This window comes from Lissotriton helveticus, chromosome 1_1, assembly GCF_964261635.1.
Source record: "Lissotriton helveticus chromosome 1_1, aLisHel1.1, whole genome shotgun sequence".
NCBI lineage: Eukaryota > Metazoa > Chordata > Amphibia > Caudata > Salamandridae > Lissotriton > Lissotriton helveticus.
The window spans coordinates 2,058,810,904-2,059,788,598 of NC_136057.1; the positions used below are offsets into that span (position 1 = coordinate 2,058,810,904).

Here is a 977,695-nt window from a genome sequence, read left to right on the forward strand (position 1 = left end):
TGAGCAAGGCACCTCATCAGGCCAGGTTTCGAGTTGATGACGACAGATGGTTCAGCGTGAGGCGTCGGTGAAATCTTGGAAGTCTTGAGCTCCGTAGCTTTCAGTGGGATGCACCTAAAATCCAGGTCTACACCACCAACACCAGCAACTTGATTCCCAATGGCAGGTAAGTCTATTTATGGAGCTTTTTTCCAAAAATTCTCCAAAGGCCTCCAAACTTCTGGAACTTCTCCCAGAAGGTCTTACTGGGGTTCCAAAGTGTCCACAACACCAATCAAAGTTTTCAGAAGCTCTGAGTTTCTCCTTCGGATTTTGTGACCACGTCTCCCATAATACACCTGGCCAAATCCTTTAAAGTCCAGTTGAAAGTGGTCAGCTGGTTTCTTCTTGCTGAAGATTATGCAGTCTGAGCTCGTTTTAACATGTTGCTATCAGAACGTCCACTTCTCCACTTTTCAAAGCAAGGCAAAGTCGTTATGGGCTGAAGGCTAAAGTTCCCAGCAGGTGCAACCATTAAGAGTGCAGTCCACTTGGTGCAGGTCAGGGGTTCAGCAGAGCAGTCATTCTTCTTCTTGCAGTTTCAGGAAGATATCTGAGTGGCAGGGGCAGCTCCGACATATTTATCCAGGCTTCTGGAGAGACAAACGAGGGGCAGCCATGACCAATGTGGTGCAGGGTGCCACCCTCCAGTATAACAACTTCATCCAAGGTGTGGCGTATTCTTGTTCCGGAAAGCACTGCTCTTTGAAACTCAAAATGAAGAAAATCTCTTCTGGAGCTTAAAGTTATGGCTAACTCAACCTTCTGGTGTGGCTAACCTCCTATAACACTCCCCTTCCAATCCCTCTGTTAATTCAATCACTCAGGCTTACATCTGGCTGGGGTTGCAGGAAGTGGGGGTGGGCCTGTTCCTGCCCTAAACTGACATTCCATCTTCGGAGACCAGTTTGTCTACCCAGCCCCTTCCTGTCCTATGCTTGACAGCAGCAGTTCTACTCCCACCGGATGTCTCCTTTGTCTCAATTCAGGCCACTTCACACCTCATCAGAGCTGTTTGGCTCAGCCTATCAAGGCTGGCCAATCAGGAGAGGCTGCTGGTAGACTGGAATTTGGCACATCCGAAAACCAAGTTCTGTAAAAACAAATTTGTAATAGGTATAATCAATCTAACAGTGGCAAGTTGTTGGATTTATCATAACTGTTTTTTAAAGACTTTGAATTATTATTTTAGCTCACTCCTGTCAATAGTTATACTTTATATTATAATATTCCCATTTTGGCCTAGGGACCTAATGTACTATAATGGGGAAAAACTAAAGTGCCAGTTTTTCTCTCCCTAGGGCATATAATACATCTTAATAATGTCCCTGCTTATTTTACCCTTGCACCCTTTCCTTAGGGCACCTAAGGCAGACGTTAGGGGTGAAACATATGTAAAAAGAAGGCAGTTTAAGACCTTTGTGGTACCTCTAATTCCAAAGTCGAATTTGCATATCATTTTATTTTAAAAGCAGCTTGCAAAGCAATGCTACCTCTATACTGCCAGCAGGCATCACAGGAATGCACACTTGAGTACATTATATCTACTGGGCCTGTAAATCTACGTGCCCAACTACATGCCAGGGACCTAAATGTAGGTTGCCAGTATCAATTCTAGTTATACCTAATTGTAAATATAACTAATTGCCATGTACCTTTAACACAGAGCACAGGCACTGGGTCTGGTTAGCAGAGCCGAAGGCCCAATCAGAGTCAGAAAACCGGATTGGAGTAGTCAAAAGGGGGACAGAAAAGTGGGGGAAAGCGGCAAAAAGCACTGGTTTCTCGCATGGTGTAAGAGCATAGAACCTGAGAACAGTAAAAAAAAAAGTGAAAATGAAATGCTTATTTATATTTTAACATACCTTTACAACATAAGAAATATCTACGGATGTCTTTGAACTATGTCGTTTTGCATTGTTGAAATAGGTTTATTTTGTGATTTTTAAAAATTGTAAAACTAATTCATATTTCTCTTCTTTTTCTTTTTCTACTTATCAATGGCATCATCTAATGGAATCATGGAGTTTATGAATTAGTTCTTTCAGTGTTGTTCAATAACATTACATTATCAGAGTGTTTCAAACTACAATAGACCAGTTTGTCTACCTAGTCCCCTTCCTGTCCCATGCTTGACAGCAGCAGTTCTACTCCTACCGGATGACTCCTTTGTCTCAATGCAAGCCACTTCACACGTCATCAGAGCAGTTTGGCTAGCCAATCAGGAGGGGCTGCTAGAAGACTGGATTTTAGCACATCAGAAAAATAATTTCTATAATCTAATCTGTAATAGTTATAATCAATCTAACAGTGGCAAGTTGTTGGATTTATCACAGCAGTTTTTTAAAGTCTTTGAATTATTATTTTAGCTCAGTCCTGTCAATAGTTATACTTTATTAATAAACTCCCATGTTAGCCTATGCAGCTAATGTACTATAATGGGGAAAAAACTAAATTGGCAGTTTTTCTCTCCCCTGGGCATATAAACCATATTTTATAATGTCCATGCTTATTTTAACATTGCACCCTACCCGTGGGGCACCTAGGGCAGACATTAGGGGTGACACATGTGTAAAAATAAGGCAGTCTAAGACTTTTGTGGTACCTTTCATTCCAAAGTCGAATTTGCATATCATTTTATTTTAAAAGCAGCTTGCAAAGCAATGCTACCTCTAAACTGACAGGAGGCATCACAGCAGTGCACACTTAAGTACATGAAATCTACTGGGCCTGTAAACCTACATACCCTACCACATGCTAGGGACCTTAATGTAGGTTGAGAGTATCAATTCTAGTTATACCTAAATGTAATTATAACTAATTGCATTGTTGAAATTGTAAGTTTATTTAGTTTTTTTTTAAATTATAATACTAATCCATATTTCTCTTTTTTCATACAGATCAATGGCATCATTTATTGGAATAATGCACTTTACTAATTAGTTCTTTCAGTGTTGTTCAACAACATTACATATTTGGAGTGTTCCAAACTAAAATAAGAAATTAGACACTTGCTTATAAATGCAGATGATCACTTAAACTCCCATACAACTACTAGTCACTCACCCATGCATTCACTCACACAGCCACTCCCTCAGCCACTCACTCACTCATACAGATACTCACACAGCCACTGACTCATCTTTACAGCCACTAACAGACACTCACCCATGTACCTACTCACAAACCCACTCACTCATCCATACAGCAACTCATAAAGTCACTCACTCACCCAGGCAGTCACTCACATATCCATGTACTCACTGATGCAGCCTCTCACACATCTACTCCCCCATACAGTCACTCACACACCCACTCCCTCACACATACAGTCACTCTCACAGCCACCTGCTCTTCCATACAGCCACTCACTCGCCCATACAGCTACTCACTCACCCATAAAGCCACTCACACACCCAGTCACTTACCCATATAGCCACTCACATACCCATTCACTCACATATAAGCTACTCACACATACTCACTCATCCATACAGCCACTCACATACTCCCTTCACTCGCCTGTACAGCCACTCACATAGCCACTCACTCATCTATTGAGCTACTCACACAGCCAGTCACTCATACAGTCACTCATACTACCACTCAATCACCCATAGTCACTCACACATCATTTCCCTCAACCATAGAGCCACTCATACAGCTACTCACTCACCCATGCAGTCACTTGCTCACCCATACAGCCACTCACACACCCACTCACTCACCCATAGATCCACTCACTCATACACCCACTCACTCACCTATACAGCCACTCAGATACCCACTCATCCATACAGCCACTCAAAAAGTCATTCATTCAGCTATACTACCATTCACACAGCTACTCACTTACCCATACAGCCACTCACTCACCCGTACATCCACTCACACAGCCACTCACTCGCCCATACAGTCATCTACACACCTAGTCACTCACCCATATATCCACTCACACACCCACTCATTCACCAATAGAGCCACTCACATACCTACGCACTCATTCATGCAGCTACTCACACCCCTACTCACTCACCTATACAGCCAATCATACACCTACTCACTCACTGATGGAGCCACGTATACCTTGCTCACTCATACATACAGCCACTCACACACCCACTCACTCACCCATATAGCCACTCACACAGTCACTCACTCACCCATACAGCCACTCGCACACCCACTCACTCACCCATATAGCCACTCACAGTCACACTCATTCACCTATACAGCTACTCACACAGATATTCACTCACAAATACAGCCACTGATTTACCCACTGATGCAGCCGCTCACTCACCCATACATATACTTACGCAAACCCACTTACTCACCCATGCAGCTACTGATACAACCATCCTCCCTCCCATACAGTCACTCACACAGCCACTCATACACCTATACAGCCATTCACACACCCACTGACAGACCCATACAGCCACTCACACACCAACTCACATATCCATAGAGCCACTCACACACCCTTTAACAGAGCCATACAGACATTCAGACACCCACTTCCCCACCCACTTCCAAACATTTACAAACAAATATATAACATCGTTTTTCTTTATTTAAACCAGAAAAGATGGTTCTAACAAGACCCATTGTTTTTTTTATAGTTTTCAAAAAGTGTTTTAGATTTTTTTTAAAGCATAGGGATTTTTGGTGGATGTTTTCAGCTTTTGAAGATGGCAACTATAAAAACTAAACTTTGAGATTAAAACACACATACGTTGTGCAACGTGTTAAAAACATGAGAGGCTTCTCAAAACATCTAGTAAAGCAGGCATGGAGTGCCCTCCCCTAGTCAGGACTTTCTTTCACATGGTACAAAATGTACCTATCTTTGATAGTTCTGTGTGTCTTGTCAGATGTCCAGCAACCTCAGGTGGTGAAGTGTCTCCAGGTGCTAGCTGCATCACACCCGAAGACAAACTTGGCGGTGCATTACGCTCTTTTTGCGCTCTTGCCAAATTACGTTGGTAAATTGTCTTTAGGTCTTTCAGCATGGAACTAGTTCCATGGGAGTACTTTTTGTGTGTACCCCAAGATAAAATGTTAGCGTTGAGTGCACTGAAAATTCTTTGCAATTACTTTTTTCTTTCCAGATGGAATTTTGAGGAAAGTCCATGCAATTGATTATTTTTTCCATGGATGATGATCTTCTTCTGATGAACTGGTGCTGGTATGACTGGTTACTGCTTGAAGATGCCATTTTATGCACATCCGAAAAACATCAAATCAAAAAAGCTTGACGCTGAATTTATGTGGTGTCAGGAATAAGACCACACCCAAAGCACACAAAACTTGAAAGGAAATTGCTAAACAAAAGGTTGACAGAGGTTTTAACCAATGAAATCCCTATTGTTCTAGGTCACATAGGATTCATGGTGATGTCACAATGACGTTGTGGCGATGTCGCAATGTCACTGTAAATTCAGAAATATGTCTGAAAACAGCCTTATAAGCTTAAATTACTAACTGGAAAATAACTTGATATATATTTTCAGTGAATCAATGACCTCAAACATCCATTTTTTGCTGTCTACTTATGTTTTTAAAAGTTGAAAGAAATCACGCCACTACCCAAATCTCCAGTGGTAAAGGAACTTTGTATCGGGACGGTTCGTAATTGATCTGCAATTTTTAAAAACCCATTCAAAATTATAATTATAATATTTAGTTTGTAAACAATTTACATATATATACATAGGAGGTGCCCCAGTTGAAGCTGTACTTCTCTAAAGGACAAATGATCTTAACCTCTTGGTGAAGGCAAAGCAAGTGTGTTTTCCTGTAATTCTAACTTGAAAAACAATGTCAGCCCTGCCAAGTACCACACACCAGGCTCTGAAGGGATGACAGGAGCATTGTGAGCCCTGGTGAAACCGGCAATGAAATGCTAGCTTGTGATGCAACTCTCACACATCACATAAAAAGGGGAACAGTTATCCTGCATCCTCTAGTGCCAGAAGGGGCAGGTACTGTGGCAGCACGGGTGCCTGAGAAGTCAACTTGTGGGCCCCAGTACCCGACGTTCTATGGACTAGGATTTTAGCCTGTTAAGACCATGTATAGAACAGTGCAGTGGCCTCTTCCTTGGCACATCAATGCTGCCCTTATAACCCTGACAAATGCAGCGCTATATTAGGAGACACAACCCTGTTCCCTGACATTCTGGCACATTGGGTATACATAATACTGGGCACTGCCTAAATTGTTAACGGAGTATAAATGCTAACCTTTTAGTGCAGTCTTGTGTTTGGGGTGACGTGCTCCACTGAATCACAAGAACAAGCTCGGACCAGAAGCATACCCCAGAGTCCATTGAGACTGCACCTATCCTCGAACTAGACACTTTAATGCTAGGCACTACACTTGCCGATCAAGCTATTTAGAACACCAGCAGGAGACCTACTGATGCAAAAAAGTGCATCAAGATCTCATCACAGGGTTCTGAAACATCATGCCTCTCAGAATATCAACAGCACGGAGATGTTATATTGTGCTGCTGGGAGTTGGGCCCCTCACTTAACACCTGGCCTTGCCTCGCACATACCTCTCTTCAATATCGGTAATGATCACCATGGAACTCCACCTCAAATAACTTTATTGACCTAGGCAATGTCGAAACCAATGCAGCTGCTCCTATTTATGGATGAGGCAGCTGGGAAACCACCCACAGCACCCCTAGAAATGGTGAGAATTCATTCCTACACCTGTCTGTAGTCAGGGAGCATGACTGACTCACAGATTTAGAGACATGTCATTCACCCATCGATTGAAGGCTTTAGTTTCCCATCTGCATTACTGTGAATCAAAGACTGACTTGGTAAGAGTAAAAAATGAAACGCTGCTGATTATGAATGTTCCTGCTAAGGTCGGAGTTTGTCAACTGGCAGTTTTGACTCACCATGATTTACTAGCACAAAGGGTTATAACCCTGCTGCAAAGAACATGTACCATGGTCCATATTCACAAAATTGGTCCATATTCACAAAACTGTATTTTATGACGTCGGATACCTGTGAGTTATTTTTCTCACAGAGATCTTTTTTTGTTATTTGTGGATCTTCTGCCCCATTGCACCTGGCATTGAAAGCTTTGGGATGGAGGGTACTTTGTATGCATAACATGGATTTCAAACCACCTGACAGTGGAGCTGAATTCTTCGTGTGTCCAGGAGTTTTCAGGCAACAATAAAAAATGTCAAGATAACTTGGGAAAATAATGTTCCTTGCGGAGTGAGATCAGCATTTAGTTTAGTGATAGTTTTCACTCATCATTAACTAGTGGAGAGGGTTAATATGCCTGCTGCAAAGAACACAAACCATGCATATTCTCAGAACAGGATTTTATGAGGATAGCTGTAAGTTACTGCACAGAAATCATGCTGTTACTTGTAGAACTGTGCACATAGTACCTGGCACTGAGCTGAGGGGTTGGAGGATGCTTTCTATAGATAACATGAGTTTTAAACCACCTAGCGGGGTGCAGAATGCTTTGCATGCCCAGGAGTTTCTACCAAGAGTAAACATGTCAAGATAACTCTGGCGAATAATGTTCCTGCTGGAGTGAGGTAAGCGTCTTGCCTAGTGACAGTTTTCTCTCATAAGGAAATAGTGTAGAGGGTGAATATGCATGTTGCAAAGCAGGCTGGTGTCCTTTCGTTTCTGGTGCTTTGCAGCAGTGTCAAGATCTTCTTAGTGTTTGTCATTGCTCAAAGGAGTGCACTTTCTGATATTTATCTGTTTCCCTGGACTTCATTGCTTGATTTTGCTCATGAGAAAGTGTCATTTTAAGGGTCATACATTTGGCCATTGGATGCCACTCATAAGTACACTGAAACTATGAAAATGTCACACATAAGCAATCTGAAAACTTGGCAGCTATGCAATGTGAAATCCTCAATGCAGATCAATACATTATTAACCCATCAGAGCACAATCACTTATGCAGTGACTGTGATAAATTAGTTCTTTCTTGTCATCTCCTGATGAGAGGAGAGTCCCTTTAAATTACTATGATTATGCAAGTAGAAATGAAATCACTTGCACGCTCTGCACACAACCTGCCATACACCCAAGAATACACCCCTAAAATCACTGAAACACCAGCTCACAATCACATACAGTTACTCACATACCCACTCAAATACCCATACATCCACTCACACAGCTATTCACTCATCCACATAGCCTCTCACTTACCTACATAGCCACACAGACACCCACCTATACAACCACACACACTCACTCATTCATACAGATGATTACAAAGTCACTAACAAACCCATATACCCATTCACACGCTCACTTACCCATACTGCCACTCACATAGCCACTCACAAACCCATACAGCCACTCACACACTCACTCACATACTCATGCAGTCCCTCACCCACCCACTCACTCTCCCTTACACAGCCACTCACACAGCCGCTCACCGACCTATAAAGCCACTAACACTCCCACTCTCAAAGGTTACAGGTTACAGTTAGGAAATACATTTTAACAAAAACAGAAAGTCACAAAAAAACAAAGGTTATACGGACTTCATAGTTAGGAAATAAAAAATGTAAAAACTGAAATTCACAGAAAAACCTAAGGGTACAAGGACATTATAGTTAAAAAATAGAGTTATAAAGATCCTTAGAAAGTCAACAAAAAAACGAAGGTTCCAGGGACATTGTAGTTAGTTAATGTTTTACCCATACAAGACCACAGAAATTTAGCCGTTATTGTTACCAAAGCTAACTATAACTCACACCCTGCCATGCCTTGCTTATGACCTTACATATTACATCACTCATGACATCAGTGACATCACTGATGACATCTCAATTGACATCAGAGATCCACACTGTTGATTTATATTTTATGTTGTAAAATATTGTTAATTACAAGACATACACTCCCAACTAAGCAATTTTTGTTCACCTGTCTGCTTTCTAGTTTCACACTGCTATGTCTTTCGTTCCCTTCCCTGGCACTCAATTTGCTCAGTTTCCGTAGTAACCATGTTTACATTTGTCTGCCTACCTGTAGGTCAAAAGTTCACAAGACTTTCTCTCAATGACATACTAGCTTCGCATTAACTGTAGCAGGTGTGGTTGACTGTTTGCAACTCCATGCATATCCCGAAAAACATAACTTTTTGATTTTTCCAAGGTCAGTCACAGATTTAGTTACTTTTCACTTAAAGTCACTACCCAATTTCTGTGTTGCACATCTCCACCATCAAATCAAATATGTTTTTTTATATTTTACTTGCTGTCCTCTATTGTAACCGCCTTTCATCTTCAAAACTGCCTCATTCTGCTGCAGCCTTCTCCTGTGTGCTACTCCTGCTTGTCTCCAACATGGTCCGAGTATGGATTGTGGGTGATAGTTTTGTGTTTTGGGCCACAGAGAGTGCTAGAAAGAGTGGCATTGACAGGGACCTAGGTTTATGTAATCAGATTACCAACATCCAGACATCATGCTTATATACTGTGGTGGCAATGACCTAGGCACAATTACTGGGGTAGGACTGGAAATCCTAATGAAGGATACCTTTGGTAAATTAATGTTACCTACCCACATACTGCTTTGGTGTTCTCCAACATTTGCCAAAGAAAGAAGTGGTAGTGGTCAACCCAACTTGGTGAGTAGATAGTAAAAACCAGGAAACATGCCAATTAAGGTGTCTCAGAATTTCTCTGAGACCATAACATGCGCTCCATGTACATAACAATTTACGCTTCAACATGAATGGAATATATCAAAAAGACGGAGTCCATTTCAAAGACAGAGGATAATCTTCAACAACTTAAAAGATTCCTTCATGTTTTATGTGTATTTATCATCTATATGCCATAAACGCAAAGGCTATGTCCACTGACCTTCTAGTGGAGAGCTCCTTTTACTGCACAGCTTCAACTGGTAGCTGTTGCTGCCCCCATCGCTGCTGCTGACCCTCTGGTCAGGAGTTTGAGTCCCTCCTCCACCCATAGGCTCCTGCCAGCACCTCATCCCTGGTGGTCTAGTAGTAGAGCCTCACTGCTCTGCTGCTTGACTGCCCTTCCGTCTCTCTTTTCAGCTTTTTTCTACCTCATTTCTGTTTTCTACTGCTTCTGCTTTTTTTTATTTCTCTCCCATTCCTGTGTTTTTTGCTTCTTCATTGTCCATGCCGCTATGATTCCCCGCGGCCCGCACTCCTCCAGTGACCCTTTCCGATCCCTGCGTTTACCGCCTCCCAGCTGCCCAGCCCCCGCAGCACTACTTAATGGCAGCCGCTGCACCAAAGCCAAGCTCATCTGTGCCCATCTGTGCCCATCCACGCTAGGACCGCACCCAGCACAAGAGAACCTAGATCATGGACCCTCCACCACTACAACACCAGGACACTCGTCGACCTCAACCCAGGACGCCATGCCGCCTGCTACCTTGCATCGCCGAAGGAGACACAAGGACCCTTCTCCTGCTCGAAATGGAGCTACACCTTCACCCATGCTAATATGTCCGCTCCTCTCCCCATCCAGTTGACCAACAGTGCCGCGTGGTTCAACTGCATCCTCCTCAACACGCGCTCCCTCCACAAACACACCACATGAATCTGGGGCCTCCTCGATGCAGCATCTCCCAACATCACCTTCTTCATGGAAACTTGGACCAACCCCTCTTCTGGACCAGACTTCGCCACCGCCCTTCCGACGTCTACAAAATCACCCACAAGGACTGTGCAGACTGACCAAGAGGAGGCATCAATATCATACACAAGAATGCCCTCCAATTGACCACTCACTCAAACAACCCTATGGCAACCATGGAACACCTCCACTTCCAGATCCAGACCAACCCCAACGCCACCCTCCATGGCACCCTTGTCTACAGGCCCCCGGTCCCCGCCCCCACTTCACCCACACCATTGTAGCCCTCATCGCACCCCACGTCCTTGCATCCACCGATTACATCCTACTCGGAGACCTCAACTTCCACCTGGACATCCCCAGTGACCAGAACACTGCTTACTTACTGGAGAACCTCACCAACATCGGACTCAGGCAGTTAGTCACTGCACCAACCCACACAGCTGGACACACACTGAACGCCGTCTTCTCTGCCAGCGAGAACATCACCTACAACCACACTACCAAACTCCTCTGTACCGACCACCACTGCGTGCACTTCGCTTTGCCACACCCACTGTTCACCACTGCCCTCCCACATATCCTAGCTGGAACAAGGCCACTGAAGAATCTCCTCAGCATGACCACACCACCAACACCAACAGACACCAACACTGCAGCACACAACCTGCACCAATGGATCTCCAACTAAGCTGACACTTTGGCACCCTTCAAGAAGACACCAGGCAAGTAACACTCCAGGAAAGCCAGCTGGTTCACCCCAGCCCTCCACAAGTCCAGACACACCTGCAGATGACTCGAGAAGAGAGAACCAACAAAACCAGTGAAACCCTTGCAACCACCAAAAACGCCATCAACGCACAAAGAAAATGTCCCTCCAAGACAGAACCAATGCCAACGGACACAACAGCAAATAACTTTTGCCATTGTCAAGGAGTTCACCAGGCCCAACAGAGAGAACACATATATATCATCCTCCGAAGACCTCTGCAACAAACCTGGCTCCTTCTTCCACCACAAGATCAGGCAAATCTATGACAACTTTGATACCCAAGACCCTACCACAACGCCCGCCACCACCACACGCAACAATGCCACATCTCAGCAGATCATGCTCACTACAGATGGCACATTCAAGACCATGAAAAGCATCCACACCAGAGCCCCATCATATCCTTGCTGGTATCACATTTATTCTTCCCAAGAGCAGCCGCCTCCATCATCCTGAGCTTCATCGCACCATCAACTACTCCATCAGAACCACCAACTACCACGATGACTGGAAACATGCCGAGATCAACCCCCTGCTGAAGAAGTCGTCCGCTGACTGAACAGAATTTAAGAACTTCAGACCTATCTCCCTCCTCCCCTTCCCAGCTAAGGTCATCAACAAGGCCATCAACGCACAACTCTCCAAGTTCATCAAAGGAATTCACATCCTGGACAACTCCCAATCCAGCTTCTGAAGCAACCACAGCACCGAGACCGTACTCCTTGCCACCACCAATGACATCTGTCCCCTCCTTGACCAGGGCAAAACAGCAGCCCTCATCTTACTGGACCTCTCAGCTGCCTTCAACTCCGTCTCCCATGCACCCTAATTATGAGCCTCCACAATGCAGGCATCCGCAACAAGGCACTGGACTGGATCCACTGCTTCTTCACCAGCTGAACACAGAGAGTCAGATACCCCTGTTCCTCTCAGAACCCACAGAGATCAACTGCAGAGTGCCCCAGGGCTCCTTCCTGAGCCCCACCCTCTTCAACATCTACTTGGCCCCCTCATGGCCATCGTCAGAAACCAAAGACTCAACATTGTCACCACGCCGACGACACCCTGCTGATCCCCTCCCTCACCAATGAACTCACAGCCGCCAGGATCAACTTCCACAGTGGAACGACGGCTATTCGTACCTGAATGAAAGACAGCTGCCTTAAGATCAACTCAGACAAGACCGGAGTACTCATCCTGCGACCCACCTCCTCAGCCTACGGTGACTCCTGGTGGCCTGCCACACTAGGAACCCCTCCCACCCCTACAGACCATGTATATCTGAACCATCACCTTGCATTCCACGTACCTACCAGAAAACTCTGCTCCGCCCACCTTGCATTGACCACCATCCCACGGAGTCACAAGACCAAAACTCGAGGAAGATCTTTCTCCCACCTCACCTCGAAGAACTGCAACACCTTGCCCCTCCACCTCAGGCAATCACCATCACTGACCTAATTCAGAAATGACCTCAACACTTGGCTCTTTGACTGAACCGCCATGCCCAGAAAGATCAGCAGCCCCTCCCTTCAGTGCCTTGAGACCCTTGATTGATTGAAAGGCTCTTTCAGAACCAGCCCTTCTCCCAAACACTGGTTCTTTCTATTTTCAAATCCTTTCTTCTAATTTTTCACTAGGGTCCACAAATTTGCCATGGATCCTCAGCCAAATGAGGGGTCTGCTGGCTATTTTGCAGGCCGGTCCACAACGGATCTGCAGATCCATTCCCAATCAAAAGCACAGATTCAATACAAAATAACTACACATTTAATACAAACATATCCTATTACAATTTATGTAACTGTATCACTGCCTGTGTGTTGGTGTGTGAGAAGCAGTGTGTGTAACTGTGTGGGTGTGTGAGTGGCTATTTAGATCCGTGAATGGTTGTGTAAGTAGCTGTATGGGTATGTGAGTAGGTGTGTGAGTGGCTGTGTTAGTGTGTAAGTGTTTCTGTGACTTGGTGTGTGAGTGGGTGTGTGACTGGCTTTGTGAATGTGGGAGTGGCTGTATGGGGGTATGAGTGAGTGGTGTGTAAAAGGGTGTGTGGTGGATGGGTAAATGAGTGAGTGTGCAAATAGCTGTATAGCGTCCCTGCGTGGTGTGTGTCTGTATGGGTGTGTGAATGGGTGTGTCAGTGGTTTTACTATATGGGTGTGTGGGTGGGTGTATAAGTGCCTTTGTAGGTCTGTAAGTGGGTATGTAGTGGCATTATGGGAGTGTATGTGGGTGTATGAGTACCATGTGGGTCTGTGAGTGGGTATGTAAGTGGTTCTCTGAGTGGATGTGTGAGTGACTGTAATGGTGTGTGAGTGGGTTTGTAAGTGAGTGTATGGCTATGTGAGTGGTATGGGGGTGTGAGAGAGTGTATGAGAGGGTCTGTGAGTGGGTATATGTGTTCTGTTAATTGGGGTCTAGACCTACAGATCTGCCGTGGATTTAGATGGGGCTGTGTTCAGTGCTGCAGTGGATCTGCAGATACATATGCATGCAAAAAAAGCCATTTTCCCACAATTTCTTCCATATGAGGGGTCCCTCACAGACCCCTCCATCAGTCCCGGTGGGTTCAGGATATCTCTATCCTAACCCCTTATATATTGTTTCTACTTTATTCCCCCAGGAACTGTGCTAAGATTCACAAAATGGTGGCTGAAAAATTTCTCTCAGGTTGCGGACAGCTGTTCAAGGCATATATATATATATATATATAGAGAGAGAGATTCTTTTCTTTAATAACTTTAAAACTACCAAATAGATTTACACCAAATTACAAAAAACACTTTCTGGATCAAGATCTAGCTTTCTGCTATAATGTGGTTTAATTCAATGTGTTGGTTCATAGAAATTTAGCAGTTATAGTTACCTGAGCTAACTATAACTTACTCCCCACAAAGCACTGCCTATGACCACTGTTCTCAATAAGCCGAGCGCGTGAGCGTGCGCGCACTAAAGTTATCCGGAGCGCGCAGTGTGCAGTATTTAGCGCGCACACACACACACAGCACATCCATCAAGACCGTTCGCGCTGCCACTTGTAAAATAGGAGCGGCGCGAAAAACTGTCATTTCCTGTTTGCAGGAGGAGGAAGAAACAACAACACAAGGGAGCTGCAGGTAAGTCTCTCCCTTATGCTCTGGGATTAGGGAGGGCTTGCGTACCTGATATTCCTTTTCTTAATAGTGCGAGACTGCGGGGCTGATTGTGGGTATTTGAACTTGTATTCATGTTAATTGCAGTACACAAGGGTGCTGCAATTAACATGAATACTAACACAAAGGCCCAAATTCAGCCCCGCAGCCTTGCGTTATTAAGAAAAGGAATGCAGCAATCTAAAGCACTACGTGTGCTTTCAGAGGATTCTTGGAGCACATGTGGTGTTGGAGACTCTGCTTTCCTTTTCTTAATAGTGCACAGCTACAGGGCTGATTGTGACCCTCTGAGTTAATATTCTTGTTAATTACAGAGCACACAGCACTGCATTTAACATGAATACTCACTCAAAGGGTCACAATCAGCCCCATAGCCGCACTCTTTTAGGAAAAGTGAAGCAGAGTCTCAAACAAAACCTGTGCTTTAAGAAGCCTCTGAAAGCACATTCCCTCTTTGAGACTCCGGTTTTCTTAATAGTTCGAGGACACAGGGCTGATTGTGACCCTCTGAGCTAGTATTCATGTTAATTGCAGCGCACAAGGGTGCTGCAATTTACATGAATTCTAACTCATAGGGTCACAATCAACCCCGTAGCTGTGCACTAATAAAAATAGAAAAGCAGTCTCAAACAAAACGTGTGCTTTAAGAAGCCTCTGAAAGCACATGCCATCTTTGAGAGTCAGTGGCGGCTGGTAAACTTTGAAAGGGGTGAGGCATAAATATCTTGCACCTAAATGCATTGCGCAAGCGATTGAGCCTGACTTTTTGTAGGAACATTTAAAGAAGTTCTACACCACATCTTCTTGAAAAACATGGCCAAATAGCACATTTCTGCACCCAAGCCCTTATAAATATCCTAAGCCCATACTTCTGGAGGGCACTGATTACATATTACAATAATTTCATGCTCTGACAACCAGGCCTCACCCACGACAACATTGTTTTTGGGCTCGCCTACCACAACAACATTTTTAAATATTTGTTGCAAAACACTGCCTTTTTCACCACAATTGCCCCAAAATTTGAGACATTGCCTAAGTCAAAATGCGACATAAGACCAAAGAAATGCTTTGATTCCACTATACTTTTCAAACGAGATAAGGGGACCCAAAGGCAATATGGGAGGGACCTTGGGTTTATTGATTATTACTAAAGACAGTGGTCCCTGGACAAAAGGATTTAAGGAGCAACTAGTCAACATATGCTAGATAGACTCTATATTCTTTGTCTAGCCGGACAGTATTTATTCATCAATAGATATTTTGACGAAGCAATCAATAACACATGCAAGTGGGACGCAACCTGCATCCAGCTCAAAAACATACATGGGCAACATTAATTGTGGGGGAGGGAGGGGGGTTTCAGGCAAAAACACAAAGTCTGTGTTCAATATTGCTTTCCAGATTTAATTTACAGAAGAGTACCATTGCAAATTGTAATACAAAGTATTTAGAAACATATGGTACATATGGTGTCGACGATGTTTCGATCCCTTAGGGGAAAATCATGGGATCATTCTCAGGACAGTAATAATAAACATGCCTGTGTGCAAACATTGTGATTTATGTTTGTCTAATACTGTATAACATATAGTACAAATTTATAATGGAAGGAAGAGGTAAAAGAAGGGTAAAAAAGGGAAAATAAAATTGCATTAAAACATACAAGGGCAGACCATACAAGTATTATCAGCTGTAACATATGGGCAGAATTGGCAATTTCAGGGCTGTGATGGAATTGGGGACATAAGAATCATATAGATCTTATTAACGTTTGTGCACTAATAAAACAATTTGTGGGTTGCTGTATATGAGATCCGATCAGAAACTAGGCTGGCAGCTGGTATTGAGGGAGAAGAATTGGATTGTGATGAAAACATGCGGAATAAGAGAAAACATATAGGTTAAGATAGAGGCGGTCGCCGTCTGCAAGAGCCACTGCAAAACTGGGGTTTCCTAAAGTGAGGGATGAGTTGTGATGAACACATGCGGTAGAGTAATGCATTACTAGATTACCGTGAGTTCGGAGCAGTACATATGCTCCGCGATCGTTGGGTGAATCTAATGGCGCAGGTGGATGACCTGAAAATTAAATTGATATTCAGACAGGGTTCCTACTTGGGTTTTGAGAAGAGCCCAAGACAGTGAGCGGCAATCCTTACCCGTGAGTCGGTTAATTGAGTAATGCCGGGAGTCTGCTATGGGTTTAGTCAGCTGCGTCAGGAGGCAAAATCATCCATTAGTGAGAAGAGCGGGATGTTCCGGTTATGGCAACTCTTGTCTGTGAAGATAATCATCACGACGGTGGACATGGGGTGGACTGTGGATCCGGGCTCACTCCCCCTGCACTCTGCCCAAATGCCAAAATCACGTCACCAATCACGTGCACCCCATCACCGTTATACTACCGCTGCTGCCTGTCTCCCAATTCGCACACTGACCGCCCTCCCGGAGCCGCAGCAACTGGACCTTATACGAGTAATCACTCGGTAGGTGCTTAGACACCGATGCCGTGGGCACACCCACCCAGTACTTTTCCCGACATCATACTCATTTTAGTCTTGGCTCAGCCCCTTTGCGGCTGGGCCAGCCCGAGGCCTGGGCATATTTGACTTTGAGGGTTGCTGGTGTGCTCGGGTAGGCTGAAGCTCAGCTGAGGAACCACTTCTGCAGGTAGGTTAACTCAACTGTTGGTGTGGGGCCTACTCGGGGGTTCGGTCGCGGGATTCCTTATTCGATTTAGCGGTGCGAGATGCCTCATTCATTGCCAGAAGCCCAAACATCCTCATGAACTGACGCTGGCGCGCAACCCACTGTGCTTTTAAAGCTTCACTCAGCTGTGTCCATATTAATGTGTCAGCACGCTAGTCCAAGTGAAAGTGTTACAGCCAAAGATGCAAGCGGCTGAGCTTGCCCCCAAGTCTAAAGCACTCCACAGCATGCACTGTGACTGCGTTCTGAAAATTCCGAAAAAAAGTGAGAATGCATGACAGATTTAGGCATATTTCTATTACCCTAAATGTGTTTGTAAATACAGCCCAAATACCCAAAAAAGCAAATACATAAAAAAAATATTTCACACAATTCATCTTTTCTAAGAGGTTGGTAATCATTGCACACCACTAAACTAATGTATGGTAGTGTTCCATGGAATTGGTAAATTAAGAGGCAATTAACAAGAACAAAACCTTTCAAAAAGGAAAAACAATGAAAACTGGTTGAAAAAGAATGAGCCAATTGTGGCAGGAGTTGGAAAAATTTAAAAACAAATGATGAATTGAGTGTGCACAATGATGATTGGTGTATTCAGAGCAATATGGAGAGATAACAGGTTTGAAGTGCAAACAAGATTTGAGGCTTACAGTGGGTAAATCTGTAACACTTGCATTCATTTATAACTACAAAGAAGTTGTACTTGCCTGTGTAACAAATTCATGTCATGGCATGTGTGTTTAGATTGAAAACCTGCCTTAAGACCCTTCATGTGGCGCTGCATGTGTGGAAATGCACTGTCTTTTCACTTTTTTAAGCAAAAGTTTGAGGTGATATTTGGCGCTGCACCCCCTCAAGCAGTCAGGTACCCGGCACACATAGCCTTGATTGCAGCGCACCGAGACCGTACACTGCTGCACACAGAGGAAAAAAATTAGAGGGAACATTGCTTATGACCTAACTTATTTCATCAGTCATGACATGGTCAGTGACATCACTGATGGCATCTCAAATTACATAACTGATGCGATCACTGACTACATCATCAGTGATTGGGAGTGTTTTCTAAAAGTTTCTCAGTGTTAAAAATATATAGTAAGATGATATAAATGTTAAATTAGCAAACGTTGTGTACTACTGACTATTTTTAACACATAATATGTAAGTGGCTATGTGAATGTGTGTATCCATGTGTGAGTGGGTGACTGAGTGGCCGTATGGGTGTGTGAGTGGTTGTATGAGTGAGTGAGGCTGCACAGGTGTGTTAAGGATTGTGCGAATGATTGCATGGGTGAGTGAGTAAATGTGAGAGTGGCTGTTTGGACAAGTGTGTGCTTGTGTCAGTGACTGCATAGCTGAGTAAGTACATGTATTAGTATATATATGAGTAAGTGAGTGGGTATGTAAGTAACTGTATGGGTGAGTGAGTGACTGTATGGGAGAGTGAGTTGGTGTGTGAGTAGCTGTATGGGTGGCTGACAGTGTGTGAGTGGGTGTGTAGGTGTCTGTATGTCTTGTTTGACTGGATGTGTGAGTAGTTCTATTGGTGAGTGAGTGGGTGCATGAGTGGCTGTATGGGTGAGTTAGTGGCTGTGTGAGTGAGTGGATGTATGAGTGGATATGTGAGTGTTTACATGGGTTTGTAGTTGCATATATGAGTAGTTGTGTGGGAGTGGGCATGAGAGTGGGTGTGAGAATGGGTGTGGGAGTCATTCTGTAGAGGATGTAATTAGTGGTATCATTTGAGATATCCTCAGTGATGTAATGAGTGATGTAATATGTGAAGTCATAAGCAGTGATTTGTATGAGTGTAAGTTATAGGTAGCTCACATAACCATAACTGCTGGATTTTTTTTCTAAAATATGTTTTTAATTTTAATCCATAGCAAGAATAAATAAGTACATACATCATATACTCATGACATCTAATACCACACATACATATCAGGGGTAATAAAAAGTGGGGGTTCACAGTTAAGCTAAAGGCAGATTGACAACATACAATGAAATACATGCCTGGACAAAAAAAGCGTTAGTAATAAAATGTCAATCTTTCATATTCTCTAAATTAAACATACTATAAAATCTGGCCCTCCACATCTCAAAAAAAGGGGCTTCCTGCTGCAACCACTTGAATGAGATGCAGAGCTGAGCCACTGCTGTGGCCACAAAGACCAAATAACGAAATGTATGGGCAGGTAGCCCCAGCATCAGGTTTTCCCCAGTCCCTAAGACCATTATAGATGTTGAGATCTTTATCCCGGCCCCTGTTATATCTGAGAGAAATCTCTCAATATGTCCCACCAACTGTATCAATTTCTCACATGTATAAAAAATATGTACTATATCTGCCATATCTATTCCACAGCGGAAACATTTCCCATCAATTACTCCACCCCATTTCAACATCTTTGCGGAGGTATGATACAAATTAAATGAGTGTTAAAGTGCTGTGCTTTTAACTTATCCGAAATCAAGATCCTCCCAGCTATATCAATCGACTGTTCCACAGAGAGATCCTGCCCCCACCCCCGGGCGACTCTCCCATTTGAGATTTTGCATGTCAAGGTTGCCCCTCCTTGTCTCCAATCGGCAATTATATAATAACTGCTGAATTTTGTATGGTTTTCTAGGAGTAAATTTGAGCCTAACAATAAGATCCCTCTAACCTATGGTTTTTTCAGGAAGTTTCAATGTTTTTTCAATTGTATTTCCTAACTAGAGCGTCCCTGTAACATTCAATTTTTTCATTGAATTTCTATGTTTAAAAATCCTATCTGTAACCTGTAAAGTTTGAGAATGGATGTGTTATTGGCTGTGTGGTTCTGTGAGTGGGTAAATGAGTGCCTGTGTGAGTCTGTGACTGGGAGTGGTGCTATGGGTCTGTGAGTGTGTGTGTTGTATATCTGTGTGTGTCTGTTTGTGGGTAAGTGAGAGACGCTATAGATTTTGGAAATGTACGCACTCAGGGTATTTAAAAGATAGAACTGTGTACTCTGCTCTCATCAGGAGAGGGAAAAAAAAGAAACTACTCGTCACAGACACTTAAGATAAGATGGATCTATGACATAATATCAACAGACAGAATATCTACATACAAAAATATCGACACAAAAATATCGACATCAAAAATATCGGGGTTATATCTTTATAAAGGTAAGTACAAAAATATCGAAAAAATAATATCGTAGTACAAAAATATCAAAATTAAAAATATCGTTTTTTTAAATGTATTAATAATAATGTAAAAATTATTTAAAAATACATATCATTTTACAAATATTAAATAAAAACATTAAAACATATTAAAAAATTATAACTAATACATATACATTTAAAATAAATTAAAAACTCTACATATAAATTAATATATATACTTACTCCACATATTGCAACAGTAGGAAAAGCGTTGGATAGCGTAGGGGTAAAAATTACTATTCCCACTCCAGAGGGTGCAACAGTAGGGAAAGCGTTGGATAGCGTAGGGCTTTAAATTACTATTCCCACTCCAGAGGGTACAACAGTAGGGAAAGCGTTGGATAGCGTAGGGGTAAAAATTACTATTCCCACTCCAGAGGGTGCAACAGTAGGGAAAGCGTTGGATAGCTTAGGGGTAAAAATTACTATTCCCACTCCAGAGGGTGCAACAGTAGGGAAAGCGTTGGATAGCTTAGGGGTAAAAATTACTATTCCCACTCCAGAGGGTGCAACAGTAGGGAAAGCGTTGGATAGCGTAGGGGTAACAATTACTACTCTCACTCCAGAGGGTGCAACAGTAGGGAAAATGTTGGATAGTGTAGGGGTAAAAATTACTATTCCCACTCCAGAGGGTGCAACAATAGGGAAAGCGTTGGATAGCGTAGGGGTAAAAATTACTATTCCCACTCCAGAGGGTGCAACAGTAGGGAAAGCGTTGGATAGCATAGGGGTAAAAATTACTATTCCCACTCCAGAGAGTGCAACAGTAGGGAAAGCGTTGGATAGCGTAGGGGTATAAATTACTTTTCCCACTCGAGAGGGTGCAACAGTAGGGAAAGCATTGGATAGCGTCGGGGGTTAAATTACTATTCCCACTCCAGAGGGTGCAACAGTAGGGAAAGCGTTGGATAGCGTAGGGGTAGAAATTACTATTCCCACTCCAGAGGGTGCAACAGTAGGGAAAGCGTTGGATAGGGTAGGGGTAAAAATTACTATTCCCACTCCAGAGGGTGCAACAGTAGGGAAAATGTTGGATAGCGTAGGGGTAAAAATTACTATTCCCACTCCAGAGGGTGCAACAGCAGGGAAAGCGTTGGATAGCGGAGGGGTAAAAATTACTATTCCCACTCCAGAGGGTGCAAGAGTAGGAAAAGCGTTGGATAGGGTAGGGGTAAAAATTACTTCCCACACTACTCCCCCTTTAACACACAGCACACTACACATACAAAAAAACACAATTAAAATGAATATCAATGAATCAATTAATAACAATTAATATTATTAAATTGATGTAATAATAAATGAACTAATTAACACATATTAATTACCAATTAATTAACTATAAATACCAATACATAAATACAATCTCTTTAATTAATTACATTTAATTATAGCACACCCTATTCCCCTATAAACACACAACCCACTACACATAAATAAATACCATCATTTAATCACTTAATAATTATTAATCACCAATTAATTATTAATTAACAGTAACTAAAAATTAAATATATTAGCACATTAACTCTAATTAATTTAATTAAATAATTAATATGATTTAATTACCAATTATTTAATAATTAACAAAACAAAAAATTTAATATATAAGCACATTATCTCTAAATAATTTAATTAACTAATTAATAATATTTAAATACCAATTACTTATTAATTAGCAATAATAAAAAAATAAATATATTAGCACATTAACTCTAATTAATTTAATAACTAATTAATATTATTTAATTACCAATTAATTATTAATTAATAATAACAAAAAAATAAATATATTAGCACATTAACTCTAAGTAATTTAATAAACTAATTAATATTAATTAATTACCAATTAATTAATATTTAACAATAACAAACAATTAAATATATTAGCACATTAACTCTAATTAATTTAATTAACTAATTAATATTAATTCTTAAAATTTGAGGAGACTAGAAAAAAATCGATCCGAGAAAATGACCTATGTCTTCCCGACCAGCAAGTATATTCTCTTTTATGGGGATTAATAAGTCGCCATGGATCCACAAGATCTAAAGTTCTTACATTATTCGTAATTGTCTTAAATGTTTTAGGTTTTGGTTGTTTTTTACCACCCGTGCTAGAATCTAGTTTGAGGTCCATAAGTGTATTAAAGTCCCCCCCAATCACAATATCACCTCCGACCAGCAAAAGAGACTGAAACATTTCCTCATAAATTTCTGAATTGTTGTTGACTGGGGCATAAAAGCTTACAAATGTGATAGGGGAGGGCCTATTCTTAAATTTACATGTTGCCCAGCACCACCGACCCCGGTTCTCAGCCTTTGATTGCAAAATCTCTATCTCCATATTCTTATTAATAAAAAGTGCTACTCCCCTCTGTGACTCTGAAAAAAAGGAGAACCCCCGATACGAGGCCCACCCTTTAAACATGGAAAAATTGTCAGCTTTTAAGAGAGGGATGTGTGTTTCTTGAATAAGAATAGCAGCAGGATTTTCAGTTAAGACCCATTTCTCTATTGCCCGCATTTTTTTTTTATTGTTTAGGCCGTTCACATTAAACGAAATTATTTTTATACTTTTTCTAACCATTCTGATAGTATTTACAAAAGCTTTGTAAAAAGACTACTCCCCTTTTTGCCTGACATACCCCTTTTTTTAACAAAATGCAGCAGTTCAAAGCCCATAAACAGAATACTTGTATCTTCAGCTAACAGACCAAAAAGTGAAAAAAATAAAAATTGAATTTGCCAAGACCTGTATTTTTTTATATATTTTCCCCCCTGACCTCCCCCCTCCCCTCTTCTTCCATCTGTGGCACCCCCTTGCTCTTCCTCCCTCCTTCCACGCGCACCACAGGATTCTCTCCCTTCCATTTGAGGTGTCGTGTTGATACACCTCTTCAACCTTCCTGTCCTGCCCTGCCCCCACCCCAACATAGTGCACCAAATAAATCACTTAGTGGAAACCAATGCCAAAAAAAGAGAAGAAAAAAAAAGAAATACAGTCCACATCTCATGCAAGTAATCTATCTTAAGTCCGAAATTAGCCATTTTGAATCCCATGCAATAGCTCTTGTGCTGCCTCTACATCCGATAGAATGTAGAATTTACCCTTGAAGAGTACTCTAAGTTTTGACTGCTGAGCTATCATTGCTTGTGCCCCATGTGCTTTAAAAAGATGCAGAATTTTAACAAATTCTTTCCTTCGTCTTGCATCCACCGCAGACATATCTGAGAAAATCCGGCATTTCACTGTGGCATTTACCGGGAACTGTCTTTGTCGAATTGCTCTAGTTAGAATTTGCTCCTTTACCCTAACATCAGCAAAGTTGATGAGAATAGTCCGAGGTAGCGTAGAATTCGTAGGGAGGTGTGCAGGAACACGATGAGCTCCGGTGATCGTTAAATCTCCTTTATGTTCCGGTATCACCCCCTGTTGTAGAAATGTAGAGACCCATTGAAGCATATCTGACCCCTCAATTCCTTCGGGGACCCCCACTATACGTAGGTTGGATCTTCTATTGTAATTCTCAAGATCATCCAGCTTATTCTCAAGAGCCCTAGATGTTTTGGATACGTCTACAGTCTCTTTTTTTACTGCCACCATTTGATCCTCGAGAGAGGAAATCCTTTCCTCTGCCTCAGTTAGACGAACTGGAAAGGTGGACACTAGCTCTTCAATTTTGTCCATTTTATCCAGCCTCTGATGGATAGCTGACAGCTCCACGTTTTGTGATCTCTTAATCTCTCTTAGTTCGTCTAATATTAAGTTTAGCATGTCTTTTACGGACATCTTCATCTCTCCTTCTGTTTCTGTATCCATCTCTAGTACAGGGGCTGTGGAGTCTGCCACCTCCTCCGCCAGATTACTATTAGATATAGAAGAGAATTGAGATATTGAACTCCCTGCATCCTTATCTTCCAGAGCCACATAATCCAGTGAATCCATTGTTGTTTGCTTTAGGTCAGACGTGGAGATAGATGCTGCCAAAGCATGTTGTACAGATGAAGCTGAATTCAAAGAGGGGCTGACAGTTAGACTTGGATCGCTTGTGCAAACTAGATGGGCCTGGGTTACTGCCCCCTTTACAGACGTTTCAGAGATCAAATTATTGGTCACAAGATTAAGAGTTTTCTTTACGAACAGAGGAAATTGTTTGGACGGAGGGGGTGGTTGTGCAAGAGGTTGAGATGAGGCAAGGATATCAGACCTATCACCATTATGGAACTCTACAGCTTTGTCCCCCACATTCAAATGCGCTAAATCCTCAGTTAATCCATCCTCTGTCTCTGAACAGTCCGATGAATGCACGGAATCCACCTCCTTTATATTGCCTCCATCTGTTAATTTAGCCATAGCCTCAGCCTCTTTTGCCTGCTGTCGGCGTTGCTTAGCTTTACGTGCATTTAGAATCTTCCCCATAACAACAGTGACTCAGTAACTCAATCACGCAGCAGCTCCGCTCTTCACGGGTTAAAGAACACTTTCCAAGAGATAATTGCATATATATTATAGGGATATTGCAGAGGCTTCCACAGTTTTCACTCCTCTTTTATTGTATTCATTTATTTATTTTTAAATACAAGCAGATTAGCCCTAATCACTTTCGACTTTTATTTTCCTTCAAAGTGAGCTCCTCTGCTCTTTCTAAATTTCATAAAAGAGGGGAAAAAGTTTTTTTTCTCCAATGTTCCTTTACAACGATAGCTCTCTTACAACTAACGACTGCGAATTATTAACACCAGACAGAGCGTTACTACATTATTTCTCTGTTTCCTTTAGTCTTCACAGTTTTTACAGTTTATAGATTATGAGCAGTTTTTAGCGTTTCTTCGCATGTTTAAATTAAATGCAGTCCCTTTAGGAGAATAGGAATAGCTGGTGGGAACCGCCGTTCACTATCCTGACTATCCTCACTTATGTGGCGTGAAGATTTGATCCTAATTCATCCCAGCTCCGCAACTCGAGCCAAGACGGTTTTCTAGAAAAGCAAGCCAGTGAGGATTCCCATCAAATATCCAAGACACTTGCTCCAAAAAAAAGAATTCAAATCGTTCACATAGACACCAGCTTTTGCTTTGCTGAAAACAGCGTGTCTCCTCTGCACCTACCACGACTTTCACAGTTGCAGATGCGGATGCCGGAGCAGGCTCCCCTCAGAATGCAGACGCTGTTTTTTTTTTTTGTTTCCAAACAGACTCTCACGGTAAAACCGCCACTCTATGCCCCCACGGAAGAAACTCAGCCTGATTTCCACAGCCTTGCTGCATTTCTCGATACCAGCCGCCGATCATTTCATTTCTCACGTAGAAGCCAGCTGGGCTCAGGGCACCTGAAAGACAGCCTCCTGAGAAACGCCAAAACCACCGTAGCTTTCACTCCCGCTACGGAGCCCAAACGCCGACGCCTTCCACCATCGTGTAACTCGTGTGGGGGAGGGGCAGCAGCATGGCAATCAGGTGCTACGTGGAGGCGTGGAACTCCACCGTAGCCCTTTTCCGACCATGCTCTGTTAACATTAGAACTGACGTTTGAGGAAAGCACTAGTGCGGTAAAACGCTGGGTGTTCAATAAAGCATACTTGGCCGATGCAACTTGGGTGACCCTATTGAAAAATGAAATAAAAAATTGTATTGATCGAAATTTGGGAACTGCTCCTATTCATATGGTATGGGACTCACTTAAGGCATTTATCCGGGGGATTGCTATTGGCAGGGATGCGCGGGAATCAGCTGTGTCCAGGGATACAAAGAATCTATTACAGAAGAATATTCAGGATTTGGTAGAACAAATGTATCAGAATCCATCTGCTAGGTTGATTAATCAATTAAACGCTGCAAAACGTAAACTGAGCCTACACTATTTTGAGAGAAGTGAGGAAATTTTCTGCAGGCAAGCCCAAAAAACATACGAACACAGTAATTATACAGGCAAATTCTTGGCATGGCAGGTTAAAGAACAAGCGGCAGCTAATCTAATTCACTCTCTTAAATCTCCAATCAATGACTCTGATACCTCAGACGCAGCAGAGATAGGTCAGATTATGCTGTCTCACTATGAGAAAATCTACACTTCACATCATATCACGGATCAAAACAGATTAAATAATTTCTTAAAGAAGTATAATCTTCCTACTCTATCTAGGACGGAGCAAGCAGCAATGGCATCTTCGTTTTCGGAAGATGAACTAGAAGCTGTAGTTAAATCTCTACCACAGGGTAAGGCTTGTGGACCAGACGGTTTCCCTGGAGAATTCTTTGTAATATTTTTTTCCTCCCTATCTAAACTTTTACTTTTATTATCCAATTCTATGCTGGAAGGTGGTTCAATTCCATCGTCATTTTATGACGGGACTGTGGTTAGCTTTTTGAAAAAAGGAAAGGAAGCAAATGATCCTAACTCATATAGACCCATAACTCTGCTTAATTCGGACTATAAAATCATTACTAAATTACTTTCAATACGCTTCAACAATATTTCTCCGCATCTGATTCATTCTGATCAAAATGGTTTTATTGCGGGTCGTCAACTCATCACTAACACTCACTATTTGGTTGAGGCCTTAGATTATTTTGAAACACGTAAGGTGCCGGCTTTAGTTTTTCTTTTAGATGCAGAAAAGGCTTTTGATTTGGTGGTTTGGGATACACTTTTTTTATTCTACAATTTTTTGGAATTCCCTCACAAATTATTACCTTAGTTAAAAATTTGTATCAAGGTGCAAAAGCCCATGTGCTCATTAATACATCTATGGTGGGCTCAATTTCAGTGCAAAGAGGGACAAGACAGGGATGCCCACTGTCCCCGGTTCTCTTTGCCTTCTTTATAGAACCATTGGCACTGGCAATCCGAAATTCTACAGATATTCTACCACCTATATTATCTATGGATAAAATCAAGTTATATGCAGATGATATTATGCTTCTCCTTAAACCGGAGATGCATTCGCAAACACGGGCTCTTTCTGTTTTTGCAGAATTTGAAGCATTAGGAGGGTATCAAATCAATAGGAGGAAAACCGAGATCTTGATTTGTAGTGGTATTACTCCCGAATTACACCCGGATTTTCAAAATTGCATTAACAATAGACCCAAAAGATATTTGGGGGTCTATTTTACGCCATCCGTGAGTGATTTGTATTTTCTGAATTTTGAACCCTTAATAAAAAAAGTTCGGGATATGTTCTCACGCTGGAATGCCTTCCCCCTGTCTATTTTAGGCCGGGTGGCATTAATTAAGATGTCGGTTCTCCCCCTATTTAACTTTTTGTTTTCCACTATCCCATGCTCATTACCGGGATCCTTCTTTTTAAGAATGGAATCTATGTTTTCAGCTTTAGTCTGGGCCAAAAAGACACCTCGAATTGCCATAAATACTCTTTATGCAGAAAAAGAACATGGAGGTCTCGGTCTCCCAAACCTTAGAGACTATTACTTTGCGTACTTTGTACAGTATCTCTCAAGATTCAAACATTTAATGTTAAGTCAAGGACTGTTTATACATTTCTTTTATGAAATAATATGTAAAGAAGTCAAAATCTCTTCTCCATTATCCATACCCAAATCCCCCAAATTAGCCAGATACAAGGTATTAAATTGTTTTTTTTTAAAACGAGACGCCATGTTGAAGAGATACTCACTTTCTCTCTTCAGTTTAAAAACTCCATTTAGTGATGCTATCACGGGTTTTGGTATAAAAATGGGACCAGAAAGTATACAAAATTGGGTCAGACTGGGGTTTACATCACTACTAAATTTTGTGAAAAATGATGCTTGGTTAACTCCTAACGAGATGCTCTCTCTAATAGGGGGACATTTTCTTCTTAGGGGTTCATATAATCTATTATATAAAGTTTTTGTTCAAAATGACCTAGATCGGATTAGTCGAGCCTCAGATCTATCTAATGATATCTTTTGGTCTTTACTATTTATGAAACCAGGAAAATGGAGAAGAAGACTAACACAGAGTAGAGAGGAGGATCTGAGCACAAAAGCAACTAAAAAATGGCAGAAATTTGAAAGTCTCAATTTAACAGCCAATATGTGGAAAATTTTAAATAAGTTTAATTTTTTGGTATTGCGAGGCGCTAACTGGAGGCGCATGTTGTTTTTTAGTAAATGGCTGCTATATTATACCCCCGCTGCACTTGCTAGAATGTTTAGCAATACATCTTCTACTTGTTTTAGGTATTCTAGTACAGATTTGGCTAATTGGTCTCACATAGTAGCATTATGCCCCAGAATTGGGGCTTTCTGGGAGGGTATCTTTTCTTTGCTTTCACTTCATTTGCACTGCACGTTTGTTAATTATGATAGACTGATCATATTTGGTATTGATCCAGAGCTTAACCTGGTTGAGCCGCTGGCAAAACTGATATATATTACAATAGCGGTTGCTAGATCACTGATTCTCAAGCATTGGAAATCAGATGTTTTACCATCTTTGGATGAATGGTATGAGAAAATGAAGAGAGTAAGGAAATGTGAATTTATATTTGCACAAAGGATTGGGGGATTGCGTAAATTTGCAAGAATATGGGGGACGTTTTTTGATTAAATATCTTTGTTTATTTTTTGGAGGGGTGGAAAAAAGAAAGAAGAAGGGGAGAGGAGAGAGATGATGTAATATTTCATTATTTGTTCTTCAGCATAACATTGTGTATTTGCTCTGATATATATATATTTTTTTTTGTATAAATGAATTGTCAAGATCTGAATAAAAACATAATTAAAAATAAAATAAACTAATTAATATTAGTTAATTACCAATTAATTATTAATTAAAAAATACTTAAAAATATATTAATTAATTAATTATTATTAAATTACTCCCCACCCTATTCCCCTATAAATCCACAACCCGCTCTGATACTAAAACGCAAAATGTAAACAAAATTACTGATTTTCAAACATACATTAAAAAACATATTTAACAAACATATAAACAACATAATAAAATACATAACACTAAACAAAATGTCGATATTAGTAAATTTCGATATTAGTAACATACATACCTTAAAAACGATATTCTGTCTGTCGATATTTTGCACATCGATATTCTATACCATCGAAATTAAAACATCGATATTATTGTATATCGATATTTTAATTTCGATATTTTGTTTCTCTACCAGATAAGATTGCGCTCCATTAGATCAACAATGCATTCACCTCCATTAAGGATTTCAAATAACTTTTCAGCGTGGAATAGGAGAGGAAACACATGAATTGCCTTTGCCAAGCCTAAGAACTTATGAATGTTTGTGCTTTACTGAAGTGGAGCTTCAACTGAGGCACCTGCTATGTTTATATATATAAGTGCTTCCCGTTGAGGTTTAATTTGTGTAAAATGCGCACATGGCCAGACCAGAGCCCCATTTTTTACCAGAAGAGTCCCCAATTTTGCTGAAAGTGTCTACCCAACTGGAATACATTCATTTAGTTAGTTAGTAAGTGCTACCTCGATGGGTAAATGTCACATGCATATTCTGCACTACAGCTGCGTAAAGGACCACTGGGTAATGTTTCCAGTGTCCTTGTGTGCATGTAATTTCAGTGATGTGATTGTTCCTTGAGCGTCTTCATCCATAATTCTCTGATAATGTAAACCCTTATCAAGTGATGACGACTTGACTACAAAAAAGGCAATTCACAATCAAACAGGGGTACTTCCCCAACTAAATGAAGGAAGTGCTTCTTTGTTTGATGGTCAAGTCCTCGTATTGCTTTAAACCAATACTGTGTCACCAAAATCAGCTTCAAATGCGCTTGTGGACCTTTTGTTAAGCTGTCCATCAACATGGGAAAAGGCAGAGGGGCCTTTACATACTATTAATAAAAATGGGGAGGGGCCATGTGATCCCCCTCCCCAGGCTGATTTTGGCTCTGGGGACCCCATCCTCCACCATTCAATGCCAGAGGGTGATTGTGTGACCCCCCCCTGGGCTGATTGTAGCCCTATAGACCCCATTCTCTTGGGTCTAGCCATGCTATGCTGGGTGCCCTGGATCCTGCCCAGGGCACCCAGGCCACATTGTTGGGTACAGCGGGGGGAGCTTGAATGCTCTCACGGTCCCTGCCCGTTCACTGCCTCCAACAGGAGCCAGCATTCCTGCTGCACACAGGGATCTGCTAAACATGCAGCTCCCTCTGTGTGGAAGCAATTGTTTTGTCTGTTTCCCAGATAGCATGAGAGCGGGCAGGGAAACAGATGAAAACTCGCAGGGAGCAGTTTCACAGGTACTGCTTGCTGGGAGAGGAGTGATTGTTTGCTCTGACTTGGTGGGAGCTGTCGAAGCTCACTGCCAGGCCAGAGCAAACAGCTATGCCCCGGGGTTGGGCACCCTAGGACAAAGGGCTTAGAGGATGGTGCTCAAGACAAGAGGGCCATTGATGGCTCCAGGAGGGCGGCTATGTGGGCCCACTCCTCCTGTGTTCATGAGCTGGCCCCTAGGAGGTGGTGGTCTCTGGGGATTTATGTGGCCCAGGAGCAGTCCCCTCCCACTTCGATATCTTATTGTGGCTCTGGGTAGGTGGTGGCAATAAGGTCTTGAAACAGCCCCAGAAAGGGGTCCATGGGGCCCCCTCCATTAATCAAATAAAGCCCAGGAGGTTGTGGTCCCCAGGGCTCATTTGAGCCCATGGACGAGGGGTCCACGTGGCCTCCCGCCTAAACTATCAATAAGCCCTGGGGAGGTGATTGACCCAGAGGATCTTAAAAGCCAAAAAAATGCCGATGGGACCTTACCTCACCGTTTTCCTGCCCCCCGCTGGCCGGGTCACCCTAAAACTTCTAACGCGCAACTAGAATCACTGCTGTACTGTTTCTGGAAACCTTTGTGAAAATTCGTCAAACGGTGCCAAAGCTATACGAAATCAAAAACGCTTTTCCTAAGGAAACAAATTCCTAACTATAACTACCTACTGGCGCTTGCCAGTAGATAATATATATCAATTCAATTAGCCTTACAAACAATCTGTGTTTTGTCCCTGTTCAGTAAATAATCTAAAACCCTCCCGAGTTCATTGCTCAACCTCAGTAATTGCCTTCCCGGGGTCAGAAGTTATCAAAGCATTGTTGTGCGCATACGTAAGTACCTTTGTACCATATCCATTTATTCGAACTGGATTTATGGACACATTTTGGACAATTTGAACTATAAACAGATTTATATAAATGGTAAATAAAATTGTAGAGCTGGGGAATCCCTGTCTTGTGCCACTCGTTATCTCAATCTACCCGGACTTTTGTCCCAGAATTTGCAATCTGGCGTAAGGGGTAGTATGGATTGCCATAATGGCCTTCATAAAGTGCAAGCCAAACCCCTTTCATTCCATAATATGCCATATATAACGGCACAATACTCTATCAAATGCTTTTTCTGCATCGAGGAGGATCATAGTCATTTGAGCATGAATAGTTTATGCAATACCAAGCAGTGTCGGCTCCTCCGCTATGGTGGAGGAGTGTTGCCCCACTGCTTTTGAGCAGTGCAAATAAAGGAAACATAAAATGATAATAACTTTAAGTCATTATCATTTTATGTTTCCATGCTGCTTTGCGGAAGGGTCAGCAGGGCTGCTCTGCTCTTGGAGCACAGCAGGGAAGGAGTGGTTTGCCTACTACTAAGTGCGCATGACAATTTGGCCGGCCCTCTGGGACCAATCAAACAGTCATGCGCACTTTTCTTGTTCTCCATGAAGGTTGCAATATAGCCTTCATGGAGAACATGCCCAGGCACCCATTCCCTGGCTGAGCATCGATCCACGAGGCTCATACCAATCACAGTGCAACATTGAAGCATTGTAATTGGTCTGGGGAACCTGACTGTGTTTCCTGTTCCTGGAGTCTGACGGAGTAGAGATGGAGCAGAGATGCGGGACCCCGTGGCAAGTTGAGTGTTTTTTTTTTATTTACATTGCAGCCCGTGCACCTCCTCCCCACGGCCGCCTCAGCACCCGCAAGCCTTGCCACCCCAACTTGTGCCAAGTAAGGTTATAGCTTGTTTGATATGGTCTGTTATTCTAAATCCATGTTGTGATGGCGTGACCAGTCAGGAAATGATCCTCCACAGGCAGACTGCCAACATTTTGGAGTAAATCTTGGCATCAGCATTTATTAAAGAGATGGACCAATACAAGGCTGGGTTATCAAAGGGATTATCTTTTTGAGGAAAAAAAGCAAAATTCGTACACAGCAATGATGGAGGTCAAACCCAATCCTGTTGTACTCCAATGAACAAATCTAGCAGAAACTGAACTAATTCTAAATGCAAAACCTTACACAGTTCAAGGGAGGTCTGTAAGGGCTGGCTGCCTTTCCATCTTCCAGAGAGTTCAGAGCATTCACAACTTCCTCCAGAGTAATATCTGCCTCCAGCGCCCTATTTAATTATGGCTCTATCAGTATGCCATCCTCATTTGTCCCTTCTTCCCTTCACCCAGAGTCGTGTGAGGGGCATCTTCATGATACAATGTTCTATAAAAACACTCACAGATTTTGATGATCTCTTTGAGATCAGTGACGTATGATTGATTTCCTCAATGCTAGTCCTAACTTCTTTTTGTCTGGCACGTAATGCTAGCCTTCTCCCTACTGATTCACCATATTCATAGCTCTCATTTCTGTATTGCTGACATTTCTTGATGTGATAGCTGTTGATCTCTGCTTTAACAGCCATGATTTCAATTTGAATGTGCCCTTCCTCCTGCCCACTCACAATCCTCTCCATGTGGGTTTGTTCCAACCTTGCTAACTTTTATATAACCCGCCTTCTTCCTGCTTCCTGCTAAAAGTGACAAAGCTGACAATCTCCCCTCTCAATCCTGATTTAAAACAGTCCAAAACTACCCCTGTTGAAGCACTATACCTGTTCTGATGAAAAAAAACTCCACAATCCATTTCCTCATATTCTTTATAAAACAATCATTTAAGAGCAATGTCCTAACAAAAGTCCATTTAGACTGAGAGTTGAGACTAACCAGCCCTGAAATTTCCAGAACTAATGCATTATGACCTGAAAGGAGTCTTGGAAATTTCTTGATTCCAACTTTGCTCATCAATCTGGATGAGGCCAGAAAATTATCTAATCGAACATATTTTCAGTGTGGAGAAGAAAAACCTGTTAATCCCGGGTCATGGGCTTTCTTAACCTCCCAAATATCCACCAATCCATGACTACCCATAAGTGACACTAAAGTCTGATTAACCCAGGGATTCTCCCATGATATTTAGTCATCTGCTTGCTTCCCATCCCTGATGAATATTGAAATCCCCACTACCTCTAAATCTTTAAATAAATTAGAATCATCCTGACTAGAACTGTAAATGGAGAAAACAGTCACCCCCACTGCCAATTCTCAAATTTTCAACCTGCCCCACTTATCCACCAATTTCCGTTTGACAGGCCCCATAATACTTTTAACCAAGATAGCAACACCCCTGATCATTGTACTCTGGGTTGTATATGCAGCTAGGGTGTACCCCCTAATTGTCAACAGCTACCACATACCCCATGAAATGTGACAAATACCCTCTGAGCCCAGGGACCTCAGTATCTCTGCCGCCCTCTGACATTTGACTTTATCATTTAGACCCCCCCACGTTGACTGAAAATATGGAGGTTTTACCCATTTGATATCCAGAGTCTTGTTCCTATGTCCATTCCTTGCATCTTAGATGCCCATATATCCTTAACCCTCTTTAACCCTCTCTCCTTGGCCTATTTTTTCCTTGCTTACACTTTGGATATTTTCCCCCCACTCACACCTCCTTCCCAGCACCCCTCTTATCTCCCCCTCTACCCCTCAGAAGCATCCAGACCACACAATGGTCTGTAGCGATGAGAGCATGCCCTCTTACCAACCTCCGATATTACCACAACCTGACCAAAGAAGAAAGGCCCCCTCCATAATAAGTGCAACATGAATACCACTTAAGGATATGAAAGAACCATGAAAAAAGAAAAGGAAAATAAGGAGATCACTTTGCAGGCGGGAAGACCCATGTCAAAAGGTACCCCCATCGATCAGAATATGCTTTAGAAGCCCCCTTTCATTTACAAAAAAAGTATTTCATCATTTCCTGCAGATATTCTTTCATTCAGACATGAAGACCCGTATTTGGTCCCCCAGATCAATTTCAGAAGTGTCGGACACAGTAAGAAAGCTTGGTCTCTTTTAACTTGAAAAGATTTGATTAGCTGCTGCAGATGCCATCATCTTTCAACAGTGATATGGCAAAAGTCAGTTTTAGAAGGAAATTCCCTATATAGACAAGAGTGGCCTGAGGCTTCCCATCATCCCTAGCTGGTTGTTGTTTCCACACCCAGGCAATCAATGGGCTCTTTGAACTTCTGGGGCCAGTTACACCCCTCCAAGTCAGGGCATGTCTAGAGAAACAAGTCCACCATGAATGAGAGAACTTCCAATTGCTATTTACCTTCAGGAACGCCTAGCACCCACAAATTATTATGCCTTTGCCAGTTCTCTTGATCCTCCAGCTTCCACTGGATAGTCAATTAGTTGGGACTCATAGGCTTTCATCTGGTCACAAGCCCCGTCACCATAAACTTCAAGGGCGGCAGCTCTGGTTTCAAGGTCAGTCATGTGCTCCACAATAGCATTACAAGATTTGGCTATCTTGCAAACCATCCCTTGCAGCTTACGTATCGCAGCCTGAGATCTGCGGCCATCAAATCAGGTTGCCTCCCAGTGAGACATGATACATTGGAAAATTGAGTCCAGCGTGGGGGGACTTGAGGTAAGAGTCCCTTGAGAGCCATCTGGTGTGTCCCCCACAAATTACTCAGTTGGTGAATAGTCTTAAGACCCTTGCCACCTGTGGTTTGCCGTCCAGTCGCTTTAGCCATCTTCCATGCTGTAGAGAAAGAAGCACCTCCAGTTTGTTCCTCAGGTAAACTGTCGCTATCACTGGACTCAGTAAAAGTTTCTGACCCCCTAAACTTACCATTCTGCTCAATCCGTCAAAGAAAAAAAGTGTTCAATTTGTGCACCTTTACAAGGCCTGGGGGATCTCCTTAAGTAAGGTGTCTTTAGAATAGTAATCCCCAGATCTGCAACCATGAGTTATAGGCTGCAGTCACAAACCTCCCTCATTGGCCCCTCTCCCGAATTCATTATCTCTTTTATGCCCATACCAGCTTTAGATATAGAGCCACGAAGTTCTTGTATGGGTGTTTTCAGGGGCGGCAGGGGCTACTGACATCTCAGATCCCCAGACCCTTGTGCGATGGCAAAGTGGTAGTGCTCTTTACCTTGCCTGCTGCAGTCTGTACCTCTAGAAAAAGCTTCCCAACTATGGCATCTTCCTGGATCCTAACTACTGCTGACTCCTTGTAAAGGATTACCTCCATTGCCTGGAGCATCTCACAGTTCACATGGCTTCCATTGGGCCCCGCAGACTGCGAACCTCCTGACGTGAACGCCGAGAAATTATGGAGTCTGAAAACTCATTCGGGAGCTGAATTTGCAGGGCCCCGCCTTTACCCTTCTTCTCACCAGTTCCTGGAAGACGTCGCCAGCTCTGGCATTGGATAATTCTAGCTGTTCACTCATCACCAGATCATACAGGTACCTGGGGCGCCTGGGGAGCTTTTGCCAGAAAAGAAGCAGCTTTCCCTTTCTGGGTGCCCGATCCCTCTCCGGCCGCATTAGGACCGATTCTGTTACTTGTCTCACACCCGCAGCAGATACTGCAGCCATTGCGGCTCGCCACAGGCATTAGCAGCCAATGACAGGTAAATAAAAACGTTTTCCTCAGTAATGTATCACTGTGTCTCCTGCCAGCAAGCTTTAGCAACAAAGTAGAAGCCTGCCAGAACACTGCTGTGACTACCACAAGCATACTCCGCTGGATCATTGGTCTGTGCTTGGTTAGGGAGACGATAAACAACCACATCAAGCGGCCACCATCTTGCTTCTCTCGCAGGTGTGGTGAGAGGTTTTAAGGGTTCAATGACGAATGGAGGTTATGTGTCCTGCAAATTAGTTAGGGTTCACGGATGGGCAGAGCTTAGGTCTGGTGAGAGTTTTAAGGTTCAGTGATGGTTGGAGGTTGGGGTAGTGAAGGATTTTTAAGTTCCATGGTAGGGTGATGGTGAGGGATTTCAGGGGTGAGAGACAGGTTGAGTTTATGGGCGAAAAGAGATTCATGGTTCAGGATTAGATGAAGTGTAGGGTGGTGAGGTATTTTAAGTGTACAGGGATGGGTGGAGTTTAGATGTAGAAAGGGGTTTTAGGGTACAGGTATGTGTGGAGGTTGAGGATAGTGAGGGGTGTTTAGGGATGGGTGGTCTTTAGGGGTGGTGAGGGCTGTTCGTTATTTAGGATTGAGGGATGGGTGGAGTTTAGGGGTGGTGAAGGGTTTTAAAGGTGCAGGAATGTGTGGGGTTTAGGCACAGAATGGGTTTTTGGGGGTAAGGGCTGGGTGTAGTTCAGGTATAGTAAAGAGTTTTTTGGGTTCAAGGGTGGGTAAGATTTAGGGGTAGAAAGGGCTTTTAATGTTCAGGGATGGGTGGATTTTAAGCATCAGGGATGGTTGTAGTTTAGGCATAGGGGAAGGTTTTAGGGGGGGGATGAATGTTGTTTGGGGGGTTAAGGGGGTCAGAGTTGGATGGTGAGGAGTAAGTGAATCAAAAGCACTCTGAAGTAATTTTTTTTGTCAATGTAAAAGATATAAATCTGAAATAATGTCCCCTGAAGTAAAGCACTGAAAAATAATATCTCCGCCAAAATGTTTCTGAAAGTGAGACCTGCATTTACACCTATAAAAAATAAGCCTTTAAAAGCCAATTTAAAAGAACAAATGAGATTCTATATATTGGTTTCCATGAAATGGTAGATGTCATTCATGTTGCAAATGTCTATTAAACAGTTTAGGTGAAATGATTTCTCAGAACTGATATGTCATAAAATCAATTTTCTATGAAATCACATACAACCTAGTGGCACTTAAACTACTGGCTAAGCACTCCATAGTTAAAGGTGTAGTGTCTCTGAATGTTTTCATCTATGGACTTTCCACGTGTATAGACAACGTTAATAGTTCATCTAACGTTGCCATTAAGCCATCCTATGCCCGGTTTTGTAGAGCGTATTTAATATGCCGACCAAAAATGTATTTAAACATGCACTGCTTAAGTTGTAAAAAAAAAAGTGCTGGGGACCAACGTTTTGCTCAGAAACCTACAGCCGAAGCTATTGAATAGCAGAATGCTGAATACTAAGACTGCACCGACTTGATTCCACCTTATGCCTATTTAATCCTCTTCCAGGCACTCTCTGCCACTTCACCTCACCATTGCATGTTCTTGCTTTCGTTCCATGTCTCGGTTTCTGCGTCTATTTATTTCTTCTTCTTTCCCCGTTTGTATGTTTTTTACTCCCTTGCTCTGGATAAAAGTGTGAGGAGATAAAAATAAGTGTTTGTGCACAAAATGTGTGCCAGTGGGCCCCACCAGCAAATACTAACTCAATTTAAGCACTGTAAACTTGGCGAAGACCAGGAACAATTGTTTTATGAAGTTTAGACTCCGTGGAGTTGTCCTTACTTTCCAACACTACAGGATTTATAGATTTAGTAACCGGGAAAGCAAAACCATGCAACATGTTTTATGACACTCCCTGGTGTTTTAACGTGTAGACAGAGAAGGACTGTACCTTATTTGGAATATTCCAAGTGAAACTTGGACCGTGAAGATATTCGACGTTAATGAAGACAAATTGATTTGCAGCGACTCAAGTAGTGGTAAAGAATTAAACATAAAGTCTTAATAGAATGGAATCTTGTAAAACCTGCTTGTCCACTTTTCATCATGACACGTTTTATCTTTTGTATCACTATGTTTATATGAATTGTTTAAACTGTAAACTAAATAGAAATTAAAAAAATAGAAATTTAAATAAAGTAAGTGATCTATGTTTAAAGGATGCTTAACGCTGATGAAGAATAAGGTCAGAAAAAGGCAGAAAGCGAGTGCGAAGTGTGTATCTCAAAATAATCGTGTATCCGTTGGTTGACAGACAACAATATATAGAATAGCAGAACAAACCTCTTCACCAGTATAAAAACGTTGATTGTAAAATTAATTGAAGATTGGTTGTACTTAGTTAATATAAAGAGTGCAGGAAATATGGCCAAAGCAACAAAACCTACAGATAGTGTACGTGGTGCCCGAGTATTGTAGTTCAGTGAGGTTATAGAAAACAAAGGCCCTAATTATGAGAGAGTTGGAGGGAAGGTACATTTTATTGCATCCAATAAAATTCGACTCCACAGTGTTCACATTTCATTTACTGATTTAATTTTGTTTTACTGATTCACAGTTCATCAGGTGTGATAAATAGTTTAAAGCCTATGCTAGTCTTCTGTACCTCTATCGGCTAAAAGGGTCAATGCGTCCTTTGCTAGGGAAATCCATCTTAATATAAAGAGCATGAATAACCTTGTGAAAGTGTACCGCATTGTCGCTTAGAGTCAACCACCTTTATTATTATGACTATTATTTACACATGGGCAATTAAGTTGTGGGTGATTTAAGTATTGCAGACCCCACTAGAAACACAGGATTCAATTGAGGGAGGAACCGATTTCCTTTACATATGAGGAACCACTATTAATCAAAAGTTAAAGACTTTAATTATTCATATAAAGAGTAGGAAAAAATGACTCTAGTTCAATTGATTTGTAAGCAAGAGCAAAGAGGACATATTGAAAACATTCCAGACTTTTTATATTTGCATTCTTTAACAATCTGCCACTGAATTAAACTACGTTGGAACGTGTACTGCAGCACCCTCCCAACGATGTCAATGCTTGGAGTATTGTTTACATGCTTAGTCAGAGATTGGACGGTTAAGCATCCTGTGGCCTCAGCGTCCGCTCCGCCACTGATCTGTTCTGTATTCAGGTGTGTCCGTTTAATTAGGGTATAGATCAGCAAGCCAAGAAATAGCAGTATAACATATTAAAGAAGCATCAACGAGTTGAGCGATGAGTGCCAATGTCAAAGTACTGAGTCTGAAAACAACGCAATCAATGCACTGAGCACATAAACACAATCAAGGCATTAACCATGTAAAAACTCAGTCAGAAATCCAAGAAGCTATTTGAGAGGCACAAACTAATAACTTTCATGACACCACCATGATTTGACAAAATTATTGTCTATGACTTGTGTATATTATTGTATGTAGGATTTAATTGTAAATAGTGTGTGTTGGTTGTGTCTGTGAGTGTGAAGTGGTGGAGTGTTTGATATGGTGAGCGACTGTGAGTTTTGAATGATTATGAATATGTACAGTCTAATGTTTTATTAAAAGTGAAAATTGTTTTGTTTGTGTATTGTAGATGTCTAAAATGTAAATTTGGTGAAATTTAACCAACGAATGTATTTAAAGAAAAAATAAATATATTGATGAATTCAGACAGAACTGGAAGTCTTGCACCCACATTGTGTTTTAATCTAATGTGCCGTAGTTAAAAGAGAAGGATTGATTTGAACAGCACTGGCAATTGTTTAGTTTTCTAATTAGTCCTCAGAGGCAGCGGCAATGCATCAGCGTTGAGAGCAGCTGTGTCGACACAACAACAAGGATGCCTGAATTTTGCAGAAACCAGCCAGAAATCCCACTTTTAAGGGACCAGGGATGGATTGGCACAATTTGGCTGGGCAGGAGTCACAGTTGGCAGAGTCAAACGGCTGTAGCAGGTTTGTTGAAAGCCTTTCATGTCCCTTACACTTCAGAACAGGAGGCAAGCCAGCAAGCTCTTGGAGTCACTTTTGTTCTGCGGATGTAGAGATGCAGGTCCAGTCCTTCTCAGGCAAGGAAGATAGGAGACAGCAGAGCAGGCATAGCAAAACAGGAGTCCAGAAAAGTTCAGCTGAAGTGTACTGATATGGTGGTGTCGGGGGTCCAGTACATATTCCAATTGTGCCTTTGAAGTGGGGGAGACTTTAAAGAGAGGCAATTGAAGTACACAAGGTCCCTACCCTTCCTGCCCTGGCTCTAGACTCAGTACATGGGGGTGTTCAGATCTTTGTGTGGTGACAGGCACATCCCTATTGTGTCAGGTCTTCCCTCCCATCCTGCCCAGGATGTGAATGACCACTCAGGCACACCTACGCTCTCTTTGTGTGTGGCTGTCTAGAGGGAATGCACAAAGCCCAACTCTAAACAACCCTAGATGTTTATTTAGAGACAGGCAGACATACAGAAGGGTTAAAGTAAGAAAATGCCAACTTTCTAAAAGTAGCATTTTTAGACTTGCAACTTAAAGTCCAACTTTACCATAAGATGTGATTATAAATTGTGAGTCCAGAGTCACCAAATTCAATGTATCAATCTTTTCCCAATTGTATATTACACTTATATGATATAATAAGGTAATCCCAATGTTAACCTAAGGGAGAGATAGGCCTTGCTGTAGTGAAACGTATTTAAGAGTTTTTCACTACCAGGACATGTAAAACTTGAAAGCCTTGGGGCTGTCAAGGGCCTACCTTAGGGGTGACATATGTATTAAAATGAAGGCTTGAACCTGGCAAGTGGGTTATCTTGCCAAATCGGCATGGCAGTTTAAACTGTGCACACCGGCTCTACAGTGGCAGGCCTTAGACATGTTTAAAGTGCTACTTTAGTGGATGGCACAAGCAGTGCTGCAGGCCCACTAGTAGCATTTAATTTACAGGCCCGGGGCACATGTAGTGCCCAGGTTAGGACCTTATATGTAAATTAAGTAAGTCAATTGTGGATGAGCCAATGTTACCACATTTTAAGGAGAGAGCACCAGCACTTTAGCACTGGTTAGCAGTGAAAAAGTGGAAAGAGTCCTAAAGCCAACAAATAAATGCCATAAAAAAGAGGAAGGCACACGTTTGGGGTGACTCTGCAAATAGGGCCAGGTCCAACACAACCCCCAGCCTAAAGCCAGCGTAGACTCATCAAAGTCATAAAAAGTCATAAAAGGACTCTATCAATACTTTATTGAACTGCTGAGGGTGATAGAACATAGACAATTGCCCACCTCTACAGGGGAATATGCCAGGTCTATTCTTCTCTGAATCCAGATGTATTCCTCTGTCATTAGTCTCTAGGCCCATAGGGAACTCTTCTTCTCACCTTTGGACCCAATCTGTGCAGCACCTAACCTAACTTGCTCACATTTGCACCTCTGTCCCAACCCAGGGAAAACTCTGTCCACAAGGAAAATAACCAACAGAGGCCATTGACACCTGTCAGGGTCCGCAACGAGGCCCCAGGCCATCCACCTCTTTGGTTTTCTAAAGTGAGGGGCAGTAGCCCCAGGTGCCTTGCACCCTTTTTCCACTCCTCCTCCCACCAGTTATGGGGTGGCATCCTGAGACTGGTCAACCCGCCCAGGGTCTGTATCCTTATGCTGCACTTGTGCTTGGTGAGCTAGGACTTCCAGGGGAGTATAACCATCCCCCAAGGTAAAAAAACATTCTGCATGTGTTGTGCAAGAGTCTACCTGGCACATGTCCCCAGCCCTCTCCTTCTGGCAGTGCATGGAGCCTCCCAGGTCAGAAGTGACCTCAGCAGGGTCTGTGTTGGGCTGCTTTGATCTCAGAGCTAGCAACCCCTGACCCACTGGTCCCGGTGGACTGTTTCCATCTTCATGCGGGCCTCTGTGCCCTCTGCTGTGGAGTGGTACCCTCAGAAAACAGCATTGGTAGGGCGCTTGTGGCAGTCGTCCCTCTGGGCTCCCTTGACAATGTGGAGCTCCCACCAGTAGATGATCTCTCAGTGCAGGCTGGGTCCCCTTGCTTGTGCCCCTTCTGGGAACTATCCAAGCTCTGAGGCTGGAAATAGTGCATCATGGGCCTCTTCCCAACCCCACCTCTCCTCCTATTCTTCAAACAATCAATCAAGTAGTATTTGTAAAGTGCGGCCTCTCACCCAAGAGAGTATCCAGGTATCAGCTGAGCCAGGTCCGAGTCCCTTCATGAAGTGGATCAGCAAGGGTGTGGTGTGAAGGTAGAGGAAGGGTGTTCCAGGCTTTGACGGTGAGGTAGAAGAAGGATCGTCCTCCAGAGTGGCAGCAGTGGAAGCATGCTATCTATGCGAGGGCAAGGTCTTTGGAGGCTACTAGGAGGTCGCTGGAAGTGCAGGCGGTGGTTCGTGTAGGCGGGTCCTTGGTAGTGAACGACTTTGTAGGCGTGGGCCAGAAGTTTGAAATGGCATCTCTTCTGGATGGGAAGCCAGTGGAGATCCTTCAGGTGCTGGGTGATGTGAGTCCTCATGTGCATGTTGAGGAGCAGTCTGGCAGCTGCGTTCTGGATCGCTTGGAGTCTTTGCATAAGTTTCTGGGGATACTGCATAGTCTGCATTGCCGTAGTCCAGTCGGCTGTTGATGAGGGCCAGCATCACTGTTTTCCTGGTGCTGATGGGGAACCACTTAAAAACTTTGCAGGGCATATGGAAGCAGGCTGAGGAGATGGCATTGACCAGATGTTTCATGGAGAGTTCACTGTCCACAATGATGATGAGTTTACAGGCGTGGTCTTTAGGCATGGGGGTGGGTCCGAGCTCTGCTTGCCACCAGGAGTCATTCCAGAGTAATGTATGTAAAGCGACTTATATAGCGCACGTATCACCCGAAGGTATCAAGGCGCTTGCTTAGGGAACCCGTCCTGGTATTCCCCTGTGAGATACCCCGGCAGGGTATCCACAAGGTGAAAGCCAGGCATCCCGCCGCGAGGGGCCGTAGTGGAGATTAAGCAAGCTATTGCCCAGATCGCAGAGTGTGACCCCGTGAGTCGAGTAGGCACCGGAGCGAGAATTGTCGAGTTCGTGGAATTTTTGAGCACGAGACCCGCCAAGGCGGGGAATCGAACCCTGGTCCACGGCCGATCTCAGCTTCCGGGTCTGCCGCCTCTAACCACTGAGCCACAGAGTAAGGTGTATCTGCTGAAGATTAGAACTTCAGTTTTGTCCATGTTGAGCTTCTTTCACAGTTTTCCTTCATCCAGACTGAGACTTTAATCATACAATTGCAGAATTTCGTTTTTGTCTAGGTGGGTCCGCTGAGAGCCAGAGGACGAGCTTGGTATTGTTGGCGTAGGAGTTGATGTTGAAGTTGTGAGTGGAGTCATTTAGATGTTGAAGGGGGTTGGACTGACAGGATGAGCCCTGGGGTATGCCGCAGATGGTGTGCCTGGGTTGTGAGGTGAAGGGAGGGAGGTGGACTCTCTGGGTGAAACTTGCGAGAAAGGATGACACACATATGAGCTTATCATCTGTGAATCCAATCTGAAGTTGCGATTGATAAGTGTGTGGTGGGAGATGGTGTCAAAGGCCGCAGGGTGGTCAAACAGGATCAGGGTGGCTGATTCTCCTCTGTCGAGTAGGCTTGCGGATGTTGTCTGTTGTGATGATCTGGGCTATCTTTGTGCTGTGTTAGGCTCTGAAGCCTGATTGGCAAAGGTCCAGTAGGTTCTTTCTCTTCAGGTATTTGGTGAGTTGGAGGTTGATAGCCTTCTTCAGGACTTTGGCAGGGAACAGGAGCAGAAAGATGGGACAGTAGTTCTGGAGCTCTCTGGGGTCTGCTGAGTTTCTATAGATGGTTGCTATCTTGTTGTGTAAGTTGTTGACAAGGGTGACGCAGAGTTCCTGTCAGGGGGGAATCTGGTTTTCGGTGGCTGTTGGGTAGGCAAATTCTCTAATGATGGTGAAGAGTTCCATGGTTAGGTTGGTGCTGATCTCCAGCTGATGTATCAGGGCCTGCTTTTTTGCATCTTTGCACTGGCGGTGGTAGTCTTTAAGGGCTGATTTGAAGGTGACTTGCTCGGTGTAGTTCCTACTGGTGTGCTATCTCCTTTCCAGTTGCTTGCACTTCCGCTTGCTGAGTTCAGGAGTGTACCATGTGGCTTATTTGGTAGGTTTGTTTATTTTGGCTGTTTTGATAGAGGGGGTCAGTTGGCGGCGCTAATAATCCAGGCATTGAAGTTCTCTACTACCTGATCCAAGCTGGTGGTGATGTTGGGCTATGTGCTGCTGAGGGTGTTGGTCCATTGTTGCTGGGGGACCTTTGTCCATCTGCGGTAGGTGTACTGTGGTGGTTGGGGGTGGAGCAGTGAGGTCCAGCAAGTTGAAGTGAACAATAGAGGCTTAGGACCAGGTGAGGTCCGAGGTGTTGCTGTATCTGATTTTGTTGCTAGATGTGAAAATGGGGTTCAGTGTGTGCTTTACTTTATGTGTGGGGTCAGTGGCCAGCTGCTTGAGGTGGTAAACAACTTTTATGATGAAACTTTTTTCCCGCAGGAAATCACAACACGGTCATTACGACGACCGCATTGTGATTACGCATACTATTACTCAGCATGTCGGAACAATGACTTGCGGAGGGGTGGGGAGGTGTTGGATTTAAAATCCAACACTGTCCGTAGTGTCCGCACAGGCTGGAGTTGGAATAGTAAATTATACTATTCCAACATCCAGCACTCCCCCTTCACAAGTCGTTGTTCCGACTTGCGGAGTAAAGGTATGTGGAATCACAACGGGGTCGTTGTTATGACCACATTGTGAATCCCTGCAGGGAAAAAGACTGCGGGACAAAGACCCATATTCGCTTGAGGTTGATGTTGTCCAATCGTTGGTGTCAGTGGAGTCATCTAGGTGGGAGTTGAGATCTCTTAGAAGAGATATGGGACTCATTTCTTCCTCTACTACACTGGGACCTGTCTAGGTCACTGCATACCTCCCCCTCACTATTTTGGGAAAATCCTGAGACACCTTCCTTAGGATCACTCCCCAACATCTTCTCAGACACTCTGGTAGTCACCCAGAGGTCTGCCTCCCTTGCAAGTTCCCATGGGTCAAGGAACTTGCAATCAAACAGGTGCTGGCTTAGCTCTGGAAAACTATGACTGAATATGTGCTCTCTAGCAACCAGATTGTACAGCCCCTCATAGGTATTTACCTCACTAACCTTTACCCAGCCATCGAGTGCCTTGCAAAAGTAACCCACGAAATCCCCCCCAGGACTGGTGAGACAGTTTCTGACTGCTGTGAATTTCAACCTGCAATCTTCTGGGGTGAATCCATACCTACTGACAAGGGTCTCCTTCATGTTGGAAAAATTAAGCCTGTACCCCTTCTCTCAGGACTGTAGGGCATCACTACCATCACCAGGTAAATGCCTTAATAGGACAGCTCCCTAATCCTCTTTGTGCACGTATAGTGTGACCTCAAATGTCTCAAACCATCCTCCTTTAAGTTGGACACCAAGTGCCCGATTCACAAAGGTAAACTTAGAAGTTTGCTCTAAACTTAGACCAAGCGTCTACGTTTACGACTGGGAATTCACAAAGGGCATTTACGAGGGTTCGCTGACAAAATATCGACCCTCAAAATATCCTCATACCAGAATATCATGACCAATTAGGAGTTTTAATATATATAATTTATTAAATATATGTAATTTAAAATAATATATATTAAATTGTAACTTTAGTTTTAAAAACATTGACTTAATGTATTTTAACAAATATAACAAATAAACTTAATTTAAAAAATGTAAACACATATATAATAATTAATATATATATTTACAGATATTTACTTAAAAAGCAATTATTAAACTGGTAATTCTAATTTATATTATAATTTAAATTTTTTGTAACTAATATAAAAATATAACAAATATAAAGAATAACATAACAAATATACATATATGTATATATCTATATATATATTCACTGAAAAAACCATAGGTTATAGACCATATATAGTTAGGAATTAGCATTTACAAAACCTTGAAAATTCACTGAAAAAACCATAGGTTATAGACCATATATAGTTAGGAATTAGCATTTACAAAACCTTATTTTACTCACACAAAACCATTGAAATTCCATATATAGTTAGTTGCACTAACTATATATCGCGCACCCGCAATCCACTGCTGATGATGTCACATATTACATCATTCATGACATGGTCAGTGACATCACTGATGACATCACTGATGACATCTCAAATGACATCACTGATGACATGACTGATAACAACATCCAGTGATTTTTTGTTTCTGTAAAGTTTAAATATGTCTTACATATTGAAGATTGAGTGGATGTGTAAGTGTCTGGACGAAGGATTTAGTAGGTGCATGACTGACTGTATGAGTGAGTGATTAAATGTGTCTCACTGAGTGCATGGGTTAGTGACTAAACTGTCTTAATTTGTGCATCATTATGTCTGTTGTTCTGTAAACTGCTGCATGTGTTGATCAGTAGCTGTATGAGTAACTATATGGGTTATTGATTGATTGCCCAAGTATTTGTATGGGAGACTGAGTGTGTGTGTGGCTGGCTGGGAGGTGTGTGACTCTGTGCAGATCAATGTGTACTTGTATCAATGATTGTATAAGAAGGTAAGTATGTGTTAGTATATGTTTGAAAATGTAAGGTGCTCTATGTTTAACTGTATAGACAAGAAAATGGAAGTGTCATTGATTCTTTACATGACTGACTAGGTGAGTGAGTAACTCCATGGATGAGTGGCAGACTGTGACTGTCTGTATAGGTGTATGAGTGCATATGATAGTGTTGTAAAGATGAGTGATTGTATGTATGAATGATTGTATGGGTGAATGAGTGAAGGTGTGTGTAGACGTAGGAATCAGTGAGTGCGTATGTAGTAACTAGTATTGGTGTGTCAATGGTTTCAAAAATTATACTCTGTATTTAACACTGGGTGAAACAGAGGTTATATTAAAATGTGAGGAGATGCATTGTATTGTCACATGAATGATATCATCAGTGATGTGGTCATTGATGTCAAATGAGATGTCATCAGTGATGTCATCAGTGATGTCATTTGAGATGGCATCAGTGATGTCATCAGTGATGTCACTGACCATGTCATGAATGATGTAATATGTGACATCATCAGCAGTGGATTGCGGGTGCGCGATATATAGTTAGTGCAACTAACTATATATGGAATTTCAATGGTTTTGTGTGAGTAAAATAAGGTTTTGTAAATGCTAATTCCTAACTATATATGGTCTATAACCTATGGTTTTTTCAGTGAATTTTCAAGGTTTTGTAAATGCTAATTCCTAACTATATATGGTCTATAACCTATGGTTTTTTCAGTGAATTTCATTGGTTTTTTAACAGCTAATATCTGTAGCTGTAAAATGTATTCTTCTTTAAATCCAAAAATATATTTTATATGTTTATGAATAATTTTTTTTTTAAATATTTTTTTTTCTTCGTTCCCGCTTCGCGAATCGTGAAGCTTCCTGTTAGCTGACCTTGATGCCGCGAAATAGACCGCGAGCCGGTCAACGTTTCTTTACCGCAACTGCCGCGTTAGAAAACAACATCGTGACGCCTCCCGTCCGCATGACGTTTCGCGTTGTCGCGTGATACGTCATATGACGTGCTACGTTAGCGAACTGGTACGCGAAGCGAGTCGCAAAGCGCAGGTTTCTGGAAGCAAACCGGGAGGCCCTGCAAAGCGCTTAACGTAAACACAGCAGGTCATGTGACTTGGTAATAACACTTTTCATTGGTTCATTTCACTTTTGGTTTCCTAATGATGTAAGACTAGGTCATATAATCTAAAATTAACACTTTTCATTGGCTGAGAACTCTTGTTTTTCCCAAATGATGAAAATCCCTCCTTCTTTCCTCACTCTGACTTTCATCATTGTGAGAGAAAGACCCTTTGTGATCACTGAGCAATGGCTTCTTTAGTAGCTTCAGCTGGTGCTTCCCCACCACCTCCACCACATCCAAGGAAGAGTGGACCACCTGCTCAAGTTATAATTCAACAAGAAGAGGAAGAAGAGGAACAGGACGACGAGCACGAAGAGAGGCAGTTTTTGCCTGAGCAGCCCAGGACGTCTCACCGGAAAGAAAACTTCATTTGGCAATTTTTTTAAATTCCCAAAGGTCAGAAAAAAGTAAATGCAAGATACGTAACTTGCCTTATATGTCAAGATAGACTGTCCAGAGGAACCGAGAAAAAATACAGTTTCGGAAACTACACAATGCATCGCCATATGACTAGGTGGCATCCTAACAACTACAGTGCTGCACAGTTTCGGAACGACCTAGATAATCTCCCTATTATGGCCAGAAGATCTGTTGTACCGGAAGTAACGGGACCAGAGGGCAGGGAGATGGTGCCAAATATACAAATTAAATTTGGTGAAGTAAAACACATCTGCGTATTTTGCGATGGATTCATTTCCTACGGAGAAAGAAGCATCACTCTGATCAACAGAGCTATTGACTATCATATACAAGTTTGTACGAAACGCCCAAAATAATAAATACTTCTTATTTTTGTTTTGTTGCTCCTGTTGAGCCCTTTACAATGAATCGTTTTCATTGCCCCCTCCAAGAAAAACCCCAAAAAATATAAAACTGTTCAGAAAAATTCAAAAAAAGTAAAAAAATGTTCCGAAAAATAATAAAAAAAATATAAAACAACAAAAACAATAAAAAAAAAAGTTCTTTTCAGAACTACCTCCCCGTTATTAAAAAATTGGTACAATATTTGGAACTGTGCCAACCTCTATTTCTCTTAGTTCGCTTCCCAGTTCGCTCGCCGGTACGCGAACCGGAAGCGAACCAAAAACAGTAAGTATAAGGGAAGGAAACAGACACTTATGTTAAAAGAAAGACAGCTATAGGGGAGTAAACTAGAGATACTATTACCCGTAATCCACTGCTGATGATGTCACATATTACATCATTCATGACATGCTCAGTGACATCATCAGCAGAGGATTGCGGTTTTTTTGGCAACGTGCCTTATCCACGGTTTAATAACGCTGCCTTTTGCTTTATATAAGTTTTCAAATTGTATGAAATATATACCAATAGGTCGTTATGAACCTTTAGGTAGTGCTTTTCTTCATGAGGTCTGGTCGCTTCCATACACATACAGATGTTTCAAAGATGATCAAGAAGTTTATCTGAATGGAGAGGAATGCACTGAGACGCCAGATCATTCACTAATGTGTAGGCACATACAGTTACACGGTTCATGCAACAAACACCGACCAAATATGGCTTGCGTGTTGCAAGGCACGCCAGTTCCTGCTATCATCCCCACGTTCAAGTTGTTGGAAAATGGTAGTTATTTGATGCTCAATAATGAAGATTGTTCTGGGTTAATTAAAAGTATTCCTTTTATCGTAACAGTAAGTGAACGGGTTATTTGCTGCAGAAATGTTCTATTTCCTCCCACACATGAACATAGGGAGTTTTCAATCTCGCCACAAATACCAACCTTGGGAGCAGATTTCAACGGCATGGCAAGAATAAGAGCTCTTTTGTCTCAGAGAGAGGTGGCCTTGAGTTCGGCCCGTGAAACTTTCGTGCTTCACATAGCGAACACCCGTACAGAGGTGCAGACCCTTTTCAATTCAGATTTGCCTTTCCATTTCAGCAAGATGGTTCGGACTATCTCTAACGCATCCTCCACAAAGACCCTGGCGCACTTTTTTAAAGTTGTTACCAGTGGTCTCGTGACTTCATTTGAGAAAATCTTTGGAGTCATCCCTGCTTTCTTTCATTCGATTTTTTCCACTCTGCTTCGTGGATTGCCATTTTTACTTGCATTACCAGCGGACGCTCTTGTGCTTTTTTACATTTTTAAATATGGATGTCCCTCCTATGCAACCTCCCGCCCTGCAGCTGCTGACACTGTTCCGCAATCGCATGCTAGAATATTATGGCACAATGCCGTTGGCGATATTAAGCACGGCATATGGATTATCTTTTCGATTCTCCTACTTCACCTGTGTCCAGCCTGTATTTCACTGCCTGACCTGTGATTTCGATTGGGCCATTGATTTGTGTCTCTGCGGACCGGTTTCTCCTGACGTCGACTTTAATCAGCTGATGACTCCTATCATTACTCACGAGTTGGTTTGTCCTGGCGAAAGGATTATGGCTGTGGCATTGATGCATGGACTAATTGGTCCCTGGAATTTACTGGCGGCAACACAGTCTTTCTTGGAACAGAGCTTTCTTGAAAACCCACCGAGCTGTCCTCTGATGGTGATAGAGGATCCGGTGCTGGGAGAGCACGTATGTTCTTTTCCGCTTTTAAATTGGATGGCTGAACTGTTTTCGGATGAAGACGGTGACTTCCTATTGGAGGCTGTTGCAGCTTATTTTGCATACACAGTTATGTCATAGACCTTTTTCATGTTTGATATGCTGAGTACTAGCATTTCATTGACAATTCATTGACTTATTTGTCAAGTTTTTATTATTTACCTTGCCTATTGGCTTAAGACTCGATAAAGTACTTGGCTGTTTTATTTTTCTTTAGCATTAAATTTTCCTAGTTTTTAATGCTTTACCTTGCGGACCGTCCACATATAAACTTGCAATCTGCTCTCATGAGATGGCACTTCTATTATCTTATTCAGTTCGTTTCCGGATCATGGGGAGGTGTCATCTACGTCCTGGATATCTTTACACCGTGTTAAGTTAGCATGGGCTCATTACCGGTTTAAACGCCATTTTTCCTTTTTTGCAACTTCTGCACACGACACTTAGTTGTTGCTTTAGCTTTCAACCTAGTAGTTCATCGTGGTTTACATGAGAATAATATGTTATTGCTCTACTATCTGCTTTGCTTGTTAAACTATATCTGTACAGCGAGTGCTAAAGTTTCAAGAACAACACGATACAGAATTGTTATGAGGTCTGATCTCCACGACTTCATACTCATAACATAAGTGCAGCTTCTGCCAATTCTGGGCATGAGGCGGGTTTTATATTGCTTTGCCGAACACACATACACAACACTTGATGCGGTTCACATGAAGAGAGAGCTGGTGTATGCTGATGTGATTCCTTCAAATCTAAGACACTAAAGTATGGGCACGCCCTAAACCAACACAAAGAGACCTTCTTAGCAAATAATATAATATGTGTATTAGGGAGGGTGAGATATAAGCAGCCGCGGGCCGTGGAGGGAGTTACGGTGAGGCAGGGAGGCGGGGAGGGGGAGAAGCAGGGTGGAGCCCTCTCCACCCTGCCCCTCCCCCTCCCCGCCTCCCTGCCCCACCGTAACTCCCTCCACGGCCCGCGGCTGCTTATAAGTGTTGCTAACTCTTATTCATTTACAGCAAGTTAACATACTGTCACCATTCGCTTTTTATGTACTAGTAACTATGCTGGTAATTTTGCTACTGATAATATGTGTACTTGTATTATCTAAGATACTACGCCTGAGAAGACGGCATTAGTAAATAAACATTTCAAATACACATGTGTTCTTCTTAACTCCATGTTCTGGTTTCTAAGAAATATATAACGACCGACTGTTCATGAGTTCCACGTATCCTGAGGTACTATAAGTTCATATTCTGGATTGTCTAAACATTGAGAGTTTGTTATATCCAATGTGACACTGTACCTAGCTTGCTAAGGGGTTTTTGATTACTAAGGTGAGTTTTGGGACACCCTAATTCGCCGAGGTTCCAATCCTCTGTCCACAGTTCTGTGTGAGAACAGAAACCCTGCGACAGGGGCACCCCCGACCCTTGCTGGAGCTTCATCACACTTGCGATACAACTCCAGCAATGCGCCACCTTTACGGCACAGATACATCACGCATCTGTGCTGTTTTTGCCCCATGATGCGCCGCATTGTAAATGCAGCACACCATAGGTGACGGAACAGCGGCACAGAATGACTAACACATCCCTGGTGATGCGCCAGTCATCATAAATCTATCCCTATGCTTCTTATCTTGTTAGAGATGAACCGCCATATGTATCATCAAAGTTTTTTGCATTTCCTAAATAGCGAACTTTAAGGAATAAATAGCGATTCTTTACCATTCCTAGTTTGCGATGAGCTATTTGCTAATTACAAATTACCCATTCATTTCCTTCATTTCCATAGGGCGGTTGGACTCACTTTTAGCTTGAACGGCTGAATGGATTTGCACGAAACTTGGCAAAATTGTAGGGACTGGTAGCCCGATGTGCCTTTGCTATGTCTCAAGATATATGCTCCAGTGGTTTTTACGAAAATTAACTTTGAAAAATATATATTGGGCTACATTGGCCTATATATATGTTGGAACCCAAATGTAGCCCAATGTAGCCCAATGAAGCCCAATGAAGCCCAATGTAGCCCAATGTAGCCCAATGTAGCCCAAAGATGGCCGCCAGAGACGAAAAAAAACAAATGTAGCCCAAATATCAGCCAGATGTAGCCCAACTATAGCCCAGTGACAGAATGACCAATCAGCGTCGCAAACCTCCGTTACGCGAAGCGGAGCGCTGTTACAGATATATATCTTTTTTTGAACGTTAATTTCTCAAAATCCACTGGAGCACATATATTGAGACCTAGCAAAGGCACATCGGGCTACCAGTCCCTAATATTTTACCAAGTTTCGTGCAAATCCATTCAGCCGTTCGATTATTATTATTTTTATTTTTTTTGCCCCGCGGGGCCCTTTTAAAACCTCCACATCAAACCTAGGGGGTCAGCGAGGATCTACTATTCCCCCATATGGTCATTTGCCCCTTCGCTTTCGTCTCCTCTTGTCTCTCGATCCTACCGAGAGACAAGATGGCGGCCGCTACGGACTGTTTGGAATGTTGACAGACACCGGAGAACCAATCAGCTTCGCTTCACAAAGCTCCGTTGCGCGAAAAGTACGCGTCCTGGAGCGCTGCCCGGTCCGCTGTTACAGATATATATCTTTTTTTAAACGTTAATTTCTCAAAATCCACTGTAGCACATATATTGAGACCTACAAAAGGCACATCGGGCTACCAGTCCCTACAATTTTGCCAAGTTTCATGCAAATCCATTCAGCCGTTCGGGCTAAAAGTGAGGCCAACCGCCCTATGGAAAACTCAATGTTAAAAACACGTTTTGGGACCCCCCTTTTTTCTCGGCCCCCCCTTGACGAACCCCCCCAAATTTTTAAGGGCTGCTCAGAACCAAAATGTGCCATTTTCCTGAAGATTTCAGCCAATTCCGTCCACAAACGCCAAAGTTATTAGACATAGAATTTTCAAAAATCCCATAGAGAAAAAATCCTAACTATATATACCTACTGGCGACCGCCAGTAGGTAATATATAGATATATACATATATATCTATATATATATATATTCACTGAAAAAAACATAGGTTATACACCATATATAGTTAGGAATTAGCATTTAAAAAACCTTATTTTACTCACACAAAACCATTGAAATTCCATATATAGTTAGTTGTACTAACTATATATCGCGCACCCGCAATCCACTGCTGATCATGTCACATATTACATCATTCATGACATGGTCAGTGACATCACTGATGACATCACTGATGACATCTCAAATGACATCACTGATGACATCACTGATGACAACATCCAGTGACTGTATGTTTCTGTAAAGTTAAAATATGTCTTACATATTAAAGAATGAGTGGATGTAGAAGTGTCTGAACAAAGGATTTAGTAGGTGCATGACTGACTGTATGAGTGAGTGATTAAATGTGTCTCACTGAGTGCATGGGTTAGTGACTAAACTGTCTTAATTTGTGCATCATTATGTCTGTTGTTCTGTAAACTGCTGCATGTGTTGATCAGTAGCTATATGATTAACTATATGGGTTATTGATTGGTTGCCCAAGTATTTGTATGGGAGACTGAGAGTGTGTATGGGTGGCTGGGAGGTGTATGACTCTCTGCATAGATGTATGGGTTCAAAAGTGCATGTGGAAACAGCTGTATGGGTGGTTGACTGTGTGCATGACTGTATTGGTGAGTGAATAGATATCTCAGTGCTACATGTCAAAGTAAGTACATATGTAAAATACAGTACATGTGAGAGTTGACATATATAAATAACTGTGCATAAGAGCCAGTGAATGTGTGAGTGGCTGTATGGATCATTGTGAACTTGTATCCAGGATTGTATAAGTGAGTAAATATGTTTTAGTATATGTTTGAATAAGTAAGGTGTGTTTAACTGTATAGTTAAGGAAATGGAGGTGTGATTGATTGTTTGCATGACTGACTAGGTGTGTGTGTAACTTCATGGATGAGTGACAATCTGCGAGTCTGTGTTTACACTGAGTGTATCTAAGGTTATATTAGAGTCTGAAGAGGTTCATCGTATTATCACATGAATGATGTCATCAGTGATGTGATCAGTAATGTCAAATGAGATGTCATCAGTGATGTCATTTGAGATGTTATTTGAGATGTTATCAGTGATGTCATCAGTGATGTCATTAGTGATGTCATCAATGATGTCATTTGAGATGTCATCAGTGATGTCATCAGTGATGTCATTTGAGATGTCATCAGTGATGTTATTTGAGATGTCATCAGTGATGTCATCAGTGATGTCATCAGTGATGTCATTTGAGATGTCATCAGTGATGTCATCAGTGATGTCATTTGAGATGTCATCAGTGATGTCATCAGTGATGTCACTGACCATGTCATGAATGATGTAATATGTGACATGATCAGCAGTGGATTGCGGGTGCGCGATATATAGTTAGTACAACTAACTATATATGGAATTTCAATGGTTTTGTGTGAGTAAAATAAGGTTTTTTAAATGCTAATTCCTAACTATATATGGTGTATAACCTATGGTTTTTTCAGTGAATTTTCAAGGTTTTGTAAATGCTAATTCCTAACTATATATGGTCTATAACCTATGGTTTTTTCAGTGAATTTCATTGGTTTTTTAAAAGCTAATATCTATAGCTGTAAAATGTATTCTTCTTTAAATCCAAAAATATATTTTATATGTTTATTAATAATTTTTTTTAAATATTTTTTTTGTTTCGCTCCCGGTCCGCGAACCGGGAAGCTTCCCGTTAGCTCAATTTAATGCCGCGACCCGGTCCGCGAACCGGTAAGAAATCAACATAGTGACGGTATCGCGTTGCCGCGTAATGCGTCTTATGACGTACTGCGTTAGCGCACCCGGAAGTGCCCCGGGGCGCGGACCGAGGCGCGAAACGCAGCTCCCCGGAAGCGATCCGCGGCGCGTCGCGAAAACGCGACGTATCGCGTTGCCGCGTAATGCGTCTTGTGACGTACCGCGTTAGCGCACCCGGAAGTGCCCCGGGGCACGGACCGAGGCGCGAAGCGCAGCGACCCGGAAGCTATCCGGGGCGCGGACCGGAGCGCGTAACGTAAGCATAACAGGTCATGTGACTTGTTAATAACACTTTTCATTGGTTCATTTCACTTTTGGTTTCATAATGATGTAAGGCTAGGTCAGGTGACCTAAAAATAACACTTTTCATTGGTTGAGAAGTATTGTTTTTCCCAAATGATGAAAACCCCTCCTTCTTTCCTCACTCTGACTTTCATCATTGTGAGAGGAAGACCTTTACTACTATATGAGAAATGGCTTCATTGGTAGCTTCAGCTGGTGGACCCCCACCACCACCTCCACCTCCTCATGGGAAGAGAGGACCACCTCCCCAGGTCATTACCAACACTGAGGAGGAAGATGAAGAAATGGATGAGGAGGGAGAAGAACCACAGTTCTTAGAAGAGGTGCCCCGGGTTTCCAGAAAGAAAGCCAGTTTCATCTGGCAGTTTTATTCGATCCCTCGTGGCCAAAAAAAAGTCAATGCGAGGTATGTCACCTGCCGCATATGCAAAGAACAATTATCAAGAGGGACGGACAAGAAATATAGTTACGGAAATCACACAATGCACAGGCACATGACAAGGAAGCATCCACTAAATTACAGCCGGGCGGAAATAAGGGATATGCAGGACAATCCAAGACCAACTCCTGTGGCCAGACCAAGATTACCAATTTCATTAACACCAGAAGAGGCACGGGAAACTGTGCCAAATATACAAGAAAATTTTGGCCACATGATACACTCTTGTATGCACTGTCGTGCGTTGTTAGCGTGTGGCAACATGAGCATCAATGCTATAAACCTGGCGTATGAACACCATGATTGCCCTAACCGCCCCCAGTAATTTTTTTTTTGCTCCTGTTGAGCCCTTTTCAATGCCTGTTTTTTGTTGTTTCCAACCCCCCAAAAAAAAACAAAAAAAATATAAAATCGTTTAAAAAATACAAAAAAAACAAAAAATGTTAAAAAAATACAAAAAAATATAAAACAACAAAAATATTAAAAAAAAGTTCTTTTCAGAACTACCTTCCCTTTCAAAAAAAATTGCTAGAATGTTTAGCACTCTGGCAAGCTCTATTTCTTTTGGTTCGCTCCCGGGTTAGCTTCCCGGTACGCGGACCGGGAGCTAACCCAAAAATTAAAAAAAAAAAAAAAGAGTAAGTATAAGGAAAGTAAACAGAGAGTGATGTTAAAAGAAAGACAGCTATAGGGAGTAAAGAAGAGATACTGTTTAATAGATCTATTTACCGAAGAAAAGACGGAAGAGGGTATAATTGTGAAAAACAAAATAGATAACGAAGTGAAAGAAAAAAAAAGAGAGTATAACATTAACAAAGAAGAGTTTCTTGGAGAATGTGAGTGAATGTTCAAAATAAGATTAAAACATGAGGAATAACAGAGAGAAAAAATAGAAAACAGAAAACAAAAGATAACAGAAAAAGATTAATTGAAACAGCAAAGAAATGTAAGTAACATAGAGCCATATCATCAACATAGGCAATAAAAGTTTTGCAGCTTTTATTGGCAGAAATGTGTCGCTAAAGCTGCTTTTGCGGCAGAAAACTGCCGCTAAAACCACTTTTGCACCAGTTTTCTGCCAATAAAAAGAGCAATAATTTTATTGGCGGTATTCATAATATGCCCCTTAGTGTGCTTCAACTACACAGAGAAAGCATTATGAACAAGTAGTGATAGAGTGATCAGTCAAAGACACTAAGAGTAATAGAGACGGAGTGAGTGAACAAGAGTGAGGAACTATGAGAAGAGAGGGACTGAGAAAAAGAGTGGAAGGAGTTGAGTAAGTAGGTAATAGAGAAAGGAATGAGGGAAGTAGCAAAGGCAGGAAACTGAGGGTTAAAGAAATGAAGCAGTGGAACTAATAGTAGGTGAATGTGATAGAAATGTAACGAAAAGAGTACAAAGCATTTACCTTATAATTGTCGTTAAATTACTCACTTTTTGTTTTTATACTTTCAATCTGTGAAAGAGAGAACAAACATTTCAAAAATATTAAAACATGTATTTAAAAATTACAAAAGACAAGGGAAAAGATTGAAGGACAAACAGTTTTTCAACAACTTTGACACTTACAGAAGCTTCTGCTTCTCCAGGCCCCCTACACAGTCCTAAAGATATACATTTTAAACTAACAGTATCTTGATGCAGATGAAGTGAGGCCTATCTTAAAACATGGTGCATCTTTTGCATTGCTGTTGTCTCAGAAAAGTGTCGCAAGACACTAAAATTTTAAATAATTGCTTCAGGATGCCAATAAGATGTGTCCTATCCAGAGGTTTGTTTGAGGTGAGGCCTACTCAGGGTTGCAGATGAAATTTGAGTTGTTGAAGAGAATAGAGGACATAATACATGTGAAGGTCTACCAATGAAGTGAGTCATGTCCACTGCACTCTTGAACAAAGTCCAAACCTCCTATGTTTCCCTGGACAGACCTAAACTTGATCTGCACAATGTGATTCGTAATGATAGGAAACACAGGTGATGTAATTGAAATACGTGCAATTTATTTTGCTCATTTCACAATCACATCACTTGTGTTTCCTTTGCTTAGGTATCTCATTGTGCAGATGTAGTCTAGCATATGAAAGAATACGCAGAAGTGCAGCACTGCATGCAACAACTTTGACACTTACAGAAGCCTCACCTTCCCCATGCCTCCTACACAGTTCTACATATACATCATAAATGCAAACAGTACAGAATTAATTATACATGTTAAATGGTTTATTTTTGCTGTTCTCAGAATGTATCAAAATTCACTAAAAACAGTGACTTGAAGGTATTCATCATATAACAGCGGGGAAAAAAAACCACAATCAAAATGATTGTGTTTAAAAAACCCATACAACATAAGAAATCAGAATTCAGAACTCCTTAAAGTTAACTTACTTTCCATGACGTCAAAGGATGTCCTATGAACAGCTTACACTCTTTTGTGCTGTTATTACTTTCAGCCCGCCACTTTCTGAAAGAAAATCTCCATCGTTTTTAAAAACATGTTACATGCAATAAATGACTTCTTGCTCTCTACCACAAGTTTCCACAAGGCCAAATCTTGTCAGACCCATTTATAACTCTTGGATTTCTTGTAAGCCAATCCCGTCATTTGGCATTTCCGCAACTTTCAGAATTAAAATGTTGAAGATCATTTTCACAATCCTGGAATAGTAATATCTTCCCCTTCTTGCTCAGTCATGTTCTACATTTCCTATGACACTGATACTGCTTACTATGAAGCAGACTTACACTAACTCTATGACTACTACAATTATTTAATTCTCTACATCACTTTCAATCACAAAGCAATGTAAAACAGTAGACAGCGTTGCAGACTTACATTCCCTCTACTCTATGTTTTGATTGGCTGCTTCAATTAGCTTATAAAAAGAAATAGTTTTTCTGAACTCATTCAAAGTGCATGTATTTCTCCATGACGTCCAGTGTTATGGTAAAAAGTTATGTCTCTGTACTACACTTATCCTCAAGGCCAAATAGTGTAGGAGCCATGAGAACTTCTTGAAATTCCTCAGAGCACATCCCGAGATTCTTTTCCTAAAATTTTGGTTTTAAAAACACCAGGTAAGAGTTTTTAAGGTCATATGGCAATTTTTTTTTGAAAATTAAAACAGAATCATTGCAGAATGACCAGCCATTTCTACACTTTAAATAAGCTGTATAATGTCCTGATGTTATTGAAGGGCCGTCATGATATATAATTGCTGCAGTTACAAAAGTCCTTCCTGATATTGACAACTGCGAAGCTACAAATTTTTTAATTAAAGTTGTCAATTTTGTTCCATCAGGCCTACATCGTTGGAACATTAAAATGACATACTGGCCATATGTTCGTATAAATAATGTGGACATCATTTCAGATTTACATTGGCTACACTCCATGTTGTGATCAGCTGCTTTTACTAGCTTATTAAAGGAGACTGATTTACTGTCTGGCAAAGTTAAATATATAAATCTTTCTGAGTCTACACTAGTAGTACTTGATACCATACAGTTCTCGCAGTCATGCTGCCATTGATAAGAAAGCCCAAACAGCTGATCTACATCTACACCTTCAGCATGCAATACATCAAGCATATACATTAAAAACTCCTGACAATCTTGCTGAATATTTTGAGAGAATTGTGTTTGGCCTGAACATCTGTCTAACAGATTTCGAATTTCAGACACACTTTCTATGTTTCTTCTATCAGTGCTACATTTCTCTAACACAGAATTTAACAAACTGAAAAATCTTTGATCAGAATTGACCACAATCTCTTCTTTTACATTTTCTAGAGAAAACAAAACATTAACCACTACATTAGCATAGCAGTTGACACCAGAACTGTTTTCAAATTGAAAACCAACAACATCTTCAACAGAATCCTTTTTGTTTCTGCTTGTAATTTTAGGTTCATCGACTTTTCGTCTTTTTGCTACAACCTCCCCAGTATTGGTCACATTTCTTCGTTTCCGGCCTACCACACGTTTCTCAAACAAAGGATACTGAGGCAAATGTGACGCATACTCTCTTCTTAACCTATTGTATTCCTTAACACAATCTAGATCCGCACAAATGTTTGTGACATCACACTCAATCAAGTACAATCCCGATAAAGTTCTAACTCGTGACAATGCCACGTATGCCATACCCTCCTTGAACACAGAACTGCCAATATTCACCAATGCACAGTCTACACTTAAACCTTGCGATTTATGGATTGTCACCGCATATGCCAAGCAAACAGGAAACTGCTTACGGCGAACATATAAGTCTTTTACAAGCAAAAATCTAGCAGAGCAACGACCAATTAGCTGTACTTCCTCAATGCCATCAAATTTAATTTTTAAAAATTCAATTCCATCTCTATTTCTGTATTTTACTAAATCAACAACATTACCCATTGATCCATTTACCAGACCTCTTTCAACATGTAAATTCCTTCTTAAAATTATACGGCAGTTCAAGCACACATTCAGAGTCTTTTCAAAACCTGCAGTTTTAGATATACTCTTCTCTAATGAATCCAATTTTGTTTTCAGATTCTCAGACAAAATAATTGTTGATCCCATATGCTCTACTCTGTCAATAGCTTCCAGTTTCACAATCTCTTGCTTTTCTAAATGCAACATTTTGTTGTTGAATTTGGCACATTCTGCAAGAGTTGGCATCAAACATATTCCAGATTTCTTATCAGTAATTTTCTGAAAAATATTCTCAGGCACAACATCTTGTTCTGGATATAAATTTGACAGTAATCGTGCATGTAAAGCTTCTTTCCCATGCTCGGTCACTTTTCCAATTCTAACATCTTGTAGAATAGTCTTGTAAACTTCATCCTTCGTCTGACGCATATTTTCATGCAGTTCAGCATAATTGAAGTTTAACCATATATTGACGTTGCCAATGCTGCCTAGGCACTTCCTGGTATCTTCATGCGTGAGCATTTTGAACACAGGTTGCCCTTTCACTGGTGTCAGCTGCAGAAGATCTCCAAAAACAATGATGTGTTTGCCACCAAATAACACATCATACTCTGTTTTGAGAACTTCTTGCATTCTCAAATGCACAAAGGCAAGCATGACATTGGAAACCATGCTTACTTCGTCAATGATAAGAAGTTTCATTTTCCTCAAGATTCTTGAAACTTCAAAACAAGCATCTCCAGATAGCTTGTGATATTGTAATTTGTTGTCATGCTCCACTGGCAGCATCAGTAAACAATGTAAAGTAATCCCTTTAATGTTATGTGCTGCCAGTCCAGTTGGAGCGGTGACAACACAAGACAGCGATGACTCTGTCCTTTCCTGCAAATAGCATGAAATTGCTTTAATGAGGAAACTTTTTCCAGTTCCCGCTTCTCCACTCACGTACAGTCGGACAGGCTTCAACGACGTACATGAGCACTCTTTCTTGTCATGACTTAATCCATGATCAATTTGCATGGTAACTTCGTCATATATTTTCCTCTGCTCAACGTTGAGTTGTCTTTCCAACTCTTCTAAGTTAACCGCATCCTCCTGAGCATGTGCCATGGCTCTTTCCACTTCATTCATGGCAGTGGCAGCTTCATTTTCGATAACAGGTCCTCCTAGTGGATCCTGACTCAATGAAGCAGAACTCTGACTGTCCTGAGAACTGTCTCTGGCAATCTCGGCTGCAATCGTTGCTTCCTGCTCAATTTCCGCATTCAACATTTCTACATATTTGGGGAAAGCAGGACATTCTATGGTCTCCTTGGCGGCATTGAAAGAGTCTTCGTAACAGAGGAAATCTCCAAGCAGTTCCTCTTCTGCACGCCAAGGCTTGAAAAGTTGCAAAAGTGCTAAATAGAAAAACTCCTTTTTTTCAGGAGATTCGCCACTCAATTTTCGATGGTTTACCAAGTGGCATTTTCTTTGCTTGACCAGACATCCCTCACTTCCTATTACAGCATACACTCCTTTCTCAGTATCTTCTTTGATGTTCCTCTTGAATATGTAATTTTGAAGAACCTCATACAGACAAACATTGTCGAGGTGACTGCTTCTATTTGGATAATATGTATCCAACATGTTGGTCTTCAAAATGTCGGTACTGTTTGGCTCCTTTTCCGCCAAATACTCAATTTCCCGCACAGGTTTCAGAACTCGATTACGCGTTGCAGCAAGACCAAGACTCGCCCAAACGATACTCCTGGACTTGGCATAGAGACTTGCTGAAGACAACCGGTCAGAGCATTCGTAAGCTCCAATTTCTCGATGCGACAACATCTTCAGACTGAAACTGTACAACTTCTTGCTGAGGCTCTTTTCATGGGAAATGTCCTCCCACATATCCTTCAATTCTTTCTTCTCTTTTTTGGTGATGTAAGACGTCACATACCGAGCCACAGCCATACAGTTATCAGCCACAAACTGTATATCCATGTTAGCATTCCACATGGACAAAATCACCCGGGTTTAGTCGTTGATGTACTTGGACTCTTCGTTCCTCTTCAAATTGTATGTGTTTTTAGGTGATTTCTTCATGACATTATGTTGCAGCGAAGACATCAAACTGTTTACTCTTCCTTTAGAAATCACCGGTCGTGGAAAGCCGAAACGACATTTGGTGTAGAACTTGTCCTTGTTTCGGAATTTACGACGGCAGTACTTTCCACATCGATGGCTTTGGAAACGCAGAACTTTTTCTCTTAGGCTTTTCTTCTCCTTTGCGTTTGGAACAGCACACGTAGAATACTGTTGGATGAAACTCATCACTGAGTCTTCTGGATCCGTTCCAAATTTAGGTGCATCCTTGATCCACAGCAACATATGTATATGAGGAGCACCTCTTGCTTGGTACTCCTTTCTCCAGAAGAAATCCAACACCTCTCCAAGAGGTGGATTCTTCTTATTCATGATGAAAGACATCATAGCTTCAAATCTATGATTGAAGTACCTACATACATTGACTGGATCCAAAGAGCACAGTTCTCCGGGTGTCTTGAATTCGATGTTATCTACGTTAGCATTTGCCTCTCGTAGAAATTCAAGTAAGTCTTCCCAGCCATACTCGGCACAGCTCAGAGTGAGGAACCATGTGGGAGTACCTAAGTTCCTCAGCATACATTTTAAATCACCATGACGACGGTACCAGTACTCATTAGTACCACGCTGACACGCCATGAGATTAATCAGGTGAGAATCCAAAATACTGTCTTGGACATTGACTTTATCCATAAAGTCACTTGCCGAGATGTTTTGCATGTGTATACCACTTTTCAAGATGTGGTTCACTGCATATGACAGTCCAGACAGATCGCTTTCAAACAGGAGATGAAACAAATAGGGAATGCATTGTCGAAACCTAGCATCTCCTGCATACAATCGCAAAGTCCGGTATTCAGAAGCAGGAATTTGATGAGGTCGCTCATCATATCTTCCTCCCTGACCTGTTGGAAAAAGCTGTGGGAAACACCGAGCTTCCAAACTTTCCTCCCAAACACTAATGGGACTCCCTTTGGCTTGTTTCATTTGAAACAACTCAATAGCATTCCCCATGACTTCCTTGGAATGCAAAGGATGAACACTATAATGTTCATATATTTCTTCACTAGTAGAGGGTTCTACTTTCTCAATTTGACCAGCACACAAATTGCTATCCTCTTCCTCACTTACTTCCTCTTCTGCAACATATACATTCTTATAGTATTTATTATTTTTTTTCAAATACAATGTTGCCTTTTTAACTTTCCTAACATCTACTAAATCTTGCCATATTTTCTTATTCTTTGTCGGAACCCCATTAACTAAGATAACCAGAGGTTCCTCTTCCACTTTTTCTACTCCAATTGTGTTAATGTTTTTCTTCAAATCTAGAGGCAAATAAACAACTCTTCCCTTTAATCCTCTCTGTAAATCTGATGGAGGCAATTTCCCTGTCTTTGGCTCCATTCTTACAATAGCCTGAAAGGGATGGATACTTTGAATCAAAATAGATTCATAAGTATTTAAATCCTTCAATTCAGAAGGAATCTCAACCAATTCCAGATTATTATGAACTGCTCTAGCAGGCATCTGGTTTTGATTTAATTTGCAACAACAATAAGTACACACACGTTGATCAAATCCCAAATCAAAACAATTTTCTACCATCAAGTATGTTGCAAAATCCTTCCATTCACTATTATTTTCCCTTTCACTTTTTGCATATAAATCCACTAACTTAGTCTGATTCCTATAATAAGTGCGTCGACAACACACACAAGTGAAATTAGGCCTCTCACTTGATTTCACCTGAAACGTCGCAATTTCCCTCTGGAAATTATCTGTACTGGAAACCTGTACACTATCTTCCACATTACCCTCTTCTTCTGGGTCAATTTCAACATTCTCCTCTTTACTTCCAAAGTAACAAAACTCAATTTCTTCACATATGTTCTTCACATCTATTTCAGAACCATGCAAAAGAGCAGCGCATAATTGTTTAAGCATAATTGCTGGACTCTTAGCATAATACAACATTCTAACTAATTTCCTCACTTTATTATGATGCACTGCTAGCATCCTGAAATGATGAAAAACACTCTGGCATACTCTCCTGGAAAGACAAGCCAGTGAATGACCATGCAAACCTGTCACTTCTCTCACTCTGCAAGGATCTAATTCTTGCAACAACCTTATTTTCTGCTTCAAACTTTTCTTATTAAATGACCGTACAAAATCACAAAGCAAATCGATGGAATCCTGTCGCACACTGCAAATACTACTACACTTCCAGGTGTACACAGGACCCTTAGCACGTCTTCCTAAAACCTCATTACCTAACACCTCTTCTGTCTCTGTTGTCACAAGTTTTTCTTTTTCAACTGGACAACCATCTTTCACTTCATAAGCACGACCACTGGTGTCAACTGCATGCACCAAATCATTATCCTGGAAATAACTCTCCTCATTAAAAAATGCCTCACAGCTTGAACTATGCATCCATTCTCCAGAAAAAACTTCACAAAAATTACTACGATTAACTATTCTCTTCCATCTACTATTTCTTTTGAAATCATAAATTGCCTTGTTTAGCTTCCTAATTCTATTGATTATCAAAATAAATAACTTACGTTTAATTTCAAATGCCTGATCAATAACTTTCTCAACTTTTTTTTTTCTCTTATAAAAAAACAGTTTCTGTTGACCTTTCTTAATATTTTTTAACAAATTGCCAATTATCCTGTTGCGGAACATTCGTTTACGAATGTCCCTAAACTGTTGTTTCCTTCTACTATCATGCACAGACTTATCTCTTGCTCTAGCAGTAACATTTTTGATTGGCCTTTCCTTTCCATTTGATTTGCTTCTCTTTTTATGGACTGAAACATTTTCTGTAGTAATATTTTTTTTACTACACATATTTCTTATGAAATATTTTGTGCTCTTACCCGGTGCTTTCTTCGTGACTTGACAAATATTTTTGTTAGAGGACTGCTGCTTATTTTGTTTCACCTGCTGTCTTTGACGTTTTGCAGCCTTTCTCTGTCTTTCTATTGTTGGCATGGTGAAATCTTGAAATGATCTGCAGTTGAATCTGTGGTAAAATATAATAAATAATGTTATTAACCATTATTACCAAACAGTAAATCAATAACAATGATCAAAAACTTAACACACTACTTGACATTTTAAATAGAAGATTTTTTAGTCCTTGGCAAATTTACAATACAGAAATAGCAGAAAAGAAATGACATTTATATTTATGTTACCTGTGCTATTTTATATGTGAATCTGATCTAATTTTATGAGCATATTTTAATATTTTATTGAAGACACTACACATAACCTGTTTTTGAAGGTGTCTTTATTTTTAAATTAAACGGTTTACATTTTTACTTTTCATTAATTATACATTTTAAAATAAATGTTTATATTTCCATAGGCTCAAGCAGGTCAGCTTCCCACCCTATGTCATATAATTCGGACAAATCTGCATCCTCATCACGCTCTTCTTCATCCTCAGGATTTAAATCATCCAATGGATCAACATCCACTGATGTTTCAATTACAAGTTCAATGATGAGGTCAAAATCAACTGATTGCAGATTGTCACTCATGTTGATGTTGTCTTTATCTTTAAAGAAAGATAACAACAATGAGATGTTGCAGAGTAAGAGACAAATCTCAGAGATTATAATAGTAAAATTGTTTAACAAGAGTAATATTTTGCAGCTAATATTTAGCCATGTCCAGCAATGCTGATCAGGTGAAGACTATGTCTAATTTTTCAGTGAACAGGACTCATCTCTTCTTAACCTTGGATAAGCCTCACCGACTCTGTGTGTCCTGCACATACTTAAATGTAAAGGGGCAGATTTATGTTAAATGGCACATCCCCAGGCATGCACCAGTTAACGTGCACCGCTGCTCTGCCACCCATGGTGTGCCGTATTTACAATCAGATAGGAGAAAGCTGCGTCAAAACCCTGCGCCTGCTTTAAGCAGGCATAGGTCTTGACGCAACATTGTGGAGATGGGGCACCCCTGAGCCTTGCTTGAGCTGCATCGCACTTGCGATACAACTCCAGCAATCACTACCTTTACAGCACAGATACATCACGCATCTGTGCCATTTTTGCCCCATGATGCCCCGCATTGTAAATGCAGCACACCATGGGTGGCGGAACAGCGGCGCAGGATGACTGACACATCCCTGGTGATGCACCAGTCATCATAAATCTATCCCTAATCTTTTTATCTTGTTACAGATGAACCGCCATATGTACCATCAAACTATTTTGCATTTCCTAAATAGCGAATTTTAAGGAATAAATAGCAATTCTTTACCATTCCTAATTTGCAATGAGCAAATTGCTAATTGCAAGTTACCCATTCATTTCCATGGGCTAGGGGCCTCATAGGAATGAAGGTTTAATTTGCGATTAGCATTTTGCTCATCACAAATTAGGAATTTTTCCAAGGGTGCAGGGGTGTCTCAAGAACACCCTGCTGCACCCCTGAAAAAGAAATTTGGGGGCATATGGCACACATACATGCCCTAAGGGCATGTGTTGGCGTCATATGGGACCTTTTGTTTTTTTGAAAAAAAGCTTTTTGAAAAGAATTCACAAATTACCACCAATTTACCACAATAGTTTCCAAATCCTTAATGTCATTTTTTACATATTTTTTGTTTGATACATTGCATTTAAGTAATCGCAAAATTTGCAAATGCTTCAGTGCAATCGCAAAATAAGGAATAGCAAATTTTGCTACTCCTTATTTTGCATCAAACTTGTTTGATACATACCATTTGTCTAATTAACATTCGCAAAGGCCGAAATTCGCAGAATTTTGATCTTTGCGAATGCTAATTAGCTTGATACATATGGCCCCAAGTGAGGCCTGTCTTGCAACATGGTGCATGTTTTGCATCACTGCTGCATCGGTTTCATGTGGTACGTTTTTTTTACACCATGACATATCTGCCTAAATGCATCAATTTGTAATTTTGTCGCCTCATAGCAAATCTTTTGCACCGCCGCTGCATCATAAAAGTGACGCACAGTGGCGCAAAAGAGGCATACACCTATCATAAATCTGTCCCTAGCATTTTAAATGATTAATCCAGGATGACGATAAGGTGTGGCCTACCCAAAGGTTTGTTTAAGGTGAGGCCTACTCAGGATTGCAGATTAAAGTTACGCTTGATGAAGAATACAGAGGAGATAATACATGTAAAGGCCTACCAATGAAGTAAGTGATTTGCACTTTATTTTGCCAGTCATCATAAATGTATCCCTAAGCTTCTTATCTTGTTACAGATGAACCACCATATGTACCATCAAACTATTTTGCATTTCCTAAATAGCGAATTTTAAGGAATAAATAGCGATTCTTTACCATTCCTAATTTGAAATGAGCAAATTGCTAATTGCAAATTACCCATTCATTTCCATGGGCTAGGAGGCTCATAGGAATGAAGGTGCAATTTGCGATTAGCAATTAGCTCATCACAAAATAGGAATTTTTCCAAGGGTGCAGGGGTGTCTCAAGAACACCCTGCTGCACCCCCTGAAAAAGAAATTTGGGGGCATATGGCGCACATACATGCCCTAAGGGCATGTATGGGCGTCATATGGCACCTTTTGTTTTTTGGAAAAAAAGCTTTTTGAAAAGAATTCACAAATTACCACCAACTAGAAGTTGGTGGTAGTTTCCAAATCCTTAATGTCATTTTTTTACATATTTTTTGTTTGATACATTGCATTTAAGTAATCGCAAAATTAGCAAATCCTTCAGTGCAATCGCAAAATAAGGAATAGCAAATTTTGCTATTCCTTATTTTGCATCAAACTTGTTTGATACATACCATTTGTCTAATTAGCATTCGCAAAGGCCGAAATTCGCAGAATTTTGATCTTTGCGAATGCCAAATAGCTTGATACATATGGCCCCAAGTGAGGCCTGTCTTGCAACATGGTGCATCTTTTGCATCACTGCTGCATCGGTTTCATGTGGTACGTTTTTTTTACACCATGACATATCTGCCTAAAAGCATCAATTTGTAATTTTGTCGCCTCATAGCAAATCTTTTGCACCGCCGCTGCATCATAAAAGTGACGCACAGTGGCGCAAAAGAGGCATACACCTATCATAAATCTGTCCCTAGCATTTTAAATGATTAATCCAGGATGACGATAAGGTGTGGCCTATCCAGAGGTTTGTTTAAGGTGAGGCCTACTCAGGATTGCAGATTAAAGTTACGCTTGATGAAGAATACAGAAGAGATAATACATGTAAAGGCCTACCAATGAAGTAAGTGATTTGCACTTTATTTTGCCAGTCATCATAAATGTATCCCTAAGCTTCTTATCTTGTTACAGATGAACCACCATATGTACCATCAAACTATTTTGCATTTCCTAAATAGCGAATTTTAAGGAATAAATAGCAATTCTTTACCATTCCTAATTTGCAATGAGCAAATTGCTAATTGCAAATTACCCATTCATTTCCATGGGCTAGGAGGCTCATAGGAATGAAGGTTGCAATTTGCGATTAGCAATTACCTCATCACAAAATAGGAATTTTTTCAAGGGTGCAGGGGTATCTCAAGAACACCCTGCTGCACCCCTGAAAAAGAAATTTGGGGGCATATGGCGCACATACATGCCCTAAGGGCATGTATGGGCGTCATATGGCACCTTTTGTTTTTTGGAAAAAAATGCTTTTTGAAAAGAATTCGCAAATTACCACAAACTAGAAGTTGGTGGTAGTTTCCAAATCCTTAATGTCATTTTTTACATATTTTTTGTTTGATACATTGCATTTAAGGAATCGCAAAATTTGCAAATCCTTCAGTGCAATCGCAAAATAAGGAATAGCAAATTTTGAATTAAGGACATTTTAAGTCATTTCCACATGTGCAGTGTTTTCAAATTATGATTTGAAAATCGTTTTTGGGGAAAAGTAATGGTTTGCAAATTTATGACAAGGACATAATGGTGTATGCTTCTCTATAAGGCATTTCAATGTCTCTGATGTCATTTTTCCCATATTACATTATAAGACCTTTCCCCATGGAGCACATTCCTTGTAAATATGCTCCCACCTGTGCATGGTGAATTTAGATTTTGACTGTTTGAGTCACATAGCCATGTTAAAAGTGACCCAAAAAAATTGCAAACGCTTTAAAAAAACACATTCATGTGTCTTAAGGACATTTTAAGTCATTTCCCCATGGACAGTGTTTTGTAAGTGGCGCAAAAGAGGCATACACCTATCATAAATCTGTCCCTAGCATTTTAAATGATTAATTCAGGATGACGATAAGATGTGGCCTATCCAGAGGTTTGTTTAAGGTGAGGCCTACTCAGGATTGCAGATTAAAGTTACGCTTGATGAAGAATACAGAGGACATAATACATGTAAAGCTCTACCAATGAAGTAAGTGATGTCCACTTCATTGCGCCAGTCATCATAAATGTTTCCCTAAGCTTCTTATCTTGTTAGACATCAACCGCCATATGTATCATATAACTATTTTGCATTTCCAAAATAGCGAATTTTAAGGAATAAATAGCGATTCTTTACCATTCCAAATTTGCGATGAGCAAATTGCTAATTGCAAATTACCCATTCATTTCCATGCGCCAGGATGCCCATATGAAAGAAGGTGCAATTTGCAATTAGCAATTAGCTCATCGCAAATTAGGAATTTTTCCAAAGGTGTAGGGGTGTCTCAATAACACCCTGCTGCACCCCTGAAAAAGAAATTTGGGGGCATATGGCGCACATAAATTTTAACAACATTCCTTTACCTCAAAAACGATTTTCAATTCATAAATTGAAAACACTGCCCACAGGGAAATTACTTAAAATGTCCTTAAGACACATGAAAGTGTTTTTTTATTGCCTTTCCAGCATGGTTGGGTCACTTTTAACATGGCTATGTAACACAAACATTTAAAATCTAAATTTGCCATGCACAGGTGGGAGCATATTTACAAGCAATTTGCGCCACAGAGAAAGGTTTTAGATTAAAATGGGAAAAATAACATCAGGGACAGTCAATTGCCTTATAAAGAAGCATACACCATTATGTCCTTGTCATAAATTTAAAAACAATTCCTTTTCCCCAAAAACGATTTTCAAATCATAATTTCAAAACACTGCACATAGGAAAATTACTTAAAATGTCCTTAAGACACATAAAAGCGTTTTTTAATTGCCTTTGCAGCATGTTTGTATCACTTTTAACATGGCTATGTAACACAAACATTAAAAATCTAAATTTTCCTTGCACAGGTGGGAGCATATTTACAAGCAATTTGCGCCACATAATTCATAATTTTCTCCTTAAAGCACACTATTCTCTATCTAAATTAAAGAAATATTTTCTCACCTTAGCAAATACTTTGAGTTTGAAAACAGTCTCAGAAACACACCAATTTGTCTTCAGCAGAGCAAAAGGTATGCACTCCAGAGTCTGCAGCTATCAAAAGCACAGAAATGCTGTAATTCTTCACACATATCTCTCATGTCACCCAATCAAAACTCTTCCCTCACTTTTTTTCAAATGAAAACCCTTCCCCCCTCTGCCCTTTCTGCCTTTTCTGCATGGCAACCACCTCTTGGAAGACTTCTGGTGTTTGCAAGTTCACACAACAATGTTGCAATTGAACTCTGAACTCTCAGTGCACCTGCATATCCAGTGCATTCTTTCATTTAATGATTTTTTATTGACCATTCAAAATACATCTTTCAAATAACTCATCCGTGCACCCTAACTTTCTGTTTTCAGCAATCAAAATCCACCAATCACTGTTACTGCTTCATGAACACAGAAACTCCACAGTTTTTTTCATTTTAAACTCTCATTTTTTCAACTGCCATTTCATTGCCACACTTCATCTGACTGCAGGAGAACCTTCTCTCACCATGTTTTCTGTCTGGATTGTTGGACATAGTTATATTCACTGGGCTCAAAGGTACACTGAAAACAGGAATTTACCTAACCTCAATTTACAAGATGTGGAAATTAAGTGGTTTGGCCACAGAGGATTAAAATGTCACCAATTGATACCATTGGTGAAAACCTTTATGCATTTGCCCAAACCTGACCTGTTAATTGTGCACTGTGGAGGTAATGACTTGGGCACTTTGACTGGTGTAGGTCTGGAAATGCTTTTAAAGGACACCTTTGAGCAATTAATGGCACTTTTTCCTCAGACTGCCTTGGTATATTCAAATATATGCCAAAGACAGAAATGGAGGTGGTCAAACCAATTTTGTCCACAAATTGAGAAGTCGAGGAAGCATGTAAACAAATCTGTTTCAGCTTACATGAGAGACCATGGAATGGGCTCCCTGTACAACAATAACTTGCGTTACTACATGCAAGATATCTACAGAGGAGATGGAGTTCCCTTCTCAGATGAGGGCAACAGAATTTTCACTCTGAATTTAAGAATGTGCATTGGTACCTACTTATAAGTACCTAAATGTACCATAAACCCAAAAGCTCTTCTCAGAGCTACCCTACATCTGATCACTCACAATTATTATTTTACTCTAACATTTTTCACTAATTTTCAACAAAGTACGCTCCCTGGGGTGCTACCCGGTATGCGAACCGGGAGCTAACCTCGCGAAATTTTAAAAAAAAATGTTTTTTTTTCGCACATATGGGCCTCCTCAGCCACCCTCACAAAACCTAGGGGGTCAAGATAAGTCTACCGTGCCCCCTTCTACCCATTCTGAACATTATTTGCCCTCCATCTTGTATCTTAATTCGACCGAAACACAAAATGGTGGACTCCCGTTACGCTTAAGGTTCGCGAACCGGGGCGCTCAACGGTTCGCGTACCGGGTCGCTCCCTGGGAAGCGCACCATCAAAAAAGGTGGGAAAGTAGTTCACAGAAAAGCCACTGGAGACAATTTCACCAAATATAGACTAGCTCATACTACATACCAATCCCTACCATTTTCACAAATTTGATTGGAATTCCATTTAGCCATTTAGCCTGTAGACCTCTCTAAATACCGTGAGGTAAATTACTTCACAAAACACATCTGAAGTGTTGGAATTGACAACCAATTAAAATGTTACTTTCATTTTCTACTTTTTTTACCTGACATTTGATTGGTTATATACCTGAATATATATAAAGGAAGAGAAGAAAACACAGCCATTTTGACTACTACTTCTTGGTGTACATTTCAATAGGATTTTCACTAATTCCTTCAACTTCTTTCTAAAGGTAAGTTTTTATTTTTAAAACTGAAGTATATTGTGCACTATAAGTTAATATGGTAAACTTTTTCTGGAGTTAGGCTTCTCTTGTATAATTATGAATTTACTTACGTTAAATCACATACACTTTTTTATATTCCTACTTCCACTCTGATACTATACACTGCCCAAAATTAATCCCAACAGTGCCCTATCTCTACTAATATATATTTTTTTAATCTAAATTTCAGGCAAAATGGAAGGCGAACAGAAAGTTGAATTTCAAATTGTCCTGCAAGAGAGCAGCCAAGAAATCAATGATGAAAATGATATTGAATTTTTCGATGAAACTTTAGACAAAGAACTACTGCAATGTGTACAAGCAGTAGATAACCTCCTTGAAAATGAGGACATTTTACACCCTCAGAGACTACAATGTATATTCAATGATAATTATGAAATTTCTGACAATGAAATGTTAGAAAGTTTAATAAATTATGAAACACAATCACAATAAAAAAAAATGCTTAAAAAATAAAGAAAATAAAAAATAATCAACAAAACCAACAATCAATTAACATACAGCATTTGAAAAGTCTATCATTCATTTTTCATTGCAGTACGCTGCCCAGAACGCTTCCCGGTTCGCGGACCGGGCGCTCCCCACGCAAAAAAAAACAAAAAAAATGTTTTGGTTTTTTTGCCCCGCGGGGCCCTTTTAAAACCTCCACATTAAACCTAGGGGGTCAGGGAGGATCTAGTATGCCCCCTTATGGTTATTTCCCCCTTTGTTTTGGCCTCCTCTTGTCTCTCAATCCTACCGAGAGACAAGATGGCGGCCGCTCCGGACTGTTTAGAATGTTGACAGACACCGGAGAGCCAATCAGCTTAGCTACGCGAAGTTCCGGTACGCTTAAGGTCCGCGGACCGGAGCGCTGTCCAGAGCGCGCTTACAGATATATATCTTTTTTTAAACGTTAATTTCTCAAAATCCACTGGAGCACATATATTGAGACCTACAAAAGGCACATCGGGCTACCAGTCCCTACAATTTTGCCAAGTTTCATGCAAATCCATTCAGCCGTTCGGGCTAAAAGTGAGGCCAACCGCCCTATGGAAAACTCAATGTTAAAAACACGTTTTGGGACCCCCCTTTTTTCTCGACCCCCCCTGGACGAACCCCCCCCCAAATTTCCAGGGGCTGCTCAGAAACAAAATGTTCCATTTTCCAGAAAATTTCAGCCGATTCCGTCCACAAACGCCAAAGTTATTAGACATAGAATTTTCAAAAATCCCATAGGGAAAAAATCCTAACTATATATACCTACTGGCGACCGCCAGTAGGTAATATATCAATAACATAACATCTTTCAAAAACAAACCATTCTAATTACATTTACAAAAGTAAATAAAGTAATACTTTGTTACAATATTATACACATTATTAATAATTATATATATAATAATTTTAAATAAACAAAACGTAACAATATAAATTATAACAATATAAACCAAATTATAAAATATAAAATGTAATACAGATACTATTCCCACTACAATTTATACAAAACTACTCAAAATATGAGAGGGGGAAAACATGGCGGCCGGCTAGGAAGCGGGTCGCGGATGTCCGGAGCAGTGGTGTTGTCGATGTGAGAGGAGCGGTCGGTTGTCGGTGATTTGGAAGGCAGCACGTACCTGGATGAGAGCGGTGACTGTGTGGTGACTGTGTGGACACCACGGCGAGTTATCGGCTGATTTTGGAGGCCGTTTGTCGGCTGGATTCGAGAGACTTGCAGCGGATGGCGGAGAACTCGGCTTCGCAAACCACCGAGAGTGAGGGGGTGGAGTTGCGTCATTCGCCGGCTGGGAGCTGGGAGCGAGCAGCGCAAGGAGTCAGCAGAGGACGCCGAGTGCTGGCGAAAATCGGGACACCAACAAGTGGAGGTAGGGGGCGAGGAGTGGAAGCTCTCACGAATATTCTCCCCAGTGCATTGCAGAGGTGCAGCAGTATCCGCACCGAGGAAGCTAAACAGCAAGTTAAGGACACTGGCACAGAGCAAGTAAGCAAGGGGCTGAAAGAGGGCGGTAAAGCAAGATACCAACTGAGAAGCAGCAGACCAGAGGAACAGGGCATTTTGGGGGGGGTGGATAATTTTGATAAAACACATGGGGGCTTGATCTCTTATTCCGTAGAGTTTAAGAAAGGTGCTAAAAACGTTGTGACAAAGGGACAAGCACTCTCTAAGCCCACTTCTTGCAAACCTAAGGTCTCTCCTTCAAAGAAAGAAAGGAAAAAAAAGGCAAAAAAAAGAAAAAGCTGGGTTTAAGGCCCCAATAACCCCTTCACTCAACTCATATTTTAAGTCAGTTCCTAAAGTTTTGGTGTTGAAACCTCACTCTATCCCTCAATCTCAACTTAGGGCGGAGGAGGCAGTAGAGCTGGATGAGAAAGCTGATCATTCATTGTGTATCATTGAAGAGGAACGCGAGCAGGATTGGTCAACCCTCTTAACACCAAACCCCTTTCAAGTTCTGGATATAGAGATGGAGGCAGATAAGGTCATTAGTCTGGACGCAGAGGCGTGCATTGAGCAAAAATTCCAAACTACCACATTGGACTCATTAGTGGAAAGTACAACTGTTGTCACTGTGGAGCTGATAGAGAATGCGGGAGAAGACATATTTACAAGGCAGGATGAATCTCTGAGTAATGGAAAAATGTTGATTCCCTCAGAAGAAGTTGGCCCAAGTAAGCAAGAGAGATCTGCCTCAATAGATGTGTCTGTTATGGAACTGTTAAGGAAATTGGAACAGGATATTCATCTAGGTTTTGAAGCCTCTAAAAAGAATCAGGAGCGCATAAGTGCTACATGTACATTGTTAGAAGACAAGATCGATAAATTAACTACACGTGCAGGAGAGATGGAATTCGAGATGAAAGTTGTACAGGGGAGAGTTCTGGAGAACCGCAAAGAGATAGAGACATTGTATTCTAAAGATAGAGAATTGGATGAAAGAGTAGAAAGATTGGAAAATATGCAAAGGCGCAATAACCTAAAAATTCTTAAACTTCCAGAAGGAAAAGAGGGGACGGACATAAAGACTTTTGTTGTACAGTTGCTGAAAAAAGAACTATCACTAGTTGAAACTGAGGAAATGTTGGCCCGAGATATTCAACGAGTACATCGTGATCCTTTTAGGCTGAATCCAGACCATGCAAAGCCAAGAAAAATCCTGATTAATTTTGCGACATATTCGCTAAAAGAAAAATTTTTGGCGCTTGCTCTAAAGAAAAAGTCCATTACGATAGACGGAGTATCAGTAGACATTAGGTCGGATTTGTCACCAGCCACAGCAAATAGGCAATGGGAGATGGGAAAACGATTGATACCCTTAAGAGAGATAGGAGCCACGGCCCAGCTAAAATTTCCCGCCTTTCTAAAAGTTATGTGGCATAATAAGATGTATACATTTCGTACAGTTGACGAGGTAGATGCCTTTTTGGATGTGACTCAAGTTGTATAGACATAGAATACTGACCAAAGTATATATAAAATAATAATAAGAGACATCACCACTGAGACATCCACTGGCCTAGGCCATGGGAGTAATGGTTGAGCTTTCCGGGGAGGGAACCAAGTGTGAGGGGAGGGGAGGGAGAGGGTCAAGGGAGAAAATAAAAAAAAATATTCCTCATGAGCTGTCTTGCTGTGCCTTAATTAGAAGGGAAATTTGGTCAGTACATGATAAGCATGACGAGTAGGTTAAAAATAAGGAGCTAAGGTTCCTTACATGGAATGTTAATGGGCTTCGGGTTAAATCAAGGAGATTACTAATTTTGAAATATTTAAAAGATTCACCAGCGCAGGTTATTATTTTGCAAGAAACACATCTAACACAAAAGGAAAGTAAAGAGATATTTAGTACTCAAAAGTGGATTACAAATGCTGTTTTCTCATCCCAAGACTTGGTTACAAAGGGAGTGGCTATTCTGATTAGAAGAGGATCTGACATAGTAGTTGAAAATAGTTCAGTAGGCAGCAGAGGAAGATGGGTGATTTGTAAGTTACGACTGTCGGGTGAAGTGCTGGTAGTAGTCGGTTATTATGGCCCAAATATAGACGATCCCACAACTTTAGAAAAAATTGAATTGGAGTTATTGGAATTTTCAGGTAAAATTATTATGGCAGGAGATTTCAATACAGTATTAGACGGTAAGCTGGATAGAACTGGTAATATTAGGGCCATAACAAACAGTAAAATGACTGCTAAAGTAAAGTCAGTGATGGTTCAGCTAGGACTCTGTGATATTTGGAGACTTAAAGCAGCACAGCAGCTAGGATTTACTTTTTATAACAAAAAATATAAACATAATTCACGGATAGATTTTTTCCTGATAGACACTAGGTTGAAAGAGCGAGTTATAAGTGTAGATCACATAGGGGCACATCTATCAGATCATTCTGCAGTAAGTTTAAACTTAAGTTTGGAGTTAGAAGAGATGAGCTCTGTTTGACGACTAGATCGTACAATTTTAGCTGATGTAGAAGTTTTAGAACCTCTCAAAGAAGAGATACAATTTTTTTTAGAGGTAAATGTGGGTTCAGCTAAGGAGGAGACAGTGTGGGAAACGTGCAAAGCATTTATGAGAGGTAGAATGGGAGCTCAAGGTGCAAAAAAACGAAGACTGTATTACAGCAGAGTTTCAAATTTAGAAAAAGAGATTCGAGAGTGGGAAATTAGTCGAATCCTCCAGGGAGCTATTACTCCAGATGGTCCATGGGAGAAAAAACTTTTAGATTTAAAGGTTCAACTCACTGCAACACTTACTCAAAGAGTTAAAGAGAGATGGGAAGCTAGTCAGTTGGCACACTTTTCATATGGAGAGGGATGTGGCAAGTTATTGGCATGGAAAGCCAAGAAAGATGTTATACGGAATCAGATTAAAGAGATTAAGAAACCGGGCACAGGACAAGTTATAACAGATAACAAACAGATTGTAGAAGCGTTTCAGGAATACTTTGCGAATGTCTATACAGAAGACCTTTGTCCAGAAAAGGCTGAGATTGAGACTTGGTTACCTTTAATAAAACCACTTGCAGCTGAGGATATGCTGGAGTTAAATAAGGAAATCACCCAAGAAGAAGTGATGAAAGTGATTAAGGAAAGTAAAAGAGGGAAAGCCCCTGGGCCAGACGGTCTACCCGCAGAAGTGTATAAAGCCCTAGGAAACACGGTGGTCCCCACTTTGTGTCATCTGTATAATAAAATTTTTAAAGGAGAAGTGACAATTCTGAGCTCATGGAATGAGGCAACTATTGTCCTAATACTTAAACCAGGGAAATCTCCAAAAAACATGGATGCGTATAGGCCGATCTCACTTTTAAATTGTGACTACAAATTCTTCTCTAAAATTCTAGCGGATAGGCTCGGTAAAATCATCCATAAATTGATTCATGAAGATCAAAGAGGTTTTATTAAGATGAGGTATCTAAAAGAACTCACTTACTCTTTGATAGGGATGATAGATTTAGCCTCTAAGTATGAATATTCCTTGGCAGTGATTGCGTTAGACGCTGCCAAGGCCTTTGATCGAGTTAATTTTGTATACTTAAAAGCTCTCCTGCACTATCTCAATCTAGGAGATAAATTTACGCAATCTATTTTTTCTCTGTACTGGTAAACGGAATCCTTACACTTCCTATTAGAGTAATGCGGGGCACCCGACAAGGATGCCCCTTATCACCTTTACTCTTTAATATATATATAGAGCCTCTTGCATGTAAAATTAGAGCCTCAGAAGAGATACCTCCCTTTGTTGTGATGGACTGGTCAAAGAAACTTGGGTTATATGCGGATGATATTATTGTTTATTCTTCAAATTTAGTTGGATCCTTGGAAAATTTAGTAAAGACAACAAAGGATTTTGGTAAGATTTCTGGATATCAGTTAAACCAAGAAAAAACTGAAATAATGACTTAGAATCTTAATACAGGAGGGATAAAAACTACAACAGAAATGAGGTACCTTGGAGTTAGGATCACTCAAAAAATTGAAGATTTGGCAAAAATTAATTTTGAGAGAGTGAAAAAGGAGGTTGGCGATACGCTAAAAGGCTGGATGAATTTACCCTTGTCAATATATGGAAGATCTAATCTTGTAAAAATGGTGATTGTACCTAAAATTACTTTTTTGTTTGAGACTATTCCGTTGGGTTTTAAAAAAGAATGGCTAGTGAAGCTACAGAGCATGATTACATCATTTATTTGGGCGTCAAAGGCCTCTCGAATTTCATGGAAGAAAATAAGGAGGAGAGTAAATAAAGGAGGGTTGGCGGCTCCAGATATACAAATTTATGCATGGGCTTTTTGTTTAAAAAACTGCAGGATGTTGTTAGGTACCCTTTTTAGTTCTCAGATTGGCGGACTATTTGGGATAATGCTGAAGAGATCAGGATATCATGAGTTTGGTTTTTTATATAAGTTTGCAGGCCCTAAATTTTTCAAAAAGGTGAGACTCAAAACTTTGAGAGACTTGGCCGAGATATGGCACAAAATTAGAAAAATATCTAAGCTCCCTTATTTCAGCTATATGGCTCCAATATGGGAATCCCCTGGAGCTCCTTCCTGGACAAGAGATGCGCTAGCATTAAATTTGAAAAAGGAACCTGCCTTGCAGAGGTGGAAAGACTTGTTTCAAGACGGCAATTTAATTTCTTGGAGTTTTTGTCAGCAAATGTGGGGCCCAGTTTTTTCAAAATACAAATACTTACAGATTCAAAGCTGGGCAAATCATTTGGAACCGGGGATCGGAATGGAAAATGATTTTGAGTCAAAGTTGGAGTCAGAGGCTTTCAAGAAGGAAGTAGCTTTCTGGTATTGGCGAATACTAGAAATGGAGGATGGATTATTCGACCTACCAGAGACCCTGTGGAAGGATAGCTTGCCAAGGATCGCGACAGAAGACCAATGGCAAGTAACTATGTGCATGCTATATAGAATTGTTAAACCTGCAAACTTAAGGCGAAACCTTTTATTTACAATTCACAGGGCATACTGGTCTCCGTATAGACTCTCTAAATTTAAGGATGGAGGGATTGTCGGATGTCCAAAATGTAAAGCTCCAAATGTTGATGACTTACACATGTTTGTATCCTGTCCAAATATCAAGCAATTTTGGATTGACGTGAGTAATTCCCTCTCCAAATCTTTGAACCAATGCATTGAGGTAAGCCCCGAACTAATTATTACTGGGAGATATGATTTACAAAATAGATTTTTGAATAACAATGTTAGACTTATTTTTTATGCTATGTTGCTAGCACGTCGAGAGATATGTAAACTATGGGTCTCACCACTTAGTCCCATCTTAATGGATTGGATTTTAGCCATGAGGTACATGGCTAAGCTTGATATGTTAGACCGCTCTAAAAGAAACAGAGGTTTTTGGGTACCCTTCCTGCTAAATTTTGGCTAAATTATATTTATGTTAAAGTCCAATGATTAAGCCCGTGCCTGTCTCGCTGGTATATGGACTATCCTAGGACGATAAATAGAGATGGTGGAGGACTCACATGTTGGGTCAGGTGGTCAAGAAGGATAGTCTAGAGCAAGGCCAGACTCAAAATATGTGTTGTCTACGCCCCATTACTCTAACCCAGCCTTAAGAGACAATAACAGCCCAGAGGTGGATTAGAAAGAAGTTATGGGCGGCAAGACGGCAAATGAGGATTAAAAAATAGAAAAAAAAAACAAAAAAAACTACTCAAAATATTATAGTAAATATATACAAAATGTACTGCTCTCACTTCACGTGATGCATGACTAATAAAACTTGGTAAAATGTACAAATCTCCCTCCAGCAAATGCAACAGAAATGAAAGTGTTGGATTGCAGATTGGTAACATTTACTATTCCCACTCCAACCAGTACAACAGTAGGGAAACTGTTGGGAGTGCAGAGAGGTAACATTTACGAATACCACTCCAATCAGTACAACAGTAGGGAAATTGTTGGATAACAGAAGGATAACATTTACTCTTCCCACTGCAACAAATCCAAGAATATTAAAAGTGTTGGATTGTGGAAGGGTAAAATTTACTATTCCCACTCCAGTCCGACCAACATTAAAAGCAAACAAAATGTATTTAACAAAATACAATTATTTAAAAAACAAAGTAAATTAAGAAAAATATAAATATGACAAAATTACAAAAATTACAAATATATTAAATATTAGAAAGTACAAACATAACTACATTATTATCATAATTAAAATACAAAAATAATTGTCATAAAAATAAATCTTTTTATTAAGAAATTTTTTCTTAGCAAAAATAAACGTATTGCATACATTTAATTATGTTACTTCCCACCCTATAACCATACAAAACTCACAACCTGCAACTAAAACCTAACTTTAAAAAGCAACATATTTACACTATCAATGTACATATGCATCAACAAACTATCATTAATTAAATATTAATTATCAATTAATTATAATTAATTTACTTCCCAAATATTCCCCACTTAAACACACAACACACTCACAAGATGTAACAGAAAACTATTTACACAGGTAACTTAATTGCCTGTCAATATATTTAACTAATAATAATTTACAAATTAATTAATAATTACTTTGAATGTATTTATTCCTTCCCCCAAACCCTACAAAATCCACAGCCCACATCTAAATGCTTAAAAATACATAATTGCCAATTAACATAATTAATTACCAATTAGACAAATATTATTAATTAAAACAAAATATTGATTCATTAAAACTAATTAACTTCTCACCCTTTGCTCTTATAAAACCCATAACCCACACCTAAAATCAAACTTTAAAAAAATTAATTACATAATTGAAATAATGAATTGTCAATACATTAAATATTAGTATTTAGTAACTAATTATTAAATAATGTAAAGAAATGTACTTCCCATTCTTTTCCCCTATTAACCCCATATCCCACACCTAATTTTTTTAATCATATTAATAATCAATTTCATAATAAATTCATTAATTGATATTAATTAACAATTAATTAGAAATAAATTACTTCCGCCCTTATAAACCACACAGCCCACACATAAAATTTACATTAAAAAAAAGATATTAGCACATTTAACATTATTAAATATCAATTAAATAATTTATATCAAATACAAAATAATCATTAATTTATTATAATTAAGGTACTTCCCACCCTACACTCCTATAAACCGATAACCCGCATTGGCTCTGAAAATCACACAAATGAGTTAAATTTAATGTAATAACTTGTAAAAATGTAACAAATATATTTAATACATAAATAATTCTACAAAAACTTTACATCATATACTTTTCAAATATATTCTAAAATACATAACAATAACATAAACAATATTTTCAACAACTATATTTTTGCAAACAATATTAATGATATTTTAAAAACCGACATTACTTACCTTAAAATCGATATTCGTGACAACGAAATTCTGCTGATGATATTTCCATTTGACAACATTTTGAGCACGATATTTTCATTTTGCCAAATTTTTTTTCTGGTATTTTGCCTGAATACCATTTGCGAGTATTAGCTTTTTCTCCACACTCATAGCGGATCTCCACCCCGAATGTAGACATAAAGATGCTCTAAGTTTAACTTTGTCAATCGGCCCCCTAGTCTCTGGGTGTATGGACCCTTCCTTCAGCACTGTACATAGTATTACCACCTCCACTATTCCTGACAGACTGTACTAGCTTTTTAGCTTTCAAGCCCTGCTTTCTCAGACTCTTTTCATAAGCCAGCACAACCTTTTTCTCAGTTAAGGCCCTCTCAGCCTCAGCTGCCTCCATGGCAAGTTCGTCCTTGACCACACTCTCAGCCCACCTCCAGGCATGTCAATACCAATTTTTACTTTTGCTCCTCTGTTCTGTCATCCAGCTCCTCTGGGGACAAGCCCCTGGATGAAATACTGCTTCCTGCCAAGGATCCAGCAGGGAACTCCCTCTCTGTGGGATCCCCTCTCTCCTATAGGGCGTCTGAAATTACATTTTTCTTCTCCCCCTCATCAGACGCGCACTGGTAGGCTAAGCCTCTGCTAACACTGCTGCCAGAAATAATTGTTTTAATTTGGGAATTGTTTTTATCAATATTGTTTTTTTTGCACTAACCCACACTCTGCTTTTGACCCACTCCCTGGTCCACTGCGAGACTAGCTCGTTTGAGTGGAGGGAGGCAGGGATAATTTCCGATCATTTCCGGTTACAGAGGGAGGTTAGTGCTCTAGTGCTACCCCCTCTATAAAGGCGGAAGTCGGCCACAACGCGAGCAGATGCGCGCTGGTAGGCTAAGCCTCTGCTAACACTGCTGCCAGAAATAATTGTTTTAAATTGGGAATTGTTTTTATCAATATTTTTTTTTGCACTTATCCACACTCTGCTTTTGACCCCACTCCCCGGTCCACCGCGAGACTAGCTCGTTTGAGTGGAGGAGGGCAGGGATCATTTCCGATCATTTCCGGTTACAGAGGGAGGTTAGCGCTCTAGTTCTACACCCTCTATAAAATCAGATGCCAGCCACGACGCACAACAGACACGCAACAGATGCGTGCAGCGGGCGCACCGGCGGCGCGCCAAAGGCAAGCCCGTCTGCGCCCCTCCGCGCCCTGGAGTCGCCAGGAGTCAGGAACTCTGGTTCTTTCCCGGTAAAACCTGCCCCTTTGGTGAGATGTAGATACTCTGCAAAAGATCTGGCAGAGATGAGACCTTCCTCTTGCCCTTGTAAAGGGACAGGCTCATGGCCCCTGTGCGAAGGTCTCTTTTCGTGTCGGGCATGTGGTTTACAGGCCACTATTGATGCCAAGACCCCCATTACTTTGGCCCTGACTGACACATCTCTCTACTCCCCATCAACCAATCTAGCTAATTCCTGCGCTAATCAACGGCAGAGATGGCAAAGCTTATTGTGTAATGTGAGATCCCTCCCTAAGCATTTCGCTGAGGTTTGGGACCTCCTTCACTCGTCTCAGCCCGACCTTGGGTTTTTAACCGAAGCGTTGTTGGAACCCCACTCGGTCCCCTCGATCACACTTGCTCTGCCTGAGGGATATAACGTACCCGTATGGATAGACAGAATAAATCAGGGGGGGGTTTCCATTGTGCATAGGGAGTATATTAAGATCATTGTGTTGGAACAACTCAGTGGCCCGACTATGGAAGTAGTGGTCTTCCGTATTGACCTATCGACTCGTATGAGTTGGAAGGGTGCCCAGGTATATCGACCACTTGGCCAACTAAACAGCTTCCCCCTCCGTCTCATCAAACGAATTGCTCCGCATGTACTTGCGTGTAGCAAATTGTTACTGTTAGGTGACTTTAACATTCATAGCGAATCCAGTTTTGATGTGGAAGCAGGGACATTGATAGCAGAGTTGAGCACTCTTGGGCTAATAAAGCTCAATGATGGCCCTACACATACAGCAGGGCACACATTAGATATTGTTTTTTCCAACTGCCCAAATGTCTCCTGTAACTCTCCACAGTTCCTACCTTGGACAGATCATGGGACGATTGAATTCTGCATCCAGGCCCCATTGAGGGCACCTCTTTAGACAATGGAATAAAGTTACCTCAGATGGCTTTATGGCTACCTTTGTAGAGCCACAGATATCGGAATTAGATAATATTGAGGAGGCGCTGGCCAAGTACAATCTGGCAGTTCTTAGAGCTGTGGACCAGCTAGCCCTGCTGCAGTCCTTCTCTAGTACGCCCAAGCAGCACCAGAATGCCTGGTGTTCCGTTTCACTTCGCATGTAGAAGCGAATTTGTAGGAAGCTTGAAAAATGGTGGTGTCTAACTCATGAAGAGGCGGATAAAATTCGATTTCATGTGGCCCTGGCTGATTATCATGGGAAAATTTAAAGCTGCCCGTAAAGATCATATAGCCCTACAATAAGCTCAGGCTAATAATGACCCCAAGGTTCTATACCGCATCTTAAAGTCCTTTTCGAACACTAAGGCATGTGAGAACCTGACGGTCTCCACGCAAAAACTATGCGATGATATTGCTATGTTTTTTGTAGAAAAAATTGTCCAGTCAGGGGAGCACTTCGATACTTTGACGATTCCCGTAAAAACTGGGCAGGCAGACATCCACTTGCTGGGAAGCTTTCCTCCGGTAACACAAACTGAGACTGAGTTATTGATCCGTTCGGTTAAATCTGGATCACCTCAGGATCCTATATCGGCAAAAATTACCGCCTTTCTTGCCAACCATCTGTCCTCCTCCATTGCCCATCTCCTCAACCTCTCCCTGCGGGAGGGCGTGGTCCCTTTGGAATGGAAAACAGCACAGGTTATGCCTATCTGCAAAAACATCAAGGCCCCGCTGACTGAGATTTCCAATCTCCAACCTATCTCTCTTCTCCCTATCCTGGGCAAGCTTCTGGAGAGGCATATAAACATCCTTCTCTCTAACCATGTCGAACGGACGGGCAACCTTGATTCATCTCAATCAGGTTTCCGCCCCAAGTACAGCACGGAATCAGCCCTACTAGAGGTAACCAACAACATCAGGATGACCCTAGATAGAGGCCACTCTACGATTCTAGTGCTGCTGGATCTGTCTGCCGCGTTCGACACGGTCTCGCATAGGATCTTGCTAGGGAGATTGGGGGAGGCTGGAGTCGGAGATTTGGTGCTCAAGTGGTTGACGAGTTTTCTTTCCTCTCGCACCCAGGCGGTCAACCTGGGCTCATATCGTTCAGCTGCAACTTAATTGTCCAGGGGAGTTCCACAGGGCTCTTGTTTGAGCCCGACTTTATTTAATATCTATGTGGTTCCCTTGGCCAATCTGTTGAGGAACAGTGGGTTTACCCCTGTCTCCTATGCGGACGATACCCAACTGCTTTTTCCATTCACAAAATTCACCCCTTTGGTGCAGGCCACTTTCTCCCGGGGAATGAGAAATATCTCTCAGTGGATGAGGAACAATTTTTTACAGTGCAATGTGGGGAAGACAGAAATATTTCTTTTTTGGGGAAGCCCAACTACTGTGGTCCCCCGATTGGTGGCCTTCAAACCTAGACGCTCCCCCATCCCCAAAACATGTGTGAAAAACTTAGGGGTCCGAATGGAACAGACCCTTACCATGAAAGAGCATGCTGTTCAGACAGCCGGATCATGCTTTCATGTCTTGGGCCTACTACGTCGCATTCTTCCCTTGCTCCCTAACTCATCCTGGAAGATGCTAACGCAGGCGCTTATATTAAGTCGCCTCGATTATTGCAATAGCCTCCTGTTGTCAGCTAATGAGTCTGCCCTGGATCATCTTCAGGTCATCCAGAACACGGCAGCCCGTCTGTTACTGAATGCTCCACCGAGGACAGCCTCTCGACCATTGCTCTGTCAACTTCACTGGCTTCCAATACGGAAACATGTGCAGTTCAAGGTTCACTGTACCATCCACAAGGCCATCTTTAACTCTAGCCCTAGTTATCTGGCAGACAAATTTATTTCTTACATCCCGCACCGGTCTCTCCAGTCAGAATCTAAACTCTTCCTCACTGTGCCTAGAATCAAACAAGCCAGACAAGGTGGGAAGGCCCTATCTTACCTTGGACCCTGTTACTGGAATAAGCTTCCGGTATAACTAAGGCAACATATGGATCACCTACACTAGCTTAAGACCTTTCTGTTCACCTCTGTTCCTTAGCGGTTAGGATTCTCCCTCTGGTGCCCTGTCTAGAGCGCAGATATACCCCTTTGGGGGTCGATTCTGGCGCTTTATAAATAAAAAAATGAAAAAATAAATAAATAAAATAAACCTTCTCCTCTGGGTCATAAGTACTGCATCCTGAGCTTCTAAACAGGCCCTCAGTGCCTTTTGTACCTTCCTAGTGAAACTTTCTATAGAAAACTCAACATTCTTGCAGAAATCCTTGAGCTGGGCCACAGGGTAACTCTCAAATTCGGCCAGCTAACAATCCATCTCTGCAGGTGCAGATGTCGAGCCTCCAGTTAGCCATGATTTTAAAAAAATATATATGTCAATCAGGGAGAACAGAAAACGATAAAATGCCAATCAGAGAGAGAAGGGAAAAAATTCCAGTGAGCATCAGAGATAATTGATTTAAATTGGTCTTAGATGTAGATGGTAGTGTACACTAAATTACTGTAAGGCACTACACAAACACAGTCCTATCCTCACCGCTGATCATCAATGTTAGAAGTTGGGTCTCTAGTTGGCAAAGATATGCACCCTGTCCAAGTAGGGACAACAGTCCTAGTCAGGGAAAGTCAGATCCACACCCTGAATTAACCTGTGTTCACTCGCTGATAGCTTGGCACACAGCAGTCAGGCTTAACCTAAAAGGCAATATTTAAAGTATTTAAAACTGTGAAAACAGCAGTCAAAAGTAACCCACTCCAGATTAGGAAAACAGAGCCTAATTCAATGAACAAAACAAGACCAAAATGACAACAATCCAATAAGTAGGTCCAAGGTATGATTTTTAAAAATATCTTGAAATATAGTGCTAAAAAGCATTAAGTGCAAACCGGGGACATCTGGACGCTCTTGATTGGCTAAAATCCAAACGTTCAGGATGACCACCATGGAGCACAGTTGTATAAGGGGACAGATCATGTCACACTGAAAAAGTGCCTTCAGATGGAGGATGCGTTGTCATTGAAGACATGATGCAAGGAGCATTGTGGTGTCTGCATTATCTGCAGCGTTTGTATCATGGAAGCTGTATAGGTCAGGGGGAGGCAGTGAAGATGCCCGATGTACCCTTAAGTGTCAGGCTACTCCACTCAATCAAAACCTGATTGAAGCCATCAAGGCCCACTTGTGAGGACTATTGGGGTTTCTATCTAGAATGTTTCCAGTGTTGGTGAGACTTCTGTGTTGCCAGAGGAGAACTTATCTTGCTTTGTCTCTGTAGGAAGCAGTCAGATGTAGAACCTGACAAGTATATTGATGTATAATCAGAACAGCATATGTTATGTTATGTTATGTTAATTTATTTCTTCTATAGCGCACGGCTACTCCAAGGAGCATCCCGGCGCTTTGGTGAAGAAAGAGCAGCTAGTAAACAACAACACAACAACTTAAAAGCAGACACAGGAAAAAGATCACGTTTATTTAGTAAAAAGCCACGTTTTTAGCTCTCTTCTAAAAGTAAGAAGATTGGGAGACTGTCTGAGAGAGAGTGGTAGTTCATTCCACTCCTTCGGGGCTAAATAGCGAAAGGATCGACCACCAATCCTTGCGCGCCTGATCACCGGAACTGTCATTTTAGATAGACAGGATGATCTCAAAGATCTGCTAGGTACATATCGGGAAAGGCGTTTCCTTATGTACTTAGGGCCAGATCCTTGTAGAGCTTTAAAAGCAAAAGTCAGACACTTGAAAAGAATTCTTTTGGCGATCGGTAGCCAGCGTAAAGAATTCAGTAAAGCCGTAGCTCCTGCTCTTCTCGGAAGTCCGTAGATAGCACGGGCCGCTGAGTTCTGGACTACTTGCAAGCGGTTCAGAAGATATTTTGGTAAACCCCAAAAAAGAGCATTTGCGTAGTCCAGTCGCGATCCGATCAAGGCCTGGACAATAATCTTCCTATGCTGGAGAGACACTAGAGGAAGAAACTTCCTCAGCATTCGCAAAATGCCAAAGCATTTGCCTGAGAGGCACGAGATATGTGGCCCAAAGGACAGTTCACTGTCCACAATCACTCCCAAATTTTTTGCCTTGAGAGACACATTGTCAGGAGGGAACAAGTCTTGTGGCCACCAAGCCTTCCAATCTGGTTCACAGGTGCATCCAAAAAAGAGCAGCTCCGACTTATCGGAGTTGCACTTTAATCCATTGCACCTGAACCACTCAAAGACCGCGCTAAGGCAGTCCCTGATCTTTACGCCGTCGAATGCCCCACCCCTATCACAAGTGAATAGGAGCTGGGTGTCATCGGCGTAAGATACGATCTGGGCGCCAAAGGATTCCGCGACTGCCGCCAGGGGTGCCATAAAGATGTTAAATAGCATGGGGCTAAGAATGGAGCCTTGCGGAACCCCTACCTCTAGCAGAGCCATATCTGCGGAGAATGGTGGCGCCCAGATCGTTTGCCGGCGGTCGGCCAGAAAGGATTTAAGCCATTTCCACACCGCTCCCCGAATGCCGCACTCCCAGAGTCTTATGAGGAGGCGATCATGAGGAACGGTGTCGAAAGCCGCCGACAAATCCAACATAACCAACATGGTCCTTCCCCCAGAATCGAGTCCTTCCCTGATGGCATCAGTGACCTCTCTCCAAATTGATTTTCATGTTTGGTTGAGAAAAACAGTAAACATTAACTGGTGTTGACAGCACTCACATCAAAATACTAACTTGACGCCAAGAGCTGAATGATACTTGTGAGGAGACAGAGTGTACACTGGTATTGTGGCTTGAAGAGAGCATTTACCAAGCCTGGTGAGCCACAGCAAGTCTACAGTTCTATACTAAAGAATACAAATGTCATATTTCAGAAAGAAGTAGTGCCAAAAGTCCAGCAACAATTAGGAATGAGAAAAGACCAGTACTTACAGAGCCAAAAATGTAGTAAACAACACCACAAATGTTCTTAAAGGTGTCTCTCAAAAAGTGGATGGGGAAACAGCAGTTTCAACGCAGGTGTTACCACAAAGGTAGGTAACAAACCACGTTTCTATGACTTGCGCTAGGTGTTGTGCAACACTAAGGAATGTGTTGGATTTTAAATCCAACACATTCCCTGTTGTTGCACTAACTGGAGTAGGAATAGTAATTTATACTATTCCTAAGTCCAGCACGCCATCTAGCGTCATAGAAATGTAAAGCCATGCGTGGTAACAATGCGGTTGTTGTAACTGCCACATTGCTACCTACACCGTGGTAACACCATGCGATGTAAAGAGACATATTCCAGTGGATGTCATGTTCAGTTTCATATAGCACCACAATCGCTACGCATAAAAGAGGGAGCTTTGAAGGGATTACAACATTGTTTAGCACTTATTCACTAGGGGCTGTCATCCAATATTCAATGATGATGATATTGGTTTTGCAAATACATTTTCAGGTATGAGCCATGTACATGACCTGAGCAACTCACAACTGAAAAACGAAGCATGCTGTAGATTTTGTAGTTACCACAGGAAATTGTTTTAGGATATCCAGCAACCAAATCATTTGAGGCTGCATGCCAGGAATGGAGGCATCAATTTAGACTTGCTGAGCACACAATATAAGAGATAAAGTACACCTGCCATACATTATAGGGCTATTGCAAGTCACTAAGGCGCTCGCCAACCATCTAGAGGAACGAGGCCAAGTTCCTTTAAAAAGTTATGGGAAGCTGATGTGGCTTGAAATATCTTTATCATGTATGCCAGGGGTTATTTTATCCTTTATATATAATCAGCGACTTGTGACGCGCCTAGTCACCAATTATAATGAAAAGACGTCATACCTCAACTACTATAAGTTATTACGGACAAGTTCTGAAGTCACAATGCCTTCTGCCAGGGCCAGCAGCCAAGGTGAAAGGCTGGCCAAGTCACTGAGCATAATTGAAGCAGTTGTTTAACAAATGAACGTGGCTTTTCTTTCTTCTGCTCTATTTTTCTACCTTAGAAGGACAAGCAGAGAGAACATATTTATTTTTGGCACTCCTTAGGGAAAAGTTAGAACGTTTCTGCATGTTTCTACACATTCGGATCTACTACAGCATATATCAGAAACATCAGGGTCCTGCTCTGCTGCACCGTCGGACGAAGAGAACTGACCAGGAATGCTAGGACTGGAAAGGGTACCCTTCACCTCATTGGAGGAATACCGTTTTGTGCAACTGAGCCTCAGCGCCAAGAAAAGACCTCCATGGGGAAGAGGAAAAGGAGGAGGCAAAGATCCAGAAAAGGAAGGAGCAGGAGAGGTGGGGAAGGCCAGCGACAACGAAACGCCACGTGGGAGAGGCGTCAGGCGATCCAAGAGGAACAAATGAAAGGTGAGCAATCAAACTTCTCTATCATAAACCTTTCCTCTTATAACATCACTCCTGACGAGACATCGGTTTTGGAACTGGGCCTCTCTTTCTGCCCCACAGCCAATTTCGATTTCGCTAAGACACAAATTGACCTTTTTCTTTTCTTGCACAAGTTAAAACTTTTGAAACTACATACTTTACGCAGTATCAGAGGTTCTAGTATCACTACTGAGGCAGCAAGCACTGCCAACATTGTAGAGGAGGCGCTCTCTGTCAGAGATATTGTAACTCCTGCCACTCTCAGGGAGTTTGAGACAAGAACCAAAAATTGGACTGCAGACCGAGACCTACTGATCAGCATGGAAATGGAGATCAGCAGGAGGTCTAGGAATGACTTTAAACCTAAGTCCAAATTAACCCAATAACGTTACATGACGGAATTCACACATACCATGAAACTATTCTAATGGATCTCCTGGAATTATGGAAAAAACAACAAGATCACTTTGCCAAAAACCTCACACCTGCACAAAGGATGGGACTACAGTCCCTGAAACAAGCAACAACCTTTGCGATAAAACCATTGGACAAGGGGGGCAATGTGGTCCTTTGGGATACTAATAAATATCGAACCGAGGCCAAACGTCAATTGGAATTTTCAGGAAGCTACTTGAGATCCAGTGTGGTGAGGTACAATAAAACAATACAGGACTATCACAACCTGCTTAAAGATTAGCAGGGACGGGATATGCTAAGTCAAAATGAATTTCTTTTCCTACTGATGCAGAAACCAGTGACTCACGTTTTTTACCTTTTGCCAAAAGTGCATAAGCACCCCACTGATCTCCCAGGCAGGCCTATAATCTCTGCCAATCAGAGCCTTCTAGAGAATACTTCCATCTATTTGGATTACTTCCTTTGCCCATATGTTTTTAACTTGCCCTCATACGCAGGGATACAATGGACTTCCTGTCAAAAATACAAGAAATTCCGTGGAGAGATTCATACATCCTGGAGACAATTAAGGTTGTTGTCCTGTATACTTGTATTGAGCATGATTTGGGCATAGAGGCTTGTAAAAACTATCTGAGGGACAGGCCACTGAATATGTTTGATCACACTATGGTATTGTTGCAAATGTTACATTTTTGTATCAATAACAATTGTTTCGTTTTCGAAGACCAATCGTACGAACAGTACACTGGTATAGCCATGGGAAGTTGCTTTGCTCCCAGCTACTCCTGTTTGTTTATGGGGTGGTGGGAGTACCTATGACATGATGGCAATATAACGTACCAGAACAACGTCATCCTGTGGACCCGCTACATAGACAAAATTTTTCTGATATGGGATGCTCTTGATGACTTTATCCAAGGTTTGTCTACCAACACTCTGAATCTCGAATTTACAAGCAGAACAGACCCTACCACCATAGAATTTCTAGATGTGCAGGTTGATGACAAAGACGAGACATTACATACCAGTCTGTATAGCAAACCCACTTCTGGCAACAGTAATTTGCACTCACATAGTCACCACCCTGTAAGACTGAAGAGGAGTATCCCCCATGGGGAACTCTTAAGAGCTAAGCGGAACTGCAGCTCGCCTTACTCTTACGAGAAGGAGGCTAAAAACATGCGGGTCGTTTTAGAAAAAGGGGTTACACAGGTGAAAACATCAGAGCAGCTGTTGAGAAGGCGAGCGCTAGAGACAGGAACAGCTTCCTTGCTCCAAAGATCAAGGAGACGGGAAACAGGAAGTGAGACTGATCACCACATTTAATCATGCATCACGAGATGTCTTTAATATAGTGCGCAAACACTGGCACATTATTAAAAGTGATGTGATAATAGGCAAACTTGTCAGTCCAACACCTCACATAACACATCGGAAGTGTCAGTCTCTTAAAGATATTTTGGTTTGCAGTCACCTCACTGTCAAGAACATAACACCTAACAAGTTGTTGAGGGAACTCCCAGGTTTTTACAAATGCGGGAGGTGCAAAGCCTGTCGTTGCAGTACAAACGTGAAACCTTTAGTCTTCCCAATGGAAAAATGGGGAAGATACGCAATTTCATTAACTGCAATACGGAATTTGTTGTTTATGTTTTAACCTGTATTTGTGGTGGTCTGCGCTATGTGGGGAGCACAATCTTCCCGGTTAAGAAGCGTATCCTTAAGCACCTGCGCGCAATCAGGAATGGTGACATGTCCTATGCAATAGCAAAACACTGTGACCTAATGCATGCAAACATTAAAGATATGAGTATTAAAATCACCTATTTTGGAATTAACAGAGGCCCAGTGCCAGCAAGCGGAGGAGATCAGGAACGTCATCTACGACGCCAGGAATCTGAATATATTGTCAACGTTCGAAGAAAGACCCGGGAGGCCTCAACCATGAGGAAGACCTATATGTACATCAAGGCTAGGTTGGCCGTTGCGGAACATTGGCTGTGTTGGTAAATGGATTCAACATGACGTCGCATAATGCCTACTCCCCCGACCCGCACCTATGTCCTGAGCGCACACTAATGAGTCAAAATGTTCTTCTGATGGCCATTGCGGTAGGAGCGGCCACTCCATCATTCAGCACAGGCACACCTTTCCTGTCCTCCTTCCCTGCACCATTGTAAATATGCACCTTTTGTGTTTTTCCCTTCTCTTGAAGTGAGCCACAATGGGCCTGATATAGTGGACCCCTTTTTCCTGTTCTAGACACTTGCCCGATTTCAACTTAAGAACACTGGCACTGGCCATTAATTGTGATGTATGGCAAATTATTGTGCATCATGAGTTGCGGTTGGAACTATAGCCCACAGCGCAAAATATGAGTCACATGAGAGCAGTGCTAGTAAGCTGTAGCACTACCACAATTAATGCCACTTGGCATATTATATTGCGCACCATTTATATGTTTATTTATGAGTATAATTTTTATACTCTGTTGCCGTAATTTAAAACCTGGATTGTGCATTTGAATTAATTTACTGCATTTGCAGAGTTATTCTTATCAATTGTCTGATCACCATGTCACAATGAAGCGAGAAATTTTTGAAGCCTGTTTTTTTAAATGTTAAGACATATTCTTAACATGCACCCTGTTTCTATGTCTATTAATACACAGGAAGTGTTTATAAGCTAACTCCCACTTCCGGGTCATTGTATGACTTTTTGACAAAGACTGCGGCGCGAGGTGATTGCAATATATATATATATATATATATATATATATATATATATATATATATATATATATATATATATATATCCGATCACAAGGTTGCCCAATTTGAATGAAGCCACACAGCCAAAATTCCATTTAAGCGATTTATTCGGGAGGAAAGCAGCAGCTTATACACCAGAGCGAAGTCCTCATGCTTCTTGCGCCCAACGCGTTTCGTGCTTTCTAAGCACTTGTTCACGGGCTGATTCTTAAAGGCAGTCCCAAGAGTCAATGAACCGCACCTGTGTGTTTTCACACTCGCCTCAGTGGGCGTGGCAGCTCATGCTGCATGCTGGTATTTGTGGTGCAGAACAGTATTACTCTAGTGAGTGGCTCGTGGGGTCCCTAATAAACAACAGTGTAACCCCCCAGTGGGTTGAAGATCAAAGTCCTGGGTGTAAAAGTTGCTGAATAGCGCTTACATCCCCGCTATCATGGCCCTTGTAGTGCTGTCGTTGTAAGCGTCAGCCAAGTCCGCATCCGCGGCGGGGCTTCTTTCGCGACCTGGACACAGCCGCAGTAACATCCGATCACAAGGTTGCCCAATTTGAATGAAGCCACACAGCCAAAATTCCATTTAAGCGATTTATTCGGGAGGAAATGTTGTTTATTAGGGACCCCACGAGCCACTCACTGGAGTAATACTGTTCTGCACCACAAATACCAGCATGCAGCATGAGCTGCCACGCCCACTGAGGCGAGTGTGATCACACACAGGTGCGGTTCATTGACTCTTGGGACTGCCTTTAAGAATCAGCCCGTGAACAAGTGCTTAGAAAGCACGAAACGCGTTGGGCGCAAGAAGCATGAGGACTTCGCTCTGGTGTATAAGCTGCTGCTTTCCTCCCGAATAAATCGCTTAAATGGAATTTTGGCTGTGTGGCTTCATTCAAATTGGGCAACCTTGTGATCGGATGTTACTGCGGCTGTGTCCAGGTCGCGAAAGAAGCCCCGCCGCGGATGCGGACTTGGCTGACGCTTACAACGACAGCACTACAAGGGCCATGATAGCGGGGATGTAAGCGCTATTCAGCAACTTTTACACCCAGGACTTTGATCTTCAACCCACTGGGGGGTTACACTGTTGTTTATTAGGGACCCCACGAGCCACTCACTGGAGTAATACTGTTCTGCACCACAAATACCAGCATGCAGCATGAGCTGCCACGCCCACTGAGGCGAGTGTGAAAACACACAGGTGCGGTTCATTGACTCTTGGGACTGCCTTTAAGAATCAGCCCGTGAACAAGTGCTTAGAAAGCACGAAACGCGTTGGGCGCAAGAAGCATGAGGACTTCGCTCTGGTGTATAAGCTGCTGCTTTCCTCCCGAATAAATCGCTTAAATGGAATTTTGGCTGTGTGGCTTCATTCAAATTGGGCAACCTTGTGATCGGATGTTACTGCGGCTGTGTCCAGGTCGCGAAAGAAGCCCCGCCGCGGATGCGGACTTGGCTGATGCTTACAACGACAGCACTACAAGGGCCATGATAGCGGGGATGTAAGCGCTATTCAGCAACTTTTACACCCAGGACTTTGATCTTCAACCCACTGGGGGGTTACACTGTTGTTTATTAGGGAGCCCACGAGCCACTCACTGGAGTAATACTGTTCTGCACCACAAATACCAGCATGCAGCATGAGCTGTCACGCCCACTGAGGCGAGTGTGAAAACATACAGGTGCGGTTCATTGACTCTTGGGCTCTGCCTTTAAGAATCAGCCCGTGAACAAGTGCTTAGAAAGCACGAAACGCGTTGGGCGCAAGAAGCATGAGGACTTCGCTCTGGTGTATAAGCTGCTGCTTTCCTCCCGAATAAATCGCTTAAATGGAATTTTGGCTGTGTGGCTTCATTCAAATTGGGCAACCTTGTGATCGGATGTTACTGCGGCTGTGTCCAGGTCGCGAAAGAAGCCCCGCCGCGGATGCGGACTTGGCTGACGCTTACAACGACAGCACTACAAGGGCCATGATAGCGGGGATGTAAGCGCTATTCAGCAACTTTTACACCCAGGACTTTGATCTTCAACCCACTGGGGGGTTACACTGTTGTTTATTAGGGACCCCACGAGCCACTCACTGGAGTAATACTGCTCTGCACCACAAATACCAGCATGCAGCATGAGCTGCCACGCCCACTGAGGCGAGTGTGAAAACACACAGGTGCGGTTCATTGACTCTTGGGACTGCCTTTAAGAATCAGCCCGTGAACAAGTGCTTAGAAAGCACGAAACGCGTTGGGCGCAAGAAGCATGAGGACTTCGCTCTGGTGTATAAGCTGCTGCTTTCCTCCCGAATAAATCGCTTAAATGGAATTTTGGCTGTGTGGCTTCATTCAAATTGGGCAACCTTGTGATCGGATGTTACTGCGGCTGTGTCCAGGTCGCGAAAGAAGCCCCGCCGCGGATGCGGACTTGGCAGACGCTTACAACGACAGCACTACAAGGGCCATGATAGCGGGGATGTAAGCGCTATTCAGCAAATTTTACACCCAGGACTTTGAGCTTCAACCCACTGGGGGGTTACACTGTTGTTTATTAGGGACCCCACGAGCCACTCACTGGAGTAATACTGTTCTGCACCACAAATACCAGCATGCAGCATGCAGCATGAGCTGCCACGCCCACTGAGGCGAGTGTGAAAACACACAGGTGCGGTTCATTGACTCTTGGGACTGCCTTTAAGAATCAGCCCGTGAACAAGTGCTTAGAAAGCACGAAACGCGTTGGGCGCAAGAAGCATGAGGACTTCGCTCTGGTGTATAAGCTGCTGCTTTCCTCCCGAATCAATCGCTTAAATGGAATTTTGGCTGTGTGGCTTCATTCAAATTGGGCAACCTTGTGATCGGATGTTACTGCGGCTGTGTCCAGGTCGCGAAAGAAGCCCCGCCGCGGATGCGGACTTGGCTGACGCTTACAACGACAGCACTACAAGGGCCATGATAGCGGGGATGTAAGCGCTATTCAGCAACTTTTACACCCAGGACTTTGATCTTCAACCCACTGGGGGGTTACACTGTTGTTTATTAGGGACCCCACGAGCCACTCACTGGAGTAATACTGTTCTGCACCACAAATACCAGCATGCAGCATGAGCTGCCACGCCCACTGAGGCGAGTGTGAAAACACACAGGTGCGGTTCATTGACTCTTGGGACTGCCTTTAAGAATCAGCCCGTGAACAAGTGCTTAGAAAGCACGAAACGCGTTGGGCGCAAGAAGCATGAGGACTTCGCTCTGGTGTATAAGCTGCTGCTTTCCTCCCGAATAAATCGCTTAAATGGAATTTTGGCTGTGTGGCTTCATTCAAATTGGGCAACCTTGTGATCGGATATATATATATATATATATATATATATATATATATATATATATATATATATATATATATATATATATATATATATATATATATATATATATATTACCTACTGGCGGTCGCCAGTAGGTATATATAGTTAGGATTTTTTCTCTATGGGATTTTTGAAAATTCTATGTCTAATAACTTTGGCGTTTGTGGACGGAATTGGCTGAAATTTTCAGGAAAATGGCACATTTTGTTTCTGAGCAGCCCTTGAAAATTTGGGGGGGGTTCGTCAAGGGGGGGCCGAGAAAAAAGGGGGGTCCCAAAACGTGTTTTTAACATTGAGTTTTCCATAGGGCGGTTGGCCTCACTTTTAGCCCGAACGGCTGAATGGATTTGCACGAAACTTGGCAAAATTGTAGGGACTGGTAGCCCGATGTGCCTTTTGTAGGTCTCAATATATGTGCTCCAGTGGATTTTGAGAAATTAACGTTTAAAAAAAGATATATATCTGTAACAGCGGACCTGGCAGCGTCCCAGGACGCGTACTTTACGCGCAACGGAGCTTTGTGAAGCGAAGCTGATTGGTTCTCCGGCGTCTGTCAACATTCCAAACAGTCCGTAGCGGCCGCCATCTTGTCTCTCGGTAGGATCGAGAGACAAGAGGAGGTCAAAACAAAGGGGGAAATAACTATAAGGGGGCATAGTAGATCCTCGCTGACCCCCTAGGTTTGATGTGGAGGTTTTAAAAGGGCCCCGCGGGGCAAAAAAAAACCAAAAAAATAATAATCGAACGGTTGAATGGATTTGCACGAAACTTGGCAAAATATTAGGGACTGGTAGCCCGATGTGCCTTTGCTAGGTCTCAATATATGTGCTCCAGTGGATTTTGAGAAATTAACGTTCAAAAAAAGATATATATCTGTAACAGCGCTCCGCTTCGCGTACTTTTCGCGTTACGGAGCTTTGCGAAGCTGATTGGTTCTCCGGCGTCTGTCAACATTCCAAACAGTCCGTAGCGGCCGCCATCTTGTCTCTCGGTAGGATTGAGAGACAAGAGGAGGCCAAAGTGAAGGGGGAAATGACCATAAGGGGGCATAGTAGATCCTTCCTGACCTCTTAGGTTTGATGTACCATTTTGCCAAGTTTGGTGTAATTCCGTTCAGCCATTCAGGCTGTAGACGTATGTAAATGTCCTATGGAAAATTGCATGGGGAAAACACATTTGAAAGTGTTGAAATTTAGAACCAATTAAAATGTTACTTTGGTTTTGTATTTGTGTGTGATGAAAGTTAATTGGTTATGTATATATGTCAAATGAGAGGAAACCACAGCCATTTTGTGATACTACTGTCTGAGGTACATTTGTGAGGAATTTTTGGTGGTGAATTTCTGGTGTTTGATTTACACAGTACTAACACTTCTGCTACTTTTAAAAAGGTGAGTTGTTAATTTGTAAGGGGAACTATGTTGTACACTTGAAGATAATTTGAAAAATGTTTTCTGTTATTTATTTGCAGTCCTTCTGTTACACTAAATACTTGATAAAGTTAGTTTTATATTATGTATTACTAAAAACGATAAATGAAAGTGATTATTTTTTTCTGCAATTTACAGCAAGCAATTTCAAAATAAAATGGCTCACAATGAAGAGACCGTGGCAATTTCTTTTGAATTGTCCAACACATTGATTGAAATTGAGAGCACCAATAATGAAATATTGTCACAAGGAGGACATGACTTGTATGATTCCATTAGATTGATTGAAATGGACAGCACCAAGAATGAAATATTGTCACAAGGAGATGACTTGAATGATTCCACTACATTGATTGAAATTGAGAGCACCAATAATGAAATATTGTCACAAGGAGGAGATGACTTGTATGATTCCATTAGATTGATTGAAATGGACAGCACCAATAATGAAATATTGTCACAAGGAGGAGATGACTTGAATGATTCCACTACATTGATTGAAATTGAGAGCACCAATAATGAAATATTGTCACGAGGAGATGACTTGAATGATTCCACTACATTGATTGAAATTGACAGCACCAATAATGAAATATTGTCACAAGGAGGAGATGACTTGAATGATTTTTTCGATCAATCTCTTGATGGCGAATTTATCGAGTGTTTGGAGACCATAGAGTTACAAGAATCATCATTGGAGACTTTTAATGAGGACATTGCTGATGAGGACATGTTACTAGTTCTTTCAAATTTAGAAAATTCTGAAGAATAAATTTATATTTAGAAATCAAAAATTGTTTGAGACATTATTCATTTTTATTTTTAATTTATGAGGTTGTAGCGAAGTGATTGTAGTATAAAATGAGACTTATAGTATAGAGTGCAACATTTTTATGTTACATGGTAAGTTTACTCATATTTACTTCCCTTCTGCCACTATATTATCTCCAATGTGTATTTGACATCTCTTCTTCATCTCCGGCCTCCTTTCTCTCACTGTGTGTCTCCGATGCATCTTATCGCTGCTATTTTGTGTAATTACAGAAGAGAGTAAAATAAAATAGTTCGGAACGTGAAAAGGGGGCAAAGTAGAGTACTCCTCACCCCCTAGGCCTTTTTAGGCGGTCCCAAAAGGATCAGTTTCTGCTTTCCTGAGAGATTATGGTATGAGTTCCATATACCACAATAACTTGCATTACAACATGCAAGATATCTATCTCCTATTACCAACTTTTGGAGATATTCGCGCTAAGCGCGAATATCTCCAAAAAGTAACACCTGCCCTGAGCAGTTCTTAGCCATGTTATCCAATGGGAGGTGGATAACATGGCTAAGAGCATTAGCTCGGTAATGCATGAATATCGCTGAGTTTTTAGCGATATTCATGCATTGCGGCCGTTTATTATCGCATTTGCGATAAACCTTGATAATAGCAAGGTTTATCTTCGATAATTTCTGACGATGCTTAGTGGTAAAAAATTGGTTGGTAAGCATCGTTAGCGATAAATATTGCTTAACTTTGGTAATATGCCCCAACGTCTGTTAACGTTCGATTCGAAGGAAATGAGGAAGTGTTGAAAAACATTGTCTGCGCCATCTTGCCTTTTTTGAAATGCCACACTTTTGTCGTGCACGGCAGCCATTTTAGATGTGTTGACCAGACCCACTCTCTGCACGCTGTCGATTCGTAGCATGGCTCCTCACCCACGCAAGCATCTTCCCTAGGCACTGGTCACCACCGCTCTCTGTCTTATGCATGGGCAATAAACCTCCCCCCATCTGCGCTGCTCTTCCCTGAGAATCACACTCTGTGCCCGCCCGACACCTCCCTTTCGCCCTATTCACTACCGCACCCTCTGACACTCCTCTTTCTCTGTGTCCGATTGTCCAGGCTATCAGCTAGCCCTGCAGATGTAGTTTATGGCCCCAGCTGTAAAGAATCACCCCTCTTCAAAGGAGTTATAGTAGATCAAGGCCCACACCCGATGAGATCCGTCACACCACACGTGTTCCTACTATCTGAAAACCATCCTGTATTGTGATTGGGGAGGGGACCGAGCCTGAAGCGGAAGATTCCAGGAATGACTCTTTGTACATCAAAGTTTTTACAATTATGTGTCACATTAAAAATATATAGCACTCCAACAAAGTAGTAGGAATATAAAACTTTAATAACATATAAATATATACAAGAAAACAAAAACAGTAAAAACATTTAAACAACGAAGAGACCGTGGCAATTTCTTTTGAATTATCCAATAGATTTATTGAAATTGACAGCACCAATAATGAAATATTCTTGTCAGTAGCGGTCTGTTGTGCGAATAGTTCCAAGGCAGCAGAACGCGCTGAAATCTAGATGGCACGAAAGTGATGTCTAGTAAGTTGCCGCCCAGCAAAAAACGGCGTGGGGCGCCGCGGGGGTGAGTGAGTCCAGTAGGCACCACAGCTATTCTTACCGGCATTGCAGAATTACTGCTGGGGACAATGCCTGTGCTGTAGCAGGGTCACAGCAGAAACAAAAAGGATTCTGTTGAAGATGTTGTTGGTTTTCAATTTGAAAACAGTTCTGGTGTCAACTGCTATGCTAATGTAGTGGTTAATGTTTTGTTTTCTCTAGAAAATGTAAAAGAGGGGGAGGCAGTCCAAAGTTCCGTTAAAAGGGCAAAGGAAAGGATCGGTGGTTTGAACTATCAGTCAAAAAGGGGAGGGGGTGCAACAATTTTTCCTACCGGGTCACACTGTGCTTTCACCGGAACTGAGGTCTGCAGGATTCTAGTAGTTCAAAGTGAGGCTGGCGCCAGCATGGGAGCGCCGACGTCCCGCGGATACAGTTTCGTCACTCCACGGGCGATCATGGCAGTCATTCCCCATCGGGGGTCGGAGACTCCCGCGGCTCCTCTAGAATCTTCAAGGTCGTGGAGGACTACGGTGGTGGAGTCAACCAGTGACCGGGCCATTTCTTTATGCTGGGCCCGCTCTTGCCAGGTCGACCGCCATTTTGAGAGTTCGGCAGCTACCGGCGATCGCGGGGTCACATGAGCGGACGGGCTCCACCCTGCCGGGCGAGACGTTGCAGCATGGCCACAGTGGAAGAACCCTTTTCCGGGCGCCTGGAGCGCTGAGGGTGCAGCTGGGAAGCCTCCACCTGGGGAGGCGGGAGAGGCCTGTTCGCACCGTCTCTCCCTCCCAGTGCACCCCACGGCGTCTCGCTTGAGATTTGTTATGGCCGGACCAGGCGATGAGGACGAGGGGGGGGGGGTCGGAGGCATGTGCAAGACATCCCCCCCCCAGTGTTGTCGCAGCCATTATAAAAGAAAGAAGTGTCCCGTCCGTCTTCGGGCCGGGCTTCCGGTGGATGTCGGCCGGACGCCCCTGGCTCTGGCCCCATGAACGGGTTTCTTGGTTTATCGGCTGCAGCCGGATCCCGTCGGCCTCGGCCCCCCGACCGTTGGTGGTCGGACCGGAAGAGCATGTGGCGGGACTACCTGCAACTCTCAAGGGCCACCGCGGCCGGACTGGGAGAGAGAGGGGAGGGTCGAGGAGACATTCCCCCCCCTGCAACTGTTCAGCGTTGTAAAGGCAATCCCCTGGCCGGGTCCCGCTGGCCTCGGCCTCTCCTCCGGCTACACCCTACGTTAGGATCTCCTGGCCGAGGCGTGGCAGCAGGACCTGCCTTATATGGGCTGCTCCCGGCTGGGCGTAGCCGGAACCCTGCCCCACCTTGGAAGTTTCCAGAGTGGGGGTGGATGTTCTACTGACTTGCATTTTCCCTAGTCTATCGATTTTTTTGGCGTGGCAGGCGGTGGGACAGCGAGGGGTGATTTGGTTTCTCTTACTGTTTTTCTGGTCTCTCACCACTGGCATATTTTAACGTTTTCTTGTTTCTAGGACATTAATAGGTTTTATCATTACGTTATGTTATCGTTTCTTTGTTCGTTGTTTAATAAAAGTTCATGTTCATCAGTGGCCTACTGATTTTCGTTTTCCTATTTTTTTCTTTCCAGGTTGTTTCATGGTAAAGTTTCTGTTAACAGGATACAGTGATCACTTCGTTATTATTGCATATGTCCTTTTCACTAGGGGTGCTCTCTGGTCGGGCCAGATGACGTATCTCTAGTAAATGGTCCGGGTGAAAAAGGTGCATCAATCAGTGGGGAGTAGATAGGCATGACAGATTACAACGGGGAGAACGGTCCGCATTACATACCCTTTCACTACTTGCAAAGATTTTCCTACGTTTATTTGCAAACAGGGAATACCTCCAAAAAGAACTAATTCCCAAACAGTCAATGTTCGGACAATCAATCAATCAATGAGGAATGAAATAGGTACGACGTGTTAAAGGCTTGCGTTACCTACCCTTCACTATCTGCAAAGGGAGAGAGAATATTCCTATTCTTCCTCGTTTGCAGGTAGAGAAGATCCTTAAGAGAATTAACTTCGAACAATTCAATGCTCGATTGAAACAATCAACAAGGGGTACTGTGAACACAAATGAACGCCGCTTATATACATACGCATTGCTATTTTCAACAGGTTGTTCCTAATGTTTCTATTTTAGCGAGGTCAAAAAGAGATCCCATTAGTGGCCTACTGATTTTGCTCGATTCCTTTTGTTTTTTTACACGATTTTTCGCTATCTGCAAAGACTAAACAGAGTATTGCGACTCTGTGCTTGTTTGTAAATAGAGAATGAACCAAAGAGAACAATCAATCAAATGGAGAGAGAAGCAGGCACGACGGATTACAAAGGGGGCAAAGGGCTGCGTTAACTACCCTTCACTATCTGCAAAGAGAGAGTACTCCTAATAGAAATGAGGGGTGGGGGGCAGCATTCAAAGCAGATCAGTGTGCATAAACACGAAAATGTTTTTACTTACCACGTACTTGACATTCGACAGCTTATGATATTTGCTATTAAAAAACCATTGAAATTCACTGAAAAAACCATAGGTTATAGACCATATATAGTTAGGAATTAGCATTTACAAAACCTTGAAAATTCACTGAAAAAACCATAGGTTATAGACCATATATATAGTTAGGAATTAGCATTTACAAAACCTTGAAAATTCACTGAAAAAACCATAGGTTACAGACCATATATAGTTAGGAATTAGCATTTAAAAAACCTTATTTTACTCACACAAAACCATTGAAATTCCATATATAGTTAGTTGCACTAACTATATATCGCGCACCCGCAATCCACTGCTGATGATGTCACATATTACATCATTCATGACATGGTCAGTGACATCACTGATGACATCACTGATGACATCTCAAATGACATCACTGATGACATCACTGATGACATCTCATTTGACATCAATGACCACATCACTGATGATATCATTCATGTGACAATACAATGCATCTCCTCACACTTTAATATAACCTCTGTTACACCCAGTGTTAAATACAGAGTATAATTTTTGAAACCATTGACACACCAATACTAGTTACTACATACGCACTCAGTGATTCCTATGTTTACACACACATTCACTCATTTACCCATACAATCATTCATACATACAATCACTCATCTTTACAACACTATCATATGCACTCATACACCTATACAGACTCTCACACTCTGTCACTCATCCATGGAGTTACTCACACACCTAGTCAGTCCTGTAAATAATCAATCACACTTCCATTTTCTAATCTATACAGTTAAACATAGAGCACCTTACATTTTGAAACATATACTAACACATACTTACTCTTTTATACAATCATTGATACAAGTACACATTGATCTGCACAGAGTCACACACCTCCCAGCCAGCCACACACACACTCAGTCTCCCATACAAATACTTGGGCAATCAATCAATAACCCATATAGTTACTCATATAGCTACTGACCAACACATGCAGCAGTTTACAGAACAACAGACATAATGATGCACAAATTAAGACAGTTTAGTCACTAACCCATGCACTCAGTGAGACACATTTAATCACTCACTCATACAGTCAGTCACGCACCTACTAAATCCTTCATCCAGACACTTCTACATCTACTCATTCTTCAATATGTAAAACATATTTAAACTTTTCAGAAACACACAGTCACTGGATGATGTCATCAGTGATGTCATTTGAGATGTCATCAGTGATGTCATCAGTGATGTCACTGACCATGTCATGAATGATGTAATATGTGACATCATCAGCAGTGGATTGCGGGTGCGCGATATATAGTTAGTGCAACTAACTATATATGGAATTTCAATGGTTTTGTGTGAGTAAAATAAGGTTTTTTAAATGCTAATTCCTAACTATATATGGTCTATAACCTATGGTTTTTTCAGTGAATTTTCAAGGTTTTGTAAATGCTCATTCCTAACTATATATGGTCTATAACCTATGGTTTTTTCAGTGAATTTTCAAGGTTTTGTAAATGCTAATTCCTAACTATATATGGTCTATAACCTATGGTTTTTTCAGTGAATATATATATATATATAAAGAAGAAATGCCAACCCGTCAATGGACGACAGGCTACGGCAGGGTGCAAACCTCAGAACGCCACATCAAACGGCCAGAAAAGCTCACAAACGATCGAACTCAAGTGAGTATGCAGGAAAAACGTTTATTACACAATGACGCGTTTCGCTCCGCAGGGGAGCTTGTTCACATACAAGCACTCAGAAAAAAATGAAGGTATTTATACACAACACAGGGAGGGGCTTAATTGGGGGAACACGCCCAAACAAGAAAATAGAGAGAGTAGTGAAAAAAATACTATTTTTAATATTGCAACGGCATGACAGTGAAATACGAACATGAAAGATGAAAGTGGCAAAATAAACAATTGATAACAATATGTAAATAGGTATAAATACAGAAATCTGACACGTAGTAGTAAAAAAACACATCGAAATGAATGACATTGGCAAAAATAGCTCAAAACAGACTTGTAAATAATCAAATGCTGGAATAAAAGCACCACAACAAGCAACGAGCAAGTATAATGGCATAGTGCCAGAATCTGTGTTGAGTGCCAAAAAAAGACCAGAAGGAGCAAATATAAGCCAACGACATTGAATGAACCACACGTGTCAGAAACATCAAGACATAGTGCCTGAATGAAATTAACCACATTACTGTTAAGAAATAGAGGACTGCCACATCAGCTAGAAGAAACAACAATAATATGAGTCATGTGATGCAAAAGAAGTGCTAAACATAAGATACATGTATAAAAAATAATCCTAAAGTGGATACGGAAAAATAGAAATGAAAACAAAGGGCCCAACCGAAAAATATGTTAAGTGATAAAAAGAAGTCCAGAGAAAAACAAGGGAAATTTACTACGAGGCAAAAGAATAGGTACTGAAAGGAGCAAGGGTTAAACTAACACCGATGCTAAGTAAGAAAATTCCATAGATCCGATGCGAAAAGCATCAGAGCAGATAAACACAAATAGACCAAGACCACTAGATGCCGCAGTTTCTCGAACAGGAATAAATGAAAAAAACAATGTAATCACAGTCTAGGAAAGGGGCAGATAAGAACCAAGACCAGAACCAAATACAGAACAAAATTAGAGGAAACTTTTCAAATCTTCCATCAGATTTAAACCGTTTGGGACCTTAGTGTCGAGTGACATGATAAGCTGGGATTCACGTTGTCTCAGTAGTTTTTCGCGGTCACCGCCGCGGCTCGGTTGGGGTACCGAACATAGAACAGTATATTGTAGGTCTTTCAATTTTTTCTCATGAATTGCCTCAAAATGTCTGGCCACAGGGTAATTACTGTCACTGTTTACAATGGCTCTAATATGTTGGAGTATTCTTTGATGAACAGGCAGCTTAGTGCCACCTATGTACTCCAAGTTGCATGTACATTTGAGCTTGTAAACAACAAACTCAGATCTGCAAGTTAGATATTCGTTAATCAGGATGGGTACATCGCTAAACGCAGTGACATAATGAGTGGTGTTAGTGGCAAAATTGCAGGCACGACAAGATGTGCATTTGAAAAAGCCCATTTTGTTCATTTTACTGATTTTAGGTGGATTTTCAGGTGCTGCTCTATCCAGAGCATCACGCATGGAAGGCGCACGTCTGAATGTAATTGTAGGTGTTTCAGGTAACAATGGGCCAAGAATAGAGTCAGTCAGAATAATAGGCCATTCAGTGCCAATGATGCGCCTAATCTTACGCTCTTGTGAGCAAAAAGTAGTGATCAATCTGACTGTACAGTGGGTGGTATCCTGTGTGTTGTTAGTGCTAGCAGTGATGGAGTCGCTAGATGTGAGAAGTGAAACACGATCCACTGATAAAGCTTTAACTAAAGCTTGATCAAGAATGGTTCTGGAATAGCCTCTTTTTATGAAGCGCTGTCTGGATTCCTCAAGGCATGTGGTTAAAGAGTCATGATCACTGCAGATTCTGTGAATTCTGATGAATTCGCCATAAGGAATGCTGCGAATGGTATGTGTCGGGTGAGAACTGCGCGCATGTAAGATAGCATTGCCCGCAGTGCTCTTACGATGTAGTTTGGTCTCGAGTTCGTTGTCTTTAACAAATAGATGCACATCAAGGAATTCTGCTTCATTAACACTTACATTGGCAGTGAATTTCAGATTGAGGGAGTTGGTGTTACAGTCAGATACAAATGAAAGGGCTTCCTCCTGTGTACCTTTCCAAATGATGCAGATCTCATCAATGTAGCGCCAATAATGCGCGATGTGAGATGACCAGTGTGCGTGTGTGGTTCTGAGCTCGCGTTCCTCCCACCAACCCACATGAAGACATGAGTAGCTGGGGGAAAAACACGAGCCCATCGCCACACCACGCAATTGATGATAGGTGTTATTCTGGAAACGGAAACAATTGGAGGTTAGGCACAATCTGATCATTGCAATAAGCATAGAGTTGTGTTCTCTGAAGCATATAGCACGTGTATTCAGATAGTATTGACATGCATTGATACCATGGTGATGATTGATAGAGGTGTAAAGTGATTCAATGTCCAAGATTAAAAACAAAAAATCGCTGCACCAGTGAACAGTTAGGATCTTGGTTAAAAAATCTGTTGTGTCTTTCAAGTAAGAGGGGAGACTTGCAACATGGGGCTGTACAAACGTGAAACCTTTAGTCTTCCCAATGGAAAAATGGGGAAGATACGCAATTTCATTAACTGCAATACGGAATTTGTTGTTTATGTTTTAACCTGTATTTGTGGTGGTCTGCGCTATGTGGGGAGCACAATCTTCCCGGTTAAGAAGCGTATCCTTAAGCACCTGCGCGCAATCAGGAATGGTGACATGTCCTATGCAATAGCAAAACACTGTGACCTAATGCATGCAAACATTAAAGATATGAGTATTAAAATCACCTATTTTGGAATTAACAGAGGCCCAGTGCCAGCAAGCGGAGGAGATCAGGAACGTCATCTACGACGCCAGGAATCTGAATATATTGTCAACGTTCGAAGAAAGACCCCCGGAGGCCTCAACCATGAGGAAGACCTATATGTACATCAAGGCTAGGTTGGCCGTTGCGGAACATTGGCTGTGTTGGTAAATGGATTCAACATGACGTCGCATAATGCCTACTCCCCCGACCCGCACCTATGTCCTGAACGCACACTAATGAGTCAAAATGTTCTTCTGATGGCCATTGCGGTAGGAGCGGCCACTCCATCATTCAGCACAGGCACACCTTTCCTGTCCTCCTTCCCTGCACCATTGTAAATATGCACCTTTTGTGTTTTTCCCTTCTCTTGAAGTGAGCCACAATGGGCCTGATATAGTGGACCCCTTTTTCCTGTTCTAGACACTTGCCCGATTTCAACTTAAGAACACTGGCACTGGCCATTAATTATGATGTATGGCAAATTATTGTGCATCATGAGTTGCGGTTGGAACTATAGCCCACAGCGCAAAATATGAGTCACATGAGAGCAGTGCTAGTAAGCTGTAGCACTACCACAATTAATGCCACTTGGCATATTATATTGCGCACCATTTATATGTTTATTTATGAGTATAATTTTTATGCTCTGTTGCCGTAATTTAAAACCTGGATTGTGCATTTGAATTAATTTACTGATTGCAATATATATATATATATATATATATATATATATATATATATATATATATATATATATATATATATATATATATATATATATATATATATGCGGTAATCTTCTAGCCGAAAGGAAGAAGCAGAGCCCCTGGGGAGACAATTGAAGGCTTTTATTCAGTAGTAGTGGCGGATGCATTTCTGGCTGTTGATATGCCGTCGTCAGCGCCTCCAGCCTTCACAAGTGAAGCAGCACACCGTAGGCTTGGACCCGCCCTTTTGTAGGCCTTGTTGTTACAGGTCAGCTACACCCCCTGGTGTTCCACGCAGCACACCTGTGCAGCAGTCAGCCAGGCCTTAGGACATGGACTGCTTTAAACTCCTATGCACTATGCATATAGTGGTCTAACCACCTTTTCACTTGTGTTTCAGGCCTACAATTACGAGTCAGTATCCATGCAGTTCAGCAAACATCCTGTGACTGCTCTTGCAATCCCATAGTGACTCTTTCAGTACCATGTACTAATCCAGTCCTAAATTAAAACTCAATCAATTATAAATTCAGCTAGTGTATCTCCTTGTAGTACTCTAATCATTCAGTCAGTATCTATGTCCTCATGCAGCAAGCCAGGCCTTAGCACATGGACTGCTTTAAACTCCTATGCACTATGCATCTAGTGATCAAACCACCTTTTCACTTGTGTTTCAGGCCTACAATTCCCCAGTCAGAATCCATACACTCCAGCAAACACACTGTGACTGCTCCTGCAATCCCATAGTGACTCTTTCAGTACCATGTACTAATCCAGTCATTAAAGTAAAACTCAACCAATTATAAATCCACCCAGTGTATCTTATGTAGTACTCTAATCGTTCAGTCAGTATCTATGTACTCATGTAGCGAGCCAGGCCTTAGCACATGGACTGCTTTAAACTCCTATGCACTATGCATGCAGTGCTCTAACCACCTTTTCACTTGTGTTTCAGGTCTACAATTCCCCAGTCAGTATCCATACTCTGCAGCAAACACACTGTGACTGCTCTTGCTATCCCATAATGACTCTTTTAGTACCATGTACTAATCCATTCATTAAAGTAAAACTCAACCAATTATGATTTCACCCAGTGTATCTCCTTGTAGTACTCTAATGATTCAGTCAGTATCTATGTACTCATGCAGCGAGCCAGATTTTAGGACATGGACTGCTTTAATCTCATATGCACTATGCATGTAGTGATCTAACCACCTTTTCGTTTGTGTTTCAGGCCTACAACTCCCCCAGTAGGTATCCATACACTCCAGCAAACACCCTGTGACTGCGCTTGCAATCCCATAGTGACTCTTTCAGTACCATGTACTAATCCATTCATTAAAGTAAAACTCAGCCAATTATAAATTCACCCAGCGTATCTTTTTGTTTTTTTTCCTCATCTCCACCATGGTTATGATCTGCTGAACTACTGAACAAGGAAGAAAGGCATCTCTTTACCCTCACTCAGTCAAAGACTGGTGAGGGCAAAGAGATGAGTGGGACTACCATAACCCAACATCTGCGACATACACCATACCAATCTTGACACCTTGTTGCTCGGTTGGCAGATACTAACCATAAGCCAGTTACCGCCATTGCTTATATCCACCAGTGTGCCAAAAAAGAGGCGAAGTGGCTTAGTAGGGAGAGTGTACCTTGGCTACGTAATCATCGGACCTGGGAAAAAAAAAAAAACAGTACGACTAGTGGGACCAGTCAAGTAAATGCCAGAAAGCTCTTTTATCTGGCTTCCCAGCCCTGGCGAGATCAAGTTTCGATATTTGGAGGATTGATGTACACCAGTCATGTAAAGAAGGAGGGGAAGCCTCCTTCCATCGCTTACAAATTCCTCTGCGCGCCACCGGGATGGAATAGAACAAAAGGTTCTTGGCTGGACTTCGATTCTGATCCACTTCACCGAAGATTACGAGGCGAAGGTCCATAACCACTGTAAAGCCCAGGGAAGATGTAAGTTTATTGCTGATTGAATCCCAAAAAGTCGTCAAGTGAGGGCAATCAAAGAACATGTGTGCGTCAGAGGCCGTGACTAGTCCACACCGGGCACAGGCCACCGGGGCACCTGTGGAGAATTTGGACAACCTCTGAGGAGAGTAGTAGGCCCTATGTAGGGTGAAAAGGTGGTTCCTGCGGAGCCAGGCGGGTTTAACTAGATCCCACAGAACATTACAAGACGTTATCCACAGATCGTTCAAGTTCAGGCTAGGCATCAAGGAACCCCACAGTAGCTCAGGGAGATGAAATTCCCCATCAATCTCTTCCAGGATTAAGTTGTACCATAAAGAAACTTCTTTCGATACAGATGGTTTATCCAGCAGGAGAGATTTCAATTGACTGCCTCCCCCTGGAGGCATGTTAGGACGGGGGATTTTAGCGGAAAGGGCTTGAGCCCAACTTGATATTTGCAGATATTTAAGTCTTGAGAGGTTAGGGCCCACTTTGCTCTCTAAATATTCCCATGGAAGTAGAGTCCCTTCCACAAACAAATCACCCCATGTTGATATTCCGGCATCTGTGGAATTGCTAGTATATCACTCACCCAACCTGGAGCAGCGGGGAGATCCCATATAGGAGATCTATTAGAATAGTACCCCAGTTTTATAGAAGACCTGAGAATGGACCAAGTTCTTGCTAGGCGCTGCAGCACCTTCAATTTAACCTTTTTTAAAAATTTGGGGTCGCCAAACTTAAAAAGAAAACCCGACTGCCCAACTTCTTCACCCTTTAATAAGGCCGAGAACATCGTCCCTATACCCTTTTCTGTTGGCATTTTTAGCAACATTCGTGCGTGTGTCAATTGAAATGCCTAAGCATATATCTGAAGGTCTGGACCTGCCAGACCACCTTTCTCCCTACGACGCCTTATTTTCTTCCAAGCAATCCTACGTTTCTATTGTTCCAAATAAATGAAGAGATGTCCCCCTGTAGCTTCGCCATCATAGATGTGTCAAAATAAAGTGGAATGGTATTAAATATAAAGGACAACTTAGGTAGAATGGACATTTTCACCAGATTTGCACGACCCAGAACAGTCAGAGGAAGATGTCCCCAAGACCCCATTAACTTCCGGCACTCTTTAGCAACTATAGCAAAATTGGTGGAAGCGATCAGATTAATATCTTTAACAATTCTTAATCCAAGATATCCCAGATTTGTGCTTAGTTGCAAACTGAACTGGATGCTTGTAGTAGTGTTTCCAACCCTACTTTATTGGCTACGCAGGAGAAACTGCTGGAACTTAAAGGGCAACTGGCTTCTGTTTTAAACCAGCGCATCCTCCAGAAATGGGAAGCGAGTAAATTAGCCCATTTCGAATTTGGAGAAGGGGCAGGCAAACTGTTGGCCTGGAAGTCTAGAACCGATCAGGCACGCAATAACATTGATTTTATTACAACTAGTGCAGGGACCGCATCTTCTGATGTAGAAATCAGATTGGCCTTTAAAGAATTCTTTCAGAATATTTACCAGGAGGACAAGAACATCTCCCCTGATAGCATAGGTGAGTGGCTGAATGGTATTTCATTACCATCGCTATCCCTAGAACAAAGCGCCTCTCTAGATAAGGCGATTACAGAAGAAGAGGTGGTGATGGCGATACAAGGTGGCATGGGGAATAAGGCTGCGGGTCCTGACGGCTTGCCAGCTGAGATCTACAAGCATCTTGTGGGTGAAATTGCTCCCTTCCTTGCTGTACTATTCAATCAAATATTGCAGGAAGGAGCACTTCCCCCAACTTCCTGGAACAACGCATCTAATACACTTATTCTGAAACCAGGTAAGGTTGCTACCGATTGCGGTTCATACCGCCCCATATCAATCCTTAACGCTGATTACAAAATCTTTGCGTCGCTCCTGGCTAAGAGGTTGGGCCAGGTTGCTCCTGCAATTTTACATCCCAATCAAAAGGGCTTTGTGAAGGGTTGCCAGCTCTTCGAATTAACGTACGATCTTTTAGGAGCAATAGATATGGCGACCATGTCCTCAATGCCACTGGCTATCCTTACGCTGGATGCTACCAAGGCCTTCGACAGGGTCAATTGGTTGTACCTGTCGGGGGTCTTGGCTGAATTCGAGGTGGGTGAGGCTTTTCGCAGAGCGGTGGAACTCCTATACCATAGGCCATCCGCATCTGTCCTGGTTAATGGAGGTTTGTCCGAACCATTTGATATTACAAGGGGAACACGGCAGGGCTGCCCTCTATCCCCGCTGCTTTTTGATCTCTATATAGAGCTGTTTGCTCAAAACATTCGAGAGGACAACACCATCAAGCCTTTTATATATAGAGAGTGGGAAAAGAGGGAGTCCCTGTATGCGGACGACGTCATGATTATGACGTCAGAGATTAGTACCACATTCCCTGCAGCTATTAACTTAGCTCTGGAATTTGGGAAAATCTCAGGGTATGAGGTAAACGCCTCAAAAACTGAAATAATGGTGTGGAATAGCGATGAAACAGGATTTAATGGCAAACCAGTGTATCTTCTTGTACTACTCTAATCATTCAGTCAGTATCTATGTACTCATGCAGCAAGCCAGGCTTTAGGACATGGACTGTTTTGAACTCCTATGTACTATGCATGTAGTGGTCTAACTACCTTTTCACTTGTGTTTCAGGCCTACAATTTCCCATTCAGTGTCCATACACTCCAGCAAACACCCTGTGACTGCTCTTGCAATCCCATAGTGACTATTTCAGTACCATGTACTAATCCATTCATTAACCCCTTGCATGCTGCCGCGATTCTGCGCCTTTGCTACACATTCCGATCGTGGGTGCGGTCATGACAGCCCCCAGCCGTCATCAGCACACGAGCACTGTAGTGCATGACGGCTGGGGGCAGTCCTCAGCATGCAAGGGGTTAAAGTAAAACTCAACCAATTATAAATTCACCCAGTGAATCTCTTGTAGTACGCATAGTAGATTGGAGTTTAAAGCAGTCCATGTCCCAAGGCCTGGCTTGCTCCATGAGTACATAGATACTAACTTAATGATTAGAGTACTACATGGAGATACACTGGGTGAATTAATAATTGGTTGAGTTTTACTTTAGTGAATGGATTAGTACATAGTATTGAAAGAGTCACTATGGGATTGCAAGAGCAGTCACAGGGTGTTTGCTGGAGTGTATGGATACTAACTGGGGAATTGTAGGCCTGAAACACAAGTGAAAAGGTGGTTAGAGCACTGCATGCATAGTGCATAGGCGTTTAAAGCAGTCCATGGCCTAAGGCCTGGCTCGCTGCATGAGTACATGGATACTAACTGAATGATTATAGTGCTACAAAGACACATAAAGTTACCAAATGCTTCTCTCACAATGGTTCACAAATGCACACACACATTCACAGTGTGATTCTAGACAACCAACACTATTCACTGGGGTAGAAAAAATAAGTCCGCTGCACACATTCCACATATTTCAATACTGCTCTTTAGTGTAGAAACCTGACACATTATCATATACATAAACAATGACTGCTTTCAAATTCTACCATAACTTGTCAACAGGATACATTTTTAAAATGTTATGTATCTGCAAACACATTAAGTACCCAAATGCTTCTCTGAAAACGGTTCTCAAATGTACACAGACTCACAGTGTGATTCTAGACAACCAACACTATCCCTTGGAATTCATCAAAACACATTTACTGATCTGGAAAAAGTAAGGTGACAGCACACATTCCACATATTTCAGTACTGCATTTTGGAGTCAAAGCCTAATTCATTTAGCAAATTCATAAGCAACCAAAACTTGACAAAAAATAGATTTTTAAGCAGTTATGTCTCTGCAAACACATAAAACACCCAAATGCTTCTCCCACAATGTTTCACAAATGCACACAGACTCACAGTGTGATTCTCAGCAAATAACAATATCCCTTGGACTTTCCCAAAAAACATTTACTAGTGTGGAACAGGTGAGAAAACTACACACATTACACATATTTTAGAACTGCACTTTACTGTGAAAGTGTAACTCATTTTGCAAATAAATAAGCAATAACTTGTTTCTAATTCTACAAAAACTTGAGAACAGGATAGGTTTTTAAGCAGTTTTATGTCTTCAAAATCATGAAGTACCCAAATGCTTCTGTCACAATTGTTCCAAATGCACTCAGACTCACAGTGTGATTCTAGACAATCAGCAACAGTATCAATTGGACTTTACCAAAAAATCATTTACTAATCTGGAAGAGATAAGATGACTTCACACATTCCACATATTTTTAGAACTGTAGTTTAGTGTGGAAGCCTGACTCATTTTGCAAATACATAAGCAATGACTGGTTTCTAATTCTACCAAAACTTGAGAACAGCATAGGTTTTTAAGGAGTTATGTATCTACAAGCACATGAAGTATCCAAATGCTTCTGTCACAATGGTTCCCAAATGCACTCAGACTCACAGTGTCATTCTAGACAAGCAACACTATCAATTGGACTTTACCTAAAACCATTTACTAATCTGGAAGAGATAAGATGACTGGAAACATTCCACATATTTTAGAATTGTAGTTTAGTGTGGAAGCCTGACTCATTTTGTAAATACATTAAACACATTCTGGTTTCTAATTCTACCAATACTTGAGAACAGCATAGGTTTTTAAACACTCATGTATCTGCAAGCACATGAAGTATCCAAATGCTTCTGTCACAATAGTTCCCAAATGCACACAGACTCACAGTGTGATTCTAGACAAACAAGAGTACTCCCTGGACTTTACCAGGAAAAACACATTCATCTTAATAAAAACAAAGACACCACATACAATCCCTCACAAATTAATAACTCACCTTTCAAATTGATGTGTAGATTAAGAAGTATGTCAGTCACGCCCCAGATGATTCTTATTCATTAACTCTGGACTGCACTGCTCTTATCAAAACCAAAAAATGGCAACGTTTCCCTCTCATTCTGCACACATATACATGTAAATATCAAATCACATTGCTTCCCTCGTTAATTCAAAAGCGAACACACATTTCTATTTCAACCCTTTCCAATTGACATAAGTTTGAACTCTACCCCCAATCTGCTTACTGCCTGTTACCATAGTAACAGTTCATGGAACACTCAGCTGAGCACACAGGTCACAAATTCAGCACAAAATGTTGCTAATCCAAACAGCAAGTGTGCTTGACTTTTCAAAATATCAGCTTATCCTATATAATGTTTCTTTCAAACACGTTTTCTTAACCAATAAGAAACATGTTTTTAAAAATAGAAACATGGATCCTACTTTTCAGTCTAGAATGTTGTCAAACAGCAAATAATGTAGTTTCTTTTTTCAAAACTGCATCTTATCCACCATTTTAGAAAACTCCTACTTCTCAAACTGCCATTTCACATACAAAAATCTTCTGAGTGCATCCAGACCTCCTTTCAAGATGCTTAGAGTGTGGATTGTGGGACACAGCTATATTTTCTGGAGCCAAAGGTATGTAGAAAACAAAGCCATTGACAAAAACCTAGCTTTGAAAAATGTAGTCATTAAATAGATTGGACAGAGAGAGGGTTAAAGTGGCACCAATTGATGCCATTGGTTAAATCCTTTTTGCATTTCCAACACCCGGACCTCATAATTGTGCACTGTGGTGGCAATGACCTAGGCACTTTGACTGGGGTAGGTCTGGAAATGCTTATGAAGGACACCTTTGGAGAATTGATGTCACTTTTTCCCCAAACTGCCTTTGTCTACTCCAACATATGACAAAGGCAGAAATGGAGCTGATCCAATCAATTTTGTCCACAGATTGAGAAAGCTAGGAAACATGTCAATAAAACTGTTTCAGCTTTTCTCCGAGATTATAAGATGGTGTCCATTTCCCACAACAATCTGTGTTTCAATATGGATGGCATCTATAGGAGAGATGGTGTACATTTTACAGATGAGGGTAACTTTAGACTCTGCATAGGTACTTACTTGTAGGTACCAAAATCTCTCAATAAACACAACGGCTCTCTTTAGAGCCACCCGAGATCTATACAGACAAGCTTGATGTATATCTGAAAAATATTTTTTGCTGGAGTCGTGCACCCGGTGCATTAGAATCGTGCACCCAATGCGACAAGATTGTGCACCCAATGCACTGAAGTCGCGCACCCTACATGTTAGGATTTGTGCACCCAACGCATGCATAACAGGGGGCTGCGCTGAGACTCCTAATTTTACCGTAAAAAAATAGCACCTATCACTAATTTCAATTCACACAGGGGACCCTATCCCTCGCGGCTTATATATAACATTGGGGACCATGGGGGGAGACCCAATGCCCCCACGGTCCTAGCCGGTTCCCTGCGTCCTTTTCGAGCCAGCATTGCTTTTTCACACAAGGACCTGCTAACATGCAGCTCCCCATGTGGAAAAGCAATATGGTTTGCATTTTGAAAGAGAGAGCTGGAGTGTCCCAGGGTGTGCACCCCAGGACACTGCAGGAGCAGGCCCTAGGGGAGTGTCGATCCCCAGGGCCCTCAAGGGCTCCAGGAGGGGGGCCCCGTGGCCCCCTCCCACAATATACAAAGCCCCAGGGGTGGTGGTCCCCCGGGCTGGGGGGGCCGTTGAGCCCCCAACCATGTATTTTGCTGGGGGGGCCTTTGAGGCCCCATCCATTTTTATGAAAGCCCCAGGGACTGGTGGTCCCTGGGGCTGGGAGGGGCTGTTGAGCCCCCCAACCATGTATTTTGCTGGGGGGGCCTTTGAGCCCCCCAACCATTTATTTTGTAGCCCCAGTGGGTGGCGGTCCCTGGGGCTGGGGGGCACCTCTGGGCCCCCCATCAATTTAATATTTTTCCCCTGGGATTTGCCCCCCCCCAGGGGCTAATTACTAACCCACGCTTCATTTTATTTAATTTTTTTCGGCAGGATCCATGCACCCTGCATGCATTTTGCTGTTTTAAAAAAAATATATATGCTTTTGGGGCCCTGGGGGTCCTTGTGGGACCCCCTTAGCAGGTCTAGAGGGTCAGGGTATTTCTACCCTGCCCCCTTTATATGTTTTGCGCACTTGTTCCACTGACTTCTTCAGCCTCAATTCTACTGAGGCACAAAATGGCTGCCAACACTTTCTGGTTTCGAATGTTGACAACCACATGATAGCCAATTAGCATTCAGCGCGTGATCTGGACGGTGCGCTTAGGGTGCGCTCAAGATGCGCGGATCCACCGCGGCCATAGATACGTGATTTTGATTTTCTCAAGAACTACTGAACGGATTTACACCATTTAAGGAAAAGGCACGAGCCTGAACAAAGATCTGCCTTTCTGTCAAATTTGGTGTAATTCCGTTCAGCAGTTAGGGCTGTAGCCGCGATGAACGGTTCCTGTTGGAAAATTGCATGTGGAAAACAAGTTTTGGGACCCCCCCTTTTTTCTTGGTCCCCTGTGGAATTTTCCCGATTTATACCCTTATATTGGTAGCATTCACCTTGCCCGTATATAGGCATAGAAATCATAACCATATTTAGACATAACCCATCCAGTCCAAATACAGGCATGGCTACTTCCACTAGTTCCAAAAAGCCACAACGACTTCTTGGAAAGCTCAGCTTCAGCAGTCAGGGACATCCCCTTTCTTGAATATTGATTTGTCCAGGAAATCATGGTGTTTTCAAAGAACTACCATTCCCTTGGGGTTCTTTGGTGACGTTATTATGTCCGACTTTACGTCAAACCAGGCACCTTCAAGGTATAAATATGCCTACACTTGCCCTAGCAAACACACGGTGTTTTGGAGTAGCTCGACTATCTACTTGCCCAACGCAGCTCGCTACAGCAAGTGCCAAAGGAAGCCGACCCTCCAGCTGACGCACTGACAGAGAGGCTGCCTTTCTCTTGCTGAGAATCCAGCTCCAGTGTTTCCAAGCTCCCCTCGTGAAGTGTTGGGAAATCGAGTCCAGAGAGACCGAGAGATACCAGACCTCCTTCATTCTAAAACCAAGGTATGGAGCTGATTAGACCCTAAGAGAAATCTTGGATAGATTCTTGGCGAAAAGAAACTAAACCTATGCTACACCATACTTACTTCTTCCCTTCTACTAGACTTAGGTTAGGTACATTGGGGTAGCCGTATTTTAGAAGCATCAGTTGAGTACTTTTAGCTTTTATTATTTATATATGTATTTTATGGCTTAGAAACCATACCATGCTTTTACAGTATTATTTTATAATACTCTTCTTGCTGTACGCATTATACTTTGCAACCAGTATTACAATTGTAGCAGTTCATTTCTTTTGCATGATAAAGAAGACTGTTCAATAAATCCTTTTATTGAAAACGCCCGTCTCTCTATTTCTCTGCACCTCTGTTAAAAACAAAGCATGCACGATTGACTGAGTAAAATATCTATCTATTGTTTCCACGACTCTGAAGATATGTTTTATTTTGGGGAAACAAAGTTGTCTTGTTTATGCGGTTGTCAGAAACTAATCCCTTCTTGTTTATTTTAGAAAGTTTCTAGTGACCTCTGAGCTAGCTGGCACTAACAATTAAGTCTAATATATTCGATAGAGACCTAGTCGACCTAAGTCAAATCTATAGGATATGTTATTCCTATGCGCAGAGCCTATTGGGAATATAGGAACTACACTACACCCCACTTAACAAATCACCCCGAGACTTTCAGGATAGGAGCGGACCGGAGCGCCCCACCAGTTTTGAAAATTTTGCAAAGATTCGTCAACCGGCGCCAAAGTTATTCCAAATAGAATGTTGCAGATTTCTAATGGAAAATAGGTCCTAACTATAAGTACCTACTGGCGACCGCCAGTAGGTAATCTATATATATAAAAACAAATGTATGTCTGTCTGTCTGTTTGTCCTTTATGCATTACTACACCATTCATCCGATCGCCATGAAACTTTGGGAAGTTGTTGAGTACACTTCCGCAAAGGTTTATGAAATAAATTTGTTTTAAATATCAGCCCCCCAGGCCCTCATAATATTTTGAATACTGATGTACGCATCAGACGGAAAAACAACAAATCGTGTATCCACAAGCACTCGAATAAATAAATAGAATTAAAACACCATTCATCCGATCGCCATGAACCTTTGGGAAGTTGTTGAGTACACTCCCGCGAAGGTTTCTGCCATAAAAATTCTTTAAATATCGGCCCCCCCAGGGCCCTCATAACCTTTCGAATACTGATGTACGCACAAGACGGAAAAACAAAAAATTGTGTATCCACAAGCACTCGAATAAATAAATAGAATTAAAACAGAATTCATCCGATCGCCAGGAAACTTTGGGAAGTTGTTGAGTACACTCCCGCGAAGGTTTCTGGCATACAAATGTTTTAAATATCGGCCCCCCAGGGCCCTCATGATCTTTCGAATACTGATGTACGCACCAGACGGAAAAACAAAAAATTGTGTATCCACAAGCACATGAATAAATAATTAGAATTAAAACAACACTTTGAAATGCTTTCTATATTAAAATGAATACGTTTCAATAACAATGACACAATGTAAATTGAATGTTATCATAACGAGTTTTCTTGAATTTCCTTTCTTCAGAGATCGCAGCAACACGTGATGGGTAAAATAGAATATATAATATATATATATATATTATATTATATATATATAGAACACTATCAAATATACTTATACACCTATATTAACATTACACAAAAGCACACATCCTATTCAGTAATGCAGTCCTCCAACTCACTTTTGCAAAGAATGTATCATATTTACCTTTACTCAGCTATACACATATACAAATCGCACTTTATTTATTCATATAGATAGTAACTCATTCTTAGTGTGTTATGAAATTACTATTACAAGTATACAGTTGTCTATACAGTCACTCATGCAAACAATGAGTTTTATGTATACTTATTTACACACAACGACTATCACATACACTGTATTTTATCTTTTCTACTTCGTTAGACATGTATCATTGAAAAATATTTTTGGTCATCACCACACCCATAAAGATATTCACTCACCCAAACAACTATTGTAACACGTAGTGTTAACCTCATATACGTACTGAATTAACTATTCATATATCTTTGGGCAGTCACAGATCCCCCACCGAACCACACACACATTCATTCTCCCATACAAATAATCAGTTAACTAATCAATACCTAATATAGACTTTTACGTAGCTAGTAACCAACTGGTGCAGCAGTTTACACAACAACTGACAGAGTAATACAGATATTCACACAGTTTAGTCACTATCCAATATATTTAGTAAGACACTATAAATTAGTCAAGTAAACAGTCAATCACACTGCTACTAAATCCTCCATCAAGATATTTATATATCCACTGATTCTTCAATGCAGATTGGTGTATATATAATACATATTTAAATAACAAACCATACCACATTCACTGGATGAGGTCATCAGTAATGTCATCAGTAATGTCACTGCCCATGTCATGAATGATGTAATATGTGACATCATCACCAGTGGACTGCGGGCGCGAGAGTTACAGTTAGTACAACTAACTATAACGGAGAAATTTCAATTTTTTTGTATGAGTGAAATGTCCAGCTAACTATAACACCCCTGAAACCTATGTTTTTTCCAATGAATATATATATTACCTACTGACGGTCGCCAGTAGGTATATATAGTTAGGATTTTTTCTCTATGGGTTTTTTGAAAATTCTATGTCTAATAACTTTGGCGTTTGTGGACGGAATTGGCTGAAATTTTCAGGAAAATGGCACATTTCGTTTCTGAGCAGCCCTTGAAAATTTGGGGGGGTTCGTCCAGTGGGGGCCGAGAAAAAAGGGGGGTCCCAAAACGTGTTTTTAACATTGAGTTTTCCATAGGGCGGTTGGTCTCACTTTTAGCCCGAACGGCTGAATGGATTTGCACGAAACTTGGCAAAATTGTAGGGACTGGTAGCCCGATGTGCCTTTTGTAGGTCTCAATATATGTGCTCCAGTGGATTTTGAGAAATTAACGTTTAAAAAAAGATATATATCTGTAACAGCGGACCGGGCAGCGCACTGGTTCGCGGACTTTTCGCGCAACGGAGCTTTGTGAAGCGAAGCTGATTGGTTCTCCGGCGTCTGTCAACATTCCAAACAGTCCGTAGCGGCCGCCATCTTGTCTCTCGGTAGGATCGAGAGACAAGAGGAGGTCAAAACAAAGGGGGAAATAACTATAAGGGGGCATAGTAGATCCTCGCTGACCCCCTAGGTTTGATGTGGAGGTTTTAAAAGGGCCCCGCAGGGCAAAAAAAAATAATAATAATAATAATTGAACGGCTGAATGGATTTGCACGAAACTTGGCAAAATATTAGGGACTGGTAGCCCGATGTGCCTTTGCTAGGTCTCAATATATGTGCTCCAGTGGATTTTGAGAAATTAACGTTCAAAAAAAGATATATATCTGTAACAGCGCTCCGCTTCGCGTAACGGAGGTTTGCGAAGCTGATTGGTCATTCTGTCACTGGGCTATAGTTGGGCTACATCTGGCTGATATTTGGGCTACATTTGTTTTTTTGTGTGTCTGGCGGCCATCTTTGGGCTACATTGGGCTACATTGGGCTTCATTGGGCTACATTCGGCTAATTAGCAAATAGCTCATCGCAAACTAGGAATGGTAAAGAATCGCTATTTATTCCTTAAAGTTCGCTATTTAGGAAATGCAAATAACTTTGATGATACATATGGCGGTTCATCTCTAACAAGATAAGAAGCATAGGGATACATTTATGATGACTGGCGCATCACCAGGGATGTGTTAGTCATTCTGTGCCGCTGTTCCGTCACCTATGGTGTGCTGCATTTACAATGCGGCGCATCATGGGGCAAAAACAGCACAGATGCGTGATGTATCTGTGCCGTAAAGGTGGCGCATTGCTGGAGTTGTATCGCAAGTGTGATGAAGCTCCAGCAAGGGTCGGGGGTGCCCCTGTCGCAGGGTTTCTGTTCTCACACAGAACTGTGGACAGAGGATTGGAACCTCGGCGAATGCATTGCTGGAGTTGTATCGCAAGTGTGATGAAGCTCCAGCAAGGGTCGGGGGTGCCCCTGTCGCAGGGTTTCTGTTCTCACACAGAACTGTGGACAGAGGATTGGAACCTCGGCGAATTAGGGTGTCCCAAAACTCACGTTAGTAATCAAAAACTCCTTAGCAAGCTAGGTACAGTGTCACATTGGATATAACAAACTCTCAATGTTTAGACAATCCAGAATATGAACTTATAGTACCTCAGGATACGTGGAACTCATGAACAGTCGGTCGTTATAGATTTCTTAGAAACCAGAACATGGAGTTAAGAAGAACAGATGTGTATTTGAAATGTTTATTTACTAATGCCGTCTTCTCAGGCGTAGTACCTTAGATAATAAAAGTACACATATTATCAGTAGCAAAATTACCAGCATAGTTACTAGTACATAAAAAGTGAATGGTGATAGTATGTTAACATGCTGTAAATGAATAAGAGTTAGCAACACTTATAAGCAGCCGCGGGCCGTGGAGGGAGTTACGGTGAGGCAGGGAGGCGGGGAGGGGGAGAAGCAGGGTGGAGAATACAAGTACACATATTATCAGTAGCAAAATTACCAGCATAGTTACTAGTACATAAAAAGCGAATGGTGACAGTATGTTAACATGCTGTAAATGAATAAGAGTTAGCAACACTTATAAGCAGCCGCGGGCCGTGGAGGGAGTTACGGTGGGGCAGGGAGGCGGGGAGGGGGAGGGGCAAGGTAGAGAGGGCTCCACCCTGCTTCTCCCCCTCCCCGCCTCCCTGCCCCATCGTAACTCCCTCCACGGCCCGCGGCTGCTTATATCTCACCCTCCCTAATACACATATTATATTATTTGCTAAGAAGGTCTCTTTGTGTTGGTTTAGGGCGTGCCCATACTTTAGTGTCTTAGATTTGAAGGAATCACATCAGCATACACCAGCTCTCTCTTCATGTGAACCGCATCAACTGTTGTGTATGTGTGTTCGGCAAAGCAATATAAAACCCGCCTCATGCCCAGAATTGGCAGAAGTTGCACTTATGTTATGAGTATGAAGTCGTGGAGATCAGACCTCATAACAATTCTGTATCGTGTTGTTCTTGAAACTTTAGCACTCGCTGTACAGATATAGTTTAACAAGTAAAGCAGATAGTAGACCAATAACATATTATTCTCATGTAAACCACGATGAACTACTAGGTGGAAAGCTAAAGCAACAACTAAGTGTCGTGTGCAGAAGTTGCAAAAAAGGAAAAATGGCGTTTAAACCGGTAATGAGCCCATGCTAACTTAACACGGTGTAAAGCTATCCAGGACCTAGATGACACCTCCTCATGATCCGGAAACGAACTGAATAAGATAATAGAAGTGCCATCTCATGAGAGCAGATTGCAAGTTTATATGTGGACGGTCCGCAAGGTAAAGCATTAAAAACTAGGAAAATTTAATGCTAAAGAAAAATAAAACAGCCAAGTACTTTATCGAGTCTTAAGCCAATAGGCAAGGTAAATAATAAAAACTTGACAAATAAGTCAATGAATTGTCAATGAAATGCTAGTACTCAGCATATCAAACATGAAAAAGGTCTATGACATAACTGTGTATGCAAAATAAGCTGCAACAGCCTCCAATAGGAAGTCACCGTCTTCATCCGAAAACAGTTCAGCCATCCAATTTAAAAGCGGAAAAGAACATACGTGCTCTCCCAGCACCGGATCCTCTATCACCATCAGAGGACAGCTCGGTGGGTTTTCAAGAAAGCTCTGTTCCAAGAAAGACTGTGCTGCCGCCAGTAAATTCCAGGGACCAAGTAGTCCATGCATCAATGCCACAGCCATAATCCTTTCGCCAGGACAAACCAACTCGTGAGTAATGATAGGAGTCATCAGCTGATTAAAGTCGACGTCAGGAGAAACCGGTCCGCAGAGACACAAATCAATGGCCCAATCGAAATCACAGGTCAGGCAGTGAAATACAGGCTGGACACAGGTGAAGTAGGAGAACCGAAAAGATAATCCATATGCCGTGCTTAATATCGCCAACGGCATTGTGCCATAATATTCTAGCATGCGATTGCGGAACAGTGTCAGCAGCTGCAGGGTCGGAGGTTGCATAGGAGGGACATCCATATTTAAAAATGTAAAAAAGCACAAGAGCGTCCGCTGGTAATGCAAGTAAAAATGCCAATCTACGAACCAGAGTGCAGAAAATACAATGAAAGGAAGCAGGGATGACTCCAAAGATTTTCTCAAATGAAGTCACAAGACCACTGGTAACAACTTTAAAAAAGTGTGCCAGGGACTTTGTCGAGGATGCGTTAAAGATAGTCGGAAACATGTTGCTGAAATTGAAAGGCAAATCTTAATTGAAAAGGGTGTGCACCTCTGTATGGGTGTTCGCTATGTGAAGTACGAAAGTTTCACGGGCCGAACTCAAGGCCACCTCTCTCTGAGACAAAAGAGCTCTTATTCTTGCCATGCCGTTGAAACGTGTCCCAAGGTTGGTATTTGTGGCCAGATTGAAAACTCCCTATGTTCATGTGTGGGAGGAAATAGAACATTTCTGCAGCAAATAACCCGTTCACTTACTGTTACGATAAAAGGAATACTTTTAATTAACTCAGAACAATCTTCATTATTGAGCATCAAATAACTACCATTTTCCAACAACTTGAACGTGGGGATGATAGCAGGAACTGGCGTGCCTTGCAACACGCAAGCCATATTTGGTCGGTGTTTGTTGCATGAACCGTGTAACTGTATGTGCCTACACATTAGTGAATGATCTGGCGTCTCAGTGCATTCCTCTCCATTCAGATAAACTTCTTGATCATCTTTGAAACATCTGTATGTGTATGGAAGCGACCAGACCTCATGAAGAAAAGCACTACCTAAAGGTTCATAACGACCTATTGGTATATATTTCATACAATTTGAAAACTTATATAAAGCAAAAGGCAGCGTTATTAAACCGTGGATAAGGCATGTTGCCAAAAAACCCGCAATCCTCTGCTGATGATGTCACTGAGCATGTCATGAATGATGTAATATGTGACATCATCAGCAGTGGATTACGGGTAATGGTATCTCTAGTTTACTCCCTTATAGCTGTGTTTCTTTTAACATAAGTGTCTGTTTCCTTCCCTTATACTTACTGTTTTTGGTTCGCTTCCGGTTCGCGTACCGGCGAGCGAACTAGGAAGCGAACTAAGAGAAATAGAGGTTGGCACAGTTCCAAATATTGTACCAATTTTTTAATAACAGGGAGGTAGTTCTGAAAAGAACTTTTTTTTTTATTTTTCTGAACATTTTTTTACTGTTTTTGAATTTTTCGGAACAGTTTTATATTTTTTTGGGTTTTTCTTGGAGGGGGCAATGAAAACGATTCATTGTAAAGGGCTCAACAGGAGCAACAAAACAAAAAAAAGAAGTATTTATTATTTTGGGCGTTTCGGACAAACTTGCATATGATAGTCAATAGCTCTGTTGATCAGTGTGATGCTTTTTTCTCCGTAGGAAATGAATCCATCGCAAAATGCGCAGATGTGTTTTACATCACCAAATCTCATTTGTATATTTGGCACCATCTCCCTGCCCTCTGGTCCCGTTACTTCCGGTACAACAGATCTTCTGGCCATAATAGGGAGATTATCTAGGTCGTTCCGAAACTGTGCAGCACTGTAGTTGTTAGGATGCCACCTAGTCATATGGCGATGCATTGTGTAGTTTCCGAAACTGTATTTTTTGTCGGTCCCTCTGGACAGTCTATCTTGACATATAAGGCAAGTTACGTATCTTGCATTTACTTTTTTCTGACCTTTGGGAATTTTAAAAAATTGCCAAATGAAGTTTTCTTTCCGGTGAGACGTCCTGGGCTGCTCAGGCAAAAACTGCCTCTCTTCGTGCTCGTCCTCCTGTTCCTCTTCTTCTTCTTCTTGTTGAATTACAACTTGAGCAGGTGGTCCACTCTTCCTTGGATGTGGTGGAGGTGGTGGGGAAGCACCAGCTGAAGCTACTAAAGAAGCCATTGCTCAGTGATCACAAAGGGTCTTTCTCTCACAATGATGAAAGTCAGAGTGAGGAAAGAAGGAGGGATTTTCATCATTTGGGAAAAACAAGAGTTCTCAACCAATCAAAAGTGTTCATTTTAGATTATATGACCTAGTCTTACATCATTAGGAAACCAAAAGTGAAATGAACCAATGAAAAGTGTTATTACCAAGTCACATGACTTGCTGTGTTTACGTTAAGCGCTTTGCAGGGCCTCCCGGTTTGCTTCCAGAAACCTGCGCTTTGCGACTCGCTTCGCGTACCAGTTCGCTAACTTAGCACGTCATATGACGTATCACGCGACAACGTGAAACGTCATGCGGACGGGAGGCGTCACGATGTTGTTTTCTAACGCGGCACTTGCGGTAAAGAAACGTTTACCGGCTCGCGGTCTATTTCGCGGCATCAAGGTCAGCTAACGGGAAGCTTCCCGATTCGCGAAGCGGGAACGAAGAAAAAAAAATATTTTAAAAAAAAATTATTCATAAACATATAAAATATATTTTTGGATTTAAAGAAGAATACATTTTACAGCTACAGATATTAGCTGTTAAAAAACCAATGAAATTCACAGAAAAAACCATAGGTTATAGACCATATATAGTTAGGAATTAGCATTTACAAAACCTTGAAAATTCACTGAAAAAACCATAGGTTATAGACCATATATAGTTAGGAATTAGCATTTAGAAAACCTTATTTTACTCACACAAAACCATTGAAATTCCATATATAGTTAGTTGCACTAACTATATATCGCGCACCCGCAATCCACTGCTGATGATGTCACATATTACATCATTCATGACATGGTCAGTGACATCACTGATGACATCACTGATGACATCTCAAATGACATCACTGATGACGTCTCATTTGGCATCATTCTTGTGCTAATACGATAAACCTCTTCAGACTCTAATATAACCTTAGATACACTCAGTGTATACAGACACTCACACACTGCCACTCATCCATGGAGTTACTCACACACCCAGTCAGTCATGCAAAGAAACAATCTCACCTCCATTTCTTCAACTATACAGTTATACACACCTTACTTATTGAAACATATACTAACACATATTTACTCTCTTATACAATCCCTGATACAAGTTCACAATGATCGATACAACCACTCACTCAGTGGCTCTCATGCACAGTTATTTATATATGCCAACTCTCACATGTACTGTGTTTTACATATGTACTTACTATGACATGTAGCATTGAGATATCCATTCACTCATCAATACACTCATGCACACAGTCAACTGCCCATGTAGCTGTTTCCACATGCACTCTTGAACTCATACACCTAGTGAATAAACTGCTCACACATCTATGCACAGAGTCACACACCTTCCAGCCACCCCCACACAAACTCAATCTCCCATAGAAATACTTGGGCAACCAATTAATAACACATATAGCCTCTCGTATAGCTAATGATCAACACATGCAGCAGTTTACATCACAACAGACATAATGATGCACAAATTAAGACAGTTTAGTCACTAACCCATGCATTCAGTGAGACACATTTAATCACTCACTCATACAGTCAGTCACGCACCTACTAAATCCTTCATCCAGACACTTATACATCCACTCATTCTTCAATATCTAAGACATATTTTAACTTTACAGAAACATACAGTCACTGGATGTTGTCATCAGTGATGTCATTTGAGATGTCATCAGTGATGTCATCAGTGATGTCACTGACCATGTCATGAATGATGTAATATGTGACATCATCAGCAGTGGATTGCGGGTGCGCGATATATAGTTAGTGCAACTAACTATATATGGAATTTCAATGGTTTTGTGTGAGTAAAATAAGGTTTTCTAAATGCTAATTCCTAACTATATATGGTCTATAACCTATGGTTTTTTCAGTGAATTTTCAAGGTTTTGTAAATGCTAATTCCTAACTATATATGGTCTATAACCTATGGTTTTTTCTGTGAATATATATATATATATATATATATATATATATATATGAATAGCAAGTTGCCCTGAAGCATTGGGAATGCACACGCAGCGCTCTGCCATTCGGCTGTGAAGTTTCCATGCTTGCCGTCATGCTGCACTTTTAATTGGATGTATACGCGTTTCAAGGTCCAAAGACCTCTTCTTCTGGGCTGCACAGATGATTTTGATAAACGTAGTACTGTTGTTAGCTGGCTCTTTTTATTTATTTCAAGCCCCACCTCTAGTGGGCGTTCTCAATTGTGACGACACACTGTTGATCACTGGGGCTTGAAGTCCGTAGTAAGTTTCCATGTTTCAGACTTTAAGTAAGTTCAAATATCATCTGCTCATTCATGCTGCTTCTTGTCCCTTGAGTAGGTTGTGTTGCTCTGACGCAGGCTTGATTAGGAAAGAGCGCAGTGCTACACGAGTCCCGAAAAAGTTTCTGACTCCAGCCCCGCTCTGCTGGAAGGCACGTACCTCTCTGCAGGCGGTGGTGCTATTCCCCACAGCCAGGCTGCCGTGTCGAGTAATGTGAATAGCAAGTTGCCCAGAAGCATTGGGAATGCACACGCAGCGCTCTGCCATCCGGCTGTGAAGTTTCCATGCTTGCCGTCATTCTGCACTTTTAATTGGATGCTGATGCGTTTCAAGGTCCAAAGACCTCTTCTTCTGGGCTGCACAGATGATTTTGATAAACGTACTACCGTTGTTAGCTGGCACTTTTTATTTATTTGAAGCCCCACCGATAGTGGGCGTTCTCAATTGTGACGACACACTGTTGATCACTGGGGCTTGAAGTCCGTAGTAAGTTTCAATGTTTCAGACTTTAAGTAAGTTCAAATATAATCTGCTCATTCATGCTGCTTCTTGTACCTTGAGTAGGTTGTGTTGCTCTGACCCAGGCTTGATTAGGAAAGAGCGCTGTGCTACACGAGCCCCGAAAAAGTTTTTGACTCCAGCCCCGCTCTGCTGGAAGGCACGTCCCTCTCTGCAGGCGGTGGTGCTATTCCCCACGGCCAGGCTGCCGTGTCGAGTAATGTGAATAGCAAGTTGCCCTGAAGCATTGGGAATGCACACGCAGCGCTCTGCCATCCGGCTGTGAAGTTTCCATGCTTGCCGTCATGCTGCACTTTTAATTGGATGTATACGCATTTCAAGGTCCAAAGACCTCTTATTCTGGGCTGCACAGATGATTTTGATAAACGTACTACCATTGTTAGCTGGCACTTTTTATTTATTTGAAGCCCCACCGATAGTGGGCGTTCTCAATTGTGACGACACACTGTTGATCACTGGGGCTTGAAGTCCGTAGTAAGTTTCCATGTTTCAGACTTTAAGTAAGTTCAAATATCATCTGCTCATTCATGCTGCTTCTTGTCCCTTGAGTAGGTTGTGTTGCTCTGACGCAGGCTTGATTAGGAAAGAGCGCAGTGCTACACGAGTCCCGAAAAAGTTTCTGACTCCAGCCCCGCTCTGCTGGAAGGCACGTACCTCTCTGCAGGCGGTGGTGCTATTCCCCACAGCCAGGCTGCCGTGTCGAGTAATGTGAATAGCAAGTTGCCCAGAAGCATTGGGAATGCACACGCAGCGCTCTGCCATCCGGCTGTGAAGTTTCCATGCTTGCCGTCATTCTGCACTTTTAATTGGATGCTGATGCGTTTCAAGGTCCAAAGACCTCTTCTTCTGGGCTGCACAGATGATTTTGATAAACGTACTACCGTTGTTAGCTGGCACTTTTTATTTATTTGAAGCCCCACCGATAGTGGGCGTTCTCAATTGTGACGACACACTGTTGATCACTGGGGCTTTAAGTCCGTAGTAAGTTTCAATGTTTCAGACTTTAAGTAAGTTCAAATATAATCTGCTCATTCATGCTGCTTCTTGTACCTTGAGTAGGTTGTGTTGCTCTGACCCAGGCTTGATTAGGAAAGAGCGCTGTGCTACACGAGCCCCGAAAAAGTTTTTGACTCCAGCCCCGCTCTGCTGGAAGGCACGTCCCTCTCTGCAGGCGGTGGTGCTATTCCCCACGGCCAGGCTGCCGTGTCGAGTAATGTGAATAGCAAGTTGCCCTGAAGCATTGGGAATGCACACGCAGCGCTCTGCCATCCGGCTGTGAAGTTTCCATGCTTGCCGTCATGCTGCACTTTTAATTGGATGTATACGCATTTCAAGGTCCAAAGACCTCTTATTCTGGGCTGCACAGATGATTTTGATAAACGTACTACCATTGTTAGCTGGCACTTTTTATTTATTTGAAGCCCCGCCGATAGTGGGCGTTCTCAATTGTGACGACACACTGTTGATCACTGGGGCTTGAAGTCCGTAGTAAGTTTCAATGTTTCAGACTTTCAGTAAGTTCAAATATCATCTGCTCATTCATGCTGCTTCTTGTACCTTGAGTAGGTTGTGTTGTTCTGTCGCAGGCTTGATTATGAAAGAGCACTATGCCACACGAGTCCCGAAAAAGTTTCTGACTCCAGCCCCGCTCTGCTGGAAGGCACGTCCCTCTCTGCAGGCGGTGGTGCTATTCTCCACGGCAAGGCTGCCATGTCGAGTAATGTGAATAGCAAGTTGCCCTGAAGCATTGGGAATGCACACGCAGCGCTCTGCCATCCGGCGGTAAAGTTTCCATGTTTGCCGTCATGCTGCACTTTTAATTGGATGCCGACACGTTTCAAGGTCCAAAGACCTCTTCTTCTGGGCTGCACAGATGATTTTGATAAACGTACTACCGTTGTTAGCTGGCACTTTTTATTTATTTCAAGCCCCACCTCTAGTGGGCATTCTCAATTGTGACGACACACTGTTGATCACTGGGGCTTGAAGTCCGTAGTAAGTTTCAATGTTTCAGACTTTAAGTAAGTTCAAATATCATCTGCTCATTCATGCTGCTGCTTTTATCTTGAGTAGGTTGTGTTGCTCTGACGCAGGCTTGATTAGGAAAGAGCGCTGTGCTACACGAGTCCCGAAAAAGTTTCTGACTCCAGCCCCACTCTGCTGGAAGGCACGTCCTTCTCTGCAGGTGGTGGTGCTATTCCCCACGGCCAGGCTGCCGTGTCGATTAATGTGAATAGCAAGTTGCCCTGAAGCATTGGGAATGCACACGCAGCGCTCTGCCGTCCGGCTGTGAAGTTTCCATGCTTGTGTGTCGTCACAATTGAGAACGCCCACTAGAGGTGGGGCTTGAAATAAATAAAAAGTGCCAGCTAACAACGGTAGTTAGCTGGCCCTTTTTATTTATTTCAAGCCCCACCTCTAGTGGGCGTTCTCAATTGTGACGACACACAAGCATGGAAACTTCACAGCCGGATGGCAGAGCGCTGCGTGTGCATTCCCAATGCTTCAGGGCAACTTGCTATTCACATTACTCGACACAGCAGCCTGTCCATGGGGAATAGCACCACCACCTGCAGAGAGGGACGTGCCTTCCAGCAGAGTGGGGCTGGAGTCAGAAACTTTTTCGGGACTCGTGTAGCACAGCGCTCTTTCCTAATCAAGCCTGCGTCAGAGCAACACAACCTACTCAAGGTACAAGAAGCAGCATGAATGATCAGATGATATTTGAACTTACTTAAAGTCTGAAACATTGAAACTTACTACGGACTTCAAGCCCCAGTGATCAACAGTGTGTCGTCAAAATTGAGAACGACCACTAGAGGTGGGGCTTGAAATTAATAAAAAGTGCTAGCTTACAATGGTAGTACGTTTATCAAAATCATCTGTGCAGCCCAGAAGAAGAGGTCTTTGGACCTTGAAACGCGTCAGCATCCAATTAAAAGTGCAGAATGACGGCAAGCATGGAAACTTCACAGCCGGATGGCAGAGCGCTGCGTGTGCATTCCCAATGCTTCAGGGCAACTTGCTATTCACATTACTCGACATGGCAGCCTGGCCGTGGGGAATAGCACCACCGCCTGCAGAGAGGGACGTGACTTTCAGCGATGCGGGGCTGGAGTCAGAAACTTTTTCGGGACTCGTGTAGCACAGCGCTCTTTCCTAATCAAGCCTGCGTCAGAGCAACACAACCTACTCCAGGTACAAGAAGCAGCATGAATGAGCAGATGATATTTGAACTTACTTAAAGTCTGAAACCTTGAAACTTACTTCGGACTTCAAGCCCCAGTGATCAACAGTGTGTCGTCACAGTTGAGAACGCCCACTAGAGGTGGGGCTTGAAATAAATAAAAAGTGCCAGCTAACAACGGTAGTACGTTTATCAAAATCATCCGTGCAGCCCAGAAGAAGAGGTCTTTGGACCTTGAAACGCTTCGGCATCCAATTAAAAGTGCAGCAAGACGGCAAGCATGGAAACTACACAGCCGGATGACAGAGCGCTGCGTGTGCATTCCTAATGCTTCAGGGCAACTTGCTGTTCACATTACTCGACACGGCAGCCTGGCCGTGGGGAATAGCACCACCGCCTGCAGAGAGGGACGTGCCTTCCAGCAGAGCGGGGCTGGAGTCAGAAACTTTTTCGGGACTCGTGTAGCACAGCGCTCTTTTATAATCAAGCCTGTGTCAGAGCAACACAATCTACTCAAGGTACAAGAAGCAGCATGAATGAGCAGATGATATTTGAACTTACTTAAAGTCTGAAACATTGAAACTTACTACGGACTTCAAGCCCCAGTGATCAACAGTGTGTTGTCACAATTGAGAACGCCCACTAGAGGTGGGGCTTGAAATAAATAAAAAGTGCCAGCTAACAATGGTAGTACGTTTATCAAAATCATCTGTGCAGCCCAGAAGAAGAGGTCTTTGGACCTTGAAACGCGTCGGCATCCAATTAAAAGTGCAGCATGACGGCAAGCATGAAAACTTCACAGCCGGATGGCAGAGCGCTGCGTGTGCATTGCCAATGCTTCAGGGCAACTTGCTATTCACATATATATATATTCAACATAAGAAAACGCTCCTTCTGGCAACCCTTCGCCTTCACTAGGGGTGGCTCGTTTCCGGCAGAGCCACCGGCACAATATCCCTCCAAAACGGCGTTCCTTTACGAGCACTCGGGCATCATTCCAAAAAACACAGTCCACGCAAACGTCCAAGAAAGTTAGGTTTATTCCTTCATAAACCGAACGTGACACGTTTCGCACTCCATGGAGCGCTTGGTCACACATTTTGTCATCCATAGTGCAAACAATTTAAGCATCCTGGCATTAGACATAGAAAGCGGACCAGACATTCTAACGTTCCGCCATATTGGATTAGTCATGAATTCATACACATAAACATAATGGTATTGAGTCAAACCATAATCATGCTTACTTCTTGTGTTGTCTTTGACAATATATATAAGTATTTATAATTCATGGTTCTGTTTGATATACATAAAATTATTTCTGTATTTTCGTTTTTATTCAATACATTCGCTGGTCCTACCTACGCCTGATTAATTTGAAATAAAAATTAAAATTAAAACTCAGGTTCATTACATAAGTCAACTTTAGGATTTGTAGTTCCCGTCAAATTATTGATAAGGTTTTTCAGACCGCTACTCTCACGCGTAAACGTCATAACGTAATCCACGCGGATTGCGTATCTATGGATTGCGTTGCCAGGTAACCACAATAACCGCTTGTCACCCGCTCATATTGTATTTTTTTGGCAGTGCCGCTTTGAAGAATGTAGTTATTAACCCCAATGAAAGACAATTAAAAATTCACGGGGGGAGGGTGGGATGCACCCCTGGTATCTATCCTGGACCTCTAAGTAAAGGTATTCAACAGGGTAACTTTATTGGCCATCTCAATGAGCAATCGCTCGGTACAGCCCGTCACAATCCTAGTTAGTGGATTATTTTCCCTTTGAATACAACTTATCAAGCAGCTTATTTTTACTGGATGTTTGTCTGGTACCAGATATAGTAACAGATAAATTCAATCTAAATTGGGAACATTTAATGTCAAATTACATGTTAGTCTCTAGTTAGTGAGATATTGAACCTGCTTCTAATTGATCGTAATTGTTCAGGCATTGTATGTGAAACTCCCAGGAGAAAAATTATAAACAACGTGACAACCACAAAAACAGTGCATAACTAATTCATTAATTAAAATCTGATACTTTCGTTTTCGATGGTAGAAGATGACCACAGTGTAAGGATTAGGGTACTTGTGTCGTAGGCCAGAGACACCATCCCTCCCTTTACATCTGCGGAATAGAAAAGAAAAGAAGAATGCAATTAGAACAGACTTAGAGATAGAAGAAAACCTATTGATCTCATATGACACTTGAATCATACAATTCTGTTAGATACATTTATACACAACGTTATTATTCTTGTAGGTGCACATTATATTCTTCATCAATATTGTGACCTTTAGGATAACGAGTACATAGCCCTATGATGTATCTGAATTCTTTTTGTCTGAGTTTCAGTAGACGATTTCCCCCACTTTGGCCTAGGTTAACCTGTTCAATGATATAGTATGACAGTTTTTTAGGGTCAGAGAAATGGTGACTTTCAAAGTGGCGTGCTATGGGGTATTGTTGGTCCAGGTTACTGATAGCACGTGTGTGCTCGAGTACACGTTTCTTGGCCATATGTGTTGTGCTGCCGATGTATATTAAGTCACACGGGCAGACCAACGCATATACCACAAAGGTAGTAGTGCATGTCAAGAATTGGTTAATCTGTTGCATGGTCTTAGTACTTGGATTCCAGTATTCTTTCACCATGTGACTATTTGCACAAGCTTTACAATGGCCACATGGGTAGAAGCCAAGTAAGTTGATACTCCTGGGGACTGTGCTCTTGCCTATGTCATTGTGTACAAGAAGATCTCGGAGAGTGTGTCCTCTTTTGTATGTGATACTAGGTCGTGAGGGAAGAGTATCACCTGTGATGGGATCATTCCTCAGTAAGTTTCAATTTTTAACCAAACTTTTCTTGACTTGATTAGAGTTCCCATTGTATGTGAGAATTACTCTGGTTGTGCCCAATTCATCTCTGTCATTGTCATCTCTCTCTCTGATAGACAGTAGGTCTTCCCATTTAACTTCTGCCACTTTCTTACTGGCTCTTTTAATGACCCACATGGGATAACCTCTTGTGAGGAATCTCTGTGTCATAGTTTTTTCTTCTAACGAGTAGTCATCATTGTTACTGCAGTTCCTTTTGGTCCTGAGGAATTCACCAAAGGGGATGCTCCACTTAACGTTTTCTGGATGGCTACTTTGAGCATGAAGAAGAGTATTCCCTGCTGTGATTTTTCTAAAGAGCACTGTGTGGATGGTGTTCTGCTTAATTAGGACTTTTGTGTCCAAATATTCAACTTCTTTATCACTGATATTACTGGTGAGAATAATATTTCTGTAGTTCATGTTTAATCTCTCTATAAAGTTGAGTGCCTGTGCTTTCCCACCTTTCCAAATGACGAAAATGTCGTCAATGTACCTTAGCCAGACCTGGACTTTTAAAGTCCTCCTTGTACTTTACATCATTGCTGATGTCAGCCTCCCATGCCCCCATAAATAGGTTAGTTAGACTTGGTGCAAATGAAGTTCCCATCGCGGTACCATGGGATTGCACAAAAATGTCATTATTGAACGAAAAGAAATTGTTCTCTAGGCAATGTTTGATCATATCTAGGATCATTGTGGTATGTCCGAGAAATTTTATATCTCTGCCCTTTAGGAATCTTGCACACGCTTCCATGCCCTGTTTGTGTTCAATTACTGTATATAAGGCAGTTACGTCCATGGATATTAGCAGACATTCTTCATCAATTGTGACTTTGTTAATTTTGTCCAGGAAATCCTTTGTATCTCTCACATACGTATGAAGTCCAACGACAAAATCTCGCAAAAAATGATCTATATAGCGTGAGACATTTTCCAATACACATCCTCTAGATGAAATAATTGGTCTTCCTGGGGGATTCGATTTACATTTATGTATTTTTGGGAGAAGGTATAAAATGGGGAGAATCAGATGGTCTTTTTTAAGGTAACAATATTCCTCCCACTGTAACCAACCTTTGTCCCTCCATTCTCTCAGTTTGTCCCATAGTTCTTTAATACTTTGGTTGTATTCAGTGCGGTTAGATGTCTTGTAAGTTTTGCCATCGTACAGCTGTCTTTCTGCCTCTTGTATATACATTTCCCTTGGCATGATAACAATATTCCCGCCTTTATCTGCGTGTCTTATTAGGATACTTTCATCCTCAGCTAGTTCTTTCATCGCTCTTTTCTGTGTAGCGGTCATATTATATTTAAACTTTTTCATAGCTTTCGTCCAATTTAGACTACGTAGTTCTAAAAGTTCTTTACCTATCTGATCTTGAAAAGTGTCAATGTTGTCATGGTTCATTTTGTGAGTCAAGAAGACGCCGCACACCACTTCGAAAGTTTATCTTGTTATTTTATTTCCTGTAGGTTCCCCACCTACAGGAAATAAAATAACAAGATAAACTTTCGAAGTGGTGTGCGGCGTCTTCTTGAAGGAAGGAAGTTCTTTGCTGAAACAATAACTGCGAGTGGGTCCCGAACCTCGCCGCCAGCACCAGCCATTTAGTAGCTCCTCTCGTCTTGGGACATTTGCTCAGACATATATATGTATATATATATATTGGATATAGGATTACCCAACAAGCAACAGGAAATCATCCGGCACTCCACGGTAGAATTAAAACGTACTCAGTTTATTTTAAGAATGACAAATTTCATATCAACGTGTTTCGGGAGTCAAGCTCCCTTGTTCACGATGTTTTACCACCATTTTTTCCAAGTTAAAATACACAGTGCAGTGATAGTAGAAAGTGATGATGGGCACAGAGTTTCGTGTGGGGCTCAGCTTTGTGTAAAACAGCGGCTATATTTCAATGTGTTACTTATACCAGCATTCACATGTCTATATTCACCACAAACCAGCTCAATTACCAAACCTTTTATTAATCCTTTGTTGAAATCCATTAAAACTTTTTTTAAACAAATATATAGATTAGGAATATTGTTTCCTTAATGTTGTACAATTAATATAAACGTAGATTAAGACGTTTATAAAATAAGATTGTACATTTTTAGAATTTCAGAAAGTGCAAGTGCAGTTTAAAATTGGCAATTTTCTGTTAGTTGAAAAATACGGTGACAAGTGCCTATTTCCATTTGTTCTTAGTACTTGCAATTTCCCAAGTGCCAGTGCACTTATATATATATACCTATTCGGAAATACACATTTCCTAAGGTAACTTTATCATATTATGTCAAATGGAGATGAAATATAATAGTAGTATGATGGTAAATGCATTATTGGACTTCCATAGAGATTCACGAATCTGTTGTAAAGTTATATGGGGTGGCCACACTGAGTGTTGCAACGGATTCACAAATCCCGCCCAGAAACTACCCGATTGGGTTTCTTAGCAGAAAGGGTTAGAAAAAACGGACCCTTCAGAAGTGAAATAACAAAAGAAAAAATGAAAGAAAGGTTACGATTTGCTAAGTACACTTGTATCACTCAAAAAAAGTGGGAAAGATTGCCATTACTGGTTCTTTTCTACTGAGGTACCTGCAAACACAACAATGATGGACAGAATGTGGATCAATGTCACACATTCACCCCAGTCCAAAGATCTGGGCCCAAATCCATCGTTTTTCCACTCCACACCACCCTGGGTTAGACAATGGCGATATGCAAATCAGCGCTGACCCTGTGCCCCATGGGAACAGTCCAGTCCGAACTACAAAAGCCATGTCCTTCCCAGAACGGAAACAAGCATCCGAGGACCGGCCCGGTTTCGAGGTAACACCTCTCATCAGCCCGGCTAGCTTGATTCCAGTGGTGTGGAGTGCCTGGGACTCACGTCTGAGCATCCCCAGTACACTTAGAGCGGTACCTGCAAACACAACAATGATGGACAGAATGTGGATCAATGTCACACATTCACCCCAGTCCAAAGATCTGGGCTCAAATCCATCGTTTTTCCACTCCACACCACCCTGGGTTAGACAATGGCGATATGCAAATCAGCGCTGACCCTGTGCCCCATGGGAACAGTCCAGTCCGAACTACAAAAGCCATGTCCTTCCCAGAACGGAAACAAGCATCCGAGGACCGGCCCGGTTTCGAGGTAACACCTCTCATCAGCCCGGCTAGCTTGATTCCAGTGGTGTGGAGTGCCTGGGACTCACGTCTGAGCATCCCCAGTACACTTAGAGCGGTACCTGCAAACACAACAATGATGGACAGAATGTGGATCAATGTCACACATTCACCCCAGTCCAAAGATCTCGGCCCAAATCCATCGTTTTTCCACTCCACACCACCCTGGGTTAGACAATGGCGATATGCAAATCAGCGCTGACCCTGTGCCCCATGGGAACAGTCCAGTCCGAACTACAAAAGCCATGTCCTTCCCAGAACGGAAACAAGCATCCGAGGACCGGCCCGGTTTCGAGGTAACACCTCTCATCAGCCCGGCTAGCTTGATTCCAGTGGTGTGGAGTGCCTGGGACTCACGTCTGAGCATCCCCAGTACACTTAGAGCGGTACCTGCAAACACAACAATGATGGACAGAATGTGGATCAATGTCACACATTCACCCCAGTCCAAAGATCTGGGCCCAAATCCATCGTTTTTCCACTCCACACCACCCTGGGTTAGACAATGGCGATATGCAAATCAGCGCTGACCCTGTGCCCCATGGGAACAGTCCAGTCCGAACTACAAAAGCCATGTCCTTCCCAGAACGGAAACAAGCATCCGAGGACCGGCCCGGTTTCGAGGTAACACCTCTCATCAGCCCGGCTAGCTTGATTCCAGTGGTGTGGAGTGCCTGGGACTCACGTCTGAGCATCCCCAGTACACTTAGAGCGGTACCTGCAAACACAACAATGATGGACAGAATGTGGATCAATGTCACACATTCACCCCAGTCCAAAGATCTGGGCCCAAATCCATCGTTTTTCCACTCCACACCACCCTGGGTTAGACAATGGCGATATGCAAATCAGCGCTGACCCTGTGCCCCATGGGAACAGTCCAGTCCGAACTACAAAAGCCATGTCCTTCCCAGAACGGAAACAAGCATCCGAGGACCGGCCCGGTTTCGAGGTAACACCTCTCATCAGCCCGGCTAGCTTGATTCCAGTGGTGTGGAGTGCCTGGGACTCACGTCTGAGCATCCCCAGTACACTTAGAGCGGTACCTGCAAACACAACAATGATGGACAGAATGTGGATCAATGTCACACATTCACCCCAGTCCAAAGATCTGGGCCCAAATCCATCGTTTTTCCACTCCACACCACCCTGGGTAAGACAATGGCGATATGCAAATCAGCGCTGACCCTGTGCCCCATGGGAACAGTCCAGTCCGAACTACAAAAGCCATGTCCTTCCCAGAACGGAAACAAGCATCCGAGGACCGGCCCGGTTTCGAGGTAACACCTCTCATCAGCCCGGCTAGCTTGATTCCAGTGGTGTGGAGTGCCTGGGACTCACGTCTGAGCATCCCCAGTACACTTAGAGCGGTACCTGCAAACACAACAATGATGGACAGAATGTGGATCAATGTCACACATTCACCCCAGTCCAAAGATCTGGGCCCAAATCCATCGTTTTTCCACTCCACACCACCCTGGGTTAGACAATGGCGATATGCAAATCAGCGCTGACCCTGTGCCCCATGGGAACAGTCCAGTCCGAACTACAAAAGCCATGTCCTTCCCAGAACGGAAACAAGCATCCGAGGACCGGCCCGGTTTCGAGGTAACACCTATCATCAGCCCGGCTAGCTTGATTCCAGTGGTGTGGAGTGCCTGGGACTCACGTCTGAGCATCCCCAGTACACTTAGAGCGGTACCTGCAAACACAACAATGATGGACAGAATGTGGATCAATGTCACACATTCACCCCAGTCCAAAGATCTGGGCCCAAATCCATCGTTTTTCCACTCCACACCACCCTGGGTTAGACAATGGCGATATGCAAATCAGCGCTGACCCTGTGCCCCATGGGAACAGTCCAGTCCGAACTACAAAAGCCATGTCCTTCCTAGAACGGAAACAAGCATCCGAGGACCGGCCCGGTTTCGAGGTAACACCTCTCATCAGCCCGGCTAGCTTGATTCCAGTGGTGTGGAGTGCCTGGGACTCACGTCTGAGCATCCCCAGTACACTTAGAGCGGTACCTGCAAACACAACAATGATGGACAGAATGTGGATCAATGTCACACATTCACCCCAGTCCAAAGATCTGGGCCCAAATCCATCGTTTTTCCACTCCACACCACCCTGGGTTAGACAATGGCGATATGCAAATCAGCGCTGACCCTGTGCCCCATGGGAACAGTCCAGTCCGAACTACAAAAGCCATGTCCTTCCCAGAACGGAAACAAGCATCCGAGGACCGGCCCGGTTTCGAGGTAACACCTCTCATCAGCCCGGCTAGCTTGATTCCAGTGGTGTGGAGTGCCTGGGACTCACGTCTGAGCATCCCCAGTACACTTAGAGCGGTACCTGCAAACACAACAATGATGGACAGAATGTGGATCAATGTCACACATTCACCCCAGTCCAAAGATCTGGGCCCAAATCCATCGTTTTTCCACTCCACACCACCCTGGGTTAGACAATGGCGATATGCAAATCAGCGCTGACCCTGTGCCCCATGGGAACAGTCCAGTCCGAACTACAAAAGCCATGTCCTTCCCAGAACGGAAACAAGCATCCGAGGACCGGCCCGGTTTCGAGGTAACACCTCTCATCAGCCCGGCTAGCTTGATTCCAGTGGTGTGGAGTGCCTGGGACTCACGTCTGAGCATCCCCAGTACACTTAGAGCGGTACCTGCAAACACAACAATGATGGACAGAATGTGGATCAATGTCACACATTCACCCCAGTCCAAAGATCTGGGCCCAAATCCATCGTTTTTCCACTCCACACCACCCTGGGTTAGACAATGGCGATATGCAAATCAGCGCTGACCCTGTGCCCCATGGGAACAGTCCAGTCCGAACTACAAAAGCCATGTCCTTCCCAGAACGGAAACAAGCATCCGAGGACCGGCCCGGTTTCGAGGTAACACCTCTCATCAGCCCGGCTAGCTTGATTCCAGTGGTGTGGAGTGCCTGGGACTCACGTCTGAGCATCCCCAGTACACTTAGAGCGGTACCTGCAAACACAACAATGATGGACAGAATGTGGATCAATGTCACACATTCACCCCAGTCCAAAGATCTGGGCCCAAATCCATCGTTTTTCCACTCCACACCACCCTGGGTTAGACAATGGCGATATGCAAATCAGCGCTGACCCTGTGCCCCATGGGAACAGTCCAGTCCGAACTACAAAAGCCATGTCCTTTTCTACTGAGGGCAATACTTATGATTCTTCTTGATTAGAAATTTCAAGTAAAAGTGCATTCAAAATTGGAGAAAAACATACCAATTTATGGTAATAACGCTGGATATTGAAAATCTATATATAAATATATACTAAGCTATGACTAGTAGATGCATTCTACATCAGATTGCACAACTTAGAGAAGTAGATCCTCAAATGTATGCGAGGTGGGATAGTCCAGTGCCTGTGTCTTCAGTTTAGACTGCTACATTGAAATGACATATATAATGTATTGGAAAGTCATAAGGTTTTCTTTTATTATATTTAAATTATCCCTAAGGTAAAGTGTATGTTGCTATTTGGGGAGGAAGGTGTGTATTTAAAAGGCAAAACATGTATTTTTGTGTTTCAGTGAATTAGAAATGCAGTTACAGAGCAGTATACCCCATTAAACATCCACTCATCTTTCTTTGTAATCATTGACATATCTATTTAGAAAACCATACAGAAACTCACAAATAAAGTCAGACAGTGACAAAGGGGCACTGACACACCAGTTATGTATGCAGTAGTAACAGATTCAGTTGCACACACATTTACATTTCCAACACTCAGTAACACAGCCAGTAATGTATCCATACAGCCATTTGCATACAGTTTTGCAAACCTATACAGTTACTAAGAAAGCTAGTGGAATGACGATGTAGTTACTTAGAGATCCAGCCACACTCCCACAAACAGACTGATACAGTCTTTCACATATGTACCCAAGTACGCACACTATCAAGTCACCCATTGAGAGGAGACGCCCTTTAAACATATCCCAGGCATCCTAATGCAGAGCCTGTGTGTGCAGTTTTACTGCTAAGTCGAATTAGCATTTCCAATACCTTTGCCAAGCTTTAAACTGCCCTCCTAGTACATATAAATCAGCTGTAAAGTAGGCCAAAGGAAGGCCGTACAGCAGGATGGTATCTGCTTGAAAGTTAATACATGCACTTCGAAGTTTTAGTAAAATTAATGTGCACTTACAGACAGCTATGCATGCAGTTTCCCACACATACTGCAACTGTTAAACCTATTTACAAAATGTGAGGTTCTGGTTACACGGTTGAGGATTAGGAAGGAACACTATAGAGTATAGTGGTATCTTAAGTGTTTTTATTTGGTACTTTTGCTCAGTTCCCAATACAATGCTCAAAAGAAGGGGGGGGTTTGCTTCGCACTTTAGTCCCAGTCTTATGTTTTGCTGAGGCGTCTGGTGATGAACCACTTTCAGCAGGATACCGGATACTTCTCCAAGGGGTGTCTTAAAGGAAAGAAAAGAAACAACAAGACCCTGCGTTATTGGTTTGTCCTGGGACTCGATCTGGAAGGAGGAGGGAAAGGGGCGTGAGAGGATCACCAGGGTTCCACCACCTGTCACAATAATTCAAACGAACAGACGTGAGGTGCTCGGAGGTAAAAGACCGACAAAAGAACAGCCCCGTGTCCTCCCCCAACCACCCCTACCCCGTCCCACCCCGTGAAGAGAATAGTCCCCTCAGGCGGCCCCGTACCTTGTCCAGCCACACTTCTCCAGAAGTGCGGCAGGGCGGCTCGTGATACCGGTGGCCTCCTGGCTTGTCGGGTGAACCAGGCAGTTCGTCTTCTTCCTCGGATGTAGGTCCTTCTTCGGTCACGATCACGCTCTCCTCCTCAAGTCTTCCTCCGTCACCGGGTTTCGCGTCCTCGGTCGGGCAGGGAGCTTCCTTATCCGCCCCCGCCTTTGTGGATTGGCTGTCCTGAAATGACGTTGGCACCGCTAATAGGTCCTCATGGAATGACGAGGGCACCGAGGGCAGATCCAAGGCAGACATCCATGAAACGTTAAAGGGCCCGACAGGATCCTGCGGACGGGGCGGAAACGAACAGGAGTTAAGGTCCGCAGCCCGTCCGTCAGTGTCAGCGACCCCCTGACAAATCCCACCCCCGGGATTGACCCGATCGGGGGAAATCGGAAAACGTGACAGGAAGTCTACATTCCCCTGGTCAGAGCCCTTACGATGTTTGACCTCGATCTGAAAGGGTTGTAAGGCCAAAAACCAACGCAGAATGCGATCGTTATGACCCTGGTTGCGTTGTAACCATGTCAGTGGAGCATGATCGGTATAGAGTATGAAGGGCCTACCTTCCAAGTAGTACCTCAGTTTTTCCACCCCCCATCTGACAGCAAGACATTCTTTTTCAATAGTGGAATACGCTTGTTCCCTCGGAAAGAGTTTCCGACTGATGTACAGAATGGGCCTCTCGCGCCCTAGGTCATCCTGTTGAGAAAGGACCGCACCTATGCCCACCCCTGAGGCGTCCGTTTGCAAAATGAAGGGCCTGTGGAAATCAGGTGAGAGGAGAACAGGGGATGTCGTGAGAGCAGTTATTAAAGCCAGAAAAGCAGAGGTCTCTCTATCAGAAGGGGTAGGTAAAATGGAAGATTTTTGGGTCTTACGGAGTAAATCTGTGAGGGGCCCTGCCAGATCAGCAAATTGGGCTATAAACCGGCGGTAATAACCCACCAGACCCAGGAAGGCTCGAAGGTCTTTCTTTGTGGAGGGATAGGGCACAGCTTTTATAGCCTCAACTTTTTCCGATTGCGGTTCAATGCGGCCCTTGCCCAGGAGATAACCCAGATATTTAACCTTCTGAAAAGCCACTCTGGACTTCTTCGCATTAATGTGAAGACTGGCTTTTTGTAAACTGGATAATATGTTCTGCATGTGGACAAGGTGGTCTTCCCAGGATTTACTAAAAACAACTATATCGTCCAGATAGGCTGACGCATACATGAGATGAAGAGAGAGCAATGTGTCCATAACCCGTTGAAAAGTTGCCGGAGCCCCATGCAACCCAAAGGGGAGGACAGTGAAATGAAAGTGACCAGAGGGAGTAGAAAAGGCTGTCTTTTCTCTATCGGCTTGAGCGAGGGGTATTTGCCAATAACCCTTGGTGAGGTCGATAGTGATTATGTATCTGGCCTCACCAAGACGTTATAGGAGTTCATCAACCCTCGGCAAGGGGTATGCATCCTGTTTGGAAACACGATTGACAGCTCGAAAGTCAATACAAAAACGGATGCTACCATCCGGTTTTGGCACCAGGACCACTGGCGAACACCAGTTGCTGTGGGACGGTACTATTATCCCGGATTTTAACATACTTTGTACTTCATTTTGGAATGCCACGCGTCTTGCCTCAGGAATCCGGTATGGTTTCTGTTTTACCACTACCCCTGGATGCGTGGGTATGTAGTGTTCAGCCAAATGGGTACGTCCTGGTTGATCTGAGAACACCTTAGGAAAACACAGAAGGAGAGAAAGGATGTTGGTCGTCTGTGCTGGGGAGAGGTCTGGGTTTATCGGAGTGTCTCTAACTGTGTGAGATGGGTTTGACTCAGTGGAGACCGTGTTGACGGTATGTGGAGGTTTCCCCAACCATTTTTTGAGAAGATTGATATGGTGCATTTGGGTTTTTCTCCCCCCCCAACTGTAGCACATAGGTGGTCCTGCCTATCTTTCTGATGATTTTAAAGGGCCCTTGCCACTCTTTCCTTAATTTATGGGTAGAGGAAGGTAGTAATACCAGTACCCAATCCCCTATATCGAATTCTCTCCACTTCTTGCCGCGATCATAAAAAGATTTCTGTTTTGTTTGTGCGATGGTCAGATGATCGTGTGCACGGGTTCTAAGTTTGTGGAGCCGTGACTGCAACTGTTGTGTATAATCTAGTAGTGCCTCAGCTTCCTGAACTCCTTCTGTTTCCCAACTGTCTTTTGTGATATCTAAGAGGGTTCTCGGTTTTCGTCCGAACAGTAACTCGAACGGAGAGGTGCCCAAGATGGACTGGGTCTGGCTACGAAGGACAAAAAGGGCAAGGGGAAGGAGCTGATCGCAGTTTCTACCGTCCCCAGACAGTAGTTTCTTAAGAGTCAGCTTTAGGGAGCCGTTGTATTGCTCTACCAAGCGTCTCTATGGGGATGATACACAGATGTTTTTATGTGCTTGATCTGTAACTGTCCACATACCTGCTGCATTAATCAAGACACAAAGGGGGTATCCTGATCGGTAACGATCTCTCTTGGAAACCCCATACGTGTAAATACCTCTACCAATCTCTGAGCAATGGTCGACGATGTTGCAGCTCTAAGAGGAAAAGCTTCAGGATAGCGAGTCGCATAGCCTACCAGTACCAAGGCATACTGGTGTCCTCTACCTGACTTGGGCAAAGGTCCTATCAGGTCCATGCCAATTCTATCAAAGGGAACTCCTATGATCGGTAAGGGATTCAACAGAACTGCCGGGGGAGTGTAAGGATTGCGCTTCTGGCATATTCTACACTCCTGACAATACTTCTGAACCTGGGCATATATTCCCGGCCAGAAGAAATGTCGTAAGATAGATTGACCAGTCTTCTCCGCCCCAGAATGACCCGCCAACAGATGGGCATGGCCGAAAAAAGGTATTTGATCACGGAAGCCATTAGGAACCAATAGCTGGGGGTCCGCATCTGCTTTCGCTACCCTATACAGCAGACTGTTTTTCTCTATGAATGTGGGGTATCTTCTTGTTAGGGGATCCTGACCATCTCGAGCAATGTGCCATGCATTAGTAAGACTGGCGTCATTTAATTGGGCTGTTCTAAAATGGGTGTCTCTGGCCCAGGGTTCTGACGATAGGAAAGAATCATGAGATTGGGTTATGTTTTGCAGGGTGTCTAACATCAAGGTTTTAAAGGATGGGTTATCTATCCCTATTATGACTGGCTCAGGGAGGTCAGACATAACCCCTACTGTAACTTTAGTTCCCTTTCCTGCTGGACTATAGAGGGTAATCATGGCTACCGGATATTCCCTGACGTCTCCACGGACACAACGAATATGTACAGTCTTTCCAGGGACAAGACAGGAAGGATCAACTAGTTCTTTTCGTACTACTGAGTGTTTGCAACCAGAGTCCAACAAAGCCCTCACGGAAACACCATTGATAGTTACACTTACGTAGTACACTGTCCCGGTTTCCTGGGCGTATAGAATGGACCTAGGAGCATATCTTACATCCATGGGCTCGTCCTCCTTCTCTTTCTTTTTCCTACAATAATGGGCTATATGGCCCCACTCCCCACAATCGTAGCATTGAGGACCAGAGAAGGTAGGGACCTCGGGTCGCTGGAGACGCCCACGAGGGGGTTCTGGAACCCCTTTCTGGAGTTTTTTTTCTGGTTTCAGGGATACAGGGTTCTTTGTAGTTTTCTCCGGCTCCTTTATGTAAGGTCTACCTTGGGCTCTGGCATAACTAGTGGCCATCTCTATGGCATTCTCTAGGGTCAGACCGGCGTGCTGTTTAAGCCAACGTTGGGAACTGTAAGGCAATGCCTCGATAAATTGCTCTAAATATACTTTGTTCATAATAGCGTCTATGTTACCCTCTTGGGGTTTTAACCACAGGTCAGCTGCATCCTTGAGCTTTTAAAACAAAGTTTTAGGTAAGTCGCCTGGAGTCCCTCTTTCCTGGCGGAACCTTAACCTGTGCATCTCTTCATCCACCCCTAGCCGGTCCAATATGTACTGTTTTACTGCTGCATAAGCAGTTGTTCCATCCCGGTTTACCATCTGGTATGCTGATTGAGCTTCTCCAATTAGCAGAGGTGCAAGGTAGAAGGGCCATCTTTCCCCAGGCCAGGAACTGGCCCGAGCTGCCCTCTCGAATTTTAGAAATAAAGCCAAGGGATCCTCTCCTGGAGTAAATTTCTGTAGGGGAACTACGGTTCCAGGCGGTGGATTGGTTCTACCTTGCCCTAGGACCGTCAGGAGTTGGGTTTGTCCCTCTGCCAATTTCAAGAGGTTGTCTGCTTGGTTCTGAATAGCTTGGGTAAAGGTCGTCCTGTCAGCCTCGGCCTGGGTGGTGCTCCGTTCCATGGCCCGTTCCAACTTGGCCTGACCCTCCTTCATTTGTGTGATCAGGTTTTCCATTTTGTATCAAATGGGGTTCTTTCCACAGACTCCTATTTGGCTCGCCACTTGTGAGGTTCTGGTTACACGGTCGAGGATTAGGAAGGAACACTATAGAGTATAGTGGTATCTTAAGTGTTTTTATTTGGTACTTTTGCTCAGTTCTCAATACAATGTTCAAAAGAAGGGGGGGTTTGCTTCGCATTTTAGTCCCAGTCTTATGTCTTGCTGAGGCGTCTGGTGATGAACCACTTTCAGCAGGATACCGGATAGTTCTCCAAGGGGTGTCTCAAAGGAAAAAAAAGAAACAACAAGACCCTGCGTTATTGGTTTGTCCTGGGACTCGATCTGGAAGGAGGAGGGAAAGGGGCGTGAGAGGATTACGGGGGTTCCACCACCTGTCACAATAATTCAAACGAACAGACGTGAGGTGCTCGGAGGGAAAAGACCGACAAAAGAACAGCCCCGTGACCTCCCCCAACCTCCTCTACCCCGTCCCACCTTGTGAAGAGAATAGTCCCCTCAGGCGGCCCCGTACCTTGTCCAGCCACACTTCTCCAGAAGTGCGGCAGGGCGGCTCGTGATACCGGTGGCCTCCTGGCTTGTCGGGTGAACCAGGCAGTTTGTCTTCTTCCTCGGATGTAGGTCCTTCTTCGGTCACGATCACGCTCTCCTCCTCGACTCTTCCTCCGTCACCGGGTTTCGCGTCCTCGGTCGGGCAGGGAGCTTCCTTATCCGCCCCCGCCTTTGTGGATTGGCTGTCCTGAAATGACGTCGGCACCGCTGATAGGTCCTCATGGAATGACGAGGGCACCGAGGGCAGATCCAAGGGAGACATCCATGAATTGTTAAAGGGCCCAACAGGATCCTGCGGACGGGGCAGAATTGAACAGGAGTTAAGGTCCGCAGCCCATCCGTCAGTGTCAGCGACCCCCTGACACAAAAGCATATAGGAATTCACACACTCAGGTAATTAGCAACATAGGCACTTAGATATTCACTCAAACACTGACATACCACTTATGTATCCAGCAGTAACAGAGTTAGTTGTACACATAGCCGTATACCCAAACACTCACTAACACAGCCAGTAAGCTATCCATCCAGCTACTTGCATACTGTTTTACAGATGCATACAATTAGTAAGAGAGCCACTCATATACTGGTATAGTTAATTGGACATTCAGTAACACACCCACAGTGATACTGATAAACTCACTCACATAGGTACTCAAGTACTGTTGCGATCAAGTTGCCCATTCAGAGAAGTGGCTCTTTAAACATGGCTTGTTCTTGTTACTTCAGAGCCTGTGTGTGCATTTGTCCTGTCAAATCGACATGGCATTGAAAACAACTTTGCCAAGCCTTAAACTGCCCTTCCGCTACAAATAAGTCACCTGTAAAGTTGGCCTTAGGTAGATGATAGGGAGGGTGCTGTGTGCTTAAAAGCTAAGACATGTACATTGAAGTTTTATTGAGTTTGATATGGGTTACTGACCCATATGTCACTCATACATCCGGTCTCCGATCTAATGTTGTTTGAAGTTTTAGTAAGATTCATGCAAACTTACAGAGACATATGCTCAGTTATTCATGCAGCCTCCCACCCATATTGCATCATAAACGTATTCACGAAAGCATAGAGGCACTCAAACACCCCGCTAGATAGCAACATAGACACTTAGAGATTCACTTAAACACTGGCATACCATTTATCTATCCAGTAGTAACAGAGTTGGCTGTACACACAGGTACATACCCAAACACTAACTAATACAGCCAGCAAGTTAATGATACATCTACTTGCATACAGTTTTATAGATGCATACAATTAGTGAGAGAGACACTCATATTCAGATATAGTTAATTAGATATCCAGTAACATACAAAGAGACTGATACACTCATTCACATTTGTACTGTAGTACTGCTAGAATCAAGTTACCCATTCAGAAACGTGACTCTTTTAATATTTGTTGGGCCTACTGCTGCAGAGCCTGTGCGTGCAGTTTTTCTGCCAAATCAACTTGCCATTTTAAACCCCTTTGTAAAGCCTTAAACTCCCCTTCCACTGCATATAAGTCACTTGTAAAGCGGGCCATAGGTATGTGATTGGGAGGGTGATATGTGCTTAGAAGGTTAGACATGCAGATTGAAGTTTTATTGAGTTTTATACACATTCATAGACCCATATGCCAGTTATACATCTAGTCTCCCATCCAATACTGGAACTCATAAACCTATTTACAAAATCACACAGGCACTCACACACCCAGTCAGACAGAGAAAAGGGGAATCAGACAACCACTCACACACTGACAGACCACTTATGTATCAAGCAGTTACAGAGCAAATTACATAAACACTTGTATACCCTAAAACTCACTAAAATAGTCAATAAGCTATCCATACAGCCTCTTGCATACAGTTGTGTAAGCCAATACAATTAATAAGAAAGCAAGTACAATAGCGATATAGTTACTTAGACATTTAGTCATATACCCACAGACAGACTATCACACTCAGTCACATCTGTACTCAAGTACTGACACAATCAAGTCACCCATCCAGAGAAGTAGCCCTTTAAACATGTCTCAGGCTTACTAATGCAGAGCCTGTGTGTGCAGTGTTACTGCTACAATGACTTACTATTTAAAACCCCTTTGCCAAGTCTTATACCCCCTTCTACTACATAAAACTCACCTGTAATGTAGGCTGCAGGTATGCCATAGTACAGGAGGGTACCTCCTTAAAAGGTACAATATGCACTTTAAAGTTCTAATGAGTTTCATGCACATTTACAGACACATATGCTCAGGTATACATGCAGTCTCCCACCCATACTGCAACTCATAAAAGTATTTACACAAAAGCATAGAGGTGCTCATGCACCCAATTAGATAGCAACAGAGGCACCTATACATTCACTCACACCCCCACACAATCGTTATGTATCCAGCAGTATCAGAGACAGTTACAGATACGATACATATACCTATACTCACTAACACAGCCAGTAAGCACTTTATAGAACCACTTACATACACATTTAGACACCAATAGAGTTATTAAAACAGTAAGTGATATACTGGCATACTGGTAGCAGACCCACAGAGGGAGTGATACACTAATTTAGATATGTAGTCAATGAGTAACAGACCTAGACACCTATTCAGACAAGTAGTGCTTTAAACATGGCCTGGTCCTACAACTGGAGAGCTTGTTTGTGCATTTTAATACAAGCTCGACTTGGCATTAAAAACTACTTGGACAAAATTTAAACTCTCCTTTTACTAAATATAACACACCCCTCAGCTAGGCTGTAGGTGGGCCATAGGATAGAGTTCTTTCTCTTTACAAGGTAAGACATGTTCGCTCACAGTTACACCCAGTTATACATGCAGGCTTCCACCCATACTGCAACTTACATACCTATTTACAAAAACAAAGAGCCACTCACGCTCCCAGTCAAACAGTGAGAGAGACACATATTCATTCACTCACACACCCACACAGTAGTTATGTACGAGGCAGTATAACTGGCAGTTATACACATAGTTACATACATACACACTCATTAATACATCTAGTAAGCAATTCATAAAGCCACTTACATACACATTTAGAAATCAATAAAGGTACTAAAAGAGCAATTGATATACTGGCATAATTACTTCAACATCTGGTGGCACAATCAAAGAAGGAATTATACAATCATTTAGATATGTAGTCAAGGAGTGAGAGACTTAGATACCCATCCAGAAATGTAGCCCTTTAAACATGGTGTGAGCCTAGTACTGCAGAGCATGTGTATGTAGTTTTATAGACAGGTTGACTTGACAATTAAAACTACTTTGCCAAGCTTTAAACTCCCTTTCTTCTCTATATAACTCACCCCTGAGGTAAGCTGGAGGTAAGTCATGGGGTATGGTACTATGTACTTAACAGGTAATACATGTCATTTGAAGTTTGAGTGAGTTACGCATGCACTTAGAGATCCATATGCACAGTTATAAATCCAGGGCCTTATTTATAAGGCCTTGCGTCACTTTAACGCAGCCGGAGCGTCACTTTTTGTGACGCCTCAGTGGTGTAAAAAATACCCCATATTGCGCCATATTTACAAAGTGACACATCCAGGTAGATGTGTCACTTTCTAAACCCCTGCGCCACATTATACCTTTGCCAGGTACAATGTATGCAGGGGGGGGCGTTCCAATGCAAGAAAGGGTCGTAGAAGTGACGCAGTGAAGTCTATAAGAATTTACTGCACCACTTCTAGGACGCAATATCTTACGCCTGCCTCATGGCAGGCGTAACACTGACGCAGGCACATTTACCATGGGACTTGCCCATGTGTAATGACCCATTGCTGGAGTTGTGTTTTTTTGTGTGACACACTCTAATAATTTGTCATGTTTGCACCTATAGATACCTCAGAAAAACTGACGTATTTGTAACTCCTTACGACATGATGCGTCATAATGTAAATATGACACATCATTGGTGTCCCAAGGAGGGCGCATTAAAAAGTGACGCTTCACTGTTTTCGCGCAGCAATGCGCCACTTTTTATAAAGGAGGACCCCAGTCTCCTACCCACACTTTAACTCACATATCTATGTACAAAAGGATAGCTTCACTCACACACCCTTCAGACAGCAACAGAGGCACTCGGACATGGACTGAGACACTACACAGTTACATACCCCAACAGTCACTAACACAGCCAGTTAGGCAAGCATACAGTAACATGCTTTTAGAGACCCATATAGTTACAAAGATAGGCAGTGAAATATTGATATATTTACTTAGACTTCCAGTCACACACCGACAGACAGACTGATACACTATCTCAGATATGTACACAAGTACTGACACACCATGTACACACTCAGGGACACACTTATACATACACTAGCACACCCAGATACTGACTTAAGGATAGATTGTTACACCCTGATACACAATTATGTAAACACTAAGGCACTCAGGTGACATAGTGATATGATCACACATACACTTATCCTTTCACTGAAACATCCAGCCAGAAATGAATATGTATCTTAACACACCTTCAGGTACAATCTGATGGTTAGAGTAGCATACCCAAGCATACACTAATGTATACATTTGCACAACCCAGGAGAATGTGAAGAAAATAGTGATATATGCAGGTACATTCTCATGCATACACTAACACACCAAAAGACACACTTATGTATACACTGACAGACAGAGCCATACCCTTTCAGTAGCGGCTCATAGTTGGAGTGCTGTGGGCGGTGGGGCAGAGTGAGGGAGGGGCAGGGTGAGGGGTAGTAAACTCCAGCATAGGGCCGATCGGAGTTAGGTAAAGAAATAAATAATTAAAATGAATTAAATTCTGCGCGCTGCAATGCCAAATGAGTTGCAGCGTGCACAATTTAATTTGTTTTATTTATTTATTTCCTTACCTAACCCCAATCAGCCGTATGCCGGAGTTTACTACCACCCACCCTGCCCCTCTCCTGCCCCACCCCACTGCCCTGCAGCACTCCCTCCAGTAGCCACTACTGTTCACTTTGCCATACTGTATCACACCCAGACAGCCATTTATACATACAGTGAGCCTCTCTAACACACACTGACACATACACTTAGAAACCCAGGATAACAGTGATCCATATGGTAGTATAGTCACGAACAAACAGATGAATATGCAAATACAGGTAGAGACAAACAGATGTTCACATGAAAAAAATATAGTTACAGTAGCTATACTATTGTAATATTCCTGCTTACATTGTCAGTTAACTGTTTTAAAAACTTGTATTTAATATTATGGTAAAGAAAACATGTATGTGCTCATTCCAAACATTTACTTCTATTAAAAACAATATAATTAGAAAGCCATCAATAACTGAAAGAAGCAAGAATCAGAGTAAAGGGCACTATTTCCTCACAACTGAGAAACAAAAGGGGCAAAATGGAGAGAATTTACTGAAAGAGAAAAGAGCAGCTGGTAATAAAACAAAAATGTTTCTTAAAATATTTTGTGGAAAACTATAAAGTGAGCAAAAGCAACTAAATGAAAAGCAAACCTTAAAATCAGCTAAGAATGGACAAAAACTGCAAGATATTAGGAGTAAAAAGAAGACAGAGGCAGTTAAACAAAATTTGAATCAGAATGTTTTGTAGTAGGGTAATTCACAATCTCATAAGAATTACGAAGCAGTATAAAAGGAGAAGGCAAGCAGTCAAAAAATAGGAATGTGTTGAGGCTGTAGATGATAAGGCCTTTGCCCTCAAGAGGAAGCTCTTTATTTACATTCTGAGCAGAATGAGAATACTGGATAAAATAGTGCTGTCTGTAAGGAAAAGAAGCCAAAAGAAAAGACTTGTGAATAGAAGTAACTTTTGCAAAATCTTCAGTGGCAAATGGAAGCATAGTTCCAGTACTGAGCCTTTCCTTATTGCAGAAAGCTACTTTCAAGAGAACACATTAGTGTATGCAGTTGAAACAATTTGACAATGTTATGAGATGAAGGATGGTACTCCCATTGAAAAAGAGGAGATGGTAGTTAGGAATGTTGAAGAAGTGATGGGTGAAGAGATACAGGGGAGGCGCAGGGAGGCCCCTGTGTACAAAATTGAACTGTGGCAGTATTTGCAGTGTTTGGCAGGACTCAGTAGTCATATTTAAAACTTTCCTTCATATGTTTCCCTGCAAAAATCTGAAAGAGAAAATAAGTTTGTTGCAAAGATTAGAGGCATGCAAAGTAAGGAAGTACACAAATGTACCTGTTTCTCAAAGAAAGTATGCCAAAGCACCTTTCATGATTTCAGAATGTTAACTGTTCACCACTCCATAATGTGTACGTTAGTTAAGGGAATTAATCATGTGCAAACTCCAGCCTTATGTATAGGAGAAACTAATAGAGCTCTTTTGCATGGTACAGTAGCAGACGTAGAAAAAGTTTGGGAAGATGATCAGTTGTGATGAGGGGGACCCGGAAGACCCGGTACAACGAGAAACCCTGTTGCTTTCGCCCTTTGTCACGCAGCACCCGGAAAACTGGAAGGAAGACGATCACAGCCCCCACCGACCCGAGACTGACCTCAGGGAAGAACACTGTTTCTTTAACTGGGCGGAACTGGAACCAAGGCACGCCCACGAGACAGAGGTAAAACTCAGCCTTGACCACACACAGGTGTGTTCATCACCCGGAGGAGTAGGCGGTATTGGAGACGTGGAGAAGAGCGACGAAGAGGAGAGCAGTACTGGAACTGAGGAGCTGAGGATAACCAGATGAGAAACCGGAGCGGAGAGAGAGCAGGGACGGCGGAGGAACCCGGACCATCGGGGAGGAGGAGGCGGCTGGAGGTGAGCCGGGAAAGAGAGACGACGACTACAGCAGCAAGCCAGGAGGCCAACGGGAAGGCTCTTCGCCCAGCCACACTTCAAGGGAAGTGTGGCTTGCACAGGTACGATCTCGCTTTTTGGGTTGGGTTGGACGTAGGTGGAACAAACCACCCTGAAAACGCACACGGCATCCTTTGCACTAACCCCCACCCCTATCTGCACTGTACCGACACCTAGGACTTTGTGGTGGGTTTCTGCACGTGTGACCCTCACTCCCTTCCCTACTCACTGTAAATTTATACACGAGGACTAAAACTGCCCCATATCTCTGTTTTTTGAGCTGGAATGCGCCAGAGCAGAGGACCGGACTACTAGTCCCAGAAGCCCTCGGGAAAGAAGAGGACCCGAACCGGAAAGACGCAGGCAGCGGCGTTCCGCCACAGAGGCTGCAGCTGAAATACCCCTTCCCTACTATCGCAAACTGATACATCGCAGACGTATTCTGAAAATAAAGCCTGCGTTACCCACAGTACCTGTCTCTGTGAGTCTATTCCCATCGCAGAGCCCACATCAGTTTAGTTTCTTTGGTCCTGAAGAGGTGTGTAGAGAAAATGAGGTGTTGGTATGTACAAGTGTAGAGGTATTAGTGCTTATAACTTTACAGAAGAGATTAGGAAGTTTTACATAGTTTCTTCAGAGCAAGCCAACTGTGTTTGCATATGTTGTCGACACTCACTACAAAAGTCAAATTCGTATTGTTGTGTATTCAAAAACTGAAAAGAATAGAGATAAGTAGCAATAATTTGCTGCTTACCTATTTGTAGAAGAACGATTTGATGTGTCCACACAGCTATGCTACGTTAGAGGGTAATAAAATGCTGGCTAGAGCAGTTATATAGCAATTTAGAATTAGTTTGCAAATCAATTCTCACGCGATGTATACTTCCTTTCCAAGCTAAAGTTCATATGGAACCCAAAACTAGGAAATAACTTCCAACAGTGCTACAGAAAGGTCTTAAAGGTATAGTTGGGTACTTGTCGTTTGATTTTAAAAAAATATGGAAACTATAGTGGTACAGAGAAATTTTTGTGATCCACTTATTCTAGTAAATGATTTTCCTACTAAGAACAAAAAAATATGGGAAGAGTTAGTGACTGTTAAAAAAGTTTATAAAACGCAATACCAATACCTGGTACTAAATCATATTTAATATGGAAATGCTGATGTTTTTCAAGATATAAGACATAAGGGAGATGAAACATTACCGTCAAGTGGTCAGATTGAAAAAGTGGATCAATTGATATCGAAAGAAATTTATGAACACTATAACATTTCCCCTCTGCATTCTAAAGAAGTTATTGGTGATTCTATTGATCTGTTTCAAATGAAGCAAGCAAAAGGAGCTCCCATGAATGTGTGGGAAAAATGTTTAGAGGCTAGCTGTTTTCCACAACTGTTTCCCACTGGAGAAGGTGAATGCTATGATGACTGCTGCGAACAGACACCAGCAACTGAATACCGCTCAACCAGATATAATTTCGCAAGTGTATTCCATATATATTCCATCTTCTGTTTTAGAGTGATTTGTCTGGACCTTCATATGCTGGAAACAATATACTAAAGACTGAAGTAAATCTCCAAAAACATTCTGCAAAGCAGTTCATTGAGAAAGTTTATGAAAAGGATGAAAATCTGGGATATATCTTGATTAACTTGATGTCGTGAACGTCACGCTGAGTATTGGTATCATCGTTTTGGTGAGATGAAATGCATGTTGAGAAACCTAGGAGCAGTTACTTGGTTTCTGGCACTTGGTTGTGCTGAGTTTGCATGGGATGACCTGCTTGAATTTTTGAGTTTAGTCCTTGGATCCCACTACTGTTTGCAGATATTTTAACCACAGGTCTCAAGCTATGATGTATTTCACCTGCAACAAAACAAATCCTCCTCTTTGCGAAGTAACTGATTTCTTTTTGCGTAAAGAATACCAAGTAGTGCTTCTCATATTCACATTATGGATAAAAGATGCACCAAAATTTTGAATAGTGATGAGTCTGTCCTGTCTTCAATAGATTAGTATGTGACATACATCATCCCAAAAGGTGGTGGTGAAAAAGGTTTGAGACAACAAGTTCTGCACTTTCAAACTTAGAGATGTGGGAAATATTGTTGTCAAAAATACAGATTCAAAGGTAAATTTTACACAAGATGTCATTTTGGATTCCCATTACCTCTCATTTCACAATGAAGAGTAAACAGCTGTTCTCTGCAGTCAGACATAACTGACACAAAAATCACTGAATAAACACATACAACATGAGAACAACAGATGCCGTGAAGTATATTAATGACTGCAATACAGTCATCCTGAAAATGTGGAATGTCAACATAGATATACAGTTTGTTGCAGACATCTCAATTGCTATTGCTTGGTACATCTCTTCATATATGTTAAAATCAGAGAAGACAGACATGAGGGAGATTTGGGAGGAGAGATGAGGGAGATGTGGGAGGAGATTTCTGCAGGAAAGAGTTTTACCAAGAATTTGTATAGCCTCCGCTTGAAAATGCTTTCCCACAGAGAGATTGGGTCCTATGAGTACTCGGATCGGTCGAGCTAGGCTAGTTTGAAGTCAAGAGGAACTGTTTGGGTAAGTCTAGGCCTTGCAAGCCCACAAAATAGAGTGTTGAAGTATTTTATGGAAATTCATTATCTAGCAGAGTTTGACCCGGAAAGCACAGATATTGTGAAATCAAATATGTTGGACAGATACTATAAAAAAAGTAGTTTACACCTAAAAGACATGTGTCTTTATAAAGTGCTTCAACACTACAGATATAGATGCAAAGTAACAAGTACAAGGGAAATATGCAGTAGTTGGATGTCACAGTTGTTTGGTGAGACACAACAAGGGAAATCTAATTTACCACAGAAAACTGAGCTGCCAAACTCCAGACAGAAGAAGTTTTTCTACATGGCACTTCTACAGCTGTTAAAAGACTCAGCATGCTGAATCAGAACAGCTTGGACTCTATGACTCCTATGAAGATTCTTTCAACACGGTGAAAGACAGCATTCACAAAGTACTTGCAAATGATAAAAGATAAGATTGAACAGAAAGAAACCATTGCAGCTGAGGTAGCTAAGGGGAGTTTACAAAGGAGCCAAAGTTCTAGATCAGTCAGTCAAGATCCTCTTGGACAATCGGTTATTCAAAATGAAGCAGCCCTAGCCATGAATAAGATGGAGACTGCAATGTAACAAGCAAGAGAGGAAAGTGTTGATTATGAACAATTAGTAGCACAACTGAACAAAAAACATAAAGAAATGTATATCGAAGTAAAAGATAAAAGAGAGCATGGATTTCGACATGAGAAGAAGAATGTGAATGCTCTTTGTTTAAGCCGATACTACTATACATCAGTCAAGCAGGCATCGGGAAAAGCTTTCCCACTGTTTATCTACAGAGGACTACCAAATCAAATGTATTGTGTGCAGTAACAGCACCTACTGGATTAGCTGCGCATAACATTAAAGGAATTACTTTACATCGACTACTTATGCTACCTGTTGAACATGAATATAAACTGGAATACCAGATGTTATATTGTGAAGCTTGTTATGAGGTATCAAGAGTATTGAAGAAACTGAAGCTATTAATCATCAATGAGAACAGCACGGTTTCTCAGTTAATACTTGCCTTTACACATTTAAGAATGCAGCATATTTTATAAACAGAGTATGACTTGCTATTGGAGCAAAGCATTTAATTGTCTTCGGAGACCTATTGCAACTTATCCCCATGAACAGCCTGTTTTCAAGACACGTCTCCATGATGAAACAAGAAGTTCTTTGGAAAGTATTGACCATGTAAATATTTGGTTAAACTTTGAATACAAGGAACTAATGAAAAATATGCATGAAGTATCCTACACGACATTAGAGTAGGGGTTCGAACAAAAAGGAGGAAACATGCTTTGGTAGGTGGAGTGATCAAGAAACTATTTTCACCTAACAACACAGCAGCACAACTAATGCACAATTTCATTGAAGAAGCCAAATCCATACTCTGTTTAAAGCCTACCCTTCAAGAATGCTCCAACTTTGAGGAACAATTACTGAAGCTGGAGAAAGAATATATTTTGGAAATGACTGCTAATTTACAGAGAGTAACAATCCTACTAAGTGGAAAACTACAAGCAAAATTGGATTATTTGAATACATCTGTTACACATGTGCAGAAACTGAGTCAGAATCATTCAAATGCTGAGGCAGGGTTGGTAAATAATGTTATAGGTAAAGTTATTGATTTCATTAATTTTCCCAACAGGGATAAGGTTCAATATTTGGCTAAAACATTTGATCAGATTGATGACGTGAAGCAGATTGGCTGAAGTGCTGTACGTTTTCTGCTTAAGTAAATCATTTATATGTCCAGCAGAAACAGTTCCCATTGTCTCTACCATATGCCGTAGCTATCCATACATCTCAAGGTTTAAGTGTAGACTCAGTTTTTATTAATATTGGAATTATAACCAGTTTGTTTTTAGTTGAATTTAATGATAGGAAAGTTAGTGCTGATGCAAGCTAAGTAATCGGTTAAGAAGTCAATACGCTCCTCATTTAGTTCAGTATCCTATTTATGAGAAATGAATAATCTGTACAAAGCGGAAGCTTATAAAAGAGTTAACTGATGTTCAAAAAACTAAATGAACCAAGGACAAGCTAGAAGGTGTTAATACAAAAAAAGTTGAAAATTAGGGAGCTATTGTAGGTTATTAGTTAGAAAACAGTTCAGGTGTCAACTACTATGCAAATGTTGTTCTCAATGTACTCTTTTATTTACCACTTCTTCCAAATTACGTTCAACAAAAAACAGATACCACATTATGTTATGGATTGTATCATTTGCTCTAACGTTTACTCAAGTGATGGAACTGTAATACCTTCTGCTTCAGGCATTCAAGACCATTAAATATAAGTAATATGTATTCTCAGCAGTAAACAAGACGCACCAGAATTTATAATGATCAACCTTGGAGTTTCAGAAGAAGAAGTAAATATTGATGAGTTACTTTCCACTGAATTACAAATTGAACCATGACTGTGAAAATTGTTCTTTTACATCCGCAACTCAATATATGCTGAGCGATTTCTATACTGAACACTACCAGATTGCAAAACTGTGCCTTTTGACAGCTTTATTAAAAACTCAAACCAAAATATGTCCTTCCCAAATTGTAAATCAGATGTTATGTCTATGTTGCATCTACAAAGAACTGTAAAATACCTTATATATTATTGATACAACAATGCAGAGCAGATGGATCTAAATTGGAAACCAAAATTACAAACTGGCCAATATCAATTTCTGGATGAATTTATACTATCTAGGCTATAATATTTCACGAAGGACGTAATTAAACATCTGGACACTACACTTCCTATTTAAAGAGTGAAACTGAATGGACGGAATGCAATGACAGAAACCGTATATTCGAACCAAAACTGCAGTTCAAACTACAAACTTCCTGTCTTTTGTTTCTTCAACCAACCTTCTAAGGAGTATTTCTGGGAAAAAAAGAAATGTACTCTTTTTCTAAATAGATTGTCAGTGTTTTAGACATAATTTGGCCAATCAGGGGTGATAGCTTTAAAAAGCTCCCCAAAAATCAAGAGTCCATTTATCTTGCACAAAGGAGTTAATACAGCATCTGCATACTACAGTGTCTAATTAAAGAAATAAACTGTATGGGCACAATGCAATCACAGCAACATTAAATTAAACAAAAACAGAGTTTTCATCTACAAAATGTTTACCTTTTGTTTTTTCAAACAATGTTCTATGCAGTATTTCTGGGTGAAAGTAATGTATAGGATTTTATCAATGTGGACCATCAGCGTTTTAAACCTCATTAGGCCTACTAGGGGTGATGTATTCAAAAATGTCTCCAAAATACAATTCTCTTTCATATGTGTTAGTACTATTGTACCAGGTCATCATAATAAGAGAATTATTTTTAGGGCATGTTTAGAAATTGAAGGTAAAACAATTGATTAAGTGTTTTTAGTGAGTACAATGCATAGTGTTAATTAATAGTAGTAATATTCTGTGCATATTTTTCCTGCAATCTATGTGATAACTTTATCTCCACTGTATGAGGATGAAGTTTTATGCACCACATCGTTTATGGAGTACAAGTATGAAAGCTGATAACAGTAAAAAATAGAAAATATTATGTTTTACTACAACATAATATACTGTTACAGCATAAGCAATGTGTATTGTTTTGTTTCTGACATTTAGTAAATGTAATACTTACTTATTTTTATGGTATTTTTTCATTTCATCAGATGAATTACACTATCTATTGGAGCAAAGCAATTTCTTGAATTACCGCTTTCTGTGTAGTTGAAGAATCTTACATTGTCAAGGTGTACACCAATGGAGACTCTCAAACTACAGATACTTACACACCCATTCATATACCAATACACCAACTCACACATCCAGTCATGCACTGATACAGATACGTATGAACACACTCACCCATACAGCCACTTAGGTATCCACGCACTCACCCATGCAGCCATTACCATCACCACTCACTTTCCCATATTGTCACTGACACACACACACACACTCACTCAGCCATACAGCCACTCATGGACCCACTCACTCAGTTATACAGTTATTCACACAGACACTCACTCTCCAATACAGCTCCTCACACACCAATTCACTTAGCCAAACACCCACTCAAACGTCACTTATACACCCATACATCCACTCACATACCCATTCACTCACCTACACAGCTACTCATGCACCCTCTCACTCATCTATTCAGCTACTCACACACTCATCCACATACCAAAACATCCACTTCCAGACCCATTCACGCACTCATATATAAACTCACACACCCAGTCACTCACACATACAGCCACTCATGCATCATTTCTCTCAGTTATACATCCACACAAACATTCACAGACTAATACACATATGTACACACCCATTCATAAACTAATACACCCACTCACATACCCAGTCACTCGCCCATGCAGGCACTCATACACACAGCTACTAAGACACCAACTCACACATCAAAACACTGCTCACACACTGATTCAGTTACCCCAACAGGTACTCATGTACCCAGTCACTCACCATACCACTCATACTCATATTCACTCACTCATATACCACGCATAGACCCACTCACTCACTCACTCATATACCTACTTATTCACTTATTGGCTCACCCATACAGGTACCTACTCACCCACCCAAACACTACTCCTATTCCCACTTACTCACTCATACAGCCACTAACACACCTACTAAGTCATACAAACAGTTGCTCAAAGACACAGTCACTCACGAATATAGACCGTTCCGCCTGCACTCACTTACTCTTATAGCCACTCTTACACACACACACTCACTGTGACTGATGTATGGGTCTGTCAATATGTGTGTGTGTGCCTATATGCACACACACTGACAGGCCCATAAAGTGAGTGAGTGAGTGAGTGAAGTAGATTTATAGAGCACGTGGTTACCCGGAGGCATCCCAGCACTGAAGTCACTCACTCATCCATATAGCTACTCACACACCCACTTAGTCATTCATACAGCTACTCACAAACAGTCACTCACTGGTACAGGCACTCACATACACTAACTAACCTATGTAGCCAAAGGCACACCAACCTATTCACCCATGCAGACACTAACAGGCCTACTGACTCATCTTAAACTCACTGCCACACTCTAGGACAAAAAAGACATATTCACAGTGTTACAAGCATACATGTAACATATAGTTTTTCTTTCTTAAACCAGAATACGTGGTTCTAACAAAAACAGTTTTTTGTTACTTTTTTTACATTTTCTTTACATTGTTGGTGTTTTTTCAGTTTAAACAAAACTGTAAAACTTACTGCTTTCCAACAACACAAACAAAAGTTATGCAAAAAAAATGTAATGCAAAAAAACCACTTGTGTGATACAAATGTCTATCAGAGCAAGGATTGACTGCTCCCCCATGCTGAGTTTCTTCTTACAATTGATGCAAAATTGCCTAAGGTTTGCTAACTCTGGGACAGTCCCATGAACATCTGATCACATTTGAGGACCTGATGAAGTCTTTGGCTCTTCTCCATCATCTCCAGCAGATGCTCCTTGTTGGGTCTTCTCCCGCTCTTTCTGGGTTCTCAGAAAACAATTGCGGTGGATTGTTTTGAGATGCTTCAGCATGCTGGAAGTACTGATGGAGCAAGGTTTCATACGTACAGAAACTTGCTTTGACTCAGTCCTCTCTCAATAACATGTAACTAATTAATCAACATGTTTTGTTTTACTAAAATTACATTACACAACAATTCTAGTAAGTTGGGGAGGCTTGTCTTTGTGGTTTTACTAATAGTAACCCGAGTGCCCTAAAATGGCTGACGAAAACGCGGGAACTCTTTTGCGCATGCGTTCGCCACATCTATGTGGTGTGACGTCTTTCGCTTCTGGTGGGAATTTCTTGTATCTGCGCACTAGTGCCAAGCTTCATGCTTCCTCATACTAATCCACATGCTGCTGCTTGTACTAAAACCCATGTGTTTAGCCTAACCACTTATGCTATAGTTAAAATAAAGAAATGGAGTTAGAGTAGAGATAAGTGGTATATAGCCGTGGTGGTTGCCAGGGCATGGAATGCCCTTCCCCTTCACCTGCGCTCCATTCAGTGCGTGGATCAGTTTAAGAAGAGTCTCAAAACTCATCTGTTTATCGGTGTGGCATAAGCTGGTCCCCTCGCTGTCCTTTCCTGTCTTTCTCCATCGCGCCAGGATACTCCCAAGTAATAGAGCGCGCTATAAAATGGTTTATACATACATACAGTGCATTCATTTATATGTGTATTCTACTGTGTCTCTCTTTGACTTTATTAATAGCTCGTATTTGGGCCTGAGGGTGAAATGAACAGCCATATTGAATCCACTCTGCGCAAGCGCGAGGAACTTTGAGAGACCTCGAGCAATGACATTGAACTGATACCAGTGACTGCTTTTCCGGAAAAGTGCCTGGGAACCACAACTCATAACCTGGGAAAGGAAAACGAATCACAACTTTATTAAACTTTGTATATTAAAATGAAATATTATTGCTGGGTGGAATAAAATTCATGGGAAAGTAAATTATGGGTGGGAACTTGATCAATATAAGTTAATGAAAATTACCTCATCTTAGTATGGTGTGATGACCTCTCCTCGTCCTTCTGACCAATCAAATGAAGGGAAAACATAGAATTTGCAACATTTAGGGGTGGTACATTGCCCAGAAAATGGTATAACTAAGATAGGCTTAGTTAGTTAATTTGTCCGACTTGTCACAGGCCTGTCACTGACTTAACGTATGCTGACGGAGAATGGAGCGATACCAAAGGGGATGATGTATGTAGCGTTTGAGCAAATCAAACACTCACCCCCAGTCAACTGATCTGGGTTTAATCCATCATCATTCTTTAGCTCACTCCACCACCCCAGTTCAGACATGGCCATATGCAAATCAGTCTGACCCTGTGCCTCATGGGAACAGTCCAGCCCAAACTGTCAAGCCATGTCTTCCCTGGACTGGAAACAAGCATCCTGGGACCGGTTTCGGGTTCATAACCCTCATCAGCCAGGCTATCTTGAATCCAGTCGCAAAGTGAGCAAGGGACCCACGTCTGGGCATACCCTGCCAACTTAGGGTGAGAAAAGCGATACCAAAGGCCATGTTGGACGGAGCATTTGAGCAAATCAAACACTCACCCCCAGTCAACTGATCTGGGTTTAATCCATCATCATTCTTTAGCTCACTCCACCACCCCACTTCAGACTTGGCCATATGCAAATCAGTCTGACCCTGTGCCTCATGGGAACAGTCCAGCCCGAATTGCCAAGCCATGTCTTCCCTGGACCGGAAACAAGCATCCTGGGACTGGTTTCGGGTTCATAACCCTCATCAGCCAGGCTATCTTGAATCCAGTGGCAAAGTGAGCAAGGGACCCACGTCTGGGCATACCCTGCCAACTTAGGGAGAAAAAAGCGATACCAAAGGCGATGTTGGACGGAGCGTTTGAGCAAATCAAACACTCACCCCAGTCAACTGATCTGGGTTTAATCCATCATCATTCTTTAGCTCACTCCACCACCCCTGTTCAGACATGGCCATATGCAAATCAGTCTGACCCTGTACCTCATGGGAACAGTCCAGCCCGAACTGTCAAGCCATGTCTTCCCTGGACTGGAAACAAGCATCCTGGGACCGGTTTCGGGTTCATAACCCTCATCAGCCAGGCTATCTTGAATCCAGTGGCAAAGTGAGCAAGGGACCCACGTCTGGGCATACCCTGCCAACTTAGGGCGAGAAAAGCGATACCAAAGGCGATGTTGGACGGAGCATTTGAGCAAATCAAACACTCACCCCCAGTCAACTGATCTGGGTTTAATCCATCATCATTCTTTAGCTCACTCCACACCCCACTTCAGACATGGCCATATGCAAATCAGTCTGACCCTGTGCCTCATGGGAACAGTCCAGCCCGAATTGCCAAGCCATGTCTTCCCTGGACCGGAAACAAGCATCCTGGGACTGGTTTCGGGTTCATAACCCTCATCAGCCAGGCTATCTTGAATCCAGTGGCAAAGTGAGCAAGGGACCCACGTCTGGGCATACCCTGCCAACTTAGGGCGACCAAAGCGATACCAAAGGGGAACAGTCCAGCCCGAACTGCCAAGCCATTTCTTCCCTGGACCGGAAACAAGCATCCTGGGACCAGTTTCGGGTTCATAACCCTCATCAGCCAGGCTATCTTGAATCCAGTGGCAAAGTGAGCAAGGGACCCAAGTCTGGGCATACCCTGCCAACTTAGGGCGAGCAAAGCGATACCAAAGGCGATGATGGAAGGAGAGTTTGAGCAAATCAAACACTCACCTCCAGTCAATTGATCTGGGTTTAATCCAACATCATTCTTTAGCTCACTCCACCACTCCAGCTCAGACATGGCCATATGCAAATCAGTCTGACCCTCTTCCTCATGGGAACAGTCCAGCCCTAACTGCCAAGCCATGTCTTTCCTGGACCAGAAACAAGCATCCTGGGACCGGTTTCAGGTTCATAACCCTCATCAGCCAGGCTATCTTGAATCCAGTGGCAAAGTGAGCAAGGGACCCACGTCTGGGCATTCCCTGCCAACTTAGGATGAGCAAAGCGATACCAAAGGGTAATCGAGTGCAGAGGTGCTGGCGGTGCCCTCTGTCACAAGAATCGTGGTTTGCAGAGGGAGAAGTATCGATTACCCAGTCGGGGTATCAAAATTGCCGTAGAGAGGGTTGTGACGCTGGTGTTGCACTTAGCGGAGGTCACCTGTCCTGATCTGCACCTGTCCTGTCCCGTTGGCACCTGATTAGTCGGGAGCCTTTCTTTGTGCCAGCCCGTGACCAGGGTTGGTCCTCACATCATTCTAGGTAAGCATAATCTATGTGATATGTCCTTGTGCTACTTCCCTTTCTCACCCTTCCCAGGTACCAATGTCTAAAGGTGTTATCGTAATTTCTTGCCGACTTTATGTCTTATTAATTATATTCTTATTTGTAAAATTTCTGGTCAATCTGTTGTGGTCCCTGACTCATCAAATTATGCATAGATAAAGTGTTTAAAACTTCTCCCGAGTCTGTGTTTATTACAAGAAAGGTAATCCCGCGCGCCATCAGTATCACGCGAATACTTCTTGTCTGTGCCCCTCAACAGTATCTTGTGGCAGATGTTCCATTCTACCTTTTTTGCCACAAATTTCTTTTCGCCTGATGGGATTGAAAAAACTGCCAGACAAGGCTCTCTCTTTTTGGCCTAAATCCTCTTCCAATCCAGACTTAAGTTGATCTAGTCCATTAATCTCAGGAACAGATGCCATTTCTTAAAAGAAAAACGTTCCAAAAACACCAAATAGAAAATAAAGAAGGAAGATAGAGAAGTGAGAAAAATTATCCCCGCTCCTAAAGAATGCAGAAAATGGGAAGAACCTTCCTCTATAAATCATTGAAAGGTGGTTAAACCAATCAAATCAATTTTTCCTGTGTCACATAGGATTCGCGTTGGCGTCAAGATGATGCCACAATGTCATCGCGAATCTGGAATATTAATTTAAACAAACTTCAAATCGTTTTTTGTCTATAATTATAACCCTTTTATCCTTTCATTAGTAAACCTCTTACCATAAACAATACGTTTAAAGTCTCTATCTATGGGCCTCATCTATGAAAAGTGACGCATCGCTGCGTGAAAGCAGCGATGCATCACTTTTCACTGTGCTCTCCCTGCGACACTAATGATGCGTCATATTTACAGTACGACGCATCATGTCACAAGGAGTTACAGATACGTCAGTATTTCTGACCTATCTGTAGGAGCAAAAGTGACGCATTGCTGGAGTTTGTCACAAAAGTGACGCAACTCCAGCAATGTGTACTTTCACATGGGGCAAGCCCCATGTGAAAGGGCCTGCGTCAGTCTTACGCCTGCCATGAGGCAGGCGTTAGATTTTGACACATTAGCGTCCAAGAAATGGCGCAGTGAAATCTTATAGATTTCATTGCGTCACTTCTATGACTCTTTCTTGCGACAAACCCCCCCTGCATACATTATCCCTGGTGCAGGTATAATGTGGCGCAGGGGTTTACAAAGTCACGCAACTACCTGGATGCGTCACTTTGTAATGTGGTGCAACAAGGCAAATTTTTTACTCCACTGGTGCGCCACTAAAAGTGACGCAAAGGCTCATAAATGAGCCCCCCCATGTTTTTAACTATTACCAAAAAACACGCAGAAGTCGTGACTCTTCCACAGTCCCAGAAATACGTGGCTGCACTATTTGCGGTGGATTGGCGACTCCCAACAGACCATTACTTCTGATTTACTTGCTCTTCCGCATCGCAGCACTGAGAATCTCACTGCAGTGTTCTTGCACCCCAGAGTAAACTGGCTCTCGCTCAAGATCACCTGAGTAAATATGTTTTGTATTTGTACTTGTTGTGTGTGGGTTAAAAACGTTGTGATTTGGTTTCTTAAAAACTTTTAAAAGAGATTGCAAAATATGAAGTTCTCACGCTCATGTGTTTCAGGGAGCAGTCACAAGTTCCCTTCACCGCGCTGTCTCGGGACACATCCCAACAGCAATGTATAAGTGAGAAACCAACTGGGGTTCTTAGAATGTATACCTAAAGTGAAGGAAAAGGTCAGGGTTCACACAGGTACAAACACGAGGACCCGTGCCCACGTGCGAATGCTTGCACAAGTCATAGCACCTGTACTTTAGCTGATGGCTGAAAGTAAGCATATATACCCTGTCATAAAGTACAGTGCTCAGACTGCTAGTCTTCAAGCCATCTTCCGTCCATCTCACTTTTTCGTACTATGGTATAGAGGCTCGTATTAATCCAGGCCACCCCCATGCCTACAATTCCTTTCCTCTACAAACTTGGAGCTTCCCTGGCTCAGATGGCTCTCCACACTGTCAGGGTTTCTAACTCTCCTAGCCCCTCTTAGGCTCTGTGTTTTTCTCTAGTGTATAATGGCTGTGCTTAAGGATGTGCCCCGGGTTGTGCAGAAGTGTTGCTGCATCTCTTCACTAGAGAAATGTGTAGAATGGCTTTCTCCCAATCAGCATGCTTCTGCAACTCCCACCCCACATCCCAGCCTGTGCATCTGGAATCATCAGCACCCCCACCTGTCCGAATGATAACTTCCAGATGAGCAATGCCTCATCACAGGTGATGTGTCAGCAAATCAGAAGCACCGTGGATCCGGCTTAGCAATAGTTGATCTCAAAATAGCAAGAGGGCTATTTCAATTGTCATAGCTGATAGATGGTATTGTCATTTTTGACAGTTTATCATTTATTCTTTTCCTGCCTCGCTTTGTTGTTAGGACATTTCATCTCAAACTGAAAAAGTAAAACTTGAATCATAGAATACATATTACAGATTTAAAAGTGAGGGTCCACTTGTAACAGACCCCTTGCCGTTTGCTGATAAGAACTGTTAGTAATTAAACCTTATATAACAAAGAGATGTTCACACTGCAAGTGGCAAGGATACTAAATATGAATATGATGCACCCGTAGTAGGGCAATAGCAGGAAAGAGGCAGATGCAAAAGGAGGAATGTGGTGCAAGTAAAAGAAATAGGAGTAAGAATAAAGTAAGAGGAGAAAGAGAGAGGGTGAGAAAAGATGGAAAGCAGAGACAGAGAGAGGCAAAGGGTGGTGGAAGAGTGTTGAAAGGAGATGAGAGAGACAAAGAGAGAAAGAAAAGTTAGTAGTGGTGGGACAGAAAGGGAAGAGCTAAATTAAAGGAGGAAGGACAAACAGAGCTAAAGCAAAACATAGAAAGATGAATGTGGAAAGACTGAAAAGGGGAAAGGCCAGAGGAGAATGAAGAGAGCAGAGGGAAATTATGTCAAAGAGGAAAGATGGTAAGTGGAGAGGAAGTGGGAAAAAGTAACTGGGCAGCTGAAACATGGAAAGAGGAAGAAAAACTGTGTATAACAAGGAAAGCACTGATTCTGCCTTACGCAAACTACCTCATCTTCTCTCTGGTCCAGCTTGACTTAGTAGGAGGCAGTAAGAGAGAATTTCCAAATTTTTGGAGAAAAATACTGAATCTAACGGAGAATCTACAAGTGGGTTTCCTTCACCGTATGGATAACATCAATTGTGCTCTCAGTGTCAAGCTGGCAATTTATTCACTGACTCTCCATTGTACCAGAAACCAAGCCGTCAAGCCTAGCTACTCTATGCTGTCTCGGTGTAGGTTGTCTTTGTCTAATTTATGTCTGAGTGTGATGCAGCAAGAAAGGCTCCCAGTTTCAGGTTATTCATACTTTACGGCTCACAGGATCATGCCTGAAAGGCCAATGTATTCATAGCCTGTGTCTAAGTGTTTCAGCCGTTGCATCTCTTTTAAGGCCCATTTTAGACCATCACATTTAAAAGTGTTTAGTTTCTGAATATAGTATGTTTACATGACCACAGACAGGCTTGTTCCACTCACAAAGTCTGAACACACAGACCACATATTACAAGTCTGTTAAAAAGAGTGTTTCAGATATGAATTGTGCTACAGTTTGTGAATAGGTCCTTCGATGCACGATATCCACTTTAAGATGGCCACTGGCACAGTACACACATTCCTATCACCCCAATCTGACTAGCACCACAGTACATCGCACATTGACACCACTGATGTCATGTGCTGTAACCCGAGTGTCCGAGTCAGTAGCACTACGCACCTAAGATTCGTGTTACACCACAGCGTCAAACACAATCCGCTCACCCATCCTGGATCCATTCCACAACTCTGGTCCGAAACTTTCTCTCGAAAAACCAGAGCCCTCCTAATCACAAGAAGCGATCACAACATGGTGTAGTGGAAAACCAACAGATGTTCTCTACTTAAAACAAGCACCTTCCCCTCACTTGATACCTACAGGCTGGTAGAGGAGGGTAGGTCAAGGGCACTGCTCACAGAAGGATCACGTGAGTGTTTTAACTGAATACCCCTCAGCGACGCAGTGCAATACCGGGACCTCGAGCAGCAGACTGGGACCTCAGCCAGAGCAAACCACAAGCCCCAGAGAGCAGTGGGCCAAGCGGGGCAGGAAGCCAACGCCCCCAGCACCTGACCGGCTGTATTTCAAGACCTTGCATCTCCCACTTCGCGGGACGCGCGCGGGGCAAGGGACGGGTACGATCGAGGACAGGACGGAGCCCCCCACTTTAATTTTCCTGCAGAACTACACAGCAAGGTTAGTGCACACTAAATTGAAATTCTGTACAGCCTCGTAGTCCCCAAGTTCCATCTTTGTTTAATACTAACTGGCGACATTGGGGCACATTAGGATTGCGGTTAATCCGCATCCTCCGGGCCGGCAGAGGCCACCGCCGGCCAAGAGGATGCGGATTAACCGCTGCGGACTGAAAAAAGACCCCCCACCAGATTAGGATGGCTGGGGGATCTTTTTTCCATCTGCCGCTTTTCCGCCGCGATCGCCTTCCGTCCGCGGCGGAAAAGCACTAACATGGCTGGCGGTGTCTATCAGACACCGCCAGCCATATTAGGATGTCAGCGGTGCTATGCCTTTACACGGTGGCATTTCCGCCGTGTAAAGGCATACGGACTTGTCTTTGGGGGCCCGTTGCGGGCCCCCAGGGGTGAAGGGGGGGTGGGGGCTGCACATGGGGGGTACCTATGGTACCCCCCTGCCTTTGCGTGCACGAAGCGGCAGGCACCACGCGGTGATTGCAGCTTCCTGCACGCAAAGGAAAACATGTTTTTTTAACATTGCGGCTTGTGCTGCTTCAAGCAGCACCCGCCGCAATGTTAAATATACACGGGCAGCGGCAGTCCCTCCGTGCCAATTAGGATGTGACCGCCACCCTGGCAGTCACATCCTAAATGGCACGGAGGGACTGCCGCTGCCCCTGTGGACGGTCCGTCCTCCTCTGGGGTGGCGGACGGACGAAAGTCCGTCCGCCATCCTAATGAGCCCCATTGTGTGGCAACCACTTAAGGAAATGGCTGCAACCGGCATGGGGAAGGGGAGAAAGTCACTCACTGGAGGAAGTGTTGTAGGGACTCTAGATCAATTTCTAATACGGGCAACATCTGTGTTACAACGAGAAATTGAATTAACTGAAAAAAGGTTATCCTTGGAGCCGATTTTCGACAAGCGGTCATCGTTGGGTAGACTGGCCAAGGCAAAATCACCAGTGCCCCAAACTATGGCCCAAGTACAACCACCTGTAGCCCAAACAACGATTGACATTACTCCCGTTGGACCCTCATGGGAGGGTAACTCTTCACCAGATATAGCTGGTAGCTCGCATAGTTCGACAGCAACCGTGGCCACATTAGCAAAAGATCCACTTACACCCGCGCAAAGCGCAGGAACCACCAGATCTGGATTGTCAATTCGGTCGGCATCTGGTATTAAGTCAGGGGCTATCAAACAGGCGCCTGACGCAGTAGTCAAAAGAAAGCATGGAGGAACTGTACTAATGAATAGGAAAACAAAAGTGCTGAAACGCTGCAATCCAGAGAGCAATCTAATTGTAGTTGATCCGGAAGGAACACAGTCAGTAGTAAATGCGCCTCTGACCACTCAAGTTATCGATGACATGATTCCTTTTAAGAGCAGGGGAGACTTCCGGGCCAAATTGGAACAAGTATTTACAGAGACCTGCCTCCCCATTTATGAAAGACTGAACTCTAGTGAGCAAAGACTTTCTCACCTGGAATCGTTGAGTACAACAGTACAGGGAGGGGAGGGCATGCGGGTCGTGGACTGTACAAGTAAGGGCCAGGGCCCTCCTGGTCCAAAACAGGTAGGCCACCAGTTCACAAACTCAGTGGCAACAAATGTTGCGATGGATTTGCCAGCCCAATCTGCTCCAATGGGTGACCACCCCACTTTGTTATCTGTTCCTGCTGAACTTAATGCACCAGTTATAGATAAGATCAGGGAGGAAGGGGGAGGTTTGGGGGCACGAAGTGCTGAACCACCAACAGACAAGTTAACTATGACAAAGACCTCGGACGTACGTAGAACTTTGTTATCTCATTTGGACCTCCCTCCAGAGTCTATACCCTACGTGGTGGTCCCAGCTGGGGTCCCCGCCCTGTGCCAGGGAAAAATGGAGGCCTACAGTGAACTTAAAAGTAAATGTATTCACTGGTTAAATTATAATAAGCCCCTTCCCAACCAGGAATCAAGTGAAATTCTGTTCGTTATACGTGTTGACTGGGTGGGGTCTCGGGCGAAAAACATACAGGGTGATTGCGTTGTGATTAATTTTAGGAACAGCTGGACTGTCAAGCATATATGCAAAATGGAGACAGGTAGCCCAGAAACGCAAATAAAATCCCTACCCTTAACTTACTTTTACCCGGGAGTCTCCAGTAACTTATGTTCTGTACCTAACAGGGGAGGGCCGGCTTGGGCGGACAAGGAAACTCAGGGTGGTAATCCTTTCCCGGGAAACGTTAACTGGATTGGGCCCTAAAATTGTTTCTCATCACTTGATATGTTCCACCACAATAATAGATTCAGTGTCCTGGATTCAGTAGACTGACTGCCGAAGCCCAGGAAGCCCCCATCGTCTGTATTGGATGATAAGAGCCTACTGGAGGCTAAGGCTGGCTTTGCAGAGATGAAGAGCAATATTCTCCAGTAAGGGTCCTTGGGGGGTGAGGGCTCACCTGTGATTTTAACACTACCAAAGGGGATGAGAGGGACGGGAGGGCCTGGAGAAAGAGTACTCAGGAATAGTTGGGCTAGTTGCAAGAATGGGGGGGGGGACATATACAAATGGTCGACCCATTACTAGGGTCCACTAATTGTGGTACTAATGAGAGGATTACGGTAGGGGAGGCAAACGGAAATATCAACATACTCTCTTAGAATGTGGCAGGGATAAAAAACAAATTAATATGCCCAGACTGGGGTTTGTTCATGGATAAACACGACATATGCCTTATGCAGGAGACGTGGGCCCTGGACAATAACCAGCGAAGTGGCTTTGCTACTTTTAATATTCTTGCCACTACGAGGGGCAGGGGAAGACCATCGGGTGGGTTAAGCATCTGCGTGGCTACGCACCTGGGAGCCAAAGCGAAACAGTTGACAACTAACTCACCCGATATACAATGTGTTTTATTAACCCTGCTAGGGAAAAAATATATAGCCCTAATTAATATCTATTCCAGGCCAACCCAGAGTGGGCAAGAGTCAAAGGTTATTGAACAAGTGAATGAATACATATTGACTCTTGACCCAGAGTACGTTGTAATAATAGGGGGCAATTTCAATTGCCAGTTCGAACCCCTTAGCAATATGGGTTCAGATGATCGAGATGCCGAGAACCAGCACTGGAACATTCCAGAACCCTTGATTCTACAGGTGAAAGCATGGACCCCGCTGGTTCTACAAATAACCTCTCTTTCTCTCTCCCTATCCTTGAGGTCCTGCAATGAGAGATTGAAATCGGACAGACCTGGCCTTGCGAGATTTAACAGAGAAGGGCAAACATCAATCATAGATTATATTGTGATCGAATCTAGAAACTGGAATAGGGTCTTGAATTTTTGGATCCAACAACGGAAAGACAGTGATCATAACGCCCTGGTAATGACACTAAAGCCCCAGGGAACTGGGGTTTTACTAAACTATCAAATAGAGCCCAATCCTGCTCAACAACCTCTCCTCCTACATAATAATAGACGGAGAGTAAAATGACCACACATACTGGGTTCCCCAAATAAGCTTGCATACATATACCAACAGGTTGTGCCCCACCTTTGCGAAATGGCTGGGGCGGGGTCACTGGGTTCCCTAGTTGGGCGGGATGCAAGGCCCGTCGAAATCCATAACCAGCTAGCACTTAAAATGCTAGAGGTGTTTTATCCGAAAGGGAGTATCATGGAAAAAACGGTCCAGACCCACCCATGGTATAATGGTAATTGCCGCAAAAAGAAAAGTGACCTATTTGAAGCCATCAAGGCCAAGGATAAACCAAGGATTAAGGTACTTTGGGTAGAGTATAAGCAGGTGATTGAAAGGGAAAGACAGTCTTGGGAGGCTGACAAGTGGGAAGATCTGAGAACAGCCCTACAGTATAAGGACCTGAAATCCTTTTGGGCGATTGTTAGTAATGGTGGGAGGGAAGATAAAATTGCAGTAACCCCCAACATAGCTTTGGCAGCATGGGAAGACCACTTTGGAAGTCTTTATGCATGCCTGAGCAATGACGATTCAGCTCCCACGTCCCTGTGCCTCCTCCACGAGTATCAACTGGGGGGGTACAGGAGATTTCGACCACCGAAGTGGAATCTGTAATCACCAAGCTATTACCTAACGAACCGCCCGGGCTTGATAAACTCCCCGGGGACTTATTTAGGTCAGAACCGAAAATATGGGCTCCCTATCTCTGTGTCCTGTTTAATTCAATCCTAATGGGGATGGACCCGCCAGAGTCCTGGCGTGGTGCAGAGATTGTCCCCATTTACAAAAAAGGCTGTCCCCTGCAGCCCTCAAATTGCAGGCCTATCAGCCTGATAGAAATAGCTCGGAAGTTGCTGGGACAAAATAATTCTGGAAAGAATCCAGACCTGGGAAGAGGAAAATTAGATCTTGAGCACCCTTCAGGCTGGTTTTAGAACGAGTACGTCAACCATTGACCAGATATTCCGACTTCAGGTCCTCTATTGGAAATCAGTGAGTGTGGAGGGTGGCAGCCTCTACCTCATTTTTGTGGAGCTGAGGTCGGCATTTGATCTGATCCCTAGGGACAAATTGTGGAGAGTTCTACTGGACCGTGATATCCCACCTTATCTCCTGGATGTGTTAAGAAGGATCCACACAGAAAATTTCACCCAGGTGAGATGTGGGAAACAGGGCGAATTGTCAGCTCGATTCCCGGTACAAAGGGGGGTGCGCCAGGGATGTGTGCTGGCTCCCACCTTTTTTTGTCTATATATTAATGGGCTTATAAACCATCTATTAGGTATAAAGGACATCGATGCCCTGAGATCAGCCTCAGGTAGGGTACCCGCATTGATGTTCGCGGATTACACCCTATTGTTGTCCCGAACATCAACAGGTATTCAACGTATCTTGGATGGCTTAGCAGACTTCTGTGCGCTAAGTGGCCTGGAGATAAATTTAGCCAAAACAAAATTTATGATTTTTAATCCTTCAAGGCAGACGCGCACGAATCCAGTTTTGAATGGCATACCCCTAGAGAGAGTAAAGACCTTTGAATATCTAGGTATTATTCTCGAGGAACATCCGGGGTGGGATGCCCAAGTAGCTAAGTCTGCTCTAAAATTGACGCAAACTGCAGGCGGATTATCAAAAGTGCACAGAGCATTGGTCTACAAGCCTGCTGCTCCAGTTATAGAAATCTACAAGGTACAAGCGAGAGCAACTTCTATATATGGGGCAGAATTATGGGGGCACTATAGGCCCACAAGTCTAACCAGGGTTAAACACTTATTCATGAGGAATCTGCTGGGTTTGCCAGCTGGTACCCCGTTGGTGCCTCTTAGGTTAGACTTAGGGTTATGCCCTGTGGAGGAGAAGGTGGCATTAAGGCCACTTATTTATTGGAAAAGACTGTGGTCTGTCCCAGAGTTGGCCTCCTATCGTAATGAGTTTAAGGAGGTGTGGGCTGTATTAAAATCCAAGAAAATCCCATGGTTAACACACATTAAGGATCTTTGTGATATGATTTGTTTATCAGAACTTTGGGGATCACCCGATGTATCTTGTCCGGCCCTTTCTAGGGCAGACTTGGTACATCGGTTTAGGTACCATTACCTAATGATCCTCCATGCCAGTTCATCAGTGGGTAGACTGACATCCCAGTTCCTCCAAATAAAAATGGAGTACAAGAAGGAGGAATTTCTTGACCTGATCTATCCAGCATTGGCAAGGAAGTTGTATATGCAACTTAGAATAGGAAGTCTGCCGCTCAGGTCATGTACTAGCAAATGGGATTTGAACAAAAATACTGAATGCCCTGCATGTAGACACCCCGTGGAAAATGAAATTCATGTCTTTTTCTTCTGTCCCGTATACCGGTTGGTGCGCAATCGCTGGGTGAAACCAATTTGCAGGAATCTGGGTTATAGAGATTGTGCAAATGCCCTTAGAGTATTAAAATATGACACCCACCCCCCCCATCGTTTTTGCCGTCTCCCGATTCTTAGATGGAATGTGGCTAAAACGCAGAACGTTCCTAATGAAATAAATTGTGATTCATGGATTTGATGTATTTAAAATGTACTCTTCAGATAACTATAATAGAACGATTTAATAAGATTTTTAGCAGTGTTGGTTTTATATGTGTAAATAGGAGTGTATATATACGAATATGTTTGCGAGTGCTATTTTTGGTGTTATTTAATAATGATATGCAATGTATTGTTGTATGTATTTTAACTTGTACTTTTAAGGCCCTTTGTGGTCGAAATAAAGTTATTGAAGAATAATACCCCTCTATCTATTCAGTTGGGTTTTCATATACCTTACCCTGGACCTATTTTTTTATTTAGATCTAGTTGGGTGCACCAGTCTCTCCTTAGGTGAGCTACGGCCCTCTGCCTTCCCTAAAGGGGACTTCCTCAGAGAATCCTGGGTGAGTACATTAAAAAATATTAAATGCATGCTGCCAAATGCAAGCTATAAAATCTATGCAAAATGAGAAGCCTGATAAGTATGTGAAGAACATTTTTCTTATTTTCTTTAAAAAGTGCCTTGAAACTTACTCTTCACGTAAAAAAGTACTACTTACAATAAATGACTATGGCATAGATTCATCAAGGTAAAATCCGCTCGGAAAGGGGCAGATTTTCAGAATCTGCCCCTTTGCGACCGGTATTTTTGCATTTGGGCTGCATCATCCCAAATGTAAAAATCGCAAATTAAGAAATCGCAAAATTGCGATTACTTGCATTTAAGGAATCTCAAATTGAGATTCCTTAAATGCAATGTATTAAAGTTTGAAAAATAACGATTTCGCTAATAGGGCTCGCAAATTACCATGAAGTTCAACTTCATGGTAATTTGCAAAAACTTTGAAAAATGCACTAGTGTGCATTTTTCAAAGTTTTATGTTGTGCACACACATCCCCTAAGGGCATATGTGCACAGATCAATTTCAGGGGTGCAACAGGGTGTCCTTTGGACACCCCTGCACCCTTGAAATCGCATTCTCAATTTGCGATTCGCTAATTGCGATTCGCAAATTGAGAATGTCTTCCCATTCATTCCTATGGGCCTTTAGGCCCATAGGAATGAATGGGAGGTATTCCTTAATTGCGACTCGCAATTTGCGAGTCGCGATTAAGGAATTTTAAGAAATCGCAATTTTTTTTGTGAATTTTTCAGGCATTGCATTTTGCTATTCCTTAATACCGAATCATTATTTTTCGCTATTAAGGAATAGCAAAATGGGTTCATGATGCATCTGGGGGTATGTTCTAGAACTGTTCTGCAACTGTTTCAGTGTGTTTTATTGGTCTTACTTTTAACAAACACCTATATCACATCAGTATAATGTCATTGAAGGGAGCACAACAGAATGACTGATCACTATGTTATATGAGTGAATGCCTAAGTCTACAGGCAATCACCTTATGGCCATTCTTCTTCTTTCTCTCCCTCTCATATCTATAGGTGGAATTGTCCCAACTGTATCAAAACAGATGCAGCGTCCTTAACTTCTAGAGGGGACAGGATACATTTTACTGACCTCTGGAAATCAATACATAGGGTAGGTAATGTCTCGGACCTGATGAAATGTCGATTGACCCTTCTGGCAAATAAGGCATGAAACATGTTGACCTCATTACATTTACTGTTTTCACATGATAGCTATTAGGGTACATAATAACCCTTAGATATCATTGCTGGTTTTTACCATTTCAAGGGATCCCAACAGGATTAAAACTTTTCTAGATTCCATCAGACTCTTTTATGTCATTCCCATCACCACCCTATTCTTAGCACCTCACGTGCACTCACCTTATGGCATTAACAGATAAAAAGATCTTCAAATAAGAGCCCACGTGCCCATCAGGCATTGCAGCGCTGGCTTGACAAGGAGCACCCAATGAGGATGCATGACACCATACCAGTAGTGTGAGGGCATCACGATCTGATCACTCGGATCCCCTGATCCACTTGGTCGGACAAGGCTGATTCTGCCACAAATAGGGTCTAACCAGCCCCTCCAGAGGAACTACCTTTTCTTGTTTTGAGGGCTCTATTATAAAACGACGCACTATTCTTCAATGACATTACCAAAATTAAATACACGCAAAGTCAGTGGAGACTTTTCTTTATGGTATATTACAAATCTGTACAGTAGATTTTGCACTCAATATTTATTCATCAAGGTAGCACTTACTAATAGCCCAAGAGAAAGTATTCCAGTTGAGTAGACAATTTGGTCAAAACTGAGGACTCTTGTTCAATGACTGGGCAGGTTACGTTGCATTCTTGCCCTCATGCTCATTTAAGAAAATTAAAATTTCAACAGGAAGCACTTACAAATATAAACATATTGAGCGCACAAGATGAAGTTCAATGCCTATAAAGCACAAATGATCTAAAGTTCTTGGCAAACACAAAGTAAGTGTTCATCCATCAGACCATAATCTCTCTGTAGGTGTGTGTCACAAGTGTGTTTTTTCTTCTCATGTACTCGTGAAAGCAGACTCCATCGTTGTTCCTTTATATTACTACGAGAATGCAAGTATGCAAAACTACTTAAAAGCACTGCTCATTTGCTTCCCCACCATCCACAATAACAGTAGGCAAAGGTCGTGCCACCTTTCCCATTTTGATGAAATGTTTGCCAAAAGGGTTCTTGAGCAAGTTTCTCAACAATTTTGTTAACACATTTCTGATGCCCAGGAATATGAGGACAGCTCCACCAAAGAAGAAATAATTAGTTCATACAGTTAAGGAAAAGTATCCTTGTTTGGTGTAGATTCACGCTTCCATAGTCTTGTCGTCTTCTTTACATGAGTATTCATTTCACAGTCTTCTGGGAGAAAAGAGTAGATGAAAAATCACTTTGCCAAAGTTAAACACACACAAGGGCACTACAGATATTACCTCATGGTCCTTTACTCAGTTGTAGTGTATAATGTCCATTAGACATTAACCCAACGAGGTAGCACTTACTAATAAGCAGTATATATTCACTGTAAAAACAAAATGTTACAAGGACGTAACAATTAGGAAATACAAACATCTTTGAAATTCACTGAAAAAACAAAGGTTACAGGGATGTTATATTTAGGAAATAGAAATTAAAAAAAAACTTAGTAATTCACTGAAAAAAACAAAAGTTACAGGGATGTTAAAGTTAGGCTCAAATTTCACTGGTACAAAAACAGTGAAATTCAGCAGTTATAGTTACCTGAGCTAGCTATAACCTATGCCACTGAAATGCTTATGACCACACAAATTACATCACTTATGACATGGTCAGTGACATCATTGATGACATCACTGATGCCATCTCAAAGGACAATGCTATGATTGCGCCTGAGGAAATTATGTTGTACTAGGCCATTTGAGGCTGTACTTGTATATGTGAAGGCAGCACTGCCTGCCAAGGAGTGCCTTCCACGTGTTCTATTATAGTAGTTGCACCTTTACAAAATCATAGCAGCTCTCTATGGGTTGGTCACTAATTATACTTTATACAGAAATATATTTTCTCTTTATTTCATTGATATTGCTTTTATTGTGTGTGTTTTCGAAGCTCAATGGTGTCAATGCTGTCAATTGCTTTAATGCTAACAGATTCAAAGGTATGTGACATAACGTGTGATGTCATTTTGGTCAAAGGGCATGTGAGGTCACTTCCTGTGTCATCATGAGGGGAAGAGTTAAATAGTGTGATATCACTTTCACTACCCCTGACCTTTGGCTGAATTAATGTCATCAACCAGGATGCCTTAGATTTCTGGTTGATTTGTTTATGGTTCTGGTCATTTTTTGGAGGCGCAGGGGATAGGAGACAGCATGATATTCTTTTTTTTAAATGAGGGAAACTCTTCTCATTTTTCTTCAGATGTCTTTGAAAACCAATGATGGGGGTAGCATTGTTTGCTATATAACTTAAAATACTTTTTTAAGGTGAATTTTTGCTTGACTAATTACTACCTTTTTGAAAATGCATTTGGCTTTGTAGGCCTGTTTTGTGTATATAGTCCTATCTATAAATGTGAGCCAGAATCTGGATAGAGGACACTGTAGTATTTTGGTTGCTTTAAGGATTTCCCTTCTCTGACTGAGTTCATTTTGGGTCAAATTTTGTCTATTATCCCATTCATTGACGGCCACTGTGAACTGATTTGTGAGTTTATGGATAGCCTATATGGGATGTAGCACTTGATCAATGTCGGCTAGTATGGTATATGTGTCTAGGTTTTTTGTGTTTTCTTTTGGTTGGCAATAAGTTGGAGTTTTGTCAGAGTTACTATTCAGTGATGGACAGATCAATTTACTGTCCATGGAGAACCTTTCTTGAGAAATCCCTCTTTGCCAATGAGGATGCCTAAGAAGGATCCTTTTCTTTGTGTGGGAATTTAATGAGAATGTTGCTGTCTAGATATAAGGCTATGAGCTACACGAACAAGTGATTCTGTTTGGCTGCACGCAAATTCAAGTCTCTGATGATATTGTGGTATGCATTGACTGCACTGTTGGTGAGCATTTCATTGTTTTGGGAATGTTATTTTGTCAATAGGAAGATGATATATCTATGTAGGATTATAGAAATTTTATTTTTTTTGGTTTTATCTTTATGGAGAAGTATCAGAAGATAGTGAATTAATCTTTCAGTATGTTTCTGCATGTTATGGAGCTTTTGCTGCCACATTGTTGCCATTCTTTTGCCGCTGTCTAGTCCAATAATAGGTTACTCTTCGGGGATTGGCACATCCAATGTCTGTCTTACACAGTTTGAGATGTGTTATTTACGAGGTTTGATTCAGGAACATCATGCCTAGGTTGTTTATGGTTGTTACTTCTGTAACCTCAAGGCTATATTTAATGGCAGATCTACAGCTATGTAGATTGCATTCCCGAAAGGTCAGCACAATGCAAGACTAGGGAGTTGTGCCTGTTTTTATTTCAGTTGCAGTGGAGGTTGATGCTTTTGCGTTACCAATGACATATTGTTTGAATGAGTTTTGCAATGTGGTAAGGTTAGGAAATACATGTGTGCGAAAACATTACAAAGCAGCATTATCCTAAAGAGGAACTCCATTGATGTCCTGGGGCTTTACTGGTTTGGGTACTTTTAGATGGTGGATGTCGCAAATGGGGAAGGTGGGATTCAGTGACTGTCCGTTTGGATGTGATGGTGTTGAGTGAGGATATGTTTTTGTCCTTAGGGGGTTATGTTTGTGGATATTAGGTAGTAATCGTGTTTTGAAAGATTCCAACGAGGGTGTCATAAATGCAAGTATTAAAAGTCCATCTCATCTACATGTTCATACCAGTACTGTTCCAATGCTTAAAAAACAAGACATGTTGTTTTACTGTAATGCCATTTTTGTTACTGTTTTGTGTGCTTTAACACTCATGCCAGTAAGGGGCTTCTCTATATGTGACTTTTTTTGTGCTGACTCTAATAACTCATTGTTTTTTTCGCTATGGCAGAATACGTCAGCTCTAGAAGATACTAAAGTGACCTGCTGACCCTGTTGACTCATTTGTTTGTGCTGACTCTGCTTACTTCATTGTTGTTTCCCTCAAATTCAGGTGTAGGTCTGAAACATGCTCAAATGACCTGCTGACCCTGCTGACTCAGCTGTTTGTGCTGACTCTTTGTACCTCAGTGTTGTTTATTTTTGGCAGCAGGTTTAAGTTCTGGAACATTCATGAGGGGCCCGCCTTCTGAGGTGGCACATCTAAAGAGCTTGCACCCTTTCAGAGAGCTGTTCCTGTCTTCCTACAGATCAAGACTGTATGTGTTTTCTGACACTGCACTCTCTAACTGCGTGTTTTCACTCCCTGCTCACCATCTTCAGATGTTTGAAAGAGGTACCACCTTCTGGTGCTCAAGCAGAAACTTTTCTGGTGATTTGGGAAAAAACAGCATTCCAGAAAGGTAGAGAGTTGGGGGCACATTTAGGTCTGCTATAGTGGTTGGTGACTGGAGATCACCCAACTATAGCAAAAGAGACACATTGGGAACTAACTCCTAGTCTGCTTCAGTAGAGATTTGTATTTGGATATATAGGCTTGTTTTGGGACCTCACAATGAAGGAACTGTTACAGGTTTTGATTCAGGCGTATCAAGAACTTTGTCTTATTTTACATAAGGAAGTGCAATTCTGGACTTTGGGGATACATTGGTGTTTTCTTGTAGGCAATATAAAAGCTATTGTTCATGAAAGTAGAACTAAGAATTGTTGATTAACCATTTTCCTTCCTGGTCTTCTTCATGGTCTCCTTCCTAGTCTCCTTACTTGCAGTACTCTCCCTAACTTCCCTTCCCAATATTTGACCACAGTGATATTCTGGTGTAATATCAAACTCAGAGTCAATGTTTGAAAAAGGAGGGCACATTGAGAGCATTGCTTCCAAGGAACTGAGCCTGGCAGTGGAAGTAGTAAATAGTTGGTAAGAAGATGAGCTGAAGATAGTTAAACTTATTGGGTTCTGATGCTGAGGTTAAGCAAAGAGCTGGAAAATAGGAGTACTAAGCAGGTATTAATGGAAGGTGCAAGTGAGTCTGCTAGGGGTATAGTGATGTGGTATGGGTCTTGATAGATGGAGAACCAAGGTAATTAGTGTTCTTTCATTGCTTCTCATCCCTGAGTTTGTTTGGTGGGTCTTTTGTGTTACTAGGCATATATGTATTGTGAGGTGGGGTGAGTTTGTCATTTATTCTGCCTGAGGGGCTATGCATTATTAGAATTAGAAACACGATGGATCACTTACACCTATGGTTCTTCTTTAATGTTAGTTTTTTCTTTATTTTCAGGGGCATTCCAAAGATTTACGTCAAGGAGTTTTAGGTTGGAGTCTGATGATTAGATCATGATCACATTTGGGCTCAATGTCCACGGACTCGATAATTCTCGCCTAGGTGCCTACTCTAATCATGGGTCCCACTCTGCAACTCTGGGCAATAGCTTGCTTAATCTCCACAACGGCCCCGAAAGCGCTAGGATGCCTGGCCTCACCTTGGAGGTGCCCAGTAAGGGGGCATCTCACAGGGAAAGCCAGGAAGGGTTCCACAGCGGTATACAGCGCCAAGATACAAGCCAGGTGATAGTGGGCTTTACAAGTATACACACATTTACATTTACACATTCTTGTGTTACAAATAAATGGGTTGATTTTGAACTTTCATCCAGCTTTGAGGACGTGGTGGTGAGAGGGTACTTATTACTTTTGCAAAGACACCCATTTTCCTGTAGTATAATCTCTCCTCTTAGTTGTCAGGGGCATATAGCAAAATCAATAGGTCTTATTACTGTTTCAGTGTATCAAGCCTCTTCTTGAAAAAGCAGTTATTTTACTTTGCTGTATCAGTCTGACAATCATGATGACCATTTATAACATTTGCATAGGTTGGGCAAAGAAGATGGCCCAACATGAACTACTTCGCTCTTCTTCTTAGTAAAAAAAAAAAGAAAGAAAATGAGACTTGGGGCGAGCCAGAACAGCATTACTGCACATAAGAATGATTAGAGCAGTGTGTAAATGTATTTGAGCTTTTTTCCAGAGTTCTTGGCATCCCTACCTTGAGTTTGTTGTCAGTTCCTTGTAGGCCTTGCATGCTATCCATTGCCTCAATGCAGGGGACATTGGCCAATATCTAAGCTTTTCGATGTGCACTCTTCTTTTGGCTCCTTTGGCTGATGATTCAACCTCCTTATATCCCATTCTCTAATGGTATGTGGTGCAATAATATTACACCTGGTCTTGTAGGATCCTGCATGTGGTAGGGTTTGAATGACCCTCCACTCTACTTTTTACCAGATCGGCTATTGAGTGCAAGGAATGCACCATAGATTCTAAGGTGCCACTGCTGCTCCTGCTTGGCTTTGCTATGGGACTAACAAGCATGGGAAAGGAGTGTCAGTGTGCTGCTCCCTGGAGGGGAGGTGGATCACCAAGATCCTGTGCAGTGCATCCTCTTAGCCACATTTGTACTTCTTCTCACCTGCCCTAAGGATCACTCTAGGAGGCCTGAAGCAGATAATACACTCGCGCTATTAGCAGTAAGGAATCTGTTGTTTGCGTTCCCTTCAGCTTGGTATTGATCAGTAGTGCTGTCTTCCCCAGAGGCATTCAGGTCATCAGGGTTGGACCTTTCCAACAGTCAGTAGTCTTGTGATCAGTCCATTCTGATAAAAATCCAGTTCAATAGGAAGATTGTTTTCCTATAAGTAAGCATAATTTTCAGCAATGCTGATCACAGATCCCTGAGCTCCCTACAGAGTGTTCATTGCTGTAGCCATTTGTTTCCTGAGCTAAGCTTTTCAGAACGTCTTTGAGAACTGAAAATGATTTGCTACTGCGAGTGACTCTATATGTTTCTGTAAATACAATATGCCCATAATTCTGGCACCATCCCAATGGATAGACCTAAAATGATCGTAAGATATTTGTCTGTTTGGTGTTGTGTGTGAGTACGCTTCATCGAAAAGGTGAATTTCCCATGTGAGAAAAAGAGTTCTTCACTATTCAAAGAATATATACTCATTACAGCAAGTACAATTTGAGAATTAATAGTGATTACTTGTGGTGGCTGAGTTACTACTTTGAGGATTTACAGTAAAACCTGATTATCTAACCCATGTTTGTCCAAGCAAGATAAGTGGACACATATGGATAGGTACCATTGGACAGGGCGGGGATTTATAGAAAAAAATGTAATTACCTTTCTCTATTTTGAGCATATACTATAGGTTCCACGGCCAGTGTGTTTTCTTCAATCTCACCTATAGATTTGCTGCATCCAAGAATAAACTAGGTATGTGTCTCTTTCTAGACATCCTCCATATTTGAAAAGTAACATTTCCCCCAGTATTTGCCAATCCATTTGCTCTATGGCAGAAAGTCAAAACACATTGGAAAATGGCTTGTGTGGAAATATAATTCATCATTGAATATAGTTCCTTCAATAACATGAGATTTCTTTTTCAGAAGGACGTTTAACTATTCTATCAGCAGGAGATAGTGAACAACTAAATATTGTCTGAAGGAGGGTATTTATATTACACTTGGGTGAAACACTCCATTCGCAGAGCATTTGGTCTTTTTTTAGTATGGCCCGTTATTGGGCACAAAATGTTGCACTTTACAATACTACTTGTTAAACTGAACTACACCCGTCCACATGCTCATGGATATATTTTACCTGGGCACAATGAGACAAAAAGTGTAACACAGGCCCTGATTAACAAAGGTAAACTCATAGGTTTTGAAAGTTTGCTATTCACAAATGTATTTTACAATTAGTATTTTTAGGACTGCAGAGTCTCCACTCATAGAATTATAGGAGTGACCTATCTTTTTATGCGTGTAGACTCTGCAGTCGTAAAGATACTGATAGTAAAATACATAAATAACAAACCATTGTAAGCTTAAATAGAAATGTGGGTTTACTTTTGTGAATCAGGCCCGTAGAGTTTAAATCAGTGAGTACTATTAGCTTTCATGCATGAGGAGCCAATATTGGTAATGAACTAGAGGTTTTTTTAATTTAAATTTGTATAGTTCATGTAATGCTTATAAAAAATTACAAGATATCATAGCCACGTTTATTCTTGATTTGGGCAAACACCGAAGGAGAGAAGCAATCATAATTAAGAATATTTAAATATTCAAATTAATGCTAGCAATTAGTTAATTCACGTATCAGATCCTGTAAAGAATAACATTAGATCAAATATACACTAAGTTTGATAACTTATTCATTTGTACTTTGTAGGGATAAATGTCCATCGTCTCTAGTATTCATACCTGTATATCTGGGCTGGCTGTGACTTTACAATGCAGCTCTATTATTAGCCGAATAACCAATACGGAAAAAAACAAAATTTGACTGAGATGTATCGCAGCATGATAGGATGAGTACCATAGAGATCATTAAGGTCGTTGACGAATAAAATCGGACAACCTGCAAACATATATATTTATAGTGTATAGCTGTTCTTGATATCGAGAAAAAATGGCAGATATTTCAGGTTGCCATTTACTCATTTCAGATTGTGTATTACAGACATCAAATAAGGCTCAATAATATTGTAATGTAAGAATATATTGGGCCCTGGATGAAATCAGTAGTGATAAGCTTGAAATCTCCGGTGTGATTTTGTACCTAACCATATATATAGTTTCTTATCCTAATGTTCCAATCTATCATCTGCACATATCATGAACTCCTTATAATATAAGTGAATGGAAGACAAGATAGATTTAATCAATTGGCATGATAGATAATACCTCTGGTGCCGACTTTAAATTTTTTTAAAGTCCGATCACTAGGGCTTGCTCTAATGTTGAATACTGAAGTAATGCCAATGACACTTCTAAATGTGCCTCATGAGTATATTTGTGGATGGAACTAAACTCCTGAGGTAGCCATGAAATGTCATCCTATATCTATATTTGCTCAATCAATAATAATCAAAAAATATCAAAAATATGCAATTATTCTTCGTGAGGGGGGCCATGCTTTAATGTTATATTGGGTATTTTGTGATAGCTGGTTATTTTCAACCCGTCAAGATATTCATCTTTCCCTTCTTCAAGAACCTCATCCTTTAGTAGTTGGGCGATCCATTTTATGAACTACGATTCACCAGTTACATTTTTTGTACCCTCTTGGATACTGATTATCTTGACATTATTGCACCTGGACTTCACATTTGCGGCTATAAATATGGTAATTTGTTGGAGTTTTTGTGACTGTATTTGTGTTACGATTGCAGCAACCTTTCATGACAGGCCTTCTCATTTATTGATACATTTATGTATATTAGCAAACAGAATGCATACAGTTTCCCCAATTTCAGCATTTCGTACATTCCTATACTTTAATACTCTCTACTAAAATACCTAATGCACATAATATTATCCATGTATGTGTAAAGAATATGTATGTATACTTAGGAAAAAACAGCATTTCTATGTATATCACTCAACAAATCTGGTAATGAATTCAATTATTCAGGTACCCGAATAGAACCTGTAACCTACAGAACCACTAGCTATGTTGAACCTTGGAAAATTGGATGGGGTGAGTGATAACCTTCAGGCTAAATATCATCTACAATCACTTCAATTATTTATTTGACCCTTGGTCTTTAAATAACAAAAAAACCACAAGCCTTTATCATTTAGAATAAATACATACAGATGAGTATCATAACACCTATTACAATAAAACCAATCATAAAATACATTAAAAAACTATTCTCATAAAAATACAACAGAATAAAAGCATTTCATAGGGTTATATAATAAACACTGGCATAACCATAACATTCTAAAACCCTTTAAAAGTAGCTGCCCAATATCCAAATCCAGCAAAACAGTTTTTTTGGGCAACCAGAATCTCCTAAAGCAAACACAAGGGGAGAGGGGTTGGCCTAACGACTAAGGCGCTCGACCTCGGACCTGGGGATCTGGGTTCGAGTCTCAGTGAGGACGCAAAAAAAAACCCTGTGATTCTGGGCAAATCACTTAATCTCCCCGTGCCTAAAATGAAAGTGTGTCCTCATGTAACGTAACTGGCGCTCTGATAACTGATTCGGTTCGGTTCTAGTTCTAGTTCGCGCTTTATAAAACTCAGCAAAAAAATAAAAAAAGGAGATGATGGACGGAGCGCTGAAACTTTTCAAGCACTCACCCCCAGTCACAGATCTCGATTGAATCCATCGTCATTCTTTAGCTCACTTCGCCACTTCAGTTCATGCAAATCAGTATTGACCCTGTACCTCATGGGAATAGCTTATATCCAGTGGCAAAGTGAGCAAGGGACCCCTGTCTGGCCATACCCTGCTAACTTAGGGCGAACAAAGCAAACACAAGGAGATGAGTTGCAGTTGTCAGGGTATGCCCAGTCGTGGGTCCCTTGCTCACTATGCCACTGGATTCAAGCTAACCTGGCTGACGGTCGCATGATGCTTGTTTCTGGTTCAGGGAAGACCTGGCTTGGCAGTTCAGGCTGGACTGTTCCCATGAAGCATAGGGTCAAGACTGATTTGCATATAGCTGGGTCTGAACTGAGTTGGCGAAGTGAGCTAAAGAATGATGAAGGATTCAACCCAGATCTGTGACTGAGGGTGAGTGTGAGTGTCAGAAAAGTTTCAGCGCTCCGTCCATCATCTCCTTGTGTTTGCTCAACCATAAATCTCCCGACAGCACAGGTCATCCAAATGGTGCATGTCCAGTAAGAGCACCACTGCTTGCATTTGGTTAATGGTGCCATATTTTAGAAAAAGAGGTCGCTACACTCACCACCCCTAATCTTTCCAAAAGTGAGAATACTTACAAATGAAATAGATTAGCATGCCAAAGACTGACAGTAAAGCATAATTGAATATATTTAACGAGTGTCAGAAAGCAGAGCATCATATTCAAATAAATAAGGGACACATGTACATAAGTTTGTGTTTGCGATTACCTAACAGTGAGGTTTTGTATTTCGCTTTTAGGTACTGGCAAACAGCGATGTACTATAGTGTGTTTTACACTGGTTATGATTCCCAGTGGGTTGCAAATAGACCTACCTGCCTGCTCCTAAACACGTTTTTACAACCATTCACAATGGGAAAGGGGTTCCCTTGGTGAACCCTTTCAGTATTTGAATGGATTGCCACCTACTTGAAGTAGGTGATAAAATGCAATGGTTTTGTGACCACATTTCAGTCACAAAACATTCACACATACCACTGCAAGGCGCTATTAGAAAGGAGCGCCTTTAACACGCCTCTTCCTAATTCCGAATTGCAAACCAATTTTGCGATTTGGTAATATGTTACTGAATCACCAAGTCACAGGAATGGTGGCCTGCTGGCGTTAGCAGACCCCCTTGTCTGCAATTGCTTTTAAATAAAGAACAATTTAAAAAAATCATTTTTTAAAAGTAGGCAGTGGTCCTTGGTACCACATTTTTACAACAATTCACAAAGGGGAATGGATCCCTAGGGCTCCATTTTGGTTTACAAATGGGTCACCACTTACTTGAAGTAGGTGGCAAAATGCAAAGGTTTTGCAACTGCATTTCAGTCTCAAAGCATTCACACATACCACTGCGAGTCACTATTAGATAGGAATGCCCTCAACATGCTCCTTCCTAATACTGAATGCCAAACCCATTTTGTGATTCAGTATTAGGTTACAGAATGGCAAAATAGGGCTCTGTGCTTCCAAAAAGGATTTTAGAATTCACAAACGGTCCAATTCTGCAAATCGGACCTTCTGCAAACTCAAAAAAGATACATACATCTGGCCCTTAATATGTTAAAACACATTAAAACTGCAGTTTAAGGGGATTTTTGAGAGGCACAAATAACATTCACAACAACCACAATGATCAAACATCAACACTGAACCTGACTGTCAACCTAGACTGTCAAGCTGCTGCCCCACCTCAAATATTGTTATCTTTTTAAAACACATAGATGGAGTGGAGCATTTGAAGTCTCAAGAGCATTTACCATCCCAGGGCATGAGTTTTTTGTAAGGCCCGACTTCTGCCCGGTAACAGTGCAGCAACGTTGGAAGCTTAAACAGCTAATGGCTCCAATCCAGTCTAAAGGGGGGCAGGTATTTTTGCTAAACCCTGCAAAGCTTAAGGTGGTACATAAGGGGAAAACTACTGTTTTCATGTCTGAGGTTAAAGCACAGCAATTTTTAGATAAAATGTAGTAGAAGACAGGACAAAGGCTACATACCCTAGTCATGCTTTCTTTTTCTCTCTGAGTTCTGTGGTTTTTCTTCCTCTCAAGAATGTTGGGGATAAGATTTAATAAGGGCCCGGGTGGATCAGGCAGAACCACTTAGCTCATCTTCACTTTCTATCAATGAGGGCTTTTGCCCTTAAGCTTCTGGTGGTGGGGTTTTGGGAGGAGGGTGGGTTGTGTGGGGTGGTTTGTGGGGGGGGGTTGGAGGGAAAAGGGTGCTGTGTTGGGTGCAGGGAAGTACAGCTGAAGGATGCTTAGTTGTGGTGTATTTGAAATATGTATGGCTGAGGTCAAATGTAGGAATGTTTTGTTTTTGTAAATGTAAGACCAACTGCAGTATTATATTAGTACAAGATAATGGCAAAATTCTCGATTTGCTCTATTAACGTGTGTGGGTTAAATGATAAAAGAAAAAGGGGGATAACCGCTCAGGTGTTTAAAGCTAAGCTGGCTGACGTAATTTGTATACAGGAGACTCATGTCTCTTGGTCAAATAGGGTATAGCTTAAGGACCTAGGAATGGAGGTTGTGGGATGTTCTCGTCAAAGTTCCTTGATAAGGGGGGTGGCCATTTTGAAGAGGTTTGGGCTGGGGGAAGTTAAGAGAGTTAAAGAAGACCCGTTGGGACGATGGGTCATTGTTGAACTTAAACTTGGGGGATCGCTCATTACTATCTGCTCAGTCTATGCTTCTACGGTTGATGATCCCACAGCTCTTCATCAATTAAGTGTAGAGCTGGCTTTATGGCCACCTAGGCTAATATTATGTGGGGATTTTAATCTCCATTTGGACGAAACATTTGATATCTGTGGAAATATTGCAAATGTGGGGAGAAAAAAGTATGTATTTAAAGCAGTTAAGGGGATCGCTCAAGAGTACCGTTTGATAGATGTGGGTTTTGAGAAAAGGGGGGGAACTTATGGATGTACTTTCTTTTCCGCCCCACACCAAAAACACTTTAGGCTGGATTACTTCTTTGTTGCAAGATACTTTTTTAATGAGCTGACACAAATGGAATACAGAGTTCTACCTAAAATTGTATCGGATCACAACCCCATTATGTTTAGTTTTGAGTCAATCATGCCATCTAGCCCCCGGCCTTGGTCTTTTGACCGTAAGCTCTTGTTCGATATATCCTATGTTGAGCATATGAATACTTGGATCCCTGAGTTTTTTACTAATAATAGGGGTTCTGCCTCGTTAGAGGTAGTTTGGGACGCATTTAGGTGCGGGGTTCGAGGAGAAACTTTGAGCTACTCAATAAAAAAACAGAGGGTTATTTAAAATTACAAGGAACACGAGATGAATAAATTGAGACTATTAGAGATTCGTCTAATGCAGGCTTGTAATAAGGGCTCAGCTACAGATAATATTACTAAGGAGCTATTGGCTCATAAGGTCAAGATTCATTAGGGATTCGCTTCAAAGTTTGCTCAGCAACTTGCAGCTTTTCGAACAGAGGTTGACGAGGTGGGAGAAAACTTAGGAAAACATCTGGCTAAGAGGGCAAGGCAGAAAGCTGTCTTTGCTAGTATTGATAAAATTAATGACATGGCAGGTACGACTGTTAATAATCCTGCAGATATACTCAAAGTGTTTTGTGACTTGTATTCAAAACTCTACACTGACGATATGGCAGGAGATTGCATAGATCGAATAACTCCTTTTACTGATCAGGCCTTGAATGGCATCTTATCTATACAGGAGAGGGAGAAGTTGGACTTGCCCTTTACTTGGGAAGAGATAGAGCTGTCGTTAATGTCATTGGCCTCTGGAAAAGCTGCAGGTCCCGATTTCATTCCCCTGGAGTTTTTTAAATATTTTCGAAATATACTAAGAGCAGAACTGGTGGATTTATTTCAAAGAGCCCAACAAGGTTTTGCCCCTTAGTCTTGGCATGATTCTATTATAACTGTGTTCCTTAAAAAGGGTAAACCTCCCCTGCTACCGTCATCTTTTCGCCCTATTTACCTCATAAATGCTGATAGCAAAATCTTCTCTGAGATCCTTGCCTCACGTTTATCTAACATCATATCTCCATTAGTTTCTAAATACCAACATGGCTTTATCCCTTCCCGAGACACCGTGGATCATATCAGACGGGTGATCACATTTTTGGATTGGTCCCAGGCAACCTGGTCCAGTGTTGGACTCATATTTTGAGATGCTGAAAAAGCTTTCGACCGGGTTGCTTGGAACTATCTATGGGATGTGTTAGCTAGGAAGGGATTAAGTCAAGGGTTTTTAACGGCCCTAAAAACTATGTACATCGCTCCAAAAGCGTGTATTCGATTAAATGGCCAACTCTCTCCTTTTTTTTCGATCACTAGGGGCACCCGTCAAGGATGCCCCTGTTCACCTCTACTTTTCACGCTTTACATTGACCCCCTAATTAACCGGTTTATTATGGAACAAAGGATCAGCCCTATCTGTTTAGCCAATATTAACTATTGTGCATTGGCTTACGCTGATGATATTGTTATAACAACTACTGACGTGCAGACTGCTCTTCCTGCAATTAACGAACTTGCTAAACAATTTGGGGCATTTTCTGGGTATAAACTCAACATGGAGAAGACGCAGATTTTATGCTCAGGAGATAACCCACCTTTAAACATCTCTAGTATCTCAGAGGTTATATACTTAGGAATTAGAATAGCCTTGCCCATAGAAAAAATACCCGAACTTATTATAAATCCCGTGATATTTCAAATTAATAGTTTGCTACAACGTTTAGACCATTTACACTTATCACTGCATGGTAGACTCAACATCTTAAAAATGTTGATTTTGCCAAAAGTGTTACATATATACCACACTATACCGCTGGAATTTCCTTCCTCTTGTTTTAAAAGTTTAGAAAGGACCACTTCTAGGTTTTTATGGTGCTATAAACTCCATCGGAAAGCTTTAAAAAAGATGATATTGAGTAAGGAGTGTGGGGGATGGAATGTTCCTTATTTTTTTTTTATTATTTAGCAGCAACGCTTCAATTTACCTGGCCTCTTATAATTGGTGACAGGGCAGATATTCCTGCTTGTCAAACTCCATCTATCTTTGAATTAATCATGGGTGAGAGAGTGAAAGGTAGCTTTCTTAATGTTGTTGAGCTGAGCTACCACAAAAAGACAAAGTATAAAACGTTGAAGTCAGCTTTTGGAGCTTTGGCAAAAAGTACGGAAGCATCTGTCCACATCTAAACTAAATGCTTATACCCCTTTAGCGTCGCCTGGGCTTTTGCCAAATATATTTTGTGATTTGACGGTCTATAGATGGGAGCAGAAAGGATTATTATATTTAGGTGACTTATTTAGCAACAGTCTAATCATATCTTTTCAAGATTTAGAGAATACATTTTTGCTGGCAAGAAACGATTTTTTTAAGTTTCTTCAGATCCTCAGTTTTCTAAAGAGTCATACATTTATTACTTCAGCTAGAATGACAAAAATGTCTTTATTGGAACTTCTTCAGAAAAAAACCCCTATAGGTCCTCTCTACTTAAGTTTGATTCAAGAATGCGGGGATGATATAGAACAATGCCAGCTGAAATGGGTTAGTAAATTAGGTCTCCCTGGTATAGATGTCTTGTCTTCAGTTAAATGTGCTTCAGAGTGTTTAATTACAGGGATGATGAAATCTCAGCATTTTATGTGCATACATGATCTTTATTATACTCCTAGCAAGGTTGTTAAGTGGAGCACCACTACTGGAACGAGCTGTAGCCGCTGCGGGTTTTATGCAGCCAACAACTTGCATATGTTTTTCCATTGTCCTAAACTTAGGTTTTTTTTTCAACAAATTGAAAGTTTTCTTGCAGCCGTTCTTAATTGTGATATCACAGTAAACATCGAGATGGTGTTACTAGGAATGGACTTTTCTATCTCTAGATCAAAATCTGTAACTTACTTTTTGTTTATTTGTATGGCAGTGGCTAGAGCCTGTATCACTAGGGAGTGGATAAATCCAGATCCTCCTTCCTTTTTTACTTGGTGTGAAAAATTATTGTTTATGTATAATATTGAGTCTGCTATTTATAAGCTAAAAGGCATCAAAAGAAGAATTTTGGGGGAGAAAATCTGGGCTCCAATCGCTGATTGGATTTAATTAATTTGTGGGACTCTATACGTTTTCTTATGCTTTGTATGCATCCAAGATTAATCTTTTTTGTTGTTTGTTTATCTGTACTGCTGTATTTCCCTGCAATGAAACAATAAAATAAAAATAATAGAATAAATACATACAGATGAGTATCATAACACCTATTACAATAAAGCCAATCATAAAATACATTAAAAAAAGCTATTCTCATAAAAATACAACAGAATAAAAGCATTTCATAGGGTTATATAATAAACACTTGCATTACCATAACATTCTAAAACCCTTTAAAAGTAGCTGCCCAATATCCAAATCCAGCAAAACAGTTTTTATGGCAACCATGAATCTCCTAAAGCAAACACAAGGAGATGATGGACGGAGCGCTGAACCTTTTCAAGCACTCACCCCCAGTCACAGATCTCGCTTGAATCCATCATCATTCTTTCGCTCACTTCGCCACCTCAGTTCATGCAAATCAGTATTGACCCTGTACCTCATGGGAATAGCTTATATCCAGTGGCAAAGTGAGCTAGGGGACCCCTGTCTGGTCATACCCTGCTAGCTTAGGGCGAACAAAGCAAACACAAGGAGATGAGTTGCAGTTGGCAGGGTATGCCCAGACGTGGGTCCCTTGCTCACTATGTCACTGGATTCAAGCTAGCCTGGCTGATGAAGGGTGTTAACCAGAAATCGGTCGCATGATGCTTGTTTCTGGTTCAGGGAAGACCTGGCTTGGCAGTTCAGACTGGACTGTTCCCATGAAGCATAGAGTCAAGACTGATTTGCATATAGCTGGGTCCGAACTGAGTTGGCGAAGTGAGCAAAAGAATGATGAAGGATTCAACCCAGATCTGTGAATGAGGGTGAGTGTGAGTGTCAGAAAAGTTTCAGCGCTCAGTCCATCCTCTCCTTGTGTTTGCTCAACCATAAATCTCCCGACAGCACAGGTCATCCAAATGGTGCATGTACATTAAGAGCACCACTGCTTGCATTCGGTTACTGGTGCCATATCTTAGAAAAAGAAGTCGCTACACTCACCACCCCTAATCTTTCCAAAAGTGAGAATACTTACAAATGAAATAGATTAGCATGCCAAAGACTGACAGTAAAGCATAATTGAATATATTTAACGAGCGTCAGAAAGCAGAGCATCATATTCAAATAAATAAGGGACACATGTACATAAGTTTGTGTTTGCGATTACCTAACAGTGAGGTTTTATATTTCGCTTTTAGGGACTGGCAAACAGCGATGTACTATAGTGTGTTTTACACTGGTTATGATTCCCAGTGGGTTGCAAATAGACCTACCTGCCTGCTCCTAAACACGTTTTTACAACCATTCACAATGGGAAAGGGGTCCCTTGGTGAACCCTTTCAGTATTTGAATGGATTGCCACTTACTTGAAGTAGGTGATAAAATGCAATGGTTTTGTGACCACATTTCAGTCACAAAACATTCACACATACCACTGCAAGCCGCTATTAGAAAGGAGCGCCTTTAACACGCCTCTTCCTAATTCCGAATTGCAAACCAATTTTGCGATTTGGTAATATGTTACTGAATCACAAAGTCACAGGAATGGTGGCCTGCTGGCGTTAGCAGACCCCCTTGTCTGCAATTGCTTTTAAATAAAGAACAATTTTAAAAAAATAATTTTTTTAAAGTAGGCAGTGGTCCTTGGTACCACTGCCTGCTCCTAAAAAACATTTTTACAACAATTCACAAAGGGGAATGGATCCCTAGGGCTCCCTTTTGGTTTGCAAATGGGTCACCACTTAATTGAAGTAGGTGGCAAAATGCAAAGGTTTTGCAACTGCATTTCAGTCTCAAAGCATTCACACATACCACTGCGAGTCACTATTAGATAGGAATGCTCTCAACATGCTCCTTCCTAATACTGAATGACAAACTCATTTTGTGATTCAGTATTAGGTTACAGAATGGCAAAATAGGGCTCTGTGCTTCCAAAAAGGATTTTAGAATTCACAAACGGCCCAATTCTGCAAATCGGACCTTCTGCAAACTCAAAAAAGATACATACATCTGGCCCTTAATATGTTAAAACATATTAAAACTGCAGTTTGAGGGGATTTTTGAGAGGCACAAATAACATTCACAACAACCACAATGATCAAACATCAACACAGGAACCTGACTGTCAACCTAGACTGTCAAGCTGCTGCCCCACCTCAAATATTGTTATCTTTTTAAAACACATAGATGGAGTGGAGCATTTGAAGTCTCAAGAGCATTTACCATCCCAGGGATTTGGTGTAAAAGGTTCCTTTAGTATTTTATCTTTTGTCCTCATTTAATTTAATGTGCAACCATAGCACCAACTGCTCAATCATCATTTTCATATTGACACCACAAAACGTACATCATACTTATCCTTACATTTAACTATTCAGCCAAATTTAACTTATAAGTAGTCATCGCATCTGGCAAGGCTATACTTCATTTATGTTTTAATCCAAATATGTAGTTGTTGTAAAGTGCCCTTTTTGAATGGTCATCCCCTGCTTCTTGCTGCTAGATGCTGTAGTAATTGATCTGAAAGTGTGCTGGGTCCTGCTATCCACACCCAGTGCCAGTGCTCTTGCCCTTAAACTGTAAATGTGAATTGGTACATACAATTGACAAGTACTTTTACACCCCTGTAACGCCCTAGTATAATGTACCAGTGGTACCCAGGGCAGGGATGTAAAAAGGGTACCTTGACCACAGCACTTAATGTACCACCCTGATTGACCCGAGTCAAACAGAAGTCTGCGCGTCTGCCATGTTAGCCCTGCATGAGAAGCTTTCCTGCTCGAGTTCGACCCTCCACCCACCATGTGTGACAGACCTCACTGCATTTAACAAATGTCAGTCAAAACTAAGGTAGGCCTCCTATAGCTCAGGAGGCAGGATGCATTATATTATATGTGTGGAAATATATGTGCAAGCATATATTGCCCTGTAGGAGCATTCTAAACGTAATTCAACCACAAGTGACCGGCGGTTCATCGGATGGCATGGGCTGGTATATGGTCATTACCTATATATCCAGCTCCATGATGGCCATGCCGATTTCTTTCTTGTTTTGTGTCAAACACCATGCTATTAACCCCTGACATGATGATGGTGTTGAGGTTTAACCAGCATGTACCTAGGTGGCACTTTACAGGGTGACCACAAAGTTAATCCAGTGTTCTGGTGTCTTGACAGGCTTTTTCTGAAGGTTTATAGGGTGTTCTAGCTGAGCATGGTTTGGTCATGGGATGTTGCCACTACTGGGGTTGATTAGCCACAAGACTAGATGCCCTTTGGCTACTAGTCATCACACCCACTAACATCTCCTAACTACAGGATTTAAGGGTCCCCCTAGACACCAGAAGCTTAGATTCGTTGTGATATCAAGAAGAGACCTATGTCCACAACAAGACAAGCCATAACGAAGATAGGTGCTAAGCCCTGCACTTGTGGTATCCACCCTGCACCCGCTGGATTGCGACTCACCAAGGCAGTAGACTGGTTACACAAGGAAGGCGAACCCCTCTGCAAACTCCATCCTTCCTAAGAACTCCTTTGAACTAATCCCCTGTAGACAGCAGGCAAAACTGCTAACTCCATGGCTTCAAAGTCCTGCTCCATGAGCCATCTGGCATTGCCACTCAAAGTCCTTGGGCAGGTGGCTTCTGGGAACTGTAGTCCCAACCCTCAGTGAGGCTCTGTCTTCTACAATGGTCCTCTGGCTAAAGATGTCCTTAACTGGAGAGTTTGCAGGTACCAAGACTTGTTGGCGGTCAGTTCAACTACAACCTGGTTTATTCAATGTTTCAAGAGAAGAGATTCACCTGCACAAATTACCAGTCACCCCTGTGGCTAACTCAGAAAGATCTTGCATTTGTTTATACCCTCTATTGGCATGCCTGCAAGCTCCTCTGGCCGCGGATTTGGTTCAGCATCATGAATACCCAAGATCACCTCTGCACCTTGTCCCCCAAGCCAGGTGATCAGAGACCTGGTCCAGGGCCAGCTCCTTGCTTAAATTCCAAAGAGTTTTGCTCAATCCAACCAGCAAGTACATTTTTGCTAAGGTAGCCATTTCAACACCATCAGGCTGATTGACAGCTCTGTTTGACAGCTAAAGTGCACCGCTGCACCCCGTTCCCCTGAGCCAGGCAAAATTGTGCTAGCTATTGTGAACTGGCCTAGGGACTCACAAGAACTTGACTCCAAGTGGGTTACTTTGAACTCACTCTTTAAGTAACCATTTGCATGTATGTCTTTTTCCCTTTGACTGCAACATTAATGTTTTCACATTACAAAGTACTGATTTATTTAATGCTTTCAAATTGAAATCTCCGGTTATATTGTACCTATTTTATAAATTGGTATTGGATTTATCTTGAGTCGTGTCAATTACTTATCGACGATATGTTAGTGATGTACTTATCGACGATATGTTAGTGATGTAAAATGCTTAACATATGCTCCTCTAAATAGCCTGCCTGCGCTTTTCCACTCAACCAGAACTGAGAAATGGTGTACTGCTTACATCTCCGTTAGGCTAGAAGTATTTCAACAACAGCTAGAGTGACTGTAAGATGAGTTCACTATTTAATATATGATTGAGTTTTTCATCAAGTGTGGCTCAATGGTTAGAGCGGCAGACCCTGATGCAGAGGTCTGGCCCGGACCAGAGTTCAATTCCCGCCTCGGCGGGTCTTGGGCTTAATTTCCCCGGACCTGATCATTCTCGCCTCTGTGCCTATTCTAAGCATGGGTCCCACTCTGCAACTCTGGGCAATAGCTTGCTTAATCTCCACAACGGCCCCAACAGCACTAGGATGCCTGGCTTCACCTTGGGGGTGCCCAGGAGTGGGCACTTCACAGGGAAAGGCCAGGAAGGGTTTCAACGCGGTATGTGTACAGCACCTTGAGACCCCTTCGGGGGCGATACGTGCGCTATATAAGCACTCCATTTACATTTACATCAAGTTACTTTGAAAAATTAGACTGTTCTTTGCCCATGAATATCTGTCATTGATATCATGAGGCATTATCCAAGCTAAGGTAGGCCGATGCAATTCTTATGAATCAGGAACCTCTGGTGGAGGGCAAGGATTGTCTACATTGCGTATAGAGAACAGGTGCCATGTGCAGGTTTGGCTACTAATGAAAATACACTGAGGCGAACAAGCTATTGATTTTGGGTGACAGAACCTAAGTCATAGACAACTCCATATGAGAAAAAGCTTGCTTTCAGTTGATGTTCTAAAGATCCCTGCCTTAGGAAATCCATTCAGCTTTAATAGCATGGCAAACAGATGTTGGTTAAAACTGGATTGGAAATTGCAGTACAAGATTGGACTCTAGCCAAATGGTTTTGGCAATGGGATATTTTCTAATGGAACTCTTAAAATCATATAAAATACTCTAATTATACAATTAATCCAAAATGTGCCATGATAACGCCAATTGACGTGTTGTTTGAAAAAGGAAAGAACAATCTCTCCTATTCAATAAAAGCAGAGACTTCTGCACACTCAGTGGACTGCAGCACTTTTAGCTCTGCTCCTATCAGATCTGCTAATAATATGTTTGTTTTGATTTCCAAGAGCACCAAGAGCAGGCGGGTGAGAGCGGATGGACAGCGTTTCACTGAAATTCTATGGAACAGTTTACTACATATTGGGCCACATCTAGGACCATTTCATTTTATGACACAAAATGTGCAAATTTTAGCGACTCACAATTTGTTAGCTGCAAAAAGAAATATACTACTGTGTCTCAGACACATTTTGCGATACCCAATGGGATTATAAATGACCTTCCTCATCAATAGTCATGAGGCAGGTCAAAATGTGCACCCATTGGGAATGGGAAATAACACAGGGATGGTGGCCCGCTCGGGACAGCAGAGCCCCATGTCTGTCTTTGCTTTTTGAATAAAGCAACTCTTTTTAAATGCAGCCCGTTATTCAGTTTCACTTTTTAAGAGTAGGCAGTGGTACGTTGCACCACTGCCTGCTCTTAAAAAACGATTTTGCTACCAAGGGGAAGAGGTTTCCTGGGGACCCCTTCCCATTTGCAAGTGGCTTATCACCTACTGGAAGTAGGTGGTAAACAGCGATTGTTTCGCAAGTGCATTCCAGTCGCAAAAGAATTGTACATCCCCTCCAACTTGCTATTAGGAAGAGACACCCTTGGCACTCCCCAATAGCGACTCGCAAATCCTATTTTGCGGGTTGGTAATCGGTTACCGACTCATAAAATAGGGTTTGTATAAAGAAAAATGCATTTTTACTGGTTGCAAATGTCCCGATGGGCCGTTTGCAACGGGTGAAAAGTGTTGTACATCTGGGGCCATATGAACGACCATTCCATTTTTTGAGTCGCAAATTTTAACATTTTGCAACTCTCAATTTGTGACTTGCAAAATGGAATGTACAACAGTGTCTGAGACACTGTTTGAAATTCTTAAATGGGATGCAAGGGACCTGCCTCATTAATATTCATAAGGCATGTCACAATTTGCGACCCATTGGGAATGACCTGTAAACACAGGGATGATGGCCTGCTGGGGACAGCAGACCGCCATGCCTGTGTTTGATTTTTCAATAAAGGAATTTTTTTTCAAATGCAGCCTGTTTTCCTTGAAGGAAAATGAGATGCATTGAAAAAAAAAGAATGAAAATTTTTCTATGAATTTTTTAAGGGCAGGCAGTGGTCCTTAGGACCACTGTGTGCTCTTAAAAATATTTTAGCACCCATTCACAAAGGGGAAGGGGTCCCCTGGGGACCCCTTCTCATTTGCGTTTGGCTTACCAACTACTTGAAGTAGGCAGTAAACTGTGAGTGTTTTGTGACCGCAAATGCGGTTGCAGACCAATGGTACATACCATTCTGACTCGCTATTAGGAAGGTACACCCTTGGTATACCCCTTCCTAATAGCGCATCGTAAACACTATTTCCTGAGTCACCAACTCGCAAAATAGAGTTTGTACTTACTGTGATGACCTGCCTCCCTAGGTGTTCTGGTTCCATGTTGGAACCTAGAGTTTGGAACCATTTGACACCAATGTTCCTCTAACTTGTAAATTCCATAATTGTCAGTTGTTAGCTGACTGTTGGTTGGGGCTGAATAAATATTACCTACTGAACATAAACCTGTGGAAATCCTACTTTGTTACACTGGCGACGTTGAAGGATGGGATCTACTCGTGCAAGTTAGCCTCAACAACAAGTGAATAGCTAAACATAAAGAGAAAATCTCACGTGACTGCTGTTTCGATGAAAGAAGATTTCTTCACATCTTCAAGGAACAGCTGTGGCTCAGCAAAGGAAACGCAGTGAAGAACGTTGAGGAAGACGAAAACACGACAAAAATCAGCTAAGGTAGTCGTTTTCTATGATTTATGAAAGAAAATAGAAAAAAACGGAGTTTGTATGTGACGTCGATTTTTTTAGGGTAATCTCCCTAAGAAAATAGGCTGTTTGTTGGAAGAAATGGTAGCGGACATCTTGGAATGGGAGAGTTTCAAGAATAAAAAAAAACAAGCGAGATTGGCAATAGAAAGTGATACTATTGTTTCTTGGCGGCCATTTTAGATCGGGGAAAAAAGAAAAACAAGCTCGAATAGTCACAGAAAGAAGCTCTTTTGTTTTGTGGCGGCCATTTTGACTTGGTTTAAAAAAAAAAGAAAAAGAAAGCCCAATCCACTTTGGAAACAAAACTGAATGTTTATGATGGATTAGTGGCGGCCATCTTGAATTTTTTTTAATCGTTTTTTTTTTCGTTTTTCTGTTATTTCAAGAAGACAACAACGGGTAAAGCAGCAATTTGGAGCGTGACATTGTGGGAATACAAATTCAAATGGTAAAGGAGGAAAAAAGGACCTGTTGTACGAGAAACGAGTGAAAACAGGAAAAAGTGTAAAGTCAGAGGGACTTGTTGGACAGAGTAAGTGACACAAACGTGAAGAAGTGACGAGACGTGCTGAAAAGGAAAAACAAACTCAACTTTCTAGTTATACATTAAGAAATATGAGCCTGTCAACGGTGATGGGCACACCTTTTGAGGGAAGGGAGGAGGAACTTTGTTGTTAAAAGTTTAAAGGTGAATAAGGTTAAAGTGTGTTAAGTGGATTAGGGGCAGTAAAATGCAAAACGTAACTGCACCTCCTTTCTTTCTGATGGAACCAGGGGAACCACTGATAAGGTGGTTAAAATGGAAGAACATTTTTGAAAATTACGCAAGGGTGTGTGGTGCAAATTTGAGTGGTGAAAGGAAGCATGCTTTATTGATGCATTGTTTGGGCGGTGAAGGCCAGGAGATTTTGGAGACTCTTCCAGTTATTCCACAAGCAGAACAAAGAGGATTGAATGAGTATGAAATATGTGCTAGGCAGTTAGATTTACATTATCTTCCTAAAGTGAGTACCATCATGGAAAGGTGCTATTTTGGGTTACGAGAGCTGGGTAAGGAAGAGAGTGTTGAGGAGTATATTACTGCACTAAGGAAGTTGGCTTCTAGTTGCAAGTTTGGGGGTTTGGTGGAAGAACAGATTAGGGATCAGTTTGTTTTGAGATGTGTGAGTGATAAAATAAGGGAAGAGTTATGGCTAAAAGATGAACCTGCACTGGAAGAAGTGGTAGGTATTGCAAAAAGGGTTGAACACATGTTAAAATGCGTTGGAGAACTGAGCAAGGAGAAAAAGGATTAAAAGCCAAGTAGTTCTTCAACACAAGAAGTGGTGTGTCGGGCTGTGAAGAGAGATGATGAGAAGAAAAAAAAAGAAGTGTGCGAGGGAGAAAAGTTAAATCGGGAGGTTGACGGTAGTATTCCTAAAATACAGACAAGTAAGAAATTCACAACACCTTTTCAAGGAACGTGTTATAGATGTGGGAAATATGGGCATATGGCAAATGCGAGAGAGTGTCCTGCCCTTAGGTTCAATTGCAATGTGTGTGGTAGAAAGGGACACATTGGTAGAAATTGCAGAACAAGAGTTGGGAGAGATACGAAGACTGAGACTAAGCTAGTTAGTTTTCAGATTAATGATGAGGTTGTAGAACATCCTTCTGATTATGTGTTGATTGGGGAAGCAAGTGTGTTGATGAAATTTGATTCATGCTCACATGTTACTTTCATTTCAAACGATGTGTTCGAAAATGTGTTTGGAAAGGAAAAGACTTTGTGTAAACCGGATATAAGACCAACTGGTTATCAGGAACATCCCATAAAAATAATGGGTTACTTTTTTGACTGCATTAAATATAAAGGGAGGTATACGGAAGCAAAGATTTATGTGGTAAACAGGGGAGATAACTTGTTGAGTTGGTCTCATCAAGCAAGGTTGGGTGTGAGTCTCAATCCAAATGCACATCCAGTTATTCAAGAACAGGCTGTAGACAATGATGAGAACAAGTTTATAAAGAATTTTAAAGAGTTGTTCAGTGAAAAACTGGGATGTATAAAGGGTTACAATCACAACATCAAACTGAAGTTGGGTGCGGTGCCCGTTGCTGCTAAAGTGAGGCGCATTCCAATTTGTGTAAAGGATGCTGTGGGTAAAGAGATTGAGAAGTTGTTGTCAACTGGGGTAATACAACCAGTAGAAGCAACTAAATGGCTCGCACCAATTGTGGTCGCGAGGAAGCCTAATAATGAGATTCGGCTGTGTGTTGACCTTCGTGCTTTAAATAAAGAGGTAATAGTTGACAAGTACCCTTTGCCAAACATTGAGGAGTTGGTTTCTACATTAGATGGGGCATGCTATTTCACCACCTTGGATATGGCTTCGGCCTATCACCAAGTTCCGCTAAAAGAAGAGTGTCAAGAGCTTACTAGTTTTATCACACCAATGGGCGCATTCAAGTTTTTAAGAATGCCATTTGGGCTGGTTTCGGCAGCCTCGGTATTCCAGAGAATTATGGAAGATCTGTTCAAAGGAATACCGGGGGTAAGATGTTATCAGGACGATGTTCTCATTTCTGGTAAGAATGAACAGGAACATGATGAGAGAGTTTGCCTCGTGTTGAAGAAAATGATGGATGTTGGATTAGCTTTACGACAGAGCAAGTGTAAGTTTGGTGTCAATGAGCTAGATTATTTGGGCCACCACATTTCAAGGAAGGGCATATGTCCAAAAAAGGATCTTGTAGAAACAATTGAAAAGTTGAAGGAGCCATGTTCAAAAGAAGAGGTGTCATCATTTTTGGGCATGGCGGAATTTTACAATAAGTTTGTCAGAAATTTCGCATATAAGACTGTTAATCTTAGGAAAATCATGTGTAAAAATTCTGTGTTTAATTGGACTGAGGAGTGTAAAAGAGAGTTTGATCAGGTGAAGATGGATCTGAGGAATGCACCAAATTTGCAGGCGTTTGTTCCAGGGGATCCGACGTTTATTGTAACAGATGCTAGCAGTAAGGGTCTGGGTGCTTTGTTGTTACAGGTGAGGAAATACAAGGAGGTCCTAATAGCTTGTGCTTCGAGATGTTTGAAGGGGGCGGAGTTGAATTACTCTGTCATAGAGAAAGAGGCGTTAGGTATATATTGGGCTGTGAATAAATTCAGGAAGTTTGTTTGGGGTTCCTCCTTTACCGTCAGATCTGATCACAAGCCGCTACAGGAGGTGTTTGAAAAGAAAGGGTTAGACTCAATCTCAGCAAGAATAAGGAGATGGGTAATTTCTTTGCAGGAGTTTGTGTTCAGCTTTGAATATATTCCTGGAAAAACTAATGTCTCGGCTGATTGTCTGTCTAGGCTGGTGGATGTTGTAGAGAATGTGGAGGAAGCTTTGGCTGATGATTTTGAGGGTGAATTAAAGGTGTGTGACGTTACTTTGGGGGCGGTGAAGGAAGATGCTTGGAGAGAAGAGCTGAGTAAGGATGAAGATTTAAAGGAAGTCATTAAATTGTTGGAAAGTGGTAAGTCTCGTACTTTAAAGAAACCGTGGTCTTTGATTGCTGATGAGTTGGCAGTGGTGGATGGTTTACTCATGAGAGGTACTAGTTTAGTTCCACCTGTTAATCTCAGAAGTGTTCTGGTGGACATGTCTCATGAGGGACACTTGGGTATTTCAAAGACGAAAGAACGCATACGAATGGACTTCTGGTGGCCAGGTATTGATTTGTTGGTGGAACGCACCGTTAGGGATTGCTCTTCTTGTCAGGCAAGTGATAAAGTTTTGAGGACGAGGTCTTCTCCAATGGTTTGCAGGAGGTTGCCTAGGTCCCCCTGGGATGAAATTGCAGTTGACATTGTGGGGCCTTTACATGGTGAGCATCAAACTCCTTTTATGTTGGGTTTATTGGATTTGTATTCTAGATGGGTTGAGGTTAGTTTGGTAAGGGAGATTACAAGTGAGTATGTTATTTCCTTTTTGGAGTCTATCTTTAAACGTGAGAGTTTTCCGAACTCCATTCTTACTGACAATGGGCCACAATTTTGTTCAGGGAAAGTTGAGGAGTATCTCAGTAAGTGTGGCATAATTCACAAGAAGATTTCTTTGTATCATCCTGAGGCAAATGGTGCTTTGGAGAGACTCAACAAAACTTTGAAGGAAAGCATTCAGTTGGCAAGGGTTAACAATTTGGACTGGAGAAAGGAGTTACAGAACAGTATTTCAGCATATCGATTCTCTCCTCACTCAACTACAGGGAAAACTCCGTTTGAACTTTTCAAGGGTAGAGCACCTAACACTTGTTTATGTCCCGCCTGGATGGCTGCGGACAAGGGTGTAAAAAATAATGAGGTGGGTGCATGGAGAGAAAGGGAGTTGAAACTACAGAGGAAAAGGAAAATATATGTAGATAGGAGAAATTCTGCAAAAGATTCCAAATTCATGGTGGGGGAAATAGTTAAGATCAGGGCTCCTCTGGGCTGTCAAAACTGGTTGAAGTTTTCTGTTCCTAGAACCATTGTGAAAATTTTCAAAAATGCTGTAAAGACGGAGGATGGTCGTATCTGGAATAATAGCCGTGTTTCTCATTTTGGGGGAAAAGGGAAATGTGATGACATTGTTGTTGTTCCTGATTTGTGTTCTAATTATTCTCGCAAGAGTGTGAGAGTACGCAGGCCTCCTGTTCACTTGCGTGATTATGTCTAGGTATTTTCCTCTTTGTTTTTCCTTATCTTTCAGTTGCCATTACTGGACATATAAACCTGTTTAGTGTTTAAGAGGGAGAAGTGTGATGACCTGCCTCCCTAGGTGTTCTGGTTCCATGTTGGAACCTAGAGTTTGGAACCATTTGACACCAATGTTCCTCTAACTTGTAAATTCCATAATTGTCAGTTGTTAGCTGACTGTTGGTTGGGGCTGAATAAATATTACCTACTGAACATAAACCTGTGGAAATCCTACTTTGTTACACTTACCGCCACCCTTTTTTGCGGCTGCAAACTGGCTGATTTCCCATTTGTGACTGCAAAAAGCATCCTTTGACCGAGAGCTTTTATTCTGAAGACAATCAGGTTTTAGTCGTCCTTCTGCCTGATCTGCTAGATGTCCATATGAGCCTCCAGCCCTCTAGAAATGTTTGCATTTTGATTTACGTCAGCCTGCTTTGAGATGCTAAAAGGGATTTTTTTCAATGCATAACAAACAAGAATCAAATTGATAATCTAATTTTTAAGTTAAATTGAGAAATTTAAAATAAAAGCTTAAACCATTTAGCAATATTAGCAGTGAAAATGCTTATAATAATAGCATTTTTAGTAGTAGCATTAGAAGTGCTATTATTAATTATAATGTCATAAAAATGACTAGTTTTAGCATCATCATCACTCATCATTACTATTATTACTATTCTTGAGTTGGAAAAGAGGAATTATGCATTTTTCTCTGTCATAAGGGCACCCCTGTGCATGTCCTGTTACAGGCAGATTATACCATGAGAAAGAACATGCATTTTAAAACATACATCAGCTTTTTAGGTTTGCTTTTTATATCGTCTGCATGAGTTCCAGTTTCAGCACTTGGTATGTTGTGCTGAATCATTAACCATTTTATGAAACAGTGTGCTGAGCGTGTCAAATTGGTTTTGTCTCCCGGCCACTATAACCCATTTAACATTTTCTCTGGGTAGTCGTTGTGTGCAGGTTCCATAAAAAAAATCTCTTTGTCATTTGAATTGAGCATTCTGGATACAATTATATTTTTTTCTTGGGCTAGCAGGGGTTTTAAAACAGACTTTCGATCTATGCAATTTCGTCATCTGAGACCTAGCGTAAATGAATGATTGCAGGACCTAAAGGTAAGCAGCAATCTTATAAAACCATATTCTACGGCTGTGTTAACTTTCCATGCTGTGCGATGTAACAAGCACACTGAATCACAGAACACAGCTTTTGTATTCAATGGTACCGATGAGGTACATGTTCCAAATGAGTCAGAAAATGACCTGCATCTTCAGATATAAAGGCAAGAATAGGTTCTTTGTGATGATCAATAAAGTTGGTGAACTTTTCCCCAGTTTTAGCTGGCACCATCAGTTAATACGAATGTTGAAGAAGCCTATAGGGTGGAAGCAAAATATGTTTCATAGTATTCTTTATAGGTAAAGAGGGTAATAAGGGTATGTTAGAGTGGGACCATAAATTCACCAACCCTGCCTTATTAAGAGGTGGGGGAATTACTGAGTTTATGAAGGCAACCACTTGCTCTTGGAAACCTTCAGCCTGGTGACCCAGCTCCCATAGGCACAGGAGCGTCAGGTAACAGTTACAGATACGCTGTGTATGTAGCGTAGGGTGACCACCACTGAATTTCCTGTCCAGGAGTGCCAACATGAGGCATGGCAGCCAGGGCTGGACTGGGAACTCAAGGCAGCTATGGCAAATTTTGTCAGACCAGCCTGCATGCGATGCATAGTAAGAGAGCACAGTAAGCGAGCCTGACCACTACAATGGGGTTTTGGGGTGGAGAAAATTAGGGAAAAATAGTTCATTCTACAACACATTTTTCATTATATATTCAATTGTCTTCGTTTTTAAAGCATGGCAAATGATGACCTTACAGTGTACCAGGATATGGAACTCTGTCTTGTGGATCTTCAATGATTCTCTCAAACAGTGCCTCTTATCTTCCATAGCCCCTCTCTCACAATTATTTGACTTGTTTAATAGTGCCTCGCATATTAGTGACGTGTGTTGAAGCTTTTTACATCATTCACATGTACAGAGATGATGAATCATACAGGTGTAAATGAGTGCATAGAAAATGTTACATCACACAAAGGAAACTACAGGTTGCAGGATTCACATGTCATCCATACTGGTAGGCATTTTGCAAGAGTTCTTGGTCTGGGAAAGCACAAGCTCACGATTCAGAACGTACCAAAGGATACATTATAAAAGAATAGCAAAAGCTTCCTTTGTGAATGTGCATGTAATAGTGAGCAACAAATACATTCACACCAGCAGCAATTTACCATTGTACATGTCTGTTCTTCCATTGATGAATCAAACCCTGTTATATAATATTAATTCAGTTTGATTATAAATCAGGTAAATCGATGAGCAATCAGACAAATTATTTACTACAAAGGTGAAGCTGAGCCAGTATTTATCAAACCAAAGCATGTAAACATTAGGTGGGAAAACTTTGCAAAAACAGTAGTTGTTTAAGGGTAGCCTAATGATAGGGGATGATATTGCTAGAGTAGAAGATGTGTGTTTAAAAATTAGGTATTCATACCTATCTGCTAGATAGTTAAATAAAGGTACGCTGGAAAAATAAATTACAATACTCTATAGGGAAGGCATATATATTAAAATCAATGCGTTCAGCCAATATGAATAAAGAAAATGACAGCAAAATGTGCAAACAAAACTGTATTTGAAAAAAAAACAGAAAGACGGAAGGATGTCATTTGGACAGAAACAGCACAAACAGAGAATATTTCATTTCAAAGTTAATATAACAGTGAGACATACCTTTTTTATGGGAATTGGTCAAAATATCGAGATTTATTTTTAGGAGACAGAAATATCAGAAAAAAATATTGTGATACATAAATATCATGATGCTGGAATATTGTTGTCAAGAATATTATACCTTCAGGTAAGTAATATCGTTTTCAGGATTATCATTGTGGTTAATACCGTTTTTAATAATGTTGTGTAAAGAATATCGGTTTCTTATAATGTGTTTTAGGTCATATTTTAATTTCATGTGTTATTGTTTGCATAATTGTTTTTAAATTGTTTTAATATAGTTCGCAATTTTAAGTGATTTACAATTTCCAATGTAATTGTTGATAATAATTGATAGTGTTGTAGTGGGTTGTTGGGCTATGAGGACAGGGTAGAAAGTTAATTAAGAAATAATTCATTATGAATAAATTTTTAAGTAAGTGTGTGATCGATGTTAGTTATGTATATTATGTAATACTAATTTAATTGACCTAATATTCTTTTTGTGGGTTGCTATGTTTCTTGGGGTTTAGGGTGGGAAGTTAATTAGGTAATACCTATTTAACAATTAATTTTTAATGTTTCACTATTTAATTGATGACATCGTGGACAAGGTAAATGCCGTCAGTGAGCACAAGAGGAAAATGGACGAGGTCAAGAGGCGATGGAATGACATCAAGTGGCGGACCAAGGAGAAACTCTCTGCCAACCAGAAAGCAGCAACGCAGAATGGAGGTGAGGGCCAGTACCACAGCTCGAACTGGATGACATGGAGGAGCTGGTGTCGACAGTCATCAGTGTGGAGACTGTGGCCAGAGTCGGAGATCAGACATTGCTCGACAGAGCTCAACACAACCGCAGTGGGGTGAGTGACCACAAGGTACTGGGGGGACGGGTGGAGATGGGCACAATGGCACACATGCACAATCAAGCAGAGCACAGTGGACACCCACAATGACTCTGGGACCTCGCCCAGATCCACATACTGTCATAATCTACAATGCCATACTGTCTGAATGTGAACATGTACCATGCGGCTACATACATGTGGACACATTGTAATACACCATCTCCCCTTCACATTAGCATTCATTTCCGCCACCTGGCCTGTTTCTGCTTGGTCCCACACATGGCCTCATGACCTTCCACTGACACCCGATTCACTCAGATGCACTAACCTTGGACAGTGACATCCTGTTTGATGACCAATGACACTGCGACCGGACTGCAGACGGTACCCTTCCTCTTCCACATGACATGTCATCCCCGGATGGACTCTGGCTGGCCCTCCACTGGCCCATATTGTGTAGTGTGTTCGGCATTGCCCTGTACCGCTCCAGCTGCAGAACAGCACTGGATGTGTAATAAACATCCAGTGACGCACTGCTGTGTCATGTCTTTCATCATTCATGTATGTATGTGTGGATGAATGTAGGGACAGTGATTTCCCTTGCGTCAATGGTGCTCATCCTGTGGGATGCCAGTCAGAGGATGCTACATAGCAATTTGTGTAATGGGTCCCGCGAACACCACAACAGGGACACACGCATCAGCCACTTCCTTGTCCGGACATGGACATGGACTGAACCATTCCCACGCGTCCTTTTTGCACCCCAGCACTGTTCCGGCGTATGGCTGTCCAGATCACTCCACTAACGCTCTGAGGGGGGCCTCATTGCTACCCATCACAGGCGTATTCGCTGGTGGTGTGCAGGTCACTGGTCTAGTTGTCAGCATGTCACAGCTACTCACTGAGGGCAGGTTTGCACACACTCCACACCCATCTGGCACAGGCATCACAGGCCATGTGACCCCACAAATATAAGGGGCAGACAACATCACATACTCCTCTGCCGGTGGGGACTGGATGGCGGACCCGAGGCCTTGAGGCTGACACAGGCCTACCGTCATGTGGCGCTAACTGGGATTGAACAGGGGTTGTTGCACATGCTGCATTGCGGCCGGCACAGGCAACCTGCCACGGGACGCTGACTCGGGTTGAACAGGATTTGTGGCGCACACTGCATTGCAGCCAGCACAGGCACCACGCCTGGGATGGTGACTTTGGGTGCACTGAGTCATTGACACCTTCAGCTGCTGAGCGGGTGTGCATCCTGTGATGATGCCCCATCCCGTCGGTTTGGACTGCTCAGGATTTGTGTGTCTTGCGGGACCGCAGTGTAGGCCGAGTCAATGGGCTGTGCGGGCCTACCGCCACATGGCCTCGCTTACGGGTTCACAGAGTTAGTGGCACCCATTGGATTGAGCGGGTTTGCAACCTGCAATGGTGCCGGGTGCCCTAGTATGTCCTATGCCATGGAGTAATCAAGACCCAGCACCAGATGTGAGACCTGGTGGCCTGCGCAGCGTGGCTGCATGGTGTTGAGGACACCATGTCCTTGGGCACTGGGCTTGTGACTTGCAGCTGTACATGGTGGGACAACCTGTCTACACGCCGGTGGTGGAAGGTGAGCAGTGATGCCCGGGTGTGCATGGACGGGCATGCTCCGATGGGCAGCGGGAGGGGCTGGGGTGCCTCTGCGTGGGTATGCATGGGCGGGAGGGCAATGTTGTGTTGTGCAAGTGTGTGCACTGTGCCAGTCATGTATCTGGACTCTGTTTCAGATGATGGCCCTGACTCTGTTGTGTGACCTGGTGTACTGCTATACATACCGGCAAGGGGTTGGAGACACACCGGTGGCAGTAGGTGAGCAGTGTGGCCTGGGTGCGCAGGGGCAGCATTCTCTCTCTCTCCCCTCTCTTCTTCTCTCTCTCCCCCTCTCTTCTTCTCTCTCTCTCTCTTTACCCCTCTCTTCTTCTCTCTATCTCTCTCTCTCTCTCCCACTCTCTTCTCTCTCTCTCTCTCTCTCTCTCTCACTACCCCTCTCTGTCTCTACCCCTCTCTTCTTCTCTCTCTCCCCCTCTCTCCCTCGCTCTCTCTCTCTCTCTCCCCCTCTTTTCTTTCTCTCTCTCCCCCTCTTGTCTTCTCTCTCTTTCTACCCCTCTCTTCTTCTCTCTCTCTCCTTCACTCTCTCTCTCTGTCCTTTGATGTGCGCAGGACACACCTTCTCATCATGTTTTTTGTCTTACAGGCTGTGACCTACGGATTGTCCCGAGGGGAGCCATCAGGTGTCTTCATTTCATTTCTGTGTTAATTTCAATAAAGTTTCATTGTTTGCTTCGAAAGTGAATGTGTGATTTCTGTGACAACACAGGCATGTCAACAGTTGTGCGACATCAGGCGGATTATTTTGTAAATGCTGTGTAGCTGATGTGGCATGTCTTTGGTCGGGGGTGCCAGGGAAGGGTGGTCCTGGGGGTGGTGTTGGTGGGTGTTGTGGCCCTCTTGGGTGTCCGTGCTGCATGTTCAGTTGCTCCATGGCACCTGTATGTCTTCAGGTGTGGCTTTGGTTTGGGCTCCCTTTTGTGGTGCAGGCTGTGGTCTGACTATACACCATGTCAGAGCAGGTGTTGATTTCCTGCTGCTAACGCGCCTTATCGGGTGTTTTGTGTTCTTATCCCCGACCTGGCTGAATGTTGAGGTGTCGTGTTGTCGTGGATTTTTGCACGGGAATACATACTCTGCATCTCATTAGCGATAGTGGCGGGGGTCCTCTGTGGCAATGTTTTTTTCGGCTGCTAGCACAGGAAAACTGGTGCTGTGGGCTGTTAGCACCAGCTTGTGAATGGGGTGGGAAATTTATCACGACTTTGGCTGCGATAAAGTGCCATTATTTCAGCGATAGCTCAGTTTGAATAATCAATAGTAATAATTATATATTTGTTATAATTTAGGTGTGGGTTGCTGGGTTTGTAGATTGTTAGGTGGGAAGGTACTTAAGTAATTATTAGTAAAAAAAAAAATATTTAATTAAATCATTCTAGCTATATTTTAGGTGAGGGTTGTTAGGTTTTTAGGGGTATAGGTGACAAGTTAATTAAGTGATAATGAAATAACCATTGAATTTTGTAATTTGTTTAATGTGCTTAATCTCCAAAACTCCAACCTCTGATTTCACCAAGCAGGCAAGCAGGCAGGCACAGGAGCACGGACCACAGGTAGATGTGAAGATTTTAGTTTATTGTGTTCAGATAAGCACCAGCAGCATAAGATATATATATATATATATATATATATATATATATATATATATTACCTACTGGCGGTCGCCAGTAGGTATATATAGTTAGGACCTGGTTTCCATAGGAAATCCGCAACATTCTATTGGGAATAACTTTGGCGCCGGTTGTTGAATCTTCGCGAATTTCTTAAAGAAGATGGCCCGTTCCGCTCTGCTTCTTCCCTGAAAGTCTCGGGTAGATTCGACAAGCGGGGGCCGAGAAAAAAGGGGGGTCCCAAAACGTGTTTTCCCCATGTTAATTTCCATAGGACGATTAGACACGGCTACAGTCCGAACGGCTGAACGGAATTACACCAAATTTGGCAAAATGGTAGAGTCTGATTCACAGATCACGCTTTTGCTGAAATGGTGTAACTCCCTCCAGTTGTTGTTGAGAAAATCGAATTTGAAAAAATGTATATATCTCTAAGCGCGCACCGTGCGAGCACCCCGTGATTTTTCCCCAAAAAAATGTTTTTGGGGGTCCTTGTGGGACCCCCGGAGCAGGCCTAGAGGGTCAGGGTGCTTCTACCCTGCCCCCTTTTTGAGTTCTACACTTTTATTTTTCTGCTTTCCTGTGCCTAAGTCTACCGAGGCAGAAAATGGCTGCCAACAATTTCTGTTTTGGAGTGTTGACAGACAGTGGCAGCCAATCAGCATGCCTTCCCGAGAAAGCTGCATGCTCATTGGCTGTCAACACTTCAAACCAGGAAGTGTTGCCATCCATCTTGAGCTTGGTAGACCGAGGCACAAGAAAGCAGAAAAACAAACGTATAGAACACAAAAAGGGGGCAGGGTAGACACACACTGACCCCCTAGGCCTGCCCAGGTGGTCCCACAAGGACCCCCAATGCCCCAATTTTTTTTTTTTTTAAACCCGGCCCGTTTTTTTTTCAAATTACCCCCCGGGGGACTAAATCACGGGGGCATAGTGATAAAGAAGTGTGGGGGTCCCCAATCCCCCCCACACTGCCTCAGGGACCGCCGCCCCCCGGGGCAAAGCAACGCAGCCCCCTAGCGCATACTGGAGGCTCCTGGTGGGCTAGTTGGTCCCCAGGGACCCCCAGTATGCAAGGGGAATTAGTTCCCATTCTGCAAACACACAAGGGGGCTGCGTTGCAGAGAGGTGTAAAAAGGGGCATAGCCTCATCACACCTCTCTGCAATGCAGCCCCCTGGCGCATACTGGAGGTTCCAGGTGGGCTAGTTGGCCCCCAGGGACCCCCAGTATGCAAGGGGGATTCGTTTCCCCTCTGCAAAAGCGGCAGGGGGCTGCGTTGCAGAGAGGTGTGAACATTTTTTTTTTCAATTTATATTAAAAACATGTAATGTAATTTAAAAAATAAAATATCTAAAAATAAATTATTTAAAATAGTGTAGTAAATCAGTATAACAAATATAACAATTAATATATCAAAAAATTATCATTTACAAAACCATTGAAATTCACTGAAAAACCTATAGGTTTCAGCCACGTTATAGTTAGGAATTACCATTTAAAAAACCTTTGAAATTCACTGAAAAAACCATAGGTTTCAGCCATGTTTTAGTTAGGAATTAGCATTTAAAAAACCTTGGAAATTCACTGAAAAAACCATAGGTTTCACACACGATATAATTAGGAATTAGCATTTAAAAAACCTTGCAAATTCACTGGAAAAACCATAGGTTTCACACACGTTATAGTTAGGAATTAGCATTTTAAAAACCTTTGAAATTCACCGAAAAACCCATAGGTTTCACACCAGTTATAGTTAGCTGGTCATTTTACTCATACAAAACCTTTGAAATTCCCCTGTTATAGTTAGTTCAGCTAACTATAACTCGCGCGCCCGCAATGCACTGCTGATGACGTCACATATTACATCACTCATGACATGGTCAGTGACATCACTCATGACATCACTGATGACATCTCAAATCACATCACTGATGACATCATCCTTGTGAAAGAATGGCAGACCTCCTCTCACTCTAATACTCTAACAGGGAACCCCAGTTTGCAAGGGGAATTAGTTCCCCCTCTGCAAACACACCCGGGGCTGCCTTGCAGAGGGGTGTAAAAAAGGGTGTGGCCTCATTACACCTCTCTGCAATGCAGCCCCCTGACGCATACTGGAGGTTTCAGGTGGACTAGTTGGCCCCCAGGGACCCCTAGTATGCAAGGGAACTTAATCCCCCAATTTAGAAAACTCTACAGGGTGTGTTTGCACAGTTTAAGTTAGGGAATGAATTCCTGTTCAATCCAGAGGTCCCCTAGAGGGAACTATTCCAACAGGTATCTCCAGTAAGCGCCATGGAGCTGCGCTACAGAGTGTTGTAAAAAGGGGGCGTGCCCTCTGAACACCTGCCTGCAAAAATGTAGTTAATTAGTATAAAAAAATAACAATTAATACATTTAAAAATTGTGGGAACCAAGTAGCCCACCAGGAGCCTCCAGTATGCGCCAAGGGGCTGCGTTGCTTTGCCCCGGATATCAGGAATCATGTTTGAAAGAAAACTATTATCTCATGCTTTTCCCACAGTGGTTTGGAAGGGGATCTATAAGCTAAACTGAAAGCATATTTTCTGTAAATTCACATTATCTTTCTCAGTCATGTGAGAATGAAGTCTGACATTCTCAGTGAAACATGTACATCCAACAAGGACAGAGACTGTCAGTTGATTCCTTTGTGTTCTACTGCAGCTTCCCAGAGTGTTCTAAAGAACAACTAGAGCGCTAACAGTCCTACTTATTACAAAGGTATGGCACACCTGAAGCCATCTTGATTGGGCTAAAGTGGTAACTCTTAAAACATTTAATTTAAAAAGGAACAAAATGAGGGGGTTCCTTTTGCCATAGAAAGTATGATTAGTGCTTCAGAAAGAAAAATTAGGGCACATTTTGAGTGACCTCTCAAATCCTCTTCTATTTCATTAAAAAAATCCTGACATACAGACTGAAACATGCACTTTGAATACCAGCAGCAGACTTCCCTGGTCAGCAGTAGCTTTACTACAGTGATATAATGTGCAACTAGAGTGCTAACATTCAGAATTTATGGCAAATGTGTGACACATCCGAATGCCTTCTTGATGGAACCAAAGTAAAGAAGCATTGAAAATGCAATAGATCTCGCCCTCGTTTAAGTTAAAGCCATTCTGTTTGTAATGAGGTGGCTTTTTAGCTTTGCTTTTAATAGTGTTTTTCAAACTTTCATGTAAATAACATGCATATGTATGCATATATGTATATTTATGCATGCATTTATATTTGTATTTATATAGATATGCAGATTATATATGTTTATATATGTATGTCTTTTGGTGGGCCAAACACCGGAGCGGTAATCGGATATATATATATATATATATATATATATATATATATATATATATATACATATATATATATATATATATATATATATACAAATACATATATATAAATGCATATATATATGCATATATATGTATATATGTGTGCGTGTAGATAGAACGAGGCACAAGAAAGCAGACAAACCAATGTGAAGAACACAAACAGGGGGCAGGGTAGATACACCCTGACCCCCTAGGCCTGCCCAGGTGGTCCCATAAGGACAGAAAAAGCCCACATTTTTTTTAAAAAAACCTGGTCTGTTTTTTTAAAAATTACCCTCCGGGTGGACCAAATCGCGGCGGCATAGTGATAAAGAAGTGTGGGGGGTCCACAATCCCCCCCACACTGCCCCGGGGACCGCCGCCCCCGGGGCAAAGCAATGCAGCCCCTTGGCGCATACTGGAGGCTCCTGGTGGGCTACTTGGCCCCCAGGGACCCCCAGTATGCAAGGGGAATTAGTTCCTATTCTGCAAACACGCCAGGGGTTGCGCTGCAGAAAGGTGTAAAAAAGGGTGTGGCCTCATTACACCTCTCTGCAATGCAGCCTCCTGGCGCATACTGCAGGTTCCAGGTGGGCTAGTTGGCCCCCAGGGACCCGCAGTAAGCAAGGGGAATTAGTTCCCCCTCTGCAAACACGCACGGGGGCTGCGTTGCAGAGAGGAGTAAAAACGGGTGTGGCCTCATTACACCTCTCTGTAATGCAGCTCCCTGGCTTATACTGGAGGCTCCTGGTGGGCTAGTTGCCCCCCAGGCACCCCCAGTATGCAAGGGGAATTAGTTCCTCCTCTGCAAATGCGCATGGGGTTGCGCAGCAGAACGTTGTAAAAAGGGGGCGTGCCCTCTGAACACCTGCCTGCAAAAATGTAGTAAATCAGTATAAAAAAAATAACAATTAATACATTTAAAAATTGTCATTTAAAAAACCTTCGAAATTCAATGAAAAAACAGTAGGTTTCAGTCATTATATAGTTAGTAATTAGCGTTTAAAAAACCTTGCAAATTCACTTAAAAAACCATAGGTTTCAGGCCTTATATAGTTAGGAATTAGCATTTAAAAAACCTTGCAAATTCACTGAAAAAACCATAGGTTTCAGGCCTTATATAGTTAGGAATTAGCATTTAAAAAAACGTGCAAATTCACTGAAAAAACCATAGGTTTCAGGCCTTATATAGTTAGGAATTAGTATTTAAAAAACCTTGCAAATTCACTGAAAAAACCAAAGGTTTCAGGCCTTATATAGTTAGGAATTAGCATTTAAAAAACTTTTGAAATTCACTGAAAAAACCGTAGGTTTCATGCCTTATATAGTTAGGAATTAGCTTTTAAAAAACCTTTGAAATTCACTCAAAAAACTACAAGTTTTAGGGGTGTTATAGTTAGCTGGACATTTCACTCATACAAAACCATTGAAATTGCTCCTATATAGTTAGTTTTACTAACTATATTTTGCGCACATACAATCCACTGCTGATGATGTCACATATTAGATCATTGAGGACATGGTCAGTGACATCACTGATGACATCTCAAATGACATCACTGATGACATCATCCACGTGATAATCACATACACCTTTTCATACACTATTACAATTTTTCATCACTCTTTGTAAAATACAGAGTATCATATTTGAATCCATTGTCACAGCAATACAAATATCTAAAAATCCACTCAGTGATTCATAGATGTATACACACATCTAATCACTTACCTGTAGATTCACTCATACATGCTGTCAATGAACAATAGAACACTATCAAAAACACTTATACACCTGTATCGACATTAAACAACAGCACACATCCTATTCGCATATGAAGTCATCCTACTCACTTATGCAAACAATGGATCATACTTACATATTTACTTAGCGAAACACTTATACAAACACCACTTCATCTATTCATTTAGATAGTAAGTCATACTAAGTGAATTATAAAATCATTATTACAAGTATACAGTTATCCATACAGTCACTCACACAATCATTGAGTCTTATGTATACTTATTTATATACAACAACTGACACATACACTGCCTGTTATTTTTCTAGTTTGTTGGACATGTACCATTGAGAAATATATTTGCTCATCACCACACCCATAAAGAGATTCACTCACCCAAACTGTTAGAACATGTAGTTTTAACTTCATATATCTACTGAATCAACTTATCACACATCTTTGGACAGTCACACACCCCCCACCTAACCACACACACTTTCACACTCCCATACAAACACTCAGTTAACTAATCAATAACTAATATAGACTTTCACATAGCTAGTAACCAACTGTAGAATCAGTTTACACAACAACTGACAAAGTGATACAGATTTTCACACAGTTTAGTCACTATCCACTATATTTAGTGAGACATTATAAATTGGTCAAGTAAACAGTCAATTACACTGCTACTAAATCCTCCATCCAAATATTTATTTATATATATCCATTCAGTCTTCAATGCAAATGGCTATATATATATAAAGCATATTTAAATAACGAAGCAAACCACATTCACTGGAAGATGTCATCAGTGATGTCATCAGTGATGTCATTTGAGATGTCATCAGCGATGTCACTGACCATGTCATGAATGATCTAATATGTGAGATCATCAGCAGTGGATTGCGGGTGCGCGAAATATAATTAGTACAGCTAACTATATAGTAGCAATTTCAATGGTTTTGTATGAGTTAAATGTCCAGCTAACTATAACACCCCTAAAACTTATAGTTTTTTGAGTGAATTTCAAAGGTTTTTTAAAAGCTAATTCCTAACTATATAAGGCCTGAAACCTATGGTTTTTTCAGTATATATATATATATATATATATATATATATATATATTGTTGCAGGGTTTCTGTACTCACACAGAACTGTGCACAGAGGAGTGGAACCTCGGCAAATTAGGGTGTCCCAAAACTTACCTTAGCAACCAACTCACCCCTTACCGAGCTAGCTACAGTGTCTCATTGGACATATCAAACACCCAATGTTTAGACAAACCAGAACATGAACTTACAGTACCTCAGGGTACGTGGGACTCATGAACACTCTTTCGTTATATTATCATTACAAACCAGAACATGGAGTAAAGAAGACACATGTGCATTTGAAATGTTTATTTACTAATGCCGTCTTCTCAGGCGCAGTATCTTTGATAATACAAGTATACTTATTATCAGTAGCAAAATTATCAGCATAGTTACTAAGACATAAAAAGCGAATGGTGACAGCATGTTAACATGCTGTAATGAATAAGAGTTAACAACACTTATATCTCACCCTCCCTAACACATATATTATATTATTATCTAAGAAGGTCTCTTTGGGTTGTTTTAGGGCGGGCCCATACCTTAGTGTCCTAGCATGAAGGAATCACATCAGCATACACCAGCTCTCTCTGCATGTGCACCGCATCAAGTGTGTTAACAATTCTCGTGCAAAGCAATATCAATCCCGCCTCAAGCCCAAGTTGGCAAAGGCTGCACTTGTGTTATGACTATGAAGGCGTGGAGATCAGACCTCATAACAATTCCATATCGTGTTGCTCCTGAAACTTCAGCACTCTCCGTGCAGACATGTTTTATTAAACAAAGCAGATATCAGAGCAATAGCATATTATTCTCACATTCACCACGGCAAACTACTAGGTTGAAAGCTAAGTCAACAATTAAGGGTCGTGTGCAGAAGTTGCAAGAAAGGAAAAATGGCGTTTAAATCTCAAATGTACCTATGCTAACTTAACACGATATAAGGATATATAGGAGCTATACAACACCCCCCCATGATCCGAGAACGGACTAAATAAGATAACAGAAGTGCCATCACATGAGAGCAGAATCCATTTATAAACGAGCATGAATAAAAATTCAATTATAAAAACTAATGCTAAAAAATAGCCCACAAATATAATGTGGCTCAAGCCAATAGGCAAGCAAAAAATAAAATGTCTTGACCAAAAGTCAATAAAATCAAGGGAATGCTATCAATCAGCATGGCAATTTGAGGCAGTGTCTATGATAAGACTGTATATGAAAAGTAAGCTGCAACAGCCTCCAGGAGGAAGTCACTGTCCTCATCCGAAAACAGTTCAGCCATCCAATTTAAAAGATGAAAGGAACATACGTGATCTTCCAGCACCGGATCCTCTATAACCATCAGAGGACAGCTCGGTGGGTTTTCAAGAAAACTTCGTTCCAAGAAACTTTGCGCTGCCGACAACACATCCCAGGGACCCATTAGTCCATGTGCCACCGCCAAGGCCATAATCCTTTCGTCAGAACAAACCAACTCGTGAGCAATGATAGGACTCATCAGTTGATCAAAATCGACGTCAGCAGATATTGGTCCGCAGAGACACAAATCAATGGCCCAAAGGAAATCACAGGTCAGGCAGCGAAATACAGGCTGGACACAGGTGAAATAGGAGAACCGAAAAGATAATCCAAACGCCGTGCTTAGAGTCGCTAACGGCAGTGTGCCATAGTAATCAAGCATGCGGTTGCGAAACCGCGTCAGTAGTAGCTGTGCGTGGTCTTGCACAGGAAGGGCATCCATATTTAAAAAGACAGAAAACCACCAGAGCGCCAGCCGCTAATGCAAGCAAAAACGGAAACCCTCCAAACAAGGATGAAAAAATAGAATGGAAGAAAGCAGGGATGACTCCAAAAATCTTCTCAAAGGAAGTCACGAGACCACCGCTAACAACTTTAAAAAAATGTGCTAGGCCCGTCGTGGAGGACGCGTTAAAGATAGAACGGACCATGGCTCCGAAATGCAAGGGCAAATCAGTGTTTAAAAGAGCCTGAACCTCCGTGCGGGTGTTAGCAATGTGAAGCACGAAAGTTTCACGGGCCGAGCTCAAGGCCACCTCTTTCTGGGACAATAGAGCTCTTATTCTAGCCATGCCGCTGAATTCTGCTCCTCTGGCGATGCGACCTTTGGAGGACTTCCATTGCATCATTTACACTGATGGGTCGGCGCAGGTTGCGCATGGCTCTAAACATGCCTACGTTTCCGCATGCGCCATTGTGGTCGGTGCTATGTTGAATGACGAGTTCATTTCCAGGGAGGTACACACGTTGCCCCTGGGCGATTGCACTGCACAATTGGCAGAGCTTCGTGCTCTATTACTAGCTTTGGAGTACGCAGATCCAAGTGTTACTACTCTAATTGTAAGTGATTCTTACTACTGTGTCCAGTCTTACAATGAAAACTTGTTCTTTTGGATTCAAAATGACTTTCGTGATTCCAAGGGTAGCACAATAAAACATAAAATGATCTGGGTTCGAGTGGCAGAGCTTAAGGCTATGTTGCCACTCGTTTATGTGATTCATACTCTCGGTCATCAGCGCGTGGGAGTACACGCTCTTGGCAACTCGCTTGCTGATGAAGCGGCGAAATCAGCAGTATCTACATACTTAGTTGCAGCAGTTACTAGGTCTAAAACCAAGATTGATAGCGACATCTTGGCAGCGGTTGCTGCCTCTGAGAAGGGAAGTAAACATCCTTCGGGATTCCCTTCGAAGTATAAATACCACTTAAGTCCCGAAAAGGTTCCTTTTGTGACAATTCCTGATGTTGGGGAACGGCTGATTCCCAACACGGATCGCAGAACAGACTTGATTACAGCGGCTCATGAAGGTGTGGCGTCTGCGCATGCGGGCGTCTCAGCCACTGTGAGATTTAAACGCCATTTTTCCTTTCTTGCAACTTCTGCACACGACCCTTAATTGTTGACTTAGCTTTCAACCTAGTAGTTTGCCGTGGTGAATGTGAGAATAATATGCTATTGCTCTGATATCTGCTTTGTTTAATAAAACATGTCTGCACGGAGAGTGCTGAAGTTTCAGGAGCAACACGATATGGAATTGTTATGAGGTCTGATCTCCACGCCTTCATAGTCATAACACAAGTGCAGCCTTTGCCAACTTGGGCTTGAGGCGGGATTGATATTGCTTTGCACGAGAATTGTTAACACACTTGATGCGGTGCACATGCAGAGAGAGCTGGTGTATGCTGATGTGATTCCTTCATGCTAGGACACTAAGGTATGGGCCCGCCCTAAAACAACCCAAAGAGACCTTCTTAGATAATAATATAATATATGTGTTAGGGAGGGTGAGATATAAGTGTTGTTAACTCTTATTCATTACAGCATGTTAACATGCTGTCACCATTCGCTTTTTATGTCTTAGTAACTATGCTGATAATTTTGCTACTGATAATAAGTATACTTGTATTATCAAAGATACTGCGCCTGAGAAGACGGCATTAGTAAATAAACATTTCAAATGCACATGTGTCTTCTTTACTCCATGTTCTGGTTTGTAATGATAATATAACGAAAGAGTGTTCATGAGTCCCACGTACCCTGAGGTACTGTAAGTTCATGTTCTGGTTTGTCTAAACATTGGGTGTTTGATATGTCCAATGAGACACTGTAGCTAGCTCGGTAAGGGGTGAGTTGGTTGCTAAGGTAAGTTTTGGGACACCCTAATTTGCCGAGGTTCCACTCCTCTGTGCACAGTTCTGTGTGAGTACAGAAACCCTGCAACATGGCGCCCAACGGTTTCGGTGGTCTTATATCATGACACTCGAGTAGTTTATCATTCATGCCTTAACCCCTTCACATCCGTTTCCGGAAAACGGGGTGTTGGTGAAACCTACCTATTTTTTGAAATAGGTCTTTATTCAAGCTTGATTCTTACTTAAACGGTTTCTTTGAATTACTACCCAGTTGTGCTACAAAGTATTCTTTGTGTTTTCTTGTTTCCAATTCTGTGATGGCGGCAGCGGTGGCTATTGCGCAGCATAGTCGCGTAGCGATACGCAACCATCTTCAGACATACCAGGTCCCAGTAGATGGGATGGCTGTGATTTTCGTGGTAAGTGCAGATCCGGCGTTTCCTTACGAGTTGTTTTACTCTTGGGTTACGTTTCCGGCTGTGGACGCTAATTCTGGTTTGTACCACTCCTACACCGCCTCGGATGTCCCGGCTGAATATACGCCGTACAGGGCATTGGAAATACCTATTGATCATTGGCAGCATCGAGTTTGGTTTGATGGCGCCCTCCCCCACTCTTTGTCCCGTGCGAGGTTAGGTCCACTCTCAATTCCAGGCACTAATTGGCCTGCGTTGGGTGGCTTTACCCCGCACCCGAATCACGGGGCTTGTACCCTGGCAGAAATTCGCAGGCTGCATGTAGTTTCCATTTCCGTGATTCGTGCTTTAGTGCAATACATCGGTCGACATCTTCCTGGTGGTCCCCAGGGGGGTGCGGCCGCTCCCATGGAACGAGGCGGAATGCGTCTCAATCCTGTTATGGTAAATTCGGTTTTTGGTGCGCGTCCTGTTGACAACGATGACTTCCCATTCTGGCTAGCAGAGAAGTTTGATCAACTGGAAGCGGTTTTTCCGAATTCCACTCCTGCTGATAAACATAGAATGTTGACGATTACTCTCCCGAAGGATATTACTCCTGAACTTGCTGACTGTGACAGCTGGGGAAAAACATTTGCGGCAGTTTATACAAGGTGCTTCGGCACCCCGTCTATGACTGCCCTGCCTGAAATCGTTCGACGTGTTCAGAATGATCACGGTCCAGAGGCAGCGGTTGAATTGGGTATGCGCCTGTGTGGTTCTTTTGAGATTGTAAGTGATCTCATTCTCTCCAATGTTAAAGGAGATGCAGTTAACTTTCAGGTGTCGAATGCTTTGGCTGCTCTGCCCGATGCCGACAAACCCCGCCAGTTAGCAAAGATTGTGGTGGCCGCTTATAAAACGATTGGCCGCACAAGTAGAGGTCTGAAATATTTTCCAGTGAAGGAGAAAAAACAACCACTGGTACAATCTGCAGTGACAGATGCCCAGCCCAAGTCCAAGAAACAAAATTGGCCTAAAAAACAGACACAGGGGAAGCTGACAATGCAGACTCAGGGTACTTTTCCTGCAATTCAAGCTCCTGCGCCACCCGACAAAGTTTATGATTTGCGCGACCGCGCGATGATTAAATCACCTGATCGTTTTCAGGGTTCTGATCAACGCTCTCCTCGTTCCTTTCAGGACACATCGGCCCAGAAAACCGGTGGAGGAGGAGGGGGTGGACGTGGACGTGGTGGCCAACAAGGACGTGGTCAGTCCCGCCAGACGGACGGCGCAGTGAAGCAGGAGGATTCTACGCCTAGGCGTCCGCAGTTTGCGAAAAAGAAAGTCGCAGCCTTAACAGCGCATCGATATGCCACAGATAGTGAGAACGCGGCTTCGGAATCTGACGTGGGCTCTGACCTTGCTGGACAGCGCGGCGGAGATAACCATAGTCAGAGAGGCGCTGCGTCCACTACTGAGGGTGACAGCGACTGATGTCTACGTTGTGATAGAAACAGCAGATACGAGACTTGCTCCCCCTGAAAGACTATATGAAATTGTCCTGTTAATTGAAGGTGACATACAACGTACCGTTAAAGGTGTATTTTGGGAGAATCTGTCTTCTACATATGATATTTTACTTTCGGAGGCTGACTGGCCCCCACCTTTTGTGCTCGCGGCGCCGCGAGGGGAGGAGGTAATCCTACCCAGTTTCGCGAACACTGTCTCGAAAGAGCATGCGCAGCATTTTGCAGAAGAGTGGGCTCGGGCTCTCGCGCCGGCTCTGTACCGTAACCAATGTGGTTGGGATAAATTGTCGCCTTGCCACGAAATACCGTTGCGGTCTCAGCCGCAGCCTCAACCTCAATATCCCATTCGGCGTGAAGCAAAATCTTCCGTCGCGGACATCCTTGAACAATTGGAATATCAGGGAGTTATTGAAACGTGTGTGTCACCGATGAATAATCCCCTTTTTACTGTGAATAAACCTGACGGATCATATCGTTTGGTTTTGGATTACCGGCATTTGAACTCGCATTGCCGTAACTGTGCAGTACAGAATACCCACGGCTCTGCCCTAGTGGATAGTCTCGTGCGTAAGCGTTTCAAAACAACGCTTGACATATCCAATGGTTTTTATGCCCACAGACTGGACAGCTTTAGCTCCCAATGGACCAGTTTTACAAGCGCTGGAGTCCAAAAGCAATTCCGGCGTCTTCCAATGGGCTACAAGAATAGTCCTGGTGTATTTACCGCTCGAATTGTCTCTATTCTGGAGGCTCTCGACCCGGATGCTTTTTCGTATGTGGATGACATATATCTCACAGACGACGATATTTGGGAGCATCTGTGTCGTGTAAATTCTCTTGTTTGCAACTTCGCAGACATGGGTTACAAATTCAACTTTGCAAAATCGCACATTGCTGAACATACAGTGTTGTTTTTGGGCTATGAGCTCAACAATGAAGGTAGAGGTTTGGCTCCTCACTTCTTGGAGAAGTGCGCACAATTGCGCGCACCAACAACACTGAAGAAATTACAATCCTTACTGGGCTTTTTGAATTTCGGCAGAACTTACATTCCGGAATATGCCCAGCGTGTCAAGCCTCTGTATGCTTTGATACAACAATATTACCTACTGGCGGTCGCCAGTAGGTATATATAGTTAGGATTTTTTCTCTATGGGTTTTTTGAAAATTCTATGTCTAATAACTTTGGCGTTTGTGGACGGAATTGGCTGAAATTTTCAGAAAAATGGCACATTTTGTTTCTGAGCAGCCCTTGAAAATTTGGGGGGGGGGTTCGTCAAGGGGGGGCCGAGAAAAAAGGGGGGTGCCAAAACGCGTTTTTCCCATGTTAATTTCCATAGGGCGGTTGGCCTCACTTTTAGCCCGAACGGCTGAATGGATTTGCACGAAACTTGGCAAAATTGTAGGGACTGGTAGCCCGATGTGCCTTTTGTAGGTCTCAATATATGTGTTCCAGTGGATTTTGAGAAATTAACGTTTAAAAAAGATATATATCTGTAACAGCGGACCGGGCAGCGCTCTGGTTCGCGGACTTTTCGCGCAACGGAGCTTTGTGAAGCGAAGCTGATTGGTTCTCCGGCGTCTGTCAACATTCCAAACAGTCCGTAGCGGCCGCCATCTTGTCTCTCGGTAGGATCGAGAGACAAGAGGAGGCCAAAGCGAAGGGGCAAATGACCATAAGGGGGCATAGTACATTGTCGCTCACCCCCTAGGTTTGATGTGGAGGTTTTAAAAGGGCCCCGCGGGGCAGAAAAAAATAAAAATAATAATAATCGAACAGCTGAATGGATTTGCACGAAACTTGGCAAAATTGTAGGGACTGGTAGCCCGATGTGCCTTTGCTAGATCTCAATATATGTGCTCCAGTGGATTTTGAGAAATTAACGTTCAAAAAAAGGTATATATCTGTAACAGCGCACCGCTTCGCGTACTTTTCGCGTTACGGAGCTTTGCGAAGCGAAGCTGATTGGCTCTCCGGTGTCTGTAAACATTCCAAACAGTCCGTAGCGGCCGCCATCTTGTCTCTCGGTAGGATCGAACAGCTGAATGGATTTGCACGAAACTTGGCAAAATTGTAGGGACTGGTAGCCCGATGTGCCTTTGCTAGGTCTCAATATATGTGCTTCAGTGCATTTTGAGAAATTAACGTTCAGAAACAAGATATATATCTGTAACAGCGCTCCGCTTCGCGGAGATAAAATTATATGTGTATTACCTAGCTGTTGCTAACACCAGTTAGCGACGGCTAGTAGAAGATAGCGACCATCTTGGGCCCCACTTTGCATGTGAGTGATATTTATCACTAATGACATGCAAAGTGGGCATGCCAAGATGTTAGCGACTGGAAACAGTCGCTAACATCGCTATCTCCTATTATCAACTTTTGGAAATATTCGAGATAAGGGCGAATATCTCTAAAAGCTACCACCTGCCCTGAGCAGTTCTTAGCCATGTTATCCAATGGGAGGTGGATAACATGGCTAAGAGCATTAGCTCGGTAATGCATGAATATCGCTGAGTTTTCAGCGATATTAATGCATTGCGGTCGTTTTTTATCGTATTTCCGATAAACCTTGATAATAGCAAGGTTTATCTGCGATAATTTCTGACGGTAAAAAAATCGTTGCTAAGCATCGTTAGGGATAAATATCGCTTAACTTTGGTAATATGCCCCAACGTCTGTTAACGTTCGATTCGAAGGAAATCAGGAAGTGTTGAAAAACATTGTCTGCGCCATCTTGTCTTTTTTCAAATGCCACACTTTTGTCGTGCACGGCAGCCATTTTAGATGCCTTGACCAGACCCACTCTGTGCACGCTGTCGATCCTTAGCATGGCTCCCCACCCTCGCAAGCATCTCCCCCAGGCAGTGGTCACCCCCGCTCTCTGTCTTATGCATGGGTAATAAACCTCCCCCATCTGCGCTGCTGTTCCCTGAGAATCACACCCTGTGCCCGCCCGACACCTCCCTTTCACCCTATTCACTACCGCACCCTCTGACACTCCTTTTCCTCTGTGTCCGATGGTCCAGGCTGGTCCTAGGGTATCAGCTAGCCCTGCAGATGTAGTTTATGGCCACAGCTGTAAAGAATCACCCCTCTTCAAAGGAGTTATAGTAGATCAAGGCCCACACTCGATGAGATCCGTCGCAGCAGAAGCGTTGCTATTATCTGAAAACCATCCTGTATTGTGATTGGGGAGGGGACCGAGCCTGAAGCGGAAGATTCCAGGGATGACTCTTTGTACATCAAAGTTTTTACAATTATGTGTCACATTAAAAATATATAGCACTCCGACAAAGTAGTAAGATTATAAAACTTTAATAATTTATAAATATATACAAGAAAACAAAAATAGTAATAACATATAAACATTTTTAGGGAAAAACAACGAAGTAGCGGTCGGCTGTGCGAATAGTCCCAACGCAGCACAACGTCCAGATTTCCGGCTGGGGCGTCGCGGGGGGTGGGTCATCAGTAGCAAACTGTTGTGCGAATAGTTCCAAGGCAGCAGAACGCGCCGAAATCTAGATGACACGAAAGTGATGTCTAGTAAGTTGCCACCCAGCAAATAACGGCATGGGGCGTCGCGGGGGGTGGGTCATCAGTAGCAAACTGTTGCGCGAATAGTTCCAAGGCAGCAGAACGATGGCACCAAGGTGATGTCCAGTAAGTTGCCGCACTGGTTTTGGTATCCTACAATGCTGCTCCGAATAACGGCGTGGAGCGCCCCGGGGGAGGCGGCGTGAACGGGCCTCTCCAGGTGGAGTCTCGTCTGTTGTAGTGGGGCGCCCCTTTACCGTTTCAGTTGCCATTCCGTCCGTTTTTGGTCCACTGTGTCAAAAGCCGCAATTCAGCTGAGTTGCGCCCACTCTTGCGGTGCAGCGATAGGCGGCTGTCACAGGACTCTCAAAATGGCGGCAGGCTGTTTCCTTTTTGGGCCTGGTCCACTGAAATGGCCCTGGGACACCTTGGAAATCGGACGCTTGTCTGCTAGGTCTTGGACCTCATTCTCGAAAGCGTCCCCTCCGCCTTGAGAATTCATCAAAAGTTTTGGGGGCTCCGACTCCTGCAGGCTTCTGGTGGGGAGCGGCTGCCATGATTGCTCGCGGAATGACCACGACTGAGCTACGAGATGGTGGTGCTTTCATGCTGACGCCAGCTTCAGTCTGAAACATCCAGAAACAAGGTGGGGCTTTCATCGTTTGGGGAAAAAAAAAAGTTTTCATCCTATGAAAAGTGTTGTTTTTAGGTCACATGATCAAGCCTTCCATCATTAGGAAACCAAAAGTAAAATGAACCAATGAAAAGTTTTATAAACAAGTCACATGACCTGTTATGCGGCATAGGGTGTAAAATTAGGAGAAAATACGTTGGCACGTGAGGCGGCGTCAGTAGCGGACCGATGTGCGAATAGGCCGAAGGCAACACAACGCGCCAAGATCCGGATGGCACCGAGGTGGTGTCCAGCAAGTTGCAGCACTGGTGTGGCCATCCTACAATGCTGAAAGTCGGCGTGGGGCGCCCCGTTGGCTTGTGAGTTTGCGTCAGTAGCGGACCGATGTGCGAATAGGCCGAAGGCAGCACAACGCGCCAAGATCCGGATGGCACCGAGGTGGTGTCATAGTTGAGAGTTCTGAGCAGCGGTTGTAACACTGTCTGAAGCTTATTTGCAGCTGCTGCAGCTTGACTACGCGTCAAGATCCGGATGGCACCGAGGTGGTGTCTAGTAAGGTGCACTGGTGTGGCCATCCTACAATGCTGAAAGTCGGCGTGGGGCGCCCCGTTGGCCTGTGAGTTTGCGTCAGTAGCGGACCGATGTGCGAATAGGCCGAAGGCAGCACAACGCGCCAAGACCTGGATGGCACCGAGGTGGTGTCTAGTAAGTTGCCGCACTGGTGTGGCTATCCAACAATGCTGAAAGTCGGCGTGGGGCGCCCCGTTGGCCTGTGAGTTTGCGTCAGTAGCGGACCGATGTGCGAATAGGCCGAAGGCAGCACAACGCGCCAAGATCCGGATGGCACCGAGGTGGTGTCTAGTAAGTTGCCGCACTGGTGTGGCCATCCAACAATGCTGAAAGTCGGCGTGGGGCGCCCCGTTGGCCTGTGAGTTTGCGTCAGTAGCGGACCGATGTGCGAATAGGCCGAAGGCAGCACAACGCGCCAAGATCTGGATGGCACCGAGGTGGTGTCTAGTAAGTTGCCGCACTGGTGTGGCCATCCTACAATGCTGAAAGTCGGCGTGGGGCGCCCCGTTGGCCTGTGAGTTTGCGTCAGTAGCGGACCGATGTGCGAATAGGCCGAAGGCAGCACAACGCGCCAAGATCCGGATGGCACCGAGGTGGTGTCTAGTAAGTTGCCGCACTGGTGTGGCCATCCTACAATGCTGAAAGTCGGCGTGGGGCGCCCCGTTGGCCTGTGAGATGGCGTCAGTAGCGGACCGATGTGCGAATGGGGCCAAAGGCAGCGCAACAATATTTTCTGATTTGAAGACACCACAAGGCGCTGAGATGCCAAGATCCGGATGGCACCGAGGTGGTGTCTAGCAAGTTGTGGCACTGGTGTGGCCATCGTACAATGGTAAAAGTCGGCGTGGGGCGCCCTGTTGGCCTGTGAGATGGTGTCAGTAGCGGACTGATGTGTGAATGGGGCCAAAGGCAGCGCAACAATATTTTCTACTATATTTTCGGAGTAGAAGACACCACAAGGCGCTGAGATGCCAAGATCCGGATGGCACCGAGGTGATGTGTAAGTTGCGGACCGATGTGCGAATGGGGCCAAAGGCAGCTCAACAATATTTTCTGAAGAGAATACACCACAAGGCGCTGAGATGCCAAGATCCGGATGGCACCGAGGTGATGTCTAAGTTGCGGACCGATGTGCGAATGGGGCCAAAGGTAGCGTAACAAGATTTTCTGTATGGAAGATACCACTAGGCGTTGAGATGCCAAGATTCGGATGGCACCGAGGTGATGTCTAGCAAGTTGTGCCACTGGTGTGGCCATCGTACAATGGTAAAAGTCGGCGTGGGGCGCCCTATTGGCCTGTGAGATGGTGTCAGTAGCGGACTGATGTGCGAATGGGGCCAAAGGCAGCGCAACAATATTTTCTGACTGACACCACAAGGCGCTGAGATGCCAAGATCCGGATGGCATCGAGGTGATGTCTAAGTTGCGGACTGATGTGCGAATGGGGCCAAAGGCAGCGTAACAATATTTTCTGTATGGAAGATACCACTAGGCGTTGAGATGCCAAGATTCGGATGGCACCGAGGTGATGTCTAGCAAGTTGGTGTGGTCATCCTACAATGCTGAAACTCGGCGTGGGTCACCCCATTAGCCTGTGAGATGGCGTCAGTAGCGGACCGATGTGCGAATAGGCCGAAGGCAGCACAACGCGCCAAGATCCGGATGTCACCGTGGTGGTTTCATAGTTGAGAGGCACTTCATCTGCAGTGGGGCGCCGAGATCCGGATGGCACCGAGGTGATGTCTAGCAAGTTGCTGTACTGGTGTGGTCATCCTACAATGCTGAAATGTAGTGGGGCGCCCCTTTACCGTTTCAGTTGCCATTCAGCTGAGTTTCGGCCGCTCTTGATGCTACAGCGACAGGCGGCTGCAAGAGGACTCTCAAAATGGCGGCCTGTTCTTTGGATTTGGGCCTGGTCCACTAAAATGGCCCTGGGACACCTTAGAACTCGGACGCTCGATTTTTTTTTCCTTTCCTGTACATGCAAAAAAAGGTAAATGCCCGGTATGTTACACGCTTCATCTGCCACGATGAACTCTCCAGAGGAACCGAAAAAAAATATAGTTGTGGTAACTATACCATGCATCGTCATATGGAGAGGTGGCACCAATTAATTATAGTGCTGCATAAAAGAGAGATTTGGAGGAGAACCCCTGACCTGCTAGTACATTCATCAAAGAAGTGGCACTGAGAGCTTCAGAGGCAAGGGAAACGGTCCAAAATATTTAGAAGAACTTTGGAAAGATTAAAATGACATGTTTAGATTGTGGTAAATTAATTTCATGTGGGCAGATGAGTGTTACTCTAATAAATACAGCATATGAACATCATCATAGTCGATGGTTGGTAGAGACATTTTGACTATATCCTGGACCTGCCCGTCCTCGCCCAAAATGGCGCCGGAATAAATAGGACTCGTAACTCCTTGTTGTGTACTGGTTGCAGAACCTTGAAATCACGAGATACGTATGCAGTTTTGAAGCACATGGCGGGCGGGGACGAGAATTGATTGAATATTTCGACATCCCTATTGATATTAAGTTCTGATGTGTTATTGATTACTGTACTGTTGAAAATTCGAATTAACGTCACCCATGGTACTTGCCCGCAAATGTATATCTAGATAATTTTATTGTAACTGGCCCTGTCGTATTTTAATTATAAAATGTACGTCCACCGATTCCGTAACTGTTAGACACCTTAGTTTTTGCAACCTAATGGCCCGCCCGTTACGTTCCTCTACAGTGTAAATGTCTATTCATCATATACGATTACAGTTTGCTCCGTGGCAGGCCCACGTGGTTATAGGCTCGTATTTGTATAATGAAATTTTCACAATAAAGGTTTTTAAAAGAAAACATGGTAGTAGTGTATACATTGGTAAAGTTTTTAATAATAGTCACTGTTTTAGAATCATTAAAATGCAAGTGAAATAAAGCAGACCAATTACATGAAGGGTAAAAGGTATAATACGAAGGAACGCAGTAAAGATAAATGGTCAAGGGCTGTTGTGTTTTCTATTCCTGCAACATAAAGTGATCGATAAGAATCTCATATTCAGGCGTATCGGCGACTAAGACAGCAGGTCGACCCTCTTTTGCTCAACGGCTCCGTCATGGGATGAAGAAACGCTCTTTTTCTCGAAAAAAGAATATATTTTACTTGCAGGACAGTTGTAAAATTTCCGGGAAAGTACATTAGCCTGGAACATTATAACATATATTTAAGAGAAAATAATGTTCGGAAGTAATTAAAAGCGTAATTTTTAGGTGATATGACCAAGGCTTTCATCATTAGAATAAGAAAAGTAAAATGAACCAATGAAAAGTTTTATTAACAAGTCACATGACTTGTTATGCTTACGTTACGCGCTGCGCGCCCCGGATGACTTCCGGATGCGCTAACGCGGCGCGTCATATGACGCATTACGCGACAACGCAGGTCCAGAATATAGTCAAAATGTCTCCACCAACCAGCGGTCGAAACACAACCCCTTTCAGCAGGCTAAATAGTTCTGTTAAATGACAACAGAAGGGACAGGCAACAAGAACCATCAGTCAAAGAGGGGAGGGCTAGTTCTTCTCTACCGGGTTACATTGGGGCGCTACCGGAACTGATCGAATTGGTAGTCTACAGTGTTTCTGGATGTTTCAGACCGAAGCTGGGGTTAGCATGAGAGCAGCACAATTTCGTAGCTCCGTTGTGGCCATTCCGCAACCAATCATGGCAGCCGCTCTTTATCGTTATTTTGGGCGGGGTGGGTGGCGGAGCCGAGCTGTTTTGCAGCCATCATTGTGTGGAGTTCAGTTCATCTCACTAGTTTTGTATTTGTCATGAGGGGTTGTTCCTAATGTTTCTATTTTAGCGAGGTCAAAAAGAGATCCCATTAGTGGCCTACTGATTTTGCTCGATTCCTTTTCTTTTTTTTTACACGATTTTTCGTTATCTGCAAAGACTAAACAGAGTATTGCGACTCTGTGTTTGTTTGTAAATAGAGAATGAACCAAAGAGAACTAATTCTAAAACAGTAAATACTTGGATAACAATCAATCAAATGGAGAGAGAAGCAGGCACGACGGATTACAACGGGGGCAAAGGCCTGCGTTAACTACCTTTCACTATCTGCAAAGAGAGAGTACTCCTAATAGAAATGAGGGGGGGGGGGCACCATTCAAAGCAGATCAGTGTGCATAAACACGAAAATGTTTTCACTTACCACGTACTTGACATTCGACAGCTTATGATATTTGCTATTAAAAAACCATTGAAATTCACTGAAAAAACCATAGGTTATAGACCATATATAGTTAGGAATTAGCATTTACAAAACCTTGAAAATTCACTGAAAAAACCATAGGTTATAGACCATATATAGTTAGGAATTAGCATTTAAAAAACCTTATTTTACTCACACAAAACCATTGAAATTCCATATATAGTTAGTTGCACTAACTATATATCGCGCACCCGCAATCCACTGCTGATCATGTCACATATTACATCATTCATGACATGGTCAGTGACATCACTGATGACATCACTGATGACATCTCAAATGACATCACTGATGACATCACTGATGACATCTCATTTGTCATCAATGACCACATCACTGATGATATCATTCATGTGACAATACAATGCATCTCCTCACATTTTAATATAACCTCTGTTTCACCCAGTGTTAAATACAGAGTATAATTTTTGAAACCATTGACACACCAATACTAGTTACTACATACGTACTCACTGATTCCTACGTCTACACACACATTCACTCATTCACCCATACAATCATTCATACATACAATCACTCATCTTTACAACACTATCATATGCACTCATACACCTATACAGACACTCACACTCTGCCACTCATCCATGGAGTTACTCACACACCTAGTCAGTCCTGTAAAGAATCAATCACACTTCCATTTTCTTGTCTATACAGTTAAACATAGAGCACCTTACATTTTCAAACATATAGTAACACATACTTACTTTCTTATACAATCATTGATACAAGTACACATTGATCTGCACAGAGTCACACACCTCCCAGCCAGCCACACACACACTCAGTCTCCCATACAAATACTTGGACAATCAATCAATAACCCATATAGTTAATCATATAGCTACTGATCAACACATGCAGTAGTTTACAGAACAACAGACATAATGATGCACAAATTAAGACAGTTTAGTCACTAACCCATGCACTCAGTGAGACACATTTAATCACTCACTCATACATTCAGTCATGCACCTACTAAATCCTTCGTCCAGACAGTTATACATCTACTCATTCTTCAATATCTAAAACATATTTAAACTTTACAGAAACACACAGTCACTGGATGATGTCATCAGTGATGTCATCAGTGATGTCATTTGAGATGTCATCAGTGATGTCATCAGTGATGTCACTGACCATGTCATGAATGATGTAATATGTGACATGATCAGCAGTGGATTGCGGGTGCGCGATATATAGTTAGTGCAACTAACTATATATGGAATTTCAATGGTTTTGTGTGAGTAAAATAAGGTTTTTTAAATGCTAATTCCTAACTATATATGGTCTATAACCTATGGTTTTTTCAGTGAATTTTCAAGGTTTTGTAAATGCTAATTCCTAACTATATATGGTCTATAACCTATGGTTTTTTCAGTGAATATATATATATATATATATATATATATTACCTACTGGCGGTCGCCAGTAGGTATATATAGTTAGGATTTTTTCTCTATGGGATTTTTGAAAATTCTATGTCTAATAACTTTGGCGTTTGTGGACGGAATTGGCTGAAATTTTCTGGAAAATGGAACATTTTGTTTCTGAGCAGCCACTGGAAATTTGGGGGGAGTTGGTCCAGGGGGGGCCGAGAAAAAAGGGGGGTCCCAAAACGTGTTTTTAACATTGAGTTTTCCATAGGGCGGTTAGCCTCACTTTTAGCCCGAACGGCTGAATGGATTTGCACGAAACTTGGCAAAATTGTAGGGACTGGTAGCCCGATGTGCCTTTTGTAGGTCTTAATATATGTGCTGCAGTGGATTTTGAGAAAATAACGTTCAAAAAAAGATATATATCTGTAAGCGCGGACCAGGCAGCGCCCCGGTACGCGTACTTGACGCGTAACGGAACTTCGCGTAGCGAAGTTGATTGGCTCTGTGGTGTCTGTCAACATTCTAAACAGTCCGGAGCGGCCGCCATCTTGTCTCTCGGTAGGATCGAGAGACAAGAGGAGGTCAAAAGCGAAGGGGCAAATGACCTTAAGGGGGCATAGTAGATACTCCCTGACCCCCTAGGTTTGATGTGGAGGCTTTAAAGGGGCCCCGCTAAGCAAAAAAAAAAAAAATTTTTTTTTGTTTTTTTTCGTGGTTAGCGCCCGGTACGCGAACCGGGAAGCGTACTGGGGAGCGTATCACAATAAAAAATGAATGATAGACTTTTCAAATGCTGTATGTTAATTGATTGTTGGTTTTGTTGATTATTTTTTTTTTTTTTAAATTTTTTTATTGTGTTTCATAATTTATTAAACTTTCTAACATTTCATTGTCAGAAATTTCATAATCATGGAATATAGATTGTAGTCTCTGAGGTTGTAAAATGTCCTCATTTGCAAGGAGGTTATCTACTGCTTGCACACATTGCAGTAGTTCTTGGTCCCATGTTTCATCCATAAATTGAATCTCATTTGGATCAATGATTTCTGTGTTGGACTCTGGAAGGACAATTTCAAATGAAATGTTTTGTTCACTTTCCATTTTTCCTGAAATTTGCATAAAAAAAATATATATTAGTAGAGGTAGGGCACTGTTGGGATTAATTTTAGATAGGCAGTTTTTATCAGAGAATTTATCTTTGGGCAGTGTATAGTATCAGAGTGGAAGTAGGAATATAAAAAAGTGTATCTAAATTTATAAGTACTACAGAGGGATAGTATATAACTAACAGAAAAAGTTTGCCATATTAACTTAAAGTGCACAATATACTTCAGTTTTAAAAATAACAACTTACCTTTAAAAAGAAGTTGAAGTTATTAATGAAAATCCAAATGAAATGTACACCAGGAAGTAGTAGTCAAAATGGCTGTGTTTCCTTCTCTTCCTTTATATATATTCGGGTACATAACCAATCAAATATCATGTAAAAAAAGTAGAAAATGAAAGTAACATTTTAATTGGTTGTCAATTCCAACACTTCAGATGTGTTTTGTGAAGTAATTTACCTCACGGTATTTAGAGAGGACTACAGGCTAAATGGCTAAATGGAATTCCAATCAAATTTGTGAAAATGGTAGGGATTGGTATGTAGTATGAGTTATTCTATATTTGGTGAAATTGTCTCCAGTGGCTTTTCTGTGAACTACTTTCCCACCTTTTTTGATGGTGCGCTTCCCAGGAAGCGACCCGGTACGCGAACCGGTGAGCGCCCTGGTACGCGAACCTTAAGCGTAACGGGAGTTCACCATTTTGTGTTTCGGTCGAATTATGATACAAGATGGAGGGCAAATAATGTTCAGAATGGGTAGAGGTTATAGACCATATATAGTTAGGAATTAGCATTTACAAAACCTTGAAAATTCACTGAAAAAACCATAGGTTATAGACCATATATAGTTAGGAATTAGCATTTAAAAAACCTTATTTTACTCACACAAAACCATTGAAATTCCATATATAGTTAGTTGCACTAACTATATATTGCGCACCCGCAATCCACTGCTGATGATGTCACATATTACATCATTCATGACATGGTCAGTGACATCACTGATGACATCACTGATGACATCTCAAATGACATCACTGATGACATCTCACTTGACATCAATGATCACATCACTGATGATATCATTCATGTGACAATACAATGCATCTCCTCACATTTTAATATAACCTCTGTTTCACCCAGTGTTAAAAACAGAGTATAATTTTTGAAACCATTGACACACCAATACTAGTTACTACATACGTACTCACTGATTCCTACGTCTACACACACATTCACTCATTCACCCATACAATCATTCATACATACAATCACTCATGTTTACAACACAATCATATGCACTCATACACCTATACAGACACTCACACTCTGCCACTCATCCATGGAGTTACTCACACACCTAGTCAGTCCTGTAAAGAATCAATCACACTTCCATTTTCTACTCTATACAGTTAAACATAGAGCACCTTACGTTTTCAACCATATACTAACACATACTTACTCTCTTATACAATCATTGATACAAGTACACATTGATCTCAGTCTCCCATGCAAATACTTGGGCAATCAATCAATAACCCATATAGTTACTCATATAGCTACTGATCAACACATGCAGCAGTTTACAGAACAACAGACATAATGATGCACAAATTAAGACAGTTTAGTCACTAACCCATGCACTCAGTGAGACACATTTAATCACTCACTCATACATTCAGTCATGCACCTACTAAATCCTTCGTCCAGACACTTATACATCCACTCATTCTTCAATATGTAAGACATATTTTAACTTTACAGAAACATAGTCACTGGATGTTGTCATCAGTGATGTCATCAGTGATGTCATTTGAGATGTCATCAGTGATGTCATCAGTGATGTCACTGACCATGTCATGAATGATGTAATATGTGACATCATCAGCAGTGGATTGCGGGTGCGCAATATATAGTTAGTGCAACTAACTATATATGGAATTTCAATGGTTTTGTGTGAGTAAAATAAGGTTTTTTAAATGCTAATTCCTAACTATATATGGTCTATAACCTATGGTTTTTTCAGTGAATATATATATATATTCACTGAAAAAACCATAGGTTATAGACCATATATAGTTAGGAATTAGCATTTACAAAACCATGAAAATTCACTGAAAAAACCATAGGTTATACACCATATATAGTTAGGAATTAGCATTTAAATTTTTTTATTTTACTCACACAAAACCAATGAAATTCCATATATAGTTAGTTGTACTAACTATATATCGCGCACCCGCAATCCACTGCTGATCATGTCACATATTACATCATTCATGACATGGTCAGTGACATCACTGATGACATCACTGATGACATCTCAAATGACATCACTGATGACATCACTGATGACATCTCGTTGCGCTAACTATATATCGCGCACCCGCAATCCACTGCTGATGATGTCACATATTACATCATTCATGACATGGTCAGTGACATCACTGATGACATCACTGATGACATCTCAAATGACATCACTGATGACATCTCATTTGACATCATTCTTGTGCTAATACGATGAACCTCTTCAGACTCTAATATAACCTTAGATACACTCAGTGTATACAGACACTCACACACTGTCACTCATCCATGGAGTTACTCACACACCTAGTCAGTCATGCAAAGAAACAATCTCACCTCCATTTCCTCAACTATACAGTTATACACACCTTACTTATTCAAACATATACTAACACATATTTACTCTCTTATACAATCCCTGATACAAGTTCACAATGATCCATACAGCCACTCACACATTCAGTGGCTCTCATGCACAGTTATTTATATATGCCAACTCTCACATGTACTGTGTTTTACATATGTACTTACTATGACATGTAGCATTGAGATATCCATTCACTCATCAATACACTCATGCACACAGTCAACCGCCCATGTAGCTGTTTCCACATGCACTCTTGAACTCATACACCTAGTGAATCAACTGCTCACACATCTATGCACAGAGTCACACACCTCCCAGCCACCCCCACACAAACTCAATCTCCCATACAAATACTTGGGCAACCAATCAATAACACATATAGCCTCTCGTATAGCTAATGATCAACACATGCAGCAGTTTACATCACAACAGACATACTGATGCACACATTCAGACAGTTTAGTCACTAACCCATGCATTTAGTACGACACATTTATTCACTCACTCATACAGTCAGTCACGCACCTACTAAATCCTTCATCCAGACACTTATACATCCACTCATTCTTCAATATATCAAACATATTTAAACTTTACAGAAACACACAGTCACTGGATGATGTCATCAGTGATGTCATCAGTGATGTCATCAGTGATGTCATTTGAGATGTCATCAGTGATGTCATCAGTGATGTCACTGACCATGTCATGAATGATGTAATATGTGACATGATCAGCAGTGGATTGCGGGTGCGCGATATATAGTTAGTACAACTAACTATATATGGAATTTCATTGGTTTTGTGTGAGTAAAATAAAAAAATTTAAATGCTAATTCCTAACTATATATGGTGTATAACCTATGGTTTTTTCAGTGAATTTTCATGGTTTTGTAAATGCTAATTCCTAACTATATATGGTCTATAACCTATGGTTTTTTCAGTGAATTTCATTGGTTTTTTAAAAGCTAATATCTATAGCTGTAAAATGTATTCTTCTTTAAATCCAAAAATATATTTTATATGTTTATTAATAAATTTTTTAAAATATTTTTTTTGTTTCGCTCCCGGTCCGCGAACCGGAAAGCTTTCCGTTAGCTCAAATTAATGCCGCGACCCGGTCCGCGAACCGGTAAGAAATCAACATCGTGACGGTATCGCGTTGCCGCGTAATGCGTCTTGTGACGTACCGCGTTAGCGCACCCGGAAGTGCATAAAAATGTTGCACTCTATACTATAAGTCTCATTTTATACTACAATCACTTCGCTACAACCTCATAAATTAAAAATAAAAATAAATAATGTCTCAAACAATTTTTGATTTCTAAATATAAATTTATTCTTCACAATTTTCTAAATTTGAAACAACTAGTAACATGTCCTCATCAGTAATTTCCTCTTCAATCATCTCATCTGGAATCTCCTCATTAAAAGTCTGCAATGATGATTCTTGTAACTCTATGGTCTCCAAACACTCGATAAATTCGCCATCAAGAGATTGATCAAAAAAATCATTCAAGTCATCTCCTCCTTCTGACAATATTTCATTATTGGTGCTGTCAATTTCAATCAATGTAGTGGAATCATTCAAGTCATCTCCTCGTGACAATATTTCATTATTGGTGCTCTCAATTTCAATCAATGTAGTGGAATCATTCAAGTCATCTCCTCCTTGTGACAATATTTCATTATTGGTGCTGTCCATTTCAATCAATCTAATGGAATCATACAAGCCATCTCCTCCTTGTGACAATATTTCATTATTGGTGCTCTCAATTTCAATCAATGTAGTGGAATCATTCAAGTCATCTCCTTGTGACAATATTTCATTCTTGGTGCTGTCCATTTCAATCAATCTAATGGAATCATACAAGTCATGTCCTCCTTGTGACAATATTTCATTATTGGTGCTCTCAATTTCAATCAATGTAGTGGACAATTCAAAAGAAATTGCCACGGTCTCTTCATTGTGAGCCATTTTATTTTGAAATTGCTTGCTGTAAATTGCAGAAAAAAATAATCACTTTCATTTATCGTTTTTAGTAATACATAATATAAAACTAACTTCATCAAGTATTTAGTATAACAGAAGGACAGCAAATAAATAACAGAAAACATTTTTCAAATTATCTTCAAGTGTACAACATAGTTCCCCTTACAAATTAACAACTCACCTTTTTAAAAGTAGCAGAAGTGTTAGTACTGTGTAAATCAAACACCAGAAATTCACCACCAAAAATTCCTCACAAATGTACCTCAGACAGTAGTATCACAAAATGGCTGTGGTTTCCTCTCATTTGACATATATACATAACCAATTAACTTTCATCACACACAAATACAAAACCAAAGTAACATTTTAATTGGTTCTAAATTTCAACACTTTCAAATGTGTTTTCCCCATGCAATTTTCCATAGGACATTTACATACGTCTACAGCCTGAATGGCTGAACGGAATTACACCAAACTTGGCAAAATGGTACATCAAACCTAAGAGGTCAGGAAGGATCTACTATGCCCCCTTATGGTCATTTCCCCCTTCGCTTTGGCCTCCTCTTGTCTCTCAATCCTACCGAGGGACAAGATGGCGGCCGCTACGGACTGTTTGGAATGTTGACAGACGCCGGAGAACCAATCAGCTTCGCAAAGCTCCGTAACGCGAAAAGTACGCGAAGCGGAGCGCTGTTACAGATATATATCTTTTTTTCAACGTTAATTTCTCAAAATCCACTGGAGCACATATATTGAGACCTAGCAAAGGCACATCGGGCTACCAGTCCCTAATATTTTGCCAAGTTTCGTGCAAATCCATTCAGCCGTTCGATTATTATTATTTTGGGTTTTTTTTGCCCCGCGGGGCCCTTTTAAAACCTCCACATCAAACCTAGGGGGTCAGCGAGGATCTACTATGCCCCCTTATAGTTATTTCCCCCTTTGTTTTGACCTCCTCTTGTCTCTCGATCCTACCGAGAGACAAGATGGCGGCCGCTACGGACTGTTTGGAATGTTGACAGACGCCGGAGAACCAATCAGCTTCGCTTCACAAAGCTCCGTTGCGCGAAAAGTCCGCGAACCAGAGCGCTAACCGGTCCGCTGTTACAGATATATATCTTTTTTTAAACGTTAATTTCTCAAAATCCACTGGAGCACATATATTGAGACCTACAAAAGGCACATCGGGCTACCAGTCCCTACAATTTTGCCAAGTTTCGTGCAAATCCATTCAGCCGTTCGGGCTAAAAGTGAGGCCAACCGCCCTATGGAAAACTCAATGTTAAAAACACGTTTTGGGACCCCCCTTTTTTCTCGGCCCCCACTGGACGAACCCCCCCCAAATTTTCAAGGGCTGCTCAGAAACAAAATGTGCCATTTTCCTGAAAATTTCAGCCGATTCCGTCCACAAACGCCAAAGTTATTAGACATAGAATTTTCAAAAAACCCATAGAGAAAAAATCCTAACTATATATACCTACTGGCGACCGCCAGTAGGTAATATATTACCTACTGGCGGTCGCCAGTAGGTATATATAGTTAGGATTTTTTCCCTATGGGATTTTTGAAAATTCTATGTCTAATAACTTTTGCGTTTGTGGACGGAATTGGCTGAAATTTTCTGGAAAATGGAACATTTTGTTTCTGAGCAGCCCTTGGAAATTTGGGGGGGTTTCGTCAAGGGGGGGACCGAGAAAAAAGGGGGTTTTTAACATTGAGTTTTCCATAGGGCGGTTGGCCTCACTTTTAGCCCGAACGGCTGAATGGATTTGCATGAAACTTGGCAAAATTGTAGGGACTGGTAGCCCGATGTGCCTTTTCTAGGTCTCAATATATGTGCTCCAGTGGATTTTGAGAAATTAACGTTTAAAAAAAGATATATATCTGTAACAGCGGACCGGGCAGCGCTCCAGTTCGCGTACTTTTCGCGTTACGGAGCTTTGTGAAGCGAAGCTGATTGGTTCTCCGGCGTCTGTAAACATTCCAAACAGTCCGTAGCGGCCGCCATCTTGTCTCTCGGTAGGATTGAGAGACAAGAGGAGGCCAAAACAAAGGCGAAAATGACCATAAGGGGGCATACTAGATCCTCCCTGACCCCCTAGGTTTAATGTGGAGGTTTTAAAAGGGCCCCGCGGGGCAAAAAAAACAAAAAAATGTTTTGTTTTTTTTTTGCGTGGGGAGCGCCCGGTCCGCGAACCGGGAAGCGTTCTGGGCAGCGTACTGCAATGAAAAATGAATGATAGACTTTTCAAATGCTGTATGTTAATTGATTGTTGTTTTTGTTGATTATTTTTTATTTTCTTTATTTTTTAAGCATTTTTTTTATTGTGATTGTGTTTCATAATTTATTAAACTTTCTAACATTTCATTGTCAGAAATTTCATAATTATCATGGAATATACATTGTAGTCTCTGAGGGTGTAAAATGTCCTCATTTGCAAGGAGGTTATCTACTGCTTGTACACATTGCAGTAGTTCATTGTCCCAAGTTTCATCGAAAAATTCAATGTCAATTTGATCAATTGTATCAATCAATTCTTGGCTGCTCTCTTGCAGGTCCATTTCAAAAGAAACTTGGTTTTCGCCTTCCATTTTGCCTGAAATTTGGATTAAAAAAATATATATTAGTAGAGATAGGGCAATGTTGGGAATAATTTTAGATAGGCATTTTTTATCAGTGAATTTATCTTTGGGCAGTGTATAGTATCAGAGTGGAAGTAGGAATATAAAAAAGTGTATGTGATTTAACGTAAGTAAATTCATAATTATACAAGAGAAGCCTAACTCCATCCATAACTATAACAGAGAAGTCTCTCTAAATCTATAACTACTACAGAGGGATAGTATATAACTATCAGAAAAAGTTTACCATATTAACTTATAGTGCACAATATACTTCAGTTTTAAAAATAAAAACTTACCTTTAGAAAGAAGTTGAAGGAATTAGTGAAAATCCTATTGAAATGTACACCAAGAAGTAGTAGTCAAAATGGCTGTGTTTTCTTCTCTTCCTTTATATATATTCAGGTATATAACCAATGAAATGTCAGGTAAAAAAAGTAGAAAATGAAAGTAACATATTAATTGGTTGTCAATTCCAACACTTCAGATGTGTTTTGTGAAGTAATTTACCTCACGGTATTTAGAGAGGTCTACAGGCTAAATGGCTAAATGGAATTCCAATCAAATTTGTGAAAATGGTAGGGATTGGTATGTAGTATGAGCTAATCTATATTTGGTGAAATTGTCTCCAGTGGCTTTTCTGTGAACTACTTTCCCACCTTTTTTGATGGTGCGCTTCCCAGGGAGCGACCCGGTACGCGAACCGTTGAGCGCCCCGGTTCGCGAACCTTAAGCGTTACGGGAGTCCACCATTTTGTGTTTCGGTCAAATTAAGATACAAGATGGAGGGCAAATAATGTTCAGAATGGGTAGAAGGGGGCACGGTAGAGTTATCTTGACCCCCTAGGTTTTCTGAGGGTGGCTGAGGAGGCTTATATGTGCGAAAAAAAACATTTTTAAAAAAAAATTCGCGAGGTTAGCTCCCGGTTCGCGTACCGGGTAGCGCCCCAGGGAGCGTACTTTGTTGGAAATTAGTGAAAAATGTTAGAGTAAAATAATAATTGTGAGTGATCAGATGTAGGGTAGCTCTGAGAAGAGCTTTTGGGTTTATGGTACATTTAGGTACTGATAAGTAGGTACCAATGCACATTCTTAAATTCAGAGTGAAAACTCTGTTGCCCTCATCTGAGAAGTGAACTCCATCTCCTCTGTAGATCTCTTGCATGTAGTAACGCAAGTTATTGTTGTACAGGGTACCCATTCCATAGTCTCTCATGTAAGCTGAAACAGATTTGTTTACATGCTTCCTTGACTTCTCAATTTGTGGACAAAATTGGTTTGACCACCTCCATTTCTGTCTTTGGCATATATTTGAATATACCAAGGCAGTCTGAGGAAAAAGTGCCATTAATTGCTCAAAGGTGTCCTTTAAAAGCATTTCCAGACCTACACCAGTCAAAGTGCCCAAGTCATTACCTCCACAGTGCACAATTAACAGGTCAGGTTTGGGCAAATGCATAAAGGTTTTCACCAATGGTATCAATTGGTGACATTTTAATCCTCTGTGGCCAAACCACTTAATTTCCACATCTTGTAAATTGAGGTTAGGTAAATTCCTGTTTTCAGTGTACCTTTGAGCCCAGTGAATATAACTATGTCCAACAATCCAGACAGAAAACATGGTGAGAGAAGGTTCTCCTGCAGTCAGATGAAGTGTGGCAATGAAATGGCAGTTGAAAAAATGAGAGTTTAAAATGAAAAAAACTGTGGAGTTTCTGTGTTCATGAAGCAGTAACAGTGATTGGTGGATTTTGATTGCTGAAAACAGAAAGTTAGGGTGCACGGATGAGTTATTTGAAAGATGTATTTTGAATGGTCAATAAAAAATCATTAAATGAAAGAATGCACTGGATATGCAGGTGCACTGAGAGTTCAGAGTTCAATTGCAACATTGTTGTGTGAACTTGCAAACACCAGAAGTCTTCCAAGAGGTGGTTGCCATGCAGAAAAGGCAGAAAGGGCAGAGGGGGGAAGGGTTTTCATTTGAAAAAAAGTGAGGGAAGAGTTTTGATTGGGTGACATGAGAGATATGTGTGAAGAATCACAGCATTTCTGTGCTTTTGATAGCTGCAGACTCTGGAGTGCATACCTTTTGCTCTGCTGAAGACAAATTGGTGTGTTTCTGAGACTGTTTTCAAACTCAAAGTATTTGCTAAGGTGAGAAAATATTTCTTTAATTTAGATAGAGAATAGTGTGCTTTTAGGAGAAAATTATGAATTATGTGGCGCAAATTGCTTGTAAATATGCTCCCACATGTGCATGGAAAATTTAGATTTTGAATGTTTGTGTTACATAGCCATGTTAAAAGTGATACAAACATGCTGCAAAGGCAATCAAAAAACGCTTTTATGTGTCTTAAGGACATTTTAAGTAATTTTCCCATGTGCAGTGTTTTGAAATTATGATTTGAAAATCGTTTTTGGGGAAAAGGAATTGTTTTTAAATTTATGACAAGGACATAATGGTGTATGCTTCTTTATACGGCAATTGACTGTCCCTGATGTTATTTTTCCCATTTTAATGTAAGACCTTTCTCTGTGGCGCAAGTTGCTTGTAAATATGCTCCGACCTGTGCATGGGAAATTTAGATTTTAAATGTTTGTGTTACATAGCCATGTTAAAAGTGACCCAACCATGCTGGAAAGGCAATAAAAAACACTTTCATGTGTCTTAAGGACATTTTAAGTAATTTCCCTGTGGGCAGTGTTTTCAAACTATGAATTGAAAATCGTTTTTGAGGTAAAGGAATGTTGTTAAAATTTATGTGCGCCATATGTCCACAAATTTCGTTTTCAGGGGTGCAGCAGGGTGTTCTTGAGACACCCCTGCACCTTTGGAAAAATTCCTAATTTGCGATGAGCTAATTGCTAATCGCAAATTGCACCTTCATTCCTATGGGCCTCCTGCTCCATGGAAATGAATGGGTAATTTGCAATTAGCAATTTGCTCATCGCAAATTAGGAATGGTAAAGAATCGCTATTTATTCCTTAAAATTCGCTATTTTGGAAATGCAAAATAGTTATATGATACATATGGCGGTTGATGTCTAACAAGATAAGAAGCTTAGGGATACATTTATGATGACTGGCGCAATGAAGTGGACATCACTTACTTCATTGGTAGAGCTTTACATGTATTATGTCCTCTGTATTCTTCATCAAGCGTAACTTTAATCTGCAATCCTGAGTAGGCCTCACCTTAAACAAACCTCTGGATAGGCCACACCTTATCGGCATCCTGAATTAATCATTTAAAATGCTAGGGACAGATTTATGATAGGTGTATGCCTCTTTTGCGCCACTTACAAAACACTGTCCACGGGGAAATGACTTAAAATGTCCTTAAGACACATGAATGTGTTTTTTTAAAGCGTTTGCAATTTTTTGGGGTGACTTTTAACATGGGTATGTGACTCAAACAGTCAAAATCTAAATTCACCATGCACAGGTGGGAGCATATTTACAAGGAATGTGCTCCATGGGGAAATGTCTTATAATGTAATATGGGAAAAATGACATCAGAGACACTGAAATGCCTTATAGAGAAGCATACACCATTATGTCCTTGTCATAAATTTGCAAACCATTACTTTTCCCCAAAAACGATTTTCAAATCATAATTTGAAAACACTGCACATGTGGAAATTACTTAAAATGTCCTTAATTCAAAATTTGCTATTCCTTATTTTGCGATTGCACTGAAGGATTTGCAAATTTTGCGATTCCTTAAATGCAATGTATCAAACAAAAAATATGTAAAAAATGATATTAAGGATTTGGAAACTACCACCAACTTCTAGTTTGTGGTAATTTGCGAATTCTTTTCAAAAAGCATTTTTTTCCAAAAAACAAAAGGTGCCATATGACGCCTATACATGTCCTTAGGGCATGTATGTGTGCCATATGCCCCCAAATTTCTTTTTCAGGGGTGTAGCAGGGTGTTCTTGAGATACCCCTGCACGCTTGAAAAAATTCCTATTTTGTGATGAGCTAATTGCTAATCGCAAATTGCAACCTTCATTCCTATGAGCCTCCTAGCCCATGGAAGTGAATGGGTAACTTGCAATTAGCAATTTGCTCATTGCAAATTAGGAATGGTAAAGAATTGCTATTTATTCCTTAAAATTTGCTATTTAGGAAATGCAAAATAGTTTGATGGTACATATGGTGGTTCATCTGTAACAAGATAAGAAGCTTAGGGATACATTTATGATGACTGGCGCAATAAAGTGGACATTACTTACTTCATTGGTAGGCCTTTACATGTATTATCTCCTCTGTATTCTTCATCAAGCGTAACTTTAATCTGCAATCCTGAGTAGGCCTCACCTTAAACAAACCTTTGGATAGGCCACACCTTATTGTCATCCTGGATTAATCATTTAAAATGCTAGGGACAGATTTATGATAGGTGTATGCCTCTTTTGTGCCACTGTGCGTCACTTTTATGATGCAGCGGCGGTGCTAATTTGCAATTAGCAATTTGCTCATTGCAAATTAGGAATGGTAAAGAATTGCTATTTATTCCTTAAAATTTGCTATTTAGGAAATGCAAAATAGTTTGATGGTACATATGGTGGTTCATCTGTAACAAGATAAGAAGCTTAGGGATACATTTATGATGACTGGCGCAATAAAGTGCACATTACTTACTTCATTGGTAGGCCTTTACATGTATTATCTCCTCTGTATTCTTCATCAAGCGTAACTTTAATCTGCAATCCTGAGTAGGCCTCACCTTAAACAAACCTCTGGATAGGCCACACCTTATCGTCATCCTGGATTAATCTTTTAAAATGCTAGGGACAGATTTATGATAGGTGTATGCCTCTTTTGTGCCACTGTGCGTCACTTTTATGATGCAGCGGCGGTGCAAAAGATTTGCTATGAGGCGACAACATTACAAATTGATGCATTTAGGCAGATATGTCATGGTGTAAAAAAAACGTACCACATGAAACCGATGCAGCAGTGATGCAAAAGATGCACCATGTCGCAAGACAGGCCTCACTTGGGGCCATATGTATCAAGCTAATTAGCATTCGCAAAGATCAAAATTCTACGAATTTCGGCCTTTGCGAATGTTAATTAGACAAATGGTATGTATCAAACAAGTTTGATGCAAAATAAGGAGTAGCAAAATTTGCTATTCCTTATTTTGCAATTGCACTGAAGGATTTGCAAATTTTGTGACTACTTAAATGCAATGTATCAAACAAAAAATATGTAAAAAATGACATTAAGGATTTGGAAACTATTGTGGTAAATTGGTGGTAATTTGTGAATTCTTTTCAAAAAGCTTTTTTTCAAAAAAACAAAAGGTGCCATATGACGCCAACACATGCCCTTAGGGCATGTATGTGTGCCATATGCCCCCAAATTTCTTTTTCAGGGGTGCAGCAGGGTGTTCTTGAGACACCCCTGCACCCTTGGAAAAATTCCTAATTTGTGATGAGCAAATTGCTAATCGCAAATTAAACCTTCATTCCTATGAGCCTCCTAGCCCATGGAAATGAATGGGTAACTTGCAATTAGCAATTTGCTCATTGCAAATTAGGAATGGTAAAGAATTGCTATTTATTCCTTAAAATTCGCTATTTAGGAAATGCAAAATAGTTTCATGCTACATATGGCGGTTCATCTGTAACAAGATAAGAAGCTTAGGGATAGATTTATGATGACTGGTGCATCACCAGGGATGTGTCAGTCATCCTGCGCCGCTGTTCCGCCACCCATGGTGTGCTGCATTTAGAATACGGGGCATCATGGGGCAAAAATGGCACAGATGCGTGACGTATCTGTGCTGTAAAGGTAGTGATTGCTGGAGTTGTATCGCAAGTGCGATGCAGCTCAAGCAAGGCTCAGGGGTGCCCCATCTCCACAATGTTGCGTCAAGACCTATGCCTGCTTAAAGCAGGCGCAGGGTTTTGACGAAGCTTTCTCCTATCTGATTGTAAATACGGCACACCATGGGTGGCAGAGTAGTGGTGCACGTTAACTGGTGCATGCCTGGGGATGTGCCATTTAACATAAATCTGCCCCTTTACATTTAATTATGTGCAGGACACACAGAGTCGGTGAGGCTTATCCAAGGTTAAGAAGAGATGAGTCCTGTTCACTGAAAATTTAGACATAGTCTTCACCTGCTCAGCATTGCTGGACATGGCTAAATAATAGCTGCAAAATATTACTCTTGTTAAACAATTTTACTATTATAATCTCTGAGATTTGTCTCTTACTCTGCAACATCTCATTGTTGTTATCTTTCTTTAAAGATAAAGACAACCTCAACATGAGCGACAATCTGCAATCAGTTGATTTTGACCTCATCATTGAACTTGTAATTGAAACATCAGAGTGGATGTTGATCCCTTGGATGATTTAAATCCTGAGGATGAAGAAGAGCGTGATGAGGATGCAGATTTGTCCGAATTATATGACATAGGATGGGAAGCTGACCTGCTTGAGCCTATGGAAATATAAACATTTATTTTTAAAATTTATAATTAATAAAAAGTAAAAAGGTAAACCGTTTAATTTAAAAATAAAGACACCTTCAAAAGCAGGTTATGTGTAGTGTCTTCAATAAAATATTAAAATATGCTCATAAAATTAGATCAGATTCACATATAAAATAGCACAGGTAACATAAATATAAATGTCATTTCTTTTCTGCTATTTCTGTATTGTAAATTTGCAAGGACTAAAAAATCTTCTATTTAAAATGTCAAGTAGTGTGTTAAGTTTTTGATCACTGTTATTGTTTTACTGTTTGGTAATAATGGTTAATAACATTTTTTATTATGTTTTACCACAGATTCAACTGCAGATCATTTCAAGATTTCACCATGCCAACAATAGAAAGACAGAGAAAGGCTGCAAAACGTCAAAGACAGCAGGTGAAAGAAAATAAGCAGCAGTCCTCTAACAAAAAGATTTGTCAAGTCACGAAGAAAGCACCGGGTAAGAGCACAAAATATTTCATAAGAAATATGTGTAGTAAAAAAAATATTACTACAGAAAATGTTTCAGTCCATAAAACGAGAAGGAATTCAAATGGAAAGGAAAGGCCAATCAAAAATGTTACTGCTAGAGCAAGAGATAACTCTGTGCATGATAGTAGAAGGAAACAACAGTTTAGGGAGATTCGTAAACGAATGTTCCGCAACAGGATAATTGGCAATTTGTTAAAAAATATTAAGAAAGGTCAACAGAAACTGGTTTTTTATAAGAGAAAAAAAAAGTTGAGAAAGTTATTGATCAGGCATTTGAAATTAAACGTAAGTTATTTATTTTGATAATCAATAGAATTAGGAAGCTAAACAAGGCAATTTATGATTTCAAAAGAAATAGTAGATGGAAGAGAATAGTTAATCGTAGTAATTTTTGTGAAGTTTTTTCTGGAGAATGGATGCATAGTTCAAGCTGTGAGGCATTTTTTAATGAGGAGAGTTATTTCCAGGATAATGATTTGGTGCATGCAGTTGACACCAGTGGTCGTGCTTATGAAGTGAAAGATGGTTGTCCAGTTGAAAAAGAAAAACTTGTGACAACAGAGGCAGAAGAGGTGTTAGGTAATGAGGTTTTAGGAAGACGTGCTAAGGGTCCTGTGTACACCTGGAAGTGTAGTAGTATTTGCAGTGTGCGACAGGATTCCATCAATTTGCTTTGTGATTTTGTACGGTCATTTAATAAGAAAAGTTTGAAGCAGAAAATAAGGTTGTTGCAAGAATTAGATCCTTGCAGAGTAAGAGAAGTGACAGGTTTGCATGGTCATTCACTGGCTTGTCTTTCCAGGAGAGTATGCCAGAGTGTTTTTCATCATTTCAGGATGCTAGCAGTGCATCATAATAAAGTGAGGAAATTAGTTAGAATGTTGTATTATGCTAAGAGTCCAGCAATTATGCTTAAACAATTATGCGCTGCTCTTTTGCATGGTTCTGAAATAGATGTGAAGAATATATGTGAAGAAATTGAGTTTTGTTACTTTGGAAGTAAAGAGGAGAATGTTGAAATTGAGCAAGAAGAAGAGGGTCATGTGGAAGATAGTGTACAGGTTTCCAGTACAGATAATTTCCAGAGGGAAATTGCGACGTTTGAGGTGAAATCAAGTGAGAGGCCTAATTTCACTTGTGTGTGTTGTCGACGCACTTATTATAAGAATCAGACTAAGTTAGTGGATTTATATGCAAAAAGTGAAAGGGAAGATAATAGTGAATGGAAGGATTTCGCAACATACTTGATGGTAGAAAATTGTTTTGATTTGGGATTGGATCAACGTGTGTGTAGTTATTGTTGTTGCAAATTAAATCAAAACCAGATGCCTGCTAGAGCAGTTCATAATAATCTGGAATTGGTTGAGATTCCTTCTGAATTGAAGGATTTAAATACTTATGAATCTATTTTGATTCAAAGTATCCATCCCTTTCAGGCTATTGTAAGAATGGAGCCAAAGACAGGGAAATTGCCTCCATCAGATTTACAGAGAGGATTAAAGGGAAGAGTTGTTTATTTGCCTCTAGATTTGAAGAAAAACATTAACACAATTGGAGTAGAAAAAGTGGAAGAGGAACCTCTGGTTATCTTAGTTAATGGGGTTCCGACAAAGAATAAGAAAATATGGCAAGATTTAGTAGATGTTAGGAAAGTTAAAAAGGCAACATTGTATTTGAAAAAAAATAATAAATACTATAAGAATGTATATGTTGCAGAAGAGGAAGTAAGTGAGGAAGAGGATAGCGATTTGTGTACTGGTCAAATTGAGAAAGTAGAACCCTCTACTAGTGAAGAAATATATGAACATTATAGTGTTCATCCTTTGCATTCCAAGGAAGTCATGGGGAATGCTATTGAGTTGTTTCAAATGAAACAAGCCAAAGGGAGTCCCATTAGTGTTTGGGAGGAAAGTTTGGAAGCTCGGTGTTTCCCACAGCTTTTTCCAACAGGTCAGGGAGGAAGATATGATGAGCGACCTCATCAAATTCCTGCTTCTGAATACCGGACTTTGCGATTGTATGCAGACGATGCTAGGTTTCGACAATGCATTCCCTATTTGTTTCATCTCCTGTTTGAAAGCGATCTATCTGGACTGTCATATGCAGTGAACCACATCTTGAAAAGTGGTATACACATGCAAAACATCTCGGCAAGTGACTTTATGGATAAAGTCAATGTCCAAGACAGTATTTTGGATTCTCACCTGATTAATCTCATGGCGTGTCAGCGTGGTACTAATGAGTACTGGTACCGTCGTCATGGTGATTTAAAATGTATGCTGAGGAACTTAGGTACTCCCACATGGTTCCTCACTCTGAGCTGTGCCGAGTATGGCTGGGAAGACTTACTTGAATTTCTACGAGAGGCAAATGCTAACGTAGATAACATCGAATTCAAGACACCCGGAGAACTGTGCTCTTTGGATCCAGTCAATGTATGTAGGTACTTCAATCATAGATTTGAAGCTATGATGTCTTTCATCATGAATAAGAAGAATCCACCTCTTGGAGAGGTGTTGGATTTCTTCTGGAGAAAGGAGTACCAAGCAAGAGGTGCTCCTCATATACATATGTTGCTGTGGATCAAGGATGCACCTAAATTTGGAACGGATCCAGAAGACTCAGTGATGAGTTTCATCCAACAGTATTCTACGTGTGCTGTTCCAAACGCAAAGGAGAAGAAAAGCCTAAGAGAAAAAGTTCTGCGTTTCCAAAGCCATCGATGTGGAAAGTACTGCCGTCGTAAATTCCGAAACAAGGACAAGTTCTACACCAAATGTCGTTTCGGTTTTCCACGACCGGTGATTTCTAAAGGAAGAGTAAACAGTTTGATGTCTTCGCTGCGACATAATGTGATGAAGAAATCACCTAAAAACACATACAATTTGAAGAGGAACCAAGAGTCCAAGTACATCAACGACTACAACCCGGTGATTTTGTCCATGTGGAATGCTAACATGAATATACAGTTTGTGGCTGATAACTGTATGGCTGTGGCTCGGTATGTGACGTCTTACATAACCAAAAAAGAGAAGACAGAATTGAAGGATATGTGGGAGGACATTTCCCATGAAAAGAGCCTCAGCAAGAAGTTGTACAGTTTCAGTCTGAAGATGTTGTCGCATCGAGAAATTGGAGCTTACGAATGCTCTGACCGGTTGTCTTCAGCAAGTCTCTATGCCAAGTCCAGGAGTATCGTTTGGGCGAGTCTTGGTCTTGCTGCAACGCGTAATCGAGTTCTGAAACCTGTGCGGGAAATTGAGTATTTGGCGGAAAAGGAGCCAAACAGTACCGACATTTTGAAGACCAACATGTTGGATACATATTATCCAAATAGAAGCAGTCACCTCGACAATGTTTGTCTGTATGAGGTTCTTCAAAATTACATATTCAAGAGGAACATCAAAGAAGATACTGAGAAAGGAGTGTATGCTGTAATAGGAAGTGAGGGATGTCTGGTCAAGCAAAGAAAATGCCACTTGGTAAACCATCGAAAATTGAGTGGCGAATCTCCTGAAAAAAAGGAGTTTTTCTATTTAGCACTTTTGCAACTTTTCAAGCCTTGGCGTGCAGAAGAGGAACTGCTTGGAGATTTCCTCTGTTACGAAGACTCTTTCAATGCCGCCAAGGAGACCATAGAATGTCCTGCTTTTCCCAAATATGTAGAAATGTTGAATGCGGAAATTGAGCAGGAAGCAACGATTGCAGCCGAGATTGCCAGAGACAGTTCTCAGGACAGTCAGAGTTCTGCTTCATTGAGTCAGGATCCACTAGGAGGACCTGTTATCGAAAATGAAGCTGCCACTGCCATGAATGAAGTGGAAAGACATGCTCAGGAGGATGCGGTTAACTTAGAAGAGTTGGAAAGACAACTCAACGTTGAGCAGAGGAAAATATATGACGAAGTTACCATGCAAATTGATCATGGATTAAGTCATGACAAGAAAGAGTGCTCATGTACGTCGTTGAAGCCTGTCCGACTGTACGTGAGTGGAGAAGCGGGAACTGGAAAAAGTTTCCTCATTAAAGCAATTTCATGCTAGTTGCAGGAAAGGACAGAGTCATCGCTGTCTTGTGTTGTCACCGCTCCAACTGGACTGGCAGCACATAACATTAAAGGGATTACTTTACATCGTTTACTGATGCTGCCAGTGGAGCATGACAACAAATTACAATATCACAAGCTATCTGGAGATGCTTGTTTTGAAGTTTCAAGAATCTTGAGGAAAATGAAACTTCTTATCATTGACGAAGTAAGCATGGTTTCCAATGTCATGCTTGCCTTTGTGCATTTGAGAATGCAAGAAGTTCTCAAAACAGAGTATGATGTGTTATTTGGTGGCAAACACATCATTGTTTTCGGAGATCTTCTGCAGCTGACACCAGTGAAAGGGCAACCTGTGTTCAAAATGCTCACGCATGAAGATACCAGGAAGTGCCTAGGCAGCATTGGCAACGTCAATATATGGTTAAACTTCAATTATGCTGAACTGCATGAAAATATGCGTCAGGCGAAGGATGAAGTTTACAAGACTATTCTACAAGATGTTAGAATTGGAAAAGTGACCGAGCATGGGAAAGAAGCTTTACATGCACGATTACTGTCAAATTTATATCCAGAACAAGATGTTGTGCCTGAGAATATTTTTCAGAAAATTACTGATAAGAAATCTGGAATATGTTTGATGCCAACTCTTGCAGAATGTGCCAAATTCAACAACAAAATGTTGCATTTAGAAAAACAAGAGATTGTGAAACTGGAAGCTATTGACAGAGTAGAGCATATGGGATCAACAATTATTTTGTCTGAGAATCTGAAAACAAAATTGGATTCATTAGAGAAGGGTATATCTAAAACTGCAGGTTTTGAAAAGACTCTGAATGTGTGCTTGAACTGCCGTATAATTTTAAGAAGGAATTTACATGTTGAAAGAGGTCTGGTAAATGGATCAATGGGTAATGTTGTTGATTTTGTAAAATACAGAAATAGAGATGGAATTGAATTTTTAAAAATTAAATTTGATGGCATTGAGGAAGTACAGCTAATTGGTCGTTGCTCTGCTAGATTTTTGCTTGTAAAAGACTTATATGTTCGCCGTAAGCAGTTTCCTGTTTGCTTGGCATATGCGGTGACAATCCATAAATCGCAAGGTTTAAGTGTAGACAGTGCATTGGTGAATATTGGCAGTTCTGTGTTCAAGGAGGGTATGGCATATGTGGCATTGTCACGAGTTAGAACTTTATCGGGATTGTACTTGATTGAGTGTGATGTCACAAACATTTGTGCTGATCTAGATTGTGTTAAGGAATATAATAGGTTAAGAAGAGAGTATGCGCCACATTTGCCTCAGTATCCTTTGTTTGAGAAACGTGTGGTAGGCCGGAAACGAAGAAATGTGACCAATACTGGGGAGGTTGTAGCAAAAAGACGAAAAGTCGATGAACCTAAAATTACAAGCAGAAACAAAAAGGATTCTGTTGAAGATGTTGTTGGTTTTCAATTTGAAAACAGTTCTGGTGTCAACTGCTATGCTAATGTAGTGGTTAATGTTTTGTTTTCTCTAGAAAATGTAAAAAAAGAGATTGTGGTCAATTCTGATCAAAGATTTTGCAGTTTGTTAAATTCTGTGTTAGAGAAATGTAGCACTGATAGAAGAAACATAGAAAGTGTGTCTGAAATTCGAAATCTGTTAGACAGATGTTCAGGCCAAACACAATTCTCTCAAAATATTCAGCAAGATTGTCAGGAGTTTTTAATGTATATGCTTGATGTATTACATGCTGAAGGTGTAGATGTAGATCAGCTGTTTGGGCTTTCTTATCAATGGCAGCATGACTGCGAGAACTGTATGGTATCAAGTACTACTAGTGTAGACTCAGAAAGATTTATATATTTAACTTTGCCAGACAGTAAATCAGTCTCCTTTAATAAGCTAGTAAAAGCAGCTGATCACAACATGGAGTGTAGCCAATGTAAATCTGAAATGATGTCCACATTATTTATACGAACATATGGCCAGTATGTCATTTTAATGTTCCAACGATGTAGGCCTGATGGAACAAAATTGACAACTTTAATTAAAAATTTTGTAGATTCGCAGTTGTCAATATCAGGAAGGACTTTTGTAACTGCAGCAATTATATATCATGACGGCCCTTCAATAACATCAGGACATTACACAGCTTATTTAAAGTCTAGAAATGGCTGGTCATTCTGCAATGATTCTGTTTTAATTTTCAAAAAAAAATTGCCGTATGACCTTAAAAACTCTTACCTGGTGTTTTTAAAACCAAAATTTTAGGGAAATAATCTCGGGATGTGCTCTGTGGAATTTCAAGAAGTTCTAATGGCTCCTACACAATTTGGCCTTGAGGATAAGTGTAGTTCAGAGACATAACTTCTAACCATAGGACTGGACGTCATGGAGAAATACGTGCACTTTGAATGAGTTCAGAAAAACTGTTTCTTTTTATAAGCTAATTGAAGCAGCCAATCAAAACATGGAGTAGAGGGAATGTAAGTCTGCAATGCTGTCTACTGTTTTACATTGCTTTGTGATTAAAAGTGATGTAGAGAATTAAATAATTGTAGTAGTCATAGAGGTAGTGTAAGTCTGCTTCATAGTAAGCAGTATCAGTGTCATAGGAAATGTAGAACATGACTGAGCAAGAAGGGGAAGATATTACTATTCCAGGATTGTGAAAATGATCTTCAACATTTTAATTCTGAAAGTTGCGGAAATGCCAAATGACGGGATTGGCTTACAAGAAATCCAAGAGTTATAAATGGCTCTGACCAGATTTGGCCTTGTGGAAACTTGTGGTAGAGAGCAAGAAGTCATTTATTGCATGTAACGTGTTTTTAAAAACGATGGAGATTTTCTTTCAGAAAGTGGCGGGCTGAAAGTAATAACAGCACAAAAGAGTGTAAGCTGTTCATAGGACATCCTTGGACGTCATGGAAAGTAAGTTAACTTTAAGGAGTTCTGAATTTTGATTTCTTATGTTGTATGGGTTTTTTAAACACAATCATTTTGATTGTGTTTTTTTTCCCCCGCTGTTATATGATGAATACCTTCAAGTCACTGTTTTTAGTGAATTTTGATACATTCTGAGAACAGCAAAAATAAACCATTTAACATGTATAATTAATTCTGTACTGTTTGCATTTATGATGTATATGTAGAACTGTGTAGGAGGCATGGAGAAGGTGAGGCTTCTGTAAGTGTCAAAGTTGTTGCATGCAGTGCTGCACTTCTGCGTATTCTTTCATATGCTAGACTACATCTGCACAATGAGATACTTAAGCAAAGGAAACACAATTGATGTGATTGTGAAATGAGCAAAATAAATTGCACGTATTTCAATTACATCACCTGTGTTTCCTATCATTACGAATCACATTGTGCAGATCAAGTTTAGGTCTGTTCAGGGAAACATAGGAGGTTTGGACTTTGTTGAAGAGTGCAGTGGACATGACTCACTTCATTGGTAGACCTTCACATGTATTATCTCCTCTGTACTCTTCAACAAGTGTAAATCTCATCTGCAACCCTGAGTAGGCCTCACCTCAAACAAACCTCTGGATAGTAGACATCTTATTGGCATCCTGAAGCAATTATTTAAAATTTTAGTGTCTTGCGACACTTTTCTGAAACAACAGCAATGCAAAAGATGCACCATGTTTTAAGATAGGCCTCACTTCATCTGCATCAAGATGCTGTTAGTTTAAAATGTATATCTTTAGGACTGTGTAGGGGGCCTGGAGAAGCAGAAGCTTCTGTAAGTGTCAAAGTTGTTGAAAAACTGTTTGTCCTTCAATCTTTTCCCTTGTCTTTTCTAATTTTTAAACACATGTTTTAATATTTTTCAAATGTTTGTTCTATCTTTCACAGATTGAAAGTATAAAAACAAAAAGTGAGTAATTTAACGACAATTATAAGGTAAATATTTTGTACTCTTTTCGTTACATTTCTATCACATTTAACTACTATTAGTTCCACTGCTTCATTTCTTTAACCCTCAGTTTCCTGCCTTTGCTACTTCCCTCATTCCTTTCTCTATTACCTACTTACTCAACTCCTTCCACTCTTTTTCTCAGTCCCTCTCTTCTCATAGTTCCTCACTCTTGTTCACTCACTCCGTCTCTATTACTCTTAGTGTCTTTGACTGATCACTCTATCACTACTTGTTCATAATGCTTTCTCTGTGTAGTTGAAGCACACTAAGGGGAATATTATGAACACAGCCAATAAAATTATTGCTCTTTTTATTGGCAGAAAACTGGTGCAAAAGTGGTTTTAGCTGCAGTTTTCTGCCACAAAAGCAGCTTTAGCGACACATTTCTGCCAATAAAAGCTGCAAAACTTTTATTGCCTATGTTGATGATATGGCTCTATGTTACTTACATTTCTTTGCTGTTTCAATTAATCTTTTTCTGTTATTTTTTGTTTTCTGTTTTCTATTTTTTCTCTCTGTTATTCCTCATGTTTTAATCTTATTTAAAAATTCACTCACATTCTCCAAGAAACTCTTCTTTGTTAATGTTATACTCTCTTTTTTTTTCTTTCACTTCGTTATCTATTTTGTTTTTCACAATTATACCCTCTTCTGTCTTTTCTTCGGTAAATAGATCTATTAAACAGTATCTCTTCTTTACTCCCTATAGCTGTCTTTCTTTTAACATCACTCTCTGTTTACTTTCCTTATACTTACACTTTTTTTTTTTGTACATTTTTTTGGTTAGCTCCCGGTCCGCGTACCGGGAAGCTAACCCGGGAGCGAACCAAAAGAAATAGAGCTTGCCAGAGTGCTAAACATTCTAGCAATTTTTTTTGAAAGGGAAGGTAGTTCTGAAAAGAACTTTTTTTTAAATATTTTTGTTGTTTTATATATTTTTTTTATTTTTTGAACATTTTTTGTTTTTTTTTGTATTTTTTGAACGATTTTATATTTTTTTTGGTTTTTTTTGGGGGGGGGGTAAACAACAAAAAACAGGCGTTGAAAAGGGCTCAACAGGAGCAAAAAAAAATTACTGGGGGCGGTTAGGGCAATCATGGTGTTCATACGCCAGGTTGAGTGCATTGATGCTCATGTTGCCACAAGCTAATAATGCACGACAGTGCATACATAAGTGAATCATGTGCCCAAAATGTTCTTGAATATTTGGCACAGTTTCCCGTGCCTCTTCTGGTGTTAGAGAAATCGGTATTGTTGGTCTGGCCACAGGAGTTGGTCTTGGATTGTCCTGCATATCCCTTATTTCCGCCCGGCTGTAATTTAGTGGATGCTTCCTTGTCATGTGCCTGTGCATTGTGTGATTTCCATAGCTATATTTTTTGTCCGTCCCTCTGGACAATTGTTCTTTGCATATGCGGCAGGTGACATACCTCGCATTGACTTTTTTTTGGCCAGGAGGGATCGAATAAAACTGCCAGATGAAACTGGCTTTCTTTCTGGAAACCCGGGGCAACTCTTCTAAGAACTGTGGTTCTTCTCCCTCCTCATCCATTTCTTCATCTTCCTCCTCAGTGTTGGTAATGACCTGGGGAGGTGGTCCTCTCTTCCCATGAGGAGGTGGAGGTGGTGGTGGGGGTCCACCAGCTGAAGCTACCAATGAAGCCATTTTCCAACAAGCAAAATAGGTCTTCCTCTCACAATGATGAAAGTCAGAGTGAGGAAAGAAGGAGGGGTTTTCATCATTTGGGAAAAAAAATACTTCTCAACCAATGAAAAGTGTTATTTTTAGGTCACCTGACCTAGCCTTACATCATTATGAAACCAAAAGTGAAATGAACCAATGACAAGTTTTATTAACAAGTCACATGACCTCTCACGCTCATGTTACGCGCTGCGGAACGCGCCCCGGTTAGCTTCCGGGTCGCTGAGCTTCGCGCCTCGGTCCGCGCCCCGGGACACTTCCGGGTTCGCTAACGCGGTACGTCACAAGACGCATTACGCGGCAACGCGATACGTCGCGCTTTCGCGACGCGCCCCGGTTAGCTTCCGGGTCGCTGAGCTTCGTGCCTCGGTCCGCGCCCCGGGGCACTTCCGGGTGCGCTAACGCAGTACGTCATAAGACGCATTACGCGGCAACGCGATACCGTCACTAAGTTGATTTTTTACCGGTTCGCGGACCGGGTCGCGGCATCAAATTGAGCTAACGGGAAGCTTCCCGGTTCGCGGACCGGGAGCGAAACAAAAAAAATATTTAAAAAAAATTATTAATAAACATATAAAATATATTTTTGGATTTAAATAAGAATACATTTTACAGCTATAGATATTTGCTATTAAAAAACCATTGAAATTCACTGAAAAAACCATAGGTTATAAACCATATATAGTTAGGAATTAGCATTTACAAAACCTTGAAAATTCACTGAAAAAACCATAGGTTATAGACCATATATAGTTAGGAATTAGCATTTAAAAAACCTTATTTTACTCACACAAAACCAATGAAATTCCATATATAGTTAGTTGTACTAACTATATATCACGCACCCGCAATCCACTGCTGATCATGTCACATATTACATCATTCATGACATGGTCAGTGACATCACTGATGACATCACTGATGACATCTCAAATGACATCACTGATGACATCACTGATGACATCTCAAATGACATCACTGATGACATCTCAAATGACATCACTGATGACATCACTGATGACATCTCAAATGACATCACTGATGACATCACTGATGACATCTCATTTGACATTACTGATCACATCACTGATGACATCATTCATGTGATAATACGATGAACCTCTTCAGACTCTAATATAACCTTAGATACACTCCGTGTAAACAGACACTCACAGACTGTCACTCATCCATGGAGTTACTTACACACCTAGTCAGTCATGCAAAGAATCAATCAAACCTCCATTTTCACAACTATACAGTTATACACATCTTACTTATTCAAACATATACTAAAACATATTTACTCACTTATACAATCCTGGATACAAGAGCACAATGATCCATACAGCCACTCACACATTCACTGGCTCTTATGCACAGTTATTTATATATGTCAACTCTCACATGTACTGTATTTTACATATGTACTTACTTTGACATGTAGCACTGAGATATCCATTCACTCACCAATACAGTCATGCACACAGTCAACCGCCCATACAGCTGTTTCCACATGCACTTTTGAACCCATACATCTATGCACAGAGTCATACACCTCCCAGCCACCCACACACACACTCAGTCTCCCATACAAATGCTTGGGCAACCAATCAATAACCCATATAGTTACTCATATAGCTACTGATCAACACATGCAGCAGTTTACAGAACAACAGACATAATGATGCACAAATTAAGACAGTTTAGTCACTAACCCATGCACTCAGTGAGACACATTTAACCACTCACTCATACAGTCAGTCATGCACCTACTAAATCCTTCATCCAGATACTTATACATCCACTCATTCTTAAATATGTAAGACATATTTTAACTTTACAGAAAAATACAGTCACTGTATGATGTCATCAGTGATGTCATCAGTGATGTCATTTGAGATGTCATCAGTGATGTCATCAGTGATGTCATTTGAGATGTCATCAGTGATGTCATCAGTGATGTCACTGACCATGTCATGAATGATGTAATATGTGACATGATCAGCAGTGGATTGCGGGTGCGTGATATATAGTTAGTACAACTAACTATATATGGAATTTCATTGGTTTTGTGTGAGTAAAATAAGGTTTTTTAAATGCTAATTCCTAACTATATATGGTCTATAACCTATGGTTTTTTCAGTGAATTTTCAAGGTTTTGTAAATGCTAATTCCTAACTATATATGGTTTATAACCTATGGTTTTTTCAGTGAATATATATATACATATATATATATATATATTCCTCCAATCCCACCCTGGTTAAGAACGGGTCCGACACATGCTGGGGTTGCTTAACATTAATTTAATGCCACCAGGATACAGCATAGAAATAGCGTGATGTGCACACAGGTGTCAGCCCCTGGCAGACGCGTTTTGGCGGTTGCCTTCCTCAGTGCCAGGTGTCTGGTGTGTGCTTCAAAATGTTAGTCTTTCGCGGGCCTTTTTTTAAAAAATTTTTATAAGTCCTGCCGAGGACTCCCATTGGCTAGATGTTGTAGCACTAGAAAGCGGACACGGAAAGTTCCATCCATCGAGTGTTTTGCCGCTTTCTTACTCTGAAGTCCCCAGATGCTGAACACAGATCCCGCTACCTGGAACATGCCCTTGGAGTCCAAAGCAAGGTACAGTGACCCACCCTGGCATACAATAATGTTCTCCAATATGGCGCTCCTATAAATTAGCAGGATCTCCTTGGCGGATGGCATCGTTGCCAGGCAACCCTGTCAGCAGACCATCTGCTCCCGCTCCCCGATACCAACAGTCCAGGTCGGGGGGGCGCCACGTTGTGCAGTCCGTGCACCAAATCCAAGACGTTTTGCCGGCATTCGTGGAGCTCCTGAACGAGGGGCGTGTCGGAAATGCCTAGCCGGCCTCTGCTTCCATACTCCTCCAATCCCGCCCTGGTTAAGAACGGGTCCGACACATGCTGGGGTTGCTTAACATTAATTTAATGCCACCAGGATACAGCATAGAAATAGCGCGATGTGCACACAGGTGTCAGCCCCTGGCAGACGCGTTTCGGCGGTTGCCTTTCTCAGTGCCGGGTGTCTGGTGTGTGCTTCAAAATGTTAGTCTTTCGCGGGGCTTTTTTTTTTATAAGTCCTGCCGAGGACTCCCATTGGCTAGATGTTGTAGCACTAGAAAGCGGACAGGGAAAGTTCCATCCTTCGAGTGTTTTGCCGCTTTCTTACTCTGAAGTCCCCAGATGCTGAACACAGATCCCGCTACCTGGAACATGCCCTTGGAGTCCAAAGCAAGGTACAGTGACCCACCCTGGCATACAATAATGTTCTCCAATATGGCGCTCCTATAAATTAGCAGGATCTCCTTGGCGGATGGCATCGTTGCCAGGCAACCCTGTCAGCAGACCATCTGCTCCCGCTCCCCGATACCAACAGTCCAGGTCGGGGGGGCGCCACGTTGTGCAGTCCGTGCACCAAATCCAAGACGTTTTGCCGGCATTCGTGGAGCTCCTGAACGAGGGGCGTGTCGGAAATGCCTAGCCGGCCTCTGCTTCCATACTCCTCCAATCCCGCCCTGGTTAAGAACGGGTCCGACACATGCTGGGGTTGCTTAACATTAATTTAATGCCACCAGGATACAGCATAGAAATAGCGCGATGTGCACACAGGTGTCAGCCCCTGGCAGACGCGTTTCGGCGGTTGCCTTTCTCAGTGCCGGGTGTCTGGTGTGTGCTTCAAAATGTTAGTCTTTCGCGGGGCTTTTTTTTTTATAAGTCCTGCCGAGGACTCCCATTGGCTAGATGTTGTAGCACTAGAAAGCGGACAGGGAAAGTTCCATCCTTCGAGTGTTTTGCCGCTTTCTTACTCGGAAGTCCCCAGATGCTGAACACAGATCCCGCTACCTGGAACATGCCCTTGGTGTCCAAAGCAAGGTACAGTGACCCACCCTGGCATACAATAATGTTCTCCAATATGGCGCTCCTATAAATTAGCAGGATCTCCTTGGCGGATTGCATCCTTTTATATATATATATATATATACGTTTTTGAACACGGACCCTGGAGTGCGAGTCGTTTGTGTTCTCCTGTGGCTTCACTGTGCAGGGAACCCTTTCTGGCATATATATATATATATATATATATATATATATATATATATATATATATATATATATATATTACCTACTGGCGGTCGCCAGTAGGTATATATAGTTAGGATTTTTTCTCTATGGGATTTTTGAAAATTCTATGTCTAATAACTTTAGCGTTTGTGGACGGAATTGGCTGAAATTTTCAGGAAAATGGCACATTTTTTTTCTGAGCAGCCCTTGAAAATTTGGGGGGGTTCGTCAAGGGGGGGCCGAGAAAAAAGGGGGGTCCCAAAACGTGTTTTTAACATTGAGTTTTCCATAGGGCGGTTGGCCTCACTTTTAGCCCGAACGGCTGAATGGATTTGCACGAAACTTGGCAAAATTGTAGGGACTGGTAGCCCGATGTGCCTTTTGTAGGTCTCAATATATGTGCTCCAGTGGATTTTGAGAAATTAACGTTTAAAAAAAGATATATATCTGTAACAGCGGACCGGGCAGCGCTCCAGTACGCGTACTTTTCGCGCAACGGAGCTTTGTGAAGCGAAGCTGATTGGTTCTCCGGCGTCTGTAAACATTCCAAACAGTCCGTAGCGGCCGCCATCTTGTCTCTCGGTAGGATCGAGAGACAAGAGGAGGCCAAAGCGAAGGGGCAAATGACCATAAGGGGGAATAGTAGATCCTCGCTGACCCCCTACGTTTAATGTGGAGGTTTTAAAAGGGCCCCGCGGGGCAAAAAAAAATAATAATAATAATAATCGAACGGCTGAATGGATTTGCATGAAACTTGGCAAAATATTAGGGACTGGTAGCCCGATGTGCCTTTGCTAGGTCTCAATATATGTGCTCCAGTGGATTTTGAGAAATTAACGTTCAAAAAAAGATATATATCTGTAACAGCGCTCCGCTTCGCGTACTTTTCGCGTTACGGAGCTTTGCGAAGCTGATTGGTTCTCCGGCGTCTGTCAACATTCCAAACAGTCCGTAGCGGCCGCCATCTTGTCTCTCGGTAGGATTGAGAGACAAGAGGAGGCCAAAGCGAAGGGGGAAATGACCATAAGGGGGCATAGTAGATCCTTCCTGACCTCTTAGGTTTGATGTACCATTTTGCCAAGTTTGGTGTAATTCCGTTCAGCCATTCAGGCTGTAGACGTATGTAAATGTCCTATGGAAAATTGCATGGGGAAAACACATTTGAAAGTGTTGAAATTTAGAACCAATTAAAATGTTAGTTTGGTTTTGTATTTGTGTGTGATGAAAGTTAATTGGTTATGTATATATGTCAAATGAGAGGAAACCACAGCCATTTTGTGATACTACTGTCTGAGGTACATTTGTGAGGAATTTTTGGTGGTGAATTTCTGGTGTTTGATTTACACAGTACTAACACTTCTCCTACTTTTAAAAAGGTGAGTTGTTAATTTGTAAGGGGAACTATGTTGTACACTTGAAGATAATTTGAAAAATGTTTTCTGTTATTTATTTGCAGTCCTTCTGTTATACTAAATACTTGATAAAGTTAGTTTTATATTATGTATTACTAAAAACGATAAATGAAAGTGATTATTTTTTTCTGCAATTTACAGTAAGCAATTTCAAAATAAAATGGCTCACGATGAAGAGACCGTGGCAATTTCTTTTGAATTGTCCACTACATTGATTGAAATTGAGAGCACCAATAATGAAATATTGTCACAAGGAGGAGATGACTTGTATGATTCCATTAGATTGATTGAAATGGACAGCACCAATAATGAAATATTGTCACAAGGAGATGACTTGAATGATTCCACTACATTGATTGAAATTGACAGCACCAATAATGAAATATTGTCACAAGGAGGAGATGACTTGAATGATTTTTTTGATCAATCTGTTGATGGCGAATTTATCGAATGATTGGAGAACATAGAGTTAGAAGAATCATCATTGCAGACTTTTCATGAGGAAATTGCTGATGAGGACATGTTACTAGTTCTTTCAAATTTAGAAAATTCTGAAGAATAAATTTATATTTAGAAATCAAAAATTGTTTGAGACATTATTCATTTTTATTTTTAATTTATGAGGTTGTAGCGAAGTGATTGTAGTATAAAATGAGACTTATAGTATAGAGTGCAACATTTTTATGTTACATGGTAAGTTTACTCATATTTACTTCCCTTCTGCCACTATATTATCTCCAATGTGTATTTGACATCTCTTCTTCATCTCCGGCCTCCTTTCTCTCACTGTGTGTCTCCGATGAATCTTATCGCTGCTATTTTGTGTAATTACAGAAGAGAGTAAAATAAAATAGTTCGGAACGTGAAAAGGGGGCAAAGTAGAGTACTCCTCACCCCCTAGGCCTTTTTAGGCGGTCCCAAAAGGATCAGTTTCTGCTTTCCTGAGAGATTATGGTATGAGTTCCATATACCACAATAACTTGCATTACAACATGCAAGATATCTATCTCCTATTACCAACTTTTGGAGATATTCGCGCTAAGCGCGAATATCTCCAAAAAGTAACACCTGCCCTGAGCAGTTCTTAGCCATGTTATCCAATGGGAGGTGGATAACATGGCTAAGAGCATTAGCTCGGTAATGCATGAATATCGCTGAGTTTTTAGCGATATTCATGCATTGCGGCCGTTTATTATCGCATTTGCGATAAACCTTGATAATAGCAAGGTTTATCTTCGATAATTTCTGACGATGCTTAGCGGTAAAAAATTCGTTGGTAAGCATCGTTAGCGATAAATATCGCTTAACTTTGGTAATATGCCCCAACGTCTGTTAACGTTCGATTCGAAGGAAATGAGGAAGTGTTGAAAAACATTGTCTGCGCCATCTTGCCTTTTTTGAAATGCCACACTTTTGTCATGCACGGCAGCCATTTTAGATGCCTTGACCAGACCCACTCTCTGCACGCTGTCGATTCGTAGCATGGCTCCTCACCCTCGCAAGCATCTTCCCCAGGCACTGGTCACCCCCGCTCTCTGTCTTATGCATGGGCAATAAACCTCCCCCCATCTGCGCTGCTCTTCCCTGAGAATCACACTCTGTGCCCGCCCGACACCTCCCTTTCGCCCTATTCACTACCGCACCCTCTGACACTCCTCTTCCTCTGTGTCCGATTGTCCAGGCTATCAGCTAGCCCTGCAGATGTAGTTTATGGCCCCAGCTGTAAAGAATCACCCCTCTTCAAAGGAGTTATAGTAGATCAAGGCCCACACCCGATGAGATCCGTCACACCACACGTGTTCCTACTATCTGAAAACCATCCTGTATTGTGATTGGGGAGGGGACCGAGCCTGAAGCGGAAGATTCCAGGAATGACTCTTTGTACATCAAAGTTTTTACAATTATGTGTCACATTAAAAATATATAGCACTCCAACAAAGTAGTAGGAATATAAAACTTTAATAACATATAAATATATACAACAAAACAAAAACAGTAAAAACATTTAAACAACGAAGAGACCGTGGCAATTTCTTTTGAATTATCCAATAGATTTATTGAAATTGACAGCACCAATAATGAAATATTCTTGTCAGTAGCGGTCTGTTGTGCGAATAGTTCCAAGGCAGCAGAACGCGCTGAAATCTAGATGGCACGAAAGTGATGTCTAGTAAGTTGCCGCCCAGCAAATAACGGCGTGGGGCGCCGCGGGGGTGAGTGAGTCCAGTAGGCACCACAGCTATTCTTACCGGCATTGCAGAATTACTGCTGGGGACAATGCCTGTGTTGTAGCAGGGTCACAGCAGAAACAAAAAGGATTCTGTTGAAGATGTTGTTGGTTTTAAATTTGAAAACAGTTCTGGTGTCAACTGCTATGCTAATGTAGTGGTTAATGTTTTGTTTTCTCTAGAAAATGTAAAAGAGGGGGAGGCAGTCCAAAGTTCCGTTAAAAGGGCAAAGGAAAGGATCGGTGGTTTGAACTATCAGTCAAAAAGGGGAGGGGGTGCAACAATTTTTCCTACCGGGTCACACTGTGCTTTCACCGGAACTGAGGTCTGCAGGATTCTAGTAATTCAAAGTGAGGCTGGCGCCAGCATGGGAGCGCCGACGTCCCGCGGATACAGTTTTGTCACTCCACGGGCGATCATGGCAGTCATTCCCCATCGGGGGTCGGAGACTCCCGCGGCTCCTCTAGAATCTTCAAGGTCGTGGAGGAGTACGGTGGTGGAGTCAACCAGTGACCGGGCCATTTCTTTATGCTGGGCCCGCTCTTGCCAGGTCGACCGCCATTTTGAGAGTTCGGTAGCTACTGGCAATCGCGGGGTCAAATGAGCGGACGGGCTCCACCCTGCCGGGCGAGACGTTGCCACCGAGCACAGACGACATTTCTTCCAATTCGTGATTAACTGTGGGCAGGAATCACACAAGGTACAAACTGTTTGTGTTACCTAACTGCCTGGAGATTAATGGTTAGAAGTCGCGCCAGTTAGTAAAAATATGCTTTTGTTTTTCATTTTAAACAGTGCCCATGGACTAGATAGAATCCGCCCTGATGAGAATCCTGCAAGCTGTTAATCAGGATTCGAAACGCGTCGGCAGTCGTTTATTTCCTAAATTGCCATTTATTGCGGAAATCTCTTTTGGCTCCTGAAATTCATTTGAATAGTTCCCATTCAGGCTCTGTGAGCATAACAATTGGTTCAAATAAATGTTTCTCACTTTCTCTCTGGGTTCCTAGACATTTACAAAGAACCCTGGTTTTTCAAATGTAATAAGTTTTTATGGTCCATGTATTCAATGTGATGTTGGCATTTGTGAATATGCTAATGTTTTTGTAAATTGTTCACTATTTTGTTGGGTATTGCACTTGTGATTTTGATTTGTTTGTGAATGTATATATGACTCAACCATGAGGTTGATAGTGATCTGAGTTCTGTTTATTGTGATTTTCTCTCTTTTTGTAAACTGAGCATTCAATTAACAAACATAAAATGTTTTGTGTAAACTAACAAATTGTGGTTTACTCGTACTGGAAGTCAGTTTGTACTTTAATTCACTTGGGGGCATAGGCAATTTTTTCTATGTTCATATTGTGAGGCCCTGCCTACCCTCCTTCCCATTGGGCCCAGCCACATTTGTGTGTTCCTGGGCGAGACGTTGCAGCATGGCCACAGTGGAAGAACCCTTTTCCGGGCGCCTGGAGCGCTGAGGGTGCAGCTGGGAAGCCTCCACCTGGGGAGGCGGGAGAGGCCTGTTCGCACCGTCTCTCCCTCCCAGTGCACCCCACGGCGTCTCGCTTGAGATTTGTTATGGCCGGACCAGGCGATGAGGACGAGGGGGGGGGGGTCAGAGGCATGTGCAAGACACCCCCCCCAGTGTTGTCGCAGCCATTATTCATGAAAGAAGAAGTGTCCCGTCCGTCTTCGGGCCGGGCTTCCGATAGATGTCGGCCGGACGCCCCTGGCTCTGGCCCCATGAACGGGTTTCTTGGTTTATCGGCTGCAGCCGGATCCCGTCGGCCTCGGCCCCCCGACCGTTGGTGGCCGGACCGGAAGAGCATGTGGCGGGAGTACCTGCAACTCTCAAGGGCCACCGCGGCCGGACTGGGAGAGAGAGGGGAGGGTCGAGGAGACATTCCCCCCCCTGCAACTGTTCAGCGTTGTAAAGGCAATCCCCTGGCCGGGTCCCGCTGGCCTCGGCCTCTCCTCCGGCTACACCCTACGTTAGGATCTCCTGGCCAAGGCGTGGCAGCAGGACCTGCCTTATATGGGCTGCTCCCGGCTGGGCGTAGCCGCAACCCTGCCCCACCTTGGAAGTTTCCAGAGTGGGGGCGGATGTTCTACTGACTTGCATTTTCCCTAGTCTATCGATTTTTTTGGCGTGGCAGGCGGTGGGACAGCGAGGGGTGATTTGGTTTCTCTTACTGTTTTTCTGGTCTCTCACCACTGGCATATTTTAACGTTTTCTTGTTTCTAGGACATTAATAGGTTTTATCATTACGTTATGTTATCGTTTCTTTGTTCGTTGTTTAATAAAAGTTCATGTTCATCAGTGGCCTACTGATTTTCGTCTTCCTATTCTTTTCTTTCCAGGTTGTTTCATGCTAAAGTTTCTGTTAACAGGATACAGTGATCACTTCGTTATTATTGCATATGTCCTTTTCACTAGGGGTGCTCTCTGGTCGGGCCAGATGACGTATCTCTAGTAAATGGTCCGGGTGAAACAGGTGCATCAATCAGTGGGGAGTAGATAGGCATGACAGATTACAACGGGGGAGAAAGGTCCGCATTACGTACCCTTTCACTACTTGCAAAGATTTTCCTACGTTTATTTGCAAACAGGGAATACCTCCAAAAAGAACTAATTCCCAAACAGTCAATGTTCGGACAATCAATCAATCAATGAGGAATGAAATAGGTACGACGTGTTAAAGGCTTGCGTTACCTACCCTTCACTATCTGCAAAGGGAGAGAGAATATTCCTATTCTTCCTCGTTTGCAGGCAGAGAAGATCCTTAAGAGAACCAACTTCGAACAATTCAATGCTCGATTCAAACAATCAACAAGGGGTACTGTGAACACAAATGAACGCCGCTTATGTACATACGCATTGCTATTTTCAACAGGTTGTTCCTAATGTTTCTATTTTAGCGAGGTCAAAAAGAGATCCCATTAGTGGCCTACTGATTTTGCTCGATTCCTTTTGTTTTTTTACACGATTTTTCGCTATCTGCAAAGACTAAACAGAGTATTGCGACTCTGTGCTTGTTTGTAAATAGAGAATGAACCAAAGAGAACAATCAATCAAATGGAGAGAGAAGCAGGCACGACGGATTACAAAGGGGGCAAAGGGCTGCGTTAACTACCCTTCACTATCTGCAAAGAGAGAGTACTCCTAATAGAAATGAGGGGTGGGGGCAGCATTCAAAGCAGATCAGTGTGCATAAACACAAAAATGTTTTTACTTACCACGTACTTGACATTCGACAGCTTATGATATTTGCTATTAAAAAACCATTGAAATTCACTGAAAAAACCATAGGTTATAGACCATATATAGTTAGGAATTAGCATTTACAAAACCTTGAAAATTCACTGAAAAAACCATAGGTTATAGACCATATATAGTTAGGAATTAGCATTTACAAAACCTTGAAAATTCACTGCAAAAACCATAGGTTAGAGACCATATATAGTTAGCTGGACATTTTATTGACATAAAACCAATGAAATTCCATATATAGTTAGTTGCACTAACTATATATCGCGCACCCGCAATCCACTGCTGATGATGTCACATATTACATCATTCATGACATGGTCAGTGACATCACTGATGACATCACTGATGACATCTCAAATGACATCACTGATGACATCACTGATGACATCTCATTTGACATCAATGACCACATCACTGATGATATCATTCATGTGACAATACAATGCATCTCCTCACATTTTAATATAACCTCTGTTTCACCCAGTGTTAAAAAGAGAGTATAATTTTTGAAACCATTGACACACCAATACTAGTTACTACATACGCACTCACTGATTGCTACGTCTACACACACCTTCACTCATTCACCCATACAATCATTCATACATACAATCACTCATCTTTACAACACTATCATATGCACTCATACACCTATACAGACACTCACAGTCTGCCACTCATCCATGGAGTTACTCACACACCTAGTCAGTCCTGTAAAGAATCAATGACACTTCCATTTTCTTGTCTATACAGTTAAACATAGAGCACCTTCCATTTTCAAACATATACTAACACATACTTACCTTCTTATACAATCATTGATACAAGTACAGATTGATCTGCACAGAGTCACACACCTCCCAGCTAGCCACACACACACTCAGTCTCCCATACAAATACTTGGGCAATCAATCAATAACCCATATAGTTACTCATATAGCTACTGATCAACACATGCAGCAGTTTACAGAACAACAGACATAATGATGCACAAATTAAGACAGTTTAGTCACTAACCCATGCACTCAGTGAGACACATTTAATCACTCACTCATACAGTCAGTCACGCACCTACTAAATCCTTCATCCAGACACTTCTACATCTACTCATTCTTCAATATGTAAAACATATTTAAACTTTTCAGAAACACACAGTCACTGGATGATGTCATCAGTGATGTCATTTGAGATGTCATCAGTGATGTCATCAGTGATGTCACTGACCATGTCATGAATGATGTAATATGTGACATCATCAGCAGTGGATTGCGGGTGCGCGATATATAGTTAGTGCAACTAACTATATATGGAATTTCATTGGTTTTATGTCAATAAAATGTCCAGCTAACTATATATGGTCTCTAACCTATGGTTTTTGCAGTGAATTTTCAAGGTTTTGTAAATGCTAATTCCTAACTATATATGGTCTATAACCTATGGTTTTTTCAGTGAATTTTCAAGGTTTTGTAAATGCTAATTCCTAACTATATATGGTCTATAACCTATGGTTTTTTCAGTGAATATATATATATATATATATATTCACTGAAAAAACCATAGGTTATAGACCATATATAGTTAGGGATTAGCATTTAAAAAACCTTATTTTACTCACACAAAACCATTGAAATTCCATATATAGTTAGTTGCACTAACTATATATCGCGCACCCGCAATCCACTGCTGATGATGTCACATATTACATCATTCATGACATGGTCAGTGACATCACTGATGACATCACTGATGACATCTCAAATGACATCACTGATGACATCATCCAGTGACTGTGTGTTTCTGAAAAGTTTAAATATGTTTTACATATTGAAGAATGAGTAGATGTAGAAGTGTCTGGATGAAGGATTTAGTAGGTGCCTGACTGACTGTATGAGTGAGTGATTAAATGTGTCTCACTGAGTGCATGGGTTAGTGACTAAACTGTCTTAATTTGTGCATCATTATGTCTGTTGTTCTGTAAACTGCTGCATGTGTTGGTCAGTAGCTATATGAGTAACTATATGGGTTATTGATTGATTGCCCAAGTATTTGTATGGGAGACTGAGTGTGTGTGTGGCTGGCTGGGAGGTGTGTGACTCTGTGCAGATCAATGTGTACTTGTATCAATGATTGTATAAGAGAGTAAGTATGTGTTAGTATATGTTTCAAAATGTAAGGTGCTCTATGTTTAACTGTATAGATTAGAAAATGGAAGTGTGATTGATTATTTACAGGACTGACTAGGTGTGTGAGTAACTCCATGGATGAGTGACAGAGTGTGAGAGTCTGTATAGGTGTATGAGTGCATATGATAGTGTTGTAAAGATGAGTGATTGTATGTATGAATGATTGTATGGGTAAATGGGTGAATGTGTGTGTAAACATAGGAATCACTGAGTGCGTATGTAGTAACTAGTATTGGTGTGTCAATGGTTTCAAAAATTGTACTCTGTATTTAACACTGGGTGTAACAGAGGTTATATTAAAGTGTGAGGAGATGCATTGTATTGTCACATGAATGATATCATCAGTGATGTGGTCATTGATGTCAAATGAGATGTCATCAGTGATGTCATCAGTGATGTCATTTGAGATGTCATCAGTGATGTCATTTGAGATGTTATCAGTGATGTCATTGGAGATGTCATCAGTGATGTCATCAGTGATGTCACTGACCATGTCATGAATGATGTAATATGTGACATCATCAGCAGTGGATTGCGGGTGCGCGATATATAGTTAGTGCAACTAACTATATATGGAATTTCAATGGTTTTGTGTGAGTAAAATAAGGTTTTTTTAAATGCTAATCCCTAACTATATATGGTCTATAACCTATGGTTTTTTCAGTGAATTTTCAAGGTTTTGTAAATGCTAATTCCTAACTATATATGGTCTATAACCTATGGTTTTTTCAGTGAATTTCAATGGTTTTTTAATAGCAAATATCATAAGCTGTCGAATGTCAAGTACGTGGTAAGTGAAAACATTTTCGTGTTTATGCACACTGATCTGCTTTGAACGGTGCCCCCCCCCCCTCATTTCTATTAGGAGTACTCTCTCTTTGCACATAGTGAAGGGTAGTTAACGCAGGTCTTTGCCCCCGTTGTAATACGTCGTGCCTGCTTCTCTCTCCATTTGATTGATTGTTATCCAAGTATTTACTGTTTTAGAATTGGTTCTCTTTGGTTCATTCTCTATTTACAAACAAACACAGAGTCGCAATACTCTGTTTAGTCTTTGCAGATAACGAAAAATCGTGTAAAAAAAAAAGAAAAGGAATCGAGCAAAATCAGTAGGCCACTAATGGGATCTATTTTTGACCTCGCTAAAATAGAAACATTAGGAACAACCCCTCATGACAAATACAAAACTAGTGAGATGAACTGAACTCCACACAATGATGGCTGCAAAACAGCTCGGTTCCGCCACCCACACCGCCCAAAATAACGATAAAGAGCGGCTGCCATGATTGGTTGCGGAATGGCCACGACGGAGCTACGAAATGGTGCTGCTCTCATGCTAACCCCAGCTTCAGTCTGAAACATCCAGAAACACTGTAGACTACCAATTCGATCAGTTCCGGTAGCGCCCCAATGTAACCCGGTAGAGAAGAACTAGCCCTCCCCTCTTTGACTGATGGTTCTTGTTGCCTGTCCCTTCTGTTGTCATTTAACAGAACTATTTAGCCTGCTGAAAGGGGTTGTGTTCCGACCGCTGGTTGGTGGAGACATTTTGACTATATTCTGGACCTGCGTTGTCGCGTAATGCGTCATATGACGCGCCGCGTTAGCGCATCCGGAAGTCATCCGGGGCGCGCAGCGCGTAACGTAAGCATAACAAGTCATGTGACTTGTTAATAAAACTTTTCATTGGTTCATTTTACTTTTCTTATTCTAATGATGAAAGGCTTGGTCATATGACCTAAAAATTACGCTTTTTATTACTTCCGAACATTATTTTTTCTTAAATATATGTTATAATGTTCCAGGCTAATGTACTTTCCCGGAAAATTTACAACTGTCCTGCAAGTAAAATATATTCTTTTTTCGAGAAAAAGAGCGTTTCTTCGTCCCATGACGGAGCCGTTGAGCAAAAGAGGGTCGACCTGCTGTCTTAGTCGCCGATACGCCTGAATATGAGATTCTTATCGATCACTTTATGTTGCAGGAGTAGAAAACACAACTTTACTGCGTTCCTTCGTATTATACCTTTTACCCTTCATGTAATTGGTCTGCTTTATTTCACTTGCCTTTTAATGATTCTAAAACAGTGACTATTATTAAAAACTTTACCAATGTATATACTACTACCATGTTTTCTTTTAAAAACCTTTATTGTGAAAATTTCATTATACAAATACGAGCCTATAACCACGTGGGCCAGCCACGGAGCAAACTGTAATCGTATATGATGAGTAGACATTTACACTGTAGAGGAACGTAACGGGCGGGCCATTAGGTTGCAAGAACTAAGGTGTCTAACAGTTACGGAATCGGTGGACATACATTTTATAATTAAAATACGACAGGGCCAGTTACAATAAAATTATCTAGATATACATTTGCGGGCAAGTACCATGGGTGACGTTAATTCGAACTTTCAATAGTACAGTAATCAATAACACATCAGAACTTACTATCAATAGGGATGTCGAAATATTCAATCAATTCTTGTCCCCGCCCGCCATGTGCTTCAAAACTGCATACGTATCTCGTGATTTCAAGGTTCTGCAACCAGTACACAACAAGGAGTTACGAGTCCCATTTATTCCGGCGCCATTTTGGGCGAGGACGGGCAGGTCCAGGATATAGTCAAAATGTCTCTACCAACCATCGACTATGATGATGTTCATATGCTGTATTTATTAGAGTAACACTCATCTGTCCACATGAAATTAATTTGCCACAATCTAAACATGTCATTTTAATCTTTCCAAAGTTCTTCTAAATATTTGATACCGTTTCCCTTGCCTCTGATGCTGTCAGTGCCACTTCTTTGATGAATGTACTAGCAGGTCAGGGGTTCTCCTCCAAATCTCTCTTTTATGCAGCACTATAATTAATTGGTGCCACCTCTCCATATGACGATGCATGGTATAGTTACCATAACTATATTTTTTTTCGGTTCCTCTGGAGAGTTCATCGTGGCAGATGAAGCATGTAACATACCGGGCATTTACCCTTTTTTTGCATGTACAGGAAAGGAAAAAAAATCGAGCGTCCGAGTTCTAAGGTGTCCCAGGGCCATTTTAGTGGACCAGGCCCAAATCCAAAGAATAGGCCGCCATTTTGAGAGTCCTGTTGCAGCCGCCTGTCGCTGTACCATCAAGAGCAGCTGAAACTCAGCTGAATGGCAACTGAAACGGTAAAGGGGTGCCCCACTACAGCAGACGAGCCTCCACCTAGGAAGGCCCGTTCACGCCGCCTCCCCCCCCCTCCCTTCGGGCACCCCACGCCGTTATTCGGAGCAGTATTGTAGGATGGCCACACCAGTGCGGCAACTTGCTAGACATCACCTCGGTGGTAACCGAATCTCAGCGCCTTGTGGTGTCTTCTATTCAGAAAACATTGTTGTGCTGCCTTCGACCTATTCGCTGCAAGTGCGCACGCAACTCAGCTGCATAGCTTGCTAGACACCACCTCGGTGCTAACCGAATCTCAGCGCCTTGTGGTCTCTTCTATTCCAAAAATATTGTTGCGCTGCCTTTGGCCCCATTCGCACATCGGTCCACTACTGCCGCCATCTCACAGGCCAACGGGGCGCCCCACGCCGACTTTCAGCATTGTAGGATGGCCACACCAGTGCACCTTACTAGACACCACCTCGGTGCCATCCGGATCTTGGCATCTCAGCGCCTTGTGGTGTCTTCTATTCAGAAAATATTGTTGCGCTGCCTTTGGCCCCATTCGCACATCGGTCCGCTACTGACGCCATCTCACAGGCTAATGGAGCGCCCCACGCCGAGTTTCAGCATTGTAGGATGGCCACACCAGTACAGCAACTTGCTAGACATCACCTCGGTGCCATCCGGATCTTGGCATCTCAGCGCCTTGTGGTGTCTTCTAGTCAGAAAATATTGTTGCGCTGCCTTTGGCCCCATTCGCACATCGGTCCGCTACTGACGCCATCTCACAGGCTAATGGGGCGCCCCACGCCGAGTTTCAGCATTGTAGGATGACCACACCAGTACAGCAACTTGCTAGACATCACCTCGGTGCCATCCGGATCTCGGCGCCCCACTGCAGATGAAGTGCCTCTCAACTATGAAACCACCACGGTGACATCCGGATCTTGGCGCCTTGTGCTGGTTCCGGCCTATTCACACATCGGTCCGCTACTGACGCCATCTCACAGGCTAATGGGGCGCCCCACGCCGAGTTTCAGCATTGTAGGATGACCACACCAGTACAGCAACTTGCTAGACATCACCTCGGTGCCATCCGGATCTTGGCATCTCAACGCCTAGTGGTATCTTCCATACAGAAAATATTGTTGCGCTGCCTTTGGCCCCATTCGCACATCGGTCCGCTACTGACGCCATCTCACAGGCCAACGGGGCACCCCACGCCGACTTTTACCATTGTAGGATGGCCACACCAGTACCACAACTTGCTAGACACCACCTCGGTGCCATCCGAATCTTGGCATCTCAGCGCCTTGTGGTGTCTTCTAGTCAGAAAATATTGTTGCGCTGCCTTTGGCCCCATTCGCACATCGGTCCGCTACTGACGCCATCTCACAGGCTAACGGGGCGCCCCACGCCGACTTTCAACATTGTAGGATGGCCACACCAGTGCGGCAACTTACTAGACACCACCTCGGTGCCATCCGGATCTTGGCGCGTTGTGCTGCCTTCGGCCTATTCGCACATCAGCCCGCTACTGACGCAAACTCACAGGCCAACGGGGCGCCCCACACCGACTTTCAGCATTGTAGGATGGCCACACCAGTGCTGCAACTTGCTGGACACCACCTCGGTGCCATCCGGATCTTGGCGCTTTGTGTTGCCTTCGGCCTATTCGCACATCGATCCGCTACTGACGCCGCCTTACGTGCCAACGTATTTTCTCCGCATTTTATACCCTATGCCGCATAACAGGTCATGTGACTTGTTTATAAAACTTTTCATTGGTTCATTTTACTTTTGGTTTCCTAATGATGGAAGGCTTGATCATATGACCTAAAAACAACACTTTTCATTGGATGAAAACTTTTTTTTTTCCCAAACGATGAAAGCCCCACCTTGTTTCTGGATGTTTCAGACTGAAGCTGGCGTCAGCATGAGAGCACCACCATCTCGTAGCTCCGTCGTGGTCATTCCGCGAGCAATCATGGCAGCCGCTCCCCACCAGAAGCCTACAGGAGTCGGGGGCCCCCAAAACTTTTGATGAATCCTCAAGGCGGAGGGGACGCTTTCGAGAATGGGGTCCAAGACCTAGCAGACAAGCGTCCGATTTCCAAGGTGTCCCAGGGCCATTTCAGTGGACCAGGCCCAAAAAGGAAACAGCCTGCCGCCATTTTGAGAGTCCTGTGACAGCCGCCTATCGCTGCACCGCAAGAGTGGGCGCAACTCAGCTGAATTGCGGCTTTTGACACAGTGGACCAAAAGCGGACGGAATGGCAACTGAAACGGTAAAGGGGCGCCCCACTACAACAGACGAGACTCCACCTGGAGAGGCCCGTTCACGCCGCCTCCCCCGGGGCGCCCCACGCCGTTATTCGGAGCAGCATTGTAGGATACCAAAACCAGTGCGGCAACTTACTGGACATCACCTTGGTGCCATCGTTCTGCTGCCTTGGAACTATTCGCACAACAGTTTGCTACTGATGACCCACCCCCCGCGACGCCCCACGCCAGAAATCTGGACGTTGTGCTGCGTTGGGACTATTCGCACAGCCGACCGCTACTTCGTTGTTTTTCCCTAAAAATGTTTATATGTTATTACTGTTTTTGTTTTCTTGTATATATTTATAAGTTATTAAAGTTTTATAATCTTACTACTTTGTTGGAGTGCTATATATTTTTAATGTGACACATAATTGTAAAAACTTTGATGTACAAAGAGTCATCCCTGGAATCTTCCGCTTCAGGCTCGGTCCCCTCCCCAATCACAATACAGGATGGTTTTCAGATAATAGGAACGCGTCTGCTGTGACGGATCTCATCGAGTGTGGGCCTTGATCTACTATAACTCCTTTGAAGAGGGGTGATTCTTTACAGCTGGGGCCATAAACTACATCTGCAGGGCTAGCTGATACCCTAGGACCGGCCTGGACAATCGGACACAGAGGAAAAGGAGTGTCAGAGGGTGCGGTAGTGAATAGGGCGAAAGGGAGGTGTCGGGCGGGCACAGGGTGTGATTCTCAGGGAAGACCAGCGCAGATGGGGGGTGGTTTATTACCCATGCATAAGACAGAGAGCGGGGGTGACCACTGCCTGGGGGAGATGCTTGCGAGGGTGGGGAGCCATGCTAAGGATCGACAGCGTGCACAGAGTGGGTCTGGTCAAGGCATCTAAAATGACTGCCGTGCACGACAAAAGTGTGGCATTTGAAAAAAGGCAAGATGGCGCAGACAATGTTTTTCAACACTTCCTGATTTCCTTCGAATCGAACGTTAACAGACGTTGGGGCATATTACCAAAGTTAAGCGATATTTATCCCTAACGATGCTTAGCAACGATTTTTTTACCGCTAAGCATCGTCAGAAATTATCGCAGATAAACCTTGCTATTATCAAGGTTTATCGCAAATACGATAAAAAACGACCGCAATCCATTAATATCGCTGAAAACTCAGCGATATTCATGCATTACCGAGCTAATGCTCTTAGCCATGTTATCCACCTCCCATTGGATAACATGGCTAAGAACTGCTCAGGGCAGGTGCTAGCTTTTGGAGATATTCGCGCTTATCGCGAATATTTCCAAAAGTTGATAATAGGAGATAGCGATGTTAGCGACTGTTTCCAGTCGCTAACATCTTGGCATGCCCACTTTGCATGTCATTAGTGATAAATATCACTCACATGCAAAGTGGGGCCCAAGATGGTCGCTATCTCCTACTAGCCGTCGCTAACTGGTGTTAGCAACAGCTAGGTAATACAGATATAATTTTATCTCCGCGAAGCGGAGCGCTGTTATAGATATATATCTTGTTTTTGAACGTTAATTTCTCAAAATCCACTGAAGCACATATATTGAGACCTAGCAAAGGCACATCGAGCTACCAGTCCCTACAATTTTGCCAAGTTTCGTGCAAATCCATTCAGCCGTTCGATTATTATTATTTTTTTTTTTTTTGCCCCGCGGGGCCCTTTTAAAACCTCCACATCAAACCTAAGAGGTCAAGGAGGATCTACTATGCCCCCTTATGGTCATTTGCCCCTTCGCTTTGGCCTCCTCTTGTCTCTCGATCCTACCGAGAGACAAGATGGCGGCCGCTACGGACTGTTTGCAATGTTTACAGACGCCGGAGAACCAATCAGCTTCGCAAACCTCCGTTACGCGAAGCGGAGCGCTGTTACAGATATATATCTTTTTTTGAACGTTAATTTCTCAAAATCCACTGGAGCACATATATTGAGACCTAGCAAAGGCACATCGGGCTACCAGTCCCTAATATTTTACCAAGTTTCGTGCAAATCCATTCAGCCGTTCGATTATTATTATAATTTATTTTTTTTTGCCCCGCGGGGCCCTTTTAAAACCTCCACATCAAACCTAGGGGGTCAGCGAGGATCTACTATGCCCCCTTATGGTCATTTGCCCCTTCGCTTTGGCCTCCTCTTGTCTCTCGATCCTACCGAGAGACAAGATGGCGGCCGCTACGGACTGTTTGGAATGTTCACAGACGCCGGAGAACCAATCAGCTTCGCTTCACAAAGCTCCGTACCGCGAAAAGTCCGCGAACCGGAGCGCTGCCCGGTCCGCTGTTACAGATATATATCTTTTTTTGAACGTTAATTTCTCAAAATCCACTGGAGCACATATATTGAGACCTAGCAAAGGCACATCGGGCTACCAGTCCCTACAATTTTGCCAAGTTTCGTGCAAATCCATTCAGCCGTTCGGGCTAAAAGTGAGGCCAACCGCCCTATGGAAAACTCAATGTTAAAAACACGTTTTGGGACCCCCCTTTTTTCTCGGCCCCCCCTTGACGAACCCCCCCCAAATTTTCAAGGGCTGCTCAGAAACAAAATGTGCAATTTTCCTGAAAATTTCAGCCAATTCCGTCCACAAACGCCAAAGTTATTAGACATAGAATTTTCAAAAATCCCATAGAGAAAAAATCCTAACTATATATACCTACTGGCGACCGCCAGTAGGTAATTCACTGAAAAAACCATAGATTTCACACATGTTATAGTTAGCTGGACATTTCACTCATACAAAACCTTTGACTCACGCGACCACAATGCACTGCTGATGATATCACATATTACATCACTCATGACATGGTCAGTGATATCTCTGATGACATCTCAAATGACATCATTGATGATATCACTGATGACATCATCTTTGTGACAAAGTGGCAGACTTCCTCTCAGCGTAAAATAACCTTTGACACACACATTCAAAAATAGAAAATAACATTTTCTTAAAAATGGAGATACCAATACCAATTACAACAACCTATTAGGTAATTCCATTATCTACATACACATCCACTCATTCACCAACAGTTCTATATACTCACTCATCATATGTACTCAAACACCTATACATCCTGTTACACACTAATACTCATCCATATAAAGTTACTCACACACATATTCACACATGCAAAAAAATATAAAAAATCCATTTACTTGATTATACTGCTATATAAACACCACTACACGTAGTCTACAGAAACGTACAGATATTTACTTTCTTAAACAATCAATTATAACAACACATACTTATTTATATAGGTACTCTTCCAAACTCTCACTCTCACATGTACTTAATTATATACATCAATACTCACATATACTAGTTTAAAACATATGTAGTTACTCATAAAGACACTATTGAGACATTCATTCACTCACTAACCCACCCATACACACAATCATCCACCCATACAGTCATGCACACATGCTGTCTTCAAAATACATACAAATAGTGAGTCACTCATTCATGCATCTGTGCGCTAAGTAATATCCCCCACCTAACCATACAGACACTCATACTGATCCTCAAAAAAACAACTAATAACCCATATACACAGTCATGTAGCTACTCACCAACCCATGCAGCCACTTATACACAAAGTGAGACACTGATACATATATTTAAATATTTAAACATTACTCGCTAATACATGTAGATACACTTAATAAGTCAGTTAACCAATCAATTTTTACAAAAAAAGCCATTCATTTAGACACTTATTTACCCATTTATTCTTCCATCGACTTTTAGATATACATATATAAAAAATATTTATTTTTCAGAAAGACACACATTCACTGGATGATGTCATCAGTGTTGTCATCAGTGATGTCATTTGAGATGTCATCAGTGATGTCATGAGTGATGTCACTGACCATGTCATGAGTGATATAATATGTGACATCATCAGCAATGCATTGTGGTCGCGCGAGTTGTAGTTAGATGAACTAACTATAATGGGGGAATTTCAAAGGTTTTGTATGAGTGAAATGTCCAGCTAACTATAACATGTGTGAAACCTATGGTTTTTTCAGTGAATTTGCAAGGTTTTTTCAAAGCTAATTCCTAACTATAACGTGTGTTAAACCTATGGTTTTTTCAGTGAATTTCAAAGTTTTTTTAAATGCTAATTCCTAACTATAACGTGTCTCAAACCTATGGTGTTTTCAGTGAATTTCTAAGGTTTTTTCAATGCTAATTCCTAACTATAACGTATGTTAAACCTATGGTTTTTTCAGTGAATTTCCAAGGTATTTTAAATGCTATTTTCTAACTATGACATGTGTAAAACCTATGTTTTTTTCAGTGATTTTCCAAAGTTTTTAAAATGCAAATTTCTGTATCAATTTTTATATTTTTCATATATTTATTTTTCCACAAACTGCCTTTGTATATTGTAATAGATTGACTGTATCCAGTAATATGCAATGGCACAGCTATTTTTTATGATTTGGATAAAGTTGAACAGTATAGTCTACATCTTCAATCAACATATAAAAACTCAAATTTGTTATTTCACTTTTTTTTGTGTGTGTTTTTTTCCAACGTGTGCGCAACATGCGCATACCACGCGTTTTTTTTTTAAATAGACTTTTTTTTGCCCTTCGGGGTCCTTCAGGGACCCCCTGAGAAGGTCAGAGAGTCTCTACCCTACCCCCTTTTCATGTTCTCCACTTTTGTTTTTAAGTCACTTCTGCCTCGAGGGTGCGTGCAACGTGCGCGCACCTCGCAGTTTTTTTTTTTTTTTTTTTTTTTGCCCTTCGGGGTCCTTCAGGGACCCCCTGAGAAGGCCTAGAGGGTCAGGGAGTCTCTACCCTGCCCCCTTTGCACATTCTCCACTTTTATTTTTGACTCACTTCAGCCTCGAGGGTGCATGCAACGTGCGCGCACCTCGCGATTTTTTCCCCATTTTTTTTTTTAAATGTTGGCCTTCGGGGTCCTTCAGGGACCCCATGAGAAGGCCTAGGGGGTCAGGGAGTCTCTTCCCTGCCTCCTTTTCACGTTTTTAAAAGTATTTACGAAAATCAGGTAAAACGTCATTCATATGCCACGGTCGCGCAACGTGCGCGCATTCGTGCGTGCACGTTAAGTCATGTGACTTGAAAACAACACTTTTGATTGGTTTATAGTAGTTTCTTTTCCAGAATCTTGAAAAACCCCACCCACTTCCCTCACTATCTCTTTGACTTTCCTGAGAGAAGGATATTTGAAGTTTTGTTCCTGGTTTTCACCTTGAAAAATGGTTTTCACCTTGAAAAATGGCAGAACAGCAGCCACAGGATTCTTCGGACTCAATGTGGACTTGGTGGAAGTACAGCCCAAGAAGATGAAGGAGTCCTTAGTCTGGAAATTCTTCACCTATCCAAAGGAGCAGAAGAAAGTCAAGGCACCAAAGGTAACCTGCACTATCTGTGGAAGAGTGCTTTTGAGGGGAAACCCAAACAAAAAATATTCCTTTAGCATCCACACCATGATGCGGCATGTGAAGAATGTGCATCCTCACAACTTTGCCGTGCTTCTACAAGAGCCCTTGCTGCCGAACTTCCAGCTGCTGTCCCCAGCACCTCATCATCTGCAGCATCTCCATCGACATCAAGTTTAGATGTCCGGCCGCTTTTGGCTAATGTACATATGAGATGCAACTTTTGTTATGAAATCCTCCGCTATGGAGATTATGAACTTAATCGAAATGAAGATTAGGCAGCACCAATGCTCCCGTAGATAATTTTTTTTTTATTATTTTGTTTGTTCCGGTTGAGCAGTTTTTCGTTTTCTGTTTATTTATTTTTTTACCAAAAATAGAAAACAAATATAAAACTGTTCAAAAAAATTTAAAAAAAATGTAAAACAAAAAGACAAAAAAACTGTTCTTTTCAGAACTAACTTCACTTCTCCAAGAAGAGCTGTATTTCTTATATACTGTGTCATACTTTTTTAAATGAATTTGTAGTGTATAAATGAATGACTGAAATGACTGAGTGAAGGGGCGGAAGGGACTGAGAGAAAGAGTGAGGGAAGGGGAGTATGATGAGTGAGGAAAGGGGAGTCAAAGAGTGACTGAAACAAGAGGACTAAGGGTAGGGGATACAGGTAAGGGGAGTGAAAGAGTAAGGGAATGGCAGTAAGGAAAGGAGAGTGAGGGAGGGGAGAGAGAAAAGGCGAGCAGGGCACAGAGACAGGGAAGAGGAGTAAGAGATGGAGAGGGAGAAGTAGAGCAGGGTAAAGGGAGTGAAAGTAACAGAACTTGAGTGATGGTGAGAGAAGGGGTATAAGGATGAGAGAAGGGGGTTATGGGAAAGTGAGAGATGGGGAGTGAGGGAGAGAGATGTGGAGGGAGGGGAGGGAGACCGTTAGGAAAGCGGAGTGAGAGAAGGGGAATCAGGATTTCAATCAGGGAAGGAGAGTGAGGGAAAGAGACCGGAAAAGAGAAGGGGTGTGAGATACAGACAGGAGGAAGTGTGGTGGGGAAGGGGAGTGACGGTGCATGAAGGGCAGTGACAGCTAGGGAAGGGGTATGAGGGTGAGTGAAGGAGAATGAGGGAGAAGAAATAAAATTAAGAGAGAAGGAAAGTGAGTGAGGGAGAGTGGAGGAATGGTAGAAAGACAGAGGAAAGAAGATTAAGGGTAAGGGAGAGAGAGGGAAAGAGTGACAGAGAGGGAGAGCAAGGGACTGAGAGGGAGTGAGGCAGTTGGAGTGAATGAGACAGAGGGAGAATGGGAGACAAACATAGAGGAAAAAAACAGAGAGGGAGGAAGTGAACAAAGAGGAGTAACTGAGATAGAGTGAGGGAGTGATGAAAGAGGAGTGAAGGAAAGGGAGTGCGGGAAGGGGAGTAAGGGAAAAATACTGAGGAAGAGTGAAAGGCAGTAACAGTGAGAGAAAGGGTTTGAGGGTGACGAAAGGGAAATGACAGAAAGGAAGGAGATTGAAAGAGTGGAAAAGGGACAGAGAGATAAAGTAGGAGTGAAGAAAACAGAAAGGGAAAGAGAGGAAGGGTGAGTGAGAGAGAGAGAGGGAGAACGAGTGACTGACAGGGAGTGAAGCAGTTAGACTGAGTGAGACAGAGGGAGAGAGGGAGAGAGAAATGGAGTGAAGGCGAGTGAGGGACTAAAGGAATGGGAGTTAGCAAAAGGGAATAAGGGAAAGATATTGACGGATGGAGTGAGTGAAAGAGAGACAGGGGAAGTGAGGGAATGGGAGCAGGAGAAAGGGAATGGGACTGATGCACAGAGAGGAGAACATGAAGTGGGGGAAGAGGACTCAGATTGAGTGAAGGGCAGTGACAGTGAGAGAAGGGATATAAGGGTGAGGGAAGGGGAGTGATGGAAAAAGAAGCATATTAAGAGAAAGGAAAAAGAAGTAAGTGAGAGAGAAGGATTTATGAAAAGAGAGAGGAAAGAAAAGGAAGAGTGGTGGAGAGAGAGGGAGACAGTGAGAGAGACAAACAGAGGGAGAGTGAGGAAGTGTGAAGGAGTAAATCCGTTATAGTGACTGAGACAGAGGAAGAGACTTAGAGACGGATGGAGGAAAGGGGAGTGAGGGAGAGAATAAAGGAAGGGAAGTGAGCGAAAGGGAGTGAGGGAGTGAGAGAAGTGGAATGAGTGAAGGTGAGTGAGAGATGATGTGAAGGAAAGAGTAAGGGGGAGTATGAAGAGACTGAGGGATAGAGCAAGACAAAGGTAGTGATGGAGGAAGATAGGAAAGAGAAGTGAGGGACAGAGAGGGGAAAGAGGTAGTTGGATAACGTGAGTGAGGGTGAAGAAAGAGTACTGATAGTGAGAGAAGGACTGTAAAGGTGAATGAAGTGGAGTAATGAGAATGAGGAAAGGTGAGTAAGATGAGTAAAGGAAGGGTAGTAAGAGAGAGATTAAAGAATGGGATAGAGAGAAAGAGAAGTAAGAGAGTGATGAAAAAGTATTTTTTGTTTGTTATACTTACCTTATAAATAATGACAAGTTAATAGTAAAAAAAATTATAAATATAGTATCTGTGGAAGACAAGAAAAAACTGAGTTATAATATATATTTCATAATACAAAAGGAAGTATGAGTGAAGGAAACAGGAAGGGAAAGAAAGTAAGGGTGAGGGGGAGAGAGAGAGGGAGAGAGGGAGAGAAAAAGAGAGGGAGAGCGAGTAACTGACAGGGAGTGAAGTGGTTAGACTGAATGAGACAGAGGGAGAGAGGGAGAGAGAAATGGAGTGAAGGGGAGTGAAGGGGAGTGAGACTAGAGGAATGAGAGTTACCAAAAGGGAATGAGAAAAGGGGAATAAGGGAAGGGTATTGACGGATGGAGTGAGCGAAAGAGAGTGAGGGGGAGTGAGGGTATGGGAGCAGGAGAAAGGGAATGGGAGTGATGCAGAGAGAGGAGAATATGAAGTGGGGGAAGAGGACTGAGATTGAGTGAAGGGCAGTGACAGTGAGGGGAGGGATATAAGGATGAGGGAAGGGGAGTGTTGGAAAAAGAGGCATATTAAGAGAAAGGAAAAAGGAGTAAGTGAGAGAGAAGGATTTATAGAAAGGGAGAGGAAACAAAAGGAAGACTGGTGGAGAGACAGGGAGACAGTGAGAAAGACAAACAGAGGGAGAGTGAGGGACTGTGAGGGAGTAAGTCAGTTATAGTGACTTAGACAGAGGAAGAGACTTAGAGACGGATGGAAGAGAAGAAGAAATTGAGTTATAATATATATTTCACAAAATAATATGTACAATATGTTTTGTATTTTATTGTGCTGTTCTCAGAATACATTGAGTTTCACTGAAAACAGTGAGTTCAATACCACTCATCATATAACAGCGAGCAAAAAAAAGACAATCAATAAGATTGTCTTTAAAAAACCCATTCAACATTTTCATTAAGAATGTAACAGTTAGAAAAAAACATATCTTAAATGTCTTTTTCGAACAGCAATTGTTTACATAAGTAAGGGATATTACCAACAATCACAAAGTAACAAAACATTATTACTTCTTTCTTATGCACTCTAAATAAAGTTATGTACAAACATATGCTAACAACATTTACCCGAAATAGTCATTTTTGGTTTCAGATACCATTCCTCATGGCCAAATAGTATGTGTGAAATCCTTAGTTTGGAATTTACTTAATAGTACTCTTAACCGTCGGTTTCCCAACCTTCTGAATCAAAAGCACCAACATCTTTTGGTCCATCTAACAATGGTTATACCTCCACCTGATGCTATTTATCATGTACATAGAACCTTAAACAACTAGCATTCTATCAGAACCTCAACATCATCTGGTATGCCGATCACACTCTGCTCATCCTTTATCTTACCAAGGAGCTGTATACCATTAAAAGAAACCTCTACAAGGGAATTAAAAATGTCAGCAACATCTCCAACAACTACAACAAATCTAAAACACCTCTGCCTCACTGATGATCAACATCTCCTGTGATAGCCACATCACCCACTATCTGATACACTTACAGTACCTCTACGTCAACTATAAGAATTTTTTGAACATCATCACCCTCACTCTCAAAGTACTGTTCAACACCAGACTACCCTTTCTTAACAGCAGTAATTTTCCCAGGCCAATTATTTTCCCTAAAATTTGGGTTGTAAAAACACTAGGTAAGAATTTGGTAAATCATAAGGCAAACGTTGTTTAAAAATCAATTGAGTATCATTACAATGAGTCCAGCCTTTGGTGCATTTTTAATAAACTGTGTAATGTCCTGATGTTGTAGAAGGACCATCATAGAAAATAATTGCTACAGTTACAAAAGTTTTTCATGATATTGATAGTTGAGAAGCCACAAAAATTTATATTAAAGTTGTCAGTTTTCTTCCATCAGGTCTGCATCGTTGCAGCATTAAAATTACATACTGTCCATATCTTTGTATAAATAATGTTGATAACATTTGAGAGTTACATTGGGTACAGACCATGTTTTGATTTGCTTCTCTAACTAGATTATTAAAAGACACTGATTTGCAGTCTGGTAGAGTCAAATATATAAATCTTTCAGTGTCTATTTCAGTACTACTTGAAAACGAACAATTGTCACAGTCATGTTGCCATTTATAAGAAAAGCCAAAAAGATTATCAATTTCTATACCTTCATCTTGCAATACAACAAGAATATACATTAGAAATTCCTGACAATCTTGCTGAATATTCTGTGAAAATTGATTTAAACCAGAACATATGTCTAAAACATTTTGAATATCAGAAACACTTTCTATTTTAGTTTTATCACTACTACATTTCTCAAACACAGAATTCAACAAACAACAAAATCTTTTGTCCCGATTTTCAACAATTTGTTGTAGTAAAGTTTCATGAGAAAAAACAACATTAACCACTACATTAGCATAGCAGTTGACACCAGAACTGAAAACCAACAACCTCTTCAATAGAATCCTTTTTCTTTCTGCTTACTATCACTGGTTCATCTATTTTTTTTCTTTTCTCTGCATCCTCGCTACAATTTTTCTCATATCTTCTTTTTCATCATACCACACGCTTTTCAAATACTGGATATTGAGGTAAATTGGGAGCATGTTCTCTTCTTAACCTATTATACTCTTTTACACAATTTACATCTGCACTAATCTTTGTGTCATCAAAATCAATCAGGTATAATCCAGATGAAGTTCTGACTCGAGATAAAGCCACATATGCCATACCCTCTTTAAACACAGTACTTCCAATATTCACCAAAGCACTACCTACACTTAAACCTTGAGATTTATGAATAGTTACTGCATATTCCAAACAAACAGGAAACTCTTTTACAAGCAAAAATCGAGCTGAACAACGACTCAATTGTTGTACTTCTTCAATTTCATCAAATTTGATTTTAAAAAAATCGATGTCATCTCTATTTGGGTAATTCACAAAATCAACAACATTACCCATTGCTCCATTTACTAAATCTCTTTCCACATGTAAATTACGTAGTAAAATTATCCGACAATTTATACATGCATATAGATTCTTTTCTAAACCAGCAGTTTTAGATATTTATTTTTCTAAAGAATCCAATTTTGACTTCAACTTTTCTGACAAAATAATAGTAGCTCCTTCATGCTCTATTCTATCAATAGCTTCCAGTTTTATAATTTCTTGATTTTCAAACTTTAGCATTTTTTCATTGAATATTGAACATTCTTGCAGAGTTGGCATCAAGCATATCACTGATTTCTTTTCTGCAATTTTTCAACATATATTCTCTGGGAGAATATTTTCGTTTGGAAACAAATTTGTAAGTAATCGTGCCTGTAAAGCTTCTTTGCTGTGTTCACTCACTTTTCCAATTCTTATATCTTCAAGAATACTTTTATAATCAGCGTCCTTTGCCTGTCGCATATTTGTAATGAGTTCTGAATATTCAAAATATTACCAAATATTAACATTTCCAATGCTTCCCAGGCACTTTCTGGTGTCTTCATGTGTAACTGTTTTAAATACTGGCTGTCCTTTCACAGGAGTTAGTCGTAGTAGATCTCCAAAAACTATGACGTGTTTGCCTCCAAATAACACATCATACTCTGTTTTAAGGATTTGTTGCATTCTTAAACGCACAAAGGCAAGCATTAAATTTGATACCATGCTTACCTCATCAATAATGAGAAGTTTAATTTTTTTCAAGACTGTAGAAACTTCTCAACAAGCTTCTCCTGTTAGCTTGTGGTATTCTGATTTATTTTCATGCTCTACTGGCAGCATCAATAAACGATGTAAAGTAATCCCTTAAATGTTATGTGCTGCCAACCCAGTTGGAGCAGTAATAACACAAGAGAGTGACGACTCAGTTCTTTTCTGTAGATAAGTTGCAATTGCTTTAATTAGAAAACTTTTTCTAGTTCTTGCTTCTCCACTCACGTACGGTCGGACAGGTTTAAATGACGTACATGAGCACTCTTTTTTCTCGTGATATAAACCATGCTCAATCTGTTCTGTCACTTGATCATATATTTGTTTTTGCTCAACGTTTAGTTGTTTTTCCAATTCTTCCTCTTGAGCTTGTTGCATTGCTGTTTCTACCTCATTCATGGCAGTTGCTGCTTTATTTTGAATAATTGGTTCTCCTAGTGGATCCTGACTCAACGAAGGAGAACTTTGACTGTCTTGAGAACTGTCTCTAGCAATCTCTGCTGCAATTGTAGCTTCTTGCTGGATTTCGTCGTTCAACGTTTTCAGATCATTAGTGAAAGCAGGACATTCTATAGTATTTTTAGTTGCGTTGATTGAATCTTCATAACTGTAAAAATCTCAAGTAGTTCCAGTTCTGTTTGCCATGGCTTAAACAGTTGCAAAAGAGCTAAATAGGAAAATTCCCTTTTGGCAGCAGTTTCGCAACTCAGTATTCGGTGATTAATCAAATGTCCTTTTCTTTGTTTCACTAAACATCCTTCAGATCCAATCACAGCATATACTCCTTATTGATATCTTCTGTAATATTCTTCTTAAAAGTATAGCTTTGCAGTACTTCATAGAGACAAACGTTCTCAAGATGATTACTTCTATTTGGATAGTATGTATCCAACATGTTTGTCTTCAAAATATCTGTACTTTCTGGTTCTCTATCTGCTAAATACTCAATTTCTTGTACAGATTTCAAAACTCGGTTTCATGTTCTTGCAAGACCTAAACTCACCCAAATGATTGTTCTAGATTTGGAGTATAGACTTGCAGATGATAAACGATCTGAACATTCATATGCTCCGATTTCTCTATGAGACAACATCTTCAAACTGTAGCTGTGCAATTTCTTTCTTAGGCTCTTTTCATGAGAAATTTCTTCCCACATTTCCTTTAGTTCCGTCTTTTCAGATTTAGTAATGTAAGACGTTACATATCGAGCCACAGCAATCGAGTTGTCTGCAACATATTGAATATACATGTTAGCATTCCACATGGACAAAATGACTGGGTTATAGTCATTTATGTATTTTGACTCTTCATTTCTTTTTAAGTTGTAGGTATTTTTCGGTGATTTTCTTGTGACAGTATGTCGCAAAGATGACATAAAATTGTTCACTCTTCCTTTTGATAATACTGGACGTTGAAATGCAAATCGACATTTTGTGTAGAACTTATCCTTAGATTTGTACTTTCGACGACAGTATTTTCCACAATGATGGGTTTGAAACCGTAAGACTTGATGTCTTAAATTGTTTTCTACTGTACTTTTGGGCACAGCACATGTAGAATATTGTTCAATAAAACTCATCACTGTGTCATCTGAATGTGTTCCAAATTTGGGGGCATCTTTGATCCATAGCAGCATATGTATGTGAGGAGCACCTCTTGCTTGATACTCATTTCTCCAAAAGAAATCCAGAACCTCTCCAAGAGGAGGATTTTTTTTGTTTGTGATAAAAGACATCATAGTTTCAAATCTATGATTGAAATACCTGCATACATTAACTGTATCCAAAGAGCACAGTTCTCCAGGTGTCTTGTATTCTATATTTTCTATGTTAGCATTTTCCTCTCGAAGAAATTGAAGTAAATCTTCCCAAGCATACTCTACACAGCTTAGAGTAAGGAACCATGTAGGAGTTCCTAAGTTTCTTAGCATACATTTCAATTCCCCATGACGACGGGACCAATACTCATTAGTACCACGCTGACATGCCATGAGATTAATTAGCTGAGATTCCAAAACAGTATCTTTCTGTTGGACTTTATCCATAAAGTCCTTTGCCGAAACATTTTGCAAATGTACTCCACTTTTTAGTATATGGTTCACTGCATAAGAAAGTCCAGACAAGTCACTCTCAAACAGAAGATGAAAAAAATATGGAATACATTGGCGAAACCTTGGATCCTCTGCATATAATCTTGAAGTCCGGTATTCAGATGCAGGAATCTGCACAGGTCGTTCATCATATCGTCCACCTTTGACTGTTGGAAATAACTGAGGGAAGCAATGAGCTTCCAACCTTTATTCCCATACACTAATGGGACTTCCTTTCGCTTCTTTCATTTGAAATAACTCAATGGTATTTTACATCACTTCTTTAGAGTGAAGTGGATGCACACTATAATGTTCATAAATTTCTTCAGTTCTGGACACATGCACTTTTTCAATTTGTGCGGTTGGCAAATCACTCTCCTCTTCTACAGTTGTTTCCTCTTCTCCTACATACACATTTTTATAGTATTGATTATTTCTTACCAAATACAACGTTGCCTTTATCACTTTCCTAACATCCACTAATTCTTGCCAGATGTTCTTACTCTTCGTAAGAATGCCATTAACTAGAATAACTAGAGGTTCCTCTTCCACATATTCTACACCAATTGTTTCAATATTTTTCTTTAAATTTAGAGGCAAATATACAACTCTTCCCTTTAATCCTCTCTGTAAATCTGAAGGAGGCAATTTCCCTGTCTTAGGCTCCATGCGAACAATAGCCTGAAATGGATGCACACATTGAATGAGAATAGACTCATAAGTATTTAAATCCATCAGTTCAGAAGGGATATTTATCAACTCAAGATTATTGTGAACAGCTCTAGCAGGCATCTTATTCTCATCTAATTTATTATAACAATATTTACAAATATATTGATCAGAACCCAAATCAAAACAATTCTCTACCAACAAATAAGTTGCAAATTCCTTCCACTCATTATTATTCTCCTTTTCACTTTTTAAATATAGATCAACTAACCTGGTCTGATTTTTATAATGAATTCGTCTACAACAAATAAAAGAAAAGTTTGGCTTTTCATCTGAAATGACCTTACACCTTGTAATTTCTTGCTCAAAATTTTCTGTACTAAAATTCTGTACATTTTCTTCCACATTTCCTTCTATTAATGTATCTGTTTCTGCACTTTCTTCTTCAGGACCAAAGTAACTAACCTCAATTTCTTCACAAATGTTGATCACATCTAACACAGATCCATGCAAAAGAGCACTGTTCAACTTTTTTAACATTAGTGCTGGACTTTTTGCATAATACAACCTTCTCACTAATTTCCTTTCTTCAGTATGATGCACTGCTAACATCCTAAAATGGTGAAAAACACTCTGACATACTTTTTTAGAAAGACAAGCCAAAGAATGACCTTGCAAACCCGTTTTTTCTCTCACTCTACAGGGCTGTAGTTCTTGCAACATCTTAATCTTCTGTTTAACACTTTTCTTAGTATACTTACGTAAAAAATTGCGAATAAAACCAATTGAATCCTGTCGTACACTACAAATACTACTACAATTCCTAGTGTACACTGGAGCCTTAGGACGTCTTCCTAAAACTTCATCAGCTAACACCTCTTCTGCATTTCTAGGGACAATTTTCTCTTTTTCAATCGGGCTACCATTTTTAACCTCGTAAGCTCGACCACTGGTGTCAACTGCATGCAACAAATCATTACTCTGAAAGTAACTCTCTTCATTAAAAAACGGCTCACAACTTGAACTATGTATCCATTCTCCAGAAAAAACATTACAAAAATTAGTTCTATTAATTAGTCTTTTCCACTTACTTTTGACCTTCATAACATTGATTGGCTTATCTAGTGTTCGAATCCTACGGATTACTAAAACAAACAGTTTTTTTTAATTCAAAAGCTTTGTCCACAATTGACTGTATATGTTTTTTCTTCTTATAAAAAGCTGTTTTTCTTTTACAATTCTTTAAATTTTTTAATAAATTGCCAACAACTCTGTTATGAAACATTCGCTTCCGAATCTCAACAAACTGATTTTTTCGTCTATGTTGCCCACTTATTTTTCCATAATTTTTCTTTTTTTCTGGCTTTTCTTTGTGGTTACAGATATACATATACATTTTTTTCCTGATTGTCCACAGTTTTTTTAAATTGTGTTATTTTCCTTATAAAATCCTTTGTTGACTTACCAGGAGCTTTCTTTGTTTTTTCCAGACATTGCTCTTTAGATAAATCTTGTACTTCTTTTTTCTTGGAAATATAAGCCTGTTTATATCTTTTTCTTCTCTCACTTTTAGAAGGCATATTCTTTTTTCTTTCTGTAGATAATTAAAATCTGTTGTGAAGAAAAAAAAACATATTTAATTATTTTATTTACAATTGAAGACCACTACTAGCATACTACATAGCATTAAGAAGCACTATGTGATGTTAAGTCTGGTTCACTCCATAAGTATTTTAAGGCACAGCAGCAGAGTTCGGGCAGTGTATTTGTAGTAGATCATGCAGGGAGTGCTGTTTCAGGGTTTAGGACAGTGCTGTAGTGTCTGAACATTATAGGGGCATTTGCTGAAAATTATGTTTCAGGGTTAACAGCAGTGCAGTAGTGTTGAAAGAGTGTAGCAGGTTTTGCTAGGGATGGTATTTCAGGGTTTAGGACAGTGCAGTGGTGTTCAGACACTGTAGAGGTTCAAGGTGGGACTGATAATTCTGAGTTTAGAACAATGCCTGAACACCTCTACACTGCCCTACACCCTGAAACAGCACTACCTACAAGAACCCCTTTCACTGTAGTAATCATTTTACTAAATTGCAAGGCATACTGTCATGTGTCTAAGATCACAGTGTGAGTCAGAATTTATTTCAGAAACATGTGGCAGAATAATTTGCTTAGTTGATGTGTTTTTAAATTATGTCAATATATGTAGTCATGGGGTGAGTCAGGCCACAGGACATTTAGTGCTATAAAATCCAAAGCAGCATGTGTGTCAGGCCTCTGAATTCCCAAATAGTCTCCATGCTGTGTAATAAAGATCCTGGGTGTGCTGTAGAAATTGCATAGCAACTGTCTCTGTAGCATGTAGTAATCATTTCAGTGAATTCTCATTTCTACATTCTCAGTCTCACTTTGACCCCTTATACTGCCTGAACATCACTGCACTGTCCTAAATCTGAAACAGCACTCCCAGCAAGACTCTATTTCACTGTAGTAATCATTTTACTGAATTGGAAGGCATACTGTCATGTGTCTAAGATCACAGTGTGAGTCAGACTTTCTTTCAGAAACATGTGGCAGAATAATTTGCTTAGTTGATGTATTTTTAAATTATGGCAATATATGTAGTCATGGAATGAGTCAGGCCTTAGTACAGTTACTGCTACAAAGTCCAAAGCAGCATGTGTGCCAGGCCTCTGAATACTGAAATAGTCTCAATGCTGTGTAATAAAAATCCTGGGTGTGCTGTTGAAATTGCATAGCAACTGTCTCTGTGGCATGTAGTAATCATTTCAGTAAACTCTCATTTCTACATTCTCAGTTTCACCTTGACCCTCTACACTGCATGAACACCATTGCACTGTCCTAAAACCTGAAACAGCACTCCCAGCAAGACTCTCTTTCACTGTAGTTATCATTTTACTGAACTGCAATGCATACTGTCATGTGTCTAAGATCACAGTGTGAGCTAGAATTCATTTCAGAAAAATGTGGCAGAATAATTTACTTATATGATGTGTTTTAAAATATGGCAAAAGATGTAGTCATGGAGTGTGTCAGGCCTTAGGATATTTAGTGCTAGAAAGTTCAAAGCAGCATGTGTGCCAGGCCTCTTAATTTCAAAATAGTCTCCATGCTGTGTAATAAAGATCCTGGGTGTGCTGTAGAAATTGCATATCATCTTTATCAGTAGCATGTAGAAATTACTTCAGTGAATTCTTCATTCTTAGTCCCACCTTCAGCCCCTACACTGCCTGAACACCACTGCACGGGGAAACAACCTTTACAACGCAACTTTTACAATGCACTACCATTACAACGAAACATTTACAACGCAACATCCATTATATAGCATGTCACTACAACGCAGCCATTATCATTAGTAAGGTAAGTGTTGGATGGTAATGGTATGCATTGTAATGGTATGCATTGTAATAACCGAGTTATAATGACATGCATTGTGATGATATGCGTTGTGGTGTCATGCATTGTAATGGTTGCATTGTAATAGCATGCTATGTAATGGATGTTGCGTTGTTAAAGTTTTGTTGTAATGGTAGTGCGTTGTAAACGTTGCATTGTAAAGGTGGCTTCCGTTGCAGTGGTGTTCAGGCAGTATAGCGGCTCAAAACGAGACTGAGAATGTAGAAATGAGAATTCACTGAACTAATTTCTACATGCTACTGAAAAAGTTGGTATGCAATTTCTGCAGCACACCCAGGATCTTTATTACACAGCATAGAGACTATTTGGGAATTCAGAGGCCTGACACACATGCTGCTTCGGACTTTATAACACTAACTGTTCTAAGGAATGACTCACTCCATGACCACATCTTTTGCCATATTTTAAAACACATCAACAAAGCAAATTAATCTGCCACATTTTTCTGAAATGAATTCTCACTCACACTGTGATCTTAGACACATGACAGGATGCCTTGCAATTACTACAGTGAAAGAGAGTCTTGCTAGGAGTGCTGTTTCACATTTTAGAACAGTGCAGTGGGGTTGTATGAAGTTTCAACGCATACTTTTACAACGCACACCTTCACAATGCATTTTTTACAACGCAACATCCATTACAACTCATTTCATTACAACGCATATCATTACAACAAATTTTAAAAACTACCTTTACAACGCATTCCATTACAACGTATACTACCTTTACAACGCATACCATTACAACACATAACATTACATTGCATGTATGGTAAGTATTGCATAGTGTAGGGGTAAAAATTACTATTCTAACTCCAGGGGGTGCAACAGTAGGGTAAGTGTTGGATAGTGTAGAAGAAAAAATTACTATTCTAACTCCAGGGGGTGTAACAGTAGGGTAAGCGTTGGATGGTAATGGTATGCATGGGAATGGTATGCGTTGTAATGACTGCGTTATAATGACATGCATTGTAATGGTAAGCGTTGTAGTGTCATGCGTTGTAATGGTTGCGTTGTAATGGCATGCTATGTAATGGATGTTGCATTGTAAAAGTGTTGTTGTAATGGTAGTGCGTTGTAAAAGTTGCGTTGTACAGATTGTTTCCCGTGCAGTGGTGTTTAGGCAGTATAGGGACTCAAGGTGGGACTGAGAATGTAGAAATAAGAATTCACTGAAATGATTTCTACATGCTACTGAAAAAGATGTTATGCAATTTCTACAGCACACCCCGATCTTTATTACACAGCATGGAGACTATTTGGGAATTCAGAGGCCTGACACACATGCTGCTTTAGACTTTATAGCACTAACTGTCCTAAGGAATGACTTACTCCATGACTACATATTTTGCCATATTTTAAAACACATTAACAAAGCAAATTATTCTGCCTCATTTTTCTGAAATAAAGTCCGACTCACACTGTGATCTTAGACACATGACAGTATGCCTTGCAATTCAACAAAATAATTACTACAGTGAAAAAAGTCTAGCTAGGAGTGCTGTTTCACATTTTTGGACAGTGCAGTGGTGAACAGGCAGTGCAAGGGCTCAAGGTGGGACTAAGAATGTAGAAATGAGAATTCACTGAAATAATTTCTACATGCTACTGAAAAAGTTGGTATGCAATTTCAACAGCACACCCAGGATCTTTATTATACAGCATTGAGACTATTTCAGTATTCAGAGGCCTGGCACACATGCTGCTTTGGACTTTGTAGCAGTAATTGTCCTAAGGCCTGACTCCTTCCATGTCTACATGTATTGCCATAATTTAAAAATACATCAACTAAGCAAATTATTCTGCCACACGTTTCTGAAATAAAGTCTTACTCACACTGTGATCTTAGACACATGACAGTATGCCTTGCAATTCAGCAGAATGATTACTACAGTAAAAAAAAAAGTGTAGCTAGGAGTGCTGTTTCACATTTTTGGACAGTGCAGTGGTGTACAGGCAATGCAAGGGCTCAAGGTGGGACTAAGAATTTAGAAATGAAAATTCACTGAAATAATTTCTACATGCTACTGAAAAAGTTGGTATGCAATTTCTACAGCACACCCAGGATCATTATTACACAGCATGGAGAGTATTTGGGAATTCAGAGGCCTGACACACATGCTGCTTTCAACTTTATAGCACTAACTGTCATAAGGAATGACACACTCCAAGACCACATCTTTTGCCATATTTTAAAACACATTAACAAAGCAAATTATTCTGCCATATTTTTCTGAAATGAATTCTCACTCACACTGTGATCTTAGACACATGACAGTATCCCTTGCAATTCAGCAAAATGATTACTACAGTGAAAAAAGTCTAGCCAGGAGTGCTGTTTCACATTTTTGGACAGTGCAGTGGTGTACAGGCAATGCAAGGGTTCAAGGTGGGACTAAGAATGTAGAAATGAGAATTCACTGAAATAATGTCTACATGCTACTGAAAAAGTTGGTATGCAATTTCTACAGCACACCCAGGATCTTTATTACACAGCATGGAGAATATTTGGGAATTCAGAGGCCTGACACACATGCTGCTTTCAACTTAATCTGAAAACGACGCAGGGTCGTGACTCTGGAGCAGTAAGGCTGAGCCTGAAATCTAAAAAAACAACACAAATGCCAGTACTGGAGCTATTTTGACTAATTTTGGAATAACCCTTATGGATAAGACATAAGGATCCGATTTTTTATTTGCGTCACTAGTTTATTTATTTATTTAAAACTAGTGGATCAACAATAATTTTCATAAGTAAATTATTTTCATGTGTATATACAAAGAATGAGAAAACACATTACAAATGACAGCATATAATACAATGAAATGTATACAATATTTACAACATATCCGCACATTCACTTTGGCCAAACACATTCATCCATCTCCATTCATACCAAAAAGCAAAAAAATGCTGCTGGGGGCCTAGTGTCAAAGAAATATTTTTTCGTGTAAACTTGCAAACAATGAATACAACTAGTAATCAATGTACTAAACACCTATACATCAGTAATAATCTATTTAATAAACCCTATTTATATACTGATTTCAATTTTGACAACAGGACCCAATCAAACAGGTTGACGCATTTCGAAATCCCCAATGCGGGGACCAACAATCTTGTCATTAGACAGAGACCAATCTTCCTAGTGGATGGTGTGCAGCCAAACAGCCACTCTTTTGAGGCTCATATGTTATTTTATCTGTGTTGTGAGTTTTCTATGGCTGAAAAAGGTTTGTCAGGCGCTTGTTTAGCGATGGCGTGTTGCTGAAATTCAGCAGCGGCGTCTGTACTCGTCCAGAGTTTTTCAATCGGAAATCGCGTTCAACTTCATAGCACTAACTGTCACAAGGAATGACTCACTCCAAAACTACATCTTTTGTCATATTTTAAAACACACCAACTAAGCAAATTATTACATTATTTTTAACAACAGCACTGTACTGCAAAGAAATATCTCCTCAAACACATCAACATACCAAATACTCGTTTCACAATATTTTGCCCAAAGCAGACAAATTCAAAATTAGACTCTGTTCAAATAAACTCCTGCTTCCACATTAAAATACATTTTTCAATTTAACTTAAATTGCACAACATAGATCCCCTTACAAATTAACAACTCACCTTTAAAAATGCTTTTGTAGTTTTAGAACCGTGTCAATCACACAGCAGAGTTTCATAAACAGAATCTCTGAATAGTGCACCACTCAGAGCAAGCACAAAATGGCATAGCTTCCCTCTCATTTTACACTCTAATCTTGAAGATAACCAATCAAATCTCTTCCCACAGAAATTCAAAACAAAACTAACATTTTAATTGGTACTACATTGAAACACTTTCAATCTCACATAAAATTCAACCTTCCCCCACTGCTCTCTCTGCCTGTTACCATGGTAACAATCCATAGACACCTAACCGAACACACAGGTGAAAAGTTCATCTGCAAAACTATCCAGCAATGGTGTTTGACTTTTCAAAACAGCAGCAAATCATGTGCAATGTTCCTTTCAATCACTTTCTCCCAACCATTAGCCTTTCTCCTTAAAAAAACAGTAGCATGCACCCAAGTTTTCAATGTTGAATTTACAGAAACCACCAATCATTTATTCTTTTTCAAGTGCACTGAATCTCATCCACATTTTTTTCTAAACTCCTACTTTTCAGACTGCCATTTCATTTCCAGAGCCCATCTGAGTACAACCAGATCTCCCTTCAAGATGCTTAGAGTGTGGATTGTAGGACACAGCTATATATTCAGGAGTGAAAGGTATGCAGCAAATAGATGCTTTCTCAACCTTGACTTACCAAATGTGGATATTATGTGGATTGGCCAAAGAGGATTGAGATGTCACCAATTGATGCCATTGGTAAAATCCTTTTTGCATCTCCCACACCCTGACCTCATAATTGTGCACTGTGGTGGCAATGACCTAGGCACTTTGACTGGGGTAGGTCTGGAAATGCTTTTAAAGGACATCTTTGGGCAATTGATGTCACTTTTTCCACAAACTGCCTTTGTATATTCTAATATATGCCAAAGGCAAAAATGGAACTGGTCCAACCAATATTGTCCACAGATTGAGAAAGCAAGGAAACATGTGAATATGTCTGTTCCTGCTTTCCTCAGAGACTACGGTATGGGTTCTATATACCACAACAACGTGCGTTACAACATGCAAGGCATTTATAGAGGAGACGGTGTACATTTCACATATGAGGGAAACAGAGTCTTCCTCTTGAATTTTAGACTCTGCATCGGTACTTACTTGTAGGTACAAAAAACACTCAATGAACACAACGGCTCTTTTTAGAGCCAACCAACATCTAAACACTCAAACTTGTTTTTAACTGTATTTTTTTGTGTTTTTTTCTGGCGTGCGCGCAACGTGCGCACACCTCGTGAATTTTTGCCTCGAGGGTGCGTGCAACGTGCGCGCACCTCGTGATTTAAAAAAAAAAAGTATTTTTGACCTTTGGGGTCCTTCAGGGACCCCCTGAGAAGACCTAGAGGGTCAAGGAGTCTCTACCCTGCCCCTTTTTCATGTTCACCACTTTTGTTTTTCACTCACTTTTGCCTCGGGGTGCGTGCAACGTGCGCGCACCCCGCGATTTAAAAAAAAAAAATTGTTGGGCCTTCGGGGTCCTTTAGGGACCCCCTGAGAAGACCTAGGGGGTCAGGGAGTCTCTACCCTGCCCCCTTTTCACGTTTTCCACTTTTGTTTTTCACTCACTTTTGCCTCGGGGTGCGTGCAACGTGCGCGCACCCCGCGATTTTTTAAAAAAAAAACAAAAAAAATTGGGTGGGCCTTCGGTGTCCTTCAGGGGCCCCCTGAGAAGACCTAGGGGGTCAGGGCGTCTCTACCCTGCCCCCTTTTCATGTTTTCCACTTTTGTTTTCCGCTCTCTTCTGTCTCGGACACAAAATGGCGGCCAACACTTCCTGATTTTGACCGATTGGAATGTTGACAGACGTCTAACAGCAAATCAGAATTCCGCTCATGCACACCCTATTCATGCACTGTGCACGTACCGTGCGCGCACGGTGCGCGCTTATAGATATATATTTTTTTTTCTTATGATTTTCTCAGGAACTACTGGAGGGATTTACACCATTTGTGCAGAAGCGTGATCTGCGAATCAGACTCTACCATTTTGCCAAATTTCTTGCAATTCCGTTCAGCCGTTTGGGCTGTAGCCGTGTCTAAACATCCTATGGAAAATAACATGGGGAAAACACGTTTTGGAACCCCCCTTTTTTCTCAGGCCCCACTTGACAAATCCCCCCAAAACTTTCAGGGAAGGAGCGGAGCGGAGCGGGCCATCTTCTTTGAGAAATTTGCGAAGATTCATCAACCGGCGCCAAAGTTATTCCCAACAGAATGTTGCGGATTTCCTATGGAAACTAGGTCCTAACTATAACTACCTACTGGCGACCGCCAGTAGGTAATATATATATATAAATATTCACTGAAAAAACCATAGGTTTTACACCAGTTATAGTTAGGAATTAGCATTTAAAAAACCTATTAAATTCACTGAAAAAACCATAGGTTTCACACCAGTTATAGTTAGCTGGAAGTTTTACTCACATAAAACCATTGAAATTCCCACGTTATAGTTAGTTGGACTCACTATAACTTGTGCGTGCAATGCACTGCTGATGGCGTCACATATTACATCACTCATGACATGGTCAGTGACATCACTCATGACGTCACTGATGACACCATCCAGTGAATGTGTGTCTTTCTGAAAAATAAATCTTAGTGAGTAATGTTTAAATATTTAAATATATGTATTAATGTTTCACTTTGTGTATAAGTGGCTGCATGGGTTGGTGAGTAGCTACATGTGTAGGTATATGGGTTATTAGATGTTTTTCTTAGTATCAGTATGAGTGTCTGTATGGTTTGGTGGGGGTCTTACTTAGCACTAAGCATGGGTGGATTTTGCGAATCTGGCGTACGCGAACTTCCGTATTTACGGATTCGCAATCCGCAAAATCCGTGAACTCTCGCAAATTTGCGGATTTTTGTGTTTTTTTGTGTTCGCAAGGGTTTCTGCCAGTTCGCGAGGTTTGTGTACCAGTTCGCAATTGCGAACTTACTTGTCGGCTCACAACGGCCGCGACTATGTTGTTTCTACGTCTGGTTCATCATCACAGGTTCACAGCACCCTCTGTTTCACCACTGCCACCCTCTGGTACACCCATGCCACCCTCTGGTACATCCTCACTGCCACCCTCTGGTTGGTTTATCACTGTAGATTATGGGGGTGAAAAAAAGCAAGCACACCTGCCCTGCTTCAACTGCCATGAATTAATTTGGGGTTGATTAATGTGTCACTGATTTTTAAACTTCCTGTCTGGCTGGCACCTGCTTCCTTCCTTATCTGTAATTTGCTTTCTGTTGCAGTGCAATTTTTTTTCACAGGACCTTTATGGCCTACTTTTAGCTATTCTATGAGCCTGCTGTGAGGGTCAGAGCAGGGTCATAGAATAGTTGCAAATAGGCAACTGAACTCTGGAGGGGCCCCTCAGGAAGCACTAGAGTGAATGGTTACTAATGTTAAGATTGAACTTTTGCACCTGCCGAGTGCTTTCAGTTTTGCAAAAATCGTTTTTCTGCAATTTCTTGCGATTTGCGGGGCGCGAATCCGTGCGAGATCGATTTCGGAAGCCGCGAATTCGTGCGAATACACGATTTGGTTTTTTTGCGGCGTGTTAGTTTGCGTGATTTTTTGCGTGTTCGCAAGCCGCTTGTAGCGCAACGTTTGCGAAATTACCCTAGCGGTCGTACATGGGCGCGGCCATCTTGTTTGCGTGACGTAATTCCGTTTCCGGGCGCTATGTGTAATCTCGCAAAGTGTGCGGCTCGCTAGTACAATTTCGCGTGTGATCGCGAGGAAAATCTCGCGCGAACTTACCCACGCGGTCGTGAACGGGCGCGGCCATCTTGTTTCTCATTCATTGCTATGGTTCTGGGCATGCTCTCTGTATCCTTGCTTAATCTCTGCCATCCTTTGCTTGTTTGAAGTTTTTTTTATCTATTTTACTTATTATCTATCCCTCTATTTTCCTAGCTCTATATTTTTGTGTTTTCTACTACTTTTTGTTAATTTTAAACTACTTTTTTAAACGCTTTTCTTTTCTTCTTCCCTGTTCTATTTCTTCTTTCTTATTTTGCTTCCTTTCTGCCCAGACCATGGCAAAGGGAGCCAGGAAGAAGCCCGCGAAGGTGAAGGGTCCCGCACCCCGTGCCCGGCTCCCGTGCGGGCGTTTGAGGGGGGAGACAGTTATAGCTCGGGAGATTTTTAGTGCGGAGGAGGTGGCCGCACTAGTCTTTCACGTCCAGCGCCGCCTCCCCAAGACCATCATGGGAGGCGGCAAGATCGTTACCGGCTACGGGATCCGGGAGCGCCAGAAGCGGTGGGAGAAGGTGTGCCGGGCCATGTTTGAACACTCTGGGGTCCGGCGCACCTATAACCAGGCCACCCACCGCTGGACGGATCTCATGGACCGGGAACGCGACTTGCTGGATGTGCTCGGCGTAGAGATCCCCGGGCTTGGTGAGTAGTAGTAGTTTTTCTAGCTATTTCATCACTACTCTGTTTTCTCCCGCTCTGTGTGTTATTATATTGCAAATTTTTGTTTTTTACCAAGAGCAATAATGCTGCCGATTACATTGTAGGTAAATTATATTTCAACATCGTCTGTGCATTTCAGGTGCACTGCTCTCCTTCTCAGTAGCCTTGCTACTATGCTTATTTGTTTTCTATTTTGTGTTCATTTCATTGGCCTGAGAAATTATGTATGAGTGTAGTGTAAAGAACTGCGTAATGCTAGACACTAAGGGTCAGATTTATAATTACCGGAGCATCCCTGCAAAGTAGCAGGGATGCGCCAGTAATTGTGCGCCATGCCACCACCACCCATGGTGCGCCGTATTTACAATGTGGCGCACCATGGGCCCAAAACATCACAGAAGCCTTACGCATCTGTGCCGTAAAGGCGGCGCATTGCTGGAGTTGCGTGACAACGATGGTGCAGCTCCAGCAATGCTCTGGGGTGCCCTATCTCCCCAATGCTGCATCAAGCCGTACGTCTGCTTCAAGCAGGCGCAGGGTTTGAGTCACGCATCATTGTCCTAAAAGTGACTGATTGACATCTTGTAGATTTCCCTCAGCCACTTTTAGGATTCGTTCCTGCGCAGGAACGCCCTCCCTTGCGCCGGAACGCCCCCTGATGGCGCAGGGCTTTACAACGTGATGCATCTCCCATATGCGTCACGTTATTAATATACGCCGCACCATGGCGCCTCTTTTGTTCTGCCGCTGCGTCACAAAAGTCACGCAACAATGGAGCAAAAGAGCCGCAAGGGGTTTCTAAATCAGCCCCTACAGACTCAAGTCCAGTCCTTCCTTTAGACACATGGCTATAAGAAGAAATAGTGGTGGTGGTCGGTGGATTGAGTATTCACTGATCTGCAATCACGATGGACTTTGTCTGTCACTTCGCGTGCTGCGGACTGCTGCCTGCCAGGCCTAGGCAAACCTTTTTAGGCGTTTATTTAGTGAGTTACATAGGAACTTTCTAAGTCAACGGTCCGCAAATCAAGCAATACTAATAACGTAGTAGACCACATGAGATCGGTCAATATATCCCGTGGAATAGTTGTCTATTTGCTATTTCGCCAAAATATTTTGTTATTGTTCTTTTGAAATGTTTGATTTGGTTGACAATAATCATCCATGTTTTCGGGTCTTTCTTTCTTTCATGTTGTACATCAGCTCCCCCCAGGGGCAAGAGGACAGAGGAGGAGGTGGTTGCTGCTGCTGTAGAAGGCCAGGATCGGCCAGGCGAAGGCAGTGGCCCCAGTAAGTTTTCATTTTAATATAGAGTACCTATTTTTTCCTAGCGTTCCTCATTCGATTTTTTTATAAATCGTCTTTGATCTTGTTCTAGACTGTATCTAAATTCTTATCCTGCCTCGACTATGACTCCCTGTGGTATTACCAGATTATTCTCATTAGTCTATCTGTGTAGCTAACTAAGATTGCACATTTGGCAATTCCATTGGACTCCCATTCTAGTCAGCAATAGCACTATGCACGAGCCTTCCCTGGAAAAAGGAAAATTTTTACTTTAGATTAGACAGTCACAAATTATTACATTGTTTTCTGGTTTTTTTCCACATTTCTTTATTCCAAGACCAAATATTATATAGTAGTGAGTGGTGTATTCTAACATTCTTAAATGTACTTTGTAGGTGGAACATCTGGTGGCGGGGCCAGGGCGGAGGTGGTGGTGGTGGTCGATGAGGAGGACATTTCTGGGGAGGAGGTGGTGCAAGTGCCGGACGACACCAATGTGCCTGTGAGGGTTCACACGGTGGTGGTGGGCAGAGGTAAGCTATATTCCTTACTTATTGAGATTGAAGACTGCAGAGTGTGCTTTCTGCACGGGTGTATCAACCAGGTAGTAGCCTCCTCTAAATGTACTTCGACTTAGCTGTGAAGTTTTTGGCGAGAAGAATCCCAATCAGATCTGAGATGAACTTGATGGATGGGATGAACGAAAAGCAGTATTTTATGTGCATATGTCTGCCGTTACTGCTTTTGTCACAGAGAATCTTTTGTTAGTGTCCACATAAAAAAACGAAAAGCGAAAGAAGGGTGTAAGTAAGTGTGGAAGAGCGAGAAATTTAATGATGACTGGCAAAGAAGAATGATATGTGTTTACTTGGTCCCCAAGGTGGCTGAGAAGAATATGATATGGTGCATGGCTGGGTGAATGATGAAGCAAGAATGGGTGGAAGGAGAACAGCCTTGGTGGGTGAAACAGAAACTGTATGTGTGCATATACTTTGAATGGATGGATGCCTGGATCATGGTACTATCTGACTCTTAGATAGCATATGTGTATCTAGAGAGAGTAGACGGTCACTGGATGAACTAAGTCAGGGGTCTCCAAACCGGTCCTGGAGGGCCGGATACATGCCAGATTTTTAAAATAACTACATGTATCTCAATGGGGATATCCCAAAAATCTGGTATGGATCCGGCCCTCCAGGACCGGTTTGGAGACCCCTGAACTAAGTGTTACTTTGAAGAGCATGTAACACCGCACCCGCACGTCCGTTCCAGTGTAGGAAAGGCAAGGAAAAGAAGTTGTAATTTTGTCCAAATACTACCATGAATAGTAACAGTAGTTTGTATGCAACTGCAAGCACAGCATATATCCGGTTATTACGGTGGACCCTCCCTACCTCTCTTAATAATTTTAGTTTAGTAGTAGTACGTCATTCATGTGTGGGTGTATCACTGTTCACTCAAAAAAGCAAAGCACCTAAAGTCATCCCATATGTAATCAAATACATCCCATGTGAAGTGATAGATAATCAGATTATTTAGTTTCTTCTTTGTCCTTCTCTAGTACTCATTTGCACTGTAGGGTGAAAGTTAAATTAATTAAGCAGTAGCCCTTTTAACAGAGTATTCTCAGTGCCACCTGTAATGGAAAAATATGAGCTTCACCACCTGCAAGTACTGTACCGGTACAGTAACGCAAGTCTGTCTCACTCTTCATGGTGTGCGTCTGTTTGTCTCGGGTGCAAGTTCACTGCGCTGGCATTATGCCGGCTTGCAGAAGATAACGTACCAATTTTCCTAAACAAGAGAGAAGAAGAAGAATAAGACTGGTGTACTGTCATAGTCGACTGTAATGGAAGTCCATAGTGCTCGTAGAATTTGTTCCTTAAACTCCCACTAATGTTAGAGCAAGGATGAAGAAGTGGGAGGTTAGATAGATACTGGCCTCAATAGTTATGTACTGTGCTTTCAAGTTGCTAGTTGTACTGTGACACAACTTTCTGCTCAATCATTTTGTGTTAATCTTAAGAGCATTGGTTACAGACTATGTCTTTCTTTCTTTATATAGTTGCTCCTTCCAAATCTCATAAACCATCAAGGAAGGAGCAGGCTCGAATGGCCCGGCAACGGAGGCTGGATGCCACTGTCGCTGAATATCGGCGGCTGCTGGCCCTGGAGGAGGAGGACACGCAGTCTACGACTACATCTACTGCGACAGCTGCATCCTCCTCCGGGCCCACACGGGCTGCCAGCCAGCGCAGTGCTCCAGCGGTACGGAACCGGGCTACCAAAGCCAACCGCCACCGCCGAGCAGCAAAGACATCAGCTGCCCCCCACAGGAGTTGCAAGGCACGCCAGCGCCGCTTATCCCTCAGAGTGTCCTACCTGGAGCAGGAGGTCTTAACCTATAAGAACTTGGTGGAGGGCCTCCGCTTCGACCATGCCACCCTCCGCAAGGAGTATGATGCCCTGGCCGCTACAGTGAATAGCAGCCTGCCGTAGTGTCCCTTGCCCCTTTTTTAGAGACTTTTGGGGGGTGGGATTTGGGAGTTGGGTTCTTTTTGGGACTTTTGAAAGAAGATCGTTGGGGTTAGGGAGGGTCTTGAGGGAGATTATTTTGTTAGGGCTATACAAATATACTTTTTGAAACTTTATCTGAGCATACCTGTTTTTTACTGCTTTTGAGTCTGGTGGGTGGTGGTTTAACAGTAAGTTTGTTTTCCTGAAACTTAAGTCTGTGTCATTTTCTTCCTTTAAGTGTAAATGGCTAAATGTTTTCAACACTAAGTGCCTCTCACAGAGTAAGTGATCCCCCCTTTCCCACCATTGATTTTCTTCAAATCGCTTGCAACAAAAATTACACATTCCCACGAGTGCTCTAAAACCCCAGAACTCAGTTGCAAAAATCAAGAACACCCCGAAACACATGCAATCCTGCTGCTAGGGCTAACCCTAACGAACCCTAAGTTACAAAAAGTGCCAAAACCTTTTTCCTCATGGATGTTGTTTAAACCAGTTTTATCCAGTATTAGACCTTCCCAGCAATGGCCCCAGAGCCGTCAACCCAGGCGAAAACAAGTAGAAGACCCCCAAACAGCCAAAAAGCAAAAGTACAAAAATGTGGACTTAGTCACTTTTCTGAAAATTTCCAAAATCACTCAGCGCGCGCTCTGCAGCTAGGCCCTAACTCCCCTCTGCCTCCATGGATTTCCTTCAAACCTCTTGCTATCTAAACTATCCATACCCAGTAGTGCTCCCAGACCCCGAAACCCACCCACAAACACCAGGAAGCCCCCCAAACAGGCCCCCGAAAACGCTACATTGAGCGAAAAGTCAGAAAATGCAAAACCTTTTTCCTCATGGATGTTGTTTAAACCAGTTTTATCCGGTATTAGACCTTCCCAGCAATGGCCCCAGAGCCGTCAACCCAGGCGAAAACAAGTAGAAGATCCCCAAACAGCCAAAAAGCAAAAGTACAGGTGATTAAAGTTTTAATTATATTAACTTGTGCAAAACAAAGAAAGACAGAAACACAGGAATAAAAGTGAATAAGTACGAAAAAGAACATTTCTGAATTCATTGGCTCATTTTCAGGCCTCGGTGTCAGGGAAGAAGAGTTCGTCCTCATACTCTGCGAATTCATGCAGGAGTAGGTCTGTGTCACCTAACACAGAAGAAATTCCCTCATCTAAGTTGCTCTTCTCCTCGTCTTCTTCCGTCGTGCGATCTGGTACTTTGAAATCTGGTGGTATGAGGTGCTCATTCATCTTGATCATTGTCAATATCTCCACATTTTTGGGCGAGAGGCGGGTCCGTTTGCAAGTTACAATGCCACCAGCAGCACTGAAAACACGTTCATAAGACACACTTGCGAGTGGGCAAGACAAGTAATGTATAGCCAGGCGGGTGATCTCTGGCCACAATTCTTTTTTCCCATGCCAATACGCCAATGGGTCAGCATTAACATAGACCTCTGTTGAGTCATTCAGATAGTCCTGCACCATCGACTCAAAGTTCTCCACGGTTCCTCCACTTTGCTGAATTTACGCTCTGACCTTTTCAGAACCATAACCAATCTCAGCTAGCCAATCCTCTTCATCACCCGATATTTCTGTTGTGTCTGGTGCAGATGATGCGGTTGCCGGTGTCTTTAACGGCTGAGAGGTCACTTCTGCCACAGCCACAGGTGCAGAAGTGGAGTCTTTTGACTGGGGATGGCCTGCTGATGCTGATGTACTGCCTTTTCCTTCAATTTGCTTCCCTTCTCTTTCAAACCTGATGGCTGACCAGGCTAGCCAACGTTTGTACTTTGTAACATCTTCATCACTAAAAGGAAATAATGCAGAGCCTGCCAGCGCCTTTTTGTAGCGTGGATGCAGAATAGTAGCACAAATGTAATGCTGTTCTGAGTGGATCTTTTGAAGACGTTCATCGCCAAGTAGGCGCTGTAAGGGTGCTGAAGGTGGTTTCCTCGGGAGTGCCAGGAGCCGCTGATAACCCCAACCCTTCTCCCCTACACCGCCTGTGCCTATCAAACTCTAGGACACAAGGATGATATGGAGGGAAAGGAGGGAACAAAACAAGGAAAGTAGGGGGAGACAAAACACTGGACTCTTCGGACAGCTCTCTTCTGCTTCTGTCTGAAGGTGAAGCTATAAAGAATAATAAATTAGCACAACAACAGTCACCCCACAATCCCCCGAATATCAATACATAAATCACCCTTTACCTGAGAGCTCAAGAGTGTGTCAATCACTGCAAATAGGAAATCATATGTGACCATGGAACTATGAACATCTGATATGACCTAGATTAGAGGGACGTGAGATATTATTCCTGGTGTTTATTTTGATATCTACCAATATACTGATCAGAGCGTACTCCTTGCCTTACCTAACTAGACATATCTGTAGGCGATAATTCTTAAATGTGGAAAAAAGTTCAGGATCACAGAGGTAGTTGCCTGGAGGATTGGAAGTTTATACATGAACACCAATAGATCTTGTATGAAGAACAAAATATGAATAAAGTGCGCTACAAGCGCTTTACCAGTTCTTCGTGTCCCTGTACTGCGATGACTGCCAGCATCCAGGAAGTCCAGCAAACGAAACAAACCATATAAACAAAAAGGAGGAAGGGATATCGCCAGGCGGACCACAAAGCCCACAATGCCATGCAATACTCCTCACCACTGTCCCCGCAAATACCGGCCATTCGGTGGGACCGTAGTCCGGCCAAATGACGAGTCAGCAAAAAACAGGGCCAGGACCACCACAATGACACCTGGTTAAGACAGCCGGCCAAAAGCGAAAAGGGGCAAAAAAAATAATTAATAGAACCCAAGTTAAGATTTGCGCACTTGGGTCTGCAGGGAATATCTATGAATCCTTCCGTGCAACTCCTGGGGAGAAGCTAAAGATAATGACTCTGGGCAGGTGGAAGGCAGGAAGGAAATTGAGCTTTCACCAAGTGAATCAGGGAAGCGGCATCGATATGCAAGAATTGCCTCTTGTAATCCCGGGGTACGAGGTATGATTATAGTCACCAGGACCTCGAGCCGGGAATGAGGCGATTAAATAAACAAGGTGCAAGGCAAAGAAAAAGCCGAGCATCAAATCAAAGACAAAAAACGCCCCGAAGGAGCCGAGGGCGAGAATACAGGAAACGGCCAGCGGAAGTCTCCACTTGGAGCAGAAGAACTAGAGCGCGAAGCGCTGAGCGCCTGGGGACGCGAGCTTAAGTTCCGGCTCGGACCCCTCGCGCATGCGCATAGCCGCGAGGCCATCTTGGAATGGTCTCGGAAGTTCGTCCGTGTCTCTCGTGGAAGCTAGGCAGGCATGACAGGCGCTCTAATAATTTCTCCGCCAAAACAAAAGATTCTTGCTTTTCTTCATCTTTTTGAAACTTTAAAGACACCGCCTTCAGTTTGTGCTCCAGCATGCGCAACAATGGGATAGCTTTTCCTAAATTACAGTCCTCCCTGCTGACTGCACGCGTGAAGACCTCAAAAGGACGAAGCATGTCTGTCAGGCTTTTAACTAGCTCCCATTGCGCCGCATTTAACCTCAGGTCCTCCTTCACAGCTGTACCCATTGTTAAGAAATACTGATCGAGTACCGTAAACTGCTCATACAGACGCTCAAGCATGTAGAAGGTTGAGTTCCAACGTGTTGGCACCTCCTGGATGAGTGCTTTCACTGGCATTCGACGTTCATGTAGCAGGCTCCTCAGATGCTTCCGGGCCTTAAAAGAATGGCTGAAATGGTTGCACATTTTTCGGCAGGTGACCACTAACTGGCATGCTGGACTGTCTTTATCATAGAATTTTTTAACGACCAGGTTTATACAGTGCGCCAAACACGGCACTCTGAAATAGTCACCCAGTTCCATGGCCTTAACTACATTGGCGCCATTATCCGTGGAAACATAACCAATGCCGCGTTTTTTTGGAGACAGCCAGTGAAAGACCTTTGTGTTGAACTCATTCAAAATGTTTTGTGCTGTATGACGTTTCTCCAAGCCAAACATGGCTAGTGTTGCATGTTTCCGAGCAGCTTTAAAAACTTGGTCCAGGTCAGCACCTGCGTTTAGCTTTGCTTTAACCCCTGAAAAAGAGACCCAGTGTGCAGTGATGCACATGTAATCAGTGCCTGCGCCACTGGTCCACATGTCTGTTGTCAGATGTATAGTGTGAACAGCACTCTTCTGCAAAGCTGCCCCAATCACCTCCAGCACATCTTCATGTAGTGCTGAAACCGCAACTGAGGGCAAAATAGTACCGGCTAGGAACCTTCCATTTAGGGCAGAGCGCTGCCACTAATTCTAGAAAACCAACCCCTTCTACAAAAGAAAAAGGGAGAAGATCCAGCGCTAGCATTTTAGCCAGCTTAGTGTTATACAGACGCACCATTGGGTGGTTGCGGTCATATGGCGCGTCTGAAAACAACATTGTTTTAATGTTGCCCTGGACCATTTTACGGGATGATGATGATGACTTCTTCGACCCAGTTACGCTCGCTGATGAACTTTTTCGCATTGGTGTCTCACTCTGTCCCACACTCTTAGTGTGGCTCCCAGGGGTACTGGGTGTAAGTGAAGTGTGTGACACTTCTTCCTCCTCGTCATCATCAGATGGAACATCAACGTTTTTTCGACTTGCAATTCGGGCTTCCTTGATCTCCTTTAGGTGCGCCAACCATTGGACAGTGTGCTGTCTGTCAAGATGACCTCTCTGGCCTCCAGTCCCATAGTTGCTACCCAGCTTACCACGACTAACTGCAAGCTTACAAATGCTACAAATGGCTATGTTTTCCCTTTTTGGGCAAACACTAAAGAAGTCCCAAACTGCGGACTTGAAATGTCTGTGGGGGCCGGAGGAGGCGATACTGGTGGTGGTCGTGCTGCTAATGCCAGATGAAGTGGAGGATGTGTATTGCTGAACTTTACTACGTTGTGCACTTTCACCACCACTAATTGAGGTCGAGGTGGATGGAGGTCCCTTCTGGCGAGTAAGAAATATGGAAGCGGTAGGTTGTGGTGTACTAGTTAACATCAATGATTGTGGTGTTCCCATTGCCTCCTCGTCGACTTCATCATCACGCTCAGCAGCTTGTCGGGCTAGGGTCAAAATGTCTGTTTGCTGCATGCCCGCTGGGGCTTCAGTGACGTTAGTGATGATGACTGCGTCGTCGTCGTGAGAGTCTTCAGCAGCAGGAGTATACGCCACTTCTTGTTCAGCGTCATCACACTCCATAACTATGAGAGTTTCGACGACCTTCCTTTTACGCTTAGCTACCTTTGTCAGATCATGGTGTGCCTCCTCAACCTCACTCTCAGACGGCAGTGGTGCTGTTTCCCAAGTAAGATCCATATCATCAGAAGGAGGTGGGCTTGAAGAAGATGTAGACACCAACACCCTTGATCTTTTCCTTGCTCGGGATGTGGAAGACAATGAATGATCATCAGGAGGAGTGGCTTCCTCGAATGATACCTCGGCTTGATTGTCGATTTCCAGATGTGCCCCAACTTCTGGAGGAACAACTATTGTGGCCACTTGTTGTGCCCCTCCATGCACCTCTGCTTGCTCCTCTCCTTGCGCCGCCTCTCCTTCCACATGTACTTGGGCTTGTACTTGCACATGTGATTGTTGTTGCGGCTGTGGTTGTTCAACACTCGTCAGATGAGTTACAACAACCTGTGTTGATTGAGGGACATTGCTGCTACTTTCTTGCGATGAGCCAACATCACTGGTCGATGGTGATTGAACAACTATACTGGCTGCCTCTGCAGCACTCAAAGGCTTGGACCTAAGTTGGCGTGGTGGTGGTGGCACTGAGCCCAATGGAGCGGAGGTGCTGCTCCCAGCTTGGTCCCCAGCAGACCCCGCTGCTGCTGCAGGCTTACTTTTTTTTATCCCAAAAAATGTGGCGGTCGTTATCACACCAGTCTCCTTGGTAAGTGGCGCCACTTGCTTCTTCTGCTCCTTACTGGCAACTTTCTTGCTAGAGGAGCTACGGGCAACTTTTTTTTGGGGCCATCTTCTTCAGATGTCACTCTGAACAGCAGGCCGCAGTTGCACCAGTTGCAGAGTTGTCTGTGGCCACACGTGATGTTGTGCTGCACACACCGCAGCAGGACTTCTTCCTGGCACTGGTGGTTCTCTTGTGCACCTACAAGCAATGGAAGACAGAGGAACATCAGTTATACACCCCAAAAAGTCGAAGAAACACACAAAAATCAGCACAATCCCAGCCCATCCATGGCCTCAATGGTGTTTAAATCCAAGAAGACACCCCACAGAAAGACTAGGCCCATGCACCACTCACTACCCCTGGGCAAAAGGCCCCACCAGCAGCCCCAAAAAAACGACGAAAAACACACAAAATTCAGCACAATCCCAGCCCATCCATGGCCTCAATGGTGTTTAAATACAAGAAGACACCCCACAGAAAGACTAGGCCCATGCACCACTCACTACCCCTGGGCATAATGGATGAAAGCTAGGCAAAATGGGTGCAGGCCTCAGACACTGCCTCTCTTCAAAATGGCCCCTTGAACCCCAAGCACATGTTGCCTGTACCAGCACTCAAGATGGCCACCACCACCACCCACATGGCCAGTCCACATCAACAGTACACCCCAAAAAGAAACGAAAAACACACAAAAATCACCACAATCCAATGCCATCCAGGATGTTTACATTAAAAAGACCCCACAGGCAGACTCAGTCCATGCACCACTACCCCTGGGCAAAAGGCCCCACCAGCAGCCCCAAAAAAACGACAAAAAACACAAAATTCAGCACAATCCCAGCCCATCCATGGCCTCAATGATGTTTAAATTCAAGAAGACACCCCACAGAAAGACTAGGCCCATGCACCACTCACTACCCCTGGGCAAAAGGCCCCACCAGCAGCCCCAAAAAAACGACAAAAAACACAAAATTCAGCACAATCCCAGCCCATCCATGGCCTCAATGATGTTTAAATTCAAGAAGACACCCCACAGAAAGACTAGGCCAATGCACCACTCACTACCCCTGGGCAAAAGGCCCCACCAGCAGCCCCAAAAAAACGACAAAAAACACAAAATTCAGCACAAGCCCAGCCCATCCATGGCCTCAATGGTGTTTAAATTCAAGAAGACACCCCACAGAAAGACTATGCCCATGCACCACTCACTACCCCTGGGCATAATGGATGAAAGTTAGGCAAAATAAGTGCAGGCCTCAGACACTGCCTCTCTTCAAAATGGCCCCTTGAACCCCAAGCACATGTTGCCTGTACCAGCACTCAAGATGGCCACCACCACCACACACATGGCCAGTCCACATCAACAGTACACCCCAAAAAGAAACGAAAAACACACAAATATCACCACAATCCAATGCCATCCAGGATGTTTACATTAAAAAGACCCCACAGGCAGACTCAGTCCATGCACCACTACCCCTGGGCAAAAGGCCCCACCAGCAGCCCCAAAAAAATGACAAAAAACACAAAATTCAGCACAATCCCAGCCCATCCATGGCCTCAATGATGTTTAAATTCAAGAAGACACCCCACAGAAAGACTAGGCCCATGCACCACTCACTACCCCTGGGCAAAAGGCCCCACCAGCAGCCCCAAAAAACGACAAAAAACACAAAATTCAGCACAATCCCAGCCCATCCATGGCCTCAATGATGTTTAAATTCAAGAAGACACCCCACAGAAAGACTAGGCCCATGCACCACTCACTACCCCTGGGCAAAAGGCCCCACCAGCAGCCCCAAAAAAACGACAAAAAACACAAAATTCAGCACAATCCCAGCCCATCCATGGCCTCAATGATGTTTAAATTCAAGAAGACACCCCACAGAAAGACTAGGCCCATGCACCACTCACTACCCCTGGGCAAAAGGCCCCACCAGCAGCCCCAAGACAACGAAAAAAAACACAAAATTCAGCACAATCCCAGCCCATCCATGGCCTCAATGGTGTTTAAATTCAAGAAGACACCCCACAGAAAGACTAGGCCCATGCACCACTCACTACCCCTGGGCATAATGGATGTAAGCTAGGCAAAATAAGTGCAGGCCTCAGACACTGCCTCTCTTCAAAATGGCCCCTTGCACCCCAAGCACATGTTGCCTGTACCAGCACTCAAGATGGCCACCACCACCACCCACATGGCCAGTCCAAATCAACAGTACACCCCCAAAAAAACGAAAAACACACAAAAATCAGCACAATCCAATGCCATCCAGGATGTTTACATTAAAAAGACCCCACAGGCAGACTCAGTCCATGCACCACTCACTACCCCTGGGCAAAAGGCCCCAACAGCAGCCCCAAAAAATCGACAAAAACACAAAATTAAGCACAATCCCAGCCCATCCATGGCCTCAATGATGTTTAAATTCAACAAAACAGTTGTATCATGCACCCATAACCAACCCTGGTCCTACTGGATACTGTGGCTACCCACAATATATTTTATTTAATGTTCTGAAAAAGTTCCAAAATTGTAGTTGCAGCAACTGTAATGCCCCAAACAAACTTACTTGTGAAAGTTGATTTCTAATCCAAAAGTGATTCAGAGAAAGTCAAAAAGACCTCCCATCCAAATATCCAGCAGCACCCACAAAAAGTAATCCTTCCAGGTCAAGGTCCAAATGAAAGTGACCAGCACATGACGAAAGCACTGGGAGGAGCCTGCTGGACAGGAACAGGAAGTTGGAGACTGTGGGGCACTTCCTTCCTCCCACCCCCCAAAAATGGACTCCTTGCAAAAAAAAGTGCAGGTAAATGTCAACCTGAGGAGTGATTCTGATAAAAATCATCATTTTCTGAAGGTTTATGCTGTTTGCTGGTGGATTTCTTGTGCAGAATTGCAAAATCTCTATTTCGCGAGTGCGAGATTGTTCCTGCCCGCCGCACCTACGTTTTCGCAATTGCGAACTCTCGCGATGCGTGCTGTGCAAGGTAAGGTGGCAAGCCGCGATTACGTATTCACGGGCGCCAAACTCCCGCGGGATCCCGCAGCAAGATCCAAAATGGTGCAGCACTCGCAAAATGTCAAGAAAAACAACTCGGCAAACGCTGAATGACGGAAAGTGAACGCCGTGCGCCACGCTGCGCGCCGCAATATTGTATCACCAAGCAAAAAAATCCGCCGCGTGCGGATTTGCGGATTTTTGGCAAATTCGCGAGAGTTCGCGGATTGCGAATTTACCGAAAATCCACAAATTCCGCGAGCGGAATGGATTTTACGCCCATGCTTACTTAGCACATAGATGCATGAATGACTGACTCTCTGTTTGTATGTGTTTTGAAAACAGCATATGTGCAGGACTGTATGGGTGGATGAGTGTGTATTTGTGTGTGTTAGTGAGTGAATGACTGTCTCACTAGTGTCTTTATCAGTAACTACATATGTTTTAATCTAGTATATGTGAATATTGATGTATATAAGTGAGTATATGTGAGAGTGAGGGATTGTAAGAGTTCCTGTTTAAATAAGTATGTGTTTCTATAAGTGATTGTTTAAGAGAATAAATATGTGTAAGTTTCCTTAGAAGTAAGGTGGTAGTGTGTGTATTGCTGTATATGCAAATAAATGGATGTTCAATAGTTTATTTGCATGTGTCAGTATGTGGGAGAGTATCTTTTGGATGACTGTCGGTTTGTAACAGGATATATAGGTGTATCACTATATATGATGAGTGAGTATACGTATGAGTGATTATATAGAACTGTTGGTGAATGAGTGGATGTGTATATAGATGGTGGAATTATTGAATTGGTTGTTGTAACTGGTATGGGTATCTCCATTTTTTTATTTAATTTCTATTTTTGAATATGTGTTTCAAGGGTTACATTACAGTGAAAGGAGGTCTGTCACTCTGTCACAAGGATGGTGTCATCAGTGATGTCATGAGTGATGTCACTGACCATGTCATGAGTGATGTAATATGTGATGTCATCAGCAGTGCATTGCACGCGCAAGTTATAGTGAGTCTAACTAACTATATCGTGGGAATTTCAATGGTTTTATGCGAGTAAAACTTCCAGCTAACTATAACTGGTGTGAAACCTATGGTTTTTTCAGTGAATTTAATAGGTTTTTTAAATGCTAATTCCTAACTATAACTGGTGTAAAACCTATGGTTTTTTCAGTGAATTTCAATGGTTTTTTAATAACAAATCTCTATAGGTATAAAAAGTAAAAAAATGTATAACGAATTTTATATTGTATAATTGTGTATTTTTTTATTTTTTTTTGCCCCGGGGCGTTCCCGGGGCGCGTACCGGTGAACGCACGGGTAAGCGCAATGTTACACCCCGGGGCGCGTACCGGGGAGCGTCCCGTTAGCGCTATTCCTGCGAACGAAAACAACATCTTGACGTATCGCGTAGCCGCGTGATGCGTCATATGACGCACTGCGTAAGCGTACCCGGAAGCACGCGAGCGCATACGATCGCGCAACGTCCTGACGCGCTTACGCTACGCAACCCCGGGCGCGCCCCAGGGCGCGACTACGGGCGCGCCCCGGGGCGTGTAGCGTAAGCACGTCGGGTCATGTGACCTGAAAATAACACTTTTCATTGGTGCAGATCAGTTTTGGTTTCCAAATGATTAAAGCCTGGATCATGTGACTTGAAAATAACACTTTTCATTGGTCCAGAACAGTTTTGTTTTCCAAATGATGAAATACCCCACCTTTTTTCCTTATTCTGACTTTGTCCTTTGACTGAGGAAGACCTGTTTGAACAACTTAGAGAACTATTTTGTACTTTAAAATGGCTACAGTAGCAGCAACAGCTGGAGCATCTGCACCACCACCACCACCACCAAGAGGACCACCACAACATTACATTGGTGGTCAAGAAGAGGAGGAGGAGGAAGAAGAAGAGGAGGAGGGGAGAAGATGGCTGCATGAAGACAATACCCCATACCAGCCAAAGCCACACATTGTATGGGAGTTTTTTTCTATCCCAGAGGGCAAGAAAAAAGTCTTTAAAATGGCTACAGTAGCAGCAGCAGCTGGAGCATCTGCACCACCACCAAGAGGACCACCACAACATTACATTGGTGGTCAAGAAGAGGAGGAGGAGGAACAGGAAGAGGAGGAGGGGAGAAGATGGCTGCATGAAGACAATACCCCATACCAGCCAAAGCCACACATTGTATGGGAGTTTTTTTCTATCCCAGAGGGCAAGAAAAAAGTCAATGTGGCCAAGGTGACTTGCCTAATCTGTGGAATGGAACTTTCAAGGGGGAACCCTAACAAGAAGTATTCTTTTGGTAATAATACCATGATTAGACACATGGCCCGCAAGCATCCGAACAACTATTCTCGTGCAGAGATGAGGGAACTGGCCAGTAACCTCCCCCAATCTTCAAGGACCACCTCCAAAAGAAAGAGACCCACTCCATCGGGACCAGAGACAACGGAGACGATGCCTTGCATTCTACCACGATTTGAGGATTACCCAATTACATGTATTTATTGTGGTAAGCTCATCTCCTACGGTGAAAAGAGCGTAAAGCTCATCGTCCTTGCTGGTGACAACCACAATTGCCTCAAAAAACCCTAATTTTTTCAGTTTTTTGTTTTTTGCTCCAGTTGAGCCCTTTTCAATTAACTTTTTTTTGTTTCTCCCCATAAAAAATACAAAAAAAATATAAAAGTGTTCAGAAAAGCCAAAAAAAGTACAAAATGTTCAAAAAAACATTAAAAAAATATAAAACAACAAAAAGAAGAAAAAAACAGTTCTTTTTAGAACTACCTTTAATTTATAAAAAGAAACCTATATTTTTAAAGAATCTCTGTCAATTTTTTTTCCTCAGGGTACGCGCACCGGGGCGCGCCCCCCCAAAAAAGAAAAAAAAAATTAATGAAGGAGTTAGCATAAGGGAAGAACACAAAGAGAGTAATGTTAAGAGAAAGAGAGCTAGAGGGAGAAACACAGAGGGATTGTTTATTAAATAGTAAAAAACAGAGAAGGTGTAATAGGGTGAAAGTGAGAAAAGTAAAATGAATAAGGGAGCGAAAGAAGGGAAGAGAGAGGAAGAAGACTAAAGTAGAAATAGTGGGAGAATGTGAGTGGGTGTTGAAAGAAAAAGAAAGGACAGTAAAAAATGGGGAATGAAGGGTAGTGACGGAACCGGGATAAATGAACAACGGTGAGGGATGGTGAGAAAAGAGCAGTGAGTGTAAGTAAAGAGGGGTGGAAGAGGGTGAAAAATTGAATTAGGATAAGACATGGGGAGTGACAAAGAGAAAGGACAGAGAGAGTAAAAGGAAACAGTGCCTGAATGGGTCTGAGTGAAACAGCAAAGAAAGGTAAGTAATGCAGTGTGTGTGACTTATAGGGAGTCAGTGGGTGTAGGTCGGGGTGTGGGTGTGTAAGGTGTGTCTGTGGGTGTGGGTGTGTGGGGTGTTTTGGTGTGGGTGAAGGAGAGGGTGTGTGAGATATGTGTGAGGGGTGTGTGGGTGTGGGGGGTATGTGTGTGGGATGTATGTGTGTGTATGGAATGTGTGTGTGTGTGTGTGTGAGGAGTGTGTGTTGGGGTATGTGTGTATGAGGTGTTTGTGTGGTGTGTGTGTGGGGTGTATGTCAGAGGTGTGTGTATGTGTTGGGAGGGGGATGAGGTGTGTGTGTAGGAGTGAAGTAAATAATTAAGAAAAAGAGAATGAGTGAGGGAGCAAAGGAAGGGAACAGAGGGTAAGTGAACTAAAGAATGGGGACTGAAAGAAGTTGAATGTGAGAGGGGAAATAGGAAAAGGGGAGTAAACATGGAAAATAAGAATAAGTGAAGGAAGCAGAGTAAGGAAACAGGAGTGAGGTTGCTTGAGAAATTATTAGTGAGGTTAAAGCAAAGGGTGATGACAAACTACATTTTTTTAGTCACACTTACCATATAATAAATGTAACTTTTATTACATTTTTTTACTACACTTTGTATCTGTGAAAGAGAGAAGAAAAAATAGGTTATAATTAGTAAAATATCTATTTTACAATAAAAGATACAAATGAAGAGGTTAAAAATCATAACAGTGTATTTAGAAATAAAGTAAGAGTGAGGGACACAGAAAGAGAAATATAGTTAGGTAGAAGGACAAAAAGAGAGAAAAAGAAATAGAAGGAGAGCAAATTAGTAAGAGTAACGCATATAGATTCACTGACAGAGAGGAAGAGAAAAACAGATAAATGAACTGAAGGTAAGAAAGATACTAAAAGAATGTGAGTTAGCAAAACTAAATGAGGAAACAGTAGTAAATAAAAAGATAATGACTGAGACGCAAAAGAGTCTAATTAAGGATGCATTTAGAAGAATGAGGAATGGAAGATAACTGAGAGTAAGTGAAGAACAGTCATAGAGTGAAGGGATGAAGGGAGAGAGGATAATATAGAAGGATTGAGGGAAAAGGAGTGAGGAAGTTAGTAGACAGACAGACTAAGAGAAAAACTGAGTGAAGTGGAGTACAATGAGTGAGGAAAGGAAATGAGTAAGGGAGCACAAAAAGGAAAGAGAGGAGAAGAGGATTAAAACAGTGGTACTGAGAGAAAATGATTCGGTGATAAAAGTAAAGAGAAGGACACTGAAAGATAGGAAATGAGGGATAGTAATAGAACCAGAGTAAAAGAAATGGGATGAAGAACGATGAGAGAGGAGCAGTGAAGTTTTTGTAAGAGAAATGATAGAAAGTAGATAAACACAAGTGAATTTAACACAATGAGAGTGGGACACTGAGGACATAGAGGTAGTGAACGGAAAATAGAGAGAAGAGGTCAAAAGAAAGGAGCAAACAAAGATAAGCGAGGGAGAGTGGGTGATTTATAGTGATAGAGTGCGACAATACTGCTGAGTGAGTAAAGAGGAATTACTAAAAGAGCAAAGGAGGAAAAGACGGAAAAGGGAAGTAAAGCAGAGAGACTGAAAGCTGAATAGTTATGCAAGGGAGAGAGGGGATGCAGACAGTTGAAATGAGAATGAGGGGTTGTGAAAGAAGTGGAGTAAAGGAACGAGGGTGAAAGAGAGTAAGAGAACATTATAAGTGAGTAAAAAGAGCTGAAAGAGGGTGGAAAAAGGAAAGTGAGTGTGAGACAATGGGAATACAATTTAAATTACACAATTCAAAGTATAGAATAACTTGTACAACATGTTACATCGTTTATTTTTGCTGTTCTCAGAATATATTGAATTTCACTTAAAACAGTGAGTTCAAATTACTCATCATATGACAGCGGGAAAAAAAACCACAATCTAAAAGATTGTGTTTTAAAAAAAAACTTAGATACTGACAAATGACAAATGTACACTAATCTTTGATTCACTTAGTTTTCCTTTAGGCCAAATAGTATATCATGAAGCTCCTTTTCTCGTTGGAAAGTACTCTGCTGTTCACTAATAAATCCATTTCATCGACTTTCTAGAAGAAAAGCTCCAAGAACATCTGAAATATTTCCATTATTTTCATATACTCCTTTTTTTCAGTCATGACTCTTTACTCATTCCTTTACTTTTCCTTTAGGCCAAATAGTGTCAGATGTATGAGTATATTTTCAAATGAATTAAAAGAAACTCTGAAATTACCGTTTTCCCGACGTTCTGAAAGAAAGGCTCATACAACATATTCACAATATTTAAATATTCGTAAAACCATCTCTGAGACACTCATGTTCATCATTTTGTATAATACTGATATCACTTACTGTGAGATCCACTTACAGTACCTATATGACAAGTCATTTTTTTATATTATCTTGATCACTTTTACTCAGAATATAATTTTAAACAGCAAACTAACCTTTAATAACTGCTCCCGTCTTCATAGGCCAATTACCTTTACTTAAATTTTGGTTCTAAAAACACTAGGTATGAATTTTTTAATTCAAAAGGCAAACGTTGTTTGAAAGTCAAATGAGTGACTGGGTCCAACCTTTACAACTTTTTAAATAGCATGTGTAATGCCCTGATGTTGTTGAAGGACCGTCATGATAAATAATAGCTACAGTTGCAAAGGTTCTTCCTGAAATTGATAACTGAGAAGCCACAACATTTTTAATAGAAGTTGACAATTTACTTCCATCAGGTCTACATCGTTGGAACATTAAAATCACATAGTTACCATAAGTTTGTAAAAATAATGTGGACAGCATTGCAGACTTACATTGGGTGCACACCATATTGTGATCAGCTGCTTTAACTAGATTATTAAAAGGCACTGATTTGCAGTCTGGTAAACTCAAATATATAAATCTTTCAGTGTCTATTCTAGTACTACTTGATAAACTACAGTTGTCGCAGTCATGCTGCCATTGATATTGAAATTCCTGACAATCCTGCTGAATATTCTGTGAAAATTGATTTTGACCAGAACATATGTCTAGAAGATTTCTAATTTCTGAAACACTTTCTATATTTGCTCTATCACTGCTACATTTCTCAAACACGGAATTCAATAAACAGCAGAATGTTTGATCCCGATTTTCAACAATCTGTTCTTGTACATTTTGAAGAAAAAAAACAACATTAAGCACTACATTAGCATAGCAGTTGACACCAGAACTGTTTTCAAACTGAAATCCAACAACATCTTCAACAGAATCATTTTTCTTTCGGCTTACAATTACAGTTTCATCTACTTTTTGTCTTTTTGCTACTACCTTACTGCAATTATTCTCATTTCTTCTTTTTCGGCCTACCACACGTTTTTCAAACAGAGGATATTGAGGCAAATGTGGAGCATACTCTCTTCTTAACCTATTGTATTCTTTAACACAATCTAGATCAGCACAAATCTTTGTTTCATCACACTCAATCAAGTACAATCCTGATAAAGTTCTGACTCGTGATAATGCCACATATGCCATACCCTCTTTAAACACAGAACTTCCAATGTTCACCAGAGCACTATCTACACTTAAACCTTGAGATTTATGAATTGTCACCGCATATGCCAAACAAATAGGAAACTGTTTTCGGCGAACATATAAGTCTTTCACAAGCAAAAACCTAGCTGAACAACGACAAATTTGTTCTATTTCGTCAATGCCATCAAATTTAATTTTTACAATTTCAATTCCATCTCTATTTTTGTAATTCACAAAACCAACAATATGACCCATTGCTGCATTTACCAGACCTCTTTCAACATTTAAATTCCTTCTCAAAATAATACGACAATTTAAACACACATTCAGAGTCTTTTCAAAACCAGCAGTTTTAGATATAGTCTTCTCTAATGAATCCAATTTTGATTTCAAATTTTCAGACAAAATAATTGTTGCTCCCATATGCTCTATTTTATCTATAGCTTCCAGTTTCACTATCTCTTCATTTTCTAACTTTAACATTTTGTTGTTGAACATGGAACATTCTTTCAGAGTTGGCATCAAACATATGCCAGATTTCTTCTCGTTAATATTCTTAAAAATATTCTCTGGAAGAATGTTTTCATTTGGGTACAAATTTGAAATTAATCGTCCATGTAAAGCTTCTTTTCCATGCTGACTTATTTTTCCGATTCTTACATCTTGTAGAATATTTTTATAATCTTCATCCTTTGCCTGCCGCTTATTTTGGAGTAGCTCTGCATATTTGAAATTTAACCATATATTAACGTTTCCAATGCTTCCGAGGCACTTCCTTGTATCTTCATGAGTGACCATTTTAAACACTGGTTGTCCTTTCACTAGAGTCAACTGCAGTAAATCTCCAAAAACAATAATGTGTTTTGCTCCGAATAACACATCATACTCTGTTCTAAGAATTTCTTGCATTCTCAAATGCACAAAAGCAAGCATTAGATTTGAGACCATGCTTACTTCATCAATGATAAGAAGTTTCATTTTCTTCAGGACTCTGGAAACTTCGGAACACTCATCTCCAGATAGCTTGTGGTATTGCAATTTGTTATCATGCTCCACTGGCAGCATCAGTAAACGATGTAAAGTAATCCCTTTAATATTATGTGCTGCCAGCCCAGTTGGAGCGGTAACAACACAAGACAGCGGTGATTCAGTCCTTTTCTGCAGATAAGTTGCAATTGCTTTAATCAGAAAACTTTTTCCAGTTCCCGCTTCTCCACTCACGTACAGTTGGACAGGCTTAAATGATGTAAATGAGCACTCTTTCTTCTCATGACTGAATCCATGTTCAACCTGTTCTGTGACTTCGTCATATATCTGTTTCTGCTCAAGGTTTAATTGTTTCACCAAATCTTCTAAATTAATTACATCCTCTTGAGCTTGCTCCATAGCTCTTTCCACCTCATCCATGGCAGTGGCAGCTTCATTTTGGATAATTGGTCCTCCTAGTGGATCCTGACTCAATGAAGCAGAACTCTGACTGTCTCGAGAACTGTCTCTCGCAATCTCTGCAGCAATTGTTGCTTCTTGCTCTATTTCTTCATTCAACATTTGCAGATAATTTGCAAAAACAGGACATTCTATGGTATCCTTCGTTGCATTAAAAGAGTCTTCGTAACAGAGAAAATCTCCAAGTAGTTCCTCTTCTGTACGCTATGGTTTAAAGAGTTGCAAAAGGGCCAAATAGTAAAATTCTCTTTTGTCTGGATTTTCACAACTTAATTTTCGATGATTAATCAAATGACCTTTTCTCTGTTTCACTAGACATCCTTCACATCCAATGTCAGCATATATTCCATTATTGATATCTTCTCTGATGTTCCTCTTATAAATATATCTTTGCAGAACTTCAAAGAGACAATCATTCTCAAGATAAGGACTTCTATTTGGATAGTATGTATCCAACATGTTTGTCTTCAAAATATCTGTACTTTCTGGTTCTTTCTCCGCCAAATACTCTATTTCCTGTACAGATTTCAAAACTCGGTTTCGTGTTGCAGCAAGACCTAGACTCACCCAAATGATGGTTCTAGATTTGGCATATAGACTTGCTGATGACAATCGATCGGAACATTCATATGCTCCGATTTCTCGATGTGACAACATCTTTAGACTGTAACTGTATAATTTCTTGCTTAGACTCTTTTCATGTGAAATGTCCTCCCACATTTCCTTCAGTTCTGTCTTTTCTTTTTTTGTGATGTAAGACGTCACATATCGAGCCACAGCAATAGAGTTGTCAGCAATGAACTGAATATCCATGTTAGCATTCCACATGGACAAAATCACTGGGTTGTAGTCGTTGATGTACTTGGACTCTTCGTTTCTTTTTAAATTTTATGTATTTTTGGGTGATTTCCTCGTCACAGTATGTCGCAGAGAAGACATCAAATTATTTACTCTTCCTTTAGAAATCACTGCTCGTGGAAAACCAAAACGACATTTTGTGTAGAACGTGTCCTTGTTTCTGAATTTTCGACGACAGTACTTTCCACAACGATGGGATTGAAAGCGTAAAACTTGTTGCCTTAAACTGTTTTCTTCAGTAGTTTTCGGAACAGCACATGTTGAATACTCTTCAATGAAGCTCATCACTGTCTCATCCGAATCTGTTCCAAATTTGGGTGCATCTTTAATCCACAACAACATATGTATGCGAGGAGCACCTCTCGCTTGGTACTCCTTTCTCCAAAAGAAATCCAAAACCTCAACAAGGGGAGGATTTTTTTTTGTTGGTAATGAAAGACATCATAGCTTCAAATCTATGATTAAAATATCTGCATACATTCACTGGATCCAAAGAACACAGTTCTCCAGGTGTTTTGAATTCTATATTTTGTATATTTGCATTTGCCTCGCGTATAAATTGAAGTAAGTCGTCCCATGCATACTCGGCACAGCTAAGAGTGAGGAACCATGTAGGACTTTATAAGTTTCTTAGCAAACATTTCAATTCCCCATGACGACGGTACCAATACTCGTTTGTACCACGCTGACATGCCATGAGATTGATTAGATGAGATTCCAAAATATTATCTTGCAGATTAACTTTCTCCATAAAGTCCCTCGCCGAAACATTTTGTAGATGTGGTCCACTTTTCAGTATATGGTTTACTGCATAAGAAAGCCCAGACAAGTCACTTTCATACAGTAGATGAAACAAATATGGGATGCATTGACGAAACCTTGGATCTTCAGCATATAATCTTAAAGTCCGGTATTCAGATGCTGGAATTTGAAGTGGTCGATCGTCATATCGTCCACCTCGACCTGTTGGAAATAGCTGTGGAAAACAACGAGCTTCCAAACTTTCTTCCCATACACTAATGGGACTTCCTTTTGCTGATTTCATTTGAAACAAGTCAATTGCATTCCCCATTACTTCTTTTGAATGCAAAGGATGAACAGTATAATGTTCATATATTTCTTCACTTCTAGACACATCAACTTTTTCAATTTGGCCAGCTGAACAATCACTGTCTTCATCTGCAGCTGTTTCCTCTGCTCCAACACATACATGTTTGTAGTACTCATTGTTTTTGACCAAATACAACGTTGCCTTTTTGACTTTCCTAACATCCACTAAATCTTGCCAGATTTTCTTACTCTTTGTCGGAACCCCATTAACTAGAATAACCAGAGGTTCCTCTTCCACTTTCTCTACACCAATTGTATCAATATTTTTCTTGAAATCTAGAGGCAAATAAACAACTCTTCCCTTTAATCCTCTCTGTAAATCTGAAGGAGGCAATTTCCCTATCTTAGGCTCCATGCGAACAATTGCATGAAAAGGATGGACACATTGAATCAAAATACACTCATATGTATTTAAATCCATCAATTCAGGAGGAATGTCTTCTAACTCAAGATTATTATGAACAGCTCTAGCAGGCATTCTGTTTTGATTTAATTTATCATAACAATATTTACAAATACGCTGATCAGAACTCAAATCAAAAGAATTCTCCACCCACAAATAAGTTGCAAAATCCTTCCACTCATAATTATTTATCTTTTCACTTTTTACGTATAAATCAACTAATCTAGTTTGATGCTTATAATGAGTTCGTTGACAACACACAAAAGTAAAATTCGGCCTTTCACTGGATTTCACCTTAAACCTGATAATTTCCTGCTCAAACGTTTCTGTACTTGAAATCTGTACACTGTCTTCCACATTACCTTGATTTTCTGTGTCAATTTCTACACTGTCCTCTTTTTCACTAAAATAACAAATCTCAATTTCTTCACAAATCTTCTTCACATCTAATTCAGTTCCATGCAAAAGAGCACTGTTTAAGCTTAAGTGCTGGACTTTTTGCATAATACAAGCTTCCCACTAATTTCCTCATTTTGTTATGATGCACTGCTAAGATCCTAAAATGATGAAAAACACTCTGACAGACTTTTCTAGAAAGACAAGCCAGTGAATGACCTTGCAAACCTGTGTTTTCTCTCACTCTGCAAGGATCTAAGTCTTGCAACATCTTCATTTTCTGTTTTAGAGTTTTCTAACTATATGTACGTAAGAAGTTACAAAACAAATCGATTGATTTCTGTCGCACACTACAAATACTACTACACTTCCAAGTGTACACTGGACCCTTAGTACGTCTCCCTAAAACTTCATCAGTTAACACCTCTTCTGGTTCTCTAGGCACAAGTTTCTCTTTTTCAATCGGACAACCGTCTTTCACCTCATATGCTCGACCACTGGTGTCAACTGCATGCACTAAATCATTCTCCTGAAAGTAACTTTCCTCATTAAAAAATGGCTCACAACTTGAACTGTGCATCCATTCTCCAGAAAAAACTTTACAAAAATTAGTCCGATTAATTACCCTTTTCCATTTACTGTTTGATTTGAAAACATCAATTGTCTTGTTAAGTGTCCTAATTCTAATGATTATTAAAATAAATAATTTTTTCTTAACTTCAAAAGCATGATCAACAATCTTCTCTACACTTTTCTTTTTCTGATAAAAAGCAGATCTCTGTTTACCCTTTTTAATATTTTTTAACAAATTTAAAACCACCCTTTTGCGAAACATTCGTTTACGAATGTCCCTAAATTGATTTTGCCTTCTATTCCTATAGATATTATTGTCTCCTGCTGCAGTAGTAACATTTTTTTGGAATCTCTCCTTCCTCTTCAAAATTACTCTCTCCTTCTCTTTTTCTACATACTGTCCAACATTTTTTTGGGATCTACATATGTTCCGTAAGAAAGACTTAGTTGTCTTACCAGGAGCTTTTTTCCTGTTTTTTGAAGTATTTGTTGTAGGAGACTGCTTTAATTCCGCTGCTGTTTTTGATTTTTTCCGCTTACAATCTTTTCGTCTCCTTTCCCTTGAGGGCATTTTTTCTTATTTTTGAAATCTTGATTTAAATCTGTGGAAAACAAAAATAAAAATAAAAAAATCATTATAGACCACTATTACCAAACAACAAAACAATGACAATAAGCAAACAATATAAACACTATAATACTTCTACATATGACCTTATCTCTGTTTTTTAAATATAATTCTAAAAAAATATTTCGGGCACATAAATTACTTTTACATTATTAACAAGGATTAGATAGTATCTGCATATTTAAAATATATATTTGCACATTTCATAATCATATCACCTGTGTTTCCTCAGATTAGTAAGCAGATTGTACACATGAGGTAAGGACTGTCCTGGGGAACATAGGTGGTGAGGCCGGTGTCTAAGAGTCCACTGGACTGCACTTCATGAAGCCTATCACCCACTGCACTCTTAGACACAGCCCTCACCTCCTTTCCACCTCTGGACAGACCTCTCTTCCACTACACTCCTCAACACAGGCATCACCTCCTATGCACCCATGGACAATCCTCACCTTATCTGCAACCCAGAATAGACCTCAACTCATCTGCACCATTAGACAGGCCTCAGTTCATTTACACCCCTGAACACACCTCATCTCATCTGCACCCTGTTACCATCAAATATACTCAATGTATTGAGGCCTTTCGAAGGGGCACAGATTAGATAATGCTTGTCTAAAGTTCAGAGGAGGTAAGTCCTCTCCATTGCACTCATGGACACAGGCCTCAACTCCTTTGCACCCCTGGACATGTCTCACCTCATCTGCACAATCCACTTCCTAATTTGAGGAAACACAGGTGATTAATTGTGAAAGGTTCAAATATTTTTATGTAATTATGCACACACTATTTATTCCTTCTCAAAAATGTAAAAGCCATTCATTTGCCCCAAAATCGTTTTTTGAATAACATTTTAGAAACAGAGCACAGGTCCTATGTACAAGCATTCAACTTCACTACTGAAACCTCACTATTTCACAAAATAAAAATCCTCTATCTTGCAAATGTAGATACCAAGCATTATAAAAAAGCATGACACAAACCAACAGCAAAGAAGCGCAGAGCCTCATTTATAAGGCCCTGCGTCAGTTTTGCGCTGGTGATGCGTCACTTTTTGTGACGCATCGGCAGCATAAAACATGTGCCTTGTTGCGCCATATTTAAACAAGCATTTACAATGCAACGGTTTCGCCTTTGGCACACACTAATTAGGACTCGTTCCCTGATGATGCATCAAATTGGGGCTAATTTAGGCGCTACTAAATAAATCTTTAGTCATCAGATACCGACAGGGTTGTGGTGTGGGTGGAAAAAAAAAAAAAAAGAAAAACAGCCAGTCCAAACGGTACGATTGTTAAAGTTCTTTACTACACACGCTTGATGGCAATCATTGCACTTCTGAGAATTTATCATTGGGCTATAATTCATATTGATCAAATCTTTAACAATGACACTACAGCTGGTGAAGCCAGCGGATATGGAATTATAAAGCAAGCCTACAAGTTCAAGTGGATGAATCTCAGAGGGTCTGTCTACCAATGCACTGGCACCAGAGGTCTGCGCTCGCAATAACATAGCATAATCACCTCACTGGCTGTCAAGCGTAATCAAGACAAGTCTGAAAGCACAAAAAAGTATCTGACGGGATAATCACATAAAAGAGGCCATAAATAATCTTAAAAATACCTTGACAGAAATGGGGTAGGATAATATGTTGGCAATGTGAATGTAAGCTCGTTATGGACCCGACAAGCTATTTTACTGAGTGACTGTAATGATATTAGTTCAGCCAGATAACATTATAACTTTGTGACTTCTCAACCCGATCTTCAGTGACTCAGACTCTGCAGAACATAAATGAAAGCCAAGGTTTGAAGGGGAGAATGCACAGAGAAACGGTGGGTGGGAGGGGAAAGCAGAACAATGGTCAGCTGCTCGAGTTTTCAACATTCCAGAACACGAGACAGGCAATTGAAAAAATAGTGCATGAAACTAACTGAAATAGAAGTGAAATGAGCCCTGTAAAAGGGCCAGTAGCTATGGGGGGGAAGAACATATCAACAGGAGGGACAAATTGGCATGATTTACCATTCCAAAGTGGGGAGTCTAGAAAGGCACCCGGAACAACCAATGACAAGCGATGGGCCGGCTTGAAGTTCATATACTGCATCCAACATGCCTTACAGGGTAGGTACGCTGCTAGGCTTGACCTAAACAGGATGTCAGACGCAAACAGACAGGGGAAATCTCGCCAAAGATGCCAGGTAAACAACAGTGATATCATCTGATGTAAAACGCTTCAGAATAATACCCAAAAAACATTTTGGTTGAATTTTGAAACGATGTCATGAATTTTTACATGATGTTTTTTGCAAAATTACATACCAAACATGTTCATGGCTTTGCTCTTTTATGAAACATTAAGCCCACGACCAAGTAGGAGTTAAAATTGGTCTATTCGTACATAAATAAGGAGCTTACTTGGAGCGCAACCACCCGTTGACTGGAATATTTCATGCAGAATTCCAGAGTGCTATGACAATGATCATTCGGTGCCACGATAAATCACAACACCTTAAACAGATAACCCCAACAGTAAATCAAAAAGCTGCATAACATAGCCTTATTAACTACACATAGCATGTAGCACGGGCTCTTCGAGCCAAGCCAAACCACTGGCTTGACTCTCCTTGTTTGCTCGGACACTAAATAAGGAAGCCCCTGATGATTGCGTCATCTGTTAGTACTTTCCTCCCCAGACCCCAACTTTCCTCATACCATGATACTTGATACCCAGTGATACATGATACCCAGTACTTTACTCATACCATGCCCCAGTGCCCCGACCGGCTTCATTAACATTACACAATTACACCGCCACGCACCCTCGGCATCTTAACTCCCTCACCTGATCCCAGTGGCCGTCCTGATATCGCCCCTTTGCCAGGGGGCGCTCAAGCTCCGCCAGCAGGGACCCCTCCTCCTCAGGACTCAGGAAGTCTCGGAACAGCTGTACACCCCCGGGGAGGAGCAGGGGAAGTATAGCGGGGCAGGAAGGCGCTAGCGGGATGGAAGAGTTATTAGTACAGTATTTCAGATGGCCTCGGAGACCCGGCCTCATCACGGAGGTGCGGCACAGCCAAACTCGAAACGCCATGTTTATGGCACCGAAAGTACCGGCCATGGGCGCCGCCATCTTCGAACAGCGCGGAGCCTGCCGGGACAAGGGGCAGCACGCGCACGTACACATACATGGCAATAGTATCTCCAGGAAGTAGCTAAAGAAACTTTTGTAGGCAAACATGTTCCTATCTCACCTTCCGCGTAAAATCTCGCTTTTTCCAATATCGCTTAAAGGGCAAATATAATGTTTGTTTCTGTTGCAAAAGCGTTCTCTTGGAGGGAGTGAATAGCGTTGTAAACGTATGAGATTCTAGCAGACATGCCAACGTTGTAGGACAGGGACGTGGGAGATTATAAAACAAGTCAGGTCCCGGGCCGGCCAGCCAATCACAGCGCGGCCCGGGGAATGACGTCACGGGGGTGTCCCGGGCCGGCAGCCAATCACAGCGCGGCCCGGGACAAAGGGGCGGGGCTTAAAAAAAGCACCAGAAACGCCCCAGAATCGCGTTTTCGAGAGAAAGCGCGATTGACAGCCTCTGCCTCCCAATGGCTAGCCTCCATTTATGGAGCTAGCCAATGAGAGGCAGAGGCGGTTCTAACATCACTACTGAAAACAAAAGATTTCGAGCTGGGAGGGGCTTCGCCCCTCGCCAAGTCGAAACCTAAAAATGACACATCTAGGTAGATGCGTCACTTTTTAAACCCCTGCGCCACATTATACCTGCGTTAGGTATAATGTATGCAGAGGGGGCGTTCCCCCGTAAAAAACCTCGTAATAGTGACGCAGTGAAATCTATGAGATTTCACTGCGTTACTTTTAGGACGCTGTTATGTCAAAATCTTGCACCTGCCTCACAGCAGGCGTAAGACTGACGCAAACCCTTTCACATGGGGGCTTTCCCCATTTCAAAAGACGCATTGCTGGAGTTGCGTCACTTTTGTGACACACTCCAGCAATGCGTCACTTTTGCGCTTACAGATACGTCAGAAATATTATTATTATTATTATAATTGCATTTATTGAGCGCACAGCTACCCGGAGGTTTCCCGGCGCTAAAGCATACAGAAGATGAACCAGTAGAGAAGACTATGGGCATGCAAGTTAAGTGTTAAAAAGCCAGGTCTTGATGCCTTTGCGGAATGTCATATAGCAGACTTCCGAGCGCAGGAATTGGGGCATAGAGTTCCATAGGGAAGGAGCCAGTAAGGCGAACGAACGTCCACCCATTTTGGCTCTGTTGACCCGCGGAATCTGAAACTTGTTTTGGGTAGAAGATCTTAGCGTGCGGGAGGGAACATATTGCTGAACCAAAGCGGACAGGTATTTCGGAGCTTTATCCATTTTAATACGGTGCATAATGCAGAGGGCTTTAAATTTAATTCGGCTCTCAATTCGCAGCCAATGCAGTTTGCGCAGATTGGTAGTAGCCGAAGACCTGACAGGTAAGTTACAGATCAGGTGAACAGCCATGTTCTGAACCACCTGAAGTTTCTTTATTACCTCCTTACAGGCGCCCAGAAGTAGAACGTTCCCGTAGTCCATCCGTGAGATGACGAGGGCTTGGACCACGGTTCTCAGGGTATCAGCTGGAAGCATCCATGTGATTTTTCTAAGCCACCTGATGATGGTGGTACAGGTGGCAGAGACCTTTACAACATGTTGCTTCAGTGACAGCTGGTTGTCAAGCAGGACGCCGAGATTACGGGCTGAGTCTGATGGGGTAGGTAACGGGCCCATCTGCGGAGGCCAATGTTGTGGGCCCCAAAAAGATGTATTGGGACCGAATAGGAGCAGCTCTGTTTTGTCCCCGTTTAGTTTTAGTTTATGTCTGTGCATCCAGTTGGAGATCTGTTCCAAACCAGACTGCAGGGAAGACGTGGGAGAGTGATTATTGGTGGAAAGTGAGTAGACGATTTGAGTGTCGTCGGCATAAGAATATATTGTGAGGCCCGCTTGCTCTGCCAAGAAAGCAAGAGGTCTCACATAAAGGTTGAAAAAGAGGGGACTGAGAATAGACCCCTGGGGAACACCGTGAGGGGAAGAATAGATAGAAGAAACAGAAGTAGAGGAGAAGACTTGAAAGGTGCGATTAGAAAGAAAACTAGCGATCCAGGCCAGGGCTGTACCGTCAATCCCCACGGATTGCAGGGTGGACACCAAGATGGAATGGGAGACGGTGTCAAATGCGGCACTCAAATCAAGCAAGATGAGTGCCACAGTCTCCCCGTTGTCCACCTGTCTTCTGATGGTCTCAGACACACCAAGAAGCGTGGTCTCCGTGGAGAAGCCAGCTCTGAACCCAGATTGAGAACAGTGAAGAAGGTGAAAAGATTCAACGTAAGAGGTAAGAAGAGAATTAACATGTTTTTCGAGAATCTTAGAATAGCAGGAGAGGAGAGAGATAGGACGAGAGTTAGAAGGGTTGTTAGGGTCCGCATTGGCCTTTTTTATCAGTGGAACCACCATCGCGTGTTTCCATTCATTAGGGACTATAGCCTCACCCAATGAGGCATTCAACATATCTAAAATGATCTGAAGTAGGTCTGGATCCAGAGTGCACAGTATTTGAGGGGGCAAAGGATCAAGGGGGGAGCCCGATTTTATTTCATGTAAGTATTTTTGGAGGAGCAGGAGAGATAGCGGCTCCCAAGAGTGAAGTGGGGAAAGCGTGTGAATACCATCAGCAGCAGCAACGAAACAGGAGGTTGGAAGTACGGACTCAGGGATGGTAGAAACATTGGGAGTGGCGCCAAGGATAGCATAAATTTTGTCAATTTCATCCAGAAAGAATTTTGCCAGAGCATTGCATTGTGGAGTATCCAAGGAAGGGTCTTTTGGTGCAGAGGACATGCCAGAAAGATCTTTCACTAATTTGAACAGGGCCTTTGGTCTATTTTGGGCCTTGAGTATAGTACTGTTTGCATGATTAGCTCTGGCAGTGTCACAGGCAGAGTGGTATGCCTGGAGGTGAGGTTCTGTGAGAATCATTACGACGTTTTGGGCATGCTCGGATATGGACGAGTTTGGTATCTATGAACCGTAAATGATGAGATTAGTAGGTGTACGCGTTTTCGCTACACTACCCAGAAGGGTTCGTCTCATTTACGGGTTTTTCCATCTGAACCCTCGGGTTCCATTTTAGATACGGCATCCATTTTGTTTCTTGCCCTCACGTAGCCAGCGAAGGGACAATGTCCGCTTCGTGACCCTGGGATTCCCAAGCTCTGGCGGAAGATGAAGATTCTTTGGGGTCGTCTTTACGACCGGGGGAATGACACGGCAAAGGCAGATGGCTCAGCTTGAGGCTTATTCTGCCGCGTTGGTCTATTGTTTCAGATTTACATATGTTAGGTTTGAGTCCTTTGATCCTGTGATCACGCTTCCGATATTGCCCCCACACTCTTCTGTTACGGTTGTCTGTCTTCCTTGCACCTGTTCCTGTCTCTTTCTTTCGCCTGTTTACAACTAGAGTGGAATGTGCCCTATGGTGAGATGATGTGCTTTTACAGTTGGGAACCGGCAAATGTTACTGTAATCATGTTCCGGGCTTCTGAAAACATGAATGCAATCCTTTTGAAGTTTACTGTGGGAACTGAGTTGTAACCTTTTGTCCGTTATGTCGAGCAATGACGAAAATGTGTATAAAAGGAGCGATTCCCTTTTGCAATTTGAAGCAGACTCTCAGAACCTACACTATGTTATGTTATGTTATGTTATGTTATTTATTCTTTTATATAGCGCAACGGTTACTCAAAAAGAGTGTCCCGGCGCTTTAGGTAAAGGGGGGGCTGCTTCGCAATAACATAACACAGTAAAAAGAGAGTACAGAACAGACGCATAAAAACAAGGGCTACTAAAAATACCTACTGGGTGAACAACCAAGTTTTAAGACCTCTCCTGAAGTCAAGAAGACTCGAAGCCCCCCTAAGCGGAAGCGGAAGCGAGTTCCACATCTGTGGGGCCAGAAGGCCGAAAGAACGGCCACCCAGGCGCGCTCTCTTCACTCGTGGCACAACCGCCAAGAGTAAGGATTCAGACCTCAAAGAGCGGGCCGGATGGTAAAAGGCCAGTCTCTTTTGGAGGTACTTTGCTCCCACCGCATGGAGAGCCTTATAGGCCAAAGTCATAGCCTTAAAGGCGATCCGTTTGCGGATGGGCAACCAATGCAGCGTCCGCAATAGACCCGCAGCACCAACACGTCTATTTAGACCATAAATGGCCCTGGCCGCCGCATTCTGCGCGACTTGAAGCCGCTGCAGCAAGTACTCTGGAAGGCCCAGGTACAGAATGTTGGCATAATCCAACCTGGAGCCTATCAGAGCCTGCACCGTCACCTTCCTGTGTTCCTCCGACAAAAGAGGCAAGAACCTCCGCAGCATCTTTAATAGACCGAAACAGGTACCGGTCACCCCAAGGATCTGGGCTTTCATCGTCAGCCCCTTGTCCATCTTGACCCCCAAGTTCTTAGCCATAGGGGAGGAACAAGACGGAGGAAACATATCGACGGGCCACCAGGCCTGCCAGGCCGGCTCCGAGTCACACCCGAAGAAGAGTACCTCAGACTTATCGGAATTGCACTTGAGGCTGTTCTGTTGGAACCATGCGAACACAGCCCCAAGGCAATCCCGGATACTCTCCCCGTCAAAGTCTGCCCCTCTCTTACAAGAGAAGAGGAGCTGGGTGTCGTCGGCATACGATACGATCCGGGCACCGAACGACTCCGCCACCGCCGCCAGAGGGGTCATAAAGATGTTAAAGAGGGTCGGGCTCAAAATAGAGCCCTGAGGAACCCCGACTCCCAACTATGTTGTACTTCTTGCGATTTCTGTATCCCTGCAGTAATAAACGCTGATCTTTGACGCCGAAGGAAATGTCCCGTGTCTCTGTCACTTGTACGCCAGAGCAGGTAACCCACGAAGGTTTTAGGTGTTGTTCCCTGGCACCGCTGGGCCTTAAAGAACCCAGTCCTTCAGTTGGCGCCCAACGTGGGGCGACATCAGCGGTACCGGTCCAAAACCTGACGATCGTGAGGAACTTCGTGTGAAATCTCCGAGGAAAGGTGCACCCCGCTTCATCGATCCTGTTGTCGAAATAAGTGGTCCGAAGACTTTTCCTGCGAAGCTCCCTGCCTCCTGACGGTTGCGACGGACCGATGCTCTGACTGTCGACCTGTTTTGGCGCCTGGCGTAGTCCTTTGTACAGCGAGACGATAGACGGAGCTTCCTGGTGACGCCATTGAGCTCTCAGTTAAGTATTTGTGGGTCGCTCCCAGTATCCTTGGTTGTTGTTGGTGCTTAGTCGTTTTTGCATGGTTCCATTGCATTTGTGGTTCTTAGTTGTTGGTTCTTAGTTGTTATTTGACAGTTGCAATTGCCAAAAACCGAGGGTTTTGTATTTCACGAAGATTTTGTACTTCGATAACCCTTGAAGTTTGATACTAGGTTAGCGTGCAAGATGCCTGGCCATAGTGGTTTCCTTGGTTTCTTTAAATGTTACAGTATGGACTCCCGGTTGGAGGACTCGTGTCCGATACCTCCAGTTGGAACTCCGATATATGAGCTCTATAGTCGACATGGTGTGGGCCCTATTATATATAATGAATATTGGATTCGTTATACAAAAAATGACGGTGACCTTAGTTGTTTACAACAAGGGGTGGTGAGGGACAGAGTCTCTGAATTAAGCAGAATACTCTCACCCAGTCAAGAGATCAGGGCTAGATCCAACACCGTTTTTTAGCTCATTGCACCATCCCAGTTTCAGAACCTGGCTGTATGCAAATTAGTCTGTTCCTGTCCCAGTGCATGATGGGAACAGGGCAAACCAAACTACAAAAGCCAATTCTTACACTGGGAAGGAAACAAGCTTCCTTAGTTGGCCACCACATGGAAGTTTCGACACTAAAATTTTAGATAATCTCGAAGCGAAATTGTTTAAAAGAAAATCTAGGCCGGCTATGTTCGATTCCTTTCGGTTATGGCGCAAAGAGGCCAGGCAGAAAGAAATCAAACAGCTTAAGAAAGATAAGAAAGAAAGTAGTATCATTACGATAATGCAAGATGCAGAACGTCACCATCAAGATAAAGCAGATAAAGAAACGGAAGTTTCAGTTAGACTGCATCACATGTGGGCGGATAAATGTTATCCGGTGTTATCGTCAAATCTTGATAAAAAGGAAGAAGACTCGAAAGAGGATTCTTTGTTAGCATATTTAATGTAATCACCACCTCCTTATGCACAGGGTGCTACAGCTCCTGTAGTTCCTCCTGTTCCCCCTCCTGTTGGTTTGGCGGCTGCTGGACAGCCTGTTGTTGGTCCTGTTCTTGCTCCTCTACCTGCTCCTCTTCCTACTGTTTCTTTGCCTGTACCTTCTCAGTCTATTGTTCCTGCTACCCCCACTGATCCTACAGCCACTTCTAATGTTGTTGCTCCTGTTCTTTTTTCCTCTTCTCCTTCTGTTCGTAATTGTATCCCTAACTCTGTTGCTACCCTCTACTCCCCACTTTCCGGATCGTTGCTTCAATCCGATGTCTCTGAAACTCCCCAGAGACGAAGTCAAATCCCTGGTGGAAGGGAGAGAGCAACGTTAGAAACTATGGCGCGTAGATGGATTAGACACCCTGCTAAATACACTCCACGCATAGTTTTCGACACATTTTCTCAGTTTAATGAGCCAACACAGAGATTTGTGTTTGAAGAAATGTGCAACTCCTTGAGAGAAGAGTGGGATAATGATGACTTAGATGATGTACCGCCCGAGATGACCGAACTTCAGAGTCGTTTTTTAAATGGTATGATCGTAGGTGCAGATGTACGACGTGCATTAGAGCGATTATTTGCCTTTAGGTCCACAGTGCCTTCTCGAGTGTCGTTTGATGACGATTCCGATACTCCAAAAGCGAACTCCGGTCAATATCCCATGAGAGAGGTTCCGCCAGTTTGGATGCCAGGGGATGCAAACGCTAATCCTGTGATTCTGCCGTATTTCCAAAGGGTTTGGATACACCTCCCATGGAAGCGATCAGAAGTCTTACAGGTGAAGCAATCCTTGCCTGATCCACGTAAAAATCCGGCAGGTTATTATAAGGAGTTATCCCAACTGGTGGATGCTTCTATTATGAACCTTGCTGACATCGACATGTTGTTTTGTAATATTGTACCGCAACCGATTTGGGCAAAAATCCACCAAGAGAATCATTTAGCTGAGTTGGGTGGTGATTGGGCTATGCTATTAGCGGCTGATGGTCGACAAATTGGTGGGGCTAAGCCCGAGCAGTTAATTACGGATTTGCCCCAAAGAATCATTGCGCTCATGAAAACGCTTATGCCAGCGATGAGGGTGAATTGGGACAAATTGTCAGCTTGTAAGCAAAAGAAAGACGAGAGTGTCTCCGATTTCTTTACTAGATTTGAGGAAGCATTCATTGATCATAGTGGTCAGGACATGAGTACGGAGGGAGGCCAGCGGCTATTTGTTGATAAGTTTGTGTTAAATTTGATGCCTGAACTATGTAACAAATTGAAAAATTCAGAAAGTGCATGGGCCGTTTCAACCACTGCTCAAATACTAGCGACGGCTCAATACTACGAAAATAGGGAAAAAGAAGAAAGTGATCGTTCAGATAAGAAAACGAAGGAGCTTAAAACGAAGGTTTTGTTGCAACAAGCGTATCCTCCGCGTTCGAATCAAAATGATTCGCAACAACAGTATCGGCCACAGGCACAGTCTTCCAGGATGCAGTCACGCTCTGACTCCTCTGACTTTAAATCTATGCTTAGATATAACCAGTGTGCATATTGTAGAGGAGAGGGACATATCAAATTTAATTGTCCCGCTTTGCGTGATCGCTATAATCATGTTTTGGCTCGAGGGGGACGTGGTGGTCCCCAACAGACATTTCGAGGTAGAGGTCGTGGTAACTCTCAAAGTCAGAATGAGCGCTCTCCTACTTCGTTGGATGCGAATAATTGTTTTGACCAGCGAAATGCGAGGTCCGATAGATCGGCACAGTACCATGTGGACGATTATTACGTTGGACATGAGATTGAAGCAGGTGACCGTCACTAGGACAGCCACCGACAAAGAGAGGGAGTAGTGTCAGTTCCGGTTGATCAGAGAGGGCCTTACGTCGCAGTTGCTACATCTGGCGTAGTTGAGCCTTTTCTGTTGGACACTGGTGCAGCAAAAAGTTCCATCATGCATTCAAAACTCCCTGGCGCACCTTTGTCTGGCTTAACGAATGTTTCCATTGGATTCTCTGGCGCCCCTGTTAGCAATCCTGTCTCGAGCCCTTTGTCCCTTACAATTGGTCCTCGTGAGCTGGAGGCTCCATTGATTCTATCCACTGGTTGTGGCGAGAATCTTTTGGGTTTGGATTTGTTAAAACGGTTATATGCGACTTTGTATTGCTCTCCTGCGGGAGTGGAGCTTACATTAGGTCAGAAAATAATCTCTCCTATGTACTTATCGATCGATAAGTTCCCACCGGAACTGAGTTCCCTTCCTGCGTCACTATGGGCCACGGGCCCCAATGATGTGGGTCTGTTGGACATTCCACCTTATGTGGTCCAGTTGAAATCAAATGTGCGATTACCGCGTATACCTCAGTATCGAATTTCTCTTGATGGTGAGCGAGCGCTATTAGCGATCGTTCATGACCTGATCGAAAAGGATGTCATTGAAGAAACTTGGGGAAATGTGTGTAATAGTCCTGTGTTACCCATCCTGAAACAAACTGATCCATCTAAACCTCCTGTGTACCGTTTTGTAATTGATTTAAGGGAGGTGAATAAGATCGTGATTCCACAATTTCCTGTGGTGCCAGATATCACGGCCTTATTGACCTTAATTCCAGCTTCTGCCTCCTGGTTCACGGTGATTGACCTAAAGAATGCTTTCTTTAGTATTCCGATCGCTGAGGAAAGCAGAGATCTATTCGGATTCTCATTAGGTGGTCGCAGTTTTAGATTTAAACGCGCACCACAGGGCTATTGTGAGAGTCCATCGATCTACAGTCAAGCCCTTAAAAGTCAACTGGATGCATTTGTATTACCGACGGGTGCAGCTTTGATTCAGTACGTTGATGACTTATTAGTGGTTGCTGATACCGAAATTATTTGCAGAACTACTACAGTATTGTTGTTGCAGCATTTATGTGACTTACATCACAAGGTGTCACCTTCTAAGCTGCAATATTGTTGTCAAGAAGTAACCTATTTGGGTCACTTATTGTCAAAAGAAGGGAGAAGGTTGACCCCAGAAAGAATTGCAGCGATTGCGCGAATGACTGTGCCAAAAACTCAGAGAGATGTGCGTGCCTTTCTAGGTATTACGTCATACTGCAGACAATGGATTCCAAATTTTTCATTATTAGCGAAGCCATTGTTAGCTCTCACGTGCAAGGATGTTTCGACTCCTTTGCCTTGGACTGAAGAGTGTCAGAAAAGTTTTTCGGAATTACGTGATGCGTTGTGTTCGGCTCCTGTGTTAGGTACTCCCGATTACAGTAAGCTGTTCACACTGTACGTTCACGAGAGGGATGGTTGTGCGTTGAGCGTCCTGACGCAACAATTTGGCGACAAACAACGCCCATGTGCGTATTTTTCCTCAACCTTAGACCCAGTAGCTAGAGCATTACCGAGTTGTTTGAAAGCAACAGCGGCAGCTGCGGTGTCCATTCGACAGTCCGCAGGTTTGGTCATGGATAATATGCTTACGGTTATGGTTCCGCATGCAGTTGACACTCTTCTGAACCGAACGAAAACTCAACACCTGACAAGCGCAAGGTTGTCTGGTTATGAGCTGACACTGTTGGCAAGTCATATACGGATAAAGCGTTGTAATGTGTTGAACCCAGCAACATTGTTGCCGATCAACATGGAATCAGATGATGTAGCACCACATGATTGTTACTTAAGAACTGAAGAAGAGACGAAGGGTCGCATTGACCTGAAAAACACTCCATTGATAGACCCCGATGGTACTTTGTATGTTGATGGCTCATGCTTCAAGTTGCCGACTAGTGATACGACGACTGCGTATGCTGTAGTGACGTTGAGTACGGTTGTGGAAACTGCGAGATTGAGTCAGAATTCGGCCCAAGCAGCTGAATTGATCGCGTTGACGAGAGCGTGTGTGTTGTCTAGAGGAAAGCGGGTGAATGTGTTTACCGATAGTCAGTATGCATTTGGCGTAGCGCACAGTTTTGGTCGATTGTGGAGAGAACGTGGGTTCTTTACGTCGCATGGCACGAAGATACAGCATGGACAGCTTGTGAATGACCTTTTGGATGCACTTACATTGCCTAAACAGGTGGCAATAATCAAATGCAGTGCGCATCGGAAAGTGACAGATGATGTTGGCCGCGGTAATGCGTTTGCGGATGAGATTGCTAAGGAGACAGCTAGAGATCTGACAAATCGAATGTATGTTACGACTTCAGTAAGATGGCCAGCGGAGACTGGTATGTGTGAAGACACAGTTGAGAGTGTGAAAGAGATACAGAATGAGGCTACCGAGATGGAAAAGACTCAGTGGAAAGAAAGCACGGGGAAGTTAGATGAGAATGGATGTTGGGTTGATTTGTCAGAAAGGCAGAGATGGATGTTACCGGATGCATATGTGCTTGCCGTTGTTACCATGGCTCATGGCACGTCACATATTAGCGCAAAAGGCATATGTAAGTTGTTGTCCCCAGTATGGAAGAATGAGGGAATTACTAAGTTTGCGGAGAGAGTGGTTAAGAATTGCATGATATGTTTGATGTACAATCCTGGCAAGGGCACTCCTACTCCACCTGGTCATTTTGCCCCTCCTACATGTCCCTTTGAAATTATTCAGTTGGATTTCATCCACATGGAGAGATGCAACAACCTGAAGTATGTCTTGGTTGTAGTTTGTGCATTCTCTAGATGGATTGAGGCTTACCCCCTTAAAGATAACACTGCCCTATCTACAGCAAAAGTGTTGCTCAAAGAGTATTTCCCTAGGTATGGCATGCCACGGATTGTATGGTCGGATAACGGAAGTGAGTTTGTGGGAAGTGTGATGAAAAGTGTATGCAGTGGCCTTGGTATTCATCAAAAATACCATAGTGCTAATCATCCTCAGTCGGCGGGTTTGGTGGAAGGATACAATGGTACTCTGAAACTGAAACATGCCAAAATCCAGGCCACAACTGGCTTATCATGGCCAGATGCTTTGCCTCTAGCCCTCTTATCGACCAGAGCGACTGTGCACTCTCGAGTAGGGCTTAGCCCATATGAGATTGTGTTCGGCCGTCCTGCGAACATTTGGGGAGTCCCAAGGCCTAAGGAATTTAACAGACTTGAATATCCAATGCTGATTGACTATCTTCATGATCTGACTGCTAAATTGAGTTTGATTCACCAACAGGTTTACGAGGCTCTACCGGCACAAACAGAAGGTCCTGGTCATCGGCTCCAACCTGGCGATTGGGTCGTTACCCGAAATTTTGGACGAAAACGCAATCTTGAGCCAAGATTCGTGGGACCCCACCAGGTGTTATTGGCGACAAGGACTGCAGTTCGGCTGGAAGGAAGAAAGCACTGGGTGCATGCCACCCACACCAAGAAGGTTCCGCTTCCTTTGCCAGTAGACACATGGATAAAGAAAGGAGTCGCCTCGACTGAAACAAAGACCCCCTTGCACTATGTCCCATTTAGTGATGCCCAGCCTGTAGGGAACGATTTAGTTCAGTCAGACATCCCTGTTGAATCATCGAAAGCGATACCGTTGTCTTCTACATTGAAGAGTTCAAGTTCTGAACTGTTACCTGAACAATCGAACACTGTTTTGCCATTGGAACCGTTATTTGAGGATCAAACTCGACCTGGAAGATATCGTTACTCTCTTCGATCACGAAATAAAGACTAATGCATTTGTTTTTTTGAATTCACGTTACCCCTTACAGTTGCCATGAATGTTATGATTTTGCATATTGTGTGTGCACTTTTTTTCCCTTGCAGCTAGGAGACTTATGTTAATTAAAAGATAAATTGATTAGACCTACCATCTGGGTTGACCGTAGGGCCGTGCGGGTACCTCCTTCTGTTTAGCAGGTTTCTGACACTAGGTCGATTGCCTTTTGTCAATTTCTGGGAACTCCTGGGAATTGATAATCGCTACTCAGAACGAAGTGCGTCAAGAACGTCACGGACGGTTTTTTAGAGGATGGAGTTTTCTAAGCTGTCAGAAATAGAGAAAATTGCGGTGCAAAGATCCAAATTGCATAAGATGTTTCGAACAAAATGTTTTCTGTTTCAGGTTTTTATGTTGTTCCTGACTGTTTCTATGCTACTAGTGGGTGGAGTGTACTTTGGGATTCAATTATTATTGCCTTCCATTTCACCCATTTCCTTTCCACTTGATCTAAAGTCTGTTTCCACTATTTCACCACATTCCTTTCATCTTCTGCCTCAACATGAACAAGCCAGACGTGCGGAATTTATGAACAATTCCTTTGTCCAACTCCTGCATCAGCATCAGTTGGTGATGAATACTACCAATTGTTGGGTGTGTGGGTTAATGCCACATACCATGGATAAGGGTATTCCGTATTTTTTTTTTTTGTTTTTTTTTGTAAGACCTTTATTAGCAAGAAAAATATTTTACACAGCATGAGCCTACGACCCTGGGGCCGGCTCGCTACGTTGGTATTATCCTCTGTCATAATTCGATTGTGTCATGAAGAATAGCACAGTATTACAAAGTCGAGCCACCCCACACATCCTCCGTAGGTCCACAAGCCGACACATTACTTGAGTCTCACCTTTTAACATTTTTGTAGAAAGGAAAACAGAAATTCAACATACCCCAACTAAGACCTCACAGCACCATCGTACACATTTTAAACAACAATTGTGATAATAGTTCTCGTGTCCACCAAGAGTCTGCCACCAGCAGACACGGGCTTGCGCCTCATACACCATCCCTGTTAGATTGAAGCAAAAAGAGAGCTAGTCCTCCTCACTGTCCTGCAGTGAGGTGAGGTAGTCTGTTAGAAAACACCAAATGTCCTTCGGCCTGGACTTAGCCGGCAATTGCTCCTCATATGTTTGCAGTTTGTCACGGCATATGGTCATATCATAAAGCCACGTTTTCCTCGTCGGCACTTTGCGGCTGTTCCAACATTGCGCCACTTGTCTCTTCGCCAGCAGCAAAGCAATTGCACAGAACTTGCGCTTTAATGCCCTGAATTGTGGCACAATACCCAGTAGACAGATCTTGGGCGTGCACTGCACCACCTCTTCCAGCATCACCGCTAGTGTGTCAGTAACCTCCCCCCAGTACTTCGCCACCCCTGCGCAGTCCCAGGCTAGATGTGCAAAGTCCGCCCCCTCCCTGCCACATCTTTTGCATTTGTCTTCCTCGTTCAACCCAAACCTGAGCAATTTTGCCGGTGTGTAATATATTTGATGAAGAAATTTAAAATGAATAATCCTTAAATTGCCGTTGGGCGTCAGTATCTGTGTTAAAGCGCAGGTGCTACTCCATTCCTCATCTGTCAGTGGTGTGTCCATTAATGCATCCCACCGCCCCTTAGCCTTCTGAGTATTCCCCGCTACCTCTGATTGCGCTGCCGTATATAATCTGGACACCAAATGTGAAAGATCATTAGAGGTAATTAGCAGTTGTAATGGTGCAAGGCTTTCTGGTTCCTGTGGGAACGTCGGGTAGTGCTCCCTCAATGCTCTGGTCAATCTGTAGTATGTGAAACGAAATATAGGAGTCTGATTTTGAATATAGTGCAGTTGGTCTAGACCTATGAACGTGCCCTCTTTAAACACATCACCCAGTCTGTCAATCCCAGCTCTACTCAGCAAAGACATCCCAACCTTTTCCCCAGTTACAGACAAAGCCTGATGATGTTGTAATGGCATGGCTGGTGCATAGAGCGGGGCCTTATGAGCCAATTGTCCAAGCCTGTGCCATGCTTTAACCGTTGTGTCTACAGTTTTGATATCTTTTGCATGTAGCGGCGGTCTCGTGTGCGTGACTATTGCAGAGAGAGGAACCGGATATGCATCATCCTCCTCTATAGCTGTGTGTGTGAGATACGGGACCGCATGGTACCAATACGCTGCATATTTGCCTGCGCACAGAGGTAATAGAGGAGGAAGTCAGGCACCCCGAACCCACCCTGCGCGAATGGTAATGTAAGTGTTTGCAAATCAATACGAGCTTGTTTGCCCGCCCATATCAGAGTCCGCACCAAAGAATTCACACGGCGGAATACTGCCTGTGGTGGCGTGATCGGTATGTTGTTAAACAAATAGAGCAACTTAGGTAGCACGTTCATTTTGACTATAGCTATTCTATCAGCTAGTGATAGCGGTAAATGAATCCAGCGTTGAATTTTGTCTCCCAGTTTAGAGAGCACCACCCCATAGTTCGCCCGTAGAACCTCATCCGGATCCCTGTGATACATAACTCCTAGGTATCTAATCGGTTCTTGCTGCCATTCCAACGGAAAGTCTACTGCAAAGGACAATGTAGTGTCAGTGAGGGGTATTATAGAGGATTTAGCCCAGTTGATCGCTAGCCCCGAATGCCCGCCAAACCGGATGTATTCCCTAAGCAGTGGGTTCAAGTGGGTTTCCGGGTCTCGGACGTATAGTAACATGTCGTCCGCGTATAGTGAAATGTGGAGAGGTCTGGCCACAAATTTCAGCGCCGATTCCTTGTAGTTCTGTCGCACTATGCACGCCAGTGGCTCCAGTGCCAGCGCAAACAGCAGTGGCGACAGTGGACAGCCCTGCCTTGTACCACGCTCAATATCAAACTGCTCTGAGACATAACCATTTATTCTGACCCTGGCGCGCGGTCGTGTGTAAAGCAGAGAGACCCATTGCACAAACCGCTTGTGAAACCCCATTCTATGCAGGACCGTAATCATGTAGCGCCATTCAATTGAATCGAATGCCTTGGCGGCGTCCAGCATGACAGCCACCGCTTTAACCGAGGGTTGCAGGTAGTGTGAGAGTGCAAATAAGGACCTAGTATTATGTGCAGTTGATCTGGTGGGTACAAACCCAGATTGATCCGGAAGGACCAGTCGGGTCATCAAGGGGGATAGTCGTCCTGCTATGAGTTTGGCTAGAATTTTCGAATCCACATTGATCAGGGATAGAGGTCTATAGGAGTCACACTCCTCTGGGTCCTTGGACGGCTTTAACAGGGCGATAATCATTGCTTCTCGCAGCGATGGGGGAAGTAGCGATCTCTCCAGGGAGGCACCATACATTTCCACTAAATGAGGAGCTAACCTGTCCGCGAATTGTTTATAGAATTCAGCGGTGTACCCGTCGGGGCCCGGTGCCTTTCCATTTGGCAAGGAGCATATTACTTCAGTGACCTCTTCCACCGTTATGGGCCTGGCCAGGAACTCCCGGTGCCCGTCCGACAGCCACCCAATCGCTACGTCGTGTAAGTAGTCGTGCATTTCCTCCTCTGGTGCTGTGGGTTGTGATTGATATAGTGAGCCGAATGTGTCTACAAAACATTTCAGTGTGTCCGCTGAGTGTGTTTGCAATATACCCTCCTTGGATTTAATTCTAAGTATCGCTGATTGTCCCCTTCCCTCACAAATTTTCCGAGCCAGCAGCGCCCCCGGCCTTCCCCCTTCTCCAAAGGTTCTAGCCACATGTGGGCGATCCAGGTACTTTATTTCAGACTCCAGGAATTCCGCGTGCTCAGTATGCAACTCGCGTAATCTAGGCAGCAATGAAACATCCTTGGTCGTCTCATACTGCACTTCCAGATCTCTCATCTGCTGTTCGCAACGGTGGATCTGATTCCTGATGTCTTTTAGTACCCCTATGGTGGTGCCAATGCAAACACCCCTAATCGTGGCTTTGAACGCCTCCCAAAGTAGGCACAGGTCGTCCGTTGCCTGTGTGTTAATATCAAAATAGTCCTTTATCGCTGTCTTAATGGTGTCTACATATACCGTGTCTGAGAGAGCACGGGAATTGAATCGCCACTGGAAGGGGGGAGGGGTGTATTGTGGAATGTCCACTTGCAACATGACCGGATTGTGGTCTGATAATGTACGGGGCAACACCTGTATTTGACGAACCCACAAGGCCCAGTCCCTCGAACCTAACCAGTAATCCAATCTGGACCAGCTATTGTGATATGCAGTGATGTGAGTGGCGCCTGGCGTGTCAGTGTGTTGCAGCCGCCAGAGATCTGCTAACATTAAATCCTTCATCATGTGGTCTACCATTTGTCTCGACTGCTTATGCGGCTCCAATGAATTAGAGGAACGGTCTATCCCGTCCTGCAGTGTCATATTTCAGTCCCCCCCACACAGTATGTGCGTGTTAGCATGTTTCTGCAAGTGATCCCAGACTTCCCTAAAAAAGTCCGGTGCATCGGTGTTTGGTCCATATACGTTAAGTAGCGTCACACGTTGGCCCCTTAGAGTGCCTGATATTACCACGTATCTGCCATATGGATCCTGTGTGACCTGTTGTGCTTCGAATTCCACCCCTTTCCTTATCAATACTATCACCCCACGAGAGTAGGACGAATATGAAGCCCTGTATACGGACCCAGCCCACCTCGCTCCCAGGTGTGCGTGAGTGTTTGGTGCAAGGTGTGATTCCTGCAGAAACGCCACATCCACCTTCCATCTAGTAAGACTGGCAAAGATCTGTCTGATTTTCTGAGGTCTTGAAAATCCCCGGATGTTCCAGGTAAGAACGTTCAAGCTACTCCTGTCCGTATTTCTAGAACCCATTAACAGCAGACAATGCAAAACATAACATTTTCATACAATTCCATGGTGCAAACAATACGCTTCCATCCTTTGCATAATAAACCTCTATATCTGTGGTAGGCAGTTCCGGTGGAGAAACAAATAACATATCCAGAGACAGTGCTGTCGGTCTATGTAAACGTACAAATAACCCCCCCTCCCTTAACCCACCCACTCCAGCATCCCCAACCTGCCGAAGCCATATCCCCTCTGAGCACCCGCCCCATAAACAGAAAACTTTCAACTCAGTGCCCATATTCAGAACTCGTGTTGGGTATTACCCTCATGGAGGACCGCCAGGTGCACACTACGTCACCCAGAATATGGGTGCAGGCGACACTATGTAAACTGTGTATATGCGTGAGTTATGTGATCCTCCGCCGCCCTCCCCTCCCCTCTCCAAGCAGTGCCTAGTATTTCCCGAGCATCTGCAGTGATATAGGGCAACATATCAATTCTACAACTGCTGCCGACGGCGGCTTCCGCACTATTCACCTCATGTTCAATGTTCAGTGTGTGCCCTGCGGCAGTCTCATCATTGTCTTTAGGCTGCATATTTGAGTCTTGCAGGAGTGGGTGTGCAATTGTCGGGTATCACACCCCTAGTCTGTGCTTCACATGGTGCATCTCGTTCCCACTCCGGTTACTCTCCTGCACTCACAATCCCACGTGTCCGAAAATCACCTCCACACCGCTGGATGTCCAGCGTATATGCACCGCCAGGCGTGTCTGTACTTAATGTGCACTTACAGGAAACAGTCAGAGTAGAAACATGAGGAATTTTAGCAAATCCTTATGCCGCAATGAGTGTCAGCCCCTTAAATATATAAGTAGTGCATCACCATCTAACTGATCCACCCTGCGGATCCGGCATTCGACCTTGCACAGTTCAGTCGGAAGTGACCACGTGGCAACACACATTCGTCAACAGTATAATATAACTCACCGCCTTCTGATGAGGGACATTACCAGCGGCTTCAGTCTGAGTCTCTCTGCTGCTCATTTTGCGATTCCGCTCGCGCTTCCCGCTGAGCCTTTTTAACAAAATCCTGGGCCGCTTTGGGCGTAGTTAGCACCATCGCCTTCTCCTTCCACACCACTCGGAGCCGTGCTGGGTATAACATTGAGTACGCAATGTTCAAATCGCGCAGTTTAGCTTTCACTGACGCATATTCCTTTCGGGCCTGTTGAACTGGTACCGTGTGGTCCGGGTAGAACTCCAGGGAGTTGCCTTGATGTTGTATTTTACCCTTCTCTCGTGCGAGCCGGAGGATGGTGTCTCTGTCACGATAGTTTAGGATCCTCGCCACGATCGGTCTAGGTGTGGCACCAGGTGGCGGTATGGGGGCCAGCGATCGATGTGCCCGCTCCACTATGAAGATCGGTGACAAGGCCTCCGCCCCAAAAAGATCCTTGCACAGGCATTCGATGTAGTTCTCCATCCTCCCCGTGTTCGTTGTCTCCGGCAGGCCCGTGATACGCACGGTTTTGCGCCTCGAGCGCGCTTCCAAATCCTCCTCCTTCGCTCTTATCACTTCCAGGATTCTTTCCATGCCAGCGCATTTGGAGGTGGAGGCTCGCGCTTCGTCCTCAACGGCTGAAATCCTAGTCTCGGCCTCATCCAACCTCTCGCCATGTTTTTCCTGCCTGGCGGCATGCCGTCCATCCTGCAAGTCAGGTTGTCCAGCTTACCGTTGATATCCTGCAGATTAGATTGTATCGCCAATAGGATCTTCTCCATGTTGCTGTTAGACGTAAGTTCAGCCGCGCCGCCATTTTCTAACACTTCCTCCGTGGATTTTGCCGCTTTCCTGTTGTCGAAGGAGATCTTAGGCTGCTGCTTATCCGGTTTCCCCATGTTTGTGGATGGGGATGTCGCTTTCCTGCAAATGGGCCCAGACGCCCTTGTGGTTCTCACCGCAGTCGCCGTGATTCACCTCCCTGGGTGTTCCACTGCTACAATCACCACTGCCACCGTTATTGAGGATCAGAGTCGCGATAAGTACCCCTCAGGTCTTGTGGGTAATGGGGTTTGAGGTCAGGACCCCACTTCAACAATGCGGTGCAATAATGTTGGGTAGTACCCGGTAGAACCCGGTGCAAGAAGGTTGGGTAGTACCTGTATAGGGCTCTGCACCCCACCATATAGCGCAGGATACTGAGGCTCAGCCGTCTCTTCGAGCTCCCTGCCGTCTATGCTGCGTACGCATCCGGCGCCGACCTGACCGATCTGCGTCACTGAAAGGTTGCTGGAATTGGTAGTGTGCCCTCCGAAAGTTAGTAGCAAGTGCTATTCCCCGGCAGCATCGATCTTCATTTATCCGCCAGCCTGAGAGATCCGACCCGTTCAGTCCGAGTCTCAAGGCGCGAAGGCAGCAATCTCCGTACCCTGTCCCGCCGCGCGGCCATCTTGTCAGGCACTTGTCCGGTGCCCCTGTTGTGATAACCTGCCGTACAAGGTCGGTAGAGGCAGCTCAGCCCGGCGATTCTTGTGGACAAGGCTACAGCTTACCCTTTGTGGTAGCCCGCTGTTGTAGTACGCTGGTCTCATGCTGCTATCCCTGCATTAGACCGATGTTCGCTCAGTGCCGCCGGCCATTTTGTCAGGCAAGCGTCCGGTCGCCACATGTCCCTCGGTTAAAATCATTTTCCGCCGCAAAGTGAGTGAATATCACCTCACCGGACGGTGCAGCCCATGTTCGCCCACATGTACATATGCTCGGAGAGCGGGTTCGAGGGGGTTAAAGCGGCAAACTCTCACATTGCCGGCGGTCGCCCGGAAGAGCTGCGGTTCAGGCAGCCATTCCGCTGTGCGCCCCCTAGCGCCTTCCGGGTATTCCGTATTTGGTTCTTCCTTACAGCTCCCAGGGGTCAGCTCGAGCATTCCAAACTATGTTCCGTAGTGCACTAGATTCCTACCCCCGTCGAGAGCCTCGCTCCACAGACCTTAGTCCCGGCCCGTACCACAAGCCTTTGGCGATAGCGATTGCTGATTTAGATAAAGATATTTTTGATGCAACAATTATCCCAGAGGAGGAGGTGCGAGCTTACAAGGATCTGAGTGAAGTTGAGTATAGTATGTCAGTAAGTGATAGACAGCTTAAGAGCTCATCTCCGATCTGGATTGTACCTCATCTCGGCCATTTCTATCTGCAAGGCCTCGGTCGAAATCCGAGAGCTCAGCTTGGGAAGAGTGCTTGTACTGAAACGTATGTTTTACCGATGCTCTCTTCCCCTGTCTTTCTGTCTGCCAAGGGTACTTATTTTGTGTGTTACGATCGTGCTTATACATGGTTGCCTCGTGACTTTTCAGGCACCTGCTATATTGCGAATCTTTTACCACCGACCTTTACGGTTGCCTCAAACTATCACAAGACCAGAGTTGTGAGAGGCGTCGTTAGTAAAGAGGACACTGCTAGTCAAGAGGCAGGAGACTTCTTTAAGGGTTTCCTACCGTTTTGGGGTCCTATGGTTAATAGTAGAAACTTGAGACAGTTGACTCGTGTGGTGGAATTGACTGCTAATATCACTGCAAGTGCCCTTGGTAACCTGACAGCAGAGCTTCAAGCGGATAGACTTATGACGCTACAGAACCGTATGGTTCTAGACGTTGTACTTGCAGATAGGGGTGGTGTGTGCCAGGTAATCCATTCGAGCTGCTGCATTTTCATCCCTGATAACGCTCCAACTGTTTATCAAGCCATCTCAAAGTTGCATAAAATCTCGGAGTCCATACACGTGGACGAGGGAGATTGGACGTTTCTAGGATGGTTTTGGGGTCTGATGTCGACTTGGGGTTGGAAACTTCTGATGATCATAGGGGTCGTTATAACGTTTCTGTTCACGTGTTGTCTTTGTGTGCAGTGTGGTCCTGCCTTATGTGGCCTTTGTGCTACAACGTGTATAAGAAGGCCATCTGTTACCAAAGAGACATTGATGGATAGGATGATGTTTCAACAACACCTGAATGATCTGATGAATATCGAAATTGATTCTGATTTCGACTAGTGCTTGCCTACCTGAGGGCAAAAGGAGCGTCTGAGGTTCTGTGAGAATCATTACGACGTTTTGGGCATGCTCGGATATGGACGAGTTTGGTATCTATGAACCGTAAATGATGAGATTAGTAGGTGTACGCATTTTCGCTACACTACCCAGAAGGGTTCGTCTCATTTACGGGTTTTTCCATCTGAACCCTCGGGTTCCATTTTAGATACGGGATCCATTTTGTTTCTTGCCCTCACGTAGCCAGCGAAGGGACAATGTCCGCTTCGTGACCCTGGGATTCCCAAGCTCTGGCGGAAGATGAAGATTCTTTGGGGTCGTCTTTACGACCGGGGGACTGACACGGCAAAGGCAGATGGCTCAGCTTGAGGCTTATTCTGCCGCGTTGGTCTATTGTTTCAGCTTTACATATGTTAGGTTTGAGTCCTTTGATCCTGTGATCACGCTTCCCATATTGCCCCCACACTCTTCTGTTACGGTTGTCTGTCTTCCTTGCACCTGTTCCTGTCTCTTTCTTTCGCCTGTTTACAACTAGAGTGGAATGTGCCCTATGGCGAGATGATGTGCTTTTACAGTTGGGAACCGGCAAATGTTACTGTAATCATGTTCCGGGCTTCTGAAAACATGAATGCAATCCTTTTGAAGTTTACTGTGGGAACTGAGTTGTAACCTTTTGTCCGTTATGTCGAGCAATGACGAAAATGTGTATAAAAGGAGCGATTCCCTTTTGCAATTTGAAGCAGACTCTCAGAACCTACACTATGTTGTACTTCTTGCGATTTCTTTATCCCTGCAGTAATAAACGCTGATCTTTGACGCCGAAGGAAGTGTCCCGTGTCTCTGTCACTTGTACGCCAGAGCAGGTAACCCACGAAGGTTTTAGGTGTTGTTCCCTGGCACCGCTGGGCCTTAAAGAACCCAGTCCTTCAGAGGGCAGCCTTATAGTTTAATTTCTTAAGTGTGCAATAGTCAGAGCGCCATATGCGCTCCAGCTTCTTGCAACGGGATTTTTCCTGGCGAAGTGAATCGTTAAACCAGGGAGCTGGTGGGTGATGCATCTGTGACTTATTCCTCTAGGTTGGCAGACACGAATCTAGGGCTGATGTCAGCCAGGAATTGACCACAGATACCTCCTTGGTAGAGATAGTGGGAAACGTTGGTTTGGAATTGTCAAGGCAGAGGTTTAGTTTGTCTATGTCTAATCGTTTCCAATTCCTACTAGCTTTATGGGGGTGAGAGCTAGAGGAATTGTTGTGAGCTGATATCTTGATTGAAAAGTTAACGATAAAGTGATCAGACCAAATAACAGGAGAGGAAGAGTGATGAGTAATACAGTTGAGGTTCGAGATAATGGGATCCAATAAATTGCCGGCTTGATGGGTAGGGCCAGAGTTGTGTAGGTGGAGGTCCAGGGCAGCTAAGTCCTGAAGTAAGCGCATGCTAATGGGACAAGATGTGAGATTAAAATGAATATTTAAGTCTCCCACTATAAGAAAGTTAGTGGATTGTAAAATGAGAGGGGCAATGAGCTCAGGAAGAGAGGAAGCCCATGTGTTGGCTGAACCCGGGGGACGATAGATCAGGGTTCCAGTCAAGGTGAAATGAGGAGTGAGAGAGAGTGTAAAAAGGCCAGCTTCACAATTTGGAAAATCTAAGTCATCCCATTTGCAAGAAAATTCTCTTTTAAAAATTATCGCTATACCTCCTCCCTCCTTGAGAACACGATTTCTCCCCAGATAGGTGTAGTTATTAGGGAGAGCCATGGCAATGTCAGGACCGGAGCTATCGTTAAGCCACGTTTCCGTTACAAACATGGCAGCAGGACTTGCTGACTCGAGAAGGTCAAAGATATCTCTTTTGTGTTTAGAGAGAGATCGGCAATTTATGCTGATAAAGTTCATAGTAGGGGCAGATTTAGGCATAGCAGAGGAAGCCAGATGCGTGACATGAGTAGTAGTCCAGAAAGAAGAGGACAAGGAGTCTGTGACCGAGGGGATTGAGTCAAGGGTAAGCTCGCAGTCATGACATTTTAATGGAGCGTCTTGGCAATTAAAAATTGGGGCAAAGGTACAGGAAGGGGTCTGTAAAGCTAATAAGTCAGAGCGGGAGTATGTTATGTAGCCAGGGGCAGATGAAGTAGCCCCTGGTCCCATTCTGGCGCGGACGGGCGCAGACGGGCAGGACTTTGGCACGACTTCGGCGCGAAGTCGGCGCTCCCGCTGCGCTCGTCCACTGCGCTTCGTCCACTGCGTCATTAAGTACCTTATTGGAGGGTACACACTTCAGCACACTATCCCGCTAACCTGCCAATGAGCTTGCAGGGCGGAAGTGAGTGTGTGAGGCCGGAAGAGTCTCGCTCGAATGGCCCCGCCGCTGCAAACGGCACAAGCCGTGGCGGATCGGTGCCTAGAGCGGAGGTTTCCCAGGAAAGAGCGTTGTGCCGAAGAGCGGCGTTATTGCAGGTAAAATCGTTATCAAAATCAACCAAATTACCAGGTAGCGCGTAGCGCCAAGGAGCAGCACATAAATTAAAACACAAGAAATTAGTTAAAATACATGCGCACAGCCTTATCGGCCAATTGCACCAACTGTCAGCCCCCAACTGAGGCTGTACTGATGTTTAAGTAGCCTCCAGCCTCTTCAGCACACTAGCCCGCTAACCTGCCAATGAGCTTGCAGGGCGGAAGTGAGTGTGTGAGGCCGGAAGAGTCTCGCTCGAATGGCCCCGCCGCTGCAAACGGCACAAGCCGTGGCGGATCGGTGCCTAGAGCGGAGGTTTCCCAGGAAAGAGCGTTGTGCCGAAGAGCGGCGTTATTGCAGGTAAAATCGTTTTCAAAATCAACCAAATTACCAGGTAGCGCGTAGCGCCAAGGAGCAGCACATAAATTAAAACACAAGAAATTTGTTAAAGTACATGCGCACAGCCTTAGCGGCCAATTGCACCAACTGTCAGCCCCCAACTGAGGCTGTACTGATGTTTAAGTAGCCTCCAGCCTCTTCAGCACACTAGCCCGCTAACCTGCCAATGAGCTTGCAGGGCGGAAGTGAGTGTGTGAGGCCGGAAGAGTCTCGCTCGAATGGCCCCGCCGCTGCAAACGGCACAAGCCGTGGCGGATCGGTGCCTAGAGCGGAGGTTTCCCAGGAAAGAGCGTTGTGCCGAAGAGCAGCGTTATTGCAGGTAAAATCGTTTTCAAAATCAACCAAATTACCAGGTAGCGCGTAGCGCCAAGGAGCAGCACATAAATTATAACACAAGAAATGAGTTAAAATACATGCGCACAGCCTTAGCGGCCAATTGCACCAACTGACTTATCTGTAACTCCTTGCGACATGATGCATCATACATTAAATATGACGCGTCATTGGTGTCGCAAGGAGTGTGCAGTGAAAACTGACGCATCGCTGTTTTCATAAATAAGGCCCTCAGTGTGCTTTCTAATCTGAGGTAACACAGGTGACATGATTGTGAAAGGTTCAAATATTTTTATGTAATCATGCACACACTATTTATTCCTTCTCAAAAATGTAAAAGCCATTCATTTGCCCCAAAATCGTTTTTTGAATAACATTTTAGAAACACAGCGCAGGTCCTATGTACAAGCATTCCATTTCAGTTCTGAAAACTCACTATTTTAAAAAATACATTTCCTCTCTATTGCAAACATTCCTACCAAGCATTACCAAAAAATTACATAAACCAACAGCAAAGAAGCTCATTCTGCTTCCTAATCTGAGGTAACACAAGTGACATGATTGTGAAAGGTTCAAATATTTTTATGTAATCATGCACACACTATTTATTCCTTCTCAAAAATGTAAAACCATTGATTTACCCTAAAATCGTTTTTTGAATAACATTTTAGAAACACAGCGCAGGTCCTATGTACAAGCATTCCACTTCAGTTCTGAAAACTCACTATTTTACAAAATACATTTCCTCTCTATTGCAAACATTCCTACCAGGCATTACCCAAAAAATGTCACAGACCAACAGCAAAGAAGCTCATTCTGCTTTCTAATCTGAGGTAACACAGGTGATTAATTGTGAAAGGTTCAAATATTTTTATGTAATCATGCACACACTATTTATTACTTCTCAAAAATGTAAAACCATTGATTTACCCCAAAATCGTTTTTTTAATAACCTTTTAGAAACACAGCACAGGTCCTATGTACAAGCATTCCATTTCAGTTCTGAAAACTCACTATTTTAAAAAATACATTTCCTCTCTATTGCAAACATTCCTACCAGGCATTACCAAATAATTACACAAACCAACAGCAAAGAAGCTCATTCTACTTCCTAATCTGAGGTAACACAAGTGACATGATTGTGAAAGGTTCAAATATTTTTATGTAATCATGCACACACTATTTATTCCTTCTCAAAAATGTAAAACCATTGATTTACCCCAAAATCGTTTTTTGAATAACATTTTAGAAACACAGCGCAGGTCCTATGTACAAGCATTCCATTTCAGTTCTGAAAACTCACTATTTTACAAAATACATTTCCTCTCTATTGCAAACATTCCTACCAGGCATTACCCAAAAAATGTCACAAACCAACAGCAAAGAAGCTCATTCTGCTTCCTAATCTGAGGGAACACAGGTGATTAATTGTGAAAGGTTCAAATATTTTTATGTAATCATGCACACACTATTTATTCTATCTCAAAAATGTATAAGCCATTGATTTGCCCCAAAATCGTTTTTTGAATAACATTTTAGAAACAGAGCACAGGTCCTATGTACAAGCATTCCATTTCAGTACTGTAAACTCACTATTTTACAAAATACATTTCCTCTCTATTGCAAATATTGATACCATGCATTTTCAAAAAGCATCACACAAACCAACAGCAAAGAAGCTCAATGTGCTTTTTAATCTGAACTCTCTATCTATGTTGAATGAATCGTAACTCACCTTTACAAATGCTTTGGGAGATTGAGAACAGTGTCAGATACACACACCAATATTTCTTTAGCAGAGCAAAAGGTATGTACTCCAGGCACTGTAACCATGAATGGCACAGAACACCTCTAATTCTACACACATATTCCTCATGGTAACCAATCAAAACTCTTCCCTCTCTATTTTCAAATCAACACCCTTCCCCCCCTCAGCCCTTTCTACCTGTTACCATAGCAACTCCCTCCTCACTGAGCTCTCAGGGTTAAAAGTTTATTCTACAATGTTGCAAATGAACTCAGCAAGGATGTTTGACCTATCAATAAACCAGCTTATCAGGTGCAATCTTTCTTTTAATGACTTTTTCTTGACCATTCAAATGACTTCTTTCACAGAACACAACCATGCACCCTAACTTTCACTTTTCAACTATCTGAATCCACCAATCATTGCTTGTGATTCAAGAGCACTGAAACTCCACAGTTTTGCAAACTCCTACTGTTCCAAATGCCATTTCATTCCTACACTTCATCTGACTGCACCAGAACCTCCTCTCACCATGTACTCTGTCTGGATTATTGGACATAGCTACATTCACTGGGCTCAAAGGTATGCAGCTATCAGAAATTTTCACAACCTTGATTTACCAAATGTGCACATAAAATGGATTGGCCAAAGAGGATTGAGATGTCATCAATTGATACCACTGGTGAAAAACGTATAATTTTGCACTGTGGTGGAAATGACCTAGGCACTTTGACTGGGGTAGGTCTGGAAATGGTTTTAAAGGACACCTTTGGGCAATTGATGACACTTTTTCCACAAACTGCCTTGGTATATTCCAATATATGTCAAAGACAGAAATGGAAGTGGTCCAACCAATTTTGTCCACAGATTGAGAAAGCAAGGAAACATGTGAATAAATCTGTTTCTGCTTACATGAGAGACTATGGAATGGGTTCAATATACAACAACAACTTGCGTTACAACATGCAAGATATCTACAGAGGAGATGGTGTGCACTTCTCAGATGAGGGGAATAGAATATTCCTCCTGAATTTAAGATTGTGCATTGGAACCTACTTGTAGGTACCTAAATCGGCCCAAGAACCCAAAAGCTCTTTTCAGGGCTACCCTACATCTGATCACTCACAATGATTATTTTACTCTAACTTTTTTCACAAATTTTCACCAAAGTACGCTCCCCGGTACGCTCCCCGGTGCGCGTACCGGGCGCTCCCCCCGCGAAAAATAAAAAAAAATAAAACATTTTAGGCCTATATGGGCCTCCTAAGCCCCCTCAGAAAACCTAGGGAGTCAGGGGGTGTCTACCGTGTCCCCTTTTACCCATTCCCAACGTTGTTTGTCCTCCATCTTGTGTCTCAAATCTACCGAAACACAAGATGGAGGACTCCCGTTGCGCTGCCGGTACGCGTACCGGGGCGCGCACCGGGAAGCGCTCCCAAAAAATTTTGAAAGTTAATTTACATAAAAACCACTGGAGAGACTTTCACCAAATATAGAATAGGCCCTACTACATACCAGTCCCTACCATTTTCCCAAATTTGATGGAATTCCATTGAGCCATTTGCCCTGTAGCCCTGTCTAAATATCCTGAGGTAAATTACATGACAAAAACACATATGAACAGTTAGGATTTACAACCAATTAAAATGTTACTTTCATTTTCTACTTTTTTTTCCTGACATTTGGTTGGTTATGTACATGAATATATATGATAAATGAGAGGGAAACACGGCCATTTTGACTACACCTACCTGAGGTACATCTTGAAACAATTTTCTCCATTTATCTTCATCACCTTTCAATAAGGTAAGTTGTTAATTTGTAAGGGGCACTTTAAGGTAATTTGTAAAATTTTCTGATAGTTATTTACTGTCCCTCTGTTATAGTTATAGATAAGGATAGGCTTCTCTGTTATAGTTATAGATTGAGTTTGGCTTCTCTGGTATAATTATGAATTTACTTAGGCTTCTGCACATACACTTTTTTATATTTCTACTTCCTGCCTGATACCATACACTGCCCAAAGATAACTTCACTGTTAAACCCTCAGAAGTACCTGTCTGAACTTAAACCCAACAGTGCCCTAACTCTACTGATATAGTTATTTTTTATGCAATTTACTGCAAGAAAATGGAAGGGGAACAAGAAATCAACAATATTTCTTTCGAAATTACTGATGAAGACTGTTTACAAGATATTGAATCATGCAATTTTGAGGAGATTCCAGATGAACTAATGCTGGAAGTTTTATTAAACTATGAAAATTCTAACCAATAAATTTTTATTTCATAATTAAAAATTGTTTCAGACATTATTCATTTTTATATGTAATTCATGAAGTTACCAAAATGATTATATTTATATTATAATATAAAGTGAAACTTACAGTATACTGTGCAATTTTAAAACATCATAAGGGAGCAGGGTAGACTACCCATGATCCCCTAGGTCTTCTCAGGGAGTGCTTAAATGATCTGTTTCTGCTTTCCTGGCAGACTATGGTATGGATTCCATATACCACAATAACTTCTGTACAACATGCAAGATATCTACAGAAAAAAGGTGTACATTGAATTTAAGACTCTGTATTGGTACCTACATGCTGGTACTTAAATCACCCACACAACACAACAACTCTATGCAAAGCTACCCTACCTCTAAGCACTTCAAATTAATATTTTACTGTTTCACTGGCTTTTCCCCTTGGTACGCTCCCCGGTACGCTCCCCGTGTGGGGAGTGTGTGGGTGTGAGGGTGTAGGGTTATGTGTGTGGGGTGTGTGTGTGTGTGTGTGAGATGTGTGGGTGTGTGTGTGTGAGGAGTGTGTGTGTGGGTGTGTGTGGGGGGTGTGTGGGTGTGGGGGTATGTGTGTAGAATGTGTGTGTGTGTGTGTGTGTGTGGGATGTGTGGATGTGTCGGTGAGGTGTGTGTGTGTGGGGGGGAGGTCTGTGTGTGGGATGTGTGGGGTGTGTCTGTGAGGTGTGTGTGTGGGGTTGAGGTGTGTGTGTGAGTGTGGGTGTGTGGGGTGTGTGGGTGTGAGTGTGGATGTGTAAGGTGTCGGTGTGGGTGTGTGGGGTGTTTTGGGTGTGGGTGGAGGTGTGGGTGTGTGAGGTGTGTGTGGGGAGTGTGTGGGGTTAGGGGTGTAGGGTTATGTGTGTGGGGTGTGAGTGTGTGTGTGAGATGTGTGGGTGTGTGTGTGTGAGGACTGTGTGTGTGGGTGTGTGTGTGGTGTGTGTGTGGGGTGTGTGTGTGTGGGTGTGTGTGGGATGTACTTGTAGGTACCTAAATCAGCCATGGAACCCAAAAGCTCTTTTCAGAGCTACCCTACCTCTGATCACTCAAAATGATTATATTCCACTGATTTTTCCACTATTTTCCCCCAAGTACGCTCCCCGGTGCGCGTACCGGGCGCTCCCCCCGCGAAAATCAAAAAAAATGTAATGTTTTTTATTTGCCCCGCAGAGCCTTTTATGGCCCCACATCAAACCTAGAGGGTCAGGGGGGGTCTACCCTGCCCCCTTTTGGTCATTTCCCCCTTTGTTTTTTGCCACCTCTTGTGTCTCGATCCTACCGAGACACAAGATGGCGGCCGCTCCAGACTGTTTGGAATGTTTACAGACACCCGAGAGCCAATCAGCTTTCCGCGCGCGAACTTGCATTACTCGCGGTGCGCGCCGGGAGCGCTCCCCGGTGCGCGTACCGGGGCACGGCTATAGATATATATATTTTTTTAAACCCAAATTACTCAAAATCCACTAGAGCACATATCTTGAGACATAGAAAAGGCACATCGGGCTACCAGTCAATACAATTTTGCCAAGTTTGGTGAAAATCCATTCAGCCGTTCGAGCTAAAAGTGAGTCCAACCGCCCTATGGAAATTAACATGGGGAAAACATGTTTTGGGACCCCCTTTTATTTCGGCCCCCGATTGACGAATCCCCCCCAAACTTTTAGGGAAGGAGCGGAGAGCCGCGAGGCAAATTTGAGGAAAATTTCAGGCAGATTCTTCAACCGGCGCCAAAGTTATTCCCAATAGAATGTCGCGGTTTCCCTATGGAAAACAATCCTAACTATAACCACCTACTGGCGACCGCCAGTAGGTAATATATATATATATATATATTACCTACTGGCGGTCGCCAGTAGGTATATATAGTTAGGATTTTTTCTCTATGGGATTTTTGAAAATTCTATGTCTAATAACTTTGGCGTTTGTGGACGGAATTGGCTGAAATTTTCAGGAAAATGGCACATTTTGTTTCTGAGCAGCCCTTGATAATTTGGGGGGGTTTCGTCAAGGGGGGGCCGAGAAAAAAGGGGGGTCCCAAAACGTGTTTTTAACATTGAGTTTTCCAGAGGGCGGTTGGCCTCACTTTTAGCCCGAACGGCTGAATGGATTTGCACGAAACTTGGCAAAATTGTAGGGACTGGTAGCCCGATGTGCCTTTTGTAGGTCTCAATATATGTGCTCCAGTGGATTTTGAGAAATTAACGTTTAAAAAAAGATATATATCTGTAACAGCGGACCGGGCAGCGCTCCGCTACGCGTACTTTTCGCGCAACGGAGCTTTGTGAAGCGAAGCTGATTGGTTCTCCGGCGTCTGTCAACATTCCAAACAGTCCGTAGCGGCCGCCATCTTGTCTCTCGGTAGGATCGAGAGACAAGCGGAGGCCAAACCGAAGGGGCAAATGATCATAAGGGGGCATAGTAGATCCTCCCTGACCGTTTAGGTTTGATGTGGAGGTTTTAAAAGGGCCCCGCGGGGCAAAAAAAAAATAATAATAATAATCGAACAGCTGAATGGATTTGCACGAAACTTGGCAAAATTGTAGGGACTGGTAGCCCGATGTGCCTTTGCTAGATCTCAATATATGTGCTCCAGTGGATTTTGAGAAATTAACGTTCAAAAAAAGATATATATCTGTAACAGCGCACCGCTTCGCGTACTTTTCGCGTTACGGAGCTTTGCGAAGCGAAGCTGATTGGCTCTCCGGTGTCAGTAAACATTCCAAACAGTCCGTAGCGGCCGCCATCTTGTCTCTCGGTAGGATCGAGAGACAAGAGGAGGCCAAAGCGAAGGGGCAAATGACCATAAGGGGGCATAGTAGATCCTCGCTGACCCCCTAGGTTTGATGTGGGGGCCCGCGGGGCAAAAAAACATAATAATAATAATAATCGAACGGCTGAATGGATTTGCACGAAACTTGGTAAAATATTAGGGACTGGTAGCCCGATGTGCCTTTGCTAGGTCTCAATATATGTGCTTCAGTGCATTTTGAGAAATTAACGTTCAAAAACAAGATATATATCTGTAACAGCGCTCCGCTTCGCGGAGATAAAATTATATCTGTATTACCTAGCTGTTGCTAACACCAGTTAGCGACGGCTAGTAGGAGATAGCGACCATCTTGGGCCCCACTTTGCATGTGAGTGATATTTATCACTAATGACATGCAAAGTGGGCATGCCAAGATGTTAGCGACTGGAAACAGTCGCTAACATCGCTATCTCCTATTATCAACTTTTGGAAATATTCGAGATAAGCGCGAATATCTCCAAAAGCTAGCACCTGCCCTGAGCAGTTCTTAGCCATGTTATCCAATGGGAGGTGGATAACATGGCTAAGAGGATTAGCTCGGTAATGCATGAATATCGCTGAGTTTTCAGCGATATTAATGCATTGCGGTCGTTTTTTATCGTATTTGCGATAAACCTTGATAATAGCAAGGTTTATCTGCGATAATTTCTGACGGTAAAAAAATCGTTGCTAAGCATCATTAGGGATAAATATCGCTTAACTTTGGTAATATGCCCCAACGTCTGTTAACGTTCGATTCGAAGGAAATCAGGAAGTGTTGAAAAACATTGTCTGCGCCATCTTGTCTTTTTTCAAATGCCACACTTTTGTCGTGCACGGCAGCCATTTTAGATGCCTTGACCAGACCCACTCTGTGCACGCTGTCGATCCTTAGCATGGCTCCCCACCCTCGCAAGCATCTCCCCCAGGCAGTGGTCACCCCCGCTCTCTGTCTTATGCATGGGTAATAAACCTCCCCCCATCTGCGCTGCTCTTCCCTGAGAATCACACCCTGTGCCCGCCCGACACCTCCCTTTCGCCCTATTCACTACCGCACCCTCTGACACTCCTTTTCCTCTGTGTCCGATTGTCCAGGCTGGTCCTAGGGTATCAGCTAGCCCTGCAGATGTAGTTTATGGCCACAGCTGTAAAGAATCACCCCTCTTCAAAGGAGTTATAGTAGATCAAGGCCCACACTCGATGAGATCCGTCACAGCAGAAGCGTTGCTATTATCTGAAAACCATCCTGTATTGTGATTGGGGAGGGGACCGAGCCTGAAGCGGAAGATTCCAGGGATGACTCTTTGTACATCAAAGTTTTTACAATTATGTGTCACATTAAAAATATATAGCACTCCGACAAAGTAGTAAGATTATAAAACTTTAATAATTTATAAATATATACAAGAAAACAAAAATAGTAATAACATATAAACATTTTTAGGGAAAAACAACGAAGTAGCGGTCGGCTGTGCGAATAGTCCCAACGCAGCACAACGTCCAGATTTCCGGCGTGGGGCGTCGCGGGGGGTGGGTCATCAGTAGCAAACTGTTGTGCGAATAGTTCCAAGGCAGCAGAACGCGCTGAAATCTAGATGACACGAAAGTGATGTCTAGTAAGTTGCCACCTAGCAAATAACGGCGTGGGGCGTCGCGGGGGGTGGGTCATTAGTAGCAAACTGTTGTGCGAATAGTTCCAAGGCAGCAGAACGATGGCACCAAGGTGATGTCCAGTAAGTTGCCGCACTGGTTTTGGTATCCTACAATGCTGCTCCGAATAACGGCGTGGGGCGCCCCGGGGGAGGCGGCGTGAACGGGCCTCTCCAGGTGGAGTGTCATCTGTTGTAGTGGGGCGCCCCTTTACCGTTTCAGTTGCCATTCCGTCCGTTTTTGGTCCACTGTGTCAAAAGCCACAATTCAGCTGAGTTGCGCCCACTCTTGCGGTGCAGCGATAGGCGGCTGTCACAGGACTCTCAAAATGGCGGCAGGCTGTTTCCTTTTTGGGCCTGGTCCACTGAAATGGCCCTGGGACACCTTGGAAATCGGACGCTTGTCTGCTAGGTCTTGGACCCCATTCTCGAAAGCGTCCCCTCCGCCTTGAGAATTCATCAAAAGTTTTGGGGGCCCCGACTCCTGCAGGCTTCTGGTGGGGAGCGGCTGCCATGATTGCTCGCGGAATGACCACGACGGAGCTACGAGATGGTGGTGCTCTCATGCTGACGCCAGCTTCAGTCTGAAACATCCAGAAACAAGGTGGGGCTTTCATCGTTTGGGAAAAAAAAAAAGTTTTCATCCAATGAAAAGTGTTGTTTTTAGGTCATATGATCAAGCCTTCCATCATTAGGAAACCAAAAGTAAAATGAACCAATGAAAAGTTTTATAAACAAGTCACATGACCTGTTATGCGGCATAGGGTATAAAATGCGGAGAAAATACGTTGGCACGTGAGGCGGCGTCAGTAGCGGACCGATGTGCGAATAGGCCGAAGGCAATACAACGCACCAAGATCCGGATGGCACCGAGGTGGTGTCATAGTTGAGAGTTCTGAGCAGCGGTTGTAACACTGTCTGAAGCTTATTTGCAGCTGCTGCAGCTTCACTACGCGCCAAGATCCGGATGGCACCGAGGTGGTGTCTAGTAAGGTGCACTGGTGTGGCCATCCTACAATGCTGAAAGTCGGCGTGGGGCACCCCGTTGGCCTGTGAGTTTGCGTCAGTAGCGGACCGATGTGCGAATAGGCCGAAGGCAGCACAACGCGCCAAGATCCGGATGGCACCGAGGTGGTGTCTAGTAAGTTGCCGCACTGGTGTGGCCATCCAACAATGCTGAAAGTCGGCGTGGGGCGCCCCGTTGGCCTGTAAGTTTGCGTCAGTAGCGGACCGATGTGCGAATAGGCCGAAGGCAGCACAACGCGCCAAGATCCGGATGGCACCGAGGTGGTGTCTAGTAAGTTGCCGCACTGGTGTGGCCATCCTACAATGCTGAAAGTCGGCGTGGGGCGCCCCGTTGGCTTGTGAGATGGCGTCAGTAGCAGACCGACGTGTGAATGGGGCCGAAGGCAGCGCAACAATATTTTCGGAATAGAAGACACCACTAGGCGCTGAGATGCCAAGATCCGGATGGCACCGAGGTGGTGTGTAGCAAGTTGCCGCACTGGTGTGGCCATCCTACAATGCTGAAAGTCGGCGTGGGGCGCCCCGTTGGCCTGTGAGTTTGCGTCAATAGCGGACCGATGTGCGAATAGGCCGAAGGCAGCACAACGCGCCAAGATCCGGATGGCACCGAGGTGGTGTCTAGTAAGTTGTCGCACTTCTGTGGCCATCCTACAATGTTGAAAGTCGGCGTGGGGCGCCCCGTTGGCCTGTGAGATGGCGTCAGTAGCGGACCGATGTGCGAATGGGGCCAAAGGCAGCGCAACAATATTTTCTGATTGGAAGACACCACAAGGCGCTGAGATGCCAAGATCCGGATGGCACCGAGGTGGTGTCTAGCAAGTTGTGGCACTGGTGTGGCCATCGTACAATGGTAAAAGTCGGCGTGGGGCGCCCTGTTGGCCTGTGAGATGGTGTCAGTAGCGGACTGATGTGCGAATGGGGCCAAAGGCAGCGCAACAATATTTTCTACAATATTTTCGGAGTAGAAGACACCACAAGGCGCTGAGATGCCAAGATCCGGATGGCACCGAGGTGATGTCTAAGTTGCGGACCGATGTGCGAATGGGGCCAAAGGCAGCGCAACAATATTTTCTGAAGAGAATACACCACGAGGCGCTGAGATGCCAAGATCCGGATGGCACCGAGGTGATGTCTAAGTTGCGGACCGATGTGCGAATGGGGCCAAAGGCAGCGTAACAATATTTTCTGTATGGAAGATACCAGTAGGCGTTGAGATGCCCAGATTCGGATGGCACCGAGGTGATGTCTAGCAAGTTGCTGTACTGGTGTGGTCATCCTACAATGCTGAAACTCGGCGTGGGTCTCCCCATTAGCCTGTGAGATGGCGTCAGTAGCGGACCGATGTGCGAATAGGCCGAAGGCAGCACAACGCGCCAAGATCCGGATGTCACCGTGGTGGTTTCATAGTTGAGAGGCACTTCATCTGCAGTGGGGCGCCGAGATCCGGATGGCACCGAGGTGATGTCTAGCAAGTTGCTGTACTGGTGTGGCTATCCTACAATGCTGATAGTCGGCGTGGGGCGCCCCGTTGGCCTGTGAGATGGCGTCAGTAGCGGACCGATGTGCGAATGGGGCCAAAGGCAGCGCAACAATATATTCTGAATTGAAGACACCACAAGGCGCTGAGATGCCAAGTTCCAGATGGCACTGAGGTGGTGTCTAGCAAGTTGTGGCACTGGTGTGGCCATCCTACAATGGTAAAAGTCGGAGTGGGGCGCCCTGTTGGCCTGTGAGATGGTGTCAGTAGCGGACTGATGTGCGAATGGGGCCAAAGGCAGCGCAACAATATTTTCTGACTGACACCACAAGGCGCTGAGATGCCAAGATCCGGATGGCACAGAGGTGATGTCTAAGTTGCGGACCGATGTGCGAATAGGGCCAAAGGCAGCGCAACAATATTTTCTGAAGAGAAGACACCAAAAGGCGCTGACATTCCAAGATCCGGATGGCACCGAGGTGGTGTCTAGCAAGCTATGCAGTTGAGTTGTGTGCGCACTTGCGGCGAATAGGTCGAAGGCAGCATAACAATGTTTTCTGAATAGAAGACACCACAAGGCGTTGAGATTCGGTTACCACCGGGGTGATGTCTAGCAAGTTGCCGCACTGGTGTGGCCATCCTACAATACTGCTCCGAATAACGGCGTGGGGTGCCCGAAGGGGGGGGGGAGCCGGCATGAATGGGCTTTCCTAGGTGGAGGCTCGTCTGCTGTAGTGGGGCGCCCCTTTACCGTTTCAGTTGCCATTCAGCTGAGTTTCGGCTGCTCTTGATGCTACAGCGACAGGCGGCTGCAAGAGGACTCTCAAAATGGCGGCCTGTTCTTTGGATTTGGGCCTGGTCCACTAAAATGGCCCTGGGACACCTTAGAACTCGGACGCTCGATTTTTTTTTCCTTTCCTGTACATGCAAAAAAAGGTAAATGCCCGGTACGTTACACGCTTCATCTGCCACGATGAACTCTCCAGAGGAACCGAAAAAATATATAGTTGTGGTAACTATACCATGCATCGTCATATGGAGAGGTGGCACCAATTAATTATAGTGCTGCATAAAAGAGAGATTTGGAGGAGAACCCCTGACCTGCTAGTACATTCATCAAAGAAGTGGCACTGAGAGCTTCAGAGGCAAGGGAAACGGTCCCAAATATTTAGAAGAACTTTGGAAAGATTAAAATGACATGTTTAGATTGTGGCAAATTAATTTCATGTGGACAGATGAGTGTTACTCTAATAAATACAGCATATGAACATCATCATAGTCGATGGTTGGTAGAGACATTTTGACTATATCCTGGACCTGCCCGTCCTCGCCCAAAATGGCGCCGGAATAAATGGGACTCGTAACTCCTTGTTGTGTACTGGTTGCAGAACCTTGAAATCACGAGATACGTATGCAGTTTTGAAGCACATGGCGGGCGGGGACGAGAATTGATTGAATATTTCGACATCCCTATTGATATTAAGTTCTGATGTGTTATTGATTACTGTACTGTTGAAAGTTCGAATTAACATCACCCATGGTACTTGCCCGCAAATGTATATCTAGATAATTTTATTGTAACTGGCCCTGTCGTATTTTAATTATAAAATGTACGTCCACCGATTCCGTAACTGTTAGACACCTTAGTTCTTGCAACCTAATGGCCCGCCCGTTACGTTCCTCTACAGTGTAAATGTCTATTCATCATATACGATTACAGTTTGCTCCGTGGCAGGCCCACGTGGTTATAGGCTCGTATTTGTATAATGAAATTTTCACAATAAAGGTTTTTAAAAGAAAACATGGTAGTAGTATATACATTGGTAACGTTTTTAATAATAGTCACTGTTTTAGAATCATTAAAAGGCAAGTGAAATAAAGCAGACCAATTACATGAAGGGTAAAAGGTATAATACGAAGGAACGCAGTAAAGATAAATGGTCAAGGGCCGTTGTGTTTTCTATTCCTGCAACATAAAGTGATCGATAAGAATCTCATATTCAGGCGTATCGGCGACTAAGACAGCAGGTCGACCCTCTTTTGCTCAACGGCTCCGTCATGGGACGAAGAAACGCTCTTTTTCTCGAAAAAAGAATATATTTTACTTGCAGGACAGTTGTAAAATTTCCGGGAAAGTACATTAGCCTGGAACATTATAACATATATTTAAGAAAAAATAATGTTCGGAAGTAATGAAAAGCGTAATTTTTAGGTCATATGACCAAGCCTTTCATCATTACAATAAGAAAAGTAAAATGAACCAATGAAAAGTTTTATTAACAAGTCACATGACTTGTTATGCTTACGTTACGCGCTGCGCGCCCCGGATGACTTCCGGATGCGCTAACGCGGCGCGTCATATGACGCATTACGCGACAACGCAGGTCCAGAATATAGTCAAAATGTCTCCACCAACCAGCGGTCGGAACACAACCCCTTTCAGCAGGCTAAATAGTTCTGTTAAATAACAACAGAAGGGACAGGCAACAAGAACCATCAGTCAAAGAGGGGAGGGCTAGTTCTTCTCTACCGGGTTACATTGGGGCGCTACCGGAACTGATCGAATTGGTAGTCTACAGTGTTTCTGGATGTTTCAGACTGAAGCTGGGGTTAGCATGAGAGCAGCACCATTTCGTAGCTCCGTCGTGGCCATTCCGCAACCAATCATGGCAGCCGCTCTTTATCGTTATTTTGGGCGGGTGGGTGGCGGAGCCGAGCTGTTTTGCAGCCATCATTGTGTGGAGTTCAGTTCATCTCACTAGTTTTGTATTTGTCATGAGGGGTTGTTCCTAATGTTTCTATTTTAGCGAGGTCAAAAAGAGATCCCATTAGTGGCCTACTGATTTTGCTCGATTCCTTTTCTTTTTTTTTACACGATTTTTCGTTATCTGCAAAGACTAAACAGAGTATTGCGACTCTGTGTTTGTTTGTAAATAGAGAATGAACCAAAGAGAACTAATTCTAAAATAGTAAATACTTGGATAACAATCAATCAAATGGAGAGAGAAGCAGGCACGACGGATTACAACGGGGGCAAAGGCCTGCGTTAACTACCTTTCACTATCTGCAAAGAGAGAGTACTCCTAATAGAAATGAGGGGGGGGGGGCACCATTCAAAGCAGATCAGTGTGCATAAACACGAAAATGTTTTCACTTACCACGTACTTGACATTCGACAGCTTATGATATTTGCTATTAAAAAACCATTGAAATTCACTGAAAAAACCATAGGTTATAGACCATATATAGTTAGGAATTAGCATTTACAAAACCTTGAAAATTCACTGAAAAAACCATAGGTTATAGACCATATATAGTTAGGAATTAGCATTTAAAAAAACGTATTTTACTCACACAAAACCATTGAAATTCCATATATAGTTAGTTGCACTAACTATATATCGCGCACCCGCAATCCACTGCTGATCATGTCACATATTACATCATTCATGACATGGTCAGTGACATCACTGATGACATCACTGATGACATCTCAAATGACATCACTGATGACATCACTGATGACATCTCAAATGACATCACTGATGACATCACTGATGACATCTCAAATGACATCACTGATGACATCACTGATGACATCTCATTTGACATTACTGATCACATCACTGATGACATCATTCATGTGATAATACGATGAACCTCTTCAGACTCTAATATAACCTTGGATACACTCAGTGTAAACAGACACTCATAGACTGTCACTCATCCATGGAGTTACTCAGACACTTAGTCAGTCATGCAAAGAATCAATCACACCTCCATTTCCTCAACTATACAGTTATACACACCTTACTTATTCAAACATATACTAAAACATATTTACTCACTTATACAATCCTGGATACAAGTTCACAATGATCCATACAGCCACTCACACATTCACTGGCTCTTATGCACATGTACTCTCACATGTACTGTGTTTTACATATGTACTTACTTTGACATGTAGCACTGAGATATCCATTCACTCACCAATACACTCATGCACACAGTCAACCGCCCATACAGCTGTTTCCACATGCACTTTTGAACCCATACATCTAGTCAATCAACTGCTCACACATCTATGCAGAGAGTCATACACCTCCCAGCCACCCACACACACACTCAGTCTCCCATACAAATGCTTGGGCAACCAATCAATAACCCATACAGTTAATCATATAGCTAATGATCAACACATGCAGCAGTTTACAGAACAACAGACATAATGATGCACAAATTAAGACAGTTTAGTCACTAACCCATGCACTCAGTGAGACACATTTAATCAGTCACTCATACAGTCAGCCATGCCCCTACTAAATCCTTCATCAAGACACTTATACATCCACTCATTCTTCAATATGTAAGACATATTTTAACTTTACAGAATTATACAGTCACTGGATGTAGTCATCAGTGATGTCATTTGAGATGTCATCAGTGATGTCATTTGAGATGTCATCAGTGATGTCATCAGTGATGTCATTTGAGATGTCATCAGTGATGTCATCAGTGATGTCACTGACCATGTCATGAATGATGTAATATGTGACATGATCAGCAGTGGATTGCGGGTGCGCGATATATAGTTAGTGCAACTAACTATATATGGAATTTCAATGGTTTTGTGTGAGTAAAATAAGTTTTTTTAAATGCTAATTCCTAACTATATATGGTCTATAACCTATGGTTTTTTCAGTGAATATATATATATATTCACTGAAAAAACCATAGGTTATAGACCATATATAGTTAGGAATTAGCATTTACAAAACCTTGAAAATTCACTGAAAAAACCATAGGTTATAGACCATATATAGTTAGGAATTAGCATTTAAAAAACCTTATTTTACTCACACAAAACCATTGAAATTCCATATATAGTTAGTTGCACTAACTATATATCGCGCACCCGCAATCCACTGCTGATCATGTCACATATTACATCATTCATGACATGGTCAGTGACATCACTGATGACATCACTGATGACATCTCAAATGACATCACTGATGACATCACTGATGACGTCATCCAGTGACTGTGTGTTTCTGTAAAGTTTAAATATGTTTTACATATTGAAGAATGAGTAGATGTATAAGTGTCTGGACGAAGGATTTAGTAGGTGCATGACTGAATGTATGAGTGAGTGATTAAATGTGTCTCACTGAGTGCATGGGTTAGTGACTAAACTGTCTTAATTTGTGCATCATTATGTCTGTTGTTCTGTAAACTGCTGCATGTGTTGATCATTAGCTATACGAGAGGCTATATGTGTTATTAATTGGTTGCCCAAGTATTTCTATGGCAGATTGAGTTTGTGTGGGGGTGGCTGGAAGGTGTGTGACTCTATGCATAGATGTGTGAGCAGTTTATTCACTAGGTGTATGAGTTCAAGAGTGCATGTGGAAACAGCTACATGGGCAGTTGACTGTGTGCATGAGTGTATTGATGAGTGAATGGATATCTCAATGCTACATGTCATAGTAAGTACATATGTAAAACACAGTACATGTGAGAGTTGGCATATATAAATAACTGTGCATGAGAGCCACTGAATGAGTGAGTGGTTGTATCGATCATTGTGAACTTGTATCAGGGATTGTATAAGAGAGTAAATATGTGTTAGTATATGTTTCAATAAGTAAGGTGTGTTTAACTGTATAGTTGAAGAAATGGAGGTGAGATTGTTTCTTTGCATGACTGACTGGGTGTGTGAGTAACTCCATGGATGAGTGGCAGTGTGTGAGTGTCTGTATACACTGAGTGTATCTAAGGTTATATTAGAGTCTGAAGAGGTTTATCGTATTAGCACAAGAATGATGTCAAATGAGATGTCATCAGTGATGTCATCAGTGATGTCATTTGAGATGTCATCAGTGATGTCATCAGTGATGTCACTGACCATGTCATGAATGATGTAATATGTGACATGATCAGCAGTGGATTGCGGGTGCGCGATATATAGTTAGTGCAACTAACTATATATGGAATTTCAATGGTTTTGTGTGAGTAAAATAAGGTTTTTTAAATGCTAATTCCTAACTATATATGGTCTATAACCTATGGTTTTTTCAGTGAATTTTCAAGGTTTTGTAAATGCTAATTCCTAACTATATATGGTCTATAACCTATGGTTTTTTCAGTGAATTTCAATGTTTTTTTAATAGCAAATATCATAAGCTGTCGAATGTCAAGTACGTGGTAAGTGAAAACATTTTCGTGTTTATGCACACTGATCTGCTTTGAATGGTGCCCCCCCCCCTCATTTCTATTAGGAGTACTCTCTCTTTGCAGATAGTAAAAGGTAGTTAACGCAGGCCTTTGCCCCCGTTGTAATCCGTCGTGCCTGCTTCTCTCTCCATTTGATTGATTGTTATCCAAGTATTTACTGTTTTAGAATTAGTTCTCTTTGGTTCATTCTCTATTTACAAACAAACACAGAGTCGCAATACTTTGTTTAGTCTTTGCAGATAACGAAAAATCGTGTAAAAAAAAAGAAAAGGAATCGAGCAAAATCAGTAGGCCACTAATGGGATCTCTTTTTGACCTCGCTAAAATAGAAACATTAGGAACAACCCCGCATGACAAATACAAAACTAGTGAGATGAACTGAACTCCACACAATGATGGCTGCAAAACAGCTCGGCTCCGCCACCCACCCCGCCCAAAATAACGATAAAGAGCGGCTGCCATGATTGGTTGCGGAATGGCCACAACGGAGCTACGAAATGGTGGTGCTCTCATGCTAACCCCAGCTTCAGTCTGAAACATCCAGAAACACTGTAGACTACCAATTCGATCAGTTCCGGTAGCGCCCCAATGTAACCCGGTAGAGAAGAACTAGCCCTCCCCTCTTTGACTGATGGTTCTTGTTGCCTGTCCCTTCTGTTGTCATTTAACAGAACTATTTAGCCTGCTGAAAGGGGTTGTGTTTCGACCGCTGGTTGGTGGAGACATTTTGACTATATTCTGGACCTGCGTTGTCACGTAATGCGTCATATGACGCGCCGCGTTAGCGCATCCAGAAGTCATCCGGGGCGCGCAGCGCGCAACGTAAGCATAACAAGTCATTTGACTTGTTAATAAAACTTTTCATTGGTTCATTTTACTTTTCTTATTCTAATGATGAAAGCCTTGGTCATATCACCTAAAAATTACGCTTTTAATTACTTCCGAACATTATTTTTTCTTAAATATATGTTATAATATTCCAGGCTAATGTACTTTCCCGGAAATTTTACAACTGTCCTGCAAGTAAAATATATTCTTTTTTCGAGAAAAAGAGCGTTTCTTCGTCCCATGACGGAGCCGTTGAGCAAAAGAGGGTCGACCTGCTGTCTTAGTCGCCGATACGCCTGAATATGAGATTCTTATCGATCACTTTATGTTGCAGGAATAGAAAACACAACAGCCCTTGACCATTTATCTTTACTGCGTTCCTTCGTATTATACCTTTTACCCTTCATGTAATTGGTCTGCTTTATTTCACTTGCCTTTTAATGATTCTAAAACAGTGACTATTATTAAAAACTTTACCAATGTATATACTACTACCATGTTTTCTTTTAAAAACCTTTATTGTGAAAATTTCATTATACAAATACGAGCCTATAACCACGTGGGCCTGCCACGGAGCAAACTGTAATCGTATATGATGAATAGACATTTACACTGTAGAGGAACGTAACGGGCGGGCCATTAGGTTGCAAGAACTAAGGTGTCTAACAGTTACGGAATCGGTGGACGTACATTTTATAATTAAAATACGACAGGGCCAGTTACAATAAAATTATCTAGATATACATTTGCGGGCAAGTACCATGGGTGACGTTAATTCGAACTTTCAACAGTACAGTAATCAATAACACATCAGAACTTAATATCAATAGGGATGTCGAAATATTCAATCAATTCTCGTCCCCGCCCGCCATGTGCTTCAAAACTGCATACGTATCTCGTGATTTCAAGGTTCTGCAACCAGTACACAACAAGGAGTTACGAGTCCCATTTATTCCGGCGCCATTTTGGGCGAGGACGGGCAGGTCCAGGATATAGTCAAAATGTCTCTACCAACCATCGACTATGATGATGTTCATATGCTGTATTTATTAGAGTAACACTCATCTGTCCACATGAAATTAATTTACCACAATCTAAACATGTCATTTTAATCTTTCCAAAGTTCTTCTAAATATTTGGGACCGTTTCCCTTGCCTCTGAAGCTCTCAGTGCCACTTCTTTGATGAATGTACTAGCAGGTCAGGGGTTCTCCTCCAAATCTCTCTTTTATGCAGCACTATAATTAATTGGTGCCACCTCTCCATATGACGATGCATGGTATAGTTACCACAACTATATATTTTTTCGGTTCCTCTGGAGAGTTCATCGTGGCAGATGAAGCGTGTAACGTACCGGGCATTTACCTTTTTTTGCATGTACAGGAAAGGAAAAAAAAATCGAGCGTCCAAGTTCTAAGGTGTCCCAGGGCCATTTTAGTGGACCAGGCCCAAATCCAAAGAACAGGCCGCCATTTTGAGAGTCCTCTTGCAGCCGCCTGTCGCTGTAGCATCAAGAGCAGCCGAAACTCAGCTGAATGGCAACTGAAACGGTAAATGGGCGCCCCACTACATTTCAGCATTGCAGGATGACCACACCAGTACAGCAACTTGCTAGACATCACCTCGGTGCCATCCGGATCTCGGCGCCCCACTGCAGATGAAGTGCCTCTCAACTATGAAACCACCACGGTGACATCCGGATCTTGGCGCGTTGTGCTGCCTTCGGCCTATTCGCACATCGGTCCGCTACTGACGCCATCTCACAGGCTAATGGGGTGACCCACGCCGAGTTTCAGCATTGTAGGATGACCACACCAACTTGCTAGACATCACCTCGGTGCCATCCGAATCTTGGCATCTCAACGCCTAGTGGTATCTTCCATACAGAAAATATTGTTACGCTGCCTTTGGCCCCATTCGCACATCAGTCCGCAACTTAGACATCACCTCGGTGCCATCCGGATCTTGGCATCTCAGCGCCTTGTGGTGTCAGTCAGAAAATATTGTTGCGCTGCCTTTGGCCCCATTCGCACATCAGTCCGCTACTGACACCATCTCACAGGCCAATAGGGCGCCCCACGCTGACTTTTACCATTGTACGATGGCCACACCAGTGGCACAACTTGCTAGACATCACCTCGGTGCCATCCGAATCTTGGCATCTCAACGCCTAGTGGTATCTTCCATACAGAAAATCTTGTTACGCTACCTTTGGCCCCATTCGCACATCGGTCCGCAACTTAGACATCACCTCGGTGCCATCCGGATCTTGGCATCTCAGCGCCTTGTGGTGTATTCTCTTCAGAAAATATTGTTGAGCTGCCTTTGGCCCCATTCGCACATCGGTCCGCAACTTAGACATCACCTCGGTGCCATCCGGATCTTGGCATCTCAGCGCCTTGTGGTGTCTTCTACTCCGAAAATATTGTAGAAAATATTGTTGCGCTGCCTTTGGCCCCATTCACACATCAGTCCGCTACTGACACCATCTCACAGGCCAACAGGGCGCCCCACGCCGACTTTTACCATTGTACGATGGCCACACCAGTGCCACAACTTGCTAGACACCACCTCGGTGCCATCCGGATCTTGGCATCTCAGCGCCTTGTGGTGTCTTCAAATCAGAAAATATTGTTGCGCTGCCTTTGGCCCCATTCGCACATCGGTCCGCTACTGACGCCATCTCACAGGCCAACGGGGCGCCCCACGCCGACTTTCAACATTGTAGGATGGCCAGAGAAGTGCGACAACTTACTAGACACCACCTCGGTGCCATCCGGATCTTGGCGCGTTGTGCTGCCTTCGGCCTATTCGCACATCGGTCCGCTACTGACGCAAACTCACAGGCCAACGGGGCGCCCCACGCCGACTTTCAGCATTGTAGGATGGCCACACCAGTGCGGCAACTTGCTACACACCACCTCGGTGCCATCCGGATCTTGGAATCTCAGCGCCCAGTGGTGTCTTCTATTCCGAAAATATTGTTGCGCTGCCTTCGGCCCCATTCACACGTCGGTCCGCTACTGACGCCATCTCACAGTCCAACGGGGCGCCCCACGCCGACTTTCAGCATTGTAGGATGGCCACACCAGTGCGGCAACTTACTAGACACCACCTCGGTGCCATCCGGATCTTGGCGCGTTGTGCTGCCTTCGGCCTATTCGCACATCGGTCCGCTACTGACGCAAACTCACAGGCCAACGGGGCGCCCCACGCCGACTTTCAGCATTGTTGGATGGCCACACCAGTGCGGCAACTTACTAGACACCACCTCGGTGCCATCCGGATCTTGGCGCATTGTGCTGCCTTCGGCCTATTCGCACATCGGTCCGCTACTGACGCAAACTCACAGGCCAACGGGGCGCCCCACGCCGACTTTCAGCATTGTAGGATGGCCACACCAGTGCTGCAACTTGCTGGACACCACCTCGGTGCCATCCGGATCTTGGCGCGTTGTGTTGCCTTCGGCCTATTCGCACATCGGTCCGCTACTGACGCCGCCTCACGTGCCAACGTATTTTCTCCGCATTTTACACCCTATGCCGCATAACAGGTCATGTGACTTGTTTATAAAACTTTTCATTGGTTCATTTTACTTTTGGTTTCCTAATGATGGAAGGCTTGATCATGTGACCTAAAAACAACACTTTTCATTGGATGAAAACTTTTTTTTTTCCCAAACGATGAAAGCCCCACCTTGTTTCTGGATGTTTCAGACTGAAGCTGGCGTCAGCATGAGAGCACCACCATCTCGTAGCTCAGTCGTGGTCATTCCGCGAGCAATCATGGCAGCCGCTCCCCACCAGAAGCCTGCAGGAGTCGGAGCCCCCAAAACTTTTGATGAATTCTCAAGGCGGAGGGGATGCTTTCGAGAATGGGGTCCAAGACCTAGCAGACAAGCGTCCGATTTCCAAGGTGTCCCAGGGCCATTTCAGTGGACCAGGCCCAAAAAGGAAACAGCCTGCCGCCATTTTGAGAGTCCTGTGACAGCCGCCTATCGCTGCACCGCAAGAGTGGGCGCAACTCAGCTGAATTGCGGCTTTTGACACAGTGGACCAAAAACGGACGGAATGGCAACTGAAACGGTAAAGGGGCGCCCCACTACAACAGATGACACTCCACCTGGAGAGGCCCGTTCACGCCGCCTCCCCCGGGGCGCCCCACGCCGTTATTCGGAGCAGCATTGTAGGATACCAAAACCAGTGCGGCAACTTACTGGACATCACCTTGGTGCCATCGTTCTGCTGCCTTGGAACTATTCGCACAACAGTTTGCTACTGATGACCCACCCCCCCGCGACGCCCCACGCCGTTATTTGCTGGGTGGCAACTTACTAGACATCACTTTCGTGTCATCTAGATTTCGGCGCGTTCTGCTGCCTTGGAACTATTCGCACAACAGTTTGCTACTGATGACCCACCCCCCGCGACGCCCCACGCCGGAAATCTGGACGTTGTGCTGCGTTGGGACTATTCGCACAGCCGACCGCTACTTCGTTGTTTTTCCCTAAAAATGTTTATATGTTATTACTATTTTTGTTTTCTTGTATATATTTATAAATTATTAAAGTTTTATAATCTTACTACTTTGTCGGAGTGCTATATATTTTTAATGTGACACATAATTGTAAAAACTTTGATGTACAAAGAGTCATCCCTGGAATCTTCCGCTTCAGGCTCGGTCCCCTCCCCAATCACAATACAGGATGGTTTTCAGATAATAGCAACGCTTCTGCTGTGACGGATCTCATCGAGTGTGGGCCTTGATCTACTATAACTCCTTTGAAGAGGGGTGATTCTTTACAGCTGTGGAAATAAACTACATCTGCAGGGCTAGCTGATACCCTAGGACCAGCCTGGACAATCGGACACAGAGGAAAAGGAGTGTCAGAGGGTGCGGTAGTGAATAGGGCGAAAGGGAGGTGTCGGGCGGGCACAGGGTGTGATTCTCAGGGAAGAGCAGCGCAGATGGGGGGAGGTTTATTACCCATGCATAAGACAGAGAGCGGGGGTGACCACTGCCTGGGGGAGATGCTTGCGAGGGTGGGGAGCCATGCTAAGGATCGACAGCGTGCACAGAGTGGGTCTGGTCAAGGCATCTAAAATGGCTGCCGTGCACGACAAAAGTGTGGCATTTGAAAAAAGACAAGATGGCGCAGACAATGTTTTTCAACACTTCCTGATTTCCTTCGAATAGAACGTTAACAGACGTTGGGGCATATTACCAAAGTTAAGCGATATTTATCCCTAACGATGCTTAGCAACGATTTTTTTACCGTCAGAAATTATCGCAGATAAACCTTGCTATTATCAAGGTTTATCGGAAATACGATAAAAAACGACCGCAATGCATTAATATCGCTGAAAACTCAGCGATATTCATGCATTACCGAGCTAATGCTCTTAGCCATGTTATCCACCTCCCATTGGATAACATGGCTAAGAACTGCTCAGGGCAGGTGGTAGCTTTTGGAGATATTCGCGCTTATCTCGAATATTTCCAAAAGTTGATAATAGGAGATAGCGATGTTAGCGACTGTTTCCAGTCGCTAACATCTTGGCATGCCCACTTTGCATGTCATTAGTGATAAATATCACTCACATGCAAAGTGGGGCCCAAGATGGTCGCTATATTCTACTAGCCGTCGCTAACTGGTGTTAGCAACAGCTAGGTAATACACATATAATTTTATCTCCGCGAAGCGGAGCGCTGTTACAGATATATATCTTGTTTCTGAACGTTAATTTCTCAAAATGCACTGAAGCACATATATTGAGACCTAGCAAAGGCACATCGGGCTACCAGTCCCTACAATTTTGCCAAGTTTCGTGCAAATCCATTCAGCTGTTCGATCCTACCGAGAGACAAGATGGCGGCCGCTACGGACTGTTTGGAATGTTTACAGACACCGGAGAGCCAATCAGCTTCGCTTCGCAAAGCTCCGTAACGCGAAAAGTACGCGAAGCGGTGCGCTGTTACAGATATATATCTTTTTTTGAACGTTAATTTCTCAAAATCCACTGGAGCACATATATTGAGATCTAGCAAAGGCACATCGGGCTACCAGTCCCTACAATTTTGCCAAGTTTCGTGCAAATCCATTCAGCTGTTCGATTATTATTATTTTTATTTTTTTTTGCCCCGCGGGGCCCTTTTAAAACCTCCACATCAAACCTAGGGGGTGAGCGACAATGTACTATGCCCCCTTATGGTCATTTGCCCCTTCGCTTTGGCCTCCTCTTGTCTCTCGATCCTACCGAGAGACAAGATGGCGGCCGCTACGGACTGTTTGGAATGTTGACAGACGCCGGAGAACCAATCAGCTTCGCTTCACAAAGCTCCGTTGCGCGTAAAGTACGCGTCCTGGGACGCTGCCAGGTCCGCTGTTACAGATATATATCTTTTTTTAAACGTTAATTTCTCAAAATCCACTGGAGCACATATATTGAGACCTACAAAAGGCACATCGGGCTACCAGTCCCTACAATTTTGCCAAGTTTCGTGCAAATCCATTCAGCCGTTCGGGCTAAAAGTGAGGCCAACCGCCCTATGGAAAACTCAATGTTAAAAACACGTTTTGGGACCCCCCTTTTTTCTCGGCCCCCCCTTGACGAACCCCCCCCAAATTTTCAAGGGCTGCTCAGAAACAAAATGTGCCATTTTCCTGAAAATTTCAGCCAATTCCGTCCACAAACGCCAAAGTTATTAGACATAGAATTTTCAAAAATCCCATAGAGAAAAAATCCTAACTATATATACCTACTGGCGACCGCCAGTAGGTAATATATACACATACATATATATATTACCTAGGTAGTTTTGGTTAGGACCTATTTTCCATAGAAAATCTGCAACATTCTATTTGGAATAACTTTAGCGCTGGTTGATGAATCTTTGCGAAATTTTCAAAACTATGGCCAGCTCTGTTCCGCTCCTTTCCTGAAAGTTTGAGGGTGATTCGTCAAGCGGGAGTTGAGAAAAAAGGAGGGTCCCAAAATGTGTTTTCCCCATGCAATTTTCCATAGGACCTTTAGCCCCAGCTACAGCTCGAACTGCTGAAAGGAATTACGCTAAATTTGGCAGAGATGTAGTCCTCAGTTCAGACTCATGCCTTTTTCTTAAATGGTGTCAATCTGTTCAGTAGTTCCTGAGAGCTCTATGATCACGCATCCAACAGAGGAGATACCGGGAGATAGAACAGACCTAAGGAGCATGAGGCCCTAGAGTCGATGGGAAAACACTAATATATCCATCTCTAAGATATATGCCAACACAAGCACAAAAGTACTCGCACAATAATTGAAAAACGCGTGTCCAAAAAATGGTGGGTCTTTTAGAAGGAAGGACCAACATCTATTAAAACCAAATAAAAGTCCTAAGTGCTAGTTGGCTTACTGAATAATAAAAGAGAAGGCAACAGAAACTCCCGATAGTACACCGACATAGAAGCATCCAACAGAAAACAAAGGTCGTGAATTGATAAACACTGACCCCAAGAACATCATTCTAATGAAAGAATGCGTATCAAAACTAACTGAAGGATACGACTAAGAGATAGTTGTTCAGATCCATATTGTGTTGTTTTGTCCTGAAGAAGGTGTGGCTAAGTGCCTTGTCCACCGAAACGCGTCAACATTCTTAAAAGGGTTTTTTAATTTTATTATATGTTTTTAATTCCATTATATGTGTTGTTTTTAAACGAATTTCCATATTGTGTATTGACATATTGAACAAACAGCATTAGGCACTGTATTAAATAAAAGAATGGCCTTGTTCAAATTTTAATGTATTGTAATTTATGTTAAATTTATGAAAAAAAAATGTTTGCAAATAATTCATCCTGTGCCACTTTAACTTGTTCTTGTGGTTCTACTAATAGAAAGAGGTACTAATGGGCATGATTGAGTGTTGTTTTTGAGAGAATGAGTAGGGGCGTTTGGTAGACATTACTTCTACTTACAAGAATCTAAACCCAGGGAACACCTTCTATTTTCTTGATTATACTCTACCCAGTTCCTGTGGGTCCAGAGGGTAACTCTCTTTCGTTTTAAACAGGCAGCCATTTAGTGCCTCGGTAGAAGCAAGGTTGAAGAAGTCAGTGGACAATATAATAAAAATAATAGCGGGGGCTAGCTGGGGCCTCCGCAGTCCCGGGGCTTCAGTTATGTTGAGAGGGGGGTACAGTTGGCTGTGGAAATAGGTCCCAGGGGTATTTGTTAAAAAAATAATAGTGGGGGTTCGCTGGGGCCCCCACAGTCCCTGGGGGGCTTCACTCATGTTGGAAGAAGGTGCAATAGGCTGTGGAAATTATATCGAGAAAACAACAATGTGGCGTATTGCGGCTTTTCTATGATATAATGTGGAATAATGTTTATTTATTAGGCAGTGTTCACTTTTGTTACAGATAGAGTCACTTTGTTACAGGAAATGTATTAATATGTGGGAGGGTGTGTTCTGTATGTGTGTGTGGAACAAAATTAACATTTAAATGGCTAAGGTGTTCGAACAACAAGCTTAATGTTCATTGGGTGCGAAGTATCGAAAGTAGAAGTGTTTTCTGCAATTCACTTCTGCTCCGGAGACTAGCAAGGACATCTAATTGACTTACATGCTGTAAGGAGGACCTTCCTGAGCTTTATGTTGGTTGGTTGCGAACTATTGAAAGTAGAAGTTTTGCCAGCCATTCTCTTCCGCTCTGCGGAGTAAGAGGGACATCTGATTTGCTGACGTGTTCCAAGGAGGACTTTCCAAAACTTAATGTTGATTGGCTGTAAACTGTTGAAAGTAGAAGTGTTGTCAGCGATTCCTTCCCTCTTCGCAAAGTATTAGGGACATTTCATCAGTGATGTCATTTGAGATGTCATCAGTGATGTCACTGACCATGTCATGAATGATGTATTATGTGACATCATCAACAGTGGATTGCGGGCGCGAAAGTTACAGTTAGTATAAATAACTATAAAGGAGGAATTTCAATGGTTTTGTAAGAGTGAAATGTCGAGCTAACTATAACACCCCTGAAACCTTTGTTTTTTTCAGTGAATTTCTAAGGTTTTTTAAATGATAATTCCTAACAATAACCTGCCTGAAACCTATGTTTTTTTCAGTGAATATATATATATATATAAATATATATATATATAATCACATCAAATCCTTTCGATTGAAGCATTGTTGCAACGTGCACAATGTAATTCATTTTATTTATTTATTTCTGTTCTTAAGTCCGTTCGGCCGTATGCCGGAGTTAACTACCGCCCACCCTGACCCTCACCCGCCGGCCCCACTGCCACACAGCACTCCCTCGAGGAGCCGCCACTAACTCTAGAAAAGTAGCACAGAAGTTAATGTTATACATGATTATCAAATTCTTGCTTCAATAGCCAGGTCTTAAAGGCTTTCCTTAAGGTGGACAACTTTGTAATTGACCAAATGTGTGTTAGAAGAGTTTTCCATTTTTTCGGTGCCAGACTGAGTTGAGAACCTCAGAGCCTCTCGTCATCTGCCTACAGAATCTTGGCACCACAAATAAAGTAGTCACAGCTGAATAGATGGCTATCCTGAGAAATTAACTTGGCATTCAAATAGTTAATCAAATCGTTATGGGGGCTCAGCCAAATAAGGCCTAATAAGTTAGACAGCACGTTTTACATTTAGTATACTGTATAATCAAAAGCTAATGAAGGCTCCCAAAGAACGATGTAATTTGAGTTCTACGGGGGATTCTATGTCAATCTGGCTATGAAGTTCTGAATCATTTGGAGCCTATTAATATCACATTTACGGAGACCAAGGTGAACACTGTTAGCGTAGTCCAGCTTATCTCCAATAACTGTTACCATGATAGTCTTTATATCTTTAAAGGAAAAGAACAGTTGAATCTTCCTATTTGTTTGTTAAATACAGACACATTTTGAGACCTCTGTGTTTATTTGTGGTCTCTTTGAGCGATGTTAGTCAATTAAAACTTACTTCCAAACATTTTGCAGCAGGTTTGGACACCAGAGGTACACCCATTTCTAAAGGTCAGTAATGGCTAGAACAAATCAAGGGATTTTGATTGAATACCATTATTTCCATTTTCTCTGCATTCAATTTTAAATTATTGTATCACCAGTACCACCAGTCTTTGATTCACAATATGAGGGGACTGTGTTATACTGCTGCTGCTCAGGCACTCAGGCTGAGCAGCAGTAGTATGAAACAGTGAGGCTGCTCCTGGTGGGTCTCTCCCCTATGTAACTCCTTACCTTAATAAACCTACTTGGGAAACTACTCGGATTGGACATACTTCATTTTACTACTACGGACTGCTTGCAAAATGCCAGTTCCTCCTAGCATGTAAATTACTTAAATGGCATGCTCCCTAATCTACTTGTATGTGTGCTGTCCGGGCTGAACAATTCTGGGAACAATCTGACCAGCATTAGCCTCTTGATTTACTAATTTTTGCTTTCAATATCAACTCAATATAGTGGGACTCCCATAGGCAAAGTAAATTAATTTCTTCTGAAAGTATCTACCATTGTCTCCCCTCGTCTACTTAGGAAGTGGTGCTTTGAGACCTCTGAGGCTCTGTATGACAGAGGATGGCAGAGTAAATCTCTATGTCTAATTCCCAATTAAGAGCAGACAGACCCCCAGGCATGGAGCTACAGAACAACAAGGTGCTAAAAATGCTGAAGTGAAAGGAATCATTCTGTAAGGACCTTGTATTATGTTGTTATCCTGATTTACCCAGACCACACAAGGACTACCACAGCAAGCAAAAGGAATTTTACATATCTTAAGTCTCAACAGAAATTCTAACTGAAACACCAATATCCCCAATTTTGCCAAAGTCATCAATAGTGTGCATTTAAACTCTACCAATGATTCACTCTCTATTGCATTGATTACTCCTGCCCTGATATTCACAACAGTACCCCAAAGGGCTAACAGGAGGGAAAAGGAAATAAGGAGAACATGGAGAGATACATTGGATACTACAGTGATAAAGGGAACAATGGACACACTTAAACCAAGGAGAATCAGAGCAAATGCAGGACATCTGAGTACCTGGGACGCACACTCTCCAACCATTGTCCCCTTAAAAAGGCATTTCATGGGGGCAGACGGCTGGCGCCAGTACCCACCTGACAATTAGAAATGCCGACACAGCAGGACAGGATATTGACAGCACATTGGGAGCACATGTCACTAGTTACTTCATTGAAAATGAGGCCACCTCCACTGGTGCGGGGGTTGAGTGGGACTTTTTAAAGTGGTCACTCAGGGGTTATGCATAAAAACTGAGTTCAGAGTTAAACAAACTGCACTCTCGAATTCTTGAACTTCAAAAAGCCATATGAGCTGCAGAGGTAAGGGCAGGCACTGATGCTGGGTAAGAAGATGAAGTGATGCCCCTTTGAAGGGAGCAGGGGGATTTGGTCGCTAGACTAGGGAAACTAGTCTATACAGCCCCTGCCTCCACAAATGGCATCTCTATGTCACCCTCACCCGAACCCCTCCCCGCCGCAATCCAGTCCCCTCTACCCACTCTAGCTCCCTTCCACGCCTATTCCCAACTCTACCCCACCCCCAGAGACTAACACCACACCCCCACGACACTCCCCTAGTAATGACACACCCCCTACGCAGCACCGGTTATGCCAACTTCTCTGGAAATATCCCCCCCTTCTCAGCTAACCCAATCCTTCAAATTCCCATATCCCCAATTGACCATCAACTTCCAACACCATATCACCTCTCCAACACCCCCTCACCTTTTAAACCTTCCCCTTATGACCGTTTCCCCCCGGTCCTGACCCCGCCCTCCTCATACCTCTCTCCCACCCACTATGCCTATACGACACCCCCTTGCACAACTCTCATGCTCCCCTCTCCTCCCCCCTTCCCCACACCCCCCTCCAAGCCATTGCACATCATTCCCATCCCTCCGCCCCAACACCGAGCCGTATTACCCTCCCCTCCACTGGACCCCACACTCCTCATTTAAACATAGACCTACCCACACCACTCCCCCCGGATGAACCACTCAAATCAAGATGTCAACCTCTTCGCTCTAGTCACTCTGCCCCTAACACCCCCTCCACTCCAACCACCTCAACCTCCCTCCTTCTTAACCTCAGCCAGACACTTTGCAACTTGGATGATAAGCTCGGTACCCTAGCTACCGAACTTACCCTACTCAGAAAAGATTTCAACCGATTCAAATCCCACAAACCCTTTGCCTGCCCCTCCTGCCCCACCTTTATGCTAACCCCCGAAAATACTTAGAACCCAAACATGGGCTAACAACGCCACTCCTCTCTCGCTCTCACAGACCCCTTCGAACCTCTAACACCTTCTCCGCCGCTGACCTCTCTGCCCTCTGCCTCACCTACCTTAACGACGCCCCATCCAAAGAATCTCCCACCTCTCACTCCAAAATCCCTTTATTCTGGGGACCAGCAGAACCCCTGAACCTCATAGCTCCCTGAGACCCCCCAACTCACTAGTATTCAATTACTCCCCCTATTGCCAAACCCAAACCCCTTACCTGCATGCTCGTGAACTGCCGTTCAGCTGTCCGACATGTGACAGAAATTTCTGAAACCATTCTTAATGACGATACTGACATTGCCTTCCTCACTGAAACCTGGCTCAAAGACCATTCAACACCCATCATCAACCTTCTGACCATGCCCGCTACTCTATCCTCAGAAGAGATAGACTTGAAAAAATAGGGGGTGGCCTAGCAATCATCTTTAAAGAGGAACTTCAACTCTCCCCTATTAATAACACTGACTACACAATGTTTGAATACTTAGGTGTCGAACTTAAAATGAAATGCTCCCCCCAATACGAATGCATAACATCTATCATCCCCCTGGTGAACCCCTTCCCTTTGCTGAAGAATTCTCTGACCTCCTAACTAAATCTTTACTCTCCAGCTCCAAAAACCTTTTCCTCGGAGACCTCATCCTCCACTGGAACTAACAGAATGACCCGATAATCAACCTCATTAATAATCTCCTTGAGATTAGCGACCTCAAGCAACTTTGCCTCTCCCCTAGCAACGCCAAAGGAGCTATCCTAGATGCGATAATTTCCAACCCAGATGTTATATCCCTATCCAAATCATCCCCATTGACTGGTCTGACCACCATCTCATTCTGTTCACAATATCCCTCCCAGCCCCTCCTGCCCCTATAAAAATAAATGAAGCTACAATTGTTGCTATAAATTTAAAACATATCCCTCCTGGCGCACTGGAACATAATCTCCAATCCCAACTTAGTCTCTCCCCCCTTCTAATTCTAATGATCTCACGGAGCATTTCAACAATACTGTAACGGAGGTGTTAGACCAACTTGCCCCTCTGAAACCTAAAACATAAAAAAATGCCCCCTCTAAATCATGGTTCAACCTAGACCTTAATAAAGAAAGATGCTCGCTGAGATTGGCGGAAAGAACATGGAGACAACACCCCTCCCCTTCCCATCTTGCCCTCCTTAGAACTGCGAGATCTTCTTACAAAAAACACATCTTCTCTGATAAAGCGTCATTCTTTTGTCTTCAACTCTTTCACACCAAAAATAGTCCCAGAGAACTGTTCAACATTATTAGAGACCAAAACAACCCTGCACCCCCTAACCCGGTGGTCTCCAATAGCAAATGCGAAGAAATTGCCAACTTTTTTTGTGAAAAAATTGCAAAAATAGACTGCACTTTCCTCGAGACTCCACCCTTGCTCACCCCTCAACCACCCCTGATTACCGATCCTCTTCCCCCTCTCCCCCTGACCACTTCCCCGACCCCTCTCACCCCCTCCCCTCTCTTACCCCTCCGGAACCCATTTCCCTTCCTCTTAAAAATAACGCCTCATGGCTTAATTTCATCAGGGAGTGTGCCCATCTCCCTTCAACTTGGGCAAATCACTCCCATCCCCAAAAATTCAAAAGCTGACCCTAATAATCTCCACCCCATCTCCAACCTCCTCCAAAGCCCTGGAAAAATGCACCCCCTTCCAACTGGACAATCACATTGATACGTTCAACCAGCTTGACCCTCTTCAATCTGGCTTCCGCAAAGGGTGTAGCACGGAAATATAGTCGATGATATTAACCTAGCCCTGGACAAGGGCGAGACCTTCCTACATATCCTTCTTGACCTTTCCGCGGCATTTGATACAGTTTACCACCCAACCCTACTCAACACACTCAAAAATAGCTTTGGCCTCAGTGGCACTGTCCTTAATTGGTAGAAACAGTCGTGTGCGCATAGATATGCGGGTACATCCCAGAGAGGCACACAAGGAGTGGATCAAATGATTGATTCCTTTGTTTTAAACATAATTGTTTATTTTCTTTATGATGGAAAATTCTTTGGTGATATTGTCGTCATATCAACAAAGATTTTTTTTCAGCAAAATCCACATATAATCATTAAGTGAAGACTCCGATGCATTTCGGGCGGGCTGCCCTTTGTCAAGGAGCGTTCATGGTGGAGGCGTCGGTAAGTGAGGGTTCGGTCCTTAATTGGTTCACCTCCTACTTTCAACATAGAACCCAACAAATCAAAATTCAAAACTGCCTCTCTAGCCCAACCTCTGTCTCCCTTTGTGTCCCTCAAGGATCCATCCTCTCTCCCGCTCTCTTTAACCTCTTTTTGGAACCCCTTACCCGGATACACAAACAAGAAAAAAACAACTACCACCTCTATGCTGACGACACCCAATTGTACTATAAAATAAAATCCCATGCTGATATCCTGCACCTTAACACGGCCTTAACCAAGATCCAAACCTGGTTCCACTCGAATCATCTGAAACTCAACCCGAACAAAACTGAGATCATCCTCTTCTCTCCCAAAGACAACCCTCTCCCCATCCAATCGTGGACGCTGACTTCAATGCGCTAAACTGTTCTCTCTCCCCCGCCGATTCGGTTACATCTCTAGGCATCACCATCAACAATAAACTCACACTAAATTCCCATGTCAATAACTTAGCAAAAAGTGCACTTTTCACTCTCCGGCATCTCAAAAAAATCAAACCTTTTATCCCAGATGAAGACTTTAAATTGATTATCCAGTCTCTTGTCCTATCCAAAATTGACTATGATAATGCCCTTCTCTCTAGCACCCCTAAAATCCACCTGGCCCCCATCAAATCCATTCTTAACCTTGCAGTCAGACTGACAACAAACTGTAGACGCTTTGAACACATCTCCCTTGCCCTCAAGTCCCTTAAGTGGCTCCCATTGAAGGCCGATCCTCCTATACAATTTCCTGTATTACTCACAAAGCCCTTCACCAGAAGACCCCATCCTACCTCTCAACTAAACTTAAAAAATCTGCTGTGCCCGAACACTGAGAAGCACCAACACTCTTCTTCTCATACCTCCCCTACTCAGAAAAGCTGCTTCAAAATCACCCTCCTTCTCTGGTAAGGCCCCAACCATTTGGAATGCCCTACCCAAAGACCTTTGTGGCAACCCCTCCTACTTCAGATTCAAAAAAGAACTTAAAATGTATTTGCTCACTAAATTTTGGGGAAATTAATTCCCGGAACTCCTTACCTCTCCTTCTCCCTCATTAGACTTCTCCCCCGTCCCACATTCACTCCCCTTTCTTTTTCTCTTGTTACCACACTCTCCCCCCTAGCCCTCTCTTTACCACCCACTACCTATCATGTCCTTTGAATCCTCCTTGACATACTATTAAATTTACTATCTTCAATAATACCCTATTTCTGGCAACTGGCTTCTCTATCTCTATCCCCATCTATATGTACCTCTAATCACTATTTTCCCTAATTACTCCCTTTATTTTTTTTCAATTGTTTTGAGCACCTGTACAACTCGTTTCGTTCAACTGCCATGATTGTTTTTATTGTATACTTCCATTGCTGATGTAAAGCGCTCTGATACCCTCAGGTGGAGCTAGCGCTATATAAAGCCTCCAAAGTAAATAAAAAATAAAAATGATAGGGCTTGGCGTGGCTTCTAAGATCAGAGATCCCTAAGACTCATATGACCACCATTAGATCCCTGATGGGACAAGTGCTGACTGCACAGGCAGAAATTAATAGAGTTTTTTTTTGTTACACCTCATTATACTGAGCGGAGGGGGCTCAGGAAGGCCCCAATCTGCAGGGGTTCCTGGATGACCCTCCTATCCCATAACTAGACCCCCAACAGCCGCACACATTGGATGAGGCACTGTCTGTGTAAGAGATCTGCCTGGTGATTGATCAATTAGCATGCAATTAAAACCCAGGAACATATGTATTCCCAGTGGAATTCTACTCCACATATAGTAAGACCATTGCAATGAAACTGTACACAATATCCCTAGAGGCAACAGACAAGGGCATCCTGCCAGTGTCCCTGTGGGAGCCACCGATCTTAGTCCTCCCCAAGCCAGGCAAAAATCCATTGGAGGTGCGATCATACAGACCGCTTTCCCTACTTGACTCAGACTAATAGTTCCTCTGGAAGGTAATTGCAAATAGATTGCTACCCTGCCTCTCCACACTGTCCCACCCAGACCAGCATGGTTTTATCCTGGGTTTAAACACGTTCTGGAATTTAAGACGCCTCTTCTGATTGATGGAAGTAAACCCACAGGCGAACCCACCATGTATTGCTCTTACTCTTGACATTGAGAAGGCATTCAAGTCCTTGAGATGGCCCTATCTGATGGAGGTATTGAGGTGATGGGCCTGGGTCTGGAGATAGTGCGATGGATAGCATTACTTTATATTCTTCTAATGGCCAGGGTGAACTTGAGCAAATAAATCTCTGCTGCATTTGAGATACACAGGGGTACACAGCAGGGTTGCTGCTGTCGTTGATTATTTTTGCCCTGGCTATGGAGCCCCTTGTGTGCCTTTTCTGCCAGCGGGGCCCACAGTGGGGATCTCGAGCGGGAACTCTTGGGAAATCATCTTGCTGTATGAACTAGTGTATCCCAGGGATGTGTGCAGGGACCTCCCAAGCGTAATGCAGGTGCTAGATGAATTTGAAAGGGCCTCAGGCCTTCATCGGACTGGCCAAAATCAGGATAATTCCCCATCGGAACCTTACTCAGGGAGAATGGGAGGAACTCCCTACCTTAGTGATGGACTGGTGCCCTCACACCTTCTGCTACCTGGGAGTGAACCAATCCCACTCTGATGACGCTCTTATAAAAGGGAACCTGGGGGCGGTGGTAACGAGCATACGCAGCTCCATGGCATTTTGGAACTTTCTTCTGCTGTCACCAACGGGTAGGGTGGCGATAGCCAAGATACTGGTGATGCTGAGGTTATTGTGTTATTTTGCAGCTCTTCCAGTTAGTCTCCCTGAGGGCTTCTTCAGGGAACTTGAAAATACTCCCTCGGATACAGTTTGGAGATCCACACACAAGACGATTGCACTCAACAAATTATATGCGCCTATTTAAAATGGCGGGAGATGGGCACCACATTATGAGTTCTACTATAGGGCGGTTCAATTGCAGTGGCTGATGCGCTGGCTTTCAGACACTCCTAGTCTCGAACAGGCGGTTGTGCAGCAATATCTGGGAGACTATATGATCGTAGGCTAACTGCGTGACCTCAGGATGGCTGTCCCGTGCTCTGGTCACTTGACCAAGGTTGCTAAGCACAGCTGGCATAGATATGTTTAACACAAGCACTGATCACTGCCCTACTATCCAAGCTTGCCAATATGGGTGGCTGCATACCATAATGTCAGAACATGGAGAGATGCCAGACTTACTGTGCTGAGGGACTTCTATGTACCTAAAACCCTTCTGACATTTCCAGAACTGCAGGAGTGGTACGGCATTGCAGAGGGTCAATTCCTGTCCTACTACCTGCTGTCAGCTGCAATCAGGAGTCTATGAGAACCCAAGCTTCTAGAGCCTGACCCCTTTCGTTCACTGCAGGCCCTGCCCATGCATGGGACTGCCAGACAAGTGCTTAGGGTGCTTTACAAGGCGCTACTGGATGCTCAGGTTTCAGATTTTCCCCTACTCAGAGACAAATGGGTAATTGCTATGAGCCAGGAATGCATAGACAGGCAATAGCACAGTGCACCACCTAGAATGTAGTGCACTGTCAGTATGCACCATGATAGAAGCCCTTGAGAGGGGGAAGGTTGTCAAATGAACACCCCCAAGACATCCCCTTAAAGGCGGGTGCAGTCACTCACTGTTGGGCTATCGGGGGATCCCCCGCAGTGAGGAGCTTGTGATACATACTTAGGGAAGTGGGAAACTAATACAAACAATAGGCCTTCCTGAGGGGTATCATGGCTACTTTTTCCCACAGGGCATGCAAACTGAACACTGGTACCGCCCCATCCACATGCCACGCACACAAGTCATTCATCTGCTGATCCATCCCACCTGCCCCCCTAGATTCAAGCCTGGGACTGCACAATCAGAATCCTGGTTTCAGCTATCACATCCCAACCCCGGCACTTTGAGACAGTGGTATAGTGTACCAACACAAAGTCACTCACGCTCCAGATGATGATAGGCTGCCTTCACAAAAACATGGTTTACAGGTTTATGCCTGAGTTGGACATTTCTGCACCCTCTCACAACACAGGTTTTTAGATAAGTGACACAAATGGAACCTAGACCCATCATAGAGGGAGCATAAGCTACATGGGGGTAAAGAATATAACCTACAAGAATTCACAGTATTAGTATATTGTTGTTAAAATCACTAATGGAATCCAAGTTGTGTGCTGATTGTTCCTTCTGTATAACCCGGAACCGATTCACTCCTCAAACAACATGCTTGTATTGTTTGTATGTGTATAACGAATAATGTCAATAAAGAACAACGTGTAAAAAAAATAATTTGGGGAAGAAGTCTTCATGCAAACTATGTCGACCATCTCTGTAAAACATGTGTTAAACGACACCACAGAAGTTCCTTCACTTCCAGTACTCCAATAGACAGCTCTTTCTCCCTTTTCTTTACAGCCCCACAAATGGCTTTGAAAGAAGTCTCTACATTTCCAGCCACCTTGATCCTTTCACAACTGCTGTCACTAGTAACATCTCAGCAAAAACCATGAATAATCACTTCTAGATGCAGTTGTATACAAATACAGTAACTTAAAATATAACAACATAACTGAAAACATCTCTCGCAACCTAAACCATGCTTACTCAGTTTACAAGATAAGAAATCAAACTACTCAGAAGTTCAACCTCCATCAAGGAACCATGAAGCTCTATACCTCTCAGAAATGCTGTCCATTCAGTATAATTCTTAACTCACATTGTACTAGCAAATCTGTTTTCAATGTTAGCCCCTGCATTCTATTTTGCTTTTGAAATGTAGAACCCTTACCAAGGGAGAGTGGCCAAAAAATCTATTGATCCTCATTGTTCATTTGCCTCCTCAGCATGACTTCCCTAGCAACTCAAGAAAGAATTCTGAAAGGACTAGCAGTGATTTCTGAAGGAACTATGAAACCTAAATCGTAAATGGCATCCTAAAAAAATTCCTGATAGCCTTCAAAGCAGATCTAGGTTACTTTGAACATGCCTTCGTTCAAACAGGGACATGGCAAAGAACTGGAAGTCAGCATGAATCACAACAACAAAAGAAAGGACGAGAATTATGGTCCAGTGTCCGTTCTATATCCCCACACCTCCCCGTGAAATGTAAGCATCATCTTATTCATTATTAAAGTGTATTTAAGCCTGTAATCCTCATATACAAATACCATCTGAAAGTCTCCTTCAAAATATCCAGGGGATTTGGGTGTTCTTTGTTCAACCCCTGCATAAAATGCCAGCCTCTTGCTTCACTAAGTAACTGTGAGCCTGCATTGGAAAATTGCACTATTGGATTCTGGATAAAGAGCCCCAACTAAAGGCTTTGGAAATTAAAATGCTTCTCTATCAAAAGCCGGGCTACCCGGATCCCCTGATACCAAACAAAAGAGAGCAAGCAATTCCATCTACTACATCATCGAGCATGCAGCCACAATCTGTGCTTAAAGGCACCCCCAGCATGGATGCACGACCAACAGAACAAAAAGATCAGCACCAAGCGACCAGATCGGAAGACTGGACCTGGCTAGCAAGAACGATAAATCAACAAGGTGAGAGCACTTGACTCAGAATAAAAAAACTTCCACCAGGCGAACACCAGCTATGAATCTTCTCTTGGAATATAAATGGCTTATGCAATAAAACAGCGGATAGACACCTTCTGGATTACTTCCAAGGCTTCAACCTCAACCTTCTACAAGAGACATGGCTTGAGGAACCATTTCATTTATTTGATTTAAAAACTCATCACAATCCAGCAGGAAAAGGCAAAAAATGTGCGCATCTAAAGGGCGGTCAAACAATTTATTCAACAATAAGGACCATAAAGGCAACCAAAGATGTTGACACTATCACAACTCCTACAAATGCAATTAAAGCCCTTAGAGTGAATATATGGGATGGCAACACCAAGAATCAAACAATACTCCTAAATATTTATATACATCCATGTGTCAAAACCAAAAGTAAAATGATGGTATCAGAAATAACCAGATTGCTTTCAGAAAAATCAACATCCAACCTATTGTTGTCATGCGACAATGGAATGAGCTACTGGAGGACCAATATGTGGCCTGGAACATTCCTTGCCAGGAGCAGAGCAACAAGAAGCAACAATCAGCACTCACTAGGAACCTCACAAGGAATCTGGAACACCTAAGCTTTGAGGCAATAAACGGGCACTTCCCTGGAGATCAGCCCCCATTAGCAACATTCCACAACACAGTCACCAATACATTAATAGACTGTCCCTTTGTAACTTTACCGCTTTTCAGCAAGATTACAGGCTTCCAGATATGGATTCAAGATCAAAGTGATCATCTGCCACAGGAAATCTCTATGAGAATATCTAGAGCGTAGATCAGCCTCTTGAGGATCCAGATTCCATATACACCGACCACTTCAGAAGGATTAAATGCAAAACCAATCAACCAGAAGATCTGCTGGCCTCAGCAAAATGACTATGGGATAATTGGGAAGAGACAAACACAAATAGATAATGAGTTGGGAATTTTTTATTAAAACACTAGAAGAAATGCATACAGCAAGGTCTCGTTCATCTTGAATGCCCAGTGGTTCATCAGACCATCAAAAGAACGACCTTTCTATCTCCAAAATTCCTAACCTTTGTAAGCTCAAGAAAGCAATTAACAAAACATTACGCAGACTTCGGCGACAGGACAGGAACCCATTATTCAAAAGGAGGTAACGCAATTGAAAGCAAAAAAGAAAAAAGCACTTTGGCAGGCAAAAAGGAAATCAGATGAAAGACTATTGTATGATTCAAAATCGCAAGATTCTGGCACACAATAAACAGCTTAGACAACGTGAACGTGCAAAGAATCAACTTACATCTGACAGAGGAAACGTGGGCCTCCCACTTGCTGCATCATTTTAATTCAGAACTGAAACAGAGTTCCATCTATATCTCTGAGGCAACTCTCTCCGATCTAACTTTCTCAGTAGTAAACGATCATCCTTCATTTACAACTCACCAGATTAAGAACAGGATAGCTAAAAACAGGCTGGAGGACGCGCCGGGCCCTAACGGGATATCGCCGATACTATTCAAAAAAGATCTAGAGTACTGGGCTACGACACTATTACCGCTGTTTGTACATATCTCAGGAGGAGATAATATCCCGAACTCCTGGAGGGGGTCTATTATATCCCCAATATGCAAGAAAGGGGACAAGAACATAGCAAGTAGCTACAGGTTTGTGGCCTTAATTGATATTGAGGCCAAATACTAAGCTGGCCTCCTTCTGGATGACGCTAGTGCCTGGGCAAACGAAAAGTCAGTTATCACAATTAATTAAACAGCTTTTTGCAAGGGCATGGGAACAACAACAAACATACTTGCCCTGTCTCTACTAATAGATGGCGCCAAAGCAGCAAAATACCCTTTCTTCCTGTGTTTTATCGATTACTCATCAGCTTTTGATAAAATTGACAGGAACAAACTCTGGCTCAAACTTGTGGAAAAGCAAATATCATCTGTTCTTTTAAACCAGTTAATACTCCTACACACCTCACACTGACATGTGGGTCCAAGTAAAGCTAGGAGATGGAAATTTCCTGTTCAGAAAAATTCCAACAACTATGGGACACAAACGGGTGTGTACTGGCTCCGATGCTCTTCAAATGATATAATGTTGGCAGGGTATGCTCAGACGTGAGTCCCTTGCTCACTTTGACACTGGATTCAAGCAAGCCTGGCTGAAGACGGCTGAAATGCCAGAAACCGGTCCTAGGAAGCTTGCTTCCGGTCCAGGGAAGGCATGGCTTGGCAGTTCGGGCTGGACTGTTCCCATGAGGCACAGGGTAAGACTGATTTGCATATGGCCATATCTGAACTGTTTGGCGGAGTGGGCTAAAGAACGGTGATGGATTGGTTCAGATGCTCCGTCCATCACCACCCCCTTTTGTACTGCTTCAAATTATATATGGCAGACCTATCGACAGAATTAGATATTTGCAATTCACATGTGCCAAGGATAGGAGGGCTCCTACTCTCCAATCTGCTGTAGACAGACGATCTTGTGTTGATCAGCTGAACCCCCATTGGTATTCAACACCTATTAGATACAATCAGCAGATACTCAGCTACCAACGGTCTAACCATCCACCTTGACAAAATGAAGGTAATGCGATTACATTAAAAAAAGACAACCTCTAACTACTGTTGGCACTTGGCTGATACGACTATAGAAGCAGTTGAAGAGTATACATTCTTGGGAGTTATAATAGACAACAAAGGCACATTTAATACAAAAAAAGCCATCAATAGAAGAGGCAACTCAATTATGGCAGCTCTAAAATCCATTAAACACAAAACAGCAGGCCCAAGCCTTATCCCACTGCTACAGGTTTGACAAGCAAAGCTCATTTCAGCTATTACTTATGGAAGTAAGTGCCTGAGGGGAAGAGATGCGGCTACTTTAGACAGAACTGTCTCAGAATCGGCTAGGATGATATTCAATCTACCCAATTATGTCTCACCAGCCCAATCAAGGCTGGAATTTAGCCTTGCAGACCCAAGAAATTGCTCGTAAAGGAGCTTATATCAAGTGCTGGCACAGGATCAAAACGTCCGAACTAGGAACACTGAACTTACATCTATGGAATGAAATACACTTAAAGAAGGAATGCACAGCCATGAGTTACTTGACAGCATCAATAGACAGCCTGGGCCTTGAGGATCTCTAGGTGGCCTCAGGGACTCATAATTGTTTTAAACAACTAGGGCCTTATTTATGAAGGCCTTGCACCGCCGGTGCGTCACTTTTAACATGGGAAAAAGTGACGCATCGGTTGTGCAAGGCTTTCATAAATGAGGCCCCTAGTAAACAAGACAGTGAAAAGGCTATGCATAGTGGAAGATTGCGGCACTCACAGAATGGGCTCATGGATGGTTTGTTGTGCATAGCTATTATAAGTTCTCTACGCAATCTTATTTAGGCGCAGGATTTAACAGGAGAACGAGAGAAAAATACCTTCATTTTCGAATGAGCATTCTAGCATCCGTGCTGCATCTTCCTCCCTGGAATGTTGCTTATGTGGGGAAGTTGAGGAGAGTGTATTACACTTACTGGGTATCTGCAGATAACTACAATTTGAACAGACACTGTTCCTGAAGCCCATCTTTTTATGCAAAGGGATAAGATCCTTCACAGAAGCAGTGAAGGCTTGCCTTGGAGGAGGAGACGTACAGTTATTGAGTCGCTTTCTATGGTTCATGGAAGCAGCAGGGGAATAAGCGCTGGCATCAAGAGACCAGCAATCTCTATCACTGTAACCAAAAGACTCTCACAGTGCCACTTTTCAGTGAACTAGAAATATTCAGGTCAGCTTCCATCCGGAAGACATATGCTGGGGCATAACACTCAATAGTAACACACCATCGCCGCTGTTAATGGACCAGACGAACTTCGCACAGTTGTCTTCTTACAGAGACCCATACATTGACTTTTTAACTATTGGAATATGCTTCCTTGACCCCATCCCCTTTTTAATTCTTCTTCAGGCACCTTCAGAGCAGTATCAGAAAAATTCTTGGAAAGTCGTTTGGACAAACAATGTCCAAAGATTTTGCCAACTCATTGTATCCGATAATAATTACTGATTACTGTTCCAACCTTTTTAACACAAGGACTGATTGTTTTATGATATGCTGTTTGACTTTTTAATCATGAGTTTTACTGCTACATTCGTTTCTTAGGTGGAAAATAAATTGTAAAGTTTTTTATTAACCAAACAATAAATATTACTATTATTAGCTGATTTATTGTATGATCTTCCTCGTTGTATACATTCTCACCAGTGCCACAAACATTAGTAGATGAAGTGTGTTAAATAAATATTGAGGCAAGATGAGCATATGTCAGGAAGATGCGGTGGAAGGAGGAGGGTAAAATGGTCATGATGCTATAGTATTGATAAATACAAAGCTTCTATCAGGTGACACAAGTGTTATGTAGAATCTTCTCAATAGCAAGAGGTAAGCTAGTAACTATTTGCTCTCAGCCTAACATCCATTATGGGACATTATTGGAATCGCTAATTGATTGCTCTAAAGGATCTCATGTATTTCTGTTTCTTCAGAGTAAACAATCTCATATTGAATGTATTTTCTTGCCAAAATCTGTAGCAAATTTAAACTCTACTACAGTGGTGCTCATGGCACGTTTGTATACTTTATTTTTGTATGTGTGTAGTTGCATTTAATGGCATACAATATTAACTAAGTTGTGGCAGGGTCAAATTACAGAGTTTTTTTCCAATGTTCTGTTTTATTGGGTAGTCCATACGGTATTATTTGGATTACTCACATTTATAGTTAATCATAACCCAGACGCCAAATTCCATCTCAGGTAAAGCATCTAGGAGGTGCTAGAACCGTTTTGAGCAAACTTTCTCAGTTGCACATTTTATGTCTAGGGAATTGGTAAAGAAGCATAATTATAGCTTTAGGATTTTTTTCAGAAAGTTCTTGAGTGAAGCTGCTTTCCAAGTTCAGTTACAAAACAAAGTGCACTTTAGGTCTCCAGCTATGGTCATGCATAGATAATACTGCTGAACTTACAGCTCTTCTCGATAGCATGTAAGAAGTAGAATATTATTTCTCTCATCATCATAGCAGATTGAACTGGAAGGGTGTTTCAAGGCAATTTAGTATCAACTTGAGCCAAGTAAGAACTATGAAATAATGTACCTTCATGTGGAACAATTACTGACATACTTATCTTCCTTGTCTGAACAACCAATATATAGGCATCCAATGCCTTTTTCTGAATGATGCTTGTTCCCATGATATATAACTCTTTGACCTTTTAACTCCTTTAAGTGTGTTGAAATTAAGACTTCAGCTTCCCTTACCTACTATGGACATAACTGGAACTGATTTTCTGTTTACCTCTGAACCTTTACTCTCCACTCACACTTATTAGACTTGATTCAAAATGCCATTGCATTAAAAAATTAGACTTACAAGTAGAAATGGCAGGACTGCAAGGATTTCACAAAATAGGAACTTGCAGTCAAAAACCCTGGTATGCCTGTGTAATATAATGATATGTTATGTTGAAGTTTATCCCACAAAACAATGGGGAAATGTACTCAAGTCATGTTTAGTACTAAAAGTTTCTGAACACCCAAAGAGCTGAGCGTGTTGGTATTCAAAAATGTTGTCTGAGCCTCTCCAACCTTGGAAATCATAAGAGGCTTATTCACAGGTAAGTCCATTTCCAGGGTGGGAATAGGAACAGAATATCATCAAACTTCTTTGAGGCAAAGACAAAGTTGTTTTTCACAGGGTAATAAAACATTACTGTGGAGAAACATATTATGCCATTGCACATAGACCCTGGTATTTCACAGAGCACAAATGTATAATTCGTATAACTAAACATTGTTAATAACCATCGCCAAAAAAAAAAGTTGACAAAGCAAATCGGTTTTGCCTGTATTAAGCAGGCACAGAGCTAGGCTCTGTGCCAGTGCTTGCTTGTCTTGCTGTCCTGCATTCATTCATATATGTGCATGTGCATGCATGGCATCGACAGTCATCTAATAATGCGTTCTCTTCTATTTTGTGACATAAAAACAGTCCATGATTTTTGAGTTTGCCCTTTCTGCAGGGTCATCCCCAGACTTGTTGCCTTCTCCCTCCTGTTTTCTGAACCTGATTCTGTTGGCTTTTAGGACTCTGTACACTTTACCGCTGCTAAACTGTGTTTGTGTGCTTGTGCTCTCTGCTTAAAACATGGTAGAGTTGGCTTACACCCAATTGACCTATTCACTTTACTTGTAAGTCCCCAGTAAAGTGGTACTACATGTGCCCAGGGCCTGTAAATTAATTCTCTACAGGGCGTGCAGCACTGATTGAGCCATCCACTTAAGTAGCCCTAAGCCTTTAAGCATGTCTCAGGCCTTTACAGCCTCTATGTCAAGCTTTAAACTGCCATTATGCCATGGCAAAATACATTTTTTGCCAAGCCTAAACCTTCCTTTTTAATACATATGTCACCACTAGGGTAGGCCCTGAACAGCCCAGGTTACAGGGAGCTGTGTATTTAAAAAGTAGGACATATATTTTTATGTTAAATATGTCGTGCTAGTGAAACATGCCTAATTTTATTTTTCACTACTGCAAGGCCTACTTCTCCCATAGGATAACATTTGAGTTACCTTATTACATGTAATACGCTGTAACTTCCAATTGGGAGCAGGTATAAAGCTCAAGTTTGGTGTCTGAAGAATTGTAATTAAAAGCCCTCTTTAATAGTAAAGTCAGATTAAAAAAAAATATTGAGCAGAAAATAGAAAGAAATTCATTATATCACTGTAAATACATAATAAGTCCTCGTATACATTTAACACTAGGAGAAGCAAAATCCATAAATAACAAAGGGATCAATCAATAACGGGGGTCAACCCATCTCCGGCCTTCCAAAAAAAAGAGAATAAAGTGCAGTGTAACAGCAATACATTTTGATCATGATAAAACATTAGCGAAAATTAAGATGTCATCCTCAATCGGCTATACCCATCCCTACCTTTCGGCATAAAATGACATTATAGTTCAATGCATCATAAATAAGGATCTAATCATATTATTGGAGTGCTTAAAGCAATAAACTTCATGATAAACAGATGAAGGGATAAACAGCAAGGATCAATTATATCAAAATAAATATGACATTGATTGACTATGCCCCAAACTATCCTCAATAAAAGTAGGGTATTGTAATGGTCTTTGACAAGTGCATATTTATGATATCCTTTCTATATGCAGCCAGCTGATATCAAAATATTGCTTCCCTTCCTTTCCTCTACTGTCATTCATCAGGAATTCCTAAAAATAAGGATTGAATCATATTATTTAAGTGCTAAAAGCAATAAACTTCATGGTAAACCGATGACGGGATAAACAGCGAGGATCAATTATGTAAAGATAAAGTGCAGTGCAGTGGCAGTACATTGAGGTATCACCTTAAGACATTACAGAAAAGAGAGATGGCATTGATTGACTATGCCCCATCCTATCCTCAATAAAAGTAGGGTATTGTAAACCTTTGGCACGTACAGAATTAATAAAATCTTTTCTAGATACAGCCATCAGAATTGTGCTTCCCTTCCTTTCCTCCACCATCAATCATCAGTAAAAGATTTTAAACAATCGGAAAAAAGCTCTACCCAGACAGTTCTAAGTAACCCTTTCCTCCTCAAGTTGTTCCATAAATTTCCGAACCCTCGTAACCCTATTGATCACACCAACCCTTTTTGCATAGGCCTCTTCAAATTTACTTGTGCGGATCATTTTCTTATGCCATTCTAAATATGTGGGAACTCTACTTTTACTCCAGTTCTGCAGAATCAGGGGTCACGCTACCAAGGAGGTGATCAAGATAACAGCTTGCTTGGCTTTAATATTTGGTGCAGTTAACTTCTGTTTGGACAAACCAAAAAGTGCAGTTGCAGGCTCCGGGTCGACTTGGCTGTGCAAGCCTTTATTTAGGGCACCAAATATTTTTTCCCAGAATTGAGCCAACAGTGAACAGGTGAAGAAAGTATGAAGTCAATCTCCACGACCTGGTTGGTGGCACCTAAAACATCTATGATATCGGCCACTAATTCCTCAGCCTAACTACTTAACACTTCCGGTAATTTGATATCTGAGAAATACTGACATTATGCTTCATGTGAAACCGTAAATTGAGTGCCATAAAGTTTTTTATAGTGGGCAAGGAATATTTTTGCGACTCCCCCAGTAACTATAGCAGCTTTCTGCTTCACCCTAGATGGCCAAGCCAAGAATGTTCCCACCATCTCGCTTTCTTCATGGAGTCACTGTTGATACGATTAAGAATTGTTTATCTCTTCAAGTACAAAAAAAAAACCTCAGTTCTTGTTTAGTGGTAGACTGCTGCCACTGCATAAAGATTTGCATGGATGAGGAATTTGCCCCTGATCGAACTGCGGTATCAACTGCAAGTTGCATTTCCAATAAACGTGCCCTCCGCCTCTTAGAATGAAAAGCTGTCAAAGCCATCATCTGCCTGCAAGAAGCCGCCTTAAAGGCACCCCAAACAGAAAAGAGTGCTGCAGTGTCCTTATTAATCTAAAAAAAATTCTTTAATCCATATTTTCATATTTATCAGCCATTCCTGCTTGGAAAGAAGGAGATGATCCGTCTGCCACCTGGATCTCTCCCCTCTCTTATCATCTAGTTCTATCTTAACAGTGATGGCAGAGTGGTCAGAGAAAGAGTTTGCCCATATTTGGGAGTCAAGACATTTAGGAAAACGAGAAATAAGAAAATAGTCAATATGCAAGGCCAACTGGAATGCAGGGAATAATAGATATACTGTGTCGTTTCCATGTGGGCTCTACGCCAAGGATCAATCAATTGATGATCTTGAATCATAATATCCATTACCTTTTTTGTTATAGGCTTCAATTGTTTTTTTTTTGTTTTAAGTGAGATATCCCTAGCTAGATCCTGGATATAATTGAAATCCCCGCTAATATTATTGCACTTACCAGTCCTCTCGTCAGGTCATTAATTTTTATAATACATTAGACCCTCCCAGACCCCTGCTTGCGCACATTGCTAAGTTAGCATAAGCTTCTTAGAAGTTTAATCACCATTTTGCCTTTTTGCCGCTTTTGCACACGACACTGCATGTAGCTGTTGTTGTAAGTTTAACTGTGCGAATATCTTCACATGAGAATGGCTTGTTTTCAACATCCCTAGACTTACACCGCGACCTTAGTCTGCACAGTGAGTGCTAAAGCTTCCAAGGTTATCATAACAATGTTAGCTTTTATTCGGGCTGATCGGCTCATGCTTAGACACAACATGCAAGCAGCTACAGCTAACTGAAATTCTGGCGCCTTTAATATTGCACTGCATGCATGATTTTAGGCACTTGGAGAAAATCAGTGTACAGAGAGAGAGCTTTTGCAGATCCCGATGTGATTCACCTCTGCTGGTCTTGGAGGAATGGGGTCCCCCATTCAAGCCTAAGAGACTTTCTATATTTTATAAAAACATAGTTACTAGCTGGGGAGGGTGGCATACAAGGCACTACAGGACCTGTTTCCACTATCATTATAATATGATTTCTCCTTTTGTGTTTTATGGAATTGTAACAATGCTGATCATATTATTTTTAATCATATGCCTGCTTATGTTAGCAAAAATACTGCATCCTAGAGTACGTCGTTAAAATAAACATTTGACATTTTATTGTCTCTTTTTATCCATGTTGTGGACTTGTATGAGAATAACAAACGAAACAGTGTTCTTGATTCCCACCATTCCGGGGAGTAACCTAAGTTGCATGTTCTGGGTTGTCGATTCATTGGTTCCTTTGCTATAGGACGAAGAGCTAATGTGACATTGATGCTAGTCGGTTAGGGGTTCTAGGTACTGAGGTGATTTTTTTGGTCCACCACAATTCACTGAGGTTCTGGGTCTCTGTGCACAGTTCTGTGTATGCGCAGAATCCCGGCAACATGGAGCGCCTAACGTTGTGGTCTTATTTTGAGACTTTTGAGTAGTGCTAACATCAGTCCACAACACCCTCACTATTGTTTCCGGTTGACAGCGGTGACAGAATAACCTACCTATAGTTACATAGGTTTTTTCAACCGTGATAATTTAAAAAGGTTTGCACTTTGAGTTACTACCCATTAGTGCTACGCTACATTTTCTTTGTACTTCTTCTCTACTGTGTCCTTATGGCTGACGTTGAGATCCCCCAACATAGTAGGGTGGCCGTCCGCAATCATTTACAGACGTAAGGCGTCACTGCGGAGGGCATGGCGGTAGTTTTTGTGGTAAGTGCTGAAGCGGCACACCCGTTTGAGCTTTTCTACTCATGGGTTACCTTTCCTGCAGTCAATGCGGATTCTGGTCTGTTTCACATTTATACTCCCCATATAGGACGCTGAACATTCCTATTTCAGCCTGGCAGCACAATTTTTGTTTGGTTCTGAAGATTAGCTATGGGCTATAAGAACAGTCCTGGCATCTTTGCCGACCACATAGTCTCTTATTTAGAGAGGCTCGACCCTGATGCGTGCTCGTATGTGGATGACATTTATCTCACAGGCGACGAATTATGGACGCATCTGTGTCACGTTGACCGCATCATCTGTATGTTTGCGGACTTCGGTTACAAATTTAACTTTGCAAAATCACACATTGCAGAGTTTACAGTGTTGTTCTTAGGCTATGAGCTCAACAACGAAGGTCGAGGTTTGGCACATCACTTCTTGGAGAAATGCGCACAATTGCGCGCTCCTACAACTCTAAAAAAAGGACAATCTTTACTGGGTTTTTTAACGTACTCACATTCCCGATTATGCCCAGCGTATCAAGTCTCTTTACGCTTTGGTACTACCTACTTACTCCAAAGTTTGCTGGCTGCCTGAACAGTCTGCAATTTTGCAATCTTTGTAGTCTGATCTTCTTGAATCTAGATTCTTACTGACTTGTGACAACCACACCAACCTGGTAATAAGAATTGTGCATGGGGTGGTGGGTTTCAATAACCTGACTTTTAACGAGGGTGACACAGTCCCTATTGCTTACAAGTCACCCTTGTACACTTCGGCTGAAATACGATTTTCCTCTGCGGAAAAAGCATGTTGGTTGTTACACTGTATCCGGCCTTGGAGGCAGTGACAAAAGCCAGTGTACCTAATTCGAAAGCTTTGCATCCTCGGTGGATACAATGGGTCACATCTTTGACGTCTCTGAATGTCACTTTTATTTTTGATTCCTCTTTGCAGACTCAAGAGTACTTGCAGTATGAATTTGTTCACTCTGCTCCTCTGAACATGCGCCTACTGAAGGATTTCCATTGTATCATAGACACGGATCGGCGCAACCCGCGACTGGGTCAAAGCATTCGTATTCAGTGGCCTGCGCAATAGTGGTTGGTACTAAGGTGAATGTACGATGTTGTGCATACACAGACATTAGGGGACTGTACCGCCCAGTTGGCAGAGCTCCGTGCTCTGGCGTTTGCACTGGAGTACGCTGACCCTAGTGTGAATACTCTTGTTGTAAGTGACTCTTACTACTGTGTACAGTCTTTCAAGACAATTTATTCTTTTGGACTCAAAATGACTATCGTGATTCCAAAGGTAGCACGATTAAACACAAAATGCTGTGGGTTCCAGTGGCCAAGCTTAAAGAACGGCTGCCACTTGTGTTTGAAAATTCATACTCTTGGTCACCAACGCATGGGGGCACACGCTGTTGGTGACAATCCTGCTGATGAAGCAGCAAAGACAGCAGTTGCGACATATGGAGTAGCAGCAGTTATACGTTCCAAAAGTAAGATTGATGATGACATCTTGGCAGCCATTGCTGCAACAGAAAAGGGAGGTTGTCACCCTAGAGGTGTCCCTTCTAAATACTCTTATCATTTAAGTCCTGATAAAGTTCCCTACATGAGAATTAACGACGTTGGTGACAGGTTGATTCCCAACGTGGATCGCAGGCAGGCTTTGATAACAGCGGCTCATGAGGGTATGGCCTCAGCGCATGCTGGCCTGTCAGCTACTGTTTCTCTCATACAACAGCGTTACTGGTGGCGCGGATTGTACAAACAGACGGTGATTATATCTTTGTGGGAATTTTTGCATGTGGTACCCTTCATTCGGACCAGGGTCCAGCTTTCGCCTCTAAGGCTTACAAGGATGCCACTCATTGAGGGTCCAAGTCAAATTTTCGTCTCCATACAGGCCTGAGGGCAATAGTGTTGTGGAGCGGATGAACCGTGACTTGAAGCAATTCTTGACAGCTAAGGTTTTAGGTACAGGCCGGAACTGGCTAGCCCATCTCTATAGCATTCAATGTGCACTTAATACTCTCCCTAGAAGGTCTCTGGGTGGGTGGACCCCATACGAAATGCTCTTTGGCATCAAATTGTTTGTTCTGAACTTTGAGGGTGTAAACATGGCAGCGTCTGCCGCATCCTTTGACGTAGATGAACATTCTGATGTTTTACAGAACCTACAAAAGACCAGAGACAGTCTTGCAAAGGACATTTGCCCTTCACATCTGATGCTGCTCTTCAGAATCCGGTAGTTGACTGGCTACCCCGAGTTGGTGACCTGGTCCGTGAGAAGGTGGAGAACAAAAAGGAGTTTGGCCCCTCATATCGAGCACCAGTTCCTGTACTTGGAGTGCAGGGCACAAGAACATTCATTTTACCTCCACTTCCTGGTCGCAAGGAAAACAGGTACATCTCCATTGCCAATGTTAAATTACAGTGAGTGGCCAATTCTTCTTAGTATGACACCTGCGATCTCTTGTCCAGCGATGCTGAGATATTCTGTTTTGGCTCCGGCAAGTGACACCGTACCTGACGTTGCCATCGAGATTCCTACAGTTACAAATCCTTTATTGAATTTACCGGCTGGTGATCCCCTCGATGATACTGAGTATACTTACCCCACAGATTTATCAATGCTTGATTTGCAAACAAGTGCAGTTAACCAGTCACACTTTTCATTTGACACTGACTCTACCACATCGAAATCACCCTCAAAGATTTCTATTTTTTGCTGTTTGGTTTAAAAAACATTGTTTGATACCCCCTTGAACTTACATTTGGCTGGTGCTTTTCTCGATTTTTGTATTCATGTCCTTTGGATTTGTGGTGTATTTGTTCTGCTTTGTGAACGGTCATTATATTAAAGAAAGATCTTTAATTAGACTAATTGATGGAACTTTGGCACTCCACTCCTCATCACATAGAATGAAAAGGGACCAGACTTTTGTGAAAATCACTGCTTGGCCTGTCTTGGATGGGATTGCGTGGGATGCTGTGAAATTTCAGATCCATGGCCCCACCGAGGATATAAATGTTCCCAATGTATTACATGTTTCAATGGGGATGTGGTGAAACAAAACATACGCTTTGATGATTGGGATGTCCAAGCCATAGAGGTTCTGTTTTCTGATTTGAAATATTATACTGCTTTTGATGCTGAAGATTTGTATCTATATTCAGCCAATAATGCAGACTTATTTTGCTACCAACATTATGGCAATCATTTTCTGCATAAAGCTAACACGTTTAGAAATGTGGTTAATTACACACAATGGGAACACTGTCCTGCTCCCGTTGAAGACAGCTCAAAAACTCTTTTAAAGAAGTTTACTTATTTTACTGATTTTAATCAGTCCAATCCTGAGGCATTTTATTTTAAGTTGACTGTTAAGTCCTCTTCCAAATTTAGACTTACCCACACTAAATTGTTGTATTTGAAGTCCTATATCGACCAATTGGCTATAGGGGGCTATGAGCTGTGTAAAGATACTGTTGATCTTAAATCTGTCTGAGATTCTAAAGGCTGGCAGGTACAAGGTATTGAGCCTTTGCATCGTGCATGTCTCATCCCGAACCATATGTTGTTTCTGAATTCGACTATTTCACAAACCACCTGCGTTGGATTGGCTCCTTCAATTCCTGATTTGGGAAAGTACCCTACATGGTGCAATCACACTGATAAGTGCCTTACTGAGTTACAAACTCTAATAACAAATTCCTCCTTTAATATTTCTAGTTTTGATTCCCAAGGTTGGTTGTTATGGCAAAAAAGTTCAGCTCTATGCCAACATCGTTTTCTGGGTCTGGCCCGGGCTACACACAAGTTAGGGTGGATCTTCGTTTTGAAAGTGACCACACTGTTACTATCTTGTAGTGTAGTTCTTATATTCCCAATAGGCTCTGCGCATTGGAATAATATAAACAGCAGTGTAGACGTAGGACTGAGGTCAACTAGGTCTCTACTGACTATATTAGACTTAACTAGTTTTGCCAGCTAGCTCAGAGGTCACTAGAAACTTTCTCGAATAAACAAGGAGGAGTTTAACTTCCCTGGATAGACAAGAAGGGATTAGCTTCTGACAACCATAAAACATGACAACTATGCTCCCTCAGAATAAGAGTGTATCTCTAGAGTTGTGTGAAAACAATAGACAGCTATTTTACTCAGTCAATCGTGCATACTCAGTTTCACCAGAGTGCAGAGAAAAGAGAGACGCGTGTTTTCAATAAAAGGTGTTATTTATTGAGCAGTCTTCTTTCTAATGCAAGAGAAATGAATTGCCACAATTGCAATACTTAGCATAAAGTAAAGTGCGTACAGTAAAAGGAGTATTATGAAATAATACTGTAAAAGCATTGATATGATTTCTTAGCCATATGATACTTTAAAATGGATAAAATATATACATACATATATACATTGACTAACATACTCAACTGGTGCTTCTAAATACGCCTACACCGATGTACCTGACCTAAGCCTAATACTTGGGAAGGAGTAAGTAAGTAGCAGTTTAAGTTAAGTTGGTTTTTGCCAAGAATCTGAATCAAGAATTCTCTTTAAGGGTCTAGTCAGCTCCGTACCTGGGTAATAGAAAGCAGGAGGTCTGGTATCTCTCTCTCAGGACTCGATATCCAAGCAACCCGCAAGGGCGGCTGAGAACACCGGAGCTGGATTTCTCAGCAGGAGAAAAGACAGCGTCTCTTTCAGTGCGTCAAAAGGGAGGGGCGGCGTCCGTGGGCTCTCAGCATCAGCTGGGCTCTCGGGCAAGTAGATAGCCGCTCTGCTCCAAACCACTGTGTGTTTGCTTAAGGCAACGTTGGTATATTTATACCTGAAAGGTGCCGGGTTTGACGTAAGGTTGGACATAAGACGTCAATAAAGATGTCACTAAGAACTGGCCGTTGTTATAGTGCTCACAGGAGTTCTAGGACAAATCAAAACAAAAGCCATGGGGAATTCCCAGGTTGCTGGAGGTTTAGTTTGTTTACAGAACTCGTCGTACTTTCTAGGAGCCTGGGGAAGTAGCCTTTGCTTAATGTGGACCGCATGGGCTACGACTAAATATGGATATGATTCTTATGCCTTTATAAGGATATTATTTATTATAACTACATAAGGGCATAAATCTGGAATATCGAATTAGGGTCCTAGATAGAATTACAACACCCACTCCACGATCTAATGTCCCTCATTACTTAAAACTAAGCAATAGTAAACATATAATGGTGCATGTGTTTTCCAACCCACCCCAAAATACATAATTTTGCATTTGAAATGGTATATGGTAAATACACGTGAATGAGTATTGCTACTGTACGCTTTCCAAGCAGTGGTATCATTCAGTTAAAAATGCATATATATATTAGCTGAATGAATTGCGAAAATTACACATGAAATGGCTCTGAATACAGAAGAGAAGGTCGAGACCATTCCTTCACATAATAATACAAAATGCTGTACATGTGTTAGAGGCTGAGGTAAACTATTGTCTCTAGAGTCCCTAAAAATAGAAGCTCTGTTCTCTAAGAATAGTTCTACTTTAAGCAGAGTACATGTGCCTGAAAAAGGTAAATATTTTGGAAGTGGAAAAATAATAATTTCGCTCTCAAGGGGAAAAATAGTTCCAATTGTTTTCAGTAGCTTTTGTTTTTCAAAGCTGAAGGCCGAATTCAGAGTTCAGGGAACGCTGTGTGCTCGTTTGTTTAAAAAGTTATTCTTTCTGTTCAGGGGAGAACATCATTTCAGACAGACTCGCAAAAAAATAGGTCTACGACATCAGGTGAAAGTTTGACCAAGTTTGAAAATGCCGCAACAGTGCAGTCGTGAGAATGATTGCTATCATCGATGTCAGGATCAGCAATGCTCACTGGAGGTTGTTCCTGTGTGATGCTGCTCTCATCTCGTACTTCACTGCCACATACTCGTAGTGGTGAAGTCTCAACGAATGCCATCATCAGAATAGGTAGCCGCTGGGGACAACAGGATGCATGAGCCGTTACAGGACCTAGCAAGGTATCTGTATCCATTGGTACTGCTGATGGTAGTGCAAGACAGATGTCCAACACGCATTCTTCTCCGCATAGCATACATCGAAGCACAGGTAAGATGCAATTTTGCCAGATTGGTCTGAATGAAAGAAACCAGGTCATATTCAGATCTCTTAGCAGGGCTAATCCGAGGACTTTAGTTATGCGGTCCCGGTAGCGTACTGCTAGGATCGTTTCTTCCATCGTTGCTGGAGTCTTGTCTGTGACTTGGCTTGCCATATCGGAGCAGAAGAATCAAAAATAAAATTCCTGCTATGAGTCCCAAAATTAGACGTAGGCCACCAAAGACAGAATGGACAAAATTGGGGAATATGCCCAGAACTGTTTGAAAGGGTGTTAACAGTCCCGAAAAAATTGTCTTAAATACATGTGCGATGCCACTGGTTTCTGACATATTTAGGATTTGGCTTAGCATTTCTACGAAATGCGCGGGGAAATTGTTGATAAAAGGGTATGTATCTCTGCCGTTGTCCTTGCAACTTGCAGATCATACGTTTCTTTGGACGAGGTCAAAAGCACAGTTGTCTGTAAAAGAATAGACTTCATTCTGCTTAAAGTATCAATTCGAATAGAAGAGATATTCAAACGAGGCCATATTGCCGCCTCCATATCTGGATTGCTGTTTGGATACAATACTTGCATACAGCAAGTGACCATGGAACTAACGCTTACGAGATAGGCTTTCCATGGCACCATGCCACAACAGCTGTGGTCCACTATTAGAATGTAGCTCCCGTTAGAAAGCCGTCTAAAGAATGGCTCTATCTGTGTTGCCGGTGTGCAGTGCTGGTGACATGAAAGGTTATTCGAAGACCCTTCGCAGGCCCCATGCAAGTTAATACCTTGACACAGAAGTATACCGCTTAGTGATCTTTTACAATTTTTACCACTAAGAAATACATTCTGTTTCTTTTCACTGTAACATGTGTGTGTATAAGGTAAATTCCATGTTGACTTGATGTACCCTTTACCCAACCTTTCATACTGGCCCGCTGGTATATACTCTTGGCAGTATTTAAATTGTCAAGTTGTTATCGGAATTGTGATTATTCCGTGTATTATCCATTCAATGACAGGTCTTTCTGACATTGTCAATGGGATATCTCTCAAGTTTATCAATGCTCAGAATCGTATAGTCTGCTCCTTTTTGTGCCAAACTGATTTGTTTATCAGTAAGGTTAAAGATAGAGAATAATGACGTTACGTTGATTCAACGCCAGGGCACGTAGCCTGAACGCAGATTTTGCAACGTCCAGCCAAGCTGTACAATAGAACGTAATTGGGACTGACCATGTTGTAACATTAGCAAGTCCTGCTCTATTATATCAATAGCAGATGATACAATACCGTCCAGTGAATATATTCTGGAGGACAGAGTCGTTAACCCATTGTCCACAACAGAAAGTGATTTTTCCAAATTAATACGATCAATTTCTCGTATTTTTTCTGCTGTTTCAATTTGCATTACTTTCCAAGCTTCGTTGTACGCAGCGTATATACCGGCCGCTATGAAACGTTTTTGACGCTGTTTGCGAGGTCCCATAATGAAATCACGCAAGTCAGCACCGTCTTTAAGTAAAGTCAAGTGTTGCTTAATTTCAGCCAGTGTGGATTTCTGTAGCCATTCGAGGCATAGTTTCCCTACACTGTACGTTGTAACTATCCCTGGATGTTGTCTCTGGGAGTATCTTGGGTCTGGCCTGGTCATTTTGAACCCCTGTATTTTGTTCAGGAATCTATCTTGACAGTTATTTGTGTCTGTGGGCCAGATCAACCATTTTTTCCAATCAGGATGTGTTCTGTTTTGGTATAAAATATGGGATATGTCTATCTCCACATCTGTAGTGCTATTTCTATCAGGTATAGGCTTCGGAATAGACGGTTTATTTAAGTCTTTAATCTTGGCTAGGCCAAGACAGGTTGTCTGTTGAATGGTGTCATTCAAGAATATTATTTGTTCTGGGATCATGCAGGCTCTAAACAATGCTTCTAGACCTTGGACCTGCCATTCTTTTGTACCCCAGATGGTTTTTGTTTCAATGTTGTTTTTCCAGAATTCAAAACCAAATGTAATCATTTTTTCATAAAATGTTTCAGAATAGATCAATTTAGTATTTGTCAGCATTGTTTTCATTCCTGTCTTATTTAACATTTTAAAATAAAACGTTTCTGCATCACTTTGTTAAACCCTGAGAAGTATGGGAATTTCTCATAGAATGTTTTTGACCTGCTTTTAGGCGGAGTTGCACAATGTTCCCATTGATTATAACTTAAAACATTTCTAGGCTGTGCAGATTTATGCAAATAGTGATGACCAAAGTGATTATAACAGTATAATTCTTCATAATTTGATGAACCCTGTAAGTAATCATGTTCTGTAAATTTTGCTGACATTACTAAATCTGACATCATATTATTTATATTTTCAAAGTCCCAATCATCAGAAAAAGTACTTGGTGTTACAAAGGCACTTAATGAAACTTTAAACTGGTGTGGATATTTCAAGAGCTCAATCAGGCCAAAAATGTCAAAGTCAGTTCTGTTCCATGCTACCCCACCGGGTATTGGATTGGCTGTGACGTTCACTGATCATAGTTCTCTTTTCTCGATGTGAGATGACTTGTGAGGCTTTAGGACCAAGTTGATGTTCTGACTTGCTGTGTCCATTGTACTGTATTTTCCTTCAATGAATTTTCCCACACAAAGAACCATGATGAGCCAAAGCAGGAGGAAAAGTACACCTAACACAATCCAAAATTCAATCCATGGAGAAATCAAATAGATTTCTTTGAGTTGATGAAAGAGTTCAGTTACTTTATCTTTGAAAGTTTTTGTTGCTGGTGTTTCTTCAGGTTCGCTTGGATCTTCAGAAAAGTCATCGAAATTGATGAAGTAGCCAGATGCAGTTCTGTCAATTGTTGGAATTGCTTCCGGATTTTCATTTGCTTTTGGATTTTTCTTTGTTTCACTAGCATATTCTGAGGCTACATCGTTGTAGACTGGTGTTTCTTGACGAACTGTTGTAATTTGGGTTTCAAGAGGCACAAGTTCCATGGCATTGTTGCATAGTCCTTTTTTATTCACTGCAGGTTTATCAAAAGTGATTAGTCTCTCAGTTTGAACCTCTTGTATTGTAGCAAGTTTTGGTACTCTGCTATTTCTTGAGAGTCCACTTGGCCTTCTACTTATTATTGGCCACATGATTGTGGTTTTACCAGGTCGATGGATAAAACTCGGTTCTCCTTTTTACCAGCAAGGGGCGGTAGTACAACTGATCTTGTTCCGTTGACAGCTAAGACAGGTACTGCTTTTCTGTAAGAAGGCCCAAATTCCTTCTTCACCGCGATCTTCTCTCTGACCAGATCCCCAATCTTTGGAATCCAGACAGGTCTTGCTGGGACAGGTGGTTTTTCTTCAGTGACTGTTGGCTGTTGCTTTAACTTTACGTTGCTCAGGTTTCGTCTTGTTTCATTTAAGTTCTGTAAAACAGCCAAACGGTCTTTGATATCAAAGCATTTTTCTTCTACCACTGAAGTCTGACTATCAAGGTCCTGAATATGCATTCTAGTACCGAACAATAGTTCGTACGGACTGAGACCTTTTAGAGAATTTCTTGGCAGATTATTAAGACTACGTTGGACACTTGTTAAATGTTGGACCCACCCATCACCCGAACCTAATACCCTCGCCGTTATAGATTGCTTTATGTCCCGGTTTTTTCTTTCCACTACCGCATTTCCCTCAGGATGGAAGGGACAAGAGTACCACAATGCAATGCCCATGCTGGTCATGGCCTCCTTATAAGCTCGAGAGCTAAAAGCAGGACCCTGGTCAGAATGTAGCATGCCAATTGCGTATGTGCCGATACGGACTCGCAAATCTTTGTATAACAGTTCTGGCGTCAGCCGAGCGCTGGTGTCTACATTTTAAGTGAATCTAGTCTTAAACATAAATGGGTCGCATTTTTGCGTATAGATAGCCTTATGCTTTCTAAAAGAAGGGTCCTGGCAATACTCCGGTCGGTTCGCCACTGCGATCTCTGTTGCAGTTTGGAGAGCCCATTGCAAATTTGTAGTTTTGCAGGCTCATCCCCGGCCACCAGTATTCTGATTGTAATTCTTTCAGAGATTTCAAGATCTCTTGGTGCATTAGACCCAATCCCATATGTGCTTCCTGAATCAAGAAGACTTTCCGTTTTGTGTTTGGAATTACTCTGTCCTCCACTCCAGGGATTCGAGCAAAAGGAACAGAGTTTGCATCAATTATGTATGTATAATTGAGTGGATAGTTCAGAGGTAATGCTGCATAGTCGCCTTTTAAAGACGCTTTTACCGCCAGCATGGTTTCTCCGTCTATGTATTTTTCTGAACACTTTTTTGTGGCTACGGAAGCCGGTAGGACCGCTTCCGCTGTGGCTCTGTGAGACAATGAATTCCCTGCAACGTGAACGCCATCACGTTGATGACTCAGTGTATGTATCACGTGAGTCTTTTGTAGTTCTTTCTGTAAAAGAACTACTTGTTCCCAAAGCTTTTAATGCTTTATTGTGGCACCTGTGTCATCTTTGTAATTGTTTTGAACCCAGGTCTGCATGTCATTATTGTAAGATTTGACGCAGTAATGCGAATCGCACACTATTAGTGTGGGGAATTCGCGATCGGCAATATCGAGCGCCATCTTTAAAGCTAGTAGTTCAGTTTGTTGAGCCGAAGTATCTTTTACAGATTGAGTCATAGTTACCAGTGGTCTCAATTTTCCTTCGTGCCACCGGCATTTAACAACCGCGCACGCAGCACTGTAAGCTTGTTTACCCCCAACTGCGGGTTGTGCTGATCAGTCTGTATATATTATACAGCCGTAAAGTTGTAGAGGCAGAATTTCGATTGGCAGAGGATATTCTAATTCATATTTTAGATTTTTTAATTTTTTCATATCCGGGTCAAAATAGTATTTCACTTCTTCTGCAGCAAGACAATTTTCCCATTGTATCCATTTTGGATCTAATGCCACGGTAGTCAAATTGCGTGGGCTTGTTAATGCCTCAAGGGCAGATTCTGCTGTTAAAACAGTTATCCTTCTGCCTTGGGCTTGGGCTTTTTCTTTTGCTACAGCAGTTTGAACAGCTATTAGAATTTTTTCAGTACAACTGAATTTCATTTCAGCTTGTGTGTACAAATGTGATTTGTAAGCTATTGGTACCGTTTCTCCCTCATTAGAGGATAGGTACGTGAATCCGCATCTTCCTGGGATGACTCGGATTACAAGGTTGCGTACGTTCTCGCGTGTTTGCAATTTTGTTTTAGCTAACATGTCTGTTTGCAATGATCTTAATATTTCTGTATGTTTCTGAGTCCAATTTATTGGTTTAAAATCAGGTTTTATTAATTCATAGAGAGGTTTAACCCACTCTGCATAATTTAGAATGTATGTTCTTCCGAAATTCAGGAAACCTAGTATTGATTGTAAGTTCTTCAGCGTTTTAGGTGCTTGGAGTACAGCGCACTTCTCTAAGAAGTTGTCTGCTAGGCTTTTGCCTTCACTTGATAATTCATATCCTAAAAACAGGACAGTTAGATGGGCAATTTGTGACTTTTTAAAGTTGAATTTGTAACCCTCAGCTGTGAAACCAAGTATTATGGTGTTCACTCTTTTCAAGTGAGTATCCAGGTCATCATCTGTCAGATAGATGTCATCGACATAAGATAATGCTTCATCATCATATATTTGTAGTAACTCTGTTACTCTTGCTGAGAATAATCCTGGGCTATTCTTGAATCCCTGTGGGAGTCGACAGAAGTGTTTTTGAGACCCCATGATTGAGAATGTGGTCAAATACCTGCTCTCAGGTGCAATGTTTTGACAAAAGAATCCATTAGAGATGTCTAATGTGGTTTTGTATTTTTTGCGCACGATGTTATTCATTAGTGCTGCACTGTGTGAGTTTTGTACTGCAAATGTTTTGCAACATGAGTTAAGGTGTCTGTAGTCCAAAACTAGACTATATGAATCGTCTGGCTTGGAGACAGGAAACAAAGGATTGTTCATTTGTGAGGTGCATGTTTCAATCACCCCCTGGTATTCAAGTTGATCTAAATTCTCCCTGACTTGTTTTTTAGCTTCTTGTTTAATTGGATACTGCTTTTGTGCAGTGGGTTGCCATTTTAACTAGATTTTGTGAGGAGGAGAGTCCTCATCCCATCCTACATGATTTTTATATAATGCAGGAGCTTGGGCCACTGCCCGTTTTCTTGCATATAAGGATTTTTTATGAATTGAAATATGATTTGAGAAGGCAGGCATAATCATTTCTACGCCATGAGGGCACTCCCTGACAAACTCTGGTGGCCAGTCTTTCTCAGCTAAAAGGATGTCATAGTCTTTCGAAAGATTATCCCAAAAGAGAACCCTTACTTTCCTAGTCTTGTCCCCCTCTATACGCAGTGTTATCTCGTATATTTTATGAGGTTTGCTAACTCTGGTATCTGCAGTTTCCACTTGAATGTATTCATTCATGTCCACTGTCTCCAGAAGATTCATCAGGATCTTGCGAGCTATGGTCACTTATGCTGCGCTGTCTAGCATTGTCTGGGCCCACTCTCCGTTTTTCAGTTGTGTCCTCAGTATCCTCGGCATGTTTAATTATTTTAATACTGGCTACCTTCTTTCTTGGAAATTGTAATTTTTTACTTTGATGAGCAGGTTCCTTGTCTTTGGACTTGACGTGCTCTTCCTTGTGTTCTGACCGTCCTCTTCTTTCCGATTTCTGTGAGGAAGTCTGAAAAGATCGAGAGGGACGTGTATCAATATCTTGATATCTATCAGGTTTTCTCAATTTATCCCTATCTCTAAGGTTGTACTTTTTCTCAGAGGGCTCCCTCTGGGGAGACTTGTTTCCTCGGTCTGGAGATCTTTCTCTCCGTTGAGGAGACCTTCCTCTGGATTGGAATCGTTTTTCTTTGGGAGTGGATTGTTTATTTCCATCCCAGCTCTTTTTTGGAGTGTTTAGATTATTTTTAATAAAGCTTTTTTCAGGATTTTCAGTTAGTTGGGGTTTTACTGGTTTCCCACCCAAACTATCTCTACCTAGTTCTTCATAGGATTTTTCTATGATTCTGGCAAGTTCACAAGGTTGTTCTGCTATATCTGTTTCTTTTAATTTCTGGCGGATCGCCACAGATGCTGCTTCTCCTTTTATGTTGACTAATAATATAGCCGAGACCTGCTTGAAGTCTTTCAGTAATTTCATACCCAGAGTTAAAGCAGGTTCTGGACCGTATTCATTTTGAATCTGTCTTAGCACATCTGGTATTACCGCCATAGACGGAACACCATGCGTTTTTGTGTAAATGGAAGCAAAGACTGTGCCCCATGTGGTGCGATCCCCATTGGAAGACAGATAGTCAGAATTCTGTATTTCTCATGATGTGTGGTAGCAGGAAAGACTGCCTCTATCTGAGTTGTTTTTGGTGCTAACCAGAATGGAATTTGTTCCTGTTTTGCGGGTGTTTTACCAAGACATGATTGTATGTTTTGTGGTGTGATTTTGTTTGTGTTCCCCTGATGAGGGGTCAGCTGTGGAAAGTTAATTGCTGGTTGGACTGTTGAAGTCCGCATTACATATTGGACCAATTGTCTATGTATTTTAATTAGTATTTTTAGCTGAGCTAAAAGTTCCTGGCCTGACATTTTATCAATGTCTGGGTGTGGTGTGTAGCTGGCTAGAACCGGCCACGTTGCTCCTGGTCTACCTAGTGGACCGAGCCTGGTGATGTGATTTTTATGTTTTAGGGTGCCTTTAAACCAGAGCAGGTGCTTTAATGGGATTTCAATCTCCTCGAAAGGAGTGTATTTATCCGGAGGTTCCTCTATTTTGTAATAGTGGAATTCTTTTGTTACAGCGTTTGCTGCTGGAAAGTGTATCCATGAATAGAATACCTCTGTCTGTTGACTAAACCAAAAACTATACATAGGATTCTCATCCTACTAAGTTCTGGCCGATTTTAACCTTTTACCCACTCCAGACGTCTTTTGGAGTATTTACGAGAAAAAGGGTTCTGTGTGAAAAAGCACGACTGAGTTACTCTAGTGTCTTGCGTTAGATTATCGCCTTACCAATAGTTGGGCGCCATGTAGTGTAGTTCCTATATTCCCAATAGGCTCTGCGCATTGGAATAATATAAACAGCAGTGTAGACATAGGACTGAGGTCGACTAGGTCTCTACTGACTATATTAGACTTAATTAGTTTTGCCAGCTAGCTCAGAGGTCACTAGAAACTTTCTCGAATAAACAAGGAGGAGTTTAACTTCCCTGGATAGACAAGAAGGGATTAGCTTCTGACAACCATAAAACATGACAACTTTGCTCCCTCAGAATAAGAGTGTATCTCTAGAGTCGTGTGAAAACAATAGACAGCTGTTTTACTCAGTCAATCGTGCATACTTAGTTTCACCAGAGTGCAGAGAAAAGAGAGACGGGCGTTTTCAATAAAAGGTGTTATTTATTGAGCAGTCTTCTTTCTCATGCAAGAGAAATGAATTGCCACAATTGCAATACTTAGCATAAAGTAAAGTGCGTACAGTAAAAGGAGTATTATGAAATAATACTGTAAAAGCATTGATATGGTTTCTTAGCCATATGATACTTTAAAATGGATAAAATATATACATACATATATAAATTGACTAACGTACTCAACTGGTGCTTCTAAATACGCCTACCCCGGTGTACCTGACCTAAGCCTAATACTTGGGAAGGAGTAAGTAAGTAGCAGTTTAAGTTAAGTTGGTTTTTGCCAAGAATCTGAATCAAGAATTCTCTTTAAGGGTTTAGTCAGCTCCGTACCTAGGTAATCGAAAGCAGGAGATCTGGTATCTCTCTCTCAGGACTCGATATCCCAGCAACCCGCAAGGGCGGCTGAGAACACCGGAGCTGGATTTCTCTGCAGGAGAAAAGACAGCGTCTCTCTAAAGTGCGCCAAAAGGGAGGGGCGGCGTCCGTGGGCTGTCCGCATCAGCTGGGCTCTCGGGCAAGTAGATAGCCGCTCTGCTCCAAACCACCGTGTGTTTGCTTAAGGCAACGTTGGTATATTTATACCTGAAAGGTGCCGGGTTCGACGTAAGGTTGGACATAAGACGTCAATAAAGATGTCACTAAGAACTGGCCATTCTTACAGTGCTCACAGGAGTTCTAGGACAAATCAAAACAAAAGCCATGGGGAATTCCCAGGTTGCTGGAGGTTTGGTTTGTTTACAGAACTCGTTGTACTTTCTAGGAGCCTGGGGAAGTAGCCTTTGCTTAATGTGGACCGCATGGGCTACGACTAAATATGGATATGATTCTTATGCCTTTATAAGGATATTATTTATTATAACCACATAAGGGCATAAATCTGGAATATCGAATTAGGGTCCTAGATAGAATTACAACAACCTATTTGGTAGGCAAATGATGTCAAAGTTGGCTCAAACATTCCACCTTAGCGTCAGCTAAATTCCATTTGTCCAAATTGACTGAACATGTCAATCTAAATGATTTTGTTAAAGGCCCTGCCGGTGGCAGGTCAAAAAGATTTATTTATGGTTTATATGCTGTTTATAACGAAGTGTGGAAATTATCACAAATAGAAGCTGCATCTAGATTACGTGCTATGGACCAAGCTCATTCAGAAAAAGTGCTTGCAGTTGTTGATAACAGTATTAACACCCTTTGTTCACGAATCTACACATTGGATATTAGTGTTTCATCTGTTGTTGATATCATACAGGATGAGGTGTCTGTTTTGTACCATGTTCAAAATCAATTACGTTCAATCATGCAAATGTTAAAGGCTGGTAAAGTTCCATGGGACTACATGAATACGTCTTCTCTATTTTTACCATTTAATTTGACTGTTAAGCAACAATTTATGTCTATAAAGGATGCTACACATTCACTTTTGCATATTGAAAAACTGGAACCTTTGCCATTTTCTGTGGCCAAATATAAGTCAGCTGTACGGCTCATTCATGGGTTAATAACATTGCCTTTTCCCATATTTAAATTCGATTCATGTTTACCGTTAATTATTGACTTGGCTGCCGGTGTACTGCTGTTAATATGTTTGGTCAAAAATGGCTGCACAATCTGTGTCACAAGACAACTTGCCCCGGTTGCTTCAACTTCATAAGCGAATGCTTGAATACTATGGATTGCTACCCCTGGCTGCCTTGAGTGTGGCAAATGGATTATCTTTCCGGTTTAGTACTTTACATGCGTGCAGCCTGTCTTCCATTGCCTGGATTGCAGTTTTGAATGGGCACTGGAAGTGTGTCTCTACAATACGGTGTTTCCAAACCCGGATTATGATCTGCTAATGAGTCCCTCTGTTGTTCATGAGTTAGACTGTTCTGGTATCGGAATAATGGCCTGCGCAGCGGCACATGGAATCCTAGGTAATTGGAATATATGGACTGCAGCCCATGACTTTCTGGCACACAGTTATCTCGAAGAACACCCGAGTTGTCTTCTGATGGTGCTAGAGGCTCTGGCTGTCGAAGAACATGTGTCTTCTTCTCCATTAATGAATTGGATGGCTGAAATGTTCTCTGATGATAACGATGACTTCCTATTGGAGGCGGTTGCAACGTACTGTGCCTATACGCTGTTGGATTGAAGTGACATTTTTTCTATTTCATAGACACGTACTGGACTCATGATTTTTTTTCTTCATTTTTTCTTTCTACGCATTACATGTGTTAGACACTATACACCCCTGTTGGGTTTTGAATTTTTTTGTGGTTACTAATTCAGACGTTTACTCCCAATAATCCAGTTTGGCAAAATTTTGAACTTGGTTCTGTCTCATTCGATCTTGAACTCTGCATTCCAAAATTGCCCCCCTTTTTGTGCGTTTTCCGATCAAGGGAGGGTGTACTGAAGGCAGGCTCCTGCTTGCGCACATTGCTAAGTTAGCATAAGCTTATTAGAAGTTTAAACGCCATTTTGCCTTTTTTCCGCTTTTGCACACAACACTACATGTAGCTGTTGTTGTAAGTTTAACTGCGTGAATATCTTCACATGAGAATGGCTTGTTTTCAACATCCCTAGACTTACACCGCGACCTTAGTATGCACAGTGAGTGCTAAAGTCTCCAAGGTTATCATAACAATGTTAGCTTTTATTTGGGCTGATCGGCTCATGCTTAGACACAAGTTCTTCTTCAGGATTTGTAAACATATGAAATGTTCCCTTAACTAAGACACTACGTTTAGACTGTTGGGCTATTGTCACTTGTGAACCCTGTGTCTTAAATAAATAAAGGAATTTCACAAATTCCTTATAAAACCGTGCAGCTGCAGCGGACATATCCGAAAAGGATTCGACAGCATGGTACTTCGTTAGTAGAAAATAGTTTTCTTTGGATGGCTCTAGAGAGTATCCGTTCCTTGATATGATGGTTGGCAAAATTTACCAAAATCGTCCTGGGCAAGTTCGAATTTGGAAATGGATGAGCCAGTACCCTGTGTGCTCTTGTAATTGCCAAATCACCTGACATTTCTGGTAGCATATGACTCTTAATAAATGTCTCAACCCATTGAACCATTTGAGGCCATTTGCAGCCTTCTGGTACACCCACCAGCCATAGATTAGAGCATCACAAATGGTTTTCCACTTCATTAATCATATTTTCCAGCAACAATTAGTCTTCCTCACTAGATCCGTCTGCTGCTGCAAAATAACCACTCAATCCTCCAGCTCCAATATCTTAGACTCGGCCTCCTGCATCCTAGCTGGGAAGGTAGCAAGTGCTTCCCCGATTTTTGTCAAAGGAAGCTGCAGGGATGTGTTCTCAGTTGCTTGTGATGCTTTTAGATCTCTTATTCTGTCCAGTGTAAGATTTAACATAGTTTTTAAGTCCCGTTGCTGGACCTGCTGAACGTCGGGTGCTAAGATAGGCAGCTGAGTCTGAGGGTTACTATCCGGCAGTTGTATCCTGCGTGGCTCTGCTGATGGCTGAGGCAATGGCTGTGGATCCAGGATACTCAGATTAAGAAGCTGGATCTTTGGGTTGCTTTCTATAGTGGACTGGGATTGCACTTGGGAGGTTACTGTCCTAGTATCTATTGCCAAAGCCTGGGCTAGCAGCTGCAGACCTTCTATGGTATTCTGTTGGGGAGGAACTGGATCTAGGAGAGCAGCCTATTTTGTGGCAGTGCAATATCTCCCATATTTAGAAATTGAATATTCTGGTCAATCATGGAAGGCTCTGGAAGAGTAGATGTTGCCGCTCAAGATTTTGAAAAAAAGGGAATATTCTTTCAGCTTCCCTTGTATAGCATATGTGGAAGGATCACATTGCACCTCAGAAGAGATATCATCATCTTCTAGATCCCTGGCTTTGATGATGGTACCTTATCTAACCTTGGATGTAGTTTGCGTAGTAGTGCAATGCATAGCTATGCAAAGTGCACTTCACACTACGCAAGCTACGCGTAGCTACATGAACTGCGTAGTGCGGTAGAGAAAATGCAGTTCACACTGATTGCACAGTACCGGATGCTTGTACGCACTGTGCAATCATTGCAAACGGCATCTTGCACAGTGCAAGTGGTCATTTTCTGCCGCTCGAGTAGATTTGTACTCGAGCTGCAGCTTTCTCAACTTGGACTGGTAGTTTCTCATCGCGAGTGGTCGCGAGCATACGCGACCACTCGCAATGAGAAACCTGACTTCCCCGCGTTGAAAATCTCGCCAGGAGGTTTATTTTCCACGCTCGCGATTGGCAACTTGATGTTGCTGATCGTGAACGAGGAAAAAGTCTTGCCGGAATGTTGATTTTGCATGCTCGTAGTCGCCAACGTGACGTTGGGGACCGCACGCAAGCAAAAAATGCCTGCTATGCATTTTTGCACTGTGCTACGTGCTATTCGCGTAGTGCGTAGTAGCACAAACTACACACGTTCTGCGAGCATAGCGTAGTACTATGCCCAGGGTTAACCTTATCCTCCCTGAGCACCCTGCCTTCGTTGCGCGATATGGCTAGCTGATTTTGAACAGGGTCATGCAAAGTATGCGGCAAAGCCATCTGATTAGACTCGACTGCCTATCCCTGACCCCCCACATCTTACTCTGAGCTTAAGGGGCTATTTACTGCTACCAACCCACAACAGGTTTCAGCCTGTGTTCAGCCCATGCTCCAGCTAAAGCGGACTTCATTTGAGTAGTACGTGATTTGGTTTTAAGACCAGCGGTGTCCATATTCATTATATATGAAAACTTGAGATGCTTTCCCATAGTGCATAGTTCTTTAAACCTGTATGCGGGATTCAATGGGTTCAGAGAAGGTATGGACACCCAGTGACCAACTACCAAGGCACCTTTCTAGTTATGGCGCCCTTGGGTGGCAACCCTTGGTGTGAAACCTGGTTCTCGCTCCCAACCGCCCAGGAAACCCTTAAATTTCCTGCAAACAATAAAGAAAAACACCATCAAGTTGCTTACCGGTCTCTTAGTCAACCTCTAAAATGTAGTCAAGGCAGTTTTCCTAACCAACCAGGCGCTGTAAGAATCATGGTGAATATCAAGCCCTCCCCATCAGTTTGAAGCCAGAAAATCGGCAGTCGAGCATTCACAGGAGACTAGAGGCCAGCCGGCATCAAGCAGGAAAGAAAGGGACCTGCTATTCTTCATAGGTCATAGGGAAAAAAAGGCCCCAAAACACCCAGCTGCTGACGAACTTGCTGATTTACCAAATTCAGAGGCAGAAACCAAAGGCCTCCAACCGCTTCAAAGTGTTACCCGCCACTTCTCTTCATTCCTACCTCCAGAAGCGGGCACAGACTGCCCCGGCCGGGAATCTCAGAGCAATGAAACAATGATATGCAGTGGGTTGTGAGAGGGGGCAGAGCATCTCACCTAGCAGCAGGGCATGCTCGTGGGCTCAACCACCGCCTGTCAGATTTTTAAACACAATTCTGAAAATGCCACTTATAGAAGGTTGGAAAAGTTAGCGCAGCAGCGTTTGCACTCAGTAATCAAGTGATCTAGTGTATCTGATGATTTAAACAAATATAATGACTTGGCATAGCATGCAACAGGTAAGGAGGCCCTGCTGTGACCTTTGTCTTGAAAGTGGAAATAAATTCCTGGACACTGTCCAGGATACTAATGCACTGCTGTAATTCACTCAATATGAGTGTAAATCTTAACTTAATGGTAGTATTAGTTATATTCAACACTAATTCACTTCAAATGAACATAATCATCATACATTTATATACATTTCGAAAAGGACTTCTTTGAATTCATCGATGGTTCATTGATGATTTTATTCGCATTCTCATGATGTTGTTGTAAATTCACAAATACATGAGGCGCTAGGGGGCGCACAGCGGAATGGCTGCCTGACATGCAGCTCCGCCGGGCGATCACACACAATGTGATCCATTGCCGCTGAAAGCCCGCCATCCCCCGCAACACGACTACCAAACTAGATGGGAAGATAGGGAGCATAAACTGACACGGACCGTTGCGGTGACCGCTCCCGCTGGGAAGAAATACTCCGTTTACATCGCGGAGGAACGGGACTGCCTGACAAAATGGCCGCCAGCAGCAGACGTCGCCTGAGATTGCAGCGCGGGGCTCGCAGCTGAATGCCAGAACAGCCCGAAATTCACAGCCGGAGGTGAGCAAATACTGCCCAGTTCAGCGTTGTGGCTCTGAGCTGCCGCTGTCATTGTATACGCCAGCAGAGCAGAGATTATCTCCGGCCGGTTGCCTGACAAGATGGCGGCGCCTCTTGAGGAAATGGCGGGCTCTCTCTTATGAAGCTGGCGGGCTGCTGCTGTGTTTTCCGCGCTGCCGGACCAGCGATGATAGTTGGAGGACTGAAGGGCGCCCAAGCAAGTGGATTTTGAATCTGGGGATGACATCGCGCTACCGCCCTGTTCCCACCTGCACTCACATCTAGAGAAGTGGATTCCCACTGCACTGGGCACCGGCGGGAGATTTGTGGGACTGGGGGCGAGGCAGAGCACCCCACTAATGCGACCAAAAAGCTATCCGGACAACGTTGGGCTGTTCCTGGGCTGCCACTGACCGCAAGATATACACAATCGTCAGGTTCTGGCGCAAACTCAACTGGTGGTGACCAGAACGGACGCGCACCTGTCCTCACTCGCTGCTGCGGGCTCTCGCTGCAAGGAAACCACGGCGACGACGGTCAGAATCACGAGGGCGTCTGGACCCACGCGGAAGAAAGTACAGTCGCCGGCCACTATCATGGGGAAGCCGGACAAGCAGCAGCAGAAACTTACCTTCGACAACAGGAGAGCGTCGAAACCTTCAGATGATTTGGCAGAACCCGGAGGGTCTACAGAATCGCCGCAAACCACCAACATGGAGAAGATACTTTTGGCCATTCAATCAAATCTTCAGGATATTAATGGCAAATTGGACAATTTAACGTGTAGGATGGATGGCATGGCGGCTCGACAAGAAAAACATGGTGAAAGACTAGATGAGGCCGAAACAAGGATATCAGCAGTAGAGGATGAGGCGCGAACGTCCACCACGAAATGCACCGGAATGGAACGGATTCTACAGGTGATAAGAGCGAAGGAGGAAGATTTGGAAGCGCGCTCCAGGCGTAACAACGTGCGAATCGCGGGCCTGCCGGAATCGACCAACACAGGCCGTATGGAACACTACGTAGAGGGGTTGTGCAAGGATATCTTTGGGACGGAAGCCCTGTCGCAGATTTTCATTGTGGAAAGGGCCCACAGGTCACTAGGCCCCAAACCACCGCCCGGTGCTACACCCAGGCCAATTGTGGCGCGCATCCTCAATTATCGAGACAGGGACACGATCCTCCGGCTTGCAAGGGAGAAGGGCAGAATCAACCACCAAGGCAACACTCTGGAGTTCTACCCCGACCACACAGTTGCTGTTCAACAAGCACGTAAAGAATATGCGTCAGTAAAGACTAAACTGAGAGAGTTGAATATTGTATACTCTATGTTATACCCTGCCCGCCTTCGAGTAGTATGGAAGGAAAAGGCGGTTATACTGGCGACACCCAAAGCGGCCCTTGATTTTGTTAAGACAGCACAGCGGGAAGCGAGGTCGGCATCCCAAAACGATCAGAATGGAGACTCGGATTGATACGACGTGAGTAAGGCATCAAACAAAGGCGCCGAGTGCATCTACTCGGATGGCTGCTGAGTACTACTACTGAATTGCGAGAAGCGGCCGGCTACGAATCCACCAGAGGTGAGGTGTAAGCGTTGCCATTTGCCACTGGAAACTGTTCAGGCGGGGGGGGGGCGAGGTTGTCAAGGACTGGTATATACCCCTGCGCTGAACAATAACTGATGCCCATGGCTGGGCCTTGTTGCCGCGCTTTCGCCTCTGGATAGTTGGAACATCGTGGGTGGTGATAAACCTTGGAACGTTGAGCAACATTTCACGTTGCAGGGTATGAACATATGAAACTGCATAGCGTCTGTAAGTTGCTGATTAACGTACTCTGTATAGCCAGACGGCGGAGATGTGGGAGGGATGTACTAATGTACCGTTCCTGGGTCATGTCCCATCCATGGGTGCCTGCTCATCGCTACATACGGCTATATCTCCTGTATGACTGTCCCACTACCTGCATCTGTATGGGGGATGCGGGAGGGTCAGAGGACCAAAGGTTTAATGGACACACACATTGCGACTGTCCCGATTATTACTAGTATCGCCCGCACCTGTACACCGGGTGTAAGTTGTGCCTCTGGCGGTCCTCCATGAGGGTAATACCCGACATGAGTTTTGCTATGAGCACCAAGTTGTTGTTTAAAGGGTTGAAGGGAATGTGCTCTGAAGGGATATGGCTTCGGCAGGTTGGGGATGCTGGAGTGGGCGGGAAGAGGGATGGGGGGATATTTGACTGTTTGCAAAGACCGATAGTATCACAAATGTACACGTTATTTGGACATGCACTAAGAGATGTGGTGAATGTAACTTACAATGACTCTGATGAATGGGGTCGGACTCCGGGTGTGATCTTGGAGAGTACAGGTATGAGTGGAATTAAATCATTGATGGTACACAGGTTCTAGTAACACAGGCAGAAACGGTTTAAACGTTCTTACCTGGAATGTACGGGGTCTCTCGCGCCCTCAGAAAATCAGACAGGTATTTGCCAGCCTCACTAGATGGAATATAGATATAGCTTTCCTGCAAGAGTCACATCTAGCGCCGAACACTCACGCTACATTGGGGTCGAGATGGGCGGGTTCATCCTACAGAGCCTCATACTCATCTTATTCAAGGGGGGTAATAATACTGCTCAAGAAAGGGATCGCCTTTGAGGAGAGGCACGTACTACAGGACCCCACTGGCAGGTATGTGCTGGTGACGGGCACACTGAGGGGCCAACACATAACACTCCTTAATGTATACGGGCCAAATATTGATGCACCGGAGTTCTACCGAGAGGTTTGGGGCCACTTACAGACACATGCGAGCACGCACATACTATGCGGGGGAGATTGGAATGTGACACTACAGGACGGTCTAGACCGCTCTTTACAATCTATAGAACAGCACAAACAGTCGAGACAGATGGTGGGTCACATGTTAGAGGACTTGGAGCTAGCGGATATCTGGAGACTGCACCACACTAACGACCCAGGCGCTACGCACATCACAGCATCACACAATAGTTGGTCTAGACTAGACTATTGGTTGGGGTCTAGAGACGTGGCTTTGTGGGCAAGCAAGGTGCAGGTACTACCGCGCACACTATCAGACCACAACCCGGTGCTACTACAGCTGGATATCCCTCACTACACACCTCCCCCCTTTCAATGGCGTTTCAATTCCCAGGCCCTCACAGACCCTATATATGCCAACGCAGTGACTACGGCAATCAAAGACTATTTTGCTGAAAATGCACAAAGTACTGATGACCCATGTCTCCTATGGGAGGCCTTTAAGGCCACTTTGAGGGGCGTCTGCATCAGCACAACCATAGGTATACTTAAAGACATCAGGGGACAAATTCGCCGCTGCGAAAGCCAAATGAGGGATTTAGAACTGCGGTACGAAAAAACACAGGACGTATTAATATTACCCAAATTGCGCGAACTGAACTCCGAACATGCTGACCTCCTGACGTCGGAACTCAATTATCTAAATCGCAAACACGCGGCCAGGGCTTTTGGCGAAGGGGGTAGACCAGGTAGGGTGCTCGCGCGTAAAATTTGTGAGGGGCGGGGACAATCGGCTATACTCCGTATCAAATCTGGGGATGGCATGCTCCGTACGCAACCCACGGATATAGTGCAATGTTTTGTGGACTCCTACAGTGCGCTGTACCAATCTCAACCCACAGCCACGACAGATGAAACATACGCCTATTTACATGATGTGGCAATTGGCTGGCTGTCTGATGCCCACAGGGAATATCTAGCTCGGCCAATCACAGTAGAGGAAGTCACTGAGGTAATCGCCTCCCTCCCCAACGGTAAGGCACCGGGACCCGACGGGTACACATCCGAATTCTATAAAAAATTTGTTGATATCCTTGCCCCACACTTAGTGGCTATGTATGGTACTTCCTTTGATAATGGATCGCTCCCTCCCACATTGCGAGAGGCGATGATAATAGCACTCCTCAAACCTTCCAAGGACCCTGAGAACTGCGACTCCTACAGACCCCTATCCCTCATAAACGTGGACTCGAAAATTCTCGCGAAATTGCTAGCTGTTCGGATAACCCCTTTGATGACTCGACTGGTGTTGCCGGACCAAGCGGGATTTGTTCCCACTAGATCCACCTCACACAATACCAGATCCCTGTTTGCACTAGCACACTACCTGAAGCCCTCGGTTAGGGCGGTGGCTGTACTGCTCGACGCTGCAAAAGCGTTCGATTCCATTGAATGGCGTTATATGTTGCTTATCCTCAACAGGATGGGTTTCCCTAAAAGATTTGTCCAGTGGATCACCTTACTGTATACTGCACCGAGTGCTAGGGTCCGCATCAATGGCTATATTTCTGCCCCTTTCAATATTGGGCGAGGTACGAGGCAGGGATGCCCCCTGTCACCTCTACTCTTCGCTTTGGCGTTAGAACCACTAGCGTGCATAGTGCGTCAAAATTACAAGGAATCGGCATTGCAATTTGTATCAAGGCCGCTACATATATCGCTCTACGCAGACGATATGCTGCTGTACGTACGAGATCCGGGGGTACATCTGAACCCGCTGTTGCGGGAGTATATCCGATTTGGAGGACACTCGGGATTAGCTATTAATTGGTCCAAGTCCTCACTCATCCCTCTCACTGACACCACCGTTCCTTTTGAAATGGACTATCCACTAGAATGGCAACAAGACCCGATCCGCTACCTGGGGGTCCTGTTCCACAGGGATCCTGACGAAGTACTGCGCGCGAATTATGGTGTGGCCCTCTCCAAACTTGAAGACAAGGTCCAGCGATGGATCCACTTACCATTATCTATAGCTGATCGCATAGCGATCGTAAAAATGAACATACTGCCTAAGTTATTGTACCTTTTTAACAACATACCTATTACACCTCCACAAGAGATCTTCCGTCGCATAAAGTCCCTGGTTCTAACACTAATATGGGCAGGTAAACAAGCTCGTGTTGATCTACAGACACTAACACTCCCGATTACGCAGGGCGGGTTCGGGGTGCCTGATTTTCTACTGTACTACCTCTGTGCTCAGGCACAGTACGCAGCTTATTGGTTCCATGAGGTCCCCTATATCACTCACGTGGCCATTGAGGAGGGCGATGCTCATCCTGTCCCCTTATCTGAGATATTGTCGCACACACGACCGCCGCTTCACATGAAAGATATCAACACTGTAGACACAACCATCAAAGCTTGGCACAAACTGGGGCAATTGGCTCACAAAACCCCGTTATATGCTCCGGACATGCCACTACGGAACCATCAGGCTTTGTCGGTCACTAACGAAAAAGTGGGGATATCTCTGCTGCACAAAGTCGGGATCAACAAAATGTCTGATGTGTTTCAAGAAGGCAAATTTTTGGACATTACCGACTTGGCTTATATCCAAAATCAGACTCCCATGTTTAGATTCACATACTACAGACTGACGAGGGCATTACGTGAACACTACCCTTCATTCCCAGCAGAACCTGACACCCTGACACCTTTGCAAATGCTGATCACTACGACAGACCTCTCTCACCTGGTGTCCCGACTATACACTGCTGCACAAACCGAAATAGCAGGACACACACACAAGGCTAAGGCGAGATGGGATGTGCTTTTGGATAATTCACTGTCAGACGCAGAATGGTGCAGCGCATGCGCACTAACGCAGATACTGACACCAAATGGGAATCTGCGGATTATTCATTTCAAGTTCTTGCACCAAGCTTACTACACTCCTGTCAAAATGCGTAAATTTGGGCTGCTAGAGGAAGACAGATGTAAGCGCTGTAATGGGGAAGGTGCGGATTTTGTACACCTGGCATGGCAGTGTGCGAAAGTAGCTGATTACTGGACGGAGGTTACTGCCGCACTCACGATCATGTTAGAGGATGAGGTGAAATGCACTCCGCAGATCTGTCTACTAGGTATTATACCGCAATTCAGGGCGCTGAAAAAGAAATTTTGTGCCGTCGCCTTGTTGTTAGCCAAAAGACAGGTAGCGCAATGTTGGCACAGCCGCAGGGTACCAACCACGAAAGTATGGCTGCATGATATGTCCATATGTCGAGATAAACTCCAAACATATGAGGAGGATTTACCAGCCAACTCGAAACCCAAGGACATGTGGGGATTCTTAACAGACTATCTGAACTCCTTGCAGGATACCGAGGAAGACTAGCGGAATACACTGTGGGTGCTTGATTGAGTGTTGTCTGAAATGAGAGTTGGAGACGACCGAGGGATACACTAGGGATACCGAGACACGATCTCACTCACTGTATAGGGTGTGCATGTGGATACAGTTAGGTCTTAAGTTGGGGAATGTTGTCCTTTACTGTTTATAACATGTAAAATGTAAGACTCAGACTGACAGCGTGCTATGAGACCTACGAAAAACATGCGTGTAAGAAACACTGAACATATATGTTCTGAACTAACAATATGAAATGGCGGGCCGGCCTCCGGGTTGTAGGCTCATGCTGTGTAAATTGCTCTTTGTGAATAAAGGTCTTACAAAAAAAAAAAAAAAAAAAAAAAAAAATTCACAAATACATGAGTGGTAGCAGCAGTATTGCTTTAAACATCCCAATGCATTTCGGGCTGTAAATAATGCCCTTCGTCAGGGGATCTGCGAAATGATACAATTTCAAGTGAGTATCTAGTAGCTACAAGCTGTACAGTTATTCATTAAGAGGAACCAGGATTAAATAGGTAAAACTACCTAAGAAACCAATATTTCGTGCACAAATGTGACATCTGTGTGGAAAATAGGGATAGAGTGCCATGCAGTGCTACCCTTCGTGAGGAATGTGAAACGGCCCATGTCGAGAAACATACTAGAGAAGTGCACAAAATAAATGAAACGTGACTAGTGGGTTCATGTCTAAGCTCGCCGGTAACGTTTAAAGTTGAGCGAGTGTCTTTCAGCGCTGGTGAATTTAATCGGGGCGAAGTGGATGTCTAAGTTGGGTTACATGCTTAGCAGTTACACGAAGTGAAAAAACGTGACTAGTGGGTTCATACTTAAGCTCGCCGGTAACGTTTGTAGTTGAGCCGGTGTAATTCGGTGCTAGTGGACCTGATGAAAACAAGTAAATGTCTAAGTTAGGTGTGAACAATGAATGCGTGCTCGCCCGTGAGCATTAAATTTAAAACAAAGATTACCGTGTGATGTCCACAGTAGCGTCCCTGGAAGAAACGTAATACACAAACTGGTTAACGGTCACATATGCATATTAACGTTTCGTGCTGTTGTCGAATTGGAGCTAAGGGGTGCACTTACCGAATAGGTGATCTCGAGTGCTTCAAAGAGTGCTCTATGTCGCAGATGAGGTTGTGATCTAACGGGAGTATGTTTCTCGACACGGGCCGTTTCACATTCCTAACGAAGGGTAGCACTGCATGGCACTCTATCCCTATTTTCCACACAGATGTCACATTTGTGCACGAAATATTGGTTTCTTAGGTAGTTTTACCTATTTAATCCTGGTTCCTCTTAATGAATAACTGTACAGCTTGTAGCTACTAGATACTCACTTGAAATTGTATCATTTCGCAGATCCCCTGACGAAGGGCATTATTTACAGCCCGAAATGCATTGGGATGTTTAAAGCAATACTGCTGCTACCACTCATGTATTTGTGAATTTACAACAACATCATGAGAATGCGAATAAAATCATCAATGAACCATCGATGAATTCAAAGAAGTCCTTTTCGAAATGTATATAAATGTAGGATGATTATGTTCATTTGAAGTGAATTAGTGTTGAATATAACTAATACTACCATTAAGTTAAGATTTACACTCATATTGAGTGAATTACAGCAGTGCATCAGTATCCTGGACAGTGTCCAGGAATTTATTTCCACTTATAGAAGGTTGACATTCTCTTGCCCTGTTTGGTGCCTGCAGCCTGATACTGGGTCACATGCAGAGGTGAAGCTGTCAGTTGGTCTTTGTGTATTGCTCTCAGACATTGAGACAAAGGGAATGTTAGACCTGGCATCATTGGCGTGAGTCTCCCTTCCATTTTTGACTGCCTGCTCTATTTTGATATGTTTTTTCTGGATGTATGCTTTGGGAACCGTGCCACTGCTAATCAGTACCACAGTGCAAGTGCTCCCTATGTTAAAATTGATATACTGATTGGATTCCATGATTGGGTTATTTGATTTATCTGTCAGCCCCTAGTACAGTGCACCATGTGTGCCCAGGGCTTGTGAATCAAATGCTGCTGGTGGACTTGCAGCACTGGTTGTGCCACCCACAGAAGCAGCTTATAAAGTGTGTCTCAGGCCTGCCATTGCAAGGCCTGTGTGCAGTCTAGCACTGCCATGTCGACTTGGCCAAGTGCACCCACTTGCCAGTCCCTAAACCTTCCATTTGCTTCATATTTGACACCCCTATGGCAGGCCCAAGGGCAGGGTGCATTGTAAGTATAAGGTAGGACATGCTCTGATGTGGGTAGCATGTTCTAATAGTGAATTACAGCCATTTCCGTTGTTCACTATTGAAGCCTACCTGTTCCCATAGGCCAGAATGGACAGGGAAGATTGTTACAGCCTTACAAACCTAACTGACTCAGGGAACACGGTAGAAATTCGAGTTTAGTATGCCTGAATTCAGAATAATAAAATCTTTTAGTAAAGTTTATTTTAATATTCTGTGTTTGCAAATACCACTTTTAGAAAGCAGATATTTGCTTGCCTAACCATTTGAGCCTGCCTCTGCTGAGTTGTGTATTCCTTCTCTGGGTTTTTGAATGACAGGGCTGGGGAATTCCAGGAGAGAGGCTGGGACAGCCCAGTGGAGTATAGAGAGATTTACCTCCAGATGGGAGGGAGGTGTGCACCTGGGACCTGAATAGGGCTGAGCCTTCCCTCTACAATGCTGGATCCACCTCAGTGGCTTGTCTGATGTCTCTGCCCTGCACTGTGAAAGAAGAAGGGGAATCATGTCAACAGAGTGCTCCAGAGCTGTATTTTCCCTCCCCTGTGCTGGCTCCACCTCCTGTGGGGCGGCTGATGCCTCTGTCCTGCACAGTGAAAGGAAGAAGAGTCATGTCAACAAAGTGCTCAGAAACTGGTTTGAACTAGGCAGAGGCCTCTCTGCCTTCAGAGGACAAAGGATTTTGGGGTATAAATATTGGGATCCAGTCCCACAGACTTTAGATCACTTCTGGAACAAGAAACCTTTCTGCCAAGGAGAAGAACCAAGGAAGTTGCAGGAGTTGGACTGCCCCTCTGCCAGTTCGCTGGGTTGGCCTGCAGTGGTTGCTTCATTGTCAAGGGAAAGGAGAAGGAACTTTGTAATGACTGTCATCTAGAGAATATTCTCCAAGGGCTTGAACTGTGCTTGCCTCCTGCTGAAGTCTCAGGGCCAAAAGACTTCACGTCCAGCTCCCTCCTGAATTTCCTTGCCGGGAATTCTGACTCCAGTCACTTGCGTGCCGCTGGGAGCTGGAAGAGCGACGCATCAAGGAGAAGCGTGTCACCGCCGCAGCTGAAATCATCATCATCGAGAGAGTCGCCATCGCATCGCTGGAGAAGCGCGTCTCAGGGCCTGTCGCGGCTCCAAAGTACAGAGTCGCCGTAAAGGCTGCCAGAGCGTCATCGCATCGTCATCTCATCGCTGCATTAGGGGCACCATCTTCTCGCATCGCAACTGGATCATCGCATCGTCATCTCATCGCATCAAGGCGCCATCTTGCGCATCGCAACAGACCTGCAGGCCGAGAATCTACGCATCACCTCCGCACCGGTAAGGCTCACGACGAGTCCCCTACTCTGCGCAAGCATTGAGGAAGAATGCACCGTTCCCCCGGGTCACGGAACCGACGCATCTCCCCTTCTGCGAGTCTTTTTGTTTACTTTGCGTTACGCATCCAGGTACTTGGTTGAGAACTTTGTCGCACCTACCATCAACTTGAACTAAGAGACTTAATCATCTTTTAAGTAATCATAAGTGTAGTATTGTGATTTTTGTCATTTGTGGTCTTGTGTTAAGCCTATATAAAGAATACTTATTTTTATAAAACCTGTGTTGTGTCCATCTGTAGTCTTATCACTGTATTACTGTATATATTCACAATTGCTTAACACACTACCTCTGAGATAAGCCTGTCTGCTCGTGCCAAGCTACCAAGGGGGTAAATGTACATGTAGTGCTTATATAGCGCACGAATCACCCCCGAAGGGGTCTCAAGGCGCTGTACACATACCGCTGAGGAACCCTTCCTGGCCTCTCCCTGTTAAGTGCCCACTCCTGGGCACCCCCAAGGTGAAGCCAGGCATCCTAGCGCTGTTGGGGCCGTTGTGGAGACAAGCTATTGCCCAGAGTTGCAGAGTGGGACCCATGATTAGAATAGGCACCGAGGCGAGAATGATCAGGTCCGGGGAAATTGAGCCCAAGACCCGCCTAAGCGGGAATTGAACCCTTGTCCGGGCCAGACCTCTGCATCAGGGTCTGCCGCTCTAACCATCGAGCCACACTTCTCCACTAGGGTGAGCAGAGGTTATTAAGGAGTGTAATCCACTTATCCTGACTTAGAAGTAAGGGTCCCTATTTGGACAATGGTGATAACCATTGCCAACTTGAGAACCCCAGATCTAACATTGGTGGTCAGCGGTGAGGATCTGTACTTTGCATTTGTGTTTCATATACAGTGATTGGTGTACACTACTAGTGAGTGCAGAGCAAACGCGACCACATACTTTTTTTTTAGAAACCTTTTTCCTTGGCCTGTTAGTTTTTCCTGAAAACTCCCAATTGTTACTACCATGAGTAGACCAGCATCTGTTGCATCCATGGATCTTGATTTTGAGGAAGAGAGGTTGGAAACCTACACTGTGAAACAGCTCAAGTATCTCTGCAGGAAATTTAAAGTTGCTACCCCAGGCATTTCTAAAAAGGAAGACTACCAAAAGGCGCTGAGGGCCTGGGTAGAAGCCAGAAATGTCCCTGATCTTGTGGTGGAGCCTGTTGGGGATGCAGATGGGCAAATTGATAGGCCAGTGTTTCCAGCCAGGGGAGGGGTGCCGTCCCCGCCTGGCAGCAGCATCTATTCCAAAGACCTGTCCCCCAGAGAGTTGGAAGACAGGGAGAGAAATAGGGCGCACAAGCTGGAGTTGGTTAAGCTTAAGATGGAGAGTCAGAGGGAAACACAGAATAACAGGTTGTCTTTGGAAAGGGAGAGAATGAGAATGGAGCATCAGAGAATGTTGAGGGAGTTAGAGATCAAGGCCAAGGGCTTAGAAATGAATACCTCTGGTGGCAGCGCACCATCTGTGCCTTCAGAAGGCAGGGTACATATTTCCAAGGATGTCATCAAAGATTTTCACAAAGGTGAAGATATTGGTTAGTGGTTTGCAGCCTCTGAGATAGCAATGTTGGCCCACCGGGTCCCTGAGAAGGATTGGGGAGCGGGGTTGTGGGGCCGCTTTCTGACTGTGAGGAGGGATACTTTGTTAGACCTACCCAGTGAGCATAGGATGTCTTATCACCACATGAAGGAAGCACTGATGACAAGGTATGGGTTAACTTCAGAACTCTATAGACAGAGGTTTAGAAATTGTAAGAAACCAGAGGGAACCACTTGGGTAGAATATGTGTCTTTCTTTTGCAGAGCTATGGATGGTTGGGTGAGGGGTAGCAATGTTGATAATTTTCAAGGGCTCTATGACTTGATTGCTGGGGAGCACTTGTCTGCTAACTATTTTCCAGAGCTACGCCAGCACCTTATTGATAGCAAGTTAACTAATCCTAGAAAGCTTGCTGAAGAGGCAGACCGCTGGGTCAGTACCAGGGTCCACAAGGGTCTTGTGGGAGACTACACCAAAGGTGGGCAGGGTCCCCAGCAGAAGAGTGGGGGGGACCAGGGTAAACAGATGGAGTTCCAAAAAGGTCCCCAAAGTAATTCCCAAGGGAACCAAGGTAAGGGTTCCCTGTCTACCCCTGAAAAGAAGTCAGGACCCCCGACAGGTAAACCTGTTCATAGGGGGCCTGTTACCTGCTTTCAGTGTAAGCAGGTGGGACACCGTCGGTATGATCCCCAGTGTCCTCAGAAAGGACAGTTTGTGCCACCCCGTGCACCACCCCATCAGATTGCCAGTGTAGCCCTGGGTGGGGAGGAGATGGGTGCCCAAGGTGGGTGGGGTCCCTCAGAAATGTCCCTTGTCTCATTAGGAGACTTTGAGATGGTTCCTAAAACTCAGCTGCCTGAGAACACTAAACAATACAGGCAGTGGGTGACCATCAATGGCCATAGAGTGGAGGCTCTCAGAGACACAGGAGCAAGTGTGACTGCTGTCAAGTGTCACTTGGTCTCTGAAGAGCAGGTGGCCCCTCATGCATTCTTCCCAGTTGTTGCCGCTTACAGCACAGAGAGCCATTGCAAAGTGGCTCAAGTTCCCTTTGAGTGGGGGGGGGGGGGTTCTGGTACTCTTCAAGTGGCTGTGAGGCCATCCATGCCTGTTGATTGTCTGTTAGGCAATGATTTAGAAAACACCCCTTTGATGAAGGTGGAGAGGAAGGCGCATTTAGAAATGTTGGGTCTGCCTGAGTGGGCATGTGTGACCACTCGGTCTATGACAACTAAGGATGTTCAAGAGACCCTGGAGCCTAAAAATATGGCCCAGGGACCTGCCTTAAAGAGAAGAGGTAAGGGGCGCGGGAAACCAGCCTCTATTGTTCCCACGGTCCAGGAGGAAGCAGACCTTGAGGGGGATGCCCTGGAACCCACTGGTGAGCAAGTTTCTGAACTGGGGAACCTACCTGAGCTGACCCATTGGCAGCAAGAAGGGGGTCCCTCCAGGGAGGAATTTTGTGAAGAGCAGCAGAAGTGCCCTTCTCTTGTGGGTTTGAGGCAACAGGCCACAAACCAGGCAGCAGGTGATCAGTCTGGATCACATTGCATCTACTGGGAGAATGGTCTCCTGTATAGCGAGCCTAAGGTTGCTGAGCCTGGGTCAGCCCGTGTGCTGGTGGTACCTCAGCGCTTCAGAGCCTTCCTACTGGGTTTGGCTCATGATGTTCCTTTAGCTGGTCATCCTGGGCAGAACAAGACCTTTGAAAGGCATGTCTCCCACTTTTATTGGCCCCAGATGCGGAAGAGCTCAGATACTCATTGAAGGACCTGTCAAACTTGCCAGGCCAGTGGGAAGAGTTGAAGGAGGTACAAGGCCCCTCTCCAACCTTTCCCTGTAGTCAGTACCCCCTTTGAACGGGTCGGCATTGACATGTGGGGCAACTGGACCCCAAGACAGCCATGGGCAACAGGTTTAGCCTGGTCTTGATGGACCATGCTACCCGGAAGCCATTTTGCTCAGGACAGTACAGGCCCCCGTGGTGTGACGTGCACTGATGGGGATTTTCTCCCGTGTGGGGTTCCCCAGAGAGGTTGTGTCTGACCGAGGTACAAACTACATTTCTAATTATATGAAGTCTCTGTGGAAGGAGGGTGATGTTACCTACAAGTTCACCACTCCTTACCACCCACAAGGTAATGGGCTGGTTGAAAGGTTCAACCGGACCCTTAAGGGCATGATCATGGGTTTTGAAGAACCAAGTGGGATGTCCTCTTGCCATGTCTTCTGTTTGCCTACCAAGAGGTGCCACAAAAGTCTCTAGGGTTCAGCCCCTTTGAGCTTTTGTATGGTCACCCGGTAAGAGGACCTTTAAGTCTGGTCAAGGAAGGCTGGGAGCAATCTCCCAGGAAACGTCCCCAGGATGTATATTGCTACATGCTGGCCTTCAGAAACCAGACATGGCGTTTCAGGGATCTCGCTCAGACGAATCTGGAAGCCAGCCAGGAAGAGATGAAGCAGTGGTACGATGAGAATGCGACTCTGATTGAACTTCAACCTGGACAGAAAGTTTGGGTCATGGCCCCTGTGGAGCCTTGTGCGCTACAGGACAGGTGGACCGGTCCATACGAGGTGGTGGAGCGCAAGATTGATGTCACCTATCTGGTGAACTTGCGGTCTCCAAGGAACCCTTTGAGGGTCCTTCATGTTAACCGCCTGAAGCCCAACTTAGAAAGGTCCGAAGTGGGCATGCTCATAGCGATAGATGATGGAATGGAGGAGGAGGCCCAGCCTCTTCCTGACCTCCTGTCTGCAGCAGAGCAAGATGGGTAGGTGGATGTTGTCAGGCTCTCTGCCACCCTGACCCCTGATCAGCAGCAAGATTGTCTCCAACTTTTGGGGCAATTCTCTGATCTATTTTCCTTGGTTCCTGGTGTCACAGAGTGGTGCGTCCATGATGTGGACACTGGTGACAGCCCCCCTGGGAAGCACAAGGGTTACAGAGTGACTGACAAGGTTAGGGCTTACATTAAGGAGGAAATCTCCAAGATGTTTGCTTTAGGGGTCATTGAGTCCTCCAACAGTCCTGGGGCCAACCCAGTGGTCTTGGTCCCAAAGGCTGCCTCGCCGGGTGCCGCACCTGAACTCTGGTTCTGAGTAGACTACAGAGGGCTCAATTCAGTCACCAGGACTGATGCACACCCCATTCCCAGAGCTGATGAGCTCATTGATCGGTTAGGGGCTGCACGGTACCGCAGCATGTTTGATTTGACGGCTGGGTACTGGCAGATCGCCTTGACTGATGGGGCTGAGGAGAGGTCAGCATTCTCCACACCAGATGGGCACTACCAATTCCGGGTTATGCCCTTTGGGATGAAGAATGCACCTGCCACCTTTCAGAGGTTGGTCAACCAGGTGTTGGCTGGGATGAAGGATTTCAGTGCCGCCTACCTGGATGACATTGCAGTGTTCAGTGCCAGTTGGGAAGAAAACTTGCAGCACAAGGCAGGCCTCACAATCAAGGCAAGTAAGTATCAGATCGGGCAGGGCTTCGTTGTGTACTTGGGTCACCAGGTAGGAAGCGGCCAGGTGGCGCCCCTACAACCCAAGATTGATACCATCCTGGCATGGGAACCCCCAAAGACTCAGACACAGGCGAGAGCCTTTTTAGGATCAAGGGGTACTACAGGAGGTTTGTCAAGGGGTATGGCAACATTGTTGCAACCTTGACTGAGCTGACTTCCAGGAAGCAGCCCAAGAAAGTGAACTGGACTGACACCTGTCAGAAGGCTTTTGATGCCCTGAAGACTGCCATGTCCACAGCACCCATGCTTCAGGCGCCCAACTTCTCAAAATAATTAATTGTACAAACCAGACGCTTCAGAGCATGGTGTGGGGGCTGTTCTATCACAGATTACTGAAGAGGGCTTTGACCAACCTGTAGCCTTCATCAGTAGGAGGTTGCTTCCACGGGAACAGAGGTGGAGTGCAATTGAGCGTGAGGCATTTGCTGTGGTCTGGACACTGAAGAAGTTGAGACCATACTTGTTTGGGACTCACTTCCGGGTTCAGACCAACCACAGGCCCCTCAAATGGCTATTGCAGATGAGGGCTGTGAACCCAAAGATGTTGAGGTGGTCCATCTCCCTACAGGGTATGGACTTTACGGTGGAACACCGCCCTGGTACAGAACACGCCAAAGCTGATGGTCTGTCCAGATTTTTCTGCCTTAGTGAAGAGAACTCCCAAGGGGAAGGGTAGTTTTCCCCACATTTCAGCTGGAGGGGACACGTGTTAGACCTGGCATCATTGGCGTGAGTCTCCCTTCCATTTTTGACGGATTGCCTCCTCTGTTTTGATATGTTTTTGCTGGATTTATGCTTTGGGTACCGTGCCACTGCTAATCAGTGCCACAGTGCAAGTGCTCTCTATGTTAAAATTGATATACTGATTGCATTCCATGATTGGGTTATTTGATTTATCTGTCAGCCCCTAGTACAGTGCACCATGTGTGCCCAGGGCTTGTGAATCAAATGTTGCTGGTGGACTTGCAGCACTGGTTGTGCCACCCACAGAAGCAGCTTGTAAAGTGTGTTTCAGGCCTGCCATTGCAAGGCCTGTGTGCCGTCTAGCACTGCCATGTCGACTTGGCCAAGTGCACCCACTTGCCAGACCCTAAACCTTTCCTTTGCTTCATATTAGACACCCCTATGGTAGGCCCAAGGGCAGGGTGCAATGTAAGTATAAGGTAGGACATGCTCTGATGAGGGTAGCATGTTCTAATAGTGAATTATAGCCATTTTCGTTTTTCACTATTGAAGGCTACCTGTTCTCGTAGGCCAGAATGGGCGGGGAAGATTGTTACAGCCTTACAATCCTAACTGACTCTGGGAACACGGTAGAAATTCGAGTTTAGTATGCCTGAATTCAGAATAATAAAATACATCTTTTAGTAAAGTTTATTTTAATATTCTGGGTTTGCAAATACCACTTTTAGAAAGCAGGTATTTGCTTGCCTAACCATTTGAGCCTGCCTCTGCTGAGTTGTATATCCCTGGTCTGGGTTTGTGAGTGACAGGGCTGGGGAATTCCAGGAGACAGGCTGGGACAGCCCGGAGGTGAAAAGAGAGATTTACCCCCAGCTGGGAGGGAGGTGTGCACCTGGGACCTGAATAGGGCTGGGCCTTCCCTCTATGATGCTGGCTCCACCTCCTGTGGCTTGTCTGATGTCTCTGCCCTGCACTGTGAAAGAGGAAGGGGAATCATGTCAACAGAGTGCTCTACAGCTGTATCTTACCTCCCCTGTGCTGGCTCCACCTCCTGTGGGGCAGCTGATATCTCTGCCCTGCACAGTGAAAGGAAGAAGAGAGTCATGTCAACAAAGTGCTCAGGAACTGGTTTGAGCTAGACAGAGGCCTCTCTGCCTTCAGAGGACAAAGGATTTTGGGGTATAAATATTGGGATCCAGTCCCACAGACTTTAGATCACTTCTGGAACAAGAAACCTTTCTGCCAAGGAGAAGAACCAAGGAAGCTGCAGGAGTTGGACTGCCCCTCCGCCAGTGTGCTGTTTGCTGGGTTGGCCTGCAGTGGTTGCTTCATTGCCAAGGGAAAGGAGAAGGAACTTTGTAAGGACTTTCATCTACAGAATATTCTCCAAGGGCTATAACTGTGCTTGCCTCCTGCTGAAGTCTCAGGGCCAAAAGACTTCACCTCCAGCTCCCTCCTGAATTTCCTTGCTGGGAATTCTGACTCCAGTCACTTGTGTGTCGCTGGGAGCTGGAAGCCCGACGCATCAAGGAGAAGTGTGTCGCCGCCGCAGCTGAAATCATCGCAACGCCGGAGAAGCGAGCCTTCGTCGCATCTCCCTAGAAGCGTGTGTTCATCGAAGTTGCCTGCTGTCGCATCGCTGGAGAAGCGTGACGCAATCGAGAGAGTCGCCATCGCATCGCCGGAGAAGCGCGTCACAGGGCCTGTCACGACTCCAAAGTACAGAGTCGCCGCAAGGCTTCCAGGGCGTCATTGCATCGTCATCTCATTGCCGCATTAAGGGCGCCATCTTCTCGCATCGCATCGTCATCGCATCACATCAAGGCGCCATCTTGCGCACCGCAACAGGCCCGCAGGCCGAGAATCTACGCATCACCTCCTCACCGGTAAGGCTCACAATGAGTCCCCTACTCTGCGCAAGCATTGAGGAAGGACGCAACCGTTGCCCCGGGTCACGGAACCGACGCATCTTCCCTTCTGCGAGTCTTTTTGTCTACTTTGCGTTACGCATCCAGGTACTTTGTTGAGAACTTTGTCGCATCTACCATCAACTTGAACTAAGAGACTTTAATCATCTTTTAAGTAATCATAAGTGTAGTATTGTGGATTTTTGTCGTTTGTGGTCTTGTGTTAAGCCTATATAAAGAACTTATTTTTATAACACCTGTGTTGTGTCCATCTGTAGTGTTATCACTGTATTACTGTATATTTTCACAATTGCTTAACACGCTGAGATAAGCCTGTGTGCTCGTGCCAAGCTACCAAGGGGGTGAGCAGGGTTTATTAAGGAGTGTAATCCCCTTATCCTGACTTAGAAGTAAGGGTCCCTATTTGGACAAAGGTGATAACCATTGCCAACTAGAGACCCCCAGATCTAACAGGGAAGATAGGTGTTGGCAATATAGGCTACTTTGAGTTAATGAGGGGAAGGAGTTGTCACCTGCCACACTTGCACATCACAAAGGCTCTGCCTGAGAACTCTCACAAAGGGTTTGACACTGGTCTTTCTTGACCCCAGACAAGCTGGGGCCAGGATAGGGAGGAAGGGGATGTCTGACACTTCAGGGGGGAGGGACCTTTAGAAGGTTCCTCCACTTCAAAGTGGGTATCAAATATAAATGTTGGAACCTTACGAATAACTCTTCAGAAGACCTCTGGACATGTGGTCAGGAAGAAAGACTGCTGTGCTGCTGAAAAGACTACCACTGTGCTGGACTGCTGCTTTAAAGGACTTCTGCCCTTCTGTGCTGCACCGCTGCCCTCTTGCCTGGGTGAGAAGCACTGGACCTGCATCTCTATGCGTGGAAACCTCTAGAAGCTTCTTCCATCTCAAACTAGGAATCAGGTATAAATATTGGACCCCTAGACCCAACTTTTCAGTACACTTCTGGAACTGTAGACTCTGCCAGGAAGAAGGACTGCTGTGCTGCCACTCTGCTGGATGCTTCTGCAAAGAACCGATGCCCTGCTGTGCTGACCTGCTACCCTCTCTCCTGGGTGATAAGGACTGGACCTGAATCTCTAAACCCAGGATCTCAGAGTGACTCCAAGGGCTAGTTGTCTGGCTTCCTGATTAGAACCACCAATATGCTTGTTGGCACTATTTTTACATAAATCTTTAAATTTGCATACCTTGGTTCTACTTAATGGATTTTTGTTGCTTTGGTCTTGAATTATTTATTACAAGTTACATAATTTTCTAAATTGGTAGGGAAATTTTTTGTGTTGTGTTTTTACTTTATTACTGTTTGAAGTGCTGTTTAAATACTTTTCAGTATTCACTAAGGTAAACTTAGACCAAAAGTCTAACTCTACTACTTTTCATTATTCACAAAAGGAAACTTAGACCAAAAGTCAAACTTTACTACTTTACGGAATTCACAAAGGTAAACTTAATGTTAGCAATTCAAAATTATGGGCCATATTATTGCCGCTTTTATCGGCAGGTAACTGCTGCTAAAGCAGTGATAATGGGCTTGATAACATGCCCTTGTGAATTCCCATAGAAGCCCAGGTTAACACCAGAACCTGGGCTTCTATGGGAATTCACAAGGGCATATTATCAAGTCCATTATCGCTGCTTTAGCAGGAGTTTCCTGCAGATAAGAGAGGCGATAATGTATCGCCCTTTCTTGACAATATGGCCCTATGTCCTATGAAGGGTACTGGATATTTATCAAGCAGCATGTCAAGGTTTATCTATAAAGTATCATTCTTTTTGTCAAAATTCGACTTCTTTAACATGGTTCTATGTCTTGAATGTATAACTGGTGATTACTCATGAAACCGGAATGCATTTGTTTTAACAAAAAAATAAATTAGCTTTCTCTTCTTCGGGTAACCTGTAAATGTTAATTATACACACATACTAAAAAAAATAGGATAACACATGAAAGAATAGAAAAATACATTTTAATTATTTTTACTTCGTTTTGTTGTTTATACATTCTTATTCAAGTAGTATATTTTGCATTATACAATATAGAATTACAGCTGTAATGTACTTTTGCATTTGATTCTATTCAAAATAACGTAAATAACAAATGTATTGGTGGTAGTAAATAACTATTGTAATGGAGTCATTGATATAGAAAGTGTTTGACTAGTTGAATAGATAGAAAGGAATATAAGGAACATTGTGAACGTTTTGCAAAAATATCAATTAAATACACACAAGTTGAAAAAGGACATTGCTCAAAGATACTAAAATGAAGGTATTCACATTTTTAAACATAAACATTGTTCATACAGCTGTTATTAAATATGCTATACAGTTTACTTGTGAAAAAGTGTGGGATAATGTGATTGAGAAAAACATAAAAATACTCCTGATGCTTACAAAGTACAGCGGGGACTTACAGGTGGCTCTTTCAATTTCTGGTACTCGTTCTCTTTCTCTTTGTCTCGGTCATAGCTAGATCCTTACTGCTCAGTAAGGTATGTGAGGTGGCCAAAGTACCCATTCTCATAGTTTTCCAAAATTTCTATCATAATTGATGTAATTTAAACCAAAATGGTCTACCGAGAATTCAAGCAAAAAAACATGGGCACTGTTTCGTGTAGTATTGGCCAGTTCCTGAAATGGGCAAAAGAAAATGATGATGCAACAGTACGACAGTACTTGCTCAGTACTCCTGTCACCTAGTGGCTGAAGATGGCGGGTCCATTTACCATAGGGTGACTATATGGAAAACTTGGATTAATAGGCTCAGGCGTCAAAGAACAGGACTCTTTTTTATGCATGTTTACGAAGTATCCTCCTCTACATCAGTAAGATGAACTGTGGCTATTTTGTAAGCCTATTTTTTGACGACATCCCAATTACAATGCCATTAGCAAATTCAGGCCCAAACAAGTAGATCTACATGCTGGCAACAGAAACCACAAATAGAAAATAGTACTGCTCCTGTAGCCTGATCACAGGGGGAAACGATTTTACGTGTAAAAAAATGCTAGCAGAGTATTTTTACCAAAGAACAAAATAAATACAACGTGTGCAGAAATTACTTTTCCTTTTATAGCACTATTATGAACTGAAAACTGAACACAGATTGTATACACATGTTGCATGGAAAAACATCCGAGGAATATAATTTTAGTAATAAAATCATTAAAAGGATATATGTTTTCTGATGATGGAAACCCAGGCAAAAACACTAACATTTGATGATTGAGCAAGAATGCACCACATTACAAAAATCACATTTTAATGGGCAATTTCTTAACATGTGTACTACACCATAAATCATGTTGCCGGACACAATAAGGATTCCTTATTTTTTAAACAACTAGAACTTTACAGTGTCACGCATTAATTCAAAGTAGGAGAGTTCTCATCTTCCTTGCTTGGCATCACCTATTGCTCCCCAGACATCAAAAACAAACTCGTCTGGGAATGCAAAGTCTCCAAGGGCTTCATCAAGGGCCACTGCAAACTCATCTGGGTTCTTCTTGTCCCTCCCGGCTTCTACCATTGTTGCAGCTGAAACAATCAAACAACAAAAAACAGTGAACAAGAAAGAACATATTCGATTTTCTAACATCCTTAAATTACATAAAAAGCAGCGTGTAAAAAAATTGCCCTGGATTTCATTTAATCCAGCATGCATTACCTCAGTCCCTCTTTTAAGTGCACTCATTGAATTAAATTTACAGATTTAATAGCCCGATGAGTGTCTTCTTCAGACTTTTAGAAATCCATAACAGTGTGTGTTACAGCAGCACGTCTCGCCTTGCTCTTTAACCACTCCCTTGCGTCGAGTTAAAATACAGAATCCTTAAAACTGTATTAATGGTACAACTACAGAAGATAAATCTTTAAAAACTGCCAATCCTTCTCTTACGTTCAACTGCCATCCAGTATCACAGACGCAGCGTTTGGCGGCTTCAGGACCCAGGAGCCGCAAGGGAGCCCACGAGACCAGCGGACCCTCCCCCTTGATACCGGGGGCATTATCTTTGACCTCGCGCCTCCCGCTTTGCGGGAGATGCAGCGTTTGGCGGCGGCATGACCCAGGAGCCGCAAGGGAGCCCACGAGACCAGCGGACCCTCCCCCTTGATACCGGGGGCATTATCTTTGACTTCGCGCCTCCCGCTTTGCGGGAGACGCAGCGTTTGGCGGCGGCAGGACCCAGTAGCCGCAATGGAGCCCACGAGACCAGCGGACCCTCCCCCTTGATACCGGGGGCATTATCTTTGACCTCGCGCCTCCCGCTTCTCGGAAGACGCAGCGTTTAGCGGCGGCAAGACCCAGGAGCCGCAAGGGAGCCCACAAGACCAGCGGACCCTCCCCATTGATACCGGGGGTGATTTAAGCAAGCTACACTTCTGGCCCCGCGGGACGCGCGCGGGCGTGTGCCGGGCTAAGCCTAGGCAAAAGGTGGGCCGTCCGGGGCCTCAGGAGGCTGGGCCTGGCCACCCCCATTTCATCTGCTGTTCGCTGCTGCAGGACATTAAGGGCCCGATGTAGGTAAATCTTTTTTTCCACTTCTTAAATACCGATTCATACATATTTAAGAAGTGGTAAAAAAGAGGAGGGCAGATGTAGGTAATTTTATTTTCATAATTAGCGAATCGGAAGGAATCGGTATTTACCGATTCGGTAAATACCGAATCGGTAATGCCCATTGATTCCTTTGGGCATTTAAGCCCATAGGAATCAATGGGCATTACCGAATCGGTATTTACCAAATCGGTAAATACTGAATTTTGCAAGGGTGCAGGGGGTGTCACTTTGACACCCTCTGGCACCCCAATTACAGGCATGTGTGCCATGTGGCACACATACATGCCCTTAGGCAGCATGCACACATGGATTCGGTATTTTACCACCCAATTGGATTGGGTGGTAAAAAACGACTCCTAAAGGCCTGTGGCACTGTTTGCAGTGCCACCTACATGTGAGATTTACCGAATCGGTAAAATTACCGATTCGGTATTTTACAGAATCGGTAAATTTACCAATTCGGTAAATTTACCAATTCTGTAAAAAAGGTCCCCTACATCTCAATGACCCATTTACCGGTCGGTAACGGCCGAATTCGGCCGTTACCGACCGGTAATGGCCACCTACATCGGGCCCTAAATGTACTGTTCATTCCAATCTTTCTAACATTCAACATTGGAAGAAGAGCTGGAATCCCTCCCTGACTGATTACCCGACAACCCTTTTGCAACCCAAGGGGCTGTTTGCTGTTGTTCATTTGAGTTGTCAAATCCCCATTCCCAAAACTCTTCATCTATTACCCATATTATTAGCCAAGAGTTATGGGAAAACAAAAGGTTATGGAGGGCGGGTGTGCCCCCACCAGTAAAAAGGGGAAAAAAGCTGAAAAAACGCCCCATGCGGCTATGAACTGTGTCCTAACTCAAATTGAAGACATAGTTGCTGAGTGCGAACAGACTCTAGCCAGTACCAGTACTGACGCCCAAATGTCACCTGGTGTGGTACCCAAGCTGAAACAAAAATGTATCCCTACCATGTTCACCTGCCAGAACCCTCGCAAGAAGAGCCCTAGTGCTTTGCTAAAAGCTGGTCCAGACCCTGATCTCATTGCCCAAACACTATCAGAGTTAGATCCCAGTGAAGGGCCGGATCAGGACCTGGTTACACTTCCATTGCTTCAGTGTTCTAATAGGTTTGCCCCTCTCGACTCAGATTGTGCAGGCATAGTGGAAAATCCCAGAGTACCAGCGAGGGGCAAATGTGTTAGAGCAATGGGGGGTGAACCCAGTGGTAACCTATGTATGCCCACCAAGTTGGATCTGCTTGACAGGATACAATACCTGGAAAAGCTAGTGGCAACCTTAGTGGAGAGGGTGGAGGGTCTGATAAAAGGAAGAACGATAAGGGGCCCAGACTCCCCTGCACCTCACCCTCGGGGGAAACCACTAACTGTGAACATGGTTGGTAGTCTCCCACAGAGAATAGCGCCACCAAAAGTCCCTACTCCTAAGACTAATGATATGAAGGATGGCGGGTAGACAAGTGGACCACCAAACACTACTAGGTCCTATGCTGATTCCCTGAGTCACAATTCGCTACCAGGCCCTTCATCGGGGCAAGCTCCTTCTGTGAGGCCTAAACAAACAGTGGCTCAATATACTCCAGATGCAAATAGGTCCTCATCATTCATAAGTGCTCGAGGGTTCCTACCACCCCGCCCTGTGGCAAGGCCAATTGTGTATATGACCCATGTTCCCAAATTAACTATGGCGGGGGCTAAGAAAGTAAGGAATCGATACATAACAAATCTATTCATTGGCTGAGGCACACAAGGGGGTGTAGATCTCTTATAAGAGAAGACATGACGAGAGTAAGGAGGATAACTAGGGCTGACTCTACAACAGATTGCGTGGAGATAGAATTCTCAGATTCCACCATAGCAGAGAACCTTTTAACCCTTGACTACAGAACATCACCTCCCGACCACTCTTCTATTCAGATCAGACGGTTTCCCCTCTGGACACCGGCTTATGTACCAGGGGATTCAGGGCTGAGTCGAATTGACTGAATAGCAAGCACTCACACTCCCCGCTCGGTCCATGATATGTATAAACCAGGTGGTAACGATCCGAGCCAAGCCCCCCCCGGAACAAGCAGTTGCTGCTTCTTCGATTAGCGGAGATTTGGCGCCGAATAAGGCCAACCGACTAGGGAGAAGTCCAGCTAATGATGAGAACTCCAGACTGAGATCAGCGGGGGTTATCCAGTTTATATCCTGGAATATAGCAGGCTTAAAAAAAACTAGCCGATCAGGATTGGAATGATTTCATAGACAACTATGATATTATTATATTCCAGGAGACATGGAGTCTGGTCCCTCTCTATAAGCTGGGGTTCACTACATACCATATCCCCGCAACTACCTCAGGCAGGGGGCGGCCATCAGGGGGACTTATTATCTGGTTGAACATCGAGCTGAACTTGTGAATAGCAAAACGCGATACCCCATCCCAGGACATTCTCCACATTTCAATTGCAGGGAATGAGGCTAATGCCAAATTGGAAATTTATAACATCTATGCTAGAGGTTCTTCGGGTGCCCAAGCTAGTCCTACCATATCATCACTAGAGATGGAATTGTCATCCATCAATACCAACGCAGGTATCATCGTCGCTGGTGACTTTAATTGCACCTTCGAACCCTTATGCAACGAGGATATTTTGGGTATTGGGAATGAGGACTCCAAGTGGACCATACCCCAACTTAGCCTGGCCCCTATTAAGAGATGGACCCAGAGAGCTGTGCAAATTAATGCCCTAACACTGGAGAATAATTTGCGAGCGGCAAATGGCAGAACCCGATTGGATTCTATGGGCGCATTCACCTATAATAGATCTAGGTCCCCATCACGCATCGACTACATTCTATTAGACGTAGGGTCGTGGGCTGACCTTATTGACATGGAGGTGGTCCCTAGGTGCGATAGCGATCACAATCCGCTATGTATGCGGGTGAAGCGTGCATGGGGTTCTACATCTATCGAGCCACCTGGCCCCCTGAGGCAGCTGACAAGGGGATTCTACCGTCCAACTGCAACCGTCGCCTGAGATAGAGTAAGGTCGCCAAGCAGGAACCTACCCTGGAAAGCATTAGGGAGGCCATAAATCACAGTATCTTGGAACTCGCTGACATATCTAGTCACCCCCTAGGGGCCATGCAGGAGTCAAAGCTTACGAAAGTTTACAAGGAGACCATGGCGAAGGTAGGCGAGTTCTTTCTGGTCAAAGAAAACGGTGGCCGTAAGGCCCCTCGTCCAAAGGCTGCTAACCCTTGGTATTCCGAGCCCTGTAGGACCAGGAGGCGGGAACTGTCAAAGGCTCTAAGAGAAAAAGATCGACCCAATATAGTCTTAGCGAGGAAAACCTACTAACGGACGGTGGATATAGCCAAACGTCTGTGGGAGGAAACGCACTGGCAAGATTTGAAATCTGCTGCCCAATTGAAAGACTCCACTAGATTCTGGGAGCTAATTAGCATTGGAACCAGAAAAGGAGTAGACCATACAGCAAACCATATAGTGGGGCGCCAATGGAACGAGCACTTTTATGGCCTGTATTCCAGTGGGGTAGAGAACACACCCACTGAGATGGCGCTAGGACATACCCCCCTGAGCCCCACACTCATGGGATCTGTTTGGATTAAGAGAGGTACTTTCGGCAATCACAACAATTGCCCCGGGCAAAGCCGCAGGCCCTGATGGTCTCCCGGGGGACCTAATGCTGCACGACAAAAATCTTTGGGCACAATTTATTCTTCAGATCCTCAATCTTATCTTATGTGGACACCCAGTGCCCGACTCATGGAAGGGTGCTGAGGTAGTGGCCATTTACAAGAAAGGGGAGCGGGAGGACCCTGCCAACTATAGACCGATCAGCTTGATCGATGTAGCCCAGAAAGTGGTTGGTAGGGTCCTTCTGACAAGACTGAGGTCCTGGATTGATGAAGAGGGCATTTTGTCACAATTCCAGGCTGGATTTAGACATGGGATTGGCACGTTGGACCAGGTCTTCAGATTTCTTGCTCTCTACTGGAAGTCTGTTACAATAAAAAAGGGAGCCTTTATTTGGCATTCATTGATTTAAGAACGGCCTTTGACCTTGTCCCTCGTGACAAGCTATGGCAGACAATGTTCGATCTTGGCACCCCGCCCCAATCCTGGACCTGATTAAAATGCTCCACGAGGGGAATTACGCTAGAGTGAGGTGGGGTAATGAGAGTCAACTGACTAAGAGGATAGCGGTCAAGAGAGGGGTCCGCCAGGACTGTGTTATGGCCCTGACCCTGTTCTCCCTATTTGTTAATGGAGTGGTGGACCATCTGAGGGAGGACGGGCCGACGCCCCAACCCTGGCAGGGGAAGAAATCCCCACACTGCTCTTTGCGGATGATACGCTCTTGATTTCAAAAAGTCCAATGGGGCTACAAAAACTACTTGACCGCTTCACCCAGTTTTGTGATGCTAGAGGCTTGATTATTAATACAACCAAAACTAAACTAATGGCCCTGGCACCATCAACATTTTTTAAAAATAACATCAGATTAAATGATACCCACCTAGAACTTGTCGAGGCCTTTGACTACCTAGGAGTGAGGCTAAACAGTCAGATGACCTGGTCCTCGCACCTTGCCAGAATGCTCCACAATCATAAGAGAGTGTCTGGGGCTATTTCCAAACACCAGCGCCTCTCTTACAGTTGTCCTGTGGCCCCCCCATTAAGGTCTACGAGGGTAAGGCCCTGCCCTCATCATTATAAGGAGCAGAACTGTGGGGTTTCGAGAAGGTCACAGACCTAGTAATATCAGAGAACAAGTTCTTTAGAGACTTGCTCTCGCTTCCTTTATCAACCTCACTGGTTCCGCTCCGCTATGACCTGGGGAGACATCCAATAAACGAGGTGGCAAGACTGCGCCCTTTATTGTTTTGGTCACGCCTTAGAAGGTCCCCAGAGTTATGCCACTATGCCACTGCACTGTCCGAACTAATAGAACTTGATGTGGGCCACAGGATAGTTTGGCTATCCAAATCGAAACAGCTAGTGGGGGATATAGGTCTGGGGACGCCTGGGCAAGTCAGAACCCGCCACCCAAAGTAGTTGTAAAACAGGCCTATTGGGAGTGGGTGGCCGCGGCCGCTGGAAGAAGCCAGAACCGCGGTACACTGACACAAATCTACTTGAGCGTTAAGCCTGTGCCTAAATTAGAACCTCTCCTAGATCTTATCGAGTCCCCGAGAGATAGGGCCCTGTACCTGAAGTTTAGATTTGGCACCCTCAAATTAAACGACTTCAGAGCAGGCTGGCAACACCTGAGGGGGAGCGACATGGAGTGCCCGGGCTGTGCCTCCCCTACGGAATCGGTTGCCCACTTCCTCTTTGCCTGCCCAGCTTATGGCCAGGCGAGGAGGAAATGGCTGAAACCCGTCTGTTCCAACCTAGGTTGTAGAGACTACAGGGTGGCGCAGCGCAGCGCATTCTGTCATCGGAGACCTTGATTCCCAGCCTAATTTGTGGGGTGGCCAAATATTTGGGCTGTGCCTGGCTGAGGAGGAAGAAACTTTCTAGGGTGAGCCAAGCATAGGATGTGGAACTGCCGACTATCACACTGTAATGATGTACACCTCATTTTTTTATGATAAACCTTTTTTAACTGCTTATCCAATACATGACTAAATTGTCTGTTATTGTATGCACTATGTATTATAAACCATGTATGGACTTTGCTATATATTGCGCCTTTTTAAATACTATGGGCCCGATGTAGGTGACCATTTACCGGTAAATGGGTTATTGGGATGTAGGGGGCCTATTTTACCGATTTGGTAAATTTACCGAATCAGTAAAATACCGAATCGGTATTTTTACCCATTCGGTAACCTCCAGATGTAGGTGGGACTCTTCTGAATCCCATAGGCCTTTCAGATTCGGTATTTTACCACCCAATCCAATTGGGTGATAAAATACCGAATCCAGGTGTGCATGCACATGTGTGCATGCACACCTATGCCATGTGACAGACAGACATGCCCTTAGGGCATGTCTGTGTGCCACATGGCACACATGCCTGTATTCGGGGTGCTAGAGGGTGTCAAAGTGACACCCCCTGCACCCTTGCTGCAATCAGTATTTACTGAATCGATTCGTTAATGCCCATTGATTCCTATGGGCTTCAATGCCCATAGGAATCAATGGGCATTACCGAATCGGTATTTACAGAATCGGTAAATACCAAATCTCAACGATTCGGTATTTACCGATTCTGAAATACCTACATCTCCCCCCCTCCATTTTACCACTTCTTAAATACCGAATCAGTATGATTTGGTATTTAAAAAGTGGTAAAATTAAATGACCTACATCGGGCCCCATGTTTTTTAACTTAGAGAAGTTCTTCCCCTCTATCCCTTTTTACAATGTTTTTATACTTTTATGATATTGTATATCGAATAAAGTTATATACATACACACACACAGACACATACGTATCACACCTTTCTTCCTTTGCAAAAACCCGCAAGTGTCCTGCATTCAATTGGCTGCCCAGGTACTTTTCCTGCCACAAAACCAGACATTCCCTTGGAATCTGGATTTTGTTAATTCCACTCAAGAGAGGCAGCACTAAAGAGGTGCAGTCTCCTTCACCTATGCCAACTCAATCACTCGTTCTCTATTTTTATCCTACTTGACCACAGTCTTCATCGGTCATCAGACAACCATACCAAAAGCTCTCACCTTCCTATGCATTACTTGTATGGTTGTTATTTTATCTTCACAATGAGTTTTTCTCTGTCTCTTGCTGTTCATCCCTTGCTCTGTCATTCCCACACCACTGGCATCCCATAAAGGCACAAAACGTGGAGCTCTCCTCGTTTCTGTATAGAGCACATCTCCCTTTACCTTTAAACAAAGACCTCTGCGTGGGTCACAGCCACCCAGAACTGGATGTCCACTCCCTACCGCCCATATGCAACTTATCAACTTATCAAATACCGGAACGATCCACTATTCAGCTTTCTCTAAACCAACAACCCTATGCCTACCTGTTGTATTCCACAAGATATCCTATCACCTTACAATTGGTTAGATTACTAGACATTAAATTGACCTCTTTCAGTGGTTAGAGTTTTCAGTTACCACCATTGGCTTAGATGCCAAAAACCAGCTGCATAATGTATGCAAAATGTGCACACACTCTTCAGGTCACTGCGCAGTACAGTATACTAAAGTTAGTATTCAATGCTATGGTCCAGACATCCTCTCTTTCCCATGCCACATCCCGCCTTGTTCTCTATGCTCAGCCAGGCTAGTCCTCCTGATAGCTGCCCACATATCTTGTGCAACTCAAGGTTCAAATATTGCGTACTACAACGATCTCCTCTCTCCAATAAGTTTGCAAAAACGTTTACACAGTGTATATTACACACTGCATATGGAATACCCTCCACAGTCTCATCAGAGCTACCTCGCTCTTAGTGGAGTTTAGACAAGCACTCAGAGGTAAGATTCAAGCGCCTCAATAGCTTGTGATTCGCCGTCGAAGCCACAAATACCGCGATCACCAATAGGAACCGCAATGCCAGTACTGCATCTTCAGCACAAGATAACATACTTACTGCAGCATCCTTGTTTGTGTCCCGCGACACACCAAACAATTGACTTCCACTGTATCTACATATACCCATCACCTCTGAAGAGGTGCCACCTTTTTCACTATGCACAACATTTCTAGTTGATGTGAGTCATAATGCGTTCTATAAACAACCGGCAAATAAGCAGTGCTGTAGCTCCAAATACAACCCACTGCCATTGTGGTGGTAGACTCATGAAGACATAAGTCTCCTTCATTTGAAATACTTTAATGCCCACATTTATTAAAGGTTGGCTCTGATGCCACACAATTTCCCCCACATGCATCAATCTAGGATTTTGCATTTCTTAAATAGCGAAAATTAAGGAATCGCTATTTAGGAAATGCAAAATCCTATGCATCAAGAAATCCTAAAAGTTTTTAGGATTTCTTAATTTTCGGAAATTGCGATTCCCTAATTGTGAATCGCAATTAAGGAATGGCATTACATTGATTCCTATGGGCCTAGAGGCCCATAGGAATCAATGCCGTTTTGCATTTTTTTTTTTTTGCACTCGCAATTTGTTGATGCATTGCAAGGGTGCAGAGGGGGGTCCAAAGGACCCCCCCTGCACCCCTGAAATGTATTTTCAAGTGCATGTTTCACACACACATGTCCTAAGGACATGTGTGTCTGTAACATGCAAGTTTAAAAAATGCATTTTTTTGCTTTTTTAAAATTTTTCGCAAATTAACACGAGGGTCAACCTCGTGTTAATTTGCTCTTCCAATTTCAAAATTCGCTATTTTTTACAAATTGATGCATTGCATTTAAGGAATCGCACAAATGCGATTCCTTAATTGCATTTGCATTTTTAAGAAATGCAAAAAATAGCGAATTGTTTCATGCATCCCAAAAACGTATTTAGGAAGTGCAAACGGCCGAATTTACCTATTCGCACCGTTTGCACTTCCTAAATAGGTTGATGCATGTGGGGGAAAGTCTCTAATGGGTATTAACTTTACAGCGCAATAGTTATTTTGCACTGGAAATGTGTCATTCTCTCAGCGCAATTAGCATTTTGTAATGCTTTGTATCACTTTCTGCAAAGTGGGCATTAGCAGTGTGTAACTTGGGAAGATCAGTGGAAACACATGTAGTTTTTGATGCAAAGTCAAAATACTAAGATAGGCAGACCGGGTTTTATAGCAAAAAAAAAGTATTCCTCCTCGAAATAGGCGTTGAAAAAAGTAAATGGTTTTATTTATCCAAACAACTCACACATTGCATGCATGCTGCGGGTACACCACATATCCAATGTTGTAAGATGCTTCAAAGTTTGTCTACACATAGGAATTTGTACTGGAAGGGATACAAATTGTTTGTTAGACAGCAGACACTCACCTCTGTACCTTCATGCACGGCAATTTGTAATGCAAGGCAGCATTTTTAGTGCTCCAGTGCAGGGGATGGAAGCAGCAGAATACCATTTTGAATAAATATGGCGTTGAGCTGTTTTCTCACCCTTGTGCAAAACAGCTCAGCAACTTTGATCGCTTCACTCTGTTGCCCAATAAAAGTAACAGCTCTGTTTTTTGCTGCACATGGAACCAGACTTTATGAAGAGTCGACAAGTGGGAAAATCCTTCTCCTCAAGTAAATTCACAGACTTTCGGTGCACCTTCATTCAGCCCTTCTATGTCCATTCTGTGGTACCACTTTATTTCTCTGCCCAATTCATGACTACATCACAAGCACATGAAAATAAAAATATATCAAAGAACTATTTAGAAACAGACTTCCAAACAACAGTGACCAAAAGAGATCATAAAACTGTTTTGATTCAGACTTTCACAATTGTTGTTCACTCAGCGATAAAATGCATAAAATCTAAATAATCTTAGTATGTTTGAATAATTAGAAGTGGAAGTGAATTTAAAGGAATGTGCTATTCCTTTGCAAGAACATTTGCTCAAAGGTTTTAAAGTTCTGGACAAAAATAAAAATTGGAAAAAAGGCGAGTTATTTTAAAATGTGCAAATTCACAGTCCTGAGCACTTCACACTGAGCTTTCTCTGCTGGTTGTATCATCATGTTTTAGATCACCTGCAGCAGTAATGCTGTTGGTATCAATTTATTGATTTATGTCCTACAAACTATACTTTTAGGGCATCAGAGCCTTTTATAAGCATCACAATCAAAATATAGACATATAAAACAATTTATGTTGTACTGCATAAAGGAAATCCATCTTTTCTGCATGGCCACCCCAGATTTTTAAACTTTTTATGGAACTTACTTTGTACAGGCTTTGAAACTCTGTTCATTTTGTTGCTTCTAACCAGGAATGCCTGTGCTCCCCTTTCAAACATGGTTAAATTGACTATTCTTACTTGACACATTTATCTTGCCGAAAGGTCCCTAGTATATGTCGTAGAAAGTGCACCCAGGGCTAGGAAGTTAAATGCCACCCAAAGAGTGCTGAGCCTATTCTGCCATCCACAAAATGGTATTAAAAACATGGCTTCAGGCCTACCACTGTTGCATGGCTTCTACAGAGTAAAACCTGTAGGACGACTGTGGGAGAGTAGGGTCTGTTTCCTATGGTTACCCCCCCCTTTTTGCTGTGATTCTCTGGTTTTTCGACTTTAGTGTTGCTGTGGGCCTGCCAATCAGACCCACAGCCCAGCTCTTCTCTCTCTAAATTGATACCATGTACTTTAGATACATACCAGATTGGGTCCTTGGTCACCTTTGTGAGACCCTGTATAGTGTACCATAGGTACCCTGGGGATAGGTGCACCTTAGGCCTACCAGGTGCTGCAGCATGTATTGTGCCACCTCTGGTTTGCCTTCCAAACTGACACCACAGGTCTGTTCACACAGCCTGGCTAGGGTGGTGTAAACACCCCTCACTTAGATATAGTATACCTATAACTATATATATATATATATATTCACTGAAAAAACCATAGGTTATAGACCACTTATAGTTAGGAATTAGCATTTAAAAAACCTTTTTTTACTCACACAAAACCATTGAAATTCCATATATAGTTAGTTAGTTGCACTAACTATATATCGCGCACCCGCAATCCACTGCTGATCATGTCACATATTACATCATTCATGACATGGTCAGTGACATCACTGATGACATCACTGATGACATCTCAAATGACATCACTGATGACATCACTGATGACAACATCCAGTGACTGTATGTTTCTGTAAAGTTAAAATATGTCTTACATATTGAAGAATGAGTGGAAGTATACGTGTCTGGACGAAGGATTTAGTAGGTGCATGACTGAATGTATGAGTAAGTGATTAAATGTGTCTCACTGAGTGCATGGGTTAGTGACTAAACTGTCTTAATTTGTGCATCATTATGTCTGTTGTTCTGTAAACTGCTGCATGTGTTGATCAGTAGCTATATGATTAACTATATGGGTTATTGATTGATTGTCCAAGTATTTGTATGGGAGACTGAGTGTGTGTGTGGCTGGCTGGGAGGTGTGTGACTCTGTGCAGATCAATGTGTACTTGTATCAATGATTGTATAAGAGAGTAAGTATGTGTTAGTATATGTTTGAAAATGTAAGGTGCTCTATGTTTAACTGTATAGACAAGAAAATGGAAGTGTGATTGATTCTTTACAGGACTGACTAGGTGTGTGAGTAACTCCATGGATGAGTGGCAGAGTGTGAGTGTCTGTATAGGTGTATGAGTGCATATGATAGTGTTGTAAAGATGAGTGATTGTATGTATGAATGATTGTATGGGTGAATGAGTGAATGTGTGTGTAGACGTAGGAATCAGTGAGTGCGTATGTAGTAACTAGTATTGGTGTATCAATGGTTTCAAAATTATACTCTGTATTTAACACTGGGTGTAACAGAGGTTATATTAAAATGTGAGGAGATGCATTGTATTGTCACATGAATGATATAATAAGTGATGTGGTCATTGATGTCAAATGAGATTTCATCAGTGATGTCATTTGTGATGTCATCAGTGATGTCATCAGTGATGTCACTGACCATGTCATGAATGATGTAATATGTGACATCATCAGCAGTGGATTGCGGGTGCGCGATATATAGTTAGTGCAACTAACTATATATGGAATTTCAATGGTTTTGTGTGAGTAAAATAAGGTTTTTTAAATGCTAATTCCTAACTATATATGGTCTATAACCTATGGTTTTTTCAGTGAATTTTCAAGGTTTTGTAAATGCTAATTCCTAACTATATATAGTCTATAACCTATGGTTTTTTCAGTGAATTTCAATGGTTTTTTATTAGCAAATATCAAAAGCTTTTTTGTGGAAAATGACTAAAATTAAGTATACATAAGCGGCGTTCATTTATGTTCACCACAGCCACTGTTGAAAATAAAGTGAAAGTCGCGAAACAGTGGCCACGCCATCTAGTCCCTTTTAGGCCCCATCATGCACGTAAGTGACAGCCATTTTGTGTGTCATGGCCTCTCTGCCCACTGCCAATAGCCTATGATCGTTCGGAATTGGTTCTCTTTGGGTGATTCTCTATTCACAAATAAGCACAGAGTCGCAATACTCTATTTAGTCTTTGTGGATAGTGAAGGATAAGTAGTGCAGACTTTTGTCCCCTTTATTTATTTATTTATTTATTTATTTATTTTTGCTATTTTTAAAGCGCACAAATACCCCTAAGGGTGTCTCGGCGCTAGTGATCAGAGGACTCCATACTCTTTGAGGGTAGTTAGGCAGAGGAGAAAAGCCATGTCTTAAGGCTCTTTCGGAATTTGATGAGGGTTGGGGCAGTTTTGATATGCAGTGGGAGGATATTCCATAACTTGGCAGTGGCTGTAGTGAAGCACCTGTCTCCCCAAGTGGCTTTTTTTGTTCGAGGGACAGACAGCATGCAAGTAGTAGAGGATCGAAGAGTTCTGCGATGCTCCAGAGGATGAAGAGCTATTTTTAAGAACTTAGGCCCTGGATAATTAAGGGTCTTGTAGGCTATACAAAGAGCCTTGAACTTTATTCGTTTCCTGATTGGGAGCCAGTGGAGTTCTTTGAAGCGGTGAGATACTGATGTGAATTTGGGAATTGAAAGTAACATCCTTGCTGCCGCGTTTTGAACGGTCTGGAATTTGTTAAGGACTCCTTCCTGCGCATTAAGAAGCAGAGAGTTGCAGTAGTCCGTTTTAGAGAACACAAGAGTACTAATGAGAGTTTTGCCAGCTGACTGAGGTAGATATGGGAGAAGTTTCTTGATTTTTTTGAGTATGAAGAATGCAGATGAGGTCACGGCATTGGCATGGTGGTGGAAGGTCAGTTTGTAACCCGTCATGCCTATCTCTGCCCCGTTTGTTGGTTGTTGGTTCAACCCGGACCGTTTATTAGAGGTAGATCATCCGACTCCACCGGAGGACACCCCTAATAAAAAGGACATATATATAAAATGCGGACTAGCCGCTGTATCGTGCTAGCAAACTATAACATAAAAATCATTAGAAAAAACAAAAGGAATCGAGCAAAATCAGTAGGCCACTGATGGGATCACTTTTTGACCTCGCTAAAATAGAAACATTAGGAACAACCCCTCATGAGAAATATGAAACTAGTGAGAGGAACCGATCTCGACGCCATGATGTCTGCAAGACAGCTCGGCTCCGCCGCCCGCCCCGCCCAAAATAACGACAAACCCTATGCAAATATTATAAATATATACAACACACCAGCAAAGTAACAGGGTAAAACGTTTTATTAAATAACTATTTACATGGCAGCCTGCTGCAACATCGAACCAAATGCATGACGCTGTTCCTGTCCCTCCTTCCTTAAAGTAGCAATGTTGGGCTACTTTGGGCTATTTTTTAGTAGGATTTGGGCTTTAGAAAGTCTACAAAGGCCATCAGCCGGCGAGGTAGCATAGGTGGCGGCCTAGGGGTGGAGAACCGTTGTGCAAATAGCCCGGGGGCGACACCACGCGCCAAGGCTCGTCCCCAGTACATCCAGAGGTGATGTCCGACAAGTTGTGTGGGGGGATGCCTTGCTGATGCCGCCACCCCCCCCCACCTTCTTGTTGCCTGATCCGGCCAGCTCAAACCCAGGGTCGTCCCGAAGTGCAGCAGGTCCGCGGCTACGCCCATCCGGAAGACGAGGCCCCCGGCACGTATAGGGCGGGGCCTTGCTGGCAGCCATCGGCCGAAGAGGTCATTGGGTGGATGGCCCGGAAGCACCACGATGTTTTTGTACTGGCCTTCCCATTCGTGCACCCTGAGGTGGCATCCAGCGAGCCACGGGTGGGGGGGGGGGGGTGAATGCCTTCCTGATGACCCCCCCCTCTTATTGCCTGGTCCAACCATCACATATACCTGCACCAGGAGACGGCGTGCGGTGTACTGGGAGGGAGAGGCGGCGCAAACGAGCCTCCCCCACCTCCCCAGGTGGAGGTTCCTCAGCTGCACCCCAGCGCTTCACTCGGCCAGCTGAGTTGCGCCCGCTCTTGCGGCACAGTGCCTCGCTCGGCCACCTGAGTTACGCCCGCTCTTGCGGCACAGTGCCTCGCTCGGCCAGCTGAGTTACGCCCACTCTTGCGGCACAGTGCCTCGCTCGGCCAGCTGAGTTACGACCGCTCTTGCGGCACAGTGCCTCACTCGGCCGGTTGAGTTTCGCCTGCTCTTGCGGCTACAGCGTCTCACCCGCCATCCGGCTGAATTGCACCCACTCTTGCGGTACAGCGACAGGCGGCTGCCACGGAGCTCACGAAATGGCGGTCGCCTCCACAGACTTGGGCCTGCAAGGATGACTCTGGGCAACCCTGGAACTCAGACGCTTGACTGCTAGGGCATGGGCCCCATTCCCGAAAGCGTCCCCTCAGCCTTGAAGATTCTACAAGAGTCACCGGGGCCCCAGACTCCCGCAGGCTTCCGGTGGGGAGCGACTGCCATGATTGCTCGCGGAATAGCCCCGACGTAGCCACGGAATGGTGGTGCTCTCATGCTGACGCCAGCTTCAGTCTGAAACATCCAGAAACACTGTAGACTACCAATTCAATCAGTTCCGGTGGAGCCCCAACGTGACCCGGTAGGGAAGAACTTGCCCTCCCCTCTTTGACTGATGGTTCTTGTTCCCTGTCCCTTCTGTTGTCATTTAACGGAACTTTTTGGACTACTCAAAGGGGTTCTGGTCCGACCGCTGCTTGGTGGAGACATTTTGACTATATTTGGACCTGCCCGGCCTCGCCCAAAATGACCAGACATCCCTCACTTCCAATTACAGCATACACTCCTTTATCAATATCTTCTTTGATGTTCCTCTTGAATATGTAATTTTGTAGAACCTCATACAGACAAACATTCTCGAGGTGACTGCTTCTATTTGGATAATATGTATCCCACATGTTGGCAACTCCTTGATGTGTACTGGTTGCTCAGCCTTGATATCACGAGATATGTATGCAGTTTTGGAGCACATGGCGGGCGGGGACGGGTACTGATTGAACATTTGGACATCCATATTGATATTAAGTTCTGATGTATTATTGATTACTGTACTATTAAAAATTTGAATTAACGTTACTCATGGTACTTGCCCGGAAATGTATATCTAGGTAATTTCATTGTAACTGGTCCTGTCGTACTTTGATTATAAAATTAACGTCCACCGATTCCGCAACTGTTAGACACCTTAATTCCTGCAACCTAATGGCCCGCCCGTTACGTTTTTCTACTGTGTAAATGTCCCCTCATCATATACGATTCCAGTTTGCTCCGTGGCCGGCCCACGTGGTTGTAGGCCCGTATTTGTATACTGACATTTTTGCAATAAAGAGTTTTCGAAGGAAGTGTGGAATCAGCGTCATAACAATTGTCTAGGTTGGTAGGGTTTTTGAATAATGGCTGTTATTACCAAACAATAGAAAACAGATAATGCAGACCCTTTGCCTGAATTTTGGATTGATTGAAATTTGTATCCGTCACACCTGCCCCTTTTCCAGAATTGTTAGAAAATGGTTGACCGTAGCTTAAGGTATCTGCCGAATGTAAGGTGTGGTATTTTGTCCCATAAAATACGACTAATTGAGAAACAAATACACGAAGAGGGAACTCGAATTTAGAGACAAACAAAATGAAACATTTTTTTGCATCATAAGAAGGGGAGGATATGTTACACAGAAAAATAATGCGAAAGGGATAGCCAAGATCTGTTGTATCACACGTTCCTGCAGCTAGTCTAATACATGATAAGTAGAAGCTTTTTCGTGTTTGCGCGCGCTGACATGCTCTAAATGCTGTATCCCCCCCCTTTCTTTTCTCCTCTGTAGGTTACATCAGAGTTCCGACTGAAGAATGGAGTGGACATGGACCGCACCATGCTCCATGTAGGGAAAGACATAGACAAGAGCTGTGAGATATTGCATGGAGTGCAGACCATCACTGGGAGCGTGAAAGATTGTATGGTATGAATGTGCGCATGGGCCCTGATTTGTACGGTTTGAATGCGTATGTGTGGCGCACGACTGGGTCAATAAAAGAATGCTTTTTGTATGACTGAGGCGTTGATCGAACGGTTAATGGAATGAGAAAAATAAGCCCGAACATGGTATCCGCATGTGAAGGACGAAAAAGAATATAGCACTTTCCTTACTTAGGAACGACTCTCTCTGGAGCTAGAGAATGGGAGAGTAGCCTACACCAGAAACTTGAAGGGTTATTTCAGTACGACGAACCCGACCCCAACCGATATCCCAAATGTACACCCAAAATAATGCGCACCAGTAAGTCAATTTATGTGCTGACTAAATAAGAGAAGTTAGCTCGGCTCCGCCGCCCACCCCGCCCAAAATAACGACAAACCCTATGCAAATATTATAAATATATACAACACACCAGTAAAGTAACACGGTAAAATGTTTTATTAAATAACTATTTACATGGCAGCCTGCTGCAACATCGATCCAAATGCATGACGCTGTTCCTGTCGAGGTAGCATAGGTGGCGGCCTAGGGGTGGAGGACCGTTGTGCAAATAGCCCGGGGGCGACACCACGCGCAAAGGCCCGTCCCCGCGGTCAGCTGCAGCAGGGCGAGCCTTAGCGTTTCACTCCCCGGTCAGCTGCACCATGACTGCCATTGGCGTTCCACTCGGTTGGATGGCCGGGGACCCGCTCCGGTGGCCGGGGTGAAGAGCGGCTGTTGCTGCGGAACGCTCAAAATGGCGGCCGACTCCCCCTCTTTTTGGCCATAGCATATCATCACTTACAGCCATCACCCCTTTTAAGTTGTATTATGGTCGCTTTTATGCAAGTTCACAGTTTATGGGTTGTGGTAAATAAAGTGTTGCAACTAGTGGTGGAAAGCGTATAATTCTTCTGGATATTTTGCTTTCTTGTGCACTTTTAGAGCGGGGCCTCATATTCCCGAGCGGTTGTCGGGTGAGGTGAGGTCCACTTCCTTGCAAAGCTTGGTGAGTATTTATAGACACAAGAAGCGTGTTCTGTAAATGAGTAAGTAGACTCTAATGGTGGACGGGATATCTTTTGATCCCGTTTATAGTGTGGTATACACATGTTTTTGCTATGAAATTGTGGTATATATTAGTAATGCACATAATCTTGGTTATTTTTTCAGGATTGTGAAAGGAAAATATCTTCTACAGATGGACATTGGGGCTCCAAGTTCATGGTAGCTGATTGCATTTTATTTATGTTTTCACCTCACTTTGTTATAATTCACTTATTGTGGCAGTAGCTTTAAATCTCTGGTCCTGACGAAAGCCTGACGACACGTCTATAGGGCTGAAACATGTTGACCACCTGCACAGCGCCATAGTGTAGTCATTAGCTCCAACTACCTGGCGTGTTTTTAACTTTAGCACTCGGACTTTCTTTATTAAATGTGCTCTTGTCTGAGTCGCTAATTTTAACATTCTTTCACCACAGCACTGCACAGACACTCTCTATCACCACTCTATGAGTATAAGTTTGGCACGAGTGTAAGATCTACATCCACTCCCGCACCATCAGCTGATGGTTTGGGCGGTAGAGTCGGGTGTTACTACAAAGATCCCATATGATGAAACTCCGCCAAATTAGGGTGGTTTGATGGGAATATCTCGGCCAACTATTACTCTAGTATCCACTTTTTTGTAGTCTTCTTGTGTTACCATACGTTCTAGACCTTTTCATCCATTTTGGTATATCCATGACTGCCATTGGCGTTCCACTCGGTTGGATGGCCGGGGACCCGCTCCGGTGGCCGGGGTGAAGAGCGGCTGTTGCTGCGGAACGCTCAAAATGGCGGCCGACTCCCCGGATTTGGGCCTGGTCCACTAGAACGACTCTGATGTACCCTGGAACTCGAATGGACTGTGGCAGAGCGTCCAAAATCCACAAAAAACACCACTGCCAACTCTTCAATAACTTCCATCACCCAGCACCGCATTTCCAATGGAACAGCATAGCAAGCTTTCGTGGCCTTTAGAGTTTTCGGAAGCAGTTTCCCAAGACCATCACTGCAGCCATTGAAATCCAACAGAGGAACTTTTTCCAAGATCGGCATATTAACAGGGCTGCTGGTGTAATCGGGGCTCTTGCAGCCATTCAACTTAATTGAAGCTTTCACAATGACAGACCGCCCACTGAACTTCGTGCCATGACATTTACTTATAACATTCTGCTGGGTCTTCGCCGAACTGAAGTCTACAAATGCAAAGCATTTCATTCTGCTTGCCTTCTCGGACATGAGCCCCACTCTTGAAGACGTCCTCTCAGTTTTAAAGGTTCTACGAGAGTCGTTGGCCCTCGACTCCCGCGGGCTTCCGATGGGGGCAACGGCCACTGTTCCTCGACTATCCCCCATGGATATACCGCTGCCACGGGTGTCCGCCACCTTATCCACATCTGGTGCCGTGAGGGAGGCTGATTCAGTGCATCGGCGGAGGGATACGCCTGCTGTCCCGCTCTCCGGAAGTGGCCACAACATTGTCACAGGATGGTAGTGCTCTCATGCTGACGCCAGTTTTTGTCCGAATTACTAAGAGACACTGTAGACTGCCAACTTGATCAGCTCCGGTGGGACCTCAGCGTGACCCGGTAGGGAAGATTTTGCCTCCCTCGCCTTTGAGTCATGGTTCATGCTGCCTGTTCTTTCTGTTGGCGCTAACAAACTTTTTGAACTGCCAAAAGGGATTCTGGTCCTGCCGCTACTTATTGGAGACATTGAACTATACTCTGGACCTGCCTGGCCTTGACCAAAATGGCGCCAGTATGGGAGCGACTTGCAACTCCTTATGACGTTCTAGTTACTTAGCCTTGACATTATGGGGGATGTATGCGGTCTTTGTGCACATGGCGTGCGGGGAAGGGTACTGACTGGGCATACGGAAAACCCTATTGATGTCGATTTTTCATTATTGATTATTGTATTATTAAAGCTTCGAAGTAATGTTACCCATGATACTCGCCCATGGTGTGCGTATGGACGATTTTATTGTAACTGATCCTGTTATACTTTCAATTATAAAATCAACCTTCACTGATCCTGCAACCGTTTGTCACGTTTAGTTTTTTCAATTAAATGGCTCGCTTGTTACATACGGTCTGTACTACCGCCCTCGAGCGATCTATGTAATGAACAGACTACCATTGCCGAGACACAAGGGAATGCATCTCAGAGAGATAAGTCAAGTACGTGGTAGATAAAAAAAAATTCGTGTTTATGCACGCTGATGTGCTTTCAACACTGCCCCCCCCCCCCCTCATCATTTAGATTACCACCGCCCATTGCACAAAAGCGTACCGGGCGCTCCCCACGCAAAAAAACGATTTTTCTTTTTTTTTTTTCTTTTTTTGCCCCGCGGGGCCCTTTTAAAGCCTCCACATCAAACCTAGGGGGTCAGGGAGGATCTACTATACCCCCTTATGGTCATTTCCCCCTTTGTTTTGGCCTCCTCTTGCCTCTCGATCCTACCGAGAGACAAGATGGCGGCCGCTCCGGACTGTTTAGAATGTTGACAGACACCGGAGAGCCAATCAGCTTCGCTTCGCGAAGTTCCGTTACGCGTCAAGTACGCGAACCGGAGCACTACCCGGAGCGCTGTTACAGATACGTTAATTTATCAAAATCCACTGGAGCACATATATTGAGACCTAGCAAAGGCACATCGGGCTAACAGTCCCTACAATTTTGCCAAGTTTCATGCAAATCCATTCAGCCGTTTGGGCTAAAAGTGAGGCCAACCGCCCTATGGAAATTAACATGGGAAAAACGCGTTTTGGGACCCCCCTTTTTTCTCGGCCCCCCCTTGACGAACCTCCCCCCAAATTTTCAGGGGCTGCTCAGAAACAAAATGTTCAATTTTCCTGAAAATTTCAGCCAATTCCGTCCACAAACGCCAAAGTTATTAGACATAGAATTTTCAAAAATCCCATAGAGAAAAAATCCTAACTATATATACCTACTGGCGACCGCCAGTAGGTAATATATATATATATATTTATATCAAACACACAGTCACTTGTTCGCGCTCTGGAATCCCTCCAGCCAGGAAAAAAGCCAACGGACACGGACCAATTGTAGTGCTCCAATTTTATTTTAAAGGTGCAGGAGAAGTCTCATGACATTTCGGCTCGCAAGAGCCTTGTTCACATGACAATGTTCCATTACAGAACACACCGTTATATACTGCCAGTGATTAGATGATTCTCGTCACATGAGAGGGTACAAATGTGTCATAGTGAACATAGTAAAAATACTAGTAATATATATATATTTATATATATATCTATATATATATTATCTATATATATATATATTCACTGAAAAAACGATAGGTTATAGACCATATATAGTTAGGGATTAGCATTTAAAAAACCTTATTTTACTCACACAAAACCATTGAAATTCCATATATAGTTAGTTGCACTAACTATATATCGCGCCCCCGCAATCCACTGCTGATGATGTCACATATTACATCATTCATGACATGGTCAGTGACATCACTGATGACATCACTGATGACATCTCAAATGACATCACTGATGACATCATCCAGTGACTGTGTGTTTCTGTAAAGTTTAAATATGTTTTTAATATTGAAGAATGAGTAGATGTAGAAGTGTCTGGATGAAGGATTTAGTAGGTGCGTGACTGACTGTATGAGTGAGTGATTAAATGTGTCTCACTGAGTGCATGGGTTAGTGACTAAACTGTCTTAATTTGTGCATCATTATGTCTGTTGTTCTGTAAACTGCTGCATATGTTGGTCAGTAGCTATATGAGTAACTATATGGGTTATTGATTGATTGCCCAAGTATTTGTATGGGAGACTGAGTGTGTGTGTGGCTGGCTGGGAGGTGTGTGACTCTGTGCAGATCAATGTGTACTTGTATCAATGATTGTATAAGAGAGTAAGTATGTGTTAGTATATGTTTCAAAATGTAAGGTGCTCTATGTTTAACTGTATAGATTAGAAAATGGAAGTGTGATTGATTATTTACAGGACTGACTAGGTGTGTGAGTAACTCCATGGATGAGTGACAGAGTGTGAGAGTCTGTATAGGTGTATAAGTGCATATGATAGTGTTGTAAAGATGAGTGATTGTATGTATGAATGATTGTATGGGTAAATGAGTGAATGTGTGTGTAAACATAGGAATCACTGAGTGCGTATGTAGTAACTAGTATTGGTGTGTCAATGGTTTCAAAAATTATACTCTGTATTTAACACTGGGTGTAACAGAGGTTATATTAAAGTGTGCGGAGATGCATTGTATTGTCACATGAATGATATCATCAGTGATGTGGTCATTGATGTCAAATGAGATGTCATCAGTGATGTCATCAGTGATGTCATTTGAGATGTCATCAGTGATGTCATTTGAGATGTCATCAGTGATGTCATCAGTGATGTCATTTGAGATGTCATCAGTGATGTCATCAGTGATGTCACTGACCATGTCATGAATGATGTAATATGTGACATCATCAGCAGTGGATTGCGGGTGCGCGATATATAGTTAGTGCAACTATATATGGAATTTCAATGGTTTTGTGTGAGTAAAATAAGGTTTTTTAAATGCTAATCCCTAACTATATATGGTATATAACCTATGTTTTTTTCAGTGAATTTTCAAGGTTTTTTAAATGCTAATTCCTAACTATATATGGTCTCTAACCTATGGTTTTTTCAGTGAATTTCAATGGTTTTTTAATAGCAAATATCATAAGCTGTCGAATGTCAAGTACGTGGTAAGTAAAAACATTTTCGTGTTTATGCACACTGATCTGCTTTGAATGCTGCCCCCTCCCTCCCCCTCATTTCTATTAGGAGTACTCTCTCTTTGCAGATAGTGAAGGCTAGTTAACGCAGGCCTTTGCCCCCGTTGTAATCCGTCGTGCCTGCTTCTCTCTCCATTTGATTGATTGTTATCCAAGCATTTACTGTTTTAGAATTGGTTCTCTTTGGTTCATTCTCTATTTACAAACAAGCACAGAGTCGCAAAACTCTGTTTAGTCTTTGCAGATAGTGAAAAATCGTGTAAAAAAACAAAAGGAATCGAGCTAAATCAGTAGGCCACTAATGTGATCTCTTTTTGACCTCGCTAAAATAGAAACATTAGGAACAACCCCTCATGAGAAATACGAAACTAGTGAGATGAACTGAGCTCCACACCATGATGGCTGCAAGACAGCTCGGCTCCGCCACCCACCCCGCCCAAAATAACGATAAACTCTATGCAAATATTACAAATATATACAACACACCAGCAAAGTAAGAGGGTAAAACATTTTATTAAACAACTATTTACATAACTATTTTATACTTTTTGTTGCCCGATCCGGCTAGCTCAATCGATCGAGCATGAAACTCATGCACTCTGATGGTTCAAAGTTTTGAGGAGTGCTTGTAACACTGTCTGAAGCCTATTTGCACTTGCTTCAGCTTCACTATTCTCAAAGTAAAGTGGGGGCTGTTTGAGGACGTGACTGCATTTGTGAACAATGTAATGCGGTGCCACCCTGAACCGCTTGACGGAGGCCCCCGAGGGACGGTGTGATGGCGCGGACTCGGAGGGGGCGCTTGGCTCCGGCTCCCTCCCCAAGTCGTGTTCTCCTGGTGTGGCCTGAGATCGCCCCCGACATAGGTGGCCGGCTCCCGGGATCAAGCGGAACTTTTTGCCTTTTGGTAACTCTTCCATTCTTGACCTTGTCCCACAATCCGTTTCACCTAAAGACACGCTGATTTTACCATTTCAGTTGCCATTCCGCCCGCTTTTGCTACACTGTGCCTCTTCCGCTATTCAGCTGTTTACCGCCCGCTCTTTCGACTACAGCGTCTCGCTCACCATGTAGTTGAGTTGCTCCCGCTCTTGCGGTGCAGCGATAGCCGGCTGCCACAGTACTCTCAAAATGGCGGCCGGCTCTTCACATTTGGGCGTGGTCCACTAAAATTGCCCTGCGACACCTTGGAACTCGGACGCTTGTCTGCTAGAGATTGGGCTCCATTCTCGAAAGCGTCCCCTCAGCCTTGAAGATTCTACAAAAGTCTTGGGGGCCCCCGACTCCCGCAGGCTTCTGGTGGGGAGCGGCTAGCATTATTGCTCGTGGAATGGTCACGACGGAGCTACGAAATGGTGGTGCTCTCATGCTAACGCCAGCTTCAGTCTGAAACATCCAGAAACACTGTAGACTACCAATTCGATCAGTTCCGGTAGCGCCCCAACGTGACCCGGTAGAGAAGAACTAGCCCTCCCCTCTTTGACTGATGATTCTTGTTGCCTGTCCCTTCTGTTGCCATTTAACAGAACTATTTAGCCTGCTGAAAGGGGTTGTGTTCTGACCGCTGGTTGGTGGAGACATTTTGACTATATTCTGGACCTGCGTTGTCGCGTAATGCGTCATATGACGCGCCGCGTTAGCGCATCCGGAAGTGATCCGGGGCGCGATGCGCAGCGCGTAACGTAAGCATAACAGGTCATGTGACTTGTTAATAAAACTTTTCATTGGTTCATTTTACTTTTCTTATTCTAATGATGAAAGGCTTGGTCATATGACCTAAAAATTACGCTTTTTATTACTTTCGAACATTATTTTTTCTTAAATATATGTTATAATGTTCCAGGCTAATGTACTTTCCCAGAAAATTTACAACTGTCCTGCAAGTAAAATATATTCCTTTTTCGAGAAAAAGGGCGTTTCTTCGTCCCATGACGGAGCCGTTGAGCAAAAGAGGGTCAGCCTGCTGTCTTAGTCGCCGATACGCCTGAATATGAGATTCTTATCGATCACTTTATGTTGCAGGAGTAGAAAACACAACAGCCCTTGACCATTTATCTTTACTGCGTTCCTGCGTATTATACCTTTTACCCTTCATGTAATTGGTCTGCTTTATTTCACTTGCCTTTTACTGATTCTAAAACAGTGACTATTATTAAAAACTTTACCAATGTATATACTACTACCATGTTTTCTTTTAAAAACCTTTATTGTGAAAATGTCAGTATACAAATACGGGCCTATAACCACGTGGGCCGGCCACGGAGCAAACTGTAATCGTATATGATGAGTAGACATTTACACTGTAGAGGAACGTAACGGGCGGGCCATTAGGTTGCAAGAACTAAAGTGTCTAACAGTTGCGGAATCGGTAGACGTACATTTTATAATTAAAATACGACAGGGCCAGTTACAATAAAATTATCTAGATATACATTTGCGGGCAAGTACCATGGGTGACGTTAATTCGAACTTTCAATAGTACAGTAATCAATAACACATCAGAACTTAATATCAATAGGGATATCGAAATATTCAATCTATTCTCGTCCCCGCCCGCCATGTGCTTCAAAACTGTACATTTTGTGCGAGGACGGACAGGTCCAGGATATAGTCAAAATGTCTCTACCAACCATCGACTATGATGATGTTCATATGCTGTATTTATTAGAGTAACACTCATCTGTCCACATGAAATTAATTTGCCACAATCTAAACATATCATTTTAATCTTTCCAAAGTTCTTCTAAATATTTGGGACCGTTTCCCTTGCCTCTGATGCTGTCAGTGCCACTTCTTTGATGAATGTACTGGCAGGTCGGGGGTTCTCCTCCAAATCTCTCTTTTATGCAGCACTATAATTAATCGGTGCCACCTCTCCATATGACGATGCATGGTATATTTACCATAACTATATTTTTTTTCGGTTCCTCTGGAGAGTACATCGTGGCAGATGAAGCGTGTAACGCACCGGGCATTTACCTTTTTTTGCATGTAGAGGAAAGGAAAAAAAATTCGAGCGTCCGAGTTCTAAGGTGTCCCACGGCCATTTTAGTGGACCAGGCCCAAATCCAAAGAACAGGCCGCCATTTTGAGAGTCCTGTTGCAGCCGCCTGTCGCTGTAGCATCAAGAGCGGCCGAAACTCAGCTGAATGGCAACTGAAACGGTAAAGGGGCGCCCCACTACAGCAGACGAGCCTCCACCTAGGAAGGCCCGTTCACGCCGCCTCCCCCCCCCCCTTCGGGCACCCCACGCCGTTATTCGGAGCAGGATTGTAGGATGGCCACACCAGTACGGCAACTTGCTAGACACCACCTCGGTACCTACCGAATCTCACCGCCTTGTGGTGTCTTCTATTCAGAAAACATTGTTGTTCTGCCTTCGACCTATTCGCCGCAAGTGCGCACGCAACTCAGCTGCATAGCTTGCTAGACACCACCTCGGTGCTAACCGAATCTCAGCGCCTTGTGGTGTCTTCTATTCCGAAAATATTGTTGCGCTGCCTTTGGCTCCATTCGCACATCGGTCCGCTACTGACGCCATCTCACAGGCCAACGGGGCGCCCCACGCCGACTTTCAGCATTGTAGGATGGCCACACCAGTGCGGCAACTTGCTACACACCACCTCGGTGCCATCCGGATCTTGGCATCTCAGCGCCTTGTGGTGTCTTCTATTCAGAAAATATTGTTGCGCTGCCTTTGGCCCCATTCGCACATCAGTCCGCTACTGCCGCCATCTCACAGGCCAACGGGGCGCCCCACGCCGACTTTCAGCATTGTAGGATGGCCACACCAGTGCGACAACTCGCTAGACACTACCTCGGTGCCATCCGGATCTTGGCATCTCAGCGCCTTGTGGTGTCTTCTATTCAGAAAATATTGTTGCGCTGCCTTTGGCCCCATTCGCACATCGGTCCGCTACTGCCGCCATCTCACAGGCCAACGGGGCGCCCCACGCCGACTTTCAGCATTGTAGGATGGCCACACCAGTGCGACAACTTGCTGGACACCACCTCGGTGCCATCCGGATCTTGGCGCGTTGTGCTGCCTTCGGCCTATTCGCACATCGGTCCGCTACTGACGCCGCCTCATGTGCCAACGGATTTTCTACGCTTTTTATACCCTATGCCGCATAACAGGTCATGTGACTTGTTTATAAAACTTTTCATTGGTTCATTTTACTTTTGGTTTCCTAATGATGGAAGGCTTGATCATATGACCTAAAAATAACACTTTTCATTGGATGAAAACTTTTTTTTTTCCCAAACGATGAAAGCCCCACCTTGTTTCTGGATGTTTCAGACTGAAGCTGGCGTCAGCATGAAAGCACCACCATCTCGTGGCTCCGTCGTGGTCATTCCGCGAGCAATTATGGCAGCCGCTCCCCACCGGAAGCCTGCAGGAGTCGGGGGCCCCCAAGACTTTTGTAGAATCCTCAAGGCGGAGGGGACGCTTTCGAGAATGGGGTCCAAGACCTAGCAGACAAGCGTCCGATTTCCAAGGTGTCCCAGGGCCATTTCAGTGGACCAGGCCCAAAAAGGAAAGAGCCTGCCGCCATTTTGAGAGTCCTGTGACAGCCGCCTATCGCTGCACCGCAAGAGTGGGCGCAACTCAGCTGAATGGCGGATTTTGGCACAGTGTACCAAAAGCGGGCGGAATGGCAACTGAAACGGTAAAGGGGCGCCCCACTACAGCAGACGAGCCTCCACCTGGGGAGGCCCGTTCACGCCGCCTCATCCCCCCCCCCGGGGCGCCCCACGCCGTGCCCAAAAAGGAAAGAGCCTGCCGCCATTTTGAGAGTCCTGTGACAGCCGCCTATCGCTGCACCGCAAGAGTGGGCACAACTCAGCTGAATTGCGGATTTTGACACAGTGGACCAAAAGCGGACGGAATGGCAACTGAAACGGTAAAGGGGCGCCCCACTACAGCAGACGAGGCTCCACCTGGGGAGGCCCGTTCACGCCGCCTCCCCCCCCCCGGGGCGCCCCACGCCGTTATTCGGAGGGCGGCAACTTTCTGGACATCACCTTGGTGCCATCCACATTTCAGCGCGTTCTGCTGCCTTGGAACTATTCGCACAACAGACCGCTACTGACGACCCACCCCCCGGGACGCCCCACGCCGGATACCCAAATCAGTGCGGCACCCAGGCAACATCACCTGGGTGCCGTCCAGAAATCTGGACGTTGTGCTGCCTTGGGACTATTCGCACAACCGACCGCTACTGACCATTGTTCCTTCTTTTTCCCTAAAAATGTTTAAATGTTTTTACTGTTTTTGTTTTGTTGTATATATTTATAAGTTATTAAAGTTTTATAATCCTACTACTTTGTTGGAGTGCTATATATTTTTAATGTGACACATAATTGTAAAAACTTTGATGTACAAAGAGTCATCCCTGGAATCTTCCGCTTCAGGCTCGGTCCCCTCCCCAATCACAATACAGGATGGTTTTCAGATAGTAGGAACGCGTGTGGTGTGACGGATCTCATCGGGTGTGGGCCTTGATCTACTATAACTCCTTTGAAGAGGGGTGATTCTTTACAGCTGGGGCCATAAACTACATCTGTAAGGCTAGCTGATAGCCTGGGACCGGCCTGGACAATCGGACACAGAGGAAGAGGAGTGTCAGAGGGTGCGGTAGTGAATAGGGCGAAAGGGAGGTGTCGGGCGGGCACAGGGTGTGATTCTCAGGGAAGAGCAGCGCAGATGGGGGGGAGGTTTATTGCCCATGCATAAGACAGAGAGCGGGGGTGACCAGTGCCTGGGGGAGATGCTTGCGAGGGTGGGGAGCCATGCTAAGGATCGACAGCGTGCAGAGAGTGGGTCTGGTCAAGTCATCTAAAATGGCTGCCGTGCACGACAAAAGTGTGGAATTTGAAAAAAGGCAAGATGGCGCAGACAATGTTTTTCAACACTTCCTGATTTCCTTCGAATCGAACGTTAACAGACGTTGGGGCATATTACCAAAGTTAAGCGATATTTATCCCTAACGATGCTTAGCAACGAATTTTTTACCGCTAAGCATCGTCAGAAATTATCGCAGATAAACCTTGCTATTATCAAGGTTTATCGCAAATGCGATAAAAAACGGCCGCAATGCATTAATATCGCTGAAAAGTCAGCGATATTCATGCATTACCGAGCTAATGCTCTTAGCCATGTTATCCACCTCCCATTGGATAACATGGCTAAGAACTGCTCAGGGCAGGTGTTACTTTTTGGAGATATTCGCGCTTAGCGCGAATATCTCCAAAAGTTGGTAATAGGAGATAGCGATGTTAGCGACTGTTTCCAGTCGCTAACATCTTGGCATGCCCACTTTGCATGTCATTAGTGATAAATATCACTGACATGCAAAGTGGGGCCCAAGATGGTCGCTATCTCCTACTAGCGGTCGCTAACTGGTGTTAGCGACAGCTAGGTAATACGGAGATAATTGTATCTCCGCTTTCTTGGCTTTTAAAGCCAAAAAAGCGGAGATAAACCCCCATGATAATATGCCCCGTTATCTCTCCCACACTACCGGTCCCCCTGGGCTTAAACGCCGAGATGGTAGGGACTGCATCCCGTGAAGATAGGCCGAGACGTCACTCAGCAGAAAAAAAAGTTAAAAAAAAGTCTATAAACATACAATAAGTTAAAAGTCAATCATTCTTCATTCCTTGTAGTACGCTCCCCAGTCCGCTTCCCATTACGCTAACCGGGCGCACCCCACCAAAAAAACGTTTTTTTTTTTTTTTTTTTTTGCCCCGCGGAGCCCTTTTAAAGCCTCCACATCAAACCTATGGGGTCAGGGAGGATCTACTATGCCCCCTTATGGTCATTTGCCCCTTCGCTTTGGCCTCCTCTTGTCTCTCAATCCTACCGAGAGACAAGATGGCGGCCGCTACGGACTGTTTGGAATGTTTACAGACGCCGGAGAACCAATCAGCTTCGCTTCACAAAGCTCCGTAACGCGAAAAGTACGCGAAGTGGAGCGCTGCCCGGAGCGCTGTTACAGATATATATCTTTTTTTTAACGTTAATTTCTCAAAATCCACTGGAGCACATATATTGAGACCTAGCAAAGGCACATCGGGCTACCAGTCCCTACAATTTTTGCCAAGTTTCGTGCAAATCCATTCAGCCGTTCGATTATTATTATTATTTTTTTTTTTTGCCCCGCGGGGCCCTTTTAAAACCTCCACATCAAACCTAGGGGGTCAGGGAGGATCTACTATGCCCCCTTATGGTCATTTTCCCCTTCGCTTTGGCCTCCTCTTGTCTCTCGATCCTACTGAGAGACAAGATGGCGGCCGCTACGGACTGTTTGGAATGTTTACAGACGCCGGAGAACCAATCAGCTTCGCTTCACAAAGCTCCGTAACGCGAAAAGTACGCGAACTGGACCGCTGCCCGGTCCGCTGTTACAGATATATATCTTTTTTTGAACGTTAATTTCTCAAAATCCACTGGAGCACATATATTGAGACCTAGCAAAGGCACATCGGGCTACCAGTCCCTACAATTTTGCCAAGTTTCGTGCAAATCCATTCAGCCGTTCGGGCTAAAAGTGAGGCCAACCGCCCTATGGAAAACTCAATGTTAAAAACACGTTTTGGGACCCCCCTTTTTTCTCGGCCCCCCCTTGACGAAACCCCCCCAAATTTTCAGGGGCTGCTCAGAAACAAAATGTTCCATTTTCCTGAAAATTTCAGCCAATTCCGTCCACAAACGCCAAAGTTATTAGACATAGAATTTTCAAAAATCCCATAGAGACCGCCAGTAGGTAATATAGATATATATATATATATATAGACACATATACACCTATAAGCCACTCCTATGGTAGGCCTCGACAATCCTGGGGGCAGAGTGCTTGGTTTTATGTGAAAGGGTTCCCTAGCATGAGCTGAGCCCCTCTGCAGCTTTCGGAACAATCTCCTTATAGCTGTTCTATGATATAGCCATACCATATACTCTTAAGAGCATTATAATCCTCACGGTTAATGCTAAATTTGGTTTGGCTTTATCAAAACATGTTGTGTAAGGTGTCAAACACTTTGGAATACTACCCTCCCCCCCGCCAGTCCTGGCAGCGGGGGTAGCATTCCACCCTTCTAGAGGGAAAAGACATGTAGTTACTGGTTTACCCAGTTGAAGTTAAACAGAGCCTCAGCATTACAAAATGGATGCTGCTGCCACAGACACGCGTCTGACCTCCTGTTGCTGGATGAAACTCCGGCAGGGGAGGCCAGGACAATAGGTTTCCTGTCCAGGGAGGTGCCAGCACCTCCCCAGACAGTCTTTTGTGTATTGGGGCAGGGAGGGCAGCATTCAGTGAATGCTTTCCAGACACTGCCTGGGACACACAAGGTGCTCCATGCATAGCCCGGTTCAAACCAGTTGCGGAGACACTCAGCCCCAGCTCTGGCGCGAAACTGGACAAAGGGAAAGGGGTGTAACCACCCCCTTCCCAGGTCCACCCGTAGAAGGGACCTAGCCAGGTAGTCCAGCCCACAACCTTATTATAAGTATAGGAGCTGTGTCCCTAGGACTTTAGATTACCCTGGACGAAACTTTGATACAGAGTCCTGGACCTTCGACATTTCATTTCGACCGGAAGATGGAAGACATCTCCCTTGTGGTCAAGGAGTGACCACCCTGTTCAAACAGGCACCAACAGCAACTTTGCCAGTCTGCATTTCTGAGTCTCCCGCCAGACCCTAAGAATCTGTGGCACAGGACACAGACTTCCAGACATCTCTGATCCCGACCCACACCCACAGAAAAGCTGAGACACGTGGCAGACATGAGAGATGTGGGACCGGAACTCCTGGACATCCTGCATTTTGCAAGCGGCACTCCTTCTAGGAGGTATCTCAAAGTTGTGCTTTGGGGTGCTTGAAGCCGCAGCCCTGAGCACCATTTGCACCGAAGGCCAGGTCCCCACACTCCGCAATTGTTCAGTGGGCTCTGCTTCTGCATTTGAGCTCAACATGTCTTCCCGGTTCCTTGCCCATTGGCTAGTGAGCCATCTGAAGACTTTTCTTTACAGAAAACTTGCTTTTCTGGTTGCTCCTGGCTTGCTCCAGCTTCCCTGCAAAGGAGAAGCGCCACAGACCTTGCTGGTCTGCAACAGAGCCAATCTTCACATCCTGTGTGGGTTGCAGTTGCCAAGGCTTGTTGGGTCCAATCCGGATACCAACACCGCAGTCAACTAGATCCGTTGTGGGACTGTTCGAATCCAGCGCCTGGTTTTCGTCGATGCCTCCTAGACCTCGTGGCTGAAGAGACAAGTTTGACTTCTTCACCTGAAATCACCCAACATCGCCTGGTTCCTTCGTGGTCACTGGCTAGTGACCCAGACTCTGTCCCTTCTGCTTTCTGGTTCTTTAGATCTTCGATCGACCCTTGGATCCACCCGGACACTTTTCCTCTGGTCGCCTGCAGCACTTCTTTGCAGCTCTCCATAGAAAACAACGACGAAATCCGACACAAAAAGACACCTATGCACCCGGCTTCCCTGGGTGAGGTAACACGAGTACACCGGTGCTCCCGTGGGTCTTGACTCTCGAAGTGTCCTAGTTTAAAAGGGTTCCATCCTAGTCCATCCGGAAGTGTCCTTAAATTGTATATTTGTAACTCTTACGATCATCATAGAAAGTCAATGGTAACCTGCGTCTGTGTTTAGACACTGCACGCGTCTCCCGTGGGCCTCCTGCTTCCTAACCTTTGGTTGTGTAGAGTGGCCCCAACGATTCCCCAGACCCCAGGACTTATTTCTAGTTCTCTTGTTGTTCTCATACCACTAGTTTAGGGTCGATGGTGTGACATGTTCAAAATGAATGTCACCCTGTCCCCATAGTGGCAAAGCCCCAAAAGTTATTTTCAGTGTTGCAGACCTGGCGGTCCTCTATAGAAAACGAGGGTACAGATTAAAATATTAGTTTTTCTATCTGCAGTATATGACCAGCTACAAAAATAATCAAACCACTATTTAATAGTTAAACTCCAGTTCAATGGTAAAGATGAAGTCAGAAATGTTTTAAATAGAAAGAAAAAGCAACATTTAGAAAGTTATCTTTACCCTGCCTAAAGCTCCTGGAGGAGCTCTCCAGCAAGTGCTCAGCCTTTATTTAACCTTAATGAATTATGAAAGTTCTTCCAGGAGCCAGGCAATAGACCACTTTGATTAACACTTGACCTGAATGGGTGGGATGATTCCTCAGTGCTCAGCTGGACAATTAGGGTGGGGCTGTTGCCCCTGCCTGAAAGTGCTGTCTGAGGCACATGTAAATCTTTTGCAACCTTGAAACCGGAAAAGAAAACAGCTCTTTTGTATCCCGTCTAGTTCCCGAAGAACACTATTTTGTCTTACCAGATTTTGTCTCATTTTTAGGCCATGGAGCTTTTGATTTTACTAAACTATGTATAATATACTTACATATAGGGACTTTCAGCCACCTCTCTTCATTCATTTGTCTGTTGTAGTGTCATTCACGTTTTGCTTCCTCCAACCACAGCATAGAGCATGGGGCAGTGGGTCAGCCTACTTAAGTCTCTGGTTAACTTCACTTTGAGTAGCTGCATGTTGCTCTCACAAGGAGCACATTCACAGACAAGCTAGCTCCCTTCAGAGCCAATGTTTTGTTTTACTTTATAATTACTTTAGTGTTACCTTTGTGTTAGGAGCCTGTTGTGATAGTAGGATGTGTCTCGTGCACATTCCATCTTTATCTTTATCAGATCCCATCTCCTGCCTATGCTGTTGTCAATTCCTTTTGCAGAGTTGTGTGTTTCTGGCTGCTCTATTTCACAGCCCAACAGATTAAATTTTGTCCATTTGAAACAGTTCTGTATTAGGTTACCTCTATTTACTTTTTTTCTTTCTCTCCGTTCTTTCTTTCCTTTTTTCTTTTTTAATTTCCTTCTTTCTTGCTTTCCTTCTCTCTCTCTCTATCTTTCTTTTTTCCTTTTCTTTCCTTTGTTATTATTATTTCTTTCCCTTTCTTTCTTGCCTTCCTTCATTCTTTTACTTTCTCTGCCATTTTCTTTCTTTCTTTCTTTCCTTCTTTTTTCCTTTTCTTGTCTCTTGCCTTCTCTTAACTTTTCTTTTTATTTGTCTATCTCTCTTTCTTCTCCCTTCTTTCTTTCTCTTGTCTTCTTTCATTCTTTTACTCTTTCCTTATTATATTCCTTCTTTCCCTCTCTCGTTACCCCTCTTTCATTCTTTCCTTCTATCTTTTTTCTTCACTCTCTTTATTTTCCTTTTCAAATTTCTTTTTCTCTCAGAAGGCTGTCAGCCAGCACCATACCTATTGGCCTACCAATACTTGTTTGTTGTGGGTCCATGGACTGCTTCAAAATGGATTTTAGTGTTAAATTTGGGAGGAGACTAGTAATTTCCATAGTACATTTCCGTAACCATCCTCAGCTCTCAGGGCCCAAGTTTAATGTAGCTGAAGACTTTAGCCATCTTGGAATTGCTTGTCCACATTAAGGCATACAGGACCTAATGAAAAAGTAGCAAGGCCAGTGTTTGGGAACTTTACCTCATTGGTTAGGATGCACCCAGGAGTCAACTCCGCCTACTAGCAAGGGCAACCATGGATTTGACCTCCCAACTCTCCTCCTCAGAAGACTTTCTGGAATGTGGAATAGCAGAAGACAGCTGGATCTATTGTTTGTAACCTGAGAGAAGCATGGACGTAATTCGGAGATAGACTGGGGTCATTGCTGTGACCACCTTGAGGTTACTCCCTACTACTCTTGACACTTCCTTTGCGACCCCTGGCCTCAGAGGGGGCAACACATTTGCCTCCTCTGAGGCCAGTGGTTTCAAAGGAAGTGCCAGGAGTAGCAGGGAGCAAGCTCTGGCTACCTCCAAATGATGTCAATGGAAATGAACCCTGAAAACTGGTCCTGCTCCCTCTTGTACCCCAGACAAAGAAGTGGACTCCAAGGGTCAGTTGGCTGACTTACTGTGTGACTACAGGCATGTAACAAGCTATATAAGGCCTTTTCCTTAAAGTGCCGTGCTGACCACTTGCTGCTGCACCTGGAATTAATTTTGCTGTTGACCTCTGCCTAACGTCCTGTGACTCTCTGAGGGCTGGATGTACAAAGAGTAGGAATAGCGATTTCCAAACAGCAATTTTATCCAAATCGCTTTTCATTATGAGCATGAGAATTGCACACGAGGCCTGGTATATTGTGTCCATTAACTACCATTGGCGGTTTGCACTTTATGGAACTATTTTCACCTAAAACTTTAAGAACTCATAATGTCAGTTCCTCCTACTGAATTGTTGTTGTGTCATTTTCTTTATTAAATGTTACCGTACTTTTTAAATTTGGTTTGGGATTTTGATTAATCAGTGTTTTTACTTAGTTAGTGTTTTGCCACTGCCCAAAAACTTTGCTCATTTCCCTAAATTAAGCCTGTCGGCTCTTTGCCATACCTACAAGTGAGTTGAGTTTAGGTTAATTTATTAACTTTAAGTGTTAATCCCCAAAAGAAGTGTTTTTATTCCATGTGGTTGCCAGTCACCCACCCCAAATATTATTCCACGTTATTACACTGTCAATTCCTAATGGGGCTCATGAATATTAATAAGGAGGACAGTTTGCGGCCTATTTGGAATGCTACACATCAAAGAATTGGTGGCCTGCTGAGGTCAGCAGACAACTATGTCTGTGATTGCCTTTCAATAGAGGGTTTTTTTTTTCTTAAAATGCATCGCATTTTCCTTAAAGGAAAATGGGATGCATTTCAACAATATAAAACAAAATGTTTTGTTATCTTTTTTTAAGAGTAGGCTCCAGCATTCACATTCTGGAAAATCACAGTTTGGAAGTTTGTACATTTGGTATAGTATTTTTGAATCGAGCCATTTGCAATGGCAAAAATGGTTTGTAGAAATTATGTTAAGTTCCTTCCATAGAGCTCCTGGGGGCCAAAGAAGTAAACTTCTGTGGTTGTTTGGGCACCAGAAAAAAGTTTGGAAACTTTTGAAAACTATTCCTCCAGAGGTTCGGCAGGACCGCATGGAAAAGTATACGACCAGTAGTTCCACAGCATCAGATTGTATTTCAACTTTGCCCCACATGGAGACATCTGCAACTCCAAAAAAGTGACAAAACCCCAATTTACATTGGAACTTAGAAGATTTTGTTTTGGAAGTCACCAAAACTTCAGAGAGTCAGCTGGATTAACCTGCTTCAGGTATCTGGCCTTAGGTTCGATAGAGAAGACTAGCAGATGCAAATCAGTCTTGACCCTGTGCCTCATGGTATGAGGCACACTAAGCCACTTGAGACAAGCTATCCTGGCAGATGAAGGCTGATAGCCAGAAACCGGTCCTAGGATGCTTGATTCCGGTCCAGGGAAGACATGGCTTGGCAGTTCGGTCTGGACTGTTCCCATGAGACACAGGGTCAAGACTGATTTGCATATGGCCATGTCTGAACTGGGGTGGCTTGGTGAGCGAAATAACAATGGATTAAACCCAGATCTGTGACCGGGGGTGAATGTTTTGCCATTGTGCAACATTCCGTCCATCTTCTTGTGTGTTTTTATGCGCATCGCAGTTAGTCTCGAATTGCACACGAGGCCTGGTATATTGTGTCCATTAACTACCATTGGCGGTTTGCACTTTATGGAACTATTTTCACCTAAAACTTTAAGAACTCATAATGTCAGTTCCTCCTACTGAATTGTTGTTGTGTCATTTTCTTTATTAAATGTTACCGTACTTTTTAAATTTGGTTTGGGATTTTGATTAATCAGTGTTTTTACTTAGTTAGTGTTTTGCCACTGCCCAAAAACTTTGCTCATTTCCCTAAATTAAGCCTGTCGGCTCTTTGCCATACCTACAAGTGAGTTGAGTTTAGGTTAATTTATTAACTTTAAGTGTTAATCCCCAAAAGAAGTGTTTTTATTCCATGTGGTTGCCAGTCACCCACCCCAAATATTATTCCACGTTATTACACTGCACATGATATAAACACAGCAATAACAGTAAGGGACAAACCACCACATGCATCAGTGTTACATTTTGCGATTTCTTAATTGCGAAAATTAAGGAATCGCAATTAAGAAATCGCAAAATGCTATGCATTAAGAAATCACAATTTTTTTGCGATTTCTTAATTTTCCTTAATTGAGATTCACAACTTGCGAATCGCAATTAAGGAATACCTTGCCATTGATTCCTATGGGCCTAGAGGCCCATAGGAATGAATGGCAAGCATTTCCATTTTGCGATTCCCAATTAAGGAATTGCAAAATTAGAATGCCATTTCATGGGTGTGGGGGGATCCAAAGGTCCCCCCCCTGCACCCCTGAAATTAAACTTTAAGAACATTTTTCACACACACATGCCCCAAGGGCATGTGTGTGTGTAAAATGAAACTTTCAAAAATTCCCTTTTGTGCATTTTTGAAAGTTTTCACAAATTACCATGAAGTTCAACTTCATGGTAATTTACCTCTTCCTATTTGTGAATTAGCAAAAAAAAAATGTTAATGCATTGCATTTAAGAAATCACAAATTGCGATTTCTTAAATGTAATCGCAATTTAAGAAATCGCAACATATTTGCGATTCCTTAAATTGCGAAAAAATGAAAAAAAAATGCATCCCAAAAAAGGAAATTGCATTCGCAAAGGGCCGAATTTTGCGATTCGCACCGTTTGCGAATGCAATTTACCTTGATGCATGTGGGCATATGAACCATATTCAACTGTGAATGTTTCATCAACATTTAGGTGCAATGTTGCGACCACTGGGACATTCAAGGGAGTTACATAAGTTAAATCTGGAAGAGGTAGTAGGTATTTGTCATCTCTTTATTTACTTTCCTGGTGAGGTATTAGTCTGGATCTCTTTGGAAAAAGCTTCCAGGTCTTGGAAATGGTCTTTGTGAGGGTTTAAGAAATTAATCTATGCTTTCTGAAAATTCGCCGTTTGAGGAGAAAAGTGTTGAGGTTTACAGGGATTGTCAATTTTTATGCAAGTCAGAATCAATAAATAACTTTATTTGGCCTAACAAGATCATAAAATGACATAAGACATGAGTACATATATCAGTCAATAAAAAACACATTTCATCCAGATCCACAAATAACTAAATTGTCGTAACCATACTCATATTGGGAAGATAAAATAACCGTTGAACTCAGTATTATTGATTTGAAATATAAAACTGAATGGTACGACAAATCACTTAAATCCTAAGGCATCCACCCCTGAGATCAGTAGATGGAACATATAATGCATACAAGTTGGACCAAACGTGCACGGTCAAAACATCATGGCAATAATTAAAACTGTCGGGTTATGCCGTGACAGGTATAAAAAGTTAAGTGCTAGTGCAGCGCACTTATAGACTGTCAAAGTATTTTCGAGTTAGAAAAAGTGCCTTGCGGTAGTAGCCTAAATTTCTGTATGAGTTCTGCCTTTATATTGTGGGAGCTTGTTAGGCTTGGAGCTGTCTATTTGGGGAATATGCCTCCATCCATTTCTTTTTACTGTTCCGTGGCAGGCGGGGCAGGAAAAAAAGCCCAAAGCGCTCGTGCAAAAAACATATAAACTGTCAGAGCACTTCCGGCTGGACAAAGTACATATGCATTTGGAACTTTTTGTCCTGTATAACTGCTGCAAGGTAAATCCATGACCCAAACGAGAAGCTTACTTAACATTCTTCTTCCCACTAAATTAAAGAGTGAGCATTACTGTTATGATCTCAGGATGTCTACCTTAAGGCCTAGGATTTGGTCTTTTGAACATACAATAACTGCCCCTTTTTTCTCTCCATGCCATTAATTGCAGTGGCACTCACGTTCTTGGCTCTCCGTTATAAGTAGCTTATATGAAATCAGCTACAAGGGAGTACGCAGCCAGAAAAATGAAATATCCCCCACGTTTAACCAAACCTCTAATGACACAAGAGTGAGCAAAGAAGTAAGTCCAACCCTTCCTATAATAGTTCCCTTCACCCTTGGTCACTCTTATCTACTCACATGTCCATCTATTCTTCTAGCCTTCCAAACATCCATCATCCTTTCACCTTTCCATCCTCCCATTCATCCTTTCATTATTATAACCATCCATTGAAAGTCCATCCATCCATCTGTTCATATACTCGTTAATCCTTTTACACATAAATCACCTTTTCACCTTTCCATTTTTCTATCCATCCATCTATCCAATGACCACTTCCTTCACACTTATCCATCCTTTAACTCTTCTAACCATTCGTCCTTTCACTCTTCTGTCTACCTTTCCATCCACCTATCCATCCCTCCTTGAATCTTCCATTTTTGCACTCTCTTCGTTTTTTCTTTTCTTTTCACCCACCATTCCTTTCACTTTGCCTTTCATCTTTCCTTCCTTCCTTCTTTCCACCTTTCATAACTTTCGTCCTTTTCTCCTTCTCATCTTCCTGTTCTCCAGTTTCTATCTACTACAGTTCTTTCTTTTCTCACATTGTTTTTTTCTTAGCCACTTTACTCTCTCCAACACTGATTTCTGCTGCTCAATCTTTATTTTCTTTGTTTGCACCATTTCTTTCTCTCTCCCCTTTACTGAACGTGGCTCACATAGCAGCGCTCGACCCCCACCTATTAGCCCTGCCGTGCTATTCCCCATAACCATTTTATGAGCTTTTGTCTGCAGCCCTGCAGGGGCCCATGTAAATCCAATCAAACGACCCCCAGAAGTCAAGGTTAGCCATGCGATTGATCAGCTCTGTTGGCATTTGGCTGTTTCAATAACACACACGGGCTCTCATTACAGGAATCTTGGAAATTCAGATTTTTGTGGAAAAAGAAGTTTCCATCCAAATCGAGATTCCGCGATGCGATGGAATAGGACACACTCAATGATTTGTGTGAGCACATTTCCCCAAGTAAACGTTAGCAGCATAAGTCCACGGAAAATGGCCCACGGTGGAAGAAAAAAACCACAGTAGCTCCTCATTCTTGAGGAAAAATCTCATACTCGTGTGAAAAGTCTGCATCACAGACTTACCAGCCCTTATGGTTTTACGAATTCAGGGAGCAGAAATACCAGTTCAGAGTTATTGCAGTAGTTGTAAAGGAGACCAGGGAAGGTAAGCTTTTTGTACTGATGGAGCACATTAATTACACGTGATTTGTGCAAACGTGGTGTCACGTCATTGGGCCTTTAGTTTGAACTGTTGTGTCGCTTCTTCTTCACATTAACCTGATGACTTTCCACTCACCATCACCTCTCATAGGGCCATATGTTTCATTGAAATTCGCATTCGCAAAGGCCAAAATTTGCAGAGTTTCGACCTTTGCGAATGCGAATTCCCAATATGGTATGTATTAAGCAAATGTGGTTCAAAATAAGGAATCGCACAATTTGCGATTCCTTATTTTGCGATTGCATTTAAGGAATCGCAAAATTTGCGATTCCTTAAATACAATGTATGATGCAAAATAATATTGCTAATTGTCCCTAAGGAATCGCAAATTACCACCAACTTCAAGTTGGTGGTAAATTGCGAATTCCTTTAAAAAAGCATTTTTTTTACAAACAAAAGGTGCCATGTGACGCTCATACATGCCCTTAGGGCATGTATGTGCACCATATGTGCACACATGTCATTTTCAGGGGTGCAGCAGGGTGTCCTTTGGACACCCCTGCACCCTTGAAAATATTCTCTATTTGCGAATAGCTAATTGCTAATCGCACATTTCACCTTCATTCCTATGGGCCTCCTGGCCCATAGAAATGAATGGGAAATTAGTCCTTAATTGTGATTAGCAATTTGCTAATCGCAATTAAGGAATATTAAGAAATCGCTAAAAAGAAGCTAATTTCTACATACATACCATTTTGCGATTTCTAAATAGCGATTCCTTAAAAATCGCTATTTAGGAATCGCAAAACGGAATGTTGATACATATGTCCCTTAATAATGTAAAAAGTTAGCGAGACACCTTATTCTGTGAAATGACCCGACATTTACAGTTTGTTACGCTTGTGGCGTTGACAACTTTTCTCAGTTTTGCATTTCAAGATTTGCTATTTTTACTTCCATGATTAAACAAAGGGAACTGAGGAAAAGCACTTTTCTCAAAGGCGAACAAAGTTAAAATTGGAGGCCAATATATGTGTTATAGACATGCATTTTACGTTTTCATAAAAACGGTTCGGCAATTTATATTATGATTAGCGAAGTGAAATCTACTGTAGGAGATGGAGCATTATTAATTACATCAGCATGATGCTTTACTGGTCACACTACATTAGCAATAATTTAGGGAAAGAATTATGTAAAATCAATGAATTATGGAAAATCATTGACCGAGTTAACACTATGAAATCCTTTTAAATTACTTAAATCAACAGAATCTGCATCACCTTGGAGCTCTTTTGTGCTGTTGAAATATACATTGTTGCTGTCACATTTAGCCCAAAACTCGTGATAAAATATTTATAGTAGGAAGCCCCTAAAGAACCAGCTTGTTAAGTGTTGTTTGTCCCTTCGGTAGATAAACAGTGGCTAATTTGTGCCGGTGTTTTCTGGTGCTCGGCACCAGCACTTATTTCTCAACACTGACACTTATTCCTGACAATCCATAGATTGTTTCAACTTTCAATATATATGTACGTTTTAAATAAAAACAGCTTGTCCAGTCTGTTCTGACAGTTTTAGTGGCATGGGATATTGCAAATGGGGATCTTTATTGGAGATATTTGGTTATAGGTTAACAGTGGCACTGGCATTTGGCAATGTTGGCACATTGCACAAGCTGCAGTGTGTACCACAAAGGACTAAAAATAACTAGGTAAAGCTGGGAATTTCTCTGGTAGAAACACTGAATATGAAATAAGTGACTCCTCCACTCATTTCATATTCACTGCTAGCCACTGCCTTTTTCAAATTAATATTGTGTAGGCAGGACGGGAGCCAAACCTAGTTTGGCGATTTTCAATGAGCAGCGCAGGGAGTCCTCTCCCACGCTGCCTTGGCTTTATTATTTTACTTCGCTGCCTAACCTGTCTTTATTATTGTATAATGGTTAGCGTATGAAGCCCACTCCTGCACCCCTGAATTTCTCTTTATTTATTTTTAATGGGGAATGCTGGGATCCTACTCCTGCAGTGTCCAACCTCACTTTTGTTTTAATGGGCAGCACAGAGAGCACACTCCTGTGCTGCTATAAGGGCCGATTTAGAGAGGCCCATGCCTTTGCGGGCCCACCGGCTCCCATGTCAGCACTCTTCTAGGTGCTGGCTGGAGCCAGCATTTCAAATTTGCTTCATCTGGAACAGATTTTGTTTCTGCGTCTGACGGGAAGCAGACCTATTCCCACACCACCCAGTGTGAGCTTTTCTGCTACAGCTGGATGGGAACAGTGCAGCAAAAATTGTCCTGGGTCTGGACTACCTGGGACAACGTATCAATTTATTAGCCTCAGGTAATGGGGTCCAGAGGCCAGATTCGGCTGGGGGCGTGCCACATGTCCCCACCCCTTTAAAAAAACAGGAGGCCTTGGGGGATTGGATCCATGAGGGTGTTATTCAATTCAAGGAGTGGGGGACCAACGCATGGCTAGTACCCAAATATTTTACCATTGTAAGCAGTATGACACGCCCCAGACCCTGGCCCACCAGGCTCATTTTTATTTTCAAAGAAAAATAGCCGATATTTTGTTTTTTTACTACAATCCAATGGGAGAACAGCAGGATCTCTCTAAGACATCCCCCTACAAGGTCAAGGGGAAGGGTATCCCCACCTTGCCACCTTATATTCTTTTTTAAAACTATCTTAGGATAGAGGACTAAGTCCTTGAGTCCTGTAATGGCATCCTGCAATATTTCTCTCCATGTTACAGCCAGTCAATCATAGCTCTCTCTCCTGCAGGAGAGAGATTTGGCACAGACGAAAAATAGCCACCCCAGGTCAATCCGAATGCTCTATTTTTTATGTTGGGTTCTAAAGGACTCTGAATGGAGTTACATAAAATACAATAAACTTGCTTTGTTGACAAAGGCCTATATTCCTGGCTAATTTGATTCAGCAGTTTTTTGTTTTAGTACTGCCTAAAAAAGTCTTTGGAAAATACATGTGGATTTTGGCATTTTGGTGCCCTTCTTTTTCTCGGCCCCCGCTTGACAGATCCCCCCGAAACTTTCCAAGAAGAAATTTGTGAAGATTCGTCAAATGGCTCCAAAGTTACTAGCAAACAGAAAAAGCATTTCCTATGGAACCACAAACCTAACTATAACTTCACAGTACATTACTCAACTCTACTCAACTCCACTCTATTCCACTCTATAATGCTCCACTCTACAACAGTAGACTCTACGATACTCCCCTTCACTGTACTGTATGACACTCCACCTAACTAATGACACTACAATGAATGACCCTCCACACTAAGGTTTGAAACAAATGTTTATAAAAAAATAAAAACCATTGAAATACAATTAACAAAAACAAAAGTTAAGGATGATTTATTGTTGGTGCCACTCGCAGCCGTGGTTTCCAGCCGTCATCTGCCTGGTGTGGATTCTTCGAACAAGGAGCTAAACGGGACATCGACCTGATATATGGTCTTTTTAAATTCCTGACTTGTGTTTTTCGCCGATTTGGGGCCAACACCTGCAGCAACTTTCCATCTGCCAGAGGAGTGGGACTGCGAGGACCAGCAGTCTGTGCGCATTTCCATCCAGCGCACCTGGGTCCTCTTCCCGCCCCCTTGCTCTGTGACTCTTAACGGCTCGCGGCCCACGCTTCGCGGGAGCCGCTCGCAACCGTGGTTTCCAGCCGTCATCTGCCTGGTGTGGATTCTTCGAACAAGGAGCTAAACGGGACATCGACCTGATATATGGTCTTTTTAAATTCCTTACTTGTGTTTTTCGCCGATTTGGGGCCAACACCTGCAGCAACTTTCCATCTGCCAGAGGAGTGGGACTACGAGGACCAGCAGTCTGTGCGCATTTCCATCCAGCGCACCTGGGTCCTCTTCCCGCCCCCTTAGTTCCTATATAACATTGAACACTCCCGCGTACGCGGGACGCGCGCAGTACCAGCCGGGCTAAGCCCGGGAAAAGGGCGGGCCGTCTGAGGCCATCCGAGGACGGTAGAGGCCGGGCCGGGCCCCGTTTGTTTAAAGTTTGGGTTGGGATTGTGCTTTGTAGTTAGAGGGATATTGTTGTACTATCTATTCCCGGTATTATGGTTCTCCGCTCAGGAAAGGGGAGAAAGGTGACAGTCATGACCACCAATGGGGGAGTCACTGGGACGATGGACCAATTTTTAACGCCCGCAACGGCAATTCTAGAGAAAGAAATATCCCTGACAGAAAAAAGATTTCCCCTAGACTTAGTAACAGGAAAGCGTTCGTCATTGGGCGCTATAGGGGCTGCCGCCTCTCCTGACCCAGATTTCCCTGATTTAACAGCAGCTCAACGCCTCGAAACAGGCTTTATATTGGTAGAGCCGGACACAGTAGATATAGTCGAGGCTACCATAAATTCCACCACGATTAGCGGATTCTCTGGGTCCCCTTCTTTACACTGCATCTCCTTACCTATCCCTCCAACACTTAGTCCCCTTGTGAAAACCCCTAATTTGGTTGTAAAAGATAATAATAAATCTAGGTTCAAAATAAACAATAATAACGGTAAAAGGAAAAGAGAGGGTGCCCCCCAGAAGGGGAATATGGTTAAAAACCCTAACATAACTCGCCCAGTGCTAGTACCGAGCACCCAGTATGATAGCCCACCCATGGGGCTTCCCATACACATCAATCCCGCCCCAGATTTTAGTGCAAACGGTGAACTTCTGGGTAAAATGGAAATCTTATTGAAATCTTTAATGCTCCCCCTATTAGAAAGAACTAGAATGATTAACAACAAATTAGATCAGTTGGAAAATCTGGTGAAAGCCAACTCCAGTACTGGTTAGTGGCAGTCAGGAAGCTCAATGAGGTACCTTAGATTGTTAGCCAGACCCAGAGGACTCACAGCGATGCACATGTAGCCCTACCCGTTCCAGCTGATAAACCTGTAAACATAATCCCAGCTGCCGCCGTGCCCCAGCTTTGTGGCGATACAGTTGCTGGGCTTCCAGCGGCAGCTCAGGTTAATCCAACAAAGCCAGATGACCCACATAAAGAAAAGGTGCAAGCGGATAACAACAAGAAGGGTAAATTATTAACACCGGACCTACCTCCAGAAGCTAACACCTTAGTGTTCATACTAGCGGGAGTCCCAGTCCTGAGAGAACATGCGAAGGAACCCTTTGCTGCTTTAAAAATAAGGTAACTAACTGGCTTAACTTAAATAGACCCCTGCCCCCTCAACGTTCAAGCGAGATTGTAATGGTAAGGAGGGTCCCATGGATAGGTAGAACGATTAAAAGTATAAAAGGGGATTGTATAGTGGTCACCTTTAGAGACCCTAGAACTGTCTCCCATATATGTGCATGGCCCAACCAAGTATTGGATGCAACTATCCAGACATTACCACTAACTTACTTTTACCCGCCATACTATGCAGGGGAAATTAAGGGGAGGACTAATGAATGGACAAGAGTTGAAAGGAGGGGCGGGAACAGGGGGACATGGGGTAGATCAGTCCCTATGCAAATCCCGGATCCTTTTTTTAACTATAACTGTTTTAGATGCCTAGAGGCAGTAGATTGACTGCATCATCCTATTTATGAACCAGGAATTCCCATGGACAAGGAGGGAGCAGAAGGAGTACCCCTGGCCCTTTAGAGCTGCTAGACTGTGTGCAACCTAATACCTTTGAGGATTGTGGCCCTGCCGGAGATAAGGGCCCAGGGTTGCACGAGTATGTGAACCAGGGAGAGATAAATAGCCTGTGTCATTCCCATAAGCAAGGTTGTAGTAGTCTGACCCCCAATTTAGTAAATATAGGGGCCGTAGATTTTACACACAGGGACAGGGGTGCTATCCCCGAGGTAGGGACAGAAAAAGATAGACGAGGGTACAACTTAGCAAGTTGGAACATTGCGGGATGGAACAGCAAATTGGGCGCCCTGGGCTGGAGAGAATTTGTGGAAAAATATGACATTTTATGCCTGCAAAAGACGTGGAGTGTAGATCATATCAGCTATGAGGGCTATGTCTCCTTTAACCTACCAGCACAGGGTTTGAATATGGGCAGAGCCAAAGGTGGTCTACTCATTTTGCTTTCTGTTAATTTCCCAGTGCAAGTTATAAGATATGTAATGGTTGGAAGTCATACCCAATTGTTATGGTTGCGACACAAGAATGGCCGTAACGTTTTGCTGACTAACTTTTATAATAACCTCCCTGATTCTTTGCGATTGAATGCAGTTACCAAAGTCGAGAAGGCTCTGTATGGGATCGTTCGGGTTAACCGTGTTAATTTTGTATTCATCTGGGGTGGGGATTTTAACAATTCGCTGTGTCCGTTATCACTAACCAAGGTGTGCGGGATATATGATGATAGAGGAGAAGGTTGTACTCATTTTATACATAGCATCTATGGAGAGTCACTGAACTCCGTCCTCGCAAAATACGACTTGGTTGTGTTACAAACTGCAAGGGATAGAGATGGAAACCCCATCCCTACCTTTACAGGGAGGAATGCTGCCACGGTCATTGACCACTTGCTGGTTTCAGATGATATTTGTAAGTATTGTGACACTCCGGTCGTATTGGATCTTGTGATCAGCGACCATAATTGTGTCACAGTAACATTACTTATCTGGGGTAATAAAGTACCAGCAGCTAAAACTGTTGTTACTGATATTGTCCCATGTAGTCCAAATGGCCATAGGATAAAGTGGAAGGGAGATAACTCGGAAAAGCTGTTGGTTAAAATCGTGGGGGCCTGCCTGCCCGCTTTGCTTCTCTGTTTGGATGGGAGAACAGATCCCCGGGGCATATTGAATAGCTTTAACAGGATTAACGCCATAGTTGAAAACACCATGACCTCCTCTAAGCATACTAATTGGAAACCAAGGATAGGTTGGTTTGACTCCTTGTGTACAGAGTCACTGCAAAAGCTCAAGAAGGCTCTATCTAGTAGGCCCAGAGATAGGTCGATTATTATAAACCTCAGGGCCGCTTATAAGGGGCATTTAAAACGTCGGAAGTTGGAATTGCAGGAGGAAGCATGGGATAATTTGACCAGGGCTGTTGAACTATGGGACAGCAAACTATTCTGTGATACGGTTAATTGCCCCCTCCTTAAGAGTGATAACACGCCAGTCCTCACTGCTCAAGTTAGTGAGGATTGCTGGGTTTCTCACTTTGCTAGTATCTTCGATCCAGAGAGGGCAGTGGATCCACCAATGGGAGAGGCCGACCCATGGCCAATTGTCCCCCTAAGCATTACTGTACCAGAGGTAGATCTTGCCATTAGGAATAGTAAGGGAGCGAAAGCTCCTGGCCCTGATGGGGTGCCCATCGACCTGTATAAGGCAGATACAACATTGCGGGGCCCTGTCCTGACTAAGGTCTTTAACACAGCAGTCATGGAAAGCACCCCGCCTACCTGGGGTGAATCTGTAATTATTCCGATATATAAAAAGCGGGATAGGTCAGATGCTAAAAACTACCGTCCTATCTCCCTTTTAGATTCATCACTTAAAACCATGAGCTGGGTGCTGTTGGCCAGGCTAGAAGAGTGGGCCGAGGGTAGTGGTATCCTTGCGTGGTCCCAATTTGGATTCCGAAAGGGTTTGGGAACCGTAGAACAATGTATAAATTTAGATCTTCTAATAGGGAAGTACACTCGTGCTAAGCAGGGCTCGCTTTTTCTCTGCTTCGCTGACCTAAGCAGCGCGTTTGATCTTGTTGATCACGCGCTGCTATGGTCAACCCTATTAGAACAAGGTGCCCCTGCAGGGATCATTTATTTTCTGGCCAGATTATATTCTAAACTATCTGCCTGTATAAGATATGGCCAAGGGGGAATGCACTGATTGCATTAGTGTTAACCTAGGTATAAGACAAGGCTGTGTCTTTGCGCCCCTTCTTTTCTCCCTTTTTATTAATGCAATAGACACTGAGCTCAAGCAGGTTAATTCCGATGCTCCGCTAGTAGATGGTCAGGCTGTTCCCATTCTGCTTTATATCGATGACTCAGTGCTTCTATCCAGAACCCCTCGTGTCTTACAGAGATTGTTGGATACGTTTGCGGGTTTTATCAAGGAAAGAAAATTAAAAATTAATAATACTGAAACATTCATCATGCCATGTGGAAAGAAAATGAGGAAGTTGAAATCTTTCCATATAGAGGGACAAAAAATAGAAATTGTAAACAAATTTTGTTATCTGGGTATAACATTTAGTAGTAATGGTATGTGGTCACAGGAGATATCCAATGTAAAAGCTAAGATGTCTAAAAGTGCCTATGGAGTTTTTAAATTTGCAAATAAGCTTGGCGACCGTCGTATATATGATATGCTACACATATATCGCTGTAGATGTGTTGCAATTGCGCTTTACGGTTCCGGTGTTTGAGGGTACTGTCGCCACGGGGATTTCCAAATAGAAGTAAACAGCTTTATAAAAAGATTGTTATGTCTGCCTATGTCAGCTTCCACTGTGATAACACACCAGGAATTGGTCCTGGAGTTCTTATCAGATTTAATTTGTCTAAGACCATTGATGGTGTGAAAAGCAATCTGGCATAAGAAAGAAGCTAGTTTTACGAGGAGCATCATTAGTGATTGTCTCCGCCTAGATAAAAGCTCACTGATTCCATGGATTAATTATGTTGTGACAACTGCCAGGGATTTATTTAACTTCAACCTCCTGGATGATCCGGAGAGCTTTTCTGATATCCCAAAGAAAGAGCTTAAGTGTTCTTTTCTACATAAGAAAGCCCAAGTGCGTAGAGACGTTACTATGCTGTCAACCATCCCTCAGTACTACCACTCTAACAGGGGCACATCCGGCTTTTCCAAATATTTAAAGGTAGTCACCAGACCATCTCATCATTTTGTTCTTATCAGACTAAGACTTGGAATCATTCACCATTTGGTGGCGTTTCCTCTTCTGAAAAATCATCCCTCCATACTTTGTCCATGTGATGGGGTCACTAAACAGAGTACTATTCACTTTTTATTTCTGTGTGATCTTTATAAGCACCTTCCTATTGCCTATTTAAAACCTTCATTTATAAAAAAGGCAATTACAACGGTAAAATCGGCAATGAGGTTGCTGTTCTCCTTAGATGATCCTGATATCTGTTTTTATACAGCTATGTACATCCTGAAATCTATGGCTGCAAGGAAAAGTATGGTTGTTTAATCATTTTGTCTTATTTGACTAACGAGCTGCATCAAGTCTGTAACCTTTTTAACTCTTAACGATTTATCTTGTCAATTTTTATGGGGCAATTCTATCAGAGCTTAATAATATGAATGTATATGAATATATCTTTTATGATTGTTCTTTTTAAATAATCGAATAAAGCTTTGAAAACTGAAACTGAAACTGACAGATCCCCCCGAAACTTTCCAAGAAGAAATTTGTGAAGATTCGTCGAATGACTCCAAAGTTACTAGCAAACAGAAAAGGCATTTCCTATGGATCCACAAACCTAACTATAACTACACAGTACATTACTCAACTCTACTCAACTCCACTCTATTCCACTCTATAATGCTCCACTCTACAACACTAGACTCTACGATACTCCCCTTCACTGTACTGTATGACACTCCACTTAACTAATGACACTACAATGAATGACCCTCCACACTAAGGTTTGAAACAAATGTTTATTAAAAAATAAAAACCATTGAAATACAATGAACAAAAACAAAAGTTAAGGATGATTTATTGTTAGGAATTCTTTATGTATTCTTCCTATACAAACCCAACTTAAAATACACAAACATCAAAAGTTATAAAAAAAGAGGTATAGTTCTAATTGCAATTTATAATTTACGCACCACCTTCAAATTACTATAAGTCACACACCTAAGAACAATCTTGTCACCTCATTCGCCACACTTCATGAACTATAACTCATGTCTTCTCCATGCATTCATTATACACTTGCATACTACATCACTTATACCATGAGAAATCGTAGCATTCCTAACAACACTTATAATATCTCCAACAACAAAATTTGTCATAACACAGTGCATGGAAGGGAGGTGAGTTTCAATTAGTGTTGACTGGCTAGTGAGCTAAAAAGTGTGTATATGAATAATTTGAAGGTGGTGGACAAATTGTAAATCAAAGTTATAACTATAGCTTCAGAATTCCTAAAGTTTGTGTAGTTAAGGTTGGGTTTGTTAAAGTGAAAAAATATTTTCCTAACTGTAAGGAAACAGGATTTTGCAGATTTCCCTTCCTGCTTTTGCCCCAATTTGGACTACTAGCTGTTGATTTTTCAGCTCTGAGAGTGCCCTGAGGCCTGCTAATCAGACCTCTGTGTCAGTGTTCTAAATATATGTCGTATTGGCTATCACCAATTGGCAAGGACTCGCCTACCTGTACCTACCAGGGTACCAAGGGCATGTAAGGCAGAGTGTCCACCAAGGGCTGCAGCACCGCTTGTGCCACCCTGTGTAGCAGAATGGCTCCTAGCCTTCCACTGTAGTCTGTAAGGGCTGAGATAACACTACTAGTTCAACTTTGCCATTCAAACTAAAGGCAAAGCCCCCACTAATCTTAACAATATATGTAAGTCTCCCCTAAGGAAGGCCTATAGAGTCCTAAAGCAGGACGTTGTATATTATTAAGTAGGAAATTTATTTGTATATATGTCTTAACAGCAACACTACTAAATGGTTGTTTTACTGTGGAAGGGCTAGTATCCCCATTGGTTAACACAGAGTTTCCGGCTGACCCTTCATCTGGCTAACTTATGAACAGAACTGCCAAGTTGGGTACTGTAAGGTATCAAATTAATTGTGCCATTAAACCCGACTTGATGTCCAGGCTAAATTTAATGTCATATTGCAGAAATGAAACTTTTAGAAAGCTGCCAATCTGTGACCCAGTTGTCCAGCGGCCTCACACAAGCACCAGCCCACAGACAGCATTCTGCCCATCTGGGGAGTGGTGTGAACAGCTCCCAAGCAGAAGAAAACTAGTAGCCTGCAACAGGGCAAAGGGTAACTCCTGGTATTAGCTCAAATGGTAAGCTTCAAAGATGAAGCCGCCTTTGGTGGACAGATGGTGTTCACACTCCTGAGGGTCTGCTCTTTGTTCAGGTAGACAGGCTTAGACAAAAAGGGAAGACCAGTGCCCTAACCGGTTTTCCTGTGGGCATGCAGCCCTCAGGGTAGGCTACCAAGCTCCTGACATCTGAGAAAGGGTCTTGACATCTTGAGATGGGATAGAATAGTGCACTCTGGGATTGCTAGAGGCCACACATAGCCAGAAAGTGAGCACCAAGCGGGAGGTGACCTGGTGGTCCATTGAATAGTGACTGCATCTTCCCCAAGGCATTTTCTGGGAATAAATATGTCACCCCTGGCAATCTGTAACTCAGATCCCATTGGAACTGGAAGAGGGACAGAAGAACAACTGCCCTGCTGCCCCCTGGACTGCAGTAAGAGGCTGCACAATCTGCATGTCTACACCTGCTGCACCTTGGGCTTTCGAAGAGAGGACTGTGTCTGTGGTTCCTGGCTCAGGGGAAAGTCGTACCCCAGACCTAACCTGAAGTTCTGACGTTTTCTGCACACACCATTACTCTGAGGCCTATACTTTCCACAAAATATACTAATTATTTGAATTCCTGTTACGATGGCACCATAACGTTTACTTCATTCTAAAAAAATACTTGAATTCTTTGTGTTAGCACTGCCAACAAGCTTTACCAAGAACTTTGCTTAAGCCCTGAAGAAGTCCGGTCACGGACGAAACGCGTTGACCATTGTTTTTTATCATCATGTATGAATAAAAGAATCTTTTCTGATGAAGAAAATCTGACTCACGAATTCTTGGAAGAACATCGATGAGAATCACTGTATTTTACTAATATCTATTGCTGATATTGCATTGACTTGGTAGCGATTTTTTGAAGAGTGCGGGGTCATCGCTTGTGTAAATTTGTTTGGAGAGCCATTCCTTTGACTCTCCTATATTGGGACCCAGGGGATTGTGTCCCAGATCACCAGCACCTGTGTCTTTCTTTTTCCTTTTTTTTAAAAATGTATATGGACTTTCTGAACAGTGCGGGCACATTAGCCTCAATTCCCCTTTTGCAGTCCGAACATACCAAGCGGGAGGTGACCTAGTGGTCCATTGAATAGTGACTGCATCTTCCCCAAGGCATTTTCTGGGAATAAATATGTCACCCCTGGCGATCTGTACCTCAGATCCCGTTGGAACTTGAAGAGGGACAGAAGAACAACTGCCCTGCTGCCCCCTGGGCTGCAGTAAGAGAGGCTGCACAATCTGCATGTCTACACCTGCTGCACCTTGGGCTTTCGAAGAGAGAACTGTGTCTGTGGTTCCTGGCTCAGGAGAAAGTCGTACCCCAGACCAAAGTAATAGTGGCAGTAGCCTACATCGGCAAATTAGCAACCACTACAGAAGATTTGCTACTAGATGCTGCAGGGCAGCCCAAGAGACCAATCCTCGAATGCCAAAAGTTGCACCTGAGTCCGTTGGACCCTGGAATGCCTTCTGAATCCAGATTGGCCATCCAAGATGGACACTAGCTCCCACCAAAGGATCTCGATGAAACCATTGTACACGGAGACCAGTATTCCAGCTGCAGCTGGCTTTCTACGTTCTCAAAGAGGACTTTGAGGTACCCCGACATCTGGGCAGTCTCTAAGGCCAAAGACAACAAAATCGGAATTATCTTTTACTTCAAAACTCTTTTTGGATTCTTGAAAACAATCAGAATTTTGTTAGTTTGAACACAAAATGCAACAAATTTAAAGGCCTGAGTGTATTATGGTAAATACAGAACATTCAACACGTGCAAGTTGTAAATCATGACTTCTTTCCCCTTTCGCCTGGTTTGGTATTGCACTGGAATTTGGATTAATTTAATATTTCTTCATTTATACAAATTGCAAATAAGGGTACTGTAATAACCCAGATTTACTCACCTTATGCAAATGATATCTAATTGGGAATAGTTGTCAAGAACAAATCAATTGCACCCTCACTAAAATTTACATTCATTATTGTATGTGATGCTGTCTGTAGAGTGAATTAAGAATCATTAAGGTACTTCTTTTTAAATTATGTACAACATTTACTGCTCTTAATTGTATTGGGAGGAGTTAATTGTTTTTCACCTCAAAGTATAAACTCATGTTTTCTGTATGGGCTAAAAAGCAACAAACCGGGAGTATAGAATGCATCGAATGTGATTTTAAGTATCTAGTAGTGTGTGTAATTGGAGGAAATGGCAGACATAGTTTGGATGTGTTATTAATTATTCTGCAGCCTGGTGAAAAATGAGACTCTGAGATGTTGTGACAAGGAATAATGGTAAGAATTTATTTTTTCCTCTTTGATTAAATAATGTAGATGTTTCTCTGATGAATTCTAAGAAAAATGAAGAACGATATTATTTGGAAAGGATGCTTTTCATTATTCTCCACGAGTAATTACATAAAATATTGACTGCCGGTGTGTGTCTACCAAATTAACTGTGGTTGCGTAAGTATGATTTTTTTTATGGGTCTTCACCTTTTTTATAAGAAAACATTTAAATCCACAATCGTTCCCAACCCAGTTCATTCCTTTAATCAACCTTGGCATTGGAACTAGGGATATGTCAAGTGCAGCAGGATGACAGAACTGGAGGCAGATCTGAAAGAAAATTTTAAACATTGAGGGCTTCAGCAGTTTTCTTTTCAGAGCAGCATTAGCTGTTTGTTCAAACGTAGTGAAAGGTCAATGTTAAATAATATGAGATCAGTAAGCAACTTTTAACAAGCCAGCGCATATTTGGTTGTGACTTCAAAGAGATGACATTGTTAACTTTTGTAATTCTCGTGATCAAGCTCTGTGGAGAATGAAAAATTTAGCTATGTGAAAGGCACCAATGTTAAAAATTGATCTTTCTCAAAGTTTAAAAGTATTACAAAAAGTATGTTCATTTGAGAAATTTAAATTGTGAATTTAATTTGTGAATGTGATTGAAAGGAAGTTGTGAAGTAGACTGAGAAAACATACCAATACACATCTATTGGTTAAAACACTCAGATTTAATAATTGCCTATTATAAATAATTATTTTTGAGTAAAAAGTGGAACAGCGTATTTACCTGTTTAAGTATATTGCATTATAGAGCACCTATAAAACACCATTTTGCAAAAACGCCTTGGACCAATATCTCATCCACTTGCTTCCCTCTCACAAACACATGCTCCCCACTTAAAGTGTTTTGTTCATTTACTGTACTGTTTGGTAACACCAAGATTTTTTAGAACCTTTATACCTTTAGTGAGATGATTATTCGACCACCAATGTAATCAATACATCTATGTTTAAAGGTTTTTCACTCATGTTTCAAAAGAGGGTTTCCCGTATCATTTTGAACCTTTTGAATTTTCTTTTTCCATTATTGCAATATTAATAATAATAATGAAGTGATTTGTAGAGTGCAAAGTTACTTCGTAAGAAGTATCCCTGCGCTGAGGTTTCACTCCAGAGATTCAGAACAGAGAGGCTGCCAAGAAGGCTCAGTTAGATTTCTGTAAAAGTCCTGGGGGCATATTTAAAAAAGCGACAGAGAGCAGCGTTAACCTTCTTGGATTTATGCCCCGCTCCACCACTTCTAAAACACAGGGCTGCACCGTATTTACAACAATACGGTGCAGCCCTGTATTTCCCCCTGCGCTGGCACTAATTTCAGCCCCCTACTGCCAAAGCAGGCCCCTTGCACCTGCGGTGGGGAGAAGATGTTCCTTCATGCAAATAAACAATCTTAAATTGTGATTTGTAACTTCTTTTTGTGCTGCTTTGTGCATTTTTTTAAATTAATATATTTATGTGCAGGAAGGGACAACTTCTTGCACATAAACATGCATGGAATTTTGCTGTTTCATGCATGTGTGCAGTCTGTGAACTGCAATGTCGCAATGTTGGTCACCCCTATGTAAGGCCCAAGGTACCCCCTTGGGAAGGGTGCAGTGGCTATGAAAGCTAGAGCATGTGCTAGTGCAGGTGACATGCTCTGGTAGTGAATTACAACCATTTTTGTTTTTCACTATTGTAAGGCTATCTTGCCCATATGCCATCATGGGGAATGCTGGCTACAGTGGCTACCTGCATATCTTCCCAAAGGAGCAAGATAGGACATACAAGTCTAGTATCCCTGAACTCAGAATTTAATAACACATCTTTTAGGAAAGGTGGATTTTAAATCCTGTGTTTGAGAACAGCACTTTTAACAAGCGCAACAGTAAAGGGGCGCGCTCCTAGGGCCCGGCCCCCCCGGTTCCCGCCCCTTCCCTACATGTTCTTGTCTCTATGGTCTTGGGGCAGGCGGAGCGTCGAGAGGCCTTTGGCCGCCTCAACTACTTCCGGGTTGAGCCGTGACGCACATCCGGTGGAGGGGAGGGGGCGGAGACCGAGGCCTATTTAGGGTCAGATGACGGTGACCTCGGTCTCTTTGTCCCCCTTCTTCCCACCGGATCAGCTGTGCTCGCCCGCGACCTGCTCCCCCCCTCCTTTCCCTAGTCTAGTCTACAGTTTTAACTTAATTTGCCCCTCGTTCCCACGGGTCCAGAGCGGATTGCTGAGGAGGCGCCTGAGCGGTCGGCGGCGGCGAGTGGGCGTGTCCAGGGAGCGTGGCGACGAAAGAGATCGGAGCGTTCTTCCAGCAGTCCTGTATTTCAGGTAAGGGGGTACGTGTGGCTGGGGGCTCTCATCTGTGGCGGTAGGGAACGGGAGCAGGGCGGTAGCGCAGGTGCTCCAGCTATAGAGGCCCCGATCCAGTGCAGCTGCGGGCGGGGGCCTCCGGAGATGCTGTTCTCCTTCCGGGTGTGAGGGGGCTGCGGGGAGTACTGCGGGCGGGGCGCAAACTAGCGCATGGGGAGGGCAAAGATCCCTGTTTAGAGCTGCGGTGTGGTGAAGGGGCTGGGGCTGGGGCCCAAAAAAAGCAGAAAAACAGCCCGACAGCGAGTGAGGCAGCGGGGGGAGAGGGAACGTGCAATTATCGTTCGCACAGTAGAATTGGTGCAGATTAGCAGAGTTCTGGGGCAGAGTGATTAGAGCGGACATTAGCACGGTCCAAGAGGAAGGGGAAAAGCTAGGTAGATCGTGACAATATGCCGCCTAAAAGAACCAGCCATAAGAGAAAGGATGCAGACCTGAGATTGCCCAGCTGTTAAAAATGGTATTGGCTAAGCTAGGCAACAACAACACTGAGAGTAGGGATGAGGAAGGATCGGTTCCAGACGAACCAGCGCCAGGAGGCATAAGGGAGCGCCCACGTAGGGAGGGGGTGCCGCCCAGAGCTGCATTCCCACCTTTAGTTAAGATATCGAGAGTGCAGAGCAAGGTGAGAGGGGGGGCAGCAGCAAGAAGGACAGAGCTCGAACTGCGAATGAGCCAGCGGGCGGGGGAGAGAGTCCAGTAGGTCCCGCCCTCCCACCCCCCCAAGGAGCATCGCCCTCCCCTCCACCAACACCAAGCGTGGACCCCATGAATAGGGACGCCAGCGCTCTGGCTGACCCGGTAGGGGCAGCCTTAGCGGAGATTAAGGAAGCCCTGAAGGTACTAGCGCCAGCACAGACTCCTGTAGAGATACCCAAGGTGACCCCCCCGCCGGCGCCCCAGCAACCAGCGGGTGTGGTGCAGCTGGGGGGGACACAGGATCCCACAGTTGGGATTTTAGCAACTGTAGTCAGTTGGCGGCACCCACGGCCGGTTCAGTGCCTAGTAGCGCAGCAGTAGCTCCCTGGCTACCCCCTAGATCAGCCGAGCAGGACGCGCTAAGCAACATTCAGAAACAATTGGCCCTCCTGGTGGAATCTTGGGGCAAGGGATCTAATCCCCCTGGGGCAGCAGTCCCGACGGCACCCATAGGAGGTAAGTCAGGGGATGAGCCGGGCAAGGCACATATGGGAGCTATAGTGGTCAGTGGGCTCCAGGATAATGTGTTGTCTCAACCCGGGTCGTTAGCTACCCATGTACCCAGTGAAATGAAGGAAAAAATCTGGAAAGGGAAATACATGGACATATTCGCGCTAATTAGACGAAAGAGGCGGGAGATGGAATACAAGGAGAGAGAAGGGAAGGAAGGGACCTTTAGGGACAAGAAACCAAGGGTGGAGGAGTTCTTTAATAATTGGTTGAGTGGATTTCTTGTATTTACTACTGTAATGTTGGAAAAGAAGCCAGAGTTGGCAATTGCAATGGTGTTCTATATAGATAAGATCCTGAAGGCCCATGCCTCCATGGGCGGGACAGCCTGGTTAGATTACGATAGAGATTTCAGGTGGGCGAAGGCAGCCAACCCGAATATAGGGTGGGACCAAGTGGAAGTCAATGTGTGGCTAGAGAGTGTCAACAGTAGGGAACAGCACTCCAAGCAGCCCTTTCGGACATCCCAGGGAGGCCCTGGAGAAAAGAAGGGAACATGTTGGGCATTTAATAAGAAGACATGCACCTGGCCCACAGGGCAATGCAGATTCAAACATGCCTGTTCTTTCTGTGGCCACCCCTCACATCCAGAGTTCAAATCTATTAAGAAATCTAAAGAGCAGTGGGGCTGGAGGCAGGGATATCAAACCCCCGCAGCCTTAAGCTGCCCACGCCTGTGGACATTGGGAGACTGATTTTTTGGCTCAATCAGTATCCAGACAGGGCAGCAGCCAAGGTACTCTATTTAGGTTTTTCTGAAGGCTTTCGCATCCGGGCCCAGGGCGTGACCCCAGTCAGGCTGTGTAACAATTTACTGTCGGCGCGCAGGCACCCCGCGGTAGTGGCACAAAAAGTAGAGAAGGAGCGCGTTCTGGGCTGGGTGGCGGGCCCATTCCTGTCCCCTCCTTTGGAGGGGTTTGTTTGTTCCCCACTGGGGGTGGTGCCAAAAAAGGAGCAGGGACAGTTTAGGATGATCCACAACCTCTCAGCGCCTCGGGGTGCGTCAGTTAATGACGCCATTGACCCCGCCCTGTGTTCAGTGACTTACACTTCATTTGATGCTGCCTTGCAGAAATTGAGGGACCTGGGTCCTGGGGCTATCATGGCCAAGACAGATATTGAATCAGCATTCCGTCTGCTGCCTGTACACCCGGGCGATTATCATCTACTGGGCTTTCAGCTGAACCACCAATTCTACTATGATAGATGTATGCCAATGGGCTGTGCAGTTTCGTGCAAATACTTTGAGACTTTCAGCTCCATGCTGCAATGGGTTTTTTCACTGAGGACTGGTTATAAGGAGGTGGTACACTACTTAGACGACTTCATGGTTATGGGGCCAGCAGCCTCAGAGGCTTGCGCCTGGGCGTTGGAGAAGCTCGTGGCCTTGTTTCAGGAGTTCAGGGTCCCCCTGGCACCGGGTAAGACGGTGGGTCCAGACACCTGCATGACCTTCTTGGGCATTGAGATTGATACAGTGGCAGGGGAGTGCAGGCTGCCAAAGGACAAAGTCCAAGCGTTCTCAGAGGCCATTGAGGCGGCTTTAGCGGGACAGAAGGTGACTTTACATGAGTTGCAGGTATTAGTGGGCCAGCTCAATTTTGCGCTGAGGATCATTCCCATGGGCATCCCTTCTCGAGGTCTATTGCTAGAGCAATGGGTGGGTTATCTCACAAGCACCACCGCGTCTGCCCGAGGGCTGAAGTCAGGGAAGACCTCAAGGTTTGGTGTAGTTTTCTCAAGGACTTTAATGGGAAGGTGGTGTGGCCTGCCCCACAGGTGTCTACTGATTCAGCGGGCAGCTGTGGATTTGGGGGCATTCTGGGCCCATCCTGGTGCGGTGCGCGGTGGCCACCAGAGTGGCATGATGTGGGCCTGACAAAAAACATAGCCTTCCTGGAGCTCTTTCCAATAGTGGTGGCTGTAGCCATATGGGCGACCGATTCAGGGACAAGTCAGTGGTTTTTTGGTCTGACAACATGGCAGTGGTGGAAGCCATCAGCAGGCAAGGGGCCTCGTGTAGGCATGTTTTGAGATTGTTGAAACACCTGGTTTTAGAATGTTTGAAACTGAATTTAACCTTTAAAGCTGCGCACATTCCTGGGGTGGACAATCATGCTGCTGATGCTTTGTCTCATTCCAAGTTACAGGACTTCCGGAGATTCCACCCGCGAGCGGAGGAGAGGATGAAAGGGTTCCCTTCATGACTGTGGACAATTAAAGCCCCGCGCTAGCAGGGCTGGTAGGTGCCTCACTGAGTGACAGCACAAGGAGAGCATATCAGTTGCATTTCAATGCTTACAGGTTGTTTGTTCAAGGGGCAGGTATCCCCAGATTGTTTTCACAGGAGGCAATATATGGTTTCCTCAAACTCCTAAGGGATCAGGGCAGGGCAGTGTCTTATGCAAGGGCACATGTTTCGGCAATAGGGTTCTTTGCCAGGTTGGCAGGGGAGCCTGACCCAGGCTCCTCCATTGTAGCGAAGAAGGCCTTGACGGGCTGGGCTAGGCTGGAGGGGCCCAGGCAGGATTACCGGAGGCCTCTGGATATAGCAACCTTAACCAACATCTTAGGGGTCCTCCCCAGGGTCTGTAGTTCACACTTTGAATGCACGCTATTTGGGTCCGCCTTCACATTGGCATTTTATGGAGCCTTCAGGCTGGGCGAACTCGTGGGGTCCTCTAGATCTGATCAAGGGAAGGGTCTGCAGTTCTGCGACAACGCATTATCCCCGGGCGGCCTGGAGGTGACCTTGAGAAGGTCCAAAACCGATCTGGGGGGAAGGGAGTCACCATTCAGTTGAGCCCCTCACCTGACACCATCACCTGTCCTGTCTCCCGGTTGCGGCCATATTTAGCACTGCGCCTGGCTAAGGGGGGGGCAGCCTTGTTCATACATGAACCGGGCCATTGTCTGTCACAATATCAATTTAGGGCGGTCTTGGGCCTGGCCTTAGCGGAGTTAGGTCTGGGGGGATCGGGGTACTCCTCCCACCCTTTCCGGATAGGGGCTGCCACTTTAGCGGCCGGGGCAGGCCTGCCGACCAACACGGTGAAGAGGGTCGGTCGTTGGTCGTCCAATTGTTTCAGGAGATACATCAGGCCTGAATTATTGTGACTGAAAGGTGATAATGTGCAATATATCGGTGTTAACTTTTCCATTTCTACCCTATTCAGTAAGATGCCCGCAAAGGTGGTGTGGGTACTTGGGCACTCGTTCGTGCGGCGCGTCACTGTGCGGGTGCAGCAGCGGTGGGTCGTGAAGCCAGCGGGCTTGAGCGGGATGGAATTCCTGTGGCGGGGCGTTGGGGGCTTGCGGTTTCGGCACCTGCGGCGGCTAGTGGAGGAGATAAGGGATCAGGAGGGGCAGAGGACGCCGGATCTGATCATCATCCACCTGGGAGGAAACGACATGGTCGACAGGGGACGCCTGGCGGTCAAGGAAGCGTTGCTGACAGAGTTCGCATGGTTGGGCCTGATTTTTCCTTCGGCCAGAATTGCCTGGTCTTGCATGATCCCCAGCAGGACCTGGGGCCCCGGAGTGTGGGCTAGATCTCTGAACGTGTCAGTGAGGCAGCTGAACGGGGAATTGGCCAAGTTTTGCTCAGAGAAGGGCCGCTTGTGTCTGATTTCACACAGGATGATTTCAGGTGAAGGAATGTACCATCAAGATGGAGTACATTTGTCGGACTTGGGCACAGACGCCTGGATTAAGGGATTATGGTCTTTTCTACAGAACGCAGGTGGGGAGGGTGACAAACCTGAGGGCCTTGGTCACCCTTGTGGCGGTAAAGAGAACTGCGAACATTAACATTTACTCCATTTACTCACAGGAGAGATGGGAGTCCGCCCTGCGTACTCCCTAGGCCAGCACTGAGGGGGGGAAACGGTAAGCTCTCCGCTGGGAAAAGGTGACCACCGGCTGGGGAGGCTAGGGCGACAGGTTTCGAGCCTCCTGGGTTCCTGGGCAGCCTGGTGGTCGGGGGCCCCGGAATGGCGGACAAGGATCGGAGGCGGGGCCCATCACACTAGGGCGCAGGTGGGTTGCACCTTGCGCACGATGCTCCCCCCTTAGTGCTGGGGGTTATGACAATATTGAATGTCAATTATTAAAGTGTTTGGTGTTTTGCTAATTATGCAATGTTACTTCCTTGTCATGTTTATGAAGTGTGAATATTAAACATGGCCGTTTTAAACCCACGCAAATCTGTCTGTGATATAATTGTGGGTTTAGGGTTGGTGGGACTGGGGCGGGGACATGCTGGGGGGTCCAGGTCCTATAAAAAGCGCAACAGTAAAGGAGCGCGCTCCTATGGGCCCGGCCGCCCCGGTTCCCACCCCTTCCCTACATGTTCTTGCCTCTATGGTCTTGGGGCGGGCGGAGCGCCGAGAGGCCTTCGGCCGCCTCAACTACTTCCGGGTCGAGCCGTGACGCACATCCGGTGGAGGGGAGGGGGTGGAGACCGAGGCCTATTTAGGGTCAGATGGCAGAGACTTAGGTCTCTTTGTCCCCCTTCTTCCCACCGGATCAGCTGTTCTCGCCAGCGACCTGCTCCCCCCTCCTCTCCCTAGTCTAGTCTATAGTTTTAACTCCCGCCCACCCGTCCCCATGATCAGTGGTTGGTGGGGCAGCTACGGTAAAGAGACCTGCGAACATTGACATTTACTCCATTTACTCACAGGAGGGATGGGAGTCCGCCCTGCGTACTCCCTAGGCCAGCACTGAGGGGGGGAGACGGTAAGCTCTCCGCTGGGAAAAGGTGACCACCGGCTGGGGAGGCTAGGGCGACAGGTTTCGAGCCTCCTGGGTTCCTGGGCAGCCTGGTGGTTGGGGGGGGTTGGCCCCAGAATTGCAGACAAGGACCGGAGGCGGGGCCCATCACTCTAGGGCGCAGGTGAGTTGCACCTTGTGCACGATGCTCCCCCCTTAGTGCTGGGGGTTATGACAATATCGAATGTCAATTATTAAAGTGTTTGGTGTTTTGCTATTTATGCAATGTTACTTCCTTGTCATGTTTATGAAGTGTGAATATTAAACATGGCCGTTTTAAACCCACGCAAATCTGTCTGTGATATAATTGTGGGTTTAGGGTTGGTGGGACTGGGGCGGGGACATGCTGGGGGGTCCGGGTCCTATAGAAAGTTGCTGTTCTCTTGTCTGACCTTTCTGTATGCCTTGTGCCTGTTTGTGAATTGACTGTCTGGTTTGTGAGGGGCAGGGGCTGGGTGGCTCCCAGAGGCTGAGTGGGCCATCCCTGGGCTGAATAGCTCCATCTGCATCTAGAGTGGTGGGAGGGGGTACTACCTGGGCCTGAATAGGGTGGTGCCTGCCTTCCACAATGCTGGCTCCACATCCTGCTGGGTGGCTGACAACCCTGTCCCTCTCTCTGAAAGAAAAGGAGAGGCCAGGAAAACAAAGTGCTCAGGGAACACCCAGAACTTGTTGACACCGGGCTCAGAGCCCTCCTGCACAAAGGGAACAAAAACTTTTAGGGGTAAAAGTATAGGACCCCAGACTACAGAAAACTAGATCATCCTGGAATCAAGAAGGAACCTCTGCCAAGGAGAAAGCTGGAAGACTGGAGAAGGAAGACTGTCCTGCTTTTGCTGGACTGACCTGCAGTTGCTTTTCTGCCTAGGAGAGGGGAAGGACTTTGCTTTGTGCTGTGTCCCCTGGCTTGAAGGAATCTCCAAGGGCTTGATGAAGAGCTGGATCCCTGTTAAGAAGTCCCAGGAACAAAAGGACTTCACCCCCAGCTTCCCTGAACTCTGCAGAGAGTTCTGTCCTTCCTAGAGTGCTTGGACCAGTTGTGGTGCCTCTGGAAGTTGCACCTGTGTTTAAAGACTTTCCGTCAGTGCGAGGAAATTCCCACCACTTCGAAGGCCGAGATCGTCGCAGCGCCTTTTGCTGCTGCCAGAGTCGTCGCATCCTTCGCTTGCAGGACGCACCAGTCCGGTGCGGGAAGATTAACATTGCTGCGAGTATCGTCGCAGAGCCTGTCATCACTGGGTGAGATTGTCGCACCGCTTGCTTGCGGACTGCATCACATCGCTGCGAGAGTCGCCACAGAGCCATCGCATTGAGGGGCCTGGAGAGGAGAAGATCGAGACTGAGCCGCGCATCGTCGCCACACCGGAGATCGTTGCCGCCCCAAAGATCGTCGCATCGTACCTTTTGCAAGCCGCTTCCACCGAAACCTGTGCACCGGAATGCACGCAAGGTATCGCATCCCTCGCCATACAGACCGGCGTCATCGCAACACGCCCGCTGCGTCCAGCGGGGTGTCGCATTGCCTCCCCAGGGTCTCAGGAGTGACACATTGCTTGCTTTTCACCGCTACAGCTTTCACTTGGAACTTTTGTCGCATCTAAAGGTACTGTTGGCTAAAACGTAACCTTAAGAACTCATTTGAAACCATATTCATGAACTGTGTATGTTGGATTTTTGTCGTTTTGGTCTTGTGTAGTTTAGATTAAAATACCTTTATTTTTCTAAACTGCTGTGGAGTCAGTTTGTGGTGTTTTCACTGTGTTACTATGAGTGTTGGTGCAAATACTTTGCACATTGCCTTTGATAAGCCTGACTGCTCGTGCCAAGCTACCAAGGGGGTGAGCAGGGGTTATCTAAAGAGTGTATCCTTCTTACCCTGACTAGAAGCAAGGGTCCCTATTTGGACAGTGGTACCTACCTCTGCCAACTAGAGACCCCCAGTTCTAACAGGCATATGATATGATGTTAAAGTCATAATACTTGATGATGTCAGCTAGGGGACGCATACATATCGTAAAGAGTAGGGCTCAAAGAAGAGTCCTGAGGCATCACCTGCTGCAACGAAACAACCTTGGACACTGTGTCAAAGGCAGTTCTGAGGCCCAGCAACAACAGTGCTGTAGTGTCACCTCTTTCAGTGGCCTGTGAAATGGACTCAGAGGTGAGCAGAATTGCCGACTCAGTATTGTACTGGGGGTGAAAGCCTGATTGCGACTTGTGGAGAAGATCTCTCACCTCAATAAAGGCTGAGAGTTGTTGGTTTGCATTTTTTTCAGTCACCTTAGAAGCAAAGGGAAGCAATGAGATGGGTCTGAAATGTTCTGGTTTTGTGGGGTCAAGTAGTGGCTTCTCAAGGAGCGGCACTATGGTAGCGTGTTTCCAAGACAGGGGGAATCGTTCCAGATGTAAAAGAATTGTTGAGAAGATTGCATAGCACGGGTGGTATCACATTCATCCCCCACTCAAGAATGGCCCGGGAGGCAGGGTCTATAAGGGGACCTGATTTGACAGTTACTAATAGAGGGGATAGTTCCTCAATGGTGATTGATTTAAAACTTGAATGTCCCACACAGCCTCCTGGAGGCTCAAACTAGACCTTGAGACAGGGGGCATTTCTTACGTCATTCGGGAAAGTAGAGTAGATAGAAACAACCTTGATAGAGAAATACTGAGTCATGACATTGAGCGCGCCATGCTGACACGTGGTCAAGAGAGGAAAATGATTTCACTATTGAGAAGAGTTTGTGGGAGGAATTCTCGGCCATCTATTTTGTGCCTGCATCGAAGTCACTGCACGTGGTCCTAATATGCCTGTGGTAATCCTTCATGGCTTCCAATAATTGACCTTGTCAGTTGGATCAAAGTTTTTATGCTAAATACGTTCAAGACAGTTACAGTTTTTTTTCAAAACAGATAACTCCTCACTGAACCAAGCAGAAGTATTCATTCTTCTAATGGTGCACTCGACCTGCAGTGCAATTTTGGTCCAAGGCACTCTTTATCCAATCTACCAGTTGAGAATTAGCTGTGTCTACACAGTCATACAAAACAGGACATCTCGCTTTCTGAGCTTGGGTGAAGGCAACCCTTGGCCGTATTTCCGAGTCTTGACCGGTTGACCAGAGATGGATGAAGGTAGCGGGTGTTAATAGGAATATAAAAAGGAAGCACATAGTGATCTGAGCATGGTAGAGGGGGATCCACAACGAGGTTAACTAAATTGTAGAAAATGGGATCCAAAGTATGTCCAAGCTTATGAGTATGGGCATGAACCAATTGTGAGAGCTGCAGTGCTGTTAAAAATCAGCCACCAATGCAGCTGCTTCCCGGCACATCCTCAAAATGGAGATTAAGGTCTCCGATGACTGTGAAGTTCGAGTACTTCAGGATATAGGCCGGTAAAGTATCTGCTATAGAGACTACAAAATCTGAGGCTAAATCTCTTAAGCGATATTTTAAAAACCTTGCTAGCCTCGCTACCTGCGCTAGTTGCCACTGAAAATTGTTCAGAGGAGAGGGTGTTTAAAAATGATTGCGATCCCACCCCCTCTGCAATGGCCTGCCTAGCCTAACAATCCTGTATCCCTGGGGAATGGCCATGAACAGATCAGGTGATGAGGATTCCATTAGCCGTGTCTCAGTTAAGAAAAGGGCATCAGGTGAGTGGCAATCAAAAATTCATGCAAATCAAGTTTATGCTCAGCTAATGATCAGCAGTTAATGGTGTAAAAGCGTGCCGTGATAAGAGAGTGTGGAGCCTTAATCTCCACGGTAATGGGTGTCATCAATGTCTGAAAGGAAAACCCGCACTTATCGCAGCAAGAATTAGCTTCATTGGACCCAGTGTCTGGCATGAATCGTTGGGGGTAGATGAGGCCAGTTCTCTTAGCTCAGCAGAAGTGTAACACAGGGAGACTGACCCAGAACAGCCAGGGGATTTGACCCCTTGCAACGTACGGGCGTAGACCAGCTTGCCACAGGCACGCCTGGGTGTTGCTATGCCAAGTGAGCGCTGAAACCTGCAGAGTCAAATAAAAACAAACTGGAGCCCAGACGTTCTGCTCCCTCCTGGAAGGCTTCCATACCAGGTGGAAGATATTGGGAAAAGCAACTTGAACAACAAAAGATGCGAAAATTAAGTACATAAACTGAGCCAATTAGCAGGTTAGCCCTCTAAGCTGGCCTTCAAGGTGAAGGAGCCAGGCAACTCCGAGCGCGCTAGAGTGCTCTACAAGGAAATTAAACAAGTGCCACCACGGCAACACTGTAGCCAAAGTCGGCTGTTCAAATCCTCCTTGCAGGAGTCGAACATCAGTTTGATGCAAGGTATGTTTTTTTCTTATTCTTCTGTACAGATTTAAAACCAAGAGCCATACCACTCGATCCAGTAAACTGTGGTTTTCACCATTTCCTCCTAGTCTAATTAGCATTTCCCTGAAGATCTGTGTCAGAGAACACTTTCATATTAAATGATTACTGATGACATTGGTTGTCTTAGGTGTGTTTTACTGCTTCGGGTAATGTACAGTCTGTGAAGAAAGTTAAATCCTACATTTAACATGAGAATGAACAATCTTCAATTAGGAGTTTGAGAATTCCACGTCCAGACTGGCATTTCATCTATCACGCCACTTAAATCTGCCCACAGATCTGGCATTCAGCATAATCTTAACCAAGATTTCCTCCTTTTCCAAAGGCCAATCGACATTTTCTACACATGGGCCTAAGGTAAATCCATCTATCCGCTTTTATCGTAAAACATATTGCACAGACTGCCCAAAAGAATAGGGATAGAAGAAGATCATAAAGGAACTAAGGGCATTTGAACATAATATCCTGTGGAACATCTGTCAGCATAGTAAGTGATACATGTGAGGGTTTTTGTTTTAGTATTTAAATCTTTAAATGAGGTAGCCCACTGAGTGGGCGTGAGCCTTCCTCAATTCACCCTCATTGGGCTTCTTGGTTCCCCAACCTTTTGTTTTATAATCCCAGCAAATGCTACTAAAGTTTAGTGGAACCCACAAGTCATTACTCCAAAAATACACACATGATGACATTATTTTGTATTGTCCTTTTCCACTTTTTTTCCAGTGTTTCCCCTTATGGCATTGCTGCATTGGTGGCCTCAGACCTGAGGTTTTTACTTTCTGCAACTTTTCTTCTCTTCACCATCTCCATGTTTCCTGTATCTTCCATTCGCATGCGGCTGTATTCCCAGTTTTTGTTATCACTTCCATGCTTAAAACACCTGTCTGCCCTCAATTCAGTCCAAAATCTCTTTGGTGCTCTGAAAGTTAGAAAGTTCTTCAAATGCAGCACACATGATCTCATCAAAGGATTTTGTCTGTATGCGTTTATAACCAAGCTTTTCTGGCATCACATAAAATCCCACAACTGTCCCTGTAATTCATAATTTTAGCTGTAACTGCCTCTATTATTTACCTGCTGTGTTCTCCTAACAGTTTCCCAACTAAGGCTATATGCTCACACATTCAACTTATTAACGCCTATGCTCAAGTGGTCTCACCATTTGCTTCAAATTTGGTACCCGGTCTGAAACATTTCTACCATGCATTTCAGGTGTAAGAATATCCTTTCTACTTCAGTTAAATTGGCTGTTAAAACGTTCTCAGATTGTATGTTAACAAACAGACATCCATTCTCATTGAACCTATTTTGGAGTTCGTGGGTTCCATGGGCTAAGTGATGACTTTCAGTAAATGGTCTATATGAACAGGAACAGCTGTGCATTTTTATTTCAGATATATTCTTTGTCTATCTTCTTGCTTTCGTTCTGATTGTTCTGTGAATAATCTTCACTTTAACTAATTATTCAATCAGCCTGTGGTGGTGTAACACAGAGAAAAGGTTTTGTGCCTACATTTTGTATCTAGAAGCTTCCTTTACTAGATCCCAAAGTGTGGTTAATTGGGTTGTTTGTACATCTATGGCTAACAGGCAACGTCTGGATGTCCTTGCAGCCATCTCACTGGTGGCATCTCCTCCTGCACTGTTGTTGCCTGGTCCGGAAGCTTGTTTTTCTACTCCATACAATACTATACCTTCAATATGGGTATAGCATGGCATTGAGTTGGACCTACTGTACTTAAACACTCTTCTGTGCCTGCCTATAACCAGGGGTGATGCTACAACAGCTATAATGACCACTTCAGATGTATGCAAGCAGCCTGTCCTTACAGCAGTAGTTTGATGAGGCCCTCTTCACCCTTCTGGAATGTTAGACTCCCGCCCACGCCGGAGGTCTGGCACATATCGTCCTGCTGCACCCAGGTTCATCTGCTCTTATCTGCTCCCTTAAACATGGTTATCTTCTCACAAGCAGTTGATATATACCTTGCCTGTACCCAGTGGATCTAAGCACCATTCTACTGGCTGTGGTCAGTGCATATAATCATGTCCCCCCCTTTAATTGATGTGTTAAATTGGTATTTGGCCTAAACGTGAAACCCCAGATCACTGATGTGATCAAGGTAAACATTTGGCAAACAAGAGGTTCTGTTCTAACACGTAGCCGTTAATACAAGCTATCATATTTTTATATTAGGGAGCTTCCTTGCATGTAAATATTTCTTCGGATCTGAACAACCACTTCTGCAAAAGTGGCTTCTCAAGCTGTCAGCATCTTAAGAACATTGTGCCAACTCTGGCCTCTGCATTAACATCCTGCGATTTTATGAACTAATTACAAACTAGCTATTGAGACTTATGATGATTTGCAGGGATTCAGACAACAGTAATTCCACATTTACGAGATCATTCAAAGTGCTGAATTTTACTTAAACTTCTTGGAGTCTGTCAGTCCGTATCTACAGAAGATATTCACTATTGGAAACCCCGATTTTCTAAAGTGTGACACCATATTTCAGGAACAACCTAACACCTAAGGTCACGTACTGACAGAGTACTGATTGAGCCTGGGCAAGTTGCAATACTCATAAAAAATGTAGGGATTTGCTTTTTTTTAACATGAGACGCATTGCGACTCCCATGACTAGGGTGTCACCACATTAATATCAATAAAATAAAATTAAAATTATGAAGTCCATGTCACAGGGGAAGGTGATGCAGCTCTCCAAGGCCATATTGGAAACAAAAATCAATCCTGGCAAAAATATTCAGATCAGCCTCACACAGCAGGAGGTCGTGACCAGAATGAGGTCATGAGGGTTTTGGTGGGTGACAGCAACACATCCAGCTCTGAAAGAAGCTCCCTAGGCCTGCAGCGTACCAGATAAAGGCCAGAGTAGCTTAATGGCCATTCCTGCCCTGCAGGGCTAGGGTGACCAACGGTACGTAAATTTCACGGACCGTCCGTAATTTGGATCTCATGTCCGTTGCCCGTGATGATCCCTTTTACGGACGCCTTTTGTCTGTAATATTAGGCACTGTGGGCACAGCACTGTTCCCCTGCACAAAGCCTCAACTGCTTAATGGGTCCGCCTCGCACTCCTCCTCGGAGCACAAGAGCAACCCCATCCTGCCCTTTGTCATTCTGTATGTGTCTGAAGATTGCCACATACAGAATGACAATGGGCCAGTCTGGGCTGCAAAGCATGTGGTGGGCCTCCCCTAGCCTCGATCTAGGGCAGGGCATTCTGTCAGATGGAAGACGGTGAATGAAGTAAAATGAAGGGGCTAGAGTTCTTTCACGGTCTCATCATTTTATAACTGATGCCTTTTCAATATTATATTCAACTAAACAATGGTTGCTGAGTTTTTATTTTATGCAACTAACAACCATTGACAAAGACAATAGTTCTCACTTGTTGTAGGGGTAAAGTTACTTGTTGTGTTATATATCTGGATACAATAACAGAAGAGGCAAAATACCAGTAGGGAGGCACACTATAGTAAGCACAGATTGTTAGCATGGGTGTTTTAAGCCACGCCCTAATTACATCGAACACCCCCTTTGGAGAGACTCCCCTCCCCCCCCCCAGATTTGGTTTTTCATTCCACTTACAGCTGTGGAAACAACACCATGTCACAGTCACCACATGGCATGGCACTGTGCCTCATGCATGACTCATGACTTCCACTTTTTCAGATTTCCTATGTGCAGGGGCATAGTGAACCCTACCCCCACCCCACCCCTTGCTTTAGGAACCACAGCAAGGGTGGAATTCTTGATGGGCCTCTTCTGAGTATGTGGGATGGATTATTGAAAGGGTGAATGGATGAATGAAAGAGTGAATGGATGGATGATGAGAGAAAGGACATATGGATAGATGAGTGAGTGGAAGGATGGATGAGAGAAAAGGTAAACAGATGGATGTATGTGTGGAAGGACATATGGATGGCTAGAAGGGTGGATGGAAAAGTGACAGGATGGATGGATGGATGAGTGAAAGGGTAGATGATGGGCGGGTGAATGGGTGGATGGATGAGTGAAATGATATATGGATTGATGAATTGTTAAGTGAAATGGTGAATGGGTGGATGGATGAGTGAAAGGGTGTATGCAAGGATGGAGGACTGAGTGAAAGGGAGGGTAGATGGACAAAAGGATGGATAGATAAGTGAAGGAGTGAAAGGTTGGATGAGTGATTGGTTCAATGGATGGATTCATGAGTGGATGAGTAGATGGATGGGTGGGTGGATGGATGGATGAAAGGAAGGATGGCTAAGTGAAGGGGTCAATGGAGAGAAAAAGGGAAGATGGAAGGGAAGATGGATGGATGACGGAAAGGGTGAATTGGTGGAAGTATGAGTGACTGGGTGGATGGATGAGTAAGTGAAAGGATGTCTGGATGGGTGAAAGGTAAATGTCTGGACGGCTGAGTGAATGGGTGGAAGAGTGTATGGATGAGTGCCCAGATGTATAGGGTGAAAGCATGGATGGGTGGATGAGTGAAAGGGTGAATGGGGAGATGGATGAGTGAAATGATGGATGGAAGGATACATGATGGATAGGTTTGCAAATGGCTGAATGTGTTTGGATATGGATGGCATTACTTATATACTATTCCGCGACCTTCTCTTATGTGTCTGTAAAACTTACCTTTTGTCCCGAAGTTTTGTCCTGATATTTGTCTTCCTCTCCTGAATTTTTGTCCTGAATTTTGAAATTTTATACTCACTGTCCTGAATTTGCAGCCATGCCAGTTGGTTACCCTATGCAAGGCTCGGATTCCCTCAAATCTTACTCCCAAAGTGGGTCATATATTTCTTAAAATAACCTAAAGAATTATTCTTCAATAAACAATGTCAGTACTATTGCGTCAGGAATCCTAGTCTCATCATCACCTGTCAGCGTATAATAATAAACAGATGGTCTGGAAATGTATAGCTCATTGCAGAAATCTACTTGCAGGAACAGCTGGAAAAGACCATTTACGTCCTTATAAACACCGCGCATTCTCCTCAAAGATGGTAATACTATTGTGATTACATTTCTGGGAACACTTTGGCACAGAAAGTACACCTGCTGGGAAGTTTGCCATTTTCTTGCTAAACATGGATCCAATTTATTTTATATTACACCTTCAACATTTGGTTTCCAAATGTAAAGTTAATTCCTTTTCTGCGTGAATAAGTATTTGTCGACAAGACTATTTGTTTTCTGCTATCAATGCGGAAAAGTCCTCACTGTCGACAGGCTCAGTTAGTGGGATGTTGAAGAGTCAGATAGAGGTGAGAGAGGAAAGAAAAGCAATCCATTTCATAATGAAAGCTACACGCACCACGGCACCACTGGTTAGACGAGGCAGACCCTGAAGCAGAGGTCAGACCCGGGACCAGGGTTCAATTCCCGACGCGGCAGGGTCTTGAGCCCAAATATCCATCGGGCTCGATAATTCTCGTTTCGGTGCCTACTCGAATCATGGGTTCACACTCTGCAGCTCTGGGCATTAGTCTGCTTAATCTCCACTACGGCCCCCCCGCGGCGGGATGCCTGGCTTTCACCTTGGGGAAGCCAGGACGGGTTCCCAAGGCAAGCGCCGAGATGCCTACGGGTAATCGAGCGCTATATAAGAACGCATAATAATAATAATAATAATAACATTAGATGGCGTTGCAATGCTGCCACAGACCCTACTGGAAGCAAGCATTAGGTGCCCACCAACCCCACAGTTCTGTCGTAGACGCCCGCAATGAATGTGGCAGCAACCTCCCCACTAGCGTTGCACGTAGGTGCAAAGTTTTTTCTCTCACAAACTTCCCATCATACTTGTAAATACTTCAATTTCTACCCGTAGGTCATAGGGTTTTCTGCAGGTGGATTTTCATATTCAAATCACGACTCACAGCCCCTTTTAAAAGGTTTTTTATATAAAAAAAAAAGATCAACAAGATCTAAGCAGTTTCAAAGTTCTGAGACAAGGGTTTTAAAGCTAACAGATAAGAAAATGACACATCCATTACAGCTCCAAATATCACTCACAAGGAATTATTACCCGTTTGTGTGGGAAAAGTATTCAGGGGTCTTAATGTAGGAAAAGTGGGAAATTCCGCCAACTGTGAACAGTGATTAGAGCAATAATCAGGATTGAGACTTCATTTATGTAATAAAAACTTTGCACGCCCCTCAAACTCTGGGTCAACTGCATCTTTTCACTAAGAGCAATAATGCAACTTCTCACAAGGTCTTAGCATATAAATCAAACATTCTCGATGATTTAGGTCATGTGGTTAACCCTCCTGCTTTTTCATGTTTTACTGCTGCTGCAATGTATTGACCGATGGTGTAATGAAGTGACATTCTGTGTCATGTCTCTCAAAATAACTTAGAAACATTCAAACATTTGGGACCTTTAGACCTATAAATTAGTGCCTGCAGCTAAGCCAGTGTAGCATTAAGGGCCTTGTGTCACAAAATCACAAGATTTGTGACCACAAAAGTACTTATGTACAAAACCCTTTTTACGAGTTGGAAATGTATTTAGACTAGTATAGGGCTTTGTGATCATTTCTGCAATGCAAATAACAGGGTTTATGAAAGTGGTTTCCTCCCCCTTTCCAGTTCGGAAAGGAATTTATTGATAGTTTGTGACTGCAATAGCTGTCGTAAACATTGATGAGCTAACGGCCCCTGAGTTGGGGTGGTAACTGATTTCCAAAGGGGAAAGGGTTCCCTTAGGATACGATATGTTCAGCCTTGTGGGGGGGAGTTTTCCAAAGACTGCTGGCCACACAGTGCAGAATCGCTACCATTGACACAGCGACTGGGTACATAGTGACATTTTTCTGCTATTCGCCTTTCCACCAGCCACACAGTGTAGAATCTCTACTGTTTCAGCCAGGAATATAGTGAAATGTGTCTGCTATTTGCATGACTGCCAGCTAGATAGAGCAACATCTATTTGCCAGCAGCTGGGTAAATATTTAAGTTTTCCTGCTATTTGTTCGTCTAAAAGCAGGAAAATGCAGAATATCTACTATTTAACCAATGGCCAGGTAAACAGTTAAGTTGTTCTGCTATTTGCATGGCCGCCAGCCGAATAGGTGAGAATCTCTGCTGTCTAGATAGCGATCAGCTACATAATGTCGTTTTGCTGCTATGTGCACAGCTGCCAGTGAAACAATGTAGAATCTCTAGTGTTTAAACAGCGGGCAGATAAATAACGAAGATTTTCTGTTATTTGCTTGGCTGCTGGCCAAACAGTGCAGAATCCCTACTATTTTGCTAGTGGCTGGGTAAATAATTATGTTTTTCTGCTATTTGCACGGCCTTTGGTTGAGCAGTGCAAAATCTCTAGTAGTTAGCCAGCAGCCGGGAAAATAGTCAAGTTTCTCTGCTATTTTCAAGGCTGCCAGCAAAAGACTAAATAATTTCTACTATTTAGCCAGCGGCAAAGTAAGTAGCAGAAAGAAATCACTATTTACCCCTGGACAAGGTAAAAAACTGCTTCCATTGAGATTAGTATATTTCCTAATTGGTACAGAGAGAACCATGTGTTGTACCCATTCTTGATCCACCCTTTTTCACCTGAAAATAAGAGAATTGACTAATTGCAACTGACGAATATAACACAGCAATGGTATGCAGGGAATACAATGAAGCTCTTAGCATTACATTAAATATTATTCAAATGAATCCATACTTCATAATAATTAACACCACATTATTAGCGATGGAGATCGATTCCAATTTCTACATTCTTTATTTACTGAACATTTGTAAAAGTCAAATTCCTTTATCTCCTCCTCTTAAAACAATCCTCTGGTATGGAACACACAGTTCAATGGAGCAGACTGAGGCAATTTGCTTTGAAAATTGACAGTTTACCTCAGTTTTGAGATTCCAGCAGATAATGATGAGGGATCACCTTTAATGGTTCCTTCCAGGGTGGTTTTGAATGCATGTTAAGCATCAGGTTACTGCTCTGATCTATCATTACTGATTTAGGGCTCTTATCCCTATTTTCTACATTTACATTATCTGTTAGTGCAAATATGAATTAAGCATATTTGTAAATGATAATCTTAGACATACACACAGTACATATACAATTCAGTATATAAATCAGCTTTGCCAAGAGGATCACAGTATTATAATCTTCCAATTATTAGTTGGATTAATTAAACAACATTCCACAAGTTGGCACTGCAACAGAAGAAATAAACAAGCCTTACCTAAGTCAATGTCTCTTATTCCCATGTATGTTTCAAGAAGGTCATCCACTTTTTTTATTGCCTTCTCTTCAAATTCTGACGGCTTAAATTAAAAACAATAAAAATTATATATGCAAATGTTAATTATATACAATATGTTGAAATGCAAACTTTTCTGTATTTTATTTTAGAAGTATGAAACTTTTACATATAAAATGTCATATAATTTATAATGTCAAGGAAAGCGGCACATGCCACATTAAAATTGATTAAATATCCATGGTTACTGCTTACTGAAAAAGCCATTTGCACGGGATTAGTTTTGGACCAGATTGTTTAATGTAGCTCAAGGCTTTGTAATTAGCATGTGTATGTGTACCAAGTGCAGAACTTGGCCTTGTACCACTTACCAAAAAAGGCAATCAGTGCAAGCCAGAACTGCCAAAGTTGATGCATGCATATAAATGAGTGCAGCACACTGAAGTGGTAGAGCAGTTCATCCACCGCATGTTTGTGCTCCAAGGACATCACAAAATTTGTATAGGCTATGCAACACTGAAGAAGATGAATAGACATGGTAGAAGTCATGTTGGTTTATTTTAGATATGTTCAAGGTAATAGAAGGGAGGATTGTTCATCCATCTACTTCTAGCTGCAACTACCAGTATTCAAGCCTTAACACCCCAATGGTTATCTTTTACATTCAGAGATCCAGAAAGTGAAAATATCACACACCTCCATTTTCTAATAAAACAAACACAACTAAACAATTAACTTAAATATTATATATTTTATTATTTATTTTCAGAGTTTTGTATAGCGCAATAAAGAAAAATTAATAAGGCAATTCGTACATACATAAGAAAGCAGAACGCAATAAAGAAACTTAATAAGACGATTTGTGCAGGGAGCGCACAATGCCAGGTAGTAGAGTGTGATTGTGTGGTCGATTGAGGCACTGAAATACAAGGGGGAGGCAAACAGGCAAACAGTAAATGCATAGTTAAACAACAATGCCCTCGCACACAACATTTAAGGTATTCAAACAGTTAAAGCAACCATATATAGAGATTCTCAATCAAGAGCCCAATTAAGACAATTGCAATCTTGTTCGACTTCTAATTTTAATGGATAAATAAGGGTCGAACGCAAAGTGTTGTTTCCCTTGTTTAAATTTTTTTTCTTATAGTCACCCCGTTTATGTAAACCTTTGCCCTCTTATTTCCTCTTCTCTACCACAGCATTCTGACTACCTAGACACATTACGCCAGACCCATGTGACACTAGGTCGTGTCTGAAGGTATGCAAAATATAGAAGGTGCCAACAACTGATTCATTATTGTTGGCTAATACGGGGTCTGCATGCACTATATTCACGGTTTTGATCACAACAACGACTATTGAAGTGCATGCCACGCCGTCACATTAGGCTTTCTGTGGTGTTCTCCTCTCTTCACTCTTGCTATTTTGGACAGCTACTTTCTTTACCCGTGTGAACCCACACTCTTCTGATAGTAATACTATGTTCTGTGAACGATACGTTTGAAAATGAGAATTCGTTTTGTATTGAATGAAGCTTTAATAGACAATATGTCTTCATTTCTCCATATTGTCACTATTGTCACGGATTCCGATAAGCTAAAAGGTTTATATAAGGGATCTTGGACTCTTTTCCCGTTTCTTTAGCTTAACACTCCAATCACCATGCATACCCATTTTGCACTTGATATAGTATATCATTAGAAATGTTTTTTAATATATTATATCTATTTCATAATAGAAGTAGTGTTCCATATCTATACTATTTGTATTTTTTCCCAGCCCTGAGGAGTCGCAGTGATTTGTTCCCACGCGACGAAACACGTGTCGGCTGGTTGTGGAATGAATAAATCTACATTCTAAACTCACAAAGAAGTCGAACAAGATTGCAATTGTCTTAATTGGGCTCTTGATTGAGAATCTCTATATATGGTTGTTTTAACTGTTTGAATACCTTGAATGTTGTGTGCGAGGGCATTGTTGTTTTTCTTTGTCTAGTAGGTTAGTTCACTAACCCACATTTGAACGGTTAAGGGGTCTAATCCGTTCGCCCTTCCGCACCGCACCCTAAACTTATCATCCTATAACCGAACGTACACACTAGGTAGTGCGCCCAGCCTTTCTGAAACGCTAAAAAGCCCCAACTGTTGTGTTATATTAGTAAATGCATAGTTAATGTTCAAGTGACTTTAGCCATGAGGATAGATTTGACTTATTTTTTGAAGGAGTCAGTGGATGAGATGAGTCTCGTTTCTGGCGGGAGGGCATTCCAGATCCTGGGGGCCGTCCATGAGAAGGAACGCTTGTAAGTTTTTTTCTTGTGGAATCTTTGTGGTTTCAAAAGGAGAGTTTCTGTGCTTCTTGTGGCTCTTGAGCCTCCTGAGATTGTCATTTTCTGAGCAATGTAGCTGGGCGAGCTGTGATGTAAGGCTTTGTGAGTAATGCATGCGATTTTCAGGTGTATTCTGGCTTCGAGCGGTAGCCAATTCAGAGATTTTAAGTCCGGAGAGATGTGCGAGCGTTTTTTTGATCCAGTTATGAGCCTTGCTGCAGCATTGATGGAGGCTCTTAATGGTGCGGTTGTTGATAGTGGGAGGTCACAGAGGGTGGTACTACCATAGTCAATCCGAGGGATAACTAATGCTTCAACTGCAGTTCTAAAGTCGTTGGCTGGGAGGAAGGGTTTCAGCTTTCTGAAGGTATTGATGTGGAAATCAGCTCCCTTGGTTGCATTGCTAATATGTTTTTGCATATTGAGATTGGAATCAAGGGTGATACCTAAGGATTTGGCTGAGTCTACAGTGATAGGTCGGACGAGCAATGAGGTGTTTCAGCCAGTCCTGGGCGATGGGGATTTTGGAGAGGGGTGCTATTAGGAGGAATTCTGTTTTTAGAGCATTAAGTTTGAGATTGTTCTCTGCCAGCCATGTTTGTGTGTCTTTAAGTGTTGAATTGAGAAGTTTGAGGTCTTCAGGGGATTTTAGTTTGCGGTAGAGTTGGGTATCATCCGCATACATGTGGAATTGCTCATTAGAGGTATGAAGCAGTGCGTTGAGTGGCTCCATGACTAGGTTGAACAGGGTCGGTGATAGGGAGGAACCTTGCGGGACATCAAGTGTAACTGGAACAGGGAACAGATGTCGACATAGTGTTATTAGTTTTGAATTTCTGGGTCCGGTTATGAAGGAAGGAGGTGAACCATTTGAGTACTGTCCACGAGATGCCCATTCTGATATTCAACAGATCGAGTAAGTTCTCGTGTTTGACCGTATCGAATGAAGATGAGAGGTCAAATAGGATCAATTCGCACATGTATAATCAACAAAGTCTTTGGTCTTCTTGAGATTTTTTTACAAACACCTGCTGTCATTCCTTTCCTTCAAAGATTTGTGTATCACTTGTAACCCACATTTATTACCTTATTTGCACTTAGCAACTGTACTCAAATTCCAAACTTTACCATCATGCATCTTAATAGACCCTCTTCTCATTTCAACTAAATTAATCAGACATACATTTTAAGTGTGAAGAAATATGTGTAGAAACTTTACAATGATATCATCACTGATTTTATTCCACCCAGCAGAGCTTCTCCTATGAAACTGTGTTTTGTTGTCACATTCTTTCTTTATCCCTCTCTTTCTCATTCACGTTTGGGGCTTGGATCACATTTCCCCTTGTTCCAACACATCTAGCCTGGTGAATAGAATCTTCTGGTGGAGCAGTGTGCAGTTATGCTTTATGTCCACAGTTTAATAACTATTTATTTTCTCCAACACATATTATTGCATTCTGTTTATTGAATACTGTCCATTACATGCAATTACATCTTTCCACCACACAATTTGTTTTTGGATGGTAAAGAGATATTTGATATCTCTCTGTAATAAAACATCCTCTATCTCCTTGGAGGCTACTTGCACCCTGTTGTCCATGAAAAACTGTGATATCTTGTGAAATGAACTCCCAAAGTAATGGATGAGAAGTGAGTTTTTTATTTATGGAAAGGACTCAAGCCTCTGGTCAACTCCTCACAAGCCAAGTACAAACAGTCAACCCCTAGCATTGTAGAACTCCATATGATGTCACTGATTACAAAGCATGGATGCTTATGCTGTGCCAATGCCACAGTAACATCTTAGGAAAACCTTCCACCATAGATAAGAGATCCAAAGGTTTCATCACTCTATTCATTTCCACATGCAAAACTATTTCCAAGTCAGGCCAATGAGAAAACAATTTCACTAGTACAATTATATAATTCAGATCTCTTCCCCCTTGTATGGGACCCATGATATCTAACTGGATCTTTTCCTAAGGTTTTGAAGGACACTCCTTGAATTTCATAGAATGAGTTCTGAGTGATAAGTAGTGACTTACCACTAGTAATAAGGCCACAAACACAATAAAAGGTTCAGTTACGGTCTCAATCAATTATTCCCTTACTCAACCGTTATATCTGGCGACGAGCAGGCAGGTTTAATTTCAGAGACAGGTGAGTAAATTATTTCAAAACACCAATACACTACATAAGTAAGACATAACACACAATAAAAATCCAACTTCAAATTATAAATTTAGTTTATATTCTTATGAACAAATACACACAAAAATGACGAAAATCCAATGAAGGGGACCAGAGATATGAATGTCTAAAGAATAAATACTTTCTAGCGCTTAGTGCTTAAAAACACATTGTGCCACTTTGGGACATCTAGTTGTGCTTGACTGGGACAAAGTCAAAGTTTGAGGCTGAACGCAAGACCGAGTCCCAGACTTTCATGGTGGTGGCAGTGGGCGTACTAATGTATGCGTTCCTGGGTCTATCTCCCTTAGGCTTCCACACCAGGTCCCAAATCGTTCTCCCCGCCACACTCCTGTCCATATGTAGCCAATGTTTCTCAGACATAGGCTGGGACCACTCCACCAGGACTCGCAGTTGCGCCGCCTTGTAGTATAGGTGCATGTCGGGGAGACCTACCCCTCCCTCCCTCCTCGGGCGCCGGAGGGTGGCGAATGAGAATCGTGCACGACCACCCTGCCAGATGAAACGGAGTATTAGAGATTTAATGCGGTGGAAAAAGTCTCCTTCAAGAGCAATAGGTAAGGCTTGGAAGAGATATAGAAGCTTAGGGAGCAGGGACATCTTAAGTGCGTGAATACGCCCCAGCCATGATATAAACATAGGCTTCCATCGGGCCAGCTCGCTCTGAATCTTTGCCAGGAGGAGGGGAAAATTGGCGGAATAGAGCTTCCCTATAGTGGGGGTCAAGTGGACCCCCAAATACAATATGGAGGAAAGGGACCAAGGCAGAGGCGAAAGCGGACGGAGGCGGTCCACCTCGGCTGACGGGAGCGTGAGATTAAGAATTTAGGACTTGCCGTATTTGACCTTAAATCCTGCTACCCTTTCAAAACGTGACAGGGCTTCTTGGACGCGGGGGAGAGAGTGCGCATGGTATGAGAGAGAGAGCAGGGTGTCATCCGTGAAGAGGGAGATCTTATGTTGCTCACCTGTAAAGGGCACTCCCCGAATGTCGGGATGCTCCCTCACGGCTAGCGCCAAAGGCTCTATGCTCAAGGCGAAAAGTAGGGGGGAAAGAGGGCAACCCTGCCTAGAGCCCCGTGAGTGTGGAAAGAACGCCGACAGATGACAATTCACCGTGATCCTAGACCGGGGGCTGCTATAGTTCGCCCTCAACATGGACAGCCGAGAAGCCAAATGCCTCTAAGGTTTGGAATAAGAAGCGCCAGTCGACTCGGTCGAAGGCCTTTTCGGCATCAAGGCCCACCAGGACCGCCGGAATCTTGAACTTGTTGGCCTTCTCAATGAGGTGGATCACTCTCCTGGTGTTATCATGAGTTTGGCTCCCTTTAATGAAGCCAGATTGGTCCGGGTGGACGAGGGCCGGCATCAGGTCCTGGAGCCTATTCGCGATAATGGAGGAATACAACTTGGTGTCTATGTTAAGCAGGGCTATAGGTCTGTACGATGCGCATCGGGAAGGGTCCTTCCCAGGTTTAGGGATGACCGATATCACTGCTTCTGCCATGGAGCCCGATGTTACGCCCTTCTCCCCCATGCTATTAAACAGTCGCACCAAGAAGTCACTCACCTCCGAGGCGAAGGTTTGGCAAAAGAGGGCGGTGAAGCCGTCTGGTCCAGGCGCCTTTTGGGGCTTCAGCGCTCTAATGGCCGCCACCACCTCCTCTCTGGTGAAGGGGGCCGTGAGCAGCTCGTTCCACTCTGCGGAAACTTGGGGGAGCGGGTGCGTCTCCAGGTAAGCCCTTTGTTCCTCGGGGTCAAGAGTGTCCGCCGAGTACAGAGCAGCATAGAAGTTACCGAAGAGGCCAGCTTTGGCTTCATCTTGGTGTATCAAGGTGCCCGTCGGGTCCTGAGTTGGCGAGCCAAGTGTTTCCCCACCTTATTCCCCTGGGAATAGGAGAGGCGCCTCAGTTTCAGTAAGGTGAATTCCGCTCTGTTAATATGAGCCTTGAGTTTGCCCCTAACCGCCTTCAGTAGTCGTAATGTTTTCCTTGAGGGGTTTTGTTTATGTGCCAGTTCAAGCTCAGAGAGTTCCTTCTCCAGTACCTCTCTCTCCGCCCGTCTTAGCCTATTAAGGGCAGAGTTGAATGCTATGCAGCTGCCCCGTATGGTTGCCTTAAAGGCGTCCCATAGATTGAAAATTGAGGTGTCATCCTCCAGATTGAGTTCAAAGAAGTCGCGTATGGCCTTACGCAGTTCCTTGCAGGATGATTCGTCCCGGGTCAAAGAAGATGGGAAATACCATTTGCGTTGGACGTTCGTACCCGGCGCCAAACGTAGACAAATCGCAAGTAGACTATGATCTGAGACAGATAAGGGAAATATTTTGCCCTCACAGAGGTCCCCTCTCAGAGACTGACTTAAAAAAATGTGATCTAGTCGAGAATAAGAGTGATGGACATGGGAGAAGAAAGTATAATCCCTAGGGTGGGGATGCAGAGCGCGCCACCCGTCTATAAGCCCTAAGCCCTCTATGGTGCGTTGTGTGTCCTCGGAAAAGAGACCTGCGTCGGATCTCTGGTGATGAGAGCTATCTAGTTCCTTATCCCACACCAAGTTAAAATCCCCATAACAACCAGGGAACACTCAACAAAGTCCTCCACCTCTCGCAGCAGACCCTGAAGGAACCTGTTTTGACCCATATTGGGGGCATATAGGACTAAGAATGTGCACACCCTGCAAAGGAGCCCGCCCTTGACCATCAGCCATCGGCCTTCCTTATCACTACGTACCCCCATAGGTTGGAAGTGGAGGGTTGATGAAATAAAAGGGCCACTCCTCTATGTTTAGTGGGGGCCGAGGATCTAAAAATAAGGGGGAACTGCTTATGTTTGAGGCGGGTTTCGTCGTTCCGTGCCAGATGGGTCTCCTGAAGACCCACCACATCTAGATGGTGGTCTAGCACATATTTCCACACTTTCTGGCGTTTCTGGGGGAGTTCAGTCCCTTCACATTCCACGTTCCCAAAGTGATAAGCATCGGGTACTCTGCACCCCACCCTGCTCAATCAACAGCATTAAACTGGTAGAGACCCCGCATCTCAGCTCGTCCCACCAGACCCTCTCCAACACCCCTCCATAAGCGTATACTACAGAAGAGAGAACAGTCCTCGGTAAGCACCCTGATGCGCAACACTTAAACAGCACCCCCAACCCCCCCAGAACCCCAAATGCATCGTTCCAAATCCAGACTCTCCACAATGAATCGTGCAACCACACTACCCTGCTACCACCACTGCCACCCCCCCAGCCCTCCCCCTCCCCTTCTCCCCACAAGACATTAGAGAACTCAAGGCAATACAGGTAAAGTGAAAAACAACACTGAAAAGGCCCTCAAGGAGGGCAACGGGATATGACCGTAAGGGTCGGGGGTGTGAGCCCAGGCCTTCCCCTCCCGGAGTCCAGGGTTGGAGTGTCTCTCCAGAGAGAGCATAGTTCACACGAGGTACCTGAATAAGAAGTGTCCCTTCGGCACCATGAAGCTGCATCTCGGGGGTCTTCTGCCGCCGACGAGGAGTCCGTCCATGCCGCCTCTGTCACCAGTGCTACTGATGCAACCGCCGCTCCCCGCTCATGCAAGCTAACTGAAGGGTCTGGTCCCTCAGGTGTCGCAGAGCGACCCACTCTCTGCCATGGCGGGGAGTGAGATCGACGCCTTGCCGGGGAGGTGTCCTCCCTGCGGGTCGTAGAGCTATCATCCAGGCCCAGGAGATCCTGGGCAGCCGCCAGCGACCTGATCTGGACCAGTCTGTTCTGCCATCGAAAGATGAGGCAAAAAGGGTGGCCCCAGGAGTAGGCCACATTGTGTTCTCGTAAAAACTTGGTCACTGGACGGAAGTCTCGCCGCTTCTGCAATGTGGAGGCCGCCAGGTCTTGAAACAGCTGAGGGCGGTGCCCTCGAAATTGCAGTGGGTTAAGTCCTCTCGCTTTTCTGAGTATGCGTTCCTTCAGTTGGAAGTCGTGGACGCACACTAGAATGTCAGGGGGAGGCGACCTCGGCCCTCGCGGCAAACCAACTCGGTGAACCCTGTCCATACGAATTTCCTTGAGATCCTCCTCCGCCAGGATCTGGAGAAATAGGGCCTCCACATAGCCTCGCAGGTCTCCCCCCCTCTCCCTCCCAGGGGACCACCCGGATTCTAATGTTGTTGAGGCGTGACCTGTTTTCAAAATCCTCGGCATGGGCCTGAAGGTCCAGAATGATTCTGTTCTGTAAGCCTAATCACATCCTGTTGGAGTTGGTGCACATCTCCTGCCAGGCCCAGGTCGTGCTCCTCTAGGGTCGCCACCCATTCACCAATACCGTCCACATCTCTTCTCACGTCTCGCAAGTCTGACGCCAGCTGGGAGTGGAGTTCGGAGATGTCTTCCTTGATGGCTGAGAAGAGCTCTAGCATGAAGGCTTTGGTAGCGGGGGCATCGCCGTCTCCCTGCGTGGGCGACTTGCTAGAGCTAGGGGGCGACGCCGGCTGCGAGGTTTTCCAGATTCCATCCTTCCCAGGCTTGTCCTTACGGTTTCTGGACGTCATGTTGGTGGCCCCGGGGGTGCCGAAGCGGACAGAGGAAGCAAGCCCAGGCACCGCCCTGCAGTGGAACCCACTGGGGTCACGAGGCAAACCCCGGAGGGCGCTCCCCCCCGGTGACTATTCCCCCTTCGCGTCTCGCAGCCAGATACCGTGGTGACCGTCCTCCAGGTGAGTCTGTTCCCAGGTCCCAAGACAGTTAAATCCCGACTGCCCTGAGAGGCCCTACGGCACCAGAGCACAAGCCGCCGCTGAGCAGGGTGCGGCCAACGCAGCCAGTTGCCCCAGTCCAAGTGCTCAGGCAGTGGCGGAGGTTCCAAACAGCGAGTCAGTGGTGAGTCCGTAGGTCGGGGTGCCAGGCGCAGCCTCACCCTTCAAACAGCAGCCCCGTCGTCTCAGGGGCCGGGCCCTTCGAAGGGTCGCTTAGCAGACCCGTCTGCACACCAGCAACAAATCTACCACACTACAACACCCCCAAGAACAGCCGGGCACATGCACCAAAGACCAAATCTAGGCCTTTTTTGCTAGAGGGTATGCCACGTGGTTCGCTACTGTGGATTGGGAGCATTAGTCCATGGAGAAGTCAGTAGTGCGGTACCCGCCAAAATGCGAGTCAGGCAGCGACTCGCGTCGAAGCAGCAGTGGGGGGCTGGGGGCTCCACGACACACTGTCAGCAAGCAGGGCACCAGCCCTGTGGATTGTAGCCCCAATCAGATCCAGGGAAGTCGTGCCCTTCCCCCCTGCAGGCACACTCTTCTCCGAGCCACCCCCGTCCGCCGAGTCGCGGACCGAAATATAGCGATCCCACAGGGCCACTCACGCTTCTCTCACCTTCGTCAGAGCAGACAGCAGGCTGGGTCCTCGAGGGAGCACTCACCCGCCAGGCAGGGGTCTCCACCACCGCGACCGCCACTTACAGCGCCTACGTTGAGGCCTCGGCAGCCTGCACTTCTCTGCCGATGTCTAGGGCCCTTCAACGTCAAATCGCTCCTCCTGCCCCCAGCAAGCACTAGGACACCGCTTCTCGCTCCCGGGCCGCGCCGCCTCTCCACACACCCTCCGCGACACCGATGAGTCCGGGGATTCAATCCAGGGAGCCTCGACCAGCGCAGGCCTCCCCACAGTCCTCGCGCGCTTCCTGCTCTCAGGCGTCACAGGCCGCGATGGCACCAGGCAGGCCCCAGCCTTCCGTGGAGCGTTGTCAGGCCCGATCCACACCAGGAGACCCGGTTCGTGAGCAAGGCTGTTCACTTGCCGCTCCTTGCTGCGGGTGCCCGCTCTCCTCTCCAGCACCCCTGCAGTCGGTCAGCGTCACCAGGCAGCTCCTTCTTCACCCCCGCCTCTCGGCTCTGGCGTCCAGCAAATCACTCGGGTCGTCTCTCATCCAGGCCCCTCGGCGCCGCTCTTCCTCACCACTGCCAACCGCTAGATAGCTGGCTCAGCTGACATCCATACAGTGCTCGGGGCCGCCCAGGCAGGAATTCAGGCGCGGATGGATGCTATAGAAAGGCTAAACAACGCTAAGAAAATTGTGGCGCCGGAGGGACCAAATACACGTCCTACTCCGCCGCCATCTTGGCCACGCCCCAGCAAGCTGATTTTGATGCAACATCATCCGATTGCATCTTCGCAAGGCCTCGGTCAAATCATGGAAGTCTGGAGCTCTGGAACTTTCAGCGGGACAAACCTGAAATCCTGGCCAGGTTGCGGTTGAAGGTAGCCGGCACGACTCTAGACGTCAAGTGGGTAACTTTATGAAGTGCTTTTACAAAAAGTTCCCAAACTTCACCAAACTTCTGGAACTTTTTTCTTAAATTCCTCTAGAGGGTTCAAAGTGTCCAAAACAGAAATCCAAGGGTCTGGAATCTCCTAGAGGGTCCTTGGGATGTCTGGAGTACAATTCCCACAATTGGACAAACCCTTAAAAGTCCACTAGACCTACTCCAGGATGTGGACTCTTGGTGGATATGATGCAAGTGGGTTATGTTGACCTGTAGTTTGCAAGAAGTCCACTCCTTAATCCTTCTTGAAGCAAGCCAAAGTCCTTAGGGCTGTAGTACCAGATTATGCAGCAGGAGGAGTCCTTCAGAGTGCAGTGATTTGGGCGCAGAACCAGATTACAGTAGGGCATTCCTTCTCCTTGTAGATTCAGGCATCCGATCTGAGAAGCTATGCATATCCCCCATATTTATTTACAGTTGCTGGGCGTCAAGCAGGGGGGCACCCCTGACCAATGGGTTGCAGGGTGCCACAAAGGTGTATGACCACTTCCTCTAAAATGTGGCATATTCTTGTCCCAGAAAGCACTAGTCTCTCCTTTTTGGAAAGATCTGGCTAAGACAACCTACTGGTATGGCTATGTTTCACTAACACACCCCTTCCGACCCCCTGCCTAATCTAATTATTAAGGTTCCTGTGTGGCTGGGGGTGCAGGATGTGGGAGTGAGCCTGTTCTAGTCCCAAACTGTCCTTCTCCCTTTGAAGACTAATTTGACTCCCCCTCCCTCTTCCTGCCTTTTGGCTTTTGCAGCTCAAGTTCTTTACCCACAGGAAATCCATTGTCCTCTCTGACAGGACACTTCACATCTCATCAATCAGGAGAGGGCAGCTGGAAAGCTGTATTTTGGCTCATTAAAAATAAAGTTTAATAATGTATTTTCTGTAATAGTTAAAAAAAATATCAGTGGCAAGTTGTTGGATTTATCTTAACCATCAATTAGATACCTTGAAGTATAATTTTAGGTGGCTCCTGTCAATATTTATACATAAATAAAATATCTCAATGTTAGCCAGGGAGCCATTCACTACAAAGGGGAAAAATTGATTTGGCAGTCTTTCTCTCACTAGGGCTTAAAAAGCATCTTTTATACTGTCCCTGCTTATAGTTACAAGACGCCCTACCTCTGGGGCACCTGGGGGAGACAGTTGACGTATATGCAAGAATAAAGTAGTTTGAGACTTTGGAAGTATCTTTAAATATAAATTTAAGGTAAAGGCAGTGCTGCCTTTAAAATGACAGCAGGCACCACAGCAGTGCACACTTAGGTGCATTAGGTCTATAGGGATTCTAAACCTACATGCCCTAATATATACTAGTGAATTACAGCTAGGCTGTCAGTACCAATTATAATTACACCAAATTTGCATTCCCTTATTATCAGAGCACTGCCCTTGGCCTGGTAAGCAGAGCCCAGGGCACAGTCAGAATCAGTTACCACCAGTACTGGGCAAATAATTAGATGATAAGGGCAAAAAGAATGTATTTCTCACACCTTCTCAGTGGTTTTGACATTTTTTATAAGCTCTCACAGTTCTTTCAACCATCAGATCTTGTCCTGGCTTTCAGAAGTCTGACCATAACCTTTTTTTTGTCTTATTTATCCCTAAATGAGCCATGTCCACTATTTTAGAGCTAATACTGTGTGGAAGAATTAACATGGCTTTCCTAAAATCTAGCCTATATGCAAGAGCCAACTCCTCCTGACCCTCCATCCCCCAATAGGGTAACACTTCTTCTTTGAGTGCCCTCTGACAGGCCACTCTTTGCCAATCCGCCTCATCAATTTCAACAATATGTGTCCTCTTATTTCACACAGCCATTCTTCTTGTAAAATACATCCTGTTGTTATTTCACAAATGTTCACTTACCTCCACCCGTCAGGAATTTTCTTTGAGTCTACTATTGTATCACCTAACCTAGACAAACAATCTATGTTACATGTTTATATCTAGAAATATACCACATCAGAATACAGGGAAACTTTTGACTTGGAAATTGTTTTTATTAAAAATGTTCATAAGTGATTTGCGATTTATTTCTACATGAAATCCCTTTTCCCATTAAAACTTTTGATTCTCCTATCCACCAAATAATAGCAAGTACCTCATTTTCAATTACTGAAACCCTATCCTCATTTATGCAAAAGCTATAGTGCATTTTCCTCGCATCAACACCATCCCTAAGCCTCTGTAACTGGCATCAGTCTGCAACTTGAAAAAACCTGTTCATATCAAAGGCTTAAAGACTGGGTGCATGCTTCTTTGATTCACGGAAATTCTGCCTCACATTAATCTTTTCAGGAAAATTCAACAACTTTCCTCAGCAACTTCCACATGACGGCTGTCTTACCAGAAACATCTTTTACAAATCTGCTATAGAATGCTACCACCCCAAGAGATAACATAAGCTCTCCCTTTCTCTTAAGGTTCCTCAAATGTGCTATACTCGCTTACCAAGTTTGTTTTAGGTTTTATTTCCTCTGATGTTATCAAATGCCCAAGATATTCAATTTCCCTTTTCGAAAAATTACACTTCTTGGCCTTCAGGGAAAACGACTCCTCTGTAGTATGTCAAGTACTACTGTCATTCTCACAACATGTTCTTGAAATTCCTTTCCAACAACCAAAGTATCAATCTCATTCTATGAACATAACCATCAAGACACCCTATGTACTCAGGTAAAATGTTTGAACATTCTTGTATAAAATCAATTACATTACTTGTCACTTCATTAATCTGTATCTGGGGCTCAACAATGGAACTCAGAATGACGGCTAACAGTTATTGGTGGGGCTAACTCAACAGGCAGTCTTCTTTCACAGCCACTTAGATTATAACTTTGATACTCTTTGTTTCATTTGACAACCAAAACAACCCTTTGGCTCAATTGGCTTACCTCCATAACCAAAGGATGTCACATCAGTTTTTGTCAACACAGTATTTTTGCATTTTTCCTTGAATATTTTTCTTGGCAGTAATGCCAACCATGCACCCAAATCACAAAAAAATGTCAACGCGATCAACTGTAATGTGGCACCAGTTTGTTCACTGTTGATCTCTGATTTATTTTCTCCTCCTTCTGCACTTCATCAAATTCATACTTTTTCTTCTTTTTATCAGTGCCATATCCACTACTTCTGTCCTATTATACCTCTTTTTTTACCACCTTAAGAGTTCTTTGTATTTTGCCAATATTAGAACTTCAGATAAAACGGGATCATCCTTCAACCACGGTTCTAGGACAATGCTATCACTGGCCATAAATTGGTCCTCACATGTCGCTCCAAATATACACACTGACTCTAACTTTCTAAGCGCTGAATGTACTATTCCAGGTTTTTCCCTACTCTCTGTGACCATACTGTGCTTATTTTAGGGAGAAAGCGCCTGTCTAGCAATCATATTTCAAAATAATTTAGTACCATGGTTTCTTTCCAATATCAAATCTGTTACATTTTCAAACACATCTTGGACGTAAAAAAATGGAGGTGGAGTAACGTTCTGCATCATTATGTTTTTGCAAAAAAATTAAGAGTGTCTGGATACTTTTGAATTTTCTCAGAACAGATAATAGAAGTTTTTTTTAACACACATATCCAAATGACATTCTACGGTATAAATTGGTAGTTCCCCTCCTTTTACATCCTGTGTGTAAGTATGCATTATGTGGGAAGCAGTACTGAATATGCACTCTGGAATTTTGCTCTGTTCACAGCCAAATTACTGTGGCATTTGTTCTGGATGAAAAATCAACAGTTCCACAGATCGTTTTTAATGTCTTATATCTAAGCCTGTCTCTCACCTCTACCGGAATTTGAAACAAACAGCTGTTAGCTCATCAACATTTTCTTCCTGAGATACAATTACTTAATGTTAACTTTCTGAGGTATTTTACACCACACGTCCCTCTCTCGTTTTGTGATGATGGTGTCTTTATACAACTCTCTCTTACCTGGGAGTTTTCTTGTAAAAGGTGTGGAGCATATGCTAAAGTGGCAGCCTTCCTTGAGGACGTTGTGTCAACAACTTATTGATCTAATCGGGGAGCTCCCTGCAATCGGTTGAGCACACCTGTCAGATGAGGCAGCAACAGGAACTCCAGACAACCAGCTGAGTGTACTCATCAAATTATGCAGCAAATGCTTGCAGATGCGGCACACAGAAGCGGCCTGTAAGCCTTTGTAAGATAGCCGGACTGGCCGTAGTGGGCACCGGGCGTTTCTCCGTTGGGCCGCCAGGGTGGGGGACTGTTTTGGATCCCTGGGAGGCCGTTTTTGTTACCGGGGCTGGCAATATCGGCCCTCTATTTTCTATACCAAAATCGTCCGAAACCAGCCCTAGAAAACAGATCGGCCGCACTCATCCATGGGGGCCGCCCTATCAGTTTTCCAAGGCTGGTTTTGGTTCCTTAACCTTCACTTAAAAACAGCCAAAGTGTTTAGTCATTGACAACCCTTCTGTGTTTGCCCAAGTACCAGCTCGCTATTTACTTGGCAGAAGTTAACTACTAAGTTTTCTTAGGACAAAATGGTAGTTAAGTCAAGAGCTGTTAAAATCATCAGTCCTCACATCTCGTTGTTCGAAGGTGAGTCACTCGGCAGAAGATGAGGGAACGCAATAGAGGTACGGAAAGTTTACATGAGGTAAGCAGGGGGTTGTAGAAGGGGGATCCTTCATCTGTTCACTGCTGACTTCAACTACCAGTTTTCAAGCCTCAACAACCCAATACTCGTCTTCTAGATTCATCATCATTGAGAGGGTTTCAGATTCTACTTCAAGGGCCAGCATGCAGGGCGCGCCTTTGAAGATACCAACATTGTGGCCTTTGTGCATGTTCAGTGGCTGCATAAAGACGATTTGTGCTCTGCATTTGTATACTGACTATGTATATCTCTAGGATGATTCAGGTGTCTACTTGCCACTCCATATTAGGGTAGAGGAGAGTGTTATGATAAATGTGTCCCACCTTCTGCTATTCACACATTCAATGTATCCCCAAAATGTATCCTTGGCCATATGTATACTTGAGTAATGCAGACTGTATTTATGATCAAGGGGTTTCTCTCATTTGCAAATGAAGGGGATGCCAGCAGACTGTGTGGACAGACTAGCATTTGCCAATATAAATAGGAAGTGTGGCCCTTTCAGGATTGTGAAAAAGTGGTGGGAAAAGGGCAAATATCAACAGGAGCTATTCAAACAGGTGCCACACTATCTGTAAAAAGACCCAAGCCGCTTTTCATTTTACTATTTATCACCATGGGCCTGCCCAGTTGAGCTTGATAAGAAAGTAATACCTAATTTCTCTCAATATGTATTCTTAAACATAAATACTCATGTCCGGATTCCCTTTGTAATCCCAATGTTAAATAGATATGTTTGTTTCAAGATTCACCATGGAACATTCTGTGCTACACATCAATTGTGCTGCAGTGTGTTTTGCCGTCAAAAGGCCCTACTTTCAATGAACGTGATACAGTGATATTGAATGTCGGTTCAGCAACTACTTTCGATTTAACCTGCAGATCACAAATGTGTAGGCTGACAGAGAAAACTCATTTTTTAATTTCCACACGGTTCTGTACTTTATTGTGCAATACAGAGTGAATTCATTTAGTTTTATGTACATTTCAATAAAATCCATGCATACATTCTAAAGCCATATTCCAGTACGTTGCACATGTAGTCTATCAGAAACACTCTGAGGCGCAGTAACACACAGAGATAACAAAAAAACTACTTAGTCCCTTCAATGAGTGAAGAATTCTAGAACAGAAAGCACAAATATACCTCATCGCAAAAAAACCATAAAACCATACCATTTCTTCCACTGTTGCGGGGCCTTTGGATCTCAGTCGTAATGTTTCTCTTCCAGTGGATATTTTTCCTTCTGTCAACTTCCCACCTTTTGATCTAGGTTCGATCATTTCTGTAAACACAACAACAAACATGTAGTTACTTCAGACATATTCCAACATTATTAGAGGTTATGTGTGAAAGACATAAGCAGCCAGCAGGACTACTAAGTGGACTGACTGTACTCAAGATTGCTCCAGAAAGGCTTTCTCTTTCTCTCAGAAAATCTCTTACTCTTCATGTCAGCCCCCGAGCATCTCCAATATTGTCTCTCTAGTATAAGTTAGGTCTTTGGTATATTTTCCACGTGTCTCCCATTACAGAAGTGGTGTATTCATGCATACCCCTCCCATTGATTATTCCATAGTATTTTCACAGATTTGTGCTCCACCAACGTCAGACAGTGATGCTGTTCATGTAAACACAAATCATATCAGTATTTCCCTTTTAAGTCGGTTTTTGACAGTGTAGCTTTTAAATAGACCTATTGCTTGCAACAGGCTGGTCTTTGGAATCTCCACATACAACCACTGAGTTATATCAGATTCATATTACCGATAGCAGGCTTTTCTTACAACTATATGTTAAAAATCACAGAATCTTAATGTACTTTGACCCCAGATCTCTTGAGTGTGAGTGCTTAGTTACTTCTTTAGGGACAGACCCCACAGTAAAGGGGATAAGATGTCCCTCTTTTTCATTTTTTTTATTTTTATAGATAAGTGAAGTTGTATCTTTAGTCATATTTTTCATTGATACATTTGATTAATCAAGAAGTTAATAAGGGGTAGGTATTGACTTAGGTGCATGCGTCCCATTCATAGAGCAAGTGCCCACAGGTGTTAGACAGAACGGAACTTGCCCAACAGGCTGGTGCAGATGTGTCACAAACAACTTGATTTTGTGTGTTCTCCATTGTTGGGCCAATTATTGTTCCCCAACATGCAGAATTCTGAAGTCAAGCACAGCAAGTGGCAGCTGTAGGCGTGGAAGCATGATAGTTCTAACGTGTCTGTTCTCTAGAGTGTGAGCGAAGAGTGGTGAGGAGTGTGAGGGCTTCACAGTGAAATAGCAAATACAGAAAACGTAATTGAAGAAAGAGCAACGATGCATCCATTTCTCAGATAATGCATTTTTATTTTTTAATATTGCAACTAATGGGGTCAATTGGGCAAAATGCAAAGGGGTAGCGGAGGTGACATCACACACCATTTAACCTTTACTTTCACTTATACATGCATGCTTTCACATACACACACATTTACTCACACACACACTCGTTCTCGCATAAACTCTCTCTCACCCACAAGCGTGCACACAGCGTACACTTAAAATATTTTTTACTTGCCTCTGCTGCCAGGGAGGGTCATACTCCAGGAAATTATAATTGATTCATTATTAAATTAATTGTGAGCAATACGATATTATTCACTATTAGTTTAATGAATAATTGACAAAAAAGAGGAAAGTGGAGTTGCCCTTGTGTGCCTGGCACTATTTCTGCCACCTCTGAGGCCAGGGATCACAAAGGCAGTGTCAGGAGTGGCAAGGGGCAATCCAGGGGTCCTCTAAATGACGTCCATGGTTCGCTGTGTCCCCTACTCAGTTAAGGAATAATTTAGTAACAAAAATTTTTAGTTTGCTTAACTCTTTTGCAAATAAGCCAGATACATCTGTAGTAAGAGACTGTATTCCAAACCAGTAGTGGCTGGTGAAATCTGAAAGTAGTGGGGCGTATGAGCAACGGATGAATCATAGTGCAAGTGAGCGAGCCCGATGTTGTGAGGGGGATTAGGTGGTGTTCTGCCCCTTAAGAATCGTAATAGGGCCCAAAATTCTTAAACTGGCTTCAGCCTGCCAACCTCCCTCTACTCACAATGGGCCTCATTAGAATGGCGGATGGACTTCGGAATGGGTACTGCCTGCCTACAAGACGGCCACCCCACACACCGGATTACGATGCGACTTCCACCACGGCAGACGCAATGTCTATTCATTGTATGAAATAACATGTTACATATCCCTGCACTACGTTACAGGCACCATGCGGTGCCTGCCACATGGTGCTGGGATTTGTATAGGACACCATAGCTGCCCCCCAGGGTCCACGTCTGAGGCCCAGAGGGGGAGGGGGCCCGCAACGGGCACCCATGTTAATTTCCACCTGCATAGTCGCGGCGGGTCAACTGCCGCTGATAGACAGGTGAAAAGGGATGTCATTATCCATACGGCAGTGCATGCCACGCACTGCCACCATTCTGTAGAATGCAGGAGGTCCGATGGGCAGTCAGTCTTTCCCACCGCCACATATCCAGCCGCCATCCAAATGTGGCAGGCGAAAAACATGATTGCGATGGTGGTGGGACTGCCACCGACAGGCTGTCAGTGGCGGTCCCACCGTCCTTGTAATCGGGCTCAATGTTGTGGCCAGAACTTCCGACTTTGGAACTGAATAACTAGGTTCAGTTCTTGGCGTTGGCTGAATATCCTGTGATTGCCGTCAAGTCACTTAATCTCCCATGTGCCGATAAAAAATGAATTTGACCTTGTGTAATGTAATTGGTGCTCATGTAATGTGCTTCAAAGCCTTTGGGTCGAGGTTGAACAAAATAAACTCCACAAAGAAGTTCAAAACAAAGCCTTAATATAATAAAAGACAAATAGATACCTATTTAGTGGCTGATTAGTACAAAGTGAAACCATAAAAACTGCATAAATAACCGCTTCCCCACTTAAATTGAGTGATCTAAGGCAAATATTTAATTTCATCACAACTTCATTTTCTTTACTATAATGTATGGGAGCACTTTCAAGCGTGAATTCAGAATATCAGTTTCACAAAAACCTATTCTGTTTGATTGTCATTGGGTCGAAAGCTGTTTGAATACATTGTCATCCAGTTCTTGGCCTCTCAGTACAGCGCACAGTGCAGATCACTTAGCAGGCAGAATTCTAAATTGTGCCTAACTGAGAAGCAAACAAGACCAATGTTTCTGATCTAGCATATACTTCTACGTCTAGAAAGCAAGTTTCCAATTATATTGGAAACTTGGTTTCTAGACATCAAACATATGTCTGTGCAGGATAAATGGCATCTCAGAAAATAAGTATTCTATATAAGCAATTATGTAACATGCTTTGTAGACACGAAATGTATGCAGTCATTACTTTAATAAGTATTTTCGTCTAGGCAGAATTTAGAATGATTAAGCTGCAAATGCCTAAATTGCTCCAAACAAAGACTGCTGTCTTGCGGGTTTTACCTGCACATGCACTCGACTTCTGAGCTGTGCACCACTGTTCTTCTCTCAGGGATACATATTGTTATTCTGGGCAATTTCCGTTTAAGTGCTGCACACTTCTTGGATTTCTATGTTTTAAAAGTTTCGCCAAACTTTCCAAAACATGCACACGGAAAGCGTTTAGCTGACCCCATGGGTTTTTAGCACAAAATGCATGCACATTGCACAGAACAACGTGTATTTTGGGATATATCTCCCCATTACACTTCCGAGGATATCTTACAAGGCCTGAACAGAAGGTAATTGCAATGCTGCTGCTACTAGAGCGAAAGACAGAGAGAGCAAATAGTGGAAAAAGAAGAGGGTGAATGCACAAGGGCAGTGGGGGAACTGTAGGAGAACATATAGAGTAAAGAGGGAAAGGGAGGGAAAGTGATCCTGACCATAAACAAGAGAGGTCAAGACCACGTACCCCAGTAGTCCTGCAGTGCGGTAGTGTTGCAGATGGAGGCATTGCATACCAAACAGTCTATGTCACTTTCTTTCCACAAGGCTAAGATAGCAGCTCCTGAAATCCTCAGCATGTGACCAGGCCTCACTGAGCCATGAGTTCAGTCTCATGAGTCTTTGACGTCAGGCCCTCTTCCAAAGGCTGAAACCCCTCCAATTTGCAACTTGACACCCTGTGATGACTTGGAAACGGAGGAGTGGTGAGAGGCAACTCTTAATAACTGACAAGCAGCACCAGGTATACAGGGCTGCTACTGCAGACGCAGGGGCTGCTTCAGAATGTGACACTTATTGCGTTATTAGTTGGTGGTCCTAGAGGATCCCCAAGTATTGCGGAACCGAGCTGGCAGCAGGTCAGCTCGCACACTGCTTATTATTCACTGCTGCCAACTGGCACATGCGCTCTAGGAATATAGGGCTAGATGTAGGTAACTCTAATTTACCGACTCATAAATACCGAATTTTACCGATTCGGTATTTATGAATCGGTAAATTTGGGGCCTTTTGGGCTGGTTCACCCCTCAACTTTTCGCTTTTGATGGCGACCTGGCGTTCATGATTTCTGGCTTGGTGCACTTTTTCCCAGGGTAAAGTGCGTGCGTGGAGTATGGCTGGCCTGCCCTCCCATAGGAATGCATAGGGAATGTGTGTGTCCATGTAGCTCCTGATGCGTGAGGTGTGCAGGCTCGAGTTTGGTATGTGCGAACTCGTGAGAGTGAATGCTGCGCAATGGTATGTGCGGCTCGTATGTATCTAGTGGGGAAGTGCCACTTCTAGACATTGGTGTGTGTGTGCAGTGAGGGTGCTGGAGCGTGATTGGCTGGAGCTGGCTGGCAAGCCTGGCTCCAGGAAGTCTGGATGGGTCTGCCCAGGAGTGAGTGGAGAGATCAGCATGAGTGATGTGTGGGAGGGCTGCACCTGGTTCCTGATGGGGCTGGGCTTTCCCCACACAATGCTGGCTCCGCCCCCTGTGGTGCGTCTAATGACCCTAGCCTCCCTAGTGAATGAAAGGGGTGATTGAGCCATCAAGGGTACTCCAAAACCAGCTGCGACTGGTTTCTCCCCCACCCTGCACCTACAGACAAAGGATTTAGTAGTATAAGAAGGGGTTGTGTCCCCTTACAATGGGTTCTCTTTCAGGATCTTGAGGGGGCTGCTGCTGTTGCTGGGCAGGAGGACCGCCACTTGGATTGTCTCCCTGCCTGGAGACCCAGTGAGCTGGATCTGGGCCCAGCCTTGCCCCCCCTGCCTACTTTAAAGAACTTTGCTGGACTTTGTGTCCTCTATAGCGCCTGGGAGCGCTTTTCCTTGCCCCTGGCACCTGGGAGTGCTTTGTCCTGCTTCCAGCGCTTAAGAGCGCTCTCTTCTGCTTGTAGCGCTTGGGGAGCGCTTTATTTGTCGAGGCCGGTGCCCACCCGGCATTGGACCCGTTTTACCGACTATCGGCGCGGCTGCCCGCGCCGCTCATTGCCCCCCCATGGTTGCGTGTGCCGACCCCGTTATTGGTATCTAATTTATCACGAGGGAGCCCACCCCTCGGATAGCGATACCCCGCCTGCCTGCCTGAAATGAGCCGCCACGCTGCCCGCGGCGACCCGGAAGTGTTGGGCCGGCCGGCCAATTGCAGCACGGCCCGACCGGGAAAAAGAACCAGAAGTCCCGCCCTCGGCGCCGCAGCGCGAGCAGGAATCTTCACCAGCCGTCCGGGGCCTAGAGAGGCTCCCCCGAGGAAGAGGAGCCCCACCCACGGCCCCAGCAGAGCCGCAGACCTACGGAGACCCGGTGAGTGGGGCCCGAAGTACAGAAACGGGGAGGAGGGCGTCGGGGCACATTGCCGGTGCCCGCCCCTCCCCTCCAGTGTGTAGAGCCTGTTGAGGCTCTTGGGGCATAGTCATTTGTTTCTGAGTCCCCCGTGAGGGACTCCAACAAACCCGAATTTGTGTATTGCGAGCCCAGAGAAGGCTCGAGGGGGCACACTGATTTCTAAGAGCCCGGCGAGGCTCGGGTGCCAGTTCTTGTTCTGGAGCCCAAGAGGCTCCAGCCCACAGTTGATCTTTGAGCCCCGAGAGGCTCTAGGCGCCCACTTTGGTTTTACGAGCCCAGAGAAGCTCGAGATGCCATATTTGTTTGCGAGCCCCGAGAGGCTCAGTGGCAGCCACACCTTTGTGTTTAGAGCCTAGAGAGGCTCTAGGGGGCATTTATTTTGGTTCTTGAGCCCACGAGGCTCCAACGTGTGGCCCCCTTGTTTGCACCAGTTGCCCAGCACTTTGTGGGCAACTGCCACGTTTAGGCTCTTGACTTTGTGGGACACAGGGCCTCCTAGCCCCAACAAGGCCAGTTGGCCTATGGACAGCCACAGGTTGTGGCTCATGTGAGTTTGCGCAATTGCTTGTGCTTGCACCTCTGAATGTGTTTTGATGCATCATGTGTTTTTCTTTCCTACACCGCTGAATGTTAATACATCATGTATAATGTTCCTATGCTTATACCCCTAAATGTTGGTGATACTTAGGTGGTTATGTTTCTCCTAGTACAGGTGTTGCTAGTGAGGTCTTGGTTCCCTGCGCAATATATTCCTAAGGTGGTTAGGGTTGCGTAGGAGGTACTTACCCTTTACCAGTAATTACTGGTTGTGTGCTAATTTGTGCTACAGTGGTTCTACATTCTATTTTATTCTAAAAGTATTCTAAGTGCTAGTCCTAAAAAGTGATGATTCCTGACAGTGGTCCAGGTGGCCTTGTCTTGTACATATCCCCTGTAAATTCTGCCCATGCCTGTTGGCACATTGTAAAGTATATGTTTATTATCTAATGTGTTTTGGTATAATACAAAGGCTATTTTTATATAACCTTGTGTGGAGTTTCCTTTGTGGTGGACCTTGGGTGTTGTTGCTGGGTGCGTGCGCAAACACTTAACCTACATAGCCTCCAAGTTTAGCCTGGCTGCTCGCGTCACGTTACCTAGAGGGTGAGCAGGGGTTATCTTGGTGTGTGACTCCCTTGCCCTGACGTGGAAGTGGTGGTCTCTGACTGACTCTGGCGCAAGCCTTGGCCAGCCAGAGATCCCGTTTCTAACACCCATTGATTCCTATGGGGCTTGAAGCCCATAGGAATCAATGGGCAATACCGATTCGGTATTTACCGAATCGGTAAATACCGAATCCTGCAAGGGTGCAGGGGGTGTCACTTTGACACCCTCTAGCACACCCAGTACAGGCCGGTGTGACGTGTGGCACACATACATGCCCTAAGGGCATGTCTGTGTGTCACATTGCACAGGTGTGCATGCACAGATGTGCATGCACACCTGAATTCGGTATTTTACCACCCAATAGGATTGGGTGGTAAAATTCCGACTCTTAAGGGCCTGTGGACCTCTTGGGGGTGTCATCTACATATGGATTTACCGATTCTGTAAATTTACCGATTCGGTAAATTTACAGAATGGGTAAAATATAGGCCCCCTACATCAGAAAACCCAAATACCGGTCGGTAACGGCCGAATTTGGCCATTACCGACCGGTATTAGGGCTCCTACATTTGGCCCATATTCCTTTACAATGCGGATTCTACTCCGCAATATAATCACAACGCATTTGTTACAACAACTGTGTTGTAACCACTCAAGGCCATTACTACGCAAGTCATTACATCAACTTGCAGTAGATTGTGCCTTGACATTACAAATTTATAATTTACTATTCCAACTCCAGCCTAGGCAACAGTACGGAAGGTGTTGGAATTGTAAACTATACTATTCTTTATGTTAGAGCGCCATATACTGCAAGGCGATGTAATGACTTGCGTAGTAATGGCACTGTGTGGTTACGACGCGGTCGTTGTAACAACCGTGTTGTGGCTGTATTGCGGAGTCAAATCCGTGATCTAAAGGTTGTTTCCCGTGCTCTAGTGAATGTGTCCAATTAGACTGCCTGACATACACTTTGGAGAATGGACTGAGAAGACGGAGACCAGTGCAGTGAATGCTTTTATATAATGCAAATAGGATGGTAATTGCTCTTTGCATTTAACATCTATATCGCACTTAATTGGAAGGGCGTAGCCCCTGCGCCAAGTCTAAGAAACCGCAGCTGTTCCGAAATATTGATTACTAAAAGGAAAGAATCACACCGGTTCAGCATGATGACGTGCCACTACAAGATAGCCTCTGATGTGATTAAGAAACTTGATATGAAAATTAACGATGAGCAGATGTATTCAAGATCAAAGATTAACGGTGTCTGTACGTTGATTCATAACATGCTTTTTGTGAAAATACTGTCCTCTGAAAGGAATAGGGAGCTAGATAACAAGTTTTATTAAAATAATGAAACATTGATGAATGTATACCTTCAAACAATAATTCTGTTTAGCGTAACAATGAGAAATCAAAGATTATCAGTGAGTTTAAATGCTAAGGTTATCAATGTAATTCACAATAATAGTTTGAACTGATGCTCCTACTGTATAGTGAAAGGACACAAAAACTCAAAAGTCATTACAAATACTCAAGAAGAGTTTGGGACTCTGTGACCATGACACATCTTACCCCAACAGCAAGAGACTTGGGCCCAATTTAGAGTTTGACAGAGAGGGTACTCCATCACAAAGGTGACAGACTAACCTCTCTGTCAAATTCAATCAATCAGTGGATTGGTATAGCACTACTAGTCACCCAGGAGGGTATCCAGGTGCTTGAGGGTCATGAGTGTTCCAGTGGCACAGTTGAACAGCCAGGTCCATAGCTGCAGAGGGAGGTTGTTCCATATTTTAACCGTGAGGTAGGAGAAGGAGCGACCTGCGCTGTTGCTTAGGTGGATGTGGGGGGTGTGGTTGAGAGAGAGGGAGGCTGGGCATAGTTGTCTGGTAGGATGGTGGAAGTTCAGGTAGTAGTTGATGTAGGCTGGTCGTTGGGTATGCAGTGCTTTTTAGGCATAAATCATCAGCTTGAATTGGCATCTCTTCTGCATACAGACCCACTGGAGTTTTCTTAGGTGGGGGTGATGTGAGCCCATCTAGGGTGGTGGAGGATGAGCCTGGCAGCAGAGTTTTGTATGGTTTGGAATCTGTGCAGAAGGTGAGTAGTGGTCCCAGCATAGAGTTGCCATAGGCTAGTCGACTTGTGATTAGGGCATGAGTGACGGTACATCTGGTGGGCAGGGGGAGCCATTTAAAGGCTTTTTGTAACATGTAACATGTGAGAAAGCGGGCGGAGATGATTGCATTGATCTGGGACTTCATGGTCAGTTTGTTGTCCAGGATTATGCCGAGGTTTCTGCTATGGTTGGTCGGATTGGGTGATGGTACTAGTTCTGAGGGCCACCAGAAGTCATTCCAAGGGGTGGTGTTGTTGCCGAAAATCACCACTTCCATTTAGTCTATGTTGAACTACAGGCAGTTATCCTTCATGAAGTCGGAGATGCTCGTCATCCACCTGTGGAAGTTCACTCTTGTGTTGGCGGGGTTTTCTAAGGGTGTGTGTCGTCTGCATCCGAGATGATCTGATGATTCCACATGCTGGCAACTGAAGGTCCAATCAGCTAATTTACTCTGTCTCCGCTGCTTACATACCCTTCTTATGGCCCGACATAGTAAGGGCCATTAGAGGTTTGGCCATGTGTCTTTCCCGCCTCCACCGATTTAGAGTGGGTGGACACATGTCCAGTTTTTGCTTTTACAAACCCCGACCCAAAACATGACGGTATGTAACAGTAACATCTTTTCAATTACCCTACGCCTTGGGAGAAAACTCTTGCTTTGCGATTTTGTTTCTGAAAATAAAAAAATAAAATGAAATTGTACAGTGCAATGCTGTTGTTGTTGGAGCCGCACGTCACATTTTTAATGCATTTACAGGAACTGCCATGATGGCAGTTTCTGTAAATGCAAGAGATATCTGCTGAACCAGCGGACATGAGTAACGTACTCCGTCATGACCATGGTACTAACAGCATCTGCCAGACTATACATCAGGCCCTGTATAGTCCCAAGTAATCATATTTTATAATACACTATTATTTTATTAATAATGAATTGAGTGTCAGTTTCACAAATTGAAAGTGCTTGAATTTTGCAATATGCTATACATTGTAAACGGGAGCAGATCTTTAGACTTACTCTTTTCATTCTGCAAGATAAAAATAGTGTGTATGCTAAGGAGTGGTAATAACGAGCTTATGAAAGTAAACATGACTTCAATACAAATCTGATGGAAATCGCCAGGATATCTGAAAAATCCATAAATTGGTTTTTTAAACTGAGTATTTAATACAAAAAAATGGAGAGCAAGTTGTTGATCCACAACTGGACACGTGGTGTACCTCAAGATCCCTCCTCACTTTCCCCAGTTCACTTTTATATCTTTTTTCAGCCAAGACATGAAATGTTGGTGAATGTATGGGCAAATGTTTATGCTGATGATAACTAATAGTTTTTCCTGTCGCAGCGGTTTTTGGAAGAAAGGTTACTGGATTAAATAAATAATCAGTTTAATGAAATCAAGTTCTTGGTAGAAGACTGAGAGGTCCTAAACACCAATGACTCAGGTAATGCTAGTGGGGTGCTGCCTGTTATTAATAGTCTGGGTCTCACTTAGGCTTCCATTAGGAGGTCGCATAGAGAAATCTATGCAGCCAAAAAGGAGAAAAACGCTGAGAGTTATTTCTGATAACAGTTGATGAATAGGCTAATGAGACCATGAGACAATGTTGTGATTAAATCCATTTGCTAGCCACCATGTGTCCCTAACAGGATAAACAAATCAGGGCTGCCATAGCACAGACTAATGTTTGGTTGAGCATAAACTATTGCAGTGGCCTTGGCCGCTCAGCAAAAGTGAAAGGCTGACTCCAAAAAGTTCAGAACTACATAGCCTGAGCAGTGATGGAGGTTTCTAGGTATGAGCATATCATCTCCACCCTGAGGAAGTGTGTTCTGCCTTCAAGTAAACCAAAAGGTAATTTTCAGAGGCCTGGTATTTATGCTCAGATACTTTTATAAATTAGGTCTAACTCACTGGATGGAGGCTATGGAATCAGAAGGGAAAAATATAGAGTGATAGAGAAAATTCAATAAAGGATGGCTTATCTCTGTCAGTATGATTGGAAAAATCAGCAGTTTTAAGCATTCTGTGGTTATCTGCTCAAGGAATCTTAGTGATATAAGGTCCTTAAACTGATAAAGAGCCCACCGAAATGATATGGCTAACTGCAGCAAATATATGTTGGTCTGAGAAGAGGAACTAGAATTAAAAAAATACATCAAGGAGTGGCCGATAATCCTATGGGGTTTACAGAAAAATTGATGCAAACCACTTTCTACGACATAAAGCAAGATGTTCAAAAGATTATATTTAAGTTCACTAAGAGTGTGCAAGCTTTAGAGGGAAGACAACCCGAATTGTTGGTGGCATTGGACAGTCATGGGAAATTATACACCTATGTTGTGAGATTGCTCCGCCCTTGCTGCCTGGGGAAAAGAAACTTCGAAGGTCTAGAATGGGTTTGGTGGCAGGTCCACCAAAGAGACTGAAACTGTGTAGTCATTTGATATCATCCGAATGGCTTGAAGAATGTTGGGAAGCCGTGCGTGGGCTGTTTCAGCTCACCGCTTCGATTATTAGTGGTCTTGGAGCGCAACCAATCAGCATCAGTTAAGGCCAGTGACCCAGGCTCGAAGTGAGACACAACGAGGCAAGGATGCTCTCTTTTATGGACGTAGAAAGTGAAGCTCACAGTGCATTCCCACTAGTTCATTCATTCATTCATTCACTAGTGCAACCGTTTACCTCAATAACGGCGCTGATGGGCACATTTAAAATAGGCTGGTCACTGGACGTACCTGCAACACTATTTGTTTTGCCAAACTAAAAAGAATGACAAGAACACAATTTTTCTAAATATAAAGACCACACTGCTGCTTTTAGTATTCTGAACAGGTGGTGTCTAAAATCATGGCGCCGTTTCTGTTGAAATAAATATGAAAGTGGCGAGGACATATATGTAATTGAATCACAAGGCAGAATAGCAAAAAATAAAAAGAAAATTCATTTTCTCCATCTCATGTCAATTATTACAGAACAATTGCATATTTATTTTTGTAAGAATAAAAACTGTTCGTAAACGGTATAGCTGATATGTTGCATAAACCATAAAAATGAGTCAAGAGAAACCATCTATAAACTGAATCATAGTAGCGAGTATCATGTTTATCATGCTTATGGGAATAGATGTGTGGGTATTTTTTACCTTTTTATTTTCACTTAATGAAGAGTAGAAGATACGCTTGCTTAACATTTTCACACACGGTCTGCATTGCAAATCACATTCAGCAATTATTATTATTGCAGACAGGAATCGACGCATATTGATTTTGAAAATAATTGCATTGTTCGAGATCTAAAATGCCAAAATTCTCTGTAGATCATCATACACGTATAACTCCAACAATGATATCGATCTCTGCCCAAATGCCTTGCACTTCCTACGTTAACATCAGAGGGAATCAGGCTGTTGATGTAATTTTAAGGAGTGTGTGTTCTGTTATGTGTTAGAAGGCGTCCTGGCTGAGGGGGGTAAGGAACACGCAGGAGCCCGGAAGGTCCCTTTATATGCGTTTATTCAAACCAGAGACGCATGCACATAACAAGTAATGTAAACAGGGCTGGCCCTCTTCCTTTTCCGTGGTTCCCAATGGTAATGCTAGGATTTTGTATTCCTTCATGGGAGAATATGTGCCCTAAGAAAAGCTCACATTTTGCTTCATTTAGCGTTCCAAAGAGTGGTTAGCTTGGAAGTTCTCCAATTCCCCTTTCCACACTGGAAAAAGTAGGATGGTTGTGTTCCTTTGTGGGAGAATATGTGCCTGAAGGAAATTAGCTCATCTTTCCCTTACTCACATTTTCCTTTGTTTTGCGTCGGTCCAGCTTCGTCCAGACAGCCGCATACTTCCTCTGTTGCTTTGTAATGGTCCTCTTTCACGCACTCCAAACACTAGGATGTCATTACTGTAGTTTAGATTGTTTTTTATGAGCTATAAGACTCTCCTCATCATTTCGTGCAATATCTTGGCAGCAGATGACTTGCCAAAGATGAGACGTTTGTATCTAAACAATCCCAGGTGCGTGGAGAATGTTGTGATGTACTGTGACTGAGGGTATAGTTCCAGTTCATGGTATTCGTTGAAGAGGTTTAGCTCGGAGAATATGCAGGATCCATTTAGACAGCTGATTATGTCATTTATGTGTTGGCCTTGGTGCCTCTCCCTTTCTACTGCTGTGTTTAGCAGACGCATGTTGACACAAAGGTATATCCTGTTTTTTTTTTTTTGGTACTGCTACAATTGGGAACACTAACGAAGGTGGTCCGTTGACTGGTTCAGTAATGCCTTGTTCTAGTAAACTTTGGCTTGCTTCTCAACTTTGGGTTGTAATTGCACTAGCACACATTTGTGGGTTTGAGCTAATGGCTTAATTGTTTCACTGGTGTGATTTGCTTCTCTTTCAGCTTTCTAAGTCGTTGGAACAGTGCTGGTTGTTCTTTCAGTATGCGGTGGTTAGTCAACATATTGTATGTCATGCCTGTAAGTCCCATAAGTGGTGCAGTTACATTGCTGAAAAGGCATGGCACTTGCATATCACCATTCTGGACCTGCACCTCGTGTTGTAGTGAGGTTTTGTCATACGTTAGTGTTTCAGAGAACTTGCTGAGGTTTGTCCATTCATTTTGCATGGCAGCTTGACTTCATTGTTGGCAATTTCGGTCATCCACCTTCTGGTTTCAGCTTTCCTGTCTCGCAAAATGATTGTTTTTGCTGCACTTGTGAAACTTTTGTCCCACTGCTAGGCGGACCTCAAGAAGTGGGTATGTCAGTCGACATCAATAGGATGTTTTCTCATTTTTTGCAGAGGCCAAAGAAGTCTGTCAAGCTGCTTGCTTGCCCCATCATCTAGTGCACTTGTTCTTGCTTTCTTGTCCTACCATTTTGCATTTTTATTTATTTATTTATTTAGTGTTTTATAGAGTGTGAACATGACCCGTTAAGGTATCAGAGTGCTTTACAGAGATAACAAGCTATTTACAAAAATTAGGAATAAGTTATCATGAGTACACTTGAGGGAGATAATACAAACGTCAGCAAGAGCAGAGGAAGACTGCACACCACCAGCCTATACCCATTAAAGTGACAGTGAAGTACAAATTATGCAATATGCTAAGCATCGTCCATGATACAAGAATCAAGTATATTATATCTATGAAATATAGACAGGCTTAAACGGGTAGTGTTCATGTGAAGAGCAATATAGTATCGCTAAGCTGCAGATCTCTATATGCTAAAATAGAGATTATGGAGGGAATTTGCCCATTAGGAAAGTCTTAGCTTCCTTTTTGAGTCTTGATAAAGATGGTATTCTTCTGATATTTGGTGGCAGCATGTTCCGGATTTTAGGTGCGGCCCCGGAGATAGCTCTGTTGTATGTTTTCTTCTTCCAGGAGAGGGGTGGTTTCAACAAAAAATCCCTGGCACACTGGTAGTGCCTACCTTCTCCGGATACCACAGTTTTATAAGCAAGATACGAAGGTGAGTTAGTGTATAATGCTTTGTGTGTGATACAGGCCAATTTAAGTTTGATTCTGGCTTCGTAAGGAAGCCAGTTCAATGCCTTCAGGTGCAGTGAGATGTGGTCGAATTGTTTTGAACCTGTTAAGAGTTCTGTGGCTGTGTTGAGACAGGCTTTTGGGGAAGCTGTTGAGATCTTGGTAAGGCCATAGAGGATTGAACATCCGCATTTAATCCTAGAGATAACTAATGCCTGTACTGCCATTTTAAGGTCAGACATATTTAGGAATGGTTTTAGTTTTCTTAGGTAGCTCAGGTGAAACCTGGCAATTTTGGCTAGTGTGTTGATGTGGGCTTTCATGTTCAGGTTCTTGTCCAGTGTGATTCCTAGTGATTTGGCAGAGTCCACTATGATCGGGGTGCAGTTCAGCACCGTGATTGATTTGGTCCATTTTAGTGGAACTTTTAGGAGGGGAAATTAGTAAGAAAACTGTTTTTACGCATTAAGTTTGAGCTGGTTGCTAGCTATCCATTGCACAGTCAGAGTTAGAGCCTTGTTCATTGTTTTGATCTCCTCCAGGGATGACATTTTGATAAAAATCTGTGTGTCATCAGCATACATATGGAAGGAGATATTGGCGATATGCAGTATTTCAGTTAAAGGATCCAGATAGTGTATGCATCCTGGCTCTGGCAGTGGTCCTTTCGATGGCTAATATTTTGGACAGTGTATTAACTGCTTCTACAATTTTTGTTAGAAAAGTTGTTACACCCTTCCCTGATTCGCAGTTGCATTGCTTATTCATTGTTCGATTTCTTAAATTTGCACTATATTCCTACCTTCCTGAGTCTGGTCATGAAATTGTCCAGCAATTCATCAATGTAGCCTCCTCCCCAACCTAGGTACATATAAATGACCAAACCACACATGGAGCTCAGTATTACACATCTTTATTCTTCAGAGTTTAACCATTAACTGCATGTACAAAGTCATGACTTTTCGTAACAACACCCAATCACTAACGTCCCTCTTCTACAGAGTTCATCGGGAACCAGAGGGGTCCAGCTATCTCTAACACATATGACACTACATCTCCCCCGTTGTTAAATAAAAAGTACAAACAAAAAATACATATATACATCATAACTCCTCATGAGTCTTGGTGGTTCTCAAGTCAAGCTTTCAGATCTCGTTCCTTGAGGTTGAAGAGACACAGGAGACATAGACGAGTCATCCACGGCCAGCACAGGTGACACAGGCACAGGAGCAGTCTTTGGGTTCTCCTGACTCCCAAATGGAAGGGGTCCCCTCTAAATATCTGGAGACAACAAACCTTGTTACAGGTATTTGAAATACGAAGAATTTGTTGTAATGGACTTCCTAGGACAATGAGCAGTTACTATATGTCCTCTGCTAGTCGCAATCCTCAGTGGGTGAGCTTCAAAAGGAGCATCAGACCTAAATTTTTGTTGCTGCCTGAGAATGGCTTGGTCTCCTCTCTTAGTATTAAATCTTTTTAATTCATCGCATAAACACCGACCCATGCTTGTGAAGGCACCGGCCACACAATAACAATGCAAAAGTAACGCCATGGCAGGCGCAAGTGCCATACGAGATGTGTTAAACACAGCAAGCCGCCTACAACCCTGTCGGGCCGGCTGTGTCTAAAGGCAAGAGAACCAGTCTGAACACAGTACTCTGAGGACAGTGGCATCTATCCCCATAGGTCTTCATTTTGAATGTGTAAGACGAATCAGTAGTGCTAATCAATGTCAATAGATCTTTCAGTGTTCCATTTTGGCAATTAATTCAGTGGTCCATTTTGGCAATTTGGTTCCCATGGCTCTCCCAAACATTAGGGTGGCAGGGCTTTCACCTGTGGTAGAATAGGGTGTTGGCCTATATGCACGAAGAGTAGAGTGAAGAACATTTGATTCAAGTCCCTCCAACGTAGTGCTCTGAACGTTTTTTTTGATGGTGCTCATAAATTGCTCAAGGATGCCAGAGAGGTGTGCTTTTCTGATATTTGTCATTTAACCTCTTCGACGCTCATGACGAGCTGAGCTCGTCATGAGCCACGGCGCTCCGGCCCATGGAACGCTCAGGTGGGGGGAGAATTCCCCCGCTGTGCTGAGCGTTCCACGGGAGTCAATACACCTGTGACGAGCTCAGCTCGTCATGAGCACCGGAGCGCCGTAGCTCATGACGAGCTGAGCTCGTCATGAGCATGGGGGCGCTGTGCGCACCCCCTCCCCCCCAGCACAGCGGGGGAATAACCCACCCAGCGAAGGGGTTAAATGAGATAGAAATTCTTTATCAAATTCTTGACTATTGAAAGGCAGGCTATTGTCAGATTTCAAAAGCAAAGGAACAACCAAGCTTGCAAAAATATTTTCTAGCCTTTTAATGACTCTGTTGTGAATGGTTGAAAACATATCTTCCATAAGGGGAAAACAGGAATATTCTTCAACAACTACTATAAGAAGATGAGCATGGTCAAGGGGTCCAATGAAATCAATGGCAATCTTCTCTCACACATGCATTGGAAGATCAGATATGTTTAACAGATGTGGGGTTGTGTTGGATGACAATCAGTTGCACAAATGACATGCCCTTAATTCCTTTTCAACTTTTTCACCAAGATGAGGGAACCATGCTCGGTCCCATAGAGCTTGTTTAATGGAAACAACTCCACGATTAGCCAGTTCAATGACTTGTTGTCTCAGGCTCTCATGTATAAAAATGCTTGAACCTCGTAATATAATTCCTTCTGGGGTAAATGAAAATTATTGCAGCACAATTTTGAATTTCTGGAATTCAAGGTCATCATGAAGATGTAGAGTATGTTATCATCAAGACTTATGTGTAATAATATTTCGAGTATTAGCAAATCTCTGTCAGTGCTCATGGCAGTAATGATTTGTCCCATGGATATGTGGATATGGCAGCAGGGGTTCTGGATTTTACTGATGAAGCATCAGCCACTTTAGAAGTGGTTCCATGACACGGTATTGGTACACGTGAGAAGTAGTCGGCAGGGTTTTGATCTTTTCCTGGATGATGCACAATCGTATAATCATACTCTGCAGTCGCAACCCCCACCTCTCAAAGCAAGGAGGCATCTTGGCATTAGGATTGCCAAAAATGGAGAGTAATGCTTGGTGATTGGGGACAACTGTGAAGTGTTTTCCATACAGGAACACACGAAAATTTTCCCAAGCCCACACCACAGCCAGGCTTTTGTTTTTCAGGTTGTGAATTAGCACACTCCTTCTGAGACAAACACCTACTAGCATAAGCCACAATGAGCCTTGGTGAGCTAGGATGTCCATTGTGCCTAGGCAAGTAAGGCACCTAACACCACTGGACTGGCATCAACAACAATCTCCATTTGTAGGTTTGTTTCAAAGTATGCCATTTCACTGGCATTCTCCATTGCATGTTTGATTTTCTTGAAGCTTTGCTCACATTCATGTGACCATCGAAATAGAGCATTTTGTTTAGTTAAGTCTCTCAATGGGGCACTTAAACTGGCAACGTTATATATGCAACTTTAACAATAATTTGTCCAAGGAAGGATCGCAACATAATTACATCTTGTGGGGAAGAAGTGGATGACAAAGCCTGAACTTTATTTGGATCTGGAGTCATTCCTCCTTCAGAAAATATATTACCAAAGAACTTGAGATTGGTTTTATGAAACTCAAACTTTGCTGCAATTAGGGTGAGACCTGGATCTGCAAGTACATGACACATTTGTGTCAGAGCTTTATCATGTTCCTTTCACGTGGCCCCAAAAACCAGTCTCATCATTGTAATTGAAAGCATTTGTGATGACTATGCAATCAATACAAGGAATGACATATGTTTCAACATTCAAAGTTCTGCAGCTCAGAATGGGGGAAAGCAAGTGCAATTAATTCACGTTGTTATCACCTATTACACAAAACTAAAGCTGCTTTTGTCTGTACAATGGCTTGAAAGGACTGTGCATTATCACAAGTAATAGTTGCCTATGGACTTCCTTTGCACCACAAGAGGTCAGAGATATGAAAACCTCAACATATGAAATTTATTAGGTGTCTTACCTAGTTCTTGAACAGTTTTTGGGCCCTATTCACAAACGTAGATTCAGTTGTAAACATAAGTTTACAACCAAGTTTACATGTTTACATGCTTAATACCTACCAGGAATTCACAAAGCAAATACTGGCAGGCATAACGTCATTTACATGTGTGATGATCTCTGCCATGAGAGCAGAGTTCTCAGCACCCTTAAATCCAACTCAAAGTTTGGGAGAAGGACCTTCTTAAGAGTGGTTAGCTTAGAAGTTAATGAACACCCACAAACATGCATATTTGTGGAACTTCACAAACTCCTCCAATTATTCTTTCCATACTGGAAACAGTGGAAATTTTACTCCAGCCAAGGACAAGCACAAATCCTTGTACAAAGTGGTAAGAGGAATGAATCACCAACAGAGCTGGTGGGACTGTAGGCCAGGTTCTCGAAATTCAGTCCTGGAGGGCCGGATTCATGCCATATTTTAAGATAACTACTTTTATCTAAATGGGGATATGCTAAATATCTGGCATGGATCCGGCCCTCCAGGACCGACTTTGGAGTACCCTGTGTGTTTGTACAAAGAAACCCATTACACCGTGCAGAGCACTTTGATAGGAGAAGTCTGCAAAGCATAAATAGAATTGTTCTGAGAATTTTCTTAACAGAAGTACTCCTGAAATCTAAAAGCTTTCCAGAAGTACTGCTTGACATGTTTATGGCATTCTGAAAGTCAGAAAATAACAACCAGATAGAAACTGAGTTTCTGACTTTCATTCTTAATCATGCCCACTGTGTATTAGTACCAACAGACAACTTTGTTTTCCAGGATGTTGGAGCTGATAAATGGAGTTGATAGTTATGTTGCTGGGACAGATGCCTTCTGTCTATTACAAAAAGCTGCTACGGTACCTGGCATTAGGGAACTGATGGAGTCTTCTAAATTTACATCTAAAAATATTTTCAAATATTATTAGAAGATAATGAATTTGATTGAAGTTACTTCTACAGTAACATTAGAGACTGCCTGGGGGTGTGGAATAGGATGGTGCAAGGTTCACACCAATACATGTACATGAAAGCAAGAAATAACTTATCTTGAAAGGAAGATGGAGGGGTGAAGGATAGAGACATTCATAGACCACATAAGAATGAGGCATAAGAGAAGTACTAGCTTCTTCGGTAAACATCTATTTCTAGAATATAGTGGTACTCCTTATGGGAACGTGTCTCAGTAGTAACGTAAGTACACTCTTAACAGAAATAAAAGAAAGGCATTCAAGTAAAATAAAAACTTTAAATGAATTTAGAAAGGCCCGGTATTGCCACAGTAGACTGATTGTGAATTTGAAGCTAAGAGAGAGCTGGATAATAAAATTCTTATTGTAAGTTCAGGATTAAATGGGGTCAAAAGAACTGTTTCTGCATGATATCAGGTGTGTTTTCATTAGGTAATGAGAAACAGCATGTAGTAACGGTCTTTGTGAGAAACCAGGACCTATTTGCAGTATCGCCCCCACATTTTGCCCTCATTTTGACTGGTTTTCTGACTCTGATTGTGCCCTGGGCTCTGCTAACCAGGCTCAGGGCCTGTGCTCTGATTAAAAGTACATTGTAATTATGTATAATTACAATTGGTACTGACAACCTACCTGTAAGTCCCTAGAATATGTTAGGGCATGTAGTTTAGTAGACTTAATGTACTTAAGTGCGCACTACTGTGGTACCTGCTGCCATTTTAAAAGCCAACCCTGCCTTGCAGCCCCACTACTCTGTGAGCAGTTTAAAAAGGTAAAAATAAAATGATGATAACGCAATGTTATTATCATTTTATTTTTCCGTTCCTGCTTAGGTGGGGGGCTGGGCTGGCCAGAGCATGGGAGGAGTGATGAGCACACTCTAAGTGTGCAAGACGGTTTTGCCAGCTGCCTTGGGCCAGCAAAACAGTCATGCACACTTTGCATGTTCTCCACCGGCTGTATTGCACAGCCTGGGTGGAGAACATGCATAGCCTCCTAGTACCTCTCTGAGCACCAAACCACAGCACTCAGACCAATCACAATGCTGCTGTAACGCAGCATCGTGATTGGCGAGGGGAGTCTGGAATCCGGTGTGCTTCCTGGTTCCTGCTCCTGGAGTGCTGGAGTTGACTGAAGAGTCAGAGAGGACCAAGAGGTGGTGTCCGGCCTGCAGGTAAGTGTTTCTTTTCCCTTTACCCCACCAGAGTAAAGTGGTATAGCGAGCAGTGGGATAGAGTGCAGTGGTGTAGATTACAGAGTTGCAGTGTAGAGTAAAATAGTGCAGAGTGCAGTAGTGCAAAGTAGCTGACATCGAGTGTAGTAAAGCGGTGTAAAGTGCATTGGCATAGAGTGTAGCAGTTTACAGTAGAATGGCATAGAGCACAGTGGCATAGAGTAGAGTGGTGCAGGGTAGAGCAGAGTGGCACAGAATATATTGCAATAATATAGAGTGCAGTGGTGTAGAGAGGAGAGGCACAGTGTGGGGTAGAGTGTCATAAAGTGCAGTATCATAGAGTACAGTGCCATACAGTATATTGTTTCAGAGTAGAGTGAAGTGGCATAGAATGGAGTCGTGCCGCGTAGAGTGGAGTGGTGCCAGGTAGAGTGCAGTGGTACAGAGTACAGTGTATTGGCATTGAGTGCAGTGGCATATTGTTGGAAATGGGATCCCCGGCTGGCCAGGGCTTTCGCCAAAGTCAGTCAGAGACCACCACTCCCAAGTCAGGACAAGGGAGTTACACGCCAAGATAACCCCTGCTCACCCTCTAGGTAACGTGGCGCGAGCAGCAAGGCTAAACTTGGAGGCGATGTAAGTTAAGTATTTGCGCCCGCACCCCAGCAACAACATCCAGGACCCACCACAAAGGAAACTCCACACAAGGTTATATAAAAATAGCCTTTGTATTACACCAAAACACATTAGATAAAACACACACTTTACAATGTGCCAGAGGCACGGGCAGAATTTACAGGGGATATGTACAAGACAGGGCCACCTGGACCACTGTCAGGAATCAGAAGTAACAGTTTCAGAAATAGCACTTAGAATGTAAATCACTGTAGCACAAAAATATAAAACTTGTGACACACAACCAGCCACTACTGGTACCAGGTGAGCACCACCTATGCAATCCTCACTATCCTAGGAGATCACACAAGGAACCTGGGCCTCGCTAGTACCACCTGTACTAGCAAGAAGGAAACCACCTAAGTATCGCTATACCTGTAGGGGTCTAAGGAAGGAAACACATGATGCATCACAATACATTCAGAGGTGTAAAAGCAACAACACACATGATGAATAAACTACCCATTCAGAGGTGTAAAGGTAAAGCACATGAAGCATAACATACAATCAGAGGTGCAAGGAACAGCAACACAATAGCGCAAAATCCACATTCGCCACCACCTGTGGCAGTCCCTGTGTCCCAATGTCAGGGCCTAAACGTGGCAGCTGCCCACAAAGTGCTGGGCAGCTGGTGAGGACGGGGCAATGCTGGAGCCTCGCAGGCTCTGGCTAAAAGAATCAATGCAGCCTCACCGGGCTGTTGGGGTCCCTCACGGGGGACCTAGAAACACTGGGGGAGCCTCTCTGGGCTGGAAACACCAATGCGGCGTGTGGGAGTCCCTCCTGGACTCAAGAATCAAGTAGTGCCCACACGAGCCTCTCTGGGCTCTGAACAAATGGATGCTGCCCCTGGAGCCTCGTGGCTCCAACAAACCAAGATGCGGGCGGGGAACCTCTCGTGGGCTCGAAGAACTAGTGGGCGGCATTGGAGTCCCTCACGGGGGACTCTGAATCAAATACACATGTCCCCTGAGCCTCTCAGGCTCTAAACACAAGGGCGCGAGGTCGCGCTGCTGGGGGGGGGGGCGGACACCGACAACATGTCCCGGCGCCCCTCCCTTCTCTTCTTGTGGCAACAATCACCGGCTCTGGCCTCCAGCCGGGGCGGGAATCACTGCCGGTCTTCTCCTGCTGCTGGGCTCTCGGCAATCAGGACTCTCCCGCGCTTCACCGGGAAATCCTGGAGGCGGGTCTCTCCCTCTGGGGCCGCACCGGGATTGGGCGGCTGTGCAGCTTCCGGGTCGCCTGTCCCTGTCCCGCCGCAGCCTGCCTGACTTCCGGGTCGTGGCTGCGGCCAATCGCAGCGCAGCCCTGGAATCTGGAGGCGGGACAGCGCTTCACTGAGGATCGGGCCGGCGGCGGTGATTACACAGGGCAATGCCGGGTGGGCACCGGCTTTAAATCCAAATATTTAGCGAGGTGGGCACTCGCTCGGGGTGCCAACGCAGCGGCAAGGTCCCTGGCAGGGTGGGCACCTGCCCGGGGCAAAACAATCCCAAATCAGCGAGGTGGACACTCGCTCGGGGCAGGCAATGCCGGGTGGGCACCGGCCTCTGTAAGTAAAGCGCTCACAAGCGTAACAAGTCAAATAAAGCGCTCCCAGGCGCTAGGCAAGTGAATACAGTGCTCCCAGCGCTATCAATCAGGAAAGGACCCTGCAAGGTCCTTGTAGGCAGGCAGGAGGGCAAGGCTGGGCCCCGAGCCAGCACACTGGGTCTCCAGGCAGGGAGACTCTCCAAGTGGCGGTCCTCTGGCCCAGCGACAGCAGCAACAGCCCCCTCAGGATCCTGGAAGAGAACAACATCTGTGGGGACACAGCCCCATTTTTATACACCATTTCCCTTTGTCTGAAGGTGCAGGGTGGGGGCGGTACCAGTCGCAGCTGGTTCTTGAGTACTCTGTTTACCTCAACCACCCTCTCTATTCACTGGCAGGGCTTGGGTCATTAGACACACTACAGGGGTGCGGAGCCAGCATTGTGTGGGGAAAACCCAGCCCATCCAGGACACAGGTACACTCCTCCCACACATCACTCATGCTAATCTCACACTCACCACCGGGCAGACCCATCCAGACTTCCTGGAGCCTGGCATGCCAGCCAGCTCCAGCCAATCATGCTCCAGCACCCTCACTGCACACGTACAGCCATGTCTAGGAATGATACTTCCCCACTAGACACATACAAGCCGCACATACCGTTGCGCAGCATTCATTCTCACGAGTTCACACATACCAGACTCAAGCCTGTACACCCCACGCATCAGGAACTACCAGGGACACATACATTCCCCATGCATTCCTATGGGCTGGCAGGCCTAGCTCAGCACATGCACTCAGAGTGCGCACGCACTTTCCACTGGGACACAGTGAAAGTGCGCAGAATCCAAAAATCACCATTGCCAGGTCACCATTTTAAAGCAAAAAGTCTAGGGGTGAACCTGCCCTAAGGGCCAAAGTCCAACACAACCCCCTTCCAGTCAAAACGCAGGGTAGACCAATCACCATCGTGATGGACTTCCCTGCTTGGGGCGATAGAACACGGACGCGGGCCCGCAACTGCAGGGACACCCTCCTGTTCTACGCCACGGTGAACCCATGGGATTCCTTCTAGAACCACTATCCGGACCAACTGGGCTACCCCATTGGTACTCCCAAGTTGTCCGCGGCCAGGACCAGGCCCTGGGCCACCCAGGTGCCACTGGTCCTTGCCAATTCGCAGAGCGGGGGGTAGTAACCCCTGGCACATAGCGGCCATTTTCCACTCTTGCTGTCTGCAAGACAGGACTAGACTGCCACTGGTTCTCCAGCCTAGGGTCTACACCCTCAGGCGGACCAGGAGTCTCAGGGAAGGCTCTCCTCCCCCTACCTCTTCTTCTAGGGTTCCTCCTCCCTCTGCGAGGGGTACCCTTCCAACGCCACTCCAACCCAGGGTTTAACCCCTCAGGTTGCACCGGGGTCAGAGGTGGGCTCTCCCACCCTCTGCACCCCCTTCCAGAGGTCTGCCCTCTCCCACCTGGAGAAGTTCCTCTGGAAGAAGAACCGGTCAGGACACTGGATACAGTCATCCTACCCTTCAGGTCAGGCTGATCCGGAACCTGGCCTTCCAACCTCTGGTCTAAAACCTTTGGTGGAACACTTGCCTGGCACTCCAGGACTTCTGGGGACTTACACTCCATCCCCCTGAGGCTAACAAATGAGACATATGTTGTGTGACTGTCTGTCTGGCGCAGATCTCCCGCCCTCTGTCCACCTGACAGTCCGTGACGATCCCCCAGACCAGAAGTGGCACCACCCGGGTCCCCCCAAGAAGATCTAGCCCAACTGGCTAGTCCCTGGTCCACTGGTGTATCCACTGGGGAACTCATCCCCCAATCACTCCTCACGCTGGACTCCTGTACCCTCCCTACCGGAGCGGTACTGCCAGCCTCTAGAACCATAGGAGCTCTGGTTACAGACGCTCCAGGTCCTCTACTCACTGGGAGATCTTCCTCAAATGGACTAACAGGACAGCCTAGGTCCCCAACCTGGTGTTCCCTACAGAAACCATCCAAGTCCTGAGGCAGGGCTTCGGGCGTCTGGGGAACCTCTGTCTCCCCCTCACTCCTGCTCCACTGAGCAAGGCAGTGAGCCCCTACACCCTCCTCGCTATCCTGGGACCTAGCTGGGCTACACTGAGCCTCTTCCACCACGCTGGGCTGGAAGATACCTGAACCACTACTTTTGGAGTCACTCCCTAATGACCCTAGAGAACCTTTATCACTCTCCCAGCGCTCTGCTTCCTCAGCAAGCGCCCAAGGACTAAGGGATTCAGACTTCAACAGGTGCTGGCGCAACTCTGGACAAACAACACTGAGCAACTGCTCCTTGAGAAACATATTCAGTACTCCGTCTTTCTCATCATCTGAGCTAGCCGCCAGCCAATCCCACATTGCATCAGAACAGTCATCCACAAAAACCCCCCACTTCTGTTGAGGCGGTTTCCTACTGCCCCTGAACTTCAACCTTAACTCCTCCTCTTGGGAACAAGGGACCATACGTTGGGCACGGGGTAGGGGACTTCCTGCACTGAAGCCTTAATAGCTGCCACCACTGGACTCAGCCCTCCCTGGGGAATCCAGAAAATTAAAACTGCGCGCAGGGGATAGTCTATCCTCCAGAGCTACTTTGCCTCTGGTGGAGGCCCTCTCAGCCTCCTCTATCCTTTCCTGCGCTAAGACCCTCTCGGTCTCTAGCTGTTGCTTCCTAAGCTCCAGCTGCGCCATAGCCTGGGCATGCTCCAACCTGAGCTTTTCTAAAGCCAGCTGGTGCTCCCTTTCTCTCCTCCTATCTTCCAGCTCCTCTGGGGACAGGGAAAGGGATAAGGCACTGCCTCCTACGCTGGACCCAGCAAGGGACTCCCTATCTATGGGGCCTCTACTCTCTACTGGCGTCCAGGTGCTGTAATCTTCTTCCTCCTCTTATGAATCTTCAGGGCTCCCCACAGACCCACCACCCTCCTGGTGTGGGGCCCAGACCCTTTCCTCACTGCGCTCACGATCCCATTGACCCTCTTGCCATCTGACCAGGCGGTCCCTAAGGTCGTACCAGTTTGACTCACCCCTCCCTAGGTCTCTCTCGTCACAGAACCTTACCAGCTCCCACGTACTGTAGGTATCTAGATCACTGAAATCAAAGACAAGCTCCATCTTGGCAGGACTTTCTAGAGACAAGATCACACAGGGAACCGAGGGGTCTGAGCTAACACAGGAGTACACAATTCACAAGGTCTCAGCAAGCTCTCTACCCTAGAGAACTCCTATTCACTTGCCTAGTGCCACACACCATTCATCCACACCCAACCCTCCCCTCGGACTGGTAAGGCAGTTTCTACCACCCCTGATTCCTCAACCTGACCACAAGTGACACAGGTACCGACTCTGGGCGCAGGGCGGGGGACAAATGTACTGACACAATTGCACAATGATACCTTCAGGAGAAGAAAATATGAAACTTCAAAAAAAAATACAATCCCCTAAAATGTGGTCATCTAAAATGCAGAGTTTTGTGGTGCAGCCAGCTGCTACTAAGGTACAAGGCAAACACAAATCCTTATCCTCACCGCTTGCCGCCAATGTTGGAAATGGGATCCCCGGCTGGCCAGGGCTTTCGCCAAAGTCAGTCAGAGACCACCACTCCCAAGTCAGGGCAAGGGAGTTACACGCCAAGATAACCCCTGCTCACCCTCTAGGTAACGTGGCGCGAGCAGCAAGGCTAAACTTGGAGGCGATGTAAGTTAAGTATTTGCGCCCGCACCCCAGCAACAACATCCAGGACCCACCACAAAGGAAACTCCACACAAGGTTATATAAAAATAGCCTTTGTATTACACCAAAACACATTAGATAAAACACACACTTTACAATGTGCCAGAGGCACGGGCAGAATTTACAGGGGATATGTACAAGACAGGGCCACCTGGACCACTGTCAGGAATCAGAAGTAACAGTTTCAGAAATAGCACTTAGAATGTAAATCACTGTAGCACAAAAATATAAAACTTGTGACACACAACCAGCCACTACTGGTACCAGGTGAGCACCACCTATGCAATCCTCACTATCCTAGGAGATCGCACAAGGAACCTGGGCCTCGCTAGTACCACCTGTACTAGCAAGAAGGAAACCACCTAAGTATCGCTATACCTGTAGGGGTCTAAGGAAGGAAACACATGATGCATCACAATACATTCAGAGGTGTAAAAGCAACAACACACATGATGAATAAACTACCCATTCAGAGGTGTAAAGGTAAAGCACATGAAGCATAACATACAATCAGAGGTGCAAGGAACAGCAACACAATAGCGCAAAATCCACATTCGCCACCACCAGTGGCAGTCCCTGTGTCCCAATGTCAGGGCCTAAACGTGGCAGCTGCCCACAAAGTGCTGGGCAGCTGGTGAGGACGGGGCAATGCTGGAGCCTAGCAGGCTCTGGCTAAAAGAATCAATGCAGCCTCACCGGGCTGTTGGAGTCCCTCACGGGGGACCTAGAAACACTGGGGGAGCCTCTCTGGGCTGGAAACACCAATGCGGCATGTGGGAGTCCCTCCTGGACTAAAGAATCAAGTAGTGGCCACACGAGCCTCTCTGGGCTCTGAACAAATGGATGCTGCCCCTGGAGCCTCGTGGCTCCAACAAACCAAGATGCGGGTGGGGAACCTCTCGTGGGCTCGAAGAACTAGTGGGCGGCGTTGGAGTCCCTCACGGGGGACTCTGAATCAAATACACATGTCCCCTGAGCCTCTCAGGCTCTAAACACAAGGGCGCGAGGTCGCGCTGCTGAGGGGGGGGGCGGACACCGACAACGTGTCCCGGCGTCCCTCCCTTCTCTTCTTGTGGCAACACTCACCGCCTCTGGCCTCCAGCGGGGGCGGGAATCACTGCCGGTCTTCTCCTGCTGCTGGGCTCTCGGCAATCAGGACTCTCCCGCGCTTCACCGGGAAATCCTGGAGGCGGGTCTCTCCCTCTGGGGCCGCACCGGGATTGGGCGGCTGTGCAGCTTCTGGGTCACCTGTCCCTGTCCCGCCGCAGCCTGCCTGACTTCCGGGTCGCGGCTGCGGCCAATCGCAGCGCGGCTCTGGAATCTGGAGGCGGGACAGCGCTCCACTGAGGATCGGGCCGGCCGTGGTGATTACACAGGGCAATGCCGGGTGGGCACCGGCTTTAAATCCAAATATTTAGCGAGGTGGGCACTCGCTCGGGGTGCCAATGCAGCGGCAAGGTCCCTGGCAGGGTGGGCACCTGCCCGGGGCAAAACAATCCCAAATCAGCGAGGTGGACACTCGCTCGGGGCAGGCAATGCCGGGTGGGCACCGGCCTCTGTAAGTAAAGCGCTCACAAGCGTAACAAGTCAAATAAAGCACTCCCAGGCGCTAGGCAAGTGAATACAGCGCTCCCAGCACTATAAATCAGGAAAGGACCCTGCAAGGTCCTTGTAGGCAGGCAGGAGGGCAAGGCTGGGCCCCGAGCCAGCACACTGGGTCTCCAGGCAGGGAGACTCTCCAAGTGGCGGTCCTCTGGCCCAGCGACAGCAGCAACAGCCCCCTCAGGATCCTGGAAGAGAACAACATCTGTGGGGACACAGCCCCATTTTTATACACCATTTCCCTTTGTCTGAAGGTGCAGGGTGGGGGCGGAACCAGTCGCAGCTGGTTCTTGAGTACTCTGTTTACCTCAACCACCCTCTCTATTCACTGGCAGGGCTTGGGTCATTAGACACACCACAGGGGGGCGGAGCCAGCATTGTGTGGGGAAAACCCAGCCCATCCAGGACACAGGTACACTCCTCCCACACATCACTCATGCTAATCTCACACTCACCACCGGGCAGACCCATTCAGACTTCCTGGAGCCTGGCATGCCAGCCAGCTCCAGCCAATCACGCTCCAGCACCCTCACTGCACACGTACAGCCATGTCTAGGAATGATACTTCCCCACTAGACACATACAAGCCGCACATACCGTTGCGCAGCATTCATTCTCACGAGTTCACACATACCAGACTCAAGCCTGTACACCCCACGCATCAGGAACTACCAGGGACACATACATTCCCCATGCATTCCTATGGGCGGGCAGGCCTAGCTCAGCACATGCACTCAGAGTGCGCACGCACTTTCCACTGGGACACAGTGAAAGTGCGCAGAATCCAAAAATCACCATTGCCAGGTCACCATTTTAAAGCAAAAAGTCTAGGGGTGAACCTGCCCTAAGGGCCAAAGTCCAACACATATAGTGCAGTATTGTAGACTAGAGTAGCATCGAGGAGAGTGGTGCAGAGCAGAGTGGATTGGCCTAGACTGAAGTGGTGTAGAGTATAGTGGTGAAGAATGCAGTAGTGCATAACAGAGTGGAGTAAGGTACAGTGCTTTGGCATAGAGTGGTGTGGTGCAGAGTAGAGTAGAGAGTCATAGAGATAAGTGGTATAGAGTGGAGTGGTGCAGAGCAGAGTGCAGTGACACAGTGTTCCGTGGCATAAAGGGGAGTGGCTTAGTGTGGAGTGGCACAGAGTAGAGTGCAGTGGTGTGGGGTAGTGAAGAGTAAATTGGAGCATGCCTGGTGTGGTACTGCACTGCAATTACAGACAACACATCTTCAATTGAAATGACCATCACATTTCCACAGACATACCATGTTACTGCTAAAAGTATACAGCTCAGGGGGCAGAGCTTGCCTGACTCCAAGATGACAGCAACTTAGGAGAGCTCCTGCGACTGCCACCATTATGTGACAGAATCCTGATGCCCAATGCACTCTAATACCTCTGATTGGGTGACGAAGTTGAAGGACAGTATTTAGGCGCTGGATGAGACCTGGAAAAGTAATTAAAAAGAGGCCAGAAAGAGGCATACCGAGGCCGGGAGCAGTTGAGGCCTACTGACTGTGATGCAGGAACAACATTGGAGTTGCGTACAGGCATGGCCCAGGAGCGAACCTACAACAACAGCAGAGATCTTCCCAAGACCTAGCCGACATCAGACCAGTGAATGGAAACCCCCAAAAAGTGTTGCGAGAGGCAAGTAAAAGACTTACGGGGATTCAATTGCTGGTGGATTGGCACCCTCTAGGTACAAGGGGCACGAAAGAAGTTGTGAGACAGAGGCCAGGGTACGCAAAGCCTGCAGGAGGAGACAGGGTGAGGCAAAGCACAGAGCCCATCCGCTCCATTAGCAGAGGAGTCGAGAGGAGCGGAATCGCCTGCGGCGTGACGTGTGGGGCCATGGCTCCAAAAACCGACAGCGGATCTGGCGATACGTGCAGCGTAGCTGCAAAACCATGGGGAACACCTATACCATAAAAGAGATATAGGGAGAGGCCTCCCCATCTGGTAGTTGCCTCTGCTGGCAGCATGGATTACCATATAACAAGTGGTTCCTGTGAAGCGGCCTCAAAAACAGAGAAGGGAGGACAGCAGAAGCCATACACCAAGAAAGAACACCTGAAAGGATGGACACAAAAATTGGTGAGTTGCACAGCCCAGCCACAATAGCACACTGCATGACCGGGCTTGGATTGGTTGTGTGAGTCAGTGTGGCCCAGCGAGTACACCCACAACTGGGTTGACCCAAAAAGAAGTCAGGAGCAGGAACCCTAACGGGAGAACACTGGGTGCACCAACAAACAGGAGAGTATCAGACAGGGAGGAATACTTGCAGACATTGAGAGGCAAGAGGAGACACCACTAAAGGTCTGCAACATGGGGAAACCAGACATACTGCAAAAAAAACTGCAAACCAATTTGTTCAAGACCCCCAGGTCTCGCGAAACAAATGCTTTGGAACCTGATGCAGTGTCTGAGGAAACAGAGACCCTAGCTGTGACAGTCCTCAAGCATATGCTGCAAACAATGCAGCAAAGCCTCTCAAAAATCGACAGTAAAGTAGATGCTCTCACTTTTCACATGGACAGAATGTTAGAACGACTGGACAAACACAATGAGAGGCTAGATACAGTTGAGCAGAGGGTTTCAAATGTGGAGGATGCATTGCAAGTGGAATATGTAATGCACAAAACGGTGGGCAAGCTCCTAAAATTGCTCCAGTCTAAAGCAGAGGATTTGGAAGCCAGGTCACGGAGGAAAAACATTAGAATTCTCAGTATAGCAGAATCGACTAACATTAGCATCATGGAGCAGTATGTGGAGCGAGTACTGACAGATATGCTGGGCAGAGAAACCTTCTCAGGAAATATTTGTGGTGGAGCGAGCCCGGTGTAGAGAGCGGCCCCCAGGCCAATTATCGCTAGATTGTTAAATTATAGAGTTTGTGGCGCAGCTCTGAGGGAATCACAGGAACTGGGAACACTATGTATTGAAGGAGCTGAGATATCCCTGTTCTCAGACTTTACACTTCAGGAACTCAATTTAGATTATTGCATGCAATACGCTGCTAAACTAACTTTGAAACTGGTAGAGTTACTTCACAGACCCCAAGTTGGTAATGCAGTTAATAAAGCATAGGGAGCAGACTGGGAAGCACCAGGCTCCCCTGAAGGACTCCGAAGCAATGACGGTGAAACACCATAAACAGAGGAACAGTGATGCAGACGACCGAGGCTGCCAAAGGAATACTGGCCGAAAGGCTCTATTAGAGATACTGTTAGAGATAATTTGATATTTGGGACTTCTTAATTGCAGATTTGATGGAGATGCCCTTCCGTCATGCTCACCGGTGGGAAAGTCCCAGGAGCGAGATTCTAGAGGGATCTTTAAGTGATGACTTATGGTAAGATTGTTCCAATATTTTCTAATGAGTGTAACATGCCTGTGTAATGGAGAAACTGGCAGACTGTAGGGGCAAAACTGGACACACAGTGCAGAGAGCAGTCCACCTGCAGCTACCTGCATACACGGATACCGGCATTTACCTGGCGTTTCCCACAGTACTCTTTACTAGACACTGTTTTTTAGGCAGAACACAAACAATGATGTGTGGAAATGTCATCACCTAGCGTATTTATTTGCTATGATTACATTACAGTATTTGTTCCAACCACATTTCCGAATTACAAAAAAATATGTTTCAGTTGTGGTTTCCTAATTCTGATATATTCTGAAATATCTACAAATTTACATTTTGTAGTTTGTTAAAAAAAAAACATTGCACATCCTTCCTCTAACACACTCCTGGTAGCTAGCATGATTGTCACATAAATCCCCTCATATGAATTCTGCCTATGAATGCACTAAAAATGTGACAAGATGAGAACTATATTTAAAGGTCTATTTACAGAAATTGAACACTGGTGGCACTGGTGGAAGAATACTGTAATTAGGCTCTTGGCCACGCAAGGGACAAACTCAAGTTGGACAGCCAAAAGCAAATAAAGTCAGCAAATAGAAACCAAGCAAATATGAGTTACAAGCCACAAAGCCAATGGTGAGAAATGGGCGGAATGCATTCTCAGGGAAGCTTTCCAAATATCCCCAAGATGTATTTAGCAAAACAGACAGCTGTGCTGTCTGATAGTCTTTGACCTGAAAAATGGTTCATTCAGTTAGTTCATATCACCTCCAGTAGCAGCTGGCAGGGAATGAGGGTGGAGGGGTGAGGGGTTGCGGGCGGGGGACAATATAATAAAATACAAAAAAAACTTACTTCATCAGCGTCTCTCCTCCGCTTCTCTGGAACCAGAAAGCACCCAGGCTCCCCATAGCCAATCCCAACGCTGCAATGCAGCATTGTGATTGGTCTGAGAGCCGCGGATTGGTGCTCAGATGGGGACTGGGGGCCTGGGCATGTTCCCCGCCAGGCTGTGTAATGCAGCTTGGTAGGGAACATCCAACGTAAGCATGACTGTTTTGCCGGGTCAGGATAGCCGGCCAAGCTGTCATGTTCACTTGGAGTGTGCAAACAACTCCTTCCTTTGTGCCTTCAGCCCCGCCCCTCCCTAACCCAGCCCAGAGCCTGTGAAAAATAAAATGCTAATAACTATGTTATTATCGTTTTCTTTTTCCCGCTCAAAGAGCAGTGGGGCAACACTCCTCCGCCTTAGCGGAGGAGCTAACCCTGCTCATCTCCTCTGCTCAGCAAATGCTCTCAAGCTCCTTACCCCCTTACAAAAAAACTGGGTGAGGTGGTCGGTTCTATTCTGTTCTTGCTCCCACGTTGTGGGGCTCTCTTCCACTTCCATTTCGCAAAACTTTACATCCTAAACAATTACTGTAGTGAGTGCAGATTCCCAATGTCAATTGTCTCTTTTTCCTACCACCAAGACATCTTCGAATGACTTCTAAAAATGTTTTTAAAGAAAAGTAACATCTACTCCTCAGTTTTAGCATGGAAGAATTTAATTTAAAAAAAAAAAAAGCGGAATAACAAAAACGTAGTCAATGAATTTTACGACGCCCTCCCAAAAGGTAAACTTAACATCTGCTTGTTGGGGCTTTTCCAGTATTTTCAGGGCCTGTATAGCCATGTGGTTTAAGTATACTTTGTAAATCTGCAATATGAACACTAGGTGCGCTTATTTAATGTAATATACCAAAATTCTGAAAACTTTATTATTGAAAAAATGAACTGCTTTCCCAAAGGCAAAACTACCGCTGGGCTATACAGCTTTTTACTTTGCAAAACAGGAATGCCAGTATGCTCGTGCCAGTGTTCTTTACATAATGTTCCCACCACACGGGCAGTACATGTTTTAAACAACGTTATCATATATCTCAGGGGCATTTTTCTTAAAGTTTGAATAAGGATGGTTTCTCAGCTACTTGCACACACACACTGGCCTAGCGTGCAACTCAAAGGCACTGCAATGGATACTGATGCTGAAAGATGTAAACAAATACGTATTAGTGGTCTGTCGACTTACAGCACGACATAGAGTACTATATCACTTTTTTTAAGTTCAAAATAGTTTATTGAATGTATACTATATCTCTTTTATGGTGCGCAGAAGTGACCATGCTGCAACCTGGAAAGTTTGATTTAATTTGCTTTCCTATGCTGCTCTGCAAACCAATAAGCTGAGGAAATGGCAAACGCCGCCATTTAAAAAATTCATTTTATTAATTCTTATCCTATGCACACGCTCTAATATTCAATGAAAGTTCTTCATACAGTAGGAGCAAAAGAACGAAAATGTGTAATGTCTTTTTGTCTTTACTTTGTCTTTAATTCAACAACGCCCAGCCTTTCATTTTATTTTATAGAACTAGACAGGAAACCAAAATCAGCCCTGGAATTTTTTTAAAAACTAGCCCCACTCTGCAGGAACCCGCAATGAGAATAGAGTCATGGGTGCATGGTTGAGCCCCTTCGGCTCTGAATGCAGCTCAGTAGCTTTCAGGCTACCGGGAAAGTACCCGAGTGTCATCATGGTCATTTCAGTCCGACCGTGCTGCCAAGGGCTTGAACAGCAAGTACACTGCCCGAAGACCTTGGTAGGTGTTGAAAAGTGTGGATCCGCTTCCTGATATTTAATATTTGAATATTCCATTACTAACATGGCAGTCAAAGAGAGGGGCTTGTTATGGGGATTTGCGTTCTGTGCACATTTCACTCCAAGAGACAGGCTCTGATATAGAGTTTGATGGAAATGGAAACATAATCTCATTTGTGGGCCACGTACTACTTCCAGAGGATTCACGTCATAAATTAGCAGTCCCATCAGAAATATGAAGAATTTCTAACTCTAACCACCAAATTCTAAATCAAGCTCCTGGAAGCTGAACAAGAATGTGCCTTTATATCTGTTTCAGCAAAAGTAATAGTTTTTTAAAGAATTGCAACCTCAGCCAGATGTGAATTTTTGACTGGACATCCAAGCACTCATTCAACCAGAACAAAGGCTTCCATCAAGCCTCCACCTAGCCCAGTCCGACAATGAATTAATTATTCACAGCCTTTCATTTAAACGCTGAACAAGGGTTGAGCCCTGTGAACTTTGGTGCAATCTGGAATAGCGGCTGGTTTCTTCCAAACAAGAGGAGTACTGCAAATGCAAGTGTGCTGTGTGCTATGTGCTATGTTTTAATAACGCCTTGTACTTTGGCTAAGTTATCCTTTTAAACTGAGCACAATCTCTCAGCTTGTTCATCCATTTCTTATTTGTGAATCTATTGATAAGTTAATGCTCTATTCTGAGAAAGTCGGCTGTAGCTAACCTACATATGCACAGTATAATATTCAGCAGCAATGGTTTACATATGTGATTCAGTAAGTATACATATGTGATTCAGTAGCAATGGTTTACATATGTGATTCAGTAGCAATGGTTTACATATGTGATTCAGTATACATATGTGAATCAGTAGCAATGGTATACGTATGTGATTCAGTATACATATGCGATTCAGTAGCAATGGTACACATATGTAATTCAGTATATATATGTGATTCAACAGTAATGGTACACATATATGATTCAGTGTACATATGCAATTCAGCCTTCACATAAGTCTAAAAAGGGGGCCCTAGGTTGATGCATAGGTAGAGATTAACGGGAAAACAAGTCCATGTATATAGAAGACAAAGCAAACTGCCTGAAACAATTTATTTCCCTTGGCGGAGTATCTAGCCATATTAGAGGGATGCATACCTCATCATCCACTGAGTCATACAGAATGTGTGTAACTAGATGCCAGGGCTGTTAGCAATCAAACATCAGACATGATTTTATAGCATCAAAAAGTATACAGTTAATTTATTATATATATTGTCATATAAAAGATACATATATCTATACACATAAACGTATGTACGCCTTCAAAGTGAGGAAGGAAGAGAGCTTGATTCCAGTGAGATCAGGATTGCCACCATGGCAAATGAACAGGACCATGATGGTGGTTTCTAAAATCCAGTTGTGAAAGAAATGATCACTTATGTAAAGAAGCATAGTTAAACATGGAATTCTTTAATACCTTTGCAAAATGAGCATAAAAGCTGTTTGATTTAATAGTGAACACTAGAGAAATAACAGGGAAGGAAAGAGTGATGAAAAACAAGGAAAAGAAATTGTAAAATAAAATTACGTTTTTGATGGATTTAAGCTGAGAATGTGCCTTGATATTCACTCGAAGAAAAGCTCTGTGGCAGTCTGTTGAGGTTCTGCTGTAATGCACAGACTTTATTTTAGGTATCATTTAAACAGTTAGTCTATGTTAAATGGAAATTGCTGAGCCCAAATCAGACTTTCAAACTGTTACCTATAATCAGAGGGAATCCCATGAAAAGCAGGATAGAACCCAGAGGCACACCACAATTAATGCAAGTGGTCAACTGTGTAAGAAGTTGGATTACTGGCTGAGGGGGTTAAAACCCTATTCAAGTAGGAACCACAATTCCTATCAAGATGAAACATAAGCAACCCCAAATTAAAATGTGCTTAACCCTCTGGTAGCCAGCCAAATAGCCCTTGGAGTCACTCAGCTAGTCCTGGATTTGAGATGCAGGTCCAGTCTTTTTCACTCAGGTAGCAGGGAAGCACAGTAGTAGTCCTTCTTGCAACAGAGCAGCACAGGTGTCCTTCGTATTCTTTTAGGTCCAGAGGTGTACTGAAGAGTTGGGTTTGAGGGTCCACTATTTATTCTTGATGCCAGCCATGAATAAGGAGAAGTTTCTAGAGATGTCCACTTCTGTAGGTGTTTGGAATTACCTTCCTCCCTGCCCTGGCCCCAGCTTGTCAGTTTGTACAAAATACTGGTGTGAAACTCATTATGGGTGTGCTGAGGCAGAGTCTTTGTGATGTACAAGTGTGGTAGGCGACATCCCCGCCCTCCTATCAAGTCAGAGATGGCCCATCATGCCAGCATCTATCCCCCCTTTGTCTCATTGTGTGGGAGCAATGCAGAAAGACCAACTGCAAGCTACACCCAGCCATGTAACCCAGTACACAAGCTGCAGACACCAAATGGTTGTGACAAGAAAATGCCAACTTTCTAATAGATTTCATTACATAAAAGGGTAGACCCAAAAGTACTAGGACCTGGGTATTCAATGTTACAGGGAAAGTGGTCCCAATATGACATTACAGAGAATACAAATAATCATTTGTATTATTCCAGACGAAAACAGTTACACATTGAATTTGTGAGAGATGTTATTTATTCACATCCTCATCAAAGCACATGCAAAATCTCTTCATTGGGTATAAACAATGTGCCCGAAGAAAAGGGGGGAGAAGTGGGGAAGGTAAGTTGTTTTGTGAGGATTAGAGTTGTGTAGACAGTTTTAATGGTTCAGTCTGGTCACAAAATAAATAGTTGACATCACAGAGGCATATCATTTAGCCACATTAACAACAATTGTTAACCTAGCCCATATGATAAAACACAGTAACAATAATCTGTTGTTCTTGGGTAGGTGAAAGTACAAAAGTCGACGTTTCGACCCCCGAATAGCGTAGGTTGAGTTGCACCTTACTATGGGGTCTTCCTCAGGACTAGGACGTGTGGCGGGAGTGGGAAGGGGCATCAGAAAGCCGCCCTAAATGTGGGGCTGGGTCAAGGGAAAAAGGAGGGGGCCCGTAGGCTCCTAGTACCAGAGAGCGCACTATCACCTGTCCAAAGGTATGCACACTACTTTTTGTGAGGGCATGAAATCGCTCCTCGGCGGTTCGGAAAACTCAAGAAAGAGTGCCCCATGAGTCTCTGAGATCGGCTCCTGAGGGTTGACAGTTCTTTCCCGTGATTCAGGCATGAGGCTGTCTTTTCCAATGTTTTAGATAATTGCATCCTGCCCTCTGGGCTATTTAGGGCTTACCCTAGTGGTGACTTATATGTATGAAAAAGGAATGTTTAGGCATGGCAAAAGGTTTATTTTCATATTTTGGTAGGTTGTAATAACAGTTTAAAAATGTGCACACAGGCTGCAATGGCATGCCTGAGATGTTTAAAAAAAGCAACTTAAGTGGGTGGCACAATAAGTGCTGCAAAACCACTAGTAGCATTTAATTTACAGACCCTGGGTACATGTTGTAGCATGGCAATTAGATATAAGTCAGTGTAACCCTGGTTAAAGGAGAGAGCACAAGCACTTTAGCACTAGTTAGCAGCGGTAAAGTGTGCAGAGTCCTAAAATTCAACAAAAACGGGTTCTGAAAATAGGAGGGTGAAAGTAAAAAGTTTGGGGATGAAGCTGCAGAAAGGGCCAAGACTAACAAACTGCAAGAGTCCCCCTGCACACACCGAGATTATCCACATTGGAATGACAAAGGATGTGACTATCAGCTCCTATGTTAGTGCACAAAATGAACAACGGTGTCCCATGGTCTACTGTCTAAAAGGCTACTTAGATATTGAGAAGGCTGCCTAGATATCAAGAAGCTAAGCAATCTAGCACAGCCTGGCATTATCAACCACGTATAGGGACACTCATTTGGTTCTATACTGAGAGCAAAGCTTCAAACGATAAAGCAAGTGAAGGCATATGAGGTAAGTCTGAAATTCCAGAACTAACCATTTTTCAAGGGACTTTCCAAGGAAAGAAATAACAGTAACGTTCCAAAAGATGGCCTGGTCCCCAAAAGCCAGGTCACTCGCTTCAGGAGAGGAGTCAATTAGCCTCCTTTCAGAGAAATGATAGAAACATCTTGGACAAAATTTAAGCTGACCCGAAGGAGGCATGTCTGTACAATGGTCACAGGAGCCAGCTAACCAGGGATAGGACCAACAGTGTATCATACAGCTGTCAAACTGTAAGAGTATGAACTGTTAAAAAAGGAAGATGATTCAAAGACTGTTTGATTACTGCAAACTATTATAAGGTGATTTAGGACGCAACTTATATAGTCCTTAAAAGGAGAATCTTCGAGAATGGTTTGGGTAAAACAAAAAATATGTTTATAACGTTTTAGCAAGGAAACTCCACGTTTTTCAATTCTCACACAACAATAACACAGAACTCAGCTGCTGGCTCGCTACACGGCCATCTGTAGCTAAATTGACCGATTTTCCTAAATAAGATTTGTTAACTCTAATACCTGCTAAAGCTGCGTGTGGATATACAAACCGAAATCAATAAGAGCTCCATTTTTCAACTCTGTGAGAAACTGACTGATCGAAATTACTAGGCAGTACGAAATTGACTACCCAGCTGGTACTGAAATATCCCAACATAAATCATATTCAGTTATACAAAAGCAGTAAAAAGAAATAATGCCATTGGTGAATGCTGCCCCAGCCAAAATGGTGTGATATGGCTGATTAAATTGACCTCAGAACAACCCAGTGCTGCTCTCTAAAAATCTGAAATCATACAGACATTCTTTAAAGGAAGACGGTGTCGGCACGGACCATCTCTAACTTAATTGGAAGATAGCTTTATAATTGAATAAAAGTAAGTAAAATACAATCCTGAAAATAAGTGTTACAAGCAGATCTGTAACACTAAAGGCTCTGCAATATCTGGATTTTGTGGAGTAAGTACACTTAATGATTACAATCTCTGAAATTCAGTCCTCTGTAAAGAAAATTATTAAAAGAAGGATGCTAGAATGCTTGGGAAATTATCTTTTAGCATGTGTACCATTTGCTTGCAAAAATATTTTAAGGGTGTTTAAGTGCAGACTGCTGCATGGTGAAGGACGGTCCATAGAAGCAGATAATGATATTTGGATAACAACAGACTGAGAAGGGCTGAATTAAAATCGAGGTGCCTTAGAACAAATACCAAACTCTTGCAACCACTAATGCAAGCACACAAGCACAAGTAACAGACAAGACCTATTTAAGGCATGTTTAACCTGCTGTAGGCCGTTCAGTTCACACAGTTTTCCAAATTAATGCCTAAGTTTACTTTATTTATTAAGCGTACACCACCAACCAAACTGCATCTTGGCTTTATTGAACTGATGTCTTTGTAATACAGAAACATATAGATTATTGGATTGCTTTGGAAAATGTATTATGCACACAAAGAACATGAGGCCTTTTGGGGCAGGTCTTGAATAGATGAGTTCTGAGAGGCTTTTTTGATGACTGCCATGGAGGGCATGTCATGGGTCCCCTGGTAAACTGTTCCAGAATGACGGGCCGAGTACACAGAAAGCCCTCACACCATTTAGATTTCAGTTTAAAGAGAGACAGAGAGAGTGTGTCGGTGTGTTTGCGTTTGTGTGAGAGGAGGGATGGAGGGGTACAAAGCAGATTTTTTTTCAGACTACCAAGATTCCAGGCTGGATGATGGAAGTCGATCTAAGTGGCCAGATTTATTGAGGTGAGTTTGTGAACATCCAACAGCCCAGATTGAACAGCTTTCTACCTCTAACAGGGAGCCAGTGAAGGAAGCTTCACTCCCGCAAGACATGTTTTCTCCTGACTAATTTCTATAAATAATTGGACTGCACCATTCTGCACTCTCCGCAGGAGGTATGTATGAAAGGCCTGCAGTCCTGCATCGGGGTCAGAGGAAGTAGGGGTGTATGGGGTGTTGCAAACCCCCGAAACAAAATAAAAAAAATAACCCTGCTGAAGTTCTTAAGGTGAATGAGCAATTATGAGCCTTGTTGTGTCGTTCTGGACATAGTCTAGTGTTTTACCAGCCTCTCCCACGAGGGCTGGTCCTTACACCTACCACACACTTATCCAACATGGGTGCCACAAGTCAGGTGACCTTGCTAATAAAAGAGTCTGTTGCAGGGATTCTGCTCAGTTACTGAACTGTGCACAGAGATTCAGGACCTCAGTGAATTAGGGTGTACCAAAAACCCACCTTAGTATCCAAAATCCCCTACCAGACTAGCATCAGTGTCTCATTAGCTCTTCGTCCTATAGCAAAGTAACCAATGATTAGACAACCCAGAACATGTGACTTAGGATACCTCAGGTAAGGTGGAAAACATGAGCACTCTTTCGTTATACTCTCATACCAGTCCAGAACAGGGACTAAAGGGAGACACGAGCAAGTTTAAAATGTTTATTTTAACGCCGTGATCTCAGGTGCAGCATCTTAGCTAATGCAAGCAGACATATGATAAGAAATAAGATTGTCAGCATAGTTACTATTCCATAAAAAACAAAGGGAGAAAGCATGTTATAATGCTAAATGCAAAAAGGTTAAATATATACCTATATTTCACCTTCCCTTGCTAGTAGGTTATTTTATAACTAAAGAAGGTCTCTTAGGCTTGCATAGGCGACCCATACCTAAGAGATTAGCAGGAGTGATTCACATCGAGTTCAGCACAAGTTCTCAGCATACGAAAGTTCTCCAAGTGTGTTCAATCATGCCTACAGTGTATTATTAAAGGCGCCAGTATCTGGTCTGTCCACAGCTGCATATATGTTATGTCTGGAACGTGCGCTGATCAGTTCGAACAACAGCAACAGTGTTGATTACCTTGAAGGCCTCGGCACTCACTGTTCAGACTAAGCTTACGAAGCAAGTCTAGCAATGTAGAAAAACAAGTTATTCTCATGTGAAGCAAAACACTCAGCCTAACGCAAAACAATATCTAACGTGTGTGCCGTGTGCAAAAGAAAGCAAAAGGTAAAATGGCATTTAAACTTCTAATAAGCTCATGCTAACTTAACACTGTATGAATGCAAGGCTCAGCCCCACTACAAGTCCAAGTGCACATGCTCGGGCCAGTTCCAGTAACCTTACTATTGTGTTTGTGTGTATTATTTCTAAGTATGTGGGCCTACAGCCCACTACTTTACAAGCCTTCAAGGTTAGTTTCCTTTGCTGTGTGCTCCACACCAGAGGCCACGTGTCATGCAATGTTTTCGGACAAACTGCTGCTTGTTTAACATGAAGATTGGTGTTTGCTATTTATTTCTTGGACTGCAGAGTGATATACGAAGTGAACCATGTGACAATCTTACTGGGTACAAGAAGTATGACTGGAAAAGGCTATAGGATGTCAAATGTGTTTAAATACAAAACAGCATTTAAATATTTGTAAATCAAATTTATCAAATGAGGTATATAATTGTTTTGAAAATATGATGTGATGGAAACAATGATTTGAATACAGACTCTTTACTTGAACAATGAACAAATTCTAAAAATACACAGAAATGAGATTTTAGTATGTTATTGTTAGTGCATATCAAAGGTTTAGCAGTATACCTGCATGACTGATTCAAACATGTGGACATTTCAAGAAGCCTCTGTGAGAAGTTGGCCTGATATGCAGTGCTCACTATTCTAGTGATCACTATGTATCAGTCCAAACAACCCTTATTGATGATTGGTTGTAAGTCAACCTTATAGACCAGCTATCCTAGTAGCATGGATACGAGCAGTCTAAGGCTAAGACTCTAGAGGGCGTGTTAAGCCAGCTGTTTTACCATCACATTACCCCTTGAACACCAAGTGAAAGGACACCACACAAGTTGTTATGAAAATAAACAGGTATTTATTTATAACAAGACTACCCTGAACTCTTTATGAGTCAGGGAGCTAAGCACACAACAAAACTCTTACGAAAATACTTTAAGTCGCACAATTTACACAAATGCCCGAGGGGCACGAAAAACCATATATTACAAAAGTGGAATGCGAATTACTAGCAGGTAAGTAACTATTCTCATAGACTTTAGAAACGCTAGGCCTACAATACTAAACCCTTAGATTAGTAGCAGGAAGCCTGTGGACGTCGTGTGCAGAGTGAGAACTCTCACGCGTAAGGCGGGAAAAAGTCTATGGAAGCTAGTAAAGACAAAGTTACTGTTCTCGGGCGAACCCGACTAGGTGGGTCGAAAACGGGAGTGGATCCGAACACTTAGGGTGTTGGACTATGCTGGAGCACCGGAGTACTCAGGTTACCTAGCCCAGGGGCTGCGGCTGCATAGGGTTGAAGTTGCGTCGGAAACCCTCGTTGAAGATCCAGGAGCCTGAAAAAAGAAGTTGCTGGCAGGCGGCCAGTGAAGAAGTTCGTGGTGATCCAAGCCTGGATCAGGGAAGAAGAAACCTGTAAGCAGAGGGGACCAAGTTCTGAATCACTAGCCAGTGATTTGAGTGGGCACCAGGATGGCACCGGACGAAGTCACCTCAGCCAGGTGAGTGGGCGCTGCTGGGCTCTGCAGTCTCTCGGACCAGGAGGCGTTGTCGGCGACCAGGATGGAGGTGCGAGCTGTCCCACGAAGGTTCTTGCTGTCGACGTCGCTGGACCCAGGATTGGGCAACAAGTCTTGGCAAATGCAAAGCCCACGCGGTGGACCTAAAATGGCGTCTTGAGTGGACCAGGAGGGTCCAGGGTGCTCCTCTTTTGGAGGGGAGCAAGGGCTAGTCTGGAGCAACCAGACCAGCAGTGGTTGTCGTCGTGGAGCGTCGTGAGAGGGCCACTAGCCAACGGGCAAGCGACCTGGACAACGCGGTTGGCAGCAAAGAGCAGAAGGGCCCCACGCAGATCTCGTGGATGCAGGGGGGCTAAACTTCAGTGCTGGAGCTGCTCAGGGTCGGGGCTTCTCTTACCCCAAAGCACTCAGTCGAGGGTCACTCGGTGGTCGTGCTGGACAAGCGTCGTGCAGTTCTGAAGATGGCCGGTCCCTCGAGGTCTCGTCGCACCCACGGATCACAGCTGGGCTGATGATGTAGGTTGAGGTCAGAGGTGCCAGGGAAGCCAGTTCTCGTCGTGCTGGAGCAGTCTTGATCCGAAGGAGAGACTGGCAACAAACCGCGATGCTTGGTTGGTGCCTGCTGCTGCAGGGTGACTACTCCTTAGTCACAAGGGAGAATCTTGGGAAGGAGTCTTGAGTTCCTTTCGTGGAAAGTAGTTTCAGGATTCAAAGATGATCTAATTTGGAAGGGGGCCAGTTCCTACCTTTATCCTGCAAAAAGGGGCTGGCACGCGACTAAGTCCTACCCTATGGGTGGGACTAGGAGAGGGGTGGTTACACCCCTCTCCTTTGGCGGGCTTTCCCCAGATCAGGGGCTGGAGTGCCCCTGGAACTGGTTCCAGCCGGCCTATGCACAGTGAGCACCGGGGTGCCACTTGCAGTCACCTTCCTCTAAAGCCCTGCCTACCTATGATACACAAAATCCTGTCTGGGACGGTGCTGGCACCGCCCCTGGCAGGAAACCCTTTGTCCTTGCCTACTGTGCTGGGAGGACTCCCAGCAGCAGGAGGGCAGACTTGTGTCTCGGTGGCAGCATCCATTTTGTGGAGCTAAGGCTCTGTCTGACTTTAACCGGGGTTACAGGTTACATACATGTCGTGTCCCTCTAGAAGGGTGGAATGCTAACCCCGTCGCCAGAATTGGCGAGGGGTTAGTATTCCAATTCGTATGACACCTTACTCGACATGTTTTGATAAAGCGATACCAGAGTTGGCATATAACCGCGAGGATTATAATGCACTTAAGAGTATATGGTATGCGATATCATGGAAACGGCTAAGGGATGGATCCCGAAAGCCGCAGACAGGCTCAGCTCATGCCAGAGCACTATCTCACACGATTCCAAGCACTCTGCCTTCAGGATTGTTAAGGCCTGCCATAGGAGTGACTGATAGGAGATCTGTGTGCCCATTTAGGTTTAGATATAGGAATACTATATCTAAAGCAAAGGGTGATTACACCACTTTGCCCCAGCTGTCAAGCAGCCAGTTGTGTCTGATTTAGTTAGTCAGCCCAGGGGTGGCATAATACATGCTGCAGCCCCTGGGAGACTTCTGGGTGCACCTCAGCCCTGGGTACAGGGCTTGAGAGGGCCCAGTGCCAATTCAGTACCTGGGTACAATTTGGAGTAGAGAGAACAGCGAGGCTGTGGGTCTGATTAGCAGGCCCACAGCCAGGGAAAGTCGTAAACCAGTGAAGCAAAAAGCAAAAATCTGGGTGATCATAGGATTGCAGACCCTACTCTCCTACAGCCTCTTCAATGGGAAACGTGCTCTATATAAAAGGTTGTTTCCCTAGCATGACATGCTTTATTCATTAAGGACAATAGGCTCTAAAATACACAACTCTATACACAATATTCGCCCACCATTCTTATGCTGAATGGGCATGGTTAATTTAATACACTTGGTGTAACACTTGGATTTTTCACAACCCAATAACTTCACTGATATAAAATTGATGACACCACCCTACTCTGAAAATTGTTCCTGCACCACTGTCCTGCATTCAGTTTCAATTATCTGAAAAATGTCTGACTACAGATTCCACCATCAAGGCCTTGTGAGACAGAGACAACAGGTGTATAGGCTTTAATATGTTCATTTGTACCAGCTGCCAATGACTAAACCAACCTGAACAGTAAGGTAGATGGTCTACGTATATTCTTTGGAAAGATGGGAATTCTGATATGTTCAAATATGCCAGGATCTATAAAGAGGCATGGTTATTACAAACTCTGGTATCAAATATAATACTCTAGGTTTTTGTGCAATTAAGTTGCAAAACAGGATTTTGCATTCAGTCCTCAAAGTGTAACTGTTCTCATTGTAAATCAGAAAGAGATGTGTATATATACAATTATATGTAAACTTAGATGTCATTTGTGTACTGATCCGCCATCGTCTGTAAGGATGTTAAAGAGGGAGAGGGAAAGATAAATGTCAATCAATCCAGTGATGAAGAGGAGCCAACTTAATATGATGAAGATAGTTTCTCTAAATATACCTCCTGAGAGTTATGTTGCAGAAATGACTCAAATCATTTGTGTGTTTTGGTCAATTTGAACCCTGGTGTACCACCTTTCAAGAAGGTTTGAATGGTCAATGGCATCAAATGCTGTGGACAGATCAAAGATGAATAACAAGCAACTAGCACCATCATCTGTGAACCATAGTGTTTCGTCCCAAAATATGATAAACAGGAACTCCATCCAATATCTTGATAGAATTCCTGACAGCAAGGTAGAGATGTAATTATTAGGATCAAGGTGTTCTTACAATTGTGCTCAGGTGATATTTTGAGAACTTTGACAAGGAGGTTAATTAAGGTGATACTTGGCCTACAGTTAGATAGTACAGTAGATTTGTGAATGGATTAGTCTACAAGAGGATGAATATGCCCTTCTTCTATGGGGGTGTGACTGACAGTTCATGATAGAGATGTTAAAAAAGTTGCAAACAATGTGAGCAAATTAACATGGAAATTTCTTAAGCAGGCATGCTGTGGAAGGGTCTACTGGAGAGCTGGCAGGATTTAAAAAATCTTAAAATAGATTGTAGCTCGGTATGGGTTTTTAGATGCAGGGAACAAACTGTTGTTGGCTTTGAGGAGACTCAGTCAGGGAGAGTGGCCATTTGGCAGTTGCTACCTTTCCCCCTTTTGTTTTTTCATTTCTCTCAACAAAAAAGGGATTTATTTCCAAACAAAAGTGTAGTGAGTGCTGGACCCAAAAATATCAATAGACAGGGGAGAGAGGTTGTAGAAGATTTTACATGATACAAGTTTAAAAAGACAGTCATTGCATGTTTCAGTTTTTCAATAAACTTTGCATACAAAAGTTCTTAGCTTTTCTCATAACAACTTTAATGTATTTTAACATAGAGGTGCACAGGTTTTTATCAACCTCCTATTGATGTTTCTCTATCTTGACTAATGATTGGTTAGCTTCTTTCACCTTTTTAGTTTGAATTTGAACCGATGCCTAGCACCTACCTGGATCAACCCGATGATCAGTGAATTCCTCTAGTTCATCAAAAGCTCCAAACAACCATGGATTCAAGCTTGTCTCAGCAACATGAACCTGAATGCCTTCACCCCTTAGCTAATATAATGCTGTTTAATCTCTTTGATTCATGCTCAGTTTATAACTCAAATTCAAAAAACATATCAACAGGAAAACCAAGTAAGCATGTTAGCAGCTCTCTCGCCTAAGGAGAGTCAAACCCAACTTCTAGAAGCTGACTTCAGATTAGTGCAAGTCGTGGACCGCTCCCACGTGGATCAATGGGATGCCTTGCCTAGCTGCCTTCCAGATACCAATCTAGCCCTCTTGAACGACATTCTATGCACGGCAAAATGGTTCAGAAGGGGTTAGATGGAATTTAACTGCATCAAACAAGCACTCAAAGAGCCTCACTGTTGCCCTCCATGTCAGCATCATCTTCAAGTTTAGCTGCATCACCTACAAAGCGCCAAAGACCAACACCATTGCATCTCTTACAAATCATACAGATCAGCCGGACAGTGCTGCATCAGGAGCCAGGACATCAACAGACTGAAATGTACAAGCCAAAGAAGAAAACATCCAAAAAGCCATCCATGTCTATTTAAAATCCAGGGCATGTAACAACATCCCCATTGACACTGAAACGTCCCATCCTTACTGCAATTCAGGAAATTGGAGATGTTTCTCTTCATGGAGCATACAATGCTACTATCTGTTTAACAACTGTTTGTATGCAACGTGATTTGTACTCATGGAATTCCATCTTTTATTCAAACTCCCTTGCTTCCCAGCTAGGCGTGCAGTATACTGGTACCACTACTTGCCACTACATATATACACAGAGCCTGTAGCGTCTGCGCTCTCAATTTCATAGTAGGTGTAGAGTTGGTCAAAAGCTCAAGAAGCTGTTACAAGTCTCCTAATTTTCACCCTGTGGCAGTTGGGTTGTTGGGGAAGAGGTGATTACAAACTAGACAGGATTTTGTGTTTTTGGGCATAACTGAATATTGATCAAAAGGCACTAACATTAAGCATGAAATTAAGTGATACCTAATGTGAATATTAATATTACACTGGCTTATTATAGCAAAGACATCCACCCCAGGCAATCTATTCTCATGCAGAAATAAATACCCTGGGAGACTAAGGAGCAGATTACCAAACATTTTGCACCAGGTTTGTATCTCAAAAGTGACGTAAACTCATGCAAAATATTTATTTGACATTTTGCTCTCAAAAGTTTATTGAAAGTAACTAAAAGCAGTGATCAGTGCTTTGCATTACTTTGTGTCAAGGGGTCATTCCATGGGTGGCACATGGGCTTTCCCACGTACCCACCCATGATTTTTGTTGCAAAGCCCTACCCACTAATAATAGTAGGCAGGACTTTGCATCAACAAATAGTGCCTCCTTGACCAGGGTTTACAAAGTTGTCACACAAAGCAGTACAACACCCAAGGTTTTTGTGTTTTGCTTTGCATGAGATGTAGAGATCAGGAAAGCTCTGTACCTACTAAAATATGGCACTGGCCTGCTCCCTCCCCAGTGCTGGCATACAATCAGACTGTGTTCTATGTTGCATGATACATTAGTAAATCTACCACAAGTTTTGAAATAGTCAGATTACTAGCTGATGTGTTAAACCTGTCAGCGTTAGGTTGGTCTCCCCCCAACTTTTTGCCTTCCTCCTCCATTTTTTCTGACCTTGTTTTTTCTGGCCTTAAAACTCTGAGCACTTTACCTTTGCTAATCAAAGCTAAGTGTATGTGCTCTATCCTCTAAACATGGTGGTATTGGTTTATACCCAATTGGCATATTACATTTACTAATTTGTCCATAGTAAAGGGGCACTATATGCACCCTGAGTCTAGAAATTAAATGATAGTAGTCCGCCTGCAGCCTTGATTGTGCCACCACTTAAGTAGCACCTTAAACATGCCCCAGGCCTGCCACTGCAGAGCCTGTGTGTGTAGATTTAACTGCCATTTCGACCTCGAAAAATAACCTTTTTGCCAAGCCCAGACCTTCCTTTTTTAATACACTCCTATGGTAGGACCTGGACAGCCCTCAGTGCAGGGTGCATTGTATTTTAAAATGTTGGACATGTACTTTTGAGTTTTACATGTCCCGGTAGTAAAAAACTCGTACATTCATTTTTCACTACTGCAAGGCCTGTATCTCCCAAAGAGTAACATTGGAGTTGACTTATAATATATATATCTCTAAAATTTGAATGGATACATGGTTCATGTTTGGTGTCGCTGGGATCCTAATTTAAAACTCTAATTTATGGTGAAATACGATTTCAAATTGCAATTCTGAAAATGACACTTTTTGAGGTGGCATGGTGAGCAAAAGAATGATGGATTTAACCGAGGTCTCTTGACTGGGGGTGAATGTTTGATTTGTTCCACATTCAATCCATCATTTATGTGTCTTTTGCTTTCTTACACTTAACCCAGATCGCACCCCGGAGCAGAATTGACACATCTCTGCTGAGCGGCGCATCCCCCAGCAGAACCAACGCATCTTCTCTAATTAACAGTTCATCCCTGAGCAGAACCAACACATCCCCTTGACTGGTGGTGAATGTTTGATTTGTTCCACATTCCATCCATCATTTGTGTGTCTTTTACTTTTTAAAAGTTGCCAATGTCTTGCCTTAGACATTTGGTGCCTGCAGCCTGTCTCTGGTCACATGACTGGGTATAGTTGGCAGTTGGGATTTGAGTATTCTTCCTAGACTGGCATACACAATGGGTGCTAAGTGTGTGACTGGGTGGGCCATCACTAGCAGGATTGGAGGGAAGAGCTGGTCCCAGCCTCACTTACACCTGCATAGGCTGTGACTTGTCACCACACAAAGGGCCTAACAACTCTGCATTGTCACTTCAGCCAGCTTGGGGTCAGGGCAGGGGAGGTAAGGAATCCCATGCACTTCAAAGACACTGTTTAGAAGCAGCTTCCCCCACCTTCCAGACCATGGCACCAGGGTGTTAAAAGGGGACCTCAGACACCAACTCTTCAGTACACTTCTGGTCCTTTTAATACTCTGCCAGGAAGAAGCACTGATGTGCTACTGAAGGACTGCATCTCTGTCAGACCACTGCTCTGAAGGAACTGCCGCCCTGCTGTGCAGACCTGCTGCCCTCTTGCCTGGGTGAGAAGGACTGTACCTGCATCTCTTGAGACTGGAACCCAGAGTGAATCCAAGGGTTAATTGGCAAACCTCCTGATCTGAAGCCTCAGGCTCATAACAGGCTTCCAACAACATTTCACCTGCACCTGGGCTCTGCCATTTGTGAGCCTACCCTGCCCAGTGTTGCCACCCCAGTCTGTGACCCTTGGAAGTGGGCCTAAGGTACTTGCCAGCCGCTGCGGACCCAGCAGAACCGTTGCATCTTCTCTGCTGAGCGGTGCTTCCCTGAGCAGAACTGACACATCTTTTCTGGTGGGGGGCGCATCCTGGAGCAGAACCAATGCATCTTCTCTACTGAACAACGCACCCCGGAGCAGAATTGACACATCTCTGCTGAGCAGTGCATCTCCCAGCAGAACCAGCGCATCTTCTCTGCTGAACAGCTCATCCCTGAGCAGAATCAACATATCCCCTTTGTTGAGCGACGCATATCCGAACAGAACTCATACATTGCCTCTGCTGCTTTGATTGGACCTGTTGCAGAGATTTGCATCACCGCTGCAGCACGCACCGTCCTTTGAACTGCCACTGCATGACGCATCCTTGGCCCAAACCCTCGCTTCTCTCTTCTACGGCAGCCTTGACAACGACGCCAGATTCCAAATTGCAGCCTTGCAGGTCTTCAGAACCGATGCATCACCCCGACTGTGCACTGAATACCCAACACTGGAATTTGCATTGCAAGCTCCGTCAACAGGATCCTCAACATCAGTGCAATAGGACCTCTCACATCTTGGAACAGGTGCATCTCTTCGGCTGCGCGATGGCTCTTCGACGTGGATCCATGCAATACTCTGCAACCCAGGATTTAAGATACTTTGTTCAGTGGGCCTAGCTGAGTCCCTGTAGCCAGCCCGCACTCCATCGCGGATGGTCTGAACATCAGACTTTGCCCTTGTCCGGCATGACCAGATATCCAGTCTTAAAAATTGAATATCTCTGGTTCTACTGCTTTTGTTTTGGTCTCATTTTACTGATTAAAAAATACTCTTTTTTTCTAATACCATTGTGGACTCCTTTTGTGGTGTGTGTTCACTATTTCTCTGTTTGAAGTGTTGCGCAAATACTTTACACATTGCCTCTGAGTTAAGCCAGACTGCTCTTTACCAAGCTACAAAGGGGGTGAACACAGGTTAATTTGGGGTTTGCTTGTGCCTTACCCTGACAAGGATTGCGGGGGCTGCTTGACCAGGACTTACCCCCAGTTAACCAGTAACTCAATCTCTTACATGATGTCAGAATATTCAGGAGTCAAAAGATTTGTATTTTGGACTGTTTCTTAAATTTAGACCTGGTACTGAGTAAGTAGCATTTGAGGGACTTTTGGGACAAAACAGTATCTTTGTGTGCATGTCATACTTTAAGACGAAGAGTAAATGTATAACCTTTGAAGACAATATATTTGTGGACAGTTGGAACTTTGTTATAAGCAGTGCATCCTAAGATATGCATTTAAAGTACCTCACTAGGTTGAAAGGCAGGGTTACAGGGGCAACCTTCGTGTTTGATATATAGAAATATATATATATATATTTATAAATATATATATATATATATATATTTATTTATATATCTCACATGTTACCGCTGTATGGGGGTGGTGGGGTGGGGGGCAGGAGGCATAATATAAAAATAAAAAATTACCTTACCTTCTTCGCCTCTGCCGCACATCTCTCCTCAGTCCTTGCAGAGCACCAGAAGCACCCAGACCCCTGGACTCTCCCAGCCAATCACGATTCTGCATGAGCAGCGTCATGATTGGTCTGAGCGGTCGTTTGGGCCTCTCAGGCTGTAACTGGGAGGCTAGGCATGTTCTCCATTGGGCTGTGCAACACTACCCAGTGGAGTACATGCCAAGTGTGCATGACTGTTGGACAACCCCAGAGGGCCAGCCAAGCCGTCATGCGCACTTAGGGAGGGAGTGCAAACAACTCATGCTCCCTCTGACAGCGGAGAGCCCAGCCGACCTGGTTGGAGTCGGAGTCCCGCAAAGAAAAATAAAATGATAATAACTTCTTGCTATTATCATTTTATTTTTATTTTACACTGCTCAACAAGCAGTGGGCAACGCTCATCCACCTTAGTGGAGGAGGCGCAACTGAAGTGGAGTCTAAGAACCAACTAGACAAAACAACAGGGCATCCATTGTAGGGGAGTATGGTCTGTTTCCTATGGTTACCCCCACTTTTTGCTGTGATTCTCTGGTTTTTCGACTTTAGTGTGGCTGTGGACCTGCTAATCAGGCCCACAGCCCTGCTGTTCTCTCTCTAACTTGATACCATGTACTTTAGGTACATACCAGATTGGTTACTGGGTCACCCTTGTGAGTCCCTGTATAGTGTACCCTAGGTACCCAGGGCATTGGTGCTCCCTAGGCCTACCAGGGGCTGCAGCATGTATTGTGCCACTGCTGGTTTGCCTTCCAAACTGACACCACAGGTCTGTTCCCACAGCCTGGGTAAGGTGGTGTAATCACCCCTTACTGAGATATAGTATACCTATATCTATATACATATATAGACACATATAAACCTATAAGCCACTCCTAAGGCAGACCTTGACAATCCTGGAGGTAGAGTGCTTGGTTTTATGTGAGAGGGTGCCCTAGAATGAGCTGAGCCCCTCTGCAGGTTTCGGAACTATCTCCTTATAGCTGTTCTATGATATAGCCATCCCATATGCTCTTAAGTGCGTTATAATCGTCGCGGGTAATGCTAACTTTGGTTTGGTTTTTATCAAAACATGTTGTGTAAGGTGTCAAACACTTTGGAATACTACCCCCCCCCCCCCACCAGTTCTGGTGGTGGGGGTAGCATTCCACCCTTCTAGAGGGAGAAGACATGTAGTTACTGGGTTACCAGGTTAAAATTAAAAATAGGCTCATCATCACAAAATGGATGTTGCCGCCACAGACACGATTCTGCCCTCTTGCTGCTGGACGAAACACCGGCAGGGGAGGCCTGGGCAATAGGTTTCCTCTCCAGGGAGGTGCAGGCACCTCCCCAGACAGGCTCTTTGTGTATTGGGCAGGGAGGGCTGCATTCAGTGAATGCTTTCCAGACACTGTCTGGGGCACACTAGGTGCTCCATGCATTTCCCAGTTCAAACTGGTTGCTGGGGCACGCAGCCCCAGCTCTGGCACGAAACTGGACAAAGGGGAAGCATGTAACCACCCCCACCCCAGGTCCACCCATAGGAGGGACCTTAGAGTTAGCCCAACGCCTAAACTTACTATAAGTATAGAACCCCAGTCCCTAGGACTTTAGATTACCCTGGACGAAAGTCTGCAACATATATCCTGGACCTTCGACATTCCATTTCGACTGGAAGATAGAAGAAATCACCCTTGTGGTCAAGGAGTGACCACCCTGTCCAAACAGGCACCAACAGCATCTTTGCCAGTCTGCATTTTCGAGGCTCCCGCCGGATCCCGAAAAATCTGCAACACTGGACATGAACTTCCAGACATCTCTGACCCTGATCTTCGCTCACAGCAAAGCTGAGACCCGTGGCGGACACGAGAGACGTGGGACGGGAACTTCTGGACATCCTGCACTTTGCTACCTGCATCAACTTCCTAAGGTATCTTGAAGTTGTGCATTGGGGTGCTTGAAGTCCGAGCCTCGAGCACCTTTTGCATTGAAGCTCAGAGGCCCACACTCCACGAGTGTCCCGTGGGCCCACTTTGTGCATTTCAGGTTGACGCATCTCTGCAGTTCCTAGTCCATTGGCTAGTGAGCCCCCAAGAAGACCATCCTTTGCTTCAACTTGCTTTCCTGGTTGCTCCTGGCTTGCTCCAACTTCCCTGCAAAGGAGAAGTTCCACAGACGTTGCTGGTCTGCACCAAAGCCAATCTCAACATCGTGTGTGGGTTGCGTTTGCCAAAGCTTGTTGGGTCCAATCCAGATACTGACAGTGCAGTCAACTAGATTCTTTGTGGGACAGCTCGAATCCAGCTCCTGGTTGTCGTAGACGCCTCCTGGACCTCGTGGCTGAAGAGACAAACTTCACCTTTTCACCTGAAATCACCCAACATCTGGTGGCATCTTTCTATCGCTGCCCTGGTCACTGGCTAGTGGCCCAGACTCTGTCTCCTCTGCTTTCAGGTTCTTCAGATCTTCGATCCACCCTTGGATCCACCTGGACACTTTTCCTCTGGTCGCCTGCAGCACTTCTTTGCAGATCTCCATTGAAATCAACAACAAAACCCGACACCAAAAGACACCTATGCACCCGTCTTCCGTGGGTGAGGTAACACAAGTACTCTGGTAGTCTCGAGGGTATTGGCCCTCCTAGTGTCTAAGTCTAAAAGGGTTCCATTGTAGTTCATTTAGAAGTGTCCTTAAATTGTAAAATTGCAACTTGTTTGTTTCCTATAGAAAGTCAATGGTAACCTGCAGCTGTGTTTAGACACTGCACGCGTCTCCCGTGGGCCTCCTACATCCTAACCTTTGGTTGTCCTGAGTAGCCACAGCGATTCCACAGACCCCAGGCCTGCTTTCTATTTCTCACGTGGTTGTTATACCACTATTTTAGTATATAGTTTGTGAGGCCCCTAGGGCAAAACGTATACTATGCAACTTATCGTATGCTAATTAAGTTCCTTGTATTGTACTTTTACCTCTGACCTCGAAGAGTCCAGAGGGGTTGTGTTTAGTGTAAATACATATATATTTGATATATACCTTGTGTGGTGTGCTTTCATTTGGTACTCAAGAGATTATAATTGGTAAAACAACTAGCTTAATTCGCTCTCTGAAGTCTTAGCCTGAAGACTGGTTGTCTTTGCTACCCCTAGGATAGCTTTCTATAAGGTTGACTTTACGACCACCATCAATAAGGGTCGATTAGACTGGTGCAAGGTGCCCACTAGAACTAGTGGACATCATACACAAGGCTAACTTCTCACACCCATCATGTGATGGAGCTTTCACTGCCCAGAAGCACAGACTAGGTCAGTGTAATTTTGCATAGCTTGGAGTTTCAACGTGTGCTAATTAGAACAACTACTTGTTAATGTCTCTCATATTATGTGCAACTTCCGCTTATTTACATTGAAAAGGTTTTAAAAAGACTCTCAAAGAACAAAATCTTTTTTTCAAAGCCACAAAACTGTGTTTAAAATGGTCCTAAACACGATCCTTTAACCGTCCCTTTTAACAATCTGATACATTGTCTGGCCTGCAAGAAAATCCTCTTCCTCATAAGCTTTAGCTGTTCCTCTGTCTCACCTTAAAGCTAATTTACAAAATTGCTTACCTGTCAAAGAAATAATCCCTGGTCACAATCGCAGTAATTCGTTTTTAGATGGGAGGTTAATTAAAAAACATGTTTCTTTATTTCTTTTTCTTAACATTTTGAAATCTACGATACCTATTGAGCACTTCAAACATAATGGCTATCTCCTTTTGAGCTGGCATATTCTGTTAATTTTATTTCGTCCCAATCACATTATAAACCTTTGTACATGTAGATGAGATAAAGAAGCTGGCTTGAAAATCCTCACAAGAAATTTCCTTAACACAAAAACTTGCCAACCTCCTCTGAATTCTATTAAAATAATCATGCAGGGGTCTAATGGCTTAGTTATCATTGCTGTTGCTGATAGTGTGTAAAGCATTTTGTAGTATCCTGGTTCTAATGTGGTTCATGCTATGCTAGTGGAACACTGTGTAGGAGCAGTGAATGACATGAACAGCACTAAAACCTAGATACTACACTTTGTACATACCCACATAGTAACACAGTGAAAGCACTACCAAATGAGTCAACACCGGTTTACAAAAATAGCCAATATTCATCCAAATAAAACAAGACAAAAACAACAAAAATCCATCCTACACAAGTAAAGGATAAGCAAATGCAGTCCATAAGAATCTATGGATGCATCACTTCTAGTACAAAATACCTGGGATGCATTATAATCCAAAGACGAAAACAGGTGCTGAGGAGCTGAGGTGCCAGAAAAGCAGTGCGAAGTGTCGGTTCCTTACTCCCAGGGGAGGTGATGCATTGGTTCCTTACTGCAAGGGGAGGAGATGCGTCCGTTCCTTACTGTCAGGGGAGGTGATGCATTGGTTTCTTACTGGAAGGGGAGGTGATGCATCGATCTCTGGACATGCAGCCTCGGTTCCTTACTGCTGGGCAACGTCGATGAAGAAATCAGCGCACAGGGACGATGCGTCAAAAATCCAGACGTACTGTGGTGATGTGGCGAAGCAGGTATTGCGTCAATTTCACAGCCACGAAGCAGGTGATATGTCCATTCTTTAGCAGCAAAACAGGGACTGCGTCAGTTTTGTAGCAGGAGCCACAGACGTTAATGACACTGTGCTCGGAACTCGGGCTGCTGTGATTTTTCAACTGCACTGCAGGCGCTAAGTTGATTCCTCGACTACACTGCACCAATGTGGCTATTTTTCAGCCACACTGCGGTGTTGCATCAAGAAAACGGGCACTAAGAGTCTATGAGGCAGTTTTCTTCTTCAGATCACAAGATTCTACTTCCAAGGGCCCAGGAACTGGTTTTGTCACCATTTGACAAGTCAGGGTTCTTAGCCGAAGAGCCCAGCAACTGGTAGGTGAAGTTTTAGATGGCTCTGAGACATTTTAACAGGAGGCAAGCACGCACAAGCCATTGGAGAACCTTGAAAGCAGGATGTAGAATGCAAAGTCCAGTCCTTTCACTCCCAGGACAGAAGCAGCAAGCATCAGACTAGCACAACAAAGCAACAAGCAGAGCATCAGTCCCTTCGTCAGCATCCAGATCTTCTTCCTGGCAAAATGTCCTTTAGTCCAGAGGTGTTCTGATTTCAGAGGGTCAGAGGTCCAATATGTATACCCCTTTCTGCCTTTGAAGTAGGTACATTCAAGGGAAAGTCTTTCTAGTGCACAAAACCCTGTCTTTCCCTTACCTGGCTCCAGACACACTACAAGGGGGTAAAGACAGCTTTGTGTGAGGACATGCACAGCCCTATTCAGGTGTCAGGAACAACTCCTCCCACTACTCTAGCTCAGGAAGACCCTTCAGCCTGGTGATGGCCCATCAGGATATGCAAGGCACACCTCAGCTCCATTTGTGTGACTGTCTAGAGTGAATGCACAAGAGCCCAACCTTCATCCTAACCCAAATGTGGATTCTACAGACCGGCAGAGGCACAGAATGGTTAAGCAAGAAATTGCCCACTTTCTAAAAGTGGCATTTTCGAACACCAAATTCACCAAAAGATTTACTTTTAAATTGTGAGTTTAGAAACCCCAAACTCCAAATCTCTTTTAACTCCCAATGGGAAATTACACCTAAAAGATATTTCAAGGCAACCCCCATGTTACCCTCTAGGAGAGGGGAAATAACCTTTACAACGCAACTTTTACAACGCACTACCATTACAACGAAACTTTTACAACGCAACATCCATTACTTCGCATGCCATTACAACGCAACCATTACAACGCATGACACTACAACGCATACCACTACAATGCATGTCATTACAATGCATAACATTACAACGCATAGTACCCTTACACTATCCAACACTTACCCTACTGTTGCACCCCCTGGAGTTAGAATAGTAATTTTTACCCCTAAACTACCCAACACTTACCCTACTGTTGCACCCCCCTAGAGTTAGAATAGTAATTTTTACCCCTACACTATCCAATACTTACCATACGTGCAATGTAATGTTATGCGTTGTAATGGTATGCGTTGTAAAGGTAGTATGCGTTGTAATGGAATGCGTTGTAAAGGTAGTTTATAAAAATTTGTTGTAATGGCATGCGTTGCAATGGAATGCGTTGTAATGGATGTTGCGTTGTAAAAAATGCATTGTAAAGGTTTGCGTTGTAAAAGTATGTGTTGTAACGTCATACATCCATAGGAGAGATAGTCCTTGCAATATTGAAAAATACAATTAGCAGTATTTCACTAGTAGGACATGTGAAACACGACAGCACATTCAATACCTTTTAAATACATTGCACCCTGCCCAGGGGGATTCATTGGACCTACCTTAGGGGTACCTAACCTGCAGTAAAGGGGAAGGTTTGGGCCTGGCAAGTGGGTTCCTTTGCGAGGTCGAAATGGCAGTTTAAAACTGCACACAAACACTTCTAAGGCAGGTCTGAGACATGTTTGCAGGGCTACTCAAGTGGGTGGAACTATTAGTACTACAGGCCCACTAGGAGCACTTGATTGCAGGCCCTGGGCATGCCTGGCGCAGTGTACTAGGGACTTACTAGTAAATCAAATATGCCAATCATGGTTAAACCAATCACCAATACAATTTACATAGGGTGCACTTGCACTTTAGCACTGGTCAGCAGTGGTAAATTGCCCAGGGTCCTAAAACCAACAAAAACATGTCAGAAAAAAGAGTAGGAAGAAGGCAAAAACTTTGGAGATAACTCTAAAGGGCCAGGTCCAACAAGCAACATAATTTTTTTTTGCTTGATTTAGGGTCATAAGCATCCTTGCCAGGCCACTGTATCTATCAGCCATAAAAATGCTATTGCTTTCTCATAAACATTGTCTTTAAGGTCAGAATGATGCACTGAGACTTAAACCTTGTGAAAGGGAATGATGTGCATGTCGTCATATACGCACACAAGTGAACCCTGGATCAGGCAGTGGGGGGAGGAGGTGGAAGGGGTGTGTGCCTACTATAAAATGCTGACTGCAGAATGATATCCAATGGTGTGGTGAAGCCAGATCTGCACGAACATCTATGGGATCCACTCCTCAATGCGGCATATGTTTCTCCAAATTTGCCCTCGTTGGCGCTGGCATGGCTGATAATTTGCGTGTTTTGAAAAGTCTTTGGACATGATTTAAATACTGCCCGGTAGCCTGTTGTTCATCAGGGAGACGGAATAAACTACTCCATCGTCCTGGTTGAAGGACCGCACGTCAGATTTATAAATTACTGCCAAACCAGCAGTCATTCATAAAGCATTGGCAGGACCCGCTGTCAAGGCGGTTCTTGTCAATGTGCATCGCTGTTTGGTACAGGGCTCCATCAACATGACGGAGTCTTGCACCAAACAGTTTTCTTTTTTTTGTTTTGTTTCAAAGACAAAATTCCAAAACGGGATTTCCATTTTAACTAACAACGTAAATGCTCCCCTCACAATTGGGGTCCTCTTCCATTGCTAGGGGAGCATTTAGCCATTTTCACTTCCCCTTACAATCAGGGTTTCCCTGGTGGTGATGAGCAGTGAAAACTGACCTTTAATTCCACCCATTTAAAGTAGGTGGTTGGAATTACAGGTCTGCCTCCCACGACCCTTATTCTACAGGGCCTTCAGAGGGGTTTAATTACAGTGGAGACAGAGTAGTCTCCTCCGTGATTAAACTTATGGTTCACCAGCATATACATTTGGCAGACGGACCATTATCTTGGCTGTATGTATATTCCATCACCATAGCAACAGAGTATATATGCCAGGCCCTAAATCACAATGCAACCACCATTACTGCCACTTCTCTTTCCTCTTGTGCTGTCACTAAATTATGGTGCAGCTTCTGAAAGGCTTCAAGGCAGAAAGAAAGACATCAAGCAGGGTTGAGCTTGGAGCAAATATGCAAGATATTTCTGACCTCCATGGTATAGGCGCAAGCATGATCTAGAAGAACCCATTGACGTCTCCAATGCATGGCTGACCGAGCTGATGCCCATGTGCACTCTAGCTAAACCCAACTCTGAGGTGCTACTGCAAATATTAATGATGTGTACTGAGGTAGCCATTTTATATGTGAAAGTCATGTTTATCAAAAAGAATTGCAGAGCTGGGTTGCTCGACCGAGATGTCAAAAATATAGGCAACACATATGTGCAGGAAATCTGCCTATGCTGAATGGCCACTCCATATTTTTCACAATTTGCTGTCTGCTATATTTTTGCTGGCTTTAGAACTCTGTGCACTTTACCCCTACACACCAGTCATGAAGTGCCTGTGCTCCCCTCTAAACATGGTTGAATTGACATATTAGCATATTTAACTGCCCCATAGATCCGTAGCCTGTAATTTAATTGTCACTAATGGACTTCCCCACCTATTATGTTATCCACTACAGTGACAATGTAAAACATGGGTTCTGGCATACCTCACTGTGGCTGCTTATACACTGCAATTGCAACTGTCTAAATAAACCCTTTTCAAAGATCAAAACCTCCCTTTTAAATATTAATATGTCACTCCATGCAGGCCTTTTAGCGGACAAGGCAGTGTGCATGGTATTTAAAGTTAGGACATGTAGAAATGTAATACTAACATGTTCTTACAGTGATTAGCCCAAAAAACCTTCTCTTCACAGCAGCAGGCCTAGCTGTCCTATGTAGAAAACCAGAGTACAGATTAAAATCCTAATACTGTAAAAGTAACTTTTAGAAAGTTACCATTTCCCACGCCCGAAGTTTCTGGAGGAACTGCTTTAAGTCTCCCACTTCTGCCAGTCAGTAATTAGCATAGGAATCGGAGTTAAAAAAGACTGAAATGCCTCCCAGGAGAAAACAATACGCTGACCTGAATGGGCAGAGATGACTCCTATGTACCTCAACGAATAAGAAGGTTGGGAACTGTAAGCATCTTTTTGTTATTACAAAGACCAGCTGCCACTGCAGGCAGTGACTCCAGCAGAGGAGAAGAATTACGAGTCCCAGCTATCTCAGGGTCAATGAGCAGTTCCTTTCTAATACTTAGCGCGCACACTGCTCTCACAACCTGGGGACACCACCTGCCACTGCAGGCATTGAATCCAGCCGGGGATAGGGACTACAAGTCTCAGCCATCTCAGGGTCAAGGAGGAGGCCCTTTCTAATCACCAACACCTGGGGCTGTCAAGCGCTACATAGTGCACACTGCTCAGGCAGAGCAGAACACATGCAGATTGCGCGTTTGCCGCACCCGGGTCAAGGGCGGGTCTGTCCATGCCCTTCAGAGTCCAGGGGATCGATTGATCTCACAGAATCAAGATTTTCACTCAGTTCGTCATATGTGCCGGGCCCTAAAAGTAAATTTTCTGCTCCCTCCTCTCAACCAGTTTCTCACTTGTCCACACCAGGTCACCAATTTTCACTTTCACCTGTGCCAAATGCAGACCTTGCACACCCTATTGTGGTGCCTCGCCCCACGGACAGTCCACACTCCCCTGCAGTGGACAAGCTTCTAAAACAGACAACCAATCCCCAAGCAGGGGAAACTGCCACACAGACCAACTTTTGCCCACCTTGCTGTATCACAGAACTGGCTACTGACCAGACAAATCCACCACTTGTGGAAAAAAGGGTGGGGACTCACTAGACTGCACAAAGATTAGAAGGCGGATGGGCGTGGCTTAGTTGGCTGCAAGATGGCCGCACTCTGAGTGGGCTCTGCCGGCCAAGCCGATAATCCGCCAGTAATCCTGCAGACTTTCCCATCGTTGCCACTCGACACCATGCCATCTCGACCTACCTCACCCCAGAGCATTGCCTGATCCAACTTTCGCCCTCCTACGATGTCACTGTGCTGAGTTCTGCCGCTGGGCCTGGGCCTCGGATCTGGACCCTTACGCTGGCTTGGCCTGGCCTTCCTGGTGCCTCTCGTTGGCAGCCTCCTGTGACCTGATCTTCGACCCATGCACTGCCTCCACCTCTCTACCATCGGAGCCGGTGAGTGCTGCCACCACGGGGACGTCTTGTGGCGGCATCGGGAGTGGGTGAGCAGTACCGTCCGGCCCTGGCCTTCTCCTTGTGCTGGCGCCATCTCCCAGCTACTGGTGCATGCTGTGACGGCCTACCTACATCGGGCCTGACAATGTGGGCGACCCGCTCCCCGTGACTCCCCACTACTCGTTGCCTTCCTCTGGTGCGGCCCCTCAGCTCCCTGCGGTGCTTTGCTGCTGCTACTGGGGTCATTTCAGCTGCCCTCTGATTCCGGCCTTTCGACTGCCTGCCTGCCTGCCTGCCATCATCGCCTGGTGGTCAGTTCTCCACAGCCACCATCTCGCCTGGCGCCCGGCCCTGGGCCCTTTGCCTGCCGGCACACAACCTCCACCTGTTGGCGCTGGTGGCCGTGCCCGATGCCCTCCTCGACCTTCCTGCTGGGCTTGGCGCCGGCTGGGGACTGACCTTTTGGGAGCTTCAGCCCTTTGCTACCTGGATGCAGCCTCGGCGGCTGCCTGCCTTTTATAATCCTGGACTCATGGAGGCTCACTGGGGGCCTGTCTGATGCTTGCCTCCCGCTGGTCCAGGTGGGCACCGCTGCTGTGGGGGCTTTCGCAGCAGGGTTGGGGTCATGTGAGCCGTACCGTGGGTCTTATCTACCACCATTGCTGCTGGGGCCTCCCAGTAATTCCTGTCCTGTTGGCATCGCTGTACTGGCTCCGCACCAAGGGCTGCATGCCCCCGTGTTTCCCCGCTGCCAGCGCCCCTGCGGTTCAGCCATCTTCTGCGGCACCTGAGGCCGAAGCTGGCACCACTGCGACCACTCCTCACCAGGCAGTCTCCAACTCTACGGACTCCTTGCACCACCTCGCCAGTCCAGTGGTCCTACCACGTCGCCTGCTTTGCTATTCCTTTGCAAGACCCGTGGGCCTGATGGATACCTGATACAGCCCGCCATCGTGAGGGGTGACACCTGCGGCTCTCTCACCACACCCCTTATCCGGCCTGGCCGCTGCCTGCTCACTGAGTGCTGCGCTATTGCCTCCATGCCTTGACCGTCCGTTTCACCTACGCACTGCAACCTAGACCCCTCGCTGCAGCCTCCATTCCGCTGCTTGGCCACTTTCCTCACCTGCCTCTGCCCGGCCATGGGGACAAACTAACCCCAAACAACCAAAGATCGCCTTCGATCAAAATTGGCAAACGCGCCAGGATGGTGCGGTCACTGATGGGGGCGAACCTGCAGCCCAAGCAGAGATGACCTCAACATGGGAGGACAATCTTAAGTCCATCATGTTGGATGTCAAATCCACAGTTACGGGAATTGCGGGCCAGCTCGACCAGTTGTCGACCCGTCTGGACATGGTCAATGCTCGTGTGGACTCTCATGACGCTCGCCTGCTGCATGTTGAAACGAGGGTCTCTAATGCTGTAGATGCCGCCACTCAGGATTGCCAAAAGCTACTTTTGATGGATAAGATACTTGAGCTGATTCGGAACAAAAATGAGGATTTGGAGGCGCGTTCCCGTAGGAGCAACCTCCGCATCACAGGTGTGCCCGAATCCACCAATATCTCTCAAATGGAGGACTTTGTAGAACAGCTCATTCGCGAACTTTTTGGTGATGGCCTATCCTCGGTCTTCATCGTCAAGCGGGCTCATCGCTCCCTCGGTCCTCGTCCCGGCCCTGGCCTGCCGGCTCGCCCAATCTATGCCAAAATCATGAACTTCAGGTACTGCGACGCCATTCTTCGAGGGGCCAGGGAGAAGGGCAAGATTCGTTATCAGGGCAACTCCTTATCGTTCTACCCCGACTACACTATGGCGGTGCAGTCTGCTCGCAATGAGTTCCTCCCAGCAAAACAGATCCTTCAAAATCATGAAGTCTCTTATTCCTTGGCATATCCCACTAAACTGCGAGTCAGGCAAGGCTCCAAGATGCTCGTCTTCCTGGATCACAAGGATGCTTTGGCCGTCAAAAAGAATCTAGACTGGTCACATCGATCTTCTCCTACTAACTCTCAAGCCACCGACGATGGCAACTTAAGCGGTAATGACTGAATTGTGGTGAACTCTCAACTCTATCACTGGCTGTACTTCATGTTGCTCAGTTACCTGTTTCGATTTGGTCCACTTTGTATTTCTTTCTCCGCAGAGCGCTCCATATCATAATTATGCTTTGGGCTGGTGCGCCAATACCCTGGTGTCATTTTTTCTGTTGTCTGCCACGACCTATGGCTTGGTCACCCTGCCTCCTTAGCAGGGGTGTGTGCTGAGTGACGCCATGCCGCCACAGGATGATTCCCTCCTTGGACTTAGACTTGTTCCTTCCCAGTTGTGGGTCCCCGGGGTGGGTATGGGTGGTATCTCAGCCTGATTGGGGGGTTGGTGTGGATGGAGGGGAGGTGGTACTTGGGGTTTGTTGCCTCCCCTGATGCCCTATTGTTTGTTTTGATGTATGCTTTTCTTTCTGGTCCCATAATGACATGTAATTTCATTCATACAGGTTGTTCTAGTGCACTCCTCTATTTCACTGCACCATGTCCTCATTGCACATCCGTTGCTATTTGCCTGACTGGGGGTTCTGTGCTGTTGGGGCTGTCGCTTCCAATGTTATTGCACAGTGCTTCTTGCTATGCTCCCTATGGCACCGCTCCATCCGACTGCATAAGGTGTTACCCTTACTTATAGCCTCCCTCAACAATAATTTCCTTGGCAAGGCACCATGACAGACACCACTTTTTGGACCTGGAATGTCTGCGGTCTTAACGACCACACAAGGCACGTCTGATCCATGCCCACCTCACCTGGCATAGGGTAGACATTTGTTTTATACAGAAGACCCACCTGCGACCTCCTCCAGTCTTCTTTCCAGGCATTGGAGTGAAATACACTCCTTCTACTCTAACTACTCTCGGGGGTGTCTATCCTGCTGCGCAGAGGGCTTCCATGGCGGACTTTTTAGGTAGTTATTGACCCTGGTGGCGCTTAGTCGTCCTTCATGGTACCATTCAGGCCCAGCCATTTACACTGGCTGCGCTATATGGCCCCAATAATGATGATCCGTACTTCTTTGCGCATGTTTGGCACCACATCTCGTCCCTGGGCCCTGCTGCGCTCCTCTCTGGGGCTGACCTTAATGTAACACTGTCCACCACACTAGATCGCTTCGGTCCTCACGCTTCTCACCCACGCGCAGCTTCACTACTGAGCTCCATTCTCACTGATAACTCCCTAAATGACGCTTGGCGCCACACTCGCCCGAGGCACGCGAGGGCACTTGGGTAACTGGCTCCCGCGGCTGTTGGTCCCGCTTGGACCTCTAAGTCACCACCCCGGACGCCCTTGCTTGGCTCACCTCTGTTGAGCACATGGCGCGCACCCTCTCAGATCATGCTCCTGTCCACCTCGGTCTGCTCCTCCCTCAGTCCCCTTGTCGTGCGTTCTCCTGGCGGCTTCCCCCCAATGAGCTACGCGACTCGGTCTTCGGCGACAAGATACAAACCGCAATCATGAATTACTTTGAGCTTAACGAAGGTACTGTCCACTCCCCCTACCCCATGCTTTGGGAGGGATTTAAGGCCGTTATCCGTGGAGAATGTATTTCCAAACAGTCCGGTGTCCTACACTCTATCCGCGGCACTCTTGATAAATTAGAAATGGAGATTAAGGCTCTGGACTCTTCCCACTCCAGAGACCCCAACACTGACATGCTGGCTCAGATTTGGGGGAAGCTCACCGACTTCGCTGACGAGGTCAACAGAGAGCTCGAGTTTCTCGGCAGGGAGGCATAGGTGCGCCGCTTTAGTGAGGGCGACTGCCCTGCAAAGACCCTCGCTAACCTCCTCCGCCCGCCTCATGCTGCGTCCTACATAACCGCCTTTCAGGATGGAGGCCCTGAGAGAACCACCTCCCCTGAGGAAATCAAAGCGTGATTCAGTGCATTTTACACACAACTTTACACGGCTGGGACTGTGCCCACATGTGAGGTTCTCGATCAATATTTTAACATCTTTCAGCTCTTTTGGCTTGGCAACCCTCACCCGGAATTCCTTGATGAGCCCTTCTCCAAAGATGAAATCCTTGCTGCGATTAATGGCATGCTTTGTGATAAGGCTCCAGGCTCGGACAGCTTGCCAGTCTCCTTCTATAAGACCTTCGCGCCCCTTCTGGTCCCGCACTTAGATGCCATGTACAACAAATCTTATGAGAACGGTCAGTTTGCCCCATCGCTCCGCGAGGCTATACTCACTCTACTCCTAAGGCTGGACAAACCCCCAGAGCTGCGAGACTCATATCGTCCCCTTTCACTAATTAATACGGACAACAAAATCTTTGTTAAGCTCCTCGTCTTTCACCTTCCCCTCATGCAGCTCATTGCTCGCCCAGACCAGTCTGGATTAATTCCCGGCCGTGTGACCTCTCACAACCTTCAAACTATATTCTCAGTCCTTTATCAAATTAACCCTGCGCTCCTGGCAGTGGCTGACCTGGTTGACGCCACCAAAGCCTTCGATACCTTAGAGTGGCCCTTTCTCTTCTATCTCCTCCCTCACTTAGGCTTCAGCCCGGTTTTCACACGTAAAATGATACTTCTCTACACCTTTCCCACTGCCCGCCTCCGGATTAACGGTCAAATATCTGAGCGTCTCTCTATTGAGCGAGGTACCAGGCAGGGGTGCCCACTGTCACCCATGCTTTTTGCCATTGCAGAGGAATCCCTTGCAGCTAGACATCGAAAGCACCACACCCAGAGAGGCCTCGGCTTTGTGGCTCGTGCTCTTGTAGTCTCCATGTATGTGGATGATGTTACTCTTTATGTCCGCAATCCTCAGGAGAACCTCAGCCCACTGGTTCGTGAGATGATACGGTTTGGGGGCTACTCTGGCAACCAGGTTAACTGGAATAAGTCCATGCTTTTCCCCCTCACTGATGCCACGGTGCCCCTCACTCCGGCTTACCCCTTTGTGTGGGCGTCGGGTCCCACAAGATACTTAGGCATCTGGCTGAGCAGGGACGTGGACGAACTTTGGAGAGCTAACTTTGGCCGTGCTGTGGACTGATTTAAGTCCAAGATTCCCCTCTGGTACCAGTTGCCTTTTTCTCTGGCCGGTCGCCTATCATCGCCAAGATGGTGGTGCTCCCAAAGTTTTTATATTTATTTGTCAATATTCCCATCCCCCTCACTGCCCACTTTTTTCGCAAAGTCAGCTCATTGCTTATTACTCTGGTCTGGGCCTTTCGACAGCCTAGAATTGCATATAATATTCTCACCCTCCCAATGTCCCGTGGCGCTCTTGGGAGCTCCAGATTTTAAACTCTATGCCCTTAGCGCCCAGGCCAGTTTTCTCCATTTTTGGCTCCACCCCACTCCTTTTCAGCCGCATGTCATGGTGGAGGCTGACCTTGTTGCCCCGTGGCCGCTCACGACCGCCTTGTTCCCCCCAGCAAAACTCCCATGCCCCGAAATCGACACGGTGGAGACCATACGCTGGGATCTGGGATGGGCTCCGTAAACTCTCCGGCTCCGATAAGCTCTCCGCAAATGCCATGCCCATTGCTCATCATCCAGCTTATCCTCCCCTCCAGTATTCTGGGATGGTTAAACATGCCACCTGCTTAGGGCTTTCCACAGTCTCAGACCTCTACCCTGGGGACACATTCTTCTCACTCGCTGCCGACTCCAGCCCCATGGACACTCTCCTTTAGTATCAACTCAGGGCTATCTGCAGGGAGCTTCACTCCTTATTCCCCAGCCCCCTCCCTCAATGGCCACTCTTGACTTCCTTTACACATCCCCCTCCCCCCGGAAACTAGTCACTAAAATATACACCCTTACACTGGCAGCATCTCCCATTTGCACTGACCAGGCGCGTGTGGCGTGGGGTGAGGACCTGGGTGTCAGAATCTCTCAAGTTGACTGACTCTATTGTTGCAATCAGATCAATCGCCTTTGCCCAAACTACTGTCTGCGCCTTATCCACTTTAAGTATTTACATAGGCTCTACCGGACTCCTGCTCAGTTGCACAAGATGGGACTTATCCCCAATGATGGTTGTCAGTGATGCTCTGCTCCTGCAACAGACTTTTCCCACCTCACCTGGCTGTGCCCTCAGATCTCTGCATACTGGCACGAGGTCTGCACCGCTATTTCTGAGATCACCTCATCGCTGGTACAGCCTGCTCCTCTGCTTTGCCTCTTAGGCTTCGTTAAATTTTGACCAGATGCCACACGCCCCTTGACTGCGATGCTTCTTGTCCTTGCGCGGTGCAGGGTCTCCATTTGCTGGAGTACCAAAGGTCGCCATTTGGCTTGAGGATGCTTTGCATTGTCAGACACTCCTGTCCGAATTCTGGGACCTAATGCCAGCCAAATCCCGCCCAATTGACATATGGGGTCCACTTGTGTCTTACCTCTTAAGTCGCAACTCTCAGAGCCCTGTGACCTCCCCCGCGCTCCCCGCTGGCGCTCCATCCACAGCGGCCGCCGGTGAAGGGTGATGATAAGCTTGCTTCCCGCTCACACTCCCTTCTGCTCCATTAGCCTCTCTCCCCTACTCGATGTTCCTCTTTCCGTGGCTCACTCTACTACCCCAGTGCTCCCATGATATCTCTCCTCAGTATCGATTTCATGTGTTACGTGTTCGAGGTAACCTTTGATGCAATATACTGTATGTCTTGATACAGAGCAATCTTGTAACCTTACTGTGCAACTTTGTTCAATAAAGGTTTTTGAAAAATCAACAAAAAAAAGAGGTAACGAGGCGGATCGAGGGCTGCCTAGATGAGGTAAAGGATGTTCTACAGGTGGAATTCCATCCAAATCTTACACGGTTGGACGCCATTGAGTGTATGTTGGTGAACTTCAAACAACCATGGAATCTATCTGCTTTGGACCCAAGTACATCAGCTGCTACAAATCTAGATAAAAAGGTGGGACAAGTCTCACAACAAAATAATTCCTCCAGGTATCTTCCCTACTCAATGGTGACATGTATCTCAAGTGATGTCCTTCCTTGGCTCTTGAGGGTTGGGCCCAAACACCTCGAGCATCAAGCTAAAAAGCTAATGCTGCACTCTCAATTCAAACAGTCAATCCTACTCAGATGCACATTCTTCCCACATTGTCCAGGATCAAGGAACTGCAGGTTTTTAATGTGATTTTGAAAGGGTACCCTTCCCGCCCACTTGGGCTGGAGCTGAGATCATCACCATTTTTAAGACGGGGTCTGCAACCTTCCCTAAAACTACAGACCCATAAGCTTAATTGTTAGTACTCAATAGCTTTTTGCAAGGGTTATTCTGAGGAGATTGCAAGATTGGATGACTGCCACAGAGATGCTAACCCCTCTACAAGCTGGTTTCAGAGGATGCACCACTACAATAGATCAGGTGCTTTGTCCCCAGCTGTTGTACTAGAAGTTCCTTCATCTAGGGGGTGGGTGCCTTCATATGGTGTTCGTTGACCTTACGTCATCGCTTGACTGACACAGGGGTCCCGCAATATTTACTGAACATTAGTGTGAGACTTCATGTCAACAACTTCGCAAAAGTCAGATGTGGGCAGTTGAGGGAAATATAGATTGAGGGGTTAGACAGGGATGCGCCTTAGCACCCACATTATTCATGCTATTCATTAAAGATCTTGTAGCCTATTTGAACCATTGTGAGTCTGATGCACCTCGCATCGCAAATGTCAGGGTTCCTGCCTTGATGTTTGCCAACAATGCTCAACTCCTCTCAAAATCTCCATTCGGTCTCCAAAGAATCCCTGATAAATTTGATCCCTGATACATTTGATCTCTTCTGCGCGATTAGGGGCCTAGATGTTAATATCAACAAAACCAAGTATATGGTTCTTATTCCTTGCTATTCCAACGACCCAAATCCTACGCTGAAAGCGTCCCGCCCTGGAGCAAGTCCACTCTTTTGATTATCTGGGTGTCACCTTTACAGAACACTTTAATTGGCAAACCCATATCGTAAAAGTGTAGACTCAAATTAGAACAAACGTCCAGGGGAATAGTGAAGAGGCATAAGGCAACACAGTTTCACCCTATATCGCCAGCACTCAAAGTCTATAAATATCAGACACTAGGATCAGCCCTGGATGGTGCTGAGCTGTGGGGACACAGAGAGTTGCCCACTTTAGTTGCAGTTGAAAATCGCTTTACACGCCAACTGATTGACCTCCCCATTAGTACTCCGCTGCTCCCCCTAAGGCTGGATTTGGACTAAGGAATGTTTCAGATAGTGTAAGTGAATTGAGTCCTCAACAGTTGAGCCTAACCAGGATACTCCGCATGCCAGGTGCCAGAGACTTTCTGTGGCTCAGGCACGTGAGGCTGACCCTTACAAATATTGGGGTTGAGTGATTGAGGGATGTTCCTGATGAGGCCAGTGCGATCTCCAAAGAACAAATCAAGAGGGCCTACTGGTAATATAAATTAGTCTTACTGCAGAGCCGGTCTAGTATGGGTCTTCTGACATCCACCTTCCTAATACTGAAGGATGGATTTGAGGTAGGGCACTTCCTGGACGAAATAGAGTCTATAGCTGCCAAGAAGCTCTACATGCAATTTCAGTATGGGACCTTGCCTCTCTCTTCCTTCACAGCTAGTTGGGGGTGAGAAACTTTCCCACAAAATCAGAAATGCCCATCTTGCAATAACCATAAGGAAACAGTTGTTTTTGTTTAAATGTTTTTATTGACATTTTAATTTTTGTGTACAATACAGACAATGAAGTGACCTCATAGCTCACAACAGTATTTAGCTAATGCAGTTTGTTGTGCAGTATTTGGGTGAAATATCTTTATATTTATAAACATTTCGTCATCAAAATCTCATGGTATTGAATTATATGTGGAATTGGTTTCGGTTCAAGTGATGATCTACATTGGGTGCTGCAATCCTCTCTCTGGATCAACATCTATTTTGCACTTAATATAATTGTTTCGGTAACTAACGTCAACCTTGAACTAGGGGTAGAAACTGGGGCAGTAATCTGTGGACCTTGGGCATGCTGGACTGACGGGGTACCAGGGCTATTGTGTTACTGTTGGTAGGTGTGCTAGAGGTCTGCTACAGGGGGTCTGTCCATTTGTCGGTATCCGTCTAGCTGTCTTGTGTGGTATTAGATCGCCGTGTCGTGTTGCGTTACGTGTCTATTGCTGCTTATGTGGCGATATGTGTGCTTCCAGTTTGGGGTTGTGAGTGTGAGCGTACTGGGGATTGTGTGGAGTTGGCTGACTTGGTATGTGTGGGATGTTGTTTGAATTGATGCAATAGTAAGGCCCACTCCATGGATAAGGGGTGTTTGCGCATCCCTTTTACCTCCTCTTCCCTGAGTGTGTCCTCCTCCGCTGCTGCCCACTTGTGTATCGCTCCTACCCATGCCACTATTGGGGGACTCATGGGGGATCACCAGTGCATTCCTCTGCCTCGTTTTGCTAGGAGTGTTGCTAGGGATATGAAGCGGGTGGGTACCTTGTGCTGTTTCCGTCTTCGGAGTGAAGGCCTCCCAAGTGTCCATGTGTGGTAGCCCCATAATATCCTTGAGCATCACGTGGATTGCTTGCCAGTATGATTGTAGTGTAGCGCAACTCCGGAACATATGCTGGAAGTTGGCATCTGGTGACTGACATCTGGGACATAGGAATTGGGTGTCAGGGTAAAACCGTTTGGGACACGTGGGTGTTTGGTATGCTCTGTGTGGCATATAAAATTGGATATTTTTGAAACAAGCATTTCTAGATACCTTTTTAGGGTATTCAAGGGCTATTTCCAAATCTTTGTCGTACAATTGACACCCCAACTCTTCCTTCCATGTGACACGCAGGGCATCTAGGGGTTTGTGTAGGAGTTCCCGTATTGCTTTATAAAGCCAGGTGATTAAGTGTCGTACCACTCCCTTGCGTAGGATTGTGTGAACAACGGGATGTGTGACTGGCTCCCCTGACGATAGATCGTGATATGGCCGAAAGCTTTCTGTGAGCTGTCTGTGAAGCAAAAATTGGCCGGGCGGGAGGTCATATTTGTCCATTTTTTTACGAAATGGTTTTAGATGTCTGTCCTCAAACAGGGACTCTATCTCAGTCAGAGAGTTGTCTGTCCAAAGGTGGAGCATGCCTGGTGTGTAGTACATTTCTCGTCTGTGCCAGCCAACAAGTGGTATTAGAGGTGAGTATAGTGGTGTCCCCACCGATTTCCGATGTATCCTCAACATACATCTGCAAGCTACCTACACTTTTATCGGGTATGTGCTCTGCGGTTTGGTGCCTGGTAGTAGTAGGCAGTGGATTTTCGGGATGGGAGTCCGACCGATTGTTGTATGCGTCTCACCGATGTATCTGCCAGCTGTCCAGTAGGACAACCACTGCAGTTGTGCCGCCGGGAAGTATGCCTCAAAGAGGGAGTGCCTAGTCCTCCATGTGTGGTGGGTAATTGAAGCTTAGCAAGTGCTATACTGTGTGGAGGAGTGTGTCTAGCTCACGGAAGAATGCACTGGGTGGGATTACTGGCAGGTTTGTGAAGTGATACAGTAGCCGTGGGACTATTATCATCTTGGCTAAGGCAACTCAACCGATCGGGGCTCGTGGGAGGTTCTTCCAGTACCCAACTGCCGTTCTGATTCCGGCCAACGCAATTCGATGATTACCCTCAAATATGTTGGATGGGGAATGGTACAGGTGTACCCCGAGGTAGCGGGGACGTTCATACTCCAGTGTAGGCACTGCTCGCACATCCTAAGGTCCCGTGGGGCGAGGTCGGAGTGCAGCGGATAGACTGTGGGCTTGTCCCAGTTTACCCTGAGGCCGGATGCTTCTGCAAATTCCACCAGTGTCGTCCATATGGACGTCAGGTCTGTGGTGATGTCCCGGATATATAATAATAGGTTGTCTGCGTACATGGAGACAATTTGCACGGTGTCCGCTATGGGATGAATAGCAGGGGCGAGAGTGGGCAGCCCTGCCTCGTGCCCCTCTCCACCGCATAGGGTGATGACATGAATCATCCCAAGCGGATACGTGAGATAAGTTTAGTGTATAAGAGCCGCATATATGCTCGGAGGTTGGGACCTATCCCCGTCCGGTTTAGGACTGAGGAAAGGTATGGCCATGTGAGAGTGTTGAAGGCCTTCTCAAGGTCTAAGATGAGACAGGCCGCTCTAGGGAACGTGGCACTTACTTGAATGTGGAATAGTCGGCGTATATTTTGAGAAGTGTTTCTGCCTTGAACAAAAGCACATTGAGCTGGGTGGACCAGGGGTTGTAGTATTGCGTGTAACCGTCTGCTAGTATCTTTCCTAGCACCTTACAATCGGCTGACAGCAGTGTGATGGGGTGGTAGGAGGCCAGCTGGCGTGGGTCATGGTTTGGTCTCGGGAAGGTTTTGATAATCGATTCTCAAAGGGATCTGGGCAATTCACCCTTCTCTAGCGCTGCCGTAATCATTTCTATGAGGCGAGGAACCAACAGGGGGGAGAAGGTTGTGTAGTATTCTAAGGGGAAGCCATCCAATCATGGTGCTTTGTTGCGCGCCAATGCGCGGAGTTCTTGGGTGATATCAGTTGATTGTATCACTGAATCTAGTGCAGTTTGCTCTGTCTTCGTGGTTTCTGGGATTGCCAGTGGGTGAAGGAAGTGATCAATTGCTTCTAGTCCGGCCGGTTCTGGAGTGCGGTATATCTTAGTGTAATACTGTTGGAATGCTAGTAGGATTTCTGCTTGTGAGCGTTATATATTTCCAAGGGGATCTAGCACTTTGATGATGGGTTTTACTCCTGTATCTTGTTTAGCCAGCCAAGCGAGCAATGTGCCAGTTTTATCCCTCTCTTTGTGCACCCGGGTTGCATATGCCTTAATATTGTACCTGCGTAAGCCTGTGACAGCCACTTGGTGGTCTGTCCATGCCTTTGCTACTTAGGCAACAGTCGCCTCATTAATATCTTCCTGTTGGGTGAATGTGGCTAACGTCGTTTCAGCTAGTGTGAGCGCTCTTTCCAACGTCCGCATCACCCCTACTATTTGTTGTATACATTCTCCCCTGGCCACTACTTTAAACGCGCCCCACTCTATTAGTTTAGACGTCATCGTGCCCGTGTTATGAACGAAATATTCCTGTAAGCTTAGCACTTGCTAGTGTTTAAAAACATGATCTGTCAGGCAGTGGCGCAGTAGTCTCCATGTGTGAATGTGGGACCTCCAGTGTAGGCCTATTATGTGAGCGTCATGATCGTAGATGACCCGGCCGAGGTAATCCGCGTGCTGAATTGTGGGTATTAGTGACGCAGTGCAGAGGAATCTGTCTAGCGTGACTCGTAAGTTTTGTGGGATGGAGTTGAACGAGTATAGCCGGGCCTGTGCGTGGTGTGACTCCACGCATCCATGAGTGCCCACTGTGTGACCCAGTTTTGGAAGTGTTCTGTTTGCTTACGGGCAGGAGAATGTGGGAGTGGGGGGTGGGATCGGTCTAGGGCGAGATTTAGTGTACAGTTATAATCGCCCCCCAATATCCACAGCATGGATGCGAGTTGGGCCAATATTCCTGTGAGGCAGTCCCAAAACCTGTCTTGCTCGACGTTTGGTGCATATATGCTACCTAAGAGGATTGGTTGCCCATCAAGGAGCCCCTCAACTAGGGCATAGCTCCCCTCCTTGTCTATCACTCTCCTGATCTTTTGCAACGGGGTGCCAGGTCTAATCCAGATTAGCACTCCACGTGCATATGCGGAGTAGGATGTGGCATATATGGTTCCACGCCATTTGGCCCACAGCTTTCCTATTTCCGGTGTGGTTAAATGTGTCTCTTGTAAGAGTAGGATTCCCACGTCCTGGCATTTTGTGTAGGAGTATGCAGTGTAAGGTTTGTGTGGAGTATGAAGGCCTCTAACATTTAACGTTAGAATACTGACGTCCGAGTGCTGTGTTCTGACGGCCATTTTGTGTTGTCTATGCAGACTGAATTCATGAGTCCCGACTGGAGCACAGTGCCCGTGGAGTACACAGTAGTGTAGCAGTCATAGGTGTAGCTCGGTGTCGCCTGTCCGTGTGATATAGTAACCTTGTTGTGTTTACGTCCATGGGGGAACGGCAGTGGAGGCATCGGGAAAGTAAACAAACAACAGGGGTTGGGAAAAATTCCCAATACCAAGGAGCTATCGCCGGGGACGATACGTCTAAACTGACTCCCAGAACAGAGGAGAGTGCTAATACGTTACATGGGGTGGTGGTGCATGGCTGCGAGGCGGGTTCACGCAAAGGTTTTTGCAAGATCGATGTTCGTCGTCTGGGTTGTGTACGAACTGGTATATGTTATGTGTACAGTGGTAGTGTGTGGAATAGTATAGGGGTTGCATGGGGTTGCCAGCAGGGCTGCCGTATTCCGAGAGGCGATTAGTGTCTTCATCAGTTCATCCAATGATGGTATCGGCAGTCTGGAGGGTAAGCAGGGGGGGAAAGTAATTGAGTCCACCCATGAAGGAGATGCTTCGCTGTTTAGTGTATAGGAGCCGCATATATGCTAGAAGGTTGGGACCTATCCCCGTCCGTTTTAGGACTGAGGAAAGGTATGGCCATGTGAGAGTGTTGAAGGCCTTCTCAAGGTCTAAGATGAGACAGGCCGCTCTAGGGAACGTAGCACTTACTTGAATGTGGAATAGTCAGTGTATTTTTTGAGAAGTGTTTCTGCCTGCAACGAAACCACATTGATCTGGGTGGACCAGGGGTTGTAGAATTTGCATGTAACGGTCTGCTAGTATCTTTCCTAGCACCTTTCAATCGGCTGACAGCAGTGTGATGGGGTGGTAGGAGGCCAGCTGGTGTGGGTCACGGTTGGGTTTCGGGAAGGTTACGATAATTGATTCTCGAAGGGATCTTTCCAATTCACCCTTCTTTAGCGCAGCCGTAATCATTTCTATGAGGCGAGGAACCAACAGGGGGGAGAAGGTTGTGTAGTAATCTAAGGGGAAGCCATCCAATCATGGCGCTTTGTTGCGCGCCAATGCGCGAAGTTCTTGGGTGATATCAGTAGATTGTATCACTGAATCTAGCGCAGTTTGCTCTGTCTTCGTGGTTTGTGGGATTGCCAGTGGGTGAAGGAAGTGATCAATTGCTTCTAGTCCGGCCGGTTCTGGAGTGCGGTATATCTTAGTGTAATACTGTTGGAATGCTAGTAGGATTTCTGTTTGTGAGCGTTATACATGTCCAAGGGGATCTAGCACTTTGATGATGGGTTTTACTCCTGTATCTTGTTTAGCCAGCCAAGCGAGCAATGTGCCAGTTTTATCCCTCTCTTTGTGCACCCGGGTTGCATATGCCTTAATATTGTACCTGCGTAAGCCTGTGACAGCCACTTGGTGGTCTGTCCATGCCTTTGCTACTTAGGCAACAGTCGCCTCATTAATATCTTCCTGTTGGGTGAATGTGGCTAACGTCGTTTCAGCTAGTGTGAGCGCTCTTTCCAACGTCCGCATCACCCCTACTATTTGTTGTATACATTCTCCCCTGGCCACTACTTTAAACGCGCCCCACTCTATTAGTTTAGACGTCATCGTGCCCGTGTTATGAACGAAATATTCCTGTAAGCTTAGCACTTGCTAGTGTTTAAAAACATGATCTGTCAGGCAGTGGCGCAGTAGTCTCCATGTGTGAATGTGGGACCTCCAGTGTAGGCCTATTATGTGAGCGTCATGATCGTAGATGACCCGGCCGAGGTAATCCGCGTGCTGAATTGTGGGTATTAGTGACGCAGTGCAGAGGAATCTGTGGAACGAGTATAGCCGGGTCTGTGGGTGGTGTGACTCCACTCATCTATGAGTGCCCACTGTGTGACCCAGTTTTGGAAGTGTTCTGTTTGCTTAAGCGCAGGAGAATGTGGGGGTGTGGGGTGGGATTGGTCTAGGGTGAGATTTAGTGTACAGTTATAATCGCCCCCCAATATCCACAGCATGGATGCAAATTGGGCCAATATTCCTGTGAGGCAGTCCCAGAACCTGTCTTGCTCGACGTTTGGTGCATATATGCTACCTAAGAGGATTGGTTGCCCATCTAGGAGCCCCTCAACTAGGGCATACCTCCCCTCCTTGTCTATCACTCTCCTGATCTTTTGCAACGGGGTGCCAGGTCTAATCCAGATTAGCGCTCCACATGCATATGCGGAGTAGGATATGGCATATATGGTTCAACGCCATTTGGCCAGCAGCTTTCCTATTTCCGGTGTGGTTAAATGTGTCTCTTGTAAGAGTATGATTCGTGCGTCCTGGCGTTTTGTGTAGAGTATACAGCGTAACGTTTGCATGGAGTATGAAGGCCTCTAACATTTAAAGTTAGAATACTGACGTCTGAGTGCTGTGTTCTGACGGCCATTTTGTTTTGTTTATGCAGACTGAAATCATGAGTCCCAACTGGAGCACAGTGCCCGTGGAGTACACAGTAGTGAAGCAGTCATAGGTGTAGCTCGGTGTCGCATGTCCGTGTGATATAGTAACCTTGTCGTGTTTACGTCCATGGGGGAAGGGCAGTGGAGGCATCGGGAAAGTAAACAAACAACAGGGGTTGGGAAAAATTCCCAATACCAATGACCTATCGCCGGGGATGATACGTCTAAACTGACTCCCAGAACAGAGGAGAGTGCTAATATGTTACATGGGGTGGTGGTGCATGGCTGCGAGGCGGGTTCACGCAAGGGTTTTTGCAGGATCGATGTTCGTCGTCTGGGCTGTGTACGAGCTGGTATATGTTATTTGTACAGTGGTAGTGTGTGGAATAGTATAGGGGTTGCATGGGGTTGCCGGCAGGGCTGCCGTATTTCGAGAGGCGAATAATGTCTTCATCAGTTCATCCAATGATGGTGTTGGCAGTCAGGAGGGGGGGGTGGGGGGGGGGGAGTAATTGAGTCCACCCATGAAGGAGATCCTTCGCTTTTGCTGTCCCCGCTTGAAGAGAACTAGTGCGGGGCTTTGTCTATGTCTGCTGTGGATGGGGAGGTCTGCAGGTCCGACACTGCCTGCAAGACCTTGCGTCGCTCCTGCATTATTAGATCCAGGTCAGGGGAGTCCGTGGTGTGAATCGCTGCTGTCGTATTCCCCCTGCTGCGTTGCTGGTTCAATCCACGCCTCCTGGGCCACGGCAGTCCTGATCTGAGATCTTGTGTGTTCTCGGCTCTGGAGAGTTGTGTGCAGTGCAGATCAGCCCAATCGTGTGCTTCTTCAGAGTCTTTGAAGAAGATGGTGGAACCGTTATGTATAATTTTGAGTCGAGCTGGGGAACAGTAGGGAGTATTGTACATTGTTAGCCCGTAGCCATCTTTTCACTGCTAGAAATGATGATCTTTGCTTCTGCACTGCTCGTGCATAGACGGGGAAAATCATGACCTGTTTGTTTTCAACCTGTATAAGGGTTATTTGTCTGGTGGCCCTCAGCACAGCGTCGTGATCCCGGAAGTGCAAAATTTCACCAGCATTGGTCGGGTGGTGCTCCGGGCGGAGGTTTACGGGTTGGGACCCGGTGGGCATGTTCAATAGAGAAGTAGGCTGTGCGGTCTGTTGCTGGAGTGAAGGATTTCACCCATGTTTCCATGTGCTCTACTGGATTCCTACCTTCAATTCCCTCCAGAAGTCCCAGCACCCAAATGTTGCAGCGCCTCGAGCGCCCTTCAACATCATACACAAGCTCCTCCATAGTGGTAAGATGGCCCAGAATGGTCTGGAAGGCTTTTTGATATGCGTTCACAGCGGGTTGCATATCTGTCATGGCCTTCTCCCCATCTTTTACTCTGTCGGCCAGTTTGCAATGGTAATCTCGGAGGGGACTTATGTCCGTTGTTAGAGTGCCAAGACGTTCCTCCATGGATATCCTAGAGAGTTCAAAATCGGCAAGCACCTGGTCGAGTTTATCTGATATGGATTGATCCGATTGTGTTGTGGTTGGCTTGGTCAATATACAGGAGCTCGGCTGATTCTCCGGCGCTGTCTCAGGGACAGTCACATTCTGTGTGGAACGGGGTTTTTCCATTGTGTTGACTGGGGTGGGTCTCCTTGCGTGATGGGTGTTGTTAGCGGCTAGGTTACCTGCGATGAAACCCCCGCCGTAGAAATGTCCCGGTCTTCTAGTTCCTATGTGGGGCTATCCGGGCCGCTGTTGTCAGGGGGGCACAGTCAGCAGTGGGCACTGTTAGGAGGAATCCCCGGTTTGTGAGACGGTTGGTCTGGTTGTTGGTGCCGGGCTTAGCCCAGAGGGTAGGTGTCGGGGAATTTCAGGTGCGCACCATCGGTGGTGAATAGGAGAACGGCGTGATCCCCTGTGTTAATGCAGTACATATGTTCAGTCCGCCATGATAGGGTCAGGCAGTGGCTGTCTACGTTGTGTCCAGCCAGCCCTAGTAGCAGTGTGGGGGGCCGCTTGAAACACACCAGGCAGTTCAAAGTGGTCAGAAGCCTACCTCCTCCCATCCGCCACCGCGTTTCGTTGTTGGGTTCCGCTTTTTTGCGCCATTAATATCGGTCTCGTTCTTCCATGAGTGCCATTTTTAACCAGGCATGCAGCCCATGTGAAGTGTGGCATGAAGCCCCGTAGTAGAAGGCAGTGGGGGGGGGGGGCTAGAGATGGACAGCCTCACCTCCACAAAGCCACAGGTTCTAGATCGCTGCCCTGCAATGCTGTCCGCGGGCGCTCTGTAGTGAGATCAGCAATCAGCGCAGGACCACAGTGGTGCAAGATGCGGGAGCCCTCCGATCGCCAGCATGGTTCTCAGCGTCCTCCCTAGCCTCACGCCAATGGTTGGCTACATGTAGTGCTAGGTGGTAAGTTGCTCACACCACCGGGCTCGCTAGCACACCCCACGGAGCACACCATTGGAGCCAGTCCTCAGGTATGGGCTCTTTTTTAATCAGTTGCGGCTGGGCGCCATCTTGTTGACGGGTGTTGGGGTCAGTAATGATGTGTTCTCTCGCCGAAATCCGCGCAATGGCGGAATGCAGTGGTCACCGCTTGGTGCACCACATGATCCGATGTCCGGTTATCGGTTCTTGGGCCAGGTTCGACGTGATATAATGGGCGATATGCCAGTCCAAGCACGGAGCCTCAGCAAACCATTAGGAAACAGTTGAGCATGTTTTATTTTTCTGCTTGGTACATCAGAGTGCCAGAAAAAAATGGATCTTACTGCTCTGTCAGAACATCGGGGCTAGGGAACATAAAGAAGTATTGAGAATTATAAAAACTGATACAAGCCAATGTGTGGTATTTGTGGTCTCACGGTGTCTGCTGGCTTTGTGGAGGACCAGACAAAAAGCACTTTAAGCAGTGTCCCAAATCTCCAAAGAACCATGAGTTGACATTTAATTAATTAGATCTCCAGCTTCTGCCTATTTTTTACTACTTGTTTTAAATATATATTTTGCCATTTGTATTGTGTTGGGTTTTTATGCACTTTTATCTATTTTATATTTATTGTAAATCAGATGTGCTGATTTTAAATATGGTATTATGATTTTTTATGAACTTTGATGGCAGATCGCCGAATAAAGTCTGTTTGAACCGATATTACAATATCAAATCCTGCTTGACAGGCCTACTGGCTTCATATAACACTTTGGGGTACACTTTAAAGATAGAGAACAGGATGGCATGACAATTCTTGCGTATCCATTGTTTGATTGCATTAAACCCTGCTTTGCCCTAACCTGTTTCTGTTTCTGGGTTTTACATATAACACTGTGGGTGCACTGCAAAGGAAGGGAAATCCACTGTCTTGTTGATTGGAAACCCTACTTTTGTTCTCTCTGTCTCTGCGTTTTTGGGGGGGTAAAGTCGCTACCTCAAACTAGATTTTGGTGTTAGATGTGGAAGGACAACACTCCCCACACACACACCCAGCCTTCAGCACAAATCTATTGTGGCAAAAGACTTTCACCATCTTGAAAATCCCCAAAGGGGGTAGGGTTAGCTCAGAATTTTTACTCTTTTGTTAGGGCATGCCTAGGCGTCATTCCTACCTGCTAACATGTAACAAGCATAAACAATGCACCTCCAGGTACCCATTTCAGAACACTTTTGGACATGAGGAAGAACAGAAGAGGACTAGACCTGCTGTCTTCGATTTAAGAGGATCTCTGAAGGATTGGACTTGCTCCTTTTGTACCCAGGACAAAGAAGTGGGCTCCAACGTTCATAAGGATGATCTCCTGTTCAAGCTACAGGTATACAAAAAGCTACACAAGTTTTTTCCTGCAAATGCTCAGCTGACCAGTGGCATTTGGACCTGAAATGTATCCTGAAGTTGGCCTCTGCCTGAAACCCGGCGAGTCTCTAAGTGCGTTGCATATTTACTTTATTACAGCTTTGGCACTGCATTAACACTTTATACATTGCTCTAAGTTGAATTTGTCTGCTCTGTGCCATCATAGCCAGGGAGTTGAGCTCAGGTTAATTTAGTGACTTTTAGACAAGAGGTATAACAAGGATGTTCATTGTGATCTTCTGGAATAGGAGGAACCTGACTTTGGTCTGTGGTAGGCTGCAAGAGAGGTACACTAGGGCAACGTTTCATACCATAATTTTGAGATGAGAAACAGCCACTGTGGAATTCATTTTACAGTACATCGCTGGAACTGAATTATTGTATGGCTTAAAAGTAAGGGAAGACGGCATGTAGTAATTCTGCTATTAGTTGTTTAGGGAATACTCAGCCAATGACTCTTGTGTCACCTTTTAAGGCATTGTGCCCACAATTCTAGAATTGTAGTGCAGTTTGGAAACAGACGACATCGAGAAGACTGAATGTGGTAAATTTTCTACCTACCTTTGGAATGTTTGAGAAACGTTATTCCTGCTCTAATGAACCTCTTATTATGAAAATGTATTCATAGAGTTAGGGAAGCTGGCTTATTGTTGAGCCACAAGGAGAAGTGGGAGCATGACATCTTTGGAAGAAGAACAAGCTAGACCAGTTGAAACAAACTTTCATCTGTGATTCTGATATAAAGATGGAAAGTCCTCTTCTTGCTTGACCTCATTGTTTGATGTCCAAGGAGCAGTCCTGATAATTTTGGGGCACTGGGAATACTAGAACAGAATATTTAGAACTTTTTCTTCAAGCTCAAAAACTGGTGACTTGTTCATCTTTGGCACATTTGGACAAGGTACCCAGGCTTTCTGAAAAAGACGCATGTTCATTGGGCATGATGTACTGGTTTTTTCCACTCAGAACTCACATGAATAGAGGCTTTAGTTGGATGTGATATTCTTTTGCTCTGTCTTGATTCAAGACCCACCGAGATTATTTTCCCTTTGTGGTACTTATGATGGGGGATACCTGGCTGTGGGGATTTTAACTCTCTCAATAACACTAGCCTCCTGAAGTTTCTTCAACAATTTTCTACTAGCTGTTGTATATAAAATGGGAGTCCCACTTGTCTCACCGTGTTTACTTTTAAGCATCCTACACTCATAAACAAGTGCCCAAATTCATCCATGTTGTCTTGCACAAGACACAGGCTAACTCGAACAGCCTCATTTAAATTTGTCAAAAATGAGGAAGAGTTGAGAAAAATAGGTGGAAAATCTGAAATAACAGTTCACATTCTCCCCCCTATTTTCAGTGTGACTTCACTAGAAGTGTATCATCCATATGTGAGACATACCATGAAAAGGAGGAGGGGTTGTCGAAAATGGTCAATGACTGTACTGTCAAATGATGATTCTTGAGGTTTCATTTGGACCAAACATTTCCTGCTTCCCTCCTCTTAGTGGACTGAATTTTTCTTTTTCTTTCACATTTACAGTGTGTGCATCTTAGGCATGTTAGGGTGTCAGGGTGCTGTTTCTGTCCAAAATGCAAATCGATATTCACCTTTATACATCTTATCACCCCGCTAGAGAGCAAAATAACAGACAAGCCCTATATAAAGCAGAGTCAGAGGCTCCTACTGTGCTGATGCAAGCAGGAAATTAATATTTGTTCTAGTTTGTATATCTTGTAACCCACCACCACCTAAACTCAGGCACCACATAACCCAGAGGACCAAAGCAACAAACACCCTTCTTATGCACATCAGCCTCCTCATGGAGTAATGTTCCTGGTAGTTTGAGACCTCAAAGCTTCAAAGGAATTCTTTGAGGTAGTTCCCTCCAGATAACCAATTGGCACAAATGAAGGCAAGAGCTGTCCAGTCATCCGTGTCAAACTGCTTTAATGGGGCTGCTGAGCCACAAAGCACAGACAAGTGGCTAGACCCCTGAGGAGGATTGTGATCTGTGACAATCTACCTTTGACAAGTAGCTGTGAAAAGAGAGAGACTGCAGTGCAAGGAGTCCCTTTTCTGAGAGTGACATGGATTCACTCCTTTCATAGGCTGAGATGGTGTAAGAGGAAATAATTACTGCAGCTCAGCTGGTAGTTACACCAAGGTAGTGGATCACAGACTCAAATGGTTGTACTCACAGGCAGGGAATTAGCCATTTCATAAAAAGTCTTTATTGCGATACCAAAAATGAAAATTCATGTCAGGCAATGATTTTTTTAATTAAATTAATATATGCAGTGTACATTCCTACCATTTTCTAAGACAAATTTAAAAACAAGTAGGTTTTAAGCAGAGAGCATTTTCACCAAGGTATAAAACTGCTGCAGCCTCACTGGTGATAAAGCACCCTCTTAACGCTTTTAGTATGCAATTGGGTACCAATTACATTTTAGCACTATGCAGCTAGACCTTGGATTTACAAGGTGCTAGAACAACTGCCTTTTAAATTTAGCACTTAAAATCTCAAAATTGGTTTTCCCGACTGAAGCCTGAATTGCAATGTGCCATGGATAATTTAAGCTAATGTGGTATGTTTTGCTTCATGTTTGAGTGATGAAAGACAAAGTTGCAGCTCAACATGTGCTATTTGAATTCTATGTAACCAGAATGGGTTTTTTCCCTAATAGTTGAATTAGAAAAGGTAAAATATTAAAATGCATATAGTCAAACAAATATAGTTTAGGGAAAAGTACATCCAGTGAAGAAATTCCTCACTACCTAGAGGTCAGAGGCACCAGCCATCCAGATAAAAAACAAGGGGAAAAACAAGCATGATCTGCTCCTTACAATATATAACTAGTTTTTCTCTCCTATGATATTACTCATTGCTATGGGACAGCACAGGCAGAATAACATGCCAAGCAGTAATGGAGGTAGGGAAGATATGTAGAATAATCAATGGATGAATAAAATGCATTGCAACTTGAACAAACCTGTATTGGCTCCTGGAGTCATTGAACTGGCCTGTCTACCCCATCCAAGTCTCATGTGATCTGTCTCTCAGACACTACAGATAGTAACTCTAGGACAGAAGTGCCCTCACACATACCAGTCTCATGGTCTTCTCCTGGTAGAGCATATAACCAATGACTCACTGATACAACTACTGCAGGGTCCGCCATCTCTTATCCATTACTCTCCTCTTGTGCCGTTTTACTCTAGTCTGAGAATTTTAGAATTTTGGGGAGCAACCTTGGTGCATGCAGTCCCAGGTTTTCCTTCTATCTTTGGTAGAACACTCCCTAAGATGAAGTCCAATGTGATCTTGAGCCAACAACCATCCCTTTTTGGGAAACCACCCACTAGTCCAGAGAGATGATGGCCACAGGTCAGTGTTTCTCTTCATTGTCCTAAAAGGCTTCATGAAAGTACTGAGCAGAGCTCCCAACAACATCCAGCTCACCTTCATAATCCATCTCCCACGAAGGGCTTTCTCTACCCATATCTCCTGCAAACTACACTCTCATTTCATCAAATGGTTTGCCTTGCATAGTGTCCAGCACAAGGGTGGGTTCTTGCAACAGGGGGTGTCATCTCTCTGATGCCCTGGCTAAAGGTCAGCAAAGCACTTGGTTTTTCCCCATAATGCCTCATAGGACCTCTTCCACTATGTGTGCCCATCGTCCTTCTTCCCAGCAGCAGGGATGGTGTTATATCCATTAACCAAAGCTTGGAACCAAAAGGAAAACTATGGTGAGTTATCTCACTCTACCTGGGTTTATCGATGATGGGGCAGAGTGAGCCTTCTGATGATATCTAATTTGTCTCAACAGATACCCTTGTGCTGACTCACAGGTCAGCCCTCTAAAACGTTACCTGGTGTCAAAGACCTTTCAGCCAACTAGATGTTTGAAAAACTCTGAAAAACATTTAATTACCATCTGCCCTTACTGTGCTGACCAGCATCCACAACTCCTGAGAGGGATGCTGGCTCTTTGGGGATGTACCTGATTTTCATGAGATACTTCACATTGTCTATTGCATGGATTTTAGTGTTAGCAAGTAATTTCTCTCTTTTACAGGTAGCCTTCTCAGAAATACCACTCTCAGTGTTCCCCATCTACTTGGTGCATTGCATCATCTAGTTCAATAGCTAACAACCACCTTACAAAGTCTTCACCAACCACAAAGTAGGCCTTCTCTACTATTGCTCTTCCACTCACCAAATTATCACTGTCTCGTTAAAGAGAGCTTATTGGCCTTGCAAATAATTTGAAAAGAAATGTCATTATTTACCTGGCTGATTATTAGAAAGTGCATATTTCTTGGCCAGTTGTCATGCAAATAGCTGAGAAACTTCACTATTTACTCAGCTGTTGTCCAAACAGTTTAACTTTTGTTTAATTATGCCTTATGCAGATTTCATCAGATACCTACACTGGGTAGAACTACAAACAAGGAGTGAACACAATTGGCACCCATCTCCTTAGGAAAATTAGGATCTTGATGTATAATTATTTCACTTGCAAAAAGTGGTTTCCTACTTAGCACATAACTTTTGCAAACAATAGTACTTTGCAAACCGACATATGTACTGTTTAGTATGTTCACAAAATACTGAAATCCCAGAGGGTTGCAGAATGACCTACCTAATTATTATTTACTAGGCAGGAGTCCATTTGCAAACCTCTGTGATTGGTTGTAATCACAAAGAAAGTGGCATGCAAGGGACAGCACACTATCAGCTGTATGACTGCATTCCAAAATGGAAAGCATCTTTTTTTTCAAAGCAGCCCCTGTTCCTTAATGGACCTCTTCCCCTTAGTAAATTAGTTACCACCTCAACTTGGGGGTCTTTAGCTCATCAATGGTTTGCAACAGCAATTGCAGTCACAAACTATCAATAAATTCCTTTCTGAATTGGAAAGTGGAGAGATGAAAACTCCTTTAATGAACCCTCCTATTTGCAATTTGTAAATGCTCTAAAAAGTCCAGTTACTAGTCCAAAGAATATCAAACTCATAAAAAGTATTTTGTTCATAATGATAAGCCCGTTTGTGTACACAAACCCTGGGATTTTGTAACGAGAGGCACTTAGTGCTAAAACTGGCTTAGATGCAGGCACTACATTATAGGTCTATAGGTTCCAAATGTTTAGATGTTATTTTGACAGACATGGTGCAGAATGCAACTACATTACACCATAGGCTAAGACATAGAGCCACGGGCGGCCCTTTATCGAGCTGTCTTGTGTTCCACAAATGCTTCTACTCCTTTACATTTATCTGCAGAGGTGACTAATGATAATGAAGAGGTGACTAATGATAAAGATGATTATAATATTTGGAAGACTGGTTAAAGTTGTTTACTCTTCAGCAGCTATGTACACGCTGCTACAAACAAAGCTATGGGAATGCACTAGGGCCAAATATAGTATTACAAAAAGGCTCCATAGTATCAAAAAAACCTTATTTTTTTACAGAAAATCAGTTCTGGTTCAGTTCAGGTAAACAAATAATAATAAAACACCAGAAAACAGTGATTTGTAAAACCAGAAACCTGAACTAGACATATTGCATCCCAGCGACATACAGCCATCTAATATTTAGGGTGATTTTATCAAAATAGAAACAATCACATGGGGCTCTTTATAAAGTGACCAACACAGTATAATTGAGAGTCGTCATTGCGATCTCATGCCAGAAGGAAGAAAACCTGGCTGTCATCTGTCTTCCTGAGCAGTCATCAGGCACACCGAAAAGGGAAGTCCTGCTTATAAACTTCGCACCTTTAACTAGAGAAACTGTCACCTACCCTTTTCTCCTACCATCTACTATTTGGTACCACTCAGGAAGTCCTAATCAGCAGTCCATTGCTAAAAAGGCACTCACAGGATTTCTGTGGGCAACCTTTTCTTCATTCTTACTCATTCTTACTCACTTCAGCTCTTGATCTCCACCCTCCATCCATACGGATGCAGTCAATACTTGCTCACAGTGTAGAGAAGCTGTATCTCGCTCACTGTGTAGGGAAGCTGCATCAAGTCATTAAAAATGCATCTCACTGGTCCATGCACTTAGGACTTCATCACACAAGGGGGCATATTCTCAAGGAGTTATCGCTGAGTTAACAGTACTCTATCGCAGCCAAGGTGGCGATAAATTAATCGCCCCAATCACAAGCTGGTGCTAACAGCCCATAACACCAGTTTACCTGCGATAGCAGCCGCAAAAAACATCGCCACAGAAGACCCCTGCAACTATCACTAATGAGATACAGAGTAGGCCTTCCCGTGCAAAAAGTCACAACAATACCACTCCGCAACATTCTCAATGACCAGCCAGAATGGCGATAAGATCACAAAACATGTGCTAAGGCCCATTAGCAGCAGGAAATTAACACCTGCTCTGACCTGGTGTAAAGTCGAATGGCAGCCTGCATCACAAAACGGAGCCCAGCCCAGAGCCACACCTGAAGGACAACAGATGCCATGTGGGCCGGACACCTAAGAGGGCCACAACACCCACCTCCACCACCCCCAGTACCCCCACCTACGCCCAGGACACCCCGGGCCAACACTGAAGCAGCGCAGACAAAGACAGCGACCTACAGAAAACGCACCAACCTCACAGACCCAACACCAGAGAATGTAATTGCCCACTACAGGCTCAAAGGGACAACCATCTTCCACATACTGAACATCATGCCCATAGGCTGGCGGTACCAACACAATGGACAACCAACATCCCACCTCAGACAAAGCTTCTAGCTTGCTGCATCTGTTAGCCTCTGGTAACTCCTAACCAACAACTGCCAGAGTCGGCGGAGCATCACAGCCAACCCAATCCAAGTCCCTCACAATGGTCATGGACGACACCATCAGCTTGGTACACCACTCTCTATACTGCGCAGGAACAGCTGGAGACCAAGCAAGGCGTCTACGCCATAGCTGGCTTCCCGCATATGTCATGGGGAAATTGACTGCACACATGTCCTACTTGTGCCCCCTGGCAACAATGCACACAATAACCGCAACGGAAAGCGCATGTAGTCCTTCAATGAGTGGGCAATAGTGGACCACCGGGGAATCTCCACCAACGTCGACGCCAAACACCCAGGCAGTGTGCATTATCTGTACATCTTCCGACAGTCCATCATCAACCAGCGTTACCAGGATGGCACCCACGGAAATGCACTGCTTATTGGGAAGAACCAAATGAATACACCACACACCTCAACTCCACAATCATGCAACTCACAACACTGTGAATGCACATGTTACAAACTCACATACAACATGCCAAACAACATGCCCACCCACCAGACACAACAGCACAAATTACTGTGGGAACCAGGGCCAGCCATGCACATAAGCCATCAACGGCATGGCACCTCAGCCACACAATAGCAGAATGTGGGATGAGGTGGGGACCAGGCATGTGCAAAGGAGGCAAGTGACCCATGAATGTGAATGTACACAATGGCAAGTGTGGCGTGGATGTGAGGGCTAGACTGCTGTATGCAGACCACACACATATCCATGTCGACATACACCGCTGGAGTTTGGAGTGTAGTGGACAGTGGACGTAACCATGTCACTGCAGCCAGTGTGGAAGCTCGTGAAAATGTAGCTTTTGACGTCCCCCCGTAGGTGTGAGCGGAGTGGGCCAGCCCGGCTTTTGCCAGGCCAGCGTAGGGGTGTGAATAAAAAGCAAGTAACTCTGGGTGTGGTTCTCTTCCGGAATGCCAAATGTCTCTGCCAGGGTGGCACCTCTCACCCCGCAATGAGGCCGACGTCATACCCATGAGCGGTGTTGCCTGCGATCCTGTGCGCCTGCTGCACCCTGGGTCGCTGGTCCCTGAACCAGCCTTGCCCGCCCCTGCGCACCCAGGCCTCAATGCTCACCTGCCGACATCGGCGAGTGTCGAAGAGGGCCCACCACATTCCGGTGCACGCTCCATGCCCGAGGGCCGCAACCCTGGCAGCCTCCTCAGACCATTACAGCCGCCACGACACAGACCCGCAGTACTCCTTTCTCGTTGACGTACTCCATCGGCATACACAGCTGACAAGTAGGTCACACATTTGGAACTGAGTCTTGATTACACCATGGCAGAGAACATTATTTATGGCAGAGTTTATATCACTATACTCCCTTCGATGTGGTGCCAACAAGTCAATCAATCATTTGTAAAGCGCACTACATACCTGCGAGGGTCTCAAGGCAATAGGGGCGGGAGGGCGCTACTGATCGAACAGCCAGGTCTTGATTATCCTCCTGAAGGTCAGCAGGTCTTGGGTCTGTCGTAGGAGGGTGTTCCATGTCTTGGCGGTGAGGTGGCGAGTGAGAGGTCGGTGGAGCGTAGCTGGCGGTTGAGGATGTAGAAGGAGAGCCGTCTGTTGAGGTAGGCAGGGTCTGTCTTGTGGAGTGCCTTGTGTGCGTGGGTGAGAAGCTTGAAGGTTATACTCTTGTTGACGGGGAGCCAGTGCAGATTTCTCAGGTGGGGGACGAAGTGGCCGTGGCGTGGTACGTCGAGGATCAGTCGTGCCGAGGCATTTTGGATGCGTCGTAGTCGTTTGGTGAGCTTGGTTGGGGCTCCCGCGTAGAGGGCGTTTCCGTAGTCGAGTCTGCTGCTGATGAGGGCCTGGGTGCCTGTCTTTCTTGTATCTGCCGAGATCCATCTGTAGATCTTGCAGGGCATGCGGAGGGTGTTGAAGCAGGAGAAGGAGACGGCGTTGACTTGCTTGGTCATTGAGTGTTGAGTTGAGGAATATTCCCAGGTTGCGTGCATGATCGGTGGTTGTCGGGCTGCCCCCAGTGCCGTCGGCCACCAGGAGTCGTCCCAGGCTGAAGGGTTGGAGCCGAGGATGGGGTCCTTGATGAGGGAGAGGATCAGCTGAGTGTCTTCGGCATAGGAGATTATGTTGAGCTTGTGCTGTCGGGCTACGTGTGCGAGCGGATCCATGTAAATATTGAACAATGTCGGGCTGAGGGAGGATCCCTGGGGTATGCCGCAGATGATCTCGGAGGCTTTGGAACGGAATGGGGGGTGGTGGACGCTCTGGGTTCTGCCTGGAGAGGAAGGAGGTGGTCCAATCCAGAGCCTTGTCTCGGATCCCAGCAGCGTGGAGGTGTGCGCGTAGTGTGCCGTGGCAGACAGTGTCGAAGGTGGCAGAGAGGTCTAGTTAGATGAGTGCTGTGGTCTCACCGTTGTCCGGCAGGGTCCTGATGTCGTCGGTGGCAGTGATGAGGGCAGTCTCGGTGCTGTGGTTGCTGCGGAACCCTGACTGGGAAGGGTCCAGGATTCTGTTTTCGTCGAGGTATCGGGTTAGCTGTATGTTGACGGTTTTCTCGATGACCTTGGGGAGCAGAGAGATGGGCCAGAAGTTCTTGAGGTCTCTTGGGTCTGCCTTGGGTTTTTTGAGTAGGGCGTTGATCTCGGCATGTTTCCAGATCTCTGGGAAGGTCGGAGTCTCGAGGGAGAGATTGATGATGTTGCGCAGGTGGGGTGCGATGGAGCTGCTTGCTCTGTTGAAGACGTGGTGCGGGAATGGGTCTGACGGGTAGCCGGAGTGGATTGTGCACATGGTCTTGATGGTGTCATCGATGCTCACGCTGGCAGAGGCTAGCAGGGGTTCGTGGTCGATATAGTGCAGAGAGTCTGTTGTGTTGCTGTCTGTTGTGGCTGTCTAGGTGTTGAAGCTGTCGTGGATGTCTGCTATCTTGCGGTGGAAGAAGGTGGCGAGGGAGTTGCACAGGGCTTGCGACTGCGGGATGTCGTTGGTGTTGGAGCCGGGGTTGGAGAGTTCCTTCAAAATGTTGAAGAGCTCCTTGCTATTGTGTGCATTTTTGTTGAGGCGGTCTTTGAAGGAGGTCCTCTTAGCCGCCCTGATGAGGTTGTGGTGGTTGCAGATGGCGTCCTTGTGTGCTGTGTGGCTGTCTGGAGTTTGTTCACTGTGCCATTTCTCCCCTTAGGTTCCGGCAAGCTTGCTTGGAGGCTAGGAGTTCTGGGGTGAACCAGCTGGCCCTCTTGCTGGTGTCTCTGTGGGGGGATTTCTTCAGCGGATCGAAGGTGTTGGCGCAGTCCTCGATCCAGCATCTGGTGCTGTGGGCAGTGTCGTCGGTGTTGGAGGGTTCGGTGGGTGGGCTGAGAACGAGGTTTGCGTGTAGTTGGTCTTCGGTGATTTTGCTCCAGCAGCTGCGGGGCATCTGTTGGGTGCAGTGGTGTATGGTGGGTTTCTGGAAGGCGAAGTGGATGCAGCGGTGGTCGGTCCAGAGGAGTACGGTGGTGTGGCTGATGGAAACATGCAGGCTTGAGGAGAAGACGGGGTCGAGCGTGTGGCCGGCAGAGTGGGTGGGCATTGTGACAAGTTGCTTCAGTCCGAGGTTGGCGAGGTTGTCGATTAGGGTTGTGGAGTTGTTGTCGTTGTTGTTCTCAAGGTGAAAGTTCAGGTCTCCGAGGAGGATGTAGTCGGTGGAGGTCACGGCGTGCGTGCCGATCAAGTCGGCAATGGAGTCGCTGAACTGGGGGCGGGGTCCGGCGATGCTGAGCACGTCGTTGGTGTTAGTCAAGACCCTGATGCTGTTCTTGTGGACGATGGCGATTCCTCCTCCGACTCCGTTGGTGCGGTCTCTGCGGTGATCTTGTAGCCATCTGGGATGGCTATGGCGATGTCGGGTGCGGAGGAGTCATTTAACTAGGTCTCTGTCAGGAAGGCGAAGTCCGGGGATGTTGTGTCGAGCAGGTCCCAGAGCTCGACGGCATGCTTGCGTGTGGAGCGGGTGTTCACTAGTATGCATCGGAGGTGGTTGAGGGCTTTCTTGGCGGGTGATTTGTTGGCTCTGAGGCTGGTGTAGCTGCAGTTCCGGCAGGAGAAGGGGCCGTGTGTGCATTTCAGGGCGGCCTTGAAGCAGGTGTGGCTCCATTCGGAGTTGAGAGCGTGCAGAGTGCTGGCGTCGTAGTGGCGGCGGTCATCGTGGCAGGTGCGGGGGCCAGGGGTTCTTGCACTGGACATGGTCCAGATGCAGACTGTGTATGGGACTCCAACCAAACGTGTCTGTGGGTCCACGCTGACAACTGCCTTCGGGCCACACTTGCTCTTGAGTATGTCACACATTTAGAACTGAGTCTTGATTTTTCAATGGTAGGATACATAGCATTGCACGCAAGGAGAGGTGTAAAAGGATGACACGTGTCAGTCAGGAGGAAAAAAGGATCATCGTTACAGAGGTGATCGAACACTACCAACAACTGCCATGGTGTCACTAACGCTGTGCAGCACGAGCCAACAACACGTGGCTGTGGGCCACTGCTGACTGCTGCCTCCGGCCTACACTGCAGTTGAGTAGGTCACACATTTGGGACTGAGTCTTTATTTAGCAATAACCGAGTTCATATCATTGTACTGGCATCGTCGCAGACTGCATCCTCTCTCAGCCCCTGTGCCACTAAGTCTGTTCCCCGACATTCATGGACACTCTCTGGTTGAATTTTGGTGGTGTCTGAGTTTATGGACTAGGGTGTTGTCTTCATCCTCATGTAGCTGATACTGAATTGGTGGTGGAAACAAGGCTGTGGCATTCCACTCCTCAATTTGATGCTTCCGGACGGCTTCTGCTCTCTGCATCATGCCCTGGAGGACACCTTCCACTGTCTCTCACAACCCTCTGCCACATTCACCTCAGACATCGATGAGGACCCGCTCAGTCCGCGTGGTCCTACCTCAGTGCACCGCAAGCCACCGTCCCGTGGCAGTGTACCTGTGCCAGCCGCTGTGTATCCGGGGCCACTAACTCTGTGCAGCTTAAGTCAGAGACCCTGTCTTCTGAGATATTGTATGGCCTCTGAGACGATGATTAGACATCCACGTACGTGATCTAGTTCGTCTCCAATGGGTTCAGACCCCACCCGCACCTGTTCGGCCACCGCCTTTTGGCATTCTGACACCTGGCATTGGGATGCCATGTGTGGGTCGGTGAAGTGTTGGGAGCCAGCCGTGCTGGCCCGTGCTTCCTGTTGTGTGACTGTTGCAGGGGCTGTGTTCTCCTCTATGTACCTTGGCTGCCCTGGTCCTGGTGGTGGGGTGCATGAGATCTCAATGAGCTGTTGTAGGGCGTTGGTGTCGAAGGTGTGGTGGTCCTCTCCAGCATCACTGATGACTTGTCTGCTCTGCTCTTCTGGAGGTGTTGTGTGTCACTCTGCAATGTGAAGGGGAGATGCATGTTGACATTGTATTGACATGTACGTTGGCGTATTGTTCTTGTTTACATGCAGACTGTATGACATTGTACATTGTGACTGTTTAGGAATTTTGATGAGGGACAGTGGACATTTGGACTACCTGACAGATGTGAGGTTGTACGCGAACATTTCCATCTTCCAGTTTCCAGCTCTGTCAGATGTAGTTGGCCTGTTTCTACGCATGTGCAGAGCCAGTTGTGTCCTCTGTTCTGCAGTGCTGGGGTTGTACATTGTACCCACATTGTCGTCAATGTGGATGTGCTGTTCTTGCAATGTGTGTGTGCTCCAGTGTGCCACGGGGATCAGGTACATGATCCAGGGTAATTGTAGGTGTGCAGTGTGCTACGCATTGTTGTGCATGTGTGCCATTGTGCCCATCTCCCCCGTTCCCCCAGTCCCTGGTCGTTACTCACCCTGTTGATGTTGTGTCAGGTCCTCTCGAGCTGTGTCTGGACTCCCGACTCCTTGCACCGTCTTCCCACTGATGACTGCGGCCTCAGTTTCCTCCAGCTCCTCCAGTGGCACTGGACTCCCACCTCTTGTTGTCGTTGCTGCCTTCCTGTTGGCAGTGGCTTTGTGCCTGGTTTCCATTTTCACATCATGCCAGCACCTCTTGGCCTGCTCCATTGACCTCTTCGACACTCCGACTGCATTCACAGTAGTCTTATTGTGGGTCAGTTGATGGTAGTGTACTGTCACCTCTGTGATGCTGATCTGGTTTCCCTGCGAACTGCACCCCGTCTTCCTCTCCCTCTTCTCCTTGGCCTTCCCCAACCGCGTTGTTCCTTGCTGGTGGTCTGTGGGGCTTGTGGGGTTCACGCTGACCTCTGCACTCGGTGCATCCATGTTGGTACCCACTTTGAATTGTTTTTGGTGTGTTTTTTTGGTTAGTTTTATAGTGCATTTTCCAACCTGATGCGTGGGATTTGCAGGTCTGTCGCTGGTTTTCGGCACTTTTTGTATCGCGATTGGCCTCATCGCAAGTTTTTTGCGTTCGTGTTTCGCATTTTTGCGGCATTGCGTTGAGTTTCTTGCAGACATTTGACGCATTGTAGGGGGCCTATCGCATGGTTCCTCCATGTTGTGAATACTTAGTTAAGACAGCCTTATTTTCCCGCGAGAGACTGCGATGTTGAAAGTTGCGTTAAGTTAATTTTGCGATAGTTATCACACGTTCTTGAGAATATCCCCCAAGGAGTCCTACTACTATGCACTTGCAACATACTCACGGCACATACACGCATATGTAATGTTAGCTCAAAGATCTGGGGGTCACACAAAATCGCTCTTTGGGCCATCTGAGAAGATTTATCTAGAGTCTACATTACCCCCTCCACTGCTTATCCGAGGCAATCTTATAATCCTGAGCTCCCCTTTTCTGCTTGCCATAGCCCTTTGACCCCTTTGTCAGCCATGAACGATTTTTCCTGACTTCAACAGATGAGTTTCTTAAAATCTTTCTTCCATCTGTCAGAGATCACACTCATTTTCTCCCATCCACCTTTAACTCCGCTGCCAGGTTTCTGGCCCTATTCCCTCATATCCACCGTTAGACTACTGTGCCAATATCAGACAGCATCTTCTATCACTCAGGTCAGAGTGTAACAGTCCCAGATTTGTATTCACTATGCATGCTCTGATTTTTCAGCAAATATTTACAAGTTATATATGTTGACTAAAAAGATGGGGATTTCTCAGAGCTGGCAGCTTAAGAAGCATTAATAAGAACCAATTACTAAAAGGATAAAAGGATAGTCTAATGCATGTGTCTTAGACTCACATAGATGTCCTCCTGTTCCTGGTCTTCTTCCTTTTCTTTTATGTCCTTCTGTGCTGTTAGGCGTTGGTTCTACTCCTAGTCCTGTTCCGGAAAATATTAAAATGGCACCCCATCAACACTAGACACACCGTCACCCAAGTCCTCATCACCAGCCGCCTGGACTACGGAAACTCCCTTGGAATACCAAGGGGTCGACTTCTTTATCCAAAGTGATCAAAAGATTTGTGCAAAGGGCTTGGTGTCACACAATGCTGCACTGTGCCGACTATCATGCACCAGCAGGCGCAGAAGGGCGGAACGATGTGCAAGAGAAACATTTGTGCATCCACCTGGATTGATTCACTGCTCTTGTTTGAAAGAGTGAAATGAGTGACCAAACTGAGCCCACACAGCATTTTGGCTGGCTACTGCACATCTCAGGCCATTAGTCCATTAGTCCATTGTTCTGATGTTAATAGCTGGTAGGCCATCATCAGGCGCTGCAGGCCCTTCCTGAGTGAACAAAGCCAGCTGGATAAAATCTCCAACAGGGAGATTGGGGTTGGGCCATTGCCAATTCCCACACCAGACATCACTGCCTCTGACTATGGTGGAAAGTGTCCTCCAGGATTCCTGATAACTGCCACAGCCGTCAAATATGAAGGGCTGATATCCTAAATGCACGGCTCACACACCAAGAAAGCATTGCAGCTACAACAAGAGCCTCAGGCATTGACTTCATTCCTGCAGCTGTTACAACCTGTGGTAAAAAAATGTATCTAGTATTGAGCTACATAGTGGTGACCTCCGGCATAGTACTAATGGTACTACCGAGAACAAGTGATTTTCTTGGAAGTTCTTGTTTTTCTTCAGAGTCTTTATGTGGACATCCACACAGATAGCAAGGACCAACACCTCAAAGGCCCGAAAAGAAATGGCATGGGTACCAACTGTTTTCTCAGTGCTTCTGTACTGCTCAATGAAACTGCAGATTTCACACAAAGATCTTTTATACTCCAAAGTAGGAACATTGAATGACATTGAGACTTTGAACTTGTTACCACAGGAAATTAGGAAAAAGAAGAAGATTGTTTTGAGGGAAAGAGAACAATGTTGAAATAAAAATGAAATATGATGCAAAGTTCCATGTATCATGTTTTATTATTTGCACGCGCCTGCTCCAACAGTCCCCAGTAGATAAAAACTCATAGAGAAATAGGGAACATCAACTTTTACCAACTACAAATGTGAAGTAAATACCTACATAAAATTCCATTACCTATCTAATGAGAAGTTGTCATCAATAACAGAGTATTACAGAACTCCAAGTTTAGGGATAGTACTGGGAGGAGTCTATCTTGGGTTTAAACATAGATCAGTAATTAGTGGCCTAATGATGCATCCCAGATGCGTACCAAATTCCCCGGTTCATGGAAAATAAAGAATTCTTCTCCAGGTACACACACAACTGGTAGCTAATGAATGACCCAAACATTCCAAGTTTAATAGTTGTCAACACCACTTACAACAGATAAGGGAAGCCCGACCAAGAGCTACTAATGATGATGCAACACAGTAATAGAAAGTATTCCCCATGGTAGCAACAACACAATATTTAGGCCCAAACACTGATGCATGCATGACAGTGCCAGGAGTATTAGGACTGAACTAATGCACCCTGCTAAACCCTGGTAAAAACAGCTTGTAACACAAGGCTTGCTCAAGGAGACTACTTACAACATGCATTAACTCACTAGCCCAGTAACTAGCCATCCTTCGCATAACACATATAGATAGGACTAAGTTTCTGCCCTGATTGGACCAAGTATTTAGCAAACAATATAGTTGTCAAGTATTGGAAAGACCCAATGTTCCAATCACTGGGCATATGGACATCAATCAATCAATCAATCAATCAATCAATCAATTAATCAATCAATCAGGACACTTGTAGACCGCACTACATACCCGTGAGGGTCTTAAGGCGCTGGGGGGGTGTTGCTACTGATCGAAGAGCCAGGTCTTGAGAAGTCTTCTGAAGGCCAGGGGGTATGGGTCTGCTGTAGGTTGGTGGGGAGGGTGTTCGAGGTCTTGGCGGCGAGGTGGGAGAAGGATCTGCCTCCGGCTGTCGTTCTTCGGATGCGGGGGACAGCGGCGAGGGCGAGGTCGGTAGAGCGGAGCTTGCAGGTGGGGGTGTAGAAGCTGAGTCGTCTGTTGAGGTACGCTAGGCCGGTATCGTGGAGAGCTTTGTGTGCATAGATGAGGAGCTTGAAGGTTATCCTCTTGTTGACGGGGAGCCAGTGTAGGTCTATCAGGTGGGGAGTAATGTGACTGCGGCGAGGAATGTTGAGGATCAGACGTGCCGAGGTGTTCTGGATGCATTGCAGCCGTCTCAGGAGCTTGGCCGATGCTCCTTCGTAGAGGGCGTTACCGTAGTCCAGCCTGCTGGTGACGAGGGCCTGGGTGACTGTTCTTGTTTCAGTGGGGATCCACTTGAAAATCCTACATAGCATTCGGAGGATGTTGAAGCAGGAGGAGGAGACAGCGTTGACCTGTTTAGTCATGGTGAGGGTGGAGTCGAAGATGACCCCTAGGTTGCGTGTGTGGTCTGTGGGTGTCGGAGCCGTTCCCAGTGTGGTCGGCCACTAGGAGTCATCCCAGGCTGAAGGGGTGGACCCAAGGATGAGGACCTCCGTTTTGCCTGAGTTCAGCTTCAGTCGGCTGTTCCTCATCCACTCGGCAATGGCCTTCATTCCTTCGTGGAGGATGGCTTTGGCTGTGTGGGGGTCTTGGGTCAGGGAGATGATCAGCTGGGTGTCCTCGGCGTAGGAGATGATGTTGAGGTTGTGTTGACAGGTGACGTGGATGAGGGGTGCCTTGTAGATATTGAACAGCATCGGGCTGAAGGACGAGCCCTGGGGTACGCCGCAGATGATCTCGGTGGACTTGGAGTGGAAGGGGGGGAGGTGGACGCTCTGAGTTCTGTCGGAGAGGAAGGATGTGGTCCAGTTCAGGGCCTTCCCTCGGATTCCGGAGTCGTGTAGGCGTGTGCGTAGAGTGCGGTGGCAGACCGTGTCAAAGGCGGCTGACATGTCCAGGAGGATGAGGGCTGCTGTTTCTCCATTGTCTGGCAGGGTCCTGATGTCATCTGTGGATGCAATGAGGGTGGTTTCGGTGCTGTGGTTGCTGCGGAAACTGGATTGGGATGGGTTCAGGATGTTGTTGTCTTCAAGGTAGCAGGTCAGCTGTTTGTTGACGATTTTCTCGATGACCTTAGCTGGAAATGGGAGCAGGCAAATGGGCCGGAAGTTCTTGAGGACCTTGGGGTCCGCCTTTGGTTTCTTGAGTAAGGCGTTGATCTCCACATGTTTCCAGCTTTCCGGTAAGGTTGCAGTCTCGAAGGGGATGTTGATCGCCTTGCTGAGATGGGGTGCGATGGATGTGCTGGCTTTGTTGAAGATGTGGTGAGGGCATGGGTCTAGCGGTGCGCCGGATTGGATGGTCTTCATGATCTCGCTGGTGTCCTTGTTGTTGATGCTTGTCCAGGAGAGTAGATAGTTGGTGCGTGTGGTGGTGGTGGGGGCGGTAGTCATCGGTGCGGTTGCGGCGTTAAAGCTGTCGTGGATGTCGGTGATCTTGCAGTGTAAGAAGGCATAGGTCTTGCGAAGGCAGGATGTCATTGAAGCTGGGGTTGAAGAGTTCCTTCATGATGTCGAAGAGCTCCTTACTATTGTGAGCGTTGTTGTCAAGGCGGTTCTTGAATGAAGCCCTCTTGGCGGCTCTGATGAGTTGGTGATGGCTGCGGGTGGCGTTCTTGTGGGCTGTGTAGCTGTCCGGTGATCGTTCGTGGAGCCAGTTCTTCTCCAGTTTTTGGCATTTTCGTTTGGAGGCCTGGAGGTCTTCGGTGAACCAGGTGGCTTTCTTACTGATGTGGCTGTTGGAGGGTGTCTTGAGCGCGGCGAGGGTGCTGGCGCAGTCATCGATCCATTGTCGGAGGTTGCGGGCGGCGGTGTCGGGGTCGGTGGAGTCGGTGGGTGAGTTCAGGGCGAGGGTGGTGGTGAGCTGATCCTTGGTGACTTTGCTCCAGCATCGTCCGGGCAGCAGTTGGGTACGTGGTGCGTGGTGGGCTTCCTGAAGGTGAAATGGGTGCAGTGGTGGTCGATCCAGTGGGGTTTGGTAGTGCGGTTGACGGAGACGTGGGGACTTGCGGTGAAGATGGGGTCGAGCGTGTGGCCGGCGGTGTGGGTGCGTGTTGTCACAAGCTGTCTGAGTCCGAGGTTGGCGAGGTTGTCGAGCAGAGCGGGGGAGTTGGTGTTGTTGTTGTTCTCGAGATGAAAGTTCAGGTCTTCTAGGAGGATGTAGTCCATGGAGGCGAGGGCGTACATGCTGACGAAGTCGGCGATGGAGTCGCTGAACTGTGGTCTTGGTCCGGGGGGGTCTGTAGATGAGGGTTCCTCTGAGGGTGGTGTTGGGATCGGTGTGAATCTGGAAGTGCATGTTTTCGGTGGTGCTGAGGGTGTCGTCGGTGTTGGTTGATACTCTGAGGGTGTTCGTGTGGACGATGGCAATTCCTCCTTCTGTTCCTTTGGTGGGGTCCCTGCGCGTGATCTTGTATCCTTCCGGGATGGCGATGACGATGTCGGGGTGGAGGTGGGGCTCAGCCAGGTCTCTGTCAGGAAGGCGACATCAGGGGAGGTAGAGTTAAGGAGGTCCCGGAGTTTGATGGCGTGTTTGCGGGCGGAGCAGGTGTTGAGGAGGATGCATCTGAGGTAGTTGGGTTCCATGGTGGTCGGTTTGGCTGGCCGAATGCTGGTGAAGTTGCAGTTCTGGCAGGAGAAGGGTCTTTGGGTGCACTTTGGGGTTGCCCAGTAGCAGGTGAGTTCTCGGCCGGGGTTGAGTGCGCGGAGGGTGCTGGCGTCGTAGTGCAGTCGGGTGTCGTGGCGTCTCCTGGGTCCAGGGGTCCTGGCCCTGGGCACGGTCCTGGCACGGACGGGCACAGAAGGGCTTGCCTTAGGCGCGCCTTAGGCGCGCTAGCTGCGCGGCCACTGCGTAGCCTACATATGAGGGGATGTGGGAGGGAGGAGCAGCTGGGAGGTGGGAGCGGGATGGCCAATGTGAATAAAGGGGGTGGGGCTGCAGCGGACGCAGTGACGGGAAACACGGAGGGGTGGCGGGCAGGGGTCACAGAAGGCAAATGGGGACACAGGCAAAATGGGGGCACAAGGGAGTCACAGGCAAAATGGGGCAAGACAGCAGAAAGCAGGAAATACACAGAAGTAGCAGTGGGTCACAAAAAAGAATACAGGCACAAACCAATTACTGGGCACAGACCAAAATACATGTGGCGGCAGCTGCGGGTACAGGGCACACAGGGGGGCTGTGTGGTGTTGAGGGGAGCGACCTGCCTGGTGACAGGGTCACACACTCTGCCACGCCGGTGATATGTACCATCTTTCTTCTCTCATTGAAAATATGCTTGAACATAAGGTAATTCTGTCCTGTCTATGCACAATGTATTTGCTGATGACAATGAAGAAATCACCTTGCTATTGTATTTTGATTGAATGTGAGTTTAATCTGCCTTTTTTGTGCTTTATGGGCATAAAGGAATCAGTAGAAATCAGTACCTTTGGCGTCTTGCTATTTTAGCTTGGACCTCCGTGAGTTCAGGTATAAAGCTGCCTATGGGATTTGACAAATTGTCTCTGTTTCTTTTATTTAGCTTCTACACTCCTTCGGTCATCATGTATCGGGTCTTCTGTTGCTGGTCCCATGGTCTTGGTTTCCCTAGCTCTCACAATGCCCTAGTCCTCCTGCCTCATCCTAGTCCTACTACCCCTCCTGGTTTGCCTGTTCCACGTTGTATTTATCAATCTGACCCTAGTACCCTTAATTATGGCCCTCCTAGTTATGGTCTACCTGGGTCTAGTTTGTCTCCTATCTCCCATGTGGTGAGTCACAGTAGTTCATGTAGTCGTTATGACCCTGGTAAAAATCTTTCTCGGAGTCTGATCCTCACGGACCTTCTAATACTGGTCCCACTGGGCCTAGACTTTCCGGTCCTTTGTATAACCTCTAGTCATATTAATCTAGGGTCTACAGGTCCTGCTTGCCGAGGTCCTTTTTGGTGGTAGTCTTCCTGGTACTGGTCCATACACTTCTGGCCCTTTGGACCTCTTTGATCTGATCTCTGTGGCCTTGGTCCTCTTTGGTGTTTCTACCTGGCTCTGGTTGTCATTGTTCCTCGGGTCCTGTTTGGTGCTGCGAGGCCCACCTGGTCATTATAGTCATTGGCTTTCTGTTCCTTCTATCCCTGGTGTTTCTGTTCTTCCGGCAGTTGCCTACTGGCTCAAGAGCCCCCTGTCCACATCTCCCTGACCCTCTGTTCCTTCTCACTCTGGTCCAGGTACCCCATATCCTGTTTTTCCTTGTCTTGTTCCTTATTGTCTATTTGTTTGTGGTCCCTTCCAGTATTGATAAACCAGATCCTTGTAGTAAAGGTTTCCCTGGGCCTGGTTTTTCTTGTCCTGTTCTTGTGTCTTTCGTCATCCCAGCCCTCCTAGTGGTCCACCTTCTTGCCCTTATTCTTCTACATGTCATCATCCTGCTCTTACTGGTCCTACTACTCCTTTCCTCAGACTTGCTCCACTATGTCCTAGTCAGGTACAGTCTCCAATCCAGTCACCCAGATTATTTTGGTTTAAAGATTACTTTTGCTGTGACAGCACAGGCAAGGACAGAAAGGAGGGCTCAGTAGAGATAGTACCATGCCCACTGAAAACACTGCTTAGTATGGTTAAAGAAAACTACAATTCCCATGATACATTGTGCAGGAGGCTATAACACCAGTTTGGCTGAAGGGGCTGCTTATGACATGGGACTGCTAGGCATCTATGCCTGAAACCCACTCTGCTGGGTGAATAGTAAGAACAAGTGTGTTTATTCACAGGCAGCACAGTGAACTACTTCTGTCAATTATCCAGATGCATTACTTTCCTGTCTCCTGCTTTCACTTTCCCATTCCACAGAAGACCCATTACCCAATGTACCTCCTGCAAGTGTCCCAAAGCACTGTGCCCCCAAGCACCAGTTATCGTCTTTACTTGTCCCACCCTCTCAGACCCAGATACCACCTATCTGTCTGCATTACCTGTTGGAGGCTGCTTGTCGAGTTCTGTTTTGTTGACAGGTTAGAAATACTAAGCAAGCACAACCTCCTAAAAAACTAAGCCTAAAGATCTCAAGCTCGCACAAGGCCTTTCATAAGAAGCTCAAAAGAGTTGTGCTCTCAAAACATCAACAGGAGGATCATGAATATTAAAAAGCAATGCGTTATCATGAGTGACTAAAAAATTCATATAATATGCTTCAAAAACCACACCTATTATTATTTGTAGACAGCCAAATACTCCTAGGCTGCATTTATAATATAATAATACCAGCATTTGTAAAGAGCACAGGCGACGTGTCCCGGCACTGGGGGATGTTGGAAAGATTAAGAGAGCTATTGCCCAGGATCACATGGTGTTAAGCTGAGTTGCCGCCGGGGATCGAACTGTGAGCAGTGAACCATGTTCCCCCGAGTTCAGGAGTCAACCGCCCTGGCCACTGCACCACCCCTCATTTCAAAATATCTGTGTGCCATATCCTGAGGCTCCTAAAATGTAAGTTTTAATTCCTACATTTCTTATCTGAATATTAAAATAACATAAATATTTGTATTCACAGTGTATTTTACTGTTTTTATCTGTAATTAATTCATGCACCTACTTTGTGCAGACTATCTTACATTTGTATATGAGGTTACATTCAAATCCCTCACACATATTGCATCCCATTACAAGTTGGCCTCCAGTCTATGGTAAGCTGTTGTCCTTTTTTTCCTTAATAGCTGCCTAAATAAAGATCTCCTTCATACTAACCAGATGCCTGTCAACTTGTACATAATCTCTACAACTTAGCCTATGTCTGGCTAAACAGCAAGGAGGATGTACTTTTTTGCTGCTTGTTGGGTAAATAGCAGAGATAATGTATTATTTGGCCAGTGGCAAGGTAAATAGCCACTTCCATAATTTGCAGCTGAACCACTATGGATCAGGGGCACAATAAGGCCGAGAGGTTCATCATCTCAATAGTTTTAGCTTAAAAACAAGAAACTTTTGTCAGAACTTAAATGCTTTCAAAGCTTGGATGCTGTATCTGAAGTGAGCCTCATTATGTCAGATATCTTATTTTCCCTGCGAATCCTTCACACTCTTGCTCCTGAGGTCCAAATGATAGAAGCTTTAAAAAGCAGGCACATTTTCTGGGAAGGCTTAATGCTTTGTCACTGTCCTCCAAAAGTCAGAAATCTTTTCACTCCTAACTTTACCAAATGTTTACTATTTTTCTTCTTATTGCACTATTTGCTCCCAAACTTTCAGAATCTATGTTGAGGGTTCCATGCCACACATCTGAGGAGGACCCATAAAAATCCAATTCTAACTAGGTACTCTAGATTTCTCCAAAGCGGCATGGTATAATTGTCCCTGAGGTCTTCCTCCTCCTCATAGCCCCAAGGGTCTTCAGTCACAACATTACTCAGAGTAGCCTTTCAGAGTCAATGGTGCCGGGCTAACAAGCACAGTACTCTTTTAGACAGATAAAAAGGGTCTCCATCAGCTCTCTCCTTCCTCCGTGTCTTTGTGACTCTGTACTCCATGTGGTGGGAACTCCAGGTTATGAACCTAACACTAAGGCCCTACTTACTAGGTTGGGCGAACTTGAGTCCACCTAACACCCTATTGGTCTGGAACCACCCGACTATAGGTCGGCGGTTGTGACATACCAATTTGGATGCCACCCGCCACAGGGCAGGTGGAAACACCCATTTCATTATGGCCACTTGTGCGGTGGGCGGAAAAGGCCTGAAGCACAAGCTACCACAGTGAAATGGATGTTTTGAAACATCCCTGCAAAATTTGGCAGGCATCTATGGTGGCCCCCTAAACATCCCTGCACCGTGTGGCAGGCACCGTGAGGTGCAGGCCCCAGAGCAGAGGGCTAGGAGCAGAGGGAGCTCTGCTTGGGGGCCCCCAATGTCGCTTTCCAACAGCCTTTCCATGTTGGAAAGGTCGACATGGAATGGATTACAGAAACCGATATCATAATCCAGACGCAGAGCTGCCATCATAAAGGGATTATGTTAGGTTAACAATGGACCGACGGGCTCCCTGAGTCCATCAGAAGTGCCGCAGAGAGTCCCTTCTCCTCCCACATCATAATGCAGCAGGCAGACCACAGGGCCAGATGTCAATGAGTCTGACACTGACGTGGCATCGGTGTCAGACCCAACAACTTCATAATTAGGCTCTTAGTGGTTAGTGGGGAACCCCATGCCCATCCTTGCAAGGTTAATGTTTTTTCCCTCCATTATTTTGCAATATTTCCACTGCCTTACAACTAAAGCTATCTTAGAAAACACTATTCTTTAAGTTTTTCAAAACTGTGAAATGCCGGCTAAGCTCTGTGGACTTCTAAAGCCAACCCACGAGATTGCCCTTTACAATTAGGTATCAGCCTCTCCATATGAGGGCCAAAAGCACATTTGAACTGATTCATCCTCTATTGTATCCCTTGTTAAATCGAGGCCTAGTGAGGTAATGGGAAGATTGCTGCAAATGTCGTTCAAACACTGTGTCCAATGCTTGACATATATTCCAGAATATTCTGCCTGTCCTTTTGTGGTTCAGCTCTCTCAACTTTCATCATTCCCCACACAACTACCTGTTAAGTATGAGGTGATGTTCCTGAGAGTGTGAAATCCCGTAAACAGAGTTTCCTTGGCTTGCTGACAGTGTGCTCCAAGCAGCACGGCTGCACTAAAATTCCATTGTCCTACAAGCAAAGGAGTTTCCTTCTGAATGTCACAACTGTAGGAAATTGGGGTTTTGATTAGGGCAGAAAAACGTTCATGGCAAAAATCTAAATCTTTGTCACTGTGAATCACATTAGTCACTAAATTAAACTGTGCTGAACCCTGTGGTTGCTTGGCACAAAAGCAGTCTGTGTGAGGTATTTATGCAGCACACAATCAGAAATTAAGTTCCACACCAATTTAGAAAAACTGAGACATATTTAATAAATAAGTTGACACCAGAAGAACGAAAATCCTATCAGTAGAATCAGAAAACTGCAGTTTGTAACTTTCGGGTTGATATAGCACCTAAAAGCACAAAGCACCATTCACCATTGTCTGTTCATGCTACACTGATGGAAAATCACAAGTACAAGCTGACCACAATGGAGCACAGGCTGGATGCATGGGCCAGGTTAGTACAGCTGAAAAAGTTACCTTCTCAAAGTGTGGGACTAATAGTCCAGTTTGCTGAGAAGGATGCCACCAGGAGCAGGGAGAGCTTTGCGGATGTTCGTCGTTGTAGCACGAAGGGCAGGCCTGGCGTTACAGGCAGTTGTCGCTGGTGCTTCAGGTTGGCAGTCACGGCATCTGTCCTTCTGGTACCGTGAGGTGCAGATCTCTCATGGTGTGGTGGTCACTGTAGTGTGAAGAGCCAGATTCATCAGAGCTTCATGTTAGCGGTTGACGTGGATGGCAAAGTCTGGGTGGGCACTGGCCTGTTCATGGTTGCGAAAAATCAAAAACCTTAGGCATTCTCCTTTTCTTACAGAGGAGTGAACTCGAATGCCAGCCAGGCTTTGATCCTGTGGAGACAACTCTTGGGGACCAAGGATCCACTATAGTCGAAACCAGCAAGGTTTAGGCAGCTCCAGGTGCAGGTGCAGGGAGACATCTGGAGGTTGTTGTTTCAGTGTATCTCAGAACAGGAGGTCAGCCAACTGCCCCTTGAAGTCACTTAGGTCTTCCTGGGAATAAGGAGATGGAATTCTTTCCTTCAACCAGCAAAGCAAGCCGTAAGCGTCAGGGCAGTCCTCTGGTAGCAGCAGGGCAGTCTTCCGGAAAACAAGGCAAGCCTCAAGAAGTAGGGCATACCTTAGAGTACAAGGCAGTCCTTCTCAATTTTTCCACAGGTCCAGGAATGTACTGAAGAGTTGGTCTGAGGGTCCACTATCTATACTTGGTGCCAGCCTTTGAAGTGGGAAAAAGTCTAGGCTTTCTCCCCAGCTGGCCCTGCAAATGTCCTTTCTTCCCATGCTCAGGCTGTACAACGTCTAAGCTGACAAAGGTTTGGTGTCAAGTTCTTTGTGAGTTTGCTGGAGGCAGCCCATTGAAATGTAATTGGGGAAGGGAACAGCTCCATCTCACCCATCCTGGCAAAATGGCCCAGCCTGCCAACACCTAGTCTCCCCTTGTCTTCCTGTCTTAGAGGAACACACAAAGGCCAACTGCCAACAATTAATAGTTATGCCACCCAGGACACAAGGTGAAGGTACCACATGATTAGAATAAGAAAATTCAAACTTTCTGAAATTGCCATTTTCAGAACTGTGACTTAAAATTCAACTTTACCATTAAAAAGTATTATATATTAAAACTTTTTTGATATCACACATTTATAACTAGTTCCCAATTAAAGGTTAGCACTTTTTAATGGTAATAAGGTATCCCAATGTTATCCTATGGGAGAGGTAGTCTTAACAGTAGTGAAAATCAAATGTAGGATTTTTTCACTACCAGGACACTTAAAACCTCATATCCTACCTTTTAAATACAATGTTCCCTGCCCTATGGGCTGTTTTGGGCCTACCCGCTTCACTTATATATATTAAAAGGGGAGGTTTAGGCCTAGCAAAAGGTTTATTTTGCCAAGTCGAATTTGTAGTTTCAAACTGCAAGCAGGCAGTAATGACAGACCTGAGATGGTTTCAATGACTAATTAAGTGGATGGCTACAGTCCCACCAGTAGCATTTAATTTACTGGCCATGGGTCCCTGTCATACCCTTTTACTAGGGGCTTATAAATAAATTAAAGGCACCAATTATATACCCCAGTTTTACCATGTTTAAAGGAGTGATCACAAGCATTTTAGCACTGGTTAGCAGTGGTAAAGTGCATAGAAACCTCAGGCCAACAAAAACGAATTTCATCAACCAGGAGGGAGAAGGCAAAATGTTCCGGGATAGACGACACCAAAGGTTATCAGGTCTAACAACAACTTTCTGAAAAGAGCTCTGGGCTGGGGGAGATACAAAACCAAATTGCTTGGCAGAAACGGTTTTGTTCAAGAAGCTAAAAATTAACAGTTGTCCCAAATATCATGTGGGATTCAAATTGAAGTTTGAACATGTATTATATTTTCATTATGTAGTAAAAAGGTCCTAGAATATAATTCCTAGTGTATTCTTAACTATGTACATTTAGACTTAGAGCAGCTGGGGCTCAAGCCTATCCACTAAATGGCACACTTGGTCACTTCAAAATCATGTAAATTAACATATTGGGCATGTTTCACTTCTAAATATTTTGCAATCAGCCCTTAAAAGATACATGGCACAGTCTTGTGATGGCTTTATTTTAGGCTGATGATTTGTGGATTTTTCTTAGGCTAAGAGAAAATCAAAGCAGCATTTAGCTCCAATGGAAAGTGAGAGGAAGGATCTGTGTGTCTGTACACCAGCAAGGAGCCAGACAGTGTTTTTCTTGGGGTAAGAAAGTATACATTTCCAACATTGCTGCTTTATACGTACTTTACATTTATTGGTGAAAGAGGTTTAAAACTCACAGGCGTCCCCAGAAAGTTGTAAATAGCTGAATAGTATGAACTATTCATAATTCATATTTATTACTCATGGAAATGAAAATGGTTAACAAGGTTTTCACCTATAACTTTTTGTACAGAAGTCCAATCGATACAAATGTACTAAAACTGTAGTCTCAAAAAGCGTTCGCAATTTGTTTATCAACGTTTTGTGATCACTTCATTATTTCCCAACCAGTCTATGTACTAATGGTCGGTTTGCAAATTACGGTTTGCAGGGGTGGCAGAATGGCCTGCATAATGAGTCTTTATTAGACTGTCCACAAATTGTGACTAGTATGATTGGCTTCAAAAACATGTATGGTGGCTTGTAGGATACAGGAGACTATAATGCCAGTCCTAGCATTTCAAAGGTGAAAACTTGTGTTTTTTTAAAGCAGAATAAGTTCCTTAAAGGACACTGGTCTGATTTTGAAAATAAAAGTTTCAGTTTTGAAAACGTAAGTTAATAAAGGGAAAGGTATGTCAACTGAACCAATTACCTCTGTGAATGAGTTACCTCCCCAAATTGGAAGCCAGTAACTTTCAATGGTGTGCAACTAGAGTTATGTCCCAAACCATATATATAGGGCACTGATTTGGTAATTGGAAGGGATACCTAAAGCACACTCCTTCCAAATACCTCATCAGCAACCTTTTCTGAACGCATTTTGCAATACAGAAAACGTTCTCTAAATCCTAAAAGGTATTTAGTAAATTTAAAAAAAAATTCAAGTAACAAACTAATTTACTGACTTGGAGGGTTCATGACCAGTAAACACCTTAGTACAACTGCTACCAAATCCCTTAGACTTTTCTGGTCACATGCATGTATAATGTGTGTAGTTTTTTCAAAAGTATTGATACCCTGCGCCAGGAACTGAGTTGTGCTTCGAGTACTTCTGACTGTGTACTAACTGGCTCTTGCGTACCTTAATAAGGGAAACACATTTAAAGTGAATACAAACTATATATTTTTAAATGTCTCCGAGAATCTGAGCCTGAGGGTAGGCATTCATGTGAATGATTCCAAAGTCTGGATTATTCATCATGCCTGGTAATTCTTAGGATTTTTCGTGTTTAATTGTTTTTGCAGACGTTGAGTTTCAATAGTAAACCAAATTAAATCGATTTTTTTTAGATAATCCCACATATATTTCAATAGAAAAATCCACACATATTTGTAGTGACGGACTCCAGATATTCAGAGCAACATTTTGTTTGTCTGCTTTCCAGTTTTTTTTTTTCATTTTTCCATTTGAGAAAAGCAATGAAATATTAAGCGAATATGTAAAAAAAAATTTCATTATATCTTCAGGCTTCAATGAGATATTGATACAAGGTTTGCACCAGCATGTAGACCAGAATGTGCCAGGAATTTTCTTTATTATTTGTATAGGTACACAAAGAGAAATAAGAGGTAGGAATGTTTAAATAACCAAACTCCATAAAGAAGCTCTTCCACAGAGGTACACCTCCAGTTCGATAGTAAAAAGCATGAATGAGTTTTACCTAAATATACAGGTATTCAAGCATAACCAGATCGCAGTCTCATTGCTTAGGCCGATAGTGTGAAGTAATGAAGAACAAAGCTATCAAGATGGGCTTCTGTGGGAACAATAGGCGATCTTACCTTTGTACTGTTACAATGAATGTCATATTTGCATTTATTTCTACAGTTGCTTTAGATAACATGTTATACTTGGCCGCAATTATTTCACTAAAAAGGCCGAAATAGTATATATTCAGATGCACAAAGTGTGTTGTGTTTTACCTTAATTAGTGGTTTAAGTACTACCGAAATACTTTATACATTGATTCTAAGTAAAGCCTGACTGCTTTTGTGCCACACTGCCAGAGGGTTGAGCACAAGTTCATTTGGAGTTTGCTTGTATCTCACCCTGACAGAGATTGTGGTTGCTGCTTGAGAAGGGTTTCACCTCCCTCAAGCTGGAATCCAATTCCCTACAGGCATATAATACAAAGGATTCTGCAATCCCTGTATAAAAACATGCCTCTAATTTCTTTATTAGAGGTGACTTGCAATGCATTCAGCTGCCCATTGTAAAGAAATGTCAGAATTCACCTGTAATAATTTAGGGCCTCATTATGATGGCGGTCGGACTTATGTCCCACAGCCATCAAATCGGAGACGGGATCGCCCGACTCGTTGTCGGGGGTCCCGCCAAATAAATTACAATGCAACTGCATCCAATGTGGTCACAATGTCTATGGTTTGTTTTGCGGCGGGTGCTGCATGCTGCAGCACATGCAGTAGTACAAAAAAATAAACTTGACACATATCCCTGCACTACGTGGCAGGCACCATGCCGTACCTGCCACATGGTGCACGGATATGTAGGGAGTACCATAGGTGCTCCTCAACCCCAAAAATAAGGGCCAGGGCGGAAAGGGAGCCCTCTATGGACCCCCAATGTCCCTTTTCGCCAGCTTTTCATAGCATGTAAACCTCCATAAAACGGCTGGCATGGAGGGACATCATAATCCTCACGGCGGTGCCTGCCAGGCACCGCCACTATTGAAGAGATTATGGCTGCCTCTGATGCACCGATTGGCTCCTTGATCCCGTCCGATGCGTGGTGTTTGGGCTTTCCAAACGCCAACCATCCGCACACCATTGTAATATGGTGAGCTGTAAACATGCTTACGATGGTGGTGAGACCACCACAGACAGGCTGTCAGTGGTGGTCTCACTGTCATAGTAATGAGGCCCTTAGTGCAACTGAGTTCTGACATCACAATGCCTGCTGCAAAAGCCATCAACCAAGGGGAAAGACAGATCAGGTTATGGAATACATAATTAAAGCAGCTGAAAAACATTCTTCAGGTTTTTTTTTGTGTAGAGTTTTATATAGTGTGAACTAGACTCGAAGATATCGGGTATCAGAGCGCTTTACATGAGCACCAGTTTCACTACACAAGGACATATTTATTGTTAGGCACGGGGAGCCTAAGTGATTTGCCCAGAATCACAGGATGTTGAGCGTTGTAGCCAAGACTCGAACCTTGTTCCCCAGCTTCGAGGTCGACCGCTCTAGCCGTAAAGCTACATTCTCTCCCCTTTGATTTTCTAGTTGTATAGTGACAAGCAGAAAGGAGATATTTATGACAAAATTTAGATTTTGACCACTACTTTGGCAAATATAGAAAAGTTTTAATCTTGTTGAATGTTTCTACGCATTCCTAGATGCTGTGCCTTTTAAAAAAAATAAACTGACTTGCAACAATCTGATTCCAATATATTTTTTCTGTTTAATTTTACACCAAAGATTTTATTTCCATTTTTCATGTTTGCAAACAAGCTCTCCCTTTCTTATGAAAGGGCTACACATAAAGGACTTAAATGGCTTGTGGGAAAGGTGATGGTGTGACCATGTATTATAAGGAATAAAGTAACCCATGCCATACATGATAAGTTTCAAACTCATTCCTGTATTTGGTCATGGAACTGCTCCTTGTCTGGCAATATCCTTATAATATATGGCAGGGGATACTTTAACCCATATATAAACTACTGGTGCGGGAGTGTTAGAAATATGCAGGGCTGTTGTTTAGAACTGACCCTGAATGATGGGGTCCCAAGGCAAATTGAGGGCCCGGGAGGAGTGCTGCATGCCCCTCCCTTTAATATATATGGTTTGACCCAAGGTGATGGGGTCACCAGGACCCAAAGACCAAATTCCCCGCTGAGCGTGGCCAAAGATTATGTGCATCATGGGATTGGCTACCTTTGAAGAGATAGACGCAAGGCCTGGCTGCAAGCTAGGCCCTGTGGCAAGCCCATGCCGTGCATTGCCAAAGGCTCTCCGCTGCATGCGGCTGGCTGCCTGCGCATATTTAAATGCAGCGCCTAGCTGCAAGCCAGGCCCTTTGGCCAACCCAATGGCTTACAGAATGAAAGGCTATGCGCAGCATGTAGTGGGCTGCCTGTGAGGATGTTGGCTGCTTCAAGGTGGTTTGGCCATCAACCCCTTGCTGTGCATGGCCAAAGGGCGTGTAAAGTGTGAGGTTGACTGCTTGTGGGGGGTTCACCACAGGTCGTGGCTATAGGTCAAGCCCTGTGGCCAAACCCCCCACTGCACATGGCCACTGGCTGTGCACTGTGGGGGGGGTTGGCTTTACGTATGGTAATAAAGTATTACTTTACATTATAAAAACATTGAAATTCAATGAAATAACAAAAGGTAAAGTAAGGTTATTGATAGGTGTATTAAAAAGACCTGGTTTGATATTGACAAAAAAACGTTAGATATTCACTGAAAAAAGAAAAGGTTAAAGTGAATAAAGTGACATTATAGTTAGGTGAATATGTCAGTGACAACATTCAAGTTTTGAACTTTAAAAAAAACACAGAAATTCACTAGTTCTAATTAGCAGAGCTAACTATAACTTGTGCCCCCGTCATGCACTGCTTATGACCTCTCATATTACATCACTCATGACATTTTATGTAACATCATTTATGACATCACTGATGACACTTCAAATTACCATAATTGATGATATCACTGATGACATAATTGATAATATTATCCAAGGAATGTGTATGTTTGTTTTACAGTTTATATAGTGGCGGGTAACTACCATATTACTTTTCTACCTATTTTTATACAGCCTGTGTCCAGCTAATGGGTGTAAGTGTTTACAAAACTCATGTATCTTAATGTACCAAAAGGTGAATAGAGGTATTAAACATGTTATAAATCTTCGTATTGAAAAGTAACTTTCATCTACACCAACACCGCTTGCTGCAAAACTCTCTTTCGAGATGATGGCTTTATCAATAGCGTCTCTCTCTTTTCTTTCACCATGTAATTAGCCTTCTGGGACTCCCTCTTGTTTTTGTATCCTTCTCCTCCTCACCCAGGTTCCTGTATTTCATGTGCTCATTCCTGACATGTACGCATGACTTGTCAGTCAACCGGGGCAGACCCAGGTCTTGATCCCTCTTGATTAAATTATATAAAGTTTTATATAGCGACGGTGTGCTTCCTTCGTCATTATATACGGGATTACTTTCACTCAAGTAACAGGGCACCTGCTGTTAACAGTAATATACTAACGGAAAGGTTGTGACATATGTAATAAGATATTTATATACAGATTAAAAGGAAAACAAAAAGTAACGCCTGTTGTGGGAAGCCGCCATAAGCACATTTACATTAATGAAATAAAAATGTAAACTAGAGCTGCACTGAATATATTGTGTCCAGCATATAGTTTTGCCACAGTGGTGGGGCAGGTGCAAAAAAACAGAAATGATGGCCGAGCTAAACAGATCATATTGTATTAAGGGTCGCAATACAGGAGCCAGTGGAATATCAAATAATGGCGGCCAGAGACGCATCGGACCAGCATTATTAGTTTGATCACATCAACTCAAAGAGCAAAGGCAATGAAATATAATGATCAAAGTAAATAGAAAACCTGAATTGGAATGAGGACCAAATAACTAGCTCGAGTCCATGGAGTGCTACAGAGTGACAGAAGACACAAAAACGCCGATCCATGCATCAGATACAATAATAAAAAACGTAAACCTAGGCACCCTTATTTTTACAGTGCATAGCAAATAATAACTTCTTTTTTGTTTTACTTTTGTGAACGCTGTAAAAAGAAAAAATGAATCTCCAGAGTCAAATAGCTGGTAGGTCATCGTTTATCGAGCAGCATGAGGTCATATTATTCCTGGAAGTAAGCTGCAGTGTGTTCCATATGACACAATTTAAAAGTGCGTTGGGATTTATTTGTGCCGGAATTCTTTGCTTTTATTAAAAAAAAAATCCCTCCTGGGGCATTTTTTTGTTTCTCAATCAGCTTCGGCTTTGGTGCGGTCACAATCAAGATATTGCATATCCTCTGCATTGCTGTAAGCGATATAGCTCTGCAGAGGACCAAACTTGTTCCTGGAACCAGAAGAACCAATTTATGTTGCGTCCCTGGTTACCCCTCTCTCATGTATGCGCAAGCCATAAAGCAATTCAAACGAGCGTTTTCAAAGTTAGGGTTTTTCTATCTTTAGAATCAATGGTACTCCTGACGCTTTTTGCAAAGCATGAAACTTGTTCGAATAAATGAAAGCACAAATAAAAAAAATGTTGTTGGTTCTTCATGGGGAATGTTAATATTGCTGCGGTCTAAGTAGCTAACCAGTGCAAGGCAAATGTGAAATTTTCGAGGCCATCAGAACATAAACTATTGCAGAAGTCTTTAAGGAACACTTGGGGGCAGATTTACAAGCCCCTTGCGCCACTTTTGCGTCACTTTCCCCATGTTAAAAATGACGCAAAAGTGGCGCAAGGGGCTTGTAAATCTGCCCCTTTGAATTTAACAGTGGACATAAACTCATTCAAATTGCTTCTTTTCAAAAGGCTTAGGCCTTCATTGGTATTCCAACAAAATATTGAAGAAAAAATGTATTGTGATAAAAGAATATAGGGGCTCATTAGGATGTCCGGCGTAGCGCCAGCCACAAGCCGTCAGTGGCGGTCTGCCCGACAGAGGGGCCATCGGTCTGACTGCGGCATTTTGATGCAAGTGGTTGGACCGCAGAGGTCGGGGGAAAGACTGCCGCCTACAAGATCACATCGAGGCGCCCATCAGAATCTATTCCCTACATGGAGGCAGTCCTGTGCAGGAACCGCCGTAGGGATTAGGATGTCCATGTCCGACTGCCTTATTATGGCGGTCCTACTGCCATGAAAAGGCAGATTGGTACAGACTTTGGGGTCCCAAGCAGGTCCCTCACCCCCATGTGCCACTGGTAAGTGACCCGATGGGCAAATGCAGTGCCCCCCACACATGCATGTACTGTGTGCCAGGCACCATGGTGCCTTGCATAAGGCACATGGATGTGCACAATGTGATTTTTTCTACTGCAGCTTGTGCTGTGACCCTTTTCCTAGGCCACAGCACAAGCCACAGAAATAAAAGCACTGTTCGACTGCCATGCTGGCAGTCTCATCGTAATAGGGAGGGTGTGACCACGGACTCATTGTTGGACGGTCTCCTTCTCAATTGCAATGGAGGTCGGCGGTCCGCCATCATAATTAGGGCCATTGTATCAAAATTACTGTGAACTCAAAAATATCATGGGACAGAATATCAAAGATAAGAATATTGCTTCTCGTAGCTATATATATTTTTTAATATCCTTGTATATAATATTTGTTCGTTATTATAGTTTTATAAAATACTCTTTTTTATTTAATGTAATGAATGTTAGTTTTATTACTTGTATTAATATTTTTATTATTTGCTATTAGCTATAAAAAATATATAAATTAGCCATTTGCTATTAATTATATACAGTTTTTAATTGATTAATTGTTATTTTATTTTTTGATATAGTTTGTATTTTTAATGTATAATTTTTTTGCATGTAATTATTAATTTTTAAGTTAGTAGCAGCTTTTGGCTTTATAATGGCATAAGCTGGGAAGTTATGAATATAGTTTATGTATTTTTGCTGTAATTAAGTTTTTATGCTAATTAAATTATTAATTAATTGGTGCATTAATTACTTGATTAAGTGTTATTGTAATTGTTTGCCTTTTTTTATTAATTGTTTATCTGTTGATGATAAGATTATACAGTTTTGGAGCTCAATATGTTTTATTTGCCTTAATTTGTATTGTTTTATTTACTAAATGATTTAATATTAATAATCTTTCATTTATATTTTGCTGGCTGTTTTTAGGGTGTAACAGGGAAAGAAGTGTATTTATTTATCATTTACATTTGATTACATTAATGTAATTACGTTTTGTATTTAAAATATGTTTAACTATCTTTTAGTTATTTAGTTTTAGTTATGTATTTAAATGTTTTCCTAAGTTAAATAATTGGAATAGTATAGAAAATCCTTTCAAAGTACACCACGTTACTTAGTTTTGCTGGGATTGGAGTGGGAAAATTAAATCAAATCCTCCAAAGTATAACTTTTCCCCTACTGTTGATTAGATTGGATAGAGAATAGTAAATGTAACTCATCCAAAGACCAACATGTTCTCTGCTTTTTGCTTATTTTGGGATGGCAATAGTTTATTTATTATTTATTTGTGAGTTTTATATATTGCAAACTAGACCCGAAGGTACCAGAGCGCTTTACACAGTAAGCACAACAACAATAACATGAAGTATCGAGAATAGATAAAAATATATAGTAACAGTAAAAAGGGTAAACCGCACACAATGGGAAATGTAGACAAAATAGCAGCAATGCCCTAGTTATATAAAGGGTAAATAAAAATATATATCAACATTATATAAAAGAAGAATCCAACAGACAGAGGAATTTGAGGACGAAGCTATAGTAGGGAGTTACAAGGGTTTGGAGGGTAGGTGCAAAATATTTCTCCGAGGTAGTGAATCTAATCTCAACAAAGCCCAAGAATTTCCCTACTGTTGATTTACACAGGAGTAGGAATAGTAAATCCTTTAAAGTTCAACACTTGCTCTGCTATTGTTGATTTTGAATTGTTATTTTGTTTTATTGTTCATTATATTTAAATTATTTACAAAAATGAATAATGTCCATTTTTATTTATATTTTATTTGTGTTGGTTTTGTGTTAATTGCATTTTGTAATTACATTTGTATTTGTTTACATTAATGTTAATATTTAAAATATTTAAAGTGATATTTTAAATGTCTCTATTTTTTAAATATTGTTTTATATTTCTTTAATATATATATATATATATATATATATATATATATATATATATATATATACCTACTGGCGGTCGCCAGTAGGTATATATAGTTAGGATTTTTTCTCTATGGGTTTTTTGAAAATTCTATGTCTAATAACTTTGGCGTTTGTGGACGGAATTGGCTGAAATTTTCAGGAAAATGGCACATTTTGTTTCTGAGCAGCCCTTGAAAATTTGGGGGGGGTTCGTCCAGTGGGGGCCGAGAAAAAAGGGGGGTCCCAAAACGTGTTTTTAACATTGAGTTTTCCATAGGGCGGTTGGCCTCACTTTTAGCCCGAACGGCTGAATGGATTTGCACGAAACTTGGCAAAATTGTAGGGACTGGTAGCCCGATGTGCCTTTTGTAGGTCTCAATATATGTGCTCCAGTGGATTTTGAGAAATTAACGTTTAAAAAAAGATATATATCTGTAACAGCGGACCAGTTAGCGCACTGGTTCGCGGACTTTTCGCGCAACGGAGCTTTGTGAAGCGAAGCTGATTGGTTCTCTGGCGTCTGTCAACATTCCAAAAAGTCCGTAGCGGCCGCCATCTTGTCTCTCGGTAGGATCGAGAGACAAGAGGAGGCCAAAGCGAAGGGGCAAATGACCATAAGGGGGAATAGTAGATCCTCGCTGACCCCCTAGGTTTGATGTGGAGGTTTTAAAAGGGCCCCGCGGGGCAAAAAAAAAAAATTATAATAATAATCTTACGGCTGAATGGATTTGCACGAAACTTGGCAAAATTGTAGGGACTGGTAGCCCGATGTGCCTTTGCTAGGTCTCAATATATGTGCTTCAGTGGATTTTGAGAAATTAACGTTCAAAAAAAGATATATATCTGTAACAGCGGACCGCTTCGCGTACTTTTCGCGTTACGGAGCTTTGCGAAGCGAAGCTGATTGGCTCTCCGGTGTCTGTAAACATTCCAAACAGTCCGTAGCGGCCGCCATCTTGTCTCTCGGTAGGATCGAGAGACAAGAGGAGGCCAAAGCGAAGGGGCAAATGACCATAAGGGGGCATAGTAGATCCTCGCTGATCCCCTAGGTTTGATGTGGAGGTTTTAAAAGGGCCCCGCGGGGCAAAAAAAATAAATAATAATAATAATCGAACGGCTGAATGGATTTGCACGAAACTTGGTAAAATATTAGGGACTGGTAGCCCGATGTGCCTTTGCTAGGTCTCAATATATGTGCTTCAGTGCATTTTGAGAAATTAACGTTCAAAAACAAGATATATATCTGTAACAGCGCTCCGCTTCGCGGAGATAAAATTATATCTGTATTACGTAGCTGTTGCTAACACCAGCTAGCGACGGCTAGTAGGAGATAGCGACCATCTTGGGCCCCACTTTGCATGTGAGTGATATTTATCACTAATGACATGCAAAGTGGGCATGCCAAGATGTTAGCGACTGGAAACAGTCGCTAACATCGCTATCTCCTATTATCAACTTTTGGAAATATTCGAGATAAGCGCGAATATCTCCAAAAAGTAACAGCTGCCCTGAGCAGTTCTTAGCCATGTTATCCAATGGGAGGTGGATAACATGGCTAAGAGCATTAGCTCGGTAATGCATGAATATCGCGGAGTTTTCAGCGATATTAATGCATTGCGCTCGTTTTTTATCGTATTTGCGATAAACCTTGATAATAGCAAGGTTTATCTGCGATAATTTCTGACGGTAAAAAAATCTTTGCAATGCATCGTTAGGGATAAATATCGCTTAACTTTGGTAATATGCCCCAACGTCTGTTAACGTTCGATTCGAAGGAAATCAGGAATTGTTGAAAAACATTGTGTGCGCCATCTTGTCTTTTTTCAAATGCCACACTTTTGTCGTGCACGGCAGCCATTTTAGATGCCTTGACCAGATCCACTCTGTGCACGCTGTCGATCCTTAGCATGGCTCCCCACCCTCGCAAGCATCTCCCCCAGGCAGTGGTCACCCCCGCTCTCTGTTTTATGCATGGGTAATAAACCTCCCCCCATCTGCGCTGTTCTTCCCTGAGAATCACACCCTGTGCCCGCCCGACACCTCCCTTTCGCCCTATTCACTACCGCACCCTCTGACACTCCTTTTCCTCTGTGTCCGATTGTCCAGGCCGGTCCTAGGCTATCAGCTAGCCCTGCAGATGTAGTTTATGGCCACAGCTGTAAAGAATCACCCGTCTTCAAAGGAGTTATAGTAGATCAAGGCCCACACTCGATGAGATCCGTCACAGCAGAAGCGTTGCTATTATCTGAAAACCATCCTGTATTGTGATTGGGGAGGGGACCGAGCGTGAAGCGGAAGATTCCAGGGATGACTCTTTGTACATCAAAGTTTTTACAAATATGTGTCACATTAAAAATATATAGCACTCCGACAAAGTAGTAAGATTATAAAACTTTAATAATTTATAAATATATACAAGAAAACAAAAATAGTAATAACATATAAACATTTTTAGAGAAAAACAACGAAGTAGCGGTCGGCTGTGCGAATAGTCCCAACGCAGCACAACGTCCAGATTTCCGGCGTGGGGCGTCGCGGGGGGTGGGTGATCAGTAGCAAACTGTTGTGCGAATAGTTCCAAGGCAGCAGAACGCGCCGAAATCTAGATGACACAAAAGTGATGTCTAGTAAGTTGCCACCCAGCAAATAACGGCGTGGGGCGTCGCGGGGGGTGGGTCATCAGTAGCAAACTGTTGTGCGAATAGTTCCAAGGCAGCAGAACGATGGCACCAAGGTGATGTCCAGTAAGTTGCCGCACTGGTTTTGGTATCCTACAATGCTGCTCCGAATAACGGCGTGGAGCGCCCCGGGGGAGGCGGCGTGAACGGGCCTCTCCAGGTGGAGTCTCGTCTGTTGTAGTGGGGCGCCCCTTTACCGTTTCAGTTGCCATTGCGTCCGCTTTTGGTCCACTGTGTCAAAATCCGCCATTCAGCTGAGTTGCGCCCACTCTTGCGGTGCAGCGATAGGCGGCTGTCACAGGACTCTCAAAATGGCGGCAGGCTCTTTCCTTTTTGGGCCTGGTCCACTGAAATGGCCCTGGGACACCTTGGAAATCGGACGCTTGTCTGCTAGGTCTAGGACCCCATTCTCGAAAGCGTCCCCTCCGCCTTGAGGATTTATCAAAAGTTTTGGGGGCCCCGACTCCTGCAGGCTTCTGGTGGGGAGCGGCTGCCATGATTGCTCGCGGAATGACCACGACGGAGCTACGAGATGGTGGTGCTCTCATGGTGACGCCAGCTTCAGTCTGAAACATCCAGAAACAAGGTGGGGCTTTCATCGTTTGGGGGAAAAAAAAAGTTTTCATCCAATGAAAAGTGTTGTTTTTAGGTCATATGATCAAGCCTTCCATCATTAGGAAACCAAAAGTAAAATGAACCAATGAAAAGTTTTATAAACAAGTCACATGACCTGTTATGCGGCATAGGGTATAAAATGCGGAGAAAATACGTTGGCACGTGAGGCGGCGTCAGTAGCGGACCGATGTGCGAATAGGCCGAAGGCAACACAACGCGCCAAGATCCGGATGGCATCGAGGTGGTGTCATAGTTGAGAGTTCTGAGCAGCGGTTGTAACACTGTCTGAAGCTTATTTGCAGCTGCTGCAGCTTCACTACGCGCCAAGATCCGGATGGCACCGAGGTGGTGTGTAGGAAGTTGCCGCACTGGTGTGGCCATCCTACAATGCTGAAAGTCGGCGTGGGGCGCCCCGTTGGCCTGTGAGTTTGCGTCAGTAGCGGACCGATGTGCGAATAGGCCGAAGGCAGCACAACGCGCCAAGATCCGGATGGCACCGAGGTGGTGTCTAGTAAGTTGTCGCACTTCTGTGGCCATCCTACAATGTTGAAAGTCGGCGTGGGGCGCCCCGTTGGCCTGTGAGATGGTGTCAGTAGCGGACTGATGTGTGAATGGGGCCAAAGGCAGCGCAACAATATTTTCTACTATATTTCCGGTGTAGAAGAGACCACAAGGCGCTGAGATGCCAAGATCCGGATGGCACCGAGGTGGTGTGTAGCAAGTTGCCGCACTGGTGTGGCCATCCTACAATGCTGAAAGTCGGCGTGGGGCGCCCCGTTGGCCTGTGAGATGGCGTCAGTAGCGGACCGATGTGCGAATAGGCCGAAGGCAGCACAACAATATTTTCTGACTGACACCACAAGGCGCTGAGATGCCAAGATCCGGATGGCACCGAGGTGATGTCTAAGTTGCGGACTGATGTGCGAATGGGGCCAAAGGCAGCGTAACAATATTTTTTGTATGGAAGATACCACTAGGCGTTGAGATGCCAAGATTCGGATGGCACTGAGGTGATGTCTAGCAAGTTGGTGTGGTCATCCTACAATGCTGAAACTCGGCGTGGGTCACCCCATTAGCCTGTGAGATGGCGTCAGTAGCGGACCGATGTGCGAATAGGCCGAAGGCAGCACAACGCGCCAAGATCCGGATGTCACCGTGGTGGTTTCATAGTTGAGAGGCACTTCATCTGCAGTGGGGCGCCGAGATCCGGATGGCACCGAGGTGATGTCTAGCAAGTTGCTGTACTGGTGTGGTCATCCTACAATGCTGAAACTCGGCGTGGGTCGCCCCATTAGCCTGTGAGATGGCGTCAGTAGCGGACCGATGTGCGAATAGGCCGAAGGCAGCACAACGCGCCAAGATCCGGATGTCACCGTGGTGGTTTCATAGTTGAGAGGCACTTCATCTGCAGTGGGGCGCCGAGATCCGGATGGCACCGAGGTGATGTCTAGCAAGTTGCTGTACTTGTGTGGTCATCCTACAATGCTGAAACTCGGCGTGGGTCGCCCCATTAGCCTGTGAGATGGCGTCAGTAGCGGACCGATGTGCGAATAGGCCGAAGGCAGCACAACGCGCCAAGATCCGGATGTCACCGTGGTGGTTTCATAGTTGAGAGGCACTTCATCTGCAGTGGGGCGCCGAGATCCGGATGGCACCGAGGTGATGTCTAGCAAGTTGCTGTACTTGTGTGGTCATCCTACAATGCTGAAACTCGGCGTGGGTCGCCCCATTAGCCTGTGAGATGGCGTCAGTAGCGGACCGATGTGCGAATAGGCCGAAGGCAGCACAACGCGCCAAGATCCGGATTTCACCGTGGTGGTTTCATAGTTGAGAGGCACTTCATCTGCAGTGGGGCGCCGAGATCCGGATGGCACCGAGGTGATGTCTAGCAAGTTGCTGTACTTGTGTGGTCATCCTACAATGCTGAAACTCGGCGTGGGTCGCCCCATTAGCCTGTGAGATAGCTGTTCTTTGGATTTGGGCCTGGCTCGTCTGCTGTAGTGGGGCGCCCCTTTACCGTTTCAGTTGCCATTCAGCTGAGTTTCGGCTGCTCTTGATGCTACAGCGACAGGCGGCTGCAACAGGACTCTCAAAATGGCGGCCTGTTCTTTGGATTTGGGCCTGGTCCACTAAAATGGCCCTGGGACACCTTAGAACTCGGACGCTCGATTTTTTTTTCCTTTCCTGTACATGCAAAAAAAGGTAAATGCCCGGTACGTTACACGCTTCATCTGCCACGATGAACTCTCCAGAGGAACCGAAAAAAAATATAGTTGTGGTAACTATACCATGCATCGTCATATGGAGAGGTGGCACCAATTAATTATAGTGCTGCATAAAAGAGAGATTTGGAGGAGAACCCCTGACCTGCTAGTACATTCATCAAAGAAGTGGCACTGAGAGCTTCAGAGGCAAGGGAAACGGTCCCAAATATTTAGAAGAACTTTGGAAAGATTAAAATGACATGTTTAGATTGTGGCAAATTAATTTCATGTGGACAGATGAGTGTTACTCTAATAAATACAGCATATGAACATCATCATAGTCGATGGTTGGTAGAGACATTTTGACTATATCCTGGACCTGCCCGTCCTCGCCCAAAATGGCGCCAGAATAAATGGGACTCGTAACTCCTTGTTGTGTACTGGTTGCAGAACCTTGAAATCACGAGATACGTATGCAGTTTTGAAGCAAATGGCGGGCGGGGACGAGAATTGATTGAATATTTCGACATCCCTATTGATATTAAGTTCTGATGTGTTATTGATTACTGTACTGTTGAAAGTTCGAATTAACGTCACCCATGGTACTTGCCCGCAAATGTATATCTAGATAATTTTATTGTAACTGGCCCTGTCGTATTTTAATTATAAAATGTACGTCCACCGATTCCGTAACTGTTAGACACCTTAGTTCCTGCAACGTAATGGCCCGCCCGTTACGTTCCTCTACAGTGTAAATGTCTATTCATCATATACGATTACAGTTTGCTCCGTGGCCGGCCCACGTGGTTATAGGCTCGTATTTGTGTAATGAAATTTTCACAATAAAGGTTTTTAAAAGAAAACATGGTAGTAGTATATACATTGGTAAAGTTTTTAATAATAGTCACTGTTTTAGAATCATTAAAAGGCAAGTGAAATAAAGCAGACCAATTACATGAAGGGTAAAAGGTATAATACGAAGGAACGCAGTAAAGATAAATGGTCAAGGGCTGTTGTGTTTTCTATTCCTGCAACATAAAGTGATCGATAAGAATCTCATATTCAGGCGTATCGGCGACTAAGACAGCAGGTCGACCCTCTTTTGCTCAACGGCTCCGTCATGGGACGAAGAAACGCTCTTTTTCTCGAAAAAAGAATATATTTTACTTGCAGGACAGTTGTAAAATTTCCGGGAAAGTACATTAGCCTGGAACATTATAACATATATTTAAGAAAAAATAATGTTCGGAAGTAATGAAAAGCGTAATTTTTAGGTCATATGACCAAGCCTTTCATCATTACAATAAGAAAAGTAAAATGAACCAATGAAAAGTTTTATTAACAAGTCACATGACTTGTTATGCTTACGTTACGCGCTGCGCGCCCCGGATGACTTCCGGATGCGCTAACGCGGCGCGTCATATGACGCATTACGCGACAACGCAGGTACAGAATATAGTCAAAATGTCTCCACCAACCAGCGGTCGGAACACAACCCCTTTCAGCAGGCTAAATAGTTCTGTTAAATGACAACAGAAGGGACAGGCAACAAGAACCATCAGTCAAAGAGGGGAGGGCTAGTTCTTCTCTACCGGGTTACATTGGGGCGCTACCGGAACTGATCGAATTGGTAGTCTACAGTGTTTCTGGATGTTTCAGACTGAAGCTGGGGTTAGCATGAGAGCAGCACCATTTCGTAGCTCCGTCGTGGTCATTCCGCAACCAATCATGGCAGCCGTTCTTTATCGTTATTTTGGGCGGGGTGGGTGGCGGAGCCGATCTGTTTTGCAGCCATCATTGTGTGGAGTTCAGTTCATCTCACTAGTTTTGTATTTGTCATGAGGGGTTGTTCCTAATGTTTCTATTTTAGCGAGGTCAAAAAGAGATCCCATTAGTGGCCTACTGATTTTGCTCGATTCCTTTTCTTTTTTTTTACACGATTTTTCGTTATCTGCAAAGACTAAACAGAGTATTGCGACTCTGTGTTTGTTTGTAAATAGAGAATGAACCAAAGAGAACTAATTCTAAAACAGTAAATACTTGGATAACAATGAATCAAATGGAGAGAGAAGCAGGCACGACGGATTACAATGGGGGCAAAGACCTGCGTTAACTACCTTTCACTATCTGCAAAGAGAGAGTACTCCTAATAGAAATGAGGGGGGGGGCACCATTCAAAGCAGATCAGTGTGCATAAACACGAAAATGTTTTCACTTACCACGTACTTGCTGGGAGGTGTGTGACTCTGTGCAGATCAATGTGTACTTGTATCAATGATTGTATAACAAGGTAAGTATGTGTTAGTATATGTTTGAAAATGTAAGGTGCTCTATGTTTAACTGTATAGACAAGAAAATGGAAGTGTCATTGATTCTTTACAGGACTGACTAGGTGTGTGAGTAACTCCATGGATGAGTGGCAGACTGTGAGTGTCTGTATAGGTGTATGAGTGCATATGATAGTGTTGTAAAGATGAGTGATTGTATGTATGAATGATAGTATGGGTGAATGAGTGAAGGTGTGTGTAGACGTAGGAATCAGTGAGTGCGTATGTAGTAACTAGTATTGGTGTGTCAATGGTTTCAAAAATTATATTCTGTATTTAACACTGGGTGAAACAGAGGTTATATTAAAATGTGAGGAGATGCATTGTATTGTCACATGAATGATATCATCAGTGATGTGGTCATTGATGTCAAATGAGATGTCATCAGTGATGTCATCAGTGATGTCATTTGAGATGTCATCAGTGATGTCATCAGTGATGTCACTGACCATGTCATGAATGATGTAATATGTGACATCATCAGCAGTGGATTGCAGGTGCGCGATATATAGTTAGTGCAACTAACTATATATGGAATTTCAATGGTTTTGTGTGAGTAAAATAAGGTTTTTTAAATGCTAATTCCTAACTATATATGGTGTATAACCTATGGTTTTTTCAGTGAATTTTCAAGGTTTTGTAAATGCTAATTCCTAACTATATATGGTCTATAACCTATGGTTTTTTCAGTGAATATATATATATATATTCACTGAAAAAACCATAGGTTATAGACCATATATAGTTAGGAATTAGCATTTACAAAACCTTGAAAATTCACTGAAAAAACCATAGGTTATAGACCATATATAGTTAGGAATTAGCATTTAAAAAACCTTATTTTACTCACACAAAACCATTGAAATTCCATATATAGTTAGTTGCACTAACTATATATCGCGCACCCGCAATCCACTGCTGATCATGTCACATATTACATCATTCATGACATGGTCAGTGACATCACTGATGACATCACTGATGACATCTCAAATGACATCACTGATGACATCTCAAATGACATCACTGATGACATCACTGATGACATCTCAAATGACATCACTGATGAGATCACTGATGACATCATCCAGTGACTGTGTGTTCCTAATGTTTCTATTTTAGCGAGGTCAAAAAGAGATCCCATTAGTGGCCTACTGATTTTGCTCGATTCCTTTTCTTTTTTTTTACACGATTTTTCGTTATCTGCAAAGACTAAACAGAGTATTGCGACTCTGTGTTTGTTTGTAAATAGAGAATGAACCAAAGAGAACTAATTCTAAAACAGTAAATACTTGGATAACAATGAATCAAATGGAGAGAGAAGCAGGCACGACGGATTACAATGGGGGCAAAGACCTGCGTTAACTACCTTTCACTATCTGCAAAGAGAGAGTACTCCTAATAGAAATGAGGGGGGGGGGCACCATTCAAAGCAGATCAGTGTGCATAAACACGAAAATGTTTTCACTTACCACGTACTTGACATTCGACAGCTTATGATATTTGCTATTAAAAAACCATTGAAATTCACTGAAAAAACCATAGGTTATAGACCATATATAGTTAGGAATTAGCATTTACAAAACCTTGAAAATTCACTGAAAAAACCATAGGTTATAGACCATATATAGTTAGGAATTAGCATTTAAAAAACCTTATTTTACTCACACAAAACCATTGAAATTCCATATATAGTTAGTTGCACTAACTATATATCGCGCACCTGCAATCCACTGCTGATGATGTCACATATTACATCATTCATGACATGGTCAGTGACATCACTGATGACATCACTGATGACATCTCAAATGACATCACTGATGACATCACTGATGACAACATCCAGTGACTGTATGTTTCTGTAAAGTTAAAATGTGTCTTACATATTGAAGAATGAGTGGAAGTATAAGTGTCTGGACAAAGGATTTAGTAGGTGCATGACTGAATGCATGAGTGAGTGATTAAATGTGTCTCACTGAGTGCATGGGTTAGTGACTAAAGTGTCTTAATTTGTGCATCATTATGTCTGTTGTTCTGTAAACTGCTGCATGTTTTGATCAGTAGCTATATGATTAACTATATGGGTTACTGATTGATTGTCCAAGTATTTGTATGGGAGACTGAGTGTGTGTGTGGCTGGCTGGGAGGTGTGTGACTCTGTGCAGATCAATGTGTACTTGTATCAATGATTGTATAACAAGGTAAGTATGTGTTAGTATATGTTTGAAAATGTAAGGTGCTCTATGTTTAACTGTATAGACAAGAAAATGGAAGTGTCATTGATTCTTTACAGGACTGACTAGGTGTGTGAGTAACTCCATGGATGAGTGGCAGACTGTGAGTGTCTGTATAGGTGTATGAGTGCATATGATAGTGTTGTAAAGATGAGTGATTGTATGTATGAATGATAGTATGGGTGAATGAGTGAAGGTGTGTGTAGACGTAGGAATCAGTGAGTGCGTATGTAGTAACTAGTATTGGTGTGTCAATGGTTTCAAAAATTATATTCTGTATTTAACACTGGGTGAAACAGAGGTTATATTAAAATGTGAGGAGATGCATTGTATTGTCACATGAATGATATCATCAGTGATGTGGTCATTGATGTCAAATGAGATGTCATCAGTGATGTCATCAGTGATGTCATTTGAGATGTCATCAGTGATGTCATCAGTGATGTCACTGACCATGTCATGAATGATGTAATATGTGACATCATCAGCAGTGGATTGCAGGTGCGCGATATATAGTTAGTGCAACTAACTATATATGGAATTTCAATGGTTTTGTGTGAGTAAAATAAGGTTTTTTAAATGCTAATTCCTAACTATATATGGTCTATAACCTATGGTTTTTTCAGTGAATTTTCAAGGTTTTGTAAATGCTAATTCCTAACTATATATGGTCTATAACCTATGGTTTTTTCAGTGAATATATATATACACAAAACCATTGAAATTCCATATATAGTTAGTTGCACTAACTATATATCGCGCACCCGCAATCCACTGCTGATCATGTCACATATTACATCATTCATGACATGGTCAGTGACATCACTGATGACATCACTGATGACATCTCAAATGACATCACTGATGACATCTCAAATGACATCACTGATGACATCACTGATGACATCTCAAATGACATCACTGATGAGATCACTGATGACATCATCCAGTGACTGTGTGTTTCTGTAAAGTTTAAATATGTTTTACATATTGAAGAATGAGTAGATGTATAAGTGTCTGGGCGAAGGATTTAGTAGGTGCATGACTGAATGTATGAGTGAGTGATTAAATGTGTCTCACTGAGTGCATGGGTTAGTGAGTAAACTGTCTTAATTTGTGCATCATTATGTCTGTTGTTCTGTAAACTGCTGCATGTGTTGATCAGTAGCTATATGATTAACTATATGGGTTATTGATTGATTGTCCAAGTATTTGTATAGGAGACTGAGTGTGTGTGTGGCTGGCTGGGAGGTGTGTGACTCTGTGCAGATCAATGTGTACTTGTATCAATGATTGTATAAGAAAGTAAGTATGTGTTAGTATATGTTTGAAAATGTAAGGTGCTCTATGTTTAACTGTATAGACAAGAAAATGGAAGTGTGATTGATTCTTTACAGGACTGACTAGGTGTGTGAGTAACTCCATGGATGAGTGGCAGAGTGTAAGTGTCTGTATAGGTGTATGAGTGCATATGATAGTGTTGTAAAGATGAGTGATTGTATGTATGAATGATTGTATGGGTGAATGAGTGAATGTGTGTGTAGACGTAGGAATCAGTGAGTACGTATGTAGTAACTAGTATTGGTGTGTCAATGGTTTCAAAAATTATACTCTGTATTTAACACTGGGTGAAACAGAGGTTATATTAAAACGTGAGGAGATGCATTGTATTGTCACATGAATGATATCATCAGTGATGTGGTCATTGATGTCAAATGAGATGTCATCAGTGATCTCATCAGTGATGTCATTTGAGATGTCATCAGTGATGTCATCAGTGATGTCACTGACCATGTCATGAATGATGTAATATGTGACATGATCAGCAGTGGATTGCGGGTGCGCGATATATAGTTAGTGCAACTAACTATATATGGAATTTCAATGGTTTTGTGTGAGTAAAATAAGGTTTTTTAAATGCTAATTCCTAACTATATATGGTGTATAACCTATGGTTTTTTCAGTGAATTTTCAAGGTTTTGTAAATGCTAATTCCTAACTATATATGGTCTATAACCTATGGTTTTTTCAGTGAATTTCAATGGTTTTTTAATAGCAAATATCATAAGCTGTCGAATGTCAAGTACGTGGTAAGTGAAAACATTTTCGTGTTTATGCACACTGATCTGCTTTGAATGGTGCCCCCCCCCTCATTTCTATTAGGAGTACTCTCTCTTTGCAGATAGTGAAAGGTAGTTAACGCAGGCCTTTGCCCCCGTTGTAATCCGTCGTGCCTGCTTCTCTCTCCATTTGATTGATTGTTATCCAAGTATTTACTGTTTTAGAATTAGTTCTCTTTGGTTCATTCTCTATTTACAAACAAACACAGAGTCGCAATACTCTGTTTAGTCTTTGCAGATAACGAAAAATCGTGTAAAAAAAAAGAAAAGGAATCGAGCAAAATCAGTAGGCCACTAATGGGATCTCTTTTTGACCTCGCTAAAATAGAAACATTAGGAACAACCCCTCATGACAAATACAAAACTAGTGAGATGAACTGAACTCCACACAATGATGGCTGCAAAACAGCTCGGCTCCGCCACCCACCCCGCCCAAAATAACGATAAAGAGCGGCTGCCATGATTGGTTGCGGAATGGCCACAACGGAGCTACGAAATGGTGCTGCTCTCATGCTAACCCCAGCTTCGGTCTGAAACATCCAGAAACACTGTAGACTACCAATTCGATCAGTTCCGGTAGCGCCCCAATGTAACCCGGTAGAGAAGAACTAGCCCTCCCCTCTTTGACTGATGGTTCTTGTTGCCTGTCCTTTCTGTTGTCATTTAACAGAACTATTTAGCCTGCTGAAAGGGGTTGTGTTTCGACCGCTGGTTGGTGGAGACATTTTGACTATATTCTGGACCTGCGTTGTCGCGTAATGCGTCATATGACGCGCCGCGTTAGCGCATCCGGAAGTCATCCGGGGCGCGCAGCGCGTAACGTAAGCATAACAAGTCATGTGACTTGTTAATAAAACTTTTCATTGGTTCATTTTACTTTTCTTATTCTAATGATGAAAGCCTTGGTCATATCACCTAAAAATTACGCTTTTAATTACTTCCGAACATTATTTTCTCTTAAATATATGTTATAATGTTCCAGGCTAATGTACTTTCCCGGAAATTTTACAACTGTCCTGCAAGTAAAATATATTCTTTTTTCGAGAAAAAGAGCGTTTCTTCGTCCCATGACGGAGCCGTTGAGCAAAAGAGGGTCGACCTGCTGTCTTAGTCGCCGATACGCCTGAATATGAGATTCTTATTGATCACTTTATGTTGCAGGAATAGAAAACACAACAGCCCTTGACCATTTATCTTTACTGCGTTCCTTCGTATTATACCTTTTACCCTTCATGTAATTGGTCTGCTTTATTTCACTTGCCTTTTAATGATTCTAAAACAGTGACTATTATTAAAAACTTTACCAATGTATACACTACTACCATGTTTTCTTTTAAAAACCTTTATTGTGAAAATTTCATTATACAAATACGAGCCTATAACCACGTGGGCCTGCCACGGAGCAAACTGTAATCGTATATGATGAATAGACATTTACACTGTAGAGGAACGTAACGGGCGGGCCATTAGGTTGCAAAAACTAAGGTGTCTAACAGTTACGGAATCGGTGGACGTACATTTTATAATTAAAATACGACAGGGCCAGTTACAATAAAATTATCTAGATATACATTTGCGGGCAAGTACCATGGGTGACGTTAATTCGAATTTTCAACAGTACAGTAATCAATAACACATCAGAACTTAATATCAATAGGGATGTCGAAATATTCAATCAATTCTCGTCCCCGCCCGCCATGTGCTTCAAAACTGCATACGTATCTCGTGATTTCAAGGTTCTGCAACCAGTACACAACAAGGAGTTACGAGTCCCATTTATTCCGGCGCCATTTTGGGCGAGGACGGGCAGGTCCAGGATATAGTCAAAATGTCTCTACCAACCATCGACTATGATGATGTTCATATGCTGTATTTATTAGAGTAACACTCATCTGCCCACATGAAATTAATTTACCACAATCTAAACATGTCATTTTAATCTTTCCAAAGTTCTTCTAAATATTTGGGACCGTTTCCCTTGCCTCTGAAGCTCTCAGTGCCACTTCTTTGATGAATGTACTAGCAGGTCAGGGGTTCTCCTCCAAATCTCTCTTTTATGCAGCACTATAATTAATTGGTGCCACCTCTCCATATGACGATGCATGGTATAGTTACCACAACTATATATTTTTTCGGTTCCTCTGGAGAGTTCATCGTGGCAGATGAAGCGTGTAACATACCGGGCATTTACCTTTTTTTGCATGTACAGGAAAGGAAAAAAAAATCGAGCGTTCGAGTTCTTAGGTGTCCCAGGGCCATTTTAGTGGACCAGGCCCAAATCCAAAGAACAGCTATCTCACAGGCTAATGGGGCGACCCACGCCGAGTTTCAGCATTGTAGGATGACCACACAAGTACAGCAACTTGCTAGACATCACCTCGGTGCCATCCGGATCTCGGCGCCCCACTGCAGATGAAGTGCCTCTCAACTATGAAACCACCACGGTGACATCCGGATCTTGGCGCGTTGTGCTGCCTTCGGCCTATTCGCACATCGGTCCGCTACTGACGCCATCTCACAGGCTAATGGGGTGACCCACGCCGAGTTTCAGCATTGTAGGATGACCACACCAACTTGCTAGACATCACCTCGGTGCCATCCGAATCTTGGCATCTCAACGCCTAGTGGTATCTTCCATACAGAAAATATTGTTACGCTGCCTTTGGCCCCATTCGCACATCAGTCCGCAACTTAGACATCACCTCGATGCCATCCGGATCTTGGCATCTCAGCGCCTTGTGGTGTCAGTCAGAAAATATTGTTGCGCTGCCTTTGGCCCCATTCGCACATCAGTCCGCTACTGACACCATCTCACAGGCCAATAGGGCGCCCCACCCCGACTTTTACCATTGTACGATGGCCACACCAGTGGCACAACTTCCTAGACATCACCTCGGTGCCATCCGAATCTTGGCATCTCAACGCCTAGTGGTATCTTCCATACAGAAAATCTTGTTACGCTACCTTTGGCCCCATTCGCACATCGGTCCGCAACTTAGACATCACCTCGGTGCCATCCGGATCTTGGCATCTCAGCGCCTTGTGGTGTATTCTCTTCAGAAAATATTGTTGAGCTGCCTTTGGCCCCATTCGCACATCCGTCCGCAACTTACACATCACCTCGGTGCCATCCGGATCTTGGCATCTCAGCGCCTTGTGGTGTCTTCTACTCCGAAAATATAGTAGAAAATATTGTTGCGCTGCCTTTGGCCCCATTCACACATCAGTCCGCTACTGACACCATCTCACAGGCCAACAGGGCGCCCCACGCCGACTTTTACCATTGTACGATGGCCACACCAGTGCCACAACTTGCTAGACACCACCTCGGTGCCATCCGGATCTTGGCATCTCAGCGCCTTGTGGTGTCTTCAAATCAGAAAATATTGTTGCGCTGCCTTTGGCCCCATTCGCACATCGGTCCGCTACTGACGCCATCTCACAGGCCAACGGGGCGCCCCACGCCGACTTTCAACATTGTAGGATGGCCACAGAAGTGCGACAACTTACTAGACACCACCTCGGTGCCATCCGGATCTTGGCGCGTTGTGCTGCCTTCGACCTATTCGCACATCGGTCCGCTACTGACGCAAACTCACAGGCCAACGGGGCGCCCCACGCCGACTTTCAGCATTGTAGGATGGCCACACCAGTGCGGCAACTTACTAGACACCACCTCGGTGCCATCCGGATCTTGGCGCGTTGTGCTGCCTTCGGCCTATTCGCACATCGGTCCGCTACTGACGCAAACTCACAGGCCAACGGGGCGCCCCACGCCGACTTTCAGCATTGTTGGATGGCCACACCAGTGCGACAACTTACTAGACACCACCTCGGTGCCATCCGGATCTTGGCGCGTTGTGCTGCCTTCGGCCTATTCGCACATCGGTCCGCTACTGACGCAAACTCACAGGCCAACGGGGCGCCCCACGCCGACTTTCAGCATTGTAGGATGGCCACACCAGTGCTGCAACTTGCTGGACACCACCTCGGTGCCATCCAGATCTTGGCGCGTTGTGTTGCCTTCGGCCTATTCGCACATCGGTCCGCTACTGACGCCGCCTCACGTGCCAACGTATTTTCTCCTAATTTTACACCCTATGCCGCATAACAGGTCATGTGACTTGTTTATAAAACTTTTCATTGGTTCATTTTACTTTTGGTTTCCTAATGATGGAAGGCTTGATCATGTGACCTAAAAACAACACTTTTCATAGGATGAAAACTTTTTTTTTTCCCCAAACGATGAAAGCCCCACCTTGTTTCTGGATGTTTCAGACTGAAGCTGGCGTCAGCATGAAAGCACCACCATCTCGTAGCTCAGTCGTGGTCATTCCGCGAGCAATCATGGCAGCCGCTCCCCACCAGAAGCCTGCAGGAGTCGGAGCCCCCAAAACTTTTGATGAATTCTCAAGGCGGAGGGGACGCTTTCGAGAATGAGGTCCAAGACCTAGCAGACAAGCGTCCGATTTCCAAGGTGTCCCAGGGCCATTTCAGTGGACCAGGCCCAAAAAGGAAAGAGCCTGCCGCCATTTTGAGAGTCCTGTGACAGCCGCCTATCGCTGCACCGCAAGAGTGGGCGCAACTCAGCTGAATTGCGGCTTTTGACACAGTGGACCAAAAACGGACGGAATGGCAACTGAAACGGTAAAGGGGCGCCCCACTACAACAGATGACACTCCACCTGGAGAGGCCCGTTCACGCCGCCTCCCCCGGGGTGCTCCACGCCGTTATTCGGAGCAGCATTGTAGGATACCAAAACCAGTGCGGCAACTTACTGGACATCACCTTGGTGCCATCGTTCTGCTGCCTTGGAACTATTCGCGCAACAGTTTGCTACTGATGACCCACCCCCCGCGACGCCCCATGCCGTTATTTGCTGGGTGGCAACTTACTAGACATCACTTTCGTGTCATCTAGATTTCAACGCGTTCTGCTGCCTTGGAACTATTCGCACAACAGTTTGCTACTGATGACCCACCCCCCGCGACGCCCCACGCCGGAAATCTGGACGTTGTGCTGCGTTGGGACTATTCGCACAGCCGACCGCTACTTCGTTGTTTTTCCCTAAAAATGTTTATATGTTATTACTATTTTTGTTTTCTTGTATATATTTATAAATTATTAAAGTTTTATAATCTTACTACTTTGTCGGAGTGCTATATATTTTTAATGTGACACATAATTGTAAAAACTTTGATGTACAAACAGTCATCCCTGGAATCTTCCGCTTCAGGCTCGGTCCCCTCCCCAATCACAATACAGGATGGTTTTCAGATAATAGCAACGCTTCTGCTGTGACGAATCTCATCGAGTGTGGGCCTTGATCTACTATAACTCCTTTGAAGAGGGGTGATTCTTTACAGCTGTGGCCATAAACTACATCTGCAGGGCTAGCTGATACCCTAGGACCAGCCTGGACAATCGGACACAGAGGAAAAGGAGTGTCAGAGGGTGCGGTAGTGAATAGGGCGAAAGGGAGGTGTCGGGCGGGCACAGGGTGTGATTCTCAGGGAACAGCAGCGCAGATGGGGGAGGTTTATTACCCATGCATAAGACAGAGAGCGGGGGTGACCACTGCCTGGGGGAGATGTTTGCGAGGGTGGGGAGCCATGCTAAGGATCGACAGCGTGCACAGAGTGGGTCTGGTCAAGGCATCTAAAATGGCTGCCGTGCACGACAAAAGTGTGGCATTTGAAAAAAGACAAGATGGCGCAGACAATGTTTTTCAACACTTCCTGATTTCCTTCGAATCGAACGTTAACAGACGTTGGGGCATATTACCAAAGTTAAGCGATATTTATCCCTAACGATGCTTAGCAACGATTTTTTTACCGTCAGAAATTATCGCAGATAAACCTTGCTATTATCAAGGTTTATCGGAAATACGATAAAAAACGACCGCAATGCATTAATATCGCTGAAAACTCAGCGATATTCATGCATTACCGAGCTAATGCTCTTAGCCATGTTATCCACCTCCCATTGGATAACATGGCTAAGAACTGCTCAGGGCAGGTGGTAGCTTTTAGAGATATTCGCCCTTATCTCGAATATTTCCAAAAGTTGATAATAGGAGATAGCGATGTTAGCGACTGTTTCCAGTCGCTAACATCTTGGCATGCCCACTTTGCATGTCATTAGTGATAAATATCACTCACATGCAAAGTGGGGCCCAAGATGGTCGCTATCTTCTACTAGCCGTCGCTAACTGGTGTTAGCAACAGCTAGGTAATACACATATAATTTTATCTCCGCGAAGCGGAGCGCTGTTACAGATATATATCTTGTTTCTGAACGTTAATTTCTCAAAATGCACTGAAGCACATATATTGAGACCTAGCAAAGGCACATCGGGCTACCAGTCCCTACAATTTTGCCAAGTTTCGTGCAAATCCATTCAGCTGTTCGATCCTACCGAGAGACAAGATGGCGGCCGCTACGGACTGTTTGGAATGTTTACAGACACCGGAGAGCCAATCAGCTTCGCTTCGCAAAGCTCCGTAACGCGAAAAGTACGCGAAGCGGTGCGCTGTTACAGATATATACCTTTTTTTGAACGTTAATTTCTCAAAATCCACTGGAGCACATATATTGAGATCTAGCAAAGGCACATCGGGCTACCAGTCCCTACCATTTTGCCAAGTTTCGTGCAAATCCATTCAGCTGTTCGATTATTATTATTTTTATTTTTTTTTGCCCCGCGGGGCCCTTTTAAAACCTCCACATCAAACCTAGGGGGTGAGCGACAATGTACTATGCCCCCTTATGGTCATTTGCCCCTTCGCTTCGGCCTCCTCTTGTCTCTCGATCCTACCGAGAGACAAGATGGCGGCCGCTACGGACTGTTTGGAATGTTGACAGACGCCGGAGAACCAATCAGCTTCGCTTCACAAAGCTCCGTTGCGCGAAAAGTCCGCGAACCAGAGCGCTGCCCGGTCCGCTGTTACAGATATATATCTTTTTTTAAACGTTCATTTCTCAAAATCCACTGGAGCACATATATTGAGACCTACAAAAGGCACATCGGGCTACCAGTCCCTACAATTTTGCCAAGTTTCGTGCAAATCCATTCAGCCGTTCGGGCTAAAAGTGAGGCCAACCGCCCTATGGAAAACTCAATGTTAAAAACACGTTTTGGGACCCCCCTTTTTTCTCGGCCCCCACTGGACGAACCCCCCCCCAAATTTTCAAGGGCTGCTCAGAAACAAAATGTGCCATTTTCCTGAAAATTTCAGCCAATTCCGTCCACAAACGCCAAAGTTATTAGACATAGAATTTTCAAAAAACCCATAGAGAAAAAATCCTAACTATATATACCTACTGGCGACCGCCAGTAGGTAATATATATATATATTTATATATATATATATATATATATATATAAATCCAGTCATGGAATAAAAGAATAAACATCTAATTACCAGCACAATTCTGTAGTCCCTGTCCTGCTTTAGCAGACAGAGCTTTGGGAATGTACTTTTGATACATATATATATGTATATATTACCTACTGGCGGTCGCCAGTAGGTATATATAGTTAGGATTTTTTCTCTATGGGATTTTTGAAAATTCTATGTCTAATAACTTTGGCGTTTGTGGACGGAATTGGCTGAAAGTTTCTGGAAAATGGAACATTTTGTTTCTGAGCAGCCCCTGAAAATTTGGGGGGGGTTCGTCAAGGGGGGGCCGAGAAAAAAGGGGGGTCCCAAAACGCGTTTTTCCCATGTTAATTTCCATAGGGCGGTTGGCCTCACTTTTAGCCCGAACGGCTGAATGGATTTGCACGAAACTTGGCAAAATTGTAGGGACTGGTAGCCCGATGTGCCTTTGCTAGGTCTCAATATATGTGCTCCAGTGGATTTTGAGAAATTAACGTTCAAAAAAAGATATATATCTGTAACAGCGCTCCGGGCAGCGCTCCGCTTCGCGTACTTTTCGCGTTACGGAGCTTTGCGAAGCTGATTGGTTCTCCGGCGTCTGTAAACATTCCAAACAGTCCGTGGCGGCCGCCATCTTGTCTCTCGGTAGGATCGAGAGACAAGAGCAGGCCAAAGCGAAGGGGCAAATGACCATAAGGGGGCATAGTAGATCCTCCCTGACCCCCTAGGTTTGATGTGGAGGTTTTAAAAGGGCCCCGCGGGGCAAAAAAAAAAAAAAATCGAACGGCTGAATGGATTTGCATGAAACTTGGCAAAATTGTAGGGACCGGTAGCCCGATGTGCCTTTGCTGGGTCTCAATATATGTGCTGCAGTGGATTTTGAGAAATTAACGTTAAAAAAAAGATATATATCTGTGACAGCGTCCCTGGTAGCGCTCCGTTTCGCGTACTTTTCGCGTTACGGAGCTTTGCGAAGCGAAGCTGATTGGCTCTCCGGTGTCTGTAAACATTCCAAACAGTACGGAGCGGCCGCCATCTTGTCTCTCGGTAGGATCGAGAGACAAGAGGAGGCCAAAGCGAAGGGGCAAATGATCATAAGGGGGCATAGTAGATCCTCCCTGACCCCCTAGGTTTGATGTGGAGGCTTTAAAAGGGCTCCGCGGGGCAAAAAAAAAAAAAAACGTTTTTTTTGGTGGGGTGCGCCCGGTTCGCGTAACGGGAAGCGGACTGGGGAGCGTACTACAAGGAAACAAGAATGATTGACTTTTAACTTATTGTATGTTTATAGACTTTTTTTTTTCTTTTTTTTCTGCTGAGTGACATCTCGGCCTATGTCCACGGGATGCAGTCCCTACCATCTCGGCGTTTAAGCCCAGGGGGACCGGTAGTGTGGGAGAGATAACGTCAGTTAACGTTCGATTCGAAGGAAATCAGGAAGTGTTGATAAACATTGTCTGCGCCATCTTTTTTTTTTTCAAATGCCACACTTTTGTCGTGCACGGCAGCCATTTTAGATGCCTTGACCAGACCCACTCTCTGCACGCTGTCGATCCTTAGCATGGCTCCCCACCCTCGCAAGCATCTCCCCCAGGCACTGGTCACCCCCGCTCTCTGTCTTATGCATGGGCAATAAACCTCCCCCCATCTGCGCTGCTCTTCCCTGAGAATCACACCCTGTGCCCGCCCGACACCACCCTTTCGCCCTATTCACTACCGCACCCTCTGACACTCCTCTTCCTCTGTGTCCGATTGTCCAGGCCGGTCCCAGGCTATCAGGTAGCCCTGCAGATGTAGTTTATGGCCCCAGCTGTAAAGAATCACCCCTCTTCAAAGGAGTTACAGTAGATCAAGGCCCCCACCCGACGAGATCCGTCACACCACACGCGTTCCTACTATCTGAAAACCATCCTGTATTGTGATTGGGGAGGGGACCGAGCCTGAAGCGGAAGATTCCAGGGATGCCTCTTTGTACATCAAAGTTTTTACAATTATGTGTCACATTAAAAATATATAGCACTCCAACAAAGTAGTAGGATTATAAAACTTTAATAACTTATAAATATATACAACGCAACAAAAACAGTTAAAACATTTAAACATTTTTAGGAAAAAAGAAGCAACAATGGTCAGTAGCTGTGTTTTGTGCGAATAGTTCCAAGGCAGCACAACGTGCTGAGTTCTGGATGGCACCCAGGTGATGTTGCCTGGGTGCCGCACTGGTTTTGGGTATCCTACAATGCTGCTCCGAATAACGGCGTGGGGCGTCCCGGGGGGTGGCTTGTCAGTAGCGGTCTGTTGTGCGAATAGTCCCAAGGCAGCAGAACGCGCTGAGATGTGGATGGCACCCAGGTGATGTCAAGTAAGTTGCCGCACTGGTTTTGGTATCCTACAATGCTGCTCCGAATAACGGCGTGGGGCGCCCCGGGGGGGGGGGTGAGGCGGTGTGAACGGGCCTCCCCAGGTGGAGGCTCGTCTGCTGTAGTTGGGCGCCCCTTTACCGTTTCAGTTGCCATTCCGCCCGCTTTTGGTACACTGTGCCAAAATCCGCCATTCAGCTGAGTTGCGCCCACTCTTGTGGTGCAGCGATAGGCGGCTGCCACAGGACTCTCAAAATGGCGGCAGGCTCTTTCCTTTTTGGGCACGGCGTGGGGCGCCCCGGGGGGGGGGTGAGGCGGCGTGAACGGGCCTCCCCAGGTGGAGGCTCGTCTGCTGTAGTGGGGCGCCCCTTTACCGTTTCAGTTGCCATTCCGCCCGCTTTTGGTACACTGTGCCAAAATCCGCCATTCAGCTGAGTTGCGCCCACTCTTGCAGTGCAGCGATAGGCGGCTGCCACAGGACTCTCAAAATGGCGGCAGGCTCTTTCCTTTTTGGGCCTGGTCCACTGAAATGGCCCTGGGACACCTTGGAAATCGGATGCTTGTCTGCTAGGTCTTGGACCCCATTCTCGAAAGCGTCCCCTCAGCCTTGAGGATTCTACAAAAGTCTTGGGGGCCCCCGACTCCTGCAGGCTTCCGGTGGGGAGCGGCTGCCATGATTGCTCGCGGAATGACCACGACGGAGCCACGAGATGGTGGTGCTTTCATGCTGACGCCAGCTTCAGTCTGAAACATGCAGAAACAAGGTGGGGCTTTCATCGTTTGGGAAAAAAAAAAGTTTTCATCCAATGAAAAGTGTTATTTTTAGGTCATATGATCAAGCCTTCCATCATTAGGAAACCAAAAGTAAAATGAACCAATGAAAAGTTTTATAAACAAGTCACATGACCTGTTATGCGGCATAGGGTATAAAAAGCGTAGAAAATCCATTGGCACGTGAGGCGGCGTCAGTAGCGGACCGATGTGCGAATAGGCCGAAGGCAGCACAACGCGCCAAGATCCGGATGGCACCGAGGTGGTGTCCACCAAGTTGCCGCACTGGTGTGGCCATCCTACAATGCTGCGCCGAAAGTCGGCGTGGGGTGCCCCGTTGGCCTGTGAGGCGGCGTCAGTAGCGGACCGATGTGCGAATAGGCCGAAGGCAGCAGAACGCGCCAAGATCCGGATGGCACCGAGGTGGTGTCCAGCAAGTTGCCGCACTGGTGTGGCCATCCTACAATGCTGCGCCGAAAGTCGGCGTGGGGCGCCCCGTTGGCCTGTGAGTTCGCGTCAATAGCGGACCGATGTGCGAATAGGCCGAAGGCAGCACAACGCGCCAAGATCCGGATGGCACCGAGGTGGGGTCCAGCAAGTTGCCGCACTGGTGTGGCCATCCTACAATGCTGCGCCGAAAGTCGGCGTGGGGTGCCCTGTTGGCCTGTGAGGCGGCGTCAGTAGCGGACCGATGTGCGAATAGGCCGAAGGCAGCAGAACGCGCCAAGATCCGGATGGCACCGAGGTGGTGTCCAGCAAGTTGCCGCACTGGTGTGGCCATCCTACAATGCTGCGCCGAAAGTCGGCGTGGGGCGCCCCGTTGGCCTGTGAGGTGGCGTCAGTAGCGGACCGATGTGCGAATAGGGCCAAAGGCAGCGCAACGCGCCAAGATCCGGATGGCACCGAGGTGGGGTCCAGCAAGTTGCCGCACTGGTGTGGCCATCCTACAATGCTGCGCCGAAAGTCGGCGTGGGGCGCTCCGTTGGCCTGTGAGTTCGCGTCAGTCAGTGGGGGTTGTTTGAGGATCTGACTGCATTGGAAAGCAATGTGATGCTGTGCGTCGCCCCCAAGATGAAGGTTCCTTGGCTGCAGTGGGGCGCCCCTTGGTGTTTCACTCGCTATGCAGCTGAGTTGCGTGCGCACTTGCGGCGAATAAGCCGAAGGCAGCACAACAATGTTTTCGGAATGGAAGACACCACAAGGCGCTGAGATTCGGTTGGCACCGAGGTGGTGTCTAGCAAGTTGCCGCACTGGTGTGGCCATCCTACAATGCTGCTCCGAATAACGGCGTGGGGTGCCCGAAGGGGGGGGGGAGGCGGCGTGAACGGGCCTCCCCAGGTGGAGGCTCGTCTGCTGTAGTGGGGCGCCCCTTTACCGTTTAAGTTGCCATTCAGCTGAGTTTCGGTCGCTCTTGATGCTACAGTGACAGGCGGCTGCAACAGGACTCTCAAAATGGCGGCCTGTTCTTTGGATTTGGGCCTGGTCCACTAAAATGGCCCTGGGACACCTTAGAACTCGGCCGCTCGAATTTTTTTTCCTTTCCTCTACATGCAAAAAAGGTAAATGCCCGGTACGTTACCTGCCTCATCTGCCACGATGTACTCTCCAGAGGAACCGAAAAAAAATATAGTTATGGTAACTATATCATGCATCGTCATATGGAGAGGTGGCACCGATTAATTATAGTGCTGCACAAAAGAGAGATTTGGAGGAGAACCCCCGACCTGCCAGTACATTCACCAAAGAAGTGGCACTGACAGCATCAGAGGCAAGGGAAACGGTCCCAAATATTTAGAAGAACTTTGGAAAGATTAAAATGACATGTTTAGATTGTGGCAAATTAATTTCATGTGGACAGATGAGTGTTACTCTAATAAATACAGCATATGAACATCATCATAGTCGATGGTTGGTGGAGACATTTTGACTATATCCTGGACCTGCCCGTCCTCGCCCAAAATGGCGCCGGAATAAATGGGACTCGTAACTCCTTGTTGTGTACTGGTTGCAGAACCTTGATATCACGAGATACGTATGCAGTTTTGAAGCACATGGCGGGCGGGGACGAGAATTGATTGAATATTTCGACATCCCTATTGATATTAAGTTCTGATGTGTTATTGATTACTGTACTATTGAAAGTTCGAATTAACGTCACCCATGGTACTTGGCCGCAAATGTATATCTAGATAATTTTATTGTAACTGGCCCTGTCGTATTTTAATTATAAAATGTACGTCCACCGATTCCGCAACTGTTAGACACCTTAGTTCTTGCAACCTAATGGCCCCCCCGTTACGTTCCTCTACAGTGTAAATGTCTACTCATCATATACGATTACAGTTTGCTCCGTGGCCGGCCCACGTGGTTATAGGCCCGTATTTGTATACTGACATTTTCACAATAAAGGTTTTTAAAAGAAAACATTGTAGTAGTATTTACATTGGTAAAGTTTTTAATAATAGTCACTGTTTTAGAATCAGTAAAAGGTAAGTGAAATAAAGCAGTCCAATTACATGAAGGGTAAAAGGTATAATACGCAGGAACGCAGTAAAGATAAATGGTCAAGGGCTGTTGTGTTTTCTACTCCTGCAACATAAAGTGATCGATAAGAATCTGATATTCAGGCGTATCGGCGACTAAGACAGCAGGCCGAGCCTCTTTTGCTCAACGGCTCCGTCATGGGACGAAGAAACGCCCTTTTTCTCGAAAAAGGAATATATTTTACTTGCAGGACAGTTGTAAATTTTCCGGGAAAGTACATTAGCCTGGAACATTATAACATATGTTTAAGAAAAAATAATGTTCGAAAGTAATAAAAAGCGTAATTTTTAGGTCATATGACCAAGCCTTTCGTCATTAGAATAAGAAAAGTAAAATGAACCAATGAAAAGTTTCGAGAATGGAGCCCAAGCTCTAGCAGACAAGCGTCCGAGTTCCAAGGTGTCGCAGGGCCATTTTAGTGGACCACGCCCAAATCTGAAGAGCCGGCTGCCATTTTGAGAGTCCTGTGGCAGCCGCCTATCGCTGCACCGCAAGAGCGGGAGCAACTCAAGTACATGGTGAGCGAGACGCTGTAGTCGAAAGAGCGGGCGGTAAACAGCTGAATAGCGGAAGAGGCACAGTGTAGCAAAAGCGGGCGGAATAGCAACTGAAACGGTAAAGGGGCGCCCCACTACAGCGTGTCTTTAGGTCAAACGGATTGTGGGACAAGGTCAAGAATGGAAGAGTCACCAAAAGGCAAAAAGTTCCGCTTGACCCCGGGAGCCGGCCACCTATGTCGGGGGCGATCTCAGGCCACACCAGGGCAACACGACTTGGGGAGGGGGCCGGGCCAAGCGCCCCCTCCGAGTCCGCGCCATCACACCGTCCCTCGGGGGCCTCCGTCAAGCGGTTCAGGGTGGCACCGCATCACATTGTTTTCAAATGCAGTCACGTCCTCAAACAGCCCCCACTTACATTGAGAATAGTGAAGCTGTAGCAAGTGCAAATAGGCTTCAGACAGTGTTACAAGCACTCCTCAAAACTTTGAACTATCAGAGTGCATGAGTTTCATGCTCGATCGATTGAGCTAGCCGGATCGGGCAACAAAAAGTATAAAATAGTTATGTAAATAGTTATTTAATAAAATGTTTTACCCTGTTACTTTGCTGGTGTGTTGTATATATTTGTAATATTTGCATAGAGTTTATCGTTATTTTGGGCGGGGTGGGTGGCGGAGCCGAGCTGTCTTGCAGCCATCATGGTGTGGAGCTCAGTTCATCTCACTAGTTTCGTATTTCTCATGAGGGGTTGTTCCTAATGTTTCTATTTTAGCGAGGTCAAAAAGAGATCCCATTAGTGGCCTACTGATTTTGCTTGATTCCTTTTGTTTTTTTACACGATTGTTCACTATCTGCAAAGACTAAACAGAGTATTGCGACTCTGTGCTTGTTTGTAAATAGAGAATGAACCAAAGAGAACCAATTCTAAAACAGTAAATGCTTGGATAACAATCAATCAAATGGAGAGAGAAGCAGGCACGACGGATTACAACGGGGGCAAAGGCCTGCGTTAACTACCCTTCACTATCTGCAAAGAGAGAGTACTCCTAATAGAAATGAGGGGGGGGGGCAGCATTCAAAGCAGATCAGTGTGCATAAACACGAAAATGTTTTTACTTACCATGTACTTGACATTCGACAGCTTATGATATTTGCTATTAAAAAACCATTGAAATTCACTGAAAAAACCATAGGTTAGAGACCATATATAGTTAGGAATTAGCATTTAAAACACCTTGAAAATTCACTGAAAAAACCATAGGTTATAGACCATATATAGTTAGGAATTAGCATTTAAAAAACCTTATTTTACTCACACAAAACCATTGAAATTCCATATATAGTTAGTTGCACTAACTATATATCGCGCACCCGCAATCCACTGCTGATGATGTCACATATTACATCATTCATGACATGGTCAGTGACATCACTGATGACATCACTGATGACATCTCAAATGACATCACTGATGACATCTCATTTGACATCATTCTTGTGCTAATACGATAAACCTTTTCAGACTCTAATATAACCTTAGATACACTCAGTGTATACAGACACTCACACACTGTCACTCATCCATGGAGTTACTCACACACCTACTCAGTCATGCAAAGAATCAATCACACCTCCATTTTCTCAACTATACAGTTATACACACCTTACTTATTCAAACATATACTAACACATATTTACTCTCTTATACAATCCCTGATACAAGTTCACAATGATCCATACAGCCACTCACACATTCAGTGGCTCTCATGCACAGTTATTTATATATGCCAACTCTCACATGTACTGTGTTTTACATATGTACTTACTATGACATGTAGGATTGAGATATCCATTCACTCATCAATACACTCATGCACACAGTCAACCGCCCATGTAGCTGTTTCCACATGCACTCTTGAACTCATACACCTAGTGAATCAACTGCTCACACATCTATGCACAGAGTCACACACCTCCCAGCCACCCCCACACAAACTCAATCTCCCATACAAATACTTGGGCAACCAATCAATAACACATATAACCTCTCGTATAGCTAATGATCAACACATGCAGCAGTTTACATCACAACAGACATACTGATGCACATATTCAGACAGTTTAGTCACTAACCCATGCATTTAGTACAACACATTTATTCACTCACTCATACATACAGTCAGTCACGCACCTACTAAATCCTTCATCCAGACACTTATACATCCACTCATTCTTCAATAAATCAAACATATTTAAACTTTACAGAAACACACAGTCACTGGATGATGTCATCAGTGATGTCATTTGAGATGTCATCAGTGATGTCATCAGTGATGTCATTTGAGATGTCATCAGTGATGTCATCAGTGATGTCACTGACCATGTCATGAATGATGTAATATGTGACATCATCAGCAGTGGATTGCGGGTGCGCGATATATAGTTAGTGCAACTAACTATATATGGAATTTCAATGGTTTTGTGTGAGTAAAATAAGGTTTTTTAAATGCTAATTCCTAACTATATATGGTCTATAACCTATGGTTTTTTCAGTGAATGTATATATACGTGTATGTATATATATATATATCTTTTTTTCACTGAAAAAACAGGTTTCAGCCATGTTATAGTTAGGAATTAACATTTAAAAAACCTTAGATATTCACTGAAAAAACATAGGTTTCACACATGTTATAGTTAGCTGGACATTTCACTCATACAAAACCAGTGAAATTCCACCATTATAGTTAGTTCAGCTAACTATAACTCGCGCGCCCGCAATGCACTGCTGATGGCGTCACATATTACATCATTCATGACATGGTCAGTGACATCACTCACGACATCACTGATGACATCTCAGAAGACATCACTGATGACATCACTGATGACATCATCCAATGAATGTGTGTCTTTCTGAAAAATAAATATTTGTTATATATGTATAAATAAAGGTCGATGGAAGAATAAATGGGTAAATAAGTGTCTAAATGGATGGTTTTTTTTGTAAAATTGACTTATTAAGTGTATCTTAGTGAATACATGTATTAGCGAGTAATGTTTAAATAAGAAAATATCTGTATCAGTGTCTCACTTTGTGTATAAGTGGCTGCATGGGTTGGTGAGTAGCTACATGAGTGTCTATATGGGTTATTAGTTGGTTTTTTGAGTATCAGAATGAGTGTTTCAGCCGCGGCCGGCAAACGGAGTACCTGCAGGGCGGTGACGGGGGGAGGGGGAGGGGCAGGGTGGAGGGTAGTAATGTATGGATTACGGAGTTTTACAGGTAAGTAAACATTTAAATAAATAAAATGAATTTCGTTGAGTGCACTGCATCACCAAATGCGATGCAGTGCGCGCACCGAAATTCGTTTTATTTAAATGTTTACTTACCTGTAAAACTCCATAATCCATACATTACTACCCCCCACCCTGCCCCTCCCTCTCCCCCTCCCCACATCACCGCCCTGCAGGTACTCCCAATGCCGGCCGCGGCTGGAGTGGCTGTATGGTTTGGTGGGGGGTATTACTTACCGCACAGATGCATGAATGACTGACTCACTGTTTGTATGTATTTTGAAGACAGCATGTGTGCAGGACTGTATGGGTGGATGAGTGTGTGTATGGGTGTGTTAGTGAGTAAATGACTGTCTCAATAGTATCTTTGAGTAACTACATATGTTGTAAACTAGTATATGTGAGTATTGATGTATATAAGTGAGTGAGAGATTGCAAGAGTTCCTGTATAAATAAGTATGTTTCTATAAGTGATTGTTTAAGAGAGTAAGTATGTGTACGTTTCTGTAGAAGTAAGTGTAGTGGTGTGTGTGTATAGCTGAATATACAAGTAAATGGATGTTTGATATTTTATTTGCATGTGTGAGTATGTGTGTGAGTAACTCTATGGATGATTATCTGTGTGTAACAGGATGTATAGGTGTATGAGTACATATGATGAGTGAGTACATGTATGAGTGACTATATAGAACTGTTGGTGAATGAGTGGATGTGTATGTAGATGTTGGAATTACTGAATAGGTTGTTGTAACTGGTATTGGTATCTCCATTTTTAAAAAATTTTTAGTTTCTATTTTTGAATGTGTGTATCACAGGTTATATTAGGTTGAGAGGAGGTCTGCCACTCTTTCACAAGGATGATGTCATCAGTTATGTCATTTGAGATGTCATCAGTGATGTCATGAGTGATGTTACTGACCATGTCATGAGTGATGTAATATGTGCGGTCATCAGCAGTGCATTGCGGGCGTGCAAGTTATAGTTAGCTGAACTATCTATTACGGGGGAATTTCAATGGTTTTGTATGAGTGAAATGTCCAGCTAACTATAACATGTGTGAAACCTTTGTTTTTTTCAGTAAATTTCTAAGGTTTTTTTTAATGCTAATTCCTAACTATACCGTGGCTGAAATCTATGTTTTTTTCAGTGAATTTCTAAGGTTTTTTAAATGCTAATTCCTAACTATAACGTGGCTGAAACCTATGGTTTTGTCAGTGAATTTCAAAGGTTTTGTAAATGATAAATTTTAAATGTATTAATTGTTATATTTTTTTATGCTGATTTACCACATTGTTTTAAAGTATTTTTATTTAGATATTTTATTTTTTAAATAACATTTCATATGTTTAATATAAATTGAAAAAAAATGTTCTTAAAAATATTGAAATTGCAATATATATTTTTTTATTTTATATATTTTTTTAATTCATATATATTTTATATAGCGGGCAATAATATCCTATGGAAGGAAATTCAAGTTACTGGTAAGTACGGTTAAAATAACTTTTCAGTATCAGTAGCGGGTTGAAGATGCAGCACTGAGGTCTCTCCTGATAACAGGTGAGTAAATCGGAATTCGTAGTTCGGCTGATTTTAGAGGAATATTTGTATGTTTCAAAAATAGACACTTAGAAACTTTTCTGGTGAAAACCACATAATAAATTCCTATGGAAGGAAATACAAGTTACTGGTAAGTACGCTTAGATTTACTTTTCAGGGTCCGTACTGGGCTCAAAGATGCAGCACTGACGTCTTTTGTGATGACAGGTGAGTATATCGGAATTCGTAGTTCGGCTGATTTTAGAGGAATATTTTGCTCAATAGTGAAGGAAGGGGGCGGGGCCTGAGGTGACATGTGTGCAAACACGCCCTGTGGCGCGTTTTAAGTTGGAGAATTCATTCCTCTTCAATCCTGAGGTCCCCTGTGGCCAACTAGCCCACCAGGAACCTCCAGTATGCTCCAGGGAGCTGCGTTGCAGAGAGGTGTTCAGAGGCCATGCCCCTTTTTACAACACTCTGCAACGCAGATCCGTGGCACTTACTGGAGGTACCTGTTGGGCTTGTTGGCCCCTAGGGGACCTCTGGATTGAAGAGGAATTAATTCCCCAACTTAAAACGCGTCACAGGGCATGTTTGCACACATATCACCTCAAGCTCCGCCACCTACCTTCAACACTGTGCAAATGCGCCCCGTAGCGCGTTCTAAGTTGGGGGATTAGGTCCCCTTGCATATTGGTGGTCCCTGGGAGGCAACTAGCCCACCAGGAACCTTCAGTATGCGCCAGAAGTGTAAAAAGGGGCATGGCCTCATTAACCTCTCTGCTGCGAGGCTCCCGCCCTACCATAGCAAACAGCAGTGTATCGGGGGTAGGCATCCTGGGACACTGCAGGAGCCGGCCCTGGGGGGTGGCGGTCCCCAGGGCCACCACAAGGCTCCACGAGGGGGGCACACGGCACCCCTCCCAACAATTAAAAGCCCCGGGGGTGGTGGTCCCCGGGGCTGGGGGTCCATCACGGACCACCCAATTTCAAAATGTAGTGCCCCGGGGCGGTGGCGGTCCCTAGGGCATGTGGGGGGGCCATGAGCCCCCCGCATACATCTCAATGAAGCCCCGGGGGTGGCGGTCCTCGGGGCTCGGGGGCCTTCAAGGCCTCCCATCATTACACATTCAAGCCCTGGGGGGTGGCGGTCCCCGGGGATGCAGGGTGGCCGTTTGCCCCCCGCTTTTATACTTACTTTGCCACGGGGCAGTGGGGGGGATTGGGCCCCCCCCACACCTTTTTTTATAAAGCACCCGGGATTTGGCCCCCCCAGGGGCTAATTAGAAAAAAAGGCGACCAGGTTTTTTTTTTCACGGGGTACGCGTACCCTACGCGAATCCCGTGATTTAAAAAGAGAAACATTTGGGGGGCCTTGGGGGTCCTTGTGGGACCCCCTGAGCAGGCCTAGATGGTCAGGGTGTTTCTACCCTGCCCCCTTTTTGCGTTTTTCACGTTTCTCGAGGCACAAGATGGATGCCAACACTTCCTGGTTTGGAGTGTTGACAGTCAATAAGCATAAAGCTCGTGCTCGGGAGCCTACCCGTATCATACGCGTACCGTACTTCGTCTATAGATATATCTTTGATTTTCTCAGGAACTACTGAATGGATTTACACCTTTTAACAAAAAGCGTAAACTGCGAACCAAACTCTATCTTTTTGCCAAATTTGGTGTAATTCCGTTCAGCAGTTCGGGCTGTAGCCTCACTTAAAGGTCCCTATGAAAAATTGCATGGGGAAAACACATTTGGGACCCCCCTTTTTTCTCGCCCCCGGCTTCACGAATCACCCCGAGACTTTCAGGGAAGGAGCGGAGCGGGCCATCTTCTTTGAGAATTTCACGAAGATTCATTGACCGGCGCCAAAGTTATTCTAAATAGAATGATGCTGATTTCCTATGGAAACTAGGTCCTAACTATACCTACCTACTGGCGACCGCCAGTAGGTAATATATATATTCACTGAAAAAACCATAGGTTAGAGACCATATATAGTTAGGAATTAGCATTTAAAAAACCTTGAAAATTCACTAAAAAACCATAGGTTATAGACCATATATAGTTAGGAATTAGCATTTAAAAAACTTTATTTTACTCACACAAAACCATTGAAATTCCATATATAGTTAGTTGCACTAACTATATATCGCGCACCCGCAATCCACTGCTGATGATGTCACATATTACATCATTCATGACATGGTCAGTGACATCACTGATGACATCACTGATGACATCTCAAATGACATCACTGATGACAACATCCAGTGACTCTATGTTTCTGTAAAGTTAAAATATGTCTTACATATTGAAGAATGAGTGGATGTATAAGTGTCTGGATGAAGGATTTAGTAGGTGCATGACTGACTGTATAAGTGAGTGATTAAATGTGTCTCACTGAGTGCATGGGTTAGTGACTAAACTGTTTTAAATTGTGCATCATTGTGTCTGTTGTTCTGTAATCTGATGCATGTGTTGATCATTAGCTATATGACTAACTCTATGGGTTATTGATTGCTTGCCCAAGTATTTGTATGGGAGACTGAGTGTGTGTGTGGGTGTCTGGGAGGTGTATGACTGTGCATAGATGTGTGAGCAGTTGATTCACTAGATGTATGGGTTCAAAAGTGCATGTGGAAACAGCTGTATGGGCGGTTGACTGTGTGCATGAGTGTATTGGTGAGTGAATGGATATCTCAGTGCTACATGTCAAAGTAAGTACATATGTAAAACACAGTACATGTGAGAGTTGACATATATAAATAACTGTGCATAAGAGCCAGTGAATGTGTGAGTGGCTGTATGGATCATTGTGAACTTGTATCAGGGATTGTATATCAGAGTAAATATGTGTTAGTATATGTTTTAATAAGTAAGGTGTGTATAACTATATAGTTGAGGAAATGGAGGTGTGATTGATTCTTTGCAAGACTGACTAGGTGTGTGAGTAACTCCATGGATGAGTGACAGTCTGTGAATGTCTGTTTACACTGAGTGTATCTAAGGTTATATTAGAGTATGAAGAGGTTCATCGTATCATCACATGAATGATGTCATCAGTGATGTGATCAGTAATGTCAAATGAGATGTCATCAGTGATGTCATCAGTGATGTCATTTGAGATGTCATCAGTGATGTCATCAGTGATGTCACTGACCATGTCATGAATGATGTAATATGTGACATCATCAGCAGTGGATTGCGGGTGCGCGATATATAGTTAGTGCAACTAACTATATATGGAATTTCAATGGTTTTGTGTGAGTAAAATAAAGTTTTTTAAATGCTAATTCCTAACTATATATGGTCTATAACCTATGGTTTTTTTAGTGAATTTTCAAGGTTTTTTAAATGCTAATTCCTAACTATATATGGTCTCTAACCTATGGTTTTTTCAGTGAATTTCAATGGTTTTTTAATAGCAAATATCATAAGCTGTCGAATGTCAAGTACGTGGTAAGTAAAAACATTTTCGTGTTTATGCACACTGATCTGCTTTGAATGCTGCCCCCCTCATTTCTATTAGGAGTACTCTCTCTTTGCAGATAGTGAAGGGTAGTTAACGCAGGCCTTTGCCCCCGTTGTAATCCGTCGTGCCTGCTTCTCTCTCCATTTGATTGATTGTTATCCAAGCATTTACTGTTTTAGAATTGGTTCTCTTTGGTTCATTCTCTATTTACAAACAAGCACAGAGTCGCAATACTCTGTTTAGTCTTTGCAGATAGTGAAAAATCGTGTAAAAAAACAAAAGGGATCGAGCAAAATCAGTAGGCCACTAATGGGATCTCTTTTTGACCTCGCTAAAATAGAAACATTAGGACCAACCCCTCATGAGAAATACGAAACTAGTGAGATGAACTGAACTCCACACCATGATGGCTGCAAGACAGCTCGGCTCCGCCACCCACCCCGCCCAAAGTAACGATAAACTCTATGCAAATATTACAAATATATACAACACACCAGCAAAGTAACAGGGTAAAACATTTGATTAAATAACTATTTACATAACTATTTTATACTTTTTGTTGCCCGATCCGGCTAGCTCAATCGATCGAGCATGAAACTCATGCACTCTGATAGTTCAAAGTTTTGAGGAGTGCTTGTTAGACTGTCTGAAGCTTATTTGCACCTGCTACAGCTTCACTATTCTCAATGTAAGTGGGGGCTGTTTGAGGACGTGACTGCATTTGAAAACAATGTGATGCGGTGCCTCCCTGAAACGCTTGACGGAGGCCCCCGAGGGACGGTGTGATGGCGCGGACTCGGAGGGGGCGCTTGGCTCCGGCCCCCTCCCCAAGTCGTGTTGCCCTGGTGTGGCCTGAGATCGCCCCCGACATAGGTGGCCGGCTCCCGGGGTTAAGCGGAACTTTTTGCCTTTTGGTGACTCTTCCATTCTGGACCTTGTCCCACAATCCGTTTGACCTGAAGACACGCTGTAGTGGGGCGCCCCTTTACCGTTTCAGTTGCCATTCCGCCCGCTTTTGCTGCACTGTGCCTCTTCCGCTATTCAGCTGTTTACCGCCCGCTCTTGCGACTACAGCGTTTCGCTCACCATGTAGTTGAGTTGCTCCCGCTCTTGCGGTGCAGCGATAGACGGCTGCCACAGGACTCTCAAAATGGCGGCCGGCTCTTCAGATTTGGGCGTGGTCCACTAAAATGGCCCTGCGACACCTTGGAACTCGGACGCTTGTCTGCTAGGGCTTGGGCTCCATTCTCGAAAGCGTCCCCTCAGCCTTGAAGATTCTACAAAAGTCTTGGGGGCCCCCGACTCCCGCAGGCTTCTGGTGGGGAGCGGCTGCCATGATTGCTCGTGGAATGGCCACGACGGAGCTACGAGATGGTGGTGCTCTCATGCTGACGCCAGCTTCAGTCTGAAACATCCAGAAACACTGTAGACTACCAATTCGATCAGTTCCGGTAGCGCCTGAACGTGACCCGGTAGAGAAGAACTTGCCCTCCCCTCTTTGACTGATGGTTCTTGTTGCCTGTCCCTTCTGTTGTCATTTAACAGAACTATTTAGCCTGCTGAAAGGGGTTGTGTTCCGACCGCTGGTTGGTGGAGACATTTTGACTATATTCTGGACCTGCGTTGTCGGGTAATGCGTCATATGACGCGCCGCGTTAGCGCATCCGGAAGTGCTCCGATGCGCGAAGCGCAGCTTCCCGGAAGCGATCCGGGGCGCGGCGCGCAGCGCGTAACGTAAGCATAACAGGTCATGTGACTTGTTAATAAAACTTTTCATTGGTTCATTTTACTTTTCTTATTCTAATGATGAAAGGCTTGGTCATATGACCTAAAAATTACACTTTTTATTACTTTCGAACATTATTTTTTCTTAAACATATATGTTATAATGTTCCAGGCTAATGTACTTTCCCGGAAAATTTACAACTGTCCTGCAAGTAAAATATATTCCTTTTTCGAGAAAAAGGGCGTTTCTTCGTCCCATGACGGAGCCGTTGAGCAAAAGAGGCTCGGCCTGCTGTCTTAGTCGCCGATACGCCTGAATATCAGATTCTTATCGATCACTTTATGTTGCAGGAGTAGAAAACACAACAGCCCTTGACCATTTATCTTTACTGCGTACCTGCGTATTATACCTTTTACCCTTCATGTAATTGGACTGTTTTATTTCACTTGCCTTTTACTGATTCGAAAACAGTGACTATTATTAAAAACTTTACCAATGTAAATACTACTACCATGTTTTCTTTTAAAAACCTTTATTGTGAAAATGTCAGTATACAAATACGGGCCTATAACCACGTGGGCCGGCCACGGAGCAAACTGTAATCGTATATGATGAGGAGACATTTACACTGTAGAGGAACGTAACGGGCGGGCCATTAGGTTGCAAGAACTAAGGTGTCTAACAGTTGCGGAATCGGTGGACGTACATTTTATAATTAAAAAACGACAGGGCCAGTTACAATAAAATTATCTAGATATACATTTGCGGGCAAGTACCATGGGTGACGTTAATTCGAACTTTCAATAGTACAGTAATCAATAACACATCAGAACTTAATATCAATAGGGATGTCGAAATATTCAATCAATTCTCGTCCCCGCCCGCCATGTGCTTCAAAACTGCATACGTATCTCGTGATATCAAGGTTGTGCAACCAGTACACAACAAGGAGTTACGAGTCCCATTTATTCCGGCTCCATTTTGGGCGAGGACGGGCAGGTCCAGGATATAGTCAAAATGTCTCCACCAACCATCGACTATGATGATGTTCATATGCTGTATTTATTAGAGTAACACTCATCTGTCCAAATGAAATTTATTTGCCACAATTACCATAACTATATATTTTTTCGGTTCCTCTGGAGAGTACATCGTGGCAGATGAGGCAGGTAACGTACCGGGCATTTACCTTTTTTGCATGTAGAGGAAAGGAAAAAAAATTCGAGCGTCCGAGTTCTAAGGTGTCCCAGGGCCATTTTAGTGAGTCCTGTTGCAGCCGCCTGTCGCTGTAGCAGCAAGAGCGGGCTAAACTCAGCTAGACGGCGCTCCATTGAAGTAACATAGACTTGCTGAGGATCTTTCATATTTTCAACACACACCAGTGCGGCAACTTGCTAGACACCACCTCGGTGCCATCCTGATCTTGGCGCCCCACTGCAGATGAAGGGCCTCCACATGGAGGGAGAGACTCGTTTGCGCCGCCTCCCCCCCGCTTCTCAGAACTCTGAACTATGACACCACCTCGGTGCCATCCGGATCTTGGCGCCTTGTGCTGGTTCCGGCCTATTCACACATCGGTCCGCTACTGACGCCACCTCACAGGCCAACGGGGCGCCCCACGCCGACTTTCGGCGCAGCATTGTAGGATGGCCACACCAGTGCGGCAACTTGCTGGACACCACCACGGTGCCATCCGGATCTTGGCGCGTTGTGCTGCCTTCGGCCTATTCGCACATCGGTCCGCTACTGACGCCGCCTCATCTTGGGGGCGACGCACAGCATCACATTGCTTTCCAATGCAGTCAGATCCTCAAACAGCCCCCACTGACTGACGCGAACTCACAGGCCAACGGGGCGCCCCACGCCAACTTTCAGCGCAGCATTGTAGGATGGCCACACCAGTGCGGCAACTTGCTGGACACCACCTCGGTGCCATCCGGATCTTGGCGCGTTGTGCTGCCTTCGGCCTATTCGCACATCGGTCCGCTACTGACGCCGCCTTATCTTGGGGGCGACGCACAGCATCACATTGCTTTCCAATGCAGTCAGATCCTCAAACAGCCCCCACTGACTGACGCGAACTCACAGGCCAACGGGGCGCCCCACGCCGACTTTCGGCGCAGCATTGTAGGATGGCCACACCAGTGCGGCAACTTGCTGGACACCACCTCGGTGCCATCCGGATCTTGGCGCATTGTGCTGCCTTCGGCCTATTCGCACATCGGTCCGCTACTGACGCCGCCTCACGTGCCAACGGATTTTCTGCGCTTTTTATAGCCCTATGCCGCATAACAGGTCATGTGACTTGTTTATAAAACTTTTCATTGGTTCATTTTACTTTTGGTTTCCTAATGATGGAAGGCTTGATCATATGACCTAAAAATACACTTTTCATTGGATTAAAACATTTTTTTTCCCCAAACGATGAAAGCCCCACCTTGTTTCTGGATGTTTCAGACTGAAGCTGGCGTCAGCATGAAAGCACCACCATCTCGTGGCTCCGTCGTGGTCATTCCGCGAGCAATCATGGCAGCCGCTCCCCACCGGAAGCCTGCAGGAGTCGGTGGCCCCCATGACTTTTGTAGAATCTTCAAGGCTGAGGGGACGTTTTCGAGAATGGGGTCCAAGACCTAGTAGACAAGCGTCCGAGTTCCAAAGTGTCCCAGGGCCATTTCAGTGGACCAGGCCCAAAAAGGAAAGAGCCTGCCGCCATTTTGAGAGTCCTGTGGCAGCCGCCTATCGCTGCACCGCAAGAGTGGGCGCAACTCAGCTGAATGGCGGATTTTGGCACAGTGTACCAAAAGCGGGCGGAATGGCAACTGAAACGGTAAAGGGGCGCCCCACTACAGCAGACGAGCCTCCACCTGGGGAGGCCCGTTCACGCCGCCTCACCCCCCCCCCCCCGGGGCGCCCCACGCCGTTATTCGGAGCAGCATTGTAGGATACCAAAACCAGTGCGGCAACTTACTGGACATCACCTGGGTGCCATCCACATCTCAGCGCGTTCTGCTGCCTTGGGACTATTCGCACAACAGACCACTACTGACGAGGCCTCCCCCCGCACCCCCCGGGACGCCCCACGGAATGGCAACTGAAACGGTAAAGGGGCGCCCCACTACAGCAGACGAGCCTCCACCTGGGGAGGCCCGTTCATGCCGCCTCACCCCCCCCCCCCGGGGCGCCCCACGCCGTTATTCGGAGCAGCATTGTAGGATACCAAAACCAGTGCGGCAACTTACTGGACATCACCTGGGTGCCATCCACATCTCAGCGCGTTCTGCTGCCTTGGGACTATTCGCACAACAGACCGCTACTGACGAGGCCTCCCCCCGCACCCCCCGGGACGCCCCACGCCGTTTTTCGGAGGATACCAAAAACCAGTGCGGCACCCAGGTAACATCACCTGGGTGCCGTCCAGAACTCAGCACGTTGTGCTGCCTTGGGACTATTCGCACAAAACACAGCTACTGACCATTGTTGCTTCTTTTTTTAAAAAAATGTTTAAATGTATTTACTGTTTTTGTTGCGTTGTATATATTTATAAGTTATTAAAGTTTTATAATCCTACTACTTTGTTGGAGTGCTATATATTTTTAATGTGACACATAATTGTAAAAACTTTGATGTACAAAGAGGCATCCCTGGAATCTTCCGCTTCAGGCTCGGTCCCTTCCCCAATCACAATACAGGATGGTTTTCAGATAGTAGGAACGCGTGTGGTGTGACGGATCTCATCGGGTGGGGGCCTTGATCTACTGTAACTCCTTTGAAGAGGGGTGATTCTTTACAGCTGGGGCCATAAACTACATCTGCATGGCTAGGTGATAGCCTGGGACCGGCCTGGACAATCGGACACAGAGGAAGAGGAGTGTCAGAGGGTGCGGTAGTGAATAGGGCGAAAGGGAGGTGTCGGGCGGGCACAGGGTGTGATTCTCAAGGAAGAGCAGCGCAGATGGGGGGAGGTTTATTGCCCATGCATAAGACAGAGAGTGGGGGTGACCAGTGCCTGGGGGAGATGCTTGCGAGGGTGGGGACCCATGCTAAGGATCGACAGCGTGCAGAGAGTGGGTGTGGTCAAGGCATCTAAAATGGCTGCCGTGCACGACAAAAGTGTGGCATTTGAAAAAAGGCAAGATGGCGCAGACAATGTTTATCAACACTTCCTGATTTCCTTCGAATTGAACGTTAACAGATGTTATCTCTCCCACACTACCGGTCCCCCTGGGCTTAAACGCCGAGATGGTAGGGACTGCATCCCGTGGAGATAGGCCGAGACGTCACTCAGCAAAAAAAAAAAGTCTATAAACATACAATAAGTTAAAAGTCAATCATTCTTGTTTCCTTGTAGTACGCTCCCCAGTCCGCTCTCCGTTACGCGTACCGGGCGCACCCCACGATAAAAAATGATTTTTTTTTTTTATTTTTTTTGCCCCGCAGGGCCCTTTTAAAGCCTCCACATCAAACCTAGGGGGTCAGGGAGGATCTACTATGCCCCCTTATGGTCATTTGCCCCTTCGCTTTGGCCTCCTCTTGTCTCTCGATCCTACCGAGAGACAAGATGGCGGCCTGTTTGGAATGTTGACAGACACCGGAGAGCCAATCAGCTTCGTTTCGCAAAGCTCCGTAACGCGAAAAGTACGCGAACCGGATCGCTGCCCGGAGCGCTGTTACAGATATATATCTTTTTTTGAACGTTAATTTCTCAAAATCCACTGGAGCACATATATTGAGACCTAGCAAAGGCACATCGGGCTAACAGTCCCTACAATTTTGCCAAGTTTCGTGCAAATCCATTCAGCCGTTCGGGCTAAAAGTGAGGCCAACCGCCCTATGGAAATTAACATGGGAAAAACGCGTTTTGGGACCCCCCTTTTTTCTCTGCCCCCCCTTGACGAACCCCCCCCCAAATTTTCAGGGGCTGCTCAGAAACAAAATGTTCCATTTTCCTGTAAATTTCAGCCAATTCCGTCCACAAACGCCAAAGTTATTAGACATAGAATTTTCAAAAATCCCATAGAGAAAAAATCCTAACTATATATACCTACTGGCGACCGCCAGTAGGTAATATATATTACCTACTGGCGGTCGCCAGTAGGTATATATAGTTAGGACCTAGTTACCATAGGAAATTCCGAACATTCTATTGGGAATAACTTTTGCGCCGATTGAGGGATCTGCCTGTAATTGTCCTTAAATTTGTCTCGCTGCGCTCCGCTCCTTCCCTAAAAGTTTCGGGGGGATTCGTCAAGCGGGGGCCGAGAAAAAAGGGGGGTCCCAAATCGTTTTTTCCCCATGTTAATTTCCTTAGGGACATTCTGACAAGGCTACAGCTCGAACGGCTGAACGGAATTACACCAGATTTGGCAAAATGGTAGGGACTGGTATACAGCAGTGCCTTTTGTATGTTTGGTGAAAATCCCTCCAGTAGTTTTTGAGAAAATCGAATGTGAAATTGAGTCTAATGCAATTTTCCATAGGACCTTTAGACACGGCTACAGCCCGAACGGCTGAATGGAATTACACTAAACTTGGCAAAATGGTAGAGCCTGGTATGCAGAAGTGCCTTTTGTATATTTGGTGAAAATCCCTCCAGTAGTTGTTGAGAAAATCGAATTTGTTCAAATTATATATCTATATGTGGCACACGTGAGTGCACTGTAAGCTTACTGTACTCTGTACCTTCCAGAGTACGAGCTGCATGCTGATTGGCTGCTACTGTCTGTGAACATTCCAAAACAGAAATTGTTGGTAGCCATCTTGTGCCTCGGTAGACTGAGGCACAGGAAAGCAGAAAAACAAACTTGTAAAACTCAAAAAGGGGGCAGGGTAGAAGCACCCTGACCCCCTAGGCCTGCTCAGGGGGTCCCACAAGGCCCCCACAGGCCCAAAAAATATATATTTTTTTTTGGAAAATCGCGGGGGTAAAGAGTACAGTAAGCTTACAGTAAGCTTACCGTAAGCTTACTGTACTCTATACGGTGCGCGTACCCTCGTGATTTTTGGAAAAACACATTTTCTTTGGCCTGGGGGGGCCTTGTTGGGCCCCCTGAGCAGGCCTAGGGGGTTAGGGTGCTTCTACCCTGCACCCTTTGCGTATTTTGCACCTTTGTTTCACTGCTTTCTTGTGCCTTGGTTCTACCGAGGCACAAGATGGCTGCCAACACTTCCTGGTTTGGAGTGTTGACAGACAGTGGCAGCCAATCAGCATGCATTTCAAAGGAAAGCAGCATGCTCATTGGCTGTCAACACTTCTAACCAGGAAGTGCTGGCATTCATCTTGTGCTAGGTAGACCGAGACACAAAAGAAGCAGAGCTCACAGCCTACACAGCTCTCACAGCCCACACAGCTCTCACAGCCCACACAGCTCTCACAACCAACACAACTCTGAAAGCACACACAGCTCTCACAGCCCACACAGCTCTCACAGCCCACACAGCCCACACAGCTCTCACAGTCCACACAGCCCACACAGTCCACACAGCCCACACAGCCCACACAGCCCTCACAGCTCACACAGCCCTCACAGCCCACACAGCTCGCACAGCCCACACAGCTCTCACAGCCACACAGCCCTCACAGCCCAAACAGCCCACACAGCTCACATCCCACACAGCTCTCACATCCCACACAGCTCTCACAGCCCACACAGCTCTTACAGGCCTCACAGCCCTCACAGCCCACACTCTCACAGCCCACACAGCTCTGACAGCTCTCACAGCCCACACAGCCCACACAGCCCACACTCCCACAGCCCACACAGCTCTCACAGCCCACACAGCTCTCACAGTTCACACAGCCCTCACAGCCCACACAGCTCACATCCAACACAGCTCTCACAGCTCTCACAGCCCATACAGCTCTCAAAGCCCACACAGCTCTCACAGCTCACACAGCTCTCACAGCCCACACAGCTCTCACAGCCCACACAGCTCTCACAGGCCTCACAAACCTCACAGCCCACACAGCCCTCACAGCCCTCACAGCCCTCACAGCTCTCACAGCCCACACAGCTCTCACAGCCCACACAGCCCACACAGCTCTCACAGCCCACACAGCCCTCACAGCCCACACAGTTCTCACAGCTCACACAGCCCTCACAGCCCACACAGCTCACATCCCACACAGCTCTCACAGCTCTCACAGCCCATACAGCTCTCACAGCCCACACAGCTCTCACAGCCCACACAGCTCTCACAGCCCACACAGCTCTCACAGCTCTCACAGCCCACACAGCCCACCCAGCTCTCACAGCTCACACAGCCCTCACAGCCCACACAGCTCACATCCCACACAGCTCTCACTGCTCTAACAGCCCATACAGCTCTCACAGCCCTCACAGCCCACACAGCTCTCACGGCCCACACAGCTCTCACAGGTCTCACAGCCCTCACAGCCCTCACAGCCCAAACAGCCCTCACAGCCCTCACAGCCCACACAGCTCTCACAGCCCACACAGCTCTCACAGCCCACACAGCCCACACAGCTCTCACAGCCCACACAGCTCTCACAGCTCTCACAGCCCACACAGTGCACACTCTCACAGCCCACACAGCTCTCACAGCCCACACAGCTCTCACAGCCCACACAGCTCTCACAGCTCACACAGTTCTCACAGCCCACACAGGCCACACAGCTCTGGCAAAGATAATACGAGCAGCGAACAAGCACTGGCAAAGACAATAACGACAGCAAACAAACACTGGCAAAGACAATAATGGCAGCAAAGAAACACTGGCAAAGACAATAACGGCAGCAAAGAAACACAGGCAAAGGCAATACCAGCAGCGAACAAACACTGGCAAAGATAATACAATCAGGGGGGCAGGGGCAAGAAAAACGGCACAATCAGGGGACAGAAGGCCCGACAAACGGCACAATCAGGGGGCAGAAGGCAAGAAAAAACAGCACAATTAGTGGGCAGAGGGCAACAAATACGGCACAATCAGGGAGCAGAAGGCAAGAAATACGGCACAATCAGGGTGCAGAAGGCAAGAAATATGGCACAATCAGGGTGCAGAGGACGAGAAATATGGCACAATCAGGGGGGCAGAAGCCAAGAAATATGGAACAATCAGGGGGGCAGAAGCAAGAAATACGGCACAATCAGGGGGGCAGAAGGCAAGAAATACTGCACAATCAGAGAGCATCTTGCTCCGGTCCAAAAATCGGATCCCTAGGGCTGCTCAGGTGGTCCCACAAGGATATTAACATATTTAAACGTTATCCGCTAATAGAATTAGCATTTTAAAAACCTTGCAAATTCACTAAAAAAACATAGGTTTCAGGCCTTATTTAGTTAGGAATTAGCATTTAAAAAAAACCTTGCAAATTCACTGAAAAAACCATAGGTTTCAGGCCTTATATAGTTAAGAAGTAGCATTTAAAAAACCTATGAAATTCAGTGAAAAAACCATAGATTTCAAGCCTTATATAGTTAGGTATTAGCATTTAAAAAACCTTGCAAATTCACTGAAAAAAACATAGGTTTCAGGCCTTATATAGTAAGGAATTAGCATTTAAAAAACCTTTGAAATTCACTGAAAAAACCATAGGTTTCAGTCCTTATATAGTTAGGAATTAGCATTTAAAAAACCTTGCAAATTCACTGAAAAAACCATAGGTTTCAGGTCATATATAGTTAGGAATTAGCATTTAAAAAACCATTGAAATTGCTCCTATATAGTTAGTTGTACTAACTATATTTCGCGCACCCGCAATCCACTGCTGATGATGTCACATATTACATCATTCATGACATGGTCAGTGACATCACTGATGACATCTCAAATGACATCACTGATGACATCACTGATGACATCTCAATTGACATCACTGATCACATCACTGATGATATCATTCATGTGATAATACGATGCACTTCTTCACACTCTAATATAACCTTTGATACAGCCAGTGTTAAACATAGACTACCATTCTTGAAACCATTGACACACCAATACCAGTTACTACATACGCACACACTGATTGCTAGGTCTATACACACATCCAATCATTTACCCATAGAATCACTCATACATACAGTCACTCATCAATACAACACTATCATCTGCACTCAAACACCTATACAGACACTCACACTCTGCCACTCATCAATGGAGTTACTCACATCAAAAAAAAATGTTGGGGACTGTAAACAGAAGACACCGTTATCAAATTAACAATCAGCAAAATAATCCCAGAAACTCGACAATTTCTTAATTGCCCCCACCCACTTAGCATAAGCTTCTTCAAAACATTTTGCACGTTTCATTTTACTCAGCCATTTCTCAAACAAAGGTGTTTCCAATGACCTTCAGTTTTGTAATATCAATGAACGGGCAACCAACAAAGCGATAGCGAGAAAACGTTGCTAAGAATCGGAAAGTATAACCTCCCTAATACCTATGCCGAACAAAGCAGCTTCTAGTGAAGGTTTACAAGTTTTCATGATCGCGCCACTAAAATATGCAAATATTTTTTCCCAAAAAACGTTTAACTTAGGACAGGGAAAAAAAATATGTTGCTATCCCCCTTCTGCTAAAGTTCCACAGTGAAAGCAGCTATTTATCACCTCTGAATATATTTTATTTAATGCTTCTGGGGTATAATATACCATCCAGTTGGCAAAAAATGCCATTCTTTTATAATTAGCGGCTCTCAAAACCTTATTGCCTAAAGATGAGATCCTTTGCCATTCATGATAAGAACCAATGCATTGTGTATGAGCTTCGGAGGACAGTGCCTGTCGAAGTCCAAGTTGTCTTGGACCGCCTTCTGACAGCAGCAACTCGATACAGCATCGGGGTGGCGGGTCACAAACATCTGATCCCTAGAAAAATAAACAAAGTCAATTGCCCATGTAGTCACGTTCCAAAACGGAAGGGTCCTATGTTGCGCACCATGAGCAGCGCACCACATATGACACCAAACTTCCTCCATTCAGGAAAAGAGCAGAGGACACAGCGGGGTTTCCTTAGGTTGTTTTTTTTTAATTTGGAAGGCATGACCGGTTTCAGCTGTGTGTCTTCTTCAATTGCCACAGTTCAGTGCTGAGACTCCTGATAGGTGTGTTTACATAGATATATATATATATACATAATAAAGATTATTTACATTTAACATTAATATTAATATTTTGGTTAAATTACATATAATACTTTAAATATGTATACTTACCTTTTTTACGCTATTCTGTTCCACAATATTTTTTGTACAAACTTGGGATCTAATTACAATGTCAGTCAAATCTGCTGAAATATATCACAGGAAACAAAATGCCTGGAAATGTGGATTTTGTTGCTATGAATGTGGATTTTGGTGTGCTGAGTACAAAAATCCCCATAAAAGTTCCCATTATCAGGGACAACAAACTCGTAATTTGGATATTTTTGACTTACCCAATAAATTACAACCCGACTGAGACAGGTTTTATCGAGTCTCATAAGTATCGACCCAAACATCGGTCCACTCCTAACGAAGGCCTTAGTTCTTTACATTCAAGGTTTGGAATAATCACTGCTACCTGCAACATTTATTCATGCTAAACTGTTGCAGAATTTTGGATAAGGGATTAGGGCAATGTGGAACTGCTGGCTAGTCACCTTTCTGGGAGTAGTAAATGCATGTGTTTACATTTTGTTCGATTTGGAAACCTGATTTTTGTTACCTCTGGTGTGGTTTAAGGCATGTTCAAAAGACCTTAGGTCCAAGTATTTGTTTTGTTAGAGGTGCCTTTTTTCTCTTAATGCCAGCCCTTGCTACTGCAAATGTGTCCTGACATCATGTCCAGAGACTAGACAGGCAGTAAAGTGATACAGGTATCAACGATTAATCTATTTTAATTCAACTCCTGTAATGATGCAGGTGGATCAGATAATAAAAAGTGAATGAAAGATGCACATTCGAGCACTCTCACGTGGCTGTCATGCTGTTTGGCAGATCTTCACTGACAGCCAGAATATGTTAAACCTTAGAAACATGCAACTGATGGCTCACTCATCAAAGGAAAAAACAAAAAGAAGAAGGAACCGCTGCACTCCAATGTACTTGTAATGTGTAAAATGGTAAACCAAAATTTTGAATCTTATAGGTGCACCGGGTGTTCACCTCCTGGATCCTCAGGTGCTATGAAACATATGGCTAAAGAATCTTACTATGAGTAAGAATACCCCGGAGCACTCTTAAACACAAAGTCAGTGTTGTATATCCGTACATTTTCAATGAGGTTACTACTCAAATAATTTCCGTGAATTTATTCAACAATTTATCCGTATTCCATCATATTAAATCCATATGGTGAAATTGAAAAGGCATAAACATCATAACTAGTCCATGGTATATGAATTAATATCCACAATGTATTTTACAATCCCCGATGCATTTCGCGCTAAAGAGCGCTTCTTCAGGGGGTCTGAAAGTTAAACAGGAATAGGTTGTAAAAATACTGAATTACAGGAGCGAAAAAAGCACCGAAAAGCTACAGGGTGAAAATAATCAACATGCTAAAAAGCTACCGTGGATAGCTAGAAGGATAAGTGACAAAAAAAGAAGTGAACCTATATTAAACAATCGTGGAAACCAATAGTTTAATGAGCTCTATTAGAATAGCGAAAGTTCAAAGAAATAAACGGATCGACATCAAAGTGAGCGTGAATTAGAATGTGAAATACAAGGTGGTTTATGGAAAAAAGGTTAAGATGTGACGCGTGGTAGACTCCAATGAGAGTGCAGGAAAACCGAGCTTGGAACGGTGATAACATATACAAGTATCTCTTTTCAAGCCCAAGTAGTGATTGAGAAGTACACGTGTGGTTAAAAGTTCGCAGATGAATTCTTACCCGTATCATGTGGATAGATAGTGCACCGATCAAAACAGTCGAGCGGTGAAAACCAGGTCTCGGATAGGTCCACGATTGTTTAATATAGGTTCACTTTTTTTTTGTCACTTATCCTTCTAGCTATCTACGGTAGCTTTTTAGCATGTTGATTATTTTCACCCTGTAGCTTTTCGGTGCTTTTTTCGCTCCTGTAATTCAGTATTTTTACAACCTATTCCTGTTTAACTTTCAGACCCCATGAAGAAGCGCTCTTTAGCGCGAAATGCATCGGGATTGTAAAATACACAGTGGATATTAATTCATATATCATGGACTAGTTATGATGGATATGCCTTTTCAATTTCACCATATGGATTTAATATGATGGAATACCGATAAATTGTTGAATAAATTCACGGAAATTATTTGAGTAGTAACCTCATTGAAAATTTACGGATATACAACACTGACTTTGTGTTTAAGAGTGCTCCGGGGTATTCTTACTCATAGTAAGATTCTTTAGCCATATCACTCATCAAATGGCCATCACCTACACTTTGTCGGAAGACCTGCCATAAGTAGGACGAGTCTTTCAATACACATTTGTCAAATTCTCAACTTCCTGTTATTCATGGAAGTTCCTTACTTAAATAATACTGAAATACCCTTGATGTGCATGAGGAAAACTCCCTCAACATGAGTTTTCCATAAATAAACCCCTGCTTTCTGCATTTGTTTCCTAAAAATGAAAAAAATGGTGGTTGCCATGACATTAAGACTTTTTTTGCATTGCAATTTCGTAGAAGGTACCCCTTACCTGAAGGCGAGAGCACTTTAAGTGAAAAGTCATGGCCAACACTGTGGGAATCTCTCAGTTTGGTGGGCTGGGCTATTGCGGGGTCGGCAAAGATATGTTCTCCTCCACCTCAGAGGCTAAGAAACCTCACCAACAAACTGAAAAAAACACTCAAAGATTCTGTTGGAAATGCTGGATGATGGGTTCATGACACCTTCCACAAGGGGGAGCATGGGCCTCTTTGCACCTCTCTAAGATCCTACCTGCCTGAGTGTACGCTTAAGGGTTAAAAAGATTATACAGAGCAAAACTGAGAGTGGGAATTGGAAGACCAGTGACTACAAATCTGCCTTCTAAAAATCTTTCAAGCCCATCTATGACTTTCTACACATGTAACAGCCATACCTTTCAGCTCTACTACTCTGGGGACTAACCTCCTGGGAGAAATAGATCTAGAATAAGTGGAAGGATAGACCATGACCATTTGTAGAGCACTGGCCCAAGGTGATCTCAAATGGCATACTAGTGGGTACTTTTTTTTAAACAACCCATTGTAAACCACTTCATAAGACATGAAGCAAGAATCCCTACCTGCTATGGTAAAAAACTCCAGGATGACTTGAGTAAAAATCCAAGAGTTACTGCAGCCTTCGTCTTAGAATTCTGACCACCAGGAGTTAATCCAAGAAGTGCTGAAAGATTTGTTTCTGAAATTGCTCATAGGTGCAATTGAGTCCATATGTGCAGGAGGGAGAAGAGGCATGGGTCTGCAGAGGTTCATGGACCAAAGGAGTTTATTGACCAGAGAGAACCTGAATCAAAAGTACAGTGCACAGTTGCCCCTAGTGAAGTAAATGACCCCATGACTCCAGGTATGAGGACATAATTCACTGAGGTCAATCCAAAAGTAATCGATAATCACATCTGCTCGTTAGCAAAGCAAACATTTGAGCTCTCACATACTTACTGAAAGGCTTGTGAAATTGTATAGAGAGACAGCCTGCCATGCCCAGTTTACTAACTTGCTTAGCCTAACCGGCCTCTATAAAACCTGTTGGACAATTTCCTAGTGACCATTCTTTGGTCTTGCCAGTGCATGCGAGTGAACACTACATATAAAAGACTCCATTTAGTTATTGCTCGTATATATAAGACTGTTTTCCCGTTTTTATGAAGGGTATTTTTTTCGATATAAATTTCTGTCTCCTGAACAGATTTTCTCCATTTTCGTTTATTTCTCTTTTCATCTTTCATGGTTTGAATGGTTATTTCATACAACACCTACAAGCTTTTGTACAAGGATTGCATTGTACCTGGAAGGAAGACTCCGTGAGCCGAAGGTGTGTTGCTAACAAGCAACAATCTTTGGGATATTTGAATCCCACTAGGGCCATCTCATCTTTCCTTACAAGATTACATTTAACACCATACATAATAGAAACATCTGCTATTTACCGAGCTTAAGCAACAGTAGGGAACATTTTGGACTTTGGAGTTAGATATCATTTCAATTGCTAAACGTTCAAAAAAGATTATTTCAATACATAACAAAATAAAAATATTTAAAATTCTTTAAATCAAAAAATGTATGCATTATAGATCAAATTAAATGTAAAGTAAAAACACAAAATTCATAATGCAAAAATAATTAAAAAAATATGAAACAAATTAAGAATATTAAAAAATTATAAATGATGATGATTATTATTATTATTCTCCCAAAGTGAACCACACCGTTACCCTCATACAAACGTTATTAACTCTGAAGGAGGGGTTTCTGAGTAGCAACTCGCACCAAGATAACTCTCATTAAGATATGGCAACTGCCTGCCAGTTCATGTTCCCACACTGAGGGAAGTATGCACGCATCATGCTTCATCATGTTGCTTTTATTAGTAGCCAGTTACATATTTATAGTTCTCATAAACTAACTTCGAGGCAGGCATGTGCTGCCACAGCCTTGTGCATACAAGTATTTCTTCACTGCTTGATTGTAGAAAGCTGTCAGTTTCATAGCATCTAATCCCTTTCACATCTGATTACAATGATTTAAAGCGCGAGACCCTGTGCGTCTACAAGGTACTATAAACACTGAGTAATTAAAAAGTTGAGCACAATAAAAGTTTCACCTAACAATGTTTCATGTTTTTATTTGCATTATTACAAAATACCAAAATGACAATAAAAAATTATTTTAACATGAGACATACTAACATAAACAAAGCTGTCAATATCATCAACACCAAATGTATGTTTATTTAACGGAGTTAACATAGCAAATGCCACAATTCACAAAGTAGACCTGCAGTTATATGCAGGATATCATAAGCAGCTTATTAGCTGACATAATTATAGTGTCCTAAATATTGTTTGCAAAATCATTTACCCTTTCGAGTTTAGAAAATCTGCCCCCAATAGGATGATATATTTGTAAACAACATTTAGGGCACTATATTTATGTCACCCCCATTGTATATCAACCTGTATCCCTGATGCACATCACCTTGGAAAAAAATTTGTGTCTCTAAAATGCACATCACCTGTTGTACAAGAGCCCTTATGTGCAGCACTCATTGTCTTCTGAGGCAAATCAACATGTGCTCCCGAGGGATTTCGCAAAGTGCTCTCTTGCAATACTTTGTCCTAAGCTCCTATTATAATCTTTTACCCGCTCCCCCCCCCTCCCCAGGATCACATCACCATATGTTCCCCCAAAGTTCTTCACCCTGTTCGCACCTGCAGCATTTCACACTGTTCACTCAAGATGTGGCTTACATTATGCTCCCCTTCTGCCTATCACCCTTTGTTTCCCTACTGTTTATCCCTCTGCAAACCAGCCTTCGCTCCTCTGCTGCACGTCATCATATGCATTCTGACACACATCAAGCTGTGCTCTCCTGATACATGATTTTCTCATTCCTGTTAGTTTATGTTTGACGGCTTATCAATAATCATAAGCCATCTGAATGTTTGCTGGATTGTGAGCTTGAACATCTGTATGCCTATTGGTTGGTCCGTGGATGAGTAGTGTATGGGTACCTGTTGGTCTGTGTGCATCGATGCCTTAATGCTTGGTGGTCTGCAGGCATAGGTTCTGAGTATTTGTTGGCCCAGGGTGTCTTCATGTCTGTTGTCCGAGTGCACATGCTCCTGAAAGTTAGTCTCTGTGGATGATTATATTAAGGGGCACATTTACTATTATTTTACACATTGCAACACAACTAGGCAACTTGCTGGACTACATTGTGTGAAAAGGAGAGGGCAGAAATGTTCTATACTTAAAAAGATATGGAGCATTTCTGCCGTCTCCTGGTGCTGGTGTACTGTGTGCTGCCTTACACCCATAGTGCAAGTGTGATGGATATTTGGTCAGGGTGTTTTTTGGCAGGTCTTTCAAAATCTTAAATCTCTCCTCTCCAGTCATCCTGGCCAATCTACTTACACTCTATACCCTCCTGTCAACTTTGGTCAATGGAGCAGCATCTGGCGGTTGTTCCGCGTTGAGAAGGGTTTGTGCTGGTGGACTTTCCTTCTGTGTATAGGCAGCCAAACTATGGAACGCGCTCCCCATCGGCATTCGCAGCATGAAAAACTACTTGGCACTCCGTAAGGCAAACAAAACTCACCTCTTCCCTCCATTGTAGGCTGCTTTTGTTGTCTATAGTTCCGCAGTTTTCTGCTATCAGCGCTAGGATGCCCCTTTGCCGGGGCAGCTGTGCACTATAAAAAATGGCATAACATAACATACCTTGCTGTGTATAAACAATCTTTAAAGACATATTCCTCTTTCAATGTGTCCTGCAGAATTCTGCACTCATGAAAATAGGAAGGTACGAGGATAAAGATGGTTATCCTCATTACACTTCTGTTGGGCAGGTACATCATACTGGCCAGGTTTACATGTCTTTGGAAATCTGAGTTTGTGTCAAAATACATGGGTGGATGTATGGGAACGCCCATGATCCACCCATGATCCACCCATGTAAAGTCTACCCATGGAGAAGTAACCATAGGCAAAGCTATGTATTTCCATGCCTTTCTTTGAATTAACTAAACCACACAAAGCCATGCAAAGTTGCTTTGCATGACTTAGTAAATGCTGAAAAATATTTTTCTTCGGGGATGCTCCACAAAGATAGGCAACCTGACACTCACTCAAGGTAAATCTGGTCCTCTGTGTTTCGATATATCTGCATGAGTGCATGAAGGTGGGCTCTGTGCAAAGTGTGCATATGTTTCCATGCTGTGTACATTTGTACGTAGTCATTATACAAAAGTCACACCTATTTAGCATTGTCAGTGTGGAATTCATGAATTAAAAGATGTTGCTAACAGGGGAAAGTGAAAGGGTTGCAAGTTAGATGTTGCTTTTGAAAAAAACATATATCTAACACCATCCTGCCTTAATCTTTCTCCTCATTTAGATAGTGATTTAAAAGAGCTCTAGGAGCTAATCCCAGGACATCAACACTCTGTATTGGCGCCACCCACAGATCAGGTTGCTCTTGGGCTTAGTTCTAGGCAGTTATCTCTGTATTCTTTAATGTCACACTCTTCTGGAGGGATTTTAGTGCTTGAATCTTGTGCTATTTCCCAAGCTGCTTTCACTAAAATGTGTCCAAGAAGCAAAACTGCATTTGAAAGGGCTAATAATATAACAACACAGTATCATTCACATTCTGCAGTGTGAAAGCCCCATCTAGAGGTGAACATAAACCCCTGAGAAAAGGGTTTACACTATTTGGTAAATAGAAAAGAGCTGTTCAAATTGTAAAATAATCAGCAGAATTATGCGTTTTCTGCCAGGATCGCTGTATGAACAGCAGAATAAGGTTTTTCTTTTGGGGGTTAATGCTCAATTTTTCAGTTTTAATGTGAGTACTATAGAACTTGATAATAATTAGGGGGCATATTTAACAGAATGGTATGTATCCAATACGGTGCATTCCTCTGCTTTCCCACTGCTCTGGCACCACTTTGGCAGCCTCTCACCGATGCAGAAGCAGCACACATAGAAAGAGGAAACAAAAGAGGAAAAATAATCATATTTCTCCTTGTTATGCCTCACCTTGGAAGACATAGGATTTTGATGCATTCCTAGGTTTACAAGTCCTTGTAAATCTTTGAATGTGTCAAAAACCATGGGAGTTTTGTGGGAACACCCACCGCAATGCCCATGGAATGCCGCCCTTGCACAGAGTAAGGCAATGCAGCGATTTGCGCTGCGTTGCATTACTCCATATTTGTTCAGCCATACAAAGTGCCGTTGACAGGCTTCATAAATATGACTTGGGGCTTTGCGTCATGCATGTACTACGTTGCATGGTGCAAGCATGATCCAAGGCCTTCGTAAATATTCCCCTGCTAGTGTGCATATAATTTCCTTACAATCATGGAATTTGCAATTCTCACAAGAACTACAGGGTATATTTATGAGTTACTGAAGCAGTGCTGCGCAGGAAGTCAACTTGCAGCACATGTAGAAAGAGGAAAAAACAGGGAGAGATAAGGACATTTTCTCCTCATTATGCCTCATTTGGGGAGGCATAAGATTTTTGCACATTCCCAAGTTTACAAGTCATTGTAATTCTGGGAATGTGTCAAACACCATGGCAGTTGCTTGGGAACACCCACTGCAACGCCCCCCTCATGCAGAGTATGTCAATGCAGCAATTTGCGCTGCTTTGCCTTACTCCAGATTTATCAATCCATTCAAAGCCGCCATGCAATGTGGCTTTGTGTGGCTTCATACATCAGACTTAGAGGCTTGTGTCATGCATGTACCACTTTGCGTAGTGCAAACGTGATGCAACCCTCTCATAAATATGTTCCTATGGGTGTTACAAATGCTGCGCAAAATTTGAATCCTGATTGAAGATCAGTAGTTACAAAGTGCTTTTTATCATGAGATCTGGAATTTTCACCCTCCATTCCCAAATATAACCCAGCTTTGATAAACGCTTACTGGTGAGAGAAAGCGATGCGTCCAGCCATCTGTTTTCTGTAAGTAAAATGGAGAATGTTGCTAGTGCAAGGCACCTTCGACAACATACATCTGGTTTCACTTTACTCACAAGAGACTTTTTGTACAGCCAAGCCATGCATCCAATCCCATTGATCTGTAAGTTGCAGAGACTCTTCTTAGTGCAATGTTGCTCATGTCACATATGTGTGGTTCCACAGTTTGTGCGAGACATTTATGCTCCTACCTAGGCCTAGATTTACAATGACCTTATGCTGCCACTAGGGCTATGAAAAGCATTGCAATGTGGCACAAAGTAGTGCATTCTCTCTAGTATCCAGCTCAAAAACATGATTTGCACTGGAAAGATGAATATTTCTCTGTGTAAAAACACTTTATGCCACTTTGCATCAAAGTAACACTTTATGCCACTTTGGATCAAAGTTACTGGTGCAGATAACCACAAAATGGCTTTTTACCTAAGCTTACATTTAGACACGAACTTCCACAAACGGTGACTTCATAACCCAGTGCCAAGAGACCTGATGGTGTACGTGCACTTTAGACATTTTCTATAACATAATATAACAAACTCGAATAACTTTAGATGTGAAGTCCGAGCTACTAAGATAGCTAGACCAAACTTTGTTTCAAGAATTGACACCTATTTCGTGCAGGCATGAAAAAAGGGGAATACGTTAATTCTTCCACCTCCTAAAAAGACTCATTTAGTGGCTCATTCAGTGCACAGTATGCATCTAGTGCATGGGGATGTTCTGAAATTGCCTATACATAAGAATTTGCTCTTGAAGAGTATGTCTTCAGAATAAATCCTATGTTAGCCAGCGCACACTCACCTCTGTCCCAAAGTGCAAGACTGCATCTTACAAGGCAGCCTATATATGCACCAGTCTAGGAGGGGACACCAGCAGCCAGTGTTGGCAAATAGGGCTCTTCTCTGTTTTCTCTCCCTTATGCAATGCACTGAGAAGATGTGGAAGCTGTTGTGTGTTATGTAAAAAAAACTGTGCATTTAGGCTCAAGAGTCATACGACCAAAGCTACATGAGTGGCAGTTCAGGCATCGGGCATTACCCTGGGAAGCTGGAAGTGTGGGGGCAGTTTTGTAACAGTGCAGCAGCTTTTAAATCACCCACTAGATAGTCCGTTGAATAGCTAGCAGTTTTCAGACGACAATAAAAGTTTCAAAAAACTCTGATAATTAATGTACCTGCTAGAAAGAGATCAAAGTTTTGTCTACTGACAGTTCTGGCTCATCTAAGGTAGGGCAGAGGGCTAGTATGCCTGCTGCAAAGAACATATACCATGCAGATCAGTATTTTATTTGCATAGCTCGGTGGGTTACTGCTTTTGCCACTGAGATCCCTTTATTACTATGCAGTTCAAAAGTTGCAATCGGAATCTAGCACAGTGAGCTATGAACTACCATCAAAGAGCTGAATGCAAACTGCATGGCACAGGTTAGAAAGTTATGTTTTTTACCAGTCTTTCATTATTCTAATGTTGCTAAAAAGGGTGAGTTAGGGTAGGAAGAAATTCTTATTAGTAAAGCCAACCCTAACCCCTGTGTTACATGCTGGTTCCTGAGTTTGTGACTCTCGATGACCAAGCCCTCTTAAAAAATGTGTACCAGTATGGTTGACGTGAATATTACGGATGTATGACGTTACAACGCATGCTTTTACCACGCATGCTGTTACAACTCGGTTTTTACAACGCATACCATTACAACGCATAGCGCTTTAGGGTGCTGGATAGTGAATAGTTTAATTTACTATTCCAACTCCAGTCCCCGTGGACACTAGGGAAGGTGTTGGATAGTAAATTAAATCTATTCCCTATCCTAGAGCGCCCCCCAGCGCAATGCGTTGCAATGGTTTTCGTTGTAAAACCTGCGTTGTAATAGCACTGCGTGGTAAAAGTTGCGTTGTAAAGGATGTTTCCCGAATATTACACCTGTTAGTCCCATTTGTCTTATGTAACATTTACTATACACTGATTTACATACATATGATTCATTGTCTCTATGTTTTTGAGATGTATAAATGCTACTACACCCTACACTTGTATGAGAGGTGCTATAAAACAAATGAAATGCATTTGAGAGAGGAGCAATGGAAATATGAGAGGCACTGTTAGATGGTGATAGAGAGGGAATCATTGAAGAAAACCCCAAAAAGATTGTTGTTTCCTGGTGCACTGTAAGGTCATTCTTTACTGTTGTTTAAAAGCTAATACTGTTGAATATATATACTGAATAATGTGTTTTAGAATGCACCATTGTTCACATTTTTCCCCAAGTTTTCTTGAGGGGAGAACCCCCTAAATCTCCTTGTAGTGGTCAGGCTTGCTCGCTGCACTCGCTAGCTATGCACCGTACGGGGCCCGCTCTGACCAAAACTTTCCAGGGCTGCTTTACATTCCCAGTCCAGCCCTAGGTGGCATAAGTAAAATAGGAATTTATTTAAAATGAAGTGGCTAAATAATCTTGACTCATGAAAGTTTTTTCTCATGTGATAAACATTACTAAAGGCTGTAATGATAATAACACCTAATATGACAATATAATGAGGCAACCTAATTTGTAATGTGCACTATACATGTATGGCCAATACAGCCTGACGTTCTTGAGTCTACTATAGATTAGGTGTCTGAAAATAATCTGGGGTTACTTGAGTTGCAGTCCAAAGTCCAGAACATGGCCGATTTGCATATGGCTGGGGTCTACCTAGAGTGGTACAATGGGTGAAAGACAATGGACTGCATTATAGCCCAGGTCAATCCAGTGCCTCGATTACCCACTCGTGACTGACCATCACTTCGTTGTTTGTTTCTGAACGTGCTATGAGACAGCCTGAGAAGCTGAGTGCATCTCACAGTTTGTAGGCATTTATCCCAAAGTAGAGGCCATCTAGTAAATACTGCTATTACTGATTCTAATGGTACTCTTTTATCAGCCTCAGAAGGAGGTAGAGCTAATTTGACCTTACTTGGATTGAAACTGCTTGGAATTGAACTCATGACAAATAGGTCACACACCAATGTAGGTAAATAGAACTTCTGTGACTTGCCTGAAAGCTAAAGTAGCAATGTTCACGTCAATGTCTGGAAAGGCCCCACATTAACTATCAAACCTTGTGAGTGGTAGGAGCAAGCCATTAAACATACAACTACCTTATTATTGGAAGTTAAGTAAACATAGAACTGCCCCTCTTGTAGGTAACAAAATGCAGGCAACCCATGAAGACCATCAAATAGATCATCCCTGGTGTGCTGCTTTTACATGTGATTGGGGTAAGTAAGCATTTGCTTGGTACAAACACTTCATACATATGATGAAAGATTTGTGTAGATGGTAATGTGTCACAAGAATATGTGTGCACGTTTGAATTGGCAGGCTGCAGTTGAGGTACATCAACACCACAACACCAAAACACCATATTACAAAAAAACAACATTAGTAGGAATGCAATACACAAATTATAACGACACAATAATGCAGCAATAACACAACAACAATATACAGCAATAACAACACATTGAGAACACAAATACAGATCTCAACCGTGCAAAAACAAACCAATACAAAATAGAATGCCAACACTGCACAAAAATATTAAGACAGCCCATTAAAATATCAATATTACACAATGCATATGCCATTGGGTTATGGTGTGTTGGGTCTTTCTGTTCTGGTGTTGGGGTGTGCTTTGCTTTTGTTTTGTTTTGTGGTGCTGTCTTATTGCACATTGTTGTATGCTGTTGTGTTTTTGTGGCATGTTGTTTTGGTGTACTTCATTTGTTGATTTTTCTGATGAGCAGTAATTTTATTATTTAAGTGTGTTAATGTGATTTTTTATGTTCTCATTATGTTCTCTCACTCACTTGTTTTGTGTTGCGTTGTTGTGTTTCATGTGGTGTTGCTGTGTTGTAGTAATGATGTGTTGTGTTTTTGATCTGTGTTTCATTCTGTTATGGTCTGTTCTGGTGTGTTGTTTTTGTTGTGTTGTGTGTGTTTCTTGGTGGCATTATTGTATTATGTTGTGCTGTTGTACTGTGGTTGTGTGTGGTGTGTTTTACTGTTTTGTTGTGCTCTGTTATGTTTTTCTTATGTTGTGTTTATGTTATTGTGTTATGCTGCATTCTGTAGCTACTTTAAAGACACTAACAAATGCTGCTATGTTACCAGCCAAAAGCAACACATTCCTTTTTACTTCCCATGGCAGAAAACTACTACTATCTAAGAAAGTAACATACCGCTGCTCCAACTCTTCAACTATTCAAGACATCAGTCGCCCAAATACTCAATAAAAAGTGCTGCTATCTTATAAGTGCCATAATATCAAAGTCTGTCATCTATTCACCACTGCTGCACAGTACCAACATCTTTAGAATGCATGGCAGTTCGTTTTATAGCGCATTGTCCTTTACTGAGAATGTTAGAAAGCATTTAGAGAGCGTTTCTCATCTTATTAGTGGCACGCATTTTATTGACTACTTTCTACTATCTGTAGATTTTCATATCATGGCCATATCCTTTCTGCACTATTCACTGTTCCCAATGTGATCTTATTTAATAGTTCTTTAATACGTCTAATTTTATTTTAGAGAGTGATTTGAGACGGCAATTATATACTTCAACGTTGATAGTTCGTCTTTCTCCTTCAGATGAAACCTGAACTTTACACTAATTAATCTCACAGCACACTTCTGAGCTCCTGCGCCTTTCTTTCTCATCTTTCTCAATATATCACCTTACCGGGTTCCATCGCTTGCCTGCCCCATCTTTTCTGCGTACAAACGATGGCCTTCACCACGAGATGAAATTGTGAAGAAAGAATGTTAGCTTAACTGAAGTACATTATGTGTTGACTGACAACAATTTATAGTATTCTTCAACATTTTGCTGTTGCCAAACTTGACGGTGAAAAAGATATATTTGTAAAGAGGAGTGAGCTGTTTGAAAAACCGAATTAGCTCTGAAAAGACATACTTGCTGTATTAGTAGCCACTTTTACCAACACTCCCATAAATAGTCAAATGTCCTCGCCTATATATGTCACGCTTTAGTTTAGGTACGGTGGCAAAGGAGATACTGGAAAGTAGCCAAACTGATGGCTCTGGGTTACTTTAAGTGCTAGGTGGAATATTTTGACAAAAGGTGAAATAGATAACAGAAACACCTTTTTTGACTGCTACAAAGCTCAATTTGGTTTAAAAAGTTGCTAAATATCACTCTGCAGGCGGACTACAGAACATTGAGGACTTTGGACTTTATTATGAAGCAGCCCGGAAAAGTGCTAACCCTCGGTCGGAGTCTTTCCAGGCAGCATCTCGGTTTAATTTCCGACCACCACGTTACAATGCTAGCGGTCAGAAACTAAACCAGCTGGTCATTTCGGCTGGCTTGCGATGGGTTCAAGGAGCCTGTCGGCCGGTCAAAAGCTGGACCGTAATCCCAAAGGGTGGCTGCTGCCCTTGAGATTATGAATCTTGGTCCCCAGCAGGCTTTCCATGCCGGGCTTTCCAACATGGAAAACCTGTCGGAGAGCGAGTATGGGGGGCATTAGCAGGGCCCACTTTCCTTGGTGGCCTCCTGTTGGTGGTCGAGGGGGGAACTATGGTGCCCCCCTGTTAATCTCAGCACCCCATGGCAGGCACCTTTAGCTGCCCGCCACGGGGTGCAGAGATTAACACCACCTCCCATTTCCATATGGGAGCATTACTATGGCCGGTTTACAGCCGTAAAACATGCTCCCATAGGGAAATGTTGGAATGCGACTGAAAAGTGTTCAGTCGCATGCTAATCAGGTGGTTGGGACCACAGACTAGAGGTAATCGGTCCAGTTTCCGAGATTATCCACCCGACATCGTAATAGGTCCCGTTGTGTCCAAAGACATGAAAATGCCCTATTGCTTACTGGTAATCTTCATTACTCCTGGTCCTAGTGTCCTCGTCCAATTCATAACATGTGTAGATAACCATTTCCTGACAGAAAAAAAGAATAGGGGAACATTGGGACCCTAACCCCACCCCCTCCCATTGGGAGTACATAAGCAGTACTTACCTAGCATTCTGCCTGAACTACTGAGCCACCAACAGGAAGGCCAGTCGTCCAGAAGGGAGGGTTGGTCCTAAGAAACGGGACGAGGACAACAGGACCAGGAGTAATGAAGATTATGAGAAAGTTATAGGGCATTAGCCCACGGTCCCTCCTGTCCTCGTCCCATTCATAACATATGGAGAATACCAAAGCCAGGAAACTGGCCTTACAAACCCGCAAAGAACTCCCAGGAAACCACACCAACAGTTGAAACCCCAGGGAAGCAAACAGGAGACCCAAAGGAAAAAAACAGGCAGGAGCACACCGCTCACAATGCTCAAACCAAAAAAAAGAACACAACACCCAGAACAAGCAGGCGACATCCAAAGGGAACCAAAAAAAGAGGCAAGCCCAGAGAGCCGCAACCCAGAGGGCAGCCAACTCCCACCGGGAACAACCCAAAACGAACTACGGGGGAAGAGCCCCCACCAAGACAACACCAAAGACCACCACCCACCGAAGGACAGCAAGGAGGCAACAGTCGGAAGAAGACTCAAAATGGCCAGACATCCCGCCAAAGTCAGGGACAGACCAACAGGGACACCACCAAGGCCCAGAAACGCAGCACCCCAGAAACGGAAGACACCACCAGCCCAAAGAAGGCACACAGGTCCCACAGCCCACCAACCCTCCAAAAAACACCTACCGGGAGGGAGCCAGCCCCGACAAGGCTAGGTTTAACCAAAAACCAAGGCCAGAAAAAGGGGCATAGCACAGAGGCCCCCAGCCCGCGGCCAAAACCCAGAAGGAAAAAATGGGGCCAAAGCAACCACGCCCCTAAAACACCAAGCGCGGGGAGGACCAGAACCCACATATAATTAAAAACCTGCAAGTTGCCCACAAGGCCTAAAGGTCACCACTCCCAGCACCAACAAGCCGCTCCAGAGACACTGCAGCAGAGATTGCACCAAGCAAACCAAGGAATGATCGACAAAGCCAAACAGGCACACAACCAGCCCCAGAAGAGCGCTAAGGGGAAACCCCAACAGCCCCTGCCCCAAGCAGAAACGGAAGGGCAACAACCACAGGACAAACCCCATCACCATAAGGGAGGCCCACAGCAGACCAGTCCAAAAAGAGGAGAGGACCTGCCAATGGGGTCAAGGGCTACACCCAGAGCACCAACCAGGGGCAGGACCAAACTGGCCAAACCAGGAAGGGAGGAGGCAACAACCAAAGAGCAACCTCCTAACAACCACACCGACCCAGCCACCAGATAGCACAGAGGCCACCAAAGCCCCCGAACCTCCAGAGGAGGACCAGGCAAGAGGCAAGAACATCCAGCACCAAGCACCATTGGTGACAAAGGACGAATGCCCAAGAACCCAAGCCAGTAGTGGAGGGAAGGGGCCAGAGATGAGGCACCAGAACAGGCCAACAGGCAAAGACCAAGGTACACAACCACAGAAACCTGTGCCACAAAGTCACGGGCATGGACAGAACGAGGCGAGCCTGATGAGCACCTGAACCTCTACCACTCGAAGACAAACCAGAAAAACCAGGAACCTGGAAACACACACAGACACACCTTACTGGAATAGGAAATAGCAGTGGAAGAGCCAGTGGCCAAAACCCATTGACCCCAAGTGGTTGACACCATCAGACCCGGAACTGGACCAAGCCGGACCAGGACCCAGGAACCATCCACAGTGGGACAATGTAAATCCAAAGGCCACAGAGACCAGTGGAACCCAAAGGCTAAATAGGACCAACTTGAAAGACCCCGTCCCAAACAACACACACCAAAGAAGACCCTCCACCAAGCAGCACCCCAGGTGCCGACCCAAAGGGGACAATACAGAACTGGAGAAATACAAGTCCACCAACCATCGGAGAAGAGGCAGCACACCCAATACTCAACAGCCCAAACAAGGGCCATGGGACATCGGGACAACCATCCCAACTGATATCACCTTGTGGGAAACCCAGAACCAGCCAGAGAAGGGCCGAACAAAATCCCTGATACAGACCCAGAGCCACGGGAGAATCCAAAACCACAGGCCCCAGAGCCCCCAGCCAAAAACACAGCAGGAATCCACTACCAGGCCAGGACCACAAGGACATGAGAAAGAAGCATAGCTGCCGACAGCCCAACCCAGCCAACAATCCCCGAGGGCAGAGAAAAAAGTCACCGAAACCAGCCGTAACCAAGGTCACAGAGATAACACCCTGCAAAAAGTGTCTGGGAAGCCAGGACCAAAGCCAAGCAGCCTGCCACGTCAGGAGGACCCCATGGCCAGGCCACACCAGGAGAAGGCATGTGCAAGAGCACAGGCAAAACCATCAGGGAGCCCGGAGGACCCACACTGAAGCAAGGCGCCATGAAGAGGAAGGAAATCAGAAAATCCACAGGTAGATACCCAAACGGCAACCCCAAAGGCAGCAATACCACAATGGCCAGAGCTTCCAGCCCCCAAGCAGCAAGCACCCTACCAGGAGACAGGGAGACACTGCACAGCCAACCCAACTGCCCTAACCTGCGAGGGCCCAAAATAGAACAGCTTAGCCACAAACAAAACAGAGGCAAAAGCCAAAGCCTCATAACCAGACCAGAAGCCTCATTGCTTAAGGAGGGCACACAGCCACGCCCCCCAACGAGGGAGCAGAGCCCAGAAGAGGGATAGGCCCACAACCAAAAGCTCAGGAAGAGCCCAAAGCAGGTCACAGCAGGACAACCGGCCCCAGACACAGCAAGATGGTGGACAGCAAGCGGCACGAACTATAATGAAACCTAGAAACCCCCAGCCAAATCCTCATCCCAGTAAGTTTTCTGCTAGTGGCGGGACAACAGCCCATGATAAGGAGAGAGTAGAGAAGCCAAAGGCACCGAACCCTGCCATCAAACCAGTGCCAAGCAAGGAAAAAAAATAGTAGGAATGCGGGCAGGTACCCAAACATCTGCACGCAGAGGAGAGGGGGGACACACATGCTGACCGACTAAGGCAGGATTGGGAAGCCCCCCATGAGGCAAGCAGGGGGGACAGGGAGTCCACAAATGCAGGCCAACCCCAACACTGCTAGGACCAGAACCTAACAAAAGAGGGAAAAATCACCCATCAGGCAGAGAACATGCAAACAAAACAAAAAAGCAGAGCACCCCGAAAAAGAAGCCAGGGACTGCATGACACCCCCGCATCCCCCCCATCTCCCTTCACCACAGGCCTGGCCTAGAAGCATTACACAGCAGAAAATGGTGGGGAAGAAAAAACACCTTGCAGAACACCCCCTGGGGCCTTCAGACCCCAACAACACTGCCAGCTCTAAGAACTGCCTTACTAGCTAGCCCAGGCATGCCCCATCAGAGAGCCCAAGAAGACAACAGGCAGGCCAGGAGCAGCTCAGCCCAGCTCCCTACCCGCCATCCACACAAGGGCCACGATTTTCTTTTTTATATTACTTTTTTTTGTAAGATGACCTCTACACAGTAAGACGCCAGTTGTGAGACTCAAACCAATGCAGATGAGGGGCCTGTGACACCCACATACACAGGACCCTGCTCCAGAGTGCAATTGACTAGAACTGCCCATGATACAGACTCTAGAGGCACAAACCTCTAAACACAGACTTATTCTAGAACACACAGTTGGAAGCCAGGGACTCACCCACGGGACCACAATGGCTTCCATCCTGCAAAGTAGGAAGGAAAACAAGAACAAAAGATAGAGGCAAACTGTGATGCGGTACTTACCCCAACCCTGAGCAGCCAGACACTCCAGACCACATCGTCTGCCAGAACAATGCCCCTACAAGTCTGCCTAGGAGCCCACCACTAGTCCCAGCACATGGGCAGCGGGAAAGACATAACACCAGTGTCCAGGCACTCCACGGGCACCACCGGGACAGCCCCTGAGTAGCCATCCATCCTATGCCTTGCATCTTCCCCTTGGCCCGGCCACCAGGAACACACAGTCTGCAACCCAGAGCCAACAGGGAGGCTGGCGCACCCTCCACCATGGGCTGGCCAGCGACATCCAAGCCTCCCGGCAAGCCCGGCAGCCAGGGAGGCACACCGTCCCGCACCCCATCCAGAACAGCCAGGCAGCCAGATGGGGACCACCATAGACCACCACCCCACCTCATCCCATTCCTGTCGACAGACAGAAAAAAGAACAAGTGAAATTGCTGGGTAAATACTGCTTATGTACTCCCAGTGGGAGGGGGTGGGGTTAGGGTCCCAGCATTTCTCTGTACTTTTTTGCTGTCTGGAGATGGTTATCTCTTCATGTTATGAATGGGACGAGGACAGGAGGAACCTGGGGGTAATGGCTATGTTCTAGTTATTGGCACCTTTAACACTGCAAAACGTGGTCCTTGAATGTGGTGGCTAACTGCACTGATAATAACTGTCTGTCCATAAAGGTTGTCAAATATTAGGGACCTCTTCCAATTGTTCGACCAACTCGACTGTGTAATTTCAACAAACTACCTGATCCCCATTCCAATAATTCAGGCCCTGCCCTGGGACCCTCCTGAATGACTGTTGGCAAGTAATTAAACTTACTTTAAGAAAGTATGAATGGCCCATGACTTGCATGCAGGCCAGTCATTTTGGATCAGTGTTTGGACCAATGGGAATACTACCTGCTTGTCACAACCTTTTTATACTATCCTTGGAAACTGGAAATCGATATGTCGAAAAAACTAGATATGCACTCAGATCTTTATCATCCGTGTGGAATCCTTCAAATATGTAAAAAAAAAACTGAAAAGAGTACTTAAAGAACTATTCAATCACTGTTTGTTTTGGCGGCATAAATAAACATTTACATTTTATTTCACTGTAAAATTCAGACTGAAAATGTCCCACAAGCGTCCCAAAACTGTGCCAAACCTAGAGCAGGATCCTGAAGCTATTTTCTCTTATGCAACATTTTCCCTTCCAGCCTCTCTCCATAGATATAAAAAAACTGTCCTTTCTATTTTGTCTATACAGCAGATGCACTAAGGCATGGGCATCTTGTTTCATAAACATGATAAATAGACCATTATGTCTCCACGCAATCTCGCTTACAAAATAAGTTGTTGTGCAAACTGAATACACAAATGAAACCATAAAGAAACTCATTTAGAACATTACACATATTTTGCATGCATGGGAGACATTCTTTACATCGCATGTGATACATCCCATGCCATTACAAGGCGGTTGTTACGTCGACCACGTTGTTACATCGCATACCTTTTGCTGTAAGGGGCACAAGGTGTTGGACAGACTGGAGTTGGAATAGTAAATTATACTATTCCAACATCCAGCGCCCCCTACAGCAAGTCATTGTAACAACTTGCGTTGTAAAGGTATGCAATGTAACAATGCAGTTGTTGTAACAACTGCGTTGTAATGGCATGCGATGTAACATCGCATTTTCATTTTGCATGTATACTTAAAATCATAATTAACAGATAGATTTCCAGAAACAGTGCATATCAGAGTTTCTATTTGTCGGCCATATCTAATTCTCCAGCCCAGTACACCTATCTCTTACATCATTACTCAGTGGGCAGCCAGCATAACATGATGGGATGGTTCAAAGAAACCAGACTCGCAAGGACATAACTTTATCTCAATATCACACAACTGCAACTATACCCAGCTCTATTGTCTTATAAGGCACCTATTTTCTAAAATGACTTAGTCCTGCTGAGGCGCATTTAGGCCAGTAAATAATCATAACAGGTGCGCTAGTTGTTTTCAACTCAAATTTCATAAATAATGATTTTTCTGTAAAGAGGCTTTTCTGGGTCCCTTGATATGTCAAGGTTAACCCATCTTGTTCGCTGGCAACACAGAATTCACATCCAAGTAACCTGCACAGGCCAGCATCACAAGAGCCCACAATATTTTGCCTAGATCCAAATTGTTCCACAAAAGCCTGGTAATGCATAGAATCCCAATTTAACCCCTTCCGTGCGGCCGCGATTCCCCCTGTGTGCGGCCGCTGCCCGAACAGGGCGGGGCCGTGACGAACCCCAGCCGTCATCAGCACACGAGCACCGTGGAGCATGACGGCTGGGGTTCATCACCAGCATGGAAGGGGTTAAGGTAGACGTTTGCAACTTTTAACTCACCGCAGCATATACAGCACTACTTATGAGAGAGACCCCAGTCCAAGCTCACAGTGAATTGCCAAGGGCGGCATATTGTATCCCAAGTTCAGGGCTATCCAGCCAAAACTCTCTCTCAAGGCTATCAAGAATCTGCTCATGTGTAAAAGATCCTTTCAGGAGTTCCCACGCCCAAACTTCAGCCAGTATAGGGCAAAGGTGCAATCCTTATCAGTGTAGAAATTCAATATGGGATCGATGGAACTTTCCCCATGAGTGCAGTATGATTTAAAGACTGGAAAGGGCAACCCTAATGTTCTTTAAAACTGAGATTTGCACGAGGATTCCAACATTCATTCACCGATCAAAGCTTTCAAGACTAATTAAATTCACAAACCTCACCAATTTGGCTTCATTCACACTCAATTTGTCATTAAATGGGTGTAAAATCAAATTTCATGGCCACCCATTTATTTTAGGTTGATAGTTAATGCATTTACTTTTCCGTATCCCATTACAACTATGAGTCTTTGCAGCCCATCAAAGTCTGGAAGAGTAAACATATGTCATCAGAATAAAGCAATTTTAATTATGAACTGCCCAAACCATTTTGTTAACAAGCCATAATCTGATAAAAGATAGTACTGGGGCTCAGAAAGAAAGATGTTGAACTCGAATTGGTCACTGAACATCTGTGTTTTGTTTCAGAACATATTTGATTAGAATCTTTGCCACAAAAACATCTCTGCTTTGGATCTATAGATGGGTCCATTGTTTGAGTGCACCTCTACTAAAAGTCTCTTTCAGACGGATCCAACTCAGAGTGAGCAATTTCCTCCAGATTGGCTCTCTATGAAACTCGAAGAGAACTCAAAAAACCGAGGATGAAAATTCTTTTGTTGTTCTTTTAAGCATTTTGACTTATCAAGTTGCTCAATATTTTGCAGGCATATTAACAAGAGCGTAGCTGTAACGCCATTTGAAACTTGGCTGAGTATTCTATTACTACTGGCAAAATCATTAGGAAATAACAGTTAAATATAAATATTTGTCCTATGCACTGGTCGGTGATCTTGAAGACATTCATTAAACAAGCAAACTGCAACCCAGGGCGATACAACCCATTGTCATGCATTCATGTGAAAACCTAGATAATACAGTGGACCACCAAGGTAACTTGTCCTTCACTAACATCATGTTTATGTCACGTGGTTTTACAGACAGGAAACACATTGCCTCGTTTGAAATCTACCCTACCAAATGTGGTGTGAATTTTAAATACTATGATGATGATATACATGATGATATCCGTACATATCATAACAAACTCACATCTCTGTTGTTGAATTCACCTAATATGCCCTTCCCCTCAAACCTGAGTCAAAAATACAAGGTTTGGCAGGCCCTGTGACCTAAGCCTGAATAAACGAATTGACAGATCACAGGTGGGTGAACGCATAACCCATAGACAAGTGCATGAAAGGAAAACCCAGATAGATTCCACAGATAGGCAGCAACACCACAATAGTCTCAGGGGATTGGCCCCAATAACACATGTTTGGCTGGAGGGGCGTGTGTTCACAAAAAGACCATAAAGTCAGATGCCACACTAAGTTAGGAACACACAGCCCGCATGGCGGTGGCGATCCGCCTACCATTTACCTCCGCCCGCATCCCATTTCTCCCCCACCATATTATGATGGCGGGGGACCCCGGCGGACGGAAAGACCGTCTGCGGGTTTTCCGCCCGTCGACGAGTCGACCGAGTGGAAAAGGAGCTTGATATGGTGGCTGTTTCTGCAAGACACCGCAATCCATATTAAGATGCAAGTGGTGATGTGCCTTTCCATGGTGGCGTTGCCGCCATGGAAAGGCATGCGGTGCCAGAATGTGGGGGCCCGTTGCGGGCCACCCAGGGTTTTGGGGGGTGCACATGGGGGGTACCAATGGTACCCCCCTGCAGTTGCATGCACAACGTGGCAGGCACCGCGCGGTGCCTGCCACATTATGCATGCATTGTGGTGGGCGATGCTGTGAGCACCACCTGCCACAATGTTGTGGATGGGGTATGCCACCGTGGAAGTGGCATCCTGATTGTCGGTGCGGGTTCGCTGCACCACTGGTGGCTGGTCCCAGCACCACTAGGGTAGTGGGAGGACGAAAGTCTGCCCGCCATTCTAATAGACCCCTAAGTGTTGAAATAAAGAAATACTGAAACTGTTTAGGAAAAAACTGACATTTATGACAACGCTTTCATCTGTAACTTTTTGTCACATAGGCCAATTTACAAAAACAACATACCATTACGTCTGTGAGACCCATATGGCTGTGGGGAATCATACAGTTTGTAGGTTCTTCAAGAACCAACGGTACCCAGAGCTAACAACTGAGCTGCACAGCACCATGGTTTTTCATTGTGTACCGAGTATAGACCAATTCATATGGTGAAGTACATCGAGTGAAAAATGAGTATCAAGGAAACCTTTTGTATTTCTGTAATAGGCACAAGATAAGAAGTTGAGGAGCAGTGGTATTTGTACATATCTGAATGTGTGGGTACCCTTATTAGCATATGATTCAGAGGTCATTTTCAAAATATCTTATTTCTTACACACTGGCCTACATTTGGGAGGCGCAAGTGCAGTTAAATCCAATTGGTAATAACAAATATCCTACTATTACATGCTCCCATATGTTTTTGAAAAACAATGGTACCTCACTGGTGCGAGTAGGCCTCGTTCCTGCAACAGGAAACAGCCCAAAATGCAACTTGGATAAATTACATTTTTCAATTCAAAAGTGGTCAATTTTTTGCAAAGTGGGTAGCTGTGGATTTTGGACCCTAGCTCAATCGGCACCAAGGGAAACCTAGCACACCTGTGCATTTTTAAAAACTAGACTCTTAGGGGAATCCAGGATGTGGTGACTTGTGTGGCTCTCACCAGGTTGTTTTACCCAGAATCCCTATCAAACCTCAAACTTTGACTAAAAATAAAATATTCCTCACATTTCTATGATAGAAAGACATGGAATCTGCAGGGTGCACCTAGCATTCCCCTAAGTCTTCCAATAAAAATAGTACATCACTTGCGTGAGTTTGAGAACATAATGTGCCTATACATTATTTGCCAATCCAAAGTAAATGTTTCATTGCTTTGCATATTTATGTCATATTTCTGAAAGGATATCAAATGAGCCCTTGTTATAATATACTGCATTATAAACGCAAATTACATTTTGATGTAAAGGTAACACAATCAATTTTGAGACAGGCGCGGATTTATCATTCAGAATAAAACTGATGAATGGAATTTTCATGCAAATGACTGAATGTCACGCACGCCGTCTGTGCACTCTATCAAGATTCCTCCCGGGTCACATAGTACATCACCAGCGTTAGATGAACACTCCACAGAAACACTTAATAGCAACACTTAAAGTTTAAAATAGCTAAACTGCTTTGGAAACGGGTCTGCGGATTCCTGAGAAATAACTTCCAGCTTTACCCTGAGTCTGCAGTGAGGTGAGGTGAGGCAGGGTTCGCAGTGACAGCTCAGGATTACTGCAAAAGGACAGAAATAATTGGCTTTTAAAAATGTTTTGGGAGCGCCCCAGACGGCAACTTTTTAATTTACTTTTAGTGCCGAAATTCCTGGCGCCGTTCCTAGGTCTGACATCTATAGGCCTAATTCCTGTGTTGCTTCAGCGCACAGCAGACACGACAGTCGTGCTAATACGGTGCGACTCAGAGCTTCCGGCGGTGTTGTGGCTGAGCTGGCCCTGTTCAGTGATTAATTTGACCCGGTGGTTTCAGTTGGGACCCACCAGCACTTTTTCTTATCAGTCATTGACCTAAAGCAAAAGAGAGAGAGAAATGCAGAGGAAGAAGAGAAAGACAGAAAAACTGTGAAAAGGGAGAAAGCAGAGATGAAAATGAACTTCAGAGTGAAATAAAGGGGCAGGGAGTGTGTTGATGGGGAAAGAAAGAAGCATTACATAGAATTGAGACTAGGCAGTCTTGGTATTGAGTAATCACAACATTCCTCAGCGCTTGCTGCGGGCTCCTGAGAAAAAACCTATGGCAGGGACACATAGGCCCTGATTACGAGTTGCTTGTAATATTCCGACCGCTCATGGTGGTATTTAATGCATACTTTATTTATCGAATATATTAAATAACTCAACCTTCATTAAATTTCAGCAGGCTAAACCTACCACAATTTAACAGAAGAACACATACGGTATTTATAGTATCATGCGCACCAAAATTTATGTTATTCCCCATAAACACATAATAGGTGTTATTTATTGCACCCGATAAATAATGTATACCCTGGCACCGGTATTCATCAGGGGTCGCAAATAACGGCTCAATTCGTAATCAGCCACTTTTTTTGACAGATTAAGCGATGACTGTCTTTGTGTCACAGAACTGAAATCTCTGAAAAATAGTTTTAATGTAATTGTGCTACGAAATTGTAGTGGTGTACCGCAAAATGCGATGAGAGGGTCAGATAGACACTAAATTTGGGCTCAAGAGGGCCCCAAGAGGATGCCCCCACACACCGAAGAGTTGCCCCCTACTCCAACAGCCTGTGTTAAGCTCCCGCGATATTGACTTTTTATACTTTTTATTTTTCAAAGTGAACAGAAAATATCCCTTCATCTTTGGACAGTGTTTCATCTTGTTTACAACCTCTACCCATTTCTAATCTTTGAAAGTGAACCCATCTAACGAAAAAAGCTTACTCCATTATATTTTCAGAGTTTCCCAGACACAGCCTGGTTTAATTTCCCAGTTTTTTAACAACCTCCATTTCTGTTGATATTATCAGACCTTGACAATCAGACATAGAATGGTGCTGATCTAGGAGTCAGTGTAGGAACAGTCGAGAATGACAGTGATACGTCCAACAGATCGCACTGCACACCAATGTATTTGCATTGTACGCACCTTAAAATTGAGATGCAAAGAAAAGAATAACAGCTTTGCAGACTCTACGTTAGTTGAAAAGAAAGGTGCTTCAATTGCACCGATAGATGAACATAGAAATCTGAAAAGATGTAAAGTCTTATGGATGAAGCAACATGTGTATGCCCCAAAGTAGTTATCCGAATCGGGGACACGAAAGGATAGGAATACAAACTTTTTAGGCAACATTCCTATAGGATAACTCAGTGGGTTAATGCGGCACAAATTTGGCTACAACCTGAAGGTTGCACAATAGATTATTAGCTGCTGTGCTTGCCTTTCCTCCTGTGGAGAGTGTTAAAAGCAGTACAGTTAAGATGGTTAATAGCAGCATCGGTTATTAATAGTGTTTCAAGATTGCCACCATCTAGAACAACATAGCGCATATGGAGATCCGCAGAGTGTATTATGGTATTTTGCCGTTGTTGAGGTAGGGGAGGGGCAAGCACTCCAGACAAGCAAATTCTCAAGCATCTCTTCATGCTCCTGTCCTCCCACAGCAATGATATTGCATAGCATATTACACAATGCTGATCTGAAAATAAGGTTCATGCCATTGCCTTTTTTCATGTGTATATGTTTTTTAAAATACAATTATCCAACAAGACCCAGGATGCAAGGGGTTAAATTAGTGCAGTAATGGAGGATCACATGGAAGAGGCTTCACTGCTAGGAGTGTTCGTCATTGTGCAAAGTAATTGTAACATACAGTCTGTGAGTCAATGCATAGTATTTTTCCTATGTTGCTGCAGTTCAGTAATAAGCTTGAATTATACCTGGGCACTGCAGAAATAGATGTATGTGTGTTTATTAGTACATTTGCATTACATTACACCGCATTCCATTCCAACGCATGCCATTCCAACGAATTTTTAAAAACTACCTTTACAGCGCATTCCATTACAACGCATACTACCTTTACAACGCATACCATTACAATGCATAACATTACATTGCATGTATGGTAAGTATTGGATGTTGCGTTGTGAAATTTTTGTTGTAATGGTAGTGCGTTGTAAAAGTTGCGTTGTAAAGGTTGTTTCCCCACCACGGCGGGATGTGTGCCGCGGTAAACGGGTTAATAGTATTGTTGCTATTAATATTATTATCGTTATCAATATAATAATAATACTGTTTTCATTATTATAATTATTGTTATCATTGTCACCTTTATGTTAAGTGAGTCTCATTTTTAACTAATGGCATGGCCTAACCATTGAATGTGACAGGGATGGAGTTCCTGGAATAGTTCTTTAGTTTCATGAAACATATAATGAAATAACTTAACTTCGCGTGGTTCTAACTATCACTACTGGAAGTAAAACGTCCCACTAGCCTTTGCACATTCGTTTTAAAGCAACAAAACAAGTTCACAGCAATCAATTGGTGGCTTAAATAGGAGCAAGATCGGACAGTCCTGCAGTCGGACAGTCATGCAACTTCCTTTTGTAACATTTTGTGTAACTCTTCAAAGAGGAGGCCTTTCATAAAAGAAACTAGGAGAGCCATGTAAAGGGCTTTTGATAAAGATTCCTTTCTGTGCATTCTAGCATAGTTTATTCTTTTTCTATTTTCAGAGTTTTTGATGGGGTCTATTTATTGGTACGGTTTTCCTCTTGAACAGCCTAGGTATGGAGCAGATGCAGTGGCACTGGGACCAGGGTATGAAAGGCCCACTCCAATATGGCTTTTATTTACTACCCAACACCTAGAGAAAAGGGAAGATTTTACTAGAGGTGGGCAAAAACTTTCGCTCCACCAGTGGAGTTCACAGCGTTTTGCCTACTCTGTGCTCTGCTTGAAGCACAGAGTTCTGACAAAACTCCGCCGACTGCAAGTTTTGCCTGGCCGGGGCTCACCAACATTAAATTTGTGAGTGTGAGTGAGAATTTGGGTTCCTTAGTGCAATTTTCGAGAGCTACAATGCCTCTCGGGGAAATTTCTGAATGCGAGCAGTCGTGGATGGTAGCTACCTTTTGCATTGAGAAAGTTGCTGCTTGAGTAGAATATCTAGTCGATTGGCAGAAAGAAGCAGCACGCTCTGGCATGCCACATGATGCTGTTTGTGCTGATTTTACAGTCCGGAACAAGCTCCCGGCAGCGCGGAACAAGTTCCCTGCAGCATGGAGCAGTGCGAAATGCCAGAATTCTGCCAATCAAGGAAGTCCATAGAATCTTGCTGAGTTTTAGGTAACTCTGCCAATTCCCATGGAGTAAAACTCAGGGAGATCCACACACACCTAGAATTTACTTGCTTCTGTTGGAGCCAGTGGCACCTTTCCTATTACACTGCTCTTGCACTAAACTATTTACTCCAGCTCTCACTTCTTCGGAGGCCAGTGGTCTGATTAATTCTTTCATAATGTGTACAGTATGTTTATTTAAAGATTTAAAGACACCGGCTTCACATTTTATATTTTAGGCACTCTACGTAAAGCTCAATCGGATTGAACCCGAGGAAGACGCACTGTACGCCTCTCTGAGAAGAACCGGACAAAGCACACGCCTAATACCGCAGAGGGATAACTCCGTGAAATCAAACACCACAGTGGAGAAAACTCCGTGATTTCAGAGCAGCCCAAGGAAGCCCATATTTTTTAAACACCACACGAGGGACGACCGAGTTCGGAAAAGATTAGAAATAACAAAGGCAGCAGACCATTGGAAAAGTATTGAATAACGCAATGAAGGCACTGTAAAATGCGCAAGAACGATTGCTTTTAAGGAGTAATATCAACAGGCAACCAACCAGAACCAAACAAGAGAGACACATTCTTGTCTTGAAAAAGATGGAACAATAAACTAAAGCCATCGAAACGTGTCGATGCCATTGTTTGACACAATCCTTGGGACAGTAATCAATTCATTAAGATAAGCTAAGGAAATGAGTTACTAGGATTGGTTTTGAAAAACATTCTGACCCAGATGTGTTGTTGAATGACAAATTGAATAGTCTATTTTTTCGTCTCTCTGTTTCGTTTGTTTTGTGTTCAAGATAGGCACAGGGTTATAAATGTGTGCTTATTAGTTTCCACATTTTGACCAATGTGTTTCGCTTACCCGGGGGCTATGTAAATTTTTTTTTTATGCACCTTGTGATCAATTTTCTAGTAGGACATATGTATAGGTTATTATGAATTGTGTTATGAATTGTGCACCTTATAGTAATATATGTTTTTAACTGCAAACACTACAACAACATTCTGTTTTTTAATAAAAAATACTTTGTAATATTTTAATTTAGACTTGGACTGATTACATTTTAAATTAGGCAAGATTTCATTGTAAGGGTTAATATTGGTGATATCCAATACGGATGTATGACGGTACCACGCGTACTTTTACAACGCGTACCGTTACAACGCTACTTTTACCACGCAAGTCGTTACAACGACTTGCGTGGAGGGGCGCTGGATAGTAAATTTTTTAATTTACTATTCCAACTCCAGTCCCCGTGGACTCTAGGGAAAGGAGTTGGATAGTAAATTAAACTATTTACTATCCTGGAGCGCCCCCCAGCGCAAGTCGTTGTAACGACTTGCGTGGTAAAAGTAGCGTGGTAACGGTACCGCGTTGTAAAAAATGCGTGGTTACCATTGTATACCATCAAATACTGCAGCTAACTCTCATGATTTAAATGAATTGTCCACCAAGGGATAACTTTATATCTAATTGACTTAGGAGAGCCTGAGTGCTTCCTGGTTGAGGAGCGGAGGAGAGACGACTTGGGAGAGACAGAGGAGAGATGCGGCGAACAGGTAAGTTAATTTATTTTTTCCCTACCACCCCTTCACCCCCCCCCCACCCTGCCAACCCAGTCCCATACAGGCCGTCCCTGCTTTCCTCTTAGTGCATTTTCTCTCTCTTGCTCTGGAACAAAGGCCCTTGAAGTACGTAAGTGCAAGTCTCCAAAAATGAGTGCTGTGGCCCCACCTGCAACCATCAGGTCAAATTAAGCACTGACACGGACACCTCCACTGAAATCTGAGCCTAACCATCTGCAGTTCAAAAACTCTTGAAAATGATCTTTTCAGACAGACCTTTAAGTGATTGCACCTTCTGTCGTTAGAATGTCACTTTGCCACTCCTGTACCTGCTCACCTACTGCTGGTAGGTTCAACATAGAACATGATCTTGGTTGTTCAACTTGTAGTTCCTTTTCTTCTACCCTCCTGTCCTCTCAGGCTGGCGCCGGGAAACCCCTTGGGCTAGCTGTGTGCCTCATAAACTCAAATAACATAACATACCATAGACAGTCATGATGATATATCCAGCCAAGATATTTAGAGTAACCACTGACTAAATGAGTTTCATTTAGATTTAACAGGTCTCTATCATATATGTATCAGCGCATTCATCACTGGCAGACATGCATATATAGTATTTTTTCGTTAAAAACGTTTGTAATTCCCATCAATTAGTTCTGCACTTGTAAAATAATTAATTCCGTTTGTGGGAGTAAATCTCCACTTGTGGGTGGGGGTAGTTCTAGGGCAGTAAACACCTAGAGGTTTGTGAACACCGACAAACTCTTATACATGTCAATATTTATACATCACTTCCTGACTCTTTTCCGCCCTGGAAATGGTCAGAGATTTACTTTTGTCAAGGACAGGAGTAAATCACTCGCCAGTACTGCAAGTTGATCGAAAAATCCCCAAAATCAATGGGTGTAGCGAAAAGGGGCTTCTTTGATCAAGGGTAAAAATATTTTCAGATGGACAGAAAGGCTAACAAGAGCAAATGCATCTGCAATTTGTGTGGGGTTTTTTCCCATGGAAAATATATAGTTTGTGTTTCCACTTGCGAACAAGTAATTCACAAAACATGTCCAGTATTATGCCTGAAAAACTAAGATAGGTGCGGGTTTCTGAGCAACCCGGAAATGTTTTGTGAATTTCAAACCTTCTCAAAAACTAAGGGGGGAGATTTTCCAAAAAGTCACGCAACGCAGACCCCCGCGAGGCTGCGCCGCATTGCGTGTCAAGGAGCGAGCAGGAAAGCGCCATATCTTCAGAGATATGGCTCTCTTTTCCCCTTTCCTTTGCGTCGGTGCTCAGTTCAGCTGCTGTGCACCGTGCACACACTTTAGCTCTGGAGCGCTAGGGTGTGTGCATGAGTGTAGCATAGGTTTTGTACAGGAAGGGTACCCTTCCAGTACAGAATACCATGCTAGGCATGATGCAAAGCTTTTCCCACTATGCATACTATGCATGAATGGTGTAGGCCCGGAGTTTCTTAAGCATAGACTCACCTGGTATGTCCTAGCAGAACCATGCATTCCTCCGGGTCTAAACTAGTTCAAATTTCCACGTTTAAGAAAACTAACTGGGGAGGCCGAAGTTTCTTTCACTGTGCCTCTAAAGCATGGAACAAACTTCCATTCCATCTAAGAAAGGCCCCAGATCTTTTCTCCTTTCGGAGGGGTTTGAAAACCTGGCTCTTCTCTCAATAACAGCTCACTGCTTCCCCAGGTAACTACGACTCAGAGCCAGGACACTTCAGGGTAGAAGTGCGCTTTATAAGTTCATATAACATAACATAACATACGCGCTGCACAGTGCAGCATGCATGCAAAGTTGGAAAACCCCGGAGAAATGAAAGCATTTCTCCTGTTAGCGCCTCCTTTGAAGGGGCGTTAACGTTTGGCACAAAACCATGTTTACAAATCTTTGTAAATATGGTATTGCGTCAAAAGGCATAGATGGTTGCATGGGAACGCCCATGTACCACCCATGAAACGCCCCCTTGGTGCAAAGTAACGCAAAGCAGTGCTTTGCGCTACTTAGAGGGTGCTTTCCAACGCGAAACAAGTATTGCTCTGGAAAGAAAATAGCAAAAAAATTATTTGCGCTGGTTAGCGTCGCACTAAACCAGTGCAAAAGATTTGAAAATCTCCCCCCAACGAGTCCAAAATTGTTTATAAAAATCCAGACACTAGTTTAATTTACGAGATTTGCTGAAAACCCGGAATGGATTCAAGTCTCCTGCTTCTACGCTGGATACCAGTGTTCAAGCTTCACTAAAACCCCAAAGCAATTAAAGTTGGATGATACTTTTTCAATACTCATTCAGCTTTTCCTGCTGCTTTTGATGATATTTCATTTCTTAAATAAATACCCGTCATAATCTTCATCTTAAACAAGAGGTAATGAGATATCAGCTTGGTTATGTGTGCATTGTATCCCTGTGTATCTATTATAGCGGAAATATATCCCTGCCTCATGATATTATTATTGTATACAAATATGTCTATCACTTTTCCATGAAGTAGGGTGCCATGGTTACTTTTGTTCATTTCCTTTCTCATCATACACACATTTGATGTTCTCAAGAGTAAAGAATGAAGCAAACTGAAGTGCCGGCCCTGCCTCGAGATGAGGTGACCCGACACGCTTTTCACACTGATAAGATTCCTTCACGAGAATTCATCCTGTTATGGGACTGGAGATGGGATTCACACCGTAATTGTCTAGTAAGGACTAGAGTTTTCATACATAGCAAGGTAAAGATTAGGTCTGTAGACATTACGTCTAGCTCTGCCAAGAGAGCGATTCGACATAATGACCGACCAATATTAGTTTAATAATTAGCTGTTTCCTACATGTTCACGAAAAAGCGCTGTGTATAGTCTGAATTCAATCTTCTTTGCTTCCGTTTACCCTAAGATCATGGGTACACTCGGGCAGCCGACCCTGAAGCTGACCTGGAAGGAGGGGAGGTGGGGAGGCTGGGAGGCGTGTTTACAAATAACAGGGATTTAAAAAGCACCTGCTGCAGACTTCCTTGTGTGTCCAGATCAGGCAGCAATAAAAATGACAAGATAACTCTGGTGATTAGTGTTACTGCTGGAGAGAGATCGGAGTTTTGTCTAGTGGCAGTTTCCATTCATGCTAAAGTAGAGCAGAGGGTTAAGGTGCCTGCAGCACAGAACTTATACCACGCAAGTCACCAACTGAATTTTATGCGGAATGCTCAGTAGGTAACCGCTTTTGTCACAGATCCTTTTTATACTAGCAGTTTATAAGTTACAACCCTACAATAGCATCAAAGAGTTGCATGCAAAATGCATGGCATAGGTTAGAACGTTTTGTTTTCCCCAGTCTTTCATCATCCTGATTTTGCTAACAAGGGTTAATTTGGTTAGAAATACATTCTTAGGGGCTGATTCCGCAGAAGTTCGGAAAGTATTACGACCAAATCAGTTCCAAATGCTTTCCAAACAACTCGGATCGGGGGAATCCAACCAAGCGATTTGAATGCATCTGGAAGTATCCAGATACTTGTCGGTCAGACTCAAATTGACTTCTTTGGGAGCCTTAATTCTGAAAGTAAACACAGGCTCCCAATGAAGAAAGTGGTGGCTGGGAAAAAATGTGCACCCTGTGGCGAGCACCCCATGGTGCCTGCCACACTGTGCATGGTTGGTGAGAGGGGACCCATGGGTACCCCCACAGGCTCAATTCGGAGCGCCCTGGGTGAAGCGGGGCCTGCTAGGGGCCCCCAAAGACCGATTCCGACAGCTGATTCATTCCAGGCAAACCGATTCGGAACGGCTGTCCGAATCGGTCATTGTCACCACACGCTCAGAAACCGTGTCCATGGAGCTGCACGATTCAACTCCGAAAAGCTTGATCTGTCCGAATGCCTTTCGGAACCGATTCAGACAGAACTTACAGTTCCCAGGCATCGTAATCAGTTGTTCAGAACTGGGTACGATTAGTTCAGAAATAAGGCTTTCAAATTGGATTTGGCAAGCCCAAATCCGATTCGCAGCCCTTCCGAACAACATTGGAATCAGCCCTTTATTAGTAAAGCATTTTTCAAATTAATCAACTTGACTGACAGACAGAGTGAAGACAATTACACTACCTGGCTGTTTTGTTATGTTATGTTATGTTATCTTATGTTATGTTATGTTATGCTATGCTATGCTATGCTATAGTATGTTATGTTAAGTTGATTTCTAGAGTGCTTTAATCACCCCTTATTGTATCTAGGTGCTGAGCAGGTATATGGGCATGAGGCCATCGCAGAAATCATTCAGAGAGCCTGGTCTTCAACTTCTTGTGAAACTCAAGAAGTGAGGAGGAGGCTATAATGTGTTGTGGGAGGTCTTTCCATATTTTGGGTGCAATGTAAGAGAAGGAGCGACCTCCTATTTTGCTTTTGTAAATATGGGGAGGTGTTAGTGAGAATGAGGTTGAGCGTAGGTGTCTGGATGGTTTGGGAAAGTGTATGTGGCTGTTGATCTATGCAGCTCCAATGTCGTATAGGGCTTTGTAAGTAAATGTGAGGAGTTTAAACTGGCTGCGTTTGTAGATGGGGAGCCAGTGGAGCTCCCAGAGGTGAAGGAGATTTGGGTGTGGTCAGATGGGTTGAGAATTAGTCTAACAGATGCATTCTGGATAGTCTGTAGTCTGTTCAGGAGCTGATTGGAGATTTCGGCGTACAATGAGTTGCTGTAACCAAGTCTGCTTGTGATGAGCGCTTGTGTGACAGTATATCTGGTCTTCTGTGGTAGCTCTTGAAGATTTTCTACAGCATCTGCAGGATGTGGAAACAGGTAGAGCTCATTGCATTGAGCTTGTTGTTCAAGATGATCCCGAGATTTCTAGCATGGTTGGTGGGTATGGGTCCTAATTCTGTCAGCCACCTGGTCGCGTCCCACATGGAGGTCCTGTTTCCACAGACCAGTACTTCTGTTTTGTCAGAGATGAGATTCCGGCAGTTGAGTCTCATCCAATATGCTACCAATGTCATGTAGTTGGTGAAGTTGGTCCTGGTGGTGAGTGTTTTGTTTGTCTGGGAAAGGACGACTTGAGTGTTGTCTGCATAGAAGTTGATGGTGATGCCTTGAAATCTGTTGAGGATGTTGAGCGGTGCAATGTAGAGGTTGAACAGGGTTGGCCTGGAAGATGATCCGTGGGGAACGCTGCATATTAGGTTTTGGCATGTGATGTGAAAGGAGGCAGTTTGACTCTTTGGGTTGAGCCTGTGAGGAAGGAACAGATCTATTTGAGTGCTGGTTCATGGATGCTAGACTCATGGAATCTTCTGATGGGTGTGTGGTGGGCGACTATGCCGAAAGGTTCTTGCTTGCTTCCGGGAAGGTGGCAGTAGTGATAGAGGAGTTCAGGATGTGGGTGAGCGTTCTATTTAGACCCCAGAGTGGACAGTTTTCATGATTTTCATGATGGTGGCAATTTCTTTATTGGTTCCCCATTTTAGTGTGGAAGAAGTTGTATAAGTCATCACACAGTTCTTGAAAAGGAGTGATGCTGTTGACAGAGACCATAGTTGAAGTGAAATTTTGATGATCAAGATGTCATTGCTGCTGTTGGAGCTTCCTTTGATGAGTTGAGCTAGTGCTTTTTTCTTGGTGTCTGTTAGTTGGGGGTATCATCTGAGGCTACTTTGAAGGTGGTCCTGTTGTAGTTGCGTGGCTGGCTCTCCACTTTCACTCTAGCTGTTTGCAGTGTCTCTTGCTGTCACAAAGGTCCTATGTATACCAGCTGCCTTGTCTGTTGGTCCTTCTCTGTTTACTGAGTTTGATGGGCAACAGGGAGTCTGTGCAGTTTTCCATCTAGTTGTTGAAGTCTTCTGTGACCTCATTGATGTTGTTTGTAGGGTTGGTTTGTCCAGTGCTGGTGGTGTTGAGCCAGTCTGGTTCTGACATTTTGCACCAGCTGTTGCTGGGTAGGCTGATGTTGATAGGTGTGTCGGCTTTTAGTGTATTGACTTGTAGGTGGTTGTTCCTAGTGTGGAATAAGGTTGAGGGGATCTTGATGCTGTTGAAGGTAGTGAAGATGGCATCAAACGTGTCTGACAGTGTGCATGAGTTCTGTGATGAGTTGGGTTAGTCTGATGTTATCTAGGCTTTCTAGGAGACCTTTGGAGCTGGGGTTGGTTTAGTCTTCCAGGTGGAAGTTAAGGTCTTCAAAGTGTATGAAGGTTTTGGAATTGATGGTGAGGGAGTGATGAAGTCCATGACACTCAGTTGTTACGACCCAATGATGATGCTGTCCACCATGCCACACTAGCAGAGAATTAAGATATACAATTACAATTCTTGAGACTCTGAAAAAACGATGCATGTGATGCATTCCCATTTATTACTAACATCCTTGCACAGTACCCAAAAATATAAAGGAATCTTTCTTTCAGCCCTATGAACCTTTAATTAAGCGTCAACATTTCATCCAAATTCAAGTCCAATTAAGGGACTCTCGTCTTACCTTAAGGTATCCCCAGCACTTTGAGCAGCAATGGGGGAAAGAGTTTTATGAATCTCCACAGTGACTCTAGTCCAGTTACATCCAAATGACCCTGTCCTCCGCTGGTTTAGAACCACTTCGCGCAACCACACACAGGTTTCACAACAATCCAGTCACAAGACCAGTCTGAACTCTCTGACATTGCATCCATTTATGAGCCCAATACAGATTACATATCATTCAATTGAAGGAAATCTCGCATTCCATAACTAAGGCTATATTATTCTTAAAATAGTACATTTTGAGAATCAGGTTATTTAGGAGTCTTTGATGCATCTGATTAGCTACTTCTTTTTAATTACCATACCATGCCACCAGGACTATATGGAATCTCGGCATCTTTTTAATGTTAATGAAAATTTCTAAGCTGATTGAATGGATTTCTGGACATATGTATCTCACAATGGGATGGTCTTAGGACATAGTGTAAATCACGTGAATGTTGGAAAGCACATGGTTTGGAATAGCAATGTGTTATGGTAGTGCTTGTGGAATGAAAACACATTACTATATTGGTTAATATAACGTGTACACTGGAACAGTTTAGGGTAGGAAAATGTTTTAGGAATTCAATGGGGGTAGCAATAAATGTTGACAAAGTTTCCAAGTGTGGAATAAAACGTTTGAAAAAACTATGTAACATCATCAGAATGTATTCTGCCCGAACATGAATTGCCGAAAGACTGAGCCATCCTCACAGTTAGCTCTAATTCAAATTCAAATTTGTATAGTTAATTAAAATCATCGCACAGTTACACACAAATCTAAACTAATTAAAGTGCACCTAAGCAGCACCAACAGGGGTGTGGCTATAAGTTCTGCAGTCAGTGCAATGGCACTGGGGCAAGCAAGCGGAAGAGGCCTCTTAAGCCCTGGACTGACAGCAGCAGGTTGTCAGTCAGCTCGCTCTTTGTTATTATTTTTTTGTGTATCGCTTTCAGGAGCCAGTCTTTGTTTATTTACTTTTACCTTGAATGTAGGCAAGGTGGTGGGGGACATAGGCCCCATTCAGGAAGTTGTACTCTCAGACGAAAGCTGAGTAATAGGCGTTCATCTAAAGGCTGACTGTACACATAGGCAGGTTGCCTGGAGCTAAGATGCATTGTAATTGGATGGCTACAGTGAGTTACATCAATTATAACCTGAGCCGTAACAACAACTTTAATTTTTACACTAGTCTCAGCCACAGCCCAAAACGTAACACCCCAGCTACCTTCTACATCTTTTCCCTTCCCATACCCTTGAATTAGCCAAATGCAAACAACCACAATCCAACTCTAGTGCCCTTCTCTGTTCAAATGCATTAACTCCAGCACAGGTCATGGAGTGTATACTTCCAGCTCCACCCCCAGCTGATGATAAAGGGCAGCCTGCCAATTCACAGCTCCTTCAGCCTGCCTCTTCTATCCGTATTCAAAATATTTCTGAAATCAGCCAGTAGCAGTTTTGGTTCCATCTCCTGTAAATCCCCCACAAACAGCTCCTGGAGCATCCCCAATGCTTCTGAATTCTACCTCTGCAACTCCAACAGCTTGCTCTGACATTCCTGTTTTTGCCTCGCTGAGCACCAGTAGAATTTGACCTGCAACTACATTTGCTGCAGCTTACCTGATCTACCTCCTGCTGCTTCCTTTCCTCACCTCCAGTTGCCTGCTTCTCTCCTCCACCCCACAGCACCTGTGATCTCTTTTCAGTGGAGTAGTGAAGGTGTCATGGGCTTGGGGGAAAAGCAGGAGAAGTTGGCCCCATTACTGCCAGACATTGAGGGCAGTTAGTAAAATACAAAAGTTAACTGTGTTCAGTGGGCGTGCAAGGCCTTGGGTGCCAGTGCCACTGCACCTGTTACCCCATTGGTAGTTATAGCCTGTCTCTTTCCTGATGAACACCTTCAACTTCATGCAGCTTAGTTCCTGCGGGCTGCCCTCTGCTGTTCATCCTCTAAATCCTGCAGTGTACATTCTCCAACAACTAGCTTGCTCCTCTAGCTCTTGCAGCCTAAGCCCTGAGTTCCCAAGACTTGCTTCCTCAAACTTCTGAACAGTGTTTCATTCATCTCCTGCAATTTCTCTCTTTCCTCAGCCCAAGCTAGGACCTGTAGCCTGTTTCCTGCGACTCATCTTCAAGCTCATGGCCTTGGCTCATATAGCCTTGTTCAGACGCTCATCCTCTAACCCATGCAGCCTGCATTTTCCATTAAATGTGGCTTTCCTCTTCTAGGTCTTGAATTATAAATCCTTCATGTTCTGCTGCCTAGGTGTTCCTACAATCCTTCTACCCAGCTCATTAACCCCCTCTTCTGGTTCTGCAACCTGCTCTACCCCAGCTTCTACATTCTGTGTACTCTGACCCAGGGTCCTGCAACTTGCCTGTTGTCTGCCCCTATCAGCCCTACTGTTGGACCGTAGTTTATTAGTAGTGATAAGTATGCACCTACCACTAGTAATAAGGCCACAAACACAATAAAAGTGTCAGTCAAGGTCACAAAAATTATTCCCTTGCTCAACCCTTGGTAGCTGGCAACGAGTAGGCAGGAGTAGCTTAGTAGACAGGAGTGTAAAGCTGTTAAAAACATCAATACATTAAATAAGTAAGACACAACAACGAATACAAATCCAGCACCAATTTATAAAAATAGGCTATATTTTTACGAACAAATAGACACCAAAAAGACAGAAATCCAATGTAGGGAACCGGAGATATGAATCGTTGAAGAATAAACACTTTCTAGTGCTTAAAAACCTAGCGCGCCAAATTGGGACATCTGGTCATGCTTGACTGGGACAAAGACAACGTTTGAGCCTAACCACGATGGAGACCTGGTTGGATACACTAAGCGGTATACCCCAGTCAAAATTTTACCTTCGCACTTAGAAACGTTTCTGGAACTTTTTCTCTCAAAATCGAGCAAGACTCCTCTTATGGACAATTTGCAACTACATCGTCGGCTTAGTTTTCGGCGACGCCCCAATTAAATCCTGAAAGTCTGGAGCCCGGAGCTTTCAGTGGAACGAACCTGAAATCCAGGCTGTGTTGCAATGGAATGTAGTTGGTGTGACTCTCGACGTTGAGTTAGTCATCTTAAGGAGCATTTAACCAAAAAGTTCCCAAACTTCACTAAACTTCTGGATCTTCTTCCAGAAGGTCTCATTGAGGGTTAAAAGTATCCACAGCATCAATCCACGGGGCTAGAATCTCTGAGATGGGCCTTGGGATGTTGGAACAACAATTCCAACAATACACCTGGCCAAATCCTTAAAAGTTCACTGGAAATTCTCCAGGATGCGAACTTCTTAGTGGAAATGATGAAGGTAGGCTCAGTTAACCTGTAGCTTGCAGGGAGTCCACTCCTTAATTCTTTTTAAAGCAAAGCAAAGTCCTTAGGGCTGTAGGCCAGAATGGGCAGCAGGTGAAGTCCTCCAGAGTACAGACCTATGGGGCCAGATCAGGTTTTCAGCAGGGCAGTCCTTTTTCTCCTTGTAGTTTCCTGCAACAGATTTGAGTTGTTTGACAACTCTTCCATATTTATGTTGTGTTCCTTGGGGTCAAGCGGGGATCACCCCTGACCAATGGGAGGCAGGGTGCCACCTATGTGTATGATCACTTCATCCAGAGTGTGGCATATTCTTGTCCCAGAAAGCACTATTCTCTCAGAATCCAACATGGAGAAATTCTTTCCTTTGAGGTTAGACCAGGCTAAGATAACCAGGTGCTGTGGCTATGATTCTCTAACACCCCCTTTCACCCCTCTCCTTAATCTAACTACAGAGACTCTTGTATGGCTGAGTAGGCAGGATGTGAGTGCGAGCCTGTGCTGTCCGTATTTCCGTATTTATTTATTGATGATAACGGAACTCAATTGAGATCCACATATCAATTTAACAAACAAAAAAACAGCAGAATTTCTTCAAAATGAATAAAAAAAAATATCAATACAATAGTAAGAAACATTTAAAATAATTAAACAATTTAAAACAAAACATTTCATTTGGGGGTTTCAACATTGCTGCAGAAAAATCAAAGGCAGTAAAAATGCCCAATTGAAGGCATATAGGTTTTAACCATTTACGCCTAAAAGCCATAAGTGCTGGACAAACAAAAACAACATGGTATAAATCCTGGGAATTAAGATTACAAAGATCACAAATATCAGGTACACCATACCATTTTGATAGTAGACAGTTCAGAGGGAGCAAGTTGTTTCTTAGCAAAAGGATAAATCGCCTGACTCCATGCGGGAGATTCCAACATAAATATGGCTGAGGTTTTTTAAATTCATAAAAATTACCGATAGATAACATTCCTCTTTTTACTTTATTTGTCCTACTATCTATTCTACAACTCAACTCCCAAGACGCAGTCTTCAGAGATAATTTTAATTGGACTATAGACAGAGAGAAGAGGCTTTGTTCATCTAGCTGCAATAAAGCGATCGCCTGTCTAAAATTCCTTACAATTGAGGAGTAAGCATTAAAGGAACCCAGCAACTCATTTTTTATTTGATACCTCAATGTACCGGGCATTCCTCCAGCTATATTAAAAACCCACCGCACCACATTCGCAGCTGCCTGTGCCCGAGAGGTGCGCAGTCCAAATTCTTGTCTTAACGAAAACGTAGAATTTGCCGTATTTACAGAAGCTAGGTTACGAAGTATTTTTCCTTCGGTAGAATCCAAATAATTCCAGCATGCCATGTCCACTATTTCTAGGCCATAGATTAGGGATGCCGGGATTTTTGCTCGAAAAACCTCGAGCAATATGGAAAAATGCCTTTTACCAGTCGCTTTGTAAAGAGAGATAAGACTCTTCCCTTGAGCCAGAGCTTTCCTACTATTGGTCTCAGTATGGGTTTTTTCGTTTAAGTTATTCATGACTATCTTCCCAAGGAAGGGATAAGAGGTGACTACTTCTAGTCTTTCTCCCCCAACCGTCCAACAATAATTTTCATATTTGGACTTTCTCTTTCCCTGAAAGCACATTATTTTACTTTTTGAAGTATTTATTTTTAAAAAATGAGCCTCAGCGTAAGAGAATAAAGCTTGTAGTCGACAATTCAAGCCTTTTGGAGTAAGGTCCAAAATTAAGATGTCATCAGCGTACATTAAGCACGTAATTTGCGATCCCCCCAAAACTGGTGCAATACCATTGCTAGATGACGATAGAGCCTTGGGGAGGTCAGCAATATATAAAGAAAATAATAATGGAGCCAGTAGGCAGCCCTGTTTAAGTCCATTGTTTGTGGGTATAACCTTAGATAGTCCTCTCTCACCACCCATTAAAACTCTGCTCCAGGTATCTGTGTGGAGTGCAATAACTAGTTTCAGTAAGCTGGAAGGCATCCCTAAATTAATCAACTTGCTCCATAAAAAAGATCTGTCTACCTTATCAAAGGCCGTAGAGAAGTCGATAAACGCCCCGTAAACGGCTCCCCTACGGACAGTAGCATATTTTTCAACCAAAATTTGAAGAGCAGTTAGGTTATCCAAAGTACCATGCTGTTTCCTAAAGCCAGTCTGCTCTAATGGTAGTATTGCAGACACAGACACCCAATCATTCAAGGAATTCAATAGGCATTTAGTAAAAACCTTGCCTATGGCATCTAGGAGAGCTATTTGTCTATAATTTTGCGGCAAATCTCTAGCCCCTTTTTTATAGAGAGGGATTAGCAAACTCCCTTTCCAAGAATATGGAACGATGCCCTCTGTATAGCAAACTTTAAAAACTGGATATAAGATTTTCCCCCATAGGATACTATGAGATTTTAATACTGAATATGGAATTTCATCTGGGCCTAATGCACCAGAAGAGCGCAATGCTTTAATTGCACCAACAATTTCCAGTTCAGAAGGAGGATCATATGGAGACAAATCTTCCTGTAATTTGACAGAATCAAACTTCTCACCATTACTGCTGTAAAGGCATTGGATAAAATCGACCCAGGTCTGCTCATTTATAGATATCGGAGAGGGTCTGCTTCTTACCCTGCAGCCCTCCCCAATTAGTGACCAAAAGGTTTTTGACTGCCCAGTCTTTGATGCTTCACGGAGTTTGATCCAGAGAGCATCTTCTTTCTCGCGTTTTAATCTAGCCTTAATCCTATTTCTTCTTCTTCTCAAAAGGGAAATTCTTTGTCTACGCCCAGGAATAAAGGATAGATATTGGGCTCTAACGAGTTTATTTATTTCTATATTTAGGTGACGTACCTCAGGGGGGATTTTTGAAATTATCTTTGCTGATAAGGGCTTTTGCGCTTTAGATTTTAAAATTTGTAAGAGGGACGCCAAGCAGAATAGCTCTCTTCCTTCCCAAAGGTTTAAGTTCTTTGCGGTATATTCTAATATATTAGTCAAATTTCTAATGGACCTTAAGTTCCAATAACATTTCCTTTTTTTAGTATTGAGATTCAATAAGTCATCCCCAATGATCCATGAATCCCTTTGAGGAAATGCTACATTCAAGTTTACAAATAAAACATTATGATCACTAAGATCAGTAACTATTACAGATAGGTCCTTTAAGGAGCCAAAAAAAGTACTGTCAACTATCACATAATCCAGGATCTAGCCGCCGTTCCCTGTTTTATGTGTAAGGTGAGCAGGATTATCGGAGGGAAACCTTCCATTGACTATTAAACAATTGGCCTCGGCTAAACTCTCCAAAATCAATTTCCCTCTTTTGTTTGTTTTAATATTCTTTGGGAATATAGCTTTAGGTATCTGGAACGTTTCCTCTTTTTCTCTATCTCTAAATAGCTCTAAGGCACTATTAGATATTTTACCATTTAAGTCACCCAGTAATAAAATATAGGGCGGGACAGTAGATTCCTGTAAATTTAATATAAAGGAACAGATCTTTTTAATTCCATTATTATAATTTGAATCAGGAGGTAAATATGCATTTATTATTACGAGTGATTTATTGGAACCATCGTTGGCAAAATTTATTAGAGTTATTGCCTGAAATAATTAGTTTGAGTCTGAGAAATGGGTATAATTCCAATTGACTTTATTTGACAAAAGACAAGCTAGCCCTCCTTTCGCACGGCCTCTTGTAGAGGGAGTAGCATTGCTCTCCAACACATAATAATCTTTTAGTGTCGGAAGGTTCCCTACCACCCAAGTTTCCTGTAAGCAAATAATGTCTGCCTCTAAAGAGTATAGGAAAGACAGTTTTTCCGCACTCTGGATTAATCCAGCAGTGTTCCATGATATTATTTTTTGGTTAACGTTAAAAATCCGAATTTAGTCTTGATGTAAAACCTGATTTATCTGACAGAGTGGCAGGCAACCAACTCCACTCCAAATCGGCATCATTTACCTTCATTTGTTTTATAGGGATCGGATTGTTTACTATCACCTGTCGCTTATTATTTGATACACGTATTTTTAACTCTTCAGTCGTTACAGGAAGACTACCTGAGGGATATGATTTAGTGGCCTGATAGATTAACATTTTTTGGCGATTTTTTGGCGGTTAGACCAGGCTAAGATAACCAGGTGTTGTGGCTATGATTCTCTAACACCCCCTTTCACCCCTCTCCTTAATCTAACTACAGAGACTCTTGTATGGCTGAGTAGGCAGGATGTGAGTGCGAGCCTGTGCTGTCCTAAAGTGTCATTCTATATTTGAAGACCAGTTTGATCACCCGTCCTCCCTTCTGCCTTCTGCTTCTGCAGTTTCAGTTCTCCTCCCACAGGAAACCTATTGTCTCTCTGGAAGGCTACTACACACCTTATTAAGACAGCTTGGCTTAGCCTGGCATAAGGTAACCAATCAGGAGAGGGCAGATGGAAGGTGGATGGATTTTTGCTTACAGAAAAGAAAGTGTAATAACCTATTTTCTGTAATACTTATTATAAATTTAACAGTGGATAGTTGTTGGATTTATTATAGCTATCATTTTAGGTCCTTGAATGACATTTTTAGCACCTTCCTAGCAAATTTTCTACTTAAATAAAATAGTTCAATGTTAGCCTTAGGAGATAATTATCTACAATGGGGAACATTTATTTGACAGTTTTTCCCCTCACCAGGGATTATAACATATTTTATAGTGCCCCTTCTTATAGGAACATGGCATCTAGGGGAAAACTTAGGGGTGATTTGTATGTAAAAATAAGGAAGATTACTACTTTGGAAGTACCTTTAATTCCAAAGTTGAGTACGCATATAATTACATTTTAAAGCCAGTCTGTAAAGCGGGGTTGCATTTAAAATGACAGCCGCCAACACAGCAGTGCACTACAGTGCAGGAGAGCTACTGGGCCTCTAAACCTCCCTGCCCTATTATATACTTGGGACTTATAGGTAGTTTTGAATCCCCCTTGCCCTATTACATACTTGGAACTTACAGGGGTCTGTCATTGCCAATTGTAATTATGCCTAAACACCATATACATTTACAGGAGAGCACTGTTCCTGGGTCTGGTAAGTAGAGACCAGGGTACAGTCCACGTCAGTTACCACCAGTACCAAGCAAAAAAGGGGGGTGATCAGGGCCAAAAGGATGACTTTCTAACACCTACATATTGCCTTTTACAGCAGCCTGGCTCATGCAGCTCTTGCAAAATGCATTCTTCAGCTTCTACAACCTGCTTCCTTGTAGATTACGCTGCCTGTCTACCAGGCTTCCAGCAGGTAATTTCCACCAGCTCCAACAGTATGCAACCTTCTGCCCCTTCAGTCTGTTTCCTTTTGCCTGCTTAGCCTACCAAACCCTTGTCTCTGCAGTCTTCCCATGCTGTGTAGTCTATTGATGACCTTTGAGCCCGATTGGTGCTGGGGGACTATTGACAGATATACTAGGCTACATCCATAGCCAGGATATCTGTGAATGTAAAATGTTCCTTGCTAGTGGAGCCTATCTTGTACTAACCCAAGGCCCAGTGCCCACTAAAGAAGCTTTCACTATATAAACAGCGGAAATCCAGAGTATTCACACTTCCGAGATGTTATACAGCTATTTTACCTCCAGCTTGTGGGTTTAGCTATCATTAGTGCATAAAGTGCAGTGGCAATAGCGTCCTGGTTGAGTGCAACAGCAATTATGGCTGTCTTTGGCTAACAAACTGGCAGCTGACATATTTTTCTTGCTGACAGAGTCCATAGCACCCTTGCTGCACTACAAAAAGGCTTCTAGTACCTTTGGTTCAATTCCTGAAAGAAGCTAGAGAGAGTATGGGTAACATTGTGAAATGGGTTCCGTAGATTAGGATGACATACTCACTTAATGTTTAGTGCTTCAGGGGAGAAAACACAATTTAAGAACAATTCTACTCTAGGAGGTGTTGACATCTACCCCAGCTCAATTTGATGGTTGGAAAAACTCTTATCATTCAAGAGGAACCCTGTTGTGATCCAGAAAGTCAAATAGTTTGGTAATATTCATTGTAGTGGAGTGAAACAAAAGCTGTGAGAGTCAGGAGAAGGACCGGCGATTGGAATAGTATATCAGGGGAAACATCATTTCACAGTGGGGAAATGACAGAATGCTGCTGGCATGGAAAAGATTGCACTACTGAATATCGACCCCCAGAATACCATGGTACAAAAATATCCAGGACAGAATACTGACGGACAAAATATCAAAAGATGAGTGCATTTAGGAAAGTATACATTTACTATTCCTAACTCCACACCCACATACCTTGAAGATATATATATATATACATACATACACACACACGCGCGCACACACACTCACACACACAGCTCAGGTACATATATGAAGAGTTAGGATTAGAAAAACTAGATTTACTAACTGGTCGATATTTTCTTTTCTTTCAGTATTTGTCCCATAAATATTCTGGGGTTGATATTCCCAGTGCAAACCCATGGAAATGTATTAGGGGCTGTCAATGAAACTTTTAGAAAAGTGAAATGACCATGTTAAGTTAGAACCAAGAAGGGTTGGCTAGAGATGCATTCTAGTGTCGCAGTGACATTCCTTTGTTGGAAAGGTTTGAGAAGGGTTTTAGAAGATATGTCAAGGATCTGAGATTAGCAACGGAATTCTCTTTAGAGAAAAGGGAGATTTGCCCTGAGTTTCCAGGAAGAAGGGCAGTATCTATACTTGAAGATGCGCCAATGAAAATGTTATATTTTGATGTTGAAATTAGTATGGTTAGTACCTAAAGAAATGCAGTTAGAGTTTAAGTTAGTATATGACTTGTTCTTGCAAGAGGTTACATTGAGGAACAATTCTACTAAAAAGAATACTGATTGGTTCTCTGTGTGAACATTAGTGAAAGCTAATAACAAAGAAAGATGCAACATGGACGAAAAGGTGTTGAAAGCAGACCTAAATTCAGGCTTTCTGCTTTTGCCAATTTATCTAAATAATTTTCAGAAATTACTGGGCAGTTACTGGAGAATTCAGAGTTTGCAGAAAGTTTCAGCTTGCTTTTGCACCCTCAACATAGGGTGCTCGGAGCCACACTTGCCAGTTTTTGGGGAAGTGCAGCAATGTCCCCAAGGGTAGCACTGAAGATTGACTTCCTTTTCCATTCTCTGTCTTGTGAATGGTATGAGGTCAGCCTGATTCAAAATATCCACCACCCCACAATAACATCTGTTTGTTTATTGGCTGATTTTCTAATCCAAATTGGCCGTCATAGTCTTCTGTTTTGATTAGCCATCACTTCCAGTTTAAAAGGATTCTGACAGTATACAAGTGAGCTGTGCCCTGTAGTCTATCCCTACCAATGGCCATCGTTTCTTTTTAATTTTAAATGTTTATTTGAGTAGGTAAAAAGCAGGACTTACAATGCATACAGCAAACGACATCCATCAAAGCAAAAAGAGGAATAATAGTCTGACATATCTCCAACTAAAAACATCAACAATAGTAGCAAAAATATACTCTGTACAAACAATACTATACAATTGATTCCAAGAAAGTGCATCATAACAAGTGCCAAAAATAAAGGGCAATTTTTCAACCTTTCATCATACACTTGTATTTTCTCTCATATCATGTATTTCATGGTGACAAAATACTAAAATCAATAAATAACAGCTTCTCAAATCTTATCTCAAATAGCAGCTGGAAAATTACCTGCAACAATGCAATAGTAAATATTCGCAGAATGTTCATCGGGCTAAAATTGCATTTACAAAGTGCAATTTTCTAACCATACATCCTGGGGCACTATTTTTCATGTATTGCTTTTTGATAGTAAGTAAGAATAACAGACTTACTAGATTCTAAGCACCTCCTTACTCATCTCCAGTAACAGCCGAACAATAAAAAAAGAAAAATGTAAAATACTGTACTGCTACTCCAAGTACCTAATACAAAGTGCAAAGTGCTAAGTGCAGTTTTAACCAGTAAGCATATCTTAGTATTTTCCACTTTCATTCGAAAACAAAATATAGATTGCGGACATCCTTGCATACTTGCTAATAGCATTATCTTTAAAAAATGGTACCTTTACCACTAGCCATTAAGAGCAGAGTAATGAGTATTTTGCTTTTAATATTACACTTAATCGTAATTTAGCTCCCAGGAAGCTCCGAGGGTGGAATTCATAACCCTCATCCATTTGCTGCCATTAATAAAGAAACATCTAACCATATCCCCTCAAATCTGCGTATAGCACCGATACATTTAGCATATGCCTCTTCTGAACTCATATGTCCTAGTCATCTTACCATACCATTGCTGTGCTGATGGTATCCTATCTGTTTTCCAATTCTGAAGAATGAGTGATCTATCTACCGAGATAGCAATTGAGATAAAATATTGATGATATTTCTTCAGATGATAAGCCTCCTATGAGGGACCAAACAACACCAATCTGAGTGACGGCGCAATTTGCACAGACAGCGATTGATTAATAACCTTAAACACATCTTCCAAGAATTGTTGTAAATGGCAGCAATCTGGTTACGAGATAGTAAACCCGCTATTGTCTTGTATCTTTTTTCAGTAGTTTGGGAGATCGAAGGAAAACAGGCAGTTTAATTGAGCATTCACACAACATTGCATTTGGTGTAAAATTATCAAATGTGGAAGGTGACACAGCTAAATGAACTAATAGATTAGCCAGCGCTGCCTGATAGTATATCACAAAATGTGGAAGAGCTAGGCCCTCCCTGTAATGTATCCAATTGAAGGATCGAAAGTTTAATTCTTGCCTGCTTTTTTAGCCAAAATAAATTTTCAAATGTTTACATCTATCTCTTTAAAATACTATTTAGGTATTTTTAGAGGGAATTTAATTAACAGAAATAAAGATAATGGTAGAATTGACATTTTAATCACCGATACCCATCCAATTAATGACTGAGGAAAACAGGTCTAATTATTTAAAAGCTTTTTCACTTTTTTTTAGAGTATTGCCATAACTGAGCAAGAACAATTGATCATGATTATTCGTCCCATATATTCCCAAATATCTAATAGGTCGAGACAATATCCGTTGCATAGACAAGGGGAGACACCTTACAGTTGAATTAAACAGGAGTATTTTGGTCTTGGCTTGTTTTCATCGATAATCTCCTATCTGCGTAAAAGCTTGTATTTCTTCTAAAGCGTTCTAAATATTTGTAAGATCAGCTTTCGGGTATAAAATGATGTCATCCGCAAATAAGTTTATCCTATCTTAGCCATCCCACATAGAGGGGATAAAATCAGAGGTTATTTTGAATTTTAATTGCCAAGGGTTCAATAAACAAAGACAACATGAGGGGACAGCGGGCATCCCTGTCTAGTCCCTCATCTGATCCGTATCACCCATGCCTCTTCACTATTTATCATAATTTTAGCCTCTGCTCCTACATAGAGCTCCCATAACATTTTCACAAATTTTGGAGTGAATCTCAAATTTGCATAATATAAAGAACAAAGCCTGCCAGTTAACAAGGTCAAATGCCTTTTCCGCATCAAGCATCTAAATAGCTGTCTTGACCTTGCTCACTGACAAGTAATCAATGGCCTGCGTTAAAAAATATGTATAAGCAGCCATTAATCTTTGTGGTGAAAAACCTGTTTGAGTTCTATGGACCACCTTTTGTGCACAATTGGGCAAACCTTGGTGTCCAAATTTTCATAAATAATTAGTCAGCATTTAATAGACTAAAGGGGTGGTATGCATTAGATTTTTGATATAACAGCCTCCCCCTTTATCTCATTACAAGGTTTTGTTAAAAAAGGTAGTAGCACGTTTTGAAAGGTCTTATAAATTCCTGCAGGGATAGCATCATTTCCTGCCAATTTTGCATTGGCTATATTTTTGAGGGCATTTGTAACTTCCTCATGATTGATTTGTAGTAACTGAAGGAACCCAAAATAGTGTGACAACAAATCAGGATCAATATCCTGCGATTCTTCATAGATATGTTTGAAATGATTAAGAAATACCGTAGCGATCTTGTCCTTAGTGCCCTCAATAATTTCTGTATTTGGCCCCATCATCTGAACAATTGCATTTCTACTATTTTGAACTTTGGTAGTCCAACCAAAATATCTGCCTACGTGTTTATTTTCCTCGTAAAGTTTTTGTTTATAAGCCTTAGTCCCTATAATTTGTTCCAAAATAAAAAAAAAGCCCTTTAATTGCTCTTTTGCTCTGGCCAGGTCTAAATGCAAAATGGTTGTCTGAGACCCTGATCAATCAAGATCTAACATGCACCTAGACCTTTCTATATCTGCCTGGAGGGCTTCTATTTTTTGTAAGTGCTGCTTATTTATCCTTGCCTTGTAGGAAATAACCTGACCTCTGTAAGCATCTTTACATGCCTCTCAAACCGAAAATATTGCGGCTAATTCTCATTAACTTTGAAAACGTTCCGAATAAAAAGCTTCATTTCTTCAATCCATCCTAGATCATCAAGTACAGATTTATCAAACTGCCTGCGGCACATATTTTTCTCCCCTCCTCCATCTATTTTGACTATAACAGAACAGAGACTACTGAGTGATTGGAGAAAGAATTAGGAATTATCTCTGACTCCCCTTTTTTAACCATTTATCCACCAGAAAAAATCCACACACAAGGCAGACTTGAACCTGCATGAATAGCAGGTGAATTGTGATCAACCTGGATGGTCTTAGCGCCATGGATCTGTTACGGCTAGATCTATTCAACAATTGTTTGTTTTTGGTTTGAGCTGTTTCTTAGTTTTAAATCAATAAGTCATAAATATGCTGCAATGCCTCAATATCATCGAATACAGGGACATAATATTTCAACAGATTTAAAACTGTCTCAGCTACCTTGACCCAAATCCATCTGCCTTGTCGATGCTGAATAACTTGCTTAACTACCCAAACCTGAATGCTAGAAAGTAATATCCCAACCCCAAGAACAGCAGAACTTGCTAAAGCAAAGTAGGGTTGAGTATATTTCTTAGGCAAGGATAATATTATCTGAGGGGAAAAGGAAGACCCGCTTTTCAATTATTCATCAATCTGTTCGCATTACACATGATTATCCTAATACGCTGCATGTTTTACTATCTCTCACTCCAATCTTCACCTTCCTCTTTTTACACCTGCTTTAAATATTATTAATTAAAAAGAAAATATTGTGCTCTTCACCTACTCATTTTTGCAACCCATCTCCCTCTCCACCCCCACCCTCCCTGCCCACGATGTGATTACCCCCCTGCCTTCCAACTTCACACCATCCCCACTGCAGAGGGTGTCATGAAATCTCACCCACTGCCCACCCATATATAGCTCACCCTACCCCAACACATACTGATCTGATCCTTCTTTTCATTCAGACCTTCAACTTTTGATTTATTTTTAAAAGGCTTGTGCTTCTTCCAGTGCCACACACAACTTAAATTGACCTTTCCATAAAACATTTAATTTAGCAGATTAAATCACAGAAGCCTGCACTCCTAGAAGCCTAAAATCATGCACCAACCCTTGAAAGGCTTTCTGGCGCCGTGCCGAGGCCACTGACAAATCAGAGAAAACCTTAATATTCGCATTGCGTGTCGGCGGTGACCCCCATGACCCACTGCTGATGAGCACCACAATAGCTTTACCACCCCCGCCCTCAGCCGGCAGACATCACACGCTGGGTTAGCGATGGTGAGCTCTCACTGCGATGTGTCGTTTTGATTCAGGATTGAGTGCACAGCAATAAAACAATGATTCTCATGCCCTTAAACATTGGACCTGTGGATTCTGTGGAAGGCAGTTCAATGCAAAACCTGTGGGCACCTAAGGACTGGCGGGAAGTGTGCGGATGGCAGGGGCTTTGAGGTCGGTAGTGCTGTTTGCGAGGTGTCACAAGGAGGGATGCCTTCTTTAAGCCCGGTCCACGCGGCAGCAGCAATCAAAACTGACTACCCTGGTACTCATGAAGCAGCATAAAAAGGCTTCACAGAGTCGGGTAGCCACCTGGTGCGATAAGCAGATGGAAAGCGCCTCAAGTTCTGCAGTTCTGTCATTAAAGCCTGAGCTGGTAGCTGAGGCAGCAGGGACAGTTGGACTGATCTCATTCTCAGACATTAAGGAGTGACGTAATGGCAGCAGAAGAAGCACAAATTGTCCATGCAACATCTAGTGGTTCGGAGAGATCAGCAGATTCATCACTTCAGCAAGGGCTAATATTTCAAACTAGACATGAAGAATCAGATAAAGGATTTGAGCCGGAGCCTGCAGCATCTTCCCGATATTCCCAAAAATTCCCTCTAACAGTGTTCAGGCTGAAATCACCACAAAGCATACCGCAGGAGATTCCACAAATGCTGTCTTAACTCAATCATCTATGGTCTCTATGATGCCTGGGGGTTCTGTATCTTTGACGGCGGCAGCAATGTGTGGGCTCAGACATAAATCAGAGGTGCCAAGATCTATGTCAATGTTAATATCATAAACCCCTCACTTGAATACTATACCTCAGGGGTTACATCAAATTGAGGAAACTGGAATGGAGATGGGGGTCTGGGAACATTTGTCATATCTCACCAATAGCAATGGAAATTAGGAGTCCCTGCCGGAGCCCTTTAAGATAGTATTTAAAGCAATTTTAACTGAGATACGAGGCTTAAAGATTCAACAGGCTCTAGATACTGCAATGATGAATCAAAGGTTGTCCAAGAGAGGAGAAACCCTCATGATATTACCCAAGTGAATAAAAGAAGCCAAACAAAGAAAATCGAACATGAAAATAAGCTATTACAATTTCAAAATCATGTTTCTCCAGAGCTAAGTAAGGTTTGCCAGCTAGAGCTTAAGCTGTATCATATGGAAAATCACTCAAGGCGCTCAAAATTAAGATTTATTGGAATTCTGGATGGCAATGAGACTCAGGGAATAGTCCAGTCCGTGCCACAGCTAATGAATGAATTGATTAAAAAGTACATCCTACCTTCAGCTCCAGATGTTCTTACAATTATGAGAGCACAAGGAGTGCCCCTTCAGAGAGCCACGGATGCCAAATATCTACGAACTATTTTAGTTACTTTTGCAGATTTTCGCATCAAAGAGCAAATATTGAACAGAGGTATTCATCAGAATTCATTTACTGACCTGGACAAGGCAACATTCATGGTTGATGGTTTCTTCCACTGCTAGTTTGCTCACCTGGCTCCTTTCCTTCATGCACAACTTTTTGTACTTCTAGGTTCCATTATGGGTTCTAGTTTAACTGTTTAACTCTTGCAAATTATTTTTACAGACATACCAGTAGGCACCAGTTTCCAGCTTCCACCTGGTCTGAGATGTCCTCGGGACTAATATTAGTAAATGTACTTGCTTCTCGGTTACCTTGAAAACTGGTAAGTGTTTATTGTGTCATTAAAGTATTCTTTACTTAACAACAAGCGGTATGCTTCTTACTTATTTACCTGCACTGCTAGACAAATGTTGTGTTCTCCACCTACCCTAAGCCTGTTTCCATTTTCCTACATACCCAACCCAACTTCTGCAAACAAATAGGGTTGAAGGCATTAGGATATCCAAAGGCGTGAGGATAACCTGTGCAGTCCAACTCTCTTCATTACAAATACGAAGCATTAGGCTACAACCAAAGGATAGTTTTTAAATTCATATGGCAACACCAGTCGTGGCAGGTGCCCCAAAAAAAGTCATGTGTTCTATTTGAAAAAAAACACATTTGGACTGGGTTGAGAACACACAAACAAATATACAGAACCAGCTGCATTATTTAAACAACTTCCTCATTTAGAGATATGCGCAGGACTGTTGACAGAACACTCACTATGTAAGGAAGGCTTTCTGAGGCGTCTAGACCCTTTTTTCTGCCTAGGTCTACCATGCATATCTTTGCAGTAACTGGCAAAATAAAACAAAAAACAAAGACTGACCATTATGCGCTAACGTGTATCCATCTCCCTAACCACTTGGACTTCAAACCAAGGTCTAAATGGGTCCCTAATGTGTTAAACCAGTTTTAGCACAGTTTCATTTATTATTCCTGTGATGTCCCAGTGACCTTTTGCTAACAGAAGCTCCTGCCTTACACAGAGCAGCTTTTGGAGGTACTTCAAAATATGAATTTGGATACCTTATCGGAAATCTTCTCCCACATAAAATCGGGCTTCCCCCACTTCCTCCGTAAAGCCTCTGACAACCAGTTATACCGGAGGTTATAAACCGATCTATTTCCACCGGCCAAGTCCCATCACCCTGGAAACATGCCCTGGTGAAGGCCCTGCTCAAAAAACCGAGCTTAAGTCCAGAGGATTTGAACAACTATCATCCCATTTCTTTGCTTCCTGCAATCTCTAAGATCTTGGAAAAGTACTTCAACACAACTATCTCTGATTTCTTAGAAACCAATGGTCTTCTGCACTATGGGTTTCCGCCCTCACCATGAAACTGAAACTGCTTGTCTTGCCGTGGTTGAAGAATCTAAGAAAATCCTTGATCAGGGAGGAGCTGTAGCTATTATCCTTCTTGATCTAAGCTCAGCATTTGACACAGCCAACTTTGACATTTTTTTAAATAGATTTAGGAGGGTCGGTGTTTCAGGTGGTGTTATTTCCTGTTTCCAATTCTACTTAGATGGTAGAACATTCCAGGTTTTCTCAGTGGAGTCCACTTCTAGGAGCTTATCACTCATCTGTGGAGTGCCCCAGGGCTCCTCCCTGAGCCCTACATTATTTAATGTTTACATGAGACCACTTGCTGACATAATTTTGCCATATGGGATTAAAATCGTCACATATGCTGATGACACGCAGCTGGTAGTTGCACTCAACCACCCTCAGAACCTCCCCGCCGATCTTGAATGCTGCCTGGAGAAAGTGGCTACTTGGATGGAACACTCCGGTCTTAGGCTTAATGGAGGAAAAACAGAACTAATGCTTTTGGGCAACGTGACTAACATAGATCTTAAATAAACATGGCCTAGTTGCCTTGGCTCTGCCCCAAACCCTAATAATAACATCAAAAGCATGGGCGTCTGGCTGGCTAAGTCCTTTAACTCTGACCACCAAGCAGTGAAATTGGCAGGAGCTTGCTTTGGCACTCTCAGACTGCTTCACAAATTCTCCCTCTCCTTCCGATGGGGGTAAGGAGAACCCTGGTCCAAGCCCTGGACCTCTGTCGTTTGGATTATGGCAACTCTCTTTATTTGGGAGCCCCCAAAGCGACAATAAGGAAACTCCAAGTTGCACAAAACTGTGCTGCGTGGTTGGTGCTCAGGGTCCCTAAAACTCAGTAAGCCTAGCGGGCCCTAAGGACCTTTCCCTGGTTGCCATTTCTGGAAAGAATAAAATTCAAATCTCTGTGAATCAATCAGTCCCTAATCTCCTTCTACTGCCCTCTGAAATGCCTTCGCTCAGCTAATCAAAATTTAGCGGTCATTCCTTAAACTAAGATAGCAAGAAGTGGAAGAAGGTCCTTTTCTAACAATGTAGCTGGACTCTGGAACACCCTGCCCCTGCATCTTCGCTCGGAGTCGCTCCATCTCCCTTTTCAAAAACTTCTTGAAACATCGCTATTTCAAAATCCCACCCTATAATCTCTCAACTCTTTTTCTGTCCTGCCGCCAGCGCTGGAATGCCTTAGGGTAGCTTTGCCGTTAATAAATGCAGAATAATAATAAATAATAATGATATGCAGTATTTCCAGTAAAAATACTACTGTTATTGATAAATGAAAAACACAATACCAAAGCATGCCTACTGCAGTTTAATACCTGCTTGTTAGTTTCAAGCAGGGATCATTAAGTCTTCCTTTTCTAGTCCCTCCTTTGTCAAGTAAGAATTTTAAAACATGACAGAGTAGATGTCCAATAAACCCATCTGCATTTTGTAATGAGATTATATCACCCCAGAGGTGCGATTTAACCCAAAATTACCCCGAATAAAGTATAAAATGTAAAAAATACAAAATTTCTCATAATATTTCAATGGACATATTTGACATCAGACGTTTTTGTCCAATTTCGAAAAAATATTTTTATGTTTGCCATCATAACTATGAAATAAATTAACCTAAAATAACATCTTAAAAAATGCTGAAATGCAAGCCCTGGCCTTTTGAATTTTTGTGTGGCACATAAACACCAGAAAAAACGTATTTAACAATGGAAAGTAATGCCCTGTTTCTAACTCAGTCCATTGGTCATTAAAAAGAAGGAACGTCTAACTTATTACACCTTGTCTTCATATTGATATGACAGAGTGTCAGGCCAGTCTAACATTTTAACAAGGATTGGACTGGGTGTGAAACGAAATAACAGTTTGCATGAGCGATGAAGGCTAAGAACATCGTGAGCAGGGGTCATGCAGGGTAGTGCTGAGAAATCAAGACGACCACAACACAAAAAATCTGAAGGGAAATATAAGTATAACATTGTGGTAAGGGAATAATGGACAGCCCAGCAACGCCCGCCGTGAGAGGGAGCCCCGTGTACTCCATACAACCTGTGCATTTCTAAAGCAGCTGCAGTGAACCGCATGCTCTGAGCTGAAACGTGCAGGCCCAGAATAGAAGTTAAAATAAAATAAAATAAAATAATAATTTGTTTCTTTTTAAGGCATATCCTGCAAGGCCCATTTCGAGAGTGGGTGGGGGCCCTCTCAGAGTTAGTGTCTTACACAGAGCACTGCTCATCTGAGAGGGAAAGATACCCGAGGTGCAACGGGTATGGGGGACCACCTCCCATGCCCATGAGGGGCACTCAGCAATCTGGCAAAAGTGTGTTCTGTGTCTATGAAAGAGCTCCCTGTAGATTTCTGTGTGGGCTGCACTAACACATGGCTGGCCTCTGAAATTAAAAGTAGAAATTATTGGTGATACTGAAGGGATTTCTCTTCCAAAAGGAGTGCTCCACCAAGCCTCTCCCTTCCTTTCCGAATGATTTTAAGACATCAAGGTTAGGACAGTGCTGAGACATCAATCATACTCCTACAACGCATCTGTATTCTGAAACACATCATGCACTACTATCCAAATACTGAGACATCCCCAGAGGCCTCACAAAAAAATTCTATCCTGAACTCATTGGTGTACTGCTATCTCAGTATTTAGAGATCAACCAAGATCCCACAACCCTTCTCTGCTCTAACCTGCAATGTGCACTGTTATCCCAGTACTGACGCACTCACAGATCTATCATATACCCCCCTTATTTGGTTGTATCTCACATGGATATCTCACGAAAAATACTTATCAGACATCTTCACAATTGGTTCTGTTCAGACCACCACCTTGTATACCTATTTCACTGGAGACACTGAAATAGTGCTCTTACAATGCACCTCTATTTAGAGCCTCATATGAATACCTGTAGAAACAAATCTACAGAGCTTTTGTGAAGCACCACTGTCCTCGCTTTCAAAATGCTGTTACAAATGTTGTTACAGTATGTTATGTGTGGGTATTTATGTAGAGGAAACCTAACTGGGAAGCAATAGAGCACTGAACAAAAGAGCAAGAATCAATGGGTCCAGTTCAAGGATGTTAAGTGAGAAAGGGAGTGGGGTACCTACTTTGTGTGTGGGAGGTGATGACTTTGAGAGGTAAGTCCTCAGCTTCTTCATGAATTTCAGGAGGGTTCGAGCACTTCTAAAGGCAGAGGGAATGTTGTTCCTTAACTGGGGTCAAAGGAGAACCTTCCTGCACAAAAACAATCCTGAGAGGCACTTTCTCCTTTCCATTTGTTCTGCAAAATGCAGCTCACACGGAAAGAGAAAAAAAAATGAGAAATGGAGTTATTTCTCCTCATTACGCCTCGGGAGGCATAAGGTTTTGATGCATCCCCAGGTTTACATGGTTTTGTAACTCTGGGGAAGTATCAAAAATCATGGGTGTTCCGCAACGCACATGGAATGCCTCCTGAGAGCAGAGTAAAGCCATGCAGCGATTTGCATTACCTTGCCTTACTCCATATCGATGAGGCTATTCAAAGCCATGCAAAGCGGCTTTGCATTGCCTCCAAGATATGATTTCAAGGTTTGTGCCTCCGGAGCGTCACAAAAAGTAACCTTTGGGCAGCGCAAGGGGCTCACAAATATGCCCCTATGTATTTATGGCTATATGAATAAGCATTGATAAACAATAATTTTTACAAGTTGGAAAAACATCAGAAAATCACCACAATAGCCCAAGAAAAAATAAACACTGAAAACAGGAATGCCTATACAACACTGATGCAGCAGTAAATGCGCGTGTGAACCTATGTCACGTTTAAATATAGCAATACGTACATAGGTCATTTAAGGAAGAGATACTACCCATTTATTTAAAACACTTAGAATAAATATATTCATCTTTGTAGTTGACATGATTAAAGTAGACCTTAACCACTGTGTGATGAAAACCTGAGAAACAGTTTTTGTCTGTAATCATTTAAAATCCCAAGTACATTTTCAAGGTGCCCACGGTCTCTCTTTTCTGTTGATGAATCAAGCAAGCCACTTGCAGTTCATGGCAAATTCCATCAATCTATCCACATTTTTGCTTGCTACGAAATGAGGAGATTATCTAAAAAATGTAACAGTCAGTAGCTTTGTAGAAAGGATGGTTCTCACTGTGCAGTCTAACACCTTATTCGTATAAAATAAGCATACATTGTATTCATGTGAAAGGACATAAGTTGAGATGGATATTATTCTGGTTACTTACCGAATGCTTTCATGGGCTCTATCAATTTAAGTGTGAACGTCCTTCCTTTCTCCAATTCTTTCAGCTTTTTCGCAACTTCATAATGTCTCGAACCTACAACGCTGACTCCATTTATAGATTCTATATGATCGCCCACGTTGATCACATTGACTTTGTCAATAATGCTTTCATCCTTTATGCGCTGTCAAAGAAATCATATCATTTATTTATGCAGTATTATGCAAGATAGCTTCATGTTTCTAAATACAAATCCATCATTATAAATACAATATAAATATAAAAATTATATAATTATATGATAATTTGGTGTGAAAACAAGTAATGAATTTAATATTTAGGTTACAATCTAAGCCCTCTAGCTGCCATTGTATAGCACAGTCTTGGATCAGTATCTTTAGAATTCACGATGCACGAGCAGTAGTGTGCACTGCTGTGCACACTGAGGAAGAGAGAGGAAAAGGAGAGAGAAAGAGAGCGAGACAGAAAGAGAGAACGAGAGAGAGTGAGATAGAGAGAAAGAGAAAGAGAGAGAGAGAGAGAGAGAGAGAGAGAAGCAGAGAGGTTCCCTCTGCAGCCTCAGTGCACAAATGTTCTTCATATCCCCTCCATAAAACGCAGAACAGTGAGGGGAGTGTGATTTGAAAAGGCACAGGTTCAGAATTGCATTTTGTAGCTCAAAGATTGGTTTATGTTTATGTTCATGTTTGGGTGATTTGTATAGCGCGCAAATACCCTGGGGTGTCTCGGCGCTTATGGACTTAGAATCCAGACAGGGGAAACGCTAGAGGGCGGATTATTGGTGGCTGGCCTCAGATTTCATCTTTCAGTAATATCATATTACGAGCCCTGCAGTGTTTCTGTAGCCTCCTGAAAACGTATGCACAAGGGGCTCTTTGATCTGCGAGCAGAAGGGCTGTACAGAAAGATGTTCAGCAACGTACACACCTCATACCTTTGGAGCTGTTCTTGTAAGATTCACCACCAACTAGCAACTGTGTTTTAGATGCACCTTTAGAAGTTATCTCCTGTGATACTCCGTTGATGCTATGCGCACAGGTCAGATTATGAATGCCATTATTTCACGTGTAGTGGAAACTCAATATGCAATTTTGCCATTTGCAATTCTAGGGATCCAGGGCCATATGTGCGAACTAATTTCCCCATAGAAACAAAATGGGCAAAACCCTTTGATACATCTGGCCCCCAGTGTCTTCAAGTCTGGAATTACCAGGTCTGAAAACCCCAGACTTGGCAACCCCAGGCCTACAAATCCTAGACACAGAAACTTTGTGCCGAGAGACACCGGGCCAAATTTCACCTGGTGCAGATATATCTTAAACAAAGGGCTGCAAGGACAACATTAGGTGCCATGGACAGTGAGGCGGACAAATGAAAATTCTGATGAGAGAAGCCCACGTCTGAGCAGTATCGCATGGAAAATGTCCCCACTAATAATAATGATACAAAACAAAACGTATTATAATCGAACAACACAGGGTTGTTGTCAGTACTGGCTACATATGCCCTCATCTTGCATGCTTTAGTACGCATGCATAGACAAAAAAACTGGTCCTGAAGAAAGCCACATTGACCCTCTTGGGCTATTAAAGGTGGCTAGAACATGTAGACCACCCCCAGGATGAACGCATAAGGATATATGGGACCAATTAATTATCCCATACATATCCACCACTTTTTTAACATTGACGTGAACCCCTAAATACTTTGGATCATAGGTATTCCTGAGCCAATTTTAAATCACCATGTCACATTCGCAAAATCACACAAAAACAACCAGCTCCGCAGTAATCTGGTGTCGCAGCACACCCTGGGGGCATTCGGCAACCAGGGTAGGAACCCAATGATGAAACATGTTACCTACTAGGTAGGTGAGTGAGCTTTCTTCTTTAACACCCTGTGGGTTCCAAGTCCCTAAACCACATCAAAAGAGACTGAAGAAAGAAGACTTGAGTAACCAAATCGTAAATAGTTGGAAGATCTATTCTCATTATGTTTAGTATATTTTTGGACTGGGAAGACGAACGGGTTACAACTTCTCTCTTTTTGTTTCTGGTGCACCTGGTAAAATCAACACAGTGTGCAGCACGAGCATCCCCTTCCTCCGCCTGTTCCAATGTAGTATTGGGCAAACATAAAATGCTCCCCATTCAGTATTCAGGGCCCTAAACACCCTCCTCCAGGCAAGGCTGGATGCAAGGATGCTGCCGGCCACATTTAGAGCCCTGGACCACACACAGTGGCCAGGGCATGAAGGGCTCTCCCCTGCGTTTCTCTTCCCTTTCGATCTTATCGCCTTTCCCTTAGAACACTGGGAGCCCAAGGCTGCTAGAGTGCCCAGAGGTACATGGTCCCTCCCACAGCTCAGGGTATATAACCCTCAGGTCACAATCAGTGCAGGGGCTTTATCCTCTCCATCTCTTTCCCTCAACACAGTAAACAACCTGGGCTGATGGCAGTGCCCAGATCCGGCTGACAATCCCCTGCCCACAGCACAAAATGTGGAAGCATGCAGTACTCCCTGCAGTCAGGCCCCCTCACACACCCATGACCATGCCCTTTCCCCAAATGCAGAATAACCCCAGACACTGTCATAGGCTGATCCTGCATGTACCCTTCTTTTCTTTGCCTTTGTAAGGAATGAATTTTAAAAACAAATTTTGACTTGCAGACCTTGCTAGAATTGCACTTTAGAATGTGTGTAAAGCATGCAGAAATATTTTCACATAGAAAAAAAACACATAGGGAAAATGTGCTTGCTTTACAACATGTAGGAACCCATTAAAAAACATTTTAATTCTACTTAAAGAATACATAGTAAATCACACATAGAAAAAATGTGCTTGCTTAAATGTATATCAGAATAACGTGAAGAAAATATTTTTTGCACCAGGCTATCATTCTTAAATGTGCCCTTTAATTAGGCCCAAGCCTTTTCTTTTGAATCTTGTTCATAGCTAAGTAGACGTTTTGCCTAACACCAGCATCTTGCTAAAGAATGTGCTAACTTCAAGATTGTTTCCATAGCTTCATTATACCATATTCGATCATTTCCATAGAACAATGAACTTGCTGGGAATTTTAATGAATAGATTGTTAGAATTAACAATAATTTAGATATACTTTATGCTTAACTAGATCATCATTGATATATTTGTTTAAGTGCACCTGACTAGCTTTTGTTTCACAATGAAATGTTGAATTTAGCTTTAACTTAGGAAAGAAGGTTCTCATGAGAATCTTCCTCCATTTTCTAGTAATGGCAAGTGTTTTACTATGTACAGGTGTGAATGTTGACTGTGGGAATCGGAAGGAGAAGCTGTTGACAACAGCGTTGGATGAGCGATTTTCATTGCATGAAAGTTTCCTACTAAAGTTTTGTTAAATTATTTTGTAATTTTATATTAATGAGTGTTCCTAGTGAGATAGGAAGGATAACACTCTCTCGGACCGCTCAGACTTACTTGGAGGAAACCCTTTGTGACTCTGCTATCGGAGAGTCACTCTATTGCATCCTTGCTCTTTTGTTACAGACAGCTATTGCTAAAGGTGACTTTATTCCTTATTTCGATTTCTTACTCAATGCTACTGCAGCTATCATTCCTCTATCACTGATATTCTAGCTTTTGCTACTACTGCAGCTGTGGGGAACTCGGCTGAGTTTTTAGATTGACTGTTTATGGGAAGTTCAAGGGCCATATGTAGGTAGCTTAATATCGGTAGGTACCGCCCGAAAATTGGTAAATTTGCCGTTACCGACCGGTATTGAGCTTTTTCGAATGTAGGTGGCTGGATTCAAGGATTCGGTAATTTACCAATTCGGTAATTTAAGGAATTGGTAAATTACCGAATCCTTAAAATACCTAATCGGTAAATTACCGAATCCCTAATTCCTAAGTAGGGAGCACTCAAGTGAGTGTATTTTTGATTTAAGGATTCGTTATTTACCACCAACTACAAGTTGGTGGTAAATATCGAAAAACTTTAAAAAAGCAATTTTGTGCTTTTTTAAAAGTGCCATGTGGCAGACATACATGCCCTTAGGGCATGTATGTCTGCCACATGTGCACACATGCACGATTCAAGGGTGCAACAGGGTGTCAATGTGACACCCTGCCACCCTTGAATATGTTCCCCCTGTTACCGATTCGGTAGTAGCGAATGGCTTACCATTCATTCCTATGGGCCTCCAGGCCCATAGGAATGAATGGGAATTACCGAATCAGGCAATACCGAATCGGTAATACCGAATATTACCGATTCGTTAAAATTTACCGAATTTTTACCTACATACTATTTACCGATTCTTAAATACCGAATCGGTAAAATTCAGTTGTAAGAATCGGTAAATAGAGATTACCTACATATGGCCCTAGTCTTTATCTGTACTCCGAAAACCTAGCTCTTTTCTAGAAGGGACTCTTCACGGGTCCTACTTTAGGGTAGATTAGGCTCTTTAGCTAGGTAGTGACGATTTCCTTCATAGAAAACTCTGTAATGATGTATGCTGCCACTAATCAACCTTTTACTCAATATTTTTGTAAATAGGAATAACTTGAATACAGGTGACAAAACCATACTAATCCTAAAAATAAATAAATGTATTGAAAGTTTCTTCAATCTCTCATCATTGACTGAATATTACAGACCCGCCAGGATATTGCAGCATGGATTAGCAAATTTTGCGGCACAAATATGGAAATTTAACGGCACACGTATGGAAATTTAGCAGCATTTTTTCGGCACTTTACTTTACTCATAATCATTCATTTTCTGCCTGAAATCAATGGAAACTGTTTTAGCAGTGTATTCCACTTTGAAATAGGCATGTTTAAAGTGTCTGCGGCTCTATAGAAGCACAGCTCCAGTCCTAACCTAGTGGGAGGGAGCTGTATTTCTCCCTGGGATGTTCTAGCATCCATGAATGCATCCCTAACGGTGCACCGCTGTCTCTTGGATCTGTGAGGCACAACACCTCTTCCCCAGGCACCCTAGGGTGCAGGATCATAGTGGCTGATCCAAATAAGTGAGACAGACTGCATAAAGTGGTACCTCCTGCTTACCTAGTCCAGTCCTCATAGGTCGACTTGAGCATACACCTAACACCCTGGTACTATTTCTTGTGCATAATACACAGAGACATCTTAAATCTAAGAGGAAGTTGTCAGTGTGAAGCTGAATACCAAGTTGCAATCAATTGCACCTGCTGGGTCATTTACAGTAGGCCACGAAGGAACACACCGGCTATCACTCAGGACTGGCTAAAACGTTCTAGAACCATTCTGCCCGCATTCGTCTGTCAAGACGGCATTCAGTGAGGGTGGGGCTTGGAACTGTCTTCATAAGGCACACCATCATCCACAAAGCACAAGCACTAGAGGAGCGAACTGAAAGGTCTGTAGAAAAGTGAGCTGCAAAGCAAGTGATAGGTAATATAACACATAATTGCATGATATATATTTTATAAATTATGTGTATCTGCTTGATGAGCGTTTACATCTGTATATTTGCCTGGACTAAGCCCCAAGTCAAAAGTAAAAGTATAACATTCACAACCAAACATACAAATTCACCAACTTATTGTCAATTTTTCTGTGGCGCTCTGCATTGGCCAATACGTGCCAGATGGGCACTTCATGAACCATGGAAATACATTGATAACTATATATGATACAAATAATAACGTTTTCTGAGACTTTGTTCCTGACTTCACCATTCATGCAAACAAATAAATCATTGTTTGAGTACGCCAGTATACCTGGCCCAGGTAGTACAGCATTAGACTTCTCTGTCGTCTGCTACAAGTACATGGTCCAAATAGCATTATGTCCACAGTCTGTATATGTGCCTACTCTCACTAAGATCCTGGTGGTTATTCCCACCGTGATCCACCACAAACCACATTAAATAGAATTAGAGGAGCTGCCAATAGTGCTGAGAGGCTCATCAGTCACACTAGTTGCATTAATGTTGGTGTTTAGGGGTGTGTCTCCCCAGCAGATTTTGATTTCTTAAACCATCATCTTAGCAGGGCCTTAGACTCTGCCTCTTCATTGCATACATACATTTCACCACACCGACTTACTTTCAGCCATGCTGGTTCCTGAAGAAACTCCAGCTCTTGTATCAGTGAAATAAGTTTATTGAGTCTCCATCTGTGCTCATCTATATGATGGCAGAAGTCAGAGATCATAAAATGTTTGACTGTTTCAACCATGACCAGATTTGACGGATTAGCCCTAGAATAAATCTCCTGCTGTGGAATAAAATGGCCGATGTAGATCAAGATGTGATGGATTACTCTGCTGTAGCGGAAACTAATGAACCCACTGTATCCGAGAGCCCCAGTCCTAGTCAGAAAGCTCAGGGAAATCTTTCTAAAATAGACTGACCACGAATCATCTAGTGCCTCCCCAATATTTGTAAATTATTGCAGTGCTGTCTATTTTGCAGATCCTCAATCTTTCCTCACATTGCTCACATACCAGCATCTTGTAAATCCATGCATTCTTGTATACAGGTCACTAATTCCTCTGTTCTAATTCTTTCCAGTGCCTACACAAAAGACAACATGTTTAACTTTTGAATAGCGATGCTACAACATCACACAGGGTACATGTTAGACCTGATATCATTGGCGTGAGTCTCCCTTCCATTTTTGCGGGATTGCCTCCTCTGCTTTGATATGTTTTTGCTGGATTTATGCTTTGGGCACTGTGCCACTGCTCATCAGTGCCACAGTGCAAGTGCTCCCTATGTTAAATTGATGTACTGATTGGTTATTCCACAATTGGGTTATTTGATGTACTGTCAGCCCCTAGTACAGTACACCCTGTGTGCCCAGGGCTTGTAGATCAAATGCTGCTGGTGGGCTTGCAGCACTGGTTGTGCCACCCACAGAAGCAGCTTGTAAAGTATGTCTCAGGCCTGCCATTGCAAGGCCTGTGTGCAGTCTAGCACTGCCATATCGACTTGGTCAAGTACACCCACTTGCCAGTCCCTAAACCTTCCCTTTGCTTCATATTAGACACCCCTGTGGTAGGCCCAAGGGCAGGGTGCATTGTAAGTATAAGGTAGGACATGCTCTGATGTGTGTAGCATGTTCTAATAGTCAATTACAGCCATTTTCATTTCACTATTGAAGGCTACCTGTTCTCATAGGCCAGAATGGGCAGTGAAGATCATTACATACTTATAATCCTAACTGACTCAAGGAACATGGTAGAAATTTGAATTTAGTATGCCTGAACTCAGAATAATAAAATACATCTTTTAGTAAAGTTTATTTTAATATTCTGTGTTTGCAAATACCACTTTTAGAAAGTAGGCATTTGCTTGCCTAACCATTTGAGACCACCTCTGCTGAGTTGTGTATTCCTTGTCTAGGGTTTGTGTGACACAGGGCTGGGGAAATTCCAGGAGACAGTCTAGGACAGCCCAGTGGTGAATAGGGAGATTTACCTCCAGATGGGAGGGGGAGAGTGCACCTGGGACCTGAATAGGGCTGGGCCTTCCCTCCACAATGCTGGCTCCACCCCCTGTGGCTTGTCTGATGTCTCTGCCCTGCACAGTGAAAGGAGAAGGGGAATCCTATCAACAGAGTGCTCCAGAGCTGCATCTTCCCTCCCCTGTGCTGGCTCCACCTCCTGTGGGGGCGTCTGATGTTTCTGCCCTGCACAGTGAAAGGAAGAGAAGAGTCATGTAAACACAGTGATCAGGAACTGGTTTGAACTAGGCAGAGGCCTCTCTGCCTTCAGAGAACAAAGAATTATGGGGTATAAATATTGGGACCCAGTCCCACAGACTTTAGATCACTTCTTGAACAAGAAATCTTTCTGCCAAGGAGAAGAACCAAGGAAGCTGCAGGAGTTTGGACTGCCCCTCTGCCAGTGTGCTGTTGGCTGGGTTGGCCTGCAGTGGTTACTTCATTGCCAAGGGAAAGGAGAAGGAACTTTGTAAGGGCTTTCATCTTCAGAATATTCTCCAAGGCCTTGAACTGTGCTAGCCTCCTGCTGAAGTCTCAGGGCCAAAAGACTTCACCTCCAGCTCCCTCCTGAATTTCCTTGCTGGGAATTCTGACACCAGTCACTTGCGTGCCGCTGGGAGCTGGAAGCGCGACGCATCGAGAGGAAGCGTGTCGCCGCCGCAGCTGAAATCATCGCAACGCCGGAGAAGCGAGAGTTCGTCGCATCTCCCTGGAAGCGTGTGTTCATCAAAGCTGTCTGCTGTTGCATCGCGGAGAAGCGCGACGCAGGGCCTGTCGCGGCTCCAAAGTACAGAGTCGTCGCAAGGCTGCCTGGGCGTCATCGCATCGTCATCACATCGCCGCATCAAGGGCGCCATGTTCTCGCATCGCAACTGGATCATCGCGTCGGCATCGCATCACATCAAGGCGCCATCTTGCGCACCGCAACAGGTCGAGAATCTACGCATCACCTCCGCACCGGTAAGGCTCACGAGTCCCCTACTCTGCGCAAGCATTGAGGAAGGACGCAACCGTTCCCCCGGGTCACGGAACCGACGCATCTCCCCTTCTGCGAGCCTTTTGTTTACCTTGCATGCCGCATCCCAGAACTTTGTTGAGAACGTTGTCGCATTTACCAACAACTTGAACTAAGAGACTTTTTATCATCCTTTAAATAAGGTTTAGTATAGTATTGTGGATTTTTGTCGTTTGTGGTCTTGTGTTTAAGTCTATATAAAGAATACCTATTTTTATGAAACCTGTGTTGTGTCCATCTGTAGTGCTATCACTGTATTGCTGTGTATATTCACAAATGCTTAACACACTGCCTCTGAGATAAGCCTGTCGGCTCGTGCCAAGCTACCAAGTGGGTGAGCAGGGGTTATTAAGGAGAGTAATCCCCTTGTCCTGACATAGAAGTAAGGGTCCCTATTTGGACAAAGGTGATAACCATTGCCAACTAGAGACCCCCAGATCTAACAGAAGGAGACTCCTTCCTATTGATATCCTGCTGTCCTGCAGTATTTAACACTATCTCCTTAGAAAGGATTGTATCGCAGTGTACTTTCTGGTAGGGGAAAGATTGTGAATTTGTTGCAGATGGGTCCAGAACAGGAACAGGGGTCTGTCAGGTAGAATCATTGGGTTACTTATTTGAATTCAATTACCGATCCTCCTTCCAAGTCAGACCCAATGCCTAGTGCTTGTGATCCAGGTCTGAGCTGGGTTTCTGCTGGTATCCCATTCTTTTTCTGCAGCCAAAGCTGGGAGGTGACTTTACAACCGTTACAGATCTAAAGGGTGTAACCACAGCTGTGGCATATAAATTGTCTTGGATTGTTTCCAGTCCCTAATCCTTCCCGTTAACCTGTGACTTCCAGACTTCTCTTGTCCTAAGCAATATATTCCTCCATGTGCTGGCCCATCTACACATTCAACAGTTCCAGCGCTTTGCATTGGAGGGGGAACATTGCCAAACCCAGGTCTTCACCATCAACTGGTGGCATCTTTGATAGTAATTCATCAAGGTAATTGCTCCACTGTTTACCTCACTTCACAAGGAGAGTGGTCTTCTCTTTCTGCATTTCACAACCGGCTAATGTGTGTCTCTTCTCCACATAATGCACCCACAACACACTCCAGATGCTGGGTCATTGCTGGGCTATTTGGTTCCACTTGAATATAAAGAAGTCCCAACTGCACATTTGCTAAAACCTGGAGATTTTTCAGGTCAGGTTTCATTATTGGCTGTGCAGGGCATCTCTTCTTAAGGACAAGGCTCTTTTCTTTCTGCTGTCTGTTGTGTTTTTTAAGGAAGTTTCGGCATGTACATGTTTGAGAGTCCAACAATTATCGCCTGCCGCTGTGGCTGTCAAGACTTGCACTGTTCTTCTTAATCTGAACACATGATGTCCATTCATTTTCAACAATTGGTATACCTGGGAGCTTGACCTCGAGGTTCTCCACTCAGTAACTCCCGAAATACATGAAGCTGTGGCTTAGTGTTTGGTCCACACTACACTATGTTCAGTGTGTCTCTATCATTCCCTCTCTTCTACTTTGGACCACAGATGTGTGTGGTGCTAACATAACAGAGAAGCATGTGTAGGACAAGAGCCTACCTGCAAAGACGAGTTGATCATCCAATTTCATGGAGTTGACAGCAATTTGATGGACTCCGTTAGCATTTGTTGACCTAATTAATCTCAGCTACTGGTAATCGCTCAGATCACATCTCAGTTGATCAGTTTTTTCCCACTGCCCAACTCTATGCAGAGACCAGCCATTTGTAAAATAGCCATGATCCCTGCCAGACCACATTTTGGGAGCTGCAAGACAGACAGGAGCCGCTGGGTCAACCTTGTTGGTTGAGGAAATTTGCAACTGGTGACCTGGAGTCTATCCTACTTTGGCTCTGCAAACTGGCAAGTGCACCCTTTCTGCACTTGACTCTCAAGGTAGTGAGGGAGAATAGTCAAAGGCTTCTCAGGAAGGTAATGTGCGGTACATGAGCTTATAACTCAGCAGTCAACCAACAGAAACAGGAATGTATTTTCTATCCTAGTGCTTATTTTAGTAAAAAAGAAAGTCCTGTCATTGCATACCAAAATAAAATACTGCACCCAGTTGAATTGGGATACAGTTGTAGGTTTGCAAACTCCTCTATGATTCTCCATAAAGTGCTACATTTCTCTACAGCACCCTCTCCTACTCAAGGTTTTCATTGTGAACTACCCTACCTGGCCAATGAGCATATCCGTTCAATAGTTTTTGCCACAAAAAATGTCACTGGAGCAAATGTTTAATGTTCTTATGGCAATGTGCATTTCACCTTTCGGACATTTCACAATGAAACTATGTTTCAACTGCTTAGTGGTGATATGGTGACCCTTGTGGTGCTGGTGAGTGTATTCTCCAAACCTGTTCCTGCAGCACAGCCTTCAATGAGGTAGGGCCGTTACAGCAGCCTCATTCAGGACAAGGTCGTCTAGGGGATCAGCATGGCGGGTGTTCACCTTAGGAAGTTGAGGCCCTCAGGCTGGATGCAGGAGGGGGGGGGGGGGGGGCAGTTTGGGCATTTGCAGCCTCCAGGCTGTATTTGAAGCAGATGTTCATCTTCATTAGTTGCGCCAGCTGGACCCGATCAGATCACATGTATGCACTTGACAGGCACACAGAATGCCAGTCTAAGGGTTTGTGTCTTATTCTAATGCGAAACTTGTTGCGACCCTTCAGGAGACAGAATAGTTTCTGGATTGCATGTTACCGCGAACAAGCCTAAGCCTCTGCTCACATATGCTAATTAACATGCTTAAAAGTCCAAACAAAAATTCGAAATACCAGTTTCACATGCAATTAGGCACAGAAAAACAAAAGCCTTTTTCCCAACCGCTTTTAGAATGAATGTTTAGCATGCCAGTTTTTTGTACGAAATGCTTTATCACTCCGATATATGCAAAGAGATGTTAAACTCCTTTACAAAGAATGCCAATGCTAACGCGTCCTTTTATGCCGATTACCATTATAACGACAAATGGTAATTAGCACAGGAACCCATGGAAAGCAATGTGCTGGTTAAAAAATTAATTGTACATACCATTCCCCATGATAAAACATTACCAAAAAGATAAAGGATATGTGCGCTTCGGAGAAATGCTGAAATGTAATATGGCCATGTCTGAACTGGGGTGGTGTGGAGTGCAAAAAAACGATGGATTTAGGCCCAGATCTCTGTGCTGGGGTGAATGTATGACATTGTTCTGCATTCTTTCCATCAACTGTTGTTTTGCAATCGAAATGTAATAAGCAGCACCATTCCAATGTTCATGCCCAATGCTCATTTGCAGTAGGGGTATGGACGTTTAGTCGTACCTTACTGTCTAGGAGTGTTGTACAGTACTCCCCAAAGGAATGTGGCTCTGCTGGTTAGTCGGTAACCGAAAACATCAAGGTAAAACACATTTGTTACGTGTTAGGCACAAAAACTGCAGTCCAAAACACGTTTTCATTGTTAAAAAATAATGTATCCGTGAAAACGTATAAAATCTAGCCAATCACCATTTTGTCCTCACTTGCTATCTGACACTGAACAGCACCACACGTTTTTGTTGGGTCCTCCGCTGAGGAAAAGAGCTGTACTACGCGTCAGTGCCATCTAGTGGTTAAAGTAAATTTATCAGTTACTCAAATCCAGGCCTTAGAATTAAATGTTTCTCTTTTTTCAGTTCACCGGCCAGTTACTCTACTTTCTTCATTTATTTCACCACAAAAGATAAATCACTTAAGTAAGCACAGTCTACTTTCACCTACCCAATTTACCTTTTAAAGTCAATTATAAAACAAGACAATGTTAAAAAAAATATGGGCCATACCCCTCTAGGTATGCAGTGTAGAATATTGTGAGGTACACTTTTTTTTCAAAAAATGCAAATAAAAAAGTCAATTTAGTAGTGTGGTAACAAGCAAGCAGCTAATTGTCTGAAGTGATTGAGATGTGGCTCCCTTAGATTGGTCCTAGAGAGTGCCAATATGACTATGACACTAATGTAACTCTGCTTTGGTAGTCTCTCAGATGACGTAGCAGGAAGTGCCAGGAGTGAGCTAATTTAGTTTTATATTTCCTCTTGGGGCTTTCCACATCACAAACGAGTTGCACTATGTCCATATTTTTAAAGTATATGTTAGTGTTTTGATGATTGCTAAGTTGCCACCGAATATGGGAATTATATTTTCAAATTACCTACAGATGTCATTTTTCCCCACAGTGCAAGTAAACCATCCACACACCGGCTTTCCAGTGAAACAGTACTCCTTCTCCCAAATAGAAAATTGCTGTTCTGCCTTTGTAAGTATTAAGTTGTTATAATTAAGCAAAGAAAAAAAGACCATGTAGTGCATTGAAGGCACTGGACAGTGACTGGAGTTTTGAATTGTTATTCTAACTCTGCGGGGGCATACCTCAGGGCATGTGCTGGGCAGTGACCAGACTATGAATTACTTTTCTACCTCTGCAGGGGGCATAATTTAGGGCAGGTGCTGGACAGTGACCAGGGGCATGAATTTCTATTTTAACTCCAGAGGGAGCATAACTAAGGGCAAGTGCTAGACAGGGACCGGGGGCATAAATTACTGTTCTAAATCTGCACGGGGCATAACTCACGGCAGGTGCTGGGCAATGACTGGGAGCATGATTTACTGCTCTAAATCTGCAGGGGGCATAACTCAGAGCAGGTGTTGGACAATGACCAGGGGCATGAATTTCTATTCTAACTATGCAGGGGTCAAAACTCAGGGCAGATGCTGGACAGTGATTGGGGGCATAAATTACTATTCTAACTCCACAGGGGGCATAACACAGGGCAGCTGCTGGACAGTGACTGGGGGCATAAACTACTATTCTAAACCTGCAAGGGGCATAACTCTGGGGAGGTGCTGGACAGTGACTGGGGCCTGAATCACTATTCCAACTCAGCATGGGGCATAACTCAGGGAAGGTGCTGGACAATGACCCTGGGAATAAATTACTATTCTAACTCTGAAGGCGGAATATCTCATGGTAGGTGCTGGACAGTGACTGAGGCATACATTACTATTCTAACTCATCAGGGGGCATAACTCAGGATAGGTGCTGGACAGTGACTGGAGAATACATTTCTGTTCTAACAACACAGGGGCATTACTCAAGGCAGGTGCTGGACAGACACGAGGGACATGAAGTGCAATTTTTACTCCACCGGGGGCATAACTCAGGGTAGGTGCTGGACAGTGACCTGGTGCATGAATTACTATTTTAACTGCGCTGGAGGCATACCTCAAGCAGGTGCTGGACAGTGACCGGGGGCATAAATTACTATTTGAACTCCGCAGCGGACATGACTCAGGGCATTTGCTGGACAGTGCCCAGGGCCATAAATTACTATTCTAACTCTGATGGGGCATCCCTCAGCACAGGTGCTAGACAGTGACTGAGGTTCTAATTTTGTACTTCCACTCCACTGGGTGCATACCTCAGGGCAGGTGTTTGACAGTGGCTGGGGTTCAAATTTACTATTCCCACTCCGCTGGGTGTGTCCCTCAGGGCAGGTGCTGGACAGTGGATCCAGCTCTAATTTAGTTCTCTCACACTGTCTGGTACTACATTTTTGTTTGATTTTAGATGTAGACTGTAGTATATTACTCTGTACTGAAATAATTCACTCAAGGGCCTATTTTGATGTCAGTCGGAGGCTTTCCGACCGACATCTATGATTTCATTTCCCACCACCTAATTACAATCTAAAAGGTCAGAAGTGAAACCGGACGGTGATTCCGACTGGATTCTGACAGGCTCAAGGAACCGGAACGCAATCCCAATAGGACAGCTGTCGAGATTACGATGTCTATTTCAGACAGGCTTTCAATGCCGGGCTTTCTGACATGGAAAGCCTGTCAGAAAGTGACTTTAGGGGCCCCCAGCCGGACCCCTTCTCGCTGCGGCCTCCGGTTTGGGGACCAAGGGGACAACTATGGTGCCCCCTGTTAATCCCTTCACCGTGTGACAGGCACCTAAGCGATGAGAAATCTTATCGCCCTTTGGAGAATGACCCAACAGAAGATCTTAAAAAGACCATCCGTTCAATGACAGAAGAAGCTGTAGCTGAAGGCTGGCTGACACCACAGGAAGCTGCATTTCTCTGCACAGAACATCCGGTAACTCCATATTTCTATGTCCTCCCGAAGGTACATAAGAAGCAGAGACCCCCCTGGTCGCCCAATAATTTCGGGCATTGGATCTATTCTTGAGCCCCTATCAACCTTTGTTGATCACTTCCTACGCCCGATGGTACAGGAGATGCCCACATTCCTGAAAGACACTACAGACGTCTTACGTCTACTACCTGAAATTGATTTTGACACCACCACTGACCTTCTTGTTTCATTCGACGTCGAGTCACTGTACATGTCTATTCCACAGGATGAAACTTTAGAGGTAGTTTGTTCTCTACTACAAGTGAGAGACCTTGAGAGCATCACTCCAGTTCATTTTATTATGGCCTGCGCGACACTAGCCATGAAACATAATTTTTTCAAATTTGAAGACACAGGGTACCTACAGACGTCAGGTACTAGTATGGGAAGCATTTTCGCTCCCAGTCTAGCTAACCTCTACGTTCACTCATTCGAACAGGAACACATCCTCTCCACCTCAAACCCTTTCCTTAGTTCGGTCAAACTATGGAAAAGGTATATTGACGACATCTTGGTGGTATGGCGAGGGTCCAAGGAGAGGGTGCTTGACTTCCTAAGTTGGCTAAATAACAGGAATGCTTTTCTTCGCTTCACAGTGGAAATAAACAGAAACAATTTTGCCTTCTTGGACTTGATGATTGTTGCGACCCCAGATGGCCTTCAATCAGAACTCTATAGAAAACCTATGGCGAGGAACTCGCTGCTCTGCTTTGATAGCCACCACCCCAAATCTCTCAGGGATAATTTGCCATATGGCAGTTCCTCAGAGTTCAGAGGAACTGCTCCAACGAAATGGCATTCAAGGCACACTCTGCAGTATTACTTGACCAACTATGTTCACGCAAATATCCACCTAGACTGGTTCGGCGCTCACTAAAACGAGCCAAGAACAACAACTGCCTTGCACTTTTGGAACCATCTACACCCAAACCCAAGCTAGAGAGACTCACATTTGTAAACACGTTCGGGACACTTTCAAATAAGATACAGAAAGTGGTCAAAAAACACTGGTCTATTCTGAATTCTGGACATGAATCAATTCAGACCCCCTTGTTCTCATTCAAGAGAGGGCCTAACCTTAGAGATCAGATCATCCACACTAGACCACGCAATAAGATGCCTAGGGCTCTAGGCACCATGTGGGATCTACCCCCCCTTGACGGGCCACCATCCCTGTGGCTCATGCCAAGCTTGCCCTCAAACCAGGAAATCAGTTGAGATTGATATAGGAACCAACAGACCCTGGATTCAGACTAAATTTACAACTTGCAACAGTGACAAATTAATCTACCTTATCACTTGTCCCTGTGGGGTAAAATATGTTGGGATGACGACCCGCAAAATCAGGGTTAGGCTATCCGAGCACAAAAGCACTATAAGATGCAAAAGACAGGCCACTAAACTGACCACTCACTTTTTAGAGGCACGACATCCTTCAATGGCCTTCCAATGGACAGTCCTCAAACAACCCTATATCCCAGCTCATATTTCAGACGTGACTAAATACCTCTTACTAAGGGAACAAAAATGGGTCTTCAAATTGGGCACAAATCGAGTAGGATTGAACGATGAGATACCATGGTCTGCTTTGTAATGTTCTCGGAATTCTCATGACTCTATGAGTACCCCAGTTCAAGATGTGTCTCGATCCACCCCTACGACAAATACCCAGATTTGGTCTCCAAACCTGACATGCCTGGCTCTGTCCACTTGTTATTGCATGCAGTTGAGTGACCATACTTTTGTGATCGGAAATATATGCTCTCCCTATGTGATCAAATACTTTTAACATCATGCATCCTCGGGATCACACCTATTACCTCTGTCCACAGGGGGCGCATTACCATCATTGTCAATGATCCCCTTCCCCCCCTAGGTAAAGTGATTCAGATGTCACACACTCTTAATAAAGTTTATTGACACTGAAAAAACCACCCATATTACTTTTCAGCCTCGATAGATGATCAGTCTTCTGACAACACTCCCTCTGTTTTTTGACAAATCACAAGGCAGTCTCTGCATGGGTCCGATAAACTTTATAGCATCCATCGACGAAGGTGATACCTTTCCATAATTACGATCGCGCTCTTGTTCATTCTTAACATACACTGCCAAAGAATCAAAACACTGGCGAGCTCTGCCCACCGTGACTCGCACGAACACCCAATGAGAATACAGTTTTCAAAATATCATCAACTAATAGGGCAGTATCTCACGTGCCCATGTGACCATTTCCCCCAATGGCACCACAGCTTTTAAATCTCAGCGTACTCCCTGCCCCGGTACCTCCCCAGTCGGCTTGGACGCCGGCAGAGAAGTACCGATGGACAGGTAAGCGCTCCACTTTATCGGGACCATTTTAGTTCTCAGACCGGCGTTTTTGAGCTCGCTCATGGCATGTTTTCATACGCTGTAACAAGTTCTTTGTAATCTTGTTCTCTCGACCACGAGCTTATAGAGGCATCCTTCCTCCTTGTACGCTCCCCGCACCCGTGGGTAAAACAGATATGCTTGAGTTGGAGCACAATTTAGCACGCCACATTTCTCACTCTACACTTAGCATAGCTAAGATGGTGACATCTTCAGGGCGATTTTCCACGTCCATTTTTTCAATGTTTTTTCATCTTTTGCACTAAGTGTTTATTGTTCGGTTTAAAGGGAGTATGTTGACAGATACTTGTTTGCTTGCCCCCTTTTCCACTAGAGCGGTGCTTCACTCATTTCCTAAGCCGCAGCCAGGTGGGGTGAGGTCTCTATCTCTTACGACACTGGTAAGATGTAGTTCTTTCCTTTTTTGAATGTAAACTTATATCCAAAATGATGATAAAAACACTCTATTAGTGAGTTTGGTTGTATACCTTTTAGATATAGAGTGTACATGTATATTTTCTCTGACACTCATTATTGCCTATGTGTTGTGATGTTTCACCTGCACTTTCATTTGATATCTTCTCTCTTGTTTTCAGTGACATGCACAGTCCACGAGATAGGACAAGGAGAGGACACCTAGTGAACCAGGTGATCTCGTAGCTTGTCTCATTATGATTTCTTAGTAATTATGAAATCACACGTTATTTTATTTTCTCACATTTGCAGTAGCATTAGTCATATAGGTCCTGAAGAAAGCAAGGACTCAGTTGTCCACGAGATTTGCTGAAACATGTTGACCTCTCATCACACTTAGGCAGCTTTCCTCATAAACTGCTGTTGACTTTTTAATATTGGAGGAGTGAGTAGCACCAGAATAAACTTTTACAGTACTCCCTCACCCAATTTTAACACACATTTTTTTCACACGTTTATTGTTTTGCACTGCAACATCAGTCACTGTTTCATCCTTGAACTCTGGTACAGAGTAGCAAGACCATACAGACACCTGGCTGAGTAGATGAAGGCTGTTCCATCTTGTCCTCATCCATCAAAGGCAGGTGTTCCACTCTTTGGTCAATAAGGAATCCCAAATGATGAAGGGTGGTTCCGTGTGGTGACTGATGGGTATCCTTTACTGACCTTCTTTGAGGACTGGAAACTTACCTTGAGGTTCAGGATAAACATAGTGTACGTGTTTGGTGTTTCTATCACTTTAGGCATCTTGTTTAGACCCTTTGACACTTTTGTGTGATTAAACCTTGAGGTGCCTGCCATGTGGTGCAAGGATTAACAGAACCTCCCATTTCTCTATGGGAGCTTGTGTTGCGACTGTAGCACAAGCTCCCGTAGAGAAATGGGAGTATGTGACCTCACCATGTGCGGTTGCATTGTAATTGCTGTGTCGGGACCGCTGACTGGAGGTCGGTCGGTGGTTCCCAAGACCACGAAGGTGTCGGTTGCAGGCAACTCCGACCGACATAGTAATGAGGTCCTCAGGAAACTCCTTATTAGGTGTGTTTTTTTTAAGGTTCACAACAAATTTGAGAAAGATCAAATGGAAGACCACTCCCTTTTTGCGTGGAGACACACTTCCAAGATCAATAATCAACCAACCATCTTCTTCATCCAACAGAAGACAAATCTAAGGTAAACATAAGATTAGTGTCAGATTTATTGAGGTTAAAACTCCCTCAAGGCCTCTTGTAGATATTGAAATTTTTTGAACATTGTCTTTCAAATGCAAATTTCCTTTGTCTGTTTTTAATCTTTTGCAGCAAGTTGTATCATGTTTGTCCACCCAACTTACAGTAAATGAAATGAAAATTCAGCTTCATAATAAACATATGAATTTAATATGGCTTTCCTTTTTTCATATTGTTTTTGCAGGCCTGAGCAAATGGCATCCTCTCGCCAAGTTTTATATATTGAATCTGCATGGGGAAACTGACTTTTGAAGTGCAGTGACTATCTTTTTTTTTTTTTCATTTTTATTAGATTGCACAGAAGAAATACAGCAGTGCAGAGAGCCTCTCTGCAATTATACAGCTGTCCATGAAAAGTGCAAACGATTTTTCATAGTCAAACCAACATTTCCCCCGATCCCTCCCGTCTTCCCAAAGTCAGCAAGTACAGCGTTACATATACATACACAGTTGACATCTAAGCTACAATTTTGTGGACCAGAGGGTCCAGCTTAGGGTTGTATACATGCTTCACATGTGTATTATTATGTTGCCTGTATGTCAGGGTTTTGCAGCAAGAACAGAGACAGCGGTGCCCAAAAATCTTTCGGTCTTGAGGCTATAGGTAGCTCTTCAGCATAGAAACTCATTTGCTCAATACAATACGCCAAGGCGCGGAGCCATTGCCGAAGCGTTGGGGCAGACCTAGCACCCGAATGCATTGCTACTGCTCGCTTAGCAAATAGAGTAGAGAGTGCAACAAGTCTTCTATTATATGGTTTTAACTGTTTCAGAAAGCCCAGCAGGCATACCTCAGGAGTGCATGGGACTTGTTCTGTGGTAATGTCCGATAACATATGTACGACCCTGCACCAAAACGACTTAATGGTGGACAAGCCCAGGCCAAGTGCAAGAAATCCGCCTCTTCCTGCCTTATCTTAAACAGCTTGCCTCTACACATAACCCAAATTTCTTGAGTTGGCTAGGGGTATAGTATAATTGCTGTAAATATTTATAGTGTATAATATGGAGGTTACAGTTTACTGTCAGTTGCCCAGTCAGACTACAACAGGACTACCAGCTCTCCACCGTCAACGGCAAATCAAACACAGCATTCCATTTTATTAACAATGGTGAGTCTATGAGTGTATTCTCTCTCTGCGAGACCCTGTAAAGCTTAGTGATCAGCCCCTTGTTTTCTTCCCCAGCCAGCACCACCTGCAATGCCTTGAGGACCGCAAGTTCAGCAGGAAACCCTGGGTATATGGAGAGTATCACTTGAGGCACTCTTACAGAGGGGAACCCCAAATCTGCTGATAACTTGAACACCCCGTTGTAATACAGTTCCCCAATCTTTATGACCTTCGCTCTCTGTAGCACTCTTAATGCACCCATATCCTGCACCGCAGAGATTCCCAGATGCGCAGCCATTGGGAGTTCCGGAGCATGAACATGTTCTAACCCGAACGCTTGGCAAGGGTTTTCCACTCCCATGCAGTGCATTTCAAAGTGTTTATTTCTTTACTCGCTGCTCTTTCTCCGCCCTGCAGGGTCAAAGCTATCAGCGTTGTCGGAAGAGCAGTATCCGGCTCAACTGCAGTGTGTGGAAGAAACTTTTGGGAGAAAAACCAATAATGCGCGTACTGCATTTTCTCACATAAATAATAAGCAAAAAAGATTGGAGAGATTGAAAGAGTGCCATATTTAGCCAGTTTGCAATATTGACAAATAGATATAACAACTTCGGCTGAATGGTCATTTCTACTATTGCGATTCTATTCACTAGCGAGAGGGGTAGGCGAGTCCATCTCATGACCTGATCCGAGATTTTAGTAACAACCCTTCTGTAATTTATGGTTAACACCACATCAGGATTTCTGTGAACCCATATACCTAAATATTTTACTGGGTCTGTGGACCAGGCGTGGGGGAATTCCATCGCCACCTCCCGGGTGCCTGCCGTCAGCGGGAACACAGTGGATTTGGCCCAGTTAATACCAAGGCCAGAGTAGCGCTCGAACACCACATATTTGACGAGCAAGGGATGATGATATGTTTCAAATGCCCCTCTGAATTGGAAAAACCTCAGAGATCCACCCATTGACCTGAAGTCTGGCCACAGGCTCGATGTATAGCAGGCCTATCCATTTTAAAAAGAAAGGAGGCATGCCCATCCTCTGGAACACTGTAAACATAAAAACCCACCTCAGGTAATCAAAGGCTTTTGCAGCGTAAATTAACACTGCAACTGCCTGGAAGTTCAACTCAAAATAATACAATGTTGCAAATAGCATCTGTAAGTTATGTGCTGTAGAGCGTTTGGGAATGAACCCGGACTGATCCGGTAGGACCAACTTTGGGACTAATGGTTGCAACCTGGTTGCAATTATCCAGGCCAAAATGTTAACATCAATGTTGATGAGAGATAGAGGCTGGTAGGATTCACATCAATTATGTTCCTTGTCCGGTTTTAATAAGGTAACTATTAATGCCTCTCTAAAGGTTGGGGGTTGTATCCCTGCATCATAAGCCTTGACATACACATTCAGGAGTTTGGGTGCTAGCTCATCTATATAAGTCATATAGAACTCACTGGGCAGGCCATCCATGCCAGCTGTCTTACAGGTTGGCAGTGACATAATAGTTTCCTTCACATCTTCTACGTAGAAAGGTTGCGTAAGATACTCTCGCTGCCTTGCTGACAGCCAGTCGAGTGCTATATATCATCTAAATATCTAGCAATCTTGTCCTCCCTGACATCCGGCTTGTCCCTGTACAGCTCAGAGTAAAAATCTAGGAAAATCTTGCTGATGTCAGAATTTGAGCGTCTCACAATACCCTCTCTATCATGCATTTCTATCATGTTTTCTTGCCTTCGGGGCCTAGCAATTTTGCAATGCCCCAATCTTGCTGTGCGCCCTCTAGCTCCCCGTACAGCGGCTATCTTTACTGTCAGGAGAAGATAACTGAGTTATTAGAGCTGTGTGCATTATCACTTATCCCATTGCAGTGGCAGAGGGGTTACTCTGGAGAAAACTGTCCTTAGTACAACAGAACATAACCACTCTGCTTCTGCAATGGAGACAGAAGTTACAGAACATGTGTAGTACATAATAATGCTTGTATCCACCTCCAATGATCTCTGTGCCTCAGTTTCGCAGAAGGTATCACAAAATATTACCATGTTTGTTGCTAGCAGTATGCCCTCCATTCATAACCTCCGTACAATGATACAAAGAAGCAAGCAGGAAAGTAATCCACAACATCCTGCCCCCAAACATACTCTGATATTGCCATGCCCCCTGAACTAGCGTTAACTTTTAGTGATGAACCTTTGCTTCTTCAAGATAGGCAAAACCTTCAAAAAAGATTTATACCACCGCACTTAACCTGATAACTATTGACAATTCTGAAATTTGGATAATGGATGGGACCTTTAATTCTATGTCCCATCCATTCACCCAAATTTATATAATTCACTTAATATTAATAATACCACTTTTACCATTGGTATATAGTTTACTACCTGATAAGCAATCCTGTACCTGTACAGAACTTTAATCTGTCGTAAAAGCTAAAACAATGAGCACAAGTCTGTGGAAAGTAATAATTGACTTTAAATTATCAATGAAAAATACGATAACCAAATTGCACACCGAATGTCAAATTCAAGTATCTTTTTTTCACTTTTCTAAGGAGTTTTGCCATGCAATTCGATAAACATTGTTAGTTGACGATTATTTTTCAAATAGTAAACTGCAGTTTGAATTACGTAAATTAAATGTATTAACTTTTGTGCCTACTGACAGCGTAGAAGAATTTTACACTGCGATTTCTGAATCTGATTACTTTCTCCAAAATGATGAAAAATTGGCCCCCTTACTAAATTACTTTGGGGACACCTGGATTGGCCATCTAAGCAGGTCGGGTCGAAGGAAGAAGCCAAAGTTTGCAATTGAATGGGGGAAATGCTACTAAATCTGTTTAGAGGGAGGCAGAAAAACTAACAATGACATAGAGGGATGGCACAATTCTTTCAGTAAAGCAATTGGGAAACATCATCCTAACCTATATCATTTATTGGAAATTTTGAAGAAGAAGCAACGTTTTCAAGAAATGAGGATTGCACAATCACTGTCAGGTAGCCTTAACCCACGTTCTCTAAAAAAGTGTAAAGGAGTGTCTGAAAGACCTTTGGTGAAATTGCAACAGGGTTCGTTGATGGCGACTTCAGACTACCTGGACAGTCTTGCATACACCCTACACTATTACCACTACTTACCTACACTGCTGTTTTTAATACTAAATTTGTCTTTATTATGTGCCTATTCTGTAACATTAGATGCCAATTTTTGTTCCTATTTATGATTTTTTAATGATTTTTCTAACAACTTTGTAAAGGGGGTAAACTGCCACAACATGCATGGGAAACAATTTTGAGGTGAAGGCCTATGAAATATATATGTCATTAAACTTTGTACATTCTCACTTCTACCTTACAGTAACGTTAACCACCAATGTTCTAACATTAAGGGGTCCATTTCGATGTCGGGCGGATTGCCTCCGCCTGCCTGGCGGAGGCAATCCGCCCGACATCGCAAGTCGAAATCCCCCCCCGCCATATTAGGATGGCGGGGGTGATGGCAGCGGTGAAAAACACCGCCCGCCTGTTTTCCGCCCTGGTCGCCTTGCTGCCACGGAAAGGCATACGATGTTCACTCTGGGGGTCCCCTGTGGGCCCCCAGAGTGAAGGCCAAAGGGGGTGGCACACGGGGGGTACCTGTGGTACCCCCCCCCTGCATTTACATTATCGAAGCGGCAGGCACCGTGCGATGCCTGCCGCTTCGATCATTTAAATGCGTGCATTTTTTTTAACAATGTGGCGGGCGGTGCAATGAGCACCGCCCGCCACAATGTTAAATTGAGGACTGCACCCGCCACTGTGGCGGGCGCATCCTAATTCCAATGTCGGGACCCCCGCCCTTTAGGCGGGCGGTCCCGATAGCTGATAGGGTGGCGGGCGGGCAAAGCCCACCCGCCATCCTAATAGCCCCCTATGTATCCAGAACCACCATGTTCTTTTGCTGGGATGCAAATTTTGTAGCTCCTACACTCAATTGTACTTTTGGAAGTTCTTCTGCTTACTTCATGTTTGGTAATTATTTATTGAAAAAGACTTATTACACCTTTTGTACCTATACATTTGGTTGAGTAAATGCCATTAAAGAATGCTTTTAATTAGTGTTGTGTTTTGCTGTAAAATTAATTCCATGCTTGGTCAAAGTTTTCATATTAAATATTAAACTCATTTCTGGGGTTTTACTCCAAATTTAAATAAAGATATTATTTTCCTAATGAGTTTGGCCTCATTCAATTCTGGCTGCCTGTGTTTTTTTAATGTTTTACTCTTATGCAAATAAAATGTTCAAATCATTGTGCTTATCTCGGTGTTTGTAATATAAATTTCCACGTAATATTCCAATTGGAAACATTGATACTCTGACATTAAGATTAATACCTGAGTATTAATACACTTCCTCACCCAAAAACCCTATTTTTCCTAGACAATCAGCTCCTTATAGTAAGTGATTAAAATGTACATTCATTTAAATGCCTGTTAAATAATGTTAACATCAAATATGCATTTAAACGCGGGTACTTAAATGAATACCTGAGTATTAATGCACTTCCCCACCCAGAAGTACCTATTTTTCCTAGGCAACCCGCTCCTGAAATGAAGTGACCTTTACTTAAAATAGTTTAAATGTTTTATCTTTTAAAATATTTTCTACATTAAATGTGCAGTAATACTCAGGCATTGGAATTCATGCCTGAGTATTAATACACTTCTGCTCCATAAACCCCTTTTTTTCCTAGACCACTCATGCCTAAAAGTAATTCAGTGTAATTTAAATTGTTTAAATGCCTGATCTTTTTAATACAATTTTAATATGAAATGTGCATTAAAACTCAGGTATTGAAGTTAATACCTGAGTATTACTAAACTTCCCCACCTAGAAACCCCTATTTTTCCTAGGCAACCCCTCCTAAAATTAAGTGACTTTTAATTAAAATCATTTAAATTTCCATGTACATCTTTTTAATATTAAATGTGTATTCATACTCAAATACTGAAACTAAAACCTGAGTATTAATACACTTCCCTACCCTAAAACCCCTATTTTAATTGGCAACCTGTTCCTAAAAAGGGACTTTAATTTACATATGTCTGAATGCCTGACCTTTTAAAAAAAATAACAATAAATGCTCATTAACACTCAAATGTAAAAATTATTACCTGAGTATTAATACACTTCCAGCTATAAACCACCTTTTTCCTAGGTAACCCACTCCTAACAGAAAGTGAAATTTATCTTAATTCATTTTAAGGTCTGATCTTTTTAAAATAAAATTGACCATCAAATATTCATTATTACGCAAGTATTAACATTAATACCCGAGTATTAATACACTTCACCATACAAAAGCCTCTATTTTTTCTAGGGAATCTGCTACTAAATGTAAGTGATTTTAATTCAAAATAGTTTAAATGGATATTCTATTGTCAAATAAAATTAACAGTAAATGCTCACTAATACTCAAGTACTCAAGAGCTGAGTTTTAATACACTTTACCACCCAAAAGCTCCTATTTCTACTTAGCATCTTTTTGTAACTCCAAAAAACAACACTGGGAGTACATTAATATTCAGGTATTCAAATAAACACTTGAGTATTAATGTTCTTTCCTACCAAAAACCCCTATTATTGTTGACATTCTGTACCCCCGGTTATTTTTTTTAAATGACCTGTTTATTTATGTATTTTTTTACCAGGAATTTTGACATTAAAAATGCTTACATTTTCTGGAATTAAAAGAACCAACCTTAGACTGCAACTACGTTCTGTTTATTTAATTACCATCCCAATTAATTTTTTTAAACACCAAACAATTGAAATCAGTTTTTTTAATAACTTGATGCTAACACGTTATTTATCCTTAAAACCCCATGGGTGCACATGCACAGCGTTGTTTTCCCTTATAATGCCATGGATGAAAATCTACCATGTTGCTTTAGGTTGTAATGCCATGCGCACACTTCTACAACTATATTTTTCGTTGTAATGCCATGCGTGCACTTCTTCAATTACATTTGTTGTTTTAATGTCATGTGTGCACTTCTATAATGTTTCTTTTCATTGTAATCACATGTGTGCAAAACGCATTCGTTTTGGACAATGAATCGGTGTTAAGATGGGCGTTTTAATGATGGCGTTACTCTGCTGGTTTCTAATGCCTTCGTGAAAAAGGTTGTTTCCCGGGCAGCGGTACATGCCTGTATCTGTAACTGCCACATTAGGTCACCTGCTGCTGGGAACACAAGCATCTCCAGACTGGTTTCAGACTACTTATGTCTCAGGAGTGAGGTGCAGTTTAGTTTTATGGCTGAGTGAGCATGGGAGCAAAGTGTCAGCTGTAATGATCAGTGATAGCAATGATTTCAAGAATTCAACCCATCACATTTTTGTGTTGCATGAGAGATTACTTCTGGCTTATATTAATTCAGGTCTCCCTCCCATTACCTTGTTTTATTCCCAGCTAATTACCAGTGCCTGGGACTAATTGAAGCAGTCCACCATCTCTTTGTTTTCCGCAAAGGAAAAAATCCAGCAAACTGGGTGAGTGTGGTCTTAATGTCTTCAATTACATTCTGTCGTCATGATCCATCTCTCACTCTGTTTACCTTCAAGGCGGATGTGTTCCTTTTGCTGTTTTGCTCTGTTCTTCAAAGGCAGAAGCCACTGGTGGAAATGCCTTCTCATTTATGAGACATTAGGGCCTGTCTTATATTGTTTTCCCTGATTTCCATCCTCTTACAAGTGGCAATGTAAATTCAGTGGTACTTGAATCTGATTGATACCCAGACAGCAGTGGGTTATCTTTTGTTTCAACTGTCAGGGATTAGAGCCCTTCTGGAATTCCAGTGTACAATGGACCCTTGCTGTTCCCTTCACTCTTTCGATTGACCTTCACTAAATTGAAGCAGATCATAACAAACTGAGTTATTAGATGTGCAAGGCGTGCGGCCTGCACAAGTAATAGGTCCACAAGTGTTTCCTTACTGTGAAACAAGTATCCCATTGTAGCACGTAACTCTCTCTCAGTAGTGAAGCAGAGCAGTCCAAGGTCTACTCAGGGGAGGTGGTGTGAGGCAATTGCTGACGTGTAATAACATCACTCAATAAATTATAGTCTAGTCAGTACTCTTTCTTTGAAAAAGGAAAAGTAACTTTATTACATACACACACACTAATAAATGGTATGCACTAATTCAGAAGTATATACATCAGACACATTGAAATACCTTTGATGAAATCACATTTGACTCCTAGTGGGTCATGAGAGAAACATCATTTACAACGCATGCGATACATTGCATGCCATTACAACGCGGTCATTACAACAACCGTCTTGTTACATCGCAAACCATTACAACGCAAGTCGTTACAACGACTTGCTGTAGGGGGCAGAAAATGTTGGATTTAAAATCCAACACCTTCCCTACTGTTGAACAGACTGGAGTTGGAATAGTAAATTATAATGTTCCAAAATGCAGTGCTCCCCCTACAGCAAGTCGCTGTAATGGTATGCAATGTAAAAAAGCGGTTATTGTAATGACCGTATTGTAATGGCATGTGATGCATCGTATACGTTATAATGTGGCCTATTAGGGTCATGACCCCAAAAATCACAATACCCCTATACCAGATAGAACATCACAAAATAAAGGGGTGACATGTTAAAAAGGCAGGCCTAATAACATTGTCAAGGGTTCACCACATTATATGACCAACAAGCATGTGTTAAAAATCACCATCCTGTCACTGGAATCAGCAACCATTCAATCATTATTGTTAATATAAGCATTTCAATGTTTAGCAAAAGTCACTGTCTATGATACAGCTTAAAGCATTGGAAAGCCATATGTGCTGTGTTTTCATGTACACTTTTCAGGCCACATTAAAAGCAGTTATAGGACCCATTACCAGGAGTCCCATACTCTGAAACTGTTGAACAAAAGCTCTGGCCTGGGCAGTATTTAACAAATGCTGAGAAAGCATCCCTAGCTACTGGTGTCATCAACCTCCGCTTAACAGCTGCAGTGGGGGTGGGTTTCTTGATGGGCGTCTTCTGTCTGCAGCTTGGAAGACAAAGGCTCATAATTAACGGGAAACGGTGGGAGGGGTAGTTGGCTGGATGGATGGATGGAGGGGGAATGGATAAGTGAAAAGATGAGTGAGTGAAAGGATGGATGGATAGCTAAATGGATGGGTAAATGGATGGATAAATGGCTAGGTGAGTGAATACATAGGTTTGAAGATGGATGGATAGGTGTGGATAGGGATGGGCGGAGGGACGTACAGACGGACAGAATGGTGACAGACTGATGGATGAAAGGTTGAATGGATGACAGAATGTACATTTGAAAAAGTGGATATCAGCAGGTGGATGGAAGGATGAATGGATAGATGCTTAGGTGGAAGAGAGAAGCAAGCTCTTCTTGGGAGAGTCACGTTGACTTGCTTTACTTGCTTAGTTTCAAAGGAGCTTTGGTTCAAAGTGTGGGGGGGGGGTATTTTAATTTTCTGAAAACTCAATTGTACCCATGTCATGTTTTTTATGACCTGGAAGGCATAGGGATAATATCCCAAATCCATCAGATTGGGGGGGGTCCCCTGCAGCCCTCACTGCATTTAGACTTTACATTAGTGGACACCCTCCCCCTCCTTGGGGCACCACAAGAAAGAAAACCATATGCAAAGTAAGCCCTCCAGTGCAATATCATTTAATGAGATGGGTGCCCCGATCCCATCCGTGTCACCCACCAGCTTGGTTCACACTGGTGCAGCGCAGGGAGCCCACTCATGTGCTGCCCCGCTGTCTCCACGCCAGGTTGACATTGTTTCTTTGCCGGGCCGGAGCCAGCAGGTGCACCTCTCAGCCCACAAGGACGTGGACGGGGGTCCTGTATTTGTGGGCCCCGTAGATAAGGTGCTGGGTCCCTCCTTCCACCATCCTTTGTCTAGGGTCTTTGCAAAGGGGTCCGGCTACCTGGTATTGCTGCACCAGGCCCGAAAGTGAAAATCAGGAAAGCAAACAGAGTGGACTTTAGCTCATGCTGTGCATTTCTTCTACATTCTATGACAATCTTACATTTTAGAAATGAATATTAACGTAAGCAGCTGTGAATCTAGTATGTGATATGTAAATGTGCACAAAGAGCATTTTGTTGTTTACTTTTATCTCTCCAGAGCAATTTGTTTTAATATAAACTGCACGGATGGTGTAGAATGCTTGGTTTAGGAGAGCCTGAAAATTATCCACATGTCGCTGAGAGATTAATTGCACACTCTGTTTCGGAGCTACCAAAAACCCATCTGCTCGTCTGCGCTTCTCCATGTTTGTTTTTAAGTCTCCGAGCACTCAATTATTCGGGCCTCATGTGTAAGAACATCGAATAAATATTTAGGTCACCTTATGCTTTGCAAATATTGTCTAATGTTTTATGTATTTAATATTTCTTACTGTAAATTCAAGGAGGCGGAACATGTGATTATATTTCACAGTTTTCAAAACTTCCCTTTATGATTGTTTATATAGGTGGGTTTGGGGCACAGCACTCATCCACATTTGCATGTGTAGTGGGACACAGTGGCCGAGTTATTTTAGCTTGGATTAACAGAGAGATTTTATTTTATGTTTCTATTAATATTTTTTACGGCCACCCTTACGCAGCATTTAATTTAAAGTGCTTCTTCAAAAATATAAAATTTAATTCTGAAACAAAAGGAAGCGGGCGCTCCCTCCCCAGCATTCCAGTGTGTGTCTAAGTCTCTGGTGTGTTATCACGCAATAACTTGACACGAGATCTGTCTACCCAGCTACACGGTGGACGAGCTAACAACCATCAACACGTGCTATTAAGCACCAAGGGCCCTTTAATAACGAGCTGAAAACTAAATAAGGTCAAATGAAACAGAAAATGGCATTGACAAAAGAAAGCGATGTGTCCGAGGACAGATCTGTCTTCGGCTCGACACTGTGCAGGTGACCTAGAAAGCGCGCGTTAAAAGATGTCCGTGCTGCGCCCTGCCAGAGGCTGAGGAACTCCTGTCAGTATCTGTGATACCCCGGTTAGGATTTCCTGCCTAGGAGGCGTGTCGGTTTCCAATGTTGTTTCTATACCACATGCTGATAGCAGTGGTAGCATATTCCAGTCGAAACCCTTGCAGCAAGGGTGGCACAGGAGGGCCATGGCAAAGGACGCCAGAGGCACACTGCTGGCCCGAGGGGAAAAGCTCGGCAGCGCGGACTGTGAGCCTGAAGCCTCTTGAGGGATCCGATCCGCAATGAGTGAGAAACAAAATAATGAGTGTAGTCATTCCATCCTCATGTAATGATTAAATGAGTCACTAATTACTCTGACATTAATTGAGCATGAAGATCAATCTAACAAGGATTTAAGAGTCAAGTACAGCCATTTTGCTTGAGGGAAAACTGCTGTGGTAAACTGAGACTGCCGTCCATGAATTGGTCAGTCTGTAAAACATTAACAAACATTGGGGTAAAAGTATCTAACTTATACATCACATGGATTAATTATGGGAAATCTAAAGTTAATAAGGACTAAGCATGCATTTATATTATGGAGAACTGCAGTTGCAAATAGGAAGAGATATTATGTAAATTGCACTTGTAGCAGACAGTTTTGCAGAGGATTTCAGCAATTCTCCATTAGTGATGGGAACTTTTATTTTGACATTTGTCAAGGCAACTGATGCAAAAAAGGCATTTGTCTCGTCTAATTAGTGTAAAAAAGGCAGTTTTTATGAGCGACAGCCTCAGCTTGCACAGGTAAATGCTGTGGGGTGGTGAGGCGGGGCGGGGGCGGGGCAGGGTTGGGGGTAGTGGAATCGGACATACGACGGCAATGTAAAAACTAACAAAATAAATATATAAAAACAGTTACCTTGCGCTCGCCGCATCGCTGAAGTCTCCGATGCGGCAAGCGTAAGGAAAGTGTTGGCAGCCATCTTGGGTCTCGTACTCAGCCGAGTCCCAAAAAAAAGGGAAGGGAGCTGTGTATGAATACCGTGACCCCCTAAGGACTGGTGGCTTAGTGGACTAATGCGTCCACTGTAGGGGCCTGAGTTCCACCTTTTTTATACAGGTTAAATTCCTGCGGGTCTACTCAGCCTTTCATCCTGCTGAGGTCGATAAAATGAATACCATTGAGTTGTGTAACAATAAACATTTGTTATTCAATGCCAGATACCCTTCTGGGTGAATGTGTGCTTTACAAATACACATGTTATGTTATGTTATGTTATGTTATGTTATGTTATGTTATGTTATGTTATGTTATGTTATGTTACGGTGCTGGGGTCACACCGGGACACCGCTTTGGCCAAAAAGCATAAAAAAACCTTTTTGCAGCAAACTTTTGTAGTTTTCCGCTCTTGTTTCTCTTTCAGCCCTGGGTGGGCCAGGTCTCGGAGGCATATATATTATGAGGAGGCGCATGTGACCCCCCCTCCCAAGGTCATGAGCCTCAGGGACCGCCACCTCCCCGGGGCTTAGTACAATAATAGGAGGGGGGCCATGCAGCCCCTTCCATATGCCTTAAAAGACCCCGGGGACCACCATCTCCCTTGGGATTGTGAGGGAAAAAAGACAGGGCCCGCACAGACCCTCAACCTGTATTTAAAATTGCCCCAGGGACTGCCACCTCCTGAGGCACAAAATAACAAAAAAAGGAGGAAGGGTGCCACGTGGTCCCCTCCAGAACCATATTCGGCCCGGGGCCCACCACCTCTCCGGGCATGACTATATTAAAAGTGGGAGGAAACCAGTGAGGCCCCCCTCCCAGGCTGTTTCGGCCCCAGGAAACATCACCTCCCTGGGGCAGGTCCTGTAATAACAAAGGGGGTCCGTGAGCCCATCTCCTGGAGCCATTAATTTACCCTGGGGACCGCCACCCCCCAGGGCCAGGTCCCTATGTCCCGGAGTAACCAGCTCAAGGACCTAGCTATTTGTTCAAGCTTTGGCGGGAGCTGTCAGTGAGAGCAAACAGAAACTCCACTCCCAGCAGGCATGAGCAAGTAAACTGCTCCTGCTCGCTGAGCGCAGAGTTTTCATCTATTTCCCTGCCCACTTAGCAGTGAAAACAGAAGAAAGCATTGCTCCCATGCAAGGAGCAGCATTTTTGGCTGCTCTCTGCGTGTGGGAGCAATGGAAGCTCTGACTTGAGGCGGGGAGCCAGCAGGGACTGCAGGGGCAGTGAGGCTTCCTGCAATCCCCAACATAGCTCACAGGGTGCCCTGGATAAACTCCAGGGCACCCAGCATACAGAGACTGTGCCCTGAAGGATGGGGTCCTCAAGGCCGAAATCAGCCCCCATTAACATTTGAGTGGGCTCCGATATATATTACCGAGTGGCAGTCTGCTTTTTTATAGACAGAGCTTTTTTTGGTTTGCCAATAACTTTGGCCCAGTTTGATGAATCTTCACAAAGAGTTTCAAACAAAATGTTCATCCACCTCACCTCCTTCCTGGAAAGTTTTGGGGTGATCCATCAAGCGGGGATCATGAAAAAAGGGATGCCCAAAATGAAATGTCCCTATGCATTTTCCATCGACTTCTTTAGCCAAAAGGCTACAGCAAAAACTGTTGAAAAAAATTAAACCAAATTCGTCAGGAAGCAAAATCTTGGTCCTCAAATTATGCTTTTTGTGCTTTGGTGTAAATCCGTTCAGTAGTTTTTGAGATATTAAGGGTCAAACAAAATATAGACATTTGGACGGTTTGGGCTCGGAAAAGTATCAGAAACTCTAGCAGGAGCGCCAAATTAAAAATAGAGTGTTCTGATTGGCCCAGGGAGCTTAATTACCCTTTGGCAGTCTCACTTCCACAGGAGTCAGACTGCTGCGAGAGGAAGAAATCTGATTGGCTGCGAGTATCAGAAAAAAAATGGTGCTGGCAGCCATTACAGGATTCCGGGACTTAGTATCCTGTCCTGAAGGATATGATGACCCCTAAGCCTCATCAGGAAATGCTGCAATCCCACAAAAGTCTTGTGGGTTCGAAAAAATATAATGGCAGCAGGGCTGCATTTATTATAAGCCCCAGGCAGCCTGGGGCTTATAAAGGGGAGGGAGGCTGCATGGCTCACCTCCCCAAGTCTCCAGAGGCCCAGGGGAGCCTACCCAAGGAGGACAAAAATATTTTAGGAGGGAAGGAGGAATGTGCAGCTTCCCTCCCCTAGTCATTATAGGCCCCTGGGGGGAGCTCATACATGGGACCAATCTTATTATTTATGGCATGGATGGGAGAGCTTCACAGCCACCCTCTGTAAACTTAGAGATACCCCAAGGAGCTCACCCTTGGGGCTGACAAAAGGCCCCGGGGAGCTCAAACCTTGGGCTGATTCCATTCATGACCATGTGTCCCGCATCCCCCAGGGCCGGCACAAAGGGTATTTCCTGGAGAGCCTACCTCCATAACAAAGTGGTTTACCTGCCTGCAGAGCTGCAGGCAGGGAAACTGTGGGGCATATTACCAAGGGCCATTATCGCCGCATTAGCGGGACTTTTTCCCGCTAATGCGGCGATAATTTTATCGCCCTATTACCAAGCTGTCGCTAACACCAGTTAGCGACAGCTTGTAGGCGATAGCGGGCATTTAGGGGCCCACTTTGCATGTCAGCGATAATTATTGCTAATGACATGCAAAGTGGGCGTGCCAAGATGTTAGCGACTGAAAACAGTCGCTAACATCGCTATCTCCTATGATCAACACAGGTGTTGTTTTGGAAAAGCTAATGCCTGCCCTGACCAGTTCTTAGCCATGTTATCCAATGAGAGGTGGATAACATGGCTAAGAGCATTGTCACGGTAATGCCTGAATATCGCTGTATTGACAGCGATATTCACGCATTTCGCCTGTTTTTTATCGCTCCTGAGATAAACCTTGCTAATAGGAAGGTATCTCCGCGATAAAAAAGGGTGAAGGGCGGCGATAGAAATATTGCCGCTAAGCCAACACAGCGATAATTATCACTAGTTGTTGGTAATATGCCCCAAAGTTAGCTCTCGCTTGGAGTGACATTTTTTAAATCTCCTGCCAAGCACAAGCAAACACCAAGTCTACTCCTAGCTGGTGGAAGCTTTGAAAATGCTTACAATCGCTTGGAGCGGACTTTGATCTGTCTCTCTGCCTTTAGTGATGCTGGCAGGGAAACAGATCTAAATATTTTTCCTGCCTGCTGGGAACAGAATTATTAGCTTCTCCCTGCCGATGGGAGCAATGCCGGCTCTCTGCTGGAAACAGGGTGCCAGCTTGGGCCGCAGGGGCCTCAGGGGCCACAGTGGCTTCACCTGTGGCCCCTAACAATGGTGAGGTGGTGCCCTGGGTGTGCACCAAGGCACCTACCTGTTCTTGTGGCAGGCCCCCAGTGATTGTGTCCCTGTTGACTAAATTGAATTGACCCAGAGAGTATGGCCGTGTGCCACCGTCCTCTTTGAATATGTTGCTGGGCCCCTGTAGATATGGTCCCTGGGGCCGAAATTGGCCCAGAGAGGAGGCCAATTTCTTCCTTAAACAAGCAAACCGGGCCCCTTGGGACGGGCATAAAAGTGTGGCCCTGGAAGGTGTGGCACCCTGGGCCTAACAAGGCTTGGAGAGCTGAGCCACACAGCCCCCTTCCCTTTATCTATATAAGTGGCCCCAGAGTGTGGGTTTCCCAGGGCAAATAACAGCTTGGGGAAGGGGACTACATGCCTCCCTCCTATTTAAGTAAAAAGTAAACAACCCTGGGGTATGTGATACCCAGGTCCTATTGCCAACCCCCCTCTCGAACAGCCGAAGTCCATACGCAATGTGGGGTTGACTGTATGAGAGGGTGTTGGCTGCAGGGCCTGTCCGCAGCAGCGTACACAGTGGGAGGGTGGTTGCATTTACTTATGATAATTAAGTATGACTTTACTTTAAAGGAAACCTAGCAATTCACTGAAAAAGACAATGGTTAAATTAACATATGCAGGTGTGATGAAAGGATCTGGATTTTTTTTAACATAGAAATTCACTTTAAAAACCAAGGTTAAAGTAATGTTATAGTTAGGAGAATTTGTCGGAGACAACATTAACATTTTGAACTAAAAAAAAACACAAAAATTCTCCAGCTACAGTTAGCAGTGCTAACTATAACTTGAACCCTCACCATTCACTGCTTATGACATCATGCATGACAAGTTCCATGACATCATTTATGACATCTCAAATTACATCATTGATCACTACACGGATGGCATCCTACAAGCTTTATTTTCCCACTTATTGGTGTATAAATTACTGAGGCATTGAAGGTCTGACCGTAAGTACAAAAGAGCCAGGAGAAGGTCAGGCATCATGACTACTACCAACACAGAAGCAACTCCGTTGGGTGTTAAAAACAAGCATTATGTGCAACATTAAGGTGGATGACCTCCTGTTGTGAGATATAGGGACACAACAAGCTCTAGAGGTCTCCCTACAACCACCCAGCTGAACTGCTGCACTGGACCTGCCTGGACCTGAAAATAGATTTGCTCGAGCCATATTGACCTCCGCTGGAATGAGTTCTTCGTCCCCAAGAGGTGCATCTCCAGGTCCTGGACCCTGGGCAGCATCAGAGGGGACAACAACTTGTCTAACTACAGATTCTATCAAATCCAGTGTGAAGCGTCATGAAGCCCCGCAAAGTTGCACGCCCCGCACAGCTGCAAGCTTCTTTGGAAACAATACAGAGTGAGGCAAAGCTCCACAAAGCCTCGCAGCACTGCTATAAGCTTCATCAGAACAGACTCTGAGCAACGCAAAGCATCGCAAAGCCTTGCAGCCCAGCTGCAAACTTCATCAAAACTGACACAAAGCCTTACCGTACAGCTTCATCAGAAGTGACGTAGAGCGTTGCGTAGCAACGCCGCGCAGGCCTCGCACCAAGAACATAAGGTTCAATTCTCAGTTAGCCAAACATGGTCCTGTGCATGGCCAACGCCTCATCACGGGCTGCCTGAAATGGTGACTTTGTCCCAGTCCAGCATGACCAGAAACCCTCAATTGAAGCTTTGCATCGTTTGGTGTTATTTTTTATCTAAACCTTTCGAATTCAATAACTCAAGTTCTACTGATTGGATTTTTGTTATTTTGGTCTCAAAGAATTTATTAAATCACAATCTATTGTTATAAACTGGTTTTATTGTTTTGTGGTTTCACTTTATTACTGGTGGTGTTCTGCATAAATATGTTACACATTACCTCTAAGTTAAGACTGCTTTTGTGCCAAGCTACCAGAGGGCTAATCAGAGGTTATTTTAGTGACTTTTGTGGTCAATCGAGACAAGTATTGTGGTTGATGCTTGAGAAGGGGTTCACCCTCCTGAACCAGTAACCACATTTCTCACAATCATGCCTTGATATTTTTGGATCACTGACATAATATCGACGACACAAATATCGAGATACACAAATATCGAGTCAAAAATATCGATTGACAAAATATCGACTCCCTATCTTCAAACAGGTAAGTACCAAAATATCGACTCCAAAATATCGACTTACAAAAATATAGACTGTCAAAATATCGATTTTTTAAAATGTCTTAAAAGTAAGTTAAAACTAATATAGTAATAAATATATTTAATATAAACTTAGAAATAATTATTAAAAAAATATAATTTTAATAAATAATTTATATAATTAAAAAAATTATATCACCAAAAATTACACACACACACATATATATATATATATATATATATATATATATATATATATATATATATATATATATATATTTAAACATATTATTAAATAAACATATATAACATTTTAGAAAATGTTTAAAATTTATTGTTACAACTATAGTGAGTTCAACATTAGCAAAAGTGTTGGATAGCGTAGAGGTAAAATTTACTACTCCCACTCCAGTGGGTGCAACAGTAGGGAAAGCGCTGGATAGCGTAGAGGTTAAAATTACTATTCCCACTCCAGGGATGTATGACGTTACAACGCATACTTTTACAACGCCTACCATTACAACAAAACTTTTACAACGCAAAAACTTTTACAACGCATACATTTACAACGCAAGATTTTACAACGCATATACCTTTACAACGCATACCATTACAACATAAGTATTGGTAAGTATATAATAATTTTTTGAATATAAATTAATAAAAAATATTATAATATAATTTAATATAATTTAATTTTATTAAATAAATGTAATTTAAATGTAATTTTACTTTATTTTTACAAAGTACCCCTGTACCCCAAAAACCCAAAACTGACCCTGAACCCTAAAAATACCCCTTTACCCATAAACTGAAAACTGACCCTGAACCCTAAAAATACCCCTTTACCCGAAAACTGAAAACTGACCCTGAACCCTAAAAATACCCCTTTACCCAAAAACTGAAAACTGACCCTGAACCCTAAAAATACCCCTTTACCTACAAACTGAAAACTGACCCTGAACCCTAAAAATACCCCTTTACCCCAAAAACTGAAAACTGACCCTGAACCCTAAAAATACCCCTTTACCCAAAAACTGAAAACTGACCCTGAACCCTAAAAATACCCCTTTACCTACAAACTGAAAACTGACCCTGAACCCTAAAAATACCCCTTTACCCCAAAAACTGAAAACTGACCCTGAACCCTAAAAATACCCCTTTACCCAAAAACTGAAAACTGACCCTGAACCCTAAAAATACCCCTTTACCCAAAAACTGAAAACTGACCCTGAACCCTAAAAATACCCCTTTACCCAAAAACTGAAAACTGACCCTGAACCCTAAAAATACCCCTTTACCTACAAACTGAAAACTGACCCTGAACCCTAAAAATACCCCTTTACCCAAAAACTGAAAACTGACCCTGAACCCTAAAAATACCCCTTTACCCAAAAACTGAAAACTGACCCTGAACCCTAAAAATACCCCTTTACCTACAAACTGAAAACTGACCCTGAACCCTAAAAATACCCCTTTACCCCAAAAACTGAAAACTGACCCTGAACCCTAAAAATACCCCTTTACCCAAAAACTGAAAACTGACCCTGAACCCTAAAAATACCCCTTTACCCAAAAACTGACAACTGACCCTGAACCCTAAAATTAAAATATTTATCAATTAATCAATTATAATTAATTACCAATAATATTTTAATTAATTACCAATTAATAATTAATTAACAATTAATTTTTTAAAAATATCAATAAATAAATTAACATATTTAATTAATTATAATTACATTACTTCCCACCCTATTCCCCTATAAACCCACAACCCGCTACAGAAAATAAATTACTAAAATTAAAATATTTATCAATTAATCAATTATAATTATTTACCAATTATATTTTAATTAATTACCAATTAATAATTAATTAACAATTAATTCTAAATTATTATCAATAAATAAATTAACATATTTAATTAATTATAATTAAATTACTTCCCACCCTATTCCCCTATAAACCCACAACCCGCTACAGAAAATAAATTACTAAAATTAAAATATTTATCAATTAATCAATTATAATTAATTACCAATTATATTTTAATTAATTACCAATTAATAATTAATTAACAATTAATTCTAAATATATATCAATAAATAAATTAACATATTTAATTAATTAGAATTAAATTACTTCCCACCCTATTCCCCTATAAACCCACAACCCGCTACAGACTTATATTACACAAAAAATAAAAATTATTATTAACTTACCTTAAATTCGATATTTTTGTTGTCTATATTATGTCTAGTCGATATTATGTCCATTCTATATTTTTGATTCGATATTATGTCCATTCTATTCGATATTAATTTTCTCTAGTCGATATTTTTGTTGTCTATATTATGTCTAGTCGATATTATGTCCATTCTATATTTTTTACTCGATATTCTGTCCAGTCGAAATAATTGACTCGATATTATGACTGTACACCGATATTTTTATGTTGCTGAATATTATTTCCAAAAGAAAATCTTATCACTGAAACACTCCTTGGGCCATATTACAAAAAGAACACTCTGTTTTATTTGTGCCGTGGCACACCTCCACATTGGTGCGCCAGGCACAAATAGCAAGAGAGCTCCTTATTGCTGATAATGTGCTGCCTCCAGGACAGACTCAAACTCGTGGCTGCCCTGAGGACATTGCATTAGTGAGAGACGGACAGGCTGATTGAAGCAGCCACTCCATCCTTTACTGTGGAGATGTCCCTTTGCGACATACCAACTTTGTTCGGCTAAAAACTGAAGAGCTTGAGTTAAAAAAAATACGCCTAAAGGAAATCTTTTTGAAGCATAATCCTCTACATCACATAGAAACCACTGGGTTCAGAAATTAATTGACTTTTTGCCCCTCACCTAATTCCATTCCTAAAAAGGTTCTACTTTTTTAGCAGCCGGTCTTCTCAGCCATGTACCAGCTAGAAAGAACAAGCATTTGCAATGCAATAGGTCTCCCTTTTACGCAAGTTTGAGATATTGTCTTTGTAAATGACAATGCCTTTTGTTTATGTTTTGGTTTTTGAAACATAAATAAAACGCATTGTCATTTACAATGCCAATAGCTTAAACTTGCTTAAATGCGAGACCTACTGCATTGCAAATGCTTGTCTGGTGAAGCCGTAGGTAATTTTCTCAGTCAGAACATATCCAAACCTGAGTTCAGAGTTACAATCAGTTCAGGGACCAAAGACAGGCAAGTGCTGTGGTTGCTGTAGGTGACGAGGGTTAGGATTGAGTCTGGACCAGTTTATATATATCTATATAATAGATTGGCAGCTCTGTGTACAGCCAAGGAGAGGAAGTTATCGGAAAGCGAGACACGTGCAGACTGACAGTACCATCCATCCAGGAGCTGCCCTGCTGGCTTTTGCCTGCAGTGTTTCTTACATTTCAGGGGCTTGAGACGATGACTGATGTGTATGGCACAGCAGGTACCAAAAGAAAATTATTAGGCAACAACTTTTTTAGGCATAGGTGGCATGTTTAGTATTTAATGATCCAGGCTATTCCATTTGTTATGTTCAACTGATTAGATTTGCACTCAGGGGCTGCATTCCAATTTCTTACAGTGAAAAACAGTAGAGCACTTCCCATTCAGCTTGCCACCTGCACACTCGAGTAGCTACAATAACCGATAGTGGCGCAGAGGGCTCCACCTGAAGGGCGAAGGGCGAAGGCATCCATCAAAAACACAGCATAGGCGTGAGCAGTCAGGAGGCAGCACAGAGAAGAGTGAGAGCACTACCCCCGGGTAGGGATGATTCTGGCTGGGAATAAGCAGAGGAAGAAAGCTTAGTCATGGAGATTGAGGCAAAACGAATGAACGCAAGCTGCTTCAGCTGTTAATGGAACATGCATTTGTGGTCCCTGGACGAGTGTCTATTGTACATAGCCGCTGACATTAGAAAACTTGCTGTTTCTATTCACTACAAACGTCTTCAGAATGGCAACGTATACTTACAGTTTTCTTTTCCCCTTGCTTTCACTGGTTCCGTGATCGTGACTACATTGCCCGTCAATTTTGAATCCACCTCCCTTTCCGCAAATCTCGCGATTTAAAAGAAAGTCCCTCCCGTAGCGTGACGTTTCACCAACACTCAGTAAAATTAGGGCCAAGTAGGCGGCCGTTTCCGAGTCAGGCACTACTAATTTTAGGCAAAAAAAGAAAGAATGTGAGTTCCTTTTGTATTATGTGCATGACGCATCTCTACCACCACACCTTAAACAAGGGCGGGCCGGTCTTTCACCCGACATGGACCAGAAGAGCCCGGGCCACCCTCCGTGATTTTTATTTTCAAATTTGACTTATTTTATTTTTTTATCTGATCGCTTTTGTGGAATCCTGCCTTTGCTTGCCCTTCTATTAAGCTTCTGGGCACAGTGGATTTTTTTGGGAGTTATTGCGGCAAAGCCTCCGAGTAAACACTGCAAACAAAGATGGGCAGCAATAAAAAAAAAGAGTTCTCCTTCAGTTAAGCGAAACAAAGCAAACCCACCACCCATAAAAAGAGGCCCAAACAAAGTAATATCCTACCAAACAAAAGCTCAACTTCCGATCGACATGGAAAAATGCAAAAAGGTTAAAAAATACAACCAATGGAGCGGGAGGAACTGCGTGGGAGGCAGGACTGACCCAACTGTAGCATTAATAGAAGGTGGGAGGGAGAAATTCTATACTTAAAGCTAACCAGCTATGCCACCAAAGCTGAACACAGGCAAACAGTAACAGAACAGGAAACCAAGAAAAAGTAGCCCCCCAAAGAACAAATGAAGAACCATTGCATAATGAGCCAGTACTTACTCCCTTCTGCTTTGGAGGAAAAGAAGAGAAAAGGAGGGACGAAAAGGCAGTACTGGCCACTATCATGCAAGGATTTTTAAAGGGCACTGAAACAAACAAATCAAGAGCATGGGGGTGGTTTTAAGCCACAAGAGAAGGTACGATAGGTCTCGAATGCTCGACCTAAAAAAGGAGTTTGTTAAAAACAATGTAACATGAGACCAACGGAAAGCCTTAGACAATTTACAAAAGGACAACATGATTGTGATCAAACAGGCTGACAGGGGAGGTGCAATTGTGATTGGGTCAGCAGAAGATTACAAAAAAGAGGGTCAGACGCAGGATAGCAACCAAAATTTCCATAGAAAGATTCCTGGTGACCCCTCAAAAGAGATTCATGGTCATATTGCTGTCATCCTAAAAGAGGCATTTGATAAAGGATATATCAGCCCCAAGTAGTGTGATTTTCAAAAGAAAAAAAAGTTCTTCTCCGGATCTCTGTCATGTACTGCTTCAAAAAAATACACAGACATTACAAATCACCCCCAAAACATCCATTAGTGTCTGGTTGCGATTCTACTCTGCAACATATTTCACAGTATGTTGATTTTTTTCTTTAAAACTTTTTTTGCAGCAGGTTCCATCTCTACATATACACACACACACAATTTTTGAGTTTTTTACAGATCTTGAAGATGCTAATGGATTGGCCCAGTTCCTGGGACACAGCTTCCAGAAAGTAAGTGATGGATTCCACCACACAATTTTCTAATAAGTAATGGAACATACTTGTTTTTGTTTGCTAGCGGATTTTGAAACTACGGGTCCCATAATGCATTTCGGTCCTGTAGTAAGTTCGGAACTGCTAGCCTAAAGTTCAAAAGGCGAGTAGTGGTTGGATTAGCCACAGTTTCAAATCCGGGAGCAATCGGGGCAGGGGCGTGCCACATCATCCAATAAGAAATGGCAAATGCCCGAGACAAACTCATACAGCAGTACCACCAACCAGAGGTTCAACACAAGCATTCTCTGAAGTAGGAGGATTTAATGTACTTTTGCATATGAGAAAAGACCGAGCAGCTGTGTCTATGTTTACTACTGCGGCCCCCACTAACACTAAGTAACTGAAGCATGCCGCCCCTTTTCTTCAAAGCATGTAGTGGAATTTGCCACCGCTTTTTTAAGAGACAGATACACTGTAGCAAGACTCGCCTCATGAGCCTGAAAATCTTCCAGCGCTTTTCTGCCAAACACAGCATGTATTTGTGCATAGAAGAGTAGACTGAGTAGCTGTGCCTCTGTTCCCTACAGCTGCCCCCTCTTAGACTATGAAACTGCAATCCAGCTGCCTCTTTTCTTCAAAGCATGCAGTGGAAATTTGTAAGTACCCGATACATTGTAGCAAGATTTGCCATATGAGCCTGAAGGGCTTTCAGCACCTTTCCACATACAGGGCAGAAGTTTCACGAAGGAAACTAAGCCACAAGGTTCTGAGCACATCACAGTATTTTAACATTGGCCATCATAATTTTACACTTTAGGAATTATGAGTGACTTCTGACGAATACTAATGTTGGATCAAAAAGGATATGAAACAATTAGGGCCTTCGTTATCCGCACATTGGTCAAGTGAGTCAACAAGTAATTTCTCGTTTCGAAGCAGTCTCAAGTAATAGTTTGCATGGTTCTCCAACTGGTCATGCATTGTTTTGTTTCCTTTAGCGAACGCAATGCTACATCTGGAACACTGCCGCATTGATTTTCTTGTGGTTGCATTGCTTTTCCAGCTGCAAACAGCAGAAACAACCTTCAGTGGCCCAAGACAGTCCCAGGCACCTCCTGGCAGGTCAGAACTCCCAGCAAGGAAGTTCAGGGGAGCTGGGGGTGAAGTCATGGTGTACCTTAGACTTCGAAACAGGAGGCAAGCTCTACTCAAGCCCTTGGAGATCTTCTTCAGGCAGGGGACACAACACATAGCAAAGTCCTTCTCCTTTCCTTGGCAGAAACAGCTACTGTGGGCAAACCCTAGACACACACTAAAGGGGCAGTACTTCTCCTCAGTTTCTAGAGTTCTTCTCCTTGGCAAAGGCTCCTCTTGATTCCAGATGTAATCTGATGTCCATGTGTTTTAGATCTATTACTTATACCCCAAAATGTCTTTGTTTCCTTTGTGCAAGGGCCTTTGAGCCCAGTCCAAGCCAGTTCGGTCCTCACTGGTTCAATATGACCACACAGAGTAAAGACAGCATTCTGCAAGGGAGACAGACCCCCTTCAGGTGCAAGGTAAATCTCCTCCCACCACTCTAAATGCAGACCAGGCCTATTCAGGTGCTAGTGAAAACTGCTCCCACTACTCTGAATATAGCCCAGGCCTATTCAGCCCAGCCCTCACTCATTCAGACAAGGCAGGACACACATCAACCCCCACTTGGCTGTCTGTGAGAATGCACATCACCAGCCCCTGTCACTCCAAAACCAGACAGTCAATACCAAACAGGCAGAGGCACACAGAATAATTAAATCTTAAAGTGGCATTTTCAAACACACAATTTAAAAACCATCATATTGAAAGATGTATTATTAAATTCTGAGTTCAGAAGGCCTAAACTTTATTTCTCGATCTTGTCCCAATGGGAATTTATGCTTGTAAGATGTTACAAAGCATTTTCCATTCTATCGTATGGGCAGAATAGCCTTTCAATAGTGAAGAACGAAATTGGCAGTATTTCACTATCAGGACATGTCACACACATCAGTACCTGTCCTACCTTTCACATACATTGCTCCCTGCCCAAGGGGTTACCTTGGGCTTACCATAGGGGTGCCTTCATGTAGGAAAGGGAAGGTTAGGGACTGGTGTACTTGCCAAGTCAACATGAAAGTTAGCAAATTGTAAACAGACACTGCAGTGGCAGCCCCCAGTTTCCTTTTCAGAGCTACTCATGTGGGTGGCACAACCAGTGTTGCATGCCCACTAGTAGCATATGATTTATAGGCCCTGGCACCCTTGGTGCGCTTCACTAGGGGCTTACCAGTAAATCAAATATGCCAATCAAGGATAACCAAATATGATATCAATTTACACAGAGCATATGCACTTTAGCACTGAATAGCAGTGGTAAAGTGCCCAGAGTCCTATAGCCAACAAACACAGGTTAGGAAAAAATAGGAGGAAGAAGCAAAACGTTTGGGGATGAACCTACAAAAAGGGACAAGTCCAACATAGTCAGTAAACACAACACAAGCTTCCATCCCCTGGGCTTGGTTTATTGACTAAGAGCCTCAATTGTCAGCTGAATCCATTATAGGCTCTTGCTGATGGTTAATTTTCGGAACAGGGACATCAATATATATGTGTATCGCTATTTTGATGTTGTGTGATTTCTAACAATGTAGTGTCTTTGAAACAGTCCAAAGTGTGTTTAAATGAGATATGGGCACCTAAAAATTGTATTAGATGTGAAACATGTTGTTTGTTGGTTCGATGTTTATGACAGATACTGTAAAAAACATATAGAAAAAAGTGTGTTTTTTTGTAAATAATGAGAACACAATAATTTAGTTTGTGGTCTTGGGTGTAAAATAGTATTTTGGTGAAGTAACATCAGTACTGGCTTTTCTTTGTTTGTTTGTTTGAAATTGCATAGTGGTCTAACCTTGCTAACAATAAATTAATCCAAACCTTTTGTTTTTACATCCATAATATCGCACAGGCGTAGAGGCAAAGTGTTTCCCACATTTGTCTAGGTCCGAACTCCCAAACAAATGCAGTAACACTGTCTTAAAATAGTGCTGAATTACAGAAGGAGATGGACATGTGTCTGTGGCCGCTTCTATAATATTACAGTGCCCTAGAGACTTAAAAAAAACAGGACAAAGTATGTAACCTAACCCCTGGGGGGGAAACATCCAGTGCTTGCTTCTTCACTCCTACCTGCACTTCACTTTTTGGATGGTCCAATACTTTGCCCCTGATTTCATCGATTTTTTAATAAAATAATAACACACTCAAAACTGTTCAACATCTGGGCATTTGAGAACATCAATGACTACATGTAATGCTATTTGGTCTCAGAACATTTAGCAATGTAGAACTTTAAGGGAGTTGTTATCTAATGTCTACCAAATCTGTAAATAGCCTAAAGTGGAAGAAATAGTTCCTAGTTATCTGTGTGTACTTGAATTCTAAATACTTTTCGATGAATGTCCTTGTTGGAGGTACGGGATGGACAATAAAGTTATTGTTTTATTTACTTATCTTGCTGTATTTGAGTTTATAGAACCCATCACCTTCTTGAGTGAGCCTTGGCCTCAACTTTGCTACCAATGGTGTGTGTTAAGTCCTCAAAGGGAATAGCTTGCTTATTTAATTGGAGTCCAAGAGGATTTGGGGCCCTATGAAACCAGTGGTAAACAATGAGACCCACACAGGATGCTTCCTAGTAACCACTAACGTCCTCGTCACTTCATAAATAGGCTTCTACAGCCCCCACCACTGTGCTGGCTTCTGGAAGTGTCTACAGCCCCCCCCCCCTCCACTGTGCTGGCTGCTGGAAGTGCATATTTTCTCCCATGTACATGGTTGGACTGGGCAGCTGAGGAAGAGTGAGAGCTGTGTCCTCTGTCCTGTTGCATATGAGAGAGGCCTCACCGCAATACAGCCATTACACTGTGCAGCAACGCAACCAAACTCTCCCTTTGCCGACAGATACCCAAATCATTTGCTTTCGCACTGGTGCCTCAGGTGAGTAATGCACACGGATCAGCCTCATAAATATTCATGAGGTGGTATTCATTCCACACAGAAGAGATAAAAAAAGTAAAGAAAAACACATAGGAAAGAAGAACTCCAGATCTCCTTTGAAATTTTACAATGTACCAGCGTAGGACATTCTGTCCCTAAAAAAAATAAATAAAAAAAAAACAGGTTCAAGAATGTCATCAACATTAGCACCTTGTGAGACGGACATCAAGTGGAGCATGCAGTGATCCTAGGGACGGCTGCCTGCTCTCCTTGAAGAGCAGGGCTCTATTATTATACGTAATACAAGACATTCAACCTGAACAGATAGCACTTTATAAAATAGTTTAAGGAAGGCGAACACTGTTCACTGTTTGAGACTACATTTACTGGCGCAAAGCAATGATGAATGTTCCTCCCAGATCACATGGGTTCACGGTGCAAGCAAAGTGATTCATAATGCAAATTGAGAATTGCAATACCAATTTCAGTTATGGCTTAATATTTGCAAAATCATCACGTTTATCAATGATGTGTTTTTGAATTCAAGGTCCTTCTGAGCACCTTGGCCAGGGCTTCTCAGATGAATGCGCTCTCTGTTTCTCATGTATCCACACCGATTGAGTTCTTATCAATTTAAAGCCTCATTTACATCAATTTACCTCGCAAGGCACTGCTGCACATCAATTTGCTGTGCTGCCCTCCATCAAAAAAAGGGCCGGAATGCACTATATATATGAGATGCTGCACATTCTTGTCCTCTTCCACTGTGCTGGCACACAAATTCTTCCTAGTGCCAACGCAGGCACCCTTGCACATGGTGTCTCTGTTGTTGCCATGATTGTTTTCGTGCAGGAAGGGGTCCTTTCTGCACAAAAACAATTGTTATGCCTCTCCTGGGGAGATGCACATATTTGATGGTCTCCCAGATGTATGCTGTGTTGTAAATCTGGGAATGTGTCAAATACTATATAAGGGGGATAGAGTAAAAAGAAAAAATGGCACAGACCTCAAAGTGTCAGGCCGCAGACAGCCGAGCCAAAGTGGCTTTACAGCCTCCTATTGCTCTTCTAATTCTTAACCACTTGCATGCTAATGACAAGGTGAACTCGTCATGAGGCACACTGGATCTGTGCTCATGACAAGGTCAACTCGTCATGTATAATGGGAAACATAAATCTCCAGCACAGGAGGGGAAAACCCCTTAGCAGCCAATAAAATAGTGCTTACAGGTTCAGACTGCAGATCTTGTCTTTAAGTACTGGATCTAAGACACCAGGGGTTCTGGATACTCAAAGGTCAGCTCTAAATATATATTTGGAATAGCAATATTTTGTACCCAGTACGGTAGACAAAGGCAGATTTAATAGATTTTTATGCAGATTCAGCATACCCAGTCACTACAGTAGAACATTCTGCACCTAATCTTTATCCCGTTTCAAAAACGTATACTCCTGGTTGCTGTGGCTTCAGGATTGGAGTATGTCATTTACCAGCAGCCGCAAATGCAATCTGGCCTGAGGGAACAGCAAGTAGATCCGATAACATGCTCTCCTACAGTTGAAGATACAACCAATCCAAATCTGTCAGTAACGGAATAGAAAACTGCTTCTGCAGACCAAAAGCCTGGTGCTAATGTGCAAAATGCGGAGATGGTGTGTAAACCAACCTGTAGTCCAAAAAAGGTTTTACAAAAAACTCTCTTTCTTGAAGCTTTGAAAAGGGTGTGGGGTCATGAGATAGGACACATAACTCATAGTCCTGATTCAATGTCAAAAGCATGTGGATTCACTGATAAATTGTCTTTAAAGGAACATGCAATAAGGCATTTGCATAGACTGAGGCATAACATATACTGTGCATAATAAACGAGGTGGATTATGCGATGGAGATAGACGAACTCAAGTGTACTGTCATCGGAGATCTTTTGGCCTAATTCAGCTCAATATCTAGGCTGAGACCTCCAGTGATATTCTTGATTAGGAAGAGCTTTTGTTTTCTCATATGAAAGGACAGTTATGATCACTCTGCAATGAGTCCTCTCAGACTGGGCTACTAAGGGTACCCAGAGTAAGGAAGGCGCGTATGGGAGGGAGATCTTTTAGACATCTCGCCCCCAGATGTTGGAATGTCCTTCCCCCTGAACTGTGACTTGAACCATCGGAAATCCTGTTCAGGAAAAAGCTTAAAACTCACCTTTTCAGCAGGTAGCCTTCAGTGGGGGGGGGGGGGGGGGGACGACCACTCACTTATCACAGCGCGGGGACACGCCAGTGGCGTCACCAGGCGCTTTACAAATGCCCAATAATAATAATAATAATAATTATCTATCTATCTATCTATCTATCTATCTATCTATCTATCTATTTATCTATCTAGCTATCTATCTATCTATCTATCTATCTATCTATGCATGTGGGACACGCTGCCTTGAGTTGTCAGTGCAGAGTTTTCAGCCAAGTCTGTGAACAAGGACCAGCAGGTCCGAAACACATAAGGCAAGATTTTCATCTGTGTGCAATTGCCAGTTATGCCTTGTAAATAAAGAACTCGGCCAGAGTTATCCTCTGTGGATTGCATCTTCGTTTTGGAAAATCATTGGTGTGTGTGTGTGTGTGTGTGTGTGTGTGTGTTTGTTGCACAGTGGGGATTGAAACTGCGCAGTAAAGTTAGGTCAGAGTTTCCAAAGGAAGAGCATTTATTTGGTGCACTAATAACTTTGGAGTCATTTGACAAATCTCCACAAAACTTTCCCAACAAAATGTTCATCTACCTTACCTTCTTCTTGGAAAGCTTTGGGGTGATCTGTCAACAGGGGTTAAGGAAATGGAGGTCCCACAACACTTTTCCCCATATAATTTCCATTGGTAATTTTAGACTGTGATACAGACAAATGGCTACATAGAATTACACCACTTTTCTTTTTTGTGATTTGATGTAAATCTGTTAATTAGTTCAGGAAGGTTTGAGAAATTAACGGTCAAAATGTATATATTTATTTACAGTTGGTCCTGCAAGATTTCTGCTGAAGTCCTGAGGGATAGTAAATTCAAAGAATAAAGGGTTTTGATTGGCACAGGGAGCCTTTTTTACCCGTCGGCAATTTTACTCCTACAGATTCAGGACTGCTTCCAATAAAATCCATGCTGTGATTGGCTGGCCATAACAGTGTTAAGAAATGTTGCAGCCTCAATTGCTCACTTTTCAGGACACACTAACATAAAAAGTTAAACCACAGGCTACTGGCTGTGGAGAGCTTTGCACAGCACTATCAATGCAGTATAAAGCTTCATTATGTGAGCTAGCCAGACTACGCACTGCCTGCGCTCAGTGTGAAAGCTGCGCATACAGCCCACTCCCTAAGGAGACCTAAGCCCCATTTGCTGGGCAAGTCCCTACTACTCACAGACTGTGAAGGCGAGCGGACTATGCATAGAGCCTACTTCCCCCAGACACAAGCACTGTAACGTGGACAAGTCTCTACTGTGCACAGTCAGTGCTGAGTGTGCAGACTGTGTGTAGAACCCACTTCCTCCAGAGACCTAAGACCCATTAGGTGGCTAAGCCCCAAAAATGCACAGAAAACAGTGCCTCTGCAAACTGTACATAACGCCTACTTCCTTTAAAGACCCAGGACCCATGAGGTTGCAAGTTTGTATTACGCACAGCTAGCACTCAGTATGCAGACTAGACATAGAGCCCACTCCCTACACAGATACAAGCCTCATTAGATGGGCAAGCCCCTACTATGCACATTCAGTACTCAGAGTGCAGACCTGCATAGATCCCACTCCCTCCAGAGATCGAATCTCTATTAGGAGGGCAAGCCCCTGCAATGCACGACCCATGCACTGTTAGGTGGACAAGCCCCTGCTTAGCCCTGCTTAGCAGTCTGCACTCAGTATGCACACTGTGCATAGAACCAACTCCCTCTACAGACCTAAACCCTTTAGGTGAGCAATGCAAGATGCCCAATCACATCAGGAGTTACCCGTATAGTACTGGGGTACACCTGTGTGAAATTATATCCTGAATCACTGCTGCTAAGTAGCCCTTGTCATCAGGGTCGGACTGGGAACCACATTCGGCCCTGGCAAAGTGCTCGGCTGTCCCCCCCCCCCCCCTCCTCCCCATTCGGGGGGGGGGGGGGGTTAGAGGTGCCGCCGAGCTCTTTGCTGGGGCTGGGTTTCGGACGATTTTGGTACAGTGCCGATTTTGCAGCTATGCTGCAAAAACGGTCCTGTAACAAAAATGGCCCCCAGGGGCCCAAAACTGGCCCCCAAGCGTGTGGCGCACCGGGTTATTGTCGGGTGCCCGCTACGGCCAGTCCAGCCCTGCTTGTCGTCTATGACAACTTAAAAGAGTTCTGCCTGTTTAACCACTAACCTCTAAAAATAGATATTTGCTTTTACAATTTTAATTAGGGGGCTAAAAATGCCTAGTCTGACAAGTGATATTGGCCAATGTGGCTCAGATTTTTTATATTTGAACCTTAAAATTCCACACTTGACATGACAGGCTCTTAGTGAGTTTGTTGTATTGGTGACCATGCAGATTGCAGTTTTGGTTCTGTAGACACACACTTCGACATGGACACCTGGTAAAAGAAAATGCACAGTTGTGTATGTTGAATCATACCTTTATAAAGGCGTAGCCCACTCCGTTGTCAGTGATAGTAAGTCCAAGAGCATCCTCGGATTTCAGAACATCCACTTCCTTCTTAATTCCTTTCACGTGGGCAAAAATAAAATCTTCAAGCCCAATTTGTCCGCCCAAAAGTTTGTCCATGTCAATTTTATGTGTATTCAAGGTGCAAAATAGTATCTGAAATAGAAATAATAAAAAAAGGTTGTTGTTTTTTACCTTTTGATATGCTATGGACATGGTGACAAAGGTTAATATTCTTACTCTGATATTCTTGTAACTGGTACGTGACACACATATTGAGGTATCTAATTCAACACTGCAGTTAAAAGTTAAAATACTAATTAGGCAGAGCATTATGTTTCTACAAACTATTAGCATTGCGCTTTTAATGGATACCGTATCGGAGTATGTCAATACGCTGGGTATAGTATTTCAATCAAATCTTGGGGTTTCACTTCTGTGTGTCGTGTAAATATTAAAAATGCATTATTCAGTGTGTTTCCCAAAGAATTGCTCAAGGAAGAGCTATTTAATTACCATGTGCTTAAGGTAGTAATTGTTTAGAAATATTAATCATTCAGCCTGCAATCTATAAATAAGACAAATTTTCTTGTTCACACAAATACATGTATACACCAACTCACAGAGGGGCTCTCCTGTCATAACCGATATTTAATTTGCAGAAAAATAAATAAAAGCAGGGGCAGGTGCTGACATTGCCGAACACCAGGTTGCCTAATCTTTTTTTCGGGAAATAGCTATTACAACACGACTGTTTCCAAGCATGCCATTGCAGAGTACGCATTACTATGTATGCTCCATTGCAACGTGAGCCATTACTACTTTTTTTTTTACTAAGCACATGTTTTTACCACGCATGCCTTTACAACGAATTTCGTAAAGTGTGGAAAAGTAAATTTTGCCATGTTCTGTGTCCCTACGCCTCATCCATCATATGTTATGTGTGCATGACCAATATGCATATGTTATTCCCCATGTCCGATTAATGACGCAATTACAGTTGTGTCCACCTCTGGTATGTCATTTTCCAGTCCTCGTGAATACTACGAATATCAGGCCTATGTAAAGTTATGTTGCCACGTTTCTCAGTGTGCACGTTATTCCATTATAAAATCTCCGTTTCCAGGCCTCAAAAAGGGCCCGGACCCTGGATTCAGCTTCTGTCTCCTGAAAGCCTCGCTGAGGAGCGATACAGCCCCCACCTGTATCCTCGACCCTTCACTTACTTCCTGCCTCGCAGTGCCCGGTGCAGCTTGGTTCTGCCTCTGAGTCTGCCAAAAGTATGTTATAGTTCCAGTTATCAGTTCAGTCCTCCTCTTCTGCATTCCTAAAGCTACTGAACTGCATCAATAGTTTCCGTCATTGTCTAGCCTTCTCGTCTCCATGTTAGAGAAATACTGTATTTAATGGTCATTTAATATTCTTCATCACGCACTACATGTAGAATAATGCATGGTCCAGTCTTAGAGTCAAGTTAGCCTCTCCCCTCATGACTTCTAGTTCATATCAACATGTTCCCTAAACATCAGATACCAGATAGGGTTTAGGTACATGTCGCTCCGACCCTCCAGACTCTAGTCTCTGCTCCTAGCACAGAGTTCGTAGCCCCCAGCTTCTCCTAGTAATACGTCATTGCCAGTTTTCGCGCACCATTAGGTTAGAGGTCCCGGCTCCTTAGGTAGCCCCCTCCTATGTTTCCGCCCATTCATGACATATTCTGTTACGTTTGCATCACATGTCTATGTATACTCCCAGTAACACCTCTTTTTACTGTTATCTTTCGCGACTGCTACGCGTCACGCCTTCTGCTCCACCCACTGCTACGCCTACTGCAATGTAATGCTATGTGTTCGCGCTATGTATATATGCCTGTGTTTTGTTATTGAATGTTAGCGCGCTCATCCCAGACCCAGCCCCGGCAGCTGCCGGGCCTTATTGTCCTATTCCCATGCAGGTTGTCCTGATCCTGTCCTTATGCTGTAATAAACCTGCAGAAACTCCTACTACCTCGAATCTTGACTCTTATTTATTGAGCTACCTGTTATGTTATAAATCTAGTCAAAAATAGGGTATTATTTATTTATTTACCACATAATGGCGCCCGAATAGGGACTTGCCCTTTCCCCACGCGTCGGTGAAGCCACGCCGACCCCCTGACCCTCTGCAGTCGTGACGGAACCATACCGTGCACTGGCAGATATTTCTGCTCCAAGTATCCCTCAGGCCCACGGAGGAGACGGAGGAGGCGGTCCAGCATCCGAACGAGACGGTGGAGGAACGCGGCGAGTCCCGACCAGAGCCCAAGCCGAGAGTCCAAGGTCCGAGGTATCCGGAGGCCCACCTGTAACTGAAGTCCGAAGTCCGTCGTCCAGTCCAGTCCGAGGCCTTCCGTTCCGTGCTGCCCGGTGAGTACCATTGCTGGGGTAGTATCTAGACAGGACCAATCTAAATTGACTCCTGGTCCGTGGGTTGGTGGTGCCCAGACTCACAAACGAAGTGTTCACCTAGGTGGATACGGGTCTTGATGCGTCCCTTTATGGGACCGGTATGTTCCGTACTGTTACAGCAGTGCATCCAGTAACTCTAGTCTGTTCCGTTCTCGAGAAAATCTGTTCTGTTTCTGTTCTCAGTATTCCAGGTAATATTCTGTCCGAACTGTTATTTATAATGTTCTTTATGTATTTTACTGTTGTGGTATGAGTGCGATGTGATTTCGTGTTTTTATTGTGTATTGTATTGTGTCCAGATTATAGTTCAGTCATGCCTATATTTTCCAAGTTACGTCAGTTAAAAACTAGAAAGGGTCTGTTAGAGGAAGCGGTTCCTGTTCCGCCTAGGGACAGTCCAGGTCACTTTATGTATCAGAAACATGGCATAAGCGCCATATTGTATCTAGATTTATGGGTAGAGTATACCAAACAGTTAGAAGAAAAGTATAGATGGCCCGTATCGGGTACATGGGATGCCGAATGTATCATGCGAGTAGAAGAAGCATTATGGAAAAAGAAAGCCAGACAGTCACAGAAAGATGCCATCGAGTTATGGCGTAAAGAAGCGCATAGAAGAACGGAAAAGGAAGTCAGAAAGTCAGAGTTAAGTAGAGAATCCCAGGAACGAGCCCAAGAAAGAGAATTAATCGAGATAGGTGAACAAGTCAAAGCCGAACAGTCAGACAGACAGAGGCATGCCCTTATTAAGGGTATGTATCCTCTTCTTGCCGAAGGTGTACCAAAAGCGACCCCAGAGGCATCCAGTAATTTCCCGCCACCATTAGTTCCGACCAAGCTACGTCACAAACCGACCGCAGCTGATATTTTTATTTCGTCCTATTTGGACGACACAGTCCCCGAATATGCCAATCCTGTTCGCGCTCCGCCAGTCCCTGTAAACCAGGTAATTCATGTTCCTCCAGACACCGGAGTACCTGTTACGGTACCCCCGGTCCAGCCTATAGTTCCACTTCCCACTCTGCCAGGACGTAGAGCCTCAGTAGACGACTCCAGTCTAGGGGCCGCAGGAGGAGCTACTCCTCAAACCCCGCCGCCACACAAGCGTTTATCAGCACTCGAATTACATGCTCAAGCATCACAGCGTACTCCTAAAAGTAATAAGTCTGTCACAGAAATCAGGCAAGCCCTTAACGAATGTGTCTATGATCCAGTTCCAGGCGAATATACTATGGTTTTATATTCCTTACGTGTAAGGAGAGTGACCGAGTATCTAGTCACCTTGCCGAATATGAAAGAAGATCTAGACAGAATATATCGTTTCATCCGTACAGGGGATGATCCAGAAAGTATTGGCGAGATTATGTCTCAAAGGAAAGCCGAGATCCAGCTCATGATATTAAAGTTCCTGATCAATTGTCTAATAAGAGAACAAGATTACCCGTCTAAAGATCCCGCCGAAATGAGAATCCTGACAAGGTGGAGTGATAATATAGCCGAGGGTAAGCACAAGACCGTCAGTGCCATGGAGAGTATGTACAAGAAAATTCGTAAAGAAATAGTAAGGTTACACGAACAGCGTAAAGCAGCACAAGTAAGCGAGAAAGAAAGTATCTCTGATCCTGAAGAGGAAGAGAACGAGAATCCCGCCAGAATAGCGTATGTAGGAAAATCCAGATTTCCAGATCGCCATTTACGCCTAGAACCCAAGTCTGTTTTTCATCATCCAGCACCAGAACAAGGTTCTCTAGAACAAGTATTTCAAGCTACCGATCACATTCTGAAATCACGAGTCGGTTATAGTGAGTTAAGTACCATGCATGAACAAGAACTAGCCCGATCAGCAGTCCGATGGATTACTGATTCTACCACTTTTCCAGACGAAATAGTGGCACAAATGTTTCTGAAACTGCCCCCAGCCGAGCAACGACTGGTGGGTATGTATATGATCCAGCACCTCATTACTCTGTATGAGGGTCAACATTCTGATCCAGGTCCGTTACACGATGTCCTGAACGAGTTACTCCAGTATAGATGGAGAGGTCTAGGTACCGATTTAATTAGTGTCATTCTAGAACAGCGCCACAAATATAGAACGTTCCTGAACCCGCATTTTGTTCATGTCTCACCCCCAGAAAGTAAGTCATTCTACATAGACAGACAGAATCCGTTACGAGAAGTCCACCCAGTCCAAGGGGCGGGTGGCGTAATGCAACGAGTGTTTGTATACACTCCGATTTCAAAGATGGAACTTCTTGAAATGAAGAAATTAATTCCCTGTCATGACAAAGATCCCGCAGGGTTCCATAGAGAATTAAAAGACATGCTCCGTATGGGAGAATACACTTACCCAGATATCATTAAAATGTTAAAGGTCCTGTTACCCGCAGGGGTGTATGAAAAGTTAAAGGAAAAAGAATGGGAGGTGGGAGAGAAAAAGATCGATTGGGCAGCTCTAGAAACTGAAGACAAGGCACGAGTACCAGGTACCGGTCTTGGAGATAAATGTAAAGAATTACCAGAATTATTGATTCAAGTTTTACCCAGATTATTGACAACTAGGAAGGAAGACTGGGATGCAATCTCAGCCTGTAAACAGAAACAAGACGAGGATATTAGCGATTTTTATTCTAGATTCGAAAAATGTTTCAGTATTAACAGTGGTCTCAAGACAAGTAGTGAGTCATACCCTCATCTTTTCGTTACCAAATTAGTCGAGAATTCAAGTCCACAAATTAAAAACCGAGTTTTGAAAGTCGAAAGCACCTGGCAAGCAAATACTCCGTCCCAGATGCTCCAGATGCTCCAGTATCACCAGAATAGAATCAGAGAAGAGCAAGAACACGAGAGAAAACGTATGAAAGACACGAAAATGAAAGTGCTAGTTGCACAATCTATTCCTCAAGACAGTCAGAAGAGGGGTCCGAATCAAGCCAGTCATCCTGCAGCTCCCGTTAAAGGGAACTGCAATTATTGTAAACAGCCAGGTCATTTTATAAACGAGTGTGCAGTTCTGAAACATAACATAGCTACTGGTAAGACTAAAGAAAGACCACGTCCGCCTAGACAAGAACAAGTTTCACAGATTCCTCAGTCACAGAATGCACAACAGACAGTTACAGCACCGCAGCCTATTGCTGCAACACAGCATGTTACATCGCAGATGTACCAGTATGCACAGTCCGAGTATCCAGAGTATCAGTCATATTCATGAAACAGCCTAGAGAGGGAGGTAGGCTTGCCTCTCATCGAGATACCTGTAGATCAAGAAGGTCCCTATGTTCACAGTCAAGTATTAGGGAAAGACAGAAAATTTTTGATCGATACAGGGGCAAGTAGGACCACAATTAGTCATGCCGAAGTTCCAGGGGCTCCGCTCTCAGGCTCAAGAAATGTTTCCCTTGGATTTTCAGGAAAACCAATAGTTAATGAGATATCTAAGCCAGTCACTCTAGAAGTAGGTCCATTGTCCCGTACTACTGATCTGTTACTTACTAAGTCATGTCCAGAAAATCTGTTAGGCATTAAGACACTGAAAGAGTTAGGTGCAGTTATTTGCTGTTCCCCAGAGGGAATACGTCTGTTCCTACGTGACTTTAAGGGTCACTATGTATTACGAGATTTTGATTCGAGATTGTCTAATGTTCCACAGCACCTATGGGCGCAAGGTCCAACTGATGTAGGTTACATGCAAATCACACCCCATCGTGTGACTCTCAAACCAGGTGTAGTGTTACCACGAATCAGACAGTATAGATTGCCACCTGAGGCTGTAGCAGCCTTATCCAAAATTATTGACGAGCTCATGGCTCAAGGAGTAGTTGTAGAAACTGACTCCAATGTATGTAATTCTCCGATCATTCCAGTCATGAAACGTACTGATCCAAATGCACCCCCAGTATATCGATTAGTGATTGATTTACGAGAGCTTAATAAATGTATCATTCCTCAGTACCCAGTTGTCCCAGATATTTCTTCCCTGTTAACAGCCATTGATTCCGAAGCCACGTTTTTCACTGTCATAGACCTCAAGAATGCATTTTTCAGTGTTCCAATTCATCCAGACAGCCAGTTTCTTTTCGGATTCTGTTTAAATGGAAGGAGCTATATGTTTACACGCGCTCCTCAAGGTTTCACAGAAAGCCCTAGTATTTACAGTCAAGCACTTAAGAGACAACTAGACAACATTCACATGCCAACTGACACTGCCCTGCTCCAGTATGTCGATGATCTCCTGATCACTGCCCGTTCTGAATGTGACTGCGAGCGAGCATCACTTACAGTTCTGTATTTCCTAGCCGAGATGGGGCACAAGGTGTCACCTTCGAAGCTTCAATTCTGTGTCCAGCAAGTGGTATACTTAGGACACTTGCTGTCCAAGAGGGGTAGGCAGTTGACACCAGACCGTATTCAGTTAATAGCGAGTCTTCCCCAGCCCAGAACCCAGAAGGAGGTACGTGCCTTTATCGGCCTTACTTCTTATTGTAGACAATGGATTCCCCAGTATGCATTTCTAGCCAAGCCACTGATACAGTTAACGACACAGGAGGCAGCCGTATCGACTGTCCTCCCTTGGACATCTGACCATACACTTAGTTTCAACGAGTTAAAGAAAGCCCTATGTCAAGCTCCAGTTCTAGCTACACCGAACTACAGTAAGCCTTTTACACTTTTTGTTACTGAACGCGAAGGTACAGCATTGTCTGTTCTCACACAAGATCAAGCAGGACAATACAAGCCCTGTGCTTATTTTTCGAGCACATTAGATCCAGTCGCCCAGGCGTTGCCTGCGTGCCTCAAGTCAGTTGCAGCCACAGCACTAGCTATCAGACAAAGTGATTCCATAGTTTTAGGACACTCCCTGATTGTACAAGTTCCACATTCCGTAGAAGTTCTTTTGAACCGAACACAAACTCAGCACTTGACAATTGCACGTTTAACGGGTTATGAATTGACACTGTTCCAGCCACACATAGAAATTAGACGCTGCAACGTCTTGAATCCTGCTACACTGTTACCATCAGTTAATTCAAATCCAGACCCACACGACTGTGTGGAAGTAGTCAACATTACGACAAAACCAAGACAAGACCTGACAGACATTCCGTTACCAGATCCTGACCTGACACTTTATGTGGATGGTTCATGTATGAGAACTAGTACAGGAGAACTAGTCGCCGCGTATGCAGTGACTACTGACACTGAAGTTATTGAAACACACCGTATTGACACCCTGTCCGCTCAAGCAGCAGAGCTAGTCGCTCTGACACAAGCCTGTATACATGCCAAGAACCTGAAAGTTAATGTTTACACAGATTCACGTTACGCATTCGGAGTTGTACACGACTTCGGAGTACTCTGGCAGGAGAGAGGTTTCATGACTTCTCATGGAACCAAGATTCAGCATGGTCTCCTTATTCAAGCCCTGTTAGATGCCATACATTTACCGACATCTATTGCTATCATGAAATGCAAAGCACATACGAAAGTTACAGACATTATTTCCCAAGGTAATGATCTAGCAGACCGCACAGCCAAGCTTACAGCACAGACTCCAGACATTCCAGTTAACATGACACATACTCCAGATCCGATTACATGCATGACAGTTAAGGACCCTACACAAGATGTCATAGATATACAGTTACATGCTACTCCCGATGAAATCAAGAAATGGTCTGAACAAGGAGGGGTCCAGACAGATCAAGGATGGTTAACGAAGGGTAGAGCCACATGGTTTCTCCCCGATTCTATGGTTCAAGTCATTATCAATACCGCACATAGTCCAGCACATTTAGGAGAAAAAGCTATGTTAGACAGTATCCAGAACATTTGGTTCAACAAGCATTTACGAGCTGCAGCCAAGCAGAAAGTCCGTACCTGTATGATATGTTGTCAGTTTAATCCAGGTAAAAGTGTCCCGGTGGAACAAGGTGGTTTCCAGCCCCCTGACCTCCCTTTTGAGGTCCTCCAGATGGATTATATTCAAATGGAGCGATGTCGAGGTTTCAAGTATGTCCTTGTAGTTGTATGCGCTTTGTCCAGGTGGACAGAAGCATATCCAGTCCCAGATTACACAGCCGCGACCACTGCCAAGCAGTTGGTTCGTGAATTTTTCCCTAGATACGGACTCCCTAGAGTCGTATATTCTGATAACGGCCAGCCATTCTCATCTGAACTCATGAAACACGTTTCCCTTTTGTTAGGGTACCAGTGGAAGTTCCATTGTGTACGCCATCCTGAAGCAGCCGGTCTCGTAGAGAGACATAGTCAGACTCTGAAAATCCGCATTGCAAAAGTCTGTAAAGACAAAGGTGTGGACTGGTTAATAGCTCTGCCAGTCGCTTTGTTTTATATGCGCATGGTCGCACATTCCAGATCAGGTCTGTCCCCGTATGAGGTCGTATTCGGCCGCCCCCCTAACATGTGGGGTACTCCTAGACCCCGAAGTATTACCGATGTTTCATGTAATATGCTGACAGATTACCTAGCTTCCTTGATGTCTTCCCTCAACTCATGTCGTTCACAGGTTGCCGCCGCATTTCCAGACAATACTGAGGTGGCACCGCACGAGATCGTTCCAGGCTCCCTTGTGATGGTCCGGAATTTCGACAGATCAAGTCCGCTGGAACCACGTTGGAAGGAGCCACGTCAGGTCCTCTTGACCACCCGAACTGCCGTCAAGTTGGAAGGCAGGAAGGGGTGGGTCCACCTTTCTCATGTAAAACTTTTCAATGGATTGAAATCAGTCTCCAAGAACATTTCCAAGGATTTCCAGGATTCGAAGGACTGCCAAAACATTGTCTTAAAGGACTGTCCCGCACAAGACATTATTACAACCCCTCCCTTGTTAGAGAAAACTCCGCAACAGGAGTATAAGCTCAAATTAAGGTCTAGTAAAATAAGTCAGTCAGTTTGATTGTATAAGTCCTCCCCTAGGTGAAACGGTTAAATTGTTTCTGACATGTATAAAATAGACCCCCATAGTGAGAGAGTCAGTCAAAGTTCAATCAAATGTATCGTTTTTCTAAGTTTCATATTATTTCTCAGCATAATGATTTCCTGCACCAGTTATGCCTTCTATCTGTATTCTCCAGTTCCTCATGTAAATATGTCTGCTAATGCTACAGTAGAGCACATGTTTAGTGATCTGCCTCCTCACGAATATTCTTACCGCCTTGCTATGCGTAACAACACATTTATCCGTATGTTACATTATTCACACCAGACCAGCAATGCCACTAATTGTTGGGTGTGTGGTCGACTCCCCCCTTTCCAGACACCGAAGGGAGTTCTGCCACTCTTTCCTTATCCATTCTCACACAATGGTTCGTGTGGAGCATGGTCCACGTTAACGTCATCCTCAACAGATATGTCTTTTCTTAACAGTACATGTTTTCCAGACAAGCAAGGTCTCCCCCACAGAACAGGTTTAGATCTAGAAAACGAAGTATATAATTTAGGTAATTATTCGTCGAATTTTATGGTCCTGAATGTTCAGTCTGATACTACTCCAGACTTACCTGCTATTTCAGTACTACCAGTCAAAGGCGAATTATGTGTCCGTAGTTATGGTTCTGTACATATAGGTCATAGTGAATGTACTACTGTTATCAAGTATAGTGACAGTGGGAAATCTATTTTCAAAGCTTCACGTCATTCTTATTTTATTTGTGGTCAAACTGCATATGTCCGTCTGCCCCTCAATTGGGAGGGAACCTGTTACATTGCTTTCCTACTGCCACCTGTTTTTCTAGCCCCATCTGATTATCACAGAAACACACATCTAGTACACATTAGACATAGAAGGGAGTCCCCAATTGTCGATTATACTGAAACTACTCTAGAACAGTATACAGATTTCAATAAAGGTTTCTTCTTCTTTGTAGGACCTGTCCAGAATAGTAAACTGATCCGTAGGTTAACAAGAACCCTTGAAGCTGTAGTTAATGAGACTGCCTCTGCTCTAGGTAACCTAACCGAGGAACAATCTGCCATGAGATTTGTCGTTTTGCAAAATCGTCTCGTCCTTGACGTCATACTGGCCGATAGGGGCGGGGCCTGTAGAGTCATCGGATCTAGTTGCTGCATTTTCATTCCAAATAACGCGCCGTCTGTTTATTCAGCTATAACCAGACTCCATAAAATTGCCCATCTGTTACATCAAGATCCAGGCACCTGGACATGGTCCGGTTGGTTCTGGAATATAATTTCCGCATGGGGATGGAAAGTCCTGTCCTTTCTAAGTATAGCAGTAGCGATCATATTTAGCTGCTGCCTCTGTATACAATGTGGCCCTGCGATTTGCAGCATGTGTGCTACCTCTTGTATTCCTAGTCCCAAGCCCCGTTCTAAATCCCGTTCCAAGACAATTCGAGACGAGCAAATGGTACTGTATGAAATGATAGATGGTATCATGAAAATTGATGTTTCCTGATGGAAACGTAGTGACAAGGAGGGAATGTGGAAAAGTAAATTTTGCCATGTTCTGTGTCCCTACGCCTCATCCATCATATGTTATGTGTGCATGACCAATATGCATATGTTATTCCCCATGTCCGATTAATGACGCAATTACAGTTGTGTCCACCTCTGGTATGTCATTTTCCAGTCCTCGTGAATACTACGAATATCAGGCCTATGTAAAGTTATGTTGCCACGTTTCTCAGTGTGCACGTTATTCCATTATAAAATCTCCGTTTCCAGGCCTCAAAAAGGGCCCGGACCCTGGATTCAGCTTCTGTCTCCTGAAAGCCTCGCTGAGGAGCGATACAGCCCCCACCTGTATCCTCGACCCTTCACTTACTTCCTGCCTCGCAGTGCCCGGTGCAGCTTGGTTCTGCCTCTGAGTCTGCCAAAAGTATGTTATAGTTCCAGTTATCAGTTCAGTCCTCCTCTTCTGCATTCCTAAAGCTACTGAACTGCATCAATAGTTTCCGTCATTGTCTAGCCTTCTCGTCTCCATGTTAGAGAAATACTGTATTTAATGGTCATTTAATATTCTTCATCACGCACTACATGTAGAATAATGCATGGTCCAGTCTTAGAGTCAAGTTAGCCTCTCCCCTCATGACTTCTAGTTCATATCAACATGTTCCCTAAACATCAGATACCAGATAGGGTTTAGGTACATGTCGCTCCGACCCTCCAGACTCTAGTCTCTGCTCCTAGCACAGAGTTCGTAGCCCCCAGCTTCTCCTAGTAATACGTCATTGCCAGTTTTCGCGCACCATTAGGTTAGAGGTCCCGGCTCCTTAGGTAGCCCCCTCCTATGTTTCCGCCCATTCATGACATATTCTGTTACGTTTGCATCACATGTCTATGTATACTCCCAGTAACACCTCTTTTTACTGTTATCTTTCGCGACTGCTACGCGTCACGCCTTCTGCTCCACCCACTGCTACGCCTACTGCAATGTAATGCTATGTGTTCGCGCTATGTATATATGCCTGTGTTTTGTTATTGAATGTTAGCGCGCTCATCCCAGACCCAGCCCCGGCAGCTGCCGGGCCTTATTGTCCTATTCCCATGCAGGTTGTCCTGATCCTGTCCTTATGCTGTAATAAACCTGCAGAAACTCCTACTACCTCGAATCTTGACTCTTATTTATTGAGCTACCTGTTATGTTATAAATCTAGTCAAAAATAGGGTATTATTTATTTATTTACCACAAAAGGCATGTATGGTAAAGGCATATGTGTGGTAGTAAGGGCATATGCGTGGAAACAGCTGCGTTGGTAGGCAATCCATGTAGTTAGAGGGAACAGAGAGACTCTTCCGCTTCCTCACAATGATGTGCACTGCCCCTCGGATGAGCTGCCTGCGCGAGGAAAGAGGTAAGGGGGAGTGGGTCCTGGGCATGGGGCTACTATTTTAGGGGTTTGGGTCAAAGAAGGGCTGAGGGATGGGGTAAAGAAGGGCTGGTGGACGGGAGGAGTGTAGGGGTAGTGTTTTAGGATTTAAGGTAGGGGAAGGGCTGGGTGTGTCGTGCAGGGGTAATGTTTTAGGGTTTAGGGTAGCGGAAGGGTTGGGGGCCGAGGGCCGAGGGAGTCATGCAGGTGGGTTTTAAGGGTTAAGAACAGGGTAAGGGTATTTTTTAGAAGGTTTGGGGGCCAGAGGGTGAGGTACGCATGGGACCAGGATTAGTGTTTAGGGTAGAGGTCAAGGTAACCTTTGCCATGCATATGCCTTTAACATACATGCTTTTACAATCAAATTCATTGTAAAAGCATGCGTAGTAAAGGCTTATTCATTTAAATAACGTATGCTAAAGGTTTGCATTGTAATGGGATTCACATTGTAACGCGGACGTGGTAAAGGCATGCGTTACAATGGAATGCGATGTAACGTCATACATCCCTTTATTTCACCTTGTGCCTTTTTTTTAGCCCTACACACTTTCTGCCTCTTTAGCCTTACTCTAACATGTTTTCTTGCTTTGTCACTGTTTCCTTATCGTTATCTTCCTCCTTATTTCTCCCTTTTCTGTCCTCTCTCTCTTGCCCTGAGTCAATGTCTGATAAGTACTGTTGACCATCACTGGCACAAATTAAACACAGATCAAAACGCCTCATTTGACAATCAGTTGTTCAATGTGAAATTCAATCAGGTAGTGATCATTTCTTCTCCAGCATTAAAAAACCTGCAATGATGTGTGAGACACTGGGTTCTGGACATCATCAACAAACCTCCCAAACACTGAGCTGAAATAATGTTTATCTTTAACCTACTGTAGTTATTACACCAGACAAGGTAAGTGTTAGAGCACATACTTTATTGACTGTTCATCTCCACAGCTTCCAGGAACTGACAACCTCCTGGATTTAAACAGTAACATTCTATTGCCATGACAGTGACATCATATGACTAAGAGTATGTAAGAACAACATGCTTATAAGAAGCTACTACAACATCTCCTCTCTTTCCATAAAAAGACAAACAAGGAGATAGAGGAGGAAGGAGAAGAAGGAAGAAATGGACAAAGGTAAAAGCAGAGAAAACTAAAGAAAATATATACATATAGGCAAATATTACTGTAATACATAAACAGAATAAGCAAAAACAAGAACATTATGGATTTAAAGATTTAAACGTTTTGGCGGAACACTCGCCTTCCCATTCCTCCGAGGAGGAATATATCTCAAGGAGAACCTCCCCTCCTGAGAAGACTGAGGCATATTCTCATGCACATTAGCTCTTTTAGGAATAGAATCAGACTGGACTGGGTTGTTAGTCTCAAGACCCAATTTAGGAGGATGCCTTTCGGTCTAGCGTCAGCAGCCTCAGTTTTCCAGCGTGTGATGGAGAAGGTGTTGGAGGGTGTTTCTGATACAGTTGCCTTCCAGGATGATATTTTGGTGGCTGGAAAGAACAAAGAGTCTCATGGCAGAAATCTTTCTAATGTTTTGGGAAGATTGGAAGGTAATGGCATCGTTGATAACAAGCTTAAGGGTGTTTTTGGTGTTGAATTTATCGAGTACCTGGGACATCGTATTTCTGGAGATGGTATTGTGCCAAGGGAAGGTCTCATTGATGCTATTTCTAATGCTCCTTGTCCTACTTCAATGGAACAGGTATCATCTTTCTTAGGTTGGTGTAAACTTTACACAAAGTTCATTGCTAATTTTGCTGCTAAGACAGTCCACATGAGGGAGCTCCTCAAGAAAAAATCAGTCTTTCTCTAGGATGATTTGTGTAAGGGAGAGTTTGTGCAGATCAAAAAAGAGTTAGCCTCGTGCAACATTCTCACTCCATTTGATCCCCTTTTTTCATGTACGGTGTCTGTTGATGCCAGCCTTGATGGTCTTGGTTGATATGATTTCTCAGGTCAAATACTCATCCTCGTTGCCAAATTTGTAGTGGTTATACCAGACAAGGTAAGTATAAGAGCACATAGTTTATTGACTGTTCATCTCCACAGCTTCCAGGAACTGACAACCTCCTGGATTCAAACAGTAACATTCTATTGCCATGACAGTGACATCATAGGACTAAGAGTATGTAAGAACAACATGCTTATAAGAAGCTACTACAACAACCATCAGAGTCTCTATTTTAAACAGAACCTTTGGGACGGTTTCGATTTAGAAATGTAAAAATGTGAAGGAAGTTTTCAGTATGTAAGCCAGCAATTTGGTAATAATTAACAGGAGCCCACCCATCACACAGCCAGTTCCCTAGAGCCAAAGCGTCACTTAACCGGGCTGACCATTACGCTCTAGAAGACTGGATCAGGGAGAAAATGTGAGGTAATCTTCATGATACATAAGAATGCACTGAAATGTTCATGGATATGCAAAACACTTTACAATAAGAAAGTATAACACAAATAATCCAATGCAAATAAAAATAAGCGAATAAGTGAAATCATCATCTAGCTTGCTACATCATCATATCCCAGAAGAACCCATACGTTCATTAACAGAAGCAGAGCTCAAGTGGCCAGTTATAGATTCCACTCAAATGTTATTCACCTCATTCTTAATCGCAACATCAACCACCGCCTCTTCCACAACACAATTGTTTTCTCTCTGTCTGCGAGTGAACTTGAACTTTCCTAATAGACCATGTTCTGTTCTACAGTTCCTGCTCTGCCAACACAAGTTTGAGATCTAGTTTCTGGTATTCCAGGCCAGTCAGAGCATAGTGGATTCCACAAATGATACTTGACACAGTTTATTGATGATGTTCTGGTGTAGCTGTACCATTGGACATCAAATTTAATAACCAAGTATTCCCTTTAAGGACTTGACTCTCTCAATGGAAACAGAAAGAGCGGTTTAAAACTTACTAAGGAGATGATCTGGGAGAGAAAATCAAAATTAAGTAGGACACTAAAATACCCTTAAAAACACTAGTTGCCCAGTCAGTGCTTTAATTCATGAACATAAAATGCATTACTACACATGATGTGTGCATAAAATAATGATTGGCAAAGAAAAACAGAATTCTCTAGCTCCTTCCTGGCCAGATATGTGGCCCTAAACACTATTGCAGTATGTACACACTAAGCGCTATAAAAAGATGCTTTAAAAAGATGTAGTGCCCGATTCTGATGTGGTTTGGAAAGCTACCCGACTGAATGGGTTTGGGAATTGATTCCAACCGAATCAGGAGAGTTGAAGCAACCGAGTACAATGCACCTGGATGCTTCTAGACCCGATTTGGTTGGACTCCCATTGACTTCAATCGGAGCCTTTGTTCCGACCAAATGCAGAGGCGCCCAACTGAAGAAAGGGGTGCCTGGGGAAAATCGTGCACCCTGTGTGGGGCACCCCCCTGGTGCCTGCCACACTGTGCACAGATGGTAAAGGGGGACAGATTGGGTATCCCCAAGGGCCCGATTGGGAAGGCTCTGGGTGCAGAGGCGCCCACTATGGGGCCCCAAAGTCTGATTCCGACTGCTGATTCGAGTCGGACAGCACGGTTCAGAAAGGCTGTCCAAATCCAGCATCGTACTCGTTCATTCAGAAATGGGGCCTGTAAAGACATACGCTTTTGCTCCGTAAGGCTTGGTCATTCCAAATGCTGTCGGGTTGGGGTTGGGATATTCCTAACCCCTATGACTCGCATCATACTCAGTTGGTCGGAAACCTTTCTGAGGCAGTCAGAAAGAGACATCCTGATCCGATTTGGAAGGAGCAAATGCTGTTAGGAGGCCTTCCTAACCGCATCAGAATTAGTCCCTTAATGTTGGGGTCTTTTGGCAGTCTTTTTCAATAACATGTGTTTGCAAAGCACAACCCTGTAACCTCAGTATACCAGAGACATCAATTATCCTAGCAACCTCCTCTAACTCTGAAGCCCCAACACAGGAGGTCAAATATAATAATCCTCTGAAGTGAGCACTAGAGTGTGCACCCAGACTCACCACTGAATAGCACAGGGGCAAAGATGGCTCATCCTCATAACAATGACAACTCTTCCATTGGTCCTCAGTTGTGATGTGTGGCAGCAGATGGTGACAAATTACTTCCTAAGGTGGTGACCCTATGACTTGGAACATTCTGGTATAATGACACCTTCTACAGGCTCTCTCACTCAGCTGGGCTCTATGCTTTGTTGACAGACGGGCTCTTCTCCTGAAAGATGCAACCAGTGACTTCTCCATTGGCAGACAGGTCTCTCTTTCAGAGCTTGGTAGCACTAGCACTTCTCTCAGGCTCCATGCCATGTTTAGTCCTAGCTGTGAAAAGAGACAGCAACCAGCCATAAATGTGTTAAGGCATGGACAAAGTGGGCTATTGCCAATACCAATACCCCACAATCCACGGGGCCCCTTCCCAAAGGATCTTTCTCTCTCTCTGTCTATTCCAATATTTTGACCTCTCTCCTCTCTGCCTACCTCTACCTCTAACTCTATCTCTCTGTCTTTCAGTGTCAACTTATGGATTCTGGTATTCAGTCAAAATATCGAGTTGGAAATGTCGACTTACACTAATATCGAGTTTCAAATATCGTCACACAGAAAAATCGACAGCAAGAATATAGTGGTGAAGAATATCGGCTTTGAGGTAAGAAATATCTATTTTTTAAATTAGTGATCTGTAGTTTAGTATATATTTTAAATGTATGTGATGTATTTTTTTGTATTGGTGTTTATGTTTGTAATATATGCGTTACATTTTTAGTAGTTATTAATTTTATTTTAATTACATTTTGTGTTTTTTAGTTCTGTAGTGGATTGTGGGTTTATAGAGGAATAAGGTGAGAAGTAAGTTAATTATAATAAATTAATTAATATTTGTATGTATTAATATTTATTTAATTGAGATTTTATAATGTTAATTGTGCTTTAAATTTTTTGGGGTACATTTTTAGTGCTGGTTGTGGGGTTTATACGGGTAAGGGTGGAAAGTAATTTATTTTAAATTAATTAATAATTAGTTGCCAATTCATATCAATTAGTTAATTGACAATTAATTATGTTAACCGTGTAATTAATTTTAGGTGCCGGTTGTTGGGTTTATAGGGGTAAAGGATGGGAAGTAATTTATTTTTAATTAATTAGTTCATAATTATTATTAATTAATTGGTGATTATATATGGAGATCGTGTAATTAATTTTAAATGCTGGTTGTGGGTTTTTTAGGGGTAAATGGTGGGAAGTAATTTATTTTTAATTAATTAACAATTAGTTGGGAATTAATATGAATTAATTAATTGATGATTAATTAGGGTAATTGCTTAATTATTTTTTGTGTGGGGGTTGTTTGGGTTTATAGGGGAGAAGGGCCAGGAGTACATTAATTTTACTTACTGTATAACTAGTTGCTAAATATTATTAGTTATTTAAATTATTTTTTTAAATTGTGTAATTCCTTTTTTTACAGTTTAGTTTTAGGTGCGGGTTGTGGGGGTTATAGGTGTAAAGGCTGGGAAGTGAATTAATTTTTATATGATTTAATTTGTTTTTAATTAATAATATTTGTTTAATTGAAAATTACGTTAATTATGCAAATACATTTTTGTTCGATGTGGGTCGTGAGTTGTGTGGTGCTATAGGGTAGGAAGTAAATAGACTAAATTTATGTAAAAATTATAGTTTTTGTTAATAAAATATTTCTAAATATAAATATTTATTTGTTTGATTTTTTTCTTTCAGATAATATTTGTAGGTATTTGTGATATGTATTTAACATTATAATGTGTTTTTATTTGATTTTTTTAAATATTAAATATATTTTTATTTTTAACATTTTTTTATATTTCCTTTAAAAAAATAATTTTGTTGCTGATATTTTTTTGTTTTTAATTTTGAATTGACTGGAGTGAGAATAGTAAATTTTACCCCTCGCTATCCAACACTTTTCCCACTGTTGCACTCACTGGAGTGGAAATAGTAATTTTTACCCCTTTGCTATCCAAAACTTGTCCTATTGTTGAACTCATTAAAGTGGGAATAGTAATTTCTACCCCTGCGCTATCCTACACTTTCCCTACTGTTAAGTGGGGAGGGAATTGTTTTTTGTTTTGTTAATTATAAATGTTATTGTTGCGTTAAGTTTAAGTGGAATAATACATTTTAGTATTTTGTAATGTTATATTTTATGTAATTTTATATTTATTGTAGATAGAATAGTAAATCCTTTTTGTGTTGTGTAAAATATTTTGTTACATTTGTGTTGTTTTAGGTGGGAGTAATCATTTTTATATTCGTTTAGTAGAAAACTGTTTTCTTTTTAATGTGGTGGGAAATGTATAGGTATTTATTTTCATTAGTAATAATTTATTTTATGTTGTAATTTATATAATTATGCGTTTGATTTATTATAATAATAATATAATAATTTGCTATATTTTCTGGTTCTAATTTATTTTTAATTAAATTGTAAAATAAGTGTGTTTAATCATTATTTTAAATTACATCGATTCCCTTTTTATTATTCTATGTTTTTGGTATATTTAAATATGTTTACATATATTTTTGATAATATTATGCAATTTAAGAGTTTTTGAATTTTATTATTAATTAAAATATTCGTTTATATTTTTATATATGTATAATTATATATATGTGTGTGTTTAATTTTTTTTAAATACATTTATTTGTTGTATTTGTTAAAATATATATTTAATTATATTTTTCTTTTATAAATTGAAGTTGATTATTTTAATATTTTAAAATATATATATTTTAACATTGATATTTAATACAACTTTATTATTGTAAACGATATTTTTTTCTCAATATTTTTGTACCTACCTGTTTAAATATAGGGAGTCTGCATTTTTGCATTCTATATTTTTACCTCAATATTTGTTACATCTATATTTTTGTGGTCGATATTCTGTCAGTCAACCTGGATTTTTGGGGCCCCAGAAAGGAATATTTCAACTGTCTTTGTGTGATTCCATTTCTGAAAGTTTGGTGGGCATCATTTGTCCTTTAGCTACCTTAGACAATCACTTCTAGTAGGTAGCCCAACACATTTTAACATATGCAGTAGGAATCAATCATTAAAATGTCCTATTTTCATCCCACTCTTTCACATATTTACTTAAAATACACCAATCTGCTATTTTACCCACACACTCACACTTCACCATACGGCCTATAGAAAGATTTCTGGTAAAATTTGTACTTACTAGGAACTGCATCCCCCTGTTATCATGATTACACAAAGCCAGCCACCACTTGAAGAGCACACACACACAGAGCCCCAATGAAATGAAATGAAATGAAATGAAATGAAATTGGGTTTATAAAGCGCATGGCTGCCCGAGGGCGTCCCAATGGATTCCACTGTGCACTCAGCAAGGTACGTTTACAGGCGTCATACTCACAGACAAATGCCCAGACACATGTAGCACATGCACCCTCAAAACATGTCCCTCACATGATACAGATAAAAGTCTTTGTGAGGGATGCCTCGAAAAACCTTTCACATGGGCGAAACAAGTATGCAATTCCCCCACAGGTAAAAAAAAAGCCTGTCATGCTCTAAAGGAAAGCTGCACTTTTGGGGGAACCTGAACCTTAGAGCCCATCTCTGGGGGCTCATATCACTAAAGCGAGTAAGAGCTTGCGTAAGAGCTTGCGTAAGAGCTTGCATGATGGTCAAATACACAGGATGGAACAAAAGAGTCAAACTGAACAGGGACGCAGGGTAGGGTAGGGCAATGCACCACGGTTCTCCAAGCCCATGCAGGGGACTTCCCGCTGCTATAAGCAACACACCTTTTGGTCTATCAAGAATCATCATTGAAAGAGACTGTATTTTCACCATTTATTGAAATTCAAAAAACACCCTTTCGTACCAGTCCATTTTCCTCCCGACCACACACAATGATTATTTCCTTTACGCTGTTCTTCTTTGAACCTTTATACATCTCACTCCTGCCAGTTTCCAAATGACCAACATCATGTCCGAATGACACAAATATTAAAATCATGAAGGGCTCACTAAAAAAACTACGCATTCTGGCCCTTAACTATTTCCACTTATAGAATATGGAGTAATATGAAAAACCTAACTTTTCCAGTTATAATCTGTGCACATCTATCCTTTTTTTTCGTTACACAACTCACATTCTCTAAAGAACCATTTATTCGGGGATTACAAAGAGCAACTTTGTGATGACTAATACCAGTAGCCTCAAACAATTAATTAATTGTTAAAGAGATTATCTGAACTACAACATCAGTCTAAATATCGAATAGTAAACGTGCTTGCACAAGATAATTCCCTAAAAATAAATTACGCTGCAGGTAGTGGATGGGCCAAAAATGTTTATTCCATCCGTCTTGAAAAATAACTATACATAACAATTATATATTGCACACGGGTAATTCTTCTATTGGCAACACAAAATCAATGACATGTTTTTCGGAAGGACCACCAAGAAAATCAACTTTGCTTCCGGGTGCCTTACACATCCTCCTATGTTTATCTGAGGTTTATTTTCTCTCCACCCCTCTACAAACACATCAACAGATTATTCCATACCAAGCCACTGATACCATTCACACCAGTTTATTTTGGTAGCAGCCATACCTAAATCACCCTCATATTAAGACTAGCAGCCTGCCTATTTCTAGCATTAAAAAGTGGTAGAGACGTAGTAATAAATCACCCTCCAGACTTACCTTCTCTGAAAATAATTGAACCTCACCCTACCAATGACTCTCCTTCTGGAGCTAAACTTGTACTTTGCGTTACACTACCTCTTGCAGAATATTAGCATTTTTCACATCACATCAACCACTACAATCTTGCTGTGATACTACTTCTTTGCATTTGTCAGTGTCATCAACAATGTCCTCGACTGATTCAGTTTCTGAAAACACATTTTCCTTATCCAACTAGCATGTTATGAAATAAAATAACTCCTGGTGCTTTTGGCTTCTGCTACAAAATCCTATTCAAAAGTAAATAAACTCTTGAAACTTAGTAGCAAGCAGGGTCGGACTGGGAACCGAAATCAGCCCTGGCAAACCACTCCGCCGCCCCCCCCTGGTGGGAGGGAGGGGTGCAGCCCAGCTGTTTGCGAGGGCCGGTTTCGGCCAATTTTGTTTCAGGGGGGCCGATATTGCCAACCCCCGGTAACAAAAACGCCCACCCCCCCAGGGGCCCAAAACCGGCCCCCATCCTGGCCGCCAACTGGGCAAATGCCAATCCGGTCCTGGTAGCACGCACTTGCTTTCCCATCCAGTCATCAGCAAATAAGTAAGTAAGCGGCCTATGATAAGTGCAAAAGACAAAAAGTATTCCCTTAAAAAAACTACTTGATATGATCTGGACCACAAGTGCATGCCAAAACCTCTGTTTTGATGATGGAATAGTGACAGTATTGTTCACTCAATATCCTTGATGCAAACTTTACAAACTCCTGTAAGCCGTTCACTAAATGGCTTAAAAGCATCTCCAGAGCTAGTAGTTAGGTTTTGTATCATCCCTCCTAACACACTAAAGGGCAGATTCCTATGCGGGCAGGAAGGGCTCCAACCGATGGGGGGAGCCCTCCTGCCCGCATTGGAATGTGCTGTTCGGATTCCTTTCCGACCGAGCCATTCTGATAGCCTCGGTCGGAAAGGAATCCGACTCGGTTTTCCGGACGGCTTACGATGGGCTCAGAGAGCCGGTCCGCCATCCTGAAACCCTTCAGTACTCCCCTGGCCACCTCTTTCCAGCCAAGGGAGTATGACGGCAGTTTCCCACTGCCTTTTTGTGCCGGTCTTTCGGGCACAAAAAGTCAGTGGGAAACTGTCTTTGATGGCCCCCTGCAGGGCCCCCAGGGGTGCGAAGCCGCCGTATGGTGGCCTGTTGATCCCTGCACTCGGTGCCAGGTGCTTTGAGGTGTCTTCCACCGAGTGCAGGGATGAACTGCACCTCTGCTCTTTCAATGAGAGCAAGCATTCTGTTCGGAATGTATGCTCTCATTGAAAGGTACAGGCATGCGACCGAACAGGGTTCGGTCGCATCCTACTTTCAGGTCTGTAACCAACGACAGAAGGTCGTTCAGTTACAGTTCCAAGCTGATGTTGGACAGACTCCGGTCCGTCCGACATCAGAATCAGGACTTAAACATTAAACGCAAAGTACAGCTATTGCAGCATGAACCAAACATGAATAAGCCTCACAATTTCTTCAAAAGAATATATTGTATCTGTAGCCTTTGAAGAGCATCGTGTATAGCCCATATCTTGGGAGCAACTGATTTTATAGTTCTTGAAATACCCAACCAGCAAATACCGACCAGTAAGACATCCACAAATACCTGGATGCCAAATCAGTACCGGAGCAGTGGCATCAAATTTTATTTGATGATCAACTGGCTCAATAACTGAATTGCTCCTAAATTGTTCCAGAATGTCTGCTTATTCCGATATAATGGGTCTATTAGGATGGCGGTCGGAAAATCACACCGACTGCCATGGTAGCGGAAAACGAACGCCAGCTAGGACCGCGGCATAACCGTCGGTCCAATTAGTATACTCCGCAGTCGAAATCTGACCGTTGCGGTACGATCATGGCCATTAACATTGCGGAGGTTGCTGATGCCAGCAGCACTGCCGCGATGTGAAAAGGAGCACGTCATGCATATCAATGCACTGCATGGCAGGCAGTGCACAGTGCCTGCCTCCTGGTACGGGGACATGCAGTGCACCCACACACCCCAACACATTGGGGGCCCGCAATGGGCCCCCAGAGACATTCTGCTCATGCCTATCCATGGCGGTCCCACCGCCACGGAAAGGCTGGCTACCGCCAGCATCATAATCATGCCGGCAGAGCCTGGCCCTGCACCAGCACCATTATAGCGGTCCAGTTCCACCCGCTAGGCAACCATGCGGACTGGTACCGGCGGAAAAGTGGCGGGTGGAAAACCTCACCGTTACGGTCGTCACTGCCATGCTAATGGGACCAGTGGTTTCCCGGGTTGCGATCGCAGGCGGATGCCCACAGCCGGCCCGGCAGTTGCCACCGCTGGCCCGGCAGCGGCCAGCCGCCCGTCATCCTAATAGACCCCTAATACTCCTTTTACAAATTGCATACTAGAATGGATGTCCCACATCCACCAAACTCTACATAATCCCCAAATAAATCAAAACGGCATCAAGTATGAAAAATCCACATGCTGAACGGACACAAAATACGTGATAAAGTAAACATGGACTAAATCAACCACAGCAAAAGAAAACAAATCCAACACTGTGACCACATCAGAAACGCATAAATCAAAACATCCACCACATCATCATATTGTGAAATCACTTTGCCAGCAAATAGCAACACAGCACAGCCACACTTTGCATCAAAATCTTTTATTGAAATTAACATATACTCTAGTGACTGTTCGAATGGCCCACAGTGAACTACCCACCACCAAAGCAGCAAACACCACCACGGAGAATGAATAACATGTTTTATCGAAGGCCAACAACCACCATCTTGTACAAAATTTAGCTAGATGACGGACAGCATTACATGCGAACAGACATCACATCCTCCACGTGCCTACACAGAGAAAACAAATAATGTAAAAGGTGCAATATCACAGAACATAACTCGACTTAATAACAGAAAGCCTTGCTCATCTTGAGAAATGCCAACCTTCATGCCTCTTCACCTTGTTATTGAACACACCACCAATATGTTATGTTTTGTTATGTTATTTCCATTTTTAGAGCACACAGCTGCCCCAGCAAAGGGGCGTCCCGGCGCTATATCTGGGGAAGAAACACAACTCAGTCAGGGCAAGAGAATAATTCAAGCAGAAGAAACCCTAAGAACCAGTGGGAAAAATTAAAGTCTTCACGGCTTTCCGAAATGCTAGTAACTCATCCATGGCACGAATATGGGCAGGAAGAGAGTTCCACAGTTTGGGTGCGAGAACTCTAAAAGAACGACCACCTGCTCTGCTTCTCTTAAAACGTGGGACGACAGCTAAATTTTGCCCCAAAGACCTCAACTGCCGAGAAGGAGCGTAGGGAGTAATGAGTGATATGAAGCAGAATCACATACATCTGAATCATACCTCAACACACGTCAGAGACATATAATACAGTAATACCCATTTTCAAGAGTACAACTAGCAAAACCACCTGAAGGTTTACGTGATAAAAGCACAGAAAACATGCCAAATATAAAAAATTCAACAATAGAGCAGATCTTCACAGAACACTAGAAAGAAATCACTAAGATACCCCTCTCAAAAGACCTCAAAATGGAAAAGTACCAGCAAATGCAGCCATCATAACGTTTTACCTGCAACTGTAATCGCAATATCAACCAATATTACACTCTCAAATGAATGTAACAACTGCACACTCACTGTATGCACATGAAAATCTATAGGGCACATATCTATTTATGTTATTTATTCACTCATTTATTTAAGATTTTCATGGTGCACGAAGTGTAGCCTTTTGCTTACTTCAGAGGGAAGAATTGGATAAGAACATTATTCAGTCTCAAGAAAGAGCGATATGAGGGTGAGAACATGTGCAGTTAGGTAAGGTGAAGCTCTTCGCTGATGTTAAGTGATCTTGGCATCTGAGAGTTTGGATGAGTTAATTTAAAAGTGAGTCTGAACAGTTTAGTTTTCAGGAACAAATATGCTTGGGTTCTGACCTTAAAGAAGGGCTGACAGTATACCAGTCTTTGACCTTGAACCCAACAAGAAACCAGCACATCGACTTCAAGTGTGACTTCGGAGCCAGTGTCACTCTGTGACACCGTACAGCTGCCTGCACTTGATCCCCACTCATTGCAACAACCGTGGCTTGCAATGCAGGCCCCAACGCCGTGCCGCCAAACAACCACCGAAGTCTGTGGCGCCTGACTAATACTCCGCCGCCACACTGGTGTTTCTATGGTGTGCCGTAGATGCAGCGTGGCTTGACTCTTCATTGACCCCACACGGCCAGCGGAACCGATACCTCTCCGTCAATGCCACATCACCTCCCCTGTGCCTTGTAACGTCTTGGACATCACCGGCTCAACCACTCTGAACCGCCTCCAGGAACCTACATCTCACTTACTTCAGTGATTTTGAGGGTGTAATTTACTTACTCTGACTAGAGTGAGGGTCCCTGCTTGGACAGTGTGTAGTATTGTGGTATTCTCTATGCTGTCCTTCTCTACCTCTAATAGAATGTTCATGTGATGCATCTATCAGAATGTTGTTGATCTGCCTGAGAGTTCACAGTTGGCTGGGCTAAGCACCATGATGGATGCTCCTGGTGGGGTCCCTCTGTACATCTTGGATTAAAGCATCTCTTAAATATTACATTACTTGTGGACTTCTCATCATTACACAGTGTGCAAACCACTGCCAACCAGAGACACTATTTCTAACACCTAAGCATCGGTTTTGACCCTTACAGCCATAGCAGTCTCCTCTGGATGGGGGCTGGTGTCAGATGTTTCAAAAAGCTGGTGAGTAAGGCCAAATGAAGAGCTGAGCATCGACCTTAATGGTCCACTGTAAAGAATGAATCACAGCTTCTGTCATGTAATGATCATCACCTATGTCGATAAAGGAAAGAACACAGGTGTTGTCACTCTCGGTTTTAGGGGGGCTCACGAGAGGGGCTGGCGATGCATGCCTCTGTGCATTTGATGTTTTGTATTTCAATGTTTTCTCCTGCAAACAATGGGTGGCTGCATCAAGGTCGAGGACTTAAAAAAAAATACATACAACACCAGGCTCGGTCCTAAAGAGCATGGCCTCATTATTTGTTGGAGTCAAAACGTGTCGACATAACTCATCAAGGAAATCGGGACCTTCAATAATATACTACATTACTACAATACTATATTTCTGTTAGGGGGCCACCCAACTACTCTATCTACATTTCTTGTGCAGTGGCCCTACGAGCACTAAGAGGGCCTTATACTTGATCATTATATAACTATATCGAGACATCTGAAGCAATTTGAGGGTCTTAATCCCACATGATTCTACTATAGTTACCTATGAATTATTAAATTAAAGAAGTTGTTAGGTTTCACTCTGTATTTACTGCATTGCTACTGCACTCTCTACCACTGAGCACAATGATAAAGGTGTCCTGTGTACTAATCATGTATTCAATCAGTATTAATATTTATTTTTCGATAATGTTTTACCAGCTTATGCAAATAGATGTAGCCTGTACATGCTTCAAACAATGTCTACTTCATATTTATGAACGTGTTTGAATTTCACTGCAAATTCTTTTCACTTGATACAATGGAATGGTTTACCTTATATACATAACTACGGTATTAATACGTAGCATAGGAGGTGTCTTAAATTGCTGATTGTTATTTGAGATCCATCCCCCCTTGCTTTATAAGGACCCAGCATTATCAATATTACACTTTTGCAAGGCAAGCTTTCTGGAATTTGGGATGTCAGTTAATTCTCCATGACTCAATACTGCTCTGTGTGAAAAGCAACATAATCGCGCATGTTAATTTTGTGTAAAGCACAGGCGCGGTGCGTCCATTGGGGCGTGGGGGCATAGCCCCCCCGCCCGCAGCTCCCTTTGCGTCTTTGAACTTGAGTAAACTGAGCAGGTTACTCAAGTTCAAAGATGCAGAGGCAGAGCAGACGATTGTCACCAGGGCCAGCAGGCAGCACACAAGTGCACATGAGTGGGGACAGGGGGCACATTTTTTACCCGTGCCCACTCATGCGCACTTGTGTTTTTCACCTTAATTGCGCATGCCCATTAGGAGCCCCTCGGTCTCCTAAAGGACGTGCTGAGGGCGAAGAGAAACCTGTGCCCCAAGCCAATCCTGGCGCTGCTGGCAGCGCCAGGATTGGCTGAGAGATACTGCCAGTCCACTCGAGAGGGCCGTTAGTGAAGGCGCCAAGTCAGGGGAGCAGCAGAGGTGGCGTGGACCGGTAAGGTAAGTTTTCCATCCTTTTCATAATGAATTCCCTCGCGCCCACCCCCGCTTGATCCCCACCCAAGCAATCCCCCCCCGCGCTATCCCTCCACCCACCCCCCCCCCCGAGCTGCTACTGTTCAGCAGCCTGAAGTGTGGCATGTACTGCGATGCAAAGGTCTGGACATTGCAAGCAGAAGTGAATCCTACTGAATGGCACGAATGTTGTGTGCAAAAAGCCAGAGTAAAAATCCAGACGCCTTTCTCATGAAAATACAGTATCTCTACGCTTTCATAGTTACAGATAACAAACAAAGCAGCAGTAGGGAGCCTTGACACATTGTACAAGGTTTATTATATCATTTGAACAGGCCAAATATGGGATTGCTGCCCATATAAAGTCCACCACATACTGTGCAGGCATGGTATTCTGACTTCGCTATTGCTGTTTTATCAGTCAAACCATGCGTCGAAAAACAGGGACAATCACAAGAATATAAGTACTTATCTGAGAAACAGGATTTGATATCTTTCCTGAACCAGTAAAAAGGAATTAAACCATGGATTTGGGGACAATGGAGGGAATCGGTGCTGTGGACTCTATGCAAGAGCATTGGAGGCGGGTTAGTGCACATGCTGCAGTTTTCGTGTGTCTAACTCGTTGGTCACAAATTTGATTCCCACAAACTAAATTGTGTAGCTGTGAAATGGTTCTCTGAGTGTGATGTTCAGCAATTTCTGCATTTTCAGCCATCTGTACTTGGCAGGGTGGGACATGTAGGGCCTTATTTATGAAACTACTAGGCCTGTTGCAGCAGGTCTGACTCATACTCACCCTGTTAATATGGAGGAAGTTGCTAGCCAAAGAAATCCTCTGTTGGTTGTTTCGAAGCCTTATATCGATCTGTGGCTATGCAGAGCATGGCAATCATGTTGTGAACACATGGCATGATGGTTATTATACCCTGATTTCTCTGCAGTAGGTGCATGAACACATCTCCTATCATGCCAGAGTTATCATGAGGTTTCCTGGCATGGATATATTGGACCTTGTTTTGCTGAAATATTATTTGTATGTGTTTGGCTAATTCCAGAAGTTTAAATGTGAAACACTAGGGATGGATCTGTGTTTCCGCATTTTCTTTTTTCAGTATTTAGCATGTATGATGTCCCCTCCTGTTTTGGCCATTGGCTGTTTTGGTAGAGATGCTTTACAGGTAGGAAACACTTGTACCTATTTTTGTGGGTGGGTGGTTGTGCTTGTCTTGGGTGTTGTAGAGCATTTTGCTATCAAAACAGTTTTATACTTGGGGTATTTCTTGGCACGCTTCTAATGTTTCCTGGGCACCCTTTCAGCAAAATGCCCCTTTGTGATCACCTTTCATTCAAGATTTTGAAGTAAATGTATGTTGTAAAACTCACCCACTTAATTCCATTTAAAAAATGTTCTTAGTATGAAGAACCCCCCACCTTCCTGCCCACCCCCCTCCCAAACAGCCACACATTCCCTTTTTATTTTTATTTTGGGCAAGCTCACTTTGCTCGCCTGCAAATTACACTCTGGTCTGGACGTAAAGTCAGGTCACATATGCCTGTTACACTAGTCCCAAACTGACTTACTGGAGTTTGCAGCTGTAGGGTGCCAAAATGCAGTCCGAAACAAACACGGCTCACTGGTGACCGCTTATCAAGGTTATTTCTGAGGTGTGGGGGACAGGGGAGCTTGTGCCTCATTATCTCCTGAGGGCTTTGGAACAGAACTCCTAATTAACTTATGGAGAGCACAGGCATGTGGCTAGGGGGAGGGGGGTATAAAAAGCTGCTACTTCTGACAACTGAATAGGAGACATGTGCCCCAAGATCAGCTAGTTTGCCCAACCAGCTTGCAGCAGCACCATTCATTTCAGCGGACTTGAATTGTACGTCAGATTTGTGTCCAGACTGCGCTAAGTGCACACATCCATGCTGAACCATAAACACGTTTCTTACACTAAAACCATTGTGGGCAAGTAGGGATTCACACTCAAGGAAGTACACACTCCAGGGATCGGGAGTGGGGGGATGACTAGCATGTTACAAACCGGATTCAAACTCCTCAGACGCCTCTGGTATTTAGCAATTAAGGGTGAACTGCAGGCTGCACACACACAGAAGTATAGAAGGGACATTAAAAGTAAGGAGGTGAGCAGGCTGCAGAAGGAGCACCATAACAAATCATGAAGAAGAATCAGGGTTTTTGCACGCCAAAGCAAGAACTCTGACCTCGGGGTCAAGGTAACTGCTCCCCCCTCGCACAGCTTCATCCTTATGGCCCTGCCCCAGCACCTTCTGGACTCCGAGTAAGGTGTTTGAGGCCCTTCACCACCGGCAAGCTCCTGCCTGTGCCGCATCTCTGGTGGTCCAGCTCTTATGCCGGTACGCTCAGACAGCCTTTCTATTTTTTCTGTTTTTGTCTGTCTGTGCCTCTGTTGTCTGTCTGTGCCTTGTTGACTGTTTGTGCCTTGTTGACTGTTTGTGCCTTGTTGACTGTGCCTTTTTGTCTGTCAGTGCCGTTTTCTGTTTGCTGTTTTCTCTGTTTTGCCTTGTTGTCTGTGCCATTTTCTGTTAGCTGTTTTCACTGTTTTTCCCACTTCTTTTTTGTTCCCCTTCCTGCTGCTGCTGTCCCCGTGCCCCCTCCCCCCACTGCGGGTTCCCACTCCCGCCAACCAGCTGCTCTCCCTCCTCCCGACCCCTACCTAATTGGGACCGCTGCGCAACAGTGCAAGCAAGACCTCTGACCTCCAGGTCAGTGTAACCGCTCTCCCTTCACGCAGCTCCTTCCATAAGGCACTGCCCCCAGTGCCTTCTGGACTCCAGGTAAGGTGTTCGAGGCCTTCCTCCACATCCCTGGTGGTCCAGTGGGAGAGACTTGCTCTTCTGCTAGTCCAATCTGCCAGCCTTTTGGTTTTTCTCCTTTTGTCTGTTTGTGCCTCTTTTGTCTGTCTGTACCTTTCGCTCCCGGAAACACATCCACTTCCATATCCAGGTCAACCTCAGAACGACTCTACAAGGAAGTCTTACCTACAGAACTCCCAGACCCCACGACCCGTTCATCAACACCATGGCAGACCACATTGCGCCCCACACCCTCACCTCCAAAGACTATGATAGGCTCAGAGAACTGAATTTCCACCTCGACAAACTCAGCGACCCCAACTACAACGCCTTCCTAGACAACCTCGCCAACATTGGACTGAAGCAACTTGTCACCACCCCCACTCACAAGGCAGGAAACACACTCAACCCCATCTTCGCCGGAGGAAACACATTCACTTCAGCCACACCACGCAACCCCTCTGAACAGGCCACCAGAGTCCACTTCTCCTTTTCTAAACCCACCGCACACAAGTTTACGCCTTGCTCCCCGCGCAGGACTGGAGCAAGATCACCGAAGAGCACCTCGCCTCTACCATTAGCCACACTCCTCCCCCCACCACGACTGATGCCAACTCTGCTGCCAACAAACTCCACAGATGGATCACAGACTGTGCCAACAAGCTTGCTCCCCTTCAGAACTCCAGAACTCTGACTAACAACAGACCACAAAAGCCATCTGGTTCACCACGGCCCTCAGAGAATCCACGTGCTTGTGCAGACAACTCGAGAAAGCATGGAGGAACAGCAGAACTCTGGAAGCACATACCACCTACAGGACCGCCATTACAGAACATCACTAACTCATCAGGTTCACGAAGAGGAACTTCATCCTGGACAGAATCCTCTCCACCTCCCGCAACTCCAAGGAACTTTTCAAAATCATACAAGAATTCACCAAACCCCCCCAGTGAAACATCTGATGTCCCTCCCTCCCAGGAACTCTGCAACAAACTTAGCTCCATTTTCCACCACAAGATCAGGACACTCTACAACAACTTCAATGACCAGAACTAAGGCACTGACCTAACACCTGCCACCAGCAATGCCTGGACCCCACCACCACAGATGACACCACCAAGAGCATGAGAAGTATACACTAGGGAGCACCCACTGACCCTTGCCACCGCACATCTTCCACAGGGCCGCCTCCGCCATCACACCAGAGCTACAACGGACAATCAACTGCAGCCTCGAAACAGGCACATTCCCCGATGACTAGAAACCCACAGAAGTCAAACCCCTCCTCAAGAAACCCTCCACAGACCCAACAGACCTCAAGAACTACAGACCCATCTCTCTCCTCTCCTTCGCCTCCAGAGTCACCGAGAAGATCGTCAACATCCAGCTCACAAACTTCATTGAATCCAACACGATCCTCAATACATCTCAATCCGGCTTTCGCAGCAATCACAGAACCATGACCGCCCTCCTAGCAGCCACGGATGACATCCACACACTCCTCGATCAAAGCCACAGAGCAGCCCTCATTCTACTAGACCTCTCAGCAGCCTTAGACACCGTCTCCCATCGCACACTGGCTGCCAGACTCCACAATGCTGGCATACAGAGAACTGCCCTTGATTGGATCGGCTCCTTCCTCGCCAGTCACACACTCGTCACCAGCAGACTGGACTACGGTAATGCCCTCTATGCTGGAATCGACAAATCTCTACTCCACAAACTCCTGACCATCCAGAACGCCGCAGCCAGACTCGTCCTCAGCATCCCATGACAAGACCAAATCACCCAGCACTTGCGAGACCTCAACTGGCTCCTTGTCAAAAAAAGAGTGACCTTCAAGCTGCTCACACATGCCTACAAAGCCCTCCCCAACACCGGACCTTATACCTTAACGAAAGAATCTCCTTCTGGATCCCAAGAGAATGCTCCGCTCCGCCGACCTAGCCTTGGTCAAAATCTCCTGCATCCACAGACACAGAACAGGAGGCAGATCCTTCTCCTACATCACGGCCAAGACCTGTAACAAACACCCCGCAGGCATTCAGGAAGAGCCTAAGGCCGGGCTCTTCGGATGACCGGAGCTGCCCGAAATCCCCCTCCTCCCAGAGTCTTAAGACCCTCACGGGTGAGCAGCACGCTATACAAATCCCCGATTGATTGAATGATTGATTGATTGATTGATTGAAACTGGTTTGAAAGGGTAAGGAACCTACTCATATCCAGTAACCTCATGAAGAAGTCAGCAATCTCTTCAACATATTTGCTGCAGTAAAGCAATGGTGTGTCATTCAGGAGAAAGATTAAAACCTGGTTGTTCCCTGAGTAACTTGACATGTGGTCTCTGCTCTGCCTGTTACCTGTCCTCTGCCCATGAGCTAGTTCAGCGCCAGGATGCCTGCAAGGTGACAGTGCGCTTTAGAAATAACAATAATAATAATAATAAATAATAATGACGACAAATGAGCTACCCAATTTAGGTTGTCATCTATTGTCACCACGATAGAAGGACATTCATGGGCATGTTCCATTTTGTCAGTATCCCTAACCTAGACATAGACTACTTTCTTTTTGAATGACAGAATTTTTGGATTTTTTAGTTTTCGGGTTTTTTTAGGTTTACCATTTCAAAATGTTCTTTGTAAATGCATGGAATTGTTTCAAAGGATCAAATCATCTGATTCATGTATTAAACAGATGAGCTCATCCTTTTCCCTACAGAGGCCTCTAAGTCAAGATGATGGATTTAATTGAACCACAACTTGAAGGAAAAGAGTCGACGGACCCCAGTGTATTAGCCATGTCTGTCATATGGAATGAGGTAATCAAGAGGGACAGGGGCGGCTCTAGGCTCATGGCGGCCCTGGGTAGGGAGCGTAGGTAGGGGCCCCGGAAGAGGGGGTCTGGGTGGGGCAGAGCCCCCCGGAGCTCAGGAAGGTGTTACAGAGCCAAGGGCCGCCACGCAAATATGTATCCATCCTCAGAGGATTATTATATTAAGGATATATATTGGCGTGGCGGCCCCTGGGGTTTGGCGGCCCCGTGCATGTGCACAGCTTGCACATGCCTAAGGCCGCCCCTGAGAGGTGCAACATGCTCCCTGCTTCAAACCCTTATTATTATTATTAGTAGGAGATCTCCGAGACAAAGATTGTAAAACAGACTTATTAACTCTCACTAATGTCTGAGAGTGTACGTGGCTGATAAGTAGAGTAATGCATGCTTTTTGCCCCATATTTCCAGATTGACCCAGAGATGATGTTTAATTCGAAACGCTACAATCAATACAGCACACGTGGAAGTAGGTACACCGCCTCATTTTATTTTTCATGAGCAGTACCAATAGTGCAATAATAATGTCCTCAATGAAGCAGCATAACGACTCAGCTTATTTATTGTCGCTGGATTTTAAATGGGTGCAATATCAATCTCCTCAAAGACAATGGAATTCTGTCATAAAAATAAATCTGAAAAATAATGCTTAGGCGTACATTCCATCCTTGGGGTCAGAGGGAAGACTGTTCATGTCATGTGCTCTAGATGTGCCAATTAATTGGATCCTTTTTACCAACTCACATACGGTTGCAAGTTCTTCTACTTCTGGCTTCTCAACATTGGTTGCAGAATTCTCAGTTTTACTTTAAAACAGCTCAATTATATATGCCTGCCACTTTGTGAATAGAGTGCAACAATTAGCTTCACGCTTGTCGACCCTGTACCCATTAATATCTACTATCTTTAGTCTCTGAGGCCTTAAATAATTCGGGGATGCAGCTTCTTGTTGCTCTTGATTGATCTTGTGTATCTCTGCCATGTTCTTCTTTTTAAATAATTTAGTCTGATTATCTCTCTAGTTTATAGTTTCTTTTGACCAATGCCCTCAAAAAATTCCTAAAAAACATTTTGACAATCACCCAAAAAAATAGCAATTATTTGTGAATATGGATAAGCCTATTCATACTCAGACTACTTTTTGCAATTTTTCCAGTGCCATGTACAAACTACTTAAATGTCGAGTATAGACATTGTGGCCACAGTAAAATACATCTGCACTGAAAAAACTTGTTGGACTTTAACCTAGCCAAGTCCCCAATTAAAACGTCTTTCCTGGAATACAGGATCCCCTTTGGCCTCAACAATGCAGCCATGAAAAAAAGAGCCTCAACATGACTGACTAAAGAGGCCCAGCTATCATAGATTAGAACCTTGGTATGCTGAAAGCTTCATTGAAGACAATGAGGTAGATTGGGGCATAAAATGGCTGGTATAAGCCCTGAGCTTCAAAATTCCAATGTTTATGTTCATGTTTCTCCCTTTTTAGTTTAGAACTTTCTGCCCTCAGCGGCTGGAATGTTGTAATAGTCTTTTAGCCCTTTTTACTCTGGCTATACCGATTGTTAAAGGCCCTCTTCTTCATTACAGGACTTTTCCTGCAGATTTGGCCTATAAATCAGGTTTAAGGCCTTTAACAACCAGTATAGACATTGGTAGCAGACTGTAAGGCTATACTAAAGGATGGTGATCACTCTCCTGTCTATAGCTTCCCTGAAGTTAAGAAATTAAAGAAATTTGACACTTGCACGAAAACATAATCAAGAATTGCACTGCTGTCATGTATATCTAGTTATGTGCAACTGAAATATCTTTCTACTGTATAAATATACATGCATAGCTATGAAAGGTAATAATATATTAATGTGCAGCTGTATTGATAAAATATACGGTGATACTGTTGTAAAGATGTTACAGGAGGCGGAAAGCTGTTGTACAGATAAGGATTTATTTTCAGGTAATAACGAAGGAGACAACCCGACCAGCAGTGCCGGGGAACAAACAGCCTCTAACGGCTTAATAAAGAACGCTCAGACCATCATACAAAAAAGGTGAGCGCGAGCCCAGTGCGAGACACAGGCTCGAGCAGTGGAGACATGCAGGATAAATATAACAGATACCCTTAGTAGTACAAGTGTAAAGAGACATGTAAAGAAGTGCATTTGAATTTAAATTAATAAAAATATTTGTACTGTGATCGCTTGTGCGTTTTTCTTGCTGATGTAGCATAAGCACCATTTTCTTTGGTGCCCTGCTAGCCTCATATTCAACTGTAGTGTCATAATGGGAATAAAGATTCCCCATACATCAGACCGCAAGCCATTCATTTAATGCTTTTTACTGGATCCAGTTGTGACAAATGGGGTTTGGGGTACTTTATGTCTCCAACATGGCTGGTCACATCCTGGACCCGTTTTTTTACTAACTTATCGGATGTCCAGGTTTTGGCTATCTCTCCATTGGGCTGGACTGATCATTTTTTGGTGTCCGTCTGGCTACCTCTCCCCGAAACCCCTATTACTCCATCTCCTAAGTGGATCCCTCGGCGGCACTGGAATAAGCTCAGGCTAGAGGACCTACATTACATCATGGCTGAAGAGCCATTAGGCCCCCTGCTTAATGTCACCTCGGGCTACGACCAATTCTGCAGCTGGACTACCAAGGCACTTGACAAGCTGGTGCCTATTGTCTCAAGTAAATCTAGCTCCAGGCAGTCGAGTCCTTGGTACGACAGTGCCCTCCGTGCCCTGAAGGGTACATGTAGAAGGGCAGAAAGGAAGTGGCGGAAGACGTATGATATGGCCAAAAAAACCATGTATCTGGCTTCAGTCAAGCTCTACCATTGAGCTATTTGTAGAGCCCGTGCGGCGTTCTATGCGACGGAATTCCGCAACAGCCACAATCCATCGAAGACCATCTTCAAAGCCCTCAAAAATCTGATGGCTAAGAGAGCGGCTCCGCAAGTGGATGGTTCTACCTCCCATTGCGAGACTTTGGCCGCTTTCTTCTTGGAGAAAGTTAAGACCATTTACCAGTCGTTTCCCAGCACGACGCTGCCTCTCATCCCTCTGAATGGCCCTTGAAGCTGCCCGGCATTTCACTCTCTCCCTACTCTGTCTTGGGATGGGTTTGTCAAGTTGGCACAACGAGTCAAGTCCGGCTCTCCTGCGGACCCGCTTAGACCTGCCCTTTTTAGAGATTCCTCTTTTCAGGGGTGTGCTCGCTGATTAACCTTTCCTTGACTTCAGGCACGGTTCCTGCCAAGTGGAAGCAGGCGGTGGTCTCCCCGATCCTGAAAAAACCATCATTGGATCCTTTAAAACCGGAAAACTACCGCCCGATTTCATTGCTCCCCTGGCCGGCCAAAGTCATGGAGGCCCACGTCAACCTGGCTCTGACTGAGCATATGGCCCAGGCCAATGTCCTCGATCCTACGCAGAATGGGTTCCGTGCTGGTCACAGCACGGAGACGGCCCTTCTGGCAATGGTAGAACATCTGCGGAGTGTGTTGGATGCAGGTCAAACGGCAGCGCTTATTTTATTAGACCTTAGCGCTGCCTTTGACATGGTGTCCCATCGCATCCTTCTGCACCGCCTGGAGGACATTGGCATCTGTGGCTCTGCTCTGCAGTGGTTCCGTTCCTTCCTTAGCGATTGCTCCTTCTGCGTTGCAACCCCTCCTTTTCAGTCCAAATTCCATCAGCTGGACCTGGGGGTCCCTCAGGGCTCCTCGCTGAGTCCCAAGCTTTTCAACTTGTACGTGCGGCCGCTGGCTGATGTCGCCAGGCAATGGGGCCTAACCATGGTCTCGTATGCCGACGACACGCAGCTAGCGGTCACGATCAGCGGGGATGCCGAACAGGACGCCCCCAGGTTTCGAGATGGGCTGAGAGAGGTGGCCAGCTGGATGAATAACAACTGTCTCCAGCTGAACGCGAAAAAAACTGAGGTGATGATCGTTGGGAAGGGAGCGGACCGCTGGGGAGGCGTTTGGTGGCCTCCGGAGTTAGGGCCGGCTCCTACTCCAGTGATGGAACTTAGGAACCTGGGAGTGTGGCTAGATCACACCCTTTGCTGATGTGGCATGCTGTTTTGGTGTCTTGCGTGGGTTAAGGCCGGTGCTCAAATTTTTTGATGCCCCGACGAGACAGCTGATCATTCAAGCGACGATTATCTCCCGGCTGGACTATGCCAGCTCGCTCCTGCTAGGAGTTAACCAATCTGAGATCGTCCGCCTGCAGCGAGTACAGAATGCTGCTGCGAGAGCAGTGGTGGGTTTGCCGAGGTCCTGCCCCACTTCCAATACCCTGCGGTCCCTACATTGGTTACCGATTAAAAGTCGAATCCACTTTAAGGCCCTTAGCCTTGCCTTTAAAATCTTATAAGGATCGGCACCTGAGATCCTCAATAATCTTTTATCCGCCTATGTCCCGACTCGCTTTCTGAGATCTCTTGGGCAATCTCTGGCGGTTATCCCGCGTTTCAGGCTTAGCCGGATGGGCGGCCGTTCGTTTCGTGTAAGAGCTGCGGCTCTCTGGAACTCCCTCCCTTTGGAAATTCGCTTGCTAGAGGATCTATTGGCATTTCGTAGGGCCGTGAAAACTTACCTGTTTTCATTTCTTTACCCGGAGCTGTACTTCTTTTGCGTTGTGTTGTGTTTGCCTTTTCCTTGCGCCAGGACGCTCCTTAGCTGGAGCATCTGTGCGCAATATATAAATGATAATAACATAACATAACATAACATAACTAGAATAAAAACAAGAGTTGACAAAGCCAATAGGACTACTTTCATGTAGCATGCAAACACTGGCATGAAAAAATGCTGTTATGATGCTAATGACAGTGGTGTTGGCTAGAACGTTGGTGGCGGTAATGGTGGTAGTGTTTAATAGTGGGGGGTATTGGTGGTAGTTGTTATGGTGATATTACGAGTAGTGGTGGTAATGCTCACACTCGAGTCCTGACAAATGCATTTTAAAAACTCTATTGCATTAAAAAAACAACCACAAGCACTTTTTAGCAGAACACTTAAAAGCGGGCACCATTCCCTGGGGCCTCCAGTTCAAGAATGTCCCAGTAATCTTTACAGAGGACCCACAATTCAAAAAAGGTTTCAGCTACATTAGTACGAAGTGCAGCCAGGACTTGATGGTCCACTCCACAGCTGTTGGCAGCATAAAGAAATATATCGAGAACACAAGAATTATATTGTTTTCTTGAGAACTGTTGCTTTATAATCATTGATTTTGTTGTGCTAATTGTGATTAAATAATTGAAGTTTCAAAAAAATGTAGCACTCCCAGCTCTTCTTTGGGTATCTGAAATGTAAGGCATGTGACAATCTGCCTGGGGTTTCCCAAAATCCAGGAGCCTTTTTTCACATGGTTTTCCCTCCACACAGGAAACAGTAAGGAATATTGTAGAAGAAATTCACGGCGAAGCGTCCGCAAGCTCTAACTGCATTTCACGAGTCTCAAGGTAGCATTGTAGCGCGAGCTAGATGTTCACTGTCAAACTCTAATGAGCGCACAGAATGCAGGCAGAGTCAGTTCTGATTCTAATTTCACTTGCCATCTCTAGATCCTGGACCGTATTTAAACTATTACCGAGAGCTTCCACACGCCTATACAATTTAAGGTAGGAACTCCATTCCATGATCCTTTGAAATACGATGTGTTTCTCATGTAGTACATTGTACATTTAATGGCACGATGTCTATCTTTTTGTAGCCTCGATCAATACTATGAATTGAAGAACAGATAATGGACATCTGTCTGCAGTACAATTAAGATACCTAACACACATGTGCTGGCCATAAAGTTCTGGTCAATACAAGGTGTTGTCAGATTTATAGCAACATATTTTTACATTTCATTTTTTAGAGCCCCAACAAATCCAAGTCCAAGTTCTGAAGAGAATCCCGGAATCGTTGGGGATTCGAAATGCATTGGCTGTTGAATATGGGGTACGGTAGATAGGGTGTGCCATGAGGGGACTGAATAAAAATGAATTCCCCTTTTTCCATGTTGACAACAACCTCAAGTAAGATATGTATCCCCACCCTCTCACGAGCAGGACAGTAGAGATGTTTCTTTGAATGAGCAATTGTCCGCCTTGTGTTTTCAGTGCAAATGCAGGACTTGTTTAATTTCAGTCTGGCACACATAATTTATTGATGTTTGTCTTGTGATCACTGGTTTATTGTATATATATTTGTCACAAATAGCGTTTGGTATTATGTATGTGTTGTATATACTGTCTTACAAAAGAAATGGTTCTAAATCATGCATATAAATGTGTTGCAATTGTGTGATTTACTGATGTGGTGTTTCCTTTTAATAGACATGTCCAATTGATTTATGAATGTCTTTTTGAATTATCAAAACTAAGCAGAATAAATGCTAGAAAAACTCAGAATTAGTGATCTCAGGTTAATCACGAATATTTGAAAATGGTGGTTGTTAAGGTGATTCTACGAGTAGTGGGGCTAATGGCTCACACAAGAGTCCTTATATATACATATCAAAATTTCCCTCATTGACCAACATATCTTACTTCTATTATTTGAAAATATGCCAGTGACAGAAAGTGATCATCTCAAAGTTTTTTAATTTTATCAAAACATTTCATTTCTTTTTTTTAAAAGATTTTTATCATATTATTTTTATAAATAATCAAAAATGTATAACTTCATCATCAATGGACTTAAATGCATATAATCATTGGCATATTTATTTTACAACCACGATTATTGCAAGAAATTATAAAATATGACATACAACTATACAACACATCTATATTAAAGGAAGTCCTCCTGATTCAATATAGCAAACACAAACCACACTCCAATCATACACTGTCATTCTTTCTCACACACTTGAAAACAAACAATATCTGTCAATGGTAGAGTTTAGATCAGACAGAAAAGAAAATAGTAGTTTTCCTCTCGCCCAACAAATCGGGTCTCATAAGGAAAATAAGAGACTCGGCACTGGGTCGACGCGCGTTTCGGTGGACTGAAGGCTGTTGGAACCAACTTCCTCAGGACCACTTCAGGTACAACACTTTCATTTCACAGTGGACCTAAAAAGAGACTCTGTTTTATTAGATTCTAGTATATCAAACAGCAAGAGGGTAGAAATCCTTTAACAATCAAAGGTAAGTTGTACAGCGTCCCAAAATTGTGCAGCTAGTATGGTTCAGGATGACTTAACAGGATAACTTCTTTCAAGATGAATGGAGGCCAGCAAAAGAGTCACGGTCACTTCCGCAGTTTATGCTCATACTTTAATTCATTTTGTTTTTGTTATCGTGCAATTTCTGGAGATTCCATAGTTCTTTTTTTTTTAATTTGATAGCGTGACGCTTCCCTTCTTTCAATGTGAGATGCCGACTGTGAAGATCGCCCGTAATGCAAAAAGTGTCTCAATTGGGGTAATGCAAAAAGTGTCTCACTTTTTGCATTACGGGCGGTCTTCACAGTCGACATCTCACGTTGAAAGAAGGGAAGCGTTGCGCTATCAATTATTTGGGATTGGATTGGAGTGCGGAAGATTAGAGGGGGGTGGATTGGAGTGGGGCCGTTTGTATTGGATTAGAGAAGGGAAGACTGGAGTGGGCGGATTAGGGGGAGCAGATTGTTTTGAACTGGAGTGGGGCTGATTGGAGTGGGCAGACTGGAGTGAGGCAGATTATTTTGGACTGGAATGGGACAGATTCTTTTGGATTGGGGGGGGGCAGATTGTTTTGGATTGAAGTGGGGCAGATTGTTGTGGATTGGAGTGGGGCATATTGCTTTGGATTGGAGTGGGGCAGATTGTTTTGTATTGGAGTGGGGCAGACTGTTTTGGATTGGAGTGAGGCAGATTGTTATGGATTGGAGTGGGGCAGATTGTTATACATTGGAGTTAAGCAAATTGGAGTTCTATGGGTTGGGTTGGGAGGATTGGAGTGTGGTGAATTGGGTGGATTCGATTGGGGTGAGTGGTTTTGATTGTATTGGTCTGGGCTGGATTGGATTGAGTGGGGAGGATTGGTGTGTGGTCAGGTGAGGTGCAGTGGATTGGTGTGGACTGGAGTGGGGAGGATTGGAGTGGGGTGGAGGAGGGAGTACTGCAGAATTATGTGTTAAAGCATCATTTCAGAAATTGCACATAATAAAGAAACAATGTTGCTGTGCAAGAGAATCCTCATCTTTTGAGAACAGCGCCCACGAGCAAAAACAAAAGAAAACATGATTGCAAAGTGAGAAAAGAAGATTTGGCAAAATAACAGAAAGTTAACTATAGACAATAGAACTTTCCAATCTATTTGTCCTGCTGGGCACATTTTTACCAGTCACACGCCTTTTGTTTGCAGGGCACTGGAAGTTAAAAAGAACAAAATAGTACCTCAATCACGTCTGGAGCAGCTGACAGGCACTGATTAAGGTGAATCAATCAGCGCTTGGTTCCTGCTCCACAAAGAGGAACGCAAATGATGTTAGGCCTGCCTTGACAAATTATGAGGCTGTAAATTGGAGTGCCACACAAGCAAACACATGGCTAAGGAATGGGTGGGCTCCAAGCCCTTTTGGATATGAGTATTTTGCAAGTTCGAAGCATGCGCTAGTGCATGCTCTCATACGCATGATCCCTGAAATGGATTGCTTTTTGTATAAAATGCTTTTAATACATAACTAATTGAATCTGTGACTGACAAGTGTAATTTTCAAAAATATAGTAGTCACTCATGGTGTACCAATAAATAGCATGATATGAAAGAGAAATACTCCTCTGGGTAGAGCCAAATCCTACTTCATGTATATTTCAGAGAACGTGTGACTGTATAGTCTGTCGCAGTGGCGTAACAGACGCCTCCGCAGCCCACGCGGTGTTGGGGCGGTCCTCGAGCTCCAGAGGGCCCCCTCAGCACAGTACTCTGACTGGAGAGCTCTGAATAGAGCCGGGAGGCGGCCCCTCTACGTGCCTTGCAGAGGGGGGTCCTCAAGTTTTATTGCGCCAGTGGTCTCTTGGCAACAATGGATAACAGAAGTAACTGCACAGAAGAGGAAATGTCTATGTGGTAGTTCAGCAGATGCCAAAAAATAATTTACAACCAGCCTGTTCCTGAAATAACGATTTATAACAGGTCAGTTGTAATTTCCAGCCTAATCGCTGATTCGACTTGAGGAGACCGGAACAGAAACAGTCTATCCCATCCCTAAAACCTCTAGCACCTAAATACAATATGTAGACCCATCCTCAACCCCTCACCCTGCCCTCGTCTACTCCACCTTTATATCCACTACTTTTCTTACCACTGTCACTTATCCTCCTCGCTGTCCCCTAGCCTCTCCACTATCTCTTCAGCATCCTTTACCCTTTTCTTCTCTCCTTCTTCTCTTTTCTATTTCTTAATATGATGCTACATTACTTTATAAATACGAACAGTGTTAGAATCTTATATTGTCAAGTCATATTACACATTTGCTTTGTCTTATTTAAGACAATCAATATATCCACCAATGACTTATCCATACTTACCATACCTTTTGGCAAACTGTGTTCTTACCATATACTAATTGCTCAACAGAGCCTCAGTCTTTGTAATTTCACTCTAATTACCGTGACAACTTGAAAGATCTCAAATAAAAAGCTTCTAAAATGTAAAAAAAGTGTAAAACTGCAAAAGAGGAGGTGAGCAGTATAGATGATCAGAAATTCACATTACGGAGCATGCAGACAGTCGTCTCAGCCTGACTCCCATCTCCAATGGAAAGTGAGCGGGCAGCAATGGAACAAGAGACTGGCGTCGCCTTGGCACAGGGCATCGCATGGATCAGTGAGTGAATGCGCCCTGGCTCCTTCACTAGGTTCGGCCTGCAAAGTCTGCCAACATCTCTCAGGCAAACGCATATAGTTTCACGCTAGACAATATTTCGCGCCCTCCAGACAACTTCTGAGAATGAAGGAAATGCGTGCTGTTTTGCGTTATAATAACTTTACCCTTGTAGCGACCTTGCCAAGCACTGACTGCGGTCCAAGAACTGGTCTCACACCGCCGCGTCGAAGCCATTGGCAAGAGAACAGAAATGCGATATTTAGAAATATGATACAGACGCTCGGTTTAGAAACTGGTCACAGCAGCACGCACACCGTCAGAGCAGAACTTAGGGCAGATGAGTCAGTCCTCAGTCATCCGCCTCCAACACGCGTCAAAGAAAACTAAAAGTGAAAAACTATTATTACCAGCCTGTTGCCTTTTCCTTTTGACTAAACATTAGCTTTTATTTATTTTTTTAAAAAGGCGCAAAGGCATAAAGTGCACAATGGATGTGAACATGCCTGTCACAGTATGTCTGTATAACATGCCTTTCACAGCATATCTGTGTAACATGGCTTTCACAGCATGTCTGAGCATGACATACAGACAGAAAGACATTTTATGTGGGCATCTGCCCTTTGGTACAGCAGCATTGTATATAATTAAATGACATTGTCATTTGTTGTCCAATCACTGTTGATGGGTGATGCATGACTTCTTTGCTCAATCAAATGAAATTCTAGTGAGGCTAATATAATTAAAACATCTCCATTGTGAAAAAAACTCGAACTAATGAGACAACTTAGGTTCAACGAAAAAACAGACAACTGGGTACACAAATATGACAACAAACAAAGGCAGACCGATGTGCAATCTGACCTCCACCATGAGTGCTTTGACGTTTTACCAGACAAGCTGTATGTGCATAGATCTCTTGGGCTGATATTCCGGAGACAAGGGGATTTACAATTTTTTAGACTATGTTAGCCTCTATTGCAGACTAAGGACCTTATTTAAAGTTTGATAGATGTGGGACATCAGCCCAAAAGTGGTGAATGTACCATCAGTCGTAAAATGAGTGAATTGATGTTGATGTCACGCTATAGAAAGCGGATGGGACTGCTTCCACTTTTTGCTTGATATTTGACATCTGCCAACTCTATATAATGCCCAAGTAAGGATCTGTATATTAAATTACAAAGGAAAGTATAAACGCCCATGCACATTACCTGAATCATTTGGTAATATCCCTGTCAATATTGACTGTCCCTGAATTCATGTTCTGATCTTAGAGGTGACGTCTGACATCTGAGTTGGTATTAAATGGAAAATGTCTGGATTTCTGGATGAAATGCAAACAGTGGAAGACAATCCATTGGAGGGATTATCCCAACCACAGAGTACAAATTCTGGTGGAAACCCCAACAATGGATTCTCCTCCAATGTTAATGTTTCCTCGAGATTCTGGAGAATTGTCCTTTACCACTAAACTCAAAAAGTGTTTTATTTACATCATACATCACTTCTTGAAAGCATGTTTTCTGGCAGAGTCATACCTCAATTATTACAAATTTTAATCATCTGAGAACTAGACATGATTAAAAAGACACTGTGAGCATGCAACATTATATTAGATATCACTCACAAATATTATGCTGCACACCTTACAAGACATAAATATATGAATTTAATTACAGTCGCCGATCCTTGATCTTTCATAGGGTGCTGAAGAGTTTAGGAATGCTAGCTTGTTCAATTTCCGAACATTATGGTTGTTGCCATGGGAGACATCACATAGAAAGAGTCTACCAGCACACCAGACAGTCTTTCTGGACTAAGTACTCAACTGAAATCTTGAGAAATCAAAGTACAGGTTTCCTTTATGGTTTATTTCATTTCCAGTTAATCATGCAAAAGATAGAAATACATCATGTCAATATGTGTTTCATTCCAAAGGTGTTTGTCCACAGAACTTCATCAGGGCCTAATTCTGGCACTGGTTAATCCATAACTAGACCCTGACTGAGGAGCAGAGAGCTCATATAAATAGTTTAGTGGTTACGGGCCTGCCTGAAGCTCTTCAAGAGGGAAGAAGAGTCAAGCCAATTTATTGCTACTGAGAATGTTTGCAGTAAAGCAAAGAGGATGTTCCACAAACATAGCTGGACATAGTTCCAGAAAGTAGGCAGGATTGGATAGAGAAAGAGAGGCTATAACTGCTTTCCAAAAATGAGGTGACTGACCTCCTGTTTGCCTCCTCCAAGGACACAAAAAGCAAAAGGAATCCAGATTCCAAGAGGTCCCAGCTAACCAGAGAAGATTAGACCCTTCACGAACCCTGGCTGAAGAGAGACTTGGTGACTAGATGCCTAAACTGTAGGATAGAGTATAAACCAAAGGAATACAGCAGACAATTCCAAGTGTCCATGCCTTCCAATCAAGATAGTACATAGTAAGACCTCAATTAGGAACCAGAGAAAAATGGAGGAAAGGGTAAGACACCAGAGACACTGGTTCGGGATGGCACTAACCGCGAATTCAGACCATCCCAGAACCACTAATCAGAAATCTTGACAAAACAAGAAACAAATAGACAGAGTTTAGAAAATTATTTATAAGGCAAATGCGATACAAGTATCCGTTTGAGCAGCTTAACTCTCACTTGAAAAAGGTACACAATAACAAGCCCAGGTGCTACTAGGACACCGGAACTGAGCCCACGACACCAAACAACATACCAGCAGAATTGCATGGAAGACAAGGATTTGCACGCTGACGGGCAGGCAGCGTCCATTGCCCAGATAAGTGTAAGGAATGCGGAGCAGCATGAGGCTTGAGAGGCCACGATCAAGGAAAGGATAGCAACCAGACGAATGGCAACTGGTAAGTAGTAAAACAAAACGTGTAGGGAACGTAAAACAAGGTGAAGACATGATACGGCAGGGAAATCTGTTCAAAAAAGGATACTCAGAAGCATAGCCATGATAACTCTTATCCTAATTTCCATGTCCAGATATCCAAGCTCTCCATGCCTGACCTCTTTAGACCTCACATGAGGCCTACACCACCTGGAGGAATCCGCTGACACAGGGCCACATGCCCTTGTTTCTGTTGTTCCCCGCTATTTCTGACATTGGAGATTCTTTGAGTACCAGAATTTTTTTTTCAAGTCATTGTAAAACAGTGGGTCAGAAATTGTTTTCACCTCCAACGGACTAGCTCAATGTGCAGAACCTTGCCATGAACTGCCCACTCTATGGAGGCAAAACAACCAAGTTTGTCCTAGTTTGTTGCCGCATCAATAACAGGTTTAGTGGGACCTTGCAAAAAGGATTTTTGACCTCATCAAACCACAGCTGACTAGCGCTTCCTTTGAAAACTAAAAAGTGACTACGTTCAAAGGTAATACCTTGGACTGTGGTGACAAATCTATCCTACCAATGAAGTGACCCCAGAGATTAGAAAATTCAGTTTTGTCCAACTCAAAACCATTAACGTAAAATCCACTGGCTTCAGTGGGAGTGTGACAAGCATGTGCCCAACTTGAAGGAAAACTCTGTGACTTCAGAATTGGACCGTACACCACTGAAGAATTTTGACTTCCTTTAATGAAACTAAATTCTGAGGTGAAAACTAAGGGAGTGTGGAATTCCACTGAGTTGCATAAAAATTCTGTGGAATTCTGTGCGTTCAGCGAGTGGGCGAAGTTGCTCAACTCATCCACCCCTAGTATTTGCAAAATTGCTAACATAAACGTAGAGGTCCACTGTTAGAAATGGGGGTCTCTAGTTGGCAGAGGTAGGTCCCTTTGTCCAAGTAAGGACCCTTCTTCCTAGTCAGGGAAAGGGGGATACACTTCTAAAATAACCCCTGCTCACCTGCTCGGTAGCTTTGCACGAGCAGACAGGCTTATCTCAGAGGCAGTGTGTAAAGCATTTGGGAGCACATACAGTAATACAGTGAAAACACTACAAATGGACACCACACCAGTTTAGAAAAATAAGTAAACTTTATCTAAACCAACAAGGCCCAAAACAACAAAAAGCCAAAATACGATAGTCTTAAAAATAGTTACTGTGCAAAATAACCCTTAAATTGCAGGAAAAACTTGGAAATACAGTTTCTCCGGCTCGGTAGCTCTGTTCCGGGCTATCGCAATACTGAATACGACAGAGTCTAGCAACTCTGACCAACCGTATCGATATGGGTTAGCAAAAGCGTTGACAGACTCGGAGACAGTACCTTTTGCTGTTGCGGCCGACATGAGGATACGAGCCGTTCTGGGGCAAACGTCGCGGTTGCGATGTGAAATGGAAGCATTGCAGTGTGCAATGTCCTCACAGCTCGGTGCTAGCAGCAGCTCGTTGGCGGAGTCAATGAGATCAGGGCTTGTGTTGCAGGGTGAGGTGGTGCTCGATGCGGTGCTGGCAGATCACGACACGGTGACGGAGCCGGTCGATGTTCGAGTCGGGCAGCGACAGAGTCAAAGACCTCAGCGCAAAGTGTAGTGAAGCGTTACGGAGTGCGATGCCCACCGGAAGCGGTGCAAGCAGCGTCTTGTTGACAGAGTCGGTGAGACCTGCGTTGCATTGTGAAACAAGGGGTGCGCTCTATGTGGCTTCAGGACACGGAAGCCTGCAACGGACTCGGTGATAGAGTCGGTTACCCTTTTCTTCTCCAGGAAACTGAAACCAGCTGTTCCAGAGACGGTTCCCAGACGTTTGGTGAGGTCTTTGATGTTCCTGAGACATGGGGAACAGGAGGCAAGCTCAATTCAAGCCTTTGGAGATCTTCCTCAAGCATGGGACACAGCACACAGCAAAGTCCTTTCTCCTATTCTTGGCAGCAAATAGTCACTGCAGGCCAACCCCAGACAGCAAACAGCACAAGGGCAGTATTCCTCCTCAGATTCTCCGACTCTTTTCCTTGGCAAAGGTTCCTCTCGATTCCCAGAAGTGATTTAAAGTTCTGGGGTCTGGGTGCCAATATTTATACTATAAAATCCATTGTTCTCTGTGGCAGAGAAGCCCTGTGCTTGGTCAAAACCGGTTCTGTCCTCTCTGGTGCAGCTTCCTGGCAGGAGGTGGAGACAGCATTGTCCTTGGCATACCAAGTTTATTCAGGTGAAAGGGAATCTCCTCCCCCTACTCTAAATGCAGCCCAGGTCTATTCAGCCCAGCCCTGACTCATCAGGCTCTCTGAAGCCACTGCTCCTCCCAAGCCCCTGTCATCCAAAAGCCAGACATGCAATACACAAACCTACCACAGGAACTCTGGATGGCTGAGCAAGAAAATACCTACTTTCTAAAACTGGTATTTTCAAACACAGATTGTAAAAATCACCCTCACTAAAAGATGCATTTGAACATTCTGAGTTCAGGCATATCAAACGTTATTTTCCTACCTTGTTCCCAGGATTAGTTATGTTTATAAGACTATTGCAAGGCTACCTGTGGGAACAGGTAGACTTGCAATAGTGAAAAACGAAATTGGCAGTAATTCACTATCAGGGCATGCCACACATACCAGGGCATGTCCTACCTTTCACATACAGAATACCCTCCCGACAAGGGTAACTTGTGCCTGCCTTAGGGGTGACTAACATGTGAGAAAAGGGAAGGTTAGGGCCTGGCAAGTGGGTACACTTGCCAAGTCGCCATGGCAGTAATAGACTGCACACTGTCTCTGCAATGGCAGGCCAGAGTTATATTTACAGGCTGCTTATCTGGGTGTCACAATCGGTGCTGCAAGCCCACTAGCAGCATTTGATTTACAGGCCCTGGGCACACATGGTGCACTGTATTTAGGGAATGACTAGTAAATCAAATAGCCAATTATGGAAACACCAATCCATAACAACAATTTACGGGGAGAGCATATGACCTTTAGCACTGAATAGTAGTGGTAAAGTGCCCAGAGTCATAACATCAACAAAAACAGGTCAGAAACAGGAGGCCAAAAAGTCTGGAGATAAACCAGCCGAAAAAGCCAGGTCTAACATCCACTATCGGAGAAATATCCTCTGTGCATCTTAAGTATGTCTTTCCCTCTTACGGTCAGGGAGAGTCGCTTGCTGTCTATATGGCACAGGATGTCCTTGGCAGTGGTGTCATCTTGATGAACACCTCCTCCGTAGCCTGATACCAAAACTCCCATGGGGTGTAGCAAGGAACCACACCACTACGCTCATCGAGATGCAACAACATAGTTGAACCTGACCATCCCTCTGCGGCTCGTAACATACAACAGCGGCGGCCTTTTAATTGACATATAGAGAGAACACTAAGGAGGAGCTAAATGCACCGGCACCTTACTGACTGTTATTGCTAGGGTACAAATTGCAAAGTAGAAGAGTGAATCCGCTTTGATTATAATATACATTTTCATAACGTTTGCCAAATGAATGAAATCTTTAACTTGTTAAATTAACCGTGTTATTGGGTCATAATTTCCATGTTTCATAAACAAACGTTGAACAGTTGCCACACATCATATTACTGCCATTGGTTTTATTTTGGATAGTTACAAATTAAACATTTTATCTTCAAGATGGCCACCAGAATGACGAGGGGCTAGCACTGAGCTTTGTGGTGCCTCATTAAAGCAGTAAATCTTCCATGTTATAATTTAAGTGTTCTCATTTCACTTGAGAATATTTTTTATTCTGGCTTTTCCCAAACGTAGATTTTTTGAAGATGTGTATGAACAGCATGAATTTGATGTGTGTTCTGTTTTTCCTGCTCAAGCTGACTCCAATTACATTCGCTCAAGTCTGTTTTCTGTTTCGAAACCTAAAAAGGCATATACCTCTGACCAATTCAATGTTGCCAGATTGGGCTATTTCCCGCACAATTGGGTGACTTTTTTCCCAGTTGTGCGAGAAAACCCATGCCTGGCGGGGGGCTCGTTTTTGGGCTACATTTGTGTTCTTGTGCGGGAAAAATTGGCTTGGGCGGGCGCCCACAATCACACACACACTCTCAAAGTGCATCGCGCTTCGCACACAGTCACTAACTCACACGAGCAGAAGGCAACCATAGAGCGAGGTCTGGCATCCATCAATGAGGCCTGGCTCAGTCCTTGCTACATTCTTGCTTGTGTTATCTTATCTGGAGTGGTTGCTTGTCACTGTAATTCATTTGCACGGTGCACACACACTCACTCCGCACATGCGCGCTGTACCTGGCCGCCCCCCCCCCCCCAGGTCACCACCTAGCTTTGTTGCTTGCTTGCAGTTGCAACGTTATGGCCTGGAGCCATTTGCCACTGTAAATTAGCCAATGTGGGGGTCCCCCAGGGCCGTCATTCGTGTAGCGCGCAAAAACGATACCAATGACGGCCCTGGACAGCAGTTGTTGGTCAGCCCCCACGCGCTTCTCATATATGCTGGGGGCTGATCTCACCTGAGCATGCTCTCTTTCGGCACGGGCGGTCGGTGTGGGGACGGTGATGTTAGTGGTGGTGCCTGCGGCCGGTGACTGACAGACAGACTGTCGACCCGGGCTGCTTGCTGTAGAGGAGCGGAGGTCGGGAGGAGGACTCGTGAGTCGTGACACTCGTCGTGTGTCACACTGCTGCTGCCGGCCGCTGCAGCCCACCCAGGCCCCACACCACAGTGAACTTGTGGCAGCAGTGCCCAGGCCCAGCCCCAGCCCTTGAAGAGACACGGTGATGCACTTCAAAGGTAGGCGAACTGAGGCCGCCACCAGCCTCTGCCCCACTCCATGCCAGGCCCAGCCGGCCCATCCATATTTATTTTATTGTATTTTATTTATGCGTTTGTATACAGCACTTCACTAACGATCTCCATCTGTACACCTGACTCTGGCTGCTTAATCCCTTCTGGTCAATTTCACAATTTAAGGGATATGGTAACTTTCTGTATATTCACACAGTTCACGCTCCCTCGTACTTTTTATTTATTTATGCGATTTTATATAGCGCGGACTTTACCCGAAGGTTTCAGAGCGCTTCACAATAGGAACAGTAGTGATACATGAGGAGGAAATTACAAGTGAACAAATTACAAATGCAAACTTTAAGTTACATGAGACAAAAGTGACAATAGTGGGCAACCAAAATAAAAGAGGTAGCAATCGGTACATTCCAGGAGGAAAAAGTGATATGTGTGCAGGTTACAAAAGCGTACAAAGTACAATTAGAGGTATAATACTGCAATAAATGGCAGACACTCCAGCACAAGAACAAACGTTACGTAGGCAATGGTGGCACTTGTGCAAGAATCTAAAGCAAACAAAATGTGAGAGGTTGCAAACAGTATGTTACAAGAGAAAAGTGACGTTTGCAAGTTACAAAAGGATACCAAACACAGGTGCAAGGATAATACTGAAATAAATTGTAAACACTCCAACCACAAGAACACACTGGGAAGGCACTTCCATATTCATGGAGAATAGAAATTTCAATAGTGGGAGGTCCTTTGTATTTTTCTTTTTAAGTTCCTTCACGTTCATACTTTACCAAAAATCGGTCTTCCTTAGTTGTGATTGCTTTCATTAAATATATCTTTCTCTTTATTTTCTTGGTGGAATGTTCCTTCACTCGTGGTTTTATATCCGGTGTGTTGTTATTTTCTTCACCTCGTCGCCATTGTTAAGTGAGAGACACCAGGCAGCAGTGATGACAAGGCTCCTTTATTTAAGTGTTAAACACAACACCCTGGCAGGAGCAGAGGGACGCAGCCGCCGGTCACGTCATCCCAGTCACAACCCCTCAACCAACTCAACTGTCATATGAAAATTACCAGCTGCCATTCTTGAATGCCAGCTGGTGGTGAACAGGGTAGCGCGAGGGCAGGGGACGCGCGAGGAGGGGATGGAGGCCTGAGGGGGACAAGAGGGGATGAAGGTAAATGGCAACAACATAACACACAGACTTTACCCGAAGGCATTAGAGCGCTTCACAATAGGAACAGTAATGATACATGAGGAGAAAGGCTCTTTGTGCAGGGTGATGGAGTCATTCTGTTTCAGGCCGCGGGGGTCGATTCTGGACCCTTTGCAATTGGGTCATCATACAGTGCATTGCAGTATCCCAGCAGAGAGAGGACAGCAGCCTGTACTGGAGGCAGAGGGAGCACTTTAGGAGCATTCTCAGGCGGAGAAGGACACCCACCTGCTTTTACACACCGCGTTTGTTGTCTATTAGGAAACCCACGTTTTTAGCGGATGCTGCCATGTAGGAGGACTTCACGGCCCTGTCTACCACCAATTTGGGCTACGGAAAATTAATTGATGGGGGTAGGGGGAGAATTCAAAAGTTGTGTTTTATCCCCATTCACTGTCAGTGCATCTATGCACATCCATGGACCACCAAGACCATACATGCGCACACATGATGCGCAGCTTCTGTTCCTCTGATCATGATGACTGCAGTTTGTGGTTCATTTACATACGGCGTAAGGGCACGGAGCACACATCTCTGTATCCAGAGGTGAAATCAGCAGATTAAAGGGTGTGGGGCTTAGAGTGGAGCCCTCGGGGGCTCCAGAAGAACTAAAAGTACTCTTAGTAAAGACGATCCGGTACCGGATCACCACAGCAGCACTAAGGCCCTCGTCCCAGAGCATGGTCAGGGTGCCAGGTACTGTTAGCAGGGAGGGTTCTGCACCGTGCATAGGCCGGAGCCTACTTGGGTCTTATCCAGTACTGTATTAGCTTCAATGGATGGTAGACGTTGTTTACCACCTTCCTAATCCAGAATCTTCACTGAGAAGGGAAATCAAGAAAAGGCCCTTTAACAGCAGCTGAGGGTACATTGTACAGACACTGTCCAATGCACTATGTGCTGCACTATAAGGCGCTGCAGTCACACTGCACTTAACTTCACTGACCTACCCTGCATGCATTCACTGCTCAATGAACCTATTGTACAGAGCACTGCACTCAACACACTAGGCTTCACACAGGAAGGAGCAATATGTTGCCGATGCTGACCACCCGGCCCCGCCCGTCCCGCCGCCACTGGTCGCGCGAGTATAAGGAGAAAATTACAAGTGACAAATTACAAAAGCAGACGTTAAGTTACATGAGGTAAAAGTGAGAATTGTGAGCAAACAAAATACATGAGGTAGTGTAGTGTAGTTCCTATATTCCCAATAGGCTCTGCACATTGGAATAATATATTCAGCAGTGTAGACGTAGGACTGAAGTCGACTAGGTCTCTACTGACTATATTAGACTTAAGTTTTGCCAGCTAGCTCAGAGGTCACTAGAAACTATCTCGAATAAACGAGGAGGAGTTTAACCTCCCTGGATAGACAAGAAGGGATTAGCTTCTGACAACCATATAACATGACAACTTTGCTCCCTCAGAATAAGAGTGTATCTCTAGAGTCGTGTGAAAACAATAGACAGCTATTTCACTCAGTCAAGTGTGCATACTTAGTTTCACCAGAGTGCAGAGAAAAGAGAGACGGGCGTTTTCAATAAAAGATGTTATTTATTGAGCAGTCTTCTTTCTCATGCAAGAGAAATGAATTGCCACAATTGCATACTCATAGTAAAGTAAAGTGCGTACAGTAAAAGGAGGATTATAAAATAATACTGAAAAAGCATTGATATGGTTTCTTAGCCATATGATACTTTAAAATAGATACAATATATAAATACAAATATACATTGACTAACGTACTCAACCGGTGCTTCTAAATACGCCTACCCCGGTGTACCTGACCTAAGCCTAATACGTGGGAAGGAGTAAGTAAGTAGCAGCTTAAGTTAAGTTGGTTTTTGCCAAGAATCTGACTCAAGAATTCTCGTTAAGATTTTAGTCAGCCCCTTACCTGGGTAATAGAAAGCAGGAGGTCTTGTATCTCTCTTTCAGGACTCGATATCCCAGTAACCCGCGAGGGTATCTAGAAACACCGGAGCTGGATTTCTCGGCAGGAGAAAAGACAGCGTCTCTCTCAGTGCGTCAAAGGGGAGGGGGAGCGTCCGTGGGCTCTTGCATCAGCTGGGCTCTCGGGCAAGTAGATAGCCGCTCTGCTCCAAAACCACTACCGTGTGTTTGCTTAAGGCAACGTTGGTATATTTATACCTGAAAGGTGCCGGTTTTTGATGTAAGGTTGGACATAAGACGTCAATAAAGATGTCACTAAGAACTGGCCATTCTTAGAGTGCTCACAGGAGTTCTAGGACGAAATCAAAACAGAAGCAATGGGGAATTCCCAGGTTGCTGGAGGTTTGGTTTGTTTACAGAACTCGTTGTACTTTCTAGGAGCCTGGGGAACTAGCCTCGCTTAATTTGGACAGCATGGGCTATGATTAAAGATGGATATGATTCTTATACCTTTATAGGGATATTATTTATTATAACCACATAAGGGCATAAATCAGGAATATCGAATTAGGGTCCTAGATAGAACTACAACAGTAGCAAACAGTGCATTACAGGAGTAATGTATGTTTGCCAGGGGTCGAAAACTTTCAATGTAGATTTTTAATATGTAATGTAATGAATAATGAAGACACTAAGTTTTACAGACTTTATTAAAATACAATCTAGATGGAGCAGTAAATTGCACAGAATACTATTTTTGCCTTGCTTATTCTTTGTTTTCTACTAGTGTATTCTGAGCGGTGCATGTTTCACATGACAAAGTCACAGTAAGGAGTGGTCTTAATATTGAATAGCATTAAGGCAGGTGCCCAGTTAACGCCCTCCCACCATCTGTATATTGAATACAATGTACATTTGTCCTTAAAATTGTTTCTGATGATAATTTGTGCATAATTTCAGACTTGCTAATTTGGGCCGGTTTTTGGGCTGGAACTGGTCTGATTGGGCTTATTTTGGGCTTATATTTGAGCGGCTTTGGGCTTGGGCTGGGTCTAAAAATCTGGCAACACTGGACTGCAGACCATTAGGAGCTGTTCTTTTTTGTTCAAGTTCTGCAAGACTACAAGATGGGCTTTAAGGTTGTACATTTTTATTGGTTGCTAGCGAATGAAAGTTCTTGATATTTTAGGAATGATTTTGAGTTGTCTGTTGTAGCTGTGGAGAGCTCTGGTATTTTGGTGTTTGTGTGAGTAATTTGTTCCCTGTTTTTGGAACCAGGAGTCTGCGTTTTTAGAGAGATTCCGAAGCAGGCATGTCATTCCCCAAGTCTCCCATCAAGCATTTCAACGAACATGTCGATGAGTTACATGTTAAACTCTGTTCTGAGTTGAATGTAAGCGAAGGCACCGCGGTTTTTTATTTAGTGAAGCCCGAGGCTATATTAAGCATTTCATTTTGTGATACACCCGTTGTTTATTTCAAGTAAAATAAAAGCTCTGTTCCTTTAACCGTAAAGATGAGGGCATACGACAGCTGGCTAGTAGTAAATCTGGCTAGTAGTAAAGTACACAGTGCTAAGACCAAGAAAAACGAGATCAGCAAAAATGGAGGAGAAAGGCAAAAGGTTTAGGGAAAGACCACTCTAAGGCTGACAGGTCTAACAATGACGTAATCATAGGTGTGCAATAATAATAAATAAATAATAAATGTTAACAATAAAGAAGAACTTGAATTTTTGTATAGTGCATAAGGATGCACTTGGCATTTTAAGGCGTATATAACAGGTATTACTTTTATCAAATTTAATGGTACTCCGCTGCCTATCATCAGAAAAATGGAAAGATGAGTTGGCATTGGCAGAATTCAAATGCATGATCTGCAAATTATGAAAAGCGTCAACAGGGAGAGGTTAACGGGGCCATATTAGTTAAACCAGTAAATATTTCCCATCACTAAGGGGAAAGCACTAGTCGTGAATCTGGGCAAATAACTTGGCACTCAATATCATCACTGGTTCAGAAGTAAAGTCATCCAGCCTTTACCTTCCTACACTGACACATCATAACTACATCCACCATATGAAATGTGGCTAATGGTAGAAACAACCATGAACTCTTGCCAGGGTTACCACAAATTCCTCTAGCTTGGCATGGGGGAAACATCCATAACAACGCGGGCATTACCCCGCACTGCTATTACAACGCTGCTATTACAACGCAAGTCATTACAACGACTTGCGCTGGAGGGCGCTGTAGGATAGGGAATAGTTTAATTTCTATCCAACACCTTCCCTACTGTCATCGTGGGCTGGTGTTGGAATAGAAAATAAAACTATTCCACTATCCAGCGCCCCCCAACGCAAGTCGTCATATTGTGATCCAGAATATAGCAGCAAAGATCGCCTGGGAACAAAATTCACATTAATGGATGCCTTGTAGTACCAATACATCAAAGCCTCCGGCTCATCACCAAGTATATGAAAGAGATAATTTTTCGATATATTTTTTCCACTTCTTCCACTTCACTTCATTGGCCCGGTGTGTACACTAACCATATTAATTGAAAGTAAAATAAGTTAAACTTAAATATGTTGAATTAAACTAACCTAAACTTAACACTAATTGTAATCACAGCCCTCAATCTACCTTATTGGTTTAATTACCAATACTAACCCTTAGTTAAAGTTAAACTAGATTAAACACCTTATCTTAACCTAAAACTGATGCTAAATGTTGCAAATAACTTCCGCCCATTTAGTCACTTTTTGATCACCCACTTTTTAAACTTTACTGTGGGTAAGCCTCACTCTCTGAGCCTAACTCATGGTAAATTTATGGTAATTGTACTGACCATGTTTACTACTAGTATTCGCCTTTTAAGATAAGGCACCTGCAGCACAGCTAGGGTAAGGGGCATTGGGCTGGTTACACATACACACGTGCATGCATGTGTGCGGGCTGCTCGTGAGAGACTACCGTCATTTGCAGCATGTTGATTGCACACAGACAACATTCCTGTGGCAGTTTTAAATTGAAAATTTGAACTGTCACAATAATCCCTTTGACAGGCTTAAAACCTTGCTTTTAAATAATAAATCATACCTAAGTAGGCCTCAGTGACTATAAGGCAGGGAGCATGATATTTAAAAGTAGGACAAGAAAAAGCTCAATGTTCCCTATGTCCTTAGAGGGAAATAGACCTAAAAGCTATTTTCATTTTAGAAAGGATGGCTGCTTCCATAGAAAAACACTGGAAAAAATAGTTGCATTTAATAAATGCTCAATTCCATTTGGTGGTACAAAAGGGGGTGGTGATGGACAGAGCATCTGAATCAATCAAATACTCACACCCAGTCAAAAGATCTGGGTTTAATCCATCACCGTTCTTTAGCCCACTCTGCCACCCCAGTTCAGACATGGCTATATGCACATCAGTCTGACCCTGTGCCTCATGGGAACAGTCCAGCCCGAACTGCCAAGCCATGTCTTCCTTGGACCAGAAACAAGCTTCCGAGGACCGGTTTCTGGCATTCCAGCCGTCTTCAGCCCGGCTTGCTTGAATCCAGTGGCAAAGTGAGCAAGGGACTCACGTCTGAGCATACCCTGCCACACTTATGGCGGACAAAAGCGGTACAAAAGGGAGTGGTGACGGACGGAGCATCTGAATCAATCAAACACTCACACCCAGTCAAAAGATCTGGGTTTAATCCATCACCGTTCTTTAGCCCAATCTGCCACCCCAGTTCAGACATGGCTATATGCAAATCAGTCTGGCCCTGTGCCTCATGGGAACAGTCCTGTCCGAACTGCCAAGCCATGTCTTCCCTGGACCGGAAACAAGCTTCCGAGGACCGGTTTCTGGCATTCCAGCCGTCTTCAGTCCGGCTTCCTTGAATCCAGTGGCAAAGTGAGCAATGGACTCACGTCTGAGCATACCCTGCCACACTTATGGCGGCCAAAAGCGGTACAAAAGGGGGTGGTGATGGACGGAGCATCTGATTCAATCAAACACTCACACCCAGTCAAAAGATCTGGGTTTAATCCATCACCGTTCTTTAGCCCACTCTGCCACCCCAGTTCAGACATGCTATATGCAAATCAGTCTGACCCTGTGCCTCATGGGAACAGTCCAGCCCGAACTGCCAAGCCATGTCTTCCCTGGACCGGAAACAAGCTTCCGAGGACTGGTTTCTGGCATTCCAGCTGTCTTCAGCCCGGCTTGCTTGAATCCAGTGGCAAAGTGAGCAAGGGACTCACGTCTGAGCATACCATGCCACACTTATGGCGGCCAAAAGCGGTACAAAAGGGGGTGGTGATGGACGGAGCATCTGAATCAATCAAACACTCACACCCAGCCAAAAGATCTGGGTTTAATCCATCACCGTTCTTTAGCCCACTCTGCCACCCCAGTTCAGACATAGCTATATGCAAATCAGTCTGACCCTGTGCCTCATGGGAACAGTCCTGCCTGAACTGCCAAGCCATGTCTTCCCTGGACCGGAAACAAGCTTCTGAGGACCTGTTTCTGGCATTCTAGCCGTCTTCAGCCCGGCTTGCTGGAATCCAGTGGCAAAGTGAGCAAGGGACTCACGTCTGAGCATACCCTGCCACTCTTATGGCGGCCAATAGCGGTACAAAAGGGGGTGATGATGGATGGAGCATCTGAATCAATCAAACACTCACACCCAGTCAAAATATCTGGGTTTAATCCATCACCGTTCTTTAGCCCACTCTGCCACCCCAGTTCAGACATGGCTATATGCAAATCAGTCTGACCCTGTGCCTTATGGGAACAGTCCAGCTCGAACTGCCAAGCCATGTCTTCCCTGGACCGGAATCAAGCTTCCGAGGACCGGTTTCTGGCATTCCAGCTGTCTTCAGCCCGGCTTCCTTGAATCCAGTGGCAAAGTGAGCAATGGACTCACGTCTGAGCATACCCTACCACACTTATGGCGGACAAAAGCGGTACAAAAGGGGGTGGTGATGAACGGAGCATCTGATTCAATCAAACACTCACACCCAGTCAAAAGATCTGGGTTTAATCCATCACCGTTCCTTAGCCCACTCTGCCACCCCAGTTCAGACATGCTATATGCAAATCAGTCTCACCCTGTGCCTCATGGGAACAGTCCAGCCCGAACTGCCAAGCCATATCTTCCCTGGACCAGAAAAAAGCTTCCGAGGACCGGTTTCTGGCATTCCAGCCGTCTTCAGCCCGGCTTGCTTGAATCCAGTGGCAAAGTGAGCAAGGGACTCACGTCTGAGCATACCCTGCCACACTTATGGCGGTCAAAAGCGGTACAAAAGGGGGTGGTGATGGACGGAGCATCTGAATCAATCAAACACTCACACCCAGTCAAAAGATCTGGGTTTAATCCATCACCGTTCTTTAGCCCACTCTGCCGCCCCAGTTCAGACATGGCTATATGCAAATCAGTCTGACCCTGTGCCTCATGGGAACAGTCCAGCCCGAACTGCCAAGCCATGTCTTCCCTGGACCGGAAACAAGCTTCCGAGGACAGGTTTCTGGCATTCCAGCCGTCTTCAGCCCGGCTTGCTTGAATCCAGTGGCAAAGTGAGCAAGGGACTCACGTCTGAGCATACCCTGCCAAACTTATGGCGGCCAAAAGCGGTACAAAAGGGGGCTTGGTAGTTCGGGCTGGACTGTTCCCATGAGGCACAGGGTCAAGACTGATTTGCATATAGCCATTGTCTGACCTAGGGTGGTGTGGAGTGCACAAAAAGGATGGATTTAGGCCCAGATCTTTGTACTGGGGTGAATGTAAGACATTGTTCTACATTCTGTCCATCAACTGTGTTTTTTGCAATTTTCACCCCGAGTGGGCTGGGTATGATCAGACGTGAGTCCCAGGCTCTCCATATCACTGGAGTCAAGCAATCCAGGCTGAAGAAGGCTGATAGCCAGAAACCGGTCCTTTAATGCTTGATTCGGGTCTAGGAAAGACATGGCTTGGTAGTTCGGGCTGGACTGTTCCCATGAGGCACAGGGTCAAGACTGATTTGCATATAGCCATTGTCTGACCTAGGGTGGTGTGGAGTGCAAAAAAACGATGGATTTAGGCCCAGATCTTTGTACTGGGGTGAATGTAAGACATTGTTCTACATTCTGTCCATCAACTGTGTTTTTTGCAATTTTCACCCCGAGTGGGCTGGGTATGCTCAGACGTGAGTCCCAGGCTCTCCACATCACTGGAGTCAAGCTATCAAGGCTGAAGAAGGCTGATAGCCAGAAACTGGTCCTTGGATGCTTGATTCCGGTCTAGGAAAGACATGGCTTGGTAGTTCGGGCTGGACTGTTCCCATGAGGCACAGGGTCAAGACTGATTTGCATATAGCCATTGTCTGACCTAGGGTGGTGTGGAGTGCAGAAAAACGATGGATTTAGGCCCAGATCTTTGTACTGGGGTGAATATAAGACATTGTTCTACATTCTGTCCATCAACTGTGTTTTTTTCAATTTTCAACCCGAGAGGGCTGGGTATGCTCAGACGTGAGTCCCAGCCTCTCCACATCACTGGAGTCAAGCTATCCAGGCTGAAAAAGGCTGATAGCCAGAAACGGGTCCTTGGATGCTTGATTCCGGTCTAGGAAAGACATGGCTTGGTAGTTCGGGCTGGACTGTTCCCATGAGGCACAGGGTCAAGACTGATTTGCATATAGCCATTGTCTGACCTAGGGTGGTGTGGAGTGCAAAAAAACGATGGATTTAGGCCCAGATCTTTGTACTGGGGTGAATGTAAGACATTGTTCTACATTCTGTCCATCAACTGTGTTTTTTGCAATTTTCACCCCGAGTGGGCTGGGTATGCTCAGACGTGAGTCCCAGGCTCTCCACATCACTGGAGTCAAGCTATCCAGGCTGAAGAAGGCTGATAGCCAGAAACCGGTCCTTGGATGCTTGATTCCGGTCTAGGAAAGACATGGCTTGGTAGTTCGGGCTGGACTGTTCCCATGAGGCACAGGGTCAAGACTGATTTGCATATAGCCATTGTCTGACCTAGGGTGGTGTGGAGTGCAAAAAAACGATGGATTTAGGCCCAGATCTTTGTACTGGGGTGAATGTAAGACATTGTTCTAAATTCTGTCCATCAACTGTGTTTTTTGCAATTCCATTTGGTAGCAGCTAGAAAAGTATTTCAAGGATGTTATTTAGTAGTTATTAAAAATCTAATTTAATGGTAACATCAAATTTGGCAAACTATTAAGGAAAAGGCCATTTGAAAAGTTGCCTTTTTTTCTGCCTAAAGCCTCTAGTGGCTTTCCTGTTGGTATTCAAACTGTCATCTGGCAGCCATCCAAGAGTGAGTTGTGAATTGATCCCAGGACAGGAACAAAGGCGCTTGGGTGTGGGGAGGAGATGTTCTTTTCTTGACAGGATGGCCTGTGCCCAGTAACTTGATTTACTTCAAAGAGTCCCCTGTCCAATGCAGATGTAGCTTTTACCTGACCTCCCCTACATTTGTCTCTCTAGTCAGGCTGGCTCCAATCCCAGTGGGAGGATGTATGCTCCTATAACCAGTTTACAGTGATCACAGAGGAAGCTATATTCATTGCCACGTTCACATGTCTGGGTGGGCACAGGAGCCCTGTACAGGGGAAGAAAGGGTCTGCCATGTTGGATTTAAGCACAGAGGGGCACTGAGGGATTGTATGCAGTAGGGTACACAGACAATGCTGCAAGAGTGGGTAGGGTTACCCCTGTGAACTTCTTCCCTATTGGTTAGGGAGGGGTCAAGAGTCTCTCCCACCCAAAGGATTGTGGCAGGAACAAATGTGGCATCAACAGTACCTTCAGAGAACAAAACCCTGTACCGGGAAGGAAATGGAATTGGAATATTGGACAGCAAAATGAAGACACCACCAGTTGTGCTGCTAAGAAATTTGTCTCCAGCTGACCACCAGGACTAGATGGTTCTCTCCAAGGCCAGTTACCCTGAGCCGCTTATGTCCCCTGAGGGCCAGTTGGGGAAGACATGGACTCCACTGCCACCTTAGGTACCCTGCAAAACATCAAGGAGGCTCTGGGGCATTGCAATGCAGGCAGAAAGGTATTCTGCTGGCTTGTAGTGGAGAGGCTGGTCAAGATACCCCACCATCAGGAGCGGCACACCAGGAGCCAAGAGAGAGGAACACGCATGCATGGAGCCAGTAATTCCAGCTCCACTCAAATTATGCCCAGTAGAGGTCAGGAGGTCTGTTAAAATGGTTGCTGGTGGCTATAACTCACCACCAAGAGCAAACTGAGTGGGGCTTGAGTATTGCTCTTTTAAAGTTTATTTTAAAGTTTTCACCTCACTGATATCCAGCAAAACATATTATGTTGGTTAATGTCTAATGTCTATACACAGATGTAGCCAGATTTTTTTCACCAAGTGTAGGATTAATATGCGGCACTGGCACCACAGATAATGCTCTGAGTCTAGAATTTGAACCTAGTTCTCAACAAATGTCTAGATTGCTCCTACCCTGCAAGCCAGACATGTCCCTCAGCAGTGTAGGCGATAACAGATCTCAAGCAGACACATGGCCTAGTTCACATGTGGAGACAAAGATATCCTCCCCTCCAGGAGGGCACGGATGTATCTACAGTACATGATTCCTGGGCATGACGTGACTATTTGGTGGGAACACTAGATATATGCACCTTGACCAAGGCTATAAAACATCTACCCCATACCCTTTCAGACTACTCACCTGTTAAACTGACAATAGGATTCCTGGGTTCGAGACACTATACGTTCACATGGAGGCAACTCCCTCTGTGCTTCCTGATACAGTGTTCAGGGAGGCAGTAAAAACTGAAATTATAAACTACTTTAAGCTCAGTGAGTCTTCAGTGGACATGGCCGGCATGCTGTGAGAGGCCTTTAAAGCCTACATCAGGGGAATGTGTATCACCAAACAGGACTCTCTGCACCTGGCTCAATAGATTTAAGAGGGAATAAAATACATTAGAGGTACACTTTATGCATCACCCTAGTCTAAAACTAGACTGAGGTAATTTACAGAGACTGCTGATCAGAAAGTAAAGAATGTAGACAAGCATACCAGGGCTAGAGTGTAGGGAAGACCCTGGCATCACTCATACAACATTTCTGGTTCTCTCAAGACAATACAATTGGAAAGGGACAATGGCAAAATACAATTTGAAGCAGGATAAATACTGGCTGAATTTACAGGCTACTACTCCAGATTATAGTCCTCCAATTGGTCCCTGACAGACAATGATTACTCATGCCTCTTTGATGGTATTGTAATTTCCAGTATGCCAATTTGTAAGGCTCTGAGTAATGAAGGACTTCCAGGGGGAGTTTTAAGGGGCATATTCTTACCTGCTTACTACGAGTATATAATGAGGCACTTGAAACACCTATCCTTCCCCCTTTCTTCAGTGAAACAGTACTAATTACTTTATTGATTCCTGGCATGCACCCAGTCTTATAGACCATTCTCTCTCATTAATATTGATGTAAAGATTCTAGCTAAAGTGTTGGCTAATAGACTGCTGCTTCTACTGTTGAACTTGGTCCTTCCTGATCAAGCAGGATTTATCCCTGACACAAACAATTTAAGAAGCCTCTCCACTCAAATGCACCAATTAAATACAAATATCGAGGCCATGGTGGTCTTTTTGGACACCACTATGGCCTTTGACTCGCTTGCATAAAACCTTTTGCTGACAGCGCTAAACAGAATGAGAATCCTGGTAGATCCTGGTGTGTTTTACAAGATGGATCAACCTTACACAATGATCACACTTCTAGAATACGGTAGAATGGCCTTCTCTAGGTTCCCATTCCCACTGGAAGAGGAACCCGTCAGGGCTACCCTTTGTCAGTCCTGCTATGCACAGGAATCGGAACCCTTGATGTATGCTGTTCGGCAACTTCACACAAACTGGGGCCTGCATTCTTTACTTCCCTAAATCTCAATTTATCATTTTATGAGGATTACATCACTATATATTTGCACAATCTGCCCCTTATGTCAGCCTAATTATTAGAGATAAAGTGCTATCAGGCATTACAATCAATTGGAATACATCCACAATATTGCCTCCAATTTAAAGCACCCACGAGTGTACACTGGACTTCGGTTTTCCCTGGAGACTAAATTCTGTTAAATATCTTGGCGTATGGATAAACTGACAGATCTACAGCCAAACTGAAAACTACATTGTTGCCATAGCTAAAATAGGAGACCAAGTTGAAAAATTGCACAGCCATTCCTTGTCATTGATCGGTAGGATAGCTCTGAAGAAATCCACTGTTCTGTCAAAGCTATTATACTTGCTTTACGATATTCCCATTCCCTTGACTAAGGAATTTTTAGACATCTGAGGTCTATCATTATCACCATTGCGTGGGCTGCAAAACAGCCCAGGGTCAGTCGGGAAATATTAACGTTGCCATAGAAGCAGCGGTGATTAGCAGATCCCGATTTTGAATTGTATTATAATTGAGCAAAAGCTCACCTCGCCTACTATTGGCTCCACCCCCTCCATACTTGGCAAATATGGCTATAACAAGGGACAATGAAGAACCCACCCCTTTGACCCTGCTAATAGGACTCCACATTGTAGCTGTACAGAAACAGATTCAATCGCCAGTATGTACATTCCCTATAATAAACGTTGTAAAGATATGAACTGCACAGTACTATGTAACCCGGAGCAGACCCTTACCCACTATCTGGGCTGGACTGGGAACAGTAACAAGCCCTGGCAGATTGCTGCTCGGCCGGCCCTGGCGGGGGGGGGGGGCTGCTAGTAAAAAGCACTGCTCCCACTTTTGTTATGGGGGCAGATATTTCAGCCCCCACCCCTTCGGCCCACCTGGGAAACACCAGGTCCGCGCTTCGGACATTCCGACTCTGCCAACTATCCATGATAAAAATAAAACACGTCTTGTCCCGTTGACAAATCTAGGCCTTACAGACATGTGTGATATATTCCCATGTGGTCATTTTATTGAATACTCACTTATAATAGGGAATATTATTCTACCCTTGGCACCTTCATATATTTCCAATTGCATGCATTGTGCAGAACTAGCTATTTATCTTTTCCATTGGCTCACAAATCATGTCAAGCTCTGTACCTATTCATCATCCAGCAATCAGAAAAACGTCTAGTTACCAGCTTGTATTCTGCCATGCAAATGGAGGCTCCGGTTACTATATCGAAAGCCAAGCTGCAGTGGGGGAATGGTCTGGGAGATGTCATTTCATTTCATAAAGCTTTATTCAGTACATATCAGAAAATGACCATAAAAGCACAAAATAACATGCACATATAGACAACTGTGCCGGGGTAATCAGTAAAACACTCATATGGTAAAACATCATACTTTTCCTGGCATTTATTGATTTGTATAAAAAGGTGGCAGTACAAAAACAAATATCCAAATTATGCATATTAAAAATCAATGTCATTGCATTGTTTACAGAACGGACTCCATATTTTATAAACATCGGTTTTAGATAGACAGTACGTAAATTCTTATAAAAATTACATAGGAGAAAAAAATGGAGTGTGCTTTGTTTGGATTGACCTTCGCACGGGCAAGGGCCACCCGGGTGCTTTTTAGGATGAGGAAAAGCCACCAAGAGATCTACAAGCCCGAGCCTAAGCCTAGTAAGGACAAATCTGTGCGAAGGTCTTGTCACCTGACTTAAGTATAATTGGAACACTTCACGTTCTACAAATTTATTATAAAACATACAGGTAGACAGTAAACCATTGCTGATCGCCCGCCTCTTAGCTCTGTAGGACATAAACGTGATCTTCATCTCGGGTTTTGAAATTGCTACAGCAGCATACGGGTCAGCCAAAATATTTATATCAAAAATGTCCTGGAAACTGTGTACTATGTATTTTAGCCAAGGAATCCTAAGATGGTTATCTAGTGTGAGACAGTCATTAATTACAAGTCTATTGAGCGCCGTCTCCTCCTTTTGCCAGATAGACCGCCAGATCATTAGCGGCCTTAGGGATATCAAATCTGACAAATAATTGATCCCTAATTCTCTGTGGGTTAAATCTTTTGAGGCTGAAGTTGGTAAACACAATAGTTTTTTTAGGAAAATATTTTCCTCAGTTTGCAAACAGCCATTAGGACAGTGTCCCCACACCCCAGCCCCATATAAGGCGATAGACACACATCTGGATTGATAAATCTGCCTCATATCCCTAATGCGTCTGTCGCCTATCTTTCCCGCAAATCTAAAAACCCCATGGGCACTTTTGGCCATCTTTGCACGCACATTGGTAATTTTGTGCGCCTATGTTCGATCTCTGGTGAAGGTGATTCCTAAATAGCAACATTTATGAACTTGAAGCACTCTCTCGCCATCAATAAAAAAGGTGTGGGACCTCTTACGGCCTATCCCACAAATCATAGTGTGGGTTTTAGTCTTATTGATAAGCAATTTCCTGTCCCTCATAAAAGCAGAGAACCGATCAATTAACTGCTGAGGCCGATGGGGGTCCTAAACAGTAACACGGCATCGTCCGCATATAACAAAACCGGCACGTCAAGCCCATTTACCTGGGGAGCATCGGCACTTATTGTTTTAAAAACTGCATCTATCTCGTTTATAAAAAGTGTAAAAAGCAGGGGAGCAAGGACACAGCCTTGTCTTATACCGCTCCTAACATTAAATTTAGGGGTACACTCCCCTTTTGCCCCATAACGAACACTGGTTTGGAGGTTTTCATACAATCGTGCTAAAAGGAAAATAATACCTTCCGGGGCCCCAAGCTCTAGCAGCTTTGTCCAAAGGATGGAGTGGTCCACCAGGTCAAAGGCACTACTTAGATCTGCGAAGCAGAGGTAGAGAGAGCCCTTTTTAGCCTGGGTATATTTCCCGATAAGCAGATCCAAGTTTAAACACTGATCTAGTGTTCCACACCCTTTCCTGAAGCCATACTGGGTGCTGGCCAAGATCTCGTTGTCCTCTGCCCATTCTTCCAGCCTTACCAGTAATACCCTGCTCATGATTTTGACAGAGGAATCTAGTAAGGAAATAGGGCGGTAATTTTTGACATCCGCCCTGTCTCCCTTCTTATGGATCGGGATTATTATAGATTTCCCCCAGGTCGATGGAACACCATTGCTCACAGCTGCATTAAATACAATGGTTAACACGGGGCTCCACAGCATTGGGGCAGCTTTATAGACATCAATAGGAACCCCGTCCGGCCCCTGGGCCTTCCCCCCTTACTGGCACTAATATCTTGTTCAACCTCAGCTATTGTCAAATCTTTGATTAGCACTGTAGAGGTTGTCGGATTTAAATATGATAGAGAAATGGGTTACCCAGGCCTCACTGGTAACATTGGACGTAAGCTCTGGGGTCGAGTCATCTTTAAGAAAAGGGGAATTGACTGTTGCCCAAAATAGTGCGCAATTAGATGTTTCCGCCGCCTGTGTCAACTTTTCCCAGGCCTCCTGTTGCAGCTCTACCTTCCTATGCTTAAGAGCTATCTTGTAATCAAATCGCAATTGGGCTACCGCTTTCTTGTCCCGCGGCCTGGCTGCTAAGGCCTGCTTTAGCTCAGTAAGCAAGGTAGTGCAGGTGTGATCAAACCACCCCTTATTGAGAGCGGTTTACCCCTTACCAAACTTGGTGAACATTGTGTCTATAGCATTGTTAATACAAATAAAATTTCTTAATATACATTCTGAGTCATTATCGGTATTCAGGATGTCGTTAATTTCTTCAATGCACCCTTTAACAATAGATTTTAATACCACCTCAGATTTTTCTCCCTTCCATCTTAATCTCACCTCGTTAGGTCTGTGGGGTTCAATATTCTCCACAGTTCGCGTGATGGGCATAAACCTGCCATCCCAAATAAAAGTTGCTAAAATAATACAGTTGTGGTCACTCAGCGAGGTTTCTTCAATCCTTGGGGCCATACAAAGTGAAGTAATATTAGATGATACAACTACATGACCGATAACAGAATTTGTGTTCCTTCCCGTATATGTAGGGATAGTATGACCATGTACATCATTAACATAAGCCAAAATTTCCAAGTCATGATCCGCCATTATTTTCTTTAGTGACTCACCATGAAGATTATGTGGGAAATGCAAATCATCTTCTTCTAAATTACTTTTAACCCCACATACCCCAAGGGTAGACATAGAGCAAATAGAAATGTTAAAATCACCCACCCAAATAAAATCGAAAATAACTTTTCCCCTGCAATCAATTTTCTTACAGCGGCCTCTAGATCCTTCACAACTTGGTGCCGCGTGTTGTCAAATACATTATTGTAATAATTGATTAAAAGAACATTACGAGCATGCTTCTTGTGCAACCAAAGAATCTGTGAATGGGCCCCAACATTCACACACCTTTTCACAGTAATGGAAAGATTAATAGAGACCAATATCAAGAGGCCTCCCTTTGCTCTACCAGACACCGAGGCCTGCGCTGGTAGGTTATAGGAGACAAATCCATCATAACTAACCACATCCTTGTACCAAGTTTCTTGAAAGCAAATAATGTCATGCGATTTAATAAAATCTGACCAACCCAGTGAATCCCCTTTTGAGGCTAGCCCAGCAATATTCCAACTAACAATGGAACAATGGGAGAGATGTTTCCCTTTATTGTGAGGAATGACGGTCTGTTCCTGAATAGGGTCTCCAGACCAGTCATCCCCCACCCTTTGCTCAGTTATATGGCCAGACCTTGGATCTATAGCACTACTAGATTTGTCCGCATACATTGTCCCCAGATCCACCAAGTTTCCCCCCTCTTTTTCATTGCATCTGGTGGAAACCGCCACTTCCATTATAGAGCGGTCCTGACTATGTCAATCGTTTACATCTAGAGTGCTCAAGGCTTGAAACCGGTTAGATACGGGTACCTCATACATTCTGGGTATATCAGGGGGAGGAAAAAAATCTCTATTAGCTCCATCATTAGTTTGGTGCATTAGGTGGCTATAAAAATAGCCAAGAGGGCATAGTGTAAGTCCTTGTTCATTAAATGGTAGCGATGTTGCTCTTATCAAGGACGTTGTGGCAAAAAAAATTTTTTTTAATTTATAATAATACAATCTCCCTTGATGCTTTTAATAGACTTTCCAATCCAATTGACCCTTCTCGTAGTAAGGATCTGATCGGATTGTGCCACGGGAAACCCACATTGACGGTTGAGCCAGAATATCGTTTTGTTTTTAAGGGATTCAAGGGTGGGACATTCGTTAAAACAGCCACATACGGGGCACAATCAGGGGGTAAATTTATGGTATTACTACGCTTAGCAATATAAGTTGTCTTTTCCCCCTAGGTTCTAGTGCTGTCTTTCTGTTTTCGCTACTTAAGGTTTGTTTATTCGGCTCCGTTGTAGATGCCTTAACCCTCCCGCTACTACAATGGACCTCGGGGAAATATTTCCTCGGTGGCCGTACTAGCCCTACAATTTTCCATAACTTTCATTTGGGTTTTTAGTAGTTCGTTTTGGAGAGATATCTCTCCGCCTATCCTTTTGACCTCGCTAGTCAAATTATCTAATCTATCGGATAGGGGTTTAATAGACCCTTCGATTTTGGCAACAAAAGTATTTATTAGCCGCTCAACCTGCACATCATTTAAAACTACAGTACTAGTGTTACCCAATTGATCATCTTTACTAGGTACATTTCCAGGTGGCAATTTAGCGCCCTTACCCGTATTAGTTGGACCTCGCTTAGTTTGGGTTTTCATACATCCCCTTCTAGCTCACGGGGCAGGCGACGTTTGGATTGATGGATTAGGGGTAACAACCAATAGTGTTGGTGATTGGGCTAGACCAATATGTGATATAACATCTGGGCTAGTAATCTCCCTGCTGTCTACAAGGGGTACTGGCGGGGCTATTAGAGGCGATGCTGTTGAGCTGCCTAGATCGAGCGAAAGTCGCCGTTCCGCTCTAACTATTTGGTCATTAATTACACTCACAGCTCCACAAGATATGTATCAAGGGTTGAACTGGCATGCTCGACAGGAGTTTTACTTTCCTTTCGTCGTGACATTGTAAAGATAAAAATCAGAATCTGCTAAAAAAGACAATGAAATGATCCACATACACAAAACTAATATTGTTAAAAAAGATAAAATATAAAATGAGAGGGTGCCGCACAAAAATACTTGATCAATCTAGTCCATAGTAGAAAGTTTGAATAGTCCTTACCCACAGGGTGGTCTTTAATGATCTTTCTTTGCAGCGTAGGCAATGTCTCTATAGAATAGGGGAAAAAGTAAGAACCAAGTGCTCTGGCCCAGCCCAGGCTCGACAGTCTCGGACGGGCTCAGGGCGGGCCCGCGCTTGGCCGGGCTTCGCCCGGCGCCTGCCTGGGCGCGTCCAGCGCTGCGGGAGAAAGTGGTCAGTGTTATACCAGGAAGAGGAGGGGCCTAACAGTCCTCAGGTGTTGCCGGCGCTGTGGCGAGCGCTGGGCTTGCTGGGACTCGTAGTCCTGGAGTCCCTCGCGGCAAGCAGGGGGGCACGGAGCAGGCTGGCGTTCTCCTTCTCCTTCCGTCCAGCCCCCAGCAGGAATCCCCACACAGGTCAACAAAATGCCCCAGCGGCACACGACAACAACAGCAGACCATGGTAAGCTCCTTGGCGAAGCGGTCTGGGAGATGTTATTTCCAAGCCCGCGTGGTTCTTCTGCTTTCATCTGATGAAGAATATTGACCCAAATGGCAGATTGTGATTCAAATTTCTGCCTCAGACATACTACACTCAACTTGGGGATTTTAAATGTCAGTTTAGGTATGATTCATGTTGTGCAAGATGCAGTGCTCGTGAGGCAGACTTTATTTATCTGGCTTGAAACTGCCCATTGATTAACCAGTACTGCACAGAGTACTGGAACAACCCTAGACCATGGCTGGGGTGATTATAGCGCCAACGCTCAAGTCCGCTTTACTTGGCTGTGCAACTGACATGCCGGAACATGTGAGATGATATATTCTGATTGCGCTGCTATCGGCAAAAAGGAGGGCGGCATGCGTATGGGGATGTAATCTGGCCACCACGATAAAAACTTGGATGTTGACATGGTAAATTGAAATAAGCAACTGGAAACATTTTATTCTACAATTCCTCCCACACAACGGACTTAGAACTTCTGAGCCCTCTGAAACAGCCAACAAATATAGCCATGGAAAAGCCTCAGAATACCTAAGTAACAAAACAAAGAACCTTGAGCCCAAATTACACAACTTTCGGCAGACCTGTGTCACTTAGATGTAGAAAAATCCGTATTTGATGGCGCTGTTCATTAATTCTGATTCACATAATGAGGATTAGCAGTTTTTTTCAACATCCTCAAATTCCTCTTAGTACAATAGAAATCTGCCAGATTGGTGAAATTTCCACAGTCTTGTGTAAAGGGTAGCAATGTGGGTGGGAACAACTTATTTGCAAGGAAGAGATGGGGTTACTATTAGCAAGGTACTTAACTCCAGCAAAGTAGATATGAGGTTCTTCACAATCTTTCCCTATGTTATGATGCATCCAATTAACAAGACTAACTTCTGCCCCAAACAACACTGGAACAACTGTGGAAATTGAGTGTAAAGGACACCCAAACACCCTGCATTTCATTGGACTGAAGAGGAAGGGGTTATTTTCCAAGTGGAGAAACAAGAAAAGAGTGAATGTGCAATTGAGATTTCAAAGTGCCCTGCAATTTTCCAAATTGTGGATAATTTTCTCGTTTAGGTAAAGTGGATGCATATACATTTATAATCAGTCAAAACTTATAAAAAAAATTGCAGGCATTGGCCTACAACGAGAAAAGCTGCTCTTATGTTTGTGAATTGTAGTTAAAAAGTGGTAGAGGCTTTGCAGCCACAGATGCCGAGTTGGTAACACGCTCCTGGTGGGCATCCACACAGTGCCAAACCACTTTTTTCAGGAATATTCACAATGTTGTCATTTTTAGGCAAACAGAATAGAAATACTGCACTCTTGCAACGTTTGCATATGGTACCTCCAAAAATCTGCTGGAGTATACAGTGCTTTGAAATGCCAAAATGATAATTGAACGGCATGAACCAATTAGTGAAGAATTGCATGAATTAAAAAAAAATGGAACGCCGAGAGTTTGAAATATAATCATATGCACAAGGCATACCTTGTGAAATACTTATGTGTAATGTAATTAATTATTGAGACAATAACTCAGCCGAGCTGCAGTCATAAACATTTATTTTCATCAAAGAATTAGTTTGATTGTTTTCCAAGCAACCACAACAGTGTGGAAACCCAAACCACTTGTGTCTGGCCAACACTCACTTTTTATTCTCCAATAAAATTGGAATTCGCACACGAATGCTGCCCAAATCATACATCCCCACACACTCTCCTGCATGAACTCAACCACCACAGCCCTGATGCGCGCATATCACTCTCAAAAAGTCCATGTAGTGCACATGGACTTTTTTAGAGTGATATACATGCATTAGGGCTGTGGTGGTTGGGTTCATGCAGGAGACCTGCATAACTCCTTCCCAACATGATAGGACTATCTGCTGAAGTATCTCTCCTTCAAATCCCTGCCCTAGGCCCCCTAAGAGTGGTCCAGATTTTGATGCAATAATTATTGCGTTAATAAAATCTGACTGTGAGGTGCTTAGAATTTATCACATGTGATAATTAGCACCTATTACAAGTTTTGCCCACATGGGTATTTTTCTCCCTTAAGCTCCTGCAGGCACAACCTGCTGAGATTTAATGGAGCATGTGTTTATTTTGCACCCTGCATCACCCAAGTGCAATAAAAATCGCAATTCTGCAGTGTGCTTTAATGGAGTTCCGGCACAGATCTGCAGCAGTTCTCATTTTCTATGCTGCCCTCAAAGTTAGAAGACTGTATAAGTTGTAGTCATGTGCTACACTCACTGCAGTAACATAAAATAAGCTTCTTCACTGATGTATCAATGAAATATTCTTTGTATTTCGGATTTCAGACATCATAGAACACACTACAATCAAGACATGATAGATTCTTTTTAATCCTTTCTTTGCTGTTCATTCTTTAAAAGCATGTGGGTTACGTAACAGCCTATAACTTTGCCAAGATTAGACTGCTTGCAAGCATTCCTCCCAAATCCTTTTGTGCATTTGATATGCTCTCCTAAGTGACAATGGTATGCCTTCATGTGGGTCCCATGCTCACTGCACCAGGGAAACTAAGCTACACCCAACTGATAAGCCCCAAACCAGGGCAAAAACTTGGTTTGCTTGTGTTTCGGGTCAGATAGGAGCCAGTGGCGTAGCGAAACTTGAGGGGGCCCCAATGCAAACTACATGGAGGGGGCCCCCATTCTCCGCGTCAGTCAAGAGCTCTCAGGCCAGCAACCCTCCATACTGCAGGGGCTCACCTCAGCCATAAAAAAGGATTCTGGTTCCTCCATTGGTCACATCCGCCCTCTTATTGGGTGATTTACAAAAATCAGTAAATACTGCTGCTGCACCCTCCAGCAAAGTTACATAACATTGCCTCCAGTCGGCCCACCAAACACATACTCCTACTTGATGGCACACCTTCAAGCCAAGCCCGCTCTGTTAACCACCTCCAAACACAGACCACTGCCGTTGTGCCTGCTAACGCACCCATTTCACTCTACTCTCACCCCTAAGAAACCCGCAGGTATGCTTTTCCACCCGCCTTTAAAACCACCCCTCGGATGTCACTGAGAACCTTTGACCGCCGCCAACTGCTTTCCTGTCCACCACCGACAAAAGACTGATGGCCGGTCCCCATCTAACCACTGCCTACCAGCAAAGACAGAGCCTGATATGGCTGTAAGCAATTTTATATGGGCAGATCTGAAAATCAGAAAAGGTTATGGAAATGATATTTGTGTATGCACTTATTGAGGAGGGAAATTTTTTCTCTGCTAATATTTTATTGTTGTTCTTTACATTTTAACACTTTCTTGTGTTATTTTTACATTGTTCTACTTTATGGCTCATCCATAGCTGAATAAAGGATTCTATTGAATTGAATACCACAGTCTCTATTTGCACACATGCAATTAAAGAAATAATTGGACTATAAAATGGCTTACCTCGTTTAGTCTGATTTAAGTGCTGTGGCTTTCAGATTGCCATTGAATCTTAGCAAAAACTGAATGCCATCATCAAACGTGTAAAAAAATATCAAGGCAGATATAAACTTGTTAATATATGTGGAAAGGGCCAAGGATTAGGAGGATGTCTGTACAGCCTTACTGTGAAAACGTGCTGAGAAGAGTAGAGCTGGAGAATGAGGGACTGCCTGCATCTGGTTGTAAAGGAAGTCGGTCATTGACACTGCCAAAATCTGACCCTAAACCATATCACCACAAAGCAAACCGTCATGGATTCAGTCTTCCCACCCCAGTGAAGGCCAGCTTGAAAACCATCTGATATTTGATTGACGTCAATGAACAGTTATTTCCACACAGCCTTAAATGCACTAGACAAGGAACATTTCAAACCCAGAGAAATCCTCAGGTCTTAAGCCTAGATTCTTGAAAAGAGGAGACAGCACTGTCAAATGAAAGCCCTCCACTCTTCCATTTGAATCAACAGTGGAATTTATCAATGCTTGATGTACTGGTGCTTTGAAAGGCAAGCTGGATTTTTGAAGATTAATCTAGGACATTGCCCTGGCTGCTATATTATAGGGAGAAGGAATTAGGAAGAGTGGGTGCCTAGAAGCAGACAAGCAGCATTGTTATAGTTCATTATAGTTCATTTAGTCAAGGAATATTAGAAGTTAACAGCCTTCAATGGAATAATGATGCCAGATATTGGACACATTATCTGCACATTTTTAGTGAAGCATCCTACAAGATGTTAACAGAGTAACGTTCAGGGTACTCTGGTGGCTGCAATATGATTTGTGAGTTCATCAAGAGGCCTAATTAAATTTTGTGAGAGATAAGGACTCGACTATTCGTCCTAATGCTCAGTTGCTTCATGAGTGCCTGTTGTTAAGTCAACGATGATAGCACGGTTATCCATAGTGTCGGAATACTGTGCTGTTACCTGTGGCTTGAGTGTGTTATTTTGACAGGAGTTTTTATTTTAATCATGGTCCGGTTGTATCTGGAATTGAGGATGTGCCTCTATCTTTAGATGAAGTCAAAGGGCATTTTCAATTGGACTGCTACATTTTTTCTAGTGCAGTTCTTCTGTGAAGCATCCAAACACAAGAACATATTCGAGTGCGCTTCTTTTACAGATTAAAACATTGTCCAGCCAATAGTGTCCATGCTAGGTCTGCTTTTCGCTGTACAGAACACAAGTAGCGACTGTGTGATGGTAAAGCAAGCATGATTTCAAGGCAGAGTGCTCCAGAGAGGTCAAGCGGCTGAAAGGCAGGGACCTCAAGTTTTTTTTCAAACTTGAGTCCACAGCATTTTACTTCAGCAACAACAGTGACTATATTACAGCCTCACGGCGCAGCAGATTATTATGTTTTTTTAAGAGACTACAATTAAAGTCCTCGTGGGTTGGAAGATTTGACCCGTCATATGCAAACTATTTACATTGGGAAATGACGGAAGCTGAACTCACAGACCCTAAATCAGGGCGCTGTCAGCACAAGGAGGATTACGGTAAAATAGCTTAAACGTAGTGCAGTAAACACCAGTAGGGGCTGAGGGGCCCCCCTCCATTATGGAAAAGCCTTGGGGCCAACCCGCACCATGGGGGCTGCGGGGGCCATTGTTACGCCCCAGATAGGAGCTATCGTGGAAGTTCAGGCTGGATTCTTGCTATTGGCCTAGGGTCCAAACGGAGGAGGTACAGTGTGGAAAAGAACGATGGGTTGGAATGCTTAACCCAAGTGATTGCTAGTTGTTAGACTTATTGCAAGCCCTCCTCCCATCACCTTTTGTGTGTTTGAGGTACTACCCTAAGTAGCAAGGGTAGGCCTTGACGTGGGTCCCGTGCTAACTGTGCCACCGGCAGCAAGCTATACCCGACTGATGAACCCCAATCATGGAGAAACCAGTTTTGGGTTGCTTGTGCTCCATTTTAGGTAGGACCTGACCTGGCAGTTCGGGCTAAACGGTCCCTGTTGGAGCAGGGTCAAAACTGATTAGCATATGAGTGGCTCCAAACTGAAGTAGCATAGTGGGCAAAAGAAAGATGGGTAACCACATAAATCAATACAGTGAAATTTTAAGTCTGACCTATTGGTGTTGCCAGTGGTTCTTAATTGTGATTTTTCCCAATGGCTGCTAGTCGTAGTGCGACTAATAAAAAAACATTTTTTAAACCTGGCCAGAAGGCACAGGATTAGACCCCATCCAACAGGATTAGACCTCATCCAACAGGATTAGACCTCATCCAACAGGATTAGACCTCATCCAACAGGATTAGACCTCATCCAACAGGATTAGACCCCATTCAACAGGATTAGACCTCATCCAACTATGAACAGTGCAGTAATGAGTACAACACTGTCTGTTCTGTTCTTTTCAAGCGCTTTAAATCTTGGCGGAAGATCATAACTACAAATGAATGTTACTCAGCACGAATCAAGCGGGCCAATAATAACCTTATTAAAGAGTAGAACAGTTTCTTGATTCTCTAAAATATTTTCAAATTGCCGCTCCTAACTCACATCCATCTTCTTTTGCAGTTGATGGATTTTTAGAAGGTTTATTTCACCAAGTTACTTTTTTCAAGGCGCCCAAGTCGCGAGACTAGTCACTGCTTGTCGCAGATTAAATAAGCAAATATTTTTATAAGAAACGCAAACATGACAGAAGACTCTTTACGGTCCTAAGCTCAGTGGTAATTAGTAACTAAGTCACCAGTGGCGCCGTGAGCACACACTCAGCGGAGACAGCTTTCAGTAGCAAGGGAAAGATAACACTTGGCGAAAAACACCGAACATTGAGCAATCTAGAAACTAATTGATACGGTCATGTTCTGTTCCATCTGTGAACATTGTTTTAAAATACTATCTTCTATTGATTCTTTCCAAATGATCAAGACGCACAACACCCAACCATGTACAATACATTGATAGATGGGTTTGCTGGAAAGGAAATTATACATTTAGTACATGTACTGATCTCCTAAAGAGCATTAATATCAATGTGTGTGGGAAAATAAAAAGAGTTTTAGGATCTCTGAAATACCGGTTTAGAGAGGAGTTTTAAAAACATGTAAAATAATGCACTTGGAGTGTGAAAATTAGCAGCATGAGTAAAGGTTGGGCAAGTGAAGACGACAAAACAGGATACACATCTAATAGAATTACATCCCTTGGCATCAATTTTTAAAGAAGTATGAAATGGTACCAAGTAAAAAACTGTTACAGCTGGGGAAAACAAAATCCAAAATTAAATATAAATTCAAACAAACTGTAAAATTCAAAATGAAAGCAAAACTCATAAATTTTAATTAAGGCAAAGTTCAGACATAGAATATTCCAGAAAATGTGACTGACTTTGCATGCAGGTCAGATCCGGCAGAAGCACGCTCCTTACACCTATTATTGCCCTTGAAATGTACTACCCCCCAATTTTAAATGTAATATCCATGGTCTGTGGCAAAGGCCCTCTTGCAGCCCAATCCGTTGTCTGTGTTCTTTCCCCATGCACCCATCCAAACCTCTGTTGTCTATGTGTTTGCCCCCAGTCCCCCGACCACCCTCTGTTCTCTGTCTACTTGCCCCAACCCCTCTCAACTACCCTCCATTCTCCTTTTACTTGCCCCCAGCCTTACCCGACTACTCTGTCATCCATGTTTCTACCCCCAGACTCTCGTGCCCACCCTCGTTTGTCAAACTGCTTGCCCTAGCCCCTCCTGGCCTCCCAGTATGGTCTGTCTGCTTTCCCCAGTTCCCCTGCTCATCCATACATTGTCGTGTTCTTTCCCCCAGACACTCTAATCTACTTTCATCTACTCTATGTTGTCTGTCTGGTTGCCCCTCCCCTTCCACCCTCCCTTCATTGTCCATCTGCTTTTCCCCTTCCCCTCCTGACCACTGTCTGTTGTCCATCTGCCGGCCTTCACCTCTCCTGACTGCCGTAGTTTTCTCTCTACCTCCCCACAGCCGCTCCTGTCAACCCTTCATTGTCCATCTAATTGCCCCAAACCCCTCCCTCCATTCTCCGTGCTTCCCCTCAGCCCCAAGCCCATATTGACCATCTTCCATTCTCTGAATACTTGTCCAAGCCCTACAGCCCACTCTCAATTCTCCATGTGCTTTCCCCTTGCCACTCCCACCGACCCTCCATCTTTTGTGTGCTTGGCATCAACCCCAACCTCTGTCGCCCACATGTGGTTGCCTGAGGCCCTCCAGGCTACCCTCCATTGTCCATGTGGTTTACCTGCCCCTCTCACCCACTCTCCTTTGTCTGTGTGGCTACGCAGCTGAACATCATGGCTACAAAACATTGCCAAAGCCAATCGCTTTCGAAGGCGAGACCTGTTGACTTTGCAAGTTCTTCTTTATCATAAGACTACCACACAATTGCAAGGCTAAATCATTGACTTGGTTGTGACGGAGGTCACTTAAACATGCTTGATATGTAAGCTTTTTTACTAAACATGAACACATGGAGCTTCATTCATGCGCATCACGCTTTAGTGCATGTGGGTATGCATGTGGCACACTGATTCTGAAAACCTTTTATTTTGTCATTGCCTTTGTTCATCATTTTCCCCAATCACACAAAAGTGAAACTAAAAAAGTTTCAATGTTAAAATTGTAAACATGCACACAAGGAATAGAATATCATTTGTTGCATTCCCCAGGATACATGCAACCGCAAAGGTGCTACAAGAGAATTCAACCCTTATCCACATCCTACCATCCCAATATACATCGGTTTTGGGAATTGAACAAAACTGGTTGGTCTAGTTTGGCCACTGAAATCTTAAGAAGCCTCTTACCTACACCAGAAAATAGGTGCTTCTAATAGATCGCAAACACTTTATAGGACAACGTCAAGATGAACAAGAAAAGTCAAGAGTCAAAGGTGTATGAAACAAAACTGCTGCCATGTTAAAAATACTCTGTAAAATTGTATTCCTGTTTAGTAATCTTCTAGTTCAGTGCAAATTTGATCATGGCTTTTTAATTTAAGACTTTAAGCGTATTTCACATACACAATCCGCAGCCGTTGGAGGAGGTTGGCTCTCCTTGAGCTGAGTAACCGATCCCTCTGTTTGCGCAGATGCAACCAGTCTGATTTAATCCTGGAGTCAGGCAAAATGACCTAGTGTACTATAGGACAATTCGGGTAGAAGGAGAGCTGGCACCCTATCTGTCTGAAGGATAGGGTGGAGAAACAGCCATCAAAAATTCACCATAGTGTCCTGGAAGTATGTCGTCCAGCATGGATGTTGGTTGGAGACTCCACCCCTGCTCTCAATAGATAGTCTTGCAGGGTCACTGGACGGAGCAGACGACACAGGAACATGATTAGCGTAGAGTGTAATGGTGTGGTGAGGCTTTAATTGTTTGTCCATTGTATGGCCATAGATGTTGGATTTGTTTGGGTGACCTGCGCTGAGCTTCCAACTAAGTTGTCCTTGCTGCATCTGTTTGGTGTGTGAGAGAAACTTGCACTGTGACTGCTTGAGCTGCAATTGTTTGTGTGTGTGTGCACTTGTGTTTGTGTGTGTGTGTGTGTGTACATTTAACCTATGATGGCAACCTCTAAATGGTTAGTGTAAATTAAGCTTGCACAACTGCTAACTGTGGGGCACCAGAGAAATTCATCTTTTTCTAGTGGTCTCTTCAAGTTATTTTTATGTACTTAATTGCTGTCATTTTTGGACCTCAGGAGTCCTGGACAGTTAGACACCTCTCAGCGCATATTCATCTTTTCGGTAATTTCACAGTAAAATACACAAAGATTGCAGAAGTAGCATAATGGGCAAATGTCCCATGTGGGCTGTAGTGTGGTCTTACACCACAAATATGAGACTCCTAATAACATGGCAATTGAGCTGCAAAGTAGCTCTTTAACACTGTAGGCCAAACTTCAGCATTTGCATGTCTAAATCAGTGCTTAATTTGAGCCGATGGTTGTCGGTGCTTGGCGCTATACTATATTGTCAACACCGGCTCTCATGACAGCTGCCGCATAGTGGCAATGTTTGTGTTTAGAGGCGAGCAGAGCAACAGTTTTTTATTAACTCAAAATACAATAAAAACAAGGAATACCTGCCATCCATGCCATTCTTTTAGTTTTTGGGGCCTCTAATAGTCTGAATTGTCACACTTGTAGCAATGTGATAGTAAGTAGTTTTGTAGTTACAGTCATTTGAAATGCTGGCAGTGGCAATGGATGGTGCAAGCTGTGGTTGGTTCATGATGAGGGCCCTGCCAATTTTGTTTTAAAAATTAAGCACTGAACTAAAATCATTTTGACATATTTAACCCTACTTCTAACATTTAAATGATTCAGCAGCTAAGGTGCCTTCAAGTTCACAATTCTGATTGCGTATCACTCTGGAGTGAGACATGCAAAGTTTGTTAGCCTAAACTTTTTTTATCACAAGAAAAAGGTGTAGTGGCTGGACGCTCACCAATTGAAAGGGATAAAAAAAAGAACATAACCCTGATGAATGCCCCAGACCGAAGAGGCTATTAAATAGGGCAGAAACATGTTGGTAAAAAAAATTTGGTATGACAAGGATCATAATGATCCATATTTGTAACCGTAGATTATCTCTTGGTAATCAAGATTTTATTTTTTATTCATACCTTAGGTACCACATGAATAAAAGGATACTTGGTGGTATACCTGGAGTTATTTTTATCTTAGTAACTGGACCATTGTTATCCAGAGACGAAGAATATCTAAGAACTCCCTCAGGACTGTCCAACCCGAAGTTGAGTCTGCCCTGGTGTTATCATCCTACCCGGGTGGGATGAGGTGGCCTATGATGAAGCATGTCACATTACCTGAGTTAGCCCACCCAGTCCAAATCTTGGATTGACCTTCCTCAATAGGGGACTGGCAATATCTAAATGAAACCCTCTTCTCTCAGACCAGGGATTGCTCTATCCTTTGGTCTCTAAAATCCAGCCACTACACCGTTTTCTTGTGATACATACATTTGTAGGTCGGTGTCTTGGCTCCTTTTGGACCTCTTACTTTCTCCCTTTGAGTTGTATATAGCCTGAATGTTTTACAGTACAATGGATTAACGTGCTATTTCCTGCATGGACTAAAACCATCTTTCTAGGACAATACCTGCTGTATGTTTAAAAACCCTATACTCCTTTCCCTTATTCCTAGTGGACGAGAGGTGGATGGGTTAGGGAGGGAAGGGGCGGGGGGTGCGTGGGTGGGGTTGGCGAGGGGGTTTTGTGGGTTTTTTTCTTCTTAAATGTTGTCTTCGCATCTCATTGGCAGACACGCTCCATGCTTTTTGCCGTTGGCAACGCTGAATTAGATATTTGTTGTTTCTCTCGCTTACTGTAGGGGAGCTGAGGGTCTTGAATGTCTGTCTGCTATATATTCAATAAAAAAGATTTAAACCATAAAAACCCTATATGTTATGAAAGCCATCTTCACAACATTTTAACAATTAGAGACCATCTAATTCACTGTGAAATGTAGATTTTTGTATATACATGTCACAAAGAAGATCTTTAGAAAATGTGTTTTATTTCTGCATAAGAGCCTTATTACGATGGCAGTCAGTCAGACCGCCGACTGCCATCGTTTCAGGCAGGAACCGTCTAACAATAAGTCGATGGCCCCGCCCACCTTATTAGGATACGACCAACATGCAGGCAGTCACAAAATGCTTTCTTCTACTGTGGTTTGTGCTGCTGCCCAGGAAAAAAGGGCAGCAGCGCAAGCCGCAGTGGAAAAGCCCCTTTGTAAACATCCATGCACCATATGCCAGGCACCATGTGGTGCCTGGCATACAATGAATGGATCTTTGGGGGGCACTACATGTGCCCCAGGCCAGTTAGCAGTGACCCACAAGGGACGTGGGCCCTGCTTGGGCCCCCAAGTTCAGTTTCCCTCTGCATTTTCATGGGTTGAGACCACCATGAAAAGGCAGTCGGAAAAGGACATCCTAATCCATACGGCAGTGCCTTTGCAGGCATTGCCTCAATTGTAGAGATAGGAGTGTGACTGCCACCTTGCCGGCATCTTGGATCCTGTCCAAGGCTGAGGTCTTTGACCCCGACATTATCTTTTTGATCTACTGCATCGTAAAATGGCGGTCGGACTGATGCCCTGTATGTCAGGCGGAACGCCATTGGAAGCCTGTGGTGGCAGTCCACCCAACATCATAATGAGGTCCTAAGTTCTTGACACCTCCAACTGGTTCTGCTAGACCCACCTCCTGTAGCCTCTGTCATCAGATTTTCCCCAGCAGAACTCTGGCCTTAAAAAGGTGGGATGTACATTTATTAAGTCTCCTGCCTAAACGGAAATAGCCCCTCTGATATAGCAGCCCTTGATGTCAGCTCAAGGGACTTATATTTGCAGTATAGCAAGCTTCCAGGAAGCACCAACTTGTTCTTATCAAGTTGTTGCGAGAAAGAACGGTGGGTGAGTCAAGTGTTTCGCACAAAGGCAGGTAAAGCCTTTTAGAATTTAGAATTGCCATAACAAAGGAAGGATACAGGATAGCTTCTCTCACTTGGGGTTGAGCCAAAAGCAGAAGACCAGTTTGGTTTTCCACTGGTGAGAAAAGAAAATACTTTTAATAGGTCAGTCCTCAGACAAGCTAGAAGAGATTAAACAGTTTATTTGGACTTCCATCTTTTTGCAAAATTCTTAGTATAGTGCCTTCTGGGAAAGGTTTTAAGTTAGAGACAGAGCTGAAATGATGGGGAGGGCTCAGTATGGGAATTGTGTGAAGATGGGTTCCGTGCACAGACAGAATATCGAGTTTGAAATGTCGACACACAAATATCGAGTTGGAAATATCGTGATGCAGAAATATCGACAGCAAGAATATCGTGGTCAAGTATATAGACTTAGAGTTAAGAAATATCGTTTTTGAAAATATCGAGTAATTAATATTATTTGCAAAAATATAGTTGTTTAAAAGATCGATGATTTAATTAGAGTTATGTATTTTAGTATGTATTTTAAAAGTATGTGAACTATTTTTTGTATTGCTTTTATTTTTAATATATGTGTTACTTTTATATTATTACATTTTGCGTTTTTTAATCCTGTAGCTGGTTGTGGGTTTATAGGGAAATAGGGTGGGAAGTAATTTAATTATTATAAATTCCTTATTTTTTATTATGTATTAGTATTTATTTATTTTAGATTTAAAGTGTTAATTGTGGGAATTCATTGTTTATTAATTAATTATTAATTGCTTGTTAATTATTATTAATTAATTGGTAATTATGTTAATTGTGTAATTTTTTAGTACTGGGTTGTGGGTTTATAGGAGAAGAGGGTGGGAAAGTAATTTAATTATAATAATCATGTATTGATATTTTTTATTAATATGTATATATTTTTATATTTAAAGTGTTAATTGTGGGAATTAATTTATTATGAATTATTTCTTAATTTCTTGTTAATTATTATTAATCAATTATTTGGTAATTAATTATGTTAATTGTGTTGTGTTATTTTTAGGAACGGGTGGAGGTGTTTATAGAGGAACAGGGTGGCAAGTAATTTATTAATAATGAATAATAATTATTTGTTAATTAATGCTAATTAATTAATTTCAATTTAAATATGACAGTTGTGTAATCAATTTAAGACGTGAGCTGTTGGGTTTATAGTGGTGAAGGGTGGGGAGTACATTTTTAGAAATTAATTAATAAGTTGTTTTTAATTTATTAATGTAAAATTAGTTATGGAAATTGTGTAATGATTTTTAGGTGTGGGTTGTGGTATTTATTGGGGTAGAGGGTGGAAAGTAGTTTATGTTTAATTATTTAGTAATTAGTTGATCATTATTAATTCATTAATTCATAAATATTTATGGTAATTGTTTATTTTGTGTGTGGATTTTGGTTTAATGGGGTAACGTTTGGGGAGAAAGTTAATTTTTGTCTGTTTTAATTTGTCTTTTAATTAATATTTTTTCTTTAATTGATAATTATGTTAATTATGGAGGTACTCAAAAAATAGATGTGTATAGTGAATTGTGTGGTGTCATAGGGTAGAAAATAAAAAAACATTAATGTTATGTAATAATTAAATTTTTTGATTATAAATAATTTCAATTAAAAATAGGTATTTGTTTGTACATTATTTTTACATTTAAAAAAATCTTTCCAGGTATTTGTTAGATCTTTTCAACATTACAATATGTTTCTATCTTTTCTAAATATTTAATTTGTTTTTATGTTTTCTATTTTTATTTTTAAAAAGCTTTTTTTTGTAGTTGATATTTTCTTTGTTTTTAATTTTGAACTGACTCCAATGGGAATATACATTTGTACCCCTCTGCTATCCTACGCTTTCTCTACTGTTACACTCACTGGAGTGGGAATAGTAATTTTTACCCCTCCGCTATCCAACACATTCCCTACTACAGCACTCAGTGGAGTGGGAATAGTATTTTTTACCCAGTCGCTATCCAACATTTTCCCTACTGTACTCAATGAAATGCAAAATTTAAGTTTAAAGACTATTAAATATTTTAATGTTTTCATTCATAATATAATGTTAATTTTTATTATATTATATATATATATATATGTAGATTTTCATATATGTATAAAATTAAAAAATAAATTACAAATAATAGTTTAAGTGTTTGAAAGTAAAATATGTATATTACATTTTATATAAGTATTAAATCCAAATAATTTTTTTAAGTTCGTATTTATTTATTATTTATTTAACATTATTTTTATAAATATATATATATATAAAATCGATATTTTGTACATTTATATTTTTTACATCAATATTGTTTTTCGATATTTTTATACTTACCATTATAAATATAGGGTGCTGATATTTTTGACATCGATATTTATGACTCGATATTTGTGTATGGGGATATTTTGGGCATCGATATTAGATCAGTGAACCAATGGGTTCAGGGCCCCCACCAACCACAGCTGATAAACCACTATAACTTGCAGCCCCTGCCACCTGGAAATCAGAACACCACTTGGTATGGAGTAGGCTTAGAGATGACAAGATAAAGGAGACTGCTGCCAAAGTAACTCTGTCTGTCTGTCTGTGGGAGGACAGATGACTTGTATACTTACTCTTGAACCTAAACTCCAGAGGGATTCTTAAGGGTCAGAAAAGCTGGCCTCCTAGACTCCTGAACTCAACAAATAGATAAAGGAAAATACGACTATCTTAATAGAAGAGAAAGCAAACAAGTTGGAAATGGAATTAGTCTGCCCTGGTGTACTGGTACATGCCTCCTGAAGGAGGGCGGACCACAAAGAAGATGTTGAGCTTCCTGTAAAGTTGAAGTGTAGATAAAGCTGCTGACTGGAGAAAATTGCATGGTTTTAAAAGGGTACCACCTATACAATAAGATACTTAATGCATGCCCCATTCCCTAACATTGACTTTTGTCTCTCACTTTGAGTTTTTATGGACACATTTTGAGTATGTGTCAGAGACGTTTCAACTGCTGCTTCCTTGCAACTGTGCTGTGTGATGAAAAATGTCACAGCTACCAGTGTTTAGGTCCAAAGTTAAACTATGTTATGCTTTGCTCTTTTAATATAGTGCATCATCCATCATTTTCAGAAGCCCCTGGATGCTGTTTGTTGGTTGTAAACAAAAAGATAGGGAGCACCTGTAGGATGCACCAGTAGGTAGAGTGACCAAGTACCTCCAGGCCATTACAGGCACTCTTTGGAATGTTGTGTAGTGGTCAAGTGCATTTTGGGTATTGCAGTTTTGTATGATTTCCATGGAAGAGGAAATCATATGGACTGACATTAATTATTTGTAGGTTTAAAGTTACGATTGCAGACAGTGCCCATAGTGACCTAGGTTCTGGTGGTCACCCGACCAGTTAAGGATCACATGAAACAGCCGTCCGACACAATCTTTGTCTGCCTGTTTGTGCTCATACATAATTTGCACAGTCTCAGTTTGAGAGTACTACATCTGCATTACCTAGGTGAGCAGTTATTTGCTCTCTGATTTGTGTCCCCTATAAATGCGAACACATTCTCAATGATTTTTCATACACTCCTTGTCCTTTTCACTGTTACCTTCGGGATGTAGCTGATCACCATCGATATTTCAGTATAAACACGTGAGAGATACATTGTGCCATCTATGTTGTCAATCTAATGTAGGGGCCCATTAGGATGACGGGCGGTCCTAGCGGGGATTGGGACCGCCCGCCATAAGGGCGAGAGTCCCGTGGGGGTCATTAGGATGTGCCCACCACAGTGGCGGGCACATCCTGCATTTCTAGCATTGTGGCGGGCGGTGCTCTCACCTTCACTCCTTCACTCTGGGGCCCCGCAGGGGGCCCCTAGAGTGAAGACCGCATGCCTTTGCATGGCGGCATTGCCGCCACGGAAAGGCATGACTGACAGCCCATACTAATATGGCTGGCGGTGTCTATGAGACACCGCCACCATATTAAACATTTTCCGCCCCGGCCGCAAGGCGACTGGGGCGGAAAAGCTGCGGACGGTGCTGCACTTTTTACACCTGTATATTTGTGCGTGTGCATCTACATTTATATGCTTTCATTGCAAGTACTAAATTGACTCTACATTTCATATAGGTAGGGTACACTGATGCTGCTAATGTAATTTTTAGGTATGACTACAGCAGCTATAGAAACCCTTGTGTCACCGACACTTTCAAAAGTAATAAGAATAAGTCTAAAGAGAGCCTGTTTCTTTTCAGCCATTAGTTTTCATGAACTTTTCATGCTTTACCATTACCCAAATGGAATGTCCATTAAGTCCATGGCATTTCAACGATGGTAACATTGTTCCTTTTGTGCTCCCATTACGTTTTGGTGAGGTGGAATCTAGCAATGATTTGTGTTAGTCTGTTCATACCACGTGAGAACCAGTGCATGTTGTTTGATGTAATTACTTTACTAACTTGTCCACATTTTAATTGGTGACTTACGGCTTTTTAATAATGTGTGTGATGTTTAAAGGCGATTGCAAGTCATGAAGACAAGCTGCCACTCACTTATTGCCCTTGGAAGATCATTTACATTATTTTGCAGTCATGATGACATTTCGGTGGGATTATAATTTTTTTGTTCAGAAAGTACAGACACAAGGGCATAATAGTTTTCTTAGGATGTAGCAAATTACTGGCCCTTTGCCAAGAGTATTTACTATGATGTATTTTGCTGAGCATGCCATTTAAATTCACCACATAATGTTCATTTTCTGACTTTATTTCAATAGAATCTGCTTTGAAGGTACAGCTTTACTACAGCAATTACGAAACAATTCCTCTAACGAAAAGCCATTTATTGACTCAACAAATGCCTGTTCTGTGTGTGAAGGATTCTTGTACTGCTGGTACCATGATATTCCAGTTATGTGTGAGGGGATCTAGTCCTGCTACTGGCCATACTGGATCAGCGTTATGTTTTGATAATGAAGCTTGAGAAAACAATGGATTTGTCATCTGGTTAAGAATAAAGCACAAAAAGTTAGGGAAGCCTCGTGTTTAATGCAAAATAGCAGACATCACTCTAGAGGCCCTGATGCCTGCACTACAGGTAACACGCAATACAAAATAACAGACTATACAACATATCACATAACGTAGAATATAGAGAACTAAGGGGCCGTCCGCCACCCCCGAGGTGGAGGGACCGTCCGCAGGGGCAGCAGAGGTCCCTCCGGTGCAATTAGGATGTGACCGCCACCCTGAACAGCTGCTCCACTGACGTACTGACAAGAATAGTGAATAAAAAAGTGCCACAGCGACCACCCCAGCACGCTGGTCCCATGACCAGGAAGGGCACAATGAAAGCTGTTTGGTGTGGAGCACATGACAGAAAAACACATTGGCTCCTGGACTCTTCTGAAGACACCATTTGGCGTAAGGTGGAAAGAGAGCCTGAGGCCAGTGTGAGTCTTGTTGGAGCTCTGTTGTTTACTGCCGTAAAGTGCTGAAAAATGTTCAAGGTCCGAGACAGATTTTGATGCATAGGTCTAGTGTGAGCAGCACCTAAGGTCACCTCCAGGAATCTGCCAGGGATGCAGAGTATAGCGTGGAAGAGAATGGGGGAGAGAGGGGGCCTGTTGGTTAAAGGGGAACCATCCTGGGAGGTGCGCAAGTGTTAGCCTTGAGAAACTACTGTGTGGATTATTTATGGTGCTGTATTTAGCATGTGTAATAAGTACTGCTTTTTACACTAGAAATCAGTATTGGCCTGGACATTCATCATAATGGGGTCACTGGGGGGTATTTTGAGTTATGAGCCCTCACATATCTTGTACCTACCTCCCCCCAGAAAGGCCTTAGAATGCGCGATCCACACTATCACAGAGTGTCAAGTGCTAAAGGGGTAGTACTTCGCCCACTTACTCAGGACCTTTAGTGGGTTGGGCCCCTACACTGACCGAGCCCTGTAACTCCTGCTTGCCCAGTGGTGCTCTGAAACGGGTTCTGGCACTGCAAATAAAATGACTTTAGGTGTGTTAGTATAATTATGCTTATTAGTTTGGTGTAGTAAAACAATACCACAATACCCAGAATGCATTGAGCTATGACACAAAAGTTGAGGACTGAAAATCGTGTTCGCAATGACTTAAAGTAAGGTGATCCGGCTAGTTGGGCCACTGTCCTCTTGATAGACCTGACTTGGAGACGTTATTGCCTAGAGTGTGCCAACTCAACATTGATCTGCACTTGACATAGTAAGACACTGTTCCAACTTATGTCCAGTGCTCAGTTTTGAGGGTTGGACCTGAGGTGTGTCCTCTGCTGTTGCATTGACATGTCACAGTTTTGAAGACAAAGTTACACCCTGACAGTCTGTGTTCCTCAAATAACAGCTTGCTTCACAGTTCTTATTGTTCACGGGCAGTTTTGCAGGTAGTGTGCCAGTGGCTTCATATCACCACAACGGTGGGAAAATATTTTACAAATAGCCTAATGCTGCAAATATCTCACACTGGACAGATGATGTGGTCTATTATCTCAAACTGGGAAGAAGATGTGGTCTAATATCTCACACTAGGAAGGAAATGTGGTCTTTAAACTGGAAGGCCTGCATTCCAGTTCTAACGTTCCCACACAGTGTGATCCTGGGCATTTCAGGTTATCTCCTTTGCCTTCATTTACGATTGACTTTAAAAGAAATAGACAACCAACAAGCTGAACAGGTTCTGGTAGAAACACCATAAGTAAAAAAGAGAATTGTATATATTCTATCAGGCAGTGGTGATAAAAACAGACATGTAAAATGGATTGTACAATGTGAATAATATGTATAATGTATATCTAACGTCTTATGAGTACATCATTTGCTATACTAATTAGTAATGTTACACCCAGATACACAGACGGAAACAGTTTTCACTTCGAAAGCATTATGCTGCACATGACTGACCCCATCTTATCGATCTTGGGGTCCATAATTTATCTCCGTAGTTCAGAAACTGAACATGATCATGGAGCAAATATCTCTCCACATTGCTTAAAATGAAAATATGGAAATGCAGGCACTCACTGTCCATACAATTCGCTTGTTTGCAAATGAGAAGTGTTGGCACTCTCCTGTTGTAATTTAGCGATGATTAGGTTAATATTAGCAGAAGACATCTTGTATTTAGAGACTTTCGTGTACGTTTTACGGAATCCATTTTGTATTTCTGTCGGCCATTTTGTTTGCCATGTGTTCTGTCCTACCTTCCTGTTAACTGCTCTCGAAATCTGCCTAGAGACAAGATATATGTATCCTCTTCTGCTTTGCACATGCCCAGTTGAGCTTACAGCTGTCCCCAACTTGTAACTGTCAAGATGTGTCCACCAGAATTAGCTAACTGTCAGCCCCTCCCACTTGTTACTAGCACACTCTCTGTATGACCTTATATGTATTTGGAACCAGCATTCTGTACCTTGTACCGCCTTCATTTGAACCCCTGTGTGGGTATAAAAGGACCAAGCTCCTTCCAGTCAGTGTGCTACCTCATACTCTACCGAAGGGTTTTATGTGAATGTAGTTCCACCTCATGAGGTTTAATAAACTTAGTCTTTTCTATTCCAGTTTCTTTGCCAACTTCTTGTCATTGGTCTAAGGACTCTGAGCAGAGAAGGGCAATTCCCTTGCATTGGTAGGCCTGGATGAGGCTTGCTACTACACTCCCATTAAAGGTACATCACCACGTCCAGAAGCACTGGTACTCACCCTTTCAAATTAAAGAAATGCAGGTACTCAATACCTTTCACCTGTCAATTTGAAGCACTCGCGCCCCATGATGAAAGCAATCCTGCTAGACAAATACCCACTTCACATTAATGATGGCGTATCCATCAATCGGCAGAAGCCAATTACAAGGTCCTGAACTTTACGCACCTTACTTGTCGCCTGGCACCATTTGAGTAAATATCCCTCAATGGGTGCAGCAGCTGCAACTATCTCCCCTTAGCTTGACTCCTCCCTGTATGTGATTCAGTTATCTAGCACTTTCTGAAAGGGTGAGAGAAAATTTTGATTTGCAATATTTCCTCCTGTCTGTTTATGGTAGGCCCTAGTAGAGACATGCTTGGCCAGCCATATGAGTCGTACTGGCAGAGGAGAAGGAAGCAAGCGGATTTGGCCCCGATGTACAAAAATTAGGAATTGCAATTCTTACCAGATCACTATTTGGAAATCGCATTTTCTAATGTACTAAAAAATTATTTTTAACATAGCGATTCATAGTGGGGTGGTATATCGACCAACCTCATAAATATTAATAGGCAATTAGTAACCCATTAGGAATCATAGGAATCAAAGGTATTGTGAGTGTGGCCTGCTGGTCTCAGCAGACCACCATGTCCGGGGTTGCTTTTTAATAAATAAAGCAATTTTTTTTTTAAAGCAAATCGTTTTACTTAAAGGAAAATAAGGTGTGCTTAAAAAAGAAAATAAAAACGTACTTCTTTGAAGTTTCATTTTTAAGAGTAGGCAGTGGTAAAAAATATTACTTTTACATTCTCAAAGGGGAAGGGGGAATGGGCCACCACCTCCTTTGAGGTATCGGCAATATATTGATGTTGTGTGACCAGAATTTTGTTTCAAAACATTAATACATACTACTGCAAATCTGCATATGGAAGGGACACCTTAAACATGCCGATTCCAAATATAGATTCATAAACTCAAATTGCGTTTTGGTAACAGGTTACTGAATTGCAATTTGTCTTTAATTCATTTAAAAAAAAAGTTGAAATCACAAATGGCATGTTCTGCGATTAGGGCCCTTTCCGACCTCCAAAAAAGATTCAGACATAAGGCCTTTGGAGAGTGAGGAGCTTTTTTGCTGAATTGGTGGAGTTTCTCAGTGCAATGATGTTTTTTCAACTGCAACTTGTAAACTTAAGCTGATTGTGACAGGTTGAGTTTGAGTTTAAAGCATTTATAGAGCGCACGTTCACCTGGTGGTTTCATGGCGCTGAAGTGATTAGGACCCAGAGACAAGAAATCAGGCGAGAGGCAAAACAGAACAATTATTGTGGAAAGGCTTGTGCAAAAAGAAAAGTTTTTAACGCCTTTCGGAAATAAGAATATTGAGAAGAACATCTGAGGTGAACGGGAAGAGAGTTCCAGAAGATGGGGGCAAGTGTGGAAAATGTCGTGCCTCCCCACTTTTTGCGTCTGAAGCGGGGGACTGTCAGCAGATGTTGGGAGGAAGAGCGCAGCTCCCTGACCGGGCATAGGCTTTGATTTCCGATGAAATGAAAGCAGGGCCTGCCTCAGCCCTTGCCTGAAAAGTAATGCAGCCCATCTTGAACTGGGCTCGTTCTCGGATAGGGAGCCAGTGCAAGGACTTAAGGAGAGGGGTGACGTGGTGGGACTTGGACAAATTATAAACCAGGCGAGCGGCCTGGTTTTGGACCAACTGTAGCCGCCGCAGACTGTAAGCAGGCATACCACAGTATAATGCATTACCATAATCGAGGCGAGATATTACCATCGCCAGGACTATGAGTTTCAATGCAGAAAATGAAAAGAAACGGGAAACTTTGCGAATGGTGCGCAGTGAGAGAAAGGAGGAGGACACCACTAGGCTGACCTGGGAGTGCAAAGTGAGTTGGTCGTTCAACTTAATCCCAAGGGTTTTCACAGAAGAGGATGGAGAAGGGGAGGGACCCAGGGAGGGAGGCCAGAAAAGAGAGGTCCAGGGACTGGAGCAACCACCTGTCAGAACCAGCTCAGTCTTGTCTGGGTTTAACCTCAGGTGGTTGTAGTTCATCCAGTCCTGGATAAAGATCATAACAGTCTGGAACTTAAGCATAGAGTCAGACACCTGTTGTTCAGAGGAATTGATTTATGGTCCTTAAAGAACTTACACATGTAATTGAACTTTCTTTACTCTTCTGTCCATTCTGATTTTGCTATAGAGAACTGGAGGATAGGGTGAGGGGGACGTAGTAAGACACACTGATTTAGCCACTGCACAAACTTACTTCACATTTTCTTTTGGTTATGTTAAGTGTACCTCCACCACCCCATAGGTCATATCTAACATGTTCAGTGCAGCACAATTAATTTTCAACTGTTCAGTTTGAAGTTTGCGGGTGACTCATTATTACAGTCACAGAGTACAGAGGTCACTGTCCTGAATGAATTATTTGGTAAACTCTGCCTCAAGTTAAAGTCCTGCTTCCTGTTTTTCATACCTTGTTTTAATGATATGTTCAACGGTGCCAAAATGAACGTGTCTGTCCTACAGTTGAAATTGAAAGAACCATCTTTTAGCTTTGTCAATGCTTGATTCATTCTGTGTGCTTTCACATACACACTCTTATAATTTGCCCCTGCATGGCAGCTGGCTGTTTTCAGTCAAATTGCATCATCTGAAGCTCACTGGGAAGTACTCAGCATCAGATTGGGAAGGTGGGCAGTCAAGAATTGGGCCGGTGCCTGAGGGTGACTGTTATGTTTTGTTCCTTGTATTTATTCAGTTTTGAAACCTGTTGTGGAACTTTAGCATGGTCATTCCAATAGAGGGTACTAGTGCCGGCCGGGATCGCCTGTAGCTGGATGAGCTTTTGGAGTGGCTGTGTGCTGTTTTTCTTATTTAAGGCTCTTCTTTAATATATAATGGCTCCTGCTTCGTGTTGATCTTCTCAACAGGTTTTGGCAATGAATGGCATGCACTCCATGCTCTACGGACAACACCAGTACAACCACGTTGATTTTGCTAATTTGTCGGACTACTTCATTTTATTGGCAGGCAAGTGAACAGTGTAGCGAACTTTTGTTGTTTAGCCTTCGGCACCCTGACGAACCGTCTGAAATAACACGCAATTCTATCCAGCACAATAGTACCTTGTGACTGGCAACACTTCACTTGAGAACGTGAAGCCACTGGGACGCACACTGTCTCTCATGCTGTTTTCATTGACACTAGAGAGAGTACAAGCTCAAGACTGTTAACATATTCAGCACACAGTGTTGCAACCTCTATTGCCTTGCAAAAGCATGCTGATCACGCTACTCACATTTGGCAGCCATCTTTTCGGACAAGTGCTTTGCTTCAGGGGTAGGCACGCCTTCCCTGTTTTTAGAGGAGCCCCCTCTCTACAACAGACACAGCTTTATTCTGTCTAATTTGAAGTGAGGTCTCTGCTGTTATCAGTGCCATTACTGGCGACAGGCACGCCTCTATTTAGCAAGAGTGAGATTTATTATCAGTGACAGGCACACTCATTTCTGCACTAGTGTACTGTATTAATCAGTGACAGGCATGCTTTTTGCCTGTTTGTGGTGATCTTCAGGATGTTATTTGATTGACGTTGGCAATAGACACACCTGCTTTGTTGTTACAGAGTTTCTTTAGCAAAGCACATTCATTTGGTGCACTGGTTAGTAAAACATTAGTTGGTGAGTGACACATAAATTATGCAAAAAAGAAGTAGAGAACTCTGGATAGTTCTCAAGTTTAGGTGGAAAGCAGCTCTAGTATAGAGCACCCTCAACACCAGCGACACTTTAAATTTGCTCACTTCAATTGTCTGCTTTTCTATCAATGTCTTGCAGCATCGGATTAGCACAGTGCCATCCACGTCGAGATAGAAAGCAACACTGTCTTTCGCCATTTCTACAGCAATGTCTTTAAGCATAGGATTAGCACAGTGCTATACAGGCCAAGTTGTAAAATGGCCAAAGCCTTTTACCACTCCAGGCATAGTATTACAGCTTTGGATTGGTAACATACCATCGACGCCAACCTGAAATGAATAAAAGCAACCCCTGACATGTGATTCACTCTCATTAGAGCTCTTCAGAGAGGTATAGCTTTGTCCAAACACAAGGGAGCACCCAGTATAAGTCGAAACAAAACCCTTGCAGGCATAGAGTGACCTAAATTATGCAAAAAAAGAAGCAGATAACTTTTGGTTGTTCTCAAGTTTAGGTGGCAAGCAGCTCCTGTATAAAGCACCCTCAACACCAGCGACACTCTAAATTTGCTCACCTCAAAAGACTGCTTTTCTATCTAAGTCTTTAAGCATAGGATTAGCACAGTGCCATCCATGCAGAGATAGAAAGGTATTTAGCCATTACTACAGCAGTCTTTAAGCATAGGATTAAGACAGTGCCATCCATGCCGAACTGTAGAAGTTTGAAGTTTGAAGTTTAAAATATTTATAGAGCGCTCTGTGGCCAAGCGGCTTCCTGGCGCTAGGAAATTAAAACAGTTACCAAAAAACAGAGCACCAGGAGGTGATTAGGACGGGAAAGCTTGGGAGAAAAGAAGTGTTTTAAGTGCCTTGCGAAAGTGCAAGTAAACAGGAATGGATCTGATATTCAGAGGAAGGCTGTTCCAGAAACGGGGGACGAGGGTGGAAAATCTGGTGCCGCCTACTCTGGACTTACGGAAGCGGGGGACGGTTAAGAGTGCCTGGTTGGAAGAGCGAAGATTACGAGAGGTAAGGCAGTGGGTGATCATGGAATTAATTAAGATAGGAGCCGTGCGAGCACAGGCCATAAAGACAATGCAACCCATCTTGAAGAGGGTCCTCTGCAGGATGGGGAGCCAGTGAAGGGATCTGAGTAGGGGAGTGATATGCTGGAATTTAGGAAGCCTATGAATAAGGCGGGCGGCCTGATTCTGGATGGACTGGAGACGCCGCAACTCGTAGGCGGGAATTCCCACATAGAGGCAGTTTCCGTAGTCCACCCGTGAAAGAATCATGGCCAAAACAATAATTTTCAAGGCATCAGAAGAAAAAAAACGGGAAATCTTTCTAATAATCCTAAGGGACAGAAAGCAAGATGAGACGACAGAACTGACCTGGGGGCGAAGGGAGAGGTCCTGACTGATTTTAATTCCCAGGGTTCTAACTGAAGCAGAAGGAACCGGGGGAGGGCCGAAGGTGGAAGGCCAGAAGGCAGAGGTCCGGGGGCTAGAGGAGCCACCGGTCAGGACCAACTCCGTCTTGTCCGGATTGAGCTTTAAATGATTTTGATTCATCCAGTCCGTAATGAAATTGAGTGTGGTATGGAGTTTAAGGATAGAATCAGAGTCATGAGAGAGGTCAAAAACCAACTGAAGGTCGTCAGCGTAATTGTATACGGAGACCTCCATGTTTAACAGGGAAACAATAAGTGGATGTTAAAAAGAAGAGGGGAAAGGGAGGAACCTTGGGGGACTCAACAGGGCACCGGGCGAGGGGGGGCAGAGAAACTGGAGAGACGAACGGCCTGCGTCCGACCTTGGAGAAATGAGGGGAGCCAAGAGAAGGCGGAGCCCCGGATGCCCGCTGCCATGACACGGCCGAGGAGGATGGAGTGGTCGACCATGTCAAAAGCAGTGGACAAATCAAGGAGCACTAAGGCTTGGGGGAGGTTGGAGTCAGCCTTACTCTTCAGCTCGTCCAGAACTGCAAGGACCACGGATTCAGTCGAGTGGACTGGGCGGAAGCCAGCTTGATGGGAGGCCAGAAGATGGTTGTCCTCGATGTAGGCCGAAAGGCAGGAAGTGATGTGGCTCTCCAGGATCTTGGCTAAATAAGGGAGCAGGGAGATGGGTCTGAAATTAGTAGGGAGAGTGGGATCAGAACCAGGTTTCTTCAAAATAGGGATCACTGTGGCTGATTTAAAGGAAACTGGGACAATACCCTGGGAAATGGAGGCATTGAGGAGGGAAAGGGGGGGATCGGGGCAACCGGAGAACAACTCTCTTAGAATGCGAGCCGGTCCATAGTCGGCAGGGGAGCCCGACTTAATTTTCCTAAGCAAAATAAGGAAAGATTCCTTAGAAATAAGTGGGAATTGATTAAAAGAGGAAGACAAGGGTGGAAGGGCCAGGGAGAGGAGGAGAGAAGAAGACGGAGGATTGTTCCGTTTGATGTTGGCAATCTTCTCCAAAAAGAAGTCGTTCAGGGAGAGGCAAAGGACTTGAGATGGGACTGGGTAAGGGTTGACTCGATCAGATGCGGCCAAGGAATGGACGATAGAGAAAATCTCCTTAGGCTTATTTACAGCTGACAAAATCTTGCCAGAGAAATAGTCTAATGTAGTTGTTGAGGAGCGACCTGTAACGATCTCTCAGGGAGGGACAATAGTTTCGCCTCCACTGGCGTTCCGACTGTTTGAGAGCCAGTTTCAGGGCTTTAAGGTCATCAGTAAACCACTTATTGGCTTCGTGGAGGCGGCACGCCTTGACCCTCCTAAGAGGGGCCACTGGGTCGCATGAAGTGGACAGCCAGCCGTTAATGGCGTCAACTTGATGATCAAGAGAGGGATCCAATAGGTCAGGAGGGAAGGCCGCCAAAGACGAGCAGAGAGTGTTAAAATCCACTCAATTCCAGTTCTGTGCTAGGATATTTTTGGGCAGGGGGGCTTATCGATAGCTCCAAGGTCAATAATGAAGGAAATGAGTGAATGATCCGACCAAGTGCAGGGGAGAATGATGATGGAGGAAATAGCCCGACTGGCCGACCATAACTGGTCGAGGACATGACCATGTGAATGAGTGGGGGAATGAATATGTGAAATAAAATTGAGACCACACATGGTGTCAGTGAAATCTTTGGAGGCCCTGTCTTCCCTGGAGTCGCCGGGCTAGTAATTAAGGTCACCCAGTAGAAGAACCGAGGAGTTGTTGACCACAAGAGTGGCCAGCAGCTCCTCTAGGGCAGGCACAAAATGGGGCATGGTCTGGGGGGGCGGTATATAAGAACTACAGTGAGGGGGACCAAGAAGTTCAACGACCGGGCCACTATAAGATCTGCGTTGGGTATGGGGGGGTAAGGAAGCAGTTGGAACTGGAGGTTGGATCGGATGATCATGGCCACGCCCCCGCCGACTTTCCCATCGGGTCATTCGGCCCGGAGGGCATAGTAAGAATCAGGGAGCGCAGATAGAACATCAGGTAAGGAGTCAGCGGAAAACCATGTTTCCGTAAGGAACAGGAAATCAGGGGCCTCTGTATCCAAAAGATTATAGAGTTCCAGCTGGTGCCTGCCCGCCGAGCGGGTGTTAAGAAGGAAGGCCGAAGCCATAGCCGGCGGGCAGGGAGGGTGAGGGGAGGGAGAAGCAGGGGAGGTGGTCGACTGGGGTCTGGACAAGGGAACCGCAGGAGGGAAAGGCGAAGGGGCAGGGATTCCAAGGGCAGTGATGCGTTTGAGCGTAAGGGAACTGAGGGACCCATTACCTTGATAAGCAAGGAGCTGTGTGGGGGTGTAGGTTAAAAAAGGGGCAGAGTCTGTGGCCCCGGGTCCCGACCGGTCGCGGACGGGCGCAGCCGGGCTTGCCTTTGGCGCGCCTTCGGCGTGCCAGAGGCGCATCCGCTTCGCGGCCGGGATGGTGTCGTCATTATATGCTGGCCAAAGGGGGGAGTGGCCGAGAAACTACACCGGCAACCCCAGAGTACCCACAAGATGGCGTCCAACCTCGCCCGTCCCCACCACAGCAACTTAATCGGCTGTAAGGGGAATGATCAGCGAGGCAGGGCAGTGGCGGTGAAGGTGCCGGCAAGTGCAAGAATTTGACAGGTAAAATTACACAAGTGCCCAAAATTTTATAAAACCGCTTTCAGAAAGCGCAGGTATCGGTGCTCCCGGCTTCAATGCCTCAGGAGATCTGCATGCGATAGTAATCATGCGAGCAGACACGCGTGAAAGTTAAAAAAGGTCACGTTACACACAATGCACAAACAAGATTAAATTTGCTTTTAAAAATACAAGTCACTAAGCTCCCGGCTTTAGTCGCCTCAGGAGGTCTGCAGGTAATGTAGAATCATGCAAGCAGCGCGATCAGCGCGCTAGAAGTACTCGCCAGAGGGGGGAGTGGCTCAGAAACTACACCGGCAACCCCACAGTACCCACAAGATGGCGTCCAACCTCGCCCGTCCCCACCACAGCAACTTAATCGGCTGTAAGGGGAACGATCAGCGAGGCTGGGCAGTGGGGGTGAAGGTGCCGGCAAGTGCAAGAATTTGACAGGTAAAATTACACAAGTGCCCAAAATTTTATAAAACCGCTTTCAGAAAGCGCAGGTATCGGTGCTCCCGGCTTCAATGCCTCAGGAGATCTGCAGGCGATAGTAATCATGCGAGCAGACAAGCGTGAAGCTCCCGGCTTTAGTCGCCTCAGGAGGTCTGCAGGTAATGTAGAATCAGTAAATGGCCAAAGCCTTTTACCACTCCAGGCACAGCACTACGTATTTGGATTGGTAAAATATCATCTAAGCCAACCTGAAATGAATAAAAGAAACCCCTGACATGTGTTTCGCTCTCATTAGAGTTCTTCAAAGAGCTTAAAGACATTGCTGCAGAAATGGTTCTTCAGACAGCTTAAATACTTTGCTGTAGGAATGGCAAAAGACTATGTCCCTTTCTATCTCGGCATGGATGGCACTGACTGAGGACATTCTACCAAGAAGAAGAGCTGTTGTGCTGTCAGGAGGGACTGCCACTTTGGTGTCTGCTTTGCTGTTTTGGCCTGCAGCCTGTGTCTTCTGTCTTGGAAATGAGAGGACTGGACTTGCTCTCTGCATCCTGCTTTCTAAGATTCTCCAAGGGCTTGAGAAGAGCTTGCCTCCTGTTAGAAGTCTCAGAGCCATCAAAAACTTTACCTACAGCACCAGGGCTTTCCTGCTAAAAGCCATACTTTGCTAAGTGGTGCCAATTCCAGTTCATGGGCGCTAGGAAGAGAGTTAGCTGTGCTAAAGATGAAGAAACCACTACATCGACGTGAAGTGTGACTTCGGAGCCCTTCTACACTGCGCCTCTGCCTGCAGCAAGGCCGTGGTCTCCCCTCAATGCAACGACCGGGATTTGCAACACAGACCCCCATTCCGCCGCAGCACCTCCAAATATCCACCACACCGCGTCACTGAAGTTTGTCATACCCAACTCCGATCTGCTGCGGCACCTGTGGTCTCGTGGTGTGAGATCGATACCACGAAGTTGACACCTTGTGGCCTGATCCTTGATGCTTCATTGATCCCGCACCGCCAGCGAAACTGATGCCTCGCTGCCAATGCCGCATCACCTCCCCTGTGCCTTGCAGCGTCTTGGGAGTCCCCGATGTGCCAACAATCTGCACTGACACTAAGGAACTGACACCACACTGTCCTCAGTGATGTCTCACCTCCCCGGCACCTTGCAACATCTTTGGGCCTTATTTAGATCATGGTAGGGTACAGTGCCGTCAAGGGATTTATTCACGTATTCTAGTTTAGATTATTAATATACTAAGTTTGTCAAGGTCAAATGAATGATTACCTTAGGTGGTGGTTAATTCCAGCTATTTGATACCTTAGTCTAATGGTGATAACGAATCAAAAAATCATAACTTTTCATGTATGATCAAAGTCATCAATGTAGAAGTAAACAGAGCAAATACAAATAAAAACAATGAGAGGGTGTATGTAGAAATATATATTCAGTTTTATCAGAAAAGGGGTACTTTTGTAGGCATTATACAAACAAAGTGACAGAAAGGTAACAAAATCAATTAAGAGACTTCACTGTAACATTTGTGGACACTTTTCTTCTTGCAAAAAATAACAACAAATTATGGAAGAGAAGGTGTTGGTCGACGTTTCGGTCTCTACGTTGCCATACAGAAGACCATCTTCAGGACAGTAATGTTTGTAAATGTTGACCCCTTAATGAGGCAGCAAGAAAGCGTTTACGATTTAAACTTTCTGGGCAATGTTGCATCATCTTCAATGAATGGAGGAGGCACGAAAGTGGCACAGCTAAGACAACGTTTCACAATCTTGCTCGTATTCAGGCATTTTAACCCAGACGGGTTATGTCACGATAAGACCAGTGTCACTATAGTCAGATAAAAGTAATGCAGTCGAACTGCCAGCTTGTTCTTTACTCCCGTAGTGAGTAACGAAGCAACTGAATGGTAAGCCCTGCAATTCTGTGGCCCGTTCTTAATATTGCATTCGATATAATATCTTGTAGTTCTTTAAACCATCAAGAATCAGTGTAGCATAAAGATTTGCATATGGTATGTGTTAGAACTGGGGGTCTCTAGTTGGCAGAGGTAGGTGCCACTGTCCAAATAGGGACCCTTGCTTATAGTCAGGGTAAGGAGGATACACTCTTTAGATAACCTCTGCTCACCCCCTTGGTAGCTTGGCACAAGCAGTCAGGCTTATCCAAAAGCAATGTGTAAAGTAACACAGTGAAAACACCACAAACTGACTCCACACAGTTTAGAAAAATAAAGGTATTTAATCTAAACTACACAAGACCAAAAAGACAAAAATCCAACATACACAGTTCAAGAATATGGTTGCAAAAGAGTTCTTAAGGTTGCAATAAAATAATCCACAGTTGCGTAAAAAGTTCACAGTTGCGTCACGTTTATTCAACAGTACCTTTTAAGAGCGACAAAGTTCCAAGAGACCCTGGGGAGGCGATGCGACAACCCCGCTGCAGCAGCGGGCGTGTTGCGACAAATCCGGTCTATATGGGGAGGAAGGCGGACTTGTATGTATTCCGGAGCGTAGGTTCGTAGGAAGTTGTCTCTCGCAAAGGCACGATGCGATGATCTTTGGAGTTGCGATGATCTCTGCGGCGACGATGCGCGGACCAACGGTGATCTCTCTCTCGCAGCTCCTAGATGCGATGGCTTCTGCGACGACACTCGCAGCGACGTGATGCGGTCCGCAAGCACGCGGTGCGGCGATCTCACCCAGCGACGACAGGCTCTGCGACGACACTCGCAGCAACGGTAAGCTTCCCGCACCGGTCTGGTGCGTCCCACAAACGAAGGATGTGACGGCTCTGGCAGCGGCAATAGGCACTGCGACGATCTCGACCTTTGTATCGGCGGGAATTTCCTCGCACTGTCGGAGATGCGCTCCGCAAGCGAGCGATGCGATAAAACTTGCAGAAAGTCTTTAAAAGCTTGGTTTCCAGCTTCCCAACACAGGTACAACTTCCAGAGGCAACACAAGTGGCCCAAGCACTCTAGGAAGGACAGAGCTCTCTCAGCAGAGTTCAGGGAAGCTGGGGGTGAAGTCCTTTTGTACCTGGGACTTCAAAAACAGTCCTTCCCCTCTCCTTGGCAGCAAAGCAACAGCAGGTCAGTCCAGCAGAGCAACAGCGGAACAGTCTTCCTTCTTCAGTTTCAGCTTTCTCCTTGGCAGAGGTTCCTTCTTGATTCCAGGATGATCTAATTTTCTGTAGTCAGGGGTCCTGTACTTATACCCCTAAAAGTCTTTGATCCCTTTGTGCAGCCCGGTCTGAACCAGTTCTGGGTGTTCCTTGAGCACTTTGTTTTCCTGGCCTCTCCTTTCCTTTCAGAGAGAGGGGCAGTGTTGTCAGCCGCCCAGCAGGAGGTGAAGCCAGCATTGTGGAAGGCAGGCACACCCTACCCAGGCCCAGGTGCTTCCCCCGCACACTACTCTAGATGCAGATGGAGCTATTCAGCCCAGGGATAGCCCACTCAGACTCTGGGAGCCACCCAGCCCCTGTCACTCACAAGCCAGACAGTCAATTCACAAACAGGCCAAGGCAAACAGAAAGGTCAGACAAGAGAACAGCAACTTTCTAAAAGTGCTGTTCTCAAACACAGGATTTAAAAACAACTTTTCTTAAAAGATGTGTTATTAATTTCTGAGTTCGGGGATACCAGACTCTTATGTTCAATCTTGCTCCTATGGGAAGATATGCTGGTAGCCACTGTAGCCAGCATCCCCCATGATAGCCTATGGGGCAAGAAAGCCTTACAATAGTGAAAAACAAAAATGGCTGTAATTCACTACCAGAGCATGTCACCTGCACAAGTACATGCTCTACCTTTCACATACACTGCACCCTGCCCCAGGGGGCACCTTGGGCCTTCCATAGGGGTGACCAATGTGTACAGAAAGGGAAGGGTTAGGCCTGGCCAGTGGGGACACTGACCAGGATGACATGGCAGTTCACAGACTGCACACAGGCACTGCGGTGGGCAGGCCTGAGACATCATTTTAGGGCCACTCATGTGGGTGGCACAATCAGTGCTGCAGGCCCACTAGTAGCATCTGTTATCACCAGCCCTGGCACACTCAGTACACTTTACTAGGGACTTCTTGGTGACACAAATATTCCAATCATGGATAATTAATCATAATAATAATTTACACAGGGAGCACTTGCACTTTGACACTGAACAGCAGTGGCAAAGTGCCCAAAGCATCTAAACCAGCAAAAACGAAATCCGGCACAGCATCAAAAATACAGGAGGTAGAGGCAAAAAGAGAGGGGGAAACCACGCCAAAGATGCCAAGTCTAACAGTATGCAAATCTGTATGCTGCACAGATTCTTGATGGTTTAAAGAACTGCAAGATATTATATTGAATGCAATATTAAGAACGTGCCACAGAATTTGCTGGGTGAAAACGCCTGAATACGAACAAGATTGTGAAACGTCATCTTAGCTGTGTCACTTTCGTGCCTCCTCCATTCATTGAAGCTGATGGAACATTGCCCAGAAAGTTTAAATCGTTTACGCTTTCTTGCTGCCTCATTAAGGGATCAACATTAAGACATATTACTGTCCTGAAGATGGTCTCGTGTGTTGCAACGTAGAGACCGAAACGTCGACCAACACCTTCTCTTCCATAATTTGTTGTTATTTTTAGCCAGAAGAAAGGTGTCCACAAATGTTACAGTGAAGGCTCTTAATTGATATTGTTACCTTTCTGTCACTTTGTTTGTATATTGTCTACAAAAGTACCCTTTTTTTGAGTAAGATAAAACTGAATATATTTTTCTACATACACCCTCTCATTGTTTTTATTTGTATTTGCTCTGTTTACTTCTACATTGATGATTTTGATCATACATGAAAAGTTATGATTTTTTGATTCGTTATCACCGTTAGACTAAGGTATCAAATAGCTGGAATTAACCACCACCTAAGGTAATCATTAATTTGACCTGGCAAACTTAGTATATTAATAATCTAAACTAGAATACATGAATAAATCCCTTGACGGCACCTGTACCCTACCATTTACTTTACCCAAGCCCTCGAGGGTTGTTAGGGTTGCCCATTACATTTTGTATTATTTATATCGTGGCAGATGGAATACTCCATCACAAATAATATTCCATTCACTGTGTTACGATCTCCATAGGACATAATGAGATCGTAATACTGCAGACGGTATATTCATCACATTTGTGATGGTGTACTCCCTTCGACCAAGATCTAAATCAGGCTCTTTGTTTTGCCGATGTTTCCAATGTTCTGAAACCAGGGTCTGTACAACTCATAGCCGGCCTGTGTTCCATTGCAGTCAACCCCGAACTGTGAGATTCGACTTCATCAAGCACATTGTTATAACCCTCAACAAAGCTATTGTGTTCTAAGTGCTAGAACTGCATTTTATGTTGAAGAGATTCGGATTTGGATTAATGAATGTGGAATTTATTTCGTTTTTGGTCTTCTTTAAATCAGAGAAATATTGGCTATTTTTCTAAACTGATGTGGAGTACTTTTGTGGTGATTTCACTGTGTTGCTGTGTGTGCATGCACAAATACTTTACACATTACCTGTTTAGTTTAGCCGGACTGCTCTGACTTAAGCTACCTGAGGGTGAGCACAGTTAAACCTTTAGTGGCTACTGCACTTACGCTGACTAGGATTGAGGGCCCCTACTTGGGCAAGGTGCAAACCTCTGCCAACTACAGACCCCTGTTCTAACCGTATATATGAATAAACAAAGCCCTAAACCTACAGACAAGGACCAATTGAGGTCCTTCTTAGGCTCATGCGAGTATCACTCCAGGTATATAGAGAATTTCCCTTTCCAAACCATGCCTCTCAGATATCCTTTGCTCAAAGGGGAAGAATATGTTTGGGGGCTGATGAATTTAAAGTTTTTGAAGGTTTGAAGTGCTTGATTGGGGATGTCCCTGATTATTCCATTGTGGCAGTAGATGCTACGGGGATTGGATTGGGGCAGTGCTTTCACAGATGCTAGATAGAACAAAGTATACAGTAGCTTTTGCTTCCAGGTGTTTGTTATCGGCAGAGCGTAAATATAGCACTATTGAACTTGAAGTACTAGCTTGCGTTTGGGCGACAAGGAACTTCTCTACATACCTTTGGGGACCGAAGTTTTTCCTCATCATGGATCACAAACCCTTGGTCTTTTTGCTTTCCAAAAATAACTTCAATAAGGCTAGTCCCAGATTGGTGAGAATATTAGCAAGAATGTACCAATTAAATTTTGATGTTGAACATATTCCAGGAATTCAAAATGCTAGGGCACATTTTCTATCTAGGTATTCGATCTGGTAATGAGGGGGTAGCAGTCAAAGAGGTTGAATGGGTTGTTGGTAAGGTGAATGGTATTGTAGTTGCAGGCAAAACCATTTCATATCATGAGTGGAAGGATCATGCTGTGGAGAGTTGCCAATCAAAGTTAAGGAGATTTATTGCTGAGGATTACCCACATGAAATGCATGTGAGTGATGAGATAAGTCCTTTTTACAAAGTTATGGATGAGCTATCCATAGAGGGTGAGTTGGTGTTGCAAGGAAACATGCTGGTTACACCAAGTGTCCTTAGGAATCGGATAGTAGATTTAGTGCACCGAGCACACGTGAGCGAAACTGTCATGAAGAAAAGGGTACGTGACTTTTAATGGTGACCGGGGATGGATAGTAATGTAGACATGTGGATAGATAGGTGCACTGGTTGTAGTCAAGCTGACAAATCTTTGTGTGTCTATAAAATGTCTTTATGTCCAGTTGCGTTTCCCAATGGGCCATGAGAGAAATTAGGCATGGATTTGGAGGATCCTATGTTTGATTTGCCAGTGAGCAGGAGATATGCCTTGGTAGTGGTAGACTACTATTCCAAGTAGATCATTTTAGATTTACTCTCTTCTTTGTTTAGGAGGGAAGGTTATCCCTAAGTGGTAGTCACTGACAATGGAGTGCAATTCAAGTTGAATGTCATGCCGGAGTTTGTTAGGGGCCATGGCATTAAACATCTATCAGTTGCTTTACACAATCCACAAAGTAATGGAATGGTTGAATGAGTTAACCGGATGTTGAAGGTGAGTATTCAAGTGGCTTTGGCCTCTGGAGTGTCCAGGACAGGCTAAGGAGTTACCAAAACACACCACATTCATCCACGTGGGTTCCCCCATTTCTTATATTGAGTGGTAGGCACTCTTCTTGTGAATTATCACAAGCATGGGTTTTGGATAACGGATACCTGGTAGTGATGAGGTGTGGGGTAAGGTGATAGAAGGACAAGGGAGAAGCAACGAAGGAGAGTGCCTTCTATAAAACCGCAAAAAAACAAAATGGCTGTTTGTTTATTTAAGGTGCTGCAAAGACCCGCACAATAATTAAAGAGCACACTTTCTATAAAACATCCTTAATCTTTTTTTTTAACATGGCCGTTCTGCTTTGTTTAGTTTAACTATCTTTCACGGGTCTATAAGGCAGCTTTAGAACACGATTTAAAGTGCTTTACCTTTACTTTACTGTTTGAAATACATACTAAGCAGAGGAAAAAATACTCACTTTGGATAATTTAAAAACCGACCAGATGATAACTCTACACAGATTAGGTGTTGAGCCCCTTGAGCCAGTTTATTTTCGCCTCACACGCCGGGCAAAAAATGCAGTGCTTCTAGATTTCACCAGTGTTAATAGGCTTCAAACAAAATGCTGAAGTTGCCAAATATTTCTCTAAATATTTGTCCAATGATACTAACCAGTCTGTGATGAAAGGGCGCGATCAGGGAATGTGGGACACTTTTTGGCAGTACTGCAACAACATTTTAACTAAAGAAGCAATGCCTGTTGTGTTCTAGCAGACACAGGCAAGGGTTAAATTTGTAAGCCTACACTAAACACCCACCCACCACTGATGTCACGACATCACGTGACACAGTTAATAAAGAGGGCCGAGCGCTCGAGCTCGTGGCTCACTAACCATCTAACTAACTGGTGTCTGTGTCGCAATCTTTCCACCATGTGGGCCTAGGGCCCCACGACATTACAATGCCCAAAGAAAAACCATAATACGTAAATCTTGCTATTCCAAGTGAACAGACTTGTGGAAATGCACGGATACTTCACTTTAACATGGGAGCAGTAACAAAGCAATCTAAATAGAGTACCGGTTTGCTAAGAATAATGTACAGGTAGATAATGTGAAACAAAAGAACTGTCACACTCATGTTTGCAACCACCGCTAAACACACTCGGCAACAGAAGAACTGCACAAATCCAAGATAACAATGCTTTATATAAACACTCAAAAGGATTGGCCTGAAAGCACTAACACGATAAGGGTATGTATGAAATGTGTACTTATCCCAGATGTGCTTTAGTGCCTCGCCTCTGGCAGCAGAGCCTATTCAGTACTGCACAGAAATACCCTAGGCTACTCTGCCAATATTGAGCTGGTCACGTTGTAGAGAAATGATATTAAGTGAAATTATAGTTTGGTTGGTATTTTGGTATTTAGATGCATGGCTGTCTCGGTATTGGGGGTGCAAGCAATGTTTGCTCCATTTCAGTGTGAGGCTGCACCTAGGCATTTTGATTCAATGCATGTGCTTGGTTTGCAGCTCAATCCTTCAAATGAGTTCCAATAAGGCAGAAAATATATTCTCGCAGCTGGGAAATTGGCCGCCATTTTGGATTTCAGAAACACTTTACCTAGTTCCGACTTCAGTATTTAGAGAGTAAAAATTAGACTAATGCTTTTATGTCAAACACTTATGATCTCAAAATACTGTTTTTCCTTCTGACATATCAAGATTTCTTACTACAATACCATGATGTTTTAGGACTCAATTACTTACCAGAAAGTACAAACTAAGTTCTTGAGGAAATAAATTCCCATCCATTTTGATCTGAGGAAATATCTAGACATGATGGCACGAACTTTTTAAGTGAATTTAACAGATTGATTGATTTTTCTAATGCCATTTCTGAGCGCTGTAAATCAATGTATCAAATTGGATTTGAAGCACTTTTGCCAGAAACGCTGTTAGGAGTGATTACCTAGATTAGAGGTGGAGAAGAAAGATGATGAATGGAACAAACATTAGAATTTACCTCACAAATATTGCCACATTTAAAAATAACATGCCATATATTTACAATTTCAGGAACAGGGAGATGGTGACATTTTCCAAAAGTCACAAAGTGTTTGGTCGCCAAACAAAGCCGGAAGCAGAACTCTCTTCTCCGCTGTCAGTATCAGCATCATCTCTCACCAACAACAAGAGGTGCTTTTACTAACCTTATAAATGTTACTCGGTTTATTGACCTAACAAGAATAAAAGACAGGTGTAGCCCTGCTAGGATACAAACTCCTAGCTTCCTGCCACAAAAGTGGATTAACTTAGATTGAATCTCGATTGAGCTTACTCTTAATATCTCTGAAGCGCCAAGCGTATGTATGTTGCAGGATTGTAAATTGTGAAATTAGTATGATCATTTCAAATCTGATCTAACTGCATAACAATTACTGGACAAGTCTCTAGCTGAAGCAGCCTACCCCTAGAAGGCTGAATTTGCCTGAGGAGCTTACTATGTTGTGCAGAAGGGTAGAAATTAAAGGCATGATACAGGTCCAGGTGTAGGTAAATATCATTTACCGATTCGTAAATACCGAATTTTACCGATTCTGTATTTACAAATCGGTAAATGCTATGTAAGTATTTTTACCGATTCATTTAACGAATCTGTAGAATTCGGTAATTACCGAATTGGTATTTAAAGATTCGGTAATTGCCATTGATTCCTATGGGCCTTGAGGCCCATAGGAACCTATGGCATTTACCGAATCGGTAAATACCGATTCGGTAAAATTACCGAATTCTACAGGGGGACAGGGTGTCACTTTGACACCCTGTTGCACCCCGGATTCAGGCTTGTGTGCCATGTGACACACATACATGCCCTCAGGCACACATATCTTGTCTGCCCTGAGGGCATGTATGTGTGTCACATGGCACAGGTGTACATGCACAGATGTGCATGTACACAGGAATTCGTTATTTACCATGCAATAGTATTACATGGTAAATAACGAATTCTTAGGGGCCTGTGGCACTGTTTCCAGTGCCACCTACATATAGATTTACCGATTCGGTAAATTTACTGAATCGGTATTTTACAGAATCGGTAAATTTACCGAATCGGTAAATTTACCGATTCTGTAAAATATAGGCCCCCTACATCTCAATCACCAATTACCGGTCGGTAACGTCCGAAATCGTCCGTTACCGACCGGTATTTGGTGACCTACATCTGGCCCTTAGAGTTTTTCGGATAGGTTACTTTGTCACAAATGTGACACATATCTTGTCTGCCTTATTACAAGTGCTGTTGGATGTAATGCACTTCTAATAAGTGGGCAGGATATCTGATATGTTTGTGAAGGACTAACCCATTTGCCAAACAAAACTGCTTGCGTCAGGCTGCTGCTTTTTGACAGGGTTAGACTGTGTAATCTTTTCATTGAGTAATTACCATGAGTGAACCGAAGCTCATCATCCATCACAGGTTTTGTACTCCAGCATTTTGAAAGTATTACGTAGATGGTACTATGAACTGGGTTATTTATTTATTTGTTTGTAAAATAATGGCTGCATATTTGTCTGCTGCGAATGCTTTACTACTCTATTAATGTGCATTAAAACTAGAGGTGGGCGAGTCACTGAACACTCAAGCCAAGCTAGAGCCACATGCCTGGATTTGGCTCAGCTCAAGGTCCTCTTTCAACCTCGAGCTGCATAGGAACGGAGCTTTCACAGGAGGTGATGCAGCAATGTGACACCTCTTGGCTACACCTGCCGACCATGCAAGATGAGTAGGCTATCCTGTTTGAAGTTTAAAAGTATAATAATTCATAAAACCTCAGCAAAAGGGAAATAGCCCGCACCAGTGTAAACATAAAACACTGATAAACACCTGCAAGACCACAAACTAAATGCCATTAAAAGAAAGGAAAAGGAGAGTGAAAGGGTAATTTTTATTTCTTTCTGAAGGGGCCAATATAATGTAACTTTGCTATACAAGGTAGCAGCAAGAAAGTCTGGGATAACATTATTCTGCTTGAGTTTTTTGTTGCTTTGGGATGTCATTGAAATATTGTTTCTTCTTACGCTTGCTTTTTTCAGGTTAGTGGTCTTTGGTCTAAGATGCAGGCTTTAGGAGCATGTTTTAGCTCTTATTTATTTAACTGTAGAGAATCAGGAAATATCAAAATCATATTTGATATTTTGGCTATGTTTGATTCTTTCACTGATAGGTAAAGCAGCTGGTTTCATAAGAATATTTCCCAATAAGTACCACCACATTTCCCCACAGCCAGAGAATGGGTGAAACCCTTTGATACATCAGCCCCCTTTCCTAGCAAGTCAGTATTCATAGTAGGTGAAATTGCCAGATACCCCAGACTTTAAACATTAAATGCAAGGAGGTGTGGTGACAAGTATATGTGAAAAGAGTACTGTCGCCAAGCATCTGGGATAGTGGTGAAAACATGAAACCAGACTTTTTAAAAACATGGAACACAGTGTCACTTAGAATGCTGCTGCAAACAGTTCTTACCAAGTTCAACAAAGATTGAAGTGATATTGTTTGTATTTGCAGTGATTCAGCTATGTATATGAAAATGTTGTGTGATGACCTGTCAAAATCGATACCTGAGCTGAAGTGCTTCCCTGTAAGAGATCCTTGTCACTTGCTAGAGGGTATGCTGAAAGCATCTTTACAATCTTCAGAATTAACCACTTTGCTGCGACGGACATTCCACCGGGGTGCGGCCGAATACGACATGTGCGCAGATCGGACGGCCCCTGGCCATCAGACGCACATGCCCACCATGACGTCGTACACTCAGGGACCGTCCGACGCATCAAAAAGGTTAATTAAGAATGCTATTTACTTTGGAGTCCATTTTGGTGCACTGTTTCATTACACGCGGGAACTAAAAAAAAAAAAATTCTCATTTTGTGCTTTTTGTGGCATCAAAGAAAGAGTCATCCAACTGTGTCATTCAGCCGATGGTTCTTTGTCCTGGAGGCCATGAATGCTATATTATACGTGTGGTGACTGCTTACAGAATTTTTGCTTAGTGATCATGCCAAAGACAAGAAATGTGGAAATCGGAGGGGGCGTGGCTTGGCCGGCTGCAAGATGGCCACACTTTAAGTGGGCTCTGCCGGCCAAGCTCTCTATCCGGCATAATCCTGCAGCAATCAAATTCCCCACTGCACCAAATTACCTACTTTTGACCGGCTGGTGAAGGGGGATCCGACTGTGATTTTTTCTGCGGTTTGGTACACTCCTAGAGTGAAGATCCAACCTTTGAGGCTGGCCCTGGGCCTCGCTCCCCACGCCGGGCTGCTGCTGCTGGTCGGTGTTGCCTGCGGGGGGCCGCGGTGCTGTGGGGCCGGCTGACGCGGATCACAATCTGGCTTGCGGTGAGTCGGGCTCGGCGGGGGGGGTTCGCCTGGGGGGTCGAGGAGCCTCCTGCTGCCTCGCGTGGTCCCGCGAAGTTGCGGCCTAGTAGGGGCCTGGCGCCCACCCCGGCCGCGGCCTTGGGTTCGGGTCGGGTCCCGCAGGGGGCGTGAGTTTGCGGGGCCGGGGGTGGCGGGGCAATGGCCTTCCTGTGTCTCCCTTGGATTGTGTTCCCCCCCTGCGGGCGCCGCTTTCGCGGGCTGCACGCCTCTGCCGGATCTCACTGGGGAGCCTTGACGGGGGTCTCCGGCGGGGTGCTGGTTGCGGCCGTGGTCCGATCCCGGTCGCTGTGCTGCCTGGCCCGATGTGGGTTCCCGGCTCTGCCACATTGCTCCTCCGGCTCGTGGTGAAGCTCCACTTGTGCTGCGGTGAGCGGCGCTGGGCCGCACCTGTCTTCACCCTCCCACCTACTGCTCCAGTCTTTGGGGGATGGACACTGGTCACCCTTTGCTGATTGCGGGCCAGGACTGGGCCTGGCACCCCCGATTCAGGCCGCACGAGGTCCGGCCCGACTTGGTGAGCTCCCCCTGTGTCCTGGACTGTGTGCTACGCCTGCCTGCCACTGTTAAGACCTGTTGCATCTCCTTCGGCCTAGTTCTTCCTCCTCTGGGCTATTGGGGGTCTTGTTGCTGCGATGACCTTCCTCTGCTGGTGATGGACAAGCATGGGCGGCCCCTATGATGCCCTGTGCCGCCGCCACTCCTGAGTGCCTACTCCTCTTGATGCTGGGGGCCACGTCGCTTTTGGGAGCTCTCCCCTTGCATCTCCTCCTCCTACCACGGACTTTGGTTCTCTCCCGCAGAGGCCCGGCCGGGTCTGGGGACTGCGTCCTGACTGCTGCAACCTCCTGCGGTCGACGGTCCTTTTAGCCTGGATACTCTTCCCGCTCTCTCACGCAGGGGCACTGGGCTCCTTTTCCCTACCTGCTGGCCTGCCCTGGGGGCCTTGGCACTGTGTACGCTTCCCTGAGGTTGCTGGCTGGACGTGGGCGGCCCTGCTGGTCTAGTGTGCCCCCCGCTTACCTGCATTACTGTTCCACACTGTGAAGGTTGGGACTCTGCTGGTTCTCCCATAGCATTCACTTGTACGACTCCGGCGGCGACCTCTCGTGACATCCCTCCCATCGTGGGTCTTGTCTTCCTATCTGTGCCTGGTGGTCCTGTGGCACCTGGCTCCATCATGGGGAAGTTGGACCCTAAGCAGGCCAAGATCGCCTTTGAACTACGCAGGTCCTCACGCCAGGACGGTGCGGGCTTGGAGGGGGCGGAATCTGCTGGGCCCCCGGACAATCTTCCAGGCCGAGACGATGACCTTAAAGCGATTATGCGGGAGGTAAAGTCGGCTGTGACTGGCATAGCCTCTCAACTGGAACAGCTCTCCGCCCGTCTGGACTCTGTGAAGGCCCGAGTGGACTCCCACAACAACAGGCTCCTCCATGTTGAAACCAGGGTCTCTGATGCAGGGGATGCGGCTACCCAGGACAGACAAAAGCTGCTTCAAAGGGATAAAATCCTCGCCGTCATCCGTGAGAAAAACTAGGATTTGGAGGCTCGCTCCCGCCAGAGCAACCTCCGCTTTACGGGCCTGTCTGAATCCACCAGCATATCCAAGATAGAGGACTTTGTGGAAAACCTCCTCCGGGAGCTCTGGGAGCTCTTCGGGGACGTCCTCTCTCCCTTCTTTGTCGTGGAGCGAGCTCACCGCTCTCTCGGCCCGCGACCCCGCCCTGGTATGCCTCCACGTCCCATAGTGGCTAAAATACTGAGCTTCTGCGACCGTGACGCCATCCTCCGGGCCGTTAGGGACAAGGGCACCCTCACTCATCAGGACAATACCCTCTCATTTTACCCCGACTATACCATGACTGTTCAGGCTGCCAGGATGGAGTTTCTACCTGCCAAACAAATCCTGCAGAAGCACGAGGTGTCCTACTCCCTTGCCTATCCGGCAAAGCTTCGGGTCCGCCAGGGCTCCAAGACACTTGTCTTCCCCGACCCGAGGGAGGCACTCGCTTTCTCCAAGCGCCTGGACAAGGAATCCAGATATTCTCCTTCCAGCTCTTCGCATGAAGCCACAAATAACTTGAGCGACAATGACTGACTGGTCTGTTTATACTCTGTTGTGATGCCACAATAATTGGCAACTGGTTACGAATTTTGTGCACGCTTGGTTCATTCCCCTTTCCATCTTCTTTGGGGGCCTCAATTACTGGTTCTTGTACATCGTGTGACTGTGCTTTTTTCCCGTTCCTCCCTAGTCTCCTTGGGTTCTTTGCTTACCGCTCCACCGATTGGTCTTTGACATTGCTCATTGTTATGACCATTGTGCAGTCTGCGCATACTGTTTTTTTTTTAATAATTCCCCTTTTTTTTTATTTCGATGCTGCCATTTGCCTGAGCTTGGCCACCCTGCTTTACTGCAGGGGTGTCCGCCGAGTCCTGCCATGCCCCACCTGGGATGATTCCCGTTTCTGTGGTTGGGTTGCCCTGTCCAAGTTCTGGGTTCCTGGGGTGGGGCTGGGGGTCCTCTCAGCCTGATTGTGGGGTTGGAGTGGGTGGGGGTGGGTGAATACTGTTGTGCTATATCTCTGTTGCTATCTTTTGACACTGCACGTTCCATTGCTAACACTATGCTCTGCTTGCGACTATGTATTCATGTGCTTGATGTAAGGTGCCATGTTCCATGTCCAGTCCTTGGCTCACTGCAGGTGCATCTTTGGTTTCACAGGTCACCATTGGCGTCGCTCTGGTCTACAGGCGGCACCTTCAGTCCCCTCTATCTCTTCGCACACTGGCGTCCCCTCTGGGGGGGTTGTTCCTACCTGGACTGTCTCCACACCTGCACTCCTCTGTGGGGTCCTGGTCTCCTCTACTGTCTGAGGGGACTAGCCCTGAGTGCACTCCCCTGCTGTGCGTTTCAAGTTGTGCTGCCCGCCTCCTCCCCAATGGCTAATGTGATCTGCTGGACTTGGAATGTCCGTGGTCTGAACGACCACCACAAAGCGCATTTGACACATGCCCCTCTCCAGCGCCATTGCATAGATATTTGTCTTTTACAGGAGACTCACTTGCTTCCCGGCTCGACGTCTAGGCTCAGCGCGCGCTATTGGGGGGAATCCTATTCTTCCACTTTCTCATCCTATGCCAGGGGGTCTCCATTCTACTGCGTCTGAGCCTCCGGTAGCAGACCTTTCGAACCCTTATTGACCCGGATGGTAGGTATGTCATCCTACATGGCTCACTGCTTGCCCAGCCCGTCACTATTGCAGCAGTCTATGGCCCGAACTCTGATGACCCGGGGTTTTTCCAACACGATTGGCACCTGATCTCCTCCTGTGGTCCTGCGGCTGTGATTTGGGGTGGGGATTTTAATGTTACCCTTTCCGCGGAACTGGACCAATCGGGTTCTTACCGCTCCCACCCACGTGCCGCAGATGCTCTCTCCTCTATTTTATCGGACAATTCGTTATTTAATGTCTGGCGGCACCTCCGCCCTGGTGCCCGGGAGGGAACGTCTGTCACCGGTGCGAGGGGTTGCTGGTCAAGGATTGACCTATGGATCACCTCGCCATACGTGTTGTCCTGGACCATCGATGCTACCCACATGGCCCGCACTCTTTCTGGCCATGCCCCGGTCTGCGTTCTTCTCTGTCCCCCCAACTCCCAGCGTCCGGCCTTCTCCTGGCGCCTACCTCCTAATGCCCTTCAGGATTCTGTCTTTTGTGCTGAAATCCAAACCGCCATCACTAACTACTTCGAGCTCAACGCGGGCTCCGTTGACTCTGCCTCTACCCTTTGGGAAGGATTTAATGTATTTATTCGGGGTGAATGCATCTCCAGGCAAGCCGGGGTTCTGTGTTCTATCCGTTCCGCATTGGCTAAGTTGGAGGGGAAAATCCGAGACCTGGACGCCGCTCTTGCGAATGGCGCCGGCCCCGAGGCGTTGGCAGCATTGTGACAAAAACACTCGGAGTTCTTGGACGAGGCCGGCCGTGAACTGTCCTTCTTGGGGAGAGAGGGTCGGCCCATCGTTTTGGGGAGGGAGACCGCCAGGGCGTAACCTTGCTAACCTCCTGCACCCACCGTGAGCGCCTCTTATTTTACAGCCCTCAGGGATGGGGGGCCTCAACGCACCACGTCTTCGTCGGAAACCACTTCCCGCTTCCTTGCTTTCTACTCCAGACTTTATTCCGCCGTCCCACCTCCCTCTCAGGAGGATTTCGACCAGTACTTTGACTCCATTGATCTTGTCTGGCTTGCCGACTACCACCGCAAGTTTCTTGACGAACCGTTTTCAAAAGAGGAAATCTTAGCGGCAATAAGCAGCCTGCCAAGTGACAAGGCGCCAGGCCTTGACAGTCTGCCGGCCTCCTTTTATAAAACTTTCGCCTCCACCCTCGTTCCTCATCTAGCGGCCATGTTAAATGAATCATTTGACACAAGCGTACACCCACCATCTCTTCGCCAAGCTTCGCTGACCCTGCTTCTTAAACCTGACAAGCCTGCTGACCAATGTGATTCCTACCGCCCCCTTTCCCTCATTAACATAGACGACAACATTTTTGCCAAACTGATCGCTTCCCGTCTTCTTTTATTGATGCCCACCATTGCCCTCCCCGACCAATCTGGCTTTATCCCCGGTAGGGCAACCTCCCACAACCTTCGCACCATCTTTTCGGTGTTGCACCAAATTAATCCTGATCTTCCTGCCGTAGCCGCCTTGCTCGACGCCACGAAGGCGTTTGATACGCTGGAGTGGCCCTTCCTTTTTTATATCCTGTCGCGCATGGGCTTCAGTGCCCACTGTTTGCGAAATATTAAACTCCTATACACCAGTCCCACCGCCCGGCTTCGCATTAATGGCCAAGTAACGGACCCCATTAGCATCGCTTGCGGCACCCGGCAGGGGTGCCCATTGTTGCCCATGCTTTTTTGCGATTGCTATGGAGCCCCTGGCCGCCCGGCTGCGACAACACCATACCCACAGGGGCATTGGCTTTTCATCCCGTTCCCTCCTGGTCTCCATTTATGCCGATGACGTCACCCTCTACGTTTGCCATCCCTAAGATAACCTTAGACTCCTGGTGCAGGAGGTTATTCGTTTCGGTGGGCTTTCGGGCATTCAGGTTAATTGGAGCAAATCCGTGCTATTCCCCCTGACAGACGCCACCCTCCCATTCGTATCAGATTTTCCTATTGAGTGGGCGTCCGGCCCTACGCGTTATCTGGGCATTTGGTTGAGTAGGGACCCGGACGAGCTCTGGAGATCTAACTTTTGCCGTGCGGTGGACTGGTTTGAGTCTAAGATACCTCTGTGGAGCCGATTACCGCTGTCGTTAGCTGGCTGCATAGCCATAGCCAAAATGGTGGTCCTCCCAAAATTTCTCTACCTCTTCTCTAACATACCCATCCTTCTTACTGCTTATTTTTTCCGCAGGCTACGGTCGCTAGTTGTGTCCTTGGTCTGGGCGGGGCGGCAGCCCAGGATCGCTTATGATATCCTGTATTTGCCCATGTCGGCTGGTGGGTTGGGAGCACCGGACTTTCGACTATATGCACTTTGCGCTCAGGCTAGTTGTCTTCATTTTTGGCTGCATCCCACACCCTATCAGCCTCATGTCACGGTTGAGCTAGATGTTGCCTCCCCCTTGTCTATGGTCTTAATTGCCCCTGCGGTACGCCCCCGTGCTGAGGTAAATACGGTGGAAACACTGCGCTGGGCATGGATGCCCCCACCGTGGAGAGTTGGCTGGAGGGCACATCCCACTGTCAGATGTTGCTCTCGGAATTCTGGGATCTGCTGCCCACTAGATCTCGACCTCTTGATATCTGGGGCCCCCTAGTCGCCTTCCTTCTGTCCGGCTCCTCTCGTGGCGGAGGTGCCGTTTCGCTGGACTTTCCCTCTTCTCTGCAAACGCCATGCCCATTATTGACCACCCGAACTTCCCATCCCTTCAGTCTTCTAGCTTATCTCAACATGCGGCGCTGCGGGGCTTTCGGACTGTCACCGATCTGTATCCCGAAAATTCCTTCTATTCCCTTCCAGAATCCCCTACCTTGATGGATATGCTCCTTTATTATCAGTTGCGCGCCACCTGCCAAAAGCTACACCCGACCTTTCCGCACCCTCCACCCATCTTTCCGGCTCTGGATCTTGTGTAAAATTCCAAGTCCCCGCGCAAGCTGGTCACCAGATTATATGCTTCCGCCTTGCTATCCTCCCCTCTCTCTACAACGCGAGCTCGTGCGGCGTGGAGTGCGGACCTCGGTGTGTGTATATCTCGGAGGCCGACTGGCTTTATTGCTGTAACCAAACCACCAAACTCTCCCCGAACTACCGGCTTCATTTGGTTAACTTCAAATTTCTGCACAGGTTCTACCGTACTCCATTGCATCTTCATCGTTTAGGGCTCACTCCTGAGGACTTGTGTGCACGCTGTTCTGCACCTGCGGCGGAATTCGCACTTCTGGCCTGGCTCTGCCCGAGGGTGCAGGCTTTCTGGCTGGAGGTCTGCTCCACCATTTCTGATATTACCGGTGCGGCAGTGGATTCGGACCCCATCCTCTGCCTTCTCGGTTTGGTCGATCCATGCCCTGATGCTTCCCGTTGTCTTATTGCAATGTTGCTGGTCTTAGCCAGGCGTAGGGTAGCGATGTGCTGGGGCCGGAGGCCTGCCCCCACCGTGGCGAGTTGACTGGAGGACGCCTCCTGCTGTCAGATGTTGCTCTCGGAATTCTGGGATCTGCTGCCCGCTAGATCTCGACCTCTTGATATCTGGGGCCCCCTGGTCGCCTTCCTTCTGTCCCGCTCCTCTCGTGGCGGAGGTACTCCCCGCCAGCCCTGGGTCCACGGCGGCCGCGGAGGCAGTCACTGCGAAGCCTCTACCTCTCTCTTCCCTGATGCTCTAGCTGCTCTTGGGTCTCTTTGCCGGCAGCCGCCTAGCTGCCCTGCTGAGGGCTTCACTTTTAGATTCACGATGCTGGGTTTGCGCGCCTCTCTCCCCTGCACGCTGTAGAGCCACCTGGGACTGTACACTCCCCCCCCACTGCATTCCCCTGCTCCTGTTATTGCCGCTCCCGCGCTTCCCGCCGGCTCTGGCCCGCGGCGGCCGCCGGTGCTGGTCTATGCTGGGCCCCTCCGTTTTCTTTTTCTTTCCACTGGTTGACCCGTTGAGTTTCAGACCTCTGAGACCCCCCTCTCTGAACCTGCTCGCCAATATGGAGAAGTCCCTGGGGGTACAGTTTGAGCCGGGACTCTGCTGTGTGGACCCTCGGTTACTTTTTAAATTATTCATGGCACCTATTACGCCTCTGTCAACATGTACCTTACTATGTTGCACTGTATTTTTGCATGGAACTGTCTTTGTGTATGCAATTGCTATACTGCACCGACCTTCAGAAAAACGGTATTAAATAAAATATAAAAAAAAAGAAATGTGGAAATCTTCAGTTGCATATTGATAGTGATGTGAAGAAAAGCACACTCTACTGCATTCCTAAATACAGGAAAGCAGGACTGCAGTATTGGGCATACTCAAAAAACTAGAGTCTGAAAGCACCCTTGTCTACCAAGTATTCAATGTAATTGGTGTAGAAGTGAAGCATCTCCTTGAGAGTAGACTAGGCGACACTTTTAGTGACTTTGGCACTGCAAGATGTTCCATGTTAGAATGCTTGCCACTTGTTAAGCAAAAAAATTTTAAGGAGCAATTCAGGAAATGTAATTTTACAATGTATGAGAAATAGCTTGCAATGATGCATAGAAATATCCCTTCACCAACCATGATATTTTAAGTCAATGAAGCCTCACCGTGGTGCTCTGCACAACCTCTAGACACCTTCCGTAAAGGGAAATTTTCTCCAGACTTTGAAAAGTACTGCTTCATTTTTCACTGCTTCATAACTCTGAGGGCAAATGTGCCCAGTTCAACACATATGTTGCCGAACCTGGACCAGAGAATATTCAGGTGCACCAGTATTGGCGTGAAAACCTATGTCAGTGGCCAGAGTTAGCAAATTGTGTACTGACTATTTTGTCGTTGCCCATCTCAAGTGCCAATGTTGAGACGGCCTTTTCACAGATAAAAGTTAAAATGGGAAGGAAAGAGCGAGTGTGCATGGCCAAAGACCCACTGAAGAAGTATTGTATGGTGTACTACAATAAGTTTAATTTGTAAAAAATGCATTTGGGCCTCATATACACAGTATGCAAATTGTCTATATCCCATGCACTATCAGTGCAAAAATCAAGCAATAATAAATGCAAAATTTTCCAGGAAAACACTGTTTCAGATGTATTTAATGGTGCAAAAATGTGTAACCACTGATAACCACTGTTTTTAAGGAATTCATATAATTGGAAAACACTGAAAAAAATCCACCACCAGAATTTACCAAAAATATAAACTGAAAATAGGAAAGCCTAAACCTTAGGAACCAGGTTGAAATCCCGGCCTTGACTCATCAATCTCTGAATCCATATCCTATGTCTGTTGTGAAGCGCTCTTCTGCAGGGTTCCCGGTATGTAAACCAGACAAAAATATAATGTGAATTCTTCCTCTCGGCCACGCATTAATTCCATCTTCGAAGAATAAAGGACAAAGCATTACTATTTGATGTCAGAGAGAGCTGCACGTCTAGTGCCTGAATTGCACAGTGTGAAACTGGAAAATCTTGGCTCACTCCAGGTTCCCCAGTTTGACCACATTGCGTGATCTTGGGTAAATATTCTATCTCGCCAAGCTCCTTTTTTGTTCATTATCAGATATCAGCGCACCTTCCAACAGTAGGTTCAAGAAACGTGCTGTACAAAAACTCTTGGGTTTGATTTAATAGCATGCTTTAACTATAATAAAAATGTGTTCCACATATAGGGCACACATGACCCCTAAGTTGCAATTTAGTTCCTAATAGCAATGTCATCAGGGCTGGGGGAGGAATTTTTCTCAGTTCACGTTTAAAAACTTTCATTATAAATCCTCCTCAATGTGGAGATATAATCTGATGTGCTAAGGTGAAATGCGTCGACATGTCAATGAAATATACTTTTTTGAATTGTGAAGACAGCATATCATATTGATGAAATAAATTTCCCGGGTTATCTAATAAGGAATCTTTTTCCATATATGTTATACAATCTACACTGGTGTTTTTCAGAAATGAGTTACCCCAATAATATAATCTTTGTGGGGAACCGATAATTCTGGGGTGTTAAATTCCCATCTATTGCCCATGCTCCCAATTCTTACCCAACATTGAATCATGCACACTGGGCGGCCGGACGGCCAGAGTCATGCTAACGTTATGTCTTCAGAGGTAGCATTTGGCACCATCTTGCTCTATCAAATAATTCCATCATTAGTTCATCGTTGATAAAATGTGGGGAAAAAGGAAATATCTTCTCTTAGTCCAATCAAAGATATATTATGGTCATCTAATAACCTTCCTCGTATGTACATTCAGTTTAGAAGTCGTTCCCATTCTTCCTTAGCGTTCAGCCCTGTTCTTATGGTGTTAAAGATGGATATATTCCATTGTTCTCTTAATTTACGTTTCTTGGTTATATCTCCACCTCGTCTACTGCCATTGATCCTTTCTATAATGTACCATTTTATATTTCACAAGTATGATTATGTTGCAAGTAATGGTCAACAAGGGGTGCATTAATTTTCTTATTTCTGATTGCTGACTTGTGCTCTCTCAGGCGGGTCCTCATCTCACGGCCCGTCTCACCCACATATCCTAATCCACAAGGACATATAAGTAAGTAGATAAGGTTTTTGCTCCTACAGTTATTAAGATCCTTTGCTGTGATGGTACGGTCATTAAAAGTAATACTCTTCCCTTCAATGCATTGCTCACAACTGTTACAATTTCCGCACCTATAATTCCCTATTGCTCTATTTCCTTCTAAATGTGTTTGTCTGGGATTGGTTTTTTCACTGTACGTATGTACCAGATTCACTGAAATTTGTCTCTTTTTGTGTAATTTGTTTTTAATATAATTGTTTTTATCATTTCCTGTGTAATACATTGTTTTTTATGAAACTTTTATATGATCTTCATTAATGAAGTGATACATTTTTGATAATTTTATAATATATGTTTTGGAGTCACATTTGTAATGGGCTTTCATGTATAATAGAGGGAGATATTTCTCGAAGATTGAGGGCATTGAAAGCAGAGTGTAAGGAAGTATGAGTGGTTGTTGAAACTAGTCCAAGGGACAAATTTATTTCACACGTTTGTGTTGGCACCCGGTCCCTTGGTTTGGGTCTCTCCCTTTTAATTTGGGTGCATATCATATTGGAACATGATCTTTGCTTCAAAATTTACATGTCAAATATTTTCAAGGTTCGTCTCTGCACGGGCTCTTATAGCCAAGGACTCTCTTTATTTTGTTGACTTGCCTACCTCTAGTCAAAAACCCTTCTGAATGATCCGCCCCTCAAATTGATGGTAACATTAATTTGTTTCCCAGCCTGTTGCGCTTTGCTGCGCTTGCCAACGGATTTGCCAATATGTAGTAAGAGTGATTGAATCTCTGTTTACTAAAACAGTTACCAAAACAAACTCAATTTGAACATGCTTCTAGAAACCTTTCAGTCTGTTCAAATACACTTTCACCGGGGGAACAAGGAAGGGAGACTACGTCATCAACCTGTAAGCAGGATGTCCCTGCCTTGTTTACCTAGTAAAACTGAATGTTGTGTTAAACTGTTATAGGAATTTAGCTCCATTTTTTTTATACCTGTGTATCATTTACAAGCACGGTGCAATAAATCTGTGAGATATGTAACCGAATAACCTGAAAGGACAAAGTCTTCCCGGTTGTTTCCAGGGCGAAATTTGTAATTTTTATGGCCTGAACATTTGCTTGTGTGTAGTACGAAAAACTGCCAAAGGATGACTTCACTTCAGTAGCGAGTTTCATAGTTCCAGTCTTTCATAACCTTTAGCAGGATAAGCACTGTCCATGACAGAGCATACTCGGCTCTACAAATCTTGGCAAGCCAATGGGAACATATTTTTTACATCTTACCCACGTGACCTCAGCCCCGCCCCTTTCCCCCTCATGCATTCACTGTGCTGCCTCTCCCTCACCTCGAACAATGTGGCCAGGTAGCAAGCGTGTTACTTATTTATTCATTAACAGAGTAGGCGTCTTTTTGAAGGTTTCAGTTCCTTTCAGATAGAATGATTTGAACAGGTGCGTTTTCGCACCTTGCTCTTAATGAAAAATGAGAAAGAAGCTCTGATATATTCTGTGAAGTGAGGCCCACATCATGGAGACAAAATGAGAGTACACTATATGTGAGGTTTTTAGTGACCAGGGGTATTTTCAGAACATGGTAATTTCTTCGGATACATTGCGCCGCAAGTGACACTTCATTGTCTAAAGTCACCCGTCCCTCATGTAACTAGACTGGCAGTTTCAGCTGGCTACGCGTGTAAGGCCAAAAGGTTTGCAACTCATTCTCTTCTTGAAGAGAAGTCCCTGAAGATTAAATTAGTGACTTGGTGAGATTTCGTTTTTTAGCCTTTTAACCAGAGAGGACACTGAACATCTTCAAGTGGTGCAAGGGGAGTTTTAATTAAACCAGCAAGGATGGCATGTCCCTCATCTTAGTGCAAAAAAGACAAGGTTTGGACAGTTCCGCAGAAATCCTTTGGTGAGGAAGAAACCTTGGTTTTTCTGAGCAGATGGAATTAGTAGATGGATATTTAGCACAGTCCTGCACTGTTGTACAATGTTGTTTCATAGATTTCAGCTTGTACTGAGCACAAATCCTTAAGATTTAGCTGAAAATTGTAATTACTGAACAATCCAGGGAGACTGGGTAATAGCAAGCCCATATTTATTCCCTCGTTTTAGTTTCCAGAATGGAGGAGTGAGAAGTCCATCTGGGTTTAGTTTAGTTTTAAGGAGAAGGACACGTGTGCCAAGATTGGAAATGAAGAACTTTATGTAGCTGATGTCAGCCAGAGAAGATATCCTCAGATTTAGTTAGCTGTTTTTTCAATATTATAATGAATGACCAGTGCTTAATTTGAGCAGGTGGTTGATGATGGCGGCCACCAACACTTATTTTTGGGGAGCAGCACTTATTTTTCCGCTTCAGATATTTACTGAGTGAAGGAGAGGGAAAAACACACAGATGAGAAAGACAAATAAGGCACCTGCAAAAGTGATTAAAAGGATCAGAGAATGTCTGGTAGGGGATTGAAGACTACCAGCTTTGGCACTCCAAACTTTATTTGCACCTACCGCCGGCTTTTGAGCAGAGCTTTGGGCAACGCCTCTCTTTCTTTCACAAAGTAAGCACTGTGAATAACTACTTCTCCTCCAACAGTAAGGCACCTTTTGGCTCAGCACAGGCCAAATAAGAGTGAGCGATAAAAACAATACTCAGTATTTTAAAATCAAAACCTAGATTCAAGCTATCAGACTGGGAAGACAGTGTGGCTAAATATATCTACATTTCTGTTAATCGCATGAGTTAACGTTCAGCGTAGTTAGCCCACATTTCTTACTTACAGAATTCCTTGATAGGTAAATTATTCTTGGGAGCCTCAGAATTAGTCTTAGCTTCCTGGAATGAGATGCCAGGATTCTATTTACTTTCCATGAGATGAATAACAAGGACTCACGCATAGATTGTTATCCTTGAAATCTCCACCAGTTACCTGCTCCACGTTGCAGCGTGTAAGGCTTCCAGAAAAATACTTTGTGGGTTCTTCCGGACTTTGCTACACACCGATATCATCATCCATGCCTATTACGTTAATTAAATCTGCTTGCTATTTAAAAGAATCAGTAGGAATTCCAAGATTCGTCCTGTTTGAATGGGTGTTTGTGACTTTACACCAACTGTCAGGTGAGATCTACCATTAGACAACCCTGCCTCTGTATGTCAAGCTTTATGCTACATCCACTGGACATGTTATCTCCTTATAACACTTTCTAGAGACTTCCTGCTCCATCCAAAAAGGAGCTGATCTGTGACCATCCAAATCACAAGACTACTACGTTAGCACCCATCTTAACAATGAAGCACATCATCTTAGAGGTCTGTTATTCCTACTCCTGTTTAATATTTGAAGAAAGAAAGACAATAGATTCCAGTGGCTTGCCCATAAAGTGGAACAACTTCCAAGAAAACATGTAAAAACCATTCAATCCCAAGAAATCTAAGGCTTACTACAAGTCTTGTCCAAAAGAGATAAAACAATATTAAAAAAACTTTGGCTGTAATTCTGAATTAGGGACCAAAACTTTGAATCTTGGAGAAAGTTTGACTTTAGTGTTCCCCAACACTGAACTAGCTCAACAGATGAGTCACTAGGAGTTGTTTTGGGAAAATTACAACTCAGTATATATTGGATGTAATATATATGTATACATTTAAATGTGCCTTTGGAGCATGTATTGTCATAAAGTGCCCCCAAAAAATCTTGGAGCCACTAAGTTTTCATTGATTTGTGGGCAAGCAACTGACATGGGTCTACTAAAACCAAAATTCAACAGATGAACCTTCAGTCGTGTACTAAACATAGTCTGAGTAGGAGCGATTCTCACAGAAACTGGCAAGACAATTCAGACTTTTAATCCCAAGAAGGCAAAGGAGCTGAAATGGAAAAGAGTGCTTGGAGGTCAGGGACATGACAGGAAAATAGGTGTGTGTGTGTGTGTGTGTGAGAGTGTGTGTGTGTTTATAGATATATATTCACCAAAGATTACAGGGATGTTATAGTTAGGTTGACATTTTATCCACGCAAAACCATAGAAATTCATTAGTTGCAGTTATACTTATGTTGGAAAACCATAACTTGTGGCCTAAAATTACTTAATGGCATGAGTTATTGTTTCTTCAGATAAGCAAAATTATAAGTATAACTATAACTGCTGAATTTCTATGGTTTGTGTGGGTAAAACATCAACCTAAGTATAACGTCCCTGTAATCTCTGTTTTTTTCCAGTTAATTTCCATGTTTTATTTACAGTAAATGTATATGTATATACATATTTAAGAATGCATACTCACAATTATACTTAAGAATAGAGAATCCAACTACACCAATTATGTATTTTCTCCTAAAATTACAAAGATTTAGAACACCCACCAGGACATCCTATTGCCAGCTCTATTGGATCGCAACTAGAGAACATTTCAAGATTTGTAGACATCTTTTTGTTTTAGTATGTTGCAGCACTGCCATCTTATTTGAGAGACTTCAGTGATTTTCTCAATAAAATGTAGGGCATCCCATGGAAGGATAACTATCTATTTAGATGTATCATTGGATGTATGATGATACATCGCAAACACTTACATCGTGTGCCATAACATCGCAGTTCTTACATCGCATGTCCCCTTAGACCGCGAGCAATCACAACGCATACCATAACATCGCATTTGTATAGCAATGCATGCGCAAAACCTTTACATCGCATACTGACACCTCGCATGCTTTTACACAGCAATATTTACCCGTATGCACAATCCCCCTCACCGGACCCTAAGCCCTAATCCTTTAAACAGCAAACAGTACCCTAAAATAACGCTAACACTTGCCTAAACCCTAAGCCCTAAACAGTGAAGCAAGCGTACACAACGACCTCATCTAACACTTCCCTAAACCCTAAGCCCTAAACAGTGAAGCAAGCGTATACTATGACCTCAATTAACACTTCCCTAAACCCTAAGCCCTAAATAGTGAAGCAAGCGTACACTACGACCTCACCTAACACTTCCCTAAACCCTCAGCCCTAAACAGTGAAGCAAGCATACACTACGACCTCATCCCTAAGCCCTAATCCCCAACGGCCAAAACATGACCTATACTGCAGCTAGCCCTAAGCCCTAACACAACCCCAAAACAGCACCTATATATCTAGTAGCCCTAGAAGCCCTAACGCAACCCCAAAACAGGACCTATATACGTAGTAGCCCTAGAAGCCCTAACACCCCCCCAAAACTGCACCTAGTAGCCCTAACACAACCCCAAATCAGCACCTATTCTCCTAGTAGCCCTAACGTAACCCCAAACAGGCAACTATTCGACTAGTAGCCCTAAGCCCTAATCCCCAAGCCCAAAACAGTACCTATACTGCAACTAGCCCTAAGCTCAATACGATCGTCCTCCTTACCTGTCTCTTTGTCGTTGTTCCAGCATTGTTTCCCTGTTGTCTGTGACGCCCCCGTAACCCGTCTCGGCGCACGTCCATCACATGCATTGGAAACGCATGTGTTCTGAAAACCTATGCCACGTAATGGCGTGCGTAGACAACGCACGCGTCGTAATGTCACGTGCGTTGTAAATGCACGCGATGTCAACGCATGCGTCGTAACGCATGCGTTGAGATGGTTGTTCCCCGTATCATCACTGTACGCCTAGAATTGCCATTGTGATGGAAGAAAAGTTTGCAAATATCTCCTAAGAGCTCGATCAGTGACTTATAGGGCACTCAAACATGATTTTAGAAACTTTAGAATACTAATTAACCAACAATGTCTTCATATCTGAACAGAAAGTACTACCTGCAAAGTCAGGGAATGGCCATGGGACATCCTTTGCACCAATGTATGCCAGTCTACTCATAGGCCATTGGGAAGCTGAGACCATTTGGACAGAAGAAAATAGAGAAAAGCTATAATATGTTAAATTGTAGACAAGGTTAATTGATGAGTTGTTCCTAATCTGAGAAGGAGACAATACGAGTTTGGAAGACTTTATTTCAACATTGAACCAAAAGACAAGTAATCTTAAATTCGAATACACAGTTAGTGAAAATCAGATAAACTTCCTCGAAAATCGAAGTATGCAAGAGGACAAAATATGTACCAATAGCTATAGAAAAGCAACTGCCAATAACAGTATACCCCAGGCTAATAGTGGACACCCCAAAACATCAAAGTGGAGTGTGCCGTTTGGAGAAATGCTAAGAGCAAGGAGAAACTGTTCCGAAAACCTTTGACTTCGAAATACAAGTGAATGAAATGTTCAGGAGATTTGAGGCCAGAGGACACCCCGTAGAAGTTCTATGCAACAGGAAAAATAGAGCTACGGTAAAGAGGTGAGAAGAACTATTAGTTACCGGAAGGAGAGACCTTAAGAACAACAATGAAACTCGGGTAAACATGGATTATAACATCAAACATCAAGAAATAAGAAATGCATTCAAGAGATACTGGAAAATGTTACTGTTCAATGACACACTGAAAGAAATTATATCTGAATATCCAAAAATCACCTACAGAAAAGTGCCCTCTTTAGGAGACCTACTGGTCCAAAGTCACCTACTAGTAGAAAGAAGTATGATTAAATCCTTGTTATAGCAACCTGGCTTCTGGTAATGTGCTAAATGCAAAGCATGTATGCATTTAGTAAATAGAAAGGCAAACAAACTGTATAAGGGAAGAGAACAAAAAATCATGGAACACATCACTTGTGAAACGAACTATTTGGTCTACGTATTACAGTGCAAATGCCGAAAATCGTATGTGAGAAGCACAATGAATAAAGTCAAACTAAGAATCCTACAATACATACAAGCATTACAAAATAAACAATTTTCTCATCCCATTGCAAAACATTTCTGGGAGACACATGAAGGGAACTCACAAGAACTGATATACTTTGCTGTGAAACATATCAGGCTGCTGCACGAGGGGTAATAGAAAATTGACCTTTAAAAGTATGAAATTAAGATTGATAATCTCAATCGGGAACAGAGGCTACCCTCAGACATGATTTGGACGCAGAACTATATATTCATCTATATTTGACTCTTGAAATGTATTTCATCTGACTTTTTATAATTACATATCAACAGGATGTTTTTTAGCTTTTTTAGCTATTTATACATTTTGACATCTGATGATTTATAAATATGCTGTTCCTATGTCTTTACATCTTCTATTTTTATCTCTCTATATTTTTACTGAATTAAGTTTCCCTAGAACCGTAGTGTACTTTAATAATACTGGCTTGAGAGCGCTGAATGAGATTTTATGAATTTGAAGGAAATTGCCTCTCTTTGTAATAGATGAGAAGTGTATTTATTTCCAGTGGCACTTTCTTTCATGATTTAGACTGGCACTTTACAGGCTGTATGGGAAGCTGGCAATATTTTCCAAAGAAATGGCACTTTATCAGCACTGGTGCTTTTATAAGCATTTTATGAGGACTGTTGTTCTTTATCATCTAACACCATACCACACGATTATGATGATTCATAAATATAGATACGATAAATGTACGTTGCGGTAAAAGGCACATGAATCAATATAACTTATATTGTGGTCCCTTAAAAACAACTGCTTAGGATTCTATGGCAAAAAAATTGCTCTAGTTGTTTTTTCACTGAAATTAAAGGTGGACTAATGAATATGTCTTTATAAGGCTTGCCTTTCATGCTAGGACTCTCTTGTCCAGCAGAAGGCTGAAACGCCAAAACACCTCGGACGTCTTTTCCTGCACTTGCACTTTGGTCATTACTGGGCCACTGTGTTGTCCAAGCTCGTATTTAAAAGAGAGTCTGTTAGTTCTAATCGTAAAAACATAGACATCACATTGTATTGCAAGAGAACATTTTGAGCGTTAAGCATTATTTGAGGGCATTCCCAAGAAACTTTTCCAGTTGAGAGGTTGACACCTTCCTTCAAATGACCCCGACCTCCTCCTTGGGAGGTTCGAGGCTGCTGCCCGCTCCTGCACCTGCTGCCCACTCCAACTGGGACCAGACTGCCTGCACCCACCGTAACCATTCTCAGCAGTTTTTTTCCTTAATTTTTCCCTGTTGTGCCACTGTTATTGTGCCCATCTGTGTCTTGCTCTGATTCAACCACTGTTTTTATTTTCTCATGTATGCCTGTTCCTTTCCCCTTTCGCCACTGCTACCCCTGCGGCCCCTCCCTCTCCGGAATTCCCCTGCTCCCTCCTCCCAACCTCTCCTCCTTCCCACCTCCCCTACCTAATGACGTCCGCTGAGCTACCAGTGCGGATGTATGACGTTACAACGCATACTTTTACCACGCCTACCATTACCACGCAATTTTTACAACGCAGAATCCATTACAACGAAGTACCGTTACCACGCATGTATTTACAACGCATATACCTTTACAACGCATACAATTACAACGTAAGTATTGGTAAGTATATAATATTTTTTAAATTTTAATTTAATTAAAATTAATATAATGTAATTTAATTTATTTTAATTTAATTATTTTATTTTAATTTAATTTAATTTAATTTAATTTAATTTAATTAATTTAATTTAATTTAATTTAATCAATTTAATTTAATGTAATTTAAATTTAATTATATTTAATTTTTACCCTGTACCCTTTTACCCAAAAATCCAAAACTGACCCTGAACCCTAAAAATACCCCTTTACCCAAAAACCCAAAACTGACCCTGAACCCTAAAAATACCCCTTTACCCAAAAGCTCAAAACTGACCATAAACCCTAAAAATACCCCTTTACCCAAAAACCCAAAACTGACCCTGAACCCTAAAAATACCCCTTTACCCAAAAACCCAAAACTGACCCTGAACCCTAAAAATACCCTTTTACCCAAAAACTGAAAACTGACCCTGAACTCTAAAAATACCCCTTTACCCAAAAAACTGAAAACTGACCCTGAACCCCAGAAATACCCTTTTACCCAAAAACTGAAAACTGACCCTAAACCCTAAAAATACCCCTTTACCCAAAAACTGAAAACTGACCCTAAACCCTAAAAATACCCCTTTACCCAAAAACTGAAAACTGACCCTGAACCCTAAAAATACCCCTTTACCCAAAAACTGAAAACTGACCCTGAACCCTAAAAATACCCCTTTACCCAAAAAACTGAAAACTGACCCTGAACCCTAAAAATACCCTTTTACCCAAAAACTGAAAACTGACCCTGAACCCTAAAAATACCCCTTTACCCAAAAACCCAAAACTGAGCCTGAACCCTAAAAATACCCCTTTACCCAAAAACCCAAATAATATTTTTAATAAAATAATATACTTACCAATACTTACGTTGTAATGGTATGCGTTGTAAAAGTACCTGCGTTGTAAATACATGCGTGGTAATGGTATGCGTTGTAATGGATCCTGCGTTGTAAAAAAAGCGTGGTAATGGTAGGTCGTTGTAAAAGTTGCGTTGTAAAGGTTGTATACCTACCAGTGCGCCACCGGTGCGCCAAAGGCAAGCTCGTCTGCGCCCGACTGAGACCAGCACCAGGAACCCTGGACCTCCCACTACCCATCGATATCACACCACCACCCTCCTTGCACTCAACCCTGGAAGACTTACACTGCCGCCAGACCCTCACCGCCACCCCGGCCTCCAACACCGCCAACGCCAGCACCGGAGACACCCTAAAATTCATCCTTCTCAATGTATGCTCCTTACACAAACACGACATGGAAATCTGGAACCTACTCGACTCTCTCTCGCCCGACATCACCTTCTTCACAGAGACCTGGACCAACGCATCCTCCGCCTCCAACATCAGCACTGCCATCCCAGAAGGATAAAAGATCCAGAGAAGAGACCGCCCCAACCACCTAGGAGTGGGCCTCGCCATTGCCCACAAGAGCACCCTCCGCCTCACCACCTGCAGCGAAACCTTCCCCTCTGCCGAACACCTGCACTTCCAGATCCAGACCACCCTGAAAGCCACACTCCGAGGAACCCTCGTCTACAGAACCCCCGGCCCCCAAACACCCTTCACCACCACCATCACCGATTTCATCGCACCCCACACCATCGCCTCAACAAACTACATACTCATTGGAGAACTGAACTTCCACCTCGACAACCCTAAGGACCCCAACTCCACTATCCTTTGTGACAACCTCGCCAGCATCTGACTTAAACAACACAAGATGGCCGCCTGAGGAGGAGCTGCACTGGGAAGCTCCTGGTTTTGGGATCACCTTCGGGTGTAAATCCCTGATAAACCACCCAGCCCGCCCATCCTCCGTCCACCTACCACAACCGGAACATGGAAACAGGCGACAGATGACTTCAAATTGGAAATTGGAACGATCCTTACTGCGTTCTCCTGTCTGGTCACTGCCTGGTCACTGAGCAGCTCGGCGTGCGGCGAGTTTCCTGGGATCGGTGGATCACCCGAGTGTAGTGCTGAGGAGCGGTTCTGGGACTTGGCGTCGGACCACAGATGCATCTGCGATGCTGGTTGCGGTGTGCCGGTAAGCGGGATCAGAGGAAATAGATCAGTGTTTTTGAGGCCGCGTCGGAGGACCTGGAGCGAGGCTCATGACTGGAGCGGCTGCGCGGGAGCAATCAGGGGAGCGACGCGAGGAAGAGTGATTGCGCCAACCAGAGCGGCGGGAGAAACCCTGGTTATGCTACCGGGAATCCGGCCCCGGTGAGGAGCATGGACATAAAGGAAGGACAAGCGACGGCGAGCTGAGAGAAGAATGAGTCACGATAGAGGCTCTGGATCTCCCAGTCGGCGTTTCCAGCAGAAGGGAAGGCAGGACAGAAAAGGTCTCCCCATCTCACTTATTTACACACGGCTATCGGGGAATCCTTCACATAACAGAAGCTGGGAGACTGATACGGCATGCCTGACCCTAAGATGGCGGCTAGTGCAGACAAATAAGGACGTGGAAAGTGAGAAAAGACTCCCTGCAGACAAATAAGGACATGGAAAGTGAGAAAGGACTCCCTGCTAACAAATAAGGACATGGAAAGTGAGAAAGGACTCCCTGCTAACATAAAACAAACACAACGGCAGCCATCTTACAAGGGTTGTTTTTTACACCAAGCATAGAGCTGAACAAATGTCAGCTGGCGAATTAATTAATTGATTAATTAATTAATTAATTAATAAGCACTCTGAAAGGACTACGAGAGCTAAATGTGGAATAATTAGGAAAAAGAGAAGCCTTTCCCAGCACTACTCAGTGAAACGATAAGAAAAGAATTCTAGATCCGAAACTAAAAGCAACAACAAAATTAACATCAGCAGGGAGGCTACCTGGAATAAAACTGAAAAAGAAACACCATAACAAATGCAGAACGGAGCAAAAATGAGCGAAAGATACCCAGAAGTTACTGGCTTGAGTGCCCAGAGTATAAAATACCCCAATAACTTAACTAAAAATGCAGCTAAGAAGTTTAAACACGACTACCTGAGAAAAAACCCGGACATAATATTCGCAGACCTATACTTTAATGTAACTACTGGTACGAAAATGAATGACCTCATATTCTATACATCCAAAACAGCTAAATGGCGCAATGCCTTCGCTAGGATGCTTACCATAAAAACTACGAAAAACATTCCTCACGGATTAAAAATGTCAACCGCACCATCACAAAGATGCAGAGCCGAACTTAACATCACGATATATAAATCCGGAACAGTGCTGATACAAGCAGCAAACCATGATCTAGAGAGATTTGCCAAGACTTTCCCATCGATAAAAGACGCATTGGACGACCCGAGTAATCAACCTCTCCTAACCCCACCAGTAGACACTCCAGGCACCCATGAGGCCACAATCAGAGGCGCAATTAGAACCAGGAGCCATCATACGCCGGCATCAACTCTAGCGACTACCCGGGTAGAGTTAACTGGACTAGTAAGGCCTCTACCAGAGAACACGACTAGAAGAACTGAGAGGCCTACCTCTCAAACAAACAAAGAACAAAATCAGCACCTTAGAAAAGAATCGCCCCTATTCCCAAACCATGAGACCTCTCAAACAGATCATACACTGGCAGTGAGGGTAGCGCCACCTAACAACCAGGAGTGGGATGAGACTGAGGATGGTGAGACAGTGAGGGTAGCGCCACCCAACAACCAGGAATTGGTTGAGACAGAAGACATCAGCCTTCCTACATCCCAAACCCTCGTCAGAACCATACCAACTTCGTACACACCCACATCAACTAACGAACTCACAACAACACAGGACCTATCTAACTCCAGCAACCTCCCCACACCTCACGCTAATACAACACCAGCGGCGCACAGACCCTCAACCTCTAACACGATCCTACCAACTCAGAACATATCCAACATCAACGATGCACCGAATGGAGATGGAATAGACAATCAAAAAGAGAAGATAAAGAAAATGGCAGCGCAACGAAGATTCGTGCCAAAAAGGAGAAGAGTTGAGCGGATGTACAGATCGGCCGCCCCAAAGAAACCCCACCAGAACAAGAAGGACTTTATTAAGCTTCAGAAACTTGTGAGCAAGCTAACACAAGCCACTATGAATACCGTACAGGCGATAGAAAAAATCGAAGAGAGGACGGAGAACATTGACGCCAAAGTCACGGATATCCAAAATCTCGTACAGTCCTCACACAGAAAGAGCATCGAGGCGAACATGCGTTTAATACAGAGAGACAACCGACCAGACAGGGCGAAGTCACTATCTAAAGAGGAAACGTTGGCCTTAATCCGAACATATGACCTATCGGACCACAAGGAGGAAGAGAGAATCCAAACAGTCCCGCTAGACGCTAACAGAACAGCGAGGAAAAACGAGAGAACTTCCAACCCCCACAATCTACAGCACATACAGCTAACACCAAACGAAGCGGAAAATGTGATCGCCAGTAAAAAAGAAAAACACCTATCCTGTCTATTACTCAACTGCCGGTCAGCTACCAAACATGCATCGGACATAGCGGACCTCATCCTCAACAAGGACATCGACCTGGCAATCCTTACAGAAACTTGGCTTACGGAATCCTCATCCCCAACCATGGATCTATTGATACCACCGCAATTCAACGTTCTCAGACTGGATAGACACGGAAAGCTAGGGGGAGGGATAGCATGCATTCATCGATCTGACATAGAGGTTAAACAAATTCAGGCCGACCCGCTGGAATCATGTGAGTATCTTGGTCTTAACATAAGATCATCCAACACTCAATGGTGCAACCTGCATACTTTCTACCACCCACCAGGAGATAACACAAAGTTTATAGCAGAGTTAATGGAGATCATAACAGCCAACTCGAATGACGCTGCCAATAACATATTCCTAGGCGACTTCAACCTGCATTGGGAGAACTGCAATGACAAACTGGTCAACATGCTTAAAGGTTTCCTCACTGAACTAAACCTCACTCAAGCGTGCACACTGCCCACACATTCGAAAGGAGGGACGTTAGACTGGATAATCTCAAGAAACAAAGCTGCTACAATCCACTCCATAACTCCATGTGACTGGTCGGATCATCACGCCATAACTTTCATGATACCTGCAACGAGAAAAGGTAGAACCAGGCAACCTGTCAAGACCAAAAAATGGACTCGAGACACAAAAGAAACAAATATGGAACTACTGGTCAAAAGCTGTGAAAGAGACTTAAAGCCACCCAACGATATGGAAACAGTTAACGAACTGACGGAACACTACATAACAACTGTCGAAAATATTGTTAATACCACCATGCCACTAAAATTGAAACGAATCTCAGAAAAGACAAAAAACCCGTGGTTTAACGAAGGACTAAATGAAGATAGACGCAAATTGAGAATGGCCGAAAGAAAATGGAGGCAACACCCATCAACTCCGGAACTGGAAGCCCTCAGAAAAACAAGGAAACAATATAATAAAAAAATCATCAACTCAAAAAAGGAATTTATAAGAGAAGAACTGGATAATGCCAAAAACAGGCCACGAAAACTATTTGAAATCCTAAAGGAGCAATCAAACAAACTAGCCAAAACAGTGCAAGAACATTCAAAAACATCTCTAAGCTGTGATGATTTCTCCACATTTTTCATGGAAAAGGCCAAAGCACTCGAAATAGAGCTTAAAAATTCGGCATTAAACCTTCCCAACGAACCTTGGGCTACTAACGATGCCAACTCTACAACAGTTTGCACTAAGGCTAAAAACAAGGTGAGCTGGGAAACATTTGAACTGTACGACCAACACACGATTGCCAAGACGCTCTCAGGAATCAAACCTAACAACCACCACCAAGACCCTCTACCTGCAAAATGCGTAAAAGAAATCAATCACATCTTGATTCCAATATGGACCGAAATAATAAATGCATCACTGTCACAAGGGATCCTTCCAGACTGCCTAAAAACAGGTCAAGTCGTTCCCATAATCAAAAAACCCACAGCAGATACATCAGATCCAAATAACTTTCGCCCAGTGACCAACATCCCTTTACTGGCCAAGTTGACTGAGAAATGTGTGCAGAACCAATTGTGCCAACACATCAACAAATTCTCCTTGTTAGATGAATGCCAATCAGGATTCAGAGCTGGGCACAGCACTGAAACAGCGATTCTCCACATTACTGATGACGCATTACAGGCCCTTGACCAAAATCAAGCATGCTTACTGATTCTCCTGGACTTGTCATCGGCATTTGATACGGTAAATCATGAAGCATTACTGGCCAGGCTACGGGACAGGATGGGAATATCAGGAACAGTGCTGAAATGGTTCGAGTCCTTTTTACAGAACAGAACACAGCGCTTCCTGGTTAACCAATCAATCTCCCCTCCGTGCCCTACCACAATTGGAGTCTCTCAAGGATCGACATTATCCCCAGATCTGTTTAACCTATACGTCGAGCCACTCACAGAAATTCTACAAAAATCTCAAATATCCTATCACATGTATGCAGACGACACGCAAATATACGTAAAGATTGGATCCATAAAAGAATTGGAATTAATGAATGAGACACTAAAAATGACACTTCAATGGTTAATGGCAAACCACCTGAAGCTGAATGCACATAAAACAGAGTTCCTATTAATCTCTCCACCAAAGAGGAATATAGAAATAATGGAATGGATGAAAGTCGTGACTGCGCTAAACTGTACCCCTACCCTTGTCAACTCAGCCAAATCACTAGGAATCATCTTAGATGAGAATCTAGACATGAAAGCCCACATTAACTCAATGGCGAAAAGTGCCCGATTTCACTTGAACTACCTAAGAAAATTGAAACCTTTCATCACAGAGTCAGACCTCAAATTGGCAATCCAATCCTTAGTTATCTCGAGGATTGAATATGGGTGCACCACCTTGGCTGGATTACCAAAAATGTCCACAGGACCATTGAAAGCCTGCCTTAACGCTGCAGCAAGACTTATCACCGGAACTAGGAAATATGACCATATATCCCCACACCTGAAAGCATTAAACTGGCTACCATATGAAGCAAGAATCCAAATGAAGTTAGCATGTATCACACATAAAGCATTACACGACAACACCCCAAGATATCTTACAAAGAAAATTCAGTTGTCCGGTGGCAACCGAACATCTAGGAGTGCTGGGGAGCTGCTACTACGACCAGCATTCTTCCGAAAGAAAAAAACTTATGACAGAGCGTTCTCAGGAGCGGCCCCCAGAATATGGAACTCACTCCCTCCAAACATCAGGAAGATCCAGAATCTGGTAACATTCAAACGGGAAGTGAAGAGCCTGCTGATGAATAGATACATTACTTAATGAAGATCACTGATCTTGGATCTGCTATAATACTGCCTTAGTACAGATCATGTACGCTATCAAAATAGGAGGCTCAGACAATACTATAATGGAATATGTATCCTAGGATATGGGAACAACCCAAAGTCAACAGGAATGGAGATTGGATTGAACAGAAGAACAATATCTTTCATGAACCTATACAGTGCTACCTCATACATGAACCTATACCGTGCTACCTCATATTTGTTATATATACATGTCTTGTATTTTATTTAGTACAAATGAGGATGGTCTGAGTATGGCAGATGTAATATACATATATATACAAATTCAGATAGGACCATGTTCACCTTTAAAGTTTAAACCAATCAAAAGAGAATTTAATTATTTGTATTTCTTTCAGGCGTTTTATTCATTCATAGCCAAAATTGTGTCGAGCAATTTATGATAAAGACATGTAATTGTTTCATCATTACATTCTGTATTCGAAATCGGTGCTCTCTGTGAAAAGGGAAGGGTAGGTGAATAAGTGAGGGGGACAGAGTAAAGGTGTTGTGACATAAATAGTTGCATCCAAGTTAAAAATGAAAAAACCTCTACAACCAATTGAAGAGTCTCTTCGGATGCAGGCTGCCGGGAAGTAATAGCGCTGATGCGCGCTCGCATTCAAGAAGTAAAACGTACCGGCACTGAGACCCCCACCGCGAGTGAACACGCGTTTGGGATAACAGGGTGGCATTGACAATTCAACCCTGCAAGACAAATCACCCCCATCGAGGACAGATCTACCTGTGCCTAGTTTTCGCCGGCACACCAATTCCATTGGAGCATTTGAAAGCCCCTCCTGCAGACGGCACATTCATTGACCGTCGGCTGATGCTCTCTTTCCTCTTCCTGACGAAGACCCCAACATGAGGCTGTGAATCACCCTTCTTGCGTATCAGGGGTCGAAACGTAGAAATACGCCGTTTTTCCTTGACACACCATAGGAGCTAATTAAGAGATGTATTCTCATAAATCTATGCGTGATGTAAAATTGGGAACCTTTGCCCATTAGCTTGGTTGTAGAGGTTTTTTCATTTTTAACTTGGATGCAACTATTTATGTCACAACACCTTTACTCTGTCCCCCTCACTTATTCACCTACCCTTCCCTTTTCACAGAGAGCACCGATTTCGAATACAGAATGTAATGATGAAACAATTACATGTCTTTATCATAAATTGCTCGACACAATTTTGGCTATGAATGAATAAAACGCCTGAAAGAAATACAAATAATTAAATTCTCTTTTGATTGGTTTAAACTTTAAAGGTGAACATGGTCCTATCTGAATTTGTATATATATGTATATTACATCTGCCATACTCAGACCATCCTCATTTGTACTGACCAACGGACCCAGGTCCTGAGTTTTAAGGGCCTACCCCTTTCATACTCACACATTGTATTTTATTTAATCATAGCTTACTTACTTTTGCTAACGTCACATGTGTTACGAATTTATATGTCATCTACCTCACTGCGATTGCTTGCTAACGACGTATACATATGTAACCGTGTTTCCTTTTACTACCTCATGTTAAGCGCTCTGATACCTACGGGTCTTGTTCGCGCTATACAAAACTTTATAATAAAATAAATAAATAAAATAAATAAACAACTCGTCAACACACCGGCCCATAGAGCAGGACACACCTTCGACCCCATTTTCGCAGCAGGAAACAGCGTGCAATTTAGCCACACAATGCAGCCGCCATGGACTGACCACCACTGCGTACACTTCGCCATCAACAAACCCAAGGCACCCAAACTAACGCCACACCCCCCACGAAGGAACTGGAGCAATGTTACCGACGAGCAACTTAACTCCACCTTCACCTGAGACAACCACACCTGGGCACCCAAGGCAAACGAAGCTGCCATGCATCAAGTCAAAGAAAATATGATGATCAGAGGGGTAAGTGCCCTCAATCCCCAGTGGAATAGCCTCTGCCTTAATACGTGGTCGCCTACGCCTCCCCAGCAAACACCATCTGAAGGCAGAGAGGCGGAGGCTATCCCACTGGGGATTGAGGGCACTTAACCTTCTGATCATCATACTTTCTTTGACTGTTGATGCATTGAGGGGACTCAATGCTGTTTTGGAGGTAGACTGCTGGCAAAGGGTTATAATTTGGCCAAGCTGGCGAATTGACTGATGCTAAAGACTATTGTCTGTTTGTTTGATCTAAAGAGCCCTGAAGAAGTTCTTTTGGCTTGTCGCCGAACTGAATGAAACGCGTTGGCTGCCTTTTTTTGTGTAACTTTATTTGGATTTGAAAATAAAGAATTGAAAGAAAGAAATATAAAAAGACTGAATAAGTTCTTTTGTTCAAGTGCACTGCTCTTTACGAAGTATAGTTTGGAATCTGTGATCAGTGGCACTAAAAGGCAACAGGTGCCGAGAATAGTGTACGAACCACTGCTTTAATAAGATTGTAGCGATTCAGAAAAGGGGGTGGTGATGAACAGAGTGTCTGAATTAAGCAGACCACTCTTACCCAGTCCAAAGATCAGGGATTGATCCATCACCACACTACAAAAAAAACGTCAATTTTCATCCATATTTTGAAGGGCTCCCTTTTACTTTTTTTACTCCCCCAAAAGATGATGTCGCATCATAAGCCATTTTGCTGTGGTTCTGTAGGCAAGACATTTATATTCTTATATCCTTCTAGACTCGTATACATTACTCTACTGTCAATCAACAGCCATGAAGTTAGTCACATAGCACCTCCTTTCGTGATCCTTTACATACCTTTACATATGCATTGCTCACCATCTAATGCGAAGTAAATCTGATGACAACATTTTTAATAATGCCGAAATGGATGCCCACCTATTTAACAAACTGCACAGACAGGGCCCTATGGCGACTTGCTAGACAGTCCATACACACTACACAATTATTTTCTCTGCAGGCTTGAAGTAAACAAATTGAATTTTATTACATGTTTGCTCCAGGCATGTACCGAGTGCTTTTCATTTGTGAGCCATATGCATTTCATAATATTAAGTGTAATGACGCATTATTGAAAAGTAAAGACCGCTGCGGCTTTTGTGTACTCTTTTAAGAGTTTTGAAAGATTAATAAGGCTATGGCCACTGTTTCTCGTGCATGGCCACATTACATCTATTTTACTGTGCAGGTTTACTAAACCCTCAGGTATCATTTTACTTGACTCTAGCCTTGCTCCAATGAGCACCGCCAAACACCAAGAACGAGTTTGCCTCTCAAACTAACACCAACAAAAGCAGGAAACCTGGCGTTTGCTCATCTTTCTGTCTTTAAAGATGCAAGACAAGTGGAAATACTGTACCGCTGACTTAAAACAATCTAGTTAGGTATCCGCGCTGCAAACCCATTTACCAAATACGCCTGTCAAACCGGGTGCCAGTTTGCCCTCCCCTCGCCGTGCCACGGTCATTTCAGTGGCACAATGCACGTGCGCCCTTACCTCTGCTGGAGATATCTGAAAAGCTTCGGCGATTTTTAAATATAATTCTTTGACGCTAGTAAAGCCCTCGATCCGGCCCGTAGGGCTCCCGTGGGCCAGCTGCGTGTGGAAGACCAGCTTGGGGCGCAGGTTGGCGGGGGGAGGCGGCAGACCCGCCACAGCTCCGTTGGCAACTTGTTTGGCGGCACTCGTCCCGGGGGCACCCGCTCGGCCGCCGACCTCTTCGCTGTCCACAAGCTTCGACCTCTCCTTTGACTTGGCTTTCTTCTTCCCCCTTATCCCCAGAGGCATTTTGTAGGATAGCAAATAAATAATTCGTGGCTGAGTAGGTTACGTCCCCGTCCCTCATGTAACGCTTTGTGGGTTTTTTTTTACCTCCGTCTCGTTTTGCCCGAGTATATCACCTGACGTTCCTTCCTCAGTTTCAGGGTCGACTTTGTTCCCTGATGTCACTGAGTCATTGCTTCTGTTCTACTGCATTGGATACTGCAGGTGACGGAGAAGCGCTTCCTGTTTCTGCTCTACTAGACCCGGTCCCCCAGCCCAACCCTTCACCTTGCAAATAATTCCCTATTCTGAAGGAAAGCCACGCCTTCTGCTTTCAATACCGCCAGCCGCGTTTATCTGACGGCTGCGTCTGCCCAGTGGACGCATTGGCTTTCAGGTGTCACCTCCTGTTAGCACAGCCACGCAGCCTGTTTTCCATACCTAGAGATATCTGCATCTAAACTCGGGCCTGCGTTTGTCATGAGCTGGGCTCCTTTTCAATAAAAACTGTTTTTATTAAACGAAACCCTGCACTACAACTCTTAGCTTGGAGGATGCAGGCACGTGGCTGTCAATAAATAGTGCTGCCTTCATTTCAGTTTGCGCTTACCAATTTTCGCTTTTAATGTAAATATTTTTCCTGAAATGTCAATACTACACTCTCCAAATTTTTAAACAACACCTAGCGTGCAACATTTATAAAGCATCCGTGGTCCACTATGATAATTTACTATAACATAATCTACTGCAATTCTCATTTTTAGTTTCTTTTATGCAAGCGATTGCAAACAATATTTTTCTTTAGGAGAGGTCTTACCTTTGGTGACCTCTTACCTGCGAGATTTTCTACAGCTGTTTAGCGTCACAATTTTATATAGCAAAGAAACATGCAATATATTCTGTAACTCGAAACTGTATGGAACCATTACATACGTCATACACTGAATATAATAATAGGAGTAATAAACATATTATTACTTAAGTGTTTTACATATTGCATGACACTGCAGGTTTGATTTCTGACACATTGTTAATATTAATAGCTTATACATTGAATCGATCTTAGAAGGATGAAATAGTATTGCTCTGATCTTTACCCTGCTGGGATTCCGACCTGTTACCAACAGGTAGACCAGGGAGGGTGGACACCGATTCAATGCTGTAGGCAAAATTTACATTTGTTTGACAGAACACGTCCCATACATCCAAATTGAGTCCCAGGCCTTTGTCAATAATGTAATGCTACTATTAAAGCGTACACGAGGGCTGCTGCCATCCCTCTTATAAAACCACAGGCTCTGTTTGCAACGATCACCGAGCCATTTCATATCTGGTCTTCATTGTTCATTATGAGCATTTTGTTTTCTGAAATGCTTGTGGTGAAGTGCAGTTCGGAGCACATGAATGAGTGCATTCCAGAACTTTGGACATTTAACTCCAAGGACACAGCTCTTGTGGTTTTGTTGCCTGGGTTTCTGTTCGCCAAATGCATGTTGAGGTTCCGAGAGTAGAATATACCGGGTGACTGTGAGAAATGATCCAATGTATTCCTGTCTGTTTTGCTAGCTTTTAGGATTGTGCACTTTATCACTGCCAAACAGAGTTAAGGTGCATATGCTTCCCCCTAAAATGCGTTGTACATTTGAACTCCATTGTTAGTCTATTTAACTTCCTTATAAGCCCCCTATAAATAGTACCTAATATGCACCTATGGCATGGTAGGTTAAATATCATAGGTGTGCTGCAATGTGTATTTCTCCAGAAAGTGCAAGACCTCATTGGGGATATTAGGGTGACCCCAGTAGTTCCTCTTCTACCATCTGGCCCTGCTTGTCAGGAGCCGACAGGGTTGCTGAATAGTATCCCAGGTCTAGATGAAGAGAGCCTGGCGGTCATTGCATGCCAAATAAAATCAGGATCTAGCACGGATCCATGCCCTCCGAGAATCTTTCAAATGGCCTTGCCCGGCATTCAAAGTCAGCTGCTGAGCCTTTTAAATGAGTCATTAGAAGTGGGCTATCTCCCGTCAAACTTGAAAGAAGCTAGGGTCACTCCACTCCTGAAAAAAACAGGAGCGGATACTAAGGTCTTAAAGAACTACAGGCCCATCTCCCAACTGCCATTTCTGGGCAAGATCCTGGAAAAGCATGTCCTGAATACGCTGGCCTGTTACCTGGAAGAACATGGTTTACTTCACCCAAGGCAGGCGGGCTTTCGGCCCCAACATAGCACTGAATTGGTAATGGCCACAGTTGCTGACGAGCTGAGAGTCCAGGCAGACAACAAAGAGCCTTGTGCCCTGATTCTATTGGACTTGTCTGCGGCGTTTGATACGGTCAGCCACACCATCTTGCTGGACCGTATCAGGAAGCTGGGAATAATAGGGCAAGCGTTCAAATGGCTTGAATCCTTTCTACGGGTCGGACCCAGAGAGTGCAGTTGGGAGATCAGCTCTCGGAGGCAGATGCTGTGGCCTGGGGGGTACCCCAGGGGTCCGCACTATCCCCCCTGCTGATCAACATCTACCTGCAACCTCTTGTGGAGGAGTTAATGCATAGGAACTGCCAAATTTTCAACTATGCCGACGATCCCCAGCTACTGGTTCAGCTGGAGGACTCAAGGGAAGCGCAGGAATCGGTAAGGAATCTGCTTAGATTCACTGTAAATTGGATGACCAACAACCTCCTGAAAGTCAACGCCGAAAAAACAGAGGTACTGGTCCTAACCAATCAAGTAAATCCCTGGTGTGATTTGTTTTGGGCCCCAGAATTAGGGACTACACCTATTCCTGGAAAGGTGGGAAAAAGCCTGGGGCTGAAGATTGACGCAGACCTTTCTATGGCCCCCCAAGTCTCGGCAGTGGTTGGGTCGTGCACTGGGGTGCTTAGGCAACTCCGGAAGTTAGTACCCATTCTATCGGCCCCCACATTACAATCCATAGTGTCAGCCACAGTTATCTCGCGGCTGGACTATGGTAATGCCCTGTATCTAGGCCTTCCGCAGAAGCTCTTGAGGAAACTGCAGGTTGTTCAGAACGACGCAGCCAGATTGATCTACTCATTACCTAGGAATTCGCATGCAACCCCTTTGCTCCGGAAGCTGCACTGGCTGCCTGTTGGACTCAGAGTGCAGTTCAAATGTCTTTGCATGGCCCACAAAGCCATTTTTGGTAATGCCCCGGAATACATCAAACAACGTCTGAGGAGATACATTCCAGGTAGAGCCTTGCGCTCGAGTAATGTCTCCAACTTGTTTCAACCCAGATTTAAGATAAAATCCAAAGGGGGCAGAGCTCTGTCGGTACTTATCCCGCAAATCTGGAACGAGCTACCAGTCAGCCAGTCAGAACTTGAAGACCCATCTGTTTAAAAAACTAACACCCACGCCCTAATCTCAGCCAAGGGCAGAGGGGTTCAGGAGGCAGCAGGTTATGTACCTTTTCTGTGTAAGCGCTTAGAGACCAGTGGTGATCTGCGCTATAGAAAAACTTTTTAACATAACATAACATAACATTTACAGCACCAACATTTAAGTCAAAAATATATGTCTGAATTCTTCATAGTCTGTATAAGTCTATATTTGAGAGCCTTCATGGCATTTACTCTGTACAGTTTTATTTTTGGATTTTATAATAAAACCCATTAATGTTTATTCGTCCTAGAACTCAGTTAATGGTTGGGCCCACTCAATTGGTAAATTGGATTTCAAATTGGAATTATTTAATGAATTGTAGTACTCCTGATTTTGATGCCTTGGGAGGTGCCTTATGGCAGGGCCACATTGATTCATGAGATTGAGGTTCAACACCGTCTCTGGTCAAGATAAAAGTATAAACACTGTCTGAGGTACATTTTGGGGTGTCAATTTTGGGGTACATTAGTGTTTTGCTCCCACACTAGTGCACAGGATAAATGTGATATCTCAACCACTACCTCCTCAGTACATTCCTAGACCTAAGAAGACACATTTGAAGAAGGGGGCCCTGCTGAAAGAAGACTCATGACTCGAGATTCCTGCCGGACGAAGAGAACCTTCTGAAGGACTTAACAGCCCAAGGACTCCTGAATTCTTCTGGCACCAAGGGACTGGAAATGCTCTCCCTGGGTCAAGTGTTTGTTTATCTACTTTAGGGACACAAAAAGCTGAAAGACTCCTGAATCGAAGAATGCCCAGCTGATCACAAAGGACACAACCCTGGAGGAGGTCTGCCTGGAATGAGAATTGGTTCCTAGAAGCCTGCCCTGAGGAGCTAAGGGCTGCAGGAAGGCCCACAAGTAATTTTCCTAGAACTTTGAAATAGTTAGTATTTAGTCATCTTCACTACCTCTGGAGGATATTGACAAAGTGTTGAGGCTTGCCCAGTAAGGACCACGCAACAAAGGTATCTGGCACTACGGACCGTGCCAGGCTACAGCTTCCAGCCTAGACCTGATGGAGGATTTTGACGTCCAAAGCAGTGGCTAACTCTGAAGGTAAAACCTTGCACTGTGGTGCGGCAGCAAATTGATTTGACCCCCGAATTGACCTCGGCGGGGTGCCATAATACAGATTTGTTCCAAGAAAAGCATTTAGACTAATTAACTACAAATGGGAGAGACTGCCAGATAAACGCCGAAGCAGAGGAATCAAACTGCCCAGCCATCTTACTTGCGGGGTGAATGCTGCCATCACTGGGTGATCGTCAGGGAGAGCTGCATCAGGGCATCTGGTCCCCCCCGCCGCCGTCTACAAACCGCGGCCGCCGAGCGGGGGGACTACAGCCCCCACAATCCCTCCAGGCCCCGCCCATTTGGCGCTAGCACCCGCGCCCGGAGGCGCACAAAAAGAGCGAAGCTCCGCTAAGGAGCGGGAGAGACTGCCAGATAAACGCCGAAGCAGAGGAATCAAACTGCCCAGCCATCTTACTTGCGGGGTGATTGCTGCCATCACTGGGTGATCGTCGGGGAGAGCTGCATCAGGGCATCTGGTCCCCCCCGCCGCTGCCTACAAACCGCGGCCGCTGAGCGGGGGGACTACAGCCCCCACAATCCCTCCAGGCCCCGCCCATTTGACGCTAGCACGCGCGCCCGGAGGCGCACAAAAAGAGCAAAGCTCCTCCCGCGTCGCGGGACGAGCCCGGGCAGAGGGCGGGCCGTCTGTGGCCGTCCGGGGATGATAAGGGATGGGACGGGCCCACTCCCTAATGCTCACTTAAAGACCGTTCTGTATGTCATCTTAAAAACTGTGAGTAATCACCCTTGCCACATAAAATGTCTTTGAGTCCCATTAAAGGAGCTGTGACCTCGAAAAGAGGAGGGTGTAGGAAAACACTTGATAGCTATTTCATGAGGGCAGCTAAAGATGTGGATATTGAAAAAGAGTCTATGTTGGCGGAACGTCGGGCAGAGCGGCGACGCTCAGTGGAGTCTATTAAAAATAAATGTTCATCCCTGAGTCTAGTGCAGTCTGCCAGCTCAGTGTCCTCGAGTCACCATTCTGACATAGAGATTCTGGACACTGCATGCAGTGATAGCATCCCACTGCTTTTGAGGGATACTGCCGCTTCTCCACTCCTTGAAGGGTCTAAAGAGGAAATGCCCATAATCACTCCTCCCACTCCTCGGAATGGGAGCATAGTAGTCGAAGTCCTACCTGAATCACAGGTTCCTGCATGAGAGGACTCACGAAATAATAAGGTCACAAGTACTAATCGATCCCGAGCAAAAGGCTCACCACCTAGAAAAAGGCGAAGGAGGGGGAAAGTCTCATCAAATAATAAGGTCAGCCATGCTGACTTTGGCAAACCTTCTGATGATAACCTGCCACTCTCAGTTATATCCTCTGGTGTGATTAATACAGAACAGGGCACCACATCAGATATATCTAGTACCGAGATAGCGGGAACCCTAGAACAGCTGCTTAGATCCTTTACATTACCACTGATCGAGAGATTAAAGAGAATTGAAACCTGGTTAGGGATTTTAGAACATGCCATAGGCAAAAATACAGCGCTAATTGAGAGCATGGTTAAGTCCGCCCAAGCGCCCCCAGTTGCTGTACTTGCTGCAGTACCATCATCTAAAGGTATAGCTCAAAAAGCTATAAAAGACAATAATTTAACTATAGCCAAACCCCAGAAGCAGCCACCTTCTAATAATCCACAGTATCCAACTAAAAATAAGGCCAGTAAGACGCAGGCGGAGGAGAAACAACCACATTCAGCCAAGGGTCCAACTAATCTGGGGAGTAAAAGTCCTGATAGGGTAGTAAAACCTAAGAGGTGCCCAGATCTACCTCCAGAAGCTGTTCCGTTGGTGGTGGTCCTACGGGGTGGGGTGTCCCCACTTTAGAAGAGGGTAAGAGAGAAGGATATTTCCAATTAAAAAACAAAGTCACATATTGGCTCAAACAAAATCGACCCTTACCCCTTAATATAAACGGCAATATCCTTCATGTGCGGCGTGCCCCTTGGATGGGTAATCGTAAAAAGGACATTAAGGGGGACATCGTTATAATTAATTTTAGTGACCCCAGAGCAGTTACACACATCCTAGATTGGCCCCCCGAATATGGCACCAGCTCTATAAAAGCCTGTGAGCTGACCTACTTTTACCCAAGACCCTCCATGCTTCCTATAGTCAATTCCAGACCCCTAATGGGTAACTTGGACTTTCGTCCCATTGCTCTTAGAAATCGCTATGAGGCCCTTTCAGGCCTGGAAGGCGTGGATTGACTTTACCGTAAGGGCACTGATTTGGTCAGTGGTGAGAGTGTGATTGACTCACCCGATTCTAACTCTGTCCAGAATTCTATTCATAACAGTCCGGAGCCCTCTCCTAACAACCCCCTGTCAGAAGTCATAGCTATTGAACAGTTGGAGAATTGTCCCGGGGATATACGGTCATCTTCTGCTGCTCCTTCTACCTCTTCACAGAATCCATCCTGTGTGCAGATCACCACAAAGTATATTGGGAACAAGGGTCGAAATAGTGAGGAACACCATACTGGTTATGATACGGTAGAGAGCAAAGGAACACAGGATAAGTTACTGGTTCCACTGATCACAAAAGGTAAACAGACAGGGATAGGTATAAGGGTTTCTTTCTGGAACATAGCTGGCCTTCGTGCAAAGATCAATATTAAAGATATAGACATTCTGTGCCTCCAAGAGACTTGGTCCCTTGAGGAAGTCCATCTAGATGGTTTCATAACTTACCATGTGCCTGCAGATCCCTCTAGTCATGGGAGGTGTAAGGGGGGGCTCTGTGTATATGTGTCCAATCTTCTTGAGGTAGTAACAATTGGCATGGCGAGATCGTGCAGCCAATACCAAATTGTTGTAATACAAGTCTCCTCCAAGGTGCAGATAACCATTGTTAATATGTATAATAGCTTAGAAAAGGGTAAAGTAAATGAAATGGTACAATCCATTAATGTGGCGATTAGGAATATTGCGGTAAAACCTGGGATGGATTCGATCCTTATCTGGGGAGGCGATTTCAACCATAATCTCTGCCAACAGTTCCAGAGCGGATGTGGTGATTACGCTGAAGACGAAACTGAGTTTCAACCACATTTTGCCCACCACAATGGGGGCGATGCGCTCAATGAGATGATGGCTACCCATAATTTGGGGTTTGCCAACCTGCTTTGTCTACCCCCAGTGGAGTTTAGCCCCACTTTTGTGGGAAGAGGTCACAGTACTCTGATCGATTTTATAACAATTTCTAATTCTTATGCAACTTGGTTTGCAGACTTTGCAACCAATATCATAGGAATTAGTGACCATCTTCCGCTTAGTTTCAGTATTTCACTTCCTAAGGAAAAAGATTGTTCACTGGTGGAAAGGCTAGCCTGGACCTCTCGTTGCACATTGGCTAGTCAAAATGGTTATACTTTGAGATGGGCACAATGCAACCCTGAGGTAATTAACTCAAAAATCATAGAGCAAGCGATAGTACCGATTACTAAATGTTTGCAGGATGAGGTCTCATATCTGGATATACTAGACTCTTTTGCCGAGATAACCAGGATAATACAAGCAAACCTTCAGCGACCAACAAGTAAGAAGAAACCTGGTAATATTAGGTGGTTTGACGCGTCCTGCACAAAGACTAATTCACAACTGTTAAAAGCACTGCATAAAACCCCAAGAAAAAAGGCAGATATAATAAGGTGCAGGAAGGTGTATAATCTAGCAAGGAAGGCACGTAAACAAAAAATGAGGCCTGGGAGAATCTACACGAAGCCTCACAAAAAAGGGACAGTTCTGCGTTCTGGGCTGCAGTCCGGGCACCATTTTTTAACCCAGGAGATCTGGCAAAAATTGAAGTGGCAATACCTGAAAAGTCCTGGATTACCTTTTTCTCAGAAGTATATAATCCGGGGGTGGTAAATAATATTGTGGACACCAGAGCATTAACAAGGGGGTATCAGGATAGTTTTGCCGCCTTGTCCCTATCTATTACTGCCAAAGAAATCACAGAGGCTATTAACCAAAGTAAGGGAGGTAAAGCCCTGGGTGCGGATGGTGTACCAATCGATCTATTCAAGTTTAAGAATGAGTTATGGTCCCCGCTCCTTGTACGTGTGCTTGAGGCCAGTTGCAATCTGGGTTTTATTGACACATGTCAGATTCAATAATTATCCCTATTTTTAAAAAGGGTGACCGAAATAACCCTTCCTGCTATCGCCCTATATCGCTCCTGGATTCCTTTATGAAAATAACTGGGAGAGTAATTTTGAATAGACTGCAGCAATGGGCAGAAGAAGCAGAAATCATGTCACCAGTTCAATATGGATTTAGGGAAGGTCGGGGCACAGTTGAACAAGTCCTTAATTTCTCACTACTTCAAGGAAAATACACTCAGGCAAGGGAGGGTAAAATTTATGTTGTATTTGCAGATCTAAGTGCAGCCTTTGACTGTGTTAACCACAGTCATTTATGGAAGATCCTTGAGGAGATGAAGGTGGACGAGGTCCTAATTTATTTCCTTAGGCAGCTTTATGTGGGAGCCAGGGCAAAAGTTAGATTTGGTACTAACGGCGAATGCACTAAGCCGTTTTATGTTCGGCGGGGTGTCAGGCAAGGATGTGTTCTCGCCCCTTTTCTTTTTAATTTATACACCAATGATATAGAGAAAGAGCTGAAGGCAAAGGTGCATGATTCCCCCCAGGTCAAACATAATCAAAGTGTTTCTCTCCAGTATGCCGATGACGCTGTGGTCATGGCCAGAACTCAAAGAGGACTACAAATGGCCCTAAATACATATATGAACTTCATGGATATGAGGGGGCTGAAACTTAATGTAAAAAAGACATTTGTAATGACCTGTGGTAGACGTAGGAATGGAGAGTGTCGTCTGTTTGCAGGGAAAGAGAAGATCGCCCCTACCAAAACTTTTTCCTACCTGGGCATTGTATTAGATGACACGGGTAGTTGGGGACCTGCAATTAGAACTAGGTCTTTGATGTTTAAACGAGCAACATCGGCCTTGATGATATTCTCCAAAAAAATGGGGAGAAGACCCGCAGACATATTATTGAAAATTTATTAAGCAAAGTGTATTAGCACAGCAACTTATGGGGCTGGAGTCTGGGGATTAGCCGACTCAACACCTATGCAGAAGATAGAAAATGCATTTTTAAAATGTATTCTGGCTGTCCCCCAAAGTACACCTATTTTTAACTGTCATGCAGAGTTGGGCATTCGGTACATTAGTGACCTTATTAGCATGCAACCGCTATTGTTGTGGCACCAAGTATGGACCTCACCCGATCTTAGCCTGAACAGGGACATTATTATTGATTGTATGAGCCTAGATTGGGCAACTAGAATCCCCTGGTTGACCTACATTTGTAAGTTTGCTAATGATTTAGGGAGACCTGAGTTTTATCATACACCTGAATCACAGTGTAATATTACCAGAAAGGAATTGAAGCTGCTTTGTTGGAATCATCTGGAAACTCTAAGGGCAGGAGTAGAATTGGTTAAGCAAACTGTGTTTCATCATCAAGTCACGCTAGTGACGTATTCTATTCAACCTTATTTAAATTGGAGTTTAAATGGTTTTGATTTATATTTATTGACAAGATTTAGGTTTAACATCTTTTTTCGCCTAATAACTTTCCCAAATATGAATAACTGGGACAGGAAGCTATGCAGTTGTCCGTGTGACAATATGTCAGTTCAATCAACTTTGCATGCAACCTTTTTTTGTAAATTTTATGTTAAAGAAAGGTTGAGGTGGATTAAACCACTTTTAAAAAAGTATGGAACATGGAGACAATGCAGGCCGGCCCTACTGTTTCTTTTATCACTCAATGATGTATACACAGTGGCTGTAATGACAGTTTTTTTAAAAAGGTGTACTAAAAAAACGGAAAAGCTTAAAATATCCTCTAAATGTAATTGTTCCTTTTAATCATTTTTAATGTATTATATAAAATATTGTATGTATTAAATTGAATCTGTTGCTTTTATGATTTTATGTATTTTTAAAATCGAATAAAGCTTTTCATTCATTCATTCAACTACAAATGGAGATGCTTAATGTTTATTGATGTCTGGAAATCTATAAAAACGAAATAACAACAAAAAAGTAAAAAAAAAAAAAAAAAGCATTTAGAACCAAATCCAACTGCATCAGCGGGAGCTGGGTGACACCAGATACGACTTTGAGGGACTCTTGCCAGCCACAGTATTGGATCTCACCCTATGCAAGATTTTAACTTCCTTTCTAGAGACTAGGGGCCAGATGTAGATCATTCATATTTACCGACTCTTAAATACCGAATTTTACCGATTCGGTTTTTAAGAGTCGGTAAATATGAAGGGGGGAGATGTAGGTATTACAGATTCTGTAAATACCGAAACATTAAGATTCGGTATTTACCGATTTTGTAATTACAGAATCGGTATTTCCCATTGGTAAATACCGATTTTAGCAAGGGTGCAGGGGGTGTCACTTTGACACCCTCTAGCACCCCAAAGACGGGCATGTGAGCCATGTGGCAGACAGACATGCCCTAAGGGCATGTCTGTCTGTCACATGGCTAGGTGTGCATGCACACATGTGCATGCACACCTGGATTCGGTATTTTACCACACAATTGGACTGTGTGGTAAAATACCGAATTTGTAGGGCATTTGGGACTCTAAAGAGTCCCACCTACATCTGAAAGTTTCCGAATCGGTAAAAATACCGATTCGGTATTTTACCGATTCGGTAAATTTACCGAATCGGTAAAATATGCTCCCTACATACCAAAAACCCATTTACCGGTCGGTAACGGCCGAAATCGGCCGTTACCGGTCGGTAAATGGCTCCTACATCTGGCCCTAAGATCCTAATTTAAAAGTTAGTAGGAGGCCCTTTTCTCCACCAGGGCGACAGAGTAAATTAATGCCATTGCTCTGATAGAGGTCCCTCCCGACAAATTGAGAAATGACCGCCATGCAGATAGTCATATCTTAAAGGATTGGCAGGAACAGCCATCACAGCGGTTCCTGTCAATGCTTTGTGAAGTTTGAGGCGCAGTTCAGTCAACATGTTTTCTTTTGTATTTTCAAAAAGAAAATACCAAAGCAGGTGTTTCTTTTTAATAATATAAACAAAAATGCTGCCCTCACTATGGGAGTCCTCGCCCATGGCTAAGGGAGAATTTAGCAGTTTTCAGTGCCCCTTACTGCCATTGTTTTCCTGGCAGTGACAGGCAGTGAAAACTGACCCTTAATACCGCCTATCTAAATCAGGTGAGTCGAATTACAGGACTTCCTCCGACGACCCATACTCTGAAGTGCCTTTGGAGAGATTTAATCATGGCGGAGACGGAGTAGTCTCCTCCGTAGTTAAACCTATCATCCGCCCACATTTGAATCAGGTAGGCAGACCACATTCTTGGGGGTAATAATGCTCTGTTGCAACAGAGTATCCATGCCATCAAGAATTAAATTAGGCCTTTAGTCCTTAGACTAGTATCATCCACTTAGTGTATCTGACATCCTATCATGTTCTACCTGAAATAATGCATCGGTCCTGGTCAACCACTAGCTATTGTTTTTGATTGGGGCTTTACTTTTTCTTGCCTCTTTTTGCCTTTAAACTTACATTTTAAACATATAACAGAGTATATAAGTTCTGTTATATGTTCCATCGTTATCCCTTGTATCTTTCCCAGCCCTGAGGAGTCGCGGGAAGACTATCCCATATGCGACGAAACACGTGTCGGCTGGCTTGCTTGAGAGAATAAAATAAGACCGAATCGCTCACAGATCTTACAAGAAACTTTTTGTTTTTCTGTTTGGCTTTGCTTTGAAATGTACCTATGTCTATACTGACACACCATTTTATACTCTACTGTTGTGTGCACGGGCATCGAGCTGTAATTGAAAAATTCATATATCGCATTCTCCTTACCTATTGTAATGATTTTGGTGAATTTCTACTCATTACATTCACTCTATATTTTCTCCTTTGGTTTGGGAATTTTTGTATTGTGTTATTTATTATAAAATTGTTGCTACTGCTTGAATTTAACGCACACTTCTCCGGGGACTGACTTGTGCTTATGCAATAGTCACCAGGGGTTGAGCAGAGATGGGAAACATCCTTTACAACGAAACTTTTTCCACGCAGTACCTTTACAACGCAGGTATTACAACGCAAGTCGTTACAACGACTTGCGCTGGAGGGCGCTGTAGGATAGGGACCAGTTTAATTTACTATCCAAAACCTTCCCTACTATCCACGGGGACTGGAGTTGGAATAGTAAATTAAACTATTCCACTATCCAGCGCCCCCAACGCAAGTCGTTGTTACGACTTGCGTTGTAAAACCTGCGTTGTAAAGGCATGCGTGGAAAAAGCATGCGTTGTAACGACATACATCCAGCAGAGATTCAAAACATGTATTTTGACTTAACCAGAGTAGCTTTATTGAGTTGGTGAGGGTACATCTCTCCCAAATTAATAAACCAATTTCTAACAGTGACCTTCTTCTGTATTTAAATGAGAGTCTTCGTCCAGGAGATCTTGTGCATGATACACAGAATTATACTTTTAGTTTAATTCCAAATTCCACTGATTGACTATGTAGGGTCTCCAGAGTATGGATTGTATGATCATGATTTTATGATTAATACTCAGCTATGGTTGCAGCATTTGTAATATTTCTGTTTTTGGGGGGATTTCAGTGTAAACTAAACAGATAGAGTCTAAATACATCATCACCATTACTCTTATCAGGTTGTTGGGACAGGATAGAGGGGTAAGAGTAAGGCAGGATTTCAGATTCACTTTAAGGTATGCAAAAATAGATTAGAGGATGGTGGGTAAGAAGAAGGAATGAGTTTGATGTGGAAATGGAATTAATAATAGTTCCATTTTGTATCAGGTTTCTGAAACTCTGACCCTATCCACTACACTGCACTAACTCACTAAACCTCTGTATGCTGTTTAGCCCCAGAATAAGACCACTATCACAATTTCCACTTTATTTTTTAAATATATGCTGCTGTAAAAAATTGACACAAAAAAAGACACACAATTGATGGACAGAATACAGAACAAATCAAAACATTCTCCCCAGTCAAAAGATCTGGGTTAAATCCATCATTCTTTTTCTCACCATGCCACCCCAGTTTAGACCTGGCCATAGGCAAATCAGTCTTGACCCTGTGCTTCATAGGAACAGTCCAGCCGGAACTGCCAAGTTCTCCCTGGACCGGAAACAAGCATCCAAGACCGGTTTCGGGGTTTCACCCCTCATCAGCCAGGATAGCTTGATTCCAGTGGCACAGTGAGCCCGGGACCCATGTCTGGGCATACCCGGCGCATTTATGGTGAGGAAGCAAAAGACACACAATTGATGGACAGAATGCAGACAAATCAAACCATTCTCCCCAGTCAAAAGATCTGGGTTAAATCCATCATTCTTTTGCTCACCATGCCACCGCAGTTTAGACCTGGCAATATGCAAATCAGTGTTGACCCTGTGCCTCATGGGAACAGTCCAGCTCAAACTGCCAACCCAAGTCCTCCTTGGACTGAAAACAAGCATCCTAGGACCGGTTTTGGGGTTTTACCCCTCATCACCCTTGATGGCTTGATTCCAGTGGAAGAGTGAGCCCAGGACCCACGTCTGGGCATACCCGGCGGATTTAGGGCGAGGAAGCAAAAGACACACAATTGATGGACAGAATGCAGACAAATCAAACCATTCCCCCCCAGTCAAAATATCTGGGTTAAATCCATCATTCTTTTGCTCACCATGCCACCCCAGTGTAGACTTGGCCATATTCAAATCAGTCTTGACCCTCTGCCTCATGGGAACAGTCCAACCTGAACTGCCAAGCCAATTCCTCCCTAGTCCGTAAACATGCATCCTAGGACCGGTTTCTGGGTTTCACCCCTCATCAGCCAGGATAGCTTGATTCCAGTGTCACAGTGAGCCAAGTCTGGGCATACCCGGCACATTTAGGACGAGGAAGAAAAAGACACACAATTGATGGACGGAATGCAGATCAAAGCAAAACATTGGGCGCAGTGTCAAGACTGAGTTGCATATGGCTAGGTCCAAACTGGAATGGCATGGTGAGCAAAGAAACAATGGATTTAGGCCCAGATCTCTGACCTGGGGTGAATGTATAACATTGTTCTGCCTTCTGATATCAATTGTTCTTTTTGTAAAAAAATTGACAACAAGAGAGGGGCTCTCACCCGCTCCATTAGGGATACCTGAACTCTTGTTAGAAACAAACCATGGAGGTATGCTAAGCAGCAAATGATAACTGGACATAAGGCTGATTGTAATTTGTAGTATACACCTCAGAAAAGCATGTGTCCACTCTGTTAAGTAACTATGCAATAGGCATGTGATAGAGATATCACCTGCACTCTTTGTAATAAACAATACCATAGTAACTCAAAGTTACACAGTCCACAGAACAGAGATTATTCTGAATATTCACTATTGCAATAACCCTCAGAAAATTATAATTGATCCCTGCCACAATAAATTAATGGCGTATTAAGAAATTCCTGTCTTACACATGGTTGAGGTTATCTGAATTCCAACAATTTAGTGTAATGTAGGTGTTCTGTGCTTTTGTTAGGCTAGCAAATATGTTTTAAATGAGTTTAACTATTTTTCAGAAACCAGACTGTACTTCTGTGTATTTCCTGCATCCTCTGGTTTAACTGAGAACAAATAATCCCATACTTCAAAAGGATTAGGGCGTCATGCTGGGCCACAGCAGATATACGTTCAGGAAGGTGAGCTAGCAGATGATAAAGCACCCCACGCACACCATCAACATGAACATCCTAAAATACACAATGAGCATCAAGGAGAGTAGAAAGGGATTGAGGCAGAACTATGACTCAAATCGTATAAGATTTCACAACCTTTGCAATATACCTATATACAGATCTCCAGGCTGAGAATGAACGACAAATTGGTTTATATGCATTAAAGCCCAAGCCTTAATCAATCAATCAATCAGGGGAATTGTAAGCGCACTACTCACCCGTGAGGGTCTCAAGGCGCTGGGGGGAGAGGGGGAAGGGTTTGAGCAGCTCCGTTCAGTCAAAGAGCCAGGGCTTAAGTGTCTTCCTGAAGATGTTCAAGGAGGGGCCGCGTCTGGTGTCGATCGGGAGCTTGTTCCAGGTCTTGGCCGTGATGGAGGAAAAGGTCTTCCTTGACTGGGGATGCATCCATTTGAACGTCTTTCGGAGGATGTAGAGGGTGTTGAAACAGCTGGAGGTGACAGCGTTGACCTGCCTGTTCATGGAGAAGGAGGAGTCGAGTACGATTCTGAGGTTTTGGGTGTGGTCTGTGGGGCTCAGGAGGCTGCCGAGGATTGTGGGTCACCATGTTTTTTCCCATGCAGAAGAGGAGGGTCTGAGGATGAGGACTTCTGTGTTCTCCGAATTGAGCTTCAGGCAGCTGTTGCTCATCCAGGAAACAACGTCCTTCATTGTTTCCTAGAAGTTGAGTCTGTTGGTGGTGGGGTCCTTGGTATGGGAGAGGATGAGCTGGGTGTTGTCAGCATAGGGCACTATGCTGAGTCCGTGCTGTCTGATGATGGCAGCGAGGGGGGCAATATATATGTTGAAGAGGGTTGGATTGAGAGATGATCCCTGGGGAACTCCGCAGTTGATTTCCGTGGGTTCGGTGAGGAAGGGTGGCAGTCTGATTCTTTGGGTTCTGCCTGTGAGGAATGAGCGGATACAGTCGGGGCGGTTCCTTGTATGCCGGTGTTGTGGAGTCTGGCGGCGAGTGTGCGGTGGGAGACAGTGTTGAATGCTGCCAAGAGGTCGAGTAGGATCAGGGTTGCGATGTGTCCTTTGTCGGGGAGAGTGCGGATGTCATATGTGGCAGCGAGTAGGGTGGTCTCGGTGCTGTGGTTGCTGCGGAAACTGGATTGGGAGGGGTCGAGAATGGAGTTGTCTTCGATGTGCCTTGTTAGTAGAGCTTTGACGGTCTTTTCAGAGATTGTTGCCGCGAAGGGGAGGAGGGAACTGGGCCAGTAGTTCTTGAGGTCCGTGGGATCTGCTGAGGGCTTCTTGAGCAGGGGTCTGACTTCTGCGCATTTCCAGTCGTCGGGGAAGATGCCGGTCTTGAAGGTGGCGTTGATGGTGTGGCGTAGTCCTGGGGCGATGGTGGTGGTGGCTCTGTTGGAAGATGTGGGGCGGGCCGGGGTCTATGGGGGCCCAAGTGGATGCATAGTCGAGGTGGTCTCTTTGGTGTGTTGAAGGTGTCCAGAAGGAGATGGTGGGCTGTGTGGTATCATCAGAGGGGGGAGTGGTTGAGGAGTTTGGCGTCCAGTCATTGAAGATGTCGGAGAGGCGCTTGATTTTCAGATGGAAGTTGGATCCGAGCTTGTCGCAGAGGTCCCGGGAAGGGTTGATGTCCGTGATTTCGCTGGGGGGCTTGGTGAAGCCTTAGTAAGCCCTCCAGACACCAAGTACCTTAAAAAAAGAATCACCAAAGAAATCCCACTAACAGATAGGAAGAAAATAACAAGTTACAAAAAACACCCTGATTCTAACCCTGCTAGTAAATTGAGGATAACAACTCTTAGAGGCAATCCTTGAAATATAGATCAAAGCTAATATTATTCCATGGTAGTTGCATCACTAATAATCTTCTACAATGCGATTAAATAGGTAAGCCTGGACAAATGTCAGGATGAGATGGATCAGAAATATTGGCATATCATAGGGAAAGCAGGTAACAGAAACATCAATGTAGAATTAAACAGAATACATCAAGGTAGAACCTCACAGGAGGAGGATCAGCAGAACTCCAATTACAGAAAGTTAAAAAGGTGTGGATCATTGGATACTGCTCTGGGTCTGCTTTTATGGCCAAGAGACGTAGTTGGTGTCAGGAGGAGAGACATGGTCCAGGTCCACAGAATTACCAAGTAAGCACCGTTATAACAGGGAATATTTTTTCTAAAAGAGACATGGTCTATGTTCTGGCCTAGTGTCTCTACAAAGGCAACATGTGCACATGTAGGGACCACCACTCACAGAGTAAAAACTTCCCAGGAAAACTCAGCATGTCCCTGCGGCAGGCCACGAGGTATCCTGTTGTGTTGGACATGAAAACAGCATTGCCCTGCACTGCAAGGCTGATGCTTCATACCCCAATGTGGACACCTGAATCTCTCCTCCATGTTGATGTTTTCATCCTTTGTGCAATAGTCAACAAATGTAGTAAATGTAGTTGTAGTATACTTGTAAAGCGCACAGCTGCCCCAGCAACGGGGCGTCCCGGCGCTGTATAACTCTGGGGAACCCGTCCTGGCTTTCCCTGTGGGATGGTCCCTTGCTGGGAGTCCCCAAGGTGGAGCCAGGCATCCCCGGAATTGGTGGGGCCGTTGTGGAGATTAGGCAAGCTAATGCCCAGAGTTGCCGAGTGGAACCCCTGATTAGAGTAAGCACCGAAGCTAGAATTATCGAGTCCGCTGACCAAGGTCCACGACCCTGCCGCGTCGGGAATTGAACCCAGGTCCCAGGCTGACTTCTGCTCTCAGGCCTGCCGCCTCTAACCAGTGAGCCACACTACTCCACAGATGTCCTTATCACAAGGCATATTAGAGTATATCAGATGTAAAAAAAATATATTTTTTTTAATCAAAAACGCTGATTACTGGATAAGATTTTGGAATAGGGAGTGATGAAAAATGTATATATTACTCACAAGTCATGGTGATAGAGCGCGCAGGTCACCCGACCAACAAATTTACCACATACGTATCGGGCCCATAAACTTCAATTCACCATATTCATTAATCGGGCGACCATACACTCTACTACCAGTAACCCTTGTTCCTTCTGTAACGAGGTAGGGACGGGAGGCCGGGATGACTGGTGGACCCCTGACCATAATTCCCCTCCTTTCCCACAGACTGGCTCATCGAGGGAAGACTGGGGAATACAGCCGGAAACAGACGAAGAAAATGATACCGGCTCCTTTAAGTGGGCGTACGAGGACTACGGCGAGACCACGCCTCCGGCTGACGTAGGAGGACCCGTATGGATGAAAGAAGGGGAAGCCCTGTATGCGGCGTGTGAAATCACCGCGGGACCGAGAGACGGAGAAGAGGATGAAAGTCCGAGGACGAGACGAGGAGAAGGCGGAGAAGTCGGGAGGACCGAGAGCGGAGGAGAGCCAGGAGGCCAACGACCCCGTGATCTGCCGTGCCACGCTCCCGAGGGAGGAGTGTGGCTTGCTCAGGTACGGCGGCGTTGGGCGACCTGGGTGGGGAGGAAGAGTGCCCCGTGTACATAGTGTAAAAACCCCTGTGAGTGCCTACCCTGTGTCCTTCCCGATACCCGCTACCCTCCCTTCCCTTTACCCGCTTTCCTCACCTCACTCCTCCCTGGCCTGTGCACAAACACGCGTGACAAAAGACATCTCACTGGTGCTCCCTCACAAACACTGGGTCCCGTTGGGGGTAAGACAGTATCAGATAAGTGACTAACGGCCTCCCTTTTTCGGTCTTCTTTCTCCTTGGGTTCCGGAGACACTGCACCCGGGAAGACAGCCCTGAAGACACCCCTGCCACAGGACCCCACCAGTGAAGACAGCCCCGGAAGACAACCCAGCCCCAGGACACCACCATCATGGATAAGCTGGAGTTTGCCAGAGAGAGACTGACATTCAGAACCAGACGTACCATAAAAATAAACCTAGTCTAAAGAGATATACTGGTCAGTCTGTTCCTGTTGCAGCACCTGTTCCCAGCATTGCTAGTGTCCCTTGCCCCTCTCCCACGCCTACATTGGTGTCAGAAGTGGGATTTGGTCAGCCCTTGCAGGATTCGGCAATGGAACAAGTGGTACAGCAATTGATAGAGGGGCAGCAGAAGCTGGAATGGGCCATCAGTCAACAGATCACGACTGCAGATGCTGACCGCGATATGTTTAAGAACACCATTGCAGCCCAGATTGAGGGGCTACAAAAAGCAGTACAGGGTCCTGGCATTCCCATACCAACGGAGAGATGGACATATGGACCCCATCCCTCCGGAATGCAGTTGCAGAAATACGTACCAGGTGAAGATCCCAACGCATTTCTCCTCAATTTCGAGCGGGCGGCCAGAGCCTGTGGGTGGCCGGAGGACAAATGGCCCTTCTTCCTGGCGCCCCTATTGACCGGCGAAGCTCAAGCAGCCTACCAAGTGGCCAACCATGCCGGGCTCACTCCGTATGTAACAATCAAGGCTGTGATCTTAGAACACCTAGGGCTTGATGCCGAAGCCTACAGGCTTAGATTCAGGAAGGAAAAAGGGATCGTGGGGGAACACCCTAAGACATTGTACCTGAGACTGAAGATGGCGGCCGATAAATGGCTAAAACCAGAAAGCAGGAGTAAAGAGGAAGGGATGTCCAGCATCTATCTGGAACAGTTCATGGAGGCCTTACCCTACGGCACCCAGCGGTGGCTCCGGCAGCACTCGGGCCTTACCGCTGAACAAGCAATTGAGATGGCCTCTAACTACAACAGAGCGATGCCCCGTACATTTCCGTGGGAAACGGACAAAGGTCCCAAAGCAACCTCAGGGATGACAAAACCGGAAAAAAAACCTAAACAGGCAACAGAACCCCTGAAGACTCGACCGATGCGATATGAGCTACCCTCCTCAAGGGGACCACAGTGTTTCGGATGTGGGGAGTGGGGGCACATCGCCCGCATGTGTCCCCGGAAAAGAACAGCAGAAGAACCCATGGAGGTCGGCTATATCCCAAAAGCCGTGATGTATACAGCGGAGATGGGACCATCCTTTTATGTAAGGGTACAAGTGAACAGTAAATGTGTGAAAGCCCTTTTAGACTCCGGCTGTAAACAATCAGTGATAAAGAAACAATTGGTCCGACCCTCCCAGTTAGGTTCCAACCTAGTGGTAAACATTAGATGCGTACACGGAGACTTGAAACCATATCCCGTAGCCCTTCTCACCCTTAGGCCCTTGGGAGGTGATCCGTGTGTAGTAAGAGTGGGAGTAGTGGAAGCCCTACCTGAGGACCTGATCATAGGAGTAGACAACCCTGATTTTCTTAAACTCTTCCGGGGAAAGATAGAAGGACAACCACGGGGTACCTACTTAACCACTGATCCCTTGGAGTTAGATCGGGGTTTCAAGTTTGCACAGACAAACGACCCAACCCTTCTGAATGCCTGGGAGGCTGCACATATAGCCGAGACGACACCGACCCAAGGGTATCCCAAATTCAGGATCATAAACGATCTGTTGTATAGGGAAGGGAAGGCAGGTGATCCTCCGCAGTTAGTCGTCCCAAAAGACTTCAGGGACCAGATATTGTTCTATGCCCACGCTCATTTGACGGCAGGACATAGCGGGGCCGAAAAGACTCTTCAGAACATTACAAGACTCTTCTTCTGGCCCGGTATATACAAAACGGCGGAGGTTTACTGCCGTCAATGCGAAGTGTGCCAGAAAAAGAACATGAGTAGACCACCCGCGGTACCCCTCCAACCACTACCCATCATAGGCAACCCCTTTGAGAGGGTAGGAATGGACCTTATCGGGCCTCTTCCCCGCACAACCAGAGGACACACCTACGCTTTAGTCATTGTCGACTACAATACCAGATTCCCAGAAGCCTTTGCCCTGAGTGCTCCTACAACCAGAAATGTAGCAGACAAACTGATCGAGTTATTCTCAAGGGTGGGGTTCCCCAGGGAGATACTCACTGATCAGGGGACTCCCTTTGTGTCCAAAATGATGGCGGAAGTATGCAAAACGTTAGAACTGCGACACATACGTACCTCGGCCTACCACCCCCAAACGGATGGGTTGGTGGAACGATACAACCGCACCCTTAAGACCACACTGAAGAAAATGCTAACCGCTGAGAATAGAGACTGGGACAAGTTGTTGCCCTTGGCTCTTTATGTATTGCGGGCACAAGTACAGAGCAGCCTGGGATACTCCCCTTTCGAACTTTTATATGGGCGTCAGCCCAGATCGCTCTTGGAAATCACCAAGGACGCTTGGGAAAAAGAGGAGGCGGCAGAACAAAGATCGTTGTTAGAGTACACCAAACAACTGAAATCCAGGTTAGGCAAACTGAGGGATCTAGCGTACTCCAACTTGGAGAGAACCCAAGAGAAACAAAGACACCAATACGTCAAGGGCAAGAAACGGTGGACCATGAATAAGGGAGATTGGGCCTTAGTGCTTCTCCCGTCTTCTACACAAAAATTCAGGAGTGAATGGAAGGGGCCGTACGAAGTGGTAGAGACCATAGGTAAAACGACATACCGTGTACAGGTCACCCCAGGACGGCAACAAACCTTCCACATCAATCTTTTAAAAAAATGGATAGGGCCCCCGCCCAAATCAGCTAACTTAGCGTTGCCATCACGAGAAGAGGGCACCACTCTCGACCAACTTCCCATTAACATAGAGTTGACAGAATACCAAAAAAAAGAACTCCTGCAAAGACTGCAACGGTTCTCACCCATGTTCTCTGATGTTCCGGGTCACACCCACTTAGCCGAGCACTGCATAGAGACAGAACCAGGCAAGGTGGTCAAACAGAAAGCATACCGTATACCGGCTGCCAGGAGAGCAGACGTTAAAAGAGAGGTCAGGGACATGCTTCAACTCGGAGTCATTCGACCATCACGTAGCAACTGGGCTTCGCCCATAGTGATGGTGCCAAAACCGGATGGGTCCACCCGGTTCTGTATGGACTTTTGCGCCTTAAATGCCATCTCCTCATTCGATGCATTTCCAATTCCCAGAGTGGATGAGTTGATAGAAAGAATAGGAGAAGCCAGGTACATGACAACACTCGACCTGACCAAGGGCTACTGGCAGGTACCGCTGCGAGAAAAAGACAGGCACAAAACAGCGTTTGCCACTGATGATGGGTTATTCGAATTTACCGTGCTACCATTCGGACTCCACCGAGCGCCCGCTACATTTCAGAGACTGATGAACACGGTATTGGCCCCTCACACCGAGTACAGTTCGGTGTACCTAGATGACATTGTCATTTTTAGTAAGACATGGGAGGGCCACCTAGGGCACATAGACCGAATCCTAACAGCCTTACGAAATGCAGGCCTACACATAAATTCGAAGAAATCAAGGGCCGCCTATCCCAGAGTAAAATATCTGGGGTTCATGCTGGGGAAGGGGGTCATTGCCCCTCAGGTGGAAAAGATAAGAGCCATCACTAACACCCCTTTTCCCACCTCAAAAAAAGAACTCAGGGCTTTCTTAGGCCTGATCGGTTATTATAGGCGGTTCATAATGAATTTTGCTGAGATTGCTGCTCCCTTGACAGACTTTCTCAAGAATAACACCAACAACAGCCTAAAGAAAAGCCCCTCCACAGAAGCCAACCGGGCTTTTGAGGACCTAAAAAGGGCCATCACCTCCAGCCCAGTGCTGATACCCCCAGACTTTGAGAAGCCCTTCTACCTGGCAACAGACGCCTCGGAACCGGGATCGGGGCCGTATTGTCACAGCTGGGTGTGGATGGGTTAGAACACCCCATCCTTTTTATAAGCCGGAAACTCCACCCGAGAGAATGTGCATACCCCACTGTTGAGAAAGAATGCCTGGCGATACGTTGGGCTGTGGACAAGTTGAGATACTACCTCGAGGGAAAGACTTTCACTCTGCACTCGGATCACGCTCCCCTGCAATGGATGCAGAGAAACATGACCCAGAACTCCAGAATACTTAGATGGTTTCTGTTCCTTCAGCCCTTTTCGTTCCATATAGTGCACAAAAAGGGAGTGGACAATGGTAATGCGGATTACCTGTCGAGGGTGCCCGTTCTCCCCGATCGGGAGAATCCAAGGGGGGAGGAGTGTAACGAGGTAGGGACGGGAGGCCGGGATGACTGGTGGACCCCTGACCATAATTTCCCTCCTTCCCCACAGACTGGCTCATCGAGGGAAGACTGGGGAATACAGCCGGAAACAGACGAAGAAAATGATACCGGCTCCTTTAAGTGGGCGTACGAGGACTACGGCGAGACCACGCCTCCGGCTGACGTAGGAGGACCCGTATGGATGACAGAAGGGGAAGCCCTGTATGCGGCATGTGACGTCACCGCGGGACCGAGAGACGGAGAAGAGGAAGAGAGTCCGAGGACGAAACGAGGAGAAGGCGGAGAAGTCGGGAGGACCGAGAGCGGAGGAGAGCCAGGATGCCAACGACCCCGTGATCCGCCGTGCCACGCTCCCGAGGGAGGAGTGTGGCTTGCTCAGGTACGGCGGCGTTGGGCGACCTGGGTGGGGAGGAAGAGTGCCCCGTGTACATAGTGTAAAAACCCCTGTGAGTGCCTACCCTGTGTCCTTCCCGATACCCGCTACCCTCCCTTCCCTTTACCCGCTTTCCTCACCTCACTCCTCCCTGGCCTGTGCACAAACACGCGTGACAAAAGACATATCACTGGTGCTCCCTCACAAACACTGGGTCCCGTTGGGGGTAAGACAGTATCAGATAAGTGACTAACGGCCTCCCTCTTTCGGTCTTCTTTCTCCTTGGGTTCCGGACACACTGCACCCGGGAAGACAGCCCTGAAGACACCCCTGCCACAGGACCCCACCAGTGAAGACAGGCCCGGAAGACAACCCAGCCCCAGGACACCACCATCACGGATAAGCTGGAGTTTGCCAGAGAGAGACTGACATTCAGAACCAGACGTACCATAAAAATAAAACCTAGTCTAAAGAGATATACTGGTCAGTCTGTTCCTGTTGCAGCACCTGTTCCCAGCATAGCTAGTGTCCCTTGCCCCTCTCCCACGCCTACACCTTCCTATTTTATTTCCAGTGTACCCGACTTACCATTCCACCGTTACGGGTACCTAAGATCACAATGGATCAGGGAGCTAGCTGTAAAAGCAAGGCAGACACCAAAATACTTATACTTTATATATTCTATTTGTACTTTTATAATAACCACAAACTCAAGAAGTTTTGAAAACCTTTATCTAAAATTCTTCAATCTCAGAAAGCATAAGGTTCACAATGAACAAACAGTCGATAACCAAGATCATAAAGAGCACATATCCATAAAGGGAAATAAATGAAACCAACCATTTGTGAGTCTAAAGGAAGGTAAGAACAAGGAACATGCTAGGCAGCAGTTTCAGAATTTAGACTTAATATGGAGAGACTAACGGACGGGGAAGAATAAAGAGCATACTAGAATTTCACAGCGAAATATTTCCCCATAAAGAGGAACTATAGGTAAAATGCAAATAGACCATACTAATAAACTGGTGCAATTACTTGAATCGACGAAATAATGGGTAAAGACAAGGAACATCTATGTATCATGAACTGAAAAAGGAATGAACTTAAAGGATGGGTAAGAAAATAGAACATGCTAGAATAACGACAATTTTATGTATGACTTGTTCATTCAGAGATGCGAAAAGCATGGAAAATCAATTTCGCAAGAGTATGACTTTATTAAAGCAAAAAGAAGGAAAATATAGAAGGTGCAGAGTAGACTTTTCAGCACTATATTTACCTAAAGTGGTGTGAAGACCAACCCTGGCCACGGGTCAGTTAAGGACGGAAGGAACCCAAGGAAGGACAGTCGCCAGAAGGACAGCAAGGACGGAAAGGACACCCCAGCACAGGACAGGAAACCCAGATTAGGATCAGGACAGGACCACCAAGGCACGACCAGCACCCGCAGTTCGGAAGCAACGCCTGCGCTCCACCCTCTCTGCAGCTATCAGTCAGAACCCCGATTGGGTTATCGAACTCCCCAGCAAAGTGCTCCGCCAGCACTTAAGGTTTCTCAACAAAACCCTTGAGTTTTATGGAATTTTCGGACAGAGTGCTCCGCAGCCCTCTGTATCAAGTCACCTATTGAGTGCGTTGGGTCAGTGACAGGTCAGCTATTCGGACAAGTCGGAAAATTTCTCTAGCTAAACCTAGGCTAGTTATACTGTTTTCGGGTCAGTGTACCAACCCCCAAATGTTGCAAGTGTAAGAATTCCCAATTTCGATTGGACCACAAGTAGGCCAGGTTAACACACCAACCACATTTCACTTTTACAAGACTTCATTAGCATACTCTGGGACCGCCTATTGAATTTGGGGTTCCCATGAGATGTTCTACAGAATACAATGGAATATATACAATTGTAGCTTTTGCAGGACAGTTCAGCTTCGTTCTGCTGGGTCGCAGGTCACTTTCTCAGGAGCATCTTGGCTGTGGCTGCCAGCTGGCTGGGTTCCACTGTTACAAGGTTTTCTTCCCTCTGCCAGGGTGTCATGCACAGTAGGGACTTCTAAGATGGGGTTTGCTTCCCTCCCAGGCCCAAGAGTTACGATACATGAAAAGTAAGCGAAAACAAATTAGAAATACAAGGAAAAAAATGAATACACTGTATACCGTGAATAGCTACTCTAGACCCCTTACTTTATAATAACTATGGCGTTAGTGTTAGAGGCACACGAACAGTAGCGCAAAAGCAGCAGCGCAAGCTTCGCCATGTGAGAACACAAAGCGGCCATTTTAATGCTAGTGCTCAAGCGCAAAGATTCCCACCAGAACTGCGAGTACGTCACGTCACGTGATTGTGACCAACGCATGCACAGAAGAAAACCCTGCTAAGCCGCGGCCATTTTAATGACAAGCGTTGTTAAGGTTAATACACACATAAGCAAGCGTCTCTGGGACACCCAAAATGTCAGAATAACGGGGAAATTAGTAAGACAAATATGTTGAGTTAATTCATTATAGTTATTCGAGGTTCATGAGTACAAGCAAGTCGCGTAACATGCGAATCCTTGCTCCATCATTCCCCTCTTTGATGATATTTACTATCATCACAAACAATAGAACCAGATGCCAACTTACATTTTTCCCAATTCAATCTCTTCCAACATTCGATTCAATTTCTCTTTCGTTTCTTTGTTAGGGTGAGAATTTTTCGCCCTTTTATAAATCTGATTATTCAGTTCCTCTAATTCAAGTTCATCCACACTCCGTTTCACGCCTCTCTTATTCACAGTATATTTCTTTTGGTGTTTGCGACATTTGCAACAGACAAATATGAGGAATATGACAAAACCTATTCCTGCAATTGGCATCAGTACCTTAAACAATAAACTTCTACCTAAATTTGCAAACCAGTGACCTACAGCTGAAAGACCATCAGTAAGTCTCTTCCAAGCACTGTCAACCTCCAGTGGTTTAAGTTCCTTTTCCAAATTAGTAATGTTCCTCACATACCTTTGGATTCCCACGCTTTTATCAGGTATGTAAGTGCAACAATGTTGTGCTTTCAACATTCTGCAGACTCCGCCCTCTTTTGCTAATAAGGTGTCAAGGGCAAGTCGGTTCTGTAAAACCATTGATCTGATCGCAACCATTTCGGTATTGACCATAAGGAAACCTCCAGCAGTGTCGGTAGATAACCGATCTACTACTGTTGACAGTTTGCAAATTTTGTTTGAGTTCAGAACCACTCCCACTGCAGGTATTATTGCACTAAAAATATTTCCTACAATCTCACCAGCAGTTTCTCTTTTAATGCGTACTAATTTGTTAGTTTCTTCAGCGCTTCCAGTGATTTATCTTTGGGAAGACAATACCAAAATAGCAACTCCCGTACCAATGGTCGGGTAATTTGAAGTAAGCCTTGTTCCCACAAATAAAATAAATTCCAGGAAACACCGGCTCTGTCCCATCTTTGAAACCCCACCCTCCAATTACCTTGTAATTATGCTCGCATTCACTGGAACCAATGAAAACATTGTTATAATAACTAGCCTTTTCCCTTTTAAGACAGAGCTTCCCTTTCTTTTCGAAATCAAGGAGCATAGCAGCATTTGCTCCACCATTTGAGGTGCTCCCTATATTTTCTGCCCATTTAGGAACTTTATGATTCCTGTCTTTGGCTTTCTTTTGGAAACTCTCTCTTCTTTTCTCTACCATGTCCAGAAACTCCTTTTCCTTCTCATGTAAAGACCAGGTCAGGTTATTTTTATGTGCATCATCTATATTAATTTTTCCTACAGTTAGAAAATAATCACTCATGAACTTAGCTATATCTCTAGTCGTCTGTACAGGGTTCAGGTTTCTTCGAACAGGGAGTTCAGAAAATGTTACGTCAGAGTTTGAATAGTAATACTGTAAAGGTCCTCTTTTGTAAAATAAGCTAGCTAGTATACTACAGGAAATTCCATAGGTTAAGGGCAAGTGATGATAAGTCACACCTTCAGCTACAGAAGTAGGTAGCTTCATGCAGACATAACAGTCGTCTATTTCCATAGTTTCTACATAATGCAATAACAGGTTTGCGAAAACGTTTAAATGAGTCTTGTTTTTAATTTTGTTAAAGTGTAGTACTTCCTCATCTGGTGCTTCTAAATCTAACTGTCTCCGTTTTAGGCTAATTGGTTTGTCCAAAGTGTCTACTCTTCGTGGGGTAATTCTAGTGTGTGATTCTACAGTGTCGTCAGGTAAATTATTATTTGGGTACAAACTTGGGTTCTTACTTATCATAGAAGGAAGGGTTACAGTTAATCCTATCCAAAGGATCAGTACTATTGCTACACTACATAAAAATACTTGACAGCACGTTTTACAACAACTTCGTCTCGGTCTTCC

At 43.7% G+C, this 977,695-nt stretch overlaps 1 protein-coding gene across 1 annotated transcript; it reads right to left on the bottom strand.

The window, feature by feature from the left end:
* Positions 1-446,869: 446,869 nt before the first annotated feature.
* Positions 446,870-949,953, bottom strand: GIPC2 (GIPC PDZ domain containing family member 2). Its single transcript, XM_078644977.1, has 6 exons — positions 949,310-949,953; positions 809,623-809,808; positions 759,073-759,253; positions 539,428-539,537; positions 522,742-522,823; positions 446,870-448,456 (listed from the first exon to the last, which is right to left on the bottom strand). The coding sequence occupies exons 1-6, from the start codon at positions 949,598-949,600 to the stop codon at positions 448,308-448,310; spliced, it is 999 nt and encodes a 332-aa protein (XP_078501103.1). The 5' UTR covers positions 949,601-949,953; the 3' UTR covers positions 446,870-448,307.
* Between the last annotated feature and the right edge of the window lie 27,742 nt (positions 949,954-977,695).

Coding starts and splice junctions, on each gene's coding strand:
- GIPC2 (XM_078644977.1), bottom strand. CDS start 949,600: ATGCCTCTGGGGATAAGGGGGAAGAAGAAAGCCAAGTCAAAGGAGAGG. Junction 539,538..759,072: donor AGAGCCCATGAAAGCATTCG/GTAAGTAACCAG, acceptor TTGTGTTTACAG/AAATGATCGAACCTAGATCA. Junction 448,457..522,741: donor AATAAGAGACATTGACTTAG/GTAAGGCTTGTT, acceptor TGATTGTTTCAG/CTGCAACAATGGTAGAAGCC.